We start from the raw sequence: 1,153,433 nt of genomic DNA, 5'->3' as shown, positions 1-1,153,433 counted from the left end.
CTTAGTAAGTTGATGACTTACTGAGTTACCCAAATGATACATTTTTATTTTGCTTTTAAAGTTAGCAAAAGCTTAATGCTAGAGTTTTGTAATGAGCCTGTGGTAACCAGATTTGTAGTCTGAAGCCTTCGTCTGCCACACTGTTAGCCATCAAAGGAGCCCTGTCCTACCAAGCTTTCTATTTTCACAACAGGATATCTGGTTTCTTTTATGAGGATACAGCTATGTTAATTTGGTTTAGTGGTTTGTTGGAGGTAAGCATGCTCTTCACAGCACAAACACCAAAATCCCCTTAAAGCAGTTCCTTGTTAATAGCTGGGGTCTGATTGGCAGTTTTGCATTGTAAAGTGTGATTTGGTTGGATAAATATGTTTAGTCTACTAAGCACTTTAGTGATTGAGTGTCTGTTAATGGATAAAGGTGGATTATGGCGAAACCTCTACAGGCTGTCATTGAGCACTTAGAGTTGTGAGATGTCATGGGAGGAGTGGAAAACAAACTGGCACTGTGGAAAAACTCACCAACTATAACATATTTTAAATATTTGGTGCTATTTCAGTATTTAGGTTTAAAATCATATTTCACTTGAGGAAAACAAAGCAGAGCTGACTGTGCAGCTCATAACCTTCTTGTTTGGCCTTAAAGCAAGCGTACTCGTTACATGCATCTGGGTGTATTCAGAGAGAGATCTTTCTCAGCACATGATAATCAAAAAGCCACCAGGTAAGTGCAGAGAGGCTATTACTTTTCTTAGGAGTGTACTGTAAATCTTTTAATTCAGGATAAAATTCAATGCAATTTTGTGCAGTTTTATAAATCAGTATGCTTGCTTGCTGCTGTGCAAACCTTTTTTTTTTTAATAGCACCTTCTCCAAAACAAAGATTTTTGCAAAACCACCCTTCCTCCTTCTCCTTCATCTAAACATATAGATGAAGATGTTTCTTTCTCTTATTTTAAGAAAGGTAATGTGATCCTCCATATAAACTACCAACAAATGTCACTTTTTTCCTCTACTCAGGTGTACACAGCTTTTTTATGAGGTGCTAAATATCAGCTTACTTGGGGACTTGAAATGGCCTAGAGGCCAAGTGGCAGATATTCAGGCACATACATAGAAACTCTCCACTTTTGGTAAGTTTTAAAACCTGGGTGTCCTTATTGATGGCCATGGTACAATGATTTGCTAAATTTATCATACTACAGAAGTATTGCATGTATTAGCAGGTGAAGCACACACCCAGATTATTTTGGTGTGCATCTGAAATGCTTAGACAAACAGGGCTTCTATACAAGTCTTTTCAAGCTGCTAAGCTAAAAACTTCTTTGGGTTCTTTTTTTTTTTTTTCTTTGAGTGTGGGGAGGTTTGTTTTCAAGGAAAACCCTGGAACTCTTCCCTCTCTTCTCTTTTATTCTTTTCTTATCAAAGATATATCAGGCTGACCCATGCCTTACAGTTGATAGTTACCATATGTCAATGTAGGTTCAAGCCCACAAAACTTACAAGAACTCTAGTGAAATTTTTAGAGCGGAAAACTTCCTCCTGCTTAGTTTTGGGAAACTTCTTGCAGCTTCACTGTAAACCTACATGTTTCACACACTTTTTTCATCTGGTTAAAACTACCTGCACAGCAGGGTTAACTTTTGGTCAAGTCCAGATTAACTGGGGGGTGGTGGCTTCTCCATTAGTTGTGGTCTTTACAGTCAGGTGCTCTTCTAAAGGATATATTAAGTCTCAAATGTATTCAATGAGCTTGAAAGGAACCTAATGATTAAGTAGGTTCTTTCTATTATGTTACCCTAAAGAACAGGCTAGATGGTCATAAAAGTTAATTCTGGCCAAGTGGTATCTTGGAGACTAAATTCTTCACTATGATCCATGCAACCATTCCCATATTGCAGTAATTTAAGCAAGAGAAAAATAGATTTGTAGTCTTAATCTTTTTCTGTGCTTCTTATCACAGTTGTTCTTGCTTGAATGAGAGAATAAATCAGCACTGTAATTATTAGTTTCATATAACACATTTGCTTCAAATCACATAAATCTTGCTTTTAGATGTCAGTTGTTAGCAATAAAAAGATATAAAAATGGAAGGAATTCTTTATAAATGTATAAAGATATTATTTATTACATATACTGCTTTTTATTTAGATACTGCCTATATAGCGCATTTACAAAAATTATGTACTACCTAGTATGCTGGACCACTGGAAAATAAGAAAGAAATACAGCTGAGGAAATTAAGACAGAAAAAAATTACTTAATTTTTCAAGCTTCTGACATGTTACTGTCCCTTCATATAGCAGGTCATCTTTACACGAAAGAAGAAAAAACAATGCAGGGCTTATCATAGATTTGATTATCTAAACAGCACTGTAGACTAGTGTTCCTTTTTCTAAAATGCACTACCCTAACTAAAACTCCACTTTCAGAGAATTATTCACTGATTTTACAAGTCAATTAAAAGCTAAAATGAAATTGTAGGAATTCTCTGGAGAAGGGCTGGCATTTGAAAAAAAGGTTGAGAAAGCAGCTGATTGACTGAGAATAAAACCAGAACATTTGGGGAATCTGGGAAAGCATAAGATAAACTAAACTACTGGAGCAAGATTTGGGATGGATGAAGAGAAGGAGACCAGGGAAAGAACCAACAGTGTGAAAGTCCTATTCACAGTAGGACAGTTATAATTATTAATAAACCACAAAATTTTTGAGAGAGAATAAACAGCAAGCAGGCAGAACATCACTGACTGGAAAGGAAGAGAACAGAGAAACATGGAGGAAGAAAGGAAGGACATAAGAGGAATAAGAAGTAAAAAATGTAATCTTGAAATTACGAACAAACTTTTGGGTGTCAAAACTGCAGACAGACAAGGCAAGAATGAGTCAGATGTTAGCAGAGGGGTTATTTAAAGGAAAAAGGAAAGATGCAGAAAGTGAAGAAAAAAGAAAGCTATGTAAAGGAAAAAATTATAAGCAAAAGGTGCAGTGAGGCAGCAGGAAAAGAAGCTGAGTAAAGATGTCCTGTGAAAGAAAGCAAACATTAAGAAAGTATTGATACTAAAGACAATCAAATATTCTGCAGTAAATCTTCTTGTCTTTGTATAATGGAGCTCATGGGAGCTCTAATTGTGTGCCATGAACAAGCAATTAACTTTAGAAGTATATTTAAAAAGACAAAAATCAGAAATATTGGCCATCTTATAAATGTTTGGTAATGTTATTAGTCTGATGAAAAATATGCGTGTGATCCATGAAGCCAGGAATTTTGGGGTCAGTATCTTAAAATTATGCCAGTGACTTTAAGACTAATGCAGGTCTTTTTCTAGGATTTAGACATGGGTGCCTGCACTCAAAATATCTTGGACCTCTTTTGCTAGTGTTTCCAACTTTGCCATTACATCGTTAATTTTTTGTAAAGGTTGTAATTTTGAAATTTAAAAATGGTTTTCTCTCCTCAGTTGCTGCATAGGGATTTCACGTTAAATACAGCATGAATAAACAGACTGGCTCAACAGGGGAAACAGTAAAAATTGCACATAGGAAAGTGCTCTAGGTGCATGAACTAATCAAACAACAGAAAACAGGCATTAAAGAGCAGGTAAGGAAGTAATTTTAAGTGCTGTAATTTGAAGTAGTAACATACCTAAATGGGAGGCAACATTTTTTAGCATAAATGGTTCCTTAATATTAAATAAACACATACGTACATACACACAATACATACATAAATACCAGGTGGGGTTCTTAGTTGGGGTAGTGATTTCTTAGTTTTGGTCTACAACCTTGGCAGTAGCTTTCATATCTTGCTCCGATGGTGTATAGTTTTTCTACTTTGGTTAGCCTTTAACCACAACACTGTGCTTGGCCTCCAAAACTGCAGATGAAATATGTGCAGCTTTCACAGCCCTTTTTCACAAATACCCAGCAGGCATCCAAACACTTTCAAGCAATAAATAAGACCCCACAAACAAAAGCAAATTAAACTTCCACTTCTATTCATAAAAATATATATGCAGCTTTATTTAACCAATCAGATGCCTGTTTCTGACACGTGAAATAACTTGGTGGTCTTAGTCCTATTCCACTGGACAGCTGTTTGGACCATAAAACTCCCCACCATAATTGGCTTTAACCGACATCCTTGTCAGCAAAATAGCCAAGTTTTGTAGGGGCACAGAGACTGAACAGCCTTTCTTATAGCCTAGAGGTGGTTCTTCTAGATTAAGCATGTGGGTGGCCTGCTGATAGTGATAGAATTTTTAAAAAAGAGCTTTATACTGCTGGAATTTTTTGTAGTGTATCTTTCTTTGGAGATCAGGACAGAATTCTACTCATGAGTTTCTCATAAATGTTAAATTTAAAAAGTGTATATTAATGTTGAAAGGTGTTTTGGAAACTATGAAATAAATTGTCCTTTGGCAGTCGGTCACAACATAACTTAAAGAGACCAGAATTTCATTCAATGTTTAAAGAAATACTCTTTTTTTTTTTTCCTAACAAAAAAAAAAAAAAACCCCACAATGGAGATTTAGAACCAGACTGGTTTTTATATTAGTTGAAAGGGAAGTTCCACCCTTGCCATCTGGTTAAACCCAGATCCCCAAATTTGTCCTGTACTGGGATAAGTAAATCATGGAATCGCAGTAAAACTCTTGCCAAACATTTAAATGAATGCTGAAGTAGCCAAAAAAAATTTTAGAAAATCTAATCTCAAAACAGAAACAAATGAAGAAAAGCACGCCTCACCCAGATTGAGAAATTGTTCAGAAACATCATGCCAGCCCTGAATAAACCACGACACTCTGCCTTCATCTTGACTGATAGGACTATAATCCATAAAGTACCTTAGAAATAAATTGATATAAGCTGGCATAGAAAATGTCATATAAAACATCTGAGATAGTCCCAAGCATTGTGAAATGGGAAGCTCAAAATGTCTAAATTGTTATAAAAATCACACCAAATTCTCTAATTCCCCGTAGCATGTGCGATACCCTGGCACCAAATACAACATACAACCTGTCTGAAAGAGTAAAGATGTACACTCACTTTGCACTGATGTAAATGCCTGTGCAGAGCAGTGGATATCTTGGCCCATAATGTGGAATTGTTTAAGTGCTACACGAGAAATGTTACTGTAGTATTCATTCTTGAAAGTCTGCCTACTTTGTCCTTTCCCAGTGACTTCTTTTTAAAGAAACACCTCTCTCATTTGCCTTTTATATGCTGTCTTGTGTATGCGCTCTTGACAAGCTGAGGGAAAAATGTAGGTTTCATAACATTCTGTGGAAAAAAAGAGATGTGGGTTGTTTTTTTATATTAAAAAAACAACAAAAACGCTGTTAAGTCAGATGGGCACATGCTTTGTACAGCTCCCAAGGCCTATCTGAAGAGTACCATACAAAAACAAAGCTTGGTGAAGAGGAAGCAGCTGCAGGGGTGATACAGAGCCCTTTCTTATAAACAAAGAGCACCAACAAATCTGTTTGGGCATGAATATTAGATTTGCTGACTTTTGCTGACATCACTGTGGGAGATAAACATATTACAAGGAGTGGAACAGCTTGTTGCTTGAGAGGTTGCCAGATGAGATAAGTGAATGGCAAAGTGGCAAATGAAGACAGGGTGCCCATCCTGACAGTCTTAGCCGTAGCTAAGAGTTGTGACTTGGTGAAGTGTTGTAGTGAACATAACTAGGCTGGAACAAGTGGATAAAAATGAACTCTGAGTCTCTTTTTTTTCTAATGGCGAAGAGCTAACAGCTGCTTCCATCTGGGAACTGTGTGAAAGTGCCTTACAGCTGTACAATAATAAACAGCTAAAAACTCTGCACAGCCTACTGCTCCATTTACATTCTTATCCAATCTTTTTGCCTCATTAAACTGTAATCTTCCTCCTAATTATATTTCATCAATCTATTGTTTATGGAACTCTAGATTAAATGGCAAACATATTGAAACAAAAATAAACTTATAATTAGTTGTCTTCTCCTCACCCCTCCTCCCTTTGTATTAGCAAGTGCATCATTATCAGGCCCCAGGGGTTTGGTGAGGCAATCGGTTTACATGGTGCACTTTTGGCAGCAAAGGATAAAAAAACATTTGTAGCTGCATAATATGATTTACCAGCTCTAGGGCTCCAGGGTCTACACTTCCATAAATATAAGTGACAAATTATCAATAAATCATTCCCCGTTCTACCATATTGCATAATGTTTATTGAAACCCAGTTCTAATAAATATAAAAGTCACCTTTTTTATCCAAAGCATAAGAAACAAAGATGACAGCGATTACAAACAGAAATGAAAAATGAGAAATAAGCCCCTTCACAAGCAATGAACCCTTTTTCCCTAGCATCCTTAGCGCCTCAGTATTGTTGGCCTCTACAAACTGCCTTGGAACAGATACGACCTTCAAATGCTGATTTTATTCTTTGATTATGATAAACACTGTTGTTCTCGTTTTGTTTGTTATGCATATAATTCTCACATCTGGTTCCCAATCTCTGAAGAAATCAGTCCAGTGCACTTTCAGGACATTAATCAGCAGAAACATTAGAATTGGTAAAGTTCTTCCAAATAAACCCTGTTGTAGATGAGCTCAGCAAACCAAGACCTGTGCTCTGAAACTTAGTAGGTTTGGTTCATTTCAAGAAGTTATTTGAAAAGTGAAACAAAGGGAATAACAAAATATTTGCAGATTAGTTAATGTTTTTATTCTTCATGTCTGTAAATTGAAAACCACAGCTCTAAAGAGTTATACTTGGGGTTTTTTTCACTCTGCTTTGTGACCACAAAAACTAGACCAAATGTAGCTCTAGGATGTAAAAACTCTTACTGAAGACAATTTCAGGAAAATTACTCATGAAAACTTTAGACTTTACTACATTTCCTCTCTGCGTTAAAAAAAAAATATATACATTTGCATTTCTTGAAGCAAATTTTGGATATATCTCACCTGTTACAGGTGCTGATTAAAACATGGGATTATCCTATCCCACCATTTTCAGGCAGGTCAGCATCTGGAAGAAGTTTACACAGAATAGTCACTAGACTCTGTAACACTTTAAAAAGTCAACTTAAATCTTAATTGAAGTTCCCTGCCCTTTTTGTAGTCTGTAAACCAAACATCAGATACACAGGTTAAGCTTAACTAACATCTCTTTGGAAAGGTTACGTTTTCCACTAGTCTCCTGACCTAAGGGGGTTTGTGTGTTTTTTTTCACAAAAAGTCATAACTATCTTTATTTCATGAAAAAGATCTCTGCTAAACTACTTCATTCATCTTACTTAAATTACTGTTAGGTATATCCTGCTCTGTAGGCCATGTAATGTACATGTTCAGTGACACATTTTGCTGATATATATAAATTCTGTTTAATTCAAAGGAATATGTCCGTTTAGGACAGAAGTTTTTTCCCTTGTAACTTCAGTAGAAGTTTTGTTTTCCTGAGCAGTGCAGGACTGGACCCAGGAGTTTCCTTTCCAGATTAGACCATATTTACTGGCTTTCTCTTGCTGCATGATTTTTACGGTGCCCTTCCATGTTGTGTTTTGAGGACAGCATAGGCTCATGCAGTAGTGTGGCTGTGTTTGTGGAGTACGAGGCAGTGAATATCTCTTTCTCTGAATTTCTTACAGATTTTCAGAAGAAAAATTTCCTATAGGTTTAAGGCCCTAGCTGGTTGACCCACTGGAATAATCCGACCGAGTTCATTTGCTCCATTCCCACGTAGAAGCATTTGCACATCAGAACCTAAAAAAATTTGAATGGAGGAACGCTCCTGGCACTTGTAAGCATTAAACAAAACTCCTTTGTTTTAGAACTGGTTCCTCCTCTGGCACTAAGACAGAGTGATAGATACTGCACTCGCAGTGTTCAGCGGCATGTTTATAGCCAGCGTGGCTGCTCCTTGCCCGGACAATTTGTGGCTGCCGGGACAGCAAAAGCAATCTAAAATCTCCATCACCAAACTACATGGGATCTAATGAGTTCAGCCACACTCCTCTTCCCACTTAATCCATCCCTCTCAGAGACGGTGTGTCCTCAAGCTCCGTTGGGGGTGGTAGAAGGGGTTCAGGCGCGCAGTGTACGGGAGCAGCAGCAGCCCGGATCCGTAGGAAGGAAGCAGCTGCAGAGCAGCCATGAGTCAGAGACTTGATGCCAGCTCAACATCTCACATTTGGTGATGAGTGAGGAAGTGGAAGAAACTGAGACCGCTGAACCGACAGACTATTTCCATTCGCTGAAACAGGATGTAATGAGAGATCTGAGAAATCTGGACTTTAAAATAAAGTCAAAATATAAACTGATGTGTATATCCTGACGTAAAGAATGACATCTGTGAGAGAGTCTGAGCAATCTGTATGAGGATATCAGAAGACTAACAGATGATTTTCATCGATTTGAATGCCAGAGGTATTGCTCAACATTCAGATATTTCTGATTTCACATGATATAGCCTAATGAGGTCATAGCCTGGAACTAGGGGTAAAAAAAACAATATAAAACTCCAGATTGATCGTAATTCCAAACAAATCTGGCCAAAAATTAGTGTTTCCATAGGGAAAAGCAGACTTGGCTGATCTGCTGTAAGAATACTGCAATAGCTTGACATAGGTATTCTGCATCTGCCTTTCAAGGAAAGTCCTGAAAACATTGTGAAAAAGCTAAAAGAAAAAAAAAAAGAGAGAGATAAATCTATCTATACAACGGCCATCTTGCTGTAAGTAAGTGAAGGAACCCATACAACGTCTGGGCGTTGCAGAGTTCTGCAGGTGATTAAATGACTGCAATAAATAACACAGATGTTTATTTTCTTTCATTGATACCTCGGTTACATTTTCCTGAAATTTTTCTCTTTTGCTATAAGGAAAATTGAGCAATCTGCATTTATGTTTTTCATTGCAAAGGTAAAATAAGACCTAATACAAAATTCCCAAATTTTTTGCATGCTTAATTATGAATTGAAGACAACTCATGCCTAGCAAAGATCTAAGCTGACCTCTGTATTATTTATATTTATTATCAGTCACTTGCAGTATTTCACTGGATCCTTTTCTTTTTATTTTTTTTATTGATTGCCCTACATTTAGTCCAGAAAGTTTCCAGTCTGTTGTATCAGTGTCATTACCTGATGTCTTTCTCCAGTGATATGGGAGCTTTTGCAGAAGTCCCCCTATAAAAAATGTCCAGTTAATTATAACATGGTAGTCTCTTTCTGGTAAGCTGTGTGTTAGTTTTAACTAGTTACATGTTGACACTAATAGTTAAATTGTTAATTTCAGAACCACAAAAGCAAAGACTACAAAAAATGTACATGAAACAACATAACAAACAATTCATCCTCATCTTACGGTCTAAAGCCACTTAGAACTTCTACAAGTTCTTTTCAGTCTTGCTACCAGATTGCTGGCTTATAGCCCATAAAAACATACGATGCTTGTTCTTGAAGTTCAGTAATTCATCAAGGAGCTACGTGCAATTATTACATTTCTAACAATTACTTTTCTTGATTGCACACTAAAGTCTCTTTCTCCTGTCAGAGCTAACGGCAGGGTATTGTTTATCATCTAGCTGATCATACTGATATGACACATCTATTTTAATACTGACTGTATGTGTACTGATATCAAGTGCTAGCCAGCCAAGAAACAATTAGGGACCCTATATTGTAATCACCCTAGTCCCATTAACCTCAGTGGAAGCCATTTGTGTCTCAATTGAAGGAGAGACTTTGGCCCTGAATTTTTCAGACAGCTGGAGCGTATTTTTATCTTATTTCTATTATGTCAGTAGACATAACATAGCAATCTGCATGGGTTCACATAAATCCAGCTAGAAATGAGCATATTATTCTCTACAAATAATTTTTTTCCAATTTTTCTGGTGTTGAAAGTGTTTTGCAAAGACAGTGTTAAACCGATATAAGCCAAAAAAGGATTCAAATTTAGTAGTACACCAGGCAGGTCTGTAAGCACAGGTAGGCTCATCTTGCACACCAGGTTGCCCAAACATGACACCCAGGGCAGCAGGAAGCTGTAGATCTACGTAAAACTCCTGGGCTCATCCACCATTCATGGACATCCCTAATAAACTTTGATGAGGGGCAGGACTATTTGCTAATGTAAGAAAGAAATTATAGCAGCCCAGACTGGTGTAGGGACAATAAAATCAGCGAGACCTAGCTCTGTGATAAGCCACATGAAAGCTATCAGTCACAATATTGCTTAATGAATATTTAATGCGATACAATTCATCCTCAAATGTAGCATATTATCTTGTGCTTGAATGTAAAGTGTGAAAAAAAAATTATGTGCCCAACTTCAACTACCAAAGGGAGATTCTTCTCTTTGGCATGTTTTGCAAAAGTCCTAAATATTAACGTGCTGGTGCTAAAAGTGAAAGCTTGTAGGAATAGCTGTCATGGTTTCCCCTTTCCACTGGTTGGATAGCACTCAGGCTGTGAGAAAGGGACTGGAAATGGCGCTCTCAGGGTGGCGTGCCTATTGCCAGCCCTGAGGATGAGATAGGCAGTGGAAAAGCTTTGGCAGCTTGACATTTTTTGTTGGATTTTTCTTTTCAGATTAAATTCTTTTCTTTATTCATGTGCAGAATTTTTATTGGCCTCTTGTCTCCAGGGTAAGACTTAATATATCATTGTATGCATTTGGTCTCAATAACGGTTAGTGAATATTTTTTTTCATAAATTACCACAATTTTCCATTGTAATTATTTAGTTAACTGTCTCCTTAAGAACACTAATCATTAGCCCATCTTATGTGCTTCTCTCAAGAAGTAAATAGATACATACAAAAAAATATAATTTTTTATGAGTGACTAGCCAGTTGCAGTTTTGTTAGAAAACATGTTTTTAATCAAATCTCCCTTGGAAAAAGAGGTTTTATCCATGAGGGAAATATTTCAGAAAACTCAAGCGCTCTTTGTTAATTCTGAAGATATTTAACTCAATTTCTCCTGTGTCCACAGAGCCCCATTTTCAAGAAAATAGGATGCCTTTCAGAACACTTTATTCTTTACATCTTCCTTATTTTATGAAATTATCTACTTAAACGTTTTTCTGAGATTCATAATAACTTTTTTTTCCTCCTCCTATCCTGTTCAATGCCTCTGCATTGAATACAGCCTGTGACAGAATAAACACTCATTCTTTTTTAAGAAAAAAAATCCTGTAACTCCTGTTTAAACTGCTCTAGATACCTGGGTTTATACTGTTGGATGCTAACATTTCAGGAGCACTACTGAAATAATTATTATCCTCCAATACTTCTGCTGTCCCAGAGCTCTTGAAGATACAGGATTCAAACCTATGACCAAATTGTTGCATCTTAAATAACTGAATCATATCACAGAAATTATGTGCGTATATTCACATAAACTGTGGCAAATACAAGGTAGTCCTATTCGCACTGGTCTTACTATGTCTACTGTTCTTCTAAAGTAATTGTGTGTCACGTGCAAACTGTTACACCTGTACTTGGCCATCTTCCTGACCATTTTACCAGTACAGGGATCAATACAGATCCCTGAGGCAGAATATTCCTAACATTCCTCCCAGGAAAAACTGACCACTTATTCCTACCCTTCGTTTCTTACCATTTAAGCAGTTGTCACTCGGTTGTCGCTACATGAGAAGCCCTTGCCTCTTACTCCGTAAGGGCAAAGCTTCTGTAAGAGCATCTGGCAAAGGAGACCAAAAGTCCAACTACACCATACCATCTGGCTTTACCCTTATTCACATGGTAAATCATTCTTTCAAAGAACCTTATCTGGTTTGCATGTCATGCCTACATTTGAGAAACTTACTGACTCTTCCCCAAAGCATCATATCTATGCATCATATTCTAATACATTCTTCATCAATTTATCTAGGCTTACGTAAAGACAGTCTAGAAATAAAATTCTGGATTAGTAGCTGACAGGGTATCAAAGATTTGTGTCATATTCCCTTAGTATCAAAGCAAACTTAAGCAATAGTTAACACATCCCAGTTACTAGTACAGGATTTTCCTGTCTGAGTACCTTCAGCACTCCTGGAAATACCATTTAGGTCCTGAAAAATTTTTTCTCCTTAATTTATTAAGAGAACTACAGAACAAATCTCTTCTACCCATGTTCCAGTTGGAAATAGTTCTTCAGACTCTTCTATAGTAAAGCATGATTTGAGTGTATGGTATCTTCTGTAATGAATACCAGTGCAAGGAATTCACTTTGCTCTTTGCAGTGATCTGGATCTTCCTTGACAGGTCCTTTTATATCAAGATCATCCAACATTCCCAACTTCTCTTTGAAAGGCTTTTTTCTTTTGATTTACTGGAAGGAGTTTTTTATTATTAACATCTATTCTTTCAGCCAGTTGCTCAACAATTTTTGGCCTGTCTAAATGTGGTTTTACATTTAAGACTGTGGTTTTACTTTAAAGAGATTATAGGCCAATAATTGCACATGAAGATTTTGAAACTAAATGTATTCCATATCAGAAGGATGGATTCGTGTATCAGTTAAGCATGAATTAATCCAATATAAAAATGGTGGTAGGAGGTGCCGAGGGAAGAATTTTTGCTTGTCTAGTACAACTCTCAAAGGTGTTGGAAATTATAGAAGCATAAGTGGTTTGCTGCCTTATTCAAAAAAGGCTAAAGGCACTTGATCTGCAATTCCCTGAACTCCCTCAGCCTTCAGGTGTAGGCCTGTGGTATGCAGCCACTCTGCTTTGTGAATGAAGCTGCTCAAGGACTTGAACTGTATGTCTGCCCTCAGCCTTCCTGGTGTGTTGTCTTCTGAGAACATAAATTCAACCCGTGTGTTTATGTCCATTTTCTTTTATTTCCCCATGCAAGACTTTTTGATAGTTCAGTACCTCAAACGGGATTCTGAATTCTGCTTCAAAACTCTTTAAAGCACAAAATTTTTAGGTGTTTTTGTCTTTTACTAGGTCAAGTAGCGATGCCACATTTTCTTCAGAAGAAAAAAATTTTGGTGAATAGACTTTTTCTACAACCATTATGTTAATGTAAAATTTTTCCTAGATTATTTTATATATTTTTAAAATAAAGATTATGCTATAAAACAATTAATTTTGTACTGGTTTGTTTAATTATATAGAGAATCAGAATATTACATACACCACCACCTCTATTAAGCTTAACATAACTTGAATATAAATTTAACCTTTGCCTCCATCCTTTGTGCATCCTCATGACCTTTAAAGTTCATGTCATTAAGTAGCAGGCAGAAGAGTTTTTGTATTTCAATCACCATGAAGTATTTCTAAATTTTTTCTTTATTTTATGTAAGCTAAATTTGTTTCTAAATCTGTTTTGGTTTGGGGCATTTTTATTTGCGTAAGTATTTCTTATGTGACGTCTTTTAACAGTTCCCCCTCATGTTGGAGGAAGAGGCGTTTTACATTAAAAAAAGAGCATCTGATTAGTTGTTTGTACAAGGACTTGCAAACACTTCAGAAGAGCTGGTCAGGATCAACTACTTGTATAAATGTTTTCTGCTTTGATTTTCCGCTTTGATTGGTGGCAGTGGTTGTTGAGGGAAGCACGGATCAGAAATTTCATAGAATCATCGAAATTTAGACTATTTGGAAACAAGAAGGAGGTGTTCATTTGCATAAGTGGAGAGAGTAAGTTGTGGAAAAACAAGGCAGAGTCCTGCATTTTCAACAGCACTGTGTCAAAGCTCAGCCTTAATTAAAAACAGCATTATCTAGGACATACTACTTCAGTGTTAGGTACATTTTGCATTATAATCCACTTACTACCACCCAAGATATCAATACCAGTCCACCTCAGTTTTCCAATCAAATTAAATTATTATTATAATGTTAAATAACCTCCAGATATTAAGTGGATTAAACACATTTCCTGAGTTGTTCTGAGCTGCAGCAAGCTGCGCCAGCGAAGAATGGTTTTGCAACTAGAGATAGCATGGCAAAGCAGCATACTTTATGCACTTAGAGTTTTCTACATAATTGTCACTGTTTTGTGAATCCTCCAACCTTTATTGATAGAGTTGTAGATGATGTTTTACAGAACATTAAGCACAGATAATTTAAAGGTGTAAATATAAACACATTAATACTAAAAAAAAGGTATTTCATGGATACCTGGTGTACAAATATGAAGTCTGCTCTAAGATACAGCCACAGAGCTCAGCTTCTCTAGGCAATTCTTGAACTAAGCAGCCAGATACAGATGTTTCTGACCTCTGTCAGCATCTGCCATGTCTTTACACAGCAACAGCTCAATAACAGCTACTTTACCGGGAGAGCTTCAGAATAAGTTTTCCTTTCATCTTAATTTAGTTACTTTCTTGGAAATTCTCATAGGTGAATCACCATCCTTCAGTTATAGTGTCTAGAAGTGACTGTGTACTGTTGCAAAATCTGATTATTTTATCATGAATCTAATAGTACACGTTGTTTGTTTTAAGGCAATAGCTCCTGAAATTATATGGAAAGAGCAAATCTCAACTTTTTCTTCAGTGTCTCGAAACAAAAGCAACAACAGTAAAAAACTCAGTGTAATTTCTTTTTCCCTAGCCCTCTCCCCCACTGAAAACCTTAAAATTCATTCCTTAACTTCCCCAAAAGCAGAAGAAACACAGCACTTCTTACTTTTAAAATGTGTTCGTTTTAAAACTTGCGATAAGGAAGGTGAGGAGAGAGGCTGTATCACAAGTTTTCAATAGTTCAGGTTAGCAGCATCATGTAGAGTTTCATCTTTTATTCACTGAAATTCATCATAAATATTCTGTCAGCTTTTAATGGTGCAAGACTCTGGTCAGTGAGAGAATCACTTTCCTTTGCACCTGCCATGGTAGAGGCAGCTCAAGTAGAACAACTCCTTTGATCTCTGATCTTGCTAAAACCACAAATCTAACTTGATTTTCGCATCAGCCAGAGGAATTGCTCACTGGCATTTCTTTCTCTCCCATGTATACTTTATCATTTTTACCAAATGTTTAGCTTGCATTTTTTTCCAGGTTGAGGGCTTACTTTCCTCACCATATTTTTTTAAACTCTCTGGTCCTTTGTATTTTTTCTGGCTTTAGTTTTGGCAAGATCTTTCAGTGCAACATCATCAGCAAATCTATTTAATATGATTTTTATTCCATTTTCCAAACCACTAAGATGTTAATTAAAAGCAGCTTTTACACTGAGCCTTCCATTGGCTTGGACAGTTATTTTGCCATTTATCATTATTCTGTTTTCTAATCTCTGTGGCCCCATTTCATAAAGGATTGAATTATGTTTTCAGATTATGGTTCATGAGACTTTACTAAGTACTTGAGCTAAGACTATGTATGTTAAGCTACTGTATCCCATTCTTTCATGAATTTTGAAATTCTTCTACTAAAGAGCATAAAAATGCCTTGGCAACATTTATTCACCAAAAATTGCATATTCCACATACCTCTAGCAATAATTTTGCTTTTATTTTCATTTTTTTCCCATCATAACTTAAAACTAAAAAAGTATTAACAATCTTCATATCACACTAGGATAAGTATTTTATCCGTTTTTATGGCTGAGGAAAGAGTCAGTGAATTGACTCAGGATATATGCCAAGACTGTGATGCAAAGGATAGCAGGACTCAAAGGCCCTATCATTACTACTGTAATACAATAGTATTGTTAGGGCCAAATTCACTATTTGTGTCCTTGACTTTTTCCATGTTCTTCATTGTTTAATTATTTAACTTGAAGTTCAGATTAATTGCCAGATTTCGTCTTCTCTGCCGATCAACCAAACTACCTTTTGTTTATTTTTATGTTGAAAATATATATAAACTTTCATATTATTCTCTTGCTTTACTCTGAGAAATATCTATGTATCCACATTATTTTTGCTGGGTATTTGAGAATATCCACAATTATTACAAAATAGGATTTTAAAAGTTTTGGATGAGATACACAAACCTGTAATTGAAAGCATCAACCAACCATTGGTGGCTTAGGAGAAAATTTTTGTCTTGAACAGTATGATTTTCCATGGTTTTGATCCTTTTTTGTACATTAATAAGACTTTTTGCAGCTAAAATTGTTTACTTCATTGACAATATATCAATTTTGGAGAGAATGCATTACTTCTGAAGTCAGGTAATGTGTACTGAGACACAACATGTGAGCAAGGAAGGAATGCCAAGTTTTCTATTCACCATTTTACTGCAAAGTTCTGAATATCCTTTCTAAGATGCATACACCTATAAAACCAGTATTTTGTGCCTGATACGTCAAGTTCAGTCAATATTGCAAGGATTCAACAGGCTGTAACTATCATCCCATAGGAGTTCCTTTTCAAGATCAACCCCTAATGGAGACTGTGTGATTAAAGTACCAGTCATTATACTGGATGCAATCTGCATGCTATGGAAAAAAGTTGGAAGAGGAGTAGGAAAAGACAGGTGCCTGTCTCACAGGGAGTCTGACCCAAGCACAGGGAGAAGAATGAGAGTTAAAGCTTAGTAAAACTATATTGCAGAGAAAGCAGGAGAAACTTGCTTTCACAGCAGGAGAAACACCTCAGTCTTAACTTGCAGACCTCTCCTTACCTTAGGACAGATTCCAACAAGGGACTTGAAGGTAAAAAGGAATGGAGGAAGACTTCAAAGAGAAGTATTCAATACTGTCCTTACAGAATTTGGACAGAATAGCTCTGCTTTTCACATCTGTTTTCTTTCATCTTCCTTTCCAATGGACTGTGATGTGAAGTGAGTACGTCCTTCCTGACGGTGCTTCTGTTTGGGCTTTTTTTCCCCTCATGCAGTTGTTCTCATGACAGAAGCTGTGCAAATAGGCTGATATCATGCAGTCATTAAAATCCTGTGCCTGCCAGTGACCTGTTTGCACCAGTATTGCGGCAGCTCTTTGCACTACTGGCAGCAGTGGTAGACAGGATGTTGCTTTCACTGCAATTTCCAGGGTTAGCACCAGAGGTGGAATATTATAGGGCAAAACTGAGTGTCTTTGTTGTAAGAGCAAAGAGTCTTTTGCAGAAAACAAGCTTCACTAACATTAGTAGTGATTTTGTCTACCTACTGTTCTAATGCACTTTATTGAATTTTTTGGAATTTTTACAACTTTCAAAGATGTGGAATGTATTTCTTTAAGTTATTTTAAAACTCTCCAGTGGAGCACATTGCATTATATGCTTTAGAAGTTAGGCAGAACAGCAATTTTTATGTGGCTAAGTTTGCCACAGTATGTACTCAACATACTTGGATACTGGGAAAAGCCCAAACAATGTGGTTTCTTAATAGTACTGAGATTATTTGAAGGGAGAAGGGCAAAATAGGAAAAGATTTTTCTACTCCATCAAAAGAAGTAGAAACTGGAGGCAGTAACTCTGCTCTGAATTTCTTACCACAGTGGTCTTAAATACATTTTTGTATTCCAGTATGGTAGTGGGCAAGCAGCACAGATGACCTACCTGCTCCCAGGGAGGAGGTGAGGGAGGAGCTCACCTTTCCTGTTCCCACCAACATTGCCTGATTCTGTCTTGCCAGAGTTGGACCAGAGACAAACCCAGTTAATGAACTGGCTTCAGGAGGTCACATACGGGTAGCTGTGAGTTAGACATAAATTTAATATCAGGCACTGTTCTGAACTGGTGCATGAAAGAAACTTCTCCCACTCTTTGCTGTAGATTTAAAGGCATGGAAAATTTTATTCATAAGTAATTGTCTGGGACTCAATAAGCTACATGGCATTAAATGGGCTGTGAATTATTAAAAATGTACTCAAAATGTGTTAAAAATACATTAAAAGAACAAGCAAAACACAATACATTTCAAAGTGACTGCTTGAATCCTTTATTCCTTTATATGTAAAATACTGCTTTTGCTGGTAAACTGGAAGGCATGCATTTGCCTTCGAAGAGAAAAGGCATCATGAACAAGAAGCCTAGCCTAGGAAAAAAAGAAGATATATTTTTCATACAAGGCCAAAAAGCTGACTTTCAAGCACTGTAGTCTAAATCAAAAGATTACATGTTAAGTAACTTAGAAATTAAAGTGGGCAAGTATTTTGCACATCCTTGGCTATCTCCAGATATCCCTGCAGCATCTTCATTTCAGTTAAGAGATTTGACTCTCAATAAGCCCTTCAAGAGCCGTTTGGGAAAAATACCCTGACAGCAAGTACTTTGGAATATGCTGAAAAGTAAAGAAAAAGCCCCTTGTTCACCCATGGTAAAATTGACAGTAGTGTAGATAGCTCTCACGGTACCCACTTTCAGCATTGCCTTTCTGCCACACACCATTATTTTGCTATGATTTTACTTGAAAAGTGACCACAGTGACTTAAATCAGAATGAGAGTCTCTGAGTAGAGAGCCTTGGACTTACACTGAGAACTCCTATCCCTCTACCATATCTTTATTTTCTAATATAACAATCCTTTGTTCTTTCTGATCCCACTTGCCGATACGTACATACCTACCTATATCTCCATAGTATGGTAATAAAATGGAGCATTTCCAAATGCGCACTTTCTTACTAGTGGACTGCTGTAGAAGCTAATGATCATTTAATTTTCAGTAACTTCAGTGTGGTATCTCGGTTTATTTCAAGTTTTGATGTGCACCTGAACCTGGATTTAAATAAGCCTACCATTTAAACTGCTTGGCAGTTCTTGTTTTCTGTATACGTGTGTGGGTTTACTTAAAAGATGCTATATGGGGAAAAAAGATCTTGCATAGTCATAGAAAGTGACTATCTCAAGATACAGGCCTCTTTAGGAAATCACTTTATGTGGAATAATTAGGATAGATTAGTAAGAAATGCTTTCATCTTAGTTTTTTGCCTATGTTGCATTTTAAAATAATTAAGAATCCAGATTGTTTCTGTTTTTCACCTTCGTTTACTGGCACCCAGCAAAGAGGCCTACACTTTGATTTTAATCATGGCCAGACAGTATAAGACCTTGGTCTTAAAGGCAAGCGGAGCAACAAGCAGAAACCCTGCTGTGTAATTTCAAAGCAATGTACTTCATGCTGCTAACCCTACAGTATGATTTCTGTTCTGCCAATGGCTCCAATAGCAGACAACTTCCAATTTGCACCTCTTGCATAAATCCACATTATGCCAATAGGTTTAGAAGAAAACCACAAGCTACCCAGTTCAGCAGTCAGAGGTCTGTTAACAGATCTTTAACTATGATCTATTGTGTAGGAAAGTCTGAAATTATGGATGCAGAGTTTCACTTTATAGAGCTCTCGCTTGTGCTATGCAGGTTTTCTTGAGATAATTATAAGTGTTTATTTTGGCTTTTAACAAGTTTAATCACATTATTTAGCATGTTCTGATTTTGTCACTGAGGCAACCATTACTCCCGCACAAAAGTTTTGCTTAACTGGCTGCGGGAGGAGAAATGGATTTTAAAGCAACTAATTGCACTAGACCTCACAGATGCCAAGATGTAGCCCTTTTAATTAAAACGTTTTACAAGATGGTTTACAAATGTAAAAGCACTATCTCTTGCAAGTACCTAATACAGCATCCTGCTTTCAGTTTTGCTCCCATTTTAAGTGGCTAAATATTCTGGAAGTTCAACTAAAGGACGACTGCAAAAAGTATTCCAAAGCACAGAAGACAGAGATTGGGAATATAAAAGTACAGAGTTCAGTAAGGCACTTCACTCACTTATCTGAATTCCAATTTATAAATAACCTTGGCTGCCTGTAGAGGGTAATTCAGTCTGTTAATTTCAGGCCACCATTTAAGTACCATGCTGTGCCAAATTGCATTTGATGGTTTTATAATGGCATGACTACAATATACTAAAATGAGATCTATAAAGGTATCCCGTAGTGGGAATTTCAACCCAGGTCTCCAGTAGTAGAAATGACATTCATATCTAGCAGTTCTTTCCACTGCATCTCAGGTATGTGTTACTGTCCCACATTACACAAAAAATACATTTTGCATTGCAATTTAAAGTGCTTACAGTTCCTAATTTAAATGGTTTTGTGATTTCTAACTAATGCTTGTAATATTTTTTTTTTTCAAAATCACAGAGTATGCTTCTTGGCACACTTCATCCCACTTTAAATCTCTGAAGTATGGTACTACAACTCTCTATCAAAAGTGATTGAGCAAGTAGCACTTGATGGATGATAATAGTTTCCCCAAAGGGAGTGTTATTTCTTGATCTTTGGCATGAAATAACATCGGTATATCACAGAAAGGTAAATGCTTGCATCAGGATATTGTCTCACAAAAGACTTCTTTGGTCACAGTGGCATTTTCCAGTGAGCAACACATCTTCACCCCTCCTCCAGTGACCCAATGAAGTTGAATGCCTTTTGGAAGGTTAAGCTCTGTACGCAGGGGTCATGGGACTGGGCTGAAGACAGAGGGTCTGTTTATTTTCTACGTGTGTTGAACTATGTTGTTCCCTGGGTGTGAACATAACTTTCTAACCTTCACAAATGATCCCAAGGAAAAGACCTTGCTGACTAAGACTGGGTTTGTCGCTGAGCCATTCCAAAAATTCACGTCTTTCCAGATGATGCAGAGCAGCCAAAGAGAATACTTACTTATTTAAACACTGAATTGTATTTTAAACTCCAGTAACCAGAAGCAATGCTTTTACTGCAGTAATGGTGCAATTACTCAGATACTTTTTCAAACATATCTTGGGGGAAAACAACACCACGGATGTATCCCTCTAGCATCCAGTGAGCACAGCAGTCCCATAAAGAACTTCTTCTCTTAGCCTGCTGTAATGCCCTGAATTATACCATGCAAAACAAAACATTGAGAATGTTTTAATAAACTTCCTGGCTCATGTCATGACTCCTACATATTGAAACAGTCACACTATGCCAAACTGCTTGAAAGCAGAGAGATTCATGGAGCACTGCTTTTGTAAAAATTATAGGTATACAAATTTAACTATTTCTGAGTCCCTGTATGTTAAAATTATCTGCAGGTTTTAAGTAGCAGAATATCTTCACTTACAGGAGGCGAGGGATGAAGTATCCATATCCGATAAATGCTCTTACTGAGTTTCTTCTTTAGACAATTTTGAGGACCTTGGTAGTATCCTATTTTTATCTCCTTACAACTCCAAGCCTCATCACTATATCCAGTGTATGGTTTAAAAGTCTTTTCTTAAAAATTATCTTAAAATCTTCCACTAAACCAAGTGATTCTAGATAAATATTGAGTATTTGCACCAAATTAGTGTCTAGCCTACTATTTCTGCTAAGAAGCTGAAAAGTTAACCTATAACATATTCATTAATTTCAGCAATGATTTTGTTTGGGACTTTTTTATTTACTTCCCTAGGGAGAAATCTTCACTTACATGTGGCACCAGAACGAACATGCTATGACTGAGACTAGATTGTATAACTTCTGGTTTCAGGTCAGAAAATATCTTCAGGAAGAGTGTACATCTTCTCCCACAAGTCTCACAGTGCAATATGTCTATCCTTTCTAGTAGTCATAACATTTACAATGTATTATTAATAATGAATTTCATAATAATCCTGTTACTGACCAGACAGTGAACTTCAATAACTCAGCAAAAGCATATTTTTATAGTTGCTAGAAAATGAGACATTATGACATAATGACCAGCTACATAATATTTTGTCAGATATTTTAATGTTAGGCTCTGGCTGGTACTGTATGTATTTCACTGTGGAGTTTGTCAGGCTCTTGATTTGTTCAAGGCAGTAGAGAGTCTGATTTTTTGTACTAATTAAAATATGCCACTAAGAGTCAAATTTAATAGAGCAAAGACATTCAGAACTACATTCAAAGCTAGTGATTAAGATAAGATAATCTTTCATGACAAGAGATTGCACTGCTATGAAACTTAATTTGGTACATTTGTATTAAGCAGCTTCAAAAAAATCACAGACTGTATTCCAATTTCTCTTTTCTAAGACACACACTTAAGAAAACCATTTTGGAATAAGTGAAAAAGTTTCAATGTAAAACATCAAATCATTTTTGCACTTATATTTCACCCAAATTGCCTACAATTTTTGTGTGTTTTACAAAACAAATGGCAATATTAACCTGTTTTCTGGGAAGTATGAACGTCAAGTCTAACAGCTGATACAGTTCTTCTGTTAGAAATTGGAAGAAGACACATAAATTACGCCAACATTTCCAGTGGTAGACTTTTTCCCAGAAGGACTTGAAAGACCATAGACATTCTAAAGATGATGCCAATTTTTATAAAAGATGTCAGGCCAGTGTTCAGAGTTCATTTCCAGTTATTTGGGACTTTCTGGATATTTGGCACTTTTGTAAGAGGAAACGCATTCATCGTACTGACCCTGCGAAGTCCAGTTGTCTGGAAATCTCATTTGAAAATTTCATTTTCTTGTTCTTGCAGTGAATTGTTGTCTTTAACAATAAATTATTTCAAGTGGTGACTGAAGCAATTATTTTGTATAGCTCATATGTCACTGGAATTGGTTCATGTAATTAGAATAGTGTCCTTTGGAACAGAATTGGAACCTAAAGTAACTAAAAAGAGTTCATTTCATTTCTCTGTTGACATATTTGAACGCGCAAGTTTTCTCATCATAATTGGACTCCTCTGCTTTCCCTAGTTTTGGTCCAAAGTAATAAGTTTTAAAATTCCAGCGTCAAAGACCCATAGATGTAAACAAAGTTTTGTATCTTCTGTAAAAGCATTCGCATGCGCAAGAGTCTTGTATGGCATTCAGCAATGGAGTGCACTAGCCTGCCACCAAAAAATTAGTGCTAGATCCTAACAACCTCTTGTAACACACCTGGGATCACAGAGTCAAAGCAATGCCCATGGATGTGAATCGTATGTGTTAAACGTTGACAAAAGAGTGAGAAATCTACCATGGCCAGAAGTAGGCCAGGTGTCAGAATACTCACCATCTATCTTTTTTAAAAGTAGCAATCAGACTGGGTTTTTTAAGACCTATTCAGGCAGGTTTGGCAGCACAAACATGCACTACCTGAATGAGAAGAAATATCATGGCTTATGAAGCCTCTGGGAAGACGTTTGAATACTAGGAGCATGAGAGTGTTTTTTCTGGTCTGCCTATCTATTCACAGAGAAGGAACAGGAAAACCTATGCTGCCATTTCTGTAAGTCCTATGAGGTATTATAGACTTTGGGTAAGTGAAATTTAATGCAGAACTGACTTTAAAAAAGAAATAGGGATTTTTTCCAGCAAACCAAAATATTTTACTTCAAATGAAATCTACCCAAAAAGGTATATTTAATTTTGATTTTGCAAGTAGGAATGTTTCTAATGGCACTTTAGATTTCCGTTGGAAAACCTTCCATTTTGCAGAAGTCCCTTTTTCCATCCAATTATCCTGACAACATATTCCCAGACAGCTTCTAACATGAGGGGATTGTATACATTACAGAAGTTATAGACGCTACTCAGTGTCTTCTTAAGGCTGTAGCTTCTTCAAATCTCATTCTTTACTTTCTGTTTGGTTGTTATTTCTTACTTCTGGCCTTAGCAAATAACCGTTCAACAAACTATTGCATATGGAAAAGTACTGATTTTGCATGTGAAAGGGAATAATGCGATTCAGCTCAAAGAGCAGATCTGACCTTGAGCTACTGGGCATTGATGGCAGAGAAAGAAGGATCCGGCAGTGGCTGAATGGCAGTGGTGGGGATACGAGGTGCAACTGGGACAGTTGATGCTCTGCGGAAACCAGGGAAAAGCGGCCACAGCGTAATCCAACTGCAAAAAACTCCTAGCAATTATAGGACTAAGCCTGGGGCCAGGCAGCAGTCCTGGAAGCTCAAAGAATTGCAGATAACACTGTTTCTTGAATGATGCCAATCTAGAGTCTGTGGAATAATGAAGAAAAGAAAAGAAGAGAAATAGTGTGAAACAACAAAAATAAACGTGCAGAAAAATAACCAGGTAAGGAAACAATATAGACAATAGTAGGCTTTTCCACGGATTAAATTACTTAGACTGAATAACTGCCTTTATTGGAATACAAATATTTACCCTTTTGATTTTGTATTTACAGCATTGATACAAAAACACTGTGTAAACATCAGGAAAAGCTTCACTTGACCATTTTTGAGACATCTATTGTAAAAAGTAAGAAATGAGAAAATAATGTAGTTCACTAAAAGTTATCAAAACCTACTTCCTCGTGCCAACCCCTCATATTTCTGCCTGCTCTGTTTTATAAAAGTAATGTGCAAACTTGAAATTTTAAGCTTAGAAAATGAAAAAATCCTGAGTTTTGTATCTCAGATACATGATGTAAGAACTGTGACTATTTGGTGCAGAAAAAAACTAGAGTCTTCGCATTGTATAAAGCATAGTTTATTTCCTCCATTATCTCCAACTGGAGTGGAGTTAATGTTTACTTAATTTAACTATTTAAAATGTTGCAGACAGAAGTGTTCAAGAGCCTGTGGTTGGATGAGCTGCTTCTATTCACATTATTTGGGAATGTTGTGCACTGAAGTTGCATTTGCAGTATAAGTTTAATAACTTATTCCAAATTGTGATTGAAAGCAATTGCTATCAGTATCAAAAAAGCACAGAAAAAAAGAAACAGGTTTAAAAGTAATCTCTAGACTACAGCTATAAACAGAACATGGCAAGCTTTGGGGTGGCGATTTAATTATTGTCCATGTATAATTTCCTTTAGTGATTTTGTTTTTTCCGCAAAAGCACAGGGTATGTGAAACATGCCAAAAGGGCACCCTGACCCCTTTAAGTTCTGCTATTAACCTAATAAGGATCTTGTCCTGGACAGCTGATGATTGCATAGTGTAATTATAGAAACAGGGATAATTGCAATATACATAGGCAGTAGAGAATCTGCTACTCGACGGTAAGGGCCTGAGCACGATGATCCCACTGACTTCAGCTCTTAATTGACTTCAAAGAGGATTAAAACTGAGCAGCAGCTTTTAGGATAAACCTTTCAACAAGCACGGATTTGGACAGGCGAGATGATCCAATACACTTGACAACCAAATAATTTTGCCTCCCCATATCCCTTCTGCTCCAATTCTTTGACTCAGCCTTTACTCCAAGTAAGGGTTATGATTATGTTAGGATTTTAACAGGCACACAAAATACAAAAAAATTTAATGTTATGATTGGAACTAAATGCTGTATGAACAAATATGTATGAATAAGTTAAATACCCACAATCTTGAAACAGCTTTATCTACTCTTTTGGGGCTGTGTACTAAGTAATTTGAATCAGCCACATCTGTCCTTTGCTGGAAAAACTGGGCCAAAAAAGAAAGTACTGGTTTCAAAATGGAAAAGAAGCGGTTATACCTCGTGTTAGAACACAAGTGTGTAAGATAGCAAAGCACACAACGTGGGAGTCTGAGGCTATGTCTTCATTAGCAGCTAGCATGCCCTGGTAGGAGCAGACGTCCAGGGAGACAAAAAGCTGGTGCTGAGGACGCGACAGGCGCGGTACGTGTCACTGCGGCTCATGTTGGCCTGATCTCGGGGCCAAATCCCTGCTAGCTGCTGGAGGTCAGTGGTGGGCACTCCTAGGACACATCTTCCCATTTCAGGATCTAGTTCTGTGCACTCCCAGACCGCTCTGGGGTGTGAACTGAAGCCCTGTTGAGTGGGGATAATTTTGCTTCAGAAGGGCACTCCTGATGCAAACTAGGTGACCGGCACTTTCAAATAACATGCCAAAGTTGTTCAATCCTGTTGAAAGTTAGGAAAACAGAACTATCAAAGTCTTTTTGAGTGGTCTTGCAAGTGTTAGCTTTGTCCATTATATGGATTTACCAATGAATAACTTCTCTGTATAAGAATAGTAAATGTGCCTCAATAGCATTTTAAATTACTTTTTACTATGTGTGTTCAATATTCAGTTTTCCATGTAGTTCTGTGTTTCCATAGAGATGCACCATGTTTGGAAAAAAAGCCTGCCAGGAGTTAATCTGATTAATAATATTAAAATTATGAAAACTGAGAAAAGCTTAAGTGTGTTTTGTTGGGGTAAGTGACTCTTTATCTCACCTGGATGTGCAATAAACACGAGAGACTCTGGCATGTGTTCAGGGGAATCTGAGATACAAACCTGAGAGGCAGCCAGCCCTGAGGAAAGTCTGAAGATTAATTCAGCTTCTGTTACCGTAAGCCTTGTCATTAAAGCCAGGCCTCAAGAGCAGCCCTGTAGGCTTGGACCTTTCTTCCCTTGGACTGGGAAGGTCACCGAGGAACGCTTAAGGAACCTAAGACTGGAAAGGACCATCCCTCACTTCACCAGATACTGCTCCCAGGTAGCACATAGCAAAATGTTGTTCAGCAGTAAGAAAGAAGAGAGGCAAGAAGAAGGTGGAGCAGAGAGATGAAATGTAATGAAGACTTGGTGCAAAACCAACTGACTGCGTCTTCAGGCTTTTGCTATAGAGAGCAGTGCTGAACGTGGGAGCAAGAGGAGAACATCTGAATGGGAATGAGGACGTGAAAGTAGAAGTAAATATACAGCAGATGGGCAAAAAACTCGGGGAGATCAAGTGCTGGAAACGTCAAGTTATTCATCTATCAGGAGGGGGAACACCAGAGAAAGAAAATTATTTTCATGAAGGAATATAATTACAATAATAATTTGTGAATACTAGTCACTAATAAATTGTGGCTTTCTGCTAATGACTTGTGGCAGAAAAGGCTTACTGTCCAATTAGGATTAGTAGGAGCAAAAACCAAGTAGTTTTAAGATCAAACCTGATGAATTCATGCAAAGAAATATACAGTATGATTACCTGTGATAGCAGAGGCTGATCTTAAATCACAGAAAATTCAGGCCAGTATTTCCATATTCCTAAACCTAAGGAACTATTAAAACTGCTTTAAATTCCTTTAGACAGAGCAGACCATAACTTGTCTAAACCAAAAACAGAAGCCTAAACAAGTGAATTTAGTCCTGTGGTTATGTCGTGTCTCTGTTTAAAAATTTTGTTACTTCAGATTATCTAATTGACTTTGATGTATGGAGCATAAGTCTTTTTCACTTTCCAGTAACTCACTACACTGGAAATGTTTCCATCTCCTTCTTTTTATGTATTTATGCTAATTCTCATTACATTTTAAATTGAAAAAAAATTGGCAGCAAAGGCACGGAATACAATACACAGATATTATTGACTTTGAATAATTTTGTTGTTTTGTATAAGCTATTTTTTCCTTGCTGGGAACAAAAAATATCCCACAGGAAAAAACAGTATTTCAACATGATTTTCCTTCAGAAAAGGAACAAAAAGTTGAAATATCACAATTTTTTCTTGGAATGAAATGTTCCAAAATAATTCAATTTGGAAATGTCTATGTTTAGTTTTGACTTACTAAATCAAAGTGTTTTATTTTCTTGAACCGAACCCAAACACTGTGTTTCAAGTCAGTTCAACATTAATCTGCTTTGGCCTATTGTGCCTCATGGGAATTTGAGTAGTGCCCCCCGGTTCCCATGCTTTCATACGGGCTAGGCTTCTTGGCAAACTTCTTCCCATTGCACGGCAGCATGTGACTCTAATGATGAGCCATATGGCTTGGTCAGAGGGGAGCTCACGATGCATAATGGGACAGAAACTTTTGCAAAGAGAAACTGCATTTTTTCCTTAAAAAGCGTTTGACAGAATTCCCAACTCACTTGCTTCAAAAGCAATATTGCTAGAAAGACTAGAAAGGGAGGAATTGGTGTGCATTTGAAAAGTCAGGGAATTCTAAGAGTTAAGAAACAGGGCTGCTTTCATGTCTGTCATAACTCCTTTTAGATGGGGAGGAAATTGGCCCCTACATATCTTGACAACATAGTAGAGAGGACTGCAATCTACAGAAGTCAAGGGGAAAAAATGTGATAATACAGCAGATGGGGAATGTGTTCCTATGGTGACTAGATACACTATATTTTCTGCTAAGATATACAAATGAAAAGCAACACGGACTGCAGTAATGGAAGACTAGTTCTTCCTAGGTTAATTATGGTCAGGCGGTGCTAATAGTGATAGCCAATACCAAAACCTACGCACCTACTGTTTATTTAATATATAGTATGTTAGGATTACCAGAAACTTTAAACTAGATAAAAGGATAAAAATGAAAGCATTTTAGCTGGTTTAGTGTTTTCCTTTCAGCTGCTCCCCCCCCAAAAAAATCAGCAGTAAAGGTCAGAACTGTAGTGCATTGGGTTACCTGCTCAAGCAGATGGGAATAGCTGGACTTGGAGACTTAGAGGATGTGTTGTGAAGAGACTTCTCATTATATTACGGGAAGATACATTGTCAAATGAATTATGAGGTCACAGAGGCAAGGTTTAAGAGGTTAGGAAATGCCAGCGTTAAGGTCGCCCGTGGCCTTATTTCTGCCCTTTGAGATATAATTGAATGGGACAGTTTTTCTCCCCTTTATGCAAAAACACCTACGCAAACAAAAAGTTACAGTTGTGTCAAAAGGTTTCTGCAGCAAGTTTTTTAAATCCTGGCCAATGGTACCTTCCACAGAAGACCTATCCTGACATTAACTAAACCTAAAAAGCCTTTGGATGAGAGCATGCTGTTTTTTTCAAAAGCTCCTCAGCTACAGGGTGGTGTCTCTGCTTCTCAGCCTTTATTTCAGAGGAGAGAGAGGTTCCTTCGCCTGTCCCGGACGGGATGTCTGTTGCTGGCTTTGACATCCACATACAACACTAGTTGCAGGGAAACTGGTCAGCTAACGTTCAAGGCTCTCTGAAGAACTGAGCTGCCTTTTCATGCACATCATGTGACTTGTCTTGGCATTGTCGTAATGGCATTAGTAATGTTTTGATATATGATATGTGGCAATATACTTCCTATAGAGTAGAAATAATAATGACGATATAATAAAGTGGGGAAAGATCTGTTTGGCAAGTGAGGCTAACTAAAATAATCTTACAAGCGCTAAGAAGCCTCTGCAGGGTTATAGTGGAAACATGAATAAAATTAAAAGACACACTCAGTGATATTTTCCTGGATGAGTCACTGAGAATGTGTGTGAACAGTAAGGGGCTGGGATTATTGGTGGATATCCAGCTATTCATTCTGCCGTGAGTCTGAGACAGCTCACTCAATGCAAATGAAAGGCATGTTTGCCGCTGTGATGGCCTGTTACTGGCTTGATTTGCAAAAAGAGCTATAAATTATGTTGAAGAATGCCAAATGTATAGTTTTGTGATCTTAATGGTACATGAGGGAAAGAAGGGGAATGCAAGTCATTTAATTGAAAAAAAACCCTTTTTGTCTGGTTTTCAGTTCGGCAAATATAGATGTAGTACACTCTTAAATTCTTCTGCTCAGAAATGCAAATGATTTTATCTGGCTGCCAAAGAATGTTCCAATTATCAAGTCAGATTGAAAAAAAAGTCACATTTCCTATTGCACAACCCGTTACACTTGCATTTCTCCAAACCCGCCTCAGCTGCACTTGCTGGGTAGTAGTAAAGGAGCTTGTCTGTAATTACAAAGGTGTTAATTTCAGCATTGCGTGTACTTTTTTCTTTTTACTAGATTGGCATGAACATTTCACACTCTAGTGTGTGCTGTAATTGGAACAAACTGCAACACCTACTACTAAAAACTGAGCTCTTTGTAGCCATTGCTTGTCCCTTCCATTTAAAATTCCCTAGCCACACTTCTGCCTCCCAAGCTGCCTTTGAAGGCAGATTTATGTGTTTTAAGTACAATTCAAGCATATTGCAGGCACAGCAGGAGATTGTAAACAATCAGAAACTGAATTGGGGGAGTCCTCAGCATCTCAGTGTGGTAGAACCTAAAAAACACCTGCAGCTTAACTGTTTACACGTACGTTACAGATGATTCAGCATTGCTAGTAAACGTTATTAAGGAACATCAGGCAAAACACAGAGCAGTGTAACCAGCCTATACGGATGCTCGCTGTGTGCACGAATCACTGCTGTGTTGGAGGCAGGGTTTGCTTGGCTTCCAGAAGATTCATCCACTTCTTTATCATCATCGTTATTTTATACGGCTGACTTCACAGAAGGATATCTCAAGGCAATATGGGAAGACAAACTCTGCTTTGATCTAAAATTGAGTGATTACGTATGTATCTTGAAGGATTGCCACTTGGTAATTCTATATTAAACACCTTCTATACACCTTCTATATCACATTTCTATATTAAAAATACTGGAGACATATATATATATTGTATAAGGCTCATTTGCCTTGGTCCATCAGGTTCAAAATCAGATATAGGAAAGATACTATATTTTTCTCAGCTATAGATACTATATAGATACTACTATATATAGATACTATATTTTTGTCAGCTCTTTCTGTGCAAAAAGACTTCTTTGTCCTTTTGCTTTTGTCTAGGACCATGTTCTTACTGGAAGATGAATCAATGATGCAAATTCCGGATATGTCCTTGGTCTTAGGTGTTGACTACGCTAAACGCAGTGGTCTTTGAACAGCAGTAGCCTCAGCAGCAAGCAGAGATATTTTCCTTTTCAAAAATTGTCTCAAGAAAGAATACTGTCTAAAGACAAGGACTACTGTCAACAGGCAGATCCCATTTAAGTAATATTCTCTAACAGGGATATATTTGGTCTTGGTTTTCTTTCTCCCTCAGTGCCTTTTTGGTGTAACTTCTTGCACCAAGGCTATGCAATTTTTTTACACTGCAGGCATGGCTTTCCCTTTCTCCTGAGAGAAGGAAGTCTGGACGTCTTGGGCTGGGTCAGGGAGCTGAAGTGTAGACCTGAATAATAGCAAAATGTAGGATGTGTAATGATTAAGGTTGTTTGTTTTGGACATGGAAATATAATCTCTGCCTAAATTGCATGCTAGACCCAAATGCTTTTCATGACTCATAAGTCAGTGTTTGGCAAATTACTATGACCACTATTATTTATAGGGAAACACTGTTAAAGAAAGGCTGCTTTTCGCTGGAGCAGCAGAGGGTCCTTCATTCTGGACTTCAGGCAGCTGATAAAGTCAGGGGTAAAGTTTCTAATAAGAAAGTTTCACCAAAGCCAATGTTTCCATCGAAACGCTCTGGCTTTCTTCAGCTGTCCCTCAGTCCGATCTATTGATCAGGTCCTTCAGTCTTAACCTAGTCTCAGTTTGTAGAATGTGACCCTGAAGTTGTCTTTACTTTTCCAAATACATGAGCAGCTGCAATCTTCCTATCCAAAAATGCTGGGCTAAGGAACAGAGTCACTGTAACAGGAATGCTGCTACAGCTGGGTAAGTCTGAAGAGATGAGCCCTTAAATCTCATACAGCCCAATGAAATAAAAGGTGTTAAACTCCGCCTGGTTTTTTTTTTTTGCCTTAAAAATCATACAAGAAATGAGACAGATAGTGATACCTCTGTCAGAGACTTCTACAAGACAAACTGTGAAACACAATATTCAAGTTTTTAAACAGGAATTTGTGGGACTGCACTTGTTCTGGTTATCCTTTCAAATGTCTAGTTGCATCCTGTGAAATCCTTCTGGAAAGACTGCAGAGAAGATCAAGAAATATTGGCTATACCTGAAGGCCTTCTAAAACATTGTACTGTTCCACAAAACAGGGCATGTTTATCTGGGACTGTGAACCTCAGGAAGGATATTGTAAGTGGTTGAGAATTTATAGTTTCCACAGAAGAGGAAAAACATAATTTTTCAGTCTATCTATATCTGAGAACTGAGACATGCAGAAAACATGTGACAGCATGGTCATTAGTTTAAAAAAAAAGAAAATAAATTAAATTAAACTAAATTCAATTAAATTAAAAAATAAATTAAAAGAAAACAAAAACATCTAACAGGAAACAGTTGTCTTGCCCTGAAAGTAAGGCTGAAAAATATTTTTGTACTTCAAGGACGCTAGCAAAAACTTGTGAATTTGCGTCAAAAGCTTCCATTTTAACACCCTGCACCCCAGCAGAAAATATTTACAATGTTGACATTTCCTCCTCTATCAACTCTAATTATAAAAAGTTGCTGCTGGCTTAACGGTTATTTTTCTTCAGAGGTTGAAGGCTTGTGTGTCTTAATGGCAGTAAGATTTCTCTCTCCCCAGTGGTGGTGTTTCAGAGGCAGCTTCGACACCAATATTTACATACACTGAATTGCAAAGGTTCTGTGCCTGGCAAATGCAAAAAGCTGCTATTGATAAATGACTGATTCACATGACAAATGTGGTAATATGCAATAATTGACAGGATATAGTGTTGATATATTGTTCCTGGTTCAACTTTGTTTTAATTTTTCCTTATGATTAAAATTAAATTTTGTCGAGTTCACATTCACATATAAGATAAAAAGAACCAACAAGAAAAGGGTTTTGTTTTTCCTCCTTAAACCCCCTTAAACCTCATAGGTTAAGTCATGGAAACCTATAAAGCTCCTTTAGTGAAAACACATATACATTGCATGTTGCTGGATTTGTTGAGGTCATTTGATATGATCTATGTTCTGTAATGTGTGACTAGATCTCATACGGAGCTTTGAAACAGTGGGCTGAAATGACCATTTAAAACATTTTAAATGAACACTTTAAAAACAAATTAGGCACCAGAAGCATATATCTATAGCCCTATTTACCATTCAAGTTGATATAAAGAATGGATGTTTGAGAAAAAGTTAATGTTAAATACTCTAATTCAGCAAGTTGAACATTTATTCCACCTTAATTTTTTACCATTGTGTGGAATTTTGTCATAAAAACACAGACAAACTCTAGTTTGCAATGTATGTGAGCTAATTAAAGGTAAATGATAGACAAAATCAGGAGGAATATTTAGTTACATGGAATTGAAAAATAGGGTGAATGTGAATGCTGTTTGGTATTAAATTACCCTCATCGTTTAAAAAACACCTGGATGGGTTCAAGAAGTAAAGTAAGGCTGAGCAAAATATGAATTAATGAATAACACATTTCCGTGATAGAATGTTTTTGACTACTATATAGACCTATAAATAAAACATGCTATGTGCATAGTTGGCACCCACCAATTGACTAATGTTAATGTAAGTAGACACAGATTTCTAGAGTCTTTTTATATAAAATGTGGCTAGTTTCTGCTTTCTATACTATGTTAATGAATGCCAGGGAGACTATCGGCTGTATTTTAACTTTTTGTTTACTTCGTCAGCCTCATGCTGAGAGAGCAGTAAGTGCCATTCTCATAGCATAGGGCTTACCACATGTACTTAAAAGGTCCATACTTACACAATTAATCACATTTTAAAAATTATTTGCTTTCCCACATTGAACACAATAGGCCTTTGTTATATTTAACAGCTTACGCACACAAAAAATGCACTAGCTGCTAAAATACTATAATCACATAGCATTGGCTACAATAAATTGCTAAGTTTTAATATGTCTGGACTGCAACAGGCTCGTGATTATCTAAGATGGTGGAGGATAATTTCCCACTGAAGAGAATAGGAAATTTAGCAGCTATTTTTGTGGGGAAGTAAATACATTGGAAAGCTCAGCTGAGAGGTTATAGAGAAGAAAACTAGTCTCTGGCTAGAGGAATTGTGGAGGAAACAATTATTTCAAATGTCTCAGTATCAGCAGCAAAGAAAACTCCACTAAAAAAACAATGACAGAACAATAACAAAAAACAAGAAGACTGAATTAAGATGTACAGTAGGTCATGTATAACAATCATAAGTAAATGGTATAGGTACCTGAGTTTCTTTTTATTTTGGGCAGCAGTTAATTCAGCAGCTTAGGAGTGGATCTGGGATAGAGATCTGAAGGGATTTCTGCACTTGTTAGCATCTAAGAGCAGAGGATGAGGACAAACATAGGCTGAATTCTTCCTATATTGGGGAGAAAAAGGATCATCCATACCTCTCTCCCCAAAACGGTGGATTGATGATAGGTCTGTTTCAAGTCTGATCCGAGTGGCATAGAGGGGAGAACTAGTAGCTGGTGGAAGCAGTAGCTGGCAGTGCCACATTCTGCACCCGACTGCCTTTGCTCAGAATGGCAATAAGCACAAAGGATATTCTCCACCAAAGCAGCAGCTCTCTGGGTAGCCAAGCCTGGGGAAAGATTGTATAAGAATAAATTGGCTTAAAAGACTGGCAGGCTAGTGAGAAACTCTAGGTAAAAAGGTACCATCAATCATAGGAAAGCGCTCCATGAACTCTCAGAAAAAAAAATCCAAGTAGAGGTGACAACACGGAAGTAATTACATTTGCATTTCAGACAAAACATGTTTGTCCTTTTACATAAAGTATGGGACCTCTATTGGACTATGCTGCTTTTAATACTGTCCTGGAGCTTGTGCTTTCGAAGTGACACAGGAGGAAAGGCATAACTTTCTGCAGCAGCTGGAATTCCAAGTGCTGCTGGAACCTACTTTCACCTTGTCTGCAAGAGCTGACATGAGCACAGCATATGAAGTTGTGGGTGCAGAGAGTAAAAATATTCTAATCCAAAATATTAAAGTTCTAAATATTTTAAGTAGATTAGATGTGTGCGTGTTTGGATGAACTATTGAGTTGTCAGCTTTAGGCTGGCTACAAGATTGATTGCTCATATTTAGAAAATAGAGTCAGGAGACTATCACTGATTACTCAAGTATTTTCTTGTAACATCATCTTTTTTTTGTCATAACTTGTGACAACTATGCCCACCTAGTGAATCCTAGATCTTCAAATGGAAAGAAATAATATAACTTCCCAGCTTATACACAAAGTGTATCCATGAGTGAAATCTTAGGCATGTTCCACTGTTAATTAAGTGTACGAAAAGCCAGTCAGATGACACTGGGACTAGCCAGTTTACCACATTTGCATAAAGTCCCAAAAGAATAAATGGCAGGAATCACAGATTGATACATAGGTTTGACAGCAGTTAGTTTCCCTTGCAAACAAAAAAATTCTTTAACCTTTCCACAAAACCTCTACTAACAACACTAGATGACCTTCCAAATTAGATGAGAAGGAGGGAGAATTTGAGCATAGCTTCTGAGAAAAGAAAAAAGAGTAAGGTAGAAGGCAGAGGAGACTAAATGGACTACCACAGAAGTGCACAATATATGAAAAAATCTTTTTTAAGATTTTTGGGACAACATCAAAAAAAACCCTGGGGTCCCTGGCCTCTAAAGTGGAATTCTGAACCCAGAGTGAGCCACAGTATTTAGGGAGGAAAAGAAACCTCTTCTAAGGACAGGGGTGAGTCCTACCCCGCATATGGCTGTATGTAAGTGGTTACATCTATGTGGGACTGTCACTGTACAAAAAACCCTCTTGCAGAGAATGAGACTTGGACAAATAGAGCAGGTCTCAGACTTTTCTTTTAAAACTCTAACATGTTTTATCCAATCACCAGTTAATGTAAATTGAGAGAAAAGGTATTGGAAGTCATCTTCTCCATTGCAGGTAACAGATCCAGTGGATAATTCCTCATATCTACACTATTAACTCATCTCAGGACCTGTTCTTCTTACATCATTTCCTCTACCGTCATATAACACACCACCGCTAATTCCAACAGTGGAGAATGGTCCTGCCTACCTTACCTTGAGTCTTACAAGACTTAAATCTCTCTGTGCTTCTTCACCTTGCCAGACTGGCACCACTCAAGGCGTGCGGTACTCACTGCCCAAAGACTCGTTACAGCCGGGCAGGGTGGCAGTGGGTAAACTGGCGCTGGCGGTGTAAAGCAGCGCTTGTGCTGGCTCCACTGGGCATTGCTGGGACACTGAGGGGCCAGGAACATGCCACTAAAGCCAAGAAATACTGGGGCAGACTGAATACGAGCTCCTAAACCATCTTACAGAAAAGTTGTTTTCTTCCTTCTTGAAGTGACAAGAAATCTATCGCACATATTTGGAATCCTGTACAAGCAAATGTGGTCAGAATTTGGTTTTGGCTGGTTTTTCCGCTCTGTGTGAGAGGTAAGACTGAACTGCAAAGCAATATTCTTTGAAAGGTTCCCGTGAATTTACTACAAGGGAGGTTATAAGAACTTTGGGATCCATTGCAGCACTGTTCACAGTGACCCTTTCCATTATTTTATGGAACATATGGACCTGGCTGTCAATTTTAATAGGGAAGACAACTTTGTTTAACACAGAAGTGTATTTTTAATAGCTAAACCTGTAGCTGTGAGCATTCTGTAAAAGTCTTAAGCAGAGACATTTGTGGAAGTGCATTTGAACTGATTTAAAATCCTGGAAAAGAATGAATGTCGAGCAAATTTTTAAATTTATAAACTACCCATATATCCATGGATTGTAAGATTTTCTGATTCCGTGGGACCTTGGAGTAATACCACAACACAAATGGATTTGGCCAGTACCTGTAAAGAGAGGGTGGGTTTTGCTTTATTTTACTGGTTGAGGAATGAGATTAGGAGGCAGGACTTAGACAATTTTATTCTCAGCTCTGCTGCTCATTGATTATGTGACTACACAAGCCACAACCACGTCAGAAAGTCTCGGCTTTCTCCGGATGTGTGCAGCGTAGTCCCATAGCAGCACTGCGCAAAGCCTGCGCCCCGGCCACAGCCCAGAGCCAAATGAGCAGATTGAGGCTCTGCGGCCAAGCTGGTGACTGTTCCTTCTCCATCCGGTATTCTGTGGTCACCAGGGGAAATATTGCTCTTGGAGTCATAAGAAGCTTCTGTAGCTGCAGGTCTCAAGTGGCTCATGGGGTTTATTTTCCTTTTTAATTTAGTGTGGGCTGGCAGCCATGGAGGCTACTTTCACCTGGGTCAAGCCCTTAATGATGCAGGGGGTAATACTGGACTGATTAGAAGCTATCACCCAGAATTCACACCCAATTTATCGGTGGTGGTGAAGCCCTCACAGAGTAGTTAACACAAAGTCTAGTCTGCTGCTTAGGTTCCCCACCAGCTGCATCAAATAGGCCATCAAATTAGTTTGATTTTGTTCCCATCATTTTACGGTGATTACTTCCTGGAAGGCATTATCTTCAACAGGATCTACACCAACTATTTTAGATGGGCTTGCATATTTGCTACCTACTGCTCACAAATCCATTTGCATTTAACAGTGGGCTATCAGTATGATTTATTAAGAGTCCAATAATGTAGGATCAGTATTTTAGTTTACTTTGTTTGTTGTATGTTTGGTTTCTTTATTACACTTCGGTAATGCTGCAATAAAGCAAGCATCCTGGTGGTTTTTCTATTTGTTTTATTAAACCTCTTTGCTGCAGGGAATTTGGCAGTTGTCATGTAGGTTCTCTTTTAATATGCCAGCTGTACTTCATGCTTATTCATTTCCTCTATCCTTAAATGTTCCTCAATAAACTAAACAAACTACTTATTAGAAGTAACTTCTAATGTAAAAATGGTATGCTCCCTTCAGTGCATCAGAAGCTGCTCTACCTTTACTTTCTTTCTGACAACAAAATTACAAATTTTATAAACACTGTAAACATGTTTTTCAAAACATCGAAAGGTACATTGTTATGTATGCAAATACTGCAGCTGGAATTGTTTGGAGCAGATAGACTGAATATTTTGCAGCCCTTCACTGGACAGTTCTTTCCTTATTTTCAGCATTATTTAGATGTAATAGGTATCAGATATAGCTGCTACATGGATAAACGTGTATGAAATAATTTTGAATAAACCTAGATAAAATAATTTTTCACTCAAATTTATTTTCTAGCAGCGCCTGCATGCAACAATTTAGAGTCCACATATCATTTACAATAAAACCCCATTTATCCTGAAACGAAGTGCAAAATTCCTCTGATGTAAATTAGTCCAGCCTTTACATTTGTAGGGAGTGTATATACACACCATAAGGAATTTCTCATGAATGCTATTATGATACAGACAAGATATTCGTGAATTTAAGGGAATAATTCTCATTATAATATTATTTCCTTAACATCTGGGGCTTGTTCTATGAAAACCGTGCTACAACAGCCTGCCCTCCACAGAGGCTGAGCTTTCGGCCACGGTACATGCTGATGGTCACCTGAGCGCATGTCCCTTCCGCTGCAGTGCCCTCCGGCCTCACCTTGCAGGCCTGTGCCGCACTTTTGACCTTGCCCAAATACACCCTCATGGGCACTATATAAAGACTCTATTTATTCTAAAGGTCCTTGAAACACACTTAAAGGCATCTCGTTTAGGCAGGCCCATCAGACACAACTCACAAACGTTTATAAGGGGCATGGTCTGTCTTAAGCTATTTTTTGCCATTACCTTCTAGCAACAGGATGGGACTTTCCAAACTCTTCCCCTAGGTCAGTCTACAACCATCTTAAAGTCACCCAAAGCACTGGACAAGGTAGACTTCAAAGCTGGTTCCTGGCTCTCGACCCTGTTCATCAGAACTCTGCAACTCTAAAGCTGGGTCTCTTTTGAAGTCACCAGCTTTGTACATGATCCAGGGTGGGAAGGTCAGAAAGGTCTTTTTCTCACATATATGTCTCAGCTAAACACATTAAGAAATACCTGCATCATCTCAACTCAACTGATTCCTGGTAGAAGAGAGTCTTCTGCAGCAGGGAAACCCTTTTTGATGTTCCTTCCTCAGAAGAGTCAGGTGGAAATTGCAAGTGAGTGAAACGTGGTTGAGCACCTTTCTCTCCAACCATCTTTCTCTTCTTCTCCAGGATTGCACATTACACTTTGGAGACAGAAACTGGTCACAGCTTGGCCTAGTTGAGTCTAAGGAGCTTCTTTCTCTGCCCCTTCCTCAGGAAATTACATGTCTTACAATGTAGCTGGGGAAGTTAAGTATGGCAGGTGATTTAAACTTGAAATGAGGAGTTCTGCTAGACCCATCTGCATTACTAGACTGCATGCTTAATTATACCAAAGGAGGAGTGCTATTGTCTTACTATATCAATTCTTGTATGTTGGAAAATAACACCCAAATATGTAAATTAATAGAATTTGTGTTGCCTGCTTTCTTCCACAAAAATAATTCTTTTTAAAAAAGCAGACTGGAAAGAGCTATGTCTCCATCCCACAGCAATATCAAGCGTGTTTTGACCACACCTAAAGAAAACTTTTCAAAGTGGTTCTTCGGCAAATCTCCCCTGTTCCACTCTGAGTTTGTTACTTTTAGTTCCATTACTGGTGGAGAGGAATATTTTTTCTTTATCTCTGCAAAACCTTTTCTGTGTTGGAGTACTGTTATTCTGTGTATTCTCTGTCTTCTTTTTTGCCTCCAATTCATGTTTTCTGGACCATTGTCTGATCATTCTCGTTGTTCCTTTTTGTCCTGCCAATACCCTTCAGTTGCCCCAAATCTTTTTATGGCCACCATAATCCAATCTAAAGTGTTGAGCCACATGTACAGAGTTCTTCACATGATGATATGTCTTCACAACAATTCTTTGTGTATAACTCAGTTGGACAATAGCTTTTTTTACTTCTCTACACATTTTTGTTCATGTTTATATTCACCATACAGTCCACTGACCCACCACGCAGAACTGCTTAATGTGTTTTTTTCCCTTCCTGTAGTTGCATGGTTGATTTATTCTAGCTCAAGTGTAGTTCTTTACATTGTACTTTGTGAATTATATCCTAGCTATACCAGATGACCTCTCCAGTTTGTTAAGACCACCTTGAATACTAATCTGGACTCGCCAAGTTGTTTGTTGTCCCATACAGACTAAGACATATGTTCACTTCAAACATCTCAGCAATGGTAGCCCTGGACCCCAGATAGATTCCCACAGGTGCCTGGGTGATGGACCCTTCCAGTCTGACAGTGACTCCAGTCTGACAACTATTCCTACAGGATAGTTTATCTGTTGTTCACCCACCTGACAACAATTTCAATTCCTCTCTATTACACTGCTTTGCTTCTGAGAACGCCACTTGAGACCATGCCAAAAACTTTACTATAGTCAAACTGTATCATATCTACTGCTCCTTTCTATTCATAAGGCCATTAGCAGAAGGAATCTGATTAATATTTCTTGATGCTATTGATTCTTGACAAATCCTTATGAGTTGTTTCTTATCGCCTTGTACTTCTATTTCTGCTTAGACATTTATTCTAGTATTTTCAGGAAATGGAAGTCTCTAAGTCCATAAAGCCTCATTCTTAAAAAACAGCTAGCATCTGCTGACCTAGGACCAGCCACTGCAGTGAGCTTCACTACCCATGAAGGGTTGAGGTGGACATACAGTCCTGGAACCATAACCCACCAGTGTGATGAAGTACCAGTCTTTCCTCCTCACATCACACCAGTCAGCCGTGCAGATGCTCCCTGTGAATGTCTGCTCACTCCCTTTTTTGCCTCCCCTAGCCTTACTCAGGAATTACCCAAAATCTGTTTCAGAGAACACTCATGTAGGATGGCAGAAGCTGTTATAAAGTCTCCATTCTCCTTAGAGGAGTTATTTGCACTTCTGGTTTGTTTCCCTTGCTTTTTAAGCTTTTCCTCTCCTCTCCTCTCCTCTCCTCTCCTCTCTTTTTTCCCAACCACTTTTGCTTTGTGGAAGGCCAAAATCAAAGAAAGCAGTTTCTACATGTGACCTGAACATAACGACTTCTCAAGTTGCTCTTCCTTCCTGGAAAAAGGAATTTTGTAGTCTCAGGCAGTCTGCCAGGAAAGACCAAGCTCCAGTCTATTGAAAACATCACCAAGGACAGAGAAAGCTCAATTCCTGAGAAAGTGAGCGGGAGAGCATTGAGAGGGAGGCTGCAGCTTTGAGAGGTAAGGTGGCCTCTTCAGCATCTTGGATCCATTTCCTCAAGAGTCTTAAATAGAATGAAGAAGACTTTAAATATTCAGCTGTGTGCCAATGAAGAAAACTGAAAATTGGGATGATGTGTGCTATGATCTGTTTTGGTGATGGGAAACAGAGCAAAGAGGGAGGCACAGGATTAGGCTGCCGTTGGGCCAATCACTGTTCATTCTATAGCCTTGTTTGGTGTCTTTTTTTAGGGGAAACTGTAATGTATTTGTTATAAGAATTTATGATAAAGAATTTGCAGAACAATAATGAATATCCATGTGTACTCATGTTATAACAATCTAGTATATTTTTTTGCTTAAAATAATTGCTCTTCAGTTTCTCGTAGCCAGAAACATGGAATGATGATCAATGAGTTACTTTGCCAATCATTTAACAAACATTCTCGACCTAACCTTGAATGAATAAATGACTAGTGAAATGACTGGAGCAAATGTCATCAATCAATCTCATATACCCAATATGTAAGCTGTTTCAATGGAGTAAAACATATGGTTGTAGTTTAAGAAGAAAATCCTTTGGAAAACTTCGTACAACGTTGCTTAAATAGAAGCTAATCTTTGACATAATCCTATATGAAGAGAGTGAGAGAGATTTGTTTCCTTCCAATGTGATTATAGAGTCTAGCTTTGAAAGAGTCTTTTCCAAATGTTTTGTAAGTCACAGTACTTTGGTGGGAAAAAAATAAAGGCAAAAAAAAAATTAAATAACACATAACAATTGCTAAAGATAACAGAATTAATCTGATTGAAAATTTATCATCTAGGAAGCAAAAGCCCATATTATCCTCTCTCTGCAGTGTTGGGAGTCTAAGGACATCAGTTATCACTAAAGATTTAGATCATCACTTAATGTAGGGAGTGACATAAAATGCTCCGGAGAGAGCTACCCGTAGCCTGGGTTGCGGCATCAGCAGGAAGGCTGGCATCGTGACTTTCCGTCTCCTTGCTGCCAGAACAGGAGTGGGAATGGGTAGGACTGTGCAAGATACCTTGCCCTCTGTCCAAAAGTACTTGTCGCCAGAGCAGGCTGAGAGAAGTATAGCACACTGTGCATGACACTTACTGGAAAACGCAAGAAAAGCAAGTGAAGAGCACAATTACAAGACCCACCTTGGCTTTTGAGACAAAACTGTGACTGTCTTTTTCCAGGCTTATCATTACATGCCTCTCATGCAAAATTTCTTCGTGTTAAGTAAAAGCATCAGCGTGAGACTTTCCTCAGTTGTTGGCCAACAGAAAATATTTTTCATGAGCATCTGAACTGACTTCTACTTTCTAACTTCATAGCTCAGTGGAACGAAACGTGGGAAAGAGATTTAAGTGTAGGTATTTTTTTTCATCTTTGTTTAGAAGTGGAAGGAGAGCAAAATTAGAAATGAAATATATAAAAATGGATATGAAAACTGCAGTTGTGTGATGTATGATGTGCTCTGAAAATGACCAATATTTATATGCACTCTACTGAGAGTTATGCATCAAAGTGGATGCGGAAATTTCCTTTCCTATCAAAGGGAATGCCTTTTAGTATACAATCTCATAAACTGACCAATGCTTTCTTTTCAGACTGCTATTCTTATTTTTATCATAACATTTCTTGGGTATTTTCCCATCTATATATATCCTATAATGATAATCTAAACAACAGACAGATTTAAGTAGCTTAAATAAAAAATTCAGTTATAAGAACAGAATGTAATAATGAATATATAAGTTAAGCATTTTTCTGAAAAGATTAAAACAAAGGTATTTTCATTAAAAATTCCTATGGGCTGCTCCTGCTCCAAGTTCTCATCGTTCTGTTGACAATGCATAGTGTATTAAGCAGCAAACGGAAAGTTGTCACCAGTTTTAGTTCTGCAAGATTTAGTGGCGTAGTGAAACAGGCAGCAAAGCTGATCTGACTAAAACCAAAGGTCACTTCGTCATACCAGATCAGTGAAATCCTAAACAACAAATAGGGTTGTTTCTAAATCTTAAACATTATTACAGGCCAAAGGTAGTTAATTTCCTGCTAAAAGTGATTTAGTTCCTAAGTCACTTGAAAATAAGATAGGCACATACATAGATCACTCAGGCTTCATCTATCAAAATCAATCAACATAACTTTTAAATAATACCTTTAGTTTTTAATCTGGCAGTAGCTGCCTGGAAAAGCGTTCCATTCTCCCTGCCTCCAAGCAGTAAGAAACAAATAATATTTTTATTTTAAATAAATCAGATGTTCATCGTTAGAGCAAACAGATGATAAATCCTCTTAAATATAGCTATTTTTAAATGCATAAATTTGAGAAGCACACAAACCAAAAAAAGAAAAAAAAAGAAAGGGAAAATATTCTGGTACTTCTAAACTCATACAACTGTGAAAAGCAATGTAATTAATGTGTCAATTTGCAGGTTTTATTCCTCTCACATTATCCTGGAGCCCCAAATTTTCAGTCGCTCGGGGTCTCAGATTCTACCTTTTCACACAGAAATAGGATATATAGCTTACTTACAAACAAGAATAACATGCAAGTCAGAGGTCAGAGTCCTTTGGTGGAGTACAAATACTTGTGAATGTCCTAAACGCTTGAACTTCTTTGGTGAACTTTGGAAAGCTCTGGAAATCATGATTAATGTCTAATCAGAGCCATTGTAAAAGGAAAACCAAAACCCGCAGGCTCTATTCAGAACCTTCTGGCATTCCCCAGGTTGGGAACGCCATCGTAATTGTTGCTTGCCTAAGTGAAGAACCTTCTCAGGAGTGTTTGGGAACAGGGCTGTCTGCCACAGCTAATAACTCACTCAGTATCTACCCCTCCAGAAGCGTAATGCTCTGGCCCCAACCGCGCGCCTGCTCGGTATGACAAAGCGGCTGATGAATGGCAAGACCAAGCAGAAATGGTAATGAGTCCTGGGATTCGGGGGGACACTACCCACCTTATGTGTTGGAAGAATTTATGAAGATAACATGACATACTAATATATTTTTACAGCCCAAACAAGATATTTTATGCCAGCTGTGGGATCCACACGTAGTTTATCAATATAACTTCCAAGACCTTTCCCCTTTTTTCTCTGTGCTTGTACAAAGTATTATTATCAAAGTAGGTAAAAGCAAATTGCTAAATAGAAAACTTGAGAACATGAAGAGAATCTCCTTTTGCTTCTTTTTTTGATCTTTCTAGATCCATTTTGAACTGTAATAAAGAAGGTGCAACTCCTTTCATGCATAAAATCTCTCCCTTGCAATTACACACTTCGCTTTAACCCTAATTTCTTTCCTGGTGCATTGGTGGATGCAAAATGTTCTGTACAGCAATGTCATTGTATGTTTCACAGACTCTTCAGCAAATTTCAAAACACAGTGATTAACATCATGAGACCTGATTTTTGCTATAAAACCGGTGCAGCTGACTGAGTTGGAAAAGTTATTTGCAAAACTGTAAAGCTGACATGAAGTTCTTGTCAGACCTCTGTAACTGCAGCTGCTATAAAATACCAGCTGACTGTTTGAGGGCTATGTGAAATTTAACATATTTGATTTACTTAACAGCAATCAATGAGCTTATTTTCACTTCCTTCTTTAATGGTTAAACAGAAGTAATAATTTAAAAGAAGTAATATTTTTAAAACAAAAAAAACCCTATTTGACCACTAGGCAACGACGTACATAATAAGTAGCCTGACATTTCTGTAGTCTGTTTTGTCTAACTCACAAAACACAGAAGCTATCACTGTGTGACAGTAAGGAATTCCAAATTTCAGTATAATCATCCAGACAACAGTGACACAGAAATGCACATCATACATAAAATATGGGTTTATTCCAAAACCACATGCATGTGAACTTGAAAGCCTTCCTAACTGCTTCTCTCCCCAATCCCTGATCATATCACACCTCTACAACAGGCCCAAGGAAGTGGGTTATGCTGCATGGGTTAGTATTTCTTTTTGGTGTGTTTTGCAGGTTTGATCTGTGGGGGGAAGTCTGCATGTTTAACTGTTACACAATCAAATAAAAAGAAAGGTGCAGAACATAAAAAAAAACCTTTCAAATTAGATCAAATAAATACATGTATTAAAATTTTTCCTTTTAGTTCCCTTTCCTTTTCTCTTCCCCTTCCCCTTCCCCTTCCTCTTCCCCTTCCCCTTCCCCTTCCCCTTCCCCTTCCCCTTCCCCTTCCCCTTCCCCTCTTCTCCTTTCCTTTCCTTTCCTTTCCTTTCCTTTCCTTTCCTTTCCTTTCCTTTCCTTTCCTTTCCTTTCCTTTCCTTTCCTTTCCTTTCCTTTCCTTTCCTTTCCTTTCCTTTCCTTTCCTTTCCTTTCCTTTCCTTTCCTTCCCTTTCCTTTCCTTCCCTTTCCTTCCCTTTCCTTCCCTTTCCTTTCCTTTCCTTCCCTTTCCTTTCCTTCCCTTTCCTCTTTCCTTTCCTCTTTCCTTTCCTCTTTCCTTTCCTCTTTCCTTTCCTTTCCTTTCCTTTCCTTTTTCCTTTCCTTTCCTTTCCTTTTTCCTTTCCTTTCCTTTTTCCTTCTTTCCTTTCCTGTAGAAAATGGGTCTTAATGTAAAGAAAAAAATAAAACAAATTGCTATGTTGCTTCTCAGGTGGACGATGGTAAACGCACAGGCTAGCTTTGTTTGAGTTAGATAGAAAGAACCCAAGGTTTTAAACCAAGGAAGTGAGTAATTCAACATGACCAGGAAAATGGATACTTTGATACATACCTAATTTTGTTTTATGATGCTTTATAACGCATAATCAAATTCCACAACAGTAAATGTGGATTAAGTCAATGGTGAAAACAGATTGTTAATGAAAATATAATAGGTTTATGCTCATTTCCCAGGAGATTACTCCTTCACTGTACAACAGCTTATAAATTTATAGTGATCTAAAGTGAAATTACATTTCTTGGAATTTTCAAAGCCAACAATAGTATTCAGCCCCAGATTTAAAGGAAACCATTAGTCTTGGTCTGTCACGTGCATCAGGGTTTAGAAGGCAGTACACTGTTACATCACTGAACCTCTGCCAAACATCCCAAAAGGAAAGCAGAAGAGCCATACATCTGGCCTGCAACCTTGCCAGCTACACTGTCATGTCTGCGGCCCGGGCAGATACGGTAAAAGGCGCACGCTGAATACCTTCGCTCACGCTGCAGAGGTGAGAATGTGATGGCAGAATTATGCCGAGGCCCGTACAAATTTCTTCTGGGAAGAATTTCAGTCGTAACTGACCATGACCATGACCCCAATCCCACATCAAGGCTTCGCCAGTGCTCAGGAGTGAGGCTACACATTTCTTAGTGTAGGATTGGAGTCCAAATACAAATTGAAATTTGCTCTGTCTTCCTATGTATCCCGTATGTTTGAACCATATTGTCAGCATGTGTTTAGATGAATCTAGTGAGTAAGGAATTTTCCAATGAAACCGTGTTTTACTAGAAAGACGGCAGTTTATCAAAACTGAAATTTTATGGCACTGTGCCAGATTTTGTCGAAAAGCTTTCAGGTCCTTGATAGCTTTTGGTGAGAGAAAGAACCTGCAGCCCTGAATATCTAGTTCAAGTCACAACCCCATCTAATATGTATTCATATGTAAAGATATATCTACTGTAAATGGTGCTATCGTACTTCTACCCTGTGGACAAGTCCTCCTTTTTGTTTTGGAAATTTTATCTAATTCAAGAAGAGTTTGGGTGTTTGTTTGTGCTTTCTGGACATCTGGTACTCTAGAAAAAAGAAATAGCTCAACTGGGCTGTTGAACATCTGGAAATTGTGAGCAAATGACCACTATGTATGAGCAGATCAACTGCATGGCACATGAACCCATGTTTACACTAGGGCTTTCCCATAGAAATTGGGGATGGCCAGTTCCCAGGGCAATGTCTAGTAGCCATACCCAAATGAGCTGGCTTTGGTACCTCTACATGTCACCCTATTAAGCTACGTAACTCTTGCCAGAGCAGAGCAACCCCAGTGCTGTGAACACTGCCACAAGACACATCTGTGTATTACCCCACCCATGCCTACAGCGCTCCCATATTCATATCTTACCAAACCTGTTAAAATTCACCTTGGTCTGCTGTCATCAATAGATACCTCCAAACTTCATTAATTTCCCTGATGTGGCAAATATTTCAAGGAGGAAAATGTTTTCAGCTCATTCTAGTTAATTCTTTGGAGGAAGTACTGTCTCTATCCATGATGTTCAGCACTGCCAACAACAGTACTCTACAAACTGATAATAATAACACATATAATAAGAAAAAAATTGAATCTTCTTTCTATAATAAACCATTTAGTAATTTAATATAAATACTTGTAAAAGCTTCTCACACCTCACAGATCTTGAAGTGGCTCCTTCTCCAGGGTGACTGTTTGAGTGAATGAAGATCATTCATTAATGTTGATCTGTGTTTGGGTATTTAGTGGTGTAAGCTTATTGGAAAAAGGAGTTTCCCGGAAATGTGGAAGAGGCTCATGGGTTTGGAGTAGTATCTTTCTGTCTACCAACCCTTGATAAATCTCAGATGCATCCAGTCAAGTCCGTGCAGGTGCATTACAATATTTCATTGATGAATTTCCAACGGGGCTGGAGCCCATGCTGCCATGAGGACATAAGCAGCACCCTTGCATTTTCCTGGCCAAAGGACAAATTCCTCAGTGCATCAGCAACAGAGATTTGGATACCATGTCTCCAGCAGTCAGAAAGGAAAGTAGCTGTTTCTGCTGTTCAGCAATGCCATATGCAACCTCCATTTACGAGTTTCAGAGCTTGTAGGTGAAGAAATTTTCATATTTCTTCCTAGACATATCTTTGATAACTTTGGCAACTAGTTAGATTTTAACACTCTCACAATACATGTTCTACTGAAAACACGACAGCTATTATTTTTCCTACATTTTAAACTGGTTTATGCAGTTAGTAAGAAAGGAAAAACTCGTTCTTTTGTACACTTTATCCAGTGTTCAAACACACCGTTTACTGTCAGAAGTAAATATACCTTTTGCTTCCATGTATTAAAGGATAAAAAATCAACACTAGAGATACACATTTGATCTAACAATGTTATACAGATCATCAATTACTACATCTGACTATAAGAAATCTACTGAATTTTTACCAATTATTTTTACCAATATTTTCTGGATGAATTGAAATCTTTGTTTAGTTTCTGAGGAGTACAATTTTATAATTGAGTGTTGTTTGCAGAAAAAGAAATATGTACATTTGTATAGCTAGTATCAATGTCAGTTCTGGGCCCATAACAACAAGATCCAAAACAGAGGCAAGAAAAGATAGATCTGATAAGAAATAATTTCTATACTCACACAGAAATGTATATGAAGATGTTATTTTGAAATTACAGCCAGAGCAGTGTTTGTTTGCTTGTGTGTATGCGTGTGTGAAGGCACTTTAAGCCTTTGCCACACTGAATGTAGGGAGAAAAAAACAACAACTGAGAGGATGCTATAGGATAAAAAAACTCAGTTAAAATCAGTTGATAATTGGATGAGGAACCAGCAAATACCTTGCTGTGATGAACAAGATTTATCAGTAAGGATTAGTATGGAGTACTGGTTGATCGACACTATTTATTAAATAACAGACCGCGATGAAAAACACTGTGCTACAACATACAATGCAGAAGAATGACAAGGGGGGTGTGTGCTATGGATTCACAGTCATGGTGAGCAGCAATGAAATATGGTAATGTGTTTCTCAGCATATCTCTTAGAGGCAAACTCAGGAGAGAGACCTCTAGAAACACCTAGATTACAACACGGAATATTTTCAAGAATTTTATAGTGAAAGACGTGAGCTAGTCCTGTGGTTATATTAAAAACATCAGGAATTTGACTTCATTCAAATCCAGCTGGGTTTTGCCTTTAACCTTAAGGTGAAGGAGACCTGTGGAAGTCTATATTATCACTGTCAGAGAGTGCTCCAGTGGCACTGATGATTTTGTCATGTTTCTTTCACTCTGAATTGTCAAAATAATTTTTTTGAGCATTTGAGACACCAGTGTTTCTCTGTAAGAGTTGGATTTTGTACATCTGTTCAACTCACCGGCACTTGGTTGCTGTAGTCAGATTACATGTTTTTTGTAGTACTGTGCTTTACTGAAGGGCACAGGCTTCCGCAGGGTAGTGTTGTCACTAAGAGTATCATAAAGGAAGTTCTTTTCAAAGGAAATAGTTCTGTATGTATTTTAAATTTTCCCCAACATCCATTAAATGAACAAATAAAACTGGATTTTTAAGATTTCCAAAACTATTAAGGTATCCCATTTATACTTGTAGGTCTAGCTTTTCAAAGGTCAAGATGATAAAAAATAATTACTATCAAAATTGGGTACAAATTGTTTCCAAATTTGAGAGGCTGAAATAAAGCAAATTTTCTGCAAAGAAACATTTGAGACAAATATGTTTCAACCAGCTGATGTTTTTGGAAAAAAAATTGACTTATTTTAGTCATTGTCACCTCTCCTATCTCCTAGGTCAGCAGATTCATTTAGCTCCAATAGTGGTTCTTGAGGTTTCCCAAGTTGTCTTCCTACTGTAAAATGAAAATGATCTTTCAGGTAATTATACTTTTCTGTCCTATAGAAAACTTCTCATCAAATTTATGGAAGATTGCAGCAGCCACATGGACCTGGAGCTCCTTTCTATACCTGTCATAAACTCAATTGCCAAATTATTTATTGTGATATTATAATTGTATTACAGTATAATATTAATACTGTATCTTCTTATGACAATAAATATCAAACTTTAGTTGTGCATAGCCACGATAAGGTAAAATATAAAACACATACAGAAGAAACTTTGAAGGAACACTTAAGGCAAGCTGAAGCACCAGAAGATAGGAATCACCAGAATTTAACTGCCCTGTACAAATCTTTATTTTGCCCTTTTTTTGCATGTACATTTTTAAATAATCTTCAACTATACAGTTAAAAAAAAGGTTTTCTTTACAATATCAGCTCCAAGTCCTGGCCTCCCTACCTTTGTAGTCTATTACACACAAAATCCCAGATCAGTTCTCTTTTTCAATTTCAACTGCAGTGAAATTTCTTCTTTTTTCTTTATACTCCCTCGGTATGAATGGAAGAAAAACTAGTGAGGTAGTCTCTGCTTCCAGTCCCCATGCTCAGCATCACGTTGTCCCACAACAGCCAGAATTTGCAGCTCCAGGAAAACCTGTCAGCCTGCCAGCTCTGGGCTGGAGCATGCTCAGCCCCAACAAAATGCTCAGCAAATTAGCTGTTAAACTCTAAGGGGGGGTCCCAGCAGATAGTCTTTCTTTGATGCTGTTGCTGGGGTGGAAATTGTTCAAGCTTGGCCAAGTTTAGGTATATTACTAGACATCCAGTAAAAGGCACTTTCTGAACAGCAGATGGAATAATTCTCTTTTCCAGATTTTAACGCTGTATGGGTTGGATGCAGGAGAGCTTCTCAATAACCTTTTTTCTTTTTTTTTCCTGATAGAGCAAATACTCAAAAGAGAAATATTCCACTACAGGAAAAAAAAAAAGGCAACAAAAAAGAATTCTGAGCAGTTAGTTTGGCAAGTTCATACTGAAAACAGCATATTCTGTGATTCTACATTGAAGGTGGCATGAAAATGGAGCTACAGACAGCACAGCCTGTTCTGTTGACAACACGCACAGAGTTAGCTACGTTTCCTATCTACTGAACTGTAACTTTTGGAGAGTTTTTGTCGTTTAGGATATCATGAAGAAAGTTTTAAGTTCCCTTTGGGATGGTGTATATATATGATCCCAGCTGATGTATTTTCAGTCTTGAGGAATGCATAGCCTTCTCTGGTAGCTAAAAATACCTTTATGAAACTAGTTGCTTAGGTTGTGACAGGATCATAAAAACCCTAAAAGCAAATAAAATTTACCTTGAAACAGAAGACGCCCACATTAACGCTTTCTAGTTAGATGGATACAGCAGGGTGCCTCTGAATAAAAGAGCAAATTTTGCATCAAAAATTCAAAAGAAAAGAAATGTTCCATGTGCTGTGTGCTAAGAGCTAGCCTGTCCATCGTGGAAGTGCCTACAACAGGATACAACTATGAAACCTGTGGGCGAAGGACCGTTGTTCAGCACAAGAGCAGAAGGCTACACATATGAGAATAAATCACTCTTTCAGATTGACAAGGCCCAGTCAATTCCTCACTGGGATCCTTCCAGCAGGATTTGGACTTGGATGTCTACCACAGGCTCAAGGCTCGGGTCCCTCCTGGACTCCTCTCCAAGCCTCTTCTCTTCGCACACACCTGCGCAGCCACGCTTGCAGCAGTGACGCTGGCAGACCAGCGCTCCTCCTCATTCCTGTCCCACAGAGAGGCCAAGACCAGCACCACCCTCAGTGTGAGGGACCTGCTCCCAGCTGTCACCCCCTCTAAGGGAAGTAGAAGTCGACTGAACTGCCTTGAAATAGCTCCCACTAGGATTAACTGGGTTCTCTGGCTCCTGCTATTTCTTAACAAGTAGGGAGTTCATACATCTCATTAAATTTCCCAAAGGTGGGGACGTGTCAGAGCATTTTATATGAACAGACCTCTACACAGAAACACTTCAGGCTAAAAACACAGCCGTTGCATCTGAAAATTTTGCTTTCTAGTTTTGGATAATGCCAGTGTACCTCTTGGAGCCATCTTCTTTACCACTGGCATTAGAGTCAGGCTGGGCTGCTCCCCAGTTCAGAGGAACATCATTTTACCAAAAGAAAGCAGGAGCAAGGAAAGGCTTTGCCTGCCACTACCTAGCCGTTGCAGGAAGACACAAGCTGCAGACCTACAAAACAAGCACTGTGGGTTCTGTGGGTTCTGTGGGTTCAAACTGTCGATACTTGGCAGCACATGACATCCTTTTCATGATGCCCACTGGAAGATGAACATAGTTGAAAGGATTTGCTGGAAACCCATGAGAGCTGATAAAAGCTGCTGGAAGTCCTACATGCAGTCTGAGCCCGTCTGCTCCCCAGTCAGTCCACCTTGTTACATCTAACCAGGCAGAGGTTCAGGCAAAAGACCTGAGAGCAAAAGCCTTTAATTGGGTTCAGGCTTAACACAGCAACAAGAGCGGAAAGAAAAAATATTCTGGCACTTGTAACAAGCGCTGACCCCTTGTTCACGATTCGTAAGAACGAATCCACACTGAGACATTAAAATCATAGAATCATAGAGTCATAGAATAGTTTGGGTGAACTTTAAAGTTCACCTAGTCCAACCCCCCTGCAGTGAGCAGGGACATCTTCAACTAGATCAGGTTGCTCAGAGCCCCATCCAACCTCACCTGGAATGTTTCCAGGGATGGGGCATCTACCACCTCTCTGGGCAACCTGTGCCAGTGTTTCACCACCCTCATTGGGAAAAATTTTTTCCTTAGATCTAGGTTAAATCTACACTCTTTTAGTTTAAAACCCTTTGTCCTATTGCAACAGACCCTGCTAAAACATCTGTCCCCATCTTTCTTATAGACCTCCTTTAAGCACTGGAAGGCTGCAATAAGATCTCTCCAGAGCCTTCTCTTCTCCAGGCTGAACAACCCCACCTCTCTCAGCCTGTCCTCACAGGAGAGCTGTTCCATGCCTCGGATCATTTTTGTGGCCCTCCTCTGGGCCTGCTCCAACAGGTCCATGTCTTTCCTGTGCTGAGGGCTCCAGAGCTGGACACAGGACTCCAGGTGGGGCTTCACCAGAGTGGTGTAGAGGGGCAGAATCACCTTCCTCAACCTGCTGGCCACCCTGCTTTTGATGTAGAATGACTTGAACTCCATCAAGTATTTCAATGCTTAGCGGCATTTTGCTGATACTTACACCATCTCTTAGTGGTTTTCCTTAATTTTCACTTGTTAAAATCCAGAAAACAGGTAAAGTTTTCCAAAAGATAAAAATAGACATTGATTCTTTAGCATGAAATGCGTGCATTAAAAGTGACAGGCTCCATACAAATCCTCTGGGAGTAAGGCACGCCAAGTTTCAACTGGTACTTAACCACACTCGTCTCTTTAGAAAAGTGGTCTCAGGGATTCCTAACCATGGTCTCAGGCATGGGTTTTGACACAAATCCGTTTGTACCACATAAATAATGGATTCATTCCTTCAAATACCAAAGTAATTTTGAAATCTTATGTTTATAGCGGATCATTAATATTCATCAGTACTATCACCTTAAAAAAAAAAAGAAGAGGAACTTTTAACAATATTAGAGTGCAATGAGAACATAACACAAGAGATTTTTTTTTTTTAGGCTACAAATCTGAAGTGGAAGTGAATGTTAAATGTATGCCCCATACTAAAACTTTATGAAAAATGAAATGTACAAAAAGCTGGATCCTTGCCATGACACCCATTATGGTGAAGTCTGAGACTCTGACCCTTCATGTTATACTTATTGTGTTTTTGACACATTTAGTCAATTAAAATGGGTGAAGTGTAATTTGTTTTTCTTAAGTTTAATACAGCATGTCAATAGAAGCTAACCAAAATTTATAGTAGGAACACTAAAACTGCCACTTGCACTTAAACAAATGAACACAATTTATCATGGTTGAAATAAAAAGAACATCATGTGCATTTGACTCTATACTTCACATGAGCATGTTGCCAAATATAGGAAAGCATGTTACAGCTGACACTTCCAATGGAAAAGACATTTTACTTCACATTAAATATTGGTGTGAAAAATTTGGACCCCGTCCAGTCCTAAGAAGTGTTAACGTTGGCACTTCCACTGTATACTTTTACTGTAAATTGTTGTAACATTTATTTGACATGGAATACCCAAAGGATTGATGAGTAAAGAAAGGAAGACTTTTTATTGTGCCATGTTCCCTTTTTCAGTCATACATACTAAGCCTTTACATCTTCAGAGTTTAAACAAGTCGCCACCTGTACTCAATCGGTGAAAGTTATTTTTCATGCAACTAGAGTTTGCCTTTTTTATAAACCTATAAAAGCACACATTTTCCATTTTATTGGTCAGCAAAGCAATGGCTGATTTAACCATAAAACTTAAAAATGTTGTTTCTTTATGGAGATCTATGTTTTTTTAACCCTTTATAATTCCTTGGAATATAAGACTCCTTCATTTCATTTGTTGTCAGAGACTGACAACACAAAACAAACTGCAGTACTTTTTTCTTTTCATTAAAAAAGTTTACCTAACACTACTACCACTTATATTATTACCCATGGACTACTAAAGATTTAGGAGGAACAAAGTACTGCTGCATAAAAATTTATCCGCTTCAATTAAGTACCTGAACAAGAATTCTGGGTTCGTATTATGTGAACTATAACTACATTTATCTGTAGTAATGAAGCACTGTAAAATGTCGGAAAAGTGCTGAGGGGCACTTCATATGATTTACTGAACTGATCTCCAGGTTAAGAAAGCATGCCTAAGACAAGGGAAGGTTTTTTTAATCCATATTTTTCAAATTAAGAAAATCCATAGCATTTTGCATTATAAAATGAAAATTTAGAGCCACAAACATGACAATGATTGGGGTATTTTAACAATCATTTTTAAATACCCAATCGAAGAGCTTGAATTTGGATCTATTTAAATATAGCACTTTGAGCTTTCTGTATCTGATTACAATTAAAAGAGTAATGTACACACGTAAATACTGGGAAAACAGATTTTTTCCAAAGTAGACAAGCAACACAGCTGTCCTATACCAGGCAGAAAACTCAGCAACCACGTGACATAATGAACCAGGGGAATGTAGCCAGCAGAGGACATGAGCTGGTGCCTAGGGGTACATCTGCTGGCACCCAGAACATCATATAGTGGCACCTTCAGAACATCTCTGGAGAGAGGGATAGGCTTATTATTCCAGTAAATATTATTTCCAGTAAATGGAAAAAAAATACTCTTTCCTTTGTGTGTGCTTCTGGCATACAACTGACAGTGTGAATACCAAATCTAAGTTTCAGAATCCAAGTCCTAAGAGAAGGATTTTGAATAGAGGATCCATGTATCACAAACCCATGAAGCACACCTCCAGCTTCTCTACCTCTAAATTAAAATATGCTCTTCAGAAAAGACAAAGGAGGAAAGAAACACAGGAGGGCAGAAAGGGTTGGAATAGAGATAAAGTAATGTTTTTGGAACACTGCACAGTGTTTGAATGAAGGCTAACAATGACTCCAAGAAAGGAGCGTCACGAAAAGCAAATTCACCACAATCTTCTCTCAGACATGTATGATCAAGCCATGATGCTTCAACAGCATGGGTACAGGCAGTGCTGTATATGGTTATTCTATATGTTCTAGAGATCTCAGCAACTGTTCTCATGGCTGATGCAAAGTAAATTGAAAGTTACGAGAAACATAGAGTCCTACCACACTCTGATATACAAAGAAATAAATGTGGGCCTGTAGAAAGACTTGTTCAGATCCCCACGAAAATTCCAAGTCATTGTACAGGCCTTTAAAAAGTCGTCATCCTCAGTCTCTATGAGAACCATATGTTCATAATGACCTGATCACATTGCTTAGCAATAACAAAGGTAAAGAGATTATTCCTATCTCCTATCTCATATTCAAAAAACACTTGAAAAAACCCCACTGGCCATAGGCAGCCATGTGTTTTGAAACAGGTTTCCCAAAGAGGTTGTGCAGGGTCCGTCCTTTAAGGTTTTCAAGGCCCAACTGGATAAACCCAGAATAACCTGGTCTGATCTCATGGATGACCCTGCTTTCAGCAGGAGATTGCACTAGATACCTCACAACATACCCACCAAAGACTTAACCTATGATTATATGATTAAATTCCTTACTTCAGCTGAGATGAGATTAACTTCAAATACATATTTTTAAGCCAAAACAAGAAAGCAAACAGTCATCCATTTGACTGATAAAGATTAATAAATTATAAAAACTTCTTGTCTGTGCTGCTCCCAATGCACTGGAACCACAGTTCCTACTAGAAAACAGGTAAAGATACAGGTGCATATGTATATGAAAGTTTTCCTATTTGCAACTGGTGTTGGGGAAAGAACAACTGCAAGTATTACAGGGGCTGCCTGGCTTTTCTCAGGGAAAAAAGCTATCTTTTCCTTTTGTGTGGATGTAATGTCAAACCTGGACAGAAGAAGGTTGTGTTTGCGTTACTCCAGTTTCTAGCTGGAGTTAATAACGAGTGTGCGGGAGGAACACTCCATTTTAAAGAAGTAGCGCTACCTTTCCTCCCATGTCGTGCTATCATCTTTAATGGCAACAATAATTCACTTAAGCCAGGAAGACATTTTTTCTGTTTTATTTATAGATCATTAGGAAGGTCTGTCTGCTGCATTAATGCCTGCTAAAACGGCATGCCGCTTCCCACTTTATGGCTCTATGTCAAAACTGTCTCTGATAGCTAGTTACTCACTCCACTTTGTCTGTTTTAAACAATCCATTCCTTATTGGATGAACCACACTATCACATGTCAGTTATTTGACTTCTATAATATCCTCTATAGGTGTCAGGTCTCTGGAGGACTGTACATCCTCAACTCCCCCTGAAAAACAAAGGTAGATAGCACCTTACAGATCAGACGTTGTGACTTTCTGAAGAGCTGCTTAAGCTTTTCAGTTAAAATTCTACAGCTGTGCAAAATGTGGGCAGTATTTTTAGCCATACATTGCATCTCTCCATTGGTGATAATTTACTATCATGCAAAATATGTCACTATGGTATGGCTCAAGAGATAATACCAAGGGCAAATCAGTGCAAGTATGCAAAGAACCAGGGCCAAATGCTTATGGGATACAATCTAGCTTTGCTGTGTTGACTGAGAGATTTAAGAATTGGATTTTTATGTTTTTGGAGCCTTTCTTTCTCTGCAATATAAATGATATTACAAAAAGTCATGTAATGTGGCTTATGGCATTTAGTGAATCAATTTGGCTTAATCAAATTCAGATTTTTTTTAGTTTTATTGTATACATTCGGGAGGTTCTCCACACACAATGGTTGCATTTGAGACAAACTTGAGAAGAAAAGTAGAAAGAAAGAGAGGTAGAAGAAGAATAAAAAAAAGTAATTACAGAATTAACTAAAAATTATTAACTAAAAACTATTAATCGATCGACCCTCTTATTGGTCATCTGTGATTACATGAGCTATTTCACACAAAAAGTTGTCTTCACTGTAGATGTAAGACTCAAAAGCCCAGTCTGCCACACACTTCCCTCAACACAGTCTTTCACAACGGGTCTTTCAAAAAAATTTTTTGAAACCAAAATGATAAATATTTATTATGTTTCTATTATTTATCTAAGAAGCTTACCTGAATACCTGACCTGGTCGGATGTTCCAGTTGTGAGTGTGCTAGACATTGTGTACGAACATTAAACGAAACAACCGATTACTACTTTAATCACTAGTGTGCATCGAGTTCAATGCATACTGCACTTAGAACAGCACTACTTTGAGGAAGAGACCATGTCACTTATTTGGTACCCAAGAAAGTAATGATGATACCATATATTAAAGATCCTGGTCATTTTTTTCCAAAGGTGGAGAAATTTTGCCCTCTTGGAAACCAAAATTTTCATTTTGCTTCTCCTGCATCAGCATCATGAAGGGTAATATTTTGCCAATTACTTGCTGCAGCCTCCTCAGGCAACGACTGAGGAGCCATTTCATATATATATATATATCACATATATATAAAGCGTTATGTTTTATAGATCTTTGAAATTTTAGACTGACACAAATGAAAAATGCTGAAAAGTACTCCAAAGCCATCCTTCAGAATCAAAAAACACAAGGACTCAGGGACATCTTAGGCTGTGCACTCTATATTCCTGAATCTTTTTTTTGTTGTTGCTGTTGTTATTCTTACACTTAGCTTATGGACTGCTTTATTCCTTATATTAAGAAGGCAAGCTAAAGGTCTGATGAAAATGTGAAGTTTACATTGCATCAGGCTAAGTAAGCTCTGCCTGTTAGGCTGCAAGCACTCGGGAGATGGTTTGAGGCTTCTCTTTTCAAGCTAGACGATAGACCATTACCTCCCACTTTGGACAGGAATGCTTTGGCTCCATTTTGGTGTTATATCTATTAGGTGCAGAGTGATGAGTCTATCTTACTGCTGATTCACACAGGCTGTTCCAGCAGCAACATGTGACTGTGATTCCTCTGTGGCCCAGAGGATATTTTCCATCAGCGGCAACAGATGTTACTAATTCAGAAGGCCAAAAGAAAGAATAAAATTATATGTACATAATACATATAAACATTTCAGTCATATTCTTTGACTACGGGATCAATAAATGCAGGGGTTAAAACAGTGAATGCTGCTGCTGTTGATATTGTTGGAAGACGTCAATGGTAAGGAACGAGTCCTACTGAATGAGGGCATGCAGTAAGTTAAACTGCTGATGGAAAATAGAAAATAAATTGGGTGTGATCCTGCTTTCTTGAAGGCCACAACAGAAATGAGTATATAAGGGGATGTGTTATGGTGAGATGGTGATATATTAAATCATCTTAGTCCTCGGTATACATGGTGGGGGAGTGTGGAAGCTTGTTCCTGGAAGCTGTGCTTTAAATGCAATTCTAATAATTTGAGACAAATCATTTAATTGCAGCTAATGCCTGGCCAAGTTTAGAACCAAAATGAGGACAAGTTGACTGATATTCAATCCAGGCAAAATGGTACATTGGAGAACTTTTCTGAGAGAAATGGTTGGTACAAATCTCATCCCATCTTAATATTTGGCAGTAACTCTGTCATTTTATGACTGATCATACCCCATCTAGATACCATTTTTGGCTAGACATTTATTACTGAAAATTTCTGTCTACAGTATTCATTATATTTTGTATAATCTATTGGTCCACGAATGCTAAAAGAAAAAAATACTTGTTCCTTCAGCTCTACTTCCTACCTTTTCCATAATCAGTCACCACTATACACCCTTCTACAGCTGAACTGTGTTGTCTTTGTCCTTGGTATAAATTATTTGCCCAGAAAACCACAGCTTAGTGCCTTTTTTTTTTCTTTATTGTTGGTTTATTTTTGGTACAGCAATGAATTCCATATAAAAATAAACTTACATTTTTGTGGATTAATCAAAGCAAAATAGTGATCCGTTTAGGCAGAGGGAACCAGCCACCTCCAGTTCATTATATGAACTGGGCCTCTGTAAATTGTTCAGGACAAGGATCATGTCTTATTCACCGGATAAACTTTGTCATTATATACACCTATGTTATTTCAAGAAATATGGGTTAAATAAGAAAAAAATGACCATTTGGAACCCAGCCTGAAACTCAGTGAAGTCAATGAAAATATTTCTATTCGCTCCAGTACAAGCTGGATCAGATTCAAGAGGTCCTGTGAACAAAAACATCCATGATAACTGCATCATAATGTAATCACTCAAGGGGGCCAAATTAAGATCACACAGGTGACCTGAACTGTTGTATTTCCTCATGCTTTTGAGCACTTGATTTTGCAACCTTAACATTTTTAACATAGCTGTTTTGTCTGTGGTACTGGCAGTGTCACGTTACACTGCAATGCAAATCAGCAGATGTCTAGTTTTTAAATTTTGTCTTTTTTTTTTAAACAGGCAACAGCCTTTCCTGCAAGTCACTGTATCTGCAGAGTTACTTTTTGAGCAATAAAAGCATTATAGACACATGAAGCAAAGCTCTTCAAAGTCAGATATAATTACACTTTCTATGAGGCACTTCATGGAATATTTATTTCCATCAGTATTGGAATCTAAGTGCATTGTTTATTGACAAAATGAAAGCTATGTCAAATATAGGACTGCACAGGGGAATACATGGGAATTCTGGAAATGTTCAATCTAATTCAACATTTTTCCCGTACATGTATTAGGAACAATCCCAAGTGCAAAAACTAATGTCTCTGATGTAAAACTGTCTTCCAAAAGTTTGAAAGTCTGTCATCTTTCTCCATATACTCACTTCATTAAATAGTTTACAGCTTGCAAGGGGATCACAATGTTGGAGTAACAAAATGACTGTCCTGACAGATTCAGACAATAAAACAACCAGATTGTTATATGAATGTTTTCTCAGAGACTGTTGTTGTAACACGTAATAAATACAAATATTGAAACACCTGCATGATAAACATAATACTTTTAACAGATGTTAATCCCCCTGAATGCGACCAGTGGATTTAGATAAATGCAATTTGCCCCCTTCAGGTCTCTCTGGAAAATTACCAATCACATGGTTGCTTTCTGACCAACTGCTGCAGTCTCCACGCACGGTTTTGCTTTTCAGCTCTCCTACCATGAGCATTTTAAAAACAAACCATAAATATAGCAGTATGTATGTATGACACTGAAGCTCATCTACAAGTTAGGTTACTTGTCTGCTGTCAGCATGATTCAACTTTATCATTTCCAGAAAATAGTGTTCCAAGTCAAAAAACAAAACTCTTTTCTCAAAATCCTGGCATTCCTCAGCCATGGCAAGTAGAGCAGAATATTTCTCTCTACTTGGTGGGACTTAGTTGTTCTGTCTCAATACCATCTGATCATATGCAGCTTCTGTTGACTTCAGCCAATTTAATGGAGGTTCAGCATCTTTGAAAATTAGCTATTCACCCTATCAAAACACTACTGAGGTTTTGATACCCCTAGAGGGGAAGCACACACTTAAAACCTCTTGGCTTAAACCTAAGCACCTGCTTATGCACTATGTTGGAAAAGAGCCTTAATTTACATCTATCTTTTCATCTCTAGAATTTCTCTTGGTGTAACTTAAGTTTATACAAGCAGTTCATATCAGTGTTACCAAAGACGACAGTATACATTTCCACTGTAGTGAATGCCATTATTCAGTGTTAAGCTATCCGATCAGTAAGGTCTGGCCTACTGACGTGTGTAACTAAAAATGAGCAACGTTTAAAGCAAAAAATAACTGACAAATGATTACTCATAGAAACAGAATGGCAAAGGAAAACCTGTAGACTTGATTTCATGCCTCCAGTCAACAGCTGCATTAATTCAGAGAAAGTCGCACGAAGAGAAACAGAGGCAGAACAGAGATCAGCACAACAGAAAAATATCAATTCATCATGGAAAGGCAAAAATTTGCTTTCAAAATTGAAGGTAAGCAAAGGAGATTTAATAACACACTTGGTACAAAAATTAACAATAGATTATTCCATCTCCATGCACTACCTAGTGACACGTTTGTTGACAAAAATGTGGAATGAGTGTAGCATTTCAAAACATATAAATGTTCAATTGGTGAAGAACATCCCCAGAGCAATTTGCGGATGTAGATCAGGAGAAATAAATGCACATGAATAGGAAGTAATAGAAGTGTTTGACAAATGGCTTCAGTGAATCCCCAGAGTTTTTCTTGGTGACAAAGGAAGACAAATTTATGTCTTAGATGCGTGTTGGAGAAGAATAACCGTCATTATCAAAAATCAAGACTCAATTTGTTGGGCTTCATTTGTACTATTGGTGAAATAATTACAGGAAAAAAAATGTGCTTGGTCATAATAATCAAGAAAAACCACCAAGAAGATGTATTGCTAGGGGTGTGACCAGCTACAGGGAGATAGCTGTTGAGTGCTCTAAGACAGAGACAGACCAAGGAAAGTTCCCAAACTGTTTCTATTCAGACATGAATAAACGGGTCTACTTGCCTAAAGACAAAGAGGAGGATTTTCTTACTACATCTAGATAATTCTGCAATTGATTGCCAAAAGATGCAGTCATGGCACACAGGAAAAACTCTTCTATTGCCTATGAAGTGAAAAATTCATCTGATTCTTCCACTATTTAGGATTATTAGCTCATCATAATTAAAATAGGAAAGGATGGTATTGCATAAAAATTGTTCCAGCTGAGCCAATGTGGTCAAAAAAGTAAACACACTGTTTGGATGGATACATAATGGGTTACAAGAGAACATGGACTTTTCTAAGAGAACAGTTACGGTATTCAGCAACTGTAATAACCTGTGCATCAATGTTCCCCTAATTTTTAAAGGCTGTTGAATAATTAGAATGGGTTCATTAACAATTCTAAGTATTGCTGTTTGCAGGAAAACTCTCATATGAAGAAGAACTGGCAAGATTCTTCATGTTATTGAAAGATCATAGAAACATCCTGATAAAAACATCAGTAAGATTAACTAAAAACGCCTTTTGGTCTTGTCTCATATAAGATAATAACAAGGACGGTTCAACAAAAAGTAGCAAATTCAAAACTGGGGAAGGGATTACTTTTTTATTCACCCCAGACTTAAACTGAGGAGTGATTCTAAGCTATAACAAGACTCAAGAATCATTTGGTCTCTTTTACTGTTAACAAGAGTTTCAAGAATTGTTATGTAGAAAGCCCATTGGTTTTTTCAAAGAAATTTTATTGGTTTTTTTAGTTTAATTTTAATTTTTAAAACTAAAGCATTAGGCTCAGGGCAGGGAGAATAAACATGCTTTCATACAGCTTGTTCTAACCACTTTTTGAAGCCTCTGACTGGCTTCACTGCTGTTATCAAAATGCAGAGAATAGAGGAGAAGTCCGGTGTCAGGCTACAGATACGTCTTCATTTTGCCAGGACTGCCTCTTCTATTCATTATAATGCCACTTATTTTACCTTTGCAATTCTGAGTACATTCCCATTTATAGCTACATGAACAGTTTTCTATAAATTAATAGAGAAGTTACTCATAGTGATAAAAGGTTTGCTCACAAGACCGCCCAGGTATAAAGTATTTGCTCTCCTTTCTCCCTCTGGCAGATCCCACTAGATCTTGTGAGCCTGTCTTTCAGCCCAATCTGAGGTCACGCCTGGGGTGCGGCACCCCTTGTGAAGCAGCAAGGTTTAGGCATCAAAGTCAGGGGTGGCAGAGGAGTCTTGTCGGTGCCATGCGGCAACGTGTCCTCGCAGGGAGAGGCAGGGGTGGCCGCAGCAGGGATGGGGAGAGCTTTGAGGAGCTTTCAAAACCAGCTCCCACGCGTGGGACGTCCCCAGTCCTCACAGAGGTGATCAGAGGAAGCCGCATGCAGACCACCTCGAGCGTTTCACAGCCCTAAATAATGGTGCTGCAAAGGTGTCCTGGGTTTGTGTTTTGAAAACAGCGTCGCTTTGCTTTGCACAGGCTTGTTGTAGCCTCTGTCTTCTCCTGCAAATGGCGCCGTCAGTGGGCTGGGGGTCTCTGCTTAGGTGTGCGCGTGTCCCCGGGGTGCCTAGGCACACACGGGCTCAGCTGAGCTCCCCAGCGTACCCCCCTCCACCTCGAAACAGCTGAAGTACTTACCCGAGGAGGTTGCGAGTGACTGGCGTGAGCCAAACCAACAAGGACCAGAACTCCTGTTGCCCTCCATGGTGGCGGACTACGCATGGCTCGGGCCTCTCTCTACGCCTTTGTGCAAGCTCATGCCTAACGTGGCCCTGTGGCTCCTGCTTGCCCAAGCCGCCGCGGTCGCTCTGAGCTTCACTAACCGCTCGCATCTTAAAACGAAAACCCGGAAGCCTTCCTTGCACTGCTCCTCGCACCCGGCAGGATTTCGCTTGTGGGAGTCTCCAGCTACAACTGCCAGCGCAGTTACCTGGGCCCTCCCGGCCACGCACGGCTGCATTTTCCTGCGTTCTCTCGCCTCACGCGCGAGGGCGAAGACGTTCAGGTGAGGGTTTTGTTCTGTGTTTGCAGAGGGGAAGTGTGCCGGGGGAGACGGCCGTGTGGCAATATTCCTCGACCCTGGGATCGGAGTAAACTGAGAGTACGATTAACAACAAGCAAATAGCCTCAACATGTTAAAAACAACCTTAATGATTTTCGTTCTTAAACCCTGCTTTCACATTACGTTTATGCGCTAAGGTTTCAGCTGAGCTTGTGTTATTTAGGCATTTCTGAAAAGTCTACGCTTTAATGGGTTCAAATGACTAAGCTGAAAATGAAATTTCAGTAATTAAAGTGCACGTAAGGGGAGGTGTTTCATTTAGGTTTTTGTTTGTTTGCTTTCATCTACATGCCTCCAGTGTTTTCGTATCTATTCTATAAACAGGATAATATAAAATCATCTAGTTACAGAAGAAATGAAAAGTTGAATGATTCGTTGTATTTATATGGCCCTAAAACATGTTACAGAATTGTATTTATTACTCAGAAAAAAAACCCCTAAAACAATAAAACATCTTATTGAGTAGACGATTATATGGTATTACAAAAATCTGCCTTCCAGTGGAATCCTTTGGCCTGCATATGTACAACACTATAAATCTTGCTAAATATTTGTTTCAGAAATTGTCCAGAAGGATGAACAGATTGATTTTCCAGACCTAAATCATTTCAACACCAAACGGTACTCTGGAGAAAACCGTGTTTCTCTTCTTGTTGTTTGCAGACACATTAAGATCACACACTGAGCTGCAGCAGCTCAGCTTTCTGGTCCTTGTGCTGGTTTGATTGTGACAAGATGGAAAAGACACAGCTTTGAGAGACTACCCAAATAAAAGTAGCTGATGAAGGGATAAAAACCCTGTGGCAAAATTAAGGAACTCATGAATCTATTTCACTCATTCTGAATTTAGTTACAGACTGAGTTTCTAGCCTGTGCATTTGCAGGAATTTGAAAACCTGAAGAACGACCAAAAAAAGGGACTCTGGCACTTTTTCATCAAATAGCTTGTAAAGGTTTTGGTTTTTACAAAATAAAACACTTTCCCACTTTTTTACAAAAAGTCAGCAAAATCTATATTTTCCTATTAAACTTGTCAAACTGTCAGATCAGCATTTTGCAAAGGAAAATTTTTCAGCTATAAAAATTTTTACTTGTAAGTTGTTTATAATTTAATACCTCTATTTAATGGTGTTCTGATTAATTTCCCCAAAGCATTTGCTGCTCTGTTCTGAGCTCACTGCTTCAATTTTTATTCTGTAGCTGTGATTTTAAAAATGCCGTAATATCTGTTTCTTCAACGGAAAAGAATGTTTTTTTTTCCAAATGCACTGAAAGGATATCCCATCTGATATACCTTCCTATTAAAGACAATACATACTTACGACTTAGGTACTTAATACTGTGCTTTTAATTTGCTGGTGAAAGCCTGGTGCCGTGCTTTTCCCGTTTGCACCACAGGCTCCCACCTGAAGCAGCACACTTGCCAAAGACGATATTCACAGATCTTGAACAGCAGAAAGAAAAAAACCTACATTACATCAGAGCTCATTAAAAACTGAAAAGTAAGGAGTGTTTTTTCTCACTTCTGTCATTCATAACACGCATCAAATACAATTATGTGTGTGTGCACTCATCAGTAACACTTTACAACTCCAGTTTTACCAGACTTCTAAGACCCAGAAGTACTGATTCAGTTTAGGCTGGTTTTATGTAGGTTGATCAATCTTGACAAATCGATTTTTAAAATATGGAGGCCTGACTCTGCTCCGTCTCTGGCAAAGATGAGGAGTTATCTCCCGCATCGTCGTGTATGAACACATTGTATAACGTGTCTGCTACATGAAATTCTCCTACAAAGCTAAATGAAAAGTTAGGGCTCAATATACATTTTCTAGAGATTCACATCCCTTTAATGCAGGCGTCCAGCTAGAGTGCTATGTAAAGGACACTAATGTCTGTTTATATATGTTAATGTTTAGCAAAAGTTTAGTATGAAATATGGGGAGGGTTGTGGAGGAAAAGAAACCTTCCCCTTCAGCTGGCAAGTCACTTCTTTGTTTTCCGAGTGGTTTTGGTTGGGGTTTTTTTCTGACGGGCTCAGGTTAAAAGAATAACAGTAATAAATGCCTCAACAGAAGTCTCCTTGCAAGTGCAGTATAGAACTGTGGAACCTATAGAAAGGGGAAAAGAGACATTTCAAAACACAGCCACAACCTCTGCCGTTTACACTCTAAGCCTCTTTGGTTTGCAAATAAACAAATAAGCCTCTTGCACTCAGTCCCTACTTCTGAAAAAGAACTGTATCATTTAGAAAGACCCTAAAAGCCATGTGGAAAGGCAGACTTTATACATATTTAAAAAAAAAAAAAAAGTTCAACGCCTATTTTTCAAAACTCTCATTTCCTATTAAGTAAATGAAATTGTATTGTTGGTGTTACAGTGGTTTAGTGGGTTTCTCCTCTCCTAAATGAACACAACCTGCTGGATCCAGCAACTTCATTACAAATGTGATTTTACAGGGTAGAAGGCTTTAGGAACTGCACAAACCCATCAGACTTTATGAGTTTTCAGACCGGTTTCATTCACAGGGTGCGAGTCAATATCTCCCAGTTCCCAGAGAGCCTCCCTTCACACATAAAAAGAACAGAGATAAGCTGGGAGACATGCAAGGTAAGCATAAAATATAATTAAAACATACTTGCATTCTCAGTGTATTGCAGCTGCTAATCCTACCGATTAGCAGCTTAGCAGCTCTTCCATCTATGAGTCCTCCCATAGATCTAATCACAGGGGTTCTGAGCCTAATTTCACTCTAGTTTTGAAGGATGCTAATGCACAAATATTCAGATGAAATTCCATGTAGGCTGAAGACCAGTAAACTTATAGTACGAAGTGACAAAACATGTCTACTATAAACCTACGCATAATCTCTGAAGTTAATAGAATCATTATGCTAAGTGCATACTATATACAATCACTGGATCAACACTGGCTCTTTTTTTACATGCAGGAGGTTCAAAAACCAAGACAAGCAAAGTAGGCTGCTAAGCACAGGTTTCCTCCACTTGATATCTGCAAGATACACTTCATGGCCAGAAAGTGAAAATAAAAACCAGGTAAATTCTGTGTTACTGCACTAATATCAGACAGCTGACCATAATTTTCCACTTACATCCCAGTTCGCATAAGTGTTAAATATCAGTCCTGCTGGTGTTTTATGAACTTTACTCATAACGATTACAGATGGTACTAAAACCAAGTCCATTGTTTGGCTGTTCTTTACACTCCTTTTCTTGTACATGTGGGTTATACATCTGTAGGAAAAGCATGCCAAGGTTAAGAAGTGTTGGCCAAAAAAACGTTGAAAACAGGTGCTTGAATATTCAAATAAAGATGGGCTGAACATGTAGTACAAGATGCTCCTGAATGCTCATGTTCCCCTCCCCCATTTCAGTCCAACATTTCTGTACTATACAAGTCCATTATCCTGCATCAAGTCCTCCTATGTGCAGCAACTCTCCAGCCAGTGCCAGGAAACCTGTTGAGGAATCACTGCCCAAAAAAGCCCATACCACATGCTGATGGTCTCGACAACTTTTAACTTCCACACGCTTCCCCCATCACCCCAAGCTGAAGTGTCCTAGGTTCTTTTGTCTCTGTTCATGGAGACTTGTAGCGGGTTGTTCCCTTCATATACTCAGGAGGAGTATCCTTCTTCCTCCACAGGAATGTCTCTGATCTAGGAAAAGTGCTTCAGTTCCTGCTAAGCATTGTGAAGGGAGGGGGCAACAAACGAGCTTCCCCCTCCAGATCCATAGCTGATATTTCAGATATTTGATTGCCAAATTCTAAAGCTGTTTGTACAATTCATTATGTACCAGCCTTCAAGGGCAGTCATGGTGCACACCCAGAAACATACAGTTATATGGCAAATCTCACACATGGGAATTTGGCTTATAGTTGGGATTACATGCTGGTTTGACATGTTCTGTTTAGGGGAAGTAAACTCAGTCTGAAGGGCTTTGCGCTGTTTCGGTGCTCTGTCTCCCCAGCTGTCGTGGAGCTGCCATGTCCCACCACACTTTGCTGTCCAAGGCTGCTATTTGCACTTTTCCTGCAACAACCTTCCGTTCACATGGGGATTGCTTTGCCCTGGTCCATTCACAGCCAGAAGACTGGGGCACCTCTCCGATGGCTCTGCCATCCCTGCTTTCCTGGGATGGGAGCTGGGTGCAGTTCAGGCACACACTGATGAATCTTTGTGTGGTTTCAAGAAATTTCATCCCAAGACTTTTTCACACTGTAAGTATGTTTAAGATTTCAGGAATACTTCAGTGGTTATTAAAATCAAAACCTTACAGATAAGAGAATGCAGATAGCCATGGGTCGACTTAAATAAATGCCAAACGCACAGAGAGGTCCACCCAGGCATTTCTGCGTACGTGGATTTATGCCTTCGTACACACCTACCAAGGAATGTTTTGCATTCCCTGTTGTGAAAAACATGCCCAGCTATTTGTTTGCACGTATATAGTCATGGATCTCCTCACAGCATAAACATTCATATTTGCAAGATGAGCCTTGGATGGTAAAGTTTTTACAGTTCATGTCTTCTCAGTCTTAAGCTATTTAAGTTTCAATAGTTCATGACTCTCATTTCTTAATTTTTAACTACTGTATGAATGATTTTACTACTGTAGCAAATGTTTCCAATATTTTTTCAAACACAAAACCACTAAGCAATCTTTGTATTTACTATGCTTTTCTTTAATACATAAATCAAAAGACAATAACAAGCCTAGTGTCAAAGAAAATTTTTGACACTTCATACATTAAATAAAAGCAGCCGATAAACAGTTTAGATGAAATTATGGCTTGAAATGTAGTCCCCAAGAGGACTGTGGTTCATAAATTGTTTTTATACTGCCTCTGTCATTGTTGATTTGAGATATGCACAAGACACCCATAGTCATTACCAGTGCTACCATTACTTAACCTGCCTTTGCTCTGACTGGTATTTAGACACATGGAGACTACCAACCATCTATTTCTGTGAAAAATGTGTTGTTTGGTTGTCATCACATGTGTAGCATGTTGCCTTCTATTTGAAAGCTTGACACATAATAAAAAAAATGGAGGAAAATGAGCCTTTAGGTTTTGACTGTGCCTTAATCCCGGAAGCTTCTGTAGCTACTTTGGGTATTCAAGGGGAAGGTGTTTTCCGATCAGTACAAAAGACATTTAGTATTTGATTGATAATTGTTCTAACCTGGTTGACTTGCAAAGGTGAACCATTTCAAGCTCATGAGTTCTTTATTGCACCACAGCTTTCAAATCTCTTTGAAAAACACACTTTCTTTTTCTTTTAGACTTAATCTCTTTCTATAGCTAGAAGTGACCACACATATCACTGCTTCAAAGATTCCAGTCTGTTTATTGCCAGGATATTTATATTTCCTTGGAAATTAATATGCCAGTGTTCACCTTAATTGTGGGAAATGGGGAATAGTTTGTGTGGAACCAACCGTTGTGATCTCCAGCAAGGTTCAGAGCAAGAGCTTCATTTCTTGCTCAGTTCTTCTGCTGGAAGAAAGGAAGAAATACCTGATATTACGTAATATTGCACCTTTCACATTAAAGTCTTGGTTCTTCGAAATTGCATCCTCCATGCAAACATTTTCCTCTCATAGGAACAGAACAGTTCATTGAGCTGTGCTGTCTGTTATTTCACCACAGAATACTTCAAAATAGAGTTGAGAGAGAGCTAAGAGTTAACTCAAGCATTCACTGTGGAAATGTTCTAATAACAATGAATTATAAATAAAACATCCACGGACAAATCTAGCAAAATGATAAATTTATTAAGTGTACCACTTGGGTTTTTTATAGGTCAAGGTACCTTCTCTCTACAAGCAAAGGTGGTAAGCTTCTCAAAGTGCCCTTAATCATTATGCTAACTACGTGACAGCACATTTGCTGAAAGCTATACAAATGGAGCATTGTACCCGAATGGCAACTATATGCTTTCAGCACAAACAAAACTAATAGATTTTAAGAGAGACTTTATGCCTTCACGAGCAACTAGTCTTTAAAGAGTACACATCCTTAGCACAAATCCTGATGATGGAGTATGTGCAAGCAGAGCTCTTTAAAAGAGCGTATATGAAAGAGAGTCTACATGGCCCAGGCGATTTCCTATTTGCTGTGCTTTCAGTTCACTCTTCTAACACCTCTACACAGAGATTTCACAGCAATACACATTCATTTGAAGAAACAAGTGGGTCTATCCGAAATAAACCATAAATATATTCCCACTCTGCTGCTCATGACATTTGTTGCAATTGTTTTGTAGGAAATGGTATAGCTAGCTGATAGCACAATTTTTTTTTCCCTCCTGACCAATTTTACTAATAGGTGCCACTGATACTGCAGAAAAACTGTGGAAGCTGGCTGGCAGCTAGCAGGCTAAATTTGTAAAGTGAGCCTTGGGCAACTGTGTGTATACAGTGCTGTGGGGCCAAGCTGAGCAAACACCTATTGCACTCATACAAGTCACGAATTTTTCAACAGGGAGATTCACATCAACAAATTGGGTACGTGAGCATAACACATGCAATTAGCTAAGAGAAAATTAACCAGAAGTGGAAACCTCCTAACCTGTACTATCCGTCAGGGAAGGTTGACATTGCCTTTTTTTTTGTTTTATTTCCTTATTTATTTTAAGCATAATGGAAAGGCTGCTGCTCTACTTCCAATACCATTAGTGCATATAATTCATTCCTCTGAAACCACAGGCTTTTCCTTATTTTCTTTCTTTTTATTTTCCTTTTTTATTTTTGAGGGGGTGGGTGTAAAACTAATCAACCAGTGAAGGGTTTACCCTTTTATGGTATGAGGAGTTGAGCTCACCTTTGGGCTGTGTCCAAAGAAAAAATCTACAGAGAAGAAATGTATTCCTGGAGGACCATTAAACTTGCATCAGGCATTAACATTGATAGTGTGTTGATCTAGCTTCTGTCCTCTCTACTGCCCTCATTAAAGTGACTAACAACCTTTCCTTCATCAGGTCCCACTCCTTTTTACTGAAAACATTACTACCTTCAATACGTAGGAACAAATTCCTCTTCTTAAACCTTTGAGCTTCTTAGAGCTTCCTTCGCTCTTCTCAACTCCTCTACCCACTTCCTCCTCTTCTTTCTTGCTGCAAAAGGAGAAATCCACAATGACATACTGAGCATATCCAAACCAATATTGTCTTCAGTGCTCAAGACAGGAATCAAGAGGGTTTCAGCTGCATCATATCTAAGCCAAAGATTCAGAAATCCTACTCTTGAGCACAGCCTAATGCTGGAGGTTCCTAAATTCAGACAGCACTAACTCTACTGTGGGCCACAGAGTTTCTCCTCAGCCATGGGTTCCCCACTTGAATGCACCTAACTTAAGCTAATAGTGCCTGGTTGCCCTCTGCCTGACCTTCTGGATAGAATAATCAGTGAAGGCTACTCAAGAACCAGGCATCAGCCTTTCCCCTCTCAGAAGCTGTCAGCATTGGTACAGGAGGAGAAGAGACATCTGAATGAGACCAATAGCTCTGAGCAACTCTGCTCCTTCCCTTTTTGATGTTCCTATCCTGCCCTGGACTTTCAGGCTTGATAACCCTGATGGGACTGTGCTGTTGTCCTCTGACTCCTGCACACTTGCAGTAGTGACAAGGTCGATCCCCAGTCTGGAAATGACACAGAGATATCCCCGAGGGAGCGGAGATGAGTCTGCATGCATCCAAAAAGATGAAGCTGGCCAGGCTGCTAGGCAGCTGTTGGAGAGGCAATAGGAACTGGTCAAGGGCAGGACTGATGCATGGGAACAGGATTAATGTGGGTGTCAGGGGACACCCCTGCCTTGCTTCTGGACATTAAATGCACACAAAAGTAGGCACGTTTCATCTCGGTATTCTCCCCTCTGCTTTGTAATTTTTCTTGATTATTCCATTACATTCACAGTTATTTGTCATCCCTGGTGTTCTTTCTTCTATATGGCTTTCTCAGACACATCCTAGCCCAAAACTCAGGTGCAGTTTCTCCATCTTTCCTTGTGACTACCTAAAGCTTTCTCCAAACCTCTGACTCGTCTCCCTTCACTCTATACAGTAATTCACACTGAAAATTATCATGGTTACCCTGTCTGGTAATCAGCTCTTCTAAGTTGGCCAGGGTCATCTGTCTGGCATTTTCTAGGTTAGGTTTCTGGCATCAGGCAAAGTATGCAGAGCATAACCCTGCACTGCAGTGGAGCTGAACTCCTGCCTTGTGCCTTAGAGCACAGCTTCTTGACAACAGAAAAAAATCCTGCTAACAGCCCAACTCCGATCTTGACTTAAAAGGTTAAGATTCAGTTGTTAAGATTTCTTCTCCGCACACTTAAGGATTAATTATTGCCAATGAGCTAAAAAAAATATTAGCCACAGAAGAGGTATTCTAAATTGTTTTCTTTTGATGGCAGTTAATGATTTAATTTTTTCAAGGGCTTATGAGAAATGGGCTGCTTATTCTGGAACAGGTATATAAAGTGTCTTGCCTGTATGTGGAACACACAGAAAGAAAAGACTTTTCACATAGTCCAAATACAAACATGCCTGACCTACATTTGGTGCCTCTCTTGCTTGTTCTTCCTGCATAAGACTTAGTGTGGCATTACCTACTTTTATTTTTAAGATTTTTTTTTTTAAGAAAAGCAACTGAGGAATGTAGACACATTCACAACTAAAACAACCTCTTTTTATTCTTGACTGCTTTAACCCTGTCCTCTGAGAACAGTCCCTTGAGCCAAGGTTTATAGTCAATCACCAAAAAAAAAGTGGGGGGTCCATTACCTTCCCCTTTTAATTGTAGGGCAGGGGCCTTTAACTTTCCATGAGGCTTTAGTAAGAATTTCTTCTGGGCAGAATTTCCTTGAACCTGGTAATCAAGACCACAGGATACATGTTAATTGTCTTTGACATGCAGAATTATCTGCATTTACCCAAGCTAATAACATCACCCCAGACATACTGTTTTTTAAACACATGGTTTAAAATCATCTATAAATTCAATTACTATTCAAATAATGCAAAGATTGACAAACATTAGAAAAGCTGAAAGAAATGAAGATAAATATGCAACTTTGTCCTTAATTCACCCTGTTAGAATTCTATTTCCTGCAAGATTAACAAGACTTGGGAAATCACTCCTGTTTATAGTTCCTGCTCTAGTAAGGCACAATTGCGTTGATTAAACATCAAGTTGCAGTCTTAGTTTTGAACGGGCTTGCTTCTCTGGGCTAAAGTCAATAATCTTAAGGGTATGTGCAACATTTTCATTTCCCTGAACATGGTGGTATTTTTCAGTGTCTAGCTGTATAAAATGTTAGAAAGGAAAAAAAAGAAAATAAACACCTTGTGAAAAAGTAAAGGTAGAAATGACTGGGTATAGAGGTTCTGAATCAAAGCATCTGTAAGCATTTTTAGAACTTTAACAGTTTTTTAAGTGTTTGTATAACTTCTACTTTGAAAGAATATAATAGCGGGTAAATGTTAACTAGATATGAGTAAGTAAGAGATAAAACAATTTCACACAGTCCCATTTAATTTTCTCTTTATAATTTATCCACAAAACAAGATGAGACTGATTTAAACAATATTCATTGCTCAAAATTATTTGATTAATATTTTCTTAAAATTCATAACCTGTTTTCTTTACCCATTACCTAGCAGGTTTTCCCCATGCAACATTTAAAAAAAAAAACTGGAAGCTAGTGTAGTTAGGCACCAATGATGTTTTCATGACCAAACCATATAATTTTATAAGAACAACTTTTTTTTTTCTAATTTATTCTATTTGATAAAGACACCTATTTTTCTTTGCTCTGTCTCCTCATGCCTACCCAGCTCTTAAGTCTTGTCTTACAATATTGTTGCGGTTCACCAGCATGAATGTTCCATATTTTATACTGCAGTAAAGGCTTCATTTAGTAACCCTACTATGGTTTATTTGTTAAGTAGTAATAATGTGTCCTGATAAGGTGATTAAGATTTTCAGAATTAGTTTATCCTGACATAATTTTGACATTCAGATCCAAAATGTTGTTAACGTTCAATAATTTTCACTCTAAAATAGGTCTTTCAGCAAATATTCTTGGGTTTTGTTAGAACATTCACTGGGAAAGGATAGCTCAGTGTGGAGACTGTGTAATGGGTCTGTGTACCTCTGTAGTTACAGCTTCCATCCAGAGTTAATTGAAGGAGAATTAACAGGCTCAATATTCATTCATGCAAACATCAAAGCTAATAATTATGGAAAAAATGGCAATAATATTTAAACCTTGCTAAAAATTGTGGTTCTGCACTGCCCTACCCAGTGTCTTTTCCCCTGCTCTAAATCAACTGGACAGAGGACAGTACACATCGTGATATCTTCCTTCCTACAGTTACTCTGTGCCTACCACATGAGTTGTATGATTTCACTGTGAATGGTGGCAGCTGAAAGTCCAATGAATGGATATCAAATGCATATTGAAGATGACAGTATGAAGATGACAGAACAGTGTGAAGCTGAAGTCAACAGGACTGTCAATTCAAGGAAGAAGAAAGGTTTAGAAGTGAAGTAATATTTCTGAGATTCTTTTTTATCAGCAAGTACTGTTTAGTACTAAAAATAAGTTGACTGTAAGGGAAGAATGTGAGTATTTTTTAATCACAAAATCAGAGTGTAACTAGGAAAGGATGCAAATGCCTCATAAACTACATCAGGTTCTGCTGGGATCCTGCCCTTGGGATAATCAGCCTCACCAGGAACTGGCTTGGCTGGAGACCCCTGGGCCCTGGTGGGGATGGGTGCCCTGTCCTGCCCCGTGAGATTTCCAGCTGTGGCTGAGCTCTGTGCTCTAATCTTTCCTCATGTTTAATTCGTATCAAAAGCAGACAGACTGCCCTGACATGCCTGCCAGAGTCGTTAGTAGAGCTGGCTGGGAAAGGTGGTGGCAGCACCCACCTGAGAATAGGAGGGGTGAGGAGAACGAGAATGGACTAACACACTTTGCCCTTGGTCTCCTTCTTACGCAATTTTTTGTCTTCCTTTCTTATGACGGAGCTGCCTGACCTCACAGCTCCTCGCTTCACTGCCTTCAGATGTCTCTCAAGTTTCCTTTGAAGCTGTGAAAATCATGCCATGAATCATAGCAGCAACGAGACACGAGTGTGGACAGACAACAAGAAGTCAGGCTGCCAGTCCTGTGCAACCAGGTCAAAGAGGTGGGTATGCTTTTCAGCAAGGTAAAACTAATGGGTGAAACCTTCAATTAAAAGCAGAGACAGCCCTCTGGATAACAGTGCTTAGGGTAGTAACCATCTCTTACAGTACTGGCCCCTCTGCCTTCAAGACTTCAGGCTTTGGTGCCTAAAGTGACCCCAGCAGAAGGTGACACAGTCTTTACCCCCTGCCAGAAGCCCAGGTGTTATTGCTTCTGTTTGGCCAACTTCCCATTCAGCCACAATCCTGGGGTTCTATCCTCCCTTAAACTCGATAGATGCCACTAAGATGTTATTTTAAAAATGGTCCCACATCCATCTGCATCTTGCAGCTTTTGTTACTTCAGCACACAGCCTTGAAAGGTGCGGGTAGCAGGACCCTACTTGTTTGGTTTTATGTACAGTAACGCGTGACTTTGCACTGTGGTGACCGTAGTTACAAACTGAGAACCGAGTTTTTGAAGACAGTGGGAGCATTTTAGAAGCACAGTGAGTGGCACCAGGGGAACAAGCATTTACAAAAAAAGATTTGTACAGGTAAAGTAAAGTTGTGAAACACACTTCAAGCCTAATTATCAATCAAAAACTTCCAGTATCGATTAGTTCCCTTCATTTGTATCACTGAAGTTTGAGCATAAAGCAACTTGAACAAAAACAAGCAATGTTTACATTTTACCAGTGTTTTATATTCAATTAAACATCTTTGCTGCTATTTACATAGTTGAATGGCACTACATTTACACCATGCAATTTTGTGTTATTTCTATGTAAATATTTCTTTAAAGCCAGATGTAAGTTCAAATTAGTTGTGAAAGAAACACTAAAATAAAATAAACTTCCATTTGGGGGTGATCACAAATTACTCTAAAACTGAAGAGCAAGCTTGTTAAAATACAAAGTGAAAAGCAAACAATATTAAACCAAGCTGAATAAACGAGGAAAAATAACATGCAAGGATGCCTTTAAAAAGGTTTACCTTACAGCAATAGATTCTGAGGATTACAGGTAAATTAACATTCAATGAGACTTCTAATTTAAGCAGCATGAAGTGACACAGTAGTTTAAAATAAAAGCTGGTTGCACATACATACATGGTCTGAAATTCCTGTAGTGCAACTGAAAGCAGAATTTACCCCTTTTTCCTTTAATTCTAGTTAATTGTAAATGGCAATTTCATTCTTCCATCCTGTTTCCTCCTTGAAATCTGCTGCCAAAGCACACACTCCCTGAGAGGCCTGCCAAATTCTACATCATTTAAAAGTAAACTTTAGGAGAAAGAATGGAAAAGCACAATCTCAAAACAACTAGCTCATAACCTCCCTTCACTCTTGTTTGTCTGACATCATGCTTCTCTCTCAGATGCAATCTTGTACCTAATTTAGACTGAAAAATCCTCAGTGGTAACCACGGGTTTTTTCCTTCTCCAATTTTTTCCATTCCACAGATGAAGCTATGTACAAATAATAAACAGATCTTTAAAGTTGTACATTTCCAAATTCCACAAAAGTCTCAGGGAACAGTAGGTGTTGAGGAGCGAAATCTGAGCGTAAGAAAATCTTCAGTCAGGGCTTTTGCAGGGGCATGTTTTCAAACCACTTTGTCAGGAAGATTTCATGAATCACATGGTAGTAAGCTAGATGTTCATTTCCACGTGTCCCTGATTTTCAGATTTCCCATGGCTGGATAATGGTATCCACAGAATAGTAATCAATGCTTTGTTTTGCAAACAGAAAGATAGATCAAGTGGGGTTCTGAAGAGATCTGTCCGGGGACTAATTCTTGTCAACGCCTTCATCAATTATCCAAATTATAAACTACAGAATATGCATAGATTTTGTACATAAAAAACGACATCAGGCTAGCAAGAACTGCAAGTAGGCAGAAGGGTAAGACTGGAATTCAAAATTATCTTGATAAAATGGAGAAGTGTTTGGCGGAAAACAGAAAGATATTACACTTTCTGGAGTAATTAACTGCATAATTCGATGGAGAGATCCCGGCTTGAGGTAATTTTTTAGAGAAGGATTTATTGGTTACTGTGAAACACAGGCTGAGCATGAGCCATCAATGTCAAATTACTATTAAAAAAAGCAAACAACTAGTAGGAGATATTAACAGATGTACAGGCTGCAAGATAAGCGAGGTAAACCCTCATTTCCACTCAGTGCGGGAGAGGTCTAGTTGCCCTACTGCATCCAGTCTTAGCCACACAATTTCAAGAAAGGTACAGCTGAACTAAAGAACCAGCAAAACACATTATATATTTAAGAAGTGTAATTCAAAAAAAAAAAAAATACAGTTGTCTGGTGTAAAGAAAAGAATGCTAAAGAAGAACATGCTAATCAAATATGTAGAAGACAACTATAAAGAAGAAAAGAATAAACTGCTCTCCATGTTGATGGTAGCTAGAAGACACAATGAGCCTCCGTAGCAGTGGCAGAACACTCAGTGAAGTTTCAGGAACAACTTTTGTCAGTAAGAAAGACAGACAGAAATAAATCACCTGGAGAAGAAAGGAATCTTCTCTGGAAACCTGTGAAAGTACAAACCTCTGCCAGGTATACTGTTCTTGACAGACGATCTCACCTTGCAGCAAAAGGTGAAATATATGCCCCTTCAGACACCATCCAGCCTTTTGTTTTCCCTGGCTTCTTTTAGTCTTTACAGTGTAAGCTGAGATATCTGGGCAAATTAACTTAAATATTGACAGCCTTGGAGTCTAACCTTTTCTGAAAACACTTTGGCTTTGTTTATTTGAAAAACAGAAGAAGTAACCAATAAATCCTTCTCTAAAAAATTACCTCAAGCCGGGATCTCTCCATCGAATTATGCAGTTGTCATTTTTGTCATGTCAAAAGCCTACTCAGCATATTCATACTGAAGAAAAGTTAGTGGTCATTTTACAATTATATCACCATCCATCCAACAGAATTCTTCAGCTACCTTTCAGTCCCTTTATTAGTATGAATTTTGACCAGGCCCTCTGCACAGGGTCGGCCCCTGCTCAGATGAATGTTCTCCAGCAAGGGAAGTCACTTGATTTCATTTTATTATTAAGGTGCTCTCTCCCGAAGGTGAGGGGTTAATGACACGCACCAAATTATACAGAAATCTCTTTAAGGAAGAGATTCATCTTAGACCTACAGCTACAGAAAAGAACGACAATGATTGATCTTCTCACCACTCAGCAGCGTCGGCAAAGCTACAAACATATATTGTTTTTACTCCTCTGGGAGTTATTTATTGAGCAAAGGGAGGGTGGATAGCACTTCCTTTGAAGTTGAACATCTTGCTTGGATAAGGAGATATGTTGCATGAAACGAAAGTAATAAAAGGACAAAATGCTTTATTACATCTTCTTTATCACAATATTGTGTTCCAATAGCATGATCTAATTAAAGACGTATATGAACCTCTTTTCATCTGAGGATTAGTTCCGAGACCTTCATTTATTCTGAAACAAACACACTGCTGAAAAGTTTCCAAGATTTCCAGTGATGTATTCTTTCAATTTTCTCTAATAGGTGTTGATGCTTTAACTACCTCTTCAAGATTTGTCATGGAGGGGAAAAAAAGACAGCACTTTTTGAAAGGAAGAGGCAAATTATTTCTTTATTATCAAAGCAGTAAGAAGTATACTGGTTAGTCATTTAATACAGCAAAACTTCTACTAAGTTGTAGAGACATAACAGTAGACAGCTCTTAGACTGTATTTCACAGAATCACAGAATCACTAGGTTGGAAAGGACCTTCAAGATCATCAAGTCCAACCATTAATCCAGCACCACCATGTTCCCTAAACCATGTCCTGAAGCGACATATCCACACGTTTTTTGAACACTTCCAGAGATGGCGACTCCACCACCTCCCTGGGCAGCCTGTTCCAATGCCTGACCACTCTCTCAGTGAAGAAATTTTTCCTAATATCCAATCTAAACCTCCCCTGGCGCAACTTGAGACCATTTCCTCTTGTCCTATCACTAGTTATTTGGGAGAAGAGACCAACACCCTCGTCGCCACAACCCCCTTTCAGGTAGTTGTAGAGAGCGATAAGGTCTCCCCTCAGCCTCCTCTTCTCCAGACTAAACAACCCCAGTTCCCTCAGCCGCTCCTCAGAAGACTTGTGCTCCAGACCCCTCACCAGCTTCGTTGCCCTTCTCTGGACAGGCTCCAGCACCTCAGCATCCTTCTTGTAGTGAGGGGCCCAAAACTGAACACAGTATTCAAAGTGTGGCCTCAGCAGTGCCGAGTACAGGGGCACGATCACTTCCCTACTCCTGCTGGCCACACTATTCCTGATACAGGCCAGGACGCTGTTGGCCTTCTTGGCCACCTGGGCACACTGCCGGCTCATGTTCAGCCGGCTGTCAACCAGCACCCCCAGGTCCCTTTCCGCCAGGCTGCTCTCTAGCCACTCCTCCCCAAGCCTGTAGCGTTGCATGGGGTTGTTGTGGCCAAAGTGCAGGACCCTGCACTTGGCCTTACTAAACCTCATACAGTTGGCCTCTGCCCATCGATCCAGCCTGTCCAGATCCCTCTGCAGAGCCCTCCTACCCTCCAGCAGACCAACACTCCCACCCAACTTGGTGTCATCTGCAAACTTACTGAGGGAGCACTCGATCCCCTCATCCAGATCATCAATAAAGATATTGAACAAGACCGGCCCCAGAACCGAGCCCTGGGGAACACCGCTTGTGACCGGCCGCCAGCCAGATTTAACGCCGTTCACCACAACTCTCTGGGCTCGGCCATCTAGCCAGTTCCTCACCCAGCAAAGAGTAAACCTGTCTAAGCCATGAGCCGCCAGTTTCTCCAGGAGAATTCTGTGGGAGATGCTGTCAAAGGCTTTACTAAAGTCCAGGTAGACAACATCCACTGCCTTTCCCTCATCCACTAGGCGGGTCACCTGGTCATAGAAGGAGATCAGGTTGGTCAAGCCTTTCATGAACCCATGCTGGGTGGGCCTGATCCCTTGGTTGTCCTGCAGGTGCCCTGTGAGCACTCTCAAGACCAACCGCTCCATAATCTTCCCCGGTACAGAGGTCAGGCTGACAGGCCTGTAGTTCCCCGGATCCTCCTTCCAGCCTTTCTTGTAGATGGGCGTCACATTGGCAAGCCTCCAGTCTTCTGGGACCTCCCCTGTTAACCAGGACTGCTGATAAATGATGGAGAGTGGCTTGGAAAGCTCCTCTGCCAGCTCTCTCAGTACTCTCGTGTGGATCCCATCAGGCCCCATAGACTTGTGGGTGTCCAGGTGGTTTAGCATGTCCTTGACTGCTTCCTCCTGGATTATGGGGAGTACATTGTGCTCTCCATCCCCATCTTCCAGCTCAGGGGGCTGAATACCCTGTGGATACCTGGACTGGCTATTAAAGACTGAGGCAAAGAAGACATAAGTACCCCAGGCTTGTCCTCGTCCTTGGAGACAGTGTTCCCCACCATGTCCAGTAGGGGATGGAGATTCTCCTTGCCTCTCTTTTTGTTGTTAATGTATTTGTAAAAACATTTTATTATCCTTTACGACTTGCTTACAAGCAGTTCACTTCAGCTTTCCTTCACATGCAAGAGGTGTATCAGATGTTTTAAAGATAACTTGCACCAAAAGTCTTCAGGAAAAATGAGTTCCTATGCATTTCCCATAAGACCAGAATGACTCCCAAATAATATGGGTGGGACGTATTGCTAATTTTCCTCAGGATGGTGCTAGAGGGAAGTATTTTGTGGACTTCAGCCATTAATTTTCTCCTGAACCACTCTACTAACTTTTTCCCCAATACTTGCAGCTGGCTTAGTCCTGCAATAATATTTGCACTGAAAAAAATTTTGGTTTACTTACAGTATCTATTTCAACAAAGCTTGTTTCCATTTCCTAGTAAATGTGGTTCTGTCATGTTTGGTATAAAACAAATAAATCTGATATCTCATATTCAGTAAAAGTTAATTGTATAAACACTATAAATTTGTTTGTTTAGGTGTACTATATTTCAAGGCTGTAATAGTAACAACTGAATGACAAATCTGGCCATTGTTACCTGCATCTCAGTGACTTTTATGCAATGGAACTGTAAAACTTGCACGAGAAGCCTGAATCTCACAAATTAAAGTTCAGGCGAAAGAGTATGTATTCCGTAGTGAAAGATTTGAAGAGTTTTTGCGAAATGTTTTGTATTGCTCAAAATTTCATTGAACTAGACCTAGAGGAGATTGCTTCCTGTCTGGAAACAAACACTTAATTGAAGGGATATTTCTCTTTTTTCTTTATTTCTTTCGCTCCTAGATTACTCTCCTCCATATTGGGCACATAGTTCCTTCCTTTTAATCTGTAATTGTTTTTGTTTTGGTTGCTGCATTCAACAGTCATGCCTATTTATATGTATGAAGATTCTTCATTGAGAACATAACTTGAGTGTAGATTTTGTTTACTTATGCTCACAAGTATAATCCCAATTCCCCTTATGACCCTTACCAACTGCCATCAACCCTGCCGTGAGTCCTTTACTATTCCTTTGTAATCATGTATGAAGTGACTGTAGTTTAAAAAAAAACCTTGCCATACACAAGTACTTTTGTTCTTATTGATATTAAATGTCCAAGACCCCTGTTCCTCCCGCTAAGCCCTCTCAGTGGATTCCTTATGACTGTACATTGTACTCCTTCTCACAGTCAAACAGAGCTCAGATTTGACAAACTTAGGACCTCATCCAAGACCATCTGTTTTATCAGGCCTTTTATCGACTCTTATTAAGCCATTATTTTAAAACAGAAAATGGGGATGCATTATTAACTTCTGTAGTCTGAAGGAAGACAAAAACATTTTCTGCTTGTAGTGGTATAATATACCCATGTGCTAAGGCAATTGGAGCTATTACAAACAGCTTTTAAATAATACAAATTAAAGTTTACCTACCAACATGTAAAGCAAAATAACTTTGAAGAAAAACAGATGACTGTTGAAATCAAAGGAGGGGATACATTTTTTGGGATGAGTTGCGTACTTGTGTTTCAAAATGGGGTTTTGTACTGTTATTAAAAATTCAGGCTACATATTAAACTTTTGGGGAAATGAACTGCAAATAATATCTACATTAGACTCAGAAAGAAGATCATACTACGAAAGAATAAAAGAAGTATGAGCAGAATGGGAATTCTATTGTATCTACTTTTATTTCTTCTGATAACCACAACAAAAATAAAGCCCAGCAATATTTAGATTGATACTGGAATGTACAGGCAGATTTAAACAGTTATAGAACCACAAGTTACAGCAGTACCAATTCCACACTGTTACCTCCTAAGCAGGTGAAATTGCAATAAGTCACAGTAAGAACTGGGAGATTACTGTTGCAAAAAGCAAGTTCACTGCCATCTCTGACAAAAAACTGGAAGTTTCAGTATCTTTCTCTTAGAGAATCATATTTTGTATCCACATTTAAGTTAAACTTTTATTTTTCTTTTCCTGTATCCATTATCCTATGCACAATCTTGATTTAAACATATACTCTTGTTCTTAATGAATCTTTCAATGGATCCTGAAACATGTACTGAGATTCCTCTCCAAACTTCTGCAGCAGGCCTCTTCCAGGTATTACATGTATAAATTGATTCTTGGTTGTCAAGATGGATCATGAGGTCAAACACTGAAGGGCACTGTACAAGAAATCTTTTGCTGCTTCCAACTGAGCTGCCATGCCTTCATCCACTTGGCCTGATGAACTGTCTACATTTCAACAGAATTGCCTATTTATTTCTGCAAACATTTTACTGTCTTCTAGTATTAAAACACTGTAAGTCTCAGTCAGTGAAATGTTAAACAATTACAAACACAGATAAAGAGTTCCCAGCTGGTACTGATATCCATCAGAATGGCAGGTTCAAAGACATCGAAGAACCTCGGTACATTTGACCTGTAATATGAGAATAATGATTCCAGGAAAAATCATCCCACCTCTTGCCAGTAGAACTGCTTGTCATGCATGTATTACAGCCAGTACCAAATTTACATTGCATTTCACAGATAGATGAAGAAAAGCAGTTAGTTTCCCAAGACTGTTCCAACTGTAGAGAAGCGGAGAAATATCTTTTGCTGGGGAAGAAGAAAAGAAACTGACCCAGGCCCAATGACAGCACAATGAAAGACACAAAAGGGGCAACAGATTGAGCAATGGATTAGCAGGTCCTGAGCTAAGATGAATGCTGGAAAACAGACCAAGAAGAGATTCCTTTGAGGACATGAAGGACCTCAGCAGCATCTACAACAAACCAGAGTAATTCAGGCAGTGATTAAAGCTCCGAAAAAGAAAATAACCAATGTTTCTTTCTAGTTCTCGGTATGCTGGCATTGGATCTTCATCACTGGGTGCACAAGAGGTAAAGGAGAGAGGAGAGCAGTCAAGCTGATAACTAGCCTAGGAGAAGTAAACGTGTATTTGCATATGCCCTTGTGTACTCAGCTCTCAACATATACTTGGAATACCATCTATATATGACAAAAATGGGAAATCTCTATAAACACAAATACAGCACATTCATAAAAGCTGAAGAAGAGCAGGCATTTTCATCAGGCCACATGAAAAAGACGATGCAGATTCTCCAAGATCTTAAAGTATTTTAAAGGAAAGGTTTCCCCTCTATAGTCTAAGCAGTGTTCATTTCTCTTTCAGTGAAGGGATGGTAGGTCAGCTTGCCCAGGTATAGACTAATCCTGTAGTATACCTTAGATCTGGATGCCTTTTCTTCCTCCCTGGATGCTGTTGTTTTTCCAGCAGAAAGACGATGGTCATTCTAGCACTACCAAGCTTTCAGATTGCCCTCCAACTTGCTTGTGTGCTCCCCTCGCAAGGAACCACTAGCCAGGACAGCGGAAAAGCAGGGCAGCTCCCCAGCTTTTAGCAAAGCAAAGGGAAAACAGCCTTGAATTTCCAGGGGACCCCGTTCAAAAGGCTTCGTGCACGTCACCTTCTGATTATCAATGGCTGTTGGAGCAGGTTCACAATGCCTAAGAAACTGAGGTGAAAAGCTATGACATTTTGTATTCTTTTGTTTTGGACAAACAGAATCCTACTTTTACAAAAAATACAAGTCTAATTTAGAACGTCCTTTACAGAAAAAAATAAAAATAAAAAGTCCTGTTACAAATGATGTCTCTTCCCACCTTAAAAACAGCCTTCAGATTAAAAAATGAGGTTTTGCTTCACTGAAATTTTCCTTTTTAAATTGTTGTTTCCTGCATCATTTATTGTGTTCTTTGATCTTCAACTGTAACTTTAAATCTATGTCATCTTCCTTGGGCTGTTGAGATAAACATAGCCTAATAACTTCGCAGTTTTATCTTTAGTAACACAGATAACTATCGCACATTCAGTTTGCTGTTCAGTTGTGAACAACCACAAGATACTATTTTTAAAACTTCATAAAAGCCCTGCAAATAGCTGAAAGCACTTAAAGGATAATACTAGTGGCTATCACTTGATTGTAAAAAAGACCTATAAACTAGCGTGAGACATCTTTTATGTTTTATTATTTCAAAAACAGATAGCAAAGAAAATATCATTACTTCATAAGGTCTCAGCTATTAAATAATTCTACATTTCTTGTGCATTCAAATCTCAGATTTTATTAGTCAGACTCTTAGTGACAGGTTAGGTCTCTCTAGTATTTATACGTATTACTGCTAAGAACATTGTGACTTGTCAATCTCTTTACAGAGAGTAATAAAAATCTGAGCAGAAGAACTAATATAGAGCAAGGTGATTTTACAATAAGGTAGTATTAAGCAGACTTGAATGCTTTACTTTATAGAAACCAAGTTAGAGAGGTTATGAGCAAACTACTGAGTGAAGATGAAGCGCCAGTAGACTTATTACTACAGACTTCTACAGATGCAGGATTTCACACAGAGAAGAAATGTTGGTGGCTTTAGTACCTAAGGTACCTAAGGTTTTCTGACATCAATGCATTTCATGAATGCCTAAGAATTCAAAAAGAAAGATGAATCAAAGTTTACGTGCTAAATTATAGGTTGGAAGATTTTGCTGAAAGTGTTTTACACTTACTCAATGCCTTACGCTAAAAATTTATATTGAATAAGCTCTTCCAAATATTTTAAAAACACTCCATGGCACACAGGAAAAAAGTTTATTATTTTATCAGTTAGAATCTTTTGTTCTGAGCTTTTTCAAAATAGCTTCTGTGAATGAACTGATTCAGTTAGTTCCAATTAAATATGATTAAGCTCATATTTTCCCTAGTATCATTAATCATTCTTCCTGTTGCATGTGATCAAAGATACAGTGTGAATAGTTAAGGATCATCTCTTCCAGTAATTCTTTCATTTAATATGGCCAAATATACCAGTTCTAATATAGATTGTCTCAGGTGACATTTTAGTTTGGCGAATATATCTACTGTGTAAAATTAAGATATGCATATAGAGTGTAAGAGATGCCTACACTAATTAGACCTAGCTGTCCTCTCTGGCGACAGTAGTGAAGACTCAGTGGTCTCTTGTATAAGATCTGATCCTCCACAAAATAACAACCAGCAAGTTGAGCCAGGAGTTATTCACTGCTTCCTTTCACAGTAAAGAAAATGTTCTGCTGCAATAAATTACCTTTCTACTAGCAGTAAGGCAGGATAAAATGTGAGTTTCTACACAGCACTCCCAACACTTTGTGAGTTACTCAGTTTCTTGTGTTGTAGGGTTAAAGAGCTGGTACAACGGAAATGACCACTGTTGTTTGCCTCAGTCCCAGTCCTCATTTGACAAACAGAATGATAATAATGTTTCCTGGTACCCTCTAAGTTGTTATGCCACAGGTTCTGAGTGAGAGCAAGCTGGTTAGACCAGCCAGCTGGGTAACTGGCAGAAGCACAGGGCGAGTGAAATACATAGGAAAAAACATCTCTCAAATTAGCTTAGCCCGATCAATGTGTTCAGGTTAGACTAGTAAAGCTTACTGGTGATCATTCAGAAATGAATGGCAGGAAGCAGCATACAGACAGGGAGCACAGCTGATACACGTCAGGAAGTCCAGCGGAAGGCCACCAAGACTATTTCTTAAATTGAAACATGGGATGTTCTGGATATTGTGGAAAAAAGATCATATGGAGATAGTTAAACACTGGGACACATTGTGCAGACAAGCTGTGCAGTCTCTGCTCTCGAAGAGTTTTCAGGATCTAACTGGACAAAGTTTTGAGCATCCTGTTCTGGCCCCATAGTTCACTCTGCTTTGAGACAGAGTTTGGGTTAGAGACCTCCAGAAGTTTCTTCATCCTTGATTATTCAGTGATTGCAGATGACTGCACATAGCAGCAATCAGTGGCATCTCAGATTTACAGTGATTGTGAAGAAATTTCAATTCTAGACAATTTTGAAATTAAGAGTATGGACCGTTCACTTACATGGAAAGCTGTGAGACAGGTCAGCTGTTTCACAGATTTTCCATTTCATGCCAGCAGCTCACTTGTATGTGCAGGAAGAGACTATAAAGCTCTGGAAAAAATTAGCCTTGCAAGTATCTGTCTGTCTGTCTCTCTGTCTCTTGACTTACTATGACCCATGACTCTACAATTTGTTTACCTTTCACACCATGGTAGGACACTGAAGTTCCCATTTTTAAACTATAATCTATAGGCTGGCTTTGCAGAAGTGTTGTTTGATTTTTGAGTGGAGGGTAAGCAAGGGAGGAGAGAAGACCAGTTAGCAATTCATTTTTTATTGTTGCTATTGATAAATGTTTGGCTTACAAGGAGGTACCACATGATGAAAAAATCTCAGAGAAAGTAAAACTATTTGGATTTGTCAATCCGTAGTGAAGTGGTTATTTCTCAGTTCCTCTTTTATCCTCAGCTTTATGGTTGACATTGTGTCATAATATTTCCATGTACAAGACTATATCAAAAATATTGGTATGTTTTTCATATCAATGAGGGAAAAAATGAGTAAATAGAAATATTTCCTTCATTAATCACATGTGGATTTTAAATTTTACTCAACATCCACTGAGATTAAGGAATGCTGCTTGACCATCTTTTGAGGAAGCTCATTTTAAAAAAAAAAAGATACCAATTGTTATGTACCATAATAAACATGTATATGGATCTATTATTGTCCACTTGCACGCATGCACACACACATGCTTTCCGTCATTTTATCATTATGTTGATGTGTCTTACTTAGCTATGTTTATTGTAATAAATATCTTCGTATGAGATACAGATAAAGTCCTCAGTTATTGCTTGCATAACACACAAAAGCAGAGTTTTCAGAAAGCCCATAGTAAGTCAGAAATCTAGTCTACCCTGAGAGTCAATGGGACTTGGGTGCCTGGCACACTTAGGATCTTCTGAGAACTTCTCCCTATCCATGATTGGACATGCAGAAAAGCAACAGGAGTACCAGCTAACATTACCCTCTTGTCTTTCAATTTTTCTTTTGTGCCTAAATCTGTATCTAGAGATTCTTACATACACACACACTTATATGTAGAAATTCATTAAAATATATATTTGAATAGACTCATTTGCTTCATTCACATTGAAATACCACTGTGGTTATTTGACAGCTTTCAGGAAAGCCACATATATCTGGTGTCCACGTACCAATTAATATATTTGCCTTTCCTCCCAGTGTTACTGATTGTTCCTTGGGCTTAACCTTAGACAGTGACTTAGTTAAACGCTATATTGAATTTCACCATATCCATTTGAACTACCTTTCTGGTAGTTCACTGAAGGGTTTATAGTTATCATGAGTGACCAAAGTACTTGGATGTATGTACTTAGGTCAGTGTATAGGCCTATACATGTGGGATGGGGGTGCAATCTTTTAAAATAAAACAGCTGCAGAAGAAATGGTCAAGCCATTGAAGGCAATATGATAGCTGCTATTAAATCCCACTTTGAGAAGCTTCCTTTAGCTTTGATGATTTTTTTTCATTTCAAAAGTTGCTATCAATTTTTCACTGACCTCAGCTCAACCTCACAGAATCAACCTAACTTCCAGTCTGCTCACGTTTTTGTTGTGTGGGGACAAAACGAATAAAATTAAAATAGTGGATTACATTGAAACCAAAAGTGATCAAAAGTCAGGATGGTTTGGGTTTCAAAAATTCCATTAATTTTGTTTTGCTTTTGCAAAGCCAATACCCTGAGGTGGCTCACATCAGGGTCTCTTTTTGTCTGAAGTTCAGGGAGGTATGAATAAGTAGTTTGAAACTGTGTCTTTAATTGTAACCAAATGCTCTCTTAGGAGGGATTGAGGATTACCATAAAGGTGTTCTCAGCTTTTCAGGGTTTGTTGCTGTTCTTGAAATAAAAGTAATTTACATAGTGCCTACTCAATATAAAGTCTGAATTACTCATAATCTTTATTTATGTTAATAACATTTTTATTAGGCATCCTTGTTACCGTCAACTCATATATTCCTATTCAGATGGGACATGAAGGCATAGGTAGGCTAATGCCACGCAGCAACAGGAGCTCTGCGTCACTTAGAGTTGTGACGTCTGATAGCGGAAGCTGGCAGCATGAGCCAGGCACTGAGCATCTTTTTCTCAGTCCGTATGAGGCACCTTGCAATGAGGTCAGCAGAATTACCGTGCTGAGCAGCAAATTCTTTGTGGCCCTCATGCCAAACACATCTTAAAATATTGCCCCTCCTCAAGACTTAAGAGTTTGGCGGGTGTAGAACTTCCATATCTCAGCCTGGGAAATCTGTGCAGCGTATGTGCACTCCACCCCACCCTTCAGGAAGCAACACGTCCTGCTGCACATGCAGCATTTCATTGATCTGCATATTCACAGTAAATCTGACTTACAGAGCCTTTACTGTGCATGTTCCCAGTGACTGGGCAGCACATGGGCAGTAGGTCCATTAGACAATCCCCAGAAGTGTAAGCCTTACTGTGCAGGCATGCGGTGACTCTGTCACATGTGCACAATAAATATGATGCTCTGTAAAAGTGTTGGCCTGACTATGAGGGTTCATGCAGTCTTGTGGTTACCACCAGGCTGTATACAACCTGCTTGTAGAGCAGCCTGGGCAGAGCATCTGACCTGCCACAGCTCTCAAACAGCTTGAAATCCTAACAAATGTATAAATTTTTCAACAGCTGCCCAAACAATGCTTCTGGGCTGAAAAAGAAAATGTGTTCAGGAAACCCAGCTGTTTGGTAGCCTTAAGTCTACAAAGTCTAATTTTATGAAGGTGTCCCTGAAGCTCATGGTCTTCTCTTGAATGTTGGCACCTGCACCTCTTTCCTCACCCTGGGATAAGTGACCCTCTATGTCCATCTCCATGGTCCAAACCCCACCGCAGGTAGTGAAGGCGCCTGTTTCTTCCCCAGCCTGGGTGACATTTCTGAAAAATACGTGATTGGCAACCATTACATTCAAAGCAATACCTATGACACTTGCCCAGAGCTCTGAATACTTACAAACTAAGAACGATTTCCAGGCTGATTAACATGTGGAATACCTCACTTGAGGATTTAGGCACGTGTATGTTGGCTTGTCCAAAATAACACACCTTGCCCAAAATGAAAGAGAACCTCTGGAGCAGAACTGGAGTGTCCCAGCCCTCAGCACCACATGCAGTAGCATGCAATATTCAGCGATGGGGTCTAGTCAGTGACTTAGTGTCTTTCTCATCCTGTCTCCTATGTGCATTAAACTGCTTGGTGGCTAGGAGATTTTTTAATGCTATTTTTGTTTCTAAAATATACACATATTAGGGGATTGGATCGGAAGGAGAAAAACAGGAAGCAAACTTCACATGTTGGAGCTGGTGGATCCAGCTTTCTGATGGCTCTTAGTTACTGCGGGGTGTTACCCCACACTCCTTACAAAACCCCAGGAAACCTCTGTCTCTTCCACAGACTAACTTTCTCACGGTGACAGAAATTAGCATCCCAGGTGAAGGACTGGACTTGCCAGCCAGACTGCCTACTCTAGAGTCACAGTTGGTGTTTTTACATGCAGTGTCCAGAGACCTTTGAACATCCCGATGAGACTTTGCACCACTCCACAAGAAGCCAGCAAAGACTGTGTGGGGTGGGTAAGAAGTACTACCACTTGGTGGGGAGACCTGCTGTGGGGCTCTGTTACTAGCCTGAAGCTCCTCACACACTCACATCTCCCTTCTCAGCTACATCGTATTGCCTTAGTTCATACGGGAGATTGCAAAGGTGTGTGTAATAGAAGGGAGACCACTGTCCACCAAGGTGAGACAGGGACAAGAAATGTTAGACACTGTTATACACTGTTACAGCTATATGCAATTGTCAAGGAATGGACAGGACCGTTACTAGCCCATCTTCATATTTTAGTTTGGTTTGATTTATTTCAATTCTTGAACAAAATCCTCCAGATATATGTAGCCCCTAATTTTATCACAACACTATGAATTTTGTGTTACATGTGTGCTCTTGACAAATTTTCTTCTGTAATTCTGCATACTACACCTTTTTACAAAATCTTCAGCAAAGACCAAAAGAAATGAGCTAACTTGGGACCAGGTTCTGTTCTCAAATACACTCTGTCTCTCTCTGACTTTGATGGGATTTAAGAATGTGACATAAGGTCAAAACAAAATGCCGAAGAGCAAGCTTTCTGATTAGCTGTATTAGTTTATGAGGCACTGGCAAGCTCCGAGAGAGTGTCATTCGAATTTTTATGACAATTTTTTCACTGAAGGTCTTCAGTTGGGGGACATCTCATATGAGCACTTTTTTTATGGCTCTGGGACCCCTCTGAGCTAACAGCAGCAGCCATGGTGTTGGTTGGTCCAAGGACCAGGGAGCTGCATCAGTGGCATTGCAAAGGGGGATCACTGAAGGAATAGCAGTGGTGACTTTGTGATTTCATTACTGATACCAGTTTCAGGGCATCATCAAAAACCAGAAGCCAGACTGTGCATGTGTGGTTCTCAAGTTGGGAACAGTCTTTGATGTCCACAGAGGGTCATAGGTGACCTCATTAAAGCAGCCACAGGACCAACTTAGCTTACAGCAAGGGCCAACCAGACGTTGAATAAGAAATTCTGCAAAGTATCTGCCACTCAGCTGGAACATAAGTAATCATGCGGAGTACATAGAAGAGAGACTCAGTGCCCTGTGGCATGTACAGGCACGGGCAGGCTTGCTCATACCGGGCACCTTCCATGGCAGGAGCTGTTCAAATCTTAATTTTCAGCTCTTCAGTCACTTCTCTTACTTCTTCCAGTTTTTACACTATGTCCTCCTCTCATGTCCCAGATCTTACCTTTTTTTTTGTCCTTTCCCTATAGTACTTTTACTTCTGCTTTCTTCAGTTTGCTTTTCTTTCTTTGCTCTTGTCTCTCTCTATTCTTATTTCCTGGTCCATTTTTCAACTTAGTTTCTTTCTCTGAGTCTCTCTTCAAAGTCTGTAATCTCACTCCCACTCAATAAATTTATGTTTTTCTGCTCTTTTTAGGTTACTTTTTCATTATAAGTTTGCTTTTTACCAAAATCCTTAATTACTCTTCTACATCTTCAGCTCGCATTCCTTTAAATTCTAAAACATCACACTCTACCCAGTTCCAAATGTAGCCTCCTTCTCTGTTATCATGGTATCTGTCCATCTGATGCTGTCTTGCTCACAACATGCTCTGCTTCTCCATGCCTTCGGTTCTTAAAGTAAAGGAAATGGCATACCATGATATATCTCCATACAAAACTTCAAAGTTGCTACCCAATCCTCTGCAGTTCTCTTCTTAACCCAGCCCATTAGGAAAAATGTATCTGTTGCCTACATCTTCTCACCAGCTGGTGGACAAGAACTCTTATTGCTCAAGAGGGCTAAGGCGGCAGCAAATTTGGTTCTTGGAGACTTATCCATTCTCTATCTACATCAGAAGGCTCTTGATTATCACAAGTATTCTCCATTAGATATTTCTTCCTCCTGGAATAACCATTCTGTGGCAGTATCAACTCTAGTTATGGGTAGTTATGGATATAGATAGTTATCCATCTATATGGATAGATTTTCCTGTTGGAAAATATCGATACTGTTCTGACCAGATTATATAGACTTGGGAAAACACAACTTTCGAAAACAAATCTGCTTGCAAGACATTATCTATGAACATATTCCAAGTCTGCAGCTTTTCAACTATATATATTTCTGTTGAGGATAAGAAAACCACCCGTTCATCCACCTCATGTTTTGGAGTCCATCCCTCAATGAAGTCATGTAAAGTGTTGATTCTTATGCTTCAGTCTATCTACCAGTAACAATGTGGTATGAATCCACAGAAATGTTGCAAGAACCTGAGTGGCTGACCCCATCGTGATAGAGTCCTGACTGCAATCCTTGCTTTTAAAAAAAATGTTCAGTAGATCAGATGTATTTGATGGTCTCCCACAAAATCCTTTAAGAATATGTTTTACCAGGTGAAAATTGTTTACCTACCTGTGTCACTTATCACTTTCAACTATAAAACCTTTCCCTTTTTATGCTGCTTCTCTTCTGACATCAAATAATCACCTGGGACTGCTGTACATCTCCTCTAAAACTAGCAATAAGGACAGAAATTACTCATCTTTCCTAGATTTCTTAGAAATTCTTAGATGTAAAAGGAAGCCGCTGCTCCTTGCACAACTATTGGTTGATCTTTTTTCTGTGAGAGCGCACTCCAGCAGAGCGCAATCTCTGTAGTACTCTCAGATCAAAGTCTGATCAAGAATTAAAAACCACGGCCCTTTTTGCAAAGAATTATGTCAATTTTATGCAATCAGACTTCTTGTTAGAAACACAAGGAGAATCTTTGCCCAGCCAGAAAATATACCTTTTTTATATACGGTATTTCTTATAAGGTTTATATATAAAGGTTTACAGAGGGATGTGAATTTGATGTTTATTCATGCTGCCTAATGTAAACACACATGAATGTTACTTTTCTTCCTCTACTATGTAGAAGGTTAAAGTGTAATTGGATGATGATTTCATAGTGACTGTAAGGAAGATCCGAGGCATATTGTTTATCTACAGGTGCCTGTCATGAATAACCACAGAAGTTGCTTCCAGTATGAGGATTAAGTAAATGCTAGACTGTCAAGGAGGTAGTTGCCCATTTGCAGACCAAAAATTGGTCTTTAGTTACAAATAACAGTTCTCCACTTTTAAATGTCTATCTTCTCTTTCTTTTCCATGCAATAGAAGAGAGATTGTGCATAGGGAATAACAAGAGTGTGAAATTTGGAGAAGAATGGAGAGGGGCTAGTACTAGCTTGGGATGTAAACCTGGGTCTCCTGGTGTTTGCCGGCAGGATTTCTTGGGGCAGGTCCTTCAGCAGAGAGGAAGACTGGACTCACTGGCACAGGGTTTGCTTCCTGCTGAAGAACCCTTTACACATGCTGTCGCAGTGAATGCACCAAACAGACTTGAGAGAAATTGGTAGAGACTTGGACTAGCAACACAGAAATTAAAGGCTCCGTTCTCTATTCATGGTCTCATGAACTATTAACTCTCACTTGAATTGCTCATTGCTCCATTAGATTCCCACTGCAAGGTCTTCAGCTTCCTTTTGGTCTTTTTTCTTCGCTTTATGCTGTTGTTTGTGCTGGATACCATTTTAGACACATAGTAGTTTAACCTGAAAGGTCTCTTCCACTGGCAATTTAAATAACCGTAAGAAATAAAGAACACATCTTACAGCATGCATGTGTTGCATGCTACAAGGGAGCGCAGCTTCTGTCTGAGTCCAAGCTATTAATAATGATTTGTATGGGGACTCAGTTACAGAAAAAATATTTAGGAAAAGATTTCTTAGTTCTTATAAGATTGATTCTTCGGTAACTTTCTAAAGGCAACTTTCTTAGTTTATGAATTTAGAAAGTGCTGTGTTGTAAGTTACAAAGTACAGTACATAGCACTCAGGCTAAGGGCAGTTTTGTTATTATGACTGCCTGAGATCTGATAAACTATTATATCTGCCTTTATAAACACGTTATTAAATATCACACTATCGCAAACCCAAGAATGTTGTATAAAAGCAACTTGAGCAATTCAACATCCATTTTTTGTCATAAAAAAAGGAATATTCTCTTGATTAGTTTCTATGCAGTATAATAACTATAAAATAAACAAGATAATCCTCGTGTAAACAGCGTAGGGTACGTGGAGCGCAGAAATGGATAGAGGCACAAAGAACATTCTTGGTTCTAAAACCTGAAAGCAAATTTCTGCTTCATTTAATCTAGCTTAATAATAGTTTTAATTGCAATATTTTTAAGTCACCAAAAAAAAAACTTTTCTAACTTTTTTTTTTTAATTGTATCTATCCTTCTAGGCAGCATCCTCCAGACTGCAATGGATCTTTGTGTTCATGTGCCCCTTCAGACTTATCTCTAGACTTCAACAGTGCAGTTCTGCCTGGCAACTATCGTTCTGTTCTTTATATATCAAGGAAACAAAATGTGGTTCATCTGTCCTGAGAGTAAGCATCTAACCTACAGTTCGCTAGAACACCCCTTACTCCATACAAGAATTGCAATCAGTGTTTCACAGCCATAACCATAAGAAGTACAGAATTCTCTCATAATCAGCTGTTTCCCTTCTTTAAGCATTTCCTTCAAGTCGGTTTTAATGAATGGGTTTTACTTTCTTTTTCTCGTTATTTTAATCCCCAATTTTGAAAGCACAAATAGTTTACATTTTTACAGTGACCAACAACTGAAACACTCCGTGCAGACATGACTTAGTGAAACTTCATGTGGCCAGCTGGAATGAAGACACCTGCCTCCACAAAGACATGATCCATGAGGATCCCAAGGAAGCAGAACCAGACATTTTTCAAGAGCTGGATAGCTCTCAAATATTAGTAATCCTGCCAGATCTCAATGTTTCTTTTGAACTAGAACACTGGTTAACGTGGTTAAGACGTAAATACTGAAAGGAAATTACTAAATCCCTTTTTTTCAAATTCCTATATGTATGTGTATGTGCATGTGTGTTTATCAGCTTACATAGGATATAAACAATATTAGAATTTATAATCCTGGTTTTGTCCTATTTATAACTTCATAGCATCCATCCCACAAACAGCAGATTTCCTGTTGACAGCAACTATGGGAAGGTGTAGTAGCGATCAGTATTTAAAATGTCCTTGAGGTCTTCCAGACCACTGGAAGAGAACCTGTCTCCAAACTCTTTTACCTATGATCCAAAGGAAGGACAAATTCTTCCCAACACATGAAAGTATTTGAACATATTTAGGACTCTTTTCTAAAAGACAGATAGACATCAAGGTATGCTTTTACTTAGTTTACACTAATGACATGTTTCATCTAAGTTTCCATTTATACATCATTTCTGAAACCCCCAAATTTACCCAGTGGCAGGTCTATAAGGAGTCGGAATAAGAAAAGGACGTTAACATCCATTATTTTCTTCTGGCTAGCACCGTACACACTCCTATGTCACATAATGCTTTCTTAGTCATGCGCCACCTCCATGTAGCTCAGGGCAACATCCTCCAATGGATTATCTTCCATTTTTCTTTATTCCCATGTCAAGAGGATCAATACTTCCCATCCGCAACGTTTTTTTTTTTTCTATTTAGAGTCAGCCTGACAAGCAAAAGCAACAAAATGTCCCATGGACATATCACAGTGTTCAGTGCAACTCCACCTTTGATATTGATTGCACTTATGTCATTAGCACAGCAATCAATGTGTTATGTGGTAGTCAATACACATAATTACCCATTCTTAAACAGGCACACATAGCTTCAATATGAGAGAAACTAACACAAGTATTAAAATCATTTTCCCAATGATTTTTAAGGGGCTCACAAAAGGGAGGAGATTTCTCTCCCCTGACTTTGGGGAGGAGTTTCTAGCCCACAGTGCCTCTAATCGGGATGAGATGAGAGTATCTGAAAGGCAGGCAGATGGGGCTCCACGCACTGCTCTCTCCTTTGCAGTACTGTGTCGGTGAGCTGGTAACAGACAATCATTAAAAGGCCTATGACAGACAACAGCTCCCCTCTTTGGGAGCTGTCTTGGTGAGAGGAGGGTGAACCCCTGCCCAGTATGCAGAGCCTAATGGTCAGAGAGCAGCACACAGCAAGAATCCCATTACCTACAGAGGTACTAGAAAAGTGTTCCCAGCTGAAAGCCTTTATCCAATTCCAGTTGTTGGTTGAACAACAACAACATTAAGGGCAGCGTTGTTCCATTTGCTACTGTGTCAAACAATGCAATGACTGTTTAGAATCACATTTTGTTTCCCGAGTAGCTGAATTTACTGTGGGAGTAAAGCATTTACATCCAGAAAATCTGCATTCCTTAAAGCAGATGTTTTTAATTTTAATAACATCAGCCTATAGAAATGAATATATGAAATATTCTGATTGCTGTGTGCATGTTGCTATTTAGGAGCAACACTCTGTCTTGGTGGGTTTACAGAACCAGGAGCCACCAGGAGAAATAAGCTGCTGCTAACTGTGCTACCAAGAATAATGATGCTTTTTTTTTTTTCTTTGAAAGCCACTTAAAAACGCCCTCCTGTGCAGAAGAATGTCATTTTCTGCACTGTAGATATGCTGCATTATAGACCCATAGACCCATACTTGGAAAATTGCACATGTAAAATTGTTTGCGGTGTGTGCCTTTACTTTTCCACACATGCAGCCCAGATGTGTGCATGCACATATCATGCGAAATAGGCATGTACCGTTTTTACAAGCTAGGACATCTCTTTATGAATAGTACGGGAATGGAGTCAGGGAAAGCCCTTCATGGGCTCCAGGGTATGCAGGGCAGAGTCCTTGGCTTCCAGGCAAGCAAAGATGTATGTACACCCAGTACTCACTTTTCCCACTACTCTCTCTATACTGCAGACTGTAGCGTAGAGGTCCCTGAAGCGTGTGAAACGGTGCTTTGCAGCGCCTTATTGCAACAGCATAGAGCTCAGCGCAGGCTACTTTGCTTAGTGAAAAATTGAGTAAAATTAGTGTACGCTGTGCTCTGCCTTCCTCTGCAAGGCTGGTAATAGCGTATGAGCTGGCTCAAGTGTGTACAAATTGTTCCCATTAACAGTAGGCACATGCAAAACTTGAATTCATACAAATAGGTGCCACTCTGGTGAGCAGCAGTCTTGTTGGCTTAAGTAGCACAGCTTGTACTGATGAGGACTGCATCTGTGAGGTTTTGTGATCTTTCTTTTTCCCATGGATGTATTTTATAGATGTTGTTCAATACATGGTTAGGATTGACATATTTGAACTGTAGACCATTCTACAACCTTTCTTAATAAAACTAGGGCTCTGAAATCACTTGCATGTTCTATTAAAAAAAAAAAAAGCATGGGAAAAGGGCAGCATGACTTTCATTTAGCAATACATAAGACAATTTTTAACTGAAAGGACTTATCTTTGAAAGGATACATTTAACTTTATATGCTACCTCTGCTTTCTGCTTTCATAGCTGCTAGACTTCCCAGTGACCAGTCACTTAAAGAGCCATGCTGCATGCATGTGTGTGTGCTGAGATAGGAAAAGCACTGCGCTGTGAGATTGTGTGTGAAGCAATTGTTTCAAGCCCCGCACTTCCAAATAATTGCAGCCCAGCAGCAAACCAACAGACCTACCAGCTATTCCCTGCTCCCTAGGTGACCTAATCCTGGATTTGGGTGCTCAGGGTAAGCAATATCAGGAGCTGATAATAAGAAAGAACCAAAACAAGGCATGGAGACAGATAACAAAATGTTCCTAGCACCTCGGATGCTTGCATTGAATAAAACAGTTTTAGGATGCACGAATGCTGTTAAAACAGCAGAATGTTGTTAAAACAGTGGAACATGACTCTGAAAAAATATATTTTCCATGAGGCAGATTTTTAAAGGTATCGAGAAGCAGAGAGCTGTGTATTTTGGTTTCCAAAAGTAACCAGGGTTTAAATCCTCAAACGGATTCATATGCTGAACCTGCACTTACTTCAAGGAGCGTTAGACCCTTTGACACTTTGAAATCCTCCCCTCGAAGTAGCTATCTTTATTTTAGCATGCAAAAATCTCTTTAAAAACTGGCCCTGTGAAACTAAAGCTGTAATTTAGCTCCACGGGCGGATAAACGATCTCGACCGTCAATAGTTTTGGAGTAACTAGAAAGAAAACAGCCTAATGTGCTCATTATGGGACGGATGGTGGAGCATTACTTCTGACTTAAAGTTTTTGCGTACCGGTAAACTATGAAAGGGCAGCGCCAGTGGCACCATAAAGACTCGGAGCCGGTCCCTGCAGCGGCCAGATGTGCACTCGTGTGCCAGGGCTGCTCCCATGGAAGTCACAGGGCGGTTTCGGCGTTGAACTGAGGCGGGGAGGCGGGGGAGAGTTGGGTCTCTCTGATGAGGGGGGCTGGGGACAGCGGGGTATTTTTGCCATGTAGATATCTTTAGATGTACCTGCGGAACAGTTGAGTCGTAAACCCGTTGAATCGTTGTGTTTTGCTGCTAGAGAGAATCCATAAAAAGAGATTTATTGTCATATTTCCCTTTTGTGTTGTACTGTTCCCCTCCATCATAAAATATTCCCGTCGGTTTATAGGAAAGCAAATATAGCAGCTTAGCTCATAAGCGCCAAAGTTTCCCTCTGTCACACCCCGGCTTTCAGGCATAATTGAATTAGCTCCTATTTTTGTTGATACTAGCGGGCGGATTGCTGCCCCGAGCCGCAGCAACCAGGCTTATCGAGACCTGATGTGTGCAGAGGGGTCGTTACGCAGGGACCGAAACGGACCCGCAACCAGCCCGCAAGTCTGTAGGAACCCGTCCAAGCGGTTTTAACTTTTATTCTTCCTGCCGAGGATTTAAAGCGGCTTTATACAACCGTCAAACAAGAATAAGCAGCTGTGGAAAATACGACAAATCATAAGAGCGGTTTGAAACAGAGAGAGGGGGAGTGAAGCCGGCAAAGCAAAGGCAACCGCTTGCAGAGCCCTGCGTGGGGACAAGCGGGACGCCGGCCTGATCCCTGACCCCGGCTTAGGAAGCAAGGCGGGGACTTGGGGGAAATCTCCTGTGCTGGAAAGCTCGTGGCTTCAGAGCGCTGGAAAAAAAAAAAAGGAAAAAAAAAAAAAACACCAACCAAAATCTCAGGCAGCATTTAGTTGGGACTGAGCGATTCTGCTTTTTGGGTTTTTTTTAACGAAGGTGACTTGCTAAGTGGCTCCTCCGGGCGGTCGCGCTCCCCCACCCTGGCCTCGGCCAAAGTGTCCGCGGGGCGGCGCGGGGAGAGGCGGGGGGGGCAAGGGGAGCTGGCCCCAGCGGGCAGGTAGCCACAAGCCAGGCCGTAATTACAAAGCAAACAAGGGTGAAATATTGGATCGGCCTCGCCCGTGACAAGATCTGCGCTTTTTGCCGCCAATTTGTTTGTGGAGCTCTATTTAAAGGCTCTTGATTGAGGAAACGTTGAAAACAGCAGTTAGGGTTTCCCTAATGAGACCTCTAGAGGAAAGTGGTGGCATTCAGGGGGCTCCGGGGGGGGGGGGGGGGTCGCTTAACCCTTTCCAGCCGCCCCCAGCCCGGCGGGGCTGCTCCCGGGCGGGACGCCGGAGGGACGGGGGGCAGCGAGGGGCCAGCCCGCCTCCTCCCTCTCGGCCTAAAGGCTTTTCGACCCCCGGGCAGCGGGAGGGGTGGCGACGGGCCCCGCCGGGGGCAGTGCCGGGGCAGGGCTGAGCATCCCCGGCCTCTCCCGGTGGGGGTGGCCGGTGCCCCGGGCGTGCGCCCCGACCGGACCGCGGCGTCGGGGCTCTGCCTCCCCGGAGGCCCTCGATTTACCGAGTCGGATCACTGACTGGCTGCGGGCTCCTGCTTCAACCCGGCAGCTCCAGGGCGGGTTGGGAAAGAAAGAAAAAAAAAAAAAAAAAAAGAACAAAAACGAGGGCCCTAAGAAATGCTGAGAAGATCGGGAATGTAGTGAGGAAGTAACAAGATGTGTCACGTTAACACGGGCGGCGCTGGGGCCTTGTGACACCCTGTTCCACGCGTTCCTTGCCCCGTTTTCCCTCACTGTGTCAGCCTGCCCGGCACCCGTTCTCCCACACGCCCGCGGGCTCCGTTAGCGCCCGCCCCAGCCCCGTGCCACAGGCGAATGAGATCTCCGGCAAAACGCACGTAGGTAATATTTGGAAAGGTGCTGGTGCCTGTAAGGGGGTGCGGATTTCACTCCTCTTTTCAGGTTTCTTCCTCCAGGCGCTGACACTTGAAGGACGTTGAAATTCCCCCGCTCTCGATTTTCTAGATGTACTTTAGTTCCGAAAAACGGGGCTCGCGTTCGCCATGAGGTGCCTGCAGGGCCCTCGGATCGTACCGAGGGCATGGCCGCTGGCTCCGCTCCCCGGCGCCGCACCAGCTTCTGCACCGGCATCCCCGCCAGCGTCTCTGCTCAACGTGTAGGTGTCTCTGTGTGTATACATATATATATACATATATATATATATACCTGGACGGAGATCAAAATACTCTTTTAGGGCATACCTAATAAAAAAAGGGAGCATTGTCTCTTCCTAGAGGGAAGAAAAAGGAAAAGCAGAATAACAAAACTTTGACTTAGTAAAATATGTTCTGCGCGGTGATGTAAAATATTTATTTTTGTTGTCGCATTTGCACCCAACGTTTTGGACACGGCTCCGTTTCCCTGAAGGTCTGAGGAGGTACATGACACTCAATTCTCCATTTCCCGGCTTCTTCAGTTACTTTCCTGAAGAGAAGAGTAAAGACAATTTTTAACCACTTTCCCCCCCCCCCCAGCTAAAGTGAAGCAAATAAAGATTTTGCGTATCCAGGGATCGGTTGGATCATCTGCAAGAACAAGTTACAGTACGGCCGCGAATTTCTAGTAAAACCTCCTGCCTTCTGTTTATGTTATGCCATTTCTGTTTGTAATTATTTTTATTTTAATTTTATGTCATTTTTAACAGAAGCCAGACCGTTTTTCCCTCCGTGTTTTGTACACAATGCTCTCTTTCTCGATAAGATGTTCTTTCCTATCTTTTCAGTTTTCTTTCAAAAATGTTTATAGTTCCCCACGAGCAATTCTCCAATATTTCTCCCTTGTATTTTAAGGACTTGTCCCTGTCTTGCTTTATTTGTTTGTGTGAAATTTAGTTTGAAAGGAGATCAGAGAGAGCAGGAGGGGTTTGTAATAAGAGAATGACCAAGTGACCTAAAGGCTGATTATATGTCATTAACTGGAGACTTGGTGTATCCAAATTACCAGAAAGACCTCACTCAGCCAGATCAATTACACCGAGATACGCATATAGGAATTGCGGTCCAGGCTGATGCTTCTAACAAGTGTGCAGCCGACATTTGCAGGACTCAGCTGCCGAGTTTTAAGCCGAGCCCGTGCGCTGCAGCCGGTCCCGGGCGAGCGGGAGCGGGGTGCGGTGCAGCAGGTACACGGCGCTGGGGGCACCGGCAGGACGACACCGGCGTTTTGGGGTGTGCAGTTAGGGCGAAATTGCAGTTAATTGTCACTGCTCCAGAGGGATCTTTTTTCTTTTTTTCTTTTTTTTTTGTAAGCCGAGCGAGGTTACCTTTGATCTATGAACGCTGCTTAAACCCTAGCCTTGTTAAATGGAGGCTTTCCATGAAGAATAACCATAGAACTGTTGTTTTTTGTTAGCCTAAACCCAAACCGGTGCCAGCCTAACCTCTGCTTCCTCCAACGCCTGAACATCAGATGCTGGAGGACAAAATATTTGTTAATGAAGGCAATTACATTTGCCAGCTATTTCATCAGCGCCGAGCTCAAGCGCGGTTTAAGATGCTCTTTCCCAGGGATGCAAAAAACATTACGTGAAAAAAACACGTGTGCATGTCTGCATACATACACGTGCGTGTTTATGCACATGTACGTATAGGATAGATGCATGACAAACCCAATAAATAGAGACACACTGTGCGTTCACAGCAGAATTTTATAAGGTCTTTATTATTGTTCTTCTGACAAAGAAGGGGTCTTGGCTGGAGTTCGTTGTGTCTTTCTTTTCTTTCCGTGATTCCCGTCTATGGTCTAAATGCAACTCTGGATCCTCGGTCACAAATATAAGCAATCTTCGAATAATTGCTTACACATGCAGCGGTAAAACGCGTAGGGTCCCGCGCTTATGGCCAATCACTGAGACTTACAAAATGGTCAGTTTCTTGGGTTTTTCTTGTCCCTGCTCTTTTTTCCTTTTTTTTTTTTTTTTTTGTATACACAACGGCTGCGAGATTATCATGCCTGAAATATGTGGGCGTTCATTACCGATAATAGTAACGTAAACCAGGGTTCCTCCACCTCCAATGGCAGCAATTAATTCGGGCCTGCTGGGCCCGATTCTGCCCTCTGCCCTGGACGTTGAAGTCCAGATTGTGTGAGCGTAACGGAGGATATAAGTAGGCCCATTAGGCACAAGTCTTTTTCATTAACCCGCACTGACAGGTTGACCTTCAAATGATATTTCTCCGGTGCCTCTTTACAAAAATCCGTTTTCTTGCGGGTTTACGTCCTTCTGCGAACTCCTAAACCATGGCCCAGGGATAGGATGCGTTGCATCCCTGGGACGCGGGCTGTTTCGGCATCCCCAAATCCACCCGACAATGATACGCCTTTCTGATACGTTTTGTCCCGGGTCAATGACATCATGCACTCTATAAATTCAAACGCGTCTCGGCTTTTCAAGCCGTGCACCGGGCGGTTGAGCGATGTGGTAGGCAGCCGGGCGGGAGGAGGAAGGAGAGGTACCCTGCAGCCCCGACCCCTGCCGCGCACCCCCGGGACTTTAGGAGCTGCCAGGGAGGAAAGCCGTCGGGACACACACACACACACACGACTGTCCGGCCAGGCCTGCGCCTCAGATGGAAGGGACGGGGCGCCCTTGGGGTTCTTTTGTGGGTCTGATTGTTTATTTGCTTTCATGAAAACGATAAAGTAGAAGGGAGGACCCGGCGCCGCTGCGCGGAGCGGGGCAGGCGTGGGGCCGGGCTCGGTACCGGGCACGGCCGCGGGGCACAGCCACGGGTCCCGCAGCTCCCTCTGTTGCCCTGCCCCGGCTGGCTTCGTGACCCCCAAAATCGCTCACCCCCCGATATCGGGCGCTCCTCGACAAGAAGGTGCAGGGATGGAGCAGACGGTGAGAGGCTTCGCTGCCCAGGCACCGGCCAGGCTCTCGCCCAAACGCCCGGCCCTCTGTGCCTGCGGCTCTCACAGCCAGCTCTCCCGAGACGCCCCGGCAAGATGGGGGTCTCCGACCACCCAGCGTCGGCATCTCTTCCCCGGTTCCCTACGGTTTCTTCTGATTCGGAGACATTAGCTTAATTTGCAATTTAGCTTAATTCACACAAGCCCGGGATGGGAGGCGGGGGTGGGGGGGGGGAAGCACAGCTCTATTGTTTTGTTATCCCCAAATCCCACTCTACCCTTGGCCCGAAGGAGAGAAGTGACCTGACGATAAGCGGCCCGGTGGCGAGGCCGGGACTGTCCCCAGGAGCGGGGACCCTACCCGCCGCCCCCCGCCGCCCTCCGTTCCTCGGGCTCCTGCAGCGGGGCACCCACCGGGGCAGGGGCAGCCCCTTCCTCCTGCTCAGCCCCGCGGAGAGCTGTCGAGCCAGAGAGGCAACAACCGCGAGGCAAAAGTAACGATACAGCCCCCTCATCCCACCCCTCCGACAAAATAAAATTAAAAAGGGAGGGGGGGGGAACCTGCCTCGGCACAGTCGCCACCAAAATTTCTTAATTACAGCGAGCTAGGAAAGTCCTGCCTGGCAGCAAAGCCCAGATAAATCGCCGCCTGACATGCATCCATTTTGGCAGCGAAATAAGTGACATAAGGCTAGAGGGTTTGTTTTGGTTTTGTTGTGGGTTTTTTTTAAGCAAATTATTTGTGCACGGAAAAATATCTAATCAAACCAATACATGGAAGATCGGCAAAACGCTGGTGTTTTTTAGCGGACTCTAAGCCTAGCCTTGGGAAAGGTACTTAGGGCTGCAGCGGTTTCCAACGCGTTGATCAAACAGAAAAGGCTATAACCCCTGATCGGGCAGCCCGAGTAGTTAAAAACTGAGGGAGAACACAAGAGCTGCATTTGCTCTAAAACTCGCTTTATAAAACGCATAAACAACTGCTGGGGGATAGGAGGAAAAAAAATATATAAGATCATGCTGGGTGCTTTATCTAGAGACCCTCTTTCTCCAAAGCTAATTAAGCAATAATGATGCTAGCTTTGGAGACTGGTGTTCTGATCGATATCTCCTGTATCTTTTATTACTTTTTCTCTGCCTCACGTTTTCCGTTTCCTTCATCATGGGAGATGTTATCGGACTGACCGTAGTGACTGTCACAGTTGCAGTCCAGCCTGCAGTATATTGGAAAGCTCCTACACAAATAAGGAGAATGCAAAGAAACACCATGCAGTTTGCAAGCCAATATACCTTTCCGGCCTTGACAACGCCCGCTTCTTCTTCGCATCAAGGAAAACATAGCGGCAAAATAAAACTGGAGGACTGCTGCAGACCCGGGGTGGACTGCCAGGCTGCCCCGCAGGCACGGCACCCCCGCGGCAGGGGTGCGCTGCCTGGCCGTTCCCGGGCTCTGCCCGCGCCGGCTGCCCACGGCCTTTCTTCAATTTAAAAATCCTCAATGGAGACACGTTATTTCCCGCCGATAATAGAATATATTTACGTGTGTGCTTATATAGCTACAGATACCCATCAGTCATTTTAGTTACAAGCATGTGTGTGCACGTATAAGATATATGTGTATATACATCAGTTCTACATCTGGACGAGTTTTTCACTTTCGTACTCGGTTTACACCCAGGCGCGCAGGCATGTGTGTATATACATCTATAAACGTACGGCTGCGTTTCTGTTCTCCGCGCACGTCCCCTCGTCGGGTCCAGCTCTGCACTCCCCGTCCTGCTGAAAACGCGGGGCCGGCGCCCGCCCTGTTTCGCCTTTGCTGTTTCCCCGCCGGAGCCAGTTCCCCGGTACCGCAGCGGGCCACTCCTCGGTGGGGACCTCCACCTCCCCGCCGGGCTCGCCCCGCCGACAGCCCGCACACCCACCCGCAAAGACCCGGGCCCCCGCGAGCCCCGTGTCCTGGTGGCAGCCCGCCTCCGCGCCGGGGCGTCTGGGGCTTAGCGGCTCTCCTCTCCCCAGGCGTGGAGGTGGTCCCCCACAGAGGGGCTCTCTTTTCGCCCTCTTTCCCCCCCAGCGCTTCCCCACCGGCTCTGCAGTGGGTCCGGCGGGCGCACTGAGCTGCTGCAAGAAATTGGACTCGGGGTTCTTGCTGCCTCCTTTCGCAGACTCCTCCATCTCTATCTTTCTCTTTCTTTAATTTATGACCCCTCAGCTCCTGTTGACACAGTTTTCCACACTGCCTATATTGTAGGATTGCATTGTAATATACGCCGAATCAGCCCAGCCGCCAGCCAGCACACATAAGGGTGGGTATTTGATATTTCGCAGCAATTTAGTAATGCTCGGCTCCATTTGAAGATGACAACAATTCGCCTGGCCTCCAAGTTATCCATGAATTACAGCTTGAGATTCATTTTCCCTTCGTAATGTCTTCAAGCTTACCAAAGCAAAACACCTAAATAGCTACGGGAGATTCCCTCCTGGCCTGGCCGTTGAACAAACATTTCACTATTCCCTTTCGATAACTAAACCTGCTTTCCGCAGATGCTGGTCTTGATTTTTTTATTGCAGAAGCAGGAATGCGGCGAAATCTTTATATATTTGTTAGTAAAAGCTAGAAAATAAGCTCTGAACATGCTGTAAAAAATATTCGGTTACTTACCGATCAGACCAGTTAAACAAGCATGAAACTGATTTCAGGAGCATGAGTGGGTCGGGTGAATACTGGCCGAGGTGCGTAGGCGCAGGCAGCAAGCTGGAAGAGAATCAGTTAGAGTCGGGTTTGAGTGTTTCAAAGCAATTCTTTCTGGAAGAAAACCGCGTCCCGGGCCAAACCCGGAGCTCTCCGCTCCCCCGGCACGTCGGCAGCCGCGAAGCCGGAGCCAGCCTTTGCTGACTTGGATCGCCGGCCCGCTGACAGACGAGGCAGAGAAACTTCGTCTCCCTCCTCACGGCAGCTAGTCATCTCTTTGTGTGTATTAACCAGCAATAAACGTATGAGCCGGAGCGTTGCTGGGGCATGCCTATCACACCGGGCGATCGATAAAGTGCCCTCCGTAGCTGGTTTTATTTGTTCCTCTACCGCACCGGCACAAAGCACTTTGTAAAAGCAACCACGCCGCAGCGCATCAAGCTCTCACATAGATTTCTTTTTTTTTTTTTTGTCAAGAAATTCCTTGGATACATACTGTACCTGGTTTGAGATTATCCGATATTTAAGTTTTAATGAGTTTGTTGGTTGTTTTTTTTTTTTTAATGCAGATTTTACAGTAAGGCATCTGCTAAATACTTACATTAACCTCTGCCTCCATGACAATTTTCCCCCCCTTGTTTTAATTACATTATGGATGCGGAGGGGCAGCCAATCCTAAAAGAGGAGCTGGGCAATTAGCAGAGCGAACATCAAAAAGTTTTATTGCGGAGGGCGGCGGGCCCCGCCCCTGCCGCCAGCCATTGGCGGCCGCCGCTTCTGACGACATATATTAACCCGAGCGGCCCTTAAACATGTAGCTGTACATGGAGCTCGTGCCGGGGAGCCCTGCCAGTGCCCCCAGCCCCGCCGAGCCCCGCCGCCGCCGCCCGGCCGAGCGCCGCGGATGCCCCGGAGGAGCGCCGGGGCGCTGACCCCCGCGGCGCGGCGGGCAGGGATGCCTGCGCCCGCCCGGCACTGACGGCCCCGCCGCCGCGCAGGGCCGAGGGGAGCGCCGCCCGCCCGCCCGCCCCGAGCCGGGGGCGCATGGAGGGGGGCCGCGTGTAAGTACCACCCGGCCGGGCCGCGGCGGACTTGGCGAGAGCGGAGAGGGCAGCAAGAGGCGAGGAAGATCCCGGGCTGGGAAGCCAAGCCATTTTGTTCTGGTCGACTTCTCTCCATAGTTTTGTTGTTTTTTTTTTTTTTTTTTTTCTGTGCGCGCTTCCTCGAAGACCCGGCCCCGGGCGAGGAGGAGGAGGAGGAGGAGGTGGAGGCACAACGCATGAGCGGCGGCGGCGGCGCCTGGGGAGGGGGGACCGCTCGGGCACCCGCGGGGACTCTGCAGCAGCGCCCTATGGAGAGGCAGCGGGCAGCGGGGCAGTGCTGAGGGGTGAGCGGCGGGGAGCATCTCCCGCCGGTGCGGCGGGGGGTGGGGGGCGGACGGGGAGGGGAAACCTTTGTTTTGGGGCCCGGGGGGGCGGGGTGGGGTGCGCTAGGGAGCGGGGATGAGTCTAGTGGGCGGCTTCCCCCACCACCCGGTGGTGCACCATGAGGGCTACCCTTTCGCCGCCGCCGCTGCCGCCGCCGCCGCCGCCGCCACCCGCTGCGGCCACGAGGAGAACCCCTACTTCCACGGCTGGCTCATCAGCAGCCACCCGGAGATGTCTCCCCCCGACTACAGCATGGCTCTGTCCTACAGCCCCGAGTACGCCAACGGGGCGCCGGGCATGGACCACTCCCATTACGGGGGGGTGCCGCCCGGGAGCGGCCCGCCCGGGCTCGGGGGGCCCCGGCCGGTGAAGCGCAGGGGCACGGCGAACCGCAAGGAGCGGCGCAGGACTCAGAGCATCAACAGCGCCTTCGCCGAGCTGCGGGAGTGCATCCCCAACGTGCCCGCCGACACCAAGCTCTCCAAGATCAAAACCCTCCGCCTGGCCACCAGCTACATCGCCTACCTCATGGACCTGCTGGCGAAGGACGACCAGAACGGGGAGGCGGAGGCCTTCAAGGCAGAGATCAAGAAGACAGACGTGAAGGAGGAGAAGCGGAAGAAAGAGCTGGTCAGTGCTCCGGGGTGGGACGGGACGGGGCGGGGGGGCCGCAGAGGACAGGGGGCTGCTCGGTCGCCCGCCGGTGGCCCATCCCTGCGCACCCGACGCTCGGCTGGGTCGGGTCGCCGGGTGATGTGCGCGGGGGACATCTCGGTCCCGCTCGTCCCTGGCCGTGCCTGCGGGCCGAGAGCGGTACGGGCACAGCCCTGGGCTGTCCCGGATCCTAGACCGTGATCCCGCCGGGGACAAGCCTCCGCTCCCTTAAGTAACAGCCGAGAGGCACGATTACCTGCTAAGGCCAGCCCGACTTTTAAACCCTCGGCGAGTGGGAACTGGCAGCGCAGGGCTTTCCTGCCGCTGCGCCCTGCGCTCGGACGTTTCTGACTTTGAAGGGGAAGAGCCGGCTTGGCGAGGCAGCGCCGGCCCCGCTCCGCGTAGGCCCCACGGCACGCTCGGGCGATATTTCGGCAGACTTGAGTGGCCGCTGGCCCGCCGTTTTTCGCCAGGCTACGTGCCGGTGCCCATCTCCACCCCGGAGCCCGGGAGGGGCTGGGTTAGCGCCGACCTTGCCGAAATCCCCACCTCCCGTCCGGCGGCCGGCGCCACTGAGACCCCATCCCGCTCCCCGTGCCGCGGAGCCCACGGGCGGCCGCGCGCGACGCGGGGCCGCGCCCACGGGCGGCGGCTTCGCCCTCGGAGGCCGCCTCGCTTTGTCCCCAGGAGGCCCGGGCAGCAGCCCGTGTCTCCCGGTAGGTTTCCCTCTCGGGGCAGGGCAGAGGTGACCGAGGAAAGGGAGGAATCTCTCTAACCTTTTTTTTTCTCCTCTCCCCTTTTGTTTCTCTCTTTCTCGTCCTTGGCACCCTCTCTCCCCAGAACGAAATCTTGAAAAGCACAGTTAGCAGCAACGATAAGAAAACCAAAGGGAGGACTGGCTGGCCGCAGCATGTCTGGGCTTTGGAGCTCAAGCAGTGAGCACGGCAGGACTGGAGGAGCCGTCCTCTCAGTCTCGGTAGTGAGCTCTCCTCTGAGGACTCTTTGTATTTGGAATCGTCCGGTTTATTTATGTGCAATTTCGCCCCCACCCGCCCCCCCCCCCAAACGTGGATATTTGAAGGAGAGGGAAAAAGCATTCCATATATGAAGAGGAAACTCCAGCTTGGTAAGGGGTAATGTCTCTAATAGTTTCGTGAATGTTATTTGCTCTGTATAAAACACACGGGGAAAACAGAAACGTAGAAAAGGACAAAAAAAAAATCCCTCCCTGGCATTAGTGTGTATGTGAAGTGTATCTTTAATACTTGGCCTTTTGGATATAAATATTCATGGGATTATAAAGTTATATTTCAACAGAAACAGTTGCACCAATGTTTCGGTTGACTCGGTATTTAGTGTTGTAATTTTGTTGTGGTCGTTCAGTATTTGAAGATGTTTTCAACAGTTATTGGTTATGTGCACTTCCGTCCGTAAGGGAAAAAGTGGAATCTAATTAATATTGAAGGTGTAAACGTTGTAAGTACTCAATAAACCACTGTGTGTGTTTTTTACAAAACCAAAAAAAAAAAAAAAGAAAAAGGAAAAAAAGAAAACCCAAATCTTTTTATGTTTTATACCTCAAAATGTTTTGAATAACAGCGTTGTTTATGGCTTTTTTTTCATAATATTTAAAATATTCGGAAGTAAACTAAATTATAAAGATGGCTCCTAAGTTTATTTTTAAACAAGTGACTGAGTGAAAGGAGGGGTAGAGGGAGGGATCTCGCCAGCCCCGTGAGTGTTGAGCAGAAACCGGCGGTTCAGCCGAATGGAAATTCCTTGTGGTGGTGTTCTCCATGCAGGAGCCCTACTGCTAACGGGAAACGGACAAGGGCGCAAACCCCGGGAGGATCAGAAATCGCAGGGATGCGCGGTTTTCTTGCCACCGGAGCGCGGGAGGCGGCGGTGACGGGCGCTTGGCGGGAGCCGGGCCCGGAGCGGGACCGGGCGGCGGCCCCGGAGGGAGGCCGAGGGCAGGCGAGGGAGGCCGGGTGGCTTTGCTCCGAGTGATAACGTAGCTGGTAATTTTACGTCAAGGAAGAAAGAGCGAACAAGGCAAGGGGTTGCGGGGGGCGCGCAGAATATGTAAGATTTACAATGAGCTACGGTGAACTTACTATTAACTTTGTGGTTGCCAAAACTCTCCTGGATTGCACGTTTCCAGTCCGCCAGAGCGAGCATTTTTTTTTTTAACCTGTTTTCTGCCTGCAAACTGCAGCAGCCCATGCTCTGGTTCTTTTTAGGATGTTCAGCTGTCTCCCCAGTACGACCTCCCTTCCCTCCTGCCTGCGCCGTTGTCTCTCGCCCCATCTGCCGACTCCTTTACCGGGGTCTCGGTGCCAGGCCGGTGCCTTTTCTGCTGCCAGGTGGCGGGGCGAGCTGCAGAAATTCAGCGATGGGAAATGCCGGGCATCTCTCTGTATCCTAGGCAGGCAAGGAAAAAAAAAAAGTAAAGCTTTTTACATGAAGCTGCGCTAGCCAATTCCCCATTAACCGCAAGGTTTTCCACTTTTTCCATGATAAAATTCGGGGTTCATATTTTAAACCCTTACTTAAATCCTCTCAACTTAAACCAAGCTGGCTCTCTCTCCAGGTCCAAGGCTGCATGCCTGCCCTCCTGGCTCTGCCCGCCGTGCCTAAGGAAGTGGCTCCCGAGGAGACCCGGCACTACGCGTAGGTAGATGTGCAATTGCCCATAAAAAAGATAAGGGAGCCCCTGCGCCGTTTCGCCGCCCCTGCTGACAGTGGGGAGGTTGCGGGGTTACAACAACCAGACAAAAGTGATGTGCCCTCCCTCCCGTCGGGTCAGGCAGCCCGGCTCTGCGCTCCGGCGTGGGTCTGTGTTTACAGACACTTGCCTTTGTTTATAACACACGGAGAGAAGAATCTCCCCCCACCTTGTTTGCTTTGCCTTGCCTGTTAGTTACCCAGCTGATAAACCGGAGCATCTCGCATTCCCTCCCACAGCCCAAACTTTTTTTATTATGGCACGCAAAAAAATAAAAGGGGGGAGGAGGCGAGGGATGGCTGTGAGGGGTGAGGTACGCCCCGGGCAGCTTCCCTGCAGATGCAGTGTCTTCCCTTGACCGAGTCGCCGGGCATCCCCGGGGGATACGCGGCCGGGTCGGATGGCGGTGGGCGGCTCTGGAGAATCACCTCTCCGATACTTCCACAATCAACACTTTTCCATTTTTGGAACGTTAATTTCTCAGAATCTGGAGCTCCTCTGGATCCGCTAAGGAGGATCTCTTTTAATTGCTCGCTAATGAGGATGCTGCCATTTTCTCAGGAGCAATCATTCCCGGAGCTAAATCACAAGAGCCCTAGACAGGCCGGAGCCGACAAAAATGTAGGTTTTGACGTTAAAAGCTAAATGGGGAAGCAGAAGGTAAATTGATGGTAGATGGGGATGTCAGTGCCCTGGCCCCAGCTCTCCGCCAACGGAGCCGAGGCCTGATAACAGCAGAGCGCTGCGCCCGCACCCTGCCCGCACCCGGGGGCATGGCCGCCCCGGCGGCCTGTCCGGTAATTCCGCGGGCTCAAAGCATTTTTGGGGAGCTTTTTCAGAGGTGAAAGGCACGTAGGAGGAGTGTCAGCCTGTTCCCCCCCCGCGGCATTTCTTGGCGCTGTGCGGGTGGGGGGATGAAGAAAGAGAAGAGGGCAGGGGGCCCGGCGGCGTGCGGACGGGTAGCTGAAGCCCGGTCCCCGCAGATGGGCACATGGCCCCAGTTCACTCCTGTTTCAGCCGGTCGCCCCATTTCATGGCTGGGGGAGTGAGACTCTGCCTCAAAAGAAAATAACATTTGATAATTATTTTTTTTCTTCCCCTCGAAGAGAAATGGCAACACCACCACCCCGCCCCGGGGTGACACCCTGCCACCCCTGCCCTCCCAAGAAGCGTCCCCTCGGCTCACCGGGGTGCGATCCCGGCTGCCCGCCCGAAATACGGCTGCCGCTGCCCCTCCGCAGGGCGGGGGGCGAGGACGTCCCCGGCGCGGCGTGGCCCCCGGGGGCGCCCGGTTTAGGCAGAAAGCAGCGTGGGGTTTTTAGAGCTCGTCGCGGTTTTGGGGAGCGGGGAGGCAGCGAAGGACGGGCCCTGTCTCCCGCCGCCGGCAGCGAGTCCAAGGGGCTGCTGGCGGTACTGGGGTTGCGGGGAGGGAGTGTGTTCCTGCAACTTGAGGGACCTCGGCGGGACCCCCAGCCCTGCCCCTACTCTTGGTGTTGCTTTACTTGCCCTCGTTGCTCTCCGACTTGCACGGCACGCCGGCATTCCTGCGGGCAAGCAAGATAGTCTGTAGCTGGTTTGTTTTTTTCTTTTGGTCCATTTCGCTTCGCTTTGTATTGTGGTGGTTTTTTTCACTGCCTCGTTCCTAGGAGCTCTTCTCTGCGTCAAAAGATTATTGCAATTATTAGTGATAATTTGCTATCGTTGTCAAAGAGGCGTAATGGGGCCCCTCCGCCCCAGCCACAGGCACCCCTAGAAGAAGCGCCGAGACATCCACAGGCAGTTTAAGAATATATATAACACGGCCAGGGCATGCCGGGGAGACAACGTGGGCTTGAAAGGTGGGCGGAGGGCGGGGGAGAAGGTTAATAATAAAACCTCTAAGCAAAATATTCTCCTTTTGCGCTTGGAAACCTAACCTTAATCCTCCTTTTTCACACGTACTCGCCCAGCGACTCACAAACACATCCAGAAGAAACTTTCGAGTAGCGATGGGAAGGAAACGCGTTCCGCACGCCTGCAGGCATAATCCCGTCGGCTGTAACGAGGGGCTTATCAATGTTTTATATATTTTTAATTTGGGATTTATTTCTTTTTTGCGGGCCGTGAAATATGTGGCTTTGCAAAAGAGCTCCAGTCCTTTCTATTTCTAATTGGCCAATTACTGCTCAGCCGTTTCAGCTCGTCCCGTGCAATGGAGATTGAAGCAGAGTTGTTATCTGAATTATACATTCACATAAATTCTAGCAAAGCCGGGCGATGCGCGGGGCCAGCGCCTCTCTGGGAATTTCTGTGGCCCTCTCTCCCGCTTCCAAAGCAGTGTGGTGTGTGTCTCCCTCTTCCCCAGCTCCCCCACACCCCCCATTTTCCTCTAGAAATGTCGTTGCTTTGATGATCCGATTGTAGAGCATTGATTACAAATTTATTCTCAGACACTATATAAGTCTTTATATCTGCTATTAGAGACATCTGGGAATGATTAGAGCCCTCCCTCCCCCGGCTCTGTTCCCTCTATCTTGCAGAGAGGAGCTAGAGACATGTTGACGTCAGATCAGACGGCTAGGAGCCATCCTGCTCTCCGCTTGGGTGTAATCGCTGTGGCGCGTTCCAGGCCCCGGTCCGGCCGCCAGCGGGGACGCGGGGACGCGGGACGCGGCGCTCCCGCCCCGGGACTCCTCGGCCCCGGAGCCCCCGGAGGCTCCGGCTCTCCTGGAGTTTGCCTCTGAGGTTGTTTGTTTATTTTTCTGTTTGTGACCTTGAGAAAGGAAAAGCGGGGCGTTCCACGGGCGGTGCTTCCCAGCCCCCGGCCCAGCCGCTGGCTTTATCTCGGCCCGGTGTCTCCCGGCGCATTCGCTTACAAGCGCCGTCTTCCAAAATAAATATGGAGCCAGGCAGATTTCCACCTTATGCCTTGGCAGGGAGAAATTAGCCCAGCAAAGTGCAGCGCTTACGTGCGGGCAGCGGCAGGCGCGCTGACACCCCGCTATCCAAAGTGGTAGTCAGGTTTTACAACGAGCCGGGAGAGCTGGAGGCTGCTGTAAAACAAGACGATCCCCCTACCCGAACGGCAGTGCTGCTGGCCAGGAGATGGCTTTGCACCTGCTATTAAATCCTAATGAATCGCCTCTAATTGAGAGCCGGGCTGGCTGACGGTAACGCCGCACAGCCAGCATGGCAGCCGCAGCTCAGCGGACCCCGGACCATGTTTGCCAGGCTTCTTTCCAAAACCTTTTAACTTTATGATTTGTACTTTCAGTACCATTTTTTCCTCCCGAGGAGATAAAAAATAATAACTGAATAAATACAACTTGAGCCTCCTCCGGTTGCTCGCGAAGTCTTGGACGGCTGACACTTGTCCAGCTGTACGCTGCAATCAGTGCTACTACCAGGAGGGGGGGGATGGATGGGAAAGCAGTTGATCTCCTCTCCGGAGGAAAGAGATAATGTTAGACTCTTTGTCTGAAGCATTAAATTCTGAAGGTAAAATTCTCTTGCCAGGCGGGGGAAAAAAAAAAAGCCTCACGTGACCCTAAAAATAAATTTAAAATACGCTTCAATTTCTTTGTTCCAGAAGAGTAAAATAAAATAAACCGCCTAAGATACCGCAACGCTCCACCGTGTCTGTGTGTAATCTCAAAAGGAAAAGGAACATTTCCTTTCTGAATCAGTGCAAACGGTATGCTGTGCGCTCGGCTTCCCACCACAGCCACCAGCGTCAAGGCTCGGGCCGGGAGGGGGGGGAGGGATAGTGAAGGAAAAAAAAAAGTAAAAGTAAAGGGAAAAAAAACCACAGTCTCGTGAAACAAACCCGAACTGGGAGGGGAAAAAAAAAAAAAAAAAACCACCACCAAAAAATCGCAGCAAATCCCATCGCTGGGCTTTACGGGAGAGCTCAGCCTGGTAACGGTCTGGGGGCTGGGTACGGCTGCGGCCGTGAGCGAGGGTCTGGGGGAACAGCAGCAATATATGAAGGGAAACAATGGCGATCAGCGCGCCCGCATCACGGAGCCGTTTATTTGCTAACCGTGAAGGCTGTTCAAAGCAGGAACGAGCCTCTGCGTTGCCCAACGTACTCGGGAGAAAAATGTAAAATTATATTTTAATGTATAGCAGTAGAGTCGTTTTCCTGGCCACGTATATTGAACAAACATGTGAGGATAATAGAGAGGACGATTCTCCTATAGGGGTCTCTATTTGCTTGCCATATGTGGCTATAGGCTGAAACAGCTGCGTATAATGAACTTTTAAAACAGCTAAATACGCAAACCCATAGCAGTTTTCTAAAAGGGGCCTAAAAGACAACGAAATGTCCTGCCAGAAAATACAGGAGGCGGAAGAGATATAATAATAATAATAATAATAATAATAATAATAATAATAATAGCCCCCCCCTAAGCCTCAAGCCTCGGCAGGTTTGCTGGAACCCCTGCCCGAAGGAGGACCCCGGCAGCTGCGGGGGTGAGGGGACACCTGGGGGACGGGAAGCGACGCGAGGGGGGCGGGACGGGACCGGGGTGGGCTGGCAGGGGCGAACCCCAGGCGCACGGCCCGGCCTTGACTGCCTCTCTCCTAAATCTGGTTTTCATACAGCCGCGCAGTAATTACCTAAAGCCATAACTGTCTCCGAAATTATTCATTAAAGTCATTCTCGGGAATCTCGAGGCGCTGGCGCTTACATTTATGGCCTTTGCGCCATCCGAGCATGACATCGCCTCCCGCCCCGCTGCCCCGGCCGGCGGGCGTTTAACGTGGCGGCGGGGCCGGGGCTGGCGGCGGGGCCGGGGGGGTTGCTCTCGCTTGCCTTCCCCTCGCCGTGCTGCTTCGCCGGGGACTCGGGTTGCTTTCCCCCTTTTGGCGAAGGAGCGCGATGCAACCCGGCAGACACCTTGGGAGCGATGAGGGTATTTCGGGGAGTTGCAGTGTTGTGCGGAAGATCATGTCTGTGCCCTGTGGTGCTGTCAGCGGTGACAGATCCCAGACGCAGCCGCTACTGTATGGCAGATTGAGTTTCTCAGCAGAAAACTCTCTCCCTCCCTCCCAAACGTCTTCAAAAACCTTCTCCAGATACTGCGGGTCACTTCGGCTCAAACGAGGAGAGAAAGGGGGGGAAAAAAACCGCTTTCCCTCTCCCCCTCCCTCTCTCTTCCTCCCGCCGGATCTCTCGGGGGTGCGGGGGGGACCATGACCGGGCCCTTCGCCACCCGGGGGGCCCAGGCCTCCCCTCTCGCCCCTGGCCCGCTGCGAGCAAGCCGCCGAGCACGGGGACCCTCGTCCAGGTAAGTGGGGGGCGGCGGCGAGCGGCGCCGTGGCTGGGGCTGGGGTCGTCCCCGGAGCTCGCCCCCCCACTCGGTCGGGTCTCGCTGCCCGGAGGGGGAGGCAGGGGAGGGGGTGGGTGTCCGGAGGTGGGCGGCGAGGGGGGTCTCCCTGCTCTAGGCAATGGGGGGGGACTCGGGGACTCGGTGGGACCCCTCGCCTGCTCCGCCGGCCGCGGCAGAGTCTGCCCAAAGCCCTCGGCCCGGCGGAGCAGGGTTATGAAACGGGGGTGAATTCAGGGGCTTTAAAGGGAGACCGAGAACGCGGGAGCGGGGAGGACGGGCCGGCTGCGGACCCGGGGCCGCCGCTTCCATCACCGGCACTGGCAGCCACCGCCCCGGGAAGCGGCGGAGGTCGGAGCCCCCCCGTCCTCGTGTGTCCCGTCCCCCCCGGCTTTTCCTCACCGCTGCAAGTAAACGAGAAGGGGCACGGGGTTTAAGAGCGCCGGGGAACTCAGCCCCCTCTTCGAGACGTACAAAGTCTGCCAACACTCCCGTCCTTCCCGCGCCACCCCTGGAAAATATCCGCGACCCCCGAGCGCCGAAATCAGAGGCCGAGGGGCTGGGGTGCCTCCTCCCAGAGCTCCCCCTCCGCTCCGGTGGGTGATGCTTAAGGGCTGGTTGTGGGCTGCGGTGCTCACTCCTCTCCGTCTCAGGGGAGCGACCCGCACGTACTCTGTCTGGCATGAGACCCTCAAAAAAGCCCTAGCACGGCCGGGGGGAGGCCTGCTGCTCCCGACGGGCAGTTTGGCCCGACAGCCCTGAGCTCGGGGGTGACCCCCGGTGCGGAGCGCCCGGACCTCACCCCCCGTCGCTTTTCTTTGGGTGGAAACAACCTGATTTTGTTCATGACTCTTGGAAACGGTTCCCACTAACTCGGTCTTTCCTTCCCCAGATGAATTGAAAGGCTTTAATTCAACCGCTCGCCCAGCCCCCTCCCCTCTCTCTCTTTTTTCTCTCTTCTTAAAAAAAAAAAAAACCACACAAAACCTCTTGCCTTTAGCAGAAGTATAATTGTGACCCTGCCTGATCCACAGAGCCTCCTGTTGGGAGCAGTTAGCTGTGGTTGCATTAGGCCAAAGGACCTCCCAAGTGGCAGTGGCCTGGGTGTCATAGGAAGGGACTCTGCACATTGTCCGTTCTTTCTCATCAAAGTCCCAGGCACCGTGGAGCCAACAGTTTGGCGGAGCAGGAAAATAGTAAACAAGCTTCCCCCCCTCCCTTCTCAATCCAGCAGCCCCGTGATCTTCCTGGGACGCAGAAAAGGGAACAAACTTTTTCATAAGTTTAGCTCTACGGTGTGATTTACATTTCCGGCTGCTCTGTCAGGGGGGCAGTAATTTACAGCCTGTAAAAAACACTTTTACAACACCAGAACATGTTCAAGTGGTGTCTTACTATGAAAAAAAAAAAATTAAAAGAGGACACACACAAGACAAAACAGTTCGTTTCTCTGCCTGTTTCCACCATGGCTTTCTGAAGAGACAAACGGGTTGAAAATGCAGCGTAGGCAAAAGAAATAAAAAAGAAAAAGTAGATGCAGGCTGAAGAAAACGGGGCTGAAATCAATCCCGGGCTTTTGTTTATATTGTGTATATTATATGTCCACGTTTCTTCTATTTCTCCAAGGCTGTCGCTTAATGGATACTTCTATTTTCATGCTTTCGGGCCAAATCCTGCTTGTCTTGCCCCAGGGATTGCTTTCATTTGGGCATGGATCTATTGTGTTTAAACAATTTCTTTTCTTCAATAACTCATTTCTTCTCCGGAGTCTAAAATCGAGTAGGTCTGGTAGCGTTTATGAAAGGGGAAGCATCTTTTATTCAGTTCTAATTTCTCTAATCTGATATGGAAAGCTTTTCCAAATACCAGGGTAATAGCGTTACCCCTTCTTGAGAAGCATCCAGTTTGCTCCAGCCAGGCTCCTCCACCGGGGCAGGGCAGGACGGCTCTGGAATCTAATGTACAACATCCCTACCCTGGTAGAGACGATAAAGTTTAGTAAATTACAAATATGTGAATTTGGCAAACAGTTAAGGATTAAAATGATCAAACGATTAAAAAAAAAAAAAAAGCAATGAATAAACCACATGTAGCAGTTGCCGCTTTCATGACTTTGGTAATTATTTACACCTGAATCATAGTTTACTCCAGCCACAGTTTCAAAAGTAAACCTTTAAAGAATTTAATTATTTCCAGTTTTCGGCAATAGAGATGGAAAAAAAAAAAAGAAAAGCGTAGGTTAGCGAGCAAATGCTGTCTCCTGAGCTCTCATAAAAGGCTTTACGTGCATTTCCATCCCCAAGACATAAGAAGCCCCTCCGCGCCCCCCCCCGACACACATGGGTGCGCACCGTCATCTCTGCGCACATTGACGGCCTGATGAAAGGGTGCTGAGAGGCTCACGTGGGCCGATCCGGCTGCATATACGTGTATGTGTGTATATATATATGTATGTATGTCTGCCTGTGTGTGTGTTCAGTCGAGGCACAATATCGGAGCACGTGTGGATGGACTCCCCGGGTCCTTCCTCCGGCTCTATAATAGCGCTGTTATTTTTACTAAACGATCAGGAGGGCTCTACGTGACCCCTCGTCATTTAAAACCATTTTCTATCATTGCACGTGTGCCGGGGGGGTGGTGGGGGTGGTGGGGAGGAATCGACAAGTCATTGAGAATAACCGGGAAAGCCTGTGATGTATAGCACGTTTTATCTTTATGTAGGCAGCACGTCGTTGGCGGGACGGCCCGGGTTTGGCTGCGCGGCGGGGGATAGAGCACAGCCACCCTCCGGGAGAGGCCGGCAGAGCTGCTGCGGCCGGGGGAGGCAGGGCGGGCGTAGGGGCAGGGCAGCTTCTCCTTCCCCTTCTGCCAGTTTCTGCCTGTGGGTTCGGCACTTTTTTTGTGGTGGGGGAAAAACAAAAGAGAGAAAAAAAGCGCGCGGTTCGCCTCTGAGGAGCTCCGCGGCCGCGCTGCCCAGCACCCCGGGGCTGGGACCCCCCGTCCCCGCGGAGCCCGCCTTGCCGTGGGCACCGCCGTGGGCTGCAGACTGCCAGTGCTTTCAGTATGTCATTGCTCCCTCTCCTAAAATCCCGGCCCCCCCCCCCCGTTCCCCCCCGTTCCCCCCCGCTCCCTTGGCACCCTTCCCGCAGCCGCGCAGCCCCTTCGCGCGGTGCCCTGCGGCCGGGCGGGGATTTAAGGGCGGCGTGTCTGTGGGAAACCGGCTGGGGCTCGACTCGAGAGGGGAGGAAGGGAGGAGAGACGAGCCGTGGAGAGGTTGGAACCGCGGTTGGAGAGACCGGGGGGTGTGGGGCGTGCCCCCTCCCTCCACAGAGCTGCGCCCTGGCGGGAGTTCCTCAAAGCGCAGCCCCCGCGCGTCCTCCGCGCACCCCCGCGGCCCCGGCGGGGGGCAGGCGGTGGTCGGGGAGCTCCGGCCCGCCCGCCCCGGACGCCCTCTTACTCTGCCCGGGCGGTGCCAGGCGCGGCGGGCGGCTGCACCCTCCGAGCGGGGGGTGCCAAGGGAAAGGGAGGGGAAAAAATATCCTCAGGCACATTTTTTTTAATTTTTCGGGAGCTTCCCTAAAACAACCAGCTACCTAAAATCACTGAGACCTGTCAGGGTTTTATTCGCACCCCCTCTCCGTGACCCAGAGTAACACGCCGCCGGTGCGCTAGGTGCTGGCTATAGGAGTATTTGGACATATGCATATATGTGGAGGCATGGGTAGGAGAGCTCTGCATCGCCTTGGGTTAGGGGCTCAATCCTCAGGGGGTTTTGGTGGCTCGCTCCCACTCTGTAAAACATCTGTTAGAAATGATGTTCCCTGCCGGACAACGAGCTCGGAGGAGTTTTTTGTTTTGTTGGTTGGCTGGTTGGGTTTTTTTGTCCCTCTTGCTGAGGCAATATCACTGTGTAACTCATTTTCTAGAGGTAAATCCCCTCAAGCATGTGCTTAGTCATACTTTTTAATTTTGATGGCCGATCGTCGTAACAGATGTCAATGCTCTTATATTTACCGCGTCATTTGAATGCCATTACTCGCGCGTCTTTCTTATCTTTGAAAACAAAGGTATTTTTGACCTGTCCAGCCTTAAGAAGACATCCACTAACCTCAGATTAAAACAGTACATCTTATTAAAGACGGGCAGCGATAGTTCCCACTGCAGCGTCTCATTAAAAGCGACAAGAAAAGAGAGGTTGAAACATGATAAGGTCATATGATATACTTTGACTGAGTCTAAGCTGTATAAGCACAGAAGGTGTTTAAAACTTTAACATTTCTCTGCTATTTCTTCTGCACGTATGGTTTAACACAGACAAAGTGGTCATTTTATTTAATTGTACATAGAGAGACATATATATACATAAAAAACTGCCCCCGAAGAGAGATCGAACACCTGTTGTAAGGTCCGAGACAGGAGGTCACACTGTAAATGCTTTCTGCATTTCTTTTAAATGGTAAATACTATTCTCACACAGCTACAGGAAAGCTTTACTAAGCCAACATCCTACACGAAATATCCTCGAGGTTGAATTAATCTTCGGTTGGGACGAAAAACGTGTCTGATTCGCGCTCTGTTTCCCAAGCCGGACACCTCGGAGTACACCACTGCAATTTTTTCATTATTTTCTTAAATTCGGCGGAGATTAGTTCACTGACTTTGCTTGGCTTTATTTTCACTTGCTGAGTAGCGGGACGAAAAGCATGATAAAATTAAAAGGGCTTGCAATGGAGAGTCAGAAAAAAAAAAAAAAATTCTCTTTTGCCGAAGCAAAGACTATTTGCGGGCTCTTTCCCCGGGGTATCTGCATCCAGCCCACGACAGTCGGGAGTCCACTCGTGTGGCCGGTGCCCACGGAACCCCCGCACATCTCCCGGGTGCAGGGACGGCGCTTCCCCCCGCCATCCGCCGCCGGGGGGGAGGGGGGGGCCGAAGCCCCCGTAATTGTTTTCCCTGCAGATGTTCTCCTGGTATTTAAAGGACTAAATCCCAACTTCCAGGCACACAGCTGGGGTATGTTGTATCCTATCAATTCATAACAAGGAGGCATTCTGGAAAGGCTCGTAAGGATATTTATTTTAAAATGTGTGCTGAAAAGATATATGCCGGGGGGAGGGGGGACAGGGCTGGGCGTCTCGAGTTTTGTTTCTAAGCCAAAATGGCACAGTTCGAGTTGTGAACAAATGGTTTCCAGAGAATAGCTCTTTTCTCTTTCTTTTCCCTGCAAAAAGTTTGTTTGAAGTTCCCGGAGTTTTAGATGTTAAATAATATTAATACCAAAAAGAATACTTCGGGGCTTCTTGTTTTAATTTTGAAGGGCTGGCATGTGTGGTTTCTTCCTTCCCTTTCTTCCTTTCTCTCTTTCTTTCTCTCTCTTCCTCTCTTCGCCTCTTTCTTCCCCTGTTTCTGCTCTCTCTTTCTCTCTCTCGCCCTCTCATTCCCCCGCGTCCGTCCCTTTCTTTCTTGTTTTTGGAAACTCCTTCTTTCAAACGGGCTGTGTTCGGGATATTGTTGTTGCGCGTAAAAGAAATAAATAACCCAATAAATAAAGCAGGCTCCTGTTATGACAAGTTCCAAGCCAGAGCAACATTTTACGAGTTAAAAAAAGTCCTTGAGGGGAAAAAAAAAAAAAAAAGCAGAAAAAGGGTTTAATAACAGAAACGCTGTCAGTTGCGGAGGTGTGGGGCAGCGGCGCAGAGGGCGCACCTCTCCCCCAGCCCCACCGCGGCGGAGCTGCCGGTGCCCCGGGCACCCCTGGGGGCTATGGGGCGGGCGCCGCTCCCGGGCAGGAGGGCTTTTGCGAGATCAGCCCGCAGGGTTTATCACCGGCAATCCCTCTGTAGAGCCGGCGGCGCCGGGCACGGGCAGCCCGGCAGGGCGCTGCTGCTCCCGCCCCGCCGCTCTTCTTTCTTTCGTCGCTGCCGGCGTGCTAAAGCTATTGCGAAAATAGGGAGGGATGGCGTCAGCTTTCTGTGAGGGCTGGAGGCTGCCTAGCCACCTTCAGCCGGGAGGTAACCCTGCTCCGGGGGACGCGCCCGCCGCTCCTGCCCGCCCGCTCCGTCGCGGCTTCCTGGGGCGGGCAGCGGCGGGGCCCCGGGCCAGCCTCCGCCGGGCGCCCTCCTTACCCCGGGCCAGCACCCCTACCCGTGCGGCTGGCGCGCCAACCCCGGGCAGATTTGTCCTCAGAAATCCCGGGGGGAGGCGGGAAGAAAAAAAGAAAGGTGTTGGGGGGGAACCATGGCGAGTCCCTGCGGATCCTGGGAGGGGTTTAAATCCGGCCGGGGGCGCGGCGGGGGGAGTGGGGCACCGCCAGCCGTGAGCGGAGCGGCACTGCCTCCCCGGGGAGGCCGGGGGAGGCCCAGGGAGCCCCCCACTCCCCTAATCGCTTGCATGTGCCTTCCTCCCCCAGCACAGCAGCCCGGCTCCGAGCCGCGGCAAATGCTGTAACGACTCCCGTGTCGTAAATTACGGAGCCCTCACCCTGGTCGGGAGGTGCCGGGGAGGCGACCGGTCCGTCTGCAGCCCTGGAAGGCACGGGAGAACCCGGGCTTGCTGCTTCCCCGCTTTCCCTTTCCCCTGCCTCCCCTTCAGCCGCCTCCGCCGCCGAGGGAGATGCCGCACGGCTCACTGGCCCGTTTCGGTGGAAGGGAGCCTTTTGGTCTCCCCCCAGCCTTTTGTATTTTTTTTTTTTCTTTTTAAGCCGTTAACTCCCGTTTATGATCGAAACGCTACTCTGTGCGTTTTGTTTTGTTCTGGCTGCCATTGGTTGGCCTGGGTTTAATCAGAGGGAAAAAATGCTCGCCACAAATGTAGCTATTGTTTGACTGGAGAGAGGGGGACTGGAGGAGGAAAGCAGAGAGGACGCGAGAACCGTGGGTGACAGCGACGGTGGGACCAGCCATCCCTCTCCCGGAGCCCTGGTTCTGCCCTCAGTCCTTCCCAAAACAGAGCTCTCTCTTTCCCCAACCTGCCTGCAGCGGCGTGCAGAGGAGCCGGGGGCATGTTATCTCAGGAACATAGTGCTAATAAACCTGCTCATATGTTGGACATTCCCGTTGCCTGTTTTATAGGGTTTCGCTGGTGGTGCTTAATGGGCTGGGTCACGGGGACTGACGCTAGCGCGGTTATTAGGATTAACTAACCTAATGAATCCTATGGCCATTAGCGGGCTTTGAAAGAAGGTAGTTTTCCCTGTAACCTGGTCTTCTGCCTCCTAACACGGGCAATTATTTTTAACTGTCCCTCAATCACAGGTAGGAGGGGGGACCCTTTTTTTTTGTTTGTTTCTTGAAATCCTCTCTCAGAAATGGATTTATTCACAGGAGAAGCCTCTCTTTTTATCTCGGGATTCCTCGGAACCGCTGGGCGAGCCAGCCACAGCGGCCGCTCCCCCCCGGCCCGGCTGGTGCCGTTCCCCGCCGCTGGCCACGAGCACCGCTCTGTCAGTACTCGAGGAGGGATTTTATTCTTATTTTTATCTTCATTTTTCCGCAGTGGAGGGGTTTTTCTCTTTGTGCCTTTGGCCCAAGCCAGGTAAGCGATGCGATGCTCGGTTCCCTCACCGCTTCCCGCCGGGGAGCAGCGGGAAGACCTCCGAGTCTCCTCCCTCGTTCACCGACCCGCACTCTGGTACCGACCCGACCCGGGGGGCGGCGCTGGGGGCCGGGGTGGGCTGACGGGGTCAGACCAGCGGCATGGGAGCGGCGGCCCTGTGCTTGCCCGCTTTCCCTGGGGCAGCCGTACTCGGGGGGAGCGCAGGTTGACAGGAGCGAGCTCTTGCGCCATCCACCGTCTTCTCTGGCAGGGAGAAACCAAACTTTTTTTTTTTTTTTTTTTTTTTTCACCGCAGAGGATTTTTTTGCAAACCTCGTTGTTTGCCCCGCCCGGGAGCAAAGAGAGTCTGAGCCACAGGTTACGGGTCGTAATGTTCCCTCTGGGAGGCCGTGCCAGCGGTGTGAATCTCTGCTTCAATTATAACAAGTGTTAGCGGATGATTAAATTTGATCAGATCTGAAATATTTGTCCCGTGTTTATTTTTCGAACCGTTCACACTTAAAAACAAACAAACAAAGAGCAACAAACCAAAGCCCAAATCGGTGTACTGGGCGGAAAAAGAAGAAAACAAGCAAGGGTTTGTTGGCTAGAGAAGAGACTTTTGGCCAGGCGCCTCCGGCTGCGGCGGGGGGGCTGGGGGTCCCCAACCGGGACACAGGGGTGCCGGGCCGCGGCAGCTGGAGCACAGCAAGGCCCAGCCTCCGCACCAGGAGCAAAAGAAGCCGGGAAGCCCCGGGCCCGGCGGGGCCAGGGCCCCTTGGGCAGCGCTGTCACCGGGCGGCGTCTCCCGCGCCTGGCGACATGGCACTGGCAGGGCGACAGGGGCAAGCGGGCGGGTGGCAAAACGCGATGCCGTGTTTTCCGGCAATAACAGCTCGCCGTGGAAGAGCGAGAGGCACCGCACCTGCCGGACTGCCTGACCACGGCTGCCGGGAAGGGGCTGCTCCTTCGGGAGCCGCACAAGGTGTCCGCCTGCAAGGGGGAAGGAAAGCTCCAGCCCGTCTGACTTGGAAAGCCTCTGCTTTCCCACAGCTTTTTCAATCCCCAATACTTTTCACACCCTGTTAGGAGTTAATGCTGCCGAAACCGCTGAACGCTTCCATGCCTGAAGGTCCGTCCCGCCGGGGGCTGCGCCGGCCGGCCCCCAGCCCCGGCGCCGGCCGGGGAGAGCCGGCAGCCCCGCGGAGAGGGCTGCTTTCCCCGGTGGAAATTCCTCGGATACTTCGTGCTTGGGCTAACACATCGGGCCTGCTTTCTTTGCAGGGGCTTCGCGGGGCAGGGGAGGGGAAGGATTCCCGGGATACCTTTTCGGGAAGAGCTGGGGGATACTGCCAGAGCGGCTCCAGCTTCCTGGGTGATGTTTCAGGTGCCAGTCCCTCGGCGTGGGGAGCCGGCTCGCGCTCAGCTATGGGGTCCGGGCTCTGCTGCCAGCACCGCCGGGCGGCAGGGAAGGCGCCCGGGGCAGGATCAAAAGCAGGCTGGACCTTGTCTGTAGCCGGCGGATTAATTTTTTGTTTTGTTTTTGTTGTGGTTTTTTTTTTCCTCTCCCGGAGGTGGGAGATGTTTTCCGTGTCTGGGAATGAGCATCGCACCTTTCAGCCACCGCCCATCGGGGTCGGCGGCAGCCGCTACCGCTCCGCCCCGGCACCGCCCCGGGCTGCTGCCGGTGCCCCTTCGGCGGGCCGGGACCAGCAGCGGCTCGGCTCCGGCAGCGCAAAGATGCTGGGAGGCGGGGGCTGGACTCCCCTTTGATGTGTCCCCAGCATCACCGCTCACTCCGCAAGGCAGGGAGAGGACGGCTCTTTCCCCAAGCCCACGGGGACGGTGCGATAACCGAATCCACGCCGCAGGAAAAAGCCGACCGGGAAGGAGCATTTCCAGTGCTTTTTTACCCACTGAAGTAATCGCTGGGAAATTCCGGGTGACATTTCTTGCCACTCCTTTCCAAACCTGCAAACACCATCCCCAGCAAAACTGACCGACTGGGTCTGGGCCTGCCCAGCTCGCAGGAGGAGCACATGCATTCAAGCACAAAATTCATCCAGAAGGCCTGATCCTGCTGTGTCTGATGGGCAGGCCAGCTGTGCCCGGCCTTGGAGGCAGTGGGACTTGCAGGTTGGCATTCAGAGCCTCAAGAGTTTTGTTCGGCGGGTTTGCTCCCCAAAAACCAAGGGACTTGTTCCCGGCGCAGAACGAGCGCCTATCTGCAGCCCGGCTCTGCCGCGCTCCGCCGCGCAGGTACACACAGCGACGGGTCCCTCCGTGCACCCCGCGGCCCGCCAGCAGTCCTCTCGCTGTAACTCCGGGGAAGGCCGAAACACCCAGCGGGTGGGCATTAAGTGTGCGGGATGCAGCTTTAGGTGCCCCCTCCCCAGCCCCCCGGTGAGCGCCCTTAGCCTTGTTGCAGCATCCCTCAGCTCCGCGTTTGCTCTCCCTTCAAAACCTTGTGGCGGGGAAGGGAAATCCGTCAGTAATACGCACTCGGCGGGACACTCTATTGCCCTGATTTGGCTTTTTCCCATCGCCGCGGGGCAATGCCCCGCGGGCGGGCTGCGGTATGTGCCGCACGGGGGGAAACGGCGGGTGCAGTGCCAGGTCGGCTCCCGAGGAACAGGCTGCGGAGAGCTCCGAGAGGGGCCGGTTCCTAGGCGGGGGCGCGAAGATTTCCCCCGCTGCCCTGTCCTAGCCCCTGCCCGAGGCATACACAGCCCCCTCGGGCAGGCCCAGGCTGGCTGCAGCCTCTCGCTGCCGTTCCTGGCGCTGCCCCGCCCCGGCCTCACCCGGGCTACGCCCCACGGGCTGTGCTCGCGAAGTGACACGGGGATCTCCGTTTACGACCGGAGAGGTGAACACTTCGGTTTTGTCCAGGACTTATCGACATCTATAGCTTTCCATGGAATTTGCAAGCCCTCATGTTGCTTTTCCCCAGCCGGGGCATCAGATCAGATGGAGAAAGGGGTCCTCTCCCCTCCCCACTCACTCGCTGGGAAGAAATCGCGGCAAGAGCGACAACGACCTGGTTCAAACCCTCTCTTGCAGCCCCAGGCCTCCGAGCCTGACGAGACCGGGTGGCGAGCATCCTTCCCGGCGACAGGAGCACCCCAAGGACCCTCCCCACCGCCCGCTGCTCTCCAGCCCCCGGCTCCTCCCCATGCTCACCCAGTCTCCATGGCTGGTGAGGATGCAGATGCCCCACGCTAGGAGCTCTGGCCCCACCCGGAGGGCAGATGTCCCTACGGAGAGGGCCACCTCCTCCCTCACCCTCCCCAGGCCTCGGCAGGACCCTAAACCCTCTGTCCCAAGTGAGGGACCTGCGGTGGGGAGTGAGGGACCTACACACACCGGGCAGGTGTCCTCACTGCTCAGGTGTAACTACAGAGAGGGTTCTCTCCCAGCCTGCAGCAGGCCAGAGCCCTGGGGCTGGGTGTAAACTGTATGCAGCCCGACACCCAGCTCATTTCAGCCCCATGATATAATTTATTCCAGTAAAATACAGATGCTTGCGTCGAGAGCTGGGGGGATCTTTGTGGAAATGATGCTCTCACGAGATGCTGGGCGAGTGCGAGGAGAGGGGGAACCAAGCATCAGCAGGCACCGCAGCTGGGCGCCCATGGCGGGGCCCGGACAGCAGCTGTGACCTTGTGACCCACAGCCACAAGTGCTCTGCCTTCTGTGTCCTCCTGTGAGCACCCCCCAGTGTCTCAGCCCCTTGCCTCGCCTTGCCTCGCCTCCCCTCCCCTCCCTTCTCTTCCCCTTCCCCCCTTCCCCTTCCCCATATTTCAAAAATACCAAAGCCATGGCGTGCACAAAGGTGGTTTTAGGTGGCGTGGGGGTTTTGGTGTGGGGTTTGGAAGGGAGGTGTAGTTTTTTTTGGGTTGGGTGCCGCCTGCACCACCGTGGCGCAGGCAGGGTGGGAACGGTTCTGCCCGAGGGGACGTTCGGGTTTAACCTCAGTATCGCCCCCCCCCCCCCCGCAGGTCTGAGAGCAGCGGCAGTGGGAGCAAACACCCCCTCGCTCCCCAGTTCCCCCGCCCCGGGTGCTCACGCGTGTGCGCAGCAGGGCCGCGTGGGCTCAGCGTGGTGGCGGGGAGGCGGGAGTGGTCATCAAGCCTGGCTGGGCAGCCCCAGCCCGGGTTGGACACGGCAGAACGTGTGTGCATGTGAGTGTGTGTGTTATACGTCTGTGCGTATAAATACATGCACATGTACAATTAATATAAGTTAAATTAATGCAGTCAAATATATATGATGCTAAAGGGTGAATTAGGTCCGCAGTTTCCCTTCATTGGCTTCATGCGTTTGAATTTCTGCAAGAAATACAAACTGGGGAATATCTAAATCTGTATTTTACATATTAAATATATAAACATGTCTAAATATATTATACTATATGTATATGTAAACACATATCAACATGTATGCATTAAATGCACATATGAATTTTATGGAAATGCTCCGGTTTGATGACCTGGTAGGATGGGACATGTGACGTCGTGTGATGTGACGTGGTACAGCGTCCCCTTGGCTGTGAAGCTCGCGGCGGGGGTCTGCCAGGACCTCCCAAAGCTGGCGGCTGTGAGACACCCCCCCCTTCCGCCCCGGTCCCCGTGGGAGTGGGACGCGATTTCCCCACCGCTGCTGGGGTGAGGAGGGGCGGTGAAACACGGGAGCCCTTTCTGACAGCGTGGTACCTCGGCGCTTCCCTGCAGAATTAAGTCTGATTTATCAGAGGGGACAAAGGGCGCCTGCAGTTACTAGCAGAGCTTAAACCCCCACCCCCAAGAAAAAGAAAAAGAAAAAGAAAAAAAGAAAAAGAAAAAGAAAAAGAAAAAGAAAAGAAAAAGAAAAAGAAAAAGAAAAAGAAAAAGAAAAAGAAAAAGAAAAAGAAAAAGAAAAAGAAAAAGAAAAAGAAAAAGAAAAAGAAAAAGAAAAAGGAAAAGGAAAAAGAAAAAGGAAAAGGAAAAAGAAAGAGAAAAAAAGAACTAAGAAGGAGAGAGGTCACTGCTGAAAGTAAGCAAACAGGATGGAGTCCCTTCCTGGTGCACTGCATGGAGGTGAGGCTGGTTTTCCTTCGTGCTCCTTTTTGCAAAGCTTTCCCAAGTGCCTCTGGACATAAGATGCCAGCTCAAAACGTCTGTTTGCAAAATTCGCGTGGCACAGACCAGAGCTTTCAAACACCTCCTCAGGAAAGAATAGGCACTTCCCCGTCTTCTTGTCTTTTTTGTGCTCCTATAACTGCAGCTACTGGGTACAAGAGACATGAATAAATGCATGCATCCATCCTTCCTTTAACGACCTTCTCTAAAGTCATCGTGTAACATTCCAGAACAGCGATTTCAAACCTGATTCTGTCACTTGAAAGAAAGAAAGAAAGAAAGAAAGAAAGAAAGAAAGAAAGAAAGAAAGAAAGAAAGAAAGAAAGAAAAAGAAAGAATCTGTTCCCAAGAATAACAATGAAAAGAAGATAAAAGAGAAGAGAAGAGAAGAGAAGAGAAGAGAAGAGAAGAGAAGAGAAGGGGAAAGGGGAAAGGGGAAAGGGGAAAGGGGAAAGGGGAAAGGGGAAAGGGGAAAGGGAAGGGAAAAGGGGAAAGGGAAGGGGAAAGGGGAAAGGGAAGGGAAGGAAAGGGACACATCCTTTCTGGTTATTTGCTAGTATTTTCCCATCGGTTTCTTGCACGAAGAGCCGAGAGCGGGGACACAGCAAGGCAGAGGGAGCTGCCGAGCCTCTGAAGCCAGGGAGCTGCAAGCTCCCACCCGTGAGTCGGGGGGGCTTAAGGAGTTCATTCTTCCCGCGGGGGAGGTGGGGTTGCGTTTCGGGGCAGGTACGCGGCCAGGCAGGGGGCCAGGCCGGCTCCCCGCAGGGCACGGCTGCCGGCCCCTCGGCGGGGCCGCGCCTCCCGCTAGCGCCGGACTTTCGGTAAGGGAGTAAACCACCGCGTTTGCAGCGAGGCACACGGCAAGCTCTTAGTTAATAGCGGGATGCAGGGGGGGGTAGAAAAAAATTTTGAAGAGTAAGAAATTTTTGAAAAGAAAAAGTGAAAACAGAAAAGGGAAATGAGAAAAGAGAAAAAAGAAAGAAAGGAGAAAGGAGAAAAGAGAAAAAAGAGATAAAAAACAAAAATGAAAAGAGGAAAAATGAAAAAGAAAGAAGAAAAAGAAAAAAGATAAAAAAGAAAACAGAAAAAATGAAAAAGGAAAAGGAAAAAAGAAAGTGAGAAAAAGGGTAAGGAACAAAAGAAAAAAGAGAAAAAGGAAAAAAAGGGGCAAAAAAGGGAAAAAATGACTGTGTGCTCTTGGGGTTGAAGGAGATGCACTGGGGGCTGCAGAAGCAGCACTGGGGCTGGGGTCAGGGCTGGATCCTCACTCTGGGACAGATGGTGCCCGCCCCATGCACTGAGTTGCGCCATCATGGGCACCCGTCCGTCCTGGGGTGAGGATCCGGCCTCACGCCTTCCCATGAACCAAACCCGACATCAAAGGGCACGCAATAGGCAATGTGGAGTGCACATGGGAGGCTCGCAAGCCTTTTCTGTCAAAAGTGTTTCCTGGCATTTTTCTGCCCTACCAGACCTAGTCCCCAGCACCCTTGCAGGGCCACGGAGAAGCAGCAGGGACCTCTAGACCTCTAGAGATGCTGTGCATAGATAGACTCTCGAAGTCAGCCCAGGGAGCTGCTAGTTTCCTTTCTTCCTCTGTGGGGTGCAGCAACTTGTGGCAAGTTAATAGCCATTGTCATCCAGGGGTGTTTTTAATTATCTTTTTGGGTCTCTGCAGATTTAACTCGTCTTCTGCCACTTTGCTGTGCAAGCTGGGCACCAACCCAGCAGCCACTCTCAGGCTCGGCCCTTGCAATCAGTATCTCACCTGCTTCACATCCACCGGCCAACTCCTAGTTCAGCCAAACACAGCAACTTTTTCCACCTCAAGTCCAAGGACTGGATGGATATCCCTTTACCCCTGCTTAGCGACCGCGTGTGGCCCCTCCATGATCTGCCAGGGTCTGGAGGCACAGTGGGATCCGAGATGGGTTGTAGTGGGAAATGGAGGAGGATTTTAAGGCTCTGGACTGGTGGGGAGTGGAGGTGGGAAATGAAATTAAGAGCATTTGGTTCTGCATGAGTATTCAAGAAAACAGTCTTATAAACCTTTTAGGTAATGATTTAAATAAAATTGCAATTTAGGATGGAACCAGAAATTTATAGCACATTTTAATGATGATTTGTTTCTACATTTTTTTATATTCTTTTGCATTCATTCACATCATGATATTTTGGGAGGTTATAAATAAGAGCAATAGGTGTGTGTGCATCAATTAATACCCTGCAGTATATTATAATTAATGCTACGTATTTATATGTGTACTCAATTCTCATTGCCATAACATATTTAGAGAAAAACTTAACATTTTTGCAGAGATACCAACACACAGCATATCAAAAGAGTCACTGCAATACCTCACATTGTCTGCACCTAGGAAGCTCCTATTACTTAACTGGGACACAAGTCCAGCTCGCAAACATACCAACACCAGGGATGAGGCGGAAATCTGGTGTTTAAATGTTGACTATCTTTTTTATATCGTTGTGCCTTTACCAAGTAACTGCCCCAGCACTAGGGAAGTCTCTGAGGTGCCTGAAGTTCTGCTCTGCACATGCACCGAAGCCTTTTGGTCTTGACAGGGCTAAGTGCGTATCTCGCACCTAATCCCATCCGGATTCACAGACAAAGCATTCCTCCTCCCCAGAGGAGCCGGCTCTGGCAGTGCACATGGAGCACACGCTCACACAAATGGGGTTTGCACGAAAGACGGTGGCACCGGAGTGCGGTGGGGAAGTGCCAGCAGTGAGACGGTGCCATCAGCCCCATTCTGAGAGCAGCCGGTTAGCTAGCAAAGTCCACCCCTGTCATCTGCTTTAAGGGCATTCACAACCGCATCTCCCATCGCTGTCGTATGTAGCTCACAGAATACCAGGCACCCAAAGGACAGGGAGAAGAAGTAATCTTCTCCCCTTTGAAGCTGCATTAATCCGCGTGCCACAGTTAGTGATTTGGTCCCTCTTCCCTTCTCCCTTGCTGTGCCAACACAGGAACCGGACTTCAGGGGGTGGGAAGTAGAAGTTCCTCCCTAAGGAACTGAAATAAGGTCCCCAGAGCCTCTGGGAACAGCTTATCAACCATCAGGCCATTGCTTCCTATAAAAAAATAATGGATTTTTCAGTTTCTGAGATAAAAGGTTTATTCTCCACCGCCACAGTGCAGGAAAGGACTGACAGCCAGGTCCCTGACAGACCTAGGTAGTGCTGAGCTGCTTACAGGGAAGTGGCAGGAGGCTTTGTTCCCGGGGGAAAAAGGGAGGGAGGGTTTTTAAGCTTCTGATATGTATGTCTGTCCTGAAGCAGTCAGTGGAAAGCAGGCTTTGGAAAAGGTCCAAACCGGACTCAGTACATACTGAGGCTGTATGTAGCGGCAATGGACTTTTAGATACTGGGTAAAGACGGTGAATAGCTGTGCCCATGTGTCTGGAAAGCAAGAAACACGTGTCCTCAAGGGCACCAGCACAGGATGCAGCTTATGTGGGGCATCGCTGGCATGAGCTAACTGCAGCTGGAGTCCCCGTGAATGCACGCACACCAGGCGCCTGCCTTTCTCGAGGACAGATCCTGCAGGCTGTGTGCAGCCGCCTCCTCCACCACCCAGTGACGCTGCCATCCCCTTGCTGGGGCTCCTCGCCCCTCGTTCGGAGCTCACTTTGCCCTTAGCATCTGAAAAATGAAGTCCTTGAAGCTCAGCCTGACCTCACACACAGCCTTTGTGGAGCCAGGCCAAAGTCACTACAGCTGGGGGGTTCCTTTACACATGCATCTGTGATGCTTAATGTAAAAGAACTCCAAGGCCCAAACCCACGCACCTATTAGTTGCTGAGGCTGCTTGAATAAAGAGTAGGGTCCACAAAGCACAACTTTTGAGAGATCTGAACAAGCCTTCCTTCTGTACATGTCAGCACAGCCTGTCAAAGAAATTTATTCCAGTAAATACTTTAAGAGCTCAGGGGTGATGCTGAAATGGAAAACGTATCTCCGTATGCTGGCAGTCAAACCAAAGTTTCCTAGAATTCACACAGCTGATCAATAGGGGAGGTTTGGGGAGGTACAATTTCTGGTAAAGAAAGGAAGTGCAGAAGTATGGTCCATGTGCCCAAGGCCTTAATCTCCCCCTACCCCACCCCCATAAAATTAACCACATAATTTGTAATCATTTGTAACAGTTGGAATTGTCTTGACTTTTAAAAGACTTTTCTCATTAGACAATCCTTTATTCCTTGTAAAACATATTATTGACCTTAATATGCAGAAAATGCCATAGCTAGCAACTCAGAATGTCTGTGCCATTTTTGCTAAACAATAAGAATTGATGAGGTTTGGCAGGACATTGAAATATTTAACATTATAGCTTTGAGAAGGCTTTCATGTGTCTGTACTAATAGGAAAATCTTTTAACAGGAAAAATGTTTTTTTCTGCTCCACTAAAATCTCCAGTGAGGGCTGATTCTATTTGCATTAAACCCAATGGGAGGTTCGTTACTGACTTCAAAGTTAATTCCAAGAGGAATTCCGTTTTGGAAAATCATGACTAGAAGAAAAAAATCTCAACATTTTAGTCACATGACCAGTGCCATTTAAATTAGCATTTCATTACATGCCCTGACACTTCAGAAAGCATCTGGGGTCAGGACATTTGGCTTTTCCCAGAGAAGTTGCACGTTACCAGGCTGAGCACGGTGGAGATGCCGGCTCCTACACCATCACGTCATCTGAAGAATGTGAGATGGACCAGGTGCTGCTCCCAGGGGAGCCACAGGCCTGTATCAGAGCCCTGTAAGAGTCTACTTTTGAGACACTTTTTTTTTTATTTCAGCTGCCCAGGTCTCTGCTCTCATTATCCAAACCTGACCTGCAGAGCGGAGCTCTGGTACCTTGGCTGATTCTCTGTCTTTACAGCTTTATGTGTAGGGTGCAGAGCTCGGGGGAAGCAGTATACAGGAGGCAGCAAGGTGTTCAAAAACCAGACCGTCACTACGTAAAGCATTACAAGACCTAAGCAGGTAACTGTGACAGGGAAAGCATATCTGGTTCAATTCCTTGACTCAGCGAGGAGTATTTGCCAGCTGGCTAATTTGCCACATCTTGGTCTGTTGTAAGCTGCTCAAGGGCTACGGGAGAGCCCTGGCAAAATGGGGCCATTGTCACCTGAGGACTGCAAGAGCATCTCCGGGCACTCCTCCCTCCTGTGAGCCTGAGCGCTGCCTTGGGCTGGTGCACGCCAGCGCTGAGCCCCAAAATGTGCGTGTCCTCTGACTATGCATCTTTGCATTTAAGGTGAAGGAGGCAAATTATTTAGGTGAACTAGGGAGCCTAGAAGAGGAGTGTGTTGAAGAGGAGATTGTGGAGTTCATGCCTCAGTATTGAGCTCATGTGAGGGTACTCTGATCCTCTGGGCACCTGGAGCACAAAGGTCCTTCCTACCTGCATTTCTCTTAAAAAATTTAAGGGCAGAGCTCAGGGGCCCATTGAGGCCTCTTGGACCTCTCGTAACATTAAACCAAGGCTGGTACGCTTCATTTTAACTATGGAGCTCATCCCCAAGTTTTCCTGAGATGGCAATTGAATTATGAGCAGCGCATTATTTGTGAAGATCAGATTTGCTTTATCATTTGCAATCTTCCCTTACCCCCAGAAGGGCAGCACCACTCATAGATGCCAGCAGGAAAAGAACAAAATGTAAAACTGGTATCCCGTAATCATATTTATTCCTGTACACAACAAGCTCAAACGCTGGGATCTTTTAATAGCTTTTTCCATATTGGACTCTTTGTTTGGATGTGGTTTTCCTGATGTATCCTAGTAACATGTTTAGTTAATTTATATTGTGTGTATGTGTAGACAGATATACACACATCCATATGTATGCACACACATAGTCCTCATTAAGTAAGTGTTAAACCTCCCACAGCAGAGTTGGGTTTGGAGGGCAACGGGGCTGAAAACTGGGAGTCTGTTCCCTTTGCAGAGGGGTACCGCAGAGACCGCTGCGAGGAGGCACACCCAGCCCCCAGTGGGGGTCCGGAGCCCCCGCGCCGCTGGTGCGAAGGTTGCTCCGGCGTGCGCACCCCAGGCAGGATTAAAATCCTCGTTTCTCACTGGGAGCAAAGCGCCGCGCTCGCCAGCCCTCCGGAGGGGGGGGTTCACCCCCCTCCCCATCCCTCACTGCACGTGCGGAGTCTGGAGCGCTCGGCCGGTCCCTGGGCAGAGAGGGGCCGCGTGCGCGTACATCGGCGCTGCGAGGGCTTGATCCGTAGGTTGTGAGAGTACCGCGGCTGCCGCAAGACGAACACCAAGCCTGGAAACATTTGGCGGGTGGTGAAGAAAGGAGCGATTCTTCACCACAGTAAACCACAAAACCAGCCTACTGGTGCTAGCAGAAGGCTCTCTCTTGAAGGACTCAATCCTGGCCGTGCCTGTCTGTATTAAAGCAAGCGAGAGCTGGCTCCAGGGCTACAATACCCACTCTTGGAAAAGCCACACACTCCTTACCCTCTTTTTTTTTCCAGGCCCACAAGTGGGTCGACCGAGTCCTGTTCACTCTACAGCAAAACTCCCTTCGAGGAGGACTCTGCAGATCTAAGGGCTGAGGAGTCAGGACTTGGAGCGAAAGGAAGGACATGAATAGCTGGTTTAGAAAAAGCCAGCTGCTTTCTGCAGTCGTGCCAAAACTAAGAGGAGATGGTCTGAGGTTAAGAAACACACGGGATAATTTTCATACCAAATGTGAAAAATGAGAAATTGCTTTAACATATAGTAACTTGCCATAAAAATGTGATACGTGTTCCTTTCCAGCTTTAAAAAGAGACTTTATAAGCTCTACTGTCTTTAATTTGTTAAGGCAACTTTTTTTTTTTTTAATTCGTAAGTTTGTGAGAAAACATAATGAAACCCTTGATGTTTTTATGATTTTGATTAGCGCTTCATTGCATAAGTATTTGGTTATTGAAACATACACTAAATATTGCACTGTAAAATCTGCTGCAACTTATTCAATATCTTTTGGAATTAATAGAAAAAAATGACAAGACTGTAAATACAGTATTAATTTTTATTTTATTTCATTTAATAAAAACACTTGACTGCAGATTCTTTTGCTTTATTTTCTCACTAATTGTGTATATATTTGAAGAAAAATGTCTGTTGCATATCATCTATCTAACACTAAAAACTGATGCTGTTATTAATAAGTTACTGAGAAAAATAAACCAGTTTGCACTTTGAATTCTATCACTCCTGGTGAGTGATTCTTCTGGAATAAACACAGCTCTAACACATGTAAACAACACAGGAAATTAATAACAAAATTCTTTGGATTTATTTCAGATGCCACATACTTTATGTAAATATATGTGGCTTTCAATTTCAATGATTTTCCAGTAAGTAATAAATGTTGCTCATTAACCTCCTCTTAAACTAAACATTTATTACTTTATAAGTGTTATTTCAACTAAATCAAGTGGATGTTCTTGGTAAATTAATGCAACAGATCTGTTCAACCAGAGAAGAATGATGGCTTCTTTTGAGTTGGGAAAGCTCTGAGTTTCTACTTAAACTTTAAGGGAATAAGGTGGATTATATATTGATTTTTAATGTGAAAAATGTTGCTAATGTATTTTTAAAATTCATCTACTTTTCCCTCATAAGCTCAGTGGTAAAACATGGGAAAAATCCCATCGGTTAGATAAATTACGTATGTCTGCTCCATGAATTAGTATTCACAGAACGGGCTTGGTGGGTCTTTTTTCACTACTAGCCGTGATTAGTCAATATTTTCCTGGAGTAATGAGCATGATATCTTTTCTGGAAACAGAGTTCTCTTAAGTGTACAACTTTAAGAATATAAGGACAAAAATATTTTACATTTTCTGTACCAACAGGAAAAAGAAAACATATTAAGAAACATTCTGCTTTGGTGATTGTCATGATATGCGTTTGACTTCTAACAAGTTGTTGGTACTGGCCTCTGTGGAGCCTTCGGACCCTTAGAAAACCCGCTCCCAGGGGCATGGGGGTGCAGCTCATGATGTGGAAAAAGCCCTGCCACGGCGTAAAGGTTTGGCGTGGGGCACAGCAGCACCTTCGTTGCCCTTCCTACCTGAGAAACTAGGAGCAAACCCCTGGGTGGTCAATTGGAGAGACCGTGGGAACCAGCCTCTTCTCAACCCAAATTCCTCGCCTTGGGGCTGGATTTGGAGAAGCCCGCTGTGCCACTCCTGCACACCCTCGGCTCACACGAGCGTTTGGCTGATGTCACCTCCTTTTCCAGGCGAGGAAGGGAGGTGGCACAGCCAGGAAGCGGCGGGTGGTGGTACGGCGTGGGCAATCTCTGCCTTTCGGGGGTTGCTAGCGCACATGGGGGCTGCCGGCTCTGAGGCCCGTGGGAGAGATTGCGTTGCTCTGACCGTGTCGGATATCTGCGCACAGCTTAGTATTTAACATGAGTGCTAGGCTTCTGGATTTATCTTGTAATGAGGCACAGGCTATCCTTGGGGGACAGTGAATCATTACATTTCTCGAGCGCGAGCTCGCAACCAGCAGCGCTTATTTTAGGGATTGCGTTGGCGAGAAGTCTGCGTGAGGCGACATTAGCTCTGATTACAGGAGTCAAGCACTAAAATCTGTTAACTCAAATACAAGTTTTTGGTGTCTTTTGGTTTTATTTTGTTTGGTTCAATTGGATTTGCTTCAGACATGACTCATTGCCACTTCCTGCATCTCCACGATGGTCCCTGCAGGACCCTCAACCGCGGAGCATGACTTGCACCCACTTCAAATGTGATGCAAATTCTCACGTATATTTTTCATACTGAAAAATACTGGCTTCATCTAAATTAAACGTGGCAGGCCAGAGGGTATGCAGTACACATCCTTGGTTCCCTTAGTAGACTGAAAAGAGAACTACAGAGAAAAAAAAGAAAAAAAGAAAGAGAAAGAAAAAACCTCTGGATATATAAAGGAAGAAGCCAAATTCCAAAAGCTCACAGGAAGCCAAATTCTCCAGGCACAGGAAAAGTGACATTATCCAAACCAAACCTTAACACAGCATGGAAATGTGATGAAGAGTGGGGCTGATCTTTTCAGTGAGGCTATAGACATATATGTAAATACAATCAAATTGGGAACACATTCTATGGGATTAAAGAGATCTGCGTAGCACTAGAAGAAAGAAGCAGCAGATGTAACTGCTAACACAAAAGAAGGGATTTCTGGCCAAAGTTCAAGGTTTTCTTGCACCCAAGCCTGTTGTTGAAAATGAATCTGGACACAGTAAATAATTTGTAGATCCAACTTCTTTTTGTTGTTTTTCATGAACTAGCTACCATTTACCAACATGCTGACTTTCATAAACGAGTTCCTTCAGAGCCATTCAGCAAACACGTAACGCAGATGTATTTCCATCCAGGCAGTGTCACTGTTCTATTAAACCACTACCGTGTCTGTGAGATGGGCAATGACCAAAAAGCATTGATGACTGAAGATGACCAAAAAGTTCTGAGCCTGGATCAGCAGGTTTCCAGCAGCAGAGAGGCACGAACTCCCATGAAGCTGATCTTCAAGCTTCAAAGAGGTCCCAGGCATCATGCTTCTCATAAGCCTCTCTTGATGAAGGAGGGGAGGTACCAGATGGGGAAGATGCCTTGATGGAGAAATGGCCTGGGAAACAAGACCCATTAGGATGGTCCAACATTAATTTTAATTTCTTGGTGTCTGTAGCCAGAGCTCTCTGGCCATCTTGGCAGTAGGTATTAAACAAGCCGTTAAAATTGGGCTGCATAATTAGAAAATTCTGCCAGGTCAAGACAGGCATTAAAAAAAGGATATGTAAGTCACCTCAACTTACAAACATTGGAATCCTGAACACACAGGAAGAGTGCTCAGACAAAATTAACCTGGAAATAAGACCCACCTTGAGAACTCTCTTACTTTTACTGGTCGCCTGAGAAATAAAAACAGTATTTTAAACTTTATTAATTTAACATTCCTGTCTGTATGTTGTGAAGACCAGAAGCCTGATGGGTTAAGGAAGCACATGGAAATGTTGTATTCAGTGTCCACACACACTTCACAGGTCTCCACAGCAAATGCTGCAGTTTGGCAACCTAAACCTAGTCAAAAATAGGGATGCCAATGCAGATGACACTCCTCTGTCTTCCTGCCTGCAACAAGGGGGTCTGTGTCTCATGTTATTCAGTGATCCTGAAGGACAAGAAGGGCTACCATATTGTCCCAGTGGGAGACAGAAAAACAAATATCTTCTGTCCATCATTATTTTGAAGGGACTGGCAGTGGCAGACCTTCTAGATCTGGGAGAAAAGGAGATATGGGGTGGTGAAAAAGTGGAATTTCTCTGGTTCCCAAGACGGTTTTACACGCTGATGCCATACCCAAGCAAGGCCACTTTGGCAGCCTGGCCACACGGCCCTAAGAGAGCACCACTGCTGGGACCTGGGTCCGCAAAGCCACGGCTGCTGCCCCATGGCCCCAGGTAAGCGCTCTGCTCTCCCTCGCTCGCTGCAGGCCACCGTGTCATCTCAGACTGTGCCCAAACCACAAGCCCAAGCTCTCATCTCCTTTGCACTGGGGATGGCAGCAGATTAAACAATGAAAAAATAAGATTATTGTTTGTTCTATTTATTACTCAAAATGAAAATCCCACTTTGGCACACAATACTTTTATTTTTGTAAGATCCTGTTCCGTCAAACAAAAAAGGGGCAGACAAAGGAATCAATTTTATATATAGATTTGCGCTGCCCTTTTAAAGTCTTGAAGTCTACGTTCAAGTGTTTCTATTAATGATCCAGGATGCTAAACAATTTTTAATATCTTATTACAAAAGCTTTTCAGCTTGCTTTTAAGAAAAGGAAAAGCTGGTTTAATATATGAAGCCTGAAAATTTGCCAGCTATAGAAGAACATCACTCTTTTTTTTTTTTAATTATTTGAAATGCTTCTGAATTCCCAGCATAGCTATTGGGATCTTAGGTTATGATCTAAGAGAAAAGATATGTTCATTTAATTAAAGTAGCCTTTTACATTTTTAAAAAAAGGTACTTTAAAAATGTTCAATATTGCTGTTTATGAGCTTTGGGAGGACAAGAGGCTCTGGGGATTGCTAATGACATACAGATAGCCATATGTTCCTCTCACCTCCGCTGTTTTCCCTGGGACCAATTCTTCATTGCTTGTGCCATGTGCAAAGTAGTAATAATCTATGTCTCTTTTATGGAGCTTTTCAATCCTTGATTGCAAAGCACTTAATGTTTGTGTTTCAGATGGGAAACAGAGGCACAGGAGATAGTTGATTTGCCCCATGGAGGTCACACGGCAGATTAGTGGCAAAATTTGTCCCCGAGCAGTACCCTCCCAAGCGACCTGTGCTAGGTGTAAAATGCTTATCATCTGAAACTGGTGATGCTAGTAGCACATTGCTACTGCAGATGCAAGGAATGGAGAAACACATCCGCTGCTTCAGTGATTTATACCTCACTGAGGTGAAAGACAGCCCCAGAGCATTGTCAGCATGATTAAAAAAAGAGCGATCAGAGATCATCGTCTAACTGATATTTAATATGAGATCAGTTTCACAGTTTCATCTCAGCTTCAAACAGACAAGTGCAATGCTCTGGTCATTCTTTGGGAACTGGGTGCTGAAGCCATGACATGCCAGCCAGCCACCCAGCCCCAGCAGCACCGAGTGCTCTTACGTGGAGTTCATTTTTTACCTACTACATAGTCAAAATAAATGGTAAGTTGAATAAAAAAGTCAAAGCTAGGCAACAACAGGAAGAAATTCATATAAAGGGATCTCTGGCTCTCACCAGTCAAATGGTGAAACAGTTTGAATTTCTTCTCTTCCTCAAAAGTTAAACCATGTTGACCTCCCTCAGAGCCACAGATGTACTTACGAGGTCTAGCTCCGTGCCTAATTACCAGAACGCTGTCTATGATGGAGCCTATTTTTAAATAACTTCCCTTCCATCTTTGAAATCAAAGAGAGAGTATGTGATGTAAAGAACTGCCTAGGTCCAGATAAAGTTTTAAAACTACAAGAGAGGAAGTAAAGAACAAGTAAAGGAAGAGAAGGATGGTCTAGCGGCCAAGATGAGGCTCATAAATTCCCCAGGTTAAGAGCAGAGGAGTCATCAGAGTGTCAACCCCGCACGTATCGTGGGCCACTAAATTTCACCCAGTCAGGCCTGCAATGAACTCAGACTGACTACGGCATAATTGATATCGGCCTCCGCTTTATTTTGTCAGAGCCTCAGCGAAAGACTAACCAAATCCACACTGCAGTGAAAGAAAACTTTCAGGAATGTGGGTGGAAATACAGTGAAAGTAAACAAAAAAAGCTTTCATTGGAACCATCTGGGATGAGAAACACATCAGGGTCAGAGCTGGAGCATCAAAGATTGTGTCTATAGTGTCTTGTTCGCTAGAAGCTTGAGCCAGCCCCTCTGTTGACCCACATGATGGTGTGACCACTGGGGCAAACATATTTTCCCGATCAGTGCGGGGAGAGGAGGCGGCAGGGATGCAATTAATGCAACCCTCCGGTGCAGGAGGACCGAGGTGCAGGCGGTGGGCAGCACACGTGCCGCTGCAGGCACTGAGCTGCCTCGTCCTCCTCACGCCTCAACTGCGCTACCACCCCCGGGAAGTGTCACGCCTCCAAAAAGGCTGGGTTTGCAGCAGAATAATTCTTTTTTTGTCTGTGGGACACGCCAAATGTCGCATCTTCAGATGGCAAGAGTTCCCTTTGGCGTTTCCTGGTAACATACAGTGCTGGGGAGAAAAAGCAAACCCAAGGCAGAAGCCTCCCAAAACCCATCTCTCCTCTCCTCGACGGGTACCATTGCAACAGCTTGCAGGAAAGAAGCAAGGAACGCATCAGATGGAGACGGAACGGCAAGAGGAGACTGCAAAATAAGACACCTCTTGACCGTAAGCAGGTTTGCTTTCTCTCGACAGGCTCTCCTTCTACTCTAAATACAGCACCTGGTGCAAGCCTGGCGTGCAGATGGCCCCGCCGTGGTGCGCACAGCGCGCAGCCCTCTGAATCTGGCAGGCAGCTGTTTCGGTTTCTTTTTGCCAGGCTGCCAGCTCAGGATTGTTTTTACTTTTCTTTCCCCTTTTCTGCTCCCTCTGTACTCAGCCTTACCCTCCGCGATGCAAATTGGAAGAGCAGATGTATAATCTGGGAAATTTTCCACATCCATCTTTTAAAGAGGAAGGTGGATAAGCTAACTCAGCTCTTTTAAGGCCCCAGTTCGGAAAAAGCACTTTAAGCACATGCTTAAGTCCTGTTGATTTAGGAAAGGCAAAAAAGGCTGGTGATTTCATAGGTCTTAAACACATGCTTATGTGTCCTTCCTGAAGAGCAATATGCACCTGAACAGTGGCCCAATTATGCCAGTGCAGAAGGCACAAAAACGAGTGTTCACTGTAAAGTACACAAGCCGAGTAATGCCCCAGTTGAGCTCTTTACAATGATCACAGTTTCATTGATTTTTAAGGTCAAATAAAAATCTGTGCTCACTCTAGAGTCTCGTTAGTATCGGGGTGCTCAAAATCAAAATAAAATATTTAAATCCTGGTCATCTGCAAATCCTCCAAGTTCTTCCTCTGTCAATGAACCCCTGCAGCCCTTTATCCCTCAATAAAAACGTTGACAGCGTTACCTGCAGGCACGCTCAGATTTTAGGAAGGAGAAAATGAAAACACCTAAGGATTCCTCACTAAGGATGGTTTCCACCAGATGTTGAGATTAAATATTTTCCTCGGCTGCTGCAATACCACAGAGAACCGTGGTACAGCATAGGCAACTTTGCTGCTCAGTCACCTGTACATGGAAACGAGCAGCAACCTGGCGTGAGCTGCTCGCTGGGAGGACCCCGTGAGCTACGTGCGACGCACTGGTTGTGGCTTTCACACGCGGGTTTTTGCACTTTGTTGTCGGTCCCTCCCAGCACCCGCATACAGCCTTGCCCTCTCCTTGCCCTTAACCCCACCTTGGCAAACTCTGTTGTTACCGCTGCTCTGCCAAGACGGCGAGCACAGAAAAGGGGAGGGGACCCCTTTGGTCCCCACTTCTCCAGAGGGCACGCGGGGAGCTAGGCTGGCCTTTCTGTCCCCGGCTGTCTGTGGTCACGGCTTCTCGTCTCATCATCCATGACTAAAAGCACTTTGCAGGCTGCCCTGTCTGGAAACACCTTCCAGTGCCTCAGTGTGAATGAAACATGGGTGAACTGCCCCAAGCCAAGGAGCTGCCGTCGCTGTTCCCACAGCCCTGTCACCGGCTGTCCCCTCTGGTCCCCATATCTGTTGCCACCTGAGCTCCCCATGGCACGGCGTGAGCCTGGCGTCTGCACCAGCTGCTTTTAATGAAACAGGCAGAAGCCTCATCTGGGTGTTGTTGACATGGTCTCCCAAAATGCCTGACAAGCAAAGCAAACAAGAGTGAAGCAGAGCTAGCTCCTGGGGCTAATGAGCAGTCATCGCTGCCATCTTCAGGGTCCTCTTTCCAGGGAAGAAGACTTCCAGCCTTTGTGACTGCCGTGCCACAGGTCAACAAGCACAGAGATACAAATACAGAGAGTTGCCTCCTGTCAGAAGCTTGTTGGTTTATGATTTCTGCCAAAAGGTTACTGTGAAGGTCTCCGTCTGACTTTGGACTTGCTTTATACTGTCTTTCGGGAAGATCTGAGGAGAGCGGATAGCTGGAGGGCTGAGGCTCACCTCCGCACCCTTGGTGCACTGAAGTTGGATGTCAACAGGCACAAGTCAGAGCAAGGAAGGAAGGAAGAAGAAGCCGGGCTGGAGAAATTAATGAGGAGACAGTTTTACCTTGTCTTTTCCCTTAAATGTGGCTTGTGGCAGATTAGCAGGGATCAGCTTTCATTGCAGCTGCCTATGCTGTACTTGACCTATGCAGAAAGAAGGAATTTGGTCCCCAAGCCTGGAAGTCAGGCACCCTTGCCTAGCTCTGATTTCTTTTAAATAATTTTAATTAAACAAGGAAAAAAAAAAGTGAACTGACAGTTATGAATAATGAAGTGAAAATGGGCTATGAATACAATAAGAACTAATTAAACAGTGAGGGTAAGACCATGTTGATTTATTTCCTTTTTTTTTTGTCAGACTTTTAAATGAAATACATGTGCATTAGGCCTAAGGAAGGACTTAAATCTGCTGCACACACTTTCCTTCAGAGCACAACGCATGACAGATGTTAGTCACATCATTTAATGCACTGCTGCACTAGGCTTCAGACACTGGTGTACAGCGCAGGGTAGGAACCCATATGGGAGGGCAGAGGAAATGATGCTGGGGAAGTACGTTTTACCTTCTGTCATGGATGTGCTTGCACAAGTGTACACTGAACCTGTGGCACAGCAGGTACCATAACGCCCAATCATCCCCAAATGCTAAGATGCTTCAGCCTGTTCTCATAAAAGTATCTGCATTTCCCTGGCAAGTTACTACTGAAGTGGGCAAATAACAACAGCAATATATTGCACCACAACGAAAATGAAATCACCGGCAAGGGACCATCCCACAGACCACCTGCAGATTGTATATCATTTCTTTTCAGAAAAGCTGGAGCAGAGGGGAAAGGGGATTATTTTATTCCACAGAAACTGATGGCAGCAAGCTGTAAATGATACAGGCAATATTCATTCCTCGCTCCCAAAGAGAGGAGCAAGGGCCAGCTACAGAAAATTAGAAGGCTTGACTGAAGACTTTCCTGGATGAATTCCTCCTTACTGCTGGTTTCAAGGCAAAAGACAGCAGGAGCACTGAAAAAGGCGACCCACGCAGTAGCTGACCGAGCAACCTCTGCCTCCCCTTGCCCAGCACTGTGAACCCCGTCCTTTCATCAGCACTCATAGGCTCCCCCCGACATGGAACAGGGTGGCTGAGCATCCCCAAAATATTATTGAGAACTGGCTGCCTGCCTCTGAGCTTGAGATCGACTCCAGGCTTCCCAGGTTCTGCAAAACATCCCCCCATTCCCTCGCGCCACGTTCGCTGCTTGTCTGCACTGTCTTCGAGTTTATCATCTCCAGCAGAAAACGTCACCGAGCTGGAAGGTCTGTTAACACCCAAACAAACCATATTTTTCCAATTGTTTTAGGGAGCGGATTGTGTGATGTGGTTGCTGTGGAGACTGTCGGAGCGGCGGCAGTATATCTGAGAACGGATCACTTCATACATTCCTTGCTTCTTACACATTTCCCTAAACAAGCACTGGGGAGAGAGGAGGCAGAGGTGGTGGATCTTCGACCTGACCCACCACGGCGAGAGCACGGGGCTACGCCTGGTGCTTGAGAAGCCCCTTTGAGCCTGTGCCCCAGTCTCCTTCCCCTACCCTTTGCACAGAGGGGCTCACGTCCAAGTAGAAACCTTTGAAGGCCCTTGGATAACCTGCGTTCAGAGAGCCACAAACCAGCTTGGCCCATCTACGCGAAAAACGTGTTTTTCCTCAAAATGGAAGGGCTGTATTTTCACGCAGCTCGCTCGCGCACAGAACGTCTCATTTATGGATCTACTACACGCAGTGAAAATGTGCCCTTTTTGTGAATAAAGCCCCAACTGTCTCCTAACAGTGCTAACACACTGACATCATTCTGCAAACATTTTCACGTAATACAGTCTCTGACAAGCTTTGTTTCCACTCGGGTCAAATTACTTGGAAAAATCACACTTTTCCCATTAAAGAATCATTTTCTCTTTAAGCAGTTTCCAAGGTACTCCACCCCACCAACTTCCAGTCGGAGCTGGCTCACTTCGCTGGGCCAGGTCCGATGGCCAGGACACAGGCGGTCCTCGGTGCCGGGGCAGGTGGGAGCTGGGCTGATGCGCTCAGGACAAATATTAGCCAAGGTTACAATGGCTGAAGTACTTTCAGCTCTGGCCGCAGTCTCCAGACAACAGAAGTTAGAAAGCTCTGCACCTCGACGAGCAAGTAATTTGTGGCTATTTACAAAGCAACACTTTCACTCCCTGCATTTACTCAGAGATTTAAATTCGGGTGAGCCTTGCACGAGGGTCATTTGAATAAGTAAAAGCATCCTAAGCTACCAGGTAAGATCCAGATTTGCTGTTACACTCTGGATGCTTTGTATTTTCTAACAGCACAAACCCAGCTCACAGAGGCCGGTTTGTGACACAAATAAACCGAGAGGAACAATTTTGCCTACAGAAAAGGGTGTCACAAATCTAAGTGGACTAGCAGTGGAGATTCTGTAAGTGCTTTGAAGATGAAGAGTGAAGCAATTGCTGATTGTTGTCATGTGAATTATCCTTGGGCGTATTTTCAGAAAGGGTGAAACCTCTCTTTGGCGGCTGGGGGTTGGACTGCAGATTCAAAATGGAGCTACAAGACCAAATCAGCTTATTTCTGTATATGCCTACTGTAGCTGGAAATTCATAGCTGGAAATTAAGGCTCAATTTTCATTTTCACCAAGTCTGTGCAAATTTCAGGAAGGAAACTAAAACAAAATCACATCCCCAAAAGCCCCCTATGACTAAGAAATCAGTCCTTGTACATTATCTTCTCCATAGGAAAAAAAACCCCTTCATTTCAAGAATTTTGGCCTGATTATTTTTAGTGTGGGTAATGACCTTAGTGTCACTTGCTCTGTGAAATTTGTACTCTGACACCTTTGTACTTGATTCGCTTCCTGAATTACTGAATGAAATGTTTTGTAAGTGAAAAGGCAAAGTTCAAGCACCATCCACATGCAAACTTGTGGCTTTCACAAAAGCTATAAATGTTGACTCTTCAGTCTCACTGAGATGTATTTTGCTCTTAGAAATAATTTGCATCTATTGGCTGTTATAATCTGAAAGATTGTTCTTTTTTTTTTAAACTCCAAAAAATAATACATAATGTTTTCACCATGTTTTTTGCCAACTTTTAAAATGTTTTTTTTTTAATTATTTTTATAGAAAACACCGGATTTTGTTATCCCCATTCTACAGATGGGGAAAATGCAGCACAGATAGAGTGAAGTGGTCAGTCACACTAGGCTGATGGTGAGGCAGGGAGAGCACCTATAGTTTCAAAGGCTCAGTACAGTGCTTCAACATAAACTGAGCAAAGCTGTTACACCCAAGATTTTTATAGGCTTGATGACAATGTAAAAAGAGTTGAGATCCTTCATAAAGTAATTTCTTTAGCCCATGCATTCTATGAAATGTGGAAAAAATGTCAGCTCAATATGGATTTCTTCAAACAAGAAAAATAGCACTGCAGTAATACTGTATGCGATTCAGTCAAATGATATTTTTTCTTTGTCTCCATTCCTTTCTGCTCAGTGTTTATGTTTGCGTCCCTACTAGTATATTGATTATCTAAATATCCTCCTGGGGAATAGATATGCACTTTCTCTTTTTCTTTTCATGGTACCAATATTTAGAAGTGAGAATATTCACATAGTCCTCTGCCTAATAAATTATTATTCTAAGGTAATTTCATTAACTACTATACTAAAACTTGTTTCATTTCACTAAAAATTGCCATAAAGATGGTTGCAATGGTTGCTGCATAAACACACAACATAGGTATTTTGTGTCCTGCTTGAAAACCAGAAGTCACACAGAAGGGATGAATGACATAGATGCTGCATAGAAGCACAGGTGGAAGAACCAGAATCATTCTTTATTTGTTTATAATGAAAAGTCAAGGTATTGTTTTAAATTATTTGGGTTACATAGAAGCAGACAGGTGGGAAGAGGAGAAGAAAGGGAGGTGGGAGAGAAGAAGGGTGGAAGGTGGGAAGGAGGAAAGAGAGAAGGAGGAAGGAAGGGAAAGGGAAGGAGAAAGGGAAGGAGGGAATAGTTAAAGGTTAGCCCCCAAGTCTGGTCAAAGGACTGGCTTTCTAGGCACCACAGCAGAGATCTAAAGAGGCCTGAGGAATGTGAATTTGTTGTGGTATTAAATGGCTTCCAGAACTGCCCCTTGTCTGGTAGCTCTGAGCATGGGCAGAGCAGGTGTGCAACCCCCTGCACACGTCTATGGAAATGGGCCCTAAGAAGTCCAGGTTTGGAACGAAAAGACTAACGAAAAGGACCTGTGGTCTATCTATCTGTCTTGCCATTGGTGCACATTCAGTCTTGCATTTTCTGTCTATATGCAACCTTGCACTGAATAATCACATTGCTTTATAGACAATCACAGATATTCATCTGGAGCTCTGCTAGCACAGATTGGAAAAGTCTTTAGTTAAGGCACGCCTCTTTCAGTCTAAGAAACCGTTTCAGGCTTAAATTCCTCCAGGACTCCATGGTGCTCAGAGTTATCATAAGCATTTATGTTCATCACAGAAAGCCAGTAAAAAAATCTTATATAAAGACAATGCAATAAATTATGGGTCCTTCTAAAGTTATTGAACCTCTTTGGGTGCAAATCTGTGGCATCCGTTTTCTATGGCTGCTTTTGGGTGAAATCAATGACTCCTTAAAAGTACTTCATTCTTTCTAATTGCTCTAAAGGGACTCTAAAAGGGTAAGTCAGATTTAGAAATTTACATTATAGATGTTTACAGCTGGATCCCTGTCTTACCATAGGTACCAAAGTTTGTGCTGATAATATACTTTCTTGACTAAGCTGAGGAGATGTTAGTGTCTTGATTAAGCTTACTCCAAGCATGCTTATAATCCACTGACAGCAGCGAGTTTGGCTCAGAAAGTGTAGGAGTGGTCGCAGAGGCTTGCTTTTTCATAACGTCCCAGTCAGAGGACTTGGTCTGGAACTGGGCGGTGCAGTGCCTGGTCCACCTGCAGCCTGAGAGCATTGCCGCTCTTACAAGAATACCCAAAACACCAGGCTAATGGGACAATACCCACCCAACCTTCCACTGCAACTTGGCTGTTCTGCAGTTAGGGACAACCAAGGGATCAGGCCCAGCCAGCATGCGTTCATGAAAGGCAGGTCCTGCTTGACCAACCTGATCTCCTTCTATGACCAGATGACCCGCCTAGTGGATGAGGGAAAGGCTGTGGATGTTGTCTACCTGGACTTTAGTAAAGCCTTTGACAGCGTCTCCCACAGCATTCTCCTGGAGAAACTGGTGGCTCGTGGCTTAGACAGGTTTACTCTTCGCTGGGTGAGGAACTGGCTGGATGGCTGAGCCCAGAGAGTTGTGGTGAATGGCGTTAAATCCGGCTGGTGGCCTGTCACAAGCGGTGTTCCCCAGGGCTCGGTTCTGGGGCTGGTCTTGTTCAATATCTTTATAGATGATCTAGATGAGGGAATCGAGTGCTCCCTCAGTAAGTTTGCAGATGACACCAAGCTGGGTGGGAGTGTTGATCTGCTGGAGGGTAGGAGGGCTCTGCAGGGGGATCTGGACAGGCTGGATCGATGGGCAGAGGCCAACTGTATGAGGTTTAATAAGGTCAAGTGCAGGGTCCTGCACTTTGGCCACAACAACCCCATGCAACACTACAGGCTTGGGGAGGAGTGGCTGGAGAGCTGCCCGACGGAAAGGGACCTGGGGGTGCTGGTTGACAGCCGGCTGAACACGAGCCGGCAGTGTGCCCAGGTGGCCAAGAAGGCCAACAGCGTCCTGGCCTGTATCAGAAATAGTGTGGCCAGCAGGAGTAGGGAAGTGATCGTGCCCCTGTACTCGGCACTGGTGAGGCCGCACCTCAAATATTGTGTTCAGTTTTGGGTCCCTCAGTACAAGAAGGATGTTGAGGTGCTGGAGCGTGTCCAGAGAAGGGCAACGAAGCTGGTGAGGATTCTGGAGCACAAGTCTTCTGAGGAGCAGCTGAGGGAACTGGGGTTGTTTAGTCTGGAGAAGAGGAGGCTGAGGGGAGACCTTATCGCTCTCTACAACTACCTGAAAGGGGGTTGTGGCGACGAGGGTGTTGGCCTCTTCTCCCAGGTAACTAGTGATAGGAGGAGAGGAAATGGTCTCAAGTTGTGCCAGGGGAGGTTTAGATTGGATATTAGGAAAAATTTCTTCACTGAGAGAGTGGTCAGGCATTGGAACAGGCTGCCCAGGGAGGTGGTGGAGTCGCCATCTCTGGAAGTGTTCAAAAAACGTGTGGATGCGGCACTTCAGAACATGGTTTAGGGAACATGGTGGTGCTGGATTGGTGGTTGGACTTGATGATCTTGAAGGTCCTTTCCAACCTAGTGATTCTATGATAAAACTCTTTTCCTTCCCCAAATTGCCAGGAGTGTGCTGGCTCTAGCAGCCTAGTGGTGGACTAGGGGGAACGGAGGAGTCCTTCTTTCTCAGTTGGGTGCCTATCTAATGTAAAACGAATCCATATACACTGTCACAGGGGGAAGGGATAAGTTCCCACTCCTCTTCAACCCACAGCTGGACTGCAAAATGAAGCTCAGATTTGCTTTTTGTCCTCCCTCCTCCCCGAGAGGTTTGACATGCCTGGCTGCCCCACCTCCCTCTGGATTGAGCTCCTTCCCACAGGCAGGACGGGCATTTGGGCACAGATCGGCAGCACTGGCTGGGATGGCTTCCCCCTCCCAAGCCCCAGAGCAAGCCGAGCCCCACAGCAGGGTGAGCACCAGTGTCTAAAGCAGGCGTCCTAGCCTGGGCCGGTGTCTAAGTGAAAAACAAACCAACAAAAATAATCCCTGTGGCCTGTATTTTCATGTGCTGCCCATGACAGACAGCCCTGCAGGCTTTGAACTCTGGAGAGGCAATGGCAGGTCTAGCAGCACACGTGCCGTTCCCAGTGCAAGTAGCCCATCCACTCCCAGAGACCTTTGGTGAGCTCCCTGCTGTGGTGCCTTCAGCTTCCAGAGCCAGCACCACCTTCCAGCCGTGGCACGTACGGCACCCTTTCTGCTCTCACCCGACAGACGCACATGGGTGCTCTTGTGATCACATCCTCTCTCATCCTCCATCCTGTGCTATAGGTGTCAAAAACCTGCTGTTGGCCCCAAGCAAAATCTCCGGCCTCCTGGCAATGATTGTGGGCAGGCTGGTGAACACATGCCATGGGCATTTTCCCACCTACATGGCCATGGGGTGTGCCAGAGTTGCCCTTGGGGTGCAGCTGGCTGTGTGGGGATCAGGTGGTCCATTTCCAGCAGTGATACATCACTGCTCCAAATTCACTCCATTCAGTCAGCCCCAGATTGTCCCACGCTTGCGGAATCTGAGCCTCACCTGAGTTTGCTCTCAGTAGACACCAGGTCTTCTTTGGCAGGTAAAGGCATTTCTTCACCTCTCTACTACAGCCCTTCCATGGTTTTTAAAGAAAACTGAAATCCTTTCTCAATAAAGTGCCCCAAAAAGGTGTGCAACATGATGTGGTCCCATGTGAGCAGGATTTCCTGCCTGACACCTGAACATTGCTCAAGAATTATTTAGCTTAATTTTCCTCTGAGCATGTAATGTGAAGTTTTCCAGTTATTACTTACAAATAAGTATCATGACTAATTTGACAAGTAACTCCAGACTTGAATACTTCTGCTGGAATATTTATTTAAAGACGACATCATTCTGGACTTGTTGTTGTGCAAAGCAAAGGAGAAACAACCTCATTGCTAACAGGTAGACAGGAACTCTTCGTTCTCGTTAAGAAATGAAATAGATTTCTTCTATACCTGTGGTCTCAAATTCGGTTATATACATGGATGAAATTTTGTCCCCATAGAGATTAATTGGAATTCCAGTTACCAACATCAAAGGGCTGAGAATGAATCCAATGTGAAAATTACATTTTCTGGGAGGAATTCTAAATTATCAGTGGTGTAAAGCAAGCCTGATATTTCTCTTTGAACAGAGAACTTCCTGAAGAGAATTCTCTTAATTTTCATTTAACTGTGTGTATAAAGAATGAATATGAGACTAGCAGTCTGGTCCCATGATACTGAATAAATTACTACACACTGGATCATAAATCAAGTGTTTGCATAATTTGGCTGTTTACAAATCAAGCCTCAGTCCAGAAACTGCTTTTTCCCAATGTAGTCATTGTAGTTGAGCGAATACTTGGAAAACACACAAGATTTCATCTATTTATCAGTTTCTTTTAAAACAGCTGTTCGTATCTGTAGTAAAACGGAAGATGCAAAATGTTCTTGGAATGCATCCAAAATGCGAAAATTATCATAGTAATAGCGGGAACATCATAAAATCTCACGGAAGGGATCCAGCTTCCTTTTCATTGGCTCTCAGGACATGGACGCCAATGAAACAGAACCTGCCAGGAGGACATTTTGGTAGCACAAGGCAGGAGCGTGTTTTCCTGGATGAGGGATGGCTGCACACGGAGCAGCCAGTACATCTGGTGGTTCGTGCCCAGCTCTGTCCCCATCTCCAAACACAGTCCTACGAGTTGGGCTCGTTTTCTGGAAGGGCACAAGTAACATGTGCTGGCTGCCTCAAATGCCAGTTTAAAGGAGGAATTTGCTGTTAGGAAAAATTCCATGTTCAGGGACTTATGCTCCTACTACTGGTATTCCTGAGGCAGGTTGGGCCAGCTCTTACTGCGAAGCCAGGGCCAACCTGAGCTTACCCATCAGGGGACAGGGGGTGACACTGGAGAGTTTCCATCTTTCCTTACACACAGCACAGGGGTTTCACCCTGCTCAGATCAATGGCTATGGGCCAGAGTCTGCCCAAAGTTACGTCAGGACAATTCCCACGCCCTGCAACAGGCAGCTTGTCCTGGTGTCATGGGGAAGTTTGGCCTGAAGGACAGAATCTGAAGGTGCTCCAGCTGAATGCTGTGTGCTGGCTTCTCTGAGACCTCACCTGGAGTCCTGCGTCCAGCTCTGGAGCCCTCAGCAAAGACATGGACCTATTGGAGCGCGTCCAGAGGAGGGACACAAAAATGATCAAAGGGATGGAACAGCTCTCCTGTGAGGACAGGCTGAGAGAGGTGGGGTTGTTCAGCCTGGAGAAGAGAAAGCTCCAGTGAAACCTTATCGCAGCCTTTCAGTACTTAAAGGGGGCCTGTAAGAAAGACGGGGACAGACTTTTTAGCAGGGTCTCTTGTGATAGGACAAAGGGTAATGGTTTTAAACTAAAAGAGGGCAGATTTTGACTAGATCTAAGGAAGAAATTTTTCACAGTGAGAGTGAAAGAGGTGAAACACTGGCACAGGTTGCCCAGAGAGGTGGTAGATGCCCCGTCCCTGGAAACATTCCAGGTCAGGTTGGACGGGGCTGTGAGCAACCTGATCTAGTGGAAGATGTCCCTGCTCATTGCAGGGGGGTTGGACTAGGCGACATTTAAGGGTCCCTTCCAACTCAAACTATTCTATGATTCTATGATTATCCACCCACTCACTCCAAACTCAACCTTGAGGTGAATAGACGTGCAACCCTAGCCAGAATGTTGGAGTAGGCAGTGTTTCTACCCGTGTAAATGGCAACATAAGGACCAAACCAAAGATTCAACTCACTTGGAAGCTGTGCCTCCAACCTCATTCCAAACAGATGTGTAGAAACATAATATTGTACTTAGAAATACATTTGAGTTTCTGCAGTCATTTTTAGAAGCAATAAACTAATGAGAGGCTTGAACGTTGGAATTGGCCACCATTCGCATTTCCAAGATAAATATCTTAAAATACATTATGATCAAAATAAAACAGGCAAATTACTAGTAAGGTTTCCAAGAGTAGGTGGCTTGTTTTGAAGTACCATTAATGTTTTTCATTTTGTTTTGGTGCCAGCCTGTGAAGCAAAAATATTCCAAGAGATAACACAAAGGTACATACTCAAAAGAAGAATAAACCCATTATTCATCTATTGCGAGACATTTGGCCACAATGAAGTAAGAGGGATGGAGAATGGAAAGTTGTTGACGTGTCCGGAAGATGGAGATTATTTTGTGGAATGTAGTGCAAAGTTTAGGGCTATCTATAAAAAAAAGGAAAAGATTGCTGGGTCGTGGGAGAAGGAAACCAGCTCCCCAGAAGACAGAGGAAGCCCCACAGTCACAGCAACATCACCCTGGGGTAACGCATCCAGGTTAACCAGTGTGCAACCGTGCACTTGTGCAGGAGACACAGGATATTTACTTCTCACACCTGCAAATCTCTTTGCTTCTCCTCTGTAACAACCGTAACATCCACAGTAAGAAAAACAACACCTGAAACTATAAGATACTAGAGGAAGAGAGTATTCTTACTTTTTTTATTCTGTTCACCAGCAGGTAATCATCACATACAACTCCCAGAGCAGCCTAGGAAGTGACCCACACCTCTCACTAACATCAGTGATCCCTGTCAATCTAACTCAGGAGAAAAAGGAGCTGCAAAGCTGAGGTGCAAACCAGAACACATAAGCAGGTTACAACAGTCCTATTGAGAAGCCTTCAATATCACAAGGCTCTTGGGAAAACAGCAACTGCCAATACTTGAATAATACTGCTACTATTTGCAATTCTTACATCTTAGCTATTTTTTTTATTTAAGAATAAAGAATTAATCTGCTTAAGAAGGAATTTAAATCTAGGATTGCTGGATTATTGACCTCCATTTTTATAAGTTTTCACAGATATAAAGGGAAAGGAATGTCTGGGTTCTTGGAGTCTAATAAGGACAAAGACATAGGAAAGTTCAAATTTTGTTGAATGACTGTATTGTTTATCTTCATTTCTTATATAGATATCAATTTAATAAATTTCATTATATGTATGATTTCTTTATAGCTAAGTCAACATATTTTATAACAACATTTAAGAAAGGAGTTATGTTATATTCCTTAAACTTCTTTCTTAGATACAATTTGTCGATTGTTATTAAAGGCCATGTTCAATAATTATGTCAACTTTGCATGAACGTCTCCCTGCAAAACACACTCTGCTTTTCTGGCTCACACATATGGTACTCAAGACACAAATAAACCAAAAAATGAGCTAACAAAATTGGTCCAAATCTGATTTTGCTGTCCCTGTTTTAGATACCGTGAATCGCCAGCAGCAGCTCCAGCAGAATGACATTACAGCTGCAGATCTGTGGGTGAGCACGTGACCAGCCTTCGCTGGGGACGTGCATCTCCAGTCCCTGCTGAGGGGTCAGCTGGCTCTCACTGCCCGCTGGGAACAGCCAGATCGCTGAAGGGTGAGCGAGACCTGTGGGAATCACTCTGCCCAGAGGTCCTGCGGGGAGTACCTGGGGCAAAACAAAAGGAGGGTTCAAGAAGGGGTGGGAAGTGCTGACTTTTACACTGAAAAGAGTACGTACAAAATTTTCTGATGCTAACAGGTCTCAAGCTTTGGCCAGCTGCAACGAACATCCCCTGGCTGAAGGCCTGTGGTTCTGGGGAGCCAAAGGGTGTTCTGGTGCGGCTACATCGCCTCCCACGGTGCCTACTGCATTGCTGATCCCAACAGAGCAGCTCTGCAAAGACTTTTCTTTCCCAAAATGTAGTTCAAGAAGACTACTGTCAGCCCTGACAGTGATCAAGCACGTAAGTCTACAAAACCACTGAGCATCAGGTGTCAAAAAGAGCCTTAATTTTTAAAATAGTTATTGATGAACTTTAACACAGTGTTGATAAATGAGATTTTTCTGCAATATTTGACTGCTACCCAACTCATTCGGTCATAACTCATCACCTGTGTCTCAGGATGGTGTGGTGGCAGCTGTGTGATCAAGCTCCAATCAATCAAGTTTTCTATGGCTTTGGGGCTGCAGTACTGGAGGCTGGAGCTGGCACCCTCGGTATCAGCTGACGATTTCCTGCCAAAGCCTTACTGCGTGAGTCATCTTACTGCTCGGGGAAGCGAGTCTGAAAGGGTTGTTTTACAGGCACAGCGGAAAGGACTCCGGTAGGGGAAGGGACAGCAGGATTTTCAGAGGTTTTTCTTCTGGAGCTGGGAAAGTGCATAAAGGGTCCAAACCTGGCACTTAAGAGCTAGAGTGACCCCTCTGCCCTCCAGTGCCCTGGGTGGATCAGCATTTGTTTGTCCAGTGTTCCTACCGAACGGGCGTCTGAATTAGTTAACAGAAGAATTGCTGTAGCAATACTGATGTCAGAATGACCACTGGAAGTTCATTTCCAAGAGTGTTTTTTGAGCTGGATCTGTTTCTGACTTACTTCCAATTGTGATATGTCACAATACCTAGCTGAACTATTACACCAGTGTAACAGAGCAGAATTTGGTCTAGATACAGCCTGACAAGCAGTAATCACAACCTTCTGCTCCCAAACCACAAGCCTCTTACCACTCGAGCTAAAGGAAAATTTTCATTCATTTTGATTAATGTAGGGTTCTTGTGCAGGACTAATTTAGACCATGCAAAGCTGAGAAGCTTCTAACCTGACCTTTCAAACGCACCTGTGGGAGGACTTTTGGAGGGAGTTGTTTAGTTTATTTCTAGTTACTATAATTCCATAGAAATTTCGTGTCCTCTCACATACAGTTTTACAGAAAATGAAGAATTGCAAAAATGAGGTTATGGAGGTATTTATCCTAAAAAAATAACTTCCACAACATTTCAAGTTTCCTGCTTGGATAGCAGTGGCAGGGTTTGGTTTTTTTTTTTTAATGACGCTTAGTTTATATCTGCCATGCGTTTGAGTTTTGGCAAGTAGAGGATTATGTTTCAAACCTGAACTGCAAATTTCTCTCCAGTGATTGGCAATCTTCAGTGAACCTGATTCTGAATTTCAGGCTCATTAAAAACGCTGAACCCAGGCGGGGTTTTGCCTAGTTTTATGTTTCGTCTTAAAAACTTTGCATACCTTTATTCAGAAGTACTTGGTGAACCAGCCATTAGAGGGTAAGCTTTTTCTAGTGATCGAGAAAGTGAGGTTCTGCTCAGCAGGGATTAAAACTGCACTGTTGTCTTTCCTTAGAAATATTTGATCTTAAAAAATTCAGGACTACGAAAATTTATTGTCAAAATATAGCTTTTTGCTAGTCCTAGCGTCTGAGGATATGTCCTTTCCTAAGCTGATACTTGGCCTACAGGTTTTCTCCGTCGCTTTTTAGATCACATGCCCAGTTGACAGGCAGCATTTGAGCATCTGCCTCCACTGACCTGTATCTGGCATCTCTGAGTGGGCATGGAAGTTGTCTCTGCAGCAACAACTGCGTTTTGCAAGTTCTCTCAAGGTCAGGATCTTGCTATTTGCCTCTGGCACTCTCAGATTCCTCCTAATGAAAATTGCCAGAAATCTGCTCTGGCACGAATTAGAACATTAACACCCTCCTGAGCCATGAATATTTGATTTTTCTCACTTTTGCATAAGAACTCATATCTTTATTGTGCTGGTTTTCTTTCAAATTAATTTTCTTTTATTTGAAAGGCCAAAGAGGAAGACTTTAAAAAATATTTTGGGATGTTAAGACATACATTTCACTTAATTAATCCAATTAATTCAGATTAGTGAAAGGTAGTGAAATCAAAGCCAAGTCTTTGATGGACTTTGGAATCACAGTCAAAAGCATGTCCCTCTTCAGTACCAGCAAGACAGTCTTTTTCATTCACAGTTAGGAGTAAGTTAGAGCAGCAAAATCTGGCTTTGCATTTCAAACACACCAAAAGATATTCAGACCATACCACTGAAGAGACCGAGCCATCTACAAAGAGTAAGGCTGCATCCTGTGCCTTATAGGCACCTTTATGAAGTCCTCTATACGGGAGATGAAAAAAAAAAGAGGTTGTAAGCTTTCTTAGCCCTGCTAATGTACATTAGCACTGCTACAAAAGTGGAATATGTATTTGGCAAAGGGAATAACACTGACATTTGCCTTGTAAAACTGAGGGAGAGAGATCACTAGCTCTTCTCCAAATAATTTTCCTTAAGAATTACCCAAGACCTAGGTCTCTTGCAGGATTGACTTTTGCAGCGTTTTCTAGGCTGTGGTATAGCTATACTTTGTCCATACCACAGGCCAGTCCGTAGTGTGGACTGTGCTACGGCTCCTGCGCTTCAGGGGGAGGCAAAGATACCAGGACACAGAGGTGGGGATGCAGGACTGAACATGGTCCCCTCTTTTCTTCATGCACTAAGGTCCACACCATGCTACTCGGGTGTGCAGTCAGACCCCTTGACTTGCGTGTTTACCCTTTGGTGTCTGAAGCAGTCCTAAAACATCTCAGGTAAGGGTTGCACCCTCAAACCAGATTCACTGTGTTAAGCTGCTCTCCTCACACTTCTCTCCTAGTGGGGCCAAGTGGCTTCCAGACACTTGTTAGTTGTGACTTGGTGTTTGGACACAAAACGGCTGTGGCTGACTCCTATCTATATGATACAATTATCCACAATTTCCAATAGTCTCAGGTAGATGACTCCTGTAGTTCCGTAGGACCTACCTAAAACACTTTTATGTCTTCCTCCTCTTGTCACAAATACTATAAAATGCCATTAAAAGACTGAAATAACAAAATCACTCTACTTGTTTTTGTCTTCCTAGAATATAGAAATTTTATTTCTAAATAAGGGCATTATTTGGTTACCAAGTTATCTGGGTGTCATTTCTGCCGATGCTGTAAATTTGGCATCCCAGAAACAGAAACCTTAGTCCTGCTCAGGTTTAAAGGTGGTTCCTGGGATTTATTTGTTTGCTAGTTCCTGAGTATGCAGTATACTAATTTAATCATGAAGAGGAAGATGCCGTCCATGAAGTATCTGCACTGTTGGCCTGGTAATAAGTTTGCTTAAAAAAATATTATGTACTGTATCAGCCATAAAGATTTCATCAGATAATGGAAGAAATGGGGCTGTAGTTGCAGTGTGATTATTGTTCTGCTCATTGCGCTGGGCCTGCACAGCAGTGAAGTGATGCACAGAGGACACTTCCAACAATTCCCTCTATACTTTAACATTAAAATGAAATGATTCAAGACAATGTCAATACAAAACCATATTCATTAAAAAAGAATTGAAAAAAAAGTATTTTGCTATGGTTGTCCAACTAAAAATTACAAGATTTAACAACAGGAGATCAATCTACCAAAGCAATTGTTGTATCTTTTGGTTTTTATATCAATATTTATTTCCCTCCCTATTGATTTAAGCAAAAGCCTCTTCTACTCTCCAAAGTACAAGATGTGCCTCAAAAAACACCAAAACTGTTACTTCAATGGAGAAGTAGAAGTCAGAAAAACAGTATAGACCAGATTTGTGATTTGTACCACTGTAGCGGGAATGATGAATGGGACCAAGAAGTCCCATATAAAAGTGGAGATTAAATTAAATGTCCCAAGTGATCTCTCCAGCACACTGTCCTCCACCTCACAAATATGCCCCAGTGCATGCCACGTGTACCCAGTGTTAGTATCTGGGCCTTCTTATTTTTCCACATTGAGTGCTGAGGTTGTGTAAGAAAAAGCGGCAATACTGTCCAAGAGGTTCTTGGCTCAGATCATTGATAATATCACTTTCTGCTTTAACTCTGAGTGGTAACATGCTAGCCCAGTTTATTTAAAGCAGAAGACTCAAGGTGCTCCAGTTTTTGCACCTCGGTGGTCTGAGCTCCCTCACACTGCCATCTTGGTTGAGGCAGCTGAATGGCTCCGTAAACACCTCACAGGTAGCACCAAGTCACCACCTCAGAAGTCAAGGAGAAATAAGGGAAATCCCATTGATATTTCAATTTTATCAGCTATTGCCAGCACTGATCCTGGATAAGAAGTAAATCCATGCTTCACAGCTTTTTATAACAAGGTAACAGAAATTTCATGACCTCCTGAAAGCAACTCATTCTCTGTGTTTTGCCTGCCCAGAGCCCATGGGAATTTTGTGACAGTGATGAATGAAAGAATTGAATCATCATGAATGAATGATGCTACACCTACTTTCTGAAGTCCCCATGGCTCCTAAAGCTTCTGACATGCTAAAGTTCCATCATTTTCTAGAGGATTAAGGCAAATTTACCCTCAATGTGTTTTTTAATTTTCCTCTTTTATACTGTTTACCAAGGAAAAATATTTGAAACTTATGGGTCTGATATTAGTCTTTTGCTCAGGTTTGTTTGGCCGTTGTTCTTGATTACCATGTCAGACTGCTGAAATCTGGTTTGAGGGGAAGGGAAGAAAAGAGAAGACAGAACATGGCAGAAAGCCTGACAGGCATAAATTTTGCTTTCCAGCATGTCTGTGCTTGCAATCAGCAGCCTAAAAAGTTCTGCTATGATCATCAAGAGATGATGTCTATCAATCAGTCTTTAAACACGGCCCGTTAGGTTCTCTTGTTGAGCATGTAACTGAATATACAATTCCCTGAAGGTTTTTTTCATTGCATTTTGCAGCCAAAGGAGAAATAAGGGAAGTCCTTTTGCTTTCCAATACATTAAGTGGTGTGGATCAAAGGGATTAGTATCATAGCCTAAAAAGTTATTTTTTAGAGCTATAATAGAATCTATACGGCTTTTTTTTTCCCAATAGAATTGTTTAAGACATAAATCAAGTCACATAGTATTGATTGTAGAATATATTTGCAGATGTCACCCCTCAGTATAAAGAGACTTGATTTCGAAGTGTTTTGCTTTCTGGTGCTGTAGGATTTTATACATTCAATAGGGCATATGCAAAATGCATTATATTATTCTCTGAGTTTAGATTTTTTCCAGACAACAGGCGTTACTTTTATGATGCCCTGAATAGAATGACAGAGTAAATTGCCCTGATTTATACTCCATTACAACCAGTGATACTGCTGTCATGACTGCTGCTCTTTCTCATTACACAACATCATATACTCCCTTGCCTAGCAATGAAATAAGTCACAGCATTCCCAAATACCAGCAACACAGGTCGATTCCCATCATGTGTCTTGCTCGGTCACCCTGGGAACTTTTCCATTTTAGACCTCAGTCTACAGCTCCTCTTACGGATGGTTTCCATTCCGTTGCCTTATCTGGGGGTATACATGGTATCCCATTCTTCATTTTAGATGTACTGTTTGGAGACAAGCACCAAAACAATAAATCATGGGGCTAGGTTATTTTTAGGCCACATTTCCGAATCAACATTGAGACTATTTCTGAAGAACCTGCACAAGGAACTTATTGTGTGCATACACAAATAAATGACACAATTCAATGGTTTAATACTATCTGCCAAGTTAAACTACTGCAGAGCAGCTGTGTACATTTAAAATGATCCCTGGCACTTCTGAGGAGTTCATAAATCAGCAGAAACATACTTTCTTCCAATTAAGAGAGTTAAAGGAAAAAAATCAGAAATTAATGTGTCTAGGACATAAATGACATCTCTATGCACTTGTGAATGTGAATCTGAAAAAAAGAGAAAGCAACGCTCTTTACATTATTAGGATTAGAATAAATTTTAAACATCCCTTTTCACAAGTGTTTCAATTTTGACAAAAGTATTGTTATAAGGAGGCTTGCCTGAAGCCAGCCAGTGATGTTAACCCAAGTCTACTGAAGAAATGACAGACAGTCATCAGCCAAACCACAAAAGTAGCTCACCAATGCCTCAAACTATGGCTCCTTCCACTAAGGGTGACATGAGATGTATACTCCGTATGGGCAGTCACTAAAATACTGATCATTGCTCTAAAGAACCATATTGCATAGTTTTGCCATGTAAATATTCCTGTCAATTCACTGGCATCAACAGCAACCACCACACTATTGCTCAATGAATTTGTGCCCTTGGCTCTTCTGCTTTGCTATCGCAAACACTGTAGAATACAAAGGAGATGGATAACAGGCATCACCGAGCCTTTACCACCTATCGCAGTCTCTTCTGTTTGTGCATCGTCTTTCTTGTGCATCTTCTCTTGCCTTCTCGTCATGCTCCAATATCCTGCACCTTTTCACAATAAAGTTACCCTCTTGCTGTAGCTGGATCTTCATCCCAAACATACATGACACAGTTTGTTTATCCCTGTGAATACATGCATAAAAATGTATATTTTCTTCTATTTTAGATCTTACTAAGGGAAGCAGAAGGTGCATTAATAAAAATATTTTGAAATAAAAAAAAAAAAACTCATAAAAACAACAGTTTTGCGCAGAAACTTACACCCATCTCACCAGGTCATCTCCCTTTGCTCTCCAGCAGATTTCTCAAGTATACTCCAGAAAGCTCCATCCAATGGAGCCCTGCTTCCTCTCTTCCTTCACTGAATGGTGTCTGCAACCAGCTTCCCATGGCTCTAGTGCTGCAGGACACAGTTCCTGCATACGTCATCTGAGAAACATATAGGTTGGAAGGGACCTCAGGCAGTCACCTAGAGCATCCTCGTGCTGAAAGAAGGTTGTTAGAGCAGGTGGTCAACACCTTGTCTGGTCATTTTTTTTAATAGCTCCAAAGATGGGAATTGCATAACCTGTCTGGACAATCTGCTCCAGGGTCTGATGACTCCCATGGTGAAAAAACTTCTTTTTCTTATATCGAGTTGGGATTTCCTGTTTCCAGCTGGTGTCTGTTGCCTATTGTCTTTCCCGCTGTGCACACCTAGGAAGGTGCCTCCACCCTCTCTATACCTTCCCATTACAAAGCCATTCCCAGGAGTGGGCAGCACAGAAATTAATTTCATTATTCTTATGATTTATTTACTCAAAACCTACTATTTCCATTTGGATACTTCCTAAGATCCACAACTGGTCCTCTCCACATTCCAGCGGAGGGATATCTCCTTTCACTTGTGCTCTGTCAGAATGGAGGACTAATGTATGCATAATTGCCAGAGTGTCTGGCGCATGCTTGAATCTGTTTCTTGTTAACTAGACCGTCATTGCACATTTGAAACACAGAAGCTATGCTAAAGCATGTCCTCTTATTCTAAGCTTATAGTAAACCAGGCCATTTTTGTGGTAAACCAAGTGTGGAATGGAGAAGATTTGGAGGACTGGGAGACCAGTCTGGGTCAATACTGCTATATATTGACATAATGAGTTCATAACATCATTTAGCTGTAACTCTTACACTAGTGCATAAAAGTTTCAGCGTGCTATGATGTTAATTTAATTAGAAATAAAAGGCTAGCTTTAGTACAGATTTGTAAAATGTTTCGCAAAAATGCCCTACCACTTGATTCTTCTGGCATTATTTTCCATGCCAGCTGTCTCTGGTGACAATGATCTGTTTGACAATTCAAACGAAGACACTTCAGACCTGGAATGCTCTAGCAACTGAACAAAGAGATGTTTCCAACTAAACTTTCCAGAAGTAACCCTTCTGGAAAGCTGACAAGTGCTATAGTGCACTTTGCAGGTTCTTCACGACTCACACTCATTTGACAACAAAGATGAGGAGTTCCCGTTCTTCAGGTGAAAGCTGATTTATAGATACAAAGTGCGGGCAAACAGGCATTATGCGGACACACCTCGGGGCAAGTCAGATGAAGTACAACAGCCAGCTGGAAACAGGGCTAACATGCCTGGGGGCTGAGATGTGTCCCACAGGGCTTCCATGTGGAGGATGCTGCACACTGAAGGAAATGGTCTTCCATGACTGAGGCTCTCCCCCATCGCTGCACTCTTTGCTAGCCTCTGTAGGAGCAGCCAGAGGATCTCTCTCCTGTGGCTATGGGGGAAAGCCTGGTCATCTCCTGACATGATAACTGATATGAAAATAGTCACCATCATCTTTGCTTGTTTTTTCCACTCCCCCATGGAGCTGATCAGCAGAATTGATCTGTTCTCCACAGGGAGCATCCTGTGACCAACAGGTCAGACTGGCTAGTGATGAGAAAGCTAAAGTCTGTAAATTCCTAGTGACCGAAAAGTAGGTAGGCTGAGTGTATCACTACTGCATAAGTGCTGGAGAGGGCTAGGCCGAGAAATGGGTTTAGACACCTCATGCCCCACTGCTAGATCCCATTCTCAGCTGCTGCTTGCCCGGAAAGCAGGTATAATACATCAGCACCTCCACTTGCACCTCTGTAATTTACTAAGCCAGCTCTGGGCAGCACTGGACTGCTTTGCTTTGCCGTGGGTGAGCAAGTTTTTACAAAGCTGATGCCAGTGCTGCCGAGTTCTAGCCAAAAAGTCACTGAAAAAGGAGGCCAGGTTAGGAAACAGCAGGCAAAGTAGAGTTCAGGAAGACTGTGATTCTGCAACCCTTACTCAGCTGAGCACTGCAGACATCAAGCTCAACTGGCACCTTGATTTTTTGAATTTTAATGATTCTGTGGCAGCCACATCTGCTGGGAAAGCGGAAGAGCTCAGCCCTCCCCTTAACCAGCCAGATGCAGAGCATCCCTACCCCGGAGGAGGTGTTGCAGAAGGCCACCCCCAAACACACCTCACCCCATCTCCAGGCTCCAACTCCTCACAAGCAGCAGTGAAAACTGCCAAAATGGTGCTTTTTGGTGTTTTCACAGTTACCCACCAGGAGAGTGCTCTTTGGTGTCTTGGGTGGAGAAGAGACCCCTTCTTATTGAAGGTGTCCCTCAAACCACCCGTGGATGCCATGAAGAAAGGGTCCTCCCATGCAGCCCTGCAGAGGGGCCCAGATTTAAGATACTTGGTGCCCTGTACCTGCCACAGAGCAGGGGCTTTCCTCCTGGGGCAACCCCTCTTTCTCTGTGCACAGCCTGGGAAGAGGGAGAGCCTGGCATCTGTTCTAGAGAGCAGGCACCTAAAAACCCATCAGCTAGGTCCTCTGTTGGCCCTAACGTGTAGGAATCAAATTCCCCCTTGTGAACAAAGAAAACCCAGCTTAATGTGATGAAATGTTTTATACTTTCCAGTAACTAAATGAGTAGGAAATTGAAGATTTTTCCATTCTGGAAAGTTAAGGAATTGTTATTAGTAAATGCAAGTAATGCTGCAGAGTTTAAATTTCTGAGGAAGTCTGTGTTTATTTTAGGGAAGATAGTAGGGCTGATCTGTTTTCTAGATTTTTATGCCCCTGATGAAGTAATATTTTGCAAATGTTGTTTACAGTTTCAGTCTTACAAAGCCATATTATGTATATATGTACGTGTGTGTGTATATATCTCCTTAACTAGACATTCTATAAGGAATCCATATCGCATGTGAAAAGTTAAAAATGCTTTTGCAGAATATACATCTTACTTTGTCTGTAAATATCTGACAGAGATAAAGAGATTTATATGATTATTTTTATGATTATTCTTTACTTTACTGTCACATCCAGCAGGTTTAAAAGCCAAAGTTTCAGTTAAAGCACAAAATATGTAAAGACTCCCACCTAAAAAGTAGTATGATAAACATAAAATGCTTTCAAACAATCATAATCTACCCACTTTAAAAAAATACTCACTTCATAGCTGTAGAGTACATGGCTAAGATGGAAGGAAAATTCCACTGAGTATTTTATCAGCTGGCTGCCATTCTCTGTATGTGAGCCAATAAAAATGGAGAATTTTATTGGGAAGCAATAATTTCCTCAATATCAACTCTTGCAAGCACCATTACATCAAATCCCAAGTGTGCTCACAGAAACAAAACACCCTTTTAAATGTTTTCCCAAGATATGATGCAGCCATTCCATCTATCATTTGGACCCCACTATTTTAACCAAACATACTCATATTGAGTTGTCAGAGGCTTGAGGTCCAGATAGCACAGCCATGCAAAAGGTCTACAGGCTTGGTAAGGCTTTATATAATTATTTTTTGTTTTTTCATTTTGGGGGGCCAAAATAGTGGGCTATCTTGGCTGTGATGTAACACAGCTCTAAAAGGTAATGGCAGGAAGAACACAATTTTATTGAACAGCTCTGGTTACACAGGGAAGGGATGTGAAAAGCCTTTTCAACACAGGAAGCCATAGTCACTCCCTTGACCAGAGGCAACACTTTAAACCAAATTAAACAGAAGTCAGGTGACTAGAAGAGCACCTGCATATTCCCAAGACCATTTGGCTCTTGGTCTCTGGGACCTGACCATCTGAACCAAAATGTAAGTCAAATAATTCTTTATGACCTTAGAAAGCATTAGAGCTGTCCCCCAACCATTTATGCCTTTACTGCAAAGCTCTGCTGATATGCTGAATTTAAATAATCTCCCATTTTGTAGCTGGCTGAGATGAGTAGCAGGCCATCTCTTTGCCTTCAGTCTCAGCCTGGCTATAATAAATAAATCCATGCTTTGTTTATATTTTTTTCATTCATACAAAACAGCACTAACTGTGTAGCCACCTGAAGCCCTAAGGAACCTTTAACAATATTTAAAAGCAATCATTCTTTTGCCATCAGCGTCAGTCTGTGTTACTGCCTTTTGCTCAGCTGGTTAGTCAGAACTGAAGGTGAGCCAAGAGATAAAAATTAGGGATAACACTTTAACAATGCCCAAAAGCATTTCAGCTTTATATCAAACCGCAGATAATTGGAGCACGTGGGAGAAACTTGCTCCCCTCCGGTGGCTGGCAGCACGCTGGCTCCTTTAGCTCTTGGGGGCCCTGGGATAAATGTGCATCCCAACGTGGAGACAGCATTTGGACTTGAAAACAAAGTGGTGGTAGCCAGGTGGGAAAAGTACCATGCTTTCTGGATCTCCTGCTTCTAGGTCTGAAACCCAAGTTCAGGAGTCTGGTGGAGGACAAAACCTGTGCTGACCCATGGAAGCCACGGAATCCCTCACGTCAGTGCCACACAAATGTTGGCTTGTCACACCTGAAGAGTCTCATTCAGCTCTTGTTATTGCTCTAACTACAGACCACCAAACTGCCCATCAGAAAACAACCCCAAACCCTGACCTGGTTACTGAACTACATGTCAGTGCTCCACTCACTGAGGCGGTGGAAAGGCACATTACGTTCTAATAGGAACACACTTAGAAAACACTGCTTCCAGACCCAAGCATTTGGACTTGCTTTGAGTTACCTTCCTAGCCTCCATTAATGTTCTTTCTTGAAACCCATGGATGCAATAACACCAGCTTTTTGTAATATTTGTGGCCAAATAGCCATCTCCATCAGGAAAAAAACCAAACAACCCCCAAACAGGAAAATATGCAGTAGGAAAATATGTCCTTCTTTGCCTTTTGATGAAAAGCTTTTAATCCAGCTCAGCTGAGCGCCAATAAGTGAGCACTGATCATATCAGGAGAAAGAAAACAGCTGTTGACACCAACAAAAACAGTCCTGCTGTATCATCTCATTTAATGATCCACTATTTTTGCACTTGATATTTACCTCCTCGAAGCTGAGTCCCATCCACCAGTTATATATCTTCCTTTCTTCCTCTTGCAGACATCATAATGTTCACAGTCAAAGCAAAGCTTTCTCCCGTTTGTCTGCAGCTGTCATTCCTGCCTAACACAAAATGAAATAAATCATGGAGCAGTCCAAATTTAAGATCATGGCAATGAAGACATAGTTTTCTCAAGGGTACTTAGCCTCACACTGGGGACAGGGAGATGGAGCCCTGTCACTGAACCATTGATCTGTCTTCACAGCAAATGTCCCCAGTCCATCCCAAAGGCAATTTCAAGAATGGTGGCTCTGGTCTAGCTTGGTTGTCTTTGAGTCTCTATTTTGTGGCAAAATAGGTCACAGGAGCACTGGGAGCCACAGTGTTGCCTCTGCTCCCGCTGTTTGCTCCAACCTGCCAGTGGCAGGGCAGTTATCTACGATCATCGGTGCAAAGGGAGCTGCCAGCCCCTTCAGCCTGAGAAGAGAGGGAGGAACAGGAGGGGATGCTCCAAACACTGGCTTTGGGTGTTGCTTTCTCTTCCCTTCACTAAGCTGAGCCACATGTAGAAAAAAATTGTTACAGGAAAAAAAAAGAATGAAAGGGTTTTCTGTACAAAAACATTGATATTAAATATTCCAACTTTTCAAATTTTTCCTTCATGTTCTTGACTGAAAATGTTGCTGGGAATTTCAAGTCAAGTCCCAGATAGTTTCACTCAATCCAAACCTGCATTTCAGGCAAGTGAGATACCTAACATATGTCAGTGCCAAGACTGCTGACCATTTTTCCCACCAGAATACTGGGAGCTCTCATATGTCACTGAGAGCTTAGAATATAACAAATTTCTTTTTGTTTTAAGCAATTTCCTTTAGTGCTCAGTGAATTACCCTGTCACACATTCAGCAACTTGTTTTCATATCGCTACAAGCAATTCTGCTGGATGACATTAATGTAGTAAAGTGTATTCTCAGTTTTTATTAAGCACTCTTGGCTGAGGAAAGATCAATATTTAATAGGAAGATGGGGGAGGGAATGCAAGCGGAAAGGTTTCTCTTTTCTGTCCAGTATCAGAAAAAAATTTAAAAAATCTACTTTCATGAATGACAGACCCATTCAGCTGGCTGGCTAAATTCTGCTGAGTTCCACTTGAAGTCAGAAAAATCTCAGGCCTCTGATGCATCGAAGTCAACAGAGCTGTGCACAGGCAGTGTCATAAAAAGGATAAAACAATCAGAAAAAAATGTAAAGGCCACATACGCCATTTAATTGACGTGACTTCGGAGACGTCTGTGTGAGCAAAGTAATTAAAGCCCAGGCAGTAGGGAGAACAGGAAGAAAACTGAGAAGCAGTAATTAATTAAAAATGTTATGATGTTTCTCTCTGCAAATTCTGTGATTTTCACAACACTGCAGAAGCTAGAAGTAAAGTCTTGCACCTTCAAGATGCTGATCGCCGCCGGATATAGACACCTACCAAATCCAGTATGTATAATAGATGAATAAAAGGAACAATTGTTTCGGCTTCAGCATGATGGTGAACTTTGATGGCATCCTAGTAAAACACATAACATTTATTGCCGTGATAAACTGCTCTTGAGGGAGTGCTTTCCCTGCCCTCCCAGCTGGAGCTGTCGTGCTGCAATGACAGAGTGGGTAAGGAAGGGACAGAACAATAGTGAAGTCAAGGAGCTGGAGCCTGACCTTAACAGAGTGGGTGGTATTTGCTGCAGTCCAGAAAAGCAAATAACTCACTCAAAGGTGATAGATTTTACTGGGGAGTGGAAATAACAAAGCTGCGAAATAAAGTGGAGCAAACATGGTATAAAAGCATATTAAAGTAACTGAAGGAGGGGATTTACTTGTCAGTAGATTCAGCTATTAGGGACAGAAGGGGGGAGAGAGAGGAAAAAGTGGGGTGAGAGAAGAGAGGAGAGAGGGCTGGAAGAAGGAAGAAGAAAGTAGAAAGAAGAAAGAAGAAAGAAGAAAAAACAAGAAAAGAGAGAAGAAAGAAGAAAAAACAAGAAAAGAAAGAATGAAAGAAGACAAGAAAGAAGAAAGAATAAAAGAAAGAAGAAAAGAAAGAAGAAAAGAAAGAAAAAAGGAGAAAAGAAAGAAAAAAGAAAGAAAAAAGAGAAAGAGAAAGAAAAAAGAAAGAAAAAAGAGAAAGAGAAAGAAAAAAGAAAGAAAAAAGAGAAAGAGAAAGAGAAAGAGAAAGAGAAAGAAAAAGAGAAAGAGAAAGAGAAAGAAAAAGAAAAAGAAAAAGAAAAAGAAAAAGAAAAAGAAAAAGAAAAAGAAAAAGAAAAAGAAAAAGAGAAAGAAAAAGAAAAAGAAAAAGAAAAAGAAAAAGAAAAAGAAAAAGAAAAAGAAAAAGAAAAAGAAAAAGAAAAAGAAAAAGAAAAAGAAAAAGAAAAAGAGAAAGAAAAAGAGAAAGAAAAAGAAAAAGAAAAAGAAAAAGAAAAAGAAAAAGAAAAAGAAAAAGAAAAAGAAAAAGAAAAAGAAAAAGAAAAAGAAAAAGAAAAAGAAAAAGAAAAAGAAAAAGAAAAAGAAAAAGAAAGAAAAAAGCAAGCCTCATGGCTGCGAGGTGTTCTTGATTAAATGCATCACTTGGTAACATGTCCAAAACACACCAACCCACTTCATGGAACACCTCGCCTGATGGCAAGGGTGTAATTGAGTAGTTGGTACTGGAAAATTTGTTTCTATTTTCTCTTTTTTGAGATCAGGGACTGCAGGGACCTACAGGCAGGAGAAATGTCCTTCTTGGTCACTGCCTTAGTTGAGAACATACAGGAGAAAATCTCAGCTCTCCAAAGCATAGGGAACTTTTTTTTGTGTGTGCAGGGCAACTACGTATACATTTTAACCATTCTTGCCTATTTCCCTGTTTTCCATAAAGCCTGAGAATGAGAAAGGCCAGACACCTACTCATTGATCTAAAAAATTAGGAGTTGCTTTGGTACCAGTGACTTTAATCCAGTTGCATTTGCTGTGTGCAGACAAAACATGACACCAGCCACAATATGTATGTTGGGAACTTGAAAAGGGTCATTTTTCCAAAGCTGAAATAAATCAGTGGAATGACTGACTAAAAAGTGGTATTGTTCAAGGATATTTTATTTGCTCAGCAAAACACCACAGCTCGATAGGAAAAAGTATTCTTGCTGAAAGGAGACACAGAAGTTGCAATAAGCCTTAAATATATATATATAGAATGACAGAAAAGGAAAAAGAAATCATCAGTGAATTCAAGTTGCAAGTTTATATGTCTCATAGCTAATTTAAAAAGGGAAGTAAAGAAACTGATGAAGTATCTATTGCTTTTTCTTCAGGGGCTTTTTTCCAAAACACGTGTAATAAAAGATTCTCTCTCAGTCTGAGGTACTTTTATGGCTCCTGTTCATATTGCATTAAAGTGCTTCAAAACAGTAAGGTATTTAATTTTACAGCATACTTTGGAGAAGCAGATGTCTCTTTTGCCTCCACGTTACAGAGGGGAAACAGGTACAGAAATATTCAGATATCCCCAATGTCAGATGGGATACGTGCAGTGATAGAGCAACATGAACTTGCATCTCTGAAAATTTCTGGGCAAGAGTGTGAGTCGTGGGTCACGCTTTCTCCAAGAATGATGGCCACTGCTCCTTTGAATCCTTGGCATAAAGAGAACGTTACAATTACTATTACTACTATAAAAAGCTGTTGCTGGGGACTACAAACATGCCAAAAACTGTACAGATTACCAGAGAGGAAAGAGCTGATGAACAAGATATTGGTAAGGCAAGGTAACCTGTATAACAAGATACATTCAATTCCTAGAGGATAAGGATTGGGAAGCCGTCACCACCTCTTGCAGAGACAGTGTAGGTCTCAGTTTCTGCATGCCTTGTGGCAAGGGTCTAACCTGAACTGGGACTTGACGGGCGAACATTAGAAGTAGCGTGACACACTTTGACTGGCAAATCGGCAACTGTCCTGGTTTCAGCCAGGATAGAGCTGGTTTTCTTCACAGAAGCTAGCGTGAGGCTGTGTTTTGGATTTGGGATGAGATGATGCTGAGGACGTGCTGATGTTTGAGTTGTTGCTGAGCAGCCAAGGACAGCCCAGCTTCTTGTGCTGGCCTGCCAGCGAGCAGGCTGGGGGTGCTCCGGGAGCTGGAGGGGACACGGCCAGGACAGCTGACCCAGGCTGGCCAAAGGCATATTCCATACCATACGACGTCATGCCCAGTATATAAACTGGAGTTGGCCGGGGGGCGAGAATCGCTGCTTGGGGACTGGCTGTCAATCGCTGGGTGGTGAGCAATTGCTGTATTGGGCATCACTTGTTCTTGTACATTCCTTTGTCGGTATTATTGTTGCTGTTATCATTGTTGTTTCCTTCTCTCTTGCTGTCCTATTAAGCTGTTTTTATCTCAACCCACGAGTTTTTTCCCAATTCTCTCCCCCGTCCCACTGTGGGAGGGGGAGTGAGTGAGCGGCTGCGTGGTGCTTAGCTGCCGGCTGGGGCTAAACCATGACAGCAATGTGGCATCATCTTCAGACTGCTTGATGGAAACCGTGAGCTGTGCTGACGGTCACTGGTAGGGCCATCATATCAGCCATTTCTAAGCATATGAAGGAGTTTTTACTTCTTTCTATTTTAGATGGACTGGTAGGACAGGATAATTGCGTTTAAGAAGACACTAATAAATTCTAAGTGAATGGCCAGCTCTACTGTGTAACATGGGCATGATTATAAATTTTCTTTTTCTTAAAGCAGTGTGTCTCAAAAAGCTGAGTGGCAGCCAGCAGCTCTCTCACCCAGGTCCCGCTCCGTGGCCTCCTCCTCCCCCCCAGCCCCAAGGCACGGAGGGAGACCTCAGCTTCCAGGACGTACCGCTTGGGCTGTAGCACTCCCCCACCAGACCCCGCTGCTGTTTGCGTTTCCATCTCCCCTTCCCCTCCAGTGTGCCTGGCCCAAATGCCCGGACTTCACAGAAGGAAGAGTTACTGCTGTTTGGGATTGGGGGGGGACAGAGCATTTGGGGAGCCCGGTGGGGGCCAAGGCGAGCGCACCTGAAAGGTGCTGCTCCCCAGGATGCTCGGAGGGTCACCTCAAAGGTGTTTCTCACACCTCTCCATCTCCACCCTCTTTTTCCCTTGCCTGCCAGCTCGGAGAAACTTCTCGGAGTGTCTTCCTTTCTTTTTGATGCAATTACTCTGCGGGTCAGCAGCAGGCTCCTTGTCCTCCACTCAAAAACATAGCATGGTCTAAACAGCCTCTCATGGAGAAGGGAAAAGAGCAGAGACGATTAAAGAAGCACAAAGATGTAGATGAGGTATTCAGCTCTTTGCATGTTTAAGAGGAGCCTGATTTCCAGCTGCGGCAAGACAGCACCTTCTTCGCACCTCTAGGCTACGTTACTGCAGCGCGTGCAGCAGAGGCTGCGCTAGAAGGCTCTTCACTTGCGCAAAACGTGGGCAGCCACCAGGCACGGAGCTCCTGGAAGATCTCTTCCCCTTTGATCCCAACCCCAGACGCTATGCTGCGCTGCACAGCACAGCTCTGTTAACCTCCTTATTCAAATCATCACTCTTCCTGTCCAACTCATTAAATATATATATATTTACTGTTAGTGAACCCTTTATGTCTTGCAGCTCCTGCACACCTGATAATTTGCAAGAAAAACGACAGTCGAAGTACCCCACAAAATACGTTAAAAGTGATTGGCAGAAGTGTGAGTGTGCCAATTGTTCAAACTGAGCTTTTCTAATCTTTTCATCTGTAGCAGAACCAAACCCGCGCCTAGCTTGAGTTACGCCGCGTAGCTGTGACTGCTTAGGTAAGTCATACAATACTGTCTTCGCTGGCAAGAAAGCACTTCCCTTTGGAAGACAGGCATAAATCTCCCCGGAGAGTGAATTTCAAACCTCGGGGCGGTTGGGGTCGCCTGGATGCTTGCTGAAAGCAGGCGTTAAGCAAAGAGCCTGCGTTTAGAAATGGCACGGCATTGCCTCCTCCCCTCCCGCTCAGCTCGCTCCGGGTATGGCTCAGGCTCGGACACAGCGGCTGTCTCGGGGAGCTCATCCCCTCTGACCCCGCTCGGCGGAGGCACCCGAGGCTGCCCTTCCCTCAGCGGGAGCTGCCGGAGCGGAGGGTCCCCCGGGGGAGGTTCCCCAAAGACACAGCCCCTCTTCCCCCGGCAGCAAGTGACCCGCCTGGCAGGGGAAGGTCAGGTTTGGCGGGGTAGTTTTCCCTTCCCGGTGAAGGTGCCGGGGAGGGAGACGTGGGAACTGTACGCATTTTTCTGTCCGAACCGCTATGCTGCAGCCAGTTTGCTTTTAATACCGTTTGCGTGCACATGTTCAATACGTCCTTGCAAGTGCCACAGCGAGGCTGTGATAGGAGGTATATATAAACCAAAATACGTAAAATAAGTAATTCTTCATAATTCAATATGACATCCTTCCTTTAATTTAAACCTAATCAGGGAATAAGAAACTAAAACCAGCTGTAAGCATTCACATTACATCTCTCTGGGGAAATGTACATAAAGTTAGGATTTGTTTTCACCCAATGGAAATTTTGCGTTTTCACACAGCCACTCTTTTTGTTTAAGCTGCTTCTTTATTACATTTTCCATAACAGAATTTACAATCGCCACAAAATAAAAAACAATTCCACTGCATTTTCCTTGGATGACTCTCTTGCTCTACCTTCTCCAGCTCAAAACATGAAAAGATTAAACACATAAGTGTTTCTAGTAATCTGGCTATCTCAGCCATAAATTCAAATGGCAGGAAAGTTTTTTTTTTTTTTTTATCAGTAAAATATGCCTGGAAACTGCGCACGGCCCGGCACGATGCACACGTTTCAATTTTTTTTACCATTCATATGGTAAATAAGCCTTTAGCAAACCACATCCAAAGGCCTCTTAAAGCTCTCTTCTCCGCACATATCAATCCTGGCCAAGAGCGCAGAACTGAAACGCACGGTGAGCTCAGAAGCGAATACTTCCAGCGATTAAAATGTTCCACTGGAGCATTCCAGTAAGGAGATGCTGGCAGAGAGCACGAGGGAAGGCGAGACCTTACGACACGAAAGGACACGGCCCCTGGACCGCGGCCGTTCAGCAATACCCCGACTGTTGAAGGGAGCAGGGAGGGCTCCAACGAGGCCAAGCCTGGATCCTCCGCATCCAGCGGGAAGCGAATAATCTGATGACGGCCTTCGCTCTCTTTGAGAGTCGGTCGCTAATGAACGCTTGGAGAAAAACGCTCTGCTGCTGAAGCTCGCTCAAATGAAACGCACAGTATTTGTGCGGTTTCAAACAGCGGTGCCTTGCGAGTCCAAAGTTAATGCTAGCAACGGCCCCTTAATCTGTACTGAACAATCTTCTGGCAGAGTGAAAGGCAAAGTTTAATGATCAAACTGGCAATTAGGGCTATTGGTAACAATTCATTTTTTCTGCAAATGTGCCTTCCATGGTGGGAAGTGAAACTATTAAATTTCCAGACATTTTTCACCATGTTTTTAAAAATGGGACATTATCAACCATAAATATTGCACAAGACCATATTTGATGTTAAACCCAGGAACAGTGGCAAGATCTTGCAGAAAAAGGCGATAGATGCAGTTGTGACATTTGGCTACAGTCACAGCCGTGAGTGTTTTCTTTTTCACATGCAGGAGGAATTTAAGGAAAAAAACACTGTAAACTTTCCCTCACAGCAAAAGACTTTGAACTTGCCCTGGTAGAGGAACAAAACCACAGCGCTGTGGACAAGCATCACCTCTTGAGAGCCCATCGCCTTGGGTGGTACTGCCCAGGTTTATCAGAGGGCAGAAACAGGCCTTGCCAGCCTAATCCCCCGAAGTATGTAGGTACCTGCCTAAGTTGAAACAAGCGGTTTCGGCGGGGCTGTTCACAGCACGTAAACCGGGCACGCGTGCCGCTCTCCGCGGCGTGGGAGCCCAGGAGCGTGCCTTCCGATGCCTTCAGTGCTATCGGAGCTGTTCTGGCCACTGGCTTTCAGGGTGCATCAAATAAGGCTGGGTGCTCCTCTCCGTGCCTCTGGAGGTGCTGGCCGTTCGGGGTCGCAGTCGGATCACAGCGAGCCTTGCCGGTGCCGACGCACCCAGAGGAGAGGGTGAGGGGTGGAGGACGTGCCCCTCACGCTCAGTGGGGCTCACGGTAGGGTGCCACAGGCACCCCCGTCCCTCCGTGTGATCGTGATGAAATCCTCCTGTAAGTCACTGGAGCGGCATCATGTACCTCTTACTATACACCTGTGAGGATAATGCTGGAGTTAACGTGTTGACGTGCTTTTTATGAGGACAAAAATATGCTTGTTGGTTGGAGTACGAGAGAGTGGTGGGAGGGAGAGGGAAAGAGGCGGTAGAAGGAGAGCAAGAGAAAAGCCAGTTGAGAAAGACCTGGTTTTGCCCGGCTTTTAGCAATTTTCCCAGCCAATATTGTAGGTTTTAAACATGTACATCATAAAATTGGTGAATTTTTCTTCCACATTTTTGGAAACTTCTTTTTTTCTTTTTTTTTTTTTCAGCAATTACAAGTTTAACTTCAAAGGAAAAGAAAAGGGAAAGAAAAAGGGAGAAACATGAAAAGTAGGCACTCTAAAGCATATTTTACTAGACCATTAACATATGTCGCAGGTATATAGAGGAGAAAATTTGAACTTGAGACAAGAATTTGTAGCCTACTAAAATTCATATTGTCATGTCTTAAAGATATAGTCTGTAAGAATTATTATTCTAGTTAGCAAAGACAAAAGTGTTTAACAAATACAGAGAGTACAAATGCATTTTATATATGGTAGTGCATATGCTGAAAAATACTTCTGGCCAACACAATCAAATTAAATTATGATTAAATTGATTTGGTAGACTACCTAGGTCCCAGGCTTGTTTTTAAGAAAAATACACACACATATACAGCTATATATAAATTTCCTAAGATAACTATCATCCTGTGTACAATACACTAACATTTATAAGAGTTTGAAAATAATTTTTGATAAACAGAGACTATTTTCCTTACAAATTCTAAAATTCATGTATCCAATGTAGCTCAAATCAGGACAAGACAAATCAAATATGATTCGAGAACAAATACAGGTACACGCGATTCTTAAAATCAGTTTTATCTATTATCCTGACATTCCCTCTTGTGTGGGCGATTGTTTTGTCTGTTTGTGTTTTCTCTTTTTGCCTTTTTTTTTTTTTTAAGCCTGGAAACTGCCACAGAAAAGTCTGGCAGCTATAACCTTCAGCTAACTACTAGCAAATGCTAACATGCTGTAAAGTGGAACATTTATACAAGATCCATCTGGCGCATACAAGTAGGAATCCAAGATTTAAAGCCATTACGCTGTGCGTGTGCATTTACACCTTCACCAAAGTTGGCAAAAAGAGTAGATTTTACCCCATGACTCCAGTAGTAAAAGGAGGGCTGTGAAATGTGTGCTGACCTACACTCCTCTGTCCAATTGCAGTTATTATATATTGTACTTTGGCATGTTACATCCCAGGCTTCATGCCAGGAGTAAATTAGTCCAGTCCTGAACTTGCCTATCAGAAATTAAATAGTACAAGAGTGAAACATGCCTATAAAGTATTAGAGTAGCTGAGCATTCTCTTTTGATCAACCTTACAGCTTTAAAAGGGCAGTCCACCGGGTCTGGTAAAACCAGCAATACCCCCATCAAAAGGACGTCTCAGCTGGCGGTTTTTGCCATAACTGAACAGTAAGGAGGGAAAAACGGCTTTGAGCTTTTTCCTTATTCTTCATGAAGCTTAGGTTTGCTCAACCATATGCCTAATGTTTTAGTATTGTTCTGCTCAGTACGTTCCCATCACCTCAGGTGGAGTAGACCTGGGTTTACCAGCAATATTTGACTTTATTTATATACAGGCGGTATATAGGAGAATATGCGGATGGGAGAACACGGCATGCACGAATTAATGTCAAGCAGAGTCATTATAATGATTAACAAAAAAAAAGGTGAAGGAAAAGGGTGCATTTACACTACCACTGAAATTCAGGTTTTTGTTGGGAAGAAACCCCGACGCTTAAGGCGTCCGTGAATGCCCTCTGCCGTCTCCCTCGGCGAATTTCAGCGCACGCCGGCCACCGCTCCCTAAGAGAAGCGCCAGCTCAGAAAGCCGCTTAGGATAACTGAGATTTCTTGTTTTGTGAGCGTTTCCCCACCTGCAAGACGCCGCAAAGCTGTAGCTCCAGCTTACCGCGACACGGGATGATTTCTGCCGGTAACCCCAAAATACGAGCCCGTTCCTCTGCAGGCACGGTTCCTTCCTCAGGAGGGTCATTTAAACACCAGGTGGCACCAAATAACAAGTTTCAATAGAGTTGTGGTTTGGTTTTTGGGTTTTTGGTTTTTGTTTTTGTTTTTGTTTTTGTTTTTTTTTAAGTTGGTGAAAAGATCGGACAGAAATGTGTCATGACAGTGTAAAAAAACGACAAACAACCAAAAAACCTCAGCATAAGTCTGGGGTGAGTTCACCAAGAGTGATGGCTCCGTCCAGACGGAGATGAGGAGAGACGGCGGGGCAGTCCTGGCTCTAACCTGCCTGCGCAGATGCTCACCCCGGGACCTGAGAGCAGTAACTGTCTCAGTAACTTCCAACAAATGCCTATCGGACGAGGACAAGCACATTGGGAAATGGCAGTAATTAGCCCCCCCCCGCCCCCAATTAACTGCTACAAATCCACCAAGTTTTTGAGTGGGGCTCTCCTTGCCACCAGCATTGGCTAATGCCACTCAATCTGATAGTAACCTGCCGACAAGAGCAAGGGCAGTACTTTGGGGGAGGAGATATCATGCTTTTGGAGCATGTAAGCACAGATGGAACATGCCAGGCAACCAACAGATGTGTTTTCTAGCTCCACGCTTTGGTCAGCGTGAGAGCTCGCCCAGTTTGCAATAGCCTAACTGCCAGATTTTGCACGGTCAGCGCAAAACTGGGTCATGAGTTACTCTGCTGGGATGGGGTAGAAAGGGTGGTGCTTTTCCCCCTGCAGAATATTGCTCAGAAGACCAACAGCACAAGATCAAATAACACGCCCATATAAAGGAGGATGAACTGGCTGATTTGCTTTTATCAATATTTCCATACTCAATTATAATTTTAGGAGCATTATAACTGTACCTGGTATGAAGGCATCACACTGTACTGTTTCACAGAATCATAAAACTGATGAAAGGGACTTTTGGAAGTCACAGACTGCAGTCCAAAGTTCAAAAGCAGGGCTGACTTAAGCTAGACCAGGTAGGTTAGTTCAGTGTCTTTTCCTATAAAGCTTTAGAAATCTCTAAGGTGGAAATCCCAGAGTATCTCTGGCCAGAAGTGTTCCATTTCTCAGCCATTCCCATAATGAAGAATATTTTCCTTATATGCAGAGTTTCCCTTCTGCAACTTGCCGTGCACTTATTACACGCTCCTGGGAAGAGCCTGGCTCTATCTTCTTCACACTCCTCCCCACCTCTGGGGTGGTCCCCTTAAAGCCTTTGCCTCCTGAGGCTGAGCAAACCCAGCCTCTCCTCACACATCACCTTCTCCAGCCCTCGACCACCCTGGGTCACTCGCTGCAGTTTGCTGCCTCCCCCTTGGACCATGGAGCCCAAATCCAGGTGTAGTACCCCCGACGCAGCCTCGTAAGCACTGGAAGAGGAATCGTCTCTTGCTCCTGTAGCTCAGTAGATGTCAGGCCTTCCAGCACTGGGACACAGCGCTGGCTCACGCCCATCGTGGTCTGCCAGCACCCACGTGTCCTCTGCTGCTAAACTGCCGGGGGCTGGTCCCCAGCCTGTGCTGGTGCACGGCACTTCTCCACCTTCGGCGCAGGGCTGTGCATTTGTCTTCATTGAACTTCTTGAAGCTGGTGCTGCCCTGTTCCTCCAGAAGAGCTGCTTGGGCCTCCAGTGGATCAACCAGGCCCTCAGAAAACATTTCTTCTTTAACAAAATCAGAAATAACTGGATTAGGAAAAGCATTAAACAACCAGGACAAATGCAGAACACTGTTACCTGCTAGGTAGCCATAAATCTCTATATGGATCACAGTGAAGTTAGTTCAAATTTTCATTGATATAACCAATAAAGTTATTCTAGTTGGACTTTGTGTGTGTGCCTGTGCGCGCGCGCACACGCAAGAAAAGCATACCTGAAGACCACCCTGTAAGCGGTTAGGAAGCTGCAGTAGTGCTGTAGGTGAATTTCCAAAGTGAGGGAAAGGGAAAACTAATTACACAAAATTAAGGCAGTTATTTGAATAATCAGCTTTTATGTGCCACAGGTGTTCAATCTGATGCCAATTACTCGAGTCTGTTTCCTTTGCGAGATGCGAAGGGAAGCCATCACAATTTGGGTACTCGCATCTTGCCAATGGAAAGAGATTGCTTTAAACTCACATGCAGAAACTTAATCCTCAGGTTTTGGCCATAAAAGAAGTTCAAGCTGTTATTAGAGATTGTCCATGGTCCAGACGGAGTGCGGGTATCCCAGCCAGCCGGTCGCTCCCCTCACGGGGGGAGGATGCGACCCGTGGGTACCAGCTCTCGCAGGCTGCACATCCTCAGCACCTCGGGGCAGAGCAACAGGGAGGCACCGAAGTTCTCCGCAGCTGCGCAGTGGGAGGGTGGATAAAATACGCCGTATTATTTACACATATTTTATACGTGTAAATATTTGTGCGTATTATTATATGCATGTTTGTACAATATGCACATGCTGTAAGACCATAATGCTAGCAAACTAACCCTATGGACAGGTTTTCACAATGTCGTTTCTCCAGGCAACAGGAGGTTTGAGGGTGTGATTAGCACAGTCAGAACAAGCAAAAAAACCAGCACAAAGCCACACACATGCCCCACCTGTCTGATCAGCTAGAAGAGTTGTGTACAAGTCAGGCTTTAACTAATAAAAATAACTTTAAAGGAGAATTCACTTTGAAAAAAGTCAAAACAGCCTGTTTAAGAAATATCAATGAAGCAAGCCAGTTCTGCACTTTAATACTTACCACCGCGTTTTGCAGCTGAAGTCGCCCAAAGTTAATGATATAAACCTCACTGCTTTCTGATACGGTAATGAGGGACATTTTCTATGCGATGTGTTTCCTGTGATGCCTCCTCTTCCCTTTCCACCTTACAGTGCTGGGGTACAATTCAAATTGGAGGTGGAGACCGTGCCTGTCAGATTCTCTGTACGCTAGACATCTTCAGACCTTCAACCATGAACCTTCTAAAATATTTTCTATCATTTCTATCATAGTGAGCAATCAGGCAGTTGTCTTTAATTTCACGTTCTTAAATGGCAGAACTGGCATCATTCCTAAATTTGATAGCATGAGGGGTGTTCTCTCTCCACCGCTGAAGAGACAAAGTGCGTTGCTGAAACTTCCTTCTTGTAAGTAGAGGTTCAGGAAGGATGGAAGGAGTGATGCAATTTTGCAAACATCAGATGTAATATCTGCATATCAGGTTTACTGTTTAGGGTGATGATGATGATGATGGGTATAAGAAACTGAATACCAGCTTCAGTAAATGATAACGTTTACATTTTCTCCTGTGGTAGATGTGTTGTTCTCTGCTGGCCATTAACATCTAAAGCAAGTAATGATTTAAGTTATATTTTTACTTTTGACAGGGTGAAAAAAGTTTACAGGATCTATTTTTAAGAATTCCTTAGTATCCAAGTCTCCCACTTACCTGCTCTGAAACTACCTGTCTCAGCAACAAATGAATTCTGCTCTTCTTCCATCCACACATAGTTCCAGAAAGACAAATTAAAATATGCAGGTATTACTTATGTGAGTATAGGGTTGCAAGATTGGACATCAGTCACACAATATGGAGAACTGAGGATCCCTGATTTATCAGATCCCCCTGATAAAAGGTCAAGGGCATATTCCTACAAAGCGTTTATCGTTCAAGCAAGTCATCTAAAGAACTTTTCTCAGAGAGCTACTCACATGAACAAGGTGATGAGACCAGGTTCTTGCGTATTACTTCAACTTAGATACTTTCAACTCCTGTGAGAATGACAGAGTGTTTGCCTGCTAGGATTAAAAATTATGTTTAAAAAAATAACTTTACATTCTATTGAATTTTGTTACTTCTCATTTTCTTTTTAACCAACCCCCCCACTTTCCAAAGGGATTGATGCTTAATAACTTATGCATTAAACTAGCAGACCGTACATCTAAAGGAAAAATTAAAAATCAGTGCTTTTGTGCCACCATTACATCATTAGAATGTAAGTTGCAAATTTAAGCAATAATGGGCCAGAGTTACAAAGATTACTTTAATCTAAAACATTGATCCAAAACTCTCTTTATCTGAAGCCCAGCATTCCTCCCAACGCTCACCCTCAGGGCCCAGTCTGGTTGGTGTCCTCCAGAGATCCAAACACGATGCAGGCGGTGGCAAGGGGAGCGCCACCTCTCATGCAACAGCTCTCCCACAGTGACCACAAAGATCAGCCTGGGTAGAGTTAATCGTGCTTCAGTTTGGCCATCTAGAACCAAGACGTCCAATCTGTAATTGCCAGTTTGTCTTATCTGTAATGGAGACAAGTTATTCTCTCCTCTTTCCCTTCCACAAAAAGAAAAGTAATTATGCAAAACAAAAATTGCCAATTATCCTATACAAACTATAGCCTACTGCTTAGGGCATTGTCTTAAGCTGCAGAGAAAGGAATTGCCTCTCTTATCTTGGTAAAATTGGCTAACCACTGAACTACTGTATGGTTCCCTTCCTAGTTCAAGGAAAGAGAAGAGCAGATTCTTGCTTTCCAAGCAAGGTAGTCTAGGCATCTGCCTACAGAAAATACTGGGCTACCAAGGCTCTTAAATACCCTGGCATGTTTAATTCATAATGTCTGACATGATGGATACAGCCACAGACTTCAGGAGGTCTTCCTGATTTGTATGGTCCTTCTCCACTTGTCTTCTTTCTCTGACTTTTAATCTTGTCCAGGAAAGACTTCTCCATCCATCTGGCAACAACATTACCCATTATGGGTTAATCTTTCTGCACAAAGACTTTGTGTTAAAAAACTTATTTGTTAGGGAAAGTCGTCAAGGAAAGAAATTCCTAGCAGATCCTACCTCCCCCTCCCACACAAGTATTGCATACTTCTAATTACAATAATAGGCCAAAAGCAGATCTTCCAGGGAGCTGGTACAGGGAAACTTTATCCCCCTCCTCTATTAGCCACCCTGAGCAAACCAAGCCTTGGGATTTAAATTTAAGAGGAATCGCAGCAACAGAGCTGCCGGTGCCAAAACAACCTATAAATGACAGGCACTTTCTTCAAGGCACAAACTGGGAAAATAAAAGCCTGAAGCAATATGTGATGCCTACCAAAGTGACCTTTTTAAGAAAAAACATTTCCTACCTAGTGATTAAATGTGACCAGTCAGGGATAAGTTGTGGTCATGGAAAAGCTGATTTATTCCACTTCAGAATTCACCTTTGCTATGCTGCTATGGTGTGCTGTCAACAGCATTCCTACTTTTACAATTTAAATGCTTTGGGGGTGGTGGTGTCTGAGCTTTACATGTGATAGGACAGTGATAGAAATGGAATAGTAAAAAAAGATAAGAAAAGGGAGCAAAATCAGCTATGCTTAGGTTTAATTTTCACATTAAATTAGGCTCATTGTCAAGTAATATGAGAGAAGAAATGGATCTTTACCCAAAGGGAGAGCTCACCAAGTCATAAATTACATATGATGTACAATGGAGAAGGCAAGCAAAGAAAAGGACGTTACAGTAAACGCTGCAGGAGTATTCAAACCAAGAGCGTCTTCATGCTTTTCAGCAAATCCAGCTTTGTAGTGTACCATTAACAATGAATTACATTCCCACTGGATAACCAAAAGCCCTCAAGAACTGGCAGAATGAGGACTAGGAGATAAGCAAGCCTTCCCTATATTTATTCAGTTGGTGAGAAAGCAAACCCAAGATATGCAACGTAAACAGCTTTCAAGCATGAACTCTTTGTGATGAATTTGTAAATGGTGAATATTCACCACCTAGAAGTCAAGTTGCTGCTTCGCATGCCAGTGATTTTCAAGCACAGATTTGTCAAACTGTAACAAACTCCCTTAGTGACTCTACTTTATCACATTTCAGGCTATAAAAATGGTCTCTGAACTGTGTATGCTAACGTGCTGGTACTGACAAAAGCCGTCTGGTAAATCTGACTCAGAATTAACGAAGTTCAACACTGAAAAACAGCATTGGCAAGAGGGGTTAAACGTAATTACAACTCAAGGAATCACTATTACTTGGGTTGTGAATCCCAGGGAGACAGTCCCGTTACAGGACAACAGAACAGACAAAAGCATGTGGGCAACAGGGAACTGGTTAACCTTCTGAACTGCTTAACCAGCTCTCTCTCCTTAGACAGCATGCTTCAAGAAATGTGAAGAATGCTCACATTTTTGTTGTCACTCTACCAGACAGAAAAGCTCGTCTGCAGTTGCTTCTGAACTATTAAAAAAGAAACCATAAACCAAAAACCCCCACAAAATATTAATCATTTCATGGGAACTCTGCTGCAAATGTATGTCATACAGGCAATTAAACTTTTATGCTGTGATATATAAACAAAAGCCCAGATGGAACAGTTTCTACAGTTTACTCCCATAGAGCTGAGTATCTTGCAAATATGGTGATGAAATTTTTTAAGGAGAAATACATCCTGATTAATTTGGTGGTGACAGGCATGGGGCAATACACAGAAAGTATTCATTCTATATAAACATTTACATAAATATACACAACATTCTCAGGTCAAACTATTTTTGTATTTTCCATATGTTGGGTGTATCTTAAGCTTAATGAGTGCTAAGGTTGTTGAAGACAGAAGACAGCAGTAAATTGCTTCATATTTTTGCTTTATGCAGAATTGTCCTTTTTCTTGGGCTACTCACTGTGAAAACATGTTGAACTCTACTAGGTCCAAACTGAAGAGTTGCATAATGTTTACCTGACACTCAACTGCCAGGTCTTGCTAATACAATCAAGGGTCTGTGCAAAGATTATAAAGTAATAATTCAGTTCTGGATAATCTGAACATGAAGCTTTTAGTCTCCATTGAAGCAGGGACGGCCTGGAAAATATTTTTGACTATTCTGTGGATGAATTTCTAATCATTCCAGTGACCAAGGAAGACTGCATAAGAAGTAGAGGAACCTATAGATACACATAGATTAGATATCTTGTAAAAGATATGCTGTAAAGACGTGTATTCTTATCAAACCTTGGAAATCTGAGATAATACTGTAAGACTTGACATACTCAATTTAAATGTGAAGTTAAAAGCTCTGGAAACTGTTTACAATGATGACAATAAACACACAACAATGAAGTAGTCACCTAAGTACCTTTGAAAGAGTTACTGAAATTGTTCCTCATGGAAACCAAAAGTACAAATAATACTCTTTATTCACTTAAGGGTCACCAAAAAAGGCATGTGAAGACATCAGTACACAACTTGTTTTTTCAATTTACCTAGGGTCTATGAATATTGAGGAAATAAAATAGTACCAGAAAAGTAATGCTCTTGACCACAGTGACCTGGGGGAACAATGTCAAAGGCATTCATTGTAAGTTGCATATCTCAGCAAGAGAACAATCATCATGTCCTCTCAGCTTCTGTTCAGCAATAAAGATTGATAAGCTGAATTTCACATTTCCACAAATAACATTCCTTTGTGGATTTTTTGGGGTTATGATGATAGTAAACTACAAGAGTAAATTGCCTTCTTTTGTAGTTAAAGCTGATTAAAAATGAGCTGCACTGACATATGTTACAAATAAGACCATATTATTTGTCTCTGGTGAGTGTTAAGTCTAGTATTCTTCAAAAATAGGTTTCAGCTGTGATTTGTAGTTTTGCTACCCAAAAGTCTGGGGAGCATTCTTTCTCAATGTCAGTTGTGACTGTCATCTGTAGCTCATACACATAAGACACTGATGTTTTGACCTGTTGTTTTGAGTCCAAAATAAAAGCTTGGATTCAAAAGTGATTTTAGTACAATTCCTCTTTATTCATTATGGTAGAGAAGCCCAGACAGTATTTAGCCTCAGGCCTCCACCATACTTAAGACAAGCCCTTCCAGCAGTAAAGCATACTGTCTCACTTCACATAGAGAAGTCCCCAGATGGAACTGTGGAAATGTTCCTCCCTGCATCTCCATCCTCTAAAACAGAGCCACATCTGCCTAAGAGCCAAGGTTCTATCTTTTCTAGGTATATTTCGGAGGGCTGCAGAATGCTGTATCTGCCAACGGCAGTAATGTTTGGATGAAACATCTAGATGTCTTGTGTGGGGCTTCATTTGGGGTACATACATAAGTGTGGCTAACAAGTCTCCAAAGTCTTCATCTCGCCAGATATGAAATAATCTAAGCACACAGCTATGAGCACCGTTAGCTCCATTAACACAAGTGAATTTGCTAGCCATTTTGTATTATCCCTAAAGCCGATAACATTTGCTATCAGCAGCTGTAGGAATCATGAGGACCTGGTACAGACAGCAGCAGTTCTGCTCAGGAGCTACAACACCTTACAGATACAAAACCTTTGTAAGTTAATTCGACGTTACCCAAGGACCGTGTAATAGATGCTTAAGGTAAGAGTTCCTTTGATAAGAGAGTCTGGATGGACATCTTTGCAAAAATGGGATGAGTACTTAAGAACTGTAACCATTATTCTATGTTAGTTATTAGAAAAACAAATCCTTCCCCTCTCAATAAGATCTAAAATTACCTCATTATTACCTATCAACAAATGAAGAGGTTCTGGTGAGACTCAAAGGTAAAAGTCCTTTCAGCTTTTATATGCCCAAAACTATTTCTGGCAGGCAAAGCAGGAGGAAGAACGCCACTGTGAGGTGAACTGTGACTAAGTGGATAAGGGTGATTCAGCTTCTATCACAGTACTTCAGTTTCCAGAAAGTTTTTGGCAAAAATCCCTCATCAGAGGCTCTCAAGGAAACTAAACTGTCTATTCATACTTGAAGTTCAGAAAACAAATGTTAGCATACGCAGTCACTTGCCACAGCACGAGGAGGTTGTTGTTCTCCCAGGGCACCTGGGCTGTGACCTGACAAAGAGTGATAGGGACCGAAAAGGAGTCTGCAAACAAAAGATCTGCTTTGTCAAACCACAGTTACGTGAACTCATTCGAGATGGTGCCCTCAGTGCAGGAGATTACAGCTCTGGAGCCTATGCTGAAGTGCTAACTGACTTTCATTTGAGCATGGGGCTGAAACCACAGAGCAGTTGAATCTGGAAGGCACCTCTGGAGATCATCTAGTCCAACTCCCCTGCTCAAGCAGAGTCAGCTATAGCAGATTGCCCAGGACTGTGCTCAGCTGGGTTTTTAATATCTCTCAGGAGATCTCCACAGCCTCTGTGGGCAAAGTGACCTTCCTCATTTGCCAGGCTGAGACACCAGACTTTATACATACACACTTACAGCATTAACTCATTTGGCCTGTCTGGAATCGACAGTTCATAGCATCAGCGGGTTCTGAATATACTGCACCCTCTCTGCCTTAATAGAAAAGCAGCAACAGCCTGAGCATGCCAATAGACCATTGATTTGAGGAAATACAAGATGCCTTTGGTGACCCAGTGCTTTGTGTCGCATATTTCAATCGAGCACAGATTGCAGCCTGCAGGAAAAGCTGAGAAAACCGGCAGCAAAACCAGGACGCCAAAACTCAGAGAGAGAGGGAACAGGGAGGTTCTGGGACTCCAGACTCTCCAGAGAACAGCCACTGGAAGTAAAGTGGCACCCAACAATAAAGGCAAGAGAGAGAAGGAATGTTGCAAGAACTGCTGTACCCCCTGACTTCTTCAGAACAATGAACAGTGTTCCAGAAAACTCAGGCTAATGCAGGTACAAGGTACAAAGCAAATTACCAGCTGCAGGAATTGCGAAGGCAAATGCAGAGTGTCTGACAGTGTGGACATTTTTTACGATCTCTCTTCAACAGAGCAAAGGGCACAAAACTAAGGTTACGTGAAGTAAAAAGCACAAACTTTTGACTGACATTATAGACATTGAGCGATGGAAAGGGTGACATCAGGGGTGAAGTGCAAGTTATGTTTGTGTCACATGTGAATATTTGCAAAGTGAGGATATAAGATTTTTATCTTTGCTCAAAAATCCATTGTACTGAAGACTGACTCCAAGCACCCTACCTACTGTGAGCCTGTAACAAATGATGACAGCAGCTAACGTCTTAGCTGTGCTGTCATTACTACTGGCATTAAGTCTCTGAGGTCTTTATGCATCCCTACAATACTTACATTCCTTTACAATCTTTGAGTATAAGTTTTGGGTTGCATCACCTGGCAAAATCAGGTTTTCAGGTTCCTTATAGATCTTCTCATATAAACTGTATGTATTAATGACTCATAGGTTGTGGTATCTTTTAAGAAGATTTCACACGGGTGGAGAAATCAGTATTTCTCACCGTTGGCTTGCAAAGAGCTGAATGTTGATATCAAGGATACAGAAAGATGTAAATTGATTTTTGTTTACAGAAAAGAGCTAAACCTTTTTGTTAAACCTGTGTGGCTCACGTTAAAAATGCAAAGCACATTTAGAATGCTGAGTACTTAAAAAAAAAAAAATCAAAAAGTCAGATTATTTTTCCAGGGCGCATTACAGAAATTTAGTCTAGAGTAATGCTGTATGTCAGAGGCAGCCACGTTTTTGCAGCTGAATTTCAGCGCTGCCTTTTCTTTCTTCCTTCTCACCCTACCGGGGGCCATTCTCCTTTGAAAACTACTTCTCTTCTATGGATTGCTGCTGCTACCTTGTCACCAGCCCCTCCTGCTGCCATCTGCCACTGCCTCCTCATGGGCCATCGCTTCTTGCTGGCTCCAACAGCTCCAGCCTGAGGGGAGAGAAAAAAAAAACAAAAGCCAGAGCAGTTCTACCCTGCATCTTACCTCCGACATTGCCATACCTCTTCAGGCAGGAACAGGTACATGTCTACACCTAAAGCAGGGTCTCTGAATGTCAGGAGCTGAACGTGATCCATGACGACCATCTCTACACAAGATGAAGGAGGGGCGAAAAAACAAGATTTCCTTTCCAGCTTCCAGCTGCCGTGGTGGAGAACAAAAAGCCTCGGCGGCTTTCAATACCCCCCGTCACGGCTGGCACCCCGCCAGCCTGTGCCAGGCACCGGCTGCCGAGCCCGCTGGGGACACGCTGCTGGGGCAAAACGGCGCAAGGAAACTGAAGATAAAGAAAGGGCCACCAGGGCTGGAGACGGGGAGGGGGACGGAGACAGAGTCAGGACAGAGACAGATAGGGGTATGGGTTAGGGGCAAAGCGGAGAGAGGGGAAAGGAGGGAAGATGTGGAAGTCCTGCTTCACACGTTGCTTCCTCCCGTTGCAGGCTACCCTGCCCTTCAGTGCATTTTCCTATAAACTACCTCACTTTTCACACCTCAAGGAGTTGTTCCCACCTCCTCTTGGGCTGCATTTCCCTACTGAAATTCCCTAAAATGTTTGCTTCCTCCAAATCCCAATTTGCTTCCCAGTCTCTACTCTGAAGTAGCATCATGAGGGAGAATATTTCCTCCTGTTTTCAGTAACTAAAAACATCATACGTGGAGCTATGGAGGGAGAGGGGAGAAAAAAAATCAGCAAAACACCAGCTTTGTTGGAACTGTCTTTTCTCAAAATGCAGCTGGATGTTTCCTGAAGGAAACTATCCCTCACACACTTCACTTTATAAACAAAACTATCCGTTCACTGGACTGCTGTCCAAACCAGGGCTCTCAAAATGTGTTCTGGAAACACAGATCCTCCCTGGGAAACACAAGAGAACTTAAATGGGCAGCAAGGGAATAATCCTAATACCCTTTTATTACACCTTCTGATAAAACCTTCAAATTATTCATACCAAAATTTATTTGCAATTAACTAGAAAGGCACTGAAATTCAGAGCATCAGCACTCTCATTCTCTCCTCCGAGTTTTATCCCTGCTTACAGCCAGTGCCCCGCTGATTTCCACCAGCAGCGGGCTCACCGCCTCCTCCCGCCGCAGAGCGCTGCCCTGGAACGCTGCGTCCTCCCGGAGGCGTTAGGATAATCTCATTTAAGGCATGGGCTGCCGTGGCCAGGATCCGCACCAGGAAAGAAATTCTGTAGAAAAGCAGAGGCAGCGCCAGGCATTTTGTCACCCCGAAAAGCCAAGGATGTCCTGTTCTGACAGCAGCTGCCTCCAGCTACCTCCTCCCTCCCCTTTGAAGTTGCCATGCCCATAAGAGCAGTGGCAAAAAACATCCTGCCTGATGTTTTTAGTCGGCATTAGAGGCAACGGTAACACTCATGCAACCTGCTCTCTGCTGCCCGTTTCCAGCAGAGAGGGGGAACACCCTGCTGGGTGGGACCACCACGAGTAGGTAGGCTCAGCTCCAAGAGTCTTGCTTCTAAGCATCCGTGCCCTTTGCCTACTCTCCTTGCTGAGGCAGCAGACGATGGGACATGCACTTCTTACAGAAGCCCTAGTTTGCTTCTGGCATATGATAAATCAAACTGAACAAGCACCAAGACATCAAATTGCAAACCGAGTCAGCGAGCAGAGGCACCTTTTGTACTCCTAACAAACCTCTGTACTGGAAGGAGGCCAACAGAGAGAGAAAACAACACTCTTACAAAGCAACATCAGAATCAAAACGATGCAGACTAGGAAACGTAATAATTACAGCTCAACAGCTAAGGTGCAATCATACTTCTCTATTCACATCACAAAATAGATCCTGGATGGCCATAACAGAATGAGGGCCAAACTGCAACAGAAATATGAGGACACACGCTTCATCTCCAAGAGTATTTTCTCATTAATATATAATACTTCAATTCCACTTAAGAACCTCGTTATGTGTTTTTATGATACTAGATCATTTCAACAGCTGTATTAGTCTAAAAGGATTTCCCCTGAAATACTGTTCAATGTAATGCTTTACCTCTTGATCAAATGTTTGGTCAGTAACAAGCAATGCTTGACATCACAGATGTTAAAATAATTACAGTTCTTTTATTATTTCAGTTTCAACAAACTGAAATAAACCCAAAGTCAGGAATTAAAGCATTGCATGAGACTGTTGGCGAGGTCTGTGCTTCCTGCCCAACGCAAAACAAGGCATCTGCCCAGCAACCACGTTCTTCTGCCTGTGCGGCCCTGGGCCCCCACTCCTTCCCGCTCCCCACCGCCTGCTCGCACTTCACAGCAAGACACAGTTAGTCCATGGGGTGTTTCCTCTTCCCCTCTTCTGGATGTTATGCTTTGCTCTCTGAGGAGACACCTTCTCGTTGGATCCTGGATGAACTAGTCGTTTCCTGCTGGAAAGGACGCGTTCATTCCCCCGCCCCAGTCTGGGTTGGCAGTGACTGAAAGAGGTAGTCCTTGACGCCCACCCTCTGGCCCCTCGCTGGAGGGGTGAGCGCGTCAGTCACGGGCAAAAGTCAGGACAAACAAAGGGCTGTTTGTACAGCATCTCCCGTCAGCCCTCCCTCTCCTCATCCCCGCTGGCTCTCGCTCTCCCTGGGTACATCTGAAAAGATACAGCTGCCAAGAAAGTGGAAGGGAGTGAAGCAGAAGAGGAAGGTATGTCTTGCTCCTGAAATTATCCTTGTGTACTTGTTTTGCTGGTGCTAGTTACAGGGTACAGAATTAGAAATATATATGGGAACATGCAGGAGAAGATTTGGGAGATGCAGATACATGTAGGCAAGAGATGCTATTCAAATTAGATGCATGGATATGATCCAGCTAAAGATAATTCTTTCACTAACTTGCTCTTCTTCAAAGTTGGATGCTACATATTAACATCTGAGGTCATTAAACATACTAAATTGCCTTCCACTACTCAATATTATTGCAAAATTGGTGAATACGGAGAGGGGTGTGTTCACAATGAATTACTGTCCTTAAGAAAACTAAATGAGTTTTAAAGAGAACTCAGTTTCTGGAAAGAATCATGGTATTGATAGTAATTACAAAGCAGTAATTCACTGAATTCATCCTCAGTGGACTAGCTGCTGTCCTTACAAGGCACCAACTGTTCAAGCAAAATAGATTAGAAGGATATACTTTTAAATGGAAAAAAAATCTTCATAATAATATCAATTATGCAGTTCTTGTGTTTCTTAGGAATGCACTAGAAAGTGCATTTCTTAGGAATGCACTAGGTCCAAAGAAGGGCAACGAAGCTGGTGAGGGGTCTGGAGCACAAGTCTTACGAGGAGCGGCTGAGGGAACTGGGGTTGTTCAGTCTGGAGAAGAGGAGGCTGAGGGGAGACCTTATCGCTCTCTACAACTACCTGAAAGGGGGTTGTGGCGACAAGGGTGTTGGTCTCTTCTCCCAAGTAACTAGTGATAGGACAAGAGGAAATGGCCTCAAGTTGCACGAGGGGGGGGTTAGATTGGATATTAGGAAAAATTTCTTTACGGAGAGAGTGGTCAGGCATTGGAACAGGCTGCCCAGGGAGGTGGTGGGGTCACCATCACTGGAAGTGTTCAAAAAATGTGTAGACGTGGCACTTCAGGACATGGTTTAGTGGGCATGGCGGTGTTGGGTTGATAGTTGGACCTGATGATCTTAAAGGTCTTTTCCAACATTCATGATTCTGTGATTCTGTAATAGACCTGACTATTACTTACTTACACATCTAAATATTAAATGCTTAGCTCAGCATTTTGCAGATGTTTCTGAAATGGAAACTTGACAAATAAATAAACAATAAAAGACATTTTATTTTGAATAGGTATTTTTAGCTCTTGAACTCAATACACATTAAGAAACAAATATATATTAAATCTGCTTCACTTTAATTGCAACTTGTTAAACCAACACATACCACTGGACAGGTGGGAAAAGATCATACACCAAAAGTGTACCAATTCATGTATTCCTTTTTTTTTTTTTTTTTAATGTTAGGCAGCTAGAGATGCAGACTGCTTAATAACTCTGAAGGGCATATTTTATAGTTGATAGACCAAATTTAATCTTCTCCCAAACATGTAAGATCTCTAGAGGTGCTGAAATACACATTTGGTGCCATTTCTCAGCTTTCCCTATTTCTAACACCTGAGCGCCTACTAATATCATGTGACCTTTAAAGGGCATCACTTCTGATGAAATATTACCCTGTTCTTCTCAGCCAAGGAGGCCAAAACTTGGGTTTTTCCTCTTTGGTCTTTTCTGACTACCTCCGCACCTAGCAGGTCCAAAGACTGTATGGTGCCGAATTGCCTGGCAGGACAATTCAAACACCCTCAGCTGAATGAGCAGCAAGAGCACCAATTCCTGACTCACGGCGCATATTCCTAAACTAACCCTCTTCCTTTACACAAAACTCCAAATTATTTCAACGCACTTGTTATCCCAGCTGCACTTGTTCTCAAACTTTACTTACACCGTGTCAAAGTCACCAAAGTAATTCACTGAAAAGAACTTACGCAAATGCAGGGAGCTCATTTTAAATATTTTTAGATGGCTTTACTCCTGCTAGAATTTCAAATTATATAATCTTGATAGAGCAACCTGGTCAGGCTTAGCATGATTGGTATTGCTACTTTTTCAGAAGGTTTTATAAAATAAAGAAATGTAAGAGGGTGCTTGCTGGCAACGAGTCTTTGAGTTACCTTAGTGATTGGATTTATTCATCGCATTTCCCTGGTTTGTTTTATGAGAAAAGACTGTTTCCCTGGTATGCAAAAGCAGATAAGGTCTTTGACACGTATTTTGTAATAAATATGCACATGCTAGCTCTGTTATGTACCTAGGCAATCAGTGACATTCCATCATCTCTGCAACCTTATTCAGCAAAAGAAGCTGCAGCAGTTTGTCAGAAAAAGATGCTGCATCTGAAAGGTCTGCTGGAAAGGTCTGCCGAGTTCATCAGCATCGATCCTGTGCAGGGAGCTGATGAAACACCTCAGGCCCTTGGCAATCCTTCATCTGCAAATAGGGACCTTTCTCTCACAGGAAAGGAATAATCTTTTGAAGAAACGTCTTTTGACTAAAAGTATCCTTTCGGTGACAATCTGCAAAAAAACCCGGAGGAAATACTTAAGCAGAAATAAAATTGTAATAAAATAAATACGATGTTTTTGTCTGAATAATATTAACGCCGAGCATTGGTAAGATGCATAACTGACCTGATAGTGAAGCCGTCTGGCTGTAGCTCACCAGCATATTGGCTTTGGTGATGCTGATGTTGGCAGTTATCCATACAAGCCCTCTCGACGATGCACTACAGCAATATCCTGCTCTATTCCAAGGCAAGTAATGACTTACCTTAAACTGTAGGTTGCGATTTTTGAATCCAGCAGTTTGAGAGTCCATAGAAAATCTGCCTGTTTTCAGGACAGAATGAGTTCCTAGGAACTGAGCAGACAGGCAGTGGGCAACAGATTCCAGCGAGCATCCCAGCTGAACTCCAGGTAGGGAAATTCCAAATTATTAGGAATAAAAAACCCAAACGTGCACAAGAGCAAGATATGATGAATGCCTCATCCTCAGGGGAAGAACTCACAGAAGAATCCAATCACAGGAAACAAAGGCAGAAACCCCCCGCTTCCTAAATGTCTCTTTCATGGAAATTTTCTTCCATTAAATACTTAAATAATTAAGCTCAATTATTTGAACAGAAGAACGTTAAATTGTACTCCTTAACATTGACATTTATCGAGGTACAGCATAACCAAACTTGTTCTCTTTAAGCATTAGGCTTCTCTGAGCAGAAGCCTCCTATAAACTGCAGTGTTTATACTCCTACAACATAAAACCATTACTATAATAATTCAGATTCTTTACTCAAGTCTACAAAACAACATCAGGCAAAGTTAGAACAATGTTTACTTTATTTGAGAAGTAATTTTGAGGTCTAAAACTAATAAAGACAGTATGTTATTCAATAGTGCACTCTAAGGTAATTAAAAAATAGATCCCCAAGGCTCTATTACTAGTACTTTATAGGAGTCTCCTACTCAAAAGTTGACATACAAGTTCATGGAAACTAAAAGGAATCACTCAATGAATTTTGCTTCTATGACAGAAGTTCAAAAATATACAAGAACTTATTTTCACTTCAGTCATGTTCTTTAATATATTAAATTTGCATTTTAATATTTTATTTGGCCACTGACATTCAAGAAACAAGTTTGCACCAAATCTTATAGAAAAATATAATCGAAGAGCATTGAGGTATAGTATTTTATCCCTAATATGAATGCAAATTCGCAGATTTTCTTAGACGGAGTCTCTGGTGTGTCATTCATTGGCTGAAGAAATGGAAGATCAGCAAGACAGCTATGGTGGTGATGTAACTACCCAGGAAAAATTACTACAAAAACCAGTAAATTTATACATTTAATAGCTTTTTTTTTTTTTCCAAAGGTGACCTCAAGAGTTTTACAAAATAACCCAAGTGGGACTATTGTCTTAGTGACTTCTACAGCTGGCATGCTTTATTTTTTATTTTTCTTATCTAGATGATAGCTCTGCCATCTTAACATGGCATTTGACAGTCTTTGATCAGACGTTGCTTTATTCCCAGTTATTTTTGGGTGAGTCTAGAGCACTCTATTCCGCAGCCCAGCAAGAAAGACTAGAACCAGGCTGTAATGCTGTAGTGCCAGGGGATCGACTCCGAAGTGCCAAGAGAACGAAGGACAGCAAAGTCTTCCTTGAGGCTAACACAAGTACGGTGAGAAGCACTCAGGGAGAGCTCGCTGGCCAGAGCCGACCGTTGCTTTAGGTTAGTTTTCAGAGCAGAATTCCTATTTAAATTCGGTAAGGTATCAAACCCCTTTCATGCAAGCATGAGGAAAGGTAAAAAACCCCACTCTCTCTCTTAATACCGATAAAGCCCAGGTAGAAGCACTGCTCAAAATGCTATTTTAAAAGTGAAAGCAAGTTCAAGGGTCTGATCCAAAGCCTTCTGGCACGATCAGCCTCTGCGCGAGGCAGCGCAGGACGGAAAGCCTCGCCACCGCCAGCAGGGCTGGCAAGGGGTCATTCACCCCCCCTTTTAAAAAGCAGCACCAACTAAACCATAACGACCTCCCGTAGCACGACTCAGCTAAGAAGTTTGCAGTACTAAAAAAAAAAAAAAAAAAAATTACACCCCCCCTGCCCCAAGATCGTCAGCCACGCGCTGTCACACCAGCGCCTGCAGCCAGCACCGCGGCGGCCGGCCGCACCGCGGAGCGCGCCAGCCTCCTTCGCTGGTTATTGCTTCGCTTTCTCGAGCGGTCCGTAACAGAGGGTACCATCAGCAGGCAGTTTTCCCACAACTTTGACGGGGAAAGATACTATTAATTCTGTGTGAGCGACTCTTGTTCCGGCAGGCGAAGTGGCCAGGGAGGCAAGGAGACACAGGCAGAGCCTTTCCCCCGGTTCGGGAGCGATCGATACATTCACTTACACCACCGGGAGAACACGGCCAGCTCAGAGCAATTTTCTCAAGGTGAGAGGCCACAGAAACAACAAAATTGCCAGCAACAGAAGCCTCAATTCCCGATGAAAGGATTCCCAGGGCTCTACAGAAAGTAATGAATATCAATTCTGCTGCAATATTATTTACCTCCTAGGAGAAAACACTCTCCAGCACTCAGGCTCAAACCTCCAAAAGCTGACAGGAAAGAAAAGACAAATGCAAGGCAGGAAGCAAATTGGGGAGAGAGATCTGCTCAGCAGCTGCACCCGTGTCACGCACCTCATTTCTCTTTAGCACCCTGCTGCAGGAGGCTTCGCGGAAATGAAGATGGTCTCGGCTCTGCTTCTGCTGAGCACCCTCCTGGGTACGCCCGCGGTGCCTTCCCGGCGTCCCTCTTGTTACAAGAGGGCCCTCAAAGACCACGACTGTCACAACATCCCCGAGGGCGCGGCGAACCTCCGACAGATCGATGAGGGTCTGCAAGATCACTTTTGGGAAGGGAAGGGCTGCGAGGTGATCTGTTACTGCAACTTGAACGAATTGCTCTGCTGCCCAAAGTAAGCCCATACCCATTTCATACAAAATTGTACAGTTCTACATCATCACCCATTATATTTCCATCGTATTACAGTTCCCGCTGCAGGGATAAGCTATCATTTTACAGAAATGCGTCACTTCAGAGGGTTTGAAATTACATCAGGATATAGCCAATTACCTGACACGCTGCCAGGTTTCAGTTCTTTGTTTTTCAGGGGCTCACCTAGGACATGCTTAGCGTATTTTGTAAACCCGCATGTCGTATTGTAGGGCACTTTAGCATTTAAATCACCACACTTTCGACTCTTTCGTTTGACCTAAAGTAGGTATGAGAACTACATCAAATCCTTATTCGCGGTGCTTTGCAATGAAGATGTTCTCAGGACCATAAACAAAACCATTCGGTTTCTGTTCCACGGTAGAGAACCGTATTGCTATTCTAAGGCATATGCAGGTACATCAGCTGAATAAATGATTCTGTAAAGACAGCTGTTTAAAGTAGGAAAGCAAACCGGGGAAACATTCACAAACGCCTGCAAGGGAGGGAAAAGATTTAGCCCAAGAACGCTGACACTTCTCTGGCTTTCTGGCACTGCTGACAAGTTCTCACTGAACGTGGGGGTTTTTGTTGTTGTTTTACAGACATAATGTACATCCCAACAAAATTAATACTGAGTTAATAAACAGCACCAGTCCATACTGGTTTGAAGTAATAAAATGTATAAGAGGTGTTATTTCATTCAGCTTTCCAGCAACATCTTTACTTCAGGAAATTTAGATTAAAAAGATCAACACTTCAAAACTTACTAATACTTCAGGGACACTAAAATGTGATGGCATTATATAGACAAGCAAAAATTACCTTTTATATGTGCTCCTGTTACCAGTGAAGTTTCTCAAGTCCCCTAAAATCCAAGAAAAGGCACTTTTCCAGCACTCCCGCGGGCGACTAGATTTGAACCAAGTGGGAGTAACTTCTAAAGCTAAAAAACTCACGTTTAAACTGAGAGCAGGGTTTAGGTAAGTTTTTCATATTTCACTCTCCCTAAAACCGGATATGGTATCCTCACCCTGAAGCACACATTGGGCTTCCAGCTTCAACCTCTGAGCTTTGAGCAGCCTAATAAAGCCTCTTACTTTAACACAAATACAGAAGGAGGTCTTCCTTCAAGCATCTTGCTTTGCAGGTCTGCTCTCAGGACAAATTGCACTAAATTGTCTGCGTGCACATGCCGAAGTTCTTTATTTGTGTAATATTAGGTATTTGGTAAGTTTACTTTCTCAAAGCTAAAATACCAGGGCAGAGCCCTAGCATTCTGGTCAGCTTCCAAACCAGGCCTGCAGAGGTGGAAATGCAGCATCTTCATCCAGACCTGCAGCTGCATTTGCATTGCTGGAAGGGCATCCCATGAACACAGTAATCCCACATATATAAGCTAAAAAAATCCACAACTGGAAATACATGTCACGTTGAAGTTCTGATAAACCACTGATCTAATTATTTAAATATCTGATAATATCTTTCAGGGATATTTTCTTTGGACCAAAGATATCTTTTGTGATCCCTTGCAACAGTCAGTGATGGACATCCAAGTCTGCTGGTGAAGACAACAGCCATCATCCTACAATCACGTAATAATGCTTTCAAGGAGAAAAACAAAACCACTACCAAAAACCCCTTTCCTTTCTAACCACAGGACAGTGCCTCTTTTTACGCTGTAGAAAAATTTCCTTCCTGTACCTTTTTGGAATCTCAAGTATGTAAGATGTTCTCCTCTCAAATTTGGTAGCTGGCTTAATTTCCATAATGGTGTTGAAGACGGTACAAGCTCTTAAAGCATCCGCCAGCAAAAAGCCTAACTCTTGTTACTCGGCACAACATTCTCAACTAGGTTGTACAAAGAAACTACAAGCCTGAGCCTTCACGTCATTAGGAATGTGACTCTGGTAGCAAACCACAGCAGTGCAGCCTCCTATTGCTTTATTGCCATATTGCCACCACAGTGTTGTTTTAAGCTGAAGCTACTCAGTCCTTGGTACTTCTGCAGACAGGCTCCCATGTTCTATTTAGGTATCTTAAAACACATGCACATACAAAGGCAAACTTTCACCATTCATGTTTGAAAAGTCCCCGGGGGTAAAAAAAAAAAAAAAAGTAGTCAAAACTCAAATTAATAGTACTAAAGCACACTTAGGTCTTAATTACATCTAACTGGTCACCTGCATTACCTATGCAATCTGTAAAACCTTAAATTGCTTAATCTTAACATTGAATATTTAAAATACTACAACAGTTACAGTAGCGTGTGTGTATACACACACGTACAGAAAAACGACTAAAGAAGATGGGACTAACGCAAGGTCTGCTAAGGCAACATAAAAATCCACACTTAAGCAGCTTTTTTAATCAAGCCTTGTTTGAAATACAGTACCCCAGGATTAAGTGAAAATGCTGGCTTTTTATTTTTAGGCTAGCCCTGTAAGGAAATAGCTAGGGAATTGAAGACCAAGAGGTATCTCAACATTTTAGAGGTAATCATCTTAACGTTTAAGAGGTACCATGATCTAGGCTGTAGATATACAGTCACCTCTCAACACCTGCCAATACTGATTGCAGTACAAGAGAAAAACAGCCAAAAGTTTATGTCCCTTTGTAACTTTAGGGAAAGCCACCTGAACAAGCCTGGCTTATTGCCTTATATATAAAAACTCTTTTGCTATCAAGTCGGTCACATGGAAGGTGTGTAAGTACTGAAGTAACTATTTGGTCTTCTACTCAAAAAGTGTACTGTTCATCTAGTAATCTTACACCATTACACCACAAAAACTGCTACCAGCAGTTTACCAGCCTTATTTCACATCCAGTATGAAATAATCACAATGACTGTTTTTCTTCCTCTGTTCGTAAACGAGAGTTGGCTAGTGGGAGTGGGGGGTGATTATACATAGCTAATAATAAACGTTTCAAGTAAATCTGTGTGTACTATTTTTGCCAAGTAATTCTTAGGCTACTGGCTGTTAAACAAACAGTTTATGTCACCAGGCTTTTTAAGCCTGTTTTGTGTCATTATTCCTGAGTCATTTGGGCTTCCTACCAAGTCACCAATTAAGGGTAAAAAAAACCCCTCATAAGTCTGGCAACCCACAGTCAAAAATATCCCAAGTCAGTGCTCTGCTAAGAAAACATATGGTATCTGCTCTTGTGCAAATTCCTCTATAAGCTTCTAGCAGTAGTAAGGGCACGTAACTTCTGTTGGTTGTGCCATCTAGTTTCTACATGAATCACGTTGCATATGCCCAGCGTTCACAGCTTTCCAAAGCAGCAGTAGCAAAAAATTTAAGGTGGATGCAAATCTGGGTAGTAAAGTTAGCAGGTGATTTTCAGTTACTTTCCTGCCACCAATCCAGGCTAAGGAAAATCCATAATCCACTGGAGGAAAATTTTGCCACTTTCTCTATGTAGCGGGATAGGGTCACTTAGGCTACTACTTTAAGACTAACTTCCCATAGAAACTTGCTTTTGTTTCTTTCCCCACTCTTTTTCCCTACCAAAGCTTCTTCTACAGGTCCTGCCAGCCCTAGGTGAGAATATTCACCCCTGCCATGCACTCTGAGAAAAACACCTTTCTCTTTCAGATGCCCTATCCACAGCCAGGCTCCCTGGCTGCTTCTCCAGCTAGTACTTTCAAGCTGACGAGCTGAGTTGATGCAAACAACTTCACAGTCAGTGCAGTGAAATGGGCACGAGAACATCTCTTCAGAAGAATATCCATTTTAGCTGCAACTAGCTAGATATCGCTAACCATCTTGAACTTAGGCCAACACCGCAGAACTTTATTGTGGTAATATGTAAGACACTGCAAGTGAAAGAAATCCAGCCACTGAGAGCTACTGGGAAGGCAGCCAGTTTGAGGTTAGGGTTTATCATCATTCACTTCTATGCAAGTATCACAGGTTAAAAAAAGCAAAGCAGAGCATCACAGTTGCAGTGATACCAGCATAGTAGTAGTTTTTAAAAAAAAAAAAAACAACCTCACAAGACTAACATGGAGCAGATTAGACCGCAGAAATACTGCTTTCTCATTTTCCCAGATTAAGAAGCAGCTTTTAAACATCAGATAAGGTTAAGAGATGCAACAAATGCTAACTAAACAAGCTGAAGTCGTGACCTCCTCTGCTCTAAGAGAACCGTTCTCCCTCCTCTTTTTCTTCAGCCTATGAGCACAGCTTAAAGCTGAAAGAAATCATATTCCATACACCACACACTTAGGCTGGCACAATAGTCAAATGACAACACAAAAAGTCATTCACAACATTGTCTTCAATATCAGACTTTAAGATATTCGATTAAAAGCAAAAGTATTGCTCGATATTTTTCTCGTTACCATAACTTTTGGTTTGGTTTTATGCTTTTAAACAGGCCCGAGCTAATGCATGCAGTAAAAACAGTATGCCTATTAGATACCATACTGACGCTGCACAGGCTCCATCTTCCATTCTCCAATTACGTTCTTAGCCGCAGTCTGTGTAGATGAATGGAGAAAGTCAGCAGCTAAAGGATTTCCTACAAAGTGGAAGCATTTCTCAGAAGAGTAAGCTGCAGCAGTCTTTTCATCTGTACTTACAGCTTTGACATTTGAGAGCTGCATTTTTTTTTTTTTTCTCCATTTTAATATAGGAGAAGGAAGGCGTTGATGCTTGGAAGCACATATCCCAGCAATGATAAGACGAATAAACGAATCAGAAAAGCCCCCATCCGTTCTTGTTTCCAAAGGGGAAAAATGAAAATGTTATTCAGCCATTTCTGCCCAGCTGACAACTGGAACTGTCATTTAAGACCTTTTACCTCAGGAAAAAGAACCAATTGCCAAGTCTGCTACAGCTTTGTTTTTTTTTTTTTTTTTTTAGAAAGGCATTGCATCATGAGAACTTGAAGCACATTCATAAATATATCCTTGGCACAGTTTAATTGAAAATATTTTAATATTACATATTAGTCAAAGCTTAACTATTAGGTACAAGTAACTCACTAAATAGACACACCCACTTGAGCAACCATATCAGTGATATTTATTTAAAATACTTTTGCTGAGGAAATTTGTTTCATAAGAGATGGTTTTCAAACAAATCAGCAAGGTTATGAAAAATAAAAGAGACAAACTCTCTGGGGAGAAAAAGTTACAAAGAAAGCTTTTGCATATCAACAAAAACCCTCAGTCTTTTGATTTGTAGCCTGAGTCCCAGTCCCAACCTTTCAACCTTTTCCGTCTAATGAACCCCACTATCCATCTTTAGATCTGGTTTGTTCTTGTCGTTCTTCACTGAGTAGATGAAATATGTTAAGGTGTCCTTTTCATTCACTGGAATTGTCCTAAAATGGCAGCCAATTATCTATAAAGGAAGAATGCAAGGAAATTAAATAACCACTCTTCTATGCAGAAACTGAAGGTTCAGATTTAAATCAACTACATTAAACTTTAAAAGCTTGATCAAGAAGCTTAAAAAAAGGAAAAGAAAAGCTACCTCTCTTCAAAAGTCTTTAATAGCCATAAAAAAGGTAAACAGGAACCATTTTACTCACAACTATGAACTAAATATAGCAGATTGTACCCTAATTTCCAAAGTAAAAAGCCCAGAAAAGTTTCAGAAAAAAAAAGTTCTCAAAACAAGCATAGGGTATCATTACATCTGTGTAGTTAAAGCTCGACTATGAGGCAAGTAATGACTACAGAGTATCAACAGAGCTACAGCACAGAAATGGAGGCTACTGCTCATTATTCAGGCTGAGGGGGTGTGTGTCTATCACATCATGTATAGAAACATCTAAGACAATACAAGAATCTTTAAGAATTGTAATTGAACATTCAGCTCTTCAAAACAGAGCTATCATTGAAAATTCACCACGCTGTAACCACTAAAACATGACAATCTCTAAACAGTTTTTGAATCACTTTTGTCATACCAAAAGCCTTTTCCTTCATCAAAATGAACACCAGCTTTAAAAGAAAGCATGCAAAATGTTATGCCTACCTGAGTCTGTTCTCTGGCTTTTTGCAGAATATTTTGGTAGATTAAAATTAGCAAGTGAGAAACATGGGACTGCTCATTTAACTACCACAGGATATAAGTATAAATGTTTAGCCCAATTAGCAAGTCAGACAGCTTTCTAATCCCCATCCCCCCAAAACTGACAGAGAAACAGTTTGACAGAGTCCTTTGAAGTGGACTTTAAGTAACAGCTAGAGGAGTGTCTTTTGTGCATGAGGACAGGCTACAAGCAATCACATGCACTGTAAACTAAGGAATTTCTGCAGCTACATCCCACAAATACCTGCAGGTCAGTCAAACAAAGCACGTGACAGGGGAAGCTTTGCCTGTTCGCATCAAGTGGGATAAGGAGCGTAAGCTACACCTCTTGAGATGTACCTAAAGCAGACCCCTAGAAATGCCAGCTCTGCAGAACAAAAACTGCTCGTGCTTTTTCAATTCACAGTCCTAACTCAAGAGCTAGCTGTACCTCAACTCACATAGAAGAAAAAAGATGACTGATTTTACATTCTTACTCGTAGTGGCAGCAATACTATTCTTTTTACAGCTCAGCCTTGAGATCTCCCACACATTTAAGAACCTTGCCTTTAATCCACACAGATTAAGGGACAGACCAACAAAATGTCTGCACCAAATTAAAACTGGGTGTATCCCTGCACAAAAGTGAAAAAACAGTAGTTATACCTCCCTCATAAGAGATCACCAGTTCTCCCATGCATGTAACTGCATCTTTGCAGGGCAGAATAATTCCATTAAAGTTACACTCACATGCAGCTGTACTCAGGCACAGCTTCAGCGCTTTTAGAAATATTGATACGAATCATGAAATTAGTTTATTTCTTAAGTTCTGTTTTTCTGATCCCAGTAGTTTTAATTAACATAATTATCGATAGAAGCCCATTTTTCAGGTTTCCATACTTTACATACACAGGAACACCTATGTTTTTATCAACTAGCTTTGTAAAGCAGTCTGAACGTTGTTAGAACTTCACTGCCACCTCTCAGTTTCTAGTTCTTTGCAGCAGGACAGTTCAGGTCAAGGTTGCATAGACTATAAATCCATGATTTTATGATATTCAGGGACACACAGATCATCTTACTGTTTCAACTCAGTACTTCATGTTTTTAAGCAGCACGCACTGCTTTCGGAAGTTGAGTCCCTCCTCTGGAAAGAACTTTTACTTTTGATTTACTTGGCTCAGAATCTGTGGCCAATGAAGGAAGCCAGATAAGCAGTTTCCTTTTGTTCTCCTAAAATCCAGATTATGTATGCTCTTTATGCAAGGATCACATTGTATAGAAAACCACATGCCATAGCAAGTTGCATTTTCTATTATGGAAAACACTCATACGTACTTCAACAAGCTGTGCTTTGTTAAGTCCTGGTCTGGTCTGTAGCTTGAAGTGTCTTTTGTACCTTCGAAGTGTGTTTACTTGTAACTGATATAAATCAACCTAGAAGAAAAAGGGGACAAGAGGAAGAAAACAATCTAATGTAACTGAAAAGAATTCAGTCATTAATAGTTTGCCTCTCAAAAACATTTTTGAAACTCACAGATACATAAGTGTAAACCATCAGCTCAGCAGGCCTCATTTTGACAAAAAATAAACTCCACCCTGCACCTTCCAGCAGAAAGGAAAACAGCACAGCTCGACTTAATAGCACTTTATTGTTACTGAGCATGGCTCTGCCACCCTTGAGCTGTGGACAATATTTGGAACTCATTATTGTACTTTAATCAGTTCTGGGATTTTTGTTTGTTCCCCAGTTCAAGCATAGTAACACAAAGCCCAGTAGAACTTTCATATAACATCTATGAAGATGCAGATTCAAAGGAGGCCCCTATATCGTGATTTTGTCCACAAAATTTTACACAAGTTGCATGCAAGATACAGCACATCTGCACCATGCGATAGCAAGTATTAGAATTGGAGAAAAAGTCTAGAGCACAAAGTTTTCTTGGCTTGAGGTGAGAGGAAAAAAAAAACCAACAACCAGCTGCTCTTGCTCTCCAAACACAGCCCTGCTACATAAGCACAATGCAAGAGTTATGTGCATGGGCATAGTTGTCCAAAACTATTTTTCAGCGAGTTGACAGTTCAGAGAATTGCACAAGGTCCTCCTAGGGATATAAATACACAACCTTAACCCAGTACTCCCTCAGTTTTGAATCCCACGAACTCCGATCAACAGTCACTTCTCCCAGCAACTGCTTACCCTCCCACCCTCCTTGACAAGGTAAGAGAGCTTAATCAGATGACTGAGTGGGCAAGCAAGCTGAGAAAGCAGGCTGAATGAGAAATTCTGCTAGGTCAGTTGCAATTACAGTAGTATTCTCCAAACCCACTGCATTAAAGAGTGGTTAAAGCATTCACTTTTGCTTTAAATTAATTTAGCAGCCTCACTACAGAATGCTTAAACAACAGGGCTACTGCAAACTTGGTAACTTGGCCAGACTTGATGTGATGCTGCCTTGCATGATAGAGGATGGGTATTGTTTAGTATTCTGAAGTTTACATGGCACAAATTCCACTTCCAAAGTCACAGTGGGGAACCCACACCCTAGAGCATCACACAGAGGCATAGCAGCAGCTTTCTGCCAAGTCCCAGAAGCGGGCAGTGCTGCGGAAGACTCTTCCCCTCCTATCGGAATCACTTCTAACAGGTAATCACAGTCATGACCGAGATGGAAACAGGAGTGCCTTACAAGTCTTCACAAGAATGATACTTTTTTTTTCCTAAGTAAACTGGATAGCAATTGCAAATAAAGAAGGTCAAGGGCCAACAGACATCTAAAGTATACAGTTATCACATGGGATGAACATACTGCCGTTGTCCAAACAGCCAGCTGAAACTCAAAAATACTTCCCAGGCAGTTTTCATTCCTGCGGTAGTACAGTTTAAAAAAAGCTTGCTTTCTTATTCTAGAGATATCCATCGGTTGTGACATATTTTATAATTCTTGCAAACCTGTTTTCTCGTGCAAGAGCGCTGCGATTAGCACTGTGCCACACAACTACCTGAAGTCACACAGAACATGAGCTTTACACAAAACTTTCAAAGAAGCAATCCCACATATTTAACAGACAACACAGCCCAGCATCAAACTACTCCCAATCCCCTAAAATCCTCTTAGTCAGAGCCTTCAGACTGGAGCCACGTGCCTTTAGGCACAAAGTTTCATCACTTATACTGCTGATACCTTCAGATGCTGACCATAAGGATGCCATTAAATTAACACTTACAAAGAAATTTCTGAAGAATGCTTTTTAAAAAAAAAAAACACAACCCTTAGAAGGGACCAGATAGGCATGACAGCCTCTGCTCAAAATTAGTACACTGAACAGCACCTGCTAAGCCAGGCTGTAGCAGAAATAATCCAGAGCACATGTAGGAAAAAGAACCTTAGGTGCAGCCTCTCCCACTGTATTATGCAAAAGGTTTGAAAGCTGCTGTTCACTTTTATAATGGGTGAGGTGTCACTGGTCTGCGACCAAGAAAACAGGTCAGAAAAGCACCATCCTTCTCCATTCCTTTCTAGCACAGGTCCCCGAACGTCTCTTCCCCCAACAAGGGGCAAAACCAAAAATCAAACTTTCCTAGTTACACTACGGCAGCAAAATAACCGCAAGAGCCATCTGCAACACATTTAGCACAGAAGGAAAGGATCGGAGGGACAGGGCAGCAAAGCATTTATATCCCAAATCCTATGTGCAATTCCCTTCAAGTTGTCAACTCTGCAGAAGACAGACTTTGCCGATATGTAACAAAGCACCACTTTGGAGAAGAAGCATGAAGAAGGAGGAACTTGAAAACAGCAATTTCTGAGAGAACTAGCAGACACTTAAAAATAAGCTACAGAATATTGTTTGTTCTACTTCGCACAGTTAATACAGAAAATATACTCCAGAATTCAGTTAGTTTTTGTTATACTAAAAACTGAGTGAATCAGGAATCTTCCCTTTCCCACACACCCCAAAATAAGCAGAGTTGTAAGGGTAGAAAAGTGGTATTGGTGCTGACTCGGTAGTAGTGAAAAACAAGCTTAACACAAAAATTAGGAAAAAAGGCAACTATTTAGCTACCTCTGGCGTGTCAATGTCTTGCACTGGTGAGTCACCGTCATCATCGCTGCCTTTCCTCTTTCTTCTATTTCTCACACTCTGAATTAAGTTTTTGTGAAAGTCACAAATATACAGATGTCTTGCCTAAAAAGAATAGTACAGCGTCTTTCAATCAAACCCACGTAAAAATCTCCCAGACTTATGATATAAATGCATGTACAGACACAACCCTTCAGCAACCACAGTCACGTTAACTGACTCGAGGAAGCTTTTCTGCTGGATTCTTCTAAATAAATGTGTTATGCTACGGATCGCTGCCACCGGCTTGGCCCAGAGGATGCTGAAGGGCTGCAATCGACTGATTTTGCAGTAACAGGCTGCAGACACACGCGAGTATGACGCTCCCGCTGGCCACTCACCGCAATTCGGGGATCGGGAAGCACAGAACAAAACCCAAGCTTTCGGTTGTTCTTTGGAGAGCAAAAAGCCGGCTCTCATTTCCCATCCGTAGCCCCCCATCCTTGTTTTACTTCCACTACCTAGGCGAGGTCAAGCAACACACACTAATTTTTTTTCTGTCTTTCTTTTTTTAAAGTTTCCCTTTGTACGGATCTGCACGCTTTGGGAGACCTCTGGGGCGCATACCAACCCCGATTTTCAGAGCTGCGCGCTTTTACGGCAATGAAAGCACGGGGCTGCGTCCACAGACCACCTCTGCAGGGCGAGCAGCCCCGGGCCGGGGCAGCGGGTCGGGGAGGGGCGTGTGCGTGTGTCCCTCGGGGCCTACGAAGCCGGGGCCGAGGCGCGGAGCAGTCACGCCGGCTGCCGCGCGTTTTAAGCTGCTTTGGCCCCGCGCCGGGGAAACACTCCTACAGTGCCGGGCAAGGGCAAACACCGCTCCGAACCGTCCCGCTGCCGGCCCCTGCGCCAGGGGGTCCGCTCCCCCGGCCCGGCCACGCTGCCGGCGCCCGGTGGGTGCCGAGCGAAAGAGGCAGCAGCAAAGGGGGACGCGCCGCACGGCGAGGCCAGGCGGAGCGGCCCGGCGCTCGCAGACCGGGAGCCACGCGGGCTCCGCTGCGGGGAGGAGCGGCGCGTCCCGCACACACACGCGCTTCCTCCCCCCCCGCAGCTACACGGTGTGTGTGGGGGAGGGACACGACGACACACGCAGCCGGTGCCCGCGGCTCTCGGGGGTGGGAGGGGACCGCAGCGGCGGGCGGGAGGGGCGGCAGCGCCCCCCCCGCCCGCAGAGGGAGGGCACTTTCAGGCCGTGCTCCCGCAGCGGCCAGCCAAACTCCACCGTGCTACGGAAACGGGGCAAAGGGGGAAACTACACTTCCCCGCCGCCAAAAGAAACGCCTGAACTTTCTTAAAAGCCCCCAAACCAACCAAGCCGTTAGAGCAACCGGCCCGCGTGGAGCGGGGCTGGGGCCGGACCCACCGCCGCTGCCCGGGCAGGCAGCGCCAGGATCCGCCGGCCGCGGCTTTTGTCCACCCGCCCCGCCGGCGGCGGCGGTCGCGCGTGTCTCTCCCCGGACTTACGCTCTTGTCCAGCTCGATCTTCACCTTCTTCTGCGAGATGCTCTTCTGGATCCGCTTGCTGAAGCTGGCGTTGCCGGCGGCGCGGCCGCACCGCTCCCCCTCCTCCCGCAGGCAGCACAGCTGCCCGGCCCCGGGGCCGCCTGCACCCCCGGCGCCCGCCGAGCCCGCGGCGGCGGCCGGAGCCAGCCCCGGCGGCGCTGGCGGCGGCGGCGGCACCTCCGCGGCGGAGCCCGCATTGCTCACCACCGCGGCGGTCGCGGCGGCGGCGGGGTCCGCCCCGCGCTGGGTCACCTCCTCGGGGGCGAAGCCGTTCATGGCCGGCGCCACCTCCGCAGCCGGTGGGAAGCCCGGGGGACAGCGGCGGGATCCCGCCCCGCACCAAACTTCCCCGGCGAGACGCCGCGGCCCGGCGGGGCGCTCCCTCGCTCCCTACCTGCCTCCCCTCAGCGGCGGCACCGGGGCGCACGCCCGCCCTCAAGGTCGGCCAGCCCGCACACCGCGGGAAGGACTCTCCCCGCCGGCTGCCGCTGCCCGAGCCCCGCGGCTACCGGAGCGGCGGCGCCCCGCGGGTCGCCCCACTTCCTCCTTCCCCCTCTGTCATGTGGAGACTCTTCAGCTGTTTCCTATGTAACAACAGCAGCAACCTGCCCGCCGCTCCGCGCATGCCCGCTCCCCCGCCGCGGGGCGCCACGGGAAATGCAGTTCTTTCCGTGGCTGTCCCCTCCGCGGCTGGGCCTGCGGGAGAACTACAACTCCCGAGGTGCAGCGCGGCGGCGGGAAGGCGGGCGGGGGGCTCGGCGTGCGGGGGGCTCGGCGTGCGGCTTTGCGGCGCTCAGGCCGGCGATGCCGTCCCGCCGTGGCGGCGGGGGGAGCCGCTAGTCTCGTCTGTCGCGGCAGCGGCGAAGGGCCGCCCAGCGCTGCGCTGCCTTTCCCCCGCCGGCAGCAGGCTGGACCCGCCGTGCGGGCGCGGCGGTAGCGGCTCAGCCCACTTTTAAAAGGCCCCGTTCGCTCTCCCCCGCCCCCTTGCCCCTTGTCGCTCCTCCCTGGCGGCGCGGCCGTTAGGATTTGAAAGGTGGCCGTGCGGCGGCGGCGGCCGGGCCCGGCCCTGCCGGGGCGGAGGCGGGAAGGCGAGAAAGGTGGTGGGGGGGGGGGGGGGCGGAAGGGGGAGGCCGGGCGGCCCCCGAGGGGAGCGCCGCGGGCAGCGCTGGCTGCCGCCGCTCGCACGGCCCAGCGCCCGCGAACGCGCTGCAGCCGAAAGAGGCTGAGGCGCCCGCGCCTCTTCCTGCGCTCCGGCGGCGCCGCCCGCCCCGGCGCTGGCTCCCGCCTTCGCTTTTCTAGCCGTAACGTGTCCGTCCGAGCCGCGCGCCTCGGGCTGCTTGTCTAGGTTTTTCTACGCATTTTTGTGTTTTTTTTTTTTTTTCTTCCCTTCTGTCTCCCGTCTCGCTCTCGTCCCTCGCTGCCTCCTTTCCTTCCCGCCCCGCCTGTCAGCCATGGCGGGAGAGCGAGGGCGGTCCCTGTCCCGGCACCGAGGGCACAGCCGAAGCTCGGTCCTTTGTTAAAGCTGCTTTTAAAACACGTGTGGCCAGGGTTCCGTCCTGCATGCCTTTAGTGAAGGTCTTTGAAGACAAAGAGGAGTTGCAGTGCGAGCTTCCAGTTTCTGTCACTTAAGAGGACTTTTTGTTAATAAAGGTGACTTTAACAAGAAGAAAGACTGAGAATGCAGAATTATTTTGGCTAGTGACGAACCAAGATCTTGCTGTGCACACGACTAGATAAAAATAGATACTGTGAAAATACTTGATAAAAGCAAGTATTTTTCGTTTTGAGACTTTACAAAACTACGCAAGAGATGCATTGGCATTAAACCATGTAACAGTTCAGCTGTTGACAGCAGAGCAGCAGAAGCAGCAAGCTTTGACCCACTATTTTTCTTCAAGCACATTCAAAGTGTACGCAATGAAGGGTGAGGTTTTGCTTTCTTTTTGCACAGCCGCGAATATTCCTTTAAATCTCAGAAGCAGCATCTGAGCTGACCGTTACTCGAAGCGTAATGATTTAATCACTGAAATATTTGACCGTATCGCTTGCCATTCATTTCCAGCTTGCAGAAGGAGGAGAGGAGTAGCAGGGAGGCTGGTGAATGATTCGAGGAGACACAGATCCTGCGTAAGCCAAAATTCTGCCTGAGCCGGGAACGCGATTATAGCGCAGTTTCGGTCTGCGCTGCAGATGGCTCCTTAATCTGATTGCATAACCTGGAATTAGAGACTAAGAGTAGGTCCCGCTTAACGCTCCCCACAGTCACAACTGAATGAAGGATGCAGTCACTGAAGCTAACCGGAGCATAAAGTCAGAGGCAGCAGTTACCTAGAAGGCACGTTTCTGTGATGAGAGGGGAACTCCTTATCAGTTGGAAAAAGTATCAAAGCCCGTTTTGTTATCAGCTGAATTGAAGACTACACGGGGTGTCTGGGTTCAGTTCCATGCTCTGCCACTGTATAATCCCAGACAACAGATGTTTAACTCACTTTTGGAGTTTCTTGCGATTTCACACTTTCAAAAAATGTAACAATGTTAAAAAACCCGAAACCAGTAACAATGGTAGCGGGCCTTAAAAAAGAACATAGGAAGCATGAGCTGGGAAAAGTGGGACAAGGATGAGTTCTAGGAATTTTTCAGTTGAAATCTGGGTCATGAATAGCAATTTCTAGACTCTTAGGCTATGTCTTTTGAGTTCCCTTTTATTTCTTCAGGTGGCTTCGACCTTACTGTGAGCATAAAAGGTGTCAGTCTGGGTTTCGTTGCTGTGATTTGGTATGATGGAAAGATCACTTGTGCATTTTAAATATTTTTCTGGTCCTCTTTGTATAGTTTGTGAGCAGTTAAAAGCCCGATTATGTTACCCAGCCATGCTTGCCAATATGCTAATTTATTAAGTGGAATTTCAAGTAGAGTAGTATCATAGTTTCATGATTAGATCATGATACCTAGTGGGGCTGAAGAAGAGAGATCTGCTGCTGCCGTAAGCTGCTCATTTTCACACCTGTGCCCTGTCCTTCTTTGTGCTTATAAAAGCATTTCTATGGCTGCACGGCACACAGAATTGGGTTACAACTAAACCAGCGACAAGAACATCAGTTCAGTTTAACCTTGATCTGCTTTACTGCTCAGTTGCATGATGTCCCAGCACACAAGCAAGGTCCAGTGGAAGGACAGGAATGTGGGACTGGTGCAGGGCGATGACCACCTCATTTGGTATGAATGCCTGCTTACAGTAACAAAGAAATCATGTCACTTTTAATCTTGCATCATATGTGGGATCAGAAAATACAAAGAGCTGCAGCTAGACAGGCTTATCAGGCAGTATGAAGCTTACTACAGGATGGATTTGAAAACTTTCATGAAGCTTGGGCTCCGTGAAATAAAAAAAAAAATCACCTGCTGTAGTTGTCTAAAATTATGATTTTATAACATAAGCTCTAGTAGTGGTTAGTAGCAGTATTCAGGTATAACTAGAGCATATATAGGGAGAGATTTTAAATAAACATAAAAATGTGCAGTGTTGCAACAATATACTGATTAGAGTAAAACTTCAAAAATTAAACCAGTTCCAAGGAAACGGCCGCTCCAAACCAGTAACTCTGTAGATGAGACTTCACTAGCACTTACGGGCCATGCACACAAGCAGAGCTGAATCACGCAGCAGGCAGCAGTAATCTACATCCCTCATGGGTGACAAAAACACCGCATGGACGACTTGTAAGTGGCATGCAGAAGGAGTAGGAGCTACAGCATCTTGAAAAGTGTGCCTGAATTCACAGCTCCCAGGCTCCAAAGTCAGCGGGACCCGGCAGCCCCTCCTGGCACCGAGGTGGGCCAGGCGTGGGTGGGAGTGGAGCAGCTTGTGCCTCTCTGCAATGCCATATGTCCTAGCTCCCTATAGCTTTTTGACTGATGTGTTTTGTAATTTGAGAGAGAAGAAGGATAATCAGACGCAGCACCTTGGATATATTGCAAGAACACTGCAACCGTGTTATTAGTAATTATTCTTGGAAAGGAAATTTGGCTTGTAAATTGACATGTATTTTCGCATGATAAGGTTCAACTGGGGATGACTCTTTCGCCAGCAGGTACCATTCATCTGAAATCTAAGTGTACGTTAGTGCCCTCGTGTGCAGCGCCTGAAATGATCCTGCTAGCAAATGGAATAATAAGGAAAACTATTGGTATACATTTTCTTTGCTTTGGATTGTAACTCTTTCAAAGAAAAATAGATTCCTTTAAGACACTTTAAAAATTCTGCAAATTCCACCATGCGCCCGGGTGTTTTTGATAAAAAAGCAACCTACTGGATAGGCATTCATGGGCTGTGATAAAGAACAGTGCCCAAATCTCTCCTTCCTTAATAGAAACAAGTCCAGTTCTTGTTATTGTTCTTTTTTTTCCTGATTTTTGAATCTCTGATTTTCTCTTCCCACTCCAGCACCAACAGTCCCACTGCCTATTGCCCTGCCTTCAATTTATTGTCCAAATGTGTTAAAGGATAAAGCACAGGAATATTGGGACTGACCTACAGACTAATTTTTTTACTTCTTTATATGTTTTACACTAGGATTACTGGGGGAGTTAATTGTATAACAAAATTTAATCTATATTAGCACACATAGCGCTTATCGTATATGATTCAAGTAATACAGTAATACCTTTAAACAAAATAGTGATATTGGTGCAAAATTGATATTTCCAGGTCTTTGAGTAATCTAGTTGAAACCAATGTTACTTTTTTAAGCGTTCTGCCTTGTACAATGGAAACTAAGGGTGTATGAAAGAGTTTATGTAACACAGGCTTTTATTAAAAGATTTAAAGAAGTAAACAGGATCCAAAAATAAATGCTGTATTTTAAGAATAATCTAGGTGTTACGGGATTAAAACTGATAAGCCTGTGTACTGTAAAAGCGTTAAAGATTTGTAATACATGCCCCTTAACAGTTTGTGCCAATTCACTTTCGCAATAAGTCATTAGTTACAGGAGGCATCAAAGGGCCTTCTGTTAGAAGGCTTTGTTCTTACGTGCAAAAACACAGAAATGTGGGTACAGAAACTTCAGATGTTCTTTGTTGAACGTACGTGAGAAATGGTTTGTTGGGGGATTTAAACGATGAAGCATGACACCTACTTGCGGTTCACAAAGCGACGGCAAATGCGGCGTAAGGGAGATCGCTACCTCACATGCAACAACTGCCCAGAAGCAGAGATGCCAACCCCCGGCTTTGCGCCGAGGTACGCACCCCTCCTCCTCACAAGCCCCCCTTCAGCCAAGTTGGAAGTGCACATCCGTCTGCTGGCCTCGGAGTCACTGTTTCACCCCTCGTGTGTCCACCCAGGCTCCTTGGATTAATATTTTCTTTCACGTGCTGTTAGATCTTGCAGTCAGAAGGAGACCCAAGAAAATCATCATTAGTGCTTTTCTGAAATGTAATGCAACTATCTGGAACACATAGCGAAAAAGTATCACCCCCAGAGGTTTTGTTTAGTAATGCAATACAAATTTAGCTATGAGTAATAGGCAGAGAGTTGTAGTATATTGCTTAAGAGTTACTTTTTAATCCCTTGAAAAGAAATATAAAGCTTGCTCAGCTTTTTTTTGTTAGCAAGAGAAACACTGTCATGTCTTTTCAGCAAATTTTGCTGGTCTCAAATGCACTCTTGATACCACGAAAAGTACTACATACTTCTTGCTACAGTCTTGCATTTTGTGAATCACTGTTTTCTGCTTACAGAAATTCAGATTTGACACTTGTCTTCAACCACTTGCCTTTTGATTTGAATAATGCATATTACACCACCTTCGCAGTTTTTGTCAGAGGATCCTGGAAACTACAGTGCTCCTTTACACCGTCATGTCCTCTTCTGGTACAGATTCATTTTACAGAAAGGAAAACGGGAAACTTCTGTAGCCCCAAAGCCTTTTCCAATGCCCTTGTCTTTGCAGTACAGTTATAAGCATCTCTAGGCCTGACTTAGCTCCTGTCGAAGTTAACAGGAGGTTTTAAGTGCCCCTTAGGGAACGGGTGAACACTTCCTCCACATGAGTCCAGAATGCGTTGTTAGAAGGTCTTCAGAAAGTATTGGGATTCTATCAGTAAAAACAAAATAGAGCCCCATACTAATACAGGAATTTTAATTAAAAAAATTAGTAAAATTACACATGGGTTTGAGGTTTAAATGTTTTCCTGACTTCCCGCAGAGCTCATTCTGTGTAAAAGATACAGGCTTATACTCCAACAAACTCAAGTATAACGATAGTTTTGAACTGCAGTTGGTTTTTGCTGACGTTACTTGACAATAAACCCTTAACTGAGAAATATTATGGGAAAAGGATCAGATAAAATGGTGAGCAGATTTTTTCACAAGAAATGGCCACTAGGCAGAACTTACCAGGTTTCCTACATTTGGATAGTACCTACTGCTGTCATTCATTCAATACAGAGCAGCTGATCAAAGGCATTTCTTCTTCATTAGATATTGCCATTTGTCTTTAATGCTCCTCAAACCTCAACTCCCTTACTTGAAAAGTAACATTAGGGTCTCAGTTTTCATACTGATAAAGCTTCTAGCCTTTACAGTCGCAAAGGTCAGCTTGAAATCCAGTCAAGGATGTATAGTAAGGCATAGAACACAGAAAGACACCCCCCCCCCAGTTTCAACATTATGTTTTTTAAACAGATATGGTTTTAGAAGTTATTTTAATAAGGTTGTTAATATCCATTAACATTACACATGCCACAGATGAGACCTGATTCTGCTATTCCGCTGTCCACAGGCACTAAAAGATCCTTACCTCTCTTCATAAATGGCTGCTGGAGCAGGATTTTACATGCTCTTGTAAGTGATGTCAGAATTAGGAAAATAATAGTACAGATCTTTTACCTCTCAAACAACTTTAACTTCTTTCTTCTGTTGATTATCCGTGTTTCTAGTCATATCATGCAAGTCTGTTCCAAAATTAATTATATCTTTACAAAGTCAATTTTTAACTCCTGGGAAAGGAGAATGGGGTTTTTATGCTTTTAATATTTGTACATATTACAATAATTTAACATATAAATGCTAATTAGTAGTATAAAATGTAGTGACATAAAAATTGCACAACACGATCAAGCCTATGAACTGGAGCATATTCATCGAGATGGTTTCTCTCTTAAAGGTTTACATTGAAGTTGAGAGCTTACAGGTTTTAAGGATTCTTTTTTTCAACTTGTGAAAACTGGAAAAAGACATGTTTTGGGCTGCAATTTAGTTTCTTTGTAGTTTTGAATAAGCCAGCCTTTCTTCGACACGGAACAACTGCACTTGAGATTTCTTTGTTTATTTCTTCAGATGCACAACTGTGCCGCTCCCTTTTTTTTTTTTCATTTGTAGTAGGCGTTTATCCCTGCCAGTACTTAGGGAGAGCTTCTACTTAGCTTCACAAATGGTCACAGTAACTGATGAGGATTAATCATAGCCCCAAGGGGTTTATTATTGAACTTCCTTAACATTTTTTTTCTACAAGACTCAGGGCCGTGGAGTAGAAGCTTTAGCTTTTGACTGCTATTATAGTCAGACAGGTTTTCTAGCAGCATAAGATTTCTGACACAACCTTTCTTGTTAGTGTAAAACACAACATAATGGTATAGTGTTAGGGCATACAAGGGATTTTCTAGAGAAAATATAATTTTAGATCATCAGTTGCTGGAAAATCATACAGGATCCATGACTAAAAATGAGACTGATCATTTGTAAGAACAATTTCAAGCTTTCCTGAGCATTTTCTTTCTATCCTCAGCAGGTTACCTGTGTATCCTGTGATCATTTCTATGATACATATGATGCTACTATTTTGCCAGAATAAATTATTCTACCAAGACAACCTCTACATTAGCAACAGCACAAAACTTGAGACCCGCTTAAGTTTAATGAGATCCAAGTTTTTCCACTACCTGGATGCGAGGCCAACGTGTCGATGAGTATCACAGTACCTACAAGGAACCAGGCTGTTTCCAGCCACACCTGCTTCTCTCTTCTGGCTGTGCGAGACAGGAGGGCATGATTCCTCCTTCCTCTTGTGGCCCGTGGCACACAGCTGTGTCAACTCATCCTATTCTTTCTCTTTCCTAAAATATTTTAGAGCTGAAATTACATACGAAACAGCTTCTACTGCCAGCTTCAGCTTGTTTTTAAGTTTCTAGCCCTCATGACAGCAGAAGAAAAAAGTCCCTCAGAACAGACAAGGTGCAAACAAAACGTTCTGGTTTGTTCTGAAGAATTTTCAACATTTTTAAGTCACCACGGGTTGACACGTACTTCATTTTGGCAGCAGGGAGCACAGCGGCTAGCCTCACATGGGTGCTTAGACTATTTGGGAGCTGGACTGTGATTACAGCCTCTTCAGAACTGCTCGCTGGATGTCACACCTCCAGGGCCATCCACAGTCCAACCCTTTGCCTTACTGTTTAGAAGGAGAAAAAAAAAATCCTGGAACCATGTTCTCCAATTCCCAAATGACACAACATTTTTATTAGCAATTACATTTTATTTCTTAAGATTAAGTCCTGTATGTGTTTGAGGTAAAGTACTAATGTTTACCAAGGCTGGAAGAGTTTGGGTGTGGGGGCAGAAGGATAGAAACTTTCTTACCCATTTAAACTGATTTAGTAGTGTAAGTTACAGCTATCCACACTTTAAAGTCTCTCTAAACTGCCTGTGTAACTATCACCTAATAGATGAACAAAGGCAAATCACTACTTCTCATACCTGTAAAAAGGCATTAACAATACAGCAAAATATAAAGGAGTTCTATTAAGACCTCCAGGGGAAAAGTGTTACATGAGTATTGCCCTGAATGTAAATAAGAGAGAAAATGAAAGCAAGGTCTAGGAATAGAAAAGTAAAAAAAAAAAAAAGGGAGGGGGACATGTAAACCCAATGCAAGTGGAAAAAAGTTCTTGTCAAATTAAGACTGAAAAAGTTCAGTTAATAATTATTGTGACCAGGAACAGCTGGTGTTCCTAATATTATCTGCATTAGTACCACGAGAGATTTGTTGTATTTATTTCCTATCATATGACCGCTGCAGTTCAGTCTGTGCTCTGCAGCTGTCCCGGGTAGTGTCTAATGTAGGCTGCTTTTGTTTTAGGTATTTGCTACACAGCACAAAGTCAAAACAAGTTCCTGAGCTTTCAGACTAAACCAGCCTGGTGTAACGCGGCTGCCGTTTGCCTGCGAGCTGCTTAACTGGTTATGCAGGGTTTACAACAGCACATACAATAAAACTGTGATGTTTAAAGGGTAAATATATTTGATTTTTATAGAATATTTGCATGTTATGCAACAACAGAAAAAACGAGAAAAGTTCTAGTACATTATCTTAAATGCAATTCTTTAAGAAATTGACAGAAATAGTTTTTTGGGGCAGCTGCAGTTATATATGTTTTTATCAAAGTACAAAGAAAGTAACTGCTTATAACTGGAACAATACAGTAAAATCAGTTTTGTGCTGGATTTAGGTAAGCAGTAGCCTAGGCAGTTCTGGGTTTTATTCTTCATCCTAAAGCTCCTACCATATTTCTAGTACGAGATGCTCACAAGAAAATAGGGCAAAAAAACATAGTTGCTGTCTGTAGACATAGTAACTCACATTTAAAATGGGTTTTTAAAAATGTGACCTATTTAGATGCTTTTTGTGTTGTGGATTTTAATCTTGCTCTATAACAAAAAAGTGCTGATTAAAGGTAAATTTGCTTTTTCTTTCAACATCTTGCATTACTGTTAGTGAAGTTAGGTGGCATTAAAATCAAGGGCCGCTGTAACTCGCTTTGATTATTCATCCGGTAAACGCTGACTTCTCAGGTCCATCAGAGAGACCCTTTCGCAGTAATCAATCAAGAACGTTCACTCTCCAAAGCAGAAATTTATTGCCATTAAGGCATATTCCATACGGGAATCTGGGTAACAGCAGAGCCTCTGAGGAGAGACAGTAGAGCTTCTTCTTGACAGTCTTGCCATATAATACACTTACACCGGAATGAAAGTTTGGTCAGAGTTAAGGTCATGCAACAGTAATTCGCAATTTCCTCAGCTGAACGGTATCTGTTGCAATGGATCCGTGATGGAAACTTTAATTCAAATACAAAGTCTTTGTTACTTTCTTCTCTCGCTTTGTCCACACTGACACCAGTATCCAGAAAAGCTGTAGAAGCTGCCCACAGAAGCCAAGATATATAGTATGACGTAAAGTATTAATCACTACAATCACACATTTTTGTTGTCCGTGACATACTTTTCTCTTTAAATCTGTTTCTCAGCTCTGTAACCTGGTCTCACCCACCTGGTCTTTTCTCTTCCTTCTATCCAGTGTTTCTAGTCTCTACATTGCTTATCTCTCCTCACACACAGTTTACTGAAGATTAAGTAAAGTTAACAATAGCGCCCAAAATTGTAATTGTGGAGCAGATTAGAAGCTCAAAAGGGCTCGAAGCCAAGGAGCTATAAAACAACAGTCATTTCATGAGCTGAATTACTCAAGCAGAAGTAAGCTTCAAGTCCTGGAGTTTATGCTTCTTCCCCACAACTGTCATCCACATGTGGTTAATAAATTAACCACACGGACCGACCGAAGTCAATACTGCATAGATCACTGCTTTGGAAGAGTAACAGTGACTGAATCTCTCGAGACAGAATTTGTGGTTTTGTCTGAAAAGGAACAGTGTGGTGTAATGAAAAAACGGTGACAGCTTATTGTGGAACAAGGCGCAGAGAGAAGCGCTTTTCCAGGCACAAGCGTGGTGGGAGAAGGCACAGCTTTGGGACTGACAAATTTCTAACATCGGCATTCTTGCGTGGAGCTTTCAGCATTGGCGCTGCTGTGGAAAGCTTCCAGTATCATGTTCAAGCGTGGAAAATTTTCAATACTGCCTTCCTTGTTGGAAGACAGACAGATGTTAAAGAGTATAACTGTCTGGTTTCTAATGCTGCCCTCTGTTGCATGACATCGCATGACGTAACCCTCTCTCTCTCTAATTGTGCAAAAGCTTTCTTTTTCAGAGAAGAGAATCTAGAAAATGAGTATTTTTAAAAGAACAAAGAATCTAATTTCTTTCTTAAAACATTTGATTAAATCATTTGAAAGGCAGGTCTCATTTTTTCCCACAGCAGTAATTACACTTTCTCACCCTACCTGCTTTTCCACAGTCATTTTCTTCATATTCTTAGAGCAGATATGAAAACAGATGCAAGAGGGAGCCTCACTGCAATTGTATCCCATAATTTCCAAAAACTGTTCCAAAGTAATTTTTTCCATGAACTTGCTATATTAATGTTAAAAGGAAGAGTAAAAATATGTTAATAATAAACTTACATACAGCTTTTTTTTTTCCCAAGAACTGACAGAGAATGGATTTTGAAGAGTAAATTGAGAAAAATTCCTCTCTCCTTTCAACTGTTAAAAAAAATTTCTGGTGCCTGTAGCCATCCTGATAACTTTTCAGTGAGAAACCCCCAGAGGTTGTGACTTGCTATTTTAGAAGCACTGACATTGAGAAAACTCTGTTTTCTGACAAATTCATTGTTCTTTCAACTGCCATCAGTGAGGATTCAAAAGTAAAACTGATTTCGGTGGAATTAACCTACATTTTTATATGGCTGTAAACAACAGAGAAGATACCTATGAATTTGTTTGAATGGTGTGATATGGAGAGCTCTAGGTAAGTCGGGTGGACAAAGAATGGTTTGACACCAGAGATACTAATGGCTGTATTGTGATTCACTCAGTACACACTAGTATGCTAAGATTCTACCATCTGTTACAAGCCTACTTTGTTAACTAGAAAATACTCCATAAGAAACTGTCATATACAGGTGGTTTACCACAAAGTGAATGAGTAGCCCATCTGGCAGCTTAATTCACCAAACAAAATAGTGCTTTTCAAGTAACATATGAAGTGAAGGCATTTTTAAAGCTACATAACAAATTAAAACAACTCCTTGCAAAACAGCTAGGCCTTCACAGAATTCAGTACCACAGAACCGAGAATGTTAATTTGCTACCAAGTAGTGGAATGGTTTATGGTAATAAAGAGCCAGTTCTGCAACATGGAATATCTCCCATGCAAATGTTTATTTTAGAAGATAAGTGCAAGTTTTGTTTGTAGGTTAAACACTATCAAAAGGAATAGCCACAGAAGTTAGCCAATGTAAGAATTCGGATAACTGGCTTCTGACAGGTTTTGACATCTGCAAAGGGAACGCTTACCTCTGCATCACTCTGTCAATTTACCTCCCAGCTACCCTCTCTTCAAAGACAACTTTGAGTAATGTTTTCCAGTTTACATTATGTCTTTTAGGGCTGCAGTTTGAGCAAACACATAAGGCTTAATATGAAACAGGGATGAAGGAGGCATTTACTACCATATTAGTGAACTGTTCAGCGTGAACATGTCTTTGTTGGAAGAAAAAAACAAATGAGCTTGAAGGACTGGACCTGATAAGTCTTTCTTATCCAATATTCCTTCCACTGAGCAGGTCTGGAATGAGAGAGACCATGGAGATCAAGACATTGACCCATCTCGCACCTGCAACTAGTCAATAGCCTCAGATAGTTTAGGGCTTCTTGCTGCTGTCTTTTAAAGTTTGGGTTTTTTTTTTTTACTATTGAGGTATGCTAACATGAATAAAACTCTACCAAAGGCATGGCATCTTCAGTAAGCAAAGTTATAGTCTGCTTTTCAGCACTGCTATAACTACACCTGAAAAGGTAAGAGTGTTAGAAACTCCTTAGATTAGTAAGAATATTTATCTAAAGTGATGTTAACTAGAAATCAGATTAAAATAACCAGACGGAAGAAAACCAACATCAGCAAAACCCATATCGTGTAGGCTAGAGCCAAATCACAATAAAACAGACTAAACGGCTGTAGAGAAAGGCCGGGTTTATCCCCAGAGTGAAAGGGCCAGGTGCCCCGCTGGCGGCTCGCTTGAAAGCGTTAGTGCCGGCCGCAGGCGTTACATCTCCGCCCGAGTTTTGCTCCCGGGCTTTCCCCTGCTGCGGCTTTCCCTTCACGGGAGAACAAAACACGGAGAGGCGACACTTTCCCTCCTCAGTCTCAGTGCTTTCAGTCCGGCCTGACAGGGAAAGCCCGCCCCGCCGCCACCAGCCGCAGGCTCTTCTTTTGAGCCCCGCCAGCCCGAGGGAGGGAAGGGGCCGTCCCCTCCAGGCACGCTAGGCCTCTCTGCAGCACCGCGGCGGTGGCTGCAAGCCGGGCCCAGCATCTCGGCGGCAACCCGAGCCTCCTCCCGCGGCTCAAACCCCGCGCAGCCCGGGCCCCGCGGGCAGGGAGCCGTGGAAGGGCGCACCCCGGGGCAGCGGGAAGGTAGCGCCGATACCGCCGGCTCCCCCGCTCCGAGGAGGCCCCGCACACTCCGGCGGCCAGGCCGCAAGCGGAGCGGCTACCCGCCGGCCCCTCCGCCGTGCCTCCCGAGGCGGCCGGCAGAGGCCTGGCCACGGCACCAGGCGCTACCAAGAACTGTCGACAGACCGCCACCCATTCCCTTCCGCAACTCCTCTCACTTTGCCCGCCCCGCCATCCTCCTCGCTCTCTTTGTATTTTTAAACCACGCTACAGCATCCCGCTCCGCCCAATCAAAGCGCGCACAGTCCCCGACGGCCAATGGCGGGAGCCCCCGCGGTTTTTTAAACCGTCCCTCTCACCCAATCACCGCTCAGCGCTTTTAGTTCCGCCCCTCCACTATCCTCACCCCAACCGGTTCCAACGAGTATGAGCGCTAACGACCCCCTCGCGCTCGACCTAACCCAGGAGCTGCTCGGCCACTGACGTCAGACCCACAGCCAGCGAATCCTCAACGGCCCGAGCCCTCAGGGGCGGGGCCGCAGGCAGTTTGAACCGGCGCGGCAGCCAATCCGCAGCGGCGAGGGGCGGGCCCCCGGGCGCCGCGGGTCAAGTTGCTGTGGCGGGTAGGGCTGTGGAAAACAAGAGGCTGTAAGTGCGCCGCCGGGAAACCATTTAGCAGCAGCAGCGAAGGGAGCAGAGCCCCGCGCCGCCGCCGCCCGCTCCGCCCAGCCAGGCAAGGCCCCACGCACCCCCGCTGGCGGAGGCCGCGGGGCAGCGGGAGGGCGCCGGGGCGGGGAGGGAGAGGGGGAAGGAGGGGTCGCCGCCGGCGGCGGCCCTGGGCGCGGTGGGAGCGCGGGGTTCCCTGGCCGGGCGGGCGGCGCGCCCAGGGCTGAGGGGGGACACTCCCGCCGGGCGGGTGGAGCCGGCCGCGCCGAGCGGGGGGGGCGGCGGCGGCGGGCGGCTCCGCCGGGGAGGGCTGGGGCGCGGGCGCGGCGCGGGCCGCCCGCCTCGGCCGCCACGGGGGGCGGGCGGCGGCGCCTGGCGGCGGCGGGAGGTGCCGCGGGGCGGGCGGGAGGGCGGGAGAGGGGCCGGCGGCCGCGGGGGGCGTGCTCGGGCGGGAAGGCGCCGGCGGGCGAGAGGCGGGAGCGGCCTGAGGCGCGGCCCCGCCCTCACGCCGCCTCTCCCCTCCGCAGGGACCCGCCGCCGACCTCGCCATGGGCAAAGGCGACCCCAACAAGCCGCGGGGCAAGATGTCCTCCTATGCCTACTTCGTGCAGACCTGCCGCGAGGAACACAAGAAGAAGCACCCGGACTCGTCCGTCAACTTCGCCGAGTTCTCGCGGAAGTGCTCGGAGCGGTGGAAGGTGAGCGGGGCCAGGCCGAGCTGTGCCAGGGCCGGGGCCGGGCCGGCCCCTGCAGCAGGCTGCTGGGAGAAGATCCCTGCTGGCAGCTGCTGCTTCTTAGACGTTAGTGGGTCACCAGGCGCTTTATCTGATACGGGCTCTTCTGCTTTCCCTTCCGTGTGCCTGCAGACAATGTCTAGCAAGGAAAAAGGAAAGTTTGAAGAAATGGCTAAAGGAGACAAAGCTCGTTATGACAGGGAGATGAAAAACTATGTTCCTCCCAAAGGTGAGAAGAAGGGAAAGAAGAAGGACCCCAACGCTCCTAAAAGACCACCGTGAGTGTTTCTACTACCACCCCATCCTCCCCACCAAAGTATCAGTTCTAATAGTCTGATACATAATTTTAATCATTTTCTCTCATTTTAGATCTGCGTTCTTCCTTTTCTGTTCTGAACACCGTCCAAAAATCAAAAATGATCATCCTGGCTTGTCTATTGGAGATACAGCAAAGAAATTAGGAGAAATGTGGTCGGAACAGTCGGCCAAAGATAAACAGCCATATGAACAGAAGGCTGCAAAACTAAAGGAGAAATATGAAAAGGTACTGTGAGAGTGATAAAATAATGGCTGAAGTTGTAGAGGTCACTGTAAATGTGTGACCTCTGTTTTGTACCTAAACCATATATGGTTCATAATTCTAAATTTTTACATCGAACTTTGTCAGGCTTCAGAATGCATGGAAAGATATGGCGTGGGAGGTATCTGGCAGCCTCACAGTGAACCTGGATGTGGTTTTTACATGTCTAGAGATTTTACCAGTAAGATACTTTACTTCGAGAAAACGGGTCACCTACTTGGTAAAATACACAGTCATACTCCAAAGCCCCGTGGTCATAAAATTCTTAAAACTGTCTGGATCACGTGTTTTCTTGCCAAAAGGTCCAAGCATGGAAGTCCCAAGGTTGAAACCCTGCTTTTCTGCACACGCTGTACTTGATCTGCACAGCATAGTGGTATTAAATTATTGAAGCAGTACGAATTTGTCTTCAGAGTTACACTGCCAGCAACTGAACAGCATTTTTCTTGCAGGATATTGCAGCGTATCGTGCCAAGAGCAAGAGTGACGCAGGAAAAAAGGGCCCAGGTAGGCCTGCAGGATCTAAGAAGAAAGCAGAACCAGAAGAGGAGGAGGAGGAGGAAGATGATGATGAAGAGGAGGAAGAAGATGAGGATGAGGAATAAATGAATGTCCTGCTGTAAAGATTTATGCTCAAAATCCAATATTTTGCTAAGAATGTGAACTCAAGTGCAGCTCATTGTTAGCTTCAGTATAAAAATCTGTACAGAATTGTGTATAGGTAATGTGGTTCTTTGTAGGGAGACCTTTATTTTTAATGTCAGTAGTAGCTGAGGGCTGCTACTGTTTGGTTTAAAGAAAAAGAAGAAAAAGTTGTGGAATGTTTCTGCATATTTAATGGTTTTTGTTGAAATTCAGTGACTGATAGCCAGGTGTTTCTTTATAGCTAAGTAAAAACAAAGGAGGTAGCTTAATAGCTGATCTTATATTTTGTAGTATATTGCATTGTATTACTTTTTTAACAATTTTGTAATAAAATGTTGTACATGATTACTGTTGTGTTCTTGATGTTTCTGAGAGGCTGGGTACTCCCAGGATGCTGAAGCCCTGTGCAGGGTAAGGCTTTGCATTGTTCTTGGGCTGTTGTTGCTGCAAAATGGGCAAGTCTTGAAGTGTTGACTCCTGGAGTTTATACTGGATTGGAAACTTATTTTGGTTCTTGAACCACAGTTCTCTCTCCCACATGTACTGTACTACCCTTAGTGGTAACTGATCTTTTCCGTCTATCACCTTCTGAGAGAAAAAAATACCTCAAGTACCAAAGTTGCTGATATTCCTGGATTAGATTCCCCCCCTCCCTGCAACTACTGAAGCAGAGGTCTTAAAGTTTTTGTCTTTGGTGTATTAGCTGGTAATGAGTGAATCTTAGGAACTTTCTCTCCCAGCACTCAGGAGCACGAGCCTTTTCTGCTGTCCATATTGGGATAGGAAAGTTGGCTCTAAGACACATGTGGTTAGAGGTATGCCTTCCCAGATGCTCCCTACTCCTTCCCTCTCCGCCTGGCCCCCCATTAGTGGCTTCTCATAAAATACACAGCTTGCAGAACAGCGTGAAAAATGTTGGAATGTTATCTCTGCACATGCCAATAGATTCCTGCAGAAAAGAGAGGAGGCATTTTCAAAGAACACGTGCTCCTGATAGGGCCTTGTTCTTGGTGTTAACAGTATCACCAGATACGCTATTTCTTGGTCTTCAGCTTTTACACAAACTTCAGTATGAATCTCTACGTCTAAATCTGGATATCTAACAATATTTCCAAGAGGGAAATTGAAGATCCTACAGCTGAACTGATGGCTTCAGTTTAATTTGTTGAGATAAATACTAGTTTTTACTAGCCTTTTAAAGCTCAGTGCTGAAAAACATTTAATACCTGGAATAAAGTAAGTCCTAGACAAGACGGGCTTCCACCTTTTAAAATTTGCTTATAATGTGCCTCCCTCTTGTCCATCAGCTTCTGAAATAAATTTGTGTACAGTCATGGTACCTGTGTAAGATAAAAAGTGATTTCAGCACTGTAAACCATGGCAAAATGTCACTGCGGTCGGTTAGATAATACAGCACTTTCTGAAACAAGAGTCTCGACAAGAACAGTTTGTGTGTTCCTCTAAGTACGGAAATGAGGTAACCGTAAAGGCAATTCAAACATTTTTACATTGAAGCAGGTACTAAACCTTTGAAGGCCTTTAGGAACCCAGAGTTGCTCTTTCCTCCCCACCCTGCCCCTGAGACAGCTCAAGTGGTATTGGGAGGATGAGGTGCTGGTTTAGATGTTGGACCTGCCGGAGATACTGGGCGCAGGCAGGATCGCTGGCTCCAATTTGCAAGCTCAGATTCTGGGAAGCCACAGGCACAAACTGGGAGGGGGAGGAAGTTGTTCTCCGCGCGGTACATCCATTTTCTCCTGCAGAAGGCCGGCAACCCTAGAGCCCCTTTATCCTTACCTCAAAAGTCCTTCCAGCTCGAGACAATCCCCTGTCACAGCGTGCAGCCGAGATGCCGCTGGTCTCCCTCATTTTCAGCACGTTCTGTTCAAATTTCCCTCTAGAAACGTACCGTCACCTCCCTGAACAGAACGGTGGTGCTTGAAGAAGTCTTTCTGATTAGATTTAAATAAATCTTTTCCAGTGGAGCGGTAACATCAGAGTAAATTGACTAGTTTGATGATTTGAAATGTTTTTTTTTTACTTCTGCTCAAGTGCTTTTAAATTGAAACAAAATATAACCCTTCAGGTGTCCTAGAAAGCTGCGTGGGTTACGGGATTTTAAATACTGCGTCAGAATAAGAGTGTATCTTGAGGTAATTCAGAATAAAGGAGCTCTTCTAATATTTTCCTCAGTGAGGTAAAATGACTTTTGGGTTCAGTTTCATTTAGCATTATTTGGCTAATTCAGCTTAAGCATAACTTCCGCACAAATCCGTGCAGAACTGCCTGATGTTGCCACCCTGGTGTCCCACGTGTCCTAACATGAAAAGCCACCCGTGGGTCACTTTTGTTTATGATCTCATTTACAAATACATCCTGACTGCTGGAGAGACCTTTGCTGCAAAAATAATCTACTGCCGCGCTCTACTAGCCTGACCCACATCATTACACAGATCATTTTGTGCGCACGCCACGTCGGCGTGAGCCGCGGCAAGCCACAGCAAAGCTCTGCATCAAGCTGATCTATCAGCTGAAGATGATGTCATGACTGAAGATAACTAGTAATTTCTTTTAAAGAATACTTTGCCCTTTCGATAAGGATGTTGAATATAGATTAAATGCAAATGGAAAGGAGCGTGTGGAAATTACTACTTTCAAATTAAGCTTTAAAAAGTATGGTATGTCGGGTCAGGGCGTTCAGACACTGCCCATCTGTGAGCACTGAAAGAACCAGCGCTGGGAAGGACGAGTAAGTGATCAAAGTGTAAGAGGAATGTTCAGAAAAGATAAGGCCACAGAAGAAAAGCTAAATTAGTTTTTCACATCCGTGTTCAATATGGACAATCTTATGAGATTACTTACTCCCTGGAAACGTTTCGCTGGAGGTGAACTGGGAAGTCTGCCTCAAATCAAAACTAAAAGGGATGCCCAAAACGGTTGCAGGCATCAGGGAGACCGCTCACGTCGCACTAGAGGTCCAGCAAAAAGGCATACCATCCAGTCAAGCAGACCAAAAGACCACCAAAAATACGACCGAGATGGATAAAGAGCAGGTATGAGAGAATAACAAATGTAGGAAAGCAGTCTCTAAAAAGTTGAAGTTACTTCTAAACCAGTAAACCAGAAGAAACCTGCACCCGACAGGCCAGGTGCAGCAACGTGTGGCAGGGAAAAAGGGCATCAGAGTGACGGGAGAAAACACACAGATTAATAATAACTTGCAAACACAGCAGAAGCAGGAGGCCTGCCACGCAGTCCTGGGGACAATAGATGGTCAAGATATAGTAGCAATGCCTAGAAAGGTTTCAGGAAAAGAAATCTTTTTTTTTTTTAACCTTGCAGAGGAGCTTCAGGAAGTTTTCATGACAGAACTTTTTAATGGGGGAGGCATGGTGGAGCATCTGTCTCAAATCCAAGTATAAAAGGTTTTGAAACAAAATGACAGGACAGATGGTATTCATCCAAGAGTTCTAAGGAAATTCAAGGATGAAATGGCTGAACTATGAACTGTACTTTATATTTTTTCACTTAAAACTGCCTTAGTGCTAGAGGAATGGAAGGTCACAAATACGACACTAATTTTTAGAAAGCATTCTGTGGACGTTACAGGGGACTTCAGACCAGTAATGCCCATACGGCAAGTTGGTAGGAGCCAGGGTACCGCCGAGAGTGGCTAAGTAGGACTTGTGGTTTCACAAGAGGAAATCCTGTTCCACAAACCTGTAAATATTCTTCAAAGAAATCAGTAAACATGAAGGTAAAGCAGATCAGGTAGTTCTGGTCTACTTGACTTTGGTCTGGTCCAATTCTCATAAAAGAAATAAGTTATCAGCGAAGGCCTTGCATGAACAAATAACTGGTGAAAAATACAGGAACAGAATAGGAATTAGTCAGCAGTTCACCAGTGGAGGAAAACCACCTATGAAAACCATAGGTTATTTTTGGAGATGGGGTTAATGGCTAGTGATTGTTTAATATATACTTAAGTGATTTGGAAAAAAAGTGAACGGGTGCTGCAAGAAAGATGAGAGCTAACAGCGAAGAACTGCAAAGCCAGGCTACAGCCTGAAGTGTCAGGATACTAAAACCAGCAGGTGAAATACGGAGTTAATACGAAGTGTATTACATGTTAACATGCGCTCGCCCAACACGTGCGAAGGGGAAAAAGCAGGCCTGACGTGCCACGGGGAACGAGGGTGGACAATAAACTCCATTGCATTAGTCTGAAGGAGATGTCGAAGCTGTAACAGATCATTCCGTGACCGCGTAGTAGATGTTTGCCAGCAAAGCAAACAGCATGTCAGGCATTATTAGGTAATGAGTTAAGAACCAAACAAATATTTAGTATTTCATTACCACCTTCCTAAAGGAATATAAACTTTCCTTTTTCTTAGATCAACTTCCTGAACAAAGCCTATTTACAAAGTTGGTCTTATTTTTCCCAAGTTAAAACAATGTTCTGAAGAACAGTGAATATGTCTCTCCTGGGCTTTTTTGTGTTTTCAAAAGGAAAACCTTGATCAGACCTAGGAACTGAATGTATACAGGCTTTAGAACTCAAATACCACAAAAGAAATTGCAAACGGGTGCGGAGAGATCAGAAAAAAATGGAATAGGAGTTCCTATTGATCATCCTAATGATCTATTGAACTGTTTTCATAGCTGTCTATCACAGGCATCTTGTGTAGAATATCGGTACATAATCTAGTACTTATTGCTCAGTGATGGATTATTTGCTGTGGTGGTGACTGTCACTGATCCTGCTTCACTTGCCTTACCATCCTTAGCGTATAATTATTTTTCTGCTTCTTTTCTCATTTTGGCTTTCATTTCTTTCCACATCTTGAAATATCTAAGTGTTTTGCCAGCAACCCCTGCATTTCCGAAATTGCTGGGCCTCTCGTTTGAGCTGCATCACAGCCCCGTCTGCTTTTCCACGATTCCTTTTGAATCCAGTGTCAAGAATCCCGTAACGGAGCCCAGATGTCGAGCTCGCTGCTGCGTTATCCAGTGCACGCGGCCCTTGAGGGACGCGTAAGTCTGCTAACTGTGGGATGTGCACGAGATTCAGACCTATCTGGTAAAAATACTGCCTGCCTACACAAATTTCTCTTCACCAGTGCAATTAAATAGTTGCCACAGGCCAGCACCAACTACTGAGTGAACCTGTACGTTGCTCCGACTATCCTGAGATCCTGAGATCAAGTATCGCCCCTAGCCTCAGTGTTGGAGAGACTCTTGATGTTCCAGGACTGAATATGGAGTCAACCCCCAGAAAAATATAGCCAGCAAATCCGGTGCTCCACCTGTAAGTTGTATGGCTGTTCTCAATGGCTCCTGGCCCTAACATCTAATGGTAAAGTTTACACCCATAAATCAGTTCTCCAGCAGAGCTGAAGGGGTGACGTTTGTGTGGACAGGACCACATCCTTCTAAAAGCCCTTTGAGAAGTGTGCTGTGACGATGTTATTGTCAGTGCTGCCACCTTGAAGCTAGCTCCTGGCTGGCTGGACCCAGCACTGCCCTAGCACTAGCTGCTCCTTCGGGAATTAAGACCTTTAACAAGCCTTCATAATTCTCCTATGTCTCGCTGATTTGCCTCAGCAGAGGATTGAACTGCAGAGCCAGCGTGCCTCTTCAGAAGCCTTGAAACTTTCTGCATAATCAGATGTGACACATGACCAAAGTCTGTCTAGAGTCAAACGGCAGTTGGACAAATTCTGGACAATTAAATAGAAGATACCATCTCCGGCTCAGAAAGTGCTCCACTTGTATGTTGCCAGAAGTAGGGACAATGTTAGACAAGGATCCTTGCCCCGTCCTTTCACTCTGCCCTGCACTCCTTGACCACATTGATCCTACTGACCACTGAGGGAGACAGTTCTCCAGCAGAGAACTAGCTGGAGTGCTAGTGCTAGCTGGACGTTTGGTCTGATCTTGCATGTACTTTTTAAGTTCTTATGTTAAGCTCAGTTCTTATCCTAAGTCAAAATATTTTTTAACTTTGTCCATCAGTGACAAAGGCTCCCGATATTTCTGGAGCGTGGACTCCATTCCTCTCATAACCATCACACAGAAGATAATGGGATACTGTAACAGGCAAAAAAAGAGCTGAAGGAATGGTTCCCATCTCCAACTGGGAATGGCCAAGTTCAACATTACTTTTATCCCCAATAGCTTTAATGTCAGTAGTCACCAGACCCCACTCTGCTGTAAGGTTACAGAACCATTTTCCTCAGCAACACCCCACACCATCTTACCTTCACTCCCAGACGGCAGGACAGGCAGCCTTCCCTTCCATCGCCAGGGTGACTGGCTCTCTTTAGAGGTTCCTTGGCATCTTCAGGACAGGTAGGACTTCAGGGCATTCCTCAGGGCAACTGAAAGAGCAGTATGACTAGAAGCACTTCTGGAGCTTGGCGCGCTTTTTCTCCCGGTCAGCTCTTCCCAAATCTCCCTTCTTTTGAACCCACAAGAATCCTCCAGAAGGCTTCTACTTTCATCCAGTTCTACTTTTGTCCATTGCTCCTGCTGCCTCAGAAATAAAAATATGAAAATTGCAATCGTAGCTGCCTGTTGGGCAACCGTGGCGGCCTGGAGGGCTCTGGCAAGAGGGCATAGCCATCCTGCAGGCTCAGGCTAGCAAGGCACGCGTTGCCCGGTAGGGCTCGGGGTCTCCGGGGTGTACCACAGCACGACACGGTGCTTCCCCAGTGGGATGAGATCCCTGGCTGCATGGAAGCACAGCTCGCAGAAGCCACGTCTTCACCCCACAGCCCTCAGAAGTGCAGGTGCCAGTCTGGATGGCTCTGGCCGTAGCTGTCCCCCGTAAGCGCTAGTGCTGTAGCTCTGTGGCTGGCCAAACCCAGAGAACACGAACCCACCCACAGAAGATCCGGAGGACTTCATACTCAAAGATCCACCACAGTTTAATGTCAGGGCTTGTTCAAAGATACTGGCCCGCTCTATTTTCCCCAGGAAATCCTCCCATAAATTTCAAGGGAAAAGGCTATAGTTTGATTCCTATTTCCACTCTAGTGCCTTCATGTGATTCGGAAAGCCTGTCTTCTTGACTGACGCACACTGCCACCAGCAGCCCTTTCAAGGAATGCAAAAAACCACCTCTCCGTTCATTTTCCATTTTCCCTTCCCTCTTCAGGACCCCTGGGATGCTCAGCCAGAGGGCTGCTGTTGGCATGACGTGCACCTCAGGCATCAGAATTTGGTTTTGGTTTTTTTGGGGTGGTTGGTTTTTTTGTTTGTTTTTTTGTTATTTAATACAGGTTAGTGCTATGCTGCTTCTCCCACCTTTCTGCTCCTTTCTTGCACAGGAGACATGACTCCTGCACAAGAAGCATCGCTGAGTTGTTTGAACTGGCAGCTCAGCGGCGGCTGTTCTGCTTTCACGCCCAGTGATCGCATTCATGAGGCCCGTGGGACCTACGAAGCCCTCAGCCCTGCTTTATCTGCGCTCCACGTTGGATGGGGCACTGTTCTTCTCCCTAAAGCAACCGCATTTTTCAGTGAAGCATATTCTTAGTGAGAAAAAGAAGGGATCTAACACGCAAACATACCTTTTCACCTTGGTGTTTGAACAGCTCGAACTCTCCTTGCAGGCTTTGATCCTTGTCATCTTTGTGGACCTGTCAGCTGAAGAAATTTGCCTTTTTCATGGGCGAGTTAAGATCCATCAGACCATAAGCTATGCCACTACCTTGCTGAAGAGCCTCCATTCGCGCTGCTGTCCAGAACAGCCGCAGAGCAGTGCAACGTGGCGAGAAACCTAAGGGTCGTGCAGGTGGCTTATTTCTTCTTTTACCGGGACCCACGTTACATGGCAATGAAAACTTGATTTTTGTTTCTCAGTGTGAAGAAAGGACTATGTTTTTAAGATTTAAAAAGAAAAGGTTGCTAACCATTCACTGGGCTACCGAGATGTGTAACCCACACGAACGCCTCTTCCCACCTCTGCTGTGCTGTGTCCTGGTTCGTGCAGCTGCGGGTGCGACGAGCGAGGCGGCAGCGCATGAGGGAAGATGCCCGGAGGGTCCCCACAGTGAAAGGAGGGCCAAAGTGGCTTCAGTCTCCAGGGGTCACTCATAGTTTATGTACTTTTTTTTTTTTTTAAAACCCAAAGTGGGGCAAACTCACCTACGCTTTTTGATAGCCCATCAGTTTTTCTACCTAGACTCGTTCTACATAGAGAGTCCTCCTCTACAGTGCCAGCCAAGCTACACAACTTAATATTCCAACACTACTGGAGTTCAGAGGAGGCTTGCAGGGGAAGGGAAGTCAACAACCAGAGGACTAAACGCTGGCAACCACTTCTGATGTTTCCAGAAAGTAAATATTACCCTGGAAGATAACCACTGATGCTTCTCAAGGATGTCTCTCACAAGTGTAGCAAGATAAGATTCCAGAACACAGCAAGACCTAGTATTCCCGTGCCTTTTATAGTGAGGAAAAGAAAAACCAGAGACGGAAACGCTGCTAATTTGTTTTTGCCGAGCTGTTTCTTTTCACCTATTACAATTGATGGATCTAAGCTCAGGGGCAGGGAACAAACAATAAATGCTTTTACAAAAAACCAGTTTGTGTTCAATGGTGTAGATAGATAATTTCTTCTGCATGGTCTGAAATTCCTATGCCTCTCTGGATCTTACATAATTTGACCTTCTTTAGCCTAAAAGGAAAATTGTACTTGATATACAGCAACATCTAGCAAAGCACCTTTGTGTGTTTTTTATAGGCAGATGGCGTGTTTTTTCTTTTCTCGTGAAAAGTCTCATAGATCGGAAATATCCATGAAATATGGCATAGTGTAATAGATCTCAGGCTTCCTGGTCTAGTTTCAGAGCAGTAAGTTGATCTTGACTGTTGCCTTTTGGGACTGCAGTTTGGAGGCAGATGGTATGGAAGAAGCAGACAGTAGTAAAGGGGATTGACTGGTATTAGGGAAAGAGAATGAATTGATTCTGGGATGCCATCAATGGGGACAGCGCCTTTGGTACTGCTCACAGGGTGCTGTTGGTGCTCCTGGTGCTAGGAGCTCCAGTAACGAAGAAGGATGTCCCCTCCTTCCTATCCAGGTAATAAATAATAGTAACAGGGTATTTATCTCCTACATGAACCAGGCTGCAGCTATACCTCCAGGGTTTTGCCAAAGGAGCCTTTCAGAATCTGAATACATGAAAGTGCATTGACAGACATAGCTGGGAAACAAGAACCTCATCTATAAGAAAGTGCTGTAGGTTTCAGCATTTAGGTTTGCTCTTAGGCCAGAACCTGTGTCTTCCGTGTCCTGATTTAACTGCACACTCTTGTGCAAAGAAACCTTCTAACACCAATGTTTGATTGAAACATGTTTGTTATGGAAACATAAAAGGACTAAGATAAAACAAAGTCAAAACACTACCAACTAGTCCTGACTTTTGGTTCCAATTTAGAAACCATTCTCAAGTTCATTTTCTATGAGGGTATCTACCTAATTAGATCGGGGCAGGTGATACAAAAATCCAAATGTGTCCATGTGGCAACTCTCAGTGGGAATTTCATTTTTCACTTCACTGGAAAAAAACCTGAGTCCCCACAGATACGTTAAAAGGTACCTAGATAAGAAAGAAAATAAAACAATATTTGTACGTTTGTAATATTGAAGTTGTCTAGATTTAGAGATATGGGTTTTCTATAATGATAATAATCCATTTATACTCTGTAAAAGTATAGTAAACCCAAAAATGCAAATATTTTATTTACTTCACCTAAAAAACAAGCAACCCATAAGTGAGATTTACATAGGTTTCCCAGATTTATCCCTAATAAACTTTTAAAAGATTTATACAATTTCTACAGAAACATACAGTGTATCAAAATCTGCATAAATCAAATTTATAAAATATGTAGAAATGCATAGTGATATTATCGTCAACTTACAAAGCAAGAATATGGGAATTCTTTTTTTCCAAGCCTGCTATAGTAGGAAAAAGTCATTACAGCAACAGCTTCTTACCATCCCATGTTTTGTAAGGTTTCAGTCTCACAAACAGATTCACATACACGTACAGCATCAGCTTTCAATGAATTGCACAAAATACCCATTTAAAACGCACACCCGCACAATTTATGTGCCACCATTCCTTCTCTTCTGCATAGTCGTATGATTAAATTAATCTACCCAACACACAAAAATTGAGTCAGTTTTCATACACACAAGGAACAATTACTGGCACACACCCTTATTTTCCTTTTTTTCCAGTTTCTCCCTCCTTTATTTTCTATTTTTCATAGCTCTGAAAGGATAGATGAGAAGTTTAAAGAAACTAGGAAAGATCCCAAACTAATAGATCAGTGCAGACTGCCCTATAAAGATCAAACTCTGTCACCAAATATGATACATAACCCTTGTTAACATCAGTGGAAGCTGCATGCAATGCTATTCTAGATTTCAGGGAAGTATTTAGTCGTATTTAATAGTGTGGCATGTTATAGGCATAACTCTTATGAAATCAGCACACTGATGTCAACATCTAACAGTCGCAAAATCTGGAATAAGGAAGTGAGGATAAGTCATTTCTCCTCCACCTCTCTGTTCATTCAGAGTAAATATTTATACTCCTAGGGGAGCTCACATAAACTCCTCTGCAGAACATTTTTAGAAACTTCTTCTTCATATTCTGCTCTGTACACTATAGCACCAAGTGGTTGTATTTTGTATTCGTAATCCCTCAGGAAGTTTCCAATGAGAAAAATAAGATGAAAATTAGTATGAATAAATGCGGTTTCAGGATTTCCATTTCTCTTTTCAAATCTAAATCTGGCATCCAAACTAGCTGACAGATGTCCTTGTAAAGAATTACGCAGATGTGTTAAAAAGCTGGATGTTTTTTCCTAATTAAAAGTTTTAGTCCACCTGTAAGTGATTTCCATTTAAAATAACAATATAAATGAAGCATTGGATTCTTTCTAAGTTTTACATAATTGTGCAGCTTTATTTTATTTCCTTTTTTAAAAAAATCATTTTTATGTAAGGCATGGTTTAAACAAGCAAGTTAGTGCTTATAAATTCTTAACTGGAATCGCGAGGGTGCTGACTTCCATTAAAATGTACCACATTAGTGCTAAACTCGACACTAAGCTCTTCTTTGTACCGTACACAGCGTCCAGTTGAAGTAGAGCAGCCAAACTGCCAAAAGAAATTTGTCTTCAGTAACACAATAATTACACGGGGTGGTACAGTTGGTCCCTACCCCTGGTGACAGTTCAGAAAAATCCATTGTATAATTTCCAACAAATGCTTTTCTTGTGAAAGAGAGAAATGAAAGAGGCACTAAATATGCTGAAATTCACCTTCCAAAAAAGCAGCATGACTGTGAGAGAAGGCCACCCTGGCTAATAACCTGTGGCAGTGCTTAGTAAGATGTAAAATTAAATAAAAATATACAACAGGTTGATAATCACCAAGTTCTATGAAAATCTGGTTACTCCAACCTTTTCAAGTGTGTGTAAAAAAACTGCCTTCAGACCCCTGAGTGTAATCCCAAAGAAGACAACGCTTTTAGCTATGTTCCTATGAAACATAGCTAACAGCATATTAATTTACCAACATCTTAAAACAAAAAGATGTAAACATCTACAGAGTTTAAGGTAAAGCAGTTTTGTAAACATTAACTGCGGATGATAATGTTATTGTAATAATCACAGTTCATCTATGTCCTTCATCCAAGCCAGGAGGCTCGCAGCTGTACAAAGTTAATAATTGCAGCAGTTTTCAGGCTATTTTCAGTCCTGTACAAATTAATGTGTCAGTAGGTAGGTTTTGTCTGTCTACACACTAAGGATGTTGTTCATTTCCCATTTCTGTGTTGCTTTACTGGAGTCACACTCTGAAATGAAAACTTGATGGAGGACTTCGGAGCGATCCAAGCACTTCCCTGATGGAATGTGAGTAAATCTGTGCAGATTCTGGAAAACAAAACCATCAGGAACACGTGTTGTGTGGTTTTTTTTTTTTTTTTTTTAACATTTTCTTCACAATTGTAATATAACTATTTACAAAACCAGCCTTCAGGGTCCCAGAACAGATCAGTTCTATGCTCGTTTTACTATTTGTTAAACCTAGACTTTCACAGCCTTCATATTATGGAATGTTTGATACGTGTAGGTCCACTTGAGATGCCTCCCATTTCTCTTAGGCAACAAACTGCTAGGAAAATGACCAAAACTGTGTCTAAAGTGCTTACAGCCTTTTCACCCATCCCGCAACCAAAACAAAGGATTAACTCTCGAGGGCAGCTAACTCACTGGGCGGATGGCAGCCGACCTCACCGGGCAGATCCTCCTTTGGCGAGCCCTCACGTAAAGCGACTGCCCAACACCGACGTTAACCACGCTGCGATAAAAAGAAGCAGTAACTTTTTTGACTGGTAGAAGGAAGAGGAGAGGGCGTGAGAGCAAGCCTGGCCTCTGCAGCAGCAGCAGGCTGCCTAAGTAACTGCAGGGCTATCGTGGCTAGCGCATTCCGGCTGGGGCTCGCACATTCGGCTCCTTCCTCGCTGTCGTGCCCGCGTCTCACGCATCCGCCAAGCGGCCTGCGGCCTCTCTTCCGCTCGCTGGCGCCGGGCGCAGCCCTGACTCGCTGACCGCTTGCGTCTAGCCTGGAGCGCGCCGGAGCAAACCCACGGCACCGCGCCGGCCCAGCTCCCCCCGGCTCGGGGACCCTCTCCATCGCCCCGTCACGCCCACGGGCGCCTGCGTGTCCAGATGTCGGTTCAGCTCGACACCTGCCCCTGCCGCGCGGCCAGACACGGGGGTCCTCTACTCGGAGAGGTAAACAGATGCCTGAACAAGCGCGGCACGCGGGCCGGCGCCAGCCCTGTTGCGGAGGTTCGCTTTCGGGCACCGAAGCCCCGCGGCTGCTCAGCGCTCAAGCAGCACAGGTGCTACGCTCACCCGACTGGCACACAAGCGTTCATGGCAGGAACAACCAACCAGATAAAATCTCCTGGCAGCCTTCACTTACATGAGGCCGCAGCATTTTTCAGCAGTTCATACGCTTTTCGTTCCTTACACCCTCTTCATTGGGAGAAACGGTCATACCCTCCATCCTGCACAGCAGAATGTGCCAAATTTTTAGTTTCTGCTTGGTTACACACCCTTGGTGGTCCTTTTGCTCTCACCCCCTCTGGTTTTTTTTTCCTTCTGGAAGCCAGTCAGTGTTTTGTCCTACAGCCCAGACCATGCCTACTGGGCTTCCTTATAACTTGTGGAAATAAGAAAACAATTACACAACTTGGTACCACGGTGGAGGAAATGGATCTTTCTTGTATAAAAGAAATGCTTCGTGAAGAGCCAAGTAACATGCTGGGACACACTAGAATGGCTGGAGAGTTAGCAAGTGCTATGTATTATTCTAATATTGAAGCAGAAGTTGGCCTGGGTCAAGTCTACATCAGCATAAATAAGGACTTTAAATGCCGAGAAGTTTTCCAAGTGAAAAAGGAGATGTAAATACAAAACACTGCTTATTGATTTTTAAATTTCAGGTTGAAAGAATTTTGTCTGTCTATACGGCACAAGAAAGCTGGGTGAAAATGGCATTAGGGTGCTTTGTATTTCCTAGCTCTATGCAAATATCAGAAAAAGAGGGGTGACTTAAAGGACAACAAACAGATTTCACTGCACTCAGCAATGCCTACAACTTTCAGACAAACACAATGCAGCTAATCAGCTAAAAAATTAATAAATATGCTATATGCTAGATAGACTTCAGAAAAATCAACACAGGCGAGTTTCTTGGACACAGAACCAAGTTATGTGGAGCTATATCCAAGGATAATGTCATCCTCAGACTATTCAGTCTCATTTTTTAAAAGACAAACAGAAATCTAACCTTAGACATTTTTTAAAATAACACTTTCAAAACTAGAATTTATAACAGGACTTACAGATGCAGTGACTAAATAGACTGTAGCAGCCCTCGCATGTATATCAGCCAACATTCCAAGTCTTCATTGAAAATTCATAGATTTTGCAATAGCATCATAATGGCACCACACCCAGAATTCACAACACAGCATGTTATTAGAGAATGGATGATGAACAGGAAAAAGAAATACTGAAGAAGGCAAAGACAACACAAAAATGCAAAGAGTAACGCTATGTTTACCTATTCCCATGTAGGTGTAAAAATATCTTCTGTCTTTAAACAGTGACACTTCAATTCAGACCTTCCAAAATTACATATAATAACCTAATATAATATAATAATCCTAGCTGCTAAATGCACCTCAGCATTTAAGTAATCTTCTCACAGAGCCCATTAGATAAAGAAACTTTCTTTATAGAAAGCATATGAGCAGAGAGGGTGATGGCAGAAAAAGCTTTTAGAAACTGTCACTGGTAGTGGACATCCTCTTTGCTCCTCCGAGACAAGTGCTAACTCCTAACATACCTGCGGCAGCACATGTAGCCTCATGAGATTGTCTTTAAAGATTCTGCTACAGAAGACAGCAACTAGAATTGCTAGCAAAAGTATCTTGCCCCAGAGGAAGTTTTCGCTGCAAGCACGGATTTCCAAGAATACGCAATTAACAATTTGCTCTACTTGGGTCAGTTAACCTTGTCGTAGATCTTGATTTTCAGATATACAAAAAATAATTAAAAAAGGTGCAAAAACCAGGATGCAAATTATACTATCTTTTCTGCTATACATATGTTCCATACCTTGAAGTATTGCCAATCCTTGTATTCATTCTGATTACAGTGTGTAATCATAATTTTGGATCCATCTGGTCCTTTAGTTAAGCACTGATCGTACTGCATGAGTTGATTAGCTTCATTGATTCGGAAAAGCTAACAGAAAACAAAAAAGCCAACTTTTAACAATTGACTCAAAGCAAAGAATATTTTAGAAACGGTGAAAATACAAAAGAAATTGCATCATTAAAAATATTGTCTGGTGTTACGACACCTATCTTTCAGAAGGGCTCTTGACTTTACATGAGGTAACGCACTTCTACTATCCCGACACTCAGTTTCCCGGAGAACTTCCCTGTAGGGTTTAGAAGTCTAGGAAACTTACCTAACAAGACAAAAATGATAAAAATAAAGGGATCCCAGAGTTCTGAAATTGTTTGATTAAAAAGCCTTTGTATGATTTGATGGCCAAACAATCCACGACCTTTCTAAATGTCTGGTAGCAAGTCCTTGGTCCTGGACAGTAATTTCACGAAAAGACAGTAAAACTTTGGCATTTTACCCATGGAGGAAATCAAACTCATGCATCCCGATACAAAAAGATTATCCTAGCTACTTCGTATGAAATAATCGTTACAGGGTTTTTGGGGGTAGCATATACAGTAGATGTAGCTTAGGGACCTTTTTCATTAAATATCAAAATAAAAGAGATACTTCCAAGGGCTACTAAGAGCTAACTCAGCTACAGTTTTTAAAAGCAACATCCTGCATGTGATTTTACAACTGCTGTGACAAAACTTGCCTGGGTCAAATCTACATCAGCATTAAATACGGATTTTAAATGCTGAAAAGTTTTCCAAGTGAAAAAGGAGGTGTAAATACAGAACAGCATGTTTGCGTGGTAGCGTGGGTAGGTTTGTGATGACAGAGGTCAAACACGATAGCAGCTTGGATTGCAACCATCTATTAGTAATTGTGTTCTGCCAATTAATTCGTAAATGAAGCAGAGACAAATTTGTATTGAATTTCTTGTCTCCTGTGGTGAATTTCTTGTCTCCTGTGGTGGGAGATGAGTTCCTGCACAAAAGTGTTTTATACTTCCATAAGAGTAAATAAACTTTGTGAAATAATTGAGACAAAGTAAGGGGGTTGTTTCCTGAGGGGTGAATTATTAAGCAAAGATAAATGATGAATCAGTACCAATGCTAAGAGCTGCAGTTGTTCTAATGCAGCGATACAGCTGCTTTAAAACACAGTCCTTGCTTCCTCATATATCTGTTTCACCGAAGAAGCGATTATGAATTTGCCTTCAATTTTGTACCATTTGTGTTTGAAATGATATTTTTAGATTCCCATATTTTAGCAATGTCAGTAAGTTTATGGAAAATCCCCAACTCCCATCTTTGTAGCTAGCACCTAAGTGACTTTGTGTACAGCCTTAGCAGCAAACCAGCCTGTTATCATCCACAGCAAGCAGTTCTCCCTTAGACTTGCCTCCAAGCTCCTTACCTGATTTCCTCCCATTCTGTGGCATGGCCCAAGCTCAACGAATCCACCATTGGTGTGCCCCATGCTATCGATGCAGTAAGCAGTTTCAAAGCCCCTAATCTGGAAAAGAGGTTTTACACTCTAAGTTAGTCTCAAGGCAAAAATAAGCGTGAAGGAGTTCAGAAAATTCCCACTTAATTTTTCAAACCAGAAACAGGTATCTGCTAGGGAGAGGAGAGACAAACCTACATATGAAATTTAAATACTGATGTTAACCATTCTGGGAGATGGAGCTTCAAGCTGCCCATGCTAATTTGCAGGCTCTTATGTGAGTTAGAGCACACTGATGAAGCTAGGGTTGCAAAGCTCAGCTCCAAATTAATGACACCAAAACATAGGACTTTCAAGTATCTTAATTTATTCAATCTCCTATCAAAGCGTGTTCAGCCTCCCAGGTCTTCATAAATAAAGCAGGAGCTTAGCTAAGTTGCTCTCATCCTGTGGATGAGAGAAACGTGATGCAGAGAAGTTACGCACAGCCATTGTTAACTGCAGCCAAGCACAGCCCACTGACCCGGCTGCTCTGAAGTACCTTCTGCAGCAGCAATTAGACAGGAAAGAGAGATAAAATTGATGAGGGGTAGGCACAGGCATAGTGATAAAGAACAAAAGTACTGTCAGAAAGCACGCCTCAACCGCTGATTAGCCCGTTCCCTTCTCAGAAGGGGCAGCAAACAGCTTTACAAAGACTTTATGACACAAATAACATTCTTTCCAGACTGATTTTCTTTGCCAGAGCCTCCTTCCTCTTTGTGATGGTAGAGGACAGTCTGGAGGACTAAGTTTAGACCTGCCTTCCAGAGCGAGTGTTAGGGAAGATGAACCCCCCGTTTTCATTCCTGACATTTGGAAATGCAAATAGTGTGGTGTTACAAATAGGTGGGCAAAAAATTTTCTCAGAGGTAGGATAACTAGCAGCCAGTGAAGAGGACTGGCTGAGTCGTCAGAGACATCTCTGAACTTCAGACTTTCCTGTTGCTTCACCAGAACCGCCTCCTTTTATCAGGGATGATTTCCTGCAAGGTGGCCATTATTACTGTATTCTCTTCAGATACTTTCACCTCAGCAAATAGTAATATATAACATGCCTTCCTAACCCTTTATGTGAGTTCAAAAGGAGGTCTAAGGCTAATCTAGTAACTGATGACTTGTGCTAGCTTTTAGGTAAGAAATAAAGGTGGCATTGTTCACCTGGTCCCTCAGATACAAGACTTTTTGTACCCCCTTCCACCATGCATATGCTCTGTATCACTAATTCCTTAGAGAAATTAGAGGTGACAGTATCTTGGCCATAGGAAACAGGATAAATCTGTACTTTCTAATGCTCTCTTGAAGTTACAAAAACAGGTCCATCATATCTTGGGAAAGAAGGTTGTTAAATTTGGTGGGACACCAGGACTTCTCCTCTGCTAGTGAGATGATTTTCTGATTTTTGCCTCCACAATCTGCAAAAGTGAAATTAATAGGAGAGGCAGGACAAGGCTAGAACCAACTGAAAAGGGCAAAATAATAAATAAATTTGAAAGCAGGCAGGAGACCTGCAGTAAGAGTTCCTCGAGCTGTGGGCTTAATGCCAGAACGAAATGGGAAGTGTTCAGTGAGGTGTCCTGCACGTGCCTGGTGACATGCTGTCTCTCTCAGTCAACCATGCAAAAATGCCAAATTTGTAACCACATTCTTAACTTAGCTAAGTCATACTCATATACACCAATGCTAGAAATGACTATTAAGGACTCTTATCAAATTATTACATACAGATAAGGGATTTACTGAGGCTGTAACTGTATGAATACATCCCAGGCTAGTAAACATAGGCAGAATGTACTCCACCTGGATTTCATTATCTATTCGCTACGCCTTCACAGAAGAAGATTTTCACCTATTAATCTCTGTCAATACTCCTATGCACACAGGTTTCATATTTTTTCTTTAAAAAACCCCCTAAATTCCAATTATGGAAAAAAGAGCTTTAGACATAACTGAAGACAGGGCCAGAGATAAAATAATCCTTCAAGGAACTATGGAGCCAATTAAAAAAATCGCACATCTTAAAGTATACAACAATATTTTTCCTAGCATTATATCTCCATAGCTCTCTGGCTAGTATCATATATCTTAGTATAGCAGTAATCAAGGAGCCTGTTCTCAGATTGCTGTCAAGTAACAATTGCTTCCTTTTGCACTCCCAATTTTAAAAAAAAAAGCTCCTAAAATAAATACAGGTTATGTGCTTTACTTACCTCTCCCCAGTCCACATTTTTAGGTGGTAAGGGATAATACGAAGTTATATCATATGCTATTTCTTCCATAAACCACTTAAAACTTTTGCAGTTGTGATCTTCACGGAATTTTTTCAGCTCAGATATATCTCCGTAGGGTAACGCTTTTGTCTCTGGCCGACTGGCATAAAAGTAATCTTTGTATTCGTCCCACCACACTTCTACAACTCTGACATAGTTCTGTGAAGAACAAGGACACTGCGGCTACCTCAAAGCACACACAACAGGTCAGAGGCAACTGTATGTTAAATCCAGAAATTACAAGGATTTCTCCTCTTAAGAAGTGGCAGCATGAAATTATTATATAGCACTAACAATTTGTCACCTTCAGCAGCTTATACAAGACACATGCATATTATTTTCAAATGACAGTTTAGGATTGAAGCCAGCAAAATAAACTGGCTTGCTTAATGAGAGCATGAAGTCTTTTTCTAAGTTTAGAGAAAGTTTATTTGAAAATAAAGACTCTTCAGTTATGGGTGCAATAAAGTGTTGCAATGATTTGCTGTGTACCAAAACTGCAATTTAGAGTTTGTATTCACCTTCTACAGTTTTAATACAGAGAATGATATGCATTAGTCCACTAAGGGTGAAAAAATTAAGTCTTAAATGGGTCAGCTATGACACACCAAGGAGATTTTATCTTCTTAAGTAGTTTATTGCTTCTTGGAGAAGGGGAAAAAATGGATAGCTCGCCTGGTGAACAAGCCTCTCCCTCACATCTTTCTTCTCAGTCTTTTTGATGGCTTTTAGCTCTATATTACCTGTACGTGTTCTAAGTGCACACCTCGCTTTGTACAGTTCTTCTAGTGTTAATGACCTGGTGTTAAAACAGTCTTAATAGATCTGACTAAAGGCACAAACTATTGTGAGTTTTACTTTAATCCACATTGAGCATAAATTGAACCAAGCTATAAAAAAAAGCACATTTATTATGAGGATAGGAGAGTGCCCGAAGAGGGCTATTCCTGCATCCGTTGCCTTGAACAGAGAAGCAACTCAATATTTAAGAACACTCAGCAGTGTTTTGTTGTATTCAGTAAGCAGACGAGCAGAGTCATGCAAGGTGTTTAGATATGCAGTAAATATTTTTGATCAGCTTTTCAGAAAAGTGAAATGGTTTTCCTAATTTCAGACAAGGCAAACAAACATCTCGCCTGCCCTAAGTAATATCATTTGCTATCCTGCCTCCCATTGCTCTGTCTCTCCTCCCAACTATGCCCATTTCCCCCTACCCTCCCTTGTACTGGTCCTGGTGCTTGTTTGATCAAAATGTTAATCAATTCACATTACTAATAGAAGACTTTTTTTTTTTTGGTACCAGTTTAGTTTTCTACCATTAAGCGAGGCTGGGGCATTCCCTTTTCAACAGAACCAACTGCTAGCTTGGCCCTCCCTCCCATGGGGATTACCATCTTAGCTTTAGACATTAAATAGCTTTGGATGAAGTGCTCTCTAAATTGCTACTGATAATTTAAATAGATTTATCTAAAACTGTTGCTATCCAAACTCAAAAACCAGCTTTCAAGGCTGCAGCAAAACAGTACCTTTAATGTAGGAGAAGACCCAACGTAAACAGGGGGTGGATTTCCTTGCCAACCCTGGAGACGATAGATGTGTCCAACACGAGAACAGGGAACAAATAACAGTTTTCCCCCACACTGCCAGATCTACAAGTTAAAGAAAAGGTGGATATATTAATATATATGCACAGGAATTTAAGACAGACAAATAGATAATAAATTATAGAAGAAATGTCAATAACTTTTCTTACTCTACCAACTGTTTGATATATTTATTTGATATGTATGTACTATACCAACGATTTGATATATATTTTACGTATTTTTGCTTCAGATGTAAGTATAAACATAACAGATCTCTGAAATGAAAGGCTGTATTGAGTACATCTTAGACTCAGCTATGAAGTTACTCAACTCAATTATTTTTGAAAAAATCTTTTAAAAAAGTTTGCCATCTCATTCTATTGCTATTTTAAAACATTAATGAACGAGTGCACAAAATCTGGAACTGGGTAATTTTTATTACGACAGAATGAATAATATTTTGATCTTATTCAAGCAATTCCCATACCATCACTAAGATGGGTTTTGGTTAGATGCCCATCACATTTAAGTTTTTCTTAATAAAGGCTAGTAGGTGATAAGGATGTCTTTGGTAACCCATTGTTCCAAGTACAAACAGATTTTTTTTAACTATAGTAACTGAAATTAAAAAATAGGTAAACCATATTACCATTCTGAAATTCCCTCCCTCCCACATGTCCTTGGATAATCCACTTAGGGGGAAAAGAAAACATACCTAAATCTGAATTTAGTTGCTCATAGTTTTGACAAGTTTGAAATGTAGCATCAAATCCAAATTCAAGCTAACTTTGGGGATGTTCCATATTAGTCTGAATTCCAGATTAAAAATATGACTTAACAGTATTAGGAAAGATGGGCAGAATAGTTTACTTCCTTCATTGGACCATCATATTAATTGTCTTAAGTTTCACCACAAAAACCCCTCAGATATGCAAGGCCATTATATTTGCTATCTAGAAGTCAGCATGCAAGATGGGTAAGTGTTACTTAGTTTTTCTGAAGATTGGTTGTGATCCACATGAAACCAATTTGGAGGTCTCTACATAATCAGCACTTCAATTACAAAACTACTGTATGTAATTTCAATCATGACTTAACTCTAAGCAAGATAGAGAATTAGAAGGATAAAGACCCTGTAACATCCTCAGTAACTACCTTTTACATATGGATTTGCAGCTGAGCAAGTGCACTCAAAGCTTTCCTCAAAATCACGAAGAGCAGAAGTAGCTAGGGGAGCTCTGAATGCACTTTCAGTAAAATTCAGCTACGAATTCACAGATCGCTGCAGAGGGTATTAGAAGTCTCCACTTTTGTTTGTTAATTGGGACAGATTCCTGCTGTCTGCCACTTGTGTCATTATGCATACTGAAGCTGCAAGAAGCTAATGATCATCATCTTATGTTTCCTGCTAACTGAAGAGCATGCATATGCCTAGGAGTGAAAATAAAATCTTCTGCAGTGATTATGAATTATGCAGTTAGCATTTCAATTATGAAGACTTCTCTCGTAAAGAAGTTCTTGAAATTTTGAAAAGTATATGAGATCATTTTTCACCCATAAAAATGGTAGGGAGGAGGAAAGCAGGGCAGATTACTTTTTGTTGCATCGTTGTATACTTTACAGGCATCTATGCATAAACGGAGTGCTACTCGTTTTCTATAATCACTTTCATTAGGAACGACATTCTTCTGTACTCACCATGAGACCACAGCTTCCCCTCATCAAATCTGCCAGTCTGGTTTCAGATTAGATATTCAGAGGTGTGTGCAATCCCAAATCGTTAACAAAATCTAGATTATTCAGCATTCGCGCCTCGGCACGAGGTCACCTCTCTGACAGTTCTGCCCCAAAGCTCACAAGGATCCTCTGAGGACACACATCTCTGCCATGACATCTCCTCGCAACAAAACCTACCGGGCTTCACGAGACAGAGGGGGTGCAAATCAGGGGTAGGTCTGTCTAAACTCCAAACAGAAGTTTTTACAGAAAAAATATATACTAAACTGAATCACTTTTCAATTTTTGGTGTTACCTTGTAAGAAATTTCAAAGTTTTCACCACCCCAAATTTGAAGACCTGGATCATAGAGACCCAGTTCAAAGAAGAAATCACGTTCAATGGCAAACAATCCACCAGCCATCGCAGGGGACCTGAAAGAGGAAGACAATATAACTTCTTCTGCCAAAGGGACATGCTAACACTTGGGGAAAGCATTAATTAAGAAAGCACTTAACTGCTTACATATAATAAAGATTAGATAGATGGCAACACACTGAAAAATCATAAAGCTTTGTCATCAGCTTCCAGCGATTTTCTGAAATGACATCCGTATAATTTCTAGTGAAGTCACAAATTTTATTATGGGGTTGATTTTTTTTTTTAATTATACAAAATTTTGGTTGGAATTGCCCGTTCAGCCAGCCAGCGTGCTTCTACTAAAATAAAAAAGGTATGAATCAGTGTGGCAAGACACTTCTCTCCTGAAAGTTATTCAAGTTCCTGAGATAACAGACTTGAAACTTACGCTCTGAGGAGCTGCCACATTGAAACTTGTATTACATTAGTAACACAGTTTTTCCGGCTAAACGATACCCTTCTATCTTCTCCCTCAGGGTCTTTTTCTACCGCTGCCGTATGAGACACTTTTCATTATCCTCAGTGAAATTTTTCAGAGGGCCTGAACGTTTCCATTTTGGTTTAGTTTTGTTGTTGTTGTTTTTTTTTTAATGGCTTTGTAAATCCCTCCATGTATGCCAAGGTTCAATTAGCAAGTTTTAATGTGTCAAAAAGATGTTGCGGTTTGGATTAGAGCAATTTTGCAGAATGGCTCTAACCAAAATTCTTTGGTTGCTTGCTCACACTGAAATAGAGAGCAGAATATGTTAGTCCATTGCCAGTGCACATACCAAGCAGTTTTCACCTGAGGATCAATAAATATGTAAAAACCCTAACGGATAAAAGCTGGAGTCCCCACTAAGTTGGGGGGGGGGAAAAAAAAAAAAAGCTGGTAAGGAAAAAGCAAATTCTTTCTGACTTCAGATGATCTACACCACTGAAAGGAGGAGGATACAAGAGTCCAGATCGCTCTGGCGAGCCAAGTAAAGCACAAGTGAAATATTCTTTCATGACGAAATTACTGAGAGATGTGTCATTTCTAGCACCATTCAGCCTCTTCGTTCCATTAGATTTTTAACTCAGCGGTGTTCCTTTTAACACCAGTGATTACGTATTTCCCTTCCGCACATCAATGTCTGGAGGAGAAGTGCTTCAGGAGAAGTAACCCGCGGGGTTAGCATATACACCCTCCGCGCAGCCAGGGCAGGGCAGAACAAAACCAGGGCTGCTGGGTCTATCAGCTGAGTTAAGTAGGATGGTTTTCAGCTCAAATCACCCGACCAGATGCCAGAGTTATTCCTAAACGTCCCCTTCTACTTGCCCGCTTACTGCCTCTTCCTCCAGCACCGCTGCGGCATCGCGGGGGCGCGAAGGGTAGGACGCCCGCGAGCCCTCGGCGCGGAGGAGCGCGCCGCGCGGCACAGCCCCGGGGCTTTCCCGCGCGCTTGGCTTTCCTCAGCACCGCAACGGCTTGGCAAGCGTAGCGGCCTCAGACACTGAAGTTTCGGTCTCGGCCTCCGTCAGGTGTGTTAAAGAACACAGTAAAATCCGCATAAGCTCAGTGGTTTATTTTATAGGACGTGAAGAGGTAAGCATAATATTTCTGAAAGGATTCAGTCCTGGGGCAATTCTCACATTACAAAAAGCTTTCTTCTGCGCTTTAAGCTGTTGAGGCGTTTTGTTTTGGTTTGGTTTCTTTTTAAACTAGGCAGCCCTGGCTATGGTTTCTGCAAGGCTTTTACTCAGTCTTACTTGCCTTGATATTGCTGCAACAAAATGCATATATCCCGGACATAAACAGACGCAGGGAATGCCTCCTTTTAGAAGCAGCATTGTAACTCTGAAAGTATGATTAAAAATAAAGTCATCTTTTAAACCGTTCTGAGAACATGTGTTCTCTGTTTCTGGGAACAGTTTAAAGGATTTTAAGACCTGTTTGGATGGTAAACACAGAACACAAGAGCAATGTTTGAAATAGTTTATCCCCCTCTAAGCGAATATTAAAGTTCCAATGCGGACAAAATGGTATTATTTATACTGCATACAAAACAGATCAAAGCTTCATAACTTCCTTGCATGTGTTGCCATTTTAGCAGAGAACAATCATGGGTGAGGATAGGGAATTACCAACATCAGCTCTTACAATGTTTAAATCGTATATACAAGCAATAGAAGACATTAGATTCTGAAGATGTGAGGATTGCTTTCAAATGTAGTAACACGATTAGTTAAGTGTGAAGGGGAAAGTAATAAAAACCAGCAGAACCACAGTCTCCCAGCCTTGAGAAGCCATCCAGAAACCCTAGTTTCTAAGCTAGGGTTTCTAGCCAGTTTCTGTTTGCTGGGAAGAAAACACCCCCCCTTACAAAGCGAAAGGAAAGGTGGGATTTCTGTGAAAGTTATTGGAGTTTTCCCAGAAAATAAAGTTTGTGTATTTTTTTTTAATGTTATATATATTAAATGAAAATCCCCACACATACCGAGACCTTAGAAAAGATCTAGCCAAGATTCTTAAATAGTATTCTTCTTTGTCAGATGTGATCTATTATGAAGCAAGTGGGAGAAATATGACAAAACGGATTTTTTTTGATGCACATGCATAATCCATGAGCTGTATGCATGCATCGAGCCGTGACAGCAGGCTACAGACTTTATGCATTACCAGCTATTATAAATACTCACAGCATGCTCGTTATTTCAAACCAAATGGTTAAATAAGCACTGTTGTTTCCAGCACTACTTTTTAAAAGTATCGTAGCTAAATAAAGTTTTCCCTAGAAACAAAGTCATACAGTATTGTATTTTGCCAAACAAAACCCTGTATTTCTAATGTGCACCCTATTAACCACACAAGAGCAGGAATGGAGAGGCAACACAAGGTAGCAAAGGTATTTCAAGCAAATAGGTCTGATCAAACAAAGCAGTTTGGCGTGGTTAGAAATACAAAGATTTTCAGGCCAGAAGTACATGCAAGTTTTAGTGGATCAATATCGACTTCAGAAAAAAAGAAACGGGTAAGTGATTTAGTGATTACCGATACGGTTCAGTTTTTGTCTTTCTGCCTTCCTTCTCTCGCTTGGTCAAGGGAACCCTCTTCCATAGCATACTCCAATCCCATGCTCCTCTAGCAAACCCATCTTCGTCACCACCCCCTTGCGGCACAATCTTATAAGTGTTGCCATCTATGACATCTATAAGCGGCACAGTGCATGTGGTTCTGCAGGGTGGCGGATGGTGGCAGGGAAGATGCGGTTATGTGCAAGGACCCGCGTGCACCGGCCGTAGTTCATGGGAAAAGAGTGGGGAGGGAAAAACGAAAGGGTTTAGACAATTATTCATTACAATTCACAGTATGTAAACAGCTCTCTTTACCGATAAGGCTCAGTTTTATGTTTTCGTTTGGACTTTTCCTTGTGGCTTAACGGAATTCGTTTCCATAGTAAGCTCCAGTCCCAGGCCCCTCTGGCAAAGCCATCTTCATCCCCACCTTGTTGTGGCTCAATGGAATAATCATTCCCATCTATGTAATCTATTAGAGGTACAGTACATGTAGTTCTGAAACATTTGTAGAAGGGAAAGAAAGAGCAAAATACAATTTCAGAAGAGTAATCTGACTAATCTGAAATCTAAACCATTAGTCATTAATCTTACAGAGCAGTTTATATGAAAAGTCACTTGTAAACATTAAAAAATGAAGACTCCTTAGAAGAAAAAAAGAGATAGTCCTTTCTTTATGCTGTTTTAACAGGTTCTAAAAGCAGAAAAGTTCCATCTGAAATACTAATGTATCAATTCATTTACCGATACTTCTTCCTTTATGTGTATTTCTTGACATCGGTCTTCTAATAAAGCACTGCTGGGGGCAACAGAGGAGCCTTTAAGAGGGTAGGGTTCTCACAGTATTATTATTTCCCATAATTTCTATTCATATCAGATCTTGGCTGTCAACACGTATGATAAAGTCTTAGCTTTTACTAGTGTAAACATGGAACGTCGCTATTCTGTCCCATTCAACTGCCCTGCAAATCCAACATCTCAGTTTAAAAAAACATTACTGGTGCTCCTAGAACCAGTCTTCAGTAGAATTTTTCCTCTTTGATTTGCAATACGCTCCTCATTGTGATCTACCATGTAGAATATCCATCAAGGAAAAGACATTATCTTGTTATTATCCCCAAATTTTCCAAATGAGTTTCATGGTGATGGAGCACTTCCATCTTTTTAAGCCAAATCCTGTAAGATAAAATAGAATCATAGAATCGTTTGGGTTGGAAGGAACCTATAAAGGTCACCTAGTCCAACTCCCCTGCAATGAGCAGGGATACCTTCAACTAGATCAGGTTGCTCAGTGCCCCATCCAACCTGACCTTGAATGTTTCCAGGGATGGGGCATCTACCACTTCTCTGGGGCAACCTGGGCCAGCGTTTTATCACTCTCATTGGGAAAAATTTCTTCCTTGTATCTAGCCTGGGACAGAAAAACAAGTGTGTGTGTGTGTAAGAAACACTAATGCTGTGCTCTTCTTTGAGGCAGAAGCAGCAGCAGCAAGCTGCACCCAGGGGACCAGGGCTTGGAAGAAGGCTGCTGAGTGCAGCCGCCTGGCATCATGCGCCTCGGCACCTCTGGTCCTCCCGTAACCCCCGTCTCAGCGCGTGGTGCTGGGGGACGCCGCGAAAGCTGCCTGTTCTCACCTGCCTTTCTTGTGTAAAAAGAGTAACTCAATGGAAGCACACAAGCATTTTCACCTTCTCTCTAGTACCCTGGCCTCAAATATAGTCTTGAAGCTGAGTTACAGCCTTTAAAACACACAAAAAACCCTCTTCAAGAAAGTTCTGGTAGTAAGACAGGTTAACAAATAGTTTTTAGGATTAAGCAGTTATTTTATGGGATTAAAGAGTTTAAACAAGCACATGGTTTCCTAAACACACATACCCCCCCGACCACACAAGCTAAGAGCGCGGTAGCACACAGCAACAACGGCATTTCAACAGCTGGAAGAAATGAAGCCCCTGGGGATCTCCCTCTTCTGTCACCTCTCGGAGATCCCACGCACACAGCGCAGGCACTTCCACCACCGACTCCAAGCAAGCCTCCGGGCTCGCGGCAGGGACAGGCTCAAGCCCTGGCCCCGGTTCGCTAGAGGCAGCGCTCCAAAGTGCATCAGAGGAAAAAAAGTAAGACCATATTGCAAGACCAAAGATGAGAAAGTTATAAAACTCTTTGAGATCACAGGGGCTTTAAATCCCTCTTAAATCAAAACACTTACTGCTACTTTTCCTCTACCAAAAATCACTTACTGTTCAGATATTTTGTTTAATCAGGCTCTTTATTCAGCTAAAAGGAACATTTTTATAAGACTCCCTCAGACTGCTGCAAAAGTCAAGAGTTGTCTTATATTTAATCTATACTAAGCAAAATTTTCAGCATGCCTATTGAAATAAACTATCCAGAGATTTATTTGCCTGACTATTTTCCTTCCTCCTTACATAGCTTTTATGCTGGGAGATAATAAAATCACCATAGAGCAAATATTGATATAGTTTGATATAGATATAAAACATATTAACTATAGTTTGAGGAGTGAAAATTCTAACGGTGACTTTTTCTTCCTAAGAGGCCAGACACTGCCAATAACAGGAGAACATTACCTGTCGTTAGATATAGGAGCTATAAGTGGCGCATACCAGTTAATTCCCACCTCACAATGAGCATCAAGGTAAACCAAAACCTTCAAAAGAAAAAAAAAAAGTAATTTCCATTTCTGTATAGGAGATCACAATGATTTAATTAAACTTGTTTACATTGACATAATTTTGTATTATAAACAAAAAAAAGGAAGCTTAAACAAGTAAATTAATCTCTTTTAAAAACAATATTCTACATGTCTATTTGAACACAGAACCACCACCACCTCTCCCCCCCAAAATAAAAAAAAGACAGACTTGTGTGTGAATGGGCTCCTACCTGTCCAAGTTTAGCCTTCTGGGCTCCAATGCTCCTAGCTTGGATTAAACCTTCTCTCCTCTCATTTCGAAATACCTTTACAAGGCCGTTCCACTGCTTAATATACTCATCCAGCCTCTCTTTTAAGTGTGCTATCAAATCAAAAGGAAAAAACAAAATTGGTGAGGTTAATAATAAACAGTTTTGTACTCTTAATACAACCCAAATCCAACTCTACTTAAAGGTATCTGGACGTTTAGGATTAAGAGAATCTTTAATTCAACTGCTCGTACTACTACCCACCAACACTAGACACAAGAGATCAAGGCTTGGAGGTCTCCAACTTCACGGCACAGGTTTGCCTCTGGCACAGCTGAAGAAAAAGCAGCTGAAGTGGTTGGCCACATCACAGGGAGGCTGGGTGGACAAGTCCCTGTCACTTCAATATATCACACGGTGGCTTTCAGGTTTCGCCTGTATTGCATACAGGCAGAGAAGTTTCTACACTCGGCACATAGTCTTTCCTCATCAGATAATGCCACATGTACAGTTGACACCACTTTTCAGTTAAATGTTTCTCTTCACTCACTTTCTGCCTCACAAAATTTTCTGTCAGTCTATTAAATCTGGAAGCCTGAGACAGAAACCTCACCATACTCATCCTATTGCCCTCCCTCATCTAGACCTGTTCCCTCTTGGGGCTGGGGTGGTCTTACACCGATCTTCTAATGAAATTAATAATAATTGGAGGGCCAGAATTGCAGTGAACGAGCTGTGGCTTGTCATACTGATGAGACAGGAAACTTTTAGCCAAAGGGACTTGGTCAGAAAAAGGATGAGTAACCGCAGAGAATCAAGATGGGCTACGCTTAAATGGTTACAGATTTGTATTTGCACATTGGTCTTTGCCAAACTAATCTGGAAACCACATTCCTACCACACAGTTTGAAAAAAGAATCTTAGTGTTGTGCAATATTTTTGCACAGATGATTCTGTTGAGAAAACTCACAAAGGCAGAAGGGCTGGCAGTCAGGCGCTTGCTGTTTTGAGGCTATGCTGATTTAACTACTGGTGTTCATTTAAAATCTATTTTTGTACTGAAAGGCTGGAAAGAATTGCCTACAGCTTCAGTTTCTCTCCGTCGGGAACCAAAACAAGCCACCTAAGCTACAGCCAAGGCATCCACGCACTGGTCTGCCCCGGCTCTGAGGGGCTGCTGGATGCCATGCCTGCGCTGATCTAAGAGGAGAGGGGACGTGCACAGGTGGAAGGAGAAGGACATCCCTTTCAGCAGCAACATGCCATCAGGTTGCTTCAGCAGCAACATTTTCCACACCCTGAATGAAAATGATTGAAGTCCAGAGCCTGCTGCAACTCATGTTTCAGGATGCTTTATATTCTTGCCAAAAGTATTTAAAAAAAAAAAAAAAAAAACTAGTTTAAACAAAAGCTACATATAAGTAATTGAGATGGAAACGGTGTTTTTTGGAAATTAAGTTTCCAAACTTGAAAATTCAGCAATTCTACCAAAGAACAGTCTTCTGAATCTTTTATCCCTCCTCTTCACCTTTATAAAAGAGTAAGTTTTCTCAACTAAAAGTTCTATGTATCCTCTTCTCCTTCCCACACAGTTACAATTTCTTTTGTAAATCCTTGTGTGTTAAGAAATCTTCAAGGACACATAAATATTAAACTAGAGAAAGAAAAATTTTATCACATATGCTGTATAGAATAACATGCCATGTAATATACGCAGAATATACGATATGATAGTTGTGATATAAATTTTTATAGGACAAATTCAAGAGAGTTATGAGGTCATACCGAAGCGGTACTAAGAGAATCTTTATGCCACACCATTATTTATTCTGCAACTTCCAAGTACATGTTACAGAAGGACTGTCAGGAATGTTTTAAAGATTTAAATCCTGAAGTTACTTCCAGCTCTCCTGCCTATGAAGCCAAATGTTTTAGTTATCAAATGTTTAACCATGTAAGGCTCACGGGGAGCTGTAAAACCCTGTCATATTGATTGTGTAAAGCTTTTCTACAGTACAAGTCTCAGGGCTTCGCAGTCCATTATCTGAAACTGTGCCAGGGTTAGCAGTGAGTGCTATTTCCCAAAGGAAAAGGGAATTTTCCCCCCTTGCCATACTACAAAGACTGCATGACAGTAGTGTATAAAATCCTGATACTTTTACAGTTAGAAATACTGTTTGGCCAGTGTTAAATTTTGTTCACCTGGAACATGTATTTATGATATCTGTCAACAGCCTTACAGTATTCTGTTTTTTGTTAAAAAAATGTGTATTTGATCCTTCAAAAATATTATAACCACCAATTTGGTCTTCCCTTCTTTGGGTTCTTCTCTCCTGTCCCAGTGCATGATTAAAGCATGAATCAATGTTTTTTAAAAAACGTATCCTTTCTCCAAAAGATCTTAGGCATTGCAGATTACGGGGGAGGAAAGCGAGTTTTTTTTCCTTGACTCATGGATGTCAGTTTGAGAAGCAGAAAAATGGTTATCACAAGTCCTCCCTAAAGCACCTGCTTCTGAGTCCCCTGTAATACTATGAACGTGGGGCGCCCAGCTCTAACACAAGCACTGATTAATGCTTCAGTTTCCCTACTGTGAGCACAGTTAAACAAGTTAATGAAAATACTGTTACTTGTCTATGCTCATTACTTCCCCTTTGGTTATCTTATGAGGAGCTCCATCAGTGGGAAATATAGATAGCAATAAAGAAAAAATCAGTAAATGCAAAAGATAGATAAAGCCTTTAAATGCTACTAAGAAACACTGGTATTTACTTCACAGTCACTCTTTACAGGTGCACGGGCTACACAAAGCGAGCTGCATCAGCTGAGATATTGACCTCTATGCTTCAGAAAGAAATAAAGCTGATGCCTAAGTACGTAACAAGTAGTTGCTGAAGACCTACATACACAACTGTAGTTGTAGGGAACTTCAGAAAATCTGGTGTTACGAATTCTTACTGCAGAACAGCTGTAGCCTCCATACAGCTGGCACTCACAGCAACACAAACTTTTTTTAACCAAGAAACATAAGAAAAAATGGGGAAATAAATACCCATGTGCAGCAGCATGGCTACACTGACACTGTAGTAGAAGCTGCTGCAACACTTCCCGGACTCTAACATGCATTAAAGCAGAAGTCTCCATTGAAAATATTAGAACTAGCATCATTCAGTTAGCTTGGCGTCATCATCTTGTTACTGTTCCCTTTGTGCTTTGACAAAGGAAAAAATGCCCGCACAGAATTCAGCTCATCCCTCCGTGCAGTTCTCCACGGTCAAACCTGCTGTTTGCAGAGGAGATTAAGAAAAGAAGGGAGTGCTGTTCAGCAAAAAGACTGCTCCCTTTATAAACTGACTCCACACAAAGAATTGTAATGAAAAGAATGCTTTCCAAGCATCGCAACCGTTCCTCCCTGTAAGGCTTAACATATATAAGCTTCTGTGCAGCTGTAACTCCCTTCTGGTGAAAGAGGACTTCTCATAAAGGACAGGCAGGGCTCTTTATGAGCCGGTATTTAGAGGTGCTTGCAACTGCTACGCTCCATTTTAATTTCTTATCCCTGGAGAAGGCGGTGGCTGAGAAATAAGGACAGCCACGCTGAGCGTGAGCAAACATCGACGCAGTCCAGCATCTGCGTCCTTCAACACTGGTCCCAAAGGGTGTAAGGCGCTCTTGGCCGGGTAGAAAGGCAGGTAGGACGTGTGCAGTCTGAAAGCAGGTGGGGAAGGAGAAAATCCTGTATCTGTGCTGTCAGCACTGCTCTTCTTCTGGCTGAAAAAGCAAAAACCCACCAGCAGCTCGTCTACGATTAAGAGTGTTTGTGTTTTGCAGTTCTCCTAACAACTGGAGATCTCTTCAGGTGGCTTGGCACGCTCTGCAGCCCGTATTAGTTCATGCTTCTCTCTGGGGAGAAAGAAGTGGAGCAAGATTCTACTCTCTCGGACATTTTTCATCTAGAATGCAATTTGAATTATTGAAATTAAGTTAATTATGTTTACCACATAATAGCCTAAAGCAGTTTGAAGAATTATTATAGAGAAACAGTACAGTTGCAGCAAGGTGTTCAGAGCCATTCCAGTCCGTGCTTGTTTTCCAGTCACTCATACATGAGAAAATTGCATCTTGAGCTTGCTTTACTGAATTTTCTGATTCAAGAAAGTTATTTGGGACAATGAAGTGTGGGAAATATAGAGACAAGGGTCTGCTGGATGTTAGGTCCAGGCTAGCTGTATCTGCTAACCATTTATACATAAGCAGAGAGCATAAGTAGAGTTCTGTATTTCAAAACAGATTTCTTGAAAAATACTGCCTTTATTTAACAATCATCATATTGGAAAACTGTAGTATGAGTTATGCCAAACAAATTCATTCCGTGAGTTACATATACATAGCATAGAGTCAGCTACAACTCATATGAAACCCAAGTACTGAGTCCAATCATTAGGAAAAAAATATGGTAGTTTTTCTAGAGACCATCAGTGTCATAGTTATTTTATACAGCTAATTCAGTCCTTGAACAGCTCTGAAGGAAAGCTGTGATCTCAGCTGAAAAGGAAAAACACAGCACATGTCTGCTAACTGAATTATTAAAATTATACCCCTTGGGAGAGAAGATCTTTTTGTTTTATAGCATGTGTGTAAGCCAAATTCTCAAAAGCTGTAAAAAGATACAGGAGACTATAATGTACTATACAGTATCTTTATTAGACTAAGCCCGATGTAGTCAAGTTTACAATACAGGTAACTTTTCCTCTCCTGTAAAAGTAAACAGAAAATGATACCTACCTACTTACAGGTAAGATGCAAAAATTATCATACAATAATTATTTTTAATAGTGATTTATACTCAAAAAAGGCAACCCTGACTATGTGATGAATTCAGTTTTAAAATTTATAGTGGGTATACCTGCAGAAAACAACTCCTCCTGTGAGGCTGGAACTGGGAGAAGCCCAGATCACTTGATAAAACGGAGAGTTTCAGAACAGAGTCATCTGTTCCATGCCACTACCCAATTCAGCTATTATAAAAACAAAGAGGAGGGTAAAGGGAATGTATTCTATGCTGCTGACCAGTTCAAACTTGCCGGGGCTCCAAAAAGCCATTGCTGCTGTCATCTAGAAAAGGCTGTCATCCCCCACACTCAAAGTTATGTTTTTATTTATGCGTCTACTCTTTTTCTCTGTCGAATTCTATCCAAGAACTACGCTGCAATAAAATCTTGCAGAATGTATAGCTTTGGTGCACTGTTTTGAAATCTGTTTAAAGTTTAAAACCAGACAGATTTCCTCTATATCAATCATCTTATATCTCTAGCATACCACTTTTAGTTCTTCTCTGTATTCAGCCTTAATTAATGCTGAAGATACCACCATTAAAGGAAAAAAGTCAGTGCATGTTTATATTTATAAGAATCACACATAAGTACATACATCCTGACTATAAACCAAGACCAGAATGTGTATTACAAAGGAAGAGGAAAATCTCTAGACTTCTGAAAATGTTGATATGCAGGACTCAAAGAAAGGCAGAGATTAAAACGCACTTAAATTCTTAAAAGCTCCTCCCCCAGTAAGAAAAAATAAACACCTTAATGTGATGTTTAATTAAAAAAGAATGCTGAAAATTAGAAAGATATTGAAAATGAAGCATAATTTAATAGCCTTAGATATATTTTTATTACAGTGGGGGTGGGAGGGGGAAGAGAAGGAATCTGGATTCCTACATGGAATAAAGAAAAATTATTCCTAACAGGCTTAACTTAAACTCCTTCAAAACTCTTAAAACTGCCTGTTGTCACAAGAGCTAAGAGAGGCACTAGCTGTGCCTGCTTTCTACTATATACTACTCCCACAACTGTGGAAGAGAGCCCACCACAGATCCTGTCTTTCAAACAGCTTCATACACGTAAAGGATTGCCACCTTTATGAAAGCAGTTCATTGGAAAAGCTTTCCCTTCACTGAGAACTGAAAGGACTGTGAAGAAGCAACTTACTTTTCTTGCAGAGTCAACTCAATCCATGGCAGGGAATAAATCAAAAGAAAACGGTTTTTAAAACAAATGAAGTTTCCTTTCCTACAAGTAGTATGTTAATATTCCAAATATACCTTTGTTGCTGAAATCATCAATCAGCACAATTTCTGCCAAGTATTTCCTTGGTGTTCTCTTAATGACACTGTGGACTGTCCTCATGAGTGTGGACCATCCTTCATTATGGAAGACAATGACAACACTGGAGGTGAGCAGGTTATCATCATAATGCCAGTATTTGCATCTGTAAAAAGATTTGATTTTATTAGTTTTCACATTACGATTAACAGAACTGCTTAACAACATCTTTGCGCAAACGAAATCTTCATTGATTGCTATCCTTCAGATTAAAGAGAAACAGGATATAGAAGGTAATATAACTTCAGCGCATCGCTGAGGTACGAGGCCCAAACAGCAGCTTGCTTCCAGCCAGCAAGACTCTTCTCCTCCTGAAAGAGATAGCATGTACCTGGTGAACAGCAGCTCCTGCCTCAACAGCTACATGCTTCCTCCTGTGTAGGTGGATGGCATTGCATGGACCCCACCGAGAGACACCACCACCACCACCTTGCTGGTTGGGCAGCCAGCAGAGAACAGTGGCAGAAAAGCCCCAAACAGCGTCTGCCAAGATTGGGAACCTCTTCAAACCATCAGACATCATGGTATGGGATGGACCGTGCATTTGGCTCATCTACTACGTAACACGCAAGAGTCAAGGGGTTTTTTTAAGCCTCTTTAAATCAGATTTACCCAGTAGAAGGACTGTCTGTGAAGTGTTTCTCTTGGCTTTATACAGTCCACATGCAGAATCTGCATAATTAGCAAAGTTATAAACACTGTTGTGGCAAGACAATCAAAAGTTGTTAATTTCTGCCCTTTCACACCAAATACATTTAAACATAACAATTTTCTAAAAGTATAGCAGCAGCATGTGAAATGCTCATGTCAGCTGCTCCGCGTAAAACCATCTTCATTTGCAAAAACTGTCAGAAAAGCACAGTTGCTTGTGGGAAAAATGTAATCCCATAGCAGACAAGATGTGAGCTTCACTATTTATTATTCACGGTTAAACTTCCAGGTATAAGAAAAGTACCTAAAGAAAAAGAAAGTCACCAAACGCATTCAGGGTTCCAGCTTGGCATGCCATGAAAAAGACTTCTGTATCCATTTAAAACGTTGTGCTTTTCAATTTCACTGTGGACCTGGATTCAGGTCTTTTTTCCTGATTACAGATGATTTAGAAACAAGTAATATGAGTAATTCAGTCCATCTTTCCCAATAGTTATTAATCACATTTATCAGCAATGCATTTCATTTGCAATTATAATATCCATTTCCCCAACTGCATCCCTATAACACAATTCCTGTCACCAAACCCAGAGACCTAGCACTTTTGATTTCAATGGGTAAAAAACTTCCTTTATTCATCTTTTAGCAAGTAAAGTCTCTACTAGAGAGAATTTGACTTTTTAGAGACAGCTATCATGTTTTAAGGCGTTATTCTGGACAAATAGAAACTTTTGAACTTACGATGCACAAACTTCCATCGTTCTATTTCTCTATACACAACAAAAAGCTTAAATGCACAGAAACATTCCCATGTTTGAGAAGAAATTACCTTAATCATCAGAAATCACCAGAGTTTCCGAAACTAAATTAAGTTAAACGTGGAAAGAACTCACACAACAGATCTATAGGTATTTAAAGAGCATTTCTCTGGTGAAGGAGGAGTATTTCACTTATTGTCAGGGAACAACATCAGTATATATTTCTTATCCACCAGAAAAAAAAAAATTGGTACAAACCTACTATTAATTTTGGCTCTGTGTGAAAAGAAAGTTACAGAATCAAAACAGTCTATAACTAAGACTGATCTGATAAGGCATTTCTTCTCTCGGTCAGGCATGCTGTAAGCAACCTCTGAAACGGCACGATCTCTACAAGCACAGTTTACTGACTAAAATCCTCCAGCTGAATTGTTTTTATGCCTGAAGTAGCCGCAGCTAATCACATTTATAAGCTACCAACACACAAGTGCTAGACTGACTGTTCCAAACACAGGGTTCAGGCCGCTGGTGCCTGCCTTCCGCACATCGCTCTCAAGAAGACTTCAGCTGAGTACAGACCACGATACTTCCATTCGTAGCACAAGCATTTAAGCTGTCGACAACTTATTTAGCTTTTTGAACAGATAAAATGGATATGCTACCTAAGTGCATTAAGTTGGCTGCTAAAAGAAAGCTTCTCCATCATGTGCTTAATAAGAGATTAATAGCAGATCTTGTTGCTTTGCACATGTATTCACCTGGATTAATTTTGGTGATACAGTTACGTTAAAATGGAGGAAAATGGGATGTTATACATTCAAAATCGGCATGCCAGCTGGATGCCATTCAAGAGCTCCATGTAAAAGTCAGTGGAAAAATAATAGTACCTTTTGCCTCAAAGGAGAAGGCAGTATCTGATGCTGGTTGCACTGTGCCCCTGACCTGCACCTTCAGAAGCTTAGCTAGGTAACTTCTTTGCCCTCCAATTGAAAAGACAGACGTCCATGACATTTCAGACTTCCTTCAACAAAAGAAACAAAGAAAACACTGCAAAAACCTCCAAATCTTTTGCTTGCGTATTTTGCCTATTTCCTGTAGCGTAGGTGAGTTTTTTTAGGAACAAAATGGTGACGGCCATAAGAATGAAAGAGTAAGTAACATAATTTCAAAAAGCCAAACCTATTACAAAAGCCTGAATAGAACAACGCATCTGTGAGCAATTTATAAGCATTTTTTGATCTGCATTTAATACATTTTTAAAACATAAACCCAGAGGTCTAGACAGGCTTTTTGTTACATATCCAACTTAATCTCCTCAAAGCTGTCAGCACGTTTCACTTTTTAAACTTGAAAAATCACGTGTTGCTGAATGTGCCATTTGCAAGTCATAAAAGCACTACATTTATACCTCTAGTAAGATCACACTTCTAGTTTTTTCCAGAGGCTTTAATTCACTTACTGGACAGTCCCCAGGCTGACTCAGCAAGCCCGTAAGCTCCAACAGACTGCAGTTAACTCACACGCACAATCTTGTGTCTCGCCTCGCATTGAGAATTAAGAGGTTTGAAACACAGTAGTTGCTTTAGATATGTGCAATTAATGCATATTTTCCACCTCTGTGGCAGTTTTCCCAAGAAATCCAAACGTTGCTCAGTTCCTTGAGCGACAGAAGTGAAGAGCCTCTGCTCTGGGTTCCCGCACATCCAGAGGGAAGGAAGCGGGGGAAGAGCCTTTCTTCAGTGGAGCAGCACTGACATCCAGTGGTTGGCAAACCAAATGCCAAGAAACCATAACTGCGTTTTCCTTGTGTTTGAATTTTACAGCACTAGTTTCCCTGTAAGTTTTAGGCACCACAAAATGAAAACAAAGAGCCTGAGTTTCCAGACTCAGGCTTCAGTTTTAAAAGACAGGGTCGAGTAGATATGGGCATCCAGGCAAAAGCTGCAAGCTATCGAAAACTGGCACCGGGCAGACTCAAAGTACAAAAGGGTCTGTGACAAAGAGGATTTAAAGAGGTGTCAACCTCTAGCTTCATCCCCCTGGGTGCTCCGTCCTGCCCACGCAGTGTAGCACAGTGCCATTTCAGGTGTAGCCGGCAGGCCACCTCTGGTGATATGCTGTGAATCAAATTAGCAAACAAACTCACTTAAAAAAAAAAATATTTTGAGTTCTTACTGGTAGAGCTGAGAGTACGGCAGATTGCAGCAGATATGCAGCAATGAGAGGGTAGGATCCTTAAAGCTAGCCTTGACTCTAGACACTTCATATCACTTCTCCTGACCCCAGTAAAGAGTTATTGTACGGGGCAAGAAGGAGCAGGCGAGCACAGATCTGGGCAGCGCTGCAGGGAAGAGCAGCTCTGTTTGCTTCCTTTCCTCAGGGAACTCATGGGTGAAAGGAAGCTACACCTTCAGATTAGCCCATAAATAAAACCTTCCTGTTCCCAAATCTGGTATTACCGAGCAAAAACATGGACTGACTCATCACCGGACCAAGAAGAAACCTTTTGAAAGACACAGTAGTGATCTAACGGAGGAACAGAGTAACGTTTCTTCTGACTGTTAGCCTGCATACTTAAGACATGAATTAGTCCTAATCCCTCTCCACTCCTGGGAGGGAACAGCACTGTCAGAGGCCGTGTCACATCAATGTCCCTGTCCCTCGATCACAAAGTTGTGCACCAGCCACAGCAGGAGAGGAGCCCTTTCACAGGGGACCCCTCTGCACAAGAAAATGGAGACATCTGGGCTGGAGTGCTCCTTGGCTTGAAGAAATTTCTGCTCTTCACAGCTTTGTACCATATTCATCATCTTGCTTTTGCTCAAGTGCCCCCAGCCCCACAGAAGTGATGGTGAGTGCATGGTCCAAGGACTGGAAGACCCTACAGCCTCCCTGTTAGCAACCAGCACACTTGCAGATGTAAGCTCAAATTTCCTCGGGCTAACAAAAGCCCAGGCTAGAGGCTGCTGCTTCTGGGAAAGTACTCCAGCCATCAAGTAAAAATGCAAGAAGTGAACAAGGAGAGCGCCACGACAGCAGTTTGAGGGTGAGCCCCAGCCCGATACCTACTTAAGAGGGCAGTTTGAGATCTTGAGCTAGCAGAAGTGCTTCTCATGTCATTCTGAATTCCTGACTTCCCCAGCATATCAGCACCTGAGCTCCAGAGAAAAGAGAGAGAGATTGTGGCCGAAACCAACTCTCCTTCCTGAGACTACCTTCCTCAGGTCAACTACCTAACTAGCACCTGCGCTTACCAAAGGCACATCAGTCCCCTCTCTGGATTTTAAAGCACTGTACTTGAGTGCTGAGCCGAAAACGCAGCAGCACAGAATTCTCCAAGATAGCAGGCAGCTGCCATCGCATTCCTGCAAGCACTCCAGCAGCCAACTCCTAAGAAGCTCCAGTCAGCTGTTCCAAGCTGAGAGCCCTGAACCAGTACAAAGCTGAAGGTCTCAGTTTAGCATTTATCCTGAAATTGTAATTGACATTAAAAAATGGAATCTCTCTTCTCCATTAATATCAAACACCTCACAACTCTAAATTGTATTTTCATTTTTTTTAATGTTTAAAGTGGTATGAGATTCATAGCGGTATCAATTACCACCTACTGATAACTGCTTTATAGTGCATGCATTTTTCTCACTCTTTGAGGGGCTCCAGCACTAGCAGAGCCTAAAAATAACTTCGGAGCACTGTTTTCATTTGCAGCTTCCATTTCTAGTAAGCCCGGTTCTTATCTTATAAGGAGACACTCATTCATCAGACAGCACACTGTTTACATACTTAAATACTGAATCCAGGGCTGCTTGTTATTTTAAATCATTAATTTATTATGACTACTGCAGTAAACTGCATCTACCCTCTAAGAAGACAGATCAGAGTTTCTTTCACAAAACACCTTCCAACAGTTTGCTCGTCTGCACAGTTGACACCACCAAGGTCCTGGCTGAGACCGGCTGCTTGACTGCCTGCACGTCAGAGAGATCTAAAGACAGAAGCAGATTACAGAATGGGGCATTTTGTTAAGATATGACTAAGTAAATCTAATGTTAATACTACATTTGTTACCTATGAATCCTTACAGGGCATTTTTATGCATCATCAACACTAATGTAAAATTAGAGTAGTCAACTCACAGAACAGAGGTTCTTGGAAAAGAAGTGAATAGACAACCCAAGAAGGACAGTTTGCTCAGCTGAGTATGTTTTTCCCTTCAGCAGACAGCAGCAAAACCTCTACTACATGCTACCTAACAGCTTAAAGCTACGCTGAAACAGCATTTCCTATTTTTATAATAGCTACAAGCTTTGTCTACTTCCACTCCTGAAGTAGCCTGCAAGGCTACGTGACTGAATTTCATCATTAGTGCCCCTGGAAGCACAAGCTACATCTCCTGCCATACCTCTGAAAGCGCCATGATCCAAATTCAGGGCAAGGTTTGTACAGAGACCCAAACATTAGGGCTAATTGGAAAATTAAAAGGAGTAAGCTTTGCATTTTTTAATCACAAGATTCTTGCCCATAGTATCACTTGCCCAAAGCTGAAAAAGTTGAGGCAATAGGGCAGGTAAGGCAGGAGAGCTGGGGCACCTAGGTGGCTAAAATAAATTCCCTTCCCTGGGGAAGGGGAAGCCACCTTACAAAGAAACGGAGCCAAACCCCTCTCCCTTCCTGTTTTGGTTTAAGGAGGTGTAGTACCTCCCCTCGGGCCTCGAGTCCTTCTGCAGCACCATGACACACGGCGCGCTGCCGCGGGGAGGAGATGGGCCAAGGGGATCAGGTAGGACATCGCTGTGGGCCAGCGGCACAGGAGCGGTTTGCGGCAACGCTCTCCCCTCTGACGCGGCTAGCGCTGCGTCCGCAGGAAACACGGGTAAGAAGCTACAACTCCCTGCATGTGGCAAGGCTCGCCATTTCTGCGTTGAGGGGGGCACTAGTTTAGGAAGTTTTGGCTTGATGCATTTGCTTAGATACAGCTCAGAAGAGTCCGGGCTGTGAATAATTTGGGATTTATCAAACACTGACAGATTTTACCCAATAAACAAAAGGCTAGAAAGCAGCTTGGGGCAGCAGACTCAGTCCCACAGAAATACTTTATTCCCACCATACCTAGCTCATCAGATATTAAACCTTTAAGTCCCTGCCCACGCTCAGCTGGACTGAATTATAACTTATATAATGCAAAGTTTATTCAAATGCTGTACCACGTTAAGTTCTGGTTAACGGGAACAAGACAGAGCAGAAGTTGTTAATTTAATTTTTTTAGTTTCACATTCAGATTACAACTCATTTGACAGAATACTTCCTCCTTTTGCCCCAAAATTTCTATGATGCAAGATGGCACCTGGAGGGTTACACAAGCAGGAAACCTCTCAAGACTCTTCTCTGCCCCTTCTTCCAAAGTCAAGGTTTAAGGCAGAATTTAAATATACTCCAGGTGCTGTGGTATACACTTTTGGGGAATAAAAGGTCCTGTTCAGTGCTCGGTCTTCTCATTTCAGTTTCATACACAGGGGTACGTAAATCCAACTACAGACAACAGACCCAGTGCCTCTGTAAACTTCTTTGTACTCTTCGGGTGAACTATGTCTCTGTTGAAACTTAAAATTTGAAATGCTAGCAGCCAACACTACAGAGACACAGGATCCATCATCACTGTGGTTTTCACTACTGGGACCTGAAACGTTAACAGAAAATGCCTGGTTTTGCTTTAAGGCCAAATGCTTGGCATTCAAACTGACCACAAGGAGATGCTCTGACAATACATGGCTAATTACATTTTGAACACTTTTTTTTCCTCCAGGAGGGTTGCCAGCAGTAAGGAAGCTGATAACCTGCAGTGAAAAGCCAGCCTTCCTGATTTAGTGTGACCACTATAATTCACCTGCTTCTCAACCCCAGCTCTCACTGAGGCGCACAAAGATTTACGCACATACTATAGAATTAGTTCTCTTGGTTACAGAACAGTTCCAATGTACTATGTGGCACTTCAATAAAAGATTTTCCCAAGGTACCATGTGAAATGAAACCAAGTCCCTAATGCTCCATTTCCAATGACAGATAGCAACAGTAATTACTGAAATGTTTTTTTCATATAACAGTATCAAATATATAATTTGCACAGTGCTATAATTAAGGAACTAATCACATTCCTCAAGAAAGCAGGCTCCACTCCAGCGCTTTTCTATTCAATCTCCTTAGCTACGACAAGATTGACTGGACAACTACCTACTTACTATAGGAGAACGTATTAAATTCACATTATTTGCCCAGAGTAAAAAGGCTATCCATTTCTAATGAGCAGCCAAGATTCATCTGCCTTATTTCACACCCTAACTAATTGTTTATAACTAAAGATCGTTCTTTTTTCGACCTAAGTCATCCAGCGCCAAAAATTTTCTATACAGTTTGATATTTTTAATAGCATTTGGACCAACCAAGGGGTCCAAGCTATCACCATCAAGCTATGATAGGAAAAATATCTTTACTAACAGCTCTGCTTCACTAACACACAGCTCTGCAGGTGTGTATTCTTAAGTAAAGTCAGAAGTCTTTATTTTTGGCAAGAATGCCCTTCTCTGCTTGTACTAAGAATAGTAATAAAAAAAACCCAAACACACTTCAAAAGTACATGTATCGTTTTTAAAAACAAGCCAGTTCTCATTCCATTTTGATTTGTTTTATAATATGTTGTGAGCTGCAGAAACAGTGGTCCAAAAGTACATTTCTATACACAAGGAACACTGTACTTAAGCAAGAAAGAGTTACCTTTTCAGGTTTTTCAACAAAAGCTTATTGCCAGTTGTTCTGTTTGAAGTAAAAAGGTGACCCATGGCAACAGATCCAATTATTCAAGTACGAATTCGTATGGCCCAGGGGGCATGCCCTGTAACACCAATAACATAATTAAAAAGGGAAAGTCAAACTGGATAATCCATAGAAGGAAAAAACACTTCAAAATATTTATTTTGCCATGGTCAGACTGACAGATGTATGTGGGTGATGCAGCTGAAATTCTGCATCACGCTGGTGATCCGACAGCGGTTATCTATTGTCATACTGAAAAAAAAAAATCTAGTAAGATATTAATTTGTCTCATGCCATAAACATTCACAATGAGTCATGACACTTCCTCTCCCAGTCAAACTACTCACATTCCTGCAATGTTTGTCAAAAGAAGCTGTCAAAAAAAAATCTAGCTTAAATGGAGTCCTAAGACTAAAACCCTCTGGGTCAGTAAGAATAATTTGTAAGCAAGTCTTCCATGGGTTTGATAACAACAGCATATCAAGCCTGAGCAAAGCATGTTGAGCACTGATCCTTTCTTACAGCCACTACAGTTAATTACCCTGGCATGAAATCTGATCAACAGCATGAACAACCCTGGCTTAAGGGCTCTAGAGCACTGTAAGTTAGTTAATAGGACAGATAGGGAGTTTCAGAGAGCACTTACAATATACTGTAAGACAATGCTTCTTGACTTAAATTTCGACCCAAAGTGCAATAAGCATGAGCCAAGCCCAGCAAAATATACCAATGGAAATGGCAGATGTGGATTGGAGTGTTCTACTGTGAAAGGCAACTTCATAAAGGAAAACCTGCATTGCTTCCTAGTGTTTTGGAGATAAAAGAAACTGCAAAGAGACTACTGCAACTAATGCATTGTAGATACGTATTTTTTAGAAATACTGAATACAGATTCTTTGGAACAACTTGCACTGCTTTGGTCTTGTATGACCAGGAGCAGCTCTTGAAATGAGCCATACACAGACAGCCTCTTCTCAGCTCCACACTTGTAGTCATCAGTGGTTTGTCCCTCAGGCAATTTTCTCTCCCTTTTTGACTCTGTCATAGAGAAACCATTATTTAAATGTCTCCTAATAGCTGCCATGAGAAATTAATGATTTCAGGTGTTACAACTTCACCAAAAAGGGCCCAGGAATGGTTTCTTTGAGGACAACCTCCCCAAAAGACAGGAACAGCCCATTCCCATGTGTAGTAAGTCAAACAGGCATGGCAGAAAGCCCAACTGCCTGCACCAGGAACTCCTGCTGGAGCCCCAGTGCAAAAAGGAAGAGTAGGGAAGGTAGATGCATGGACGGGCTACCTAGGAGTAGAGAAATAACTGCCTGAGCACATGCAGAGAGAATTAAAAACAAAGCTCTGGTGGAGTTGAAATCCATGAGATGGGAAGGGCAACAAGAAGGGCTTACAGGCAAAAGGAAGACTAAAGCAAGCATGGGTTTACTGCTGAATGAAGGACTCAGAAAAGACTGAGAAACTCAACATCTGATTTACCTCGGTCTCTACTGGTAAGGTTTGCTGTCACAGCTCCCAAGTCCCTGCATCTAGTGGCAAAGCGTACATAAGTGAAGGAATATTCACCATAGAGGAAAGGTGGGTCAGGGACCACTTCAACACAGCACAGGACCATGGGACTGGAAAGGGCTGCATCAGAGGGTGCTGAGGGAGCTTGTGATGTCATTGTAAGGTCAGCATTATCATTTTTACAAGGTCTTCGTGCTTGATGCAAATGCCATGCCCGCATGCAAGAAGGAGGATCCAAAGAACTACAGCCAGCCTAATTTCAGTTCCTGGAAAGATGACAGAGTATATGCTTCTGGAAGCCGCTTCCAAGTGCATGAAGGAGAAGGTGACTTAGGAACAGCCAACATGGTTTTACCAAGGGCACATCCATCATTCTGACCTGAGTTGAAAAAAAGCTTCCAACTCCAAATACCTTCTCCCCCACCAAACCAGCTATTAACCACAGCCTCTGGGAATAAGAAGCATAAAGCTAAGTCCTGCAAGGATCCATTTAGGATAATGGCCTAAAAAGCAAAATGCAGTTTGACTCTTCCTCGTCTGAAGGAGGACAGTGCACAATGAGAACATTTAACCCTGGGATTTGTACTAATTTTTTTAAACATACTGAGATTATTATGCAACACTTTCTGCTTAGATAGTCATGCAGCAGAATTCATGTCTTCCATGAGAACATAAGAAGGAGCATTTTTCATTGATTTGACATGACAGTTAACCACAGGCTTCATGCAATTTGACTTCTAAGAGTGATAATCCCTTCACTCAGGTCTCTATTTTAAACCTACTGAACTGAAAGACTGACTTTGCAATAAGAGGTCTCTTCAGTTAGACTTTTACTCACAGGTCCAAATGCCACAGCCCCTTTGGCCAGCATTGTGCCTGCTTTGCCATTCCTATCTTTAGCTACATCATGGAAAGTAATAGAACAGATTGCAAGCAGCACAACAGAGGCCTGGCCGAAGGACTCATTCAGCATCTCACACCCTCAGTCATGGGGCTGAGAGGACATGGATTTTTTCTTTTTTTTTTTCCAGATGGAAAGAGGGAGAAAATAGCTGAATGTACCAAATTTCCAGGAAATGGCAATAAAAAGAAGCAGAACTTCAGTGCCTTCATGAGAAAATGGTGCAGAGCAGTGTGTTTTGAATTCATGGAATCACAGAATAGTTTGGGTTGGAAGGGATCTTTAAAGGTCATGTAGTCCAAGCACCCTGCAATGAGCAGGGACATCTTCAACTAGATCAGGTTGCTCATTAGTACCTGGTGAAGTTTTCGGAATTGATTAACTTTATCCAGGAAAGACTGCCTTCTCCAAAATAAACGAGAACCAGATAACTAGAGTTTAAATGTGTCAGGGATCTTCTAGCATGAAGACAAGGGGAAGCCATTGATACAACCACGGAGAGGTACCGGCTGCCCAAGCAGGACTCAGACAGCACCTGTGACATGTATGGAGGAATCGGGGCACCTGAGAGAACAGAAGACACAGGCCGGAGACTTCCACTGCCTCAGGGGACACAGTAAATATAACCCGTGCTCCAGAGACTACCCTTTTGGACACCACTAGTTGGTGTTTCCAGGGTTCAGCACATCAGAGAACCCACAAGAGAAGAGGTATATTTTGAGTCCACAGCACAATGTGGAGCTCAGATGAAGACACACCTGTGTAGGAGCCATGCTCTAATTGTAGCCACAACGCACTGAAGTTCTAATGCCAAAGGAGAGGTGTCCCAGTAACACCTCCTTTTGAAAAGGGGACCTATAAAGAACCGAGCACGCTTACTTACTTACTTACATAAGCTAAGGGTAACATGCTTTCAGGTAGCATGGAGCTTTTTCAAAGACACCATATTAGAAGCTGAGAGTGTTTATCATTAATCATACACAAAAGGTTAGACAGGAACTAGGAAAGCCAGCATGATTAAAAAAAAGATGCTGTAAGCAGTAAGGCAGACATTCTTTAAATGCACAGGGCGGTGTTCAAACAAGGAAAACAGAAATGAGCCCTAATTCAGGCAAACTAAATGTACATAATGAGATGGATTTAAGAAAACAGTTTGAGAAATAGCTTACTGAAGTATAAAACTGCTATTGAAATATTTTTTTCAAAGACCACAAGCAGAATGCCTGCCAGAGAGTCTGTTGGGCTGATAGATGATAAAAATGAAAAGAGACCACTTCAGAAGCAGGAAAGCTAAATTAAGTATTTCCGTTGAACTCTTAGCAGTGACCAATGCCAGATACCCAGGGAAGAGAACAGAAACAGGGCAAGCACACAGTCATACTTCCCACTATATGCTCCTATCTTCAGCTCCTAAAACTTAGGGACTTTGTAATTCAGAAACAACAGATGCCAGCAGGATAGCTCCTACTGGCTTTTTCTGCCATGAATAACCTAATTCCTTTTTAAATTTTTTTTAATAAACTCAGTATTTCCAAAAGAATGCAACATAAATTGACAAACTATTGTGGTGTATAACTATTGCTGACACTAGCCTTGTTATCAAACAAACAGGAGGAGGAAAACATGGCACCAATTTTTATAAAAGGGCCCCGGGGAGCCCAAGAATTGTAGGCCACTAAGTCTGACTTTTGTGCTGAAAAGAAGCTAGTAATAAAGGACAAAATTAGGAAACCATAGACATAGCTTTTGTGGAAGAAAGCCATGCCGCAGAAACATGTATCATCTTTTAAGAGATTCATGTGGACATAGCAACAGAATTTCCAAAGCCTTTGATGAGATTCCTTGGTTTCTTTATAAGCAAAGTTCTTCATCAAAGTACGGCAGGGTAAGATGGAAGATTTCTTAGATTAGTAACTGCTTAAGAAACTGGAATGAACAGACAGTTTTTACACTCAAAGGAATTTGTGACTGTAGCAGTATAAGTATCTGTGCTGGGATCCAAGTTGTCCACCTCTTCTTCCAGGTCATTACTGAACAATAAAAAAAGTTCTTGGTAGTTGCAAATAAAATGAATGTAAAAAGCTGCAGAAGAATTCAAGGACACTACCCAGGCAACAAGCTGGCAGGAGAGCTCAATTAATGTATACAGAGTGTTAGGCTACATTTAGTGAGTATACTTGGCGACAGACACTAAACTTGGCATTACCACTCAAAAAAAACCCCAAAAAACCCTTGGCATCTAACATGGATAGCCCTAAGCATTTTAGCTCAGGGTTGATTAAAGGGCAAATAGAATAATAGGAATAATAAGGAAAGAATACAAAATATTTACATAGTAGCTTGATGTAGGCATCTCCAATATTCCCATATCACAGGGCGACAGAGTAACAGAGGTACATGACAATATCCGGGAGGAGAGGTTAAACAAACACCATGTTCTTCAGCCTGGAAAAATCCATTGGCTCAGAACGTCATTAATTCCAAGAGTACAAATACATTTAAAAGACAAGACCATGCACAGAGAAAGATCTATGAAGCATAACAATCCTGTTGCAATTTTTGGCTCAACTGTCCCAGCCCAATGGGTTGCCAGGAATGAAACTTAGTCCATTTTTTCTATGTTTTCTCCCAAGCATATGTTATTGGCCAGAGCTAGAGGCAAGATAGTCAAGAAAAACGATCTCTGGTCACAGTCAATATGGCTGTATTTTTTACACTTCATTTTATTTTAAAATACTCTGGACAAGTGGCTCATTATGCTGGAAAAACAACTCAGTTCTTGTTCTCCCTAGCAGCAATTTTCTTTGGTCACAATTTTTTTTTTTTTTTTTTTTTTTTTTGAGAGGACACACCTTGTACCTGACAGCATTAACCCTCAAACCTAGGCCCATTTTTTATTTCCCTAGCATGGTGTGTTTATCTTGAATCCAAGACCATCCAGAAACTTTATCACTCTATTTTTACTTATGCTCTACCTCTGTGCAGAATCTCAATTAAAAAAAATTTTAAAAATCCAGGGACCAATCAAATTAATATCCTTCTTCCCTAAAGCTGACATTAATTTTATTGTAGTTCTGCTAGGAGGCAGGGACAACACGTAAAATTCAGTAGAAATGACTGCTCTTCGAAGTAAAAGGCTGCCACCTATCAGGATAATAAAAAAAGATTATTAAAGAAAGTTAAAAAAATGGTAAATATCACCAAGTTTTAAGAAAAAGCTTTCTTCCAGCAACTGTACAGAGATCTTGGACAGGGCCTGCTAAGCCTGCTCTACTTCTTTACAACTAGAAATAAGGTGGAAAACAGGTATTGCTCCACCTAAACCCAGCTTGTGGTTCTCCTGGCCCTCCTGCAGAGTGCTGAAAGGCTGCGGTGAGATGATGCATTCTTTGAAATTTTGTACACTGATTTTTATGTATCCCCACACATCCTTGATTTTGTTTAACCAAACCTATGACCTGTTGGCATACAGCAAAAGTGTATTGACTTCAACCTTGAAATAGACTGGTTAAAATCCATGAGGCAAGAGTATGAGGGAAATAATCTGATGTACCCGACAAACAATTTCAACACGCCATCCAGTGTTACTCCTCTCTACAAGGCGCAGCAAGAGTTAAGGCTTTTTATGGCAGCTGAGACTGCCAGAATCACCAGCAAAGTTCCTACCGAATCAATAAAGGCAGCTGGCACATCATCTTGGCAACGTGTCTGCCTCCAAAGTAAAATCTAAACATCACAGGACTGAATCCCCCCTTTATTGGCATTTCTTCCCTCTTCCCCCTCCAGCAGGGACAAGCCCTAAGGCTACGTGGCTTTTAAGCTGAGAGACAGTTCTTGCAGCACTATTTCACTACCAGTAGCACTGCCTGGGAAAGCATTTGGCATACTCTACTGAACAAAGCTGACTGCTGAAGGTGATGCTTAAAAATTTTGATGCTTAAAGGAGGAGAAGGCTGAGGCGAAGTCTACCTGGATTTGAATGTCTATGAATGAGTAACCCAGTCTTTGCCTGCACGATCTTCCTCAGTTAGCAACGCCAAGGTAGTGTTAGCCAAAACCAGATGATTATACTGCTCTTCAGTAGGATTAAACTGAATGTTGACCAGCCTTATCAACTAAAATGGCTTCTGGACTTACTAAACAGATCAGTGGGAGGAAAATAAATGGTGCATCCAACAGGCAATCTGCTACCCTTTTTCTGCATTTCTTGCTGGTACGGGGGGATGAGCAGGAAAGTTAGCATGTTGATACCTGAAAGCATATAGCAGTATCAGCCAATCTTACATTGCTTCCCCTCTCTTCTGCCATTCCCAGGAGACACACAGAGGCTGTAAACCTTTAACCTATTTAGGGCAATTGCAAGCATCGCAAGTATTCAAAACAAAAATATTTGATATAAAGTTGTATGAAAGATGCCTTTTGTTCACATTGTTTTTCATGTGGTTTTGTTTGCTTGCTTAGAATATTGAATAATAAAACTAACTTTGATTTGATCTTCTGGCTTTGACCTCCATGGAAGACTTATCTGCAAGTGTGCTTGGAGGAAACTGTTTCTAAAATTCATCTTTTCTGCTCTATCATTCACATGGCTGTCCCTCCTATTCCTCAAAATATGAGTACTTAATTATTCTTTGGGAATTTCTATTTATTACTCTCCTTCAGAACAGAAGTAGAGACAAACCCTGAGATTATGCCAAAAATACTTGAGGAAGCTATAGGTGTGAAACTATCTGGCAGATATGTATGCCCTCTGATGCCCTCCACCTTGAGGAAAAAGGAAGGGAGTACTTGAGCTCTGCTGCCAAAGACATGGTTACCAACCTGGGCAGAGGGAGCCTGGTCCCACCTTCATGCAACATGCTGCCATTTCTGCTTTGCTGTCCTTGCAGAGCGGAGAGCGAGGAGAGGAGCGTGCTTCCACCCCCCGGTCTCTCTAGGGCAGGCAGGGTCAAGGGGAGCTCTGCCAGCATGAACTCCTGGCATCGGTCCCCCCTCTCCTCAGTCAACCACAGCCCCCGATGGGGAAATGTGTTTTTCTCTGAGTTCTCTTAGCCCCATTGCCTCCTATAAAAGGGGCCCCGGTGGCTGCAAACGCCTCAGCAGAAGCAGCAGTGTCTAGTGAGTAACCTCCTGAAAGAAAACACCAACCTACGCAGGTTACCCAGACCGTTTCTTCCCCTCCAGAAGAATCTCTTTAGCACAGAGGTCCAACCGCTGACCGCAGCGAAGGAAGGAAACCGAAGTGAACTCTAGGACAGCCAACGCCTCCTCACCACTGGCAGTAGACAGCCATGGTCCTCTCTGACTGCCGGCAAGTGGAAGCCTTTAGTAAGTCACCTGAGGAAGACGGCACGAAGGAAGGGAGATGCTGTACTCCGTGCACCTCATTCACTTTCAATGAGTACACACCAGGTAGTAAATTCAGGCAGCCGTACGTGCCGGGGTGTGAGTCAGGCTCACAGCTGGCCAATTCTCTCCTACCTTGCAAAATGGAAAAAACACCCACTGTAAAAGGCCTCAGTAACTGGCCAGTAACCAACCAAACAGATCAGCTGCCACAGCTGGAAGCATATGTACAACCCAGAGGTTGGCTTCCAATCCAGGGATCGGCGTAGCTCCATTGCCAGGGATGAGAGGGAAGTGAAAACAGGCAAGTACCTCATTTCCTATTTAAACTCATACACCCTCCCCTCCAAATGCAGAAACACCCAAAGAAACCCAAAACCCCCTACCAATCAACGGGTTTTCGCACAGACTTGTACTTAGCTGGTGTTTAAGAAGGAAAATTGTATCAAACACAGGTTAGCCTGAAAGTGAATTTGGCTCCAGCATATATCAAAGATCAGAAGAGGCTGTGTAAACCTGTTAGTAATCATTGAGCAAGTGTTAATAACTTCCCAGAATTTCTCCACACCAAAGTAGACACCCTCCCAGCAAGTAAAAAGATGTTTTTTTCTAAGATTGCTTTTTTATGACAAATGTGGTGAGAAACTGCCAGAAGACTACTCTTCTGTCAGCTCCAAACCTCAAACACCACTATGACAGATCTGGATTTCTCTTAATGAAGGTAATTAAGCAGACTTGTTTAAAGGCAACAATATGTCTTTGTTTCCATTTTTTTTTTTGGTTCATTTTTTTAAAGCATTGGGGTGAAACCAAAACTGAATAAACTAACTGTAGTATAGGAACTTCTGTGTGATGTAATATAAGAAAATAATTCTTTCCTAAAAACAAATCTTAAGAAGTTATGGATTAAGAAGATATGACTATGAAGACTGTGGCTGGACCTGGAACATGCAAATACATGCAATTAGGCCCTAAAACAGATGACTGCAGAGATAAATGAATATAGATTAAGTATTCATGAAAGGAATAATCGGAACAGCATTAACAATAATATATGGAAACATTTGGTATAGTACAGCACTCTTGCCTGTCAGGACAAGAAGCCTTAAGTACTTGGCCTTACAATTAAGATATATGGAAAGAAACTAATTAAATCCCATAAAAACAGAACTAAAAGAAAACAAAAAGTTTGCTTACTCTTCTTGACGCAAGTCATTAACACTCCGATCTAGTGAGATCATATCACTTGCCACCATATTAAACCCAAACTCTTTAATGCTGGCTTGAATGGATTCTTTGTAGTCTGGTCCTAAAACATATGGCTTTGCTTCCTCTCCAGGGCCACCAGCAACTCCGTGAGGCTCAGGCTCTTTGGGTTCAAAATTACCAAGGACTCCAGGTCGTAAAACAGGATCTCGGTATACAAATGTCTGAGGCTTAAATGTGAGATACTGCCTCTGGATGATGTTTTGCTGTTTGTTATCACCACCACCATGATGATGTAGTTCATTTTTGGCCTTATTTTTCCTTCGAATGGATTCCAAGTCCACTTCCACACCTTCAACATGAGGCCAAGGTACCACAGGTTTGAACTTCTCATTTCTGAGTCCATGGTCTCCTTTGTTTGGCATGGGTCTGTTGGCTTCCTTCTCATCCTATATGTACACACAGAGAAACAGCAGGAGATCATATAAATTGGTGACTCGTTATTTATTTAAACCCAGTATCTTAATGCATGGAGAGTTGGTTCTAAATATATGTTAGGCAAGAAGGGAGAAATCTCTGGTAAGGGGCTGAATGAACATGTTTTACTAAAGCAACTGGCTGCTGGAGAACATCACCAGCTGGTGTCCACACTTACCTTGGTGAGGTGGGTCCTGGAAACGGCCTAAGGCCCAAGGCATTCCCAAAGACCAAATACCCGCGCAGGACATGTTAACTTAAACATAGTTGAAGCTGAACACCAAACCAACACGCCCCAGCAGGGAGCATCAACAGAGCATTTTCAGAAGGAGAGGGTGGTATGGAGTCAGACAGTGCTGCACTAGAGGACGGTGCCCCTGGGGCCACTCTTGGACACAGGGTGTTTCTGAGGCTACGTGTATCAGCCCCAGGGCCTCAGCGCTTGCTGGATACGGCCTCAACACGCTCCGGCACTGGGACAGAGTGCCATGAGTACGTGTAATCTGGCACGGACATCAGCGGCAGCCCTGAGCCACATCTAATCCCCACCCTGCACCCCCTCGCCTTGCTCCCACCAAACATTACTCCCTCTGCTGTGACCGCAGCGCTGTTTTTAGAGCCGTGAGGTAAGCTGAAGGCAGCAGGGACAGCAGGCAAAAACGAGGTGCAGCCTTGATCTGATCCGCTGCATGGCCGCACAGACCGACCCGCCTGGGGAAGCGGTGCTGGGGCGGCAGAGAGCTGCCGCAGGCACTGGCATCTCCTGCGTCCTTGTTGGAAGCAACTTTACTATTTCACAGTACTCCTCCCTGCCTCCCCACCAAGATATATGAAGTTCTGACCGAGAAGAAAGGCTGGGATTTTGAAAACTGCTGGGCATTTTCAGTGATCAGCAAGGTTGGTGGGGTTAGAAGAGTAGGTGATTTTGGAAAAAACTAGGCAGAAAGGCTCTGAAGAGTCCAAGCGTGAAGTGTCCAGAATACCAGAGCCTCACCCATGAACACTCCCCAAAACATACAGTCATTGCTTTTTCCAATACTACTGTCCAAGAGGACAACAGGGAAACATTGCTGAAAGTTCAGGTTTAGTGCTAAAATTATCTATTTGTAAGCAAGAACAGATGTTGGATCACACTGAAATCTGCAGAGAACGCCACAGACATTTTAGCAACGTCTCACTACTCACAAATACATAATCAAACAAAAAAAAGAGATCAGAAGGATGTCACCTACTCAAACCTGCTGGAGGCAGGTTATCAGAGTTGGATTAGGTTTCTCAGAGGCTCGTTCAGTCACACCCCAAAAACCTCCAGTTTCTCTGAACAGTTGCTTGACTAGTCTCACAGTGAAGGTACTTTTCCTCATACCTCAGTAGGTTTCTCATGTTGCATCTTGTGATGATTGCCTCTTGTCCTTTCAGCGTGCACCCCTCAGAAGTTTTTTTTTCCATTTACTCTGTAACCTCACTTTTGAAGGTGAAAAGATGCAATTAGATTTCCCATTAGACTTTTCTCCAGCCACACCAAGCCAAGCTCCTCCACCCTCTCCATGCCTGTCATGTGCTACAGCCCTCTAACCTCCTTAAACGCAGAGGACCTAGCAAAGATCTGCTAACATCTCTTCTGTGCTGGGCAGTGCAGGAGGAGAAACCAGACAGTGCTCCAGACACAGGCCTGTTAATGCTACGTGGTGGAAAACAAACCACATCCCTTTGCTTGGTGGCTAAGCTCTTCCTAGTGCAACCCATTACGCAGTTCGCCTTTACTGCGTCAAGGGCACATTGCTGACTCATGTCCATGTTTAACTAAATCACATGATACTTACCACTACATTACAGTATTTCTCTCACATATCATTCTGCATAATAAAACTTTAGAAATAAAAAAAAATCCGGTATAAAATAGGCCTAGGTTAACATGACAATGGGAGTCATAGACTGCCTCCAATTCAAAATAATAAAGTTTCTAATTCAAGAAACTTTCTGACCTCTCTGCTTGTTCTAGTTTAAACGGGGAAGATATACAAAATAGGAGTGTTACATTATTCTGTTCTTCCATCACCATTTTTTGAGAAACTCAAAAGCCAGCGTGAGAAAGGGAAGGATAAGGGCACGTGAAAAGGCTCATTTTGCAAGGAGGGAGAAGGCTGCCATTGATCTAAATAAAGCCCTGAGAGGACTTTTGAAAAGAGCATCATCTCACACTTACCCTAGAAATCAAAAGGAAGGCTTTGCCACTCAACTGTCAGAACATTGCTGAGCACCTAGCTCTTCCCAACTCGCATCTAATTCCTGCCCCAAGTGCGGAGGCAGCTATAAAAGCCAACAAAATGGTGGACATCATCGGAAGGATGCTTAAAAGAGAGCATAATTTTGACTGCATAAAATTTTTAGGCATTCATGTCTTCAGTAGTATCTAGTTCTGGTCTCCGCATCTCAAAAGGAATTGGAGAAAGTACAGAGTAGGGCAACCAGAATGAAGGAGGTGGTGGACAGGTGCCTTAAGATGAAAGACCAGAAAAGGACGGCTTTTCATCTTAAGACTCTGCAGTTTGGAGGTATGATGGCTGAGGGGTACACAACTGAAGTTTAGAAAATCATGAAGGTGATGGATACACTGAGTGGAAAACAATTGTTTACCCCAGGTACAAGAACTGGAGACATTTGACAAAATCCATAGGAGATCAACCAAAAGATGTTCTTTGCACAGTGTTCTCTTGGAATGTGCTGCACGGGAGGCTATGGAGAGAGACAGTACCAACAGCTGAACAATGGATGAGACGACGTGATGGATGAAAGGTCCATAAGTGGACTGCAAAAGGACTGGGTGGGGAATTACCTCCTAAAAACTCTTAATTCAACAGTTGCGGATGCTGGAAGAGTCCAAAGGGAAGGAAGCATAGAGAGCAGCCAGGTTTACATGCTGCCACTCTCAGACACCATCACTAGGCTCAGTCAGGCAGGAATTTCTTACGCCTGTGGTCTGTATGAAATTAAATATCCTTTCATTCTACTTTCATCACCTATAAAACAGTTACGAGCTTCCAGTTAGCCAGTTCTCTGAGAAGTGTTATATTTCAGTCAAAGTACTTTGTTTCTTTTGCTGTTGTCAGAACTATGACTTCTCTTGTATTACATTTAGCCTCATTGCAACTGTTATGCACAATTTGCATTATAACGAATTTATTTGCTGTTCCCTTCCAGACACTAAATATATTCAATTTTTGCAGGCCTGGGAAAATATTGCATAAAACAGGAAAATTATACACAAACACACAGACACACTCATTCACCTCTTTCCTCCAATTTCTATGTACCTAGTACAAGTACGATGGAAGGCATTTGTTGTGGGTTAACCCCTGCAGGCAGCTCAGCACCATACAGCTGCTCACTCGTCCCTCCCTACCCCGGTCACAAATCTAAAACACAGCATCATATGGGATGCTATGAAGAAAATTAACTCCACCTCAGCATTTTACAGGCATTATTAAAAAAAACAAAAAAAAAAGAAACTAACAGTGTTTAAGTGCATGGTGCAGACCACAGCTCCTGGAGGTTATTTGTTTCCCCCTAGATAACAGACAAAGGTTTTCCAAATACTGTCTGGAAAAAAGGCAAAGTCAAACTACAATCAAAGAACTATTTGGTCTTTTGTGGTCATCATACAAGCCACAATGCTTCAGTTAGGAACTTCTAGAGCTTCTTCTCTTTTACCAATTATGACTGCTCACCCCCCCCCTTTTAAAAAATTATTTAATGACATATCAAAAAAACTGAAATAAGTTTTAATCCGTGTGCCTCACTGATTAAAAGTTTGGCTCAGCTAAAAACATAGTACAAAACTTCTAGAACAGTCATACAACGATGACAGTCAAACCGGAAGGCATGCATATTTAAAAAACAACAAAAAAACCCCACAACAACCTTTCTAGAGTGGAAAAAAAAGATAGTCTTAAAATTACTTGACAAACTTTGGAAGAGACAAATCAACAACAACAAGGTGAAGGGAGATCTTGGAAGAAGCGAGCATGACATACATCTGAACACTGCATTTCAAGGTTGTCCAAAAATGAAGGGAGAGAAACAAAAAACCTGTGAACTCTCTTACATCTGATGACAAACAACAACAAAAATCTAATTACATCTTTATAAAGGAGACATAGTAAGCTGTTTACATACAGTAATATATAAAAATATTTTTTCCACAGATCATTGTTTTTCTTCTGTAGAGCTCAATCTAGGATTTCCTGCCAGCTTTTCTAGCTCCAGTCCAATTCATGCTGCTTTATTTTTTAAATGTTCTTTTCAGTCCTTAGGGGATTACGTATGAGTCACTGCAATGGGTGTTTCGGAAACAGTGAAATGACATAAATACAGTCAATCCCTGACTTGTACAAGAAAAGGTTTTTGGTGTAATTTTTTTTTGCAAATTAGGTTCTTCCTTTTTGCAAAAGAGGCATGCAATTAAAGGTATAGGGAACATTAACTGCAGCCCTTTGGAAAGATGTTTCTAAATTTTACAAAGTAAAAGGGAAAACTGGGAGAGGTCTTCATAGGGCTGCAGGATTGGTCAGCTGGTAGGAGGGTTGGAGATCTAGCTGGCAATAAAACAGCAAATGTAAGAGTTGCATTATCCGCTTTTCTTCAGTCAAACAGTTTAAGACGGGCAACTCCCTAAAACTCCCTATGAAATAATGTCTGAAGTACAAATTGATGTTAAAAAAGTAGATTTGCTTAATTTCCAAACTGGAAATTATCATACTGAAAAAAGTTTGCTAATTCAAAGCAATAAAGCTGTGAAAAGCAACTTGCTCACCTAGACAAAAATCAGTGATGCACAAAAAATGAAGAGGGGAATAATTAAGAAGAATCCAGTAGTGTTCTCATTACCAAGGATGCAAAAGGAAATGAAAAAAAAAAAAGATCTTACACTCTCAGAATACACATGTTCATACCCAGCTGATTAAGACAGATACCAATCGTTGCAATATTCTGGTGCTCCTCATGAAAAAACTATAAAAGCTGATACAGTTTAGTATTTTAGTAACCTAGGAGGCCAATCCCTACATAGTTTTCTATTTTCTCCAATCCAGCTTTTACCTTTCTTAACTCTTGGCTGCATCTACACTACTGCACTTACCATGAAAGGCAAATACAATATATGTTCTTTTACCATAAGGAAGGGTTCAGGGACTTTTAGCTGAAGATGTATCAATAGCTCTTAGAGATCCCCTGGTGCAAGTTCCTCTTTTATGCAAAAAAGCAGCATTTTGACTAGAGCCTCTGTCACAGATACTCTGACAGAGACTACACAGCTATCAGTTTAGCAAGGACTTCAATGTATTTGAAGTATTTTGCTTTGTTTGCCTCAACTTAATGCAGCCACATTCCTAGTTTATTGGAGAAAAAAGGCCACTAGAGAGAAAGGAGACAGAGCCTAGCATTTTCAGTTATTTGAATAAATAGGAAGGATTGTTTTAATTTATTCAGTTACCTTGGTTAAAAAAAAAATACTGGATTCACAGATTTCATTATTGACTAGACTCATGCTGGGAAGACACTAAAATAATGCCTATTCTCAGCCAAGCTTCTAGCATGATTCTGCTCTACCAGCTAATGAGAGAAAAAAACCCAACATGTAGCATATTTTGGTTTGCTTTGAATCATTATGTGTGAATCTTACTTACCAGGTTACAGTTCAGGGCATAGATGGAAAAAAATAAAGTGCCACACTGAGTTACTTAGTCCTGCAACTATTTTTGTGCCACATGATAGAAAAAGACTCCACAACACTCTTATGACCAAAAAATTGGAAGACTTTTCAGTATACATGATCAAAGAAAGACAAAAGGGAAAATCAACACATACAACAAAGTATTTGTGAATAGATTTCACCCTAGATTCCCACTAACTTCAGAATAAATAAGCAATGGTTCTCACAACACTGTGGGCTGACTGTCAAAAGGACCCCGTAAGATTGCACGCCTTCCACTTCCACTACCCATGGTAAGCTCCATTCGAGGCAATCAGGAGTTCTAGCTACTCCAGGACCAGCTGCAGGGGGAAAAGCAAAACCAAAAGCACACACAAACGGAAAAAAAGCAGCTTCTCAAACAAGGATAAAGAGCTATGGCACAACTGCCATCACTCCAGAAAATAAATAAATAATATAAAAGCCCTTTGTAATCACAACAATTTTTTGCACAAAGGGGTCGGTTCCAAGCTCCACACGCAGCACTGACTTCAAGTCATATTTTGCAAAATCTTCCATCAAGCAGTTTCATCAGAAGGCAACCGCACTGACTCAAGTCAGGGCAGAAGTCGGACCAGGAGAATTCTTGTGTCAAATACGAGCAGTGGCATTCAAGCCACCTGGCTCGAAAGGGTCATGTGCTGTCACAGTACCTGGCCAAAACTGGCTCTCTCTTGCTTTTGGCTCCTTCCCTGTGTAACTCGGAGCCACTCCGAAGGTGATGAAGTGCACACTTATGTGTATAAATCTGAAGTGTAACTGAGGTGCAAAGGGCCATAAGCAGCTTTGGAGAAATGTGTGTTCAGCAACAGTTTTAGACCACTGTGTATTTGTACTCCCACCTACGTCCAAAGAGCGAAAAATAAAATGGCTTTTAATTATTAGTTTTAAAAAAGCAAGGAAATATCCCCCTTTACCTGCTTCTTAGATTTCACAGCATCTATCAAGCTGACTAATTGATGCATTACTCGTTGCCCTGCAGCTCTTTTATCCATCTTGCTTTTTCTTGCCCCCTTTCTCTCAGTTCCCGATAAGCTCCAAGAGGGAACTTTTTTGCCAGCGATGGATACCTGTAATAACACTGCTAGTGATCGGCACTGAGGAAAATCCCTCTTCCCACCCATTCCTTATGTCCTATCTGATATGGCAGAACAGGACAGTCACTAGTATTTACACTTCTCAGTTACAGAAGTAACTATTAGTTTTCAATAGATACCAGCAGACCACAGTCATTAATATTGACTCAGCCCATTTGAAAAAAAAATAAAAGTGAACTAGCATTGTCTTTGAGCCCCAAAATTACCTGAGGCAAAACAACTTAGGAGAGTAAGATCAACAATTTTACGGTTGACATTCCTGAGGTTTGAGAGCATTGCTTATGCAAAAACAAGCAGCACATTCAAAAATAAAAAGGGCTCATAACAAAGGAGAGGAACTGTGTATAAAAATGTGAATTTGGCCAAAGCTTGATGTTCTGCTATTACGAAGGAGTTTGACAGAATTTAGCACCCACATTCTGAGTGATTTGCACTAATTTACATGAGTTTGTTTCACTGACTCCAAAAAATGGTAAAAACAACTTCTTGTAACCTGGTAAATAGTCTGAAAATTAACACTATTCACTAACATCAGAGGTGATCTCTGCTGGTGTTTGAACCTGTGAGTGGAAGAAAGCCACTGACGAAGATAAGGCTCTGTTTCTTAACTTTATTTTAGTTTTTAAATGGTTGCTGTTGCTGTAAGAGTTCCCTGGGTAAACAGATCAACTAGCTCTTCCTGTCTTCTGGGATTTTTGTGCAGATACTGTCTGCTTCATCACAGCAGAAGCATTCATCTAGGACAGTGACTTCAGGCTATTGCTACATACTGCTGTGGTCTGCAGCCAACATCTCACAAGGTCATAGCGTACAAAGTTGTATTAAGCTATGGAAGTCCTCAGGTAACAAATCATATGGAGACTGCCTCCACTCTTTATCCTTCCCTTTTCTCCCCCCCCTTTTACATCTGTAAATATAATTAACTTCAATATTCAAATTTCTAACAATGCAAGAATACTTATTTTCAGTTGAAATAACTTGATTGCCCAGCTATTTGCCTAACCGAGGGGAATACCATAAATCCCGAGTTTTACTTGTTTACTCATGGAGTACCTTGTTTAAAGACATATATCCACATTTAGATAAGTCCATACGATACCCATCTAAGCATCTCACTTAAATGGAATGGTTCTGTTGCAGTGTTGTCTTTCACTTGCAAGGGGAATTCCTCTGAACTAATGATGATTCTGTCATCCTTTTTGGCCTTGTTGTGTACATACCACTTAAACTCCTGCAGAGCAAACCAATCCTGCCACAGGTGCTGTTTGCACTGTGATTGTGGCTTGCACTGCTTTACCCCCTGCCCTTGCTCCCACACTCCCTTTTCCAATGTCCCTGCTACCCCACAACCTCCTGCTGTACATGTCCCCCCTCTTGGAGGACTCTGGATTCTCTATAAATGTAATGGTGACGCTCATATGCACCTGGTCCAGACTAAGCGACTCCCTTTATTTAGCAAAGTTCAGCCCCCTTCATCAAACGTGGAGACTACCAGGAGACCCGGCCAGAGTGTTTCGTGTCAGACCCAGTCTCTTATTGGGGATGCCACTGGCCACCCAGAACTTGCAAACTTCTCTGTCTCTCTCACTTTCAGTGAGATTTAAGAGTACAAAAAGGACAGTGAGAACATGGCCTGTATGTACCTGACCTATGTTACATGGTGCCTCCTTAGGAGAAGTGCAGTACTTCTCAAATTTCTGTGCAACAGGCAGTTTCACAATTAGACTCTGCCTGACTGAAAGCAAGTAAAAATAAAAACAGTTCTGAGTGCTTCAGAACACATTACTGTCAAAAATAGAAGTCTTTTATTGTCCTTGTTTTTACTGTCACTCAGTCTTTGGGGGAGTATCAAAGCAGCTGTTAAACCTTCCAACTTCCTTGTTGCCTGGGATTCAGCTTTTACATATCCCATCCTTCCATTCCTGGTACTGTTCTGTTCCTAGTTTATTGTCCCATACTGCCCTTGGTCCCATCTGTAGTTCAGTAGTCAAAGAAGTCTTGCCAGAGATCCACTTCACTCAAAGCCTCCAGTTAAGAGATGCCCGAGAACTTTTTGGAGGTAACCACAAGCAATGCACTTCTCCTTGCGGCTCTGGAGAGCACCATGTAATCCGGGACAGTAACTAAGGAGATCTAAAATAGAAAGACTCCGATAAATATCTGAATAAATGAGATATAGAAATCTCTGCCTAACTTTGTAACTTAAGACTAGTTTTAAAGCAGGAGAAATAGCCTCTTATCATTAAGAATACGATCATTTTCAAGTAACACAAATATTCTTAAACTGAATTATAAATGAATCCACTGTACTACCTAAGGTCAAGTTATATTTTAGTCTCTCCCATGTTCTAGAAATGGAAAGATGTTGGCACTAGTAGCCTGTGCAATAAAAAAATATATTTGTAGCTGCTTGCTGCAGAACAGGAAAGTTGACAGGACCCTGGATAAGGCAGAAATATGATCCAGAGTCTCCTAGATCCTCTCCTTATAGACAGCACACCAAAGATGACAGAAAGGCCTTCAAACTCAGAACAGCGAGAATTGATTACAAATTTATTACAACTAAAATAGTCTACATTTCTAGTAGAAGAAAGTAAAAAGTGATCAAGTGGGACAGAACAGAAATAAAAGAGCATAAAAGCAAGTCTCTCCATACACACTGCATCTTTTCAGGTGTGTTTTGCTTCTAGACTATGACCTTGTTAATTAAGTGGCTTTATCTCTGCTGCAGCAAAGTGCAATTTCTCTGGTCTCCAAGAAACCAGAGACCACAACAGACCACACGTTTTCCTTGCCTGCCAAGAAGGCTTGCCTGCACTGATCCTGGCCCACCCTTTTTAATGGAACACGACACAAATCGAGAAAAGACAAATACAGTACATCATACAAGGTAAGTAATTTTGAGTTAAGTACTTAAGGCTGGTCTAATCAACCACCAGCTGACCCAGAGTCTGTGCTTCAGCTCTAAGAGTCTGCCATCAACTGCCCTTCAAATGCCCATAACCCACCTTCTTTCTCTGCACAACAGAAAGGTCTACATACTGCAGCCCACATTGTCATTAGCATGTTATTTAGCGTGGTATTTCAACTGCAAACTTCTGTAGAGCATCATCCACAGGAATTCATTCTCAGAGACTGCAGGGACTCAGACCTCCAAACCAGCAAAGCAGCACCTGTTCGGTATGTTTACCCTTGAATGCATCATACAGGTTGCTATACCATAGATGAGACTCCCACAAATGAAAAAAAAGGAATCAAGTTTATACGCTGTTTGACTCTCTTCATGCTAAATTCAGCCATTTAAAATATTTTACTGTCATTTAGTTGTTCAGAACGCTGTTATGATAACAGCCAAGTCCCATGAAGAGGCCAAAGAGCAAGGAGAGAACCAAGCTCTAGGCACAGTTATCATTCTACTGTGGCACCAGAGAGAAAAACTGTCCCAGGTAAAAAAAACCCACCAGACACTGATCCCTATCTTTCAAAAAAAAAAGTCTAGCTTCTTGCCTAGTCTTGAAAGCGGAGACTCTAAGGATCCAATTGCTTTCAGTTTTCCTTTTTTTTTTTCCTGAAGCAAGTATCTGCTTGAAGTCTTGGGAGATGTCAAGTTGCATCTACTCACAGGAAGGACAAAACTTATTGCCTAGAAAGTCAAACCTTGTTTTCTCTGAAGAAACTTAATGAAAATAATTTCAACTTCTCAACCTGGAAGCAATCTATGGGGTATCTTGCTGCATGAGAGGTTCAGCAAGGCGACTTGTTCCTTAAGCAAATGTGCCAACTGCTGGCAAATCAGCGTAGTAGGCAAAGCGGTAGATGAAATGATGCATTTCTACACAAAAAGTGCAACAAACCAGCTTCTAGGGACACAGCCAACCCCAGAAAAATTTTTAAGCAGATGAAGGCTGTGGGAAGTCTCCAAATGCTCAGAATTCTGGCTGGCTCTAATCAATATTATCATCTCTCATTTCTGTAACATTTGTTGTTATGTATTCTGTTCAAATGCAATCTTCTGTTCTCCTTTTAATTTATCTCAAATTTCCAGTTTTGTTTACAGTCCTTTGCTTAAGATGGTGCCATTGCTTACCCTTTTTTAGAGAGGCAGAAAGTGGAGGTGAAATTTTTTTCCAACTTTTTCTTGTACAAAAGCTGAGTATCAGGAAATCCCTTCTGAAAAACAGATTGCAGACATGGATGGCAGAAAATGCAAGATTTTTTTTCCACTGCCTCCCTCCTTGTCGTGGTTTAGTCCCACCCGGCATCTAAGCCCCACGTGGTCGCTCACTCACTCCCCCACGGTGGGACGGGGGAGAGAATCAGAAGAGTAAAAGTGAGGAAATTCATGGTTTGAGATAAAGACAGTTTAACAGGTAAAGCAAAAGCCGCGCACACAAGCAAAGCAAAACAAGGAATTCATTCACCACTCCCCATGGGCAGGCAGGTGTTCAGCCATCTCCAGGGAAGCAGGGCTGCATCATGTGTAATGGTTTCTTGGGAAGACAAACACCATCACTCCGAATGTCCCTCCACCCCTTCCTCCTCCTTCGTCCCAGCTTTATATACTGGGCATGATGTCATATGGTATGGAACATCCCTTTGGCCAGCCTGGGTCAGCTGTCCCAGCTGGCAAGGCAGCACGAGAAGCTGGGCTGTCCTTGACTGCTCAGCAACAACCCAAAACATCAGCACCTTATCAACATTTTCTCATCCCAGATTCAAAACAGACTCACACTAGCTTTTATGAAGAAAATTAACTCTATCCCAGCTGAAACCAGGACACTCCTCCAAATGATTAGGAATACCACATTTGCACATGGCTATGTGGTTTGGAGCAACGCTATGCATTTGATCAGATTTTGAAAACAGCGCTGAATGACTCGCATAACATGTAGAAAACAGTAAAATAATAAAAAAAAGAAAAACATAACTCTGCCCTTCAACTTGCATATAAGGGCTTCAGAGTTAAGTATTAGACGCTTTTTTCCATCTTCCCTAAGCTTCTCCTAAGAGACATGCATTTGGACAATATAATATAGAACACCTCACAACCGTAAGATACAGTTTTCTAATGCAGCCTGATAAACTGAAATATATTTTTTTGTTAATAGAAAAAGAGACTTCCAAGTCAAGACCAGCAAACCAGAGTGAAGATAAAGGTATTTATTATCCTCCATTTACAATAAAATTAATCAGAAGCATACTTGGGCTGTTATAAATTGCTTCATAATGATTTGAATAACCAATACCTTGCTGGACTATGAAGTTTTTTCCCATGGATACAAGGAAGGAGAGGAGCATACCACAATTAGACAACTGTCCACAATTTTTCTCTCTAGAGGAATTTTCTAAAAGCTTCACTGGAAAAATTATGAGTATTAAGAACAAAACAGACAATTGCTTAAGACATCATCTCCATCAGAGCTGACTGCAAGATGCAAAAGGACCTCCAAATATCAGGTCTTTATCTGTGACTCTTGGACTATTTCTCCTCTTCTTTGGAAAAAAAAATGCATTGATTTTTCATCTGAGCTTTACAATCCTTCTCTGTATTGCAAATTAGAGGCTAGCAGAATAGCAGATGTCCTGCTAGTAGATTAATAAAATGGTATTCACACAGGAAAGCAGAATGTTTCTTAGCTTAAATGCCCTCCTTCCCTTGTAGATCCCTACGACTATTCAACTTTAACAATTAATAAAAATTAAGAGCAAATGATCCTGAATGCCTGAAAATAAATATAATGGTATATTGATATCTTGTCAATTTAGTATACGCTGATCCATGTAGTTTAACTATTTCTACAGTAGTATTCTACTACTGTCACACGCACATGCTTTCAAGTGCTTGGCAAACAATTCCAATACTTTTTGCATGCAAATGGAAGACAGAGAGAAAACAGCCATGAGAATGAATTATTTCACTTCAGTATTGCCATAATCCAGAACATTAGATTTCTGTAACTTCTATTACTAAGACCTTCTCTCTGGTACATATTTCACTCCTGCACTCGGTGATCTTCAGCGGCATTGCCTTGTCTTTTGTGCCCAGCAGCTGGTCTAGTCCCACACCTACACTCAAGGCATTACTACAATTGTTAAGAACTTTCTTCCACAGCCCTTAACAGTTCAGGAATAACAAGCCGTCTCTTTCTCACCCCGAAAGTTGTACCCTCCAGGGCCGAAAGGATTAAAACACAGTATCACTGAAGAGGTTCAGTACAAGATCTGTTCTTGTCGCTAGATTGGAACATTAAATGAAGCTTGTGACCTTTCTAGCTGAGCCACTGCTTCTTCCACATTCTGTCTCACCCCAAGCATATCCTTCTTTTTATGCATATGTTTCAGCGAGATCTTAAAATAGAACTCATGTTTATTCACATGGACATTAGAGATTCTTAAGGACATCTTAGATGCCCTCTGTCCAGCTTCATTTGCTTCCGTAAAGGAGGGGTTATACTCTTCTTTTTCCTATGTAGTTGTGTTACACAGTAGACTATAAGGGGGCAAGGATTTTCATTTTACTAAGACCAAGCCCCTTTTAGGAATATCTCTGTAGACTGAAGAAAGAAATAGATGAAGCTGTTTCTTTTGGACTTAAACAATCAAAATTTAAGTAATCAAGTTTTAAGCTGTAGAGATAAGCAGGTAAAAACAAGCATATGCTTTGAATTTAAAAAGTAAGTGACCAAAGAGTTACAGTTTATAATCCATAACTTCGCTATTGAAAATATCCAACTTTTTTTCCCTCCAGAGGGAAAAAGCCTCAGAAAGAAACAAAAACTACCATCAATCCTCATGTTCTAAGCGGCTGAGGACAGCTTTTTCTGGCCCTCCAGGCATCAGCTATGAACATTGCACTGGTTAAAGCCCACAGAGGAACTTCATCCTTGTTTCTCAATCATCTGAGACAGATGGATATTTAAAAATCATGCATTTGTTCTATATTTCTCAGCAAGTAAATGACATTTACAATACAATAAATCCATCACTGATGGACATGCTTGATCAAGGGATGCAGGCTTCTGTGCTATATCTTGTCTGCCTCAATTTTTAAAGACACATCCGTCAATCTGATTTCTTATTTCTTGCTATTAGGCAGCAAACCGCATGATTAGATTTTTCATTTATCTTGAATATTGTTACCATTCTCAAGCTTTACAATAGCCTATTTCTGTCTTTTTCTTTGAATTGCATTTCACAATTTGATCAACCCTACCATTTCGAAAGCTTTTTCAAAGAAACAGACAGCTGAAGCTGAAAGCTGCATTGTATGAAAATTACACATACAGTCTAAAACTCGTTTCTGCAAGTTTCATCTGAACGCCCAAAAGATTTCAGAAATTCAGAGTATTTACATAATTACCTTGTGTACTGCTTGACTAGATAAGTGAGGGGAAATCACTTGTTATGATCAATTGTGTTCTCTGTCTCGTCTTTCCTTGACCCTTCATCCCTGCGTCTTTTCTATGTAGGATATTAAAAGAGAATCTGTGTGGTATTTGCCAATAAATTATTTAGTTATATTCTATTGAATTGCTGAGGTAAGGTTATATGTCCTAAATGCTTGAAAAAATAATAAATAAATCAACACAATGCATGCATTAGAAGCATAAGAAGGAAAAATGATCCGCAACAATACCAAATTAGTAAGAACCAATTTATTGAACAGAGAAAACAATCTTGGTAAATTGACTACTCTTTCTGTGACAAATACAGCTACCGACATTACTTGTTTTGCTGTGCAGCAAGTATGATGAATATCAAAACTCATGTCACAGCTTTGCTTTGGAAGCCACATCATGTGTGAGCACAGACAGGTTCTTTGCATCTTTTAGGTAGCCAGCAAGAATACCATAATATAATCCACAAACTTCTCCAAATGGACTCCACTGAACCTGTCTGCTCTCCACTATCCTTCTAGACTTGCACTTAGCTCTGCACTCTCCACGCAGTATCTTTTATTTCAACTATGGAAGTCGCCACACTCACGTTGAGACAAGACGTAGTGGAGAGGCAGACAGGCCACACCTGGACTTCAAGAAACGGTCTGCCTTGACACTGTTAGTGCAGATGATCCACGGTGGCGCCAGCAATCTAAACTTGAAGGTGGCCAACACTAATGTTCAAAAGATTTCTCTCAAAGCTGACTTTGGGAACTGACATCTTACTGCTTTCTCTTAACACAGCACCATGGATCAGCCTCTAGTCCTGCACATCTTCCAAGGGACCTGCCTACATCTCTCAGATCCTGAGGAGAACTACCTTTGTGTTTCCAGCTCAGGTACACTCTGGCTGGCATTTCTGATGACGTGTCTGGAGAATGTGCAAATAAACATCATCCTCCTATATGCACCGATTCCTTTGCAATTGGACTGCAGCATTCTACCATTTAAATTATTTGGTGTACAGCACACACAAAGAAAGATACATGAGGATCCTTCTTGCTTGCAAGCTGGAAGTCAACGTTCTCCGCGCTGGGTCTAACTGCAGGATACCCCCACCATCCAAACAGCATAAGCAAGAGGCATTTGCCTGAAGCACTGTAGTCTTTTTAACAAATGTTCACTCCTTATAAACATTTTTGTTATGAAATCAGAAATCTTGGCAGTTCAGACTCGCCACGTAAATAACCGGAATGGAATTTTGGTTAAAAATTGATCCCAAAATGACAGCAAGCCTATCCTCAGGATTATACTTGCCCCAGTAATGCTGTTGCCAGCTGGAGCTATTCCCACAAACACGAAACATGCATGCTCCTGGTGGGCTTCAAATGGAGCTGCTAATAACTGCATTTATGAAAACTATGCCCTTTGCTTACTGCATCTAGCACAGAAAAGATATTAGGGAAGCACGCTTATGATCTATCCAGTTCATTAAATGGGTGTTTAAATCAGAATGCAATTCGCTGAATCAAGACCTTTATGTGCTAGCCTTGCACTTTAACTTCTAACAAAGACAATTTTGTTAAAGCCTGTCAGAAAACTAATTTCAAGAGCCCTCTGCAGTCCCCGAGCAAGAGAGTCTGTTGTCTCTAACAAGGCAAAATCTGGCCAGCACCTGCAGAAGGAAGAGGCAGTAAGACCGTTCATGTCTTCACTTACGTCTGGCTGGGGAGAGACAGTGCCTCCCAAGAGGAAGAACTGCAAAAACGATGTCAGTATTTCGATCTATGTGAAGCAGAAGCTACATGCATGAGCCATCAAATGCTAGTGAAGGATGATTTGACATATGTACCAGGACAGGACAATAAACAATTTAGACTTGTTTAATGTACATCAAAACAGAATCAGCAAAACAAACCCCAAAATCCACAAGGAAGATACTCTAATCAAAATACAAAAGAAATAAAATCCACTGTGTTTTGCTACCTTTCAATAACCTGCAAAACTATCATATTGAAAACAGTAAGGAATAGCAAATATAGGAGAGCCTTTTCTGTAAGAGATGATACATTCACCTGGTTGTCAACCAAGACAGTATAATTGCTGCCATTAATCAGGCACCTTTTGGGATGAGGTGCTTTCTTTTTTAAAAGTTCTTGCACGCAAGTGACAACAGCACAACATAAAAGGTATACACTCTGTTTAAAACTGTTACACACGAGTTACTCAAATCAACATTGTCTCAATACATTATCACACAATGTAGTCTTGGATAAATCTTCTAAGTTAAGATAGAGAAAAATAGATTGAGTCACTATCCCACTAAACAGTTCCAGTAAATTAAAATAAACAAAAAAGCCCCAACACAAAAAACAACAAGAACCACAAGCAATTTTTTTTCTTTCTTAAATTACAATTAAACAGTTTTACAGTTTTAAGTGTCATGGAAACAAAAAATATCAAGGACAGCAATGAAAAGCTGTCAGTGTGTTCTTTGGTGCAACTGATGGAATATTCAACTGAATATAAAAAAACTTGCACCATGAATATATCCAAGCAGTGGGACGAGTTATGAAGAGTGGTTGCACCATCTCCCTCCCTGGAGGTTTTCAAGGCCCAATGGGACAAAGCCCCAAGCAGTCTCCCTGACCCCACAGTTGATCCTGCTTTCAGCAGGAGGTTGGACTAGGGATCTCCTGAGGTCTCTTCCAGCTTCAATTGTCCTATGATCTTATGCAAAAAATTTGGATAGCCTTTCTGACATCATTAAAGCTGGAATTTTTCACTTTTCAACTTACTTCAATTAGAAAATAGAAAAGCTTAAAAATAAGCTACTATTCAGCTTTCCATTTTTAATAATTTCAACAGAAGAGCAGAACTCTGTACATCTCTTTAGCAAAGAGCAGCTGAAAGGCACAACCGATAAAAGTAACTTCAGACGTAATATTCTACCTGGAAACAGCGTATTTTCCTTCTATTTAGTATGGCAGTTCCAGTTCTATAATTCTTGACAGTATGACACAACTGTAGATTTGTAAAGGAAGTCAGATTTATATAAGATGGGGCAAAAAACCATAACCAATTGCCTACTCTTCCTACTGAGTAAAGGGACTCAAGTCTGACTTCCCTGTTTTATTTGAAGAGCGAAGTTTGTAAGACTTCTGAATGTCAATACTATGATGCATTACATTGACATTTATCTTCCCAAGACTGCAGATATATAGTAAAACCTGAGGGTGATATTTTTCATCTCTGCTGCAAGGTGAACTGTGAAATACCAGGAATACGAAAACAAGATGCACCTAGCTCTTGCAGACCAAATTAATGGAAACTGTGCTTTTTAGCTGATGCAGACTAGCAAAAACAGAAAGTAAAGGCAGCTTATCTGTTATGGATTTAAACCTCTGTTTGATAGGTGCTGGATTTTAAGCTGCTGTTCCAGAGTAGGATGGATACAGTTCTACAATCAGTTTACTTCTCTGCCACACATTTTTGTCCTGCCTCTGCGCCAACACAAGCACCTTTACACCCACATGCTGAGCTGGATCAAGGACACCCTGCAGCCAGCTGTGTGGGGAAGCCAAACAAATTTGGCATCCATATGCAAGGTGAACATCAGTGCTGAGACAGTTCAGAAGAGGCGGGGGGGGGGAAAGCTGCTGGAAGCGAGGGGTAGCTGAAAAACACAGAGTGCCCCAACAGCAAAATCCACAGAAGTAGCTGCCTCCCCAGGCCGTTTAAAACCCTTACTTGTGTATTACTCCTCCATTACAGAGGAGATGCTCCCCCAGAGTGATTTCCAGCCATCCTCAAAGCCCTCCTTGGGACCTCAGCGGGGCACTGGAGAGAACAAGCAGCCCCAGGCTGGCAGGAGATCAGCTGCTTGGCTCAAGAGAGGGTTTGTTTCTTTTGTACCTTTAAAAAAAAAAAACAACTAAAAAACCCCAGAGTGCTTCTCTCTAAACTCTTCTTCTCCCTCGGAGGAGATCCACTTGCTGGGGGAAGGAAGCGGAGGAGTAAAGGCAGCTCGCTTGCATCCCTCCTGAATTTAGGGCCAGACGCTCATGGTGCACTAAGAGCGTCAGAAAAAAATAGGCAGGCTTGCCCAGTGGTGAGGTTTTCTGAGTCGCCACAGCCAGACCCCATCGCAGAAATCATCCAAGTGTTCCTATGCAGGGAAAGCCCTTAACAGTAAAACAGACTTTGTTTCGGGTGGTCTGGGCAATGGTTCTCTTCTGTTCCCCTTCCCAAGACACCCAGGAGTGCTCTTCCAGCATGTCCCACGGTAAGCGGTAATGCAGGAACACCGCTATGCTCTAAACAAAAGGACATTTCTGTTAAACGTTCTTAGTGGCAAGAATCTCCCTTTATTCTTCCAAAACAAAATACAGCTACCAAAACAAAAAGTTTAGTTTCCTCTTACTGCAGATTAAGGGGATAGCTGCATGTTCCTAAATTCTGGGAGGAGAGGGAAGATGTGCATAACCATCGGCTGCCCTGCACTAGGTGAGGGCACTTCTCCCTTTTGCGGAAGCTCCAAGCCTCAACAGAGTTCTCATTAAAAATATAAAAAAATGGTGACTTTTCACAGCATAATGATTTGTATATGTTATTTCTAGATCTCCAGTACTACCCTTTCCTTACAGAATGCACCCAAATGTCAGGCAGAACTCCCTTCTACATTAAGATAAAGAATTAAGCAAAGTTAGCATGTATTTTCTCACTCTTGTATCCAATCTTTTATGGCACTACAGCTAGATGAGAAAGGGTATTAGGGAATGTGCCAGTCTAGTGCTAGCCACATTTCTTCAGTCTACAGCCAAAATAAATCAAAACAAGTAAAGAAAGTGAAACTTTAAAAAGAGAAAGGAACCAAAGTGGTTAACATGCATTGAGATAAAACCAGCACTGGCTACAAAACATTAGAGTTGCTGTAACTGGTCTTTTTCATACAGTTTAATGTTTCTTTGAGTCCTATAGCTGATACAAAAAACAGTAAAGCAACATGAAGGTCTGACAAAATTAACAAATGCATGCAAGGGAGAAAATGGACTTCCTACAGGAAAGTTGTTGGTGTTAGAATATAAATAGATGTCCTAAATATACACTGCTGGAAGGTTTCTATTTGTAAAGTCAAAGTGACTTACAGAAAGTCAGCAAAGGAGTATTTAATGTGTTCAGTTATAAGACATTGATTCTGTATCTGAAACCTTAATTCTCCCCCTCAGTAAAACTGGGCTTAAAAATAAATGCCCATGCGTTTTAATAAGCATATAAAAAGTATTTTGCTCTGGACTTAGGAAATCTCAGGTTTGAGAATGAAAAAATAAAATACAATTCTTTCTGATACTTGAAAGCATGCTCACTGATGAACATTTTAAGGTATCGGAGCCAAGATTATTCAGTTAAACTATTAAAATTAATTTTTAAAGCATCAACTGAAAAGGTATAATGAACTCTGCTTGTAACATTATGCCTTGGGTAATATTAAGTAGTACATCATGACTGTTAGATAAACCAAATTAATATATAAAAGTTCTATCTGTTTCTTAGAAATTAACAGCTGTGAACCATTCCTGAAAATTAGGATTGCTCAGATTAGACTGCAAACTGTATTTTGACGAGTTACCAGTACAACCTAAACTCTTGCAAATATCATGCAAGACAAAACCTGTTCAAGCCACCTCTCCTTTGCAGCAACACTAACTGGCCAAGTCTATCAGTGAAAACTTTGGTGCTTAGCATTGAAGGCTGTGAAGACTTCTTTAATTGTAGACATGAATTGTAGAGTTTAAAATGAAATAGTGTGTCATCCTCCCCCAATAAAAACCTTAGCATTTTATATCCTGTGATAAACCTGTTAGAAGATAGATTGCCCAAGCTGTCACAGAGCATAAAGTCAAGAGTAGTAGTCTGATCATTTACCTTTCTTCTTTACTTCCACATATCCATATCACTCACTATCTTACTGCAACGCAAGAAAACTCTTAAGTTGTTGAACAGTGGGGTCATGAGAATAAACTTAATTATCTCCCTAGATTCCCACAAAGTATGAAAAAGGAGAAAAGAAAAAATGACCGGGGAAAAAAAGAAATAAATTAAGTGAAGTATTCATCCTTCAGCTGAGGAAGAGATTAGGGTAAGAGCCTGGAATAACAAAGATCAATACACCTCATTGCACTAACATGGACTTGTGCTCTCTGCTGTCAATGATCATTGTCAAGCCTCCCCTTGTAAGGAAATGGTCATACCTTTGTCATCAGATGCAAACATACAGGACTGTTCAAAAAAGTTAATTTTTAAAAGCAAAAAGTAATCTTATTGTTCCCAGTAAAAATAAAAATTATGTTAAGATCTGAAAATCAGCGCCTCACATGCCTTACTGTAAGCCCAGCAGCCTCTCCGTTCTCGGCGTAACGGCAGCTAGGCAACCAAGTACCTCGGATTACCTGCATTTCACCACGCATGTATATTCAAGCCCGCTTGCGTTTATAAATTATGCACCCCTGGGAAGTATCGCCAAAACAAACACCTCCAAAGAGGCACGAGGCATCTCTCACATCTCTCAACCACAAGATCTAGGCATGTGGGAGTCAGAGAAAGGGGACGTAGGACAGATGAAGTGTGCTCAAGGACAGCAGATTTCAAAGAATTCTAATTAATTTTAAAGTAGGCCAACCCCCAGGACATATCCATTTCATCCAGAAAAATTAATCCACCCTGCTCCCCTCTTTTCCCAAGGCCCCTCAGGCATACACAAAGATTAAAGGCTACATGCACTATCCTGGCAGTCTGCTCCCTTTTATCACCACAGCTTGACAACTCCTTTGTCATCACCAGCCTTGGTGGAAGATAATAACGTGAGCAAAACTCCGTAACTCTCTGAGAGGTGACTGACGTGACTATTCATGGGAAAGGCAAGCCTGCTGTCTAATACGGTGACTCTGTATCTTACAGAGATTCCCCCACTCTCTCTCTCTACATGAAATAATGGCGATGGCATCAACACTTTGGATTCCTACTCACTGCTCCGTACATAAGCTCTCAAGGGTCGCAATACATGGCCGAAGCTTGGCCAGATTAACCATTTGCCCCAGATTTGACATCGAAGTCTTCTCCCAGTCTTGATTCCAGTGCCATGGATAGCTGCATTCCTTAAGGATATTTTTTCTGCTGGTGACCCTGAAGGAAGAGCTCATGCCTGGACCTGCTCAAAGAGCTTCATGGCCTCACTGTCAAGTCAAGACTTCTTGCCCTTCCTTAGCCCAACCTTTCTTGTACTGTTTACATAACTAAAAAAGAAGCAAGTCTTCAAGACAATATTTTTTATCAGTATTGGAAAACACAGAGAGGGACAGAAGACAAGGAGTCTTCAACTCTTAGAGGCCAAGATCATACAAATGGACCCCAGAAACTAATATGCAGTCTTACTTCAGATGCCCAGGGCTGGAATACCTCCACAGAGAGTACTCAAGACCACTTTACACCCTCAGTATATCTCATGCCACAGGAGTATCTTACATGGGGTGAAATATCAGTACTTGGAGCTGAGGATCTCAAAAAAGTGGTAGAAGAGGCAGCAGGAGATTCTTCCCCTTCAGCAGCAGGAGCTGAGGCACAGGAAACCCACACACCATCCCTCTGGACTTGAGAGCTGCTGGCTAACAACTCTCTGATCAGAGGCAGGAGATACACTTACAGACAATCACTAAAAGCTCATATTCCATCAAAAGAAGCAAGCAACAACAAAAAACCAACCTTCCACCCTTTTCCACCTCTGCAGATCACCGAGATACTGTTTTTAAGTTAATCACTAGTGAAGGTCTTGGTTCTGTGCAGGAGAAAGATATCTCAGAGGGGAGGGAAATAATGGTGGAAAAGGTGGAAGAGGTGAGGAAAACCCCAACGTGTATCATAACTGCTGTTTAAAGCTTCTCAGAGGCTTTGCCATGTTAGAATAACACTGTGGGAGATGGATTAGCAGAGCCAGAGCAGGTGAAGCAGTCTAAGGTGCATGATAAATGTACCACTGACACATGCATGGCTTAGAAAGACATATATTACAAGCCTGGAAGAACCGACTTCAGGGCCTCATTTAAGTGACAGTGTAGCAAATCTTGTTTCAAGACTAAAGCATGCAGAGAACAATGTATTTTCTCTGAAGAACATGTTCTCTCAATATTGTCTTTCTTGGTCTTCCTTCCTCAGGAAGGATAGAAAACTCATGACATTACCATCCCAGACACTTTTAAGAAGTAGCTTTCTCACTTTTTTTCATTTTCCTTCAAAATATTATTACAGATGAGGTATTTTCTACAGCCAACTTAAAATGATAAATACCTCTTTCTTTGACATATCTAGAATTCTTAGTAACTAGCTCAAAACAAAGACATTGTTTAAATATCTCAGATCCGTAAAGGCAGAAAAATGGAGTGCTGCTATGCTTCAGCCCTACTGAAATGCTATTCCTTGTTTTTTTTAGTCATCCTTAAAAGGGAAATTGTTTACTACAGGTTAAAACCAAGCAAATTTTAATCCCCAAATTGTGACAAAAATGTTCAAGTATGAAAAAACCCCACTATATTCAACTTCATTAAAAATCTTGTGTTTTTTCTAAAGCACACTATTTAACATGATACTTTCTGCCTTATTAAACAAATCAACTGTATTCACTCAAGTCAGAACAGCTCTTGCTGAGCCATTTTCATTGCCAGTTTTTTAAAAGACAACAGACTAAGTAAGAAACTTTGTGGGCTGAGCACCATCTGCTTATGCTTTAATTCCATTAACAGCTATATTTTGAGACCTTCAACTGTAAAGAAAGTTTTCCAAATGTAAACAGCATGTAAACTGGTATACTGTTTTTACCTTACACTTTCCTATAATTCTCTCCTGCTGCTCAGGGGTTTACGACACATCAGTGCCGACTGCTGCTATTTGCAACTGAATGTTCCACGAGGAAGTCAAAGGAAAGTAAGTCATAGCTTAGGAAAGCCAGAGCAATACTAAAAAACATTACTGGAGTCGGCCATTAGAATGAAGGATTCAAGAAGCGGTGGTAAGAGAGAAACTTAAAAGAAATACAGGCCACCATGGAGCAACAAACAATTAGTATATTATAATAGGGGGGGAAAAAAAGCACGCAAAGTTCTGCTTAATACAATCTCTTTTTTAAGCAGCATCTCTTCATTACAAAAAGTAGCCATTTTTGGTTTAGGCATAAAGTATGTATGTAGCCCAGTAAAAATAATATTTTTATTCCCACATGGGAAGTCAATGGGCTTTCAGAAAATAGGAATCCTATGCTATAAAATGCATCCCTAGGAAAGCAGCGACCTATTTCAAAACCAGCTCACACTAAGCAAAGAATTAGTTTTTTTCAAATTTCAGACCTAGCAATTCAAATGGTCCATCCAATGAGTAAGCAAACATTTCACAACTGTTTAGTCCCAAGCATGGGGAACACAATAAGGATGTTTATTTGAAAAACAAAGGTAGAACACAAGCATTAGCCTTCTCCTACATCATTTTACAATTATTAACAACAAAACACCCCTCTTCCACAAAAGCACATACTTTCCCAGCAAGCTCCTTCAAGGAGGCTACTATTAAGCTGATAAATCTCAACCTAGACATCTGCTATAAAGCACAAGCTTTGCTTTAAGTTTACAGAAACCTACTGAGTTTATTTTTTCCCCCTAAAACCTGTAGTAGGTGAAAGGCCAGAATACCCCCAAATCCAAGGCTAAACGGCATCACAGGTTGCAGAGACACGCACGCTGCCGGCTGCTTATTGCTCCCCTTTGTTGGGCCGTTCCAGCAACACCTTCCCTTCTGAACACCTTCCCTTGGCATTCCTCTTAGTCACGGCGGGGAGAACCTCAGTCACCAAAACAGCGTCTCAATCTAGAGCACCGTGGGGCGGAGGTGGACTGCTAAAGGCAGATTCAAGCAAGACAAAATCCCTTTAATTCACAAAAAGATTAAAGAAAACTGACGAAGAAGGCAGCCTTTTAAGCAGCATGTTGCTATTTTTAAACTAATCGTTCGCAGTAGACCTTTGTTTTCCATCCTTATGGAGGAAATCCAGTAATTAAATGTAACTGTTACCAGACTTGGAATCCTCCTCTCAGATTATATGGCCCAGTTTCTGTAAAAAGCATCCCCCCTGCCCCCCAAGGCAGAAGTCAAACCTATTAACGTAACAGCTTATCCTGCCCCATTTCCACTCCGCGGTCTCCCGTAATGCTGATTTAATATCTGACAAAAATAGGACAAAGATACTGTCATTTTTCATTAGGGAACGTTGGCTCAATACAAGCAGTTTTAACTCTGCTGAGCTGGGGTTAGGGAAGGTGCGTGCTGCTTGGCCATGCGGCGAAAAAGCCATGTATATGCTCCTGGATACGACATGCCTGCATTCAAGGCTGGCATCCTGAAGACCCACTGGGCCTTTTCTGATAACTAAGTTTACTAGCACCAGAACTTCTAGTACTTCAGCTTAGCCCATCACCTCTTAATTCACCACCTTTAAAATAGAGAGTTAATTATTACCTAAATTTTTATTTAAAAAAGGACTGTATTAAATGTCCTGTTGTTTGGCCACTAAGCAACACAAGTTACCACTTTGGTTATTTTACTTTTAAAAAAACAAATGACAACCTACCCAACCCGTTACGTTGATCCTGATTTCTGCAGCCTTACTCACCGGTTCTCCATTAGGTACAGCAACAGTAGAATAATTTTACCTGTGTGGTTCCCTAAACGGACACAATTACTAAGTTTTTTGCTGCATAATCACACCTAAGAGAGCAGAGCCATCTTTCATCCTATGCTGGGGATCCTGCCAAAGGTCCCCGGTTCCTCCTCCTGCAGTGGGATTCTTAAAAAGCAAATGCCAGCCTTAAGTTAAGATCTTTGATTTTTCAGGTGTTACCACAAATGGTAACACTTGGGGCTAGAATAGCACAAAGGGAATCTTGTCACATACATCTAAAATGGTACCAAACTGCTCTCTGTAGAGGAATACACAGTAACATAATTAATAGCCTTGAGATAAGGATAAGTCACCTAACTTACTACACGGGATCTTAAGGACAGAAGAGTTCAAGAAAGTTTTAATACCATCTACGTATGTATACATGAGTTGTAGGAGTTATGTAGATGTGTGTCCCCCTATTTCTTCACATTATTCAGGAAAACGCTTTGTGGTCATTTATTCCGCAACAAAACTGGAAGCATTTGTCAAAAGATTTCTTAATATGATAGGGATTGGGGTTTTTACACTTTCCCAAGGGTGACATATTTTTACAAGCTTTTTCAAAGGCAATTTAGATGAAAGCACACATTTAAAAAAATTAGCATTTAATATCTCAAAACATTTTGCCTATTACTGTCACTAGCAACACTAAAAATTACTGTAATAAACAGAGGGGAAAAAGAAGGTGACGCTTCCTTCCAAGAACAGTAATACTTTGGCTATAGCACACTCACTGCTGCCCTCGCACAGATTTCAAACAAAACTTGACGAAGGCGAAAAATTTGTCAAGGTGTTAATTTCTGCCGAGTGTCAGGCAAGAAGCAGTGACTTATTACAGCTTTGATTGTAGAAGGCAGCGTGCCTATGTCTAGCTCTGCACCTGTAGGGAGCTCTTCACACCCAGATGATGAATGATTGCATCGAGCTTTCAGATAATGCCGGAGTGGCAGAACTGATGTGGTGCTCCTTGTGTTAGGTCTCACCCAATTATGGAATGGCAAGCCAGTAAAAAAAAGTGACTGACGTATAGATAACTATACAAAGCAATTGGAGAGAGAGTGAGCTTATTTTGCTATTTGATCACCTGTTTACCACAATGCATCGCATTTTTACCCAACGCAAACCACTTGAATCCCTTCACTACTAAACACCACTCTCTCTATTACATCAGATTTATCAGCTTATTCTGATTCCTGCCTTTCCTCCAGTAAGGATATCAACTTCATATTCCTGTGTCTCGGTTTCTCTCCTAAGCACATTGCTGTTACTCCTTAAGGGAAAGCGGAGAATTTCCACTGTGGCTTCCACCACAAAGAATCTAATTTAAAACCATAGTAACACTTCAAGTTCAGTCTGCAACTTGTCATTAAGTTCTCAGTGACAATCCAGCCAAGGTGTACAAGATATTAGTGGTCCTTAAAGTGGGGAAGAAGAGGTGTCACCAGAAAGCTCATAAAATGTCCATTCAGCTTTTTCTTCTTTTTTTCCCCCTAGCTCCTCTGCCTCCATGTCATAAATTCTCCACGTGATAAGTAACATACTGGACACTCTTACTTATTTCCCTTCGTATGGACAAATGAATTTGGTCATTTCTGTCAGCTTCTTGGAGTGCTGCAGTGAAGATGAGAGGAAGTATGAGACCACTGATCATACTACTATCACATTGACTATGAGCATGCAAAGTTGTACTTTGAGTTTTGCCTCAGGTAGGCTAAGCAAATCTTTCAAAAAAACCCAAAAAACCAAAAACCCAACAAAAACCCCCAAACATCAACCTCAACTATACATAACTTTTAAAGCTTCTGAATACTAGTTTGGTCACTTTAACACCTTGTAATTGGTCAGAGTTCAAACTGACCTGTACTACATTTACCCCTCCAAATATGCCACTTTCAACTTTTCGGTAATGAATCTTTCTTTACCGTTTCAGTCCATTGGTTCTGCCTGCTGTACTACCCACTCCTTGACAACACCAGCTTTTAAGGCTGTACCTCTGAGACTGATCATTAGCAACACATCTCGCTGGAGACCAACAAGTACTATAGCTGGGATCCCTACAGCAATCTTCTTACGATGAATAGCCTCAGTGATTCCCTGCTAGCGCCAAAACTGCAATCCCTTGATCCAGAAGGGCAGAAGGTAATGGAAAACATCCAGAAGACCCCACAACGTGCACATAATAATCGAATCAATGATTCTACCTAATCTTTTTGCACAGCCATAGACAAGAGTGTCTCTGCCTAAGTCTTCAGTACCCTTGTAATCCTTACTATCAGATAGCAGGTGTCCTTACTTACACAAAAGCAGATAAGCTTTTAAAGACTCTGAGGACAGACCTTAATATATTTTCATTGTTTCTATTTGGTTTAGATTGGAAACTAAAAGCTCTTTAGGATAAGCATTATTGTATTCTGTTTGGATATTTCTCATAATGCACATAAATAGATACTTAATCTCTCCCACTGAATCTTACAAGCACCATTTCCTCAAGTGGTGTCTTGCAGAAACAACATTCCACAGGCAGATTACCTGGAGAAGGGCTCTGTCTCCCCAACTTCTGAATATGCTTTAAACAACAGTGAATATATATGTCTGTGGTAATCTTCTATCAGAAAGAAAGGTCTTATCTCCAACTGTCTGTATCACTGCTATTACCTCTGTGTTCTCTCATTTTCTTCCTAAACAGCAACTTCCCAACTTTCACTTTTTCTTTGAAAACTCCCTATAGATTAATCAACCTGCCTCTCCAAAAGATCCTCTGAAATCTTTTAAGATCAGCAGAAAAAATGTAACACAAGATTTTAAGAGAGAATATACTTTTTTTTTTAAAGTCACATAGTTACAACACTACTACAAGAACTTCAGTATTACTGTCTATCCCATTCTTGTCTGCTGCTGTAAGCAGGAAAAGATTCAAGGTTATAAACATAACAAGAACAATGCAGCAGAACTTTTCATCTTTGCTTCTTTAATGCCTTGGTGTTATTAAAAAGTGCCCAGGGTTACGGTGCAGAGAAGGAAAGGGTACTGCCCGAGGTTAGCTATAAAAAGTTAAATTCTATTTTAAGCTGGTACTGTCGAGAAGGAATTTTACATTTGTTGGCCAGAGCTTTCAGCACAAGCAAAGGGAGGAGGTTGTCATACGGGAAGAAGAATGAATCTGTTATCTTTAGCTTAACAAACTTTCCGGCAGCTAACAGCAGCGCAAACATACCCATTTGTACGACCGAACAATGCGCGCACTGGTGCGTTTCAGAGAAGCCGTTACGGTTAAACTCCTAGTTCCAACATGCCGAAGCTGTACCAGCGCAGGGATGTGCTTCCAGGCTCGGCAGGGAGCGTACCCCGAGGTGCACGCCGGCCTCACCGGGTCAGCAGGATGCAGGATACGCAGGCCCTTGCCTTCGGAGGTACTCCTGGGCTCTGCCAGCTCTCCAGAAATAGGCCGGAGCACTGCCAGTAGCGAGCCCGCTCACTACTGTTTTAACTAGGATTCACCACCTGAGCAGCTCCTGAGGAAAGCAGTCCAAACCAAAACATAAATTCAGTAATTACAATACCGTTTCCCAGAAAATGAAGAAGCAGCATGTGTTACCCACTCTCATATATATCACAATGATAAGTAAACAGCTGATCTAGCTAATGAACCAGATACCCTGTTTAGATTTCATCTTTGACAGTGTTTACTTAATATAATTATATTTGCTCCCAACAAAGACTGAATTATTTCCTGAGGTGGCTGTCATGGATATTTCCTCCTCCAGTCAAGGCAGAGGTAATCAAGACAGAATGCTGCTTTATCAGGGGCTGGACTGTAAAAACCCTTCCAACTCTTTTATTGCCACGTGCACCGGCTAGAAGCCATTTCCAAATTAGACCTCACATGCGAATGGAGGTGGATACAAGGGTTCAGCTCAAAAGCCTCTGAGTGAAAGCCTTCAGGCTCGTGAGAAAGGACAGCGTGATTCATTACAGCACCTGCATAAACTGGTACAGCACGCACACTGTAGGACTGCAAGATTTCAGTTGTCGCTCCAGAATAATCATCTGAAGATGGTCACTGCCCTACACACCAATGCAACCATAACCATTTTATTTTGTTTCAGAGGATGTCACTTTACAGGTCTGTTACTTTTCCTGCTTAGGAAAGGGTAATTCCACTGGTTTTGACACAAAATGTTTATTGCCTGACGTTTCCTTGGGAAGTATGCAAATACACTTCCTAAAGACTGTTCTGTACCCAGAAAAGCTCATGTTGTGGCCAGAAGAACAGATTATGGAAACTTCAGCACTTAATAAACTGTGTATCTCCAAAAGAACCGCTATGGCCTATTATCTCAGCGGTAACTGCCAAGATATGGCAAATTGTGACAGCTTCAGAAGACAGAGCATCTGCTGAAGAAGTCCAAAGCCACTTCCAGTTTTCAAAGCAAGAATTCCGTCAGCTCGCTCGCCTTCCGCAATTATTCAAAGCAGCCCACTAGAGAGGGCCAGGATCATTAGCGAACACATCACAAAAGATCACTTTTAAGATAATAGCTGTAAAATTTTAGGATGTTACCAAGATTAAAATAACCCTGACTAATCTTACTTCAAGCAGAGCCCCTCGAGTCCAGTTACGTTCCACAGCTCTGAAACATCTGGGGAAAATGGAAAAAGCACTCGGACTGCTCCCCGAGACCCTGGTGTCGAAGAGGCAGGATATTCTCACCTGATGTGACCAGTGCAAGGCCACAGCAAGGCTCACTCCCCAGATTTGTTTGCCTGGCCTCCCGAAGCATTTCTAGAGGTTACTGTCCCTTTCGGCCGAAACGCTGCCCACCCCATGCCTCGGGGGTTACCCCACCATGTTGGGGTGGGAGACCTGCACCGCCTGCACGCTCAACCCAACGCCTTTTGGCTTTCCATGCGCAGTTCTTAAACACTACCTGATCCTTGGCGAAACCTGCCGCTCGGTTAGTAACGCGTGCGGAGGCAGGCCGGCGGCGGCGGGGCGGGCGGGCGAGGGGCACACCGGCAGCCTTTGCTGAAGCTCCGGGGGCGACCTTCGCGGGGCACGGACGAGGGTCGCACCCGCGCCGCTACGGCAGGGATGGATGAGCCCCCAGAGGGGACAGGGACCCAGGCGGTTTGCGTGCCCAGGGCACGGCCGGCGGGGAGCTCCCAGGGAAGGGCCCCGCCAGGACGCTGCCCGCACCACCGCGCTCCCGGCCCGGCCCCTGGCGGGCGGGGGGGGATGCGGCGGCCCGGCGCCGGGTGGGGCGGGGCGGCCCGGGCACTGGCCGGGCCCGGCAGCCGGGGCCCAGCGGAGCGCGGCGCCCCCCGGCCCCGCCGCGGCCCGGGCAGCCCCACGGCGGCGGCGGGCCACGGCGCGGCGGCGCCCGGGCAGGGACTCCGGATCCGGGGGACGGCCGGGGACGGCCCCGCCGCTCCGCGCTCCCCTCTCGGGCCTGCAGGCGCCGCAGGCCGCAGCCCGGGCAGCCGCCCCCCACCCGCCCGTCCGCAGCCGGTCACAATCCCAGGCGGCGACCGCGGCCCCGCCACCCGCTCCGTCCCGCCCGCCCCGCCGCCCGGCGCGGCCGCACACTCACCCGCGTCCGTCCCGGGGGAGCCGGCTCCTCGGCGCGGGGCGACAGCGAGGACCAGAGCAGCAGCAGCCCCAAGAAGCTGCCCGCCAGCAGCACGGCGCGCAGCAGGAAGCCCAGCTTCAGCCGCATCCTCCCGCCCTCGCCCTCCCGCCGCCGCGCACGCAGCGCCCGGCCCCGCGCACCGGCGGGCTTCCGCCCCCCGCCCGGCGCGGCACGGCACGGCGCGGCGCGGCCCCGCCGCCGCCGCCTCTCCCCCTCCTCCCCCGGCCGCCGCTGCTCGCCGGCAGCCGCCCGCCTGCCGAGGCTTGCCGCCCGCCGCCGCTGCACGTACAAACTTTCTCTTCCCTCCCCCCGGCTTTTTCTTTTTTTTCCCTTCCTCTTCCTCCTTCTTCCCCCCCCCCCCCCGCGCGCTCGGCTCCGCCGCTGCGGGCTACCGCGCCTGCCTCCCCCCGGGCGCCGCGGCCGGGGTGATGCGGAGCAGGAAGTAGCCGCCGCGGTTCCACGTGGCCGCCCCGCACCAGGGCGGGGGCGCTTCGCACCGGGCCCGGGTCCGGCCCCGGCGCACCTGCTCTGACCCCGGCCCCGGCTGGGGTTAATTGCACCCCGCCTGGGAAACGGGAAGGAACGGAGGGGCCCGGGTGGGGTTCTGGCTTTTGTCGGCTGAGTGGGCAGCTCCGCTCGGGGCACCGACTTGCACACATTGAGTTGCAAGTTTGCACACGCGTAACTCCAGTGATTGTCGTAGGAGCAGCGTAGCACGGGCCCGGTAACGATTGCATGCAGCCCGGGCAGAAAAACGCTGAAAAGTCAACAGATTTTTCTTGGGGATAGCAGATTAAGTACGAGATTACAGAGATGTTATCAGCCCGTAGTTTGTTACTAATTTTCTGCACTAAAAGTTAGGCATCCAGTTTCCTCCTTTGAAGGAGTCTCTGCACACACACAAAGCTGATGATGTGAGCGCTCCACAATGCAGAGTGATGCAAGAACGATACTTCCAATGTAATACTTTTGCCTTTTCTATGTATTCCGTACTATCTACTTGCTTTGACGATTTTCCGTTCTATTTCTTGTGTGCACTGGGAGGATATCGGATCCAAGGATCCTGAACGTTAACTTTCAATGATAAGCACTGTAGAAATAAAACAGGATATTACGCCCTGAACAGGATCACTCTGGAGGAAAAAACTCCACACCTAAGTGACCTTTGTAACTGGACACACCTAGACACAGAAGTCCTGCTTTATTCATATGACTTGTGCAAGTGATTGCCATGTGATTCTCCCCCCCCGCCTTCTGTAAGATCGTGGTATGAGATGCAGACAAATGTGATGTTTAAAGCATGGGCAGCAGCTCCAATCCTCACAAGTGTTTGCAGAGCCCTGGGACTTCCACGGGTCACCAGAAGTGTTTTCCCCAAAGCCCCCTCCCTGTTTGCGGTTGCAGCAATCACACAAACATCTCGGCGCAAAGGTTTACGTGACTGTTTTCAGGTAGGTGAGAGCACCTGCACAGAGCTGGGAGGGATTGGGTTTTTTCTGGCAAAGGCATAGACTTGAGGTGCCCAGCTCTGAATAGATCCTCCTGGGCTGGGCGAGCCAAGCGAAAAGGCAGGTTGGGTTACAAACTGTAGAGTTCCGTAGGCTGGCAAAAAGGTATGGAAATGTTCCCCCAACTCTTCTTTCACTGCTTTCTGGAGACCTTACTGCAGCAAAAGCTGCTCTTTCCTTCCACTGTTTTATTCTCCATTTTGGGGATCCCTTTTTACTGTCCTGTACTGGTGCTCTAAGCATGCTCAAGAGTGAAAAGAAAAAGTAAGTTACTCTTACACTCCACTGACCGCAGCCATGCGATGTGATACCGCTCTGCTGCTGCTTGTCAAAGTCGTGAGTGACAGGACAGAGCCCTCTGCGTGCCAGTCAGTACTACATGAGTTCACATTTGTAAGGCTGCCTGCCAAAACTTTTTTTTTAATTTAAATGGCAGCTTACATTCTGCAGAAAGCCATGGGTGAACGATGATCATCACAGAGAGCTGCACACTTGAAAGTGACCAGGAGTTTTGTTTTGTTTTTAGGAACCAAAAGTCTTGCTGTCAGTGAACTCCCCCATTAGCTGTCCAAGGGCAGTGGCATCTGTACCTGGCATCTTCAAAAACCCTGCCTTTTCCCCCCAAAAGAGAAGTGGTTGATGCCCACGGGGAGGCAGTGCGGGCCAGCAGACAAGGTGGTGTTGCCAGCCAGCCTCTCTCTCCTGGAACTGCCATTGATGGGAGATAGGAGAAGGCATCGTGTTTCTGTTCTACCATTACACCTGCCTGTCCTGGTCCCTCCACGACAGGGAGCATCATCCACCTTTTTTTCTCACGCACAGGCCATACAGTCTGATTCCAGAAGTATCAGGTGAACACTGACCTTGGAAGTAGTTTTTTCTTCAGTTTTATCCTCATTAAGGATGAGTTGAAGTTTCAAAGTTTGCACTTATATGTTCTCCTCCATAGTAAAGTGCCTAAAAATACCTGCAGAACATATTTTCACTCTTTTTGAATTTGTACCGGCTAAGACAGAAATTCAAATTGAAGTTGGCTTTGGATTGTCTCCAGTAATATTCAAAACTACTTTTAAAAGTCTTTTATGACCTGGAAGGGGGGGGAGAGAGAAAGGGTTAAACATGCATTTTTGCTGCTTTCAGTTGCAAAATACTGTATAAACCATGATGCTGTTACTACCCAGCCAGCACTAAAACAAGGCACAGACCTGACTTTATTAGGGAGTTAATCAACCTCTGTTAGACTGATATTCCGTCATTCAAGTGTTTCTAACAGACTAGCACCTGTCATAATGTTTGTATCTATGTGTGGATGCGTCTATTGCTTGCTGCATGGAAATCATATGTTCATTTTTCCATATGCCTCCAAATAAATATCCGATGGTGTTTAAGTCATTACAAAGCCTTGCTGCTCCTGAACCAGAGACCTATGATGACCTGGAGGTGAAGTATCCGATTACCAATCCCCTAAGCCATGCAGTTGCCTTATTGCTGGGGATTTGGGGGATGGTCTCTGGAGCAGGGTCACTAGCAAATATCAAAATCTGATGCAGTTGCTCACACTGGAGAAACGTCAGGATCTGGACATGCCTCTTAACTCTTGTCCTGAATATCTGGCCACAATAAAGCACTCTGCTTGTTCATTAATGCAGCACTTGAAAGGAAGTTCCTATAGACTTTCATATCTATCAAGATGAAAATGATGTGTTACAAAGTTCCATAATATGACAAGCTGCTGTAAAGGCTTCGCTGTACACAAAATCCCCTATTTTGCTCATCTGTGGGTTTTTTCCCAACAATACATAGGTCTCCCTTGTAAAATCTGCAAGTCAGAGACCGACTTCCCTTTCTACTGAGTGCAGTGAGCACAAAACACAAGTGGGTTTTTTTAATGTAAGTAGGTTCTTTGAAATTAGCAACGGATCGTAGACCTCCAGCAATTTCACTTTCCTTAGAAGTTCCCAGAATTAACTACCAACACTTCATTTAGTGCAGTATTTCACTACATGTGTGGTGGGCTGACCCTGGCTGGATGCCAGGTGCCCACCAAAGCGGCTCTATCACTCCCCTCCTCAGCGAGACAGGGGAGAGAAAATACAACAAAAGGCTCGTGGGTCGAGATAAGGACAGGGAGAGATCACTCACCAATTACCATTATGGGCAAAACAGGCTTGACTTGGGGAAATTAGTTTAATTTATTACCAATCAAATCAGAGTAGGGTAATGAGAAATAAAAAACAGATCTTAAAACACCTTCCTCCCATACCTCCCTTCTTCCCAGACTCAGCTTTGCTCCTGATTTTCTCCACCTCCTCCCCTTGAGGGGCACAGGAGGACGGGGAATGGGGGTTGTGGTCAGTTCATCACATTTTGACACTGTCCCCAGCATTCAGGGATCTGCAGAATGATTCTGGATTAATGAGGTGGTCGCTGCTTGGAATAATCCGGTGGCAAACAGTACAATGGAGATAAAGCTATGTATGCCCTAAATATTTACAATGTGCGTATATTTAACCTCAGAGTTGTTAAAAAGGACCTGAAGTACACGACTTTAAATTCTTCTTAATTTCTGTGATTGTTTTAAATGTACTTTAATCAAATAAGTGGCTCTTGGTAATACTTAATACATGCTTTTGCAAATTAGACTGAGATGTGCTTCATCTTCATTGTTTTGTGTTCATGCTCTCTAGTCTTTAGTACCATTTCTCCTGTAATTCTCGTTTATCTTTCTTTCTTTAAGCTAGAGGTTTAGCAACCCTTTTCCTACCAAAAATTATCCTTCAGTATTTCACGATTTGAATGGATGCTTTTGGCAGAGTGCAGTTTGCCTCCTTTGCTTTTCCCGTCACTTGTATGAAGAACATGTTATGAAGTTCCTGTCATTATATTTAGCCCCCATACTCCTGTCATGCCTGCTTAGTCAATTTTCCTCCCACAGTATCACCTTTAGCTCCTCTTTTCTTTTCCCACACAACAACAGTAAGCGAGCTCATTATTTTGTACTGGTCTGCATTCTACCTATGTCCTGAAGACTGGACTATAAAAAAAAAAATCTATAATTTTTTTTTCAGCAGCACTTTCTGGGATTGAGTACCAATCAATGTTTATGAACAATGTTGTATTATTAATACTGCTTTTGTCTAAAGAAATTTAACCTCTTTCGGATTTGCAAGTCCTTGAAATATCCACGCTGTGATGAGCGTTGACAATCCTTGACAGATTTAGATCTCGTTAAAATAGTGGATGGGATGGTCTGTTATGTGGGTGTTTCATTTAAGTTGGAAGAGAACTGGAATGATTCTAAGCATAGTTTTGCCATTTTAAAAACAAAAGCAATATATATATTTTTAAATGGCTTTTTTTAAGGATATCTAACCTGCATTTTCAGTCAGATATAAGTCTAAGTAGTCATATATCTCAGGTCCGGAAAATACCCTGTTCCAAGATGTCATATTTCTGAGCACTTTGAACAGAAATTAACTTGCATCATTTCCCGAATCTAGGGCAGAAAAAATTGGAGTAGGTTCCTGCAATTTCTGTTACGCTGAAAAAATGAATGGTGTAAACACCGACTTTTCAGATGCTAATTTACGTTTCCAAAAAACTTTTAAAATATAGTAAATTAGTGGAGTTAATCTGATGAAATTGTCAGTCTGAACAAGATCACAGTGCATTTGAGGTACAAAATGGATCAGTTTACAGCTATAAATTATTTATATTTTCATATTGCTGTGGAGTTTTACTATTTACTGATAAACTGTTGACAGTCTTAACAAATAACTGGTAGCTTGGGTATTATCAATTCAGTATCATACCTGCTCTATCAGCTGTAAATCTTCAATAAGTTTGACAGCTTTTTCTTCAGGATGTTATGTTGTTCAAAATTAACCAAAACCTAACCACTAAAGATAACTAAACATTTATAAAGCATTGGATAAGTTCAGTAAAGTCAACATGTCAAATCTGAACAAGACAAAAGCCCTTTGAAGCTTCACAGACAAATAAAAAAAGACGGGAGAAAGTTGTTACGTAGCAAAAGCATGGACATGGACGTGCAACAGTTACTACTCGCCAAAACCAGTACCTTTTGTTGTTCCTTAAGTTAGTCACAGGGTAAGTGAGCAAAGTGCTACTTCAGAACACGTCGTCTGCCTCATTTTGCATAGATACGTCAAAGGTCAATTAATAATTACTGTAAAAGTCCAGTCCAGTAGATAGGCCTATACATTAACGTTGAAATAATAGAAGCTGAGTAACATCACGGAGATAAGTTAGACGCTGATTTTCAAACTGGGGTCCCCGGGCGCCTGGGGAAGGGGGAAGGTGACTGCAACAGAAAACGGCAGCAAGACTATTGCCGTTGGTCATTTGAAGCTCGTGGTCGCAAGCTGGTGCTGGGAAGTTGGGAGTCTTAGTAGCAATGAATCATAAAAGCATTGCTAGGCAGCTCTGAGCTTTCTTCTGGCTTTTGCAGGTTTCATGAACTGTAAGTCGGATGCCGCAGCTGGCTGAGAACTGACACCAGGGTGCTGAGCTGCAATTTGGGGAGAAATTCTTAAACAGTGGATTATTTCTATTACGTATCATCTGACACCAAGTTGTATCGATTAGTAATTCAATAAAACCATCCTGTTATAAAAGGCATGTTTTGTGGGAATAGCTTGTGGAATTGCAGGCAACAGCAGCTGTTGGATCGTAACACTGTATGCATTCAAGGCTTTTACTAAACGTAATGAAATAGATTTCATAGCGGCTTTAGTACAACACGCAGATGCATCATTTTGTGGAAGTTTTTCCCGTTTCTCAGGTCCAAAGTTACACACAGATATCCTTACTTTATATGAATTAAACTATTTTCAACTTGTACACTTTTAGCTCAGGTATTGAAATAGATGCTTCCGTCAATACTTTTTTTTTTTTAGTTTGTTTTCCATCCCTTTCCCAAACTGAAAGTTAAAACAAAACAAAAAAAAAACCCCAAACCACCCCAAAACCAACTTAAGAGAAAAAATTCCTAGACTTGTCAAAAAGACTTTGAAATAAAGGTGAAGAAGTGTAATAAAGTCATCATCTTGGCAAGCTGAACTCCGTTGCTTTTTAGTCACCTATGAGAAGTAATAGTGACAACGGCAGGATCTCATCTGTCTTCAAATACTGCAGGTTTTCAGAGCTCTCAATTCACTGCCATTCAACCCCCCTTTTTCTAATGTATAACTGCAATGACTTAAAAACTAGTCGGCTGAGTATTCCGATTAAACCAAAAATTTTCAAGAATTCCCAGGTGCATGCAGTTAACAGGAAGCAGATCTCTAGTTTGTACTTTTTTTGTAATACTGGCTTAACTATATCTTTGTTCTGATAAGCTTGATCAACTTAGGGACATCCTTTAGGTTTAGAAGTTAGTTGGAGTTTACAGAGTAAGTGGGAAAAGATTGACTTAGAGTTTTGTCCTTAAAAAAAAAATCAATTTATTTCACTGGTTTCAACTTGAAAAGCATGCTTATAGAGCAGAAGACTATTCCAATTATCATTACTTCAAATTAAACTGAAGAATCACTGATTTATTCTTATTCCTATTCCCTGACCCTTTGAGTAATGAAAGCTGCTCCTGTAAACCTTAGGCCAAAGTGAAGTTGATTCTGTTCCTCATATACTATCAACAACTTTGTCATATTGGAATACAACTGAAAATGAACACGGTGTCTGTGTAATTAATTTTTTTCCCCCCTGAAATGGTGCTTTGGGACAAAGTAGTAGCGATAAGAAAACTTCATGTTCTTGTAAAGCGTGGTGATCCACAGCAGGGCTTTTGTAGACTCTTAGCTAACCGCTTGAAAAATCTCGTTGACTTCTTATTAACCTACAAGATACAGGAGGCTAAAACATGTTTTCCATACATTTTAGATTTAAATAAGCAGACTTATAATATAAATAAAAATTAATGTAACAATTTGCCTCTCTCTCAGGCTTATATCCAAATGCTCTCTTCAAACTTGCCCTGCTAACCTTTGGTGTCACAGCTGATTAACAGAAAGGAGGAGATAGAGGCACTGTTCCTCGCAACATTTAGGTCAGCTCTGGTGCTCTCTGGCGTGTATCTAGGCCATGTCTAATTAATCCCAGAATATTCCATCACTGCTGGATTACCTCTGTCAGCTTCTCCCTCAGAAACCTGGCAGCAAAGATTTTTACTCTAGGTGAGGATTTGCCCTTTTCTAAAGGCAAATGGGTGGGGTTTCTTCATAGTCTAACTATGTAATGTTTATGCAACAACTTACAGAGCCCTTAGGATATAAAGTATTTAGTAGGGGTGAATACCTTCACCTGAAGTTAGTGCAATGTTGCCACTGATTTAAATAGAGCCAAGATTTCACCTCCCACTGTTTTTAGGATAAAAGTTACCATCTACGGCCTTCTCAACTCTAAATTTGATGCTACGATTTGAAAGAATCACTTCTTTTTTTCCCCTGAGACAAACATGTATACAAGGTGCTTAATCAAATTAAGACCAGAAAATAGAGGAGAGCTGCAAAAAAAATAAGAACATCACTGGAAAGCCTGCTGCGGCTCAGGAGAAGTTAAGGGGCTGACTTGTATTTGTGCACTTTTGTAGTCTACAGCCTTTTGTGGACGTTACCAGAGTTACATAAACAGTTTGCAAAGACACTTGTCAGCTTGGGGAGATGCTTAAATCGAGAAGAGCTGCCACTGCGGAGCGGTGGATACACAGCTGGTGACCCATAAAAAGTAACCTAGCACGCTTATTGAACTAAGGATACACAGCATCCATGTTCCATGTATCACAATAGTGACGCACAGAACCACAGGGCTAAAAATAAGAACGTTAATTAGCACTGCTAAATTTATATGCAATTATCCAAGGTGCTGAGTGTGTCAAGCAGGAGCATGTTTGTGTCCTTACAGCAAAGTATTGTGACTTTTTAAATCAGTGCTCTGTAAAGATGCATTCACCTAGCATGCATGAGGTCAGATGATTTCTTTTATACCAGATGATAAAGTACTGGAAGGCAAGACAACTTATTACTTGCAGAACAAGAAATACATGTTATTGGAGATCTATTAATATGCACTTAAAACATAGGCCAAGAACAGCACAGACATTTTTTGTTGTGGGTGAGGTATGTTTTTTAACCCCACCCTCAGTTTTTCAAGTTATGTCCTTACAATCTCCTTTATTTAAACAGCAAAAGGATTTTCACTGCATTTGGTACAGCACTGTTGTCAAAACCCTCATTTAAATGCTTCTACTGATACCTTCAGGATTACATAATATTACAAACATAAATAAAATTCAGGTTTTTCATATGCTTCTTTTCCTTTCCTATACGAGTTGATTACTAAAGCAGGAAATGATATTCATAAATGCTTGATATCAACACATTAAAAAAAACATATTGAAAAACTTCTTGGTTTTAATTTCATTTGAGAAATAGTCAAACCAGTGTCAACCATGAGTTTTACCTAAATTAAGGTTTACCCACCTTTCAAATGTGTGGTTGTGGGTCAGCTGATACCTGCACTAGCATGCCTCACATCTACATACTGTGTTTGAGAAGTCATCTCATGTTTTAGCTCTCATCAGAAGCAGGAAAGCAGATTTTCTTAGGTGTAAGATGAGTGCACCTACAGCAAAGTACATATGGCTGCATTGCCTTCCATAGCCAATGCTGTGAAAGTGTCAAATCCCACCATCTTGTGCTTAATGTTTGAGGACGAACCCCTAGACAGGTAATAAAATAATGTCATTTTGACAGGTAAAAATGCACACAGGCTGGTGATGTGATATTAATAACATTCCAAGCCAGCGTGAGTTGTCACAATTCCCATCGCTCTTCCACTGAGGGCCCCCTACTGTGAATCTGAGCTTCACCACGGGAGAGGGACTCTCATCCCTTCCCTCGTGGCCTCTCCATCTGCGTCTCGGAGCCCCACAGGCACCTGTGGCAACAGCGTGCGCCGAGGCAGGTGGGCTCTGCCTGGATTTTGGTCACGCACCTGAACTCAGAGCTGATGGATGAATTGGATTTGTACAAAAGTTTCTAACCTTAATGGGCTTCCTGATGCTATGGTTTAGGGGACATGGTGGCACTGGATTAATGGTTGGACTTGATGATCTTGAAGGTCCTTTCCAACCTTAGTGATTCTGTGATTCTGTGAAAATAAGTTCGATGGTGTGGGAGGGAGTACAGTTACTGAGAGATTATAGCATATTTTAGGGATGTTACTTCTTCTTGTGCTTCACTGCTTAGTTTAAACACTGTACAAACTGTGGTTTGGGTGGTGGTGGGAGCAATATGAAGACACCAAAATGCTCCCTAACTTCGTCATTCCCTATCATGTACAATCCCCACTAGGCTAATAAATTTTCACCACTTTTTTTCTGACCAGGCACTCAAATTCATCAGCCTCAGGTAGCTGAGCAGGTTGTAGACTCTATCTTTCTGACTGTGAAAGATACAGTTATTGGAGTCTATTAGTCTATTAGTCTTCATGATAGCAGCTTGATGAGACAGAGATAGATGGGCACTGAGGAGGGAAGTTGCTCATGTGGATTATACAGGCTCTAAACTTTGACTGTTATTGCCCTGTACACAGGAGAAAAACACCGAGTTGTTATTCAAAAAGTGAATTATTTCAAAACTATTCAAAAGGATTAGTCAAGTTAACTTTAAAATTCCCTACATTCAAGAAACTGGATTTTAGACTCTGTTAGGCATAATTTGCCCTGTAATACCTACTGAAGTTAATTAAACAAGTAGTTATAGCTTTGCAATCCAGACAGAGATGCACTATTAATTTAGGCAGGAGCGATCAATAATTTGCACTTGCTGAAAGAGTAAGTGCATATAGTACATGTAAAATACATGCAATTATTTTAAAAAGAGCTTTTGCGTTTTTATGAGTGGCAACTTGAATTGTTGTTGAAAAATTAAAATAGTTCACTGTATGGCTCCCAGAAATTGCTTCAGCTGACAATGGTGTCCTCTCTGATCATTCAAAGCTTTCACCAAATCCTTCTTTTCCTGCTACTGACTGCTCTTTTTTTAGTCTGTCATTGTTTCCTCTCCCCCCCCCCAAAAAAAAAAAGAAAGAAAGAAAGAAAGAAAGAAAGAAAGATTGTTTTGTACACTATAAGTTCCTCATCAGGCTCCAACCTTGATACCAGGATTTCCAGTTTCCTGGTCAATTATCTGGGTACGGTTAAATGATTCTCTCCATTCTATTATCCACAGTAATCTCCATTATGAAGGCGAGTGTTTCACCCTGCCCCACGGTGCCTGGAGAGGACCAGCGATAGCATCAGCATCTACACTCACCACATAGACTAAGAACAAGCCAGACCTTTTTAAAGCTTCTGGTGTCACAGCCTTCTCCCTGCTTGCAGACGTGAGAGAAGCTTCTCAGAGTGATCAAACAAGGTTCCAGCACTTCAGGGTAATGTCAGTCTGCTGCTGCTGAATCCTGAGACCCAGTTAAAAAGGCAAAGAATAGGTAGATGGATTCAGTAAATGGATCTCATGGTTCAAGAACTTCTGATGGGCAAAGTCCTTAACAAATAACTGCACCCTGCCCAAGTTTATGACTTTGAGGTTCCTCACCTCTGCACAACAGCATGTGCCTTCGTTACAACAGTGCTTGTATTAAATATACCAACACCTAGACTCTGAAGAAGTGGCAGAAATCAAGCTGACAAATTTTCTCGTCGTTGTCTGAACATACCCAACTTTCCACCAAGTATAAGCTCAGGGGTTCTGGGCATGATAATCCTGGTGAGTTTTGTACAGAAGTAGGAAAGATGGTGCTTTTTTTGTTTCTTTTGATATAATGAAGATCTGGTGTCCATTCCTGGTTATCCCAGATCTGAAGCACTGTCCTATCTGACTTTTTAAATAAAGTTACACAGCTAAAGAATGGCATCATGCAGATCGATCTGTCCAGAAATGCTTAGCAGATGAATCTGGTTTTCTTCATCCTCCTGTGATGTCGTCTTTCAAATTCAAGACATTATTTTATGTATCCTGCTGACAGTGTTTATTTTTGTTACGATGAAACTCTCAGTGCTTGTCTATTCTTCTTCAACGCTGACTGTGTTCTGAACGTGGCACTGGCTCACTGAAGCAATGAAAATGAAATAAGAGTCGTCTTAGAAATCAATCTGCTTAACCTCAGGACAGAGATTCCTTTGCCTTCTGGTTTTGACATTTCACTCTGCAAAATGCAAGAAGATCCCAGGAGCTCTGCAGCACAGCAAAGGAGTACAAAGTTTGGGTACTGCCGTGCTGACCTGGTTCAGCTCTTTATTTAATCTTTCTCTGCTGCCTTTTTGCTTTGTACACTCTCTGTTGTGTATCTTTGTCCCATGTTTGCTCAGTGCCCAGTACAGACTTAGTCCAGTCGGTTACTAGAGTGCCTACAGGATGGTGCACGTACTTACTGTCTCTTAATCCTGGAAGAAGTTGAGACCTGAAGCGTGCACACACAACTTGCTTATCTGGGAGTTTCAATACGTATTCTATAGACACAAAAAACGCACCAGATTTTCAGGAGGTGCATCTGCACTAGCGTCAGTAATGTTTGCGTGCCAGAGCTTTCCTCATCACCTTCAACCGTCCTCCCCTGTTTTAACATCCTTCTCTAAGTACACGTTTGAAAATGAGTTTCACACTCACAATCCATCTCTAAAGCAGTAACAAATCCTGTGACAATTTTTGTTTTCAATAAACCAGCTTGTGTTGTAAGTCATAGCTTCCACTACTGTTAAGTGGCTTAATTCGCCAAGACCCCTTAGGCTGAAATACCTGCAGCTGTTTGGTACCATTGACTGGGTAAATATCATTTCATCTCTGAAAATACCTTTTGTGCATCAGATACTATATACTAATTTTTCTGGTTGTATTTTAATAAGCTTTCATCACTATTTTTATCCAATCATTCTTAAGGTCTGCGGGCCAGATACTGAATATGTATAAATCATGCACCTCCAAATACATCAAAGAAACTATGTTAATTTGTGCCAGGATTTGGCTTCCTCCTTTCAGTTTTACCAGACTTTTCTTCAACTAATCTTGCAAATGCCTTAACCACATCCACTTCCTACTGTACCCCTCTCAATCCTTTTCAATTACCTCCTTCTTAACATATAACCCCTCTGTAATTCTTTCCTTTTAAATCCTTTTAAATCCTAGGTTTTTTTTCTCCCCCCCCCTTTTTTTTTTTTTAAAATTAGCTAATTGTTAGAAGAATTTGTGACTCTGAAATTGTACTTCTGAATGCATTGTGGTATGTTGACTCTAAGGACTAAAGTTTTTAAGCAGCTTTCAAAATAATGAGATTTGTGTGCATGACTCCCTTGCACTGCTTTAAAGATTTACTCTTTAGAGTTAAAAGATTTTTAAAAAAATCAGTTTCTTTGTGCTGCTGGCCTGTAAACACTGTGCTCAGAGCATGCATCCTTTACAGCATGGTTACTCTTTTCTCTTCCAAGATAGTTGCTGTGCTTGAAGAGCTTGTGAACATCTAGCCTTAACATGCAACTTTACAACCTGCGGGTGTGTCATCCTCAACCGCAGCCGATACGCTCTGCAGTTTTTGTCCAATTTGCCTCCAGGCTGCGCTTAGCATTTGTATGCGTAAAATATTTGCGTTAGGCATTCCTTTAACAGGCGACGCATTCTCTTTCTTTGCACGGCCAACATTTCCACTGATAAGTCGCGGTTACTGGTGGATATCTTATGTAAAGTTTCAGTCCAACTCAAAACGGTAGACTCGCATGCCAGCCACGTTTGTCATGTTAGCAATGCCTAAAACATTAATCGAAAATGCCTGGGCTTTGCAGGCTGGCTCGGTTGCGACACTTGCTCCTGACACGTCATCGCCTGTCATACTTCGTATTGTTACTTCACATCGAGTGTTATGTAAGCCTGCCCAAGCATCGAATTATTGCCTGCGGTCTGCTTGACCTGGTAGTTTGGGTTGGGTTTGCTGAGCCGGAGCTCGGACGCCTTCGTCCCGCTCCCCGCTGACGCTGTAGCATCGGTGCGCCCGCCTGCGCCGGGCAAGGCGCGTCGGCGTCGCGGGTGGCGGCGCCGGCTGCTCCCGGAGCGTTCGCGCTGGCTGAGGTAGCCCCGGCGCTCCCGCGCCCGCCGCTGCGCGCGCCCTCCCCGGGCGCTGCGGCTGGCCAGCCGTCTGAAACCCAGGGCCAGCGCTCCCTGATGGGAACCAGGCCGCGGTCCTGTGGCCTTGCTTCTTTTTTTTTTTCTTTTTTCCCCCCTCCGGCACGACCAAACCAGCTCTCATCCCGCTGTTTTCTTCAGGGCTCATCAAAGCATGCGCTGAGGCATTTCGCATCCCCCAAAAGCACGTTATTCCACTGCTTCCCCACAAAATGTGGACCACATTTTGAATTCCAAGTTTTTGCCTCATTGGAAGTTTTTTGGTTAACTGGCTGAGTCTGTTAACGACGAGCTGTGTGAAACATAATTACAAATAATTGGAGAACAGGAATGCCACGCGAGTCTCTGGGAAGGGAAAGCTATCTGGTACACGTATAGTTTTTCAGGCATGGCCTCAGTTGCCCTCCCCTTTCCTCAGGGGTTATGGGGTAGTGGCTTTATGATGACCCTGTTATCACAAAGTTACACACACACCTAAGCCATCGTTTGAGATCTGGGGTACTAAGGCTTGTGCTGGGTCTGCGCTCCACATGTTTGCACACTGCCTGAAGCTGTGTAAGCACACTGGTTTTTCCGTAATTAAGACAGCAGTAACCACTGATGGGGTTTAACTGTTCCCTGAAGAAAAAATATTAAACTATTAGCTGCAGACTTCTTAAAGACCCTGGAAAATGCTAGGGTTACGAGAGTAACTTGCATTACAGATAGACGTGGAAAGCTGGACCACAGGTAGGAAGATAAATCATAAAGAACAGTTAAGACTGTTGAGTATTTCCACACGTTAAGGTGTTTAGAAGGCTTCATTCTTATCTATGTTCTATTTCTTCCTTGTAACAACTATGCTTTTAGAGTAATTTTTAAAATCCTTCACTTCTTAGTAATACAACTTTAACACCAAACATGGTGTTTTAAAGTGTTTTTGTTTCGAAGAAAAAGGTTCCTGCATTCAGAACCACCTGTGTGCTCAGCGTGCCCCGGGAGTAGAGGCGGCTGCAGGACCGAGGACGTGGCTGAGTCCTCAACACGCATTCCCGTCCAGCACCCTGTAACTTACCCTTTCTAAATCCTGAGGGATGGGGGTGGAGGGAGGTGTGTGTGCCTTTTTTCACTTCGTTTTGCTGCCCAGTGAGTTTACTTGGCATGGTCTCTTTGGGAGAGGCGAAGGGAAGGAGACCAGAGTCAGGCTTTTGTTCCTTGGCCAGTTCCAGGTCAGCGAGCCGGGCTGTGCTTGCTGCTGTGCGTTCAGCCTCCTCCCTGTATTAACGCCGGCAGTCTTAATTCACCTTTGGGGGGAAAAAGTGCTTTTCTTCTCAAAATAGTTATCGTCAGGTGATCAGTTGCAGTTTTTGAAGGTTTAAGGAAGTGTTACGCAAATGCTATAAGCACGCAAGACCGAGCTCCTTCAATCATATACAGCCTCAAGCACGACAGGGTGCATCAGAAATCGTAATTCTTTAAAAACTTTTCCAACCAGGGGACGATCCTGCCTGGATCCGGTGAATAGACCCAACAGTTCCCACAAATTCAGGCTGTCATAAGCGGTAGAACGAAGCTGTCTCTGGCAACCCCAGGTCCAGTACTGTAGCCGGCGTCACCGAAAGCGGAGTGCCGTGCCTGACATCTGCTCTGCCAAGCGGTTGAGCAGGAATAGTGCAGAAAAGAAGCCAAAGGAAAGATATTTTTTCTCCTCTTCTATGACAGCTCCGGAGCTTTTTCTGTAAGGCCTCAGTCCTTGCAGCTGTATGAATAACTTCTAGCCATGACAACTGAAGAAAAATGCAATCTTCCCATCCTCGCTCCCCAAGCCCTGTCACCCTCCACTCCCCCAAAAACCTTCTGAGAGCTCAAATAACCCTAAAGCCAATACAAACACATTAAGAATATACTTTATGAGGTGAACTGGTGAATTTTGGATGCTTGCCACTGGCAAACCGTTCTGTCTTTCCAGCTTCAGAGCTGTGCCTCTTTCTCTTTCTTTGAGGATAAAGCTTCCTGGTCTTGCTAAAGCTGTCCGGAGACCTCTTCTGGACTTGGCTGGCTTTGTCAGCAGCTTTGTCAAAAGGGCTTTGTCATTCTGTTGGTATGGCAGTGGGAGCCAGGGCCCCGGCTCCAGTCAAAACGTTTGGGAAATTTCTTCCGAGGCATCGCTGCCACAAGTAAGACTGCAATTAGGTGAAGCCATCAGGTATCGCAGGGATATATATATATATATATGCTGCCTGGGCTATCTATCTGACATGGCATCCTTTTCTGCAGATAGGTAGCTATGTGGTTTATGGAGCAAATTACTTTTTTGTGAATTTGGTAGCTCAAAAGGTCCATTTTGGGAGCTCTTCTATACTTAATTAACTTCACTGTGGCCTGAGAGCATGTGCTTCAGCGCGGTGGGTGGTGGCATACCCTGCAAGGGACATTGCAGCAGCCTTCCCACCGGGCAGGTGGGGCCATCGTCCTGCAGTCTCCAGAGCAGACCCTGTGCCTCTGGGGAGCCCTGGCACTTGAGTTTGTCAGTTCCTCCTTCGCTGGAAGGGTTCAAAAAACGTGTAGACGTGGCACTTCAGGACATGGTTTAGTGGACCTGGTGGTGTTGGGTTGACAGTTGGACTTGACTTAAAGGTCTTTTCCACCCTTAATGATTCTGTGATTCCCTGCTGGGGCAGTGCAGTATCCTGTGGCCCTTTCCAAAGCAGGTGGTGTTAACATTTCCTTCCCTGTTAAGCACATAATGTTCTTCATTGACAAAAGGCAGAAAAAACTTTTAATTATTTAAAACTGCCTAGAAAACTTTACCTTTTAGGAAAGTTGCTTGTGGAGGCAGCAAGGTCCCCCTTGCCTCAGCCAAAATAACATATTTTTGCTTGCACAAACTGAATGTTACTGTCACTTTTTTTGTATGTCTGACACCAAACCATGCAACAATCTCCTATTCTCATTCTCCACCAGCTCCATCTCGTGTAGGTAGATTTTTTTTACTCCATCTGATCAGTGAGATAAGGACTAAGATCCATTGTCAGTGAAAATGTTACTGTTTGGTGAATGGTCTAAGAACACTAAACTAAAGCAAAGGCAAAGAGGTTAGGTTTTCTACCTTGCTTAAAAGCAGGACACTTATAAGCTTATGTTAACCCTCTCCAGAAAAGCAAATAAAGATTATGATCTATTAAAAAAAAAAAAGTAAAAGACTCCACAAGAAGCTAAATATGCCTTATGTGCCACACGCTATAAAAACTCAGATCTAAATTGCTACTGCTTTTGGAAGAATATAAATTCAAAGATACGAGCTGGTCAAAATCTCATCCTTTTACTTAAAGAAAATTAACACACAAATGAAAACCTTAGTTAAAAACAAAGCTGTAAGCTTAAAATGTATATACATACTGACAAAGAAAGTCTTAAATGGCTGTTAAATTGTCAGTAAATTGCTGCTCTTCTGTGTAGAGTAAATATTTTGTGATTTATTGTCTCTTCATCTGAAATGCAAACTCTTTTCTTCATTACTGACATAACACGCTTTTTTAAAAAATGAGCTGCAATATTTGCATATGCCAACCACTGTGCTCAGACACCAAGTAAAGAATATTGTGGCAGGCAAATAATAGAAAAATATTTAGTTTACCTTGCTTCAAATATGTGCTTTAAAAGGGGAAATATTTTGCTCCGATTTTACTTTGACAGAAGCTCTCAGGGAAACTGAAAATATTACAGACTTTATTCATGGCTAGACAGTCCTTAATTTCTTCACATATGCATTGACAAATCTGTGCTGGGAATCACCACAGCCTTTAAAGAGCGATCTAGCTGAAGAAGAGCTCAGTAATGGGACAGATGAAAAAGTGATGCAAGAGAAAGTTTTTTTTTGCATGGAACAGAAGTTCAGCAACATCCCCTATACCAAAAGTAGCTAGCATGGAGGACATGACATTTCTGTTTTTTGCTTTTCATTTACTGGAAGCAGGAATGTGGTAGCTCCTAAACCAACACGTGCTCTTTTAGTACTTTGCATTTCTTAATGCAAAAGCTGTATCAGAAAGAGGAAAGAGGTAGAACGTTGTACTCAAAGCTTTTAACAAAGTACTAAACTCTCTTCTAATTCCATACACACACACACATGCAAAATGACATGAGAAACGTTTGCTAACCTGCCACACAGCATTGCATTTTGCTAGATCTGCTGCCAGGTAATACACATACACCTGCCCTTTTTCCACCTGTAGCTCACCTAGGCCACGCCACGTTGCCCATCAGCCTCAGAGCCTGCTGGTATTTCCATACCGCAAAAAAAAAGTGCTGCTTCTCCTTGTCTTAGCAGAACTGGCGACGAGCACGGTCGCACTCACTTGGACACAAGCCGCACTGGGCACGCTGACTGCCAGGCGGGAGGGGAAGCAACGCCGTTGCCGAGCAAGGCGCGCGTTGCCCCATCACCCTCGCCAAGCGGCCAGCGTGCAGGTACGGCAGGCTACAATTTCTTGAGCTAGAGCCTTGAAAAGCAGGTTAGAGGTCCTAAAAAGGTCAGGGCCACAGATCTTCGTTTTGTAGCATGCTGTTTAAAAGGAATAAATGGAAACCAGCAAGTGCAGCTTGCCATGAATTTTTGTAGTCCTGTGTCCACGGGTTTTCAAGACCTGTGTGCCAGTCGGCTAGTGTCCCTTGTTGGTACCGCATTCATAAGCTTTCAACAGCAGAAGACATCCGCATTCCCAGTGTATCACACTGCAATTTTGTCTTCCCACCCACCCTTATCTCCCCACCCAGCTGCTATTTCAGAAACAGCTACATAGGCAGTTCTCGCTCTCAGATCTAAGCAACAACTGCAAATTACCATAAGTGAGCTTATGAAGTCCTGACACTTATGTTGCTGACCCCAAATAGTTTAGTCACTGACCTGATTTTGGCTTGGCATGGTCTCCCTTCAGTTGTGCGTCCCAGTGCTTGGAGTGTCAGGGTCCTATCTTCTCACAGAAGGTTGCAAATGCAGGTTTCTTGGCATGAAACATGTGGGGCCACAGCTGGTCACTAATCATGGCATACAAACAGGAGCACCTGAAGCAAAACAACTGAACCAAAAACCTCGAGAGTGAATCTGTAAAGGCTTTATATACCCTTTGGTGCGGTCTGTTGCTGTGTGAGATTGCCGAGACGCTGGGAGATACAGGATTGTGCAGGTGACAGCGGTTCCCCCCTGACTAAAGCTCCCTGTCCTGGTGGTGCTGCTGGTGCCAGCACGGACCCTCTTGGGTCACCCTAAGCGTGTGGCCTGGCCTAAGGAGGCACTCTGGGGAGATGCTCACCAATGACTGGCTTCCTGCTCTCAATTTGGGTTCTGGGAAGCACCAAGGAGTTGAGGATACCCAAGTAATCCGGATACAGTGTCCATCTTCTAGTAGTTCAGGCAGTAGCTAGTGAGCCAACCTCTTTGGCAAAGGGCTGTAACTAGCTTGCAGATACTACCTCTGAGGTTAGTCTCCAGGCTGTGCTTTCTCAGCTTTTGCCGCTCGTCTGTCTGCCTGCTGGAAGCTACTTTCCTTCTACCTGTCAGTTTTACTTCCCCCTGCCAGAATGAAAGTTTACCCTGGCATTTTGTTAAAGTAGAAGCTTATTAGTTCTAAATCAGGAGACACATTTAACTAAGAGGGTAGTGAAAGTCACTGAAGAATCACTTGGGCAAAGAAAAAAAAAAAAACCCTGATTTTTTTGCACTTATCTCCAAACAAAAAAAAAGAGTCTAACTAGAGCAACCCAAGTGCAAACACCCCACCAGACATCCTCTTCTGCTTCCACTCCCTAAGGTCTCCAGCCGAAGAGGTCACTACAATCCCCCTTCAAAACCAAAGGGTATACCCTGCCACGGACCGGGAGCGCACAGACGCATCTCCTTCCCTCCCGGCTGGGGCAGCTTGTTGACCAGAGCTCATAGCATTACCGATAGCGCAGACAGGCACCACGTCTCCGACAGGTGCGGGGAGTCACCCGTCAGAGAAGCAGGGACGCAAGTGCCATCTTTAAGCTGACAGGCAGCGGGTGCACGGAGCTGCTGCGTGAGCTCGTAGCGTCGCAGTTTTTTTCATGATGGAAATTCAGGCCGCGGGTGGCTGCGCTCTGCAAGCGCTTCCGAGCGGCTGCTGCTAATGCGGAGCGGTGTCTGAAGGCAGGGACCTTGTGGCTGCCAGCGACCTCCTCCGTCGGAGCAGCCTCCCTCCCGCAGAAGGGGCTGCCCAGCCGGGAGGGTCGCGAGCTGCCCTCACCCTTCCCCACCCGCGGGCGTCGCAGAGGAGGGAGGGAGGGGAGGAGGCAGGAGCCAGGCTTGGACACTCCTCTGTTTCCAGACCAGCAGGAATACGTGTGGCAACATCTCAGCCTTGAAGAGTCAAATCAGAAACCCACTCAGCCTCCTTGTACCTCTTCCCATGCTGAAACACCGTGTCCCGAGTTGATAAACGTGCGCCAGGCACCTCGGCGTGACTCCTGCCCATCGCTTGTCCCTGCAGCCAGGGACAAGCCGCTCGTTTCAGAACGAGATGCGGTCCCTTCTCCGTTCTGGGGCTTCCCCCCTTCCCTTCAGGTCTTACTGCTCTCCCGATGTGCCCTTACTTGCAACAGCTCTTTAAAGCTTTTTCCTTGAAGGGTTGCACCTGATGTTATCAAAGGTAATTAGATAATTGATACATAATTCACATAAGGCTCTCTGGTTTCTTTATACATGGTGCTTTCCCCAGGCTGTGAACTTTAAGTGATGCAAATGGAAGAATCCTCTGTTGTTTTACTGTGTTTAACTTTACATTACGTTAAAGCTAGTGCCTAATTGGTTTTGATGTATCTAAAGCACTTTATTGTTTTTTTTAAATAATAATTTTTCTTTGTTCCGAGTTGTTCCCTCGCCAAGGGTAGTGCCTGTAACATTAATGACTCCAGCCTCATTAGGGATTTGATAGGAGGTTTTTTTTGTTACTCATAAAGTCCCCCTCACATGTATTTTGTTTTGTTGTTGCAATCACCATTTCAGTTTATCATCATTCTGGAGCGGTATTTACCAAGGTTTGCTCAGTGGAACTGCGTGTAAGGCTGTAGTCCCAAACAGTTTAGGGGGAAAATAAGAGTATTTCTTTTTTTGCAGTTGGGGATGCCTTCAGCTTGCATTTGACTACAGCACCCTTTTAAGCTCACTATGCAAGGAACAGTCATATATTTTCAGCGGGTGCTTATAGTTTTCTTGGTTTTGCTACTTTTGATATTCAGAGGTCTTCAGAAGCAATGCTCACTTTAACTGTTCCCTCAGAAAGCTGCCTGAATAAATAAAAAATTAGATTGTGTCCAGTTAAATCCTATCACAACTCTGCCATATGCAGTGGCTGTCAGGGATGAAATTAACCAACTGATATAGATTAGAAAGTTTTACAGTGGAGGTAGAGCACCGAAGAACTGAAGTGTATGGGTATGCATAAAATTCAGTTATAGGTCTTAGGGAGATGCAAATGCAAAAAGAAAAAAAATCATCCATTTAAAGAAAAATAAAAAAATAAGTAATAAGCAACTCTTCCTTCCCCCGTCTTTGAAGATGATCTATTGAGTCTCACTGTTTCCCCTGTACGACTCCTAAACGCCTGCAGCGTGGGTACCCACTTTCAGTAAGCTAATCCTGGTTGGGAAGATGATGTATTTCAGACCTTCTATCAGTTGTAGATAGAAGAACCAACGGTGCTAGGAATTTCTGGTGTGTTTTTTGCGTGGAAGGCAGATAAATCTCTGCTTTACATAACTTTTTACTAGAATGAAGTCCTCACGGACTTTTCCTATGCTTCCTTACTTGTCACGTCAGGACTATTACGTGTGTAATACGTTTTGTACTCAATTCTGTATTTGCCTGTTATTTAAGTGGCCATTCGAGGTATGAATTCTGGTATTGCCAGAGCTAACCGTGCTCTTCATTGGAGAAGACAGCTTTGGTTTCTCTTTCCCTTGATATTACACAGCCGGCGTGGCCATGGGCTGCGGAAACGGCGAGCAGATGTACAGCCCTGGGCAGCCCTGCAACTGCTTGGGCTTGTCCAGTCCTTCACCCACTCAACGTACAGGTTATTTTAGCAGCGGTAGATGTACAACAAATTGAAACGTTACTGCTGTAGCTTCTGAGAGGTATTTATTCATTCAGACCATGGTAATTTTTTTTTTTTAACTGTACTTCAGCAATCTTTTACTTTGTATTCCGTCACGTAATACATCCAAATATTAAATAGGACAGGTGTACAATTTTTATTCCATAGTTCAGCTTCTTAATTACAGTCTAGTAATTTACAGGCATGTGTTCTCTGTAAATCCTTTAAGCATGTCCTGAAAACATTTTAATGCATCAGTAAGTTGGTCAAAGCTTCTACAGCTGTTGTTTAATAACATCTAAGCCAACTATCTCAGACTAGTCAGCACAGAAGTCTATGTTTTCCTTTTACTTATTATAAAGTATATATTAGTAATTGTAGTCTATGGTATAATACTTCAAATGCATACACCTGAAAATATTTTCCCCATTTTTTCACACAGCTGTCTTTCATAAATTACAGTAACAAAAGAATTTCTCCTTGATTCCCAGAAAATTAGACAACTCTAAGTTGTTGACTGAGCTCTACTAGCCACCCATCAGCCCAGCTCATCACTGGCTGCCTTGTCTACTAGCACATTGGATACAGATTACACAAAGTTGTCTCCAGCTCTTCTTGGCCCTTTAAAAATAGTTTATAATTGTTGAATTGCCAGGGAATGTTTTGTCCTGAATGTTGATTAACAGTGAGTGAAGGCTGTAATTCCAGACTCTCAGAAAAGTGAGAGAAATGGATATTTTGCAGGATACCTGCAAGAAAGGGTGTTTATTCACAGAGATGCCTGGAAAATGCTGTGACCATCAGAAAGGCTAGCTGATAAACAGAAGCACCTCAGCGGCTCAGAAGGGAACACAAGTTTCTATTTTGCCACCTAATGCTTGGTAAACCGTGTGTGTGTTTATGGGGGCTGGCCTGCTGTGAAGTGTTAAGAGATGTGCAGTGGACCAGATCATCTGAAGAGCTGGTCAGTACCAAGCTACTTCGGCCAACAGACTTTGAAATGGAAAACTACGGGTCAGGCCAAGGTCGGAAGGAATGTGCCCCTTGCAGCAACAGCAACTGTGGAGAAAGACTCCCAACCCTAAAGATCAGATTTATATAAAAAAAATCCCTGGAAAACTGGCAGCAGAGCCCTGATGAAGCATCCTTATGCTTCCCGGTGTAGATCACCATGATGCGTTTAGATGTAGAGCAGTACTTGCAGTTTTGAGGCTGATATGACAGGAATAAAGGAAAACAACCTTTAGGGGAGCTTGTTTTCCTCCTGTATGAAATCCCTCTTCCTTAGCTGGCAATCCTTTTAACAGTGCATTTATACATCCTTCGCACTGGTACTCTGATTTCTTAGGAACTTGTTAGGGAAGGGGCAGGGTACAGCTTCTGTCCATGAGTTCTGGTTACAAGTGAATTACCCTGGAGGTGTATAAAAACAAGTAGGGAAAAAATGACTGGGTTCTCTGCTAATAGGAGAGAAAAGTTGATGTTTTTCTGCCATCTCTGCAAATGCAGCTTTGATAATGAGAATCATGGGGACATCTTTTTATACGTTATTAGCTTTGCTGACATGTTGGGGAATAAACTGGAGCCCTGTACAGCTGAAAGCAAGAGCTGCCGAACATTGGACACTCTCTCTCTTTTTGTGATTTTTGTAAAAAAAGCCCCTCCAACTCTCTGCAGCTTGACTAGACATTAACCTGTATCATGCATCCATGAGAGATTACACATCCATTTCAGATCTGAAACAATGCCTTCAGTTAAAGTTGTTATAACCCTTTGGGGGCTTATACCAACCATATTTTGATATAATTCTACCTCAGTTTCTTGTATCTACATCAGCTCAATAAGGATAATCACAAGTTAAAACCTGCTTGCCAAGGTTAAGTTCAGATGCTTCTAAACATTTGTAAGATGTGTATCCACTGAATTAGATGCTTCTGTTCTTTCATATTCCCCTCTCCGGGTAGCACTAAATTTTGAAGATGGGTGAGAAAGTAGATCACCAACGCAATTTTCTCCCTCAAAGATGTTTGTCTGTCTGTGCCATGAGCTATAACTCTTCCACAGACAAAAGTCTGTAGCGAGACTGACCCATAAGGACAGAACTTCTCCCTTCTCCTCGGGTGCCTTTCTCCTCCTCACCCCTCTGCCAGCACAAGCTGCAGCAAGCAAAGTACCTGAGGCAGAAGGGCTTGTGGCTCTGCCAAGCCAAGATCAAAGCAGCTTTAGTCACTCTTATCTTGAGGAAGAGACCTGCAACAGCAGAAACGCCTCTTGGCACAAACTAGAAAGGAGGGAAGAAGGAGGACCAGCATTCTGGCAGAATCCTGCAGTTGGGGAACCAGCAGAAGGGAAGAAACACCAAATAGGAAAAAGAATAAAGAAAATAACTGAAAAGGATAAGAAGAGGTGAATGCTGCAAGGAGTCAAGACGGCAGAGCTACACTGTTCTTGTTTTAAGAGCTGAAGAGAAACATGCACTGTCTTGATCCTCATAGGAAGTGGGCAGAGCTACTTTGTACGGATCTGGGTTGACATTTCCTGGAAAATTTAGCTAAACACTTTTCCTCTTTCAAAAAAGCCTGAGATGCAGCAAAATATTAATCTGAGGTAAAACAGTGACCATAATGTTCTGTTTTTACACACTATCCAGAAAGTATCCTGAGGAATGCATATACCTACCTTTGGTGGAAAACTCAGCGCTGGCTTCGTATCCAGCAAAGCTTTGCTCTAGTTGCATTCATGTATTTCACAATCAATACACTTCAGATTATGCAGTTCTTCTTATTCTAAATTTAAGTCCTTTGCAGGAGGGAGCAGAACTGATTGCCTCTCAATTCCTGAGTATTTGTAATGGAAATAAACACTCAAACCCTGATATGAAGAAGTATCCAAAATTATCAGTAGCTAACCTTTGTAGGTTGTGCTTCCTTCATATCCAGAAATAAACCAAATTCCTGCCTCTTCCCTTTTACCACCTGTTTCCTCCTTCCTTTCTCAATTAAACTGCCATCTCCTAATCTCACCATTTGACCTTTCACCTCTGTGCAAGCTCATGACTCCTGATCTTCTTAATCCAGGATCATTACCATCAATCACTCCTTTAGGCAAGTGAAACCTTTTTTCACAGAGGGATGCAAGGGGCCTACAGGTCTTTCAGGCTGATAATATTGTTTGAGTACTGGTGCCAGTTGGGGTTTTTGACTAAACTGTGCCTAATGCTGTTTTGTGCCAATTAGATGCTCCAAGCTGATCAACACAAATTTGCTTGGGCTGTGATTCCTTCCAGCTTGTGTCATTTAACTGGGAGAGGTGAAGGATTAACTTAATTACATCAACTAATACTTTGACAAAGCATTAGGGATGCTGCCAAGGTTAATGAGGGCTAAGGTTAATGAAGACCAAGTTTTCCTTTCCTATGTCTTAATGTCTTTTAGATAGTACCACTTACCAGACTTCCTCACTGCAGCTCCCCTCACATCCCTTACACTGTCCGTGATACCTGTCTCAACGCCCTATTCATCTGCTTCTCAAAAATGGGTCATCGTGGCTTTTTCTGCATCGTCTGCTAAGCGTGGGCATTGCTGCTGGCCCACTTTACATGGCTCCTTCTCATTCATACATTCCCTGGAGCTGGGCATCTACCACAATGGCCACACAAAAGGAGGAGGTTTCTCTTTGTGTAGAATTAACCTGCTTGACAGTGCTGTGGACATGACACCTTTAGGTAACCACAAATTCTTACGGTTTTAACCCATGTCCTCTTCGTTCCCCTGTTGTCTGCATCTTTTTCATAAGGGCCATTGAAGCACCTACTGCACTACCAGGTAAAAAAAAAGACAAAAATACTAAGATAAGGGGAACCTTTTAAATAGCTGAGAGTCTTAAGGCATATCAGACTGCAACATTTGAATGCAATTTTTTCAGGAACTGTTCCTAGAAAGTGATTTTTTTTTTTTCTCTGGCACCATGCTGTCCATCTACTGTGCCAGATGACAGCACATCATTTTCAGAAGTTCAGCGTCAGGGGTAGTACCACCAATACTAATGATACACTGAAAGAACAGAAAGCCACCGCACAGAGCAAATGTATTTTCTGAATGCTGCAGAAGTTTTCAGGAAATCGATGTATTTTTCTGATCATCTTAAGCCAAAATTTCTCATTGTTTGTTTTTACACAAACAATTTTTTTTTCTTAGATAGTTTTTAGAGGGTTTTTTCCCCTCTGTTTAGATTTTCTTCAGTCCAGTGCATTCAGAATTATAACAAGGAAATATGAGATTACAGGGGACCTCAAGACAGATTTATGTATTACACACAGTTAAAAAAACCCTTGTCAGCAACTAACTGTACAGATTCACTAACATTTTGTTTTTTCAACAGTAAAAATCTTCTCTAGAAAGCACTATACACTAAGATTTACTAAACTATATTACTTATTCATCTAAAGGTTTCCAGTCAATGGATATTATTTTAGAACAAGAAGTTTAGCAAAATCTCTTAGTACACTATACATAATAGACAGGTACTTTTTGTGTTTGGCTTTTTTTTTTTTAATCTTTTGGCTTATTCCTGATAATTTTTAAAGGCCTTTCAAGCACCCTTGTGCTCTTTCTAAGAGGATATATGGACCAGATTTGGAAGAGTGTTAAATTAATTCACGGACTTTATACGCCTAATACCAGCTATAAAAAAAGCTACTTCTGATCAGCTTTTTTGTTTTCAAGGGTTTTGAAACAGTTTCCCTAACAACCTTGATGGATTAAAAAAAATCCATTATCATATTATTTTTTTGATTTACATCTTGTGTTCTCTTGAAAAAACAGTGGGCTAACAGCGTTAAAGATTGATGCTCTTTAAACAGAAAATGTATACACCCCTGAGTGACAGCTACATTGAAAACCTCCCAATACTACTTTCCTAAAATGCTCCATCCTCAATCTGTCTGGGTAGCTCAAATGGGTCCCACTCAGTCCTTTGCAGATGTTATCAGTAAAAACGCAAATGAATTCTGATTATGATGATTTTTTTTTTGTTTTTTTTTTTTTTAAACAAAGGTGACACCTTATAAAGTTGCAACCTATCAAACAATTTGGTTAAGCTATTTATATACGTTTCTTCTATGATCATCTGTGGCATCTGATTTCACTGAGGTCATGGAGACATTGATGCCTGGTAAATTGCCAGTAATCAAAGGTTGTTAAGAGCCTGTCAGCTTCCTTTCAAGCTTAGTCTATCTTTATCACGAGGGAGACCTAATTCAGCAGCTACAGACCATTTATTCGTAAACTGATAACACCCGGGAAGTACGCATTACAACATTAAAATATCCATAATGTTGCAGAAACATTTGTTCTAAAGCAACCCCATTTTTCTGCAGGAAGATTGTGCCCAATGAAAAGTGGAATCTTGTCACGCCTCTGCGGCGAGGCTGCTCCGACACGTGAAACGCTTTGTCTCCCAGCTCCTCCCCTCTCCTTTAAGCCCTCTCCCCCAAGGCTTCTGTTTAGTTTAGATTTTGGAATATATGCAGCGAAACACATATTTTAGCGTTTTAGTTGCACTCAGCCTTTATTCCGTTTTTTCCAGTTGCTCTCTCCTGTGCTAGTAGTTTGCTGGCCCCCCAAAACAGAGTCAGATAACCTTAAATGGAAAAAGTTTAGGGTAGGTGCTGATGAACCCTTAATGATACAAAGATCTTTTCAGGCATGCTGATTAAAGTGCTCTCAGCCATAAAACAATTAATTGAAAAAACCTGAAGTGAGTCATTTGTTACGGCAGATTAGTGTAGCTCCACCAAAATGATGAGCCCAAGTCAGTTAATGCTACCTGTGCACTAGATTCAAAATATATTCAGAGCTACCTGGTACTTAAAAAAAAAAAAAAAAAAAAAGTGAAGCAACTTCATAGCTTTCTGGAGAAATGCATATAAAAGCTAAATGCTCCTGGTGAAATATGGGAGGAAGATATATCTGTCCATCCTATCAAATTGTTCAGATGTTTGTGGGGTGGAAAAGATACGGTTGTAGGAAGACTTAAAGAAATTCTGAATCTTAAATTACTCATGAAATACTGTTATCGGTGGAAAGCTTTGGAGAACAGCCAAGAGAGAATTTAATTTAGAGGTAGGCATGATCATTTACTATTAATAAAACTTTCTGTTGAAGGAGTCCTGTGCTTAGCAAGTCATAACCACTTTGCGAATCCATCATCCCAAACGTTACAGGAGCACAGCTCTGAAGCACGCTGTCACTAGGGCCACCTTATACCCATAGTAGGAGGATTACAGTTGGCTGTGGTGAAGCTACATGCTAGCTTTTTTTGTCTCAGTTTTTAAAAAAGAGAAATTTCCTTAGGCTGAAACCCGTGAGATAATGGCCTTCACCAGTAGTCTAATGTGTTCTATACTTTTTTTATTCTGTGCAGTTCTGGATATACTAAATATTTGAAAGATCAGCCCATGAAGTGAGAACAAACCTCTCCTGCATCTACCTCTTTCCACTGGTCGCATACAGATATGTATATATATATACACACATACATATGCATATGTGTGTGTGTTTCTATGCTGCACTGTGTCAAGTTCTTACCATACTTTCCTCAAGATATGGACCTTCATTTAACCTTTATATTTCCAGATTGATGAACAGTTGCTCACTGTTGACCCACAACAAACTCCAATATATTTTTCTTATAATTTGCCTATAAAACCTGAAAACCCTATATAGATAATTCCCCCCCCCTCCCCCCCCACCCCGAACATCTGAATATTAGTTATGTGGATTGTTTTCTGACAAGGACTGCTAAATTTTACAATTTGGTGTCTAGCTATGAGTAAGGGGAAGTTTCTCTTTGGCAGTGCAAGATGCTGTGCAGTATCACCCAACGACGGATGTAAAAGGCGTAGAAGTTCTTTGCCCCAAGAGCTGCCTAGTTCCCAGCAGACACTTCGAAATCAGACCAGAGATGCAGTCAGCCACTGAATGGTACAACCCTACCAATCTGTGCATAACATAGATCGCTTAGCTAGCTTAGCAATTCTCCTTTGCCTCTATTTTGGGCATACAGTGTTGCTTCCAGGACTTTGACAGTTTGGGGCCGGTTATGATCAGCAGCTTGAGGGCTGCATTTACATTTTAGGCAGCCATTTTCTTCTTTTTCCAAATCCTCTTTCCTCGTGTTCAGGCTGCAAATAAATGATGCTACAAGCACTGCACCTGGGAAGGCTGACAGTCTGCAATGCCTGGTCTGGTTCTGTGTACCGATAGCTAAGCGAATCTGAAGAAGCCTCATAAAGTAGCCTTACTGCTTCCCTTCCTGAGCGCACCGTACCTACAAATTAAATTTAAACAATACCTAAACAAGCTCACTTATTTTAAAATCGCAAAATGAGAAGTCTAACTCTATAGACACTTTTCTTTCGGACTATTTGAAAGATTTCTTCCCTAACTTTCGGCAATTGCTCAATGTATGGATGCATTTCACAGTTTTCCAAGTGCATGCATCCTGAATGCTAAGGATCCCATTCCCCTCCTAAGAAGTTCCTATGACCTTCAATTTTTGGTCTTAATCTACAACCACAAGGCGCTGCCATAAAATAGCACATAGTTATTGGTACTGGAACCATCCTCTGGATGCAATCAATGCTCTTTGTGCATAAACACAGCTTAAGGAGCAATAAACAAAACACAGTCACCCTACTCCTTCAAAACAGGGTAGATTGCACATCAGTATTTTGGTTAGTCAGCCATCTCTCCAGCAAACAGAATAAGCAACTTAATTACCTATATTTTTGGAACCTGAAAGTGCTGTTACAGCTACCTCTTAGAGGATGTGATCTATCTGCATTTATGGTGCTTTCATCTGTCAGTTCATCTTTCATGTAAAAGCAGACCACTTACTTACTTGATATAAATTCATACTCGCTCTTACCTTGAAAAATACCAAACCTATCAATTATGTTCCACACGTCAGTATTAACTGTTTTCTGCTGAGACGAACCGTAGCTCCTCCCTCAAAAATTTGAAAGGCCTCTCATGCCAACAGCTTGATGGGTCTGAGGGCCATAATGACCATCCGTGTGATGACAGAAGTCTGTCTTAATCCGAATTGTGCCTGTACCTAAAGCACCAAAATGTTGTAACGCTGAACTTGTTTGCACTTCTCGTTTCCCCCATCATGAGATCTACCATGCTAACTCAAAAATTCATGTGACTTCCATCACGGATTTCAAAAACTCTGAAACCACCCAGCTAGTTTCACGTCAATTTTCCTCTCCACTCCTATCCATCAAGAGCGCTGCAAGATCTCTGCAAGATCTTTTAAGCTGCACTGCGGTGTGTCAACACACTCTTAGGTGATGGCAGTGTACCAACGTTAATTTGACTAATCTAGTTCAGCATGCAGTATGCAATTATTTCCTACTCTCCTGATGTTTTTTTCCCAGCCTCTTTTCAATTTAATTTATACTTTGGTAAGGATTCTACCTTTAGATAAGAGAGCTAGTCTGCAAGCCTTCCATTATGCTGCAGCTGCTCCTGTTATATTTGTCACTGAAAAAAACCTCACCTTCTGTGACAATGGGATTTGAATCACAATTGCTAAATATATCACGTATAGAAATTTGCTTTACTTTTTTTTTCTGCTTTACTTTTTTTTTCTCGCTTTACTTTTTTTTTCTTGCTTTACTTTTTTTTTCCTCCTGAAGGGGGGGAAATGTGAGGGCAAAACCTTACAGTTTATTTCATGCTTCACTACAGTGTAATTCTAGGCCCTAAGGTTTCTACCATTCCTATTTTGGTAACGAATGGAATGTAAAAGGGAGGTATTTAAAATTAATTGCAGCAGTTCTGAGGGTTAAACCTGCTTAACCCACACTCTTATTAAGAGAATGTCAACAGAGCATATTTCTTGTCTAGGGAGTGCTGGGACATCATTATTCTTCTACCAGCATGTTTAGTTCTAAAACCTGGGATTTCTTCAGGTTCCTGTAGCCGTCACGCACACCATACACCCATCCTGAATTATAGTGTCTGTTCTGAGCTACTCACTACAGCAGGATTTGACCTGAGAAACTCTAGAGTTTTGTTTTACTTTATTAACTTGGAGTACTTTTAAACAGTTTTTAAACAATTTTTTTCCCTCGACCAGCAAGGGAATTTTCAGCCTGAAGTTCTCAGCAGCATCTGGTGAGGCTCTTGGCCAAGTTCTTCAGATACTGTACATCCACAAGGACAGCCTGCTGGCTCTTGCTATGGCATTTTCTTAAGCCTCAGAACAGATTTCCTGGATCTAGGAAATTTAATTCCTGACTCCTTTGACCCAGATGCTGGCGAAAATGTAGTCTGCAGTCTGTACGTAATTGGGTGTGTTCATTTTTTTTTTTCTTTCTAGGAACTGGACTTGCTGTTAAATTTTTCTAAAACAGTCATATTAATATGTTCAAAAATCCACTGCTGAGTTTCAGATAGAGGATCACATCTGTTCATGAAAATCTTCTTCTCGGCTGGGTTGCAATCTATGCAGCTGCTGCTTACTGGATGGAACAAAGTTTTGTCCTACAGGAATGAAAAGAAAAAAAAAAAAAGAATTAAGTAGCAAATGCCAAGTCATTGGAAGTGTTCTCATTTTACAGAACATGGATTAACACAGCCCTGTCTGAAATGATTTTGTGGTCTCTCTGCGTTAACCTTGTGTAGTAACCACAGCTATTATTAGGAAGCTGTCAAGAATGAAGTGTTTTTTTCCCTCGGGTTATTTTCCTTCGTGAAATTGGGGATTCAAGAAAGAACAGGGAGACATCTTCTGGTCTTCGACTAACAGCCACATAATATAATGAAAAAAACAGAATGTCCTTTTAATAATCTTTGCACACCATGTGCTTGCCTGGACCCCATTGAAATGTAGGAACCTGAAAAGTGGAGTGGGTTTTTTTTTTCTTTGGATTTGTTTTTGACAGTTTCTACCATGCTTTTGCGCAGGACTATTTGTAACAATCTGTCTGGAAAATGGATGCTCTTAAACTTGAGGAAGATGTTAAAAATGAATTATTAACTGAAGTGGTGTGATGGACAGACAGGCTCAGGACTGACGATCTCGGTCCTCACCCCATGAAATGCAGACTTTGCCTACGGCCTCAGGAAGACCAGCCACTGAAATATGCTCTCTCTCCTATTAAGAAGGAAATCCTAACACTGGTTTAGCTCCCTATGGAGATTTTGGGAGGATAAGCATGGATTAAGTTGCTTTAAAAAGGATATTTATGACGATGAGTTTTATTAATTTTTACTTCACAAAACTAGAGCAAAGTGTAAGTAACCTGACTGTGAATCTTTGACAAAGCAGAAACTACCCAGATGGGCAAACTGGTATTTGTGGGTTGGGTAGTTTCAACGAATTTAGTTCACACAGGCAAGTGTTTGCGAGAGACAGATGTGGGAGTGATTAGACAGTTTGAAAGTTTCCAGGGACTATACATTTACTGCATCTGTTGAAATAAATTTCAGATTACTCTTGGTAAATCACATCCAGGCTTTTCCCCTCTGTGCCAAACACGCCCTGCCAGTATGTGCCTGCTTGCCCTGTTTGCGAGAGGGACAAAAAAAAAAAAAAAAAAAAAGAAGCTACTTGTCAAATTGCAACTGATTAAAAACTCAGAAGAGCGCTCTGGGTGCTGAGCAACAATCATACAGAAACTTCTCTTTGAATAAAAATACCCCACGTTCAAAAAAGCAGCATGACGAGAAAACCAGCGATAACCTGGTAAGTCAACAAGCAATAGTAGCTATTTAAAAACACTTGAAAAAAAGATTTTTTTTTTTTTTTTTTTAAATTCAGTTAAGATGAAATTGATTGATTTTGGGGACTATGAAACACTAGTAAAGTACAATGCCCTTTTTTAAGATTAACGTATGCAAGACAGCAAAGTCATAAGCCTCTCGTGCTCTGGCTGAGGGTGAGGGTGTTACATCTGCCTTTCACGAACACTGGTTTTCACCTTCAACGCCTGCCCTTCCCCCAAAACGGCGGGTAAGGACGCGTGCACACAAGACTCTGATTCTGAGGGATGCGGTCAAAGTCGACAAGACTAAACCAAATGGGTAGAGGCCTTTCCATCATGCTCCTTTTTGATGGGGACACTCCATCGTGCAAGAAGGGGCTGTCCCGTGTACAAAGGGCTGTCGTGTCCTCGTGTCCTTGCTAGGAGGTGGGTCTGCAAGAGCCCCCAGGCACCATGCGGGGTGGTGCCGGCACCCGTTTCCAGCCTGCCGGCTCCTCCCGGCCTGCTGTGAGGGATTGATGGAGCGGCACTGCCTGAAATCAGGACCCAGCGACGGTGCCACAGCCACCCTGCCTGCTGCAGGGCCTCAGAGGAAGGTGGCATCTGGTTCTCCTTGCGCCACAGCTGGGCACGAGGGTCAGCCAAGCTATTAGGAAGCCCAAGCTGGAATACTAGGAGCGTTAATAGGGTAGCTGGTACAATAAGAAAGGAAACTGCTTCAGTACAAAAAGCGTGCTGTGAAAAACACTCCAGCCTTTCTGAAGAGAGCTGGCGGACTTTCTTCTCACAGAAATATCCAGGGGATGCAATATTTGAGTGAAGCATTGTTGGTGCTTTCTTTCAGAAAGTCTGGTTATTAGAAGAGAAGAGCGTCTTTTAAGAACAAGGACACAGTTACCACTCTGGAAAAACATCAGGCTGACTTAGCCATATATAACAGCCTATTAATTTATCATCTCAAGCTTACGCTGACCTAAGGTCAAAGCCTGCTGCTCTTACGGATTTCAATGGAAACAGGCTCAGGACTTTAAGGGGTAATGGTTGCGTGCATCCCCGAGAAGAACCTTCCAAGAGAAAAACATAAATTCCTCTTTACAACAATATTAAAAAGCCACAAGAGCTCTTGTGGAGACTTTCCTAACATTTGAAAACAGCAAAGTGATTTTTTTTTTTTTTCTTCTGCATGAAGGCAAGTCTGAAGATTATTTGCAGAAGGAGAAACTTCTCCATAAGATAATGGACCTCGACAGCTCAGGGGGTTGGTAATGAGACACAGAGCCTTTCATTTCTTCTAGGTCACTGCTATAACTATGGCCAAGGTCAGTAGCAACTGGAAGTCATTATCAGCTGGTGGCTGCAGTAGTTTATCTGAAATTACGCGGTAGCCCCAGCGCAGTTTCAGCAGGACAGATAGATGCCCATATGATAAAAGCCACCATCACAATGACATGTCTTCAGTCGTCTGAGGAAATAACCTATGTATCTACCGTGTGAAGAGTGAACTTACTCTGAAGCTGTCAGGAACGTTGTTCTGGGCACGTTTTTCGGTGTTGTCAGTCTAGGATCTATCATAATCACTAGGCTTGGGGTAGAATTATAGTACAATGAAATTGATTTCGCACAATTCTTTCTTTCTAAAGATCTACTAAATCAGACCCCTCTTGGATACTTGTGCTCTACAAATAGCACTAAAGGGACTAGCCCACATAAACTGAGTCATACTTTATCAGAACCAATGTATTACCTATTAACCCAGAATGATGCCACATTGAAGACCAGAGGCGTATTCCTTCACTGGAAGGAATAGAAATTTGTAGGCACTGTTGATTCTTGGCTCTGACATGCTTAGGAATCTCAGAAATGGCTTTAGCTTGGGAAGCCACTATTTTCCTAAATCTCTAATAATTTCAGATTATTTACATTTATCTATCTAATTTCTCACATTGCTCCCATCATTGATGTCATAGCTCCATTACGGTGGCAATACTGTTTTTTTCCCAGCATTAAACTCACTTTATTCTATTTCCAACCCACAGTAGTGTTTATGGTATTACTTGGATTCATTTGACTCCATTGCTTCTTACAGTGCTTTCTTAAAGGTATACTTGGCTGGTTTGGATTGGTCCTAAAAAAAATTGATTATTTAATATCACAGACTTACTAGACTTTCAAATAGTTGCTCGGATGTAGTTTAACGTGTCGCTGTACGTGTGATTAGCAGTATGGGAATAAGAATAGTTTTTTGACACGTTTATTAGTGGTAGCTTTGGTTTCATCCATCAGAAGAGAATTCAGTTTGCATGCTCTGAGACTGCACTCCAATGAGAAACAAAGTGCAGATAATGAGGATAAGCTGGAAACGTTTTCATATGAGCACTCCTTACCAAAAGTAAAATATTAATATATTCTACTTGCCACTAAAATATTTAAGCTGTTTTTATTTGCCAGTATCTGAACACAGGACGTTAGGGTTTCTATGCTATGAGAATATGGAATGCTAAACCAGTGCCTGGCTTCAAACTGTACTTGCAGAACTTTGTAATCACTTCACAGGCCTAACTTCTTCTTACCAGTGCCTTGAGGATGCAAATGATCATGAGAAGAGACTCACCCTTAAAAGAATAAAAAGCTTATCTTCCAGTTTTATAGGAACAGTATTGACAGCATGGTGAGAAACGCTTCATATTAAGCATCCTTTAAAATACTGACAGACAAGGTCATTTTTCCTAAGAATTATTGCCAGGTTGGATACGTGACCATTAGGAAGCTGCAGTGTCTGCAAGTGGTGCAGAGAACAGAACAGGGTTGCTGACCTGCTCTCTGTTTTTTAAAAGGAGGCATGTCTTTGCTTAGCCAGCCTACTGCTCTTATTTATTTAGGATGCAATTTTAGCAGCATACCATCCTCTAGATAAAGGGCTCTAGTACAGATGCAGTTAAACCAATATAACATCCTTTTCTTGTACAGTTTTTTTTTTGGGGGGGGGGTAACGCTATAAATCCTACCGTCAAGATGCTCTCAAAACTAGATAAGGATGATAGCATTAGGATTTAGGAGGTATAGCTGTACCACCAAAAATCTCAAATGTAAATCTGCCCTGTATCTGAGGGAATAGACTACGTGAAACAATAAAAAACTACTTAGTGTGTAGCCAAACTAAAATTAAGCCTAAAGAAAACCATGTATACAGAATTCTATTATTCCAATGCAGTTTCTTAATTTGAAGGTTTATGCAAACTAATCAGCCTGCTGTCAGGTTGGTATTACAGTTAAGACTGTGTCAGTACGTCCATCATAACAAAATTTTGTGGTGTTTCTTGCTGAGATGGAAATGCTTGCCTTGCACTGAGAATTTTTATGTGAGCCCTGTCAGCCTTCTGGAAATGAAAAATGAAGCTGTGCAGAGCATTTAATAGAACTCACACTGCGTATTTTTTTCAAATGTAATTTTTTTTTTTTTGTTATCTGCTGTATTCCATCCACATCAAAGGTGATGAGCCTTACAGAGGGCAGCTCCAGACCTGCATTTTGTCTTGTGAACCGGCACCAATGAAGTGCTAAAGGTATGAAAGCTTCTTTCTTCCAGCTTGGGTAGGCAAAAAGATAGATCAGAAGGGTTTTGAAGCAAGAAGGTATTATTATGGCATTATAAAGCCAGATATGCAGCAATATAGCCATGGCAATTTATGTCCTCTAAATATCTGGCCCACACATTCTAACTTTATTACAGGTAATACCTCAGTTTCAAAGGGGTTCCACTCCTGGAAGGTCTTGGGGTGGATCTCCAATTGCAACATAAATAGGGTAAAAAGGCAAAGGCTAATAAGTAGGCACTCAGAAAAAGGGTCAGGGCAAAACTATTTTTAATGGGTCTGAGTTAGTTTCCTACTATATATCATTTCAAACTAGAAAGCACCGTTGAGGTTTATTTGGCAAAGTCCAATTCCGGGCACTTTGGCCTCAGCTTAAGCAGGGTGGTGGGCAAGGCACAGTGGTCGCAGAAAAGCGAAGGATGTGTGAGAGGAATCCTCAGTGCTTCAGAGAAACCTATGTCCTTATCCTGCACGGAAGACAGAGTTTATTAATGAAATCTTTAATCAAGGCAACTTGCTGATCAACCATTTAAAAAACCTAACAAAAACAACAACTCGGTAGCACTGCCAGGACTTTTTGCCCTAAATGAGGCTCTGACAGTTTCTAGCTTGGCCTCCTGTTTCCAGTGATTTATAAAAATGGGATGAAACTTAGCAGATCAAAGTAGTGTCTAAGCTGCTTATCTTTATTTTATAAACTCCTGCCTTCTTTGGGCTTTCAGCAGTGCTTTTAATGTTGGGTTTTTTTTTTTTGAGGGAGATTTTTCTGCCACTTGTAATCTTTAAAATGTAGTAAAATAATAACATTTAACTCATGAGCAGCACTTCTTGCTGCTGTCACATTAGATGAAAATATTTCCAACGGTGCCTCTGTTAAAATGACACAAGCATCTTGAAGTGCCAGAACGGCAAAACACCTTTCGGGGAACAGATCCAACACAGCCAGCCTCTGAGCTGGATCAGATCCATTTTCATTTAAATTTGACCTAAATAGCTGAACACTCGAAAGGAACACACTCTAGAGAGATTACTGCAAAATTAAATGGGAATAAGACAGGGCAGATTTTAGAACGAAACTTCTCTGACGGGAAGACATGAGCCTGTGCTAAACTGAATATAGGCTCAAGACAGCCTGAACCTCTGAGATGCCCCCGAATGACTCCAACCTTCCTATAGCTCCAGTGCTGGTTTCCCTTCATCCCGTGACAGTCGTAGAGCGTGACAGGGCTGCTGTGCGAAACGGCGTCGAAGCAGAACTTCCTGGTGTGAAGTGGCTCCCCGGGGCGGATGTCTTCTCTCCAACCGAAGGTGAAGAGCTAGAAAAAGAGCCAGGCAACGTAACGATACATTACTAGCGAAAACCGCTTAAAGCCACACACAAAGCTCGATGCGCGTTTCCCTGCTCCGTACATCCCAGCCGCCGCCGAAGCGAGATCCTGCCCCTGCGTGATTAAGCGCTGCCAACTGCCTTAATTAACGTACACCCAGGGCAGTGTGGAATATACCCCGGGAAGGCACAATCCCCGCGGCAGGGAAGAAAAAAATCTCTGGCGACAGTCCTGCGGGAGGAGAGGGGTGCGCGGTACCAAAGCCTTCAGTGACCCCAGGGGAGAAGCGCTTGCGCGCGCCAGGACTACAGCCAGCCGGGACGCGGCAGCCGCCGCGGGCGACTCTTCCCCGGCTCTCGTTTGGGCCTGAAGAAGCCACCTAGAGAGATCTTCCCACCACAGCCTCTTTCCCACGTTTAACGAAGGGTTTCCTTCTGTTCATGTGGGCCACTGTTAGCGTACCCTCTCTCGACCGCCTTTTTTCCCCCCGAACGACACACATTAAATGATGTTCATCTTTCTATTGCGAGCGCCGTGAGCCGCTGGCAGCTCCTTACAGCCCTTTTTCCTGCTGTCTGAGAGGAACGGTGGAGGCTCACAGTTAATAGAGGAATCCTCAGTCAGACACCAGCTGTCTGAAATGATGCTGTGGCACTGCCGTCTTTCAGTCGTCAGATGAAGGCGACAGGTCTGACAGCACCCATTTTAAAGATGCGGAGCGCACTTTCCTTTCCCACGGACCAATCCTTGCAGAAAACAGGTTGCAGGTTGTACATTGCTGCTGAGAAGCTCTGCTGAGAGCTCTGAGGGTTGGTTTTTTTGTGGTTTTTTTTTGTGTGTGGGTGGTTTTTTTTTTGTGTCAGTGCTATTCTTCAGCTTTCTGCATGACTTTTGATTTTCCACAGCATAAACTGAAACATAACATCGGGAAAGCGAAGCTTTCTTCAAACGAGCAGACTTTGCCAGTGGAAGCTGTTTAGCGGTGATGGTTCACGTGGAACTGCACGCGGGCTCCTTACCCAGAGAAGCAGCTCCCCGCGCCGCGCTCCGCCTGCCTCCAGCACCCCAGCTGCCTCGCGCTCCCTGCAGCGTGTACTCTCCCTGACAGAACCAGTGTCTACAGATCCAGACAGAAGCTTGGTGTCGGATGGGTCTGATCCCTGAATACTTCCGTTGCGTTTCCCAGATTTTAACCCTTTCATTATGGCAACTATCTTCTTTCCATGGTCTTCACAAAATATACAGCTTTTAAAACACTTACCTTCAATGCTGTACCATCCTCCAAACGCCACATTGGAGAGGCGTTGCTGTTTCCTTCGGCCTGCAGGTGTGAAATACAAGCATATACCCGAATATTTGCCCTTTTTTTTAATGTCTCATTGTAAGCCCTTGCTCCTTCTTAGCTGCTGTTGCTCCCTATTTACTTCTGTATTACAGGTTTTCTAGACAGCATTTTCTCAGTCTGTCCCTGTGTCCTACTTATTTCTTCTTTCCCCCAGAGTGCATTTTACATTTATCTGCAGTAAAGTGCAGTGAACAGCTTTAACTTCATTTTCAAACAAATTCCTGCTTTTTAAAAGGTATTTTTCTACTCTTCTTCATGTTCCTTGGAAGCAGCATCATGGAATCCCTATGAAGATAACTTACCATTTCACAAACAAACTCAGAAGTAAGATTTGGTACAGAAAAAAGCTACGCTGCTGCTTCTTTATAAAAAGAGAAGTCTGGGATGGTTTTCCTTTCAGGAAAAAACAACAAAAGCAATTTCCTTTCTCTTACCCTTTAACTTTCTACAGCTAAGCAATAAACCTACAGCTCAAAGTGATGAATAACAAATACCTAGAGAAATGGCAGGTAACAGTGGTTCTGGGATATTCTCGCTCTCATCACTACTACAAGAGAGATCCTCTTGCAGGACCTTCCTCATCCTCCCCAGTGGGTGGCTCTCCAAATTCCTCTTTCCCTGCATGAGTGGTGAGCTGAGGGGCCAATTCCTGCTGCTCTCTGGACCTTGGCCTGAGGACTATTACCCCTCTGAACGCATCGGTACACCTGAAAGAGCTCAAGCTAGCTTTTTCATCAGATCATACTGATCCAGGGTATCCCTTTGCCCTTCCCACTCCTGTGTGGTTTCTGAAGACTGCCAGGGCCGTGTCCCGTTTCACAGTTGTCCTGGTTTCAGCCAGGATAGAGCTGGTTTTCATCACAGAAGCTAGCGTGAGGCTGTGTTTTGGATTTGGGATGAGAAAATGTTGATAAGGTGCTGATGTTTGAGTTGTTGCTGGGCAGCCAAGGACAGCCCAGCTTCTCGTGCTGGCCTGCCAGCGAGCAGGCTGGGGGTGCACGGGGAGCTGGGAGGGGACACAGCCGGGACAGCTGACCCAGGCTGGCCAAAGGGATATTCCATACCATACGACGTCATGCCCAGTATATAAACTGGAGTCGGCTGGGGGGTGGGAATCGCTGCTCGGGGACGGGCTGTCGATCGCCGGGCGGTGAGCAATGGCTGTATTGGGCACCACTTGTTCTTGTACATTCCTTTGTCGGTATTATTATTGTTGCTATCATTGTTGTTTCCTTCTCTCTTTCTGTCCTATTAAACTGTTTTTATCTCAACCCACGAGTTTTTTCCCAATTCTCTCCCCCGTCCCACTGGGGGAAGGGGGAGTGAGCGAGTGGCTGCGTGGTGCTTAGCTGCCGGCTGGGGCTAAACCATGACAACAGACAACAGTCAAGACCTGGTAACAGATGGGTTTTTTTATTCCCTTCTACTGAAAACCAGGATCTGTGCAATACTAAATCTGAATGTTTAGACTAGCACAGATTCTTCTTCCTCCCTCTTAGCTTCCTGTTTTGTAAAACGGTTTCACTTTTAAATCAACAAGTATGTCTTCTCCCTAGTGATACTATTACAGAATCAACCTTGTTGGTGCAGAAACACAGTTTTAGGACTAGGAGGGAGAAGAGAAAAAAAAAGATCAGAAAAAAGGTTATACTTCTCTATACACCAAGTTAATATTAAAATCTTGCATTTACAGATAAAACCTCAAGGCCTGTGGTCCTTCCAATCTCGTAATCCTATGCTATCCTGCGTTATACAGCAAATTCTCTCTAGTTAACACTAAATCTGGCCAATATAAAAATTATGTCTTCTCTGCATAATGTGCAACACTGCTTCATGTTATTACCTGAAGTCCTGAGTACATAATGCTCTGCTTTGTCATCACCTGTCACTTTGGATTTTGTTGTTCCTTTGACCTAAGCTGTTAGGAGCCACCTGCATCCATTTTTACAAGGAACGGATGAACCCTTCTGTACCCCTTCATTCATTCCCGTCTGCTTGTTGATTTGAAACAAGGCTGCATCTAAATCTCAAGACACGTTATTAATGAACAGCGGGCTGGTTCTTCACCTGCAGCCCGGGGGGCTGCTGTTCACTGCTGGACCCGAGAAACGCTCTGCCCTGGCTCAGAGGATGCTCATTCTCCTCCTCAACCTTCTCTCATACCACAGAGCCTGTAAAACACAGCCCCATCCTCTGCATCTGCAACCAAGCAGCCCCTCAGCCCTCATGCTTTAGCTTTTTAGGCAGCCTAGCCCTGTCATGCGGTAACTGGGGAAAATACAGCTTTCCAGCTTCATTTATAATTGGCACAGGGCCCGAAGAATGACGGCCTGATACAGCCGTTGGCTTGGGACTGTCGATAGGACAAAGGCCCTTTTGATACCGTTAACGCTTTCCAGCCTGACAACGTTGCTCAATTACTCGCTGCCTAGCCGGGGTCCGTCAGCTGCCGTTGTGCTTTGACTATGGCGTTAGACTTGAGCAGACAACGTGTGCTCCACACAGAGATGAAACGCCACATTTCAGGAGTGGGCTCTGCCTTGAACTATACATCCAAGTCAAGAGGAAAGAGCTGGGCAGGCTGCATGGCTGCTTGCTGGGCTGTGTTAGAGATGATGCCTGTCCACTTACTCCCTGGCCAGGCTGGGGGATTTGGGAAGAGGGAGTGATGCCTGAAATTTTCCTTTGCTGCTAGTTGATCAGTCCAGTGGAGACCCAGTTTCCCCGAAGCCAGAAGTTAGCTTTGGGAAGACAGGTGGAAGAACACCAAGCCATGCCATCCTTTCCTTCCCCTCTGTTTTTTAATTCTGGGGAAGTTTCCAGAAACCACAGCGACACTCATCCTCGCTTCCCACCCTTCTTCTGTTCATGAGAAAGCCTGCAAGTACCCCACAAACCTTTTGTCTGCTGCTTGCCCACTGGTGTTTGTACAGCCCTGGAGTGGAAGGTCTCCTCCTTCTCTTGGGGGCTGCTAAAGGGCTGCACCCCCCAGCACGGCTGCTGAGACTGTCAGCTTTTAATTCCTGCCCTTGGAACGTGACATGAATCAAGTGGCACAAAGGATCGTATCTCTATCGAGCGTCAGCATTGACGCCTGCTGCACGGATCACATCAAGCTACTATATTTTGCCCCTGAACTCCCTGTAAATTTGTACCAGAAGCTACAAGACCAACTCAGTGTCAATCCATTCTGTTTGAAATATGATAATAAAATGCTTGATATTTTCATTAACACTGCTAGTTTCTACTAGCATATGTAGAAATCATGTAGGCAACAAACTCGAGAAGTTACAGGCAATAAATAGGAGCTCTCTGAGGGTCGGTCAGATATTTGGCAGTTCTGCCCAAACACTCCTTAATAAAGTTAACCTTCATGGCTTACTGTGGTGCAAGTGGAAGATCACATCCCTTCTCCTTGGGAAATATTTCATTAGACTGTGGTCTTACATGCACTGCAGGTAATGTTCCTGACCAGGCAGTCTTTGGGATTGAGTAAGGAGAGCTAGTTGAGAAATTTTGATCAAAATATACCCATCCTAAACCACACTTCTGTGGGAATTTTTGCACTTCTATTGACAACACCAACACAGAGACAGATTCTGCTTGCTGGGTTGGAAGTTGAGATTTTGCCCTGTGGGTTCCTGAGGAACTACAGGGCACGGAGGCATTGGTTATGGATGGAGTAGCGGAAGCCCAGGTGCTAATGCAGTGTGCACAGTCTCTCCACTGTGGGCTGTGGGAATCTTCAGGAAAAAGGGAGAAAAGGATGCTCTCTTCTTTCTGAAAAAAATTCCCCAAGCCCTGCATCACCCAAAAGTTCTGACCTTCTGAAATGAAACATTTTCAGAATTTATTTTCTAGAGGGAACCTGAAAGTTGTCCTCTGGGTGAAATATTTTGCACATACTGTAAGTTCTTATGGGATAGAAATTCTGAGTTTCAGCCAGGTCTGCTACCTTGGTTGCTTCACCTTTTAGTTTGTCAGGTTCTGTAATTCTTTCCTTTCCTTTTCAAGTGGTATCTTTAAAATCTGTACCTTGCACAAACTCAAGCTTGAAATCTATCAGCCAGATGAATGTGGCTCATACCAGGACTCTGAATACTTGAGTAAAATTAGGTTTGTTTTGTTTTTTAACTAATCCATAAACCAAGAGAATATTACTACTACTAAAATTATGCAAATAAGTTGCCCAGCAATACAGTAGTGGATATTATGCCAGGTCCTTATCTGGTAAGGGAAGACACAAAATCATCTTTCTTCTAAAATATCTATTTTCTGGTTTTAGAAAATAAAGTTCCTTTGTAGGAGAAAGTGAAATTACACTTATTCATTTAATAAATGCCATTATATTTTATATAATATTTATATATAAAAATAAATTACAATTTTATTTATTTATTACCCTGTCTTCTAAAGATTCTTCAACATTTCTCGCATGACTTCTAGGATTTACTTCGACAGGTGGAAAAACCTCTCGGTAACTCTGTTCCTACCCGCGGGAAGAACAACCTTTGAAGGCAGTGCTACCTCCTGGGGAAAAAACTCAAACAACAAAAAACAACGTGCCCCCCCCGAAACGAATCGAAAAAAAAGCAAAGAGATTGTTTTGAGGGTTAATTAGCATTAATAGCCCCAGTTCATTAAGAGGCCTTGGACTGTATTTGCACCGGGCTTGGCTGGAGCTGCCCTCTGCCTCCCGTCTGCCCCGGGGGGAACCCCGGGCAGCGCGCATCCCCCCCCCCATCCTTCCCGCCCCGGCCCTCAGCAGCCCTGAGAAACCACGGAACTCTTCAGCAAATTGGATGAAATGTCTTGGCTTGGGTCTTGGCAGCCCTTTCCCAATGCAACCGTACTGCTCTGGTGGGAGCGGTGCTCCTTGGCAGTGTTTTCCAGGCTACCCCGCAGGGGTCTAAGCCCTGGTTGAGAAGGGCAACGAAGCTGGTGAGGGGTCTGGAGCACAAGTCTTATGAGAAGCGGCTGAGGGAACTGGGGTTGTTCAGTCTGGCGAAGAGGAGGTTGAGGGGAGACCTTATCGCTCTCTACAACTACCTGAAAGGGGGTTGTGGCGACGAGGGTGTTGGTCTCTTTTCCCAAGTAACTAGTGATAGGACGAGAGGAAATGTTGCGCCAGGGAAGGTTTAGACTAGATATTAGGAAAAATTTCTTTACGGAGAGAGTGGTCAAGCATTGGAACAGGCTGCCCAGGGAGGTGGTGGAGTCGCCATCACAGGAAGTGTTCAAAAAATGTGTAGACGTGGCACTTCGGGACATGGTTTAGTGGGCATGGTGGTGTTGGGTTGATGGTTGTACCTGATGATCTTAAAGTTTTTTTCCAACCTTAATGATGCTGTGATTCTGTGAGAAGGTACGCACTGTTCCACACCAGCCCAGCAGAAATAATTCATGCTGTCCCTGGAGCATGTCAAGCGTGGATGTGCTCGAGGCTTCCTAGTTCTGGTTCTGCGCCCTAAGCAGCTGTTTGGTTGAACTCCTTTCATGCTAGCTTAATCCTATTTATTCTAATGAAGTCACTTTTTGTCGTTAGTATAAAACGAGACCTTTATGTTGAGTCTGATCCCAAACGTCGCAGTGCACACTGAAGTATGCTGAAAAAGGGATTCTTCCACATCCGTCACCTTTTGCATCCCTTCTCCTTCCTCACAAGCACTTACTCTGTCAAAGGATATTTCAAGTCTTCCCTTTCTATGCTTTTCCCTGCTAAAGTTTTTTCTTCTCTCACCTTTTCATCCAGTTTTCTTCCCTCCTTTCTCTCATTTCTGGCACCCTCAGGACTCCCTCCCTTCTTGACGAGGGTTTGGAGCTCTTCAGGTTTGCAGATTTTAAAGCCAGAGAGCACTGTGATGATCTAGTCTGGACCATACAACTTCCTTCAATTAATTGGCTGAATTACTGGGTGTCTTTCATAAACAAAACAGGCTTATATTTATCTGGTCATGGCATCCTATCACTGTGCTATGTCTTTGGTAGCTATGTGAAGAAGCTTTCTTTCAGCAACTTTCATTTTCCCCATGTTAGCACTTAGCTAAACTGTGATCAACCTTAGCTTCTCCATTTCATTCACTTGCACCTCTCCCCCTGCGTTTCTCAGTATCCTCAGAGAATGATTTCTTGACCTCAGCACTTCAGATACCCCTCAGAACTCCTCTCTCCTGAGCTCTTAAGCTTTTACAAAGTACCATGTGTGACTGTCAGGTCAATTTTTCTTCTCAGCATTAGGAAGTTTTTCTAATCTAGGACCTTGCCCTGTAAAAGGGATGTTCACCAAAATTGCTAATAAACGGTTAGGTTGTACTTTTCATCTGGATTCTCTTTGCTCACGTTAACCAGACCCACAGCCTGTGGGTCATGATCCTTTTCCTAAGGCACTCACAGCCATGAGTACAAATCAGAGCCCTTTTCCTCTGTTCTCCTGAGAGCTAATATTTTTCTACCTAACCAACCTAGATAAAAGCTTTTTTTTTGAGTCTTTATCATCCCTTGTCTTTGTGAAACTCTTTCTTTCTAGCTTTTACCCATTTATCTCACTTGTACCTGATATTAATTTAAAATATAACCGCTTATTGAGATGAAAGCATACAAATCAGACAGTTTTACAAGCCCAGGTACTATATTTAATATATTTTCAGGTAACTGAACTAAAATCAACATGTTTTCATGACACAACAGGGGAGAATGGGGCACTCAAAAGCTCTTTGGGCATTGCAATTCCTTTTGGAAATGAAGAAGAATATATAGCCCAGGTGGTGGCTGGAATTTCTGCGGTTATGTTAAAGAGCACTTTGTAAAAGCCGTTAAGTTCAGCAATCATTCACAAATTATTTCTACGCCCTGCTTTGACTTAGGAAAAGGAGGAGTCCTCAGAGAAACGTTTAGAAGCTCAAAAAGAGAAGCAACAATTTTGCACAGCATTTCTCTTTCCACTGACAAAATACCTGTTCGTGTGACCACGTCCGTTCTGAGCCATCCTTCACACAGATGTCCAGCCTCAGCTCAGTCCCCGTGGCTCCGTGTTTACTGTCCACGCAGAGGTTGGCTGCCACGTTTCGAATCTGCAAAACCAAGCAGCAACATTTCACGTTAAACCAGGCTGCGGAATAGAGCTTCCAATATTAGGGGGTTAGGAGTTTAGCTCTCTTAGAAGGGCTTGAGACTGACCATTAGTTATATAAAACTGGTGGAACTTCTTACAGGGTAGAGAGACATGTCCTGGAATGAACTACTCTTTCTGTGAACAGCTTTAGAAGCAGCAAAGTTTGAAATATTCTACTTAACAAATGAAAGGTAGGTCTGTATGAAATATTTTCACGCAAAGAAACCAAGAGGAAAAGAAGTCTGAGAAGTTCAAAGCTTGGTGTGACTGCTTCCTCCCTCCTACCAGAGCAAGAGAGATCAACTGTGTTAAGAGGAAATTATTTCCGTATGAGCCTCTCACAGGCTTTGGAGCAATATTTCTTGAAAACTCAGGCACGCCCTGTTCCAATGCTTGCTCTTACTTCGACACAATAACACTGTTGTAGAGAAGGTCACACACTAGGGCTCCAAGTGCCCAAAATTAAAAAGTACTTAACAAATTTGTACTGAAACTGTGCTTACCCATGGAGGTTCCTTGTGCTCTCTGCATGCCTTCTGCAAACACTCCACAGTGTAACTTATTCTTAAAAGGAAAATCTCATTTTTGAGACTGAAGCAACTGAGTAATAATTAATCTGTGACTATCAGTCATACCAGTTATGTACAACTGCTGCCGTGTAATATTCTTCTGGAAGGCTGAATTGAAAAGGAGTGTGTTGCACACTGCCACCAAAAAGAGAAAAATCCCAAATTTATTTTGCAAATGCATGCACATTTCTCCTTGAGTACATTAGTTTGGCTATTTAAAAATCCTTTAGACATCTCCAGAATGAGGAGGATTTCTTAAAAAACTTTCCCTATCAATGACATACACAGAAACTGAGTAATCAAGATCCATGTCCATGCATGGACATGTGCATTTGAGCGGTTGGCTCCAAGAACTCTTGAGCCTTCACCAGCACTCAAAGAATTATTCTTCTAAAACTCGGACAAGCCCAGTTCTAGGGCATTTTTTCTTATTTTGATACAATAAAATTTGCTATAGATGAGGTAAACCACTAGCATTTCATACACACAACCAGATGCAGAAACCCAGCACTGAGCCCCGCAGTACAAAGGGTCACATTAGCTGAAAAAAAGGATGAAAGGTAACTAGTTCTCAACAAGCCTGCCTTCATTTTCATATCACCCAGCAAAAGAGACAGGAAAGAATGATGAGGGAATAGATTTTAATTTTATATTTTTAAAGTTTCATGTGAAATACCTATTCCAAATACATTTTTTTCGAGAGTGTTCAATCATTTCTCAGTGCAGTTAAATTTACATTGTATAAATAAAGGTTACTGGCCTAATACAAAATTAAATGATACATCAGTTCTGTTCTTAGAGCGTGCGAGCTAATTAAAATGGAGCTGCTAACAACTGCCATTAATAATCGGGGTACATTTATGTGATTCAGAATTGTAAAATGACAGTGAATACACTCCACACCCAATGGATGCTTATTGGATTGAAGGGCTTTCCTAATTTTGTCTTGATGGCATCGCTCCATCCTGTTCTCAGTCGTTTGGACTATGCGGTAAATTTGTTCTATGCATTTCTGCAAAAGGTTTGAGCTGAAGCTACACTTAGTTCCTTCAGTGCTGGAATCTGTCTCCCCTGTTCTTTATTTCCTCTCGTCTTCCCTCTGCTCCTGAAGGGTTTCCTTGAGGTAGTTTTTTCCTCTGGTTTGTTGCAGCTTATATCTTAGCTCATCCTTTGTTATTGTTTTATCCTTCTTTTCAACTGCAGACGGGTCGTGGTTTGTTTTTAATTTTCTTTTTGTAGTACAGGCATTTCAGTCAAGTCTGTGCTTTTGTTTTCTGGCATTTCTGTGTGGCCTTGGCAGTTGTGAGAAATTGAACTGAGCCATCGTGCTGCTGCCAGAACCGCAGGGAATGTTCTGCCGAGCACCAGCACCACACGGCCTGCAAATCCCCTAAGATGCTTTAATGGAAGAAGGAAGGAAAGCAGAAGCACAGCAAGGAGAGGCTTTTTTCTCATTTATACATCAATATGCGTTCAAACTGCCTTGTCTCCAGTCAGTCACACAATGGATTTTGAATTTTTAAGGTTCTGAGTTACAACTAGCAAAGAAATAGCTAGCAGTCCTAATACACTCCCGTTTCCAGCGTTGGTATTTGTGCAATTGTAGAGACTGGGGATGAACAGGAGACAGACTTCATCACCCATGCAGGTAGGGCATTGAGTTGCTACATACAACACTTATTTGCTCAACCTTAAACGCCGTCATTTGCACACACAGATAAGTGTATGTGAAAAGCACGCTTTTGAGGAGTCTGTATGGACTAACAACGATGGTTAGCAGCGATCTTAAAGGCTGTTTTAGAATTAAAGAAATAAAAAAAAAAAAGCATGGGACACTATCTGTAAGTCATTATGCATATTTAATTCTTGAAACGCCATCCTAACACATGTTGGGACATCCCTACTAAGACTATGGGCCCTGTAGTCCTTAAAGAGAGCAGACGAGGCATAGAAGCACAGAAAATACAAAATCTAAGGGGTCTGTTTTCTCCCTCTCCTACACTGGAGGTGTCCAAGCAAGGACGTACAGGCTTCTCAGTGCTGCACCGACGCTTGGGAGCAAAAACATGTCACCTGAGTTGCATTTCTGCCGGTGCAGGAGCTGACTTCTGTGCTTTAAATGAGGTAGCGAGCCATAAGGACAAATCACTGCATAATGCTAGATACAGTAACCCTTGGGTTTTATGAAAAGCAGTTAACCTAGGTCAACACTACAGCTTGCTTTCTCCAAGTTAGCCAGCCTGTGTTAAAAAAAAAGACTTTTCTCCAGAATAGGCCATGCCTTGAGAAAGAAGTAGCTTAGCTTGCTAGCACCGCCATAGGGAAAGAGGAATGTGATGTAAAATAGGAGCTGGAACACGGGAGGACAGAAGGCCTGGAAGCATAGACCCTAGGTTTGAAGGTGGCACTGTTACCTCTTGACATTTGAAGCTTCTGATTTGACAGACAGGTATTCAAGAAAAAAAAAAAAAAGGTCTTTTTGGACACCTATCAAAAAAAGAAAAAAATGGAAAAAAATTAAAATCGGGGGTTCCAAACAGCGTTTACATACTTCAGAATATATGGTGACCCAGATAACTTGGAGTTTTGCAGAAAGCCAGCAGTTACCTGATTTCATAAGCTCCCTACAGGAGAGGCAGATTAAGATGGTCTAGAACTACACTCTTAAAAACTTCGTATTTGTCATTAGTACGCAAGCATGGGTTGGAAACTGGAAAGCAATGGATGCTTGATTACCACGATAATGTTCTTGTCAGAAGACTACAGCCTTCTGAGGAAAATGAAGGGTTGCAGGCCATTGATACAGCCTGCTAGGATTAATTTTGAGATTTCTGAACATTGTGGTGGGAGCTGTGTAGTGCCACACTTGCGTGCTCCACGTTAAATGAAGAAAAAACAAGACAACCTCCCCCCACACCCCTGCATGCTCATCACGAAACTATCTGCACCAAAAGCAAAAAAGTGGGAGAGCATAGCGATCTAGACAGCTTTGTGTTTGATATGGTCATCTGTTAGAACGATGAATGTGGAGATGGTGCTGGAACTATCCTTAGGGTGTCCCAGTAGAGCAACAATAGGGGCACCTGATTTAATGCCTCAAATAAGAAAGTGGCTGTGGCTCTTAGAAGACATTAGCCATGTTCATTTATGTTGCTTTTTTCGTTTGAGCAGCACTTAAAGCCAGTTTTAGTACATGGCTTATGTTCTCAGATGACCCCAGGGTCATCAACATCTACAGATCAAATATGACAAAATGAGCCACCCTTCCTGTCAACCGATACATAGTAATTTCAAAAGTATTTACCCATTCAGTGAGTCATAAAAAGGAAAATTTGAAGTTAAAAGAAGACAAGCACTGCCGAAGACCTCACTGAAGAAACAGGGGACTCGTGTTATTCCGTGCAATGCTGATCCTGATGAAAGAATTTGAACAGCCCAGCTGTGCAGCACTTGGTCTGTGCAGGGTGGGGAGTAGCCTGTTGTATTGCTTTTGTACAACAGATGTGTGACTCTTGGTAGGCTGAGATTGACTCATTAAGGGTATGAGGATGACACTTTAAAAAAAGAAAGTAATCAAATGAGAAGTTAGTGAGTTCTTTGGCTTTAATCCTTTTTCAAATGTGCTGCTTGACTTAACTTCATGGGTGACATTTTCATATCAATGCTGTAAAACAATGCTGTAAAGCAATTCTGTAAAATCCATGAGTTTGGGACTGAGAAAGGAGTATTTTCAGGTCCTACAGCTCAGCACTGCTGCAGTGACTGAGAGACCTGCTGCATATTAAATCACTGAATAACAAGGTCATGTAACAGCAAATGAAACAAAGCTTAAATATTTCCCGTTTGACTGAGAAAAACAAATTATTTTTTTTAATATCACCTTGACTATAGAACTCATGACGTCTAAAATAAGTGACAGTGGCTGACATTATATAATTGATTTACTGTAAAATGTGTTTTCAAAGATATTGTTGGAAGCTGTGACATCTGCACAATATATTCATGCTGGATGACAGCTTGTAGATTCATGAGCACTTCCTAAGTAAATATTCGGTGTCCAAATCTCACCTAATGCAGCTATTGTTTTAACTTCCTTCAACAGGATTTCAAATACATATTACAAATAAATTATTCTGTCTTAGAAAGAGATGGGTACTACTCTTTTTCAAGTGGTAGCATACTTTCCAATATATTCAGAAGGATAAGAGCAAAACCTAATTGAAAACTTTCCTTTTTTCCACGGCGGGAAAGAGTACAGCTATCTCACCCAGACACAGAACTGACAGTCTCACTAACTTTAATCTGTCTGGATGCGCTGTTACATTGCTTTACTGCACATATTTCAGATGTTACAAGGCAGAACAGAATATCAAGGGAATGTACACCCTGCCAGCTACACGGGACAAAAGGCACAAACAAGCAGAAGAGATAAGGCCATGACAAGCCTAGCGAAGAATATTGGTTTTTGTTTTGCAAATTTCCTTCTTTTCCATTATGAACAGATTTTGTCAAGAAGTGTAAGAGTCACATTTTAAATAAATGTATTTGCAAAAAAAGAGGAATTGTGCAGGGGCTGTTTATGAGATGTCTGCTTTCACACCACACACTTTTACCAGTTAGATATCAAAATACTGGAGCCAAAATTTGTCTGAGTGCCTCACTGTTTATTTTTTCTCAGACTGGCACAGGCAAGCAGATGAAAAATCTTTCCAAGTAGGAGCAGAGAGAGTACTAAATGACAGTCAATCTTGGCACAGACTTTTGGTGTGTATAATGAGCAAGGTTTCTAGAGCTGCTCGATTCATACAAAGCAATAACAGACAGTCTGTTTTCCTCTTTCAGCTTTTAATTATGACAGCCATTGACCTTCAAGTTTGTTCAAGTTCCTTGCAAGTGCCAACAAATTAATTAAAACTTCACAGGAATGTGACAGTCTCAGGAAAAAACAGAGTAGTAGGGCTGAAACTTCTCTTGCTATTTTAGAGAAAGTACATTTTAGAGGAAACAGAAAGCCTTTGGTCTTCTCTTCTTTCCTAAGAACTTAGTAAGTGCTTTTAAGGTACAGATTTGATACCACTGCTATGATCTTTGCTTTACCCTTAAAAAGTCTTGCTTTTATGCAAAGAGTATATTAATATTGCTGTAAAAAGAATGAATACCCGAACCACAATCTCTTCCACTTAGAGCCTCTGATTGAGGTAAGGATTGTTCAGCTTGCCAGAGAAATTATACATCCCATGATCACAGTCCTCCAAGGATGCACATGTATACATGTGGAAGATGATGAAGGAAGGTCATAGCAGCAGTCGCAGCACCCTGATCCAGCCTGACTTCTACTGATAAACTCGTGACCTCTTGGTATACATTAAAACCATACAGTGTGGGCAGCAGTATCAAAGATATAAGAAACTTTAACAGTAAAGGAATTCCTTACTGCCAAGAAGTAGCAAACAGTAAGATACATATAAATTGAAGTTCATTTGAACATCTGTAACTGGTAGCTCACAAAGAAGAACTAAGGACTGCTACTACAACAGAAAGTTATTTTTTAAATTTTGCAATTAGTTGATTTGCTTTTTTAAAAAGAAATTCTGGAGAACAGTAGAGGCACCTAAGCTTAGAAATCCCCTGCACGGTCCAGCCTTGACCACTGGGGATATGCAGAGGTGTGAGGGGTCTTACCAAATGTTTTGGTCAAAGTTTCAAGTTCATCCTTTGGTTTCAAATATAAAAGGTAATTGTCTGAGAGCCCCAAGAACATCTCCAGCAAAATCAGGGAAGGCCAGAACTCACGGTACAGATGTTCCTATGTTTTTTAAAAACGTAGCGCAACACACTGAAAGAGCAAAAGAGCAAAGCCTGCTTTATAAATCTTAATGAACGGCGAGAAAAAAGCCCTCTGCATGCCACCTTTCCATGGACTGAATCTGCTGTAGTTCCTGGAGGTAAAAGGCCACTGCAATTTTTCTGCACAGCTACATAAGTAATTTCATTCCTGCACTCTTTGTGTTTTCGTTTCTTCTACACAAAACAAACGGTCAAAGCAAGGTGTGCTACGGCTCCGCTCTTCAGGGAGGTCTGAATGCAGAGCATCTTTGATCACGAGTGGTGAGTTCCAGCAGGCTGTTTGCTTGCCCCCTGCTCTGGAGTGATGCTCAGATATTGGCTTCTCTTTGGTGGTCCCTCCCTCCCTTCACTCCCAAACTAGAAATTGCATTTGTCTGCTACTGGTACTCGGTCGTGACAGCACCTACAGGATGCAGATCACAAGCTGAGCAAAACCAGTCTTTTTAAAAGAAAAGCACCCAGGCTTCGCTTGTCACGCTTGCACACGTGAGCAAAGCAGAGCAAACCTAACTCCACCTACACGCAGTTGTCCTTGTAAGAACAGGAGGAGATATATAGATGGATACCCCAAAAAAATGTAGTTGATTTCAGACCTCCTTTTTACTAAGGTGATTCTCAGCGTCTAAAATTGTCTTGTGACATGCAGTAATGAGTGCCACACGCTCTTTTCCACATTCTTGTCCTCATTGTGCATGCATTTTATGGCCTGTACACACAAAATTGTAATGAATTATAAAAGGGACAGCAACAGTTCTAAGACATGATGGTTTTTCATTTTAATGGCTAGTCCAGGGATTGTTCCAATCACTGTGAATTCCCTTAATAACACTGTTTATCACAGGAGCTAAATTTTAATTTCCTGTAAGGTAAAACGTTAGACTCATTTAAATTTGATCCAATTTGTGTATTTCTCACCTCCCCCCAGGCAGCAGGTGGAGGCTCCACAGGAGGGTAATATTTGGGGACATCCCAAGCCACTGCAGCCATGAACCACTTGAAATCTTTACATTTAAGGTGCTTGCGAAGTTCCTTCTGGGCAGAGATATCACCAGTTGAGAGATGTCTGTACTCAGGCCGTCGCTGGTAAATGTACTCTGCAAACTCATCCATCCATGTCTCTGCCACGCGCTTCAGGTTCTGTGCAGCAGAAAAAAGCAATCATTAATTCCTTCACGCTTTGCGTGAATGATATTTCTAATGGGAAGAATTAAACAACAAAAAAATCAGTAGTCCACACAGCTTTTAAGCTTAGCTGGTCTAATTTCTCAGTCTTAAAACACGGAAAAATACTGGTAAACATATGCTATCTTTATTACAGTGTTAAGCAAACACTACAGCCTATTAAGTACCCTGCTTTCCTCCTGACTGTGTAAGGTATGGTCTTCTGTCTGTTGAATATCTTATTTTCCTTCATATTCTTTATGCATCTTCACATGCGTTTTTAATTAATGATGGATGTTGAATAGAAAGTTTCTTTCAGCTGCTCACATTGGTACCTATGTTCTTTTTCCTGTTAGTTCAGAACCTACTAATGGGCATGAATGGTTCAAATTATTCCTTCTGATGTATCTCACTTGGCATTTGAAAGGCATCTGAATTTTCAGCTCTCATCATACTGCTTAGTCACCCAGCAATTCCCAGCTAAATTTTAGGGTCAGGTCTTACACGTGCATGTGTGGGGCTAAACAGCCATGAGCTTGCTCTGCCCCACCTCAGAGCTGGTTTTGCACTGCCTTTGGACTGGAAGCTTCGCTGTGTCAGCGAGCTCGTAAGTCTGTGCAAAAACATAGCACATAACCCTGAAGTGGAGCTGACCTGAAGCGAAGCAGCTCACAGCACAGGTATGGCAACTTGCAGCTTTCTGCATTCATCCTATAGACATATCCAAGGCTATTCCTGTTCCATGAAACCCAGTTCCGGCTTGCGTCCAGCAAAGTTCATTTTTGTTGGCATTTTACAGGAAACAGAATTACCTATTTTGTTGCATAAGAATTTATTCAAATGATAATGAATTAAATTAGCTGACTCAAATTATAAAATAAATTAAAAAAAAGACTCGTACGGAAAATTCCTGAATAGACGAGGCCGAAGAGATGTATTTTATTTTTATTTAGCATCACGGAGTCTAAATTGGCTAGGGGCAATTTTTTCTGTATTTTTGTTTGTTTTTAAAATTCCTCCTGCAACTTAATCCACACAAATTTATATGCAGATGTTGTAGTGGCGTACAGGCTTAGTCTGTTCTGCATTTCCACAGCTGCCCAATAACCTCTTATCCCACCAACAAAGCAACATCTCACTGGGTAAGATTGAGACACTAGGGTGTTCCGATTGCTTTGTTTGTAAAAACAAGATCATCAAGTTTTGTAATATTCTTTTTATAGAACACTAACTGCAAAACGCTGAGATTCGCTCCGTAATAAGCTGGAGGACAATATACATCTGATTATCATCAACATAAGGTAATGTTTCTTCTCAGAGCATTCTCTGCATCTAAGTAAGCCTGATTCGTACTCTGATTTGCTTTCAAGATTCATTTGAAAATTCCTTTCCTCAATTTTATTAATCCACACAAACTAAATGTCTCTGAACTAATAAGGCTTATCTGAATACAAAGACAGCAAGATACAGAAAAAAACAAAGTACTTTCAGCTGACACTGCAAGATAAGTTTCTATGTTCTTTCTCTCTGTGAAGCAAATACGTTAAAACCTGCAGGGATAAAGCAAGTAAAATTAAAGCAGTATAAGAAATCACAACACTTATATCCCTATGAAAAGATGGCTCCTGTCCCACACAAGGTTGATTTTTGTTGTAATTTCGTGAAAACCTAAGTTACTTTACAAGAAATCAGAATTCAAGAATACAGGAACTGTGTAGGACGAAGAAAACCAGAACAAATTAAAGAACAACATCTAAATGACAACACCACATTTCTGTCAGAAACCCTGTAAGACAGAATTCTCCTAAAAAGTAAAAATACTATGTGATGAGACTTTGTAAGTGAGGCCAAAATATGATTAAGCACATTAAACTAAGAAGCCAAAATCGTGAAAACAGGCATGATCTTTCTAGCATATTTTCCACTTGTAAATGCTGTACACCTCATTTACCATAATGCAAATAAAGTTTAAGACTATTCTAGAAAAATATCATACTGTTTCTTGTAACCACTTTGTCCGATAGTGTTATTTTCATATTTAAAGACCATACTGTTAAAAAGAACCATACAGTAAAGGTACATTAGAAATACTCTAGCAGGAAAGAAAAATTTTCAACTCTGCTGGAGTTTCCTCTTTAGTTATTTGGCTAAGTTAAAAGAACTGCATTCTACTTGAGATAATTATAACTGAACAAACCAGGAGACCAACAGAAATCTTGGTATTATACCTGGTCACTAGCTCAAAATTCTTATTCACCGGTCAAAACCTTTGTTTTCCAGTGAGTCCTTTGTCACTGGGTTTTGTGTGTGTGTGTAAACCCGTATGAGGCAGCCCTTTGAATTTCAATAGGGTCCCTTTTAAAACTCTGGACTCTTGATTTGCTAACTCTAAATCTCCAGACTGTTTATGAACATGACTGCAAGGAACTCTGTGTCCTGGAGCAGTGGAAATGTCTTTCTGAAGTTGCCACTTACCAGGAAGCGAGCACTTGGCATCCAAACACTTTAGTTTTAAAGAGGTTTGTTGACTTCAGTTAGCATGGGTTTCTTATACCTGTTATCATTATGCAAGCTCAGTAACCACCACACTTCCTTTTAACGTAAACCTGTACAGACTAGTAGTAAAACTTCAAATTACAGTTAATCCCCATTCTTGAACTGAATACAATCAGGTAAAGCTGCTGTCCAGAAAGCTAGTCTGGTGCAACCTCGCACAATAAAGGCAAACATCATTTACATTCCTCTTCAGAACATGCTAACTCAGCGTGTTCCAGGAGCAAAAGGAATAGAACAGGCTGTCCAAGATGAGATGAGTGAGCTCTTGTAAGCTGAAGATCCCTGTTCTGTGGCTGTCTAACAGCATGAAAAGTTGCCCTATGTCAAGAACCTCCTAGGAACATAACTTTTCTCTGCAAATTATGTCAGTGAGCTGCTGGTCTTTTACTCACCTTATCACAACGGAAAGGTAGAGCTGCACAACCAAAATGAGAGCGCTCATCTCCGAATGCTTTAAGGCCTACCAAGCAAGTGACTTACTGTGAAGTAAGGGTGTGATTGCAAGTCCTTTATGAGTCTCACAGACTTGCCCTTTCCACCACCTGGGTGAATACCTGACGTGGTGGAGGAAGGAGGACGGTCACTTCTTCCCTGCCTGAGCCTTGAGTAAGGCCAGGCAGAGTCTGAGCCTCCCAACCCATTAAATGTCTCTAGTGGGAATGGTTACAAATAGCTACCAAATCTTGACGCAGTCTAGCTGTAAAATAGGTGCTAAGCAGTTCAACTTTGTCAGGACTTTACCATGTGTATGTATACTGCTGCAGAATTTACAGGTCCAAGGAGGTTAAGAGCCTACCAGATCAGGTGGCATTTTGTGAATGTCTTATAGCATCACTTAAGCATGTCATCTCACAGTGAAGTTAATCTACAAAAAATGTAGAAGAAACAAAATAAGAGTTAGGTTTGAATCCTCTTGATTTCTGTCTGTTACTCTTTGCACAATCTTCTAAAGAAAACTCCTTTAAATGCCAGTTTCTCAAATGGCATCAAATAGCTTTATCAGTAAGAAGAAACAGTTATGGGATATCTTTGTTGTAGATCACACTTGTTTGGATTCTTTTCTTCAGTCTGAACACCTTGTCTAAATGCATAAGGAAAGGAAAAATGAAACGTCTTTCTACAGCTGGAAACTGCCGTAGCTTTGCTTGGATGTCAAAATCATTGCAAGGTTACAGATGTCCAGATTGGTTATGCTGGTCTTGTAATAGAAAAAAAAGAAAAAATAAAAATTAAATAGGATTAATTAAATGAAGACCTATTCCATATTAATCAGTTACATGAATCGACACACAACGTAAGGAAGTCACGGGGACTCTAGATGGACATCTGAGGAGTTTCTCCGGACCTATCCATGACAGACCAGTGATAATTTGTTCTCTCTCTTGTCATTTTCAGTGAAAAATTTCTGTATGAGAATAAATAAAGCCCAATGATATTTCAGTAGATGCATATTTCTATATGTAAGGTTGTGACAGCTGTCACCAGGAAGCTGTGAATTGCACACAAAAGTGATGGCAACCACAGTAAGACCGACTCATCAGCTGTCATCAGTTGCCCATGTACGCATTCTTGATACAATTAAGCTTTATGTCACTGTTACATTTTACTCACTGGTAAATCCTTTACCATCGGGCTTACATTTGGACAGGTTTTCTTTAAGTTTGTATGAACTCACACATTTAAGACTGTGACTTTGTTTTGTATTTTCACTCAGCAATAGTCTACAAGAGGGTAAGTTACAATGTCACTGGTACCTGGACTTCAGTAAAAGAGTTTAAATCAACTTGACTAGAGAAAGACAGAGATAAATGAGGACTTCTCCACTTGAAAAAAAAAAATTTTTTCATGGACCATTTTAGTCCCTTTCATTTCTCCAGCGAGTGGGGAAGATACGTCTCCCTGATCAAATGACTGCTCCTTCTTTTTAAGTGTGTAAGGTCATCTGTCATTTTCAAGAGACATGATATTACTCAAATAAACCCAGTGAGAAGAAAGTAGATGCTGGCCATGAGAATGGAAAGGTGGAGTGAGGCAGGGACAAGCCAAAGGACAGATTCATAAATATTCCCTCTAAGCAAGGTCTAACTAGAGTGGTCCCTAATACGAGAGGGGTAGTTCCACGTTTCATAACTGTGGCTGGTGCGCTGGCTTGCAATGCCAGCACTGATAAGAGAGTTGATTGATAAGAGAGCTGATTTATAGGAGAGCTGATTTATAGGAGAGCTGATTGATAAGAGAGCTGATTGATAAGAGAGCTGATCAGAGAGCTACCTGGCTGCCCGCTGTTCCGCACCGCAAGCCGGCACGGCTCCACCCTCTAGTTGCATCTTTTCCAATTGACATTCTGGATGCAGCAGTTAAACTAATATAAAAATGTAATTTATGTTTTCAGTTTCTCCAGATGTTCTAAAGTAGATTTTTGTTATCCGGTGGCACGAAAGCAGCACAATGCTTTTATTATTTGTTTCATTTCACCTGCATAACCTGTTTTTTTCTGCTTTTGTGCCTATCTCGCTGTTTGCATGAAACCAACCCTGACCCCAATCCACAGACTTTACTTTTGTCAATATTAAACTACTGCAGGAACATTTGGATCCCGTAATGAGTTCCTGTTGTCCTACATTTAATCTGAACATTTTTCCAGGAAGCTGGACATCACCAGCTGGTGTAGTCTTATTTGCTGTGATAGTCATTCCTCTCATCAGCCAGGACATCAAAAACCACTTTCAATTACACCAATCAAGTATAAATCACCACAGCACATCTGAGGCCTGACTGTATTTTAGTTGTGAAATGTAAGAGAGGATATGACTGTTTATTTGCTAAAAATATCACAACAGTTTCTCCAACAACTGACATATTAATCTCTTTTCCTTCCTAGTAAAATTCCAGTGGGGTTATTTTCACTCCACCTACATCATCTTCCTAATTTAAATGTGGTTTTTTGGGGTTTTTTTTTGTGAGGCACAGTGTTGTGGCTACTCTAAAATGGGTGCCCTGTTTACTTCTGGAAGCAGCTGTATTTCATTTGGCTGGAAATGATATAATATACAGTTTGTTTTATGTAAAATGCATTTTAAAAGCGCATTGGGATCCATCCAGCCACGACAACTATACTTCACGTTCCTCTGGAATACAGGTAGCACAATGTCACGATAAATCATCACGGAGGAGGAGAACAAAGTACGACTGGAGGAGCCCATCCGACAAGTACGGATTAATATGGCAGAGGCAGCAAGGTACAAAGCTGCCGAGCACTCACAAGGAGAAGAACGGTACCCTCGATTTCATGCAAAGGTCCTTCCATCAGTGTCAAACACAACCATGTCTCATTTCTGTGTATTTCTTCAGCGAAAGCACGATACAGCATTTCCTGGACATTAACTACAGCTTTGTGACGTTCAGGTCTCAGTATCTAAGCTGCCCACATCAGTTAAGTCTAAATGGGGGTTTCATCCCTCTCCGCTTCTTGCCGAACTCCCTTTTAATTTAGGCAGTGCTAGTCTTTGTCAATCTTTCCCCCTCCTGGGTATCTGATTTTGGTCCTTTACACTTTGTTTAAAACTGAACTTCATTCCAGGAATGGTTTGTATTTGTGTAAAAAACCCCAACCGAATAAAGAGATGTCTGCAGGCATAAGAGAAACGCCTCTCCAGGGAAGACAGTATGATAACTAGGTGACAAAGCTGCTGGTGTATATAAATAACTCTTGTGAGAGTTAGCACAGCTGCCAGAGAAGCAAGAGACTATTTATTCTCAGCCTCTAGCCCGCAAATACCTAAAACTGGAATTCTGCAGACGTCGCCTGAAAACAGCCAGGATTTCATTCTCTCTATAAAGGTTTGCATCTCCACCGCCAAAAAATTTTAAAATCTACACGTTGGGAAAAAAGTGAAAAAAAGCCAGAGAACCATCCCACTGACCAAAGGCTCAGTGGCTCACTTGAGGCCGGCCAGCGGGGCAGGGACGGGCACGGTCCCGGCGAGGGTGCTGCCTGCCCCCAGCTCTGCGGCCGCGGGTCGCTGCGGGAAGCAGAGGGACCGTGTAACAACCCCTCCACCCATTTGTTGATTATTGCCACGCTCACTTGACAGACACATACTCTGTGGGTACGTATAGACACACAGCTCACCTCCGCAGCTAAGCCTGGGGAAGAGCTCAGGGGTTTGATTCCAAATACTTTTCTTCAGCCACGTAACTTGGGTTCCAGTGCCAGCCTATTGAACAAACCCTGGAAAGTAGTTGCCACCTCTTTTGACGCTGTTGTCTAGAAACATCTAGTTCTCCACCTTCTTTGTATTTTGGGTAGCTAAGCTGCCTGTCCTGTTGCATTTATTATCTTAAAAGCAAAACCTCTCTTCAGATCGGAGAAGATATAAAAAAACAGCATAAAAAATTACTTTGACTTTTTTGTATTCAAGGATTAGAAGACATTAATTTGAAGTTTTTCTTTGGTAAGTGCTCTGTTTGACATCCTGGTTTAATTAATTTTAATGATGAATTTATAAATCTGTTAAATGAAAAAGTATTAGAACGGAAACTTAAAACTTGTGTTGTATAATCATCATTATCATATATTATAACTATGCTGTTGCAAGAAGGTAACTGAAGGTTTCTAAATAATTTGCTTATTCTAAGCTGATGTTTAAGCTGTTTACTGTGACTGCTGAATCGTAACTGACTTTGTGCTACAGTCTTCTCTGCTCCAGAGGCGACGGCAAAAGCGCCAGCAGTGCTCCCTGAGCACCATGCCACGTCTATCAGTTTGCACCCCGGTCTTGAGGAACCAGAGCCATTACCTAACCGATTCTCCTTGTTTCTTTAACTTGCTTGGAAACTGAAAAGAAACTGTTCGTGGGCTGCTTTAGGGAAACGCCAAATGTTATTTGCAGCTGGGGAAAAAAAAAAGAAGTGATAATATTAAAGGAAGGTCTGTCAAAAATGCAAACGTGGTCACAGCACCAGATGGTATCGCTAGAGTAATTTTTTTTAAAGATTCCTTTCAAAGCCACACGAAAAGGGTGAGCGAACGGTTCAGGTGGGAATCTGAACCCACCTTTATCAGCTGAGTTCCCGAACCCAAACTTATGCAAGTTCCAATTCAGCGACTCTGTGTAACGAGGCAAATGTCATCGTGCTTGTGCCTGCTGGGCCAGAGGATCACCGTGCTCTGGGATCCCGCGTCCTGGCGTGCAGGGAGGAATTCAACTTAAGGTTAGGATTCACCACGCTGCTGGGTTAGCATCCAAACGAGAACTTCAGTGGGATTGCCCTTCCCTGCAGAAAGGCCTAATGCTCTAATGTTCTGTAGTTAATGCTAAAAGGCTGTGTAAAATACCTGCAAACGAAAAAAATTTCTGTAGATATGTTTTGAAACTCTGAGTTCATCTCTGCATAGCCTATGGAACAGTCAGCTCCTATTGATAAATTTATTATGGCTTTTATAGAATCATGAATAGAAAAAAAATCCCCCCCCCAAATAGGAAACTAAAATAAATAATAAACTGGGATACACCTACGAGAAGCTGCTCATAATATTTTAAAGTCTAACTTCATAGGTAACTGGCTGAAAGAAAATGGCTTAGCTAGAATTGTTAAAAATGAAGCAACAGTCAAGAATAACACAAAGCAACTAAAATAATCCAGTAAAACAATTCAGAAGTTTTTAATAGGGCAACATCTTGCATAATTTAAGATCCGGGGATTCGCGCTCTCTGTATGTTTGCCTTAAACTAACAGGCAAAACTGGTTATCAGTCACTGCAGTTTTGTGCAGAGGTTGCCAGGTTTGGAATGAATGAATAATTAAGTGGTACTTCCACATTATAATGTGGAATCTGTGTTGACATCTGCATGCCCATTAATCTTGCTTTATGTGCAATTACCTGTAAATTGGACACTGACTGCATTTGGCAAGCAGCAACATCTTAAGACATCTGCAGACAAAAATATTCAGCTTTTTTATCTGCATTTGGTTGTCACAGTCTGTTTTATAAATTTACTACGCATGTTTACAGCTTGCTTTACTTTTGTTCTGTACCATCAAACAGTTTTACTGACAGAGCATTTCGTGTGTGGATGCTTTTCAATTCATGGGGTATGTGTCAGCAAAAAATACGCATAGGCCTTGCAGTTCTTGAGTGACAGATAAGAAGGTAAGAAACATGATAAGAAGGACACAGAAAATTGATGTCGCGATACATACTATTGTGTGTGGTACACTAACGGTTACTTAGAGATGGGGAGGAGGAACAGAGTTTTTGACAAGTCTCTCATTTAATAAAGCATATGTGAACCTCACGCCAGGTCACAGCTCTTTAAAAAGGTGGTCAGGCATTACGTAGCTAGCTGAAACTGTGTGTTGAAACTTGCTGCTAAAAGAGATAGACAGGTGAAGTCCCAAGAGAAGGTAAAATGCTCACATTAAGCATTATTTAAGGGCAAACAAACTGAAACAGCTTGAAAGGAATCACACGGCATGATTTGGGCTATGCCTGAGTTTGTCTAGAAGTTCTGTCCGCTTCCTAACTCCAGCCTCCATGCCCCTTGTGCTGCTGCTGTGGGGTAGGATGGGAAAATCTGTCATTCTTTAATGCAGTATCTGCACAAGAGGATATTCTCCCTCGATTAATGAAGAGGCTCTTGCAATCATTTATACAATCACAGTTGGGCTTCCTAGGGCTCATCCCTTTGTGAGCTGCAGCTCCAGCATCCTCCCTTACACAGCAAAAGATAGAAAAGGACTTAGTAAAAACCTTTGTGGAAACCACTTAGTAGTAAAAAGTATTGCTTTTGGCAGCAGGGATAATACTTCCAGATATTATTGAGTGTTCTAGTTCAAGTTGTACCCTTGAACTAGAGCGAAGTTTTAGATAAAACAGTCACAAGGGGTAGACTATAATCTTTGGAGGATGTAATATAACATTTGATGGATAATGCACAGAGAGCTGACATATCCAGACCACTTCCATGCATACTTCCCTAGTATTATTTTGGCTAACAGCTCTATTTTGGGCAGCTTATTCAGATCCAGAAGTGGTCTGTATCAAAGGGATTGACACACTGAAGGTGAGCATGTCCTTGCTTTTCCTTTTCTGGCTTGGATGAGAGAAAGAGAATATTTTTAGGCTTAAAAATACACACAATTTGATGGGTCAGGGACCAAACTCTCTTCCTTGGCTAGCTACTGAGACAGCAATATTGTACTGGAAAGAAGGCGGGAACCTGAGAATTCAAAATTTTCTTTCAGTGATAAATATATGCCAGAAATTTACTTAAGCATCATGTTTTGGAACCCCCCAACATAGAAGAAACTATCCCATTTGAATGGGAAGGATAAGACTCACCCTGTCAGCACACGAGATCTTTTCCCACAAGATACAGGGCAGTCAGTCTGTGCATGGGCAGAAATTTCATTTTTATAACTGGGATTTTTTTTTTTTCTTTTTTTTAGTATTTCACAAATGATTTATGGAAATCAAGCTAGAATAAATAGTATAGGGAGGCTGCAGGCTGTGGCTGCCTGATGGCTCTAGGTACTCACAGTGCCTCCATGAAAGCTAGTTAAGTGTTGAACTGTACAAGATGCTAACAGTCCACATAGAAATTATTGCATTTTGCTCCTATAGGTAATGCACGAGACAGCATATTCTCTAACGAGATACTTTGTGCTGTAACGGAGAAAACAAAGAGGTTTGGATTTCTTATTTCAAATGGCGTGTGATTTTTGCAGGGGATACCATAAACGAAGCAGTTTATTTTGGCCAGTGCAAAAATCTGGATGGGGAAACCCTGATACTACATAGAGCTACGTTAGGGGAAGATTTTCATCTCACAGTTTAGTCAATACAGTTTTTGTCACCACCACTAATCCCATTACTGTATCGTGTGTCTCACTGTCTGCACAGATGCTCTTTTAAGGCAAATCTTTCTGTCTAGCCAGCTGTCAGGCAGGCAGCACAGGCAGCCTCCTTCCTCTGCTGCAATTACTACGGCAAGCCTTGTCCCGTGGTGCTGAAACCAAGAATATCTCCCCCTTAAAGCAAGAAATTTACCCTTTTATTCACACCACATTTTCATTATTAAGAAAAAATATGATTCATAAAATATTACCCTACGGCAATATGCAGATTTTAACATGAATGCCATTTTATTAAAAAAATCCTCTAAACCAGAAAAGATTAAACCCAAGCATGAATAAATACTAGTATCTGCCTGGAAGCTACATCTGTGCCCTTTGTCTCCCATCTTTTGACATCCTGTGAACATCTCCAGAAAGTTACAGAACATTTTCTCTTGAGGAAAAAGCCCCTTGCGGATACGGATGTATTCAGTAGTCTTTGAGAACTGCCTAGATTTCTTGTAATTTCTCACTCACACGGCTCCAAGCTGGCTGTATTCCACAACCAGGTTTTACACAATAATTAGGCAGTCACTCAAATCATTGTTACTGTGTTCTTTTGCCTCAGAAAACATTCCTTTCGCAAGATTCTGCCTGTTCTGCTGACTGATAAGAAAATGTGCATTCAAATTGGTCCTGCTTGTAAAAACTATGACTGACAACACTCTGCAATTTGAGAACTGTAAGCCTTATTCCTAGGCTCTTTTGAATCAGCATGAAACGTGCTTCTGTGCCGAGACGTCCAACCTGTATTTTTAAGCTTCCACTTTATTCTTGGCAATCTTATCTCTGGAAGGCAGCGTAACTGCAGCAATTGCACATCTCATTTCAGAAAAATAAGGCAACACTCGTTCTCCATTTTAATGATTTACTGGAAACTAGTTCACAGGGAACGAAGAGACTGATGATGAACGAGAATGAAAACTAGCAAGACCCAATTACTCACCCGTGCCAGGCTGGTTCCAGAAGGGACTTTGTATGGGACATACTTCCTGTAGATATGCCCAACTCGAGAGCATGGAACATCAAACATGCCACCTCCGCACATCCACACCTGGAAAGGAGACAGAAAGCAAATGAGAGAAGGATTCCTGGAGACAAACGGGGCAAACAAGGCATTTTATGTAACGGGTATGTGAAAACAACACATTGTTCTGTGCTGACCGCTGCCACAGCCACAGTGGTGGCCTTCTCTGCGTGCTGGTAGCTGGGATTAGGTACATGGCAGACTCCCCGACCCGGAACCGCACCATGCAAAAGCAGAGTATGTTCAAAGTAAAATCATAAAACGTATTTAGGATACCTACCAATGGTCCTCCTGCAACACAACCAAGATATTATTCTGTCTGTTTGTCAAAACACACAGGACCAAAGTGTCAAACGAAGGCTATGTGACTAAAGCAAGCCATCAATCAGAAGTAAATTTTTTTTTCCAAAACACCCGGCTTATATTTTGCTCTGAATAGCAAATACAGAGCTCAAATACTAGGATGCTCTTGATTTTGTAAAGAAAAGGGAAGAAAAATCAGTTTCCTTCTGATCAAATTTATACAGGCAGAGAAGGAAGATTCTGCTGCTAAATTTCATCATTAATACCTTAATACTGAAACAGATGGAACCATCTGGAGTACACAGGTTTGATGCTTCAGGTCTGAGCGACTAAAACTCAGTCAACGTTGATGGAAGCTGCAAGTACTTCCCAGCTCTAAAAATCAAGCTGTATCCTGATGGGCAGCAACTAAGGAATTCCTCACAATTCTTCACTTAGCATGACTTGGTTTTACCAAGTGTACATGAGAGCAAGGTTGTGTGCCATGTCAGAGGAACTACGGCCATTATGCCAGAAAGACCTGTGAGCGTGATTATCTATGCTCTGGCATATAAATGCTAGCCACCAAACTCCAACATGGCTATTAGATGACTTACATAGCATACTGACAATATTCATTGCTTTTTTTGAAATCAGAAAGTTATTTGGTGTTGCAAATCACAGAAATGGAGAACAGGAAAAAAACCACCCTCCAAAATTCCCAAGCAGAACTGTTTAAGTATCCTAAAACCAACCACACATCAAGAGATTAAAATTAATTTAGTATGAAAATATTGATATTATAAAAAATATTTTCTGATCCCGGCAAAACAATTTTTTGTTGCTCACAAATATTCGAACAGAATGGCTATTATTCCAGGTGAGGGACACTTGTGGCCTCAGCTTTCAGCCTTTTGACTGAAAAAAAACCCCAAAACCCAACCCCCTCCCACTCAATTTAAAAGAAAACCACACCAAAGCTCAGAAAGAGAGAAGGCTTGTCCTTCCTATGTCTTTTTATGTGGACATGCATAAAGATGCTTCATGAAACATCTTCGTGAATCTGGATGAGCATTTAGGTCAATGCATTACATATATGAAGGAATTTTATCTGTATTTGACGCACTCTGGAGTAAAAGGGCATGAAATAAGTTTGCGACTGAGGCCAGAGCAGAGCAGAACAGACAACTGAAAGTTCCACTAACAATTTCTGTACAGAAAGGAATTAATCCAGAAATTGATAGTCTCCGAATTAAAACAACAGTAACCAGACCCTTAAAAAAAGGTATCGGAAAATATGGCGTGATCACAAATATTTGACATTGTGCATGAAGCCTGCAGAAAACAATATGCATTTCTGCACTTTTTTACCATACATTTTTCATTCTGTCTCTTTTGTCCTCCCCACCAAGCTGGCTGTAGCTACTGGCTTTTTGAAATCACAGGAAAACAAAATGATTAATTCCATTCATTTAAAACAATAGCGAAAATGGGCAAGAGTTTGGCCTCTCTTGCTGTGCTTGCCTGTTTGCGTGGGTATATCTGCTTGGACCTGGCAGTGTGGCTGTGAGCTTGGGACTAAATTTTAGCAGCCTGAACATGCAGATGCTAAACGCTGCAGTATGGGATAACTTGGTGCTTGAGTGTGACTTAAAGCCCTGGCTGAAGGTAGCACGCTGGAATTCAGCGCCTGAGGCTGATTGTGCTATTCGTACTTTGAACGGAGGAAATGGGGTTTAGAGCGAAGGCTTGAGTTGCTGCTTCTTATGGGCCATTTGGGAATTGGCCCTTACAGTCCCTCAGCTGATGCCTCGTAATGAAATGTTTGAGGATCTACACCACAATACAGGATAAACCTATGTACACTCGTGTAAATGGTTAAGGAAGGTTTGAAACCATCGAAGGTGGGGTAAGGTGACATGCTTGGCTTTGTCCGAAATTCCACGGACACCTGGGCGCTGCTACTTACCTCCTCCCAACACAGTTAACTCTAAACTACGGCACAGGAGCTCTGGGTATGTGAGGAGACAAATTTTGCAGGGAACAGAGGCAGCTGTCCTGGGCATCTCTCTGCCGAACGGAAGCACGCATGTTGACCGAATCGAGAGTATTTCAGTACCTATTTCTGTTGTGAGGCTATCCCGTCTGGTCTCCTAGTGAGCACAGTCCTTCTTAGGGAGGAAATTTACTGGTGGGTTGGAAATGGAAACCCAGATGAATGCTTCTGCTCCATGCCATGTAGTCATGATCGTTATTTTCTTTTCAAAAACATTTTGTAAAATTTGCTTCTTAAAGAAAACCTTGAAATCCTCACCTGTTTAATCCCACGTCACCTAGTTCACTGGAAAACATGTTCATAATCATATTAAAAAATCCTAAAAACGATAGTGTTAGGGTAAGTTGGGTAATGCCATTGTTAAAAAAAAAAGTTACGTTTCTACCAATACTTCATTTGTATGTTACATCACTTGTACCTTTTTTAGCGGGAACCTCCTCTCTCTGGCTGTCTTCAAACAACCCAGTGCACCCATGAAAATGCATAGTCAATATTTACTATTTGTTCTTATTTTTTAAATTAAGGTGTTACTTCTAAGGCTAGACAAGCTATTACACTGATTAATCAAGGTTTCTTATCTTTTGAAGAGTGGACAGCACAGCAGTTTGACTCAGACGAAGGTTAGCCGCAGAACAAATTTAGAAGACAAGAAAGCAGAAAAAAAAAATATATAGGCCAGTATTACTTTAACTCAGACAACAAGAGCTGAAGTAGACATATATTGCATTTCCTCTATAGCAGTAGGATATCGGTAAAACAAATAAGAAAAGGAATTAAAAAAACCCTGTCAAGATACGTTGAGGCAATAACAAGTGGGAGGAAATAACATTTTGCGTTAGGCTTATATTTGATAGATTAAAAACTTGAAAATGCGGTGCTGCACCTGAGGTGTGCTGTGCAGGGTAATTGAAATGAATCTTGGGCTGCCGTGAAGGACATTTAGCAGCTGTTCCTGTTTATCTTTTAGCTTCAGAATGATTTTAAAAGCATTTTTTATATTTTCCTGGGAAGATCAATTCTGCAACTTTGCCTTTAAAACGTGCATTTTTATGTCACCTGCGCTAAATGCAAGAAATTGGAGAAGGACTTCTGTGTTAAATATTACGAACCTCCAGTGTACCATGAAACGAATTCAGGCGGTGTGGGACAGACGGTGAAATGGTATCACAACACCGATGCCTCTCTGTTTATCTAAGGAGCAAGCAATGAAACTCTCAGGATTGCTAATGTCTCCTCCTTACAAAAGCAATGAAACTGGTCTGCAGCTGAGATATAAAAACCAAAGACAAAGCCAAAACAATGCAATTTCAGCTTGGAAAGATCAAAAGAAGAGCAGTGTATGTGTCGAGTATATACTATGTCACAATTTATCTCTATATAGCTCCTTCCAACAGAATGTTGCAAAACATTTTATAGGGAGGGTGAAAGCAAACAGCAAGCATTAATGCAAGCTTTAAAAGTGATTAAGCTGTGGTTATGTGGGTTTGTTCCTGACTGGAGCTTAGATGTCACAGATGCATTTTTTGGCTCTGTTCTACAGCTCTTGTGGGATTTTGGGTGAATCGCCCTCTTTTCACATCACTTCTTTGTCTGTAAAATTGAACTCTGCTCGCTCTTGCGTTTTCCCCCTCCCCTGTCTTATCTAGTTTATGCTTGATCCAGCCCGGGGACTATCTGGAAAATGTAAATACTGTGCACACGAGAATGAGACTCCAATTCATATGCTACACTGTAATCATAATTACTGCAGTAAGAGACTCACGGTTTTTGAGCAGTGGAGGATGTGTTCCTGTGGAACAGGAACATAAACACACAGCAAATTATGTAAAAGATTGAGGGGAGACTGAATGGATTTTGGATCAGGCTTCAAAACTAATGGAGAAATATACTGCTGCTGACAGTCAGTAACAAGACAGACAACAGTGAGAGACGCCGAAATGGATGGAAAAACCAAACACACAGTAAACTGGTGGAAGAGGAATATAAAGTATGTCATGCAAAGCTGTCAGCGTGGTGCTCTGAGCATTGTGCAAGAGGGATGGACTACAAACAGGAGAAATGTATTACCACAATGGGGCTGAAAATGTTGTAGAAAATAAGAACGTAAAAACTTAATGGGATTTTTCAGTCACCTTTCCTGAAATATAAGCCAAAAGAACAGATTTAGGAGTTGTAGAAAAGGAGGAAGAATAATACTTTCCTGTAAACCTTTCCATGTAGTGAGAATGTGCAAGAAAAATGCAAGAAAAAATGAAAAATAGGATCACTGACTGCAAATCTGTAAATGGTTTTGCTGTTTGTGAACTGCAAATCTGCAGTCAGCGGGTTCACAAACAGCAAAACCATTTACTTGTGGTGCAGTGGGATTTCCTGTCAGGGATATTAAAACCGTACCATGGAAACTGGGAACTGACGACTATGGATATTTCAACAATACTCACCAGCACCTCTAAAATATTGAGAAGAGTGGCAATGTTCCATGTTTGTCAGTTCTTCATATAGATGTCAACCAGACTGACAAGCGGTAATGCTCCCCCACTCCCTATCTCCTGCCAAGATTGCCAGCAGTAGAGGGAATTAATAATTGATGATAAAGAAAGGCATTAATGAACTTGGAGGTGTGTGTTGGAAAACAGGGGTGAAAAGAATCTGGAAGAGGTGTCGGCATGCATAAGGATAAAACAACTCTAGATATGGGTGACTACCTAGGGTAGCACGATTAACATTTTTGTTAAGGTATGATTTACGATGCCTACGGAGCATCCAGCGTAAAGGATGTTCAGCAAACCCAGGAAATGAGTATCTTTCACTGCTCTGCATTTTGCAGATTATTACATAAACTGTGTCTTTCTAACAAGTTTAAATTTAGGATTTCCTAAATAGTGGCTTCCCCGGTTATTGAGACGCTCAGTCCCGGCGCTTTGCCAGCTTTCACAAGTCGAGCACACACTGAGCAGTATCGTCAGCAAGATATCATACATCTTTTTAATTAAAAAATTGATCCCGAGGTTACGCTGTCAAAAAATTAAAATGATGCACATTATTTCTTATGCAAAAATTAATCTAAGAAACTACTTAACGAAGGGGTCATATTTTGAGACACGGGTTGTGGCTGCCTCACATCCATTGAATGTGCATGAGCGTGGTCTGATTTGGAACAGCAGCTAATCAGCACGGCAGCCAGTGCTACGCTTGCTGCTAGCCTCTGCAGCAATGTTAGCAAGCAAGAAAAGAACAAGAGGCAACTATCCTGTTTTTTGTAGTTGAGGAAATGAAGGTCAAGCAAATTTTTAAGCAGCAGCTTTTTTTTTTTTTTTTTTTTTTAACCTGTGTCTCTGTGTTCCTGACAACTCAGCACCTGGAATAGTCATGCCTGAAATTTGAGGAAGTTTCCTTTCCTGCTATGGCACAATTCCAAATGTCACAGAAACATTATAAAGGGTACTGTATTTTGGAGAAACCTATTGAATTACACTGCAGTAAATTTAGCTTCACTGCAGACTCACTCTCTGTAGTATCTTTCTTTTTCCATCGAACACCCTTCCCCCCCAGACACAAACAAGTATTTTTGCTCACATCACCCACCTTCTGCCCCCGTACAATGAGATAATGCAACCTCCCCCCGCAAAAAAACTTTTGGTTAGGACCGTGCTCTGCACTGAAGCCTGGTGTCTGTCACCCCAGGGCACACCTAGGGAAACAGCCAGAGAGAGACATCAAAATGGACACTTTCCCTCCAAGTTCCCAGCCTGAGGATCTCTCCTAAATCTGGTTCAACCTCTTCTTGTCGGGAACTGCTGCCTGACTCCCCAGGCAGCCACTTGCCCTGCTAATCTCATTTTTAATCTGTCCTTGAACTCTGTTTCAGCATCTTGAACTCATAAAGCAATACGGCTTTGCTATCATTAGTGACTCCTTTGAGCTTGCGTGATGGCCCTTGATCCAGCACCAGACTTCAGTGCATTGCATGTCTGGGGTTTGCAAAGCACAGCAGAAGATTATAGTGAGCAGACCAGAATAGTTGATTTTAAGTTCATGATGAAGCAGCTATAATTCCTTAAGTCAGAGGACTTCAGAAAAACTATTTTATTGAGTCTTGAGTAGCACAGGTCTAGCATCCCACTTTTCTGAAAGATCCCGTTTTTTGTGGGTCTAAGCCCACACACTGCACTCATGGCTTCCCACCTGCTTTGTAGCAAACTCTCTTGTAACTTAAGTTGTGGAGGTGACTGTGGATGTTTCTGGTACAGTAATGCAGAGGCTTTTCATTGAGAAGACGTTTTTCCTTAATGGGATATTGATTGTCAAGCGGTGTTTTCCCCCTGGCGTGCAAATGTTTCTGTGGGGTGAAGTTTCATTCCAACATACAAGAAATTCTTCTCCAAATAACATTAGGCCAGAGAACATCAAACATTATTTTTTCTTAAACACGATTCCACGTTTGCCACCAGTGAATTTGGACATATAAACATGGTATTTGACACACGTGTTTGTCAAAAATCTTCCTTAACATACCTGTAAGCTTACCCTTGCATCAAAACATTAGCGGTGCTAATTAGTGACACGTGCCACAGCGTGTCTATTCTACAGTGCCTGGACCTACTGTGAAAACGTTAAGCAGAAGGGTTACAGTAGTCTGTCCATCCACGGAGTTTAAAATCCATCACTGAGTAGAGGACCAGCAATGATGGGCAAACGCTCCTCACGCCAGCTCACGCCAGCTCTGGTTCAAGACGAACCAGACACTACCTCATTTCAGGGACCACATGACAGCTCTCGCTCTGGCGTGCACCCCCTCATAGTTACGTCACTGTGTTGGAATTAGCCACAAGAATCCCCAGGCTGACACTGGGAAGGTTATGCCATCAGCAAGGTCTCTGTTTATAGTAGCTAGAGTATTTACGTATTCACCGTCATATAGCAGCTTTTGTACAAATGAATCTCGAAGTTAAAAACAAGATGATATATGAAGAACATAAAAGGAACACCATCTGTCACTGGAGTTAAAGATCAACCTGAAACAGTCCTCTAAATACGAACTTCCCACAATTACGTGATGTTTCAAATCAGCTGTTTTTTACAACTTTTTAATGAAAACCAGTCATGTTTTTACAAAATACTTATGGAGTCAAAGAAGAAATCAGTGAGAACAGATAAATGCCTGGTGGTTAGAGATGTTCTTGAGGCAGGATTACTCCAAATAGTTATTTGCCAAGCAAAATACCACTAACATGAAACATGGCATCAACACAGGGCACCCATCCTACAACACTTCTACAGGCCATAGATGTGAACACTCTAAGGAAAGGTAAGATATAGTTTCAGACCCACTCAAGCAGCCAAGGAAGCTGAACCAGGCTGGTCATCTGGCTTTTTCATGCACTTTGTGAATAACAGAGAGACGGCAAGTCCACCATCTTCCCAAGTTTTGTGAATAAAGCTGGTAAATTAAACTGTCTGGCTAACTTGTCCTCACTTAAATACGTTTTAAGATGACTGAATTTATAGCTGTAGTAGAAACTGTTGAAGCAGAAACCTTTCCCAAGCTGATGTTAGTGACTCTGATATAATAAAAACCAATCCTATCCGTTTCTCCCTCCCGCCTCCAAGATTTTTCTCCCATTTTTTGTCATTCCAAACAAAACAGCAGTCTCCTTTTCAAAACTTACATCTGTAAATTCTTCCAATACAAAGTTTGGAATAGAATAAAATAGAATTCTTCCTATTTGGCAATCATTTCTAAAGAGTATTTTTTTCTTCTTTCCACACTAATAAGGAAGGACAGGGACACTAAGGTCAGTATATACTAGTGAGATGAATCAGGAGATGTTGAACTCATGAGGCTCAGCAAGGCCAAGTGCAGGGTCCTGCACCTGGGTCAGGGCAACCCCTGGGATCAATACAGTCTGGGGGAGAGCAGCCCTGCCAAGAAGGACTTGGGGGTACTGGTGGGTGAAAAGTTGGACATGAGCCGGCAACGTGCGCTCACAGCCCAGAAGGCCAACCGTATCCTGGGCTGCACCAAAGCAGCGTGGCCAGCAGGTCGAGGGAGGTGATTCTGCCCCTCTGCTCCGCTCTGGTGAGACCCCACCTGGAGTCCCGCGTCCAGCTCTGGAGCTGATCAGAGGAATGGAACACCTCTCCTGTGAGGACAGGCTGAGAGTTGGGGTTGTTCAGCCTGGAGAAGAGAAGGCTCCAGGGAGACCTTATTGCAGCCTTCCAGTACTTAAAGGGGGCTTCTAAGAAAGATGCGGACAGACTTTTTAGCAGGGTCTGTTGCAATAGGACAAGGGTTAATGGTTTTAAACTAAAGAGGGTAGATATAGACTAGGTCTAAGGAAGAAATTTTTCACAGTGAGGGTGGTGAAACACTGGCACAGGTTGCCCAGAGAGGTAGTGGATGCCCCATCCCTGGAAACATTCAAGGTCAGGTTGGATGGGGCTCTGAGCAACCTGATCTAGTTGAAGATGTCCCTGCTCACTGCAGGGGGGTTGGACTACGTGTCCTTTAAAGGTCCCTTCCAACATAAACTATTCTGTGATTCTATGAAATGACTGAAATGAGACCCAGTGTGACACAGCTGCTTCCAAAAAAAGAAAAAAAAAAAAATCTATCACTTGAGCAAAACACACTGGGACAATCTAGTGTCTCAATTTCCAGTGCTGTTACCATAGTTTCTATACAAAGACTGGAGAGCATGACAAGTATATTCTTTGTGATGATGAATAAAAGGAATATTTCAACCAGGATAATAAAGTCTTGGGTGACCTGTCAGAGACCATTGTGACAGCTACTAGTGACTACATACATTTGCCTTTGAAACAACCTAAATGGACAGAAGGTAAATCAATACATTCTAAATACACTGTCTAGCTATAGGGTTTCCCTTGCCTTCCTGTTTTATTTTGTTGGGGTATAAAAATGATTCAGAGAAATATGAGAGTAGCACAGTTAATACAAACCATTTTGCTGTTCTTGATAACTCCTGTAAAGACAGCCTGGCAGTCCAGTTTAGGGTCATGCTATATGTTTCGTTCAACAGCATTGCTTCAGCTCTATTGTTTTAATCACTGTTGAAACTCAGATGCAGCAAGACGTATGATATTAGTCATGGTTGACATACTAAATTTATTTACTGAGCTTTACACTGTCAGAGTTTGGAAGTAGGTTGGAAAGATCCTGAAGCTAAATGTGAATTCTAATTTCAGTTACAAACTTCATCCAAATACGCTTGACTCAATTCATCCGTGTCATGAAATTCTATCAAGTCATTCAAAATCTTTGCATATAGAGTTCTTATATCTTTGTGTATACTGGAACATAATAAACTCAATTTTCACAATTAGACATGTTAGTCCTCATCAGACTAATGCAAATACTTATTTTACATGTGGAAAGTAACAAGACTTCAATTCTCACTCATTTCACTGAGCTGACTCCAGTGGAGCCTACCCCCAGAGATGATTAAACTTGTTGGTCTGGGCAGAAAATTATGCAATTTTCTTTTTTTATGGATTAGTTCTCTCTTGGTTTATTGAGCTCAGCTCAACACTTGAGCATGAAGTAAATGCAGAGTCTGAGAGAAGAGTGGAGAAGACTTGGAAACAGATAGAACTTAATTCTTTGATGGTGGTAAGCTACCACATTTTCAGAGGGAACTGCACTCACTGTGATTTTTGTATGGCCTCAGGAGCATATGTTTATGTCATAATTCTCTGTGAAGTTAGCTGGAATTCCTAAAGAAAAAAAGTAGCATTGTACTAAATTAATTTTAGTTAAAAGAGAAAAGTCAGTATGAATGAAAGCACCGTGATCACATGGTGCAAGCACCAAACAAGTAACGAAGTATCGTACAAGGTGACTTGATGACTTACCTTAAAGGAGATTTCATACTGTTCTCCTCCCCATATTTCTAATCCTGGATCATAGCCTCCCAGCTCCCAAAACCATTTCCGGTTAACAGCAAATAGACCTCCAGCCATTACAGGAGACCTAAAGGATGAATAAAGCAATACAAACAATAATGAAGATGCTTGGACCATATGTGTGTGTGTGTTTGTGTGTATGTAGGTGGTCTGGCTTCCACAATTGCAAAGCTATGTAAGGCGTAGACAAAGGGTACTGTAAACAAACAACATTTACCTTTATTCACCCCAAAATGGACTCTAGATGAGAAAAAGACAATGTGATAGACATGCAGACAGTTATAGAGCATGATAGACAGTCACAAACAAACTCCTTTTTTAAAAAAAATAAAAATTCTATTCATTACTAAATAAACCCATATAATAGAAAAAGAAAGGGAGTCTGGAAATCTGCCAAAGTATTTAATGTAGTCTTAGTACTCCATGTGAAGTAGTTCAGTTTTGAAAGTTCAATTCGTTTCAGTCTCATAAGTACTGGCTAGAGAAAGGCAGAAAGGTGACAGCAGGTGGCTACAGGGCAGCTGTTGGGAGTTAAACATCTGCTTTTCCACAGCAGCATTTAAAACTTCTAAACTTTGTCTCATCGCGTTAATTTAACTCCTAGGCAAATCATTGGTCATGTTTCCCATGTTTCCATTTATGCCATGAATAAATATGTGGAATTTACTTGAATTAACTCAGCCTTTTCCACAGACAATGTAGAAAACAAATGAAATATTTAAAGTTAGTGTTAGGGAATATTAATGAAAAGTGCATTTTAAATTTATAAGCAGGAATTTTGTACTGGAAAATAAGCGTGGTTTTTTTTTTTTCCCACTACCACAAAGACCATGTTTCTAATGCAGTAAATACATTGAGACCTCTCAGGATTTAAATGTTGCTCGCTGATTCCTTGAAATTGTGGTGGAAGTGGGATACAAAGGGATCTGGACTGAAGAAGAAGGTGACAACAGGCTGAAGAAAGCCCAACCCAACTGTTCAATTCAATCAATGTAGGCGAACAGTGCATTGAGTTTTTCACTGTATAGTTGACTGATAAGTCAACATTACCTTATGAGTTTTCGAGCAAGAGGCTAGATGCAGCACGTTCCTGTTGATGGCTGGTCAGCAAGAAAAAAGACATCCTTTAAGAGAGACCTCGATGGCCTCCAGGCAGCGCTTCCTTACCAGAGAATAGACACGAAACTGGAGCCTATGCCACGTGCTTTGTAACACTGCAGCCCCCGAGGGAAAATTATCCCATCTAGAGGCATTTTTGTTCTGAACGGAACCCTGGTGGTTTGTTTGGGGCTATGGAAGCAGATGGTACCATCCCTGAAGAACCGACTCTAAACACTTCACCCTTTGCCACTGATTTAGGATTTGGCAGTGAACTCAGGACTGGTAGGTATCACAGGAATCCATGCATAAGTTAGAAGTTTATTAAAGAGGACATCAAGTTAATGGAACAACATTCTGCCATATTTTCTCTGCCTTAACACTGTTTATATTGCTATCTTTTATCCAAGCCAAAAGAGAAGATAAAATAGCGAGCAGACAGCTCAGAGGCCTCTGCCACCGTTTGGATGCCAGTGAATCCCCACACGCATGAACGTTAGAAAATGATCCTCTCATCTGCACTCATGGTAATGAAAAATGTTACTGATATTTTACTTTTCACTTCTGTAAGTTAGTTTTTTACATATATTTATATTTTAGATTATATCTTACACTAAACTATCCATTTTCATGACTAGGGAGCTCTGTTTTTAACAGACTAATTCTATTTTCCTTTAGAGACTATATTTTTAAAAGCACATAGAAGCTTTGTGAAACAGAGCTGCAATATTCTAACCGGCAAGGCCTTGCACTGTAACATACACTGAATGCTAATACTTTTTTTACTTTTATTGACATTTCATACCTCAAATATTGACTGTTCTTGCCACATATGCATAAATTCAATGGAGATTTTATTAGAAACCTTCCTCCGGGTATTCTGACTACTACAATACATTTTCAATTCCTACCGAAGTAAATCTAATTATGACATGCCCTTTGTGACTTCAGGTTCTAAATAATCAAAACACAATGTCCTTTTATAAAGATGGACTTGCATGGAGAATGCTTATAACTAAATTGTTACTGGCAGAAGAAATGAAATCCCAGAAAACACTGGGGAAATGCAGGATTTCTCTAATTCTCTTAGGAACAGTATATTTCCTGAGCATTTCTTTTGACACAGTGAATAGCCTATGAAAAAGGTAATCCCTGCAGGTGAATCAGAAGATGAAAAAATCAGAGACTTCAAATTCCAAAATATTTGGCAGATACTTACAAATGATACTTTATAACTAATCTGTAGATTTTTCAGTGATAATACTGAGTAAAGAAACCCCATGTTATTTAGATACGAAAGTTCAGAACATTCATTACAATTAGCAAAACTACCAAACAATGACTGGAACAGCAGCAAACAGTGCAACTCTTGTAATTACTAAAAAAAAAAAAAAGAAGAAAAAAAAAGAGAAATTGCATGTAATCTTGTTCCAGTCACTCTTATTCCACAACATGTTCTGACGTTTGTTGTTTTGCAGGACAAGCAACGTAGAGGACAAACAGGACGACTTTTTGGTTTTCATTGGAGTGGGATTGCAATAAGCTGTGTGAACCTGACCACTTGGCACAGGATACATATTCCACTCCATGCCACAAGCAGCTGCTGCTGAACAGGCTTTAAATTGTCTCCCAAATATGAAGACAAGAGTCCAGTCCTACAATCATGACTGATATGAAAAGTCCTTTTTTAGTCAGTAGGATCACTCAGATAAGAACTGCACTGAGCCCAAAGGAGAAGAATTAATCTCTTGTTTAATGGCTTCCGTATAGAAATGTCAAGTACAATGCTATGTTTGTAGAAGTAATTTTTCATGAAATGTCCTACTCAGACAGCTAACAATCAGACTTGAGCTACTGTGGCATAATATTATGTGAGCAACTGCAGTGGGAAGCTGTAAAATATTTATAGTCAAAAGCTTAAAAGGACAAAGACTCCCAAAACATCAGAAAAGCTGGAAGGCTAAGGTTTCTAAACTTAAAAATAGTTACAAGAACCTTCCACATGAGAAGTACTGCACAGACTCACTGACTATACCTGCAAGAACAATATCAAGTAAAAGCCATCTGATCAAAAAATGGCCCAAGAGGTCACAGATTCCTGTGCTGAGACAGAGAAAGAGTTTGATTTAGTGAGACTGCAAACCCCCCCCCCCAACAAAAATTTTTTTTTTGCAAATAAAGATAGACTGAGAAAAAGGCAGGCAAATGCTTCATGTGAAAAGGTAGCTCACAAACAAATTTAAAAAGTACACTAAAAGAAGCGTAGCAGTAGCTTAACTGGAGCCAGCGAAGAATTTTGTAACGTCTTGTAATTTACATGCAGAGGAAGAAAAGGGATGATCTCATCTCTGAATTTTCAAGCTAAGAGAAAGAATGACACGGACTTAAAAGGAGCATGAAGTTACTTGCATTAGAATCCAGTGTGGCATATTGCAAACAAAGGAACTGCATAGCAGGGTTGGAATTATTACATTGCAAGACTGATACATACAGTGGAACTAAAGAATTTGTGAAAAGGAAAGAGGAGATTTGACAGCACGCAGAAAGACACTTTGGAAATTAAAATAAGGAAAGCACCTGTGCTAGATGACGTGAGCAGTAGGCACGCTGATGTTGAGACTGGAAGATGCCCAACGTATGACACATCTATTTAGTGTCATATAATGTCAGTAGGTGAACGTAGGTTTGTGTGATCTATTATTCAACATAAAGAAAATACTACACTGTGCAGTGATCGTTGCTGAATTGAGATGCTGATGCATACTGGGGCACTTTGGAAAGGACTGATAGGAATCACCTGCCTGAAACAGCTGAAATTTGGTCATTATGATCGTTACCAGCGAACGGCATATTGCACTACGCGTCTCTTCCTATAATCCAGACCGATTAAAGGCTCTGTACTGAAGTGCTGAAACGGATAAAAGCCAGAAAAAGGCATCCATCTCCTGCAGGATATGTCAGACCAACTGACCCTCAGTGCCAACGAGCTGGCACGCAGTACGAAAACTGGGGTAGACGTCAGCCCGCATCAGGAGTCAACGCTGGGTGCTGTTGACCTTGTGGAGTCATGGATGTGACAGAGGAGGAGGAAGGGGGCTGCCTTGCTGCTGGCACAGTGACAGTCCCAGAAACGACTGGTGACCTACTGAGCACGGCTTTGAGCTGGGGTTGTGCGCTTTTTATGATGAATTTCAATGCCTTGTTAATCATGGAGCGTGCCCCTGCACCCTAGCGATACCACACGAAGACACCTCAGAAGAGCAAATAAATTCAAATACTTTGTTTCAGTGGTTACTGCTGCTGGTGCTCTCTGCCGTGATTCCTGATACTGCACCAAAGCTTCTTAAAGCAAACAGCAGAAGCTGATACTAATCCTAGACAATAAAAGGTTCTAATAAAATTAAAAATTAATATCTAAGTACGTGTAATGTAAAAGACAGACTTGGCCACTCACATGAAATGAAGTGAATAAAGAAATAAAAGAAACTGAAATGAAGATGATGAGTTGATCAAATGACTAGGCAGTGATACAGATTAATAAAATAAATTACAAAGATATGAACTTATAAGTTGCTTCAGCTAAAGATAAATTGAGGCACAATCTCTATACTGTACATAGAAAAAGATGTTGAAGGTAGTCGGGATGAATGTGGATCATACTATCGCATCACTCACTGAATTTTTCAAGAAGTAAAATAAAGAGAGGAATCTTTTGTATACGTAACCCTTTAACCAAATATATTAGCAAAATATTTTTAAATGTACAGGCTTTTTCACATTGAATATTTCTGCAAGGCACTGTTTCCTTTTATCTTTTTAATATCTACTCTAACAACATGGGTAATCTGCCTGTTTATAAAATCATCAAAATTTCAAAAGTAAAACCTGTATCTGTGACATTAACCTATGGGATTTACTCTCTCTTTTTTTCCCCAAGAACAAATGTCCAGACTTCTGAACAACTTTTCCCCTTATTTGACGAATTTGTGCTCCTGTCCGTATCAAATGATGACACAGGTTTTGCAAACTACTGCATTCCTGATGTCCACATCATTATCTCCTTAGAGAGTCTAGAAACGGTATCGTAAGATACACAGCAGATCAACTAAGGAAAGGTCTGTCTTAAAGTTGATTTGTTCCACATAAAAACTGCCTCCACCCCATCAGTTCATTCACTGTACATTCAAAGCTGTCACGACACTACACTGTAAATTGTAAGCTGATTTTTTCCTCTGTTAATGTATGTAACTCTGAAGTCCTGATTATTTATGGTAAAGTATTCCAGCAATTTTCACAAAGAAAACGGAAGCTACTCTCACACTAATTCTACTTTGTAGAGCGCTATCCCACTGTGCAGGCTCCTTTTATATCTTTCAGTTGGTTTCAGTAATCTGTATTCTCTTATTAAACTGTTGTATAATTTTATTGTCACTCTTAAGCAGTTGGGATATTCTTATGTTAATTTTTCTTCACTGTATCTTTCTAATGAGTTGTTTGCAAAATCTGTAACATGTTGGTAGATTCAATATAGATGCACACTGTCTCCGTCTTACCTACCTGCATATCTGCATGCATGGTTCATACATTTCTACTCACTGTCTTCCAGTCAACTATTTTACAGGTGATAATTCATTTGTGAGATACCTGTCCTTTAAGAGGCATAGCACTAAAATTTCACCCGTCTTTATTTCTGTGCTAAATGTTCTCCTGTTTTTTTCCCCCCAATCTCTAAAATATTCAGTCTAAAAGAGCCCTCACCCATAGGCTATCACAAAATGACTAACTGTGCAGTAATAAATATCTTGCTTTTTAAGCCGTTCCATTCAAAGTCTAGTCAATGTTGACAACAAAATCATTCCCTTTTCCACAGGAGAGCTGTATTCGGATTTAGCAGAATTCCATTATGCTTTAACTTAAAGTAACATCTTTCCTGGGTAACTCAAACCTGTGACAGGTTTGAAAAACCTGGCAGAAGAGTAGGTATGTACCCAACAGTACCCAAAAGTGATGGTAGCTGCTTGTGACAGGTTGTGACAAAGTCACACAAGCTTTCCCTGGCTCCCTGCTACTTCCCAGCACAGAGGCACTATTATGCAGGATGGAGATCAGGGCTAATTTACTTTGACTCATACTTTTGTAGCCTGCATCTCCATATCATCGACAATCTCTCTACTAAAATTGCAACAAGGCCTCATTGTGATGTCAAATATGGCAAACTTCTCATGACCAATACAGTTAAAAAAATTTTGATAAAAGTGTGCATCCTTCTGTAGTGACTGTTGACGGAGATTATGAAAGTGCTACACAATCATCAGTTTCATGAAACATATGTAAGTGGCATTATACCTATGTCACTCACTGTAAGTTTAAAAGTATACTTTTTTTGGTATTTAAGCAAATATTTTTACACATATGAAGAAGAAAGAAAAAGGCATCAGGCTTCATTTTCATATAACCAATCAGTTCAAATCATATTAAAATAACTCATTGTGCTGAAACATGTAGCAGTCAAGTTGTATTACTTAAAATTAACTCAAAAGTCCCTATATAATTGCATTTCATTTTTTAATTAGACTTTTTTGGGAGGGAGATTAAGATAAAACCCCATTCTTCTCTAACAGACAGCCCAAAAGTCATCTGCAGAGAGTCAGCTCAAAGAAAGGTCTAAAAATGTTTCAGATTCAGTTTATAAAAATTTGCACTATGGTTTCATCACACGGCTTCTTTGCATATTTTGCATATTTTTCATAACACATTGCTAAACTTCATTGAAAAAAACATGTTGTAAAAGACTGATGAGCCCTTATGTGGGTAATGATGCTGAGGCCCATTTAGCCTTCCCTCCCAAATTTAGGAAATTAATGAAGCAGTACAAGAGGTGAGTCAGTTGGGTAGAGATGAAAGACCGAAGAGAAGGCTTCCGTTCTCATAATTACATCTCAGAATCCAAGGGAAATCTATCTGAATTATTGCTAGAGGAGATCTACAAGACTCAGACTAAGGAGGTAGGTCAGCAGAAATGAGCAACCTGAAGCAAAAGGAAAATGAAAGCTTCTGGAAATGTTCTACAGGTGAAGGTGTTCAGAAGGATAAAACTGAGGGGCAAAAGAACAGCTGGAATACTATGCTGCAAGTCTTACTAAAGAGATGAGTCCAACACATGAGCAGTCTTCCAAGACTGAGGCCTGAGTGCTGTAAAAGCAAGGCAGGGGAGCTGAAAGCAGCACTTTGGCTAAGCCATGCTCATGTCATGAGGGGGGATGGATCTTGGATGTGTGGAGTTCAGCTGCAGCAAAAAAACCTTCAGCCTATTAGTAGGAAGTGAGTAAGAACTGCCGGGGAAAACACAACCAACCTCTAAGCAACATTTGGAACAGCTCTGTCAGTTTAGTACCTTTTCATATTGACGGGTATCATTTGTATTCAGGGTTGCCCCTTGCAAATATAATCTTTAGAAAATTAAATGTAGAAATAAAGATTGATTGGAGGCAAAATGTTACCAACTGTCCCTAAAATAGGAACTTACTTTAGCTCTCCTGGCTTTTGGTAAGCTTCAGTTTGAAGCATATCTAAAACGAAACACAAAAAGATCAAATTTTTTTTAAAAGATATATTCTTTCTCAACATGTCTAGATCCTCAACTATCCTAGATTCTGCACTTAAAGTTAACCCAAGGTCAGAATTCAAACAGGTAAGTAGTGTTTTGCACAGCATAAGAATTTCGGAAGTGTAGGAAGTCAGCCTGTTTCTGGTTCTTGTGAAAATCCAATTATTTTGATTATGAAAGCACAATGAACATCCTATGATCATCCTTTCCCTCTGGGTTATTATGAAACATGAAGCTGGAATTTTAAGGCAATGCCAATACTCTAACCTGAGTGTACCTCTTAAACAGGAAAAATCTGTTCAAGCTAACAAGGAAATCCGTGTCTATGGAAAGTCATGCCTAGGTAAATGGACATGTCATTTGAGATTTTTTTCTATTTTCAAATAAGGAACAAGGCCAGCAGCGTATCTTTAGATTACCCATCCTGGTTGCACAGTAACTCCATCACCACCTCCCAAGCATTAGGGAATAACAACAGTTCATTACATCTCATTACTACCTTCAAGGATGTTCTCTCAGAATGTATGGGGACAGTAGCTGAACAGAATTACTACCCAATGACAATGCCATCTTCCCTTCTTTAGATGTAGAGGTATAAACCAGAGAAACATCTTCCTTTCCCAGTGCTTATTTTTGCCTTTTTGATTTACTTAAGCCCAGTATAGCATCATAAGCAAAGTTTAAACTCAAGGAGAAATTGTAAAATTTCATTAAAGACAATAAATGATTCCTTTTAAAACATACCCACTGGCCCAAACATAGGTTCTTATCTCCAAAATGGTCCTTTAATTCAGACCTTGTCCTCCCAAGAGAGACTCCTGGATAAGTAACGATAACAAATCCAACCGGTTAGCAGCCCGCTGTTAAAAGTCACCGGCAATTCTCATTAAGTTATTCTGATTACTATGACTCTATCACTCTGGTTTCTATAACTCCAAAACATTATGTGCTTATTCCAGGTTAAAGCAGATTTAAAGGCACCACAGCCCAGAGAAATAGCCTTGTACGCAACGCATAAAAGCGACTTCACAGCCGGGCATTACAAGCTGCCCCAGGAACAGCCTTTTTGTGCGCTGCTCACGCCTCCCGGCACACCCTCGCAAGCAGACCGAGCCAGCGGGGCCGCGTCCACCGGGCATGCCTTGTCGCCTCTGCCACACGCGCTCCGCGGGGGCCGGGGGGATAGCTGCTTGGGTCTTCTTGTGGATGCCGGGGGAGGAGAAGAGGCCATTCTGATAACCCTACCAGATGTTACGGCACAGCACCCTATGCGTACGTGCAACAGTTGGGGAACCGAAAAAAGACGGAACAGGCAGTTGAAGTACAACCACCACCATAAACTCCACAGAAAACAGAAGCCTTTTTTTTTCTGGCTCTCCTGCAGTATTTCAGACTGAAGCTTTATTCATGTGACGTCGAATGATGTAGGTGGGCAAACGTGAAGAGTTCGCACTGAAGCACTGCAAGGAAATGGCAACGGGAGTTTCGGTGGGCTTTCTTTTTTGGTCACCCCACCGTTCACACGCCAGATCGGACTGAAGAGTTAGCGAAGGCCATTTCCAGAACATTTCTGAGTTGCAAAGATTTTAAACAGGTGGAAGTATAGCCACAACCACCTGCTCCTGACTTTTTAGCAAAGTCTTTTAAAATACTGCTGCCTAGCACGCTGACGGAATCGGCTTTTCTTCAGGGTCCCGCAAGCTACCCCGAGCGACTCTGATTCGAGCAGACAGAGCCCTCGCACTAGGCTAAGTGGGTGAGACACACAGTTAAAGATATGGACTGTGATCTGCCATGGAGAAGAGGATGTGGATGAATATCCTTCCTTTGATCAGTTCTCCAGCAGTACTGTCAGCCGCTGCCCCCACTCTACCCTTATGCACACACGTGGCTTCAAACGCAGGCAGGAAACGGGGACAAAAGGTAATCTTAATATTTCATTTATGTCTGTCTTTGGGGGTTAATGCAGAAGTCTGAAATGATTACATGCTGACAGGGTGGGAGACTGGAGCTTATGTAGCTGTGCCATCACTACAAAAAGCAGGTCATCCATTTGCCTGTGGTCAAAGATTTCCAGAACATTATCATTAAGTTTTAAGAAGGCAAAAAAAAAAAAAAAAAAAAAGGTGCCTGAAGAGGCAACTATGCAGCTAAAGGTATTCTGTGGTCCTGGAAACATGCCCTTAGATGCATCATCCCTATTTATTAAAGCTCTACAATTTGCTGTGTTACCCTATTACGGAGGGTAATGGGGAGGCAGGCACTGAACTACAACAAAATTAGATTTCTCCTTGTCTGCACCAGAGGCACAACAATATTTTCTTGTAAAAACTGTGAAACAGTGAAAGCAGTTTTTAAAAAATGGAAGTGATAGAAAAACACTGGAAAGCACGTCACAATGAAGGATGAAGGAGCTGAAAACTGATGAGGTTGAGCACTTCATCGTCCCATGACAGCATATGCTTTTAATTTGATGTTGTAAAGACGGGCAGGCAGGGCTGTGGAAACCCAGGGAAATGAACCTTCCTGTTTTATCATCACAGTAAATCACATTAAAAAAAAAAAATCTCCATTTGATAATAAAAATAACATGAAAGTCTGGTCTAGGGATAGCTCTCCACATTTGCATAAGCTCATTCACTCTGTACTAAAAGTGCATGGAAATGTGCCTTAGCAACAATGAGCTAGAGAGAGAATATCTACATTGTGATCTATGGGAGATTAATGTTTTTGAGGTTTTCAACAGTAAGGCTGTCAGGAATTGCAGAAGATACCCAATGGCTTGTTTTATTTCCTCAAAAAAGAGTTATATCTAGTATTTTGCTTTCAGAATTTGGATGTGAACTGGTTGTTTTCAAAAATAGAGTATAGTCAGTTTTCATTAACTGTTAGTAAAATGTTCTGATGGCAAGTATTGCTGACTGCTGTTAGGAATGCTCGCTTCTGTTAGAAATTCAGCTATGTGAATATTTTGATATGCGGCTGAGAGGAAAATGGTCTATCCCAGCCAAAATATCACATTTTTCTTTTATTCTAAATAGAAGTGTATATTTACATAAGTGTCATAAGTACACTCATGTACACAATTTACTGATAAATGGTCACATCTAGAGGTGAAGCACTAGAAAAAGCTGTATGGCTGCATACATGATTCTGCTTCCAAGCAATGTGTCTTGCAAACCTGCAGCTGGGTCTTCAGATGGTTTACGTGTATGGAGAATACATTTCCAGTGAAATTATGCTGTTGTATGTGAACTCTGGATCCGACCTTGAAGGCAAATACTGATAACGAATTTGCCATAGAGTTCTGCCAATCTGCACAGGCCATAATGGGAACTATTCTGAACTGGTCTCAGAGCTGGAAACAAGAATTCCTACATAGTGTAACTGCCCACACACGGAAGAGTACTTCCATCCAGTGAGGAGACCAACCTCCCTGACCCTAGGAGTTGTACACTAAAATTTTCACATAGCTGGAAGGTACAAGATGTATTTCTGAGAACAGCAAGCAGAAGGGGACCTCTGGAAGCATTTAAAAAGCAGCGTCATGGCAGTTCCCCAGAAGTAATCCTGCCTCATGTGGGATAGGGCTGGACTGGGTACACAGCTGGCTTTTGGGTGACTCACCGATAGAGACTGCGGCTGTCTTGAAGGCTTCCTCCCTCCCGGATCCAGAGGCTCACACAGCCCAGCTACTCTCGTGCCAGCATCGTCCCACTGCCCGCCACGCGACAGCACAAGGATCAGGAGGGGTCACCCTAACCTATACGTATCTATAATGAAAATACTGCAAGAAAAAATTGAGAACTGAAAACAATAACATATAAGCACTGCAACCGCATTAACTCAAATCCCGAGACTCCTGCCTATACTTGCTTCCAGGAAACACTATTCTTTCGCATTTATCTAGACTAATAGTATATGGATAAAATAAATGATATGGTTATTTTAAGAAACATCTGAAGAGTTGGAGAAATTTGGGGCAATTGGTCATCCCTGAAAAACATCCAAAAATTTGCTAGTGAAAGCCCTATCACTTTAGAATTAAATTAGAAAGCACACAAAAGGCATATAAAATCCTGAACTGGCAGGAAGGTAAGCTGGACAGCAATAAGGATTTTTACAACTGACCTATAAAGGCTTTATTGTTAAGAGTTAAAAAAAACCCAACAAATAAAACACCCCAGACCCACCAAAAAACAACACAAAAAACACAGCAGAAAAATTAAACCTGTAATAACAAATAATCAGAATAATCTCTGTTAGAAATGGCAGCTACCAGCCTCAATGAAACTGTCATTTCATCTGATCTCCTCCATCACAGTCGCATTCACAACGAACAAACGGGCTCCACATTGTCTAGATGGTTACTGACAGGCAGCCTCGTTAAGTAGATGATATTCATAGGAGGGAGGTGGTAATACTGTTATCATTTTACAGACTACACAAAGAGTGCTCAGTGCTCCTGATCCAACAGGTTTCTTAGCTCCTCATGGAAATACTTCAATTGCAGATTCAAAGAGGATTGTCAGTGCCTGCTTTGAGACCCCAAGTCCACGCTTTGAGGTGTTTCCACTTCTCCCCAGCTTCTCAGCCTCAGCTGTGGAGGCTGTCCTTGGAAGTGTGAACTGAACCTCAGTAAGAGATCAAGGTGCTGCCATAACCACGCTCAGTGTCAGTGTGTAGATGGGCTTCACACCTCAAATCATCTGTTTTCCCCAAGGAGTCCAACTGCTCCATCTGCCCCGAAACTTCTCACCAGGGGACACCACTTTAGCCCTGCAGGTACTTACGTCACCTCTGTTTGTACCGCTCAGTAATCTACCCTTAATGCCCGAGATTAGCATCGGTTATTCAGTGGCAATGGACAGGGTCAGCACGGACTATGCCACCTGAGTAAAAGCTGTGTGCTTCTGAAGGACAAGAAGTCCTCTGATAAGAGGACTGCTTGTGTCTACGCTGTCATCGTAACCTCCTTTCTTTTTGCTCTCTCGACTTGAGTCCCCTGACTACTCGCTCTGACCCCGTCCTAGCTTGGTCCCCAACTCCCCGCCTGGGAAACTCTGCCAGCTCCCCCAAAAGCAGAGAGTCTCAGGGGATGCTCCTCTCTGCATCTCCTCTCTTCTAGCAGAAGCCGGGAGCATGCATCTCACCAGCAGGTTTCACTGCCTCCACTTAGGGCAGTCCTTCCTTTACTTTCAAAAGTAAAAATATTCCCCAACTACCAGCTAAACAGAAATGGGAATTATGATGCCATAAGCAGCAGGATAATAAATCCAAATACTTTGCTAACAAATACATTTTCAAACCATTCCTCTCCAGCTAACAGCAGAGAAGACAAGAGCAGAGCAGAAAGCCCACAGAAACTGTAGAGAACAGTAATTAGGTCAGTGGGACATTTGTTGTCCTACGTTTGTGAAAATATTTTCCTGAAAACTTCAGTTATACAACCAAACTTAATACACACACTAAATTGTTGGCTGTCATCACCAGTAATAAGAGAGAAGAGTTATAGTTGCAAAGGAGCTGCTGTAGTATTCAGCCATATTCCGCTGGCAAGAAAATAAAACTGATGAAAGATTTAAAGGAAGAATGTCATGCACGAGCCTTCTCAGACACGCAATTAAATACAAATTGCAAGCCACAAATAAGTACATTATAAAACACGGAATTGCAGGTCAAAGATTGAAATTATTAGCATTGACAGAATCACTTTTATAGCTTTCTTTCTGAAGCTATACACAGGATGCTATTCTTCTAAATGCTATGCTTATATATAAAGATAAAATGAAATAGTACTGCAAACATTTTCCCCTTCGAACCATACTTTAAAAGCAGAACCATGCCTCCACTGTAATTACAGAAGGTGCTATTCCATTAACAACCAATGTCAGGAGACAGTGGGAAAGCAGACAAGCCAAAGGGAAAAAATCTGCTTCCAAGTATTGCTGAAAGAACCCCATTCATAACTGAGTTTGCTGCTTAGTGATGAGGCTTAATCTCTCAATGGAGGCAGAAAAGCAATACAGTCACAACTCAGCTGTGTTTTGGGGTCAGGTGAAGTGGGTTCCTGACAACATCTTTCAATCGCTTGCAGATGCAACTATTCCTGGAGGCCAAAACCTGCCCTAGCTAGAAGATACGATTTCTTGACAAAGAGTAATAGCAAGAAAGAAAGACTGAGTACATTTTCTTAGGAGAAGAATGAGCTTCACAGAGGTCAGCATTTTGTCTTTGTTGCTTCTCTTTCCAGAGCAGGGACAGCAGCTCCAAGCAAATCTGACACAGCATGCTCTGCATTAGCGGTTTTCTTCCTCCATACATCACCCTGTCTGTACCAATACCCTTTAGATACCTTCCCATTAATCTGGGAGTGGTACATACACCTGCATTTCCCAAGGAGAAAACTCGGCGCACTCCAACTCCCCATGCAGAAGCGACATACAAAACAACCTTCCTCTCCTTGTGCCGCAGGGGAGGGATTCACCTTGAGACCTGATTTCATTTCCTGCGGGATTTATTCAATCAGAGCGCAATGAAGCAAGAGACGCGTTGTCTGTTTGGGGTTCACTTTTTAAAAACGACTGCTGTAGGACACAGACTCTCATTACCAACTGTACAGGTGCCATCTGAAGTAATGACTAAGAAGAAAATTAAAAAACAGTGAAAAAAGTCTTCCTATTTTTGCTTCGATAACTTGAAGAACTCTGGAAGTACACAGCAGATGTCAGCAAAAGATCCATGTATGCATTCCTGGTAGTTCTTCAAGATCAACACATTATTTGCTGTGTGCTAATAATAAAGATGGGTGCCAGGCAAAACTCCAAATGAATAATATCAGCCTCCACAAACTCCTATTGCCATCAGCAATGGTGTCCACATGATGAACACTATGCAACCGAGCCAATATTCCTACAATAGATCTTCGCATCTCTGTGGAATAATGAAGTTCGCTCCACTGTCAAGATATGTTCAGAGCATGTATGTATGTATTTCATTATCAAGACAAAAGCCAACAGCCAAGCATTCAGCAAGAAATATGTATCATATTTTTGACAAATAGTGTAAGCAGTAAAAAGCTCTTGTTTCAGAGAAAGGAATATAGTCAAGAACATTTTTCTTCTTGCATGAAAGATTTTGAGTTTAGTTTTCCAGCTACAGAGTGTTATCGATGAAGCACAGCTAATTTGTACTCTAGGTGGAGATTAATGTAAGTTCTTTTAAATATATTTTCTAATAAGAAGTCAGCATGCAATCCATTGCAGCAAGTAGCAAAACATAAAAATAACACATTTTCAGGAAGAGCATGGTTTGTCTGTTGATGTAAATAATCTGTTGAAATATCAATTCTTGCAAAAAGGTGTTTGTTTAGAAATTGATACGAGGAGGGCTTTCCTCAGTCACTAAACTGCTCTAGCTGGGCCTGTCTCCTACAGCCTCAGTGCAATTAGACATCCTGCATTCAGCCCAACCTCAGTTAGCTGCTGAAAACACCTTATTTTAAGAAGCGTTATTTTTAATTTTAAGAATTAAAATACTGACCTATAATACCAAATAAAATGTTTTCAGGGCTACCATGCAGGAAGCTACATTAAAAAAAATCCTTTGAAATATTACTTCACGCATGTCCCTAATGTTAACTTGGAATACATTGTTTGAATTTTGGCTTGAATTACTTTTCAGTACTATAAATCTTCATCTTTAAAATAAAACTTTCTAAAATTTAACTTTTCCTGTTATTGTAGGCCTTGCAAACTGACTTTATCACAAAAGGTTTAATTATTATGTTTTATTTCCCTCTTAGCAAACTCTTAGCATATAAATGAAGTACTTCAGTGAATTAATAATGCTGCTCCCTACATCTCAGTTACTAAATTAAGTCCCTTGATTGAGCTGAAGAGTTCAACAAATCACTAAACACTGTTCTTTGTCCATGGGAATGCAGTTTTTGTAGCAAAACAAATAGTTCTGCCACAAGTAAACCACCACCACTGAAGTTTTATAGAGCACTCCTTAAAATATTAAGGGCTGATGAACCGGATTGTCTTTTCCTTGACCACTTCACACATTGCCTTTGCCTGATGCAACCTTCAGTAAATACCCAGAGGGGGGACAACGCTATGACCGTTTGAAAACCTGCCCAAGAACTAACCACCACCCCCTTTTTAATGACCATTTTCATATCAGAAAACAGACACAACGTCCTCCCTCTCAGTCCTAGGTCAAACAACTGAAGTCCAACTGGTGCCTCCAAACGACTGTTGTATGGTTCCCAGGTATGGTGATCAAATCTGGACACAGCACTGCACCTGCGACTTCACAGGTATGCAGGCTGGAATAGTTACCTGCAATTTCTTACGGATGTTAACACATTGCACAATGAAAATTGAACTTTGCTGTTTATTTAACAATGTAACACTCTCATCCTTTCCTGCCACAGTGCTGAGTGACTAGCTATTTGCATTTATGCTTTAAATTTCTCCTCAGTTGTGGCACTTGATGCTTTTCAGTGCCGAATCTCATGTTATTTTCTTCTAATTATTTCTTAAATTTGCCAGGACCAACTTGCATTTTGACCCTGTCTTCCCAATGACTTGTAAACCCCTGCCAATGCCAGCTTGCTGGGTTTTTAAAAATTTACTACCTATCCATTGTTCAGATAATTAACGAAGACACTGAACAGAACTAGGATGTGGGGTTCTGCAGAGACATTTGCCTCAGGGACCTGCATCAGTATTTGAGAGAATCTCACAGTTTAACACCAAACCATTCACAGCTGCTCTTTGACAGCAGTTTCTTCTCAACTCGTTGTGTAATCACCTGATGAAAATTAAAGATGTAACCACACTCCGTCAACTTTATGGGAAAGCAACATTGGTAACACCAAAAGCCTTGGAAGGAAGTTCACACTTACCGCCTGCCTATTCTTCTATGTAGCCGAGTTCCTAATATTGCTTAACACATATAATGTCTTGCTGCTACCAAAGGGAGAGAACTCACTCCCCACTCACTCCTCCCCACTGTAGCTTGCAGGTGTGTGGTCTCCCCATGGAACAGCTTTGTCCTCCTCAGACTGCTTAATTCACTCAAATGCTAGAAAACTCGACCTTTTCCCTGAGTGTAGGGTTTTGGGTTTTTTTGCCATTTCAGTGAGTTTACATGGCTCCTGGAGGTGATTACTGTAACGCACAGGAGGCAGCGCTAAGCCAGCAGTGTGACAGACTGCCCCACAGCAGGAGCATCCTCTCCCCAACCTGGTGGCAGGGAGCTGGTTGTGTTCTCCCTGTATCTCATGGCACCACATCCTCTGTCAAAGGAGGAAATTAAAGTTTTATGACAGGGTCAGTTCCTGACAAGCACATGTGAATAATTTCATTACCTTTTCAATAACTGCAAGTGGATTATTTAGTATTTTTTCTAATTTTCAATCCACGCTCAAAGAGATCCTTATTCACTTCTTTCTGATTAGGTGGCTTATAATAGCCACCAAACACAGATTAAGTATTCGACAAGATCTAACATCATTCTTTTCCCTTCTTTCCTCATCCAGAGTCATTCAATAAACCTGCCTCTTGCCTGTCCCAAAATTTCATAGAAAGTATACATAATCTTGTATACCATACAAATCATCCTCCCTTTCACTCTCTAGATCGGATTTGCAAATCACTAGGAAAATCCTTGCATCTACCGTACCTGACAGAGCACTCCTGGGAGCATTCTGAATTTTAGGCTGCTTCTGAGACCCAGAACAGCAGGCCCACCCTTTCCAGTTACGCTGCTCCCAGCAGCACCATTTGCACCTGCAACGATGCCCCAAATCTGCAGGTTTCTGGGTGCTTGAAATCAGAATTGCAGAATCACTCCAGTTTTGGGGAAGCCACGGTCAGCACAACCTCCGTCTCAAACACCTTTTCCCTGCCTCACCTCTCCTGCTTGTTGTTGTTATCAGCAGGGTGCCTCGACCCTACCTTCAGGGCAGGAAAGTGCGTCTGCAAGCTGCACTCAGACTGATGACATCCAGTATTTCCCTTGGAGAACACCAGCCGGAGCGTCCCTGGAGCCAACGCTGACATCACTCCTGCAGGTAACTAACACGGACAGATGGCTAATTTGGCTTTAAGCCTGTCCTCCAGGATGTTCTACTCAGTAATCAAGCTTACTTTGGATAATGATAAAACATAACCATTCTAACAAAACCTTTGGTTTTATACCAACATTTCTTATTCTTGTCATTTATGTTCTGTAACATTGACATTTGCATTCAGAAATCTCAAATTCAGAACATTATCCTTGTTGAAATCAGCTTCTTTTTAGGCTTATAAATTACTTGCATGCATTTTTCTGCAAGCATCTTTGTCACTCAAAATATTCCATTAATAATAGCTTGAAATTTATCTTCATGGATCAAAAGTTCCATATTCTGAGCTGTATTTGTTGTGACCAGTCAAGCAAGTCACCTGGTACAATACTGCTGTCTCTCCTTGCTTCAGTGTAAATATATAGATGCCCATTTGCTTTCCAATAAGGCCTGCACACAGAAAGCTGAAATATAATTTCCATGTATTTTGGAGATGATAAAGCTACGTATGCATCAACTGAAGATGAACTGAAAGGGGCTGTAGCTGCCATTAAGTATTGGTGGAATTTATTTTTCTGTTATTTCCTTAAATGTATACACGACAGCTAAATGTAAAAAAATATTCTAGGAAATGCTTGTTTTTGTTTTTTTTTTATTTCTGCCAAAGAGCTAATTAACTAATTTAAATTACTTAAATTATAAAGAAAGTTAACAGCTGGAGAAAATGGGAGAAGAAGGCCTAAGATGTGGTAGCAAAATTTGGCTTGACCAGACCTCTGTGGACACTTCCATTTGACTTTAACACTTCAGCACCATAGTGTATTGAGTTTAGTACGCAACAGTTTATAGGCAATTGGATGGCTGACAAATTCTTGACAAATTCAAATGCAGATAACTGCAAAAGGCGTATGCACTACCAGTGACATCCAGCAATAAGAAGGAGCACAGCCCTTTCCTGTATTCCAGTGGGAAAGTGCTACTTCTTTCCTCAAGACCCTAGCTGTAATAATGGTTCACAATATCAAAATGACCCAAATCCAGAATGTCTAATTCTTTTGTCAAGACAGGGAGGAGATATTTGAGATTATTGCAGTGAATTTTGCTCTGTTCCTAGCTTTGCCACTTGCTTCTCCTGTAAGTCACTTGTTCTGTGCTTCATCTATTAAATTCAATATCTTTCTAGTTCAGTGGGATGCGTTGAGAACACATTCACTAAAGCTTGTGATGCAAGAAAAAGCTTTTAATAAAGATAATCTTTATTAAGAGCTCCTACTGAAAGGTCAAAGAAACAAAAAGTAATTTATTTTCATTAAATGCTCATGGAATTAATAAAATAATTTTCACATTTCATTCCTTAAAACTTTGTTTCAATCCCAAGAAGAAGTGTGTCTGTTGTCTTTCAGACTCTTTCAAGGGTTCATTTTAGCCAGCAGGCATCTGACACAAATATCTGTTTTCCAAACGAAAAACCACGATGGGTTCATTTGGCACTGACCAAGCGACCAGCAGCAAAGCCTGTTTCTCTCATATACATCAGTCATGGCAAAGACAGAGGTTACGTATTCTGCATACCTGATCGTGCATTTTGCCATCGATTAGAGATGCATGATGATTGACAAGAAGAACAATGTTTTTTAAGCTAAACCAGCCTATGCGTGTTGAAAGGAAACCAACCGGGAATACCCTGACTTACCATGAGAAAAATATTAAAGCACCTAGATACCTAATCAAAAGCTTACCAAGCTCCCAATCCTGAAATGCCATTCCTTTTTTTTAGCAAAACATAGCTCCAGCAATAAAAGCAGTAGATCAAACACTAACGGAATAGTCTCATCATTATCGTGGTGAGTACTAAATTAATTTCAGTTTCCAAAACAGGTAAGGCATGGAAAAAGAACCACCAAAGCATTTAACACATGGAGAAAGGGTCTGTCCTTCACTCTTAACAGCGAGATAGTGTAGGATAGATCACATTTCAGCATTAGTTTAGACCTATCTGTTTTTACATATCTTGAGAGGTTTAACTTTTGCCCTGTTTTAAACAATAGGAGTTTTGTTACTAACTTGCCTGAGACTAGGATATCTTTTCCAGAGTTTCCCAGCCCTGCCTTGCCGGTTCCTGTGAACTATAGTTGGTATTTTAAACTTCTATTCAAGTATTCACAAAGCAATGAATATATAATTGGGACATTTCTTTTTTCCTGTTTTTAACCATTGCTTAGCTAATTATGCTCCAGAGACAGCATATGACTTAGAAGCAGCAGCAATGCTGAATAATTCACATATATGCAATATCAAATGTGCAGAAAGGAAAACTGTCATGAAAATCCCCAGGGGTCTGTTTTAGCTAACAAATTTGACAGCACATCAGTTACCAGCCCTGCCTCTGGCACTGCGACGAGCTACTACTGCTCCACCTTTTGTTATCATCTACAGATTTTTGGGTCCCAACAAGGGAATGTCCAAAACAGTACATTCTTCAGACTGAAACACCTAACTTTGAAAAATGGATTAAGGACACTAAAATTTACTTCTTCCATTACCATCATATCTCTGGAAGGATGTGTATACTGTTAAAATTACTCTTCCAGGGACAGAAACCAGAAAGAGAAAAAAAAAAAAGGCTCAGAAAGGCAGAATTCTCCAAAGTAAATATTAACGGACTCTGACCTTAGGGCTAACACTAAGTGTACTCAAACAGAGAGCAAATATTCAAGACACTAGAAGTCTCAAGGTGTATTTTGAATATCAAAATGCTAGTCATCCCTGTCACACTTCCAGCTGGCAAAGTTTACTTACTAAAATCTTGCTCACCAGTAATATATGCTCATCTATGGTTTTTAGAAATTTCAGAATAATTAACTACTATAATTCTTCCCTTAAAAATGTATTATTGTATTGTTTTTTCCATGCTATGACACATGCAAATCACAGTAAGAAAATTAAATTAAAAAAAAGAGAATTAATGTGTATACTTGAGCTTAGAGTAAAAATAGCTTTTAACTTAGATTCCTATAGATTGTCTCCCCCCCCCCCCCCCGAGTAGTTTAAATGTAGAGTTATTAAATATTAGTTATATCAGGAAGAATCAAATAACTCAGAGCACACCTCCTCCCAACATACAGGAACGCTCCAAAATACTTCTGCTTCCAGCTTTATGAGAACTATATCCAGTGCCATGCTATTACTATCAATGATGTTGCTGCAAATAAGAAAGTAAAGAAAAAAGCTGTGTTAATTTCAGGCTTCATTAGAAATGGAAGTGAAAAAATGCCTATTGAACAAAAATGGACTCAAGTCATGGAAAAGCAGCATCAAAGTTCTCAGGGAATCTTTCAAATACATCTCATCTTGCTGCTCTCCTGTACATCTTGCGCCTGTTACCCCATCAGAACCAAGACTGGATCGTTTGAACTTTTGCAGGAATAGCTGTTCCAAATATCTGAGATACGCAAGGTCAGATAGTTCAGGAATGGATGAAACAAGTATCAGATAAGTTCTGGAAAGGGCAAAGGCAACTTTAAGATCTATTAGTAGAGATCTTTCCAGCAGATACAGATCAATAGCACTGCTGAGGATTGCTTGCAGTCTGATGCTGCATACAAATCTGGTGTGCCATTTTCAAAAAAGGAGAGATGAAACTAAACGTAGAGCTGTGCCAGAACAATCAGAGGAATTATGGATCTGGTATTTTATGAGAAGAGGCTGAAGAAGCCCATTGAAGTGAAGACTGAAACAGGATGTGATTCCTCTTTAGCAATAGGTGAAAAGCTATCTGACAGATGAAATATTTTTAAACAACCTGGCTGCTTAGGTGTGTTCAATTCATTTCCAGAAAGACCAGCATTTGCAGACATCGGAGGCATCATCTCTGCTGCTGTCAAGTTGCAGGAAGCCCTCTCGTTCTGCCGGTGTCACGGCTTTATGGGTTGATCTCCACGTCCTTCTGCTTCAGTTCTGCTCTCGGGGTATTTTGGGTTATCTATTACATTCAGAATGCCACAACATGCAGAAATTTGCAAATTCATTTAGTAAAGATTCATGAGTAATTTTCTCTGAGTCAAATGAAACCATTCAAAAATCAGCTATCTTGAGAACTACAGCTATCATCTCCCTAGGTAATTAATATTTCTGCCAGAGCCTATTGTTTACACATACAGAGCAAAGTGCCTTTCAAGCTTCTTTCAGTTGTCTTCCACATTTCTAGAAAATTTATTTTCCAGCTGGGTAATGGCTGTTTTTCCATTCAGGGCACACTCCTATTTTGTGCTATTTCTGTAACTATTTGAAGAAATTGCCCAGAGCAAAAAAAAATTTGGAAGAAACGTACTTCATTTAGCATCGGAATTCTAGCACCGTTTAACATGAACTTCTGTAGAAAAAGATACTTAATTTTAAGTGGCTCATATGACTTTTTTGTAGAGGCACCTGATGAGGCATCTGATCTAAACTGAGTCTCCGTAAAACTAACAGTGTGTGTGTGAGAGTTACTGTTACTCAGCCCAAGCATCCGATTTCTAGTTTCACCACGGACTGTACTCTGCTTATTCTTTATATGACTGCTAGGAAGATTGTACCTAATATTCCTCGCAGTAGTTACGATTTTACCAACATATCTTTAGTAGGAAGCTTTCTGAAGCCAGAAACTTGCTAATTAAGCAGAAATTAAGTAGAAATGCCAGTCAAATGATTTTAAGGTGCAGGTAGACAGGAGGTGACATCAGCTCTCACGAGTGAATGCCCCATCATAAAGAACGAGAAGGCAAAACCTGTGGAGAAAATTAAGGTATAAGAGAACACTCTATGCTGTAATTTTGTATCTATCTATTCTACATTCTCCTCTTCTCCGTGGGGAAATGAGGAAGAGGTTGTAGTGTCTAAAAGACAACAGAAGCATGACAGATTCCATCTGAGGCTGAGAGGAGATGATATCCTGACTTGTGAGGGAAAGGAGTAGGGGGCAGCTGAGATTCTGAACTGTTCTGTAACCGTGAAGGGCCAAGGGCTACGGCACAAAAATGCAGGATTGCGTTCGCCCTTTTCACAGCTCTTGTCACACCGGAGAGTTGTTGTTGTCTATGATCCTCAGCTTTTACAAACAGCATTTATCTTCCTCTACTGTTACTAATGGGTGAATTCTATTCTGAAAGAAATTCTCATTATCAGTCCACTTCTACTTTGAATTTTTTGCTATTAACTAAATTTCAGCCTCTTCTCTTTGCTAATCTCTAAAGTGCTATTGGGATTCCCCCCTGTCCCTTTTTTTTTCTGCTGGATGCCAACACTGATAATCACCCTACGGGTCAGCTGTCTGAGCTCTTCGCTACAACAGATGTTTCTGTTTCTTTTTTAAAAAGTAATTTCTCTAGTGACATGGTTCTTGTTATGCTATTAAGCTTTGTTGAGTTACATAGGAATAACTTCCTGCAGGTCTACTGTGTACTTAGCTCTTGGATGTGCTCATGCATTCCCGCTGAAAGGATCTGTAGGCAGGTTTAAATAAATCTGTTTTCCGATCTAAAAATCTTGTCATATTTTCTTTATTAAGACCTAGGCTAATATGCATAGGTCAACGACTTTGAAGCCACTGGCTTCATTATATACGTGAACAAACAACTTTGAACAAACTTCGCCTGAAAATCGGGGCTGTAAGTGATTTTAATATCGTAAGAGAAGCTTTTACAGGCAAAACACTACTTGGATTTCATGTAAACTAACATTTGAATAGGACTTTGCCCCATCAACCAGTAGGTGGAGATGTAAGTCCAGTAATTACTGCCGAAAACAGCTATTTGGCAGTCCTTGATACAATTGAAGGTTTGTATAATACAATTTAACTGAGGTCAGATTTCTTAATAAGCATTAGATGAGACAGATTAAATCTGTCTGCAGTTAAGGCCTATCTATCAGCCTTCCTTGCCACAGACATTCTTACAGCCTATGGTCAGCTGTGCCCATGGAGCTTAGGAAACTTTCATATTCAACAAGCTATTAACGAAAGTAAAAAGGCAAAAAGCTAAATAGGTTATCAGAAGATAAGTATTTTAAAAAAGCTTGATCTATATTTTGTTATACCACATTAAAAAAATAAAAGCAGTATAAAAAAATGTTTAGTCTCCATCATCGCAATACCCACATTTTGACAAGTTTTGAGTCCTTTCATGCCTACAAAAATTATGAGCATGTTATTACCTTCCAGTAGATATATGAATGTTCTTAAAGTATTACTACTTCCATTGACAGTCACAATACTCCGTTTTGGTATTAAAAAATTATGAATCTACGAAATTATTGTTATAGGAACTGGAAATTGGTTGCAATAGCGATAATATCTTGTGATTTAAGAAAAACGCAATCATGTCGCTTAACATTACTCTGCTATAGAATAATAATATCCCTATTTAGCAGAAAAGGAAATGCAAAAAATTACAATAATATAAAGTGTAAAAATTGAGGCAATATAGTTGGACATTTATAATAATTTCTTTGTTTTGGTTATGCTGTTTGATTTAAGGTCAAATGAGAACACCCCTGAAATAACAGGACCTATATGATTTAGCTATATCAACTAATTATAAGTATTGTAACTACAACTGTGCAGGCAGGCAACTTACAACAAAGGACTATTCTTCTTCCCTGAATGCCCTTCGAACAGGAACAAACAAAGGTTGTGTTTTGAACCGTTTTCTTGTTTAAATTGTCATTCTCTCAAAAGAGGTTGTGGATGCCCCATCTCTGGAAACATTCAAGACCAGGTTGGATGGGGCTTTGAGCAACCTGGTCTAATGGAAGGTGTCCCTGCACATGGCCAGGGGGGTGGAACTAGATGATCTTTAAGGTCCCTTCCAACCCAAACCATTCTATGACTCTATGAAGATCACTACAAAATGGGCTAGGCATTAAAACCTACCGCAAAGAGTGAGCTGGGCACTTGACACATTTCCTGTGGGCTGAGAACTTAGAAAGTTTGCTTTCCTCTGGTGTCTTCTGGGAGTCTCTTTGAAACCACTACCCTGAGGTCCCCAGACAGTGATCTGAAAATACTGCTCCAAACTACTTTCTTCCCTGCTGTTTACCTTTTCCTCGGGTGTTCTGAGAAGTCCTTTGCATGTTCACAATGCTTTGAAAGGGAAAATGTTGTTACTGTTCTCCCACTGTGCCCTTGGCTTACCACCACCTCTTCCACTCCTAATGCATTGCACGTCCACAGGTCATTTGTACTCATGGGAAAACAGAGTGGTTATTTGCCCTAGCACAAAAAAGCCAGGGAAGTTCTGCAGAATCAGCTAAACTTTCTGCTGGAGAACCAGGAGAGCAGAGGGAGCGGGTCTCCTCTCTCCTTGCAGGCACCTCATTCTCTGTAGGGGGCAAATGGACTTGGGTAATTTAATGCCTACAGTGCCTCTCCAGCACTGAAAATAACACTGACACACCAACTTAACAACAGAAAACATCCGAGGGGTTGATTTTCCAAATAATACACTTGAAGAGATAGTTACATTCTGTTTTGCCACAAAGGAAATAGGTATTTTTAGAAATGAGCAAAGCTGATATATGAATCTTGTTCCCTACCATCTTGGTAATTTATGGAACAACAAATGTCAACTGTTTTCAGCCTCATTTGTTCATGGTCTCTCAAAAGATATTTTATAAATAAACTAACAAAGCAAAGTTTGGAGTGCTTATCATAATTTTCACCTCACAGGTTGCTGGAGGTATTTGCCTTTGCCTCTTGACAAAACTTATCTTCCAGATAGAATAAGCATATTTTGGTTACTCCCATGAAAAGAAAACAGATACTAGTATGTCTGTGGATAGTTCAGAACATGATCTTGCTTGTCTTATTCCCAAGGTCCTGACCATGTCAATACCTATACTGAACTCTCCTAATATTTTAAACAAAATTTGTATTAACTCTCTTTCTCACTTGAGTCTCAGATAAAAGCTCCAAGTCACAGGTAAATGTCAGGGTTAACAAGTACAGAAATGTGGACGAGATATAACGAGTGTCAGAGAGATGCAAAAACTGCTGATAGCCATTACTAAACAGCAATCACCTATAATCCAACATCAAAATGGAAATTATACGGAGAAAGTATCTGCAAACATTGTCCTGCATCTAATTCAGTTCAGTGTTGCATTAAAAAGCTGCACGGTGCAATTCAGCAAACCTATTGAGCTTTAAACAGGGCTTTGTGCATAACCATATCAGTTTGCAACACGTGCCCATGAGGTTCTAGATCTTGGTCTCAAGTCTGGAAAGGGACCTGAAGAGCCAGCTGTGATTGTGCTGTAAATCTGATGCCATTTAGAGCATAAGGCAGATGTCTTGTGCACCATTTTATAAAGATGTGCTTGGCAGGAAGCAAGGCTTCCAAATCTGACAAATTTTCCGGGGCCACAGAGTACATGCTGGATTTTTGACTGAGAAAATGAAGGAACCACTGGATGTAGTGCTGGAAAGCCAGAGACATCATGTATCTCTATTTCTGGCATGGGTCAAACAGACATTCTTACAATCAGGATTCAGAACAGAGTTTGCCATTTGCATGAACCTCAAATAGAGACCAAATAATATTGCAATAGGCTGTAAACTAACTGGAGAGTTAATCAGTATTCAAAATCTTGGCAAATTAGAGAAGTGAAGTAAACAAAGGCAAAAAAGATAAAATTCAAAATGTTCAAGTATGAAGTATCACACTGAACTATAGATAATAAAGACACATCACCTCTCTGGACATGACAATTTATATGAAGATAAATGACCTTGCCTTCAAAAAAGTAAAATCTGAATTACACAAGAAAGATGATGAACACTTGGCTAGACACCAGCTCTGCAGAAAACGATATGGAGGTTACACCAGAGCACAAGCCTGGCATGAATCAACAATGGCATGGAAATATAAACAGGAACATAGCCTCTGAGACAGGTAAAGTCACCTATCTACTAGCCAATGATAAGACTTTGGATGGTCCAGTATCTGCTCTCAGTATGGAAAATGTCCAGAGGAGTGCAAAGATAATAATCAGAGATCTAGAAAACATGACTTACTAAGAGAAACTGAAAAAAAATAAGATAATTTACTTGAAAAGGAACACGTTTTTGAACATATTTTTGAAAGCCACGTCATCTCTATCAATAGCATGTTGATAGTGTTAAATAGCTCACCTGTAATCATCGAGCAACATATCTCTGTCTTCTTCTTGGCCACCATCCCAGTCTTTTTTATGTAAAGAAATACTAAATTAATGTCCAGAAACCACTTAGTTTTCTACTTACTGCCAGTTTTGGTAACCCACTCTATGAATCTGCCCCAGCATATGCGTATATAGACTGTCAAGCTCTAAAATTAATACTTGTGTGAAGTAGCAGGCTAACAGCTCCAGAAACATTACACTCAAGGTGTTTACATTTTTATGCTAACCATGAAGCTCCAAGTGTGAAAGAAAATTGGAAATATAAGTTTCCACAGAAGCAGAAAAAGCATAGCTATTTCAGCACTGCAGCATCAAGGCATTATGAACAAAATTTGTTTCCTTTTGTCTTGGGATGCATGAGCCTCAATCCAATTCAACTAGTTTGTACGACTCAACTAATTGCTTGAGTGATTCTTGTGAGGTTATAAAAATTATACCTCAAAAATTATTATTTTATTTTATATTCTGATAGGTTACACTCTCTGTAGAGTTATTTCTTCTGATCTGGTCTTCAGAGAAAATGAAGGTTGTACAGAACCTCTACACTGAAATCTGACCAAAGGCAGGAGAAAATGATTAAATGTTCATATCTTTATTCATAAATGGTGTGCTAGTGTCAGCATTTTTCATTGAAAAAATTCTGAGATTTTCATGGGGCCACAGGTGGATGGCAGTTTGTAAAAGCTATTGTTAACTCCACTAACAGTCTTCTACAGACCATAGCTTGTCAAAACAATAAATCAAGACCTTAAATTACACAAACTCACACCAGCTGGAGACTGCTTCTCTGTAGAATAATGCCTTTGCATCAAACATTCCTGTAGCACAGTTCAAAACAGTAGATTATACTCAGGCTTTAAAAAAATAGATGATTATTTCTGGTTGTGAGAGTTTTTATGAATATGTTTATAGGCAGAAATCAGCCATAAAAGACACTGACTATAAAGCACTGGGAGCTATAGAACAGAAATCATTGTCCAAAGCACCTTCTAAACTTCAGAAAATGATCATAAAATTGTAAAAGTACTTGTCAGGTTTGAATCGCAGTCTTAGCAAAGACTTTCTTTGCACCAACATGTTGTTAAAATATATATAAATCCTGAAAGTAAGGAGCTGCAGAAAAAGAGTATTTCTGAGAATATGTCATATCCAAATGAAAGAGCACGCTGACAACAACAGCTTGCATAGTAATATGATTTTGCACATGCAAATCAACAGAAAGTGCCAGGCAATCTTCCAATCTAACACACAACTGGCTACATTAAGGTCGTATGTTACATCCAAGGTTGAGAGTCTGTGATGCAAAGGAAGAGAAAAATGTACTGATCACCTAATTTAATCCCTTGAGTACATCCAAAATTTTACCAAAAAGTACATCCATAAACCATAAATGGCCCCTGTTACTGTGAGACCTCAGTCCTATAACCTTTGCCAGACTCATACCCAAAGTATCCTTGCAATGGTGCAGTGATTCCTTTCCTATTTTATACACAGGAAGCTGAGTACAGGAACTGAAATATCTTGCCAGAGGTTACAAAGTTGCTTCTAGTTCCTCGGCTAGCTCAGTATTTGCCAAACTACTGTTCTGGTCCTTTGCTAGAATTACCTGGTTCTCCAGCTTTTTCTCCCTTCAGGAAGCTCTGGAGATGACAGCTCTGTCAGAAGGCTAACGGGCTGTCATAGAAAGGAACCCTCGGAGAGCAAGAAGTGGTCATATAAAAAAAGCCCCTACTAACTTTCCCAGATAGGTGCTAGAAGTCTTGACATCCAGTAAGTAGCACACCACCTCCCATCGGTTAGGATTTGCATCCTGAGTTGCAGTTCAGCAGCAATGCTGTTAGGTCTCACCCACACCTTTCCCTCCCTCCTGTATCGTAAAGTTACACCACCATAAAATTGCTCCAAGGAGCTGTGCAGCCCTTTCCTACCCTAATTGATCTGTGCTAGATTAATCCTCTCAATTAGTTTGTGGTTTCTCCAATTAGTTTTTTGAGTTGAATTGTTGATGTTTTCTTGTCTGGCTAAAAATATGCTGCTGCTGACATGAATGGATGCTGATGCCCATTTTCAGAATGGGCTTGTGATAACATGAATTGATGTAATGTAAGTTCCGCCAGGAAATAAAGAGCAGTCATCCCCAGCAGGCCTGAGCGTATCAAACCTCTGTTTTAAACTTCCACGGAGCTTTTAGCCCAGACAGACTATTAAATCATATAAACTGACATGCTGTATATCACAGTCCATTACAGTAACAAGATTACCCTATTAGTTTAAGTGGCAATCGCTTGGGTTAGGCAAACTCCTCCAGAGACTTGAGTGCTTGCACCACAGAAAGAGAAACAGCCACACAAGAGCATGCTCTTATCTCCCAAAACCCATATATCCTATAAGGGCATGCTCCCAAACCTCTGCCATGACAGAGAAACAAACCAGAAAGAAGTAATAAGCCAAGGTGATCCTTGCCACAGAGGAGGTAAACATCCCTGGTCCTCCCTGTTTATAGACTTGAAGAAGACTTCCCAAGTCATCTCAAATTCTGCTGAATGATCATTGACCTTGTAATGAAGACAGTGAGCATCATCATGACATGATGATGATTTCATGATTATCTGACAATTTCCCCCGATACATCAGAACAACGGTTTGCTCTGTGTTGTTTACACAACCCCGAACGCATCAGAGGAAAAAAGCATGACGCCCCCTTCAGAATATATTGGGGTAGTTGTACATGAATCATAAGAGAAAAATCACTACAGCCAGCTGTGATGAGCTGCAAGTGTGATCAGCTGAATGCAATATAAAAATTCTGTTGTTTCTGTGGTACATTAAAAAGGGAAGTTCACAGATTTAGTCTCTGGATGGGAAGGCAACATTATTAGGGGTGTAGTCCAATTTCCATGCCTCTAAAGATTCAATGTTTTCTGAAAAATAGCAACACAGATCTTTCAGAAAAATAGCTAACCTTAAAGGCTACATGAAATCCAGTTACGGAATAGTCGTTAAACTTTCCTAAGCACTACAATGAACATAGAGTAATATCCAATAATTCACATAGGAGCTTTGACTGAAAATACAATTTATATGGCTATAGTTCGGTTCAGTGAAACCTGTGGGGAACTGGGTGTGGCCAGTGACAAGCTACACATGAACCAAAATGATAGATTTTGTAGATGAACGCAGCCTGATCCAAATGCAGTTATAGATTTGTCATGTGACTCCCAGCTTGGTGCTAGTACATCATCTGTACCTGAATTTGACATTGGGCAGGCTGGAAGCTTCTGAGAGTGTTACACAGTCCTAAAGTCATAAATATCAAGCCAAATCTTGGTGTAAAGCTACTTGTCATGAACAACTGCAGAAGGCCTGAGAATGGATGTGGGTGTACATCAGGAAAAGCTGAGATCTGGAATGAAGCTCCAAGCTCTGTCACAGCGAAGGGTGGAGATGCTGCCTGAGCGGCACTGCAGGTGTATGAACAATAAAACATACCCATGCTCACACCACAAATGGATGAGAATGTCTAGATTTTTCACAAGAGGGCTTTTGAACTGAAAGACTTTGTCCAGATAGACGTTGTCCAACAGGAGAGTGCCTGTCAAACACCGACCATAATGGAGTACAGTTAAAAAAAAAACAACAATCTGGGGAAAAATTAATTTCAGAAACACTAGCTCAGCTGGCATTGGAGCTCAGTAAGCTCTGTGCTACTGTCACACCAAAAGCCTACCTGACACCACTTTGGTTTGTTGTGTCAACAGCAAAGACTCTGCTGATGTCTGCTGCAGCAGTATTTTGATCATGTGCAGATGGAAAGCAAACGTATCATTCACATAATACAATGACTGCTCTTAGGTCTTCCGTAGTTTGATCTGGTTTTATGTACATTACTTCCTAGGCTGATGCGACCTTTTCTGCTTAACACACATACTGAGTTGGCATTTTAAGTGAGGGAAAAAACTCAGCAGCGCAATTTTTGGCTCATGTACTCATTATTTGCTGGTGTTTTACTAAAAATGCTGGCGATTTTCCATTTCATTAAGGTTCAGTTCAGATCTGATGCTGCTGGCAAGAAATAAAGCTATTAGGATACCAATAGTAAATTATTTATCCTAAATAAAAAAAGATCCCTACTGCTTACAAAATAGTAACATAATAATTATGATGCTGGCTGAAGCCATTTCTACTCTTACTGTATACGCACCTAAAGGAAAACTGTTCTGTCTCTTTAATTCTATAGAAGCTTGTCTTGGTCAATTAAGTTGATACCTAAAATGGTTTGTAACATTTACCACACTTATTGTAAGCAAGGTATTAAAAGCTTGAGGTGTTAACAGAGAAGGCCCTAGGAGAAAAGCAGTACTGACTTTGAATTAGAAAGTAATTCCTCCCCTAAGCAAAATTCACACTGATTATTTAAAACACTTCTACACTCTCGCCATCCTAGGCAGAGGGTATGTTTGAGCAAACATATTGTTCTAGCTCAGCCAGCCTTCCATCCTGCTGCCCTGTGTGGGGACGGAGGTGGCTGTTCCACGTGCAATGCTGCTCTTCCACCTGCATCACTCTGCCGTGGAACCTGTCATGGGGGAAAAGAAAGCAAGACTCTCACTAATTTACGTAAGAATGGGGAAGCCTTTCCACCTTTCTGGGGAGAGGACTACTCAGATTACAAGAGCTTTTCATGTTGCTTTGTCCTAGATGTTGCTCCTTGCAAAGCCATTTATCTGTGTGTCTTAGGACTGCAAGCAGGGCAAGGTGGGTATCAACTGCTGCCATGCTGATTGTACCAACAGCTCATGCAAAACTGCCACACCTGTTCTGTGCTGCACAAAGCCTCCTCTGTTCTAGAAAGTTTCCTACAAGTACCTCCTCTTCAGGCCTCTCTTGTTTTTGAGAGACGCGCCCTACAAACTGCAAATGTGTGAAATGGCTGATAAGTGACCCTGTGGCTACACCGGAAATATGTAAGTTTTACTTATACACAAGCTTTGAATGCCGAACCAAACTATACAATGTGCTGGGTGACTTTCAGGAAGCATCAAGAAATTACAGCTGCTCAGAGGACCAGGGAGGCTCGTGGAGGACCAACGGAGGCTCTAGCAACTCCGGAGTGTTATGTGATTGCACGAGCTGCATCTATGTTGTGGAGTGGTCACATTGGCAGCTGATGGAAAGTACTTCATCAGCACTTACGCCAAAGCAAGATGAAGACTGATGGGCCTAGATGGAGATAAGTAAAAAGGAACAAGTAGAATAATGAAAATAAGCCCACCGAATGCTGCAATTACCTACTCCTCCCTGTACAGAACTGGTCATTCCCTGGATGTAAGGGTCAATTTCTGCATGAATCAGATCCATTACTTCAAAGTAGTGCAGAGTCTGAGACAGACACACAGGTTTTCTGTTGCTGCTGTTTCCAGGTTTTGTTTTGGGGAGGGGGAAAATGAGGAGTTTTTAAACTGCCAAAACCTGCAGCCAGCTGGAGTTTTAGCCAGGGCTACAGACAGCATCAGAGCCAGTCCTGCTGCCAGCCCTGCTGGGATGCACGCTGTCTGAGAGACTTTGTCACGTTACAGAATCACTAAGGTTGGAAAGGACCTTCATTGAACCATGTCTGTCTGTCTGTCCTCTCTCTGCTGATGCAGCTTAATCACAGCTGATTCTTACATGACAATAATGAAAAGAAAAGGGAAAAGAAGGGAAAAAGGGAAAAGAAGGGAAAAAGGGAAAAGAAGGGAAAAAGGGAAAAGAAGGGAAAAAGGGAAAAGAAGGGAAAAAGGGAAAAGAAGGGAAAAAGGGAAAAGAAGGGAAAAAGGGAAAAGAAGGGAAAAAGGGAAAAGAAGGGAAAAAGGGAAAAGAAGGGAAAAAGGGAAAAGAAGGGAAAAAGGGAAAAGAAGGGAAAAAGGGAAAAGAAGGGAAAAAGGGAAAAGAAGGGAAAAAGGGAAAAGAAGGGAAAAAGGGAAAAGAAGGGAAAAAGGGAAAAGAAGGGAAAAAGGGAAAAGAAGGGAAAAAGGGAAAAGAAGGGAAAAAGGGAAAAGAAGGGAAAAAGGGAAAAGAAGGGAAAAAGGGAAAAGAAGGGAAAAAGGGAAAAGAAGGGAAAAAGGGAAAAGAAGGGAAAAAGGGAAAAGAAGGGAAAAAGGGAAAAGAAGGGAAAAAGGGAAAAGAAGGGAAAAAGGGAAAAGAAGGAAAAAAGGGAAAAGAAGGAAAAAAGGGAAAAGAAGGAAAAAAGGGAAAAGAAGGAAAAAAGGGAAAAGAAGGAAAAAAGGGAAAAGAAGGAAAAAAGGGAAAAGAAGGAAAAAAGGGAAAAGAAGGAAAAAAGGGAAAAGAAGGAAAAAAGGGAAAAGAAGGAAAAAAGGGAAAAGAAGGAAAAAAGGGAAAAGAAGGAAAAAAGGGAAAAGAAGGAAAAAAGGGAAAAGAAGGAAAAAAGGGAAAAGAAGGAAAAAAGGGAAAAGAAGGAAAAAAGGGAAAAGAAGGAAAAAAGGGAAAAGAAGGAAAAAAGGGAAAAGAAGGAAAAAAGGGAAAAGAAGGAAAAAAGGGAAAAGAAGGAAAAAAGGGAAAAGAAGGAAAAAAGGGAAAAGAAGGAAAAAAGGGAAAAGAAGGAAAAAAGGGAAAAGAAGGAAAAAAGGGAAAAGAAGGAAAAAAGGGAAAAGAAAAAAGAAAAGGAAAGAGGATCTACCTTTGTGAAGAGTAGAAGATCATTCCTGTGAATGAGCTGATCTATACAATACTGGGATTGGAGGCTGGCTTACCAGATATTATTTACAAATCAGCTTGACACTGTTCAGTTTTGACAACCCTGTGTTTAAGTTATAGCAATACATATATAGTAGCAATATCTGCAGTCATAAACAAAGCATCTGCTGGCAGAATGCGGATTCAGCTATTGATGCATGTATTGCATCAATCTCCAGCAAAGAAAACATTAAGCTAAAGTCTGTTCAGGAAGCGCTCTGTGGAGTAAACAGAATAACTGCAGTCACATTCACTCCTTGTCCAGTGCCAGTACTTCCTCTTAACTACAAGTATGTGCCTGTTTCCTGGGCCAGGAAACATTAGGAAGATTTGTCTTTCCAGGCACAGCCTGTGAATTCTGCAGCTTGTTGCCCTGATCTTTTTCCTAGTTTTGAGGTTTTATAAACCTGTATAGAAGCTGTTTGCTTCTACTACCTTTCATTAGTACCAAGTGGCCTACATGGAAATTTCTGGGCTTGGATTCTTCTGCTACAGTTACCTTCTTTGCTTGTACTGCTTCATGTTCCCACTCTCCCCTTTATTGCTACTTACTCAAAGGGGTCGCTGGGATCAGCTCTCTGGAGCTCTGGAGGAATCGGTATTCTTTTGTAGTACATTTCCCAGTCAAAAGCTCCTCGCATGGCATCCCCCGCCTGTGCCTCGTAGCCAAAGTGATTGTGGTCAATGACATCGATCATAGGACACACGATGGTTTTGTGGTTTAGTGCAATCTGGTCTGAAAAATGAAAGTAGAAAATAGGAAACGGCATGTCTAGTCAAGCCATCTATCATATTACTGCAAAGCGAATCCCACAGGTTTTCTGACGTTTGAAGATTGCTTGCTTTGTTCCCCACGGCCCCCAAATCATTTCATTTTTCAAATCTGTATCAAACCTTTATCTAAAGCAGACTTAATGCAGTTGGGCAATGATTAGAAGCATTTACAGTTCTTTAAAGGGAGGCATATCCCTGTGAGACCCACAGGAGTCCAGTCATCTATATCTCTGGCACTTTGCTACTCTGAGCTGTCCCCAATCTGTCAGTTATGGAACGAGCCAGCAAGCAAAATGTAAAAATACTCCTTCAAGCTGTGGGGAGTGTGTATGGCAAGCTCCTGCGAGAGAGATTTGTGTTCCCAAATGTGAATCTCAACCCTTGCAACCATTCAGCTGCTGTTCCTGTGGCTCTAGTGTGCACCAGTTTTGAGATCAAATGCTACAAATTAAAGGCAAACTCCAACATGAGGAACAAAACAGGGCTTGTGTCCTTTTTTTGTACCAATCTTTGAGATATAAAGAAGGGCCCACGGTACTATTCTTACTCAGCTGTTTCCTAAAGAAAGGAGTTAGTTTGTTTTTTTTTTTAAGTTAGAACTGTGAGGCTAAATCAAATTCTTATCTCTAGTGTAAGAGCAGGGTGGGCTTGAGTCTTCTTCAGTGAATCCTATTGCTTAATCCCACAGAGCTCCTCAGAAAAGAAAGAAAAGTAAAGAAGATATTCCAGCTGCAAGAATTAGGCAGAAGAATAATGGCTTGGAATAAGGAAGTAGAGGGAAAATTTGTAGCTGTGTTGGCATAAAAGGACAGTAGAAAAACTACCCATACACCCTTGAAAAAGCAAAATCTCAAAATTCCAAGTATAATAAAGCTTTTTCTCCAAATGGTAGCCTAGATTCTTTACAAAATGTAATACATTGTAGGGTTTATGTGGAAAACTTGTTTTTAAGGATTAGTTTTCACTGGTGCTTGACAATACCCTAAAAAAATCAGAGGGCTGTGTGTGGAATGAACACTTAGATAGGAAGGCAGGTAATACTGGTGTAATGATTAAGAAAACGGATTCTGCTTCCTTGCTTCTGAAGGATTGAAACTAAGAAAAAAGATTATGTTAGCCAAACAGCTGTAGTTTTCCTATCTATTCTCAGTTGCTGTTTAGAGACCGTCCAAAGGAGGGAACAATACTGACTGCTAGTAAGAAATTACTGTGCCTGGAAGTTCAGGAGGTTTTTACATCCTTACCCTTTAATAGTGAAATAAATTTAAAGCATAGGCTCTCACAAAATTCTAGGAAACTCATCTCGGACATAATGGCTGCATTACTGTTGCTATTGCCAAATATAATTACATTCACTGATATACTGTGTAGTGTTATCTGTAATCATTATGTAAAGTCATTTTTACATAATCTCTTTCCTGTGATGGTCCTGCTAATAGTTATAGGGCTTATAATAATCTGTCTCTGATCCCCCCCTTCTAAATTGATTGGAGGAGAGAAACTAAATGGGATTGATTTGGCTGGAGCAGGTCAAAGGTAGAATCATAATACATTAGCATCCTTCTCTTGATCTTTAAAAGCTGCTGCCTTTAAATAGACTGAAGGATTAGAAATCTCCAAGTCACACGCAGAGATAGCCAGAGAGAAAGTTATTATAGCAATGCTCAAACTCAATCCCAGTCTTTCTTCCTACAACTCTGCAAGATTTTTATTTTGCTAATAAGATGATGCTTACCTCCTGTTCTTGTGTGTACCTGCAGAACTTACTTCTCAGCCCCAAAACTGTTTTAGAGACGATGAGGAACCACAGGAAGATCTTGAACCAGAGTGTTTGTAGTTGTGCACACCAAAAGGCAGAGTAATCAAACCTGCAGCCTCAATGTATCTTTCAGTTTGCCTAAAATAATGAATTTTGCATACATACTTCTTAGGCTCAAATGCAGCCCCAATATGAATTTAGGAAACGGAAAAAAGGGCTGTGGGGTTAGCTTGCATTTCACAAGAGTGCTAGTATCATAGCTTTACAGATGTGAGCATACTGCTGCCTGTGCCAGCCACTGATCTTTACCCGCCCTGCTCCTAATGCGAGAGTTTGAAAGTCATAGCTGAAATGCTTTACCCTTTCTTTTCTGTTGCCTTTACTCATCATCCTCTCACAAATTCATACTGGTCTGAAATTATTTCAATGCACATATGCTGCAGATAAAGGGAAGAACAGACAGATAAGCATCATCGTACATGTAAAAATCTTGCAGACTTGAGGGAAAGCATGGGATCAAAAGCAAACAGCTCAGAGCTTTCTCCCTAGCAATTTTAAGCAATATATACATACATATTTGAATTCATCCCTTTTACTATCAAGCAAAGTGTGCAAAAGTGACAATAAACAGAAGTTTTCAATATTGGATAAGCCACTATCTCAAAAATGTAGGTTTCATCTTTATGAGAAAGATGCACCCTTTTAATTTCAAGTGCCTGTTTCAAATTGGCCTGGTTCAAGTAACAATGCCACATTGCGAATACTCTTATTTTCCTACTTAAATATGTGATTACAGATGGTGACAACATTTGAGTGGCTCAGCAAATTATCTCTTGTTATCGGACTTGTCATAGGTACTTGTGCTCCGTCTCCCCACTGGCAAGTAATGCCTCATATAAATCTTGCGGAGATGGACAGCTATAGCTAGCAGGTGTCTTGGCAACTTGCTAAGCATGATCTATTCACAATATAGTTTTAAGTCTTGGTCAGGAAAAAAAATCTGTTTTGACAAACCTAATTCTGGTAGCCTATGGCACTACTGATCTATTGTCCGTCTCCCCTCTTACTGCTCCCGCAGCGACACCAGCAGAAGGAAAGATGTGCCTCCATCTTTCAGCTGGCTTGCCGCTCAGTTTCTTACCTGCGGTAACTGTGACTTCACACTACACCAGACTCTCAACTACAGCAGCTGGAGCCCAACTCACATCTTTCCTTTTGCTGACTTTATACTACTGAGGAGTGATAAGAAACAGCTGTGTTTGCCAACATTTTTACATGACTGCAGCTGCCTGCTCAGTGAACATCAGGCAAAACTCTCTGAGATCTCAGAGTGGCTTATCTCAATTTAGAAGCCCATTTAAGCTAAATAAATAAACTAAATAAAGTTTAAAGAAAATAAAGAAAAGCCATTTTGCACCTGTTCTTAAGAAAACAAAACAAAGGACTGTAACTGACAACAGCTATGGCTCAACTCCACAAAGCTATTTAGATACCTAACAAGTACTGAAACAACTCAGTCTTCCTTTGGTCTAAAAAGTGATAGTGATTTCTGAAAATATGTTAGATGCCTAAATAACTTTGAGAATTGTCTTTAAGTGATTGCTCTTGGCTCCCCCCCAACTTGCAAGGTCTCATTTTGGGGGGGGGGGAAAAAAAATAGAAAGGTTTGGAAGAGTGGAGAAACCTGGTTTGAAACCTGCCCCTCTCAGTGAAGACTGGCAATCTTCACTCCAGAGCAGGGCTGAACTGGGCTCTTGTTGAGGACTTCTCACTACACATAGCATATACGATCAGAGCTAAAATAGGGCAGCTTCAAAGCAATAAATACCCAATATATCCTCTGTTTTGGTTTCCTTGAGTGATATTCAGTCAAATGCAGCATTGAGTGAATCACAAGATAGACCTTTAGATAAATACTTACAAAAATATATTAACTTTACTATAATTAGTAGCTATGTGTCATCTGATTTCAGTATAGTAAATATTTGCCACCCAATGGTTATGAGAAAGTTCTCTCATCCCTTTTGGAAAGCAGGGCACAGAGTATCCTTATATATACTAGCTGTGTATTCGTTCTCTATTTGTCCTTCATGTAATGCTCCTGGACGCCAGTGCTCCTCAAGATTGATTTCTACATCCTCTGGCTGGTTAGCTAAGGGTATTTCCACTACGTGTGGAACAAGAAAGATCTCATTCCACTTTAGAAGTAAGGAGAACTGGGACTTGGTCCCTGGTGAAGCTTCTCTCATCTTTCCAGTTTCCTGGCTTGAGGCTGAGTGTTGCAATCATCAGCTCAATACCCAACTGCAACCTAACTGCAACTGTGAACCCTTTGTGACCATTCTATTTACTTTTAAGTTTTCGCAGGGTGAAACCCAGCTAGATGTACCTTCATTTCAGATCAGAAAGCAAGAAAATTAACTGCTTTTGCAACGTGCAATTTCCCCATGTCTAAGTCAGCAAAATAGAAGGGTTAAGTCTCATCTGCAGTAACTTAGCAAAAGATTTCAGAGGACTAGACTGAGAATCTTCTTGAGATTTTTTCATTAGTGGCAATGTATTATGCATGGTGGGGCAAAATCAGCAGAGGAAAGGTGGCTGTAGAATACGCCAGAGTGTTTAATGGCTACTTGTCAGGGCTGCGTGTGGAAGGCTTGTTGAAACTTCTATTTCCCTCTGCTCATTTGTGCTTTACATGACAACACAGAGGTTATTTGTAGTGATTAAGAGCAAAGTGGTAACAAGGGGATAAGCTATATGTGTAATTTGATATGAAATTTTGTACGTTATATTGTTAGTGATTTGAAAAAAACCTAATTACTAGAATTTATTTTTGTCTCAAGTGATAGTTCATTAGCAGAACAGCATCTCTTCTTGGCTGCAAATACTTTATCAGCTTATTGTGTGGCCAAACCAGTCCCAGCAACAAAATTCAAAAACCAATACCATTAATTTGTCAAGCCCTATCCTGTCATATACTTACAACATACTCTTTTAATTAATATAAATTTCTTTAATAGTAAACTCAGAAATTTACTTTCCTTTTGCTAGCAAAAAAGCACTCACTTTGCAAAGCACATACACTTTGCATGTCGTCAGGTAGAAAAGGGGACATTGTTTCCTGAAGTGAAATCCTAGACTACAACAATTGATTCTTTCCATTCCTTTGACTAATGGAGCTTTGGCAGCTGCAGCTGGAATCCAGCAAAGCAGTCAATAGCAAATCATTCTTTCTGAGCTTCCTATTGTGAATGCAGTTTTTATTGGATTTAACTCTGAGGTCTTGGATACATTTACAGCAAAAGCTTTTTTAATGGAATGTGGAGGACTAGGAAGGAGTACAATACCTGCATAACAAAAGTTTTCAGGTGTACAGTAAGGGCATAGCATAATACTAGATTTAGCAGTGTATGTAGTCGTAGTAATAATACTAAAATAAATCTTCACTCTAATAGGCCAAAGTGGTACGTCAAAATTTTACCAGTTCTTCAGTCACAAGAACTATAAAATGGAGCTGCTCACATTTCTCCGAGTTCTCTCTCATACTGACTCTTCAGATGCGGCAGCAACAACTCCGAATACTCCTATACAGTGTATGTCCTGCTTAGTGAGGGATATGGCTTTGATTGCTTAAGCTATGCTGTATGCTCTAATTTTAATGGCTGATGAACGCTCATACACTTACTAAGCAAGGGAGGCAGCCAATTCACGTTGACTTCGCAATGGGAATCCAGAAATGTCAAGACTTCTCCTCTAGCCAGCGAGGCTCCTAGCAGTCTGGTCCGAATGAGCCCTTCTCGTTTCTTGGTACGTACAATCCTCACTTTGGAAAAACGGACCATGTACTCCTCCAGCTTCTCTTTTAAATGTTCTAGAAAGAAGGGCAAAAAAAGCGTCAGTGGTGCCAGGCCTGGAGGAGCCAACAGAAGGACAGGTTGGCATACAACCTGCAAGCAGCTTATCTACTTCCATCTCTTGTCACTTCAAGTCCTCCAAAATCTGCCACAAATCCTCTCTGAGATGGTTCTGAAAGTGCAAATATTCTCTGTTTTATCACATAGAGGAAGACACTAACACTCTGGACCTTCTATTGCAGTTGCTACTGGCAGTCTGCCATCCACAATATAATCTTGGCCAAAACAACTGCAGGATATTCATCTATCCTCTGGTTCCTGCAGCCCAAGGCCAGATAAGCATTCTGGCATGCCGTTTTATAAACAGTGCCCTTTCCAAGTGGGTTTCCTATATCAACTAATTATGAAGAACTATGCGTGGAAAGCAATTTTTAAAAAGTAACCTTTAAACTAGCACGATTAGATTGGTTTTGTAATGGGAAGGGAAACAGACATGAAGGAAGATCTTAATAGTTGGATACCAGCGTGAAGCAAACAGACAGCTGACTTCCTAATAAAATTAAACTGCAAATGTAGAGCAGTTGATAGATTCTTTTATCTGCATAATCTGGCTCTGTTTGTGCCACAAAACAGCACCTTTGGGAATTTTTTTTCCTTCTGACTAGAAAGACACACGAAGAATCATAAAACAAATCCAAACAACAAAAAACACACTGCAGTTTTGCCCCTTGCTAAATACATCTACAACAGAAATACTGATATTTTGTCTTTGAAGTAACACCTCAGCTTGTCAGACTCATCATTTTGCAAAAATCTGACAACTACGTTTGGCAGGGAAAGAGGGAGAGATAAGCTTAGTCTCCAATAATTAACACTGGTGACAAGCCACATTTAGTGATGCTTGCAAGCTAAGTCTCACTGCAATGGGTGTGCCAGGTTATGATTGCTTCTTACATCAGCTACTAATTCTTTGGACTGATGTGGTCAGTACAGGCCTTGATCCAGACCTTGCATCATTAGAGATTGCAAGAAGTTTGCTAGGGACTACTTGAAAGGACTATCATTTAGCAGTACCCTCGAGTTTATAAGGCTGGTACATAGATCAAAGGCAATAAGCAGACAAGTCACAGTGCAAAGAGTACAGAACCTTGTGTTAAAATAAAATTAAGCTTCACTGATGTAGAACTTCCTGCTCTTTCTTGTCTCTGCTCCTTTTCTTCCCAGCTGACAAACGCACAAGACTTTCCAAATCTACCTGCAGATTAGGAGGGAGTAGAAACATTAGCGTGTAGTTATACGCATTGAGTGGGAGAGCACTGCATGGGATGCTTCTCTGCACTGAGGAATCCTGGTGTATGCTGACACAGAAGAGGGAGTGGCCTGAGACCTGGGCACATCGTCTTGCAAGGATTAGAGAACAGTCTCCAGCTTTGGAGACCTGCTGAGTCAAGAGAGCGGTTTGTGTTCATAGTACTACTTGGGAGAAGTATTAGAGCAAGTGAGAGAGGCCAAGTCTGAGACAAAAAAAATTAAACGATATTCACATAAACATTAAGTGTTCTTGTCTTCTACTCTGCACTGATTGTAGAATACACAGATTTAAATTCTGAAATTGGTTCACCTACAGTTGGACTTTATGATCTTAAAGGTCTTTTCCAGCCTAAATGATTCTATGAAATAAGAAGAAAAGATGTATCCCTTTTTTAATCCTATCTTGCTACTTACATGCTCAATAAAAACCAACGCAATGCCCCAACAGTCACAATGACAAGAGATGTACCGTGTCTTTGAATGATGATCTTTGCATGACCAACCATATTCATGGCACATGGGCTGTGTGCCACTCTGACTCATTTTAGGTACCAGCTACAATTCAGTACTGTGACTAAACTGAGATTAAATCAAGTCTTCAATAATTTTGTGCCCATGTGCAAGACTGCCTAAAGCATATATTTATCAAACTATTTTCCTGTTTTTATGAACTCAGTTGAGGCTATTCCCATAGCGTAGGAATACAGAAGAAGGGAAATAGACCTTAAAAACAAAAATACAAAGACCTTGCAGGTAATATAAGAAAGGCTGTTAGGGCTGTCAATCTGCATTTTTTTCTATGTTGTAAATTGTATCATCTTATAGCCATGAAAAATGAAACAGTTTCAAAGTGACAGGATATTACATATTTCCAAAGTAAATCAAGCCTAACCTGCTAGGTACCGTAGCTTCTGTTAGTCCTCAGACACTGGAAATTTCCTTTAGTCCTTTAAGGTCATCTAACCCTTTCCCCTCTGATCTCTTCTGCCCACCGAGTCTTAAGTTTGTTTGCACTGAATATTGCATGGGAATCCTACACCAAGAGCAGGACCACACTGCTGCACACTGTATAGACAACTAGTAAGATTCGGGGTACTCAGCCTGAACACAGATCTCCAACTATGCAATCAAGCACTTAATGCCTTGACCATAGTGCAAGCCTTCCATCTTCACCTGCCTACCCTCAGAGATGGATTCACTGATGAGATTCCAGTTGATCAGAGGATCCTACTATGTAGCTCTGAATTTGGCTATGTATCAGATACGGTTGCTTTACTATTCCCTATGAGCTCGTTCTAGGCAACTTCTCTCTTTGTACATGAAGGCAGCTACCAAGGAAGCACCTAAATTCTCTGATGGAGAGAAGCAGGAGCCTTACTTGGACAACCTAAGCTCTTTCATGGTGTTGGTAGGCTCTCTGTTGCCTGAATAGAAATTCAAGGCACACCAGAACTGGACCTTCACCAGTTAGGTGTCACAATGGCTAAGGTAAGGCCCTTGCAATAGACAGTCTGAATATGGCCACTGATGTTTAAATGAACTAATACAAACACACTCTTTTCATGCATTCTGATTGTTATTGCTTGTCTTGGGCCAAATAAATTCAGTGACATTCAGTCTCATACAAAGGACTTAATTTCATTCCTTTCACATCTTGCAGTGAGCAAATTCTGGAAGCTGAGTGCCTATCTCTTCAGGAAAACACTTCAGAGAGAGGTGATGTAAACTACCATATTACGATACATTCTTTTCTGTTCTTATAACAATTGCTAAATAACAAAAGAGCTGAATAATATAATTTGATTGTCATCAGTTGTATTGGAGCTTGAACTCCATGAAATCAATGGTAGTTCATACTGCTTTTTCATTGTTTCGGGTTCCTTGCAAACTCAGGAAAAGAGGTCTCAAATTTTAAATATTTTAATTTTTTTTTTTTTTGGCCAGAATAATACCTGAAATTCTGTGGAACAAACAAGAGCTCTCTCTGCCACTTTCCTTCAGATAGATCTTCACACATTTCAGACAGCATGTCATCTGATTTGTGAAGACCTGCATTAAAACATCCAGCACATCTTTTGATGGCAGAAGCATATATCCCAAAATTGTTTTCATCCACTCAATTAGTCCCATAATTGAATAATTTTATTATTTCCTCCTTGTCGCTCAAAGAACAACTCGCAAAAAAGCAGAAGTATACAAACAAAATTTGCACATCTTGTTCACACAGAATTCTAAATGCATTCTCATTTAGACACATCTGGAAGTAATCAGAAAGAAAACAAAAGTAGCAAGTGTAATTTCTATAGAGCTTAGTTAGACAAGTAACATAAAAAGATCAGGTCTGCATACAAATCAGAGTATACGGATTACTAGAGGTACATAAGGCATCTAGTTTTGTTAAAACCACTAAAACCATGTTAGTAATATCCTAACAGTAAGACATGACATACTCAAACAGATACCAGTAACTATACGTGCCATATCTTCAGTTTTGAGATTTGGCCACGAAAACTGTGGGAATTTATTCGGGAAAAATTCTCAATAACTACAAAACAATCATGAAGTATTTAAGTTCAATGACCAACTCCAATACGGTTGTAAGAATGAATATATCTTAAAGTGGAGGAAAATAAATCCCTTTTGGATCCATAAGTAATGATTTTTTTAACTGAAATCAATATGAAAGTGCTCTCATATTGTATTTTCCCCTGCAATGTCTCGTAGTGCTGTTTCAAATCTCAGCAATCTCTAAAAGCATAAACAAACACAGAGTAACAGACAGAGACAGTAGAACAGTAGTAGTTTTAAAGAAAACTGTAGTATTTTCTACTATTTATATAAGCAGTAAAAACATCTTTCATGTTGAACCACTCATTGAAGCCACTCCTGCATTACTCAGTATACTGGTATTATCAGTTGAGACTCTTTAAAGCAAGATGGCAATTCTGCAGGCCCTGTGGTCAGCAGCTGGCTTTAAAGGCTAGCTACTTAACGAAAGAGCCCGTGTTTGAGCCAAGGGTCATGGAGACATAGATGCTCTGACAAAGACAATACCTGGGAATCTCACAGCTCAAGTGTTGCTTAAAACAGACTAGACAAGACTTCAGAATTCTCTGTATGAAAATAATTTTGATTAACAAATGATCTAGATGTTTGTGATTATTAACAAATTTTCATTTTTCTAACCTTGTCTTTTCCCCAAAAATATCAAAATAAACTGCCCTTTTTCACAGAACTCCACAAATATCCTTCACAGAAGAGAAAACCAAATGATTTTATTTCCTATAGTACAACTGCATTTTCTCACAGATCCCAATTATTGTGTTGCTAATATTATCTCCAGAAGAAGCATCTCACACACAAAACCTATATATTACACATATACATTTAGAAGCAAGTAAACTCAAGTGCCCAAGTAAACATGCATCAATGTCATAGCAAAACTGTAATTCTAAAGAAATTCTCTGAAAGAAATTATAATGCGGTGCATAAAATAGAAAACAACCTGTAATAAAAAGGCCTTTAAACGTCCAGGGGACAATGCATTCTACCCGTCTATTACCAAATGAAACAGTTCGAGCAAGCTTACCATGACAATAAAAGAGGGAGGTAGGATGGTTTCATTTATACGCTGTAATATCACATAAATTTTACTTTCAGAGTTAGGCATGAGAGAGGAGACAATATTTAAATTCTACAGTGAGCTATAAATGGTGCACTTTGGATATAAAGAAAACCAGAGCCCCTGTCACTAGATATGGGGAGTAAATGTCTAATTTGTAATTTAAAAGAAAATACATCATTCTTTTCTTCACAGTGTTGATCAAATGAACCCATGAATCATATGTTTGACACATGCCAGGCACCTGCCAGGGCAACAGTTGGCACACACAGCGACAAATAAAGAATAATGCTCAGGCAGAAGGCTTACAGGCTGTCACTGCTATGACAAGTGATGATAAAGGGAAGCATTATGTCTCTTCTAGCGATAGTCTGTAAACAAATTCGCCATTGTAATTGTTTTGCGTGGGCCTTCTCTGTCTTCATTTAAAGTCTGGAGAAGTTTTCCTAAAAGAATAGCAGACACACAATTGCCTGGTCATAGTAATTAAAGATCTACTCAAGTGGATTAGCCAGTTACTTAATTTGGTGCCCAGAAAGAAATTGGAAATCAAGGTTCTGCCTTTCTCAGGATGAAAAAAAGCCATAGTAGTAAAAAGCAGAACTATAATTCTTCTCTCCTGTCGGGATGCATACAGGGAATATTTCATTATCACACTGGTACCCCCGGGCAACATGTGCTATGTGACAAGCAATGCTCCTCCAAGGTTATCGAGAAGGTGTTAAGAGAGATTTAAAAGATGATATGAAAGCCGGAGCTGGTCTTCAGAACTTGCCTGACTGCAGCATGGACCATGAAAGAGGAAGAAAAATACAAAGAAAATAAAGCCTTTTGTTAAGCATCTCTTCTGGACAGCCAGGCAGGTCCATCCCAAATCTGTGCCTGTAACACAATTTACCCCCTGCACCTCTGGAGCGCCTCCAATTTCTGCCCCAAATACTGACATCATCTGTTACAGTATCACTGATCTGTAAACTATCAAATAATTAAGAACAGCAACAGAGCCTGCTAAATGCCTGATAAACAATCTTAACTAAATCTCTTTCTTTTTAACTTTAATTGACTGAGAAGTATGTAATTTGAGCTGTTCTGACATTGCCAACACGAACCATATAAAAACAGTTCAAAAAAACCTTACAGTAGTAGAAAACACATGCTGGCCTCTCCTATTAGCTCAGCACAGGCATATGGGAGGAAGCAACATGGCCAGAACAATAGCAGCCTGTGGTCTTACGTCAGTAAAATAATCTACAAGTGACTATTTCTGTGGATGAAAATTAATGCGGCCAAACGACTGTTTTGACATGAAACAATAAGGAGGCCAGCTCAAGAAGATTTTTCTCTGTCTTTTTCTCCCCAGCTAGCAGCAGAGATTTGTGCCCAACATGCACAGAAAAACCTGCAAATACATTTATGCAACATCCATGGCTCTCATTGTGAAAAGGACCTCCATCACTTAACGTCCTTTTCTGCAAGATGGGAGTATCTTCCTAGGTAAAATTAGCAAGGATGCCTTGCATTCCTTTCCTGAGGCCTTGAGCATACTTTTTTCCTGGAAGACCTCAGCTTAATCTTTCGATGACCGACATTTTTCTGTCTAGTTTAAGTCTTAAGCTTTACAGAAAATACATAAAGGAAATTTAGTGGCCTGTGATTATTCAGTTATTTTTTGTTTTCTGCTGCAATTGACAAAATAGCCCTCTCCAGTGCATTGTCATTATTTTCACTTACACTGCCTGTATATATGCTACCATAAAAGCAAATCAATCTGAAGAGTGAAGACAAGGCGAGCCCATGAATTTGGGTACATCATTCATCTTTCTTCCAGTTTCCCTTCAAGTTTCTTATTTGCAGAATGTTGGTTGGAAATGCTGGTTGGACATAGAAATGTTGCAAAGGCTGTACCAGATCACCTGCCACTTTTTCTAGCCAAGTCAAAGACTCCAAGAAAGACAATGCCCCTGGTTACACCTCTGGGTATGCTAATCCACTGCCGCACTACCCTTCTGGTGAATAACATTTTTGTAAAGTCCAAACTGAATCTTCCAAGCCGCATCTTGGGGCTGTTGCCCCTTATTGTACCATCTGCCAGTACCAGGAGGAATTGGTTCTGCCATCTGTGCAATTCCCATTCAAGCTGCTGTGGGCAGCTATTAGAACACCACTTAGCTGTTGCTTTGCCAGACTAAACAAGCCCAGGTTCCTCAGCCTCTTCTCAAAGGTCACATGCTTTTGGCCCATGGCAGACTTACTGGTACTATGCTAAACTGACTCCAGCTTTTGCTGTCCTTCTTGAACTGCAGAGCCCAAAACTGGATGCAGAATTACAGGTATATGCAGCATCAACATCATAAAAAGCATAATTTCATATTATCTGCTCACTCTCATCCTAGCATAGCCCAATCCAGTTTGCTTTCCTGGTGATTAAAGGCCGCCACTTTCTCCTATTCACCTGGTCTCCACTATGACCTTTGCAGGTCCTTCACGGCACACTAGCTAGCCAGTTTGTATTTTTACTGGTACGTAGGGTTGTTCACCTAGGTGCAGAATTTAGCACTCCTTGTTGAACTTCATCATGAGATTTATTTTGCCAAATCCTAGAGCTTCTCTGGACTGACACTATATTATCTGATGTGTCAACCACTTGCTCCATTTTAGTATCATCCACAGATTTGCTGAGGGTATACTGTCTCATCGTTCAGGTTTTTGGTGAACACTGACTAACATTGCCCCCAGTACTTACCTAAGATATTCTTCCAAACAGACATCAAGCCATTGATTAACTAACCTTTGAGTTCATTGACCCAACCCATCTAACAGTCTTTTTGTGCAGCACATGCTTCCTCTGCCTACCCGTGAGAATGTTAAACGGACTAAAATTTCTTAAGTCAAGGGAAATTACATCCTTTATCCTTCCCTTGACTGCCATCATCATAAAAGGCAATCAGACTGTTCAAACATGATTTGCAGTTAGTAAATATGTGATGACCATCTGATATGATTTTCTTGTCCTTCATGTATTTGCAGATGGCTATACACCACCCAACAAGATGTGCTTCATGATCCTTCCAGGTAGTGAGCTGAGGCTTGTTGGTCTGCAGTTACCGGATCCACTTCTTCCTCAAAGATGTAAGTAGCACCTTCTTCTAGTTGATCTCCCATTCTAGTTTAACTGCCATTTTCAACAGTTGCCCAGTCTTTTGTTTATCTTCCATCATACTTTTACTGTTCACCTAGAAAAGTGTGATAGCATTCTCTCTCCAGATACCCAGATCCAAAGTCTTTTACTCCTAATTAGTTCTGACTGAGGAATCCTGGAGGAAGGATGGGGAGGTTTTCTGCCAGACAAACTTTAGCATCTGATCCATAGCCACGCCAGACTAAAACAAGTTCCACAAGCAGACAGATATTGTGAAAACTGTTGGATATGGTAAGTCTGACATAGACTGACAAAGAAAAGCAAAATTTATAGCTGCTTGTTATAATAGCAATTAGCTAACAAAAATCTCATTTGAAGCACTAGATAACTCATTCTTTCCAAACAGTTTTGCACACCTAAGAATAAGACCACTTGAGAAAAGCTATGTAGTTACTGCTGATCTGGAAGTAGCACTGTTTAGAGAGTTGTTTGTGCCAATTATTTGGAAACTTGTTCTCCTGGCTGTGATGTTTGGGTTAGCTGACTTGTGGCAAGCTAACATGCAGTGTCTTTTTCTGATATTAACACTGAGCCAAAGACCTTGGATGACACACTACAAGGCTGTGGAGAATATCCTAAATGTGCAGTATTTCCGTTCATCACTTGCACATCGATGACTATAAACCTCCAGATAGCACCTTCATTTTGCTGTTGAGTTTCAACTACAGCCTGTTAAAGTTGAAAGAACCTCCGAACTCGACAGTAAATACATGTTCCTTTGCTACAGCCTCAAAAGGTCAGCATTACTGAGCGCAGGAGGCTGAACAGAGCAGACAAATAGCTAGCTTAGCTTGATTTCATTCATAATAGACTTAAGATAAACTTCTCCAAACAAATCTGTTTTGTAGTGTATGGTCTTTCATACAGTCATGAAAGGAGTGGCTGGGACTGCAGAATCTGTGAGACTAGCTAGATTTGCTGTGACTTTCTCAGCCTACAGCTCCAGTCAATAGCGACATGCAGAGATCCTGGTATCTCTTTGTTCCACTTCCCAGAGCCCATGTAATTGTGACCGTTACCACAGTCGTTCTGTCGCCCGCACAGAAGCATCTAGGACTTCTTTGTCAACAAGGCGAGTGTTCAGGTAATTGAATACACACAGAAGGTTACTCAGTGTGCTGGTTTTGGCTGGGATAGAGTTAATTTTCTTCATAGTAGCTAGCATGGGGCTATGTTTGTGATTTGTGCTGAAAACAGTGTTGATAACACAGAGATGTTTTCGTTACTCTGAGCAGTGCTTACACAGAGTCAAGGCATTTTCTGCTTCCTACCCCACCAGCGAGTAGGCTGGGGGTGCACAAGAAGCTGGTCCACACAGCCGGGACAGCTGACCCCAACTGACCAAAGGGATATTCCATACCATATGACATCATGCTCAGCAATAAATCCGGGGAAAGAAGAAGGAAGCAGAGGACATTTGGAGCGATGGAGTCCGTCTTCCCAAGTAACAGTTACACATGATGGAGCCCTGCTTTCCTGGAGGTGGCTGAACACCTGACTGCCTATGAGAAGTAGCAAATGAAGTCCTTGTTTTGCTCTGCTTGCATGTGCAGCCTTTGCTTTACCTATTAAACTGTCTTTATCTGAACCCAAGAGTTTTCTCACTTTTACCCTTCTGACTCTCTCCCCCGTCCTGCCAGGAGCCAGGGAGGAGTGAGTGAGCGGCTGCATGGTGCTTAGTTGCTGGCTGGGGTTATACCACAACACTCAGATATAAGGTGTCGTGACTTCTTATACAGATGCCACAGAAGCATCATTAAATTCTTGAGATACTTTTCCATTCCAGATTCTGTGAACAGGGAAAGGAGCAAAGCACGTCATTTTCAGGTTGCAGTAGTTCAGCATAGTAAGTTAGGTGACCCATGAGCAGCTAGGGCTGGCTTGCTAGTTTGTTGGTAGTGCTGGCATGGCTCTGAATTTTTGCTTTTCAGTAAAGAATGAAAGATGGTTATTTGTTTTTATGGATTTATTCCAGCTGCCAGTTGTATGAGGTAGCTGTTGATACCCCCACTGGTGGTGGTGTATGTCATGTCTTTTCCGCAGCTGAGAGCAGACTCCTTCATTTGGTATGTTTGCATCAGTCTAGCTCCGAGAAGGGTCTCCAGCTGGGAGAAAGGTGGGGCTACCTTTTACCCAAAGACTAAATGAGCTAATCATTATTTATCATCTGAAAGCCTCCAAAGTAACAAAATTCCCAAAATCATAGTTTACATGTCACAGTTAAACCCTTCCAGGAATTAATCAATGCTCAATGTATTTTATACCTTAAAATTGAGGCAAAAAGAACTTAAGCACTTACTCCTTATTAATTGATCTTACATGCTTAATAGACAAAATTGAACAAAGTGAAAAAACCCCTTGTACCACCTCTGCTTTTTGGCCTGTCTTTTGCAGCCATGAAAATTAAATATATCCCCACAAAAGTAAAAGAACTTTTAGAGTAATATATTTAAAATACAGTTACTAATTCTTTATATTTTCTTTGTGTCTAATTTTAAAGTAATTATCCTTTACATATTAAGGCTGTTCACATCCCTTTGGTGTCCACATTCAGAAAAGGGTTTTGGAACCGCCTGAAGAAAGGCTATAACTTGTTTCTTCATTTAGGGGCCCATACCTATTTCTGAATATTTCCCCAATATTGTACTTCCTATGCAAAAAGTTTTGAAAAAAGGAGTGAGGAAATATGTTATTTTTATAGCTCAGTTCCTCTGGTTGTATCCAAATGGTTCACAACTATAATATGCGTAGGAATAATTTTGTTCACCAAAGGAACGACACATTATAAAACGCAACCCCCTTATGCTGGACGAGGAAGTTGGTTAAGAATATACAGAGAAGCAGTCTTAAATGGGAAGTAAAAATTAATTAGCAGGAAATGATTTTTGCTGCAAGCTAAACATCATAACCACCTGAACTGGAATGTGATCAAGAAACTGAACCCAATTAATGACACAGCAGATTAAACGGGAAAGACCTCTCAGCACACAAACAGGAAACGAAAGCCACGTTCTTCTCTGCTGGTCCTCCTGCTGACTGTATGGGTTGCAAGCGCTAGAAGTATGGTGCCTGACCTTAAGGGTTAAAAGAAACCATACAACTCATCGTGAATGGCACTTTGCAGAACATTTCACCCCCTGGAAAGGCTTCACTGCTGCCGCAGCCTGGCTCATGGAATAAAGTTCAACCAAGCTAAGAAGAATTTGTCCCCTGCATTGCCTCGGTAGTCCTGAACCTCACGTGGCCCACACAAGCATGCTCAGAGATATACTGCCCACTTGGGTAATGAGAAGGAAAGCAGAAGAAGTTGCAAAAGCTTTTTTTATGGACAATTTTTTTACAATGAAGACTTTACCATGGATGGACGCACTTGCTTTAGCACTTTCTCACACCACTAATTCAACAACTGAAACTGTGGCTACAGCTCAAACAAGAATCTGGGCAACCGGATTAGTTATCAGGGAAACTGTGATAAGTGTACAGTAAGATAACAAAGAAATGTACGGCTGCCTTTACAGATCATTCTCCGGACACAACTATGTAGTACAGACCTGTCAAAAAGGTGACCTTGCTGCATTAAAATTTTGTTCTTTTTAACAGGTCTGTACACAGGCATTTATACGGTAACTCGTCCCCACGGGACGCATGCTGTGAGGTTGCTCCCAGGTTGCAAGGCCAATTAGAAGAATGTTTTGAAGTGAAACTAGGAAAGTGTAACTTTCCTTGAGATCAATGCATTGCTCACAAATGCCATCCTCTTGTTTTCAGAGTCACACTTTTGCATCCTGACAATATTAATTGTTAAAAATTGTAAAGGATGACCTGTCAAGCAAGACTTTTTTGGGGGGGACATCTTTCTAACATCGCAAACAGTCTTGCAGATTTTGAGACCTGTCTTTACAATGACATTTTCTCTGTCTTGCCTGAAACTATCTTTGACATATTTTTAGTTCTTCCTGAAAAATATATCACTGACTTTTACAGTGGGTGCTGCCTTCAGAGAACAGTTTTCTCTCATACTGCTCTTTTTAACCTCTCAAATGCCAAGGACAGATTGTGCTGGAGAACTGGTGAAACACTGCTGCGAGCATGGCACTGACCTTATATTTGCAGAAGGCAGTATCACTGGTCCTTGGGAAGGGGAAAAATAGAAGTCACACAACTCACGTAATTAGTTTTTAAGTAACATCAAATTCTGGTACAGCTCCCTACACTGGCACTTTTAATTTCGCATAAAATAAAATTTCCCACTGACATTATAACTCGTTGCAAACCTTAGGCTCTACTAACTAAAGACATTGGACTATGGCCATCTCCTAACAGAATATTTGAATAACTTTCTGCCTAACTGAAGATGCTACACTTCTGTAGTTCTTGTCCATTGTATGTGCTAACCATCCCAGGTAAATCATCAGGTCCTAAACACAGCTTGCTATTAGTCCTTTTCCTCAGGAATTCAGCGGGTGCTTTTTCCTAGTGCATAGATTTGTTCTTGTAAATAAGAGAAGTCTTTGAAATATGCTTTGAAAGTGAGATTTCAAAATACAAGAGAGAGTGTGGGCAATATCTTATTCTCCTTGAAGTTTGATATTATATCAAGAAGTTGCTCTTCCAACTTTTGCATCAACATTTGTCTTCTTAAAAATGCCCTGTCTGACATAGTTCTGAGGCACCAAGTCTTTACTATGGAGTGCACTATGAATTTACCTAAGCTTTACATACCATAGCAGGATAAAACATCAAGATAGTCAATGAGGTTGCTCTAACCTACTGAAAAAGGCCTTAAATTCCTAGTAGTGCAAATGCTAGAACTAAGTATGTAGCCATAAACTTTTAAATATCCTTTGTATCTCCTGAATTTTATTTCCTACAACACAGTACCTGTCATTACTATAATCTTCATAGCTGGAATGCAGGCCTTTATAAGCTTCAAGAATACTTATTGTTGAAGAAAGTATCCAGCTCCTTCACTTGATTGCTGCATTCCATCATCCAAACATTTTATTTTCTTGGTTGTTATTTCAAGAGTTTTCTCTTTTTGAACTTTGTCTAGAGTGGAAATACATCCCTTCTTCTGAAAGGTTGATACTAAAAAGTCTCTGTCTTTACTAAGCTAGAACTGTAGTTCTCAAAACTGTTTCAGTCATTTATTTGCAAAACAGCCATCTTCTGGTATAACCTTTGCAGTCATTGCTAAGTCAAGGAGTGCAATGAAAGAAGATGGAGTTAATATTGCTGAAGAGGTTTTCAGAAAGCTGCAGTCCATGGGACTGACAACCTACTGGCAAAGAAAAGCAATCTGTTTGAGCCATGGTTTTGAGATTAGCTCAGGTGTCTCCTCCCCTCCCCCCGCCTTATTTGCAACACAGAGTTTGCTTCCAAAATTAGGTATATAGAAGTCTTACAGTGAAAGAACTAGACGACTGTTTGGGTTACATACTTTGAAGCATGAAAATTAATTATCAAAAAGGAGACCATTCTCTGTTCATAGACTAATCTGCTATGATGATGTTCCTCTACATAATGAGGCAAACATTGACGCATAATTAGGCATCTCCTAACATCAGTATGAGCTATTAATCAAACAATAACACCGTATTTTTTTCATGGATAGATGATTGGCTTTTCACTTTTTATTTAAGACAAGAAAAAGAACAAGTAAGTGAGCTGCTGCATAAATCAAACTTTGGAAGAGGAGACATCAAGCTCTTACTTTTCTTTGTTATCTTTATTCTCCCTTTGTTTTACACATTGAATCAACCTGTCTTTTCCTATCTCAGCTGTCACAACTGTTCTGCAGTATCACTGAAGCTCTTCACATCCCCTTTAGTCTGGCAGGTTCCCTCATTAAGGATGTGAATTTGAGAAACAGACATACTGAATATTAAATGACCAGCTAAGATCCAAATTTTAAATAAATAAATATTATGTTGACTATTAACTAGAAGATCTCATTTTGCTCCTGGCAGCTTTCATGTGATGACAAGGGGATTAGGCTCAGACTATGCTCATATATTTCTACACATCTTATTTTGAACACTCCTCCATCACCTTCCTTCCCCCAAACTGCTGTCTGTCTCGCAATGTGAAAAGACAGAGGATGTGACATAGGATACAGTCCAGCATTTTTTACTTTATATGTCACAAACGTTTACACTAACACACTCATCTCTGGATACAAGGAGTAAGGATGACATGGACTGTTCTAAATTCCTTTGGAAAGCTGATCCTTAGGCTCATTCCACCTCCATATGGACAGCCATGTGAGTCCAGAGCCAAACACCAGAATTTGTGACTTCTGGCCTTTACTTGCATAAACACCACCTCTTCCTAGTCATCTTTTCAAATCTTTCATAAGTGAAGGATTAATGGATTAGCAGATACCAAGTGAAAAATAAATCATTGTCACAAACATGTTTTATTCTTCTTGGAAATTTCAAAGCTATTTCAAAAGCACACTGGCCATATCTGTTTTAAAGCATTTTACTGATCCCGAAAGATTAGTGGACAAATGGACAAAATGCTGTACTTCTGAACACAATTCTCATACCTCTATTACTGTTAAAACTATAGATTATAGATTAAATAGAGAAAATAACCTTCGTATTTCAGTTTTCCTTAGCATATGAAAAATAACCTTGTCCAAAACTGGTTTCTATTACAGAAATAGAATAGAAATGTAATAGAAATGCTTGAATTTAAGAAATATATGAACAGAAAAACAAAAGACCGCCTAATTTTCATTTTAAAGCACTTTGTACGTAAAGTACTCCACATGCTGTCAGTATCTTGGCTGATCCAAGACACCCCACTGGTCCTGACCAGAAGTATATGCATCTTCCCCTCCCCATCTTCTCACTGAACTGGAAGTGTTGTGGTTCACACATAGTGTGTCACTTACACCTCCCCTCAATTTTGTGCTGGTGTGAGGCTTCCCGCCTTTAGCAGAGAAAGGTGTAATGAAAGGAGTGACACAGTTGTTGCCATTTGCTGCAAACATTTAATATTTTCAATCAACATGTTCTCTGCACTCTAAGCTGAAAACCAGCCACGTGAAGATCTACGGTGGTAAGATGTAAGTGCAATGCAAAAAAAATCAAGGCAGAAAATATTCTCCTTGGGAAAACTTTTCATTGTGTGAGTCACATATCAAGAGATGTACAGTGTTACAGATAACCTTCTCCAGCTACTCAGAATCACAGGGGCCGCCAACCCTTTCCAATAGTCAACTCACTAATCTCTACGGCAGCTCCAGCAATGGCTTGCCTGGGAAAAACACTAGTATTTTTGCATTTTACCTGTAGTTTGACCTGTAGAGTTGGTGGTTTTTCTGTGGAAATGTTTTAATCACTTCTCTCCATTTTTGTTGGGTTTTGTTTAATTTTTAGTAACTTATTCCCCAAGGTTTGTTTTTTCCCTCTTCTTGTAATGGCATTGCTTAGACCCAAGTAAAAAAGGTAGAAACCACACAGAATAGGTATAGGTAAAAGCAGGTGCAGAGAACAGTGCCACCAGTGACCCACGTACCAGCTTTGTAAATGTTCTCATTTAGTGGATTTACTTTTAGAAATTAATAAAAAATTGCCAAAAAAATTAAATTTGACTCAATTTTCTGATTACCTAAGACACTCCTAGATTCACTTACCATCAACTGGAGTGGCAGATGCTTGTCAGGCTCTGGAAAGTAAACTGTGACCGTGCTTATATGTCAAGGAACATGTTTATCTTAATTTCAAAGCTATCTGAGAGGAATAGCTCTGAATTCTTTTCTAGAGTTATGTTTCTGTGTTCGTATTTTCTTGAAAGCAGCTGAAAGGAAATAAGGGCAACAGAAAAAAACAGGCGAGTAAATAAAAGTTACAGTGGGCAAAGCTGAATATGGGAAAACTATAAAAACAAAACCAGTAGAGAGCACAAAAGTAAAAGGCAAAATACAAGCAACTATAATATTCTGAAATGAATACGATTTCTGTTCATACCAGGCTATCGTTCTGCTAAAGAAAATGTTTGGCTTTCAGTTCTGCTGCAAAGGGCAGACTGCATCTTTGCAACACATCTTGTAATTTGGTTCACCTTGAGGCTTGGAGTGAAAAGGAGAACACTTAAAACTCAGAGACAAATGAAATACAAATGAACCCAATTTCCAAAGGAACAGCTGGAGATGTTCAGAAGAAGGAAATAACATGCTACCAGGTTTCTTTCACTGGTACATGCTTCATTTTGACCAGAGGCAATTTTCTTGAGGATAAGAAACTCCCTTAACAGGACATTTCCCTTGGTACAAAGGTAACGAGCTCCGTTTATTAAGATTACCAGCCAAGTCTTTAAAGCAAGAGCTTTACACAAGTGTAAATTTCATTTTCAAGGGAATTAAGGATTGAAGTGCTCATTCATATTGTAGCTCTATGGTGCACTCAGTTTGGCATTGCCAGGTGCCAAATAGGCCAATAGGCCTCAGTCTTTAGAAAAAAATTAAACACATCAGGACATAGGACTTGTTATGCTGTACCTTGAGCTTACTGTATCTTGATTTGTTGTACCTGTAAAAATATGTAAGAAACATAGACCATACCTGCAACTTGCTTAAAGATCTGATGATTATTGTCTAGCTTGCCCTAGCTGTAACACCACAATTACTGGTGGTAAATTGGCTACTGCTTATCCCGTGTTTCTGCACTTTGGTTATATTACTTCATTTTTTTCCCCACTGTATTTTGCTTAGTTTTGTGAAGCTGCATGGTTTGTCACCCTAAAAGGAAATCATAGCATCTACAGAGAAGGATTGAAAAACTAATCCTGGGAGGAAGAAACTCTCACCCTTGACTTCATACTCCTGCTGGCAAAGAACTCAACTCAATGGAGTAACACACAGTGAGGGTGAGCATAACACCGGAGCAGATAAGGGTAGGTAAGAGGAGGCTGGCTTACAACTACTTTAATTGTATTATTAATAAGAACAACAAGGAATAACTAGATAATTTGCCTAAGTGTAAATACAATTTAAATTGCACTAAATTAACTGATTGTGTTTTTTTGATTAGGCAATTAAAACATTAGATTAACAATATATTCTAATTCTTGGATCAACATAAAAAGGTGTGCTCTTTTATTTTCCACGACTAAATTGTATATATAACAGTAGACTTACATTTTGCTTTTGGAAGGATCTCACTGAATGCAATAAAATCAAAAATACTTGAGTTCCCTTTGAACATGTCTTTGTGACTTTTCATAATCTCTTGTTTCAATAACCCTACTGTGCGTTTTTCTTTAGCAACTACTCTAGCAAAACTCTGCAGAATAATTTGAAAGCAACAGAGTCAGCAAGGCAGTATTTCATCTATTCGTCAATGTCAATATTGTTTTTACTTTTAAGACCCTTTGCAGCCTCCGAACACCAGAGCTATCTGTTTCATCAGACAATGGTTTACCATGGGACTTAGGGCTTGTTAGTGTAATGATTCAGTACCTGCCATAAGACTGAGGCAGCTTTACGCACACAGGCAAGAGCTTTATACATCTAGTGAGTTTATGAAAATGCACTTTGTTTTAAACCAAGATCTGCTGAAAAGGACTTTCATATAACACAGATAATTTGTGAACTATACAGGGAAAACTTCAGCATACACAGAAGAACAGGAGGTAGAATTTATAATGCCATCTCTGTATTTGATGGCTCAGACAAGCACAAGCTTCACTAAACCTCAGCCAGGCAGAATCTCTCTGAGAGCTGCTGCTCAGTAGAGCCGCTGAGGTACCGCGGGCCCCCAATTCGGGTCTCACCTCATTTCATTTTTCCCGGGCCTCATCTCCTGGGGGTGCGAAGGGCTCAAGAGTCACTACCAAGAAGAGCTTTAAGAACTGCTGAGGAGGCAGGGAAATCTGTGACTCAACAAGCCAGTGTAGCCTGAGGACTGCAGAAGGTAGCACCAGGTCTTTAAGGCAATGACCCCTAATAATTATCCCACAGCCTACCCGTGTGTGTATATACATGAGGATAGGAGGTGACAGTGGAGGCAAAATTCACTCCTTGGGAAGCTCCCATCCCACTCCAGTGACTGGTTAGACAACCAAAGGGAACGAATTACCATCTCAGTCAGCTGGCTAAAGCTGAGAACAAGTAATTCTACTCAAACTTAGGGCTATGTGGTTTATGAAAATTTTTCTGAATCAAAGTTATCTGCAGAAACCAACAATGGCAACTGTACGCATGAGACCTTATTCCAGGTTGCACCCCTGGAGTCCCGGAATGTAAGCTATACCTTGGGATCCACCCACTGAAGTGAACTAGATAGCTTATCCAAAACTATTTGCCATGGATTTATCCACAGACACAGGGAATAATCACATGTGCACCAAAATGTCTTCACAAAAGTAATCTGGAGAATAGTATTAAAGAAGAAACAGATACATAAAACCAGCCAAACCCTTCAGGACACTAAACACCCTGAAAAAGAAATTAGGTTCACTGAGGAAATAATTCAGTACTAATTAATAAGTTAGATGTTAATATAAGTATGATCTGCCAAAACAGTAGGACACTGAATTTTCTAAGTGCCGTTTCTGCTACACTTTGCTGTTTTCACCAAATTAACTGTCAGGCTGCAGAAACTTTCATTTATTTTTTTCAATGAAGCTCAGTTTCTTTGTTTGTTTGTCCAAAACTTCACTTATGTTTTAAACATGTATGTTTAGAATAACTATAACTTAGAATCTACTCTTCAAATGCTTGTGCTGCATTTAATATTATTTGTCCATACGTTCCACATTTCTTCACAGTCTCTCTTCCTGGACGTATTGCAACAAAATGGGGAGGGATTTTTAAATTCAGTCGATTATATATTAACACATTTTCACATGTTCTACATTATTGCCATTACAGCTATGGTTACATGAGATTAAAGAATAAAACTAGACTGTCGGCACTGTTATAGGGAAAAAGACTATCAATTGTTATTTTTCATTATTAAAGGCTAAAGTTAATCCCCTTTTCATATTTCTGAGTGAAAAGATGATTGCCTAAGTTATAATGGGGAACAGTTACTACCGGTAACTTTGTGAAATGCTTATTTATTCTGTACTGGAATGACACCATGTATTTCATGTTGTCTAAGAATTGCAAAAGTGCCTAAACTAAAAAGACTCTGGAGGAACAAAAAATTTTTTTAATGTATTTTATAATACTCCCGCATGCCCTTTTGAAAAAACAATAAGCTTTATGAATGTTCTGGATTTTTCTGAAAACAAACCTAAGGTGAATATCTGTGCATTTAAAAAATGGTTACCTTGCACTAAATTTCTCCTGGAAAACTTCAGTTAATATAGCAAAGCAGAAATAGCTGTATATAGTAATCTGATCCACATTATAATTTCTCTCAGATTTTACTATCATTGGTCATGAAAACTGTATTTAAAGAACAACTTGTTTAATTATTTTCTTTCTTTGTTATACATCTCAGTTTCAAATGACGCAGCATTTGACCCATCAGAAATACATGAATTCAGGCTTTGCTGAATTTTATTTTTTTCTAAATCACTGTATTCTGTATGTCCATATTTTCCATATCATTTAAATGATTTGCCTTCAACCTAGTTGCTGTGTTTCTCCCTTTAATTGCTACAGTAACACCTGCTTTTGAATCCAAACTGTCCACTGGACAACACAGACTCGAAAACTGTGACTGCTGTTATCGCAGATCAACGCTTACGGGCAGCCCGGAACAATACATCCCGCAGCAGCAATTAAATTACTGTTGCAGAACTGAAAATTTCTCCCCAAGTGTAATCTAGATCCTATAAATGTTCTCACTGAAGCCAAACTGCAAGGACTGTTTTCAAAGAGATTCATGTTCTTTTTACTTTGCACAATTTATCCCTGCAAGGATAACTTATGAATATATGCTTTAGCAACAATTCCTCACATTAACAACTTCAGACAGCTATGAATTGCACACACCAGGCAGGAAGATTTTTCTATGTATCTAAAATTTTCACAGTTCAGCCACATGTTGCAGAGCATTAGGAAAAGAGATGCCATTTATTTAATCTCTGAAGATCACTTTGCTTCTTTATCTGAAGTGAGAGGACTTAATCTTAGTCAGTCAGGTGCTTTTAGAAAAGTTTCCTTGATTACATTTGTAAGTTCTCATTAAATTATACAGCTAAACTAAGTAGAGAAAACCCTTTAACAAGCAATCACCATGTCAGATAAGCTAATTGGTAAGTACCGGCCAGAATGCTAAAGGTCTTCAAGCATTGAGCGGTCCTTGATAACAATGAGAGATGAGTATTTAAGTACTTTTAAAACTCTCATTAATAACAAAAAAGCTTAATAGATAAAAATATTATGACCTCACTTTCTATTTTTCTTCAGCAAGTTCATTCATAGATCTACCTGAAAATTGAATTGGATATAACTAGTGAGCAATATTTATCACTGTAAAATGACTTAAAAGTAGTGCACAAGTACTTGCTAATCCAAGCACCGTAACTCAGATTAAGGAGGAGAGTTGTGAGCAAAACCAGAATTTTGCGTATGGCTATTAATTTAACTGATTCGATTATTACATTATGAATTATCTATGCTTTACAATTATCTTCCTTTGTAAACAAAATGGTTTGGTCATTGGAAGTTACTAAAAACACCTTGTTCCTTCCACCACATGCCACTTGCTTTGCCAAACGAAGCAGAGCATCGCAACAGGATGTGGAGATTAAAGTGCGAAGTACACGCTGACGAACAGCCACGCAAACACGTGTGCTAGAACATATGTTCACAATGATGATGGGACTGGCAGACAGTAAGGCTTAGCTTATTTCAAATGGCCTAAATGTCAGAAAAAATGAAAAAAATCCAAACCCCAAAGTACCTTTACTAGTGCAGGTGACAACATTTGGCATATGGACAAGGACAGAAAAATGCAGATTGACAGAATAGTAGATAGCAAGAAGAAATAAAGCTTGCACACTGACAGTTTCAGGCAGATGAAGACAGTGAGGAAGTGTCATTGTTACACCCTCTCGCACATTCGGAAAAGGCTTTGTAATTTTTCAAGTAAGTTTGCAAACGTTACTGAATAATGTAATCCAGTAATACTAATAATGTGGAAGCAGCCCATCACTGGGAAAAAAATACAGAAAGAAACTTGATCCATGATCTTGACAGATCTTCTCAAAAAGTAGAATGCTAATCTGTACATCCTAAATAAGGTCTTAGAAGATGCTCTTCATTAGAAGTGATAATTACTACTCCATGACTCACGACATTCAGAATTTATCATCTGCTTCCAAGCTAACTGCATCCATTATCGTGATTATTATCAGTCTGATTTACACTGTGGAAATGCTTCTCTGGAACTATTTACAAATTGTTAAGATACCATTAAGGTGTATTTTGTTGGTATTTATTCAGTGGTAAAAATAGGGGGAAAGAAAGGTGGGGAAGTAACAGAAATATTTTTTCTCCAACTTGACATAACCAAGTTTTGGTGACCAGAAACTATTCAGCAGGTTTTGAGACAAAGATAAACAAAATGGTACATAGCTACATTTCATATGCCACAAAAAGGATGTTTTTATAGCCTCTGATATTTACAGTGCAGGATTATACATTTTACATCTGCTTTAACACATTCTACTGTTAAACTAAAATTAAATGTACACATTGAAGAAAGTCTTTAGTTAGAAGTTAGTGTACTGTAAGCAAAGTTGTCTCAATATCTGCACAAATTAACAATTTGATCCGACAGCTTTAACTCTGACAAAATTCCTATTGATGTACCTAATGTAGTACAAAGCAGTTTAAGTAGCAAAATCACTTTTGGTCATTAGGCATTATCAGACTTGCAAAAAAAGTAAGCTCTTTTGGCCAATTTAGCCTTCGTTAAGTAATTACCATGCTATATGAGCATCTGTGGCTCACTGATAGTCAGGTTGTTTAAAGTCAGATTGTGTGAAGGGTGCTCCCAGCTCCCATCCATCCTACCCTCTTCCCCATTTTGAGACGGCCTTCTGCGGCCCCTGTTTGGGTACGTTCCTTTCCAGTGAAAACCAGAGCCCACGGAGTGGTAGGTACACGTCCAGTTACTGAAATCAGGACGAAGCCCTCATCCCTCTGAGCCTAGGGATTCCTGGGACTCTGCAGTCTGCTTGGGGGTGAACTGACCCCGGCTGCCTGTGAAGGCTGAACCTCAGATTATACCGACTCCAGAAAACAAAGCCGGTTTCAACTAATAAAAATTCTGGTGGTTATTATCTCTGGACTTTGGTCCATGAAGGATTCTAAATATCAATACGCATTTGCATTTTTCATTTTTCATTCTGCTGGGAAAAACAAGCTAAAAAATAAAGTAACATTCCAGGTCTGAACTGGCCTAAGCTTAATGAATTCAGAACCTGGATCCCTATTCAGCAGTTTAGATCAGTAATTTGGGAAACCAATGTGCATTGGAAAAAACTTGTGAGTCTATTTAATGATTTGGGGCACAACCTTCATTATCATTTTATTCTTCATGCATTAGAAAATCAGTTTCCCAAAGAAGGGCCAGAATAAGAAAGAAATTGTGAAGTAAGAAGATATTTTGGCACTGCTATAATGCATATAATAGAGGAATTGATAAATGTTTATAGAGGCATTTGCCATTAAAAATTCAATCATGATGTAGTTACTTAAGCACTGATATGGCAGGTATACTTGTCCATGCAGTAAGGCCGAATACTGATTTATCTACACATTTTATTGTGCAAAACTTTCTTTGCTATGTAAGGCTCTTCTTTTGGGAGGTGAGTTGGAGCTTATTCCCACATAATAGTGCAACAGCTACAGATACCCACTCTTTTAATTAGATTGTGCAGTGAATAAGTGGAGTTGGTAACTTCAGTCACAATATGGTCTGGAAGCAGAAGATTTAGACCCTAGAGAAGAGAGATCGATCGTGTTTGAACTGGATATAAGAAAAGAAAATTATGATAATGATGAACATATAGGATGATAATGATGAAAATGGCATTTATCATGAACATAAATCCTTACACACTCAATAATAATAATAAAATATATTGACCGCTCCAGGGAGCTTTATATTTAGCCTAGCAGCAATCCCTTGCATTATGAGCCAAGATGCCAGAAACATATATCCTCAAAATTTGAAAAAATTTCTTAAGTATCTTGTGTATATCAGATGTGGCATATACAAAATATGTGATGGTGTGAACTGGAAGCTTTAGTAACACATGAACTTGGGATTCACAGAAAGTCTGGTGGTTTTCTCTTGCTAATTTAAACCTTTACACTCTACCACATCACCATATTTGCACTCTGTACTGCAGATCTCCCCACGTTAGTATCACACGCTCATTTGTGTGCTAGAACATTACAAATTATGTCCAACTACACCTAACAATGACTTACCAGGGATGAATAAAATGTTAGTTTCTGAGAAAGACAGATTATATTAAATGTTTTCCATTAACATAATACTTGAAAAATGTGGTGTGATCTTGCAGGAAACCAAACTAGGCTCACCTGATTTGAGACATGCATAAAAAGACTTAATGCTGCAGATATTATGCTCAATCTTTACTTTAAGAATCTGGATAGTCTTATTCAGGTAAAAGGGACTTTATTGTTTAGAGTTAAAATGCTCTTTATAAGCTTACAGAATCAGTGCTAAGACTAAGAAAACAGGCAAAATCAAACTTCCAGTGTTAAGCTTTCGGAGATGTCCTTAAAATATTGTTACTGAAGTTAGCTGAAAAATTTCATAGTCTACTGCTCAGGTGAGTGATTAGAGAATGGAGTGATAGGCACTTGAGTCAGATATTGATTGAACATCATGAGAAATCAATTCTGAGAAGCTCCTTCAGTATGCCTATACGAGAATTGGTAATCCAAAACATGTAGCATACACACAACGTCAGGAACTATTAATGCTACTCCAAAAGAGCAGAGAACCAGTTTAATTTCTAATATATGAGGAGAGGACTCCAGAGGAGCTGAAAGCAAGTTTTACCAAATTCCTACTACCCATTATTTTATGCTAAGGCAGAAGTCTGAAGATGTAAGACACAAAAGACACAAAACTCAGAAGGGAGAAAGAGAAAGAAAATGGTTAAAGCTGTTTTGTTGTTAGCTTCCTATCTTTTAATTTTCTACACGTAAATTCTTTTAAACAGTACACAGGTAATTCAGTTACCTAATGGTGCTCATGACAAGAGACTCCCTGAATCTTCAGGAAAATTATGTCTGCATGAGATTTACTAAGAGCAGTGTTTATGCAGCTGCAACAGCCTGAGAGTACAGGGGAAACAAGGGTTTGCAGTTGTGCTGGTTTTGCCTGGGATAGAGTTATTTTCTTCATGGTAGCTAGTGTGGGGCTGTGTTTGGGATTTCTGCTGGAAACAGTGTTCATAATACTGAGATGTGTCCGTTACTGCTGAGCAGTGCTTACACAGCGTCAAGGCCTTTTCTGCTCCTCACCCCACCAGCGAGCAGGCTGGGGGTGCACGAGAAGCTGGGAGGGGGCACAGCTGGGACAGCTGACCCCACCTGACCAACGGGATATTCTGTACCATATGGTGTCACGCTCAGCTTATAAAGCTGGGACGAAGAAGAAGGAAGTGGGGGGCCATTCAGAGTGATGGCATTTATCTTCTTAAGTAATGGTTATGCGTGATGCAGCCCTGCTTCCCTGGAGATGGCTGAACCCCTGCCTGCCCATCGGGAGTGGTGAATGGATTCCCTGTTTTGCTTTGCTTGTATGCGCGGCTTTTGCTTTACCTGTTAAACTGTCTTTATCTCAACTCATGAGCTTCCTCACTTTTATTCTTCTGATTCTCTCCCCCATCCTGACATGGGGGAGCGAGCGAGTGGCTGCGTGGGGCTTAGTTGCCGGCTGGGGTTAAACCACGACAGCGGCACAGATCAAATCTTTCATTAAAGTAGGTGATATAACAAATATAGCTTTTTTTCAATTAGACTATCAGGTCTTATAGAAGATGTTACATAAATAAAATAACTGTCAATAAAAAGTAATCTCACTTTAAGGAAGTGAGTGAAATGACTTCAGGTTAGCAGACTTGAATTTGAAGCGATACATGTCCAAGGCATTTAGCAACATATACACGCAAAAACCACAGAAATGTCAAAAGATTCAAAATACCGTGTATTCATTTTCTCAGGTAACATAGCCCTGAAGTGACCTGTAGAAGATAATTAATGATTCTTGTATTAAAACAATGTAATACTTTTCCTACACTTTGAAAAAATAAAAAAAATTAAAATAATTTTGATGCTTTCTGAATCACAATAGCTTAAATATTTGCAGATGTGAAAGATTTTGTATGAATACTGCTGTGAAATAAATTAAACAGCACAGAAAAAATTCAAAGAGTGAACATAGACCTATTAGATGAAATGATCTTTTGCTACCAATGTTAGCAATGAATATTCTACCTTTGAGTAAGCTAAAATAAATAGAAACATAAATATGGAGTAAGAAGAAAAATAGTCTTTGAACACATGGGCTGGTGATCCAGGGTAATACTGGATCCAGGTGATCCAGTAATCTGCTATAGATATTGGGATAGTATTATTTTACAGATAAAATAAATACAATGCAAATTTCTTTCAAGATTGGTCAAGGAACTTTTCAGCCATTTAAAGATTTCTATCAGGTTGAGCAGTATTTTCCCTGTATTATTTGTGTCAGTGTCCTTTGATTAAGGAAGACATAGATGAAACAACTGACTGGCATATTCCAATCACCTTGAGACGAAGCTTACACTATTCCTTGATATGAGCATGAACAATAGAATCACTACTGGATACTGCCATCTCGCAAAAGGGAACCATCCTCTTGTACTTATACAAACATTGACGTCCCTTTTCCATGCCTTTGAAGCAGCATATCTTAGCTTTCTCTGTACTTGCCATTATAAAAGCATTTTCACAGTTGCTCCACGTGCCAACTAATTGGAAATAAAAGAAATTCAGCATCTTGCTACAAAAACCATGTCCAACATGAATGTTTACACAGTTGTTATAAGCTACTGAAATCACCTACTTAAATCCAGTCCTCACAGAATATTTCAAAGTAACAAGACAAAATTCTAGGAAGTAGCATAATTATAAAAACAAAAGACCCAAGTTTGCCTCAAAGCTTATAGTAATTGGATCTTATCAGATGTACTTAAAATGCAAATACGTTTGAAAACCAAATAAGAAGGTGGCTTTTACGATTCAATTTGAATGCTTAAAATTTACCCATGTGTTAAACTGAGTTTTAATCCTCCAGAAATGGACACCTCAATGAAAACATGAAGTTTCAACAATTTAGTTCAAGGACAATTAAGAACTTTTCTAAGCTGCGATATCATGAAAATTAAATCACAACTGAATTCTTGGGAAGGCAGGAAGTGCTGGAATAATGCTGATAATCCCTTTTCTAAAAAAATTAATATTTTTCCTTTGCTTCAATAGCAATAGTTTCTCTATAATAGTTCTTTTAACTGACCTTTTGCAAAGAGTATATATTTAAAATCTTTTACTACAGGCACTAACAATCGGGGCTCCCCAGAAATGCTGAAGGGGCTCAGCACCTTTGAAATATTTTGCCTTTTACTGAAAGACAGTTAAAATTCAAGATCAATACTACCTATACTTTGCTGTCTTAATTAACACAGGGTGTCTTGGAAGACAATAATGTAAAGTTTACTGGTTTCCTATTGAATTTTTGTACTACAAATAATTATTTAAAGATTATTAGAAATAACATGGAAAATAAATAATATTGTTTAAAATAAGATCACAAATAATTACAATTGAAAAGTGAATTGTTAAAAAAAAAATCCAAAACTTACATTCAGATTTCTTGTGTAGTTCAACACAAGATTTATTAGTCAACAGCATTTAGAAAAAGTGAACGTTCCTCTCAATATACTGACTCTTCATTAGAAGTATATGTTATTAGAATACTTGGGGGTTAGATTATCGTGTTTTCTGACAGTCATAATTCTGCTACTAAGAGTAGTAATTTCACTCTTTGCCAGTCACACTAATAAGTGGAATAAGTTATTACTGTGAGTGAAACAACTTTCAAATATCTTACACTAAGCTACTTTGGGATGAGTAACAACAGCAAATGATTTCTACATTTAGTAAACAAAGTAAGAACTACAAATACTGAAAATGACCTCTAGGCTGGTCATTTATAATGGAAAAACTCACAAACACCACTGTTTTAGTGGCATTTCAAGTAACACGTTAATTCAACATTTTTTTAAAATACACAATTCATAACAGCCACTGCAAGCCTTTCACAATACTATTCAAGTGTGGGAAATTATCAGAAACTCTCAAATCTCAGGTGAAGTCATCTCAGACTGAAGTCAATGGCAAACCTACATATCAAGACAAAGCTTGCTATCTCCTTATTTACAGTTCAGATCTCTTACATGAACATACCCTGTTCTAATTCTTATGGGTCAAGGGGATATAGTGCCTATGGTGCCCATGGCCATCCCACTAGGTACAGAGGTCAGGATTACAGTTCAGAGATTGATTTTTCCTCTTAAGGCCAAGGGTGTAGAAAATATACACGCATAAGCTTATACACAAAACGGAATAGTAGTACTCCGAAAAAGACTATGCTTATTATGTATGCAATTGTTTTTATTCTATGGAAATTAGTACTGGCAGCTCTACTCTGTTATTGAAGCACCATGCTGGGCTCTTCTCACTGAAACTGGTGCCGAGATCCAGCAGTTTCTGCGTTTCTCACTGGGCCCAGGTTAACAAACCTGTCCCATCACACAAACGAAGAAGAATCCACTGGCCTAAACCTACAGACTCATGTGCCTACTCTGTGTGCAGCGTGAGGGACCCAAGGACAAATCAAGGCGTTCTCACTGTACACGAGCTGTTGTTATGGTACAGAAAGCTAAGCACGTGCATACACACTTGCTATATCATGCATTCCTCTCTTGCCAGCACTCTCACCGATTGCAGAATCTCTTGCCTCGCCTGACAAAATACCAGTAAATGTTTTTAAAACTGTACTTGGGGATCTCTACAGGGAAAAAAAAAATCATTCCATATATGTAAAATTTAAAGTAATTTTGCCCTCAAGCAAATTAATATTTGCCACTGATTCTGGGATCTTAACAAATGAATATATAAATACCATTTCAAGCCAAGTAGCTTTTCCATTTGCTGATTTACTGCAGATTCAAAACCTAAACATGCTGCCTTGTCAAAATCGAGCAGCAACATTAATCATGATCTATAAATATGCAGAATATGAATACCTGACTAAAAATCACATTTTTTTTTTCCTTTCACACAACCTATTTGCAATATTTTTGTTACTAAGCAACAAAATGAACAGAATTCTTCTATTATCTAAAACACTTGCATTATTGCCAGGGTTGCCTTAATACAACTTTATTATCTCAATTGCTTCACTTGCTGAGCATGTGGAGCAGCAGATTAGGGATAATTAGACAAGGAATGAATGAAACTCCAGTGCAGTCACATCCTGAGAGACAAATGAAGTATTGATTTTGATGATTCTACTAACAGCCATTTAATATGCATAGCTACTAAACATTTGAATTGATGTGACTTCACTCTCAATATGTTGTTAAATGTATTCTGGGTTCTGGCTGAGCAAACAATGTTCAGCCTTTATGACACTGCATACCATTCATGGTTATTAAGTACAACTAAACAATGTGGAAAAAGTGTGAAGGCTGAAGGAGAGCTCATCAGAGCAGCTTTAAATTAGTCGTGGTTTCTGAGGTAGGATGGAAGAGAGAAAATGAGGTAAGATGCCTTTCCAACATGTACGCCCATCTGCAGGACATAGCATTTCTCAAGATGTTTTGTAGCATAAATCGTGTCTGCGTTACAATATTGGGGAACAAAATAGGGTCTAAGGTAGGGAAAATCTGAGACGTCCCCATCAGAGCATTGTATAACATGATTAATGGTTTATGCACCAACAACTGTATATAAAATAGTGTTTTGAGAAAGGCTAAAATTGACTTTCAAAAATGTTTTTATATAAAATTAAATTTTGCCTTTGGTTATATCATTACAAATACAGGCCACAGAAACTAGTGGGTTTAAGCTGGATTCATGTTCATGTAACTCAGTGTTGCATTTTGTTCTTGAACTGCAGAGGAATTGCTCCTCAGGATTAAAAACTGATGTTCTCAAGAAGCTTAAGAAATATTTCACAGCATGATACTCGGTGGAGAGGTACAAAAGAGAAAGGGAAGACTGCTATTCATAATTGAGAGTACAGACATTATTTTTATCAAAAAATTGCATGAACTCAAATATTCCCAAGATATTAAGGCTAATGCCCGCAATTTTATGACTCTCAAATAAAACAGATCAGATTTTCATACACTGTACTCTAACATAAATCTAGATCAACCATGTCCTGCGGTCAAATAACTTCTTTGGATTCAAGCCAGAAGATACAGCAGTATAAATGAGATCATATCCCATTCTCCCGAGTGGTCAAGACCTCATTGCTCATCCAAAAGACTCAAGGGCAAAGACAAGAAAAATAATGTACCGAGAATCAATAGCAGTGTGCCTGGTACATCCTCATTCTAGTGGATAGACTTCCAGACCTGCTACTGCAAGTTAACCTGAAAGCCTAAAAATATAACGGCTTTTTAAGCTGAGGATGACTCCTAAGCTTTATATGTCTACATGGGAGATTGTGTGTGCGTTTGCTCAGGCAACGCTGCAAATGGACCTGAGACTATCCAGCTCCAAGAGAGGCACAATTTCTGCACAACTGAATTGTGCTTGATCAGACTTAACACTATGACCACAACCGCTGTACAGCTTTTGGTGCACACTGGATGGTATCTGGCCTGCCTGAAACACAAATGTCTTAAGCGTACACCTCAGACCACTGCAGAGTGCAGGAACATCAGAAGTACTCAGTATGTTGAACTTTGTAATGAGCTTATGCAATTCTGTATGAGGATGGGCCTCAGTTGCCTAACTGCCAAAAGAGGAGACGTCAGCATTCTGCATTACTGGCACATTGTGGTCTCTCATCAGGCACTATACCTTTCAACACAAGAAGTTGCTCAGTGCATGTCATGAGTGGGATTTTGGTCCATGACAGAGTAGTGAACTCAAGGCAGCAGAGGTCCTAAGGAAACTTTCTGATACCCCATCACTATGGATATACTTCAGACTTACTATATGTTCTGTAACACATTTACCAATGACGTCAAGGAGAGAATACGTGCTCCTCCTGTCATCGGCATCCTTAGAAGTAGCAAACTGAAAGCACTGCTAGGGTCTGGGAGCGCAGGGGTTAGCCACAGCTGCAGTGATTGGCTTATTTTGATTCTGACAAGAACAAAATCCGGAGAAGTAGTAGAAAAAAAGTCACAAAGCAAGATTTAATAGGTTAGGGAATGAAGGGCAGAAAGCTGAGCACAAGATCCTTTTATACAGAGTGATGGGATGTATGCCACAGATCAGTTGTTTGCGTTTACTTGAAGAATGGTGAGATTCTTTGTATGTTGGTTTGGATTGGGCTTTTTAGAACTAGGGCAGCACAAGGTAAGATTGAACTCAGTCACTAAAACGTACTTTGTGCACTCGAGTCCTGCAGCAGAGAGCTAGAGCCAGCATCACGTTCACCTCCAGTGATGAGCGGGCCCGGGGACACAAGCTGTGGCAGACATTTCAGATGCAGCAGTGTCATCTGCTGGGGGTTCCTCTGGCGACCCTCTGATGCCATCAGTTGTGTGAGAATAAGGAGTTGGTGTGGCGGGCGAAGCAGTCTGAGAGCAGCTTATACCCTATAATATTTTTTGCTGGCTAGGGAAATAACAATCAGATTTTATTCATTTTTGTAAAGTGATTTGGTATTTTTTAATACAGCCAACTTCACCGGCACAGCTCATCATAATTTGGCCTGAAACCATCATCAGGAGTTAAGACAGGGACCTTCCAAACTTTCCTGTGTTGACGTAGCAAAAATACTAGCCAGGGACTTAACATAATTTTGAGTTACAGTACGGAAAAAACCTGTTTTGTTGCTGGGAAGACAGGAAACACCAAACCCTCCTTGTAATGCTTCTTGTGGGAGATGCCCAACACAGCAGTGCAGGTAAGGCTGCAGGTTCCAAACTAGGGGAGTGCAGTTATGAACAGAAAATACAGATCCATCAAAAATTCAGCTGCTGATAATTAGCTGAGTTATGAACCTAAGAGCCAAGAAGCAGGGTTTCAAAAAGGAAACAAAACTTCAAAAAGTTCAGCTTGCCTCTGGGTGGTGGAAAAGATCTGGGGTTCGGTGCTCCTGACTTCATGCACAGCAGTGAGATGATCTTTGTCAGCACTAACTACAGGCTTCTGACTAACACCTTGCCTAGCATGAAGTCTCCTTCCCATAAATAAAAATATAAATATAAACCACTGAAAGCCATAGACAATAACATTTTGGCTATAAACTGATGTCATATCTAACACTTTAGTCCCATAAATCTAATTCAGTTAGCTTTCAAAGCCGTAATCCACACTTGGCTGTAAGTTATATTTATATAGCGTTCAAGAAATTCACCAGACTCATGCCAGGAGGCCTTTCAAAGGAAGAAATATTGGCTTATATCCATTTTGATGTTGTGAGAGTAGTGTGTTTGAAAAAATTGCAAGTGTTTTAATACATTGCTTTTATGATAGCAGTTTGAATTTTAGAATGATTTAACAGCATAGAAACCATTCTTAAAAAGCACTTATTGAAAAAAAATTAATTTTGATAGCACAGGCCAAAATATTGTTTGAAAATGATAGACTGCGTGGTAGGATTAGAAAGTTATACCCATTGCTGTCAGATTAAAGAATACTGAATATATGGATGCTTCCATATATTATTCCATATAATATATGCTGTGAACAACATACATATAGTTAGTCAAACTACTACCACTTTTAGACAACTGATATATAGTAAACCTTTGGTCTCGACCTATAACAATAAACATTAAGTGACCCACAAAAATGCCTATGAAAAGTATACGTTTCTCTCTCTAGGATTGCAGTCCTTGGAATCTGCCTAAGCTTTGCAGCAGCTAAGTAGCCAGTAATCCACTTTTCAAAGCCCCCAACATGAGGCGCATGTGTGTGAGCCTGTACATGCATATACCCAGCTATATAGAAATATCCACTTTGCCTGATATAGGGTAGCTATTTCACACCCTGTTACCAATATTGCATAAAATAACCATTGAATAAAATATGTAAACAGTCTGTCAATAAAAACTTCCACTTCTATAGGGAAGCTATGCTACCTAATGATAACTAGATAAACTAGGTAACATGATAACTAGAGTACAAGGATCTTGTTAGGTCAAGCAGAGACAAAATTAGAAAGGCAGAAAGCCCAACTAGAACTCAATCTGGCCATGGTCATAAAGGATATCAAAAAATGTTTTAATAAATATATTAACAACAAAAAGAGAGCCAAAGAGAATCTCCATCCCTTACTGGATATGGGGGGGAACATTGTCACCAAGAATGAGGACAAGGCTGAGGTACTTAATGCCTTCTTTGCCTCAGTCTTTAACAGCCAGTCCAGGTATCCACAGGGTATTCAGCCCCCTGCGCTGGAAGACAGAGGTGGAGAGCACAATAAACTCTTCATAATCCATCAAGAAACAGTTAAGGACCTGTTAAGCCACTTGGATACCCACAAGTCTATGGGGTCCGATGGGATCCACCCAAGAGTACTGAGGGAGCTAACAGAGGATCTTGCCAAGCCACTCTCCATCATTTATCATCAGTCCTGGTTAACAGGGGAGGTCCCAGATGACTGGAGGCTTGCCAATGTGACACCCATCTACAAGAAAGGCCAGAAGGAGGATCCCAGGAACTACAGGCCTGTCAGCCTGACCTTGGTACCAGGGAAGATCATGGAGCTGTTCATCTTGAGAGTGCTCACGGGGCATGCGAAGGATAACCAAGAGATCAGGCCCAGCCAGCATGGGTTCATGAAAGGCAGGTCCTGCTTGACCAACCTGTTCTCCTTCTATGACCAGGTGACTCGCCTAGTGGATGAGGGAAAGGCTGTGGATGTTGTCCACCTGGACTTCAGTAAAGCCTTTGACAGCATCTCCCACAGCATTCTCCTGGAGAAACTGGCGGCTCGTGGCTTAGACAGGTTTACTCTTCACTGGATAAAGAACTGTCTGGATGGCCAAGCCCAGAGACTTGTAGTGAATGGCATTAAATCCAGTTGGTGGTGGGTCACAAGCAGTGTTCCCCAGGGCTCGGTTCTGGGGCCGGTCTTGTTCAGTATCTTTATTGACGATCTGGATGAGGGGATCGAGTGCTCCCTCAGTAAGTTTGCAGATGACACCAAGTTGGATGGGAGTGTTGATCTGCTGGAGGGTAGGAGGGCTCTGCAGAGGGATCTGGGCAGGCTGGATCGATGAGCAGAGGTCAACTGTATGAGGTTTAATAAGGCCAAGTGCCGGGTCCTGCACTTCAGTCACAACAACCCCATGCAACGCTACAGGCTTGGGGAGGAGTGGCTGGAGAGCTGCCCGGCGGAAAAGGACCTGGGAGTGCTGGTTGACAGCCGGCTGAACATGAGCCAGCAGTGTGCCCAGGTGGCCAAGAAGGCCAACAGCATCCTGGCCTGTATCAGAAATAGTGTGGACAGCAGGAGTAGGGAAGTGACTGTACCCCTGTACTCTGCCCTGGTGAGGCCACACCTCGAATCCTGTGTTCAGTTTTGGGCCCCTCACTACAAGAAGGACGTTGAGGTGCTCGAGTGTGTCCAGAGAAGGGCAACGAAGCTGGTGAGGGGTCTGGAGCACAAGTCTTGTGAGGAGCAGCTGAGGGAACTGGGGTTGTTCAGTCTGGAGAAGAGGAGGCTGAGGGGAGACCTTATCGCTCTCTACAACTACCTGAAAGGCGGTTGTGGCGAGGTAGGTGTTTGCCTCTTCTCCCAAGTAACTAGCAATAGGATGAGAGGAAATGGCCTCAAGTTGCGCCAGGGGAGGTTTAGACTAGATATTAGGAAAAATTTCTTTACTGAGGGAGTGGTTAAAGCATTGGCACAGGCTACCCAGGGAGGTGGTGGAGTCACCATCACTAGAAGTGTTCAAAAAACACGTAGACGTGGCACTTCAGGACATGGTTTAGTGGACATGGTGGTGTTGGGTTGATGGTTGGACTTGATAAAGGTCTTTCCCAACCTTAATGATTCTGTGATCTCACTAACTTTCCCTTCCTCTAGCAAGTATGCATGGCATCATTTTTACTCCCAGATTTACCATATTTTAGAAGAATGGTCTCAACCTTTCCCATTACTTGGAAGAAAGTAACTAACTCCAGGAGACAGCTCAGAGCAGTTCTTGCCAAAGGCAAGCAAACAGGCACTTGTAGCCTGCCCAAGATAATGAAGGGATGTTACACAAATCTCCCAAATCAAAGTTTCCTACCAGAAGCAATGGGTGGTGTGCTGGTTCTTTTGAATGCCACTTAGCAGCAGCAATCCCTAACTGTGCAGACATGCATATGCATAAACATTACAGTCATTAAATGCCTCAATCAGGACAGAGGAAGCACTCTCCAAGCATCTAAAAGACGTCTTTGTGTCTCCACCTCTCTTCAAGGGCTTTACCCTCAGGAGGGATAATTCAGCCATATAGCACATTTAAGAAGTATCACGTTAGGCCCCAAAGAGGTCATATCCTACAATTAGGAGTACCTTACATTTTCATTCTTGTTTATACTCCCCAAAATAAAGTATTTGTTAATGCATTCTGCAGATACGAGCCAAAGTATCTCTACTAACTTATTCATTGGGCTGGCTTTGTTTCAAGAAACAATTCTGCTGACTTGGAAGACAATACTATTCAATCATTCATAGCTGCCTTGGCTTTTCAAGGCTAGCAGAAGTGAATAGATGAAATCCTCAGCTATGTGACCACACACAAGAAGGCACACTTACAGTTCTGTTTTAGATTACAATGCCATTTTTTTGAAATTATCTTACATGGCACTGGCTAGACTACATTGTCACAAGAAATAACAATGCAATACAGAAAACTCTAGTTATTCTAGCAACCTCATTTGCTTTCATTGCTCCATTAAGTCCATGTTCCACACCAACAATTTAAAGTTTGTCATGGTGTTTTCAACACTTTGAGTTGTAAACAAATTAATAGTTAACTTGGACAAGGTTTCTGGTAGCCTTTCCCCTCCATTTTACTGCTTGCTATTTAGCTGTACTCTAAAATCCTGACTTTTCTGTAACAACAAATATGTACTTTTATCAAAACTTTGCAATGCAAGAGGAACACTGTGGAGGCTACTGAGCAGCAGCAGCTCAGGGTCTCAGCGTAAAGACAACAGCAAGTACTGAGTCAGCTCAGGGTTTATATAAAGTTTTATTTTACTTGCCGTTCACTTTGGCTCCTCCTTTTCATCTGTAATAGGCTGCCCTGCAAACTGCGTGCCATTGACGCAAGCCCAGCAATATAGAACAAAAAGAAATAACAAAATGATAGACAGTTACATAGTACTGTCAAACACATTTTCTGGACTTCATTCTATTAAAGTAGTCTCACTGATTTTTATCTTCCCCTGCACAACATAGAGACACAAAATCGGCTTGAAGTTCCTATGAACAGAACTGGCTATGCAAATTCCTACAAAAACTAATAGCACAGACATTGTGACATGAACCCTATCAAGTATATGCAAATAAATCCAAATCCAGGAGAAAGGCACCTGCTTTGGCTTAGAACTCTTCTCTGGAATCTTTAAACAAATTTTACTGAAGTTCATTAATGGATTGATATGACTTATATAAAGATGATAGACACCTGAAACCTGATAACTTTGAAGTCTAAGTTTTCAATTTTATACTCTCCCTGTAAACTCAGAAACTCAGACCCTTAGGGTCTGAAAGACTACAATGAAAAAATAATCTGTGATAAAGTTTCTCACAGATCCAAGAAGAATAAATACCTCTTTTCAGACTATAACACAGTGCTATTAAAACTGAGTAATAAGCAGATACTCAAGTTCAGCTAGAGACATTTGAAGTCCTAACTCAAAAGTCACTTTGGTAAAATATAAACATTTGGTTGTTCTGCCTGGATAACCTGAGAATTTTAGGATAAAGGACACTGATGATTTAGGTGATGGCACAATACAATGCAATGATGTTTATTATTTCATCTCATAAGCAACACCGCAACAGTGGCCAATGGCAAGGAACATCTTAAATTACATCTTTGCGCTAACCACATCTCATGGGTGAAACTGATGCCCAAGTGTGCGGGTGCTCCTTCTCCAATGCGTCATCAAGTCAGACAGATTAATTCACACTGAGCGGGCGAAGACACCATACTGACTTCACAGTCAAGAGGAATAAGAGGCACCAGTTACAGCTGGTTCACAGGAACGGGGCACCTTAAAATGCTGTTCCTTACACACACTTTTGGCCAAGTTTATGCTGGTTTTACCCACAATTCATCCACATAGCAATCACGGGAGAGATCAAAGGTAGGAAAGTGTTTGAAACTGTCTGCTGTCCTACAAAGAGTTCTCAGACCTATCCCCAAGGCAACCATTGTCTGGGAACAGGGTCTTACCCACTGTGGGCACCTGAGCGACTTAAGGAACATTATCACAGACTTAACTTTCTTCCAAAGTACTTTAAATCCATCTAAAGATTTTTATAACCTAAATATATAAGCTAGAAAAACTGACCATTTACTCTTCAACTTTATTCCAATATTTTAGTATACATCAGGCTCAGGTAGCAATACTTGATTGCCCAAGAAACAGAAAATACTTTAAATTCTATGTATTTCTGTAAAAGTTTCATATGCCACAAGTTTTACATTATGAAAACAATTTTCTTCCCTTTCAAAAAGTGATGACCCTTATCACAGTGTTGTTAACATGACCTACAAAAAGAGATATGCTGACATTAAGATTTAGATACAGAGGACCTTCCACTGTAATACTGTTGAAGGTTGAACTTGACATGTTGCGAGATATTTGGCTATATATAGCTGCATTAGAAATGTCTTGCTGCAACATGTGTACCACCTTTAGCATGAGTGACAGTAGATTATATTTTAATTAAATGTGCCCTACACATAATTATTCGGATATGAATGTTTTTATAAACTCTAGAATGACCTATTGTTTCATATTTGCAGAGTACATTGCTGGCAGACCCAATTACAACAGATATAAATTCAGTGTGTAATAGCATATGCATTTTTTGCCTTTTTTTAATGTCTGTGCAGGTTTCACTTCATTTTCATTCTCTTTTTAGTCCTTGAATTTGCATTTCACTGTATATTTTTTAGTTCAGCTTTTTTTACAGTATACATTTAATCTACAGTAAAACTGATACCCTCCTCTTAAAATCATTCTGGTCATGTGTAAGAAGGCATCTCATGTTCCTGCTCCATGCAGTTTTGACATTGAATAAACAGACAGCTTTTTAAATTTACTGATTTTTAATCTCATTTCAAAAGATATACTCTTCATAAACAAAAATCTATTACTGAAGTCAAGAATAAAACAAACAATGTCATAGTAACTGAAGATAGAATGCACCAAAAAGCTCCCAGAGCCATAATCAGTTGAAGCTAATTGTCATACGTACTCTTACAACAGAATTGAACCAAGAAAAATTACTTAACTCACAAACTGTATCAGAGGGTAGTGGGTGAGAATGGGGACAAGTGGCATGCCAGGGGATTCATAGAGAGAATTTAGGTTTGCAGTATTATTGAAAAATGTCAGAACTAGTAACATAGCATACTATGTCATATCAAGGAGTACTGCAGAAGACTGGTGGTTTTACTTCTGCTGTCACCTAAGTGTCTTTTTATAGGACTTGCTTCCAATAATTTTCTGTTTTCCAAGTGGACGTCATTTCAAATGGTAGCACTGAAGTAGAAATTCGTTGCTGAAATTCAGACCAAATCACAGTTTTTCCCCCAAAACAATCTCCCCTTTAAGGGGGAATTTTTAAGCTTTAAAAATGTTTCATAGTAAGGTGAACCTGCAAACTGCTTCTCAAATGCCACTATAGCCCTAGAAAGTGCCACAAAATCTTTGGAAGTATCTTTTCCCATATGCACCATGATCTTTAGGTAGATTAACTGCAGCAAACATGGATTGGCAGCACTTTGAATTTTGTTTGTTTTGTTGGTATAGACTACAAATTTAACATCAGTTTAATACAGCTCACTTTCCTTTAACGTATATTACAGCACAAAGTGAATCAAAGTGAAAATTCAGTGCAAAGCTGTCTGGTAAATTTTATAGCAACCTGACCCAAAAAATCCTCTCAAAGACTTGCTTGTTAAAGGAATGGGGAAAGGGAAGTATTTTGGGCGCATGCAATGCTGTACAATACACAGGTTATTTTTCAATCAGTTTTTCTTGTCTCCCCATGTCTCTCTTTGGGTATTGTCTTTAGCTTGCAAGTTGTGGCTCTGTGAGGATAAAATTGGAGGCTCACAGACTGCTGTCAGCTCTGCCCCAGCTAATTCTATCATATGTACAGCCATTTCCATACTTTCTTGAGCTTTTCATAGTAATTCCTTGTTACTTAAAGACTTTTCACCATTGTTGCAGAGAACAGAAAGTTTGTGCCTCTATTTTTGCAACTTTGCAAAAATACACAAAGAAAGCCTTAACAGCAGTGCATTATCAAGGGGGAACCATTTCTGTTTTCACAGAACATAAAAGAAAGGCTTATCTGTTCTGATTTGTGCTCGAATGAAACAAAGAAGTTGCCATTACTGTTTCTTCAGCACACTTGCTTTTAGTTGTCTCTGCTCATTTAGGTCTCGAGGAGAGGTTCAAATGCAGGCAAGGAATCTTCAGAGTAATTTAACACTGAAAGTCCTTCAGTACTCCAATAGCTGGATTTATCATTCAGAACTTCAACACTGCTGGATGAAAATCAGGTGAGATCTTGTAAAACCTCATACATGAGAAGAGAAATGAGCTATACCTCTGGCTGGGAAGGGGTTATAGTGATGCAGGAAATTTTTCTTTGGCAATAATTTATTCTCCTTAAAATTTAATGTTTCACACCCATATTTTCCCAGGTGAATTCTTTCTGGGAAGGGGTGGATAATTTCACAGACGCTAAAGTTGAAAATCGTCTTCCCAACAGATATTGGCCAGGGATAGAAGAGTGTACTTGCACCTAGAAAATATTGAGATTCAGCATCTGAAATGTGCAAGTCCTTTTATAGTTCAATAGATCATAAAAGAAGCAATGCAAGGGCTATTCAAATGGAATAGGATTTATCACTCATAGGTACATCCTGGTAGTGTGAGGGGAAAGTGAAGCACTGGGAAGAGCCGACACCAATCACAAAAACATATCAGTCAGCATGTCTGCTTGTTACCATACTGGCCATTTGCCTTGAAACACCACAATAAGGAAGTATCAAAAAGCCCTGGAATAATCTACAGTTTATGAATCTTTTAAATATTGTACTAAGCCCATCGGTTATCGCTCCTCGTGCACTACAGGGCACAGAAAAAACTCTCTCAAGTAACATTATTTAGATAGAAAAAAAGGCATTCTAAAGCAGAACGGCATGCTTCAGAGGAACCGTCCGCTGGACACCATACCTGTAGACCTGACCAATACCCAATACATTGTTGGGTATTAATTTCCAAGCTCTCAAAGCATACATTTCAACTGAGGATATGAGCAGCATCACAGCATCAAATGTACCAGGTAAGCCAGATCTTGGGTAAGGTGAGTTACCTTGAACCACCGCAACTAAGTGATGGGGGAACTGCAGTTTCCAGGTATGGTTGAACAGCAGCAGGCCCACGCCGATTCTGAACAGTCAAACACAGACGATATTCTAATAGGCTGCACGTCTGCTTGTGACAACTCTGAACGACTGGGGACCAGCCAGCCAGGACGCTGAGCCTTGCTCATACCATGTTGCTCAGTTGACCCCTATATATAGCAAATCCTAGTTCCAGACTTTGACATTCCTGTGCCATCATATGCTCATTTATACAGTCTGCACAGTTGGTGCCTGAAACCTAGCAAAACAAGGATATGATAACTACATATAAAACTTCGTGTCAGCTTGAAAATTGATCTTGCATAGCTTACAAGGACACTAAAAGACATCTGATTGTCCAAGATCTCCATTCTTTCTTGGTAGAACATTTTTTCAAATGACATTGATAAGGCTAAGCACTCCAAGCTTGATATACAGCTCGTACATTAGCATACCCCAACAACTTTAATATTGGTAATAAGTCATTTTATGGTGGGTACTTTTCTACAATACAAATATGGTACGCTTCCTAACATAAAGATATTTATTATCCAGTTCTTAGAGCTCTGCATTGCAATCACTGTGAGAATGCTTAGATTTTGTTTATATCACATTGTAAAGCTACTAAAATTATGGTGAATATTAATCTAAGTGGACCTAAAAATACTTTGGTCACTAAAGACTGCTAAATAGCTAACTTGCACATAGATATCCTCAACTCTAGGAAGTCATTATGTTAGTATATCACTTCCAAAGTCATTTCCGATAACATCTTATGTATCTACTGACTACTTCAAAAAGGAAAAAGACCATAACTTTATGAAGTCACATTAATAAACAATGTACTGAAATTTCTCTACTTTTTAAGCTTTGTCTGAATTTTGCAAGATTTAAAATAAGCTCTTTCATAAAAAGCAAATTAAAAAAATCAAACCACCTCAGGTTGACAAATCAGCTGCTGTCATCCAGATCAAATCCTCTATTAGCAGAATCTGCCTCTGAATACACACAAAAGATATTACATTCCAAAGAGTAAGCCATAGGCTGACCTTTCAAGAGTTGCACCTTCGTGTCAGAAAGCTTTCAGCAGAAATACAAGCTAGTCCCCTGCCTCCCCCAAACAAACAATAAAAATGGGGAATACTTTTCCAGGGGAAGCTATAAAAGCAGCTTATGTAAAAGATCAGTCTTAGAAAGAACATAGAAAACTTGTAAGTCTGAAGTCTAGCAAGACTTAGTGCTTTTTGACTTCACCCTGTCCTTTGTACTTACACCTTAGGTGACTTTAAGAGGATAAGAAGAAAGAGGGCATGTGCAATAAACAGATAATCTTAAAAATGAAGTGATGATTGTATTATATTATGAAATGGTCTACCACATAAACTGATATTTAATTATTGTAATACATATGGTATTATTTATATAGATTAAATATAACTATCATATGTGTTATTTTTAACACATTCCTTTCCCAAGCTGATAAACACAGAAGTCCTGTTTGATGGATAAAGGATTGTTGAACTGACTATTAATATAAAGATTCAGTAATCTATGATTCCATTGTCCCTGAACTCTCTTATATTTGGGGGGGGGGGGGGGGGCGGGGAATCTTTCTTTTCTCTCTGTTACTTCTTGTCTTTCTGTTTTTTTAATAATTTATTGCATTAGAACTAATTAGATGACTGTGTGCATTAGAATAGACACTAGATTTAAAAAGAAAAACAAAATCCAAACAATTTCCTTCCCCATCCCCTGTAACTGGCTTGAAGCATGCTTATAATAAAATTCTTCTATATTGATACAAATATATGACTGTGCTTTCTTAATTCCTTTCCACTCCTTCCTTCCCAAAGCAATAGAAACAGTTTCCTATTGATATGCTTAAGATAGTCATTAAAATAGTTGTTAAAAAATTCCATCTCTTTTTTTTTTTTTTTTTTTCCTTGAACCCATGAAGGGTGGGATTCTGTCAACACTTCCATGACAGCTCTTCCAACATAAATCAGAGATATTGTCTGGTCTAATCTGCTAATAGTCTGTACATCCGGTAATTGCTACCAGGGTATTTTTGTTCTGTCTTTAAAGAAGAATATCCAATTTTGATTTAAATATTGCCAGGGAGGTCATTCCAGCAGAGTTTTTATGTTCAGTTTCCAGTTGTTGGATTATATCTTTGTTTCATGACCTAAGGTTCTAGCATCCCGTTTCTATTTTTATGTGGACATCAATAGGTAACTAAAATTTGCATTGTTAATTTACATAAACTGTGCTCCTGTATAATGCATGTGTTTATGGCTCTCCTCTAAACTCTTTCAATTTTTATCACTGTCGTTCCTGAATTACAAACTCCAGAATTAGACACCCTATTACAGCAGCTGTACACTAGGACTGAATATCTAAGTAAGCTACTTCTGCTTTCAAGATTACAAGTCTCTCCCTACTATGCAAGGTGGGATACCAATATGGATGTAATTCCTGATGTATTTTTGTCTAATCTGGTTTTATGAATAAAGATGTCTTCCCTTCCCGTAGCCCTCTCTCTAATGCTTTATGCCTCCTACAGTGAGAAAGTTTTTGCTACAGTCTAACGTTAACCTACTTTGCTGCAAACAGGCCCATTTTATCCTATCCTGTCCACCGTGAATTTGAGATGGACTTTTCCTCTATGAAGCAGCTTTTTATGTACATGAAGACTTGTTACCTCCTTCAGTACAGGACCTCATGACCTCTTCAAATAATTTCCACACATGTGAAACTTTGCCAGATTCTGGAAGGACTTCTAGCTCAATTCTCGTCTGCCTGCTGTTAGTGACCAGGGGACAACTTCTCTCGCATTGGTGATTTGCTTTGTGCTTGGTCAGCCTAAAAAAAATCTGTAAAGATTTATGGATTTAAGGTTTAAAGTTTCTTATCTCCCTAGAAGGCTGAATAGAGATTTCACAATTGCTGTCATTTGATCTGTCTGAAAACTAAAAGCACCAGAAAAGTCACCAGAGAAACAAAAACTCTGGCTTCTTCCAGTTTAGAGTCTGTGCTGGGTTGACCTTGGCTGGACACCAGGTCTCACCAAGCCAGTCTATCACTCCCCTCCTCCGGGATGGAGCAGGGAGAGAAAATCAGACGGAAGAAACACGTGGGTCAAGGTAAAGGCAGTTTAATAAAAGCAAAGGCCATATGTGGAAGCAAAGGAAAGCAAAAGATTTATTCTCTACTTCCCATCAGTAGATGATGTTCCGCCACTTGCTGGGAAACAAGGCTTCAGTACACGTACTGGTTGCTTTGGAAGACAAACGTCCTAAATAATGAATTACACCCCCCCAGCTTTTATTGCTGAGCTGATGTCGTATGGTAGGTCAGTTTGGGTCAGCTGTCCTGGCTGTGTCCCCTCCCAAGACCTTGCCCACCCCCAGCCTGCTGGTGAGGGGGGAATGGTGGAGAGACAGCCCTGATGCTGTGCGAGCACTGCCCAGCAGTAGCCAAAACACTGGTGTGGTATCAACACCCTTCTAGCTACCCGTACAAAGCAGAGCACTGTGAGGGCTGCTGTGGGGAAAATTAACTCCCTCTCAGCCAGACCCAATACAGTGGGAAAAATACTGTAGGCAGCAAGTGGTGATCCAGGAGCTGCTACATGTTCTTTTCATGTACTCAGTGGGCCAGGACAAATCCCCAGGTCTGTAATCTCCCGATTCTTTCCAGTTTTGGCAGACCTCTCATTGGGCAAGTTTCTGCATTAGAAAACTCTAATTTGCAGACCAGAACAGTGGTCTTCTGTATTCCACACAAGCCACTGAGAAAAACTCAAGTCCTACTTGCTGTACAGGCTTCCTCTGGCACACCTGCTTCCGCATCCTTCCACTGAATTTAGGTGGGATCTCTCCACATCTGACTGACTGTAAGTGAAAATATCAGCTGCAGGGAAAAGAGCAGCAAGATATTCTGTGCCTGAGAGTGCCATTTTATAATTCTCTCTACGTATAAATACCAAAAGGCATTTTAATGCCAGACCCTTATGGCTTGGCTCCTGGGTTTTTTGGGGGTTTTTTTGGGGTTTTTTCCTTAGATTTGCAGATACGTGCCAAAGACAGCAGTCAGATAAAGCTCCTGGTGAGTGTACTCACAGCCCTATGGGTATGAAAATACACAGCCACTGTCTTTACAGAGAAAATCAGGGATTTCAATATTTATGAGGCTGTAAATGTGACAGAATTTGCTGTCCTCAGATGCTTCCACACAGATGAAGAAAAGCAATGAAATGCCATATTCTGTGGTATATGGCAGCTGTTAGCCAAAGAAAAAAGCGTTATCTTCACATCCCCACTCTCTCAAGCAGCTTGTCCAGTCTGAAGGAGGAATCACAGAAACAGGAGCTCAACAAGTCGATCAGAGAAATGAGTGAACTGTGCCGGTCACAGATTGAACAGGTAACGCAGCGCAGAGTCAGCCTTCGCTGTTAATGGAGTCTTGGACCAAAGGAACAAATACCTTAGCTGTTTGCTTTTTGTCATGTTAAAACCTGCACCGAGGGTATTTTTCTCTTGTTCCACCTAGTCTCATTTGCTTGGTTTTAATACGAGAAATTCAGGAGGCATTTCTTTACCATAAGTGATTCCAGGATAATACTGGAATATACTAAAAGTAATAGAAAAAAACCTGATTAACTGAGGAGATGAGATTTTCAATTAGACTGATCAATAAAACTGTAGGTTTAGCCTATTCCAGCTCCTCTGCATAGCTTTAAAGTTTTCAGATGACTTGATGGCCTGTACATGGTTCCTGATACCAGAGATCAGAAAGATGTCACACTACCTCCCTAGTTTCCCCCAGTTTTCAATACACTCCTTCTATAGTCTAAAATCAGGCCTCAGAAAAGAAATGGGATGAAAAGTTAAAAAATGAAATTGTCGTCCTATCAGGGAAGGATGACAAACTCAAGCTGTATATGAACGTTCAACAAAACTTGAACTTTAGAGCCAGATACTTGTCATTCATTCCCATCACACCTTTCCAATTCACATAGAACATTTTGTTTAAGTTAAAGGAGGGTAAATGAGTTCAACTTGAAACATGTACCTTTGACTAATGTGAATCTCATTTTCCGTACCGTCTTTTTTTCTCAGCCATTGAAAATTACACAGTATAACTTCAATTACTTCTTTTTCACTCTCAGTCATTAACTTTATAAAATAGAAAGAGGTATCATATGTGCATTTGCCGCAATCTGTCCTGAATTTGCTCTGTTTTTCCATTAATGATCTGGAAAAGAGCATACCATTTATTAAACAGCATAGCAGTTAAGTTTCCACATAACGGAGCTGAAAATGCTAAAAGATATGAGGATAGGGGATTAGAATTCAAAATGATCTGGTCAAAGTGGAGTGACAAACTGAAGAAAAGGGATTTCATTCAATAAAGGGAAGCCTCCAACATTCAGGGACAAATAAGCAGTTGTACAAAGGCTAGATGGGAAACAGTTTCCTTCATCTAGTAGTTCCTCAAAACAGTTCACTGATTTATAGAAGATCAGAAGCTGAATACGAGTCAATAAGGTCAAGTTATTATGAAAAAGGCAATCATTATACTGAGACAAAAACCCCAACATATAAGACTCATATAAACATGAGTTTTCAAAGTAGGGAGAAGAAATCCGTAAACTGCTGTCAGCACTGACACAATCTAAGGTGAAATGCTGTGCCCAGTTTTGGGTACCACCCATTGTGACCAATTTCTGCCAACTGGAGCGGCTCCAGAAGACAGCATTGAGAATGATCAGTGGCCTAGGAAACATGAGGAAAGATTGAAGAAATTTGAACTAAAATCGGATGAGAATGATCTTTCTTTTTACTCATGGTATGTAAGAAAAGAAGTAACGTGTTTAAGCTGCAACAGAGAGGAATGAAATGGGAGGTGAGCAGAGGAATAAGCAAGCCTAGGTGATTCTGGGAGCACCACAATGGCAAGTTAGACAAACTCCTGTCTGCAGGGACAAGCACACAGAGATCCTATCTTGAAGTGGGAGACAGACAAGACGGTTTTATGAGGATCCTTCCAATCCTGCTATCCAGGACTGGCTATGGGTTAATACCTTAGAGTCTGAGGGAACAGACATGCCGCTATATTTGACTGCAAGGAACCATCATACCACACATATAATAAGAAGGAACAGTGATACCTGTATTTGTTATGGCTACAAAGAGTTCAGCTAACTTTAGTTACCAGTGGAACAACTGCAATCTTATTAAATATTAGCAATCCTTCTGGAGTAGAAAATTGATTTGTAATATGTGTGTGTCTGTATATCTGTCTACTACACCTTGCGGTACTGTGTGCTGGGTTCTGCTTTTGGTTTTCCTGCAGATTCTCTCCCTTTCAATAAATCATGTGATCTCTGCTGCTTAATTCCTGCTCTTGAAACCTGTTTATATTTAATTCTATTTGATTAAGAGGCTGTGTGAATGCATTGATTAATGACTGTTAGATGTTCCAACACCATAGTGAAGGGACTGATGAAAAGCTCATCTTCAGCTAAATAAAAGCAGTAGTTTTTGGATCAGAAGAGATCGTTCCTACTGTTTAACAAGACTCTTTGTATAATACAAATCACAGAATTTTACTCAGTGATTTCCTCTTCAACATCTAAAATGGTTGGAATGTCCCACTTCCAGGGCAAACAGAACTTGGATATCAGGATGTCTCACATAAGCATTCTACTATTTTCTTTGGCTTTCACTACATGCTACTATACGCATATGACCAGAATTACGCTATGATTCTTATGCCATTCAGCAGCAAATCTCCATTTGAGTCCATGCCAATGGACCGACAGAGCTGACAAAGAACAAGGTGGAGCCATGGAATTTCATATGTATTCCTCCCACTAATGCACAGAGTGTGGCTAGTGTACCTCCTGTTAAGGTTCTTCCCTGATCTTCCCTCTCTGTTTTTTGTTGTTACCCACAGAGCTATTCTGACTCTTACACTGTAGAAATCTGGAACGGGAAGCTAGACCCAGCTGACTGCATAAGAGGGGTGGTTCAAAGTCAAGACCAGATCCACATGTGCCTTCACTTTGAAGTTGAAAGCATGACCTTAGGCAGAGCTTCAGGCACCTGAGGATGTCTGGTGGTTTAGTACGGTACTGCCGTGGTGTAAAGGAGCTTAGCCAGCAGGCAGGCATAACCAGGTAGGAGATCAATGTGACACAGAGCTCACAGACTGAACCTACGGTAATGATACACTCGCTGCCAAAGTTTGCCCTCAGGCCAGCTGATAATTGGTGACAACCATGCTATTAACCTCCTTGAACCTCCAAAACAACCACACTAACCCCCAGATTGCATAACAGGAATAGACCTAGTCCCTGCTATCTCCCAAACCATGCCTGGGAACTGTTTTGTATGGTTGATTGTACCAGGAACCATTCAATAAATTTAAAATGTTTAGCCATCTAAGTATTCATACATGTCCCTGGTACTGTTTAGCTTGAACCTACAGACCTTGCCACAAATACTTCAGGTATCACTTTGTAACAGACAAATGAAAACAGCCCTCTACACAAATAGATCTTTTGCCATTCTTCCCAGGGATGTGGGGTTTTCTGCCCTGCTTACTATAAAATGGTGCCAATTAAACAATTTATAAGAGAAAAATCAATTTTCCCACATGTAATCACATTTAGATTACATGTAATCAAACTTAGAAGCAGTGAATGGAAAACGCTATTAGCTGCACATGATCCTGTAACAATATTTTCTTGATCTTTCGAATGTATCTACACAATAACAAAAATAAGAAGCACAATCCATTATACTTATTCCCTTTCTCTTTAAAAATCCTAATATCTTAGGATGAAACTAGTTACAGCTTCTTCAGCTGTAACATATGGGTACACAATTAGATTGATTTTTTTTTCTATTAAGGGACAGTGCAATTACTTTTCCAATAACTACCTACAAAAGTAGACACAAGTTCCCCCTCCAAAACAGTAAGAAAAGTGAGACTAGTTTTCATCCTCCATAAAAAGACAATACTGCATATATTCTGTACAAAATGGTAAAGAAAAAGAAATGTATCTCAACATACTCTGCAAGAAAAGCCAACAGCTATTATGCATCTTTATAACTCCCATTTCAGCCCACAGAAATGCTGAATATTTAAGAGAGCTTTTGTAAACCATGCCAGTGTGTAAATATTACAATACTAAGTACTAACGTCTTGCTGGACCACATTCAGGTCCTCTGCAGAATTCAGGGGGAGATAAGGTGCAAGTGCCTGAGCTTACATCCAGCCTTCCCGTGCAGCTCTTAAGCTTGGAAAACGAGATTCCTGTCTGACAAATTTCCTTAGTCCCTCTCAGTTTACAGAATCACAGAATCACTAGGGTTGGAAAAGACCTTTAAGATCATCAAGTCCAACCATAAACCCAACACCACCATGCCCCTTAAACCATGTCCCGAAGTGCCACGTCTACATGTTTTTTTGAACATTTCCAGTGACGGTGACTCCACCATCTCCCTGGGCAGCCTGTTCCAAGGTTTAGCTGCTACTACAGCACGAACACCACACAGCAGCTGTCTTCATTGCAACAACAGTAGCTCTTCTCAAACTCCTGAACATACATCTTCCTTGCCACACCTTAGCGCACTGGAGAGGGACAGTGAAGTTAGAAGACAGTTCTTCTTAGGATACTTGTGAAAAAAGATTGAGCACCAGAAGGACTTCACTTGGAATATTTTAGAAGCACAGACAGACCTCCATTCCATTTTGATTCAACTGACAGAAATAAAAGAAAGGGCACATTAACAGAAGCAATTCAATGTGCAAAATTCAATGAACTGACAAAGAAACACTAGTTAAATTAACTTTAGATTTCCATCTAATTAAAAGCCTTTTGCACTGTTTGTCTCTTTTAATCCTGCATGTTTTACTACAAGAAATTTACTGTAGTGTTTAGTGTTTTCTCTAGTGAATGGATTGTTACGACACTACTGTTTTTAAAGGTATTGCAGGCTCTCAAACAACAAAACAAAAACAGCTTGACCCGGATGAAAATAGGAGTGTGGGCGAAGGCGGTTAGTGCGGCAGAAAAGGAGTGACACAGTTACAGAATTAATTCCATGAAACCAACCCTAGCTTTCCTGAAAGGTAACTGCTGACAATTGCCATATCCCCACAGACAACAACCTGCAGGCAAAGCCAGCAACCCTGGAAAAAATGTTATTTTCAAACAAGGATGAGGAATGGGAACAAGTGTGCAAATGATCTGAAGACTTCTCTAAAATCACTGATGTGACAAAACAGGAAAGCTTTAGCCCATTATTTATCAAGATACGTAAATTTATGCTTGACTACTAGTATTGTTTCTGTCAAAGTAGTTTTTCATGGATTGAACACTTGACCACACAGATGGTAGAATCTCCACCACTAGAAATATTCAAAACTAAACTGGACAAGGTCCTGAACAACCTGCTTTACCTCTGAAGTTGGTCCCTTCCCTTCCAACCTCAATTACTCTTTGATTCTTAAAAAAAGGCAAAAGGAAAAGCTTCCAAATCTGGAAAAGGATTAGTACTTGTGCACAGTTTGTACACTATTAAGCATTTTTAAGCTTGAATTACATAGTTGTGATGGTGAACAGCTTAGGCAATCATATTCTTTCAGGTGAGTTAAAAAAACTTGCTTGTTTTGAAATCATGGTGAGCTTTCCTTCTAACTTCTAGCAAGAAGTACTCACGTATGATTACAATAGGCTGCGACTCCTTTTTGTCTATTCAGGGGCTCTAAGATCCATTATAGTTGTTGTTTCATGAACATTTTAAGATGGTAGTTCCAAAAGAAGCAATTTGCCCACCCTTTCACCTCAGCACTTGATCTTGTTCCTTTTATGCTGGCACAAGCGTTTATGCAGCTGTGCTGTACATCAGATTAGGGAAATCCAGGTCAGAACTGTTTTGTTTATTTATTTATTTATTTTTAGGCCATTTTGCTTTTATAGGCATTAGTGAATTAATCCTGACAGCATAGCTGGAGATTAGAGAAGCTGATGATATTTTAGATGAGGAAAGCAAATGACGTACAGACAACCAGAAATATGCCAAAATTAGGCATGAAAGCTGTTACAGTCAAGAATTTAACTAAGATGCACAAACTTCCTCTTTTTTAGTACTATTTTCTTCACAGGAAAGTGTAATTAATTCAGTTACCCATTAATGCAACTATTTTATTTATGGAACTTAAAATGTTTTCTCTGCTTAAGCAGCATTATATTTTATTAATTAAATTGTACTAAGCAATTTCCAGAAGGACATATTAATATTAATACTTACAAACAACAAAAAAATTGCTTTACTCTGCCTTAATAATTAAAAATGAACAGCATTTTTTTTCTCTGTGCACAGGTCAGCTTTTCTCTTTTCTCTTTACAAATACTTAGTTAAGCCTGAGGGACAATGCATAATTAGATGCATTGATCTACGCTGGTATTTTAAATATATATTTTATACCCACCTGACTGTTTTAAGAAGCTGGCAAGATACAGTAAGCAAACGTGTGATACATAGTGTTAGTGAGTTCAGAAAATACTTGCACTTCATTCTGTTTCAGAAAAAAAATAATTCTTACAGTTCTAAAGCATTTGAAGGAATTTTTTCAAAGTTCAACTATTTTTGCCTTCCACACAAACCCAATTAATTTCTTTGCAACCTATAATTGAAAGTGTCCCAAGAAAAATAAGCAAAAAATCTGTTACATGACAACTGAATCCCAGTATTTAATGGCTGGGATCACATAATCTATGAATTTTTCCTCTGACTAGTGCCTTCAATGTAGTGGCTTTGTAACCAAATGATTTACACACGTGACTACATGTGTGCATACAAAAACATGTTTCTTTTCACGAAGGACAGATCTTTGCACCAGTGTTTTGAAGTCTTGAAAGGTTATTGTCAATGCCTTCCACAGACTCACTCAAGCCCAGTTTATTTAGTGGACTTCCCTCCAGCATGGTATGACATCAAACTAAATGCTTCCCTAAGTAATCATCAGGTTTATTTTGAGTTAATGGAAAGCTCACGAAAAAACATTTGGAATGCTGATTACAGACTCCTCTATGGCATTTACCCATACTCTCTGTTCACTTACCTCAATAAATGTCCTTGAGAATCTTCAATTAATTATTTGATTATAAAGCCATTTTTACACACTTTGTTCAAGTGTATTGGATCATGTCATAATTTTAGTTTTGAATGAACATGCTGAACTAAGGCTAATTAAACTAACTTCTGGGTCACAACATATGCATTGCCACTAAAAATATTATTTAAAATGGCAAAGAGTCTAACATGCTCTTACACACTGCAGAAAAAATTACATGCACAATACTACTATTTATCAGAAGAGAGTCAAAGGATACTATGCTCTGGTTGCCCAAAGCTCAACAGTTCATCGTAATTTGTTCTGTGAAAACTGAGTGAAAAGTTGGCATGCTACAGAAATTCGTATGCTTATGCTTCGTGTTGATTTTGCAAAGGTGTAAAGGATTAAACAAGGCTCAGGAACAGCAGACTTAAGTCTGTTGTCTCCATATTTGCTGTTCTTCCATTGGATTCAACAGGTCCATGTCAGAATGGAGAACAACTGTCTCCTTGCATTTCCTCCTCTTCCTTTCAAAACCCCAGCCAAAGTGAACACAGCAGACCTGGCAGATTAAAAATATCTATTGCAATATACAATTACAGAAAACTAAATCCAACAAAATTAGAGTTAACAATAGCAACCTTTTAGTTTTAGAATTTAATTTAGAGTTAGTTTTGTTCCATTCTTGTCAAATGGAACAAAAAACCAAGTCAGTTCTAACCCCCCCCCCGAAATGTAGTCAAACCAATTTTCATATGAAACATTGCCACTTTGACTTAATCATGATTCATGATTCACTTGAGAAAAAAAGTAATGAAGCAATCTCATATGATGCTTCTAAAATAATTGCTAATGTTTCAAAAGGATCTACTACACTTTTTCTCCTGAGGCCAAACAGAAGGATGAAGCTCTAAGCTGTGATGATATCTAGCAGTGGAGATTTATGGTATTTATGGAGGCATTTCTTAAGGGTTATGTAGCTGGAATTTTGATACAACTTGAAAATTGGATACATATTCCTCACCCTCACCCCCATTTTGTAGGCTTTCAGTAAGAAGTTTCATTAAGAATTAGTTTTACCTCCTTTGCTTTTTTTGCCATTTGTTTGGTTTCTTTCATAGATTTTTAGTAGTGATTGAAATAGAGCTACATCTGAAATTACATTTGGCACTGTACTTTTCTTTTCATTGGTGCCTTTCAGAAAAGTATTTTCTGCCTAAGTAAAAACTGTTCTTCCAGAGACACATTTTACCATTTCAACCACATTTTTACAGAGCATACACAAAGCCAGGACTCTTCCCCTGACCTCTCCAGCTCGGGGTGTCACATGCAGCCAGGACTCCTCCTCTATATTATCTCCCAAGAAACTAGCACACGTCCTGGTAGATAATGAACACACTTCTGTCTCCAGAGCAACATCCAAAGATATTGTCAAATTTCTGTAAAACTGTGATAAGCATGAAGCAAATATGGCATAAATGTGAATATGACTGTCAGAAATGTCCCCAGATAGGGATGTAGTAATGCAAGGTGTGGAAAACGTGAGCAGTTCTTTCTCCCTTGAAGCACTTCATTTTCTTTATCCTGGAAATACCATGCCCTTTCCAAGCTTATTGCTAAAATAGGTATTGCCCAATTCTCCCTTAAGAAACAACAAAAACTAACATCCCCTCAATTTCTCTTGAGTTGGACTGTGCTATCACTACTTAAAAATCTTCAGAAATTATGTGCAGTGTATTCTACTTGGAAGAAATATGGAAGGTAGGAAGCAGATCAAATGGCCATTTCTAACCTTTGATCTCTACCTCACTCTTCCTAAACCCTTAGGAATTGTCTTAAAGACCAGAAGCTAGCTCTTAACCAACTCGCAGCCTGTGTCTCACTCCAAGTTTCAGGCTCAAGTCCTAGAAACTCCCTAGGGTAAGGAAAAGCAGCAGTAATGGGTTCAGTTTTCAAGTCTGTCTGTCTGTGGGCAGTCCCTGTCTGCACAAGTTATTCACCACCACGTTCTTCCTACAACGAATATGCTGCCGCTTTTCCCAAGTCTAAGCATGAAGAAAATGCCTATTTTTTCCTTCCTGCAATGGACTTCCCAGAAACACACGGTATTTCTACCTTGCAACCCTGCGGTTCTGTTCAAACCAGTTTTCTTTCAATCCCACTCAAAAGCATTCTGTTTGCTCCCCATTAGTCCTCCCCACCAACTAAAACTGTTACTGAAACTTGGAAACCACTCTTAAAAGCCTACGCATTGCAGGGACCTCACCTTGGAAACTAGATGTCACCACGACTGCCTACCTTACTGGACACATGTAACTCAATTTCTTCATGCCTCACTGCTGCATCAGCTTGCTAGTCCCCTTCTGCCCCCCGACAACTGTCTAACTCCAAGCCCCTTCTCACTTACTACCTTTTCCTCTTTTTATACATCTATAAACCCAATATCACATCTTTCAACAGTGAAAAAAATTATGGAAATGGCTATTGATAAAAAACAGAATTGTCACAGTTAAGTAGATCACAGGTTAGGATAGTACTGATTTACAGCATACAGAGAGTGGGGGGAAAAAAACCCAACCCACAGGTGAATGATACAGCATATCTTTAAAAATCGACACTGTGTACATAACCAGGGAGAAATACTATGCAAGGGGATGCAGTGGGTATTAGACTTTTCCCCCGCACCTGAAGATCAACTGCTTTGCGATGGCAAACACTCTTGTAAGAGCAACTGAGATTTTTGTTCTTATTTGTTATTTTAGACTGATCTCTCATTGGTGCAGAACAGATTCTCTAGTATGTTTAGTGCAGTGGTAAGCAACACTTCAGTGACTTAAGAGAAATATTAAGAATTGAGGGGAGGGGGTCATATCTCAAATAGCATATACATATACATACCAATCATATATATGATTGGTAAACAATCATTATTTTGCCTAATATTATGAGGCACTACTAACGCAATCTGTACCTCTAATATTTATGCTTGGTGCTACCGTTCAAATTTTTAACTCACGCAAAACAACGCTACTGAATTTTGTGGGGTCTTTACAAATCTTATTCTAACAGTGCAGCCAAAACAGTTGTTTGGTAGTCACAAAACATTTTAAGGCTGTTATCTTTTTTATAGTTTAATGATACCACTATGACGATTCATACATTTTTAACCTCAACATTTCATTAGTGCCACCCTGCTTGCCAGTTTATGGTGTACCAACTTCAATTAATGTAGCTTTATAAAGGTCAACCTTATGCATTTTAAATCCTGTTGCTACTCTGCTGCCTGTGATAGTCACCCCTTGGCATCCTCTCAAGTACTGAATTACATGATGGTAACTTTACAGCGTGACAAGATGAAGGGTCAGAAAACAATCTTCAAGGGTTGCATTTTTACCCTTCAAACTATGGCAATTGTTTCAACATTTTTGCCCAACAAGCAAAGACACAGAGATGAAGGGCAAGAAGGTCTTCCATGGTAAAATGGTAGAAACTACAAAGGTAGTTTCTGTGGAGTATTAACTACAAACAGAATGAAAAACCTTACTCATTACTAGGTGACAGCATTGCCTGTACATAGGTTTATGGCATGTAAACGGCACATACAGAAATTAAAAAAAAGTTTTAATAATCTGTAAAACTCTTACTGATATAAATCAGCCTCTGACACTTGAACCAAGTTGTGCTGCTTCTAAATGTATTTCCTGTACTTCATGTTGTGATATGTACCCATCTCCCTGCCCTTGTTTTTAAAACAGTAGGACAAATAGATTTTTTTAAAATATTTGAAAGTCACTATCATTATTTGTCTTATTGTGGTCCTAATGACCTAAATGAGGAAACAAACGAAGATGGAGTAGAGACAAGTGAAAAGAAGAGAGGTCCTTTTTAGGTAGCTCTAAGTTCGTGGAAAGATAGAATGGAGAGACTGGATGGAGAAGTGGATGGGTGCTACAGGTGGAGGAAAGGAAAATGCAAAGGGAAGGAGTGTAGTAGTTGCAAGGCGTATGAGACCTCAATGTTTTACACAATATTTTTATTGCCTATTTCAGCTTTGCAGTACCCCCTTTTTACAGATAGTTTTACCTTAATTAAAATGCTCCTTTCTCTTGGAATTTTTAAAACTGTCCTTAGAGCATAACTGCCTGTGATATCATTGAATGCTCTTCAGTGATCTTTTAACTTCTGCATTTTAATTTTTATAATACATTTTAATACAATTTTAATGTTTTAAAAAAGATTAAAGTCAGTGCATATGACACTACTATTTTATTACTTATCTCTCTCATTTGTATGTGTAGGGACAGGAAAATAATCTAAACATAATATCCAGTTTTCATTGAAACGAATGATAAAACAAAGAAGTTGGGTTTTTTCCCCCTCTCTATTTTTCCTTTCTCTCACTCGACTTTTTTGTTTTTGTTACGTTTTATCTTAAAGGCTGCCGGTAAGTGAATCTATACCACTGGGCTAGTCTTGTTTGACATTACTTGTAGGAAGTATGATGACAATTTTGACAATATTTTAATAAGTATCAGGGCTTTTTTAATTGCAGGAGAAAACTGAAAATGCTGCAAAACCCAAATTGAAAACCTTTTTGATGTCAAAGGAAAAAACAAATATTTCAAGAGGTCCGGGAGAAGGATGGACTTCACAACTCTATGAGAGTTATATTCTGAAGCCATTTATTGTCTTGTCTGACTCCAATAGATATCATAATTTTTGCTTAGCCACCGTGCACACACTCATGATTGGTTCCAGCTTGTTACACACATTATTGCAATTGGCTATATACAAAATACCACGCGCTGTCCATGCGCCTCTCACAGAGTCAGGATTCGCTGCCTGCAGGTGTTCCTGTTTTCCTCGCTTCTTCTTAGTTGTTTACCACAGCTCCTTCTCCTCAAGGCCGAGCCGTGCAGATATCCAGCTGTTTACCAGCTTCTCAATGCCACAGCTGCTTCTCCTTAAGGTCGAGCCCTTGCAGAGTGATCCCAACAAAGAAGTGATAACAATACTTAAGATATGGGCAAATTATTAATTCATATCAAAAAGGGCTAAAAATGCGGTAATTATAAGTTAAGCTTGGGCAGCAAGTTGTACTCTTACCCTCACTCAATACATTTAATACTACAATGCAAGGGTGAATGGAGGTGAACAGATCAGGAAACAGGGTGACATAGAAGAGATTAGGCAGTGGTGGCTCTCAACAACCTATAAAAAAAAGCTGAGAAGTTGTGAAGCGTAACTGAGAATTAAAAGGAAGAACAAATTGTTGGGAGAGAAGATGACCTTGTTTCTTCATTGAATTCTTTCTGTGAAGTTCAGGAGCAAGGGGAAAAAAACAGCAGAGACCCTACCTCAGCTGATATTATTGAAAAGAACTCTTTGCTCGTGTACGGACTTCCGCTACATATGATGAGACAACTATGTGCATCACTTCAGTTTTCAACATCAAAACTTCTGTTTTTATAATCAAGCCCAGATGCTTGTGGTTTATCTGCCTTTATTGGAGCAAATGCTGATTTCACTTTCCCCTGTTTGCTCCTGCATATTCTCACAGACAGAGCTTCCTTCTGAAGAGTGGTGCTTTTGATCTCATTAAGCTCTCAGGCTAAATCTTAGATCCTTATTTTTCTGATAGAAGAGTAAAACAGGCACCCTTCTCTAATCTTTCAACCTCTTGATGATGGATCTTTTTTAGAGTCTCTCCTATGCTAAATCATTTATATGGAAAAGAGGAAAGTATGGAAAAGAGAAAGAAATGCCTAAATAATAGCAAAATCAAGAACACTATTTTTAGAATTGTCGGTGATGAGGGTAATCTTGCCCCACTTTATAGCTGCAAAACAAACACAGAGAGGAAAGTGACTTGCTCAACATCAAGCAGCAGCTGCACAAAACTCCAGAAGAAAAATTTTATCCAGCGTCCTCTGGATTTTCACTACTTTCTCATCATCAGACAATAATATCACTAAAAAGGCCCTAGTTCCTCAAATATTTACTACTTAATATTCAATAGGCCAGTATTACAGAATTCTATCAAATGAGCAACAAGGATTTCAAGCATCCAGAATTTGAGAAAAAAGGCTTGAGAAGGGTTGTAACAGCAAGGTAAAGCAGCGCCCCAGAAAGCACATGAAGTTCTGGTATAAGATGTTGAGATTATGAAAGATTTCACTGGAACAGAAAAGACAGGATGAAGGAAAACCTTGGCAGAATTACACAGTTATCAATCAAAATAGACAGGAAGGTTCATACACATTGTGTGAACTCTGGGGATTTACACAATAATGAAACAATGAACTCAACCATTGCATTCAGTGAACCACATGACAAAATACGCATGTTTAGAAATCATCTAAGTAGTAAGAGTAGATGCTCCTTGTAAATGATACATTATTAATAAATTACATAGGTATGCATATGTTGAGTTTTGTCCAGAAACACTGGACACTGAGAAGCTATTATGTTTTTATGCAAAATATAGATCGAAATACAGTAAACAAATATGAAGGAGTCCTGAAGAGGTAGCTTGTCCATCCCTCTACTTTGAAGCAAGAGGAACCATAACTTCATTTTTATGGCAGATACTTATCTCATGTATACTTAAAAGTACTCAGTGGTGCAAATGTCACCAGTGACAGAACATTAGAAGTCCTGGTTGATGTCAGTGGACAAAACGATCACCTCTCATTTCAGGAGAAAAAGACAGTGTCATTAAGTACCCATTGTATAGCCATACATGACATAGTCAGAAGTTACCTGCTCAAGCCACCAGGCTGGAAGGCAAGGCTTATTAAGGGTATATTTGGGGACTAGTTCAAGGTTCAACAAATATAATGGATACACTACAACTTTGGGTCTAAAGAACGTAACTGGCCATGGGGCTTTCAAAGAAGTGTGGACCATACTCTTACTGATCATATTCTTATTATGGACTCAAGTTGCACCAGGGGAGATTTAGACTGCATATTAGGAAAAATTTCTTCACCGAGAGGGTGGTCAAGCATTGGAACAGGCTGCCCAAGGAGGTGGTGGAGTCACCATCTCTGGAAGCGTTCAAAAAACATGTGGATGTGGCGCTTCGGGACATGGTTTAGGGGACATGGTGGTGTTGGGTTAACGGTTGGACTTGATGATCTTGAAGGTCCTTTCCAACCTTAGTGATTCTGTGATTGAGAAGATAGCCATAATGAGTCAGACTAAAGGTCCCTCTCACTCAATATCCTATTGCTGTCATACAGACACTGACTTTTAAAACATCACAAAAACTGCACTCAGTTTAATGATTTTTTAAAGTGCTGCCTTTTATAGACTTTTTAAAAACTGTTTTTCTTTAATAAAAAATAAATCAAAGATCGATCTTCTGCACTGGCTTTCTGCCAGGCTAGCTTCAGCTGGAGCATTCCTCAGGAAGGAAAAAGGAGTGGAATCCTGCCTCATCTCCTTTTTGTGACAAAACTCTTTCAGATAGAAACAAGCATAGACTGCAATAGTGAAATCATTGTTGCCAGCTCCTCTTTATTGGTTACTAGACTGAATTTACTTCTGATGTATTCACTAAGTTAGCAATTGCTCTGCAAGTGCTTCCCACATCTGCATCCTGCACTATAACAGTCAGATGCAGAAACTCACTCATGTGGGATCCCAGACTAAACAGATAAAACTGACTAGCTGTAAGACTGGCAGTTATAGGGGAGATATATCTTCTTGTAGGATTATCTTCAAGCACTATGAGGAAGGGTACACACTACCAGCTGATATCACTAACCAGTGCTGGGGGTGGGAGAGAGAATAATCATCAGCAAGGGTCAAGAAAGCCTGCAAGGAAGATGAAACTCAGCAGTAAAACAAAACTCAACAAGAAGAAACTGACAAATTTTAGAAGAGAAGCTGTGAGATGCTTCTGTAAAGTGACAAAAATGAATGCTGGCTTGCTCCCTTCTTTTTTCTTCTGAATCTCCATAAACCTTTATTATTGCAGCTACGTGCAACCTGTTCTCCCCGACTACATCCAGTGTGGCTGAGGGATCCTTTCATTATGGAAACATTGGACTGCAATGTCTGTTGGAACACCACCACCTCGGACAGTACTAGACAAGTTCAGGGAACAAGCCACAAAGAACTTTATGCTTTTTAATGGTTTTCATATAATAACCTACAGCTAAGATACCGAATCCTTAGAAGGAAAAACACTTTCAGTGAATCTGAGTGGAGATGCCTTGATGGAACATCAGTCATCTCTGGATATAGTGCCAAAGCACGATATCAAATATTCATGTTACTTTCAGGTGTCTTTTATTGATCTTACAGGGATACTTTATGCCTGTCGTGAGTATACCAACAAGACCTTCCACCTTTGAGCAGACTTCTACCCCCTCACCTGGTGCCAAAACGAATATATCCAGTTTCTAATTTATCAAGTACCTAACTCTTCTTACTACGTACTAGATAGAAACATTAAAAAAAACACCCAAGAGTATCAAAGCGAGGTTTTCAAATGTGGTTTTTTTCCATTGAGTTATTATTATCACTTCCATAGATGATTTCATCAAACCCTGTAGGAGAGTCTGAAAGGTAAAATAGGGAGATTGATTGGTAAACAAGAGCTACCAGCTATGGGCTCATTATTCTTTATGCTCCAACCCTGAACCGGCCTTTAGAAGACAAATTTCTGCTCTGCTGTGTAGTTTCTGCACCATGGCCCCATGATAATCAGCCACCACATGCAAAATCCACCATGATGGATTGTCTGCCCGAATCAGCATAATTACTAACCACAGTCATTGACAGTCCTTGTTATTGGAGCAATCAACCAGTAAGACTGAGAGGTCAATGAAAATACTTTGTAAGACCGGGCAAAGAAATGCAATTAGAAAAAGGAAGACCTATCAAAGCAGTTAGCGTAGTCCCTTAGCTATAGGGATCAACAGATAGCAGCTGACATCAGAGTGAAGAATTCACAACAAATAGTTTAGGAAATGCAGTACCTTTAGATGCTGAGTCTACAGACTCTATAGTCTGTAGTACCAAAGTCTTAGAATTCGAGCATGTTTCTTAATTGTTTCTAACGATCATGTCACTGTTTCTGATCCTTGATGGAATGAACCATGGTTATAATCATAAAAAGACTTGAAAACTTTGAAACTTTTACAGTGACTGGGGCTTTCTTCTTAAGATGACAAAGAAAAATTGGATTCTGAACTATGATAAATTGTAAAACTTCTGAGCATTACATTATATTTAGGCTGAAGCTTTATTCTTAGAGTTTAAAACTGAAGTCAGCAGGTCAACAGAAGGACACCGATTGATGGGACTAGACACTACCTACTATTTCAAGCCTTCAGTAGTCTACAGCAAATTCAGTCACACAAAGTGGGATTCTCAAAGTCTGACATCTAAAGGCTGCTTTCAGATGTGTTTGCACTCTTGTCTTTAGTGGCCTTCTTGAACAATTTGAGGAGACTGTTGCCTTCTGAGCCTACCTCTTCCTTCACATTGCTTTCTATGTCAAAGAAAAGTAGGTAGAGGCAACAGGCATCTCAAGAAGTAAATAATTTGGTTGTTCAGAAAATGTTACTCCTGTTCATGTCCCTTGCAGATTCAATTCTGTTAAAAACAGACACATATGATGTATGGAAGAGAGAGGCACTCAGCTCTACTGGTCAACTATTGCCAGAAAATAAAGCTAGGTATATTTTTTCTCCTAATGTATTGGTCCTCCAAAGTCCTGTCCTCCTAGCGTGAAATTTTTTAACAGAAATATAACTGTTGAGTGGAGCTCTTAATTATGGTGAAATGAGAATGGTAGGGATAGCGAAGAGAAGTCCTGCTGCAGGGAAAGTTGTGTATGCATGCTCTTCCGTGATATATGATGAGAGACCATGAAAAGCATAGATCGTCTGTGTGCCACCGAGTCATACGTTGAAACTTAACTGCATGAGAGTGACAGGCTAAAATGAAACAGGTTTTAAGAAAAAAAGAAAAAAAAAAGGGATGCCTTCAGGTAGTTTTCTTGTAGCATTAAGATCAACTTGCACTTGGTTACAAAGTGGACCTGCCATTCAACGACCCAACTGCTCTCACAACTGGGTCAATCAGGAGTAACAGCTATAAGTACTCCCTACTTAGAATATCGTAAGCAGTATCTTCAGTAGCTATAATGTATTCTTGTACTTTTCACTAATAACTGCAGATGCAAAATTACAAAATGAGATTACTCATACAGAAATTTGTACTGTCTGCTCTAAGGAATTTAGCTGTAATCTAATTAACTCGCTAAAAAATAAACAAAAAGGGGTTTTCTATTGCTGTGCCTATTTTTAAAACTGAGGGTGTTTTATTGAAGAGTTTTCCATTTTTATAAAATAAATTATATCACTGTTTGATATGGGTGGTGAGTCAGCATGGTAAAGCACAAAGACAGTGGCAGCTTGCAACTGCTCAGAACTGTTCTGAATATTGCATTGCAAAAAGCATACCTCCCATTAATTTTTAGTAAGATTACACTGAGAAACTTTACTCAGAAACCCCACCATTTGTTTATCAATATCTACTCGACAGGCATGTCCTCAGCCAAGAAAAAAATTGTAATTACTGTATTAACAGTAAAGATGATATTAAACTGTAGAACTCGTTATTAGGGATCAACAGTCAAGGATTAGGACTTCTAAAAACACTGTAACATGACAAGACAATAACCAGCCCATAGAAAACATCCCAAACCACAGGCAAAGTTAACACATGAAAGCTTAGTCTACATATGAAAATGAGAAATATATCTGATTATCTCAAATAGCACAGTTTTATTAAATATTGGATGGGACTAGGCAGTAGACATTCCGTTACGTAGAGACTATGTTCCATATATCTATACCACTATACTAGGTAATGAAATGCATATTCCCTTATTCCACTACAGTGTTTCTATGGAACTTCTTTCTGACAGGAAGCATTGTGCCTTTCATATATGCCAACAAAGCACATTTTAGAACAGTTACAGGTTGTGCAAGTTTTAAGCCAGATGGGTACACTCTGACAGAAACCCACTAGTGTTTCTGTGAAACAAGAAACCCGTGGAACGAGGTCTCTAAATATCAGTTATGGTTCACCTCACAAGAAATGGTAAATCTCAGTAATTAAATAAGTTTTTCTTTTCCAATTTGAAACTTCTATGTTATTAATACATCTTTGTTAAAATTTCTCTTGTGTAAGTAATTTGACACGTGTTTTACCACAGAGGTCTTTGACTTTTAGAGGAGGACTGAATCATATGTAATTTTCTATTCTGAGACCTCAGGTTCAAATTCAGTTTCCCTGCCATCAGACATTGGAGCACAAATTCCAGGGAAATATGAAAACACCTTAAAGAAGTTAGTATGTATGTTTTCACACAAATTCGAGCAGTCCACAAACCTGCTGATTGAGAGATCCTATAAACATATTCTCCTAATGATATCCTACCTGCAGCCTTCATTCATATTAGAAAAAGCCTTCATAAATCTGACACAAGGAAATGTTAAACCACTTAGCACCATCTAATAAGTGAATACTATTAATCACAGAAGTTTTCTGCACAAAGGTATGTGGCTTCCAAAATTTATGAAACAGGTTTGTGTGTAAACAATGAAATACCTTGTACCACAATATATTGTATTCTGCTGTTAATAATCAAGATAGCCCAAACTGGTATCATCATGGCCAAAATTGATTCTTTTATACACAGTATGTTATTTATGGGCAATGTCTACTGAAAAACTCCTACCTATAGGCTGTAGATAAAATCCTGGCAATGTATGGTTTCAGGTGTTTGGCATGCCATAGGATGTATGTTCAAGATATAATAGTAGAAGAAATATGACATACTTTCTTATGTATTATTGCTAAAATATTTTACACTACTCTGGTGTATTTGGGAAAGGAAGCAATTTAGGTTTCAAAAAAATATACACCCAGTATTCTTTTCTTTTTAAGCTCAGACATGTCAAAGCAACAAATTGACTAGAAATTATTAAATTAAAACTGTTAAAATTATTAATATTGTAATTATTGTTACTTGAGTTACTGCTTTAATAACATTTATAACCTAATATGGCCAGATAATTTAGAAAAAAACATTACTGTGAAGGAAGATTTCTCTGATTATGACAAACTAGAGAAGTTTTCAGAGATTAAGAAGAGCTGTAATAATCTGTGGTATGCCCTAGTACAAAATTGTGCTAACTACACAGAAAAACCTACGATTTTCATTCCTACATTTAAGAACGGCATACAGAGGAAGACTATGTATTTATGCTGCTCATCTTTCACTTTCCATTTTTCCATGTCATCTTTCTTTTTACAAATGCATAAAAATATGTCTCTTTTCTGTGTGTATAAGATCCTCTAAAATTCTTAATAAATTGTCATATAACCTATACACTAAAAAAATTTCCATATATTTTTTCCCATTAATACTCTACAGTATTGGGGGCAACTTCCTAATAATATTTCTAGGGCAAGTGAAAAGGCCAGAAACAACATTCAAAGATAACTGCTTTGCAAACTGCACCAACTTTCTGTTAAAGACGCTTAGAGACTAACACAAAGTCAATAAAAATTTCTTCAAGCAGATGTGTCAATTTTTTTTTATCATTTATATGATTACATCACCATACACAGCAGAAATGTAAAATGATCCTATCTTAAAAATTATATTCTTACTAAAATGATACCTTAATCCACTTGAAGTGTAGTATTTAATTTTTGAATCAATTATGGTATACGTTCTAAATTATAGAGTGATGTGTTTGATACTCTAGAGGGAAAGGGTACCATCCAGAGGGACCTTGACAGGCTAGAGAGGTGGGCCTGTGCAAACCTTGCGAAGTTCAACATGGCCAAGTGTAAGAACCTGCAACTGGCTTGCAGCAATCCCAAACATGGATACAGGCTGGGCAATGAGTGGATTGAGAGCAGCCCTGCGGAGAAGAACTTGGGGGTACTGGTGGATGAAAAACTGAATATGAGCTCGCAACGTGTGCTTATAGCCCAGAAGGCCAACTGTATCCTGGGCTGCATCAAAAGCAGCGTGGCCAGCAGGTCAAGGGAGGAGATTCTGCCCCTCTACGCCACTCTGGTGAGACCCCACCTGGAGTCCTGCATTCAGCTCTGGCGCCCTCAGCACAGGAAAGACATGGACATGTTGGAGTGGGCCCAGAGGAAGACCATGAAGATGATCCAAGGGATGGAACACCTCTCCTGTGAGGACAAGCTGAGAGAACTGGGGTTGTCCAGCCTGGCGAAGGCTCCAGGGAGACCTTATTGCAGCCCTCCAGTACTTAAAGGGGGCCTATAGGAAAGATAGTGAGGCAGCCTTTATCAGGCAGCATAGTGATAAGAGAGGGGTAATGGTTTTAAACTGAAAGAGGGTAGATTTAATTTAGATACGAGGAAGAAATTCCTTACTGTGAGGGTGGTGAGACACTGGAGCAGGTTGCTCAGAGAAGCTGTGGATGTCCCCGCCTTGGAAATGTTCATGGCCAGGCTGGATGAGGCTCTGAGCAACCTGATCTAGTTGAAGATGTCCCTGCCCGTGGCAGTGTGGTTGGAACTAGATGATCTCTAGGGACCCTTCCAACCCAAACCATTCTATGATAAATTATAGTGCCTCGATTACCAGGTTCAAATTACAAGTTGAATGGCTGTAATGCTCTACAGGCTTCACCTGAAGTACCATGACTCTCTACATAAAAAAAGTACATACATTCAGCACTGATAAACAAAGTCTTAAAATAAATTTTTAAGGTAATGGCTTGGAAACCATGCCTTCATTCAGGCTCAGAAGAGAAACCTGCAACCCATTAGCTGAATTTCTATTTAAAAAACTCACCTATCCCTGCAACCCCCTGGAAACACTTTTCCATGTAAATCTAGTCAAGAGCCATTTTTAGGAACAAAGCGCCTCATGATGGACAACCCAGACTAAACAAGAGGTTTTAAGGTAGCCAGCAGCTGACTCCAGGGAGAACAGTGGAGGAAGCTGCTGGTTCTTGGGTTGGAAGAACTGCCTAGCATTTTTAGACCTTCCAACCACGTTTAGCTGTGCAAACTATTTTAACAGTAGTGATCAAATCTCGTAATTCAGCATGTAAAATGATTACCTATTGATATATATAATTCCCCTTTCAATCATACTAACAACATTTGTAGCTGTGCACTAAAGGAAAGCATTGTAGGGCAGCTTAGAGTATTTCTTCTCCATCATTTCAAAGCATGTACTTTTTTAATCTGGTGGTTTTTTTTTTTTTTTTTGGTCACAGCAGATAATGTAGATTTGCTCAGAACAGTAAAGCATTTTCAGCTTACCTAGGTAGGAATGAAACCCTGTGGCTTCCTTAGTGTGCCCCAATTTTTATACTTATATGTAAAAGCTGCACACTATGAAATGCCTCAATTTAGTTTAACTAATTACTGTTTCATATTACAGAAAGTTGTTTAATACATTAAATCTAGAAGCAAACTAGAAGCACCAGATCTTTTCACAGAATCACAGAATCACAGAATCAGTAGGTTGGAAAGGACCTTTAAGATCATCAAGTCCAACCATTAATCCAGTGCCACCATGTCCCCTAAACCATGTCCTGAAGCGCCACATCCACACGTTTTTTGAACACTTCCAGGGATGGCGACTCCACCACCTCCCTGGGCAGCCTGTTCCAATGCCTGACCACCCTCTCAGTGAAGAAATTTTTCCTAATATCCAATCTAAACCTCCCCTGGCGCAACTTGAGGCCATTTCCTCTTGTCCTATCACTAGTTACTTGGGAGAAGAGACCAACACCCTCATCGCCACAACCCCCTTTCAGGTAGTTGTAGAGAGCGATAAGGTCTCCCCTCAGCCTCCTCTTCTCCAGACTAAACAACCCCAGTTCCCTCAGCCGCTCCTCATAAGACATGTGCTCCAGCACCTCAACATCCTTCTTGTAGTGAGGGGCCCAAAACTGAACACAGTATTCAAGGTGCGGCCTCACCAGTGCCGAGTACAGGGGCACAATCACTTCCCTGCTCCTGCTGGCCACACTATTCCTGATACAGGCCAGGACGCTGTTGGCCTTCTTGGCCACCTGGGCACACTGCCGGCTCATATTCAGCCGGCTGTCAACCAGCACCCCCAGGTCCCTTTCCGCCGGGCTGCTCTCCAGCCACTCCTCCCCAAGCCTGTAGCATTGCATGGGGTTGTTGTGGCCAAAGTGCAGGACCCTGCACTTGGCCTTATTAAACCTCATACAGTTGGACTCTGCCCATCGATCCAGCCTGTCCAGATCCCTCTGCAGACCCCTCCTACCCTCCAGCAGATCAACACTCCCACCCAGCTTGGTGTCATCTGCAAACTTACTGAGGGAGCGCTCAATTCCCTCATCCAGATCATCTATAAAGATATTGAACAAGACTGGTCCCAGAACCGAGCCCTGGGGAACACCACTCGTGACCGGCCGCCAGCCGGATTTAACGCCATTCACCACAAGTCTCTGGGCTCGGCCATCCAGCCAGTTCCTCACCCAGCGAAGAGTAAACCCGTCTAAGCCACGAGCCGCCAGTTTCTCCAGGAGAATGCTGTGGGAGATGCTGTCAAAGGCTTTACTAAAGTCCAGGTAGACAACGTCCACAGCCTTTCCCTCATCCACTAGGCGGGTCACCTGGTCATAGAAGGAGATCAGGTTGGTCAAGCAGGACCTGCCTTTCATGAACCCATGCTGGCTGGGCCTGATCCTTTGGCTGTTCTGCAGATGCCCTGTGAGCACTCTCAAAACCAACCGCTCCATAATCTTCCCTGGAACAGAGGTCAGGCTGACAGGCCTGTAGTTCCCAGGATCCTCCTTCCGGCCTTTCTTGTAGACGGGCGTCACATTGGCAAGCCTCCAGTCTTCTGGGACCTCCCCTGTTAACCAGGACTGCTGATAAACGATGGAGAGTGGCTTGGCAAGCTCCTCCGCCAGCTCTCTCAGTACTCTTGGGTGGATCCCATCAGGCCCCATAGACTTGTGGGTGTCCAGGTGGCTTAGCATGTCCTTGACTGCTTCCTCCTGGATTATGAGGAGTACATTGTGCTCTCCATCCCCGTCTTCCAGCTCAGGGGGCTGAATATCCTGTGGATACCTGGAGTGGCTATTAAAGACAGAGGCGAAGAAGGCATTAAGTACCTCAGCCTTGTCCTCGTCCTTGGAGACAATGTTCCCCGCCATATCCAGTAGGGGATGGAGATTCTCCTTGCCTCCCTTTTTGTTGTTAATATATTTGTAAAAACATTTTTTATTATCCTTTACGACTGTGGCCAGACTGAGCTCTACCTGGGCTTTTGCCTTTCTAATTTTGTCCCTGCTTGACCTAACGAGATCTTTGTACTCTTCATGAGTTGCCTTCCCCTTCTTCCAGAGCTGATAAACTCTCCTCTTTTCCCTGAGTCCCAGGAAATTAGTGCTGCTTCCCCCCACCTCCTTCGTTTCCTCTCATTTGAGATTTTATCCAAAGTCAATCTATGAGTAATAAAAAGTGAAGTAAATGAGGGAGAATGCATGGGGATGTTGCTTGGTTTTAACATGGATACAGTTGTTTATATTCAATCTTTTAATTCACGTGGAGCAACACAACACAGTCTACCTGTAAAATATATCTAAGAAGTTGCAACTTGTTAGAGAGCCACCACGAACAACTGGCTGCTTCTCCTTTTTCCCATCAGCCTGGCACTACAGCCATTTTGTAATCTTTTTGCCTGATTATAAGTTCTAGTGACGTTACAGCATCTTATCCCCTGATCCTTTCTTCTCTTTTTCATTAGTTCCACCGATCCATTAATTTGGCTTATTATCTTTTTTCACAGAAAAAGGAACAGCAGAAATCTGAAGGACAGTGGGTTCCAGATTCCTTTGCTGTTGCCATTAGTGAAGAAGCAGATCAGCAAACACAAGGAGAAAATAAATACCGTAAAAAATAAATACAGTAAAGCAGCTGGGAAGAACTTTGTATTTTCTGCTATAGATCCTGAGATTATACTGCCAGCAAAATCATGATTTAAAACATCTGAAGTCTCCAGACAGCAGAGAAAACAAAGTCATTCAAGAAATAATTTATTTCTAAAAAAAAGGATAAAGGAAAACACACAAACATAGAACTTACCAATGCTACTGATTTCTTACTGTTCCATTTCATACCTCTTTCCTTAGAAAGGCTTGACACGGTGAAGTCTGAACCAAAAATTGTGAAATAGCTTATAGGGGCTTATTTAACTATGAGGGTAGGTGTGAAAGCGCACATAGCTAAACAGATACAGAATCTCCACCACAAACTTCTTTGAACGTTATGGTTCTCAATATGGATGTCAAATAAAATGAAACGAAAGGATGGCTGCCCAAGAAAGCTTCTAGGAAAGCAAGTGGCGTGCATGGTTGAAAGCAATTTGCCAGCTAGAATTTAATCTACAATACTGAAGCACCAGACTCAGGGAACACTAAGAAACAGCAAGAATAGGAAAAAGTACAGATAAAGGATGGCATAAAAGATGCCTCTCAAGCTCTTCTGCACGATTTGCAGTGACTGATTTGCGCTGCCACTCCACCATGGGTTTTTTAGGACAATGAAAAAATAACAAACGTCTTCTACAAAGAGCAACCATCTATTCTTACAGGGCCTTTTGATTAAAACTTTTACTTAGAATCTTGTGTATTGAAACCATATTAATAGATCTGTCTTGCGTTTTTCCAGTGTTACCAGATGGTAAGAGTGTGCGTGGTCAATAAATGGAACAAATGAACACTTTGTAGATTTACAGATCCAATTTTTCCACATTTTTTTAAAAACACCAATTCCAGAACCTTTTGTGATGCAGAACCAAAACCTGAAGAGTGTACATCAATGGAGGCATTGCCATTTCTGTGAAATATAGGAGACTTTTATAGGAATATCACCTGCAAGCATTTTAACCTTTGGCAACACAAAAAGACTATTAAGTCACACTCTGCTTGTGAAGCGCCATAGCCTCAAGCTTCTGGTCTAAATAATTGCTACTGAGCAAGCTTCCCTACTCTCTACTTGCTGATTATTTCTAATTTCTCCTTATTTCTATTTCTCTTACTACATCTATTTATATATGTATTAATATATTCTGTTTTAAAGCATAGAAATATTGCACTTGCTCTTACTGAATAGCACCTCCTTATTAAATTAGTTTACTTATTTGTTAAATTACTTTCAGTGTTACATGTCTTTGCAAGCCCCCCAAGCTTGCTGCTGTCTGCAAAAGCATAAGCAGCAGGTTTCCTGAGTATGAAGGCACGAAATCCTTCTTTCCACAACCAAGGAGCAAAACATATTCTAAAGAGGTCTCCTGCATTAAAAAACAATAAAACAACCAAAACTTCATAAAATATGGACCAACAGAAATTTAACTTCAACTATTTCATAGACACCACGCAGATGAAACTGTCCAACATGTAATATCATATTGTCATTTCAAACAGGTATCTATCAGCGCTTTCTTGGACAGAGAGACAGTATAGACAGAAATCTTCCCTACTTACTTTTTTTTTAGAAAGATCTGAGCTCTTGAAAAAAACATAACTTGTCTGAAACGAGCTCTGTAGCTCTAGTAACATAGAATAGACATTTTAATATTCAGTAAATGTATAATTTCCTAAGCAAAATATAAAATATAATCATTAGAGAACAAGGGAAAAGGAGTGTGTTTGCTTCCAATTTATTTTTAAGAGATCTTAATTCATATTTTATTAGTCTGAGTTGGATGGCACTCACAAAAGCAGTTACTCCATATTGTTTCCTTAAAAATACAACTATAAATGAATATATGTGTTTTATAATTCATAAAAATCTTCCTGTAATTGCAAGATAGGGATTCAGGAAAACAAATAGCAACTCAGCACTGCTGTATTTAAAGATTTTTAAAGACTTTAGAAGTAATATATCTTATAGACAGTTTCCTTTTTTTTACATTTACATTAGATTGACAGTGTTATTATACAGCAACTAAAAAAGTGATGAAGAGGACTGTTGCAGCTTGCATGGAGCAGATGATAAACATGTGGATAACCGGAGTAATGTGCTTCACAATTAGGTACCATGAAGAGCTATTATGGTAACACTCTATCTGTGACTTGACCTTCACTTGCCAACAGTGATATAAAGAATTTAACAGAGGCAGCACACTTGAGCAGTAAGAGGGAAAAAAGTGGTAACAGAAACAGCACAAGCAAGACCCTAAACCAAACTTAGCACGCTCTGGTGTAGCAGACAATTCTCCTCTGGTCCTTAATTGCCAGGCTCTTAAAGGCTCTCACATTTAGCCTGGGTACTTGCATGGGTCAGTGTTCCAGAACCCAGCATAATAACGGCCGCCTTTGTGTATGTATGAAAACATGGAAGGACAAATCTTCTTCCATGTTTAAACAACTTAGATGGAATTTTAAATAAATATGCACATTCAAATGTATATGCACAGTCACAAATATATCCTTTTGTATATGTAGTTATATATTATATAACACACATTTATATTCCACATGTAATTATATAATACACATGTATGCATGTATATATAATTACACATAGAATCTGCAGTAAAATGAATCAATGCTTACATATCTGTAATCATAAAAGGAGGGGGTCAAGGATTTATTAATTTTTTTTATTGAAAAGACCTGTTCCTCGCCCCACCAGTGCTGTCAGACCAGCCACAGCACTATTAGCTCTGCGTGTAATGAAAGCCATGAAAGCTGTGTGCTTTATCCGTAAGTGGAACAGAAAGGCTTTTAAACTCTGCCAGTCTTTAAACTCTCCTATTTAGGTATCAATCTTCAGAAAAGGTTTCAAAGACTATCTTGGGGATTACAGGCTTCAGTAACGGATTATGAGAAAGTATAACTGAAGGACACCTCACCGGGTTAAGTACATGTCCTGGTTTCGGCTGGGATAGAGTTAATTTTCTTCCTAGTAGCTGGTATAGCGCTGTGTTTTGGATTTAGCATGATCATAATGCTGATAACACGCTGATGTTTTCGTTGTTGCTAAGTAGTGCTTATACTCAGTCAAGGACTTTTCCACTTCCCGTGCTCTGCCAGCGGGGAGGTGCACAAGGGGGGACGGGGCACGGCCAGGACAGCTGAGCCAAACTGGCCAAAGGGATATTCCAGGCCATACGACGTCATGCCCAGTATATAAACTGGGGGGAGCTGGCCGGGGAGGCACCACAGCTCAGGAACTGGCTGGGCACTGGTCAGCGGGTGGTGAGCAATTGTATTGTGCATCACTTGTTTTGCATATCCATTATTATTATCATCATCATCATTATCTCTTCCCTTGCTGTCCTGTTAAACTGTCTTTATCTCAACCCACGAGTTTTACTTTTTTTCGATTCTCCTCCCCATCCCACTTGTGGCGGGGAGTGGTGAGCGAGCAGCTGCCTGGTGCCTAGTTGCTGGCTGTGGTTAAACCACGGCGGTACAGAAAAAAGTCAGCATGGCTCCTGCAAAAGGAAAACCTGCCCTGCCAAACTTTCAGACTTCTCTGCACAGAGATAAGGATGGTCCAGCTGATATAGTCCACTTGGATTTCCATGAAGTTTTTAAGAAATTTGATAAGGCGTAGCATAAGATGAAAAACCTGACATATAAATATACAGTGACTGAAACATAAGGTGTAGAGGGCAAAATGAAATGGTTAGTTCTTACAGCAGATTGCTAGTAAAATTTTGCCATAGCCTGGACTAGGACCTATATCATTCAATATATTAAAAAATTACTTGGAAAACAAGAGGTAAACCACAGGTTGATGTTAGTTTCCTGATGATATGAAGATTTTTTTCATGAAATAAAGACAATGGCCACCTGTGAAAAATCACAGAAGAGCCTTTAAGAGGAGCCTGGGCAATACTTGGACCCAATGAACCAGCACCCACCTGCTGCAGCTAAAGTCTGGAAACTACTGTTACATTACATGTTTGAAAAAGGTTGTTTTAGTCTTGAAAAGCTTGTATGAGAAAGCTGTCATTCTTTTTCCTGTAACATTATTTTCCCGTAAGTAAATTTAAATGCTCTTTTCACTGAGGTGGCAGCTGGAAAACAGTCCCTTTCCTAAGTGAATGGGAGATTTTCCTTCATCAGGATTTTGTCCCATGTGATTCTCCAGGTATACAAATAAGAAAAAACCTACAAGAGATGGTCACTTAAGTTTCTAACAACTTACATACTGTGTAAAATGTAATCCAGTAATACAGCTCTGGGCTGTATAACAAAGACCTTGCCATATGCATTAGATTAAGACCTTAGGCCACTTATTATTATATTTAGTGCTTTTCTTCCCTTGGTGGCACTCAGAATCTACATCTTTAATTTATGAGCAAGCACGTGCTGACTGAGTAATAGTGGCTCTGAAAAGATGAAAACCCAGATGAAAACTAGTAAGCTTTATTGGTAACCATTTGATGTAAACTTCAAAGTTTTGCAAATAAAAGTTGCATAATGAAGGCAAAACTACCTATTCAGACAAGACAAATCCATGCCTGTGGAGGCTAATAAACAAAAAATTATTCATGTTGTTAATTAGAACAATGATACCAATGTCCCAGATTAAGATCCAGTGCAGACCTGCTACCTGTGTTGGCAGCATTTTTTAGGACAGTAGTAATTTAGAAGCTGAAAAGGATGCTATAATAAGGAAATTAAGTCATATTGTAACTTTGGGGACCCATTGCCATCATCAGAGAAGTGAGAGTTATGGATTGGATTTATAAGACTCGGACATCTTGGTATAGACCGTAAAACTAATTGTGAACAGCACAGAAATAAATACAATGAAGCTCATTGTTTTCATCTCATGGGGAACTAAGTAGACAGAAATAGCATCTTTAGGCTATAAAGCATGCTTAATCTGTACAAACCAATGGACCTGAAGAAGAAAATAGGACCAACAGAAAAAAAACCAAAGCAAGTGATAAGCAAACTATAGTGTTACTCATGTGTCTATGTAATTGCTGCTTTTCATCACTGCTTCAAATACATGATCTGCTTGACAAATTTTGGAAGAGCAGGGACTGAGGAGGAAGGGGAGTAGAAAAACATGGAGATTACTAATGGTTAAAATACGTTTTCATTTTCACTCTTTCTACAGCACCATAACATCATCATCTGTAACAACCATCCAATAGCTCCATCTCTGGCACAGATAAATATGTGCACATAGATAATGGAATGTGAATTGGCTGAATTGTCTTCTGTATGAAATTATGCAGATGCAAAATAAAGTCTACACCATCATCTTCAGAGGAAAGAAAGGACATCATAAAGATGTGCACTTCCCTGTCTCATTCTAAGTTACAAGAACCTGTATGGTGTTTTTAAATACACTAGTTCCTTAGAACTGCCTTTTAAGTTTATTATTCCTTAACGTGCATATTAGAAGTACATACTTTAACTTACTGCTTTTAAACAGTGCAATATGATATAAAACTTTATTTCTAAGCAAAACAAATCTCTTACAGGCTATCACTATTAAAAATACAGTCAAATTAATCAGAACCAAGAGAGAAGGTACTTTCCCTCATTCGTAATTTGGAAAGTCGAAATTCCCTTTGGAATACATATTTTTCATAATTTCAGATCACGCTTGACCTCACCCCTTTTGTTTAACCAAGCCTATTAATCAAATACATCCCAGAGGTGGCTAATGATCTTCCAGAATTCTAATAGAAGCAGAAAGTCAAGGACAGCGTGAATTGATCCACATCACCTACCTTATTAAGTTTACAATGCTGACAATGCTTCCCTAGTTTTACTCTGAATTTCAGCCCATCTGGTTATTTTAAGACTACTGCTTAAGAATTAAAACAATTTGACATACTAACTCCCAAAGGACCAGATGACAGACTTTTGTTTCAGTACAATATACCTCTTAAAATCTCTGTTGTAGGTTCTTTCCTTCAGATACAAAGTTAAGGGGCAGCTAAGTTACTTTTATAAACACCCCTGAAACATCTAAGCACCCTCACATTGAATGACCATTGCTGATTGTAACTTTGTTATCTGAACATATTTTGTAGAAACAGCATATATAAACTTTTCCACACAGTTCCATTCTCAGTTTTGCCTTCATTTATTAGCTGACATCACATTCGGTTTTCATTCTTCAAATGTCTAAGCAGAACTTTGTGCTCATGATCAACGCGTTCAAAAGACATGCTAAGTGCAACTGAAAATAAACCACAAAAGAGGACAGAGCAGTGAACAGCATTTCTGTCCTTCACGGGCCTCACAAAATAATACAGATAGATTTTTCTAAAAAGACAAAACCTGGAAATACTACTTCCCATGCTGCCTTTACACAGCAATCTCAGCAACAACAAAATCAGAGATCCATTGCTACAGCAGTTACTCTTATGGGAAGGATGAGTTTTACCCTACGTTTTGCACATCTCTGGTTAAGAGGATTGGAACATCTTTTGTTGGGATAGATGGGCAAAACTGAACCTACCAACTCAGTCCCCATCCCACACAAACTGTGATGAGGATGGCAGTTCCAGCCCAGGGCATCACTGCTTGAAGAATATACTTCTATCCCACAGCGGAAACTTGAAGAAGGAAGAGGAAACATTGACTTTCCGTGTCAAGGGATGAATGCCTAAGATATCACAGAGATTAATTAATGAGTTAAAGATTAACTGTGTTGTTAGTCACCACACATACTGCATTTTTCCCCTAAAAAAGTATGTATTTGAGGAAGAGTTAGACAGTATTTGGAGCAGAAATAGGAGGTGATCTGCTATTAAAATACAGAGTATTCTTTTTTTTTTTTTTTTGGCTGAACAGCACATTGGTCATATATACAACACAATTTCCTTATTCAGTAACGTATGCGCATATCTGCTGTTAAGAATTATGTCATGTCTGGTAGAAAGAGGACGCCATGAACATAGAAAAATGAAAGACTCAATTCAATAGGTGCTGAAAACCTAATGTAGTGAAAGATCCATTGTTATTCATGTTTTAGATAGTAAACAATAGAATGGAAAGGCAGTAAAACAGAACCACTTAAAATCCTGTGATTTTTCAGAAAAGGAAGAGAAACAGTGCTTTACTGGTGGACAGAAATGATTAACAGAGCACAGAAATGTACAGAGAGGAGAACATGAAAAAGGAGTGAGAATAATATTGTTTAAAGAAAATTACTCTGAAATTATGTCTTTACTTAAAGACATGAAAAGTAATATGAAAGAAAACATCAAGAAAACTATGACTGCGCCAAAGCTTTAAAGAAAAGTGAGAAAGGAGCTTTGTTCGGAGCCCTATTAACCAGAAGCTTTTGATGACATGGTTAGAAACATCTTCATAGTTGCCCATTGCTCCATTGCCCTAATAGCACATACTCCCATATTTGAGGTGAAAGAGACTGCTTTGCTAAATGCTTAACAGGATAGCTGCAGTTCTACTCACTTCCCTCCCTCTCCTTAACTCAGAACTGGAACTGGAGCACTGGAGGATATTCTTACCCATCTTTCAAAAGATAAACTAAACGTATTAAACCTTTGTCTATAAAATAGTTTTATTAATGACCGCCTCCTGGATGCATTTTTCAAATAGAAATGCTCATTTTAACACCACTGGTTTGTTTTTTAAATGCAAAAGGACTAAATGACAAGAAAGTCTGAAAACTATCAATCAAACACACAGAATTCACCAGAATTTCGAGTGGGAAGAGGTGATAGACCTGAATTACTCATGATTTTACTGGAAGAAAAAAATTAAATGACAGTTCCTCTAATTAAATCAGTTCCATAAAGAAATCTGAAAACTGTTATGACAAAGAAAAAATTGTGGATATAATAAACAACATTTTATCAAATAATCTGATATAACTGACTACGATTTGAAGGATCATCATGCTCATCTTGAAGACTATCAGTTTTATTCTCTCCTGTCTATATGGTGGAAGAACGAATACCATTACAGGATTTTTGGAAGGGTAGATTTCTTTGCCACCTGCTCCCACACCTCCGAGAAACTACAGACTGTTTACCTTGACATTCAGAACAAAGACTTGAAAGAACAGATCAAGTCTGGTGTTCACACAAGGGCTTTGAATTCCCTAGAAATCAAGTACTTTTTAAAGACAACTTAAGTTAAAAGTTATTTAGCAAAAGCTAACTACAAACAAGAGGTGGAAACGCACAGCATCCAAACAGTAGTTTGTATATCATAAAATGGTCCTTTTTTTGGGAATGCCATAATCTTCACACTGCAGTGATGTAATTTCTCTTTTTCCTATGATCCTAGAGAACATATTTTTGGAACATATTTTATACATAAGATGTTATTTTTTGCCATAGAATTGGCTATTTATTGAAGTTTTTTTGCTTTACATACTTTTATTTTGTTGCCTTTTGTTCCCCAGTTTTTCAGCTAATTGGAGTCACCATCCTTGGAGATATTAAAAAGTTGCCTGACATAGGCTTGAGCAACTGACTCTTGTTGCTCTAGTTGCTGCTGCTTGAGCAGGAGCTTGAGGGGGGTTGGACAAGATGACCTCCAGAGGTCCCTTCCAACCTCCATCATTCTGTGAGTCTGTTGCAGAGCAACCAGATTGCAAAGGAAGGTAACCTGATTTAGTCCAGGAACACTTCATGATGTGAGCCAAAACACAGTCAAATGTGGATGACGGAGTTTTTCTTTAAAAGCCCATGCCTACTTCGGACTTTAACAATACCTAAGTGGTACCCACTGTAAGATACTGAAGCAGGTGTGAGGTTTGGTGAGTCAAGGCTCATATCTTTCTGGAGTGAATTCCTGGTGAGTATAGCATTTTGTATTACCCTGTGAACCGCCAAATTCTCTATCTGCATTGAACAGAGAGCTTTGTAGCCTAAATACAGCAGAAAATTTAGAGAGCCAGGGCAGATAGAACTAAATACTGCAATTTGAAAATACAATACTGAATCAAAACGGGAGTTCACTATTTTTCATAACTATGTTCACCATGTTTATAACAGGGCTAGGGTGGTCACCTATCTCAGGACACCATAAAGAACACCACCTTTGTGTTCTTTATGATGAGAAAATGAGCCCAACAAACAGCTCAAAACAGACAGAAATATATTTTACCTTCTTAGAGAAAATGACTTAGCTACCAGATTACATATAGGTTAATCCACCTATAGAACCAAGCACAATGCAAGCAATGTTAATCTTCCCTAAAATGTTCCAAGTGGACCTGGTTGAAAATCATTCTCTTCTCCCTCCACTTTTAGGAAAGCAAGTTATTCTTGTTATGGTGGGAAAGCTTCATCAATGAAAGGCACTGTAAAACACTCTCCACGTGAACAGAATGTAGAAGGCATACATCAGTCTCCATAAAAGGCTTTTTCTACAGCCGATACTCCTCAGCCAAGAACACTTTATCTCTGGCTGTCACATGCGTCATCTTTGGCCTTGGGGAGTCGTATTTGTTTCACGTGAAATCAACTGGGTTGGATGGTTGTAGACAACGCTGTGGTTGCTGATGTGCTTGGGCACTGTAACTGCTGAACTAACAGAGAGACAGACTTTGCAAAAAGCAATGGGAGCCCAGTAAGGTGCCATTTGTTTGCGTTGTGTAATGGCACAGGGACATCTAAATTAGTAGTGTTGCTGGAGCAGTGGGTACTCTGGGTTGGTCTTAGTTTGTGTTAGCATTTAAGTAACAGTCACTGAACCTGAAGTAAAATACTACCTACTAAAGGTTTAATTAGGCTTTAAGACCTTAAGATCGAGCACTTTGACTAGAAAGCGCTATATGTGTCTATCTTTGTTATCAGTAAAATAAATGAAAATCAATCCTACAGCAAACTCAGAGCTGAGCAAATTAAGTTATACAAATAATCAAATCATTAAACATTACGACAATTATTCCTGTCTCAGTGCCATGTAACCTGGTAGGTAGAAACTTGCAAACTAAATCAAATTACCCATACTTTTAAATATTGACATCCAGTTCCTCCAACATGATAATACAGTTTTCTCTATATTACTCAAAGCAAAAATAACTCATATTTAATGATACTAAAGCAGTACTGGGCTATTGGTGATTCCTGAAACTTTCCTCCAGGGAAAACTGAAATATAGCATGATTAATGATTTAATTAACCCAAGTATGGTGATAACAAGTATTTTAATTTGTGAGAAAATCATATCACAAGCTATACTATGGTAATTTGACATGATGCAATTTTTAGAATTGAATGTAACGTAATCAAGCTACAATAAAGACAATTGAATAGGAATGTGTACAGAACTAAAGTAGTGCCACCTCCAATTAATGTCCCCTGGTAGCAAATCTATTAGTTTTGCAACTGGGATCTGGGAGGATCCAAATGAGTAGGACACTGGGGACATTAATTAAATGTAGCAGTATTTATATAACTAATATTTTCATTTATATTACTGAACAACAAAGTTCCATTAGCAATTCAATTCGAAATTTCAACTAAAGCCTGTAACAAAAACCTTAAGCAAATTATGCCATGTGTCATCAGTAAAAGTTCATAAAATACCATGAAACAAACACAAAGAATTTACATGTCATCATCACAGGCACCACAAACTTTCTTCATAAAATATTTTAACCTGCTGATAATGATCAATTCATCACTATCAAGCAGCCAACACAGACCTTACTCTATTGCTTGCACCAGTTACTGCTATGAACTTCTCCATGAAATCTAATTGAAGTTTTATGTGTGAATTTTCTCCTGAAGCTGTTTTTTAAGTTTCACATATTGGCATCTTCTGGATCTCTACTGATGGGAGAACCAAAAAAAAATCTTCCTACATAGCTTTACTTGTGTGCCCTTACATTGTGGGACTTGTTTTTGGAGGGAGTGGGGGTGCAAAAAGTAAAATCTGTCTGATCCGAATGCTCAGGGGCTCTATTCTGTAACCTTCACTCATGCTGGTGAGCAATTATTCACAACAATAATCCCATTCAAATCTACGGGAATTGGTTGCGTAAGTGATAATCAAGACCACTAAGAGTGTAATAATTATATCTTTGGATTTCAATCAATCTTCAACTTGGCAAGTTATCCATTGAAAAAAGCCAGTGCTCTGATAGCTATATAATAAAGTTATAGATTTTTCTTCCCAATAGGCTAAATTATATTTCCGGATGTAATAGTGTAATATTTTGATGTTCCGAACACATAAAAGAATTCTGGACCCACAAATGCATTTCATCTTGTGAGATCGAATGATCCTTTATCCTCCATCAGATTTACTCAACAGTAGAATTTTATGTTGTTTCTGCAGATCCAAACAAAGAACAACTAAATAGGAAGCTGATCTAAGGAACTACCATTATAAATGAAACAACTATCAATAGTGGATGGAAACTGTACAAGTTTCCGCTAAAAGCAGGGAGAAGATTTTTTAATTTTGTTCTTTATAGTGTAGAAAAAGTATAGAAAAAAATTAAATAGACCTATGACCGTATTTAATTACCAAGTGCAAATGCATTCTCATTCACTTTGTCCTCTATGTTGTCCTCTATGTCCTTTATGACACGACTAAAAAAGGTCATTTTATTTAAATAGGAAAAATTTAGGGGACACTGTTTTCTCCTTCCTTCCCCAGCTTCAGTGTGTGCATGAATATGCTATTCCAAGCTCAAAGGAGAATCTCTCGCTAGTACTCATGATTTTGAAGAGAGTATCATTGCAGAGAAACACTAACAGTAAAGACTGTGCATGGCCAACACATTTGGGGTATTGGACACACTCCGCCCTTGCAAAAATCAACTATGCAGCTCACGTGCAGCAAGTGTATGTTGTACAGCTCTGGCCTAACTGCATAGCACCCAGCTCTCCTGGGCACACAGGTCACTGTGGGCACACCACTTCAGATGACAGTAGTTCACAACTTTCTGTAAAAATGTGATGATGATGATGGTGTCCACTGTGGAAATCTATTAAGCGGTATCATTATTGGAATGAGCCTGGTAGTTACTTATGTTATTACTAGAAGGATCACACGTATCTACATATGGCAATCTTAGATGCTGGTTCTTCTAATAGAAACATGCCTACACTTAGCTGTATTGAAAAAACCCACAATATAAAATGATTCTTAAATGTAATAAACTGTTCTTGATGTCATGCTTTTCTTGTTTTTAATCACAAAGTTTAACAACAATTTAAAAAATCCAAATCCAACATTGTATGTAGTGGGCAGGTTTAGCTCCAAGTATGGAAGACCATTTAATTCCATTCTGAATTTGGCTGCTGGCTGGAAAAGGTTCTAAGCTCCTGACCATGAAATCTCTTAAATCACTGCTATGCTATTGTTTTTTAGTATTGAATTGTAAGGGGTTTTGATCAAGGGCGTTTTGACGCTAGTGAAAAAGCCCCAATACTAATACTAATAACAACAACAACAATAATAAAAATAATAAATATGAACAGTTACTACGAGTCCCTACCCAAAAATGGAGAAAAGAGAAGGATAAAGAGTGAGATAATTTTCATGACTGCCATTAAGGAGTAAAGTTTTCTGAAAAATAAAACCATACTTTGGAAAGGTGAAAATGCTATTCAATTTCTTATCATTTCTGCCTTTAACTTGCACAGCATGTATTTCTGAGCTAGAGCTGTAGGCTTGCTCTGGGAACGCAATAGCTGCTCAGCCACGAACTGTCATGCTCATTCTAACCTCTAGTCTCTCTGCGAGTTAACAAATTGCTTGGTGGTACAGTCAACACAACTGATACCATCTACTTTTTGCTATGTACATTATGCATCAATGCGTTAAACAACATTTATGATTTTAGATTTCACACAAGTTACTATTACATCTCATTGTGAGAATATGACTGATTTTTCCTGAGACAAAATGAGTCTTGTAACTCATCATTTGCCTTTCAGAGGCTTCATTTTAGGGCATCTACTGTACATAAATAAACATTCAGATTTTAAATATAAGAAGTCCATTCAGTGTGTCTTAAAATTTAAACATCTACATTTCCCCATTACAGAATCTTTGAGTGTGAAATTGAAAAGTAAATTTTAATATTCTGAGTCAGTGAAGTTCGTCCAACAATTTGTTAGATTGCAAAGAATCTTATTTAAAAGCATAGTCCTGCAGAATAAACAAAAACCTAAATTTCCATTGCCTGTACTTGCCTAAATGGTTGGTATAGATTTCATTAATTAAAAAGCAATACAAGTGTTAAAGAGGAAAATAACAGGCAGCAATATTTGCTGAAACTTTGTCAGACTTCTATACACAGAGGAATCTGTTCTGAAGGATGGTGTCACATCTCCTGTATAGAGGATTACTGTAAGGTTAAGAACCAGACTAACTTCACAAATGAAAACACATGAAATTCAATCTGAACAAGAAAAAAAATCCCGCTTTTTTTACTGTCAGTTTGGCCAAACACTGGAACAGATTGCCCAGAGAGGTTGTGGAGTCTCCATCTGTGGAGATACTCAACACCTGACTGGAGATGGTCCTGCGCAACCTGGTCTAGCTGACCCTGCTTGAGCAGGAGCACTGGATGAGATGATCTCGAGAGCTCCCTTCCAGCCTCAACCATTTTGCGATTCTATAATTGCAACTCGTCAGTAATAATGGAATACATGAATGACAGATGAGATAAGTTTTGTGTTAAATGCTTGTTCAAACAAGTCACTCTGCAGGGATCAGGTCCATCAGTGCTGCAGAGTCTCTGCAAATTTAGGCAAATATGTCCCCAAGCTGTTTCTGTACAGACTTCTATGACATGTTACTGACCTTTTGCAATCTTTTTCTGGAGGGAAATGAATCTTGATATCAAAGGCTTATGAAACAATACCGGTATGGCTGTTTCTTGGTTATTTCAATGGTACTCTGTCAACAGCACGGTTTATGAGCCTGATAAATGTGCATTCATGCAGAATAGGGAAAAGGCCACATTTGCATTGAAATTCAATTTTTAATTGTCCTTATTCTTTATTGATGCTTGGTGAATTGGATCTATAAAGAACTATTTTTAAGCAGAATGAAATTTGACAAATAGTATAGCTGTGTAAACAATTTCAGTAATTATGGCAGCAATTATTCTCTGTTCTGTCTCTCAGTAGTTTTAAAAAGGGGAGAAAGAAAGTGACAAGAGACCAACTTTAGAAAGCCTGTGGAGATCGCAGCACCATGGAAGTCAGGGAAGGCAGATATGAAAAAAAAACTACGCAACATAGGTTCAGCACAATAAGATAAACATTGTGCCTATCCTGAGTTTCAAAGAGGAAAAGCTTTCTTACTCAGAGAAATCAATAGGCTCAAATTAATTAAACACATAGGAAAAACGCCACCCACACAAAAAATTTAAACAAGGGCATACAAAGTTGTGCAGTCACAAAATATTATACAGCACACAATTAGTTATACAACTACTAGAAAACACATTGGCATTATTCTCTCTTCAGGCTGTTAGAAAAATCAATCATTGCTCAGGATGATAATGAGGACACACCAGCAGCCAGAGATTAACTCTTCAGATAAGTTTCGCTGTCTCTGTAGAGGCCTGGTTACGCAGCAGGTCTCTTATTCTGAAATTATTGACATTGTCAGTGCAGGGGGAGAGGAAATGCCTTCCAGCTGCACTGGCGCTGCCGAGAGTATGATCTCTAAAAAGCACAGGTACACTGTATACAAGAGAGATCAGATTATGATAATATTCTTTTCTAGACCTAAACCTCATTAATCATCCGGTATCCAAAGTGTAATAACTCTGTCTCAACAGGGTACTAGTTGCCGCTTTCTCATTTCACGCTAACTACAAACGGGGCCGCTGGGAGTACTGCCACACACTGACGGTGGAAAGCAGAGTCCCGAGCATGTCAGTGAATTCCTCCTCAGAAGAGAAAGCTTTAAAACCAGTTAGAAAGATGACAAAATGGCAACCATTTACTTTAGGAGCTCAAAATACAATGCAGAAGCCACAGAGAAATATGTAGACAATAAAACAGTAAAATGAATCTTGCAAGGAGGAAAAAAAGCCTATGAATACAGAAACAAAAAATAAACAGCTTTAGCAGATGAACAGCAACAGAAAAAAGTATTTTTATGACTACAAAAGAAAATGTTAATACACTGGAGAATACATTATTGATGAGAAGCTAAACTAATTTACAAGTTTCTGGTCCTCCAGTTTTTTGTTTTTCTGAAGCTCAGGAATACTTAGGAAATGTAGAGAAAAGAGATTATCTGTCCATCAAGAAGATTCAGAGAGCTGCTAGACACAGAGAATGGCACATCTTACCTAGCTAATCAAACATGAATAATTCAATTAATTCTTAAACCAAAGCTGAAGCAGCTTTGCTTACTTTATTTTTCCACTGCTCATAGTCTCATACAAAATACTGGAAGTTATCTGGCATTGCAAAGAAAGAATGTGTATCATGGCATGTGGCCTTCTGTCCCCTGTCAGATAAGAGCCAGATTGGAGGGCTTTGTCCAAAAGAGCTGTACTGGGTTTGCGTGGCAAGGTTTTGGTAGCGGGGGGGCTGCAGGGGTGGCTTCCCTGAGAAGCTGCTAGAAGCTTCCCCTGTGTCCAACAGAGCCCATGCCAGCCGGCTCCAAGACGGACCCACCGCTGGCCAAGGCCGAGCCCATCAGCGATGGTGGCAGCACCTCTGGGATAACAGAGTTAAGGGAGAGAAAAAAAAAAAAGCATGTGTCATTTTCAGCCAGAGAGGAGTGAGAACATGTGAGAGGAGCAGCCCTGCAGCCCCCAGGTCAGAGCAGCAGGAGGGGCAGGAGGGGCTCCAGGCACCGGAGCAGAGGTTCCCCGGCAGCCCCTGGGGAAGCCCACGGTGAGGCCGGCTGTGCCCCTGCAGCCCATGGAGCTCCACGGGGGAGCAGATCTCCACCTGCAGCCCAGGGAGGACCCCACGCCGGAGCAGGTCGATGTCCAAAGGAGGCCGTGACCGTGTGGGAAGCCCACGCTGGAGCAGGCTCCTGGCAGGACCTGTGGCCCCATGGAGAGCGGAGCCCAGGCTGGAGCAGGTTTGCTGGCAGGACTTGTGACCCCGTGGGGGACCCAGGCTGGAGTAGCCCGTTCCTGAAGGTCTGCAACCGTGGAACAGACCCAGGCTGGAGCAGTTTGTGATGTTTGCCCATGATGGTAATTGGTGAGTGATCTCTCCCTGTCCTTATCTCGACCCACGAGCCTTTCGTTACATTTTCTCCCCCCTGCCCAGCTGAGGAGGGGAGTGACAGAGCAGCTTTGGTGGGCACCTGGTGAATTGGCACCTGGTGTCCAGCCAGGGTCAGCCCACAAGAAGAGTGCACCATGTTTAAAAGCTGTGCTAAGGTTACACAGGTTTTACTCTGTAAAAGCAGAGGTTACATTTACTTTTGTGGGTATCAACCCTGTCACAGTTTTGCCCTTCAACGTGCTCTCAAGGCACAGAAAGGAAGCAAACCATATGCGGAAGAACATGGAAACTACAGGCATGGTTTGACTGAGACTCAGCTTCAGAAGCACCGTCAAGCACCACAGCCACCAGCACACCAAGCACACATAATATAAAGCCCTGCAGTTTGTGAATAAGACAAAAAGGCAACCAGGGGCTCATCAGGATAACAGTGCACCTAGTCTGACTAATCAAACGATCAGCATCACCAGTAGAGCAAAGACATATTGTGCAAGCATCCTAGCACAGGCTGCTCTTTCAGAAGAGATTTACAGGATGACCAGCTAAAGAGTCAGAGGTGATCCGCCTGCACAGCAGATCCTCACAGAAAGTAGTTATTTAGCTCCTGGCATCACCAGGATCTGAATACACCACACACCGTCAAATAGACTGGCTCTGCAAACATGTAACTAACTCACCAAGAACTAAAAGACTCCTAATATTTAGTGCCAGGCAGCTGACAACTCAGTTGCCTTTGTATATGCTGGGGACTCATTTTTTCCATTTCCACAACCTGGAGTGCGGCAGCCTTGCTCAAACTTCATGGGCCAGGAGCTTCCTCTGAGAGAGGTACCCGCCATTGCCTGCAAAAGAGTTCTTACCCCTGCCCTCCACATGCAACTATACCCCTTCTGCATATACAGCTCAGGGGAGAGTTTACTTTTATAGGTCAATAATATTATTAATTACCTGTCTGGATTAGCAGTGAAGGTGTGTTTAATTAGGTCATACAAGTATGGACTATTGCATGACTAAAATATAATTAATGTCTTAAAACCTTGGAGAGCTGATGTATAGGGTAGTCTAATGGTAGAAAATAAAACTTAATGAAGCAGTTAAGCATAAGAATGCTAATATTATCAGAGAATAACAAACAGATTGCAATATTAAGAACATGAGTCAAATTACTATGAGTTTGCATCTTTAATACTGATCAGAAATTTAATCCTAGCCCTCCCCTTGTAACATAAATAACTGGATTTCATTATGTAGCATTTATTTTGAAGGATGAAGAACCGTGCTCCTTATTCATGCCCACACTTTATTTCTTACCATTTCATTACATTCAACCTGTTTACTGTGATGCCTCCTCCCTCCCCTGTGATTCACATACTGTGAATCAGTTCATTTAAAAGCATGATGAACACAATTGTCTTTGTCTCCAATTCTCTCTTGAACATGTTTTGTTTTATTGTTTGCTGGGGAATACCTTGTTGATGATGCACCAGTTTTCAAATCAAGATAGTATTCCTGATATGTCATTTAAAAAAAGATTTCTTTCACTATTCCTCTGGCAATCAGCTACGTTCATTGTCAATTGCCGACATGTGCATTCTTAAATGTGAAAAGTATTAACACAAGCCAAGCACTACAAAACAAAAAAGACAAACAGAAGCCAACTCCTCATAGTATTTAAGACTTCCCTAGCCATTTGAGGTATTTACACCTTGTTTACATGTAAGAATCTCAACAAAGAGGTAACATTGCATCAAGTAATATTTATAAAATAGCAAATTAAAGCTAAAACTGATACAGATGTTTGGTTGAGAGCCATGTGATATGTACATGCTTTTGCTAGATGGCTGAGTTAAAGGATTAATTAATAGCAATAAGCGTTGATGGGCTTCTGTGTTTACAGATTAAGGATGGAACATTTTCTACCGTTCACAAATATATCGGGAGAAATTGTAGAAAGATTATGGATGCTAAATATTTGAGATGTCAGAAGGATTTTGTCAGGTGCTATAACCAGGTCACAGCATTCACTTGTGTCCTTAAAAGCAATTTTTGCCATTTGGATGGTATTCAGTACCTAAAGAATGTCACATAATCACTTTTGATGTGCTGTAATGTATTCAGGAGATTATGATCTGTAGAAGAACATGACTACAGACAGGGAACAATTCTAGGAAGGGTCAGAAATATCTGACTAACCCCAAAGAGAGAAAAATTGCAACGTCTCCCCTAAGTATATGATTTCTGTTCAAGAGAATTTATCACATGAATGGTACCTATATCAGTAAAATTGATACAACACTGCCTGTGCACCAAAATAATGAGGACTTCAGGAGTCCTTGCAGACATGAGTTTGATAGAGAAATTTGTCTTTTGCTTGTCCTGTAGAAGTGACCTGAGTGCGCTCTAGTTAACAAAGGAAATCTACAGAAAAAAAGATAAAGGTTTTTAAGATACTGAATGAATTAAGTCTCTCTGTCAGTATCCACCAAAACTGAAGTTATCACAGATATCTGGTAAATGCCTTCTAAAATTGTACATCAAACCCAGGGCTTTTGCATCACACAGAGTAATACACATTATATAATTATATACTTGTTCCATATTGATTATACTCAAAGAGAATAGTTGGCTTTGACAGTAGTCCACCAGCACAAAAAAAAGTCTACTTACATGAAAACATGCCTTATGTAAGAGAAGTTCACGTTAAGTAATATTGACAGCAATCTGCTGGTATTATAAACATACAGGTCCTAATAAACACTCCCTAGAAAATACAGGCACTGTTTTTTTTTTCCTTTTACAAATACAACTTCAAAGATAGATTGCTGATGCTGCTAAGCAAGACTCACAACTAGGCTGCCTGTTCAAAAAGGAAAAGGACCTAAGCACATCTGTCATATCACGTGAAAAGTGGAGACTGCTTAGATGTATAATCATTTCTGTCATTAGCTGATCAATAGCAATCAAGACCTGAGAGTTCCTACTGTTTCTTGAAACTCATGTATGTCTGTATGACATACTTGAAACTGTGTATGTCTGTAACCGGAAACAACACTCACGTTCTGACATAAAAGGTAGGCTTATAAATGTACAGGCTTGTCCTATCAGAGGCATACACCAGGGAGAACTTTTCATTTCAAAATTAAGAAATGTGATCCATACTGATATGGAAAAGCCTCAATACGAAAATTCTTTTGAAATCCTTCTGAAACAGTTACTTCATACATATTGTGCAAGATCCATCAACTAGAACTAAGACCCCAAATTTAATTTCACTGCTGCCCAGTTCCTAGCTTCTGAATGGTACCTGAAGAACACAAGGTGTCTTCAAGACACTGGACTGACCAGAGGCCACACACATGATGGATGTAGCTAGCATAAAGCCAACAGAATTAACATGGTCTGCTAAGGGCAGACTGAGTACTGAGCTTGACCCTTGGCAATGCTATAATAAAACGCTGGAGAGTGAGGAGTTCTATAGTAGACTTAGATTTACCCCTCAGCGGTCATCTGGACCTACTCCAACTGGTAAGATGACTGTGCAAGGCTAGAGCAGGTGTCCGCTTATTCACCTACATGATGACAGTTGAAGTAACTGAAAATTTTTCTCAGTGCATTCTCTGAAACTGCTTCTTTATTATGGCAATGAGAGCTAGAAAATTTGGTGATTTGCCAGATGCCAGTATCCTGGGTCTTCTCAGCAATGGGGATAACACAAATACCAATCTTCTTCATATCTTTGACTATTACTTTTTCCTAGCTTTGATTTCTATAGTCCACGAGAAACTTTGAGTGATCAAGCCACATAATCCTAAATGACCTATTATAATAGTTACATTCTTTCATTTTGGGAAAAAATAGTAATATTTCAGGTAAATGAACCTTCCCTCTCCCCTCCTCCAACCACAACATACTTTCCTTGTGTGCTTTTTTTCAAACACATTTACTACTGAAACAACTGATCCACATTTTAAAGTAAACTTTAAAAAGTACTACGCTAAGGGACCTCAAATTTTTAGAAGAAAAAAAAAATACGACACCGTGCTAGCCAACTTGTTGTTGGAGGTGCATTTCTTCTGCTGGTTTTTAGTTTGAGTGCCAGAGACGAATCTGAAAGCTGGATCCTTATTCCAGTCTCACAGTGGCTGCCAGAACAACTTCAAGGCTCCTCAGTTCCATGTGTAAAAATGAATTTTCTGTCACGGGGATGAGCCCTAGGCCATTTTTCACAAATAAAAAGGTTTCATGGAACTAGAAGAGGGATGGAGAGACAGGCTGGACAGTCAGCCTCTGCTCATACTTCCATAACAGATAGTCTTTATTCTTGAAACTCCCTGTTGGAGTCAGCCTGACATTTTCCCACCTTTTTTCTCATCAATTAGTATTTCTGACAGCCCATTCTGAAGCCATTTTTTTTACTTTTTCTCTGCTTTGAGTAGATTGTGGTTGTAACATCACATTGCACCAAATTTTCTGAAGTAAATAAAACTACTAGCAAGGCTTCTGGGAAATAATAATAATAATAATAAAAATAATCCATAGAAGCAGGACAGAGCAAATCAAATAGGGATTGAAGCTGCAGAAAAGGCTGGTGTTTTACTCAGACATGATACACAAAATGGTTGCTTATAAACTATGGCAGTAACTGTATACCAGCAACCCAATAAATAGACTTCCTATATTGTCAAGATGTCATAGGGAAGAACACTGTATTGAAGGAATGCAAAACCACTTATGGGAATCTCTTCAGTGAGCTTATCAGAGGGGTTACTTCTCCACATTCTTGAAATATTATCTTTAGATCAATAGGATTAACTCAAAGACCATAAACAGAGGCCCCATATTACTGAAGGAAATGGAAACATCTAGGATCAACAGAAGTTTAGTGTTACTAATGAAAAGATAATATTGAATTACTACTACAAAATACAACACTTTTTCTTATTTTACATAATAGACACCAAGTAATTTTACCAGGTATCTTAAAAGGTATCCTTAAAACCTACTACTGTTAAATCACTTTTCACTTTCTAAGCTCATCAAATACATTGACTATTTAATGTTCACAGTCTCCTGGGGAAGATACGTACCATTGTCCCCGCGTGCCAAAACAAGCAGCAAAACTGTTTGGTTTCCTCCCCAGTGGAACCCTGTAGGCAGACCACTAGACGCTCCTATAATCATTAGCTCCCCCAATAAGTATTTCTATCTTTTTTCATGTATTCTCCATGTTAACATCTTTATTCGGTCACATGAAAATTATGGTATCAAATGCATGATGGCTGGCTGTGAGCTTAGGCATAAGCAAGTACGTCAAACTCAAGGCAATTTTTACAATATGAATATCATGCACATATAATAATTACAAAGTAATGGGCTTTCTTCCTTTGGGGCACATGACCAAAATGGGCCTTTTTGAAGCATTTCAGCTACTCATTTATTTTAAATTTTTTAAATTTTAAATAACATTTTTATTTTAAATTTTCTAAATATTCTAAATTTTTAGACTTTTTTTTCCATTGAGAAATTCCTACTGTGTCACTTCTGGATTTATTACTTTTGAACATCTTCTTCCTCTTAATTTTTATGTATGTCATTAGATTTAAAATTCTGGCATTTATTTTGTAAGACAATTTAGTGGTTATTGACAGCATCTTAAACTATAACTGCACTATACCATAACTGGACTATAATTGCAGTGGTGCACCATGATCAAGTTTACATCACAACCATTATGTGGCATATTTCCTCCCCTCCTCCAGAAACACTGAAATTTCAAGTAAAAGTTCCTTGAAATAGTCTCTTGTTCCTTCTGATTCAACATTTACTATGATTACTGGCAGTAACTGACCTTGAAGGAAGCATGTACCGCGCTCACTCTGTTACATCATAGAGATTAGACTGGACCTGGCAAGTTATCTTCAACATTCAGCTAATTTCTAGCTACCTAAGTGTATCTAAAAATACAAAGTTCAGTTTCAAATGTGGTTTGAAGATTATTGGCAGCACAGAGTCACTGCTGCTATTAGACCCTTCCTATTAGCAAAGTTCAACAACATCAATTCCTTTGATTAAGCAGTGTTGTATTTGAAAGGTTTCAGTGGAAAAACGAACAAGGGCTATTTCGCCAGAAATTCAGACTAAATAACCAGTCATGCAAACGCTTAAATGATTTTGCAGAGTCAGACCACTGAGGACCAACCTGACTTCCAGATGGCTTTGGTTACTCAACATCTGCACTGTAAACATGGGAAGAGAGACAGAGACACAAAGGAACAGAGATTTTTGTTTTCTTCATTTGAAGAAAACACTATGAGCTTTTTCTACTACGTAACGAAGCTCCATGCATTCTTGCAATAAGAAGTATGCTATGCTATTCCCCATCAAAGGAAAACTGTTTGCAAAATAACACAATGATTTATTTGTACTACTTATTAAAGGATTTAACAAAAAATAATTTATCAGTATTACCACGTTTGTCTGACTCCAGCTTAATTCTTAGCATTCTTAGGCCATGCAAATCAAAAGGGGGAAAAAAAGTTTATTTGCCTTCCTTCCTGTACACAGCATTTAGAGTTCCTTTTAATACATCATTTTGGGAATCTTCATAACTACCAGGAAAATATAGTCCTGCAATGTTTCTGTATTTAAAAAAAAAAATCATACAAGGTCTCTGCTTCTTCAGGCAAAAGAGTGTGCCCATCTCAAAAACTAACAGCTTGTATAATATGAATGAATAAATGCTGGAATTTCCAGAGGACATTTCCAATTAACATACATAATAATTAAAAGTACTTTATATTACTCATTGTGTACCCCCTGAAAATCGACAATGTAAAGGCCTGATCCACCATCTGGGAAGTACTTAGCGTCCTCTTAACTGGAAGTTTTAATTTCAGAAGATTCAGTGTATGGCTATGCGAAATTCAGATTCTGTATTTCATGAATATTGGGGAAGGATTTAAAGGACAAAACTATTAATTTAAAAAAAACAGGCTAACTAATTAGTTACATTAGGACTTGACATTGAGGCTACCATTAAACCTCACCTGCCCAAATACAACTCCCGACTATTGCATCATTTTTGGTTACCTCATGGCATCAAAAAACATAAGAAAAATAACAGAAGACAGAAATACAAACCAGTGAAAAAAGCAGTTGCATACATCTCACTTAAATGTTAATTGTATATTGAGACTGTAATACTTCTTAATGAATCGGATTAGCTTATGTGGAAAGTAGCCTTATAAACACACCTGAGTAACATTTTTGAGTTATATGAGCCAAGGAGTATTTCAGTACTTTAAACAATAATAATGTGTCAAACTACAAAATTCCTGGAAGGTGTAGAGGAATAAGGTTAAAGATCTAATCCCTAATCAATTAGCGTGGGATACAAAGCAGAAGTGCAGATGTACTTACACGTGCAGGACTTGAAGTTACACTAACTAATTGTAATAAGTATTAATTCATAATACTATGAATTGCAAGAGACTTTAGAGTCACCTCTGTAGCATCACTTCCTTTCACAAATGACTTTATTAATATTTTAAAAGGCTTTGTTTTTATCAAGGGACCTTTTATATGAAACAGAGAGCAATATATCATAATACTGAGATATTCTGACTACTAAAACAAAGTAAAAATAAGTAGTACAGAAAATAATTGAACTGAAACCAAAGATGATCTATATATCTACATTAAATATTTCATAGCTGTTAAAGTTTCACAGTATTAAGTATTGTAAAATTAGTTTTTAGACTGTCTTGCAATGCAACCACCACCTCACCTTTAAACATTAAAATTGGTTACAGAAAGATGTTTTTGGACTATTTGCAAGAGTGAATACTGCATTTGATTCACAGATTCATAGGTATGACTTTACAAAATCCTGTAATCTTCCCGCCATATCTACTAGTTAATAAACAGCAATTAAAATCCTGCAGTTCTTTGTTTCTTCTAATAATGAAGACAAAAACAAAATCAAAAAATAGAAATAATTAGGGAAAAAAGTGCTTAATCTTATTTTTCCTGTACATGTGCTACAGAATTAATTTAGTATCTATTTTAGACTAAGAAAAAAGAAAAAATAGTTTATTTCAAATCTGCTTTCAAGTTGTGTTAATTAAAAAGTTTTTTTAATGTTGATATACAATATCCTCTCTTCATAACAGTAGATGCCTCTGAAAAGATTAGTAGCATCTTGCAATTAGTGAGATGCATTTATAACCAAGATTGTAAGTAATCCTAGTCTGATTGTATTTCATGAAAGAAGGTCTGGGTATTAGCCTGTTGGCAAAATCTTTTAATTTACAGTGCACAAACTACAACATTTTCTTAGATTAAATACCAAACATCACATTCCCAGCCTTTAGCATTCTTAACTGTATGCATTTCTGAGAATTTGGTAGTAATACACAAAATCTATAGATTTTGAGTAACTCACATCGATGAAACATTCCCCATCTACGGTGATAATTGAGTGACTACAGACAAGAGATCTGAAATCCAGCAAGGGAGAGCAAATACAGCCTGTGTAACAGCAGAACCCTTTAAAGAACCCAGCTTCCACTTGAGGTATCATGAGAGCCTTTGAAATATTTGCCTATTAGCAATTTCTAAAAGTATCTTCTGATGAAAAGGAGAAGCCAGAATAATTTTAAACTCATGGGTTTATAGCCTTTGATTTACTTGGAGGTGCTAGACATCAGGAGCAGTGTGGATGGGAAAGATCTTTGTCTTATCCTCACACTATGTACGGAATTCAAGCAGGGCACATATTGCCAAGCGCAACCCAAGGGATGCAGATAAAGGAAAGAAGTGATGTAGGATTGTCTTGTCTTCACGTGACCATGTATATTCACCACAGTCAAAAAAACCAGAGGCATATGAGAGAGGAAAATCATAAGTAATGTTCTTCTGGTATGTTATTTCTTCTAACGCAACTAAATCAATTCTTGGGTATAAAATGTCAATGCGGAAAATTGGGAATTATAGTTTAATTTGCCACTTGATTTTAGGGAATATTTTCACAAGAGGAGAGAGTTGAAGGATCAACATTCTTCTTTCAGGAGAAAAATTTGAATTTGAATATTCCCTGCAAAAAAATTGAAAGCTAACAGAAGTGTACCAGGGTTGAGTTCCTGATCACATTAATTGCCAGCTGCATGAAGGAAGGAGCAAGGGGACAGCAAGATTTTTCTTTTGATTTAGGGATAACCATGTTTTTCTGCCCTTCATTAAATTGTGTAATAGTTCATTTTGGATTGTACATTAATAGGCATCTTTTATCTTAATTTTATTTGTGTTAAGAAAGATTTCATGGATATTGAATAACTTCAGGACATTCCATCACAGTGGCAATTTGTAAATCCTGGATACTACAATGCTTTGCATTAAGGAAAACACCAGTACCTCTTCTTGTGAATACTTGAATATTTCTTGAAATACTCAGAAAATAAACTGTTAACTCCCCTTAATATGCTTCAGCTGGCAATTACAGAGTCTGTGAAGACACATCTTCAAGAGCCAGTGTTAGCCAGGAAAAACTCTTAAGACATGGCACATTAAAGTGGTTTCAAGATAGCTGCTAAAAACTGCTTTACCTGAATTTAGAGAAACAGAAATTACTCTCCCTGCTCAACTCTATCAACTCTACCAGAAGGATCATTGTTGGTGGGAAAGCAGCAAAGTACAAATAAAGTATCGGAATCATTGTATTTGGTGCTGTTAGCAATGGTCAGAAATAGATAATAACGATGTAGCTATTTTTTTTGTCTCATATTTTGAAGTTACAGAAAAGGTTTAATAACATCCTTTAGAGAACAGCTTTTCTCCTTCATCACTCCAAGGAGTGTGGGCATCTGGAATAATACATAGCCACTGTGTATATTACAATGGTCCAATCTTACATACTTGTAAGCTGAAGAGGAATTTACTAAAACAGAACCACAGCTAGAGTTAATCCATATGGCTATATTGAATTAAACAGAATGATACTTATTTATGTAAAGCGAGAATTTCAGCTGTGATTTAATGTAGGTTAGGATATCAGTCCACTACAGAGAATACTGTTTATGTCTTGCTAGGTCCTGCATGGCAGTACTTCAGCTCACCTCAGAAGCTGAAACAATTTTGCTCGAACTATTCTGCAAGATGCAGCATGAGCTCAAAGCCTCAAAGCTGACAGCTGATAAAATAATTTTAACCTAAAAATAGTCAACAAAAATTAAGAACTATAGAACTGCTTACACATACACCAGGTGATGCTATATTGGTGCACAGGTTACTAAATACATGTATTAGTTTGGTTTAAGCTCTGGTACAAAGACAAAAATGAAGAACTGTGCAGGATAAGTCAGTTCGCTGTAAATACTAAAGGAGTGCTCAGAGATAATTCTGTAAAGAAAGGGACTGCTTTTAGGTGACAGTTGAAGCATAACAGACATCAAAAGAACGTAGGGGTTTAAAAAAGTAACACTCTCTAGACACAGTGGGGAACTAGGAACAGTGAAAGCAAAGAAAGATACACAATTTACTAGGGTTAACTGAAAGCAAGTCTGTTCTGCAGAAATTACAGAGTAGCGAGACCTTGAGGAAAATAAACGTGTGGAGTGTTTCTAAACACGTTTTTCCTCTTAAAAAGCCTTGTCTACTGTTAATATAAACACTGCTATTTCAAAAGGCTAGTCTGATTGCTACATATGCTAGTGCCCACAGCCAAGAAAAGAATCACAAGCAGTAAAGACTGCCAGACCTGCTGAACAAAAATGGCTGCTACAGCACAGTACCGTCTCCAGTTGAAAATATTATATGAGAAATAGAGGTTCATGTCCAAAAACCTCTACAGAAGCTGCGACACGCAGGAAGAGACAAAAGCATAGCTAACCCTGTAACTGGGAAATCTTACCTTGCAATATATTATAAGAAATATATTATTATATTCCAAGAAACCTAAAGCCCTAGTATTGGTGAACACTTTCAAAAACCTCAAAACCAGCTGTAGATATTAGAGATGGAAATGTCATTTTTATAGTTTTCCATGTAAAAATACTTATGAATAAACATTTACTTTTTTGATTTCACACAGCACAAGTTGTGACTCCCTACTCTGATATATCTTCCAAAATATCCACCTAAAGCTAAAAAAATCATTGAATATCATAACAGAGAAAAAAGGAGCAGCTCAGCTCTAAGTTTTTCAACTATCCTCCAGAGACAATAAGTATCTGGCGATTGTCTCAACTAAACACAGCACTTGGTAATACTTCCTCATTGCATAGTTGTCGAAATAAAAAGGTAATGTGATGTTTTGGTCTGAACACAAGTAATGAAAGCCAGAAGGGAGCACAAGTTTAGAATTTAAAGTGGATTTCCTCTCAATTTTTTTAAGACAGCCCACAGGGATTGCTTTGACCCTGGCACAACCACTTTTACCAAGTCCCGTAGCTCTTTGCTGGTATGAAGAATGCATTAGCCAAGGATGATCACAATAAATAGTTTTGCTATGAAAAATTTAGAACCCTGACTGAAATATGATAGACTTTCTAAAAACTTATCAAGATCCTGCAGCTCTTCAAATCTACACAGGATTGATAACTTTGAGTGTCACTACTGGCACCATAATAACGTCCAATTTAGCTTGCACTACAAACTCGCAAAGGTGCTCTCATGAGTAATCTTTAGGGCTAACAATATACATTTTTGTTACACACCAGCTTTCTTCTTATCAGAGCAAACATTCAGAGATTCATCTCCTTTTCCCTTCTAAAGTACTGCAGAAAAACACTTTTGAAAAGCAAATAATTAGCTCTGTGAAAGCATCAGCTTTGCTGCTGTCTAGGCTTCCTATGACTGGTTTGCTTCTCTATATTAAAAAAATATGCTCAAGTCTACAGTCTTGCATCTATTTGGATTATTTGATGGGGGCCATACATGTGCAGTCCACAGAGATGAAAGAATCCTTGTCTTTATAGGGCCAGAAAATTTGTAAGACCTTGAGGTTCATTAATCTTGTTGACCTTGACTGTCATATTTTCAGGACTAAGTCATAGCTAGACTGCTGAAGATGCTATCGAAGTGGTTATTATGAAAATACATACTTGGTTTGTCTTGCACATTGTGTATGATTACTATGTTATTCTTTATTACCTCTTCTACTCAGTAAATAAATACTGGAAAACTATTATTAAAATAAAAACTTTAATATGATGCAATTCAGTACTATATAGTTGGAAGAGCCTCATTTTTAGTACCTGAGACATATTCTAATTTTAAGTCTATAAAAACTTAACTTTGTAAGGTAAAGACCAAAGAAAAAAGCACTTCAAAACATAATATTTCACAAAATGATTGGAACATTATTAATTTTTACTCTTCTAATCTGCAAATTTATGAGATATATACCAAGGCATTTCTTAGGAACCCATGAGAAAAGAGTCACCAGAGGAGAACTGTGGGTAATGGGAACAATAACATCTGCACTAAAAATTCCTTTGCTTATCAAAAGGAAGATCAAACGAAAACATTAATCAAAATGAAAAGTTGTTTTCTGTTCTTTTATAAGTAGCATGATCCAGGGCTTCAGTTAGTTAGGTATTTTCATTTAAGGTTAAGGTAGCTCATGAATACAAGAATTCCATGAAGTTATTCTCAACTAATTTAAACTTCTTTTCATTTTTTTTTTCCCTGTGATATTAGAGAATGTATGCTGCTGACTACTAGCTTTATAATTAGAATGAAAAATAGTAGGAATGAAAACTTGTCTTACTTTAAATTTGTAAGTGAGTAAGTTTGTGAACCAACATGGAAAACTAATGTTCATGAAACTTGATCTTTGCTCAATGCATCATCATGAGTGTACAGGTAAGGGAAAGGACAGGGAATTGAAAAATTTAAACCCTTCCCCTGTCAATACTGCAAAATCCTTCTGTTGGTAATTCACCAAATTCTGTATTTCACAGGTTATCTGCCTTTTAGAAGAAAATGGTACCAGTACTAATCCATAGTGGCCTATTGTCTATTAAAATATGTTACTATTAAAAAATGGTCAGTACATACTGAAGGTGCTTACTAATTATTTTATACAGAGGAAATCATAGCGTTATTTACTAAATAATGTTTCTCAATGTTTCTGTGTTGGAAGACTGTTTTCAGTCTGTCAACCTTACCAAAATTTAATGATCAGTACTAAAATCTTCCATGTCATAGACTTAATGAAGACTTATTTTCTTTTTTTTTTTTTACCAGAGTAACTTTAGAAAATGGTTCACCAGCTTATGACTAACTAGAAAAAAATACATTATTTCTGTGAGAAAAACAATTCTCAGCATTTTTGATTTGGGAAAAAGAGAAAAAAAACCCCTTGAGAATCTTTGCTTCACAACTGAGAATTGAAATTTGACAGATATGGGTGAGGCTTGTGTCAGAGGTTTGTTTTTTGCTATTCCTATCGCAGTGTTTTTCACATAGTTTGCCTATGTTCCCTAGAGATGGAGATTTTAGCAGCTAAATTCTTTGAAGCTTCCTTTCACACTTTTTACTCTATATTCCTTGTAATGGCAACTTCAGTGAATATTCACAAAATCCCTTCTCAAGACAAGCATTTCACAAATCCAGTCTGTAGCAAGCTACATTGTGCCATGACATAGTTAATAAAACAAAGAAAAATATTTGAATTAACTTGAATAGAAGGTCACAATTAGGTGACTGGAGTGTCAGTTGGCTCATTCTCAAGAATGTCGAAAGTGAAAATGCAAACTATTAGTATGACTCAGCTGGATCAGGGAATTTTCAGGGTGCCAGGCAGAAGATGCTGCACTTACCTGACATATATGTATGTGGTCTTAATGCTTTTCCTTTACAGGCCATCACTTCGAAAGGTAGTTAGCAACAGTTACATACATATGCCTACAGATTTATTGCCTCACCACACATAAAAATGCTCTCTAAACACACACGCTTATTTGAGAAAGAAAATGTAAACAGAAAAAAATGAGGAACAGACAAATAACCTTTCATAATTGCAATTGGTTGAAAAACAGTTTTGTTTAATCAAAGTTTACAGTGAAGGTAACACTTCCATTGATATCTACCTTTACTTTAGATACTGGCAACACAAAAATTGTTGTCGTTAAAGGTTTTTTTTCTTATTTTATACATTCCTTTATAAAATAATATCACTTAAATTACATTTAAAACTCTTCTAAGGAAATACTTTCTTTCTACTTTTGCACATGCACGTAAGAGTGCAGGACTACATCTCAGCACTATCAATATAAATTCTTCATAAACATTGCCATTTTTTCAGATACCAACATAACTGAAAGCATATATTAGGCTCACAGAGAGGTAAGGGTGAAAAGCTAGAAAAGGTCAGTTACTGAGATTGTTCTGCCAAAGATTACCATAATTTCATGTAAATATTTGCACTGCCACGATGTAAAAAAAAAAACAATACACCAGTCGTCCTCTTATCAAAGCCTTTATCATCATTGTCATGTCATTTTGTGGCAACAGACAGGAACAGATGGGGAAATCTATGACATGCATTATCAGATCTCTACCCTGCTGGTAGCAGCCATCCATTTAAGCCATCATTGAAAAATCTTTTTATTTTGCACTTACCTTTTATAAAAGTCTGGGATCACATTATCAACAACTTTTTCTTTGGAAGAAAGAATATACAAATGAGAACTATGCACACATCTGCATATAACTAACTCTTCAGCTCCAATTCCTGACTATTTGACTACAAACCACCAAAATAATGGTGGCTTCATGTATTCCTCTCATATATTCTTATTCTATGTATTCTGCACCGTTGGGGGTGCAGAAAATACTACTTAAATTCCTAGGATCTTACAATGTGAGTAACTCTTAAGTGTTTCAAGCAAATTCATGTGTAGCTGATACTGAGTCGTATCAGTGAAATTAATAAGTTTAAACTGGGACTCTTTATATTACGTTGAATGTGAATTTGCATAATTAATGTTCAGATACTCAGCTGCAATTTGCACTTTGAAAAAATAATAAACAGTAAATTAATCATATAATTTTAGAACCAACTGAAACATAAAACTGCAATTTACAGAATAAAAGTGAATATTTTAGCAATACAAAAATACACAAATTGGTAACTTCAATAAAATTAATTTTTACTAGAGTTAGAAAGACTTTTATGAACTGACTTAAGCAGTACATCAGTTACAAAAACCCAGCAACACTGCACATTTGAAATGATTTAAACTCTTGGCGAAGCACGATTTCCACAAGGGAGGCAGTATAGTTCAAAAGGTAATGAATGCAATGTTAATTTTGAGGCTATGTTGAAACCATCTGTCTATTTCAAAACTCTTCCTCACATTGACTTCACAAGATACTAGGTTCTCAGGTTACAAGAGAGAATTAGGGTAGCTAGTATGTCTTTGGACATGTATAATGAAATGCTTTCCTATTCTAACTCTTATTTAGATCATGTCCATAGAAGAACACTTGCAAAATAATATAAACTTTCTTTTGAACACAGAGCCAGCCAGCAGCTGAGACACTAGCAAAGTGAATAAGCTCAAAATGCCTCTCTTTTGCATCCCATTCTAAACCCCATGATTTTTCTCAAAAGAAATAACATCAAGGAAAAACTAACATTTTTTTTTTCAGGGTGAAAGGCTACCATGCCAGAATAGAGAACATGCAGAGGCCTTTCTGTTCAAAGAGATTTTAATGGTTCATCTCCCCATGGAACTGCAAGAAGCTGTTTTCCACAAGAATAAGGTATAACTCATGCCTTTATCTTGGCATAAAACAATGAGTTTATATCTACAAAAATATAAAGTACTATTCTGAGACAGACTTTCTTTGACACACTATTCCCCCATCCCAGAGTGGCAAGCAATATACGATCAATACTATGAAAAAATCCCAAACCTAAAAACCCACCCTGCACTTTATGCTGAAATTGGCCCATGTCTTTTGGTAGCAAAACATGCAGGAAAATATTAATGGATTTTTATGCTCGAGCCTTACATTCCTTAACATTTGACATGATGTGAAGGAAACAAAAAGTCTGTCTCAATGCTAAGAGTCACCTTGCTGAATTATTAATCTACCTCAGACCACAACTTCCTGAAACTGCCTTTTCAGCTAGTATTGAAATGCCATTAACCACAAGTACCTAAGTGAATGGAAATCTAAATCTAATTTTCTAGCAGGGTCCATTTATAGAATAAAATTTACCATGTTACATTAAGTTACATTATGGCTTTAAAAAATGACACGATTCATAAAGAAAAGGTCTAGGGACACTCCATTGCAAGGAGTTTCAGCTATTATATATTTTCTAGATAGCATCTGACATTACCATATCACTTGGTGCCAAAGCTGTAAAATCACAGCTAAAGAAAACATTTACAAAAATGATGTTTGCCATGCCTTCTGGAGAACGTGTCAGAGGGCAGGCTCATGTGCAGTGCCTTCTGTAACTCAGACTCTGTGCACCAACGCTGACACCTGCACAACATCTGCTAATTCAGGACGAGCACGCCGAGGTGGCCCAAGGACAAGCCTGCCGTTGTCAGTCCAGCCATGCTGCAAGCAGGGGGGGACACAGGGCAAGGACACAGGGCGACACCTGCTCGCGCTCTTCCCCTTAGTGTGCTCCATGACTCACCTGATTTAGATGTGAACTCACGCCTGAGAAGAAACCCAACGCCTCTACGTCAAGAGTAACCAATCAACACTACAATAAAGAGTATTAGCTGAGTGCCATTAACGCATATAAGTTAAGAAACAGCTCCAAAAAACTGAATGTGAAATGTGAAAACGCGACTGAGGATGCATGGTGTTTCCAGGAAAAATATTTTTGGCCATTATCACTCCTTTCTAGCAGCTAACATGTCACCAACCATTACCTTTTGTTGCTTTCCTTCAGTATACGTGTAAGTAATAAGGACACTTATGAAACCAGGTTTAAAACCATGTTGAGACAATTATTATCAGCTATGTTAATGCAATAGGATTCAAATTACAGAAAATAGAGAAATTTTTGTGTCTAAGCCTGCCATCTTAAAACAGTCAAACCTATCTGACTTACATTAGTGAGGTAGTTTGTTTTTAGGAAAAATGTATGGTTTGGGAAAGCAATTCTGTTATTTGTTTTGAAATATTTTTAATCTATTGTTGGAATAAAAAGGGATTTAGATCCTCTTTTATTAAACCCATCTTCCTTTAAGAATGAGAACTGTACCTTCCAAGCACCTGGTATTTCATGTGTGAAATTTGTAACTTCTTGTATAGTGGACATCATCTCTTTTCTCTCTTACATTCAAGTAATAATAGCAATTAAGTACTGATTCTTGCCAGTACTTTCTGAATTAATGCAATTAAGTGTGAGTCTAAAACTCTAGTCATACAGACACAATACAATTGCTTCCTTATGAAACTGTAATGAATAAAATCAAACAGCAGGAATTCCACTGGAAACAATGAATAGTAGCAATCTACTTCATCTTATATTACACTGACTGCTTCATATAATTTCATTTAATTTCTACATAAAATAGAGAATTCTATTGTCTGCTCTGCTGCCATTTCTCTTGATATTTGAAATATATTTAATTATACAAGGTCACATCTGAAGAGATAAAGCTCTCTGGAGAGAAAGAAATTGAACTTTTCCATATCAGATCACTTCTCTCTCCAGAAATGAATTCTTTATTACCTCAAAATTACATGGTATTATCCTGAAATGACATGATACGTCTTATTTCTCATCTAGCACATTCCTGGAATTAGGCTGGAGTATAAAAGAAAACTAATGGTTCTGAGAATTGGCTGCTCCAAAGGCTTCACTCTTTCATTACTCACTCTTGATAATTGGCAAACCACAGCAGGAGAAGCAGGAAGAAATATGCCAGTTGCATGTAGAGATGGGAGTTACGGCCTTTTCTTTATGATGTTGCATAAAAAATTATGGCAAATTATAACAGCTGTTATGGATGTGTTAAACCTGCCAAAGGTCTGTTTGTGCTAAAAGATTTATTTTTCCAAATTCTAAATTTAGAATTCTTCAGTCCTTAGAAGGCCTAAGAGTGTTTGCAATAGGGTGGCACAAACGGAAAAAGAGTAATTAATGGGAAGACAAATGACACTGAAAATAAAGAGAGGTTCAAACATTGCTGAAATTTTCTTTTTATCCCTATATTGAGTACATTTGAAAAAAAAGACACACTTCAGAGCTATATATTTTAGTCATCATTGCAGTTTGTTAAATGTTATACTTTTGGGATTGTACCTAATACCCACAAAATGTGTAAATATAATAAAACACTTACTCAATTCTTTCTCTAGACTTTTTTTGGATCTATTTGCTATGGTTTTATAAGGAAGTAGTTGTGTTACAAGAAATTTTATCATTTTTTAAAGTGACATCTATTTAAATTATGGAAAAAACCCAATAATAATCTATACAGAATATAGTTGCTTACGATTGCTATAGTCTTACAAATGTATTTGGCCTGTTTTTAAAAGATAGGAGACAAAGAGTTCCAGAACAGGAAATGCTTTGGAAATACACAAAATATTATCTATACAGATGTATACATACAAATCTTGTAAAGTGGATCCTGGAACGTGCTCTAGTAACTAATTCTATCAGGTTGACCCATGACTATAAGGATGAACAACTTCTCAAAGCTGTTCAAACATAACATTTTGATATTAGAAAGGCTGTTTAAATCTTACCAGGTAGTTTAAATTGCAAAAGATAAGTCAGTTTGCACCTGACTGCCTGAGACACTTAAAAACTCAATTTTTTATATAAAATCCAGACTTCATCCCGTTTATAGAAGCAAGTGATGAGGTGGCTGTAAAATTTGGATTTTGAAAAGTAGTAAAAGAAAGAGACTTTCTAGAGTTGTTAGTGCCCTGGTGATATATGGTCCATATACTTGTTGTGCTGCTGTTAGAGAAATTTGGTACCATGGGAGCTATAGAGCTGCTGGGGTTTGACACCATGTAGACTGGCTTTAACTGAGCCCGTATTTACCTTCTGGATCTTGATACTTTTACAGCCTTTTAGGAAGCACTTTTAGGACAACCTACAGTATTCTTAATGAAATATTGGTTTTTTAGTGTTATTAAAAGTTCAACATTTTTAAACACATTTTTATGGGTTTAAAATTAACCATTAACAAGAAGCAACAGCTGCAGCAAAAATGCATTTGAAAATCCAAGGTGCTACAAATATCATATTGGAAAGTACAAAGGAAATAAGGAACTTCAGCTAAAGGGAGAACAGTTTTTTCAGTCTGGGCACTAGATTACAGTGCTCTCCTTTCAAACTGCTCATGCCTTCTGTAGATATGCAGAACTGGTAAAATCGAAAGGGAGTTTTACGAAACCTGTACGTATGAGCCATAAAAATCTGTGTTCTGCCAACTAATTCACAACAGCATGCACTCACAGCACACATACACAGCACAGCACTGTTATATTATTAAAATTTTCTACATTCATTAAACTTTAATTAGACCTTAATAAATATTTGGAAATCCTGTTTCCATTAATATATTGTTTGATAAACAGATTTCCCAAGTCTTAAAATAGAACAACAGGCCTACTCTTTGATATGTCTGTTACAAAGCTTTCAAAGTATTATGTTGTGCACAAGTTTGTGTTCAGCTGATTCATAATTTATTACTGTTTCTTATTTGCATTTGCCTATTTAGCAAAGCTAAGCAAAACACATACACAAAATAAGGGATGCATAGGGATAATTACAGACTGACTTCTTTGAACAGCTTCAAAACTGTTCAGCAAAGCTAAAAAAGTTAAGAAGATATGCAATCCTAAAATCTGAGAATGGGTCAGAACTGTTTTAGTTTCCAAGAGTAAACTATGATGCAAGGTGAAGTGAAAATGGTTTTGAGACTGCTTCTCATCTCTCTCTTTATTTTTACTCTGTTGAAGTGTTTCAATGAAAGTGATGATTCTTCGCAGAAGACATGACTGCCTTTCAGAAAATCTTATTTTCCATAAGGGAAACATTTCAATGAAAAAAATTATGAAGACTTTCTATATTATTGTCACAGTAGAAATTATTTTCCTTCCCTTGGCTAACAAATGTCAAAATTAAATTAACAGCTTTGCAGTAGAATCTGTAAGTGACAGTCAAGTATATAATCTAAAAGACAAACAGAAAACTCCTGAGGCAAGAACAGTCTTTCTGTTTTTATAGTAATTAGCATGTTCTGTACATAGCTACAGTATAAACGAAAAAGTAGCAATAAAGAAATGACAATTGGTTTCAACATTTAACCTTAGCATTGTGGAAATGATGTGGTTTTTCTTTAAATTTCAAATTCTCAACAGTTTTCACAACTAGTACCAGATGTACACCTTAAAAGAATAAAGCTAGAAAAAATATTGATGCAAAAATTTATATTTCAATAATTAGAAAGTGATTGTGAAGTTTTGTCTAATGTTTCTTTCTAATTTTTCTACTACTCCTTTATGGGCTTTCAGTACAACATGAGCTCAGCTTTCTTGAGGTCCAGTCTAACTCCACCCTCTGGCAGATAATTTTGGTTTGTATTCTTTGAATTTGTTAAGCCTACGCCTCCAGCTGTACTGTTTTCTTGATGTGTTATTGCTTTACAGTAGATCCCAGACCAAAAGGAAACATGACCAAGAAAAGCCAATACTTTTATTTCACAGAAACAAAATAATGTCCCACATTTTATGGGACTGGAAAGGGACCAGACTTTTGAAGACTAACTTGTCTACAGCTCCTGTTGTGATAAAGAAAGGGAGAAGAAGGCAATAAAAGACTGAGAAAACACACTACCTATGAACTTTTTTTTGCCTTTTAAAGAACAGGTTCATTTTTGATTACTTGGATAGTCTAACATTCTATTTTGGATTATATAATTTACCTCTTTTTACCAAGAAAAAAGAGGCTCAAAACTGGACCATGATTAACTTGGAGTAAACTTGCAGTAATTTGAGATGTCTCCAGATTTCTATTTGTGAGCAGCAGAATTCAGCTGTGAATCAATAAATTTAAAAGATTTCTCATAAATAGTTAATATGATGGTCATTTAAGAGCAAATCTTTATCATGATACCTCAATAACAGTAGAAAAACCAATAAATGGGTTTCCATTAAACTCAATCCCTTTCATTTTCTTAAAACAATAGAATCTCTTTTCCCATAAATATTCCTCTTCCATTACATATTTAGTCATTCATCTACATTTTGTCTATTCAGATCATGCTTTTAGAAATTATTTTCTAAAATAAAAAATAGAGAGTAGAGTAGATCTGCAGTCTTAAAACAGGGAAAATCTCATTCACTCAGAGAGGGTGCTCTAAAGCAAGGTTACATGCCCAGCTTAACACACCTGGGTGAAAGTTGTTTCTAAACTTGGATTTTATGGTATATTATTATAATTTTATTTTATTTTTAAAGGAGTTTTTGATGTATGTAATTTTTCAGCTTCACTTCTATCTTGAATCAGTTTGGAGTAGAAATTCTTTGTGGGTTCAGCTAGTCCAGCATCTTCTGAATGATCGACAGCAGGTGATTTTAATATCATATGAGAACAGATGAGTTTACCATTATATCTTCCCACACCTCTCTCTGTTTCTACAAGCGTGAACCTCAGAGAGTCCTGAGTTGAAGGGATTGCCTACATATTTATGAACCTTCAACAAATTTGCCTTAAATTTTTCCAGTCTCATAAATCAATATAATAGTTTAGCATCCATAACACTTGTAGGAAAAGTAATTTCATACCTTCGAGAATTCATGCTACTCTTCTACAAATCTATCCCTATTCTGCTCTGCCTTTTTTGAGATGAGAGCATTGTACACAGGATTCAACTTGTGAATGGATCAAGGGTACATTATTGGCATAATGATGTTTCTGTTTTCTATACTTAACTCCTTTCCTAATTTGCATTTTTTGCCATTATTTCAGACTCAATCTTTCAGTCAACGTTATCTGCTTCTAGCTATACCTCTAAGTTGGTATCAGCAAGTTCAACTACATTGAGAAAGAAAAAAATAAATTTTAAAAACCCTAAACTATAATGTTACAACTCAAGGAATTCAGGAAACACAGTCTTTATGGTAAATACTATGTGAGATGAAGAACTACATCAGAATTTTACAAATGCCCTAAAACTCCAGGCACTGTGCACAGAATTAATTTTAGTCAGCATAGCTCAATCTTTTAGTCAGCAAAACATCAGAGAGCATTTTTAAATTCCTATCTATTTTCTGCAGCCGGTTCATTTTTAATAGCTAAGAAATAACCACACTATCTTTCTTTGAAGAAGTCACCAACATGAGAGATGACAAAGAGGATTCATCAGATGTTTGACTATTGTGCAGTGCTGGTTTCTCAGATAATAATTCTCATTCCCTCCTTTTTTCCCTCCCCTTTGAGAAAGATACATGAAACTTTTCAAAGCTTTGTAGAAATTTGCTGAGCTAATTTACCGTTACTTTCCCTTTAAGAAACCTTGGATTTCTGGAATTGTCAGCAAATCTTATACAACCGACGTAGTCGAAATTATTTCCCTTGATCAGTGCTGATACAGCTCGAGGTGCGACATCATTCACACCACCCAGACATCAGCAATTTTCTCGTCCTTTCATCCTCCAGTGGCTGAACTACTACATAGCTTGAGAAAGTTTCATAAACCTCCAGCTGATCTCCAGATAGTTTTTCTGTTAATGAATCTTATACATCAACTTCTGTAAACTCCCAGGATACAAATGCTTAAGGCATTTTCTATAAAAACCTGCCTCCTCTTGATAAACTGTTCTCTCTTAACGAGTAATACAGGCACATACTCATTCATTGAGCCCAATGCATCGACCAGCCCTCCAATTTAAAATCAAAACAAAACACAACACCTTTTCATCTTGTAGGTATCATACATGATGGCTATTCTGAGGACAAAGCAGTATTATTCTCAGCATGGCTGCTAACAAAACAGTCTAGATGCTTCCATGTATCAGCGGCATATTGTTGTGCATGGCACCGAAAGTAGTCACCAGAGCTGGAATTAAAACCCCATAATTTTACCTTCCAATATTTTAACATCAGTGAAAAATTCTACCTCATATACATCCACTTTCCATCAACAAACCAGGAATTTCCTGGATGACCTTGTAGATGGGCAAGATTCACACAGGAGTCTGAAATTTCACTCAAAAGGAAACGAGGGCGCTGGTCTCTTCTCCCAAGTAACCAGCGATAGGACGAGAGGAAATGGCCTCAAGTTGTGCCAGGGGAGGTTTAGATTGGATATTAGGAAAAATTTCTTCACCGAGAGAGTGGTCAGGCATTGGAACAGGCTGCCCAGGGAGGTGATGGGGTCACCATCTCTGGAAGTGTTCAAAAAACGTGTGGATGTGGCACTTCAGGACATGGTTTAGGGGACATGGTGGTGCTGGATTAATGGTTGGACTTGATGATCTTGAAGGTCCTTTCCAACCTAGTGATTCTGTGATTCTGTGATATTACTTTTGTTTAATGCTCAGCATTTGTTCTAAAGATACAGTTCATAACACACTCAACTATTTATTTAGAAGTACGTAACAGACTAGCTGGCCTTTCTCTAGTAGCTCTGAGTGTAAAAAAATCCCCTCCTATTAACATCCAACATTAAAAGTATCTCTTGCACACACTCCATGCGACAAGATCAGAGCACAGTCAGATGTGCTCAGGTACCTGTGGGAAGCGCTTGCTATCTCCAGACTAACCTTTCAAAGACAACGCCTTATCAGGTGCTATTGCCTCTCACAAGCTTAAAGGGACTTCACTTTTAAAAGTTTTATGAATGAGTACATTTCTACTGACTCCAGTTATTGAAAGGAAGATGGCACAACCTTCTTAATACTTCAGTGATTTAACCTATTGATTATAGCTGTAATCACAACGCATATACACACAGCTACCTTGTATACTAAGTCTTCTTGCTAGTCAATAGACTTAGACCAGACTGTGATATTGGACTAAACAGAACTTATCCACAAAGGCATCCTGTAAAACAGTAACACTGCATCTAGAGTTCGTATCTGTGTAAGGCTAGAGTAACAAGTAAATAAAAAATGAAGGCTGCACGTCTGTGATGCCCCTTTGAATTAACTGGTACAGTGAGATATAGATTGACCATTTGCCACCATCACCAAGAAAGATGAAATGGAGGAAGGAACAACAAAAAGCCTGAAGGAAGAATATAGAGGGAGACAGCTCAAAGCAGTGACTTCCAGTAGAAATGCTGGGGTGTGTGCCTGTCGTGGTTTAGCCCCAGCTGGCAGCTAAGCCCCACGCAGCCGATCGCTCACTCCCCCCACGGTGGGACGGGGGAGAGAATCGGAAGAGTAAAAGTGAGGAAACTCATGGTTTGAGATAAAGACAGTTTAATAAGTAAAGCAAAAGCCGCGCACACAAGCAAAGCAAAACAAGGAATTCATTCACCACTCCCCATGGGCAGGCAGGGGTTCAGCCATCTCCAGGGAAGCAGGGCTCCGTCACGCGTAATGGTTTCTTGGGAAGACAGACACCATAACTCCGAACGTCCCTCCACCCCTTCCTTCTTCTTTGTCCCAGCTTTATATACTGAGCATGACGTTATATGGTATGGAATATCTCTTTGGCCAGTCTGGGTCAGCTGTCCTGGCTGTGTCCCCTCCCAGCTCCCCGTGCACCCCCAGCCTGCTCGCTGGCAGCCCAGCACGAGAAGCTGGACTGTCCTTGACTGCTCAGCAACAACTCAAAACATCAGCACCTTATCAACATTTTCTCATCCCAAATCCAAAACATAGCCTCATGCTAGCTTCTATGAAGAAAATTAACTCTACCCTGGCTGAAACCAGGACAGTGCCTCAGGAAAATCCTTGCAGAGATAGCCCAGTCTCTATTACCAATTTAATAAAGTAAGGAAATTCTACATTGAATATCCATGAAAATGGGAAGGAGGAAAATACTCTAGATGCTAAAAGATCATACTATATCTCCACTACGCTGTAGTTAATACTCCTGGAAAATGGCCACTATCAGTAGGACAAGAGTTGAAATATGTTGAAAGGTATCAGATGGATGCCAAGTTGTAAACGCCAAAGCTTTGCAACAGAAGCCAGATCAGCTCACGGGAGTCAAAAAGAACTACTGCCACACTGTGGTAAACTGTAAAAAAAGGTAATTTCATTCTCTTTATCAAAGTAGCCTGCAGGATATCTCTGGTCAAAGAGAAGTTTTTTCTTTTCTTTGTGACCAGTCTCCTTTAATACAAGGCCAAAATATGGCAAGAACTATGCAATTGCTTAGAACCTCACAATTCACTTCCTGGGAAATGGCTGAGCAGTCACAATGCCAAGCTCATGTAGCAAGGGATGAAACAGAAAAAGGAGCTAATTTGCAGCAAAGATGACAGTTTTTGACTAAACATCTCTTGGCAGAACAATCAGCAGCAAAAAAAAAAAAAAAAAAAAAGAGGTTATTTGACAGATAATTAAATAAAATATTACATTTTGTAATATTGCAAGAGTATGGACTACTATCATATATACGCTACATACGGCAGCTGAAACACTTGTTTCCTCTTTAAGATGCTAAACCAGCTTTAAAAAGTTAAACAAACCTTAAAAATGTAAAACTGCAGCACATTTTGGGGTGGAAATATTTTTTTATTACGTTGCTGAACGTATTTTTCAAGCAACCTTTAATTTAAACTACAGCATAGCAGATGATGCTATAGAATGAAAAGAAGATTACTCTTAATTCTACCTTATGCCCATTACTAAAAGATGGAAATATGTACAAAATTGTGATTTTTATATATACACACATTCATACAAACACAATTAATTTACTCAAATATTCTTCCAGCATGCATAACAGAAAATGGAAGTAATGTATCCAGTTCTTCTGGAAAAAAGAAAACAAAAAAACTGTCTATTGCGATTTGTAGTTACAGATTGCCTTTGAGCTTTAAACTTTTATCATTGGAGATTGCTTAAAAGTACTTCTAAAAGACCCAACCAGTTTAGAGAGAGGTTTGAAAAAGCGATCTCTTTGAAACGTGTACAGATGTGTTGAATCAGATGAGAAATGCCAGAGGAAAGAAGTTTTTGATATTTCATGAAACTTGCAAAGGAAGTGTCCAGCGCTAAAGTTGTCAGATGAAAAATCAGAGTCTCGACAGCCCTGCTTATGACTACAGGCTACTGAGAAAGTCAGCGCTCCAGAGGCTGAGATCCAGAACATGAAGCAAGCATCTCTCAAACGTACTGGAACACACTGAAGTGTTTTTCCTCCAAAAAAATAATTTGTAAAGATGAATACTTCTGGTATTGATACCTACTTTCCCCAAATGGGTCCAGTACAGAACTTGTTCAATTCACAAATCAAGAAGTACTTTTTCTCATTTTCAATGCTATAAAGTCCAGACCTGAGACCAAATTACATTTGTTCTTTTTCTACCACTGCACTGCTAGAAAAGGTTTTGCTTTTGTAAATTAACCAGTTTTATTAGTTGAGTCAAATACAACTTTACACAAAAGAAAGTTTACAAGCTATAATTTTCTGCAAAATGCATTTCAATTATGCAGAAACTGAGAGACAAGAAAAAATATATATATTTTTATATTGGAAAAATCAGGATAAGAATTTTGCTTAATTGGTAATTGAATTTGCAAATATATCCGATACTAAAATGAGTGTGTGAAGTTGCGAGATGGATAAAAGCCGATTTAAAATTGGGCATAGGCAAAGCTGACATCTTTTATATTCAGCAGCTGTGTAAAGTTAGTGTAAGCTAGTTCTCCCAGCTGAAAGGGCATGGAGCAGAAACAGCTACTAAGATGACATGCTAAACCAGATTTTGTCTCCCGTCCCCAAGAATTGTAATGGCATAGTAAAAGTGCCATCAGAAGTAGAAACAAAGGCATCCAAAGTGAATGTGCTGTATCTTTTTTTCTTCATACTTTTATTTTGGTGCATGCATTTCCTATTCCACATCTAGCTGAATACAGCCCCCACCAGTCCTTATTGCAAAGGATGTAGCTATATTATACCAAAGAGTAGAAAGATTCATTCCAGCAGCTTAGGAGAGCCGTGCCTTTGTGCCTGGAGGGATCAAGCATGCCTTATTACTGACTATTTTTACAGACTTCTCATTTTATGGACTTACTATGCTGAGCCCACAGAGCTTTCATCTTGCCACGAAGATACTCAGAAGAAAGGTGGCATATTCGGCTGCAATCTCTGAGGCTGACCAATGGATAAGGAAGGAAACATCTTGGGTACAATCCTCGCTGAGAGGGAATGGTAAGTCCCTGCGTGCAGGTGGCCAGAAACAAGCAGCTCTCCTCCTCCTGGACTGACTTAACCTGCACTCTGCACAGAAATTGATAGCGATCGCCTCACGGGGACCATTTGCATTGTTTCTATAGAAGAAGAAATACTTCTAGGCTGTTGTATTGCTTTGTAGTGGCATCACTCAAGATTGCAAGCTCAAAAGTCATGTTAAGGAGTCAGCATATACCTGCACCACGTACTTCTGTGCTCTCAGGGATCTCGATTCAGCTCACCTGCATGTTCTGGGGTGGTGTTAGAAGTTAACAAGAGATTCTATTTCCACATAAATCAAGTTTTGATTGTTTGATTTTGAAGTGTTCAGTTTCCTTAGTTAAATAAAACAATGCAACCCAACAACACCACAACATGTGCACACCCCAGATTCCCTCTTCACATTGTTTTTTCTCCTCACAGAAAGGGCTATCATAATTGACTTTGCAATGACTTTGTTAGTCTTTTAATTTTTCCTGAATAATCTTAAGACATCCTGGCCAGTTCATAATGGTTTCTGCAGCTCAGGTGTCAATCAATACTGGACACTCAGGACTAAGAGCTGAAGAACAAATGGAAAAAAAAAATAAAAATTGGAGGCTGACCTGTGCTTCTTTGGCTGTATTTGTAATGGGAGCATGAATTTAAACAGGAAAATAATCTTTTTTTTTTTGAGGCGACACCTGGAAGACTTCTCTCTTTTTTCACCAGTTTTCAGCACCCTGCTCCAACACTTACCATAATTTATTTCCCTTGCTACTTTGACTGTCTCTATGCACTCTGAATCCTTTTTCATTTTTATTTCTGTGACCAGCCAAACCTTTTCCTCACCTTTTAAAACTTCCACAGTAAACTTGGAGGCATGAAGATTAGCATTAGCCACTTTTAAGTTTCAAGGTCAATAACCTTATTGATAGTGTTTTCACCAAGAAGCAGTGGCATAGTGCACCGACTCTGACCAGACGAAGGATGATTAGGTACCAGTAACTCACACTAGATACTATAGTTATGAATAAAAACAGAGGTTGGAAAGAAAAAACGGGAATGGAAGAGAGATGATGGATGACTTTTTCCAACATCATCAGAAGTAGACTACCAGCCCTAGACAGCAATGATGCACATGAATGACTCGAGACAATTCAAATAAGGATACAGGTTTTGGAACAGTGACTGTTCAAAGACAAGGGACTGTTTTAATCTTTTTAAAGTGCAACTTGAGCTCCACTATATTAGCCAGGTTCAGTTTGGCCTGACATCTAGTCCGGGCAGCTACTTTTCTCTCCCTTTACTACATGGGTAGTTTCTCATGCAAAAAAGCAGGATAATTTACATACTTTCCATATAGTATGATATGTAACCCTGATTTTTGTTGTGGCACTAGTGTTCCACTGCATGCCACTAATTATTTAATTAATGATATAGTACTTTCTATTCTCTTAGAGGGTAAGCTGCTTTGTTTTTTCTGAAGCTCTGAATATCAAATGGATGAATGTTACTACAACATATAGCTTCCCACACACATTCTGATCCTTTTCTCCCAGGAACGTCACTCTACTACTACCTTCGTCCCTTCAATTTCGATTTCATTTAGGACTTTTTGGTGTCACAATCAAACCTGCAAATGCTTCAGCTGCATAGTCAGCTCAATAATTATGCTGAAGTTGGTAGGAATACTTGCCTCATGAAGATTACTACCACTATTAAAATTTCAAGGGACTGAGCTTCTAGATTTGCCCAAAATATCTGGCAGAAAGTTGTAAACTAAAACAAGCATAGCACCAATGACAACACAGGGTTTTGGTTTTGTTTTGTTTTTAATAAAACCTACACACTCATTTGTTTTCTTCTGCATAGGTCTTGATAGTGTTCTCCAGCTAATATATTCTTCAGCTCTAAAGTGCCCACTCAGTGAATTTCCACTTGCATCTGTATCGTAATGAACCAGTAGAGAAAGATTTCGGTTATAATTAAGCAAAAGACATAAATTTCTTCTCAGATCCAAATATCTCCATTCAGATATTTTTATTTCCTTTTCAGATGTGTTTTGCTTTCAACTAAACTGAAATAGAAGACAATGATTAGGAATCTGAAGGGATATCATGAGTTGAGAGAGGGTTTTGAGTAGTACTTGATATGCCAGTTTTGCAATCTGTTTCTTGTAAAAAGTGCAGTGAGTAAACCCAGAGCCAGACACAATGATAGGTGAGATAAAATCTGATTACAGTTTAGTACCATAATGCTGAACCTGTGTTATAAAATGAATGATACAGATATTAAAGATCATTTCCACCACTTCTTTAAAAGGAAATTTAGTATGCTAGTTCTTGGAGTAGTTGAATAAGCCTTACAGCATTTTGCTAAGGCTTTCAAATAGATGTGTGCCAGACTTAAGAAAAGCAAGATTCTGAAATTGAAAGGGGAAAAAACTCCAAAACCAGAATTAATGTAACTAATACACTATGTCCGACTTTGTATATAAAAGCAAAACTGCTTAATTTTAAATCCTGTGCTGTTATTTTGTTTTCAGTTCAACTCCTAAAAGGCTTATTTCCTTCTGCTATTGCTCCAGTTGCTCTCTGTGGGAAACGATATAGTTTATATATTATTCATCCAACTAAAAAGCCTGAAGCAGGACCCCTATGGAGCCTCTTCAGTAATTGGTCTCCAGATGCTGGTGACATGCAGTGCTCTAAAATTCCTTAAACATCATGAGAACACAATTCCATCTGCTTTTCAAGCTGCGTATGTTTGAAGGAACAACACCGACTGTTCACCCACATTTTCACCCAGCTCGTACAGTACCTAATTATTCAGGGACTCGTATGCATTGAACTACAATCTACATGGCTAACACAACAGCATAAAAATTTGCAAATGAAATAATCACTGTATTATTTAATAAATATGTGACATAGCTGAGCAATCTGTCCACAAAAGCAGCGTACATTGGCAGCAATTTATCCATCGTTTTAATGTTTTCAGAATACACATAAGCAAGAGGCAGAGAGTGAAAAGCTCAGCACATATAATTCTGTATTAAGATATCCTGACAAGATGCAGGTACGCACAATGAAAATTCACTTGGCATTTGTGTTTATAGCCTGAAACAGTAAGACAATAACAACATTTAAATCTTATTTCAGTATGACTCCAACATAAGCATTTATGCTATTCACTGAAACAGGGCCTTGAAGCAGGACTAAAAATATTTTATTCTACACCTGAATGGTCAATCTCTGTATTTCCTTGAACCCCCTCAAACTGTGAATAATAAACATTTTAATACTTCTTTTTCCAAGAACATGATAATATGAAATATATTAGTTTTCAGGACATCTTGCTTTTGAGCACTGTCTAAATGCTAATCACAGAAGTTATTAACAACAAATTAATTTAGATCTGCAAGGGATGCTGACAAATTAATCAGTCATTCATCTAACAGCGCTTTTTCCTTTCTGCCTCATTTTGACCTATCTCCAGTGTCCCCTGCTACATACAGCCTGCACAGTATCACCGTTCTTTTTTCTAAGTGTCCCCCAATACCTTCTGTTTCCCTCAACTGCCATATTGTAGAGAGACTTGCAAAGCAGCAGTTCAAGGCTGACAGACTAATTAAGCTCATTTAGCCTAGAGGTGCTGTTTGCCATCAAGGTCAGCGAGAAGCAACTGATATAATTTGTACCCCGGTGCCATAAAGGAAGCACATCTGGGTGGTGAAAGAAGAATAACATGGCATGAAATCAGATGCTACACACACTAGAAGCAGCAAGGACTAGCAATCATGATCGATAGAGAGATGTGCCTCCTCAAGAAGGGTAGAAGTAAAAGACGAAGTGTGTATGTAATGCTACCCATTACCAAGATAAGTATGCTACGCAATAAAAAGGAATAAGATAGATGAAACACAACCTACTTGGGTTGAAACCAAATTATGTCATGAAATGATGAAAAGAGAGGCTGACTAGCGTAACATCAGAAGCCTGGTACAGGTCTTCAGGATGAAACAGGAGGTTCTCTTCCCAGGGAGAGACCAAAGGACCAACTGCTGCTTACTGCTGCAAGAGCCAACAGATTTCTCACCACTAAGACTGTAAGAGGCAAAGAAATTTTGGATGTAAAGTTTTGGCCAGCTATAAGAAATGTTGTCAAGACAATATCCTCAGAATAATCACGTATAACCAAAAAATAAAAGAAAAATTAGGGCAGTAGCTCAGAGAACTTCGATTATAATGATACTGTCACTGTCTACAGTAAAGCAACCTTGAAACAAACTCATGCGGCAATGGTCTTGTGGTGCTTATTTATGCAAATTCTTACACCTGTAATAAAGATGTTATCTGAATCTCAGTATATAATAGTGTGGATTGGAAGGGACATTTAAAGGCCCAGGATACGGTTGGCCTTCTGGCCTACGAGCACACATTGCTGGTTCATCTCCAGCTTTTCACCCACCAGTACCCCCAAGTCCTTCTCGGCAGGGCTGCTCTCCATCCCTGCATCCCCCAGCCTGTACTGATACCTGGGGTTGCCCCGACCCAGGTGCAGAACCCTGCACTTGGCCTTGTTGAGCCTCAAGAGGTTCACACAGGCCCACCTCTTAAGCTTGTCTAGGCCCCTTTGGATGTCATCCTGTTCCTCAAGCATGTTAACCGCACCACTCAGCTTGGTGTCATCTGCATATAGTCGGGGTGAATGTACAGGAATAAATCACTAGAGTGTTCTAGACTGGAGAACCAGCCTGACCTAATTGGGAGTTAATATTAGGACAATCTGCTCAAAAAAAAATTCATATACACAGACTTTACCCTTGGTCATAGATGTACTGCTACTCATTTTAAAATTATTACAGAGAGTATCATCTACCTTATAATGGTTAAATAATGCATGGGGAGTTGCAAAGACCTACAGAACACCATCCTTGTATAAGGCTTTTCCTTATCACTGGTATGTAAATGATAACAACTCAGCTGTTGTAAACTGGTACCACTGCAATGAAGTGACTGAAAGTGCGCTGGTAAAAAAATCAGGTATTTATAAACATATATATATTTATAAAGAACACTTTATTCTTTATTTCGCTAATATTTGTATGAGTAGATCAGACCACTTGACTGGTCTGAGCCATATGCTTTTTAAGTTATCACAGCAGCAAGTATTCTATGTTGAGATGGGACAATAGGAACACTAATAAATTCCTGCAGAGTTCAGAAGACTATGACAACATGGTACACCTATTGATGAAATATTCTCAAGAACTGTGCCACAGTAAAATTACAAATGATGTCAGATTTCTATGAAAATAGAAATATCATAGTGACCGCTAATGGGAAAAGGCATTTATGACCCTTGTCAGTAGCATAACATCACCTTAACTTACAATAATTAAGTTTTTGTAACATCCTTTGGAAAGTCTAAGGTAAGATTGGCTTCACAGATTACTGTATTCTATACACCTTTATTAGATTTCACTGTTTTAATGAAGTCTGGCTGTTTGTTTTTACTGTACAACAAGCTGCTAAGAACCACCTCCAGTCCAGACCCTCTCAGGTACTACAGCCGTTAGTCTACTTTTCATTTGAGAGAACCTCAACCTCACAGTGCTCGGCAAGAAAGGTGGCGGTTTCTCTTAGAAGAGATATTACATCCGACAGAGGAAATATGGATAGAATAAATAAGCCTATCTGAATACAGAAACACCGTAACAGATAGAAAAGGGATCTCATGGTGTTGTAGAAATAGAAAAATAAATTCATGATAGATGTACTCTTGCAGCACTAGGAAAACTGAAGAATACATGTTTATGCAGGCAAGATATTCCAAAGCAACATACATGTTGTGTATGCATTCACATGCCCACACCCCCCAAATGTACATACTGAAATAATCTTGTGATGATAGATGAAAGCTAGTCTAAGCAATTCTTGCAGTCCTAAGCATACATTATGAAGTTTTAAAATGCTTTCAAGTAATTCCACCAGTAGGTAGTGGAAACTTCTGTTCAAACCAAACCATTATAAATCATAATTGGAGAATAATTATTTTTGAGTATGAACATATTTATATACAGTTTTAAATATCACAGATACCTAACAAGAAACTGCAGAAGTAAAAGGCTTGCAGTCATTAAAATATGCTTGCCGATGACAGGGTTTATGACCAGCAGAGCCCTAAAAAATTCAAGATACTGATTTCTAATTATAAGAACTTTTTTCCTTAAATACCTAAATGATTGTCAAGTAATCTGGACAACATGACACAGCTTTATAGCTGTTCCATTACACTAATTTCACTACCTTACAAAGCTCACAGCTTCACCTAAAGGTATTTGCACTACAGAGAGCTGTACTTTCCATGAAACGCAAGTGAGGATGTGGAACTGTCTTGCTTTTCCTCTTCCTCCCCCTCGCCTCCATGCTTGTCCTAGCCGAATAGCTTACAAATAACAGAGAAGAGGAAAGCCAGCTTGCGAAGAGTTAAAGAACAGAATCCCCCTTCCTCAGCACCGGAAAACCCAATTTCTTCCCACAAGTTATCTCAGATCAATACAGATCCTCAGCCTTAACACCACTTATCTGGAAGGAACTTTTCAAGCCACAGTCCTTGCTGTCACATGCAGTCTAGTCTTAAAGCAAGGTCTGGTAAGACAGCCTTTATACAGTGACTAAAATCTTCAACCATCTGGTAACGGATATATTTTTTTCTTATACTTTGTAAAAACAAGTACGAATTTTCTCCAAAACGTGTATAGCCGTAAGGGACGACAGCAAGGTGGTGAGAATTCAGTGCCTCCTATTATAAAAATTATTCACCTTTTGACATCTCTGTTGCCACATTTACATGTTAACTCTCTCTTCTTAGTAACAGAAATTAAATTCATTTAAAGATGCTTAAAATTGATCCCCCCAAAAAGAGAAAATGACACAATTTTTCTGCATAAGTATGCAGAAAGACATGGTCTTTGTGCATACAAAGAACATACGTGTTTTACCACTTGCAAGTAGTCTCCTCTTTTACAGAATTTTTATCACTCTGGAAACTGTGATTCAGAGTTTTTATGGAGAGTTAGGTAAAGAATCCTCCCCACCAGCATGAAGAAAAACCTGACTACACATAAATTGTAAATACTGTAATCAAATAATTGAGACAAGCAGCATAATGCTCAGAAGCACAATATTTCAAGCTATTGCAAATTACTATTTGAAGCACCTACTATTTGAAGCACCTACTATTTGAAGCGTTTTAATGGAATTCTATTAAGTATCTGCTGAGATATATATGGCAAAAAAAAGTATAATATTTGTCCGCTAACTGTCTTTTGTACTTAAAGCTATGCAACACTGCAGTATTATTCATTAAAATTTTAAGATTCAGAATATTCTTTGATGCACTGGATCTCTCTTACATATATTTTTCCTACATCTTCATAACTGGATTTTATGGTCCAAAAAGCTATCCACAAAGTTACTGAGTTTACATTCATGAGATTATATCAGCAGGTTATATAGCTCTGAATGTTTGACACATAAAATCCTATCCTGAGTGTGGAGTGTAAAGTTTAAAATGCAAAGGTACTATTCGAATGTTTCTTATAAATGAGGTGGTATTCTATGATTGTTGTACTGCAAGTCTTAAAAATATTTACTATTTGCACTTGTTATTACTGTATGCCATTGGTCCACTGGGAAGATGACACTTCGCTGTGAGATGACTTCCACATGGAGCAGCTAGGGAAATGCATTTATAACACTTGGAAACTTTTACAGCAGCTCAGAGAGTTATGGCTCACAGCAGAGAATTCTGAAGGAATGATATTCATTTTTGTAGACTAAATCACTGTAGTATAATCATCAAATTTATGACTAAGAGAAATGCATAAGCAAAATAATCCTGGGAAGACTGAGAACATGAAACAATTACAGTAAAAGGCAACTTTATGGATTTTTGTTTTACAGTAGCTGTGTCCCAAGCCCCTGTGAATAAGGCCTGTTTTTGAACACATTTGTTGAGGGAAAACAACATCATTCAACAACATTTCTCAAAAACAAACTACATCAAAGTACACGGAATAAATACATAGCATATTACATTTGTATAGGTAGTTGGTTAAACATCATCGTAAGCTGGGATAGATTTTCACATGGATTTAGTATGCATTTGGAAGGCAGGACTACGGCATTTCTTTCCAGAAGTAAAAATATATCTGGAAATCAATAACATAGCAAAATAACAAAGATTGCATTAATCTGTTAAATAACATGGACTAACATCTGTGATTCTTCACATCCTTCCTAAGTTACTTCAAGGGATGAAAATTAGCCATCAGTTGTTACATGATTTATGAATTCAGAATCAAGAATGTATTTTATAGGTTATGGTTGGTTTACTTGATGTAAAAGACCCTGCATTAAATCACTGTAATAACATTATAGGTTATAGTAAGTAAGTTTATACATCATATAGCCTAATAGTATTATTGATCACGGAAGGTAGCTATAGTTATACAATATTGATGTTTTTCTCTCATTCCATTGGGGAAAATATTTATGAAAGATGCCAGTGGGATTACGACGGAAGCTAATGCTCTTCCTAAACAGAGTCAAAGAAAAATAGTGGCAAGATGCTACTGCATTGATGAAATGCCTTCTGTGTGTTCTGTAGGAATTGCTTGTAGAGCTAAGGAGTTCTCTTCTTCAACTTATTAAGATGTTATTAATGTCTTGAAGGCAGCATGACTTTGGCATCCACATGCTGCTTTTGTCCCTCTTTGAGGTCTTTCCATTTCACTTAAAAGGGGATTATGTTTTTCTTCCTACTGCACACAGAAATGAGAGTTCTGCGCTGTAATATATGCTAGAATATATACAATTGCACATGAATTTAGTGTGGGGAAAAAAAAAGCAGTAAAAACATTCTAAAGACCTATTAGGACACTTTTGGAGTTTGTAAGAGCATTTTATTCCTGTTGCTAAAAAGAGTTGAGAAGTAATCTAATTTGTGTTTCAACACCATGGACATAAAAGTTGCCTTTGTGAAGATTCAGTGGAGATATAGACAAAACATAAGCTAGAAAATTATTATCTTAATATCCAAGAGCACTTAAAAGCACTATAGAATCATATAATGACAAAAATATATTCACCTACATGATCATCCTCCCTAAACACCAAATATTTTAGTCAGTACTGTGGTGCTAGAATGTAATCATTGTGTCTCAACTCCTCTGAATTCAGAGGATTAAGCAATTTGGGGAAATACAGACTAAGAAGTTGCATCTGGAGCATAATTTTTATCAGTAACTAATAAATCTGGTCTGTATGACTTCATCTAAATTTTTTGCACACCCTCTTATACATACAGCACCCACAGTGTCTTGAAAGAATAAGTTCCACATTGCAATTAAACTTCATTGGATAAAAAACATTTTCTTCCCTTTTATGCTTTCAGCCTACTAATTTCTTAAACATCTCTCCATTGTTACATCAAGAAAATGAGAAATAACATCAACATTTTCCTCAGAGTCTTCTTTTGCACATACATGTGTAGACCAGGAGTAGTTCGGTAATTTCACTATAATGTACTAAGTCTTTCACTAAGATGCTCAACGTCCTAGAGTTATTTAATCTATGCAGCCAAGCTTAGCATTTATTGTCATTTTTCTTTACCCTACCATTTAGTCTAAGCTCATGCATAATACTGGAATAGGAAACTACTTTCTCAATTTTCTTTTTGACAGTACAAAATTATCCTAGCTAGAGCTTATTGTTTTATTTTAAGTAATAGAAAAAGTAAAACAAAAGTATACTATGGTAATGAAGGAAATTCATAGCTAAAAACATATAACCTATCATACTTCAACTGCTTAACTCACAGTTAAAAAAAAAAAAAAAAGAGTAATTTTATTTTACAAATCAATGGATAAAACAGTCTGTGTTCACCGGAGACCAAGTAAAAACATATTAAAAAAAATCAGAAAAGTATTCATCTTATTACTAATCTTTGCCGGTAATTTTTTTTTGTGTTGCTGGCTTTAAGTTTAAGAAAGGCTGCAAAATAATTTCTTTCCCATCTCCTTGCCAAAGCTCAAAACAGTGTCCCATAATCAAATGGGATTCTGCTGATCAGATTTCAGGGCAATGACAATGAATGACTTTTGGCTCTGGAAATAATTCAGTTTTTGGAGATCAATAAGCTAGGAATGAAACAAAATATTTTGGGTGGGATTTGACATTTCTCAGTTTCTATCCCAAATAAAGTCCCAGATGTAAGAAAGGCTTTCTTCCAGCATACAAGGAAGTGCCATGAAAAAGAAACACTCCTTTTCAGAAATTGGCACTGCAATTAAACCCGCTAGAAGTAGACCACAGAGTCATTCTTGTGCTCTTACTCTGCTTTATGGCCACAGGGAGTGGTGCAGCCTCAGGAGGGAAAGTAATGGCAGGGCACCGATCCTAGAATAACCCACAGTTTGATGATTAGGAAACCTCCTACTTAAATAAAAAATGCGGATTGCGTCACTGTCATACAGATGAGGAAATATTTGAAACCTAGGGTGAGCATTCAACTCCCCAAAAGAGCAAATTACAAAAACATCACCTGGAGGATGACTGAAACAAAGGCATTGCCTGTTTCAGTTTATTATCTGTATAAACTAATGACTTGGCAGGAGCCAAACTGTAAGACATTAACTAGAACTAAATGTAGAAGTAGTCAAAATCAGAAATTACTTCGAAATGACTCTCCCAGTAGTCTCGACTTACTGTGCTTTGGTACACTTTGTGGAACAGGCTCAGAGAAAGCAAAGGGAATTGCTTTTGGACAATATTAAATCAGAAGATGTCCTCCAGAAGCACATCCAATATCCTTTCATTGCTAATGGATGTTCAAGCAATGGGATGAGAGTAAAACTAGTCCAAAGTAACTCCCTCTAATAATAACAGTGCAGATTTTGGCTCCTCAGCACCTACTGCTTCCTTCTGCAAAGCACCTTCTACTGCACTGTGTTACTTGCTGCAGGCTCAGATCCCCCCGCTACGTGGGGATTCATTCACATATCACCAGCAGCAAACGCACAACACTGGAGACAGCATCAAGAGGAACATCATGACACAGAGTTTTACAAAACAGGGTTGCTGTGAAAGCCGCAGACATTAGGCGAGGGTGAAAGTTGCTAGAAAGGAACATTAAATGCTTTCCTGAATAACCTCATGTGGCAGAGAGACACCGTGACATAAGGGACATAATGTACCTGCTTCAAGGAGATCTTTGTAACTCAAGAAGACACGAATCAAAAAAGAATATTCATAAGAATAGTAAATTATGTATAGCTACTCAACAAGATTAATCTTAACTTAAGGACAGAAAGCCCAGCCCAGTCCAAAGCACTTGATGAAACTCACTTTAGAGTAACTAAGGAAGCATCAGAAGCAATCTCTACACCATCATTGTTAGCTTATGGAGTACAAGCATCTCAGAGGACTGGAAAAGGGCAAACATGGTACCTATTTTTATAAAATGGAAGAACAAGTGAGGGCCTGAGAATTTATAGGCTAGTCTCTAGAAAAAAATCAATCCCCAGAAAAATACTAGAGTAAAGGCCAAAAAAAAAAAAAAAAAAGCCAAACCAAAAACAATAGAAAAAACCCACGTGCACCTATAAAGGAATTAAATGAGAAACCACCACCATCACAAGTTTGCCAATAGAAAAGTATCACGAACAATTCAGTTTTCTCAAACAGGTTAACTGCCTGTAGAAATGCAGCATATCTTGGCTTTTAGCAAGGTTATTTGACATGATGTCATAGGACTTTCTTGTAATAAGTGTTGCCTGATATCCACAAACATTTCCGAACACGAAAGCCTTATGATATACAAGTAACTCCAGCTCTTGTTTTTCCTCTGTAGAGAGAGACACAGATATAATTTTTTACAGTCAAAATCAAGCACACAGATGGAGCAACACAAAATTAAAAATACAGGCATTGGCATTCATTCACAATCAAGGAAGACATGACACTTAGTCTACAGCTGCTTGTGGGAAAAAGCACCATAAGATTCGTAATTATCAAAGAGAAATTTCAAGACAATTGTGAAGCAGAATGTAGGATATCCCAGATCAGACTGACAGATACTGAGATTCTGCAGCAAGGAATTGGCTAGGATAGAGTCTGAATGTGAAAACTAGGAAAATGGCTATGAGTGAGACATGTGTTGAGGGTGAAACAAGACGAAACAAAAACACGAAATAAAGAGTGCCACAAGAAAAACACATTTTGAAAAACTACTCCATTTCATATGTCAATATTTTTAAAGGATTGCACAGATCCCTTTAAATACATGTATACAATCTGGTTTAGAGGCTATGTTCGTGAACTCAGTTTTGGTAAATACAACATGATATCTGGCACAAATGGTAGTTACATGTTTGCAAGTACATGTAGGAAAACATCAAACAAGCAAACACATAACTTAAAGCTGACTCACATTAATCCTTACAGATTTGATACTCTTGTATCAATCACTTTACTAACTTCTGTTTTCACAAATGTTAGGACTTAGAAGAGCAAGTGCAAAATCTTGCAAATTCTGCTAGGCACTGAAATATATTTAATCTCTCCTTCAGTTTCATAAAAGAATATAATTATGGTGAAGGCTGGGACACCAAAAATACAGGAGGGAAAAGGTTTGGATTATCACAGGAGAGGGATGAACAACCCACAAAGATAAAAAAAAAAATTCAGAAAAGCATGCAGTTGCTTAGAAGCAAGGAGGGGAGAAGAAAACTTGTAAAAGGAATCAGAACCTCCCCCCAAACATACACACAAATAGAACAGCAAATCTAGTAGAACACATATAAAAGGGCTTTTATGAGGAAAAAAAGGTAAAGATGCTGTAATGACGTATTAAACAAAGATTGAGGCTCTTGCTTTGGTGTCTAACCTTGCAAAATTTATAGAGAGTATTAATGAAGATTAGTTCAGAGATTGGTGGAAAAGAGAAATGGCGCTAAAGCTGTTCTCTTTCAGCCTTACGCACACGTTTGGAAGATGAAGCAGTAACGAGCTGCAGGCACTTAAAAGTGAAAACCACAACCCATTAACTGAAATAGGGGAACATCACCTCCTGGAACATTATACTTGTGAGGATGGGGATCCCGTGGGAATGCTGCTGTTGAGAACAGAGCACCTGCTTTGGCAGTAGGCAGCGTTTGAACGGAACGTCATCAGAAACAAAGACAATATAGGGCAATATGGTACTAGGCTCCCAGCGGGAGAGCCGTGTGTCTGTTCTGCTTTAGGAGGACACGCACGTTCACTCTGGAGAGGGGGCAACACAGGAAAACAGCAGGACGGGCTGTCAGCTCTGGCTCTGGTGGGTCACAGGAGGGCCTTCTGCTCGAGAGAACGTATGGCGCTTTCTCGTTTCCTGTAACAGAAACTGAAAACAGCCTACCCTTGATGGCCTATGGGAAATCGCAAACTATATGCAATCTGACATGTACGCACGTTTGTGGCTTTCTACTTCTCCCTCTCTACTGCTGAATTTTTAGATACTCAAGGCTTGGTTTCAGGGAAACGGAAATAGCAAAAAGCCCCTGGCCTGGGACAGGTCAACATAGCAGCATGTGTTAACACAACCCAAATCCTTTAAATTAGGAACAAATAAATATTCTGATTTTAGACAGAAAACAGTTCTTGTTCTCATCTATAAGTAGCTACTAGTGTTTTTCATTACTGTTTTATGATTTTGCTTGGTACCAGCACACTAACATGCAAATCAGGACTTCAGGGTTTTTTTAACGGGTTGTTTTTTTTTTTAAACTTCTTTCAATCACCTCTTTTCATTTGGAATATTTTAAACAAGATTTGTTTTGTTGCCTTTTTTTTTTTTCTTTTGTAGCTACAAGTTTTCTTATAATTTCCTTGAAAAGCCTCCTTTCATAGCTGGCATGGGTTTCTAGATTGTTGTCAACCTCCTTATCCCAAGAAACTGCTCCCGTGGGCTCCACGGGATTCTCTTGCACACAACAGCAGTGGTACAGTGTTTTACTTACTTTTTCAGTTATTTATGGAGAGAAAGCACATGGATAAGAACATTAGAATATGACACTAAGGTTTTTTGTGCAGCGAGTTGTGCTATTAGCAGTGGTGACTTTCCAACCAGAGGTTGTTTGCTAATGCTTTCTGTCCAGCTGTTTGTGAAACTGCTGCCATGGAGAAGCCCACTGAGGCAGGTGGCAAACAAGCATCGCACAAGCGCAAAAGATGGAAGACTCTCTCATTCACACACATTGGAAAATAAATTTTTCACATGCGCTAACAGTTCACCATATCTGAGTGTAAGCCTGATTTGCTTCCATTTACTCTCCCCTGCAGATGGCTTGGAACCCATTCCTACCATCTGCTTACATGCACCAAAGCAAACACAATGAATAATATACCTTTCTAAGGTAGTTTACTTTTTAAAAATCAAACTAAAATTAATATTTGTATTCAAGAGTTCTTGCCTGTTTCACTGACCTCCCTTTTATTTACTTTTGAAGACTTCTCTAATTACACAACCATGCTAATACCTTAATTAACATTAGGTTGCTTTCTTGCTTTTGTTAGAATTACTTCAATAAAAGAGGACAGAAAGGAAAATTTAAATGTTGATTGTAAAGTCTTTTGAAATATGTATTTTTCTGTTGAATCTCAGTGGGTAAAAGTCAAAGTAGTTCACTCAGAGTTAATGGAGGATTGGCCACAATAATTAAAAAACTAAAGAAAAAATGCAGTAACTTTTGCTTAGCACCCTCAATAATGAGGCTGAATTCTGCTCTCAGTTGTAATAAACTAAATCCAGATTAACACCAGTGATGAAATAATACTAATAAAAAAAGGTGACGATACATCACAAGAAGCTTCACTTGGAATAGAAGAACAAAAGAATTCAAGGCAGGCTTGATCAGTAAAGTATATCAAAATGGAATCTTGTTCCCAACTTTGCTTTAAAACTTCTGTGCACTTACTGGATATTCAGAAAGTAACACCTAGTGCAAAAAATGTTTATATAAAACTCTAAAAAAAGACAAAAAAATTACCAGCTGTAACATTTTAAGACTATGATTCTGTATTGGCTAGCCAGAAGAAAGATCCATGGGAAAATGGCACAAAAATTCTCAGGAAAAGACGACGAGCCATTTTATAGCTTATTTATAGCTGATATACAAGTACTGCTGTAGCTCCACTGACTCACTAGAATGAAGTAGTACGTCAGGTGAGGACCTGCTCCTGCATGTGTTAAACATGTGGACATGTCAGGACAAAGTTCACCCAGAAATAATGGTAAAATTCTACCCACTTTTGCTTATCTTAGAAAAGCAGAAGAATTTAGCTCATATTTAAAAAATACTTTAAATTAATATGGACATGCATATGCAAACACATACTAACACACAGAGTTGTCAAAATAAAAGGCTGACACTCTCACAGGATCCATTCATCGTGTGTTTCTTGCTGCTTTGCATATAGAGATGTACACTGCCTTTGGCAACATATCAGTTTATGAAAATAATGTTTACACACAATGCATAAAGATGTGAATTTGCAGAGGGATGCACTATCTACAGTGGGAAATAAATTCCACCTTCCACCATTCTGTTCTCCCTTATTTGAACTGTACCCATTTTCATCAAATTCTGCACATCAGCAGTAGTACCAACAGAGGAAGAGAAAGTCAGACAGAAGCAGGGAAATTGCAGGTATGTTGCTGTGCCCTTTTTCACTACTTTTCTCTCCTTAGTTCCTGTCTTAGACTGAACAGACATACAAGCACGGAGATTTCAATTCGCAAAGACCTGATCTTCTGCAAGCAACACAGGTGAGACTGCAAAGCAGAAAACATCTCCTCTGCAATATTTTTACATCTTTCCCTATCCTTCCATGCAGCTTCTGTACAATTCTAGAAGATCAGAGTTGAATAACCAAACAAGTTAATGCAAGAGAAGAAGTAAGAGTCACAAATGCCTCTCAACTCTTAAGAACCATTCCTGTGTTCATCCCTTTCTCTGTATTGGCATGACCATACTGCATTGACTACGCCTCATGTTTACTGAAAACATGGCCGGAGAATGCTCAAATACTTATTTTAAATTGAGTGAAATAACAGTACATATCTGAAAGGAATTCCTCATCTTCTCTCTCTAATATTTAACAGATTAAATGAACAAAATAGCTGAAACTGTCAAAAGGCATTTAAAATTTCCCTGTAGAAATGTCATCATTTTAGTCCTTTAGTCCATCAAGTCTAGTTCATTCAGCATAACCTCAGGGATCTACACTACAATGCAACCTGGGCAAAGGAACTCACCTCCTGATACCAGATTGTGAACGTGCTAAAGGACCCAATACAGAAACAACTGTAGGCTTTGTCTAGTGTGACAGTTGTGTCAGGTAACTTCTGGCCAGTTGGTCTGATCAGACAGAAGAACCACTGTGATTCCTGAATCACAAATTACTTTCCCTTTACAAGAGTATGCGCTACGCAGAATTTCATTAGCACTTGTGTAGCTGTTCACTAGCAACGAAGATACTTCACCGAGGTTCTCTTCTGCTTGACAATATTGTTACCATTTGTAATTTGATAGATGACCCTGACCCAATAGTTTTCACTGTCATCTAAATCAGGCTTAGCAGGTGTGAAGGAAATCAAAGCTGAGAAATCAAGAACCTGTTTGCGATCATGCTGGAAAGTTCTCTCCGTTCTTCTTGATCTGTAGCCCAGTCTCATCACCCAGAAGTCTGATGATGCAAAGAAATACTGAACAGACTTGTTCATGATAAAAGTGTCCGAAAAAATGGCTGAGCTTTTTCAGGCAACTATCGTACCCCTAATGATTCAAATCCCTAGGCTGAAACCAAATCCCTAGGCCGAATTCTGCCTGTATGCATCCCAATACCTACTATGGAGTAACAGACCTGAGAGGTAACTAACTCATAGCATCAAGAAAGAAGAGATTTAATGGTGAACATTCTTCACATAATCAAAGGTACTAGGATTATTATCACCTCGTTGTTTACGAGCTATGGAACTACACATCAAAGTTGATACAAATGCTTTAACAGTATATTTCTCCTTATTTAATTGGAAACTTATTTGGGTTAAAACCAAAGATCTTGAATGATTTTGATTAATTATATTAATTGCATTATATGAACTGCATTAACTATTAATTACATTAGAAGCTAAAAGACCATGTCTACTGTTCTGCTTTTCTGTGGCACACAGGCGGAATCATTACCCCAGTGGAAAAAAAAAAAAAAAGAAATGGAATCCCAGCTATTAACAAAAAAAGAACAGCAAATGACAGGAAGCAAATGAATTTGGAAAGAGAAGTAGAAGAGAAAAAATAAAACAAGAAAATTAATGAAGAGAAATTTACTACAACAATTCATTCTTTGCTTCACATTTTTATGTCTGTCTGAATAGAAAATATTTACTGATTCATTTTTTTCCACAGGGAACCACAAGCAGTAATATTGACAAAATGCACAGTAATGTTCAGTACCCCAAATATCAACTCACCAGATAGCGGAAGAAGAACAGCCTACCTATTCAGACAGTTCCATTAGTCTACAGATTCTGATAGTGTCATTTCTTCTGGCTTTTTTCAAATAAATGATTAAAGCAGGTGTCTTTCACAATTCTTCCCCCACATAATTCAGTCTAATCCAAAAAATGTTTACCAGTGGTATCATCTGTTCTGCTAACTATATTAAAAACTGCAAGGCAGTTTTTGCTCAGGACAGTCCATCAATTATTTTTTTAGCCATTTCTCACTGAGCGAGAGTTTCAGTACTGAGCTGCCTCTCACCACCTCAGCATGCCAGGTGAAAGACTCTGGTAAATAAAGTTTTTACAGCTCTTGGAGATTAGTCCGATAAGATAATATTTCTAACAGCTTTGGAAGCATTGCCACGAGTAGAACCAGTGTGGCCTTCTTCCTGCCAGCATCATTACCATGGGAAGAACACAATCTTTGTTTTGGTCACTAGGACGTTTGCGTGTTATACACGCAAGTAACAGATTAATGCTCACAGCGCAAACTGAGATACGTGCTCATTAAATCAGTGAACACTTTTCATTCTTACTATCAGGTGAGAGTAATTTCTAATTGTTTAGGTCACACAGATGTTTAAATTTAGAACTTTTAACAGGAAGAAAAATCTTTCATGTTGTGAATGCTCACTGCTTGGTTCTCAGTATCTCACATTCCCCTATGCAGCACACTTTAATGACTGTAGTGCTTTAAGGAAGAAAACTTTTTTTCCAAGGAGAAGTAAGAAGGCTAAAAGGGCTGCACTCAACCAGAAGACAAAATTTTCTCAAAGGGTCTACAGACATCTGCCAGATACTTCTCAGTGATGCTCACTACAGTCTTGAAGAACTATAAGTAAATAAATAAATAAATGAATCCTTGTGAACTTCCCCCAAACTAACTGCTACATACTGGCATTTAACATACAGAAATAAACTAGTAAAATTAAAAGTGAATTGAAAAGATAGTGAAGACAGAAATGTCATTACATTTTGAGTATGTTTTTTGAAAAAAAATTAGTTTCCAAATTACTTTTACAAAACCATCACTGTGGTAATGGAAAGCGTACTTTTATGAAAGCACATGAAACAAAGAAATGGATTTGAAAAATTCTGCCATCTCCAAATAGCAGAAATTCAGAGTCTGCAGGCAGGGCCAGCTAATCATGTAGTGATTCTAGCCTATTGTTATAAATTACATTATTCAGACTATTCAAACTGAGCAATGAAAAAAAGACATAAAATGCATACAGAAGTAATAAGTGAAAATTTCTCCTTACTTAAAACGTCATTCTGCCTTATTAGTCCCTCACACAGAAACCAAAAAAGATGATAAAAGTATTGATGATTGTGGTGCATGGACCTACATCCCTATTTACAAAAAAAAAAAAAAAAAAAAAAAAAAAGGAGCTGATGGACTTTCTAAAGGAAGACTTTCTTTAGTATTACCTTAAGCTTCATTCTTTTCCATTACAGCCCTATGCTGGAAAAGTGTTTCTCTCACACACATCAAAACAGGCAAATACGAAAAAGAATCTGCTCCCAGCACACAGACACGTTTTTAAGTGCAGCATGAGGTATTTACATAAATGTATAAAGCTGTTGACACTAAAGTTTTAAATAGTATTTTGGTTACTGTATGCAAACGAGGAATAGGCACACGCACTACACACCAGGATGGAGCCACACTCGTATCTAAGACTGCTCATTCCAAAACCAGATTCAGACATCCTTTCAGATGTGGTACTGTGACAAGTTTTTGTGACACTCTCTGCAGTCACTCAGACACATGGATTTACCCCTTTGTCATCAAAGTAAAAGAAACCAATAAAAGCGCAGTTATATTAATACACAAAAATGCTCATGAGTGTTTATGGTCTTGCAATAAAGCAGTGATCCTCAATAGCAAATTCTCTCCTCCCTCAAAAATATGTTTGTACGGTGTAGTAATTTACACAAATACTGGAATAATACCATGAATATTCAGGTCATGTGCATTTATAAACAATGTAACATTCATATTTTAGAATTAGGAGTTGTGTAAGCTAGATTTTTTTTTTTTGCTAACCATTGTGCATTCAGTAATCTGGTATTTTCAGAAAGAATGTTTTTGAAGTCAACTTCTTCAGAAGCAGAGCTTGATGGACACAGACAAACACTTTTACTTGCATTATAGGAAGGAATACGTAAATTTTTGTCATCTACAGCTCCATTATTAGTTTCAGTAAAATGATTTACAGAAAGTTCTAGTGAACAGAAGGGAAAAGGAGAAAATTAAATAACAATGAATCAATTGCTTAAATCTTTGATAATTTCCTTGACCCAGAAATCCTTTAAGCACGGGTGTAATTTCAGGCACATGAATAGTACTATGACTCCAATGAAAATTGCTCCTAGAAGTGTAAGAGTAAGAAGGCTTTCTCTAGTATAAAGACTAAAAATCTCAAGCACTAAAGCCAACAGTAAGGATTTCACACATTTTAAGTAAAAATAAGTCCTCTTTTTTTTCTGATCACTTTATGAATTTTTTTTTTTTAGCTAATGTAAGTCCATGCCAGGGATTCTGGAGATCTTAACTTTCACTTAGAAACACTGCTCTGAGGACTGACTAAAACGACTACTGCCATAAAGATTTATACCAATTGGGGATTTAAGTATCCAAGTGATTGTAAGTAAACAAGACATTAATTTGTGTCTGGCCTAATATTAAGTTCCCTTCAAGACTTTTCCCTTCAAGGAAAAAAAAAAAAACAAACCCCAACAAAAAAAACCCCAAACCAAACCCCTAACTCCAAACCCTAAAACATTCCTTCAATTTGGAGTGGTACTCATGTTCATTGGGTTGCTGTAGTTAGTTGGGAAATGAAAAACCTGGCTGGACTTCTATACAAATGGAGCGACCTCTCATTTACTCCCCACTCCTGCCTATTGGGGTAGAGGTTAAATAAAGTTGCCACACTAACACCTTCATCCAGTAAAATAATCTGAGGAATCATTAAAATGGCACATACATGAAGGTGGGCCAAGAAATTTTAATCGTCAGGAGTTAATATGTTAACAAATTTTAAGACGAACAACTGCTTACATCAAATCAAAAGAAACAATTGTTCAAATTGAATGAAAACTGCATTGAATTCTCATCTTATGAATTCATCTGTCAGCATTTAAAAAAACCTCCTCACTCTTCAACATGGTCCCAAGAAAAGGACAGCAGTGCAATGAATAAAAGGCTTCACAAGTTATTAGTGGACTTCAGTAATTATTAGAATTCTGGCCACTCAGTGATAACTAAAATGCACTTCACATGGTGAAATGCACTGACCCACATCAAGTAATGTGTACTTTTTAAATTTTAATAATGAAAAATTCATACAGTCACAATATGACCTCCAAGGCTCAAAAAGTTGCCCTGCATAGAACCTTTATTCTTGCAATTTATGAACTGGTCTAAAATGCATTTCCTATACTGCTACTGACTTCATAAAACCATCATTTACATTTATTATCTTTAGTAGAACATATTCTTTATAATTAATGGTATACACACAGTTAAACCAGAACAATAGTTCAGATTTCATCCTTAGGCTCATTACACTGTTAATCTCAAAGACAAAGGATGACAGCAGTTAATTCTTGTGTTTTGATGCTCCTTTAATATGTCTCCTGAAAAAAAACTCTCCAAAAATATAAGGTATTTTAACAATTACTTGTAGTCTCCTGTTTCTTTACATAGTTATTAAAACTTGAATCAAACCCTGGTTCTTTACGATTGAGCCAATCCTATAATTAGTGAATTTTTCACACCTTGCAGGCTGTGCTACACAAAACACTTTTTTCCCCCCAAACGTGTACCCAACATTAGATTTGACTTATTTAATAAACCAATCAATTAGCCAGGGACACGTCCTGATTACAAGTTCTCAGAATCTTACCTTTGACCAAATTGTATTTTGCCACTTCAGGTATTTGCATGAAAGACATGATAAAAGAGACACTCCCTCAAGCTATAAGCACTGCATGTTACTATGTAAGATTGTAGCTTGTATTTTACTAAAGCCTCTTAAACTATTATTTGAATGTAAAAATCTGAGACAAATACAGTAGTCTTCGGCTTCACAGCAAATGCCACCACGTTTAAAAAGAAGGGCACAAAAATCAATGTTCAAAAACATGTTCAAAATAATACGTTGCTAGGTACAATCACAGAGTTTTAAATAACCCACATCATGTATTTACTGAATACATTGTGTAAATTATGCATGGGGAAGAGGAATACTATTAGCATGAGTACAGAAGAAAATTATTTCACTTCCATTTCAGATATGTAGTAAGAGACAGAGGACAGCAAACGGAAGGATAGAAAACTATCTCCTCTTGAACTATAAAAAGAACGTAATTTGTCGGAGGCAAAAATTAACCAAGGGACTGTTCATATAATAATGTTTTATTTTATATATATATAAATATTGTATAAAACATCCTTCATTGTGTTTCCTTGCAGTGTAATTTTTTTAATCTTTGTTTTTGCTAGCTAAAATTTAAAATGCAAATGATGCACCTTAGCCTCAAGCAATACCCTGTGTGGACCTTGCTTCTACATCCTTCAGTGTATAGTCTTACATCTGATAAAGTACCTATTGCAGGATGGCTTTTCTCTAAAAGTGATATGGTGAAAGGAAAATCATAACTTCCAGCCCAGTGTCACTATCTGTAAAAGCTAGGAAAATGTTCTTTGAGAACATAATGTTTATGCCACTTCCATCAGGAAACACAACTTGCTATAGTCAGCTGCTTTATTTTAGTAAATATCAGTAGATATTTTCAAAGCATTAAAAAAAAAGAAAAATATATGGTAATGATCTTTTGAAAACACTGAGTTGTGCATATCCATATGTATTTTTCATACACTTGATTTGATGTGCTTCAAATTTCCAGACAGGCACCCAAATAAATTTTTAATCTTGTGGACCTTGGTTCAAAAGTGCAGAATTTGTTTTGGACAGGTTGTCAAATTCAAAAGCACTCTGACAAAAAACAGTCAGAAATGGGGCCATACAATTAACGCATCACCACTTGCATTAGATTCTTGTGCATTTTTAGGCAGAGCATGATACAGTAAATTTATCTATGAAGTCTTGAAAGGTCATGAGATCTTTTATAATACCATTCTCCGATGCCTGAGTCCAGGTTTTGAGCTTTCTCTGTTGTTTCCCCCCCCCCACTCCAATTTAAAAATAGCTTGATTTTTTTTTTTTTTAAATTTAGATCCTGCTCCATATTTAAGAAACTGGGAAAGGCTTATGTAGTGATTTTACTTATATCTGTATGTTTTGTGCTTGTATGGTATTTGTGATAAGGTAGAAACTCCATGTATGTAGCTGAAGCTTATTCTGCCTGGTGGCCATGCTACAAGACATGGTTTTACTGTCTAGCTGGGTGCCTTCCAAGTCTGGGGCAGTAAGGAGCAAGATGGAGAGAGCACATACCTCTTACTTTTAGATGGAAGTGATATGTACTCCATTGTTTCAAATAGATCACCTTCTATAAGTATCTAGGAACGTGTCAGTGAGAGTACGAGAATACGAGGAAAAAAATCATTTAGCTGTACCAATGTTTTGAAAGAATTTCTTTGCTGTAGTACTATCAGATCTGGCAAACACTGTTTTCTTTTGTGAGAAGCTAGCCTTCCCAGCTGTAGGCAGGTTTTTGATTTAGATCATACATTAAAAGAAAATGGATTGAATTGAGAAGGGTTGGCAACTATCACCTAAAAATTTCATAGAAGGAACGGGTGCACTGGAAAAATGTTTCATTCTTATACAATTTTGTTACTGTGAATAAATAAAACCTTTCTTGATTCATTAAATATATAATCACAGTATTAAGCAATTGTACCTATTGGTCTTTCACACTTTGCTAATAACACACGGCACAAACCAGGTTTCCACACACAGGCTGTCGGTTGCAGCTACTGTTGACAGCTGGAAAATTTTATGATACTTGCAAATAACTACACTAATTAATCTTACTTCATTAGAGATTTTAAAATCTTTATCAAACCATGACTTCTAGGAATGCTTTCTGAATAGAGACCTCTGGCACAAATGTTCATTACAAAGGGAAAAGATCTACTGAATTGTATAGCTCGGCTCGCTCTTTAAGAGCCAGCAGAACTGTACAGAAATCTGCAATATGCACACGCTGGGCCGCCTCTCTCAGTCTCCCCAGATTAACAGGCACGGGGAGGAATTATTCGGAGGAAGATACTTGCAGCTCGAGCACTGTGGCCAAGTGCTCAGCTGTTAAGGGCTGTGTGAAGCCAGCAGGGAACCTTCAATTTCACACGTGAAAGGATGAAGGGATAATTCTTGTGCCAAACCTAGACCTCAAATTAAGAGTCTGGTGCATCTCTAATTCTATTTGACATGTAACACTCTCTCAGAAGGGTTAGGGTGAATAAGTGTGTTTAACTGAGCTTTATTTACTAGAATTTTATTCGTAAGAAGCTGGAGGGACAGATGCAGTAGAAAATACATTTTCTTCTTGCTTCCCCAAAGACTGGTAAAGAATTGCCAGAATTTAGCACTCGGGTAATATGATTCAAATGGACCAGTTAGTAGTTAACAGGTAAGCACAGATCCAAAAACAAGGACACAGAGGTTAGCATGTCAAAATAAAAGTGCATCGAATTTTTAGTTCAGACTCTGGGCCCCCTGCTACTGAACTGATTAAAGATCATTTGGTAAATACAGTGCTTAGCTAGCACACAAAGGTAATGCTAATGCAAACCTCTACGCTGTCTGACCTGCTGACTGACAAGTAGTGAAACAAGGCACAGCATATCTGAGGAAGTTTTCATTAAATTACTCTGGTAAAGAACCTCCCAGCAGGGAAGAAATAAAGAATCACAATACATATTAAATACTGGCTACACAAATTTCTATTAAAAAACAAAGAAGTCTCCACTGTTTGAATAGACCACAATTATTCCCTAGTCAAGTAGTCCAGAAGTTTTGCTCCCTTTCAGACTTTGTGTTTAGAAAAGTATCAATGTAAGTCAGCTAAACCTCCGAAGTTTGCCTTTATAGTTAATTGTCATGTACACCATGTGCACGAGAATGTGTATTCTACATTTTCAGACACACAAAACCTTTATATCAGAAGGATTCATCTACATGGTAGAAAAACAGAGATTCTTGAGAGAAAATATTGATATTTTAACTGTTGGGCTATTTGTCCAGCAAATATACAATCAGGGTGCCAGAGTGAGACCTCTTGTAATCTTTCTCCATTTGCCCATGGAGTACAAAACCACCGGTATGTAGGATGAAAAGTAATAATATCAATTCACATAAATTACCAACTAATCCAAGAGCACATATGTAAAGACCACTTGTTTGCATTGCAAAGTTTGGCAAAGGAAAAAGAAAAGGAACAACCCAAGATGAAATTTTTTTTAATTTTAACTTTAAACTTGCTCCCTGTAAGAACTACTTCCCGCCAAACTCCTAAGCTATCCAAGGCTGTCAGCTTTCTTTGGATGAAGCAGCAAAAGGCTGTCATGTAGGTCTCCTACTTAAGGCATTTAGAGAGGCAACTTAGCAGCTTCTGGTTGCAATGTGTTACTGACAGTGAAACAGCAGTAATAGCTGAGGTTTCCCAGCCAGCAGACTTTTCCTGAAAGTCATTATATGGTTGACTGACATGGCAAAGGGTCAAGCAAATGCTCACCTTTACAAGTTCGCTATAAGCGATGAACTATAATAGCCTTTTCCCTATGGAACGTTCTTTTCTTCCCTCTCCCCCCACCTCGTCACAACCCAGCAACTTCTGTCACTTTCTCTTCAGCTTTGTGCCATCCAGAAGACTCTCGAATGCAGAAGAAACCTGAGCTTTTAACCCTATTTGTGCCCTGCTATTTGTGCTGTTCTCTAGCCCAGACCTAGAGAAGGCAACACGAACAGAGGCAAGGCTTTCTTCTACCCTAGGCAGTACGAGGCAACCAAACCCCACTCTGACTCGGAGCTGCGGCAGTCAGCAGAGACGCCTTGAGCACGTCATCATCCTGAGAAGAGGGGTAACGCCTTCCTCTGCTTTCTGGCCATTCACCTGATGTGTTGTGGACTCTCAAAGAAGCTGCTGCAGCGCATTAGAAAGACAAGTGCCAGCGCTGCAGCCAACGAACAAGAGCTAAAGCTATTGCCTCCTTCCTCCCAGGAAATATTTGGATGATGTGCAGTTATTTATTTCTTTCTAAACCTTATTTCTTTATATTTCTTTCTAAATCTGTGACAGAAAAAGTTCCTTAAAGAATGACTCAAGCTCAGCAAAAGCACTAGGGACATTACAAACTACAACAGCAACATAAACAACAGGAGACATTTTAAAGCAGGTTGTCCCTACCTAAGACTAATGACAAAATCACTTCTCAAAGTTAAAATAAGTACAATTTTTTTCCTGAGATCATAAAGCCTAGTCTGAGAAATAACCAGGCAGGTCTAATGTTTGCCTTCTAATGCGGACCTTCTGTATTTGATTGTATTCCACAACATCTTTGAACACTCATGGAAGTTAGTTATTCAAGCTCCTCCTACAGAAGATCAAAGTCCATAGACCTCTGCATGAATAGTGTCCATTTTGTTATCTTAGGCTACTTTGGGGTACCTAGCGTACTGTTAGCTGCTCACGTACAGCAACTATTTCACAATGTTGTATATAAACAGTTACGCACTACAAAGGAATGAACTGGTAATGGCAAAAATAAAGTTGTTTCTATTTTCAGGGTCCATTAATACCATGTAATAAACATGAGGAATTTTTTAAAGAACATTTACAGATATAGCAAAACATTAGGAGACTATTTTTCAAGGTCAATAAGCAGCCTGCTGCTACCGCTTATTCTACAGCTGAAAAATCAGAATATATACATCAATAGGAAGAGAATTTGCTAGACCTGAAGAGAAATGTGCAGCAGAATTCCTTCTTTAAACCAGAAAGGAGGCATATGAACTAGAATTCAGAATGAATACCATGCTGACAAACTGTTTCCTGGTAGAACTATCAGCTCTTGACAATGAGCTCTTTTGTTTTATTCAAAGCTTAGTAAGAGAGAATCTAGCATCATGACACGATACTTTCACTTTTCAGCATTGACTCTAAAGAAAACTGCTGGGGGAGATCTGCAGTGCCTGAAAAAAAGGGCAAGTATGGGCAGATCTGGCTACCAAGGCACTCTGGCTACCAAGGCAGGAGGTTGGGTGCTTTCCTCCTGCTACCCAAATCAGTGTTACCTACAGTGATCTCCCTCCAGGTCTGCTACCGCAGTTACCAATTCCCTCCCTTTTCCGTTTGATGCCTCAGTTGTTCCACCTTTTCTGCACAAACAGGAACTCTCGGAAAACAGAGAGCAACACTTGCACAGCATATTTGATAAAAGGTCAATAAGGCTACAAAATTTTGTGCTAACTAAAAGGCTGCTGATAAGTTATTGTTGGAAACAGGCTATTATAAACATAGATCAAAAGCTAATCTAAATCAAGAGGAGACCATTTCTTCATGAAGTTTAGTCACACTGTGTAATGAGATAAAAACAACAAATAATGAAATTCTTGCTTATCTGGCCCTGCCATTTTCCCAAGATGATATATTCCTTATTTAACAGTAGGAAATAAGTCATAATTGAATTAGATTTTTCTCTTCACCCAACTAGAGAAAAAAACCCCCACATTTTTATTTTCTTGTTCTATAAAAGCATGATTATGATAGGCAATAGGCAAGTTCCTAGAGTTCATTGCTGACTCTAATATGCCAAACAGAATCATCAAATGAAATTGTTTATGAGGCTGAATTTTAAGTAGTATATTATAGCTGTAAATATAAGCCAATGACTTCTGCTATGTAATCCAGTACAAATGTGCTAGGCAATCAAAATTCAATTAGATTTAATCCACTGATGTATAGACATGTCAAAATAATGTTTATAACATAGTTAGAAACCACTATCCTTTGTCTACCAATGAAGATACAAGGCAGAGTTATCAAAACTAAGAATCCATTGTCCAAATTAGACAATTATTTTGACTAATTCAAGTACTCAATTTGACTTTAATTTGAAAATTGGGAAACCCTTTCATTACTTTTCATTTAGCATGAGCAACATTTCTGATTAGGATGCTTTATAAATGACGGCTGTTCATTAGTCACTAGTGTAATTACAACGCACATTAATCGTTCAAGTGAGATTTGAACAGTGTTATTTTAAGAACGCTTAAACCTGTGGAAGCATTCAATACAACTACAAAGAAAGCACTTATGCGGTACGATTGCTCTGCCTTCCATGTCATGTTTTCAATTAATGTTTAAAAGTGTGAATAAAATGTGTATAAATGTTTGTAAACTGTATGTGAATTTGTTGGTATCAACCAAAAACACTGAAGAAATCTGAAAGCCTTCAATACGAATAGCTCACCATGTTCAACAAATAAAATTTTACAGAAATCATTAAAGTTATAGGCAAGCGAAAGAAAAAAAAACCACAGGAAAAAAAACCTTAGTAAAAGAGCTATAACAGAATAACTACTTTGGGCTTACATGAGAGAATGTGATTAGCTTAGAAGTGGTAAAAAAAAAAAAAAAAGGCACCCAGGTTTGGAGACAATCTTTCTATACCACTGCCAATGAGAGTAGATTCTGCACAGATCTTGTTTTGCTGTATTGCACTGAAGTACTTCAAATAACAAACCCAGAAAACCTGGTTAGCTGTCAACACTGAAGTTCAGACTGGGTAAGCACAACACAAAGAGTATCCCTGACATTTATTGATGCTGTTGCTGAAAAATTATTAAATAACCTACTAATACAAAAGCATGGGAATATATAATCTTTCCATATCCTGTATTGCTCTGAAATAATTTTTTAATTAGAATTCACTCCATAAACATGAAATCATTTTTGGTCTTTGGAATGTGAAAGACATTGGCGCTGATCTTGAAAGGGGTTTTCATATAGCCTCAAATTTCAGTCCAGACTGTGAAACCTCCTTTTAGGGTTACTGTCGATCCTGTCCTCTGCAGAGCCTTGTGACCATGAGTTGGGCAGAGGAAAGAGCTAATGTGATGCGGGTTATGTGCAAACAGATAAATGAGGAAATGAGCAAAATCTAGCAGCGTCAGTGATATCACTCATTACAACAGTGACACAGTTTATTGTCAGGCTTGCCTCAAGCTGCCAGAAGGCCGGAAATCTAAATGTACATCTAAGGTTTTATGATCTTATACACGTCCAACACACTGGATTAGATGTATACACAGTAAAATAGGATACTAAATGCCAAGCACGTTAGTCTCTGTCCTTTGGATTTACGGTCTTTTGTTCTCCATAGATCCACACACAGTTCTAGTTCAAGAGCACCTGCAGGTCTGCCAAAAGCAGACTCGCACCTACTAGACACAAGCAGCTTGTTAGTCCCACAGCCTGCATATCTCTAAACGTTAAAGATTTTACTTTATAGTCTTATTTCAGAGTGTAGTCCATAATTAAGCGGCATAACATGAACAACAACTCTTCACATGGCAAAGAATATGTTTATACAGAACTTAAACCTCAATTTCTAATTTTTCAGAGACAGTCTTGGTTCTAAAATTTACTTTCGCTAACAATCAATTGAAGGCACAAATAATAGAATTTAAACAGAAGTAATTAGGCAGGTATATCTGATAATTTACTACTGTAATTACACATATAAAATTAGAAACCACCTCTCAGAAGGAAATGTTATGAATAGAGTAACTGTTATAGTCAGGAGACAGTAATTACTGTATGGTATGTCAAAAAAATATGGTATGTCAAACTTGGGATGTGAGAAATATGAACAATTTTTATACTTCTGATCTGTAACTTTATTTCTGGTAAAGACTTCATCTCACAAAAATGCAGAATAGACAAATAAATGCATAGTCTGTGATATGACAAGGGTACATCATTAACTATTTCTATTTTATATTTCCTTTTTTTTTTCATTTACATAAAGCAGATGGTAGCTGTTATTACATCAGCACTCAACTAATTCAGACTCAATATTAGGTCTCACCAAAATTTTAGAACTAATTTATTTGCTGACCAATGCAATTTGGGGGTCAAATGGTTGCACAGAAGTTCATGTTGAATTTAGTAAATTGTCCTGATTAAAAAAAAAAAAGTAAGAATTTTCATTTAAAATATTTTAAATATAACCATTATCTTGATTTGGAGTTTATTTTTGTCACGGTAAGATTGAAGAGGAGTATTTTCCCTCCAGCAGAATTAAATGTTTTATGTAAAGAAGCAAATTTTATGTAAAGTTTTAAGGAAAAAAAAAAAGAGATGGTCTCAAGCTCGTTTTCCAACTCCCTGATTTAGTAAAAAAATCAGTCACAAAATGCAACCTTCCATTCAGCTTTACTAATCATAAGAACACTTAATAAAATTCAAGTTGTAAGATTCAAATAAAAGCAAATTAAGTAGAAAGAAAGTAACTGGCTACTAACAGTCACATAGAAATTATTCTTCTGAACTACAAGTAGACTTAGCTAAAAGTAAACCATCTCTACATTCAGGTCTACATTAAAACAGACCACTGCACACATATATATACACACATGTATATAATTACACATATATGCATGAATGAAAAAAAGTAATATCTGCTACAGATTTTTTTTTATTGCACCTCATTCTCTTTAAATCTCTTTGCTATGTAAGATCAAGTCTGATAATTTTTTAACCATAAAGTGAAGAAACGAATGGTAAGAAAGCTGTTTACCTTGTGTCTTTTGATAAATCAGCTGTGATACTCCAGTAACTCAGGCCATGAGATCCCAAATGATATATGCTTAGGTAATGCACCATGAAACATTTGCCTGAAGCAGTTTCCTAAAATTTTTTAGCAGGATCCTGTTAAGCCTCGTTAAGGCACCAAGTGGGTATTGCAAGATAAAAGCCTTCCTCACTGAAATCTAATACACTTGATTCTAATGTTGATCTGATCAAAACAGCACTTGAAATGATATCTCTTTCTTATCTCTTTTATACTCCAAGGAGATACTACCACAACTTTTAAAAGGGTATAAAATGATCAAATGCTTCCTTTCAGCATAGCTCCCAGAAGAATGTTCATTCTCCCAGCATGTACCCAAGGATTAAATTTTTTCTTCAAATTAACTCAGTTTTGTATTACTCGGAAGGGTACTTTCTTTTCCTAATAGCTACATCAGTTTTTCCATAACGTTCATTGTACTGATTAAGCCTGAACACTTTACAACTACAGTCACAGTGTAAATCACAGGAACTGTGAAGATGTAGGTTGTTGGAATCTCATGGACAAGAAAAAGCAAAATATAGATGCACAAACACATCATTTTACAATGACAACTTACAACATTTTACATATCACCCTTTTGATGGACTTAAATGAGTGGACTGCCATTCTCTGCCATGCTATACCTAAACAAATTTAATTACTTATAATTGATCTATTTACAGGCTTTGACTTTGTAACTTGACCTTTATGCTTTAGTAGAGAGTCAGAAATAACCTTCTAGACTCTACTGAAAGTTTAGAGAAATAAAATTCAGCTGTATACCACACACTAGGACTGCAGTATATTGTGTGTATATATATTATCTTACAAATTTAATTTGTAAATTTATTACTGTTTCCCCAACAGGTACAAAAAGAACCTTGATTTTCTAATCAACTTCCTTCTAATACAACATTTTCATTCAGATCAAAATCAAATACTGAACTTTTACAAGTGTTTTTGTGCCAAGAGCCTTTTGTAAATACTTTATGACTAGATCTAGGGAGCAAGGAAAGCAGCAACAACGGTTTTCTTTCAAAAAGCAAACTCAGCTATGGCTCATGGTGCAATGTAAGAATGGGTGTCCAGGATTAGACCAAGCAACCACTTGATTAAACTATCCTGCCTCCAAAAGCCATAAAGGGATGTCCAGGGAAAAGTAAAGAAAAAATAGTGCAAACGTACACAAAACTTCCCCCTGTGCTCCCCCAGACTCTAATTTTGATTAGAGGTAGTTTTGGAGCCACCTGGGTTCTATGTACTTCTGAATGAATTTTCCAGTCTGGCTTTGAACCCATCTACAGTGTTAGCATACACAGAATTGCCTGCTAAATTCTGCAGCTGCACGTCTTGTGTTTCATAAAAACCTGCCCTTCCTTTGGTTTACTCAGAAACCAGCTTCTACCAGACTCAACTGATACTCTCTAGCTATTGTACAATATAAAGAATGTTTATTAATAACAGGTACTGAATATATTCCATCAACTTCATGTGAGGATGTGCACATATGCTTATCTACCAGCAGGCAAGCTTGGACTTTGTGGTATCTATTTAGCATCGAGATATTGCTTATAACATACATTTGAAAAACAAAAATGCCAAACTATATTTCAGTATATTAAAAGAAGGCATAAGAAATTAAAGGAATTAAGTTAGAATAAGAGATAGTATAATAGTTGATCTGAAGAAGGATTCTATGTAAACATGTAAGCTTGAAATGCAACACATACTTCAAAAGCTAAAGTGATTTGAACAGTTAAAATAAAGACCAACTGATAAGATTTTGAACATATTCTTAGCATAAAATTAAAAATTCTTCTGCTGAAAAATGCCCCATCACTTTCTTAAAGTAATGCTGCGGAAAATAACCCTATGAGGCTTAAGTACAAGCCTGTACAATAATCATAAATCTATGATTACAGACTTACCACAACAGCTATATCCCTTGTAGTGCTGTTGCATTTCTTGCTTGCTTGGTCAATAAAATTGAAAATGAAGAGTAAAACTTCGAAGAATAAAATAAAAAATAAAGAATAAATCTCAGTAACACACTTTTTACTAAAACAAGTGTATATATGTCTATAGTATAAGTATTTGATTTTCCTTTTGCATTAATTAACTTGCATAACTGTGAAACAATATCATTACATTATCTACCTCCAAAGTATATAGTTATAATTTGACCAGTTTTTTAGGCATATGACTGCTACATAATTATGAGGTACGTCCGGCCAGCTCCACTGTCCAAGAGAGATGCTACTGAACTGCCAGGGAAACCTGCCACTGAAAGTGAGACAGGAATAAAGCACTTCAGAGCATTCAGTCAAAATACTTGGAAAAAACCCGTATCATTCAGTTGCCTCTCTTTTTAAAAGCTTAGAACAAATACATAATTGTTTAAATATATCTAATAAATTATATGCCATAGCTATTTGGCAGTTACAGCTTAAACAATGCAAATCAATTCTACAACAAACAATATATATATAAATTACACAACTCCAGCCCTTTTTTTTGTTTCATTTATGCTAGAAAATCAGTGAGACAAAAGATCCCCCATATGGTTTTCCTTTTGAAAAGAAAAGAAACAAACAAAAAAAAATCAGTGCTGCAACACATAAGGATACCAAAAAGGACTGGCAGATTTTCTAATGTTTTTGGCTCTACGATGTGTGCAGAGGAATATGTATTTATTACATCTCGATTGTTACAACTTAGAACTGAAAGACCAGTGATGCAATCAACTTTTGGAAGACATGCTGTGTTTTGTTCTTTGGAAGGAAACTGACTTTTTTTTTTTTTTTTTTTTTAACAGAGTGAGAAGTCTTGTTGCTGATGACTTCTACTGTCAAGTACATAATCTCTGAAGATCAATTCTGATGGAAAGTTCATAAAATGCAACTTCTTTGAATGAGAAAGATTTCCATTATGAAAAATCTCTTTCAAACTGATGTCAAAATTACATACTGTAGTTTAAGGAAAAAGGACATTATTTAAACAATAACTCACAAAAAACATATCAGGACTCATTGTCACTAGTTACAAGGCTGCTAATCCTCCCTGGGAAAACCTGAAAAACACGTGGAAGCTATGCTGATTTGCCACATTTTGTCCATGTCTCTTTGACCTTTATTCCTTTTAGTACGGATGCTAGTATCTCAGTAAGTTTTTCAAGTACTACCTTAATATATTTTAAAACCTTATTTACTGGACAAGCATAAAGCTTTTCTCAGGAAAACAAAGTCTGTTTTTTCTGAACATAGGAACTCTTATGAACAGTTTCTTCTGTGTTTTATTACAAAATTATTTTCACTGTATCATCTAATAGTAACTGCACAGAAATAGAAGATTATGCTTTCAGAAAGAAAAAATAGATGAAGGAAAGTAAGACTTGCACAGGTGTAACATGCCTTATTTTTATTATTTGTGTTAAAATATTCCATATAAAAATTACAGGAGAGTTGGCACATTCTTAATGTTAATTTTAAAGTCCATACTACGAGAACATTAGGAAAGATGTAGACATACACTGAAGACATGTGGACATATCTTGTTCTTGCAGACCACTATGGATTCTTTCAATCTTTCTTGTACTTTCACGGCAGAAGAAAGGGCAACCATTGTGAAACGGTGGCAGTTTGCATTCAGCTGAGAGGGGAAAATCCCTTTAGCGTAAAGCTAGGTAGAAATCTATAAGCTTCCTTTTTTGTGAAGGTTTGTGAAGACTACAACTAAGAGGAGGAAAAAGTATTCTGCTTCATTTTTCGTACTGTTTATACAGTCCACTGCAGTTTTTGCATTTTGTATACAACCATGTTTGGTTTTTTCTTTTTTTACTCATCGGTAGCTTTAGTTTCACTATAGCTCATTTTTATATATACACGTCCATGATAGGACTTATAGATATCTACATACATTTTCTCAAGCCTACTTATGCCCAAGATTTCCTCATCCTACACTTAATAAATTGAATATTTTTGTTAAAAGGAACAGCAACAAATCTGTCCTTGTGAACTGCCTTGTTGCCAAAAATGAATTATTTTTTCCCTGTCATTTCTCCAAATAGCCAAGATCTTTTAAAACTGTAATTGTGCAGCCAAACCAGCTTAGGTGCTCTCAGCTTTTGATTGTCATTAGATTTAACTGGCACGTGTTCTAGCCCATCTTCCAATAGCAAAAATACATAATGCTATCAGGACCAGAGCACAACCCTATGGATATCCACAACACACCTTGCTATTTTGATTAGGAGCCACTGAACATCACTGTGAGCACAGCTGCACATGCAAGAGTAGTTTTGCCTATACTATGACTTATTAATTTATGTGAATGTCATTTATGAGTTTTTAAACTGAAATCATATCTTGACACTCTCAGCCACAGTGGAAATGATCCATAACTAGAACTCTACAAAAGCATAGCAACACAAATTGCAAACCTGTAGCAGCAACAGCTTCAGAAATATTTAGGCCAGGAATAAGGCACAAAAATAAAATGGCTTAATCTCTTGGAAAGTAGCAAACAGAAAAAAGGGTCAACACTCACATCCCTTACAGAAAACATGCATGCTCATTCCATTCCTAAACCCATTTGTTAGGCCTAAATATTGCAACACTATTGTTCCTTACTCTCAATAGTGCAATAACCCTTCCACTGGACATGCCATTGATTTATGCTATTTATGCAGTAGGACACATATTCTGAGTGATGTGTTTTTCCACACACAACCCCAAATTTCCCTGAAAAATTATGTTTGCCAAAACCCAGCAATTTTGAACTTTAACGTATTTGACACACACAAATTTCTGGTAACACTGCTTCCTGTTGTTGGTTTTCTTCCTTCAGATATCCTACTGGTAGCTAAGTTATTCACTACTGGTTCAAGCATTTAACTTGCCTGTGTAAATGTGCTGGTAATAACAGGAAGTAACTTAATTGTTCTTCCAAAATTATTCAAATGAAAACTACAACCATGAAAGAGGAGTGAAAGAGAAGTAAAGGAGAGGTCAGACAGCAAAAGAGCTCTGCAGGCTGGCACCAGTTAATGTGTCTTTTTTTTTTTTTTTTTTAAACATGACCTTGTCCTTTTTTTTTCCTGGAGCTCATCCCTGTCTGCATATTGTCTCGTCAAAGCATGAAGTGCAGATGACCTGTATCCCAATGAAATTTGCATGTGACGAATACATGTTGAGAAATATTCCAGATCTGTAAGACTGATGTAATTTTTATGATTTTAATAATCATAACTCAATTTTATTGGCTTGTACATTTGTGAGGAAACTAATTAACTTTTAAATGTAGCGTCTCCTTGGGGAAAAAAATGTGTTAGAGATTGAAAAAAATTATGATTCAGAGCTTCCAACCATGATGGAGTGGTGGTGAAATTAATGAAAGTGAAGGCAAACAGCAGCAACATTAAATGAAATTTGACTTTAATTCTGATCATGTACTTAAGAGACTCTCAAAGCCTATACCTCAATCCTATGAATGACTACTCCCTTCTAGGAAGGACAAACTTTTTTTCCTTTGAAGCCCTAGATTGAAGATTCCACTAAACAGAATGTGGATAGAGCCAAAGGACAACATACCATCTACACTAAAGAAAAAAAAAAAAATCACATTTAAATACCAGTTTCTATCATGTTTCATGCATTATATATTTAGTAGCATTTAAGTACTCCAACATTTATTATCCTGACAGCACATATTACTAAAAATTTAGTTATACACACAAAAATAAAGTGCTATTTCCAACGTACACATAAAATCAGTATGAACAAATAGAACAGAAACACTGTTCCACAAAAATTAATTCTCTGAATTTAAATCCCTGAACGATGTGGTACCGACAGTGGAGAGCAACGAAAGATGAGTAACAAAGAAATCAGTTAGACTTGCAAAACTTTTTTTGGGGGGTGTGAGGAGATGAGGAGGGCCTATTATAGTAACATGCAAGATGGAGCTAATCAAGTTTGGGAATGTATTATACCGGACACTTGCACAGAATAACAAATAGTTCCTGTCCAGTAATATATGATTTAATCAGAAAATAATGGCCACTGAAGATATAATATATTGTTACCGAAATATACGCAGCAGGTCAGTGGCAAAGGCCACAACTGCCCAAAATGCCTGAACGCGAGCTCAGCACTGTTTGCAGACCACCCTTCTTGCACATCGAATACCGCTGCAAGAGACAGTCCAGCACAAACCTGCATTTTAGGTATCTTTTACGTTTCTATGTTTCATCAGCAACTATGACCTCTGTGCTGGTCACTGGCCTTCTCTGAAGCAAAACTACACCGATTCTACTTGCTGTATTCAAGTAACGTATATCATTGTCGTAACTGAGGGGAAAACAAAACAATAATTCTGTAGTCGTTACTGAGGTCAATACCTTAACTCCAACTGCATACCAATGCAGAGATACTCCGTTATAGGTCCTGATATTCCACAGATGGTACCGATTATGCCCTTGCAGTTTATGAAATCAGTAGTACTGATTATATTGCACCATAATCATGTCCTCAGCTGAAAATCAGAGCAGATCTTGCAGCACCTGTACAAATACCTTCCAGCTATGAAAATACAATTTGGCATCACAGTTCATCGGCACAGTCGAGGCAGAAACTTTCACAAATAATGAATCCATTCATCCATTTTCATATTGTAGATTTTCACTACTCAAAACTGAACCATTTCAGAAGGGATATTGCATTTTTTGCTGTCCATGATGAACTCATTTTTATCTTCACTTTCATTCAGATTTATGAGTAAGTTGCACAAGTTGGATTTAAATTATTCTACCAGTCCCATCATTTTGTAAGTTAGGTTATTCTCTTCAGGATAATCAAGCTAGATAAATTAGTCCTTTCTGCTGGTACTTCAGCCATGTGAAAACTGCGCATATGCAGTGGGGAGTAGTATGATCATAAAAGAATTATTTATGTTTTGATTAACTTTTTGTTATGCCACTGATTCTTCTCACAAATCTTACATTCTTGTGCAATAGAGGAGAAAAAAAAAAGAAAAAGAAAGAAACTGGACCTCAAACTTAAGACTGATGATGTTAATGTTGCACAGAGAAATAATCGGTTCAAACGGTACTCTTTAGAGTACTTCACCTAAGATCATTTCTGGGTAAAAACATGCCTGCATTTTTATTAAGATTCTAAAGAAAGAATTAGTGTGAAATAATTTCTGATGAGTTCTGAAATGACAAAATATGGTTGAAATTATATATAAGGCTGCTCAAACACACACTACTTCTTCATGTAAGCAAAACTTCCAAATACTAACCATCGACATTATGGTTTTTGGCCTATTTAAAAAAAAAAAAAAAAAAAATTTTTAAGATAAAATATTTATTCAAAAGGAAATGCTAAAAGGCAGGCATTTACAGGAAAAAAAACATGATAACAAAAAACAAAGCAGAAAGTTTCACTTTATCAATTATAATTGATAATTAGCATTATCAATTAGATATTTTCTGAAGGTTACAACTTTTCTGAGCTGAATTAAAAGCCTAATTAAGCCAGCTGTAATAAAGATGACTAATCTTAACGACAAATTGGTAATAACCCTTTTCATCTAAGCACAATGCCAGAACCCAAAGATGACAATTTGTGGGAGGGAGCACTTTCTGTTTTCATTACCAGTTACCAATTTCTTTGAAAAGTTTGAAATCTGTCCCCTGTTCCTTAATTTCCTAATGCACTCTGGAATTAGATTAATAGTAGAGAATTGCTACAGGACTTTTGTATGTTAGTTTTCTGAAAAATTTAATTTCTCAAGGTCACTCTTACAATTATATTTTCCTTGTGGGCAGGCACAGGTGCCTACTTTCACTGTTAAGAAAAATCCTCTCTTTCTGGTGTGTTAATGTCAACAAGTATCATGAAGTGTAAAGAGATGCTTGGCAAAACTGTCACAACTCATGATCTTTCTGTTGCCGAGACAGCATTTGCAGTATTGCACAAGATTCCCATCTAAAAACATGTTTATTTGGCACCTATTAGAAATGGGCTACATGCCATCTTCACAGATGGCTGTAAGTGTTCACCACTAAACTACCATGTAGCTTAAGAAATGTGAGAGTCAAGTGCAGGCTTTCTTATATAAGAACATTCATATGTTGTCACGTTTAAGTTATCTGCTGTTGTAACTCTGCTGTGAGCTAAATTAACCTTCAAAGCGTGAAACTAAATTTTGCAGACAGGTAAAGGAATACTTAACTTGTTAGTGTGACCTACGAGGAAAGAACGTAAATTCAAATGCCTTCAGTGTTTTCTGCATACAATTCACTTGCCCTCCAAGAGTTTTAAAAGTAAATACTATCCTACTTTATGGATGAGAAAAATGAGTGAATGATATTTCCAAACAGGTAATGCAATCTACTATGAATCTTTGAACCAGAAATCAGGAGATATTGACACACCGTACTAAGTGCTTACCTCCCATTCTAAAGGCAAAGATTTATCTCAGTCTCCAGCTGACTGGCATGGCAAGTTGGTTGCTGCAAAGAATTGAGACTTTTCATGTTTCTGACAGCTGCTTGTCAACTCAAGTCTGTTTGCAGAAAACAATCCACATTAATACTTCCTGAGACTTTTAAACGTGATTTTCCTAAGGCTCCTGTGAACAGAGCTGCACGCTAACAGGCACTGACTAAGACTAGCAAAATGGGAAAACACCCTGCCTAGTTTAGTTACATTAAAATAACATAGCATTTGAGTTTACCTGGATATAAATGACCATTTAATTTCTAAGACTAAAAAAGTATTTTAAAAAATTATTTTCACTTCATGATAAAACATGAAATGAGACATTTTTCTGAACTTTTTTTTAATTTCAAGAACTGACTTAAAAAAAAGAACCAGACTTCTACTCCTTCTCCTGTTACTGATATGTTTAGTGAACTCAGAGAAACTGTGACTGTGCTTGTGCCTCCCTGTCCCTATTTGCAGAATTGAGACAGTAATGCTGGCCTCCCCAGTAAAGTACTTCTCACCAGTAGTTTTAAATGCACTGTGTCAGAGTTAAGTATTACAAACATGTCATGAAAACCATGTGTGCACATGTAAAACTGTAGTTCACTGCCAAACAAGAGAAAAACAGAAAATCAATTTCCATTTCAGCAGCTTGTACCATGCTACTCCCTTAAAATAAACATTTAGATAGTGTTGCACTGAATTCCTGTTGAAAAGAATTTATGTTTGTCAATTTAGAATATGTCTATCTTAGGAAAAAGGACTTTGCCCAGGGTCTGACTTATACACTTGAAGTAAGGACGGTTTATTGACTTTGATTCTGGTGACATTTGATGAAAATAACAATACTTCCTTAGGATGGTATGAAGTCAGACTTCAAGGCTATACTGAGCTGTATCACACTACTGATACCTGCCTTTTGCGAATCCACAGAAGAAAAAAACAAACCTCTTTGCTGGGTAAAAAACTGTCTGGATAGCCGAGCCCAGAGAGTTATGATGAATAGAGTTAAATCCATAAATAAACAGTGGCCGGTCACAAGCGGTGCTCCCCAGGGCTCAGTTTTGGGGCGAGTCTTGTTTAATATGTTTATTGATGACCAGGATTGAGTGCTCCCTCGGTAAACTTGCACACGACACCAAGCTGAGTGGGAGTGTTGATCTGCTGGAGGGTAGGAGGGCTCTGCAGAGGGATCCGGACAGGCTGGATCGATGGGCAGAGTCCAACTGTATGAGGTTTAATAAGGCCAAGTGCAGGGTCCTGCACTTCAGCCACAACAACCCCATGCAACACTACAGGCTTGGGGAGGAGTGGCTGGAGAGCAGCCCGGCGGAAAGGGACCTGGGGGTGCTGGTTGACAGCCGGCTGAACATGAGCTGGCAGTGTGCCCAGGTGGCCAAGAAGGCCAACAGCGTCCTGGCCTGTATCAGAAATAGTGTGGACAGCAGGAGTAGGGAAGTGATCGTGCCCCTGTACTGGGCACTGGTGAGGCCACACCTCAAACACCATGTTCAGTTTTGGGCCCCTCAGTACAAGAAGGATGCTGAGGTGCTTGACCACGTCCAGAGAAGGGCAAAGAAGCTGGTGAGGGGTCTGGAGCACAAGTCTTACGAGGAGCGGCTGAGGGAACTGGGGTTGTTCAGTCTGGAGAAGAGGAGGCTGAGGGGAGACCTTATCGCTCTCTACAACTACCTGAAAGGGGGTTGTGGTGATGTGGGTGTTGGTCTCTTCTCCCAAGTAACAAGCAATAGGACGAGAGGAAATGGCCTCAAGTTGTGCCAGGGGAGGTTTAGATTGGATATTAGGAAAAATTTCTTTACTGAGAGCATGGGTCAAGCATTGGAACAGGCTGCCCAGGGAGGTGGTGGAGTCACCATCACTGGAGGTGTTCAAAAAACACGTAGATGTGGCACTTCAGGACATGGTTTAGTGGACATGGTGGTGTTGGGTTGATGGTCGGACTTGATGATTTTGAAGGTCTTTTCCAACCTTCATGATTTTGTGAATGACTAGAAGACAGCAGAGGACAAATAATATATTCATAAATATTGGCCATTCGATTTTGTAACATTTGACAGCAGTTTCCCTATAATTAAGGAACATAGTACTTTTGTATGGTTAAAGATACCATTTTTACATATGCCACAAATCTTTAAGATAAGAATCTTATGAAAGGTCGTAACTGATGTTTTGTCATTTCCCCCAGTCTGTTTATGCACTATTTGTGAACATATCAAGATTCCCATGTATGAATTTGTAACAATGGATGAGTTAACTTCTGCAAATAATTTCTGCCTAGTAGTGGGTTCACCAAAATACTCAAAGTCAAAACTTGACCAGAAAGCATAACTTTCAGATCTGTAATGGTGCAAGCACAGTTTTTAGTTTCCCCAGAATTATAGTTTAAGACACTTTTAAGAACAGGAATTAGGCAAAATTTTTAAAGACACTTATTTTTTTAAAACTATTTTCATCAGTAAATTAATTTAGTAAAAAATTCATGAAAAGTATGCTCAAAATGCATTTGATATAATTCAGACAGTTTCTTATTGAAGTTTAAATATGTCTTAATAATATGTCTGGAGCCAGCATTGAAAATACTGTAATAGCAAAAAGCACATCAGAGTTTAGTCACAATTCCACATGCTTAAAGAAGTATCATCTTTTTAATACTTGAAACCCATTGTACTGTTTATCATATCAACTACAAGTCCTTGATCCAAATCCTTTAAAAAATTGCCATTCAATTTAATAAAGCAAAACAACAGCACTTTCTAGTTAATGTTTTCCTGTAAGTAGACCATAATTTATGTTGCAGTTTATATATTCCAAGAGAAAAGTATAGTTTGACAACAACTCTGTCTTTTTCCCCTCAGATATTAAGAGAAGCATCTGATTTATATGAGATGTGGACATGACTACATAATTTCATTCATGTTTCAGAAAAGCAACATATTTATATGTCACTGCTCTAACTAGATTTTTTTTTTTTTTAAAGCTTATCTTAAATTCATACACAGAATGTCTCACTTAGTGGCTTTATAACTTTTTTGTATGCTTATCTCTTTGCTTTCACTAGTATTTGGTTTTCAACTTTACTTCCTAAAGGGTGAACTTGACACCTCACCCAAAAAGTTCTGGGCCCTTTTGCCACAGAGTCTATCCTCATGATATTGATAACACGATACATTTCTGCTCTCTGGATTATACCACTTGGGTGTGACACTACAGAGCAGTGGAAGGAGTTTCTGTGCCCTACTTGAATCATGTGTCCTTTTATCTAATTTCCTTGGAGAACTTCATCTCACTGCAGCTGCAACACAAACTGATACCAAAAACCTCTCATTTTTCTTATCCCTCCTTTCTTCTCTTTGGCAAAATTTACTTTGACAATACTACTTCTCACAATTAGCATAAACTGATCCTAGTTTCCTAAACTGTGCAAATTGGACACTTTCAGATTGCTACTACTAATCTCAGTTGCTCATTTCAGTGATATTTTTGAGCTGAGACACCTTGGTGTGAGTGATCCATTACTATTTCTGGAATGGCAACAAAGCTTTAATACAACTAGTGATATTTATTATCAGAAAAAAAAAACCCCAAATGTTTATCAGGATATCAAAGCTCGTGCAAAAGGCTTGCTCTTTGGAATCTATATACAACCTCTATACTTAACGCTGAAGTAATCTCAAAAGCCCCTCTTTTTCCACCTTAGGAAGAAAACTTTTCTTAGATAGATTCAAGGCAGCAGAAAAACCTTGATGATTGAAGTTTCTACCGTGTTAAAGAAATTGGCATGAATAAAATAATTTTGTTTCCAAGGTGTCGTATGAACATGTTACCATTTCCAATTATTAACAGCATTCATTTATATTTTGTTCTCAACAGAAGAAATCTGAGTACTCTTTTAACAAAATGAAGATGAGAAACAGCCAGTAACAACTGGCTATTGCCAGTATTTGTCAAAAATGGGTGTATGTGGAGCAAAGTCCAGTCAATGTTCCTTTTGAAGATGGCAACTTGAACTGAGTGACAAGCTATTAGTAATTCAGTGGCACCAAAAGTTGTGCTAATTGCAGTATTGCAAAAAAGTCTCAAAGCAAAGCAACCTTTTGCATAAAATGAAACTTCCTCTCCTTCAAGGGAGACCAGTACAGGGTTTGGAGAATGGAGCAGGAAACTGAGTAGGTCTTTTAATTACAAAGTCTCCGATTATTTATTCTAAGTGTTTTCAGGTAAGTTCTCAAACTTCAGCACTGACCGAATTGAGCTGATGTCAAAGAGCCTATACTGCATGTTAAAATAATATATGTTTGCCTTAACGAAACTGTTTGAACTTTCTACTCTTGTCATTAATCTGCACTGTCTAAAAATCTAAGTTAACAGCTGCCCTCTACCACTTTGAGTCCAATGGCTCTATATATGTGATTGTAGAACTCTTCAAGAAAACTGCTGCATAAGTGTAATTCATTGCTACAAAATGCTTGGCTTAATTGGGATAAGCTGAACTGGGACTGCCGTTTTATTAAGAAGTCCCAGGAAACTGATTCAGCTAACAATATGGAATAGCAGTAAGTGTTACTGAAACAGGACACTATTAACATAAAATCAGTGTGATGGGGATGATTTTGGATAGCATTAAGCGGGTTTTAATGAAGTGATAAATAAAAATCAATTGGTAACCCTTATCCTTTAATACACAAGTTGTCAGAAGCACAATTAAAGGACAGACATAGGCTTGAACACACATAGGTAACATTCAAGTACAGCTGGCTTCAGGAGACCTCAAACCAAACAATTCCGTAAAAGGATCATGAATGCAAGATGATTTCAGTCAGAATGATTAGCAATCTGTTAACCAAAATTAGACAGCAATTTTTTACTCGTAGAAGAATGTCTCAATGAAAGCACTAAGCAAGATACGTACTTATAAAGACAGTTGTGAATTAATTGTGAATTATTGTACAGCCTAGAATATGCAGAGTACAAATGCATACATCATGCATACATACATGTTCACATGCAAACTTTATCCAAATGTGAAAACTTCTACAAAGTCATATATCTTTCGCTTCTTAAACCCCAGACACTTAAAACACTCCTTGAAATTATTTCTCTCAATTATTATCTAAAAAAAAAAAAAAATCTAAAAAGTAAAATCATTCCCTGACAGTAAATATTAAACATAACTGAATTAGTGAAATGCTGCAACGCAAAAAATAGTATTAGCATTCCTAAAAGAAATGCCATATTTATCCATAATCTACATTAATACTTTTCAATGGTATTGTTACCACAGAAACATGCATGAATAATCCTGCTGCTTACATCCGTTCATCATCTCCAGTCAACTGAATCACTATGATTTTGGAATAAACGAAGCCTGCTCTGTGGGCCAAATCATTAATCAATCTTGCCATGCCGTTCCCTTTTTTCTTTAGTAGCAAACCAAATCCTAGACACCAGTTTTGTAAACTACACCCGAGAGGGCATCATAAGCATGAAAATTAAGAGACTTATCAAATGTAAGCAATACAAAATGGCATAATAAGTAATGGTACAGATACAGCATATGGAAACCAGAGTACCATAATAATCATTTTGACTTTCAACAATATTTTCATGCTAACTTCTGTGAGATCAAATTTATCTGGGCTGGTTCACATGAGGGCTGTTCCCCATCCCCACCCTCACCAGCCTTTTATTATTTTAAATTTTTTTCCTATATAATGCCATCTAATCCCACCCAATGATTTTCAGAGAGTTCTTACAGCTACGCGCTTATGTTTGAATTTGTTTTACATTTTCTCTAATTAAAACCAGTTTTATTATGCCCTATAAAGTTAGTAAAACTTTTATTTGTTAGGGTTTGGGAGGGGAGTGGGGGGAAGCGGTGTTGGTTCCCCAGCCGCCCCCCACGAGAGAAAGGGAGTGAGCAATTTTCCAAAAACAGAAAAAAACCCAAACCATGTTCTTTCCTCAGAGGAATCATGATCTAGATTTCATATAGAACAATAACAAAAAGTGATAAAGGCAAATACCAAAAGGGAACAAAGTTGTCGATGCTGGTGCTCATGAGAAACTAGAGAAAGAAATCCTACAAATACCTCAGGCATCAGCCCATTTTGAGGTGCTTTGCTCCTCTGTTCCATTCTCCCACCCCACCCAAAGGAATAATTTGTTTTGAACTCAGCTTTAAAATTCACATTAATGGGAAATCAATGTATGAGAATAATTTGTGAAAGGTCTATCTGTAACACAAATCTTGGTTAGGGAGATCAAGGGAAGTGGATGAATGTGTGCTCTTTGAAAGCATGGATAAGGAGACTAGCCTGAAAATCCAAGATCAAGAGAGAAAGCTAGGAGCCACCTCTAAGATAAAAGCCAGTCTTCATCCAAAGTGCAAACTTCCCAGAGTATGACAAGGTTCTGTTAAAATTATTTTGGAGTCAACTGAAGTTACTGAACTGTAACCCTGCAGATTAACAGGAAAACCACCCATAAAAGAACGAAATACTTCAGTACAACAGAATAACCATTTAGTACTCTTCTGACAGTACTCTTCCACCAGGTAGAAAGGGAGAGGAGAAAGAAATGTAGTTGTCTACAGTCATACTACCCTAGAAGAAATCTAACATGCACATTGGGTTAATATACACCCATAGTACCTTTCCCTTCTGTCTGATGTCTAGTCTGAAGACTGGGAGAATAACTTTAGGAAATAATTTTTGCTGTGCCTTTGTAACCTCCCCTTCCCACGTTCTCCAGAGAACAAAGCAGCAATTAAGGAAATCTAAAAATAACTATGAAATTCTCTACTGCAATATTTTGTCTATGTCTCATGAAACAAAAATATGGTTCCCTTTGTAGTCTTACTAGCAGTTATTAATGTATTAGTCTTGTAGCAGAAGAGCTGTTTAGGGAAACAGATTTCATGTTAGAATACAGAGCATTTATAATCTCTTGTTGAGAATGTATACTTCACAAGATTGAGGCAAAAGACTTTGTAAACAGTAATTCTTGAAAAACAGTGTTCCCCATGCCTAACAGATGTATAATTAGGTGAAATTTGCATGTATTCACTTCCTCTCTGGATTTCAAAATAACATTGAACAGACATACCTTCTGTTAGAGACTATATAAAATGAAAGCCCAGATAAAGTCAGTAACTACCAGTGACTACTATGTTCTTCCTTTTAACTTTTAAATATTTTCTCCAAGAATTCACTGACCAGAAGTTGTTGATCTGAAAATTCGGCCTGGACTGTCTTCATGTTACATATGAGCTCTAAAACCAGTCAAAACTCAGAGGCATCAGAGCAAACAAGCACTTTGAGCTTGTGGGCTAAAACTCCACTACTTTGTTGGAGTTAAATATCAAATATTTTTCAAAGAAGTCTGCTTCATATAAGTTCAAGTTCATTCCTGTTGATCTAATGAATATGTATTTCTGTATTTGGGGTGGTTGTCCAAATCAGACCATTCATCAAGGGTCACCTGTCACTAAGCAGGATTAGAGAGGAAATAATAAGAGGCTGCAGCTTCATTATTCTGCGTTACATGAGAAAGAAAGCAGGATGGTGATATACAGGAAGAAATTTATTCTGTGCCGTTGTGCCAAGAGAGAAAGTGTATCAGACAGTTTCGTAGGAAATCAGTCCCAGTGCACCATTTAATAGATTAGAAGCCTTTGTGTAAAGTAGCATTCAATCTACTGTGGGTGTCAGGCTTAAAATCGAACAGGCAATTACACACATCTATTCAGAAATAAATTATTCGGATTGCTTGAAAGTACCTATAAGAAAGTATGCTTCATAGAACTCAAAGAAATTAATAAAATCCAGAAGATTAATGGAAACTTCAGAAAAACTAGAGAACTTATCCTGTGCTATTTGTACAGTAACCAGTTCATCTTTTTGCTTGAGTTGCTTGATCTGACAGTAAATATAATTTAGAATTAAATAACAGAAGCTGTATCATGTCACCACCAATTTCAACTTAAACAGAAAAAAATATTAAAATGTAGAAATCTAAAAATCTTTTAATCGGCACAGGGCTGGCGCGCACATAATTCTATTAGAAATTCTTTCAGCCTCATGACTGCCAAGACGACCCTTGACTCCATGCAGTGAAGGTACAACAGGAGAAAAGGAATTGCAAAAGTACGTATCAGACCTCCAGTTGTCATTATGGTGAAGGCTTCTGGTCAAACAACCTTTTCAAAGCCTACTTGCCTTAAAGGTTAGGTGCTTTCCAAGTCATTCTGTCTTATGGTGGGCTTTTCTAGAAGTGCTATTTAATTCCTTCCAAGAAAAAGTGACAAAAGTGGGGTTTTTTATAAGTAATAACAATGCAAGGGAGAGAGGTAATCGTTCTGGTCTCCCGAAATGGAGAACAGTTGCTGTGCTTTGGGCAGAATTCCACTGTTGCTTTTGTAAATGTACTAATGAGCCATTGTCATACCAGTGCCAACCTGGCATTAGCAGTCACCATAAATTTACTGCAAGAACACTGCTGTTTGTAATTAGCTCTTCATTACACAATCAGGCTGATTTAGAGAAGCTCTCATATGATTTGCTCAGCAAATGAAGCAATATAATTACACCTCACTTGAAATCAACAAATTAGACTGCTGTTTGCAATTGGCTGTATTATGTGCTGTTAGCATTCTAGCAATTGCAGGCCTGTTGCAGTCTTTAGCACTTAAATAAAGTAAGCATAATTAAAGTACTGAATATTTTTGAATTTGCAAGATCAGCTACATAATAGTCACAATTCTTGCAATTAAAAAATGAGACAAGATTTATGCACCACAAACTCTTCATAAGCTTAAGTTGCAATGCTGATAAGACCTAATGATACATATAGAAATCAGCTAAAAATTACAGTTAGGAAACAGTCACAGGGGCCAATGTTTGCTTCATTGTGCTTTATTTTGCAGTCAGCACTGAAGACTTAAGTCTATTGAGATCCAGAAGAGAAGGGAGCTATTAGCTATGTCTTTGTTTTTGCATGTCCTTAATAAAAGTAAAAGTAACAATGTTTGCTTTTTACATTTTATAAAACATTTTTGAAATGTTTCTCTTTCCTAGGTACACAGTTTCCTGTCAATCTCTTGGATAAGCAAGAAAAACAGAGGGCTAATTCAACTCTTGGAACGTCATGAAGAACCTTAAATGGAAGTGGTTATCCAACAGGAGTGCTTCCCTTACACGATCACTTGGGGCCAGGCTGTAACAGGATACAGGAAACTGCAGTGCTGGGTATACATTCATTTGATTATAATACAGACATTAACACCAAGAAGTGCAAACATACAAAAAACGTTAGAAAGGATATAGATGAGATTTTGCAGAAAAAACCCATTGTAGACAGTCTGCTTTAGGAGAGACATTCAAGTATAATTATTTTTATTATTTTATTATTTATTATTTATTATCCACTCCAGTGGATCAGATATAAATCCAAATGTCTTGAATCATAGAGTCATAGAATCACAGAATCTTTGGGTTGGAAGGGACCTTTAAAGGATGTCTAGCCCAACCACCCTGCAGTGAGCAGGGGCATCTTCAACTAGATCAGGTTGCTCAGAGCCCCGTCCCACCTGACCTGGAATGTTTCCAGGGATGGGGCATCCACCACCTCTCTGGGCAACCTGTGCCAGTGATTCACCACCCTCATTGGGAAAAATTTCTTCCTTAGATCTAGTCCAAATCTACCTTCTTTTAGTTTAAAACTAAAGATACTATAAAACTTGAAGCTACTATGTCGGCTGACACTGAAGAGGCAAACACCGTAACAAGTCCAATATTTGCTATTATGGACCAGCCTGACATATTCACAGTAGCAATGAAGGACAATCAGCTCTTCCACTCTGTTTTGGCAAGACTTTATCAGTTACCCTTCTTTCAATAGCATGATTACTAAATCCTGTGGATTTGGGATTCTACTGGCTTGCCAGAAGAGATGCCAAGGGGCTAAGTACTTAAAGACCATATGCATATAGATCCTACTTGAAAAAAAATCCCAAAACAAATTATAAAGACTGATAGTAATTTGAGTTGCTGAGCAGCACTGAACCATTCATTCTTCATTAACATTAAAGACAAGACCATGGTAAATCACCTACCAGTGTAACTGGACAGCTCCAATTCTCTCAATATTTGGCCATCTAGCATCCAACAGTGCAGTGAAATTTCCTTTGTTAGGCTTTTTTTTTTTTTTTTTGGTTGGGGTTTTTTTTGGTGGACAGTAAATATGGCCTGATGTTTCACGTCTGATGAGGGGAACAAAACCGTACTGTGCTACAAGTTAAATGATGACCAGGATTATGTCCATGACTCTGATATGCTCATGGACATTAGAAAGATGTGTGGGTAGGAAACATTATAAAATCAGCAATGACTTCATTACACATGCAATTTATCTTAAGTTCAGGTCAGGACACAATTTCAAAGACTTACTTTTTGATATCATGAATAAGTGCTATATGTTAGTACACAGTGAAGAAAACTACATGAAGAGAAACAAGTTTTTACTTGATCCTGTGCAATACTTAAGATATGGTATGAATAATTTAATGCAACTTCCACACAGATTTTTAAATTCCCTATATTCTACATTTTTGCAGAATATTGAAGTAAGATAGTCAAAGAAGAATTACATCAACATAAGAAAGCTCAGTACAAGAACGTTAAGAGGAGCATCTGCAAGGGTAAGAAGCACCCCTGAAGCACTGAGAGAAGGTAGGACAAAAAAGGATAGTGATGTTGAGGAACAGCTTGCAAAGGTATACATGCCTAATAATAAATTATTTTCCAAAGAGGGAAGCTTGTCAAAAAGTAAGAATACTGTATAAAAGCAATCAGATAGGATAACAGCAAGTTACGTAGCATCTGCATCCACTGTAGAAGAGTTTGTCATGATTTTCACATTACAACTTCTCCTCGTCACAGATATGGTGGGAGATCTGTCTCAATATTAATCATTAGTATGAGCAGCTGTAAAACAAGTTTATAATATGATCAGTACCAGAATGTCAGAAGCAGAGGCTAGTCCTCTTGGAGTTTAGGGGAACCCTAGGCATAAAACATCTGAACTGCAACTGCAGTACGTAACTATCACTTAGCATTTTGACACTAGAGAAACAGGAGGTGACAAATATAGCCTCAGTATTAAAGAAGAGTGTGTTTGCAGCATCTGGGAAACTATAGCTCCTAAAGTCTGACACCAGTATCAAGAAAACTGATAGAAAGAGCAAAAAACTACAGAATTTATGCACATATGGATAATGTATCATCCTACAGAATCCATGTGTTGTTTTTACCAAAACATAAAAAGAGAAAGCAACTAAAATGCTAGGGAGGGGAAGTTCTTTTCATGAAAGGATTAATGCCTAATCACAAGATTAATGGTAGGCAAATTGCTAGTTTTCACATCAGAGGGAAGCCAACACTGGAATTCCACAAAGACCAATTTAAGGACTGCTTTTCAACTTATTCGTATATGATTCTGAAAACAGTTAATAGTGAAATGACACTTTTTTTGTGACAAAAAAGCTAGTAAAAAAGACTAAATTCTTCCATCAATAACTGGATGGCAGATGAATTTCAATGTAGATAAAATAACTCGCATGGGAAAGAAAAGGCTAACTTCAAATACGTGATGGACTACGCTGGCAACTACTAGTATGCAGAAGAAAAATTTTGATACTAGATATAAATAGATATGTCAGTGGAAATAACAGCTCAATGTTCACTAGTAATCAAAATAAGAAATAGAACGCAAAGGAAATATAAAACCTCTTTATGCCGCTTGAATTTGTTGTGTGCCTGGATCTTTAGTATTATCTACAGCATTCTCCCTGCCATCACCCAAGATATAGGGCAGATAAGAGCAAAAGAAAGAGCAAAAGAGCTGGCAGAAAAATATTTCCCAACAAGGAACGGTAGACAAACTAAGAGTCTTCAGTGTAGAAAAGAAGTGACTGAAGACTGAAAGCAACCCTTATATATGAAATCATGAATGACAGAAAAGGTAGAGAGAAAAAACCCTGCTTTTGTTTACTGATTCTTCTAATACAAGAACCAAGAAGTATCTAAGGAAATGCAAGTGAACTGAACAGGTACTTGTTCTACAGTACATGCATTTAAAAACATAACTCAGTGGCACAAAACATTGTTCAAAAGAATTAAACAAATTCCTGGAATAAAAAGCCAACAAGTTCTAACAAGAAGTTTGTACTTCTGCCTCTGTCATGGTTTAGCCAAGATCATGCTCTAAGAGTTGCTAAGTCACAGACTGCTGAAAAGGTATTTCATTTCACGTAAGCATCACTACTTTTTTTGACCTGTTCTACTAAGTCTGTTACCAGTCTCATACAGGTAGGATATGGAGCATTGCTCTGACCCTGTATGGTAACTCTTATATTCCACCAGAATTAAGAATTTAACTGTGTCCCAGACATCCAATATTGATTTAATGATAGTTAACTATAATTTTTGTCAATGGCATCCAGTCAGCTCAGCAGGGAAAACAGAAAAAGAAGTTGTATGAAGATTGCTCATTTCCTGGGGATATGGGGAGAGCATAGATTTTGCTGGGTTTCCAGATACTTCAGAATAACTGAAAGGTCAACAGTGAGTAATAATACTTTTTGCTACCTTCAAATCTGGGTGGTACTCCTGTCTTCATAAATTTCATATTAGAGGATCACAATAAAGCCAACTTGAACACTGCAGCTGGCACTGAAGAGAGCTTCATTTATAACACTGTTTTACTGTAAAGGAAGTGGAAAAGTGAATTCATTAATTGCTTTAATGTGTTAGTTTAAGGTCTGTGTTGTCTGACAATATATTTTGTGCAAAATTCAAGTTTTGAGTATACTGTCCAGAGTGATACAAAACATATGGAACTGCTGATCTTGACAGTGTGATAAAAAGACTGATTTTTTTTTTTTTAAATAATTTTTAAAAGTTGAGAAGCATATTATAACGATGATGATGACATAAGCTTACATTGTTAATATTACACTGTCTGGTGATTATTACATAGTGGTTATTGAGAAACTCTATTTTTTAAATCTCATTAGCATTTAGGCATTTTATTCTGGATAGTTTTAAAGATACACATATTACTTTACTGGGTGATTTACACTGTCTAGAAATCAGTATTTATATTTGCTATTTTTGTATGATTGTCACAAATATAACAGCTCTTGATAAACTCTTGAGTCTTTTGCAAGCAAACTTTAAGAAGTTATTTAGATCAGTAATATAACAGAAGAATATCTGCATCAGATATATCCAACTGTGATTAGGCAACCCAGCCAGAGCTGGTAGATCTTAAATTTGCATATTTCAGATTCACAAATGGTATAAAAAATTGCAATGGGAGGCAGAGGGGTGGTTTATTTTGTTTTCAGCTAGAACTCAAAACATGCAGATTAGCAGACTTGATAAGGTCCTTCAAAATCAACTAAGATGAGATAATCGGCTTGTTTAATATATGCATAGACACATATAAACAGTTAGATAAGTAAAATGATTATGAATACCAATAAAGATATTGCTACTTGACAACCAAAAATACTTTTTAAAAACGGTAAAAGACATTTGTGGGGATGCAATCCTAACATACCTATTTAAAGAGAACAGTTGGCTGCCCATAGATTTGGTTTATGCCTCAATAAATATGAGGGCAAGTAGAAACACAAACCCTGCAAAGCGGACCTAGGTTAAGTGAAAAGGATAGAGAAAAATGTTACAGAGCTAAGAGAGATATATATATATATATATATATATATATAAAAAAAATAAAATCATAGAATCATTTAGGTTGGAAAAGACCTTTAAGATCTTCAGGTTCAACTGTTAACCTAGCAATGCCAAGTCCATCACTAAGCCATGTCCCTAAGCACCCACATCTACATGTCTTTTAATTACCTCCAGGGATGGGGACTCAACCAATTCCCTGGGCAGACTGTTCCAGTGCTTGACAACTGTTTCTATGAATAAATTTTTCCTAATATCCAATCTAAACCTCCTCTAGCGCAACTTGAGGCCATTTCCTCTCGTCCTATCGCTAGTTACCTGGGAGAAGAGACCAAGACCCTCGTCGCCCCAACCCCCTTTCAGGTAGTTGTAGAGAGCAATAAGCTCTCCCCTCAGCCTCCTCTTCTCCAGACTAAACAACCCCAGTTCCCTCAGCCGCTCCTCATAAGACTTGTGCTCTAGCCCCTTCATCAGCTTTGTTGCCCTTCTTTGGACATGCTCAATGTTAAACTTACTGAGGGTACACTTGATCCCCTTGTCCAGATCACTGATAAAGAAATTAAACGGTCCTAATACTGAGCCCTGGGGAACACCACTTGTGACCGGCCTCCAACCGGATTTAACTCCATTCACCGTAACTCTTTGGGCTCAGCCATCCAGCCAGTTCTTTACCAAGCAAAAAGTATGCCCATCCAAGCCATGAGCTGCCACTTTCTCCAGGAGAATGCTGTGGGAAATGCTGTCAAAGGCTTTACTAAAGGCTAGGTGGACAACACCCACAGTCTTCCCCTCATCCACTAAGCAGGTCACCTTGTCATAGATCAGGTGAGTCAAGCAGGACCTGCCTTTCATAAACCCATGCTGACTGGGCCTGATTACCTGGTTCACCAGTACGTGCTGCATGAGGACACTCAAGATGATCTGCTCCATAACCTTTCCCGGCACCAAGGTCAGACTGACAGGCCTGTAGTTCCCCAGATCCTCCTTCTGGCCCTTCTAGTAGATGGGTGTCACATTTGCTAGCCTCTGCTCAACTGGGACCTCCCCGGTTAGCCAGGACTGCCGATAAATGATTGAAAGTGGCTTGGTGAGCAGTTCCGCCAGCTCCCTCCTGGCTAATGCAGATTAGCAGACTTGATAAGGTCCTTCAAAATCAACTAAGATGATATAATCGGCTTGTTTAATATATGCATAGACACATATAAACAGTTAGATAAGTAAAATGATTATGAAGACCAATAAAGATCCCACCTGGCTCCATAGACCTGTGTGTGTCTAAGTGGTGTAGCAGGCCTCTAACCATATCCCCTTAGATTAGAGGGGCTTCATTCTGCTCCCTATCCCTGTCTTCCAGCTCAGGGGGCTGAGTACCGCAAGAACAACTGGTCTTACTATTAAGGACTGAAGCAAAGAAGGCATTAAGTACCTCAGCTTTTTCTCATCCTTTGTCACTATGTTTCCTCCTGCATCCAGTAAAGGCTGCAGGTTCTCCTTAGCCCTCCTTTTGTTGCTAATGTATTTATAGAAACATGTTTTAATTGCCTTTTATGGCAGCAGCCAGATTAAATTCTAGCTGGGCTTTAGCTCTTCCAATTTTCTCCCTGCATAACCTCACAACATGCTTGTAGTCCTCCCGAGCGGCCTGACCCTTCTTCCAAAGGTCATAAACTCTCCTTTTTTTGCTGAGTTCCAGATAAACCTCTCTATTCAGCCAGGCCAGTCTCTCTCCCTGCTGGCTCGTCTTTCAGCACAGAGGGACAGCCTGGTCCTGCGCTTTGAAGATTTCCTTCTTGAAGAATGTCCAGCCTTCCTGGACTCCTTCCCCCTTGATGGCTGCCTCCCAAGGAACTCTGTCAACCAGTCTTCTAAATAGACTGAAGTCTGCCCTCCAGAAGTCCAAGGTAGCAGTTCTGCTGATCCCCCTCCTTACTTCTCCAAGAATCAAAAATTCTATCATTTTGTGATACCTATGCCCAAGATGGCCTCCAACCATCACATCACCCACAAGTCCTCCTCTGTTCATAAACAACAGGTCCAGCAGGGTGCCTTCCCTAGTTGGCTCACCCACCAGCTGTGTCAGGAACTTATCTTCCACACACTCCAGAAACCTCCTAGACTGTTTCCCGTCTGCTGTGTTTTATTTCCAGCAGATATCTGGTAAGTTGAAGTCCCCCAGGAGAACAAGGGCTAGCGGTTGTGATATTTCTCACAGCTGCTTATAGAATATTTTGTCTGCCTCTTCATCCTGGCTGGGTGGTCCATAAAGGATTCCCACCATAATACCTGCCTTGTTGTCCTTGCCCCTGTTTCTTACCCATAAACACTCAGCCTACTGTCACCATCATTAAGCTATAGACAATCAAAATACTCTCTAAAATACAGGGCTACCCCACCTCCTCTCCTTCCTTGCCTGTCCCTTCTGAAGAGTCTACAGCCATTCATTGCAGCACTCCAGTTGTGCAAGTCATCCCACCATGTTTCTGTGGTGGCAATTATATCATAGTTTTTTTCCTGCTGCACAATGGCAGATGTATTATAAATACATTACGTATGTATTATTATTATATTACTATATGTTCACATGTATATTATATATCTAAGAGTGTGTATATTGTATACTTATGAAAATGCTGTCAATGCAAGGACAGGTGTAGAAGTAGTAGAAAAATATCTATAAACACACACATAACATTAAAATAAATCTAACTTTTACTTTCTACTGTATTGTTTAAATTATCTCATTTCATGTTCAGAAATAAAGTAATTCTCTCCCAATTTCTTATCATAAAGTAATTCATGTAAACCCTTTTGGCAGTCATCATCACAGTGCAAACAAAACCACTAACTAGGGAGGGAGGTGGCAGGATGCTTTAATATACACTACTGGCTTTCATCTCCAAAAATTGTTTGACTCATGTCTCCTATCTGGAATAAATTTGGTTGCCTTGGTTGTGACAATCCTAGGAAATGACAAGACAAAATGAGCAACATTCACTGATCTAAGGAGTCCAGGAACTAAAGTTTATACATAGCTAAGTGGGGATTTAATTGAAATTAAATGAAGTTTCCAAATCATGATCCAATTCTAACAAAAGTGCTTTGAGTACTGAGGCTGATGCTATACACATGGACATCCATGCTCTAGAAGGAAGCTTTAAGAACGGAGTTAGGAGCATGGGGTTACCAGTGCAAATTAGCATGAAACAAACCACTTTAAATGATCATTCACTACTTGGAATATCATAGTTTTCAGGCTATATAGTGTTAGAAAATTTTGCAAGCTATTTCCATGGAAAACTATACGCATTTCCAAGAAGACACCACCTGTCACACCAGACGAGAAAGGAATTAAATAATTAATGAACAGAAAATCATAACTACCTCACATAATAGCAAGCTTTATTTAGACTAAGGCATTCTTTAATATTCAGGCAATCACTACTAGTTACCTTTAAAAGGCACAACTAATATTAATTGCTTGTGAGGCAACCCATGTCTATATTTTTTATGTACTTTGTAATAATTCCTATATGCATCAGTTGAGATCAGGACCATGCTAGACATTGCACAAACACCCCCCCCCCCCCCAAACACACCCCAAAAACAGTTCTTGCTTCAGAGAATCTGCAGCTGACTGCAGGGTCATACAACAGGATAAAATGATAACAGAAGAAACTCAGCCCTGAAGGGGCCATTGGCATTTACCTCTTCTTATTCTACTTTACTGTTGCAGTACTTGCATCTGTTCACTTGCAAAAGATTTGTGTACATCTAAAAACTTTGAGAGGTATTAAAAACATAGTTTCAAGGATAATTTAACAGTGTGTTTAAAAAAAAGTTTCCCTTGTGACATTTTCTGCCATTATTGAAAGAATTTTGCTGCTGTGATTAATGGGCAGTTAGGAACTACCCAGAGCATAAAATGTCTCCAAAAATGTAAAGTGAATACAGATGCTGTGCTGTAAGTTTCAGTGGACAATGTCTTAAGAAACATTAAAAGCCACATTTGAGTTAATGCCTAGAATAATGATCACTTCTGAGAGATAAGAGCAATTAGGCTTACTTAAGTCAGAAGGCAGCCAAGACAACTGTGCCTATATACATGTTGAATTCGGACTCCCAAGAAGATTATTTTAATTTCTCCTACATTCCCTGCTTAGCTGTCACATCTATACAAACACATACAATCTGAAGACTCTCTTAAATTGTGGCATTATTGCAAAAGCGTTAAGGAATAGATAGGAGCGAAAAGGAGTAAAACCTGTATTTTATTCAAAAGCCTGCTTTTTCCTATATAACTTGGTCAGGTCAGAAGCCCCTAGCATTTCATTTTCACATGTAACATCACTACAGGTTGGTGTTTTTGTTTTTTGTTGTTTTTTTTTTTTTTTTTAAATAAAAATGAGGAGATCCTTGGATAAGAGTACAAAGCTTTAGAAATTGCGCAGAAACCATAACCTGTTTTCACTTCCTTTCTTGAAAGTTAACAACAAAAGACTCCAGTGTCTGAACAGCTAAAATCAACATTCACCTCACAAGGCAAATGGATTGTTCATGATCATCTGTCTAGCAGTACGCTCCAGACGTGTGACCACATGTAAAGCAGAAATTATAGTTGATCTGCAGCCTACAAGTCTGGTAGATGCCGGATGGATAAGAAATGCACGTATAGTTTCTTGTTCAGTATTTAATATACTTTATACAACATCATACACTAAATGTAATTAATTGCTATGAAATTATGCACTTTAAAAATCAAGAAGATGTTTTAAGTAGCCATAATGGTCTGAGAAGAAAGTTATGCACTGATCATGTCAAGAACTTGTTATGCCTTTTTGTCCTTTACTTTTTCATTGTCTTTTCTCACTTCAGTCATGACCTACAGTCAGCTTAAATCACACCTGACAACCCAGCAGAAAGGCTGTAAAAGCAGCAATTAAGAACACTGCAAACACCCAAATAATTTATTGTCACCCTGGGAGCAATTTGTGTCTGTTAGTAAAAAAATGCTACAGTCCATCACATTACAAGACAGTCCCAGACCACACTGTCTCTCAACATCAAGAAGGAAAACCAGGAAAGTGCTGGCAAGGAGGGGAGAAGTGAGCAGACCCTGTGGCGAAGGCATTAAGAAAAAGGAGAGCATTCCAAGTAACTGGTCCCCTTCTTCCTCTCCATCTCCACCATCCCCATTTTACATTCTGCCTGCAATGTAAAACTTTTCAGAAAAAACACCCAAGCAGAATTAAATAGATTTCCATAATGAGTGACAAAACATTGAGATAGTGATAGCTGGTTTTAAAGAGCAAGTGCACCAAGTGGAAGTCCTCTCATTTATTTACTTACTTTATAACGTAATTAATGCTATGCTGCTGTATTGGTGTATTCACTAATATCCTGAAGCGTCACTCTTTGTAACATTTACTTTATGAAAAAATTAAACTCATAGTTGAATAATTGATTCTATTAAAATCAATTTCAGTGCTCAGTTACAGTTCTATGACCAAAATAACTTTACCATTTTAACCCTTTGGTCATAATCTACTATTTTAATGATTTATCATATTCTTTTCAAACCTGACTTTTATGCTGAGTCTAGACATAATCTGAAATTGCAAATAATTAATAGAATGCCAGTAAGGTCAGCCAGATTATGGAAGCAACTTGCTCTACATAGCTGCTGACCTTCCACTTCAATGTAAGGTCAACAAGCCTAAAATGATTCGCCTCGGTGTTTATCCTGCATTAAAAAACTAAGGAAACCCCTTCAGAAGATTGTATCACTTCAGTGTGGGCAGTTTAATTAGTAGAAAAACATTTATAGTGTTAACTTTTTTCCAATACATGATACATAAGTTGCCATAACAGCAATATAGCGACACTTTCCCTGCAGTTTATACCTTGAGTATCAACCCTAGATGTCTCATTCTGCTGAATGCAGGCTTAAGAAAAATGTATGCTCTGCCTCAGTTCCTACAGTGACACACCTGAGGCATGCCCACCCAAAACAATTTTCTTAAGTTTTGCAACCTCTGCAGAACTAAGATTAAAACAGAAGATAGAACTGCAGCATCCATTAAAACAAAAGGAACGGAGAAACATGTGGTCATTCGAGTAATAGCCATATTCCCAAGATGGCAGGTATCTAACCTTAGTAAAACATAGGCATAAGGGGAAGACACTAACCTTCTCCAACGAATTGTGCAAAACCAATTTAAGCATTCCTTATTATTCGTTGTTTGTGTTGTGCCACTAGAGTACACCGCACTTTACACACATCTTGTTTTCATTGCATCCCACAGCCAACAAACATTTGTCTTACTGTTCAAACGTTGGAGTCGTTAACATGTGCTTTGAGGCACCACAAAACGAATGTTTCCAATTGCTGTGCGATAATCTGCTGGCAAGGCAAGAGATCAGACCAGAGCACCGGGGAACCGTGTAGAGGTTCAAAACACAAAACAAGCATAAATATATGCAAATCTTGAGGCCCACCTGAGAACGTTCCCACAGCAACTCTCTTTTTCCCTGCTTGTATTATGTTAACAATAAGATGTTAACATAAGATGTTCTGTGCCTGCGGAATATCGCTGGATACTAACAGCAGCGATACCCGTTCAGCGTGAAGCTTCACAAATGCATTATCTTATCTGCTGGGTTAGCATTCCAGCTGGCTAGAGGTACTTCTGGGCCAAGTAGTGAATGAGACGCTTTCCCTGGTATGAGACCATTATACAAAGCAACAGGAATTTTAAGGAGGCTAAGTTCATTCTGCTCAATTAGATAAGATGGTGTTGGTTTCCCTGTTGAAAAATGATTGGAAAAAGACAGAAGTAAAATTAGATTAGGACACTGGCAGAGCAAATTTACTGCACAATATCAAAATACCAGGCAGACAAGAATGACTTCAGAGTTAAATATGCTCACAGATGTCCAATAACAAGACAAGAAATTCAAGACAGATCTTAAAGACAATTTAAAAAGCTGAAAACAGGATTAAGGTTAAAAAAAAAAAAAAAAAATCCTCTCTCCCTCTAAGACATGCTCCAATTAAAAGTAAGTTTCTTATACCAGATTGCTCAACAGAAGAGGGATAACTTGAGATGTCCAAGACAAATTCTAAATATGTTTCCCAGAAATTAATTATATTTAATTTCATCTTGTACTTTAATTTTTGCTCAAGTCTCTTTCCTAAACCAGCAAAAGTCACAGTGCTTAGTTGTACTGATCAGAGAAGAAGTACAATTTATCAAAAGTACCCATCAGCTTTCAGCATAAAATTAGACAGCTTTATGTAACAGAAGTTGCACTGACATAAATAGGAAGAAATAATGTAATCAATATAAGAATCAATAAGATGTATTATTCCCTATTTTTTTTCTTTAAATACAAAGTGTTTCCTTTTGGGGTATTTGTTTTTATTTTTTAATTTTTTCTCCTCCCAAAGAAATCTTGGAAGACAGCCAGCTAACACTACAAAATCATGATGATGCATTAGGCAGCTTTGTACATCCACAGGATATAATTCATATGAATTCTGAAGTTAGAATTAAAATTATAGTTTTCATTAGAAAAATATACAGCATGGAAGCAACAATACCATCTTAATGCTTTTTCAAACTCTACTGTCTAGATACCATCGTATCCAGAAGTGTGCCCTGCAAAGTTGCCCAAGACAGAAGGGACAAGCATTAGATCGATCCATGTATAGTTGGAAACACATGTTCCTATTCCGATGACTACAAGGAGAGCTTACTACTTCTTGTATCCACACAGTAAATTTCTCTCTTATGTTTCACCCTAAGGTTACTTGCTTTTCATTATCATCACTTGCATAGATTTTTTTGGTTCACTTTTAAAAGGAAACTTTTAGTTTTTTTTTTTTTATTCAACTATAGATGAATACTATATTCACTTGGCTAATTCTTCTAGCTTACTCTTCCTCATACATAATCAATCTACTCTAAGCCTTTCCTTGTAAAACAGACAATATACCAAGGAACAACATGCCTTCTGGGACAAAGATTACATCACTGACTTTTTACCTTAACATATCAATCACCCTACTTCAGTTCTCCTTGACAACTACTAGTCCACTAAAGCCGTCCAGGAAAAGAGAGAAGAATGGCATTTTATATCATCCCAAAAGTGCTTCAGCAGAGACCCAGAAATGAGCCTTTTTGCATCTTTCTGATTTTTTCATGGCTTAATCTAAGTATTTTAATTAGCCCCTGCACTTTGAGTCTTACGCAGAGAAGGAAAATCAGATTTGCAGGTCATTATTATCAGTCACGTTAATCCATTTCCCTCTGCATTTGCTGTGCTTGGCCAGTTCTGGGTGCCAGCCAGCCAACCAATGCTTTCATGGGACACAGTGAGGCAGCTGTTAGTTCCTGGTCAGGGATACTGACCTCTGTCCTGAAGCAACTTAGTTCTATTTAAGACACAAAATTCCCATTTCAGCGCTTTTCAGTAATCTTTCTTATGAAGCTGGGTAAAAAGCATGTTGCTCATAAAAGCCTTAACGTGTTTTTTCACACAGTGCATTTCTGTAACTAATTTGAAGGAGTGAATTGGCATGCCACAGCAGAGGCATGCTCATTTTGGTAATTTTAGAACAACTTTTTCTTTCAAAAAACATACATACTAAGCATCTTTCTTATTTTATACATTGACAAACCAATAAAAGAGTAATTGAATTCAAAAACAATTTCCATAAATCTAATATTACTGGTTTTCCTGCATAAAACTTCTAAAAGCAACAGAGTTAAACTAATATATATGTATTTGGCAGCAATCCACAAAGTTGTATTTGAGCATTCAGTAAGAATCTTTTCACAGCAAGATACTCTTTGAATGATTTAGAGAGCATTAAATACTATTTTTCACAACATGGCTTTGAATAAAACAGTCAATTAAATAAACGAGTGTGCTACAGTCAAACAACCAAAATTGCTTATAGTACTGGACTTCTTTTTCTGAAATATGTCTCTGGAAATACTAAATTTACTAGATTGTTTACATTTACATCTAATACTTAAATAATTCCATTTACACTCACAAACATGTTAGAGACACATATTGCACCAATGAGATTTATATATCACATACTAATCAGTAACACTAACATAACCTTACCATTCCAAAGCTCTGTCCAGCTAAAGCAGATATGAAGAATTGCAGTTATATATTGTATTCATATATAATCAGAAAATCTGCTTCTACCTCTACAGCAAATGGGAACTGGCTTTTAGACATCTGATTAATATACTGAGAAACTAAGAGAAATACTGCTGGTTCATCTTAAAACGCAACCTTATGCAAGAAAGATCAAACTAAAAAAGAAAATGCATCTCGAAGTTTAAAATAATTGTATCACAACTATGTTTCTGGTCTGACAAGCTTTTCTGCCAGTCACTCTTGTTTGCTATGATCCGCCCTCTGCATTCCCTGCAAAACAAATTCTCATTCTTGCCCCTCAACTCCTTCCAGATCGTACTGATCAAGATCCCCTTCAATACACGTTTTTCAAGAATGACTTCACCACCATCGCTACTCTTTTTCTGCAACTACTGAAACCTGGATTCATTCAGATTCCCTGGGATTTTGTAACCCATTCCACAGCTATGAAGGAGTTTCAGCTTCAGCAACACTCTTTTTTGGACAAAAATCTAAAAGAAGTGAGAAAATCTGTTTCCCATGATGCTAATGAACACAGCCTGAAGGAGGAGAGTGAAGACAGAAAACAGACAATTTCCGTTTCTCCTCCACTACTTATCTTTTGTATGCATGCAGGGACATACTTTTGTTTGCAGAGTTCTGCTGCCTTTTTCACGTTTACCATTTTATGACACGAAGGTATACATATTTAAGCTTTACAGAAACACTCTGCAAGGATGCCTTACCCAAAAACGCACGTATGCACCTGCAATACGACTTATAATAGCAAGGGAGGTTAGACTGGCACCTTAGAGTTAAAAATTATTTCATACAGACGAGTACGCAGTCAGATCACTGTAGCCCTGACTTGTGCCACAGCTCATGCTGCTGTTTGTGTAATGCGCGAGTGCCATGTGAGTTACAATTTTCACATCACAGAGAGACTGTGAGGCAGCCAATGCATTGGAATAGAAGGTGACTCTATCCTGAAATGAAACATCATCTGCCTAACAGAAAACTGATTGCAGAACAGACTGAAAACTAAATGACTATGCCACATTCTTCCAAAAGATTTCATAACATAGCATACAATCCTGGGGGCGGTTGGTTTTTTGGTGGGTTTGGGTGTTTGGTTTTTCTTGGGGGGTGTGTGAGATAAAGTGATTTAAGATTACTGGATACACATGATACCCAGAAAGGTTCCCCACTCTTATAAAACACCCCCTTCTCACCCAGCTGTTGTACAGGTTGCATTCCCTACAGGCAATGATATCAATTAGTTTATCAGAACGTTTAGAAAACCCTAAAGAAAAAGCATCAGCAATCAAATCCTACACTCCTTCACAGTAAAATACTGGACTGAACAGGCAAGCACTTTACTCAGTATAGCCAGAGGACTTCAGAAAAGTCCACAAGGCATGGGAGGTCTCTCTTCAAAAGACTTCCACATCTGCAAACATCTAAAAGGCAATTAATTTGGGCCTCTTCTGCGATTAAGTGAGGCAGCAGTGGAGTAAGACAGCAAACTCATGTCTATCCTCCTAAATCCAAAACAACAAGTTTGCTATTTTGATAGCTTTGTAAACAGCACCTTTACAGGGAAAGTCAACTCCATTTTCTAAATTAGGTCTGATGCCCTTCAAACGAAGGGGAAGAAGAGACCTTAGCTAGACATCCTCTTCCAGATTTGTTGCGAGATTACTACCTATTAAAGATTACTAAGTCCCTAGTAAAGAATCAACACTTTGCCTGCAAATTAACATTATGCATTCCGTCTGATTTTTTTCAGAGAAAGAAAATATTGTGGAAAGGCATCCTGACCTAGCAGTAAGAGAAATTAGCTTATATATCTTGAAGAAAACAAACCAAACTAAAACCAAAACACCACCACCACCTCCTTTTTGACAGATGCATGCATTTTATTTTTATCATTAGCTTCATTTGAGGTCTTCAAACCATTTTGTCCTTGTGCTCATTCCTTGATTTGTGCATGGGGAGGGCAAGTATGGGTGTTCCTACAGCAGGTGAGCAAAGGTTGCTAAGTGACCGGCCATAAGTGAAATAAAAAGATTTGTTTGCCTCTGTGTGCTGTCTGTGTCTCAGTGGAATTATGCAGCAGCCCTACAAAGATGAAAAAACTGAAGCGTGCACTCTCACAATGCATAAGCATACAACAGGATAAAAAAGAAAAAAAAAAATCATCATCCCCTGTAAAAATATTTCATATCTGTAACTGGGGAAGGCAGAGGGGAGTGCTCAAAAGCTTGTGGCATGTACCAAATCATCTTGCTTCTGGCACTCTTTTTCACCAAAATCTTCCACGTGTATGTGGAGCTTATTCTAATTTAGAAAGCCTGATTTGACCCAGTCCTATTAAAATAAATCCTTTATAATTGCTAGATACGAGTCATTAATGTTTTGTTCACAAATCAGTAGCATTTAAAAAAAACAAACTGTGCATGACAGATCCATTAAAGCATTCAGCCATTTATAAACTTCATAAAATTGCCCATCTGCCTGAAAGATTCATGAGCTCAATTTGGGAAAACAGCACATACAGAAAAGCCCCCAAAGTTGACTGAAACGTCTGGATAGTCATTTCTGAGAGCAACAAAATATTCCTTTTCAAGCTAATCAAAATTATAATTGTATTTTTGTACAAGAATATTTGGAACTAGACAATTCCATACATCATTAATGCCTCCTGTGAGACATCCAAGATGCACAGAGCAATGAACAAACATACGTAAGTACACTTTTGATTTTTGACTGCACGAAACAAAAATCTGCATAAACACAACACTAAACAAAATAGATGCTTTTGACAACAGGGCCCTCATTTATGTAGGATAAATTAAATAAATACAGATGATGGTAGAACTGCTTGCCATTAGCCAGGAAAATCATCAGAAACAAATGCTGTCAAATTATGTATTGTGTTATCTCAACAGAAAAGCATTGAGATTAAATGAATACAAATGAATTGCAGCTCTTTTAATACTCATAGAAAATATTCTGCAGGCTTTTTTATTTGTTTGTTTTGACACTAATAGAATATACCAGAGCTTTAATGGAAACTGAAATTATTTTTCTCTTTTACTCCATGTCTGAAGCAAGGTCAGAATAGCCATTAAGGCTCTTTAAACATTTCTTATTTTGTCAGTGTTACCAAATTAATAGGATGCGGTAAACCTTTGTTCCTCACATAGAAAGCTTTGAAGGCATTCATTTGCTAAACTCATTACAGGATTTTTCTTTCTCTAGGTCATGTTAAGATCTGAAAATTAAACACTCACTAGGAATCCTACATATAAGAAGCAGTCAAGAAAAACACCAGCATTGAATTTGGAAAAAAAAAAATGCACACAGTTGGCAACCAAATCAACATTCTCCCAACCATCTCTCAGAGGAGTTATTAGAACCTATTATCTGCAACAAATATCTGACCGTAAGGGCTTTTGCCATGTTTTATTACCAAAATATTATTACCAATACACAGTGTTTTATTACCAGAACTCTGGATTTAAAATTCTCTTACAAATGACAACCATAATTTCCTGCTTTGCTCATCTCAGTTTTCCTTATAGTACCCACCTTTATTTCTTATGACATTTCTGTATGTCAAGTTTGGTACCAGTGAATGAACATGAAAATAACAGTTCATTTAGACTATTAGTAATGTATTTGGAATAATGTTAGCAGATATCAGGCTTGTCTGTGATTTGCAAACAGGAGGAAAAAAACAAAAGGACAAAACAAACCGCTAAACATTTATCATATGGTAAAATAATGCAGGAGGTTTTCTGAAGTGACTTTCTTTAAGATGCATAAAATGTAACTCATGACATGCACAATGCTATTGCCTGTTCTTTAAGGCTATTACTATCTTGCTTGGTGATTATAAGCCTACTTGAAAGTTTACATTCAGGAAAGGGGAAAAATATTTTTAAAGTCTACTTAGGTGAACTCAAATGTTGGAATTAAGACAACCTTGACTGTAAGAAACCACCAACTTTGGAAAGACTACGGGGATGCTGATTCAAAACCTTGTCACATCTTATTAAGCTGCATCTATCTTTGACAACTGAAAGCGGTTAGCCCTTTCTATATACAATGAGAAGATAATGAGTTATTTAAAGTAAGGATAAAATTGAAACAACAGTCAGGTATGAAAAAGATCATTAATAAATTTCAATTTTGCCAAGAACCCTTCATGTTGATATTAGGGCAAAACCTAGTTGACTAGCTCATGAAAAATATTCTATATAAGATCTAGGGCCTGTACTCCTGACACTTACTAACAAAGAACCACTCAGAAAATAGAATTTGATTGGTTTGGATGGATTGTTTGCAAGAGGTCCAAAGCAGTGGTCTTCAACTGCTAGCCCACATCATCTGACTGCAGGTTTTCATGCTGAATACTTTATTCAGAAGACATATCATCCAAAGATGTAAAAGTTAATTAACATCTCCATTACACTGCTCACTGAAGTTGTGGAGGTAATACTTTTGGAGTACTAGTTAAGAATTGCTAAATGCCAATAAGATTCCCAAGATCACCTAATTCATACCATCAAGACATTTAAAAAAAAATAATTAAAAATAGAAGAATTTTCTTGAAACTTAAAACACTAAAGGAGAGGAAGGAATGTAGGGAAATTTGTAAGAACTGTATCTTCTCCAATTTTTCAGCTCCTAATGTGTATCTTTTCCATAATTCATTAATTACGATAGCTGAATGAGGCAACCATGAGCTAATTGTTCAAGTCTCTTGTCAAGTTGTTTAATGTATCACTGCAATATAATAATGCTTTTTCGAGTGGAAAGTAAACAGCCGATGTTTGAGAGAAAAGCCAATGTAGAAACCAGTGTTTACTCAGGTTGAGAAATTTTCTTTCCAATTCATGAGATCAAATTTGAGTATTCCACATGAAGAATTTTAAAATAATTTAATTTAAGCCATAATTCAATTTAACCTCAGAGAAATGCAAATTAAAGCTGAGTTGCATAGTAGAAAATACAAAAGAACACAAAACTAGAGTTAATTTAATTTACTACATGAATAAATATGCTTCTAGTAGCTCAAGGTTACTCAGAGTAAATATACTGATTTATTTCTGAATCTACTTTGGGTATCTCGTGAACAACACTCCATACAAGTATGGCATAAACATTTTTAGAAGTTGACACACTGAGGGGACAATCTTGCTAAGTACAGGTTGCCTGTTGGTTCCTATCTCAAAAATTCTTCACTTGTTCACACGAGAAAGGGATGCAGTCTACAGCTGTCAGCATGATGCACCCCCAGCAAGCATTTCATAGGGTGGGCAAGCCAAGAAAGATTGACCAATATAAAGCTTGTGGAAACACAACCTTCATATTCTGACTCCACAAGTACTCACAAGTGAAATTGTTTACTTATTATAACTAATTCAAGGAACTATGTGAAAAGTAAAAATCTGTTTTCATATTAATATTGCATGACTGGAGTTTTCATTTTTACAGCTGCATTGTATTTGAGTTGCCTGAGTGCAAGCAGTGTTGGGATGCAGTGGCACTTCTAACTTTCTCCCCCAGCAGCCACGTTCCCAATTAATTCCATCAAGAGTGCAATTTCAATTATTTGAAGTTATTCCCACCTCTCCCTTTCTAAACATGACAATATTCTTTTGCTCCAGCAAATGAAAAGCATTTTGAGATTGGCTGCAGATGCGTCAAAGATGACCATTATTCTTCTGAGCCGAATCCTCCTCAACCTCAGGGCAACCCTGTCTTTTCCCATTGATAAAGCCATTCTGTCAAGTCAGAATGCCTTCAGTAATGAAACTGCTATTGCAATGTACATCAAGGAGCTGAAGGCAAAAGCCTGTAGTCTGTAATTTCAGAATAAAAACCCTACAGCAGAAATCATAATATTAAATAATCAAAACTGAGAATGGACAGTAAAGAACAGAAAATTTGGCATTATGGATTCAAACCAGTTTATTCCAACTCATGCTCAGATATATTTTAAGTTGTACTTGTTACACCGACAGTACTTTATTTTGACCAGAAGCAAGTCCAAGTTTCATAAAAATTCAAGTAAGAACTGTGTGAGTGCATTATAGAGAAAATGAAAGAGGCATTTTATAGCTCGATATCCCAAGTATAAAAATGTAAATCTTGTGTTTAGTTAGATCTCTAGTCAATATAGACATCTTGAAATTGAATTGGTTTCATTTTCTATTTGGTATTTTACTTTTTAAAAAAAAAATCCTCCCTTTAAATATAGTGATGTACTGCTTTAGCAACTTTGGATAAAAGGACTTAACTTTTAACCCTGTATGAGGGTCAGTCTCATAATTTTTCCAATGTAGCACACATGAAGCAGTAATATGCTAATGCTAAGGTCAACATTATTTCATAGTTTTGCTGCATTAAACTCTGCTCCTGTAAAGCTTTATTTACCCTATCAGTGATATGAACAGTGCAGGTGAAGTTGCTGGGATCACTCTGGGTTCCAGAATGTTACATTAAGCAGGGGTGAAGCCACTGCAAATTCTTTAGGGAGTAGAAAACATCTATCTTCACTTTTTTATAATTACTGGACTGCAGCAATATGTTTCCCAGCTGGTAAGGCTATGTGTTTCAAGTAGAACTATTCATCTATAAACCTAATAGGTATATGGATTCATACTTACTATCTTACACATAATGTCTATGTGAGTTAGGTCTAGTATTGCAAATACCTGCCAACACTGAGGTTAATGAGAGCACACTTAATTTGACAAGAGTTTTCAAGATCACAATGTTAGCGCTCTCAAGTTTATACCTTTCAAATACCAAGGGTGTCAGCATCTACACTTGGGATGACTTTCAGATGACATCGATTCACTCAGAAGTCCTTTTTCCAAGTATCATGTCTACTGCAAGAATCATAGTGTAATTGACAGGGTCACCAAGCAGCCTTATTAGTAACAGCTCATTAATCCTTCCCAGGTTAAGAGGCAAAAACTGGGCTGGCCTAACAGATACAGTACTGCCTTTTGTTTTCAGTAGTCTACCCTCTGCCCATCGTATACCACAAGGCCAGATACTTTAAGGAGGCAAGAATGGTAAACACAGAGTATCCTTCTGTGGCAAGACAAGTCTGTATGCTTAATCATTCACAGAAGGCCCACTTTACATCGCAGGCCCAAATCGCTCCTTGAAAGTAATTTCCAGGTTCCCCAGTCTGCAGTTACTTTAAAAGACGGCAAGATCTGGCCTAGCATTTTTGGCTGATTGGAAACCTCCTTCGGTGAACCACTCCTTACTGCTACAACAATGCTTTTCACCACAAACTTCTCTGGTGGAGCTGTATTTCGGGTAAACCTAGGAAGGAGGGTGGAAAGGAATAATAAAATTCCATTTTTAAAGGAAATACACTTGTTTAATCCCTGTTTTCATTACAGTTCCACACAGACACTCAGAGTTTGTTCTTTGAAAAAAAAAAAAAGAAAAAAAAGACCATTTTGAATTTCAGAACTAAATCTATTACCAATCCTTACCCAAAGACTTTTATTTTCCTATTACCTGGTGTTTCTTTTTATTAAGAATACTCAACAGTTTGCTTCAGAAAGTTAGAACGCACTCAGATTTTGGTGTTGATATAGGAGTAACATTAGCCATCTCTCTAAGTTCTCAAAGTGATACACAAAATACAGTGATGAAAAAGGTAATGCAGCTCCTCATGCCTTCTTTTAGCATAAGTGTGCTTCAAATTCAACGTTTAGTGCTTAGTTTTGTTTTCTCAGCAGTTCCAAAATGAAGCAGCTCTCTCTAGTCTGTACCAAATGACTAGTGTTCTCCAGAGGACTTGTGCACTCTGACTTAAGTGCGCTGGTGTAAATATTGATGTACACATACTACAGCACTAACAAATTGTTTTAATCTGTAAAGCTAAAACAGAATTACCCTTTATTTTTCAGATCAATTATTTCAGTTTAGTACTCAGTCAAGGTGACAGATTTCTGTGTACCTTTATCCCATTCCTTTGTAACTCAACACTTGTTATAGTCTAACCTTCTGTATAGCAGGTGATTTCTGAAGTTTTTCCTATCATATAAACTTCCAATCACGGGACATCTTATGTAGGTAGCAGAAAGTTGTATCAGCACAGCTCTCCTATGATAGATATTTATGCTGTACAACATAATGCCAGAGAGACAGTCAAGCTAGCACCAGTTCCAAAAGCAGTCTAGTCTCATAAGCACGGCATTTCTCCCCAGCTCATTGACCCTACTTAACAGCAGTTGGGTACTTGTAACTTCACTTGGAACACACCATTTTTAGTACTGTAATACCTGTAGAAGCAGGGATGCTCCTGCTTCTGCCTTTCTCCTCCCACTATTTTTCTTCCTTTCTGTGACAGAAGGGTATCACATAGCAATGCTCAATACACCTGTATCATCACAGCACAGAGAGCAACAAAAACCCAACCAAAACAAAACCCCTCACCATCAAATATAAATCCAGTGTTTAGTCACAAAATTTTGTCATCAAAATACTTGCATAGAATTATATTTTTGTATTTATAAAAGCTTGTTTCTCAGCTTTCTGAGATGCCATACAGAGTCAGGCAGCTGTTAACTTGTCATCAAGAGCAACCATGGTCCTCAGCCCCTCTGGTAGCCACCACTGCTGCCTCCACACATACCACTGATGGCAGCCAGGGCTCCTCTCCTACTTCCAACATGTTTTGTCCAGGTTCTGCCTTCTGCTCCTACTAAACAATTTTTATTTACAACCTTTCTATTCAAAGGAAAAGCACATCACAGAACATTTTCCTGGCTGTAGTCACTTTAGCCATATACAGCACCAGCAGGCAATCCCAGACACCTTCCCATTAACAGTTAATAATGCCCCAGTTCCTTGTCCTACTGTTTCTCTGGGGAGACTGTTAGTGAGCTGACTCCCTTGGATGCATTCAGCATGGACATTGAGAGTGTTCAGTTTGCTGCCCCAATCCCAACAGGCACATGCTTTTTTGAGGAGAAGGTTGGTTAGTTTTCAGGGATGGGCAGAAACCCAAGTTTGAAAGTATAGTCTCTGGTATATAAAGGTGGAGAATTATTAATATTTAAGAAAAAGAAATCACTTGTGTAACTTTAAAGAGCTCAGCTGAAAAGTCATTGAGCAGTTATATACCATCTTGAAAAACAGGCTCCTAAACTACAGGAAAGGGACAGATTTTAAAGCATTTTCTTTGGTAGACATTTACTTTCACAATATTACAACATCCTCTTCCAATTTTCTTTTTAAAACGTTGTATATTTTGACAACAATGGAAATTTTTGGAGAAGTGAGTTTTCACCAGAGAATCAAGAATTGCTGTCTATAGCAGAGGTTTCCTGTGACAAGATAGTCATTCATACAATATAACCTTCACTTTCGTTTCATCAGAAGAGTTGTATCCAGCCATAATCTGAACCCAAGCATTCATAAATTGAAATCACAAGTGACATGTTACATAAACTAGCTGTCTGCAAGCAAAATACAGAGAATTTCATCTTCGTACCACAAATTGCACAATTTCCCACTCAAGAAATACGTGCTGATACACTGATAGAGTTGCTTTGCTTTTAGCACAAACTCCCTTACCCTACCATTGTTGTATAATATCACTAATATAATTTACAGAACTATAGTTAAAAAAAAAAATAAAAATCAGACAAAAAGGGTTTGGCAGGCTACGAGGGTAATTGGGCTACAGATCAGATCTTCCTCCATGTTATCACAAAACAAAGCACATCACTGGCATTGAAATTCACTGACGAACTAAATCAAGCTCTGATCAAGTAGTCACAGGTTGCTTTTGAAGACTGACTTGCACGTTATTAATCTGGGCTATTCAAAGATCTGGCACAAAGCATATGGTAATCTCATGTAGGACAGTATGATACTCTCAAATAAGTAGTGGTGCAGAAAACAGAGCTAAGAAAGGTGACAGAGATAGGAGAACACAACAGATGAAAAAACGAGAAGAGACTGGCTCATCAACGTGAACGAAAAATTCCAGTTTGTCATTTTCCACCAAAACACCAGTTCATTGCCAGTGACAGAAACTAGTTCCAATCTGCAAGAAGCTGTTGGCTGCTAAGTTTTCATTTTTTTTTTTCCTTGGCAAACCTGATTGATTTTTTGCAAACTAAAAAACTGCCCAGTAATTGTTACTGCTAATAAATTAATTGTTGGATGTGGCACAGTTTATTTTTTCTTATAATAGGTGATGTAACAGTTAGAGAACTACAGAGTAAAATAAATAGGCTTGGTAAGTCAATTTTACATGCATGGGCACATGGTGTGTTAGTAACAGCTCACTGGCCTGACTACACTAGTGTCCTGGTTTCAGCTGGGATAAAGTTAATTTTCTTTATGGAAGCTATTATGAGGCTACGTTTTGGATTTGGGATGAAAAAAATGTTGATAACATGCTGATGTTTTCAGTTGTTGCTGAGCAGTCAAGGACTTTTCAGCTTTCTGTGCTCTGGCTTGCCAGCGAGCAGGCTGGGGGTGCACGGGGAGCTGGGGGGGGTGCACAGCCAGGACAGCTGACCCAGACTGGCCAAAGGGATATTCCATACCATACAACATCATGCTCAGTATATAAAAACAGGGGAGCTGGCCTGAGAGGGGCCATGGCTCAGGAACTAACCAGGCATTGGTCAGCAGCTGATGAGCAACTGTGCTGAGCATCACTTGTTTTGTATATAGTTTTATCATTATTATTATTCTTTATATTCTCCCTGTCCTATCAAACTGTCTTTATCTCAGCCCATGAGTTCTACCCTTTTTCTTTTCCAATTCTCTCCCCCATCCCGCTGTGGGGGGGGGTGAGAGTGAGTGAACACCTGTGTGGTTGTTTTGGCTACATGACAGCTAATAAGTCCATTAAAACACAAAAGTAAAGGTCAATGTACATATCTATCACATGTTGGCAATCTACATTAATTAACTAATTAATCATGGAAATCTATGCCCCCTCCAAAGTTTTAAAACATTAATTAGAATCTTCAGTTTTCCTTTGTAAATGCATGCTGTTCCATAAGAGAATCAGTGAAAACTTGCTTTCTTTTTCATTTTCATCCTTCCTCCAAACTGCTTCTTACCATGTTTTCAGAGATGTCTCTGCCAACAGACTGTAACTGAGCAAACTATGACAATAGACAACTCATCCCCAAAAATAGACTCTCACCATCACCCCCCATTTCAAAAGCCCCTCACAAAAAAAAAACCCTCCCAGAAGAGAAAACACTTCACATAAGTGGCTCATTTTCCCCGAAACCAGGCTGATAATACCAGAGATGCACACAAAGCCACTGCAGAGATACCTGACACAGAGGTATGTTGGTACCTCCAACATAAAGGTTGTTCATTTACCACGGCAAGTGATGCCTACTGAACCGATAGGTCTTTAATTTATACGCACTTTGGAATACAGGGCTTGTATGAATTGGGTATGGGAATAATTTGCAACCCAAAATCCATCACAAAGTCAGAAATATTCTGCATACCTTAATATGCAAAAGTATGTATATCCTTAAACTTTTGTGGAAAGTCTACATTACTTGGACCTAGAACTGAGTTATAAGAATTCAGTGGAAGTCTCTAGTGAAGAACTGACTGCTAAATCAGCTGGAAAGAGTAAAAATATTATTAAATTTAGACATCTGCCAGCACACAGCATAGCCAGTTCCTTTATCAATAGCTTTCCAAGGCAAACCAATTAGAAGTCTAATAGTTGTCTTGCTTTTATAGAGCTTGTTAAGTGACAATCCATTTCTTTTATGTGTGGAACAACCCCGGTGAATTCTAGATTCAGTTCCCTTTCATCTTACCAGTACAGCACCATTTGGCCATTTGTGTTTACAGAGATGTAAGCAATATAAATAAATGTTACTTTTGATGAAACAAAGAGTTGGAAATAATTGCACTAATTTGATCAATTTTCTCCCTCACATTTCTTCATCATTTTTAAGTATAAAAAGTCTCAAAAAATTAAATGAATAAAGATATTTTGCAAATTTGGGAACCTATATTTTCATCTACATTTCCTTTTACTGTCACAGATGATTTTTTTTTTTTATTCATGCAGTTTTTTTACTAACTTTGTCCATGATCAAATATTGCATTTCCAAACTTCATAACATTTGCTTACCTCCCCTTCTTAATATCAAGTCTCTAGTCCGCACTGTATTGATATTTAAAAAGGTGCAGATGTCCTTTCACATTTATAACATCTAAATGTCATAATTTATGGTCAATATTATGCATGAACTATCTAAAGTTTTTGATTTTGATCACAAAAGCTGAAGAAGTGAATATGAATAAAATGAAGGCACACAAGTAATTTTGCAGACAAACCAGCAAACTGCTGGGTACTTGGCTGTGCACTAAAACATTTTCACTATCTGTTATCAAAAGTTCTTTATGTGCATGCAGTATTCATATTTGCATTAATTAAGAAAACAAAAACCTCCAGCATTTTTATCCATCTTTTCCAGACCTTTCAAGTTTCTACTTTTTCTCATCTACTCTATTTCTAACGGAGACTGGCTTTTTATAACAACTTCTTAGACTTTTTATAAGAAGGAAAAGTTTGATTAGTAGAACACCCTAGAGAAAAACATTTGCCATTTAATAATACTTTTAAAATAACAGTGCTATTGAAATAACCCATCCTCACTTTCTACAAGTGATGTTTAGGTTCCTAGCTCTCTTTATAATACTAAGTCATAGAGTAAGTATAGCATGCATAATGTCACTTAAATAGTATATAACTAATTTTGCAAAAGAAAGTAATAGCCATTTTCCAGCTATTTGACATATGAAGCTCCATGGAGAAATTACACAATGAGAAAAAGGGATACAGATTTAGCACTAATCACTATGCTGCTTCAACACCGCAGTAAACTTTGCTTGCAACGGTTCTATCAGTTTTGACAACAACTGAACACACACATTTATATAATTTTTTACCTAATCTATCTTGAATGTCTTTCACACTGCCGTACTGCTCTCATCAGTCTAGGAAAAAGCAACTAAAGGGTGAAGGACTAGTAACAGTAAACAAGGCATCTATTCAAGCATTTTTAAAAAGCATTATTTTATGAACTGGGAGGGGAGGGGGATAGAGATCAGTCAACATTTTTTTAGCATAAAATAACCCAACTGTATTGTATGTGTCCACTTCATGAAAGAGAAAAAAAGGGGCACAAGAAAACGTGATATAGACTCAGTTAAGTACAGTTTAGAGGATCACAAATACAAGAATTAAACCCGTTGCAGATGTGCCAAAATGAATCACTTGACATTCAATGTTACTGAATTCAGAGTAGAGATGCCAGCATATTTTTCTAGCATGTTTGTTCTCAAAAAGTACAGTACCCAATATGCTCAAGTTCAAAACTGGCAACCATTCAAAAACCACATTTCTAATATTTCTTTTAATACTACCAAAAACCAGATAAGTAAATCTTCCTAATGGTACAGCCCAGCTCCTTACAAATCTTCCAAATTGGTTTCTTTCAGATTTTCAAACCAGATACTTATGTTAAGCATTTCCATGTTATATGAACCACTTCTTCCAGCTGAAAACCGTTCCACTGAAAACTTAGATAGGTTTATATAACTGGAAATGAAGAAGATTCAGGAGATTTTTAGAGTGTTCTAGGAATTAATATTACAGGTAGTATTTAGTCCCAAAATACTTTTAGCCAGCAGTAGAACTTAAGTTAGAGCAGGCAAGAAAGAGCAATAGAAGTTACAATACTCCTTGTTTAGTGGCACTAATTATTTTCTAATAACTGGGAGGTAGATAAGCTTTCTAAAACATTAACACATTTAAAAGTATATCAATAGTCAGTATGAGCTTCCTTTAAACAAATGCTACAGTATCACCATATTGAGCAAGGACAGCCTCAATAGTGGCGCGCTTAGTTTAAGAAGCATTTTTACTTGTCAGATAGCTCATAAAAACAACTTACAGACTTATCTGTAAGTTGTTTACTACTAGGAAATTGTTAGCCTGCAGAAAAATTGTTGTGCTACTTTACACTTCTTGTTTTGAAAACTTTCATCCATGGTCTAGATTTTATAAACATAGAATAGCCAGAACTGGGCTCACTTTACAATTTCACTTAAATTGCATTACAGATAGAGAGGCAGTCCATCAAAGGACATATTGCAACTAAACCAGCAGATATGAGAGGGTAAGATAGATGTGTACAGCATTAATCTTTCTAACGCCTGAAATATCAAGTTAAAAATCTTACAAAAATTATTCCACTGCAGCGCTATACTAATATTCCTCTCGTGCACCCAGGGGCTTCTCACAACAGTAGGACAGAAATCTGCTCCTGTAAGTTCCTAGCTGAGACAAAGGTTTTACCTAAAGCATTAGCAAAGAGCACAATTCTCCCTTTTGCTGTCTGCCAGTCTACTTGGAGCAAGGCTCACATACACACTAGCAACTGATGTTTCAACAGAAACAACCAAAAAAGCCCTAAACACCAAAAGTCAAATCTCCTCATGCTTGAAGTCCTGAAAGATATATAGAAATTTGAAAGAAAAAACTATTTCCCAGTTCTCTATCATTCTTATGGATGAATTTTACAAAAGAAAAAAGTTAAATGTCATTTAAGGAGCTTAGAGCATTTGTTTCTTGTGTTGCATTCAAGAAGTAACAATGGCAAAGGTCATTAGGCGATTGCAGTTTCCTTAATTTTACTATACATAGCTGATGTAAACTTTGATTAACTATTCTAAAGCAGTTTTTCACATTCCCTTCAAGAGAGTCATTTCTCTGTATGGCTACTTTGTACCAGTACATGAAGCCGTCTAAGTCAATAAAATTCCAGGATTAAAGTCTAATGAGTTGCATCCAAAATGGCCAAAGTTAATAGGTTTTATGAGAAAAAGCGAAGCCTAAGGAAGAGAGGTTGAAACGCTAAAATGTGCGGTATTTCAGAGAGAATACATTCAAATACTATATTAATAAGGTCAACAAGCAGTTCACAATCTCTTCCCATTGACATGAATTTCAGTATTCATACAAAGTAAAACAAAAGCCACTTATACACACTTATTCCAGCTAACAATCAAACAGTACTTTGAGGCAAGCAGTCCAGCAGCTAACATCTCCTCACTTTTTGTTACCCTTTAGTTTCTATAGGGAGTTCTAAGTTTCAAGTCAAAACAAAACCAGTTGGGCCTTACCTCTGTCACTGAAGTCATCCACAAGAATAATTTCTGCTATCAGGCTGTCTGGAGTACGGTTGATAATACTGTGTATTGTTCGCAAGAGTGAAGTCCAGCCTTCATTATGAAATGGAATAATTATGCTAGTATTAGGTAGCTTTTCCAAGTACACCTTGTGCTTACAGCTGGAAAGAGAAGAAAATAAGTGCATAAGCATATCAAAGTCTGAGTTGACATATACTGCCATCCATTTAGGCCATTCAACCATCATGATTTCTGGCATAAAATTCAACAGTGTAATCAAGCAGTACTTTCATGTGATAATAATTAGTTCATTAAAAATATTCATGTTACTCATAACATACAATAACTCTGAACAGCAACAAAATTGAAATACACTGGCTGGAATTAGATTATTTTCCTTCACTGAAAACTTTTTCCTGTGAAATGACAGAGGACATATTTTCTATGACATTATTTCCAGAAGACAAATCCTCTTATCAGAAAGATTTCTGAAATACAATATGAAGGAAGAGAAAATACAAAATGATCTTTTTTTGTCCGCAGCAGAAAAAACTTGCAAAAGCAGCCTACTATACCAAGAGACAAACTCTAGAAAATATTTCAGTGTTACCCTGGCTGATGTGTTCACAATAAGCAAAACAACGTCATCCACAAATACAACTCCAGCTTCACGTCTAGATACCCCAAATGAGTGGTGCTATCAAATATAGAGATAAAACAACTATGATTCTGAATATGCAGACTGACACAAGCAAGTAAACGTAAGCCAGATTAATTTTTGAATGGAAAGCACTGCACCTTCAGCATATTAGTCGAACAGCTTCTGTGTACTGTCAGTGCTTAACCTTACCATTTTTAATATTGACTTGTTTACATACTTGAGCAAAAAAACATTCTTTAAAAATAAATACTGGTCTTGCAATTCAGTTTCTCCTAATCACTGAGAACATTTCATGAATAATGTTTAGGCTATGGAAACTGATAGGATCTCATCTTTCATGTTTTGCTGACAGAATGGGAAAAGGGAGGCATTCCTCTGTTGTTAACACAGCATTGCATTTTCAGGTCTGGGGACAAAGTAACTGAACGATTTCTCATTCCCCAAGAGAAAGTAGTATCCTGATAAAGGTATCTGTACAAGGAGAAACATGTCAGCTTTGTTGTAAACAAACAAAAGCAACAGAAAAAAGGAAAAAAGTTTAGACCTGCAACTTCTAGGTATAAAAAAAGCACAGATATCTTTGCTGCTTTTCAGAAAGAATAAACTACGCATATCAAATAATGCTGTAGGTTGTAATGTTGATTTACATATATTTGCAGCATAGTTTGCATTTCCACTTTATGTCACTTAGAAATCAATATTCACCAATTTATCGTACAGCTACCAAAGTTCCAAAGAAATAATAAAAACTCATAGCTACTACAGTTGTATTTGCAAAATATTAACTCTTATGTAGTGGTGAGTAAACAATCAAGTTTTCAAAAAATGCTTTCCTTAAAAAAAACCCACACATGTAAACTTATAATTTAATAATTACTTCCTAAAACATAGCAGCAATGAGTTTAATGACAATTCATTTGCATAAATAATACTTTCTGAAACTCCTTAATAAGCAGTTTCCTGGTAGAACATACATGCACACTGGAGAAAGGAGAGTTACTTTGTAAGAATGGGAGGCTCTGCAGAAAACAGTGCTCATTACCTAGTGACAGAAAAGGCTAAGTATATATTGTAACATTTTGGGAGGAAAAAAACCCCAACACTGCAGCAACAGAATTAAGTAAAAATTCTTTTTCTGATCTGTAGGAAGAAACACAGCATGAAGAAGCCCATTATTAATATGTATCTGTTTCAGCTGGCAAATTAAGAAAGTCACCTACCAAAACCACCACCTACTGTCACCAGCTGTTTGCCAACAGTAACACTTCTTGGACTAAAACACATGCATCTACTACACGTGCATGTAATTCTTAAGCTATGTCTGAAAGCAAGGTTTTTCCTTTAGCGTTTTTAACTCTCAGTATGATTTTAAAACTAGTAAATTCTCCATCTTCATGAAATCCCAAGACAAACAAAAACCAAAAATACCACACAAAACCAAGCAAAAGACACCCCCCTCTCCCTCATCAGACTACAACTTCTAAAGGGTAAGGGAATAAAAAAATACCCAAAACATCCAAACACATCAGGAAGTTGTTTCTTTATAAAAATGTTGCCCTACTTAATCACCCTCCTGTATAACCTCTTTTGAAAGAGGTTGTACTGAAATTTGTGTATTTGCATAGCTCAATATTGTAAGCTGAAGTGTACATGGATAGGGAAGGTCATTGGATTTGGATATTCTCATCGATGGTTTCAGAGCAATTGCGTATTCCAAGTCATGAGAAGGAGAGGCAACACTGATGGAGTTAGTTTTAACTATTTCACTTTTCCTGCAGAACAGATTGCTTTATTAACACCCAAAAGGGAACCGTGCTTAGGTGACAGAAGAGGAAGACACTTCACTTTAACATGTCTCCATCATTCCACATTGACCTTTAATCCTCATTTATATTTACTTTTACTTTGACAGTATTGCAAAGGTACCTTGCTATATGTGAATTGATTTCTGGTAAGTGCCACAAACCAGCAAAATGCCCCTTTCTTTTCTCCAAAAAATCTGGTCAAATTCTCAAATTCACAGAAATGAAACCTTAAAGTTCATCTTCTATTGTTAAGACAGTCTGTTAGGATTCACAGCAGTGGCCTACTTGCCTTTCTTCAGCAAGTTAAATTCTGCTCATGTTTAGCCCCTTGCTCTCTAACATGAGACTAACTGTAACAGAGTATCACTATGTTTTAGAAGGTGTAACACAGAAATCCACTTTAAGTTCTATTCAGCATTATCTATAGCAGAGTATAGCTGGCTCTGTGCTGTGATGGGTTGCAGGATGGATCTGATGGATAGCTGTAATGCTCAGAAAAGGCCCATGAACTGCAATAAAGCTGCAGTTAGACATCGACTGCTGAGACATTGAATTTACTAAGAGAATAATCATATATGCATGCAGCATTTGCTCAAAGTCCATCAGTGTGATTCTTTAAATCCTGATTTTAGAAGTGATGCCAAATGCCCTGGCTGCGAGACTATTTGGAAGCACAGACATTGCTAGTCTTCCAAATAACAATCGTGTCTTTCTGGCTAGAGCCAAGAACTAGTTATCACTAGGTCAGTGAAGTCTGTAGATCAGATATCATAATCTATTATTATATTTAAATTTATTAATGGTGCCTACAACACAGAAAAATCCAGCCTAGGTAGCTGTACAATTCATGTATTAAGCAGAAAAGAAACATTTTTTATATGTAACCATAACTGACATAAATTCATAAATCCTAACATACACAGATTTATCTTATTTACTATTTCAACACATCTGTGAATGATGTTTAAACCCAAGAAGCATCAAAGTTATCTGATAAGCTAATGGTAAAAAGGATCTTTCTAGTAACTGCACAATTTTGTGTCAACAAAGATTTTTAGGAGTGTTCTTTCAACACTAGTTCATTATCAAAAATTCTGTAGAGTGCGTTTGGGGAGGTGCTGACAAAGTTTGATCATAGCTTCAAACTAACCTTGCTTTATTATTCATGCTGGTTCCTAGGTTCTAACGAATCCCTTAATAACTAACTACTTTTTCAGCCACCATCAAGTCATACTTTCAAGACTACATGCATTTGTTCTCACCAAAATAATCCTAACAGAACAGTATTTTAAGCATTCCCAAGCAAAATACAGACCCCGATTTCAATATGCCTACTTTCTCAAATTGATTAGGTTAATAGCTTAACTACCCTGTGTAATCTATGTTTTAAAAGTGAGATTCTTGATTCTCCAAAGAAATGAGAAATTATAATCTAAGAATCTGTCATATTTCCTGAAGAATGCAATCTTACCAAAATTTATTAAACTAAAAAATAAAGCAAGGTTTACTGTAGAAAGGAAAAATGCTATGTATAAAAGATCACCATAACCATCCAATTTTAACAGTGTTTAAATGAGCACTAATATTCATCAGGTATAGCTTTTTAAATTATAGTCTGTATATTAAACAAAACTGAACTGACTTCCTATAGAAATATTTCAAATATTGCTGAGCAAAATAATTTTATTTTCCAAAGCCTCACAATTCCAGTGGATAATTGTCAAAATTGTATTGATTTAGAAAAATGATCATACTTGCACACTGAAACTCCAATTGTCAGCCTCCACCTGAAGACACTGCAACTTACTTGCACACTTTAAATTAATGTAGGCACTGTGTGGACAGTAAGTGATATTGAGGTAGTTTGAATGGCAGAATAAAGTGTCCAAAGAACTCACTGACTTTCATTAAAGCTTAGAATACTGGGAAATCCCCAAAGACCTGGAAATCAATCCTGAAATCAGCATTCAAAAGGTTAGTAGATTTAAAACAGGCAGATAGGTTGTTCAGCCAGTTACTGTCAATTAAGGGTTTGCTCCAGCATCTAACTCAACACAGAAAAGATCTTAACATAGTTGATGATGTCAATCAACGTTACTTTATGCTTTCCTTTTCATTATTAAATCATAGTGCAACTGATAAAGGCAAACATATTACATTTAGTATCACATCATATTCTGATTAAGGAATTAAACAAAAAAAAATCTGTGGGGAATTGAAAAAAGGGTGCAACTATTAAGTATTAAAAATTATTTTGAAAGACCAAGGAAGTTGCGATTTTTACTTTATTTCAGTTGGGACAGTTTTTGCCCTAGTGGTATTTTCATCTTGTTTAACTTAAAATTACTCATGAGAATTTTGCAGTAACAAGATTGATTTGAATGGTAAATGAAAATGAAAACAGGTCATTTGACTCACTCTGTTCTGTATATGTTGCAAAATGGCTCATTTGAATGTAACATATGTTAGTATAAACATATGCAAAGTCTCATAAGAAAAACCTCCCATGAAATTTGATAATTTTACCTGTAAGATTGAGGGCAGAAACCTACATCAACCTACAACAAATTAGTACACCAAACCGATTTTTCACTAAAGCTTTGTTCACAATAATTTCCATGAAAGTGTTCTCAGTAATCAGTCCTGGCTATGTATGTATACTCAACATCATGCTCATGCTGATAAGAGGATAAATATTTAAGGATGCTAAGGGGACCTTATTTGACTAGTCTTTGACTGTTTTCATTATGATTTTCCTCGCTTTCATCCTTACCTCCACACTTGTGTTTCCTCAGATAACCAAACAGCTCAGTAGACCTTTTAGTGTTTAATGTTTGAGGCTGCATTCATTCACTTTCACAGAATCATTAAGGTTGGTGTCCTGGTTTCAGCCAGGGTAGAGTTAATTATCTTCACAGAAGCTAGTGTGAGGCTATGTTTTGGATTTGGGATGAAAAAATGTTGATGTTTGAGTTGTTGCTAAGTAGTCAAGGACAGTCCAGCTTCTCGTGCTGGCCTGCTAGCAAGAAGGCTGGGGGTGCTTGGGAAGTGGGGAGGGGACACAGCCAGGACAGCTGACCCAGGCTGGCCAAAAAGATATTCCATACCATATGACATCATGCTCAGTATATAAAGCTGGGACGAAGAAGGCAGCGGGGGTGGAGGGATGTTCGGAGTGATGGCATCTGTCTTGCCAAAAAACCATTACACGTGATGCAGCCCTGCTTCCCTGGAGATGGCTGAAAACCTGCCTGCCCATGAGGAGTGGTGAATGAATTCCTCGCTTTGCTTTGCTTGTGCACGTGACTTTTGCGTTACTTAAACTGTCTTTATCTCAACCCATGAGTTTCCCCACTTCCACTCTTCTGATTTTCTTCCCTGTCCCACCGTGGGGGAGTGAGTGAGCAGCTGCCTGGGGCTTAGTTGCTGGCTGGGGCTAAACCATGACAGTTGGAAAAGACCTTTAAGATCATCAAGTCCAACCATTAACCCAACACCACCATGCCCACTAAACCATGTCCTGCAGTACCACATCTACACGTTTTTTGAACACTTCCAGTGACGGTGACTCCACTACCACCTCCCTGGGCAGCCTGTTCCAATGCTTGACCACTCTCTCTGTAAAGAAATTTTTCCTAATAACCAGTCTAAACTTCCCCTGGCACAACTTGAGGCCATTTCCTCTCGTCCTATCACTAGTTACTTGGGAGAAGATAGCAACACCCACGTCGCCAAAACCCCCTTTCAGGTAGTTGTAGAGAGCGATAAGGTCTCCCCTCAGCCTCCTCTTCTCCAGGCTGAACAACCACAGTTCCCTCAGCTGCTCCTCATAAGACTTGTGCTCCAGACCCCTCACCAGCTTCATTGCCCTTCTCTGGACACGCTCCAGCAACTCAACATCCTTCTTGTAGTTGAGGGGCCCAAAACTGAACACAGGATTCAAGGTGCGGCCTCACCAGTGCCGAGTACAGGGGCACGATCACTTCCCTACTCCTGCTGGCCACACTATTCCTGATACAGGCCAGGACGCTGTTGGCCTTGGCCACCTGGGCATGCTGCCGGCTCATGTTCAGCCGGCTGTCAACCAGCAATCCCAGGTCCCTTTCTGCCTGGGAGTTCTCCAGCCACTCCTCCCCAAGCCTGTAGCCTTGCATGGGGTTGTTGTGGCCAAAGTGCAGGACCCTGCACTTGGCCTTATTAAACCTCATACAGTTGACCTCTGTCCATCGATCCAGCCTGCCCAGATCCCTCCGCAGAGCGTTCCTATCCTCCAGCAGATCAACACTCCCACCCAACTTGGTGTCATCTGCAAACTTACTGAGGGAGCACTCGATCCCCTCATCCAGATCATCAATATAAATATTAAACAAGACTCGCCCCAAAACTGAGCCCTGGGGAACACCACTTGTGACTGGCCACCAACTGGATTTAACTGCATTCACCAACATTATTACATTAGCATTCAGAACAAAGGGAGTTCAGAGGAGGAGAACATGCAAGGGACATTACGTATTTCCCTTGCACAAGTCCTCAGAATTATGAAATAGCATTAGCAATTTAGACTTTGTCAGAAAAATATTTTGTAGACACAAACACTTCTGTATGCATGTATGAAAAAAAACTGGCACCAAATGATGTCACTGTATCTGATTCATCAGCAAATTCATTTTCAGGATCATCATCATGAATCAAAAGTTATGGACCTTGAATTACACTTTCAAAGATTGCTATCCTTGATCAAGCTTTTCTTTCTTTACATTATATTTCAGAACTTAATATCTGATATTTCATCAAAGAATAATACTACATCATTATGGGGGATGTAGGGATTGACAGCAGCCCTGCTTAAGAACTTGGGGTAATGCTGGACAAAAAGCTGGACATGAGCCATCAAAATGCACTCACAGCCCAGAAGGACAACTGTATCTTGGGCTGCATCGAAAGACGTGTGGTCAGCAGGTCGAGGGAGGTGATTCTACCCTTCTACTCAGGTGGGGTCTCACCTGGAGTCCTGCATCCAGCTCTGGAGCCCTCAGCACAGGAAAGACATGGACCTGTTTCAGTGGGTCCAGAGGAGGGCCACAAAAATGATCAGAGGGATGGAACACCTCTCCTGCGAGGACAGGCTGAGAGATTCGGGGTTGTTCAGCCTGGAGAAGAGAATGGACTGGGGACACCTTACTGCAGCCTTCCAGTACTTAAAGGGGGCCTATAAGAAAGATGGGGACAGACTTTTCAGCAGGCCCTGTTGTGACAGGACAAGGGGTAATGGTTTTAAACTAAGTGAGGGCAGATTTAGACTAGTTTTAAGGAAGATTTCATCACCAGGAGGGTGATGAAACACTGGCACAGGTTGCCCAGAGAGGTGGTAGATGCCCCATCCCTGGCAACACTGAAGGTCAGGTTGGACAGGGCTCTGAGCAACCGGATCTAGTTGAAGATGCCCCTGCTTACTGCAGGGGGGTTGGACTAGATGTCCTTTAAAAGTTCCTTCCAACCCAAAGATTCTATGATCATTAAATTAGAGTCCCTTAGAGACCTTCAGATGAGACTTTTAAAAACAGAGGACCTCTGTACTAGTGCACAAGCTGTTTCCAAGTTAATTTTCAAAGCAGTAACTACCTCTTCACTAGCTCTGGCCAAAGAATATCCTCCCTCTCTCCCTTCCATTATTATTACTAAGCACTAATCTTATGTATGATTCAAGTACGTTGTGTATTACTGTTTTGAAAAACTGAACTCTGAAAGCTGCACAACACTGCTTATTACATATACCCACCAGAGAATGGCTACTATGAAATCAAAGTTCTTTACAAAAAGTAATGTAGGATTTATTTGTAAGTAATTTGTACAGTGAGAAATGTTAAATGTACATAACTGACAAAATGGAACTTTCTACCACCTTTGTATTTGTCATGTTGTTCCTACAGTTTGTTATTGTAACTGGGCATTTGGCTCCAGCAATTCAAGTCTTATTCATAAAAACTATACGCTGTCATACCTTTTAGCTTGCTTTAAATCATTTAATACTGTTTTAGTTACTCCTCTGAGATATAGAATTCTTCTGCTGCGTTGAAACATGAATCAAGACAGTTTCTTAATAAAACACTTGTAGAGTCAGTTTCAAAGTTGCCAGGAGACTTTCAGTAGGTTAAAAGAATAGTCAGAGGTTCCTCTAGTCCTGAAATACTAACCTGCCTGAGGAAGGAAAAAAAAAAAAAAAAATTGTCACAGTAACACCCAGAAGCTATTTGCAGCAGGCACTATAAAAATACAACTTGAAAAGAGGACCACTTATAAAAAAAGGTAGTGAAAAGGAGTTACAATCATGCTTCTTTGTTATTCACTACTGAGAGTCCTATAATAAGGACTATAATAATAAGACTATTATGCTTACATTTTGTAGGTTAGCCTACTATACTGGGCAGAAATAAAGAAATAGTATTCTTTTACTTCAAGGTATAGGGATAGTTCTGTTTAATTCCCCGATGAGTTTATAAGTAGGGAAAAAAGCCCTAAACCATCATCCTAGCTCAAGAAAAGATGCAGAACTGAAAAATTCTCCATCTTTACAGCTTTTCTGTTAACAGAAACACGCAGAAATCTACAAAGTCTGTAAAAGAACAAATGAAAGAAAATGAGCTTCTAAAATGATGAGAAAGGAGAGCAGGGCTGGCACCATTTCAGCCACTTTACAGCAAAAGCCGATTCATAAAAGCAGCAATTTATTTGACCCTGTGGATATAGCAACAACAGTATTTTATGCACATTAAGGGATGCCAATAGCAGTGCCTTGGCCAGTTACCAAGCTCTGTGCCTTCTAGACACATGAACAACCTTGTAAACCACCCTTTCTGATAGATAGTAGCATAGGAGAAGCTAAATGTCTTGCAGACATCCCTTTGCTGCACTTAGGAAGCAAGGCAGCAGCCTACTACAGCAGTTACTGGACCATAAAACAAGCCCACCTCCAATTTTCTCCTTTTACAGGAAGTGCCAGAGAAAGTTAGAGCAAAACAGAAAGAGCTTTTCAGCCTTTTTTCCCCCGCTGACTTTGTCAGCACACACTTTCTTAGCTGAGCTGTTTTTTCAGATCTGACCTTTGCTTTCCCTTTATTAAAACGAACCACAGCACCCGCTGGGCTCCCAGCTACTGCCAAGCCCTCTATAACATACCGGGACAAAACATTTTCCAGTGAAGATTTACATAATAATTGTCTTAGTATGTCAAAGCATTCAATTTACACCAACAAGCTTCAGTCACACCATGTTTCTGTTCCAATCTAGCCTTGTCAACTGAGCCTGATAAAGTAGTGATAACTAGTAATTTCTGCTGCCATTTGACAAGGCTGTAAAATTAACTTGGGTGTGAGCTGATGGAGAGGAAAGTAATCTTTATTTTCACAGTGGCTCACAGCTCAGAAGCAAACAGGCATTACTGGGTATGGGCCTCAGTAAATGTCACAACACTTTTCCATACTAGAACAAATAAACCTTCTCCAAAACATGATGGCTTTTTTAATGAAAAAAATATTAAATTGTACAGTAGAAATAGTTTTCATTATTGCTATTAAATGCACTAATAAACAACATGTCTTGGAAACTAAATAGGCAAAGCCCTGTGTTCTTTATGTAGGTTTCCCTCAGTATGGACTTCAGAGCTGGTAGAGCTTAATTAGATGCTTGTTACTTAATGTCTTATTGCATCATTTTGGTCTGTCATGGACAATCTCTCCAGCAGCACTGCAAGTCTTCAAAGAAATCAAAATCAGTGAGTTTGCCTCACTTTGTCCTTCAAATGAAAAGGCTTCTCTAAGCAAGGGAAGAACGAGAGGCAGATAAGCCTTATGACACAAAGCATGTTTATGTTTGCAAAGCTTTGTTTTACAAGACAGTGAGGTATAAAACCATCACCAATCATGAAAAGTTCTTACAAAAAATATTTAAAAAAAAATCACTCTTTAACAAGCTTTAAGAAACACATCTACTCACCCATATGTCTACGCTTGGGAAAAAAAATGAATGCATACAGTAAATTTATACCATCTCAAAATCCCTCACAAGGAAGTTTACATCAGCAGGCATCTTAGTACTATAATTATATTTCAGCTTAAACCTTGCACTTTATTACCTCTGAATTCCAAAATATTCGCAAGCAGCCCAATTTATAAAATTTATACACACCCAAAACCCACTTTTTTTTTGGAGAGCGAGATTACAGAAATATCAATGTACTCAAAATTAATTCATTCACACCAAGCCACTTATCTGATTGCCTCCCAAAATTCAGGCAGACCTTAACATGATCAATAAAGTGCCTCTATTTTGAGTCTAGGTTTGTTTTCCTGGTTGAAGGAGAAGAAACATGATTAGAATCTCATGATTTTGTCATCTCAAAGTGCATTTTAAGCACACTACTTCGGGGAAAAAACCAACCCATGACATTCAATTACCCTTTAACTTCTGTTTCAGAAATCCTAATTATCTTTTTACTACTTGTCCTTACATTCCAAAGCTATCCTTGGAGGCTTCTAGGAACCCTCTGGCATACCAGCCACTCTCATTTTTTTTTGCCAGTCCTCAGGCACCTCTCCCAATTGCCACAATCACACAAAGACATTTGAGAGTGGTCTCAAAATTATATCCTTTCCTTCAGCATTCATGGGTATATCCCATCAGGGCCCATGGACTTACTATGTTCAGATTACTTAAGTATTTTAAGATAGTTCTTCTGTGATGTACCTACATCTCTTCTCCTCTCCCTTTCACAGTGGTATGTGACCAGGCTCACACCTCTCTCATCATCTTACATACATATTATACGAGATAAAAATAATGAGCGAGATATTAGTAGGTCTGACCACTGTCTGTAACACCAAAAATTCACAGCTGGTAGACATGGGAGCAAATGCTATGAGAGTGCTGCTGTCAGGCTTCATGGGCCACACATGCTCAGTAAGTGATAAGTGCTGCGTGCTCACCACATGCATGATCAGTAAGTTCTCATGCCTGCTACCACATCTTGTGGCCAGCACAGCCTTCAGAAAGTTAAAGCTCAATAAGGTTATTCATAATTATACCAGGCAAAATAGAAAGAAGGTGCTATTTTATTTCAGCTTTGCTGCACATTTGCTGCCCTTATTACGTGAGGTGTAACAGCTAATTCTGTTGCGAGAATGTACTGCTGGCACTTGCTGGGTCTTGTTAATATTAGAGCTGAAATTTCATTTGCTTCAGAAGTATCCAGTCTTCTGCAAATTCACATTAGATACATGTCTAATTGTATGAAAGAAATACCTGGAAAGGAAACAAGAACGGATACATAACAAAAAGGAGGATATACTGAGGTTTTTCACAGAACTATTAAATTAACAGCATATAACATCATCACACAATCTATGAACTGCAAAGGTATGGAGCCCCAGAACATTCCACATTTCTCTCAGATCTTAATGAAGTTACATCTACTTTCCAATTTTGGTACTGTGTTATCCGTGAGTTAAAAGTTCTGGCTTTAACACTTGCCAAACGCTAATAGACTTTGCTATCCCAGATGAACAGAACATATCCTTCAGTATTGCTGTCCCTATTAAGTTTAGATTGCACAGTTATGTTTACTGCAGCTTGCTATTTTCTCAGCAGCGTGGGAGGCTTTACTAGATAACACACAAGGCGTCTAAACACACAAGAACTACTTTCCTCCACTTGTATAAACAGCTTATTTCTTTTATCAAATTCTTTTCAGTAAACAGAAACAGACCCATCAGACTTGGACTCTCCTCACTGGCCTATTAAATACTGCAGCCTGTTTCTCACCAAAAGGATGGAAGGGGAATCATCAATCTTCAGTTACATTTTAGCTGTTGCCGCCATAAAAAAAAAAAAAAAAAAAAAAAAAGGGGAGACAAAGCCCCCAGAAAGCACTTGGGAATTATTCCATGTTATTTGTTACTATCAATACATATCATGCAGAGGAACTGACAGCAGGCATGACAGAGACAGAAGGCCACAAGTTTCCTTGAGTATAAAAAATTCCTGATCCTGTTTTGAGGAGCTGCCCTTTGAACGAGATGCCCTGAAGCAGTGTCAGAGAACAATCTGGTGAGGCTTGGAAACCGGGACATTGCCTGTAATGTTAGGGACCGCATGACTTCCCGCCTTCACTGCATTATTCAGTAACTACACAAACCACCTTGAGAAGCGGTCAGAGTAATAAGCTCCAACTTTCTCACTACCCCACTAAAAGCAGTTGCTTTGTTGCCAGATATTACTAATGTAATACTAGTAAAGACTGGTATAAAGCAATGCATCAAGTATGTGTGTATGAAGACATTTCTCGTTTTCCAAACTAAATGAGAACTAGGAAGAAACCTTCTATCTTCGTTTATTCCAAAATACGAATCAAAAATTTGACAGAAGATTGATCCAAACAACTAATTACTTCCATGGGCCTTATTAAATATTGTGAAGTTCAGCATGCTCAAATTAGATTAAATAATTTTTCTTTCAGTGTCTTGAAGGAGGACAACCTAAGTCTGCCTTTAAGGTCATAGAATGCTGAGGGAATTCATTGGAATCTATCTTGGAGTACTGGATTCAAGATGGATTTTTAAATTTTATTTTTAAGGACAGTATACATAGCTCAAACTGTGAAAAATGTGCTGTATTTATAAAAAAGTAATTAAATCCATTCAATATAACAACTGAAAATTTTTAGAGGATTCAGATACAAACTACTGCATGACTGTATAACTATAATATTTATATAACACATCCCTTTCCCATATGAGTCTAGTAATTCTATTCTTTCTGCACAGTTTAGTAAAACATACTTAATGATAAACAGTAACTCTGCAGCTATTCGAAAGATACAAAAATACAGCCAAACCAACCCAAACAAACCCCCTTAAATCCCACCACATATTCATTTTAGCCTCTTTTAAAAGTACAAGGGCCAGCAACCACACAGCGTTCAAATATTTTGAGGGGGAACCATTCAGGCATTCTCTCAGCTTCTGCTACTGATGATGAGGAAGAGTCGAAGAGTTTCAGTTATGCAGAACAGTAGAGTGAAATTTGCTTTTTTTACAGAATCACAGAAACACCAAGGTTGGAAAGGACCTTCAAGATCATCAAGTCCAACCATCAATCCAGCGCCACCCTGTCCCCTAAACCATGTCCTGAAGCGCCACATCCACAAGTTTTTTGAACACTTCCAGAGATGGCGACTCCACCACCTCCCTGGGCAGCCTGTTCCAATGCTTGACGACCCTCTCGGTGAAGAAATTTTTCCTAATATCCAATCTAAACCTCCCCTGGTGTAACTTGAAGCCATTTCCTCTCGTCCTCACTCTTACTTGAGAGAAGAGGCCAACACCCTCGTCGCCACAACCCCCTTTCAGGTAGTTGTAGAGAGTGATAAGGTCTCCCCTCAGCCTCCTCTTCTCCACACTGAACAACCCCAGTTCCCTCAGCCACTCCTCATAAGACTTGTGCTCCAGATCCCTCACCAGCTTTGTTGCCCTTCTCTGGACACGCTCCAGCACCTCAGCATCCTACTTGTAGTGCGGGGCCCAAAACCAATCACAGGATTCAAGGTGCGGCCTCACCAGTGCTGAGTACAGGGGCACGATCACTTCCCTACTCCTGCTGGCCACACTATTTCTGATACAGGCCAGGATGCTGTTGGCCTTCTTGGCCACCTGGGCACACTGCTGGCTCATATTCAGCCGGCTGTCAACCAGCAATCCCAGGTCCTTTTCTGCTAGCTACTCCTCCCCAAGCCTGTAGCCTTGCATGGGGTTGTTGTGACCCAGGTGCAGGACCCGGCACTTGGCCTTATTAAACCTCATACAGTTGACCTCTGCCTATCGATCCAGCCTGCCCAGATCCCTCTGCAGAGCCCTCCTACCCTCCAGCAGATCAACACTCCCACCCAACTTGGTGTCATCTGCAAACTTACTGAGGGAGCACTCGATCCCCTCATCCAGATCATCGATAAAGATACTGAACAAGACCAGACCCAGAACCGAGCCCTGGGGAACACCGCTTGTGACTGGCTGCCAGCCGGATTTAACGTCATTCACCACAACTCTCTGGGCTCGGCCATCTAGCCAGTTCCTCACCCAGCGAAGAGTAAACCTGTCTAAGCCACAAGCTGCCAGTTTCTCCAGGAGAATGCTGTGGGAGATGCTGTCAAAGGCTTTACTAAAGTCCAGGTAGACAACGTCCACAGCCTTTCCCTCATTCACTAGGTGCGTCACCTGGTCATAGAAGGGGATCAGGTTGGTCAAGCAGGACCTGCCTTTCATGAACCCATGCTGGCTGGGCCTGATCTCTTGGTTGTCCTGCAGATGCCCTGTGAGCACTCTCAAGACGAACTGCTCCATGATCTTTCCTGGTATGGAGGTCAGGCTGACAGGCCTGTAGTTCCCAGGATCCTCCTTCCGGCCTTTCTTGTAGACGGGCGTCACATTGGCAAGCCTCCAGTCTTTTGGGACCTTCCCTGTTAACCAGGACTGCTGATAAATGATGGAGCGTGGCTTGGCAAGCTCCTCCGCCAGCTCTCTCAGTACTCTCGGGTGGATCCCATCAGGCCCCATAGACTTGTGGGTGTCCAGGTGGTTTAACATGTCCTTAACTGCTTCCTCCTGGATTATGGGGGGGTTATTGTGCTCTCCATCCCCAACTTCCAGTTCAGGGGGCTGAATGCCCTGTGGATACCTGGACTGGCTATTAAAGACTGAGGCAAAGAAGGCATTAAGTACCTCAGCCTTGTCCTCGTCCTTGGAGACAATGTTCCCCGCCATATACAGTAAGGGATAGAGATTCTCCTTGCCTCTCTTTTTGTTGTTAATATATTTGTAGAAGCATTTTTTATTATCCTTTACAACTGTGGCCAGACTGAGCTCTAGCTAGGCTTTTGCCTTTCTAATTTTCTCTCTGCTTGACCTAATGAGATCCTTGTACTCTTTGTGAGTTGCCTGCCCCTTCTTCCAGAGGTGATAAACTCTCCTCTTTTCCCTGAGTCCCAGCAAAATCTCCCTGTTCAGCCAGGCCAGTCACCTTCCCCGCCAGCTCTTCTTAGGGCACATGGGGACTGCCTGCTCCTGCGCCTTTAAGATTTCCTTTTTGAAGGCTGTCCAGCCTTCCTGGACCCCTTTTGCCCTTCAGGGTGGTCTCCCAAGGGACTCTCTCAACCAATGTCCTGAACAGGCCAAAGTCTGCCCTCCAGAAGTCCATGGTAGCAGTTTTGCTGACCCCTCTCCTTACTTCGCTCACAACTGAGAATTCTATCATGTCATGGTCGCTAAGCCCAAGATGGCCTCCGACCATCACATCTCCCACCAGTCCTCCTCTGTTTGTAAACAGCAGGTCCAGCAAGGCACCTCCCCTGGTGGGCTCACTCACCAGCTGTGTCAGGAAGTTATCCTCCACACACTCCAGAAACCTCCTAGATTGCTTCCTCTCTGCCGTGTTATACTTCCAGTAGGTGTCTGGTAGATTGAAGTCCCCCACAAGAACAAGGGCCAGCAAATGCAAGACTTCTGCCAGTCGCTTATAGAATGTCTCATCCGTCTCTTCATCCTGGTTGGGTGGTCTGTAACAGACTCCCAGCAGGATATCTGCCTCATTGGCCTTCCCCCTCATCCTTACCCATAAGCACTCTACTTGGTCTTTACAATCATTGATTTCTATACAATCAAAACACCCCCTAACATACAGAGCCACGCCACCGCCTCTCCTTCCTTGCCTATCCCTTCGGAAGAGCTTACAGCCATCCATTGCAGCACTCCAGTCATGAGAAGCATCCCACCATGTTTCTGTGATGGCAACTACGTCATAGCTGTCCCGCTGCACAACGGCTTCCAGCTCCTCCTGTTTGCTGCCCATGCTGCGTGCATTGGTGTAGACGCACTTGAGATGGGCTATCGTTTTCAACTCTGGCACACCACCCCTAGGCTCAACTCTAGTGAGCCTGGTTTTATCCCCTCCCCTCTTCAAATCTAGTTTAAAGATTATTTTTTAATATTAAAAGAAAAAAAAACTCATTAATGTTCAGGACACAGATGATATCACAGCTTTTAGCTAAACACCAGTATTTCTTTGAATAAGAAAATGAACTACTTCTGAGGCTTGTGAAGAAATTTAGTATGCAAGAAAAATGAGCATAGCTCAGGCTTCTGAAAGGAATACTGCTGGGAGTGATGGCGAAGGGCCACCACTTCACACAGCAACAGCAAGACCAGCAGTCAATGCTTGGAAACACTAACTCCAGCCCTTATGGGCAGAAAACCAGACATGACAAAAATTAGGTTGTGCATCTTTAGTGTAAAGTATGAATGCTAAGAATTTCAGTACAAAATGAATCTACCTATGCCCAAAGAAACCTAAAAAGGATGGGATTTCTTGTGATAGATTGAGGTAAGCCAACAAGGATTTGGGCATCTAATTTGTGGTTATCAACAATTAATCTACAAATTGTAGATAAAAGGAGACCTGTTGTTGAAATCAAACTATACAAACATACCAAAAGCAATGACTTTAAATGATAATGCTCACAACTCTATCAGTATCACGAATTAACTTGAAATCCCCAATTCAAAATGAAAAGCTAAAAAATTGTTTGCTCTTGTTTACAAGGACTTTGGAGTTTAAAACAGGATACACCACAAAATTCATATTCACTGTTCAGAATAAATGATTGCAATCATTCCCCCAAGCCTCATTAAATTCACATTTTGAACACTATTCAAAAGGTGAATCAGATTCAGTTTTGCTTGTGTACAAAACTGGTACAAATGGCAGAATATTTAATAATGTTGAGAAAATAATGGTAACTGCTGTATTAAATAATGAGAATGAGTAGCATTTGCCTCTCTACAATAGAAAACAATACTGCCAGTGTTCTTCCTAGCTCTAGCAAGCTTCTTGTATTCCAGAATACAGAAAGTGGCATGGGGCAGGTGAGAAGAAAAAAAAAAAAATTATTATGGCTTTTGAAATATTTTTCATATAGGTACACCACTTCTAACTCTTAAATAGTAATCACATTGCCAACTCTCAATAATACCCAAAACTCATAATGTTGCCTTCCACTTCAGGTGTGCAGAACTCTTATTTTCACTATATCAGTCCTGACACTAAATGAAGCAAGATGATAGTCCCGTTTCAGATTTTTATTTGTAACTAGAAGTTGTTTTGTTTATTTTTTAAAAAAAACTTAAAGCCAGGGAATGATTATGGGCAAAGAACAGAGAATTAGCTAATGTAACTTGGCGAGAGCATCCACTGTGAGAAGACTTTTGCATGAGAGTGGGACAGTAATAAGACAAAGACCACTGAGAAATGGAAAAAAAAATTCTTCAAGTGTAGTTATGAGAGACAGAAAAAAGCATGGGAGATATTAAAGGGATGCAATAGAAACATATTACGGACAAAGGGAAGCTGTTAAGTCAGCATTAAAATAGAAGTTAACTGTTTCATTTCTCTAGGAATTTCTACAGAGCACACATTTTAGTGTCTTAAAAATTAAAAAAGCATCAGTCTGAATATATTTAAAGCATTTCAGCAAGATGCATCATGCTCACAGGAAAAAAAACAACAAAAAGTTGAAAACCTGAATTTCATCATCTAAAGATTTGTTTAGTTCCATCCATCCCTCTCCCAGATGCCTTTCACGAATCCCGAGCCCAACTTCCAAAGGGACCAAGAAGCAGAACCTCCATTTGGATTAAAAAGAGCAAGTTTTGGTTATCTGCTATCTTCACATACCCCAGAAAACCAAACACTTAGAAGCAGGACTTGAAATTTCTTTGGTCTAAGACTTTGGAATAAAATATTTTAAATAAAGTTATTTCAGACAGATAAATATAGAAGCTACTGTATCTGCTCTTTCAATTTAAATAAGTTTTGATCCAAGTTACAGGATTCACCACTCAGTTTTTGTTGTATTTGAAGGTTCATTTTGGGATGGCAATAAAACCATTCTATTTGCTTCTTTAAAACAAATCCTAGACAATGTTTTCAGGAAGTTAGTCTTCAGCACAGATATGCCCCTGTGCAAATGGTATAAACTAAATAGGGACAGAAGATCAAAACCTCAAAGTCTGTAATAATAGTATCCCCCCCAAACATGCAAGAGAAGATAGTTAAAAGCTGAAGGGTATTTAGAAGCTCCACAAAGCAAAACCCCTTTACAATGCTCAGAAGCTGACCAAACTACATCTTGCCTGCTATATCTCAGTTGAATTATCTGCTCTAATATGATTTCAATAAGAACACCCTTTTCTGGCATAGAGGTTACATAGTTTTCCAAGGAGTTTCTCTGAAAGCAACCTTATGAGGTATGAACTACTTCACATTTCACACATGCTTCTGAAGTGAGGACACATTTCCAAAAGGGAAGTGCAGTCTGAGATGGCCTGCATCATATTTAAACACACAGCAGCTGAGAGATGGGTTTGTTTCTGACAGTAGGTCAGAAAACACAGTCAGACTTCCGTGTTTCTCGGAAGTTCAAGACATAGACTTGCTTCAAGGTCTAACCATGAGAAGTACACAGCCAGATTTGTCACCTTAATCAATATACTACTTAGTATGCAAATTTTGCACTAGAACATTTTTTATCTTTACATTTAGATGATAAGTGATACAGTCAATTAACTAATGGACTACTTGTGTTACAAGTGTTTAACATAAGGAAGGTTAGAAGGACATGACACAAGTCAGTTCACTCGGAACACTACCAAAATAGTAATCTGGCTGAGTTGGAACATGAAAATGATGCAGATACCTAAAGATTCAAGCTTCCCAAAAGAGACACTTCAGTGAAAGTCACTAAAGGATTTGTGCAAGGGGAAGGGGGGGGGGGGAGGCGGGCAGAGAAAGACTGGCGTAGCACTGACCTGTTCCTAATATGTCACTTCTGACAACACATCACTCACATCGCTTCTGGGGACACGCATGGAAATGTCACCAACTGTGCAGACAGTAGTGGGTGAGAAGCAAATTGCTACAAGATCAACTTACAAAAAAAAGGAAGGATAAACATGTCGGCTTCCTTTTGTATTTAGTAATCATACTCTGCAGTTTTGCTAACAGAGAAGGATGCTTGATGAGCATATTTATCATGCCAACAATGTAATTTAACACAGCTTTGATCCTGTATAGCTGTACATAAGAACTCAAATTTCTTGGAAGCACTCTTTCTATAAATAATTTCAGGTAACTTGGCAAAATAAAAAGCGAAGTATATAAAACATACAGCTTGTTAAAAAAAGTTATTTCTTTTGACTTAATTCTATGCAAACCATACCAATATATACAAATCAACAGATAAACAGCTTTTTCTCAAAACAATGCAACATGGCAATTAAACAAGGAACACCAACAAAAGATTTTTTGTTTCCACTGTGAATTACTTCTTTAAAATCTTACTACGCAAACATTTATATGCTGTTCATTCTTTGAAAAGGACAGTTCCACATTTGACAGAACAAGAAGTCTTAGTTTTCAACATATATCTCTCCCCCGCTCTGAGAACTCCCTTCTAGCTCTTGAGTTCTGTTCAGTTCCCTGAAGAATTTCAAACTAATTCACACAGCAAAATTGTATAGGTTAAGAAGTGAGCAGATATCTTAACCTGAAACATTGTATAATAAAGGGAATTGTATCTGGAGGAAAATACAAGCCTAGTCATGGAGACAATTAGTTTTGTCACACTCCTGTACCTCTCCCCCATACACTAGTTGTATAACACCCGAATAAAAGAGGGGAAAAAACATCATGTAAAGAGACAAAGCAAGTCATCCCTTCAGAGTTCAGAATGACTCTAGAGGACTAAAGCCTGAAGCCTAGAAAGGCATACATGCCCCTTCCTCTTACAAATAGAAAGCTTTACTCTTCGCGTAAGGGAGCCAAAAATTAGAGAACATGAAAAGAAAGTTATGTTTGCCGAGAACTGCACGACCCTTTTTAGCTCAGTGGTTATTTTCCAGAATAGTCTTTATTCTATTTCTCTGTAGGATATTACTGCTATTAAGGAACAATACCATCATACAACCCCTGCAAACTCTGCTCATGCATTTCATCATTGCTCAGTTTTTACATAGTTCTATACTGCACAAATCAGCTGTAGTATCAGCATCTGATAAGCTGTAGCTATTGAATTGCTTTCACTTTTTATGTAAAAAAACAAAAGAAACATTTTTGGAGACACCAGTCCAAATGTTTAGCCAAGAACTTTATGCAACTTGTCACCTTGCCCCCTCCTGGCCCCAGATCTGCAGCTATTACCAAATGAAAACCTAAAAAACTATGTTAAGTGTTATTTGTCACTGCCTAACAAATCACTACCAGAAATGCCATGAAATAATTCCACAATTAAAAGAGGCCTTTTACAATCCTAATGTGTTACTAGTAAGATGAGATGTCAATTTAAAAGACAGATAGAGCAAACGGTTTAACAACAGTGATAAATTTTCCATTTCCTATTTAATGAAATGGGCACTTTTTGTTGGCTGAGGATTTGTATTTGACCTTTCAGGAAAACAGGTTATTTAGAGATATACAAAGATAAAAACTTAAAATCAAATAGTGCAGGAAACAATTTACATACTTAGGATGTCGGATGTCTGGCAGAGATCTCTCCAGTGCTATATTGTTGCTAACAAATATGTTGAAGCCATTTTCCCTATAAGCAGAATCATCATGGTCTTCCTCTGTAAGAGGGTACGGCTTTCCATGTTCACCTTTCCCTACAATGAAACAAAACAATTATATGCCTCAAACTGATAGCACAGAATGGACTACAAAGACAAAAATAACAGTTTGACTGGACTTCAGTTGGTACATTGGGTCTGGAACATCTCTGAAGATTTTTTTGCAATGTCTTTAGCGATACTCCTGTTACTTCCAACACAAAAATACAAAGCGGGTACACAGAATGGGACTCAGATGTCCCTCTGAATTCACTCAATTAATGGAGCTTTCTTTCTTCCCAGAGACACAATCAACTTAAAACCATTTTATACATAAAAATTTCACCTGTAAATTAAGGTAAGACCTTCTTGCATCAGAATCAAGCTTTCATAGCAAAATTATAAACAAATGGATCAGTTCCAGCAATATTCCTTTTAACTGATACGAGGAACCTGATTAATCAGTTGCTCTACATTTTAGCACTCCTCCCCACTCACCATTTCCAAAGCAACTTTAGCATTGAAGTTCAGGATGTCCAACTTTCCAGAACACATGGTAAGGAAACCAAATGTTTTGCTCGGGGCTCCTTGAACACCCTTGCACACCAAGTGACCAGACAGATGTACTCAGTGCTTCTAATATCTCAGCACTGCTGATTTGGTTTCAGAAACTGGTCACTTTGGTTCCCTAAAGAAATCATTTGCTTGTTCCCTGGCAAAGCACAGACTTTCTATTCCAGCTTTTTATTCCCAAGTTAGTTCTCATCATCAGTCACTTGGCTTGCTTAGTACCTACCTCAGGCAACTATACCTCTATCTCTTACAGTCAGAGAGCAGAGAACAAACAAAAACACTTCAAAGAAAATGAGAACATAAAAGCCTTCAGTTCTTCTCAACTATTTTTATCCTTCTCATTCTTGCAGTAGATGAACTCTTTAGAGTTTCTAAGCTTTTCATGCCTACTCAGGTTCTCAAGAAGATACACTTTCCTCTACCTCTAATTGGCTAGCTTATAGCCTCTCTGTCCCTCTAAGCCCACTCATAAGAAAACTTCTTTTACCTCTTTTAAAGAAATTCATCAACTTCTCAGCTGGGTTTGATAAGTGACCAAGGGCACCTGATCCTCAGCTAATCAGGAGCAGCTGCAGGAAGAGATTGAAAGGAAAGCAACTGCAAGCTGAGAGCAACATCCAGTGGCGCTCTGAAAGCCCACAAGCCTGTGTCAATGCTCTATTTCATATTGTGGGTGTGTACACCCCCCCCATTAAAAACGTAGAACATGCAATTAAAGGTGCTGTAGTTACTAAATTTTAGACTTTTTTTCAGATAAAAATAATAATTTTTTTATCCCAAACTTTGTGCATTGCAATTAAATTTAAATTCTTAATGAAAACACTTAATGTTACTTACAAGGGAAAAAAGTTAGTTTGTACTATGAAAAGCTCTTTCTTTATGCTATTTTATTAATAACAGGTATCTTGTCATTCTTATTTTCAAATATCCCCCAAATGCACATAACACTGACATAATACAAAATCTGAGACTAAGATTCTATGTGAATCTTTATGATTTCATACTAAATATGGGGGGCTCCTATAATATTAAAGAAGCAGCTGACCAGAGTACTACTCAAAATTCAACAGTACATTTATATCAAATCTGTTTCATAATACAGTAATAAACTAATGTAATCAAAGACATGAGAAATTTTAGCCCCTCTCTTTCACCATATATGCCAAGTAGACCCCAAAGTCTACTAAAATAGGGTTTACAAAGACCCTATTTTAATTTGCTTTTAATAAGAGATTTATCTAGCTAGGTACTAATATAATGGCAATTCCAGGATAAATTACCTGCATGATAAGACATATTATTGCTAATTCATGATTTCACAATATAATTCTCTGTATATTCCAGCTATTCACCCTGTATTAAGAAAAATGGTTTATTTGCTTTGCTTTTCTTAAAGGAGTCCATGTTGGTGGATGAATATTTTTCATAGTATTACAGTTTCTTCATATTGTCCCCTGCTAGTGAAACTGAAGACAAGTACTTTTAAAGTTGTTTTCCACTCCTCCTCACTGCATATGGAGCACTATCACTGTGCATAAGCCAAAAGAACAGATATCATGGTTGTTACCTAGAGGAACGAGCTGAACTTTCTCATACCATGCTGCAAAAGTATTTGACCAATTGCAGTATATAAATTGCTTTTGCACTTTTACACTAAGTTGGGCCATGGGGTGCAGTAGAAATTGTGAAGCATTACTCTTTCCTAGCACTATATTAAAATATACACATAGAACATTAATAGGGGCTTGTGAGTTTTTATGAATCCTGTGGATATTTCTCCCAGCTGCTTGCTTGCTCTCTCACCCTGCAGCTCCTCCTGATTAGCTATGGATCAGGTGGTCATCTACCAGATCCAGCTGAAAGTAGTTGATGTAATTTCTCTAAAAGAGCTAAGGTAAAAAGAGATAATTTCTTATGAGTGACCTTGGGAGGACAGAAATAGAGTCCTTAGAAGATAAGTATTAAAAAAAATGAAGTACAACTTTTGATAAACAGTAGGCCTGAAGGGTTCCCTTTCTACAAAAAATTGCCATGTATGAGTCTCCTCATCATTACAAATTATCATAAGCACATTAAAACTCTCTTCTGTCACTGATTTGCTTTCCTAGGTGACTGATGGAAATTGCCATCACTGCACACCGCTTTGGAGCTGGACTATCAAAAGTTTACCTAAAATGCCAGAGTGACAAAGGCAAACTTCACAATGCAAGAAGAGTAAAATGCTGTTGAAAAAGAGCGTGAAAGAGTCTAATATCCCGTTACTGGCTACAGAAAGCTACTTTAGACCCAGTGATAGACAGATATAAGCGCTGTTACGCTGTTTGTTCTGCCTGAAGGCAAAATAGCAATTCAGAAAGTACATCAGGCCTATAAAATATTGTAGGGACCAGAGAGAGTAAAAAAAGCCTGATGGTAAATTTTTGGCCTCCTTGGGTTTAAAAGGGGGCTCACCCAAATGTCATGGATAAAACCAACCCAGCACTAAGACTTGATACTAACTCTCTCTGAGACTGGTTTACAATTGCAGCATAAATAACCCCACAAACTAAGGACAATCAGAAGTTTTAGTCCAGTTACTTAGATTTTATATTTCAAGGAGAGGGGAAAGGAGGGGAAGACCCCCCAAAGCATGCAAGCAACACATACATTCAACCTGGGCCCAAAAATCCCATCAGAATGCTGCATTGCATGGGAACCCTAACAGCACTGTTTAATTCATACAGTTCTGTCTAACCTTTGTGATTATAGAGTTATTACACTGTTTTTTAACTGAGTACTCAATGTAAGCAACATTTTGAAAATATGCTGGATTTTTTTTTCTTAAAACACTAGAATGGTTTCGGTGTTGACACCTCTACATTGCTTAGTGTTACTGTAAGGGTTTTAATACACCATCTCAAAATGCTTCTCCATAGATATTCAGATAAAAAAATGGTAAAGTAAGATATTATAGTCATTCAGATAAAGTACTGGTGCCAAATATCAGATGGCCTATAAGGCTTTTTCAGCCCCACTCAAGGATGTTACCGTCTCCTCGGAAACAATACACTCTATACCTATCCCTAAAGGTTTTAAGTTTTATGCTTGACAACTTGTGATAACTGATAGTTCAAGAAAACCTCAGTTAAAGCGTCTTCTGCTAATATTAAATACAAATACAGCAGAAGGAGAATAAACCCTCTTGTTCAGCAGATGGCATGAAAGGAAGAGTATTGGAGTGAGGAAGAAAATAAAAAACCACTCTGTATACTCAATGCACATGTGTAAGAGCAGAATAATGGCTCCGGATCAGCCATGTTGGTACAGGTGCCAGGTGTCTCATTAAAAAGAACAGGGGTATTGTTGGCAAAATGTATCAGCTGTAAATAAATTTGAACATGCAATACGAGGAGGTCTGCACTACTTCTGCATGCAATGGATAGGGGACCTTGCTTAAAATTATAAACAACAAAACACATTGCAACACATTCTGGTTTCGGGGTCTTTTGAGTTTTCTTTTGAGGGTTTGCTTTTATAATTCAGATGAACATTTATTATAATTCAATATGCATGGTAGAAAAGATTGGTTTTGCCATGTAAGTTAAAGGAAGTTAAGGAATTGCTCGACATCTTAACACAGGAAACTAAGTGGATAAAGAACACAAGCCACACAGTGTCTGTGGGGAAGAACTGTGTACAATCTGAATTTTTTACTGTTTATACTCATTGCTATTAGTTTACTCAGGCAACAATTCACAGTCACACCAAGTCAAGACTATAATTCGCAAAAATATTTAAGCGCACCCTTTAATTGAAGCATTCAAGCATTCTTTAATCCGGTAACATTTGTAATAGGGAATAAGACTTCTCCCTGTGCTAAATGCTTTTCTAAATAAAAGGAGTATATTTTAATACATGAACCTACAAATAAGTAAGTCTTCTTACTTACAGTGCATCTTATTATTTTGGATAAGATAATTCTGCCACTAGAAATATATTAGGAATTTTATCTACACCCCTGAATATTCCATCCAGAATCTAGTACAACGTTGCCTTTGCACATTGCACATAAACTCAGAGACAATCTTCTCTCATGAAAGTTCTCATGGGGACAACAGATATCTAATCTTATCCTAGAGCAATATTTCAATACAGAACTGAATTCCCATGGAGGGAGAGTGACTGTATTTCTTAGCAAGGGTAGACAGAGGAACACAAATTCAAAATGAATGCAGTCACACATCAGCTTCAAAAACAAAAGTGTAAGAAGTAAAAGGGGAAATAAAGATCATCAGCTCAATAAAACCAGAGTCAGACATTACCTTGCACCTTCTTGCCACATAAACCTCTACACAATAACCTTTTATGCTCCCTGATAAGGGAGTCAGAGTGCAACTGGCCAAGCCAGAGGGCAAAAACTCTGTTTAAAGCAATCTGTAGTATCTTCTACATAATTTCTGAATTTTCCTAATGCACAGCTGTATAAAAGTTTGCCGTCTTGCGCTGTGGAGATGGACTTCATAGTGTTTTGATTAATAAGTGTAACAGATTATCAATTCAGACTAGCACCACATTCTGCTTTTTTGGGAAGTGAATTTCCATTTGAGTAGAAACAAAATAATGTTCTTATTTTTCCTTATCCTCACATGCAGGATGGTGGGGTGCAGCACATCTGCTAAAATATTGGTTAAATTATCTTGAACAGAGAGGTGATTTGATAAATGCACAAAATTGGATTTTACTTTTTTTTTCTTTACAGTAAAGGTCTCGGCTTTTCCTAGAGTATCTACACTTGGTGGAGTTCTCATACTGTCGGAAAATTTTGTATTTTGAAACCTTTTGAATACAAATGGGTGATCATTTTTTAATCTAAAATTAGTTCAAGAGTCAAGTCAGGGACTAGCACAGACCAGTCCTTGGGAAAAAAGAGGGAAAAGGAAGTTGTTTTATCAAGTCACTTTCTCCTAGGAAAGGAACTGCTTGCTTTGAACAAATACCTCTTGTGGTTTTGCATGTTTGTATTAATTTCCAGTAAAAAGTATGAAAATTCTAATTCAATAAATGTATGAAAGAATTTTCTTTCTCAATTTGTTATGGAGAGAGAAAGTTAAAACCACACATGCCTCACATGCAAGTAATTGCCTTCATATCAAATAGGTCTATCCAAGTTATCTAAGTAGTAAAAAATGTGTGTGTATATATATGTTATGGCATTTCAGATAGAAAATAAGAACATTTTTCGAACTGTATGACTAGTGAAATAATGGGATAGGCAATCCAGTGAACTGTGGAATCTATATATAGTCAAGAAAGAAATGATACTGTGCCTCAGAGAGATGATCGACACAACTTTGATCACCTATTGAGGTTGATCCCAATCTTAAATTTCTATGAATTTTATGAGAAACAGGAGAAAGACTGGGGAGAATTATATTTTTCCTCAAAGTCAATAAAACTTGTATCAGAAACTGAAATATATTTATCATAAGTCTCTTCTACTTTTCCCAAACTTCTCAGAGTATCCCACTATTTGTACAGCTTCATCAGCCTAATTTATAGGAAAGCAATTTAATTGATTTTACATCAATGGAAATGAGATTAAAAATACCTATTTTTTTGTTTGTTTTTGTTACTCTATCTAGTAACAGCTTGGAAAACCACTGAAGTAAGGTTTACAATACTTTTAATTATTTATTACATAACTGTCAAGGTCTGAGGCAATATAAAAGGCTTTTCCTTAGCATTACAGACACAGATGTAATCAAATCTTACATACGCAATTGGGAAAAATAAAAACCCTGTCAAGGAAATCCTGAACAACACATTTTCAAGCAAGAAGAAATAATTTATTTATAAATATATAACAAAGTTTATTTATTACCATTTCAATATCAAGCTACTACGGAAAATAAACAATCCAAAATTCACTCCAGTTTTGTGGTAGAAAGCATTCAAATTCCTTATTAGCCTTCTGATGCCCATAGCTTATACAGGTTTTCTTTTCATGGACCATGCAGTCCTAAGTGGTATAGAAATGTTATTGGGAGCAAATATGAGGCCTTGTCCTTTCCACGTTGCTGCTACAGTAACATGACAGTTGGAAGGAGAAATATGAATGAAATCGCTTCTCTATTCAGGAATGGCATTATACAAATAGCATAGGGTGGGAGAAGAAGGGAGAAAAAGACATAATTTTAAATTTTGTTATTTGTCTGCCTACTCACATCCAGAACTGAAAAAAAACCCAAATCCCAACAACAAAAAAATAGAGAAGAGAAAAGAATGTGCTGCTTAAAAAGTTTAAAAGCATACATTCATACTGTGCTGTAGCTGGATCTTTAGAGTATTGTTTGCTTATCATTCCCATGAGATAAAAACGAAAGGAACCCGTGGCTAACATAGAAATGAGAACTATACTTATAGCGGTGATATGTTCCTCATACCTCAACAAAAAGAAAGCCCATTCTGGGTAGGAGGTAGATAAAGGAAGGGCATTTCCTGGAGAGAAGAGGAGATAAAAGGGACAAATGGAACCTCTGAAATGTACTTTTTACATATGTGGTCTTACTATGTTTGAGAAGCATTTCTGTAAAAAGAAATGCATATCAAAGTGAAAAAAAAAATTGTAAAGTACTGCTTTTTAACTGCCTTAGTCATAATTTCCAGACTTCCACAGACTAACTAGTCCTGGGCGGATTCTTCACGTTAATCTAAGATCATAACTTCTGTACACATTACGGGCATGGTAGTGCTTCATTCTTAAAAGCTGAAGCAACACAAACTGCTACCAAAAGACACAGTGGTGAGGCAGGGCAGCTAAAAGATGAGAAGAGCAGTAGTGGGGGTGAGCAGAAGAATGAAGCAGCACAGCAAGTGAAGCACGGAACAGCAATGGCTGGCAGAGCGGCAGAAGCCCCAGGTCACAGCACCAAAGCTCTGGCAACTTGAACTGGGCCTTGTTGCATCGCAGGAACCCACAGTTCCCAAAAGTAAGGAAGGTTTTAGTTCAGGAGTGGGGAACAATCAGCTGGCCTAGCTGTTGCCTTGCCAAAAATGACTGCAAAATTATTATTGTAATACTTAAGGAATTAGCCCTTATATGTTACTTATTTATCTTTAATAAAATATCATTTGCTGAGTTAACTAACGTGCAAGAAGAAAAAATTAGCTCAGTGTTCTTGAGATTAATTATTGCAGGTATCCAGGCATTTAACTAGATATCACTTTAAATTTCAACTTGGCCCTTGCTGTTGGCCGTTGTGTCCTAGCAGAAAAGGTGCATTATACAGCCAGCAGTTGGGAAAATCCACCTCTGCTCATGATAACTTTTATAACACTCATTCCATTTTGGTCAGTATAAATCAAGACACTGTGCTTTATCTTAAGTATCTGCATTTTCTCAATCAATAATTAATTCCTAAATCCTATAGCCTGTGCTTTATGGAACATTAGAGTAGTGTATCCCTTACCTTTTTCATCCATTTGAAACACTAAAAATGCAGCCTCTGAATTTGCAACATATGCATTGCAGAGTAAAAATACAGTGTATGTGGGGAAAGTAATTGCTTTAAAATACATCATGAGGTTAACCAGTGGCATTGTGTTTCAGCCGAAGGGTGACTGCATATGAACTCTGAAAAGTAAATTGTACAAAGGCTTGAACAAACACTTCATAAAAATAAGAATATTTTTTTTTTAATTCTATAGCTTTTAGCACTTGCTGCAAGTACTACAATGGCCTGGCAGGCAGAAAGACTCATTCTACCCTCTTTCCCACTTTAATTAAGTCTAGGAAAAAAAGGAAGAAAAAAGACCATATTATTTGGTATGTCCAGTGTATTTAGAATGCCGCAGTGTACAATGCAAGATAAGGAGCAACACATACTGTTTTGATGTGAGTTGCTCTATCACTGCAGCAGAGCAGCAATATCCTCAGTAACATTCTGCAGGCTGAGCTGAATCTAATCATAACTCTGTAGCCAAGGGATGCACAGTACATCTTCTATTTAGTTTAACTACTTATCACCAAATGCCACAGCCACCAGAATGTTCATTTAACATTAGAACATGTAGACCATTAATGGGCGCCAAACACTGAATGAGCAAGCATGTAAGAAACAGAACTCAACCATAAAAAAGACTTCACAGTTTGGTTTAGTAACTGAATGACCTGCTAGGATAAAAAGGATCTACTATGACACAAGATTACCTGAAAAAAAAAAATGTACTAACAGTGGTAAGGTGTTTGTTTCAGTGCCTAAATAAATTAGTTTACACAAACTGCATCAAGAATGGCATTCTAATAGTCTCTAGTCCCAGTGGGTCTTCTAATAAATGCATGTGTCCAAGCTCATCTCTTGGAAAAGCTCTAACTAAAGTGTTACTAACATGGTATATACAGGATCTAAACAGCTCCACAAAGTTAATGCAGAATTGCAGCTGCATAGGTATAGTTTTAGAAAGCCCAGAAATACAAAATGATAGCTGTAATTAACACTAGACTTCCCTCCCCGTGCTTTTTTTCCTCATTGTAACATGTATTATAACCATGTGCCATTTACTGCATACTATCACAGGAAAACAACCAGGACGCTCCACAGAACAAATCTATTAATAGGAGTTCAATTTTTTCTTTTTTTTTTCTTTTTTTTTTTTTAATGAATTCAACCTAAACTAGCTCTAGAAGCTGGCTTTGTGGCTGTTGCACAAAGATGGAATAATCTGTAAAAATTAATTTAGCTATGTATGAGTCAACAGTGTGCAATAGCGTAGTCACTCTCCCACTAGAAGCACTGCTCCATGATGCGTATAGTACACAGAAAGATTACATGAGCTGTCACAGCTCCCAGCAAATTTAGATTTAGCCTGAAGGCCCCTACCATGAATAAATAAATAAATAGATAGATAAAATTCATTCTTACATATGGAGATAGTAAATATTCACAGTTAAAGTTTGAGGCAGACCCAGGAACAAGAAGTATGCCACCTGATTCCCCATACGGTGACTCAGTGACAAGGCCATCCTTCTTCCTAATGTAAAGCTGAGAAAAGTGCTCATAAGCAAGCACATTTTGCACGCTCACGGCCAAGAAGGTAACTTCCTCAGGTAGAATATATGTGTTTTATTGCTTTTTCAGGTCCACTTGGATCTATACATTATAAAACACATTGGCATATTTCTCAAATGATAATTTGTTTAATATGAAACTGAAGCTGAGTATGCAAATACTTACCTCGTTTAATAAAAAAACAGGCACCCCCACAAAATTAGAGATACTAGAATTATCCTCAAGACAAGCAATATACGCCCAGCGAACTGTACTAACATGTTAAGATATACCAGGGCATAGTTATGGCAGATAAACAACTGAAACTCAAGTTATGTCACATTCTTGGGACTGGTCTACCTAAGTCCTTCTGCTTTACATAAAACATAATGCATTTTTTTTCTACCGCACCCAAAGTAACACTTTGAATCTCAATGTTCTTCTCCTTTTCATGTTTTCTTTTGGCAAATCGGACACATTACTCTTCTGGAAACTGTTTTGATACTACATACACTGCTGCACATACTCACCGCGCCCACATTTCCCAGTGACTGCCTTTCCCTCTTCTTATGATACCACTAATGCTGCAATCATTAATATTGCCTTTTACCATTCATTTTGTGGCTTAAAACACGTTCTTTATTTGAAAGAGCCTTACGACTGACTGACATTCTTGTGGTAAGGAGATCTAAACTTAATGCTTGACCTGCTATGAGCACAGTGCTACACAGCCCTTTTCATCCCCTGGCATTCATTCACCCCTTTCAGAATAGCAGGACTCTAATTAATGACAACTATTTTTCAAATCCCTGACACAAATTCGAGTAAATTTTCTGTACTAAAGCCAACTGAAATTTCCAGTCAATATATGCTGTGGAATTAAGCAGAGGCAGATGTGGAGACTCAAAAAAATCACCTTCAGGCATGAACCGAACAGATTTTCAACCCATTAGCTTAAAATATCTTCTATTCAAAAGGACAACTCATCACCTACAGAACACAATTCAATATTTATCCCAAAGTGATATTTATGCAAAATTCAGCAGGAATCAGCATATGCCCATTGGGAACTTTTAAAAAAAAGTTAATTTGCTGAAAACTGCTGTTTAGATTCAGCCAAAAGTATTTGCCAATTTTTGTTCATTTTGTTGATGTCTGGGTTAAAAGAAGCAAATCAATAATATATTTTGAAAACCAAACTTTTAAAATTACAGTCCCTGTTTTTCAAAATCTTATATAAATGACAAAAGTTAACTTACATTATGAAAGGATAGACATCCAAGTTGAAAATCCTGTTTGCGAACCAAAACAATATTTTCTCATTTTATGATAGACAGAAAAAAGGTATCAAGTATTAACCCAAAAAGTCTTACATGCACACAGCTTTACCCTTCAGATGTATATGAAGCAAGTCCCTAAAATTGTCTTTCTTGCTGAGAAAAATTAAAAAATTAAGAATTCCATTATGCAGATTCATGTTGTATTTATGCAGCACACAGTAATTCTCAATTCTACCTTTGTCTGTGTGATCAAAAGCCCTTCAATAAATCCAGTTTTTGAGAAGGGAGTGGATCTTTAGCAACCATGCTAAGACAGCAAGCATATACACTTCCCTAGCCATAATCTGGGGTAACAGAAGAAGAGGACGTAAAGCAGAGATTAATTTAAATTGTAGGCTTTGTTTTACAATCATTACCTGAAATTCCATCTTCTAAGTTGTCAAGTATATTTGAAACTAAAAAAGCAGAAAGAAATCATAATTCCTCATATTTTCCAGAGGAAAAAAAAAGTACTTGTCTATTTTGTTGCCATTGATTCATCTCTGCATTTATTTGATATTTGACTTGCAGAAAATGTTTTTGCATGTTTAATTTAGTTTTTCCTGTACTTTCTTAAATAGTAAACCTACATCATTAAAACAGTTAAAAGCCTCACTGTGTATTGTTACAATTGAGAGAAGTTATGACGGAGGATTTACACTAGATTAAGAATTGACATTCCACCGTGGCGGGTTGACCCTGGCTGGATGCCAGGTGCCCACCAAAGCTGCTCTGTCACTCCCCTCCTCAGCTGGACGGGGGAGAGAAAATACAACGAAAGGCTCGTGGGTTGAGATAAGGACAGGGGAGGGATCACTCACCAATTACCATCATGGGCAAAACAGACTCAACCTGGAGAAAATTAATGTAATTTATTGCCAACCAAAATCAGAGTAGGGTAATGATAAATAAAACCAAATCTTAAAACTTCCCCACACTCCTCCCTTATTCCTGGGCTTAACTTTATTCCCGATTTTCTCTCCTTCCTCCCCACCAGCGGCACAGAGGGACGGGGAATGGGTGTTGTGGTCAGTTCATCACACATTGTCTCTGCTGCTCCTTCCTCTTCAGGGGGAGGACTCCTCACACTCGTCCCCTGTTCCACCATGGGGTCCCTCACACTCGTCCCCTGTTCCACCATGGGGTCCCTCCCACAGGAGACGGTCCTCCATGAACTTCTCCAACGTCAGTCCTTCCCATAGGCTGCACTTCATGAACTGCTCCAGCGTGGGTCCCCCACAGGGTCACAAGTGTCCTGCCAACAAACCTCTCCAACGTGGGCTCCTCTCTCTCTATGGGGTCACAGGTCCTGCCAGGGACCTGCTCCAGCATGGGCTTCCCATGGGGTCACAGCCTCCTTTGGGCACCCCCCTGCTCCGGCGTGGGGTCCTCCCTGGGCTGCAGGTGGAGATCTGCTCCACCATGGAGCTCCATGGGCTGCAGGGGCACAGCCGGCCTCACAAGGGTCTTCCCCAGGGGCTGCCGAAGAATCCCTGCTCTGGTGCCTGGAGCCCATCCTGCCCCTCCTTCTGCACTGGCCTGGGGGTCTGCAGAGCTGCTCCTCTCACATGTTCTCACTCCTCTCTCTGGCTGTTGTTCTGCTGCAGTTTCCCCACCCACCCCTCCTTAACTATGAGATCCCAGAGGTGCTATTGACATCGCTGATGGGCTCGGCCTTGGCCAGTGGTGGGTCCGTCTTGTAGCCGGCTGGCATAGGCTCTGTTGGACACAGGGGAAGCTTCTAGCACCTTCTGACAGAAGCCACGCCTGCAGCCCCCCTACCAAAATCTTGCCACACAAACCCAATATATCCACATTGAAGACCTTCTGTATAAGGTTACATTTGGCATTTCAAAATTTTTTCAATTTTTTATACTCATTCTAATTACTGAGTCTTTATTTTTTTTGTTTTAGTTATAATTTCAGAATACATTTTCCAAAATCCATGATGCTTTTGCTAAAATCAGACTTGTTGCTCACAGAAATCACTAGTAATGAGCTCACTTCCTTTACAAAAGATTCATCATCCAGATGGTCTGTGAAAATGCATGAAATACACTTAAGCTTATTGAAATAATCTATCCTTTAAAATGCCTTTAAGAGTCTTTGCTAAAAATACACAAATGAACAAAAAACCATCCCTACATGGTACACTCAGGTTTTACACTAAGCAATGAGAAACCTTCCAAACAATTCCTTTCCTTCTCTTTTTTCCATTTCGTTTGTACCAGTTGACCAAGAAATATTTGAAAACAAACTGTTCTTCATCCAGGCATTCAGGGAGACAGCTGCCCTCAAGGATTATCATTACAGGACCTTCTCAAAATTTAGGGGATTTAGCTCCTGAATTTAGTTCTTACAACTGTGAGATTAAGGTTCCCTCAAATGATAGGTCTGAACTGATCTATGCCAGCAGGCTAAAATTGTAGCCAAGAATCTGTCCTTTTAGCTGTATCCTTATTAGCATTTTTGAGATATGTAATTATTATCCACTAAATAAAACAGATACAAAATGAAAAAATGTTATTTGAGTACATGACATTACCAAGAAATGCTTAGGGTCTCATAACTTCCATGTAAAACTTCAGATTCCTCAGAAAAAAACAGATGAAGACATGGTCTGTATCACAGTCTATTACAAATTCTAAAGAAGTTTGTATATACCGGGGAAAAAAAGTCATTTAAATACCATACCGAAGTGGCAGTATGTTAGCAACTTGCTTAACTTACTGATTAATAGCAGCTAATTAAAATGTCAGCTCTCTAGACTTGAACACCTCACAGCTTTCACTTTTCTTTCTGAAGCATGTGATGTTTGGATTTCTTCCCAGTATAAATGCTTTAGTAGAAGCTGGGAACAAAATAGATCAAAAACCCAAATAAACTAAAATGTTATTTATTTAGAGGCTTCTTTTAATTTTTGCATGACAATATTAAAATTAGACTAGTCCCTCAACTAAAAAAATTCCCTGAAGAGTTACTCGAAGTATTCAATAACCAGAATAGCCTTTTCTCAAAAGAGCAGGAAAGCAGACCTGGGAGTTCAAAGGAATCAGCATCCTTTTAGTGTCTGCAACCTGCCCTCTGGAGGCTATTTCTTCTGCGATTTATACACCAGTACTCTGCTTCAGGTTCAGTCTCACCATTTTTAAGCTGCCATGGAACAACAATGCAAGGAGCAACTAGAAGTACCAGTAGCCTCATGTACACTGGCTGAAGTTTCCAAAACACATACATGCTATCCAATTAATTAGCATGTAAAACAGAAGCAATAGCCAGGGTAAACTGAAATTACTTTAGCTATCATTTAAAAATATAAAGATATAAACCTCTCCTAAGAGTAAATTGAGAAAAAGCGAAAGCAAGACTGTCTCCATGTTTTAAGAATACTGATAATGCCATTTAAATGCGTATCTTGACTATTTTTTTTAATCTGAGCATTAAAGTTAGTTTGGTTTTCCACTGAATTTCCTGGCAAGTCTTACTATTCACATTTCAACATCACCTGAAGGACTTTTAGGTAAGATTGCCTGAAAAAAAGAGTTTGTATCCAGCTTATTGACAGTAGAACTTTCACTCAGGTTGGCAGAACAAAATGGCACTCCTAGAAATGTGGTTTCTTTTTTTACTTTCTTTTTGTTAGAAGGAGGACAGATTCTCCCAGATACCGCTCCACTGCAAACATGGAGGGCAGACGACTTTGTGTCACATAAGCACAGCCAAAAGGTAGCTGTGTTCCTTGTGAAGCACTGATTATAGAACATCATTTGATGAGCTAGTGTCTATAAGGCAAATTGTAGCAAAACAATCATATATCTCTGCCTTTTCACATATATTGACTGGATGTCAGACAAATTGTTTCATCACTCCACTAATTTTTCTCTGTCAGCTTGTTTAATGAAAACAAGAAGGAAAAGAAAGGAAAGTCACCTTACGCATATTTCAGTCAGAAACTGCACTGAAATAACTATACTAGACTTTTGTACATGCAAACTTAAGTCATATCCTCAAAAGAAAAATGCTATGACAGGAACATAGGCACAATTTACTGGTTTTTTTTAGGAATGATTGTTAAATCCAAACATCTTGTTGGCCTTTTGAAGGCCAAAAGGCTAAAAAATACTCCAAAACCGTGCTGGTGAATTTAACTATGTCCTCTGCTAAACTGTATTTTCTATACATGAAAAAAACTAAGTTTACAATATCAAGTCAAATAGAAGCACACAGATAGTATCATGCAGCAACACATAACTTTTGAAGATCCTTAAAAATTGCAATGTTAAGGAAAGCAACTGGCAAATTTTAAGAGTGTGAAGAGCTTTCTAATTTCTTTGGAATAGTGTGCTTGTGCTTATGATTATTCTAGATGATGCAGTTTGTAACATGCAAGGTTACTGACTAGCGTGCAGGTAATATGTGGCACCTGCATACTATGCTGATAGCAAACTCTCTCAAGTATTATGTAGATTAGACAAAAAAAAAAAGTCTTGGTCAAGCGTTTGGAAAACCTTTAAAATTGAAGTTACTCTTATGGTCTTTTGACCTGGATTCAGGTTAAAGGAATGTCTTCCTTAAATCTTTAAAAGAAATAGTCTTTAAACCTGGTTGACAGCAGCTTATTCCATGTTTTAAACTTAAAAGATAACACAAAAGTAGTAAGGAAAAATTCCCTTTTGTCATTGCTTCTGAATTGAAAAGTATGGTCTTGATATGCTGTAATTGCTGTCAAGTACTTGTTCCAGCTCTTTTGCCACAGTTTAGTCAGGATTCATTTCCCCCTTCTTCTTTGAATTGGGATTTTCATAGCAAAACAAGCAACACCTGGAAACTGAAATACAACGAAAAACAATGTTTCTTTGTGCCACTCAGTGAAGCAGTAATTGCCCAAACTGACAAACTTGATCATTCTTACACCTATCACAAGAAACAACCAACTCAATTTAGATGGTCTATAGGACCCTCCTCCTCCTTCTGCACACACAGGTCTAGTCTGAAGGTCTCTCAGCCGTTTGTTCGTTTCAAATGCTCCCTGCAAACGAGCCACCTGTTTTAGAAGACTGTCCATTTTAATACACGCTTCTTTCCCTGCACAACTTCGATTATACTTATCTGTATCAGTATCACAGAACTAATTTTTTCATAACCAATAGGGAATTACATTTAATGTTGCTATCTGTATGATGCTACCTCATATCTTCTAGAGGCACTCTGGCACAAGGCTTTGCTTTGACAAGCTCTTCTGAACTTAAGAATGGGCACTGTTCAAAATGATAAATATTAATCACAGAAGTTTGGGGGAATTATTCTATTGCACTTTATTCTCAAAAACTCTTGAACAGAAGTGATGGAAAAAAAATCACCAGTGCACAATTTCTTTACAGTACAAAGAAGCCAAAACTCAGGTGTTCACTACTTTTTACTGCTGTACAAAAGCACTCTTGATTCTTTTTTGTGCCCTTTTAACATTCCACCGCAAGAACATAGTTTCATTCTACTTCCCCTTTTCATCACAAACATACACAGTTCACGTCTTTTTCAATATCCCTGTTTAGTTTGTTTATATAACTAATCTGTATGAATGTTTGTTTGTAGAACTACAGAACATACTGTCTGTTTGTTTATAGAACTAATCTTTATGAAATGCCTGCACTGAGGCATGTAAAGGTCAAGATCTTAAAAATCCCTTCTCCTGGTCAAGACAACATTTTGAAGCAGCAGAAAGGTAAAGACTATACTGAATATAGGAAAGAATTAAAATCTTCAATCCCTCCCTCCACTTAAGGCTTCTACATGCTATTTAGATATATGAAGAGGAGACTGTGCAAATGGCCCTATAACTGCTGGGATAACCACTGGGTGATACAGTATATTCTAAAAGATTTTTCCTCTGAGATCTTATTAGCAGACAGGAGCAAAATGGCTCAACAGTCAAACATCAAAGTATTGACAGCCACATCTTAGAATTCACTTTATCAATTCCTTAACCAACTTCTTTTGAAGACAAAGGCATTTATAGATTTATATTTAGTGCTATAAACACAGCTCCTCACCTGTTACCATTCTCTCAGAAATTTGCTTTCAATTACACTGAATTTTCAATGCCCCTCATAGAACATAATCATTTCAGCATACACATGCAAGTAGTCAAAAATATCTTCAAACCATTATAAAGAAAAAAAAGGACAGTATTTAAAGTACAGTAGTTTGAAATGTTTCCTTTCCAAAACAATGGGAAACAGAAATTTAAAACAAAAACCTACTATAGAACTTGCAGCATGCAATCTTTCTACATCACTTTATAGGCTATTAATTTCATTAATATTATTAATACTTTTTTTTCAGAAATTAAACCTTATTTTTTGTTTTCTGTCACTTCTGCTCAGCTGGAAAGTTTCCATTTTTCTGTTCCTCCAGTTCTGCTTTTTCAGTATTTTGCCGTATTTTACAATGGGAAAGCTATCATTTGTGATTAGAAATAGCTTTTCATGATCAGAAATCGCACCATATTTAAATATAAGCATACAATCCGTGCTTCTTTAAAAGCTGAAGAATTACGCATTTGAATCCTTCCTCTTATCTGAGAAGAGCTGTAATTCATCATTACTGCTATTACTCATAACTCATGAGCACATACAGCTGAGAATTTCTTGAGGGAAACAGAGACAATAAGCTTCATAAATGGAGTAACAATAACATTGACTCTCCAGGACTCTCAGTCTCACTACCCAGGACATAAAGATAGGAATCATCAGAATTTCTTCTCATGGGTGCTTTTGAATTACTACCTTAGGCCTTCATGGCTCTCTCCTGTGAATCTCATCACTCACAAGAGCATTCAGGGATCTCAGACTCCTGGTTCTGCACAGGAAGCCTGGAAAATCAGTTGGTCATTGGCTCCACAACAGTTGCCATGCTCCTGAAATGAACATCTTGACAGGTCTTCAGAGCCCTCCCAGACAACCGAAGGAAAGAGGGAAATCTCTGATGAAATGAAAAAACTTCCCAAGTCAGTATCTCATAAATGGCAATATCAGGGGAACTTTCACTGCCCTGACACAACCTGTGTTGCTGTAGCTGGACTAATATGCATACTGGTAGCTACCTAGGTTATTACTATGCAAGCTGCATTTACACAGGGTGCACTCACAACTCTGAACTGCAATGCAAGAATGTTCTTCTGATATACATAAGACATTGTTTGCTGCTTGCTGAAACAAAAATGATGACAGATGTAAGATTTGCATTTGTTTACACTTCTCATATTTTTTAATGCAAATTAAGCATATTCTTCATCAAGGCATGTCATCATCTGTATTCCCAGAGAAAAATAAATTAATAGAAACAACTCTTAGTTTAAATGCTGATTTCTTGTCAAAAAGATGGCATGACATATCAGCTCCAATAAAGTCAGTTTCTCTGATTAGCTTATTCCGTTCCCGCCCCCTCCACTGTAATATCTGATTGACTTAATGGGTTACTTCAGAAAGTGGAAACAATTAAACTTCTCTATTTTTCTTCCTAAAGTATCTATCAGAACTGTTTAGTCAAGAAGGGTTTTTTAGGTTTGTTTGTTTGTTTGTTTTTAAAGTAAACTTTTGCATTCCTTTTTTGCATTTCAGTCACTAGTTTTGAGGTAATGGCAGAATAATATTCAGGGAAAAATGGAAGCGATTGGGATGACTGAAGGAAATAATTTTAATTTCACTATGTCTATTCTGTACTGATGAGCAGTACAGTATTTAATATAAACCATTAAATGCTCCTTTCTGCTTTTGAGTAAATCAGGGCTTGGATAACTGTCAACTAATTGGCTATCTTTCCTGTTCTACCAACAGTATAGCAATTAGTACTTCTGCAACCTGATGGCACATTCTCACAATTGGCTTCTTGCATTCTTGTATCAAAATTAACCAACTAAAATTCTTAGAATTGTTTTGCAAGTTTTATTTCCACACAGAGAGATTAAAAATATTGAAACTGCATTAAAAACTTGTGAAAGAGACTTAAGCTGTAAGTAGAACGGTAAATTAATTGGTATTAGAGAAGTAGTTCTGGTGTTTTTCCTAACTTGTAATAAAAAAGCAAGACTAAATATAGTATACAAAAAATATACCATTAACTTGTCAAAATTATTCTATCATAGTGGTCAGAGAACCTTGGAGATTCCAGACAGAATCAGAAATTTTAGTTATGGAATACCTACAATGACAATAGGTGTGAGATGACAAACCTGGCTATATGAGAGGTAATTTATCAAAGCATCTGAAAACAGGAAGAAATGCATTTCCTAAGTGAACAGTATATCCAGGTACAGCCTTTCCTTCCAGGCTTAACAGAGAGAATAGGCGCTGGTTAGTCAGTTTGTATGTACATTTAAAATAGAGGTGGTCTTTGGTGGTCCTTTTAAAGAACATAAACCAAAGCATAAAATCCAGCACAAGTGTCTTCAATACAATTGTCTCAGTGTGGCTGGGGTTTTTGTTGGTTTTGTTGGCATGGTTTTGTGTTTTTTTTGTGTTTTTTTTTTTTTTTAAAGAACAACTTTTAGCAATACAAATAAGCATGGGAAAAGTTCCCAAGCATAACAGAGCCATCTTTCAATCACCTGGACCAGTATCATTCCTGTGTCTCACCTAGCTGCCCTGTGAGTTTCAAAAGTTCTGTTCAAGTAAGTTAAGAATTAGGAACACATGAATAACTTATTTCCTATTTTCTAGACAAAGAAAAAAAATTGGGGGATTTAAAAATAACTCATTAAAAAAAATCTCCATTTTGAGGATTTTCAAACAATCAAGATAAAGCATAATTTTCCAAGATAAAGCATAATTTTGAAATAAAAATTGGGATGTCTTAATTGGAAAACATCGACACTAAACATCATGATGCTTTCAATGTAATGTTCTTTTTCAGCAAAGATTCATGTCATTTCCTTAAGAAAGGTTAGGCATTCCATCTACATTGACTGACTAAATAATACTTCAACCAGTATCATGTAAATTAATTTATTTTCATGTCTATCTAGGACCACTTTAGTCTTTTTATTCATGGCAGAAAATACATCACAAGTAACATGCAGATCCCCAAGTCATTTAATCTTTGCAAGAAAATGACCTATCTGGGATGGCCTGAATTTTCTGTTTCACTGACCTTGCATTTGACTACTAAGAAATAATTTATTAAATTGTAACCATTTGTGCTGGTATTGTAATCATCATTGCTGGAGATGAAGGAATTACTCACATGGCAAGTGTATCTGAAGATCCGTCACTGGGGAATTTTTAACCCATCTATGTGTCCAGTTAACTTCAGAAAATGCAAGTTGTTGATTCTAGAGCTGTGTTGGTTTTTTTGTTTTGTTTTGTTTTTTCTTTTCTAAACCAAAATGACACATGGATTGAAGTTAGAGAGCAAAATCCAAGCAGACTGGATGATAATTTCCTTTCAGTGGTGGCTGTACAGTAGGTATTCTCTTACACAAGATACAGCTGCGCATAGGCATAGGAGCTGGTTGTTGTTTTGTGCATGTGCAACAGTATCAGTAACATCATGGCAATACCTCAGAGGAACCTGTGTGTAGCCCACTGGTCCTTGCTTTGATAAGCAAAAGTGATAGCACTGCAGTCCCACATCCCATGCTAATTTACATTTTTTTACTAGGGTACAGAAAAAATATGGCTGTTGGACAAATTAGCTGTTAAGGAATTATGACTCCAAAGACTGCTTTGCATTTTCTCTACCAGTAAAATACAATACCTTACAACATTCTTAACAGAGCCAGAAAGTGTTCTCTCTTTCCAAGAAATCAAGTCATAGAGAAAATGAAATACCTGTGAGAAAACTGGAAATTATACTTAAATTTATAGACTCCCAGACTGCTGCCTTAATTATAGGCCATACCACCTATGATACCTTACATTAGCATACCTCCTTGAGGAGCTCAGTTCTTTCTGCAATGCCATTAGCAGTGGAGTAGAATATATATATATGCACACACGTATATATCAGCTTTTGCGCTGAGAACAGAGTAACAATCCACTAGGGCACTACAAAAAGACAATCTGATGCCCAAGTCTAGATGTAATCTTATGCACACTTGAAGAGGCTTGCCTGGACTATGCTATGTGAAACAGCTTCAGATGTGCTTCTCCTATTGTTAACACACAAGATATGTGTTTTCCAAAAGTAAGTACCTCATCCCAAGAAATACCCACCATGAATACATATCACAGGTCTTCAAATTACATGTGTCTGCTATTACTAGTCAGTATGTTTTCTGCTGTAAAACTGATATCCTACAGATTGGGATGCTAAGCTATCAAAGAATATTAAACAAAAACTATGTGCAGCACAAGTGGACACCAGACAGATTCAGACCCTCACTGATGGAACAGTGGCAGTAAGTAGCAGCTACAGTGCAACTGCATCTGTATCATCCTTTGTTTTCTCAGGTGGGAAGCCCACAAGTGTGTCTTCCACTCAAAAGGACTTCAGCAAATAATTTGAGCTGAAAGTAACTGACCTTGGAAGGATCTATACCATGAGCAAATTCCATATCAGTGAGAAGTTGAAGAATTAGTACCAGTTATTGAAGTCTCTGTCTCTGGAAGAGTCTTTGAATATTAATTACATTTTGGCTACATCAGGAGCTTATACATATAGAGCCTTGCCCCTCCATTAATCACTTCAGTCCTTCTCAAGCACCATCATCATGCTAACAGAATGATGAACTAATGGTAGAAACACCATAAACATACATTTGAACCTCAGGTGGTCCAACAAAGCCCCACAAATCCAAAAGTAACAGGAACTCACTTTGGCATTTATATGCAAGAGCATTTGTAATTTTAGAGCCAAAAAAGATGAACTAGAACACTTGGAAATAAATAGAAATAGTACTGTTTTTCTGCATGTCTTGCAAATGGCTCTTCTCTTTAGCTTTAAAAGAATTGATTGATTACCAATGAGGGGAGACCACTCAAATTCAGCAATATAGCTTTAATTTGGTAGAATAAAAGGGGATCAAAATATTTGGCCTTGAAATAGAAGAACTAGCCATGGAGAAACTAGCACCTCTCCATAATTAGATTTATGAAATTCACATTCTCAGTGCTTAGGAAATTGTAAGCTTTACAGATAAACAGCTAAACTGAATTCAAAAAAAGATTTTAACTTCTCTCATCTTTTCTGTGTAACAAACATTGACTACCTTTTCCGAAATGTCCTGAGAAGCCCTTTCACTGGTGGTGTTTTCATGCCTTCAGATTGATTTTTAACTAAAAGCTGATTTTGGCTGTATTTTGTTTTGGTATTTGGGAGAGAAATTATATAGTATGTCCCAAAAGAGTGCACTGAGATACTCTAGCTTTGCATTTGTATTACTATATTGTGATTTTCAAAGAAAAAAAATCATTAAAAGTTAATTTAATCTAATGAATAATAATGAGAGATAGAAATCATTAAAAAAGATTTCTTAAATGGTCAAACTCAGCAAACACTATTACAAAGTAGCCAATAAAAACATAAGTAACTCAGAATTTATTTTAAGTATTATTATTATTATTACCAAGAACAGAAGTTGACTGGAAAAAATATTCACATACTATGGTGTTCTACTACAATTATTACAGTTGTTAGGAGTAGGACTGGGAATTACAAAGCTACATAACACGTTTTGCTCATTTCTTAGTTGACTCCATGCAATGGCTTGCATTACATTGTTAATGCTATAGCTATCCATCAGATAATCATAAGTATTACTGTTTATTTTCCAGAACATATGGGGTCCACATTACATATTTAGGAATCAAACACACATTGCCAAAGTGTCAGTGCTCATCCCTCAAAAAGTTCTATTCTGCCCAGATAACGTGATATTCCCTAAGTATGTGCATGCTTCTGTATACATGCTGCTTCTATTTTGTACATTCTGTTTAAGATATTTGTCATTTTACACTTAGCAATTTGGAACACAATTAACATTGATCTGACAACTCATAAGATGCCTAGAATAACTTCATTCCCCTCCCCACCTTATTTCCTCCTAAGCACATGTGGGAGGGATGGATAATTTTTTTAGTTAGTGATCAAAAAGATTCCAAAGAGAAAAGGAAAAACGGTTTACAAAATTAACCTACGCTTGAAATATTTTACTGGTTCAGGCCCCTGCAAAATTAAGTACTTACCAAGCCTTATGAATCTGTCAACTGGATTCAATTATAAAGGTATTTTGGGGGAGGTGTTGGCTGTTTTCTGACAGTGGGATCAAGACAGCATAATTTATTTTATAATAGTAGATTGGCCTTTGTAAAATGATGACTTTCAGACACTGGTTAAGGTGCAATTCAATGGCTGTTTCCCTTCCTTTGAATTTAACTCATCTTATGTTGAATAGTTGTAAATTATATTATAAAAGAAAGATTCAAATCTGAACATGCTCTGATGACAGAAAGAGGAACACAAACCTTTTTTTGCACATGTGGCATACAGCATGTGAAGGTACATTAAAATTACATTACTCACTGTAACAAAGTGTCCTTCACTGTATCTGCAAACACAATTTGCTCCCATTTTCAAGTAATTTTAGACTGTCAGAATGAAGTGAAGTAGTTTTAGCAGGGCTAAAGGATTGGAGTTTGACAATGGTAAAAGGGTCAAAGTTTGTTTCTGACATAACCCTGGATGTTCTTGACAGTTACAGGTACCGGACTCAGGTTTTATGCACTGATTTAAGGACAACTCAGCTTCAGTTGTAACATATGTCCCTTCGGAAACCAACACTTTAGCTTATATTTGGTCACAGTATAACAACTGACTTCAACCTGAAGTATATTTTGTTAATAATATGTTTGCCCATTTCCTTGTACAATCGTTATATAGCTATTAGCATGAAAGGTATTTGTGCTTGGTCTGACCCCTCAGTTCAGAACATTATGACCTTGTGACATGCTGCAATCAAAAAAAGGCTGTTAAGGAATGCTATTTAGCTGACTTAAAGAAAAAAAAAACACATGGAGAAAGAATGAATAATCCACTTAAATTTGCTCTGAACTTATGTATACCTGAACGCATCGCATCTTTTTGAATGCTTTCATAATCATGCCAGTCCTTCCTTTTCAAGCCATCAGTCCAGGTAAAGAGCTGTCCATCTCCCAGCCCCAATGGAAGTGTCTGTGAAAACAGTAAACAAACAAACAAATAAATATACACACACTTACATGGTTTGCATTATTACAGAAGAACACTCACAATACAGCATAAGCAAATAAAACATTCTGTTTAACCAATGCAAATATTGAAACTTTAGTGTGGTAAATGAAGGTGTTTTTCTAAATAGTGTGAGAAAACCATGAATTAAGTTCTTGACAAACAATTAATCGAAGTATGTCAAACAACTCATGCTTAACATTTCTCTTTCCAGCAGTGCCCCGCTATGACTGCTTGGCAAGCAGCTCATGGAAGTTAAATGGACCACTAAAACTGAACAGGTTTCAAAAATGCCTCATCCTTCAACTCATGAAGTACCTTGATTTTTACCTTAAACTATCACTTGTGCAAAATTTGAGTTATAGCTACTCAGCACCTTCTAATGTTCCTCTTTAATTTTGGGCATTGGTTTTGTTTTTTTTTTAATAGATAATAATGGGTTATTGCTATTGACATAAGGCCAGGCTCACTGAATCAAAGGCACAGAGCAAAGAGACCCTGAAAGCATGTTCAAATCTGTAGATCTTCATGGTAAGAGATAAGAGGAAAAAAAGAACACCACCACCACCACCCCACCTCCCCAGCCAAACAAAAAACTGACAAAAAACCCCCATGCAGTTGGCAAGTTGATTTCCCCTTCCCAGACTCCAACTTCTTGGGTAAAGCTAAAAACCACTTTTGGCTCTGTCCTGGTTTCAGCCAGGGTAGAGTTAATTTTCTTCACAGAAGCTAGTGTCAGGCTATGTTTTGGATTTGGGATGAGAAAATGTTGATAACATGCTGATGTTTTCAGTTGTTGCTGAGCAGTCAAGGACAGCCCAGCTTCTCGTGCTGGGCTGCCAGCGAGCAGGCTGGGGGTGCACAAGGAGCTGGGAGGGGTCATGGCCAGGACAGCTGACCCAGGCTGGCCAAAGAGATATTCCATACCATATAACGTCATGCTCAGTATATGAAGCTGGGACGAAGAAGAAGGAGGGGATGGAGGGACATTTGGAGTTATGGTGTCTGTCTTCCCAAGAAACCATTACGCGTGATGCAGCCCTGCTTCCCTGGAGATTGCTGAACACCTGCCTGCCCATGGGGAGTGGTGAATGAATTCCTTGTTTTGCTCTGCTTGTGTGCACAGCTTTTGCGTTACTTATTAAACTGTCTTTATCTCAACCCACGAGTTTCCTCACTTTTACTCTTCCGATTCTCTTCTCCGTCCCACCATGGGGGAGTGAGTGAGCGGCTGCGTGGGGCTTAGTTGCTGGCTGGGGCTAAACCACGACAGGCTCCTAAGCAAATTTATCTTTCTAGAGCTCTTCTTTTTTCCTCCTTCTTTCTGACAAATGCTGGTATTTTATAAAAACTAAAATAGAAAAGTACCATTAGAGGTACACAAAATTTAGATCTATAGGAAGTAGTACAAAGCTGCAGAAGGTTTCAAGTAAAGTTACCCTTTTTCTAGAAGCTTAATTTACAAAAAACATCGTAAAAGGAGTGGAGAAAATTTTGATAAGCAAAGAAGATGATCTACTGTATCTGTGCTGAAGACAGTGAGGAAGCAATTCACTGATGCTTAGGAGTAACATAAAAACTCTAGTTCTGAAATTCTAGGCTTGAACCAGTAAGTTGTCCGGAATGAAGGGCATATGTATAACGCATGTTTCAAATGTTGTTATCAAAAAAGCATGTGAAAACACACTTGAAAAGCAGTTCCAGGGAAGCAACATTTGATCAGCCTTTTGCTAGGAAATACTGAAATCTATGAAAATCTTACGCATATGTAAGAGCAATGCTCTGAACTTCAAGTATGAAGTATGTAAACCAAATGAATATTGGACTCATATATCTCTTTCCGATTTTACACTACTGGCAGCACAAAACTGGATGATACTCAGTGGCTCCAAGTAAAGCTGTCCCAGCATTTTCAGTTAGGGTTTTTCTTTTTAGGACAGACAAATGTTTGCCAAGCTACACGATGTGGATTTGGTAGCTAAGTCATCCTGAAAACTGGGGTTCCAAGGCTTTCAGGGTTGTAAGTAATAAGTGAGGAATTCCTGGCATGGCAGGTTACCTTTGAGCAAAGGATGCTAGAAGTCCTGGCTGACAAAGATCCATGCAGAAAATCTCTGCTTTGGGTAAGCTGATGTTTCTATGAGTGTTGGATATTCAGCGCAAAGTGGTGTGAGCTCAGTGCTCTCCAGTAAATCCCTGAGTTACTGACAAAAATCTGTCACATTCTTCTAGCATGACCTTTTGAGTTTTAAAATTAAAGGTAACTTAAGTTATAGATCACCAAAATGCAATCCAGCCTGTGTTTATTCCTCTACCACAACTTTTGCAGACATGCAAATTCTGGTGTCATGTTTTAATATAATACAAGTCAGAAGTCAGATCTTCATACCTGGGTTGATGCTATCAAAATATCTAACCTTTCATGTCCTTGAAATGAATTCATTAATTTCCACTAATTCTTGAGTTCAAATAATGCTAATGTTCTAATAGTAGTATTAACTAGCTTGTTTCCTAAAGTCAGAAGTGTAAGGTAGAATGCAAGCTATAACAGTGTTAACCATGATTCTTGAGCCCAAATTCCTAAAATCATCCACTGTGAAGCACTAACTGACTCTTTAAAAGTCAGGCCCAGACAGACTGGCTTCAATTAAAACTTCTATCCCGTGTCAATATGGGTACAGTTGGTGTGAACGACTTGGTCCCAAAAATTCAAGTCAACCAAAACTATCAAAAGCAGGATAAACTTTGTTTTTGTGACCCTTTATTCCTGTGCTGACTTCTTTCCCTAAAATTAGTTCTTTAAATGGCAAGTTTGCAGCACACTGAAAGACTGAGTAATAGAGTTTACAGTTGGTTTCCTGTTGCCTATTTGCATTTTGATGCCAATATTCTTAAAAAATATTAATTACTTGTAGTTACTTTACCTGATAACATTTACAAGTCTAATGTACCAGGGGGCCTTCTTGCAAGTATAATATAGTTAAATAAATATATTCACTAAAATTAATCTTGCAAAAGGATAAATATAAATCCAAATATCATGCGACACACAAAAAGCTAACTGAAGTCTTGCTGTGGCTCATATTTTAGGAGGGTTACATTGCCCTAAGAGGAAACAGGAAATGAACAAATCCCAAACCATAGTATTGGTGCCATCAGAAGTCCCTAAGTTTAATGACTAAGCGTTTTGTTTGCATTGTTGGTTTGTTTTTAATAAATCCCTTAATTCTCTCCCATCAAAATACATATTGTTAAGAGAAATCAATACCACGGTGATTCTTCAGCTCTAACATCCTTTCAATGTAGGGGGGTATTAAATACAATGCCCTCACAAGTGGTTTCCTAAGAGTGGTACTCAGATAACATAATCTCAATGGGCAGTGTATACTGTGGCTCTTAGCGGGAGTGGACTTCATGAAATTCACCCTGTGTACACACTGGAGTTTTAGTTCGCCAGTGACCATTTAACAGGCCTTAGGAAGAGATGTAGAGTTTCACAGCCAAACTCTCTGGAAAGAGCAAGAGTTTGCAGTGAAAATTCTATTGCTCTGAAGAAATCAGAACTGCCTTCAGTCCCTCAACTAAATCTCTCCCTTTGTCAGCAAAGTGAAGGGGTTTTTTTTTTTCCCTTTTTTGATATTGCTATATTGCTTAACAAGATACAAATGCACTTGAGAAAACAGGTTCCTCCGTTTCACTTCCGCCTAAGGGAAAACAAATTGCATTTTGAAAAACTTTAAAACACAGTTTCTGGAATGTTTTAAAACTGCTAAAAGGCTCCATTGTGAAACTCCATCTAAATATGCTCACATACCTCTTTCTTCCAGATGACAATGACTGGAAGAGCCCCCATTTCTAAAGCATCTCTAGCTGGCAAGTAAGCAAAAGAAGGAAAAGGAAAAAAAAAAGGAAAAATAATTCAATAGTCTTATTCTAGCCTTGTTTTCTCCCTACATACGCTCTACTTTTCTTTCTCAGTTCTCCATCTTTTTGGATACATTGATAATTTACCCTATTTTGTATCGAACTAGAACAAACTCTGGTTTTGTTACACACAGGCTATGACTACTTGGTGTAATGGCTAGATAACTATAATCAAAATAGTGTTTCTACTTGCAAGTATACACAATATAGCCCAGAAACCACATCCCAACCTCCACACTCAATCTCAGAAAGACAAGTTCTGAGTAGGTGAACATGAAGTCACTTCGCAAGATAGAATATGCTAACAGATCCTGATGCTGAATTTTTGCTGAAGACATATTTAACCGTAAGCTGATGGGCTAAACTGAAATAAAATTAACCATACAGCATAAGGAGAAGTGCTAAAGAAGGCAATAAAAGGAATTTTTCATTTTAAGGGTAATGTATGAGCAGCCAGACTAAAAATGATTAAATTCATGGTATAAAATACCTTCTGACTTCAGCACAAAACTGGGTTTAGACATTTAAATAAATAATCAAATAAGCTTATGTTCCAGCCCATAAAAGAAGAATTAATCAAGGATTATTAATCTGTGGCTAAGAAAATTACTGAGCCATAGATCATGGGACACAAAGTATTCTGGACTATAGGTGTTTGTCACTTGCACATTCTGGGTTCTCACATATTTAAATAACAGCAACACTGCAAGACTGGTGTTCTACATGTCTTTGTTCTACATGTGTCTGTAACTGCAAGGGCAACAATACTCTTTGGTATACCTGCGGGGCTAAGAAATGGGAAGCATGACTGGAAAACTCCAACATATGCTGTAGGGCTTCTTGCCGGTCGAAACTAAGGTACGAGAAAGGAGAAGGCCCAGGCACCCCCACCTCACCCAATACCTCATCCTAACATAGAAGCAATGCCTATATCTATTCTTTAGTGATATATCAATATACAGGAACGACAAACCAGCACAGCTGATTAGCTGAAACATTTTCAGGGTTTTCCCCTCCAAAACATTTCTGTAAGTCACCCACAAATAGTGCAGGCTGCCTCTACAGCCCTTAGCCTCTTGAACTCAAGAACTATTTTTATCATTGCAGCACTATTGTAACAGCAAATATCACTCTGCATATGAAGAGCTGGATTTTGACTGGCTGTCAAAAAAATCCTACAACAATTTATCATCCAACTGTTTGTTACACATCGTATGCAGCTGTGCATTGCACATTTTTTGTGTTTTGGTCCAAAAGGGATTACCCACCTACAGCAACATTACATACAGCATCTGCCTTACTATTTCATTTTCACATTAACCTCAAACCTTCTGGGATGCAAGACTGATACAGCACTACACAGACTCAGAAGATCCTGCTCCTCTAGAGAAGACTCAACATCTGGTTCAATTACAGAGAATATGATAAGCCCAAAAAATAGCACAATTATCAGAAAACTCACTCACAGACTATTAGATCCCTCAGAGGGGGAGAAAAGCTTCTCTGCTGTGACATTTGAAAGCTCGAACTCAGAAACAAGTGCCTTCATTGAATAACTCATTTATTTTTAATTTGACTCTGCGGAGGCAGACAATTAGAGGGGACTCAGGCAAAGGAAGATGATATATCAATGGAAATGCACCTTTCTAAAAAAAGAAGAGATAATTACAGATTCACTTTGAGCCTGAGGATTTGCTCACTAGCTCTAGGGTTACTGTACTAAAGACCAATACACATCAAATAATGCATTTAAAAACCCATCATATGCTGATCAGCATAACCATTTCCAATTGTTTAATGAGTTTTAGGACGTAATCTTACCTAGAACATAGGCACTTGTTCCCGCTCAGGAAAAGATGCAAATGGGAAAGAAAAGCAGTAAAGAAGCACTCAGATTATACACCTTCAGGGATGTTTCAGGAGAAGCATAAAAGCAATGACTGTTTGATTCCCCTTTGTTCTTGAAATAAAAGATTCTGTATGGTGTTTTTAAACAGTGTTGTGTAAAACAGATAATTCACTATTTTCTTCCATCCTCCTAACACAGATAACTCTCAGGACTCTCAGCTCTGACCAACTACTGTGACCAAACAAGACATTAGGAAAAAGAAACAGAACCCACCGAGCAATTAAATTACTTTCTTTACCGGAATAAAGTTAAGGATCACCTTTTAAAGAGGTGGTATCACTAGATATAACATCATATGTTTATTATAAATCCACTGCAATATCACCAAGTGTCCATTTCCAAAATTTCTGTTCTGGTGTGGCTACAGGCATAGGAAGACAGACATTCTCATTAAGCTTCTTCCCCAAGAGGTGGAACTGTCATCAAAACTACTCTTTTTGAAATATTTCCACTTTTTTCGTTGACGCTAAATTTTAGCACAAGACTATCAAAGTGAAATATTAGCACTACAGCATCAAAATTTGCAGTCAAGTGCTCTCCCACTTCCACACACAAGGAACATCCATTCTGGTGTAGTGACTGGCTGAGGGAATTAGGGATGAAAACCAAAATATTATTTCCCCTAAGGATGTGCTCAATATAAGGTGGCTTGATCTATAGAAAAGGTATAAAATCCAAACATCTCATTTTTGTGCTTAAGCTCTGAACTTTGCCTGTGTGACTCTCCTTTCCTGTAGCTCTTCAGTGTTACACCAAAAAACAAAAAAAGGTTTACATCTGAACTGCCAAATATAACTGAGATCTGTGTATAAGCATTATGCAGAGCAAACAGGTACAATATAGTCCTTAAGCGCCTGTGAAGCTCCTGTCACCATAAAATGAAACTATCACACCTAGTGAATTTGGATCTGTCATGATCTTTTGTAAAGATATCAAGAGCAGGCATCACGCAGACTGAAAATATCAGCTGATAGTTTTGAACCTCCAGGCTACATGCTTCTCAGGGTCCTTCTCCAGGATGCTGTCCCTCTGGGAGGGGAGCAGTGGCTGCAGCGGGTGTGGTGGCAGGCTCTGGGGGGGTGGTCAGCAGCTGCCCTGCCCACTGGGGCACCCACCTCTTGATGCCACTCATGGATGGTTCCAGCCGGTCCTGCCCCATTGCTGCCAGTCACTGCCTACCAAAACTGCTGCCCATTAAAGCGGCGCTTCAGGGAGAACCAGAGAGATGAAAGAGCTGGAGGGACATTTGGACCGCATCCTACAACACCACCCTCCCACATACTTCAAACACATGACTGCTGTAGAACTGGATATTCTCATTAGGTTGAAAGACACTGAAGATGAAGCAAAGGTGGTTCAGTAAAAGGTAGAGTATTTTGTAGCACTATTTGCTATCAGGAAAAAGGTGGTAAAGGCTCTAAAGCTTAGAATCTTTCAAAAACAAGGAAAAATCAGAATACATTCAGATATAATTACTGCCTTTTAATTTTATTTTTACTTTAAGTACTTTAAAAATATTTTTGAAAATATAAACCTGAATTGTTTACCAAACCCTTGAGTTCAAGCAATATAATAGAGTTGAGGACATGATGAATTTCTTCATATGCTCAGATTTCCTGTGCCATTTATTTGTTATGCCACAGCAAATAAGTGTTCATTGCACTGACATTTACATTAGTAGAAATAATTAGCCCAGCACATCAAAAAAAGGGCAGCACTTGATTTAGTCTGTGACATCTGAATGACTCAAGGTTATTTCATTTTTGAAACACTTGTATCAGACTTTCTGTGTTTTTAGTTTCCAGAATATCAGGGACAACCCAGTAGCATCATGCCATCAATTCCAAATTAAAGCTGCTAATAACGTTACTTAAAAAATGCCAAGCTCCCCAAGCATTTAATTACTGAGATTTTTATAGACAGGTATAAAAGCTGTTATGGCTGTACTACAGTTATATTGTTAAAGTCACAAAGCTGCAGAAAAAACTAAGTTAAAACATGACTTTTAAAAACATCACGATTTCCTACAGACCAAGTGTATGAGTGCTTGAGCACTGGGTGAATGAGAACTCTGTAAGGATGCATTTGCATGCTGGAAAGTTGTGATTTATCATGTCAAATTATGGAAGATTACAGGTGTTTAATAATATACATTGGTACGAGTAGACTAACAGCTTCCTTAGCACAGATACATCATTCATGGATTAAGAGCTTGCAGGATGCACTTGCCACTCAGGATGTAGAATCCTAAACACATGTATTTTACAAGTTATCAGGGAAAGGGTTCATAGACTTCTACTCTGTTGACTGTATCAGGTGATACTCCAGGGAAAGTTCTGAGCTTTGCCACTCTAATATATGTTGAAACTATCCTCAAAAATAATTTAGAATTTCTTTTAACATCCAACATTTCCAAAACAGCCATTATCACCTTGATGAAAAGACAAGGGCAATTTCAGTTAATTTGTCATATGAACAATGAGTTACATGCTGGCATCTCTTATTACTATAAAGGAGAAGCAACCAGAAATTTGACATTTGTATTTCCTGACTGCTAAGAATGACTCAGCAACAACTAAAAACACCAGTGTGTTATCAACATTATTCTTACCCTAAATCCAAAACACAGCACTATACCAGCTATTAGGAAGAAAATTAACTCTACCCCAGCTGAAAGCAAGGACACTTGGGTAACGCAGGCAAAAGTATGTAAATCCCCAAAACAATACAGTGGAGTGGGACAGAATAGTGCCAAGTAGCTATTCTGGGCACATCACAGTACGTCTAAATGCTGTATTTAGTGAGTGTCCGCTGCCTTTTGCCCTTTCACTCGGCATCACTGAGAAAGGTCTGGCTCTGTCTTCTTTACTCCCAGCAGTCAGGTATTTACACATACTGGTAAGATGCCCCGACTCTTGTCCTTTTAAGGCCAAACATACTGAGCTCCCTCAGCTTCTCCCCATACGACAGATGCCTCAGACCCTTCAGAGCAGGGTGAAGGCATTACCAGTCCCAGAGACGGGATAAAATGCAGTGAGTTCTGAAGGAGTCTGCACTCTCTGTCTGTTGAACCTGAAACACCACAAATTGCCAAAGGTGACCTGCAAAGCCTGGCAGTGAACCAAGGCGGTGAACCTTGGTTCCTCGAATAGCACAATTTCAACTGACCATAGGACAGGAGGTAGGACCTACACTGAAGAGATAATAATAAAAAAAAATATTCTTCAAAGCAAGCAACTCCCACCTCTTTCTGCCTGCTGATCAAAGCTGCCAACAGATTTGCTCAATAACTAAAAAACCCAAACCTATCTTTTCTTAATATTTTATTTTCACTTGTCTCAATTCCAACTTGGTGAAAAGAAACTGAACTCCAGTAACATAAGTGTCTATGGCAGTTCTAAATGAACTAAAACACACGCTGACAGTGTGCTGCTTCTCCAGGTCTTCTCCTTCAACTCAAGGGTGCTTTGCCAGCACAAAAGGGTAAGCTTGCATAAGAGCCTGCATTCATACTTAATTCATTTTCAGCAAGTTTAAAAATCATACTGGATGTTATGTTAATGCTGCATATTTTTAATGACTGCCTCCTTCAGAAAGTACTATTTTTTACACCAAAAAACATGAACAGGCTTTGAAGAGACTTAGCAGGACTTTTGCCAGCATGGGTATTCGTAGGTTTTTGAACCAACAAAGGTCTTTGTAAGACCCTTATGATGAACAATATAAACAATAATTGTAATTCCTGAAAGAATTGATTCTATGACAGGCTTTGGGGTTTTTTAAACATGTGCCACATGGTCACAGGAAATTATAAGTATGTTCTCTTATACAAACAGCCTTTTGCTTCTCCTTAAAACAAAATTTAAAAACAAACAAACAAATGCCAAACCAAACCCATGGCAAAGAGTCAGATTGTTAGTAATTTTGCTAATTTTTAAACTTTATTTAAAAAGAAAAAAAGAAAAAAAGAAAAAACAAAGAGAAATCTATTTTCTGTTTGGGGACCAATCCATTTTTTGACTACCTGCAGTGTGCAATATTGCAATGATGAATAATAAAGATATGATAGAGCTTATTGTTAATAGGCTTTTCAGATATACACATTTTATCTCAAGTTTAGAATAATGTCTTTAGATTTTCACCATGGAAAGAATCATGCTGTTTCATATTGGCCACTGCACCAACTCAAGACAAAAAGTGTTTTTGTAGGCTTCAGGTGTCCGGTGTTTTAAGCAGGAAATAATTTCTCACTTTGAGATATCTGTTCAATGGTAATTATAAATCATATTTTCTTATGCTAACTTACTTCTAAATTAATTTGCCTTTGAACTTTTTTTTAATAAATGCACATTCTCTCTTAGATAATATTCAGAGTACTGAACACATTATATAAACAGTACAGAATGATCACTATAGCCAGGTTATCACTAATGAGAAAAAACTTCAACTTATTTGTTGTTGTATGAGACAAAAACAATTTCAGAAGTATTCTTTAATTTTTTTTCTCCTTTGGTGTGCCTTTTACTTACAGAAAATTTCATTTTCTTCATGAGTGTAACATTCATCAAATCTCTGTGGTACAGCTGGTAACAGCTTTGCAGCAAATCTGATAACACTGACCCAGCAATATCAGACAAAAATAGCTACCATTTATTATTGCTTTTTTTAACTAACCCAAGCTGACCAGTATTTTCAATAGAAATGGATTTTTTTTGGCATATTCTGTTGTAACAGAAATGATGTAAGAGAAAGGTCAAATGCAGAGACTAACTTTAGCCAAACTTGCTACCTGGCATGTTTTAGCACTAAATACAAAATTTGCTATAAAAGAACAATTTCTGAACCCATGAGGTAGCATATTCCATATTTTTGACTGCAGTATAAGGTAAAACTTAATTTGGCCTCTCAGAGTATTTGTAAAAGCTAATAGCCTTCTATAAGTACATTGTTTAATTGTTACAACTGAAAAGTAATAGATTTTTTAATGAGGGTTTTAGTGAACTTTAAATTCTAATCTCTATAGATAAATTACTGTACCATGAAACAGCTTCTGTACACAGATGAAATATAGTAATTTTTTATTTTATGTAATTATCTGAACATTTTTACAAACAGCAGAAGGAAAATACTGATTTGTTTAAATAGTATTTTTGAAGTAGTTTGCTGATCCATGCTGTAACAGAATTCATGTTCCAAGGGCACTGATTTGCAGAACACTCAAGCTTTTGGCAGTGCCCATATGGCAGAGGACAACACTTCACTGTCTTGCTGAGTGTCACATAGTGCTAATCTGTTTACAAATACTCCAGACTACCCAGTACATAAAAAGTAAACTTTTATGCAAAAAAAACCCCACAGAAAGTAATGCTGTTCCTATTAGAAGTGTCCTTCTTCCTGCAAAAATATCCATCAGTTCAAGAACTACTATTAAAACATACCAATCAACTGCATCATTAATAACCAATTTTAGAATTTGCAGTTTAGGTTACACTGGATTAAAGAAAACAAAACATTGTTTAAGTAACTGAAGTAATGAACCCACATTGGAAAAGAATTATTACCTTGCACTTTAAAGAAGACCTTGAATCAAACTAATCTGCCCAAATGCAACTCTTATCAGCAGGCTTCTGATGCTGCAGCATATGTATCATTACTCCACCTTTTGAAGAATTCCTTCCTTATGAGGGCATTGTACAGTAATTTGCATTGTCTAAGATATTTTCAAACAACCTCCACAGACTGGTGCAGAAAGCAAGCCGATTAAACATAACTGACAGGTTTACATTCTTGTTCAGCCTTCTTAAGACAATACGAAGCTGATAAGGAGACCTCTTCCAAAGTCTTTGGAAGCATGACTATTTCCGCGCTTTGTGTGAACTCAGTGGAGGTTTACCAAGGCCAACGGCAGTCTTGCTAGTGATTCCAGCACGAAGAAGTTTGGAACTAAAGGAACTAAAATTTTCAGTGGTGGTACACGTTCACAGATGATCATGACAGAAGTCTAAAGAGTCATCTACTTTTAAAAAAAACAGTTCCTAAACTATGAGCTGCAAACTGTTTCACTACACTGTGTAAAGTTAGATTACATTTAGATTACATTTTTTCCATCCTGCACTATAATCCGTCTTCCTGCTATTAATAAATTGGTTTCAGGTTTTGGGTTTTGTTTTTTTTATGGTTCTCATAATGCTTTCTGAATCTGACTTAACTCCATGCTTGTTCCATTCTCAGTCTCATACTCGTTCTCACAATCTTTTCCTTTCCTTTCTTCTAAGTGTTTTGAAGCCAAGTTATTCCCACGCAAATACATTTTATAGGTAACTGTCTAAAAATAAATTGACTCAGATTTGACAAAATAACATTGTTTAGAATACTCCTTTCTTGTGAGAAAAAGGTTTTCAATCTCTTACTTTCCACCAAGTGAATAATCACACAAGAATATAATGAATACCTGAGCATACTAAACGAGAATATATTTTACTCTCCTTTAACTGAACCCAGTTAATTGCAAGAACAGGTTAATTAAAACTGAAAAAGTTCTGAAAAATCTTAGTTTAAGATATTATGGCAGCTCCTGTTGCTGCCCTGTCATGCCCATTTTTGTTGAAACACAAAAAATAAACTTACTGCTACAGAAAGTTTTAAACCATGTTTCGTTGTGTGGTATTCAATGATCAGTCACAGAATCATAAAAATATATCTGGAAGGTTCTTTGAGACATAATCTTGCCCCACCTCAAATCAGGACTGGATATGCCTAAATCACTTCCCTGAAGTATCTAACTAATCTGCCCTTGCAGACCTTCAACAGCAGAGACTGCACAATCTCTCAAGGCAATCTACTTCAATACTTCTTTATTTTTGCAATTAGAAACCTTCCCCTTTCATCTAACCTGCATTACTCACTGTAATTTAAGCCTTTTATTTTTTGTTCTTTTCACCAGGGACAGGAGTAACATATTTCCTTTCCAGCAGCTACATTTCATGGGTATGAAAATTATTCTCTCCTCTAGACTAAATGCTCTTGTTTTTCAACTTCTCAGTTCTTGTTCCTGACCCTGGGAATATATGAAACTTTAAAGAGAACAACACTATTTTGTTAGTAATTGGATAAGACTAAGAATAGTAAGTATAAGCTGCTTATTAAAAAACCTCAAACAAAACAACAAGCAACATTAATACTAACTGGACAAAAAACTAAGACAAGTACCTGGATGTCATAATTTCCTGAAAGTAAGATTAAAATATTTGTTTTAACATGCTTTTTCCCTCTCTGACTGACAATAAAATAGCCTAACATACCCATGCTGTGCATTCATATACTTCATACTTCCAACCCAACCTCACAGTATTTTATGAAGCAGCAGTGAATTCTCTTAATTAAAGTGGACAAATAACTGAAATATTTATAGATAATTAAGGCAGTCAAGATAGAATTATGTCACAAGCCTGAAAAATACTAAAGTTCAATGGGATTCATGTATTTAAAATTACCAAACTACTAACAATGATGATCTAACAGGTCTTGTACTTCTGCTTGTGCCTGAATGAATGCCAATTTTTCCTCTAGCAGTGAGAGCATATTTAAAGAATTCAGACATGCACAGAAACTCTTCCCCAGGTGGGAGAATAGGAACAGAGTGGAAGGAGGGAAGACTTATGAGAGGTTTTAATGAACTACTTCAAATTCAAACAATGACCTCATTTTTTTTCCTCTGAACCAAAAACTTTGAAATTGGACAAACAGATTATCTTCTCTGTCTAATGCCATTTAAGTTGACCTTTCCATTTTATGCCAATAGTTTTCAATTACAGAACCAATCACAGTATATTTCACTAAACAGAGTACTGTGATTAATTAAATCTAATTTTATCAACAGCCAGAATGTGAATAGCATATTAAAGTAAGGTGAAAGAACAGCTTTGATTGATACACTGAGTTTTAATTTCTAATTCCTTGTCTCCCACTCTTTTGGTAGGGATTGAAGGTTACACATCATTGAACAGGGTAAGCTACTATAACTCAAATGTAGCTTCAAAGATTTGACCTTCAGTTTTAACTCAGACTTTCCCCCCCTCCCCGTAGTATATAAACACCAAATTGATAGGTGCTGGAGCTATGGAGCTATGTGCTATGTGGAGAGTTTTAAACATAAAATCCTTATAAACCCTAAGACTGACATTAAAAATAATTGTCATAGTTCTTTGGGCAGAAAAACCTATATCCAACCTTTGCTACAGACTACTTTTATAGTTTTTTAAAAGGTCTCCTTTAAAATGCAAGATAATAATTCTTTTCCAGTGTGGGTTCATTACCTGAGCTAATTAAAGAAGACCTTTAGTCTTCTAAGAACTAGAACCCACCCATGTCCAAAGCTAGGTATTTAAATTTGTGTTTACTTATTAACATAAGCAGCCTAACTCTCATTGGTACCCACAGCTCCTACTGATGTCAGCACTTAAGTTTGAAAATGTTAGTGTTAGTTATTACATCTAAGAATCTTGTACCTGACACCCTCCTGTGGCATTGCACTGAGGAACTCATGATAAGACTGTGCTCAAGAGCCATGTGAGTTCTGCCAAAACTATGGCAGCCAGAGAAATGGTACTGCACTTTCCATAGCCCTCACCCCTGAGAAAAGGTGCTGCAGCCATGGTCTTATGGACCATGTCCATAACCCTCTCCTCTGAGGGCAGGTTTTCCAGTAAACTCAAGACAGCAGACTTTTCTGCCAGCCTCCCGCTGGGTCACAGCTGCAGTGCCGGTTAACCCTGGCCCTTGCGGAGACTTTCATCCCAGCAGGCTCACACCCTCCTGCAGGCTGGCTCTCACCAGGCCTTCTGGCTGAGAGCTTAGGTGAGTCTCCGTTCTGCCTTTGCTAAGTCTCTGTGCATAAACATAAAACACTTTTATTCCCTCCATGCTACCTTGGCTGAACTCAGTATCCTTATGTTCCCCAGCAGATCTGATATCCAGCTACACTTCAGTGGCTCGAAGGCAAACTCCAGGGCTCCCTTAAAAGCCAATTCTCTCTACAACCAGGACCATTACTACCATGTAGACACAGAGAATAAATGATATTATCTCAGCTAGCACCATGAAGTAGCTGTTCTTTAAAAACTGACTTTTTACTGATGACTGTTGCAATTACAGGGATTAATATTATTAGTCCCCTTTTTCTCTTAGCTGGATATTTCAATGCTCAAAAAAACTGAACTTTAAAATGTCTCAGGTCTGGGGAGGAGTCAAAAAGGAAACACATTAAATTGTCAGTTTAATATATATTGGAATCCATGGAGACATTAAATTTCACTTTTCATCTACGAATATTAAACATTAATGAGGTCTCAGGTACAAAGACATTAAAGTGAAACATCAGATAGCTATGACTTAGCTCGTATGTAGAGAAAGAAAGTTCACAAGGGAAGCTATTAAAGGTCACAACCACAGAACTGCCATAAAACCAGAACATACAATAGATGAAAAAGAGAGATTCAAGTAAACCTGATTTTAAAACGGCTATTAAGAAATGCTTATGTGTTTCCACAAGCAGAAATTTCATGTAAAACACAAAGAAATGGAAAGTAAGTACATAGTCCTATTCACGTATGGGTTCCAAACAAAGTAATGTTGAGATTGAGAGACCACAGACATCTCTTGGGTGACCTAAGAACAACTTGTGGAGGAAGCTGACAAACCTTAAAATGAAGAAACAACATCATAGCAATAGCTGCATCCTGATGTCCCTTGTTCCTCCCATATCTCCAGTTCTGGAGACTCCAATGCCTACAGCTATAAACATAATAATTTTAAAAATCCAAACACACAGTGATTACACAAAAAGATAGTAAGGTAATATGCACTATTTGCATCTCAGCATACCCAAAGCATAAGGAAAAAAATAATTTAAGGACAAATAGGAAAGCAAAAGATCATAGGTCAAGCTTATTTTTTGTGCATTTGTAATTTACTTTTCTTCCTCTACCATTTTATTCATATGCACAACCCCCCTCCTTATGGGTGTAAAACCAGATATGCCTTTCCTCCACTCTTGAAGATAAAAATTTCTAGTTACAGAAATTAAAACCAACCTGGGAGGGATTCAGTATTTGTAAGCAGTCTCTAGCACATTTGACAGAAACACAGCACAGCAAAATTCAATAGTAGATGTTCCATAGATAAAAACCAAAACTGAAAGTCACAGATCTCCCTAACTTTATATAGAAACTAGAATTGTGTACCCAGGCTATATTTAATGATGTTATTCTGTAAAATCAGAGTTACTAGCATAGGATGGCTAGCACAGCATATTTTTAATGCATATTATCTATTTAACTGGAAAATTTTCACTTCTAAATGTTGTATCTCAGAAATATATTTAAAGATAGATGGATATACAATACTTGTATTACAGCATCTATCACCACATTAATAATAACAGTGACCAGTACATGTGACTTCAGAAGAAACTTATCAATCTCTGTACACTTAGATCTTGGATAAAGCCATTTGAAGAAGCCAGTCACTTCCATAAAGCTGAAGGTCACTAGAAACCTTAATTGAAGCAAACCTCTGACAGTCTTTTACTCCAAGTCATATTCTGAGCACTAAAGTCTGTGCCCCCAGAAACACCTGTGCACAGTCATGAGCATCCCTCGGTTTAGACAGGTTAATCAAGCCTGTTAATCCTGTAATTGCGGGTGAATTATCAAATTCAGTCAGGGTGAAGGAGAAGGAATAAACAGAAGTTATGTTCTTAGCTGTGCTCAGCATGAACTGTGTTAACAGAAGTAAAATAAAAGATTTTGTTACTAAATTGAACAGCCACACCTCTGCATTCATACTAACTGCAAATCTACTGAATAAAAGATTTCTTTTTTTTAGATAGAATTTCAGAATGCAAGCAAACCTTCTTAAGCTTTTCCCATGGACACATTTTCAGCAACAGCAACATGAACAGTTGTAATTAAAGGTTTTTTATAGATCCTTCACTATGACAGTGTTTAACAGCCCTAGTTAAGAATCATAAGCCTACTGTGTTCAGCAGCAAAACCTAGTTTTTGCCCAAAGCGGTTCACAATCTAAGCCTAAACAGATAACCAGAGAAACATAAGCAATGAGACAGTATCATTCAGCACGGAAAATTACACTTTCAGTGCACTATGAACCTAACTAGTACTAAATTCAAGATACAGTCATCAAAACAAAGTATTTTTCTTATTAATTAAAGAATAGTTACATTATTTCCTACAAGTTTGCCTTGTGCTCCTCCCAAGCACCTACACAAAAGGGAGATGAGAGTTTAGGCTGAGTTCCATTGGCTGATGAGAACTGATGTTTCAAGGACATAATGAAAGAGCTGGGGTAATCTCCAAGCCACTTGGGGATTAAAATCAAGCAGTGAATGCTTCAGGTTTTATATTAGGGTGGCACAGTCAAGGCAGAAGCCTTCTCCCTGTATCTCTGTCAAGTCTAGGGAGAAAGATACAACAATTGAGACGCTGATGCCTGAACAAATATTCAGCTCTGTGGTTGAATAGGAAAGGTTGCACCTCCCTGAAGACATGAGAAAAACCCCTAAGTTTTCAATTTGTCTTCAAACAAGATATCACACACTATCCTTAAATCAGAAGTAACTCTTTAGCTCCCTGATTCTTCTTATAATTGGTCTGGAAATTTTTTAAGATACAATTTTCTTTGTACACGCTCTTCTATATTAAGCATGCCTGTTGGCTTTTACACAATTAGACCCATGCATTCCTGCCCACTCACAGAGGCATAGCACTGATGACACAAGTGGTGAAACCAAACTGCACTATCAGTAATGGCCTCATGTCACTCTGTTCTTCCTGGAGAATACGTGCATGATACAGCCCTTTGTCAGGGCTATATAGTTCCCTTATTGCCTGTATCAAGCCCATACTGCACATACAAACTCTACAGAAAGTGCATCACTTGGGTATTGCAACATCTCCCCCCATGGTATGTCCTAACTTGGAGAAGTCCTCCACCACACGTCCTGGCATGCAAACATGTACCAGTCATGTGCCCTGAGTTTCATTTTCACCAGCTGCTCTGTATTCACTACCATTCAGTACTGATTCAGTACCAGTGCAAGCCAGTACTTGTCATTCATCTATGTTCAGGTATTCATATATGTCACAGAATCACAGAATCATTAAGGTTGGAAAAGACCTTTAAGATCAAGTCCAACCATCAACCCAACACCACCATGCCCACAAAACCATGTCCAAACCATGTCAGATGGTCTGTATTTAGCACCATACAAAAATGTTTTAAGGACAGTTTCTTTTAATGTTTCTGACACCCAATTTGAGTTCAACATACAGTTACCACTATGAGTGAGAATAGTTCTCCTTAAGCTGACCTGAAGAGAAACTAAGAGCTTCTAGAGAAGTTATAACTTAGTCCTCCTCATACCAGAGGGGGGGGAAAAATCCCTTCAGTTATTGTTAACAGTCTCTTCTGAGGTGAAAAATATCATCATTTAATCTCTAATCTAGAATTGATATCAGTATCTGTAGCAAGTGAAACTTAAGCAATTCATTCAACTCAAGACTCATTCAATTTCTGCAGCAACTGGCTGTAACTTCTTTTTCATCCATTAATGGTTTCTACACTTTTTTAAATGATGGGATCATCCTTTGAATCAGTGCTTGCTTAGTAGCAGGTGCCTGTAGCTAATGCCCAGATGGAATGAGAAAAGTCACTGCAGAAAGATCTTTTGGAAGAGTTTTACTTTAATTTGTATTCACACATAGCTTTTTTCTCTCTGTCAATGAATTAGTTATCTAAAAAATTGTGATTCTCGAAACAGAATTTCGATAACAATAGTGTAACCGTTATGAACACTATACTAAAATACTTTTCACAAACACTGTATATTAAATTACTAAAGTGTAACTTGATGGCAAATGATCACAATATGGTCATTTTTTTAATGCTTCACAGTTTTTAGAATGAATCAGTATATTAAGAAACTGCATTATATAAGGTGCTTTGAATACTACATTATCTTGTGAGGGCCCTGAGTGCCATGCCTCCCGCTCTGGGGTCTCACTGTGGGGGCCAGGCCTTACCTGAGTGACCGCCGCTGCCCAGCCGGGCCCATCCCTGGGCCTGGGACCTGGGCCCTCACCCACAGGCTGCCTCCTCGTCCCTGTGGCCCTGCCCGGCCATCCCGGGCTGCATCTCACCCTGGTTCCCCTTCCCAGGCCTGATCCTGACCCTCACCTGTGGGCTGGTGGCCTGGCTCGGCCCAGCCACCAGGCTCCTTGGGAGCGGCCTGACCCTCCTGCGGGGCCCTTGCTGCATCCTGGCCAATCCTACACTGAAAATATTCCTTGCTTTCCCAGGTTCAAAAGGCCTGAAAAACAGTTTTAAGTATCTCTGAAAAATACATAACTCACCAGAAAGCTGGAGATATTAATTTATATTTCTGTGGATAATGTAAGCAGGTTGCTATATGATGTGAATTAATACTTAGCATAATAATGATTGAATTAATTAATCGTTACATAATGTGAAGTAAGAACACCATAAAGTCAGCTAAAAAGTCAACAACTGCAGCCACACAACCACCTCTACAGGATCACCCTTGTCAAATGGAAACTAAGAAATGGTCACAGCTTAAGAGTTTTCTCCGGAAAGCTGTTCTCGTGGCCTGAGCGCCATCCATCCACATGCTGATCTGCAATACAAAAAAACAAACCCGAGCACCATCCATAGCAGGCCATCTGCTCAAGTTGCTTGTTAAACGTTACCTAAGAAATATGTTAAGCCTGAGGTGAACTAAATCTGGAGAACAACAGATGGAGGTCAGTTTTCTATGGCTCATGGTGAACCTGAGCTTACGGTGGCCTGGAGTGTTCCTCAAAGTGCCTCTGGTGAAACCACACAGCCAGCTAACTTCTGGACCCGGCACGTATCATTTACAAGAAAAACACCATACTGCTAAGACCATACTGCGCTCGATTAAATTAACGTATCTGAAAACAAATGCCATAAACAGCAGCCTCTCTTTGTAGAAAATAATGAGTCTACAGCCATGCAGTACTATCTACCAAAAAAGAAAAAGGAAGACTACACATCACAGAACATACTTGCCATAACACATCTCAGTCATAAAAAGGGGAACATAAGGTAAAATAAAACCAACAAGGGAAGGGTAAATCATGAAGAAAAATTGTTTGCACTGTGTGTAAGTCCAATCAGTGTTGAAAAAACCTGTCATCTATCAAAAAGGACTAGATAATGGAGATATTACTAAACAAGGCACTACATAAAAGCACTGACAACTGATGTAATTTGTTGCTTTAAAAAGGGTAATATTCTGGCAGGGTGGATTGCAGCCTATTACGGGCAACGGGCTATATCTGCAGTAGTACATTTAAAAGTGCCTGGGAGTAATTTGGGGCAAGGGAACATGGCTCTTCATAACTGCGAACCATTAGAACGATCTCTGTCACACTTTTGTCCCTTGCCAATTAGCCCATGTACTTTTCTGCAGTGATCATATTCTGAGCACTGATTCCCATCAGGTGTTTTTCATCGAGTTGGTCCTGTTTTGGAGACCAGGAGCTACACAGTGCGGATGCTGGCCACTCCGTGATAGCTGGCCACCATCATGACAGAGTTAAAAATCTGGGGTATTACATACAAGAAAAGCACTGCTTGGACAGAGCATTAATACAACACAGTCAAATACCAGCTGTCACATTGCATAATAGAATTTCTTTGTTCTAACATTTACATTTAACAAACATGAAAAGTACTAGCAAACTCTTTCATACCTGCAAAATACAGGTAACTGACTGCATGCCAAAAAATTTATAAAAATGTTAGCTGTAACACTCCTAACTTTCACTTTTAATGTCAGTAATGTCAAATCCTCGAAATGCCCACTGAAAAGACTACAGGCATTACTTGTAGTGTGTAGTAAAGCACTGAGCAGCACACAAATTTTCATTACTGCTGTTAATTCACAAGGTTTGAATCATCAGCTGGTACATTTCAATTCAGGCACAGTAAATACACATAAGAGACACAGAAATATTATCTAAGATTGTAAAAAAAAAATCAATCTATAAAGCAGTCTTTGCAGACATAGAAATAAAACCTATAGTTATATTGTTTGTCATGTATAAATAACTACTATAGCTTGGGTATTTATTAACTGAAAGTAGAGAGAATTACTAAAGTGCCAAAAGTGTTTCCTATACTTTCCTGTTACTTAACGTATCAAATACCAGCACTACAAATGTCATATGACAATAGTTTAATCACAAATACTGAAGCATTACAGCTACTATACACTCAAAAATGTATGCAGGCAGAAGAAAATCTTCATGGTCTCTAACTTATTCTAAATACCACTTCATTGTTTTCTGCTTAATCCTCATGGTTTAGTATAATAGACACATGTCTGTACACATCTGTATCAAAGCTGTGACCTTCATTTGACATTACAGAAAAGTGTGACCTATGTTTCAAGAATGTATGTCAACTGTGAGTAGCTGTCACAGGTAAGCTGCTGACAGGTTATTGGAATGCCTGTCAGCTTCTTGGATGGCTTACACAAGTGTCACCAGCGGTGACTGTCATCTCAATGTAAGGACTTCACCCTTAAAAGAAGGTTTTGCGAAAGAGCATGGTTGAAGTGATGCTGAGTAGTGGGTGACAAAAGAATGGAAAGAAACTTTATTTAATAAAGTCTTTCCCTCTGTATTACCACTGTTACCAAGGAGGATCTGTAGATGCAAGAAAAGCCCTGCCTGAAAGAACTGTTGGTCTAAGGAATGAGGACAGACACAGACAGGAGACCTTGCTGTGCTTTGTCGCTTCTCCTGAAGATCTCAAACTTCCATATGCCCTGGGCCCCTGATCTTTTGCACGTTGTACAAAGCCCACATTACTTATTGTACTTGGTAAGTTGTCCACAAGGGATCATAGTACGTAATAATTGCTTATGGGCACAGTGTTTTGTTGGTGCATATAGAACTGATGGTGGGAACAAACAGTTTAGATCCTATGCAGTTTAGCATCCTAAAATATTGTGCCAGGAGGAAATATATTAGTCCATGTGAATTAAATAATTCCAGCATGGTGCAGTATTTTTGTATGGGGAAGACCCAGGTAATGCCCATGTGAGCACAACACCCTTTCCTACAGGGTGAAAAGGTAGGAAAATGCAAATATAGCCTAGACGGCAGTCTCAGAGTACACCATCCTTAAACGTGGTTTTCAGAAACAAATATGGAGGGTGCACTGGAGCTTAATTCAAGCACTGTCCAAGTGGTGGTTTTGTATAACATTGTAAAGCACCTTAGAAAGTATCTGTATTTTAACTGGCTGGCATGAAAGCGGTGTTATCTTTAAAATTATTCTTGTCTGTATCTGTTTGCTTTCCTGCAAAGCTGCCACCTAGAATTTTCATCAGCTTTTTAAATTTTTCACATAGATACAGTTCTTGGGTAACAACACTCTATTTTCAAAAATGCTGGCATACTGCAGAAATCGATTTGTGTGTCCAGCTACAATTATTACTCAAAATAAGTACCATCACAAAACTCCCCAACATGCTCCAAGTGTCAAAAGAGTGGTTCCAGAGAATAATAAGTATTTGCTTTTAAAGGAGAGGGGAAAAAGGTCATAATTATGCAAAAATATGCCTCATCCACAAAATTCTAGCATTTCCAGCTTGCAAGCAATCTAGATGACCTGGAGCAATGATGCATCAGTTAGCAAAGGCTTTTTCAACTTACAGAGGTTCCCGAGTCTCCCTTTCCTAAGGATAACATAAGCTCCTTTCTGTATTACCACCCGCCAGACAGAGTATTTTCTGGCAAACAAGTGGATGTAAAGGCATATCATTTCCACACAAGGTTATCCTATGTGTTTATGACAGCAAAGCATATACTACATCTATGTTCTACCTATTTGTTTTGTCTATTAATTAGCACATTGCCATCACAGAAAAAATTTAATGTGTTATGCTTTGCCGTAAAGAATTCAACACCCATTTTATTTATATTATTTTTACATACTCTGAGTTTTCTTTTGAAAATTTATTTTCAAACTCATTAACATAGATTTCAATTTCAATAATAGATGCAACACATTATTTTCACTCTTCTCAGAAGAAAAATAAATCCATCTCTACTAAAAAAAGGAAGTTTTATTCTACTGATAAAATAAATGCATTTTTTCTAAAGAAGAAAAATGAAGATATTTTTGTTAATGCCTTAAATTTAATGTAATACTTAATCATCAGAAGATGTAGAAGCTTATCTTAAAATATAACGTCATAGTTGCAATAAGAAACCCTAAGTCTTCTGTAGACAGCTGTAGTACTGGAACGTTGCTACTGATGATTCATATACTCTTGAAAGTTTTTTCATGTTTCCTTTGTGGCTGCTCTAAATAGCAAATCTCAATCAAGTCTCATAGCAAACTCTCACAGAAACTTTAACTTCACCCAAGGGATGAATGTCGTATCTGATACTGTCCATACACTACCTTTACGCATCTGTTTCTACACCTTTTTTAATCTTTCTTTAATCCCTGTTTAACAAACTGAAAAGGATTCTTTTGATCATAAATTTCTCTTGAAACTAATTTCTGCATGGTGAATACTGTGTTTTCTGGGACCGCAAACAATTTTTAAACTCAAATTACAAGGGGGGGATTTTTTATTTTTAGAACAGTTTGTTTATTCTTTTTTTCCAGAGCAGTTCCATAATTAAAAAGCAAAACTAAACAAAATTATGAGCACACACATAGCTGTACATAGCATTCAGGCTGATATTTTAAAAATTCAAATCCATCCATAAACAGAAATTCTGGTGGGGCAGAATAGAGCCTGGTTGAGTAGTACTCCAAACTCTTATTTTTTTGTTACATGCCGAGTATCTACTTAGTAAACTTACATAATAATGCTTGCTATATTATACTGCAGAAAAGTACCCTACTCAAGAAACGTCACTAATCCAGGATGGGGAGCTCACAGCACAACAAAATACAGCCACTGACTCCATCTGTTCCCTGGAGCAATACATTTTCTTTGCACAGATGGGATGAGTGGGACTAAGAGAAGAGTTGAATTTCCCCGCTGAACTTGTGGGAATAGAGACAGAGACTACTTCTAAAGGAAGAAGACGTTTTTTACTGACACCGTATGTCACGTATTGATGTCATACACTGAAGAATAAAGGGCAAGGGGTCCTCTCTGCCCAATCAAAACACTCAGATCAAACATTTTTCAACAATCTTTCTCCAAGTGCTTTTAAAATTGGCTATTGCTATAAAACTCCTCTGCTGTGCCTACACTGTTTCCTATCTAGCGTATCCACAAATGGGTTAAACTTGATGCCCAAGTATCATCAGACAGTGAGGGAATGTATGCATGAATGAGCATGGGGTAGACATGTGGGAGTCCCAAGACATGATTTCAGAGTTAAAACAAGCCTACTGCATCATTTCAAGGAAGGATGTTGGACCAGAGTCCCAGGACTACAGGAGCGGCCAGAAACCCAGAACAGAAGCAATAAACGCTTCTCTCCTTAGACTGAGGATTTCAGAACACTTCAGACCAACAGCTCCGTGACCACGTGGAGTGGTTGTAGGCCTGGCAGTAACAGGTATGGATATGTATTGAATGATTAATTCCAAATTGCTAGATATTATTGATGCATCCCTCTCATAGCCTCTGGAGCTCTGGTCAAAGACAGTTTGATTTTTATCGCTTTTCTCCCTCCTCAAGTCAGTTTAAATTTTGGCTATGAGAGTAAATTTCTTAGTTAGAATTGTGCAAAACTACCTCACTGTTTCCGCTTGAATTAAACTAGAGTCAGAACTTCTAGTTACTTCTTAGATGTGCCAAGCAAGTAAGGAATATGGAGGGTGGGTTGGGAGCTTTTAAACAGCAGTTGTGTAAATGGCTTAGCTGCTATAATATCACCTTAGGCTGTGACAACCCTAATTCACAGATCTCGTCGTCTCCACCTGGCTCCTCCTCGAAATTCTCTTGAACATCTTTGAGTGTCTAAAGCTTATAACAGCACAAGTTCCCTGTGCAGGTATCAGGACAACTAAACTTGCACGCTCATTTGCACAGGATTTGGTAATTTGTAAAAACAAAGGGCAGATTTCAGAGAATGTGCACTGAAGCATAATGGTTATTGTCAAAAGCTGTATTTGACATGACCGTTGTATTTTTTTCTTAAAACGTCTGGTATTTTTGACAACTGTATTAATTATGTAACAGACCTACATTACCCTAATGTAACAAATTATTTCAGATTGTTGTGTTTATATTTTACACACCTCTGCAATATGCATATGCAATATATATAGTGTATAACAAAGATTTTTCAAGTTATGTCTGGCCTTTATTTATGATAAAGTTATTTGTTATCATAGAGTAACTCATTGAAACTTGGTAGATTTTGTTACAGGGGTACATATTAAATTGTAAACTAACAAAAAATGACACATGATCAATGTTTATGGAACTATAAAAAACACATTCCCGTTCTGCTAGAATAGGTGATGCACCATTGCATTTTTAAACTGAAGCACAAGAGCTTTCTTGTGTTATTAAAAGTCTTACACATTGTGACAAGTACATGACCCTTAAAAGATAACGAAGTGTGAATATTGATGATGAAAATGTGTATTTCTGTGATAACAAGCAATCATAAATATACTCATTTGACTGTAATCTGTATTAATTGCACTACCAGTTTGCATTACATGTCCATATTTCATTTGTGTGTGCTTTTGTCTAAACATAAAGGCGAAATAACATATTCCTTCATCACATCATAGATTTTAAAGTTTAAATTCATATAGTATAAACAGGGCACAGTGAACGATTATTACAAGCACAGTAAAATTAAGAATACTCACAGATGCCTCCTGTATGTTGTAGCAAAAGATGAAAGAAACCCATGCAGCAGAATGCAATTCATGTATGTGCCCAGGGCTCAGAACTGACAGTCTGTCTAGCTCTCAGCGACACCAGGATCTAGCAACTAACTTTGGGACAGAAAGTGTGAGGACACCTTCAGCAATTCCCCACCTGCTCACAAGCATTATTCACACCTGTAACACACTGATAAGAGTAGTGAGCAGAGCAGGTTCCAGAGCAGAGTCCAAGTGCCGTAGATGCCCAGAAGCAAAGCAGAAATAAAGAAGAGAAAATAATATGCCCTGCGCATGCTGACAGTACAGAAGAAGAGAGGACATATGGAAATGTTATTTCCAATTGAGATTTTTCTGTCATTGACCTAGAAACTGTTATCCTATCCTATCCTACCCCACTCCTGCCATCATCACTAGCAATATTCCAACTCATATGGTGTGAAAATACAGACGACTATGCATGCAGACATGGTAATGAGATCAGTGAATATTCATCTTTTTTCCCCTGTTCATTGCCTGAAACAACACAAAAGAAATTCCAGATTGCTTGAAATGGAAAAATAATAATACTAAATAATCAGAAAACATTTGAGGTCAGAGGTGTCAGAGGTCAGAACCATTTTAACCTTTCAAAAACAATTTTGTTCACTCCTGTTCTGATGCTGTGCAATCATACTACTTATGTTGCAATCTGAAAAATAAAACTAAAATATATTTAGTCAAGGGGATTCCAGAGTTGAAAGAGTCATTCAAAATGTCTTAATTTAATTCATATGATCCTCAGCTGAGACTTGGATGTCGTGATCCTATCTGAGGTTGACTAAATTTCCATGGGCTTATACCCAAGAAGGCAAGTAAATAACAACAGAAGAGAACCATGTCTGGCTGATATAATTTGACCTGACTGAAACAACATCTACTATATTTTAAATCAAAAACTTAGCAGCTTCATACGCCATAATGTTTGTATTATTATTGGCATATACATTATCATTAATAACATGCACTAGCAGTTGTAATAAGAACTGTAGATAGAGGAAATACAAATAGGGAGCAAGTCATTAGCGACAGGGCAGTAATTTTTTTTTTTTTTTAATGTCATTAACAGATAACTGCAGAATTTCACAGGAGGAGATTAACAGCACTTGAGTTTTTTTGGTTTAGGTCTTTCAGTCATAATCACTGTACCAAAAACTCAGTGATGCTGAAACTGAAGCGTACGATATAGAGTACATCCATGATCCTCTTAAAACCATTCCTGAAAGATACAGAACTGAATAGGCTGTACAGCAGATAGGTCACCTTTCAATGATTTCAGCTGCTTTAGTGACTGTTGAGATAGACTAGACAAGCTTTTTCCATTGGTTTAAAATCATCAAGATATACCATTTTCTTTATCAGAATTCTGCAGATGCCTTATTTCCTTTTCTGATAGCATCACTATACTTTCATGAGAAAATACTTCTGCCTTCAGCTGTCAAATTCCTGAATGATCCACAGCTTTCTATCTAATGCAGATTTTATGTAATGAAAATAAATGATGTCTTTCCATAAGTATTGTGGAACCATTTTGAATCTCAGAGCCTTTTGATTTAAAAATCTCAATTGTTTAGTCTCAAGGTGTTTTTTATGATAATTGGGATGTCTTTCACATTTTTATCTATAAAACTTTATATTAAAAATTCAGGCTAATCTCAAAAGTTGTATTTGCTGGAAAGAAAACAATGAGAACTGCCAACTCCAATGCTTCAAGACCTCTATGTCAAGAGAGAATTGCCTTGTATTAGTATTAGAAGTTCCTTATAAATTCTATCATTAGATATCTTCCCTGGTCCTTCCAGCCCTGTCCAAGATAGTGGATAAGACACTGGTTTAAACTCTTACACATAATTCCTATTAACATTAGCATACAAGAAGCTTCAGTATATCAAATTGAGAAAAAAACCCCAAAACAACCTGAATCTACTTAAGACGGTGATACCATAAACCTACTGAAACTGGATATTGGACTGGGTTTTGTGGGGCATGGTTTTCAACCATTTCCTTATCTGTTAACCTGGCACAGGGACTACTGGTGCAATTACTTAGATCTTTCAAAGTAAGGCTCAACTTTAAAAATTTTCTATGTTACAATGCCAGCTTTTTACAACAAACTATAGCTTTTCTATTATAATTAAGAGGCCTGCTTGCTTACTTCTATGGTGATAATTATAATTACCAAGTTTTATTAAGAATACTACTTGCAGGATGTTATGAGCAATAAAGCATGTTACATTATATTACTTTTTTGCAGCAATAACAAAATGACTTAAAATCAGTTATTGATGCCTTGATCAACAACTGAGAATTGGTATAAACATTTCATCATGGTAGATAATATGAAGAAAATAGGACAGCATCAGTGTTACAAAGGTTTTAGTATTTTTAGTGAAGATAGATAAAACAGGAAGTAAGGATCTTGGAACCTTATTCTGTCTACGACACAGAAATATGCTTCAAGACTGGGACCTCTGGGCATTATGGCAATCCTAAAATAAAAAAGAGAAATCACAAAATATGACAGGAATTACTTTGCCAATGGCAGTAATTTAACTGAGTTCCAGAATCTTAATGCCCTGTATCCAAAGAAAGAAGTATTATTTTCATGGGAGTTTCCAAGACACCTTCTCTCGGGTTATGAATTTGATTTTGATACATGAGGGCTATTTATGATCAAAACTCTCTCTGCAAATTATTGTACCCATCTTGTATGAGAAGCTTGACAGGTAGCAGACATTCTCTCTCTTTGGGAAACTGTGACAGAAGAATCAAGAGCTTTCAGCACTTAACAGCGCTTTTGTAGTGGAATAACACGCTTCCTACCAGCATGGCCATTAACTCTGAACGTCCATTTACTCAAGAGCTGATGATAGGGAACGGGATAAATTTCATCAGCACAGCAATAACAGGGACACATCTTGTTTTGTTTTTTAAATGGCGTGTTTCTTTGCAGAATGGAGTCCATTCCACTACCAGAGGCAAAACAAGAGCAAGAAGGCCAGAAGACTCCTCAACAAATGACTGAGTGCAAACAAAGGCTGAGGTGTAGAGAGATGAGCCTACTGTAGTGGTAAAGTCTGACATTCAAAAGTTGGATTTCAAGTGCTTGAAAGACAGCATCTGTAGACAATGACAGTGCCAAGCACCTCTAAGAAACAGAACTGCAGCTTCTATTCAGCACTACTATTTCAATATAAAAAATAGACTACCCAACACCACAAAGTGCTTGTTAATAGAAGAATCCATCGCTAAGTCTATGTGCTCTGCTTTGCTTTATTAACATGGTGACTGTCAAGAATGTAAGTAGTTCAGAGCCATGAAGACAGAGGATAAAAATGCAGATATTAGGAGAAGAGTAGCACTGATTCCAGTGACAAAGTAATTCACTTGTGAAATGCCACTGCCTATGATGTCTGTCAAACGTGTGACTCCACAAAGGGGTCAGCTTGAAAGGCAGATCAGAAATGGTTATGATGAAAGCACAAAGATGACACAAGGCACTTAGTAGGTGACCTGTGATCACATCAGCTCTGGTGAACTGTTAAGAGAATTCGTCCTCTTAATTTTGATATACGTTTCACTGTTTTATTCTCATGTTCATTTTAAATTAGATAATTACATTACCATATCAATGAAAGAAGCTACACACTTGGGCGTACTGATGGATGAAAAGCTGGACATGAGCTGGCAATGTATGTTCGCAGCCTAGAAGGCCAACCATACCCTCGGCTGCACAAAAAGAAGCGTGGCCAGCAGGTCGAGGGAGGGGATTCTGCCCCTCTGCTCCGCTCTGGTGAGACCCCAGCTGGAGTCCTGCGTCCAGCTCTGGAGCCCTCAGCACAGCAAATACATGGACCTGTTTGAGTGGGTCCAGAGGAGGGCCACAAAAATGATCAGAGGGATGGAACAGCTCTCCTGTGAGGACAGGCTGAGAGAGTTGGGTTGTTCAGTCTGGAGAAGAGAAGGCTCCGGAAAGACCTTAATGCAGCCTTCCAGTACTGCAAGGGGGCCTGTAAGAAAGATGGGGACAGACTGTTTAGCAGGGCCTGTTGCCATAGGACAAGGGGTAATGGTTTTAAAGTAAAAGAGGGCAGATTTAGACTATAAGTGGTAGTCTGGCAATATAAGGAAGAAACTTTTCACCACGAGGGTGGTGAAACACTGGCATAGGTTTCCCGGAGAGGTGGTAGATGCCCCATCCCTGGAAACACGCAAGGTCAGGTTGGACGGGGCTCTGAGCAAGCTGAGCTAGTTGAAGATGTCCCTGCTTACTGCAGGGGGGTTGGACTAAGTGACCTTTAAAGGTCCCTTTCAACCCAAAGATCCTATGATTCTATTAAGAAAGCCTACCTGGGGAAGATATTTGCAACTAGCAAGTCCCAAAGATTCCTGTATCCTAGTTAGACAATAAGCCACATTGCAACAGTTTTTCTCAAGGACCTTTTAGCTCTTCATTCTGCATGTGATTGACTTTCAGTCTGTTTCCAAAGCTCAAAAGATGCAAGACTCTGTCACGCATTGAGGACTTGAAAGAAAAGCCTTATGTTTCCAACAAAATGAACTATTTCTTGAAGAAACTGAAGAGCACCATACCTGTTTTCAGATCCACAATGACTGAATCACAAATATCATAAAGTATGAGCTGCAACTTAGCTTACAAAAAAAAAGTCTTTCAGGGTAGTCTGTCTTGATGGTTTAAATAATCCTTATTTCACTCCTACACACTAAATTGAAAATCTGGATAACCATATAGCTGGATAATAGCAGTAAGGAGACAAAGTACTACATGAAGAAGTGGATTAATGTTTCTTGCTATGTTCTTATAGACTTTGACTGCAATCATTTATTTGAGCTCTGTGAATACAGGCTTACATGTTTTGGCAGGTGTGTATGATTTCTTCTTTCTATCTCAGGAATGTTGTACGCATTGCAGTTAGCATATTTATTATTGGTATGAAGCCAAGTTTGTATTGGCACAAAATGGAATGCAGTGGATGTTTGGAAAAATCAAACCGCTGTCCTGGATGTTATGGGACTTTGGGGCACACCTTGGACACACATATTTAATGACAATTTTATTTTAAAAGGAAGTGGCTGAAGCAATGTTTTTTAACTGTCTGCTTCTACATAGGCCTGAATCAACTTGAGAGAGAAGCTTTATCAGATGACAAATGTCAGCAAAGAATTAGTAGAAGGTGAATACAAAACAGAATAGAAATGAAGTGCAACCAATAAGTACAAGACTATGCATATATCACACACTCAGGGAAAGTATAGGGAGCTTAACCTTGAACTTTATGTTTACATCACAAAAATCTCTGCAGAAAAATTATAAAATCACTATTATTTGGTCTTTCTCTTCAAGCACACATATATGATGGAAAAAATAGAAAAATCTGCACAGACTGTATATGTTTCAGATACAAACTAAGCAAAATAAATTAAAAAGTAATATTCAAGGTACCCTCTTTAATATGGTTTATCAAACATTTTATTGTGATCATTGTAGAACTTTTTAGCAGCAGTAATTAAGGTCTATCTAAGATCTCTGAGGGACAAGAATGGAAAAAAGACATGGGACAGACCAGGGGATGAGGCATAAATGTTAACACTGAGGATGAGGAGAAAGATTTAATGGAGGAGCTTCCATTGACCCTTGAAATTCTCTTTCTCCACAGTCCAAAACAATGCAAACAGTTATCTTCTTTGGACAGTACGTGTTTGCAGAATCAGCAGCACAGAGTTTAAAAATATCTCATAGTTTTCACACACAAGAAGAGAATGACCTTGCTTGTATTTCTGTTACTCAACTATATTCTGAAAAGTCTCAGGATAAGTTGTAATTACCAATGACTTTGACAGATAATATTTTGCAATGAAGTCCCCTCCATCAAATCAAGTATTTATTATGTCTGCATGGAAACATGACGTTTTTGTATAATTGTTTCTTAAGATAGGAAGGTAGGAGAAGTACTGCAGTGAACACAGCAGAGTTGTCCAAACCAGGATGAAAGTATTAGCTGAAGAACACAACAAAGATCTCAATGGCTCCATCACATGCTAAGGGATGAAGTGACAGGTCACAGTGAGCATGTTTCGTTACAGAAGGAGAAGTTTATACACACTATGTGGGGAGCAGGAGAAAAAATTCAGTATTTTTTTAATGAGCATTTAAAACTCATTTTTCAAGCTCGCAAACCCCGAGGTTTTTAACCTCTTACCTGGAATGAATGAACTGAATGTAAAATGAGTTTAATTTTTCATGAGCATTTAGATTAAAAAAACCCTTTCTTTATGTGCTTGTGTTCCTATCCAAAATAATCATCATCTGTGCATAACTTGTCAATTATATTCTTTCATTGCTCCAACTGTTCAAAAAATGTCACAATTTTATTGTCTAGAATGATTGGCAGCAGGAAAGCAGTACAAGTACTTCAGACCCTGTTATGCAAAAATTAACTTTGTAGCTTCTTTGCTGAAGAATCAATAGATGGGGTGGGAGAAGTCACAGGGGTTTGTTCCAGTAAGTTGCCACAGTTATGCCTCACATCAGCCTTAATAGTATCTATTACTTCATCAGCCTCACAGTACATATGGAAGAGGATTTTTTTTCTTAACAAATCTCCAAGCAAAATTCTCAGGAAAATCATGCTTATTCATACCCTGTAATTAAGATATTTTGCCATTCACATCTTGATTTTTACTAATTCAAGGGTTTACTGTCTCAGAATTTTTGACAGAATATAATTATTAAAAAAATAAATCTGTAAAAGTCTTTAAAAGGCAGAAGAAAAAGCAGTGAAGCTTAGAATCCAAATAATCTTTCTGTGTGCAGTTAAACATTGTTAGCAATAAAGTTTTAACTGAACTGTTTCAAAGTGAATTGATTTGTTATAACGTAAAAAATTTAAGATAAGGCATCATTAAAAATTATAGATCTTTGCTTAAAATCAGTAACACACTTATTTCTAAAAACAAACAAAAACAAGAGACATTATCTAACCTTGTGACCCTGAAACACCTACTTTATACAGATATAGGATGAGGCAGCATCTAAACATACATAAGCACATTACACCTGCAACTGTTGTCTCAAACAGATTGAACACAAAAGTTCTTGGTCTGTCTGTGGAAACTGTCAACTAATGCTGGTGTTTCCTGAGGTAAAAAAAAAAAAAAAATTGGAAGTCTGTGAACTGGACTGAGACCAATCTAATGTCACAAAGGTATTCAGTTACCCACTGGAATGCCAAAAAATCTATGATCGCTAATCATGGTGACCTTACTTACACTGGTTATTTCAAGGTGACAGATTATATATCCCATTATCATTCTCTTGAGCTATACAATTTTCCTCAAATAAATAAATTATAAACTAAATTTTTTTCCAAATTATGCCAAGATCTGATTCAGTTGTACTTTGCTTCACTTCACAGCCACGGAGAAAACCAAGACTAATCAGAGTAGAGAGATTAAATCCTTACATTTAATTAGATTCACCGGTGCTCTGGACTCTTGCAAAAGAAAATAAAAGCCATGAACACTGGTTAAGCTGGATCATTAAATAAATTGAAATCATGGAATCCTTGGGTTGGAAGGGAACATTAAAGGTCACCTAGTCTAACCTCCCTGCAGTGAGCAGGAACATCTTCAACTAGATCAGGTTGCTCAGAGCCCCGTCCAACATGACCTTGAAGGTTTCCAGGGATGGGGCATCCACCACCTCTCCGGGCAACCTGTACCAGTGATTCACCACCCTCATTGTAAAAAATTTCTTCCCTATATCTAATTGAAATCTGCCCTCTTTTAGTTTAGAAGTTTAAACTTTCGTTGTAAACCTTTTAGTTTAAAACCATTATCCCTTATCCTATTGCCCTGCTAAACAGTCTGTCCCCAGAAATGTGGTGGGGGTTTTTTTGTGTGTGTGTTTGGGGTTTTTTGTGGGTGTTTTTTTGTTTGTTTGGGGTTTTTGTTTTGTTTTTTTGTTTAATATATGGGTTTGCACCTATCTTTTTGAATTCTAAGGACTTTATCCAGTCCAAAATCTAGCCTCTAAGCAATACCGGCTTAACATCTGTATCACAGAACAGCTGAGGCTGGAAGGGATCTCTGGAGGTCATCTGGTCCAACACCCCCGCTCAAGCAGGGTGACCTACAGCAGATTGCCCAGGACCATGTCCAGATGGCTTTTCAATATCTCCAAGGGCAGAGATTTCACAGCCTCCCTAGGCAACCTGTGTCAGTGCTCAGTGCATTGTAACAGTAGTGCAGTTTTCTTTTAAACTCAATTTTTTTCATCCTTAGTGTAAATTTTCCTTACATTCTCTTCCAGGACCTGAATTAATGCCCACTGATATACTTTCCCATCTTTATTGATTTTGAATACACAGACTATTTTCATTTTATCTTTTAAAAAAACCCTATAACTTGTTAACAAATTAATTGTGTTAATTATGTCAAATATGAAATGTGTTCTTCACATTTAAAAAAAAAAATTCCAGCTCATTTATAAAAGGAGCTTTTATAGTTTTCAGGGCTCAATAATAATGCAGAAAAAGTGAACCTGTCTAAAATTGTCAACTGCAAACTAAAGCGACATTATTGCATTGCCTAATGACTGATGAAATCAGCAGTTTAGCATAATTTATGTTTACAATAGACCTTATATTAAACAATGCAAAAGGCACCAATTTTGGCCTAATTTTCAACCTGTGCAAAATTAACATCTTCCAAAGACTTCTAGACAACTGACAGAAACAATGAAAAGAAGCAAGTCCTATCTATTCTATGGAAAAGAAACATTTTCAACTTTTCTCAACTAAGAAACAAGACCATACACTAAACATTCAAAGAAGGTAACCTAAGTGATTGTGATGTCTAGGCAGGAAACACACTATTTCACGTACTGAAGCAAGTCAGTAATGCTAATTATCACAATGAACAACATGGTTAAAGCCTTCTCATTAGCAACTAGATTTTTATGAAAAAGTAGTAAGTATCTTTCACTTTATAAAATAAGATTCTACATGTTAAGAAAATGTAGCATTTGAATTATGCAAACCCTATAAAATATGGCTTCAGTTACACCACAAAGTAAAACTAACATTTTCATCACTTAAGCTTGGGGGTAGAGGGCAAGGAGAAGGGAAGTGCCTCAACTCCCACACACCTCTTCATAGCAAGGAAATGTGCTGTTTTGCTTCTAGGTGATGGCAGTATGGATTATCAAGGTATTGCTTACTCTCTCAGGTAAAACTCACAGGACTGAGCATTCCCAGATGAAGAAGAAAGATGAACTCACCCACCCTCTGGATCCTATATTTCAAGGGAACCTTAAGGAACCATATTTATTAAGCTTGAAATCTCTAGATTAGATGCGTCGTTGTCAAAGCACTCAGTACATTTAAAGACAATGAATAATTACTATTGATGCACAATGAATTTGCTAGAACTTACTTCTGAAACTAGGCAAGGAATAGAGATAGTTGCCTCCACTGGGAAATCATAAATACAGACAGATGTTATTTCACATTTTAAACTATTTTGAGATTCCCATAGCATCAACATTCCAAATAATCAATTTCAAGTGTGTAACTCTACTCCTAAATCAAATGAGAAAATAGACATCTTATCTCTACCAAATTAAAATTCATGCTGAAAGAGCTACACCTTGTAGCCGTATCTCTGTCATACAAATAAATTTACAGCCTCATCTGCAATCAAATAAGCCATCAGCCAGTAAGGTACCATCCACCCATTTAAATATATACCTAATATTAATGGTTTCTAACCACTCCAGAGACGGGGCTCAGCAGGGCTGATGATAAATTTCATCAAGTTAAAATAATTTCTCTTCTATCTGTTCCCTTCCACGTCTACTGTGGCCCTGCTTAGTAGACAACTTTCTTCTGGAACTTAAAACACATTCTTTGTTACTGTCCGGAATGCAAAGGGTCTTCAATGCTTAATGACTATGTTTGAATCAGATCTTGTAACATGGAGAAAAGGAGATTAATTCAAAATACCTCCCAAATCTAATCTCCAGCAACGCAAGTGAAATGAAGACTCCACAAAGTCATCTGCCTCTTCTCCTACCTGTACTACACCCCACTTTCACTGTCGTTTCCAAAATACCCCATCTATCCCAGTGCCACCATCACCAGATCAAATTGTACAGATTCTTTTCCCCCTCCTAACTTCTCTTTCTCCTGGTGCCTTTCCTTTGTAAATTCAGTACTAGCTTCCTTCCCCCATACCTGTCTCCTAATCTTATCAGATTCTATGCCCATTTTTCTCCCTTCCTTTTCCCATGTCACTTACGACACAGAACTCGTGTGCTACATTTTCAATTCCAAGCTTCCCTCAGCAGACACCATGAAATGTTTCTCTCCATCTTTCCCACCTACTAGTCCATAGGATTCTGCTCTGATGCTCCATGGAATGGCCAGGGTTAACGATGCTAAGTGACAAAAAGATCCTTGAAGTTCTAGCTACCCAGGAAGAAGTGAAACATTTTCATTGGGAATGCAAAAAGTGGTATTATTAAAAATCTTAAAACTTGTCCAAATTTGGGCCTATGAAGCAGACAATAAGCACAGATTTGACAAAATCCCCTTCTCCAAGTAATTTCACCTTCCCGCTTCAAAGTAGGAGGACAGTAAGACTATTTAAAGTAAAATAATATGTATAAATAAGCAAAACACTGTTTTCCCTACTTCAGGTTTCTGAAATATGCATTTTGGCTGAAAATCTCTCTCCAAATGTTCAACCTGATGCAGGTATCTCACACTAGAAATCCTAACCATTATGCCTTACGATCAATAGTGTCATAAACCACTTAAAATGGAAAATCTTATTGAGAAATATTGGACAAACTTAATAGACATTTCATCCGTTCTACTTAAAGTAACTGAGTGCGAATTCTACAATGTATTAGAGTATAAATTGTTTGAGCTGAATCACGGAATTCCCTAGATTGCTCGATTACATTATTAATTGTTAAAGCTCACAAAAGGAACCTCCTGTCAAAAATATTAAAAATCAATTAGAAATTTTAAAAGTATTTGGCACAGGAACTCCAATTATTATTACAGAGAAGCACACACTTATGCCATACAAATCACTTGCAAATATCACTTCTTCACTTAAATGATTTGCTGGTTTTAATGGCAGAAAAGATTATATAGTGAGTTTTTTTTATGTAGTATTTCAAAACTTGAAGTTTATATAAAATAATGTATATTTTTTCTTTAAATCAAACCTATAGCACAGTGTATCTCTGTTTTCAGGCAAGGCTACAAATTTACGTATACATATCTGACCAGGACACTTCCATGATGTATAAGGGGAACCAGGTGTCTAGGAATGGAGTTTATTACAGTCGGCACAGTGAGCAGAGGGCATGTATGCTGGTCAGCAAGAAAGGCTGACAAGAAAGCCGAGTCCTTCGCCTCGCACAGGCTCAGACAGCTCACTTCTGGCAGAGGAAGGCGTTTATCCCGATTTGTAACTCTGAAACTTGCTGAAACAGGGTCCTGAGCTTCCTTCTTAAAACTAAGCAATATCAATTCTTTCAAAACGTTTTTGCCAGAGTTGCTGTTTTACCTGGTCGCCCACTGGTTACAATGCGCACCTGAGAGAACAGAAAGCAAAGGTTCAAAACCCCTTCAGCTAAAGGGCATCGGAATGCTCTCCACTTTCAGGAGAGTGCCAGAGCCAGCTCCTGATAACAGGCTCTGCATCCACCCTTGTACCCCCGTAGCACGCCTCCCTGGCACTGCAAGGAATTCCGAGATACTCCCTGGATCACAGCGAACACGTAAGAATTGCCGGAACTCCATGATTAGGGTATTCACTTGGGAGGAGGGAGGGCGGAGTTCAAGTCCCTGCTCTAATGGATGCTTAATTTAGAATACTGAAATGTTCGTTGTCGTCGAATCTGAAAGCCTCATTCCCCATCCCAAGGGGCCGCCTTAATCACTAGGTTACAGAGTTCTTCCCTCTGGCTTAAAAGATATTTAAGTACTTAATTCTAAGTAGAACAGCTCCATCACGTAAGTCTCCGAAAGGACTAGCCAACAGGTTAGCGTGAAAAGCTGAATGTAAAACCCTTAGGAAAGGGAGGAAGTGTGACTCTGGTCTCACCAATATTCCAGCAAAATATTTTAAGCGAAACCATTTTACACCAGCTTTTCTGGCAGCTCTTTTCTTATCACCTCTGCATATCACCACAGAATAGGGGACATGAGCCTCCATGCTATATATACACATCGTTTTCACAAATAAGGCCAATGATTCAAACAGGTTCCTTGCGGCTCAGCTCACTGGTCACATTCTGTAAGCTATGCAAATGCTGAGAAGCAGCAAGTTATCAGCTTATACAGCTATGGAATTTGAAACTAAAAATCCAAAGGAGTTTACTTCTCAGTACTCAACAAGAGAGGTATGAATACATTGACATTTAAATGCTTGATTTAGATGCCTGCAGGGACATTTAGGCACCAGCATCCCTCTTGTAAACTTGTCTTTTAAACACTTTGAGATTTACAGACAAACAATACTTGTAATAATGAATTTGGAGAGTTTAATAATAATGTCATCAACTAATCTGTTTAAATTATCTGAGTTCCTTCTGCTAACCTGAATTAAAATATCACTATTAACTTTTAAAGAAGCAGGATTAGGCCTATTTTCCATTGCTAAAACAAAAAGAACACAACTTAAAAATCTGGTAAAGATTGCTAAGAGCCATAAATGGTCCTGCTACCTCATTCAGAAAGTCACAATACTTGAAAGAAAGGATGAAAATAATTAGCTAAGCCTATCATGTCTTATACTGCTTGCATACAATAAACATAATACAATTTTACAAAGTATAAGTAATGGCTTTTTTGTCACAGGTACGATTTACTTCCATTTCAACTTGGTGTCATATAATTCATAATGTAATAGCACACCATGAGCAGGTATGCTTTATATGTAGAAAAGAAAAAAACCCACCCAACCCCAAACCAACAATCTTCAAAGAACCCAACAAAAGTCACCACCCAAGATGTTCTGACAGAGTTCAGGACAATTTCTGCTTGAGTCAGTGGACAAACTGCAAAGGTACTGATCCAGCAGCTTCAGATGCTTGCTGCTAATGCTCTGCATGCAGACTTGTAATAGAATTGCTTCACTAATGACCTCCATTATATTTCTCATAGATTTATAGGAACAAATAGGCTCCCAGTGCATTAAAGTGAAGTAATCTACTTTTCAGTCTGATATGGGTGGGTGGGTTTTAAGAGTAATAATGTAACTAAAAATTTCTTGCTCCTACAAGAGCGCCGTGGTATGCACAAGCTGGGATTCAGCGTATTTTCCATCTACAGTTTCCCTAATAAGAGACAACAAATAGCACTCATCTATTTTTGGAAGGTTAAACTTTTGACCATGCTAATGAAAATGCTTTTCAAAGGCTTATTCTGTTTTCCTCTGTGAGGGGAGTGTTATATGCATGTTCTCACGCATCCAGGCCTTGACAAAAATCCCTCTGCTTCAAATCAGGATCTGTGTTCTGTTTGTCAAATTACTTTAAAGTACACTTTATATTATAAAGAAACATAGACAAACATTCCCAATTACTGTGTGTACCTTTGCTTTTAAAAATAATTAGGTGACTGTCTTGTTCAGTACACTCCAAATCACAAAGCCTAAGAGACTGCTGTTCTCAATGATTTGACCCTATCACTAATAGATTAATTGTCCTGGAATAAAAGAAAAAGAGAAAAAAAGAATTTGTTCCTGAGCAAGTAAATTGTACAGTAAACACAGAAAACCTTTCCTAGTTTAAGAACATTATCAGGGGCTGATGAGGAATTAAAAGGAAGTGGTTTATTGTGTAAATTATTTTGCTATTACTTACATTACAAGTAAAGTCCAGCTTCATGAAATCTTCAGTTTGGATGCCGTGTTTGGAACTCCAAATCCTTACCAAAAAATTGCTGATGACGAAGTTCTTACTAGATTTGTGAGACAGTTGCCTGATGAAAGCATTAAGAATTAAGCCCTTTCTTGATGTCTTTCGCTATTTAAATAGTAATACTTCATATAATTAAATAACCACCTCTGCAGGATTGCATTTCTTCACTATGAGAACATATTTAAGATTTTCAATGCTATAGCATTTTCACAGATGTATGTAGCCATAAACAGCTTAACTGTTCTATTCATGCTCAAGATTAATGCGACTTTTGAAGAACAGAGACACCACTAAAAGGCTTGAAAATTCCTATAGATCCTTCTCACTGTGGATTTTATATGAGTCTTTGATTTGCATTATATGGTACATATGATTTAATTATGCAGGTTGGAAGTTATAAACGTAAAAACAAATCACAAGGTGTAAGGATTTCATTATAAGAACCTTGCTCCCAGTATTGGGTACTTACTGACATCACGTCACTGAATAGGCATCAATACCTTTGGAGATCACTATGTGATTATTAATAAATTATTAATACAAAAAAATCCTGTAAAAGCATGAAATGAGATTTCCTGGAAGGGAGAATACAAGAAACTGTGTGAAGTGTGTGGGGTGGAAATCAGCCTTTACCTGCTATATCTAGATATCCTATATAATTACTTTCTTATATACTTGCTTATCACTTATTCATTACTCATATTTTTAAAGTAAATAACTATAAATGGAAAATAATCGCATAGGGTGCAGAAGAGAAATCTTTTATATAGATTTAAGCACAATCATCTTAAGGAAAGATCTTGTATGAAGTTATTATAAGAAATAATTAAAAGTATGACACAATTTAAAGAAATTGGACAGGACACTGTAAGACATTTCCTAACATTGAGGTTAATTAAATCATAATATAGTTTTCCAAAGGAAATTATTATATTTTATTAAAATTCCAAGGGAGGAAGGGAAGTATAATGTGGTAGTCTATCCCTACATGGTAGTCTTCCTCTGCTTGGGCTTCTAGGTGTCCTGGTTTCAGCCAGGATAGAGCTGGTTTTCTTCACAGAAGCTAGCGTGAGGCTGTGTTTTGGATTTGGGATGAGATGGTGTTGAGGACATGCTGATGTTTGAGTTGTTGCTGGGCAGCCAAGGACAGCCCAGCTTCTCGTGCTGGCCTGCCAGCGAGCAGGCTGGGGGTGCACGGGGAGCTGGGGGGGGACACGGCCAGGACAGCTGACCCAGGCTGGCCAAAGGGATATTCCACACCATACGACGTCATGCCCAGTACATAAACTGGAGTTGGCCGGGGGGTGGGAATCGCTGCTCGGGGACGGGCTGTCGATCGCCGGGCGGTGAGCAATGGCTGTATTGGGCACCACTTGTTCTTGTACATTCCTTTGTCGGTGTTATTGCTGCTATCATTGCTGTTTCCTGCTCTCTTGCTGTCCTATTAAGCTGTTTTTATCTCAACCCATGAGTTTTTTCCCAATTCTCTCCCCCGTCCCACCGGGGAAGGGGGAGTGAGCGAGCGGCTGCGTGGTGCTTAGCTGCCGGCTGGGGCTAAACCACGACACTAGGCTACATCTATACAGACTTTTGCAGAGAGACAGGAACTAACTGCCCAGACTTGCAGAACTGAGCTTTTCCAGATCTTCTCCTAGCTAAAAAATACCGAGCATTCACGAGACCAGTCTAGAGCTAGTCCCGAGTGAAACCCTCTGGAACGCATGTAAAATAGACATGGAGTCCTCTGCAGCAGCTGTTGTCCTATCAACACTATTCATGGATGTAAACTTAGCCACTAACGGCCACCCATCACAGCCAACACTAAAAAATGGCATACGTCAGCTCGCATTCTGTGCAGTTCAAACACAACCAAATAGTTTCCAGTTACTCTCAAGAGCAAACTCACTTGCATCAGCCTAAACTATTGATGGAGTCAGCTCACATCAATCTGCAAAAGGTTACGTGGATTTTCTGTCAGTAGAGTTTGAGCTATTGGATTTAAAGGCTGCCGGAGCTGCCAAAGTCAACCAGCTGCCTCATCCCCAGACAGACTTCCCTGGCTACGATGCTGTGGCACAACATGGCGCTTCAAAGAGACAGTGAACCTTAAAGCAGATGCAGCCTCAAAGCGGTTCAGTCAGCCCAGTGCAGTGCTTCAGACTGACTGGTAAGTTCAGCTAGCCTCCACATTCCTATGGTATGTAATTTATGGAAACCTTCAATGACGGCTGTGAAAACATTCACACTGCAAAGCAGTATTACAGCACTTGAAATAAGAAGCTTACTTAAGTCTTATTTTAAACTCAGCATTCATAACAATAAACTTTACCAGAATAAAAAGAACAGAGTACCCTGAAAAACAAGAATTTCTCATCATTCCGATACACTCACCAGCTGCTTATCCTTCATGCTTCTTTACTATATTCACATCTATTTCAAAGCAGCTTGGAGGGAATCCAAAGAGCTACCAGATGCTGTTTGCTGTTCCCCAGAGAGAACCACAGATTATATCATAATAACAGCCTGCAAATCAGAATTAAAAGCAATACAGCATAAATCCCTTTTTAGGGTTCCATTCTGTGGTTTGAGGTTTCTAAATATGATCTTGTATTTTTTAATATCTGCTTATATTTTCTTTTGTTTTTCACAGCTGGTTTCTTTGGCTACCATTCATGCTGCCCAAATTGCAGACAGAATATTCTCCTCATACTGACCTTTGCAGCACTGCTTGCTGAGAGCATATTTTAATTTAGATTTCCAATACTGGCACGGAGAAGTGTGCTTGCATTCACATTAGTGCAAGGTGCCAAGAAGCACACAGGAGATGTGACATTAGACACATCCAGGCCTAGCACAAGTCAAAATGAAGATAATTAATCTCAGTCCCACCCCAAAAGAGGGACCTTTTCTAGAGGGTAATGAACATTTCCATCTGATCTACAGGCAGTAGTGTTCTCAGTAGGACAAATTTCTGTATTCTGATGATAACAGTAGAAAATCCTAAGCAGTGTGAGATCCATCCACAGATCTACTAACACCACAAAGTAACATTTGGTAATATTTTACCAGAAATATCTTTTCTTTTATTGTATATTTTCTCATAAATGGAGAATTAAAACATAAATATACTAAAAACCTAAATTCCTGTCTACTTGACAGTTTTTTCTCGAATGAGACAGAGGACCAGACTCCTTGAATGCTGAGATGATCCTCTTTATAGTACTCACATGACCCAAACTGGTCTTTTCTCTCAATATGTATTTCTCCTCAATATGCTTCCTATGTAGGTATACAGAAACACTGAAATCATACTCAGTACCACCCTATTCACCAGAAACATCATATAGCACTTAGAGCGGACATATCTGAAAAGCATCCAGAACGACCTACTGGCTCATTTTGCCTCTCCTCTGAATTGACAGAGATAATGTTCCTCATCCCAAAAGAAGAACTTCTTATTTAAAAATTTCACAGAGAGATCTCTTTTGCTGTTTGAATTGTGACACACTGCTCTCCTAACAATATGATGCAGGTAGTCAACGCCATTTTATCATTTCTGGTCTTACTCAGTATCTCTCTTCACAGAAGAAAAAGTACATAATTAGCAAATAGCACAACTTCTGCACCTTGCACATCAGGAGGGCTGTGATGTTATGCTCCTGACACCATTTCGCATACGAGGTTCTGTAAGGCTGATGTGATAATAATACACTTTCAATTCACTAACAGTAATAGAAGCACTGAATTCTTTGTACAGTAAAATCACAAATGAAACAAAGGAAAACTAGGAATCTATTAAGATTAGTGAAGCCTTACATTTAACTTAAATGTCATGTAATTTTTTTTTTTTTATGTTAATACTGGAAGACAATACTTCACAGTAGCTGTTCTGCCACCCACAGGGTAAATGCAGATAAATCGGACAAGTACTGAACTTTTCATAAACCAGCCCATTAAGTACTCAAGGAACTCCTGCACATTTACATTACAGCTTCCTTTCCTCTTTCTTTGCTTCACAGAACACATGGAAGACTTACATTTACCCGCTAAATGCACAGCTGACACAAAAATAAAAGTGAAAAAAGTAAAGCACAAAAATTCTTTTAAATCACTAATGCCATATGCATTCCCTTCCTGCAACTGCTAAAGCTGTACACCGTGTCTCTTCTTGCTTTCTCTCCTCCTCCCCAGCCTTTCTAACTAAATTCCTCATTTTGAATCAATTCAGGATGACAATTCCAAAATTGCTTTCCTTTATTATCCTATTTTATTACTATTTAACTGCTATTTTCTACTGCCTTATTCCCTATCCCTTACACTCTGTCTCCACCATCTTCCATATAAAAACCTTTTGGCCTTCCTATTCCAAGTTTTCCATGACATCAATCTGGCTTCATCCAAGTCTCTGATTAACTCTTGCCATGAAATCTCCCTAAAAGCTTACTTCTAGCGCTAGTCTTTCCACAACACCTTTGTACCTTGTTTTGAGGAGACGGGATTGTGGGGTTTTTGGTTGTTCTTCTTTGGGGGGGTGGTGTGTGTGGTGCTGTGGCTCTGCCATGCTATTATTATCATTTTACACTTCATGATCATATACTGCGTTAAAACAAATATGCCCCTTTGCCACAAATATTTCCAGCATACTCATTTAAAAAAGAAATCAAAATAACATTACTACCAAGAGATTTGCAAGTTATTTAGTTTGCTAATTCAAGTGAAACATACAGATTGCTCTCAATTCCATTAACCTGTCATTTCCAAACTATTAGGATGTGTTTCTTCCAAAATGTTAAGTTTTATGATTTGAACTAATGATTCATAAGTAGATAAATGTGCTTTTTGCATAGGTGCATCATATATTTTTGAAAAACAATGAGTCAGATCTAGGGTTAAGCTAGAGGAGTAATACTAATATAATACTAATATATAAAGGGATTAGTGATAGAGTGACACACTTGCTCTTTATAAAAATTAATGTAAGCTGATCTTTGCTATCTGAAATTTCTATGCTATGCTAGAGAAATCACAGCACAAATCCTTTTGCTTTATCACAAATGCAATAATATTGTGACAGGAAAAGTCTATGGCAGCTCTCTAGCAAAAATAACCCATTAGCTCCTTCTGGTCGGTTACTTTTTTCAGACTTTTCCTTCAAATATGTTACCATGGCTGCTAGTTGTCATGACATATTATTTATGAGGCATATGTCTTTTGTTAAGCACTGTTCTTTTTATTGATTTTTTTGACGGGTTTTATTTACTGCCAGATAATGTACTTGAACATTTTACTGGCATTGGACATGTTAGGACTGTAAATAAAAACATCCTGATAGGGAACTGGAGCTTACTGACTCAAATTATAACCGTTAGGGAATAGGAAAGTTGTGGTTTTTGATTAATTAGAAAAATAAAACTTTCTGTATTACAAAACATAGCTGACTGTTTGTGACAAGACATGCCACATCACGTCAAAACGATCCATCTGCATCAAGAGCACCTCCTCATAAAACAATGAAGGATAGCACTAAATACATCATTATTAGACAATTTTTTGTTTCATTGCTCCCAGTACTTCAGCTTTAAGCTCATTTACTTAACAGGACATTAAGAACTTATACTAGCCTATAGATGTAAGAGGGAAATTTTATTTAATCTTTTCTGCTTTGTTTAATTACCTATACTGATAAGCAGAGTAATATAAACCCAGGTGGAGAACTGTGTTAGCTGCTAACATGCAGCTGTATGCAATTATCTTGTGCCATCTGAAAATACTGCTCTACCAGGCTGAGCTAGCTTGAGTGTCTCTGCTCTGTTGTTATGCAAACCTAAACAAACGTTATTCAACAAGCTTCTAATTTTTCAGAGAATGAATAGGACATGCTATTAACACATTAAACATCTGTTAGAAATCTCTACATCAAATCAACATATTCATCAGTGGAGGTTTTATCTAATCACTTCACTGATACATGACTGTTATATCGTATGAATATGAACAGCAATAGCAGTGAACGTACACAAATTAATACCAAAGGTCTAGTAAAGATAGTACCATCCACATAGAAATCTGTGCAACCATGACATCACTGATGAGCCAGGACAACTTGATTAAAGGTAGAACAGGTACGCCTAACTAATCTCCTTGTCATACATTCTGACTGCAGTACAGACATATCCACAGCAGTCATGAAAACCTAGGTGATATTTTAAATGCCTTCATAAAGCTATCTCCCTCCCTCCCCCACTCAAAAAAAACCCCAAACCAACCAAAAAAACCCCACTCAAAAAATATGTAGACTTTTCTAGTATGGTATTATTATTCCATTTATTTTTTCCCTTTTTTTTTTTTAATTCTTTTGAGTCAGGTGGATACAATTAGCCCAGAATTAATTAGATGGAAGAACTGAAAGGATAATAAATTTCTTCACAGTTCTCATGTAATTACTCCAATTTTGGAAACAGTCTAAACAGAAGGTTGAGCTAGCTCAAATTCAATCTATTTTAGGAGGTCCTACAAGGCTATAAAGTGCCTCAATCTCAAGCCACTTATTCTGGCTTTTGGAAGCTCAGTACTGCTCAAAAGGTTTTCCTGGCCTGGAAAACGAACTTACTTCAGAGGTTTGATTGACGAGCTCATGCACTTGTGCGTGTATATATATGTGTGTGCGTGTGTGTATATATATATATATATATATATATATATGTTCAGCAAACAATCACTTATCAAGCAAAAAATGACATTATGATGACATCAATTTAAAAACTTTCCAAAATTATTTAATGTCAATTAATATAACCATCATGCAATTTTAAGGCAAAAAGCAACAAAATCCCCACACCAACACTACAACTTCTGCTAGTTATAAGGCACCAGCTGCAGAACTCCTGAGCCAAATTCTCTGGCTGTAACTTGGCAGTTGCTATTTATGGGGTCTCAGGAAAGACACTTACCTTCAGGAAGGTAGTATTTATGGCTGTATTGTTACCTCTGCATCTCTTGCGGACTGTCTTTCAAAGACAATTCAGAGGGAATGGAACACCTCTCAGGCTTTATAAAATACTGCATCTTAGTAACAGCCAGGAATCTGTAGACTGATGAGTTATTTCAAACAGCCTCTTTCAGTCTACTTCTGGTCTTCCCTCATTCGTTTAGCCCAATACCTATGTGAAACTCTCTTGTGATTTCGTGATGTGAGGCCTGTTTTAATATCTTAGATTTTGGTAAATGTTATTTTAAGTCTTTTTTTGCTGCAACTCCACAGGAAGTCTGGAACTGTAGAAATAAGAGCCCAAAGTGGGCCATTTAGCCTAAAATTACAGAATCCCACAAATTGCCATAACTAGGTCAACATTTCATACACATTCTGATTCCCTTTTTGGATACCTACCTTAGCATGCTGATAAATAATTAGTAATTATTAACCAAGCTCCTAGCTTATTCAAAGGAGAGCAATAAACTTCTCTAGAGGACAATTCAGAGCCTTAAATTAGGCTTCTGCTCAAGAATTACTCTCTGGAGAAGCCATGCTCTCTCATATACTTTGAAGAGATCCTAGGGAGATTAGTCGGGTAACTTAACCTGCTAAATTAGATACTAACAGTCATGCCGTATTGATATCTTCTCCCAAGTTTGAATACAGCGCAACACCACTTACATATTTCAAATGTGAGTTTGTTGTGCTACTTATCTGCTACTTATCTTTTACTTATCTTAAAGCTATTCTCCAGGGCAATTAAAACTGTAAACACATTTCCTTTATATGGACATCTTGTTAAACATACTGATTATCATTAATACCTCTTACAGTATTGGTACTTTTTAATGGCTCATAGCTCCACAATAATCTCATATATCGTGTTTGGTGACATGCTCAATGATTCAAGTTTTCTTAGGACTGGAAAAAGATAAAAAACTGAATAAATATTCTTATTGAATACTCATTCGACTGATTTCAGAGCTAGTGAGGTTAGCTCCAGCATTAAAGACAGTTAAGGCTATTCTCCAAAAAATGAAAAAATACAAATTACAAGTTTCTTAAAGCAAAAACATTGGTAGCTCTTGATCAAAATATCTGAATCTATAGATGATCTATAATGCCGTATAACAATCTGAACCTTATTTACCTAACCTCAAAGAGGTAGAGGAAAGAAAAAGAAAGTGAGTGAACAACTGAGAGAGAAAGAAACCACTTGAACAGTCAAAGGCTGAAAAACAATTAGCAAAAAAGAGTTGTATTTTTAGACCCAAAATATTTTCTATCCATCACCCTTGGCTTCCTGGTAAAATACAAATCTGTAACTTACTCATAAATATATTTTTGTATCATAAAACATACTTCATAAGAGATATGAAACAAGGATTACACTTTCCCTGTCCCAGACGAGAACAGAACCACTGACAATAAACTGAAGCCACTTTCTGAGAACTCACTCCCGCAATGTCAAAAATCATGAGAGGAGCACAGGTGCAATTACCTCAGAAAAATGAGGCTGCCTCTTTATCCTTGGCCACCTCTATCCCTGCTGCAGCTGTATCATTATTTCTAAAATGGTATGTCAGTTTTTCAATTTACATCCTGATCTTGGCCATAAAAATGTTTCAAAGCCAATCTAAGGATGCATATGACTTATTACCCTACTGTAATGTAAGTTACATTAAATTAAGTAATAACACAATTCATTACTTTCTCAAGACTAAATACTCGTTCATATATTATTCTATTAGAAATAACGGGAATAATTGAATCCTTGACATAAACTCCATGAGAAACATGAATACGGGGATTCTACATCTACGTTCCTTAAACTTAGCAAACTACAGACAGAGACCTACTTTTATGATATTTACTTTCTGTGTTGAATAGTGTGTAAGACATCATATAACCATCAAAGGAGAGCTGTTGCCTTCTCAAATTCTAAAAGAGAAAAAAAAATCAATAAAATGGTTAGTTAGAAACCAATTATGCATTGATAATGCAATATAATAATGTTTTATTTTGATTCAGAAAATAACCTAAATATTCTGAAGTTTTTCAGTAGCTTACCATTTCTTCTCCAAGTTCATACTTCATGTTGCAATATCATAACTGCCAATTAATGGTCCAAGAAAAAAATATCTAATACAACAAAAATAGAGAAATCGGGTACTCTGCATACTGCCTCATGGTGTTTCACAATACAATGGATCTGTTATTGGGGTAATCTGATGCCATATTCAGTTTTCTATGCCTCAAGCACTAGCTTGCTACCTAGCTAATTTCAACCGGGATATATTGGTTTCTTCCCAGTTGCTTAAGCAACTGTTGTAGAAACTCTACGTTTGTCTTGGTAAGGTGGAGAAAGAGATCAAGAACTGACTGTTTGTACTTGGACAGCACTTCCCCCCATGACTCATGTCTAGAGAGAATACTACAGATGCAGAAGTTAAACAGCCTGATGAATATCTTAGCGGGCTTCCATTTCCTCCGTAACAAGTTAAACAACTCTATCTGTTTCTACTGTATTTACAGTGGAAATATGTCACTGATTACTAGCAAGAGAGCCCAAATGATACTCTTGAACAGTCTCAAGAGCTCTCTTACACTGAACTGAAGAGTTGCTGAAGAACAAATCGAGTAACATGAAACAGGTGGCAACACTGCCATGCACCTAAGCCAACTCAAATTCACAGTGCAGCTGAAGAGAAGAGCACACAGAAGGTAACACTGATTCAATGTCAAGTGTCAAAGGAGAGTGGAAGCAGGAGCTCTTACTTAAACATTCAGCCCACAAAATTACCGCAGCTTGGAACATCTCTGCATGTGATGTGCTGCTGGCACCCTCGCCCTAGTTAGACTGGCTACTTCACGATGTCAACATCTGAATTGCTTCCTTTCTTTTCCCCTCTAGAGTAAGTGTTTCTATCAAGAGGAAGGTTTTGAAAGGCACTGCAAGAGACAAAAACTTTTTCAGATCCATACTCTGTATTCTATGTCTTACTAAGACCCTAAGAACTGCTTGCATAACCAAACACATTGCCACAGAAATTAACAACTATTGCTACATTTATAGCCCTGAAGACAAGCGTCACACAACCACAGAAAGTGACAATCCCTGAATTTCAAAAATAGTACAAAATGCACAGCGTTAATACAAAGGCGATAAAAATCAAGATTATGCATTAACCAGTGCTCTGTCAAATAGGAAGGAGGTGGGGTAAGCAAGGATATAGTGAAATCACAATTTTTTCAAGACTTAGGAGGAGAAAACATACTCTAAACTTCATTTGTAGTCAAAGAAACAAAGTGGTTAACATGTTGACTAAAGACATACTATTACTGGATAAATACAACAATCATTTGACTGAGACTTTATCAAGATACACTCAGAGAGGAAAAGCTCTAAGGGACAAATATAAACCACAGAAAATACTCACTAGGGAACAGCATTGCAGGAAAAGATATAAGGAATAAAATATAATATACTGAACACGAACAGAATTATAAAATTAGCACTATATGCTAGAGATTGTACATAGAGAGGCTGTACAGACAGCTCTAGTGGGGCAATTATTTTTCTTTCTGATGTACTGATACTACTAAACACACAGTATTGTAAATATGCTGCTAAGCTGTATAGTCAGAATAGTGATAGCAAGAATGCAGAACAATAAAAAGATATTCTGTAATGCAAGAGCAGTAAGTGTGATAAAATGTTAGAAGGCATACTGCATAAAGAAACAGGTAGGAGAAATGGAGTTAAATATATGCTAGAGGAAAAAAAAACCTGCTGAAAGAGTATAGTAACTCTTTATAAATACATAAGGAGAGCTAACGAAAAAAATGAAAAGGTATATATAAAGTAGTTACCGTCAGAACATGAAGAAATGGCCCTTGAAGTATGAAAAGAAAAATAAGCTTAAATAAATGCAAGCATATTTAGTGAGGCTAATTGGATTGTTTTGCTGAAAGCCAGGCTACAGGGTCACCATGTTGCAAAGTGTTCACAAAAGAACTGGAGAGGCTGAGGGGGAGTCTAATGAGTATCCTGTAGAAAGTCATAAATAACTTTGAAGCTGTTGGAACAGAGTCATTGAACCAGACTCTCCTTCCAACCCCATCATCCACAACTGCAAGTATTGAATTATGAAGGATGCAACTATAGAGAAAAAAAGGGCTCTCCAAAAATACGTGAAGATGTCAGGAATTTAGGGGAAAACAATACATGGAAAAGAACAAAAGACAGTGTATTATGCAGGGTCAGTCTTGGCTCTACTCAGAACGGTAATATGACAAAATGACAGGCAGCGCATGAAGAAAAGAGCACAGTAACATTAATCGTGAAACTGTTCTCATTAACATGAAATAAAGTAACAAGTTCTATCTAGAAATAAATGTAAATACCCATGTTGATTCTTTTAATTGAATTATAGCAATATTCGCAACCAAACGTCTGTGCCTATTTAAAGCAAATGAGGCATCAGTTAGGAGGTTAGCCAGACTCTGGATCTGGCTTTAATTAATTTTCTGACACTGGTCATCTTTTGACTAGGAATTTCAAGGTCAAAGTTCAGCCCAGAAGGCAGGTGACTAAAAAAGAAAACAGGTTTCTAAATATCTTTGAGGATCTAGTCCCTTCTCTCGCTCTTTTTGCTCCAACTTAAAATTTAAGAATGAGAAAAATGGTGTCATGGAGCCACAGTCACTGCATGTTGAGTATATACACATTCTTGGGCAAGAGAAACAATTTCATATTCATAGAACTTGGCTTGTAAATTTTTAAATAATACAGAGATCAAATATCATATGGGACGTTCCATGCCTCCTGTGACCTAATGCTTGATTTCACAGAAACAAGAAATCGAAGAACTGTAAACTGATAAAACAAGAAATTGTGAATTCTACCAAGAACTTTAAGCTGTGTAAGAATCATAAAAAAGAACATAAAGACCACCATAAAATGAAAAAAACCCAACATTTTCTTGTACTGGCTGAGACATAAAAAGAAATGGCAACAACAACAACAAAACAACATTCCCCATAGTTTAAATAACCTAAAAACAACTAATGAAAAAAACCCTCTAAAACCTGCTGTGGCATTCAAAACAACGTTCTAGATAAACAATATTTAGGGCTTTTCTTAGTGTTACATTTACCAAAGGTCACAAACTTATATCTTAAATTCATCATTACAAGTCAGTTCACCAATCAAGACAAGTGTTCTTAGAGTGGATTTATACGGGGGAAGTGCATGAAATGACTATATTGACAGAGCAGGAATCATAAAGAAACTACATTTCTCATTCTTAGGAAGGTTATTACAGTATTTTCTGTCATTGCCATTTGAGTTTAATTTAGCAAACTTACAGTCTAGTATCTCTTTCACAGATGGAAATAATACAACCTGTTTTTAAAAAAAAATTACTTTCACAATCCATGCACCACAAGCATTTTCCATAATACTAAGTCAGATCATAGAAAGTTAATCACTTTATAGTGAAATATGGTATCTATGAAGTATTAAGTTTGCAAAAATAATATATTATTATAATAAACACCCAGCCTCTAGAACTTCTTCTCATTTCCATAAGAGACAGGATTGCTCACAATGTAACAAACTGAGAGACCGTAATTAGTCCTGAAAACATCTTAGAAGCACAGCTAGAAATTTAAATAATTAATTGCACAGGTAATATTCTTAGTAATAATTATCTGTTATTTCTCAAGTACTGATTTACCTTTTCAACAGAGCGCTATTCAAGCTAGAATTTAAATTTCTTTGGGAAAGTGAATTTGACATACGGCAAAGAGAACTACAGAATTAACTGGCAAATATGATGTATACTAAAAATTAGTATTTTTATGGTCCTTAAATATCAGAGGTTGAAAAGTAATTTTTTAAAACTATCTTTGTAATGTCAAGTGGTAACTTTAGAATCTGTTTTTTATAAAGTCCCATTTGTATAGTTTTACCTATCTTGTCACTGTAAGCTAGGTTTTGCTACCATTCCTGTTCCTCCCCAAAAGCTCCTCTGCTAGTCACAAAATATCAGAAACTCCTTAATATTTTGAAAATCTTTCTACCTGGTGGGATGGAAATTCAATGCAAAACAGCAAAAAATTAAAAAAAAAAACCCTAACAGTGATAATCATACTTCCATGATTGATTTAGTAATAAAACAAGAAGAAGAAAAAAACAAGTACATTTGGTACAGAAAAAAAATTATGGCGAGAGTATAAAGATGATGTTCCAGGTGAAAATGGTATTGTTTCCTTGTGCATTTGGAACAAAGTCCTACAGAAGACATGGGGACAAAACGGATGCTCATAGTTCTCACAAACACATTTCTAGATTTCTATGTTTTCATCAAGGTTCTATTGAAAAAATGGGGAGTTAATTCATGACTTTTTTTTTCCATTTGTAGTAGAACAGCCATGCCTCTTGTACTTTATTAAGTATCATTCATTTTGATATTTATTAATATTTACTGATATTTGGTTTTTACTCTATTGAGTAATTAATTAATGTTTTTCTTATTGTTCTAAAAAAATAGAATCTTCTAACATGTAAGGTTTAATGCTCACATATTTATCTGGAAGAAGTTTTGTATTTAGTCATCCAGAATTTCAACTGACTGTAAATTTTCTCTCAGTTTGCAGAATTATAATCAATTACTTGTATAGTTTTGTTTGGTTTTTTTTCATTAGTCTAACTTGATGTCAACAACACTAGATCGTGCTACTAGTTTTCACGGAATCTTCAAATTTATTTATTTGTTTATTTATCATGCTGACAAGCTTGGCATCTTTGAGTTCTGCACAAACAAAATGAAAATTAATGTCTCCTTAAATTTGCTGGGACTCAATTATGTGTATAACTGAAAAATATACTTTTCCAAACTAAGTGATTTTATCTTCCTCTGTTTCCCTTTTAGAACTGTTTAAATGCTTATACTATGATAAAGAATGACATCTTATAATCTATGCTTAAAAAGTAAAAAATTTGATGAAACAACTGACTGGGGAGTGACTGAGTTGAAGTACATGAAAAACATTCAATATGGATGAATTCATTATTTCTTTAGTATATCTAAGTCATTCACATATAATTCATTCTGAAACCTGACATTTGCACAAACCCATCAGATAACTGAATTCACAAACCAGAAATGGAAAAAAAAATCAGTTTTATAAAAAGCAATATTGCTGACTCTACAAATCAAAAAGTAATTATCTGCCTCTCTCTTTTCCATCACAGATATGGCAAAGAAATATAACTGCCTGAAACAAACAAACAAAAAAATCAATTTGTATTTTCTTTGTATTTAAAATACTAATTCAAATGAATGTTTTTTGTCTTTGTGGATCACAGGCTTTGTCTGTTCCTCTCATTAAGCTAAACACACACATTCCTAAGCGAGGACAGGAAAACGTCTTTCCTTCTTCCACTTTACTCTAGCTCCTTCCGGCAAGCATACAAAATAATAAAGCATTTCAACAGTAGTACAAAGGCTGCCAGAACCAGAAATATTATCATTTTGGAGAAATATTCACAAAAAAAGATTTCTATTGGAGCAGTGGGACAATAGTTTACAGAAATTATAGCTCTAGAACAGGTTTGACTGTACGTTGAGTTGCTTGGCCCAATGCCTGTTCAAGAGTAAAGATAGATACATAAATGCTGGCTCTTTGTTTCCAAAGATAAACCAAGAGGTGCACAGAAATATGAAAACAGAACAGAACAGAATAGAAAGAATAGCTTTTCCTGTGTGCAACAGATAATTTTTGAAAGAAGCTAGGCCTTCTTCAGACTGATACAATTCCTCTGTATAAGGCTTTTTTTCAGCAGTGGGTATATCAATGACATGCTGAATGCCTTCATGTAACCAGTACAGAGTGTGAGATTCTAAATAATTTAGAGAGATTTTAAAGAGAGACAATAGTTTCTGATTTGCTGAAGCACAGAATGTAAAAGAGAAAAGCAACTGTAATAATTACTTTAATACAATAAAGAATACAAACTTGATTTTGGATTCCTTTTCTTTCTCTTTCTTTTAAAAGATTATTTTTTGAAGGGGTTTATATAAAGGATGAATACTGTAAATTTTAAATGGAGATTTTCTGCTTTCTTTTTCCAACATGATCAGCATTCAAAACAATGAAATATGAAAAGTTGCTCAAAAGCTGCATGTCTTATCTTTGGTTCTGGGCAAGTGAATGAAGGTACAGAAAGGGATACCAAAGACACGATTAATATATTGGCCTTAACTCCTAGCAATAATGTGGGTAGAGAGCACTATTTCTTACATTCTGTACTTATAATATGCATGAATATTTTAGTCTTTGTAGTCTCAGATGCCAGTGCCTCCACTCGACACTCACTTAGTGAGGTGTAAAGTGTTACATCAAAATGTCAGAAAGACTTTAATTTGGGGTTGAGAGATGAATTGTCCTTCCTCAGACTTCTAAATCTTACGGTCAAGCAAATAGCTCAGCTGTCAGACCTGCCCAGGAAATAGTAACAGAGCAGAGCATAAATTCCAGCTCTGTTCTAACTTAAAAAAAAATAATAAAAAAGTAAAAAAAAAGTGAAGGTCATCAATGGGAATTATTTACAACAATACTGACAAATGTTATAGATACATTCATTTCTAAACTATTATGCAATGTAGTAAGTAAATAAAGCATATTAGCTTCTGAATTCAAAAGATTATAGTCTTTTAATATGTGGGTTTGTTCTGATCAGCAACAAGCACACATATTTTTTCCTCTTGGTGCTTTAACCAGCCTGCTTACCTTTTTTTTTTTTCTATTAAGAGACATCATCTCTACTAACTCCTTTGTACTAATTGCGCTGTATCAATACAACATAACCTAATTCAAAGTAATAAATTAAGTTGACCATGCAATTTCAAGTATTTCTAAATTGATTTAGACCTTCTAGTATTTAAAATATTTAATGTCATAACATCCAGTCTGGAACATTTTCAAAAGGAGTTGCCATTGATGTCACTACAACGAGGCATCTAGCACTCCAGGGGATCCGGGTCTAAATATTCTAAAGTTTTATTATACGTCTCCAGAAGAAAACTAAGTTATGACCAATAATTTTCTCTTTTAGAATTGGTCAATGGGGGCAAGTGTTCCAGTTCAGACTAAGGACAGAGTATAAGGAGATTTCAGTTCTGAAGTTCCATGAAAAATGAACTTTGAATGAGCTTTCCTCCTGCTGATAACAGAGAAGGTATGTTATAGGCACATTTGCCGGGTGAGCAGGACTCGCGGGAGACGTGGCTGCCGTTTCAGAGCTTTGACAATTCCTTACCCTGGAGCCACTATGGAACCATACATACAGATCCCCCCAAAAAAAGGCAATGCTCAAGAGAAAACACACAACGCAAGCCCTACGTGGGGCTTTAAAAGCAGGAAGAATGTCCTTCCTTGTTTTCAGTTCATGAAAAACACATCAAGGTTAGAATACGAAGAATTACGCATGTTTTAAATGTACTACTTCCCTGAGTGTAATGACTTGCGAATGTTGTAAAAAGCATGTAGTAAGAATTAATAGAAAGGAATGCTCCTTAGCACTAATTATCCTCTAATTTTTAGAATGTAATTATAGTAAAAAAAGATTACAGTACTTATAATTACATATTTTGTACCGAGAACGAATTTAAACCCAATGCTGCTCCAGAAATTTTCCATTATTTTCATTGATCTTTTCATATTAATTTCACACTTACACTTATCACACTGAATTGCTTTCTAGCTGTGTGCAGTGTACACTTACACACACCAGAAAACTCAGGGTTTTCCTCTCTGTTTAACTAATAAATTAAAAATGCCCAGCCAATTTTCCAGTATTTTCACATGTTGCACAGGGCAGCACAGGTCCAATCAAAAATTCAGTAGATAATGAAGAATCTTAGGAATGTTTAACCTGAACGTTTAATATCTAGAGGAGCTGCTTAAAAACCACCCTGCACAAAAGAAGCAACTTTGTGCATTACTATTTGCAGAATAAAAACTTCAGAGTCCGCAGAGTTCACAGACGTAGCTTATTGCTGCTCTGCATTGTTTTCCAAGAGGTTGCTTGAAAAACAGGAGCTTGTAATCCTGGCAGGGAAACAAGAAGCTCAGGAGAGTCTCAGCAACAGTCTAAGAGCCGACTGTTACATACAGGATGCTAATATATAAAATATAGATCGTATCTCTGTTTCCAGCTGACAGCAGTGGGTTATGCAGCAGCTGGAGGGCAGGATCACAGCTCTCCCTTCCAGCAGCAAAGAGGATGAAAGACGATTACTTTCTGTCATCCTAATTCTTTTGGATTTTGACTTTTACCTTCAACATATGCAGAAATACGCTCTTGAGAAAAACAAATGGGGCTGAAATTCATTGATACAGAACCCTATGGCAGTATTCATTGTACCATCATTATCCTCGGCCATGGCTGGCTCACCTGTAGCAGCATGCCACCGATGGCAAGATTGCTTTACCACGCAGCCCATGGAGCAGTGAGGGTGTTGAAGATCGGAAAGGAAAAACACCACCAGTACGTTTGGGGAGACTGAAGTGGGAAGTACTCCTGGGAACGGAACTCAGACCAGGCAGGGGGTCTGAAACCCCAAATTTCAGTCTGCCAGTGAGATGGTACTTAATTCCACTGAGTATCCCACGCTTACTGCACACACAGAGGCTCTAAACACGTAATAACATAGTATATTGGCTTAGCGAACAAGCCTTGAAAACCTCAAGGGAGCACTTTTTGACAGAGCCAACTGTGCCTAAGAGGAGGCTGGTCCAGCGCTGTATGCTACGGGCCTTAAAACCCTCTGCGGCCTCTGTCTTTTTTGACACCGTTACGTAGCAATGTTGTAATTATTCTCCATACCGTAGTGTAAGTTAATGTAGGTAATGATAATGTAACTCAATCTTTAAAAAACGAAATTAAGAGATAAGATACGGCAATCCTTTTAAAATATCACAACTTCTGGCACGGGTTATGCCCGTTTGCAAGACCTCATGTGACTTTAGTCATGCAACAGATAAGGAAGCAGAAGCTTTTAAACTCAACTTGAAAAGTGTAGTTTAGATGTCACAGTTTATAATATTCACACAAAATATAGACATCAACTTGTTAAAATTAGCTGGACAGGCCACAGGTAGTTGTGAATGAGAACAAATAATTGTGTATTACGATAGTTTTATTTTAATGTACTAAGGATACTTCAAAAACCTTTTGAAACTACTGAAGAGATTTACTTCATTCTCATTTGAGGACAGTGAATAAGGTTTTATGTAAAGGAACAGAATTATCTGTGACCTCAACATTTCTTCTAAACCAATCCAAGACATACTATTCAATTAAAAAAAAAAAAAAAAAGAAAAAAAGGAGAATCATTATCTGTTAGTACTCTATTTTGCTCTCTCCTTCCAATCTACTACATTTTAAATTAGCATGACGTGACTTTTTTTAATCAAATAAGAATTCATAGTAGGCAGTGCACAACTGCAAATGGATGTGAGGGACAAGGGATTCTGGCTAGAATCACTCTCTCAGTGCCAATGGGGCAATTTTGTCATATGCTCTCATATCAAGAAAAACCTCTTGGCTAGGTTCCATCATTCTACTCAAACAAACACTTAAATTGCTGTGTTCTGTTCTGTTCATTTATTTTAAAATATTATATGCAGCATGCAGTTTTAGAGTTTCAGATAAAGTAATTCTATTATATTCTTCAGGGCTTTATGCTTGAGAAAGGCGGAATTGTTTGACGGGCTTCATAAACTTGTGGCTTTGAAAAAATCAAGTGTTTTTCATACAGGTACTGTACTAATGTTGGTTTACTATATTTTTTATATGCAATTATACTACTACTGCCTCCCATATACACATCAAAAAACTTGGCCCAGGTGGCAATATATGATATTTCTATAGGCAGACCTAAAAGACACTGACGGCGCACATCAGCTGTGAGCAGTATGCTGTCACAACTCTCCTGCTCTTTTTCACACTCTGCTCCCTCCTAATGTCTCTGCTAAGCCTAACTGAATGAGTCCCGATTTAATTTAAGCTGGGTTGCCCTCTATCAGTAACTTTACTGCCCTGCTCAGACTCTTTATTGATCTAAAGGCCTAGATACAGAACTGATTTTATACTGGGAGATAAGATGTAATGCTGGTATGGGAGATCATCTGTTCCTGTCCTGACTAGAATACAGTGCTTGTGAGATGGCAGAGGGAGGTCTTCTACAGTCCCATAAAGAGCTGTATTTGGAGTTTTCCAAATTCTTAGCAATCTGGAAGAACTGGACATGTGGATTGATAAGGAGCAAAGTCTTTCACATGTGCGAACTGGATGTGTCTAACCCTGAATGCCTTCTTGATTTAGATAAGCATAGGTGCTAGGCATGTCCAAATAGAGACAATTACAGAGTGAAAGTTAGACACGCACTTTTCCATTCCATGTAGAGCTGAAGGGAGGTGAATTACTTCACTAATAAAATTAAAATCTAACTGTTCAAAATGGGTTTATTTTCTGAAAATATGTTATTCATTTTAACAAAACGAAGGGTAATACTGTATAGAACTTCCTTTACCAAGGAATTTCCAAATTAATGAAAAATGTAATTTCCTTTTTGGTTATAAAGCCATCGGGCTAAATCAACACATAAAAAAATATATCAATTTATTCTTATGAAATCAACATATTCTTTTTTATGTAATTCATTCAACAATTCAGTCTCTCTCTCATCTACTTTCCTAACCAGTGTTTTGAGATTTGCAGTTTCTTTTCCAGGTTACAGTGTAAGAAAAAAAGCTAAATAAAATTCCACTAATACATCTTTTTGACACCTTTGTTATCGAGCCAGAGGTGTGCAGCTTCCTATTGCTGGTATAATAAACGTTTACTCTATTTCAATTTTAATTAATGTTTTAGGCCACAAGAATTACATATTTCTACATTATATATCCATTCCAAGAGAAGACCAGAGACTTGTCTGTTTAAACAGACAAGTTGAATCAACAGCAAAGTCCAACAACAACAATCCCCCCTAGGTTCCAGTGCAGCTGTCTCAGTGAACTTTTTTACCAGAAAATCAATAGAGAGCTGCAGGGGACACAGCAATTGAAGACCAGCAGCCGATGGGTCAGTCAATTAAATAGCGACAATGAGTAGAAGAGGAAGGCAGGTACCCTTTCCATGGTAAGCTCAGTGTAACAATGTTGAGAAACACCATCCCTGGCAACGCTTTTACAATCATCCAAAAACTGTGACTCATCTTGACCTCCAAAATTCCCAGAGCACACTTACTATTGAAGACCTTAAAATGATGGCCTGTCTTCCGCCACTTCGGAAAAACAACAGGCCCAGACAAAGACTGAGAGACCAAAATATTGGAGAGAAATTTAGTATGCATCTTAGTAAAGTCCTGACATTTAATAATATAGCTGATGAGCCAAGGAGAATATTAAAGTATTGACCTTTCAATTTAGATCTTCAGCATAAAGACAGGATCTGGCCTTTATGATAAATTTCTAAATTACACTTCTAATTTCTTCCTTGCTTATCTCTTTGTTTATTACTTAATTGTTTAACTTTTGCCCTGCTGACAAGTACAACCACTTAATAATCATGAATAGTCAAGCTGAATTAACTGGAAATACAGAGTTGCAAACAGCTAAGTAGGTAGATAGGTAGAGTTGTTTTTGAGGATTTACTAGTATCATTATTAAACTATCGACAATGTTAGGATACAACTTGAAAGAAAGTCATTAAGGTACTAGAAGGTACTAGAAGCATTTTCATACTGAAGTAATTAAAAAAATAGTCATGCAGGTCTGGCAAGAAAGAAGAGGTGCTGTAAGATAATGGCTTACTGGATTTTCTTCTATTCTCTACTTGCTGATTGCTATGAATTTAACTTGGTCACAGCCACATCAAAACTTTTCTGCATGTAGGTATCAGGGAGTGTTCTTGCCACAGGGATGATACATCTGTGGCAATGGGGATATCCCAACAGTTTCAGGAATAGCTGAAATAGCTGGGAAAAAACAATGCAAGTTTTTGGGAACTCAGGCTAGAAAAGGACTGCAGAGCTCATGAAATAAGCACCAAGAGATGTGGCTCTGAGGAATCCATCAAGACTGAGGACCTCAAGAAATGCCTGAAATGGTGTAGTGCTTTACTGACTCCCAGCACACATTAACCTGTACCATATCTTTCTTAAAAAGGACAGGTATATATTTCAGATATGGGGAAATTACCACATAAGTGTAGTATATTGTATTATCATTATTATTATTTAAATTCCAAATTTAGAATTCAAAGTTCTCTGTTGATTGTTCAGCACAACCTTCTCAAACATCATAATCTGAAAAATCATGATTTTCATTGAGTTTGTCAGCATTAAATTTAGCAGATTGCAGGCTAAAAGGCATTGGCTTGGATTTACAACTTTACCCCACTTCCCAAAGTCCATTTTCTCATCTTCATTGACTTCAGAACTACTAACATTTTAGATACTTTCCAAGAACCCTTCCTGATGCTGCCAAGGAATACAGAGAGAAACCATGCAAACTGCAATTCTTTCTTCTGAATTTGCATTCTCATGTCCATCCAGTTTTAACAATCTCATCATTACGGAAAGGGTCAAAAACTGCCACTGGTGAGGACTGTACCTGATGGCTTGTTGCACTGTAATGTTAGTGCTCCATTTACTAGCATGACTAATTATCTATCATTGCTTGCTAATATTCAAATTAATACATTTAAACAAATGTCTTTTTCTTAATAATACGGAAGAGTAAAAGGACCTACCTATGGTATATGCTCCTAATTCTTCATGCTACCTGCATGCTTTATTGTATTATTATTACTAAAATTAGTTCCATAGCATATTCTTACTTGTATAAAACAACGCAAGAATGACCTAAGAATATTTACACATGAATTTAGCTGCCTGTCATTGAAAAAATTAAAACCTCTCCTTTCATGAGTTGTCATTCACTGGTAAATAAGCTAAAATTTCGGATCTGTTCAAAATACTATATCAAACTTGAGCATGCCTATAACGCAGTATTATGAAGACAGATAGAAGCTTGATGGAAAATAACTGTTATGTGGGAAATGTACATTACTGAAAATGTTACTGTTCCGAGAAACTGCTCTGAAAGTACAGCTTTTAATAAAAAAATTTAAAAACGGGTATTTTTTTACAGCTACCTGGTGCAGCCTTTTTTCCACCCTCAATTCATGATTATTGTAACTGATTCTAGATACACAGAAATTCGTTTATAGTTAATTGAAAATGAGTAAAAGTCCAGTGTATTTCACACTACTTTCATGTTTAAAAAGACACTAAGTACACTGAAAAGTGTATACTTCATATTACAGCAGCAAGTTCAATCTTTCCTCCACTCACTTTCGTACTGTTTTCCGAACATGTAGTACTACATGCTCTAAATGGCACATGCCAGATTATAATATAAAGTTCATCAGTTTCCACTGAAGTCCACTACTTCTTTTAAGAAAATCACTTGTAAATTTTTGAAAAATACCCACACTTTGCAAAACTTTATTCACAAGAGAAGTAAATAAGATGAATTACATCACGGACAACATGTGTGAACAGTATGCAGGAACAGTATGCAGATTTCTTCATCGTATGTTATCCATAATTTAAATTTAACATGCTTTTTTGAGGAATAAACAAATTCTTTCTGTTCTTTTATCAGAAACTGAAGGCCAGAGGTGGAATAATCTGTGAGTCAATCAATAAATACAGTACGGGATTTACGGACTGACATCTGGGAAAAGGCAGCTTTACTGATGTATCTGACAGGTTGATGGCAGATTTACTAGCTGTGCAGGATTACAATAAATTTGACTTCAGCTCTGGGCAAATCATATTAAGAAATACTGCCACGTCAAAGAATTTCTCAGAGATGTCCCTGTTGTATAATGGTGTGTCACCCGACGATGTTATATTCTCTAGTGACCTATTCCTCATCCAGATGATGAAAGAGTCTGATTAGTATCCCTTATTTAAAAGTGCCATAGCACTGAAAAATGTCTTGAACATCTCACATCAGACAACAGTAAATACAGAATTGCAATTTTTTTTTTAACTTTAATATATTACTCTGGAATATAATATATTACTTACGTAACACAATGCTGTGTTATGTGAAAAAGGCAAGGAAAATTTTGCATACTTGGGATCCCAAGATAAATACAGTTACCTCAGTATCTTTATAATCTCCTAGACTTCCCATCTCCGTGTGGCAAAGTTGATCTTGAATATTTCTCATGCCGATTGACTAAATGCAAATTTTGATAATTATCACATCTAAAAACTTTTAAGGAAGAAAATCAGCTGCTATAAATCAATTCCGTTTCAGTGAAAGCTACGGCTTTATTTCAGCTAATGCCAGGTGCAAGTTAATTTTCTGGTTTCTATCTAGAATATTAATAATCTGAAATGCCACTTCTGCAAGGCTTACGCATATATAATTTTATGAGAACTCTTCTTGAAATTAATGGAAGTTCATTTGAATTTATATACACATGCACAAAACTGTTTAGAGGATCAGTATTTAAATCCAGAAATAACAATAATTATTGATGAATGGAAACAGTAAGCCAACAGTAACATTTCATGGCTACCCTCATTGTTATTTATGAATCTTCATGTTCATTTCTTAATAAAAACAATTAATTCCATGCTGTCCCTTTCTCTCAGTGTTTAATTATCTGTGGCACTGACCACAATGAATACATACAGTAAAGGTTCTCCTGCGGTAAAATATATGTCTGCAGCAAGTCAAATGTGTTTCTTCAGAAAGTCATTTTTACAGGGAATAACATAATTAAAAACCCAAAGCATTTCTAGAAGCTACAAAAGCCATGTTTTGGAATCCTAGAGTAACTACAATCCAAATAAATTATTGTGAAGTAGCTCAGAGAAGGCTGAATTCCTGCAAGGGCAGATGAATGACCACTGCCACAGATTTCACAGCTGATATAATAAAAAGAGAAGATACTTTTACAGATTTTGCAATTGAAGAGAAAGTTCAGGATTGAATCCTCCATCATAACAAGTCTAAACGTTGTATTCAGAATTCAAGACTTAATGCAGATACCATACCATTTCACTGAATACTAAGGAAATTAGATTTTCAAACAAGTGCTTAACAAACAAGTGCTTTCAACATATTTCAAACAAGTGCTTAAGTGCTTCCCTGACTACAGATGGAATGAAGAAAATGTTTATTCACTTTTCTGAAATGGGTCTTGCATGAAGTTAGCTTGACAGAGCTACTCTCTTGGCTATGTGACCACTCAGTGCAGCAAAGCACTTACTCATCAACATGAATATCTTCACTGCTCAGGATCTACCATCACATAGCAATATTTACACAGCAGTAAAGGACAAGAAATGATGAAGAACCCTCTATGTAATGAACTTACCTTCAGATTACCTTCAGATGTACTACTACTACTACTACTACTGAACCATTAGAATGGTATAACAACAGATTTCTGACTATAGAAGTTTCATTGTGAATTTAGTGGTGAAAATATTTTTGGTCGAGAACTGGTAAGAACGTCCCATTTTGCAAATTGCCTGCAGTGTATAGCATCTGCGGTTTACACATAACATAATTTCACAGAACTCCTTAAGAACTCTACCACAAATGACTGGAGGATCAAATCAAGCACTGAATAAAATACAGAGAAAAAAACACACCTCTACACAGCCACAATACACTCTCAGAGCTTCTGGTGAAATGGAATCACAACCTGGGTTGAAAACAACTTTAAAATGTATTATTTTTAATGCAATTTGAATCACAAAATCTGTACTTGGCCTTGGGATTTTATTTCTTGTTGAGACCTAAAACTGAAAAAACCCCTCTAACTTGTGGTTCCGATACAGAGAAGAAATTCCGTTAATTGCAACAGTTTGAAGTAGTTAGCTATTGCTTTGAGCTGGAAGCACAGTGGAACTTATGACATTCTAGGGATAAAGATCTAAATCCTGTTCATGTTTGAATCTAACATGTTAATTACCATTAATTTACAATCTATTTGTACAAAAAAAAAATTCTTTTTCAGTTTGCTTTAAGTTTTGATAGAACCAGAGCTTCAACTGCAACAAAACCTGGATAGATTCAAATATGGAGTTTTTCACTTCATTGAAAGGTAGTTAAGTTAAACTAATGAAAGACTGTACTCTTTCCCACCTGGCTGTATTGCTTTTAAGTAAAATTGTATGTGAGACCCTACAATGAGTCTTGCCATTCTACCACAAAAATCAGGATCCTTCTTAAAATATCGTCTGCCAGAACTAGAAAGGAAACTTCCTGCTTGTTTTTCATACTGTCATTTACAAAATACATTATATCTGACTGGAAAGATTGTGATCATTTAACGTTTACCTTGAAGATGCTTAGCTTCCCACATTTTCCTATCTATCTAATTCATAACATGGACCTTTGGTGTGGTCCAAACACCACACTTTTTTTAAGGCACATACTCACATTGGGATCAGCACCTCATTTTTAATGAGTACTGCATGAACTGGAAGGAGTTGATACTATACATGCTTTTTGAGTTTTCATCTCGACAGTCTCATGCTTTAAAGTGTACGAGAAGTTATAAAAATCGCAAACTGCACAGGGCTTCAACCACTAGGACAACTCTTATATTCCACTCTGTTTCCTCCCCTCAGAACAACACATTCTGCCACTACCTTTGATTTTTCTTACAGACTAGTCCAATCACTTTCTGAAGGTTTTGTTAGCTTATCCCCTCCTGCTGTTAATAATTCAGTATGAACAGGATCCCCACCTGAACCTTTCTTGTGTCAAAACAGTCTTGACTTTCTCTTCAATCTCTTCAAAAATCCGTTTCTTACACAAACAAGCTCAGCTGTCTGGAAAACAGTTGCCTGTAGTTTAGTTTTATATTTGTCTCTTTTATAACATAAATTAATATTAATGCTATTTTAATCTTAGTTACAATTTAAGTCATTAGTTTCAGTGCTGATCAGGATTTTTTTTCCCCCTGCATTCTAGTACATTTTCCATTAAGGTACTATTCTAGTAATTTTAATAAATGAAAATGCACTTTAAATCAACATAGTCAAGTGTAATGGGAAAAGAAGACTCTCACTCATGAATGATATTTTTTGTAGAAGACAAATGTGGAGATATATGTTGCATGTTTGTGCATGTGTCTGAGTATGAAGAAGAAACCGAAGTCAGATTCCTTCTAATTAAGCCATTTTTCTAGCTGACAACTGTCAAAGCCATCCCAGAAACCCATGAATATTAAAGTGCTGTTCACTGGCACATTTAGCATTTTGAAGCTGGGCAAATAGAAGTCATGAAATATGAAAGGAGTGCCCCATGTCATTTTGTAGAAAATGTTGCCATTAAGATGATGTATGGGAAAATTCACACCTTCATCTTCTGGGAGTACTATACTATATTTTCTGTATTACTTTGCTTCAAAAGTATTACTAGGGGCTGACATTCTTCCTTCTTTGGCTGAAAGAAATTTATCAAAAATATTACAGTCAAGATTTTAAATGCCTGTTAATATTGATATATATACTTATCAAAAAGTAGTGCATATTTTTATTTATAATGAAATTCTCTGCTGAGAGAGCATTCTAATGCAGCTCTTTTTCATATCTACTAACAGCGACACTAAGTCATTAGATTAGTTCTGAAAAAAATCTACAATTTTTTTACAATTAAAACCCACCACAGAATACAATAGGATGGGACTTTTTTACTTTAAAGTGCAGGCTCAACTTTATCTATGGTTTGGCTCTCCCATTTGTGATGAGCAAAATTCTCAGAAAATCTAAATTTTCATCACACAACATACTTGCTGTCCTCCAACCAGCAATGTTTCAGAAATACAAGGCTTTCCCCCAAATTTTAAGGATATAAAAATCGTAAGAATTGAGCCTTCCTGGGTTATGTACCTAAACTTGTCACGCAGTTTATAAGATGAGTTAAACACAATAATAGGACCTTTAATACAGTTACCTGATCTATATACTAGCAAGCAATTCACTAACAATCTGGATGTCTGCTTTATCACGCACACATGTAATACGCTTTAAATATCCTATCAAATTCATGTTTTAATGCATGAAATGCTTTTAACGCGTGTGCTTGGCCCCGGGAGGGACAGTGCCCCACGTGGTGGGGCGCAGCTGCCCATGCCCAGGTTGGCCCAGCAGCTGACATAGTCTAAATTCACCTGCTTAAACCTGAAAGACTGACAAAGACTGACATTATTGCCCGGACTTCACACACACCTGAAGCACCCCGGAAAACACCGATCGTTCCAAGAGATCTCAGACCTTGCCACCAAGGGCCCGAGAGGAGGCTTCAAACTACTGTCTCCAATCACCATCACCGTCTTTGCGCTACTGTTCATTATTTTGGATAACTTAATTATCCATTTATTCTCCTCTCCAAAATAATGCTCTCATATACAACTAAGAGCTGAGCTGCGACGCAATAACAGTTTTTAAATATGTAAAGCAGGGACGTATCTTTGATGAACAGGTCAAGAAGAAATGGCCTTAAACTGCTGCAAGATGCATGGTTAGATAGTGAGAAAAAATTTCTAATGAAGCTCTGGAATAGACTACACACTGTTGCAAGCTCAGTAATTAAGCAGTGAACTTCAGTGTACTTCAACTCCTAAGGAAGAGGGGTTCCTAGGCTAATACTGTATGAGAAACTAAGGTTTACTCATGTTCCTGCTGTTTTTCTGAGGGGAAAAAACAATTCTCATTTTTCATCCAACACTGTGTACTGTCCTCATTAAATAACAGGATTGCCAGGAAGCCTGTAACTGTCAAAGCTGAAATATTGAACAATTGCTAAAATCCAGATTAAAATACAATGGATGTATAAAATCATTATTATCTCCTTTCAATGTCCATGTTGCAGTGTCTCATTTCAGTCCTCTTTCTAAGTCCAAATAAATTTATTTTCCTGATTTTTCTTCTCAGAGAAAGGTATGGAGTAATTTAAATCATGTTAACCTGTAAGAAGGTTTAGCAGCTTACCTGGCCAATGCTTAACTGGATTTTCAGATGAAAAAAAAATCTACAAGTTACTATATCAAATGTAAGTATCTGTTTACAGCACCTTATGTATAAATTCTGACCTTAAAAAGAAGGAAAAATAAGATTTCCACTTGTTCCAGTCAAAAAAAAAAAAAAAAAAAAAAAAGCTTTCCTTGAAATACCTTAGTAGCAGTATCCCAGAGAAATGAGCTTCGATTTCACACTGGCGAAGTGAAAAGAAACTTCCTAAGCTAGCCAAATACTGAGTGAAGATACTGTCAAAAAGGGAACTAATTTGTGTGAGCCACTGCACACAACGAAGTTTTTGAACTCAAGTTCTACTCTGACACAAAGAAAGCAAAGTGCAACTGTTCCTTACCAGCTGCTGTACTGCTAAGTACTACTAATATTATAATACTCTTTTTTCAGCTAGTTCCAAAGATGAGACACACATTCTCACTTGCAATCCACGTATAGACCCAAGGAGTGAATTTCAGATGGCCAAATACAGTTGGTAATTGTGGCTTTCACCATTTGTGTAGACTTACCCATAGGAATCAACACATCTCTGTGGTACCACCCCATTCTAGAACCTTCTGAAGGAACCTGCATTCCCTTTGCCACACAATGTGCACTGAGCCTAACTCGGAAGTACCTGAGGCTGAATAAGCAAATATGCATCTTCAGACATATGTAAAACAAGCTATCATTTCATAGGAAACCCTGATAGTCAATCTCACATGGCAATGCTCCCTTCCAAATGGCCATGGCCATGGCCATTGGAGGCACCAATTAGGAATTTCCAGTAAATGGAAAATTTACTGGAAATTTACTGGAAATTCCTAATTCCTGCATCCTAGGAGAGCATTCAACATTCTCATGCATATACCTTCCCCAGGAAAATCCTACCCACCTGCTCAGCCACTTGGGCACGCATCACTAAGGGGCCACACTTTGACCCGTCTCAGAGGTTCTTCATTATCTATATTTATCTGTCACTTAAATGATGTATTTCTTATGACTGTTGATTATACTTTGTTTCTTTTTCTTCTGGCCTTGCTTCAACTAATTAAACCCAACAGAAAGAGCTTTTTGGGAAAAAACTGCTATTCAGTTTTCATTTTTTTTAAAAAAAGTGTTTTTAGTATTGTCATTTGAGCCTAAACCCCTGAGTTCCTGGCATGTCTGTGAGCTATAAATCAATACAACATTTTATCAATGAGGATTTAATTAAGATAAAAAGGCAGTCAAGCATTTGTTTCTTTATCTAACAGATAGCCCCTAGGAGTCTGTGATGACATCCTGTATGCTTACAAAAATACATAGAAATAGAAGAGAGAGCTGCTTAAACACGCACGGTGATTTCAGATGACATGGCTTGCATGCATTGGAATAAAGGACCCTGAAGATACCTTTGTGAATAAAGACACTAATACTTAGTGGTTGGTTTATCAAATCCTTATTCGTTAAGTAGTACATTGAATTTAAGCTGACGTATTCTAAACGCATAACGTTACAGTCCTACTGTAACTGCAGACAGCAAAAACATCCCTTTTTCTGTAGTCCATACACAATGACTCCTGCCCTTTTGGCTTGACAAAATGATCTGCAATAAATACTTCCAATGTTCCTACATCTTTAATATTTTTAACCTCACTTTGAAAAGCCAACAATAGCTGTAGGCACAGTCTATTACGATTGATGGCAGAAGCAGTGGCCTTTGTGTAACAAAGCTCTACTGGTTCTAGAAGTTCTCAAGGTCACAATTTCATTCAGAAAAGTTCTACTTATGTTAAATGTTCTTTAAATATGACCAAATTTTCATGCAAAGTAGGATGTGTATTATCTTACAGGAAGGATGATACAAAAAGTGTCATAAAGCTTCAGATTAATAAAATTCATATGCACTTCAAGGAAAACTGCAGTGGGAAGGTAAAGTTTTTGTCACCCATCTCTCATTATATGGTGGAAGCAGAAACCACAACTCAGACAATTTTGCCACATTAACATTGTCTCGCTACACTAATGATTTCCACATAAGGCTGAAGCTAGATAAACTAACTTTGGCATGGTCTATTAAGAAAATGAAATACTGATGAATAAATCCTGCTGTGAAACTTCAGATGACATTATAAAGAAAGCCTTATTTTCCAGACTGCCTTTACAAATAGCTGCACCAGAAGAGAATGACAGCTTTTGATGCAAAAGTTTTGCTCTTAGCCTTTATGATACCTGAGAGATTTATCACTGAGAAATTGCCACCACTTACACACTGAAACATTCATCAAGCAGTGTGAAAGATAATTATCACCAAACTTTCCACTATAAATATATGTTCCTTGTGCTTTACGTTCCTGTATTATTTTTAATAGTCATTACGATACATTAAAACAATTTACTACACTTAATAGGATGTCTTCACAATCTTAAAAAGGACAATAAAATTTCATACAGTATTATAGCTCTCAAAGAGAGCATATGCTAAAGCACCTTCAAAATCAAAGTTTATAGCAGTGGTAAAAGGAATATAAAGTAAAGTAGAAGACGATGTAACAAATAAAACCCCTTCTTTTATATAGTACAATGACGAATAAAAATATGAATACGCATAAATAGCTAAATTTAAGCTTAAAACAGAATGAAAACTGTTCAAAATAAAAGGAGCTTCATGCAGACCCCATTAGAAGTGATGGAAAGTGTTAATGAGTATGGAAATGGTATAGCAAATTATTAAAGTTTTAACTATTTCAAAAAAACTGTTAAGAGTTCTTCTGTTAATCCTTGGCTCCTAGAATCACCCTACCTTTGACTTAGTTAAATATACCTATAGTTTCATTAAGAAGGGGAAAAAAAAAAGAGGCACAAAATTGTAATCCTAAACCTAAAAGTTTTAAAGCCAACTGTGTATTTGGATGTGGTTTAAAAGAAAACGCATTACTTTCACCACTTCAAGAAGCAATGAGAAAAGGATGCTCAGAGTCACATACAACAAGTTACAAACAGAAAAAAATAATGCAAATTTTACTAAGTTGCAGACAAAAGAGGATTTACAACTGCATTTGGGATTACTAAACTTGTTTGGAAAAAAAAAGGATTTTCATGACATTTTGAGCAGTATAATACACAAACTGCCTCAGAACAGGAGGTGGTAAAGCAGGAAACGGGGCAGAGGCAGGACTGCATGTCCTGGTAGTGTAAATACTACACTAGCTGGTACTTACGGAGGGACAGCATTAGGCTAGTTTGTCCAAATAAATCTTTGTCTATTTAGTTTACGGTAACTAAAGAAACTTAAATAAACCTCTGCTTGGAAGAAGCATGAGTAATCAGCAGTATTTTTGTCAATAGATGTATGACATGCATCAACATGAAATTTGTTTTCAGTAATAAATAATAAATAAATAATAAATTACTGCTATGTTTTGCCTGCAGTACTGTTAAGGGTCTAGGTAACAGAAAAATGAGTCAAGACCACCGATCATCAGCAGAACTGATAAGTAAACTGCAGTCTTTAGTGCTATTGATGCGTCTGCCAGGAAAACTTACCCTAATTCCTATTTTTTGTAGGAAGTCAGTGTACCAGAATTAACATAAAACTGACAGAAACAAAAAGTAAAACTCATAAAAATTAGTGCTTGTAAAAAGATATTTACAACCAAACAAAAAGAAAAAAACAACCAGCAAACTACCATAATAAAAATCATGTACAACACTGTAAAAAGGTATTTTTAGTCACGTTTAACACAGCCAAATGCGTATTTAAGTAACTTAAAGACACAAGATATAGACAGAAAAACATAATTTAAAAAAAAATCATATTTCAAGCATCCAAGATGAGGACAGAATTAAATTTTAGAAATCATAAAAGAAAAACTGATTTTATACTCCTACAGTAAGATTACTGAAGGGCAACGAAGCTGATGAGGGGTCTGGAGCACAAGTCTTATGAGGAGCGGCTGAGGGAACTGGGGTTGTTCAGTCTGGAGAAGAGGAGGCTGAGGGGAGACCTTATCGCTCTCTACAACTACCTGAAAGGGGGTTGTGGTGACGAGGGTGTTGGTCTCTTCTCCCAAGTAACCAGCGATAGGATGAGAGGAAATGGCCTCAAGTTGCACCAGGGGAAGTTTAGATGGGTTATTAGGAAAAAATTATACAGAGAAAGAGTTGTCAAGCATTGGAACAGGCTGCCCAGGGAAGTGGCTGAGTCCCTATCCCTAAAGGTATTTAAAAGTAGTGTCGATGTGGTGCTTAGGGACATGGTTTAGTGGTGGACTTGGCGGTGCTACGTTAACAGTTGGACTCTATGATCTTAAAGGTCTTTTCTAACCTAAATTATTCTATGATTCTATGATTACCTTTAAACTTAAGATTTCAGTCATGATGAAAAAGTGGAATCACAATATCATGACATTTAGAGGCAGAAGAAAGAAAAAAAAAGGGGGATAAATGCACATTTTAAAGCAGTATAAATAAACTCCAGCTAGCAAAACTAAGCCTGCCTCATGACCTGGTCTATTAAATCATGCAGTACATCATTTTGGATTAGTGCAGAAAAGTGCAAGATACAGTCCTTGTCTTATAGTTGAGTGTTATAAAATAAATTGTGAAGCAGCACATAATGACAGGGTGCAATATAAAGGTCTACAAGTGAAATAAAAATGGACATAAAACAGCTGACTATGATTGCTTAAGAGAAACAAGATGTTTAAAAGTGTTCACGGGCGAGCATATCCAGAAGACATATTGATAGACAAGAGGACATAAAAGATTCCAAAGCACATGACAATGAATTTAATCACATTTCAAGTATATTTTAGTACATTAAAACTACATATACTGTGGGTAAGATTGAGTTAGGACATCAAATTGTAATATCAACTGCCTTGAAGTACCAAACCTACCATGACGTAAGTATTATACCTTATATACTCTGTAATACGAGTGACTGCACTGTGTATGTATATACAGTGACTGTTTATAATTCAGCTCTTTGCATAAATTTTACACTCCTATTGACTTTTGTTTTAAAAAAAAAAGAAAATCATTAGCTCTCCGACTGTATATTCTGATATCTGTTGCATTTTATATAGAAATGCAACATAAGAAAGGAGAGCTCTGAACGTTAAGCTTGCTTTCATGGATTGGAGTATGGAGGCCTCTCACCCCCAAAGACTCATTCAGTAATACTTCAATTTGTTCACAGTAAATATTTAATGTGACCTTCAATATGTCAGTTACTAAGATATCACACTATGCATCTTTCCCATTTTTAACAGTCTGAACTAAAAAGTCAGTTTAATGAATATCTTCATATTAAAAAATACCTAACTGCTCAAATTATTCATAACCTAGCGTAAGCCCTCTCAGACAGCAGTTGGTGCTTTTAGAGCTTTGTAAAATAGTTCAAGCCTGTTTTGCCATAAAAAAAAAAAAATCAGTGCTTCCTTGTGTCAGCAAAGGGAGTTGTAAAACTGACACTGTGTAAACTGCCTTCTTTCTACTTAATAAAACACGCTACGTGTGGAGCGATGGGGAGGAACGGAGTTCCTTTGCGCACAGGAGCTGTGCAGAAAGACTGCATGCTTCTGTCACCTTCAAGAGATACAGAGGAAGATGGTGCACTGAACTTGACAGTCTATTTGTATTACTGACTCAAGTGATTTTTCCAAGCAATTTAATAACTGTTACACTGGGTCCATGTAGCCCAGTATCCTACTGGTGACCACTGACAAAAGCAGAACTTTCATATGGTTTCACTGGCATAAAAGGACACTTAAAGATGATCCTGAGACTAAGTTTACCAAATGTTGGTTTTCCCCCCATATGAATGTTGATCAGCAGGGCCTATTAGAAATACCTCAACATATGCATACAAAGCAAGATCTTCTGATAAAGATTGCTCAAAGTTTTGCAATACGTTTCAGAATGGCAAATATCCAAGTTAACTAGCTGCTATTAGCCTGGATGCCCCATTTCTGCTTGGTATGTTTGTGTTTGTCCTAGTGCCAAGTGACACCTAGGAAATTATTCCGATCAAGTTATCAAGTTCCTCTCTTCCCGTCCATGACAACTGGTGACAATGCTGATAACCTTCCGTTACCAGAAACTTGTACTTCAGCAACGGGGAAATACATGTTCATCATCCCAGATGCTTGTGTGTGCCAGAGCAGAATGCAGAGGCAGGGATGGTGATAATTGCTTCTTTCGTATTAGGTCCCCCATTATCTTAGTGATGTCAGCAGCAAGACAGAACTCCCAATATACTGTCTTATTTTTTATATTCTGTATTTTTCTCCTCGACTTTCTTTGCTCGAGACGTGAAAGCATTCAAGGAATATTAAGTTTCAATGTTTCTTTTTACATTCAATTTTTTTTAACCTTTAGTAGCAGAAATATGAGGAGATGAAGTGCAAAAGGAAGCTTTACAACTCTGCAGAAGTTTAATAAAACAGTATTTTATTTTAAATTAAAAACTAATCAAACAAAAACTCGGTGCTGACTAACATATATTGCTTAAACAGTACAATATTCTATTTCAAAATTGCATTAAAAAAAAAAAAAAAACACAAACGAAACAAACCCAGAAAATCTAGATGACTGAACTGAGTGTTAACAGTATCTTGCAGATCCAAAATCTTGATCTGGGAAAACAGAAGTTCCCATGACAAGAGACAACTCAGTCAAGGGCTGAGATGCCTCTTGTATACAAGGAAAGGACAAACCACAGCAGCAAACACATTTGGAAAAGAATTAACAAAAACTAGTAATTCACTCCCAGTGTGCCCTCTCATCAGAGGAAAGGGAAAGAAAATGGACAAAGACTGTAGGTGAGTAAAAGAAAAATAGCCCTCAGATAACAGCTAAAAATTTGAGGAGCAGTTAAAAATAGCCCGAGTTCCCTTCTGCCAGAAAGCACCTCTATATTAAAACATAAGGATAACACAAGCAGTAAAAATCTTTCATAAAATAAAAGGAACACCACTGTTCTTATCTCATGGGATACGCAGTCATTAAGATACTTTGATAATCTATATTTAAAACACCTAGAATAAAGGTTTCACTAGGTCAATATTTCATTGGCATTTTAATTAAATAATTGGTCTAAAGTCTAAACTGGGAAGTGAAATGATGATCTTATTTAAACAGAATAACTGAGGTCATCAAATGACTTTTAATTAAATTGTTAATTGATTTTTCTTTAATTCTTTAGGATGATTGATGGCCACACACTTAGTTGCTGAGTTTGTTAATTACCATCATGAGTCAATTCCACGCAGTGCACTTTGGTAAAGCTGCTCAAGTTATCTCCCTATTAAAAAAAGAAAAATTTTCATAGTTTTGCTACACCATTTAGCATTACTCATGCATGCTTCCCGAAGCAGTTCACTTTTAAAAAATTGGAAGGTAGATCAATCATTTCCATTGGACATAGTTTACAAAATTAATCTGCTGGTGAATTAGTAGCCCAACCGTATTTGCCAGAAAATCTTGCTCCAATTGGCTTAATAATCTTTCTTATGATTGTCAGAAAGAACGTTCATTTAATTTTTTGAAAATTATGCAAGACAAGCTACCTTAAACTTCCTTTAACAGTTGGTGTAGAGGTGGCAATTTTTTTGGCATGTTCTCTAGCTTCATTTACAGAGTTCTGTAATCTCCTGACAACAGACCTTCTGTGATTACGCACCAAATAAAGATCTGGAGAAATGACAGCTTGGTTTCACACCTAACTACTGCTATCTGTCCTTAGGTTGTTGACAGCATAATTCCTATTACCACCAGCAGCACAAACGCAGTGTAACTGTTTCACCTTCTGTGAACGTAAGCTCCGGATTTAAACATTTTACTTTGTGTTGAGATAAGCAATTATTGCAGCTTATAACACTTACCCCCCAAAATTTAAAAAATAATTAATCTCTGCTTTTTTCTTAAATTCGACATTCATGGGAATATTGCTAGCAAGGCCTAAGCTTCCATGACGCCTTTCTAAATGCGTATCTAAACAATTTACCAGCAATAGTCTTTCGCGCATTTATAAAGTAAATTAAAAAACCCCAAACAAACGACTAGTGCAAGGTTTACTCAAGCAGCCATCTCAGCAAATCTCACTATCTCAGTAAAAAGACCATCATTTCACCTTCTCATCACCATCCGTGATGGCAGAGAATCACAATTCATATTTTTAGACAATGTTAATAGAAAATTCGCAAAGTGTGTATGGAGAACTGCACATCTAGACTACCACCTTACTAGTAATGTGTTTTAACACTGTATACTCAAGAGCCTAATAAAAGTTACAGAATCCCTTTCATTATTTTATTTGTGATTGATATGCCAGGGATAAATCTTTGCCCTTCACCATGATGCAGGAAATACTACGTTGTCAGAAGAAATGTGTCTGCTAGGCCATAAATTAGAAAATAAATAAATAGTATTTTTTTAAAAAGTAGTGATAAATTTCGATCTGAAAAAATACAATGGAGACACAGTTAAAACAAACAAAAAAACCCCAAGCCTAAAACCAAACCACAGATAAATGCATAGGAAACTTATTTTCTGCAGAGTTCAATTTTGACCACAATTACTTTCTTATCGACTTCTTTGGTGTCTTTTGCTGAAATGTAGAAAGTTTCAGTTCTCTTATCAAGTGATTATTAACACTCTGATGAAGACCAGTATTTTACTTGAGTCCTGATTTGTTCAGAACTAGAAGGCAGAATTAGGAATAAAAAAGCATACATCTAGTGATTTTTTTTCAGTTTATCCACTGTGTTTGAGTAGATGAACGGTTAGTTAGCACCTGTCTCTACTTTGGACTTAATTTGTGTATTCATGTTTGCTAAACCAAATTGCTTGAATGAGGCAGAGTTTTAAATTGGGCATTCCACCTGTAGCATGTGTAATTCTGGAAGTGTTTTCTGTTGTTCCAGCATATCCAAGGAATTTTGAAATCAGGAATAAATTGATAAAACAGAACAGTTCTGGAAAGGAAGAAAAATGAGAAAATTCAGGACAGCAAGTGATGCAAGCAAAAGGTTTTGCTCCTTTTGAACTTTGGGCTTAACATGGCTATCTGCACAGCTTTATTGCTTCATCCCGCCACGAGGAAGAATTAGAAACCTTGGAATTAGTTGCTGGTTGCAAACAAGCCATCAGGAGCCAACAGAGAGAGCACAGAGACCATTCAAAACTTTATCTGAGAAGAAAAACATAACTTACTATAGGTCAAAGGAATGTGAGAAAAAGCTGAGTAACGGAAAGAGATTTAGTTTACTGGATTTAAAATTGTGACTTTACGGAATTTTTTTGCTTCCAGTTTAAAACATATTTAATCAGCCTTCAAACATGCCTGCTTATGAAGGGGATGGCCATTTCCCCCCCAGGTAGCACTTTTTAAGAACTGGAAAAGCCATACTTTATCGAGATGTCTTCAGACATAAGTTCGTGCTTGTGTTAGTGAATCAGATCCTCTTCCACGATTTTCTGCATTAGTACTCCACTAATAGAGGAACTAATTGAAGACACCCAGTTTGTCTTCCTTTACTGATCATCAGCTTACCTTTACAATGTACTCACCTATCCTCATTTAGCAAAATGCTGTAAGTTCTTACATGGGATAGCAAGGACAGGCTATCATTTTTTTTTTCCCCCCTCTTTTGGGACAGCTAAGCTTGGAGGTTTCATGAACAGGATGGCACCCATAGTTCTAGCATTTATAGAGCACGGAAAGTAAAATGTATTGACTTGTTTTCATTGTTGTGCTCTCCTAGTTAAACTTATAAAAAGGAGAAGGCAATGGAAGCAGTACCACAGCTTACAGGCAGAGGTTAGGAAATCATGCAGGGCACCTACAAGCAAGGCAAATACCGTACAGGGTTTGGCACAGGAGCTCCGCAATCCTTCAGGTGATTGTGGTTTTGTTGTGCTTTTTTCCTTCCAATCCTTTCTTTTTTCCTTTACTTGTCTTTGTGCTACCCAAACACTTACACAAAATCCTGACATCTACCACCTGAGGAGACTTTTAACTACAAACTGTGAACTGTAGGGTTTTTTTTCCTCCGTTTGCATTTCTGCTAAGCCAGAGGCAGCAATTAACCCTTACAAGCTGTTTTACAACATGGGCCATGTCTGCCTGGTTTACATCATGTTGTCAGCACTTCACAAATTATCCTAATAGCCGGGTTTATCATCACTGCAGTGTGAAATTCAGACACACACCAAGTTTTGACCCTCCAAGTGCAAATATGACTCTGGCTATTTTCACTGCTATTTATAAAATTGCATTTAATCTCAACAGGATAAAACTGGATAGATGCAATCATGAGATGAAAATCCTTATACTTTCATAACAATAAAAAAAAAAGAAAATTATGAAGATCACTGCAGGTGAAAGTTGAGGGAGGTAATGCCTGGGAAGGATGCAAATGAATTAGTCTACTTTGCTTATGGAATTAAATTTAAAAGACAGTGTCACACTCCAGGATCTGATCCCTATGCTCTCTAGTTTGTCTTTCCTATTTTAATTTAATAAGCAATTTATTTGTGGTATATTGTGGGATGATCATTATACAACATATGAGTAAAGATATTCCACATGAAAAATTTGTATTTCTAGATTTTGGTGTCAAGATTATGTAAGGTTTTCTGTTAGTGAAACACTGTCCTTGACAAACGTATTCTTGGCTCAAAGTAATCGCAAAATCAAATGTCATCTATTTCTGTCAAAAGAAGGAAAAGGAAAAATACTCAGAAACTCCTCTTGCTAAATACCCCTTGCACACCATCTATGGTTATGCTAATGGACCCTGTACTCAGGTCATCTGTTCAAATTAAAGAAACTGCCTTCACAGTAAGAAATCTGCATAGATTGTCAGTTGTTCTAGTTCATTACCTGTTAGCAAATGTGAAGAGCCAAAGCCAATTCTGACATCTACGTATAATGAATTCATTACAATGTCTGGCACATTTAGCTTTGGGAGAAAAAGCAAAGGACAATAAAAAGGAACAATGCAGATTAGGCTTTTATTAACAATGTTTGTCGAAAGGATAGTAGCTGGAATAAATTCGCAAAGGCATATTTCAGTTTTTTTTGAAGTCTAATTTTTTTAGTAGTTTATTACATAATTTGTTGTTTCAATTTTAAGATATACATATATAGTATTTATAGAATAGTGGATTAAATGAAATACAGGCTTATCATCAAACCACCAGTCATACAGCTTTCCATTTTACAGATTATACTAATACAGGACTTCTGATTTGCCTGGATTTCAGGAAACAACTGTGTTACTCGAGCATCCCCGCTACAACATGAAGATACACTTTTCATATAAAGCATTATGAGGAGATAAAAAAGTGTTCAAATTAGATAAAAGCTTTATTTGGGGAAAATTTATAGTGTAAGACTGGATTTTTTTAAAATGTTTTCTGTATTTACTCTCCAGATGGAACAGTTTTTAAATATTCAGAAATTTAATTACTATATTTTCAACAAACGAGCATTTTTTAAAAAAAGTCTAATCTCCAAAGACCTTATCAATTTGAAGCAGCAACAGAGAGAAAAATAAGCTTTGCCTGTCCTGTAGATATGCTACACGTGTGTTCTTTCTATCAAGACTATTTAGTTGGCCATATATAAGTACATACACAATTCATAATAAAGTTCTATTATAGATCATCAAAAAAGGCAGCATGGCTGAGAGTTTCCTTTGAAATGATTAAACAGAACCATCCAAGATCCCTGACTTGGTGTGAATGGAAAGTTCAGTTACCCAGGTACGAGTTTGATAAAGGCCACAGCTGAAAACAGCTGCCCAACAAGTTCTTGGGATGTTTTGGGAACCACCTTTAAACAATGAGGTGGGCAATTAATTAACAAACTCTTTCATATATGGACTGTGAAATACCTGAAAACTCATTGCAAATGGTTCCTTATCAAACAAGACAGCATGTTATTTAGTGACATTTATGACTCACTAAATTTGCAGGCAATGTCAAGTTTTAGGGGAGCAAACGCTTTGTGATCCAACAGAAGAATACAAAATATTGCTAAACAAATCAAGAAAATTAATCAGATGGGATATTAGATCAGTAAGGACAAGCGCAAGATTTTAGGAGCATCCACTCTTCAAAAAACAAGATGGGAGAAGGACTACCTTGGCAGTAGCGAGTAACCTCTTTTTACAACATGGACCAATATTTCTTCTTGAGAGCTGGGAGTTCCCGAACTGATAGGCCATATATGATACAATATGAAGTATTAAAAGCAACTAACCCTTGCTGCTTCCTGCAGGGGCCACTTTGCAGAATAACTTTGCCTGGAGCATCCCGAGCCTCTCAGAATTTGCCCCAGGCTGATGTGCAGCACAACCCCTCCTCTTCAACCCCCCTTCCCCTTGCACGGGCAGCATTTTTGATATTCTAGCATGGCCACCTCTATGTCACAGTATCAGAGTGCCTGTCCCCAAAGTACTGCTCGCCTCTCCGAAAGAGGAACCTCACACCCTTCCTCCCTCCCTCCCCATGCTCCCAAAGAGCACCACGGGCGGCCAGTCAAACCCTAACCTGGCGTGGTCACTGGAGCGCTACCCACATGCATTAGCATGACAACCACACCCGCCCTAATTAAAATTTATTGGCAGTGGGGTTCATGATGCAGCTTTTCAAGAGGATGGAGCCATTACTTGATTTTTGATTACTCAGCCTTTCAGTCCTCCCAACACCACCACTAAAAAAAGGGGAGGGGGGGAGGGCGCGGGGGAGAGATCTGTGACTGTATATCATGCCTTAATGAGATTATTTAACTGTAGTTATTCTTTTTTTTAATTAAAGATCAAGGTGTCTCTCAACTTGAAGTATATACTAACAACAGATTTTTAATCATTTTAGCTCAACTCCTGACACCATAATTAAAGTCAAATATAGCCTAACTGAACAAAGCGGCGTTATCATCCTGTACACTGTATGTATCTCTTCACAAGAAAGAAGGAAAGGCAGACCTCTGCAGAGCCTACAGAAGTAAAGAAACATCAGATTTCACAGGTCTAAGATTAAAAAAGTGCCCTGACAGGTTTCTGCTTTTTTTTGTCATTTTGACTCTGCCCTGGGATAGATTTTAAAACTCCTCTGACTAAATTTGTGGTCTAGGTCATTGAGCTTCAATGTGTGTTTATTGCACTGAGGTGACTGCAAATGTTCTCTACTTTAAGAATGGAACTGACAGTCTGTTAATGAAATAAACTAAAAAGTTAATACTAAAAGAAAATAGCACCTGTTTTAGTCAAACCAAGAAAAAAAAAAATCAGTGTATATGTTTCCATTTTCTACAGCTGTATCAAACAGAAATTTAATCAGGTAATAAAAGGTTAACAAAATCCCTAGAGAAAAACTACAGGCATTGACTAATTGATTTTCACTTTTGTTTAACTGTATCATTTTGATAGGCTTTTACCCCATGGTAAAGCCAAAATGATGCTGCTGTTCTTATCATTACAGTTGATCAATCTTCCCTGTTTCTGAGGGGAAATCCTGTAAGCCTTCTCCTTTCGGCACATCCATCAGGCAGACAAAACAAAAGGTAAACCTGGCAAACACTGCTTGCTCAAGGTAAGCATTAATCTTAATAGCTGGCTGTAATTAGGAACAAGATGTACAAACAGACAAAAAGCAATAAATAACTTTAAACCAGAAATGTGACAAGATTTAAACTCAAACACTGCATTTAGGTTTAATCTAGCTTAGCCACTTTGCTGGTATTCCTCTCTGTAGCAGCTTTTAAGTCGAAATAATTGTAGGACAATTAATATACAGAGCTTTAATGGTTTGGATTATCGGCTAATGAGAAATCAGCTCAGGATTTCACGGGCTCCTGCTCATTCACTGAGTCATCTCTGGACCTTCAAGATCCATCCACCACCTACAAAGGTCCAGACTAAGATCTGGAATTCCTGTCTGGGAATCCTGCTGACCATGCCAGGTTCCTCTCTTACCCTTCCTTCCCACACCCTTGCTTACAATGAGGCCTTCTCACTACATTTAAGATAGTTCCTGTGCATAAAGTATCTTATTTGCTACCACTTCCAGAATCAAGTGGACCATTGCCTAAACACCTTGAAAATTTACCTTGGTATACAAGGCAGTGTATGAAGAAATGCACACAGGAAAACAGCAAAACTGATCAGGATATTTACTCGCACACACATTCGTTAAAAGGTGATTGCGTCACAGAAACAGACAAGCCTATGACATCGTGAGATTAATTTTTTAGGATCAATAAAATACCAACAGAAGAAAGTTGCTTCCTAATTTTAAGAAGCCCAACCCTCCAGAAGCTGATGAAAACCTGAAGCCTGATAAGGTGTAATGACAACAAAAATGTATGAAAAAGGCAGAAAATCAAGTCTAAATAGGCACTCTGTGAAGAGATTTGAGTGAAGCACATTTTAATCCAAAAGCAAGGACAAATAAACCCATGTCCCTATATTTGTTTCAAGGTATCCACTATTTCAGTTGTTTATCTGAAGTCTTTCTGTTTTCTATACATAAGCAACTATTGTCAGAAATGTTTCAAACTGGAAGATTTCAGCCATGTTCTTGGCAGTTGAAGATGTGACCAAATAACATGGTGCTGAATTTTCCAGTTGATTCAACTGAACATATTTTACCTTCTTTCTACTCTCCCTTACTTAATTGTCATGATATATCTGGTATAATAAACAGATTAAAATTAGCTCAAAAAATGCCAGTTCCTATATGACATGAAACACTGGCAATTGGCAGAGGGTGGCTAGGTAGGTATTCATACCACCATGCAGAGTTAAAGACACGAACTGCTGCCGAAACAAACAGTAATGTTCTGTGCTGTCTCCTAGATATAATGGAAATGGAGGTTAATGCTCTTTCCTTTAGTCCATTCCGATTGATGAAGAAGAAAAAGATGGAGAAAACAATTTTCATCCGGAATTTCTCAGTGATATACCAGCATAAGCACCAGTTTGAAAGATTTACCCCAGTGTGACTACTACTATGCTTTCGAATCACCGTGTCCAGGTTTTCTTCAGTCAGGAAGCAATGGATGACTTCATTGCAAAACATGAAAGTCCATTCCCTATCTGACAGATAATAAACAGCATTAGTAGCAAATAAAGGCTTCTCAGATTTACCATGTTCAGTGTTTAACTCAAAAATCAATTTCCTGAAAGCACATTGCCCTAAGACAAAGTATTTAATCATGATATATGTTTTTGAAACACCAGTGACCACATTCTGTTGCCAACTAATGGAATCAAAACGGCGTAAGTGAAAACAGAATTTGTCATTACATTTTAATGCTATTCTATAAAAGAAAATTAACTTACGGAAAAGCTTAATTAAAACATATATTATAAGGTCACCGTTAAAGAGAAAAACCCCTTCTTTTGACAGTATGCTGTGGGTTAGCTAGAAATACTAATGAGGTTTTAGAGTTTAAAAACAAATCTAATACATTCCCAATACAGTTCCAGACAGTTATTAGAAAACAGTTGTGAGCACAGCATATGTAAAAGTCCAGAAAGTTTTTCCAGCTCATAAGGTTTCAGACTTAACTGATTTCGATTGTATAAACAATTCTATACCCTGCATGAAAGCCTTCCAAACAAATTCATGAATAAACTCCTTAACCAACATTACTGCAAAGTAACAAGGGACACACAGCATTTTTGTTGTTGTTTGTTTGTTTTCCTAGGAAAAATGTCAGCATAGACAGAATTACAGAAAAAACAAAGCACACAGTTTAAAAAATGTATTTATTTAATATGGCTTCTTTATTGATTCTTAAATAAATGTAATATAAAGAGAATGTCAACAAAATAATTCAGCTACTGCTTATGCTATGAAAAAACAGGAGAGCAGAATTAACCGCTGTCAGCTGCAGCACACTCCAAAAACAGAACCACAATCTACATTTATTCTTTAACATAACTCAAGTAATAAAAAGAAAGCATAACGGAGATGGTTCTTTTCCTTTGGGCAGTGCAGTAATGATGTTAAATTCAATGACTGTCATAAAAAAGTAAAAATACTAAAGCATACATCCTCTTTTATATATATATATTTTTAAAGTACAGGCAGGCAAAGATTTTCAGTTTCACAGTCATTTTCCACATTTGTCATAGATGTAAATACATTTATGTCAACTGAGATATTACAGATCTCCACAATCTCAGATGACCAAAACTGGGACAGATAACTTTGTTAATACTGAAATCTGGCGCTAATCAACAATTCCAGACTTAAAAACTCCCAGAATCTCAGACCAGCTTCAATACCTTTTAACAATTCAGAGACTTATTCGATTCTTGCTTACCTAAACAAAGCCCTTACTTTTGGGTCTCACTATTGCTAAAGATTTTACAGGAAAGCTGTAATCTTTGAAACCAAATCCATGCTAATCCAGGATCTTAAATATGTATTTAAGAAGTATCAAAGTAATGATACATCAGTATATAACCTCTTAAATACAAACATCTCTCTAAGGAAATACTGAGTTACAGCAGATTCACACACTTAAAACAAAGATCCCAATTCTGCATGAAACAGGGTTCTCAGGATCTCAGAGTTGAATGGACACATGGCAACTTGCAGGACTGGAGCTCATTTGGGTCTGAATATACTGAAGATTTCTTGCAGTAACTTAACTCCAGAAAAGAGCTAATGATGGCATGGTAAAGCTATTATAGAATCATAGAATCATGAAGATTGGAAAAGACCTTTAAGATATCAAGTCCAACTGTCAACCCAACACCACCATGCCCACTAAACCATGTCCTGCAGTGCCACATCTACACCTTTTTTTGAACACTTCCAGTGATGGTGACTCCACCACCTCCCTAGGCGACTCTCTCAATAATGAAATTTTTCCCAATATCCAGACTAAACCTTCCCAGGCGCAACTTAAGGCCATTTCCTCTTGTCCTATCACTAGTTACTTGGGAGAAGAGGCAAACACCTACCTTGCCACAACCCCCTTTCAGGTAGTTGTAGAGAGCGATAAGGTCTCCCCTCAGCCTCCTCTTCTCCAGACTGAACAACCCCAGTTCCCTCAGCCGCTCCTCATAGTCTTGTGCTCCAGACCCCTCACCAGCTTCGTTGCCCTTCTCTGGACACGCTCCAGCAACTAAATATCCCTCGTGCAGTGAGAGGCCCAAAACCAACCACAGGATTCAAGGTGCGGCCTCACCAGGGCCAAGTAGAGGGGCACAGTCACTTCCCTACTCCTGCTGGCCACACTGTTTCTGATACAGGCCAGGATGCTGTTGGCCGCCTTGGCCACCCAGGCACACTGCCGGCTCATGCTCAGGACTGCTGGTTCATTAGATCAAAATGAGCAGGAGAAATAATTAGAAATCAGCTTTCTTCAGTGAGGTATCAGCTTATCTAAAACTGAGTTTTAATACAGTTATTTTAAGAGAGAAGTTATAAACAAAAAATCATATACTGTTAACTGGGAGCCAACTCATGGCCTTCTATTGGATAGCTACGTAAAAAAAGAATAGAAAAGAATTTACATAAGACTAGGGATGTCTTATGTAAAAAGCTAAAAGACAAAAACTTACACACAAGACATCTCCTTTGAGAAGAGGAATATACTTAGACAAGGGTCATAACTCAGTAATTTTTTTCAACTACTTAACAGATAGACTTATAGTCAAACATGATAATGGATTTTTTAATTGACTTTTTTTTCCCCTTCCAACACCAATGAGGTTGCTACCTTTCAAAGTAAGACATGAACCCTGTATTTTCTTCCTTCTGCCATTTCCTTCTCTATACGCTTACAGCATGACTGCTGTGTCTGTCCATTCATAAATCTCATGGAATTAAAAAGGAAACCCCAAAACAGCTACCAAAACCCTTTGTAGAAAAGAAAACCAGGGATTTTGTTCACTAATTCAACCGGCAGGTAATCAGACTCCCTGAGAGCTCATAAACATAGTGCTCCTCCATCAAGGAGAACGCTCTTTTACAGAGACTAAAACTTCTTTATAGGATATCTTTCATTTAAGAAATAAAAATTATAAAAAATAATAAAACCCCGGAACACCTTAAGGCTGCTGATCACACACAGAACTGACTATTTAGTGTTACCATAGCTTTCCTTGTCCGAGACTTGAGATAACTACTTTTGTGAAATGCACTGGTTAATTGGGTAAGATGTAGTTAAGAATACAGTTTCAACATTCTAAAAGAAGCATCTACCGCATTTAACTAGTACAGAAAAAGTTCTTCTTTTTGAAGAGGAGTATGATGAAAACCAAAACAGGCAAATACCAATCAGTGACTTTGCCTGAAAGACACTAGAATACTGCAATCCTTTCCTTCTTAAGCAAGTTTATCTTGAGCAGTTTCAGCCCTTGTAACTATAAGATAATGTAATCTACCTGAATTAAATGTGTTTACTGCAAAGAATGATGCAAATCTAAATGGGAAGCTGTGCACCCACACAGCCATGGCCACTGCATGCTGTGCCACGGGCACTCTACTCGTTTATGTCATGGACAAGTAGATTTTCCATAAATATAAAGTCCAGAAGAAGTTAGGATTTGCTATTTCCTGACCTCATAAACATAAGTTTACATCCAGAATCGAGTACTTCTTCCTGTGAAGGATAACCTACCGTGACAAAACAATATTCTGAGCACGAGGAAAACAAATTAGCAGAACTTATAGATGAGAAGGAAACGTTCCTAACACTCATTTGGGATTTATTGCATTTACGCTCAGTGGATTATACTTAGCAAAGTCACTCTCAGCGGAGGAAGAGAAATGCTTGCTATGACAGACAAATAAAGTTTTTCAAATGAAGTGAAGCTAAGAGTGACCATGTGCTGAGCGATACAGACAAGCATCACAACTATCTTGAAAAGAGCGTGTATTACCTACAGGCGGGAAAGAAAAACTCTCTTCATCCATTCGAAACAGTTGAAAATTATTTTGTGAGTGCCCATGAGACAGAACACCCTGCACATAGGAGGAGGAAGGTACACTACTTGAACTTGCTTATGCAAGGCTGACGACTGCAGAAATTTTCTTGACACTTTAGTACATAGTGTGTCAGGCACCGTGGATATAGTCAGTAAGAAGTAGTGCAAGGAGTAGTTTTTAGCACACAGACAACTAACAGCAGCTCTACAGGATGCAGAGCTGCTTAATCATGGCCAACCTGTGTAGAGAAACATAGCAAAATCCCCATCACTTCGATCCTTAGGTGAAAAAAAAAAATAAAATCCCTAAAATAAAACAGAAATCAGGAAAGTCTTCCTGTCATTCAGAAAGGCATGAAAACCAAAAATATTTGCATATAGTTTATTCTTATAATCTTTATAAGAATATTTACATTTTAACATAATTTTTTACATTTTAACATAAACAATGTTTGCTCATTTTACTAATAAAATTAAAAGAACATTAGTTTGATGGTGCTGTTTGCACACTGAAAGTTAAAGAAACTTCAACAGTGGCCACAATAAGCTAACTGCAACAAATGCTTCCCTTACCAGTATTTCTGTTATATGCCACATGGAATAAAATATACATACTGTAGTAGTAAAAAATGATATCTATATTTTATAGGTGGGAGAAAAACACTGTATGTAACAATGCTTTGGTGTACCTATTTTTACTTAAGTAAAAGCGTTTTTACCCGAGTTACTTCTCCCACGTTTTTTTAAAATGTTTTTACACTTACTTAAGAAATAGTAATAGTTAAACATTTAATGATTAGTGTTAATAATAATGACTTAAAACTGATCTTCTACATATGGAAAGAGAATATACAGCTAACTGGTTTTGGTCATGTAATGGAGGATTTTTTTCTCTGAGGTGAAAAAAAACAAAGCTGCATTTAATCTAAACTGAAAACTAGGTAGCTCCAGCTCTAAGAGACACTAAAAATTGATTCTCTGTCAAAATCTAGTCAAATGACTGTTACTTATTACTAAGAATATTCTAAAAAATATAATCTCATCTTTCATTTCAAGAAATATGCTTATATATATAACTGCATAGACGACCAGCTCTTTACTTTGTCTTTGATAAGCAGCCAACAGGAATCTGATTCCTAACAGGGTGCAAAATTTCTTCTTAGGATATGAATCTCATGCTGGTTTCCAACCTGAGGTTATTTGTTTACTGTAATGTCAAAGATGCACATCTTTTAGAGACAGAAAAAAAAGACAGTCCTGCTTTTCAGGACAGACAAAAAAATTCAGGAACAGCAATAATAAACAGATGTTCCATTAGGTAAATATGACCCTAATTCATGGAAGATCTCTGTCCCTACCTACGCGTGGGCAACAAGGATGTTGTTTACAGGCTAAAAAGATGTGCCAAGGGTGACAAGATCAGATGCAATGAAAGAAAACACAGTGGCAAAGCAAAGATGGAATTCATAGGATACTGTTTTGCACTGGAAAAAAACACACGTGTGTAGATATTTATGTATGTACATCTATAAATTACAATCATGCATATGCACAGGTAGGTAGATGCTCAGAAAATCTGAAGCGTACCAGATGGGGTCCAATGAACATATTCAAGAAAAAAAAAATGATCCCATCAGTGAACAGGAATTCAGGATGCACATTCTCTGTGTTCAAAGAAAAGCAATACTCACTTGGGAAGCCAAAGAGGACTGTGTTTCTGTGATGAATGAATAGACATTCCCCTTCAGCAAAGAATGAGAATTAGAAGAGAATGAAGAGACTGAATATCTGACTTCACCGGTGCTGGGTAACCACTGAATTGGAAAGAAAGGTGATGGATACTTTTAGAAAAGAAGGCCAACATGGAGTAATGTTGGGTAGGCAGTATCAAATCAAGAAAACAGTCAAATAACAAAGAATAATTAGTTTGAATTATTCTTATCTTTGCAGTATGCAATGCTGAGTGAGAATCCATTTCAGAAATGTAATTGCAGTAACACAAGCTCCATGGCTGAAGACTGAGATGGGAATGCATGTGCTGTTACATTACCCGAGATACCAGTGTGGAACATAAATTCAAAGGAAACAGATCAATGCCAAGACTAAAATTGGACAGTCTTTTCAGTACGGTACATAGAGTTGAACCTCGCCAGAGAAGGAGGAGCAAGATATATTTGATGCCTCTGTACAGATGCTGTCCCAGAAATCAATAAACTGAGTCACATAAACATTTCGACCACCTCTAGAGGACAGTTGTGACCAAGGAGATGCATCGTACTTGCAGATATAGTAAATTTATCTCCCTATAGCATGTACAGACCATACAACTACTGTGCTATTTTGTTAGTGGAGTAGCAATCTTTAGTATATACCTTCTAGGCATTCTAATTTTTAAGACCTATGGGAAAATGCGATGGATCCAAGACAAGCTCCTGAGAAAGTGCTTGCTTCACAGGAAAGCAGTCTTTACAACCTGTTCTTGTTGAAGGGACTGCAACAATCAGCTCTACCCATTTCAGTAAACATTTGGATAGCCAGTCGTGAAAAACAGATATATCCAGAACTTGACTTTATACATAATCTTCAATTTTGGCAACTGATTCATTGCAGATGAAAAGATAATTAATCTATTAGTTGCTGAGACATACAGACTAGATTTCATGATATAGTGATATGACACTTTATTTGGTATTTGTAGAAGTCAGTAAATAGGACCAGGAGACTAAAACATCTCACTGCTGGGGAAGAAAAGCTAAAGCTCCATTATCATTTCCGAACTTTACCTCCTTTTTAATGCATCAAAAGTCACTGAATGTCATCTATGCATTTACTGAATCCCACTTTGTCTTTAAAGCCCCTCCAAACTACTGAGAGACTGACACATGAAAAGACGGAAAAAGAAGCACACATCTAAAGCAACCCACCCAACAGGCATAACAATCAGCAACAACACTACAATTACAGCAACAGACTTGCTGCTGGTTTCAAGTGTGTAAGCCTTCAGCAAGGTCCTCAGTGCTGCAGGCTTATATTACCATTTCTAAAACAGAAGTGCTGATGACACACTAAGTTTTAAGCATAAAATGCGTTATCTCCTCTGGAGGTAGAGTACATGGTATTGATCTTGGCACTCCTGATGTAGACAGCAAGCTGTGACTGATAAAAAGCGTTGTTGTTCTTAAATGTTCTTGAGGAGACTAAGAAAGCAGATGCAAGGTGACAGAAATTAGAAGGGATTGAGAGCTGCGGGTATATTTTGAGGTAGTTGGCTCAATAATTAGACAACAATTTTGAACAGCGTTCCCCGATTCTTGGCTCATTCACTTGCTTGTAAGAGGCAAAAGTATGGAATTACCTAGATACCCATTAGCAAATTTAAATTCTTAAACTATGCATCACTGAGCACTCTGTTTGCACTGGCTATCAAAAATCTGCTGCGTTTAAAGGTGAAAACAGATTATTTCCCCCCAGCAGCCCTTTGTGGGCTAGAGAGGTCAGTGGACTTCTTGCTATCATGCAATTATACGTAATAAAGGTTTGGTAATCCAAAATGGACTCTAAGCATCAGCTGCTTTTGCTGGAGCCTCACAGATGTAACTCATTAGTTGTGGGGAAGCCATTCTGCACTAGAAGAGAATTCAGTTAACTCAGCCGATGATGTATTATGGTGTTAAACTGTGCTAGAATAAACAAACAATAAAATAAGATTCATCACTAGATGTAATGAAATACACAAAACCATTAACTACTCTACACTCTGGTATCATTTTTACACATGTAGTCTAGAGCAGAGTAATGTTGAGCCAAACTACATCATATTTAATTGAGCATAGATCAGGCTACCCACAGGTAAAGATAATCTGTTTCTCTTGCATCCCCCACCCTTCAGCCCGGTTATGTGGAGGGGGAGAGAGGGAAGTTTTGTGTTGGTTTTGGAGGAAGGAATCTAGCATGCATTGGATCACAGACATAAGTTAATTTCCGCATAACAAAAAGATCTGAAAAAATAAAAGCAAATACTTGCCTGCTGTTCTTTTAGCATTAAAAAAAAGCTATTTGAGACACATCACCTTATGTTCAGCAGATTCCCACACCTAAAGCTCTTCAAAAATCACTGATGCCCAATACACTCAAGAGTTTGGGAAAATTAACAGAACATATAGGGATGAGAAAATAGCAAATTCAGCTGCCTGCATTAGTCATAATTTCACATTCCTAATACCCCAAGAGAACATAATTTTTAGGAGGAAGGTGTTATTTGATTTTTCAGCTCATTGATTTGTCTTATTCAAAACTTCCTAAGATTCTTACAAGCTTTTGTTCACAAAAGGCATTACCAAAAAAAATTCAGTGTTCACTGATATATGACAAGCCAGCAGATACACTTATTCTCAATACACAACAGATTATCCAAATACCAACATTCATCAGATCTCTTGAAAGACACGATCTCAGTTTTAAAAACCTTCAAAGAAAACATCATCTGAGTCTTCTAACAGTCATTTGGTAGATATATTTAAAACATATTGTAGAGAATTGAAAATGTAAGACCTAAATTTAGATTTTCCTTTTCTTTACAAGCTTACCTGAAGGTATTTTTCACTTAAATCTTTATAGGAACACATGAGTATTCTCAGCTTGCAAACTAAATACAAGTGTATGTGTAAACATGGAAGGCAACATAACACTCCATTTGTGCTTTACATTTAAATTAAATTAAAGCACAACAATTAAAACTTGCATTTGGGGAATAAAATTTATGCAGTCAGACAGCATGATCTTTAATGCTGGTACAACATGTTATATGTTTAGAACTGCACAATAAATGTTACCTCTATTTACCTCTTTACAGTATCTTAGCACCATGTTGTTTACTGTACACTATTTTCACAAAAAGAACCCCCAAGGTAAATGTAATCTGGTAAGTGTGTATTTAGAAGACTATACAATGGCAAGATACAGAGGTTGAATTATTTACGAGGGAAGATTAAATCATCAGAAAAGACAGTAAGAGTGCTTATGTACTTAAAATCAAACTGGTTTATAAAGTGTGGTGGCCTGCGGTCTTAGGGCACAGACACTAAGTGAACAATTCTCATAGATTATGTCACTAACACTGACTTACAACACTTCCTTAGAAGTATCTAAAGGGTAATTACTTTTTACAGATTGAAAGCAACTCAAAGAACAGGCATGAAATCCCTCATCTCTCAAACATTTAGAGCCCCACATTAGAAGTGCTCTGAACCTCATCTAGATCACCACGGAGATGTGCCATCTAGATGAGACAGCGGGGTTTTAACTGGAGAAGCACAAAATCAGTTGATGATGCACCGAAGTAACAACATTGCTAGTTTCATATATGGCCATTTGTTTTCTGTATTACTGGGATCTTTCAGATTGGGAAGGAGCAAATACTTTAAATTTTCCTTTCTTTGAACCCAGAGGTTTATGAACCACAAATCAGCTACTGGGTGGGTCAGACAATTTTTGGACTGTTTCAACACATCTCGTATGAAATACTTCCTCAATTTTACTCCCTAAATTTGTAGTCTACAAGGTGATTTTTTGTATTCTTAGGTTTGACAGAGCTATTATTAAGGTTCCTTTGCACAGATGAGCTGTACCGAAGGAAAATCCTAAGGATTATCAAAATCTCAAATGCAATCTGGTAGATTTTGCCTCGAAACCTTCCCCAAAAGCAATGACCCATGTATTAAGGGAAATGTATAAGTTTCAGATATAGCTCTTATTTTGCCAACAGCTGGGGTGAGATGATATTTAACAATCACATTTTGGATACTAGCCTTGGTAATCAAATCCTAAATGCCCAGGCATAAAGGTGCAGATATAGAGATACATATATACTTTTCCCCTATCCATTTCACATTTTTTGTTTTTGTTTAGTTACAGGTAGATGAGCAGTATACCAGAGGGCACCCTTTATTCTTATCCTGAATAATACAACTTTGAGATTCTTTACCTCTCTTTTACAGCTGATCAAGAGTTAGATGCGCCTGAAAGCCCTACAATCCATCTATATAACCCTAAGGGACAAATGTGGACTTTTGCTGTGACTTCTGACAGTCAAGATTTTTCCACTTTACCTGATAGTTAAAGGCCATGAGTTTGTGAAAAATCCTGAACAGTATCATTAAGAAAGATAAACAGTGTGATAACATTTAGCAGACACATCTGGAGCTGCACACATCTGGTAATGACCTTTAAAGGTCTTTCAATACCTCTGAAAACGTGCGTCAAGGAGGAATGGCCATTGGCTTACTCTAACTTTGCTGGATGACAGGAAATATTCTAACATTCTGGTTCTGCTACTCAAATACTCATTTCAAGCACTTGATAATGTGCTCAATATTTACGTATCAAAAATTGCAGAAAAATACTTCAGTCTTGGTATTTTATTTTTCTTTTTTAGTAGTAATGTTTGCAGTTGTTCTGTAAAATGTATCACCTAGGGATGCATAACTAGGAAACTACTGTGTATTAAGAAAAGTTTCTTTATGAAGATTATGGATCATCCTTCCAAGCATGATGCATTTGAGTCAGTTTTCATTTATACAGAAGTTATCAACAATACAGATTTTCAAGCCAAAAATCTCCAAAAACTGAATAAAAAGCTTTGTAATCTCGATGCTTTTAGTATTATGCAAATGATTTATCCATTTACTTTATTAATAAAACATCATTGTATTACATAGAGACACATTTTGCACTTCTGTTTTTGAGCTATTTTTAAATTAGGTTAGATTTGACAAGGGACTATTTTTAGTAATGTGGTAATTAAGATTTGAACAGATGTCAGCATTAATAAGGGACTCAAATGAGGTGTAGGGAGATAAATGTATTCTTTTAGCTGTGCTGGCACACCAGGCATCATTGAGAGGAGAAGACAGCATGGCTTCAGCAGTTCTCTTTTCAGGAGAGCTTCTGGAAAATTGTACAGTAACTCAAGTTTTCTGATATTATTCAGTCATTTTGCATGATCTTTCAGACTGTCTTATTCTTAAAATAAATTACTCTTCTACCAATATTTATGACAGTATAAAATTTAATCAATATCTTATAATTGCACAACTCTTTTATAACAGAAATTATTATCTTTTGTGCTATTGATCATCACTTTGAAAAATATTCTATACTTAGATTTTCTTATTCTCTCTGTTACTATAGGTTGCACAAGTACCTGTGAGCAACAACTTTCAGAAATTACAAGCTAAATTCACAGACAGGTCTGCGTCCTGGCCAACAGTTTTAAATTCAGTTCAAAGAAACCAGTATTTACACTGTGTGTACTAAACCGGAATAAGCAGTAGATAAATTCACTATTAGCTAACAAAGATGAACAAAAATGAGTTGATTACTTCATTTGCAGTCACTCATTTAACCTGTATCTACAGCAGTAAATAAAACTGGTCAGACACCATTCTCTGCCCCCCGAAACTGATACACCACATTCCAAACCCTCAAATCAGTGTAGCCACTTCCAAACAAATCTGTGAGTGGTGACCAGCCACCCCAAGCCCTGAATTCTATTGATACACTCTGTTCAAGAGAGTGATAGGTGGCATAAGCAACACCATGTACTTTACATTGCTCACTGTATAGCAGTAGAGTGAACCAGCTGCTAGCGCTCTGAGCCAAGCCTTGGCCCTATTTGTTTACTTAAAAGTCAGCAAATCCCTCTATCTATTGACTGAAATGATGTACAGGTCTTCCCTGTCTCACATCATAAATTAATAAAATTTTACTAAGTTCTTAATTGGTTTCTCCATTGCTGACCTTTTCCCCAAGGTCACATCAATAGAGTTTGGATTGAGCCAGAGAAGAAACAGCGTAAGAAGCTCTCCTGCTAAGGAAGGTTGGTTGTTTGTTTGTTTGTCTGTTTCTTTAAAAATCTCTTTCAGAGAAAACACTATCTTGTTCTCTTTTTGTTCAATTTCTCATGACACATTTCACAGTCACATTCCTCTACCACCATATTAAGAACCTCTCTCATTATGTCTCATTAAAAACTCAGAAAAAAGATCCATGAATTTGACCCATGATAGTTTATGCAAATATATTTCAACCTATCAAGCACTCATGATACTTTTAAAATGTAAAAATAACAGATTAACATACAATAACAAATTGCCTCATTACCATGCAAAAAATTGGTATGTGTCTAAGCAATAACCTCTCTGCAAGCTAAAACAATTTATACTTTTGACCCTGTGATAATTTATACTCAGAATATACGTCAAAAAGTGTACTATTAAAGGTCTGGGATGTTTAAACTAGTTGTTGGAACTTGTTCCTGTCTTACGCAGAAATTATGGTATGCAGATTAGCTTATAGTCACTATTAAGTAGATCTTCATGACTGTTGTGGTTTAACCCAGCAGGCAGCTAAACACCAGGGCAATGACTCTATGCAATTTCTGAAAATGAAAAGCAAGCTGAAATAACAGTCACTAGGAATATTAAAAAGAGTCTTTAAAAGAACAGAAATTTGTAGGGGGGGAAAAAAGAATTTCACGCTCTTCAAATTATTATTGAGCACTAGTTAAAAAAAATTGCTTCTTCTCAATGACATGGTTTAGTGGGCATGGTGGTGTTGGGTTGACGGTTGGACTTGATGATCTTAAAGGTCTTTTCCAACCTTAATGATTCTGTGATGAATATGAGAACTGGTTCTTACGCTTTTTTTTTTTTTAATGGGCAACAAGGTATCAGTTAACTTCAAGCATATTAAGAATGTGACAAATTTCAGAAATACTGCAATCTGCCTAAAAATCTTCCAGACAACCAAGTACCTGAAACATGAATAGACTGTTCTGGACCAAAACACTCAGAAGGATATATTCTGGCATTATGCCTCAAAATAACTCTTGCAAAAACTATCAGAATGTGCCAGCTGAGTGTGCTGCCTTTTTCTAATCTTATAAGCAACCTAAGATCCTATGAGAAAAGAGGAGATTATGGGCAAAAACTTTATAAGAGAGTTGAAAAAACCTGTTCTGGAGTAACAGTATACAAAATAGGCAAAGTCTAAAACCGTGTCTGGAAAATGACAGAAAAATGCAATCCACATTACATTCCTTTGCAACAGTTTACAACCACAAGTGCCTGCATACTGTGTATGAAGATTTTGACAGAAACCCCACTGCACTACAGGCAACACTATGGACATATAATACAAAGCACTATGAGAAAGATTCCCGAGAAAGCAAAGCGAAAAGGACCAAAATCTAACTCCACAAAAAACCCCAATGGAACAAACAAACATAAAGAAACCCAAAAAATAACACTACCTTAAAACCAGCGCATGTATTGCTAGCCACACAAACTGCAGCAAGTGATACAAAGCTAAGCAGTGCCTAAACATGAAAGAAGTTGCAAAAAATGGCAATATGTTATCCACTTTGCAAGTTTTTGCCAGGATCAAAAGCTGAATGTGAAAACACAGCAAAGCAAGTGCAGCATTTTCAACAAGGATAAGAAAAGTAACATCAGTTCAATGAAGTTCTTCATAGGAGGACTGGACAAATACTGCAACAGAAAATTATCTGCTTATCAGTGTGAATGGATATGAGGAGTTTATTCGCTTCAGGCCTGACAGCGACACAGAATCCCATGTGTCAGGGATGCAGCAATATTAGCTGCGAGTGTTCATGGGCAAGCTATAGGATAAGCTTAGAACCGATAGCATTCACTTGAAACAAAAGATACATTAAAAAAATGGAAAAAGGCAAGATTTGTAAGAGAAAGGAGAAGTCATTACTGGGCTCAAACTCACGTAATTTATGTCATCAAGGTGCTGAACACAACAGAGGGGAAATGAGAAGCTTTTTATCAATTTTCCATTTCCTTTTTATATATATATGTATAAAAAATATATGGTGCCAGTAACTGCTCCCAAGTGCTAAAAATATGGCAATGTCCCAATCGAATATCATGGCTGTAAATGGCAGAGGTGTCATAGACATGCAGTTCTCACCCACACGGACATTTACCATGAATAAGTAGGAAACAATTCTCTAGTTCCTTAAACAGGCAGGAAAAAAAAAAAATTAACAAACTGGCTGTTTTTCAACTAATCTCCCTCAGATTAGCAACAGCTATAAAAGATCAAGGAAAACTATTAGACTGACACTCACCAAGAGGAATTAATGTTTCAGGGAGTCCCAAAAGTTCATCCAGTGTTGCAGGCACCAGTGTTTCAAACTAAGTGTTTGAACAGTCTTTGACATACAAATAGTGGTCATTATTAAGTGTAAATCTATTTAACTGGGAAAAGACGACACAGAAGACTCTCTCTGCCAAGAATGTAGAAGCTTAAACGCAAACCTGTTCATCTGCTTCAGACGCTGGACTTCTGCTTTTGGTTCCAAGTAATTACCGAGCATGGTAAAACGCAGGAAAACACGCTCAGCAACAGATCAGAATTAACCACGTAACAATTATTTTGGACTACTCTGTCACATCAAGAAGAAAAAACACATTTTAAAGTTATTATTACTGCTAAAGAGTAGTTCAGCTAAAACAGATGAAAATCCAGTATCACAGCACATTTGGGTTCAGTTCTAGGGTCTACAAGATACTCTCTTTGAAGCCTAGATCTTCAGTCCTGATAGAATAATGTAATAATTTCAAAGAAAATTTTTAGGTCCCTTGAAATTTTTGCAACTGCAGTTAGTTGTCCTAGTTACAGAGGACTAAAAGCTCAAATATGAAACAGGAAGAAAAATAACTCAAAATAAAAATACCCCCTCACACACAATCTATATGTTGGTTTTTTCCTTACTTACATGTGTGATTTACAGTATCACACATTGCTATGTCAAACCATGAAACTAGTTCACCTGTTGACAATCAGCACAGCATTCTCCACTGGGGACATTTAGATAAACTAGCAGCTCATTATCAAATTGAAATGCACCTTACACAAGAGATATTATACTGCTAAATTTTGGCAACACTGGGAATTCTGTGTGTAGTTCTGTAGTGAGTGCTGCAGTACATTTACAGTTTTTTCTCAACCATTTCCAACGGATTATTGCTCATACCTTTACGAGTTTCTGGACTCCCAACAGATTATTGCTATAACATCCGTTTCCTCAGCATTTATTTCACTGCCCTTTTGCTAGGTTATTATTCTACCAATCACTCAATTTTCCGCAAGGTAAAGAACTGGTTTAGATAATTCTTGTTCCTCTGGCCTCCATTATACACAGACAACCTATCTCATGTGGCAAAGGTGATATTTATATGCATTTATACCTTTTTATTATCTTTCACTCTCACAGTTCAATTCAGTCAGCAGGATTTCCACCTCGCACCATTTGGGCTGGCAGAAACTGCAAGCATGCTGCATCCCATGCTAATCCTCTTGCCCTGCTTCCTCCATGTGTTTTACTCTGTCACATTATTTTATTTACTGTTAATTATTAATAGCAAGAGTACCAATTCTGCTCTTCTTCCAAGCCTCCTCAAGTATCAAAATATTACGAATAGTATTGTAGCTTCTTTTGAAGAGGGGAAAAAAAACCCCTAAACAAAGCAAAAGCCCTATTACTTCTGCATCAGCATTTAAAGCACATGTATTTAAAATGTCAAGACACCCTGTAATGTCAAGGTATCCCTAGTGCAGAACTTCATTTCTCATATACATATCTTACATTAGCCAGATACGCAAACCTACTTTCTGGATTATCCAAAATATGCACCAAAAAAACCCCCACAAACCAACCAACCCAACAAAAAACAACCCAACACCATAATCATTAGAATTACTACCCCCTCCAGGTCTTGAAACATGAATAAAATAATTTAAAAATAATAATAAAAAAAACTAAACTAAAAAAAAGGGAAAAATAGAGTTATTTTTGCTTTGTTTTCCCTCTTGCCACATGTTTAGTGTAACACTGGAAAATTCACTCAGTTCTGTGATTCTGAGGAAGTCTGCTAACTGCTGCCAATTAGTCACACACAAAACGTTACTGCTACATCTCTCTCAGAAATATAAAGAAACTTTCCTTGTTTCCCCAGAATTATCTTCTCATCATTCCCAAATACAGTGTGATCCTCAGTGATTTCTGTTGCAGTGCCTGAATTTCTGTACATGTCACAGTGATGTGAACCCGGACATTTCCAGGAGTACCCTAAGTGGTATTTTCTTACTCATCAGGCGGTACCTGGATCCTGACGCAACATCCATACGGTGTGGGCTGGAAAGAGCTTCTTCCCGGGTTGCAACTTTACTGTATCGCTCAGGACATATTGGGTCCAATGCTACCGGGGATGTACAGTCTCATACAATGAGCAACAAAAAGTGGAAAGCTCTGTATGAAGACTTGAGTACACTGCACAGAAAGGATTTCCAGCTGGTAACGATTTATATGTTTGATATAGTTTGCTGAGACTCATATAACATTTGTTGAAGTAAGCCAAAAATAGAAAGTTATGGACAGCAAATACTCCTAGCCGTGAAAAATGCTGAACTAGAACAATAGCACTAAAAAGAGTTTGTGATTTTAATTATGTGACGTGACTTTGCTTATAAAAAAGATCAGAAATTTATTGTCTATGTGACATTTTCATAGACTGAGCTTTAGCAACTCTATGTACGATGGCTCCAGATATTCCAGAATGAGCAACACTGTTATGAATTAAAAGAGTAAAGATGATTCTAACAAATTCTGGGAAACACAGAAAACTTCTCTATGTTGCTCTTTTGCATGTAAGGCACAGTGTTTCACTCTCTCTCTTGCCATAACCACCTGAATGCGTAAGGAAGCCTGCCTTAATCTGCCATCCAGTTTATGGCACAGAGTCTGTCTGTATTTTTGGCTGAATGTGGCCCTAAGTGATTAAGATATCAGACCATCTGTATGTAAAACACTCTCTCACAAACGCATCATATAGGAAAATTATTTCTTCTGATTTACATACTCATAGTATTCAGAACGATAATTTAAAAGATACATTTCCAAATATATCCACTCAGTGGTCTTTTCTATGAAGCTGTTCTTAGCAGTAGAACATCAGATAAAGCAGAAACGCAGTGAAACAGGAAATATACCTGCTTTACATTATATGCATGTTTGCTGTTAAAGAATAGTAATGAGCTTCAGAAATTGTAAGCTTAGAGTTACGCCCTTAGTAACCCCGGTCTACAGCTTCTATTTACCCACCAAAGCAAAAGTATGGCACAGAGACAGGAGAGAACTATGCTAAGCACCTTGGATGGAGAGAGAGAAAAATATTTTAGAAAAATTATTGTATCGCTATTTACTAACCAAGAAGATACATAGAAAATGTTTCCGTGTTACAGGATGATGACAATCTACAGTTTTCAACTATTCACAATGAGGAGGAGATACTAATGTTTGATTAAGTTAAAGGAGTTTATTCCTGCTGACAAATTTAACTATGAGCCTGACAATTCCCTATTTATATTGTTAAAGCGTTTGCATTTTTTAAAGTGCATTTCTTTACCACCCACGCTCTTTTACATCTGTGTTGTGGCTGTAGGGTTTTGTTGTAATGACTGGTTACAATCACTGGCCTTTTACACCCATAATGCAAAAACCACATAGCCCCAACTGAGTTCACATATTATTTTAACAATGTGGCATCAGGACCATGGAAGCCACCTGAACAGTCACACAGATAACATACACGACATATATTTTTGCAGATTAGCTCTGAGAGCCTATTTGGCTTCATTAAACTGTTGCAGATCGGAATGATTATATTGGTGTAATTCATGGGAGACGCTGATGGAATAAGAGACCTCAGCACAGCACTTATCTAGACTTGTCAAGTCACAATGTTGGTCCTTGGCCTTGTTGGGCAAATACGTGTCCAGCAGACAGAAACCTCTATAAAGAGGACATGCAGTACCATCTCTGTTATTAATTACCCCATGTATATTTTACGTAGCACCATAAAACAATGGATTATAAACTTTCTAAACAAAATCACTAACTTAACAGACTCACAAGGGTAAATTTCATCCACCAGAAAAGCACTGCAGGTGGCACTCCACATATGGTGTATAGTAATTATTGGCTTGAAGAAAGTTGTATTTCACAAATATATTTAAATTCTTAAAAGTCAATTAGTATGGAAAGAATAGGCTGGTCTTATTGCCTATCTGAATTCCCAATATGCTTTCACTGTTTTAAAATATATCTTAAAGAAATCTGTCATGGAATAAAATCAAAAGCATTCTTGTGGAAGATTATGTACTAAAGATGGGAAACCAAGGAGAAAAACCTGTGATCATTTCCACAATAAGCAGTACTTACAAGTTTTACAATAACTGTCTTGAGCTCTGTATTTTTCAGTATGTTCAACAAATTATATGGAATAGGTTATGAATAATGCTGTACCAAAGTTTAACAATTATTTGAAATTGTTCAGAATAATGAAAAGTAAAGCTAAATGGAAAAGAGGTGCAAGTTGATAAAACGAGAAACAAAATCGAGTGTTGATAACAGTCACATGATAATTTTCATGATAAGTTGTAAATTTGTTATTGCCTCTTAGGAAAAAAACAGAAATTGGAATCTTTTTTCAGTAGAAGCCAAAATGACAGCAAAACTTCTGGAATTATTATAAAGGAATAGAGAATAAATTATTAGGCCACTCACTATAGAACTCTTTGATTATTGCCCAATGTTCACCCTGTCTCAAAAACATACGACTAAACTAAAATTAAGCTTAAAACCTTGTACAAAGAAAGGCAGCAAAGGTGATCAAAAGCATGAAAAGCTTCCAAGAACAGCTCCAAGGCTCTTCAGCTTAGTGGGTTATAGAAATCATGAATGGTTTAAAGAAATTATAAACATTATTATTGTTTCTCATAATGCAAGCTGTAAGGGACCACCCTTAAAAGTAAAATTAAAAAACAACAACAACAACAACAAAAAAAAAACCCCAAAAACCAACACCGGCCCCCACCCCCAAAAACCCAAACCCCAAAACCAAATACTTTCTCAGACATCACATGAACTGTGAAATTAATTATATTTTGTAGATTCAGAGTGTTTCTGGAAATCTCAGCAGAAGGACCACTGAACAGACATTTATCAAAGAATAGTACAGTTAAAGGATTTCTCAGTAAAGAAGGTGAATATTATTTCCTTTTTGCCCCTGAGTTAAAGACCAAGATGGTGCCTGTTCTTAAAAAGTTTGTTTTGGAGGACGGATTCCTAGGAAGGCCCTCTATGAAGATGTGCTATACATCAAAGCAGTTTATCTTCAAACCAGGCAAAGTAGGATGCTGTGGAAGCCAGATATATAAAAGGGTTATTAAAGATAGGATAGTGGTAAAAATTCATTAGAAGGCATAAACCTTATGTTTTGTAGAAACTTCTGTTTTTCCAGATATTCTAAAGAACAAAAGGAAAGCTTTCAGGTTACAGAAGGTAACTGTAGGGCTAAAAATTCCCACCTTTGACTATACCTTCTACTTTCAAGTGTTTCTACCAGATTTTTTTTTTTATGAAGAAAGAAAAATTTGTCATAAAAATTTATCCTAGTTTTATTATGGGCATCTTAATGTACAGGCAATAAAAGGTGATCCACATAAAGCAGTGAATTGAGTAGAAGTGAATGCAGAGAAACCTCAACATTAAATTGGAAACAGAATGGTTAATTCTTTTAGGGAAAAAAAAAATCCCATAAATTAAGTGAATTCATTCCTTCATGTTAGCAGTTCTACACTTTTAGGTGGGGAAACCCCAACACATTTATTACTACATTTTGTAAATAAGAAATCAACTGTAAATCATCGATGTCATCTAGTATGGCACGTTTTAGCTAGGACCATAACTGAGTAACTGCTGCTCTGCTGCCATTCAGAATTTGCTAAAACTAAAAAACAAAAACCTCAACAACAACAACAACAAAAAGTACTTGGGCTATGATAAATTATGAAAACCCTGAAAATTTCTATCTCCAAAGTGAACATTGCTTTGACAAGGGATTAATTCAAGCTACCAAGTAACGAACACTGTTTGACAATATTTTGAAATAGGGGTAGATTTTAGCCACAACAATGATGTCATTAAAAAAATCTGACTCTGAAGAAGAAAATTTTGACCGATGGCCTTGCATACTTCCATTAGTAAAAGAAATCTGCAAACTGCAGTCTCTACAGCAGGACTTGACACTGATGTGGAGACATCTGTTCCACTGCACCTCTGCCAACAAAACACAATAGCAACAATACATTTAGAGTTGTTTTATTTGGTTTTTGTTTGGTTGGTTGGTTTTTTTTAAAAGGAAAATCATTAGTTTTCTGTTAAGATTTTCAAATACATCCAGGAAATCAGTCCATTCTTAATTACATATATTCTGTCAGCTAAAAAAATGGAGTAAAAATATCCTTAGAATTGGCAGAGTATTCCTCATTTTGCATTACTAGCACGCAAGTGTACAGTAGCTAAATGATTTAGGATATGATATATGACATGCAGTTATAGGATTTACAAAGGTCTGCAAGAAAGCACATAATGTAAGATAACATGAAAAAACCCTGAGATTGTGATCCCTGAATCAAGATTTAATTTATTTTTGAAAGGACAGTGATAAAAATCTGCTGTATCTAGGTTTTCTTCATTATATATTTTAAAAGACATTATGACACTTTAGGTCTCAAAAAGCTTTCCCTATAATATAAACAATGGTAAAATAAAATGCACGCATATATGAATTCTGTCTATAACATGCCAATGATATTAAACCAAAGTGTGCTTATCTTTGAAGAAAACACACTTCTGTAAGAAACAGATACGACTTTCAAATATCTAAGTCCACAAAAGAAGTAAAAAAAATCACTTACAAAATAAATCTTCTGAGCAAATCTTAACTTCATTAAACTCTTTGCCCTCTCACAGCTAGGGTGAACAGAGAACTCCAAGGATCCATCATGCCTATAACCCAAAGACTTGCGGGCTCTCTGAGCATCCCTAACTCCTAAGGGCTAACCTTACATTACAGGCCTGGGTCCCTATGTCCTTTAATCACCTGGCACGGTGACCAATTTAGCAAAGGGTGTAAAAGCAAGCCCTCAATTTTATTTCAGCACAGAATTATTCTTAAATCTGTATTTGAAAAGAAGGAGGTGCTTGGATAGCACCACTGAACTGGCAGACTTCCCCTGAAAAGCAAGCGTTCACACCAGCTCAGGCACTTGGGGAAGGACTGTCTCTTTCCACAGCAGTTCTGGCACTAGCAGTGACTCACAAAAAAACAAGCAAAGCCTTCAAAGCGAAAAGCAGTTTACAGAGAAGTCAAACCAGTTTCTTCTGCAAGTGTGGAAGAGAAGAATGTTGCTGCTCCAGAGACATGTTTTGAAATTAGTTATGCTCACAAATTGGATAACTGCTCCCTAGATGCAAAGGAACGTGCAGACACACAGCCCTCTGCACGCTTTAGATCACTGCCATTACAACATCAGGTAAGTACATTTAGAAATTGAGTGTGGTTTAAAAAATGTGCATTCTGAGATTAATATTGTCATGCATTCTTTCATGCAAATGAAAAACTCGTGCACACTGAATGAATATTCTCAGCAAATTTAAATGAATGAGTATCTTTTAAAACTATTTTCTTCAAAGAAAAAAAAGTGTATGTTTCCAAATTTTAATTAAAGGGTTTAACCATTGCTAAATATACCACACACTTTCTGACCTCAGTCATAATTTTTCAATACTGAAGCCACTGGCATATACAAAGTACTATATATGCTTCTTATTTTAGTTTCAAATTGAAAAATTGTGTAATGTCAGAACAAATAAAAAGACTTTACACAAAAGTTTTATTGCATAAGACAAGTACCACAGGCTGACTCAATGCAACATTTACTTTTTTGTTTATGTTTCCTACTGGTTCAAAAGAAATAAACAAAATATCTTTCGCATTTACTGTCACTTTCACGGGAAATTATATTTTATTTTTAACTTTACTTTCCTTGTAATACCTTCACAAACAAGATGAGAAAAAGGAAATACTCTCTTATTATTTCTTCCCCATGGAGAAACTTCTTTCCTCAGCTTCGCAAAAAAACCCACCAAAGAAACACAAAACTAGACAAACCCAACAGCTGCCCCTGCTCCCGACCACAAACACAAAAAAATAGTGGTACTTAAAAATCGATACAAATGACAAGGCTCAAGTCTGGCTACATAGGTTCACAGAGATTTCAGAGATGTTGGTTTTTAATTGTTCAGTAGGTTTCTGCATTTGTACTGGCTGTGTCTAGATCAAAATCTACAAACACCAAGAACAGCTGGAGCATTTGTTCTGGTTTAGTCTAAAAGGAACTCTACTATAACCCTGTTGAGCTGTGATGTAGTAACAGCCATCACCAATAAAAATAAAAATAAATCCTAAGTTCCACTTAGACTTTTCTCTGCCATACAAAAGAACTGAGTTTTATCTTGTCACTGAAATACAAACCTTCTGGGAGATAGTGGTGAAAGCTCTGCCTCCTCCAGTAGCAACAGCGTGGGTGGTACTCTGCTGTCAGCTGGGAGAGACTGATACCCACAAAAAAGAGGGGAGATGGGAAAACAGGTATTTTTGTCATTTCTAGAGACACTTCCATGGCATAAGTGGTAGGAAAGCTGCTACGACCCAAACGGCACTGCTTTTAAAAGAGCTAAGCCTTCATCATGAAAAGAGGGATGTACCTCATGGGTCATCAGAAAGAACCAGAGCTCAGGTGCCCAACTGGCAGCCACAGAAGCAAACGAAGGTCAAGAATAAAAATCAACAGGAATCAGATGAGGAAAACCTGGTTTGCAGCCACAAATTGATGCTAACAATGAAAAATACCCTTATTTGTCATTTGGTAACCACGAACCACAGTATCCCGGGGGGTGGGTGTGCAGAAAAAAAGGAAACTGATTTCAATATTGAAATATTTACAGCAAAGCATTTTCAATTACTCAGTAGCTAGGTACACAGGCTCCTCTGCAGTTTTGGGCACTTGGAGATAATATTTCTCTTAGTTATTGGTAAGAGCACACCCGCAATGTAGCCTTTGTTCTGTTAATGATAACTGAATTTCTAGACACATGGCATGAAAAAGGCAGCACTCTTGAGACGATTTAGTAATGTGAGAATAAAACTGTCAGATTGAACTCAATAAAATTTTTAGAGTATTCACACTTCATATCCAGTGATTTCATGAGACGCAGTGTGCAGCAGTCACTAACGCTTAGGTAATCAATACAGAATTATGAGACTGGTATTGTTCTTTTATGGATATCTTTGTAATCAGCTCCCTGGCATTCTACCCAGTGCTCTGCACAATGCTTTGGAGGAAAGACTCTTTACAGAATGATTCAAGGAAAATACACCCATCTGCTCATATTTATGTAACTCTGGAAAATTGTTCTTGTGGAGAATTCCCAGATGGCACAGCGGAAAAACATTTAAAACAAAATGTCGCATCTTTGGTGTTCACAACAGGAACAGAGAGATTAGTGACCAGCCCACTACTGCTGAGAAGTTGTGCAAGGTTGGGGTTTTTTTCACTTTGGCAAATTTATAAAAAAAATTTGGCATAGCTTAAATACAGTTTCAAATCTGCACGAGTTATGGTTTATACAATGTTTACAAGATCCTTCACAATGTTTGTAGAGTATGCAGATGGCACTGTATTTTGGAGGTTACTTGTTCCTAAATCACTTTCTAAAGTATACATAAGATATTTATGAATACACACACTTACACTTTCTTTTAACTCCAAGCTGGGATTTGTTAATACACTCTGCATCACATAGGAGCCTTGTTCCTTTCTCTATCTTGTCTGCCAGATGAGATCATACCCAAGATGAAAGTAGATTTCGTTACTCCGTAGGGACTTACAGTTGCTATAATGACTCTGCTTCACCTTGTGCAACCTGTTTTGCAATAAAGAACTAATGCTAGTGATAAAAAGACACTGTCATCTATGATTTAGAAACCAGAATACTACAAGGTCTTTGGGAAAAGAAAAAATAATAGTAATTTGGATCCTCGAAGATTACGGTCTTTGACAAATGCACAGCATTTCACCAGGAATAACAATAAATTTGAAGCTTGATTTTCTTTCTCCAATAAATTAGTTCAACAACTTTTTTAATCTTTTTTTTTTTTTTTTAAACACAAAAATTTCACAATTCAAGGAATTTCCTGAGTAGAGAAAGACATGTTATAGTCTAGGACATACATGTGTGGAACAACATAGCTTTTATATGTAAGGATTAAAAAACAAATTAGAGGAAATGAAGTAAGTTTTACATATTTCTACACCAGGCACTACTCCTCTTATAACCGTTTTCTATTAATGAACTGTACATTAAAATATTCCAACATCCCACATTAAAATACTGAGAGGCACAGAGAGCCAGCAAAACTAATACAACTTAATATGTAAGTCTGAAACTTAAAGTCAGACTAACACTAAGAGAACAGCGTTCCAACGTCATGTAGGCGGGGGGTGTCTGAATTACCACAGCTCTTGATATTGATTTCCTTCTTTAAATTTATTCTAGTGCAGTATGCTTTGTATTTGATTTGTAATCATAGATTAACAGCATAGAGACACATGGGGGGAGGAAAGAGAAGAGCGAGCACATTCATAAAATACAAAGTACAGCTTCATGTATTTTAAAGAATACAACTTACACATGCACAAATCTCAGCCAAAGTTACACAAACAACAAATTTGCTTCCAAAAACTTTATACAATTACAACGCAACCTCAACCATTTACAGACATTCCATGGAAAAATTAATAAAATTTTAGATTAAAATTTAAATTATTAAATTAAATCCCACCTCAGTATCAAGAATGCTTTTAGGAACTATAGTGAACATCTCTGATTATATTAAGAACTTCTTGTGTAAGAAGCTCAAGGTATGTTACAGTTTCAGAACATAATGGCTTTTAATACCTATGGGAATTTTTATGTTTGGGCAGACACTTCAAAATCTATTCACAGACGTAACAAATTTATTGATTTATTGCTGTAGGTAAACAAATGGCTTAAAAGCTATTCCTTCAAAAATACAAAAAATTTCCCCCAGTGAATATACATAAATCACGTCAGTATACATGTTTATAATACATAGTATACTTTCCACACAAGCTTTTCTTCTCAGGATTTTGACATTTGCTTGGTTAATGATTTGTAGGTAAAGGAAAAAAAGCCAGCTGCAGGAAGAGAAACATATTGAGAGGATATATATTTGCATATGCAGTTACAAAAGAACAAAAAGGCACTTAGCCTAAGGTGTTCTGCACAACTTCTATTCTGATACAGTCCATTTTGATAACAGTTCTACATCCATCTCTTTTATTACTACTAAACATGGCACGTTCATTTATATTAAACAGTCTGGTGGAGCTGCCTGAGACCAAAAAAAACCCAACTAAACCTCTAAATCACTGAGAGCCACATCCCCAGCTATCTTGCCTCAATGATGCAAAAACCTTCTACAGAGGGAGGTTGATCTTATGGTTCTTCCTTGTTCAAATTCTCTCCTACAAAGGAGGTTTACTGTATGGAGAAATACCAGTGAATATGATGGAAGTTTCTGACCTAGTTAGGTAGAAGTTTTGAGATACAACAAAAGAACAGGCAAAGAAAGAGTGCATCATTTATTTCAGCTTGTCAAAATGGTTTCATTAAATTTTTGGTTATTCAAAATAATGAAAGAAAGTTTGGGAGTGTTAAAGCCAAAGGAGATACCTAATTCTTCCCTGCTCTTCTCAGAGTAACGCTTGCAATCACTATACCAATATTATTGTATTTCTAACAGTATGTGTGTAGCATTTATTTGTATCACATTTGCAATTATATACACACAATCATATTTAAAAGAAGATACAAGTTGCAAAGTATATATCATCTACTGTATATTGCAGAGTTTTGTTTTGTTTGTTTGTTTTTTCTTATTTCATTGCTTTTGTGGAAAACTTTGTCTTTAAGCATAGAAATAGCAGGACTGTGAAATGTTGACCTACCCATGTGTCACTGCAAGTTGGAGCAGTAAAAAAGAAGACAGAAGAAGAATTAATTCTTATCTTCTTAGGAAAGATAAACTGATATCAGTCAAATATTAACTGAAGCTTTCATTCTGCAAGTAATAGAGACTGAAGTGTTAGGGAAACAGAAAAGGGAAAAGAAAGAAAAAAGCAAGCAAGCAAGCCAATAAACCTACAGCTCTATTTTTTTTTCTACAGTGTTTCTACATTTGAGGGGGTGGGAACACCACTAACAGAAACAACCAACAACAAAAAGTTACGCCTTACATTGTAACAGTAGCATGTACCAGAACCACCGGCTTGCCTCCGTGAAACCATCAGTGAAGTGAACAGACAAAGCACTGCCGTTAGAGATGCAAGAATTAAGGGGGAATTAATATGTATATGTACACATAAAATACATAATGTATATATGTTCCATAAAATAGCTTACATTCTCAGTGAACAAGCTGTGACAATGTAGCAGTCCAAACTCTGCAGAGAGCAAATTACACACGTCTCACGATTCCCTCCTGAACTGTTTGTGAACCCACACGTTCTTTCAAGGAGCAAAAAGAGTATCATGACTTAGCTAACCAACAGGGGACAAGCTAAAATTGAGGCCAATATTGAAAATATAAAATAATTTCATTCAAAATACAATCACTGAATATATTCAGGTGTGCCACACATTTATGTATCATTCTATTTTCCCTTTGAAATGACATAGTAAACACCCATGTTGTTGACATCCATCATGGAAGTACTTTGAAGATAAGGGGAGAGATACTTTGCTCCATTATTACTGATGTGGATCACAGCCTCTTATCCTAAAAATCTCTGTGTGACATTCTCTAATGAGCTTTTCTGGTCTCCTTGGGGAGCCAACAGTCCTCAAATGTGTAATAATCACACTATTGCACATTATATAGCCTATACCCCTCATCTTTCTCTGTACTTACTATTGTGTTTACAGTTATGATGGGATGGGGACTACAGAGCTATGGAATCATACACCCCACTAATACTTACGTATTACTGTAATAAACATGATTAATTTAATTATTTTTAAATATCTATGCTTTATTACACATTAGACTTAAACATTAAATCATATTTCACGTTACCTTTATCTATCTTGTATTATTAGAATATTCTTTATATCTTATTTCCTTTCATGAGTATTAACTCACAAATAGTGCCAAAAAATTCTCCACAACCATTCTGCCTCCAAAGTATTTCCCTTTCTTTGAAGAGCTGTACAACAGGAAACCTTCATACAAACAAGTCATCCCATCTACCAGCTGTTTCGCATGCAGGACAGATTTCTCCTTCAAAAGGATTCAGCAAGCCTGCGGGCTTTGGGCTACCTTGTTCAGCTGCTCTCCATTGATCATGAACCTTCCCAGGGTGCTCTCTATCTGCTACTAGTTACTGTGGGGTTGCCGCACTGAAACGCACACAAATCCTCTTGTAAAAGCTCCAATTATATGACTCTTAGCCAGACCTGCTTTATGAATGCTGTCACCAACTGAGAGCACAGGGCATGCATCTTTTTGTGAAATAAACTCACTAAAACAACAGCAAGAACAAAAGACGTGAATTTCAAATTCCATGTTTGTTTCTTGTTTTTTTAACTTAGCCAGTGACTTTGATGAGAGAGATCAGATCTTATATGCAAGCCACTGAAGAAAAAGACTTGTTCTTATTTAATTATTTGTATGGATTTAATCTCCATCATGATAGGTCTAGTAGAAGAGAAAGCGACTGGAGGATCCAAATGAAAACACCAAATGTCTAGATTATAACTGTTCATTCTGTTCAGAAAAACACTTATGTAAGTCTTACAAAGACTTGAAAACTCCATCACAGTCTCTGTTTAGTGATAATAGCATCTGCTGATTCATAGCAATTGTCTTTCTGCAGCAGATTGGTTTGGAAACAAGTATTCAATAGCAAAATAAAAGCATATGACTGATTTTTCAACTCTCTTCACTGAGGATGTATTAATCTTCCTTTATTGTTAGACATACTACGAGGCAAAGACAATGCATTATACTAGTAGAAAAGATAACTGGAGATTAATAAAGTATGCTTATCATCATTCACTTTCCATTTATAATTAATCATCCAACCATATTAACAACGCTTAAATTTTACATCTTGCTATAACATTTGTATTGAACTATAAGGAAAACAAAATTTAGGTTTGAAGAAGTTAGGTCCAAAGAGAGATTAAGAAATTTCTAAGTTATACAGCATTTTATGCCTATGTTTTAAAACAATTCAAATTTATTCGTATTACCTGTTTTTGCTTCCTTGATGTCAATTCATTACGTTTCTTTTCGGTCATTAACCATGCTATAAAACTGCTGTACTCTTGTCCTTCTTGGACCTCATAGCAAAGATTAGACAGATACTGGGCATAAAACTTCCTTTTAGTTCTACTTGAGGAACAAAGTTGTTTACTGGGGATTTCCATGAAAAAGGCCCCATGCACCTCTGGAAGATAAGGCATGTTTCCCTGCTGGTCCTCTGTGAACCTACATGTAAATCACCTTGTAATATCCACTATACATATACCTAGAATAACACATTATTACTTGTACAAAATATAGTAACTCATACTTATAAGCACTTTATTTTCCCACTTTAGCAGAGGAACATTCTGTAAGATGGAGTGGGAAATAAAATGGTTTTCTAATTTTAGTACTACTCTTTCTAGAGCTCTATATTCTTTAAAATTACTGGGTATGAAAGCCCTTCATTCATGGGAATCTCTGGGACACATTCTAGCATACTTTGTCACAGTTGATACATGATAGGAAAAGACATTTCTTTAGCTTCAGCAGTCTGGATGCAGATTAAAGCTGTATTTTCTGCAAGCATATGAAAAAAAGTATTTTTTCCTTGACCTGTATTCAGCCAAGAAACATCTGTTACTATCCACTACAACATAAAGACAAATTAAATACTAGCATAGGACTGACTTCTGCTTGGCTATTCTGTAAGCATGCAAGAGGAGAAGCAGGGGAATATTCCATTCTTCAATTGTTTCTTTTTCATCAGTCAGGTGACATAAGACATCACCATCAATTCTCTTTAAAAGTTTATTCAATATTCTAACTGAGCCTGTGGAAAAGGACACAGACAAACTACTGAAAGGAAGGGACAGACACAGAGACCCCACAGGAAAAAAACATTATACTGCTTGGAATTTTGTTCTACAAGAGTATGGAGAGGGAAAAAAGCAGAAATGATGAGTCTACTTCCAACTCTTTTGGCCCAATCATTTCTTCTTTCTAGCTGGTTCAGTCTCTGAACTTTCTCACTACAAAAATCTGAACTAAAGAAATGGTTTCCAGACAACAAAAAAATTCTAAGAAAGATGCTACATTTTGCAACTGAACTGCCTCCTTCATGCAATGTGAAGTGAGATCAAAGCTGGAACCTTTCTGGATTTTCCAGAGCATCCTGGGAAAGTTAACAGAAACAGCAGGGAGTGTAGTATCTCAGGGGGAAAGAAAAAAAAAAGTGGAAAAAAAAAAGTTATATGAGCCATCTAGATCGGAGATAAATACTAAACCATTTTCATTATAAATAACACAGCACATAAAGCTAGCAAAAACTCTTACCAATTTCATTTAAATTAAATTTTAATTGACTAATTAGGTAAAAGAGATGCAGAAAAGTGTGCCTATTCTGTGCGCTTGGGTTTTTATCATTAAAATGGTCATAGGTAAAATAATAATATTAACAATAAAAAAGGATCCTATCGGAATTAAACATTGAATTTAAAAGGAGTTTGCAACTAGTGTGGTGTTCTTTTATTCCACATTGCTTTATTCTACATTACTTTATCCATCAAGGCTGAAAAGTCTTTTTTTCATTTGTCCAATGAGAGATGATAGAAGTCTACTCAACAAAACTTTTTGGAAGACATGGGTTATTTCCCATAAATAATTTTCTCCTGGCACAAAAATGAAAGACTGTAAACTCCTTTCAAAAGATCACTAGAAGTTAAAATATAAAACAGAATAACAACTCCTCTCCCCTGTTATTTTCAAGAGGGAATTCACAGGCATGACAACTCAAAATGAATACACTTCTTAAGCAGGTTATCACAAAAACTTCTCCACAAAAAAAAAATACATAAATGAATTATGAAAGTGATGTGTAGATAGACTAGATATCCCAAGTTTCCCTATTAAATGTGCTCCGTCTGTTTTGGACACAGTTTCTGTATTCTCTCAGTGCTGTCTATTTATTTACCAAAACAAAAGTCGCATAAGACTGGATGAAAGCAGAATTCTCCCTACTTACTAGAAGTTTAGCATTGAGCTATTTAAAGGAAATCCAGAACTTCAGGATGAAAACCCATCTTGTAAGACCTGCAGACACTAATGCATTTTTAAAGGGTGCAATTCACTTGTATATGGAACACCAGTTAAAGAACACAAGCACCAATCTGTATATGCTATCAATCTCATTTCATCTTGAGGACAAAAGCTCAGGTCCAGATAATCTGAATTCTATTTATGCTCCTGAGACCTTCGGTTCCGGAGGCTTACAGGCAGTCAATAAAGAAACAAAGATGAAGTGGGGACCTGGGTGGAATTTAGGTCATCTGGATTTACACTTGAAATCCCAGTTTTGCAAGCTGCTGTGAGCCACCTTGATGACTTTGAGAGCTCTGAATGAATGGACCAAACCCAAGGACAATGCCATTTCAGCAACAAGTGATCCACCACAGAAATGAAATTTTCCCTAATCAAATATTTTTCATTAATCTATGGAGACAGAAAACTTGACTGTGTGGTAAAGTTACTTTCAACACACTGCTTTCCTATCTTCACCATCAATACCTCTTAAAGATTACTCAATGACATAGCTATACAACATCTAAAAAATGCCCAACGATCTGCCACACAACGCACATATAGTTTTGAAGGGAATTACATTAATTTTTTAAGTATCCAATTTTAATATAATTTATATAATATGCTTTTAAGGACAAGGATTCTACCACAATATTTCATAGAATTTGTTTAATTTTTTTTTTTTAATTGCGCAATACAACTTCAGTCATTTCAAACCGTAAAAACACGCGTAAGTTAAAACAACTAAGATTTACCCCATAATATTTTTTCTATGCTAAAATACACTTAAAAAAAGGGATTCATAGCTATGAAATTATATGAACCTAGCTCATTCCATTTAAATGACTTATGAAAAAAATACAAATCTGTTCAAGTATGTCCCGTTCCTTTTCCCCACTGAATTTGGTATGCCTCTCATATCAATGGCAGAGCTCTCATTTTCAGCCTAGTGCCTTAAGCAATTACTAATCTAGGAACAAAGACTTCTGAACCTAAATAAAAATGTAATTTTAGAGAAATAAATTCCGTATTTAGGAAGTGAAAAAGTCTTGATAGATTTATCTATACATTTATGTTTAAGCAGAATTACTGTCCAGCACTGACTTAATTGATCGGGATGCTAGTATGGTCTTGATGGAAATAATTCTTCAAATATTTGGCAAGAAAGGAGACCAAAGGAAAACAACCAAATCTATTGCATGACAGCATAATATATTAACATGCATTTAATCAACAAACATGGACACTACACAAAGGCAACTCCCAGATGCATATTCACATAAATGAGCAAGATCTCATCAAGATAGTGGTCAGTAAAGGCTATATCAGGCAGACAGGAGCTTGGGTTCTTCTTGGCAACTGTGAGGCTTCAAAAGAGTTAGCTCAGCTCAGCTGTGCTTCAAAAGGAAAAGCAATGTGGCACATCTCCTCTAAAGCTACAAATCACCTTAACAGAACTGGGTCAGCATGATGTTCCTCTGAATCCCCCTGAGCACTTGGAAAGCTAGAAGGGAGGTCTTTAATTCCTCTTTGGCCCCTTCCAACCAGATAAAAGAAACTGCCTGAGTAATCCTGAAAAATCTAAAATTCTAATTCTTTTGTCAAATTCTTCTACAGATATAACAGTGTAACTTCATCAGGCTTGGGAGTTCTGTTGAGCAAGTCATTATCCAAGTCGGGAAGAGATCATGAACTTTCAATCCTATGTTCCCTCATATTTTCCATCTGTGAATTAGAAAGGCATGTTTTAAAATGAAGAGAAAGAACTACTTCTGAAGTCAGAAATGGCCATGTTTTCTACCCTTTTCAGAAACTGAGTGGTACAGTTGTTCAGCTCCAGGGAATACCATCTGAGTATACACAGCACAATCACAGAGACGCTAAGTCAAGCACAAGCTATTCCCCTGCTCAGTACCCCTTGGAAATGACATTTAAATTTAAAAGACTGTATAATCCAAAAAACCTTCCAGTGACTGTCAATTCTGACTAGAACCTCGTTTTTTTAAGGATACTCATCTTTTGTGTAGTACAATGATGCTGACTAGAGTTATCAGATGACTAATGAAATCATGTCAAATGCACAATTTAAATAAAATTAACTAGAGAGCCTAACTTTATAAAAAGATTAACTATTTATGAATGAAGATGGGAAATTCCTATCCCGATTCATAATTTCTACAATAAGTCTTCACTGAACTCACTAATGGGGATGGGGCAGCTGGGGGGAGAAGAGGGGAAAAAAAAAAACAACCCAACCTATTGCCCACCTGTTTCTTCTTCTTTTCTCTGACATCTAGATAGGCCCAAAGAACTAGCATATGTCTCCCATCCAGCTTTTTTTACATCCCATCCCACAGGCAAATTATGGTTTGTTACATTCTCCTCTTTCACTGTTATATTGATGACACTAAGCTGTATCACTCTCATGATGATTTCCTTTCAAACATATTCTCAGTTCTATAAAAATAAAATACCTAAGCCTATTAATTCCTTATGTGTAAATGCCTGGCATACATTAAAAAAATCTCTGTGCATAAACCTTCCAAAGGACTGTTTTGTTACGCCTTTTTTGTTATGCAATCTACACTTGGAAATAAAGTTACCCATAAATTCAGAGACAGCATAATAAACATTTTCCTCTTACTGGAAAAGTCTTTACTTATTAGAAATATTCGGTGTCCTGGATTGCCAACTAATCCTTGGAGTCATAAAGCAACCCATTCAACTATATTTTGCCATGACTGAAGACTGAAAACGTTCAGAATTTTGTTTTGAAAGAAAAAGGTTGCAACAAGCCTTCTCAACTTTCCTTTGATATTCTACAAATACCAGCTCATTTCTGCAACAAAGGAGCACTTTGCTCACAATACAAAACCCATACGCAACTACTCAAAGGGTTTGAAGTCAGAACTGCCATATGCAGTCCTCTTTTTTTCTCCTCAGAAATTTGTCCAGAGTAAAGAAGATAAAACCACAACTTACAGAAGCATAAGCACTATGCATCAGCACATAAGCATAAGCACGTATTAGCTGTGTGCTAATACTGAGTCCAACATATCCACGATGCCTTTCCTGTGCAGTAAAATTGACACCTGCATATTGAATCCAGCGCTGTCACAACTCCTTAGCTTGCCAGGCTCAACCTGCAAACCCAGACCACACTGAATTAGCAGCCATGGGCCAACATGCTCACAAAAAGGCAGAAGCATCAGGCTCACTGTACAAAGGCTGCACCAATTAGAAATGTGAGAATCCTATGCTGTATCAATAAAGACATGAAAGCCAATGGGCACAGCTGGGATCAAAGCAGACTCACACTTCACCAGACCAAATTTCCACCCTGTTTGTTAAATAGTTCAAGGAGTAGAAGCTCCACCTCTGCTTCCTCCTCAGTCTTCATCTCGCATTATTTCATCTAAACTTAAAGTTCTTGAACAGTCTTGCATCAAGTACCAAAGCTAAGTATTTGTTGGATCCACTGGCAATGGATCATTGGCAATACTCCTATGGAAGTCTGTGAGATAAAGTGAAGACTGTTTATCAGGACTCCCCAAATTTAAATATACTCTTAAAAATACGATCTCATATAATCCTCACAGAAGAGAGAAGTGATCAGAGGGCATTTCATTAAACAAACAGACTAGAGACACTCTGTCTCTGCTGAAAACAAAAAGCTATACAAACATAACTCAAAACAGTAGAAAACATCAATTCTTTACACTGAAATTCTGAGTTCATCCCCTCACTTACAAACACCTATAATGGCATCCTTGCTTCAAAACTGACAGCATGCAATAGCCCAGTCTCCTGTTAACAGAAAACATTCATCATACATAACTGTGCTCAACCCAAATAATGAAGAGTATCACACTGTCTCCTATATTGGCACTCAACTTCATCAGTCACAGACAGCTTTTAAGCAATAGGTTTGTGACCCTTTGCTATGCTACCTACTAGGTAATCTGGCACATCGGATCTTCCGATTTCTCTGCTTCAGGAGTCTCCACTAAACTATATCCATGTTGCTATCATGCCATCAGACAACAATGTTATTCTCTTTGACTTCACCGAAACCGAACATGCAAAACTTGGTCTGGGCCAGAGAATCTTCTGTTCCCATTAATTTCTATTTCTTCTTTTTCCACCAGGCAATAGAACAGGTAACAACTATAGCTGTACCAGCTAAAAGTAAGGAGCAATTTAGTACCAGTATCAAATCAACATTTAAATTATTTCAGGAGCTACAATCTTTGTAATAATCATAAAAAGTATGTTACAATAATATGTAAAATGTAAAGTGTATCATATAATAAAATGTGTAGTTACTGTAACTCATAAACACTGTCGTTTTGATTACCGTATTTTTTATGCTGGGTATCCGTTATATTGAATTACCTTTTTATGAAAATATTATCCTATCAACCATAATGTGTGTGGATAATACAGAGATGTGACAGATCACTAAGGAAAGAATTTACATCTATGTATATGAAAGTACGTGAGCATTACACGTTATACCTACGCTAAATAGCATGCATACATACATATATCTCATACACATATCCCCGTTACAGATAACTAAAATGGCCCCCTTTTCTCACCTGGTAATCATTACCACTGAAAATTAAGACAACTGCACATGAGAAACAAGCATCTGAACACAGAAGACAATACCCTTCTCTGACTGATGTCTCTGTCTAGTGAAGATTTTGCCACTTACGCAACCAAATCTCAGGCTTAATTTAAAGTACTGTCAATTAAGATTGAACACAATATCCTGAAACTGGAAATGAAACACAACATAGGTAATATATCTTAGAAGCGTTATTTGGCAATTATGCTTCTTAAATAACAAATCTCATACTCCTGCATATAAGATATCAACCACACTGGTCTTGTCCTAGTGAAAAAAGCTGGCAGCAGTAGGAAACCTTTATCACAGTTATTTTTCTGTTTATTCAATATAAAAACAATTAGAGACATTATAATCTCATTCCTCCATTATTTTCTCAAAAATAGGCACATTTGGAAACTCTCCAATTTTAAAGTTGTCCTGTTTGCAATATTGCTTTAAAATAATGTTTCTGGGCCATACACAAGTTTAAGCAGAGACTAAAATAAACTAAATATACAAGGACGAGAGTCAGTAATTTGGAAGAACAGCTGTTCCAAGTCGCATTTAAGGCTCCTATGAAATTCATTGAAAGAATCCAGCAATTTAAGAAAATCAGAAATGGAAGAAATAAATGGCTATAAAACAAAATTTTAATGTTTAATGATTCAGATTTGCACAGCTTTTATTATTTATGAGCTACAAAACTAATTCAATCTTTCAGTAAATTTTGGGAAGATAAAAATAAATTTGCAGTATTTATATAAAATATATTAAATTTACATTTACTTATAAAATAAATAAATGTAAATTTATTTATAAAATCTTAACATAAACGTTTTCACGCTGCTGTGTAAAAGCCGGAAACCATCCAGAACAACAGGCTTCATTTATATTAAAGATGCACAAAGACTAAAAAGGTTGATGTAGCAAGAATTACACACACTTTGTATCATTGAAGGGTAGCTATTTTATTTAGGGTTTTTGTTTATTGAGTCTCTCCTGGGAAAACAGGGTGAAATGTGGCCCTATAAAACTGTGGGAACAGTGAAATTACCAATACTTTGTATGTACTTTCAAGTTCTTTAGAATTATGAAAAAAAGTATCTTTCAGAAGAGGAATTGCTTAAAACGGCAAGACCTACTGTTTTACACAAGACCTTGTTTTCCACTGTTCAAATCCTTATAGGAGTTAGGCTCCCAAGTTAAATTTAAAAATCAAGTTCTAATTCTCTAAGGATGTGGATCTTACATGTTGAAATCACCTCTGAGTAAGAGATGGAAGTTATTTCCATTTAAGCACAGGTAGCCTTTTTGAAGTGTAACCTTCTTGTGCCTAAAAGTAATATCTTAGTGCAATACTTGCTCATAATTCTAACCTTCAAAGAGGTTAAAAAACACCAAATACCCCTGAAGGTACATACACAACTATGTACGTATATAGAATAGGGGGATTCATATGAACTTTTGAAAAACTTTCCCCGAGTTGTGCTTTTCCAGCCAATAGTTTATAACATGAAAGAACCATTATGAATAATTTTAAAACCTACCTTTGAAAGGACTGTAAAGATTCATACTTTATACATGAAACTGTCCCTGGTATTTCAATGCTGATGTTCTTGATGCTTCAGACATTTTAGGAAGATGGCTGACATGCATATGCATCAGTTTACAACAAAAATGTGGAAGTCCATTAAAGTTACCTAGTTATAAAAATGACAGATCTAAGAAATGACAAACACAACTCTAGCCTATGTCAGGAGAGGGGGTAATTTTCTTGAGATTAAAACTTGTTTTAAGACATGCACCGTATTCTATTTCAAGAGAAGATTTTAACTGCAGTACTAGGCATTCACTAATAAATAGATAAGCTTTTTCCACACCATATTTGTTCCACAAAATTGAATTTCAGAAATTTATTAAGACATTAATTCAATATACTTTCAATTAACTGAATTAATGAAATAATTAAACAGTGGCTTAAAATGGTGGAGCAATGACTTCCAAAGTTTACTCTTGAACTCTACGAGATTGTGACGGTACTTTCTTCTTAGAGGTCTGCCTTTTGCCCTTTATATTTACACAGCATGGTCATGAAACATCTCTGAGGACTGGAAATACCTCTCCACTGAAGGTTGCTACCTACAGAGGGAACAGCTGCGCACATCCATCTGGGTAACCACTGGCCATTTGGCATGCGCACACCTTATAACATTAATCGGGCTGATACTGAAAAGTTTGAGAGGTTGGCTTTATAGTTCATATGAAAATGTGCCAATGATCATTTCTTTTCTTTCTGATTCATTCTTTGTCAGAATTCAGAAACCTTCTTCAGTAGATGTCAAGTTTGGATAAATATTTTTTGAGGAAAAAAAACCAAAACAAAACCACCCTTCTATTAAATATTTGATGCAAACCCTCACACCAGAGAATAGTTATTCATGTATGGATCTCCACTGACTTTAATGAATAAAGCATATTAGTGGTCACATTCGAGTAGTTGGATACATATTTCACTGTTGGCAGCATAACTTCATTAAGACACAAAGACAGGATCTCCATTCATGGAAAATATCCATCATACTCACTGGTCCTCAGTAAGGGTTTCCACTATCACAGATTTTGTGCAACAGAGTTCTCTCCAACTACCTTGGAAGACATATACAGTATACACACCCTGCTACAAAACAACAGGTTATAGTTATGATACCTCATGCAGGTGTTCAGAACTGTGCCTGAAACAGCGCTTTCTTTCCGCAAGGTCAGATGATGATGGTCATGTGTCTGCGGAAGACTTAGGTCTTTGCTCTATCCGCTCAGGTGAGGTTTACACAGTACGGTCCTGAAATATCAGACTTAGAGCTAAATGACCCGATGACTCCAAATGACACCATAAAGCAGCAAGGCAGATGCAGTTTCAAAGCCAGAAGCAGTAAGCAGTTGCTGTGAAAAATCATTATTAATCTAATCATCATTACTGATGTCAGTTACATTACTTGGGCAGTATCAAATCAAGTATCTCTGATGTATTAAGTGGGTTGCTGAGGTAAATAATTCTTACCTTAGTCAAGTAGGACATTGCTTTGAACTTGTTCAAGTTGTAATGCTCCTGTGCTACAGATTCGCCCTTATCACCAGGCTAAAACAAAAACATTGGAGAAGGATTGTGGCATTTTACAAACAGCATGCAAAAGTTTTTGTTTTCATTGCAATACAGAGAAAATGCAATTTTGGATCCTCCTCAGCAGCAGCAGCAGTGGTGCAATGTTCATCTCTGGACCAAACCTATGGAAGGAGCTGCTTTCAGATTCTTAATGGTAGGTAAAATTATAGTTTTGTTTGGGGAGGGGGGGGGGGAGTCGTTGTGTTGTTTGGTTGTTTTTTTTAACTTAAAATTTCCCAGACCTCATTTTCTCAAAAACCTAACACATTGTATCACCTTGAAATCACCTGGTTAAAATCCTGTGCTTAGAGGTACGGAGATTTTGAAATGCTTCATCAGATATAAATCTCAAAGAGCTCCTGCTTCCAAATGGCACACACAAGGACCAGTTGTATACTAGTGGTTGTCATTGGTATTTTGTTCAAGTGAAAGAGGTATGCCCATCTACAGAAGCTAATTATGAAAGAAAAATGTACTGTTACTAGTCCAAGTCTCTGCAGCTATTAATATTAACAAAAGTTTAAGATCTAGCATTCATAATTATGACAACAAATATGAACTACTTTAAAACACTACATTTGCCAAAACTTCTTCAAGTGTTCCTCACTGCTTTTAATGATTACTGTAGCTACAGCTTCTAATTTAAAAGTCCCCCTTTGAAGTATTCAGGAAAGAGCAGAGGCTTCCATACAATTTGATTGAAGACAAATTGCTGATGACTAGAAGATAAGCAGTGTGTCACACTTGTCAGCCCTTAAGGCACAGAAAACATACTTTTTTGATATAAAATACAGTATTTAATTAACAAATTTAGATAAGCCCAAAATGTAGAACGTACTTAAATACTGCTGGAGATCACTGTACTGATAGTGTTGCATTAGCATGCACAGCTAAAGTATTCACAGCATGCAAAACTCTTACCGTCCTCTGGGATACAGATTACAGTTTGCATAGATTTTATTTTTTCCCCCCTCTCCAAACACAAATTATCTTTAATTTTTATTGAAAGCACTGTGGAATCATCTCTCTGGTGCTCTTCTCTAAAAACCCATACAATGCTAGCCATTAGAAATAAGGAACCCAATTCTTATTGGGATTCCCATCCAGATGTCTCACTGACCCTCAAGTCAAACTAGAAGTTTCAAGACATTTTTGACAAGGAGCAGATCAAATTTATGGATTTGAGTTTCAGAACTTTGTTCTTTTATGATAAACATGTTGGCTATTGTCTGGCTTGGGTTTTTTGTTTGTTTGGTTTTGCAATCTCTGCAATAAAAAAGCAGCATTACAGGCATCTTTAATTCAAACAATGTGGAGTTCATATTCTCACAGAACTGCTACAGTATCTGTATGCAGGAAAAAAGCACATAGTTGTGTGCCTGCGTATGAATGAGCCTTCTAAAAGAAGTGCAGCAAGCACAGCCCACTCCAAACTGAAAAATACACTTTTACTTTTTAAAAAAAAGGAACCTTTACTTACTGAACAGGCTTCTGTTAAGTATTTCCACTCAGGGTGGCAGGGTAAGGGTGGGGAAGAGGGAAATCAGATGGCAAAAATACCTAAATATTATATGTTAGCTTTTAACCTTTCAATATTTATATCTTTGCTAACAGTTTCATTACACCATGTGCCAGTGTCATTCAGTCGTCCTTCTACTCTCTGAAAGAAGTGACACGACCACAAAAAGATCAAGAGAGAAAAGACAGAATGCTATGAATTGCACAAAACTGCAGGGATGACATTCAAAATAAAACTGTTGAGGCATCCCAGTTTTATGATGTCTTCATAAAACCCAGAACTAAACCCTTACTCATTGTCCTTAAAAGCAGTGAATGCAGCCCCAATTAAAAGTCCTACATGTGTGGCAATTGTAAGTTATCACTTTTTTTTGCCATTCTCTCCTCTTCAGAACTCATTAACGCACTGCAGTTACTCCTCTCCTGCAGATCATCTTTTATAATCACAGCATCCAAAATAAAAAAGGACTTTGTAGATAAGGCAATTTTCTTTCTCTTCTTACCATAATTTTTTTTATATAAGTCTACAGTTTACACAATTCTTCTATGGATACTATAGATTCACTTCTAAATGTCTATAAAGAACATACGTATTTTCTCACTGGAGTTTCTGCATAATCCAGATTACAAATTTGAAATGCATTGATATGCTTGTTTCTTTCTTTCCTCTGTTGACCATCAGAAATTCAATATCAAATACCGATATATGAATATGAAAACTGCATGAAGAGCTCTTCATGTAGACACACAAATTTTTGTATTTATGCCAGACCTTCTATTTGAGTGTTTTCACCTGTAAATTTGTTTTGCTTTTTACTTTTTCTATGAAAGCAAAAATCATTATTCTTATTGACGTAGTCCTCTTTCCAGCTTGAAAGCTCTGCATATTTCACTGACCTTTTTTATGCCCCTACTTTGTTTATTGAGTCTTCTACATCTTCTACCACACAGCATCACCGGTTAATGTGAGGAAATACCTTCTCATTGGCTCTGCTTTCAGTCTAGAAGGATTCACACAAAAGATTCCAATGTTACAAATACACGTGCTCCAAGTCAAACAATTCTCCAGCATTTATGTCTTTGGAAGGCAGTAATCAGCATCACATATGTCACTTATTTGAATTTGAGGGAACCAAAAGAAGAGTTTTGTAATGGTATTCATGCTAATTATTTGCTTCAGAAATAGGACTTACAACCATAGCTTTTTTGATAAGATGTATCAAAAATTATATTGCAACTGCAGATAAATCGTTAAGGAAGCTGATACTGAAAGACCAAACATTGAAGAATTTTTTTCCCCTAAGAAAATGCACCATAAACTGTTCAGTGTTTCCTTAAGCAGTTTCTGAAGTCCTTCTGAGTTTTAAAATAGAACACTTTTTCCATTATATAAGCTGCACCAATAAACATTTTTGCTCAGGAACAGGATGTCAAACATCAATTACAGTAAACATTCATTTGAATTTCCCCCTCCTCCTACAGTTTTTGCATTTTCTTTCAGGTTTGTGGAATCTAACAGCAATTTTCCCTGAGCTCAGCTACTGTGATAAATTAGTGAAGATTCAAAGTGAAGAGACAGTTTCTCAACACATTAGAATTAATTCTGAAGTCAGTAAAATGACAGCACTTTACACCACTTAAAATCTGGTACAGGTGTTTGAAGTGTTTACCTGCAATTTTGTATGTCTTTGGAATATTTTTTTTTTTAATTCCAAGTGAATAGTATAAAGTTGTTAAGTCCGTCATGACTTTTTTTATTGGCTGGAACTTGCAACTCTGCAACCAAACTACAACTGGTAGACTATTGGAGTAAATTATAAGACTAAGAATTCACAATCAGATAGTTTTATGACATGCTTCCTATTACCATTTATTTCTTTCTCTCAGCTAACATAAAGTGCATTTATAAACAAAATCATTGCTAGACTTAGAAATACCATACATTAATATCTATCACTGACATCCTATATGTTAAATGTTTCTATCTTTTGGGTTTCAATTCCACAACAGCTAGAACCATCCCTGACTCATTCCTCCTCTCTGGCATTAAGTATTACAAACTCTTTTGGTTGGGATTTTATGCTCAGTGCTGAACAATACTTAGTACATAAATACAAAATCTACTATGGTTTTCCCCAGAAAGGTAAATGGAGAAAAGGGAAATGGAGAAAGAGGGATGAAAAAGGGAATGAAAGACTGCAGTTACTTCTCTTTATATAAACTGTCAAGTGCTTAGAGTATGACACTGAGATTTCAGATACACTATTAGAATCTAACAAAATAACAAATTTTCTATAATTAGGAAGAATACCAGTAAAAAAAGCATGATTTTGATTGCATGACAAATGTAATTGTAAGCTTAAGTCTCCAAAATACACAATATTTCTTTCACACATGCAAACATTTTTCCATATGTTATTACTTGTAGTTAGTTTCTCAGTAAGATGTCTCCCCGAGTGCACATTTGTATACATTTGTATTTTGCTACAAAAAGTGACTCTTATTTTTCCCTACATCAGCCTGGGAGTTACCTCCTTGTGGCAGAATAGCAAAGGCACAGGTTGCATTTCCATTGTTAATTAAGCCCGCGGTCATACAAAGCTGGATCTGTACTTCATGGGCAAGAAAGCATTTAATAGCACAGTGCTGAGGACTGCTATTGTGTGCCATAAGAGTATGCGGAGAAATGTTAGGAAAAAAGATGCTTTCTTGGATAAGATTAAAAGACCAGGACATAGAAAGAAACTGTTGAATTTGAGAGAACAGAAGCAAAATTTCACCCCACTTAATACCAATTTCGTAGTTAAAAAAATTGATCCCAACATTTATCAAGTTTTTATTCCCTGCAAACCAGTGCTGTTATGCTGTTTCCAAGACCTATTAAAACACAAATATTAATAATGCGAATTTCTTTCTTTTGTCTCTCTTTGTATTGTACAAACTTAAATGCCTTCAAACTCCCCTATTATTAACCACATATAAAACAGCTTTAAGAATATATAATTACATAAAGCAACAAGGTATTCACAGTATGTCTTCTTTAAGTAAAGCTCCTACCATATGCAAACAGTATTGCAAACGTTCATATAATTTCAGAATAATCTAATAATTTTATGAAAGAATGTGCACTCCAGTTTGCTTGAGCTGAGGTTAGGTAAAAATTATCAATGTGTGATATATTCAATTAAAAAAAAAGTTAAACTGTCTTGGAAACCATACCTGCTTTAATATATTTTATGAAAGATTTTGTTTATTAATTCTTAAAATGCCTGTTTCCTCTATAACCTTCCCAAATTGTTGGTGTAGAAGAAAGAAATCACAGAAACTTGGCTCTTGATTTTTGTTGTTTATAACAATACTTAACAGTGCAATTAGTGTATTTAGTCTGTATTTTAGAACACAGATAGAAACAAGCCACGCAATCCTGAGAGGAAAACTGCTTCACCTTCCTCTTGCTTCCTCTTCCTTCTTTGTCCATGTCCTGTGATGAAGGTCCTGTAACCTCCTTTGTAGCAGAAAACTCAAAGGCACTGTGATTTTCTTTCTTTTACACTCTTTATCAGCCCCAGGCACATTGGTCTGTCCATTGTTAATAAACATGTTTTCTTTTCTTAGGAAGGATTATTTCCTGCTATTGCCACATCACCCTCCTCCCAAAGCCTCCTGCCTTACCAATTCTCTTCCCACTGCCTTTCTTCTGTTTCTAATCCACCCTAACTGCACCAGAAAAAGAGTCTAAACTCAAAATAAATCACAGTAGGTAAACAGGTTATTTTGTATATAAACCTATAAACCACACACAGTCTTACGGTAAGTGTGAAGCCCAGCTCCAAGCAGTTAATTCTTATGAGATGCCACACAATTCTCAGACCTTTAGAGAAAGGCAGGAATAAAGGGATGAAGACACCAGTTTCCGCCTCCAGCTAGTTAAACTAGATTCTCTTTTAATATTTCTTAGATTTAGGTTTTAATAGCACAGTATTATATGTAAGGTCCCCCAATATCTCTGTCTCTCTGTCACACATACACAAGAGAAATAAATCAGTCCCTCCTCTCAGCATGGTTTACCAGCAGCTCCTCTCTTCAATACTTAAGACACACTACAAGATTTTCCTTTCTGTCTATTTACTGCTACCCATATTCTGCTTTTTCACATATTCTGGTATTAGCACTGTAAAGATACCATCCGGTATCCTGAGAAAACAATATGCATTCAGGTAGTGTCCCTTATATAATCTCTCTTACACTGGACAGTAACATAGACCTATTTCATGCGTGAATCAATAGCACAATACAATCACTTCAGACAGACATAAGAGAGGTTTTCTGTAATGCTGACCTATGCCGTGAAGAGAAATAAAGGAGGGCGCACGTCAAGATGATTGCAAGTTACCAAGGAGTACACAGTACAAATAACCCTATCTCACTAATTCAAGCCTAGAAAATCCAAAAGTCTGGCTATCTTTTAAGTCGCACCTATAAAAATCAGTAATATCAAACTTGGCTCCTATGCTCTCAACAGCCTTTGAAAGAAGGACCTATCTACTTTTTTCTTAATACAAAATATAACTTTCTAATATCAAAATTGGAAAAGAAAAGGCACTGGTCCACCCAGCTTTTCAGTATGAAACTCTGTCTTTACAACGCTGACCACACATCTGGATTTATATCTCTATTACTTTAATTGGATGACCCAGGAAAAAAGGTACCAAAGCAGCACTGTTCCATTTATGTTCAGTATCTTTTTAACATATTAGATATTAACATCCAAAGAAGAATCCTATGAGAATTCAAAAGAGGGGAAAAAAAATAAACAAAAAAACCCCCAAAAACCTTTTGAAAATTAGTAACTTCCAAGAGTTACAAAATGTGCAGAAGATTAATGTTGTTCTTGTTGGGCAGGTCACAGAAGTGTTTTCCTTCTTCACTGTGACTGAGTGCATAGCTCTCCTAACAAAAGACTTATCAGTATATAATGAACACCTCTTGTTCCAGTCTTAGCACTGTTCTGCTCCCTGATTTTTGCACAGGCAAGACCAAAGATGACTGAACTTACAGCTCTGAAGTCAGTCCTTTTATTGACTCCACTAACAGCAGGAGCAGGAACAGAAGGAAATTTCCTCAAGAAGGAAAATTCACCTTATGATGTTTTCATTTCTGGCTTACAGTGTTCTGGAGCAGATGAACCAAGGCACACCTTGCCTTATGCATGCAAAGTACTCAAGCCAGCAACCTCAGGAATTGGGGAACAAAGCTGCTACACCTGAGCTTTACCAACACCATTATCTTGCCTTCTTGAAGTCATACTTTTTCTGGCCTGCAAGACATTTGTCTAACAAGATCTTGTATAGTAAGTCCCAGCTAAGAATTTGTATTCAGGGCTGAATTAATATTCCCTGGGGAAAAGAAAGCAGTGTAATTTGCTCCAAATTTATTCAATTTGTTTCAGGATCTTTGAGGACACTTTATTAAGGTACTATCCAGCAGATGAATGAGAACAGGAGCAACCCCTCATGAAGAAAATGTTCTTGGAAATCCCATTGGGCACTAGACGTGTCTGCTTATTAGCTATATTTTGTATAACAATAGCTGGCACTTCAGCCCAAGTCATGGTGATGCCAAATCACTTTGTGATTCAAAGGGTTACACTTTTTGCCAAAACCTACATCATTTGCTCACACTCTGATTTGAAAAATGGTGGGCAAACTATAGCTTTTGTAAACTGTGAAAAACACTTCTTTCCTTGCAGGCTCTTGAGAGGTTGTGACCTTAGAGTAAGCAGGTCACAGCATGCCCTGCAGAGCTCGTACTTAATGGTTTATAGCTGATGTTGAGTATTTATGTATGAATATCCACTGTGATAACTCACTGTGAAAGGCAGTTCATGTGCTTAGAATGGGCAGTTAGTGTCACCCTTTTTAATTTGTCTGCAACTGTTTGGATGAGATTGATTTGTTGTTAGTTTTTCATTGTCTTTCTTGAAAAGGATTTAAATGGAGCTGAGGAGAAAAATTGCTGTACCATCTGGTATTTTTCCACCCTTCACAAAGTGAAATCAAGATTACCTGCAGAAAAGCAAGCAACCAAAATACATACCTGCCTTGTTTTCAGGAAACTCACCTGAATATGGCGGAACTAATTCACATAGCAGACATAAGCCAAGACAACACAAAGGCACAAACCTCGTTTTACCTCATCTCAAAAGAGTTCCTACCCACAGGCTTTTCAGTACTTCCTCCAGTAGCGCCAATCAGGACACACCTTTCCACATTTTGTTGTGCAACATTTTGGCTATACAGAAAAGTACATTGCCAATCCACTGACACTATATACACTTCATAAGATCTGTAATTTTTCTGTGATCTGGCAAACTATTAAAATATACCACAGTCATATCATCTTACCTATGAACTGTTTATATGTAATCATAATAATGCTACTATTTTCTACATCAAGACATATCCCTTGTATAAAAGACTACTGCTAAACCCACTCCAAGGCCCCCAGAAATGCCTAACGTGCTGCCTACATACACACACAATCCTTCCTCCATACAATACCAGCTCTTTCCAAATAATAATTTGCTTGCAGTGCAAGATAAAAAAAAACAGTGAAATAATATTTTTCTTCTACATTTCCATCAAGAAGTATTTGTAAAACAAAATGTTTTGCCGATCTTAAGGACTGTGAAAGCTTGTGTTTTAACAAAACAATCATGGCTGGACTCTAACTTTTTAAGGTATTTTTCTTCCTTGCATTGTCCTTTAGCTACAGGCAGCTAAACAGCAATGAAGAACAGAGCTGCTAGTCAGTGAACTACTGAACACCATCCACTTGCACAGATGCTTTCCCGAAGTTCTTCCGCCTCCAGCAATTATTTGACTGATGAACAATATGTCCATAAAATGTAGACAATTAATCAACAATTGAATTTGCCCCCTTAACTACTTTTCTTTTTTTTTTTACATGAGGGAAGAAGTGTGGATTAAAGGATTGAATGTTACAAGTATCTCACAATAATGGAAGTTCTTTCCCACTGCAGGAACGGTCTTTGCTTAACCATCTCTAGTGACTGCAACTACCAAGTCACCCCACGGACTGAAAGAACACTTCCCACATCACCAGGATACCGAGAAGTTCATTCAGCTACCTCCAGTTACTGGAGCAGAGCAAGTACAGATGGAACAAATTGGTGTATCTCACTCCATCATTGCTGGTATAGTTTCCCTAGAAACAGCTAACTATAGCTAATGAGGAGAATGAATGACTTATTTAGCTCATTGTATGAGAATTTTTTCCTCCTTTTACCCTCAATGAAAATCTCACCAGTATTATAGTTTCACACTTATTTGCTGATTGGAAAGAAGATACGACAAGAAAAAATGGAAGCATCCAAAACCAACAGTGAATGATACCCCAAAATACTAATGTAGTGAATATTTTATGTTACTGGTGACATTTAAGGGACTGTATTTTTTCTAAATTCAATGATAATAGCGTTTCACCTAACTTACCTTTGGTGAGTTTCATTTCGCAGCATTTAACCTGACAACTTCATCATTTTCATATTCCGACATTCCAAGGCTCCCAGTTTAAGACAATGACTAAGGAAAATCTAAAATAACCAGATTCATCTTCCTTTCTTACTACAACAACAAGAAAAAAAACTTTAAGCTATTAAACTAAGTTTTATTTTACAAAAACACCAAGTTATCAATCACTGTGTCTGACCCAAGTATTCTTTCTGTCTAGAAACTTTTGCTATTGTATTGCTTAACATTTTAGAAAACAAAAAAATATGAATCATTGTTTCAGTACCAGGCAGCAGCTATCTTTCAATCCCTGCTAACACATGGGAAATGAATTCCTTCTTTACTGAAAGCACTGTCTTACTCCACTGGGCTGTTTGTCAGTTCCTCCAGAGTGACACTAAATCAAGTTGCAAAGCACTGTAATGTAAATCACAGCCTAATTTACTTGTCAGTGTGTTGTGACACTTCGTTAAAAATGCTTTTTAATTGCAAGGATAAATTATACATTAACAATTCCTAGTGGCAGTTTCAATGCTACATCAGATTATTTCACTCGAGAGAAAGGAGCTGAACAACCACTGCCACAAGCTATGACAGAATATTTTTAAATCGTTGGGTTGTCCAGATTTATGGTGTTGGTAGTGTTGTGATGATGAGTTCTGTCCCCCACAAAAACAAAAGACATAATCAGTCTTTTATATTCAGTAACTCATAAAGAAAAAGTACTCTCTTTTCTTGAACCTTTCAGATCACTCCAGCTTCTCGCTTGCAAATTATTAGTCAGACTCCCTAAAGTAATATGAACTGGTTCTCAGTCATGCTGAAAAATAAGCCCCTCTCTCTTCTGTAATTTAGGATGGCAAAATGATTGAAGATAGAACAAACTATGTAAAAAAAAAAAAAAAAAAAGTTGAGTAATTTTTAGCGATTTTGAACATCTCCACCTCTGGGATTGCAATTCTCTCCACACAAACAAGTTTTTGTCTGTTGGAAGCTGGACTGGATCCGGCACCTCCTGCAGCTCGTAGCCAGCAAGCAATGACCAGTACTGTGTTTGAGCTCATGACCTACAGGCAAAAGGCTCCACAATGCTATTACTAGTATTAGACCAGAACAAAGCACTTCGCAGAATTTAAAAGTCAATCCTGTGGCTCACCTGTATATTGCATTTTGTATATGCTATTCCTTAGTTACACACTGCTCATAGTTCACCATACTCACATAGCATACCAGTACACCTACTACAGTTTACTATAGCAAAGGTTGCTCTAATAGATGGAGCTATGCCCCCCGGCTCCTGGCTACTCTGCAATCCAAGGCTTGATGTAAACAGAAAACTGCCAGCCGCAACTCAGAAAACATGACCTGAGGATATTCTGTCAGTAAAGTGCAACACAGATGTATTATGGAGATTAGGCAAACATGACACTATCAATGAGATGAGATATGAAATTACACATTCATTTTAACACCACAGAAGAAATTTTGGGGGTTTTGGTTTTTGGGTGGTTTTTTTTTTTTTGGTTCAGATCTTCCAATTCCATTGAGCTGTTGGTCTCAACCCTCAAGGGCAAAGCAAACAGACTCAAGAGAGCTCATCCAGGACGGAAGCCAGTATCAAAAAGGGGACCTGCCCCCTCCAGCATCTGGGATCTTGTCCTTTCCTCAGATGTTTGATTTGGCAGACAACTGCCACCCCTTGGCCTGCACCAAGTGCTTGTCAGTGTTACTTTTCCAGGCCACAGCAGCTGCCTCACCCTGTTGCTTGGCTAGTTTTCTTAAAACAAACTCAGTCTCTTCCCAGACCTCCAGGCAGCCCTTTTCATTGCCCATTGGTGGGGCAGGGTGGCTGTGGGGCCTCTGCTTGCACCCTGTGCCCACGCTTTCAAGGCCTTTGCTGTCACACCCACCCTTAGGTCCCACAACATCATCATCGCACGCCTCTGTTTGCACAGCGAGTCCTCACAGTTAGTTGATAACGAGCCTAATAAAAGGCCAGGACTGGGCCCTGCACTGGTAGCGTCATGCCTGTGAGGCACAGCGAGCTTAAGGTTATTAGTAACGACATAGTAACGACAAGACTGTTTTTACTGGGTACAAAAACGCTTCAGCCGTGACAGGATGCAAGTACACTTGCGTTTAGGATCAAGTAGGCCTCTGCTGGAGCTGCGAGGCGAACGGCAGCCCTCGCTGAAGTACCAGAGGTAGAGCCGCGCCTGCCGCTATTGCAAGAAGTACCCTGGCAGGTACTTTCGGCCCCTCGGGAGCTCGAGCCTCAGCCACGGGGCAATGCCCACACCCCAGCCAAGCTTCTGTGTCTGCTGCCGAAGCTGCCCTTCCCCTTCCCACGCAAAACCGAAACATCCTGCTCTGGAGGCCTTCTGGCACCATATGAGGGACCTGAAGCTTGCGCCGGGTATCCTTCCGTATAACATAGATGGAAATATTTTAATGAGGTATTTCTGTCAGAATGGCATCGCGAGCTTCAGAAAATACGCACAGATCCCGAGTTGAATCTCTTATCATAAAAACAACTTAGACTTATAAATTAATTTCTGTGATTTATACTGCTAGCAAGCTTCCCTCCTCTCTTCTGACTGTTTTTAATGATACTGCATAGCTTTAAAAACCAGGAGGCAGACTTCCTGTAATAATTAGGTATCTAAATAGCATGTGGGAGCTCAGAAGACTTCTTAAAAAGTGCATAACCATCACTGAAACATGTAAGTGCCGACACCTAACTCACTAATTGTGTCCTGAAACACAGTTGGTTGGTATTAGGTTGTAAATTATTGTTCCTGGCACGCATAGTAAATCTGCTTGTTAAAATTCCCTTTCTGAATATTTATGCAAAGTCTGCAACCCCCTATGCATAAGAGACCTGTATTATCACACAGAGTAGCTTGGCAGTTTCAAAGAAAACTAACATAATTAAATCAAACTAAATCAGAAATGAAAGAAAGTACAACCATGTGAGGGGCTGACACCCTGAACTTTCACAGAACTGTGGCATTAGAAGCATCCAGCATATTATAATAGCAAGCTCCAAAATACTGATTTGGAAAGTCTTTTAAAGCCACAACTCTCGTTTGCATTTTAAATTATGTTGTCCAGCTGAAATCTTTACTATTAAACATAGTAGCCCTTGATTGTTTCTGTGGCACCTCTACTTTTTGGAGTATATTTTGAGTGTGCCTTCAATACAATGTTGATATACAATAGTATTTTGAGGGGTAGAAACAGCAAGGGAACCCCCAAGACACTGACTCTTGCTGCCTACTACCTCAAGAACTGCTTAATCTACTTCCTAAACTGGTCAAACATAATCTTCAAGGATTCTTCAGGCCTTTATTACTGCTCTGACTAGCTATTTCTGCACAATTTTTACATTTAAGGACCTCCTTCACATTTCCAACTTGATGTATTCCTGATCAGTTTGTAATTTTGGGGGCTCTTTTCTGCACTTGTGCTGAAGGTTGGGGTTTGGTTTTTTTTCCTGAGTGGCAAAGCACAAGAGAATCTTTTAATCTCCTCCCGCGTGCTCAGCCTCCCCTCTTCTAGGTAGCCCAGAGCGCGCTCTGCACAGTTGCTTACCTTCATCATTGAGGAAGAGGAGGGACAGGGCAGCATACCACTAGCGATTTGTGGGGTTGTGCTAGCACTCCCCTTTCTCCCTCCTCATGAAATTACAGTCACACATATCTTTTTTTGTGCTGAAACACATTAGTGAAACACGTTGCGATTATTTAGTGATCTGATGAGACTACGTGTTTTTATTCAGCTGTCACTTCCAAGCGATGAGCTCCCTTTTTAGAGAAGAAATTCTTAAGCTCTAGATAAAACACTTAATGGATTTTTGTATAATATGATTTCATTTCAAACCCCAGCCCTTTACTTCATGAAAATTCAGGTTTATTCGTGACAGGCCATCCCAACGTTGCAATGAAATTATTGGTATGATACAGCTCTAGTGGCTTATCAGTATCATGAGTAGAAATTTTGTGCATGTAATTTTCAGATGTGCTTCCACATTGTCAATTTTGCAAACATTTATGATTGCAGTGTACAGATGTTATGGAACTTGTGTTGCATGACTCAAGGAAAAAAATGTGGAAAATTAGAACAATATTTGTAGAAATCAGAAAACTCTTCCTCCCCACAACAACTCTGAGACCAACAACAAAATTTACAGTATAAACAGAAAATACTATAGATGAGTTCTATACAGAAGCCAAATCTCTTAATACCAATTTGACAGTATTAAAGGAGTTTGTAAATGGCTACATATCTATACTGATAATGGCTTCACAGCCCTTTATAATGAAACAGAAATAGATAAAATTGGAATTAAAAAAGTATAATAATTTAATCTCACTGGCAATTTTCAAAATGCTTTCCAAGTAACTAATTCCACCCCCTGCCCCACCAGAAAAATTTCAGGTTGATGTAGTAGAAAGCGGAAAATTTACAATATTTTTTTCTTAAGAGTTGTTTTGAATTAAACCCAGGTATTTTATATCACCAAACAACCTGAAACATTTTGTTTGAAGTCATAGCAACTTCAATCTCTTCCTTGCAATTCTGGCAGTATTGCCAGATGCCATATTCCATTAGCTGAAGCTTTAAACTAATTTTTCTTTAATCGTCTCTATTTTGAATGCAAAAAAGTATCATTTTTTCCAGATATAAAATTTGTGAAGATTTTTTTAGGTACTTTGTTAAGTATTGTTGACAAGCTGCTGCCACTTTCTTTTTCTTCCCCTCTTCAGTTTTTTTAAACCTTTGAAAGCTTAATTTCTCAAGGGCATATATAAAATGCTGTATACAGTCATTCTGGTGTTCTAGTAAGGATTTACAACACAGCCTTCCATCTTTACTTGAAAACATCTATTTCTGCATATATCTGGATATATTATTTACAGATATATTCTGACAATTTTATGTTTGCAAAATGCAAACCATGCAATTTGGGTAAAATACTGTAGTTAGACTGATGCAACTGATTATAATGAGAGAAATATATATGTGTGTATATGTATGTTAAGAAACATAGGCGAAGTATTTGAATTTGATGACTATTTTTCCTAAATACTTTTTTTTTGTTCTAAAGTGTTCGTCATATTCAGAATTCCCACCAAAAATGCTTCACTTGTTCAATACAGAAAATCAACCGAAACCATTCTTCTTCCTGGCTGCTGAAATGCCATATTTACAGAACCTAATTGCACTGATGTACTTTTAAAAACTAAGGAGTTTATCAGCCAGTGTAAATTCTTACAGCACCATTGGCTTGAAATTACAAACTGCAAGTTACAGTAACTGAACATCAGTCACAGCGTGTGCTCTTTGCCTTACCCTCAAGTAAAATTGAGCCTTGTCCTTTTAGCCTCAACTAAAATTCTTCTGACATTAGCAATGTAACAGTAGTTCAACTTTTTTCTTTTAAATTTACGTTGCTAAATCTCACAAATTTGAAATTTTCTAAAAATTTAGTTTTCCAGAGTTGACAGCCATTATCACAGAGAATGTTAATATTGGCCTCCTTGAACTGTACAGCCAGTGCCTGCTGGCCTTGAATGAGTGCTGCCTCAGCTGAGATTTGCAGTTCCCAAAGCAAAGGGAACTTTTCTCTGTGGTTTTGGGTGCATTGATCCGTATGATCTACGTTAAAACAGCAGAGCTCTGTGAGGACCCGCCTGACACCAAAGCAAAGGACAGTTCTTTTGTACCCACACTGCCACGAGTAGGGTCAGGTCACAAGGATCCTATGATCAACTATATCTGAATCCCTGAGTGTTCCTCTGAGCCATCCAGCTCCTCCCAGCATTCTCCTCTGACAAGCACCTGGTTATGATTCAGAGTGAGAACAGAAAAATTCCTCCAGACCTGCTGTGAAAAGCTGAATAGTAGAATGGGAAGGTGGGAAAACCTCAAGCTGTCTTGTTCGTGTTACCAGCATTTGTCATGTCTGTGGCATCAGCTCTGTGGTACTGAATACTCATAACTTGCACAGCATGAAAGTTTTAAGGACTGACTGCTTTGAACAGACAGTGACAAAGATTAATGTGCTGGTTTCGACTGGGATAGAGTTAATTTTCTTCATAGTAGCTAGTATGAGGCTGTGTTTTGGATTTGGGATGAAAATAATGTTGATACATACTGATGTTTTGAGTTGTTGCTAAGCAGTCAAGGACTGTTCAGCTTCCCATGCTCTGGCCTGCCAGCGAGCAGGCTGCGGGTGTACAAGAAGCTGGGAGGGGATACAGCCAGAACAGCTGACCCAGGCTGGCCAAAGGGATATTCCATACATACGACGTCATTCTCAGCATATAAAGCTGGGGGAAGGAGGAGGAATGGCATTTGTCTTCCCAAGAAACCATTACGTGTGATGCAGCCCTGCTTCCCTGGAGATGGCTGAACACCTGCCTGCCCATGGGCAGTGGTGAACAAATTCCTTGTTTTGCTTTGCTTGCGTGCACGGCTTTTGCTTTACCTGTTAAACTGTCTTTATCTCGACCCATGAGTTTTCACACTTTTACCCTTCCAATTCTCTTCCCCATCCCACCAGGGGCGTGAGTGAGTGAGCAGCTGTGTGATGCTTGGTTGCTGGCTAGGATTAAACCATAGCAATTAATAACGTACAAAAAACTATTGAGCAGGAGGTATGGATTTAGTGATTGCCTAACTTAGCAAAGTTTACTTTTAAAGTTTAGAAGTGGACTGATAAATCAGTCTTCTAAACACTCCCAACACAATGATCACTAATGCCTTAGCTGATACATACACTTAAACTCAGTTATTCCAGTCTACTAATTGCAGTATATTACCCAAATTCCACGGTTGCATTTTTGCCAGCTTGAAATTGTCAATGTACTGACACATCCGCTTCAGTTACTGGCCAGAATTACAAATCTGTTGGCGGTGCTCAGCAGATATCCCAGAATGCAATCAGAATGCCAAGCATCATTAGAAAGGTAATAAAAGAACATCATTGTGCTGCTGTGTAAATCAAGGTGTATCTACATTTTGAGGGATGCATAAAATTTTGGTCCTTCCTAATTTAAGAAGCTTTAGTAGTGCTGGGAATGGATGATCAAAAGTACAAAACCTGCCTTCTTATGAGGCAAGATTAAATAGATAGGAGATTCTCCAGCTTGAGAAGATGTTGACTGAGGACAAAACAGGACAGATGTCTGAAAATCTCTAGAAATCATTAATGATATGGAGAACTAGAAGGGTAATGATTATTCACTATGTATTTTAAAACTTTTTTCAATTCTTATTTTTTCAGTTACCAGCAAACTGAAAAAAACCCAACATTCTTTACAAAGCTCTCAATACAGTAAATTTTAATAAAATAAGATCAATCTCACCAACTGAGAGACATAAAGACATCAGAAAAGTAATCACACTGTTGCATGGCAAAGAAGGATCCAGAGCAGAAGTGGCTCGAAAAGCAGAAATTAAGATCCGGTTTATGTTACAAAAAGGCAAGCACAAGAAATAATGACAGTAGTGGCTAGAGACAGCATATTTTTCTGATCAGGATGGTCACCGTCAGTTTATAAGGGAACAGTATCATCAAGATTTACTCATGTGTCTAATTTGTGCTGCCCTACATACCCCTCCCAGTAGTTCCAGAGCATCCTAGAGAGAACAGGATGGACGGTAGGAAGAACAGTAGCTGTAACGAGGTCAGAGCATGCACAGGGAAGCGGAAGCAAAGAAGTGACCCAAGAACAACCAGGAGCGAGACAGAGACAGCATTTGCAATGTCACTTCAGCTCACAAGAGAAGATGATGGTTTCAGGGACAGAAGGAAGAAGAAGGAGACAACAGTAGTTCAGATTAAGCCAAAGGGAAAAACAAAGTTGCCCAAGGGGAGGGAAATAAGAGAGAATTTCCCTGTGATTCAGAAAAATGCCACAGAAGCACTGAAATTGATAAAATACATAACCACATGCTTCCATGCACTTGTTAAGTTCAGTAAAGGAGACAAGGAAGCCCTGAGCTGTCAGGAACATGGGACTGGGGAGAACCGGGAAGGAAAACTGAGAAGAAAAAAGAAAAAAAAAAAAAAAAACAACCACCCACAATTATATTGTAAATGCTTTCTTTAAGCTGGAAGCAGAGGTGGGATGAATCAGAGCTGTCTTGAAAGAAATAACCTTAAACCCAGCCTTCCTACAGCTTCAGTTCTCACAGGGAGAACCAGGAAGATGAAGGAAATTGAACAATAAGTAAATTTGAAAGAAGTAAAAGACCAGGTGTGCAAACCCTCACACAGATCCACTGCAAAAATACATGACATAAAAGCACAGTCTCTAATCTATTTGTTGTTATCTTGCAGTAATGACCAGCAATGCTTCTGCTTCCTTCCTGGCCAAGTTCCTTTCTAGTGTTCCTAGCCAGTGTTCAGCTGGCTTTCTTTTTCTTTCCAAATCTCCCCTTCCAATCCAAACACTACGTATTTCAAACAGGCACACAGCCTTAAGTTTAGTTCTGAATTAGAAAGCACAATGACTTTGCCTCATCCCTAAATGAAGAGGAGCACCTATTAGTCAGATGATCAAATTTAGACAGGTTTATTAAATCTCTTTAAATACACCTCACCCTTTATGCTACAGTAAGAAAAAAGTTGTATTTCTGAGGCACAGGAGTTAAATGAGTTCATTAGTCATGCTTTGAGTCAAATTCTCACTTGATGTATAATAGCACAGGTCCGCTGAAGCCAATGGTGCTGCTACCATCTACACAATCAAGGAACTGACTCATTATTCTATCCTAACTGCATTTGCATCTTCAAATTAAAGCGTGTTATTCTATTGTCAGTGATCAAATTACCACTCTCCAGCAGGTGAGGGCCACACCAGCAATAAGCTTTTAAACAGTGATGTAGAATCACAGCAAAGAAAGTCCCAAGGGTCCAGTTAGGACAATTTAAATATTACTTTGTAATAACAGGATGATTCCAAGCAATAGAGAGGAGTTAAAGATGAACTCCATAATGTTGCATAATTTCAGGGAAAAAGATTCTGTTTAAAAACCAAACGTGCAGTGACAGCACGTCGATAGCTATGCAAAACACATTCACTGCTGTCATACTTAAAATAGGAGAAACCTGTAGAAAGTGTCAAGAACCACTGCAAATTTAACCCACTCAATACACTGTTCATTTAACAAAATACTTCTATACAAATAATTATTGCTTTCAACAGAAGTGCACTTACGGACTAACTCAAGCTTTTGCATTTTAGAAAAAGAGTTTGGTTTATTTGAAATGGGTTTTATGTATCAGCAAGTGCCTGCAGAAAGGTGCCTGCTGATTATTCAAGTTGGTTTTGAGATTTCATACCTGACTTAAATGACCTTGGTTGGTCTGAGTGTACGTAACTTCCGATGTTTCCCTTGCCTGGCACACCAGCACACAGAGTCCAAACAGCTTCGTGGATAGCATCATGCACAGATCCTGCTTTCTACCAGTTTTGCATGGTTGGTGGCATGCTGCAGATTAATACCCCTTAACACCTCCCCTCCATGTCACCTCAGGCAGCCAGTGCGGTGTAACGGGCCGGGCACAAGACACGCGCTCCAGGAGCTGGCCAAGAGCCATTCATAAGTTACTCACTCAGCACACATGCTCCTGACAGCTGACTTTCTGCTTGTAAACCACACTTTCTATTTTCAGCACAGCCCATAGCTAGAGGATTGACTTAGGCTTGCACTGAAACATTGTCAGCACAACTATTCTCAGTGGGACGGTACAGAAAATTATCCACAGAAATAAACCATCCTTCCTCCTTTCCCACTCCCTCAAAACTAGCACCATGGTGCTATCAGACTCTCTGGTGTAGACTGACAAAACAGTGCTCCGGTTGATTTGGCTCCTGTTATTCAAAAGGTGAACTTAAATCTGCCACAGGAAAATTTCTCTTGGCGCGCGCTGTGTTTCCAGCAGCGGGCTGCAGCCAGGCACCACCAGCACAGCTCTGTCCCGCACATAACCCCTCCGCTCCCACAGCTTACAAACATCACTGTTTTCACTCCTAAACTAAGCCAAAATTATGTTAACATTCTGTTAACCATGTAATACCTCAAATTGTTTCTCTTTCAGTGTACAAAACTGAAGTACAGAAGAAAAAAAAAAAGATTAATACTTAAAAAATCTCAGTGATTTCACAAGTTGTCAGACCAGATTAATTCATTCCCACTTAAACACTAGAAGCCCTAGGATTCAATGCTGGCGAGTCATTTTGTCAAAACACTGATAGATGCAAAGGGAACAGGAGGGATTGCTGAAACGGTGTAGGGATCCATTTGTGCAAATCCTGTGAAACTCATTTATTTTCTCACAAACTCAGCAGAACATCATCACTAAAAGTTAATCTAAGGTGTTTTAGATTGTTTTTTTTTTTCTAGAGGGAACAACTATCTTCTGAACAATTGTTTAAAAATGCCTTTTTCCACTCTTCCAATTTGTATGCAACAGGAAACATTTTTTTTTTTATTTTGAGGCAGGCATAACATATGGGCAAGAGAGGAAAAAATAAACATTCAACACTAAAGCAATAACAAATGTGTATAAATTATATAAATTGATAATTGGTTTTATTCAGTTAATCATTCTATATCAGCATTATTTTAACTCCAGTTATTTTCCAAAGAATACATTAACTCAGAACTACAAATGCAATCAGTCTGCAACTTCATAAAGATAATCAGTAAACCCCCAAAATCTACAATCTAGAATAAGCAAACTGTAGTTGGCCTAGCTTAATTTCAGATTGTCCTACTGAGACCTTTCACAAATGCTTTTCATGTTTCATGGAGCTTTGATGACCAGTGAGCCAACCTGAGCAAACAGACCTCAAGTTCAGAAATTTGGGCTAGATTGAAGGGAGGGAGAGATAGGCCTCTTCATATCTTTATTATTATTACTTTAAACTCTGAGGAAGTGTGAAACAAAATGGCTCTGAACAGTTGTGTTAGAACTGACCTTCAGCAAGGTTGATGGGCCTTTATACTCCTTTTGACCAATCTTTCATTCAAGTCACAGATTCAGCATAAGTCGTCCTTTAGACTAAGGAAACCCATGCATATGGTTAAGTGTTTGTACAGAGCCATTGAATTCCCATTTTCCATAGGAATTGATGCATATATTTCTGAGAGCAAAGTCAAAGGAGTAGAAGACGGGTAGCTGCGATGCTGACTGCTCTTTCTCCCACTGTAGTATGCCACTGCATAAAAAAAAGTATTTTTTTCTTTGAAATACTACTATGATTAAAAATTCCACGAGACAAGGACATGGTATACACTGATATACTCCTACAAATAAGTTAATGTTTTAAATCAACACAAGATCTGCAAGACAAAATACTTTTTGTGTCTCAGTCTTAATTAATCTAGAGTTGCCAAAATAAAGGACATTAAATTCTTCAAGTACTACATAGTAATAATAACAGTAATAATATAAAAACAGAGGTTAAAGGAACTTTATTTAAAAGACACAAAAAACATTTGAACCTTCTGTGCTAAATACTGGTGTACCTTTCTTTAAAGTTGCCAAGTTCATTAAAAAATTAGAAGAGAAAAAATAACCACAAAAGTACAGAAAGTCATTAAGGATTAGCAAAACTTTAGTTCCTGACTCCAGTTGTATCAATTCTGACTTTATATTCAAATATGAAGTTATAAAATAAGTGAGACTAATGTGTGGGGTTTTTTATTTAATATCATGTCCAGCTCAACAAACACTGACTTATTTTTTATATGAGAATCCAGGATAATAAGCTGCTTTGGCAACAAAGAATTATGTGAGAAAATACATTCCAAAAAAGTAAATGCAGTTGTTGGACTTTCTTCAGCATTACTTTGATTAATTTATTGTCTTGCATTGCATGGTGATACAAAAAGCCTAAAATAATGAGGTTTCTGTATCCTTCACACTATTTCTAGTCAATCAGCAACAGTGACAGGGTGAATTCACTTAGGTTTCCCGAAATGTGTGAATTTTGTTTAAGATTTCTACAACTCATGGACCTGCATACAACTCAGAAACAAATGGATTATTATATTTTGTTCTAGCTCTATGTGAAGGAGGTCTATGAGAGAATTTTTTTTGCTAACTACCAACATGGTAAGGACAAAAGTTAAAATCTACCCAAAGGTTCACTGACCTATGTCTGCTTTTAGCAGTCATCTCCCTTCCCCTCTGTGCTCTTTCAACAACTTCATTTCCCTCCCGCTCTTCTCCACCAGAGACGTTTCTTTATCAGGTAGGTTTTTTTTCATGTAACATTCATTTGTGAATTCCACTTAATCCAACTTGCTATTTTGTTTTCTTTCCACTTCAATACCTCAATAACCTCTTACTTCTGCACAGAGGGGATTACTGCCACAAAAAGGTGACAGACACCAGAACTGAAAATTCATGAACTAGCCAAATCTGTTTGAAAGCAAGAGGCACAATACCCCAATCTGGTGAGAGACTGTCATAGCCTGTAGGAGAGAAGAAAATAGCAGCTGCCGTCTTCCAACAGGTACCACTGTGAGTAACGTTGCAGGGTTAGTCTATCTAGATAGTCAGAGGCTACAAGAAGAAAGTATGATTAACATCCTCCCATATTATCCTGACAAGAGAATTAAAAAAATTCAAAGTAACCTGATTGTAATCTGAACCCAAATAGTTTGTGTTCAGATAGCAATATCTGAATTTATCACATTCCTCAAATTTGATAATATCCCTAGGTGTTCAGTCTATACATTAGTTTAGAATGCCTCCGTGAAAGAAACATTTACCTTTAATAGCTCTGGTTTTGTTAGCACGCAGTGTAACCAGGCAATCTGTTCATATACCAGATCATGACATAAAGATGGAGCATCAGTTAAGATTGCGTGTACTTCCATATCATGTATATTTTGTTACAAAAACAAACATGAGAAATTATGCTTAGATTAGACTGGATTTTATTTATTTTAAAAGTATATGAGCTTCCATGTGAGCAAAAGCAAAGGCCTGTCTTAAAAACGTTTGCCACTATAGCTATAAACAAGTAAATATTTATCTGGTGACCAGCTACAGCAACAAACAGAAAAATATTTTAAGTTGCTTTATTTTCCATAAAAAATGAAAGAATTTTGGTCAAGAATGAAAAATAAGAGCATGATGTGTACTGTGTGTTAAGATTTATACCTTCTGAACCAGGTGCAAAGCAGATGTGAAACACTGCTGTTCTGTTTTGATAGCATTTTATTCCCTCTTTAAATGCATACAGGTGACAACACACGGTATAAAAACCAAAGTAAAACAAAACCCATATAACACACAGGAAAATTGTTCCCTTATGTTTAAAATGCAGATTAAAACAAAAATGAAACAACAACAACAACAAAATCAAAAATCCCACAGCACAACAGTATTGAGTCCTTTAGTCCTTGAAAAATAGGTAGAGAACTTTCAATAATGTAAAACCGCCTTGAAAACAGAACTTGGAAGCACTAAAAAAAACCAAAATCAATCACCTTCTCTGCAATACACTTAACTCCATTTGCTGGATGAATCTCATATTTCATTGTTTTACATTATTTTCCCAACAACTTCATTGCTTTATTGCATGTTATTCAGATAGTGAGCAGAAAATAGTAAACTTCAATAGTAACCTTGATGAGACATTAGCTTTCTGTGCTACATCTGAAACTTTATTACATTTCAGCATATTTATTTGTAGACGTTATGATACTTTATCTGTGTCAGAAAACACTGACACTGTACCTCTGTAGGCTGCTGCTGAAATTTTCCTTCCGTAGCACTTTTTTTTGAACAACTATTTTTAAAATGTATCTACTTTAACATATTTTTAGCATTGCCTTTTGATGAAATTTAGTTCTAAGAATCTCTAATGGGGGGAAGGGAGATGACAGGACACATTCCTCTGAACCTGTTGGTTTTACTTACATGTTTGCTATAGTCTCTTTACAACTTTGATTTACCATTGGTTCCACTGAAGCTCACTGCTTTCACTGTCCTCTCATAATTTAATCTGCACACTTATTACTCCTTTGAACAGTCTTTTTCATTCTGCAAAATCTAATTGCATGACCATGTAGACCTGGCTGTATAGGTCTGTGCTCTTAGCAAGACACCATTCAGCATTACTGCCATTTTTCCTCCCTTTAAAAAAACCCTCAGAAAAAAAGCTGCTTCACAGTGAGTCTATTAACAAGATGACAGAAGATAAAATTACTCATATTTTCCCCAGCACAACTGGAGATGTCCAAGACCAGCGTTCTTCTGGTTACTGAAGATTCTTGATACCTCACTTGTGATACTTTACTAACGATTCTTTGAATCCTGTGCAAAACTACAACTGAAGTTTCAGGCTTTTACGCAGCACCTTCCTCCCTGTCGCAGGCCTTGGTTTGCCTGGATTCGCTTCAGCTATCAGAAGAGTGCTGGCACTCCCCAGATGCCACTTCACATGTGGCAGCACACGCACGCTCATACCCCAGAGTCTAACGGACTTTGCTCGTTCACCCTCTCTCCAGCGCATGTCTACCCTCACTCTCCACAGACGTAATCAGAGAATCACAGAATCGTTTAGGTTGGAAAAGACCTTTAAGATCACCAAGTCCAACCATTAACCTAGCACTGCCAAGTCCACCACTAACCCATGTCCCTAAGCACCACATCTACATGTCTTTTAAATACCTCCAGGGATGGGGACTCAACCACTTCCCTGGGCAGCCTGTTCTAATGCTTGACAACCCTTGCAGTGAAGAAATTTTTCCTCGTATCCAATCTAAACCTCCCCTGGCGCAACTTGAGGCCATTTCTTCTTGTCCTATCACTTGCCACCTGGGAGAAGAGACCAACACCCACCTTGCTACAACCCCCTTTCAGGTAGTTGTAGAGAGCGATAAGGTCTCCCCTCAGCCTCCTTTTCTCCAAACTAAACCACCCCAGTTCCCTCAGCTGGTCCTCGTAAGATTTATTCTCTAGACCTTTCACCCGCTTTGTTGCTCTTCTTTGGACACACTCCAGCACCTCAAGGTCTTTCTTGTAGTGAGAGGCCCAAAACTGAACACAGTAGCTGAGGTGCAGCCTCACCAGTGCCCTCTGATTTCCTCCCTGCATAACCTCACAACGATCTCCATGGGATTTATGTTACCCAGGTCTTCAGGGTCATCAAGGTCCAGTGACAAAGACCTCGCACCATCTCCAAGGGAAGGAAACCCACAGAAACAAGCAGCAGTAAATTCTACATAGTTCAGACAATATCTCATCTTGGAGAAGTAGTGTTATTTCCTGGTAGCATTAAGAATAGCTGAGTTATAGCACTAGATACTCTTAAGTGCCCTACACCATCACGTTCTTTCACTTTTTAAGTGATTTTGCACATACAAAATATAGGCCTCCAAGGTTTAAAGAATTCTTGTAGTCCTAAAAACATCAGCTTTCATTTTCATAGAACAACTCTGGACATATAAATAGTTCAACTTGTCTTCCTTTAGTAGAGGTGCCTATTGGCTTTAGGTAATATTTTTTCTTTGTATGTTTAAAATGTCTGTCTATTAAAAAAAAAAGAGAAGTCCTATAGCGATACAAATTTGCCTAATAATGTGACATCAGAACCCAGCTCTTCCCTGTCCCTTGTAAACATGTCTGATATTTCTAACCTAATAAACCACATTTTTCAGTTTCCGAGCTTCAACACTAGTGACAGATGTATACACGAAAAAAGCCCCAAACCCCAAGTTAATTATTCCAGATAAGTCTTATGGGAGCAGAACATGAGTTCTGCCAGTTGTCATGTCACCAGAAGAAAAAAATGCACAGCACTGCAAGTTTTCCATCTTAACTGCTGCATCCCTAAATCAATCAAAAACCCCACAACTGTTTAAAATTTACATATTCTTTAATGATAAAAAAAGCATTTCTGTTAAGAGTTGTCTGCATATGCCTTCTGGTTTTACATATTCTGGCTCAAGTTATTCTTCTTAGCTACAGCTGTGTGCCTCTGTTAGCACCAGTGAGGATTACACAGATGAAGCGAAGACCCTAAATTTGGTTAATGATGCTACTCTACTGGCAGAACATACCAGACTACCACAGAGACTGACTAATCTTCAAGTAACTTAACAATTACTAAATTTATTCTTTTCCTAAACCGTGATGAGGAGATTTGACAAGCCCATTTTCTTAACAGATCAGTCAAAAAAAAACCTGACAAAATACACTGCAGAAAGAGAATGAACCAGGAACTCTGACACAACAAGATGTCTCAGTAGAATGCACTGAGAGTGTTTTAAGACAGGCTTTGTTAATACCTCCCTTCACAAAACCCTGTAAGGAAGCTAATTTTTTAGTTGCCAAACTAAGCTAAGAGATTTGATACTCTATTTCCAGAACTCATGCTAAATAGGCTGACCTCATTTGCAGGTTCAGAAATCCACCTGCCTCTCAACCACTCAGCAGCTAACCCAGTTGCATTAAACCTCTTACTCCAATCACAGTGTGGAAGTTGCCCAGTATCCTCTGTTTCTTCAACCAGTTAGGCACTGTGGATATTGAACATACACAAAAGTCAAGCCACTTGAGAGAAAGACAACGAAATAACATAATTTCCCTAGATGGTAACCAACAAGTGCTGAATTCTCTTCAGGTGTATCTTCAGCAGCGAGCAAGGAGAGCATCCTTGTCTTAAAATTGCCTGAAAATTGGTAGTTTCTTTCTCCAGAGAGATGAAAACTGACTCTTAGGTCCCTTCAGGCAAAGAAGGGAACTGAACCTAAGTCTACACATGCTCTTATCAACTATGTTAATGTCTGAGAGAAAAATGCTGGGGGGGGGGGGGAGGGGGGGGAAGCAAAGCCACTGCATCTCCTTTACAGAAAGGACGTTACAATACAGCTCCAGGGTCACTGTTGATGAAAGCTGTCTACATCTCCCCTTACCTTGGCTTCTTAAGAAGGATACAGTGAAAGAATTGCGTTTTGAGCAACATTTTTTTCCAGCTACTTCCATGCAGGCCCATTCCCCCTGTCCCTAAGTTAAACAGGTCTCAAGCAAGCATATGATTGAGACACTGAATCCTCAGGGTCAAAACAGGCTTCTGGAACACTTTGCAGTCGTCCTAAGTGTTTAAACGCTCAGCACTTCTAACATCCAGGCCTCTTTTCAGATCTAGCCTTAAGTCGACCAAGTCAAAGCACAAACTCGCAAATTCCAAAGGTGGATTTCAATGACTTTACCAGAGTCGAGACATTACCCTAGGGCTCCAAGCTGGTTAAAACCCATAAACAGGTTTCTAAGTTGACGTTTGTATCATGAAGTCCCAAGACAAATCCTAGACTAGAAATACGACACAAGAAATAATTACAATACTTTCTTCACTGTGCCTACTTAACTGCTGAGATTTTGAGGGCATTAAGAAGAAGAAGAAAAAAAAAAGAGCAAAATCACATTTTCTTGACATGCTTCTTCTAGTAACTCTTCTACAGAGAAGCCCGTGTGTTCTCTACATTATTCCAGGGGGAATTAACAAGGGTAGTATTACAGTCATTAGTGTATCCTTCTACCACAGGTTACTATGGCAAGTTTTATAGAGCTTAGATGCAGAATAAAATAAGGAAAGACAGAAGAGAGAGAAAAAAAAAATCTAGACAGACAATTCCAAGGAAATTAGAGACCTGACATGCCTAAAAAAAAAGTGTATTGTTTAATATAGTCAGAAGGGGGAGGAGAAGAGCTAGGACGACAGACCCACTATTTCCATTAAAGCACCATCTTGCAACACATTTCCTTTTTCTTAGAAGTTATGAACACAGTTTTTCAAGGCACGCTTTTTAAACTGTTCGCAAATTTCTGGCAACAATCTAAAAATACTATGTCCAAAGTCAGGAAACTTCAGAGACAGCAATTCTTTCTGAATATTGCACTGAATCATCTTTACTTTTTCATTGACAAATTCCATGTTGTTAATAGGTGTTAATCATAACTTCATCAGTATGCAGAGTGCCTTCTATTGTGTGGATGCTGATTACAGGTAATTTGGCAGCTGTTATAATGTGTTAGCTGCTTCAGCAATGTAGAATATATAATAACAGCTTTACTTTCTGAATTTTTATGTAGGCACAAGTCTCTTTCTCCCCACAAACATTCACTTCGGGTGAAAGCAAGTCATGATGCTCTGGTATTAATAGGAAAGAGGAGAAGCATGGCGTGTTTTACAACTGAATGGGATGATGTAGACTGGGTCACCTGATCAAAAGTCATAGAATAGTTTAGGTCTGAAGGGACCTTTTAAGGTTGTCTAGTCCAACGGCCCTGCAATGAGCAGGGACATCATTCAACTAGATCAGGTTGCTCAGAGCCCCGTCCAACCTGACCTTGAATGTTTCCAGGGATGGGGCATCTACCACTTCTGTGGGGAACTTGTGCCAGTGTTTCACCACCCTCACTGTAAAAAATTTCTTCCTTAGATCTAGTCTAAATCTACCCTCTTTTAGTTTAAAAGTCAGTCTTGAGGACTGAAATTAGGGGTTTTCAACGGTGGTTTGAAGTCACAGACCCTGGAAACCACGATCCTGTAGTCCATTTGATGTTAACTGTATGAGATAAACTCACAAGGTACCTAAAAAGAGAAAGAAGGCCCCTGCAATAACTACTATTTTATCCCTGCAAAGTAACTATGAATTGAAACATAGAGGAGGACAAAGAAAACAGGGCAAACAAAAAAAATGTGTGGCTTGTCCTGAATCTGCCTACCAATTTACAAAATATACGAAATTTGTTGTTTTACAATTTGTCTGGTTAAACCATATACTTCTTCCTGTGTATTTAAATATATTCAAATTGAAACTAGTTCTATTTTAGCTCTGCTCTATGCCAAAACAAAAGTAAATTGTCATTTTCTTATTGGTTTATGTTATACTCCTTAAGAAAGGAACTGAAACATACTCCAATTCATTTACTCTAACCATTTAGCCCTGAAAGGATATTTTGCCTTTCCAATTGCACAAACACGTTAGTTTTGTATGAGGTCTGTACATAAGCAGGACATTGAGTAGCAGTCAGTCTTGGGGGAAACAGTAAACTAGATGAAACTAGTTTGTTTTTCAGCACTTCAGAAGAAATTATTAGAATAAGCATGAGGTGTTGAAGCTCATACTTATAAATGTCATTACATTCTTGATAAAAGGTGCACAGGTTTTCAATCTGTGTGCCCTAAAGCAGCCTGTGATTCTCCTTATGGTTTTTTTTTTCTTCTTCCTTGCCAAAGTCAAACTTATTTTTAAGAGATTTTTCATGAGATAGTCCTTTATTATAACAGAAAGATGCAATGTCTTGCTTCTGTAAATTTAAGTTCTGTTTGAAAGCATTATTGCTTTCCTCAAGTTGTAGAGCAGGTTTAAAGAGAACAACAGTCTCTAAAAATAAACATAATATATAACAGTCTCTCAGGCAATGTCAAATGCAATAGAAAGAGAGTGATGAGAGTTCTCCAACATGAGTTTTAATGAACCTTTTTTCTCTCTTGTGTCAGTGCAAGTATCATTTATTTTTAAAGCAATCGGTCACAGCTTTCTGTTAGAATGATGGCCTCTTGACTGATTTTGTCGAAGTGCAGAACAATAAGGAATAATAATATTCCCAAGCTGGAAGTCAGTAATGAACAAAATTTGAAGTCAGCTAAAATGAAGTACTGTATGAACTTGGTGGTAAAGTATATGGGATATAAGTCTTCAGACTACAGGACATAAGCCAACCACTAACTGACAAGGATTAGGAAGAAATAATTTTCCCTGTGGGCATGTTATTCCATAACCATCCATCACAGGAACTGGGGGGAAAAAAAAAAAAAACCTCTATAACACCTCTTACTAGCTGGGGCTGGAGAGGGGCTGATGAAACTGATATAAAACCAGATTTATCCAACACAGAAGTTCATATTTTTTAAACATACTGTGACTATTCATTATAAATAAAGTGAAAAAGGCAAATAGTTACAAACAAAAGGCAAACAGTTACAATTAAAAGGCAAATAGTTACAATCAAAAGCTAATCAATGCTTGGTTTGTTTTTTTTTTAAATTCACATAGTAAAATTAAGTAGTAATAATTTTTATCTAGTTCCTAATAATGCCCAGATTTTTAAACTGACTCTTTATAAAAAGTGGGGAACTTTCCTTGGGAACCCACTGCTTCAACAGAATTTTAAGACACAGGCATGTCACTAAGCTATCTGAAGCAGCTTGTCAGACCAGGTACCATCAGAGGACTTAAGAAACAGAAGTACAAGGGGCCCACTAGAGCATCTTTCCTAATTGCAAAATCTTTTTGCTCTAGATATGATCCCCCATCATTAAATGCCTTGTCTTTTTACAATTCCCTGATGACTGCATGTATAATTCATTACCATATCCTAGAAGGTGTTTGAAATTAGCTGCTTGGGGGGGGGGGGGGGGAAGGGCTGATTCATGGCTTATAACCCAGCACAGGGCCCGGTCTAAAAAAAGTGATAAAATGATGGAATTGTGCCCATGCCCATGAATAAGTACAGTGAAAGTCCCGATACCGACAAAATACACTTGAAGAGATCACTGAAGGCAGAGACATCCAACAAAGTCTGTAGCGACAACAAACTGGTACATATGAAAAACTCCCATGCATTGCTCTGTTACAGTTTCAAGCAGCACCTTAACTGTATACAATTCACTGCTTGGAAAGAAAACCTAATCATATTTGTGATATTTCTATATAGGCTATGACATCACAAGCTCATTGATCACTAGAGTGAGGGCTGGCACCATCCTACAGAATTTGACTGGGGAAAGGGAGGCAGTGAGGTGACAACAGGACAGTGATTGCTCCTCAGACTTTAATTTTTTTTCCGCATTTCAGCTTGAACTAAATCAGAAGAATTCCAAGACAGGCAGAAAGAAAAGCCAAATTAGGAGCTACCAGAGCTTTGCCTTGAAAAATACAAGTCTGGTAAACTATGAGAGCTGCTTAAAGCTGATATACTGCAGCCAGATTCCTCAGCGTTGCTCCCATCTATTATTGCTCTGCAGAAAGACACCACAAGTAAACTTGGTGGCAAAGTTCAAATTATAATTTTTTTTTTTCATATCTATTTGGCTGCTTAGAAGGAAGAGAGAAATGAGGGAAATGGACAGTTTTCCGTAACAGAAATACTTCAGATTGATTGATTTGGGAACCTTAAAGATTTAATGTGAGATTGAAAAATACTTAAGTATGTCACTAACATCTCTAACTTTTCTGTCAGACAAATTTCTTCATTTTCCTCTCAAGGAGGAACAGTACTAGAATAACACCATACAGTTGGAGGTGTAACATAATCACAACTATCTTACCCTAAGAAAAAGCATGTAAGCAGCCAGCTCCCTGCAGCATCTACCAGAGAGCAAAGAGCCTTCAAGAAATCATTGTAAGGTAAAGCTGAGCAGTAACCGCAGCCACACGATCGTTATTAGTCATCTGGTTCTTCATCTGCAATCGAAAACTGCTTTCCAGAGGAAGTCTTCCTAGCCACATCTTAAAAATAAGGGAAGTTCATCAGAGAGAGACAAAGTGATAAGCTAGACACTGCAAACGAAGGGACTTAAGAGTCATGAATAGAGCCTTAGTCACCTAGGGACAGGGCAGTATTTAGTCATTCACACCACTTCCCAGCAGGAAATGGATTTGATATTTGGAAAAAGGCACATGTCTCATGCCAACTTAGCTTCTCAGGAAGAATATTGCTTATTCTCATTTCAATACATTTAAACAAACTAAAATATCTACAGATATTGCATGTCAGTTTTTAATCGTTCTGCAATGTAGTTATATGTTTCCAACACAGTCTTCTACTATTAATTTTTGTATAAAATAACCATGAGAAAATACAGCATGGTAAGGTGTTGGCAAGTCTTGATCCTGTAAAATCTCTATTTCAATTTTCTGTTACACAATTGTCTGTTGCCACGTTTTCTAACCTTTGAAATAAGCAGGGCTTTTCATACTAGATAATATTTTCCTTTGAGAATGAATACAATATGAACACAGTAATTGGTTTGTTTCTACCTGTAGGGTATCTAGTCACAATGTGAGAGAGTTTGGGGTTTTTTTTAATATATACACTATAAAAGCTTACTGCTTTTTCTATCTCTTTGAAACTCTAAATCATCCTTGTTTATTGTCCAAATCAAATTCATAGACCAACAAGTTCCATAGACCAACAAGACCAACCAATTTGAGTTCACTCAAATTTTGTTTAGAAAAATCACATCCCTGACACCACTTGGAAGAAAGGCTGCTGTTCAGATACATACAAATGTCTTCCATGCATGAGTTACAGTAAAAATAATGTCTGAATTATATTTAAAACTGATTAATTAAACCACATGCTAACTACTGATTTTTATTTCATTAAGAAGATGCATCCCTATCTAAGCTTATCTTGGATTTACTTTCAAAAATTACTTTGTTTTTTTGAAGTTATGTATTTATTATTTCTAATACATTCTTATATTTTGTTTTTTCTTTCAAACTGGAAGGTTTTGGGTTCACACTTTTCATTCTGTTTGCTTAAAGTGCCAAATAAATTGTTGACATTTAACACTAACTATGTCAGTGTGAAAACATTGTATGCAGGACTGTTAGCAACCATCAGCTCAAAACTACAAGTTTTTTAAGTCTTCATGAATATGGCTTTACTGGGTAAAAGCCTTTCAAAAACAGTTATACCATCAGATTAATGATATTTGATCCTATTTTTAAACATGTAAGAGCTGACACTTTTGTAAGCTATTATTAGGTTAACTGCCATACTAACTGATCTCTTTTATCCACAGCAAAGACTCAAAGTAATCAGTGGTTCAAACTTCTCCCTCAGCCACTGCTTTGAAATATCACTTGTAGGGATGAGAAAAGGGTTTGGGATCAATGCCTTCCAGGCCTTGGCCTCCTGACAGATTTTCTTCAGATGACTGTCATATTGCCTAGGGTTTGGCAATAGCTATTATTGCTAGGGTACTTCATTGTGTACACCAGTGTTCAAAACGTATTTTGAAAACAGCAGGGAGAATGAAGATTTGAGAGGTTGCTTGGAGCACAAAAGAGGACATGAAAGAAGGTACAAAGGTTGACGCTGGAAACAAGTCAAAAGAAACTGCTTGACAGATGGCATCCCAGAAAGGGAGGACTCTATGGTAAGATTCAGATATGAGAGAGTCAGTCCAGATGGCGACTGACAGTGCTGATTACAAAACGCAGTTCCCATTGAAGGCAATGGGAACTTTACTCCAGTAATGAGGATGATGGCAATGTTTCTTTAAAAATCCTGTTGTTTTGCTATTAAAAACTCTGAAAGTACTTGTGTAATTCTAAAATTCAAGCCTTGACACCTGATCAACAGTAGAGTTGATAGTATCACACTGCAACTTGTACACACAAGCTGGGACTATGTATCAGGCATCTATTTAGGATGGAGAGAAATAACACAGATTTCTACATCATATGTAAAAATGCAGTGCAGGAGCTGGTTTTAGCAAGTACGTATGCAATGATCCAGGAAGACCTTATCGTGGCCTTTAAATATACAAGTTTTTTATAAGGGGACTTATAAGAAAGATGGAGAGAGACCTTTTACCAAGGTCTGTAGTGTCAGGTCAAGGGGCAACAGTTTTAAACTGAAAAGAGGTAGATTTACCTTGGACATAAGGAAGAAATTTTTTTATTATGAGGGTAGTGAGACACTGGAACAAGCTGCCCAGAGTTGTGGATGCTCCATCACTGGAAGTGTTCAAGGTCAGGCTGGACAGGGCCCTGAGCAACCTGATCTAGTTAAAGATGTTCCTGTTCATGGGAAGGGGGCTGGACTAGATGATTTTTAAGGTCTCTTCCAGCCCAACCCATTCTATGATGATAAAACTAAACCGAAGGAGAGTTCTTTAAAAATACCTTTTCCATCTTAGATGTATTGCTTTGCATTAGCAACTTCACATTATGCTATTCATTTTAAAAAAGGGGGGAGAGATGAGCTTTTATCTTCACCAGTTACTGTCAGCAAACTCTTAAGTGGTGTTCTGGTAAGGACCTGGCAAATCCCTGACCATCATCCTAATGAATAAGGATTTCTGTATGTAACCTCTACTGAGGTGGGAGGGAGAGAAAAGATATATTCTTTAACCCAAGATGGTTAAGATACATATTCCTGAAGTAGATTCATACTGAAATTGAAAATATTGATATCAAGGATACAGCCTTGATATCAATACGAGGGAAATGGGAATGATTTGGAAATAGTGAAACATCACATTCATATCTATACATTCAAGTTACAGGGGAATGAATGTACAACTCTGCAGATATTCCACAGAGTAATTTAAATATCTTAAGGCCATAATCTCCTCTTTATATGCAATGTACCAATGTAGGCAAATATTTCCCTTTAGTATTTAAAAAAACAACATCTGAATTGAAAACCACCCCCCCAAGCTGTTCCACATACACTGACACAATACCACGATCTCAGACTTAAGATGTTCCTTATGACACGCTACCATATTCAATATATCCCTGTTTTATCCTGAGGAGGAAAAATGTAACACTCTTTAGGAAAGAGAAAAAAAGAAAATGTTGCATAAAAATGAAAAGCAAACTAAGTATTCAGAAGATTCTGGGATCCTATGGCTAGCACCTAACAGAGGATGGAGATGATGGGGACCAGTACCCCTGTATCAATTAAAGTTTAGAATCTTGCAATTGTGTCTTTAGTCTCCCTCAAATATTAACTCATGCACCAAGACATGCACTTATAATAGGAAAATGCATATTGTTACAGCTACACTTAGTCTAAGGTGTGTGCTTTCTCGGTGTGCCACACCTTAAATCCACTGTGGAGCTGCACCACTGGCTTACTAGAAAGCTCTCCGGCACCAACTCATTCAAAATCTCCTCCTGTTCCACAAGTTGGTTTCCTATCAGCAGCTACTATGGATGACTTTAACTTCCATATGATGAGTTTAAGAATGGCTTTCATAAAAATCACACAAAAAGGTCCATCTAACCAACCATCTGTTTCTGTGACAGCGATCAACAGCAAATCCTAAAGATAGATATAAATACATGGCAAACAAACAACTTCACTTCCCTACAATACCCTTCCAGCCTCCAGCAACTGGTGGTTCAAGGATTTTGCAAGCCAGTGGTGCTGTCTTTAGTCCTAACGGATTTTTCTTCCATGAATGTATTCAATAGTTTCTTGAAGCCATGTAAGCTGTTTATATCCACAATCCCTGGTTCAGAACACTCCACAGCTTCAATAATCTATTATACGAAGACTTGTACCTGTCATTTGTTTTGAATGTGGTACAGTATTTAATTTGACGCTACTATTTCTGTTGAAAGAGACAGTGAATAAAGTGATCCTTGCATATCTTTTCCATGTTACTGTCTTCTCAGATACCTCCATCGTATTCTCAAGTCCCCTCATCAGTCACTCAACAATCAAGCCTTTACTTAATTCAGTCACCCTTGAGAGGTATCTTTTCACAGAATCACAGAATCACTAAGGTTGGAAAGGACCTTCAAGATCATCAAGTCCAACCATTAATCCAGCGCCACCATGTCCCCTAAACCATGTCTTGAAGCACCACATCCACATGTTTTTTGAACACTTCCAGAAATGGTGACTCCACCACCTCCCTGGGCAGCCTGTTCCAATGCCTGACCACCCTCTCGGTGTAGAAATTTTTCCTAATATCCAATCTAAACCTCCCCTGGCACAACTTGAGGCCATTTCCTCTCGTCCTATCGCTGGTTACTTGGGAGAAGAGACCAACACCCACCTCACCACAACCCCCTTTCAGGTAGTTGTAGAGCGCGATAACGTCTCCCCTCAGCCTCCTCTTCTCCAGACTGAACAACCCCAGTTCCCTCAGCCGCTCCTCATAAGACTTGTGCTCCAGACCCCTCACCAGCTTCGTTGCCCTTCTCTGGACACGCACTAGCACCTCAACGTCCTTCTTGTAGTGAGGGTCCCAAAACTGAACACAGGATTCAAGCTGTGGCCTCACCAGTGCCGAGTACAGGGGTACGATCACTTCCCTGCTCCTGCTGGCCACACTATTCCCGTTACAGACAAGGACGCTGTTGGCCTTCTTGGCCACCTGGGCACACTGCCGGCTCATGTTCAGCCGGCTGTCAACCAGCACCCCCAGGGTCCCCTTCCGCCGGGCTGCTCTCCAGCCACTCCTCCCCAAGCCTGTAGTGTTGCATGGGGTTGTTGTGGCTGAAGTGCAGGACCCAGCACTTGGCCTTATTAAACCTCATACAGCTGACCGCGGCCCATCGATCCAGCCTGTCCGGATCCCTCTGCATCCCATCTGTGACGATTATGATTGCACAAGAGTTGCATACAGTATTTGAGAGTACACAATGAATTTACACAGTAGTCATAACAATGTTATCCTCTTTGAAATGAAAGCTAACATTTTAATAACACTAATACACGCATCAAGAGCTTCTTCCTGAGTAGCAATTACTATGTCAGAAGTTATTGCTGTATATGTAAAATCAGGATTATTTACTTCCTTATATATGTTATTTTATATTTATCCACATTTTACTTCAGAGGGGTAGATGAAGAAAGATGGAAGATTATATGAAAAGATCTTTAGCTATAGCAGTAAAATTCTGCCTGTATCCTACCCCAAATTTCTAATTTTTTATTTTCTCCCTCTTCGATTACATAAACTCTGCCCATTATAATGAAACTTCCAAACACTGGCTATTGATCCCACAGATAATTTGTTTATGCCCCTGTTTCCTAGGCATGGATCATCTTACTTTTCAAGCACCTTGGAATTACCTAAGACTAATAATAACCCCAAAAGGGTTTTTATTTTTCTTCCCATGATTATTCTGAAGCAACTGGAATTAATCTTTCCTTCTTGTCTTATTTTACATTTTGTTTCTCCTCTTAAGTGGCTTGATATTCAAGATCTCTGCTGATCTCTTGAGCATCTCAGTCACTGCCAAACCACTGTTCTCCTACATAAGTGTGGTGGGCTGACCCTGGCTGGACACCAGGTGCCCACCAAAGCCGCCCTATCACTCCCCTCCTCAGCTGGACAGGGGAGAGAAAATATAATGAGAGGCTCGTGGGTCGAGATAAGGACATGGAGAGATCACTCATCAATTACCATCATGGGCAAAACAGACTTGACCTGGGGAAATTAGTTTAATTTATTACCAATCAAATCAGAGTAGGGTAATGAGAAATAAGACCATCTTAAAACACTTTCCTCCCAGCCCTCCCTTTTTCTTGGGCTCAACTTCACTCCTGAATTCTCTACCTCCCCACCCCAAGCACCGCAGGGGGATGGGGAATGGGGGTTGTGGTCAGTTGATCCCATGTTGTCTCTGCTGCTCCTTCCTCCTCAGGAGGAGGACTCCTCACACTCTTCCCCTGCTCCAGCATGGGGTCCCTCCCATGGGACACAGTCCTCCACGAACTTCTCCAGCATGAGTCCTTCCCACAGGCTGCAGTTCTTCATGAACTGCTCCAGCCTGGGTCTGTTCCACGGGTGCCATCCTTCAGCAACAGACTGCTCCAGCATGGGTCCCCCATTAGGTCACAAGTCCTGACAGGAAACCTGCTCCAGCCTGGGCTCCTCTCCCCATGGGGCCACAGGTCCTGCCAGGAGCCTGCTCCAGTGTGGGCTTCCCACGGGGTCACAGCCTCCTTTGGGTGCATCCACCTGCTCCGGCGTGGGGTCCTCCCCAGGATGCAGGTGGAGATCTGCTCCAGCGTGGAGCTCCATAGGCTGCAGAGGAACCTCTGCTCTGGTGCCTGGAGCCCCTCCTGCCCCTCCTTCTGCTCTGTCCTGGGTGTCTGCAGAGCTGCTCCTCTCACTTACTCTCTCTCCTCTCCAGCTGCAGTTGCACAAGTTTTTTTCCCCCTCCTTAACTCTGTTATCCCAGAGGTGCTGCCACCATCACTGATGGGCTCGGCCTTGGCCAGCAGTCGGTCCATCTTGGAGCCGGCTGGCATTGACTCTGTCGGGCACAGGAGAAGCTTCTAGCAGCTTCTGACAGAAGCCATCCCCATAGCCTCCCTGCTACCAAAACCTTGCCATGTGAACACAATACAAGACAGGAGTCTTTAACACTGTTTTTATCCCTCTTTGATAGTTAATAGACCTCTAAACTAGTAGAGTATTTCTACTGGTAGAAAATGTATGGGGGAGAGGCACATTCTCATTATATTAAGCAAATTTCTACAAGATCAATTGAACAAGAGGCTACAACCACAGCCTAAAGTTACTGGTGAAACTTAACGAGTTACTGAAGCTTCCAAAGCACTGCCAAATCTGTCAAGTCCAATGTCTTTGAAGGGTGGGCAACGTCAGTTTTGCTGAGATGAGGCTGCATTACTAAATTTTGTTATTGAGCTGATATGCTGTTTTTTTAAAAGTTTGCGGCATAAGCTGTCCATAATGTTAGAATCTGGTGGAGAAACTAGAGTAGGTCTTACAAAGAAAAGCAGACTAGATTTGAAACACGGAGACATATTTGGGATGTGAAAAAACACATCCTTGCATTTTGAAAAATATGCAGTAAATCCTCGTTCCAGCTCAATTCTAAAGCAAAACACAGCAACGCTTTCCACTTTTAAAAGCAAAAAGAAACATAAAGTTACCTCCGCAATAAATTAAGGATGTTAATTTTACAAGAAAATATTAAATGCATTGCTTTTACGAATAAAGATTTGGAAAATAATCTGTATTATAGAACTCTCCCACCCTACACCACAAATAACAGTAATTTCCCACTAGTGTATCAAAGTGGGAGGTGAAACACACTTCCTTTTCACGATTTTCAGCCTGGTGTACCTCACCGACCGCCTTGACGGCTACATCACTGCGCAGCCACACGCTGCTTGACGCCACCCTCTGCCCAGCCATGTCAACCCTGCTTCAGGGAGGCCACCCCAAGTCCTGCGTCAGCGCATTACCAGGCATCGACGCTCTTTGGGTCCACAGTGCCGTGGGGAAACTGAGGCCCTCCTCTCCACATGCACTGCTGTTCCTCGGACATCCTCGGCAAAGCCCGTCTCCAGTTACGGACATCAGAGCCACCACAAAAGGTTGGGAAGCAAAGTGAGGCAGCCCCACCGAGAATCTCCCCTGGGTTTTGGTAGGAGCTGAAAGAGCATCACCAAGCTACAGCTCGCACAGCAAAATACCCTGAACGACTCCGTCCTGCCAGCGCTCAGGCTGCAAAGGAAGAGTGAGCCTGTTTTGCCCAAGTACAGGTGTACTGACCCAAGCAGGGGTCTGTTAAGCCGGGGGGACACAGAGGGGGTGAGTGCACTGACACCCAACATACCACAAGCAGCACCTGCACCTCACCAACTTTTCCCTTGACATCAAAAGACAAGCCTGCTTCCTCAGAGCACCAGTACAAAAAGGCAACCACACATACAACAGAAGAAAACAAGCTTATAGAGTCTCCTCTGGAGAAGGAGCCTCAGTTTGCTACATACAAATATGAAGCATGCTTTATTCACACGTTTGCAATTTGCCACAACATTAAAAGCCCACAGGCCACGTTTGTACAATGGGTTAACATAAAACTAAGGGCTTACTGCAATCAAAATAAAATACTCCTTCTTAGCGCTACTTCAATAATTGACCTAGTCTGGGGTCATTTGAAAACAGTTTAAAATGCATCATTAATCCAGGGTATTCCAAAGCAGCTTTACTAATATGTTATAATAAATTAGAATAGAGAAGCAAGGTTGCAGTTAGCGTGCATTTAAAAAAATAATAATATGATAACAATATATGCCAGAGATGCAGATTAGAGCAACATGAAAGAGAAAGCATAGAAAACATGAGAGCAATGTGACTTAGAAGTTCCAGAAATATATTTAATGGGATATATTTTCCTTATTCTTCTCCTGGCTGTCCATTTTCCTTTCTTTCATGTTTCCTTCCTGTCAATTCCATTGTAACACTCCGGCAGCTTCTCACTCTCCATTATCATTAAAAGAGAGTAGCTGGTCTCTAACAGCCACATCAGTGAATCAGAGGTTAATCTGCAATATGAAGAAGGTTACTAAATGGAAGAGAAGATCAGTCATTTGACTATTTTAGATCACACGCCAGGAGAAAAGCAGGTTAGCAAAGTATATTGTAAAAACAGCAGCCTTGGGCAAGTATTTTCTGAACAAACTTGTATATGGTGTCCTAAAGAAATGTCTATGAGAGTCCATTGCGTAAGAGTAGAAACGACTAACAGGAAAGACTGGAAAGAATCAAGGGCGTAAATTAAATGAGCCAACATCTTCATTGCCTACATATTTCAACACTTAGAAGTAGAGAGGAAAAAAAAGTTCAGTAGATCGTCTAAAGTTATCAGTGTTCAAAAACCGAACATAAAGCTAGCCCACATAAAATCTGTGCATAATGTGGGGAGACAAAAACAAATCAAAAATCCACATTTGTTAAAAAAACCCTGGAAATTGCCAAAGACACTGTACATTGTGCTGAATTTATACTCATAAACATATGCTTTCCCATGTATTTGCATGGTGTCTTCCACAAAATCGATCCATTCCTCCTAAGATTATTAGGGCATGTTACATTAAGAAAAATAAACACCCTATCCCTGTAGGAAGCAAAGATGGTCTCCTCACCTCCTCCTGCCCAAACATACACGTGTGTGTACGTATATATGTGTGTGTGTATACATATATATATATATATTAAAAAAATGGAAAAACTCAAAGCCCACACTATAACCATTTCTGAAGAATCTAGTCTACTACTAGCAATTTCTTTAAAATGCCTTGAAGAGTCTCAATTCACTGAATTTTAGTTTTTAACTCAATTCAGCAAGATTTTACTCTCCTAAGTCACAGAACAAACACTACCACAACACAAGAAAAAGTCCAGTTTTTCCAAGACCTCTGTCTGAAGGGGTTACAACGTGCACAGGCAGTAAGTACATGTGTCCTGGCTTCTCATTTTTAATTTGTCATGCACATCCATTCCAGATGCAGAAGCAGGTTGCTGCTTAGCATGATGCCATCTCCATTTCCCTTCTCCCAATATAAAATACAATTTTTCTTCATTGCTTCTGAAGGAGACATCTGTTGTGCGTCTTGAGCATTTGAAGAAAAATTTCTCTCTCACTTACTCATTTTGAAGTTGCTTCAGTGAAAACACCTTTATCTTCAGTGACTGCACGATTGCCCTGTGTGGTGTCAGTGCATGAACTGCAGCACTTGGAATTTCCAAGTAGGAACTTGCTGAGACACCACCTCAGTTTTATGTAAAAGTAATTCTCATGTTAATAATAACTCCTTGTCAAGCGGTTTCTCTCTACGCTTTGTGTATGGATGGTTTGAACAACATCTCAGCATCTCTACCGCCCTGGGTGCATCCTCCCCTCACGAAGCAGGAGACAAGGAAGATGAGGAAAGATCACGTAAGGTAGGGGACTGTGTTCCCAGTCAGATTGATTTCCCACCCTTTTGCAGCTTTGCTGCTTTCCCTGACAGAGCTGCAGGAATTCCCTGCCCTCCCCTGCAGCCCTTCCTGCACACGTGGCATGTCTGTTTGCAGAGCTGAAGATGGCAGCTTCCCATTTTGTTTTTGAATTCTGTTAGTATAGGCAGTTGCTGGAGGTGAACGCAATTTCACTTTCATGTTAGCAAAGCATAGGCTAATATATACGTTCTGGCTGTGCTTTCCCTGGGCTTGTATCTCTTCAATGGATTGCTTTAGGGAAAAGGGGAAGATAAAACCACTCTCCTCTCAGACCACAATATAGATCAAAATAAAATCTGACCGTCATTAGGAGGAGCGTCTCCATATACTTGGAGAAATTCCCACCGCTTCACCATCATTGGGAATTATGTCATGGATGCCCTTACGCTGAAAAAGATACAATCTAATGTGAAACACAGGTTAAATATACTGCAGGAACATTTTGCTCTGCACGTCATTTTTGAGTTTTCTGCTAATTTTTACAGCCACCCCAAATACTTTTGATGTCCATGTATGCCGTGTCTCTAATGATCTTGTAACTTTAGTGGAGAATTTGTTACTTAGTGTCATAAAAGTTCTGGATTTACATTTTTATACCAGTGTTACAATTGCAAAATCTGATCAGCAATCTGACTGTCACTTTAGTTTATGTTGAGCAGTTCTGGAAAAACAACATCCGCTCAAGCTTGTCATTCATTTTCTAGCCATATCAAATGCAACTTAAAATGTAGTCATTTATCGGAGCCTGAAAAATAGCAATATATTTCTTGTAGGATGGCATTAATGTGTCTTTTTCATGCATTTCCCGTGCTAATGTGAAATTACCACTCTGTAGAAAAAGCAATCTAAAAATTTCCAAGATTCAAGCAATCCACTATAACAATTTACCCAGCAATCAAATGAGATCTCAGAAACATTACAGAAACTGAAATGTGTTTTTCCCCAAAAAAGTGAACAAAAAGGAGAGAAAGGAGGAGGAGATGGAGTTTTGTTGCTATGTTGAAAATAAGAGGGGTTTCCCCATTGAAGGGCCACAGTAGGTATTTCTGTCTCTGAGAAAAAAAAAAAAATTACATAAATGAACTACTGCATTAAGCCCTGTATTACATTCTGTGCAAGACAGATGATGCCGAGCTGGTGAACCACTGAAGGGTCAGCACAAAATTTGGTACAATTTACAGTCTCTTCTCAAATTATGTAGCTCTGGCTAACTACTGCCGCATCTGTGCAGGCTTTGCCAGGGACGGGCAAAATTTTGCCAAGGGTATAGTTAATCTGTGCAGAAGAGAGATTTCTGTTGCCAATATCTGTTGGAGCTAACTCTTGTAGGTGGGAATATCTCAAATCTCCCAAGCATATATGCATTTATTTGACCTTGCCTGCTCTGATACAACCACGTAAAGCTTCAGCAGCATTACCCAAATGTTACATTACAAGCACAACTTTTATCCCAGGGATTGCGTGACAAAAAAAGAAAGACAAACTACTTGTGACAGACAATTATGTACTCTAATGCAAAGCTAGGAGATTTTAATCACAGCGAGGCAAAAACATACGGAATGAAACACTTCTCTCACACTACAGAAGCTGTTAACATTGCAGGAATACATGTGCAGGGCATCTATTTCCCAGACGTTGGCTCTGAAGAGACACACAGGGAGCCTTTGCTCTTCCCAGTCTTCATCTATAAACAGAACTTGTCACAGTTGGGCTATAAAATGTTCTTGCTTGTCCTAAACATTTGTTTGCATTCTCCTACTACTTAATTTGTAGAAAACTATTTTCAGAGAGCAACAATAAGTAAACAAGCTAAAATTTTCTAAATAAACTCATCTGTTATTCTATTTTCAGTACAAGTATGAAAAATTATGCTTTAAGCAAATAAGCACCTTAAGTTAGTCTGATATATCTACACTCACACACTTCAGTGAGCAATCCAATTTCTAAAACACCCTGTATTAACACTGGCGTCCTAACCAAATTCTAGTTCAGATAATTACTCTGCCTAGCTCAATCTCTTAGCAGTATCGCATCCTGCCGTAAACCGTGGTACAGCACAGAAGTAAACTGTTAAATTGCCATTGCATCTTAAGCACAGAACCAATGGTTTATCGATGTATCGATGAAACATTTAAGTTGTATGGGCCAGATTTTCTAGTCTACTATGTCCAATTTGCACTATAAATTTGGCATTAAAAAAAAAACCAAACAACTGGCAAAGTCTAGGAAACTGCACTGGGCATGGTAACTCTTAGCTGGCACAAACCTGACAGAAGTTTCAGGGCATTGCAGGTTCACGGCACTGCCAGATGTCACCAATCTCCAAACTTCTCGCTGCTGCAGCCCTCACGAGGGTTAGGGCTCACATGGCTCTGAAGAAGACATGCAAATATTCTTCAGCTACTTCAGGGAAAAGTCTGGCAGATAGGCTTAAACTGTTGTGGAAGTGGTTTCAGATGATCCAATGAAGCATCTGTCAAATGCTGTTATGTCCTGTCACCAGAGATTTGGCTGAAAAATTCAGGCATTGGATGGTAACCAACAGCTGGAGGTGATGGGGGGAAAGGGATGCTGTAGTCATCTGTTAAATCCACATGTGGCTAGATGAAAGCCTCATAGGTCAGCTAGTGAGTGCTTCCTAAGGTGAGGCCAGAGGTCTTCAATAGACAGGATCTGACCATGAGAAAGAGGGGATAGGAAATGCCTTCAACGAGATCTGCCAGGAGATCTTAAAATGGCAGCGTTAAGATAACATTGTCCCCATGAAACACTACCTTAAACAGGAACACGGCAGTTCTGACCCTGAAACCCTCTTGCTATACAATTTTCTAGAAAGCCTTAAATTTTCAGCTTTGCATAAAAGCTTTTCTATCTCCACCTCAAACACCCAAAAAAGAGTGGGCTATCGTAGCCCATATATTTCTTACCTTAGCTGCACATACACCTCATCATTTGTATTGCTACAATTTTCTGAATATACTGCTATTAGTTTGGTGATTAAATAGCTGACTTGAATCACGACATGTTTGCATAGACTTGGAGTCATGTCATCTTCTCTATGAAGAAAGATGTGTGGAAATTAAGGAGATGAAGGTGACGGATTTGAAAGAGAAGCATAAAATGCTGTTAAATTCCTGCAATAGATTTTTTTCCTCTCATTTACCTCTTGAGCAAGCCTCCTCAAGTAGGCCTCTTCTGTAGCGTTTTTTCATAAAGAATAGGGAAAGGATTTCTCTGTCAAAGACATATTTTCAGAAAGATTACCCAGCCAAGCCCATCACCCAGTGAAACTCCTCCAAATGTGACAATTGTCAAAACCAGTTTGAAACCAATGAATCACAATAGAGCTTGACCTTAAAAACCAGTTTACACTGGAATTCTCAGAAAGGAGTTGGTTCAGCAGCTTGACATCTCCTAAGAAAGCCTTTCCGCGTTTTAAAGCGACATTAAAAAACCCAGGACTGCTATTTCTTTCAGCCAGTGTAATTTGGTCTCTTGACAGTGAGGAACATTTACGATAGATGTAGAATTTTTAGCTTGGGATTCCTGAGCTGTGTTTTATTTAACTTGTCAACCCTGAGTTAATTTTTTTCAGCCTTATTTAAAGTAACCAAACATGTCTGCTCCTGGCCCTGATCCATCGAAATAAGTTAGCATACGCTCAGTTTTGCCGACGTCAATTGCTATGAACGTGTGCATCAGCGTATTGCTAGACAAAGACCATAAGTTACCCGTCTGAGCATTATAGAGAGAAAAAAAAAAAAAAAAAAAGAAAAGCTGAATTGTTCTTTCTTCTACATGTGCACAGACACCTGCCTACACACACGGTTGTGTCTCCACTGAACGGTGCGCACAGCGGCACAGCGCAGTCTGGCTCCCAGCCGGGATGCACCTGTGTTACCGCTGCAGTTCCCCGGAGCCAAACGCAAGAGTTACATTCCCTGCACAGATGAGGCAGATGAGGAAGCTCAGGAAAGAAGTGAGCACCACATCCCAGCAAGGGGACGAAACGCAGCTTGACTATGACCCCCTAATCAGTGAGCAATCTTGCATCCCGCTGCTTCGATAAGGTCATACAGTCCTCCTCATGGTAGTGGTCTTTCTACAAGTCCAAATGTTGTCATGCACAGAGGTTTCTTGACCTTGTGTTTTGATTTGGATTAATCTGAAATGAATGTGCTTTTTTTAAAAAAAAAAAAGGTAACTACACAGAATAATATTAGCTGAAATGCATTACAAATGCCGAGTTAAAAGGAAAGAAAACTAAATATAGAAAACAGTCCATTTAATCCTGTAAGATACACTGTTTAGTAACATTCTTGAAAATTGATAGGTATTAAATTAACCACAGGAGGGCTCCCTCTGGTATACTGAATACAACAGAAACATACTGTTAATTGCCAAAAATAATATTGTATCTTGAAAGTAACAAAGGTTTTAGACCTCAAATGATATTTTCCTCAGTAGGCTCCAATATATACAGGGGAATAAAATTATACACGAACAATTCAGATAAAGAAGTGAATTACAGAAGTGTTAACTGTATGACTGTTAAACGCTTAAATGGCAAACGCAGATTGCCAATGCACTGCATTTTATGACACAAAGCTCTGGTTTACCACACCATGTATAGGGGCCCTTGGAGCTGACACACCAGCACAGCAATGAAGAGGGATGGAGAATAAACGAGGATTGAACACGCTGGGTCCCAGCTGCTGCTCTGGGGAGAGAAATGAGGACTTGCTTGGAACAGCACGTGCATAGAAACTGAGCATAAAAAGGGAGACTTCATTTAGTCAGTATTTTTTTTTTTACGGTCAGCCATGCACTCTCCCAAAATAGTACAAATTAAAGTCAGCAATAGTCAAGCAGGCACTTTTGTAGACTGGGGCCTGATTGTCACTATTTTATTTACCTCTCTGTTAAAGAGAAACAAAACTCTCCTGCCTTACAGGTTGTGGTGAAAGCAAAAGTGAGTAACCGAGACTGAGTAACTGACAGCATCCCAACAGTGCAATCATAGGAAGTAAGTGGCCATTTGTGTCCTAACGGAACCATATTTAGTACAACATTGTGTAGCTGTTGAACTCAACGGGAAGAGCAAGGAAGTACAGCTAAGTGGGGTAAAAAAGAGAAAGTTTCATTTTCTCCAGAAACAGAATTCACCAACCCCAGCTTGGTAAGCAGTTAACTGTCCTGGAGCAATTATGTTTATCGGAACCTGTGTACTAAACAGTAGGAAACGCTGAACTTTGGGGTAAATTTAAATTTTCACCTCTTTCATGGACTTTAGAAACCAACAACCCTTTGCCGGACAGATTTCAGTCTGAAACCCCTTCCTGGATTCAGGGACCCAAGTCAGGACTTTCCCACACCACCAGCCTTGCAAGGGGGATTTCGTGCCCGTTTGCCAGCTACAATACAGGCCCGGGATTTGTAAGAACTAAGTTGTCCTTACCCTGAGAAGCTCATTTAAACCTCACATACCCCAAAAGAAAGACCTAATCATGGGGCTAACCAGAGAGAAATACAGAAGTCACAGGACAAGGGAGAGAGCTTGACTCTCTCCCCCGGAACAAAGCTTTCCCCTGACAGCATGGCTGTACTTTGGTCTTCGCTCTGGGCACCGTGCATGCACCAAAATAAAAAGGGCCAACACCACCGAGATCTCCTCCTGCAGAAATCAGGAGGTTAAAGTAGCACACCGCGCTGCACCAAAGCGTAGGTGAAATGAAGCCAGAAACCTACCTTCTTTCCTTACTTTACACGTCAGAAAGCATTGCAGTAATACACCTATGAATACGTATTACAGAGCATCTGTGACTAAGAGATGCTGGTGTTCAATCCAATTTTAAGTGAGGAGGTTTGACACCACGAAGCAGGGAGATGACAACTGAATGAAAAAAGTACCAAGTCAAGTCGAAATGCATTAGGGCTTACTTCACTAGCCCGCCCTCCTTTCAGCCAACCTCGCTGGCATCCCACAAAACCAGAAAGAAGCGTCTCTCACAACACTTTTCACCAAATACCTATATTATGGACACTGGAAAGCTGTTGCTAGAAATCGGTTCTTTTACATGAAGTTATTTTTCATATATTGACATTATATAAACAGACAAGGATGAAGCCTTACTGTAACCAAATAAAGCAGCACTAACTTTAGACAGCATCAGATAACCAGATTTGCACTAGGATTACATCCCACTGGTTGTACAGCATTGTTGCTTTTCCTCCACAGAAAAACAAAACTGAAATTAAAAGTTTTATGTGCATACCTTAGTATCCAAACACCCTGGCCTTGCGGTTTTATCAAAAGAAAAGATTAGACAGGATACTTATATCACATATGTAATACTTCAGTGACAAAAAAAACCCCAACAAAACAAAAAACAAAGTTAAACTAAGTGCAAAAACTGTAAGCAAAACTCAATGACACCATAATATGTTAAGGAATTTATAAGATTTTTTTTTTAAGGCAATAAAAACTGCCTTTTCATTCCGTAGTCAATGTCCCTTTTTCCCATAGTACAGCAAGGAAGACTGACTTAGAAATAATTAAACCAGAACTTTTTTTTCCCCTCACATGTACTGTTTTATCGTCAAACTATATTTTATGGAGATCTTGTTGCTCCATGTAATTCAGAACCTTAAGATCTGTACCTTTACTATCGAAACTCCACTGTGATAAACCAAAAGCAAATAACAATTACCAAAATATAAAGACCAAGCCTACCAAGTTCACAAGTGAAAATCTTAGGAAAACATGGTAAGTTAAAAAAAAAGTAAGTTTGTATGAAACACTTAGGGGTTCATAATGCTTATACAATTAATGTACAGTGATCAAAATCATTAATGCTGTCTGAAATCAGGGTTGTCAACACCATCTTCTCATCTTTGAATCTTTCCTGAAGAGGAGCTTTTCTGCTCTGAAACAGAATTTGGACGATGACAAAAAAACCCCAAACAACCTCTTATGTAACTTACTGCAGCACTGTTTTAAAGAATAAAAAAGTCAACTTATTTCATCATATTAGAATTTCTAGATAGCACTAAAGAGCACAAGTGCCCTATTCTAGGCACTGGGAATGACACAGTCCTCAGGGGACACTCTTCTACCATTGATAGAAACAGACTATTTTTGCATCATGGACTGCTTTTGAACAGCTTCTCTGCTTACTGCTGTCAGGATATCAATGCCTCCTCCATCAGCCTGCTACCCCTCCTTCGCTCCAGTGCTGTGGCAAGCAGCTGAGGTGGTGGGAGGGGCTGACAGAGGCCTCATTCACAGGGAAGTTCGGGGATGTCTTCTTTAGCAATAAATTTATAACTAGTCAAAAAAATCGGAATTTCACCATGACGTCTCCTCAAAAACACCTGATGATCAATAACATTAATTTAATCGTTCTTAAAACAAGATGGCACATTTATAAACTGTACTGCCGCCATCAGAATAACCCTAGACACACGTTTTACCCATGAGGGCAAAACCAGTTCAGCCTATGGCTAACTTACTAAAGTCATTGACAGCTCTGCCCCTCTCCCATGGTCACAACTCTACATCATAGCAGTCTGACTGTACATGACTGTCATGTGCTGACTCTACATACATACCTATGTAACCTAACACAATATTAGAACATAGAAGAAAAGTCTGCTGCGGTCTCAGTAGGACTGACTTTTAAACTTGTGTTGTCACACCAAGTGCCGAGCAACTGAACTCCTCAAGGGCAAAGAACGACTGCGTTGAGTGTCAAAATTCTTGCATCTCCTACTAATTTAATAGGAGAAAAAAACTTTATATCTCTACTATGAAACTATTTCACTATTTCCAACACAGTCTTTTCTAGTAAGACCTCATTTCTAGTGTAGTCTCAGAAAAGTACATTGACCATCTTCTTACAATTTCCTTATATTTAAAAGAGTTTAACTCAAACCTTCTATTTCAACCCTTGTTCCTTGTATGCATTTTGGGTTATAACATGCACAGCAAAAGACACAAGTACCATAATTGCATTACTCACCTCTGCTTCAACCTGCTATCGTCACTGGGTAATGACATTGCCAACATGACTTCAATTCTGACAGTGATAACAGAATTACATTAGAGTCAGCTGTACAGTTCAAAGTTTCATTGCTCATTTTTATTGTTTTCCCATTAAACAGTCCCATTACTGCTCAATTAGTATTCACGTGGGGAGAAAAGGGAACGAAAAAAGAGGAAAAAAAAAGGAAGCTAGCAGAAAGCCCCTTTCAGAAAGCTTAGGATTTAAAATTAGCTGAGGTCTCATTAGCAAGTCTCACTAGCCCTTCATGTATGCTCAGCTGCTGATCTCCAACGTTTTCTTCCAGCATTTTATCCAGAACTTTTTTTTTTTAAAAAAAAAGCTTATTTCCCATTGAGTGCTAGCCAGTCATGCTCTACTTAGAGTGAAGTCTTGAATATTAGGAATTTCATCTTATGTCAAGGCATGTACCTTTTAAAGAGCCATGCAACAAACATGGAAATTATTATTTGCATTGAATGCCTTCACTTTCCTAAAATCACAAAGTAAATTAGAAACTGCAAAGACTACAATATGCACCTTGTAAACTCCTGACAGACGCTTACGATCGTGTATAGTTTTCTTTCAGCAGAAGTTACTTCCAACTAAAATCTAGCACCTGACACCTAGTGTATTTTAAAACCCTTGGAAAGATAAAGTACGCTTCACATTATGCAGCTATCTCTAACTTCCTGCTGTAGTAATAAACATGTTAATAAAAATATGTTCAGCGTACGTCATTAACCAAAGTTACGATACTTTGGAGGACTAACTTCCGTAATGGAGAGCTATATTAACAAAGATTCAAATATGTTATTGTTCAACTGAAGCCGTTGACTCAAATACATTTAGGTGGAAAGTGCATTATATACATGGGTGATGACCCTTGAAATTAAGACTACTAATACACTAAAATGATACATGATGCTGTCTAATACGCTCTAACATGAAGGCTATGGAAGTGGTAAACAAGCTAAAAGATCAAACAATCCCATAATTTCTTCCTAATGACCTATGAAATACTTATATTGTATTTAAATTACACTGACAATTACAGTGAGGGAGCACAGCACTGTTGAACAGAACGAATATAAGCCTTGGTGAATTTCAGGCAGGGTTTTAGAGCACTGCGTTACAACAACTCCCTAAAACTAAACTTCACTTAATGCAGGTCATACTGTGATTTATGAGCCACACATAAACCCAGCGAGTTGAAGAATAACTTAAGAAAAAAACCAGCTTATGTCAGCTGCTGTTACTAGTAGCGGCGATTGAGGAGATTGTAAACTGGAAATATTTAAAAGTTCGTGGTGACATCAGTCTGCCAAGCCGTTACATACAGCGTAGTTGTATCAGGTCACATTAGTAACATTCAAAAGAGAAAAAGACTGTCAGTCACTTCTGTCGAGTTTTGAAGAGAAAGGAAGAGGAGAAAATAAATCTAGGCGGTTAGTTACCTAGATGGATCCCGAGCCGTTTTAGAGGACGTCAGTTCAAGAAGTCCTACAGATAGGCAGACGAATGAAAGTTGCGGTAAAAACTCCACTTCTCGTAAGGAAAATCAGAGACCGGCATCACCCTTGGCTAACCAACGAGGCACGCAACACCCCACGTCCTCCTAATTTCACAGCCAGCTTCGGTGCCCGCTCGCCGGGACCCCTCCCGGCGAAACCCAACCCGGCAGGCTCATTTGTTCGCCCACAACTTTCTCTCCCCGGCGCGGAGGCAGGGCGAGCGCAGGTGCCGCCGCGCTCCTCCGCTCCCCGGACGCCCCGCAGCCCCGGAGCGGGCGAGGGCTGGGGCCGCGCCCCGAGAGGCGGCAGCCCGCCGGCTGCCCGGCGCGGCGGGGCACGGCGGGGCAGCGCTCCCGGGCGGCTTCGCACCTACCTGCGGCTCGGCGGGCTCGGCCGGCTTCACCAGGTGCTTTTCCTTGTAGAGGGACCAGAGGCCGATGTCGGGCAGGAAAATCAGAGCCGCGGTGAAGAGCAGCGTCATTTGCAGAAACCTCTTCTGTTTCCTCTTCATGGCCAAAGCCGGGCTCCTCTGGCGGCGACGGCGGCAGCAGCTACCCCAGCACCGCGGGGCCACGTCCTTCCCTCCCCACTGCCCTTCGCAGGGGCCCGACGCCGCGTAGAAACTTCACCCGTCCGCCCGCCTCACGGCCGCCCACCCCGTGCCCGGGCGGGGCCGCCCCCCGCGGCGGCGGGGCCGCAGCTGGTGGCCGCTCCCCCTGCCCCGGCGCGGCGCTGCGCGGCGGCGCTGCCGTTCCCGGGGGAGCTCATGGATTCACCTGCGCACGGAGCGGCAAACAGCCCGACACAGGGCGGGAGGGGGAGCAAAAAAAAAAAAAAAAAAAAAAAAAAAAAAAAAAAGCGGTAAAAACCCCCACAACGGGTCGGCCCGAGAAAGCGTTCCCTCCGCCTGGTTCCGAAGCGCAGCGGCAGACCTAGCGCGGCGGGGAGCCCCCCGCGGCTCGACGCGCCCGGCCGCCTTACTTCCCCCTGCCCCCCGTGGGGCACGGCATCATGAGCTCATCACGCGCAATTTGTTAAGCAAGAGTTTAAAAAAAAAACAAAACACAACAAAAACAACAAAATCGTAAGGACAGCGCCGAAGCCGGCGCCGCGGCACAGCGCGCCCCTCCGCGCCGGGGAGGCGGGCAAGGAGGGGGCGGCGCGGCCCCACCGCGCCCCCCAACCACCACGTGCGCCGGCCGGGCCGGGGGCGGGCAGCGCCGGGCCCGCCCCGCCGCGCCCCCTCATCGCGGCCGCCCTATGTGAGCCATCCGCCGGTTCCGCGCCTTCCCGCGCCGGTGGGAGCGGCGGCGAGCGGAGTCCCGCGGGGCGGCTCCCTGCGTGGGGACCGCGGGCCGGAGCCGCGCGGCGCCGCCGCGCAGCGGGGTCGGGGCTTGCAATTCCCGTTCCGGTCCGTCCTCCACGGCGCTACGTGAAACGCGGGGGGAACCGCACTGAGAGCCCGCGGGCGGCTCCCTGCCCAGCGGCCCGGCCCGCGGCGCCAGGCGGTGCCGGGGCTCTCCCCTGCCGGGGGCTCCCGGGCTCCCCCCGCCGCAGCCCCGCCCTTCCTCGGCCCCTGCGCGGCCGTCTCCTGCCCGCACCGCGGGGGCTGAGGCCACCCCCGCTTCGGGAGCAGCACCGAGGGAAGGAGATGTTCAAAGAGAGGTCGCTCCGGTTGTCGGCTCTGCCCTGCTTGTTTCATCGGACCCGTTTGGGTTTCTGGTCTGAGTTCAGACGCTCGCTCTGACTCCGTAGTGCAATTACCCTTTCTTCCCAAACTAAGTCCTCTCAGCAAAGCAGGAGGACGCTGAGGTTAAGCTTACCAGGACCTAGTGCCCTTCCAGCTTTGTCATGTCAAACAGTGGGAAAATGTGTACCAGATTTATAACGTTGATGAATCTAGAATGAGTATTGAGAAATAAAGGCACATCCAACTTCCTTTTTTTCTGTCCTGCGTATAAAAAGCTATCATGTCAATTACAGTCCATATTGTTATTGGTGGCTAAAATATTTCTGAATGTCTAGGTCTAAATCCTGCAGTAAGAACCCTCTTTCTGTAAACAAAGTGCATCTCTACAAATGGTGAGAAGTAGGCCTGTCCTTTTTCATAGGTCAGATCGATCTTGTCCATCCGCAGAACTGTCTTGTGCAGAAAGCATTTCCTACACATGCATAAAATAGTAAAAGAGGCAGTTAAAGGGTATTTTTAGGAGAGTAGCTGGAGATAAAGGAAAACTTGTGGGAGGAACAGAAGAACTCTGAATGCTGAAGGTGAGGTGGGAGGAAACAGCATAATGCTCTTCACATAAAAGCAGGCCTGGAAGGGACCTCGCGAGGTCAGCTCCTCCATGGCTCTGCCCCAAGGCACCATCAGCTCCATCTATGTCATCCTTGACAAGTGTTTGTCTAACCCTTTCTGAAGTCCTCCAGCGATAGCACCACTACAGCCTCCTCAGGCAATCTGTTCTGACTTGCAGTTACAAACTTTTCGTTAGTGTTTAACCTGAATCTTCCTTGCCATGATTTCAGAGTGTTGTTAGCCATCAGAGAGACAGCAAGCAGAGTATTCCCCTCAGTCTTTACATAGTTAAAGCCGGCTTCCAGATACTCTTCCACAGGCACTCCAGGACATCTCAACAGCTGATGTCTCTTACTGCTTTCATCAGGACAATCTGCAACTGATTTCTATCTATCTTGAAGTCCAGTGTCCAAAACCAGACATAATACACTACTTGGGACCTTAAAAATGTTTATATGAAAGGAAGGATAATTGTGCGTGTGTCACAGTGTATACTCTTTTTCTGTCCTTCCACATGGAATGCATGCTTTGGTTGTAACAGCAGTAGACCATTAACTAATCACCATTTGGTGTTACAATTTAAGCTCTGGTTGATTTCATTTTCGTTGAACTAACTACCACCTAATTCATTGTTCCTATTTCCATCTTCTCCCTTTTGCACTATTCCTATTGAATATCATAATTTTTTTCCTGGCATATTTATCCGGTTTGTCAAAATCACTTTGAATTTAGGCCTATCTTCATCTGCGTATACAAATTTAATTAAAAAAAATCCAGATTGTTAGCAAGAACTTTAGCATACTCAGATACAGGGCAGATACTTGCAGAGCAAAACATATCCTTCCACAGCTGAGAGTGAGCCGTTGATACTTCACTCTCTCTGTAGTTTCCAGAAAATTTTGCACTCACCCCTGATAGTTGCAAGACCTACATAAACTAGTCTTGCTTAGAAGAGTGCCATGGCTTTGCTCTATTATTTTAGTGACAAAAGATATACTTCATTATTTTCTTTTCACCCCTGCCAGGCTATAAGGATGCCATGGAACATTACCAAAATGGCTATACAAGCAGTTACACTTTTTGATTGTTGCAGCTAACGAAGAAGGTATTCAGTTCAACCAAATTTAAAAATTTTGGGGTTGTATTCAAGAGTTGAATTCACCAAAAGATTAGAAGTATTCACAAAACCAAAGAGCATTGATCTTGTCAGAAATTCCACTTAAGTTTTTGGTTCGTCATCTGGAGTTAGGAAACTTCCCCAGCATATAGAAGATTTTGATTCAGCCGCCTTTCTGTCTGAAGGGGTTCAGCCCTGATGGTCTTCCGCTCAGTGCAAGAAGCATAATAGCTAGAACCATCCTAAAGTAAAGAAATTATTGCTATGAGATAATATCATAATTACATAGAAAAAGTAGGACTACTGGCAGGAAAGATGTAGGAGACATTGCATGCTGGAATTCCACAGCATGCTGGTTAAGTCCCTCTCCAGAGGTTGAAGTGTGCAGACATTCACTCTCAGGAGATGAAACTCAATTTAATTTCCTGAATCCTGAGAATGATGTTGTAGTAAGGGTCATAGTCCACAACTGGCAAATTCAGGTCTGCTTTGTAAAGAATAAAGGAACATTTTTCAGCAAATAATTTTTTCACACAGTTATAAGCCACCTAGCCCTAATAAAAATTGCCAATTTTTTAAGACACTAAGCTAGTTTAAAGGAAGGAAAAGGGAAAAAAAAGTGTCACTGTTCTCTGAGTTAAAAGCTGTGAACACACATCAAGGCGTGTGGCAATATCATATGCTTGCCCTAAAAGAACTTGTAGCAAAGCTGCAGAATATCTAGCTTCTTCAGTGGAAGTACATTCAAACATTGAAGCATTTGCTAGTTGAAATCTCAAGCCTTCTATGAAAAAGAATGAAAAGGGGTGCATTTTGAAACTGCGCACACCTTGGCACCGCAATTTGGTGTACTGGGGACATATTTTACCGTTCTGTTCCTACAAGTGCTCCTAAGCCAAAAGTTCCACCAAGACTTCTGATACAGCCTAGGACAGAAAATAGAGCAGAGTGTAAAGCACCCTAGCAGGGATGAGAGCTACCAAGCACGATGACTATGAGAAGCTGTTCAACCATGCGTTTCAAACATGCATCTCAGACAACCTGCGAGGTAAATTTTTTAAGAACACGGCTTTATGTATAGAATTGCTCAAAAGAAACTCCAGCTCATGGCTAATCCATACTCTTCATGCAGAAAAGCCACTACTCAGTGCATATATTGCAGGAGCCAAACTCTGCACTCACATGAAAGATAAAGTACCCACCTTCCTGTTCGCTGTTACAAACAGCAGAGGTTGATGTGCTCTAAGCAGAGAATGAATCTAGTAAAATGATGATTAACCATCTGTAATATTGCCGTATATAAGAGTGAAAAAGGTAATGGAATGGGAGTTTGCTTTGATTAAAGTATTTACCTCCAGGTAACTCAGGATGTAAAATGGCCAGATCCGTTCCCATGTTTTGTTTCAGTCGGTTTAGCTAGAGACAAAACGTAGTGTGGCAAACCACTCTCAAAGGCAGGAAGAGAGGCAAAGGGGTCTGTTCTTCTAGCAGTATCACCCAGATCTGAAACGGAGTTGCAAACAATTGGCAATTCTGGTATTTAGGGGACTGACATGCTTTTATCATGGCGCGTTTTCATCCTCCAAGGGTCCCTCACACCCTCTCTCTGTATGCCTTACGATCAATCAAAAACTCAAGGGAAACGCGTGATGCTAGTAGCACTAGAAATAGAAATGGAAATGGAAATTCAATGTGATAGGAAAGTACTCTTTTACAGAAGTTCAAAATCCAAGATCCTCCAATCTCCCAAAGAGAACACATATTTTCAATGTATTCTGCAGAGAAAAGTTTCAACACATTCACCTCAAAACCCAAAATGCTCATTTATATATAGATTCTGGCTATAAATAACAATACATGTAACAGTTTTTTATTGACCTTCTGTTTCTAAGTCATTTTGGCCTCCCCTGTCTCCAGTTTTGTCATCAAGTTTCGGTATCACCATCACATATTTGTACTGCTGCTAACTGTGGAAATATTTTTTGTAAATCTCATTCGTTGGGTTTTTCTTAGAGTCAAACTCTTATTCTCAAAGTTAACTGAGAATTTCAGCTGAAAGGGAAAGCTAGGAGCCCTCCTACTCATACAGGAAATACCGAAATTCAGTCCCCAGAGAAAAACTCAAGACAAGTTTCTTGTATCAATTTTTTTGGATCCTGACTTGTATTTTCTAAATTATTAGGTTTGGCAATATTGCATAGAGCCAGAAAATTTACTTAAGAAGTATACTACAAACGTTTATTAAAATTGTGGTTGTTAGAAATCTGAAGACCTCTTCTTTTTAGCCAGCAGAGATTTCCTAGTCATAGTACACTTAAAGGTTGATGACCTTAAATAAAAAGTTTAATAGGAGTGAAAAGGACTAAATGATATGAAAAGTTTTTGGTGGGAGTCCCCCAAAAACTCTTTGGCATTTAGAAAATAGTGTCATTCCTATTCCAGAATTCTAAAGTTTGGTTTAAATTCCAAAGAAAAACTATTGCTCCAGTAAGAGTCACATAAAACTTAAATGAGTAATGCTAACGCCATGAATTATTTCCACTTCCAAATCTTTATTCTGTTGCACTAGCTGGATGATGGATGATTGCTTCTTCATTGTTGCTGTGCCACTACAAACTCAAGAAAGCAAACAAAAATGCTGATGGATCAGACTTTTTGCCGGCTAACTCACAAGTTGCAGATTCACTACTGCACAAAAGAAATCACTGAAATGTAAGGGTAATCAGAAAAGTTTATTTTGAGAGAGAAAATCAGTACAATGTCAAATATTTCTAAATAGCTCAGTAATCATAAAACACTGAAGTCAGGAAAAATAGTTTCTAATTCTTCCTTTCACAAAAATCCACAGTAATTTGGACCTAAATATGGTGCAGTAACATAGTAGTTGCAGGAAGTTGGATGAAAAAAGTTATCTCCTTTTGATTCCTCTTTTTCAACAAACAGAAGCAATATATTAGCTTTACAAGAACAGAAAAAACTCAATTCTGTGCTAGCTATGAAAAGCATTCAGCTTTTTCAAAGATCAACCCTCCATTTAGGTCTTCTCTCTGTCGCATTTCAGAAAGTTTGCTATAATTTTTCCAAATATCTAGTAAGGTCTCACATCAACATTACTCTTTTGACATCCAAGAGTCTCCTTTGTCTGATAACACACAGGGCCTTCACACTCTGATCACACAACCTGATATAGGTTGGATCTCGAATAGCATTATATTACTGGAAATAAAGCAGTACATTCTACAAAGCTTCCTTAGCACGACTGAAAGTCTCATCTCACCAAATTTGTAAAATGTGCAGAATATAGCAAAAGGTAGCAGATGTCACCTTCAGTTCTGCTTTCTCACTAGAGGCATTGCCAACAAACTTCGGAGATGTCTACACTGATAAACAGGAGAGGAGAATGGGCTAGAGAGAGCTCCACATTGCTTAGTTGCTCATTTGCCTCCAGTTTTGTTTTGGGCTGCTCCAGACAGCTCATTCCAGGACTACGCCCAGGTCCAGCACTGGGAATAACTTATTTCAGTTAACCATATAAACTGATGAATAGATGCGATGACATCAGTTGGTATCTCTGTCGTCCTCCATGCACTCCCAGCCAGCTGAACAGCACATGCCCCAAACCTTCACCATGCCTTCCTGGCATTCCCCAGGGTACGTTACATGTCCTTGCGGTTTGAAGAAAGTCACGCTAGTGGCTTGCACAGAGATCTCATGTAACCTCAAAGACTGTAATGGCCTGCACCTTTTCCTCTCCTCGTTGTGTCAGAGATCAAGATATCAGCTTGAAAAGCGAGCAAACTAAAATGTTGGTTTGCTACTAACAGTTCAATGCTAATAACACGTAGGATTTCTCCAACTCATCAACAGTTGACTACTAATTTCTGTGAAGTATACCTAGGACAACAAATGCTATATAAATACTCTCTTAAAGATGAGGAAACTGTCAAAGAGAATTTAAATGAAGATCATAATGCTGACAGCTCCAGTTCCATCAGTGCAAATTTCTAGTAGAAATATATATAATAACTTGAAGCAAGTCAGAAACAGCACATTTATACTATATTACTGCACTGAATTCCATCGTGTACCGTAGAAAGGCATCACAGATGCCACATAAGGCAAGATGATGCTTTATATATTCTGGGTGCAACTGGGCAATTACATAACCTGGATTCTAATGGCTACGTGTTGCTCCATCATTAAGGAGAAAATATAATTTTATTTAAAATTATAATCACCAAATCCTGTGACTTCTGATGAGTTGTATGAATGTGATTTGCAATATTGATTCCACCATATTCAAATAAGAAAATAAATGCTAAAAGAAACAAGGCTCGAGACCAATACTTTTAAGGGGTATTAATAAGAGTTTTTTCTGCTTTTTAATGATTAACATATTTGACATTTTACGTGCAAATGTTGAGGACTACAGATAAGCCAACCAAAGCTAAAACATAAAGGACTAGAATGCCACTCAGAAAAATGCTTATTAAATAACCAATAGTTACTGTCAGGTTGATCTACAGCCTTACTAACCAGATATTTAGTATTTTCCATAGAAGTTGTTATCCACCTTTCAAAAGAGCCATCATGAGAACTGGAAGATTTTTTTTTTTTTTGGTTATTACAATTCAGATATCTCAAGTTGTCTTTTCAGTCTCAGGCTTCATTCAGACTCATAGGATATTCAACAGTAGTAGGACTCAGAATACTTTAAAGGATCAAACATAAGAAATACAGACATCACCAAGTATTATGAAGGAAATAAAGATAAAACTAACCAAAGAATTTAATCAAAAGCTTATTGAAAATTTTGAACTAAAACCTTTAATTTCAGAGAGTTTCATATTAGCACAAAGGTGATAAAATTAACATGGAAAGATGTAAGATATAGATATAAGACATCTATCAGATATAAAAAAATGTTACATCAATCTAAGTGGCCCTGAATGTAAAGAAGCTGAGGGTTTTTTTAATTTCATTTGGTTTTTGGTTTGGTTTTCTTTTCCTTCTTATACGCTGAAAAAAAAGACAAGATAATAACTATCAAGAAACTGAGGGCAGGGACAATTTTAACAAATGTGTGAACATCTCCATAGGCTTACCCCTTCTATGAATATCTGTGAAAGCTGGCAATTTCTGGTTGTTAAAATATCCGTGAATCCATTGTTTTGAAATACCCAGCTTACTGTATGTTTCTAAATCTTGTTTTCCCTCCAAATAATCAGAAGCAGGACCAAGTGCTGTAATGGCAGTAACTTAACTTGAGAGTGGATAGTCCTTAGACAACACTGAAACGTACATGGGGAAAGCCAATAACATCCTCTGCTGCTGTAATGTGAATCAATAAGCATTCTGTCCTGTCCTTTCGCTTCAGAGTTAGAGCTCTTCAACACATGTATCTGGCTTGAAGTTTTTTCTTTAAGTGAGAACAAGAACAGCTTCATCTTAGCTACAGCAATCCGGAGCAAATGAGAGGTGAATCAGGCTACAGGCAATAAAACAATACTCATTCGTGTGGCTTTACAAACTTATTTTTAAAAAACAGCTACCATTCTGAAACAGAGACGTTGTTCCATGGTAATGACAGATCTTGGCAAATGTAACTTAGAATTTTTCCTACCTCATTATTTAGAGGAAAAGTTTTTTATAACTAGGATATAGAGGGCCTTCCATACCTTGGGGAGCTAATTTTAGTCACTTAATACAATATCAAAAGGATCATTCCATGTTCGAGGATAAAACATAGCTAAGAATACAGCCAAATGGATTTTCAAAAAACTTTCATCACTGAAGTTAATGATAAATTTAAGAATAGCTGATATTAAGAGCTCTTTACAAAGTGATTATTGAAGTCTGTCCATAAATCCCAAATTCTCTAGAACTTTTTACTAGAGGAGGGAGATAAAAAAATAGGAGAAAGGTTTCTGCTGTAATAACAGATTCTACTCAATGGAAAAAATCAGAAGTTGCATAGATGTGGAAGCAAATGGATGGTTAAAAAACTAAACAACAACCAAAAACCTCCCCCCCAAAAAGATAAAACATGAACACTGTAAAGAAACTTTTTAAATTTGAAAGAGCAAAAAAACCCTTAAGATCTTTTTAATCCAAGTTCAAATAAAGTACTCCATTTCAATGTATACAAGGGCTTTTGTTTAGCCAAAAATGAATTTTCTTTTTCAGTTTTACCTTTTAGTCATCAGAGAGGCCATCAGCCTCCCTCCCTGCCCACTTCTGTTCCCCCCACCATACTTAGTTGAGCGGTGTTTTTCACTTATGTCCTTCCCGTGCTTTAAATGACAATGCATTGAGGACGTCGGCGCATCATGAATGTAGATGCTCAATATTAGAGCTAATTACTCTGATGCAGGTCCATGACCTGGAGAGCATGCAATGAGCATGTGAAAATGTGTCATATGAAACACTTGTCAAGATAAAGAGTTGCTACAGTTTGAACACCTCAGTAATAGGTAGGGATTTTGAAATTTCTTATAAACTCTTAAAGCTCATGTTCTCAAGATATCACACCTGAGTTAAATGCTTTCCAGTTTTTGGGAAGCCACCAGAGTAGCTGGTTGGAATTAGTCATATTAATCCTAATTTATATGTTTTAAGCTTTTCAAGACCGTTTGTCTAAAGCAGGACTGAAGACAGTATCAGCCTAAATACATAGGAGTTAAAATATCATGGCATCTCAGGCTACTTCACAATGAAATGCCTCTTTTTAGATGACTTTTATGTATAAGAACAAGTTAAATTGTCACCTCCTCTTTCTTTCAGGTCTCATAACGTGGTATTCTGCTAGCAGAGAACTTTCTTGCCAAGATAGCTGTCCCCATCTGTCATTCACTCTTCATGTTTCTCAACGGAATTAAAAAGCCTGACAGTTTCCATGAATAACAATGACACATACTCTTAGATCTTGTGAAGAGGCACAAATTTTATTGATGGAAAAGGGGGAGAAAAACCCCACAGTGTTTAAAGAGTTTTCTGAGCACTGCTTATGTCTGGTTTTGAGTGAAGAAGGAACTGCCATTGTGCATGAGTCAACCACCCTGCTTATATCTGTTATCAGATCACTGCAGCTAAGGACCTGTCTTCACTATGAACACAAATCTGTTTTGTAACCAACCAACCCCATGCTTTTACAAGAAAGATTCTTCTGTATTTTGCAACAGCCCTTGCTTGGCTGGGGTTCCAACAGCTTTTAATACACAGGTTTTGACCATGTTTATGCATCTTCACTTAAAAAGCTGCTTAAGTGTACCTGTTTGAACATCTTCTTCAAAAGTATCCTAAAATCATGTCAGAGAAGCATGTTTTGGAGGAGATGCTCACAGGCAGCATGTAGAAAACGTGCTTTTACTGCTATAAGTGGTTTTCATGGTAGGTTTAGCAAACATAATGGTGTAAAAGTTGTTACAGAGGCACACCTATACTACCTAATGTTCAGAAAGGCTGCACCTATCTATTTGGTAATAGGCTTACTTTGTCAGTGCATAAGACAATGGGGAAAAAATTCTCAAGAAGGGAAAGGGCCTCAGCCAAGCTTACCTAGTTTTGGTGATTAATAACACAGCACTACGTCAGTCTTTGGCCAGCCTTGTGTCAGTCAAAACATTATTCCTAGAACAAGCAAATTCAAATTTCAGTGTGAAAAATTTCCTCTGGTCTCTTGAGCTTCTCTACAGAGAAAAAAGGTAACCAATATCCCATATTAAATGTTATGATGACAGAAAAGGATGACATCTGCATATAGACTTGTATTTAGAAGCACTTTTGGTTATTGGCATGAGTTATTTGGTATTTTGTTTTTCCTTCAGCTTCATTCTTGAACTTCTGACTGTACTCAATCAAGTTGACTGAGAAATATACTTATGTCTCTAGGGGCTATGCACTATTTCAGATTATAATTTAGATATACGTTCCTTTTTTACAAAAATAAATCTATCTTCACTGTGTAAAATTCAGCTCTTGTAGTGGCTGGTCAAGCATCGGTCTTGGGCAAAAATGCTATTGAATATTGCATTAGCAATCTTGTCACAAAAGTAGGTGTGTGCTAATGACATTTTGAGGGTCATCAGCAATAAAGGAGAAGATTAGAATGTTATATAGGAAGAGCTAGGTGACCTTGATGGCTAGAATAATAAAAATGAAACAGAGTTTAGTATAGTTTGGGACAAGATCATATGTGAAATATTCAGAAAAAAAATAGAAAAATAGTGAAAATAGCTAGTAGACTAAAATTCCATCAAATATTAGGAGAAAGCAACTTAATTTGTTTTAAAAGGATCTCATTAACTTTATGATTAGGAAAATATGTTGTGGCTACATGCGGTAGCAAAAACTTCACTTGAGAAATCCAGGGGTCCATTCCAGCCTGAGGGGCTTGACTGACTTTTTTAATCCGTTTGACTAATGCTACCCATCCCTCCTTTCTTAATGAATGTTATGAAGAAGTCTAACTCTCTAAATGGTGTATTTCCCTCCTATCAAGTGCCAGGAGCATTGTCTTACCCAGTTTTCCGATTGTCTAGTTCTTTCAAGAATTAGCATTTCAAAAATGGATCCTTTTGAAAATGCTGACAATTCAAACTGCTGATGGCTTAGTCTCTTTGACAAGTCAGCTGCTAAAGGAAAAGGACAGAAGATGAAGCAGGCGAAGTACAGGAAGAGAAATATTGTTTCTGCCTAACTGAAACCTTATTGAAACCAAACTGAAATTGGGTCAGAGTGCCTCTTAAGGGAAGCAATAAGCTGCTTCTATGTATTGGGTCACCCACTATGTACTGAGTCACACAAGCCTACTATTTCTTCTCCAGCTGATTCAGAGCGAAGGTCCAGAAAAGGAAGACGAAATAGATCGTAAGATTTTTTTGTTTGTTTGCTTATTTTTGAAGGGAGCAAGCTGTGTAACCCCAGGAGATAATTTCCGATATTACTAACACACCTCAGTAGTTTTGGTCACTGTGACTGTATAAGAACATTGGCAATAAGTTGAAAATTTTCAAAGTTCCCCAGTATATGTCATGACAAATTCAAACATTTGAAAATTCTACTTTTTTGGGAAAAACTACCCCATAAAGTTCCTGGCTTAACAAGGTCTCAAATGCTGTTTTTTTCTGTCTGCAGTGCCAGGCATTTTGCATGGCCAAACCTCCACAGAAGTTCAGTGGAATATTACATACCAGTGAGTTTCAGAAAATGACACATCAGAGAGCGTACTTTATAAAGAGGGTGCCTGAAGTAAAGTGGAATTAGACTTTGCACACATTTATTCTATTAACATGGCATAGTCACAGAATGTTTGAAATTCTGAAAAATAAAAATTCATAAAGTGACTCAGAAATAAGTTGCCAATATTTTGGAACAGAAGATCTGTTCCAAAATATGTGACCCGGAGCAGGCTTGGTTAGTCATCCTCCTTGATTAGTCTGCACACGGCAATCCGTATCAGATGGAAGGATAGATGACTCTTTCCAATACACAGAAAGTGTGTCCTAAAACTAAGAACTGCCATTTCAACTACCTGTGTCTAAAACACAGTGACTCTAACAATGTGAACTGTGCTTATTTGATGGAATATCTCCTTATTTGATGAAATACTAGGAGATGAATATTATGTGACACGTCAGTATGTGTGATCATTTTGTTATATTTCAAACTGCATTGAGCTTATTTTTTATTTTTTTTTTTTCTTATGGGTGTGTGAAGGAGTTATCCCTTTTATGGAAGACAGAAATAGAAATTAAAAGCCGAGACTAACATGGAAATGACACAGAGACATGAAATAAATGGTATAAAACAGTTTTCAAGCTGGAAACAACATTGAAAAACTTCACCAAAGCAGACCAAAGTTCTGCAGTTTTGAGATATGTACCGAGATGGTTCAGTAAGAAAACACATTTTTACGACTACCAAAAGTTCATAAGCATAGGAAAATGATGACGAAGTTAAAGAACTTCAGAATGTTAAAGGCTTGTTTGATGAATAAAAATGTACTAAAACAGCTTCTTCACTGAGAATTTTTTTTCATCATGTCTATATTTCTAAATAAAGTCTCAAAAATGCATTAAATTGCAAACTGTAATTATTACTTTTGATAGCTTAGCAATCTTTCTACCATTCCTAACTACTTCTAGATAAAACATCTTGTGCTTTTAAAATGTTTTACGACTGTCTGATATAATACTACAAATAGGCTAGAGATAGCAGTATAAAGACGTTTAAGTTTAGGATTCAAGTCGTATGATGTCAACAGTGCAGTTGCAGTTACAGTTGGTAGCTCCATGGTGGAGCCAAAGGCATGGGCTTTATACTTACTGCTGAGAGAATCAGAAACCTAATCTAAGTGTGAGAGCATCCAGCTTCCTACAGGAATGCTTTGTTCCAGCGTACCCTACATAACAGTGATTTCTTAGACCTAGCTGCAACTGAAGAAGTGTTTCAAGTCTATTTCATTAACTGAAATAGCTCGTTGCTTATGGAGAGTGCCAGTCAGTACGTTTCGTCGCTGCTGAACGTAGATTATATCATAGGCGTACCACAGCAAGGGGGAAATTCCCATTTCAGAAAGGAAATCATACAAGCAAAGCCATTCCACAAAGATTTCAGACTGTAATCAAATGTCCTGGGGACAGCCAGCATCTCTGATTTTAAATAAATACTTTTATAGGTCAATGAAAAGTACCATTCAGTATAAAGCATCTTAACTGAGATGAAGTGCATAAATCACTCCTTTGTTAAAGTACCACTCCAAAATTAGCTTCCTAAAGCAAACACTATTCTTCCCTATGCACAAGCATATTTTAAAATACAAAGCACCATATACATTAGTTTTTATTGAAGCCTTAATCTGATTTCCAAAATGGAAAGCTGCTCTGCTCTTTAAAATTATTTTTTTTTTAAACATTATGAATGTTAATGCTTAGATATACATTAAAATAATATGAGTAAAAAATAATGATGTAAAATAACAGCAATTCTAGGATATTTTGTACTAGCTTTGTAGTGCTCTTTCATGAAAAAAAACCCACCAAAACTGAAATCTAAGTGAAGCTTGATGCTGCTCCCCATGTCTTGTTAGGCTAGATTATTCTTAGAAGGAGAGACATTGGATGCTTCCTAATACATCACTTCTTGTCACACTTTTTCAGAAGAAAAACCCCTACCAGTTTACTACTTTGCTTGTGAGTTCAAATGCCAAGTTACTGCCCTGGATGAACCACTGAGTGTCGCAGACAGTCCAGCCTATTTGATGCACGTGGTGGATGACAGTCTCCTAAGCCAATTAAGAGCTATATGTTTGAGAGAGGGGGCTTCTTAGAATCATAGAACCATTTAGGTTGGAAGACATTTAAGATCACCAAGTCCAACCATTAACCTAGCACTGCCAAGTCCACCACTAAACCATGTCCCTAAGCACCACATCTATGAGTCTTTTAAGTACCTTCAGGGATGGGGACTCAACCACTTCCCTGGGCAGCCTGTTCTAATGCTTGACAGCCCTTGTGGTGAAGAAATTTGTCCTAATATCCAATCTAAACCTACCCTGGTGTAACTTGAGGCCATTTCCTTTCGTCCTATCGCTTGTTACTTGGGAGAAGAGACCAACACCCACCTCGCCACAACCGCCTTTCAGGTAGTTGTAGAGAGCGATAAGGTCTCCCCTCAGCCTCCTCTTCTCCAGACTGAACAATCCCAGTTCCCTCAGCTGCTCCCCATAAGACTTGTGCTCCAGACCCTTCACCAGCTTCATTGCCCTTCTCTGGACACACTCCAGCACCTCATTGTTGTAGTGAACAACTGAACACAGTTCATGTGTTGTAGCCCAAAACTGAACACAGTACTTGAGATGCAGCCTCACCAGTGCCGAGCACAGGGGCACGATCACTTCCCTACTCCTGCTGGCCACACTATTTCTGATACAGGCCAGGATGCTGTTGGCCTTCTTGGCCATCTTGGAATGCTGCTGGCTCATATTCAGCTGGCTGTCGATCAACACCCCCAGGCACCTCTCCAGCCGCTCTTCTCCAAGCCTGTAGTATTGCATGGGGTTGTTGTGACTGAAGTGCAGGACTTGACACTTGGCCTTGTGGAACTTTATACAATTGACCTCTGCCCATCAATCCAGCCTGTCCAGATCCCTCTGTAGGGCTTTCCTACCCTTAAACAGATAAACACTCCTGCCCAACTTGGTGTTGTCTGCAAACTTACTGAGGGTGCACTTGAACCCCTCATCCAGATCATTGATAAAGATGTTAAACAGAACTGGTCCCAAAACTGAGCCCTGGGGAACCCATTTGTGACCAGCCACCAACTGGATTTAATTCCATTCACCACAACTCTTTGGGCCCGGCCATCCAGCCAGTTTTTCACTCAGCAAAGAGTACAGCCATCCAAGCTATGAGCAGCCATTTGCTCCAGGAGAATGCTGTGGGAAATGCTGTCAAAGGCTTTACTACGGTCTAGGTAGACAACACCCACAGCCTTTCCCTCATCCACTAAGCAGGTCACCTTGTCATAGAAGGAGCTCAGGTTAATCAAGCAAAGATCTGCCTTTCATAAACCCATGCTGACTGGGCCTGATCACCCGGTTGTCCTGTAAATGCCGCATGATGGCACTCAAGATGATCTGCTCCATAACCTTCTCTGGCACCAAGGTCAGACTGACAGGCCTGTAGTTCCCCAGATCCTCCTTCTGGCCCTTCTAGTAGATGGATGTCACATTTGCTAGCCTCCGGTCAACTGGGACCTCCCCGGTTAGTCAGGACCACTGATAAATGATTGAAAGTGGCTTGGTGAGCAGCTCCGCCAGCTCCCTCAGTACCCCTGGGTGGATCCCGACTGGCCCCATAGACTTGTGTGTCTAAGTGGTGTAGCAGGTCGCTAACCATTTCCCCTTGGATTATGGGGATTTCATTCTGCTCCCCATCCCTGTCTTCCAGCTCAGAGGGCTGGGTACCTGGAGAACAAACAGTCTTACTATTAAAGACTTGTTGTTGCATGTAGCAGTACAATTTTATGGCTTTGTGAACCTTCACTTTGAAATCTTCTAAAAATCATGTTATCAGAAAAACTTGCTTATGTCTAATTAAAGTGGGTTGGTTCTTGTCCTAAAGCAAGCAAAGAGCACTCTTTGAGGTGAGGAACCCTGGTTTCAGTTCCTAGTTATGGCTGGAGAAGATTCCCTGGATGTTGCCTGACTTTTGCCTGGCTGATGTAAAGAATTAACAGCATCCTCCCAGGTTCCACAGTGTCTTCACTGGTAACTAACACACTAGGAATGAAGTTTCTTCCTCATTTAAGAGCAGTAACAGGATGTCAGTTGTGCAAATTTCTGGAGATAAAATTTTCAGGGCTGTGCCCTTTAAAATACTTATAAAGGCAAATGATCTACAAAAATGTGTTAAGTGTTCATTCGTATGTATGAGAGTCATTCAGTATGTTAGCAATTAGAGGGACTATCAAATTTTAGGTTGTATGTGCAACTGGCATGCACATCTTGTACTCGTTTTGGAAAGGGCACTTTTTATTCAGAGGTAGATACAGAATGCTAACAGAGTACATTTTCATACATAGCTGTTGGCCTACCATACCCAATCCACCTCCATTCATTTAAACCATTCATTTAAAGATGAGGGAAAACTAGCTATTGAAATACACATTGCAAGTTAGTAGTGAATTTCCACTTGTCTTAGTGTTAGAGGTTAAGTAAGCTCTGAAGTAAGAATCAATCCTGAGAGGTACTGTTTGAACTAAAATATACCTTTCTAATTTGTAAGCTCTTCAGTTAAGAGATCATGTATCTACTTACGCAGTATTTCAGAGACTGAAAAAAAGAGCTGGAAGCATTACTACAGCTAAAGTGAGAGTGAAAGCTGTCAGTACTAAGTACAAGATATTGTGCTGATTTCCTAGAGCTAAAGTAAAAATGCAACTGTAAATTGCATGGAATTATAAAATTATACGTTGCTTCTAGTAACATACTTTGCCATCAGAGACCTATTTCTATAGCAGCAGGTTTCAGGATATTAGCAAAGTTCTAGAGCTATTCTTGCAGCACAATTTCCTATTGCGAGTGCTGCAGACGTACTACTATTTGCATAGCTAGTGCAAAGTGAAAGATATGTTTTTGCAAAATAGTGTACAATATCCCCATAAGGGAGGAGGCTAAACAATGACAACAGGCTACATCTCCAGTGATGATGATAATGAGCTAATGGTCTCAGAGACTAGCTGGACATCAAGGAGGCTGTTGCATTAGCAACAGGGAGAAAAGGGTGCTGAGATGACAACTGTCATGCAAACTCCTACTCAGCATATTGCAAACAAGTTCAGCTGAGCTGACAAGGAATAAAAAACTGCTTATATAACCAACGTCAGTTGTTTTGCTAAGGAAAAGAATTGTTATGACTCATGAGAAAAGCAAAGAAATTGTATGAAACCTGGCAGAACAAGATTATTGTAATGTTAAAAAGTCACCAATAAGCTGCCTTCCAAGATAAAGAAGGTCAAAAAAAAAAAAAAAAATGGAGCAAGTCACTCTATACTAGACAAATCTGTAACTAAACCAAGAGGTACTGATAATGCAGAACCTTTGTGCATGTGAATCACTGTAATAAATACATTTTAAAAACACGTATTTAGGAAACTGTGGTAATTAGGAAAGAATATACAAATATTTGAAAATGGTTATTTCAAAAAATTCTACCAGGATAAGGTCATGCTTAAGTATTTTTCTAACATGCATAAAGAAAATATGCAATACAGTTTGATTAAAGCATATAGGGTACCAAACAGTAGAATAATAGCAATTCTAAATCATAGAATCATAGAATAGTTTAGGTTGGAAGGGACCTTCAAAGGTCATCTAGTCCAACCCTCCTGCAATGAGCAGGGACATGAAATGAAGTAGATAACTTCCAGGCTCAAAAGACACTGCTTTTAATTGCAATTCTAACTTAATTTGGATGTCATTATGTTAGGTTAAGATTAATCAATAACAGAACTGGACATTGTTTCGGAAGCTACAGACCAATAGCAATAATGTAGCTGCCCACCAATTTCTCCAAAAGGAGAAAAAACATTGTCCCAGACACTAAGAATTTTGTTAGTACATAAATTTCCAAAAGAGTGATTTCCCCCCAAAATGAAGGCCATCATACGCAAAACAAGTTAGAAAACAATGTTTAAAGAGAAAGATGTCAAAAGAAATTTGGAAATTCTTTAAAAATAAGATGGCTGGTAGACAGCAAGAATCATCTGGTAACAATTCTGTTATCAAGGTGAGAATTACATCGAAAAGTGCATCCTGGTTCAGGGCAATGTGAGGACAGTACTTAACAATGTAAAAAACCAACAAGAAGGAAATAGAAAATAATTAGATTATTTAAGTATTACCAGGTCAAATGTATTGGTGGTATTTAGATGCATCTTCTGATGAACATGCCAGAGTAACTCCTTACGGTGAGAGACCTTGCAAGCTGCTTTTTTTCCCTTTGCTGCCACCACCAGTAGTGGTAATTCAAGTAGTGCCTCAGTACCTTCACAGGGAGAAAATACTGTGCATGACACTTAAAACAGATTAAGAAACAGGCACTAAAAATCTAAAATCACAGAAAATCATATGAGAAAATGCATGCATTTTCAACAATGAGTGGGATTAACTATTGCAATGCCATATTAATAGGATAGGTGGACTCACCTGATGCTATTCTGGAAGACATTGCTTTATCCACGAATATTTTTGGATTCAGTACAGGGCATCTCAGCCAAAGATGAGGAATGGTAGCTATAGAGGTCAGGCTAAATGCTCAGATAATACCTACATTCAATGAAACTTTGAAAAATACCACTGCAATAACCTCTTCTTACGTCTTGCTTACTAGAGGAGACAAATCCCTGGCTGTATGCCCTGGGTCTGCTTCATGTTGTTAATCACTTTGTAATTTCCCTTAGAGAATATATTGACTAAATAGCTTCAGTCTCAGAATGTTCCTTTTCACCTTTATACCTCTCTGAAGCATCTGTAGTATTTCTCTGTGCTGGGAAAAGAAAATAACTTTACTTCTTTTAATATTTCAATGTTCCCAGTGTCTCTTAGTTTTCTCAAACCTGAAGTAGCAAATGGACCCTTTGGAGAGAATCTCCAAGTTTGTATAAGTCCTTTAAAGTCATTCCTCCATAGTAAATGGAAAGCTTCTCTCCAGAAATTTTGAGTTCCTTGCAATTCTTTTTCTTTCTTCAGCTGTAATCACACTTCAGAAAAATTTATCTCTATGAAAAAGAAGTTAGTTGAAAAATGAAGTTTACTTTTCCTTACATATCTTTGTGCAATGAGGGACTCGGCAGCCCGTCTAGTTTGATCAGTCAGAATGAAAACCAAGATGTTTATTTTCAAGCAGTATTATCTATGCTGTTGAATATAGGAAAAGGCAGGAAACCAAATAATGTTAAAAAAAATCACAGTTTCTGTCTAAAACATGACATTTCTGTGTCAAAAAATACCATGTCATGAGTTGATAATGTTGAAACTAAATGATAGGGTAATTATTAGTAAAAAAGCTTAAGGCAGCAAAAAAATACTGTGCTGATAATCTGGTGTGAAGCTGGGACAACCAGTCCCAATTTAAGAAAGTCTTGGTGCTGGGGGAACCTAATGTGTTTTGAACTTCGAAGCACATGCTTTTATGCCCTTTCCCAACATGGAAGCTGTACCAAGAATTTATAGACAATGAATCAAGGCAGAAAAGAAAATGAAGTAAAAATTGCAACAATAGTACAAGTAAAAATAACTCTTATTATAAATTTCCTATTATAAGCTTATGTGTATCCAGTATCCAGACCTGATTGTGACTCCCAGGAACTGTGACCACTAAGGGTACTCACAGGAAAGACCACATCACATCACAGTGTATGCACAGTGCCTCTTTCTACTGCCAGAACTGCAAAAAAAAAGCTGCAGTGTCAGGCGTCCTGGCATTCCCTTTGTCAGTTAAACAAAGACTAACCCATAAAATTATGTAAAGCAGATAAATATGTACGTTAGTTACTACTTTATGCAACATATAACATTTCTTTCTATCTAGTGCTCTGAGGCACAAAACATTTGTTTGACTTTTCTTTGGACTTCGCTCAAATTTAAACTCTCCTTCAGGGCTATCAGATGAGCTGCCCAGAAGCAGCTCAATGGAGCTTGAAATACAGCAGGTGCTGAGTGGATGCTCTCCCTCGCCAGTAGCTGTAGCATGTAGCAAACTTGCCTTTATTGGCTTCTAAGGCAGTGAATCTGCCCTAGTTTTTCACCATAGCCTCAGGCATGCTGCTGATCATTTAGATTTAAGTTTATTGGAAGTTCTATATGCATCTCGCTGCAGCTACCTGTAGCCTTTCAAAAAGATGCAACTGGCAAGTCGACTCAGAAATCTGCCTCAAATTTATCTCAATAAATTGCATTTAATCTGTCAACTGTTTGATACAAAACATCTTCTTTGTTAAAAACACATCTGCAGACATTGGAGAAGGATGTGGGTGAACGATTGATCAGATTCAGCAGCGGCTTGAAAAAAATACTGATTTTCTGTAGATAACAAAACATCTAAACATTTAGGGTATATTACCATTTTGTATAACCTTAACAAATAAGGTACTACAGCTTTAGTGTTCCAGCAAAGAAATTTAGTCCCTGGCTGTTAAGGTATTTCTCTCAAAGTATTTTGGTTTTTGTCCTTTCCCAGAGTGCTCTAGAGATTGGTAATTATATTGCTTTGTGAGGGACACAGATAAACTAGATATTGTAAAATGCATCCAGGTATTCTCTTTTTGGTTTACATACATGGAACTTTAAAATTTGCATGGACAGTAATATTTTCTAAGGGCCATTCCTGTTTGCCCTATATATACGCAGTTCACTACAAGTATGAAGTAAAAACTTGTCTTAAATTACCTTAAACATGATTGTATATGCTCTCATTGGAAAACCAAGCAAAACCAAACACTCCCAGCAACTAATTCTTAAAACCACCTATTTATTTATACATATCTTGAAAAATAATCCAAAGGATGACCTAGATAAATAACTGGCATTTAAAAACTTCAGACTTGACTTAAATTGCTATGTAATTTGCTGTTAAAAGTGTTGATTTGGGAAATATTTGGTGTAGATGTGAACAGTTTAAAGTATGATGATATGTATATCTAATTTTCAGGATTGACAGGATTATTCCTATGAGTAAGCTTTAATTATAACTAATTATAATCAAATTTATCCATAACCCGGATGGATTTTTTCGGAGCACTTGGGAAACAAAGAAAAGCAAAAGGAAGAGAACACACCAGTAAAATAAGAGAACAAATTAGTCCAACACTGAAAGATTCAACCACTTTTACACAGTCCAGTCTAGCATTTAGAAAAGAAAACATTTAGTATTCAGAAGTCACTGGCTCAACAAATTTTGAACAAGTCTGAACTTTTTTGCTTACTCTACTTGTAGGAATACTTTTAGTGGTGGAATTTACATTCCTTTAATTCTGTAACTTTATGTGCCAGTGCACCGATGTGCCTAAGGGAGCATCTGAAATATAAAACTGGTAAAGACCACATAGGCTTCAGAAGCAAGCTTAGTCCATCTTACTGACAGAGTTCATTTCCATTAATATCATATCTTAATAACTGTGCCCTCAGACTGCCACATAGCCTTGCACATTAGCTTTTCTCATGAACCCTAGGATAGAAAGTTGTTTATAAAAAGGATAAAAGCATGACCCATGGTTATAAAAAGGCATACTGCACCTTTAAGATTGATCTTTTACTTCAGTACACGTACTTCTAAAACATCTCTATTCCCTTCGGCTGAAGGTGAGGAAGAAGTCGATCCTGAAACCAAAATTCACGATCAAAATGTTTTTTAATCTTTCTAGAGCAGCTCCCTCTGGTGGATAATGATTATCAGGAAGAGTATATGAAGGATTAGACACCATCAACTCTTACTGCTCTGCTCTTGTGCTGATTACAGATTACAGCACAGACCACTGTAAATAGGATTATGCAGGTCTGAAAATCCCACTGCTCCTGATCCCACAGCTATTCAGCCATAGAGTAATGCCTACCATCTCATAGGTGCTAGGACTCAGTCAGAGGCATTATCTGGTTCATGCCTGTGGTCATCTCCCACATTTACAAACAGAGTACACCACGCTTTATGATTAACTAGTGCATTTTTTCTTGCAAATAAAAATGTAGTTTCCCCTTCCGATTCAGCCGAACAGAGGAAATTAAAAATCCAGATTTTTAAAAACTGAAGCATGGTATATTAACGTAGTGCATTTCACAGCTGAAGGAGGTAAAGGGAGCCTCCACTGTCAGCTACTAAGTGATAACTAGCTAATCCTTACCCTAAGGATCCTCACTGTGCTTTCTGCTGCTCAGTCTATATTGCACAAAGCTTCTAAATTGTGAGAACTACCTTCTATCCCTCTTCCTTGCTTAGGAAAGGCACAAATGGCTGAGGATAGGAAATGTATTGCTCCTTTGTCCCTTACCTAGCTCCTTCCCATGGGCAGGTTCTTCACAGACTGAGGATTTCCCTGTTGTGAATTTCCAAGCTTTATAATTTTTTTTTGGTGCCAATTAATCTGTAAAAATAGTACAGACCATGAGCTGTTTGACCTTTCCAGACCTCAAAATTATTTCTACATAAAGAATGAAAAATTATTCTTCTTAACTATGTGAATACAGGTTTCAGAAGAAAGAAAAAAGAGAGCGCTCCAATTTACATGAAAAATCTGAATGTTACTGCAACTAGATATAAAAAATGTTATAAAAGCTTTTTTAGTCTGTTATTAACTGCTGCTGAGCAAGTATCAAACGAGTTCCACTGTCATTTAGGGCAGCAGTTAAAAACACAGAAAACATAATTGGGAAAAGATGGCTGAGATGTTGAGATGTATCACTGACTAAGCAGTGTGATACCTACATCATTCATAAGGAGTGTTTTCCTTTATCAAATTGTGATCGTCTGTCATAGGGACGTGAGAAAATTGTCACCAACAAACTGAACCAACCTTGAAGAGCTGGAGGAACACTGAGACAGAAAACAACAAATCAGCACGAGGATGTGCAGTCACACTCATTGTTTGAAACCAGTCCCAGCGGGGCATTGTCTTACACAGGGGCTTCTCCATCCCCCATGGAACTGCAAGTGGGCTGGATGGACATTTGGGCCAAATGGAGTATCCTCTTCCCCAGGCATTCACCTTACTGACAGAGGTTTGCTAGTCTGTGAAACCGGCAACAATATGCAAAACCAAATGCCCAATCAGGCCCTAAATCCTATTGTATCCTTGTCACACCTTGTCATAAAGATCCACTCTATCCCTTTTGAGAGGACAAACCAGAGCACTGTGCGCAGTTTCCAAAAGAAGGGGATGCCATAGTTTTAGAGTGTGGCAGAATCACTTCTTCTGTTTGCTCCTTTTTTTGATGTTGTTTGCTTTTTTTGGAACATTGTCCATTGAAATGCTGCTTTCTTAGAAAATATATATTGTAATATGGATAGCTTTATCTGCTGCAGTCCCATAATACCATCCCTGAATAATAAGAATCAGCTCAGAACTCATCTCCACGTACATAAAGTTCAAATATTTTCCTTCTATTACTTTGCATTACACACTGTGATTTTCATCTGCCATTTTATCACTCAGTCACTCAGTAGTTTTTTTGTCCCTTTATAATTACTCAAAGTAGGTCCTTTTCTTTACTACACTCCCATAATTTTGGTTTAACAGCAAACCATTTACTCTTGTTTATTCAACATCCTTTCCAGGATATTTAAGAATACATTAATCAACATAGGTTCAAACGGAGATTCTGGTGGGACTCCAGTGTTGACCTCCTTCCACAGAAAAGCAACTATTTATACCTAGCCAGTAAATATATATTTTAATAATTAAGAATATAGAAATAACATCAATGTTTATAACAGTTAGGCACCTTCTATGACAAGAGAATATCACTGTATTTCTCAAGATTTTCACACAAGTATCAGCAAGTTGTACTTTTAAGTGTTATTCATACCACACATCTCTGTAGGCTTTACCTACTCTATAGTTTGTCTCTTACATTTCAGAAGAAAAAAACAATGCTAAACAGCCTCTAAAGAGAGAACTTGTGTTTTGCTTCCATGATCATTAGAAATTATACTGTAATCACAATTCACTTTAGTTATCTCTACTGACTGTGAGGAACAGGTAAGTACAACTGACTATAAGTCCAGAAGATACTTACATGTTGAACTTGCATTAATAATCCCAATAACTTCATCTGGTTCCTGTTGCAAGACTGAATGCCAAATGGGCTCATCAGGCATGTGATTAAATATGCATATTTGGCTTTCAATCGCGTAACAGGAACCAAATTAAGTAATTTGGATTATTAATGTAAATCAAGCATTAAACTATAGAAGCACTGCTAAGGTGAGTAAAGATTAATACACAAACTGTTTGTAAAATCAGGAGAGGAATAATTTCTACAACTTTAGCTTAGCTTTAACACAAAGGAAGTTTTTGGAAAAAAGGGAAATAAAACAATAAATTATGCTGAGCACCAAAAGCAGAGATTTCTATGTGAAAATTGACACACCTGTTTTATTTTGCTTATGAAAGAGTGACAGAAATTGTGGAGGAAAACAGTAAGATGGTGGAGAATGAATGCATGAAGAATGTATAAGAGCACAGAATGCCAGTGCCAAGAGAAATGTTTCATTCTATCTAGCATTATAGTTGGAATTCCTAATTTCTTCTATATTTTTATATTTGTAGTGAATGTTGCTATTTTGACAATTATTGAGAATCTCTGCCTTACCCCTGATCCTGCAAAACAGGTCAAGACATTCCGGGTTCTTAAATCCTTCTGTATGTCAAAACTTACAACAGTCCCATCTGTTCCAGTTTTCATCTAATTTTTTCTACTGCAGTTAGCTCTTGTGGTGTCTTGTAAAACTTGTAATGGGAAAACAATGGCAAAATACACTTTGAGCATGCCCAGCTTCCTTGATCTTGAACCTAGGTGTTTGAGCAATTATTTCGCTAGACTATGAGGCATACATGTAAGAAATATTTCTTATTCCTTGTAATTGTGTGGTAATGATGTTAAGCATGAAGATCTCCCTACTGTTTTCCTAATTTATTTCTCTTGTGAACTCTGAAGCAATTTTTGAGTAAAAGGCAATGATGACTTGGTTGTCCCCTGACACCTATCGTGCAGTTTAAATGGCAGCTTTTGAATCAGTCTTGTCTATAAACCATCTTTACTGTCGATGCTTCCAATAACGGATATTTTCAAACAAGACGACTTCACTCATAAAGTAGGAAAAAAATCCTACTTTTGCTGTTGTGTGAAATTAATGGGATATGATTCATTTAAAGCAGTTACTCATTTATTCTGCTTTGCAGCAAATCACTTGGGAGTGTTTGCTGCTTTTAATTTGCCAGGGTTTCGCTCTTCTACAAATCAAATTAGTAACCAAGTCTCTCGTAAGGCAGAATTATAGGGAAACTGGAGTTCATAGGCAGTTAGGCAGAGAGCCCTAAGCTTTTGTTTCTGCTGGGGTCTGCTGCTTGCTAACAAGATGCCATCATAGGACAAGAGAGCCTAAGGCTTCCGATGTGACACAAGCGAGAGTTATTGGGGCTACAAAGCTCACTGAGCATCCAAACACTGTGCTTTATGAGCATATTTGAATCTCAGCCATGAAGTTTTATTCTTTTGACTGTTTCTTGTTATGCAACTGTACTAAAATATCAGCAACACCAAAATCTTTCTTTGATATGGATCATAAAGCACCCATACTCGTCTTTCTATATTGAGATTGTCAGCATTTCCGAAGACAAAACTTGTTTTTTCTCTCTTGCAGTGATCCTGTAAATTCTTTGTAATTCACTGTGAACACTTGAGTAGTCCTCAATGACTAAGGCTGATTTAGCTGTAAGATCTGATGCCAGCTTTACAAGAGACCACTTCTTTAAGTGGTCCCAGCCTGGCTGTATTCTTTGGAGAGATGGGATTATGGTTTGCATATGTTACGTAGTAACATTATCTGCAGTGTGGCATCAAGATTGTTCTGAAGTAGAAGTACGTCAACGTGAAAGAACACCTTTGAAGTAACCGCTCCACCCGTGCAGCATTATCACAGAAAGGTCGTTACTTTTTTTCCATACAAGACATGCATTTATGCTGTGTAGTAAATCAGAACGACATGACACAATTTCCATTTCTTTCCTCTTCAATTATGCCATGCTATTCCCCAGACTGCTATTCCCCCAGAAAGTATTAATTCTAGGATTGTGAGCCAGAGAGGGAGACTGCATTATCCAAACAGCTCCTGGAACATCTTTTTCTTGCACAGTCTTCGAGTTCTGGGCTACAAGGATTACACGTTGAAGACCTTTGTCCATCTAAGGCATGAGGAGATTTGCCCAGAGTGAGCGAATACAACTGTAGAGCTCAGCTGACTTCTGCAGAGCTACACTCGTTGAGATACAGCAAAAACCTTTAACGTGACACAGTCTCTTTGCTTTTATGGATTATTAAAAGTAACTTACCGATTATGTGAATAGGCAATTCATAGCTAGTACTTCAGTTTAGCATTTCGTTTACAATGACATTTGTATGAAGAGGCATGGGTGTGGTTGCCATTTCAGAGAAGGAATACTAGAGTTAAGTACAAACCTAGCGTGTAGTGAGCACACAGCCTCAGCTCAAGAGAGACATACCTTAGTAATTTGGGAAAATGCTTATTTCTTCCATTTGTCTCGAAACCTTTTCACATCAAATCACAAAATCCACCTGAAACAAGTGACGAAAGTCTAAATTAAATCACAATTTCCAGCGCTTCTTTCTCCACATAAAAGCAGTTTGCATTCATGTCGTTTTGGGGTTGGGGGGAGGGTTTTCAGAGTTGTTGTTTGGGTCTTGTATAACTCAGTAATCATTAAGTTTTACAATATTCTCTGTCATTGTCTGTAGGTGACTTTATTTCACTTCTCTAGAGCCCCACAGTTCCTCTGGGGGCTATCTCTACATCTGCTCTTTTGAGAAATTTGTTTTGACTTTTAAACATCTCTTTATATCAGCTTCTCTGGCTTATGGAAGACCTTGCTTCCTTCCCAGTTTAAATACTGCCCTTTCCATTCCTTGTCTGTGGACTAGCTTTCCCATGGCCCTTGTGAAATGAAGGTTCCCAACATAATTCAGGGATCCATTTTAGTAGTAAATGCAGTTTACTATATATGAGTAAATATGATCAGAAGTTTGATTGATCTATTTTTAGGTCAGAAGAAAGGCTCAATTAAACTGATTAATTTATATCTTCTTCCAAGAGTGATCAATAAAGCCATAAATGAGAACATAATCCACAGTGGATAAATGTCAGATGGTATATAATGCAAAGTATAGATTTTTTATGTCATATGTGACTGCTACTCAAAGTAACTCATTGCAGAACCCGCAAACAAGAGAAAAAAATACTGATTTAGTTCTGAACAAGGGCAGGATTTGGTTCAAAATACCTCAATCAGTAGTCGATAGTGACTTTGTAACAGTGACCTATATCTTTACAGAAGAGGTACAGTATTAACTATTCATAACACTATTGCTTACCTTTAATTAGCAGTGGTATATAAAAATGTGAAGCTTGTAAAAAAAGGAAATGAAAAAGAGCAGCTGAAAGGGTAAAATACAGCATGGAAAATAGCTAAAGACACTGCACTAGCCAATCAGAATAAAAATAATATCACACCAAAAGCACATCTAAAAGGCTCCCTCTCTGAAAAAAGGGCCATCTTATTTATAGGATGTACCATAATTAAATGAAACAGGAGGCTTTTACAGCAAATATACATGAAAGACATGGAAGTTAGGAGTAAATTGGACCAGGAGAAGCATTATCTTTCATAACTTAAATGCGAAACTGTTAATAATGCAAGAAAAAGAAAAGATTTGAGGAACATAAATACCCCAAAGCAATGACTAATTTTACAGACTTATTGTAAGCATGGAATCTGGCAGACAGCTGCATGGCCTTGCAATGCTGTGCCAAAGATACATGGTTTCAGTGTCACTAGATCCTGCAGGTACAAAAGGATGCTGTGGGAAGAAAAAGCCATCACAGAAGATTTGAGCATCCCAGTGCCCTGACGTTCATAGCAGAGAAGCCTAAGGAAAGCTGATACCACAGCTTTTGTTTATAGTAGATAAGTCTGAGGAATCGTTTCAGTTAGATAAGCTAATAGATCATTTTCAAAAACAGATCAATAAATTGAATATTAATAAATCACACAGACCATGTGATATTTTCTTGATATTTCATTGTGAAATTGCCAACATGTAAAGTATATTAGTAACCTTTTAAATCATCTTTACTGTCAGAGGAAAGGAAGATGGCTGGTGGAATTTCAGCTTCCTAGAGAAATCTAGGTTATTCTGCAACAATGTGCAAAGAAAATTTATAAACTGTGATACAGACTTGAAATACTACTTTCAAAAAGAAGCAGAGATAGAGGAAAGGGTGATGAGGTTAACCATTGAGTGGCTTCTATGTAAGAACTTACAGGTAGCTATGTATTATCTATCTGAAAAAGGGATGGCTCAGAGAGAATATGATACAGAACTGTAGGCTTATGTAGACTCTGAGCGAAATGAAAAAAAATCTATTCACTTTTTCCTACCAAAACACCTGAACTAGGTGACACATGTTTAAATTATAAAAGCAACAGATTTAAAACAAGAAAAAGAAAATAACAATTGTAAAATTACATAACTCTACCGTGGCATTTAGCAGTAACCAAAATGTATTAAGAAATAACTAAAGAGTGAAAGAAATCCCATCAAAGGTTAGTGTATATGATTTTTGGAGAAAATAGTGTAATAAAACATAAACTCTTGATTTAAAAAAAACAAACTTCGGGGAAATATTAAAGGATGATGCATTTAGTCTGCCTTTATTTTCCCTATACATCTGTGATTGGCCACCATCAGAGATGGATACAGCAGTGACGGGTTGTTGCTTTGATCAGTAGGATGATTCCAATGCAACTGCTATTCCTATATTTCTAAAGCTATCGCACTTTGGCAGAAGAGGATATTAAGGCAACCAAGTCAGGCTCAGATAAATCAGGATGGTTAAATGTTCATGTCATATAATTTTAGCTATATTTTGAACTTGCAATGTGTTTGTCCAAAACTGAAATAATTCCGTTAGCATTTTTAATAAATCTAGTAATGGCTATGATTTTTAAAATGGGGAGGTGTTCTTTTTTGTGGGAGGTGGTGTTGGGTTTTTTTAAACAGGACAAGTACTATGGTAATCATTTAAATTTAGATGTTTGCATTTATTTTATCATACTACATATTGAAACCTAGAGTAGTGCAAACAAATTGGGCAAAATCTGAAGGAGAGATTATATAACATTCAGACAAGGTAGGGGGTTCACGGCATAGTTACTCTGTAATATCACTCAGATATGAATTTGCACATGATAATCATTATTTGTTTCAACATTTGCCAGTGCCATGCCCAACTGTTACTTACTTGGAAGACTAGTTCTATGTAATTTTTATTCACATCATGTATTTCTTCTGACATTCCTTTGCCTTCAGATAGTCTTGATGTTATATATTTGAATATTATAATCATAGAGCATTCAAATGGTATTTAAAACACACTGCAGTATTGTATGACAGTATGTGTGTATACGATTATAAAAAGTTACTGTTAAATGAGACGCTTTATGAATTCTTTAATATTAATGGAATTATCTACCCTTTAAAATCTATTATAAATTTGGGTTCACTTATGTATGAGTACACGTGTATATGTGTATAAACATTTGTGCGTACACATGGATATATGAGAGATCTATATGTAGTGCTATCAAAAAAACCCAACCTGTAATACAAAAGATAATGCTACACTTCCTCAAGTTTTTTGAACATTTAAGAGAGATGCATCTAATGTAGAATTATGTAGGACCATTAACAATAGGGAAGAGAAACATCTTCCCTTTCGTTCAGTGGACTTCTAGAATTGACAGCTGGTATAGCACTGTTGCATAAACAACTAATTAAATAGGTGAAATCATCCTACCCAGCAACTAATGTCCTAGAGACCAGCACCTGAAGAAGCCCTTGCACCAGCCCTGCAGAGCCAGAGGGAGGCTGGCTGGTCACCGACCGTACGGAGGGTTACGCTGATCCCCTCGGTTCCACTTTCTCCTTTTCTGTCATTCATGTCTTCATTCAAAATTTCAATATTTATCTGAAGTAGCTGCTGCAATGGTAAAGCAGAAGACTTTGAAGGAGTATGGGGAGACTCCAGGCGCTCAAATTCTGTACAACTGCATTAAAAAGCACAAAGGAAGAAAATAAAATACTAGACATTGTTTGCTATGAGATACATTATTTAACTGCTGATACTTTTGCTCAAGTAGGACTTGAGAAGCGTAGTGAGGTGAACTGAAACTTCTCAAAGGCCTTACTATGCTACCATAAATCACAAAGTTGTACAGAGAAGTATTGGTCTTGTATCTTTCTCTAAAAATATTGCTTCTGACCTTCACATGTAAAAGCCTAAATTCTCCCCTCAGAAATATATTTTGAAGAGGAAAAATGAGACTGAAAAGAAATATTTTCTGTAATGTGCTGTTACCACATCTGCTCTACATGACATGTATGGTTAAAGTTGCAACCAGTACTTCTAATACTTACCTGTGTCCATTTCTTTAAAGGGAAAATAAATATTTTTATTTAGGCAAGGAAGCTGCAGGACTTTTTCTCTTTTAACTGCTTAAGTTCTTCATAGCAGTAGACGCACATTCAGGCAGTTTTTAAAAACATACAACATATTATAAAAACTCTTTTTGAGTGTGGCATTTTGTCTGAATGCCATGACACCCCTTTGAAAATCACATCCCTTCTAAAAGTGTCGCAATGCAAATGCATTACCTCTACAATGGAGACTGCTGCCCTTTAAGAAAACAGTTTTCTTCCTTTGGTAATATTTTGAGCCATGTCCTGCTGCTGTTCCTTTCAGAGTGCTGCTTCATCTTACTTTCTTGATGACCTCCTGTAGAGGTATGCTTCCTTCCCGTTGACTCATGCAGTGTGGAGCACGTCAGGCTCCGCAGAGTTTCTTAAATATTTGGTTGAAGGTCAGTCCTGCCACCCAGGAAAGAACAAACACATAACTTTACGCTGTGCTACACTTGCGGAAACTTTGAATGAAAAAAAAAAAAAAGAAACAAACCAATCACTTCCCCAGTTCGATGGTGTTAATTTATAACGCTGGGATGCTCTAACCTGTGCTACTGGAGGCTTGCCAACAGTAACAGCTGGATGCTCAGGCAAGCATATTTCACTTATTTTACAAACCAGTGGAAAGCAAAGATGCAGGCAAGTAATATGTGGAAAAAATGGCTTTTTTTTTTTTGTGCTGCTGACACCGTGTAATTGAATTACAGGGCAGTGGTTTGGTGCGAAGCCTCGATCCCGTTAACAACAGCAAAATTCCTGTTGTTATCACTTCATCCGGGGAAATTAATGTGGAACTTTTTGGAATAAATCATGGAGACCTAGAGTCCCAGAAAGCAAAGCCTCTTCTGCCCTTTGGTTCTCTTCCTCTTTATGTCAAAAGTCTGTGCATAGGTGAAAAACACTACTTTAGGCGGATTATTTAGACATCCAGAAATAAACATGGCAGGACTTCTGTGCCACTGTTTACCTAGAAAAAACATTCATGCATATGCACACAATAGACTCATTATTTGGTTAAAAACACACTTGAGAAAGTTTTCTTAGAAAACTGAGATAATTTGACAAAGCTATGGTATAACCTCTGCATAGCGTCAGACAACTACAGTGTTTAAAAGAAAATTAAGTGCTTTGCTTTCACACGTGGAAATTTCCCTCCAAGATTCCTGAACTAGCAACACTTAACTTTGCATTAGAGAAATATTTAGCACATGATGCTTCAGGAATCCCAGAAGTGTAACTTCCCAAAAGCACAAGAGGCCTCAGTTTTATAACCTATAAAGAGATAGACTTTGGATTATGACAGTAAGACTGAAGCTTTTTTTAGATAATTTCAAAGATTTCTAAAATATGCTCATTATATAGTTTTCCCCACATACTGTGTATTCAGTCTTTATGTACAACAATGGGTGTTAATGATCACAAAAAGTAGTAGCAGAAATAATTGAGAATAACATCTTTTCTCAACATTTTTTTCTGCAAAACATATATCAACCATGGAAGATGCATTACCGAATTTTGGCAAACGCTTTGTTGACCACAGTGGGAAGGCTCTTTATAAATTCCCATTTTTAAAGTGATTCTGGAAGTCACTCTTATTTCAGCTATGGAAGTCTTCATTGCATGCCACCACGGCGTAGTTTTACCTGCACACTGTACTTGTGTTCTTTGTTTTGTGCAAATCATTCTTCCATGCTTTTCCACCTTCTTTTGATATTTTTAGGCTCTACAAGCAAATACATTTTTCATTTTATTCAACTGATAAAGCATTTTTAATGATTTCTCAGGTCCATGTCTCTAGGACATTAGTTGCTAGATAAGATGATTGCACCTATTTAATTAGTTGTTTATGCAACAGCTCATAAGCCACTGTTACCATAGCATCCAAGACCTTTCTTTGTGATTTTGGTATAACATATGATGCTCAAACTAGCAATAAGGTAGGGAAAAGTTCTTATTCTTATTTTCCACGTGGAAAACAGAGAAACCACACTACTACAACATGGAAGAAAAGAGCATTGGACTGGCTTTTCAGTTTTCAAGGCTTCCTCTCTGTGATGAGTTTTCTCATGGAATATTTACACTTCTGCATCAAGGTGCATAGATTGAGCTTATGGTTGCCTGTCTAAGCAAGCAGACATATTATTAGAAGCATATTATGTGTAAAACCACATTTTTATTCAGTTTAGATTAGTTTCTACCTTAATATCAATTATATATGCAACAAGTACATTTATTCACATAATAAGTATTCTTTGGCTGTAAATTAAATGTTAATAAAAGACAACTTAATTGGTTTAAGAAATTTATAGTTACTGTATTTTCTGTGACTTATCAGGCAAATATTATGTACATCAATCACTGTTTTAGTGTTGAAAAAAATGGCAATGACAAGAATAACTCATATTTTAATAATGCTAAATGCTGTTTCACTATGTAAGAGTCCATTGTCAAGATGCATAATATTCAAATTTCCTTTCATTTAATAGCAGAGCCAATGAAGAGGAAAAAAAAAAAAGAGATATAACTTTAGTACCATCATATTTTCATTTCTGCTAAATATCACACTGAGCATGGTTCACATTTATCAATTTGAGTATGCAGCAGTTATGGGCTATGCTTTTGTGTGTGTAATTTCTTTTATTAATTTTCCCACAAATCAAATTATATGAGAAGAAAAAGGGGAAATAAAGATAATAGTTTCATAAATATCTTAAGGGCAAATCATAAATTGCATCACGAATCATTGCTATATTGTCCTTTTTCTCAGTCTTTCAGCTGGAGAAAGAAGAATTAGAAATTCTCATATAACTTTACTTTTCCTCTCATAATAAATCACACAATGATTTAAATGGTTTCCAGCCTTCATTCCATATGCTTCCTTGCTGCTTTACATAGGTACTACAAACTAAGGCTTTTTTTTGTGTGTGAAAGCAGGTGCATATATTTCAAAAGCACATGTAGTCAAAAAAGCATTCACAAAACCGAACTCCTGTCTTTAAGAAGCAGTCATCCTTCCTTTGACAATTAAAATTTTTATTTTAATACTTAATAATTTAATTATTAAAATAATTTAATTATTAAATGCTTATTTAATAATTTTTAATAAAAATAAAAATTAAAATTTTTCAGTTTCCCAGGTTGCCTCTGACCTGGTTCCCCTTTTCCTTTCAAAATACCGTGAGCAGGTCTTCTTACTGATGTAAGTCAGAGAATCTTACAAAATGATGTAGGCTATGCCCCGCTGGGTAAGAAGGGGCTCATCCGGCAGCTAGGCACCACAGGGGCGGGGAGGCGAGTAAGGTGGAAAGCTGCACCATGTGGTACTGGTACATGGCACTGGAGCTCAATGAGGTGGTATCTGGTGTGGAACAGCAATCTTTTTAGCCCCAGAAGCTGCATACCCAAGTTTTAGTTTGACTGAGGTGTACATCACATCCCTGAGAGCGCCTAAGAGAAGCAGTTGTGTGAATCTCCCGGGAAAGAGGTGCACATAACCGCAGGGGTTTCCTCAGCAATTACTCGCTCCCTTCACCAGCCGGTGAAGTCAGCCTGCCCCGTTCATCCTGCTTTACTTCTGCATTCTGGATTAGCTTTGCGCAAGCCAGCCCCACCAGGCAGCGGTGACCTAACCCCAGCAAGACCCATACTGTGATTTGCTCAAGTACTGAATGCCAACATCTTCTCCAGCTGTGTTTACATATCACCCCTGTATGTTAAGGTGTAAAGACCGCTATGCTTTGTGCATCTTCAGCTAGGGAATATCCAGTGATTATAAAGAGAGGTTGAGAAGAATGAGCTTGCCAGATGTCATGTTTCGTAGCTTTTTAAATTTAGGTAGCTGAAGTCTAATGTCAGACAGGAGGGCCGTTGTACCCTTCTGAGCAACATTACCCGGTGTCTTTTCACTTCAGACTGTGCTGGGAAACTACTGATAGAAGGTAAATTAATTTCATCTTGACTGCTTTGTCAATCAGTGTAGGAAGATATTAAATCACAATAGAAAAGACGTTGTAATACAGTAATTATTCTCCTGGGATATCCTAAAGCATGAAGAGCAGCCAAGAGTTTCATATAGCATAGGACAGTAATTATCTCATGACAAGTATGCTCCCTGGAGATCACTTTAGAGCTATTTTAAAGATATTGTGGAGAAAAGCATGTATGTATGTTGTACTAGAAGAAGAAAAAGATGGCACTTTACAGTCACAAAAATGAGTTTTAGCAGACTGTGAGGTACACACTGATTAGTTTTAAGTGTTAACAGCCAATTGAACACCTCTTCAGTTGAAGCATATTTATAACAGAGTGTAATAACCAGTTAATCACACTTTGAAGCTGTAGTACAAAGAAGAAGTTGGAAAACAACACTCTTCTTTTTTCAGTTACTTAGCTTGATATAAAACATTTCCTTTGTGGTTTTGCCTTTTAAAGGTACTTTAAAAAAAATGCAAGACCATTCTTCCTTTTTTTTTTTTTTTTTTAAAAAAAAAAACAACCCTGCATTTAACACAAGTGCAGAATATTGCTAAAGAAGGATTGTTGAAGCTATGATTTGAGTTCTGGGGAATGTCAGTGACTGACCTAAATTGAAATCAGTTTACAACAACTCCTGCAACAAGATATTCAACATCTTTGCCGTATGCTTCATTCCCATCTTGCAGTACACATTTGCTTACACAGTTCTAACACTTGACTATTTTAATATCCCTGAAAAACCGCAAATGGTTAGTGTTTCTCCTCTTCACACAAGGACAACTAAAGTATTTTTTCTTTAGCCTAAAAATGTCCCTTACACCAAATATACTTGATTTCTGTTTCTATTGTAACAAACTATGTCATAAAGATAATGTGTGCTTGAGTATATATTGGAATTTTCCCCTGAATTGTCTATGCTTTCCTTGAAAAAGTGACTTTCATGAAGTATACAGAAAATTGAACTGATGTATGCATAAATATTTGCTTACAAACTTTGTGTAAAAAACCCACAAATCTTTAAAAATTACCATGACAGTTGAAAAACGAGCAAATTAGTTCAAGTATAAAACACAAGTATTGATAGATCAGTGCTAAGCAGGCTTTAAGTCAAATTCTATGACTTGATGTTTAGAAAAATGTTACTGCAGAATACAGCCATATCTGCAGTTTTAAGACAGGATATTATCCTTATTTTTTTATCAAGGATCATATGAAGACAAGGTTAGTAGCAAATACCTGTGGATGCAATATGTACTCTTCATGTGTAATAAAGTCAGGAGGATCAAAAAACTACAGTGCTACAATATTGATTACTCTTTTGCATAGCATGGAAATGAAAAAATGGTAATAACATATTTACATTTTTTGTAATGTCCCCCTAGGGCATATGCTGATATTGGGAAAAAAAAAAGGGGGGGAACATGATTTTGAAGATATTTACAAATAGGTATTATGAAGTGCTACTCTATTTGCATTTCCCTCTTTTTATTTTTCCCTAACCAGTCTCACTAAGATATAAGAATGGAAAGGAAAAGCATTACTTCATTGTCAGTATTCTTGTCACATTCTTTAATAAAGGACTAAAATACATATTCATTTCTAAAGATCTCAAGGACTCCTTAAAAGAAATAGAAGACCTTTCAGAACGGAAGAAGAGGAGTCAGAAATTCATGCAGAAAAAGATGAAATTCGTCTTTGGAAAATGGCCAGCACACAGTCCATGTCCCATTTAGGTTTTAATTTGACAACTTCATTGACTCTCATGCAATTCTGTGCTCAATGTCTTCTCCCAGGATGAATTTCACACAGGATAATGGAATATAGAACAAAGGCCAAAGAAACCATTAAGAACTGTATGGTTTACAGGACATATATAAAGTATATTCTGCCTAGACATAAGCAAATTTTGAAGGAGCATCGGTAGATGCAGCTATGGGTTAACAATCCAAATGAACCACGAGTATTTTTTTTTTTATTTCCTACACTTAACTGAAGAGGAGGGACTTACTGTGCCCTGTGCTATTCTCTTAACACTTATTATTCCCTCTTTAGTATTCTCTTCTTCAGCTCTCCAATACAACACATCAGGCATTATACCCTATCTCCCCTACAACATGTCCCCTGTGTCTTTGCAAAATAAAGCTCTGCTTACAAAAGGCTAAAGATCACCTCCAACAGACAACTTGAGATCACCAGAGTTTCAACTGCTATACAGTTTAACCTTTAGTTAAAGACCAAGCTGTGAAAAGAGGCATTACTTTTTTTTTTTCCAAATCCCCTGGGTAGTTTCTGAAGACAAATTCCTCTGTTCATGTGTAAGTAGAGAGCAAGAACCAGAAAATGCTAGTTTTAGGAAACAGAATATTTTCTAAGAGAATTGGAGCTATTTAGCAAGTAGCACAAAAATGTTTGGGTTTTTTTTTTGTCGATAAAACTGGCATGTTCACAATCTATGTATTTTAATTTAAAAATTTTTTTTTTAAACTGAGTGGGATGAAGCTTTTAAAAACCTCTTAGCTTTACCAGTGATGGCATTTCATTTTACCACTGTTTGCAATTATCTATTTACAGTAACATAACAAATGCGGTGCCTCCAGCAAAAAACTAAAAGGTTGATGAGAAACAGAATGAAAAAGCACCTAGATGTTAGATTAGTCAGCAGGATTTTCAAGTTTGTTAAAATTAATACAAGCTATCATTAGAGTATTCTACAGTTCAATGCTTCATAAATAGGAAAACCAAAACAGGAATGCTTTTTGTACCTTTCAGGTTGATTTTTATGTTGTTTTATCTTCCTTTAACAAATCAGGATACAGAATAGTTCATAAAGCTTCCAGTATAGACCAGTAGTATAATAATTCCCTATGTGCATCCTGAGCCACTTATAACTTGAATGCATTCAGAATGATTGAAAAATATATTCTAATTACAGAAAACACCATAACCAAGAATAAAGGATGATATCTCAGTGCTCTGGGGTTAAGATGGCTATCTCTTCAATACTTTGCCCTCGTTTACTGACCCAGTTGTGTTGTCAGAGGAAAATAACAAAGTTTCTTCCACTCCTGTCTGTTGAGTCCAACATGTCCTGAAGAGCAGTAGGGTTTCTTCCAATTGGTGGTCACGGATTTCTGAAATGAAATAAAATATCAAAGTATATCTTCATAATTTGTGTACCAAAAAGCATGAAAAAGTGCTTCAGACTGAGTACTGAGGTTGCTTCAGAAAGTGACACAGTGGGAAAATCAGTGCCAATTAATTTCAAATTTTTTAATGTTCATTCAAAATGAATGAGTGCATTATTTACCATATAATTTTATCAGAATAGAAGACGTTAATTCCCACAATGCTTTAAGTCACTCACAACCTTGACCACTTGCAGTGACACTTTCAGGTGTGTTAATTAAAAGCCTTGGGAATACAAAAGTGGGTGAAAGACTTTGATAGAACATCAAGTTATTCAAACATTATTTAAAGAACATTTGAAAATCTGAATGGTTAATTTATTTAGAGAATCATAGAGCATTTCTTAATAAAACTTCTATGCAGGATGGCATACACCACTTACTGAGATACCTATAGTACAATCACACATGTTATTGCACTAATAAATATTTGACTCATTTGATGCACAAAAATAGGGAAGAATAACACTGGAAATTAAGTGAGAGTAAACATCTGGCTGCAATCTCAGCTGCAGTCATAAACTGTGTCTTCTTACATAACCAATGTTATCATAACCAAGAGCTATCAAAAGCCCCTGGTCCAACTAACGACTCTTAAACAGAGAGAGAAAGGATTTGGCCCACATAGATCTGAAGGTGTTATTTTAAGCTCGTTAGTGATGCAAGGGTTTAACAAATAATGAAACAGATACAAAAAACTGAAAGCAAATATAGTGGTAAAAATGGCCATGATATTTTTGATTTTCATGTAATGTTTGTAATATTTAGTGTCCAGATATTAGGACTTTTTTTTTTTTAATGAAAGGTGCCACATTCTAGAACAAAGCAAGGAAAATGGTATTTTTCTTTCTGAAGTGCTCGAAGTAGCTAGAAGAATGTGGGGGGTTGACCTTGGCTAGGTGCCAGGTGCCCACCAAAACCGCTCTATTGCTTCCCCTCCCCGGCTGGACAGGGGAGAAAAAATGTAATGAGAAGCTTATGGGTTGAGATAAGGACAAGGAGAGAGCATTCAACAGTTACCATCACAGGCAAAACAGACTCAAGTTGGGGAAACTAGTTTAATTTATTGCCAGCCAAAATCAGAGTAGGGTAATGAGAAATAAGACCAAATTTTAAAACACCTTCTCCCCACCCCCTCTTCTTCCTGGGCTCAGCTTTGCTCCTGATCTCTCTACCTCCTCGCCCAAGCAACACCGAGGGACAAGGAATGGGGCTGTGGTCAGATCATCACTGCTGCTCCTTCCTCCTCAGGGGGAGGACTCCCCACACTCTTCCCCTGCTCCAGCCTAGGTCCCTCCCACGGGAGACAGTCCTCCATGAACTTCTCCAACATGAGTCCTTCCCACGGGCTGCAGTTCTTTGTGAACTGCTCCAGCGTGCATCTCTTCCACGGGTGCCGTCCTTCAGGAACAGGCTGCTCCAGCGTGGGTCCCCCACAGGGTCACAAGTCCTGCCAGCAAACCTGCTCCAGCCTGGGCTCCTCTCTCCATGGGTCCATAGATCCTGCTAGTAGTTTGCTCCAGTACAGACCTCCCATAGGGCCACAGTCTCCTTCAGGCACCCACCTGCTCCGTTTTGGCGTCCTCCCCAGGCTGCAGGTGGAGATCTGCTCCAGCGTGGAGCTCCATGGGCTGCAGGGGCACAGCCGGTCTCACCATGGGCTTCCCCAGGGGCTGCCGGGGAACCTCTGCTCCGGTGCCTGGAGCCCCTCCTGCCCCTCCTGCTGCTCTGACCTGGGGGTCTGCAGGGCTGCTCCTCTCACATGTTCTCTCTCCTCTCTCCGATTGCAAAGTTTTTTTCCCTTTCTTAACTCTGTTATCCCAGAGGTGCTACCACCGTTGCTGATGGGCTCGGCCTTGGCCAGCAGCAGGTCCATCTTAGAGCTGCTGGCATTGGCTGTGTCGGGCACAGGGTAAGCTTCTAGGAGCTTCTCAGAGAAGCCACCCCTGCAACTCCTGCTGCTACCAAAACCTTGCCACGCAAACCCAATACAAAGAATGAATATCATCACTGTTTTTGTACATAAAATGAAATATTTACAAGTAGAAAAACATCAGGACCAATCAAAAATGAAATTTTCCAGCTGAAATCTGAGAACTCCCATGCAGGTCAACAGGATTTCTCTGCTCAGGAGCTGCAACATAGGCCATTAATTTTACCGTGTTAATGGATGATTTCAAAGCCACTGTTTCTAAAATGTTTCAATTAAAATAAATATTCTTTCTTTTCTCTCAAGTATGAAAGGTATGTTATAGGAATTGCACACATGAACTGAAAAGTCAGCTTATCCCTACCTGCATTTTACAAGGTTGCAACAGAAAAAGTAGTATCTAATATTTCTCTTTTTGTGGAGAAACATCAGTAGGTATCAATGTCCAGAGCTTTTCTGAGTTGGATCTTTCTCTCTTTTTCCATTTCTGTAAAAGATATTATTCCACATGCTTCATGCATGTTTTTTCATCGCTGCAAATATTCAGAGGGCTTCTGGAAACAGACTTAATCGCAGAAAAGCAGAGGCATCAAACAGGGTAACCAAAATCCAGAGAAGTGTTCCCTGTTGGTAGAGGATTCATCCTGAAGTGATCAGTGACTCAAAATTTGTACCAACTTTTGCTCAGCAGTGTGGTAAAGGTGGTGTTATGATGTAACCATTCATCAAGAAGGAAATGCACAAATTCATGAAATATCCACAAAACAGAATCTACATTTAACAACATATTACAAGAATTGTGAGAGATTCACCAACTCTACTAGCATATTCCTATAAAGATTTATAATTCTCTGACAAGCTTACCTGAGACTCAGGGGTATAACCTGCAAGAAAAAGTCCTCCTTCCATGGTTGAAGATGAGGATAGGGCTAGTGAGTTTATCTTGTTACTCAATTTGGGCTTATTAGTATGGAATTCTTTCTTCTCCAACCTGTAGAACAAAGATAAGTAACAGATGGAAAGCTATGAAGTACAAAGGTTAACACAGAAAGAAAAAAATAATGAAGAATAAAGTATGCTATTTTCATTATAATGAAGTCCATTTGGTTTCAGTTTTAGAGAAGAGTAATTTTAGGTTCTCTAGTGATGCAAGGGTTTCAGAGACAATGAAATATATATATAAAAAGGCAAAAGCAAATATGTGTAAAAATGGCCATAGTATTTCTCCCATCAATAGGCTTTAATCCAGGGCAGGATTCTGGAAATGATTCACAATTTCAATTTAATATCACATTGGCTTATAAAACCCCTGAATTTTGCTTTGGTATAAGTAGTTTTAAAAAACCCCAATCACTCCCAAGTTTTCTGATTTTGTATCAAAATGGAACTGGAAGCTTCTTCTTGACCTCAAATAGACTCATCAACAGTGTCTTGTGGTCTGCTCTCTGCACCACTGCCACCTGCTGCTCCCTGACACCCAGTCCAGGGAAATGGCCTCCTGCCACCCAGGTCCCACCCCAAACCAGGAATGCCCATCCCCTGCACAAGCAGAACAACGGGAAAAACAGCAGCAGGAAAGACATGGACTTGTTGGAGAGGGTCACAAAAATGATCATGGAACACCACTATGAGGACAGGCTGAGAGAGTTGGGGTTGTTCAGCCTGGAGAGAGAAGGCTCTGGGGAGACCTTACTGCAGCCTTCCAGTACTGCAAGGGGGCCTGTAATAAAGATGGGGACAGACTTTTTACTGGGGTCTGTTGTGACAGGACAAGGGGTAATGGTTTTAAACTAAAAGAGTGTATATTTAGACTAGACCTAAGGAAGAAATTTTTCCCACTGAGGGTGGTGAAACATTGGCACGGGTTGCTCAGAGAGGTGGTAGATGCCCCATCCCTGGAAACATTCCAGGTCAGGTTGGACGGGGCTCTGAGCAACCTGATCTGGTTGAAGATGTCCCTACTCACTGCAGGGGGTTTTGGACTAGACGTTCTTTAAAGGTCCCTTCCAACCCAAACTATTCTGTGATTCTATGAAAAACGCCAGATATTCGCCAGTCCCAGGCCTGTCCCTCTGACCACTGTTTGGCCACAGTCCCTGAAAAAACTCTACTTTTGTTTTGACAGGGTGCCAAAGCCACTATGAAAAAGTGCCCTGGTTATGGGTTGAAGGTTAACGAAGGTGGAACATTTCTTCCGGCACAGAAATACCAAACACCTCGTGAAGGTGAATGAAATGGCCGACAGGAGTTTTTGTAGAGTGCCATCACATCGATCTGTCAGGCACTGGATTTATTTGCAAATCTTGTGAATCTGTAAGAATGTTACAGGCAAAACTCCTTCCCTTGTAGTGCTTCTCCAACAAGCTCTTCTCAGGAGCCTTAAAATCTAGGCTTTACTGTCTTTTCTCATTAATTTTTGAAGAGCGGAGCAGGCATAGAGAATTCTCTTTGTCTTCCTTGTCACTGCCCAGTAAATTAAATTCACAGATAAAAATGTCACAGAGCCCAAACCCCCCAAATAACAAAGTGCTGCAATCTGGCTCTTTTCTTTCATTTGGGAAGATAGGGTTATCTGTGAATAAAGACCTCATATCCCCAGTAGTGATCGGTTACACAAAATTTTTGTTTCAGTGATTTGCTGAACTTGGGTACACTGTAAACTTAGGACAAAATGCTGCTTCAACTTCATCTGATATCAATATAGTTTTAATGAATCTGACCCTCTAATTCTCAGCTCTCAAAACCACCAGCACTGTTATAATGGACTGACACATTGTTTAGCATACATTTTTTAAATCTCATTTAATTTTATAGTAGAATTTTTTGTCTTAAAACCTTGCAATTTTATTGAGCAATTAAACTGTGTTCTCAGTCAGGGGGAAGAAATGCTCATAAAATAGCAATAAGCTAAGCAGTAATTTCTAGGCAGAAGTTGCATTTTTGTTTCCTCCACCATAATAGGAACAAGTATTTGTTTTGTAAAATAAGACGCAGAGTCTTCTAAAAAGCTGAAAATGACAATTGATTTTCCCCTCCCTTTTTTTTTTTTCTTAAGTGAGATTAAGTTTAGAGTGCTTGGAATAACAAACTGCTTCTGCTGTACTGGCTTTATCAGATCAATCAGTCAAATGAAATGAGGAATAGTTGGTGGAATCTTTTTCTACAACCATTTTGCTGACTGATGGCTGCTTTCAAAGCATCACATATTGAATTTGTTTCCAGAGAGCACCTCTGCTTTAATGTGAACATTTTAAAGGTAACCTTGTTGCTGTCAACAAACTAGTGAAATCCTGTATCTGTTGTAAACCATTCTGATTTTAAAGACAGATGTCTGGAGACCTCTTTGTGATAGTGGAATGACTACTAGTGAATTTTAAAGATGATGTTTAAAAGTGTAAAATATTATGTACAGTGCCTAAGTATGTCTTCAAGTATAATAATCACAAAATTAGGTTTTAACGAATGGGAATTTGAAAGACATTGCTATTTGCTAAAGACATTATCAATGTTTTTTATTTCAGTTATCACCTCCATTAGTAACTTGCTCTGGTAGGTTCTAAAGTATGTTTCTATCCACCATGAGTAAGAAAGGAAAAATGTACACTTAAAATAATTACACAAAACTGCTTAAAATATTAAAAGACTCCTGCCAATATGTATTTAGTTTGAAGGAAATACTAAACCACAAAACCATACACTGCTAATTGATGGAGAAATTCTCCTTTCTTTTTCCACTACTGATTAAATGTCATTGGAAGAATAAAAGAATTCAACAATTCTAGAAAACGCCTTGTTAAAAATCTATATATTATGCATACCTACTTACTTACGCACTTTCAGTCAACATGAATACCTTAAAAATAATTTGGATAGAGACAATATAGCTTAATCTGCATATTAAATATTAAAACATTAACTTATAAAAGTTACAGAGCCTCATAAAAAAGAAAAAGCAGCTGCTCTGTTCTTCATCCACATAGCAGCACAGTAGACAGAAGCTTGTGACAAGTTGTTTTAAGACTCAATAACAACTAACAGGTTTTGAACATGCTAAAAAATTGGCTAGGGCCTGAATGCTAGCAGATATGTCCTTCAGCATCCAGAAGGATCCTGGCACCAATAGTATGATAATAGTAGGCCAAACTCTTTAATCTTTATGTAGATGTTAAGTAAATGAGTTGTTATTTTAAAAATGCAACTTGCTATAGGGTTATCATCTTAGTCCTTTCTGAAGTAAAAATCCTCCTGATTTCAGTCCCTATCTGAAAAGCAAAGGCACATGAACCTGCTGCACCACTTGAAAGACATTCTTACACAGAAATACAATCATTCTTCTGAAGCGTGATAAGCGGAAGTGACAAGGAAGTGCTTTTATTCATTGTCATCCTCTAGTGTACAACAGACTGAAAACTTTCCGACTACCTAAACAGTTGCTGTCTGTTCATAGAACTGAAAATAATGTCCCATAACAATAAAATCAATATTCGATATTGATTTTATTAAATCAAAACATATCAGCAAAATCTATCAACATCACTGACATTGAGGAAACAAACTTACCAAGAATTTTCTTTGCAGTAGAATGATGTCCTTCATTTTAAGTATTACATTCAATCATGAACTCAAAAATATTTTACTATACTGTACTCAAAAGGAGCATAATGTAGTTGCAACAATGCAGTTCTTTGAAGGGTTCCAATAACAGCAAAACTAAACACTTAAATCTCAAAAACAGTTTATTTCCAGAATATACTAAAAATACTATGCAATAATACTTTTGGAAGCACCTTTTTTAATATTTTTCCTAAGAGGTTTTGGCTGCATGTTCCAATTTAGGAAGAAAAATAATTTCAAAACAATTATACTTATTTCAGATGAAAAAGTCATTCCAAATTTTGACCAGTCTTGACTGGAGTCACACTCCAGTTCATTCTTCATCTTTTTTACAGTGCACTGTACCGCAGTGTGTGGAAAACCGAAGAGTTATAACGCTGAACTCTAATGGCTCTTAGATCAATAAAGCGCTGTGACATGCTGTACTCCCAGGTGAAAGGAAAATTGAGCTGGCAATTGACATCTCGGATCTGCCAGTTCCTTACATTCACAGAGACATTATTATTTAGTCTGGTTAAAAGCAATATTCTAATATAACCAAAGGTCAGGGTTGAGTAATAAATCTGAAGCTGGAGTCAGTTTATCATAATACTGCCATGTAAAAGTCACAATGTGTAAGTAAAGGTCAATTTTAGCAAGTCATATTCAAGTGTTTTTCCTTTGTGCCATGGTAAAAAAAAGAAGAAACACATCTGTGTTATGTGATAAGTAAATACTGAAAGGTATAGCAATCACTGAATATCACATTACAAATATCTTATCTAATTTTAGTCCTGCTGTGTATCAGATTCTTAGAGACTGCAGCACCATTCCAGTCTGATCTTTCAATTTCTCAGCACATCACCAAGTTAGCCTTACACTACCTTCTCCTCAACTAATAAACTGACAGATTATTAGCTCATTGTACAGATATTTCTGCAGACTTCCAAAGTTTCATTACTTTTTATGTTCCACTGAAGGTGTTGAGGGATTATCATAGCTTTTAGCATGATCTTCACTTAGTAGGCAAGCTTCTACAGCTGAAGCAATGCTGTGTGAATCAGCCTGCCTTGCTGCAGTTCTTTCCCGTTGACTTTTAAACTGATGTAAACTGTACCTTTCTGTCAGCAAAGACCAGTGATCTGAAAGCACTACACCAGTCTAATAGCTGGAAATACAGAAACATATGCCATTCCTCCTTAGGACATCACATTTCAGCTGAAAACCTATTCCAGAAATTAGGAATTGCTACCCAAACCTACAGTCTTGAGAGAACAACACCACAGACGTGGGAGCTGTTTTATGCTAAAAGATAGTGCAAGTGTTACTCTTCGAATATTGCATCTTGCTGAGAACTCAAAATAATGTCCCATAACAAGCAGTAGTACTTGTATATACTATATATGCAGTATATACAATGTAGCCTCCTGCTGTGTAATACAATGCAATGGAATTATTGTAGTTGCTGGATCAAGAAGCTACACTATGAATTCAGGAAGTATGTAAGATCTGCGAGTAAGCTGTGTGTGAAGTACTAATGCAAGCATGTCTGACTAAAAAAAAAAAAAAGAAAGAAAAACCAAAAACCTTGTGAGACATAGATGATAGTTAATGTCCATTAAATTGATCTTACGTTTCCAGACAAAAACTATAATCTAGCTATGAGTCATGGAAGGAATATACCTTCACCAGGGAGTAGCAACCATGCAGTGCAGTTTTCTGGACTTCTTACTAATTACATTTATTATCAGAGGTCCACTGATATTTTCATCTTCTGTAGATATTTATATCACAGTTATCCTTATAAAAGCCTTTATGAAGGTTACACAAATATTATTACTGTTAGCTTTCCTCCTTCCCAGTTCCTATGCTTTACCACAGTGTTTACTATAGAGGTGCAGAACACAAATAAGAATTCAATTTGTGAAGACTATGTCCACTCTAATCTGTTATTTCAGAGTAAAAGAGGCCATGCAAAATTTCTTTCTTTATCATAGCACATTTCCTTACAGAGAAGGACTCTCCAGAACTCTGCCTTTTCTTTTTCATTAACCTAACCAATAACAGTATTTTCTCTTATTCCTGGTCTAATCAGATACAATAAGCTTTACACTATTTGTAATTATTTAACTGGAGCTGCCTACAGCTACCAAGATCCCTAATTTTTCCATGTTACATCCATTAGGGGCACTCATAAAAACCAGAAATAGCAAATACGATCTGTTTTCTTTACTTCCCTCCCCACCATCAGGTATTTGTACACATGGGTAAGCTTGAGCCTTCTTTTCTCTGGGCTGAAGAGTCCCAGCTCTCCCAGCCTTTCCTCAGAGGAAAGGTGCTCCAAAGCCCTAATCATCTTTGTGGCCCTTTGCTGGACTGGCTTCAGTATGTCCATGTCTCCCCTGTAGCGAGGAGCCCAGGGCCAAGCCCAGCGCTCCAGATGTGTCTTACCAGTGCTGAGCAGAGGGGAGAGGAATCCCCTGTGTTTTGAAGATTATATTTTACCCATAAAAAGTCAGAAAACCTTTTCTAAAAGGTTTTTGGTTTTTTATATCTTTCTGATACCTTTATATTAGTGCATAACATACCATTTTGTAATTCTTGGCAGTTTATTCAAGATGCATTATTAAAGAGCCATTACTCAGAAAGATGCTCATTTCCCTTGGAATTTCTAGAACTAGCTAAGAATTCTCTCAGCATATTTATCAACCCCAAATTTCTAGTCACTACAATTTGCTTAGAGTGCTTTATCACCCGTGATACCTGCGTGCTTTTCTTGCTGCACCCTAGTTTTGCACATGACACTTTCCCACTTTCCCCCACGTGCATGTGCTACTCTGAAATCTATTACACAAGCTAAATATTTTTCATATTAGAATTAATTACTTTCTAATCACTAAAATGGTCTGAAAGATGAATAACTACTAAAAGAAAAAAGAATAATTCAAATTTTATAACAGGTTGTTGTAATAAACATTTCAACAACATCTCTTGGATAGAACATGCTAATCTTCCAAATACTGTAACACACAATATTTGTATTCCTTCCACTTCCTGGTTCCAGACATAACCAGCACCAATTTAGATATATTCATAGTGTTAGTGGGGAAAAATAAATCATTAATGGGGAAATAAAACCCATCTCCCCCACTAATCAAACAAAATACAAAGAAAAGCTATGGTTGCCCTTGATGCTCTCTCGTGCAATTGTGTTGCGTGTTGGTCATGATGAAACAAGAAACAGCTATTCAGAGAGCTCTGAATATCCTGTGCAGTGATCTTAGAATTTATGGCTACCTGCTGGTTACAGTTGCATACTATTTTGAATATAATGGCTTAGCTCTAGTTTATTGCCATGCTAACCGCTGCAGGCTCCATTACCTTGCAAGTACCCATCATAAATGCTGCCATTTGCCATAGCCCTCCTTTTGTGACACTGCTCCTAATTCTTTCAGACTCAACAGTTATATCACTGTTCTCCATAATGTGACCTCTATCTTATCTGATGAGAAAATGCCTTTGATTCTAACTAGATCAAGCTAATTTCTTTCTTGCTTTAATTCTACATTGTTGTAGGCTCCAAAACTAATTTCTTTTGGTTCATATTGTTAAAGAATTCAACCAGAATGCCAATTTTTACATTTCTTTTAGGTGTAGGGCACTGAATCACGTTAAATGTAGGAATACAGGCTTCTTAATTATATATGTTACTGCTTTGCCGAACCATTAATCTTTTAAAAATAACACACTTGCACCACAGAAGGCACTGCATCGGTTGTTGGCTCTGCTGTTATCTAAACAGAAAACATGAACAGTAATGCAAATGCACAATCACTGTTGTGGGGGACCTTTGGAACGATTTAGGCTTCAAGCTTTCTCATTTGTGAGCAAGACTCAGCTACTAATGCTGAAGAGCATGAAATTGAGCTGTCGTTACTTAGTTGTATTTTATTTTATTTTACTCTTTTTTTATCATTAGGAATCAAGGATTTGAGAGGCATGAGAAATGGGGAGTTTATTCGTATCAAGTTCTTACTGTTATACTTCTTTTTCCAATTTAGGATTATTCGAATTTCTTCAAAATTATTCAAGAATTTTATTATTATGAAATCTTCCTCATGTGTGAATGCTACAAAGGTAACTCTCATCCTATTCACTTCTCACAATGACCCCACCTCTAAGACATCCTTTAAGAATTAGAAACTAAATTATCTCTGTTTCTTAACAAGCATTTTAAGGCTTTTCAACTTTTCCCAATATCCGCTGCTTTAAGAATCAATGGCAAGCACATATTGTTTGACATTAGCCACTTAAAGCTTTGCTTTGAAAGATTGAAGGTCTTCTATATAACCATTAAGGATTTATCAGTTCTCCTCAATCATTTTGGCTTCAGATAATCTTTATTTAGCTACCTATGGGCACGGTTACATGGGAAAGACAATTTCTTAAATTCAGCAAGGTGATTCTTGAAGTGTTTATTTTAAAAGATGCCTAAGCCTGGATAAGCATATTTTATTATAAACAACAATTTTTTTCTTAGTAAGTTAATAAAATACCACATAATGTAGACTTGTAGATACACTGCTTCATTGTGAAAAAGGATAAACTTGACCATACTATACGCTAATTAATATTGGTATAAGAAAGAGTAACTTAAGTGACTTAACTGAAGTTCTTTTGATTTACTGGGAAATTTGCAAAAATATTATTAGAGTTTAATTTAATCGAGCATTCAGGGATTATATTTTTAAGAACAGGAGAAAAGACAAACCTCACAGTATCTTGGCTAATGAATTATATAGTGCCATTAATGCCATTTGAATTCAACAAAATAAAAATAAATGGGGATATGTTGTCCAAAGACAGACCTGTAGGTTATTTTCATGGTTTTTGGAGATTAGCTGTTCTCCAAAACATTTACAAGTAGTTCGAACTTTTACAAGCCATTTGAACAGTAATACTTCTGTTTGGCCTTCAAAATCTTTGTTGAAGTGGGCATGAAACCACTCCAAGTTGGATCTATGCATCATGAAGGAGACTTTCTGGCTTGGCTTATTTGTTTTCGTATTAACAGAATAAGTGACACAGTAACAGGACCAGTTAAATTGCCATAAGACTCAGAGAACTGAGGGGTGGTACATTATTTACCGCAGTCCTGTGTTTTTATTTCTAAAATATCATTAATGTCAACTATGATCTACCTACTATGGGACTATTATAATGTGCAAGTGCTCAAACTGTTAGTTTAATATTACAGACAGGTTTTGCAGAGAACTGAAGCAGAATATGTGCAGACTTATATAAATATTTCATTTCAGAGCATGTAAAAAAAAATCGATGGTAGCTAAATTCATAAAAATTGATAGTTTATCTAAGTTGCATGAAGCTTCGCTCTGACTAGGGAAAGTATTGGTAGGTATTTTACCACCTGACCTCCTGAGTGACAAAAGCTGTATGCTGTTATTATAGCTCCATATGGATTATTGCTGATTAGTGGAAAAGACCCCAGCTGTAAAACCGTGGTTCTGTCTCATGGAAGCAAAATATCCACAGGGAAAGCAGATGCATGATGTTCTGAATTTCCAGCTAGCCTCACCTGTGCTAACATTAAAGAAAATCCTGAAAAGGGCAGTCCTACAGATTGCTAAATTTTGAATGAAAAGTGGCGTATGCTCAGTTTAGCTAGGTTTCAGATTAATAGAATTGCAGTTTAGCACACAAAATTATTTCCACGCTGTTAAAACCCGAGACTTCAATACCCTCCAGCAGGAAATAGTAAGATCTGGAGGAGAAATCAATATAACGTTCATTTGACTTATTCATATGTAGTTTTGTCACCAGAGCCTTAAGACCCTCACAATTCTAACATTTTCTAGTGTGGTGGGACACTTTGTCCTCTTCCACAGACCACCTGGGTGAGTGGTAACTTTTTGTGTAGAGTTAGGAATCGGCTATTGCCACTATCACACTACTGGTCCTACTACCAAGGTTCAAACAGTAATGGACCGTGGTTTTAAATTCAGAAGTCTAAGTTGAACTTTATGGCACTCAATTTAGTGCCCTGGGTCTCTAGTTCCAATACCACTGAAAGGTAAAACATTATTTTTTGTAACTTGATAATTTAGAACTCGTTTTAGTTGTAACCACTTGGTTTTATTCATAGAAAAATCCCACAATTAACTATAAAGCCCAACATGGTTGCGTATCTTTCTCTTCACACTTAAAAGAACACAGTGAACGGTTAATCATACAGCCTCACTGATAAGTAGGTTTTTCCTTCAAGTCTTCTGAATGGGCATGATAAGAGAGCAAAACAAGACAGAGAAAATTCCTTGGCTGTATTTAGAAAGTGCATAACATAAAGCAAAAAAAATAGCTCTCCAAACTGACCCTGAAATTACAAGCTAATTCTTAATGCGCCTATTTGAAAAGTACTGCATGGCTGTTCCAGCAGGCTTACAGAATGCTTACAAATTAAAAGGGGGGTTGGGCTAGAAAGAAACCTCATTAGTTAGCATTTTTACTATCTCAGATGCAAAGGACAGCATAGACCTGCAAACAGCATCACTGTGGTATCTCCAGTGCAAAGCAGGATGTGAGATTTCTATAGGAAATGTAGATTAATCCTGCACAAACCTTGTTAAGTTGACAGTACCTGAAAATCAAGTCAATCTTCTTTCCCTCATGAACGTTCACTTCACCTGTTAAGCCCTCAGTACCCATGTTCCCCAAGACCTTCTAACATTGGAATTTAGGAGTTGTGTAGTTAAGGAAATGGTTACAGTATAGCACTTTCCCTAACTCATGCTCCAGGCACCTATATTAGTAGCTGAATGACACCTGGTGTTATACAGCGCAGCCACATCGCTCCGAGACGAGCACAGGCTGACTTACAGATGTTACTGGCCTTTGCAAACACAGTACTGCTGCCCTTCCAGGGTCCCAGAGTTTCTGCATGACATGGATCATGTGAGGTTGCTTCAAGGACAGAAGAAATATAGAGTGGTGGGCTTGGGCGGGTGCACCTCCACCTGGCTTCTACAAGTAGGAGTGCTTTTTGGCTCCTGCGCCCAGATTTTCCCCTACAGCACTGTAAGCACAATGTTGTATTCCAACAGCTCTTGTGCACAAGCCATAATTGGGGGTAAAACACAGTTCTTTACAGACCTAATCTTAGTATCAGATTTTGACCTTATAGGGGTGACTATTTTTCCCAGAATTTATCATGTGCTAGAATAAAGGGAAAACAGAGTCAAATCCAAATTAATTTTTGTTGTTGTAAGAACTACCTCATTGTTTCCAATAACAAATATGAAATATTTCCAGAGATGAGTAACTGTCACTGAATTTCATCTTGGCCCTTTCAAGGCATAAAAATATTCCCTCAGATATACACTATTTAAACCCTTGTTGAATGTAGTATACTCTCTAATGCAAACTTTAAACCAAAGACTTAATACCTTTCTTATATAATAACAACTTATCAGAAAAGCTATTAGAATAACTGCCGTTGAACTTTTGCTCTCAACGTGTAGAAGATAAATTTTCACATTATTAAAACAAAGACCTATCAGTGTAATCGCTTCAGAGCCTTTATGTTGTGACCATAAATTTGCGACTGCAGCACTGCTCCTGCAGTTCATCTATGGTATTTTATAGAAATAGAACATTATATAGACTCTGATAGTGTATGTGCGCTATGAATTGCTAGATATATATAACTAAATGTGTTATGTGCACATACTATCACTGCCTATACAGTAGATATACTCTTATAGAGATAAATATTAGGAGTAAAAATGGTCTCGTACCTACTTGAGAGCTAGCACTCTTTCTCCTAAAGACCGATTATATAGTGTCAGACTAGTCAGTAATGAGAAATGAGCTAATGATGGTAAGATGAAAATGAAAAATAGTGAAAATCAGTACTAAAAGTAATTTTGGTGTTTTATCGGCGCAATTGCTGGAAGTGTGAATATTTTTTAAAAGGCTGTACAGTATGAAAAAAAAATCCACAAAATGCCAAATGTGTGAACAGAAAATAACTGAATATAATTTGGAAATTCTTCATAACATAGATCCCTTGGGGACCTTCTTTCTAGAAAATGAAAACACTCTTGTAGATTTTGCAATTATGGCATTAAAATGCATTCAGAGATGACCTCCAGCATTCTTAGCATTGTTACATGTGCATAGGTCAATACATTCATAATTAGAGAAGTGTAAAATTGCTCAAATGAAGAGTGTCTGATTAGTGATTGTAGTCTTCTACACAAAATCCATTTGCATGTCTTGCATATGAACAAGAGGTAAGTGTACTATCTTAGTGGCTTCATTATAGAGGATTTAGCTTTGGCTACGTTGAAGGAAAGTGTGATCTAAAAAGATGCTCCGTATCAGAAAACATCAACATTGAGATACTACACTTGTTAAACACTTTTTACATCAGATAAAGATATTCTGCAGTCTCTATGTGACATCACAGAGAAAATTTACCAACACTTGCTACAACTGCAGAAATTATATCGCTAACACTAGGAAGGAAGACATCTGATTTAAGACTTGACTGGAGTTTTCCAACAGTCCAAGTCCAAAAATTGGGAGCATTAAAATCCATTCAAATTCCATATTATAACACAGTTTAAGATCAAGAACTTTAGAAGACAGTGTAATTAAAGTTTCTTAGAAATGTCCTAGTTATGGAAAAAAAATTTCACTGCTCAGTACTTATGTTCATCCTGCTTAAGAGCCATAAAACACGCATCCTTCCAGTAAAACCCTCAAAGAGCTCCATTCGATGTTCTTCAATTTTGCCTCATGCATTTTAAAGGATGGGACTCAAAACCAAAAAAATTAGTACCAATCACTTGTTTTCGGAACAGACACGATGTCATTGCTAAACCCCCTTGCACAGAGCCTATGTGGTAAAGCATTGCTTACAAAATGGGGGAAATGTTCACTTCTCCACTACACCTCTCTCACCTCCCAGAATGGCACCTTCAAAACATGTGGCCCTCAGGCAGGACACACCAGCGGGGAAAAGATTATTCTAACAATAGATACCAGAAATACAAGCAGACATGATGAAATTAAAATATATAACTTTCATTATCAAATTCCTAATCCAATTTTCTTTTTAACAAACATTAGAATTCTCATAGATGTTTAAGTGTAAGATTTTTAAATTACCTTGCTTAAGAAGAGCATGTCTCTGAAAACTTCAATTTTATTGTTTCAGGTGGTTTGTTTGTTTTTAAAGAAACAGTTTGCTCTCGAGAACCTAACTTTTAACTGCTTTGATCCCTTTACTAAGTCTCTGTTTAGAATACAGTACTGGGGATCAACAGTCTTCTATCCTTGGAGACCCAGAGTAAGAGCTGGGAAACAGCTTCTCATTGTACAACAAATTAAGATGAAATTTTGCAAAAGGAAAAGAAATAGGAAACTACAAAGGGAGAAATAAACAGAAGCTACTAGAAAAATATAATATCCTTACAATGCCTTGTTTGGGTCTAGAAAAAAATAGTAATTTTACAGAAAATTTAGACATTTCTCTCATAACCTATGCCAGGCTGCATAAGAAAGGACATGCTGTCATTATTTTATAAATGACATACTAGATGCAATAGTATATATTATATTATTTATATGCTTATTATATGGACATATTATTATTTTACTGTACTTTTTTTTTTTTGTTGTTTTTGTTTGAAACAGAGAGCATTTCCTAAAAACCTACATTATCTTTTTTTTTTTTGACCCTCAGGTTCTTACTTATATAAATAGAAATGATCAGCTTTCAAGTAAATAATTCCCTTGTTAATGTGAGAATAGAATCATATGAAAACCAAAAATAAGCTTTTAAAAAAATCTTTACCTTTTCTAATTTTCATAAGCCAAAGAAGTAAGGGAGTAAAAAAAAAAAAAAAATTTATGTAGGGGGATAGTAAAGAGCCTCACAATATAAGTATGTAAGATTTCACTTATTTCCAAGGACAAGATTTTTTATTTTTTCTAAATAAAACCCAAACCCTATTTTTAAAAATTATCCCTTTCATATATTGTTCTATGAAACTATGAAATACTTTCTAGAAAATATTTTTAAATAAGTTTAATGGTGAAAGTAAAGATGCTTATGAAAATATCCTGTATACAGAAAATACTGCGTTTCATAATAAAAGAATATTACTATAGCGACAATTCCAGTTGTTATGGTAACTGGGTCTGTAAAAAGGGTAAATGAGCTTAGAAAATGTTTAGGTATTTTTCCCTGCAGAATTTTTATGTAAAGTTTTTCTATTAATTTTTTTTCAAAATAATTCATAGGATAAAGCACAGAACAAAAGAACTACAAAGATTTAGATGGAGTCATCATTATTGTTCTGACATATAAACACCTATTATGTTTGCACTCTTTATATGCTTATGGACAGGTAACATTTTTAGACTGAAAGAAAAGGGAGAACAAGCTCAGTGAAACATCCTAGTAACCAGTTTCCCAGTTCAATCAAATTTTAAAATTTTCCAAAAAAAAAAAAAAAGAGAGGGAAGGAAAAAATCAGTCACATTCAGGCAATTTGAATAGCGATTTGATTAGCAACGTTATTTAGAGCTCATCAGAATTAGCAGCTTGGTTGAATCATATTGTTCTGCAGGCTAAACGTAGCTGTTGTGTACGCACAGCAGACAAGAGCAGATGTCTGGGACAAGGGAACTGTCTTACGTCTGCCTGACGCAATCATGATTTCACAGACTTGCTGCCTATATTTGCCCGCACAGAGCCCAGGGGTGGAACTGTACCTGTAGGGGACACCAGTAAAGGGTAGAAGTAGACCCTAGCAGGCTCCAGTGGGATGAGGGAGGAAAGCTGGGGATCCTTGACCTTACAGGAAGGAAGCTCAAAGCAGTAATACGCCTTGCCAAGTAGCCTTGTCCTTTGTCATTGTCTCAAGAAAGAGAGCAGGGTTGGAAGACAACATGTTGATGTTTTTGAATTGCTGACCACTTCCTGGTCCTAGCCAGATCTCTTGGGCTGCTGACCAACGTGAAACAAGCCTTATTAATGCTGAATATATAGTGCTCTGCCAGAAACAGCAACTCTATTCCTTACTCTGTTGGTTCTCAGTAATGGTTCGATTGAGTTTTCAAGCTTCCCAGGAATTAATTTCCATGCTGAGAGCCAACCTGCCAAATACAGGTGAAAATAAAATGTACTTACGAAACTGCAGAAATAAAACCTCCTGTGAGTGTCCAAAAAACCATGAGATTAGGACAGAGAAATAGTAGAAATACCTAGAATAGTATACCTGTGTTTTTTATACTGGAGACATTCAACTGATGGTCACTGATTTTAACTTCAGATCATACCTGATTCTGACTAATATTATGATGAAACCAATCTGGGGGACTTTCAGCATGGGGGAAGTTAATCAAAAGAGGGAAGTGCGATAGAATATTTAGCTAAAGATATGTATTCTTTTCTCTCTGTTATTTTTTTACTCTACCGACGTTTAAAAAAATGAGTTTTCTAATTTCATTTCTAATTCAAACATCCTGAAGAAAGAAGAAATCACTTTTAATTGTCGGACTATGAAAATATCTTGGATCGCACCCATATAGCTGAATTATATAGGAAAAAACAGTTATTTCGGGAAACAGAGTTTTCAGTCATTAAGAGTAAAAAAATCTGGGCCTGAGGTGTATTTGCAAATCTGAAGGAAGCTATAAACATGTATTCTGGCACCTTACCCAAATTGAAAGCAATTATGGATTGAATGCACTCCTCATGAAAAGCCAGGACCTTAGCTCAATGAAGCAGTATCTCCATTTGGAACTAGAGAGAGAATACCAGGAGGTGACAGAGCTGATTAAATATTTCTCTGTATTTAGTACACTTTTCACAATATCACCTAGTATAATCTATAAAATATACCTTGAACTACACCAGACAGCCCCACTGGCAGGTCATCAGGAAACAAAAAGAGCTCTTTTAATTTGAGGAAAGTGTCAGAATAACACACAGCAAATATGTGATTTCTGGACACACAAAGAGGGGTTTTAGTAAACACAGATATTCCAGTGCTGATGCATCTACAATGGGTGCTGCCAGTGGGAAATAATCTGAATCCCATCACTCGAAATACTCGAGTCATTTAGACCAAAAAAATACCCAACCCCCAAAAATATCATACTGTAACTTGTTTTGTTAAAAACTTGCAAGTTTTGTGTGAACAAATGACAACTAGAAATCTACCAAAGTATGTTTTTTCCATCTCTCCTATTCATGATTCTATGCAGCTGCTATCTGAAGTGTTTAAACTGTAAAATTTACTTAAACATTAAAAAGTAAAATAATTATTCTGTGTGTAAAACGCATTTTAGAGAAGAGTAGAAAGTGTCATATAATCTCAGCTGCTGTGGGTTTCACTGTATGTGTCAAGAAATACTGCTATTTATAAAACCTGAATACTTCATAATTAATACTATAACTAATTAATTTTACTCTTATGCTTGTGAAGTGTTTGTAGGTAAGAATGTCTGCAGATACAGAAACTTAATCACTCCATCTATAACCTCCTGTAAACTAGAATGGTCCCAGCAAACAAGTATCTGTTATTATTTTTTTGAAAAATTGAGTAGAACATTTGAAGAGCAGTAAGAACATCACTAATGCATGGAAAAATAAATACATTCTGCATTTATTGATCTAAATTTTCTGTTTTAATACCAGAGTATTCCTGCAGATAAACTTGCCATATATGTGTGTGTATATAGAGAGAGAGAGCAATTTAAGTATTAACATTATTTTTGTATTAGTAAAAATGGTAAATTACACTTCTATGAATTTTTATTCATTACTTTCTGAAATCCACCAGCGGAACATGCAACTTACAGAACTAATTAAAATTCACTATATTTGAATCAAGTCACCATTATGATGTAACTCTCCTGATACAGTTATATATATTTGTGAGTAAGGCAAAGTCCCTGTCTATGTGTGTATCAAAATCTTCCTATTTAAAGAAAAAAGAAGTAGGATCTAAGTAAGATTATATTTAATTTTCTTCAGCCAATGAAATAATCTATGAACTACTCTGCTATGCGCTGCAGCTAAATATTCAGATTATTTAGAATCTCTGTTATTCCCTTCCTGGTCTATTTTTATGTATACACAGAGTATTTTGGCTCAAAAATGCAAATATATGCAGTGCTATTTTACTGTTCTGAAACCTCTGTTTATATATTCCAAGCTAGCTGGAACTTTTTCAAGAGCCTTCATTATCTGAGACATTTTAAGAATATTTTGAAAGCTTGAATAAATTGCCTAACCACCACACGCCTAGGGCAGCTAGGCAGTGTCTGAAGACTTAGTGAATTGAGTGACTCTAAAATTAGACATTTGCATGGTTATTTTTAATTAATCACCATATAAATTGTAATTAGTGTGCACCACTTATAATTTGAATAGCAGTTGGCAATTTTTTTTATTTTGTAAATTCTTCTTACAGCACACAGTTCAGGATGAGAGGGGGAATCCCAGAGGCTGATGTCAGGAATAATGAGGGGTGATTTAGTTGGCTGTTGCTTGGGATATAACATGTAGTTTATTTCACTCTCTGCTGCTCAGGATTTTTTAACTTCGAAATATGCAACTGTCCATGCTCATCATCTCTCCCCATCGTTTGGGAGCGGTAACGTGCTCAATAAAGAAATAACTGTAAGACTTGCCCAGAACCTCATTCCGAAGTGCTGAGCGCTTGCTCTGTGATGCTGACTTTAGAGGCAGCGGGACACCGCACAGGTGCGGGGCCCCCACTGGCTTCAATGAACATGTGTTTGTGCTGGTATGAATGAAAATTCCTAATACTGCTTTAAAGTGGATTGAAGAACACACGAGAAGGGCTGCAAGGCAGGTAGCATCCCGAGAGGAACACTGGGAAGCCAATTTCTTCCTGCCTGGAGGCAGCCAGCTCGCAGCTGGCATTCAAAGGCACAGAGCCTTCCTGACAAACGGAGGAGTCGGTATCAAAAGCGGCTGCACACCCCCACCACCTCCAAAGGCTACAGCTCGGTGCCCAGAGCGGGTAAGCACAATCGGAATCATACAGACGCACTTTCAGAGACCACACAGAGAACGGTTTCTGTGCTTGCTTAAGCCCATTCCCTACAGTTATAGGAGGTGGTAGGCAGGTCCTGCCGCAAAGCGAGTGTCTGGGCTGATTAACATCAGTTCCCGACGAGGCGTCTCAAGAAGGCACTTTGTGTTATTCCAAACATTTACTGGTTCCAGAACAAATGCAAGCTGATTTCTGACAGACTGTGCTCCCATCCTGACTACCTCTGTAGACACACAGGTGAGGCAAGGCTTTACAGTCTTAAGCTCCAGCCAAGGCAGATGACTGCAACCGAGCAACGTAAAAAACGTCCTGGGGTTCTGCTTTCTTTCAGCTGAGTACCCAAATCTGTTAAAGACGTCTCGGGTGCTAATTTTTTAAGTTGATCATGTTTCCAGAAGAACAGCTAGAGCAAATGATCTCAAATTAAACAAGCAGGGTAAGCTGACAGCATCTCCTTGCACTGAGGACATTCTCCCCTGTGAGTCACACAGCAGCATATGGGCTGTGTCCTTCACGCCGTGCATCACCAGATAGCGTGCACTGCACTCAGGAGGGTGCTCCTGGAATTTCATTTGCAACAGAAAGAATTTTATCTTTAGAAAAGATTTGAAAAATCACCTAATTTGAGGATGAGTTAATTACTACATTGCATTTGAACACTGGCCAGATTCTAGGAATATGCTGAAAAGGCTTTCTGGAAGCCTTTTTAAACCCAACTCTCACTTTACCTTAAGAGAAGGGTGGGGAGAAAAAAAAAAATCTGTTTCTGCTGTTCTTCACTGCATCTGAGTAATACAGAGCTATTACTCTTTTGGGTTTATACCACTCCTACCTAAGCTTTAGTAGCCCGATTTAAAATAAGATTTCAGCATCTGAAGCATGACTTAGACAGAAGATAGTCACTTAGGCTAGAATTTATAGTTCTGAAAATCCTTGCTCATCTACCTCAGCAGAGGTAAAACACTTCAATTGTCATTGTTGCCTCCACCTCTTCATCCTAATAGTTTCTCAAGTGCTGAAAATTTTTCTTCAGTGTCTTTCCACAAACACCTCAGTACAGTACAGAAAGACCGTACACTCTGCCACCTAAACCTAATGTCATATAAGAGACTGGCATCTATTTTTTCTTTTTCTGCAATTCTTACTGCTTGAAAGTGTTCATAGAATGCCTTCAGAATAAAGCTATGCATAAAGTCATACTAGCGGCCTCTTCATTCTTCTAAACATTGCATGAGAAAGTGTTATCAACTCCTTTTATGTAGTAACTCAGCCGTTAGAAAGAGCACATAAGAAGAGAACAAAAAGAGAACATGTACAACTATGAAAGAAAAAAATCCCAAAACTTACCCACAAAGGGAAGCACCACGTGCTAAGGTTATTTGTACATTTTCATGAAACATTAACTGGGTAAGATACGTAAAATACTACAGACTAGACTTCTCAAGATGATCAGCTACCATCGACATCACAGAAGTGCAACTACTAGGTTATTTGGTTCCCCCTCCACTTTTTTAAAAAAAAGCCACAACATTTCTTTTTAAAGGAGAAGTGTCAACAAGTCTCTCCACACCAGAGTTCCAAAGCAAACAAAATTAAAACTTTGAGACTCTGGTAGGTATGTCACCTACGCTCTGGAGAGGGAATGGATTTAAAGTACATCTTTACATTGAGCAGTTCTTATCAGGTTTTGGATTCCGCTGAGAAGCTCAATCACTTGAAAGCAAGGCACTAGCAGTATTTTGAAACAATACATAACTGTCTTTTTTTGAATTAGCCTTAGTTCTTTAAAAATGTTTTGTTACACTCACAACTGTACAAGTTAAAAAAGAAACCCCTCCATAACAATGTCCACCTAAATGAAATAGAATAAAGCAGTAGTCTACCCCTGAAAACCTCTTGCCCCTAATCACCCTTTAGCAGAGTTTGCCCCAGGAGACCCACCTGTGCAAAGCAGTACGCTCCAAGCAGGAGAGCATGACGAATGCCTCACCTAAAGGCTGCTGTCAGGAAATGTGCGCTCTGATCCTGCACCCTGCCAGCGGGTGGTTGTTTCAGACCAATCTTTTCCCTTTTCCTCTGCCCAGTGGGGCATGTTTTCCAATTTTTTTTCTAGCAAATGCTCCTCAACTTTTCCCAAGCTGGACATTAGAGAATACAGCATAGATATTATTCTAATGAAAATGTCATTTTTTTACTACCACAGTAGCTGGTAATAAAACTTGTTTCCCTATTGAGACCTTTTTAACATACTATTTGCTTTAAACTGCCTATATGCTTGTAAACAGCTTAGATTGCTGTAAAGTGATCCACCTGACATCCTTCTTTCTGGGGTGGATAGTCAGGACAAAGAGAAGGCCAGGTTAATTGCCTAATTAACACATCACACCTGTCTCTAGCAGGTAGAAAAGAGGATGAAAATGACTGGGGAACTGAGTGAAGTTATAGTAGACATTGGTTTAGGAAGGGTACAGAGCACAGACTAGGTTTGGTAAGGCACCAGGACTGTAGGAGAGGTACTGCCCTTAAAGAAATTCAATTAATCACATCCAGAGAGATGGATGCTATTGTTGGTATCTAAGAGCACTAGCTTGTGCTTTTTTTTTTTTTTTTTATTTTTTTGCTTTTATTACAGTTTAGTAAGGACATGTACCTCTCATATCATGAGTTTTGTCTGTGAATACAAAACCAGTTTGGACCCCACATGCTTCTAAGAAATGCATCTTTTACCTGATGATCAGTTTGACCCACACTTGCCAAACAGCCCATGAGCTTCTGCAGTTTCAAGCTCACGCTCCCTAAACCAACCAAGATACCAGCATAGATCTAACCAGCTAAAACATTTTAGTGCGCTTGTTGGAACTGGCACATAAGTTTTAATTTCAAGTCTTTCTTTTCCAGGCAAAGCAGACAACCATTTCCAGAACTCCGCTGTGTAATTCCAAATATTTGTAATCTCTCCACTGACTGAATTTATTAACGCCATTTAACCTCTGAAGTGCATAGTGCTGTCTGTCACTCATACCTACTGCTGTCAAGAGATGCACAATCACTTTCAGGCAGTGTTATGAGGGTCTCAGCTGTCTTACAAGGCATGTTATACTTCAGTTTAGAAACACTGACCTTTTCTGAAATAGGGAGGGGAAAAAAAAGCTGCATATTAAAATCCCCTCACTAAAACGATACTGTGCATGGTTTGCCTTTCTGGTAATTCATCTACCTTTTCCTTGCCAGTCTTCCATCTAAGTGACTTGAGATTCAACATGCTGGTTTTTACCTATTTTAGGAGTGACTTGGATTATTAATTTCAAAGTGACAACTTTGTGTCATACCCCTACAAAGAATTTCTATTATAGATAGGAATTGCGTCATTTTGGTAAAGCAATAGTGACTTCAGGCATTTTTTTCCTTCTCCAGTCTTACTTTGAGTCTTTATATGTCTGAAATTTCTCAGTTCCTCTAACATTATCATATATTACAGGCATTGAAACTCCCAGTTACTCAGAAAAATTTCTGTAAAGATTGAAACACATTTCCCTGCTGCTATCCTATAAATTAACAAAATTAAATTCAACTCAGTCTGATTCTACAACTTTGTCTAATCGTTGCTTTGTTTCCTTTAATGTTTTTTCACTGTTAGGTTGTGACGGTAGAACTAAATGATTAAGATCACGCTTATCTGCAAGCCACATAATGTCATGCCCAATAAGCTACATTCTCAGTTTATTGCTTCATTCTGAGCTTTATTTATTAAAGTAGTATTAGGGCAGAATTTGGGAGCTCAGAATGATGCCTTGACTGTAAAATAAATTTCTGAAATCTAAAAAAATGTTTAATTTCTATGTGCAGTGTCATACTTCTCAAACTTTTGTTTGAGAACATATATTTATAGTTGGTCTCTTTTGTTTGACCAAAATAAAAATGTTAAGTACATCTAGTGTATGAAAAACCACTGGTTTCTTTAAGTAGCATACTCTTCACCTGTGCACGTTTTTTGAAGATGTGCTGTAGTTTATGTTTTTTCTTCCCAGTTCTTAAATTTTAGCTCTGGTGGATTTTTTTCCCCATTCTCCTCTTTTACTCAAGTTATTTTCTTTAGTGTCTTCATACTGCTATGTCTGTGCTGTGCTCAGGAATCACTGTTTATCTATCTTCTTTATTTCAGCAAAGTAGTTCCAACGCCTGTGTAAAACCTAACACAGATTTATAGAGAGCTGCTTTTCAGATATCAAACCTTTGAAGCTAAAACTTCAGCAATTCATTTTTCTAATTCACAACTCCAAGCAAGGTCATTGTTCTAGACCGATAGACAACTAAAATAAAGTTATTCTTGTTACTACATTGACGGGGTGTAAATTTGTGGTTATGATTTTAAAAACTGTATGTATTTGCACCCTAACTTCCCTACACAAACATATTGAATGGTAAATTCAGGATTAATTACCCTTCCATTTTGGACTTGATGAGTATTACTTTCATTTAGCAGTTTAAAATTTACACCTACTTTTCTAGTTCTATGTCTGGTTTATTTCTAGTTTTCGTGATCTTTTTCCAGGATAGAAGCTATGGCTTGTCTTTGAGACTGTTTAGCATCTCCAGCAAAAATTACATCCACAGAGTATTCACAGCCCCATTACTATCTGAATGCCTACTTAGTGCAAAGAAACAGGGAGCTACTACTTACTGTTTTGCTTTACAGTTTTTAGATTTGACTATCTAGCTACATGGTATTGTTTGTGAGCCTAATTTTATGTTTTCAGTATCTTCATTATTGATGATACAGACAACATACAGATTTAGAAGTAAAGCCTCCAAGCTCTGTCAATTGAGTCACACTCAGTTAATTACACTAGATAAAAAACAATTGCTTTATGTAAATTGTTATGAAAAAAAAATCCCAGCATTGTGATTGTATTATGATCTATTAATATTGCAAATATTAATTCAGCTACATGCATGGTAAGTATTCATACAGCAAGAGAGACCGTATCAATTGTTAATCCAAATTATTATGAACACTGAATATTTCAATAGAAACCCAGCAAAAAAGCAACAGAAGAAAGCTGAAAGGAGGTGAGAAGAAGCAGCAGCAGAAAGGAAAAACTGCAGGACAGAAAAGAGGTCATATGAGAGCAGAAATAAGTGGAAGCAATCAAGGAACGGCATTTTGTAAAAGATCCCAGGTGAAATAAAATTGGTCCGAGTTGTCATATCTAGCTGACATTCTTTTCTTTGTAATAAGTGCTGTACCAATTTTTTTTTGCTACGTTTACTGATTAGTAGAAGCTCAAAATTCTTCCAAAGAATAGATGAGTTTTAAAAATGAGATACAGTCTTAATTGTAGGCTTTATGAAGTAGATGGGAATAGCTGAATCCACATCCAACCTCGGGAGACACATACTAACTAGAGAAAATATGAGAAATAATATGGGAAATGGAGAACAGTTTGCAAGAACAGAAAGCAGGTGAAAGCAGCTAGGGAAAACTGGTATCAATGTTGTTCAGTGCTTTCAAGAATTTGCTTTCAAATTGGATTTTCAGGTTTTTTTAGAATAGTCTTTAAAATTTTGTTTATAACTGTCAGAAAGGCTACATTTAAAATAGTATTGAACCATTTTATTACTCACTCTTTACTAAAGCAGCATTGACATCATGAGATCTGACATGAATAGATTCTAGACTTCACAATGATTAGCTGATATTTTCTATATTCACACAGAGATACAGGTTCTTTTGGAAAATTCTTTTGCAACATGTCTTGCAACATTTTTTGCAGACACTAATTCCCCTCTGAAAACAAAGAATTTTTCATTTGTTAAAATAAGGTCATTTGTATGACTAAGTTCCAACTTAATTGTTCAAGCACAGAAACTTGAATCATGTAATCTCACTGGAAATTTATATATGCTTTTATTTGTATTTTTACATAAGGTAAGCAAAGAATGGAAGGAAGAAAATCTCATTTTGCAGGAAAAACCACTGAAGCACAATCTAGGTTCAAACCATCCAAATATTTATCCTTTACTAGTCAGAGGTTTTCCTGATCGATGAACACCAAAGTATGTTCATGGTAAGTTCAGAGAGTTTTGGCACCTTGCTACAGGAACTGTTGCAGCACATTAATTAAAAGGAACCTTACTTCTCCACATGTCCTTCTTCTGTTTTGATTTGTTTTTCTAAATAAGCAGGGACTTAGCACCGTAAACTAGATATAACATAGGCTGACCAAAAAAAAAACAATGACAAAATAGTTGTTCAATGCATGTCATGCTTCATCTGCACAGCCATTTCAAAACTTCTTTTAAAAACAAATTGGCCACCTCACTCCTTTCACATGGTATTAGCTTCACAGACAGCAATCAGAAGCCCAAGAAAAAGATCTTGAGGTGCAGGTGTGCAAGGACTAGTTATTGAAACTTTGATGGCAATTTGTATTGGTTGCTGCAGGATCTTCTGAACATGAGCCAGCAGTGTGCCCAGGTGGCTAAGAAGGCCAACAGCGTCCTGGCCTGTATCAGAAATAGTGTGGCCAGCAGGAGTAGGGAAGTGATTGTGCCCCTGCACTCGGCACTGGTGAGGCTGCACCTTGAATCCTGTGTTCAGTTTTGGGCCCCTCACTACAAGAAGGATGTTGAGGTGCTGGAGCGTGTCCAGAGAAGGGCAACAAAGCTGGTGAGGGGGCTGGAGCACAAGTCTTATGGGGAGCGGCTGAGGGAACTGGGGTTGTTCAGTGTGGAGGAGGAGGATGAGAGGAGACCTGATCGCTCTCTACAACTACCTGAAAGGGGGTTGTGGCGAGGTGGGTGTTGGTCTCTTCTCCCAAGTAACTAGCAACAGAACGAGAAGAAATGGCCTCAAGTTGTACCAGGGGAGGTTTAGACTGGATACTGGGACAAATTTCTTTACAGAGAGAGTGGTCAAGCATTGGAACAGGCTGCCCAGGGAGGTGGTGGAGTCGCCATCTCTGGAAGTGTTCAAAAAACATGTAGATGTGGCCCTTTGGGACATGGTTTAGTGGGCATGGTGGTGTTGGGTTGATGGTTGGACTTGATCTTAAAGGCCTTTTCTAACCTTCATGATTCTGTGATTTTGTGATCTTTAAAAACCTAGAATTATAAACTGTAGTTTCTGTTAACTGGTATTGCCCATAGTTAAAAGAAATAGTTTTTGAAGTGATAACGGTGGGCACAATCTGCTTTCACTTAATCACTTTCACTGTCCTGTACCATCTCTTCACCATTCACTGCTGTGAAATGTGGCAAAAACCTAGAAAAAGCTGAGCCATGAATGTGCTGTGAAATACGTCCTTTAAGCTGTGATGCCTGAGACTTGTTTGCCCCACATCTCAAGCGTGTCTCTGTTAGGCAAAGCTGGTGATCCTGTGTAGAACGTTCCCTTCTGTGCTTCAAACTCAACACTTGCAAATAGGTTTGCTTTTTGACAGTTCGGTGATGCTAATGTTTCTGCTTTCTCTAGCCTCATTGAACAGAGATGACATAATGGATTTCGTTCAGGCTTGTAGAAATGATCATGCACACACTGAGAGTGAATGCCATGTCCTAGATTTTGAGAGGTTTGTTTAGCTTGTCTCAGCTGGTTTGTGATGTGTGTTTTCTGCAATAAACTGGCATTGGTTGGATCACTATGAAATAATGAAAAGTAAGACCTTCTTGATGCTACTGCAGGAAAACATACCATTTGAAAGGTATTTGAAATTTGGCTTAATAAAAGTCTTTAATGTGAAATGTAATTGCCGACCTAAGAATAGCAAAAACCCAAGTTAACTGCTGGTGTAATCTGTATTGACTGCTTAACAGGTAGATTTATAGACACTTTCCATTACCAATGAAAAGGTATAATAGTGCACTAATCATCAACTGACATTTCAGTTCTACCTAAGGATATGATTTTGTCATGATAAAACTGCAGAGGAATTACAGAAATGGTCATAAATCAGTGTCTAATATCCGGTATATTAGGAAAGTGGTACATAAACTCAGACTAAACACAAACATTCTAACATACAAGTACCTACTTTTCACTCAAATATGTATGTTCTTCTAAGGTAATTTTTGTAATTTTTTATAGTTTTCCCGATTGTTTTATGTATTTTATTGTATATTTATATTTTATTAGGAATGTTCAATAAGTATGTTTGAAGGGTTATAAAGACAGATCAAATAAAGCTTTCAAAGCTGCCAGGGAGATGGTAGCTCAAAATCATAATTCATAACAACATGAATTCTGTATATAAATCACACAAAACCATCCGGAAAAAAAATATGAATCACTGTATACATGATAATTATTCTCTTGATGAGATACTAGTTTGTATACAACATTACATGAATCTTATCTAATACAAAAGCAAAAATTTGTGATGAACTCCGGGTTTTTTTAATATAATAGATTACTGCTTTGTATCAGGATAGTTAAAGCCTTTCAGGACCTCTGTCAGTGCTGTCATCGGATATTACACAGATCCCCAGTTAATTTGGGATGGTAGTAATTTAGGAATTCTGATTTTTAGAGTTTACTTTTTTGTTTTGACTGCTCAAAGGATTCCAGGTCTGAGATTTGAAATAAGAAATATAAATAAATCAAGCGATTCCTTTTTCCCTTTAAAGAGTGTATAAAACATGTTTATCTCTAAGGAAGAGTGTGAAAGGATATATGAAGCTAGGAAAAAACCTTGGTGATTAGTTATTTCCCACAGGTTTCCAACAGAACTTTGTAAAACTGAGAAGAACCATTCCCCCAGGACTCTTTGCTATCCTAGTCAGTCATGTTTAATTCTCCAAACTTGTGCTAATTTTAATTCCTTCAATGAATACTGAAATGTATGTTTTCGGAGAATGAGAAAAGCTATTTGGAAGTATTAATGGCTAAGCAGTGAGTTAAGAAAGAAATAATTAAAATATTCAGCTTTTCAGTATTAACAGAGATGGATGTTTTAAAAATTTGTGCAGAATAGTAATAGAACATAAATATATTTGTATTTGGTATTATCATGCTAACATATCAGAAATAATTTTCACTCTATTAACAGAAATTGCAATAACAGGGAAGGTCATATAGCTTCGCCTCTGCTATGGAATTACCTATTTTCTAACAGTAAACTAAAAGTCTGTATTAGACAACTAATGTAGCTGAATTTAGAGTTTATAACAGATTTTAGTGCTTCGTGATTGTTTTCTTCTCTTCAAGGTATGCGCTGCATCTGCGTGCTATTGAGCACAACACTAAGGTTGGGTTACCATGAGATTTTTCAAAGGCACCCCTAAATTTACCTTCCAAAATGAAGTCTTCCTAACAGGATTTCTGATCCTAGCAGAAGTCACCAGCCTTCCCAAGAAGACACGTGAAGAATTTCCACTTTAGAGATAAAGCACCTAAACTACGTGGGAGTGAAATATAGAGGAAAAGGTGGAGTCTGGGCACCATCAAGACTATCCGCACTGGGCAGGTGGTATGTGTGAGGGCTTGTCTCGGGATTCTGGTCCCTTGGGTGCCCCCACTGGCAGTGGGTCACAACTTCAAGACTAGTTTCTCACAGCAAGCAGAGGACCCTAAGGCAGAGGTGAGGCCGCTCATGTGCCATCACTGGGAAGAGCTGGGACACAGCTGAGAGATCACCTGCACCAGAGAACCTGCAGGTTGGGAATGGGTTTCCTCCTGCTCACAGGTGGCTAACTTGGGCTGAGAGAGGTTCTTCCTCTGCTCAAAACCCTGAGGTAGGATGCTTAAGTCAGGATCCAGTGTTAGACAAGGGATTCAGAAAAATGACCTGTATTCCAAAAAACAAGAGCCTTTGGGAACTAAGCTTCCCTTATCCTGCCCGCTCTCTCTGCAAAGACGCTCGGGGCGGGGAGGGGGGGTGGGGGCACGGTACGTGCATTTGCATGTATATACATCCAGCATTGCTGGCAGATTGGAGTGGACATATGGAGCTGGGGCTTGAGCTCAGTCCCTAACCTGACATTAGCTATGTCCTAACATAAACTGGACCTGGTTTTACATAAAGAAGGGTTGCCTTTAACAGAAGTCTTCAGAGTATACATACGTAAAAGAAATAGACACAATCCTGTACAAGTCATACTGACTAGCAGTAGTACAGCAGACGATGAAAGGAGTTGGTTCAGTTGTGAGTGCTCCCAGCGGCTGCTTCTGAATTTCTTCCAGAAAAGTATTACATAGTCTCCTGTATCCTTGCTTGAAACTACTGTTGTCTCTGCCTTGAAGGATTTACTGACATCTGCAGTTTCTTCCATTTCCAATGATTCTGCAGTTTGTGGTGACATGAACCCTGTCAGCTTCTAAGAGACCCTTTGTTAGAGCGTCAGCCTGCTGATTGCAAAGGTTTTGCTAGCAGAGATTTTTTTTCCTCCTCTGTTTTGCTGATCATTTTATTCTAGCATAGGATAGATGATTTGGGGATTGCTCTTGAAGAGAGAAAATTCAGCAGATCTATTCTTACGATCTGTTTGAGCTCTGCCTGGGTTCTGGTCATCTGTGATTTCCATAGCTGAACTGATAGGAACTTTTCACTTATGTGACCTGCTCTTCACTGTTACGTTTAAAGGGCTGCTTCTCATACTGTGGGAATACCCAACTGTGAAACCTGGTTGGGTTTGTTTTGTTTTTAATCTAAATGACATTTTACTCCATTTCTATTTTTCTGACTGAAGTAGATTAGATACAGTTCAGCTTAGCCAGAGAACAGGTCTCAGATCCTCCATAGAATCGATGGCAGAGTTGCTCAATTTTAACATAATTAATACTTCGTAGAAAAGTGATTTTTCAAACAGGTGTACTCTGGTAGAGTCTATAAAGTTGTGGACTCCTGGGTAATGCATAGAGACTGACTGACAATGAGTTGACTTGTCTGTTAGTTTTCCTAGCATCCTTAAGAAGGAGTTTAAAGACTATAGTTTGAACATCACTATGTAGGACATTTCCCTTAATTTGATTCAATAAATAGAGGAGAATGCCATGTTAAAAGGACAAGTGATAGAGTGGAAGGCAGGATTTTATGCTCCATTATTTTCAAATCTGCTAGAAGAATGATGAAAATGAGTGTTCTGTAATAATGCAAGCATAACATAAAAACAAGATACTTCACGTTTTGATATAAAGTCACAAGTAACCAGTGTGAACACCATTTTATAAATAAATGGTTTACTGTAGTTCTTACAATGTTGCATTAAAATAACTTAAACGTGAACACTATTTGTTACATACTGGACATGTCAACTGGCAGTATACTTATTGTAGAATGTCCCCCTTAATTGTTTTTTATGTCATTGTTTGATATATGAAAACAAAGAATTGCTTGGTAAGATACCCCTATTGTCTCTGAAAATCACACAAAAATGAATGTAGAATATTAAAAAAGGCTGATTTTTATTTCATGAGACTAATTATGTGCTTAGCTTACTCTGTGAATGAGGGAGGACTTGTGAAAAAAAGAAACCCAGAAAACAAAACCCCAACATAATTTAAGAGCAAAATGTAATTACGCTATGTAAAAATGCTCCCAATTCTAGAGAGAATTTGCTGTCTGATTTTTTCCAACCTGTTTAATATAAGCACAGTGATGCTTCTTCCTCCCATCAAAAAGCTGTCATCAAATATATAACAGAACTACAGGGATGTACATGTTTCTGAATAAAATTCCAAGATAAAGACAATATTAAGACGGCTTTAATAGAAGAACAATTTTCAATAGTTATCAGAGTAAAATGAGTAATTTCAACATTTGCTTTCATGATCCATTAATGATTATCCAAATTTAGTCCTCAGCTATCAAAATCAAAATGTTAGCTGCACAAAATTAATTTCATACAAATATCTACTTTTTTTGGAAAATTTTTCACTATCTTGTAAAAATTATATTTGTTTAAAATTCATCTTAAAATATAGACACGGTCCTCATTTTCAAAGTAAAATTAATGAATTCAAAGTGTTGTTAACCTGTAACACACAAAACAAGGGCCATAACTGGACAGAATGCAAAAAGGACCAGCAATAATTATGTAATCATGAAAATCAGCTTAGTGAGAAATCACAGATAATGTATTCACTTTATCTCAGTTTTTAGAAACCTTTCATGAATGTGCAGACTCTCATTTTATACATATTTACTATTTCAATTACTCATGAGAGTTTCTGAGTGATCCAGGCATGCTGAAGATAGTTGGAGGCTTTCTACTGATATAATTTAACTATGGATATATTTATGTGGCTTGGCTTTTGCCTCAATATTAAGTATATAATTTACCTGAGCTATTATTCCAGAAAAGAAGAATTTGATTTTGGCTCTGGTGCTAATTACTTTCAGCAGTTCTTCCTCAGTATATTGTCTTATGGTTAAGTTTATTGATGCTACACAAGACAGAGAGAAAAACAAATTTGAGAGATGAGAGGACCATATGAGTTATTTACATTTTCTCTCCTAGAAATAATGTCTCCCAACATCTGAAATGTTACACATGCTGTACTATGTATGAATCTTGCATTCATACTCTGGGCTTTTCAATTCTGACTATTTTAGTGGACAGTGAATTTCTAAATTTTGAGCTGGCAAGTGGAAGAAGACAGACGACTACAGGTGTAAATAGGGAATTTTTGTATTTTAAAGGTTAAAAAACGGTTTTCACAACAATGGAAAAATAAAGAAAGGGAAAGAGAAACTGTTAGCTTTTTCAAGATTAGGATTGTAGAAAGTTGGAAAGAAAGTAACAACAAGAAAAAAGTTATATTTTTAGTGTTGTGCTGTGCTCCGTTTTTGAGACAACATTCAACTCAGCCAGGCAACATGAGAAAAGTATCAAGCCCAAACACCTTAAAACTGAGATACCACTTCTTTTTTTTTTTTTTTAATTGTGCTAGATTGCTTACTGGATTTCTTTACATTTTGTGCCTTTCTCTTAACAGTATCTGAAACCAAAGGAAAACGCCAGTTTTCCATGCAGTCTTCCCCCAGGAATTTAAACGTATTTCAGAATTAGAAACTGTTGTTTGAATTTAGGAAAGTTACTGAGGAATTCTTCCAAGTTTTGATTATGTGTTGGCCCTTGAAATAATGGAAATACCTGCTAAAATGTTCATGGGTTTCTAAACTGAAGGTCTACCCTGAAATGAGACTGTAGAAAAACACTCATGCTGTAACTCCTGGGTGGTGTCACATCACTATATTTTAAGGAGAGACTACTATTAATTCCAGCTGTATTGTAAACATGGTAGACACTGCAAGTACGCTGTAAATTGCAGATAACTGCTGATGGTTCTCATTTAGGAAACATCTGAAAAACACCTTGCCACAGAAGTTATCTGTTTGTTTTTCAAAAGGACAACTTCTAACACATGGAATTTGCAAGGGTAATAAAAAATGAAGAAAATTCACTGGTGTGTGGTTTTTAAGTTACATTTTCCATCAAGTAATTTTTAGCCTTCTGAATGTATTTATGACATTATGATTTTAAGACAGATCACGTGGAGGAAGATTCTAGTCTTCAAGTAGCATAGTATCATACGCCAAAGTTTGCGGTATTTGCAATAATATAAGATCAATAGCAGAGCCAAGCGCTAGCTATTGTATTAGAATTTGACCCTTTATCTGCTGCTCAGTAGATTTAGTGTAGAATTACTGAAAATCAGTAAGCATGGAGAATAATTTTTTTTACAACCACAGTAAATGACGATGAGTAGATTTTTATGAGCAAAAGAAGCAGTAGTCTACAGAGAGACCTTGTCCTAACTGACTAACTCACAGTGCTTGCCACCAAGTGCCGGTTCTTTAGTCTCAGTAAACAACAATTTTTGGAAGATACTTTGCCTTAACATAGTATTACCCAACCGACATAAAGCATGAGGCCATTCAGTCACAACTGGCCAATAAAAGACAATATTTAGAATACGTTGTGTACTCACTACATCCTGGCTATATTAATTTACCTGTATTTTTCATGACCTATATAATGTCAATAAAAATAATATGTTTAGTTTAATGTTACACTGAAAAACGGAGATTGAAATTATGTAAGTAGATATGTATTATTAGGATTAATTTTAAAATTATTAAGGATTGTAGTGTGATCTACGGAGAGTTAAAGACTCAATATTTTACTCCAGAATTCTGCCTCTATCTTAAAATGCTCACAAGTAGCCATGAAGTAGCTAATAATAAAAAATATTTGTGGTAACACTGCTTCTCACTTGATGGATTACTGAGGCTTAGAAATTGACAGGGACTCATGAATTTGTGGTGTAAAAAGGAACAGCCATATATTTTTACACACTGGAACTGAAGTTTTAAACCTAAACTACAACGTACTCTTAACTAAGTCATCATCCCACATTCCATGAATCGTCTGTAAGAAAAGGAGAGCAACTAACACCTCTTCACAAAGACCTCAGCTAAGCAAACCACATGCAGCCTTTCCTTGGGGAGAAACAGTTGGGCACGCGATTCCATTGCATTTCTAAGCTCTGCAAAAAATGTGCTAGAAATTTGGTTTTCAGCCCCCAAAGAATTGGCTGCATGTGCCAAACCTTTAACTGCAATATAACAAAACTTATGTGAACTAATCTTAAATCGTTATTACAGCAAATGACCTCATGCCAGGTCAATGCAAATAAGAAAAAGCTTGGCTGGTCTTAACATAGAAAACTATAAAATATGTCAAATGGATGTCTCTCAAGTGTGTGATAAAAATGCATCTTCACTGCCTCCAGCAGTATGGTATCTGACCTCAGAGCATTAGAGAAGAGAGACCATATTGAATGCTTTCTTTTCCACATAAAATGCTGATCATGATAGTTCAGACATGCCAGATGGCAGCAGTAGTGATAAATGGTGTTGATGCCTCAGGAGAAATGAGCTAGTAAAGTTGTATTATGTTCAGCTGGGATTTTAAACATGTAATATAGTTAAAGCTGTTATTCTCCTGCAAAATCATACACCTCATATTTCAGTGCCATGTCATATACAGGGGAAAAAATACCTGCCATCATGTGCTACTATGAAAAGCAGATTTCGCATGTCACAACAAAACATCCCTACACACAGTAAATATTTTTTTGTGTGTGTGTGTATATATATGTATATATGAAATGATGAACCACCTGTATAAGAAAATCCTACAATGTTATTTTGCTTTTATTCCTTATGTAAGTATAGCAATATATATCTGGAAACAGGGAAATACTAACACAATGCTAGATTAGATAAAATGTACCTCACATTTGTAACAGGTCCTTCCTCCCTTTCTAAAATTAGTTGGCATTTCTGAGCTAAGGGCCATTTAGATGTATCAGGAGGCACAAGGCCGTCTTTAATTCTCAGCTTGATCTGACTAGCGGTTTAACTGCAACTAAAAGATGTTTTAAGAAGTTTTACTGATCTAGACATAATTTCTATCTTCTCCAAAGAGGCAACTCTATGCGATTTTTCCTTTCAGTGTCTGAGGATTTTAGAGGGAGAAGGTAGATGTTCTGTAACCTGTATGCAGGTTCCCACAGAACCTGAGGACTCAGAAGTCTGGAGGTAAGTTGCAAAAACAACCTGTACTCTAGTTGTATTCCTAGCACTTAGATCACTTCACTAGTGATATATCTGCATCCATTCCTTTTTACTTGATTGCCTTCCACCGGCGGCATTCTCTTGATCTTCCACCACACAAGGAAGAACCAGAGAAAAGAAAGTTAAAAACTGCAGCGCTGTTAGGAGAGTTATTTTTCAGTTGTTCATTTTAGAATAATGGTCAGAAACCCCTTTTCCTGAAAATCACCTTTGCCTTTTGTTCATATCTGGAGGTACCCTTTCTTTTTTTGTGTCTGGGTCAAGAATGTGCTGTAGAAAAGCATATGACAAATTTGTTCTTGGAAACGCGGCACAGTGCTTATAACTGCACCTTTCTAGAAATTAGAGTGCTGTTGAAAGGAGAAGCTGCACCCAGCACAAATGTAGTGTTAATAATATCCTACTTGCTATACATAGTCAAGAAGAAAGAAAATAAAGGATGTTACAATCTGTATTGTCTGTAAATCCTTTAAGAAGAGAGGTGCAACAGGAGCCCTGATGTGCCATACTTTTTGTGTATATTACTCAAACTTTTTGTCCTTTGGCAACTGGGAATTTAATTTCCTTTGTCTAACTTTTCTTATTTAATTTTATTAATTAGAAGGCAGCCAAATTTAGAAGAAGAAATATTGCAGAGGTATATAAGAAATAAGACAGTGGAAAAGTCTATCACGCAAAGATTAATTTGTCCAATTTCAAAATGTATATTGCAATATTTTATAGCTGACAGGTGATCATGGGCAGATGGTCATTACAATTTATCATAGCAGGAAGCTGTTAAAATGACAATATGGACAGGTATAATATTATATGAAGGAGAAGTTATAGAAGATAATTTTGAAACTCTAGCACCTTGTCCTTTTAAAGTTTCAATCACCAAAAGAACATAATCCAAAATCTAATTATAATTTTAAAAGACAGAGTTGGAAAAAAAAATAGCTTGTTGAGGGGAAAAAAATTTATGCAGGCAAATTTCCATTGTTACTTCCTCCTATTCATCAAAATATATGCTTTGCTACACAGGAATTGTGTAGAAGTTTTTTACCTCACCTTTTTTTTTTAAATTTATTGACTAATATTCCAAGAAACAGAGAATGGGTGTCCAATCCCAATTTATGCCTTTGACAATCTATCTTTCTCTCCACTTTTGTAACCCTATCATTTATAAACAGCAGCCACATGTTATTTTTAAGTGGAAAAGGAATGTCCTTTGGCACTGATCAGCCTTGAATGAAGTTTTATAGCAATCTTATAAATTTCTCAATAGCAGGGTTTATAATGAAATTGCTTAAAGTACTCTGACTCTAGTCTGCTAGCTGGCACAGTAGACACTGCTCAATGGATCCTTGTTATAAACTAAAAAAAGGAGCTTGAAATTTTTCTTCCCCATTGCTGCTAGTATTGCTTGTTGCTTTTACAATTCTGCAATCAAAGGTCCATAAGTTTGGATGAGGGGCTTTTCTTTAGGCTTTTCTGTGCTCCATTTGGTCACTGGAATCCATTACAAGAATAGGACCTCAAGATCATAAGCCCTTGGAGGTAGGATTGTATTGTACTACAGGGTGCAATGTCTACCACAGAGAAACCATTGATCAAACGCACTCTATCAGATTATTAAAGTTAGGTATTGATTTTACACTTTATGATATGCAGAGTGAGCAGGGGTATTAAGATCTTCCTGAGATGTTCTTCTAGGTTATTTTTTCCCCTGCCTTTCAAAACTGAAAAGGTCTGTCCTAAAGCAGGGGTGGGTGGTGGGGAGCTATTCGCAGAAGCCTAAGGGAAAAGCTGCTTCTGACAGGAGCAGTTTAATAGTGAAATACTGAAAGGAAGGAAAACATAGAACAAATATCCAATTGTACTTAGCTGAGTTTTCAAATTAGCCTGCTGGAGGAGACCATTGTGTACTTTGCATGCAGAAATACAAAATACAGCCTTTTCAACTTAAAAAAATACTTGCCTCAAGAGCATGCAGTTTTAAGTTAAAAAATATTACTAACTTACATGTGCCTTAAATCAAACCTTTTTAAAAATAAACGTATATTGGTGTTTCTTTGCATTTCTATTCAGGTGCCAGCCAGTGAGTACTGCTGAGATTCACGCTAACTACTACCTCTGACGCAAAAAAGAAATGAGAGACAAGACAGGAATTCATGTGGATCCCTGTGGAAATATCCAGCCGGGGAAGTTGGGCTGAAGTTGAAACGAGAAGTGAGTCCGTCTGTATTTAAAATGGATTCCAAAAGACAGTCACAGAATTTTTAAATTCCTTTTACTTGAATATTTTCACTGAATCCTTCTAAAAGCATAATTTGGTTCCTGGAACCCTGAATGTCATAATGATGTTTAATACTAACTGCGTGAAATTTGAGTACAGATCTGGAGAAACTTCTCTAATACCTTACAATAAGCATCCGATTGAGAAAATAAATGAGATGTCTACATTACTCTCCACTTCAGAGGGAAAAATTCTGGTTTCTGCTGAAGCTAATGGCAAACCTTTTTTATTTCACTGAAGCAAGTACCTCGCCATTAAGATAAAATAAAGAGTGACTTTGCAAACCCTTAAGCAAAGATTAAGTAAATTTAAATTCCTTTATCATCTTTGCACAGTGGATGGATTTAGCCTTTTTTTCCTCTATTTTCTGAAACCACATTTTTCATGCACTAATAACGGCATATAGTAGGAGTATATATATTTTTTAAAATTTTAATTGCTGAGCAGGGTTGAAATGCATCTTTTATCCTTTTTTTTGTTGTTTCATTACTGTACAGAGCAAAGGAAGCGTTTCAAAATCATTTTATCTCAGATGTTAAACATTAATATAATGTGTCTTTAAAAAGTGAACATTTTGTCACTCATTGTATCATTTACATACTCACAAAGTCTAACTATAAATATACAATGAAATATAAAATGGCACGTGAAATAAGCAAGAGAAATTGATTTCATGTATTTTTAGTATCTCTCACCCACCACTGTTCTAGTTCCACAAAATATAAAAAGGAAAACATTTTCAACTTTATTCGTTCAGTTATAATGTATTGCAAAAGCATAATTACTGTTCAGAAACATCCAATTTTGTCTACATGAAATTAAATGTTACTTATAACAGTATAGACTTATAGCCATGTAGGAGGTCTTGGCTTGTACATATGTTGTTATGAATAACAGTTTTTTTAATTGACTACTTAGAACTGTGGTCATGCCATGCAGGCATTGAAAATCATGGATATCTGGTCCAGAGGCAGAAGATACCTGGATTCATATTCATGAACTTAAATAAAAATCCCATCAAAATTTGATTCTATTGTTTTATTAATACTATCTGCTTATATTTAAAGTACTTCTGAGAACATCAAACATTATTATCTGAGAAAGATGATTAAGTTGTTTATGTCCAGAGTGTTCATGCATGACTGTCACATCCATATGTATAAATGTAATACATTTCCTCCTGTCATTTTCATACATTATTGAACTGAACAAGGTTCAATAAAACACAGACTCCATAGTTCACTTGTCAACAGCAACTATAGTTTGCACAGGCATTTTCAACTAATGCCACTGAATGTAGTCCTTCTTGGCATTTCTTGATTCAACTTACTGCATGTCAGTTTACCTGAATAGGCCACAAATTTTAAACATGAAAACCATGAAATACACTGGTGTTTGTAAATTTGGTGTCTATTGCTCGCAAGACCTGATAGGCTGAATTAAATCCTGCTGTGGCTGTGCATTCCCATCTGCTCAGTGCAGTATTATCTTTTCGTTCTACCTCTCCAACCCCCATGAGAAAGCATTTTCTGGTCTTACTGTCTTAAATAAGGAAGGAAAATGAGGGATCATGGAGTGCAGAACTACTCATTAAGTAGGTTAATGAGTAAACTGAACAGCAAAGAATCCCCCCAAAAGTCTCATGTCTGTTCTCTTAAAAGACCCATGGTGGCCCCAAGCTGAATCATCTTCCTTCGTGCAGTGCTACTATCAGAAGTGCGTTAATCTCAAAAACCAGAATCAGGCTATCAGGACTGAAACATGGAAAGCACTTCAACAACTCCACCTGGTTAAATATTTATTTTCAAAAACCTGGTTTTCTGTCACTGAATAACTTTGCTGTTTGATTAAAGATGGCATCAATAAAAAATGCCAAGTAGCAAATTCTGAGTACCAAAGGGAGTTTTTCCATGTAGTCACACTAGAAAATGACTGTATCTACATATGTTCATTTTAGGAGTTCAGAGAAGGCTAAAGACAACCCAACTATGTGGTCTCACACAGTATTGTACACTGATCAGATTCTCCTTTGAAGATATGGTATATCTTGCAAAATTACATGGAGATGTGGAGAAACAAGAAAGGAAAATGTTTACTTACCCTTATATCCTACACCTTTATGCCTCTTGAAAAAAATAAAACACAAACCATGAGCCACTATGAGCAACAGGTAATTGGTCTTTTTTAATGACGTGGTGTAAAAGTATAATAGACAGCAACATATGTTTTAATACGAAATATAAAAACCCAGAATCTGTAGGGCTGGGCTTTTTCTTTTTTTTTTTTTTTTTGATAGCTTCACTAGTTAGCCTGTTTTCTCCCACTGCCTTTTGTGCAGAAACGATATGCCTGCACTGATTGCTTGGGGGCTTAATGTTTCCAGTTTAGCAAGGAGAAATGTGATTGTGAGCCCCACTGCAGGTATTTAAATGCCCAATCGAAACATTCAACTATAGATGTAATTAAGCAGACTCTAATTTTACTTATGTGATTCAACATAAAGAGAGGGGCTCCATTACTTAAGTGTTTACGTCATTCCTTGGAGAAATGACCTTAATTTATTGTAATTTCCAGTTGGAAAATTACCAAATTGGTTTTGAACTTAAGTAGCCCTGCGGGTGCACAATCATTTGCTGCCAGATTACATGAAGTACACTGATTACTTCCAATTATAAAAGACTTATTTTTCCTAATAAATAAGTTTACCTTTATTACTAAATAGATACTACAGCTAAAGTTTTCTAACTATTAGAATAACCCTGCATTCTGGCAGTTAACTTTCATCAAATAGTTAATTGAAGTATCTTTACAAGTGGAAATACAAGTTACATAGTGTAGATATAATGGCATTATTTTGCGTGTCACATGAATTTTTTAGCCAAAAGATAAATAAAAGTTTGGGCAACTGAGCTGAATTTTACACAGGATGACTAGGTTTATACAACTATTCTTAAGAGAAATTTTGCAAAATATTTAATGGCAGCATATTAACAAAAATTAGGTTTTATAACTCATGTGACGATAATGAACACTGTCCAGCTGACACTCCAAACCATCAGCCACTGTTTCCCAGTTCAAATTTTCATTAAAATTTTCCAACTTCAGTAGAACCTCCTGGTACAGACAGCTATCGTATGAGGACAAGCTATTATACACAAGGAAAAAGCCAAAGAGTTTAAAGTTACAGTGAACAAACAACAGTCATTCAAAACAAGAGCTCTACTTCAGACTGAAGCCAGTGGATAGTTTCACAAAATACAAAAATGAAGAGAATAAAAATACTAATGGAGAATCTCAGCAAGGTAGGTACACATACCAAAACAGATAGAAAGGACTATTTAAAACAGATCAAGGACTTTTTAAGGCCATAATCACTAACCACTAAGTCTTAGGAATGCCTTACGATTCCAAATTTGAGAGCTTTAACAAGTCAGTTAATGTCATATTTAATGTCACAGCAATAAACTTAATCAAAGTGCAAAATATGTTTCTATTCTCTTTACATTACCTCCTCTTCTCACTTCTCTAGAAAACTTTACAGGTGATTACCATTCTTTTGCTGGAAGAAGACTGGGCTACGTACATTTGAGACCTGATGAAAACCTCTACATTTTTCACCTGTATTTCCATGTGAAAGAACTTTCACTGTTAGCAAATACCTTCACTTTTCACTTTGTTACACTGGACTTAGGGTTTTCACCTGCTTAATCCACCCTACAGAGATTGTACAGTAAATACCTTTTAGGAGCACCTGATAAAACACAATATTAGTCAGGTCCCCCATGAAAGGTTTGTACCAGAGAGAGCCCCAAAACAATGAAGAATTCTGTGCTGGAGAAAGGGGGTGTGTTGTTGCACGTGTATGTGTCTGTGTGTTTATAGGGAAGAAGTTTTTTCCCAGGGAATTCTAATTGGATGCATTTCCTTCTTTCCTTTCTTTTAATTTCTTTATTAAAAGATGGACTTGCTGATATGTCTCTGTCCTGGTTTCAGCCAAGATAGAGTTAATTTTCTTCACAGAAGTTAGTATGAGACTGTTTTGGATTTGGGATGAGAAAATGTTGATAAGGTGCTGATATTTTGGGTTGTTGCTGAGCAGTCAAGGACAGTCCAGCTTCTCGTGCTGGGCTGCCAGCGAGCAGGCTGGGGGTGCCCGGGGAGCTGGGAGGGGACACAGCCGGGACAGCTGACCCAGGCTGGCCAAAGGGATATTCCATACCATATGACGTCATGCTCAGTATATAAACCTGGGATGAAGAAGAAGGAAGGGGTGGAGGGACGTTTGGAGTGATGGTGTCTGCCTTCCCAAGACACCATTACACGTGATGGAGCCCTGCTTCCCTGGAGATGGCTGAACCCCTGCCTGCCCATGGGGAGTGGTGAATGGATTCCTTGTTTTGCTTTGCTTGCGTGTGCGGCTTTTGCTTTACCTGTTAAACTGTCTTTATCTCAAACCACGAGTTTCCTCACTTTTACTCTTCCGATTCTCTCCCCCGTCCCACCGTGGGGGAGTGAGCAAGCGGTTGCGTGGGGCTTAGCTGCCGGCTGGGGTTAAACCATGACAGTCTCATATTTTTCATAATGAACAGGGTTAGGAAATTAGAAATTGAACAGCAGTGCCTGAAAAGGGATCTTTAACATTCAGATAGGGTTCCTGCTCAAATTGGAGCATTTGTCTTGCTTATTGCGGTGGTATCATAATAACCAAATAACAAAACCTCATTCGGGGATGAGTGTAGTACCCGCCTACTGAACTAAACGTGGTTGAAAGCCAGATTAAACTTCCCTTGTGGCCTGAATGTTTCTTGTCACTTCTCTGTGTTTTTATATAAAATATCTAAAAGAAATTCATATTTGTCACAAATAATCACATCCTTATTCATCACTGGAGCGAACTGAGACCAATACAACCCCAGATTAAAGCAGTATTGGGTTCTTTCCTTGTGTATACAAAAGGAAACATTAAATGTTCCTTAGGATTGTTTCCTTCTTCCACTGATAATGTGATTTATTTATTTTTTACTCTGTTGCCAGAATTGTCTGCACTGAAAGAGTTATTTTCCTTTCTGAAAATACCTAATGTCTGAATAACATTCTTTACTTGTTTAGTATTTTAGAAATATTACACTGTTTCATAAATTTTACAAAAACTGAATACAGTCAAATAACTTGATTATCAGCTATTAATTTTGGATCTAAAATGTGCTGAATACTTGTATGAAAAATCCAGGATATCCAGTGCTCCCTCTCAATCTCTAAACTTCATCCTCCTTCCTCAGTCCTGAAACCATGACTTTTTTCACCATTTTCAGAATATCAAATATATATGAGTTGTTACCAATAACGGGGCTCAGAATAAAATTCTGAGTGAGGTGGAGTTGTGCTTGCCTAGGTACCGTCAATTTGGATGCCTTAAAAACACTCTGAAAAGACAGGTGACTGTAAAGTCTGGGAAAAAAGCAGACAACAGGTTAGGAAGAACCACAGAAGGAAGCTTAAACTCTCTGCTACTCGTTACGAGTTCCCAGCGCACAGAGCCCGGTCACCTGGGACTAAAAGCTTACATAAAGGACTGAAAACATCTTTCATGTCCCTAGGCAGATGCTGAACTGGTCAAGCTCTGGTCAAGTTCCTTTTTCCCCAAGAGCTGCATGACCTTGGATTCTCTTCCAGGCGCATCCATGAGAGCACACATGCCACTTGCTGCATTTTCTGGGGTAAATGATTGTCTGACTATCAGAAGCTGAGACTGTGTTACAGCCATTGCTCTCCTGATCCAAGGTAACAGAAAAAAAGCAGAAGCTCTATTTCATCAAAAATGATTCCTCTGACTTCGTGTAGATGAGTATACCTCCCTTTAACCTTTGGCAGCTGATAACCAACCATTGCTTGGTTTTCAAGTAACGTCAGTTAAATGTCTGCCTAGATGCCAGCCTGCTAAATAGCATCCTCTGAGAAACTAAAATGACTAATAATGACTACATAAACTTTGTGGAACAAATAATCTTTCACAAAACCAAGTGTTTACCACAGAGCATTTTTAGGTGAAACCATCTGCCAAAATCTGTTCTTCTGAGACAGGTAATATGAGATAATTATCTGTCCATGTGCTGATTCTCACTGGTGATATTTTAAACAAGAGTTTAGTCATTGCACATGTACACAGCAGTCAGCATGGAAGCGTTATTGTGAAATTGATAGCATATCCTTTTCAGTAAAACTACAGGCATAATAGTGAACCCATTGTATTTCAGTTGTTGGCAGTTCAAATGCTCCTGACTTCATTTCACAGTCTAAATCACCTGGTATAATTATTTTCTGTGTTAATTTGTGGATTCAAATCAACGATTAAGCGACCACTTTTACCAATGGAGGACCCAGAGCCTGAACACAATGCTGTGGCATTGCTGATGTTCATACTGTGTCTAGTTTCCTAGGATCCTGTCTGAACTGGGGACAGAAGAGGGTATGTGACAGGTGCAAGAGGATCTCAGAAGGGTTTGCACATCAGGCACATCATATCCTCAGGCATCTTAGCACACAGTGTTCAGTATGTAGGCAGCATCATCCTTTATAACTCAAATTTTAATGCAAGACATCATGAGATAATCCAGTCTTACCTGAAAGCAAATGAAAAAATAAATACATTTCACTCAGCACTGCCTGAATACTTCAAACAAAAGAGTGTTTGAGACAACTAGATAGCAAGCAAAGGAAAAGGCAGCCTTTCTGAAGGTTTTCTTTCCATAGAGGGGAAAAAAAAATGGAGAGAGAAACTTTTGTGTCCATTGTGTACAGAGCTGAAAAGGAAGAGTAAGAAGCCAGAAGATGTTTGGAAAGTTTTTCTCAGACACTCTGGGGAAAACTTCAAAAAATCCTGCAGAAAAAATTACATTTTTATTGAAAAACAACCCCAAACGAAAAAATAAACTCCAACCTCCCCAGCACCTGAAGTTTAACAGGACAGTATAAACACTGTAGGACTGCTGAAATATTGAAGAAAGTTGTTACTTAGAGGACAAGTGAAATAGGAGGCTTACTGAAAGCTTGAAAGGAAAAGGATATTCTAGGACTGAGCCCAGACAAGAAAAAAATTCTCCAAAAGAAATGAACCAGGGAAGAAATGCATAAGAATGCAGATCTGAGCTGTGGTATGTCGACCAGAAAATTGTATCAGGCAAACTTATAATTTTAACCATTGCCATAAGAAACAGCATATCCAGAAGCAGCTTGTGACCCCCTCCTTCATCATATTCTTTTCAAGCCAGCTGTGGGTGCAAAGACACAGAGTCTCAATACTGATCCTGAGGCATCCTCTATCCGGTTACTATTAGCCACCTAGGCAGAGGCCATTTGTATTCATAACTTGAATTCTGCCAGAAAGGATAGTCACAATCTAGCCTAAAATATTTCTTGCCCATACTGAAAGGATTTGATGAATGTTTGCAAATGCTTCAAGCACTGTTTTATTGTAAGATTAAATGCCTTTTATTTGGATGCTTACTCTTTTTGGGAGTCATACCTACTCACACTTAACAAAATTATTCCTGTCAAGTCCAAGAGCTCCATTTTCTGCTGGACTTGTTTGATCTCATCAGCACCTCCTACGCAAGCTGCATTTCTTCGTGTTTTCACGCACTCCAAAAACTAATTTTCAAAATTACTTCCTTATATATAACTACTCATTAGGATTTCTGGATCACTTACAGTAACTGACATTTTAGGAATAAAACTATTTGCCTATTAGAAAGGCATTTATTAGCACCTTATGTTGTAGTAAACAATTATAAAATTCACCATAATGTAACACCATAAAGGGTCCAGAACACTCTCTGTAAGTGGTGCTGTCTCTGGGATTTAAAGAACCCTGATGTCTCCGAAACCCACCAAAACACTCCTAATCAGTGGATTTGGACTTTGGCCTGAAGTTAAATGCAAGTGAAAATACCCCTTAACAGGAAGGAAAAGCACAATAAGAAAAAAGAAAAAAAGCTTTTAAGGATAAAGCATAACAAGGAAGAAAAAAATCCCATTATTTCATTTCACAATGTTCTCATCTGCTCCTGAAACATATACATGTATACTGAGTACACAGATGGGTGAAAAAAAAAAAAATCCATCTTTCTTTGAAACAAAAAAGCTCAGGAGCAACTGTTGCTGCTGTGCTTAGAGACCGTTTCTCATTTTTTGTCTCTCATCTATAGAGAGAACTGGCTCAATGTACTCAATGGAATAGCCTTTACCTCACTCCTGCTCAAACAAGAGATCAGTGGTAAGGCCATGACTCTTGTACCCTTGTCCATGGCCTGTTTAATGCTTTAATCTCCCTTAGAGATCCAGCTTAAAGCTGGTGCCTACCTGCCACAAACTACTGTGTCCTTCTTCATGAGTGTTGGGCTGGAGTCAGATCAGTGCTTTGGAAACTGCCAAGAAGTCTCTGGAGTGGAAATTTTGGCTAATAAAGAACCGTTACTGTTCTTGAACCACTATTTTAATCAATATTCATTTCATCATGACAGACAGCACATCTTTACTACTGAGGAGACTTTAGGGTTGAATCATGCTTAGAAGTCTGGGATTAACAGTAATTATGGCAGAAATAATTACCTTTTCACTAGAGTCTCATGAGGAACACAAAATTTGAATCTGTACTTCACCCGTTTAGAAAGCTTCGGAGTACTTGGAATCAACAATTCAGTTCATGGCCTTCTCTATTTTAGCCACCAATTTGCATAAATATATATCATAAAGATGAATACAATTGCAATTAAAATTAGATTAAAAACTCTGTGTTGTTCTGATAATTCTAATGCCCAAGCTCTATGGATGTTATTGAAAATTGAAAATATGAACAATAACAAAAATGTGGCCGTACGGTAGTCTGGTGACCATTCTAAAAGTTGGTAGATGTGCACAAAATTATTGATCCTTTCTCAAAGGTGTCCTTGAGTACTGAACATAGCAAACAGGAAAAGTGGATACTTTGCGTCGTCTGAATGCGTTGCACAGAGTGCTGAAGTGGTAAGGGCATCCTTGGCTAGCAGCAAATTAAAATAGTGTGCTAAAGCAAACTCAGCTCTAACAAGAAAGGCTGCAGCTACATGGCTTTTAAAAACTTCTAAACATATTATTTGACCTTACTGTATTTTCCCCATTGACATAGGAACAAGCTCCCTTACTGGAGGGTGTTACACACCTTTGGTGTAACTCTAAATTTCTTCTTCTCCATTTAAAGTTAGTATTTCCCATAAACTACACATCAAAAGTCTCCAAGGATGGACACTTAGAGCAGAACAGGTGAATATTTGTTAGAGTAATTTGTTGTCCTGATGAATTTTGATCCTGTAACAAGTTAATTTCCACTCGGTGCAAGAGGTGTAAATACTCCAAATAACCTGGAAGGGTTTCAATACCAAATCCAATCTGTTACAGGAGAACTAGAGTAGAGCAGAAATATTGTGAGGCCAGTGCCATCCAGAAGATATAGCTTTCTAGAAGGAAGCGCATCTAAAAACTGCTGAAGCACATGGTACTAAAAGGAATGAAAAATGCATGCAGTTTCCTGTGTTTCAAATTCTATCATTTGATGAAATATTGTATAGGAATTTTTAATGTCCTGTAGTACTATTAGCAGGATTTTCTAATTATCGGTAGACCTTAAATCTATCTCTGGACAGGGTAAACATTCTTTTTCTATGAACAAGTTCACATTTAACTGGTTTATTGCACGTGTGTACTTTATTTTTCTGTAAAATTAATCCTCTACTTTCTTTTTTATATCAGCGCATTTCAGTGTTAAACTACGATTTATAATGAGCCTGAATTATTTCTTCATTTGGTTCCTTCCATTTATATGTGCATTTCATATTAAAAAATAATATCATGGTCATTTCAATTTTTGTTCTGATTTCTGGCACAAGTCCAAAATAACAATTTCTAAAACACTAAATGAACTACACATTTTGAACTTAGGTAAATGATACTAAGGAAATACAATTATGTACCCTAAATGTCCATTTGCTCACATAAAAACTCCATTACAACTTTCATCACTGCTGGAAATGCCTCTTCCAGAGAAAAATCCTGCCCTTACTTGAAGCCATTGCTAGGTTTCCGTGTGTGCAGAATTAGTAATTTCTGAGAGGCAGTTCTCTGTCTCCTGCACAAAGGTGATGCTGAAGGTCATGTTTGAAATTCCTTAAATTTCTTAGCACAGTTGTGTATGCATAAAGCTAATAGAACAAGACTTAGGATTTTGCATTGACAAATTCAGTGTGAGTTTTTTCAATTCACCTTCTACAAAAAACTTTCACTCTAATTCAGAAGTTGGTCTGATAATATGTTATCAAAGTTTCTGTATTTTTTTTTTTTTTTAACACCGTATGGCAGCATGTTAAAGGGATGAACAGGAATTCTGTGATGTGGTCAGGTAGAAAAGAGAGACAAGAGGCTCAAATATACTCTTGTATATTTGAGTAAAAATATACTCAATTTACAAATTTACAAATATATACAAACATTCTCAGGTCTGGGACCTGAGAATGTGTAGTTCCTATGTTTTGCGCTATATTTGCAACAACGTGCAAAACCACTTCCTGGGTGTTCTCTCAACTCAACTGAAGTCAATGAAAGTTTTGCCCTCAAATATGCTGGAATCAGAATCCTTATTCATCACATTATTATTCCAGATCTTACACTCAGTGCAAAGCCAGCATTTAAAATAACATCACCAAACTTTGGAATGTGATGACCTCATGAACACTAGACAATTGTGATCCGTGTTTCTGCTCTGGCTTCTGCAGCTTCACTTTCAACCACATTGACTTTCAGTGTGTGAAGATCCTTCAGCTGCCTTTGTTTATTCTGCATATGACAAACCCTAAGGATCTTAAAGTTTCATCTAAAATCTGAACTCAATAGCTTTTACAATTCCTTAATTTTCTCAAAAGTGTAATTATTAATATCAGACAAAAATTTATAGGGAGCTGCCATCTAAGAACTATCATTTATATTTACTCAAATTTATTTTCTTGCTCGCACCAAATACAAGATCACCACCAGTTATTCTGAATGCCACATTTACAAAACCGCTCTTGCATGCTGCCAGTGAAGCCTGTGGTTAAGTCAGCCTGTTGTACACCAGTGATCAGCTCCTTCTGTCATTCTGAAACACTATTTCAATGCTGAAAGCAGATAATTTGAATTTATAAATGGTAAAATAACTGTGGTTTGAATAGGCTCAGATCTGCTCTTCCCAGATGTCTTCTTTACTGGCTTAGAAAAAGAGTTTTTGTGGTTCTGAATCATAAATCATAGTCTTGAACAAAGTAGACCTACTATTTTGGGGGAGTACAATAACACTCTGGCTGACATGCTAATAGATGGTTTTACACATTGGCTCCATTGTTCACTATTTAAGATAAGGCAACTCACACTGAGATTTTTTTTTGTTTTGTTTTCAGCAGATTATAAATAAACCCAGAATTCATGTGAATGCTAAAAGGAGACTGCTTGTACAACTTAGGTTTGAAATGCAGAAGTAAACACATGGAACTTACATTTTGGCAAACCTTTGCTAGAATCATTTTTATCAGCCTTGGAGGTATTCTGGAAAGCAAGAAGTCTGACAGTGAATGCCTGACATTAATATAATCAAGTCAATTAATTAAGTCATTTTGTAATACATTAAAAAAACAAAAACAAAAACAAACCCAAAAAACCCAACCAACAACAGAAATCTGTACGCTTAATCTTATTGTAATTTAGAGCTTGAATTCCTGTCCTGATATGATATAAAACTTGGACAGAGGAGTGAGCAGATACATTCAAAAGCACAGGTAATAGGAAATTTCTTTGCCATGCCTGCTTGATCCATGGCGGCTGCTGTAGTGCAATGGACAGTCAATTATCCAATTCTTGTCATAAGCAGAGAGGAGAAAGACTTTTGAGGCTTATTAAGATTGTTCAATCCTCTGCATGCTGATGCACCAAGAAGACAACATGTTAGGTGCAGATTTACTATGGAAGACGAAGGTAAAGACAGCAGCAGCCTCCTGGTGAGTTCTGCCTAGAGATGCCTGTGGAGCATCCCTCCACTTGTGTGGTTTGATTTCAATGCCTCAGCCCTGCCGCTCCTGCCTCCTCCCGCTCCCAGTTCTCACCTTTCATACTTAGTACGTAGCCTTTGAAAATTTCTGGTCTTCCTTTCCTTGGCCAGGACATCCCCAGCTGCAACCAAGACAAGAAGTATTTTCCTCTACTTTGGCCAAACTGTACTTTGATATCTAAAGAAAATAAGGACAGATAATCTTTAATAAACATGGAAGAAAACGGTGCCTTTGTATTGCATGGCTGTCAAGCCAGTCACAGACAATAGGAAATATGTACTGCTCAGAGATACACATGTCTAAGGTTTATCTGAAAATGATAACTCTGGCCAACTTGCTATGAGGTTTTAAGAAGACATTTTGTAACTAAGTAATTATTACAATATATTTTAGAATAGACGGGAGGTTTACTGTTACCTGATATGATAGTCCTCAGGTTTATACATTACAGGGACAAGGAGCGTGAGATACATTTATTATTTCTTCATTAGTTTTTAAATTCCATGCTAGATTCGCCAAAGGGTTTCACTGTCACTAACACTGACACTAATTTCAGTAAATATTCTTCCAGTGCAAAGCTACACGATAAGCAACTTATTTGCAGTAACTCACAGATCTCTATTACAGCTGTCAGGTGCTGCCGAAATTATAGCAACACCAGACAAAGACGTTGCCAGAAGTATCCGAATCTGATATTTTAACTCCTAATACATAAGATGTATTGCTAACACTTTGAGCCTACCATGGCATAAATTTTTGATCGCTTAAAAAGAATTTTGACTATTAGTCTTATTCCACTATAGATGATGGAGTGAGCAATTCAAATTCTCTGTTGAATTATTCCAAGATGTTTGGCCTTCAGCCAGAAATGACAGCAGCCCTTTGATTTGCACATCCCTTTACCTGTCTGCCATAAAAGACACAGTTTTAGAAACCTTCAAAGTCATCTTTCTTCTGAGCATCCAAGCAGCCATAATAGGACAGAGGATATCATCACCACACCAGTGAGTGGCTGAAGCTATTACACAGTGCCTTTGTTTCCCTGTTGAAATATAACACAGTTAATGTGACATAACTTTTTGTAATACAGCCATGCTATATATCAGTTGGAGTTTGAATCAGCTGAGCAAGGTGGAGAATGAGTACCTTGGGGTTCAGATTTAGGGAGAATAAATTTCACAGAACAACAGAATCTGGAAAGGACCTTCAAGATCATCAAGTCCAACCATTAACCCAATGCCACCATGTCCCCTAAACCATGTCCTGAAGCGCCACATCCACAAGTTTTTTGAACACTTCTAGAGATGGCAACTCCACCACCTCCCTGGGCAGCCTGTTCCAATGCTTGACCGCTCTCTCAGTGAAGAAATTTTTCCTAATATCCAATCTAAACCTCCCCTGGCACAACTTGAGGCCATTTCCTCTCATCCTAAATTTCATCACATTGTCTTTGCATTTCTGGTAGTCTAGGCATCCTAGAAGGATGAGGTGCATTAATAAACAAACTAGACACTTGGGTGAATTATCATATTATTCAAGACAAGAGTATTTACCATTCTGACTGATTCCCATTCCCTTTCTGCCCCATTCTTATTCCCTCAAAAACCCCCAACCAACCAACCAAAAAAAAAAAAAAAAAAAACACCACCCAAACAAAACGAAAACACCAAGCCCTAAAACTAAGAATCACAGGAAATCAGGAAAGAAGAGACAGGAACTGTTTGGCTGGATAAGATCAAATTTAAGTTTCTCCAGGTTTCCCTGTTGCAGGTGCACACTGCCAGTAAGAAAGTGAAAATATCAAATATTTACAAAAGTATGGTGGCTGAGAATTGGATACTTATGTGTTACTGAAGTTACCCTACAATACTTGTTGTCAATCATCAATCACATTGCATTAAAGTGCAATATGGGTCTAATTTATTCACTGTTTGAGTTCTGACTGACCAGTGTGTTGCATAAAATTAATCTTTGCAAAACCCCCAAAACTTGTTACAGTGAGCTAGAGTTAGCACAATGCTCCCAAAATAGAACTTTTCCATTATTGAAACATTTACTATATGTTCTGAGCATTTGTGTTGTAATTATGAAGGTTGAGACATACTCACATAAACCTTCTTGCATGTATAACCTTTGACAAAATGGTAGGAGTGTAAAGGGTTGCAAAATACCGGTAAGATTGACTGATACAGGCAAACATATTATTCTTGGATTTTTTCTCTGCTATGCTGAACTTCAATTTTTAGACTTTAGTAAATGACATTAATTTGTTTGAATATGAATAAATCATCTGTAACTGAATTATTGTTATTTCCCTGAGGCTATATAACAAAAAATAGCCAGAGTTTTTGTTGACAGACTATTTAAAGAATGTCATAATGTCAAAAAAAACAACCAAATATAAAACATACATTCTGTGCCCCGTACTGGTCATACCTGGCTACAGTAATCACAAATGTGTTGCTAAAAGTGATGAGGTGGCTCGGGGAAACACTGCAGTGATCAAACATGTTAGGTATTCTTGTAAATATACTACTAAACCACAGACCATATACTGATATGAAGAGATTGCTACACTGTACATTCTTTTTTTGGTTATAACATTGTATTAATGTACAGTTAAATAATAATAAAAAAATTACCTGTATGTCTTCTGTTCCCATTTAAGTCCTGTCTCAAAGGATAAAGGAAAACATAATTTTAACTCCTAGTCTGAATATTTTATTGCATTTGTTAATTCAAACCACAAGATTTCCGTCAAAAATACCCATTTCTAATTAAGCTCTGGAAGTGATTTCTGCAGAAGCTACGTTTATCTGCTGTAATGTTATGGATATTTATTTTATGGTTCTTGGGTTCCTCTGAGCTATCAATTTATATAAATGAGTTGCATTTTTTTTCCAAATGATCATTGCTAACTGTTGTTCCTGTACGACATAATGTTTTTGCAATGATATAATTTCAAAGTTTAATGTATTTTCAAAAACACCCCATATAATCATATAAAAATATGCAATTGAATGTAAAATGAAAAAAGCAAAGCATAATTTATTTTCTCACCTTATTTTTTAAACATTTCATTTGTTAAAAACAAAACTTAAAAACCAAAATAAGGTAAATATAATATACCCTTGAAAAGTATTTTTTCCTTCAAATGCAAGGCTTCTTAAAAAAGCAAAAAGCAGAAAAACAACCACCTGACTTGTTATGGTCTTTGAGGACCTTTCCAACCCTAGTCTAATATACTTGAAGTTTCTCTCCTTGTAGCCAATAACTGAAGAGAAACAGAGCTGCTTATTTTTGTATTTATTATCCTAGTACAATCAAAGTGAGTTATTTGCTATTTAAGGTTTATCATTGTTAAACTTGAATGGTAGCATAAACAGTATTGAAGTGAATTTTGGGAAAAATTCTGAAGCTTCCCATTCCCAAAGAATTTTCAATAGATAAATCTTTGCATGATTAACCTATTTGAAAATTATTTTTATGAAGCAGAGCTAAAAAAGTTTGAATTTTAATTAGTTCCATAGTTCCATTTGATGACTGAGAAGTTCATTTTTGGTATGAAAAAATCCCAGTGAAAAATGTTGACATCTAATATAGCATTTTCACTAAGAATTAGAAAAAATTATGCAGTCATAGCAATTTTCTTAAAAGTGGAAAAATCTAAATACTGACTTTTTTTGATCAAAACCACTGCATTTTGAAAAATAACATTTTTCACTGGAAAAAACAGTCCTATGTAAATTTTTGACTGACTACAGTCACTTTTAAAAATAGAACCCTTCAAAATGCTCTATTTTGTCAATGGAAAAACAGAAAAGTAACTTATATTTGTTAGATCATTTAAGTTGAAAATATTACCTATCAAAATAAATCACAGATAATCGGTTTTGCTCTTCTGAACTCAGGTGGGCTTTTTTTAAGAACCTTTATGGTATTTAGAGGCTTCTTATGGATACCTAGTATTGGAGAAGAAGTTTTACTAGTCTGCCAGTTAGAAAAAACCAAAAATCTCTATCATAAAAAGAAAAGATTAGATAAGCCTATTCCAACACTTGCAAAATTCAGTGTTTGTGGTGTCAGCATGTGTTAGCAAGAGGGTTATGTCTTGACTATGTATACATTTGGATCCAGATATAAACAAATCACATGGTTGCTCTTTTGGCCGATCCACGGAGCAATGAACATTGTATGAACCAAAGGGCTGCCAGTAGCATTAAACACTGAAGGCAGCAGACCGTGCACCTGATGCACACAAATACTCCGTACCGTTCCCATGTTCTCTTGCCTGTTCACCTCCGCTGCCGCTACAAACTACTGCTATGAACTCCCAATGGACAACAGTGTTTTATACTTGATTGCTTAAACCAATTTGTTACGTGCTGAGCTTCAAGTCCTTGGTTATTACAAAATTCAGAAAGCTACCACCTTTTCACTTATGGAATAGACACCATTCATACCTGACCTATTAGAAGCTGTACATAATGATGTCAGCTTGACAAAAGTCTATACGTAGATTATTTCTAGGCTATGCAACTGTTGGTGGGGTTTTTATTCTTCTTTTGTCTTTTTAGGAACCTGCCAGCAGCATCAGATAGAAAATGCAGACCAACGGTGCTTGTTGCCCAGAATGAGACTTGCTAACAGTCACCGCGAGAAGTCCAAAGGCCACGTATTACATTACTGACTGCTTTTGTAGCACCTTCTTTACATGAGAAGGTTTCGGATTCCAACAACATGCTCATTCCAAGTATTCACTAGAACACTGTGGCAGAAATGCCCAGCACCCTTTTTTCTCTGTGTCACGCCCCAGATGAGATAATGCTAGAAGCAGCTTTAGAGATCTTACCCATTTGCTGGTGAGTTTGCTCTTTCGAACAGTGAAAAAGATGGTCATTTCTTTCTATCACTCCAAGAAAAATCACGGCAAGGTGATGGTTAAGACTTTAAAATAAATATGACAAACATACATATACAGTGATGACTGCTTTCCTGAAATGATCGTATATTTTTTAGAAACATGAAAAACTAAAATTCTATTTGGCACATACGATAATAACATAAGATATAAAGATAAATCATCTTTCCTGGAGTATGCAATATATTGCAAAGTGCAGTAAATTTCAATAAATTGCAACATATCTGTACACATTCTTTTTTTCCAATATGTGATGAAATGTTATGTTTTTTCAACTTGGTTCAATTTTCTTTAGGTTGTTACCAATAAATTGATTAAACAAACATCTATGCTGTAAATAAAATAGTGCTACTGTATTCACTGTTGTTCTAAGATGGAAAACAATTTGTTTTACTTCCATTTCCCTACTCCCAGATTAGTATAGAATACAATATTTAGATTGTCAGTACAAAATCAGTGAAGTATGTTTTAAACAATTTTCAGTGTAATGTCAGCTCTACAGATACACTTTTTGTTAGTCTTTACACAGGTTTCGGGTGACTGAATTAACTGTATTAGTTAAATATGAACACCATTATTTAAACATGACCTCCCTGAAACTATAAACAAAACTCAGCTTGTTTCAACATTAAACTAAACAATAACAGCATGTTATATTTACCATGTAAGGACATCTTTAGTGTTTACAAAGCATCTATTATAATGAGGCTCTAATCCTGACTGGAGCCTCTAAATGCTACTCAGTAGAAAAAAGGGATAGTGACTATATTAATTTTCTTTTTTGTAATACATGGACTCAGTAATTCAACCAGAACAGCTGGCATTCTTACTTCATTTATCAGCAAAAACTGAATAAGCAGACTGTTATAATGAGATCCCATGATATTAAAACACCATTAAAGTTATGGCAGTTACCGTTATGGGCATGCTATAGAATAAAACATTTCAAAAACAAATTACGAACTAAACAATGCTCAATAAGATCACATAATAAAGTACTTTCTGTGATATATCAATCAAGTAGTAGTTATTTTACTCTGAGGCAAGGAATCATTCTGCCATAAAGGGCACCTTAGGCAACTTTGAAGACTCCACAGTTTTGTCATCTCTTTTTCCTTTTCCACACACTCAGGTTATGGATGACTTGCCTCCACAAGACCAAAGCGTTTTACTGCTTTTTGCATTTACAGCTTTTACTGCTGGGATATGAATAACCAGTATGACTTTACCACACTGCTACCACAATTCTGGGGAACATTGTGGCCTCAGTATATTACAGTACAGTCTTTAGTATGATTAAGAGAGGGCTCTCCAGTTGTTTGCTCTTTCATCATACAATACAAACATTGTGCACTACAGTAAAAGATAATTCTTCCCAGTCATTTCTGTACTTTATGCTCCTGCTGTTCCTTCTCTTTTATACTATATAAGTACTACTTTTCCTGAGTTGCTAAACATACTGATCAAATCATAGGGAGTTTTGATATCAATCATACTTCTCTGTATATTTCTACCTGATTTCTCATTGGTGTTTTTTCAGCAACCCCTTTTGTAGGCCTGTTGTTCCTTACATTTTTAGTGGGAAGGTTTTGTATCGAGATTTCTGTCCTTTCTGTGTTAAAAAACCTTGGAGGTAGCTGCCTTCAGACAGCAAACAGATGGTTTCACATCAGTCTATGTTTTTTTCTCCTCTTCCTAACTGGTTATCAAAGGCCAAGCAAGCCCAAATGGAGCATTACGGTTAATGCAACCTAAATATTTCAAGTGGAGTAAACAAGATAGTGTTGGATACTAAATCAATACTATTTTGCCCATAGTCAAACTTCTCCACTGTTCCCCAAAGAGACCATATGACTCGTATGATTGTCTCTTCAGTTTTGCCTGGAAGTACCTGTAAGATCTAGAATTATGACATTTACATATAAACACAGAAAACTAAAAGTGCTGAAAGGGGAAAAAGAAGTATCTTGGTGAACAATACTTTCTTCCAATGACCTCAACAAACCTTAAGAGTATAATGTCCTCAGCATCTACATTAAAGCTTCCTCATCCTTCATCTAATAACGAATTAGACTGAATGTCATGATTTAACCATTTGCCAGGGTAAATGGGAGGCCGGAAATTTTAGGGCCGGGAAGAACAAATAGTCAGCTGCTATTTTCTAGAATTGTCATAGTATAATTCCCAGAAGTATCCTCTCAAGCACAAAGAAAGAGAATGTGTTTGTGACTAAATTAAGAGCTTCAGCCACATGACCAAAGGAGCCTTAAAATTCTAAGAACGATTAGATTATTTTTTCCATCTTTAATTGCTCTCTCTTTTGCTTAATCCAGCATTTGACTAGGTTGCTGGATACACCAACTACTTCCTGATGATACAAGAATGTTGACTGGGTACATAACAAGAATGATGTCTGACTACATAAGATTAAAGATCTATCTACCAGACAAGATAATTGTTATCTTACTAGACCTTATATGGGATGAACTATGAAAAGTTTTTTCTATCTTTTAAAAACCCCAAATCCTCCTTCCTATAAAAATTTGCTCCCTGTAACTATGGAAACAGTTTGTGTTCCTACACATCTAGCTATTCCATTATATTTTATTTTACACTTTACACTACAAAACTGTAGTGTACCTATTATATTTACAAAATACATTTCTGAGTATATGTCTATCACACAATTCTTGATGAACCGTGACTATAGGGAATGAAACACGGATTTTCTTTACCTTAAACCATAGAATCTCTATAGTAAAAGCTAAGCACCAACTTTCTCAAAAGAACCTTGGATATACAGGAGCCATGAAAGTTCCAGAGACTCTTTTTAAGTGTAATCTGTACTTTGGAATATCATTCTGGATTTTACTCTTCATTCACACCAAACAGCACAGGTAGATATCAGGTCTGGGTAGAAGTGCTGCGGTACATATCCTGGGACACAACATTACACCAAAGAAAATATAGAACAACAATATTTGCTGCCACTAGACACATATAATCATTCAGCAACTAGAAAGGATTCTGGAGGTTCTACCTGTACCCTCTTTCCAGGTAGGAAAGAATACTGACTAATACAGAAATTCTGCATCTTTGAGGGGAATTTCCTGGGGGAACTGAAATTACTAAAATATTTGTCTCTTGTCGATGGCAGAATAGAACCTAATTACTTTGTTCTTTTAACACCAGAGGATGGATAAATAGGAGGTAAAATGTATATAAGAAACAATCTGAAGAAACACCAGTAAGACCATAATTATGAACTAGAAATATTCATATAAAAAATGCTTTCCATGTTGTGAAGTTTAACTCATATGCATAAACCTAAATTCTGATAAATTGTCCTGACTAAACAAAGTCAGGCTATATATGAAAATGAAGAGATAATACATATAAACAAAGTTTTGCAGTATATTTTCAGTAACACATATAAGCAAAGTTTTTCAGTATTGGATCTGCTAACTTGTATAGTCCTTTTAATCTGCAGCATCAGCACCAACAGGTTAATAATGATTCTTTTTAATTGGTTTCTCTGGCCCTTATCTGAAGTCCAATATGTATTTTCCATGACCAGAATAGAATCAACTGATGAAGAAGTCGTCACAGGGAAGTCCCGTTAGGTTTTTCTGGGTTTTTTGAAGGACAGATTTTATCATAGAAATTTTGTTCAGATGACTGAACAGCATCTATTCCCTGGTCTCACCCAAGGCAGAAGCTGACTGCTAATGCTCTGTGAGCCTTGCTTCACGATCGTTAATTTGACACAGCACTCCTCCGAGTTCTATTCCAATTCAAAAGTTTTACTAGGGAAGCTTGTGTTCAGTGAAGTGAGGATCATAGTTAATTTTAGATTATTTATATCATATCCATTGAGAAACATATTAATAGCATTAGTTTCTTTCAGTAATGATATTTTTTTTTCCAGAAGAAGATTCTGTTTCATTTTGAAGAGGTTTAATAAAAACTAGACTGACACATTTGTACAAGGAGCATTGAATGTCACAGCATCCATGATTAAACATTTAGGGTGGCATGTCAAATTCTTGGCAAAGTCTACAATTGCTCCAATTTTCCAGAAGGGATTGGCATATACGTAATGTCACCATTTATCACAAAGCTGCTGAGCTGCATTTTTAATGAAAAAGAAATCTTTTACTGCGCTCATTCTACACTGTGTATATTTACATAGTATTTAAATAAAGACTAAATTTTAAGGTGAACCATAAATTGGTTGATTAACAAAAGTGTAAGTCCAAAGTCCTACTTAGCATTACATTTAATGTGCTAATCCTATAAAATCAAGATCTCAGAAACAGAAAGACAGCTTACTGTTCACAGATCCAGGAACTAATGATTAAAATGTCTTTCATACATTTTTCTTTATTACTATATTAGACAAAATAGTGACAAGCAGAGTAGAGGTAGTGTAATTTCTTCCATTCAACCCTTGAGGTCACCAATAACCTTCCAAACTTTTTCTTTCATGGGCTCATGTTTTAACATGAAAAAAATCAGAAATCAACTTTTGAAAAAATAGACAAGCAAAAGTAAAAACATTAATGATCTTTTTAAAAAAGGTTTACACAATTTTTAATTGCACAATCAGTGAAGTAATTTGAGTATGAAAATAAGTATTTGGCAGAAAAATATTCATTACTAAATCAAAATACTTCAATTGTTGGATAGTGTTTCTGGTTCAAACAAATATTCAGGCAATTCAGGCAGGTAAGATGTAATTTTTTCACTCTTGCCATTATTCATAGTCTTTAGCAACAGAAGTAACTCTTTTTATAAAGGCTAAAGATTTGTTAAAGTTTTTCCATTTATCCATTCAGATACACTTCCAAGTGACAAAAATGATCAATCTCCCTTTGAGGCAGAGAGAATAAGAATATCTACAGACACTGAGGGCTGTAAAAATGTATGTTTGAGGATATGTTCAAAGGTGAAACAATCTATACTAGCACCTTTCAATAACATATGGCCAGGTTTTCTCATTAATGACATAAATTCCCAATACCACTTCTCTGAATAATATATAAATTTCACTATTGTACATGAAAATCAGTATGCAACGTAACCCTTCAAAAGTATTAAAGTGCTCAGTTTTCTTATTTGGACCTGCAGGTGGTATTTCTCTTTTTGGCACAGTCACATAAGGAAACACCTTTGAATAAATTTGTTGAGCTCAAAGTTACATCCAAATCTTATTCTGCATGTAACGCTACTGTTCATACTGGTCTACTTTGGATTCAAAACACAGTGACTGCTTTACTCAAGGTAACACCATCCATGGTTACAATTCCTTAATTTATGGAATTTATAAAAACAATGCTTTGGAAGACAGCGGTAGAGTACACAGCTCAATGGTTGATCCGCTCTGTCTTCAAAATTATATATCTTCCAACTATTTGTTCACTGTTCAATTGCATAATAACTTGGTACTAGTCTCACTTTATTTATGCCTATCTCATGAAGATATATAAAAAACCTCCTTTACATACTGCTTTCTGTCTTTAGTTTTAGTATAGCCAGAACATATCTAGAGCCATACTATGACATAATTTTGCCTAGATTATATAAATATAAAGGGGGGTAAAAGGAAAAACAAAGCACATCTATCATTTTTACACTGAATGAAGCATCAGAAATGCACTTCAGGTTATCACAAGTTCAGTGGAAGATATCTAGATGGCAGAGTGCATCCATTGCACAGACTAGCTGATCTGTAGGTGGAAAACCCTTCGTAACACTTCAGGATCTAAATTTCCAGCTTGTTCCTGGAAATTGCCAGAGAAGCTAGCATCTCTTCATTTGCTTGAACATTTTGCTAGTAGAACATAGATATTTCTGCTAATGTAGAACAGTCTCAGGCATATTTATCATGAATAAAGACCATGGATGAGTTTTAAACATCTCATATTTCATTTTAGTTTTGAGAATACACTTATGTGAGTTAATAAGAGCAGACTTGCATAAACCGAGAGAAGAATTTGAAATAATATTTGAAACTCACTTAGAACAATGTCTTGTAGACTTTATTGGGTTCCAGAGCTGATGCTTCAGCTATTAATGCAGGAACTGATCTCAGAAAAGCCTCCCATTCATTTACGTTGTACTCCCATCTATCTGTCACCTGTGTTCCCTTTCTTCCATAGTTCATGCTGTTTGTATCACCTATAAATGCATGGTGCCAAGCCAAGACTCTAGTAAGCTGCATTAGTTCCACTGTTAACCACCTCAAAGGAAGGACATTTTATTATCATTAAAGACTCATAATAATCATCATCACCATCATCATCTCCCAGTTAGTTCAAATGGCCTGTTCTGCTTTAAATAGTTTGAAAACTATGGGAATGACTGTACACACTTTGGACACTCAGCTTAGAAATGTAGTCTCAATGGAGAGAAAAAGTTTCCTTCTAAAGGAGTTTCTAGTGTTAGCTGAAGAAATTTTTTAATGGAGCTTGGAACCTGAATGTTTTGTGGAATACTAACAGGGCTGTGGCAAGCAGAGTTTGTCCTATACAAAAGACATAAAGTCAAGTTTTCTTCCACCTAGAGTCACATTGAAGCCAGTCTTCACAGAACCCTCTTGTCCTTCTGGCTGACGTTTCTGTATCTGGAAAGCTGTAGGGTATGAGTTTCAGGACTGGAATCAGGCAGACATGTTTAGAGCTGACCATCCAACAAGAGAAGGGAAAAAAGGACAAAAAACAGTGAAAAAGAACACACAAGCTTTTTGCTAAATTAAATGGTCAAATAGCTGAAGTGGTAACACTGATAATCTACAGAGTTGGAACATAAATCCTTTCCTCCCTCAGGTACCATAGCCTATTGCAAATATAATTCAGATCAGCCCTTTCCAAGAGATTGTTACTGCAGTTTAGTTTCCTTTAGGGATGATGCAGCATTTGCTGTCAAACTGATGCATTTTGTGTTAATTGTTTAATGCCACAGTGGCTCTAGGTTTGATCTGCAGCACACCAAAGCAGGTATAACTATCAGTAGCCATATGCTGTAATATAGAAGTAGGACTTATCCCCAGCTATCCACTACATAACTTGCCATGTTACCCGACAACTCTGATGGTGCAGAGGTAACAGTGCAGCTGTCTCTTCTTCCTTCCTACCAGTCTACCAGAGTTATTCCTAATGGAAAGTGAGCAGGGCAGCCCTACTTGCTTTATTTCTCTCATAAGAACTATTTGACATCCAAGCGGGGGAAAAAAGGTGTAAATAAAAAAATATAAACCCACCACAGTGTAAATCCACCAAGCATATAGGCTGGAGATTTGCACTGCATATACCAATCACAAGATATTAATACGTGCATTCCTTTGAGTTGTTGGGGTTTCTCTTAGGAAATGCATTTCAGGTGTTTCATGTTCCCTGTCGTCTCCAAGGTTTAGGTTCGTAAGATGTTCGATACGGTCACAGTCTCCCCACTGAACTATTGCTGTGCTTCATATAAGCCACATCTTCATGGAGCATGAAAGAAGATACAGACTAGCTGGGACTGAGTGATCCCACTGACAGTGGTGGAATAACATTCTTAAAGAATGGAGGTCAGATGTGAAACAAACCCACACAAATGTTTCATCTGGAAGTTTTGATGTTTGTTCAAGATCAGACTTGTATAATTGAATTTGCAAGGTTAAAACTCACAACAATATTTAAAATTCCCCAAGAAAGGAAAATCTCAAATTTTGACACTCTAAAATCACATTTGCAAATATGATGTTTAATAGATTAACTTTCTTTCAAGAAAACTGAAAGCAGACCATTTACTTCCTAAACAATGTTTTACCACCGCTCCCCAAGAAACCTCCATTGTCAAAACTAAAAAGACTCCGATCAGCTAGTTCATCCTGATTGTAATTTCCCTCCCTACAATTTTATATTATAGTATGTATAGATGAATGAGGCTCTTTAGTGCAATATACCAGACAAAAAAATGATGGCTAATGCAGTTGTTCCACCGTATAAATGTTTCCAGGAATTTATCCATCAAAAATAGGAAACATATTTAATTATGTTGTTGTACAGCTGCTGCAGGAATATTTTATCCATCAGACATGACATGCACAATGGCAGCCTAGTGAAGTTCAATACTGTAAAAAAGAAAATAATTCATAGCAGAAAGTTCATCAATTTTGATTTTCTCTTTTGAAAAGACTGCAGTAGAATAAAACAAGATCTGTGCTATGAAATAATTAATTTTTCAGTGCTATTAATACAGTTTACTCTGTCATGAATACTGATGCTTTGCAGAGCACACCATATCTAAGACTAGATATTTCAAGGGTGAAGATGGGAGTGATTTCATTTATTAGATTTCTCCGGTTTCCTTTAATATCTCTTTTGGTAGGAAGGATCATTTAGGCTTTGTTTCAGATCAGGGCTTTTTACTCTTAGTCTTCATTACTGATGAAAATCTTGAGACCAACAGCATATTCATTTAATATACTACAGAATAATTCATGCTTGAAAGAGTAAACTAAAAGGAAAAAATGAAAAAGCAAGCCTCCTTACTAAAAAGGGACATTAGTCATTTCCCTCTGTCATTTTTTTGGCAGCTGATGATTTGTAAATCATTACATCTAAAAGAGTTAAAGCCATAAAACTAATGTAGCAGGTCCGAGAAAACAACCAAAACAGGGTCAGAGAATCTGAACCCATGTTACCAGTTCAGTCAGTCTCGTGTCACATCACTTACTCTTTGTTTTAGCATGATAACTTACCAGTATCACTGCTAGTAAGAAATACTATCCCCTACATGCTTTCAGAGACCTCTGCTGCAGAAATATAAGAACTGGAAGTTTTGGAAACAAAAGTAGTGAGGTGTTTTCTCAAAGCAAGCCTTTTTAGAAAGACTTTGTAATAAGAGGATATAATAGAATGACTATTCACGTCACAGGAAGCAAGAAGAGTAACAAGGAAAAACAAACCAGTAACGTGAAGCAAGAGAAGATAAGGGACAAGAGGCAGTTATTAGTTTAGACATGTGAGGCGAGACCCTTTATTAAAAAACGTGGCAAAGGGCTTGAATTTGATTCTGCAAGAGATACAAAGGCAAAAAACCTAGACTTGAACAGAAGGAGATAAGTGGGGGAGAAGATAACATATCAAGTATTCAAATTTTAGATAGAAAAGAAGGGACAAATTGTCCACAAGGATATGAATAGAAAGAAGGAAAGGATGGATTTTGATAATAAAATTGAAAGAAGGCTTACTGAGCTGAAAAAAGAGAATAGAGAGGAGTCAAGAATGACACTGAATGGATTAGCCAGAGCAAAGAAAACAATGAAGCTCATGCATAAAAAATACTAGTCATTGATCTAACCCTACTGTACACCTTTTGTCATCTTTCAACCACAACATCAGAACTGCAGCTGCAGCACTTTCAAATGCAAAAATGTTACCATTGATTTCCTGAATTTGCACTGGCATGTATTGAAAAAGCTGCTGCTCGCACTGTCTTTAAAGTAGTTTAGAGAATAGAAACTTCACATTTTCTATAAAAGCAGCTAAGGACTGAGGTATGCAATGAAATTTTTATGGAATGTTCTCCATCTCACTAGCTCAAAAATAGTACTTAATAAAGATATATTCATTTCTCCAAACTTACAGAATATTTATCTGCAAACCTCAAAACCAGTACAAATATTCCTTGAGCAGCCTTATCATGTATCTCTTTCCGTGATTCATTGATTTTATTTGGAATGCATTGCCCTGTCCTAAAACTAATACAGAATGAAGGGAAAATGCCATCCTAAAGGTCAAATAGCCAAACTAAAAAGAAGATTTTTAGAGATAAGAATTAAAACCAGACATGTTAAAAAAAACCTATTTTTTTTTAACCGACAACTACATACAGTAAAGAAAACTTGTTCAAATTTAGAGTGAGCTTCAGCAGATATTAAAAAAGAATTGATTAAAATTACCAGAAAAAGAAACAAAATTCTTTTTCATATGAAACTATAAACCCATTTACTTGCAAAACTGTTAACATATTTTGGAGATTTAGAAGTATTTCCAACTAAATGATTGGAGGGCTTGGGGTACTTGTCACTGTATGCTTTTCCAGATTTTTTTGAAATATAAAATTCACATACTCCTTTTTGTTACTAACCACTAAGATATCAAAGTAGAGAGCTCCTAACATCCAACTAGTAGCATTAAAATGGATCAATATGTCAGAAAAATGCTTTTCCTTGAAACAAGATAAAAGAATTAGCTCTGCATATGTATTCAAAAAACATGTGGATGTGGCACTTCAGGACATGGTTTAGTGGTGTTGGGTTGATGGTTGGACTTGATGATCTTAAAGGTCTTTTCCAACCTTAATGATTCTGTGATTTTCCAAAAAACTTCCATTTATATTTCTGTTGAAACATCCAAATCTCTCATGAGATGTATGACTACTCATGGTGAAATTAAGTTCTGTACTAGATTCAGCAGAAAGCTGTTCCTGAACATTCAAGTAACACTGAAGTGGTATATATACATCTAATCTGCACAGTATGCTATTTGAATCCATTTCTCCTCTTGAAGACATACGTTAAGACTACTTCATGAGGTGTCTGAAATAAGATTCTCTTGTTCAGAGCTGTGGAAACTAAACATGAGCCCCTGGAAAATACAGTCTAGATACAGCAAGGAATGGGGAATGACCAAAGCCCAGCTAGCCTCATTTACTTACTTTACCATTTACTCACATTCTGTCAGATATTCAAACATGCAAACAAAAAAAGAGAATGAGTATGCTTGCTCAAGAGACTGGAATCTCCTGTGCATCAATATAATACAGGGTATTTATAGTTTCATCAGATTTAAGAGATGAGTAGATAATTATTTCTCATTCTAAATGAACATACAGTAGTAAAAGTGAAGCTCTACAGATGTTCGCTTTGTTTCTCGACCCATATTTCAGCTCCTTGATGTTCAATATAATTTGAATATATTTTCTAGGTTTTGGTTGAATGTATTGAATATACTTCAATATATTTTCTGATTTTTCATTGTCCAGGAAAAGTCTTGAGGACCCTTAGTTGTACTTCATAGCTCTACTTTAAATAAGCATAGCAAGATTTTTCTAGAAAGGTCCAAGTTTCTAAGCTTTCCAGAAAAGTCTGTTCTCATAGAGAGAAAATTTACACCCTGTAAATTCCTGATATTTAATTTTTGGAAAGTAAGAAAGGAAGCCTATGAGTTTGGGGAAACACCTTGGAATTTTCCTACAAATACCAAAAAAACCCCAGCATTATGAGCAATGCTGAGACTTAAAGCTTCGGGAGTCTTACTAGTCTCCATGGTTTTTACTGTGCAAAAGAAGAACAGTGTTAAGTAGATAAGGATACGTGGTAGAAATTAATAATGAATAATAAACTTTTATTGGAATTATTTGACCATTTAATAAAAGATAACATTTCCTTATGAAATGTTAGGGCATGGTAAAAAAGGAAAAATAAGGAAGCTTTGCACTTCTCTGGAAAGATCTAAGGGATTTATTTATCAAGATATGAAAAAATAACATTAGATTAGGAAAGAATCTTCCAAAGGTATAACAACAAACATCAGAATTTGATTTCTTAAAAGCTGGACTAATATAATCATCAAAGAACTACATTCCTAGCTGCATCTTCTTCCTGGAAGCTAAATCTACAAGCATACCTAGTAGACGTTTCCTTAAACAGTTTGTGTCCTATCAGTCTGTCATATAACTGACATATTACTTTACCTTCATATCAGTTTTATTTGTCAATACAAAATCCTCACTGCTTTCTGTCAACATATCTTTGCACACAAGAATAGCGAAGTGAAGAGTTTTCCTATCTGGTTAGCTATGAGTAGCTAAAGTGTAGTGACAGCTCTTTTCCTGAACACAGTAAAAAAACCCACAAAGATTTTGGTGTAGATCTATATATGTGTGTGTGTATACACCAAAACATGTATTCATACATATATATATATGTGCACCTACACACATTTTCATTCAAAGAATCAGTGGAGAACTTAATTGAATAGTCAAAGTTCCAATAAAATAGGTAAAAGAGATTAACATTTGTGAGATGAGGCCTCCAACAACACATCTGCTGAGACAAGTATAAAGAAACTTGAGTGGCCAATTGCCTTAACAACATTAGAAAACTACATCAAAAAACTGAACTGATGGACAAGGTGCTTTGGAATAAAAAGAAAGAATTACAAATGTAGTTTCAGCAAAACTCTTTCAAAATATATCCTATAGAGAATAAAAAAAGTCTGTTCTGGTGAGAAATTTTGTAAAAATAATTTTATGCCTTCATTATAGGCTTTGTTCAAAGCCCATTTACAACCAGTGACAGGTTTTCAGCTCACTTCAGGGGTTTCAGAACACAAGGTATTTTGCTGAAAGAGGAGAGATACAAAAACCTCCTCTTCTAATTTCTGTCATTAAATATTAGAATATGGAACTGTGAGTATCACCTTTGGTGTTTAATAGTATTTTTTTTTAAGGCAATGATTTGAGTTATCTAGAATTTCAAAAAAATAGAATCATTAAGGCTGAAATTGTCCCTGCAAGATTATTTGCTTTGTCTTGATTTTAGAGAAAACAGCTTACAGAAAATGTGTTTTTCCTTAATATTAAAAGAAATTTTTATTGATGATTGATTCTCATCAACTATTACTTGGAAAGCTATAGAAATTCTGTGCTTTCAAATCAGGCAGCTAAAATATAACAGGGAATGTTCTTACAGGAAACATGAGTTAGCCATACCTGTGGAAATCTGCCCAAATTATCTGCTTTTAAAAATACAATCTTCACGTGCTTAGAAAAGACAGCTTTTCTGAAATTGATAAATTTCATTTGTATTAAGAATGCTTCAGACTGAGGCCACCAGGTATTTTGCTGGCAGCATCTGAGGACTGTGTATGATACAAGTCTGCTTATTAACACTGGTAATAGGAGCCTGTCTCCTCAGTCTCATTTCTTCCTTCTTCCTTCCCCCCCACCCTCAGTTTCCCTAGAAAAAACCTGTTATTATAACACCACCACAAAAACAGTCTCACAATTAAAGCAGCTGACTGAAAACTCACAGAACTAAATCATATTCTTTCCTTAACTACTGAATTCCTATGTGCTAATGAACAAGCCATTTACAATAGACTTTTCATGGATGACCATTAAATATGGACACATAATTAGTGACGACCTGATTTCTGATATCCAGACATGCTGAAGAGTAACGTCTGCAACAGAAGTCAGCAGGAGATTTGCTTTCAAGTATTGTACCATTGAGCTATTTGTAATGCCAAATAGTTTGGAAAGCAGGTCATGCATAGCTCAGTACGTCAACTAAACTGAATGTTATTTGGACCTTAATCTCCATTGTATAACAGTACATGACAGTTTATGACAGTATGTCACCTTCTCATCTGGCAAAGCAATCTGAAAATAAATATTTTTGAAACAAATAAAGCAGAGGTGTTTTCCATGGAAAAGCAAGGAAAGACATTGTTGGAAATTCTGGAGTTGGAACAGGTTGATACAACATAAATAGATGCAGAGAACAGCAAAAAAAAAATTCACAAGGTCATCTGTTGAGTCCAATCCCATTTTAAGCCTTTGAATCTCTTCAGGAAAAGCAAATTAAAAAAAAAGTGCCTTGGCCATTCTGAAGGTGGATGGAATGATAAACAATCTAGATGTTATTTCCTTCCTGAAGTTCACAACTGTGAACATCAATGAACAAATGAAAAGACAGAAAAAAAAAAATCCCAAGCCAACTCTCTCTTCTAGGATGGGATTTTCTAGTATATAGAATGAGAACTGACTTTTATTCATCTACCTGTTCTCCAGAGCATAATAGCTGGAAGATCTTTGATCTTTATTTAACTGCTGCTTATTCGCCCATATTTTAATGTAGTATAAATGCCTGATTCAAATATGGGAATTTTGTTAACTTTGTTACTTTGTTAACTAATATTGCTCATTGTGATGGTTAAATATGCAGCAGATTCAATATGTCACTTAAAATGACATTTTCATTCCTGCAGTAATGAAAGTGAATCAAATATATTTTTCCCTCTGTAGTAATTCTGCTCATCTTTTAAATCTAAGCTCAGAGAAAGTTTTATGCCTATCTGTCACTATAAACAGCTTGCTTTCTCTTCAAAAGACAGACAGGTTCTCTTAATTTTGTTTCTCCTGTTGCTTTTCCCTCAAGATCCTTTCATTCAGGGAGCTGTGAAATACAGACTGCCATTAAATGTTATTTAATGACTCAACATTACTGAATTAACTGTAAAGTTACCTGCTACTTTTCAGCTGGCAGCTTTTGGAAATGCAGGAATCTGAGCAGGATCATTCTTCCTGCTCACTGCTCTGAGCTTCAAGCTTCAAAAATCTCCAGACTCAACACAAAGTTTGGCTAAAACCAACAATTGTTGTCCATTCTTGTCAACAAATATAAACTACTCATTCTTTTCCAAGACTTTTGACAGAGCAGATTAATCTAAACTTAAATCAACAAGGAAACCTCAGATTACTTGAAGTAGATAAAATATTGCATTTCACAAGTATTGTGAAAAGTGCTCATTCCCCCGCCAGTGGGATGGGGAGAGAATCAGAAGATTAAAAATAGAAAACTCGTGGGTTGAGATAAAGACAGTTTAACAGGTAAAGCAGAAGGTGCGCACGTAAGCAAAACAAAACAAGGAATTCAATCACGCCCTTCCCACGGACGGGCAGGCAGGTGTTCAGCCAGCTCCAGGAAAGCAGGGCTCCATCATGCATATCTGTTACTTTGGAAGACAAATGCCATAACTCTGAACATCCCCCGTTTCCTTCTTCCCCCATCTTTATATGCTGAGCATGACATCATACGGTATGGAACATCCCTTTGGTCAGGTGGGGTCAGCTGTCCCAGCTGTGCCCCCTCTCAACTTCTTGTGCACCCCCAGCCTGCTCGCTGGTGGGGTGAGAAGCAGAAAATGCCCTGCCTCTGTGTAAGCACGGCTCAGCAATAACAAAAACATCCCTGAATTATCAACACCATTTCCAGCAGAAATCTAAAACATAGCCCCATACTAACTACTATGAAGAAAGTTCACTCTGTTCCAGCCTAAACCAGCACAACAAGAATGATTAAGAAACACTCCAGTCAAGGCAGATGATAGCATTTCTGTGATGTATACAAATTACTACTCTGTGCTCATACTGTTAATTTGCTTCAAACACAGACGTATAAAAGGAAAACACATAACTGACAAAGCTACAAGTCAAAATTAATCAGGTCATTAGCTCAGAAAACCAAAGGAGAGCTTATTTAGATATGAATTATCCAATAATTTTGAGTATCTCTGATGTACGTTTGTTTGGACACCTATTACTAAGGGTCCCTATCACTATTCTAACCTTACAGCTATATTCAGGAACCCCTTTGAGTCCTATGTTGGCTTCCAGTTGTCTACATATTGTATTAAAATTTTGAGCTGTTAATGTGGATGTCAACAGAGTTGAGTTATTTGCAAAAATTTTGTGGCAAATTTTTAGTGGTTATGTTTCTTGTTTTCAAGTATGTTTGGGTTTAATAAGTTTGACTCTACATCTTTAGATGTCTTGCAATCTCAGGTACCCAGTCCTGTCCCTGATTATTTTGGCTAATATCAATACATTTTCATTCCAACACCAGGGAAAAATCTTGGCTCCTTGTATGTTTATGCTAAATATTCCTAGGCATAACAAAGTTTCACCTTCCTTTTAGCTTTTTACCGACACTTCTCTGTCTGACATAAAATCTAACTTCAAACATCAAATACTGTTAAATTTCAACACATTAGAGATGAATATAAAGATATAAAATATGCACAATAACTTTTGTATAGTCAGCTAATACATTTCTGCCTGTTAGCCTCTGAATTTACCCTATCCTGGATCCAAATATGTCAGTAGAAGGAAGAATTCACAAGTTATCCTTCTGGGAAGAGTAAGCAATACACGTAAGCTATACCTTTAGATAAAAAAAATTACTTGGATAACTAAAGGTAGAAATCTACCCCTATATTTACAGTACATATCTAAATAAATGCCTGATGTTCAGCACACGAAGTTGTTATGTGGGGAAAATATGAGCTACTTATTATCAAATACAGATTTTTGAACTAAACTGAATGTTCAAAAATATTAAATGCAGTATTTTTTTCCTACAGGTACCAAGAAATGTCCTTCAATTTTTCTCAAAAGATATATTTATAAACAGAATAGACAAGCACTTGTCACCATAGCAGGTGGATATAAAAGACCTTTCAGGGTCTCCAACAACAAATCAATTTCTCTGTTTCTGATTTTACATACGTCTTAGACTGAAATTTTAGCCCTTTTTTCATCTTCAGGACAGTTACTGTACCGTAATGAAGTACTCACCTCAGACAGTACTTGAACAGAAACATTCTTACGGTATTTGTGGCACTATGTACAGGCATATCAAATGCCTGTGTTAGACTGGTGACATTTTCTACTGCACTGAAAATTAAAAGGGGAAAAAGGTTGAAAAGAAAAAAAACATGATAGTTTCTCTTAAACTTAGATGAGATGTTATGAAGAAATAATCAAGCTGGAACTTATTTGAACATCTCTGTCTAAATCAATACTGGAGTAGTCTGTGTTTGCGGTGATAAGACAGGAAGATTCAGCCTTTCTGTTGGGCTCAAGGCAGAAGTCACAGGTTGAAGTGATCAAAAATTATCTCCTAGCTCTTTTTTTTTTTTCTCCCTCCTAAAGATGAAGCTTCAATCGATGGTCTCAGAGCTTCAGATTATCTGTCAGACAGAGAAAAGCTGTCTCAAGAAGCAAGGACCTCTAATCAAATATTGACAGATAAGTTGTTCTGGGTGATAAAAATAGATTTAAAATCCAAAGTGACTTTTTTTGATTAGAATCATAGCCTAACTGTTAAAGTCATGATGTAAGATAAATTTTACAGACTAAACCTTCTAATCAATTTATTACCTTTCCTAAATATAATGAATATGAGTTTCCTATCTAAGCCAAGGTCAATCCCCCACAAATTAACCTAAATAGCTTCATATTTTCCTCTAGATTGATAAAATGACATCAGTTCATGATAAAAACAACTTTTACTTGATTTGAAAAAGTTACAATTTTGAAAGATACAGAATAGGAAATACTGGTAGAAATGGTCATATTCTACAACATTTGACTAGTATACCATTCTAACTCAACCCGTGGTAACACTGTAGTATTTAACAGATCACCTAAAGAGAATCCTGTAACTAGAAAACATCGACCAGCTTCAAAACTGAGTTAAAACTTCACTTAAATTGATGCAGTAAGTTACACTGTCCATAGGAGTATGTTAGACAGCAAAGAAACCACAACTTACACCAGAAAAAACATGCCAGTAACTAACCACTGAAAAATTCAAGAAAAATGAAAATAATTCTATCTACTCAAAATTAAATAGCTTTAATATAAATCCAGCTTGAACTGATGGGCATGCAGTTCCTGGGTCCTAGCATAAGCCTACTAACATATGTTACTGGTGGAGGAAAAAAGGGAGAAGCATATCTTCAAACAACCCCCCCCCTTTATAACTTTGGTATTGAACCAAAAGGATTTAAATTAATATAAAATTGTTACCCTTAACATGGAAGTGATGACCTTGATGCTGCTTTGCTGTAAGAGCATTTAAGCCTGTGCATTGTTTAATTTCCTAAAAGTACAGGGCACTTTAAAGGTTAAAAAAGGCAAAAAAATCATATACATAATTGTTCCCATATTTGGCTTTACGATCCTGAGGACCACAGACACTGTCAAAAGGGAGTTCATAAAATCCGCTGTAGTGCGGGAATCAAGGAGAGAGGGAGAAGAAGGTGCCAGGCTATCATTTTTGTACAGATGTATCACATATCTGCACACAGTGTTTCAACCCAGGAAACATCCTTCCCAGCAGGATGATGACAAGCAATCATGGTCCCAGCAATGCAACATCAGCCAATGCAACATATTAGAAAATGTGAGTGTTGAAGAAAGGAGGTAGTTTATGCCTGGAATGGAGACATGGTCAACTGCGTGGTGCAGAGAGCCCAAACAGGGTAATAAGTGGAGGATGTGTGGTAGACATGGAGTAATGACAACCAATTAGGAGGTGTATGACACAACATACATCCCACAGTATCTTGCTTCCTCTTTGATGTACATCTCAAATACTGGTATCCCAGGGAACAGAGACACATTGACTTTTGTGACTCAGTTTATCGGTATTGATAGAAGAAAGGAGAGTAACAAAAAGAAATTCCAGGGTAAGACAAATGGAGGATGAAGCTGTGCTCTGGAGTTATGGGACAAAAGTCAATGTGGATCAGTATCTTGAGGCCGTACTTATCTGGCCAATACTAAAACTAAAATCCAGCTATGATCCAGTACAGCTATTATAAAATATTTTAGTTTTATAGGCTGAATGTATTATAGAACACATGTAAACTTAAAGTGGAATTCTATTTTGGATTGATGAAATATTTTCAAAGCACTGCAGTCATGTATGATTCCTTTCAGGATGAATTATCATTAAAAGAACAAGTATTTTTTTGCTTTGTCCTGTGACAACCTCAAGAGTCAACAGTCAACTCTTGCACTTTAGCTTTTAAAATTCATGAATACATAGCAGAGTGTAGAACTTAAAATGGTGAGAAGAGAAATACGAGAAATAAATCTAATTCGCATAAGAAAATTCAATTACAGACTAACTTTAAAATGCTAAAATGGCATGCAAAATAGACATCTACATTTTCATGCAAAAATGTGCTAACTCGAACTCAATATCTGCTAACCTAGGATATGATAAGATAAATCTGACCTTTTCAATTTTATTTAAAAAAGTTTTATTATAAACATTGTGCAAACAATCAACAAATTTAACTTTATTAGCAACTATTAGATAGTTTAAATCAAATGTATATACCCATTAGATGCCTATAACATATGTAAAAATTGAGGTCACAACCAAAGAAGCAGTAATTTTGATGAAATATTCTTTAATTTATTAAAGTACAATGAAAAGAGCATAATGAAAATTGTCAGAACTAAAATAATAACAATAATAACAACAATGACAACAGTAATAACAACAACAATAATAATCCCATTATGGGACACTAGGGCAGTACCAGCATTTAACAATCCTCAGGAGAAATATATTCTCCTCTCCAGCCTTCTTGCAACATCCAAATAAACTGTTATCGAGAAGAAACCTTTCTAACACCAGCACAGAAGACAACTCCCTTTATTTTCACTATCATTCTTCAAGAAGTATCAAAATAATTCTGGCAAGGCATGACTTGCAATTTAGTGCGTATGTGAAATTTAACTAAACAATTTGGCTTGTGATCTCTCCCTTGCAATACTCATGAAGATTTTATCTGCTTTGCCTGTTTATAGGCTTTGTTGTTACAAGACCCTCATGCTCCTTATACACAAAAAATACCAATGATTTAAGTCTCACAGCATCCATTTTAAGCACAAAAACAACATCCAGTTTACAGATAGGGAATTTTATGAGTTCACCAAAGTCAAATCAAGGTCATAGTCAGCTGTAGAACTGCCACTGAATTCAAGATTAAACTCAAACTACAATAAAGCTCATGTTAAATTGAGAGAATTTTGCTTCAGTCTCCAGATTCACAGTGCTGGGCCCTAACTTCTAGCTGCAGTGCTTTTGAATTAACACTGACTTGGTCTTTCCCACCCCCATACGAGATTTTTGGTTGCCAACACTGCTCAGCTTGAGAAATAAACTGGTGACAGTAAAGGAATTAAGATAAAAAATTAGTAACACAGGGGTTAAACTAAACTACTCCGATTCTAATCAGAGCAATTCCACAGCGTTGTTGCTCTGACAACTGCATCCATTGCACAGAGATTTATTTCACTACATTTCATCTGCATCATACTCAAACTTATTCTGTGCTTTTTTCACTGTGTAAACTAGTTTAGATTAAGAGCAAGTGAGGCAGACACCCATCACTTGGATGATTTTTTTCTATCCAGGGTTCAAAGGACTAGTGTTACAGAAACAAATGTTTAAAACATTTTGGAGTAAACATACATTATATATTCTCCAAACCTTTTTCACCCAATAAAGAAACACACTGATTTTCACACTTCCATTATGAATGCATTACATCTTGTGGGTATGCAAAGATATTTCTGCAAATCTCCCCTTTGCTCTTTTGCTAGCTAGTCAACAGCCGGTGAAGAATTAAAGATCAAGTTATGGTGGAAAGAAGAGGTGTGGGTTGGGGTTTTTTTTTGTTAATTGTACTTAAAACATGCACTGTAAACATGCACTTGCTTTTTCCTGCATGCACATTTGGACAGACATACAGTGAAAATTTGCTTCCTAGTTTATGCGTTCTGATAAAGATTCTTGCTAAACATCCATGGGTTATGTCCCCCGCAATACCTTTTCTGGAAGTTTAGCACCATGCATACACTTCATAGAAGTGACGCAGATAATTTCCGTGTTCTTTCAACCTTGCTTTCCTTTTTGGACCAATTATCCCCAAAACCTTAGGTTAATCAGGAGATACCTGTTCTGTCTCTCCCTACAAAGCAATGAACTGTCAAATAAACTGAATAATTACTAATTCCTGATCTTAGTACTATTATTCTGTACTTCTGGTTTTGAAAGGTTTCCTTTAACACATTACATTTACAGTCTAAGGTACACAATACACAATAAAATGAGATGTCATATAAGCAGGAATGTGCTTTATCTTGACCCAAAAGCACATACATTCAAATTCCAAAGGCATTTCTATCACTGACTTCAATTCACTCAATAGTTTTGATATTTTACTGAAAAACTGTTTTTATTAAGAGATACTAGCAATGACATTTCTCCAGCATTATTTTGTATTCCTTCCCAAACTACATATGTTACCTGTTTATTTAGCAGGGTGCAATTAATAAGGCTCGTATCTTCAGGTAAATGCTAACAATGTTCATTCCTCCACTGGGTAGAAATTGTGCCTACACTGAGCAAAACTCACAATTAGATTTTATGTATAAAAAGTTTCATAAGGTTTTAAATTATAAGCACAATTTGGAATGCTCTTTAGTGATAACGCCACACACAGGTTTATTTAGTCCCAAAACACCACTGTGTTCACTGTCCCCCAGCCTCACTTTATTACTGGACCGTGCAGACCAGTAAGCTCCAACGTTTCGTTACGCTGACTTGCACGATACGCTCTGGCTTCTCACTGCACAGCGTATGCAGGCAACTGCCAGCCAAGTCTGACACCTGTCCTAACACTGGATGACTATCCCCTGCTTACTGACTTTATCCAAACCCTCACCTGTGGGTTTCATCCGGAAGGCAGCGCTTAGACGCTTGCCTGTATTGCCATTTAAATAATTGAGCAAACTAAAACCTAGCTCCTTTGTGTGGATGATGAGGTTGGAGTGAGTTACAACTCAAATAAGGTGTCCAGTTAATTGTGCAGTGAAAACATTCCACTAAATAACAGTACCAATTTGAAATCCACTTGCAAACACTAGCTGAATTTTTCTCACTGGAGCTAAAGGAACTGAAGATGTTTTAATGTAGATACTGACAGACAGCAGAGTAGAGTAAGGTAAACAAACAGAAGCAGGTTTTTAGTTTTCTTTTAATAATAAACCAACGTTTTCATACCTTCATGTCTTCCAATCAAAAAATTAATTAAGCTATTATTTAAATTGACATAGATAAAACGTGCAAAAGATTGCAAGGACATTTACTTAATTAAGAGTGAGGCATATTATATAAACCAGACTTCAATTCAGCTTAAGTGAATCCAAATCAATAAGAAGTGGTGTATCTCCTGTGTTTGTATAAGGCTCTGGATGCATCTGAAAAGCTCCTTAGTTACGATCTCCGAGTATGACATATTACCTGATATAGCCATTGACCATATTGTTTCAAGAAATTTTAAGAAGAACACTCCATTAGCCATTATGAAATGATCTGTTAAGAAAAAAAAATGGTGCCATATGACCGATGACTGTACCTGTCAAGACAACTCGGAGGTAATTATTTATTTATTCTCATCGGGCAACACAAATACTTATTATACCTTTGATGTCGGTTTAGCAATATATTCTACACAACATTTTTTACTTCACCTTTATAGAGAGCTCATTTGCAGGCAACAACAAACATCTGAATGGTGACACAGATATGGTTTAAACTTTCATGAGTTAATACAGCTCTTGGTTTAAATTTTTCCTCGTGTAAGCAAAGCTATACCATGGTACTACACTTCTATAAGCAACTTAAATGCTTTTCTGTTACGCTAGCAACCAAATTGTTTCTTCTTTTTTTTCCTCCTCTTTTTTTTTTTTTTAATAATAATGATGAGGTGACAGAGGTAAAAAGTAAGTTCAACAAAGACAATAACAAAATGAAGTTGCCCAATAGTTTTCCAACATTTGGAAGTGCCGTTCTCACAAATAAAGCGTGGGTCAAAACACCAGGCTATCCAGAGCTTTGATTGGCTTACAGTGATTTATTATAAGCAATAATTCTTCATTCCTAGCAGTTGCTGGGGCAAGGCTGTGCTTGAGGCCTGTGCACATACATATTGGAATTAATGGAGCAGCAGCTCATGCTGCTGCGAACAGCTGGGGGTGCTTAACTTGTTTTTCTCCGCAGAATTTTTGGATTTCATTTGTTTCTGGCAATTATGGAATGCAATAAAAGAGAGAATGGTGAATGAAGAGAAACGGAGCTATGTGAAGCAGGAAAATCTGGAGCTAGGGCAACAAAATATGCTCCTCTGAAGATGTAATAATTTATTTTTATATTTTACACTGGTTTACCTGTTCTCACCTCCTCACAAAATACTTTATTTCATGTCAGCAAGAATAAAGATAGCTGTGGGCATGTCTGTAAAATACACCAGTCAGCATGATATGGACCTTCAACCTCTTGCTGATCAAGTCTGCCACAAAACCAGGAGGCAAATAAAAATGGGCTTTTAGCTGGGACAGTGTGTTGCTAATATGGTCCTATTGTTTCTAGACCTGTGCTATTATTAACAGGACTCTTAAAAAAATGGCACTGCACTAGGGTGTGAGGATATGTCACCTCTGGTTTGCACCTCCTCTGAACTGTCTTTCCCTCCTGAAACCACTGTTGTACTTAAATTCTACTCGCAACAGCAATTTATTTGTGACAGTTACTGTGCACAGCTCTACAGCTCCAGCACATTCTTAGGGCAACCCGTACGTTCTCACTTTTTAAGTTCTTAGCAAAATAAAATAAAAAAGAAAAAAAAAAAAAAGGAGCAGTAAATGTAAAACAGTGCGTTTGAGAACAGATTTTATTAGCACTGCATCCAACTGCTGAACACGCAAGCAGTCCTGAGCTGCCGCTGGGGAGTGTTCACTGAGACCAGAAAGAGGGAGGCAAAGATGAGTGTTTCAGCAGCTGAAGAGAGGCTGGAGGGCAGCTGCCGAAACTGGAACATATGTGATGCTTCATGCAGAGACCGCGGGTTCTGCAGCTGCTTAATTCCCTGTGGAATGTCCCTTTTCTCATGAATATTCCTTTATTCATTGTATCTCCTCCAAAGGGGTTGGCAATGCCACATCACAGGATCCGGTCTAGTGCTCTTCAGAGCCTGACTTGCTATCGCTTTTTAAGTCAGCTAAAGCTCTGAAATGATTGCTTATTGCTGGGGCATGTTTTGATTGCTCTCCTGTCTTCCTTAGGCTATTCAAATGAAGGCAGCAGCTGCATTTTGCCATTCACAGTCATTTATGCTTAAAGGCTCATGTTTCCTGTCAAAAGCTGGAACCAGCGATTGTATATGATTTTTGTTCTTTAGTTTAATCGTACATCACCAATATGTTTTCATAGCATTTTCCATCTAGTAATGACTTTATCGATCCATTCTTAAGTCTTTCGTCTTTCCATGCATCTAAGCACATTGTAACAAACTTCAGCTGATCATTTTGTATCTTAAATTGCACATAAATGTATATTATAGAGCTATTCAATAATCACTCAATATCAACAGGCTTACTATACAAGGGCCCAAGACAGAGCCAGACATCCTTAACTGTCACTGGAAATAATCACAGTTAAAAAGGAACAGAACTAGGTTGCTACCATCTGCTTGGTCTTTTTCCCATTGCAGAATCAAAATGAAAATAAATGAAAAAAATAAGAAAACGTGAAATAAAAAGAAACTTATAACCACAACAGCAAACAGTAAAAAAGCCTTCCTTTCGTTCTTCTTAATAAGAATATTAATTCACATGCAGTGATTTTAACCTTTAAATTTATTTTTTCAAAACATATCGTTTGACAGTTAAGAACTTTATGCTGTTACATTCTAGATATCCTCATCAAGATAAACTGTAATATCTAAATATACTTACTTTGCTCTGATATATTGTCCTCTTTTTCACTGGTGGTTTTCCAGAGAATCAAAGATATTTGTGTTGAAATGAAAGCTTCTTCTACTGCATCCATGCTTTCAGTTTCTATCACATCCTACTGCTACACAGCCCACAGTGCTGGATTTCTAATATTGCTAATATCACTTCCATAGCAACACACTAAGATATCATAAACTTGGCATTATGGCTTTATTGCTAGATTAGGTCTAAGGAGGAGCTGATTTCAAAAGACAACTCTTATTAAAACATACATATACATAATAATAAAATATAATTGCCAGTGGGATACAGATAACAGCTTTCAGAGTACTGTAAATCAGTCTCATAAAAAGGTTGTCCCTCTTCAAATCTGACCAAGAACAAAGAACTTGTTTTGTTAGTGATGTTTAGAATACATTTCCCCAGCTGTGCATAAAGAGAGTAGCATATAATCACAGGTATTCAATTTCTAAGAAAGATAACATTACTTTTGTTTTTCACGCGCTGGATTCAGTCCCTTGCACGTTGGATTCAACGCAGTGTAAAATGAGGGCAAAATCTGGGTCCATCCTTTGAGTTGCAAATATTAAAAATCCACAAAGAACAGAATGAATGAATGAATGAATGAATGAGAAGGAATTCAACTTGAAAAACTGGCAAGATAATTTTAGCAATAAGTCTTTCTACTTTTAAACACAAGATGTAATATATTAAGTAGAACACATATCATTTTGGTCAGCATTCTGGCATATCTTATGATATATAACGACTAAGGGCAAATGGGCTCCCCTTGTTACTTCCTGGCTGGAATCCTAAGTAAAACTGTAAGAGGATAATGCAAGCAACCATATAAAGGCTGTACTGCCACATGCTTTGCAAATGGCTGAACATCTCAGAAATAAAAGATGTTATTTTAAGACTAACTAAGTCTACATTAGTATTACTCTGTACACTTTTCAGCAGCAGCAGTCATGACCACAGAGGAAAATATTTCTCCACTGGTTTCAACACAGGCTTCCATTGGGATTCATCAGGAAAAGAGAATGTCCAGATCTCTTGATTATGAAGTAGCCCAGGGAAGAGGAAGAACTGTTGTCTGTTTCTAAGAAGGTTCCTCTTCCAGCTCTGGATTAAAAGGAAAGATTCTGCAAGGATGAAGTCAAGGTCAAGAAAACAGAAAAAAGAATGAGCACCATTCAGCAGAGAATACTTCAGTATCTGTACTAGTATCAGCTTTGTTCAATATATGTACAACTTGTCCGTGAAGGTGAAGAACAAAGTTTCACAATATAAGGTTATTCAGAATAGTGACGATAAGAGCGAACTGTGAACAATTTCAGGGACGGGGGAAAGACTGAGCAATTGTACCATAAAATGGCCGATAAAATTAGGTGTAGAAAGAGAGATATACAGCAATGCATATGGAAAAAAGAATCTGAATTTCACATACAAAACAATGGACTCCATGCTTTCTCATGAGTGGTATCTTGGGGTTTTCACTACATCAGTTCTAAGCTCAGTAGCAGTGAAAAAAAAAGAATCAAATGCAAGAAACAATAAGGAAAAGAACAAAATAGAAAACATTGGCATGCTGTCATGGAAATACATGATGCATTGGTTTCTTAAATATTGTATGCAGTCTGTTTCCAACTCAGTAAGTTTATGGAAGAACTGGGAAAAGCCCAGAGAAAAGCAACTAGTATGGCTTAAGACTGGGATATTTCAGTCTGGAAAAGAGACAGTTGATGGGAAAAAAGATGGGCTTCTATATGTTGTTAAAAAAGGTAAGAGGAAAACAATAATTCACTGTCTTTTCCAAGAAGTATGGAACATCAAATTAAATAAGAACTTAGATAGAAAACAAATGATTTTTTTTTTATAACTGAATGGTCACACGTTTAATTAACCTATGGAACTTCCTGCTGTAAGATGTTGTGCATACTATAATCTTATGTGGGTTAAAAAACAGTTGAACTTTTAAAAAGCTTTGAGAAAACAGCTTGGCTTAATGACTACCTGAGGCACAAATTATTACAGGCTGGAAGAAGTATGCCTGGGAATTCAGGATAGTCTCCTGCCTTTGCCAGGGCATCCTCTTCCCATCTCTGCTGGAGGTGGAATGCTTGGCTAGAGAATCTCTCCTGGGCTGACCTCATGCAGCCACTCTTTGGTTGTTACCGTCTGCCTTTCCCCTCCAACGTGCACCACTCCTGTCACAGCAGAAGGACTGGAAGGGTTTTGTGTATTTGTGAGAGAACAGAACGCCCCTGACCTGGCCATACCACCTTACATGCACGCTCAGGGTATGTCATCGTCTTGCCTCAGCACATCATGATCATCATCTGTTACTCATAATTTACTCACTTGTTTTGTTTTCAATTCTATATTGTTGCTCCTGGGATTTAAATACTCATACCATTGTTGAACCAGCCCCACCAAGCAATTCAGATGAAAGAGGGGAAGGAGCAGAGAGCACTCTGTGGGGGGACTGGATGCACAGTTTCACAGACTACGCGACTCAATGGCCAAACCCATGGTGAAATCTCACAGAAAGAGTGATGATTTTTATAACACACTGGACTGTCAGCAATCAGTGTGGCTGGCCTTTCCAAAGGGATTTAGTACCTTTTCCCATATGTCACTGGATGTCTCTACAGACTCCTAGGAAACTTTTAATTGCAGTTACATCATACATGTCCTGAGCCCAGTTTTTTGACAGGAATCTGCCCCTCTGCTGTATTGTTAGAGCTCCTTGTGCCAAGCTCACGTATTCAGGAAGAATATGGGCCATCGGCCACCAGCCTGCACTGTTACTGAAGGTCCAGTGCCAAGCAAATACAGAGGTGGAGAAATACTGCAGTTTGTGCTTCCTGTACTACAGTTGCAAAGGAAGTACCTTTAGGCAGCATGCTGCCTGGGAAATGGGGTCTTACATGCAAGGTCTAAAATTCGGTTACGAATTAGGACCAGAGGAGTAATTCAGTAAGCCCCAAGTTGACATTTATCTAGTCTATAAATTGTCCTCCTTCCATCAGAGGTGAATGTAACAGACAACTCCTTCCCTTCAGGAAAAAGGAACAGTGTTTTGTTCACTGTCAGAGACAGCATATTGGTTAACAATTTATTAAACATGACAAGTTTTTTAACAGTTATAAACCTTCAGCTTATTATCTGAAGTGTATTGGACAGACTTGTAATTTGAAACTCACTTAAAGTATAACCTAGAAATTATCCTGGAAAAGGGAATTTCCACTTACACATGGTATTAATCTAATTGCTTTGGATTGCAGTTAGTACTTACTGTAAGAAAAAAAAAGTAATTTTTCTTTTTTGTCAGTGTTCCTTCAAAATAAACATGACAAAGTGAGAACACTCTTTTTTCCAGTTCCATGTTTCTGTATCCTTTAAGCTCTTTGATATATGGGGTTTTTGCTTTTCTGTGTTTATAATTTATTATGCCTGTTATAATTTAAACATGCCTTTACATACATGCAAATCTTGGAGTAGCATGATAAAAGGGATCTTTCTTTGCATTTCAAATGCTACATGAGAAACAACTTATAGGTCAACTTCATTATATTTTACAGATTTAGAAGTGTTGTAAATGTGACAGACCACTTTGAAATATCAGCTCTTGCCGAACAGTACTGTTGCTTGGGAAAAGTACAAGTGCATATTCAGGTTCTTCCTTCTTTTCTTTTCAAATGAAATCTTAAAAGATTTTTTTCTATCTACTCATTCACAAACATGTGGGTTAACTTGTTTCTCTAACTAAAAGTATGACAGTATTCTCACAAAATGACAAAATATCACCTCTGGGGCTGGACTTCACCCTCTACTGAGACACTATCCCTGATCTTGGATAATGAAGTTCCAAGGAAGTTCTCCTTTTACTTGCTTGGGAACCACATCAAGATCCAAAACTGATGTACACTGAGTACACTGATTTATGCAACTGCTCCAGAATCATATCACTCTAATTTAAGAACAAGATGATGCGTCTATATATGACAAAATTCCAGAATTAGGCAGAAAATGAATCTGCAAAGATGGTCAACAGGATGCTGAGCATCCAAAACTGACACTGAATGCTCAAAAGCTTGTCACTAGTTACTGGTTCCAACACGCACTCAGTAAAATTACATTCCTTGGTGTTAATTCTGCAAAGAGAAAAAATACCCATTATGTAACTTTGGTTGTGTGGTTCATTCACCAGAATGAATGACCTGTAATGGACTGTAGTAATTTTAAGATAATACTGTGATTGTACTTATGTTATCTGCTTCATTTACCATGAGGTCAATGCTATTCTAAAGTATATATTTTTTTCTTAAAACCAAGCATAAAGGGAGGAAAATCACTACATGTACTTCTTCCCTTCTTCTATTTCACACTCAGTACAGCTGTTTTCCTGCTTAAGATGTCAAATACTGGCTCTAGTTTGGAACTACTCCGTAAGCATATTTTTAGTAGTTTTGCCGACAAGGGTGTTTTACAGAAAAATCCATGATTTTGTTACGTTGCTGAAAGCAATTTTGAAAACAAAGTGATTTGCTCTAGATTTATTTTTGCATGGGTCTCATATATGCACCTTCAAGTGCACAAAAATAGGACTCTCCCTCCTGAATTTCACACAATCTTATGAGCTGTTGTCTCTTGCCCTCCACTAGAAGTTAGCTACTACAGGATAGTAACAGGTACAATTCCACACAAAGTACTATTTCATATTAAAAACATTGTTTTCTGACCAAGAATAGTTTAACACAATACAGAAAGTAAGTTAGAAATTGATTTTTTTTTTGAGCTTTCTTAAACTAATCTGTATTCTCAGTGACATTTGTACAGTAAACTATGATATGGTCTTTTTCTTTTCCATTAATCTTTATTGGTTATTTGTTTATTCTGCAATATCCAAGTGATAGAAGTCTGTTTACTGTACTAATTTGCACTATTTCACCTAAAATGGCCGTGACACTCCTTTGCTTAGCAGTTGTAAAACCCACTACAATAATTCTTTTCTTGTGGTATTTGCCACTGATACCAAGACAGTGTTGTAAAACCTGATCCATTTGCAACTTTCCTTCTTTTTCCTGAAGAGGCAATTTCCCTCCTCAAATAGCTCAATACCTATTTCTCCTTAGTAACAAAATGAATGAAAAGACAGGTGAGTAGCTGAAATAAAACATAGTGCAAATGACAAATACTCTGACAGAACAGCTTATTTAAAAACCACAAGCAGATTTCAAAGCATTAACTTTAAAAATAGACCCAAACAGGATGAATGAGCTAAATATTTCAACTCCTGCAATTTAAATTTGTTTTAAACATTTTGACATAGTTTTCAGTTCAGAATGATTTTTCTCTATTTCTATGATAATGGAAATTGTAATGAAATACCTTATCTACCTCAGTGAGAAGGCTCATCTTGTCTGACTGGTTTTTGATAAATAGCAGGAGGACAGACTAGAAAAAAAATGAAATAACTAATAGATAAAATTACTTATAACTGGAACCTTCTGTGAATCTTGGAACTAAAAGCTCTTATTGATATAGTTGTCACAAGACCAGGTCATAGAAAAAGTTTCTCCAGTTTTCTTTTGCTCAGAACAGTCATTTTTCAGTATCTCATAAGAATTTTTTGGCACGTTAACATAGTCATCCCACACACCCAAATTCCAAGCCCAAATTCCAATGATATTTTCTAAGTCAGGTACAGAGTCAATAGCTGAGGAGAAACTCCTCTAGTTGAATATAAACTTAAATGTTATTTTCTTCCTAATACTGGGCTATAAAAGACACCTCTTGCCATGAAGGATAAAAATACTTTCAGATACACCTATTTCAGTCAATAAAGTGCTTTTGCATATTGCTGACATAGTAATCCTTAGTAAGATAGCAATATATCTTAAAGGTAACATATCTCTCATTCCTGTGTGTGATGTGCATACCTTCAAATGCCTGTGGTTTAGTTTTCTTCAGTGGTTTGCATTTTTGTGATAAATACATTATTTCTACTGAGCATATTATATGTTCTGATTAACTGATACAAAAACTATGACAATAAGACTGTAACCAAGCCCATTTAATGGTAAAAAAAACATAACTGTTGATGAATGAAAGCAAGCATGGAATGAAGAAGATAGAAAAGGAAACAACCAGCATGACTACTCTCTTTTTCCTTTTTTAACTGAGGTCCACTTTCCAATATCAAGGTCCGCTCTGCTGGATCTGCATGTGGAGAGAACTGATAGTGTGCTAAGATGACAGAGGACAGATACTGGGGTTGCTTATTGTAGATGAAAGGGTTGCAGTCATGCTGCCATTCTCCAAGCCTGACTGGCCAATCCCCACAAGAGCTGGAAACATGGATGCTTCATTTTCCAAACAGATATGACTAAGCAAGTAAAATTCAAACTATCGGTACAAAGTAACTGCTCTGTCTACAGTACTACGTAGTATGTTAACATGTTGTAAACCGAACATGTTTCTAGTGGGATTTTCAAAATAATTTTGCACTGGTCTGTGATACCTCTGCCTTCATTACTGACCCACATGACATGGGTTTGGCCCCGAGCAGAATAATTCTGGAAATTCTATGGTTCATCTGAAAAAATAACAGGGAAGTCTTTGTAATGAAGACTTTTTTTTTCCTAAACACAGATACACTGGACATGTATCTTTGATGTGATAATATTAATACCTTTGTTTCCAGCTCCATTCATTCATCTCCCTGATGAAAAATTCTGGATGCTATAATTTACAATCTGTCAAGAAGATTAGTAGAGTAAGCTGGATTTGTGGAAGTTGCCTGTCTCTTGCCTGTTTAGCATAAAAAAATTACTCTAGTGAGAAAACCTTGTGGCTACTTTACAATTAGTCATAGTTGCTTATCTTCTACACAGAAAATACACTATGTGTACTTGGTACTACATTCAGCATTTTATTAAATGTCACTAGTTGAAGTAGCGAAGACATACTTAGCTGTGAAATATTTATTAGTTAGTTGGGTTTTTTTTAATAACCTCTTCTAAAAAGCCTTTACCTCTAAGATTTAAAGTTCATAACCTATAGGGATGCTTTAGAATTTACAGGAAGAAGAAAGTTACTTATTGCTTAAATGATACAGCACCTTTGTGGAACAAGTCTTCATTCAGTTTTCATTCTTTGTGAGTACTTCTATGCATTAAGAACAGTAATGACCACGAGAAAAGTGGAAAGAATAAGAAAAAGTGGATTCTGTATCCCTAACACACAAGAACTCTGATTAAGACCCGTATACGTTTTCACCTGTCACTGAATTTCTTCACTTAGGAAAACCAAAGTTATAAAATACTAAAGAAGATGCCATACTCACCATAGCTTTCATTTGGGCAGAAACAATTTGCAGTGAATGCCCACCAGAACACACATTATTGTAAAACTTCTTTACCAATTTGGCAAGCTAAATAGGTCCACATTACTAATATCAGAGAACCACCAGGATGTTGGTAGCTTTATATAAAACAAAATGTAAAAAGGAGGGACTTGGGACACTGCAAAGCACAAAATATGAATCTGCATGTCTATGATTCAGTTCAGTAAATACCATATATTTCTATATTTAGAAATGGGAATATTTACCATCAAATTTCCCTAAGTGAGCTAAAAATATCAATAAACAGTGTTTTTACTGAGAGTTTCAGCAATAGGTGCATGACCATGCAGTTAGCACCTAGTAAAAATGGAAAGCTTTTGGCTGTGGAATATAGGATACAGTTTTCTACCAGAAGAACATGCCTTGTCACAGAAAAAAGAAATGAACTTGTGAAAATAAACCCATAAATTAACTCTAAACTTTCAAATATGAAGCCATTTATCTTGGCATAATACAATAAAAAATTATTGACAAGAAAATTATTTGTATTACTTTTAATTTTACTCTAACCAAAATGTCTTTATGCCCAGATTTTGGCTGGGATAAAGTTAATTTTCTTCCTGATAGCTGGTATAGTGCTGCGTTTTGGATTTGAGATGAAAATAATGTTGATAACACACTGATGTTTTCAGCTGTTGTTAAACGCTGAAGGACTTTTCAGCTTTCCATGCTCTGGCCTGCCAGCGAGCAGGCTGGGGCTGCACGGGGAGCTGGGGGGGGACACGGCCAGGACAGCTGACCCAGGCTGGCCAGAGGGATATTCCCTACCATAAGACATCATGCTCAGTATATAAACCGAGGGACTTGGCTGGGGAGGCACCACAGCTTGGGAACTGGCTGGCATCGGTCAGTGGGTGGTGAGCAATCGTGCTGTGCATCACTCATATATTATTTTATCATTATTCTTCTTTCTTTTTTTCACTGTCCTATTAAGCTGTCTTTATCTCAACCCACGAGTTCTACCTTTTTTTTCCCAGTTGTATCTCCCATCCCCTTGTGGGGAGGAAGGGGAAGGTGAATGAATAGCTGTGTGGTTGTTTTAGTTACCTGCAGAGTTAAACCACAACACTTTGTTATACAAGTTCTTAAAGATTTAAAGAAGATGAAGTGTTCCCTTCTGACCCAAAATTTTAGCCAAAATTACCATGTGTTCTAAAGATTATGCAAGTATGAATATACATGTATTCATTTTTTGAAAATGACTTCATGTTTTTCAGTGAGTAATTACGAAGAATAAAGTACAAAGCTCAGACATGTAGCAATACAACCACTTTCTTCATGATGAATAGATTATTGATGAGTTTGAACCTTCCCGATCAATGGTGTGGAATCATTCAGATCTCTCTGAACTACAGTGGATACTGACATTTTTTGGTTACTGGATATGGTTCCAACATTAATAAATCAGGCTTAAAAAAGTTTTGTATTTAAATAAGATTTGATTCAACTTAATGAGTACGGGAATTCTGAAGCAGTGATGACAACACAGTGATAATATAGGCCTCAGTACAATGTATGCTCACTTGCATATCCATATGGAAATTATAGCTTCTCTAAAGTACATTAATACGGAAACTTGCAATGTGTAACAAATCCTGTATATCTGCTTATCCACTTAGGTTTAATGTCAGGACAATGGAAGGTCTTTTAGGCTATTGTAGCATGAGTCATGCCCTGTTTTATCACCCATGAACAATTGCAGAAGTTTTGTGAGATATCCAGTTAAATGCCTGTATATTTCTCCTTCTTTCCCTTTTCAAGTATTTTCTTGATATAGATCATAATATCTATTTCCTTTCCCTGTTTCTCTGTCAAATATGTCCTTCCTCTAGAACTAGAGAAGACTTGGCTCTACTTTATTCTTGAATGACATGTCATCAGTGTTACTTGCATGGTCCCGATTTAATAAGTGGGGTCACATCAAGTACATTATATCCCCCAGGCAGCAAAAATTTAACAGCTCCATAAATGTGTCAAGATGACAAAAACCTCATAAAGTTGATATAAATTTAATATGAATGACCACTATTCTAGATTTTCCCGCAGGTATCAGTAAAATTACTTTTTTTTTTTCTGTTTTTTTATTAACAGCTTCCTGAGTAACCACACAGAAGCACACTTAAATTATAGTGCAGTGCATTCCAATTTATTTTAGAAAGCATTTTAAATAAATTGATATCCATATCCTGTAAAACATGCTCTTGGCAGCCTTCTTGTTTTATTCAGTAACTGAGGTACAAATTTAAAATAATCAGAGTAATTTTTCACAGGATGTGGATAAAAATGTAAGACACTGTAGTTATTGAAAACAAACAATAAAAAATGTTATATCTTTCACAGCTTCAATATTGCCTATTCCCCCTTGCTCCCCCCCCAAAAAAAACCCCAAACAAACACACACAATGAAAAACCAGTAAATGAAAAGAGTATCATGGAAGAACGCTCATAAAATCAGAAGTTAGAACTAAATTCCAAGGTCCTCGGTGTTCACAGGAAATGCTTAAGTAACAGAGATATGAAGTTGGTTACTTTCTACATTTTTTGTTGATGTTGTTGTCAGGAATTTTATGGATTACTTCTAAACAGGAAATTGGATGGCCTGAAAACACTATAGAAAATGAGATGTCTAAACAACAGTCCAAGATCATCCTTATTAAAATCAAGAAACAGTATGGTGTGCAGCACTTTCTTCGGTTCCACATCAACTCAGAGACTAAGTAACATGATAAAAAGGTACTCACATTTACTTTTTGTCTGAGACTTTCGTCTTTCTCTTAGATTATTCCCTATGTTGTGAAGAATTAGGACAATAGTAAAGAATTTTACTATTTTTGTTCTCTCAGCATTTTATTTCTAATGACAAGACAATCAAAACACATTATCATGCCTAACATAAGCTGTGTTCTTCATGAAACTTCAACCTAATGAACAAGAAGCTGTATCAGTTATGTCATGGCTAATCAGCTTTAGGTGACTGATTGCTCTTATTTTATATCTGAAAATATGTAACTGTACAACAGTACAATTTTTATCCAAAAATTTTTGAGCATATTAAATTTCCATCCTCCTCAAAACATGACTCTCTACACTTGCTGAAACCATGACTGCATGAATCAAGGACCTAAATTTCCTCAGATGTCAAGCAGAACCAGAATTTTACCTGACTTCCTTTTTAGTCCAATTTTAATTTTTCTTTTTTTTTGCTATTTGATTAGTATTTAAACTCTTTTTCCATGAGCTTCTTTTGCCTCCCTGATCCTTGGATTAGCACAATCCACAAAAACTCTAATACTGCCAGCCTGATGGATCAATGAAAGTAATCTTGTTACATGAGCTACCTGTATACAAACACTGATTTCACACCAAAATGTTAAAAAATATAAATTATTTTTTTTAATTGCCTAAGATTGTGGATGCTATTGAATTCCATTAATATACATATTAACACACTTTGCTAAGTATTACCATTATTACATTAGTCATTTTTTGCTGTCAGACAGAATTTTTTAAAGTTTTGATTTATACAATAGAACATTTCATGTTCATAGTAAGAACACTGTCACGTTTCTCTCAGAAAAATAAAGGATACTGCCCAGAGGATATCTGAGTCTTGACAGAAGGATTAGCAGGAAAGGAATTCAAGGATAGCATATTGCTTTGAATTAATAGTACCCATCTGAACTATAAAAGAAGTAAAAGGTAAGATTCTGCTGCACCTGGTTCACACTAACTCCTGGAAAATGCACATTTCTGAGACCTGTCTGTCTTCCCCAAATCAGTGTCTTACACTGTAGGTGAGCTCTTCAGCTGTTAGCTGCTCATTAGCTAGATTTTATTGCATGGGTTTATTGCAGAAGCCAATCCATGTTTGTCATTGCAGTAGGTTACGGTTAGAGAGTTACTGTATACCTTCTGAATAGCAGCAAATTCTTTAAATTTTTATAGATAATGTGACTGCTTGCCATCCTGCAAGTACACCTTTACACATATACAAAACTTTGTGAGTGTATTATTTAAATTAGTCTCAATAACTAAAGTGATTGAAAATATTAACTTCAATTAATATGTGAAATTAAATATGGACTATGCTAGCTTAATTATAGTAATATTTTGCTAAGGTTCATAATTACAATAAAAGTGCACAAAGCCATGGTTTGCCCTCTATAAAACTTAATCTAGACTCCAACAAATTCATTAAGGTCCTCCATTAGCTCCAAAAGACATTCAGCTTAGCAGAAAACAGTATCATCACATAACTCAGTAGTGACAGGGGTCCTGACATGGGAGATCAGCCTGAGTAAATACCAAGAACTAAATCACGTACCTAGTCATTAAGAACATCTCATTTAAATCATTGGGGAAAAATGCCTAATACTAAACTAAATAGTAAATTACTTTTTCATGTTAGTCATCTAAATAAAAATGGTAGGAATGAAAATGCAGCAGAAAGCAGCATTTTATTTTTTAAAAATAAGATTCTCAATTTTACCCATCCCAGAAAGTAGGTTATCCAAACTCATCTCTAACAACATTTAAAATAATTTTCAATACTGTTCCTTCACAGTCTTTGTCATTTGCTTGCTTGTTTTTAAACCTTCAGCCTCTCAATTTCTTTCCAGAGTGCACTCTTATTATGAATTATGTAAGCAATCCCTCTTCAACTACAATAATACGTTTAAAAGTATTGGTGAAATAAAATGCTCCCAGTTTTAGTATCTAAAGAGATAACAAAAGGTAGGGGTATTACAAGATAAGTGACAATTTCAAGAAATCCTTCCTAGTAAGTAGAAACATAATGTTAAACTGGATATTTCGATCTCTTAAGCTGACCACTTTACATGGTGTATAAACTCAATATTTGAATGCTAAATTACCCTGCAGCAGCAATAAAACAGAAAGTATTGCACATGAAATAGTAATGGACACCGGTTTAAATGTAGGATTCAATTTTAAAGGATGGGAAACATTTTTCCTGGCATATTCAGGTATGCGGGTAGGATTTCTAGAATCTACTAATACTCATTTCTTGTTAACTATATAATGCAGGTGGTTAATCAGCCTCTTAAAGAACATGTACCCCTGCGCTTTTAAGTTAGCAAAACAAATAGATATAAATGACTGCTGTTCAAATCATGTAAAAAAAACCTGCTGGGCTAGTCACTCAGGTTCACTCAGCTCCTGTAAGCAACTCCTTCCCCAAATCCCCGGAACTCAGTGGTCCTCTAGCTCCTTGGTTGAAAGTACCTCCCGAGGTCTTTATTAAAAGTGTTAGTGCGGCTGGAATCTATGCATCTTTTCTTCACGTTCCTAAATAAAACACCATCAAGGGGCAACACAAAGAATACTATAAAAAAGACAGAGACAAACTTGTGCACGAAACCTGCTGCCGATACGAGTGTTCATCTGATTGAAAAACCTGTTTATGTTAAGCATTTGTGCCTATCAGCTTCAGAGAGTAGCAGCCCACTCCAATCTAAAGAAACTTATTCCAGTCTGGTTCCCCTGACCCACGAAGACCAGTCCTGCCAGCTAGGCTTTCCTAACATATATAATAGTTATCCTCAGAAGACAAAGATAATGAAGCTAGTCTATAATAGGTACTTTCAGTAGAGTTTCCTTACTCCCGACTCTAAAATTAAAGGCAAAAATTTACAGAATTTGGCCCATATGGCCAGTACTCTTATTGCCATATAATTATCAGAACTGCATGAAATTTCAAACTGCCAGTAATAAAATCAAGAATGAAAATGAGTAAGTAAATTTTTATTCAGACCAGATGTTGTCCTAAATAACTGTTAGCACACTGATTGGAATATTTAATCACTGTGTCACAATAAGTGAAATGAAAGAAGGCAAACGACTTTAAATAACGATAAGAAGAAAGCAATGCAAGATACAAGCTGGGAGACAATGACTAAAGAAGCATGTGAAAGACAATTGAACTACTTATAATTTTTTATTTGTAATTCTCCATCACAGTGTATCAAGCTATGTCATTGGGGAATTCTAATTAATTTGTAAAGAGACATGTAAAAAACAAATGGCACCTGTTTTGCAAGTAAAAAAAAAAATACATGCAGAATATTAGAACAAGTTGGGTTGGATTTTCGTATTTTTTAAGAGTTTAAAAAAAGGAGAATGGCAGCTGAAGAGCTTTATATCTTTACATGAGCTGAGAATACGCTAACTTTTAAAATGAAAATTGAAAAACAATTACTTGCATACATTGACTAACAAGGATAAAAGTGATGCAACATTGCTGAGATTTAAATAATAACTACAGCAAACACATACATTTTCTAATAAATAAATTACTAATAAATATATTAATTAATTATGTTAACTTAGTTTGCAGGACCAAGCTCCTCAAGCTGGATGACTCCCAACTTAGTTCACATATCTAAACTTATATCTCAGGGTCTAAATCCAAAACTCAATATCTGAGTTGGACATCTCTATATCTTGTAACAAACTCACAAATTTTAATCAGGTTCTCTTTTTCCAAAGCATTGTTTAAGTTTTGCAAGTTAATTTCTGGTAGTGAATTAAATTCCAATCACATTTAATTAAACAGTTCAAGACTTAGCTGCTCTTAAGGTTACCAGATGGCCCTCAGCACTTGGTTTGGAACAAGTTACAGCACATGCTGCTTGTAGACCAGCAGGAGCTGAGAGAAATAGAAGAAAGAGAATGATACAGTGCAGGGTGAGTGGGAGCTAGAGGTATTGCAGCGGTGGTGGAAGGAGAAAGGACACAGAACTTCAGGAAACCACCACTCATTAGCTTCTGTGCTCACGGAACAGCTTTTCAGCCATTGAAGTTCCTAAGCTGATGACCTGACCTTGTCGATAAGCTAGGCAGGAGGAGAATTTTTTAAAAAAGAAAAACAAAATAAAGCCAGGTACTATGCAAATGTGTAGAGAAGTGAGGTTTCCATTTAATTTCAAAGGTATTCAGCAGTAATGTTAAATCCTAAACAACTCATTTTTGCCTGCATTCACAATGTGTAAATTCAGTATGCCTAAGCCTTGAAAAAACAGGAGGTAGAAGGCAAAAACATTAATTCTATACATCTTACTTGTCATGATTAAAAAAACCCCAGCTCTCAGGCAGAAAACAATTTCTTTTCTAACATGGATGCAGAAGTTTGATATTCAATAAAAATTGGGCAAACTTTTACAAGCTGAATTTCCTGTCCCATAACATTCATCAAAATAACTACACTCTCTTGAGCTTAGTTATTTCTGGTTTCTATCAGCGTGAGAGATGAGGATCAGTATTTGCAAAATGGATTGTGCATATAGTTGACTTTTTTAATAATAGGAAAACATAGTAACAGTAATAATAGTAACTACAGCAGACCACAATGATAGCGGATGATAATACTAGCATCTTTCAAACACAGACATACTGCAAGAAGGAAAACAAAAAGAAAGGCAGATCAGTGGGTTTCCATTACAATTTGCAGAGCTGGGGCAATGTAAGAACTACCAATGATACTGCTCATATTTTAAGTCACAAAATCATTGTTTCCCAGTACAAAGTACAACAGAAAGCTTTTTGTCTGTCTTCACTCTATTTTCCTCTTTCCTTGAGTATACAATAACAGAATAAGGTCTGCACCTTCTGTTATTGAAACAATCTCAGCTATACCTCCTTTCATCTACAAATACATCAGTTAATCCACTGTAATCAACACAATTGATTACACCAATGTTAAATTGATGTGTGTGAAGGCAGTAACATGAATACCATGCCTTGTACTTAGGGAAAAGTGCAGACACAGTAAGTTTCAAAAATACTTTAGACTGTATTTGCAAAAATAAAACTTATGCAGTATTAACAATTATATTAAATAAAAGACTAGAGCCATTTCAACATTAAGAAATTTGCATATCTGTTTTTATTATTATAGTGCTTGAACTAGTGGGACACATGCTCTACCACAAGCTCTTGCAAGGCTTTCCCTTTTAGCAGCATTTTACTTCTTTTGGTAGGTAACTAAATAATTACATAACCCAAAGAGACTAACTAATGTTTACTCTGTAGTTTTTGACTTTCTGCATAGTCTAATGCTCAGACCACAGAGGCCCAAAATACCATGAGACTCTAAAGAGGAACTATTTTAGGCCAGTGTTTAATTGGGTGGAACTCAGAAACTAATTAACAGGTTTGCATGAGACTTCACAGATACATCAAGCTTTAATGAAAGGCTGTTTACTTGAAAAATGGGGAAGGCATTTTTTCACATGAAATAAGGAAAATGAGTTTCTACTTAAGTGTAAGATAGAAATGGAGACTTCTACAACTATGCGGAAGTCAGTTCTATTCAACTATAATAATTAACAGAATTGAGACAAACTAAAGAGGACTGCTGTGTTTTCCATCTTAGTTTCTAGGATCAAGCCAAGTGTTAACTTCAGCTTAATTATTTCAGTCTAAAAACACACCAACTTTGAATTCTAGCTGTCACATTTTAAGTCTATCTTGGAATTCGTACACATGCATGTATGCTGCATATTAATCTATTTGAAATCAGCAAGGACAATTTTCCTAGTAATATCGAGATTTTTATTCAATATATAGAAAGGTAGGATGTTTCTTGGATTTTGTTTCCTCTTTGATCTGACAGAATTTCAATTTTTCTCAATCTTCTGTGACGCAAACGTCTGTCTATCAGCAGTTCCCATGTGCAAGTGCTTTACACATCATGAATGTTATGGAGAGTGCAAAGACTGTTCAAAACTCACTCAACTACCGTTTGTAAATGTTCGCTTCAGCTACTTTTGAATTGGTAGCATGCCTAGAAATAATTGATGGGTGCATATGTTAGATGTGGGGAGTGTAAAAATTACCAGTTCCATGTCTGGGTTATTTTAAAATCTTACCACGGAAGTAGTAATTCATTAAAAAAGGTAGAACCTCTTTAAGCACTAAGAAAAATGTTGCAAACAACTTTAGGCCAAGAGAAATTTAAAGCAAACAAAATAATTTGTGGAGGAGCAAAGAAGCCTTTGGAAATGAATGTTTTTTGTACCGTTGAATTAATGGTAAAAGAGAAGAATCCACATATATGGATATTCTCCATTGGAAGAAAAGGATATGAGAAAAGAGCAAGACAGAAATTAAATGTGTGACTGATGATAACTATTGAATAACTATAAACTATAAACTACAACTATCAAAACCTTAATAAAATGTTGTGGGTTTTTTTCAATTGTCAGTCACCCATGTTTGCATGTTTTTATTTTTATTAAGTACGATTGTGATGATGGCATTCCGGTAAGAAGAAAAGAGCAAGCAGCAAAACCTTTAATGAACTTAAAAGATTACTAGTATAAAATTTAATTTGAAAATCTATAGCTAGGGAAATGAATTTAAATGATAGTACAGTTAGAACTTTCAGATATGATAAACTCAACTAACCTTCCAAACGAAAGAGAAGTGCTATGACTTGGTATTTGAAATGAATTAACAGAACATTTTTACTGCTGAAAAAGATTTCTGACTTTTCATTATAATTTTTTTACCATTTCTTTTTTTTTCCAGTATATTATTACATACACATTACACTACAATTACATGGAAATATAAGGAAAAACGCAGCAAGGAAGGAAGCTGAAATGCCATTATAAAGCACTGATTCTGTTCTAATCCAAGAAATGATACTATTTATTTTAAATTAGTCTTATTACAAATAAAAACACTGCAGAACAGTTTACATATAAACTGAGTGGATTCTTCAGTCATTTTTTTTAAAAATAGATTTGTTTCAGCAGTACTATCTGGATATTATATACGCATAGATATTATGTAATAACCTAAAAATAATCAAATGAATGTTTCCAATAAATATAAATTATGTTCTAAAAAACTCCCTTACAATATTTTCATCAGATATTCTGCTTGAAAAGAAACGAAAATTTAACAGACGTGCACTGAGAACTATCACAGGTGACTTTATGAACATACTGCATTTATGAACAGTCATTACCTCCTGCACTGAACATTACGTCTGCAACGTTTGGTATCTAGGTGACCACACGAATCTGGCAGGCAGTGCTATTGTTTGGATATTCCTAGAGATAGTAAATTAATCTCATTTGCATTTTCACTGAAATGCTTTGACACTGTTCTGTGAGTGGTTACACAGGAATCCATCTTAAGCACCTATATAATTCCACCAGGTCATGTCACAAGGCATCAAAGGAGGTGAAGAGACTCTTACCCAGAGTGTACAGTAATATTTGCAATAAGCACAAAGCAAAAATCCCCAGCAACAACTTGAATTACAGGCATTACGTACACTTTCCATTTGGGAGCAAAAATTTAAGCCCAGACTGCGACTGGCACCTGTGCCAGAAAATGGTATATGGAAAAACATTTAAGGCGTCAGTCTCCTCTTCCTCTTTCCCTGATTAGAAAACAGCCATAATGTCTACAAAGAAAATTCCCCTGTGAAAGTACTCCTTTCAAGTTAGAGCACTTAAGGAAGCTGTACAGAGCCTCCTTTTGCACTGTAGTTGATGGTCAGTTTCCCATATTATAATTTGCTCAGATTCTTTGAGCCAACACATGATTTAAAGACATAATTAGACTTCTACAGTATGAAAATAAGCCAACTTCTCATTAAAATCTCCATAGTGTGGAATGTTTTGTTGTACAGTTAACAACTTTGTTTCAAGAAAAAATAAGGAATAATAATTCCTAAAACTTCCATTCTTTCAGGAAAAAGGTAGAAGATTCAGGAAAACAGTCCTTCATAAAGACTGACCAAAACTTCAGCAGTTCTAACTACATTAGCTGTCTAGTATGTGGTGTTTCCTCTTAGTATTCATTGCAGGTCTCCTCTTTATCAAAATCACAAATCTTCTAGCATTTTTGCAACACTAAATTGTGAAAAGGCTTTTATGAATTTTAATTAATCTTCAGCATAAATAACCCAAGGCAGGCAGGTATTATTCTTAATTTACAAATGAGAGAGATGGCATACAGAGAAGTGACCTTGTGCAAGTTTCTACAGAAAAAAATCTGAACAGAAGCCAGGTTTACATCCCAGGGGTTTCTTTAATAGTCTACCAGCCATGCTTCATCTTTTCATTTCTCGCTTATGTTCTCCAAATTCAGTAGCTGCTTGTGCTAACCTATTTGCAAAACTTCTATCAATTCATGGGTAAGCAGACACAGACCTTACCACTCCATACTCAGTAAAAGTTGGTCAGCCTGTATTTCCATCTCATCCTTCCAAATAGGTAAATATTTCTTTTCCTAATCATTTCTACAGATCCTCTGAGCATGTCCATGAAGGAAAATATCAGACTGTACTTTCTGCTAATGGCTGAAGCCATTTTGCTGTGCTGGGGCTTACCCATGCAACCTGTTGGTGCACAGTGCATTCTGAACAATTGAGTTCAGGAATTGTTCCAATATGCCTAATGTGTTATCTTGCTGACACAAGATCAGTTTTGATCTTTTAATTCTGCAGTGAAAGCTTCATAGGCATGTCAGTAGCTTTTAAGCTAATTTTGAGACAAGAATACATTTTCCCTTCTAATGTAATGGTCTGTTGGGCACTTACTATTTCAGTAGCCAGTACACTCTTCAGAATTACATTCTGTGTAGTGACACCTTGCCTTCTGTCTCCTCCATGTTTTCACATATACCCCTGTTTCTGAAAAACTGAGATATAAAAATGCTCTAATAGCACAAGTAGGGAAAATATTTTTCCTAGGCAAATTCCATGAAATTCTGAGACATACGGTTACATTAGTCCTAAAGTTGGATTCATGACCATTCTGTTACCCAATTTGTGAAATTCCTTTCTTCCATTAGCTCTAGAGCCAACTGATCTTTTTCAAAAACTTTTTTTTTCCTGATCAATCTCTATGACTAACCCACATTTTTCAGGTGCTATCAGCAAAATAATAATCAAAAAGTCATCGGCACCATCCTCAAATCTGCAGGAAGACTGCTTGGTGAAAAGAGGTGAAAAGAACAAATGCATTGTAAAAAAAACAAACAAAAAACAAATTATACTTGCTGTTCTTTCTAGGCAACAAGACTTTCCTCCTTTCCTGCATACAGAATCACTCCCCCATGTCTCCTACCAACTTCCCTCTGCAGTTAAATTGGGAACAAACAATGATCCTGAAAGAGAGCACCGGTGTTACCAGATCCAGTGTCCCAGAACTGAACTAATGTTATAGGTCTAGAAGTATTTAGCCCAGGTCTACCTCAGAGGCTATAAAATACATTCCAGCACACTGGAATCTTATCAAATTTTATCTTATACAAAGGACAAAAAAAGGGGAAAAAAAAAATCCCCCAAATGAGAACGTGGCAATCCCACTGGTGTTACTATAAGGAGTATAGTAACTCACATATTTCCAATATTCAATAAAATCTTCATATATTTGTGCTGTAAGGGTGGATATTATTGCATTCTCTGCTCTGACAACGTGCTCTTTATCAGCAATTGTCACTTGAGCCATTTAAGATGCACCACACTGGACCACCTTCTCTGGGCTCATGTGTGAAATGCATGCATGTACATTGGCAATGTCTTAATTTAAGCCTTTTATAAATCAAGCTCGTTTTTTCTTCCCTTTGTAGAAGTCAAGTAGTGCTGATTTTGGTTTTGTGTTTCATTAGAATACATAAAATAAGTCCTCTTTAAAAGGCCACTCTCTGTGAACAAGGTAGCTTATGCAATAACAATGTTCCTTAACTAACCCAGGATGAAAAGGTAATAAGGTCTTTAAAGAGAGAATAATTTGTTGGCAAGGGAATCACTCCTATTCTCAGCTGTAAGATCAAGGCAAATGTCTGTTTAAATTTAAATAAAATGTGCTTTGATAACGGAAGAAGTGTCAGGCAAATAAACAAGACATACTTATTTTAGGGCCTTCAATCTAAAGGTTTCTCAAACACCTTCCAAAACGGGAAGCATACATAGCTCATCAAAACCTTTAAAATTACTCAGATTTGCAAACACATTTTGTTAAATGGGCATAATTTCAGTAACAGATTTTTCTTACCTGTGTCAGAGTATCTGTCTTCAGCAGGTATTGTATTTTAAAACCTACAGCAGCTCATAGTGTTCAGCTCGATTCTCTAATTAATTTCCTCAAGCATCCTGGTAATATTCATTCTTGGTATAACAGCTTACTAATATTCGTCTATAACCAAATCCTAATTTCAACGTGCCATCAGCAATACAGGGAAAGCGAAAGAGGACTGCTGAAGGCCTTAAGTTGTCTTTGGGCCTACCTGTGCAAGGTATTTTGTCATTCTGCCCAGACCAGAGAAGCCTGCAACATGTATCTGTTGTAATACAAGGTGACCTCAATTGCTGCGCTATGTTATTCCTCACTGGTGTAAAAATTAGACGCTCTCTTCCCATTTTCATGTCATAACTATTACCTATGAATATTTTACCGATTTGAAAAATTCCATTGATTCCCAGGGGAAAAGTATGGACATAAACATTAGTGCCAACGAGATTACTGGATTTTCACTCTACAAAATACTGAGAGAAATCTCAAACAGATTTGTTTTGCCTTGGGTATCTATTCTGGTCATGGAGGTCAATGGTGTTTTTTATGCCTTGCATTTTTTGAAAAAAGTCAGAAGTTGCTCAAACATCCAGCAACACATCACATACTTCTAAATATCACTTTTGGGTGTTCAGGATTTACTTCATATTTTAAGATGCTGAAGTGATCTAAGATTATGCTTTTACTATAGGCAAATAGCATAACTGCAATCTTTGTAGATGTACCCAAGCTAGTCTAAAATTAGCTGACTCGGGTACTGCTACCATTGTTGCCATAGCAGCCTCGAGCTCAGTATTTATCATCAGTGCCCTGACATGGTTTTGCAGACACGGGGAGCCTCATGCATGTAAACTGTATGTAAGCCAAGTATTTTGAAGATAGGGTTGGTTATGTCACATATTTAAATGCAATGTTATCATTCCTAAATAGTTTAGGATCATTCACAACTGAATTCCTGTCTGGATTCAGTTGTTCTCATGGTGACATGGCAAATTGACTGATTTTATAAAGTATTCTGAATGCCAGAAGACCATTATTTTACCCTGAGTTCTCATACAAAATTGTTTTAGTCCCCACTGCCATTTTTCTTCTTTTCTAGGCTGATTGTAAGTATAAAAGAAGACTTGGGCATAGTTTCTAGTCTAAATGTACTCCTCCAGACACAAAAAGCTTTATTGATTTAGGCACAGGTAAAAGTACTAGAACTGAGCAACATTAATTCTAATTACAGATAAATAGCTGAGTCTAGCAGTAGTAGACCAAGGGAGCAGAACTATTTAATTTTTATTAGTTATTTATTTTGATTTCCCAGTTTCCAAGAGTCAATACTCTTGGGATAACTTGGCGTCCTGGTTTCAGCCAGGATAGAGCTGGTTTTCCTCACAGAAGCTAGCGTGAGGCTGCTTTGGATTTGGGATGAGAAAATGTTGATAAGGTGCTGATGTTTTGAGTTGTTGCTGGGCAGCCAAGGACAGCCCAGCTTCTCGTGCTGGGCTGCCAGCGAGCAGGCTGGGGGTGCACGGGGAGCTGGGGGGGACACGGCCAGGACAGCTGACCCAGGCTGGCCAAAGGCATATTCCATACCATACGACGTCATGCCCAGTACATAAACTGGAGTCAGCCGGGGGGCTGGAATCACTGCTTGGGGACGGGCTGTCAATCGCCGGGTGGTGAGCAATGGCTGTATTGGGCATCACTTGTTCTTGTACATTCCTTTGTCAGTATTATTATTGTTGTTATCATTGTTGTTTCCTTCTCTCTTGCTGTCCTAGTCAACTGTTTTTATCTCAACCCACAAGTTTTTTCCCAATTCTCTCCCCCGTCCCACTGGGGGAACGGGGAGTGAGCGAGCGGCTGCGTGGTGCTTAGCTGCCGGCTGGGGCTAAACCGTGACACTTGGTTTGCTTTGTCTAGAAACTCTAAGAACCTTATCAGTAACCAATACCGAAGTCTCCAATCATATGCCTTTTGTAGAAACATGGTATTTAATTTTTGGTTTCATTTCACATGAAGAAACCCCAATACAACCTTGTTGAATCGAGAGAGGAGAAATAAAATATGTAAAAGTGCCTTTTTTAAAAAAATATTCTTAGTAATATGGAATCAGGAATACATAAGTAAGACTTAAAATATTTGCTGATGATATCAGGAAATACCTAATGCTGCCATTCGAACATCAAAAGGCCAGTTTGGGAGAAAACACCACAGATAATTCTCAGTAAGCAGAGAGAGTAAGATGAGTTCTGATATTGTAATTAAGGGGCATTGCCCCAAAGTAATAACTGCTGTCTCTTCTCTCCTTAACCCTGAAATTACCACTATTGCATAGTCAACTTGGTAGTAATGAAACTTTATAAACTTTTGAAGCATATGGCAGGAATAATAAATGTTATGGAGTAAGAAAACTACATCTACCACATCTCAGAATGCATCTCAGTCTCAAACAGATCTAGCAAGACATTTGGAAACCTGAAGTTATCTGAAAGATTCACAGATTCTTGAAGAATAAATTTGCACATTATAGGACTCCCCAAGGAAGTTTAAAACTTGCTCCCACATTTTTCGTTGCAGATCTGTTTCCTCTGAATTTTAATCTGAAATAGTCATCTCCCCCTGAAAAGAAACAGTACTTTGATTTCCTGTCTAGCAATAGTGCGCTTTACAGAAAGGGACTACCCTTCACACAAGTGAAAAACTTAGTAGAATTGCAGAGACAAAAACTGATGTGGAGAAGGGGAAAAAAAAAGAGATTGTATTTCAAGAGTTTCCTCCTCTATTACAGACAAAAGAATGGAGTATGGCAAAATCTACTATGCCCTATAAGACAAAGTTTTTCCCTGTGCCCAACTGTGCTAGAAGTTAAAGTGATGCAAACAGATCACAAACAAAGAAGCGATAGACAGGGAGAACATGAAGAAGTTTGGCACTCTGAAAATGTAAAAAACCTGTTAGATACACTTATTAGCTTAAAAATAAATTGAGGTTTCTTTTCCGTCCTACAAAATTATTTTTTTAAGTTTTAAGTTTCATTAAATGTGTTTCATTGATGCGATATGAAATACCTTACTTGCTTTATCACTCTTTCATTTCCTGTTTTCCCAAAGGGTATCTTCTTTCATATGTAGCAATAATCATTCATTTCTATCAGGTATTCTATCAGGTATTCATTCATTCATATGGCTTTATCATGGTATTAATCATCTGGCTTCCTTTGCTTTGGATTAAAAGGGTTCCCTGACAAGTTTTTATTGTGTTTTCATTCACATGTCATTGAATCAGATGAACATTTATTTTAATAAATTCCAATTTGAGTCAGGTAACACCATTTTGCATCATGATTTTTATATATGGCTATTATTAATAATACAACAATAAATATTGTGATAATAGTAATAATAAATGTCAATAATCATAACAGTGATTATTGAACTAGACAAAAAAATCTAATGCAAAATACAACCGATATTAAGCGTATGGGATTCTGTACTGAACTTTTGACTTCTATTTCTTAAAGAAAGCTTTTATACAATGAATACCTTACACAAATCGACACCATTGAACTCATTAGCAATAGGAATGAAAGATAAGCACAATCATTTTTGACGGATCAGGTTTTGGTTTGAGGTCTTTTAGTTTTAACTGTGTGTTCCTCCCTTCCCATGAAAAGGAAATTTCAGGCTTTTAAGCAGCAGGAAATATATTCCTTTTGCCGTATATAGCACAATACCTTTTCTTTCTGTCAAACTGCAGCATCAAATCTCCCTTACTTGACAAATGTTTTTCTTTAGGGGAAAAGGAAGTACTAGAACATATATATGGATTTTTTTTCTATATGGCATCAACTTCTTTTTGTGGATACTTTCTTATGATTTATTTTGAATACAAATAAGACATAAGAGTTTGATTCAGATATTTTTGTGGAATACAACATAGGAAAGCCAGTAAGTCTTACTACGACGTATATAATGGTTGTGGTAGCGCAATACACTCCAACAAGCTATAGCAGTAATAGTCTGGGGTGGTTTGCCCTTTATATCAGTGTAATTTTGTTTTGGTGAGGATCAAATGGAAGAGTCAGAAAAGCTGAACAAATATGCTCAACTTCCCCACAGCTTTTCAAGGATGCTGACATTCTCCATCTCTTTCTTTAAATCATGCTTACTATTTACAGGATGACTGTATACTTTATATGCACTGTGAGAACCAATAAAATGCAGTTTACTATTTCACATTATATATTTTTGTAAACAGAAACATCAGTAAAGCTGGAAAGGAGACAGAGTTCTAATACTAGCCTAAGATACCTGTCGTGTCTGACAAGTATCAACTTCAGGGTAATTACAGGGATAGCATTTAGTGCCCTTCACAACCTTATCATGTTCTGTTTTCAAATGCCCTCCCTGTGCCTCAATATGCAGCAACCCCTGGACTACTGACATCTTGAGCTGTGCGCCAAGGAGCAAGAATGTGGCTGTTCCAAGAGGGAAGACAAGCCAGGAACAAAAGACCACCATAGCACACACAGGGTGAGGTCCAGTGTCTGCCCAGGGAGTTCAGTCACAAACAGCAGGAGATGGCCAAACACGGAACTAAAGACAAAGCAACCTACAATGTAGGTCTATGGTTCATCCAGAAAAATCAGTCAGTAAGCTGGGTCAGCTCTAACATAGCTCAGACGAGATCTAGGTGCTCAGGAGATAAACGGAGCTCCTAGAGGATGTGTAGGTGGATGCCCCCAGTGGATCAAGATGGTTAGGACCTAGTAGCACACTCAAGGCCCTGACACTATGGCAGTGTAACACTTAGTTGTGGCAATACCATTGTCCAAAGTATCAGGAGGCTTATTTTGTGTTTGCATATATTAATTTGTATGATAGCAGTAACTGAGACGGATTTTAAGGTGAGAAAAAGTATTGTCATTCTAAGGTAATGTGGATGGCAATAATATGAAAAAAACTTGTGAAGAGCCCTTCTTTAATACGCGTTATATTTTCATGGAAGCAGATCTCTAAAATTGTGACTTTAAAGAGAGTGTTAGTAACATTTCCAGCTCCGGTTCTAAGGCCGTTCCTCCAGCGAAGTGGTTAGTCCAGCAATATAGACTTAATGTGTAGCATCTCACTAGACTAATGCCTGTGATATTATGCCTACCATACCAAATAATATTTGCAATGACGACCGAGGTCTCAACAGCAGAGATTTTGCAGCCCTTTTTACCTTCCCTGACACATACTAAGGATGCAGGCAAGAACCCAAGGTAGTGAGTTTTAAGACTGCCTTGAAATGGTTTCAGATGTTGTTGAGCAATATTCATCCAAGTGAAAGATTCTGTTTGCTCCCTTTCAATTAAAAACACACACAGTGTTCTGCTCTGCTAGCTCCCAGGTTCCAGCTACTTGCTTTCCTGGCTTAACACTGGCAACACCTCTGGCTGATGAAGGAAATAGATGTTCATATTAAACGTTTGGGACAAACATTAGGATCCCCTGAGAGTTGTATTGGAGGCCAAATGGAAAGTAGAACATTGTGTTTCAAGTAAGAACATGTATTTATTTTTCTTCTGCCTCACAAACTCCAGCCCAATCATACTCAGGCATAAATGCAGTAAAAACAAAAATTGAAGTTCCTTGTTTCACCTGAACTTTTTAGTAGGCGATCTTTTCTTAGAAAAGATACCTCAAACAAAACATATAAAGGCTTAATTTTTACTAGGGTCAGACTAGAGAGAAAAAAAAGAGATTTTAATGCCTGACTTGTACCCGCAGAATAAAAATAGGTTGACTACTGTGCAGACAGCTCAGACATGCCAGTTTGATCAGCATGATGCACCCTAAGGCACTCAGCCAAACAGCAGGGGACTCATGAATTTTCACTTCTTTCCCAAAGTGCCCATCTTGGCTGGACTATTAAGTGTATTTCAACTGCAATCTCAGCGTTAACTATCCACCCACTCACCACCACCTACAAGTTTACACGTGAGAGGCACTTTGCAAGCAGAACTGATTCTTACATTTCAGCTTACATTTCAAGACATTTCCCAGTGTTGTTCTACATGGGCCTAACTCTATACATGTGCCAGCCGAAAATAAATATACAGTGAGAGAATAATAAGGCTCTAAATAGTCAATAAACCTTTAAATCATGTAGCAACACAAAGCTCTAACTTATCCTTAGAGTACCATATTATTATTTAAACACTTCAGAAGTAGTTACCTCAATATAAAGGTCTAAATTTTCACATTCTCAACATGTTGTTTATATTTTCTGGGTTTAAATGTTGATCTCATGGGAGCATATTGCAGGAGCAATTTCTCCCCGATCTCCTGGAAGTAATAGATTATAGTGTCAGTGAGATCTTATGCAATTTTTATAATACTCTTGGAGAAGCAAATTCTCATTCTTTTTGGCAAACAAAACAATCTGAGATCCACCTATACATCTGCCTGGCTGTCTGGGAGAGACTGGAACACTCAAAATGACACCCTTACATATACAAACTTACACTAAAGGTGTTAAACAGAACATCCAAATCACAAATGGAGATCACCTCTCCCTCCATCAAACTCACTAGTTTCCACTCTTCTGTCCAGCTAGCTCTGTTTGTTTCTCCATTTTCCCATTCACCATTCCCCTTTTCCTCCTCCAACTTTCATCCCCTTCTGACCCAGCTTTTTTCTCCCTGGACTTCCAAAGCTGCAGCTTACTCCTTTCTCTCTAACTTAAAGTCATTTGAGGCATACAATTTTCTGCTGCCTCAGTTATTAGCAGAGAAGAAACAGTCTTCCTGTCCTCCTTCCAGCTGCATTCCTGTCTGGTTTCTCTGTGGAAACAGAGCATTGTCTTATCTGCAGTGGGAGCTGCAAGAGAACTAAGAGTAGTCGCTCGCTGACAATAATACAGTACCTCAAAGCTTTGAGCTGCCAGGCTAAGCGCATAGGACTTTTCAAAAATGTTTGTCTTAGACACATTTGAGCAGATTCCACACAAGTCAAAAGGCACTTCCTCACAAAAAACATTTCCCTGTCAAGTTTGAAATTCTCACTACAAAACCATAGATGCTAGAATTATACTGCATATAACAATAAGAAATAATATAGCAATAATAAATTATATATTGCATATAAAATATGAAATAATAAACAGAGCTTCAGAATTTTTTTTCCTTACTATTGCAACACAAGATGTCTGCAACTTGGCCTTGTTTTCATACCTAAATGAGCCACCTGGTGTTAAATGTTTATAAAAGAGTTAAACTTTAGGGCAGGTACATGACATGGAAGACATCAACCCAAATATTTAGCATTTGACAAAGTTAGAAGAGTCAAAAACCCCACAGCCTTATTACAGGAAATTAAGGCTAATGGTGAATTGCAGAGCCCACCCTTCCAGTAACACTGAGGCGACTTTTATTCCTTGTAATAATTCCTAATTTACTTTAAAGGTTTGGGAAATATTTATGTGTGAATTTCTGTCATGTTGGCTGCTGCTCATCAGTAAGTGTCAAAAGATCAGAGAGAGGTTGTATTTGTAACTATGATTTCAGCTGTCATAATGTGAAGCTATTAGCCAGATGAGGGTCCTTATTCTCAGAAGCTGTATATACAAAGTTATCCCTAATGCAGTTATAATAATTAATGAATATTTTGCTATAAAATCATTATTTTATTTTTGTATTAAATGATATAATATTATCTGACTGGTATTACTTGAAGCATAAGATGGCAAGCAGTGTACTGAATAATGAGGAATTGGGTGCAATAAAAATACAGCGTCATCACCACTTGACTGAAAAATGATTTCATATATGACATTAGCAATAATATTTTAAGTGTCTTAATTTTTTCTGTAAGTAAATTAACATATCTGGTATGTTAGATAATTATGTAATTATGTTACTAATTATTTGTAACCATCATATAAGAAACCAATCTAAGCTGTGATTTAACAAAGGGGAGAGATCAATTCAAGAATGCAATCCCTTCCCCTTCCCCACGCCCCACCATATCCCTGTGGACATGGAGAAAGGTGAAGAGATGGTGGAGGAACAGCAAGAAAACGGTTGTAGAACAGAGAGATTGGAAGCATAAAGGAGTGCAACAAAGAACAGAAGATGGAAAGTCAAGGAAATTATATATTAGGAGATAAATAAATTAATTACTTTGAAGTTGAGAATTAATGTTGCAAAGCTGGTATGATGGAGAAAGTGAACTGGCAAAGGGACTGAAAGGGGTGATGAAAGAAAATTCCCATAAGTAGTATGTACGCTGAAGAACCGCTGAGCGATGGGGAGGCACAGAGAACTAAAACAGATATCAAAAACAAGCACATAATCCCCCTTGTACTGTATGTTCATGCTAAATGGAAAGTGTATTTCAAAAAATGCTGGCAATTGCCTTGAAAACGTATGCATAACATATCCTCAGAACATGTTTGTATGTGCCTATAAATGTACTGGATTAATACTTGTACTGTAAATACAGGGTTATAAACCCTCTCAATAGATAATTATGATAGTAACCCTCCATGCACATATCTGAAATCTCAAACAACACTTATTCTTAGCATTCTCATTAACTGAACTTAAAGATAACCCGTAAGAGGCAAGGGCATTGCACAGAATGAGTTGTCCATACCATATTTTATACTGTACATAAAACTAGAAGCCTGAATTCTGAGTAGGAATATCTTTATGAAGGCTAATCAATACGATTTTTCTTTTAACACCTATCATGGGGGAAATACCTGTAATAAACCAAGGAGCAGAAAAAAATACAAAGGTTCTAAACATTAAAGAGACTCATTAATTTGTTGAGTGCCCTTTTTGTGACAGATATTTCAAATTGAAAACTGTATGTTGCGTGTCACTACACCCTTTGCAAAAGAATTAATACAAAACAAGGGCTGAGGTGACACGTGGCCCAGAAAACCAAAACAGAACAGCTTTGGTGAGACCTACCAACTGTGCAGTAGAATAATGACTGCTTTAAATAAAATAATATAGTGATACACCAAAGGGTGTAATTTAAGTTTCCACATTCAAGGGGAAATATACTTGTTTCCGGTTGAAAAACATCTTATTGTTTAAACACTTTTGAAAGGACAATTAAAACCTTGATCACTTTCTTGGTTTCATCAGTTAATTCCACACAGAAGAATTACATAAATAGATTACAATATGTTGACTTGCATGGATTAACACAACTTTACAAGAAGTCAGGTTATTTTGAATCATAGAGGTTCACAAATTTGTTTCCTGTAGTTACAGATTTTCTAAGTAATTGATTTTGCTTGTTAGTATTTCTGTATCATTATTCTTTTCAATAACGCCTTGCATACCAACACTATATTTGCTTACCGTCAGGACCTGAAGCTTACTCCCATGCTCAAGGGCAGCTCTCTGTTGTGGCACCCATCTAAATCCACACCACTCTGAAGGAAGACCTGTTCAAGAAAGAGCCTTGAAAGACTTGCAGGGTTGGGGTCGACCTGCCTCTGCTTCATTCAGGAGCTGCTTTAGGCCACTCCCTTGGTCCTTGCTTCTGTGCCTTCCCTGTGCCTGGCCATATGCCTTCCTGGTCAGAGCTTGATCCTGGACCTGCCCTGGCACTACAGCCATGATGGGCAATCACTGGGCTGTGTCTGACCCTGGTCACCACCACTGGACCTCCAATGCAGAGGCACCAAAGAAATGAGCTGCAATGCATAAGCTCCATATAGATCAAACAAACAGTTATTGCACATTTCTGAGTGTTATCTAGTACCTTACCTGTAAACTAAATGTGAGCTTCTCTGTGTCCTTTTTTATCTGATGCCCTGTTCCTTGCATCATCTTTGCCTGCCTGCTTCCTTCAAACAGAAGCTGCTACAAGGAATTGCCAATGGTCAATTCTCCCTTGCTTCTTTCCTGACAAATGAGCAGTGACACTTTTCCATCACAACATCTCAGAACACCTCTGGGATGTCATCCTAGGCCGCTGGAAGGAACACACCCTGGCAAGGAGAGACAGAGACCACGAGACTGAGCAAGAGAGAGAGAGAGACAGAGAGTCTGTGCAATGATCTCAGCAACTAATCAAAGAGCAGATTCCTCTTTGCAGAGGAGACTAGGGAATAAGAGGGCAAACGGAAGTGTTCTATGAAATCTGTATGTTTACCAGAGCTGGAAATAATGACTGACAAAAGGCTTAAAGGATGTGCCTTATCATTCCTGTTTGTGCCGACGCTGGGGTCATAGAATACCACATGACATATGAGTCTTACACTGTGAGTTGGACCCCACACACACGTACAAAAAATAGACCTGAGATTTTAAACGTGGTATTAGAACTATGGTTTTTGCACTTTCTTGCAGTAAAAATGGTGCCATTTATTTTCTTTCCTTCTGAATCAGTGATTATCAACGATATGTAAGACAGTGTTTATTCAGACAACTGGAGCTTTGCAATGCTGGAGTAGCAGCAGACTAGAACATTGGTGGTAATATTCTGATGAAGACACAAGCTCCACTCTTCAATTTGTAACATGGATTTGAAGTTATTTTTTAAAAAATATTACATATTTAGAAGCTATGCAAAAGATTTAATAATATAGCAAAGGATAGTCTGAGAAGAGTAACACTATAAAATAAAGTAAAATCTCAAGGATGAGAACTCATTAAATCCAAATTTTTGGAGATGAGTTAGTGCTATTAAGTTGATATCTGCTCCACAATATCTATTTTTTTCCAAATGTTTCCAGTCCTATTGTTAACAACTTGCTGTACAAACAGTAATCTCAGCACACTGAGGAAGAAACAAAAAGTTACATCTAAACTTTAAAGAATATAATTCAACACTAATTTAACTGCAAGTGTGCTTGCCTAACCTAAAATTACACATTCTCTTTTTTTTTTTTTAAATAAATCTAACCCTAATGAACTGAAAATACTAAGTGGGAGTAAAAGGTCTATCTGTGATAGAACTAAAAGACTAACGTATTACCTCCCTCATGAAGTGTATGCAAGAGACACATTTTTATAACATCTTTCAAAAAAGCGTCCTGTCAAGTTTCAAACGAACAGCTTACACAGCCCTTTGCAGGCAGGCCTCTATTTCGTTCAGCGTCACCCCCTTTCTTTTGCCTCGCTATGGAAGCCAAACAGAGCTTCCCAGCACTGTGACCATCCTGATACATTGCAGAGACACCGTAATGCTGCCCTGCAAGGGGAAGGATACCCACCAGTCAGGGCTCCGGGCGCCGGGCTCACAGGTGTGGTAGATTGCACCTCCAGGCCAGGACTGCGTTTTCAGCAATTGCTGTAAATGCCCATGGTCGAAGTGGGAAGAACAGGGCATGCCTGTATGGTACTTCTTAATTACCTCCCAGGCTCCAACCAGTTCAGAGCCAGATGTGTCCTGAGCCAGTATGTGATGGCCATTATTGGTTATCTCTTCCAAAATCTTGTCCAGTCTTCTCTTGAGCCCATGTAAACTTTCAGCACCTTCAGGAAACTCAGGCAAGGATCTCTACGGGCCCCTGCCTCAAGAACCACCCCATTTGGAGGAGCCCTATGATAATACAGGTTTCCCAGATGCACACCCCTTCCCCAAAGAAAAGGGTATCAAGACAAAACTGAAAAATGAACTTGGTTAAATAAAAAGCCTGGAAAGAGAACAAGAAGTATATTTTGAATTCTGAATTTTTTATTAAAAGAGGGTACAAACACTCCTTAAATATATTTTTCTCCAAGTGTTGCACCCACCAGGAAAAAAAAATTGCTGATACTATTTTATTATTATTGGTATTGCTTAATGACTCTTAACTTCTTAGTCACAGACATGCAACTTACCTAATGCTGTAAACAATTTAAAGATAAATGTTTCTTTCTTGTCCCTATAGAATTAAAGAAAATAGTGTAAGTCACTACCTGGAACTGTAAGATTTTTCAGTAGAACTTGTATAAGGCTGGTAGTGGCACGACTCTGAGGAGGGAAATGGAAAAACTGCGTACAAGTTCTGGTAAGTTTAACATAGTGGAAGCTACCAACCAACCATGGCTAATTTAAGTAGCTAGATATCATGGAAATAACTACAAAGTGTGGCTGTAGGGGATCTTGGAAGATGATTTACACCATTTCCCTGCCCCAAGCAAGATCAGCAATACCTAAATCATTTCTAGCAGATATACAGCTTATAAACTTCCAACTGTCCTATATAATTTATTCCACAACACCATTGTCCACAGCATCCGAAAGTTTTCCATTTTTGATGTTAAAAATCTAACTTTTTTCCACTTAAATCTTTTCCTCATTGATGAATTTTCTTAAGTAATTTTCTCATTCACATCCTAGTTCCCAATTCAGTTTTCTTCTTTTTGGCACTAAACCACCCTGGTGTACTGAGCATATTTTTTCTTCCTTAACGTTCCTTTACGTTCTTTTAGCTCCCTTACAGAAATGTCATAAGACAGGAAAGCGGACTTACTGGAGTCAAGGGATAAAAATTCTACTGTATCTTCCCTATTTACAAGATCCTCTACTTTGATACAGTAAAAAAAATTAGTTAGGTGGCAAAACTTTTTCTTGGTGAACTGATCTCCTTTTCTGTCAGATACATGGATAGTCCAGTAGTTGATGATTGCTCCAGTACTTTTCTGGGAAGGTAAACTGACTGTCATGCCTTTCATGTTTAGCTTTTTATGGCCAGACACTATTTTTTCATTTTTCTAAAATCTTTTATTTTTTTATATTCCCAGTAATAACAATTTAAGATTTTGATGTTACCTGAGCCAAAGAATAATTTTTAAGAGCCAAAGAATAATTTTAATGAAGTAGTCACCATGAAAGCTTTTAAATGAACTGCAGCTATTATTTTTCAATACGTTTTTCTTCCTTAGTCTTTCGCTTAGCATTAACTGGAAGAATTTCACTTATGCAGTATTTTCTTTTTTCCCTTCATAACCTTTTGCCAAAAGTATCTCATTTTCCACCTTGACACTTAGGATTTTTTGCTTGGGTTTTTATACCACTTTTAATGTCCTTAAGAGTTGATGTACATTTCCACATTATGTACACACCCTTTTGTTTGAGACAATTGAAGATTTCATTACATTATCATGCTTATATTTTCTAGTCTTTCTCTGCCCCAGGATAAATGCATGCATGTCTAACTTCGTCTGTTTAAGGAGATGGGAGTGCTCTGAACTTTCTTTCTACTTAAACTTGCTTCCTATCACATTTTCCTGCCAGTTCTCTGAATTTGTTTAAGCCTACTTTTTTGAACTTTATTTATTTTGTAGGAATTTTTTACTTTCTAAGGACTGTAAACTTTTTATTTTCACATTCTCATCCAGTTTTTTTTTCTACTTTCACATTTTCTGCTGTTCCTCTAACAGTGTTTAGAATTACGTATCTCCTTTTCTCTTCAGTTTCCCTTTTTTCCTGCTACTTTCCAAAAGATTTTAAAAATTCTGTGCCTTGTTATATCTATATTCTAAAATGTTTGTACTACCATTGTGTATACAGTTCAAAATTTTGCCTTTTTTTTTTAATTCCAGGAAAAGTCATTTCCCTAAAGAATCAAATCTTAACTGGTAGTTCACAGCTGATTTGACCATTTTATCTTTATCCAGCAAATGTGTGTCATCTCTTTATAGATCTACTTGCCAAGGCAATATGTTCTCTCATTTCTGCCCCCCCCCCCACTTGTTTCTGGAGCAAATTATACCCACTAACATTCTAATCTTGTGAATTATCCCACTGAGTGTCTCATATGCCAATTGAGTAACTCTTGTGATCGTTAATTAAGATTTCAGCTCTTCCTGTTTATTTCCCTTCTCAAATTAGTACAGGAACAACTGAAATATTTGATGGATTGACATACTATGATTCTCCTTGTCCTTCTTATGACCTTCTTAAAATCAATCCTAGACTCAATAATTTAGGTCCTTTTCCTAGTCATTATTGTTTATATGTATCTATGAATATTTGCAAACTCTTTTGATCCTAGTTTAAAGGTTTTGTCATTACTGTGTGACCAAGATGGTGTGTCAAAATGTTGTTCACAACAGCAATACCATATTTTAAGGGTCAATGTTTATAAAGAAATTACCACGTCACAGAACTGTTCCACTGATCAAAATAAATTAAAAAACATGTTACTGCATTGTTTTCTCCTCTCTCCTACCCAGGCACATGCAAGTACAAATGCAGAATGTCCAGTCCAAAACAGAAAAAAAGATTTCCTCTCAAACTTCCTCATATTTTATCACTCATATCCATGAAGATTTCAGCACAAAACTGTAAGCAAAATATTGATTCTGGAAGTTTTCCTGTATAAACATCACTTAATTCTTAGGAATTAGGAATTAAGTCTTAGGAACTTCCTCCACTTACAGCCCCATGAGTAGTTGTCTTGTGACTGAACACCTCAGCTTGGACTGAATTCAACTTATCTACGTTACTGTGCATGTTATCAGTTCTCAAGAATGCACCTGTCCACTTTATTTAAGTGGCAGGCTACTACCAGTGAAGCTAAGAACCTGTAAACACGTTCTTCTATGAGGAAAGCAAGAAAATCAGCAGTAAAAACAGCCTGAAAAGGCCTGGGGGTAAGAATATTTAAATAAGACAAGCTGGAGCCATCCCAGTTCAACACTGGTCCACTGGACTTGGCCTCGCTTTGTGCGCTGGCACAGTTCCCGTCCCAACACAAGGCAGATTTCATCATGGTGAAAAAGGCAGGTAAAGATTTAAACCTGAGGTTTCAATTAGAGCTTAAATTGCTACATAAACACGTCCAGAAAGCCAGAGAAAAATGCAGAGCACTCTTTGGGGTGACTGATAGCAGTAAGTGATGCTGGAAGAATTACCATACTGTTAGATTAATACATTGCTTCATAAGCATTTTCACAACAACGCTAATGATAGACTGTAATTTTAGATATACTTTCAGTAAAAAGCTTTTTCTTAGCAAAAAACTCTGCACTGTCTTTCTTCATGTAAAAACAAAGCTCTCAATGACTGCCTCCACCTAACATCAAGTACATCAATAACTCACAATCTTTGCTAATACTTCTCTAATATAATTAAGTTATCAAAAAGGAATATTAATTGTAGTGGAATATAATTTATTAAATATAAAGTACAAAACATAATAAATAAATAATATTATTAATAATGTGATACTTATAATTTATTATTAACCCTCAGCTCCTAAAGTAAGATCAATATACAAAAATTTCCAGATTTACTTTTTCTTTTTTTACTAATGGATCCCACAGCTTCTGCTGTTTTAACTGCACTGTTTGGGGTGGCCTGCATTTGAAGGATGACATCAGGGCTGAGCATTTCCAGTCTATGTTAAAACTGAGAGGAATTACTTCTTGAAAAGAAAAGCCCCAAAACCTGTTCCCAGGTATTTAAAAAAAATAATCAGAAGGCAATTTTTTAAAATGTATGAAGGATTTACACACTCTATAAGCAACTAATCTTTTGTTCAACTCACAGTTAGTGACTGTATGTTAGTGAGAGGCCACAACAGCATCTTTTTTATTGTATCTTGAAGTGCCAAATATTTTTTTAATACCTGTTTGTCATACTTACCTGTTCTGTGCATCTCATCTGAATTCAGTCAGAGACTAATTCTTCAAGGTGTTGAATTCCTTGCAAAAAACGCTGAGTGTCTTCATATCTTATCAGTGGAACTGAAAGTCCTTAACGCACTGAAGAATGAGACCTAAATTCAAACCTTGTTTCATTACCAACACCACAGCTTCTGAGCATGTTTAGACAGGCTGTAGTGGCTACTGCGCTAGTCAATTCTGGTTTTCCCAGAGCAGTTTTGAGAATTGGAGGGGAAAGACGGGAAACAACAGTATTTTAGAGGGAGGGAACAACCTGCTGCGAAGATGCAAAGATGTCCTTTACCCTCCGGTAATAAACACACATACTTTTCTTACTGAACTTGTGCCTGGTATCATCAATCCAGAGACTGTGTCTGTGCTAATCCACACAGAAGATGCCTGGAAGGTCACAAAAAACACCGTTTCCTTCTGTGGAGAGCTGCCATCATTCTCAATGTTCTCAGCACTGCCAAGTGTTTGATCTATAAACCTATATTTATGGCAACAGCTCACACTCATAGTAAAAATCTACAAACCATTTTGCCCAGCAGTCTTCAGCACATTAATTTGCAACACAGTTGGCAGAGCATATAGTAAACAGAGTGGTCACCTAGTTTCCTTCAAAGTTTGCTTCACAGAGGATGAGCATGCTGCTTGCTTTATCTCTGAAACCTTGTACAAATGTGTACTTTATAAGGTGATGACATTTTACTCTGTTCCCAGAATTAAAAATAAAAATACCAAAAAAAAGCAATGGCAATTTTTTTCTGTCACTGTCTGCAAATTTTCCAACAGAAGAGCAGAGGGGTTTTTTCTCCCTTAATATTGGCCATTTTCCAATTTCTAAATCAAGCTTATTTCTTGATCACAGCATTAACAGCTCTAAAATTTATGTTAAAGGATATAATAAACAAGACCCAAATCTATACCACATACCTCTTTCAAGAATTATGCAAATTCGGTACAAATTGTTTAAAATTAATGTTTTGATGAGTATTTTTCAAGGAGTATTTTCACAAGAATAAACTAATATAAAATATAGCATAAGATATGGGATGGGTAAATATTTCTTGCAACATCCTGTCTGGACTCTCCACCTTTCTCTGCTTCCATCATCCTCTGAATATGTTGCGGTCCTAGCAAGGCCTTTAATCAGACAAGTATTTGATCTTCTGACAGTTTTAACTAAGATGATAGCAAGCCTAATATTTTTGTAGAAAGTCTTTTAAATAATCAGCCCAAAACTAGTGAACAAGCCTGAAAGGACTCCAGGAAATTTAGAGCATTTGGGCAACAGACCAAGGAGATGAGGAATGTAGAAAAAAAATGTTCTCAGCTGTGAAACAAAAGCCTCACAAGTAGAATTTAAAATGAAGGAATAAACTGAGACGACAGGTGCTGGGCCCAGGTTGCTGAGGGCTGCAAGTGGGGTGAAACAAAGCCTGGAAAGCACTGGAAGACCACAGAGTTTAGAGTCAAAGAACTGAAAACTGTAAACTATTGCTTCTGGCATTTGTTGGAAGTGCCACAGTAAGTCAGCTTTCAGAGGAAAGAATGAGAGAGAGATGGATCTCTCTAAGGGCAGAAGGACAGCAGGCAGAGGTCGTTGGCTTAGGAAGACCTATTAATTGTGCATTACCGATATGTCAGTGAATAGATTGACAGTTCTTCTACAGGACTTAAACTGGAATCAGTTTCAAACATAACGGGTTTAATGCTGTCTGTCATCATCACAGACAGAGGAAATCACATCAAACTGCATGCAGGTTTATTTCTGGGAATATCAAGACCTTCGAGTCCCCTTCATTCTTCTGAATAAGAAAACAAATTTACCCAGTTGTATGGAGGTGTTCATCGTAACCTTGTATTTTTAGTCCTCAGTATGATATAGTGTAGTAAGTACAGAGAAAGAAGACAAGAAAGGAATAACTTTTAAATAATTTGAAAAGATTGCAGTCAATAAATTATACTGTTGTTCTTCCCTAGTGAATTTGTCACACCGTGGCATGCTTGACAAATATGCATTAGTTTAAAATACCAATTTGTAAAACTGGCAGGTTGAAAAAAATTCTAAAACATGACTGTTCACTTGGATTGAAATATTGAATTGAATGTCCCATATTCTCAGCAGAAGTGACTTTTGGATGAAGGCTGAACTCTGACCTTGTCATATACTCTCTGCTGAAATCAGTGAAATTAACATTTACTACCAAAGAAATCAGTGCAGACATAGCATTCTTATCAGATATTGGAATTAAAATACCTGCATCAAATCTTAAATATCCACTCTATTTTTATCTGTCTTATGTTGTCCTTGATACTTCTGAAGCTCAGTCCAGCGGAGATCACTAGATCTAAAAATGTTTGGTTTTCATTCAAAAGCTGTGTGTCCCCTTACAGATCCTCTCTGAGTCATATGAAGTAGAGAAGATACATTCCCACTGTTGCTGAAGCAGTAGAAATTACAAAAGAAGGATGAACATAGACCATATCTAGTTTAGCAAGTAATATGTCACACCAGGAGTGAAATTTGTGGACTAAATCACTCACTGCAGAGGACCGGCAGTCCATGTTAGACGTATCTGAGAGGGTTATAGCTGACTAGCTCCAGTTTGATCCTGTGAGCTAATGCCCATTAGGGGTTAGGGCTCATTAGTTGTGCTCTTACAGGACAGCACCTCCTACAACTCAGGGTCGTTAGGAAAGAATTGAGTTAGAGAACTCTCAAAATAGTCTGAGGTGAACGAAAGCACAATTGTAAAGAGATTCCTTATCTAATATAACACACTAAAGTGGACACACTTTTAGTTGCCCTGGACGTTGTTGCTTAGGATCCCATTGACAAGTCATATGCTATTCCTGAAATTCACAATAACAGCACATGATAGCAGGAGAACCTTAGGGCAGCTGGGCAATAAAAAAACCCTAAAAGCAGTCGGATAATCCACTGATGGGACAGTCTTATGCCTGAAAACCCCCTGCCCTGTGAGAGTGGGCTATTGGTGGTTGCACAGAGAACTTCCTGGAATACAAATCTAAAACCTCCAGAAGTTGAAACCATTCAAAACAGTTATATTACACAGCCATGTTAATAGGCAACTTTCTTCAAAGTTGCAGAGCTACAGTCAGCTTTTTCCCCTCCATTTCTGCATAAAAGGAAATGGCATAAATACAGTGTAATTTGTTCTTTTAACCTGAGCGTTTATTATCTGACGTATTTGAATAGCACGTAGCAGATGCAGGCCCTATTCTGAGTGGAGATTTGGTTACAGTGTTCTGCTCCTTTTGCTTCAGAAATTTTTGCCTTTTATCATTCCATTGAGATTTTAGTGTATTGCAACCTTGATTTGAGGTGGGTGGGTGGTCTTTCTTTGTTTTGGCCTGTTGTTTTTCTTCTGTTTGTTTCCCTGTTTGCAGAATTTGAGGCTTTGCGATACACTCTACGTACTGGTTGATTTAGAACCTCCCAGTATGTTACATATAAGTGTAAAAACCTTATAGGATTTATGACTATTAAAGAAGACAGTTATTACTGAAATGATAAAAACCTTGACTGAAAAAAAATATTGACAAAAATTGAGCTATAAAAGCCATGCTAATCCCACCTGGTAAAATCAAAGCTGGTTATTCATACTGGTTTAACTTGAAGCATCTAACTTCCCTTCTCACAGCGATAAAAACAAGATCATCTGAAAAAAAAATCAATCATCTAAACAAATTAATACTTATTTTCATGTGGGAAGACATCTCAGAAAAAAAAAGAAACACTTATGGATAATTTGTTAGTATTACTAGTCCTACTCCCACCCCTCATGTACTTCACTTCAGCTGTGTCTGGGAGGCTGGTTTTACCCTGGCTTATTCATAGCAAGGATGGTAAACAAGTTTGGGGTAAACCAAGAGAAGAAGGAGGGGGAGGAAAAAAAAAAGAAAAAGAAAAAAAGTGGTTTGCAGCTCAAACAGCAACTGGAAAAATCATTAGCAAAAATAAAACTGAAAGCTCAACAATAATGACTAATAACACTTTTAATAAAAGAGTAGATGGCCTTCACATATTATTGATGTTTACCTCTTTGCTAACAGTATGAAGTATAGAAAAATGTTATTTTGATGTTGATGAGATTTCTGGAAGGCTTCTGCAACAGTAATAGGCAGATTCCGTTACTTCCATATAAGCCAACCTATGACCAAAGAGGCTGTGTATGACACATTAAGAAATAGCCTGGTAGCATGGAGGTAGTATGGAGATTAGAAGGCAGCATGGTATGGAGCCAGAGAAAAAAAACACCTCAGGCCAAGGACCTGACATCTACATTATAAGCATTTCAGTGTGTTTTGTTTTGGTGTAGCTCTAGTCTGACCTCAACAGATTGAATAACCATTAGCATTTAGATCACATCATGCATACAGCTACAGCATGTTTTCTCTTTTACTTTCATGTAAAGAAAATCCACCTTGTGTACTGTAGGATCATTATGCAATATACCAGGCCAGCAAATCAGGGTGATCAGAATATTTGCTTCAAAAGCACATTTCTGATCTGTGGTAAAATATTAACACAGATGATCCCATAGACTTAAGAAAGTGGTTTAAGTTGGTTTATGCACATGCCGCTGACAGGCTGGATACTTTATACAAATACCATTTGGTCTTTTTCAGGTACGTCATACTTCAACTCATCAAGGTCAGATCAATCTGCAGTTTCGCCATGGACTGATTGTGGTTTAATAGTGTCCGCACTGAGTATTAGGAGCCAGCTGGCCAAGTGTGCAGCAGTTACCTCCCACAGAGTCCTGGGGTTCCCTGGTCACTTCTGGAGAAGTAGAAAAAAGGTGAGACAATAGGAAACTCCCGTTTCGAAACTCTACCATGAAGCAGGTAAACTTGGGAATTGGATCATGCAGTTTCGTATTTCTGAACGCATACAACATGGAGCATAAAATGGTCACCTCAAAGCTCAGGTTTGAATCTAATGGAAACATTGAAGGATTACATTTACTTCCCCTGATGAAATGACCGTGAGTCTGAATCTTAAGAAACTCACAGCATTATCATACCCCCAGTCAAACCAAATCCAGAATGTTTGAATTACATGAGAAAGTGAAAGGGATCCAGAGGGGCAGAAACATGCTTTTTTAACAGTATTGAATACTCTTTCAGCACGCTCTCTTAGGATACTTCTGATCAAATGCTGCAGACTAAGTTTAGATATAGATAAGAATTTGGGTTTCTGGATCTATTCTGAGTTATGCTCGTTCAATGCATTATGCTATGAAAAAACAAACTTACCTAAAACTATATTCTTTAATAGTATTCAGTGTCATAAGCTGTTGTAAAGATTTGGTGAATTTTTATTATGTGGTTTAGAGATCTATCCTCCACATTAAATAAATAAACCTTAAAAAGAGACAGAAAGGCACAATATCTAAAAGAACCAAATATTTTACAAATTTACCATTTAATAACTCTATGAACTCTTATTTTTTTGGAGTGATATAAAATAATTTGACTAAGCAAATAAAGTAACAGAAAATACTTTATAAAAAGCACTTTTTCTCATTACCTGTGCCTACAAGCATGTTCATAGCATCTATCTCTTGCATAAGAAGTCCATTCTCTTCTCTGTCTCTTCCTCCTCACCCTTACCAATTCATTCAGTGCTTTAATAAGCTATAAAAGCTGGGATACTCTTCAGATAGAAGGGGAAATTTCCACTGAGCAGAGTCAGCTCAGCCAGCCCATATGGTAATGTCCACTGGACGAGATTAGAAACTAGCAGAGTTCTGAACAGCCCTGAAGCTACTGCGATTTGTATTTCAGGCAGCAAAGATCCCTGCCAAGGCACAGCATCTGTTTGGTATGAAATCTGTACAGAGAAACTTCCTTTGGGCTGAATGACGTTCATTCAGACCTTGAAGATCATAATTGTTCATTACCAAACAGCCCAACATTTTAAGATATCCTCCTTTGACAGAAATCAGCACAGTCCACCAGACTACCTGAAAGGAGGTTATAGCGAGGTGGGTGTCCATCTCTTCTCCCAAGCGGCAAGCGATAAGACAAGAGGAAATGGCCTTAGGTTGCACCAGGAGAGGTTTAGATGGGGTATTAGGAAAAATTTCTTCACCAAAAGCATTGTCAAACATTGGAACAGGCTGCCAAGGGAAGTGGTTGAGTCTGTCACTGTCCCTTGAGGTATTTAAAAGATGTGTAGACATGGCACTTAGGGTCATAGTTTATTGGTGGACTTGGCAGTGCTAGGTTAACAGTTGGACTTCATGATCTTAAAGGTCTTTTCCAAGCTAAATGATTCTACGAAATCGCACCTTTTTTCTCCCAGTTGAAACCTGCTGTTCCAGTAGCTTTTGCTATACCTACTACATCCCGGTGGCCGAGAAGCCCATTAATGCCACAGTTGTGTGGCAAGAAGGGCTGATCTGTGGAGGAGGTAACTTGCAGACAGTGAACATTAAGAAGAGGCAGATACCTAGGTGGGACTGGTAAGCTGCTGCTTAGGGAAGAAAGTCAAATATCTACATTTGATGCTTGCTTCGGGAGAAGTAAGTAGCTGCTGCTGGCAGCAGGGGATGTTTAGAGAGGAGAAATTGCAAATAGCCTGCAGGTCTCAAAACCTAGAGTCACTTTCCATGGCTGCTGATGTTAAACCATCCTGGAAAATGTAGCTCTTTTTCCTGAGTAATTACACTAACAATTCTGCTAAAATATCAGACACCTTCCAGATAAAGATTTCTGTTATGCTCTGTCTCTGTGAGGATGGTACTTTGCCATGTAAATTAGTACTTGAGTGCCCTGAGGTATGGTTGTACTACAATCAATAACAAGAGCACTGATTACTTCAGATGATTACTTTAGGTGACATCCCCAAGGAAAAGAACTGTGTCAAAGGAGGAGAATCCCATAGACAACATGCTGTTGCTAAATACAGTAAATTTAGTAGAGAGGGTGCTGCTTGCCCTTCTCCTCCAATGACTCACATTGATGTCATCTGAGAGCAATTAGAAGCAAGATTTTTCCCCAAGAAAGAACAACTGCAAGTCTTTGCAGATTAAGAAAGGACTGAAGCCAGTATCTTCAGCACTGAGAGCTCCTTCAACAGTAGGGCTGAAAATAGCAAAGAACTCAAAAAAAAAAAAAAAAAAAAATCTCAGTACCCCCTAGATCACATGTAGAATACTGCATAGACTTTTGGGATGCACAGTATCAGAAAGACATGGATCAATGTGCTTAAGTTGAAATAAGAGAAGTTTGGACTGGTTTTCACCATGAGAACAGCCGAGCAGTGGAACAAGTTCATCAGAGCTCTGCAATGTCCATACTTGGAGGTTTCAAGAATCAGCTGGATAAAGCCCTGAGCAAGCTCATCTAACCTTGTAGACTTATAGCAGAAAATTGGAGTAAGACCTTCAGAGATCCCTTCCAAACAGATTTGCCCTATGATCCTATGAGACAATTTAATAACCAAAACGTTCAGGTTGGACAGCATCTGAAGCTCAAATTTCTTGAAAGACCACACAAAATAGTCCTACAAGGTAGTAAATTAAGTTAAAAAAAAGCATTTCTTGGGTTAATGTAAACACACTGAACTACTCTGCACTGTATAGATCTTTGCCTCTATTTCAGGTGTTTCGTTTCTTTGTTTTTTAAATACAATGAATAATTTTGGAATAAATAGTCCAACAATACCTGTGCAGAAGCTGCAATCATGACAGGATGTTTCAATTTCTAGTTCCCAAAATTCTTGTTCTATACAGTGAGACTAGCACAAAGGTGCTAATTCATAAATATACATTGTTGGCACAGTTATGCTGACACAAGTCAACTAAGTATTAAGACTAACTGCCAATGTGAAGTCACCTCCAAACTACTGTTAGAGAGTTTGCATTATTGTTATGGTGGAACTTGGGCAGATTCAACCTAGAACTTTATAACTCTTTTCTGCTGACAGTTTTTTAGGGGTGAAACTGTAATTACCGCTTTCTCTACTATGAAATCCAGGTAAACTTTCTACAGATAAAAATTTGGAACACAAAAAATGAGAGGAAAATACATGCAGATATACTGATGCTCCCATGAGTTTCCAATGCAAAAGTCAGATAGCCTCGTTTTTTCTAACGTTGATTCCCACAACAAAATCTGTCAAAATTTCCCTGATTTATTACAAGCAAACAGGGTAAATTTCAGTTCTAGACAAATTTCCTATTAATGACTTACATAAGTACTAATAAAATCCATGGGTGATATTAGTAGGTCAGAATACAGAATTCTACAAAAGGGTTACAAGGATGCATTAGAAATATGGGTAAAGCAAATTAATATTAAGGTAAGAAAACATAGAAATTGATAGATATGAAAGAATCCTGAACACAGTTCTTACAGAAGAGCAGAAACTAGGACAACAGTCTTCATATGTTGGAAATGAAGAGAAAATAAGATGCAAATTGGCAGGCATGGAAACAAAGAATGACTATTAAAGCAGATCTACAATGTCATCAAACAAGCCTGGACCACATGACACTGGTGAAACCGCACTGAGAACATGCTTTTCTATTTCAATTCCTTCTTACCAGAAAATAAATGGGAACATGTAGAAAACAACTATTGTAAGAGAACAAGAATGGGTTTTTGTAAAGAAAAAAAAAACACTGTATGAAACATAGGAGCAAACTTGTCACCACTGTATACTTGGAGAAGAAATGTCACCTGGAATGAAATAAAAGGAATGACCTGTAGTACCTCAAAAGCTTTCAGCTAGTAGAACTTGTTAGACTGAAAAACTACCCTACAGTCTCCACATTACTTGGGACAGAGGAAAAGAACATAGACACAAAAATAAAGTATAGACCAGGGATAAATTCTGCGTTGATAAAAAGACTAGAAAGAAGATTTTGTTCCTGTGAGTGAAAACTGAATATGACCCAGCTGCTTCGGCTGGCTCGCTTCCTAAAGTATGCATTTATCTATAGAGTACCTGGGAAAATAACTTTCAAACAATGCATACATATTTTAGGGCCATATATCCAAAATCCAAGCGAAGTGGTTAAGAGCGTAAGGTGGTTAGCACTGTTAACATTTAAGCAACCTGAATGGGAATTCAAATCAAATTCAGTAACTCAGAAAAACAAGTGCGGGAAGATCACCCTTGTGGCAGCTTGTCTGGCAGCTCATTCATTACTAGGTCATACTCTGTTTGCAGAAATTTGGTATACCACAGAGAAAAGCCTCTAATTACATGACAACAGAAATGGTGGAAAATCTTTTCAAAGCTGGTAAGAAACTCAGTTTGGCTGTGCTTTTAGTGCTCCACTCTCCTTGCTGATTAAGTGAAGAGACTTCCAAGCAGATACCATGTAATATACATATCTCTAATAGCCATTTTCTCTGATAACATGTTTAGCTTGTCTTATCTGCCAGCTACATCTCATTATTATTTGAGAGAAATTATGGGGATTTGTTTTGGGGGGGGGAGGGGTGAGGAAGAAACCTGACAAGATTTCAGAGGATGGCATTTAGTCATTGAACATCATTCCACAGCATGCCATGTCTCAGCACGTGGGGATTTTTTTTTTTTAAAGACATTTTTCATTTTACATTCATACATAAATAAAGATTTCTTTCCTCCATAGGCACAGGGGATTGTTTCTAGTCAGAATATTTTTTTAAATTTGGACTAGAAAGGTACATGCTGTCATACATAATTTGATTTTATTTTTCTTTGACAGGTACAATTCTGAGATGCCTAAAAAGTTGTCATGTCTGAAAAGGTAATCACTGAAAAATGCTTATTCTTCATAATTTGGAAGGCTTACTAAAGTATCCTATAAATCATCTGTTTTAAGACTCGAAACTTTATTTATTATAATGTGTCATTTCCCATCTGTATTTTTTTTTTACTTCCTGTATAGTATACAGCATCAGTCTGATATTTGAAATATTTTATGACACTGTATTACTGTAAGTATGATTTTAAAAGAATTTATTCAATTTTATTTTTCAGATTATATCCTCAGATACATGTTGTATATTGATAGAAAAGCAGATTTGTTTTTACATGATCACAAATTTCACTTTATAGAAATTTAATTGCTACTATTGAATTTTGAAAACCCTCTTATTTTACCACAGTGATTTCAGAGTCAAACACCAAAAATTAGGAGAAGGTAGAACCCAGTAGCCCGCTGCATATATACAATTTGTAGTAGAAACCTTAATGGTGTTATTTGATATCTTTTTGTCCACAGGGTCCTGAAGGGTAATGATCCTGAGATATCATCTTAACTCCTTCTAACTCCTTTACCTGGCTCTGCCACTTCCATGATTCCCCACCACATACAGAATTCTCCACAGATCTTATGACACTTTCCCATCTCCTATGCTTTCCTCCTGCCCCTGCTGAGTACCACTAACTCAACCTTTGACTTGCTGTAGTATCCTTTATATACCACAGCTGCCTGTGGGAGTTGTAGCACAAAAACACTGGATAAACTGCTGTTAGGAGATTTCTCTCAGCTCCTGCCCTGCCTAGTCGTAACTTTAAACAGGCAACTCTTTTACATGCTTATGAAGTGCATAATCCCATCAGTTAATTAACATTGTAAAACCAATGGCTGTTTCCATTCTTTAGATTTTGTTTAAGCATCAACAACAACGACATCATTTCTCTTCCTTTCCTTACGCTCCTTTTTGGTTGCACTTCACAGAGCGAAAAGCAGAAAGCTGCTCGGATGGCTAAAGAACAGAGCATCATCCACACTCAGCTGCTGTACACAAATCAGTTCAAGCCTTGTGCTTCTGGTTGGCTGCTCATCTTTCAGCAGCGTTCAAGTGTTAAGTGAACCTCTTTTTAATGTTATTGACACATAATGCATATGCATTCTCTCTTCACCTGCTGTCCCTGGAGAATAGCTGTTCATTTCTTCTCTCTGGAAAAGTCTTCTTTTACTTTCCTGTGCCTTGGAAAGCACATGACGCTCTTAAAGGTGCATGGAAAGTATGTGCATCTCTGATCTTCACCTTCTTGATGGCAAGCCTCCAGAATGATAATGCAGTCTGTTACTAAACGCATTAAACTAACTCCTCCTACTTTGATCATCTGCAAAAATTTGGCAGGATAAAAGCCAGACCCAATGGTTTAAGTGGGAGATTAAAAGAATTAAGGTGTAGACTTTTTTTTTTTTTAAAGTGCTACAGTTCATTCTAGTTTCGCCTAGTATAATGTTAGAAAAAACTTAGAAAAATTCCCTTGAAATGCACTTCTGCGTGGATTTCAGACAATTCTCCAACATACTGATTTAAGGATAAATAAATTGCAATTTAAGCACCATTAAAGATTGAAAATACTTACAGGCAAGAAAGAACACTTGGCCGGGGAGGGGTGGGGGGGACCAGAATCTTATATCAATAAAAATATTTACTCTGGGTGTTCCAAACCCAGATCAACAGTTATTCATCATGCTATAGTCAAGTTTTCCTACGTAAGCAATTTAATTACTTTTTCATAAGTAATTCTGGAAATGGTGGTAGACTCTCCCTATGTTTTTCACCATACTGTACCCATCAAAGTGTATTCTTTACCTGAGCCTATTTATAGAGCACTAAGCAACATTCAGCACTATGAATAAACCTTACATCCCCAAGATTCATTTTTAGTGTTGTATTTAGTTACTTTATGTAGAAGGGAGACAAAGATGTTTGATGGAAATAGATAAGTCATCCCTCTAACGTCATTCCCGACAGGTCATTGAGAGGTGGTTTATGCATTATCTCCCTGTAATGATATTTGTATACTACTCAAGTAGTATTGCATAGTATGTGAGCCCAGTTCTGACCACAGCAAAAGGATTGCTCAAACTGTCTTCCTTTCAGTCTACCCAGCTTTCTTCTTCAGCAGCAATTCTGTTCCCTACTCCAGCCTTCTTTTAGCCATCCTTCTAGTCCTGACTTGGTTTAGTTTTTGCTATTTTGGACCCAGCTGATATCCCAACCATCTTAATGTAGATCACAATGAATTGTTCTTCATTTGTTTTGAGTGACATTTCACTTATTCATCTACTGCAGAGAAAGAATCCTAGCACAGTGAATTCAGTCTTACACCTAACACTAAACCATGACACTAAAATGTCTCAAATTCCTTCAGATGTTTAAATACAGGTGTATTTCTTTTCTGTGCAAAACTGCAAAGACAGAGGGAGCAGTAATAGAAAAGCCAGTGAGAGAGGACACAACCACTGGACATGACACAGGACAACCAGGTAGGAAGGCTAAACATAGCAACTTTTACAAATGTGCTATCCATAAATCTATACTCTGACACTGGGAGGTCCACAAAGCCAATAGAGTAGGAGAATGAGAAGAAAAATTAGAGATCCAACAAAAGTAAACATTTACCACAAAAAACATGCTTGAAGGTGGAGTGAAGAAAAATTATCCCCAATTATTGCAGGAGTAGAACTGCTCAGAACTCAGATTTTCACCCTGTAGTTTTTACATATCAGCAGCTGCCTGCCTTTATCGAAATTGCACATTAGTATCTAAATTGGAGTGGAACTTTATTTAGTCTATGCTAAACACTAAGTAAATGCAAATTACACTGCTGTTAGCTACTCAGCTGCCCAATACATTCATATGATTGTGACCAAGAGAGCAGTACTTCTTCCTTTTTGATCTAAAGAGACAGGAACCACCATGTTAAGCGCAGTCCCCATCACAAACCAGCCATATCTTTGCGTTTTGGACAGCAGCTAAAGGCATGCTAACCAACAGCACCCATTGAAGCCACTTGGAAGTGGAAGCCAGAGGAAAAAAAAAAACCCATATCTTTATACACAGATCACAGTTTTTACTAAAATATGTAAATCTTGGAACTAATCCTGCTCCTTACAACCACAGTAGTGTCATAAAGAATTTAAAGCAGAAGCTGGTCCAGTCTGGGACTATTGTAACTATGACTGCTGAGTATATGAGAAAAAGAATATGTAGACACATATTTAAATTTAGTGATTGTACTTTGGCTCTTGGTAGCTTTTTAAAGTATACTGAATTGTTTTTTTGGCACATATGAATGGAAAACACAAAAATACTATTAAAACAGACAGGTGAAGACTTTATGCACATTTTCCAGAAAAATACTTAGTTCTCAGTTTTGGTTTTTTGAATGCAGAGGGAACAGAGCAGGAATGTCTTCAAATTTGCTGTTAAAAAAATGGCCAACCACCATATATAAAAATACTCTCTCACATAGAAATTAAAACTTCTCATTTACTGTAACAGAAAAGACTGTATACACTCTCAGTTATTTACACAAGCATAGCTTATGTTGGAGTCAAGGAGAGCCACAAAGGCAAGAAATGATTTCTCAGAATAAAAAGAATCCTTCATGTAAAATCAATCAATAAATACTTTTTAGAGTTCTACACAGACAAGTATAGGGTGGTTTTGTTTTTTTGTTTGTTTGGTTGTTTTTTTTAATCAATAAAGTTCAGCAGCAGATTAACATTCCTGTGAGACAGTTTTTCTGCATCATGGAGAGTACTCATTTGATACAGTGCATAAGTAATGTTTTGCTTGTTCCATTTGGAAAAAGCTTTGTGAACAATTAAGAACTAAAATATTTCTCAAAATGATTCTCCAAAAAGTCATGCCAAGCAGAATTTACATTTCCTGACAAAGAAGCTTCCTTTTAATTCTAAACATTTATACAAATAAAAACAACTTTTACAAAAGTTGGAACTACCCTTGGCTAATTTCCACTTTTTTTTCATGGTTATAAAACAGATGAAAAAGCAGCAGCTGAGAAGGCAGAAATTGTCCTTGGGCTGGGTAGCATCCTTAAGTATGGTATACCATAATTTATTTAAAATAACCTGCCAATTACTTCTTAGAAAAGAGAATTTAACAATAATGAGACAAAACACCCAAAAAGCATAAGGGAAAGGAATTACTCTCTCTTCTAGCAGGTAAAGCATTCAGGTCTATTTCTCTTCAAAACAACCACTGTCTTTCCTGTTTTCTGGGCAAATAGTCCACACAATAGTTTCATGAACTTGTCATCACAGACCTTCCCCTGAAACAGAATGGCCGCAACCCTACTGCCTGAGAAACAAGACCTTGTCTGTGTTTAAGAGGTGGGGCCTCAGGCTACTAGATTCTGCTAGGGTTTAAGCAATGCTGGAACTACATTCTGTACAGCCAAAGAGAGGTATTTAAACTAATCAAGAAGGCATCTAAGTACTTTAAAATTGCCCTGAGCCATGGCATCAATAAATTTAGGATTTTTGAATAACAGTTTTGGAATTAAACACCTAAAACAGACTTTAAAACACCTAAATCCTTTATTAGCTCTAGCTTTCAATCTCACCCATTGCCAGCAAAATTTAGATTAAGTCAGTCAAACTCTGAAGAGCTGAATAAATACCTTTAAGAATAAGGGTCTAGGCAACTTTTAAATAAGCAATAAATATGCAGTAGAGTACATATGCGGTGCTCCATTTCTAATATTAAATATATTGCTATCCTCTTCACCATTTCGCTGACTTCACTGGTCTGTTTGGGTCTGACCATTTTTAAGTGGAAAGCTTTATTTCATTCGTTCATCTCTTTATCAAGACAAGTTTGATTTAAAAGCAATCAAAACACGAAAAATAGTGCATGTGGAAGGGTAGTTTGCATTTGAGAAATGGTGTTTCTATTAATTTCTTTGCAGCGCTGTAAACTAACTTATCTGAGCTTATTATTACACATGCCAGTTTAATTCAGTCCATAAACCATTTAGGCCACATCTTCCCTTTGCGTGATCATAAATGGGAAAGTATTTACTTGCACAGCAAATATATGGGTATACTCAGTCCAAAACAGTATGGCCAGGCCCTTCATACAATGCATTGAGCTAGAAATGCACTAAAAACGTACGGAAAAGGAAACTCCGCTGTTTGGAAGTGATACCTGTCACAGTTAATGTGTGTTATCATTATCCTTCCTAAGTAGTCGCTGCAGATTTAGTAAGGACAATGATGTGTATCCTCTGTCATTGTTCCTTCCCCATTTACAGAGTAGTTTTGACAGAATTTACAAGAAAGATCAAATTATGTCCCCAAATGAGTCCAAGGAGTTTTCATTATCTCTGTTCATACATATGGTGGAGAAGATTTAGGACTCATCTATTTTTCTCCTTGATGACATTGCAAGAGCAAAGGAAAAGATATGAGCAGCAGTACTTGAGGAAAGATAATTATTCCAGGATCTGTCTCAGACTCACAGGCTGGATAATTTTCACCTTTATTCTCATAATATTTCATTTCACCTTTTTTTCTCCTGATGAGTTTAGCAGGGGATAAAATAAAACCAGCTCAACAGATTGACACACTAAAGTCTAATTCCTTTATATTCAAAGGTGTTACTGGGAGAACTTAAGGTTCAGTCCTAGAAACAGTATTCACAAGTCTGATGTTCACCTGCTGAAGTTCTTATTTACATCTTCATAGTTCAGTTTCAAAATGCCACACCAAAAATACTTACTCTTGATTTAATAATTTTGTAAAATAGTGCTGCTGAAGAAGAAAACCTGAATTTAAATTAATACAATAAAGGCTGAAGTTACTTCAATTCACTAAACAAGATAAATTACAAGAAAGAAAAAGCTACATATCAAACCCTCAAACTCTACAGATCAAATTTACCAGGGGATGAAACAGACCTTGGAATGACATGATATTGATGGCTAACATGGACGAGATCCTGAAAAAAGTTTTATGAGACTACAGAAGAACAAGTTGCTAAAATATGAGCTCACATTCTCATTCCTTCTAAGGACCATCTAATGGTCTTTGGCAAAGTACTCTGCTATCAATAAATTGCTTTTAGAATAAGATATCCTGAAAGTTTTCCTGTGCCTTTTGGAGTGAAATGCTAAGTCTCGGTTCATTCTCTAAGAATGCACAAACCATACCCAAAGAAGAAAGTTTGGCACGATTGTGAGAAAGAAAATATCCTCCTGATCAGATCTGGCCTAGGCTCCCAAGGAAACGGACAGAAACTCTGTTTTGCTGTTTAAAAGTAGCCTAATAAAGCCACAGGAAATATTCTCTAGGAAAGAAACCTGTAGCTGCACATGTGACCTGATGCATCTTTTTCATCAAATAAAAAGAGTGAATTGTTTGTAGTTGCAATTACTGTCTGTATTAACAAATGCTACACTTCCTTGCGTAGCCCAACAGACGGACAAAAACATCAAAAAATGATTAAACAAGACACTGTCATCAATCATTATGCAAAGTAGTTGAGAGCAATTTACTCATCTTTCATAAAAGGAAGAGGAAAAAATACAGTGAAAATTAAGGCAGACAACAAGGGTAGTAAACACTATGAAAAAACGGAATAAAGAAGGAAGTTCATTTAAAAAAGGCACTGCAACAAACTGAGACCTGAGCTTGACATTGACACTTTTTTTTAATATTATCTTCAAGAGATTTTCTGAGGAAAAAATATCTTTCTGAAATTTTTAGCCTTCCCAATCCACATACTGTTTCAGCTTCTAGTCCTTTGTTCTTTCTACTGTGGCTATTCTTCCTTTCTGTGTTCTGTTCTTATATATTTCACCTCAGGGTAGTCCACTGATAATCTCTGGATTGACTGAGACTACAGTTTAGATTACAGAATAGTTTCAAGTGAACAAAAAAACATAGTCAAAGGAATACAGACTAAAAAGAAAAGGCCAAGGTATTTTCTACTGCTCCCTCTCTACCCCTACCCTACAGGCTGCCAAGTATGAGACGCAGGTTCAACAGAAGATCTCATTCAGTAATTTTACCGTAAAATATGTTCTTTAGCAGAAGCTGCCCAAAGTTTTGTTCTCCTAATTGAAAATAACAAGAGACACCAAAGTAATCACCAATTTACTGCTAATGCAGAAGCTAGGAATTTGTTCAGTGCTTTGGTGATTGCGGGAAAGAGTATTTGAGCCCAAACCATGGAAACAGACACACTCGGATATTGTTCTGACTTCTGAATATGAATATTTTAGTCACTCAATACAGACTATTCATGTTTTCCTCATTGTATTAACGAGTGAAATGTCTTTTGCTCTCTTTTTCACAATTCTGCCAAAAAAAACCCACCTGTTCTCTCCTCTCTTTCATATCTTCAGATATTTTGCAGAAAAATGCCAAAAAAGTAGCATTACCAGGAGACCCATCTCTTTGTGAAAAGGACATCATGCTTCACAACATGGCAAACAGTGACTCTGGCAGGATGCTGTGTGCCTCGATTCCCATCACCTCCCGAAGGATAGAGCACTTCACCAGTTTGGGCCTCAAATGATTTTAGCCGTGACTCAGCATGTCCTCCTTTAACAGGCCCGGTTACTCATACGAAGAGTGAAATACTAGATTTACAGGAGAGAAATGCTACATACTATCCCATTTTATGAAATTATATGTTTTTAATCAAAGTAAAGTTCATGACTGAGATTTCATAAAATGTTAACATGTTTCATTTTTACAGTTTTTATGAAATACACTTTTATTTCAATGGCTGAGCCTCGCAGTTACTTTCATATGCTGTGTTAGGTAATGTAAATTTGTATTAATCTCATTGACTGTTCTTTCATGTATCTCTCTAGAAACTATACAAAATTCCCTGTGAAGGAAGAATAGTCTTGGCTGCTAGGAAGTTTTATTCCTCTTTACTTTTGCAGGATGGCTCTAGTAAGAAAAATACTTTGTACTCATGTTGTCATCTTAATTAAGATATTTTGTTTGCATTTCACTTCAGCAACTATTCAGTGCTAAAAATCTTGATAGATAAGTATACTAAACACATACACTCTCTCTCTTCTTGGAACATTATAATGCCACTAAAGTTCAGTCATGAGCAACAGATGAAATAGTTTTCAATGTTTACTTATTCTTCAGACAAAAAAAGGACAATAAATTTAATTTATGACTCATCACCTGCAGTATAGTCAAATATTTATGTCCATTGTTTTGCTTACCAGAGTTTTACTGAGGAACATTATATGACTGATATAATGGTTTAAATAACCTTTGGGTTTTCAATTCCATAAAAACTCATTCTGTCTCTACATATATAAATTACCAAATTTATGATGAATCCATAGGACAACAAGCTTTTCAGGTCACTCTACTCATAATTACAACTAATTAAAATGTGCCAAAGAAAGGATAGAAATTTATCACTGCTCATTAAACCTGTAAAGACTGTGTTAATTAGATGTCAGACTCAGTAATTCACATAAATGTTTGCTGCCAGTCTAAATTTAGTGAAAAAATAAATGTATTATAGCCAATGCTGCAAGAAAGGAGATAGGTACTTTTGAATTAAAAGGGTTAAAATCTTTCTATACTACAAATCTCATTCATTATGTATATGCTTTTTATCTTGAAAACAGTGTGCATGAATTATCTGTTGCTGGTTTTTCCCCCCAAACTTAAATACCCATTTGATGAAAGGGAAAGGTAATGCCACACCATAATATTTGTAACATCATATTTTCAAGTATTGCTTACATGCATTACCATACCTTAATTTGCAAGAGTTAACTAAAAATCAATATTTGCTAGCAGTTATCACACTATTTCATCATCTATGATCCTACTCAAAAACATGATATTTTTATTGTTTTATCACCCAGAGCAACAAGGAATTGGTTCCACTGCGTTCCCCAAAATTTTTAACCAAAGCCTCCAATGTTTCAGCTGAGTTTTCTCACAGGACATCTCATAGAGGTCAAACGATTTCAGTTTGAGACACTGTATATATTGATCAATTTGAAAGTGGGTCATCAATTCAAGACATAATTGATAAGTTAGAATGTAATGACATAAATTGTATTCTTTACAGATTAGCTACATGTACAGGTTATAATTACAACTTCACTAGACTCTTCCTAGGGCCTTTCATCACAAAGAGGAGGAATGTATGGTGTTACCAACTGAGAATTTTCACTTGTGTATTTCTGAAGGAGAAAAAAAAATATAGTGCTGAGGTGTCTGGTATACCAATATCATAAAGCTGTTGTATTTCAAAGGGACAGTACTATATAAGTTGCACATTTTAATCATTGAAGTTCCAAATAGTATTGATGTTTTCTGAGATTTACTCATTGAAAGCCCTATGAACAGGCATTATTACAAAACAAAAGTCTTACTAGTCTGTGGAAGGAGTCAGGAATTCATTCGCATTTGTTTACTGCTTTGAAACCTGACTCAAGAGTGCTATCACACAACGGCAACTACTGCCACAGCTTTAGGCTCTAAGCTTTTATGCCTGCTCTGCACAATACCTATGAGTTAGCCCTACATTTTCCATAATGCCTTCTATCATCTTAGCTTCAATTTTAATATTTGTCTTAACGGTAGTTCAGTCTCTGCATACTGTTTTTTCTCCTGTTGTGAGGAATAAGGCACAAAATACAGAAGAAGTGAGACCCCATCATTCAGTTCTTTCTCAGCTGAATAGTTCAACTGCCTCAATGGTGCTTTGTAGATCAGAATAATAAAGGAGAAAATTATTTATTAATCACTCAGTCCTCACTTAAAAGATCAGAGAAATATAATAGATTAAATAAAAAGAAGGAAGCATATCAGACAATCAGAAGACAGGTATTTTCAGGAGTTCTAGCTGGTACAGAATGTGTTACTTAATTTACAGCATCTGCTGATTTAACTTATTGCGGCCTCAGTGCTGTTGTCACCGAAATTGGGAATAAACCTCGTAACACCAATGTAGTGTTAAAAGGCAGGCATTCTTTATTCACGGCGCCGGGAACACGGGGGATAGCTCCTCCTAAATCGTGTTCACTCGATCAGTTCAAAAATCAAACATTTATAGGCAAGATTAATACATATTCATCAAGTGTCCATACAATGATTGGTTAAGTATTCCTCGCCTACCATGTAAATGACCACGCATGCTCACTATGATTTCTTGGGATTTTACTTCCTTAATTTTGAGTCGGAGGGTTTCTTGAGTGGGTGGTCTCTGAGTCGGTGGTCGCAATCTCCCCCTGCCAGAATTACCTTTCCCACAAAGTTCACTTAAACTTGGCAACACTCAATAGGCTTTCACGGGCTGTCGGCCCAATATGCAATCATTCACCCCACAGTCCTTTGTTTTAAGACAGGACTATAGAATGAATAATTACCTACCCACCGGACCACCGAACTGACCAAGGTGTTCCTTCTTTCTGACTACTTGTTACATAATATCATGATCACAATGTTACACTTAACTCCTTGATAATTAAATCAAGATGGGAAGGGTTAGGTGGGTTCTCGAGCAGCATTGCTGGTGCATAATGTTCTTATAGTTACAACTTGCTACAAATTCACAAACCTATTTTCTATTTATTTTAATTCCCTACCACCTTGGTTACACTGTGATCGGACTCACATGGACAGTCATCTCTATCTGTGAGTCTGCAAAGGCTCCTGGGGCAGGTGTTTATTGAGCAGAGCCAATAGTAGTCCCATCCAAAAGCTAGTAGGTTCAACTTCTAAAATTTTAGATGCTCTATTACTGTTTTCAACTAACAGCAACATTACCGCCTTGCTTCTATCATATAGGCTTATATGAAGACAATAGGGACTAATAACTTACAAGATATGCAAGAAAAGCAAAACCTTATTTGCTGGAAAAGTCACCACCTCTCCCCAGGATAAAAAAAAGTGACAATGTAGCCAGCAGTTACAAAAATAAATACCCCTGTTGCCTTCCATGAAGTTTTACAAAGAACAACTTGCAGAATGAGAATTCGACATCTAAAAATAATGAGAAATAGTGTTTGCTCTTTGCATAGATCTAGCCTACAATCTCTCCAAGTTCCACATACAAGGTATTTACAGAGGAGACACCAGCTACCTTTTTATCCAGTACAAAGGCTATGATTGTGACAATTCAGTATGTTACTGGAGAAGAGCCTAAAGGGCTACTATACTGTCCTGATTTTATTTAAACCTGTATGAAAACTTTAGATGAAATCCAAATAGACAGACAATCCCCAAGGCACACATAATTGAGTCACTCTCTTCTTGCTAATCTGATAAAATAGACACTGGGCTCTCTTGCTTATGGATATATTTCTTTATTTACTATCTTCAGTTCTTTTGACTTGAGCCAGAAGAACTAGCTAGCAGGACAGTGACTATTCAAGATCAAATTTGTAAATGTCACCGATTAATAGCTTTAGAAAGCAACATCCTGCTTTGAAAACACCCAGCAGAGATGCCTTATTTATCATGCTAAGAGAAACAACTAACACCAGTCTGGCCAGTTGTATTATCCTCCCCTATTGTAGGTCCTGCTGTGGTCTGGGTTTTGTTTTGCTTTTTTTGGGTGGGGAGGTAGGATTTTTTTTTATATTGTTTTTTGTTAAGTACATTCGTTGGCATTCCTTTCATGTTTTCTTCTGGCTAATGGTCCGATTAATACCCCAAAAATGTTCTTCCCATCCTGAAAGCAGCTGATTCAGACACCTCCTTCTGCCATGAACTCCCCACCCAAGCAAAAAATCCAAAACATTAGGGATACTTGGAACAACAAACAATTGCCATTTTTAAACAAAAGATTACACATAAAACTGAAGTAATGTCGTTATCAGGTTTAAATAACACATCTATTCCACCCACTCCACAAAGCCTAGTTTTATTTCTTTACTTATTTCTTCCCATCCTTTCCTCAGTCATTTAAACAACTCTGTGACCCACAAGTCCTCCACTAAATCTGTGCTGTGACAGTGACAGATGCTTTTTTAGAGTTGATTTTAGCTGATTGGTTGTGAGAGGCAAAGCATCCACTGATGTCAGCTGTTCTATCAGATTTATTGAGACAATCAGATAAATTCGGAGCAGTGAAAATTACTCCAAAAATACGTTTAAAACAAGGCTAGAAATAGTACAAAACTATTATTTTAGATGTGATTTTGTCACTGTTGTGATGGAACCTCATCCATTCACATCACCAGTCAGAGAGCTCTTGTTCTGTCACGGTCTCAGCATTTTTAAATTAAATGACTGTTTATACCTGTAACTGAACCTCATTAACGTTGCTACACTGTGAAAATCTATGAAAGTAACCTTTGGTTTAATGATCACCACTCAGGGCTCATGAGAGCTGACAAAAGTGTTAGCCAGACATACCTTCCAGCATCTGACTGTGCAGAGACACTGTTGAAGATACAGGCGATTTCTCATGGAGTTTGCTCTCGAATGCCATTTTCTTTATGAAAGGGGAAAACAACAGCAATAAGATTTTTCTAATGCTTTCCTCTACACCTTACCACACAGAATTTTAGAGTCCATGCCAGTTTGCTATGTAATGTAAAAGGTTTACATTTTTTTTTATTGTGTAACTAATCCTCTACCAACAGATGCTACAGCATTGCAAGTCTCATAACCACATAGAGTATGCAGACCTTGTAAAAATTTATTATAGTAACATTAATAGTACATGCCATCCTGATCAACAAGAGCATGGGGGGGATGGGGGGACGGCAAGGAAGTGCCATAAGAGCAGAATAAAATGCCAATATTCTCACATGCACCTTACCCAGAAAGGGTAGACTGAAAAAAAAAAAAAAAAGAGCAATAAAGGAGATATATGAATTGCATTATGACTAAATTGTTTTAAAATCTGTGAGATACTCTAATCCTCTGAAGTATTTTATAAAATTATATGTAGTAAGCTAAATACAGGATGACACGGTCCCACACGTGTATCAACCACTATGGAATCAAAGATAAATAACGTCAATCATTATCTGCTTTAGACCAATATGAGTGGGATAAAAGGAATGTCCCACCTAAAGATAATTCTATACAGGGAGGGGAAAGAAGAGGGCAGGGCAATCCAACATAAAAGGAAAAATGGACAATGGAGATTAAAATACCAAGTGTGCAGAATACTGGCAATTTTTTCTTGACAGTGAACCAAAAAAGAGTGCAAGGAACTGATTTCTAGTGAGCTCCTTTTTTCAAAGGGGAAACAGGAGGAGACTGTTCCTGGCAAAGGACTTTAATCTTGAAAAAAGCAATTGATCCAAATCCAAATGGTGGCTTCCTGGGGGCACGGCTTTGTCTAGACCTCTGTACTTCTGTTACCCAAATTGCAGGGTACTTGTTTTTAAATCTTCAGCAAACTCTGAATGTTATATATTTCAGGTATTGCATGTCACTGAAATTATGATCTGTAAACTGGCATACCCTGGAGATGTGGGAAAAAGCTTATATGCAAGCAGGTTTCGAATACTGAGGTGAACAGATGCATTAAGGAATCATCACTCACAGCTCAGAAAGACTAGATTGCTAAACATCATGAAGCAGTAGCAGATTAGAAAATCAAATGTATGTCAGAGGAGTGAAGGATAAAAAAGAAGTTGTCAATTAAAAAAAAAAACAGGATGTATAGAAGTTTTGGAAATTTTTCCTCAAATGCTTTGCCTTTAATTACATTTTTCAATTTTTTTGCCGGTGTTTCTCCCTTTTCTTTCAAAAGCCTTCAAATCCTCTAAGTTAGTGGAATCTGAGAAAAAAAAAATTGATTTTCAGTTTGTCTTTTTTAATCACAGTCTCAAAATAGTGATAAATATTTTTAAAATCTTACCCTTTTATCAAAAGTACTTTCTTTCCTGAGAATCCTCCTGATTCTTCTTGCTTGCATCTCTTTGCTGTCTCTGCTTTTTAATTTACTACCTTACTACATAGTCAAATAAGGAGAAATAGAACCACCTTGCTCAGCCGTCTTGAAAAAGAATGTGTCATGATCTTTAATACGGTGCTTCTTGTAACACTGCTTCTATATGCAAAAATATGCCCTGTACCTTGTGAAGAAAAAGATTTTTTTTTCTTTTTTTTAACTGAAGTAAGATGTTGCAGCCAACCCTCAGCACAGCATGTACTCCCACTACCAAGAATGAGAGGGAAGCACTAATAAAATGTGAGAGTAAAATAATAAACAAATGAATGTAACTAAAAACAAGCTCTGGTCCTGGAAAACAAGAAGTGTGCAGAATTTGCTTCAAACCTTAACACTTTTTATAATATTACATTATATTTCTTTTGTTTTTGTAAAAGCCAATAAATTAGTTTGTTTTTCCAGTACTATGTGTATTACCTTTTGTTCTGCTTAGTAGGAACAGTAATTTTTCATTATCTCATGAGAATACTCGAAGATTATAAAGTGATTTTTCATTATTACTTTCCCAAGTTGGAAGATGTAAGTACAAAACCATTTTCAATTAATATATGCTTTTACTCATATGTTTCAAATAATGCAAGATAGTTAGCAGACTATGTTAAAACAACGAAACCACAACACACACTACAGGAAGTCAGGGTGGGTGTATGCAGAAAACATCCATTATATATCCAGATATAGGTATGATGCTCTGTACACCCTTCTATGACCAAAACACAGGAAGTTCCAGCAGAATTTCTGAAATCAGCCTGTGCCTGTATCAGGTATCCTTACACCGGGGCTCAGTTCAGATGCCCACACATGAACCTAGTGTCAACTGAGGTGTTAAAGGGTGTCCTGCCTGCTTTCTCACCATCTTTCCCATAAAGTTATGGGTCACCCATAACTGAAGCATCATATATTCCAGCCCCATGCAGATGTTTCTGGGGCTATGAAGACTGGCTCCTACCAAGCGTTGTCTGGAAAGTAGGGCCACGTGGTCTGTAGAGAGTGTGCGGTACTGCAAGGAAGCGCAGTCTGCTTCGGCCGTGCTCTGCGTATGCAGCGTATCTAGAACTATTGGGATATAGCAGATTTAGTGGGTTCAAGCTTTGCATATGTAATCTAACAACATGCACAGGTAGTTCATATGGTGCTTTTTAAAATGATTCACCTCATTAAACATGGCCTTACTAGACATGGCCATAGTATATAGCATTTCCAGATAAGGCCTATCCAGGCTGGTGCCATAGTCTATTAAGGCCACCAGATATTCCAAAATCCCAGGTAAGTGTAAATCTTTCAAGTACCTCAGGACACCATTTCCAGGGAGAAAAAAAGAGAGAACATCCACTAAAATTGTATAACACAGCCCAGATACCAGGGGTCAGAGAAATGGCGTGGGAAGCCATTTTATTTGGGTGTGTTTTCTGATAGAACCAGAAAATGCAGCTGTTTTGAACCTGCTTCCTAAACCACTTCTCCTCTAGAAATAGATTCTTTAAGATGAAGAGATTAAGCTTTACCTCACTGAAATAGTGACACTTGTGCTTAAGGCTACAATCAAATACCAAATGCTACTCTGCACTAAAGATTAGAAAGCCCCTGCAAGAAAGATGAAGACTGCAGATATTTACTGCAGGTCAAGAAGCAGAAAGCGGTTGGGGTTTTGTGCCTTTTTCTTTTTTTTCTTTTTTCTTTTCTTTTTTTTTTTTTTTTTAAGTACAGAAATCCTGTCTCTGAGATCTGTTTGATTCCATCTGACATGGCCCAACACTTTCACAAAATATTCTGCCTTTATTACATTGTACTGCTTATAAAGCAGATATAAACAGGAAGCCTAGAAATCACATAAAAACTAACTGGATGCTGTACTATTACCCGTACCCGTTTTACACTGCATAAAACTGTAGCTAGTGTTCCTGTCTTTCACTTAAGAGAAAAATATGCCAACATCTACAAATTCTAAAGCTATGCTCTTTGTCATATATAATGAACTAAGGCAAATAAATATTTACACATACTTCAAAGCTATTTGGTTTTTTGAGCCTCCTGCAGTACAGTCACATTTTGCAACTGAAACAAGGAGTGTAACAAATATTCCAAATGAATAAAGCAGCCTCGGAAAATATTGCTTGTACTTCCTAAGAAAAAAGAAGTCAAATTTAAATGGTTGGATTTTTTTCTTCTTCTAAGTATAACTTTCACAAATGGTTTCTACTTCTCTACTAATACTTCAAAATAACAATGCTTCTTGTTTTTCAAGTTACATGGTTTCTTTCCCCTATTGTGTTCTTTGGGTACAAAAAGTGCTTTTAGCAAAAGAGTAATTAGTAGTAAATAGTATATAGTTAAAATTCAGTCATAAAATACAGTTGTAGAACTTCATAAAATATGTATTTTCATAAAATTCTGACCTCCGTTCAGCTTTTTTTTTTAAAACCAAGTGTGTATAATATGCTTTCACAATCAAGTAGACTGAAAATATTTCGTTATTATAACAAAATAGTTTGACTTTTTTCTCTAAGCCACTTAAACTATATTGAGAGTATTCTACAAGAGTTAGGTATCATCACTGACAATTGTTCAATTACTTCAAGTCTATGGTACACAAATATCCTTTGAAAAAATCCTACCTAGCCAACATTATATATGAGATAAAATGTAAAACCAAAAAGCTTGTTGTTCTTTCAATACACATGGGAAGAGTACAACTGTATTGTTTCTTTAGTCTTAATAACTTGTTTGTATCTCTACTCATATCAGGAAAACGTTTAAGATTAAAATTTAATACAATGACTATGCTAAAAAGCCTTTAGATTTGCAAAAACTGCATGTGTGTTTCACTGAAGGATTCAAATTATGCTAGCACAGTGCAAAAGCCAATGTATACTTAATAGTAATAGAAAACATGCCTTTCTGGAGTACAGTTTTATTTTCCACATTCAACAGTCTGCTTTGGTTTTCTGACTAAGGATATAGACAAGTTAGGAGATGTCATAATCTACTTCTGAAGAAATTTACTATACTAAATTAGGCTCAAGATTAGTTTGTATCTGTGTTTTACAAGTTATTTATCACTTTAACTGAATTATTAAAAAGTAACCTTTGAAGAGTGTGAGATCCTGAAGAGCCTGTATACAATTTTTCTTACACAAACAATGGTTTGGCTGATCTTATAATTTTATTATACAAATAGTGGTTTGTCTAATCATACGTTTGGAATGTAAGATAATTGCCCACAAGAGCAGAAATGAACCTCCTTTGTAAGGGTGGCATTGTAAATCAGTAGTACAAGAAAAGGTATTCATTGATCTGGCTGTATTCCAATATAAATTCTCATATCTATATGGATAAGAACAAATCCATAGTATAAGTCAAAATACACAGGTAAGCCAAATGCCATTCCCATTAAAGTGTAAAAAAGTTAGGTAACTGGCATCTTCATATTATTTTGTCTACTAGGGAGTAACATTTTATTTTCCACGACTCATTTGGAGTCAAATTTTTTATGTAGACTTCCTTGAAAAAGTCCAGGGCATGGAAAAGATGGAAAGATGGAACCCAGGTGAACCACCCAGATACCAGAAAAGGGGCAGGACTTTCTCCATGACCATGGACACTCAAAGAGCTTACATTTTGGATAAAAATTTAATGCATGCATAACTCTGTTATGGCAGATTTGGGTCATAGAGATCATCTTTTTCTTTATTTCTTTAAGTGGAACCTTGAGAATGCTTTGGTTTAAAAACCAATAACACAGTGCTCTTAAATTACGCCTAGAAGGATAACAGGCTATTCAGTATAAACCTTACATTAAGGAACTGGCTTTTTTCCAATGTTTCTCATTGCACAAGATTCAAACCTACCTATGGATGTACAAACAAAACTGCATCTTTATGGATTGTTATTCAAGCTGATGTGCTCAATACTGCTAACAAAGATGAAATGTCAAACCTAGATAATGTATACACTCTCTGGTTTACACTTCTCCACTGAACCATTTATCTTTATTTCCGAACAGATCGTCTTTGCAAAGAAATAAAAAACTGCTACCCCCCCCCCCAACTCTTCTATGAATTAAGAAATGACGACTATATGCATCAGTAGCAATTAAGCCTAACCTTGATTAAATAATATTCCCAGAACAGATACTGCTGACTTGCATCCTTACAGGATAACTGGGAGGATAATACAACTTCATTATAGAGAAAAATCTGTGTAATAAAATTGCTTACTATTACTTTCTAACAGGTGTACACTCATCAGGACAGGTGGGCAACAATCCTGCAAAAATCTAATTTGTGCTTTCACTAAGAAAATGAAAAATTTTCATTACTTCTAGCACTAGTCTGAAGATACAAGTCTTACTATGCCAAACAGATGACTAAACAACCACCATTTATCTTAATTAAAGTTATCTTAATCAAGGTACTCTCTGTGAGATATAATGCTATTTAAAACTAAGATTCTTAGCATAGTTACATGGTTCCCAGAGGGAACATTTATCAAGAACAAATGTATAACTACAACTTATTCTTGCTAAAAAGGTAAAAAAGGAAAACAAAGCAAAGCAGCAATTAATGAAAGCAAACATAGCTAGTCTCTTACCAGTTGCTTAAATCAAAGACCAACTACAATAAATTGTAAAGTAGATTTTTTCCTCAGTAATATACATATTGTATATTTTCTTCAAAAGCAAATGCCTTCCTAAATATGTATTACTAATTCAAATGGAATTATTGCTGAATTCATCAAAACAAAGATCAGAATCTGATCCTACCTAAAGATTTTTGGAAAAATTGGCATTTTAAAATTACTAGAGAAATTCTCTAGAGAAAAATGCTCCCCTACATTCAAATAAGTGGAAAGCGAGGTCATACCGGAAGAGACCATGTTTCACTTCATTCCAGAAAGATCTATTTCATCTGCTCCATTTTAAATCCATAAATGTCTTGTCTCTAACTCCAGGATTTATGAATCCAGTATGAAGAAAAAAGATTTTAGATGATCAGTTGACCCTTTTTCAGAAGGATGAAAACCAGCAGCTTTATTTATAGAAATTTTCAGAACATCAGGTGCATACTAAGGTGGAAACAGGCAAGGGAAAATTATTATTTTCTATTTTAACTTTTAAATTCTATTTTATATTTTTGCCTTCATTTCTGAAACCAATTTAAACTGTGGCATTGCTGCAAATACACCCTTTTCAATGAACTGGGTAACTCAGCCCATAGAGAAGTGCCCTTCTTGGCTGCATGAGTAATCATTAAAGGGATGCAATGGTTACAGCGTATATGTAATGTACATTCTTGAGCACTGTTCCTTTAAGTAGCTTATCGTTCCAAACTCAGGGAAAATGAAGAAGGGATGTCAGAGAAGAATTTTTCCTAGGGACAGCAGTAGTTGGTAGTTCACCAATAGAAGAGTTCACCAAACAGCCTAACTGATTCCCAGAGCCTAAAATAAAATAAGCTGAGGAGGATACTAGAGCAAGTAAACTTCGACAAAGTTGAAAACTATAAAAGAAAAAAATCAGCTCAACACTGTGTATCTGTAAGCAGTGGATGTCAACAGAAAGATGACAATAAAAACGTACCTGCATCTCCAATAGAACATTTGGGTGCACTCAGTGGTTTTAAATTTTCCATTAATTAAGAATTGGAAATCAGTCATAAAACTATTACAAAAATGTAAGCAGCATCACACACTCTGCAAAGGTGAAGGTACAGAAATGAAAGGAAACTGGTAAAAAAAGTGAATGTTACTTCGCTCAAATAAGCAAATACAAGGAAAGCAACAGTCCTGTATTTGGAGAGGTAAGTGTCTTGCATTTTGGGAAGACTAACACGAAAGGCTAATTGGAGCTCATATGGTGGTTACAGTCTAGTATTAAAAAAAAAAAAAAAAAAAGCAGACAGATTCATTACTGATATGTGCACATTCCCCCAGACAAGACAGAGTTTAACCAGAAAAGGAACTTTCTTCCAGAAAGGAAGCTCTTGGCCTAAGCAAAGCTTATGAAAACAGTGCTCTGGTACCACAAACGTTACTGAAAATACAAAATGCCAAAATGGAGACCTAAACCTGAAAGAAATACAGGGTACAAAGACGGATTAAAATCAACCTGTGCAGCTACGCCGGTTGGAATAAGAAGTGTGAGCTTGTTCTGAAGGTGGCCTTTGACTTCCTGTCAGCACTAGAGTGTAGGGCTCTCCATTTTCTCTGCAATTTCCACTCCATTCCTGGCCTGGGGCTGCAATAGCAAGCAAAGAATAATCATGTAAATCATCCCTAAATTAGTCTATTTTCTTTCCAAAACTGTCCCTCTTTGAATGATGCACTTGTCTGGATTTACATTTAAAGTTCTTAGTATTTACTTAGATTTGGTCCTGGATTTCCAGCAAGCAGCTAAGAGACACAGTAATGATCACTTCAGCAATTACAAGAAGTAGCAGTCATTATTATTTCCCATTACTTCCAGCACAGACACACAGCTGCAGATATAAAACTGGCTCCGTATTAATTTGAGAGCAGCTAAGGATTATTTCTAAATCAGTCACATTCCTGTACCACTTTTTTTTTTTTTTTCCTCTTTCATTTGGGCTTCACAGACACAGTAGTGAAACTAGTGCCTCCCATTGAATTGGCTGCTGTGTTAAAGCTTTGGGAATAAAAGAAAGGAGAGCAGCCACCACCAATTAAGGACCAGAAGAGAGATATCAATGCTCATTTTATAGCACTAGAAAAATTAATACAGGGATTACTATTTTCTGGGCTTTTATTTGAGAAAGACTCAAGAGGACTGCATATATCAGGGTAAATGTCTATGCTGTACTGACCTGTGACTGTAGCTTTTTTCTGTGGGTCTGCATAATGATAGAGAGGTATGTTTTTAATACATACAAGAATCCTCACAACTGACAGAAATTACATTGCTATTAGTTAGTCAAATTGCAACAGAATTAGTCAAACAAAAGGTGGGAAAAATAGGTCATATTTTATTACTGATTTATGAGGCAAACCCGAAATTCACAGGATTATGAGTTGTAACATGAAATTCATGACAGTGAATTGATAATATTATATTGGGGCAAAAAAGCCTTCTGAATTAGTTGTGCCAAGGATGAGACAACATAGACATTTTTCTGCCGTTCATTATATAATGAAATAAATCAGGTTTTTTGGCACACTTAGTTAGTTCACATATTAAAAGACACATAACCAGGTTTCCCTCACGAATTCTTAAAGGTTATTGTGTCCAATGAAAATATGCATTCAGAATTTAACTAAGTGTAGTAGCAGTATTAATTTAAAATTAGCTATCTTCTTGAAAATTTAAAGAAAAAAAAATTACTCGAAGACAGAAAAGTAGTTTAACTTTATCTCATCACACTAGGGTGAGGAAGTGAGCCTCCAGATCTAACTCAGTTATCCTGAGGCTTCAGAAAGTGGGCAGAACCTGGATTCGTCACTGGAAAAGCACACTTGATGTTCAGCTTTGTGGCCTGAGTTTCATTTTTACAGCAAGCAACTGTTACTTCTATTGGAAAATATAAATAGAAGAGTTCACAAGTTATATGACTTTTAATTCTTCTGAGGTTTCCCATAAATATTGAAATAGATCCAGATTTCAGTATGTTTGGTGTTGGAGATGTTACAGACTAACCAGCACTACAATAAGTTCAGCAACTTTCCCAGCAGAGGAGATCATCCACTCTATTATTCAATCTGATTCTTACTACCTCGTCAAGACCACTGAACTTTAATATCTAGTCTGTTACCTGGGCAGGGGCTCATGAAGAATTTAAAGAGCTAGAAGCTAAGCATTTTTGTCATGATTAACAAAGGGATCGCTATGCAGTAATAGCCAGTAACAATACAAATTATTATATCTAAAAATAAGAGTTTAATCAGACATATTCAGCAAGTTGTTGCCTCCTTTAGATTAACTTTACCCTACAGTGAAATTTGTACCCACTGAACTATTGGCTAGTCCTTCATCCTTCGTAATTTTGTTCGCAGATGATAATTTGGACTAGTGAATAGGATTTCTCTCCTGTTTCTGGCTACTTTGTGCTGTTCTGCTAACGTAAAGCGGTTCTAAGGCAACAGCACCTAAGCTTCACTTTGCAAAGTAGAGACTGGTAAGTGGCAAAATATCACCCTATCAGTGATAACTGATTTGTTGGATTAAAGAGTAGTGGAAGGATGCTGGAGTCACCAATTTGTGGGAAATGGTTTTTGCAATCACTTTGCTGCCTAGAGAACAAGAGTGGCCTGATACCTTTAATGCACTTACGTACGTGCATGTTTTTGTTTAAACATCTATGCATATGCAAATACACAAACATGCAAACACGCAAAAAATCCCAGAGTACTCAAAAGCCAGAATGAAAAATTCAGTTCTCAATACTAAAATTTGAATTTCGTGATCAAAATATGCAATGTCTACTAACTTCATTGTCTTTTGATAAAAGAGAGTGCAACCAGGCTTGCATGGCAGGTTCTCTTCTGAGAACCTTATGCTTTCATTTCCTTCTTAAATTTATTTTAATGGATAAGGAGTCTCTAACTCCACCTCAGTATTTTTTCCCCATTTTTCAGTCAGCAGAAGCAAGCCATACAGAGCAGCAAATTCTAACCTTGTCTCTAAGCTCTGCCTTTCATTCACCAGCCTTCAACAAATCCATTAATACTCACCCCCGCTTTGCTTGTATCAAAAACAATGTTGGAATTGCTCACAATGCTTACCACAGAAAGGCTTTAATTAGACATCCTCTCTAAGTGCTGGAATCAATTTTTTTAGAAAAGATAACACACCAACCAGTGATCAAAATTTAAAATAACTCTGCTCAGGCCTTTACCCAAGCTTCAGTTCAAGCAGTATAAAAGCGCTGAAGAGAAGCTCTGGTTGGGCTTCACAGGTACTTTTCTGTAAAAAGGTGAAATACTTGGTGATGCGGAGCTGGCTTGAAATTGTCAGTCCCAAGGGATAAAAATCATGACTCCAGTTCTACAAAATCAAACAAATAAACAGAAAAAAGCCAATTAAAACTCAGATCTTCTCCCATCTGGCTTTTGAAAGCTCCATTTGTGTTACAGCTTACTCTGCTACTGAACTCCCAAAAAAGTCCTCACTGCCTCTAGTCTAATGTTACTTCATATTTTTAAACTTTTAGTTGCAACATGTTAAGGCTGAGCTTTCTTTTAATATATAATTGAATGCCAAGGCTTTTTGTAGAACCTAATTTCAGCACCCGGAACACAACAATCTTGAACATGAATATTGCTGAAATTTGCACGCTACCTAGCCAAAGTGGACCTATGCCGGTTTTCAAAACTTTATCTAGGAAGTGTTTCAAAACCCGTTGGAGTCATGAGTGCAGTACCACAGTGCCCTGGGGGTAGCACAGCAATTGCAGACTTAGGCAGCTACAGGGTATAGATCTAGACTAAAATATCAGGAAACATAAAATGGCAGCCAGGCAGCTGTAAATGAACTCCAGCTATACTGTGGCAAATTTTTACCAGAGATCTGGGCACTATGATGACGTTTCTGAGGGTCTTCCACTTGCATAAGTGTTTTCCATAATTTGTATTAATGCTCAAGAAACAGAAAGGCAGCAGTACCTCTGATTAAAGAAAACCAGGAGCTTAGGTGGATAAAAACCAAAGAGAATGCATCTGGAAACAGATTCTACATGCAACTGCGTAAAACCTGAAATCAAGTTTAAAAATTCTCTACAAAAATGCTCTACCTTGAAAATACAGCAGAAAATGAGCAATGAGCAAGAATTTATTATTATAATACACCTTGGAAACATTTAATTGAAGTCATGGATGTTATTGTGAATCCTAATGCATTAAAAAAGCAGCAATAAAATAAAAAAAGATTATAAAATGCAATTACGGCCAAACTTTTTGAGAAAGACTATTTGATGTTATGAAAGGACATGATAATATTTTCAAGGTTTTATTTCAGGAATCTTTAAGGCATTTTCTTCCAAAATAAAGAGTGAACTATTTAATTTTAGTTATTAAAATGCATCTAAAATAACTTCTATATTGAAGGTTTTATATTTTTTATATACATAGCAGATGACACACCTAAGAACTTTAAAAAAGAAAATATAGTGTGTTAGATCAGACAAATTTGGAAAGTCTATGTTTTGTGCATAGAGTAACAAACCTTTGATCACTGAAAACAAACACTTCATGAATTACTATCTTCTGTGTTTCGGTCTATTAATTTCACTGAACGCGGTGTTTCCTCCAGGAAGAACATGAGGACGGGCTCAGTTTGTTTTCCTGCTGTTACTTGGATTAGGCCTTGCCAGGCAACGGCAGGTACGTCCCAGTGGAAGAGCCAAGAGGAGATCCAGGGCTAAAAGTCTGACTGCCAGACTTCGCAGCTCGAAGAAAGACAGTGTGGATTTGGCTTATGGTTGCTAATCTTCCATTTCAATTGTGGTCAAACTTGTTCAATACCTGAATCACAATTTAGAATATTATCCTTTGGAAGTAGAGAGCAGGAAACCCGCCCGTTTTAAAGTAGTTTGAAAAAGTTAAGGATGAAATCTTAATTTAAAGCATGTGAGACCATTTAAAAAGATAGAAAATTAGGAAAACTTTATTTAATTCGGTCTGATTATTGTTTACTAATTATCTATAGATGTTTTCTTGCATGACTTAGATTCATAAGTACACCCTAAGAAATGCCTGAAACATTGTCTTGTTACAATCTGAATACAGCAGGAGTCTCTCTCAGTTGTTTACAATACATGGCTTAAAGTGTATATCAAAGCATAGAATAGGATGTCCAGTTCTTTTGAGATAAAACTGTATAGACCATAAAGAAACTCTGTTATAATCAGAGACATCACTAGACTATGAAATCAAACAGCCAACAGGTAAGTAGTAAAAAAAACCCATTTGTTGCAGATATTGATCCATTCTACACATACCAGCTCTACTCTAATGTTACTGCTTTGCCAATAGAAGGCCCAGACTGGCAGAAAGACGGAGCTGCTGGAAACTGTCCACTTCTGGAAGTGGAAAAAGACCAAAAAGTGCCATATCAATCCAGGTCACATCTGGCAGATACAGCAAAGTGAACAAACATGGTTTAAAACTCACCTGCGGCCAGGGGAAACCAGAGTCAGGGAACCTTAATAACTCTTTCAAACTCATGTCCCTGCTGAGTCTATCGTAAACTGGATGAACAACGAAATACAGCCCATCATGCTCCATTCACAAATTTGAAATGTTATTTAAAGCTTATTTGGGTTTGTTTATTTTGGGTTTTTTTTTTTAAGGAAAGTATATATTTTAGATTAAGATATAGATAGCTGTTTCAAATCTGATAAGTTAACCCACCTGGAAGTTAAAGTTGGTTTTATAAGGACGAAAAAGGTGAGGAGAAAGAAGAGAGGTGAGGAAAGGACTCCTAAGTTTGAAAACATTCATAACTCCAGGCCAGTGAAAAGACCCACTTCAACAATATTGACTCAGTGTACTGTCCTGGGAACGTAAAAATGACAACTAGGTATTTACAAATTTCTTACAGAAAATAAGCATCATCCTTAGCTTTCAGACTCAATCTACCTCAGACTGCTCATGAGACTATTTCTGTATGCCCATCCATTCCCTACCCACCATCTCATAAACTTTAATATTTGGTTCATTTCAATCGTTTTTGAAAGGAGGCAGAGGGAAGGCAAGACTTACAGAAACCACAAGCTGCTTACAACGTATTTTGTAATGGGGTAGAAGAGGCTTAATTTTGTGTTGCCCAGAAGGAAATAGTGTGATCTACAGTTATCTATTCTCCTGACCTTGTAGTTAGCCAGTCATAAAATGCATAGCTAATTAGACTATGTGTATTTTGAAGCTAGCCATAGCACTCGCTGCCATTTACCATGACAGTACTTAAGGAACAAAAGAAGGAAGTGTGGGTTCAATAACAGCATTTAAAGACATTCCTTTCAGAGCTGGAAAAGTAATGTTTATGGGACAAGGAGAGGTTTGTGAGAGATGGAGTTCAGTTTGCTGCAGTAGGCGTACACAGAGACAAAGGATAAAGCATCAAAAACCTGGTTTAAAGAGAATGCTGTAACAGACAGGCAACAATACAGTACCTACACCAGCTTCCCTTTGGAATTTTTCCAGCTCACTTTAATATAGAAGGATTTATACCTTCAGCAGAAAATAAGAGAAGTATTAGTTTCCTCTAAAATATACCATAAACTCTGTTGATCCTGAAAAAGTCATGCCCTACAAAATGGTCATTCTCCACCTCTGATTTTCCTTACGCTTGGCATTCTTCATCCACACCCAGTCACACAAGATTAGAAGTAAGCTTTTTGTACATTTAGCAAGAGAATGAGTTTGCTGTAAAGCTCCCATCTTCTGCCTACCCCCTGAGTAGCACATCTACCATTTTATGATATTATTTCCTCCCATTGGTGCCACAATGGATTCAGGTTGAAATCCAGCACAAAATGTAGTCATTACGACTTGTCCTTAAAGGATGGATGCTTAATAGAGCTGATTTCCACAAGACAAGACTGACGAAGAAATGCATTTTTTGATAAAAACAAAATTAATCTGAAGGTCTCCAGCAATAAACATCACTCGCCTAATACAAAATAAATTAAGAAAATTCCTTGCAATACACTGTTTGTGAAAACAAACAGCTTTATATACATTGCTTTTCTTCTTCTCCCTTGTACATATGTACACATGCCATAGATTGCAAAGCTACTTTTACACTAATATATTTAATGTGCTCAGGAGCATCCTCAGGCACTGAAGCTATCTTGGCATTAAATGGCTTTTTCTATAAATTCTTTTATTCTCTAAGAGGAGTTGACTATGTCCAAACTGCTTTTTGGAAGTGGCCCCTGGCCACGTACACCCCCCAAATGGCACCTGAGAACCATCTGCAAGCCTGTGGGTCAAAACCGAGGCAAAACTGTTCTAAAAATTTATCAGCATGACAATCAAGCTCTGGTGCCTGGAACATTTCAATGTTTAATTTCCTCTTGTTTATGTAGCCTAAATTTTAACCAGTCTGGCTCAGGTCCACATCCTCCTACAGAGACAAGTTTAATTCCCAAGATGTTATGTTCAACTGTTAAACAAATATCTTGAGAAATACCTTAAATAAACAAACTTGATGATGGCAGAAATGTCACAAATCCATTTTAAGTAAAAAATCAATATACAAAGACAAAAATCTTTGAGGTTGTCCTTTCATTTCCTTGTATTGCCTCAGACTGATGCTTTAGAATTTCATGAGAATAAATTTATTAAACTGTGGCCCTCTGCTGTAGGCTTCATCCTACTGACGGTATTGTGTTGTTTAATGCTCTCCACACAGCATCAGGGGACAAACAGCTGTCATGGTACGGGAGGCAAAAGTAGTTTTTTATGCTTCACTGCACTGTTCCACAATGAAAAACTACTGTGTGGCACATCTATAGTGCCAGTGGCAAGGATAGAAAATAAATAATTATTTTATGCAGTAATACTAGGCAAGAACAATGAGCTTTCTAATATACAGGAAAATATAGAGCATCATTCATAGCAAGAGTAGTGGTCTTTGCAAATATGAATTTTTAAAATAACGACAGATAAAATAGGCTGTAAAACAAACTCCTTAAGAGACCTTCATTATAGAAGCTTATTGACAAACAGCCGCTCTTGAATACATTGTTGCACTGAAGTTACAAATTAATTTCAAGACCAAATACTGTATTGACACGTGCTAATTTAACTTTTATAATTCAGTAGAGAAAGTTTAGGTAATTAATAGTATCTTTATTAAAACTAATTTTCCCCTAGATGGTTAGTCCACTAGCCTTAGAAAGTTGGAACATCAAAGAGGTAGAAAGGGTTAAAAATTGTGCAGGACTTCAACTAGACCTTTTGATAGTTAAGAAACTGATTTCCCATTCAATAGAAAAAAAGGAAGACTGATAGTTCAGGTGTTTTCCCCACTGTGATTAGGAAAACAAAACAAAATAAAAATACTAATGCATCACTATTCCATATAAAAACAAGTTTTGAGGGTTTCAGAAAGCTTAAACTTAAAATAATTTCTATATAAAATAAAGTAGTCTTATCCTGAAAAAAGTTCATTTTCAAAAAAGGAAAATGTTTAAGATCTTAGAGGAAAAATTAATTTCATTAATTTTATATTTTTATTAAAGAAATTTAATATATCAAAATTTGACAGAATATAGCTTCTAAATCATCAGTATTGTTAATGTATCAGATGCTATGTATCAATAGAGCAGTAAAATATATATTTTATGGACATAAAAAGATTTGAAGAATACTTTTTATCTTTTTACATAATCTATAATAAATAGTACAAAAAGACAAAATATGTGATTGCATCCCTGAGTGCAAAATTGCATAAGAATAAAATATGCAATAAAAGTCATCAGTGCTTACAAATATACAAATTACATCTCCCATAAATATTAACATTCTAATGACAAAGTGGTATCATACACACAATAATACTACAATTTTCTAGATAATGATGTAAGAAAGTATTCTAATTAGGAAACAGTATATTCCACCAAGAGACTTCTAACTGTAGTTAGTCTCACCATGCTTCCCAAATATCCAGCCTTTTCTATTTTTATTCCTAGTGATATCAGCTTACCTCTATACAAATTATTTTTATTAACCTTTTTTTTTTTCCCCTAGGAAATAGATATTCATCTCATTAAGTCCAAATTTTTTTCATTCTTACTCAAGGTGTGGAACAATTCTTAACTGAATTCAATCAGATTTATTCAGTGTACAAAGTGGGACAATCTGCTTTTTCATGATTTTGGCAAAGTCTAAATCAATCTTTTTGGTTCAACTGATCTTGTCACTGATTTAAGATAAGGTTTTCCAGGATGTCATATATCTGCATCTTCTTATGTTGCCTAATCCTTAGAAATAATACCAATAATACAGATTTTCCTTTCTGTTAAGTACAGTACAAGTCATACATCAGATCAGAGATTTGCTTGGCTTCTAACAATTACTTATATGTTTGATTTTATATTTGTGAATCTTTTTATGCAATACACAAATCTCAACTATTCAACAATCCATTCTTTTTAGAGCAAGCCACATAATATCATACATTTTTTTCATATGTATCATATTAACTACCAGCCTGTATATAAGGAATACATACTAGATCTGAGTGCTTCTAATTTCTTTAGTATAGAAGAATATTCTACATAATGTAAATTATTGCATGTTTTACCCTTATCCAAAAACACCTCCACAACCTAGAATCAAAGTTAGTTTTAAAAATCTGCAGATGATCCTATGCATTCACATCTGTTAATGCAGTGTTTTAGGTGATAAAATCATGATCATAGTATAACATTACACATAAATTCCTACCTGATGACTTTTGCTCACACTGCATTCAGTGTCTACTTTGTGCTATCTAACATATGGGGAAAAGAAAAAAAGGAAAAAAAATCAAACCTGAAGGCAAAAGGAGAAGTATTAAAGAATATAATGTCTTCATTTAATTTACACAGACATAGAAACAAAAGACACTAAGTTATTTTAAATGTATTCAAATCTGCTAAACCATGATTTTATCATAACTATGAAGAATAAATTACAAAAACAGTCTTTTGGCCTTATATTTTTTTCCCCAAAAATCCACAATTGGGGTCATCAAATTTTGAACTTTTATAGTATTAAAACCCAGCATTTTCCATGCACACAGTTTTTTAGTTCTGTTCTCAACTGACCCCAAGACAAAAAACTAAATTCTAAGACTGTTTTGAAAAATGGAACTGTGTCAGAGCATCCAGTCTATATAAAAAACTTCAAATTCGTCCTTACCATTACCACATCCTTACCACCTTACCTCTTACTATTTATTTTCCTTCTAATGATGAGACCAGGTAGTCCACAATAGGATTTCAGAACCATTCATCTAGAAAACTGTTGAAATTCTATGCCTGCAGTGCATTTCCACTTTACCGAAAATTATACCTTTATGGTTAAACATTTAATCAAAGGTTTGAGATGGTTTTTAGCAATCTTTGGATTTCAAGTATGGCAAAGATGACATTCTATGAACATTTTATATACAACACCTGTATTCCGTGAGATTTGGAGACTTACCTGCTTTCCTTACTGACAATAAACTATCTATAACTATAGCTAGTAATGCAGAGACTCTCTTCTACCTATCATATCATGAACACAATCGTCAACAAAGTTCTGATTGCAGAGTCTTTTATCACCAGCAATGATGATAAATACAACTGCAATGCAACATTAGCCTCAGATCCTTGCTGAAGGTGATAAGCGAGATCTGAAATCTGAGAAAAAACAAATAGTATAACATTGTTCAGTTTTCCCCACATACTACTGGAATAGAAACTCTTCACAGAGAGAAATCATAAAATGATGCTACTGCGTCATAAATACGGGAACTCTGAATATACTGTATCTACTGAGCACAATCTGACATGTTGCCATTGATTTTGAAATGGTCGTAACAATGCCACCTTCTCTGGCTTCTGTAAATCTCACGTTAAACTAGAGCTCTGCACGAAGAGTTATGCCATTAAACCAGTTGAAAGATTTTTAGACACTCAATATTGAGAGGGTTTTATCATCTGGGAATGTCTTAAACACCTTAACAAGAGGTTTGAGGCCAATGATTATAGTTATATCCATCCATTCTCCTGAAACAGCATGGCCAAATGAATCCCAAACTACTGTTTAAACGACTGTGCCTTTGAAATGCGTTATAAACACAGGCTTAAAAGTGCACTGGTATGACTGTATTATTTTCAGGGCCCAGACTGATATTTCGCTGTTGCGCTGTGCTGTGTAACAATGTGCTAGACCTAGGTCTCTACTTTATGCCCAAGGCAGAATTGTACTAATTCTCCAAGAACTAGAAGTACTTTCAATTGGTCTTATATTCTCAAATGTTTGTGTTTCTATACAAAATGGAACACAGGTGCTTCTGAAATTTTTCCTCCACCCTTTGGAACCATAATTTCAAGAGCGCCTCAGAATCAGACATAGCACAAGTAACTAACACTTTCTCTGCTTGTTCTAGTTTAGGATAACTACCCACTATAAAAATAATAATCACCTTCAGAAGCATTCCAGAAGCTTAGCTTAAATGTTTGGTTTTTTGACTTGTAAGTGTAGCGTCATATTTGCATTGCTAAGCAAAGCATTCTCCTTGTTAATTTGTTATAGGTTTTTTTGGCTATTCCTAATAAAAATACGGTCGTTTCCTGCAGTAATAAACTGATTATAAATTACTATCTACCCAATGTAACCTGAAATCGACCTTTTACCCCAGCTTTCAGGACCTCATTAATCTTTTGCTTCCCTTTTATACTTCAGCTATCCTATTTCACAAAGGCAAGAACTACTGCTTCTTTATTATTGGATGGCTCCTTCCCCACAAATAGAAAGACTCCAGGAAAAGACTCTCCTGTCCCCGTAAACATATCACTACTAAAAGAACCCCAGAACCTACTGAGAAATACTCTGACATATATAAAACAATATATCAGGAAAATCAATAGTGTGTATGTGTATATTAACCAAAGGAGGATGAAAATTCTTCACGTACTGTAAGTCTTTCAGTCTTATTGGTATCATCTCTTTTAAGATCAAAAGGGAAGACGAAAGAATTCTGTAAGGTCTTTCTCATTGGCACTTGTCCAGCAAAGCACAGAGAGGAGTATGATTCTGACAATGAAATAAGCATTTCAAAATAGGCCTTGTTAGAAGTGTATAGTGAAGACAACATAACCACTTAGTCAAAAGCATTGCAACTGTGTGGTTAAAGAAAAACAATCAGTCCTGCAGTAGCTAGGAGATATTCAGAATTTGCTTTTCTTTCACAGCAGAGTGGGATTATACTCATTTGTCCACCTTTAAATAATAAAAAATTAAAAAAATATATTAAAAAACATCAAAAACTGATTCCCAGTAAGATCTCCATCTCTTCAAAGTTCATTGAGGGTCTCAAAAGCTTTGTTGATCAAAACCTGTGTCAAAGTCAATACGTTAATATTTCAGCTCAGATAAAATACTTCCCCATCCCCAAAGGAGTTACCAAAAATGATTGTGTAGTTCTGCTCAAAAATGTTTGTGCCAGTTAGGCATGCAAGACCCAAGATATTAATCCAAGGAAGAGTATAATTGTTATGTACATTTTAGAGTAAATCAGAAAAAACATGTATAACTGACAAGTTTCACTGACAGATGGATATGTTACCATGCAAGAAGTCAGGAGTTTCAAGAAATTTACGGTTTGTCATATGACTCCGTATATGCTTGAGCCTGTGCTTAGGCTAACTTAACACTCTCTGTCTATATTTGCAGCCTCAACCAAAGGGTATTACTGAGGCTAGAAGCTTACAGCGATTCAAAAAACAATTGAACACACAGATGAAGCACAGTCTTTTCAACAGAAAGAAAATACCTTTGGTTCAATAATAGTTGAGCTACAAATCACTGGTTGTTGGGAGAGTAACGCAAGGCAGTATCATTATATACTTGTTCTGATCTTGCACATTTCCCTAGGCATCCGCTATTAGCCAAAGGATACAGGCTAGATAATGATTTTTCCGACTTGGAACTGTTGATCTTATGTTCTTATTTTCTGAGGTTTGCTTCCTGAAAGCTCAGCCATAAGTAAAGTCCTTAGAGACTATGCATGATATTCTTTGAATAGAAACTTTTCCAGAAAGTATAGTCTGGAAGCCAGAAAATCCACATAACTTTCCTTGTTTTCAGAACTTTAAGCATTCACAGCACATGTTCACTGTTCAACTCTTCTTTTGATTCCATAGGTATTAATAGCAAACCTTAGAGAGTGTTTTATATTAAGATTGGAAATGCTATATAATGCCCAGGCCATAGACATGGCTATGTTAGGAAAATGGGCAAATTATTCAGTGCGAGAGTTGCTTTTCTATCTCTCTTTAGCTTTTGCCTAGCAAATCTAACATTGGTTATATCTATAGGGAAGGAAAGCATTCCTTGTTCTGTTTTACATAAATGATTTTGAGAGGAAGAACCTAAGAATTCAAACGACAGTACCTTAGGATAGCCAACCTGAGTATTTAACAGGCTCTAGCTAGATGTTTGAGGCTACAGGGAATTATATAGTCAACTTTAAGCTGCAGCTAGAAGAATATACTGAGGGAATCACAGAGTTTTCTTCAGACATGGCAGAAAACCATTGGCAAAGGTGTATTCCATACACTGGAATCAGAGGTATGCAGAAAAAAAAGTCCAGACACCAAACCAAATGTAAGAGACTACAAATTTGACAGCAGAAGCATACAGTAAAGTGCTATAGTAAGTATTCAACAGTCAATGAAGACAAACTCCTGGAGATTATAGAACATTGGTACTGTGGTAAAGGAGGTCAGGACAACAAATAGAGAAAAAGAATTATTTTCCTGCCTATGCAGAAGTCATCCATGATATTTGACAGAACCAAGAACTCGCCTCCAGAAGGTTCAAGAAAAACAAACAAAAACTCCAAATGCATTCACTTTCCGTTCTAAGGCTGAAGTTGTGTTTCGCAATTTTCTTTTACATCCTTTCAGTACATATTTTTTGAGGACACAAATCCTTTTTTCCTTCTTTTCTCCACACGCAAAACCACTTAAGCACATTTCACTGAAACTGGCAAAAATCCTGTGGGGAAGAAAATGACATTTTCTGTCAGTTCCTCAATACTGCAAAAGGTAAATTTGAGACCGTGGAGGGAAATCCTGCACACAGAGGAAGTATCTTTCAGAAAAATAAAACTGAATGTCATATTTGTTAATAAAATGATGTCTCTTAAAGGAGACAAGAAATGCATTAAGTTCCTGAACGTTTTCAAGAAGTGTTCACTTACATCCTGTTTTGCTAAAGCATTAAAACAAAAAGCCCATAACCTCAGTTAGTTCTCAGACTCACCGACGCATATAATAAGCTCACAGTGTTCCCGGCACTATTTTTGTCACAGATTTTTGCTTGTTTCAGCTGACATTTTGAATAAACTTTCTTCTGAAGTGCTTCTTTTTAAAAAGGAGGAAAGGCAAACTTGTTGACATGATGTGAAATGACAGAGATATAAAAACTGGCTGCGTATTGTTGCCTTGACCTGTAGCAGGGGCACCGCACGGGATTGCAGCATGTAAATCTACTTGGTGGCATGACAGCCAGTTGCAACATTACACTTTTTAGACAAACACAAATGTACTTGGGTATGAATGATCAAAAGGAATCAGAGATTTGAAACTAAGCATTTATACAAAAAACATATTATAACATCATGCTACAGAAGCGGTATGCATTGGAACTTGTGTCAGAAACACAACAGGAATGAGTTTAAAGCAGAACACAACCGGAGTGAACTTGGAGGAAACAGACTCAGCCAGCAGGGTGCTGTATTCTGATCTCAGCTAAACAAAGTTAAATACAGAATAATGGCTGCTTTGACAATTTTTCTCTAGATTCCCATAAAACTATCATGCCTTAGTCACTCTGCATTGGACTTACACGCTCATGTGTAATCCAAGCTGTATGGAGCCTCTCTCTGCTTCATAATCCTACATATTCAAGGCATACAGTCTGTTCTGTTCTCCAGACCAGTTGCTTCTGAGGTGTAGATTTTCATAGGAATAAGGGGGATAAATACCATTAAGAAAAAAAAATCTTAAAGCAGTATAATACAGCCCTGAATACTTAAAATAGCCCTATAGCAATAAAAATAACAAATAACAATTTATTAAAATTTTTAATGGAAACAGAGAAACAATCTCCAGATTTCATATAGCATATCCTCCTTAATGTATCTGTTCTTACATTCACTTGTTATGAGGTTAACATAAAGGTATATTCTTGGTTTTGGACTCCATGCTTTCATACTATTTATTTTCACTATGTCCTTGACTTTTCTGTTCATTTTTCCCTTATGTTTTTTTTAAAAGACAAGAAACAGAGAGTTTGATCAGACAATTCCCTAACTCCTCTCTCCTTTCCTACAACAGTCACTAGGAAATTGTTTTACTTGTGGCATATCTCTTGTTCACCTTTGCATGTTGGGGAGTGGGCATTAGGTACGGGTCTCTACAGTTTGGTCTTTTAAATGCAAGAGCATTCAACGCTAGCATAAAAGAGAAGATACACTTCTCACTTTTTTCAGTAAATTTAACATTAAGCTATAACAATAATGATCCTAAGACATTAGAATAGAATAGAAATGGGGAAGTGGGGCATTTACACTGGATAAAATCCAAACAAAATTCACATAGCCCACAAACACTATTATTCCTCTTCCAAAAAATGGTACAGACCATTCAGTATCTCTAAATTATCAGGGTCTAAGCACATCCCTTCATTTCTTGCTCATGATGAAGCATAATATACTGAAATAATAGTATTACCACTTCAGATATCAAATTTCCTTGGATGTTTCTCATCCAGGAGCCAACTGTGGCCAGTGAGAATGGATGGCAGCATTCAGTGAAAAGCTACTGCTGAAGGCACTTAGCAACTTTCTCTTTTTATCTATATTTTATTTTGATACAGGAAACAAAACCAAAGGGATTATATATTTAAAGAAATTGAAAGACAACCTTCAGATATACTGAATCAGAAGGTCTCTAACAAAACCTAGTGGAATTCATTTGTGCTTTCAATTTCACCAGTGCGCAATGTAAACAACCATAGGAACCACACAGCCAACTTTTAAATTAAATCCTACAATGAATAATTTATATTTTCAAACAAGGATTAGAAGTCCCATTCAATTGCAGAGATTCAGGGGTGGCTTTAATAATTTACATGCTTTCCAAAGGTGAATAAAATGCCCTCCTGAACAAATATCAAAACAATCCAAATATTTTCTTTGTTAAAACCACACTGTGATTGACAAAGGAAAGGGCCACTCTTGTAAGTTGGTTGCGTGTGCTGTGGGAGATACGCAGGGGAACTCAATTTTAAAAGTAGAAGTTTCTGTGTGCAATTTCTACTAGGTACCAAAGAGAATAAGGAGAAATAAACCACATTATTAACAGCAAAATCTACATATAATGTAATTTTTTCCTTTACTGGAAGTTTTGGAATTATACTGTATTTTTTTGTGTGTGTGTGCAGGAGACCACACTGTTTCCCAGCAACTGGAAAAGGACTCTGGGCCAAAAGTTCTCAGTATTACCAGGGCTATCTCTGACCTTGCAAGAAGTCAAATATACAAGATAAACACTCTGCGAAGCACTGTCATCTGGCTACAAGGAGTACACACTGGATTTAGGTGACCTGTTTAAACTACAGCTGCTTTACTGAAATTTTTGTAGATAAACCGGCTCCATTTGCTGTAATTCACAGCCTCTGTTCTTTGCAGTCCTAATAAATATCCTTCCAATATCTTTTTCCTGAATATGTGTATCCTCTCAAAAAGGGCAAGGAATATTGTGTCTGATGAAATAGAGTCCACTGCTCTGGAAAACTCAGTGCAATCACAGTGCAACTGATCTATATCTTAAATGCTCAGGCAGCATTAAGGTAAAATCTAATGCAAGACAAACGTCCTGTGCTGCAGACATAGTTCATAAATTAATTACACATTCTGCATTGATTTTCCACTTCCTTATGAAGAAATAGTACAGAAGATGGCTGCTCCCATCAAACATAGAATAACACAGTCACTAAACCGTTTGTAAAGAAATATTCTGGACCAGACAATGTTTTGCAATTTTGCTAACCATGACAGATTTAAGAACAGTCAACATTCTTAATCAATCTCTGATCACTGTAGTACTGACATTAGTTAGATCTCACATATGTATTCTGAAGCAATATATGAAAGAAAAATATTTTTCAACCAAACAACACAGTTTATCATATCAACATTCTTAATCAATCTCTGATCACTGTAGTACTGACATTAGTTAGATCTCACATATGTATTCTGAAGCAATATATGAAAGAAAAATATTTTTCAACCAAACAACACAGTTTATCATATCAACATTCTTAATCAATCTCTGATCACTGTAGTACTGACATTAGTTAGATCTCACATATGTATTCTGAAGCAATATATGAAAGAAAAATATTTTTCAACCAAACAACACAGTTTATCATATACTCATTGTAACATTAAAAAATAAGGGGGGCGGGGGGGTAAATCAGGTGATGGTAAAGGTCAAAATGACCCCAAGCCCAAATCCTAGTCAAAGGTAAAAATTTTGACGCAAAATAATAGTCATGTCCAACTTGACTCTAAACAGACAAGAAGGATGAAGTATAATTTTACAAACATGAAAATGAAAGGTGAAAAAATTAAGTTACCCAGGACAGCACCAGTAAGTGAACACAGATCTACTGAGTCTTAGTCTGAGTAAGTGGTTAGTCTTTGTTGTGGCTTAACCTGACAGGCAGCTAAACACCACACAGCCATTTGCTCTCTCTCCTCCACCCCAGTGGAATGGGGAAAGAATCAGGGGACTGGGAGTGGAGGGGAAGTAGAATTTGTGTGTTAAGATAAAGACTGTTTAATAAGGCAGAAAAGGAACAGAAAACATAAATACTAATAAAAGGATACGCAAAACAAGTGATGCACAATGCAATTGCTCACCACCCGCCGACTGATGCCCAGCCAGTTCCCAAGCAGCCACAATCCCTGTCCAGCTCCCTAGTTTTATATACTGAGCATGACATCCTGTGGTTTGGAATATCCCTTTGGCCAACTGTCCTGGCTGTGCCCTCTCCCAGCTCCCCGGGCACCCCCAGCCTGCTCGCTGGCAGGCCAGCACGAGAAGCTGGACTGTCCTTGACTGCTCAGCAACAACTCAAAACATCAGTATGTATCAATGTTATTTTCATCCCAAAACCAAAACACAGCACTATACCAGCTATCAGGAAGAAAATTAACTCTACCCCAGCCAAAACCAGGACGTTCATAAACAAGACCATCCAGCCTGACCTAAATGACCCTGTTGAGTCAAGAATTATGCTATTCACCTATATGGAATACTCAGGCATAAAGACACTGCCTGCCAGAAAAGTAACTGGCATCAATCTGCCTGCTGCATTTTCACTACTGAGGAAAGTGATCTTCAAATTCTGAGTAAAATACTCAAATGAAAAGTAAGTCTTTGGGCATTCAGTTCAACAGTGTGACAGAACACCAAGTTCAGCAGAAGAGATACATGCTTGATCTTTCTAGAGTTTGAATCCATCAGTATAATCTACTGATAATTAACTTGGGAGAGTTTATCATTTTAGGCTAGAATGGGGAGGGGAAAGAATCATAAAATAGTTTGGGTCAGAAGGATCCTTTAAAGGTCACCTAGTCCAACCCCCCTGCAATGAGCAGAGACATCTTCAATGAGATCAGGTTGCTCAGAGCCCCGTCCAACCTGACCTGGAATGTTTCCAGGGATCGGGCATCCACAACCTCTCTGGGCAACATGTTCCACTGTTTCACCACCCTCACTGGGAAAGACGGGAAGATTTTGAAACGTATTTTATTGCCTGTGGACAGATATACAATATTAGTTTCACCAAAGAATTAAGGACACAATCTTCCTATTATTTCATTGTCTTTCAATTTTGCCTGACTGTTCTTCAAATGAGACTCCAGGAAAGTCCTTGCTAAATTAGTTGCCAAGCTCCTACTGAACTAAGTCATTCTAAAATGCTGTAGACACCTGCAATTTTGCTTCGGCATCTTCATCTTAAGCACTCAGTACTGCTGTGTACTGAGGTACTTTATTCCTACTCATCTTTATCATGCTGTAACAAACCTTACAATAGAACAGAGGCAAAACATAATTCTCATATCCTCACACACACCTCTGCCTCAACCCTAAAATGATGACTCAGCATTATGAGCACTGAAGATGATGTTCAAGAGTGAAGATCCAGAAAACAATCCCGTAGAGAGGGTATATGCACCGAGTGACACCGGCAAATAAGGAAACTCCAAACATCTCCACATGAAGAAGGTATTTAATAATGATTGTTAGGTGGAGGGGGTTTCGCCACTTTATAATAGCCACTCGCTCTTCCTTGATTTCACTTTATCCAGTCTCACCAATGTGTCCATTAAAGCTTCCTTCTGAGGAGCAATCACTTTTTAGACAAAAGTTGTCTTCACCAATGACAAGAAACTAAATTACAGCAAGATCAAAAGTTTCAATTATAGACAGGGAAGAAGATAAAAGTCCTACACAGGATGTTAAACATTCAATTTTGTACGAGTGTATGCAACTTACAGTCTTCCTCAAATGAGGATATGTCCTTATTCACTGTCCTTTTTCACAAAGTGATGCTCTTTATTCAATACGGAATGTGTCAGGCTACACTGCGCTGCCCGTTACATTAATATCCTATCTTGTGATGGGGAATTAGCAGATAGCTGCTTTTTTGTATGCTCTCCCTTTTCCATCACGTTTCAAATCCCTGGTGTATTAATTACAACAAGTTTTCATGAAGAGAGCTTAAATAATAGCTTAGCATTTTTATTCGGAGCAACATATTGATTAATTACACAGGTTGTAACACATCATGATCAACTGCAGTTTTAAGATGCAATGCAAGGTATCCTCTACTATTCCTGAAATCCTGAGGAAGTTTCCCAGCTGTGGTGAATTAATAGTACACCATCCAGTGCAACAATAGTAATTTACATCTGAGGCTATAATAAATAATTTTTATGAAAAAAAAAAACCCAACAAAAAACCCCCTGTTTCTTGTTTATCTTTCAATTTGGATAGCAAAATCCATTGCGTATTAAACTTACTAAGAAATCTTAGCATTCCGTGATCTAACCATAATATACTTTTGGCTGACAGGAATTCTTAAACCATAGCAATATTCTGTGAGAAGAGTGATATTACAGTGGTTTTCAAGTGAATGAGAAGGAACAAGCTGGTTTTAGAAGTAATATATACATTGGTGTAAAAGTGATAGATGAGGGTGGTCAGACTGAGGGCAGACAGATTGCTTAATACTTTCAAGATCCTCTGCTATGTGAGCAGGGCATAATACCAGCATCAAATCTTCCAACTACAGTAATTTCATCATGGAAAAATCTCACTGCTGTCTTGAAAATGGCAAAACAGGAGGGAGGTAAACCTCAAAAGCTTCCACTTAGTCCAAAATTTTGTTGAAAAACTTAAATAAACATATTGTACTGGACTACAACTATTTTGAGCAGTCGATCTCCTGTCTGGATTGTTTCCAGCTCAATATATATGGCACCCACTTAAGTAAAAACCTCTCATTTGTCAAAACAAAGTATTCCTGTTGCAAGTTAAGAGACTTTTTATTATTATTTTTAATAGAATATCATCACCACCTTTTTTCAAAACTGTATTAACATACATAGGCTGTTAAAAGAAAATGGAGAGGAAAAACCTATCCCTGCAAAGGTCATTCATGCCAGGGAAATCTATAGAAATTTGTAGAAGATAAAATATTCTTCCAAGAATGTTCTCATGAGGGGTTTCTCCAACTTCCCCCTGAGCTTTGAGCTGTGGTCAAGCACAGGTGAGGCTCTAGAGGGACAAGCCATAGACTCTCTGTCTTGGTTTCATCCAGGGTGGAGTTAATTTTCTTCACAGAAGCTAGTGTCAGGCTATGTTTTGGATTTGGGATGAGAAAATGTTGATAAGGTGCTGATGTTTTGGGTTGTTGCTGAGCGGTCAAGGACAGCCCAGCTTCTCGTGCTAGGCTGCCAGCGAGCAGGCTGGGGGTGCACGGGGAGCTGGGGGGGACACGGCCAGGACAGCTGACCCAGGCTGGCCAAAGGGATATTCCATACCATATGATGTCATGCTCAGTATATAAAGCTAGGGGAAGTAGAAGGAAGGGATGGAGGGACATTCGGAGTGATGGTGTCTGTCTTCCCAAGAAACCATTACGCATGACGGAGCCCTCTTTCCTTGGAGATGGCTGAACCCCTGCCTGCCTATGGGGAGCAGTGAATGGATTCCTTGTTTTGCTTTGCTTGCGTGCGCGGCTTTTGCGTTACTTATTAAACTGTCTTTATCTCAACCCATGAGTTTCCTCAGTCTTACTCTTCCGATTCTCTCCCCTGTCCCACCATGGGGGAGTGAGCGAGCGGCTGCGTGGGGCTTAGTTTCCGGCTGGGGCTAAACCACGACACTCCCTTAGTTTAAAATACTGGCTGAGCTCTAGCAGAAACCCTGCAAAGCAAATTCACCATATTTATTAAATGGCGATATTAAAAGGAGAATTTCAAATTTATGTTTGTATATATAATACCATTTTGATTTCTAAAATATTATTCTGAGCCAATCAGAAAAAAAGATACGCAACAGGATCTATTTGTCAGATTTCTATCTAATGGAGACACATAAAAATCTGTCCACAGACAAATTACAACTGGTAAATCAAGCAAAACTGTAAATTACTCATTTTGAGTTACAAGCGACTGCTACATTGTTCAAGCTGTTGAAGGTTATCATATATAAATCCTTATGCCCACAAAGACAGGGAAGGCATTTATTCTGGGACTGGGCAAGTACCAAGCATGCACTGAGAATTTGCAACAGCAAGGGAATAGGAGCACTGAACATTTGTCCATTTGTGAAGAACTGTCAGCAAACAAGGAAGCAAGTGGTAACCAAGAGAAATGCACTTCTTAGACTCAAATTTACCAAAAAACTGAAGACTTTAGTGACCTAGCATTGCTGAAACCACCCACTTCTTTTCTTATTGTATTTCTCATACCTCAATGTTTTTTTTTTTCCAGGAGATTAATGAACATTAGGCTAAATACTGCCATAAGATACATGGATGTACAAGATAAAAATACAGTACATAAAGTTACAGAAGAGGATGCAAAGCAAAGTGCATGGAGTAGATACCACTTAGTAATACCAGGACATGTTGGCCACTGTTAACTAAGTCCTATAACATACTACTGAAGGCATGCTCACCATAGCACAATTAGTTGTCCTTACCCTACAGTAAAGGAGTGATGCTGTTAACCAACAAATAATGAACAGAGCACCAGCCTAAAGCTGGATATCCGATATGGTCATCACTTAGCCACCATAGCCAGCAGTCAAATCAAGGGTAAGATCTTTAGCACTTCCTATTAAAGTGCACAAGCTTGTGCCAGTTTATTCAAGTTCTGTTGAATGTTTTCTGCCTACAAGTATCTGTTTATGAAGCTTACCTCATCTTTTCTTCCCTGTATTTTAGTCAGTTTGGCTTTTTTTTTCCAAAAAGAGAAGAATACTTAGGGCTTTCTCCATCTTCAGTTTCTGTCAAAGCTGTATAATAGAACCAGCAGAATAAGAATTAAACCCAAACATCTCAAGAAATCTAAGAAGAATTTCGGTCTATCTTGTATGTAAGAGACATTAAAATCAACTCAAAGAGCAGGAGCAATCAACATATCTGCTTATGCTGGAGTTTGTTTCACTCTCATTCATCATCAGCTTTCAAATGCAAATCCTTACAGTAAAGCACCTGAACATTGGAAGGCAACATTTGGAAATATAAAGCAACTTTGTGTGCCTCAGTGGAGATAAGAACTTCCAAATTTAATCACACTTGACAATTTAATGGGAAAAATATAGAAAGCAATTTGAAGAGCAGAAAATGTTTAAAAGATATATCTGAATCAGGGATTTATTTTTTCTTCTCAGGTGCTATTTTGAGGTCCATGATAACATTCACATTTTTCCATAAAACATTTATGAAACATATTTGTTTCCAGCCTTTGTTAAAGACCAAATTCCCCAAAGCCTGTTCTGCTACTGATCTCAATTATTCATCATTGTAATAACTATGCAAGATGATTTAGTTAAAATTATAGAATCTGGCCCTTGTGGTTTAGTGATAAGTGCAATTTTTATCTCAAATTAATTTATATGAGAACAATTTACAAACAAATATATTACACATCATCAAGTATTCAGCAGTCAAATGCATGTGATGATCCCTCTTAAGGGCTACCATCATTACAAGCTGAGGCTACTCCACTGCAAAATAGTTTGACAACATACTAAGAATATGACAAACATCTGGTTGCTTATCTTTCCTATTACAATGAGAATTCTTGATGGAGACATCCCAGGATCTCATGGAAAGAAAAAAAGCAGAATTAATTCTCCTTTGAGATACACATTAGAAGACAGAAACAGGAGAAAAAGACTGTTGAAGAACTACTAACATTTGATTCGCATTAATGTATGTGACCAACAGTAACACCGTCACTTTTCACTGCACTGACAGGAGCCACAAGACGCTGGTGATCCACAGCTAATTCACAAATGCTGGAAATATGGCCATCATTTTAATTCTTTATACTCCTTATAAATTAAATTTAATAATGTAAATGAAAAAGGACTTTCAAAGTGGTTGACAACCAGTACATTTTAAAGGGTATTATGTATAGGCAGGGGTTGTTTGCTCATGCAGAATTCCACAAGGAAAAATTCCTTTGGAGCACTGTTTTACGGTTTCACTGAGGTGAAATGAAAAGGAAATCTCCTCTGTAAATTTTAATTTATCACAAGTTGTCTGGAATCTTTAACCCAGATCTCTCTTAAGCTTCACTTTACATTAACCTCATCAGTCTTTACCAGTGTTTCAAATGTCTTAACTTTCAGAAACCTTGAGACAAGACTTATGATAAGAATCTTCCAATAAAATGTTTCAACTCTCAGAAAAACATGTTATCAAATGTTCCTGCTGAGGAATAAATGGAAAGACCACTGTGCCCACTTACAACATTGACCCAAGACCCCAGAAGTTCCAACATCACTTGAAGCAAAAAAGCATTCTATTTCCTACTCACTAAATCTTATGATCCCTTTTGATGTCCCAGGGAGGGCAAGTCACCAATTTCAGGACATTTATCTGAAAATAAAATTGTGTGTCTCTAACCTGCTTATTATCTGTACGTTTCCCCCCAAGTCAATCACTCTGTAAGTATTTATTTCTCTTGACAGTTGCTTTTGGAAAGGCATTTGACATCAACATGCATCTGAAATCCTCTAGGCAAAGGCTAACATAATAAGTAAAATTCATGGTTCAAGGAAGGAAACATACGCGCTATGTTGTACACTGGTTGCTCTAGAGATCAAATCTCTTTGATATTAAACTGGCATAATGGAAATTTAACTCAATGAAGCTACACATGATTTAAACCAGAGCACAAGAGTCCCAAAGGGTAAGAAAAATAAGAAATAGTTCCAGTAAGTTAAAAACATATTCTCTCCATGGAAATTTGCTTGCCTTTTTAATTTTTATTTTTTTAATTTTATTTCTAATAATGAACATCCAGCCCAGCTTTTTTACACCAAAGGTTAATACCAATGTTAGTAGTTGGCTAGAACTGGTGTTTCTGATTGTGGACTGATTCTTCATTACTCTGCAAAATTCTATGATCCAAAGCCTGTGTTATTTAGGCAATCCAAATTAACTTTTTTATCTGATGTTTTCAAACTCACTTGCGTTTACTTCATAAAGATTAAGAAAGCAGACTTCAGGATTGTGCTTACTGAATGTGTTCTACTTTTCTAAAAAAAAAAAAAAGGCGTAGAAAAGTTTCAATGCAAATATGGCTAGGAAAAAATTATTAAAAAAAACCCCAAACCTTTTAAAAAATTCTTTTCCAGCCCTAAGAGTTTACATTTTTAAAAAAGAAATGTAAGTTAAGGAGGCAATCACAATGACAGACTCAAGGCAAATCCTGGATTTAATATAGCTTTATTTGTACAATTGCTTTTGACTTCTATAACAACACTGCATTGTCCTGCTGGTCTTCATTATATCCCATAACTGCCACATTCTGCCTCTTTACCATAACAAGGTACCACTGATATTTAGTCCCTGGATATAGCAATTGTAATGAAAACAGAGAAATAAGAGCACCAAGCTCTCCTGGCCAGAAACTGCCCAGGCAGAGAGCTAAGACCTGGCATGCTAAACATTGACAAACCACATACATCTGCACTGTTTAAAACTTTCTTGCCCCGGAGACAAAAACGCTGCTAGGCTCCTAACAGTATGTTCTCAGCAACTTACTGGATTTGTTCCAAAATGTTCCAGTTAATCGCCGTACGAATCAAAACAGATTTTCTGAAACTGGCAGCTGTATGAAAGCAATAAACTAAAAGAAACAGTAGAATTCAGAATAAATAAGTGACAGGCCATCTGTGGAAGTTCAAGATGGACCCTGTGCATATGCTATTCCTTTAGTCCTACCACAAGATGTATTTATATAGTTATAGGAGAGACGAACGCAATGGTGGCTGTATCTAGCTTCCAGAAATACCATCTTGGGCATCCTAGTGCTAACTTACCTTGCATATCCTCTGATCTGATAACAGAATATTATTGCTAGCTGGGAACAGTTTCAGCATTATTGTATGGGAGCAAGATATGGAACTTTTGAAATGCACTGTTTTGCTGTAAATTACCTCCAAAGTCTTCAAAGGTATTTTTCTAAGCAACAATGAATGCCAAAGACCCAGTTTTAGCAGTATCTCTATAGAAATATGCCTGCAGTTAAGTGTAATATGCAAAAACATTTCTGTGACATAACATATTTTTCTCTCAAATTTCCAAACCATTATAACAGTTGACATAAAACAGGTATTATCCACATTTGTGCTGTGAATAACCAATTATGTTTTTATCATTGTTTTTTTAAAGAAAATCTAACCATTTTCTGAGAGCGTAGTCAAATTTACCTGAGCTGTCCCCTCAAGCTGTGAAAAAATATAAATGTTTCTCAAAAAGTATACTCTGCAAAAGACAATAGAGCAGCCCAACACTGTTGCTTTTTTAAATAACCAGACTACTGCCATACTATACTTAAAGAATTTTTTATTTTAATCCCAAGGGTGGTATATATTCTCTTAGCTCATACACCAATTACTTTATTGTGCAATATACTTATGTTCTAGAATTTAAAAGCTACAAGTCTAGGGAGATAAAAATTTCTACTCATAGATGGACTGCACAGATGAATTTCAACAGAAGTGGAGACTGTAAGTATTTTACCAATTTGGGTTTAGTGTTGTCTCTCTTTCCATTCCTAAGTGTGCTGTGGGAAAAGGAGGCTACAACAGCTCAGGAATGGTACAATCTCCAGACTATACATTATGGTAACAAACTGCAAATAGAAGGGCAGAAGACACTGTTGATAACTTCCATCTAGCCTACAGCACACTGTCAGAACTACATTGTCTGTTGCAAACCTAGGTCCCCAAGAATAAAATCATTGATGCACAGAAATTACATACAAGAATGAAAATGCTAAACATGGAGTTCGCAAAGGAATTGCAATTTTCTTCTAAGCTCTGTCTAGAGAAATACAATCTCATGTTTTTGTCAGAATGGGGCATTGGTGAAGCACTACTAGAAGAGAGTTCAACATGAGCAACTAATGCAGCGGTCTGGGAAAATGAATAACTAGTGAGCTGGAGTATGGATATGATATGGCAGCTGCCTGCTATAGTGGTGGGATGAATACTAGCAGATATTACAAAACTGCAGTCAACGTTTTTTTTAAGAGAAGATGAAAGAAGTTGAGTATGCAAAAGATAAGTGAAACCCTGTTTTGTGTAGTAATTTAAAAAAGTTTGCTCTACCTCTCAGGAAGATTGAGAGATGACTTTAGTTCTAGTATTTATAAAGCTTCACAAGGGAGGGAAAAAAAAAAGAAAATACCCCCCCCCCCCCCCCCAAAAAAAAAACCCATGGAAGAAAAGGGTTCTTTAAAAATTTATAGGAAAAAGAAACCAATGGCTAGACATTAAAATTGGAAAAAAATAACTGGAAATGGTATGATGCTGTGTCAGAAGAAGTTCAGATTGGATGTTAGAGAAAGGTTCTTCACTCAAAGGGTGGTTGGTCACTGGAACAGACTCCCCAGGGAAGTGGTCATGGCACCAAGCCTATCAGAGGTCAAGGAGTATCTGGATGACACTCTTAGTCACATGTGGTTTTTTTAGGAAGTCCTGCAAAGAACAGGGAGTTAGACTCAATGATCCTTATGGTCCCTTCCAACTAGAGATATTAATGATTTTATGAAATTAGGCAGGTATTTTTCATAAAGATTATTAGATTCTGGAATGAAATGTTGTTGCCAGTGGTATAATCAGTCCTCAGTATGTCCCCTGATTTACATCAGACACATCTGTAGAGAAGTTCTGAATCACAAACAATTAGTCAACAAAAAAAGTCAGCATGAAGACAGAGTTATGCAGTGATTGTGCTATCTTTGAAAGGTCTGTATTTTTTAAAAATTTTTGACTCATAGTAATGTAATTTTTATATAGTCATGGCTCAGCTACTGAACAATTCTTAAAGTTTCTCTTCTCAGGTTTATAGATGACATGACTCTTCTCTGGTTTTATTACTTTCTATATCTCAGCACAATCAGCAGAAAATTCATCACTTGTGTTCTGGAATATTTTGGTTTTGAAATGGTTGAAAATAGCAAAAAAGATAGAGAGTATTTTATGATACTGTTTTAAAGGAAATTAATTCTTTCAATCCGCATTCTCAGCTACAAAGTTAGTGTGTATCAGTTTTATATGATTGCTATCAGTTGGTTATATAAAGGAAGAACACACAAATGAAATCAGGTAACTTAACAGGAGTTCGTGTTAGTATTTATTACATCAGAACAACAGTATGTTCAACTTTCAGGCAGCTCTGAGCATATGGAAGAACAGTAACCATTTATGCCTTCAAGGGAAGAGTCTATGCTAAAAAAAAAAATAAATCACTGAAACCAGAAATTGACTTATCTTGTTTAATTTAATACATTTTTCAGAAATGTTATTTTCTTTCCAAACATGGGGGAAAAGCTGACATTTTCCTTCTCTTTCTTGCTCTGTAGGTCAGGGGTTAGAATAAACCTCTCAGTGTAATTCCCTCTTTGTCCTTACTGACTGCCACAGCTCCTCACTCTTGGAAGCTTCCTTAACTACACTACCCGTTAATCTGCAGTAACACGTTCAGTCCTTTCCACTGAAATTATTCAAGTCTCTGTGGAAGATGTGAGGATTATCTGAATCAGAGCAAGTACAGAAGACTACAAAAGTCTGACCATCTCCTCTGATGGTTCATCAGACACACATGGGTGGATGGCAGGTCCAAAGTGTCTGTGTCAGAGAGAATTTACTTATTAAGCCCTGTTCAGACATTAAATCCTGAAGAGCGCTCCAAACTGCCACAAAGTTTACTGTTATCTTTCGAGACAGACAACTGTTCTCTAATTTCTCTCAAGAATTTTTCTATACATTCCACCTAAGGTATACAATGCTACTGTTGATAACAGCTCTGTATGTAAGGAGGTAGCTTACTTCATTGACCCAGTAGATACCCAGAATGTAATTATCTCAAAATGTAATTCTTTTGCACTGTGGGGCTCATCAAGGCTAACAGAGAGAACTAAATGTTGAACTGGAATCCCTAAGTTAAAAAGAGATCCCTAGCACAGTACCAGGGCTCATATAAGCAAATATGAACACAAGGTGAAAACTATGCAGTAGGTCTGAGAATGCTGTCCTACATTATTGATGTGATTCTTCGGTATGATGAGACTGAGACAACTCCCATCTGGTGGATGGGATGGGGACTGGAGGAGCAAAGTGCCTGCCACTGTAACAGAAGATTAGGTTTGAGACCACCTGAGGAACCTGAACATGCACAAGTCTGTGGGCCTGACAAGGTGCATCCCAGAGTCCTGAAGGAGTTGGCTGATGTAGTTGTCAAGCCAGTCTCCATGATATTTGAAAAGTCACAGCAGTCAGGTGAAGTCCCTGGTGACTGGAAAAAACAGAAACATTGTACCTGTTTTTAAAAAGGATAGCAAGGAGGACACTGGGATCTGCCAACCTGTCAGCCTCACCTCTGTGCCTGGGAAGCTCATGGAGCAGATCCTCCTAGAAGCTATGCTAAGGCACATGGAGGACAGGGAGATGATTAGAGACAGCCAGCATGGCTTCACCAAGGACAAGTCCTGCCTGAGCAACCCAATGGCCTTCTAGGAGGTAGTGACCACATCAGTGAACAAGGAAAGAGCTACTAATGTTTTCTATCCAGACTTCTGTAAGGCCTTTGACATGGTCCCCCACAACACCCTTCTCTCTAAATTGGAGAGAGATGGATTTGATGGGTGGACTGTTCAGTGGATGAGGAATTGGTTGGATGGCTGCATCCAGAGGGTAGCGGTCAATGGCTCAATGCCCAGATGGGGACTGGTGTTGAGCAGTGTCCCTCAGGGGTCCATATTGGGACCAGTACTCTTTAACATCTTCATCAACGACATAGTGGGATTGAGTGTACCCTCAGCCAGTAAGCAGGTGACACCAAGCTGAGTGGTGCGGTTGACACACCTGAGGGACAGGATGCCATCCAGAGGGACCTGGACAAGCTTGAGGAATGGGCCCATGTGAACTTCATGAGGTTCAAAAAGGCCAAGTGCAGGGTCCTGCATCTGGGTCAAGGCAACCCCCTGTATCAGCACAGGCTGGGGGATGAAGGTATGGAGAGCAGCCCTGCCGAGAGGGACTTGAAGGTAGGGGTGGATGACAAGCTGGGCATGAGCTGGCAATGTGCGCTCACAGCCCAGGCGGCCAACCATATCCTGGGCTGCATCAAAAGAAGCGTGGCCAGCAGGTTGAGGGAGGGGATTCTGCAGGGCCTGTTGCGATAGAAGAGGTAATGGTTTTAAACTAAAAGTGGGTAGATTTAGGCTAGATCTAAGGAAGAAATTTTTCACAGTGAGGGTGGTGAAACACTGGCACAGGTTGCCCAGAAAGGTGGTGGATGCCCCATCCCTGGAAACATTCAAGGTCAGGTGGGACGGGGCTCTGAGCAACCTGATCTAGTTGAAGATGTCCCTTCTCATTTGGGGGGTTGGACTAGATGACCTTAAAAGGTCCCTTTCAACCTTATCATTCTATGAAGAAAGGTCTAAAAGAGGACTACTGGCTGTTAAGGGATATCGAAGGATATTCTCTTTCGTATGCGTCCTCCCCACTCTTTTCTGCTTTAATTGTAACGGCATGTAAGGGAACAATTTGCTAGAAGGTTTTCAATTTGCCATCAGTACAGTACTTACAGTCTATTCCCATCGGTAGACTCACCTTCCTTTACCCACAACACCTGTATGCATAAGACTGTAATAAAAATACTAATATACACTGTTACTGTTCTTAAACTAATTAGTCTAGAAGGGTTAGATCAAATTCTGACCTTTGACAGTTATCTGTATTTGGGCTTGTATATAATACAATTAGAATTTTGCCTGATGTTCAACATGTGACATGGATTTCAAGTTGAAATTCTATTTTTCTTTCATAAGAAAGAGAGTTCTAAAAATGTGTTTCTGAAGGTATGAATCTTTTATTTTTTTTCCCCTCTCCCTGCTCTGGCCCCATATTTGAATAGCAATCTATACTGATTTGCATTTATGCTGTGGTGGAACCTTTAGAGTGCCAGATCCCTATTATTTTGTCACACAAAAATTATACTTTTCAGTACTACTGTTCTCCTTATAAAGCTCTTTATTTTTTCTATTTATTTTTCCTAAGAAAATATCAATCCTTTTCTCAGAATTCCTATTTCTTAGAATAGCAATGAAGACTATGAAAACTACAGAGAAAATAGAATATATTTTAAAAAATGACTCTGTGCTGATGTTCTTGCTACCATTTCTAACTTAGACTGGTTAAATTTCATGTTACACTCTCCACTGAAGGTTTGTTTTGGCGGGGTTTTTTTCAAGTTAAAAAAAAAAAACCCAAAACAAAACAAAGTATTGTAAAAGTACTATACCAAATCTGGAAATCACCTTGAAGATGATAGGGAAAACGGTTGCAATTGATTTGCCATATTTTAATAGATTATGGGGAGAGAGCGCACCTGCAAGAGAAAAACTATAATAGAGATATGATACATTAATACATATTTTAATATAGTCATGATACATGTTTTTTCCCTAATATTATATACCTATGTCAGTTTATGTTTTATAAAGTATGTGTGCCTACACACCAATACATACACTCTACACCAGATCAACCTTATTCCCACTCATACAGTAGGCAAAGAAGGTACTTCAAAGTCAGCAGAGGTATATCAGAAATTAATTCGAGCTGTATTTTGAGTAGCTATTCATTTAACCTAACTGTTGAAAAAGAAGGAGATACAGTTACTGATATGGAAATAAATTTAAAACTAAGGAATGTAGAAGTCACTCAAAGAAAGGTTTTAATGGCTGTTCAGTTTTCACACAGATGAAGTATTTAAAGAGACTTCACTGAAATTTGACCAAGATGTAAGACACTGTATTTCCCTTTCACAAGCACAATCTTTACCCTACCCTCATTTATTTGAAATCTAACACCTACTGCTTTTCAGAAGCTATATATGTTTATGTTTGCATAAAAGAGAGAAATGCAAATGTTTAGTTTCTAAGAATCAGGGATTGGGCTGATGGAACAAAAACCATAAGCCAGCTAGTTACTTCCCAGGTCTATAATACCCAAATGTTAAATATCAGCTTAGAGTAGCCAGAGTTGACCCCAACCTACTCTAAACTCTCACTCACATTCATTCACAGACTTTATAATTTTTTTTTCTAAAGGAACACTAATACATATTCCCAAACAATATTTGATTATTAACTGAATGACATCTCCAGTGAATTTCATACCAGATGTCTGCCTGCACACAATGCAATGAAATAGCATCTACCACATTCATCATTTCTGCTTAGTGCATCTCAGCCGTTTCAGTGAGTGTCAACAATGATGCATTTGTACACAGTTACTTTTACACATGCCAGATCATTTCTGTTGCGAACTCTGAAGAAGATGATCAGTGTTTAATACTGAATTACCAACACACTCTCCAGTGATCAATGCTGATTATTGACATTTCAGTCCAGGCGACCCCTGGTTTAGAACTGGTCCAAAACTAATCACAACTGATTATCTCACTAGGAAAGGACATATCATTCTACATTCTATGTTCTAAACCACTTGGCCCTCATGTCCCGTAACATTACTCAGTTTCTTTTCTAAGCTTCAAAGATTTCTTTTAACTTCTAAAATTCTTTTACTCATTTTCCATAAAGCTTTTACCAAGTTTACCATTATTCATTCAATAGAAACAAGTATATCTGTGAGAAGTGTGTGATTATTATACTAGTCTTCACTGAGCACATGAATTCATTGAACATCAAGAGTATATCTAGGTTTTTGTTAATCTTGTAGTATTTGGGTATTCTTACTCAGACCTGATGCTCTATCCTGTTGTTGCTTCACTAATCATCCATTGTGAATCTTTCCTTTTAACCTTTTAATAACAGCAAAAATTATGGTAACGTGGAAAAGATCATATAAACAAAGGACAAAATGCGAAAATTATTATTAATGTTATAGTCATTTTGTGTGTATTTTTCTTTGCATATATTTAATTGTGTTCTTCAAGAAGGTGCAGGCACATGCCAACAAGAATATTTTTTTACCATTTCAGTAGAATACTAATACAGATGCTGACACATTTTTTAAGTATTCAGACAGCATTAACACCCTGTAATTTCTATTGACTAAAGAACTTTAAAGGCAGTGTTCTCTTGTCTCAGGAAGGGAAGATAACATCTTAAAGAAAACTTCAAAACCTTTTTTACCTTTATGATTTCAAATGATTCTCCTGCAGGCTGGTCATTTACCTCTGCTTGAGTGGCAACTGAGACATGTAGCCTAGAACAATGTTTCTAGCAGAAAACTTCCACATTTAAACAACTGATTACAAAAGAAGCAGACATTATTTTTCCATATGCAAACTGCAAAGAAAAAAATTGCCCTCTCAGACTTCTTCTAAAGTTAACAATATAAAGCAATAGGATTTATATTGTCTACTGCTATCCTACAAAAGTATATTTAGGAATGGCTGGAGCTAGTATTTTTTAAATACCAGAAAACTTACTAACTCAGCCCAATGCCTGCTGAACACATTAGTATTGTGCACATAGTTCTGACCAGCAAATTGACCAAGTGACTAAGATAACTCTCCACTTCTTGTCTCCTACCTCTTTAGCAAGCAAAACTCTTCAGGCAGGAAGCATCTCTAAAGCTGTGTTTGAAACAGTGCCTGCCACAAGAGGATCATGGCAGCATTTGAAAACATGCAAGTACTATTTAAATAAAAAATACCAGCAAAAAAGGTGGTCAACATGAGAGAAAACAGACTAAGGTGAAGCAAAGGAAAAAAAATAATAGAAGGGATGAAGTAGGCTTGCCAATGTGACGCCAGGCTTGCCAATGTGACGCCCGTCTACAAGAAAGGCTGGAAGGAGGATTCGGGGAACTACAGGCCTGTCAGCCTGACCTCTGTACCGGGGAAGATTATGGAGCGGTTGGTCTTGAGAGTGCTCACAGGGCACCTGCAGGACAACCAAGGGATCAGGCCCAGCCAGCATGGGTTCATGAAAGGCAGGTCCTGCTTGACCAACCTGATCTCCTTCTATGACCAGGTGACCCGCCTAGTGGATGAGGGAAAGACTGTGGATGTTGTCTACCTGGACTTTAGTAAAGCCTTTGACAGCGTCTCCCACAGAATTCTCCTGGAGAAACTGGCAGCTTGTGGCTTAGACAAGTTTACTCTTCGCTGGGTGAGGAACTGGCTGGATGGCCGAGCCCAGAGAGTTGTGGTGAACGGCGTTAAATCCAGTTGGCGGCCGGCCACAAGCGGTGTTCCCCAGGGCTCGGTTCTGGGGCCGGTCTTGTTCAATATCTTTATTGATGATCTGGATGAGGGAATCGAGTGCTCCCTCAGTAAGTTTGCAGATGACACCAAGTTGGGTGGGAGTGTTGATCTGCTGGAGGGTAGGAGGGCTCTGCAGAGGGATCTGGGCAGGCTGGATCGATGGGCAGAGGCCAACTGTATGAGGTTTAATAAGGCCAAGTGCAGGGTCCTGCACTTGGGTCACAACAACCCCATGCAACGCTACAGGCTTGGGGAGGAGTGGCTGGAGAGCAGCCTGGCGGAAAGGGACCTGGGGGTGCTGGTTGACAGCCGGCTGAACATGAGCCGGCAGTGTGCCCAGGTGGCCAAGAAGGCCAACAGCATCCTGGCCTGTATCAGAAAGAGTGTGGCCAGCAGGAGCAGGGAAGTGATCATACCCCTGTACTCAGCACTGGTGAGGCCGCACCTTGAATCCTGTGTTCAGTTTTGGGCCCCTCACTACAAGAAGGATGTTGAGGTGCTGGAGCGTGTCCAGAGAAGGGCAACGAAGCTGGTGAGGGGTCTGGAGCACAAGTCTTATGAGGAGCGGCTGAGGGAACTGGGGTTGTTTATCCTGGAGAAGAGGAGGCTGAGGGGAGACCGTATCGCTCTCTACAACTACCTGAAAGGGGGTTGTGGCGATGAGGGTGTTGGCCTCTTCTCCCAAGTAACTGGTGATAGGACAAGAGGAAATGGCCTCAAGTTGCGCCAGGGGAGGTTTAGATTGGATATTAGGAAAAACTTCTTCACTGAGAGAGTGGTCAGGCATTGGAACAGGCTGCCCAGGGAGGTGGTGGAGTCACCATCTCTGGAAGTGTTCAAAAAACATGTGGATGTGGCGCTTCAGGACATGGTTTAGGGGATACGGTGGCGCTGGATTAATGGTTGGACTTGATGATCTTGAAGGTCCTTTCAAACCTAGTGATTCTGTGATTCTGTGAAGTAATGCACAAAAATTAGAGCACACGTGATGTGAAATTGCCAGGTTCTGCAGGTGGTGTCTCTGTGTGATGAAGGGGAAGGGGGAGAGGAGCAGACCAATAGAGCACAGAGTATATATTTTATATTTTTCACATATGTTAGCTCCTTAGGTTATTTCCTTATTTTTTATGTTTTTCAGTTGCCTTATTTTAAAAGTCTGTTTGTAGGGTTTTTTGTACCTTTATTTCTGTTAATTAAAAAGTATCTTTCATACACCATAGAAGACGTGAATCAGGAGCAGGACATTCAGCTGTGAAGCAAAATATTCAAAAAGCCTTTTGAAAAGTGACTTGTGTACAAAGAAATCAATGTGTATTTTGGCCGGATTACCTTGTCTGCCACTTCTCTGTTTGCTTCCACTTCTAAACAATCAGTATACCAACAAGTGCAGTCACAAACACACCACGAGGCTGAAGTCCCACTTTCTGCATATAGCATGTACCTTTATACATCCTTGCCATTTTAGCATGTATTTTACGTAGTGTATTTAAAGTAACCTGAGAAAAGGAAGACAAAATGAGGTAACAAAATCTGCAGACAGCACAATTAGTGAAGACAGTCTCACCTAGGAAAGATTTTAAGAAACAGCACATTTCTACATATTCACAGCTTTCAAAATGAGCTGAAACAACTTAGATGCAAGTGTAACTGTGAATAGCTCATGAAAACTTCAGTTCAGTGCACAACAGCTAGAAAACAACGTCAGGTTGTGTATGAGATGAGAATAATACTAAAAATATTAAAATGCCACTACATAAATTAATGAAAGCGAAACTCTGAAAATTCTGTTCAGCTTTATTACCTGATCTCTAAATGGTAAGAGCAGAAATAGAAGAGTTCTGAAGAAAGTCAATGAGTCTGATTGGGGCATAGACCACCTGGGATCTGCTGCCCATCCCTGCCAGTGTAGGGCAGGCTGGAAGTGCCTAGCTTTTGGCAGGTTAAAGGCTCCTGCTCCACTTGCAGAGCTGCAGGTCCAGGTGTATTTAGTGCCCTGGGCAGTGGTAGGAGCAAGACCTGTTAGGATTCATGAGGACCAGTTTAGCCCAAACACAGCAGGGAAAAAGGCGAGGGATGCAGGTGATCAATAGCTGCCTAGAAGATATATTCTGTTAGATCTATTACTTACAAACAAGAACTGCTAGACGACGTAAAGGTCAAGGGCAGCCTTGGCTGCAGTGACCACAAGACTATGAAGTTTAAGATCCTAAGAAGGGCGAGCAAGATTAACAACAGGATTACAAATCTGTACCTTAAAAGAGTTTTGCAGAAAGCTGAGCAAGCATTGAAGACGACTAGCACTGATGAACATGGAGCTCCTGATTTAACCTTAAACGCAAAAAGGTAGTATACAGAAATTGAAAGTAGGGACAGGCTACTTGGGAGGAATAAAAAGACGCTGTTTATATGCAGGAAAAAGCCCATGCTCAGATGGATCTGACACTACCAACAGAGGCAAAAGATAATAAGAAAAGTTTCTCTAAGTTCCTCAGTAGCAAAAGGAAGGCTGAGTGTGGACCCATTGCCCAGGGGGCAGGAAGTCTAATGACAAGTGATAAGACTGAGATATTCACTGCGACCTTTACCTCAGTTTTCACTCATAAAGCTTGTCCTCAGGCATCCTGGGTCCTCCAAGCAGATTCGGTAGGAGTGAAGTAATACCCACAATAGAGAAAGAGTTATGGATCACTTAACCCTCTTGGATATATAAAAGTCTATGGGATTGAAGTTTATGGAGCTGTTTTTTCCATTGTGAGGCTGCTGTCTATCATCATGGCAACTATAGGAGGATCCTGATGGCTAGAAAAAGGCAGATGTCCCATCCATCTTCAAAAAAAGGCAGTAAGGAGAATTCAGAGACCTAGGCAATGGTAAGTCTCACTTTATTGCCCATGAAAATTATGGAGTAAATCCTCTTAGAAACTCGGTCTTGAAGCAAGAGACAAGAAGGTGATTGGGAGCATTGAGCATGGTTTACCAAGGACAAATCATGCCTGCCTAACCTCATTGCCTTCCAAGATTAGGTGAATGTCACTGTGGACAAGAAGATGGCAGTACATGCCATGTACCTTGATTCTTATAAAGGCCTTGATTTTTATACAACCTCCCATAATCCCTTTAACACAAAATCTGTGAGATATGAGCTGCATAAATAGATAAGCTGGAAAATTAGCTGGACTCCCAGGCTCAAAAAAGTTATTATCAGTAGTTCAAGGCTCAGCTTGCATCCAGTAACTAGTGGGATTTCTCAGGGATCAGTACTGGTACCAGTGCTATTTACTGTATTCATCAGTCAGGACAGAGGAATGTCATGTTTACAGACAACACCAGATCAGGAGAGCAGTTGGTATGCTGGAGGGTAGGGTTGCTGTTCTGAGGCACTCAGGAAAGTCAGAGAAATAGGCTGACTAGAACCTCATGAAATTTGACAAGAATAATTGTGAAGTTCTGCGTTTGGGTTGGAATAAACTGATGTAATGCATGCGGTGGCTGACTGTGTGGGATACAGCTCTTTCTAGAGAAAGAGACGGGCTTTGGGGGTTTCTGGTGGACAAGTTGAATGTTGGGCTGTATCAGTAAGAGTTAGCCAGCAGAGACCCAGGTAAGTGATCCTTCCCCTCTTTCTGTCAATTGTGAGACAGCGTCTGGACTGGTGTGTCCAGTTTGGTATTTCTACTTAGTACAAAAAGGGTATTAACATACTAGAGTGAGGCCAGCAAAGGACCTCTGTCAGGGGAATATGACATGCAAGGAGAGACTGAGGACTGTGTCTGTTCAGATTGGAAGAGAAGTCTCCGAGGGAACCACATTGCTGTCTACAACTACCTGATAGGAAAATAGAGGGAAGGTGGAGTTAGGCCCTTCTCAGAGGCGCACGATGATAAGAGGAGAGCCAACAGATGCAAGTTGAAACATTTTTACCCTGAGAGTTGGTTAGCTACTGGAACAGGTGCCCAGAGAGGTTGTAGCAGCTCTGTCCTTGGAGGTATTCCAGGCTTGACTCAACATGCCCCTGAGCAAATTCATCTAATTAGAATTGTTTTGAGCAGGTGGTTGGACTAGATGATCTCTGGAGGTTTCTTATGACCTAAATTATGAGTCTATACCTTCCAGAAAGGATTGTGATCACTGACTTACTACTACTGAGAACAATACCTAAAGTGTAATGAGTTCTACCTTTCCTTTCTCAGTCTTTAAATGTAATAGATGGCAGATATACAAAAGAAATCTGGCAAATAGCTAAACTATGACATACAGACACAGTATTTTCCAGTTTGCCTAGCTCATGGGTCTTGATAAAAGAGGGCATCCAGGAGTAAATTATGGTCAAGAAGCGGAAACAGAATTTCGGTTTCACTTTGGCTTCCAGCTCTGGTTCTCTGATTGCATCTCATTAGCTGAATAAAGATTATGGACATAATACTTTTAAATACTCCTACACAAGTTTTGTAGCCTATACGTTTCTTACACTTTGAGCTGTACTTTTTTATTTTCTGCCCTTGCCTGACAATGAAATAAATACATTTTGATATACTTATGAGGTTTCAACTTTTTTTCTTTTTTGTTTTAACCCCATTAACTGTCTCAATACACACAAGTCACTTACATACCACAAGTGTGTTAAAGGGCACAGCAATCTGACAGCTGCCAGAACTATTAAGTAGAGCTTTCATTTTCATTACTGGTAAGTGAACTATTCTGTGTATCTGTTATTAAGGTCAGTCTGATCCAATAAACTACTGGGAGAGAATAATTTCTGTATTGTTTTTCATCTTTTAACTGGATATGCACCAAAAGAAAAATCAAGGTGACTGTACGTGGTTACAGCTTAGGAGCAAAACAACCATTATTACGTACGTCTTTGTTAAACTGGTATTAAGACTTTTGTTGTTCTTTGATCTTCTCACAAGCATTATTTAACTTGAACAAATGTTCACCTACATTCATGCAATCCACCTAGAAGATCGGAGGCCAATTGTCCTTTAACCATTAAAAACCTCACTGTTTTGTAAAACTGAATAAGAATATTAAAAGCTCTCCCCTTCTTTTCCTAACCATAGAAGTGCATGTAAGCACAGATCCCACTCAAAAAAAAATTTCTTCATTAAGAGAAATTCAGTCACTAAAGAGTTCTTCCTCTAATTTGCCAGCACTGAAATTAAAAAGGAAAAAGACTCTAAGAAGAAAAAAAATAAGGGAGCAATGGTCATAACTTTTCATGCTCAAAACTCTTTTCCTTCAGTGTTTCCTATTGTGAATACAGTGATGGCTAAAATGTTTATAATTTTAATTAAGTTTAATTATGTTCATTTATAATAGTTAATAAAAAACTACTCAACAGCCATTGCTGCATAAAATCCTCTGAATTGCCTATAGCTTTCTACAGAGCTGAGAGTCATTCCACACAACATTATGCTCAACACCAATTCTAACAGAAATCACATGGAAATTATTTATCCATTTAACACTTGTTTTCAAAACTTATCCAATTAGAGTTAAGTTAGGTAGCACTATATATGATGACTGCAAATTTTTGAGGAAACCACTGTATTAATTTAATCCAGTAAAATTAATAAATACAGTTTAGACCACCACCACCACCTGTAGATAGATTTTAACATATTTGTTTAGTTGCAGCACAATTCTTATCCCATTACAGCTCACCAGAACTAAGTAAGAACTCAGGGACCTGGTTTTGTGCTCAGACAATTCTGTGCTGGTCATGGGGAAGGATTCTCATCTATCCTTTTCCCCAGCCAATATGGCAACTACTTACTGCATCCCCTTTCCTAAAGGGGAAATCCCATTCACACTCCTGCTACTTCCAATACATTTCACCCCACCCTCAAATTTTAATGCTGAGTTCTAGGAGGAGAGTCTCTGATATCTACAGACCATTGTTGCTTGAGTTCTATAAGAAATTACTAACTTCAGACACTCTTTATATGCAACTCCAGAAACTTCATGTACTGGAGAGCATAATTGTGCTAGAAACACTTTAGTTCAGCGAAATTACTTTTAAAATTATCTCCACTAATCTCTAATGCATCTGCTGTTAGGTCCTTCTCTATACAGCCTAATGTCAGCTTTTCACCATCCCACCATCTGCTGAGCCTCTGGCCAGGCAGGCCCCTAGCTCCTTGTGTGAAGGGGGGGGAAGCCTGTTAGCCCCTGTCTCTTGTACCACTGGGCTGCACCTTCAAATCTAGTCAATATTTGGTTGGAAGCCTATGTGCTCTAGAGAGTTATGTTTCACAGGGAAGTCAAACATGAAACAACACAGCACCATGCTTCGTAGTGACTTCCAAATTCTCTTTCATCCCCGCAGAAGCAATCTTTAGGGCGTATGTGTGCTTTGTCTGCACTCAAAGCCAGCACTGTTTCCCACCAGAGGGGGTCCTCTCAGCATAGTTTGCCATCGTGGAACACAGAACCTCGGATTAGCAGCAGCTCACACCTCACTGCTTTGGAGGGCATATCAGAAGAAAAAAGAATAGATTTTAGAAAGAATATTCCACCACACTGTACAAATCAGATCAGTTGGTTACTTATCTTTCAATTAGAGGGAGAAATTAAATTTTCGAAGTTATGAGGTAAGCTAAATAAATTGGACTAGATTTTCTACTGTAAAACAGTACAATCTGTAGTAAAAAAGGTCACAGCTATTTCACATGTGATTACCTGTATTTGTCTACATGTGAGCATCCCCTAAACTGAATTTATAATCTGATTTTAGAGTCTGATGTTTTTAGTCTCCTAATATTTTATGGTGCTAATACTTGAAAACATATCTGAAAACAACCACAATGCTATCAGGGACAGCCATGGGATAAATGGTGACTTTGTATAATTGTTATGTGTATATATATCTTTTCTAGTGATACACAATTCAGAGCCATTTATGCTGTCTTTTAGGTGGTATTTGATACACAAAATAATTCCTTATTACCAAGCTCTTCAGCTGTCATATCTTTGTACTCTTCCTGTTAGGTCAACTTGTGTCAAATGGCAAAGTGTGAAAGCCCCTTTCTATATATAGGATGGTAATCCACAAAATTCAGTGCAATGTCAGTGGAAAAAAAAAAAGTACAGTCTGTACAGACTCGGAGAGAGAGAAGCTGAGAAATATGCAGTAATAGTATGAGCACACAAAAAACTCTCCAATAATTCTTTGTAGCAAATGGAGCAATAAACAAGTACAAAAATCAAGGGAATGCTAAATTAGTTTGTGTTTTATTGCTGATGACCATGAATTTTTTCTCTAAGAAAGTCCCTTATTCCCTTTCTAAATTAAGTTTGTACATATATGAAAATATAATCTGATATAACTTTTTATAGTACTAAGTATGGCAAATCCCTTGCGGAATTAAGTATTATTATTATTCTAAAACAATATTTCAAACACCTTTGCTTTCTTTACTGACAAGCAGGTTTACAGGAATTTTCTAATTGAACAAATGGTAGCAGAAATGAAAAAATGCCCATCTTGCAGTGTGTTAGATCATTGCTTCTACATAATTAACAAGAGATTGACAGGAGGAATGATCCATGAATAATTAGTGAGTTCTGTTATAGTATCACATTTCTATAATGTTATTTATTTAATAACATCTTGATTCATGAAAAGAGGAGATAGAAAAATAAGAACAAGTCACAATATTACAGTTTAGTTTGATATATGAACATACCACTCTGGTTTAATCCTTCATCATAACAGCATCCCAAATTCCATTTCTATGCTTCTATTTCTTTACTTTCCTGATATTCATTTCATGCCTAAGTTCCTAAATGTTCTTAAATTCATCAGTCTTAAGATCAGTAGCTGTAAAAAGACATTCAGCGGGGGGGGTGGGGTGGGGGGGAAGGTTTCACAGAACCAAATACATTTTTGAAAATTAGATATTCCTTCACATGGTGGCATCTGACAGTTAAGAGTAAGTCTAAAAGTCTAAATATTGATCTGTGTTAGGCTGTTTTCAGAGAAGTCACAGCTGCAAAGTTATTTTTCTACATTTCCTATGATGGTCCCATTGCAGCTGAACAAAATCCATTTTCATTAACAACATCGTACTTGATTGGTGCTTTTAAATTCATTACAATTTACCACCAACATTTCCCTTCAATTTAAATGGACTTTCTCAGCAGGACATCATATCCAAACGATAGTGTGCTAGTGTACTGTGTCTGAGCAATCACTGTGTCTCCTAAATCACTCAATAAAATTAAACTGGGAATAATCTCACCAGTTCCATATATTTAGAGGAAAGAGCACTGGAGTGCTAAAAGTCCCTAAAGTAGGCAAAACCACAATCGATCTTATTCTTGCCTCAACTGTATTTTAAGGTAGATATACCTGAGTACTTAAAAAAAAAGTTTATTTTGCTTTGGAAATAAAGTCCTCCTTACTTGTCCTTTTCCTTCAGGATAATGTCTCTCCATTCCTCTGAATGTAATCTGTATCATGCCAAAAACTGACCAAAACTGAGCAAAAGGCAGCTCCCACTTCTGAGGATATTCTAGTTTTGCAGACATTTAGGCAAAGGTTTTGTTTTCTTCTTTCCCTGAAGATTGACAATGTAAAAAAGGACTTAAAATGAGAATTCTGGTCCTTGCCAAGATAGCGATATATAAAATTATTTTCCCTGCAAGTACTGGTTATGAAGAAAACAGCAACGAAAAAACGCTGTTCTTAAAACCTGACTCTGGTCTCAATTCCAGCTGGAGATGTGAGGATTTCAATGTACTCTAGCTACGCATGTTTCTGATTCTAGATTTCTCAAATTCCTTTAAGCACAAATAGGAATAGTGTACAGGTAGTTAAGACTTTTATGGAAGACTTAATTATATGGAATACAAGTCTTTCTATAGAGAATAGTGTTAATTGTCTGTCTTGCATAACTTCATATTTTCTATTTTGCTATTGACAGACCACACAAAAAATTATACTACTTGGCTCAGGAAGATGCTTGAACCCAATCAACATGAAAATTCTTGCAGAATGAAGTCTAATTGCTCAGAGAAATTGTTTCTATATAAATCAAAAAGTAGCTGCATGTTAGAGTAAGAGTTGGTAACATGGTGGTAAACAAAGAAGGTAGGCTCACCTTTTTAATGTATAGGAAAAGTGGGTCAATACAGTTTGACTGTTTCAAACCCCGATATAACCATCAGTTATCTATAAACCTATTTAATATTCCTTCCCAAACATGAACAAACCGAGGTTTAAACACAGAGGGGCTAGAAGCAACCAAGACTTCAAATAAAATATATTGGCAGATTCCTAATAGAAAAATTAACCAATACCAGAGCAAGCATCCTACCACTCCTCAGACACTTACAAGAGAAAGAAAAACTTACTCGTGCTTGTGTCACCAGTTGTCAAAAAAGCTGAGGGGTATAGTCACCCATTGGAAAAGCATGACAGCATATTTCTTGTTTTAGTATGAAGAGATAACAATATATTGGAGACATCTAATATAACACCTAACTCAGGTATGCTTAGAAGGAATCTTTAAATGAAAGAAAGTAGGAAACAAAGTGGCAAGATGAAAGCTGAAAAGATAAGAGTACACAGCAGTATATCCATGACAAAATTTTAATATTAAGTGCTACTCTAAAAAGAATCAAATCCAAGTTAATATTTTTTGCAAAGCAATAAAATTTATTGTTAATATCTTGTGCTAGTAGAGAAACAGAACCATAGAATACTCAAGTCAATTAAAACAAATTGTAATTCCTTTCATAATTTTTCTGAAGTTTTTAGAAAATAGTAGCAATTTCTTCCTCTGGAAATTCTAAGCATCCCAAATGCTCCTTTTCTGTTGAGCTTGGTGATGGTCAAACTCTACACTAACAAATCTTAATTTTGCGCTAGTCAAAGTGTGTTTCTTTAAAAACAAGAAAAACATATGCAATGACACAGCACAGTTGATCTAAATGTAATTAGTAGTAATGTTATTGAAAATTAAAGCAAAAAAAAACGTATTGGATAAAGTCCATTGTAAAGTGCAGATTATACAAAAGAGCAATGGTCCATAAGGGTATGTCACAGAAAACTAATGTCATGTTTACGTGGTATATGAAGAAGCTATCCTCTCCACCTCTGACCAGCGCCTGGAAGAAAAAGTTCATTTCAATTCAAATACCTTTAACTCCTTCCTGGAAATTTCAATTCCTACTTGGCCATCTCTCAGTCAGGTAATTCTGCAAGACATGAGAATCTGGGCGATGAGGAAGAAGGAAGCGGCTAGAGATACTGACAGTGAGCAAGACCAACAGACATCTTTCTTTTCTATCATAATGATTCAGTCCCAGATGGCTTATTTCTTTTTTCTTGTTCACCTGTCTTTATTATTTTTCTGTGACATGTTTGTTATCGTGTGTTATTTGTTATACTACTCTCATCTTGTGTTTTATTTTCCGATCTCTTTAACATACTTTTAGATTGTTCCAAGGAGTTTGTAATTTCACCCTCGCTCACTTCTAGGTCTCTTTGAATGGTTAATGCATTCTGTCATGTAATAATTTTTTGTGGTTCTGTTTTCTGTGGTTTTTCTTACTACACTGAATTTTTGGTTCTGGAGAGTATTTGAGATAAATTTTACAGAACAAGTAACTAAGTCTTCTTTGCACTGTAATTTTAATCTAGTTAAGTGTAAAATTACGTCTAGACTAAAGCCAAAGGGGGGAAATGAACATACTGAGTTTCAGAATAACAGAGTTTAGGCAAAAAAATTCAGCAGGTTGAGTGCAATCGAGTGTAATAAAACAGCAGAGGAAACAGCAGAGAGAAACTGAAATGTGTATAATGAGATTAAAGTGCGCCCAAAGGATATGGAATGCATAATATACAGCAATAAAAACGAGGATTTTAAAAAGCCAGTATGGCCAAAGGAGGGAAGATAAGGTGGAAAAAAACCCCACACAGTAAGAAAATACACTACAGCTGGAGCTTCATTGAAATTAGATATCAAAAGATTTATGTGGTCATCTTGACTCACAGGTTTTGATAATATTTAAAATACCAAGTATGGAGAAAGATTTGAAGGAATACAGTGAGAAGCTGTAAATATTAAAACTAATTAAAAAACAATCCTACAGTGTAAGACAGCTGTACAGAAAATAGAATAAACAAAATTGTTTCAAGGGACTGATGCAAGAAATTAGGAGGACTTTTATTTTTCCTGCCTACACATATTCCTCTTACCCTTTAAACAACAGAGGATGAGAAATTAGAGGCATTCACAGGCCAAAAGCATACAATGCAGGAGGCCTTAGTTTTGAATTAGAATTGAAAAAAAATGTTCTATGAACAATGATAATTTCTGACACTTAAAAACCTACTTTTTTTAAAATTCTGATTTGGAGTGAGGTAGGTAAGCACAAATTTTGGGAGTATTTTACAAGAGGGAGAATCCCATGTATGATATTTCACTTTAACTTTGTATAGTTAAAGAAATGGTAATGTTCAAATATTTCATTTATTCTTTGAATAGATAGGAAATTATTTAATTTTAATTTCCTGAAACATCACTGTCTCCATAATAACCCATTGCATTGTGGAGAAAATGATACACTTCCTCTGTACCACCCAATGGGTCCCTCCTTTTGTAGGTGTTATGTGGATGAGGAAAGTTGCTCTGAGGAAACACATTTCCTTCTCTTGAGAGCTACAGTACTCAGGAAGATCAGCAAATTTCATAGCAAATCTTGCTCTCCCCTGACTGTTACAGAGACTGACAATTTAAAAAAATTTTGAAACCACATTTTCCCAGACCTTAAGAACATGTCTTTCTAATGAATTATTTTTATTTTTTGGTGCGACCTCACCTTGAGTACTGTGTGCAGTTCTGGGCAACACAATTCAAGAAGGTTGTGAAGATCCCTGAATGCATCCAGAGGAAGGCAACAAAGTTGATGAAAGGGCTGGAAAGAATGTCCTATGAGGAACAGCTAAAGACTTTGCATTTGTCTCATTTGGAGAGGCAGCAGCTGAGGGGCAACCTCATTGCTCTACAGCTTCCTGAGGAGGGGAAGTGGAAAAGGAGGTGCTGTTCTCCCTGGTATCCAGTGATAGGACGGGTGGGAACGGTTCAAAGCTATGTCAGAAGAACTTTAGACTGGACATTAGGAAGCATTTCTTCACCAAGAGGGTAGTCGAACACTAGTCGAACCTTCCTAGAGAGGTGGTCAATGCCCCAAGCCTACCATTGTTTAAGAAGTATTTTGACAATGTCCTTGACAACATGCTTTAGCTTTTTGTCCGCCCTGAAGCAGTCAGACAGTTGGACTAGATGATCATTGTAGGTCCCTTCCAACTGAAAATATTCTATTCTATTTGGACAAAAGCTAGTAGAATTCAGCACAATTTATTTTTAGTTCACTTACGGAAAGTCAAAGATTTTTCTGGGAAAAAAGAATTCCAATTTTATTGAAGTTCATTTTCTGTTATGAATCAATTCTGAAACACTAACTTCACAAATACTATCACAATTTTAAAAACCCCACAAATCTTTAGTTTCCACAATATGTCCGTTACACTATCTATCCTTGCCTTCCCCTCCATTACTTTGCCTTCCCTCCCCCTTACTCGGTCTGCATTTAAGCCCAGGTTCTACTTCCTGATTTACACATTTTCTCCATATAAATTAAAGGTCTATTTTTGCTGCCACTTGAGCCAGTAGCCTTTATAAATAAGGGAGATGGGTTTCTGCAAAAGATAGTTCAGAGAATGTAAGTTGTGATCCTTCAGTGAATCACCTTCTGAGAACCTTACTGTTTATAAGTCTAGAGGGAGCCTAAGGAGATTAGCTGAATAAGCCAGATTCATGAAGTTGAGCAGGTTAACGATGTTTTATTTTCCTTATGCAGCCACCCTTCAGAATAGCAGCTCTTCAGTAAACTTCCAGGGACAAATATTTTGTGCTAGAAGAGATGTACCGAGTCAATAATTTAGCTGCGAATTTCGTATAAAAGCAGATGTACACATGATTTAGTAATTTGTTGCAAATAGTAAAATGAGAACTTTTCAGAGAGAATAACAATCAAGCAATGAATCAAGCAATTGGTGTTAAAAAGTTTGATTTTGCAGGATCCTGTTTCATACAGGTTTCCCTGACTGACCACTGATTCAGACTATTGAGCTAACTGCCCTGGTAGGGACGGTAAGAAGAAGGAAAAACTTACAACAAAATCAGAACACAAGAAACAGAGCGCTAAGTAGTTTGTGAGAGTTATAATTCATGCGTCATTTAGATGTACTGTCTGTTTATGGAGATAATTTATCACTGTTTCAGTCAGCAAGAAACTTTACAAGTAAATCTATACCTCTCCAAAGTCATAAAACTATACTTTTAAGGTTCTTGTACAGTAAAGCAATACAAAGAATTGCATAGGCCCTACCACTATCATCCAGAATACCTCAGAGAGAGGTGGTTCAAAAAAATAAATGAAAGGTTCACCATGTTTAAAAACATAGGAATTTCTTGCAAGTTATATAAAAAAAAAAAGAAATATTATTTTTAGCAACACAAATCTGAAGGGGTGTAGTTGACAAAGAGAAAACAAGCTAAGCTAAATTGTTAAACCTTAGATTCAAACCAGTTTTATTTCAAGCATACTCCTAATTCTCAATTTCATACCTGTTACTTAGCATTACTCAAAACTATTTTCAAACTGAGCCTGATTGAAGACTGGATTTCAAAGTCAGCATGTCATTTAAGGTACTCAGAGTTTCACATTGAAGAAATATTTGCTTCAAGTAAAAAAAAAAAAACCAGACAGTTGAAAAACATGAATGTTCCTTTGTAATTTGTCATTTTTTCTCCCGTATTAACAAGACAATGAAATGTAAAAATAAATACAGCAGAATGATGATTTTAAATAAGAACACATGAACATTCATATCAGCAACCCTTCTTTTACAAGTAACTGTCTATCTGTGCCAAACAAAATCTCTTAATTCTTCGACTTCTCTTTCCATGAAGAAAGATCATCACTGTCAGAGATGTGGGAAGGCAGATAACTCCCCATGGCTTCATACGTATCTGGTTTTGGGGTTTTTTTTTTTTGTTTCTTTGTTTGTGTGTTTTTTTCTCTTGGCATAAGTATCCTGGGTTGCATCCTGTTGCACTCAGGTAAACAAATATTAAGCTTTAAACAGGTGCTTGATATTGAGAAAATAACTTAATTAACTAAACATAGTTTTAAAGAAAAGCCTTTTACTGGACAGATTGTCTAGCACTAAAGAGCCTCAGCCTCAGACAAGCATGACATAGATGTCCTCTTTTTCCTATGGACACATGACATCTTAAAAGTTGGTTTTTATCTTCAATAATTGGAAATATGTATATATATGAATCCTAGAATATGTGCTTTATGACTAGTACATCCCTTGCTGTCTCGGAAAAGTCCATCAAAAGACTAGCCTAAAGGCTTCCTATATTTTTCCTTCTAGATGTTTTAAGGATACTTTATATACGTCATAGTTTGTGTCCACTAAAAATAGTTCTCTTGGTACTGGACAGATATGTCACTTCTTTCACTCCAAAAACCCAGTCCTTTAAACTTATTCTCATTCCAGATCCCTCTTGAAGATCCATCCTTACATATTTCTTAAAATAATTCCCTAAGGACAATGCTTTCTGCTGAAGTATTTAAATAGCTTTTCTTAGCATTAAACCTTGAGTCTCTATTTATTGTCCTCTGTAGAAGTTGTAAACCAAATGCTTTTTTTTTTTTTTTTTTTTTTGCAGAAGAATGAGTTTCCACTACAAATATAAAAGTTTGCCTATTAACAAATATGCTGGAAAAACTAGCAATATAGAAGTATGGATGCATACAGCATACACATTTATTTTGATGTCAAAACAAGAAATGCACTTTTTTTACTTAAAGAAGTAGAGTTCTATTATTTTCTTAGTACACAAATACAAAGTTATATGCAATTCCACCATGAAAGTGAGTAGCTGTAGATCAGGACTCTTCAATCCTTAACTATTTAATCTATGAGAATTTAATACCTTATTGTGTTTAAAGACTCTCAGATCTCTTCTTACAATGTTCCTAGAGTTACTGTTTAATGTGTTTATTCAGGTTAATAATGAGTCAAATCAAATTTTTTTCCCATGCTTATGTATTTTAAACTGAAAATATCCCTTATATTCATATTTCAGTTTCCACTATTTGCCTCAGTAAAATTCATTCATTGACTTTTGAGCCATTGTCTTTTATCTTCAGACAATGACGTGTGTTATGTTTTTATGTAGTGTCCATAATGTACACTACGGAAAAAACATTTTATAGAGAGTTTTACAGAATAAGGTGGAGGAGAAATCTTTTAAGGCATATTTGGCATTACAGTCTCGAAGATACTGCACACTGCCTCTCAAAATTTGTATGCCATTATAGTCAAAGAGCCAGAATCAGTTGGTGTGACTTCAGTTGATAAATAGTATTTATTGTTTTTGAAGATATTTCTATCTTTCGATTTGGTGTGTATATATTTTTATGGATTTATGTATATATAAATAAAATACATATGAAAATATTTATATTTTTAAAAATTATATCTATATGTGGTGAGTTTACACTGGCTGGATGCCAGGTGCCACCAAGCCACTCACCTCTTCAGCCGGACAGAGACGGAGAAATTAGGATGGAAAAAAATAAAAACAACCGAACACGTGGGTCAAGATAAAGGCAGTTTAATAAGCAGAAAGCAAAGGCCTCACACAGAAGCAAAAGAAAAAGATTTACCCTCTACTTCCCATCAGCAGACAACGATGTTCTGCCACTTCCCAAAAAGCAGGGCTTCAGTATGCCTAGCAGTTTCTCCAGAAGACAAGATCAGAAAACAAATGCCCCCTACTCCTCCTCCTTTCTCTTAGCTTTTATTGTTGAGCTGACAATGTTCCTTTGGCCAGTTCTGGGTCAGCTGTCCTGGCTGTGTCCTATCCCAAGATCTTGCCCACCCCCAGCCTACTGGTGGGGGGAAAATGGTGGAGAGACAGCCTTGATGCTGTGCGAGCACTGCCCAGCAGTAGCCAAAACACTGGTGTGTTATCAACACCTTTCTAGCTACCGGTACAAAGCAGAGCACTATGAGGGCTGCTATGGGGAAAATTATCTCTATCTCAGACAGACCTTATGTACTATGTAAAAGTAATTTTCACTGACAAGCATTTTATTGGTGAGAACTGTGTTTTTAAATCAGTATTATTCCATATAATGACAAGCATAAATGGTTATAATGCAGTATGCTGCGTATTATAGGAGTAGCTTTTGACCACTAAGTAAGGACTAAAGTTTCTGTCAGTGTTAAATCAAGGAGCACATGAAATCCATTTGTAATATATTACAAGGCAGCTAGCACAGTACCTCTATTTTCCAAACAACATAGTTCTTCCCTAATTTTTATAAATATGTTCTTAATCTTGCCCACTGTTATCATGAGGTTTTTTGTCGATATAAGATTCCAACTTCTACATACTTGCACACTTTGCAGATGACACTAAGTTGGGCGGGTTGTGTTGATCTGCTTGAGGGCAGCAAGGCTCTGCAGAAGGATCCGGACAGGCTGGATCGATGGGCAGAGGTCAACTGTATAAGGTTCAACAAGGCCAAGTGCCAGGTCCTGCACTTGGGTCCAAACAACCCCATGCAACGCTACAGGCTTGGGGAGGAGTGGCTGGAGAGCTGCCCGATGGAAAGGGACCTGGGAATGCTGGTTGACAGCCGGCTGAACATGAGCCAGCAGTGTGCCCAGGAGCTCTTTGATTTGAGACTAACAGACAGGATTAGATTTCAGAAACTTTAGAAGAGCTTTGGTTATGGGACTACAAATAGGTGTCCAAATTCCTTTTGTCCAGACATTAACAACAACATTAAAAGGAGGTTGTCCTTGAACCTGGCACGGAAAGTTTGAGTCACAAGGGTTGGACTCCATCTGAACATGCCATGTAATCTGGACTAGTGTCTTTGGATGACAGAAATCCATTTCACCCTTTGTGGTGCAGAAATCTGTCAAGCATCATCAATTAAATTGTTAACATATTTAAGTGAGTTAGTCTGTGAGTGTTTTTACCTTTAAAGCCCATAGGTTATTTTCATACAACCAGAAGCATTCCCAAGAAACATGCTGAGGCATTTCTAACAGTATTAAGGCTGTGGAGCTTCACCTTCCTACAAGTTTATGGCTGCATTCAGAACCAGAACAAAACTGTGTCACTTCGGAGCACTCACCAAAATATTCATCAGTTCATGTCCTAAGGTGATACCAGATGGCTATTTAAATACTCTGAAGTTATATTAAGTTTACATATTTTCCATATTTGTGAGCACCTTTAGTAACTTATCCTTCACATAAACCTTTAAAGAGGCAGTGCTTACTACACAGAACTTTCTAATGGAAGTATGTATCATGCAGGTAAGAGTGGTGGTAGAAGATTTGTAAACAAATTCAATATTATTACTCCTAATTTTTGTTTTGATTACCCTTGGAAAAGGCTAACACCTATTTAATCATTAAAAATTAAGCCTGAACTAAAGACTTTGGCAAATCATAAAGCACTGGTTAACATTTTGTCTCAAACTACACACCAGAGAAAGGGGGTCATGTGAAGTACCTATACACAAAGACATGTAGATAGGGAAATGAATGAGGGACTGTGAGCAGTCTGTGAGCAGTCGGAGTCGTAGAGTTATGGTATCTTTGGAATCACAGAGATGCAACACCATAGCACATGCAATGTGACATTGTTGTGTTAGATGGATACAGACATTTCAGGAAAAACAAGCAGGAAAGACAAGAAGGCAACAGAGTGGTATTAGCAATCCAGGAGATTTTTTGAGTTGCATTGGACACTATTTTTGACACGTGCTAGCTGGATGGGCCAATAGGAAAGGTGCTCTGCTGCATTTGCTATTTGTGACAAAAGAGAAACTAGTTGAGGGTTGGTAGTTCATGGCACCCTAGGGTGCCAAAACTGTGAGAGGGTGGAGTTTAAGAGATAGTGGAAGTGAGAAAGGCAAGCAGCAGGAGGGGTACTCTGGGCTTCAGAAGAACACACTAGTTTGCTTAGGGAACTGATAGGATCCCTGATGATCAAAGGAGTGAACAAGGGATGATTGATCTACAAGGTCAACCACATAAGTAGACTTTTTTTTGTTGTTTTATTTTGCCCTTGTGTTTTGTCAAGGCATAGCAAGATTCAGGCACATGTTATTAACCGTGGATTTTAACGTGCAGCTGCCTGTGCAAATGAGCATCAAATAAAGTCAAGCAATGCTTTAAACCCATGAAGTAGAGGCCTAAACACAAGTCTTAACTACAAAGAGCTGTAATCTAGAGTCTGGAATGCTCTATGGTAAAACTAAGTAAAAAAGCCAAACTGGTCTTATTTCACAAGTAAATATTTCCCCCTATCTAGGGACTAGCATGACTGTGTAGAATGAGAGACAAAGTCAAAGCAGATGTCTGCTGTCTTCTGTCAGGGGAGACTGGAGATAGAAAGACAGACTCCTACAGCTTTTGCATGCAGGAGCATTAACTGCCTCCATCCCTGCAGGCAAGAGTAGGCAGTTACAGCTCTTTTGTGGACTCTGAGAACATTGAGGAATAGAATTACTCCCCTAAAGAAGTCCAAAATCACTTCTGCCTCACATGCTTCACACTCAGGAACACTAGCAGATAATTTAGCTACTATATAGGGATTTCAGATAACGAAGTCCAGAACATAGCTCTTCTTTAGTTGCACCTCAGTCTGAAGAACTCTAAGTGACTGCTAGATGCTTAAGACTTCTCCTGTGCCAAATATTTACATGAAAATAATTCATGTGAAAGTCAGTATTCATAAAGCACATAAGAAAATGACAGTAGGTTTTTAAGGTTTCTCCAAGCATTCTTTGGAAAGAGAAATAAAACAAACACGCAAAAAAATCCCCGGGGAAGTTTTCTGTGAGTGTTTGAATTTTATTTTGGCATTAGCACAGGATGAGATTATTCAAGGTCAAACAGATCTACTCCATGACTTGCTCAGGATCTGGGAGCTGTTGGAGATGCTCAGCTGTTTACTCTGATGGAGAACCTAGACATACTGAAGGCAATGAGAGAAACAGGCCTAAAGCACAGACTTTATTGTTCAATCACATTATTCCCTTACTGCTGAGTCTGTCATTAGTTCAGTGATACTCTGGTACTGAACGAAATATACTAAGTCATTCTCAGTATTATTTTGTAAGTTTAAAATTCATGCCTGTTACTGTGACCCTTTACACCCAAGAAGGGGCTATGATGTTCTGCTCTCACAATCTAAAAGCTTTTTGGAAACCCGAACTTAAAAAAAACCAACCAAACAAAACACCTCCCCAAAACAAAACACCCCCCATGAAAAAAGAGAGATTCAAACATTTTCTTCTTAAAGAAAATGATGATGGAAACCAAAGTTGATGCTATTAGTGACTAAGTAACCTTTAGGATTTTTGTAATGTCAAGTCATGTATGTTCTTTTCCATTTCACTTGATTCTGCTTCTGAGTTGACAGAGTTTCACTTTTACATCTGCCAGAGGTATTGCTATTGCAGACTTGTCTAGAAGGTGCTATGTGGTATTCTAGTTGCCTGTCTTACACATTGAATTCATGTTGCCTTGTTTTGCAGAACAAAGCTGATCACTGAGTGGCAAAGAATAAAAAAACAAAAACAAAACAAAACAAAACGAATCTTTTTACTTTGATCCTCAGTTACTAGTATCACAACCTCAACTTTCGGTTCTGTGTTCTCCAACTTAGAGACCAAACTATACTGATGGCCATATGCCTGTATAAGTTCTGCACAAGAATCTAGAAGCATTGAAAGAAACAAGAGAAAGCCTGTAAGGTAGGGAATTATATTTTTTCCATTTTACCCACAAACAAGAAATTCATCACCCAAGATTTGTGCTGTTTGACTAAGATCTGATAGCAGGTGTGAGGTAAATGTGAAAGTAGGCTCCTGAAGTCCAAAGTTATTTTCTTTTCCAGTACTATTTTGTTGCATCTTAGTTTATTGCCTGAAAATGTTAATGCTAGAAAAGAGCATGAACCAAAACCTAAGCTCAAACCCTCTTAAAGAACACATTGAAGTACTCATGACTTTGTCCTCATTACCTAATTAATTATCCTCAATGGAGAGTGGCAAGTGATATCCTAGTTTAGATCCAGTTTATTTCCTTTTTATAAGTAACTTTTTTTTTTCCAGAAAAGAAATCAGACTTCAGGGAGTGGCAGGTATTTAATCAGTATTTATTCCTTACTAATTCAAAGCACTGGCAATTCTTTCTTTGAGTCCCTCCTCGCCTTTCCCTCTGACTCCACAGGTAGCTTGCTCCATTCGGTTTTGATGATGGCCTGTGGTTCATCATGCATCACGTACACCAGGACATTAAAAAGAAAGCAACAGTGTTTGATAGCAACACATCAATCAGAGTACATTTCTGCTGTCTCTTAAGCAAAGGACAAAGGAATAGAACTTCCAAGTCTTTTATAAAACTAACTGAAAATATTTATTTCTTAATTACCAAGGAAAAAAGGCAACTAGAGCAAAGACACATTGAGGCTGAAAAGGTTTTTCCCCTTATTCCATAATTAAGAAATTAATGAAACATAGATAAATCAGGGTGTATGAAGGAAGAGGAATAAATTCAGGCAAAGATGAGAAATAGAAGGGGTAGATTGAGGACCAAATGCCTAATGAATAGATGGCCAATAGACTTAATGGATAAAACAATTAATAAAAATAAAGAGCTTCACCAGCTGAGTCCAGAACAATCATTTCTAAGTTCAAGAGGGAAGTGTCAAATTTAAAAATACAGCTTGGTCATGCAGTATGAGAAAACTTATGACCTGGGAAGTATTTCAACAGTAGCTGGAACAAGACTACTGCTATCACTGAAGGCAGATGGAAGAGAAAATATGAACAGCAATATGCAAGACCATTACCAAAAACTAAACTAAAAAGGCAAGTTTTGGTACATATATAGCATTTGGAACTTGTTCAGTGTCACACAAACAGCTCAGTAACAGAAAGGTTGAAAAATGTGAAAAGGTTTCTTCAGGAAGAAGCACGGAACGTGTTAAATTAGTACAGATCTGCTTTCTTGTTTCCAAGGAGAGAGGACATGTGGTGTTCTTTTAGGACTAGTTGTTCAAAAGTCCATAAGCGGTTAGTTTTGTATAGTTTGCCAGCAGAATGACAGGTGAAGTATTTACTTTAGATGCATACAAGGGAATGTACCTTGAAAAGAAAAACTTAACCTCCTTATACACAGATATTTGATAACCAATTCAGAGCCCTTTCACAAGGGGGATTCAAAATGTTCATGTGGACACTACGGAGCGGCTGCTTAGCATGAACACACTGAAATAAGTGTTGACAATAAGACAAACTTATCAACACTATCTGAAATAGACATCCCAACAGAAACCAGTCTACAAACTCGCTTTCTTGTGACCTGAGCAAGTCCATCATAGTTCACATCGCAAAGAAAAAACCCTGCTCCCAGAATGAACGTTGAAATTGCACAGTCCTCTATCTGTATGTTGGAGAGCAGTTTTTGCCACTGTAGATGTGACTTGTTTTCTGCCCATCTGACAGGAAGAAAAGGATGTCTACCCAAACCATAATTCTGTTCCATGTCTCTATGTACTATTTTCCTCTGTTCTCACTTTTTTGTTTGAAATTGTGGAACAAAAGCAGACAATGTTACAATACAATACTAGAGTTTCTGGCAAAGTGTTTTTTCTACTGGCCTCTAATGTGAGTAACATTGTCCAGAAAAAAGGTTTTGAAAGAACCACTGCAATGATTTCTCTTTTTTGTTCTAAGGTTTATGAGTAAAATTAAATTGTCTTCTTACTAGGAACAGAACAACTAGGAATTTGCTAGGCATACAGCAATTTATTTTACCTCATTTTGTTTAGTTTTCCTAATTTTGTTTAGTTTAAAAAGGCTATCTTGTGCTAAACCAGGAGTGGTTTACCATTATATCAGGCTTTCTGCAGAATATCAAGATGACTTCTGGACTGGAAAGAAGATAAGAGGGAAGGAGAGGTGTGATATTTTCATTTGCCTGGAGCCATGAAGTCACGTTCAGTTATAAATCTGTTGTCAGTTCCACTGATCAATAACTATTAGCAATAAGCACCACTAGTCACCAGCTTGACACTGATGAATGGTATAACCAAGAATAGGAGAAATCTCCTGATAATGGCATCTGGACTCAAAAAGAATCATCCATCCTCCTCTTTCTGTCTCCTCTCCCTTATCCCAAGCAGTTATTGCTCTAAATGAGTACTACTCCCTTTTTTCCTGTCTCAAGTTAATGTTTAGTACTAACTTTGCTCTAGTGCTGTCTTGCAGACATACATCTTCCTATGCAACTTACTAATTAATCCATCCTTCGACAGCACTTTCTAATATAAAGCTGTTGCTTATGTTTAAGTACTTCTGTTTTCCTACAAAGAATTTCAGAAGCTAGAAACAAAATCTTGTTCATTTAGCAAAGTTACCTTTCCACAGATAAACAGCCAAGCACTCTTCAGGCTAGCAGTTGAACAATTTATTTCTGTTAATTCCTGGGAGAAGCATCTTAGATTTCTACACACACATTTATTTGCCTGTATATTTATTTTATCTATTTAAGTTTGAGGAACTTTGATGTTATGTTCCCAAGCCCACAGGAGTGACACTGCTCACCGCTGATAGCATTAATTTATGTCAGTATGACTAAGACAGCAGAGTTAGGCTTACACATTTAAATATGCAATAATTATGATATCTATCTATCTACCACATCATAAGGTAAAGGTTTCTGTTGAATTTCTCTTTAGTTTCAAAGCTAATGTGCTTAATGTTAACTCTCATCCCTCTGTATTTTACAAAGCTGCTTCACAGAAAGAGTTGAGGAAAATATTAATTCTGTACAATTTCACCTAGAACAAAACTTAAATTCTCTATTATTTATTCAAATGGCTGCAAGCCATGAATTAAACAATAGAGTATTTTCATGGGATTCACAGAATTTGATGATAATCTCTGGTTTTGAATGCAGACATATTTGCACAAAATTACATTTGAATAGAAAAATGTCTTCTGTAGCTTACAGATTCTGGTCAGGTTTCTATAAAACTGAAGGCCCTACCCCTAGCTGTGAAAAAGTATTAATATAGAACACACCAATTTGCTCTCACTATGGTCTGTTGGGGTTTTGTGTTTGGGATGTTTTTTTGTGGGGTTTTTTTTTGTTTGTTTTTATTCATTTTTTTTTATTTGATCTGAATAGCTTAGAAACATTTTTAGATTTTTTTATGAAGTTAGTTCAAAAGAAAGAGTGGCAAAAAGACCTTGACAGACAAACATAGAATTTTCTTTCACTCCAGTGATTTCGGAAACTCTATTCTCCAGATCATGCCTTACGGGGAAGGCAAAATACAAACAATGTTGCATTGCTTTGGGACAAAGTCATACTACAAGTGTTTTAAGGGAAGTAGCTATATCCTTTCATTTTTCACTTCCTAAGAATGTGAGTTATGTAGGTACAGATCCATGTCATGCCATCTCATCCGACTTTGCAATTCTACCCTTCGGTTTATCTTCCATTTGGTGGGCACACAGGAAATTGTCTCCAATAGCCTCTGAGATTCCTTTGATTATTGTTGTGCTTAAGTCATAGAATCATTAAGGTTGAAAGGACCTTTAACACCATGTCCAATCATCAAGCCAACACCACCATGCCCACTAAGCCATGTCCCAAAGTGCCATGTCCACAGGTTTTTTGAATGCCTCCAGTGATGGTGACTCAAACACCTCCCTGGGCAGCCTGTTCCAATGCTTGACCACTCTTGTAGTAAAGAAATTTTTCCTTATATCCAGTCTAAACCTCCCCTAGTGCAACTTAAGGACATTTCCTCTCTTTCTGTCACTACTTACTTGGGAGAAGAGACCAACATCCTCATCGCCACAACCCCCTTTCAGGTAGTTGTAGAGAGTGATAAGGTCTCCCCTCAGCCTCCTCTTCTCCAGACTGAACAACCCCAGTTCCCTCAGCCGCTCCTCATAAGACTTGTGCTCCAGACCCCTTACCAACTTCATTGCCCTTCTCATGTATTCCTCTAAAGAAGAATTATTGCAATACAAGTGGGCCTTACTGGAAAGGGTTAAATGCATTATATAGGGCAATTCATGTCACAATATCCTGTCATTATGGCTGACGGCTGCATAAGTAGTGCTTAGAGAAAGAGCACAATCTATTAAAACATCCCATCAGATTTAAAATGCAAAATCATACCCTAGACAGACTTAGCTAATTTTAACAGAATAGTACACGTCTTAGTGTCTTTAAGAAATATACCAAGCAACCCTAAAAGTCTTTGGCTGTATACCATTCATATGCAGGATATTTTTGGCCAATCTGCATTTTATATTGACACCCTTGTATTTACATTCCAGTGCTGTTACCGATTTGGTCTGTATTGCATCTTCACTGCACCCTGGATGGGCACATACTCCGTACAGAATTCTGCCTGAGGTCAAAGCACTGACTGTCCAATTAGGATCTGCACCGTGGATTACCAAAAAAAGTCCTAAATTTTTACTGTACATCTGCAGCAGTACTTGTTCCTTTCTTCTGTTTGCTGCCATAAGGACAACAGTAGCTTTATTGTCAGCTTGCAGCATTGTCAAGAAGAAAGCAAACATTCCAATAGTTAAAATCTTCTGCTGAAAAACAGCAAAAAACCCACACAAATACTAGAAAGGTGCATTTTCTCAGCTTTTACCCTAATAAAAACAGAAATACCTGTTCTGACTAGAAACAATATTATCTAGTAATTTTCATATTGCTTTTTCTCACATGATAAATACGTTTGCCAGTCAAATTACAAACTCAGATGTAGACAGCAAGGTTTTCGTCAACAGTAGCAGAAACCAGACTGAATTCTACTTGTATTGTTATTTCCGCTTCTGGAAAGAACAGCAATTAAATGATCAATAGGCCTGATTCATTTTTGTACTGCATAGACATATAAATATGGCAGAACTGAACACAAATTATTTCCTGTATTGCTTTTACCAGAATAAAGAGGTGTTTTCTTTGCACATTTCTTTCATTATCACACTCATAACATCATTTTTAATCACTTTTCAAACATCAACTTTTTTTGATTTCCCTAGACTAGAATAGAATTGTTTGGGAATACTGTCCATTTACTAGGAACTTGCCTTCCCTCCCTCCACCCCCCTTTCTTGTTTTAAGGGTACTTCCTATTTCAGTAAACAAAGTCAACAATTAGATTATTGAAAGACTGAAAGAGTTAATTTCTCCTCCTGCTCCTTTGTATTTTAGTTTCTAACCAGAGCAATTATTTTTCAATTTTACTTGCTTTTTACAGAAAACGCTACAGAGGAATGGGACAAAGAATTGTAAATACCACATGGAAAATATTTTCCACATAATAAAACAAGGAAAAAGTGATAGTGTAGAAAGTTGGAGATGTTAATATTCATCATCATCACAGTAGAGGCAGGAATCTAATGACCACAGTATCACTTTGCTCACATACTGGGGTGACAGAATATGTCTTCAGTGTTATTTGACTCACAGCAGAAACAAGAAATTGCTATCAGACTTCTATTTTTATGACCATTAGTTGGCAGTAAGCTCTCCCCCCGCCCCATCTCAAGCATGTCTTAGCTCATATCTGCTTGCATTACCACTTCTCAACTTATTTATTCAATCTAAGGATAGTTTACAGCAAGCATGCAAATGACCAGCTAATGGCACATTTGTTAGTGGCTTCTGTCATGCATGTTCAATTTAATAATCTTTTATAAATCAGTCAGCTGCAGAACATGTACAGACTGCAGATCTAATGCAGCTGAAGCAACAAGCTAGATGAACTAGTGAGTAAATCCTTGGAAGAAAAAACAAGCTTAATATGTCTACAGTGTGACAAAGAAATTCCAAATGAGAAGTGTTTTAAAGTTGTCACCATCTGATAGCCTACGTGAAGCAAATAAAACATACGTCAGGTTACCATGCACTGGTGTTCTCACTTCTTCCACTGCACAAAAACAACTTCATATCTTCCAACACAAAGCAAAATACTTAATGGTATCTTTAATCAGCAACCAAAACAGACAAAACTAGGAGATTTTTTTTTTTTTTAATCTCTTAAAACATTTCCTGCCTGGGAGCGATCAACTAGGTGTTTGTACTTCATGTTGCACTACACCCTGTCTCATCAACTCCAATTCAGTGAGCTCCAAGAGTTACCACTTTATGACCCTCCTCCTTCCATCCTGCTCCAATCTGCCAGGAGTTTTAGTTCAGATCAATAGCAAAGAACTACTTTGGAATGCTACCAGTAGGCAAGCAGTATGACTAGCTTTTATTTACAAGGATTTAGTTTTCACTTTTGCTGAGCATGTAAAAGGACCCCAGGCCCTACCATTCATTTGTTCTTATTTCTTATTTTGCTCTTCTAACTATGTTTTAATTTATTATAGATGTTTGCAGTTCAGTCCCTACCTTTCATTTCACTTCCTTCTAACTTTCAAGATCAAATGGAAAAAAAGTACACGTGTTGTCTCATAAGGACTTATATTCACACTAAAGAATTATTTCCTTTTAGCTGTAGGATCACAGTTGCCTGCCTCTTTTTTCCACTATCCTAGTTAACCACAGAGATTAGACACCTAGAGCAACCACTTGCACGTTCACCTCTTCAAGAAAAACAAACGGAAATTGTCCTGTCCTTTTCAAGCACAAGATATTTATCTACAAGATGTTTAGGAAAAGACAATTGATTCAAGGGCATGGCAGTATAAACTGCTTTTTTGGTAGAAATGTATACACTTTACAATAAAATACTAGCAGCATTTTAAGTAATCATAAGTAGGGTCCTCAGATATTCCATTGTCAGTGCTTGTTTTAAGCTTTAAGATGATAAAAAAAAAAAAAGAATATAGGATGAATAAAACAAGAACAAAGTTGAGATTAACAATATAAGAATTATCCTGAACCTGAACTGAAACACTGTATATTTCCTTTTTTATTCTAATTTACAGTGACATAGTTTCTTCCTTTGTCTTCTCTCCTTTCAACCAGGGCTGAAATCAGAAGTCCCAGAGCACTATGAGAGAGACTATGGTGCTCAGAAAGGGAATGTCTCCTCCAGTATTTAAGCTCCATGGAGCATCTCTAGTTCAGCTTAGCAGTTATACTGTCATGGGTAGATCTAGGACTGTTCTGTTTTCCATATGAGTGTTTTTGGTATCTATCAAGCTCTCTTTCAATCTCCCTTCAAAGTCTGAAATGCAGTTTTACTGACCCTTCATTTCTTCACATTCAGAGAGAAATTGCAAAAGGCATCAGAGTCACACTAGCACACATAAACAGATGCTGTCTTGCTACAGCACAGCTAAACATAGGTATTGTAAAAAGATCTTTTAGGTACACACACATTTTATCTGCAGTGAAAGAAAGCTAATAATGCAAACTATTTTTTTTATAAAGAGTAAAACTCTAAGTCAGTGTTCTCCTTTCCCTGTGGGTTCCTTTTGCATTTCGAAGTGGACTATTCTATTAGGGGAGAAAAAAAAAAATAATTTAAAAAAAAATCTACATTGAAAATATTTCCTGAACAGGTAAAATGCCGCTAATAATAGAGGAATAAAATTACCACATAGCTCAGGTTTTCCACTGATCTTCCAACCATCACTACAACACTAGTTCTTAGGAGAATAAAAGGGATGAGCCAAATAGAAAGACTTTTAATTTTACTTTTCCTTCTGAAGAAAAAGCCATCAACAAAAAACTCTACCTTTAGACTAATAAATAAAAAAAATAAGGTGAGTGATTCAGAAAGCAACATACAAATCAGGTCCAGATGTCTTTTACAGACTTAATTAGTAGAGAGGAAATGGGACAAAAGCCAGTCTTAATAAAATGATGTTGTGAAAGTCATAGTTTTCATGTAGTCATATATGAAAACATAGTTCTACATCTGGCACATGTAAGGATCTGTATTGTTATGCTTTTCTACATCAATACCACTAAAAGCTCTCTTGTCTTTCTAGACCCATTTGGTGTTTCCTTCATATTTCATAAGACATGGAAGCACACGGATGTGATCTTTGAAAAGTGAACACCTATTCTGGCACTTGCTCACAAGCAGACAGAAATCTTAAACACAGAGACAAAAAAAACACAGAGCTAGCCCATCATCCCTTTCAAACAGTCTAGCAATAAAGATTTCTTGCTTGACTGACAGCTTAAACCAGGCTATGCAATATTAACAGTATCTGTTTGTTTCAGGAAATTTTTAAGTATTAGAAGCAGCTAATTTAGTTTTATTATAAAACATCATGTAGAATTATGATAATGGACTAATTACAGTATACTGACACAGAAAAATATTTAGTTATACATTAAAAATTAAAATACATAAAAAGCATTAATATAAAGTAATTTTTGTAATATTCTTTATTCTGGCTTAAGTAATCCTCTGAAGAGTGGAATCTTACGCTTGACAGTTTACATATATCAAACGTGCATTCAAAATAAATCATAGAATATCAGTTGGTTTTGAAAAGCTACAGTATAAATCATAAGAAAAACAGAAGAATAAAATTCACGTTTACCATTTAAAAAGTAATTAAATGTGCAGCACACATTAAGTTCATGACACAACTGCCTTGAGTCCTTGGAAGCTTTCACCAAGATCAAACTGCGGAATTATTTTAAAATGCTCGCCTGGATATAGGCTGACAAGAATAAATTTATAATGGATGAAAAAGCCAAAATATTTAATAAGACAGAAAAAAAAAGACAAAAGAAAGTAGGTAGGCCAAATAATGTCATAGGAGAAGATTCACTGATAGAGATGTTAACGTCTTCTTATGCAAGTCAAAGCAACATCTAGTTCAATATTGCAAGATCAATCCTCAGCTAGAGAATGATAAAAAGTAGAAGCAATAGGTGCTTTTCAGGGCTTTGGCTGATACAGCAGCATGTGTTAGCTCTGTAGCTGGGACAACCTGTAGTGTCATACAAAAAAACCCCATATTCTTCTGTATTGGTTATATTGCTTTATTTCTCCAGCAAACATTCTAGAAAAATTCCTGAAGGGTTGCCCTTTCCTGCACTTCTTTTTTTAAAGAAGAGTTTATTAGATTCCCTTATCTGTATATTCAAGTCAGAGTATAAAAACTCCATTGTTATAGACAATTATTCCTCCTTAGGGGGAGGAATAATACTAATGGAAACCAGGTCTACAATATTTCTAGTTCTAGGAAGACAGAACACAATTGAATGTCATTGTATTCAACTAGCTCACCGCACCTCGAACCTCCTGACCAAGGTATAGAATAGCATTGGAAAAAGTTTAGAGATGGACTGATACAATGATTACAGGGACAGACAAGTAAATAAGTCATGTCTCCTTAGACTAGAAACAACTGAGGAGACATTTAGTAGATTCTTATTCCCAAGTCACACAGGAATCACTTGTTCATTGGGGATTTTTTCCAGTACAAGAATTAAAGGCCAAGTTAAAACAGATTACAACTTTCAAACAAGCAAAGACAGTTGTTCTACATGCAACAGATAGTAAACTTGTAGGACTTGCTGCCAGAGGATATTGTAATTAACAGATGTCTAGATAGGCTCAAGGAGACACTCAACAAATATTTCGATGAGAAAGACCCCAAAAGTTGAAATATCTGAAGGCAGAGAAATCATGGCTTTTTTCTCAGCCTTATATATGTATCTCCTTACACCTGTTGACTAAGGCAGAATATAGCACTAGTTCAGGATTTTATTGTGGCATGGACAGCCATCCTTTGACTGCTATAGTCAAAAGCTTTTTTTTTTTTTGTGATGAAAATATTTTTGTTCATTCTAAGAGCTCTGTATTCTGAGCGTAAGTGTTTTAGGGAGTGTTGATGGATGTTTACAGGGTATTTCCAGCCTTAAGCCTATAGTTTCCAGGAGCATGCTGTAGTTCTCTGGTATTAAAATAGGCCGGAGGATGAAGTGACTGAAAGCAGCCCTGCCAAGGACCTGGAGGTACTGGTGGAAGTGAGCCGGCAGTGTGTGCTCACAGCCTGGAAGGCCAGCCGTATTTTGGGCTGCATCAAAAGCAGGGTGGCCAGCAGGTCGAGGGAGGTGATTCTGCCCCTCGACTCCACCTGGAGTCCTGCATCCAGCTCTGGAGCCCTCAGCACAGGAAAGACATGGACCTGTTGGAGTGGGTCCAGAGGAGGCCACAAAAATGATCAGAGGGATGGAACAGCTCTCCTGTGAGGACACAGGCTGAGAGAGTTGGGATTGTTCAGCCTGGAGAAGAGAAGGCTCTGGGGACACCTTATTGCAACCTTCCAGTACTTACAGGAGCTTCTAAGAAAGATGAGGACAGACTTTTTAGTAGGGCCTGTTGCAATAGGACAAGGGGTAATGGTTTTAAACTAAAAGAGTGTAGATTTAGACTAGAACTAAGCAGTCCCTTCCAACCCAAACTATTCTATGATTCTGAGAACCATCAGACTCAAAAAGATCCAGACTACTTAGAAGCTCCCAGTATGCCTCCTGGACAAGATCTTCAATATTACAAAACCATCATAAACAGCCAGACACAAGAGTGTTTATTTTAAAAAAAATCTTAATCTCCTTTTGCTCTCCCCTTTTTAGTCACTAATTTTTAATCGTATCTTCGCTTTCTTCTATTTCTCTCTTCTTTCCATGTGACATCCCCTTTTCTTCTATCTTTTCATCTATGCTATATTAAAAAGTTCCTCAGCTCATCTTCTGTCTGCAGGGACCAGGGAAAGTTTTCAATAAAACAGCTAGTGATAGAACAGGAACATGGGTCCTGGGCAGATTTTACGCTTCAGACAATGTTTAATAGTTTATTACATCTGCAAAGAATGATTTGGACAGAAAGGATGAAAATCTACTAGAGCACCAGTGCAATGGTAAATAGACTGCATTAAGAAACATATACACTTACTCAGTATAACTTAATTTAAAAAAAATAAATCAAATTAGCTATTCTTTGGAGGAAAAACCCTGAGGCAACTAGATCAACCTCACCACCTGTTATTATCTAATGGATGTGACACTGCACACTGGATACTCAGTCTAGAGATCACTTAAACTTATATTTTATTCAGCTTTACTGTATTCACTGAAGTTATGGAAAGTGAGAAGGAGGACAAATTCTGCTCTTTAGACTATGGAATAATACCGCATCTTTTACAACTAAGCAGTTTCATGTTTGAAGATAATTTGGAGCTTTGTGTTTACAAGCAGGAAATCTGTAAATACAGTATCACAATTCAGGAATCTTTAAGTAACTTATTCCACATTTGTGTTCTGTCCCATAATGTTTTTATATTTTTAACAAAAATACATGGATTTTTGTAGCTAGGCATGCTCACATTAGTCAAGAGAATAAAAATCTGAAATAATTCTTAAACTCTATGCTGTGTTGTTGACAGAAACTGAAAGTACTTTACAGTGGATTTAGAGTACCCGTAGTATAGTAAACTAAGAATACAAGGTAAGTTTTTCAAAACTGTTTGAATATTAGAGTTTTCAGGCCATGTTCATGTAAACCCTCTCCTGGGACATGATTGGCAGCCAAGTATAAAACGAGTAGAAGAAGGTTAAGTTCACTTTTAAAGATCACTAACCAACAGGTCAAGTGTTTGAGTGAAACCTTATTTCTAGGCTTTCCTCAGAGACCTGTAAAACTTAAAGCAAAGCTTTTTGTTGTTCCATGCCACAGCTCCGCTGCCAAGTGCAGGAAGGAGAACCACCAGCTGCTCTTCTGGTAATGCCTCAGCACTCAAAGTCAGACTAGAACCACCGTAGCCGTTGGAGTTCAAGGTTGAATGCCTGAGTTCCTCTTTCCCCTGGAACTAGTGGTTGGTTCTACAGAGCAGCTAATATCTAAACTCTAGTGAGTGGTCACATTGCCACTAATTCAGCAATTATTTATTACTAATTAATTTATTAGTAATTTATCTACTCAACCACAATTTTTAAAGATATTAATTCTCTTGTGATTTTTTAATATTAGAGGTTTAATGCTACATTTACTTTGTACACGCGCATATGCAGCTTTTAGTACCTAGCACAGAAATTATTGTGACAGTGTAAAAAATAACACTTACTACTAGCCAAATACAACCAAGAAGCCATTTTATAAACACCAGTTGGAAAGTTTTCTATTATTAGGCAAACAAGCCATGCTGTGAACTCAAAATCAACCTTTCCTCAGCCATTCCTAAATTACTAAAAGCATCCCTCACCTAATCATCTATGCAAGTAATTAGACACAGTCATGGTCCATAACATCAATCAATCAAATGGCAGAGTAGACTGGATATGTACCTGGAGACAACCAAAGTAAAAATAAGATTATCAGAACAGAGGATATAGCTCTGATCCCTGGTCTTGAACAAAATATAATGAAAGGAAAAATCCCATATTTCAGAGCTGGAGCTGTTAAATGTTCATATAAGTCTTGCTGCCAATAGTCATGATGGCAATGAAAAGAAGTGCAAAGATGACAGTGATTCAGTGCAAAAATATATGCATGTTCGCCTTGTTGTATTTTTGGCCTCCTCCCTACCTTATCTTTTCATATGAGAATTTCAAAGTACTAAATATCAAATCTATAACACTCCTTCAATCCAACCTGGAAAAGTGAATTAATTTGTTAGCAACAAAATTGTCAGTAATCATGTTGCTGACATGAAATCATTTTTAAAATAAATCCATTTTTAAAACTATATCACACTTTCCCACCTTCCTCTAGTCTTTTATGCAGCATTCAGGTGCATTAGCATTTTTTTCGCTAGCTTTTGCATCTATATTCTCCATGTCTCAGGGTAATACGCGTTTTCCCTGGACAGTCGGACAGGGAGTAACACTGGAAAAAGCAACATTTCTGTGTATATTTTTCTTACTGTAACACTCAAATGATATGAGCACCTTGATATAAGGTCAGGCATACTTGCTGTTTAACATAAGTTGTAGAAGTCAGCTGTATTTAGTGTGCAAATGGATGCATCTGTAGTATCTGAATTACTATACAAAGATAAGGAAAAATGCTGTGATACTAATGTCATTTGAAAAACATTCTTATTCCATATTCTTTGTCATTATGACGTTGTATTAATCAGTAGTTTGTCAAGTCAATTTAATGACAGACCATATTTAAAAGGTTAATTTTCAATAAATTTCATTGAAACAAAAAACGAACTTTCTTGGTAGCTCTAAGTACACCTGCAGTCTGACTGTTTCATCATTTCTCCATTTCACACACAATTCTACTATAACTATATTCAAATATAAGAAGGTTAGAACAACCTTCTCATATTTTATAAAATGTACTAATTATGAATTAGTATATCCACCAATGTTAGAGCCCTGTGAAGTCAGGGTAAATGGTGACTCTTTAGCAGTGAGGAGGGAGTTGTAACTAGGCTTTCCATTATTAGATCGGAATAGCAATCTATAGTTTAAATGAATCACAGTAAAACTTGATCTTTGCACTATGTGACTCATAGGCTTTGGAGATTAAAACACATTTTCAAGTAGGTCCTTGTTAAAGGACTGTAGTTAAAGCAGGTACAAAAAATAAGAAAGTCCTGACTCAACACTCCACAGGTAGGTCAAGCTACCTCACGTCTTAGCATCATAACAGATGTAAATATTAATTCCAAATCTAAACATAGTCTATGTCTTACTCAAGCATCCTGCCCAAAACAGGTAGCCTCCACATACTAGATTCCACAACTTGGTTCCCTACACCTCTTCCTTTTCTATAGATGAAAAATAAGTCTTGCAAGAGTTCAGTACCACACTTGAAAAGCAAACACACACACACAGAGGCATTCTAAACATAACATTAAAGGTTTAAGAACCTATTAACCTGAAGCATTTCATGCCTAAGGCCAAATATAACTTTATAAAAAAAAACCCAGACAAAACTCCAAACCCACCACCTTGCCACCCAAAAGATCCACAAAACCAAAACATATTTGTCTATGCAGAAGTGCTTGCAAGAGCATTTACATACTTGGCTGAAATTTAAGCAGAAATTACTAAGAGCTTTGTTCATTACTCCTCTCTTCTCTTGGTTGTATTTTGTGCCATTGTTTTTCTGAAGCTGTATATCTTCGTATACATACTAGTTTTTCTGAACAGGTTTTTCTAGTCACATATCAAGTATTGTGCTCCCCCTATTTCTCTTTTGTCAGTCCCTTGATGCACTATTGCCTGTATTCCATCTTCTCTTTCCCCTTTACTGTAATCTAAACCTTGGCTGAACAGATATTAATGTCTTCAAATGCATGCTACTTTTTTCTTTAATCTCTCATTTCTTTGATTTTTTTTGTGAAATGTTAAGGAAGTATTTTAATGGAGTTCAAGAGCTCAGGCTAATGAACCGTTATGAACAATTCATAACTGCTCTTCCTGAAGACAAACCATAAAAGAAGGTTTTCATCAGATTTTCAGATTTGCAAGTGCCTGAGGATAGCAAAGCACAGTGAAGATAGCTATAAAAGGGAATTAAATGCATTCACTAGTATTTTAGTGTTTCTGTCTGCTAATTCATTTCATCCAAGGGATAAAGAGTTTCCAAACCCATTGTATTTTAATCTTCCATACATTATGTAAGGAAGATGCACCACAAACACGAATTCCTTCCTTTGTGTCCTAGCACACCCTTATACATAGGGTTACTATGGGTTTTATTGTCTATTTGGAAAACACCCCATCTTCAATATTGGGTATTGATAACAGCCTTTAGAAAGAGAGTACAGCAAGAAGTCAGGATCCAGCTTCTTATACAGCCCACTTACAATACAAAACAGTGATCCCTTGGAGTTTGTTACACAAAACAGAGTTGGCTCCTATACTAACTTCACTTTTGAAAGTAAAAATAATTTTTAAAAAATCCTTTTAAAAAGCTCACATTTTATATTCTCTGGATTGTTATGCTTTTTATGTATCCAACATTTCTGACAGCTTTTAAAACCTGCTGATTTCATCTATATTAAAGACTTGATAAAGGCTAGTTTCCTCGACACACAATGTCAGCTGAGTTGCATAACACAGAATACAACAGGAGCAAGGTATTCATAAGAAAAAAAGAAAATTAATTAAAATGTTGAAGTAAAAGTAGTCCCTTAAATACTGTTTATCGGTTTAGCTGTGCCAGCTTATGGTTTAAGTAGGTGCAATTCCTGCCTTCTGTTGCTAGCAGAATGAATCAAAGGGTCTTGGATCTTAGATTAATACAGGTAAATCTCATCAGGGAAGAATACCTGTTAACTGAGTAGAATTTAACCTTGAATAAAAGGGTCATACTGTCTTCTTAATTAACCATTTCTTGAGAGCGGTAAGTATAGATAACATTCAATAACACTGATGTCTCAAAAAAATTAAAACTGCAATTATGCTACAGAACAAAGGCATTTTATTAAATACAAATCAGTTGAATTTTGTCAATAATGAGACTTCCACCTTCATTAAGCTCTTAATACTATCAAACACAGGTTTGCCTTTCAGTAACAATATTACATTTTTCATTGTATGAAACAGCAAGGGAAAGGAGGGAAAAATTTAAAAAAATTAGTCACTGTCTTTTCAATTGAAGTGAAGAGGAAGGACAGACTATTTATCTTAATTAATGTTCATCTGAATCAAATTCCTGGGTCCTGAAAATAATACCAAGGTTCTCCAACTTGAAGGAGAAATTCCTTGTTTTGTTAAATGATACAAGCAAGTGATAGGAGACAGTTATATATTTGATTAGCCATATGATCAGACTGGTGATATTCCTCCTTACTGATTACACTCGGCTGAGACAGAGAGAAAAAAAATGCCAAAGCAAATCCAAACAGACAATAAACAAGGGCCAAAGAAAATAGCACGTTGGTGTTGCAAAAGTTTTGGAACTAACCCCAAAGTGAGAGATTAAGGCAGATAGATAAAGCAAAACAGAAGCAGACATACTGCCATTCTGAAAGCAAGTGAATTATCTGCATTTAGCATTAAGCACAAAAGTTCTTGACTCAGTGGAGACTTTGGAAGGTATCTAGTGCAAAGTAATCTTACTCTGCAGAGTAGTAGCTCCGATAGAGACACATGTATATATGGGAACTGGGGAATAGGGAAAAGAGACTTGGGCCTCAGACTAGATCAGTCCTGTAGCCATCTCCTGGCTGATGACCCAGCTAATGAGCAGCTGTCTCTGAGAACTCTCCAGAGAAAGAAAACTCTTTCTTAGGAGTGCCAAGTTTTTGGAAACTGAAAATGCTGCAGCCGTCATGATTTCCCTGCCTTCTTAAGATGCAAGTAATTTCTAATGATGTGTTTATAGTCTCAAAACTCTGAGGTTCTCTCCAAGTTCTTCCATTCTTCTGTCTCTTTCTGTTAGAGGGTTGTGGGGAGAGAACCTCAACTTGCCTTACTGGAGTCTGATGATTTTAGCACTAGCTAGGATGCAAGACAGAAGTCAGCGTTCTTCATCTCAACAGTGGCTGAATCAGGGAGCTCCTGACTTTCCCACATCTCATGCCTTTTGTATCAGTTTGAAAGAAATAAATCAAAGTACTTCTCTGTTTCTCTGGAAGTGCTCAAAGTACCCAAAATCTTTCCTCTATGACACTTCATTGCAAAAAAGCATAACATTTGGTCAAGTAGAGCCTTGCATCTTAGTATCTTCAGATATCTTTGCAGATGCCTTTTGGGACAGGCTGGAGCCTCAGCTTCGTATTTTACCACATCATCAAATACTGTCTGTGATCTTCAGACTAGCCACAGAAGATTACAATTGTGAATTAGTACAACCCCTCACCTGCCCTTTGGCCACTTTAGAACAACAAGATTAAGAAACCCAACATTAAGAGGTATCATTAATCTAGTATCGTTAACCATTATTGAAAAAAGAACAAGGAAGCATGTTCTTAAGCACTGTGTTCTTTTTTGTAATGGGGTAGGAAATGAGCAGAAACAAGCTCAGGATATTACATGCAACATACAGGATTTGTTTACGGTTATTTTGGCTTAAGTTCAAGCTGTTACTCTTATTGCTGCCTCAGTTGCATGTCTTCATCACACACATTCAAGCTGTTCTCTACCAATACCTCTGTAGCTTTTTAACAGCCAAGAGAATTAATATTCTCTTGTAGTCTTTAAGGTCTGAAAGTTGGTTATTTTATTCAGGTTCATACTTTTAGCATAATAGTTTAGAGTCAGACCCCAGAGGGAGCATTTTGGAATGTCATTGTACCTTTACCATTGTGATTTTTGGTCTTCTGTTACGATGCCAATCATACAGATAGATCAAAATGAAGTTGGATATCCAAACCAATGTGTGAAATTATATCCAGAAATCCAAGGTGTGGCCAAAATGACCCCTTTGTTGTTTGTTGTCTTCTTGGTCCTTTACCACCAGTTGAGAGAACGCATTGTCCCATTACGCATGCAAGTTTCCCACATCACAGTAGGACTGATACTGAAATTAATATCATACATGAAATATTTATTTATGATACTTCAGTAATCTTAAGAAATTCTGAAGTAATTTCATAACTACTGTGAAGTAGAAGCTGAGCTTGCTGGCAATCCGTGAAAAAGCAGCATACCATGTTTTATGAATCATACTTCATACTATAAGGCAGATCAGTTTCTTTACGCATAGTTTGAAAGACAAGGAACAAGAGGTTCAAAGCCACTCTGCTGCTGGGCTATCTAAACAGTTTTTCAGTATGATCTCTTAAAACAATAAATACTTTCCATTAATTTGTCTGTGAGATTCCTTTTCTCTCCAGGTTCCAAAAAAGAAAGAAGAAATAAATATGAAGACTAACAAGCCAAGAAAAAATGCAAAGAGAAAATAGGAGAGAAGGAGTAGTCTCTCCTCAAGTTATTTCAGAGTGAGAGGACACGTTGGAACCAGAGTTCCAAGGAATGCAAGCATTTCACAAAAAGGAAATGGATGTTTTTCATTATAAAGTTTCTGATGTACCACATATCACCGTGGTTAAAATTCAAAGCAGTTCAGAATATATTCCACCCAATGTACTTGTCAGTTGTATTTCTTGGGTATGTAATTTACTTGACAGGCACAGTTTAAATGCTTTAAAATAAACCATTGTACCAAGAGCAGATACAGTCTAGTAACACAGCTTTAAGCTTTATTGGGCTTTTAAATGCAACCAATTTGTTAGGGTGAAATCTTTAGAAATGACCCCTAAAACCTGTCAGTGGAAGAATCCATTTGGATTGCCTTTTTTCCCCTCACTGAACCACTCAAACCTTTTGCATTATTCATATGCAGAGCATCCTGTAATATATTTTCTGTATTGTAGAAGACTTGCCCTGCTACTGCAACTGTGGTACCTATAGCCAGTGTAACTCATGGATCAGCACTAATGAAAACCAGAGTCAGCGAAAGATTCTGCTAAATACTTCAAAAGTCAAAAAGGATTAAAACATTACACTGTCTGTCTATACCTGCCCAATCCATTCTCCATTTATTCTTGTACGTTAGATAATCTTCATGTCTTGGGGTTTGGATATTTTTTTTTTTTTTAGCAAGTTACTTTGGATCTAACACTGTATCTTTCAAACACTGTGATGAGGTTGCCTGGCTTAGATACAAGTTGTATAAATACATTCTTAAAAAAAAAAATGTTGGCAAGCAGGCACTAGTCAGACACGAGCTTGATTCCTCTAAGCATTAATTCAGCTACATATCCTTAAATTTTGTTCCAAGTGCATTATCAATCTACCAGTCTCATGTTGAAAATGGCAAATCCCATTCCACAATTAAAATATTTGAACAGGATGAGTTACGTGAAACAGTTGATGATTGAAATAAACATATTATAGTACATTCACTATGAAAGGGCAAGTGCCAGATAGAAAAGAAAAATATAGTCAATGCGCTGAAGTGAAAATTTTCCTTAACAACTTCATTGTACCACAGATATAAACAAGCAATGAGGTTAAACTTCATCCTAGTTAAACTTCGTAAGTTTGGATACCAACTGGACAAAAAGACTGCAGTATTGCTTAAACCTTAGATTTCTCTAATATATATTCCATGCTTTAAGATGTAGGCCTGTTTCCTTCTCTTTCTTGACTTGTCCTTTCTGTTGTATTTCAGTTGAGTTGACATAGTGAATTGTCAAGGTTAACTATTTGTCTTTTATTGGTTAAGAACATCTATTGATTAGCCACTCAATTTTATTGATAGATGGAGGGGGTTTTTGGATTTTTTTTTAAACATTAGAATCTCGACACTTATAGACAACTTTTCTTGAAAGCTTATGTAAGGCCTAAAAATCTAAACTAAATAGGAATAACATGAAACAAATTAACATTATCAAGTACCAAGGAATAAATTATGAGGGAAAAGTCAGCTATTAATTTGTAGCAAACACAAGTAAGCAATACAGAAATGAACAAAACTGATTGTATGCAAAGGTTTCTCATTTCATGTAGGCCAGTCTCTGGACTAAAGTAGAAGACCTCAGAGCTAAACCCTCAGTGGAGAAGATGAACATGTTGGCCAACTTCCAACTGTCATTCAAGTGAGGCTTCGGTGTTCTGTATAACCTTTTCGTATTTTATGGAAACACTAGTGTAGGACCAATTCTAACATTTAACCTCAACAGTCACAGTGTAAGTAATACACAGTTTCATCAATATGTTGAAAACATTGAGAAGGAAAAAATCATTACACAGGAAGGAGGAGATGATGGTATTGTAAACTAATGAAGGTTTCATGTAAAGTCTTGATCTTAGTATAGAAGTGTTCGATTGTAAGTGTACTTTCTTATGCTAAAAGTTAATCAACTCTATTATGAACTCTAGTTTTAAGTTAGGTAAGTTAAGCATTCCTTGCCAAATCAATCAACCCTTCAACCCACAAACTGCAGAAATCATCTGGAAATTAGTAAGAAAAAGTTGGCTGGCAGACATCTACATCTTAAGCACAGATACAAACCAAACTGTACTATAGTGTCTCTGTCCTTTCCTACAGAAATTGGCCAGAGCAGCAAAGAACTGAAAAAAACCCATAATTGGCTGCTTATACCTAAGAATGGCAGCTTGAATACAACTACTTGCTAGGTATGCAAGGCAAAAAACCCACAAAGATGTAGTGGAAAATTCTGCTAGCAAGCAAAGCTATGTGCATGAGATGGGGGAGTCATAATATTTAAAATTTTAAAGACTTACATTAGCCAAAATAAGACACAGCACATGTGGCTAAGGACAGTAATCAGCAAGAACTGAGCATAAGCCATCCCTTTCATGTACAGCCAGAAGTGACCAGAGTTGAATGGAAAAGTAAATACACTGTATTTAAAGAAACTGTTTCCATTGACTTCCACAGACTTTATCAGGACAAGATGAAGAAAAATGGAGACCTTTTGGCAAAGGAAGCAACACCTACAGTTATTTTAATGGAGTTCTCTGTGCAATGGGAGTCTGGATTAATTGTTCACAAAAGTACTTTTTACTTTTTTGGTAAAAAAATATTTTCAAAACAAACTTTCCATTATTCAGCCATTTCTAGTGTAAACATTAATCTGTAGAATTTAAAGCAGGAATTGACCTCTTGTCCAAGAAAATAAAATTAAGGAAATAGTCAATTTCTGTATCCATTTTCTGGAATAATGTACCATTTCCAAGAACATCCTGTGAAATCCAAAATTCCTTACCCGAGCGGAGCAGGGATATCTGGTATCCCCACTGAAGTTAATAAACACACCAGCATACAGGAATGAACTCCTTATTTCCAGTTAAGTGTATAAAATCCTGTTTAACACTCGGAACTCATGATCATACTCAGCCAGTCATTTAGTGAACTCTAATACTAGCCCTGCACTAGCCTAACACACACAGTACTAGGAGCTCATACTTCTTTTGCTGATCCAGTCTAGCAAGTCTTTCTAGTATTAGGGAGGTACCAGGGTGCAAACACGTATTATATATTGCACCTTACATTTTCTTGCCTTGCCTCATTCATCCCCACCTGAAGAACTCTGCAATTTCTTAGTAATCTCAAGACATAGTCACCCATTCTTTTCTTTCTCTCATATTAAGTTCCATCAGCTACTTTTAAAAAGACATGTTCAAACCCAAGTATTTAAACCAGTAATGCATGCAGAAAAACTGTTGCTTTTTAGGCATACACTTGAAAAGGATGCTGTAATAAAACCAACAGTGCTTTATAGGAGGCATAATAAACCTGAAAATGGTCACATCAGTCTCAAAACAGAAACAAATGAAACAGCTGGAACGTGATACTTTTTTGTTGTTGTTGTTGGTTTTTTTTTTTTGGAGGTGATGGTGGCATACAAGAGCTAAGCCATGTAAAATTACCCTAATGGAAAAGGAAACTACATCTGCATCTTGGGCAGGTACAAAAGTTTTCAAATGAACAGGGTACACAGCTTTTCCAAGATCTCACCATTATGTTCTATGCATTTATTTCTCTTCCTCAGGAATATATAGTACTAAGCAGGGCTTTAAATAAGAAATAATCAGACATCTAAAAAAAGATACATGAACGAATCACAAAAAGAATCTATAAATATTTTATTTGAGGGAATTACTGTTTTATTACCAGAGTTCAAATTTCTACAGAACTGATATATCAAAACCATTTGTTAAAATGTGCTAGCAAGACATATGCATGCCTGTGTGTTCACTCTTCACAGCAGCACTACTCTTTGCCTTCTCAGGGTATGCTATAATGAAGCAAAATACAGGGATTCCCTCAAACTACTACCAGGCATAGGAATACTTGACTTTCATCCAGTAGTAGTCTGAATTGCTAATGTGTACTTTCAAAACTATTTGTAGGCTTTTAACTAAAGACACACATTTATATCTATGTATCTATTAGATACCTATACAAGGTCTATCTATCTGTATAGATATCTATCACTTTCCAGAGGACTTGAATGCAACAAAACTAAAGTTGGTGGTCAAAATCAAAAGATTTTTGTAGATTCTGAATTCATTGTTATGCATTTAATTTGCTTTGAAAACTACAGAATTCTCTATCTTGAGAGAGCACATCTAGTCAACTCCTTCAGAGTGGCAAGTTTCAAAAACAGTATCGGTCATCTCAAGGGAATGAGACATTTAGGACAGCAAGACAAATTTCAGATCTAATAAAGCCTAAATTTGATCCTAACAGTATTTTATAATATAACACAATCTAAGAGGTTGCCAGTTTGTATGTTTCAAGTTCCCTCTCCTCCCATTTTAGAGAAAGGCATTAGTTTGTGCCACATCAGCTGGAGAGGAACACAATAGTGCTTTTACAAAGTGTTCTACCCATCTTCAAATAAATTTAGAAATTCTGTAATATGGTTTTGTTTCTTTGTCATCTTTTCCTTTCAAGGATCAAGTTCAGTCAAAAAAAACCCCAAAACAGTTAAAAAATATGAATTAGAGGAGTTACTCTCTTGTAGTTCATCAAGTCAATCAAGTACTGAAGAGCACGTACCCTGAAGATCACGTACCTATGACTGATAATAAGATTTCAACAAGCAGGGAAAGGAATAATTCATTTTCAGTGTGCTCTCTGGACTGGCATCCCCTGGTTCTTCTCAAATTCACTACTTCAGAAGAATTACTCCGAAGAGATTTCACACAACACACAGATTCCTTTGTACTTGTCAGAGAGTCAAGGTGGCCTCTCATCAACAATATGGCTTCAGGTTGATTTTCTTTCTCCTTTTCAGAGTCTGTTTGCCTCCTCTGAATACTGATTAGTACCAATATCCGCTGTGTTTCTTTCTATGACTTTCAGTCTATTTTAACAGAGTCAAACAAATTCAACTTTGTGAAGACAGTGGCTGGAAACTGTTTGAGGCAGGAGTATGAGATCTAAGATTAAAGGGATTGTCTATTGATTCTTACTGCACCATCCTTCAAAATTGGTGTAAATAAGATGCATTTCCTTCCTTCTCTGGAAGATTTTGTATACACTATGACAGCTGACAAGAATAACCTGATATTGGACTTTTTTGAGATAAATCTCTTTTCCTATCATTGCAATAGAAATGGAAAACATGGTCAAAATAATATCATGGATGGTAAATTACAGATGTGAAATTAAATACTTTTTATAAAGTGAAGCTCTTGGACCTCAAGACATACTGACATCTCAAAACACGCACTTGACAGGTTTCTGTATTGTTCTTGTGTGATCACCAACTGTTTTTCCCCATAAGAAATCTACTTTGGCTAGTATTTCTTCTGCTGATTTTTTTAAAAAGATTGTCTGATATTGACCTTATACCTTACTTTCAGAACACTAACAAGGTCTTCTAAGAATCCAGAATTATTTGTTTCTAATAAAGTGTTTAGCGCTTATCAGAATTACAATATTCTGAAGAGGAGACACTCTATTACCTATAATTTCTATTTGTGACAAAAAACAGTAAGACTGGAGGACAGAAAATTAGGAGGAAAAGCAGGCTTGTTTTTAGCATACCATTATATGTGAAAACTTTCCAATATCCCCATCATGTTTCCCAACAGAAGGAGGGAAGGAACACAGACTTTTTTTGCACCTTGGGCACTGATTTAAGGGATTTGCCTACCATATCAAAGGAAATCCATGGCAGAAAAGATTTAGCTGAGAAAGTACCTATCTTCCCTGGAATGAGTATTTTTCTTTACAAGAGTGTTATAAACTGGGAATGCTCTTAAATTTTGGGAAAAGTGGGCTCACAGAAATTAAATGGGAGATGGCTTTATGTTTAGTAAGCGTTAACATGTCTGACTAGGGGAAAGAGTCACGAATCTGTAAAACAGGCAGCTTCCTTCATTACTGAGCTCTTGTATTGGAGAGAGCCTACCCCAAAAAGCTATCCACTGACAGTGAACAAAAGCTATGAAGACTCAACTGACCAAGCTTCATTGGTATTCTTATATATTAGGCAAGATTTCAAGATCATTTTTGATTATTAAACAAGTACAAGCCCACAGTGAAGCAAGATAGAACCCACGTTAGTCAAACCTTTTAAGGATAGTTTGCACTAAATAACAGTATAAACAAAAATACCTTTACTCCCACACACATTTCATGCAAGACCTTGGAATGAAAACACTTATGAGAGCAGGTATTCCTTATGCTGTAAATCACTCTGTATAAATTGATAGCACATCCTAATACAAAGCTGAATGTCTCCAGAACTGAAGTAAGAACAGATTCGCTCTACAAGTACAAAGTTAAGTGTAAATATTTTCAGATATTTTCAATTCTCTCAACAGAAAATAAACTTCAATTCTGATATAGTCAATTTATTGCAAGTTATCTAACTAAAAACCAATTCATACAGGCAATCACTTCTATCTCAAACTCTAATAGTATTTAGGATTAACAATATGATACTGAATTCAAAATATCCTTCACTGATAACTCCCATTTCTAGATTTATATAGAAGGGGACACAGAAAGATAAATAGGGAGGGCATAGAGGAAGTGGGGGATTAATTCTTTAAAACATAATGAGACAACATAAGGGAAATATCTGACTGAATGTGTATGGATAAATAAATATCAGGTACACAGAACTCACCACTAAAGAGTTACATATGGTCACAGAAAAGTGTGACTATTCCAGGAATCTGTCTCCCAAGGACTAACAAAAAAATGTAATTCTATTTCTTGTTCTTTTCTTCACAAAATGAATGCTCCCCTCTACCCCAACAGACAATTCTGTAATAGCGGCAGTGATGCGAGAAGCAGGATCTGTAAGTTCTCCTTCAGCCAGACTGTGCGTGTGTTCTTTACCACATACTAGATTTTCCTAGTATTTTTTTTTTTAAAGCCTAAGTTGCATGAAGATTAAAATAAAAGTCCACAAAGTTTTCAAAATACCATATATAAATTACACACATAGAGTAGCAATTTGAACATATGGGCATTTATTTCTTCCATAGCCCTTTTTGGAAAGGTGCTTGAAAGAAATTGATTTAGCTTTGTAATTTTCACAGAAGCCTTCCATGTAACAGATACAGTGTGCAGCATCTTCTACACATCTTCAACTAGCACATCTCTTATCTGAGTGGGAACACATATCAACCTCCAAAATGGAATTAGTTAGACAGTGTATGTTCCTCTAGTCCCTAGAGGGCTACAGACCTATTTCCACATCAGTAAATTCAGGGGGAGCTTTCTTGCTGATAAAAAACTCAAGCCAGGAGACTAGCAGGCACACTGAAGGCTACAGCTAGGCACAGTTGAGAGACACATAAAGTATGTTAACTACTTCTATTTCTATCCAAGAGATATTAATACCTGGAGTCACTATAGCCCAGAAAGACATGTCAGTCACAATTGTTCTCTCCTGTTTTCTGAGAGTATACTTGTTTGTTTCAGAAAGGACTCTTGGTAATTTACCATTCACTCCATCCAACCTCAAGCCAATCTGGCTGGGAAGCAAGACTGGGGGCAGAGCTAAGATCTCATTCATTCTCGATTAGTTCCCATCTGTGAGAAAAGTGTATTTTGAGAGGCTTGGACATAAGATCTATATGGTTTATCTAGAAGAGCAACATAAGGAACCAGGGCACCTGGTATTTCCGGCCCCCCCCCCCCCCGCCCCAGGCCTATTCACAGAATAGTTGAGGTAGGAAGGGATCTCTGAAGATCATTTAGTCCAACCTCCTGCTGAAAACAGGATCACCTAGAGTAGGTTAAACCATGCATCCCCTAAGTTTTTATTGAACATGCTGCTCCTTTACAGCAAATGACCACATGGCTAATAAAACACCTAAATGCTATCTGCATTGTACCTGTGTGAAGTAGATAGAATCCAATATGACAGGCACTACACAAGCATAAGACACTTAAGTCCTACTGAGGTATAATGGAAAGTCATTAAGTTTATAAGAACTACTCTTTCCTCCTGTGGCAAAATGTCTCTTATATAATTTACAATTGAAATGGTAATTTTTGCCAACAAGAATTAGATACTATAATTCTTTTTCCTGTTACTTTAGAAAGCTAACAAAATAAGTTGTGTGGGCAAGGAGACATATATATGGAAATATTAAAAGTTATTAATAAAAGCTATATAAAGAAAGCCTTATTGATATTCCAGATGAGGTTTGAAGTGGACTGAAAAGGACAAGGGCTTCAGAAAAAAAAGGTGATTTTTTTGTTCTCTATACCCTGACCAGGGAAGACGGCTGAGCAAAATTAACAGGAACATCCATGAGATTCGCCTCCATGGGCTTTCAAAATAAGAAACAGATATGATCTATATCTAGGTAAATGGAGGGGGAAGTCAGAGGAGAGTTTCCTTCTGAGTACAATGTGAGGAATGCATCTGTGCAACAGATGTCATGATGGGCAGAACATTTTTCCAGAAGAAAACAAAGCAGTCACAGAAGGAATAGAGTCACTGAAGCAAAAAAAAGTTGGAAGATAAAATTGAGGTGGTGGCACACTAGCTTTTTCCTTTCCCTCCAGTTAGAAAGAGAAAAATGTATGGAGGTTATTCTTGAAAAGAAAAAGTCTCAAAATACAACATATACAAGGTTTCCTTGTAACATTGAACAATATTAACAGTTTTAATTGGTTTGAGTGCATACAAGAATAATTTTCATTTGGAGGGGAAAAAGATCTACTAGAAAGAAATCTTTTTTCCTTATTCCAAATGGTATGAGAAAACAGTTATTGCTCTTCTTCAACAATTAACTAAAACTTCATCAAGAACAGAAGTGTTAAGACCAACTGACTATTGAGGTGTGACCAGGTGGATGATCTGCTCAGCCTGGCAGCAGAGCTATGAGAAGAGGTAGAAAAGTTAAGGAGCATCAAGGAGTTGGAGAAAGATCAACTCAAGGAACCATGGTCTGCCCTCCAAGACAGAAGCTGGATCAGCCACCAGAAAAAAATGCAAGGTCAAGGGGGTCCTGTATCCTCCCCCTGCCAGGCTGAAGCCAGAAGCTTAAAAGGGAAGGAGCAAACGGAGGCATATTCATGCTCAGGACAGTAGATGAACACCCTCCTTGCCCACCTCTCCTCCCCAGATGCCTCTGTACAACAGGTGTGAGGCTCTGGATGTGGACAGGCAGTCCACAGGTGAAGTGGATGACAGTCCAGATACACTAGAGGTGCAGCTAAGGTCAGAAAGGCCTACCCCCCACAAGGAAGAAAAGAGGTGTTATAGCTGTAGGCGACTCCCTTCTGAGGGGAACTGAAGGTCCAATATGCTGGACAGACCTTCCTGTTAGGGAAGTCTGCTGCCTCCCTGGGGCCCGTGTTAAGGACATCGCTAGGAAACTTCCTAGCCTCATGAAGCTCTCAGGCTATTACCCACTACTGCTCTTCCATGTGGGTGAAGATGAAACTGCAACTCATAGTCCAAGAGTGATCCAAAGAGACTTCAGGGCCTTGGGACGGTTGGTAAGGGAATCTGGAGCACAGGTTATTTTTTCCTCCCTCCTTCTAGTTGCAAGCAGCAACATAGGAAGAAACAGATGGGTCCAGTCTATTAACATATGGCTCCGTGACTGATGCCACTGCCACAATTTCAGGTTTTTTGGTAGTGGGACAGCCTGCACAACACCTGGCTTGCTGACATCAGATGGGATTAACCTTTGAGAAAAGGGAAGAGGGTCTTTGCTCACAAGCTATCAGGGCTTACTGACAGAGTTTTAAACTAGTCTTGAAGCAAGAGGGGGATAAGGGCAAGAAGGAAAATGCACAGGCAGAGGAAGCAGGGACAGGTATCCTGGGGAGAGTACAATGACACTGCCTGGTTCTGTGATGATGGGGTCAGGAGGGGCAAGGTGTTGCTAGAGCTGAACTTCACAAGGGATGGAAAGAATAATAAGAAGGGCTTCTTATGTCAGCCAGAAAAGGAAGGTCAAAGAAAGCATACCCGCCCTTTACGAGCAAGGCTGGCAGACTGGTAATGACAGAGGAGGAGAAGGCTGAGGTACTCAATGGCTTCTTTGCCTCAGTCTTCACTGGCAGTGTCTCTGCCCACACCTCTCGAGGGGACGAACTGCAAGACGGGGACTGGAGGAGCAAAGTCCCTCCCACTGGAAGAGCAGATCATGTTCGAGACCACCTGAGGAACCTGAACGTGCACAAGTCTGTGGGGCCTGACAGGGTGCATCCCAGAGTCCTGAGGGAATTGGCTCATATAGTTGCCAAACCAGCCTCCATATTTGAGAAGTCATGGCAGTGAAGTCAGGTGAAGTCCTTGGAAACTGGAAAAAGGGTAATATTGCACCTATTTTTAAAAAGGGTAGCAAAGAGGACCCTTGGAACTACCAACCTGTCAGCCTCATCTCTGTGTTTGGGAAGATCATGGAACTTCTCCAGTTCATGCAACTCCTAGAAGCTATGCTAAGGCACATGGAGGACAGGCAGGTGATTTGAGACAGCCAGCATGGCTTCACCAAGGGCAAGTCCTGCCTGATCAAGCCCCTGGCCTCCTATGGTGGGGTGACAACATCAATGGACAAGGGAAGAGCTGCTGATGTTGACTATCTGGACTTCAGTAAGGCCTTTGACACAGTGCCCCACAACATCCTTATCTCCAAATTGGAGAGAGATTAATTTGATGTGTTGACTGTTCAGTGGATGAATAATTAGATGGTTGCATCCAGAGGGTAGTGGTCAATGGCTCAATGACCAGATGGAGATTGGTGAGGAGTGGTGTCCCTCAGGGGTCCATGTTGGGAGCAGTACATACATCTTCATCAATGACATAGACAGTGGGATTGAGTGCACTCTCAGCCAGTATGCAGATGACACCAAGCTGAGTGGTGCAATTGACACACCTGAGGGACAGGATGCCCTCCAGAGGGACCTAGACAAGCTCAAGGCATGAGCCCATGTAAACCTCATGAGGTTCAAGGCCAAGTGCACCTGGGTCAGGGCAACACCCTATATCAGTACAGACTGGGGTATGAAGGGATCAAGAGCAGCCCTGCTAAGGACTTGGGGGTACCGGTGGGTGAGAAGCTGATCATGAGCTGGCAATGTGCGCTTGCAGCTCAGAAGGCCAACTGTATCCTGGGATGCATCAAAAGCAGCATGGCCAGCAGGTCAAGGGAGGTGAGTCTGCCCCTCTGCTCCACTCTGGTGAGACCCCACTTGGAGTCCTGTGTCCAGCTCTGGACATGTAAAGACATGGACCTGTTGGAGAGGGTCCAGAGGAGGGCCACAAAAGTGATGAGAGGGATGGAACACCTCCCTTGTGAGGACAGGCTGAGAAAGTTGGGGTTGTTCAGCCTGGAGAAGAGAAGGCTCTGGGGACACCTTATTGCAGCCTTCCAGTACTTACAGGGGACTATAAGAAAGATGAGGACAGACTTTTTAGCAAGATTGCCCAGAGAGGTGGTAGATGCCCCATCCCTGGAAACATTCAAGGTCAGGCTGGACAGGGCTCTGAGCAACCTGATCTAGTTGAATATGTCCCTGCTTATTGCAGGGCAGTTGGACTGGATGGTCTTTGAAGGTCCCTTCCAACACAAAGATTCTATGATGCTATGTTTTAATGTCTCCTCAGACAGTTCAGATTTAGTCTCAGATGATGCAATTCTTAAGACCGATTAATTTTCCATGAATTACCAAAAAAAAAAATGGTAGAAGAGATATAACTTCATAACAAATTACCTCTTAAAATGTAATATTCAGAAGAACAAAGCCAGAGAGTTCACTGCTTTCTATTATGGAAACATAAACAAGATGGACCTATGAAGAAACCAGACAGCTTTAATAAAACAACTGCAGCTGAGATCCATTCTCCACTGACTTGCATCATTTGTAATCAGATATTTTCAGTGAAATAGATCAGAGGCTTTCTCTTTTTCTCCCTTCCCCTCTCTGCACAGGTATAGATTACTAAAGCAAGCAAAAAGCACTGGTAAATCAAGTTCAGCAGAATTCTAGACATATTTGCATCTGAATGGAATTATTATAGCTTCTCTTTGCAGTTGCTTTCAAAAAGAGTATCATTGCTGAAGAAAAAGCACTCCATCACTGAGGTGTATCAGAACTCTGCTACTTTCTCAGTGTCACTGGGATGGTGTGAATTTTGAAGTTACTTTGAGAAGTTGGTGAGAGTTCTGCTTGAATATAGCCTTTGAAATCAAACCCAGGATTCACTTTTTAGCATTTATTTTTTGCACCTAACAAATAGTAAGTATGAAAATAGTAACTGCACTGCTCTGAACATGTACTTTTTCTTCAAAGTACCTTAAAAAACAACTCTCTCCATAATGGTTTTTACCACTTTTATTCTGAGATACCTTTTAGTGCTTCCAAGGTAACTGAGGCTGTTTTATGACCTTTGCTCGAATGTTCTTTCTATCATTGTTAGGAGGGAGTAGATAGGTAGTCACTAAGTAGTCAAAGCTTTAAGAATATGAGTAATAACACCATGGGTTAGGGAAGAACCTCCATCATAATTCTCTAACATTCGTTTTCTGACAAATAAGCAATATAATATACACTGTGTGCAGTTGTACCATGGTGAACCAAGAACTCCACTACAAAGCACTGGGTAACTTCAAATTCATATAGGTAATAGATTTTCCCCAAATAAAATTCATGTTTGTATTTTTCTTAAGATGGGAAATAATATCTTTTACTGGCAAATGGACACAAAAATATAAACAATATCTATGTCAAGAGTTATTCTTAAATACACTTTAATTCCCCCACATAGTTTTAATATCTTTTAAATTTTACTTTAATAAATTGTAATTATACTCTAGTGAAAGTACAGAGTTGCTGCCTGATCGTGCAGGGATAGGGATAGGAAAACCAAGCCTGATCTGGAGTTAAGTCTGGCAAGGGATGCAAAGGGCAACAAGAAAGGATTCTACAAATACATAAACAGCAAAAGGAAGGTAAAAGGCTGGAAAATAGAAGAAGCTGAGGTACTCAATGCCTTACATGCCTCAGTCTTTACTAGTAAAATCAGCCTTCAGGAATGCCACCCTCTGAGACTAAAGGGTAAGTCTGGAACAAGGAAGACTTGCCCAGGGTGGAGGAGGATCACGGGATAGGGGAGCAACACGACTAGTAGGTATGTAAGTGCATGGGACCTGATGGATTGTACCTACAAGGGCTGAGGGAGCTGGTTCATGTCTTTGTGAAGGCACTTTCAATTATCTTTCAACAGTCACTGTGATTGGGAGAGGTTCCTGAAGACACGAAGAGAGTAAGTATCACTTCTGTCTTCAAGAAGGGTAAGAAGGAAGATGTGAAGAACCAGAGATCAACCAGCTTCACCTTGATCCCTGGGAAAGTGATGAAGAAAATCCTTCTGGAAAATATTTCCAAATACAGGATGGGCAAGAAGGTGATCTGAAGTAGTCAGCATGGATTTTCAAAGGAGAAATGATGCTTGACCAACCTGATAGCCTTCTAAAATGAGGTGACTAGCCTGATGGATGAGGGGAAAACAGTGGATGTTGGTTTACCTTGACTTTAGTAAAGCCTTTGACACCAAGTACTGTAACATAATCAGACAAGCTGACAAAGTACAGGTTAGACAACTGGACAGTGAAGTGGATTGAAAATTGGCAGAACAACCAGGCCTAGGGTGTTGTCCTGGTTTCAGCCAGGATAGAGTCGGTTTTCCTCACAGAAGCTAGTGTGAGACTATGTTTTGGATTTGGGATGATAATGTGCTGATGTTTTGGGTTGTTGCTGAGCAGTCAAGGACAGCCCAGCTTCTCGTGCTGGCCTGCCAGCGAGCAGGCTGGGGGTGCCTGGGGAGCTGGGAGGGGACGCAACCAGGATAGCTGACCCAGGCTGGCCAAAGGAATATTCCATGCCATACGACATCATGCCCAGTACATAAACTGGAGTTGGCCGGGGGGCAGGAATCGCTGCTCAGGGACAGGCTGTCGATCGCCGAGTGGTGAGCAATGGTTGTATTGGGCATCACTTGTTCTTGTACATTCCTTTGTTGGTATTATCACTGTTGTTCTCATTGTTGTTTCTTTCTCTCTCTCTGTCCTGTTAAACTGTTTTTATCTCAACCCACGAGGTTTTTTTTCTAATTCTCTCCCCCGTCCCACTGGGGGAGGGGGAGTGAGTGAGCGGCTGCGTAGCGCTTAGTTGCTGGCTGGGGCTAAACCATGACAGTGGTTGCAATCAGTAGCATGAGGTCCAGTTGGAGGTAAGTCACTAGTGATATACCCCAGGGGTGAATAGTAGGGCCAATGTTCTTTAACCTCTTCATTAGTGACCTGGACAATGAGACAGAGTGCACCCTCAGCAAGTTCATTGATGACAAAATTGGGAGGAGTAACTGAGACACCAGATGCTGTTAGAGGAGTCAGCCTCAACAGACGGGAGAACTGGACAGAGAGGAACCTTACACAGTTCAACAAGGGGAAATGCAAAGTCCTGTACCTGAGGAGAAACAACTCCATGCACCAGTACGTGCTGGGGGCCAACCAGCTGGAGAGCAGCTTTGCTTAGACCTTGCAGTCCTGGTGGGCAACAAGCTGACCATGAGCCAGAAGTGCACCCTCATGGCAAGGAAGGCCTACAATATCCCGGGATGCGTTAAGACGATCTTTGCTAACAGAGCAAGAGAGGTCAACCTCTCTCTCTACTCATCACTGCTGAGGCCATATCTGGAGTACTGGGTCCCATTTTGGGCTCCCCAGTACAAGACAGATATGGATTTACTGGAGTGGGACTAGCACAGGGCTGCAAAGGTGATTAACAAATTGAATTTTCATGCTAGGTATTTTGAAAAAGTGACTTTTAAGGCCTCTCTTGTAACTCTTAATTACTTAAACACTTAAGTGTTAAAAGTTTTGTATTTGTTACATTAATATTTACTAGTCAGTAACAGAATTCTTTTTTTCAGTAGAAAAAAATCTATACAGTCCTTAAGGTGTAAATTGGAGGTTAAAAAGAGAACTACAAAGATGAAGGTTTCTAATAAAATGCATCTTTGACTTAAATAAACTGGAAACTACAAGAACAGAAATGTGAATGATTCTGAGGTAGCTACTGGAGGTAACATCCACTCAATGCCACTGAAAAGTGGCTGCAAAATACTCAAAAAACTTCTCTGCAGACCTCAGTTAACCTGTAAGACACTACTATGGGATATATGTTGAAATAAGTTCCCAAAAAGCAGTAACACTCAAAAAAAGTGTTAGATTTATGCATAGTGAAAACATCTGTAGTGTTTATATCTTGATTCACAGCTAATCATAACAGAAGCCTTCCTGAAAGGGAACATTACCTCTAAGGGACAAAGAGCAAGTACATCCTTGAGCAGGTAATTATATAATTTCCAGTACCAAATGGATTAATTTTCCCCGAATCACTGTTACCAGTTACTACATTTATTCTGAGTAAAGATGGATAGTCCTACACTCACAGTGGTTTATTCTCCTAACTGATAGGATTCATCTGGATTTGCAGCTACAGGAGAGAAACAGTTTGTCTAGTGCGGAGAGCAGAGCTATACCTATGGCCTTACAAATTTTAAGTAACTGAAAAGGCTTAAAAATGTCAATGTAACAGTTTTTGCAGCAGCAGCTTCCCTTCTAGTATCAACCCTCTAAATTATCATGCAAACATATCACACATGACTGCAAAAGAAAACCTGTGAGGTCTTTGATAACTGTAACAACACTAGTATGTTTACATCTGCACTTAGAGATGTCTGTTCTGAAATAAAGATGCAAAAGTTTGAAATTCATATTTAATGGTTTCTCTCCAGTCTTCCAATACCAGTAACATAGAAAATAAAGCCGTGGGTGTGTGCATATTAAATATTTATTTTTTTAAGTTTCCCCTTTATGCCTTTAGATGGAAACAACCACAATAGTCAGAGCCTATCTGAACACATTTTATTAAAGGGAATCCTGGAAGCTACACTCACTATCAGCAATATCAAAACACTTCATGGAAGGTAATCGTGAAGTTATTGCAGGGCACTGGCTAGAACAGGCTGGACTTGCTGGTCAGTTCTGAAGAAGGGAGTCCTTCACAGAAAAATGCTAAGATTTTCAGCTGGAAAGTATTTCGGCAATTTTGATTCACAGAAATATTCTAAAGCTTTATTTTCATTCTACACTGGAATGAAAACAGATTCCAAGACTTTGAATGTTAACATGGACACACTTACTGCTCTCAACCAGGCACACAGAAACCAAAGGCTGGAGAAGTTTGAACTCTTGCCTCCCACATCCTTCTCTATCTCTGGTTCTGAAAGGGGAATGAGGGGACGCCTTAGAGGAAAACACTGATAATATTATCTCATTTGGATTATGTTTTTTAAAAAAAACCCACAACACAAACCTGCAAATTTGTTAAGTTCGTAAATCAGAACAAAGTAACTATAAATATTGGAAATTACAAATTATTACATCATAGTGAATGGATTTGAGTAGCTACTATAGGAATGTATGACCAGCATTATTTAATAGCAGAGAAATGTTAATAAAATGAGATTTTTTTTTTTCCTCCGTTGAAGTATGCTGTAAATAAGCATCAACACCCTCACAGCTGAGTGAGAAGAATTGAGCATGAATTATTTATACTGTCTGGAATAGATTTAAATTCTTTCAGACATTCTGTGAGTTTTTCAGTCAAGATGTAATCTTTCAATAATTCAGATGTCATCTGAAAATAATAAGTCTTGTTTGGAAACATGATATTAAACAAGTTTAAAGTGTTGAAAATATACAGTGCAAGGACAAAACAAAGTTATTGTTTAGTTGGCATTTGAATTAAATCATTTATATTATTAGGCTGACTATGAGCTACAAAATAAAGGGGTTTAAAACTATGTTGTCCTATGGAGGAGTAGGATGAACTAGAATTATTTAAGTGACAGATAGAAGAGACTTTCTGAAGGAAAGTGTTAATATTGAAAGAGAGAGCATAAAACCAAGGAACATCACTGAATTTATGCAGATCACTATTTAGGTTATAATTATGACCAGTCCAAGACACTTTTCTTAGTTTGAAATTTGTTTTTTAAGACTAAGGAAATTTAAGTATTAAATAGTAACCATAAAGCCGGGATATTTAAAATTCTTCACAGATTTTATCCAATAAATAATAATAGGTTTGTGACAACTTGTTAATTCCTGATCTTACTTTCCTATTTCCTTCCTTATTTCTTAATCTTCCCTCAACAAGTGTGGCTACAGCCAGAACTTTGAGGTAGAATTGTATCATATTGTCCTTAAGAGGAGTTTATTAAGCTAGTTTAGGCTGCTTAATCTCTAAAGATGACTCTTTATACCACAGAAATAGTGACCAGGAACAAGATGCCTCTAAACAAAGAGCATGAGAACTCATTGACAAAGCAGGTAAAAATGTCCTCCCTGTCCAGTATTGCATAGGACCCTTTCCTACGATTTTGTTTTCCAGTGTGGAAACTTTTAGCGGCTTTCCTGATTGAATTTGGAGTCCTCTTGAATCCTTGTAAAAACTTCATTCCTCCTGCCCTGCAGCGGTGTAGCCGCAGGTACGCCCAGAAACCTGTTCCTCTGCCTGCACTGCTCCTGCAGCTCCCTGCCTGCTCAGTCCCGCTCCGCCTGCTCAGGTCCATGCTTTGGGAGTTTCTCCCACCTGAGCGCTCTCAGCTAAGGATCTCCCTCTAAGAAGCCCAGAGTGAAACTAGGAAAAAAGCAAAAGCAGCAAAATTCCTTCTAAAGGCACAGTTACTTCCTTTAAATAATTAAAAGCAGCACAGTACTCACACAAGCAGCCTGCTGAAGAAACAAACCAGTCACCCATTTACCACGCAGACATGTACTCCTATAATCACATTTATTAACAATTGATCTCTATGTATTTTTGTAGTTTCTATTGTTTAAAAGCCAGTGTATGTGTATGTCCCTACTTACAGCAATGGAAACTGTGGCAAGAACCAAGGTGCACTGCTGCAGAGGAGGAGGAAAAGTCCCACCAAGCATTTCTCTGCGTCCTGCCTTCCCAGTTCGCAGGGCTGGGGCCTTTGCGATGGGCCCAGCAGAGATACGGATCACTGCCGAAACGATGGCCAAGATTACATTTGCCTCTCACAAACACACAGGACAGAAAAGGCAAGTTTGCCCTGTGTTTTTACTCCATTTACTTAACCTAAATGAGATCCATGTCTCCCCCACGTTTGTACGTCATTCAGGTGGCTGATGCTGTACAAGTCTCCAGTCTTGGAGACCATGTCTCTCCAGAGGACACACACAGCAGGCACATTACAGTGGCTGATTTCACCTGCATCTCGGGCAGCAGTAGCCAACTGTGCTGGTTTCAGCCAGGGTAGAGTTAATTTTCTTCACAGAAGCTAGTGTCAGGCTATGTTTTGGATTTGGGATGAGAAACTGTTGATAAGGTGCTGATGATTTGAGTTGTTGCTGAGCAGTCAAGGACAGCCCAGCTTCTTGTGCCGGCCTGCCAGCGAGCAGGCTGGGGGTGCCCGGGGAGCTGGGGGGGACACGGCCAGGACAGCTGACCCAGGCTGGCCAAAGGGATATTCCATACCATATGGCATCATGCTCAGTATATAAAGCTGGGATGAAGAAGGAGGAAGGGGTGGAGGAACATTCAGAGTGATGGTATTTGTCTTCCCAAGAAACCATTACACATGATGGAGCCCTGCTTCCCTGGACATGGCTGAACCCCTGCCTGCCCATGGGGAGTAGTGAATGAATTCCCTGTTTTGCTTTGCTTGCATGCGCGGCTTTTGCTTTATTTATTAAACTGTCTTTATCTCAACCCATGAGTTTCCTCACTCTTACTCTTCCGACTCTCTCCCCCGTCCCACCGTGGGGGAGTGAGCGAGCGGCTGCGTGGGGCTTCAGTGCCAGATGGGTCTAAACCATGAGACAGACCAACATCTGTTGGATGTGGACACTGTCAGAGTGGACATCTGCTGGGCTCCAGAAATAGTCTTTCTTAAAAGTTCCCGTGTCTGCCAGGATTACAGAATGTCCAAGGGGTTTTTGGTGAGTTTCAGCTGACAGCGCCACTCACAGCAGAGTGTTTTATCTGCTTTAAGGCCTCAATTTCTCTTCTGCTGTATTGCAAGAGGCGGGAATAGAATCTGGTTCAAAACTAGCCTGCAAACAGAGCTGGTAAAGCTTAACCTCAAACCAATGAGTTTCCCATCACACACGTTCACAAATAAAGGATAGAAATTACTGTCAATTCCTCACCTGAAATGACAGTCATGCCCATTTACCTCAGCTGAGAATGTGTTCCAGCAAGTCCCAAGCTAAAGGACTCCAAATGCAAGAGAGATGAATGTACAGACACCTGGATTAAAATACAGCATTGAAAAGCAGCCACGCCTGGTCTTAGATGAGTTTGGGTTTGGATTATCTTCCTGTCCCTGCACACCAGGGTCCTTTTAGTTTCACATGTGTTAACACATGGATTTAAATCTATTTCTTCCTCCTAGACTAAACTGGCTTCCACTGAGCTAATTGTAAGAGCAAAATCTATACAGTTGTGTAACAACTTCACCCAATAGTTGGGGATTTTTTTCCCCCCTTTACTGAAAACAGTGAATTGAAGTATGGTAAAATAAATTACCACACAGTCCTCAGGCATATGGAGTGCTAAACAGGGACATTAGCTGAATACTGACAGCTGGAGCAAATATTCATTGTATGGTGTCACAACATTTTCTGTGGCACAGCAGTGGAGAGATACATGTTAATAATAGCTTAAGACACTTGTAGCCTCCTGCTGATGGGGTAGATTTGATGACCAGATGTGGACAGCAGTCATTAGGAGCCTATGTGAAGGACCTCTGCTTTTCTTCAGGAAAAAGTGCAGTTAAAAGTCTCCAAGAGGGAGGAAGAAATGATTTCACAAGTCTTTCCATAGACAGCAGTTTCTTTCAACACCCAAAGTTTCTTGAGAAAAAATGTTGCAGTCTGAGCAACATGTGCAGCGTTCCTGTGCTTCACTGTCTGCTCTTGTGTTGATACATCCCACTCCTTTAAATTTATATACTTCAACATAATCAAGTACCTAAAGGCATCTTCCTGCATCAGGAAGCCATCTGGATTTTGTTTAAAATACAGGCCCAAAAGAGTGAGCCGCAGTCTTCTAAGACAGTCCCTCATTTAGGCTTTGTAAAAATCTGAAGTGCTTAAATCTTATCACCTCCTGTGGCTGAGAATAATTCCAAGTTGTTTCTGCTGTTATGGGCAACATGTTTATTTTCCAAAAATCTTCATATTTTATTGTTTTAAAGCAATTGTTTCCCTAAACAGACTTAATTTTTTTGAAAAATTAGAAAAATTTTTGGAACTATTTTCTGGATTAGACATCGCTCCCCAAATATAAACTTTGAAGATGAAGTATGCAGTGTTGACATCTGTGCTTCCTAAAAAAGTGTTGGCAGACATTTTATTTCTATCTTCGCTGCTATTTGTGACTTTGCTTTCATTATTTCTGTGCGCACAAGAGGTTTGCAGAAAGGACAGAACGATGTTGATCATGTAAAAATAACCTGGACAATTGGTAAGTCACTAAATGGCTTCCAGAAGCACATTTGCTTTAGCATTAGAATTGCTTCTATTCCCTGCAGTAAATTAATGCTGGTTACTTACAGGTCCAATTTCATAAAAGGATGGGCACCATTTCATCCATTTTCATTTCCCCTAAAGGATGAGACAGGAAGCAAGTTGGGGAAAGGAAGAGACATGTAACAGGAGGTAGTAATGAAGACCAAGACTGAGAGCTTGGGCTGTGTCAGTAATTCATCAGCTAATTAAAATACTCTAATTAAACAGTACAACTTTTCAGGTCTTGGTATACCCCCAAGTGTGTCATTTTTAATTGATAAACACTGAACTTTAAGGTGAGGCCTATTAGATTTGTGAAAGCATAGTGTTTTAAGGGTTCTTCAAAATGCTAAAATGCACAGTAAATAAACATAAACATTTCTGTAGCACTCGCTGTAAGTACATGCCTATATGTTGATCAAGAATATGAAACTTTTTGTCAAAGGCCTTACTGAGGCTCTCTAGGCAGATATTTAATTTTCAAAATTTGCTGCGAGAAGCATTTTTGTAGTTCTTATTTTTGTTATGTTGGATATTTGCATGAAAACAAGCTCTCTTCCTTAGAAGCTTATTCTTTACCTGGAGCCATATTTCCAGTATCACTATGAAAAATTACTATGATGTCACAAAGGTGAATCAAAAGAGGATATTCTGTTTAAAAACTGTTGATGCTTATGGGGTTGTTCTAACAACGGGGAACAGCAGGTATCCCAATGATGAGTTCAGAATGGAGCTTCTCATCTACTAGCAGCCTTTAAAATAAGCAATGGCTTGGAAAGGATTTCAGATCCTCCCCTTCCAATTTAAACATATTGTTCTTCTCTCTCTGCATTTAATGGGCAAATCGCACTCGTAGTTTTCCTTTCCATTTATACAGTAGACCAAAAAAACCACCTTCTGTTTCACTCCATCTTAACAACCATCTAGGAAGCAACATCTATCACATGGATATACGCTATTTCACTGGACATTGTTCTGGCTGCAATTAAGGCCTCTATCCCATCTCTTCCTTCTAAAATCCATTATATTCTCCCTGAAATGTTAGAAGTCTTCCCTTTAGTATATACACACACCTTACCTACACTCTTATTCACTGTATAACCTCTGTAATTCCTACCCATTTGTCAGGCAGTGAAGCATATCCACTCCCTTTTAACACGTTGCTGCAAGTACCCTTCCCATACACGACTTCAACACCTTCCTGTGAAGGGAGCACAGACTGCAACAGGTATCGACAATTCCTTCAAGATTAATCAAGAGAATTACCAACTGAGCAGTGAGCAAAGAGCAACATACCAATCACTGCCATGTAAATTACACCAAGCATCTAGACTAAACAATAATAGTAATGAAAAATAGCATAAAAGCAAATCACAGACACAAAGAAAAAAATATTGCTGGACTTTGGAAATTCCATTGTTTTAAAATTATTTTGTTTCATAAGCCCATGTTTATGAAAGAGATATTAGAATTAGGAGGAATTTGCTTAAAGCCAGATGGTTTCATGACCTTTTTTTTTATTTTTTAGACTCTCCAAAGGAGTGGAGAACAGTCACAATAGTCCTGTTTAAGAGGACTAAGATAAGAATTAGTGGATAGGAGGAAGGAGGGAGAAATTGGTGAAAACTGTTACATCAACGATTGCAGTGATGTATTTTTAGCATAAAGAAGGCTGAAAGAACCATGCCCTGGAATCTCCATAGTGCAAGAGCTTTTGTTGGGGTCAGCAGAAATAAAACTTCAAGATTTAAATAGAGATTGTAGGATCGCTGAGGTTTGAATTATAATCTGGACTTTTGTTCCAAAAAGTAACATTGTGAGGTTCTAAATAAAACTTCCATTTATGAAAAAAAACAGAAATTAAGCCATGTTCTTTTAAGCAGTATACCACAACCACTACAGCACTAGGCTAATAAAGGCATCTTCAAGATAGTAAACAGAACAATTTAGTAAGTATGGCAAAAATCTGGAACTAAGCTTATTTCAGAGTCTACTGATTTGTTTAAATCAAAGCTGTGTCTTGGCATAGTAATAACCCTGGAACAAAATTGTATATATGGGATACTGGAATATTCAAATCAGGGTATACCTACAGCCATCTGCAAATATGTAGAGTAAATAGAATTTTAGCGGGATAAACTTATGGAAAAATACATAATTTCTCCTGAAAAAGAGTATTAATCTTTTTGGAGTGTTTCAAGATTATGCTTCCCCCCATTCTTCTTCTCCCCTCTGCCCACTTCTCCACATTCTTACAACAAGCCAGTAGGCAATTTAAAAAAAAAAGTTGAAAAAAACAATCAAGATTTGGAAGTGAACTTCTCCTGTTCCCTGAAGCCAGTGTATTTAAAATGTAACAGCATCTTAACAAAATGACAATCAAACCAAAAACTTAAAGCATCAGGTAGCTCTAAGCCCCTTCTCCAATATAGCAAAGCTATATCCCACCTTCTTTCATGAATGATAACAGTCCCTGTATCATCTAGATGTGTTTCTTTCATCTCCCTTCTAACAAGGATGCAGAAAAGTGGGATACCTTAGCTTTATGGAGGGCTATAGATGTATATGAGGAGAATTTATTAAGCAGCTTTATAAGAGAGGGTGGTGAAAACATCACCTTAGTGTTTCTTACTGCACTGCAAGTTGTGAGAGGTGGATAAGCAAGAGCTAAATGGGATCCGAGCCCCCTTTCCTACACTGCAGGGAAGTTTGCAGGCAGCATAAGATAAATTGCTCTAGTTCTAGGTCATCTTTAATGTTTATAGAGCACTTTCCTTATGAATGAACCCAAAGTGAGTCATGACTGTTAATAAACAAATTATGCTAACATTACAGAGTGGCTTGTACTTGCCAAAAATACCAATAAAAGGAATTCAGTATGCAAATGATAGATACTGCAGTTTCTGGGCTAAATAAGAATTTTGCTTTGATAGACTGAAAAACTACTTTGCAAACACATAACTAAGCTAATTTTAATAATTTCCTACCATCTCAGGCAGAAGTTAGTATTAGTTCAAAGAAGTTCCTGGCTTCTGGCCAAGAGTCACTATTTCTTTCCTTCCTAGCCTTCAGTAGGAGGTTACTGTGTAGTTTAATTACCAGATAAAAACCTTGAACTACTAGTGCTCTTTCAACACCCTGGTTATTAATACTGGAATTGATGGCCAGTTACTAGTAGCAAGTTGTTTTCTGTGTTTTGGTTGGTTTTGTTGTTTTTTTCTTTCTCCTAGAAAGTTCTTACTCCACTGTTTCATCATTCAGACTTCATTACATAACCTGAAGAACTGACCACGTAAGTTGCAGGAACTTATAGTATAGGACTGTCAGATGAAGACACCAGAAAATATTAACTTGTTGGGGGGGTGGGATAGGGCGTAAGGTGCACTTCACAGCACAAATGTGTTTTCATTCTTTCTACCCTTACTCTTCTGAAAATACATAAATTCTACACCAGTAGACTGTAGAATCATACTACTGGGTTCCAACCACAAGCAAAGACGAAGCTATACTATACTCCCGGTTCAGTGTACACTCTTGTAAATTCCCACTGCCTTTCATGCATGCCTAGAAACCCAGCCATGAAAACTGAAGCCATGTTCTTTCTGACTCATCTAATTTCCTGATGGGTAGGTGGATCAATACAGTCATTCTGTATTTTCAAGCACATACCAGCAAACCTGGCAGGTGATGATTCAAGCCAATGGGGTTTATATTTTTCATAGCTGTCATACATTCAGTGCCTTTATGTCTGACTACATCTGTTATCCTTTTCATAACCCCAGTAAAGCTCTGACCCAAGAGCCTTTGTAGATCACTTGACAATTTACAGGCATATGGCCATGTTCATTAATGAAAGTCCACATTTCCTAAATAAAAGCTCAATCAATTTCATGTTGCAACTCAGATATCATACACTCGCTAAAACAAATTTGTGTTATTGGAAGAGATCACTGTCAAAAGAAAATTAATTGTTAGAGCTACTGTTGGAGAACAAAGTTTCAAATTTAAATCATGTAATGTCCAGCACACTTCCATAGTTTAGTGTGCAATCATACAACAGAAGCAAAAACCTGAGTTTCAAATGTTCTTTGAGCTTATTCTTGTTTAGGTAGAAAAATACTAAAATTAAAAAACCGGGGTGGGGGAGAGGGGCGGGCTGAGCGGGAGCAGTTTCTGGGTTTTGTTATAAAATTACAGAATGTGCATTTCAAGTTGTGGATAGTTTAACACAATTAAGTCGTGGAGTAATTTTACCTCTTTCCTTCTAGAAGTTTTGGGTTCTCATATGCTATAGCAAAAGCATCTTGCATAACATTTCTATGTTCCTGACCATTCAGAGTTGGGTCATATTCTGGAAACAAGATTCATTGGTTTTATTTATTTTTGCAACATTTCTGTTTCATAACAGATCTCTACTGGTTCCCTTAAAATCATCAACATCGGTCTAAATGAGCAATGAGGAATGCCAGAGATGGAGGAAGGAACATGAGGAATATGGTACAAAGCTGTCCGTGTTTGTAATTCCTCTGCCTGCAGTGAACTCACTAGTAAGTTTTCATCCATATAAGTACAGAATTGAAACACTCCTTTTTTTTTTTTAAACATGACTAAGAGAAAGTAAAACTGGTTAGTGCACATAAAATATTTTGCACTATTACTATATTAAATTGTTATTTCCCTATAGAAAACCCATCCCCTCATTAGCACAAAACAAAAACAAGTAAACAAAAAAACCCCTCTGTACTCTTAGTCTTCGGCAATACTCAAAGCTCAAGCAAAAGAAACAGTTTCTTAAAATTTCCATTGTAAATAAGACATTTATTCAACACCTGGTGTTATATTTTCTTCATAGTATTTCAGTGAAATCTAGGAACTACCACTTGCTATGAGACAGACTCTTCTCCAAGTGCAGCAGTATTATTATCATCTTAGAATTACAGGATATGCACATAATTAAAAAAAAATCTAGTACTAACATCCAGCAAGTTAAAATATACATTGCTTAAAACAACTCCTAGTATTATAGGTTTTGGTTTTATGATTGCTCAGAACAAAAAAGGTTTTTCCTATTTCTCAAATGAAATGTAAACACTTCTGGGTTTATTTTGCTAGCTACTATCACTCGTGAATATATCTGGAGATTACATTTCTCCAAAATACCAACTAGTTGTACCACATAGTATTTCCAACAGCAACATTTTCTGATTTTAAAAGATTTTAACAGTATGCTTATCATATGCTATTGCATATTACTTCTCCCCACAGATTCAGACGAAGATACAGAAATGCGTTTAAAAATCAACAACTGAACAAAAATATTTCTACACCCTATCTGAAATTAATCATCTGTCATGAGAGCCTAATCTGATAGTTTTCTTAGTGGCCATACTATCTGAAGGATATCCTATCTGAAGTTATACCTCTAGCAAGAAAATAGTGATCCAAGGTCAACACACAGGTGGCAGACCAATGTAGGGGGCAAAACACATGGAGGGAGGGAGCAAAGTCTACTTCCAAAGAACAATTTATAGCCATCAAAAGCAAAAGAAAAAAATTCAGAATAGTAGCTAAATTCTGTAGTCAATAGGAGCATTCTTGAAAGCTTCAACTATTACTTAACCAAATTGCACCAGAACCTTCGCCACTAAAATATATTCCCATCCTTGGGTAGAAACACTAAACTCAAAAATTGGGATTATGTTAATGCAGACTACAAGAATAATCCCTAAAACCAATGCCAACTCAAGTATACACTTTCTCCACTTCTTTAGATGTCTATGACAAAAGGAAACAGCTGGCAGGTCCTATGAAAGCATTCCAAAAAACAATCCATTTTTATGCAATTAATATAAAAATAAATATGCAAGCATTCACTAAATCAACATAAAAGCAGAGTTTAAAAAAAAAGGCAGTCTTTTTACAAGGCAACAAATACACAAACATATACTAAAGAAAACACTAGATGCCTCTTGTTTCCATTTCTTACCTTTCTTAAGCATTTTGAGGGTGTAGTCCAAAGTTCTCCTGAGTATTTTGCTCTATAGTTTCTTCTCCAAACCACAAAAGTACTCCCACTAGTTCTAAACCACTATCTATCTAGCCCCTAACATGTTTTTTCTTCCCTTAAAAAAAAAAAAAATTATCACTAAGTCTTAAGTGATTTATAAATAATTCAAAACTCCCTTTGTTATCAAAACTTTGAACTGCAAATACTAAAAAAAAAAAACCCCACAAAATCCAAAACAACCCCCATTTAATGTTGAATACACAAGACAGTTCTTTAGATGGGATACACAGAGTTTAAGGAGCCTATTGGTATCCTACCAAGTACAACAAATCTGCCCCTTCACCTCCCTAGATCTTACCCCAGTAAAGAGGCAGAAGGAATAGGAAGCCCTCCTTATTTACAGAGGTACATGAACCTAATTAGGTTCAAATACAATTACTTGAAAAAGTGCAAGGCAGTTTTAGTAAGAAAAAAAGACACTGTAAGTAGTGGGCAACAGAAAAATGCTGTGCAAATTCTCAAGTGCTTTATGGTTGCTGTAACAGTGTTAAGGATTACCTGTCCCCGACAGCTGAAATCCATGTGAGGCTATCAGAAGTTATTAGATCAGCTGGTCAGCAGGAAGGATACTAGGCTGGTGCTAATAATCCAGAGATCAATGGATCACTCTTTTAAGACCTAGGGAATTGCTTTATAACACCACCAGTCTGGCAGAAATAGGTCCTGAAAGTATATTTGTTTATTTTAACAAGGCTCCAGAAACAGCCCTATACTGACTTTTTAGGATATTTTAAGATAGTTTAGTAAAAATTGAATTTTTTGCTAGTTGCACCAATTCCCTTTCATTCCTGTCTTTTTAATAACACCAAAAGGACAGAGATCTTGAAGTGAAATTCAGTAAAACAGGATTGGCAACGAACGTACTTTACCTCTATGAATTAGATTGCTAAACTGCTTCAGATGCTCTTCTCCAAGTGTTTCAGATTAACAGTGAGGAAATTGGAGGCATTAACTATTTAGGGTTTTTTGAACCCACTTTGTATAACGGTATTTGAACACTAGAAAACTAAAAATAATATTGATCATGCCCTAAATAACAGTGTTCTGAGTTTCCCATGTAGCTCAGTGGATGGGGTTTTAAGGCCTTCTTTCTCAACTGGCCATGTTATAGCTTTATCCTGTAAACCACGGACTGTTGCTAAAACAGTCATTATCAGAAGAAGGACTTTCTGTGGTATGATACACTATGATATTCACACCTTTCCTGTATGAAGATGTCCCTCAAATCACAAACACAAGAGAACACAAATGCATATGATTATATTAACGAATTACAGCTTCTTTAAAAAAAAAAATCAACACATTCTTCCCTGTGTCCCATTGTTCACCCCTCGCCCAAGCGCCTAACAGAGTAATTAAGAGTAGGGGAAAAGACACTATGGAAATCAGTCTATCCAAGCACCTGAAAAAAAATAAAGTTTTGAAAAGGAGATTGATCCAAAAGAAAATAAATGTTGTAAAAATTAAGATTTAATTTTAATCTGCAGGTTCATTCTGAAAAAGGTTGGTGATTTTAAACAAGTCGCCTATGCAGGCTCAGAGAGCTGATATAGCTTATTGACTAGTTTGAGTATCAGGTCATGAATATAGTCAAAGTCCACCTGTAACAGGGTGGTATGATAGTGAAGCAGCATACTATTCTACTCATGGACAGGTGACAAGTGACAGCATATGAAATAGCCAAACCCAATGGTTAAACAGGATAAAAAGCACAGTTGATACAAACTGCACACGTGACGAGAAGCTTACCTGGCAGTTATGATGCCACTCACTGCTGGATGTAGAAAAAGCAGGTTCCAACAGCAGCATGACACTTTTTTCCCTGGAAGAGTTCCATGAATAATTCTTCTTTTGAATAGCCAAACTTTTCCAAACTTATTGTTGAGCAGAAGCCAAATTCTCATGCAACTTACTGGGGAAATGGTTTGGGTCAAAGCACCTCCCAGGAAAAGGATGCATTTGTACAAACAAAATAGTATGACAAAGGGAATTCAGTTCTTGCAGAATACAGTAATAATTGTTCTTTTCCAATATGGCTGGAAACGTAGAAGCATTATATCTATTAGCTTTATAAACAATAAACTTCATCTCTCCAGGACAGGAAACAGAAAGACCGTATAATGGATAATTTTTGTATTACTGTGAATAGGACATTTGTCTTAATAAAATAGAGGCATACAACTGAGGTGTTTTGACTCCAGTATTTATTTAAATAAAGGCTGTCCTCACCTTTGTACGCAAAAGCAATTTCCACAGAAAAATAAAATAGCCCATGGATAAACAACAAGATCTATGTACCCTGAGAGTAATAAAACATGCATGTGATGAAAGATGGTTTTTCTTTTGTGCACACTGACCTATTCACATAAGTACGTGTAAATCCAGTGTGATAATTGAAAATATGTCAACTACACAGCTTTTTCATTATAAACCAACAGATAAAAACTAACTAAATATATAATGTTATTTGCCATCTTTTTTAAGCAAGCCAAATCCCAGGATTTTTTAAGAACAAGAGGTTTATGTTGGTCTACTTAGATATTAACATACAGACAGAGAAACTCATGCTTCTAGAGCAGTACATAAAGAGCACAACAATGATATATTTTTTGCATATGATTTTGAGAAAGGAGGGTGCAAACTGCAGTGAAGTGGATCTTTTTTCAGCCTGATGTACAGATGCTTGGACTTGAAGTCTTTGTAACAACCTGCTTGATATAAAGAGGAAAAACGGTCCAGCTGACGGCTTTTTTTCATGCTTTTTGGGGTATATGGCTATTTAGATTGCTTAAAAATCTCATATCTTTTTTTCTAATATAGATATATTAATTAGAAATGACAGTATGCCTTTCCTTAAAAGCAGGCACATGTTAATGACTTGTTCCTCTGTTTTCTGCTTTCTTGGGGAATAGAGATTAGCACAAGAGCAGTTTCTCCAGCAGTAACAGCACAAGGATCTTTGAAATATTTTAAATGTAGCTGATAATCAAAGACAAGAAAAACTTCCGCTGATAAAAGAAAAACTCAAATCCGATAATGTTACTGTAATATTTGCTTTGACCTTTGGTAACGTCAAATGCTTAATAATCAGATCTGTAAGGATCTGATAATGAAAGTGATAAGGCTGGTGCTCTTTGCTGAAGATGTCTCTCTCTCCTGGTGGTAACTATCTGAAAACCACAGTGCAACCTATAAAAGTCTTGCTTTTTATTTGCGCTATGGGCAATATACAGATGCCAGCTCATATATAGTCTCAGTCTAATCCATAAGCATTTGAAAAGTTTAGTGACTTTAACAACCAATAGTGTCTTTAATATAAAGTGTTACCAACCCATCATCTCTCCTGTCCTTTCAGGGTGAGTTTTATTCAGGTGAGAAGGAATTGCCTTTCTCAATTCATGTCAGAAACTTCATCTTTCTCTCTCTCTCTCCCCCCTTCTCACTATCTATACACATAACCTAATCGAATTTCAAACCCAGGAGAACATTTCTGACAGAACTCCAGCCTTTGAGGGAGTTCTTCCACTGAAGTCTCATTATATGATCTTGAAGTAATAAAAAGAAAACCTGAAGTGAAAAGCAGACCCAGAAAACAGTTTCATTCCAGATCTTCAATGCACACTTTTGTGGGGTCAGGAGAGGAGAATGAGAGAAGTGGTTGCATAATGCAGGAGCATTTGGAGCATCCAGAAATAAGACAAGTAGTGAGAGAAACATAGAACAATGAATCTTAACATTCACAGAAACAGTAATTTTCATTGACTAATGGAGACATTTATGAAGTTAAAAAAAAACAATCAGCAAACTGGGAAGAATAACTTTTTGTGAAAAGGAAGAAGTGACTACTTTTAATGGAAATTTACCCAGAAATTCTAAAACAAACCCCCAAAAAACCCACACGTGCATCCTAGCATATACTATGAAAAGAATAACCTCAGAAAACACTATCTCCTTTTCACAACATTCTTAAAATTCCTCGGCGGGCAATCTGTTCTCTAAAACTACAGTTAAATACTCCACAGCATCACTTGTCAGACATGCTGGCTATGTGAGAGAATAGCAAAATGACCTAATTTCAAAGAATAAAAACCACACACATCTGAATAATTCCAGTAATTTGCAAAGGTCTGGAGTTTCTCCTACTTGACCTGCACACAGGTGAAAGCCATAAGATATTACCCAAAATTCAATGGACTAGCTGAAGAATATGGCTAAGCCTATAGTAGTAAAACAACCATAGACCTTTGTTTAAGAAAACAGGTGTGGTACATGTTTACTGCAGAAAAGAGCTGAAGGACACCAAAGGAAACCATAGTTTCATTCTAACCTTTAATGAACAGAATGCTAAAATCAAGCATAGCTGGTCTACTTATACTGAGGAAATGCAAAACCTGAGGAAAAAATTCCATAATCAGGGGAATAGAAGCATGTTAGAGAAGGATTCAAAATTAAGTTCACATGTTCACTCTGATAAGATAACATCAAGGGGTAATATCAGAAAATATTCAGGGAATATTATGTATTTAAGCTAAAAAACAAGTTCAAAAAAAAATACTAGTAGTTTAATCACAGCAAGACCTGAGTTTCTTACTCTTCATTGCCTGTAGGTTTTCTTTACCTGTCTTCAGTTTCTGGTATCTCATACACTTTTACATCTCTTTTTTTTTTTTTTAGAATTAATAGAAGTTATGTTTACTTTTAGGGTAATTGTTCATTCATTTTTCCACTGTAGCATTGACCATTTCTCCTATGATGTATTATGTATTTCTTCACACTAGTGGTGTATTTTGTCCAAGATGCATACACTCTCTCTGCATTTCAAAACAACTCAGTGATGTCAACCACAGATTTCCTAGGCTTAGATTCTATGCATTTTTTTGTGGATGCTGATTTTGAATTTTGGTATTGTTGTATTATTATGCAGTCTCTTTATCATGTTGCAAGTGTTGTAGTCTTGTTTGTTCTCCATATATTTCAATCCATGCTAGATGATTTTGTTCACTGAAATTCAGCTGTGTGATTTGAAAGTAACTATAGATCAGTTCAAAGATCATCAGTTCAAGTCAACAGGGAGGTTCCTGTTCGTTGCAGGGAACTTTGTTTCAGGCTGTTCACTGGCCGAAACACTCTTCATTCATCAGACCAACAAATGAGAAAAGATGCAGGAGTATTTTTAGCTAGAAACAGAGTAAGCTGAAAAATCTGCTGCATTCACTTACAGAGTTTATTGATCTCTGTAAACAGGAATGAGCTTCAGATTTAACCTTAAAGCATCAGGAGTTTCATGCAAAAATAAACAGGAACACATTTTGTTAAATCAATCTCAAAACAACCAGGTATATTCTCTTATCACTTTACTGGATATACGTAGTCAGGACCCACAGTTTCCCCAGTGAACCTCAGATTTACTTAAAAGATAACTTATTTTTTCAGTGTTTATGTTCTAGACACACTTCCCTGTAATTCTGATAGAGAATCCAAGCGCATAAAAGATGTGAAGAATACGCTTCATTAACATATCACTATCATCATTTTACTTACGGGGTTTTATTACATTCAGCTATTTTGAAGACACCTGGAAAAATACTTCAAGATACAAATAGTTTTATTACCTAGCGCTTTTTATATCACCACTTTACCTATAGGTCTAGCAGCACTTGACTGATGTATTCACTTACATGTTATCCAATCCATGGATGGGTGATGGCCTGTTTTGTTGTGTTGAAATACTACAAGAGAGCAATTTGTGAGAGCAAGGTACTTTTGCAATTTTAAGAAAATCTGTGTTCACCTTCATTCTCAAAAAGAGAGACAAAATTGTCACCATAAAGTAATAAACTCAATATCTACTTTCCTAAGGTATTAAGAATAGCAACAGTCAGAAGTTAGGAAATTAAATGGTTAAAAGTTTTAGAGTAGAAATCTTAGGTATGCTGAGCACAAGCATAATTTTAGGGCAAGCAGAAGGTTTTTAAGGCACATGCTTAAAGGAGAACAACAGGAACAGAGAAAACTCTCCTTAAGATCATAACAGTCTTTGGTCATTGGATAATCATGGATTTTAACTACTTTCAGGCATGTAGAGATAGGTGAAAAAAATGCATGCTTGCAATGCTGTTTTAAAGGAATTATTCATTTTTGTGAGCTGTTCATGTATGGATGTTCAGCAGTAACACTGATGTGCTTTGAGCTGTTTCTTTTAGAAGATTAAAGACAAAGAGTAAATATGACTCAAATTACCAACTGTGCTTCTGCAAAGTTGAAGGTAGTAGCTCTGTGAGACAGAAAAAAAGAGACAGCTGGGGAATACAGCAGAGGCTGACCCCCGTTAACACAAAAACGAGGTGCCATTACTATGGCAACCAGCTTTGGTTGACGGGTGGAGGTAGTTGACATTTCTCCTCTCTCTGTAACCTCCCTATAGGCTACATAACAAGTCAGGAAAATACATCTTTTCTGGAGGTACAGATTTTTGTTTCAAAATACACGGAGGAATTTCATCCATGGCGCAGCGTTGTTATCCTCGAGGGGAAGCACAGGAGGTATGGCACGTCCCCCCGCGCGGCTGGCAGGATGCCGCCCGCTTCAGAGAACCTGTATTGTATCGACTGTGAATTTCGGACGGTATCTGGTGTTACTGCAAATCAAAGGATAGACACTGAATCCTTAAGCTTACATTAATTTCTTCCTGTCATGTCTTTTAAAAGCTTCCTTTCAGTATGGAATAGGCTATAACTCCTCTTTTTTTTTTCCCCCTGTACATCGTGAAAAGGACTTAATACCACTGAAATAGTTGATAAACACTTTCCTGCAACATACACACATGCACAGGCACCCATCTATCTATTCTTCCTTTCTTAGAGGGAGTTAAATGCTGTATGATTTATACCGGCATTGTCATTGTGAAAATGGGCTTATTGGCTTCTTAGCTGGAACAGTAAGGATGATTTGCTTTATTATGGAAGTTACTAGTATGTAATTTATGAACTTCTCTTACTTAAACGCATTTACATTCACGTCCAAGCTTGGCAAATGACACAAATTTCACAGAAAACAAGGGACCCTGCAATATTGTTATATTTTTTAACATAGTCAGCTTTTGGTATTGAGTAAACCTGATTTTAAGTGTAAGTGCTGGTTTAGCACTTACACAATAAAAGGGTTAATGAACTTCAGATTTCCTATGTTCAACATACATACATTTCCTCAAAGTAGCTTCATTGCTTAGTACAAAATGTCTTCTGAATGATGCAGGCTAAAGATTGGAAAAACAGTGTTTTATATTTTCATTCATAATATAACATTTCAGTTAACTACTATGTTTTTCAGGAAGTCACATTTAAAAAAAATAACAATTTTCCAAGGAAAAATCATCTTAACCTTAGCAATAGTCACTGCCAAATGAAATTTAAAACTGTCTGTGAACAACATTTTTTTAATTTGGTGCCAGTGCAAGAGTAGTTTTTTCTTTATTAACATTTCTCCCTGCATGTGAGTATTCCAGACGTATAAGAATTCTAATTGTAAAACCTAATTCCTTTGTTCTTTAGTTGGTCCAGGATGCTAAATAGCTTAAATAAAGTTGTAATCTGCAGGGTTTTCTCTGTTGTTTTTCATTTGGCAATTCTTCTTTTATAAGGGTCATAAAGGTAACAGTCTGTAAAATCTGCATCAGGTTTTCTTCCTCAGTTGTACTAATCTTGGTATCTTTTTCTTTTTATAAGAGGCTGGTGTCTTTCTTTTTTCAATTAGAATTCTCTCAATGATTCTTCATGATGTGGAAAGTCTTCATCTCTTCAAGGAATCTGATTCAGTTAACCTAAAGTGACCTCAATTTTGTACACAATAGAAATAATTTGTTTTCTTTACCTCTACCTTTTAACACAGTCATGCTTAGATGATCTTTTCTGGTAACCTCAGTAAGAACTTAAAAAGAGGATTTAGGTAAAACATTATAGGAACAGAAAAGCTAATTGAAATTTCAATAGAAAGTTAATTGCCACATCCCACTACAATAAAGAGGTCAAATCATCCTCTTATGCTCATAGTGCACATTGTCAGAAATACACTGATGCAGAAAAAAGACCAGTAATGGTACCATTGATCTTGCATTCATTTGCAGTTGGGACAAGGGTAAAACAAAACATTTATTAACTCTGTTCTCATCACAGCACAGTGAGCATACCCAGAGGGATAGGAAGCGTTCAGATGTACACTATGAGATCTACTATTTTGCATACATTTATATAGTCATGTGAGATGTAATTCTGGGATGTTTCTGAATTATGAATTTCTATTGACTAAGTCAGGAACATTCTGGAAAATTATCTGGAAGTTTTTCCTGTATTTCCACAGGTTTTAGACACAGTGTGATTGGTCCTTTCTTCCTGGCTGTGGTTTCTCCCACTAAAATATACGTTTCTTCACTGCAGAGGATCCTTTTGGTAGTATCTCCACACTGCTTATTGTTTTTCCTGACCCAAGCTACTCATGGTAGCTTCATACCCTTGACACACTCAGATCTTTCCCACGTTTCCTCACTACCAGCCTGGCACTGTTGGCTGCTGCTGTCAGTATTTCTGATGGACATTGACATGATTTTCTTATATAGTAACTATAGTAGCGATGGAAATCCGGTGTGATGTCTGTAATACTAATGGTCTACTTCTACTGCAACATGAATGTAAAACATCTATGTCATATTTCCCATAATTGGACCAGTTACCTTTTTATTTTGTGCTAATAATAGGTCCTATCTTTCATGCTTGCTTAATCTGCTTACAATACATGGAGGAACAACTGTGTAATCAGTAATTTTTCACCCAAGAATAGAACTTCTTCTGGATGTTTTGCTTAATCACATCAAATTTGCTGATGGCAGATAAGCTTTCTGTGAAAAAGGTTTTGTCAAAGTCTTTTCTATGCAGTTTTGATGTCTGGATAGAACTACAAGAAGTATATTAATACATTTTCCCAAAATTTTATAAGAATCTTTGCCCACAGACTTGCACTTCACTGAGATGGTCTCTGTCTACTGCTAATCTAAACTCCAATTTGTTGTTAAATAGGAAAGCAGAAAAAAAAATCTAAAACTATGCTCAAATTCTTATACTATCTCTGAAGAGGTGCTCTGATGTATTATCCTGGGATAAAAAAAAAAGTCAAAACACTGAGTTCAAAAACAACTTTATTCTATACCATTATTTTATCATTTTTACTTGGCTTCCTTCAATTTTTTATTTGGTGGAAATACTGCATTTGTATAAGTTACATTTTGAATTATCTCATTAAATATTTGGTTTTAGAACACCCATTTTCTTTTCCTTTTGCATTGTATGTAACTTAGTATGTAATGTTCCTCCAGACATTTTTGTTGCATACTGATAGAAAGCATTTAAAGATTGCTATATCTGTAATTGTTTCTTGCAGGGAATGTTTGAGATCACTGCCTAGTCACAGGTATCATGAATGAATCATTAAGTGGAGTTTCACGTCCTTGCACTAACTATTTCAATTTCCTTTTCGAATCATAAGGAGCTGGCAAATACGATTCTCATGCACAAAGAATCTTAATCTGAATCAATAAGGTAAGAGAAACTTGATCTGAATCATAACTGCTTCTGAAAATTACACTAAGCATCTGCCTCTTTTCCTCTTGAAAATTATTGTACATCATTTTGCATGTACAAGTTTGTTAAGCCCAACTGAATACTTTCAAACTCTATTATTTTGGGAGTCAGTATTCATGTGCTATATGGAAAATCGCACAGAGTCCCTAAAGCAAATAGAAAAGATAAGGGGTCAGACAAAGGACTCATCTCAGTAGTCAAGATGAGCTAATTAAGAAAAAAGATGTCCTTTATTCTTTTCGAAGCAAGTCTTACATGTCTTGAAAAGTCATGGGTTGAGCTAAATAGCGTTGAATGTTGAGTTAAATGGTATCGAAATTGGCACATGTCATTCCCAGCTTGACATTCAAGACTGATTGAATCTATAGCTAATTGCCTGCTATACCAGCATCAGACCAGGAGGGCAATACTGCACATTGTGGGTAAATTTCCCAGAGCTAAATAGCAAAGGCAGAAGGTTAACTATTGGGATTAGCTGGTGTTTATCTCAATTACAAAGGGAATAGGAGTAACAAGGTACAACCACTGAAAACCCTACTTCCTGTTCGTTTTTCTTCCCTTGCCTTCCCTTGCTTTGACAAAACTTGAAGACAAACCTTTTCACCTCAGTCTGTATTGAAAAATAGCATGGAGTACTGAAAGGCAGTGGATCTCACTGCATTCCTTCATGTTTAGGGAAAATGTATTTAGAATAGCTTTTTCTAAAATTAAAAAAAAAGTTTGAATCAAACTTAGCATTGGTTTATCTTCCTAATTTGAACAAAGTGGAAGTTTGGATATCCTCCAGTTATTTTAAGTGTTATTTTAAGCCCCTGTGTCTTCCACATTGAATAATCCCATTTCAAGGAAAAAGATGTGGAATTAAACTTAGACTTTAATTACACTGCCCCAGGAGGAAAAGCTTCCTACTGCATATAGAGCATGTTAATATCGTTATCAACCTAGAAGAAAGGAATTAATTGATTTTTTAGATACTGAGCGTATGAATACCAGGACATTGCTGATTTCAGCAGGAGCAGCAGTAGAGCAAGGCAGAAAATCATACTTAAAATTTCAAATTCAGAGAATCAGAGAAGGTGAGAAAACTAGACGGCATATATTAGAAGACTTCCTTTAATCGTATCACTGAAGAATTTAAATCTGGTTATGCTCACAGCATGACATGAATCAAGAATGACTTTAATAAAGTCACTGTTATACTATGCTGTTTCAAATTTTTCTAAGGCAAAATTGTTTCCTGAGCATTATATCTTCTAGGGCTACGTAAAAAAAAAAAAAGAATTGTGTTTTGATTTATCATGTAGCCAGAGATGGTCAGTGACTATCCAGTTGTAAGCATTATTGCAAGGAATGTTATTCAACATTCAAAATACAGTGAGATGATTCACTTTTCTTCTGACTGATCACATTTAGAAAGCCAGGGACGTTTTAAACAATTGTTTTATTTATACTTATTATACATTCTTCAGATCTGTCCCAGGTGTCAATACTTACCCTTAAAGAATACATGTATAAAGTCACATTATAGGTAAGGAGACAAAGTGAGAATACGAAATAGATTTCCAGTCCCTTTCTATTAAAAACCTAACCATTTTTTCCAAGTATCTCTGCCAGTTCAATGGAACGGTAGCGTAATACACTACCAAGTGCAATCAATGGTATTTGCTGACATGAACATTTTAATTATGCATTACAGAAATGTAGTCAATTTTGGAGGATCTTTATACTTGTATCCTCAATTCATAATTATTTCAACAGTTCCATATGTCATAGCTTGATCAATTGAAGGGCACAGGAAGCCCTTATGTATACATTACAATGATACAGTATCTGTACTAAAAATGCAGCCCACAGCAATCTTCCTCACCACTACTTGCAATATAGTTTAGCCTGTGATATTAGAACGGACGTGATGTACCTAGTGCTAATGGCAGGCCTTGCCATCATTCCCTTGCAAGAACTAACCGAACATAATGACCAAGAAATAAAATTATAAGCTGTCTGTAAGTGTCAATGGACATCAGCAAGTCTGCTGATGATACCAAACTGGGAGGTGCTGTTGACTGTCTTGAGGGACAGGAGGTCTTGCAGAGGGACCTAAAATAGATTGGAGCAGTGGGCTATGATCAATGGGATGAAATTTAACAAGTGGAAATGATGAATTCTGCACCTAGGATGGAGTAACACCAGGCACCAGTATACACTGGGAGAAGGGTGGCTGGAGGGCAGCCCTGCAGGGAGGGACCTGGGGTGCTGGTGACAGCAGGCTCGGTGCGAGGCACCCGTGTGCCCCGGCAGCCAGGAAGGCAAACCCCATCCTGGGGTGCACCTAACACAGCGTAACCAGCCAGTCAGCGGGGCTGATCATCCCACTGTATCCAGCGTTGGTGCGGGCTCACCTCGAGTACTGCGTGCAGTTCTGGGCCCCACAAGTCAAGAAGGATGTGAAGGTCCTTGAATGTCTCCAGAGGAGGGCAACAAAGCTGGTGAAAGGGCTCGGAGGAATGTCTGTCCTATGAGGAGCAGTTAAGGACTTTGGGCTTGCCTAGTTGGGAGAGAAGGAGGCCAAGGGAGGGCCTCATTGCTCTCTACAGCTTCCTGAGGAGGGGAAATGGAGAGGGAGGTGCTGATCTCTTCTCCCTGGTATCCAGTGGTAGGATGGGTGGGAATGGTTCAAAGCTATGTCAGGGGAAGTTTAGACTGGACATTAGGAAGCATTTCTTTAGTGAGAGGGTGGAACCGGAGAGCACTGGAACAGGTTACCTGGAGGTGGACAATGCCCCAAGCCTGTCAGTGTTTAAGAGGCATTTTGACAACGCCCTTGACAACATGCTTTAACTTTTGGTCAGCCCTGAATTGGTCAAGCAGTTGGAGTAGATGATCATTGTAGGCCTCTTTCAACTGGAATAGCCCAGTCTAATCTAGTCTAGTCTATTCAATACACTTCAAAAAACTGTGTCCTGAAACAATTTCCTCATTAGCACAGGACTTTGATTTCCACAAAGGGACCCTGTAACCAACAATGTTTTCTACAGCCACACAGACAAAGGGTCTTTCCATCTCGACTCTGTTCAACTCCCAGTTGCCAAACTGGCGTCATGTGTGATGGCACAATTTGCAGGTCCTTCAGTAGTAAAGAGAAAAATTGTCACTGCTCAGGCAGAAGTGGCTGCATGTTTAACATTAAAAGGGATGCAGGAGAGGTAATCTGCCACTCAAATCACCTTTCACTAGAGCTGTGCACAGTTCTGGAGCACAAACATGAGTTTGCCAGTTTGAATTTGAGCTGGCAGCAGCACAGCGGTGACAGAAAGCAGACTGACAGTGAAAGGTCAAGTGTGATGAGTACATCTAGAAGGTGTCAGTTCAGGGGTGGTATTTAGCAATATCATCTGTAAATGGGACCAGATGAGGTGGCCTGAGGACAATCTGTAGGAGATAGAGGAAGAAGAATGAATCTCAGAGCACTAATGGAAACAGAAAGCAGATAGAAGCTGAAAAGTGCTGCTTTGATTATAAGAATAGAAAGGAAGCTAGCAGGGTATACAGTACCAGTATAGATAAAAGAGAAGGGACTGACAGGTTATAGGATTTCAGAGAATGACTAGAGTTATGAGGCCTGAGAAATATTCCCAACATTGTACTGTTATCTTCACATATACTGACACAATTTCTTAGAGGGAAAACTTAAGTCTGTTTAAAAGAAATTTGAAAAATCATAATGGAATATAGCTTCTCCAATTGCTCAAATAAATTACTATTATATAGAAAAAAACCCCCAAACCACCCATCTTTGCATGGTGCTTCCCCTCCTTAGTCAAGACCAACTTGAAATGGGCCAGCATATTGTACATCAGATCCCTGATAACATATGACATTTTACTAGCAATATTTAACATGTGTAACCATGTAATGCATTAACAGAAATAATGTAAACTTCATTGTCTCACACTGGAACTAGGATTTGGCATTACCTTTCCAGGTCAGTTTTGCAGGAGGAAGGATATTCCCTCAAGCTTTCTCTCATCAATCAGTGGGTCTTGAAATTTTTTATCCAAACTGGGATTTTTCCACAAAAGAAATCATGTCCTAGGGCTTAGCCCCAGCCAGCAACTAAGCACCACACGACCACTCTCTCACTCCTCCACAGTGGAATGGGGGAGAGAATCAGGAGACTAAAGAGAGAAAACTCATGGGTTGAGATAAAGACAGTTTAACAGGTAAAGCAAAAGCCACGCACACAAGCAAAGCAAAACAGGGAATTCATTCACCCCTTCCATCGGCAGCCAGGTGTTCAGCCACCTCCAGGGAAGCAGGGCTCCATCATGCGTAACTGTTACTTGGGAAGACAAACACCATCACTATGAATGTCCCCTCCTTCCTGCTTCTTCTCCCAGCTCTATATGCTGATCATGACGTCATATGGTATGGAATATCCCATTGGTCAGTTGGGGTCAGCTGTCCCAGCTGTGTCCCCTCCCCACTACTTGTTCACCCCCAGCCTGCTCGCTGGTGGGGCGGTGTGAGGGGCGGAAAATACCCTGACCCTGCATAAGCACTGCTCAGCAATAACAAAAACATCCCTGTGTTATCAACACTGTTTTCAGCACGAATCCAAAACACAGCCCCGTACTAGCTATTGTGCAGAAAATTAACTCCATCCCAGCCAAAACCAGCACATCCAGACAGTATATATGAGCCCTTTAATTAGGGTGTTCTTCCAGAAGAGAGAGGATGTGGATTTAGACCCCTCTATGAAAAAGAAGGTATTAAATTTGTCTCCCCCATATTCTGGGAAAATGTCTTAACTGCCAAGTTATTGTGGGACGCTAAGACCACCGTTAGGAAGGGACAAGCTGAAAGAAAGAGTTTTGAAAGAAATCACCCAAGAAAGAAATCCAACTTGTGAAATCTAAGTGAAGAGTATGTATAGTCTTGAATAAGGTACACAATTCTAGGGGAAGAGAAGAATGAAAGATATATCCATGTAGTCTGTGCTTTTCCTCTCCCTCTAAATGAGGTGGCAGTTTAAATGATGCAGTCCTGTACACTAACATACAAAGCCATTTCCAGTCCAACACAAGACATATGAGGTTTTTTTTGTTGTTGTATTTTAAATTGCAATGTAACATCAACATAAGGATCCAATCAAACAAAACATAAAGTGAATTCTGTATTATTTTTTAAACTGGTTCTTCAGAGTGTCAACAATTAATGCGATTTCAGATAATCTATCAGATCTAGGAGACCTTTCTTACTACTTTTTACCTAAAAATATTGGTCCAGAACTCAATAACCAAAAAAGGGATTGTGAAATGTTTATTTCCAACATACACGTAAATATTTTGCTTATTTGCTCCATTAGAAACACTGATGAAAGTTAACAGTCCCATGTCCTTTGGTAGTCTGTTCTTAGAATTATTGACATGGGAAAGATAAAGAAACCACACACTGAAAGGAAAATGAAACAGTCCACTAAGTATTGTGAGCCAGGGTTGTGGGGGTTTTCTTGTCTTTAAAAAAAATACTTCACCCTTGTCATAGAGCTTTTACCTTCTGTTCTTTCAGTTCACTGATATCTTGATATGGAGGACTATAACAGGAGCTAAAAATAAAATGTATGGTTACTTATTTGAACCAATTGAACCTTTGTCATGTAACTAATACAGGGGAAAAAAAATGTATATTGCATTCAGATGACATTTGATGGAAAGCAATACCAAATTTAAAACCCCTTATATTTACCCATAGCAAAATAATATATTATGTACTTAACCCAATGATTACAGTCTTGGACAGTCATAGAAAAACATCACGACTATTAATTCTGGATAAAGATAACAAACATCACTCTTACTGAAAGGATAAAATAAACTACAGCACTGTATATAAGTATCAAGTAATGACTAAGTCTTAACAGGCTTTGTTAAGTATTGAGATGCTCATAAATCCTTTTGCAAATCACTTTGATTTGGATACAGGAATTAAATTATTCTTTTTTAAAAACAGAATTTTCCAACTTTGCCTGGAGACGAGGGGGACAAAAGAGACATATGAAATCAAAGCCTTAGCAAATTCAGGTTACTATTAAATTTCATTCTGATTTCTTAATAAATAATCTCTCCAGTCGTCTTAAAATTTCATCCTCAATGTCTTTGGCATTGTAGAAGTTAGTAAAACTTTTAAAGTATAAGGAAATGTAGGCCACTGCGCTGTAGAGCTGCTTTCATTTTTCTGCAAAGCTATTTCACTTTTTTTTTTAAACTTTACCCCAGTATCTTAGACTGTTCTGCAAGAACAAGATCCCAGAAGATGTTTTCATATTGCTCCTTGGCAGTCTTTTCAACAGTCAAGTTATTCATCCTGCAATGGATTACAACTATCTTGCAGTTATTGTTCTTTTTTGCACTTTTTTGTTCTTTTTTCATGGTGAGACTCTAAGGAAAGGAGGAGAAGAATAAAAAATGCTAAAACAGTATTTGAATATGTCAGAAAGAGTAATGTAAGGTGCCAAATGTGCTGGGGCAACTATGGAAAAACATCCACATGCAGTCGAACAGAATTTTGGGACAGACTTCAAATACAAGCCAAGCTCTACCCCAAACTCAAGTTTTCTTGGCAGAAGAAGCAACATCATATATAAAGATGAGCCAGAGCATAAGCTATCACATAAACAGAATTAATGATCCAGACTCAGATGGAAGCAATCCAAGTTCAAATTTCATTAAGACCCAAAGTAAGGTGATAGAAAAGACACACCACAGGAAATTTAACGGTACTGTTTGCATAGCAATGTGTTACTCATCATTACCATAGGATTCAGAACGTACCTCTTGGGAAATGTCCGTTATTACCACAGATATAACATAAATTTGAAGACATTAAAGATCACCCCCCCTTCCAGACCTGATCTTGAGGGTTTTATAAAATTTTATTCTGAAGAAGATGACCTTAAGACATTCTCTTATTGGAAAGACGCTATGTAGGAAAGCACGTATGCAGGAAGCAGGGCATAATCTAAGAATTTGGGTGTACAGCTGTAAATACAAATCTCACCAATAAAAGTCTGAACGAGACAGTTTCAACCAAACTTGATTTATGTACAGATCCTTATATTTCTCAAAAGAATAATAATCAAGCCTACTTTAAGTGTCAAGCTGCCACTTAAGAGCACCACAGGAAAACAAGCTGAGGGAAAAATATGTTGTCCTTCCCAAACTAAATATTGTTTTCTTCCTGACATAACTGCACAAAAAGAACGAAGGTTGCCTCTGGTTTGACACTGACTGACATGTTTGCAGTTGGGAGTAAAAGTCCTACTTATTCTCCGTTTGTGCTCTTCTTCCATACCCCTTAAACTTCTGGCAACTAACTGTAGTTTGCCTTCAAATTCTTTGTACTCTGCAATTCCTTGGAGGGGGAAAAAAAAAAAAAATCAGTGTGAGGGGAAAAAGGAATGGCTTTCAATCAGCACCTATCACCTTTAAATTGCCCACCTCAGCCTGCAAGTAACGCAAAGGCCTAGCTCTGTTTCTTGCCTTGTTGTCTTCCATCACCTCGTGCTTCGTCCCTCTGGTTTTGTCCCTTTCACATCCTGCCTTTGTTCAGTTCCTCTCCCCAGCTCTTAGGGTGGCACAAGCTCCTGCTCCCCATTAATCAGAATCCTAGCTTTCTCTCTTGAAAAACTTGCTCCAAATAGCTGTTCTCCTGGAGTAATATTTTCCTGTAACTTGACACTGACTTTCTCCCGCTCACACAGAAAGTTGCTGAAATCTCCTGCATCTTTCTAAGCAATTTTGACTCTCTTTTAGCCCAGAAGCTTCCCAGAGTAAATACCTCTGTTCATATTTCATTTATTACTAATCTTCTTACACTTAAATCATGAATTATCTGGAAGTTTTTCACTCCCACATGCTACAATGTCTATAGGTAGACTTTGTCTCTTTGCCAGTCAAATAAAAATGCATTTAAAAATGGTTAGTTAGCAGACAAAATTGAAATGTCTAGATTTAGAACTTGTCTCTTCTTTGCTCTATGCAAGCAGACAGCAGTGGCTACCAAACAGCAGTGAACAGCACTGACCGTAAAGCACTGTGCTTTAGACTGGCCAGAGAAATTTTTTCACTCATTATTTAGATCTTTCTCAAGTGGAAGAAATCAGTATAACGGGCAGTAACATTTCAGATAAAACAAAAAGCAAATAAAAGCACTCTGTGTGTATTTACATATGTGTATATATACAGATATACACAAGGCTACATGGGTAAGAGGTATCCAGGTACACTAACTGTTCAGTTGTTACTTCTTAAACGCATCGAAGCAGCAGAGGCAGTAATAGTTAAGGGTGGTTTTGAGAGTTAATATGGAAATTCAGTCAGCTGGTTCTGTAATTACAGAGGGTGCTAGCTGCCTTCTAAGAAGTCCTTTAAAGAACTGTTTGGAAAACAGTTAAGCCTTTTCCATTTTAAGAAAAGTTGGGTCGATGGCACATCATTTTCTTACACTGTCACTTTGATAAATAATGGAAAAACATTTTTTAAATAAGAAGTAGAAATTTCAGAATGCAGATGTTTTTTCACAAGGAAGTGTGTTTAACAAAGTAGTTATGAAATAAGTTCAAAAATAAAAACAGCTCTTAAACTATTCTAATAAAAAATAAAAATGTTAAAATCCAAAAAGAAACATTGTAAATTGTCAAAACATTTCAAATTACTTTGAAAAAAAGCTTTAAAGCTTTCTCTTTATTACATAATCCAAGATTATGTCTATTATGTCTTTTCCCTTTGCAAATAATTTTATTCTCCCTTACAAAGTTAGCTCTGTCTTACCATTCACCGGGGTATCACTTCTACAGGACAAAGGAGAAGAAAAGATAAAAGTGCATCTCTCAAACACATCAAATCCAAACCTCAGGATGTGCAGGTTAATGCTGTTGTGCAGTACCTTGGGTGCCTTATTACAATATTATCCAATAATACATGCACACAGGAACTTAACAGAGAAACAGGACGCTGTGCTTGCACCTGGTTAGCATACTCCAATCAGTGCTAACAGTCTCACAAGCAACAACAAGCTGTAGGGAGTTTGAGCAAGCCCCAGTGGAAAGCATATAGTACTACGGAGAAAGCATGGGAAAAAAATCACCATCATCACCATCACTCGTCACCTTCATTGTTTGCATCTGCTGTACCGGAGAGTGCCCCCAGAAGCTGACCACTGGGGAGAGTTTTCCCTTTCCCTTCTCCCTCTCCGTCTGCTTTGCTTTAATCCTACCCCAAAACTACCTCTCACTGTTCCAACAAATGCCATCAGCTACAGAACCTGCTATGAAATCTTTTCTCATGTGAACCTGCCTCAATATCCTTTGTGCAACGTTAAAATTGACAAATAGATACTATAGTCTTTATTTGGTTTGGGCATTTTATTCTGAGTGGGTTTTATCAGCCTAATCCAAAATAAGACAGTAATAATGGCTATGTGTGATTGCTTTACCTGTCTGCACATAAGTTGAATATAAGCTCAAATATTTTCAGTGTCATGTGGCTTCTGAGCAGTAGGAGGCTTCTTTTAGCTGCCCCCTGCCACCTGCTAGCTGCTGTGACAATCTTTTTGATATGTTTCTGGTTTCCTTATGATAACAGAAGAAGCTGAGCCTACCCTAAGGCACAAGCCTGCCTTTGAAGCAGCAATCTGTGCTGGAGTCCATCCATCCATCCATACACACACACACTCCAGTACATTAGTGACTGCTGATGTAAAAACGTTATGTAATAAGATCAGTTCCCTTTTTCCTAATAGGGTCTACTTTATACAGCATTAAACAATATTTAAGGATTAATTAACCCACAAGAAATTTCAATTTCAGGAGTGGGGTGAGGGAGTCTTTTTTTTCTTTTGCTGTCCAGCATTGCCGAGTTGCAAATGTCACTGTTGTAAGATCTGTGGTCTGTGCATCATGTGGCATGCCTAAAAATCTCCAGTTAACAGAAAGGGTAACATTTCAAAACTGCTGAGTTGAGCTGATGCACTAATAATAGAATGAGCTTTGGATTTGTTTTGGTGCCAGATATTTCTCTAAACCATTTAAGTGAAATCTGTGACATAAAAAAATTAAGATGCCAGTCAAGAGAGTAGGAAGCAGGCATGACTGACCACTACATTCAGCATAGACATGCTGATTATCGTGCCGCCTTTGTCTGATTTTGCTACGACTTTATAGTCTGCTACCGATACCCTGATATGGTCCAGCTTTCATAAACATCTCCAGACCTTTACACTACCTGTTGGGTGTAATATTGCTAGGCTGATATGACCATAACAGCTGTTTACTCATTCTTTATTCTTAATATGAGTGAGAGAGGAACTCGTATGCAAACCAGGCTTATAGTCGCTTCCCCTAAAAAGAAAAAAAGGAAGCTGTATGTGAGCTTGACAAGAAAGCCAATGAAATAAAACGATGTTTTCTGTGATTCAATTTCAATTCATTGTTCCAATTTAGCTAGATCAGAATTAGAGAACTGTCCCTTCTTTAAGTGCCAAACTTTCAAAATAGAATTCAAATCTCACCATAGAATGTTCATGAACAAGGATGTCTCTTTACATTTCCTTGAATTTATTTTCTTACTTTGCTTTTACACCAGTCTTACTACTTTTGCACCTCACCCTCCCTTCCCTTAGATTTTAAACCCATGTAAAGATTTTTGTAATGTCTTGTATGGATTTCTGAAGAAATACTGATGTGAGTTTTGATGCCATCTACTTGTTAGAATGAGAAATGCATTAAATAATAAAGCATGAGTAGACAAAGTATAGGAAAAATATTTTAAAAGTTAACGTAGAGAGTTTCCAGGAAAGCATGGGGGTCTGAAAATGGCAGTGTTGTTTTTATAAGAGGAAGTTACTATTTCCATCATTGCCTTAATTTCTAACATTTGTGCTGTTTCAAGCTTGTCATTTCTCAAGGACTTTGTATGCAAGCAGTAAAGAAATTTTATTCCTGTATCAAAACATCATAAGCTAGGAACAAACATTCAAATATTTGCTGACTTACTGGTTGCAATTTCAGTCTCTGCTACTGCTTGCTACATAGTCCACATTTCCAGTATTCTTCATTATGCATTGATCAATGCACTGAATTGTGCAACAGTTCACACACAAACTAATTTTGCATTTAAATTACAGAACAGAAATAAATTTGTCTGGTAGCTGAATAACTAGCATTCATAAAACATTTGTGATCCACATGCATTTTCGCAGGCTTCACACTGATGACTGATACCATGCAAGTAACAGCAATACAAACCAAGAAAGCAAGACAACAGTGAATTACAGGTTTATTTTGCCATAATTTAGCTTACTCAGTGTTGAAGTTTTCCATATAGGCAAATTCTGAGCAGGCAGAAGCCTAAACACTGATAGCAAATTTACACTGTTCATTTCAAACACCTATTTTTATGATTGTTTTCATCTTTATGGCCATTTAATTTCTTACGCATCTACTCCAAAAAGTCAAACTAACCTTTATATTTTGTAACTATTGACAATTTAAGCACAAACCAAATACAAATACCAAACACATTAATAAACACACCTAACAAAGAAGTGACTCCAGAGATAAGCAACAACTTCTCCTGAGTTAGAACTTTCTTTGCTTTTTCTTTCAAGTGACAAGGGTTTTAACATCTCTTAGAATTTTAACTAACACTTTCCTTGTATAAAACCTATGATCACATTTACTACTACTGCTAATACTACTGAAACCAATATTGAACCAACCTAGTATATACTAATTTTTGGGTTCTCAAAAAATGGCTATATAAGCAGACCTTATACCAGAGCGTCAAAAAGGAAGATACAAATGAATAAGTATATGAAAAATTAAGATTATATTCTTCCAACTTTTTTTCTCTTATCAAACTCTATTTTTGTCATAAGCACATGATTGTGAATTAAATATGACATCTAAAGCCATAAGAGCTTCCATTCCTCTTTTCTGGCAAACCCACAGATTTTGTCCTCTAAGTGAAAGATCCCTGTAACTACTGTAAATTTTGGATCCGTTCCTGTGCATTTGAACGACCTGCTTCTTTGTCTGGAAAAATATAGCCTCTGAAATTCAGGCAAAAATTATTTGATTTCAATGCAGCAGTGAAGCTAAACAGGCAGCAACGTCACTAGCTATGAGCAATGCCCTTTTTCATCAAAAAGAAGTGTAGTAGAAAAGTCGAGCCACCATAAAAATCAGACATAAAATACATTACAGAATGGCACCTAATTTTTGGTACTTTAAGGTTTGTGATTTTATGTACTGCTTACTCATTATTCCCAGTATGTTTTTAAGTACATTAGACTAACTCAATCAGGAATGGTTCCAGCTTACTGATAAGACATCCATAAAAATTCATTAAGAAATAAATCAGTATATCTGTGTGTAATATCTTCAAGATTCATTAGGATGATTAGATGTTAAAAAGACAATGATAACCATTAAAGTGAAAAGTGTAACATTAGTCCATATCTCTACAGTCTGAGGAAAATTTTAATAGTCAGCTACAGACTAATAAACTGTGTTTCCCCGCCATTTACTCCCATGCTTGCTAAAACATACATGACCAGCAAAGGCTGACATTCCTTGTTTTAACAGTACTCCAACTCCTAAAATTAAGCCTTAAGAGTATTCCAAACAAAATAAAAGTCTTAGGCCAGTGTTGTGGTTTAACTCCAGCTGGCAACTAGGCACCACGCAGCCACTCATTCACTCCACCCGGTGAGATGAGGAACAGAACCAGAAAGGTAAATTGAGACAACTCGTGGGTTGAGATAAAAGCCGCGCACACAGCACAGCAAACAAGGAATTCATTCACCATTTCCCATGGGCAGGTGTTCAGCCATGTCCAGGGAAGCAGGGCTCCATCATGTGTAACGGTTACTTGGGAAGACAAACGCCACCACTCTGAACGTCCCCCACTTTGTCCTTCTTCCCCCAGTTTTTATTGCTGAGCATGATGTCGTATGGTTTGGAATATCCCTTTGGTCAGTTGGGGTCAGCTGTCCCGGCTGTTGTCCCCTCCCAATTTCTTGTGCATCCCCAGCCTACTCACTGGTGGGGTGGGGTAAGAAACAGAAAGGCCTTGACCCTGCGTAAGCACTGCTCAGCAATAACGAAAACACCTTTATATTATCAACACTGTTTTCAACACAAATCTATAACATAGCCTCATACCAGCTACAGTGAAGAAAAGTAACTGTAGCACAGCCAGGAACAGATTTCACCTCTGTGTTGGTAAAAGAGGTCACCAGCCACTATTTGGGCATTATTACTATGCACAACTCTAATGGAAGGTGATCCTGTGAGAGGTCCGACATCTTTTCAGGAAAATCTGATTAGTTTAACTTCAAAATGCTTTCACCGGGATTTAATGAAGTTGCTTCTAACTGATCTGATATGATCCTCTCCTTCAAAGGACCTTTGGAACAGTAACCTCTGGCATGTAGAGCACTCTATATTCTTAAGAGGTTTTTTAGGCCTTAAGATGTTAGATAGTGTAGGACTGACCTAAGAATAGACAGACATAAGTGTTTTAATCAACACAACTAATGGAGCTCTAAGTAACATGGGTCCAATTTTAACAGTCGTTATGCTAAGCTGGGCTAACAAGAATAACCTACTCTGTAAAAAGCACTGGAAATAAAATATATCAGAGTGTTACATGAGCCCTGATTATTTAATAACAGTATTAGAAAAACTAGCTTAACTGCAGATAGGTGTTTCTGTTTCTGTTCATTACACAAAGAAGTAGTTAGTTTAAATAGGTGAAAAAAAAAATAAAACAGGAACTGCAGAACATGATGGTGTTTCTCCTGTACTGTGCATGTGTTCACATGGAAGTACCTGTTTGAAGAAACACAGAAACATCTCTAAAATGTAGGTAGTTGAGAAAGATTTTTTCTCAAAGATGAGCCAATTGTTAGTGATTTGTGATGTATTTTTTAAAAGGCAGCTATATAAAAAACCAGTCATTTCCAAACAGAATATCAGTCTACCATCTAAAAAATTCAGTTTCTGAAGCTTCCATTATAAATGAGGAGTTTTGTTTGTTGTTTGTTTTTTTGTGAGATTTAAATGTGTTGGTGTCAAGCAGCGCATAAACATTTCATGGACACCATTTAACACAATGAGCAGTTTTGCTCTTTATAAACATGGGTGTTGCTTCCATTTCTCTCCAGCATTTCTCCTGAAGATTTTGTTCAGTTAAAAACTTGTATCAAAACATTATCAGGTTCATCAGATGTTGCAATATGAGTGATCAAAGAGGAGAACATTCGTTTTATTGATAAAGCTTCAAACAGGGACTACCTTTAAGCATTTGATAAAATTCTATTCACACAGGAATTTTGCAGAAAATGTCATGCAATAAGATCAGTTCATTTTTAAAAGTCTGATTGAAGACATCAGAAAGAAATGACCTGAGGGTAGGAAGAGCAGTTAATGGATGTTTCTTGTCAGAAGTTGTGAAATGTGTTTTACCAAAGGGATTAAACATATCCATTGAATCCATCATGTCATACAAACATTCATTATTTGCCAGTTCAGCCTATGAGAAGGAGAACTATTTCCCCATTTCCCATCGTTCTGAAGCGGCTATACCTATGCTGACACACAATCAGGAGTCCCTCTAAATTAGGAGAGGTCAGTTTTATGTATCCCTAAAGCCAGTAGGTTAGCCTCCTCTTTGCTCACCTCCAGCCTTCCTAGGAAACCTCTCAGACTTCCTTGTTACCCCAGCAAGGAAAACAGGATGAAGAGCCCTTCTTGGTGATGAGGTTCTGTAGTCACCTGCTGCACGTTCCTGCCGTGTTATGCCAGGAGCCTGGAAGATGACTTGGTCCTCTGACCAAGGAAAACACTAAACCACTTGGTATTCATGACTTGTCTTATCACGAGGACTTCAAATAGAGGGTTGGGTTTGCTACTATCACATTTTGAAAGAAAAAAACTACTTAAGGGTTACTTCCAAAAAACACTTCAGGTCTGTGTATTTAAACACAGATAGCTCCTCACTTGAAGTCTCGAGTCACTTGCTTACGCTCATGAGTAAGTTTTGGATAATATGTAAACAATTGTATTGTCATACTGGCTGCCCCTCTTAATCTGTCAGGGGTTTGGGTTCACTGTGAGATGTTTTCCTCTGCTTGCACATAGTGTAGAATGCCTGGCTGGGTTCTGGGTTGAATTGAGTGTTTCTCATCCTAATATTGTTGCTATCAATTAGCACCAGTTTCTTCATTTGACTCCAAGAGCTTTTAGTGGTTGCCTAACAAAACAGGACTACCCTCAGAAGTGGCAGGATGGTGAGCCGCTCAGAAAATAGCTTGGAATGAAGCAGGAGGACCTGTAAAGGACCTCATGGGGCTCCTGGCTTCTCCCACTGCAAGCAGTGAGATATGAGAACGGTGGAGGCCAAGCTCAGATATCCATTGTGGGATGGCAAAGTAGCACTGAGCACTGTGTGTTTCATCACTGCTGAGGTTCTCAAGACAATTCTGGATAAATATGATCTCATTTAAAGCTAAAGCAGAAATGGAAATTCTGCAAAATGAAAACACCAAAGTGATAATAATCTGAGTCTCATGAGGAAACTTCATATTTAATTTTATGTATGATATGGAAACTAAGTTTATTACTGGAGATCTATTAATCTTTCTGCAAGATTTGTTAATATTTTGCAATGCCCAGTGGACAATGATAAATCATTGCAATTAAGATTAGGCTAAATTAATCTTGTGGCTTCATTTTATGTCTGTTCTATCTCGCTTGGTTTTGATGATCAGCTTTTAAATTTGGGGTGATGGCAGCGAATAGGTAATGTCACAGCACAGCTAGAAATCCTGTATAATTACATATTGCTTTTAATGTCATTTGCAAAGTGTGAATTCACTATGTTTGATTTCTGCTGCCCCCTCCTTATGGAGTCAGCCTCTCTTGCTGACTGATTCATCCCAAAGCTACCTGCAGGCACAGTAGAGACTCCTAAAACTTCAGGACACTGAATTACAACTGATCTCTAGGAATCACCAGCATCCAAGGAACACTAACCAACAGCCAGTAATTCAGGGAGAACTGATCATCCATACTGGCCACGGTGTTACTCCTGAATGTCTCTAGTCCCTTCCAGGGACCGGATTCATGCAGTCACATCCCCTCCTAGAGTTCAAATCAACATTGAGGCTTTGCAGCCAGTAGCAATGCTAACTTCAGCCTACACCTGATTAAAGGATATCACAACGAGGTAACCTGCCCAAAGACCTGAATACAAATCTTTTAACTGGCACCTTGTATATTGAAATGTGTATTTTCTTACAGTTTTTAGACTGCTGGCTTTCCTCTCCAGCATGTTCATGGACCTTCAGAAGTGTCACTGACACTTCAGAGACACTCCCGGAATTTTGTGAAAGTCTGCTTATCTGTTTACGCATTGATTGTTTTTTGATGACCTACAGAAAGCCATTAATAGTTTATCAGCCATGATCTGTCTGCTTACCAGGTCCCACTAACAGTTTGACCAGTATAAGTATTAGGCATTGTCCTTTTCAAACCTGCCCTGTAACATTTCTTTAGTTCAAATGCCTGTTTATTATTTGCTTGTAGAGTATTGAAAAAAAAATACAATGAAGGAAACCTTGGTTTTGTTTTGCCTATTGTTCTAACACATATGCAAAAGTTCTCCAGGTTTGCAAAGGCTGGCATTGGCAAGTCATCTCCTGACAGAGCTCTCAAGACAGCTTGTTTCACATGAGAATAAAAATCAAAAACCAGCCTCTGCCCATTTCCTTATTTTGCATCTCTTTTTCCTATTCTTTTTTTTTTTTTTGTATTGCACCTTCTTAATAATTCCAAGTAGTAGATACATATCAGCAAAGAATATATATCACTGAGAATTACAAACAAATATTCCCAAGCAACATTACAGTTGAAAAATAGTCCAAGGTAAGAATAATACATTACATATCTGGAACACATTATTTGTGATCCATTTTCTTTGCAATACACCATACTTTGTTTGTATATAATAACATCTGCTGGTTGATATATAACACTCCCAAGCTAGAAACAATTTTACAACCCAAACAGTATTAAACTTGAAAAGAAAAAATCAAGGAAATTGGTCTTGCTCAAAGTCCATTACCACCAAATCCTTCCTGTCTTGATGGTTAGAAACAAAACACTCTCTCCAAATCTCTCCTCAGTGAACTCTTTAGTGAACTTTCAATACATATAGTGTCAAAATCTTGCACACCTATTGCTGATGTTTGGATGTGGATGTTACACATCTACAGAGCAATAAGAACTATAAATGAGTTTTAGAAAAGGCTGGCAACGTAAATCCTGAAAAAGCAAATGGGCATAAAATGACATGAAAATGAGAGGGTTTTTTTCAGATTTTGAAGTATTTCAGCAGGCAGCCCAAAACCAAGTGGTGTGGATGGGCAACATTGATGAGTGGTTGTGCATATGTTACAGCCTTTTGAAGACAGAATATAATAAATGAGTAATAACATGGCCCATAATACATGGACCAGCGTATGATTTTGTAGCTTCTGGTGTATGTGTGTGACATGGTTTAGCCCCAGCCGGCAGCTAAGCACCACGCAGCCACTCACTCCCCCCTCCCCCAGCGGGACGGGGGAGAGAATTGGGAAAAACTCATGGGCTGAGATAAAAACAGTTGACTAGGACAGACTAGGAAACAGCAATGGTAACAGCAATAACAATACCGACAAAGGAATGTACAAGAACAAGTGATGCCCAATACAGCCATTGCTCACCGCCCGGCGATCAACAGCCCGTCCCCGAGCAGCGATTCCCACCCCCCAGCCGACTCCAGTTTATGTACTGGGCATGACGTCGTATGGTATGGAATATGCCTTTGGCCAGCCTGGGTCAGCTGTCCTGGCTGTGCCCCCCCCAGCTCCCCGAGCACCCCCAGCCTGCTCGCTGGCAGGCCAGCACGAGAAGCTGGGCTGTCCTTGGCTGCCCAGCAACAACTCAAATCATCAGCACGTCCTCAACACCATCTCATCCCAAATCCAAAACACAGCCTCACACTGGCTTCTGTGAAGAAAACCAGCTCTATCCTGGCTGAAACCAGGACAGTGTGTTTATGTGTGTGTATACATACACAGATTTTCTTCTATTTTACTTTTGCTCATACAGGCAATAGTATTTTGAGAGCTTATTAGTAGTGGGTTAAGTGCTTTTGCCTTCCTAAATGTCACAATTTGATATTTAATAAATGCCAAGAAATCTCACCAGATATCAAGTGTGCTGTTGGCTGACTTTGCACTGGCTCTTTACCACATAACCCTTACTCTGTGGTAAGTCTATCCTTGTCTAACCAACATGTCATCTATTTTTGATAAATTAAGAGAATAATTATAAAATGTCAGAAATGAATGACATGTCTAGACCACTCTGGTACTAACCAATGGGTTACTACTTTACTGAAAAATGGCCTACTGACTGAGAAAGCTTAAATTCTTGACTAAATCAGCTTGACTAAATCACTTAAAGACGAACTGTCCTGAGACAGCTCTTGAAAGTTTTAGGGCTAACTTCTCAGTAATATGTGACTTAAATCTAAATCAAATTTCTGCACTGAACACTGATTATGTTGAAGTATAGGGCCTAAGGAACTAAACGTTGTCCATTAGTAGTCTTAATATTTGAACAAAAATGCAGTAGGAGATCTCAGGTATGCTCTTGTAAAAAAAAAGAACAACTGGGTGCCAATACAGGCAATTTTATGGGAATGCCCAATTTAAGTGAGTAGAATTTGATTTTCGTTTCATTTCATTTTCATTAACTGGAAGCTTTGGTCTTTCCTAGTAGAATAATAAAGTACCAGAGACTGGACAGACTACTCACGGAAAGGTTATTAGTATTTACACTTTTGAAGAACCTCTTCTTGATCTTTAGGCTAGTAGCTTATACCAGCAAAACCTGAAAAATGGGTAATTTGGGTCACAGCTATCCGTGCAACCACAACAAACTTTAATGTTTACAGTTTATCAGTTTATGTGGTTATATTCTATAGTTATAAAGACTTTCAAGAGTTGACACGAGTTCATTTTTTCAAAATCAGGAAACAATATTGTAATTTTTTTTAAATTATTGCTTCTCCCAACAATAATGAATCTAGTAAATATTAGATAACATTTTAGTATATCATAGGCTTTGATTTGGTTTATTCTGTTAGAAATCTAGAAGAAATACAAAGCCTAAGAAATGAAAAAGAGATTGATTAACCAGTATGCTTTATTTATTATTGAGCAAGAAGCCATTTTCATTTGCATCTTTGCTAGAAAAAGGGATGTATTTGCTTAGAGTACTCCAAGGAAATCTCAGCTCATTCAAGGTGATTACATTTATATTTGTTTAAATTATGTGAACATTAAAAATGCTGTTTTACGTGCCAGTTTTGTAAAATAACATGTAACAGATGCTTGAGAATTTATTGTTCTGTTTATTTGAAGGAAACAAGTATATTTTTATTTCATGTATTTACAAGAATGCACAAACACAGGAGGTGTATTCTATGACTGTTTCCTCATACATTTCTCAAGTTGCCTAGGTTACATCTGGGCTGCAAGGATGATTTTTTCTTTTCTTTTAATTGCTACTTTTGTTACACTAGGGACAAGATTCCTGATAGCCAGTCTTGGGCTGGAATTTGCAGTCAGAAGGTTTTGGATTTTTTCCATGTCTTCTCTGAGGACTTTCTCACTGAATGTGCTCTTGTATTAGAGTTCATATTCAAAGTTTGGTGGGGCACTTTCCATTTTGACCACTTACATGTGTCAAATATTAATGCCAGTCAAGTATTGGAGATAGAATCACTTACAACCAGATAGGAGTTTCCGCATTTAGAATCTTTGCCAGCAATTGTGATCCATATTTTTCTATCTAATATCATTGGGACAACTCTTCCTTCCTTGGCTATGGTTTCTTACTTCGAGGGACATGTATTAGCATCACATCTCTTCTGCATAGCTTAGCTGTAGCTGTATCTCCTCATTTATATTTATTACCTGCTTTATTTATATAAAGTGAAGTACTGTGTTCATGGTGTCCCCTCCTAGAATACTAATTGCTTCCTATGTTTTAGGCACTTATGCTTTTTGAGTATCTAACTTAAAATAACTAAGAAGAAAGGGGGGAGGGGGGGTATTTGCTTGCTGTTTCATCATTTATAAGGGGGATGCTCCGTGTTGAGCTGACGCAGAGTACGATCATTCACACTCCAAGGTGACTCTTCCTTCAATGGAGGCAGAAAAAAAGAAAAGGAAAAGACCTCGAAAATCTTCTCCTGGGGTCTGTGGACATTGATTAACCCAATGCCAGAGAGTCATAATTTATGATAATCTGAGCACAAACAGAAGGTGATCTATGAATCTCATGCTATCATCCTCATTCTTCTTCGTTATTAATGGGAATGATATTAACCTCTCCCATCAACAGGCTTAAATCTTACCAGCTATACACCTATACCACTGCAAGTTGTAATAACTTTTCTCTTATTCCCACTTCAGATAAGCATTTCTCATTAATTTTTAAATTCTGTTTCATTCTACCAGTGAAATTAACATTTATATAGCTGACCCACATTTTTGATACATTCTAAAACTACGCAGTCAAGGAATAACAATCCAGAAACTTTATTTTATGCCACTAAAAATTTAACCAACCAAATAAAAGTTCATTTCAAATGAGTGCTCCTTTCTTTACTTTGCTTAAAGAAACTTTGCACTGCTTTCCTCCTACCCTCCCTAGTGAAAATCGATTAATTTGGAAGTATACCCTCCAATAGAGGCTATTGGAGCTAGGAGACCTTGTTCCATGATTAATAATTCTGTGTGAGAATTTTTTTTCCCCCAACAGGTTCCTATCACACAGAATAAAGAGCCCTTGTTTAAGTGCATCCAGACTGGTTACTTACATATGGTATAGAAAGAGAGTAGAACTGACTTCAAAGGCAACCCCTTCTCAACTTTCCTAGGTTTGGATGACTAGGGAATAGGGGTGGCATACCACTACTAGATTACAAGGAAAGGTATACTAGATGCCGTCTAATGACTTTGTGCTGATATATGCTGATTCACTGTGAGAGTTTTAATTTCATGAGTTGGCAAAATTTGAAATTATAAGGAATAATATCAGAAGCTACTTTTCAAAATGCATCTGTAACCATTGCGCTTCCTCACATTGGGTTTTCTTTCTAACCTCTCTACAGACCCTGCCCATACTGGTCATAGTAATTTACTCTTTATATTTCAGCATTACATGCGGCCTTTAAGTAATACTCTTGTGTATTAATTCTGCTCCACAGACTGTACCTTGACCCCAGATCTCCGACATAGGAGGAGCAAGAAAAGGAATTCTTTCCGACATGGAACAACTTGAACTACAAGGTGAATAGGGGAATTCCATGCTATTTTTTCCTTGCACCAGAGCCTTCCTGATGTTTTCTATGGAGAGGATCTGTGTGAATCAGTATCTCCCTTTCACTCTCCCTTTATATCAGATAATCATCTTTTTTCAAGGTCAAAAGTGATGTTGGATTCCCTGGATAAGTTTCCATTCCTCCTTCGGGAGAAGTACTGCAACAGTCTGGGCTAAAGTAGCTTTGTGGCTACTGGTGCTGCGATGAGAATGGACTCCGGTGGTGGTGGGATGGATGCAGAACGGATGTTACCAAAGGCAGCAGGCTGTCATGAGACAGCAGCCAGAGACGCCTTTCTTGCTATGTTGATGGTAGGCTGACAATGAATGAATGATGTGGACACAAGCTGTCAAGAGGGGTGCACATAGACAGGGTACTCATTAAATAAAGTAATGGTGATACTGATAGCACCCTACAGTGAGTCATCATATAGATAAACGACCAGATATGGGGGTTGACAGATGGTGAATGATGCTCATGTAATCGAAAAGTACATTTGAAGCCTGCTGAGAATGTTCCAGCAGCAATTTTATGATTTCATTCAGTTTTGAGGAACAATGAATGATTGAGGTTTTTCATAAATTTCACATTTGTTTTTGCATTTTTCACATGGATATTATAGATGTCACTGTGTGTAATTTGCAGTTGTTACTTCTTTCTAAAATAATTTTCATATTCTGTAAAGGGAACTATCAAATGCATTTTTTTTGAAATTTCATCACTACATTCTGTGAAAATATAAATCTTTGCAATGACCATAGTTCTAACCATAACATCAAAATAAATTAAAACAAATTTAAATTAATGCTGCAATTCTCAAAAGATAATTCATTGACTGTTTCCTCCAAACATTCCGTCAACCATTTAAAAAATAAAGCCAGCAGAGCCAGAGCATTTACTAATCAACAACAAGAGAAATTATACTATCCATTTGGCTTAGGGCAGTTGAACAAATCAATATCACTTTATCAAAGATGCTTGGATCTAACTGCCTTCTAGATTAAATGTATTATAAACATCAAAATGCTTGCTTAAATAAACTCTTAAAATTATACTTCAGCTTTTTCCCTAGGAAATTATTTATGCAATTACAGTATGCAAGTAAAAATGCATATTAGGGAATCAGAAGGGATTTGATGTGAACAAAGAAACAGAAAATGGCTCATAATATTTGAGGCTGATGGAGGACTTTTTTAAAAGAAATTATCAATGTGTTTTCAATATATGAGCAGGCAAAGAGAATCTAGAATTCAGCTTGTAATGGAGGGCTTACACAAAGGTAATGCAGTGACCAGGGTCAGAATAACTTACTGAGAGTTGTTTTCACTCTGGTAGTTTGCATTTTTTGGTAACGATCATGTCTCATTTATTCTTGGATCTTCGGTCTATGCAGACCTGATCTACCTGCCAAGAGTCTTTCTATTGCTTTACATGAGTTTTGGAACTACTCTGTTTATGCCCTTTCTCATTCAGCAGCAAAAATGTCCCTGAAATAGCTCAGAACTGGCACTTTTCCTCTTCCCCATTCACTTATTTACACAGTTGTTTTTCTCATGAATAGCTTAGCATGCTCAAAACCTGTGGGTGGTTTTTGTAAAACTGGTTTAGAAAACATCTGACTTTAAGATGTAAATGAAAAAGTTTCAAGTTTTAGATAACTTTCATACACTCTTTCTACTGTTGAGTGTATCTGTCCATCTTTGTCTAGTGAGAGGTGAATTTTGTTGTCTCCAGGATTTATTTATTTACTGTACCTTCTTGTGAATTTCCATATAATGTTGCATTAATCTCACAGGCCAGACTTCACTAAGGATGCAATAACTACAGTATCAGAATCAGCACTCTAAATTGTATTTTTTTCCAAAACCACTGAATTAGGAGTATAGTCAGCTGAGGGTCAGGTTATGGCAAAAGAGGTCAGGACTTTCCTCCATGTGAGAAAAGGAGAAGAAAGCAGAAATTTAAATTTAAAAAAAAAAGTTTAAGCCATATAATACAATAGGAAAGCAGTAGGAAAACACATTTTAAAATCATTATGATTTTCATGGTGTTGTTTTGATCAGACTGAGTGGAATGCAGTGACAAAGATAAACAAGAATAGAAATCCCAACACAAAATGCTTTATATAGGGCAGATCATGCTTCCAGCAGATATCCAAAGGGCATATCTGATTTATAATCCGAGTTCTATACCTTGTCAAGCAGAAAAATATGATTCAATTGAATTATACTGTTGGAAACTGAGTAAAAAATGGATGCGGTGATGTATTAGCAGGCATCTGGTACAAAGAATAAACGTCCACATGTGTAGCCGTTCAGAGAGTATTCACACATTTCTGTTCATGAATCTGAGAAGCACAGTATATGAAAATGCATAGGGATATAGTTGAGCTGATGAGAGAAACCCATTCATCATCAGATAAGCAAGTGCACCAAAGGAGTTACTTGAAACAATTATTGATATTTGAGGTGTCTGCTTACTTGCCTCAGTCACATCATGCTGATTTCTTCTCTGAGATGAAATGACAACAGTTTTAGGAATGAAAAAAACAATTGAATAACAGCAAATGTCAGAGAGGACAATATATTCTCTACATATTTCTGGTGAGCTGTGATTTATGGTTGATAATTCATTAACGTACATGAATATTTTGTGATTTTCCAATATCTGTCAAAATGGTCATAAATCATAGAATCATGGAATGGTTTGGGTTGGAAGGGTCCTTAAAGATCATCTAGTTCCAAATCCCCTGCCATGGGCAGGGACACCTTCCACAAGACCAGGTTGCTCAAATCTCCATCCAACCTGGCCTTGAACACTTCCAGGGATGGGTCATCGACAGCTTCTCTGGGCAACCTGTTCCAGTGTCTCATCACTCTCATAGTGAAGAATTTCTTCCTTACATCTAATCTAAATTTACCTTTTCAGTTTAAAGCCATTACCCTTTGTCCTATCACTACATGCCCTTGTAAAGTCCTTCTCTAGCTTTCTTGTAGGTCCCTTTCAGGTACTGGAAGTACTTTCAGGCTGCTATAAGGTCCCCCCAGAGGCTTGTCTTCTCCACTTGAACAACCCCAACTCTCTCAGCCTGTCTTCATAGGAGAGGTGCTCCAGCCTTCTGATCATCTTCATGGCCCCCCTCTGGACTTGCTCCAACAGGTCCATGTCCTTACATTGGGAGCCCCAGCACTGGATGCAGTACTCCAAGTGGCATCTCACCAGAGTGGAGTAGAGGAGCAGAATCACCTCCCTTGACCTGCTGGTCATACTTCTTTTGATGCAGACCAAGATGCAGTTGGCTTTCTAGGCCACAAGCACACATTGCTGGGTCATGTTGAGCTTCTTATCAAACAACATGCTCAAGACCTTCTCCTCAGGGCTTATATAACTGTACAAATTGTACTGAACCAAACTCACCGTTTCTTTTCTTGAAATCAGTAAAAAGATAGTGATTTGGTGAGTTTGTGGATTATTTCCTGCTACTCTATCAGCTGTGCTTCAGAAGAACAGTAAATGAAGAAAAGCAATGCAATACATAATGATGTGAATAATGAATGCACCTGGCTGGTGGATGACAAATGCAGATAAATGTAGACTAATGAGCTTGGATCGAAAAAAGATACAGTGTATAGCTGCTAAAAGGAAAATTACATCAGGGCATTGACCTAAAAAGAGTTTTGGGAACTATTATAGACAAATCCTTAAACTTTGTAGTCCATTAGGTTGTTAAACTGAGAAATATAAATGAGATACTGGGATAAAGCTAAAAGTGCACAATATATATCAAAGTATAAACCTATTTTAGTTAATGAAGTTTCATTCACAACACTAAATACACTAATTATCACTAAGAGACCACATCCCAAATCAACCCCTAGGCAGGACAACTTTTAAAGATGAGGGGAAACATATTTATCCATCTGTATTTAGATCAAAGGGCAAGAGACTTAATATGAAGAGTGATGAGCACTTGGCAGCTTCCATTCAAGTAAGTTCAGATGCCTAATTCTATACTCTGCACAGACAATTTACACAAACATATTACTTTCCCCAGTCATTCCAGGTAGAGATCCAGATCTCATGGTGAAAGAGTTCAGTGCAGATTTAGAGTAATTAGCATGGCTACACTTTACATGAAACCACAGCAGATTTCTAGAGGTGACTGTAGGCAAGGAAGACTGTTCAGATGTTACTGTTACTATGCAATGTTGGTTTATGGCTGTTGCATATCACTTCAAAATGGTCTTCAACATAACTGCCCAACAGTGTTCTATGCTAGTTGTTTTACATATGTGTTTGTGTGTATGTGTATGCATACACACAGTACGTGCTATACTATATAAAAAATACATGCATACACTGTGGTATAAAACATTGGTGAGTTTAGAATAATGATTTTGCTGAAAGATGGGGTTTTTTCAATGTATATATTCATCAAATATTCTCAACAAACCATTTTCATAACAGCAATGTTTGTGAGCATAAACTACTGACATGTAACTGGCCTTTGATAGATTTTTACTCTAATGTTTTAATATCTTAGCCTTTCTTAAGAAAATGCATAAGTGAAGAAAATACGAGGATTTTGTTACGAGTAACTAAAAAGTGAATGTTATTTCTTTCTTATTTCACTCAATAAGGTCTTACAGTACAAAGCTGTCAGAACTTCAATAAATATTAGTAGTAAGAAAGAGAAATCAAAGTACTGTGAAGAGTGCCTTAAGTACCTCACAAAACAAAACCTTTCTCCCTAGCCTGGAGATCAGAGCACCTACAGGAAAGACAGTGAGGACTTTCAGACAGAAAAGATGAGATGGAGCAGGATATTGTCTAGAGGAAAATTACTATGCTAAAAACCAAAATAAATTTTAAATATTTCTATGTCATCATAAAAGTTTGCCAAATTGATAGAACTCCATTTACATCTGCATATAATCAATGTAAAAGTTGTGTGTATGTGTGTATACATATATATAGATGCATATCCTAAATTACCAGATAATATTCTCTAACACAGAATCAGCTTCAATTCCCATCCATGTATAGATGTCACAGTATATTAATCACTGAGATCGAAAATAGCTATCATGTCCCTAATGGGACATCTGGCATAATAGACAGGCAGGCATATTTTCATTCAGTCACTGAGGCCCCAGCAAATCACATCTGAAGCTTTGGATTTTGAAAGTACTTTTGTTTAAATGCAGCCCTTTCTGGTAATGATTATATGTTAAAACATAACAAAGGAGTGTCATTATAGTTCCAATAGGGAAGTGAAGTACACTATGTGGAAACATTAAAAGTATTCATCTCTAAATGTCACTCAGCTATGAAACTCAACAATTGACCAGGCTAGCCCAAATAGCAACATAGGGAGCAATACAAAATCCTCATATTGGACAGATTTTGAAAGGCAGCTGGGGTACATAAAACCACATTGCAACTATTGTCTGACTGTCACCATATAGTAACTGGAGAGCTCTGTGGAACAGTAAAAAAAAATTAGAATATGATATATTTGTTCAAGTAGCTATGAGTTCAGAAAAACCTGGATGGCAGGCTGCTCCTCCAAAATGTACATGTCTTTAAAAATCCACAATCACTCGGAGAAGAAGATAAAGCTTTATAAGGACATTTGCAGAAAATATTTGTTTAGTTACTTGTTGTGTATGATTTAACTGACGAAGAAAATTATTCATACACATCCTTGGCTTTACACTTGAATGAACCATCAATTGACTTCTATTGACTTCACTCATATAGCTGAAGTTAAGAATACGGAGATATGCTTTCCTGGATTCTTTATTCAAGTCCTCCTCCTTATCATACGCCTCTGTATGTCACTGCCGTTTTTGAAATTGGATTAAAAAGAGGCAACTAATGTAGCAAAGCAACAGTCTCATCAATATAGCTGCTATTATTATCAATGGAGAAATTATTTCTCCCATTTTTCATACTAGTGTCTCCTTGAATACAATATCGCATGATCATGCATTATTGAGATTTAATGCAAGTTTTGCTATTGATTTCAGCAGGGGAGGACTCATGGTGGGAAAGGAAAACAAAAAGGAGTGTTCCGTAGGTAGTGGACCAAATTCCATGCTGAAATCAATGAGGTTATATGTAGTATAATGCCAAAACAGAATTTAGACTGTATAATTTTGAGTAATTAGAAGTACCCAGGCTTGCATGGTATCAGTCTTCTATTGATTTTGTCATTGCGTTACGACATGTGTTTTAATAGCAATTATCTTTTTTGGCAGCTTTTTTTTTCTCTCTCAGCATCTAAATTGTTGCTTCTTGATTAGTCAACAGGAAAAATCAATATGCATTGCACTTCCAAGCTTTAATTCAATTACCATCTGTGAACTAATCAAACATTGATCTAGCTGTGTCAGTAAGTAGAAGGCATTTTTGTTATACCACTATCTTTCTTTGTCATTAAAGGTTACATTTTAGTTCATTCACCACAAGTCTAAAACTTTACTGTAGCTGAAAAAAAAAAAATCTCCTTTCAAGTTTAATTTCGTTTAATTAGAAACTCATAAGACCTTTTACATCCTTTTACCTATTTTCTGTCATTCATGCTTTGCTAGTGCAGGAGTATTTCCTACACAACAGTCCTAAGTGCTTTTTCCAGTGTGATTTTAATAGACTGAAACAATAAAAACAATCCCTTTTTCCTTGTTGTCACAAATTACCTTCCATCATTTCAATTCTATTGGCATAGAGTTCCTCCTCACTTAATAGCGGTTTTGTCCATCCAACTAAGGCAAAGGGTTCTAGGCATTTTTTAATGAGTAAATCCCTAGTAAGGTTAATTTTTCCTTTTCCCTGATCTTCCCTGTCACTGATTACAGCAATTGTGCTTACTATATGTCTGTTGCTAAATGTCAAATAATTTTACCTTAAAAACAGCTACTCACAGTTTTGAGAAAAGGTGGGGTTAAACTCTTATTTGCTGTCTCTGTGGAAGCAGTTACCAACTGGTAACTCCACTGTTTTTATTACCTTTGCCCAGCCCTAGGGCTACTATGGTTGAAATAAGTAAAATAATCATAATGAACATCATCACTATTACTATTATTATATTAAAAAGAAACAATTTAAACAAAATAGAAAACAGAAAACAAAATTGCAGGGCTCTTTCACACCTTGGATTAAAAGACTTTTAAAATAAACATAGTGCCTGCCCTGGTGGGGGGGACCTGACTATCTTGCCTCCCATATAAATGATCATTAAAGATAACTACAGCAAGAAATAAACAGGTAAACATTCTTTATGTTGGTTAACTCTGCCTTAAGCAGACTGGATATCCTAAGTATCTTATAACAGGACTAGGGGCTGTAACCTCTAAAAAATTCTAAAACAACAAAGACAATAGCTAAGTCAGTTACCTAGAAAAGGCACATAAGATGTTGCCTTGAAACAGGCAAATCATTGAACAGCAGGACTCCCGAATCTGAATTAAACTGCCCTCTTCCTTTCTTTTCACCAAATCTTAGCTTATGCCTCCTTTCTGAGCACACGTGATCACACATTTCACAGGCATTGTGAAATGTGAAATCTGTATTATACCACAGCTTCAGTAATCCACATCAGCTTTATCTAGTCTTTTGGAGTGATTTAAACATTTTTTCTCAAAATTCCAGGTACCTTTAAAATGGGAGCTGTAGTTTTTCTTTTATTCATTTAATTTTCTGTCTAAGCTTTTACATTTTATTTTAATAAAGTGCTCATTTTTCTTTTATTTAAAGAAACAAACTATTGGATTCTTATACAAAACCTCTCAACTTCTGAAACAGAATTAACATCCTATGGAAAGAGTGCTCTGGGTTTACTGTGCTTGGAAGGAATTTGCTTAAGTGTTGCCAGGTAATTACTTTCTCCAGTCGGTATCAATATTCTTATACTAATAACCAGTTGTATCATCAAATGACCTCAATATATTTTTCATAAATCATGTAATTATTCATCTACAAGAGTATTAAGAAATTATTACATGAAGGTTATATAAAGATACACAGCATTTACAACACATCTTAAAAGGCTTTTGTCAGCCATAAAGAACCACCAAGATTTATTATAGTGAGAGGAAATATGAGTCAAATAAAAGCTAACCAATGTTCTTTTATTGAAAATACTTTTCTATGAATCATAGGTCTTTACTTGTGAGAGGAATAGAAGTACTTTTTATAACAGCATTTACAACTCTAATTAGGATCTCAATACCATTATGTTTGCTTGTTCCTCAACAGAATACCCTTACATTGTTCTGCTCTAAGGAAATTTCAAAATCAATGTCAACCTCAGTTTTTCAGCTAAAAATAATTCCAATATTCCAATTCAAATACTCCCACATGGTCCATTTTCTGACAAGACACTCTTTATTAGATGGCTTCTGAGTTTTTGTGTATTTATGACTTGCAATTACAGAAAAATCTCAGTAATCAATATTTATTCTTCAACAGAACATAAAATAAATTGAGAATTAAAGTGGCAGGTAAATTACGAAAATCTGCATTTCAGGGACTGTACAAAGTCTGGTGCTTTATGATCTTGAATGATACCTTCTCTGACATTGCTTTAGCCATATACTGGGACTCTAGAAACCCACTGGCATTCTCTAAACTAACAAACTATTGCGATAACGTGAACAGCTGAAAGACAAAAATCTACAGTAACATATCTGAGTATAACTTCCATATAGTAAGACTATACAAGTCTATGTCTCTCTCAAACATCCCAAAGACGCAGAGAAGATATCAATGACCTAATTTCACAATAACTAGATGTTTTATTAAAAATCTATTTTCATACTTCAAAATAGGTCTGTGTTGTGAAATTCTGAGTATCCTCAAAAAGTGGAGATTCCAGTACCTTTCTGGGTCACCTTCTTCAGTACTTCACCACTCTCATCATGAAAAATATTTTTCTCATGTAAAAGTACAAATTTTTGTTTCTGCATTTTGTGATTGTGATCTCTGTTTATTTGTACTCCCCTGAAAAGCCTGGTCGCAGCTCTTCCTTAGCTCCTAAGGGGTGGAAGACAGCAATTAGCTGTCCTTTTAGACTCTTCTTTTCCAGGCTAAACAAACCTCTGTCTAGAACGAAGTAGCCCCAAACTGAACACGATATTCCGGGTGCAACCTAAAGAAAACCAAGGAGAAAGGAATATTCATGTCACTTGACCTGCTGGCTACTGTCTTGTTAACACAGCACAGCTGAGGTTAGTATTTCCTCTACCCCAAAAGAGCAATGCTGACTCATTTTTGAGATGTTATTCGATCTTTTACACCTTCATCACCCCAAAAAACATGGCTGAAGTAGTCTGTAGGATAAAAGGAGCAGAAGAGAGTACTTACACAGGTGGAGTTACTAAGCTCAAAGGTTAGTGTGTGCTTAAATGCTGTTTTGAATGGGACTGGATTTAAACATTGGTATACATGTCTTCCTGAGCAGGTGTCTCCAAGCATTAATAGTCAAGGCAGGTTCAATTAAATAATAACTTAACTGACCCTTTGTTCAAAGGAATTGAGCAGGAATGTCCAATTATTATACTGGAAAAAAAGTTTTGTGAACATTTTTTCCCGATTTAGGTAGGTGATACAATTCAATACATGGTTTCTACTCACAGGTCTGTCTGACTAGCTATGTGATTGGAGTCGAGTGGCACAGCCACTAACCGGAGCTGAATCCTGCATTTGCTACTCAGGAAAATCCCATTAAAGTCAGTGGTGCAGAATGAAGCCCAGCATGATCATTTCACTACACAATTTTTTATATATATTTCAAAGCAATTCCTGTAGAATTTGCAGGCAGGGAATAGAGCTCTCTGCATTACGTTTCTCAGTTAGGATTTGCTTTCAATTCCCATTTGTTTTATATTTCTGTGGAATCAGCAAAAGTTACTCAAATTGACATCATGTAAGTCATTTTATGACTTTTCCAGAGCATACAACGGTGTGCTTTAATTTTATTTTATTTTTTGGTTAATATGATCAATTACTCCAATCCCTGTTGACTCACTGGGTATTGTTGTCTTTAGTTCTTGGGCTTTAATTTTTAATATGCAATGCTGACCTCTGTGCTTAGTCAGTTCTTCATAAAGCACATTTGGTGGGACAAATTCACAGACTTCCTTTTGTCCCATATACAAATAATGAGATTGTTCCTCTTGTAATTTTTGTAATAGTGCAGCACGCTCACCTCCCGCCAGGCAGCTTGTACAAATCACTACGAACATAATGGTAAATGATATTTTAACACTTGTTTTAGACTTCAGCATAAAACTATGTTACATATTTTATTAGTTCATTTACCACCTACTAAGTTATATTATTAACAGATTAATTGAAGATGATATGTGGTCAGTAGATTTGGCTACCACTTCAATGTTACTCTGACCTGAGTCTGGTTTGTGTTTTTGTGAATCCACAGAAGTTAGTCTGTCTGTGGTTTTATACATGAAAAATAAGCCTCACAAATGTAGGAAAGCATAAAATCAAAGGGCAGGATCTGCCTCTGTCCTACACAATGCCTTATTATAATAAGTAATTGATTTCTCATTGCCATTGTTCAATAGCTCTGAATCACAGCCCATTAAGGTTAATAGAAGCAAAAGACCCACGAGTGAAACCCGAACTTCATCTAAGTCCTTATTAACACTACTGACTCTATGGAATTGGGATTTCGGTAAATGTCAAAGTGGCAGAATCTAACTCAGACAAATCCCTTTGGTCTTGAGTTTTGGTGCGACGTGTGATCCAAAATTCCTATGTTCTGCTGAAAATCATCATCACAAAGGAAACATCAACTAAGACTTTCAATAGCATAGTGATACTGAGCATAAATTGCAAAACCTTGTGTTTGTGTAAGTCTGCTTCAGTTCAGGTTGTCAGCAATAACCAAATCATGCATGCTACTGTTTAATACAGAGATGTTTTAGGGACTGTCATCTCTGATGGCTGGTTCTGTCTCAATAAAGCCTGAGATCACACTATTAAAGGGCACCACACATTTTTATGTCATGTGAAAAGAATTTGTAGGGGGTTTTTTTGCTATATCTTCGATAAAGTAAGTTTTTATAATTCCATATAGCTTTTCTCATAATATCTGGCAAAACGTTTTTAATAGCAGCTCTGGATTCTTTGAAGAGTAGCACTGTGATCCACAAACACATCAGACACTTCCATGGTACTAAACAGGCTTAAGAAATCCCCTGAGGATCTTAATACTATTAAGAATGAGCAGCAAATAGACATGGTGACCAATCTGAGAATGGAAAATGAGAAGCATTAGTTAGGGTAGGAAAGAACAAAAAATGTATCCGAGAGAGAAAGGCTGCAATAGCCACCATCAAGCAGAAGCATTCCGCAGTTTTACAGAAGAGGTGAAGTCATTGCCGCGCCATAAGGGGGAGTCAGCTTAATGAATGACATCAATCTTAACTCTTGTATGTCTCACTGAGGAGGGTATATCTGTGGCTACTGGGGTCTTCAGTGCCAGTCCAGCTAAACACCATTACAAAAATGTCTGCACAATATTGTGGCCGAAATGCCGTTCTTGTTAGAATTATAATTATGTAGACAAAGCTGTATAAATGAAAGAAAAAATCCCAGTGTTGATAGAGCTGTGAGAGTGTAATATCTGGTTTGTGTTCCTAGACTTTTCTGTCTCTGCCCGCAAAAGGACCGCAGAGCTTTGAAGCAGATCTGAATAGATATTTTCCTGGTAGAGAGCAAAGGGTTTTTTAAGAGGACACTCTAGGTATAATAATAATTACACACACACACAGACACACACACGTATATATCCAAAACAAATCTCTTGCCGCCCACTTCTTGCAGATGAGGCCTTGCCTTGGTGTCGGGATGCTCAATGTCAAAACCCCTCCCGGTCTCTCGGAAGCGCCTGTGTCAGTGAGGAGCCCGAAGTGCTGCCTGTGCCCTGCTCCCAGCAGCTCCCAGCCTTGCCAGCTCCCTGCTCCCACCTGCAGTCGCTCGCTCTCCCGCTCGCCACAAATTCCAGCTGTTAGACTTCCCCTCACAGGCATGCTCAGCTGCTCCCCTCCTGCCAGAGAGTCCCACCGAAAGCAATCGCTCCTTTTTTGAAGTAATGAGACATAAAAACCAAAACTGAGAAAAGCAAAGAAATCCTGTCTATCATTCTGTCTCTCACTAGCATGTCTCAGCACGTCCCATCTGGACGACTAAAACTAAGCTTAGGAAATTCCGATAAACTCCTGTGTGACACAACAGTATCCTTTTCTCTCTCAAGCACAGAGAATTGATAGTTCTTTAGTATTTTCACCTCTCCTATGAGTTTAGCAAAGGATTAGCAGAAAGCAGAAGTCCTGTGGAGGTTATTTTCTCTTAATAACAACCTTGAGCAATATTTAAGGAAAATAAGGAAAACAGGGAAACAATATTCAAGGAGATAACTTATCCCTAGAGCTAAGAGATAACTTAGCCCTAGAGTACACCCACCTATAGTCAAAGGATGACCAGTTGCAGTCAGTGGAGTAAAACCTGCTTCCAAAGCTGTGTCAGAATGTGGTTGACAGCTTTCAGTTTCTCAGGATAATGCTACTATCATGGCTATCCTGCATGTTCAGATTTTAACAAGTCAATATGACAGAGGCAGACACTCAGCAGTTTTATCTACAGGCCAGACTCTTATATTTCCAATAGATCCCCAAGAAAATAAAGGCTTGCCAGCCATGCCACTCCAAAGTTCTCAATAGTGAGGTTCTGCAGCTTCCAGCAAAGGCTGTGGTTACGGAGAAACACAAATTCTTCATGGTGGACATTCAATGGAACCACTTGAAATTATGAAAAAGCCCTAGACTAACATTTCCTTAATTCCAGCTTATATTTAATATCAGTCATAGTAATATTATAGCCATTATATTCAAATAACCCCATAGTTACCCAGATGACTTTTGTTCACCTAACACTAGTGCACAATTTCCACTGACTTTTTTTATCACCCAGCTGGGTCAGGGGTAGGGACTGACAGAGCCAAGCTTTCTCCATGAGAAAGAATTCATTCCTCCTCTTTACTACTATCTTCCCATTTGTTTTGTGGGACACAGCAGAGTGTATTAGCATGACCAGTTATCCTATCAGTGCCAAGAAAGCTTTACTTTTCTCTTTGGCCTCTCCTCGGCATGTAATCAAGGCCAGTTGCCTTTTTGCCTCATCGCTTTTTCTACAGAGATGAAAGTGAAGCCTTACTGACACACACAGGATGGCAGTGTGATCACCGAAATAACTTGAATCTCTTGGTACAGGCATGATTAAGCTTTTCTCCTGTCATTTCCCTTAATGCATGCCAATTTGGCCGTGTCTTTTATCAAGTCTGACAGGAGCTTTCATCCAAATAACATCTCCAGTAGCAATCCAAAAGCACTATGAGTAGAGCTGGGCTGGAAATACTTTTCCTGTACTGA

At 39.2% G+C, this 1,153,433-nt stretch overlaps 6 protein-coding genes across 8 annotated transcripts; 3 read left to right on the top strand and 3 right to left on the bottom strand.

Moving 5' to 3' along the window:
* Positions 1-106,953: 106,953 nt before the first annotated feature.
* Positions 106,954-109,946, top strand: HAND2 (heart and neural crest derivatives expressed 2; the record flags this gene model as incomplete). The annotated part of the gene is made up of 2 exons (XM_081999725.1): positions 106,954-107,508; positions 108,373-109,946. The coding sequence occupies 2 exons, from the start codon at positions 106,954-106,956 to the stop codon at positions 108,469-108,471; spliced, it is 654 nt and encodes a 217-aa protein (XP_081855851.1). The 3' UTR covers positions 108,472-109,946.
* An 85,006-nt stretch (positions 109,947-194,952) lies between these two features.
* Positions 194,953-196,877, top strand: SCRG1 (stimulator of chondrogenesis 1; the record flags this gene model as incomplete). Its single annotated transcript, XM_081998702.1, has 2 exons — positions 194,953-195,315; positions 196,823-196,877. The coding sequence occupies exons 1-2, from the start codon at positions 195,080-195,082 to the stop codon at positions 196,875-196,877; spliced, it is 291 nt and encodes a 96-aa protein (XP_081854828.1). The 5' UTR covers positions 194,953-195,079.
* A 3,066-nt stretch (positions 196,878-199,943) lies between these two features.
* SAP30 (Sin3A associated protein 30) lies at positions 199,944-207,265 on the bottom strand (the record flags this gene model as incomplete). The annotated part of the gene is made up of 4 exons (XM_081999724.1): positions 199,944-200,686; positions 202,700-202,798; positions 205,430-205,552; positions 206,951-207,265. The coding sequence occupies 4 exons, from the start codon at positions 207,263-207,265 to the stop codon at positions 200,564-200,566; spliced, it is 660 nt and encodes a 219-aa protein (XP_081855850.1). The 3' UTR covers positions 199,944-200,563.
* Positions 207,266-221,553: 14,288 nt separating this feature from the next.
* Positions 221,554-222,924, top strand: HMGB2 (high mobility group box 2; the record flags this gene model as incomplete). Its single annotated transcript, XM_081998701.1, has 4 exons — positions 221,554-221,703; positions 221,872-222,017; positions 222,109-222,283; positions 222,772-222,924. 4 exons carry the CDS (start codon positions 221,554-221,556, stop codon positions 222,922-222,924), a joined length of 624 nt encoding a protein of 207 aa, XP_081854827.1.
* An 11,697-nt stretch (positions 222,925-234,621) lies between these two features.
* GALNT7 (polypeptide N-acetylgalactosaminyltransferase 7) lies at positions 234,622-305,725 on the bottom strand (the record flags this gene model as incomplete). Of its 2 annotated transcripts, none has more annotated exons than XM_081999578.1 (12): positions 234,622-234,925; positions 237,686-237,814; positions 239,168-239,266; positions 241,447-241,665; positions 243,033-243,155; positions 245,125-245,242; positions 248,580-248,762; positions 250,857-250,936; positions 251,173-251,303; positions 257,297-257,463; positions 274,539-274,996; positions 305,600-305,725. In XM_081999578.1, the coding sequence occupies 12 exons, from the start codon at positions 305,723-305,725 to the stop codon at positions 234,788-234,790; spliced, it is 1,971 nt and encodes a 656-aa protein (XP_081855704.1). In that variant the 3' UTR covers positions 234,622-234,787. The 2 variants fall into 2 exon arrangements, with proteins under 2 accessions (XP_081855704.1, XP_081855703.1); XM_081999577.1 differs by lacking the exon at positions 248,580-248,762 and adding an exon at positions 248,242-248,424.
* A 30,809-nt stretch (positions 305,726-336,534) lies between these two features.
* On the bottom strand, positions 336,535-827,916 carry GALNTL6 (polypeptide N-acetylgalactosaminyltransferase like 6). Of its 2 annotated transcripts, XM_081999760.1 has the most exons (13): positions 827,203-827,916; positions 826,595-826,931; positions 654,899-655,007; positions 630,841-630,979; positions 609,750-609,916; positions 420,839-421,024; positions 415,173-415,356; positions 380,857-380,974; positions 370,563-370,670; positions 358,916-359,137; positions 351,427-351,543; positions 342,967-343,116; positions 336,535-336,984 (listed from the first exon to the last, which is right to left on the bottom strand). In XM_081999760.1, the coding sequence occupies exons 2-13, from the start codon at positions 826,730-826,732 to the stop codon at positions 336,817-336,819; spliced, it is 1,806 nt and encodes a 601-aa protein (XP_081855886.1). In that variant the 5' UTR covers positions 826,733-826,931; positions 827,203-827,916; the 3' UTR covers positions 336,535-336,816. The 2 variants fall into 2 exon arrangements, with proteins under 2 accessions (XP_081855886.1, XP_081855885.1); XM_081999759.1 differs by having other exon boundaries at positions 826,595-827,916.
* Positions 827,917-1,153,433: the final 325,517 nt, after the last annotated feature.

Source organism: Phaethon aethereus (genome assembly GCF_964289735.1).
Source record: "Phaethon aethereus genome assembly, chromosome: 4".
In the NCBI taxonomy this organism is placed as follows: domain Eukaryota; kingdom Metazoa; phylum Chordata; class Aves; order Phaethontiformes; family Phaethontidae; genus Phaethon; species Phaethon aethereus.
This window is presented reverse-complemented; position numbering and strand designations above follow the sequence as displayed.

Excerpts from the sequence above, each read along its gene's own strand:
- GALNTL6 (XM_081999759.1), bottom strand. The coding sequence starts at position 826,732 with ATGAAGAGGAAACAGAAGAGGTTTCTGCAAATGACGCTGCTCTTCACC. Across the intron at positions 421,025-609,749 it reads GGATGACTTCAGTGACAGAG|AACATTTAAAAGAGAAGCTG; the intron begins GTAAGGCCCAAC and ends CCTTCTTTCTAG. Across the intron at positions 343,117-351,426 it reads GGACGTGGTCACACGAACAG|CTCTTCACCTTCGGTTGGAG; the intron begins GTATTTTGTCAG and ends CTCTTTTTCTAG.